The following is a 1,001,729-nucleotide window of genomic DNA, read 5'->3' as shown; positions in this document are numbered from 1 at the left end:
AGATGACATACAACAGTACCTAGCAGTGCTAAGTGCTCAAGTGATAGCTATGTATAGGTGCTTTTTTTCTACTTAGAAAGCCCAAGAGAACTGATACGGAAACATTACATTTCACTAAAATGGTGAGATATGATATGAGAAGTAGCCATCAAAAGCAACAGTACAAAATGATATTTCTATATCTCATAACTGTCCAGTTAGCAAATACGATGGGAAAATTGTGTTCACTATAGAAACCTATAAATCAAACAGCAAGAGCTTTTAGGATTTATATGGGAAAAAATACAAAATTGAGAAACAGAAGACATACTCGGACCTGTGCTCAGAAGTTCCCTGCTCTGGGGCTTTAATGTTCTGTCTCTGCCATCTTGGATATTCTTAATAATGTTGTCTTTGGATTCATGTTTTTGAGTGAAGTCTGAGGGGACAATGGAGCATGCACAGTGCGGCTTAGGGCCTCAGTTTATGCATAGTCCTGCCTCCCACCACCCTCCTGGATGAGATCTTGGTCTTACCGCTTCCACTCTGTGACCACTGTAGCTGGGGCCTGGGCGCTCAGGAATGGTCACAGCTGGGTATGCATGCATGGGGCATTGGACCAGGACATGATGGCGCATTTGATGGCTTGCTGGCTGACAGCCGCATCTTGGCCAGTTGGGGAGTGGGAACAAGCGTCACTCACCCTTTATCCAGCATGTTCCGTGGAGAAAAGGCTGGATCTACAGCTAGGTAAGTTAAAAAATGAGTGAAAAGTATCTTTTTGGTCTGAAAGCAAGAAAGTACTTTAATGGGTATATCGCAATAGGACATTGGAGTCAGATGGAAGGGGTCCCATTGGACAGTTTGGGGGCACTCTGAATAAAATGAAGAGGAATTGTGAAAAACATTGAATAAATATGTCATTAAAAAAAAAAAACAGGGGCGCCTGGGTGGCGCAGTCGGTTAAGCGTCCGACTTCAGCCAGGTCACGATCTCGCGGTCCGTGAGTTCGAGCCCCGCGTCAGGCTCTGGGCTGATGGCTCGGAGCCTGGAGCCTGTTTCCGGTTCTGTGTCTCCCTCTCTCTCTGCCCCTCCCCCGTTCATGCTCTGTCTCTCTCTGTCCCAAAAATAAAAATAAAAAACGTTGAAAAAAAAAAAAAATTTAAAAAAAAAAACAAAAAACAAAAAACAAAAAAACACATGCCTGGATGGCTCAGTCTGTTCAGCGTCCAACTCTTGGTTTTGGTTTAGGTCACGATCTCGTGGTTTATGAGTTCAGGCCCCACGTCAGGCTACACGCTGATGGTGTGGAGCTTGCTTGGGATTCTTTCTCTCTCCTCTCTCTACCCCTCACCCCAGCTTGCACTCTCTTTCTCTCTCTCTCTCAAGATAAACCCACACATTTTGGAGGTTACCATTATATCAACCAATTTTGAGGAAGAACTATAGTGACACCCAGTTGATGGAAAGCCTTCACAGTAAAATGATAGCTAGTAAAAGTAGGGGGGGGGAATATAATTTTTAAAAAAAGTTTTTAATGTTTATTTTTGAGAGAGACAGAGTGCGAGCAGGGGAGGGGTAGAGAGAGAGGAAGACACAGAATCTGAAACAGGCTCCAGGCTCTGAGCTGTCAACACAAAGCCCGACACGGGGCTCGAACCCACGAACTGCGAGATCATGACCTGAACCGAAGTCAGACGCTCAACCGACTGAGCCACCCAGGTGCCCTGGAAAATACAACTTTAAAAATCTTACTCATATGTGGAATTTAAGAAACAAAACAGATGAACATATGGAAAGGGGCCGAGGGGAGAAGAAAGGGAAACAGACCACAGGAGACTCTTAATGATAGAGATCAAGCTGAGGATTGACAGAGGGAAGCAGGTGGGAGATGGGTTAAATGGGTGATGGGCATTAAGGAGGGCACTTATTGTGATGAGCACTGGGTGTTGTATGTAAGTGGTGAATCACTGAAGTCTACTTCTGAAACCAATATTGTGCTGTATATTAACTAAAATTTAAATCAAAAAAAATAATTTTAGTCCAGGACCAAATGGCTTCACTGGCGAGTTCTACCATTTAAAGAACTGACATCAATCTTTCTGAAGCTCTTCTAAAAAATTGAAGAAGAGGGAATACTTCTTATGAGCCCAGCATTGCCTGAGGACAGTCTGAGAAAAGAAAACTATAGACCAATTTCCCTGCTGAACATAAATGTAAAAACTCTCAACAAATTATTAGCCATCAAAAGTAACTAAGTAGCCATCTATAACACATTAAAGGGGTTAATACACCATGACCAAGTGGGATTGATTCCTGGAATGCAAAAATGGTTCAACTACAAAAAACAATCAATGCAATACATTAACAGAATAAAGGGATCAAACACCATATGATCATCTCAACTGAAGCAGAAAAAGCACTTAAATACACTTCTTTAAAAAATAAAGTAGGAATAGAAGAAAACAAGAATATAATCAAAGGCATATAAGAAAACCCACAGCTAACATCATAATGGTTAAAGACTGAATGCTCTTCCTCTAAGACCAGGAGCAAGACAAGGATGCCCACCTTCACCACTTCTATTCAAGATATTATCTAACGAGAAATTTTAAGACACCATCATAAAAATGCATCAGTGAGCTAAAATGAACATGCTTAGGGGCGCCTGGGTGGCGCAGTCGGTTAAGCGTCCGACTTCAGCCAGGTCACGATCTCGCGGTCCGTGAGTTCGAGCCCCGCGTCAGGCTCTGGGCTGATGGCTCGGAGCCTGGAGCCTGTTTCCGATTCTGTGTCTCCCTCTCTCTCTGCCCCTCCCCCGTTCATGCTCTGTCTCTCTCTGTCCCAAAAATAAAAAAAAATAAAAAAAAATAAAAAAAAAATGAACATGCTTAAAACAAATGAAGATGTAGAAAGTCCCAGCAAAGCAAAGGTATAAGGAAGAACCAAATAGAAATGTTAGAACTGAAAACTACAATAACCGGGGCGGGGGAAAAAGCAGGGGCACCTAGGTGGCTCGGTTGAGCATCTCCTAATTTCAGCTCAGGTCCTGATCCATGGGAGGGGATCAAGCCCCATGCTGGGCTCCACACTGAGCATGGAGCCTGCTTGAGATTCTTTCTCTCTCTCCCTCTGCCCCTCTCCCCCACTTGCTTCTCTCTCTCTCTCAAAAACATTTAAAAAAAAAAAACTGATAAATTGGACTGAGTCCAAATTTAAAACTTTTGTTCTATGAAAGATCCTGTTAATAAAAGGACAAGCTAGAGACTGAAAAAAAAATTGCAAATTACATGTCCAACCAACAATTGATATCCATGATATATAAAGAATAGTCTGAACTCAGTTAAAAAATTTTTTTAAATGTTTATTTTTGAGACAATGTGAGAGACAGAGTGTAAGCAGCAGAGGGGCAGAGGGAGACACAGAATCCGAAGGAGGCTCCAGGCTCTGAGCTGTCATCCCAGAGCCCGACGTGGGGCTCGAACTCACAAACCATGAGATCATGATCTGAGCCACCCAGGCGCCCCAACAGTTAAAAATTTTTTTTTCAGTTAAAATTTTTTTAATGTTTATTTGTTTTTGATAGAGAGAGACAAAGCATGAGTGGGGGGCAGGGCAGAGAGAGAGGGAGACAGAATCTGTGCTGTCAGCACAAGAGTCCAATGTGGGGCTCAAACCCATGAACCATGAGATCATGACCTGAGCCAGAGTCAGATTCCTAACCTACTGAGCCACCCAGTTGCCCCTGAACTCAACAGTTAAAAAACAATTCATTTAGACAATGGACACAAGACTTGAACAGAAACTTAACCATAGAAGATACATGCAAGGCCATTCAGTAGGAAAAAGGACAATATTTTCAATAAATGGTGTTAGGAAAATTAGATAACCTTGTGCGAAAGAATGAAGTTGGACCTTACACCATAAACAATTCAAAGGATCAAAGACTTAAACATAAGAGCTAAAGCTATAAAACGTATAAGAAAAAGGAGGGGGAAATCCCCACGACATTAGGTTTGGCAATGATTTCTTGGATATGACACCAAAAGCACAGTCAATAAAAGAAACAATGGATCAATGGGACTTCATCAAAATTTAAACCTTTTGTGCCTCAAAGGACAGTAATAAGAGAGTGAAAAGACAACCCACAGAAAGGGAGGGGAAAAAATTTAAGGTGTACATATTTAATGTGCAACTTGATGAGTTTAAGTATACATCTGTGAAACCATCACCAACATCCAGACCATAGACATATCCATCACCTCTCAAAGTTTCCTCCTATCTTCTTTATTATTAATAATTTTCATGGTGGGGAGTAATGGTGTTAAGAACACTTAAGATCTACCCTTCTAGAAAAATGTAAATATATAATATAGTACTGTTAGCTATAGGAATTATGTTGTATAGTAGACCTTCAGAAATTATTTATCTTGTATAATTGAAATTGTGTATACTTTGAGCATCATTGTCCATTCCTTCTTCCCCCAAGCTCCTAGAAATCACTATTTTACAAGAGACTATATTTGCAAATCATATACCTGATAAGGGTTAGATATCCAGAATATATAAGGTACTCCTTCAATTCAACAACAATTAAAAAAAAAAAAAAAAAAAGACCCAAGCAGGGGATCCTGGGTGGCTCGGTTGATTAAGCGTCCGAATTTGGCTTAGGTCATGATATCATGGTTCATGGGTTTGAGTCCCACATCAAGCTCTGTGCCGACAGCTCGGAGACCGGAGCCTGCTTCGGATTCTGTGTTTCCCTCTCTGCCCTTCCTCCACTCGTGCTCTGTCTCTTTCTGTCTCCCTCTCTCAAAAATAAACATTAAAAAAAAAAAAAGCAACCCAATTCAAAAATGGGCTTAAATAGACATCTCCAAAGAAAATACACAACTGCCCATAAGCACATGAAAAGATGCTCAACACCAATAGTCATTAGAAAAAAAGCAAATCAAAATCACAGGGAGGTACCAATTCACAGCAGTCAGGATGGTTTTTGTCAGAAAAGCAGAAGATAACAAGTGACGATGAGGGTGTGATGAAATTGGAACCCTGGTGCATTGCTGTTGGGAATATAAAATGGTGCCATCATCGTGGAGAACATTTTGGTGGTTCCTCAAGGAGTGAAACCTAGGATTACTATATGATCCAGCAATTCCATTTCTAGATATAGTACCCAAAAGAACTGAAAGTACGGATTCAAACAGATACTTGCTATATTATTAGGGCTGACCTAACCAGTACCAAAAGCTGGGTAGCTTAAACAACAGAAGGCCATTTTCGTACAATTCTGGAGGCCAGAAATGTGAGGTTATGGCGTCAGTAGGGTTGGACCTGAGGCGTCTCCTTGGTTTGTGGGCGGCCATCTTCTTCTTGTGTCTTCACATCATCTGCCTTCTGTATATGTCTACGTCCAAATTCCCTCCTCTTATAAGTACACCAGTCATACTAGATTAGGGTCCATCCTAAGGACCTTTTTTTTTTTTTTTTAATTTTTTTTTTTTTAACATTTTATTTATTTTTCAGACAGAGAGAGACAGAGCATGAACAGGGGAGGGTCAGAGAGAGGGAGACACAGAATCCGAAACAGGCTCCAGGCTCTGAGCTGTCAGCACAGAGCCCGACGTGGGGCTCGAACTCACGGACCGTGAGATCGTGACCTGAGCCGAAGTCGGACGCTCAACAGACTGAGCCACCCAGGCGCCCCCTAAGGACCTTATTTAAGATTGATTACACCTGTAAAGATCCTGTCCCTAACTAGAGTCACATTCTGAGGTGCTAGGGGTGAAGACTTCAACATATGAATTTTTGTGGGGACACGATTTAGTTTGATGTTTACACACCAAGGCTCAGAGGAGCATTATTCACAACAGCCAAAAGGTTGATACAACTCAGATGGCCATCAACAGATGAATGGGTTAAAAAAATCGGGTTATCCCTGTAGTGGAAAAGATTCAGCCTTAAAAAGGAAGGAAATTCAACGTTGAAAAAAAAAAATTAAAAAAAAAATAAAAAGGGGTGCCTGGGTGGCGTAGTCGGTTAAGCGTCTGACTTCAGCCAGGTCACGATCTCGCGGTCCGTGAGTTCGAGCCCCGCGTCAGGCTCTGGGCCGATGGCTCGGAGCCTGGAGCCTGTTTCCGATTCTGTGTCTCCTTCTCTCTCTGCCCCTCTCCCGTTCATGCTCTGTCTCTCTCTGTCCCAAAAATAAATAAAAAACGTTGAAAAAAAAATTAAAAAAAAAAAAGGAATGAAATTCTGATACGCAACGCATGGATAAACTTTGAAAACATTCTGCCAAGTGAAATAGACCAAGATGAAAGGTCAACTACTGTATGATTCCATTTATGTCAGGTAACTAGAATAAGCAAAGATACAGAGACAGAAATCAGAACAGAAGGTACCAAGAGTTAAGCGGGAGGAGGAATGGACAGTTAGTGTTTATCCATACAGTGTTTCGGTTTGGGATGATAGGAAAGTTCAGGAAATGGATAGTGGTGATAGTTGCATAACATCGTGAATATAATTAATGCCACTGAATTGCACACTTACAGTGGCTAACGTGGCACATTTTGTGAAGTGTATTTTACCACAATTTAAAAAATTTTTTAAATTAAAAAGAAGTGAAAGGAACTATACTTGATAAACAAGGGAAAATGAACCCAAGAAAAAGAAAACATGGAATCAGAAAAGAGAAAGTGTAGAATGCTACAGCCACTCTGGAAAATAGTTTGGCAGTTTCTTGTAAAACATATACTTACCTTCCAAACCAGCGATAGCACCCCGGGGCATTTATTCCAGAGAAATGAAAACTCCTGAACATACAAAAGCCTGTGCACAAACGTTAAAAGCAGCTTTATTTTGAATAACTTCAAACTAGCGACGTTCCATATGTTCTTTCACAGGTTAAACTCACTGTGGCACATACGTACAATGGAACACTACTCTGCATGTTAATACCTGCAACAGTTGGAGTGAAAAGCAATCCAGGCTCAAAAAGTTACATGCTGTATGATTCCATTTACATAGCATGGTTGAAATGATAAAATTATGGACATGGGGGAAAATTAGTGGCTGCTAGTGGTGAGGGACAGGAGCGGAAGGCAGCCCGAGGGAGTTGCTTTGTGATGGTAGATCTTGATTTTGTGCTGTCTGTTGGTGATGGTTAAACATCACCAGGGCGACACCCTTGAATAGAGCCAGCTTCAACAGTAAGATGTCTCAGTGGTAGAACGAAGTCTAAGAATGACCGAGGAAGGAGATGTACAACTCCCAGCTGGCTGATTTGCACTCTCCTCCTTGTCACAAGTCATTTCTTTCCACTCCCCAATGGTACACTACAGTATTACCAATTTTTGGTAAACAATTAAAGTAGAACTTCGTCTCACACTATCATGAATATAATTCCTGATGGATTAAAGAGAAATATGAAGGAGCGCCTGGGAGGCTCAGTCAGTTAAGCGTCCGACTTCAGCTCAGGTCACGATCTCGTGGTCCGTGAGTTCGAGCCCCGCGTCGGGCTCTGGGCCGATGGCCCAGAGCCTGGAGCCTGCTTTGGATTCTGCGTCTCCCTCTCTCTCTGCCTCTCCCACACTCATGCTCTCTCTCTCTCCCTCTCTCTCTCAAAAATAAATAAACATTAAAAAAAAATTTTAAAAGAGAGACAAATATAAAAATATAAAATGGTAAAACAACCAGTGTAAAATATATGTAAATATTCCCTTTACCTTTTGTTGTTCTTAAAATGTTTTCATTTGCAGAATGCATATTCCATAAAGGTGGTTAAGTTGGGGAAGTTCATTCTATGTATAACATCAATTTTTTTTTTGTTACTTGCACTTTCTTTTTTTTTTATTTTTTTATTTTTTAATATATGAAATTTACTGTCAGATTGGTTTCCATACAACACCCAGTGCTCATCCCAAAAGGTGCCCTCAATACCCATCACCCACCCTACCCTCCCTCCCACCCCCCCATCAACCCTCAGTTTGTTCTCAGTTTTTAACAGTCTCTTATGCTTTGGCTCTCTCCCACTCTAACCTCTTTTTTTTTTTTTTTTTTAATAACATCAATTAAATATAAACACTACTAAATGTAAATGGATTATATCCTCCAACTCAAGGCATCGAGTGGCTTTCTGGATAAAAAGAAGGTGCTGCCTACAAATGACTCAATTCAGTTTGAAGAACACACATAGACTCAAAGTGAAAGGATGGGAACAGATATTTCATGCAAATAGAAACCAAAATAGAGACTTATATCATACAAAATAGACTTTAAGTAACAAGAGACAAAAAAATTCATTATATAATGATAAAGAGGTAAATTCACAAGAATATAACAATATATAATATGTAATACGCATATATATGTATATATGTATATATGCATCCAACATCAGAACATCTAAATATATTAAGCAAATACTAACAGATCTGAAGGGAGACATTGCCAACAATGCAACAATAGTAGGGGACTTGAAAACACTTTCAGGGCGCTTGCATGGTTCAGTCAGTTGAGCATCTGACTCTTGATTTCAGCTCAGGTCATGATCCCAGGGTTGTGGGATCGAGCACGCATTGGGCTCCATGCTGAGTGTGGAGCCTGCTTGGGATTTTCTCCCTCTCTCTCTCTCTCTCTCTCTCTCTCTCTGCCCCTCTCCCCACTTGTGTGTGCACGCTCTCTCTCTCTCTTTTTAAGTTTTATATATTTATTTTGAAAAGGCGGGGAGGTCAGAGAGAAAATCCCAGGCAAGCTCTGCACCATCAGTGCGGAGCCCAATGCGGGGCTCAAACTCCCAAGCCATGAGATCATGACCTGAGCTGAAGTCAGATGCTTAACTGAGCCACTCTGGCACCTCTCTCCCTCTCCCTCTCTCTCTCTCTCAATCTCAGAGAGAGAAAAATTATTTAGCCATAAATAGAATCCTGCCATTTTCAACAACACGGACGGATCTTGAAGGCATTATTCTAACTGAAATAAATCAGACGAAGAGAGCCAAATATTGTATGATCTCACTTATATGTAGAATATTTTAAAGAAAAATCAACTCCTAGATACAGATGACAGATTGGTGGTTGCCACGGGCAGGGTGGGGAGGGAGGTTGGTGGGAGAAATAGGCAAAGGTGGTCAAAGGCCCAAACTTCCAGTTATAAGATAGATAAGTCTTGGGGATGTATCGTACAACATGGTGACTATAATTAACAATACCATATTGTATATTTGAAATTTGCTAAGAAAGTAAATCTTTAAGGTTCTCATCAAAAAAGGAAAATAAATTGTAACTATGTGTGGTGATGGATGTTAACTAAACCCATTGTGGTAATCATTTCACAACATACACATTTATAAAATCATTATATTATGCACCTAAAACTAATACAGCATAATATGTTAATTATTTCTCACTAAAAATTAAAAGCAAAAAAAAAAAAAAACCCTTCTGTGCAGCAAAGGAAACCATCAAACCAATGAAAACTAACCTATGGAAAGGGAAAAAATATTTGGAAACTATATATCTAATAAGGTGCTAGCTAATAGCCAATATATATAAGATACTCATACAACCCTTGGGGCGCCTGGGTGGCGCAGTCGGTTAAGCGTCCGACTTCAGCCAGGTCACGATCTCGCGGTCCGTGAGTTCGAGCCCCGCGTCAGGCTCTGGGCTGATGGCTCGGAGCCTGGAGCCTGTTTCCGATTCTGTGTCTCCCTCTCTCTCTGCCCCTCCCCCGTTCATGCTCTGTCTCTCTCTGTCCCAAAAATAAATAAAAAACGTTGAAAAAAAAAAAAAAAAAAAAAAAAAAAGATACTCATACAACCCAACAGCAAAAACAAAAACAAAAAACAAATAATCTGATTTAAAAATGGGCAGAAACCCTGAATAGACATTTTTCCAAAGAAGACATACAAATGACCAATAGATATATGAAAATATGCGCAACATCAGTAATCATCAGGGAAATGCAAATCAAAACTTCAGTGAGATATCACCCCCACACCTGTGGGGATGATTGTAAAAAAAAGATGAGAGACAACAGCATTAGTAAGTATGCGGAGAAAAGAGAACCTTCGTGCACCGTTGGTGGGAATTTAAACTGGTGCAGTCACTGTGGAAAACACTGTGGAGCTTCCTCAAAAATTAAAAATGCAGTTACTATTCGATCCCGCAATCCCACTTCTGTGTATAGATGTGGAAGGAGATGAAATCACAGGATCTCAAAGAGGTATCTGTACCCCCATGTCCGCTGAAGCATTATTCACAGTAGCCAAAGTTTGGAAACAACCTGTGACTGCTGACAGAGAATAGATACAGAAATGTAAGATTCAGCCATAGGAAAGAGGGAAATCCTGACAACATGGATGGGCATTAATGCTAAACGAAATAAATCAGAGAAAGACAAATACTGTACGATTTCACTTGTGGAATCTGTATGTGGAATCTAAAAAGGCTGAACTCATGGAAACGGAAAGCAAAATTGTGGTTGCCGGGGGCTGAGGGGTAGGAAATGGGGACATGTTGGTCAAAGGGTACAAACTTCCACTTACGAGAGGAGTGAAGTTCTGAGGGTCTAATGCACAGCATGGTGACTATAGTTAATAATTACTGTATTACCTACTTGAAAATTGCTAAGAAAGTAGATCTTAGAGGCTCCTGGGTCACTTAGGCAGTTGAGCATCCGACTCAATACGGGCTCAAGTCATGATCCCTGGGTCACGGGATCGAGCCCCACATTGGCTTCCACACTGAGCCTGAGACCTGCTTAAGATTCTCTGTCTCTCTCCCTCTGCCCCTCTCCCTTGCTTGCGTGTGCTCTCTCTCTCTCAAATTAATAAAATAAAATTAAGTTAAATTAAATAAAATTAAATTAAATTAAAATCTTAAATGTTCTCACCAAAAAAAAAAAATTAAATTAAAAAGGTAATTGTGTGAGGCCATGGATGTATTAACTAACCATTTTGTGGTAATCATTTTGCAACATAAGTGTGTATTTTTTTAAAAATTTTTTTTAATGTTTATTTATTTTTGAGACAGAGAGAGACAGAGCATGAACAGGGGAGGGTCAGAGAAAGAGGGAGACACAGAATCCGAAACAGGCTCCAGGCTCTGAGCGGTCAGCACAGAGCCCGACGCGGGGCTCGAACTCACGGACCGCGAGATCATGACCTGAGCCGAAGTCAGACACCCAACCGACCGAACCACCCAGGCGCCCCAACATAAGTGTGTATTAAATCATGTTGTACACCTTAAGCTTACCAATGTTATATGTCAATTCTATCACAATAAAGTGGGGGGTGGGGGAAGAAGAAAGACAAATTACCAATACAAATATGAAAGAAAACGGAAGTACTTTTTCAAATAAGAAACTTTAAAACATTTTAACCATTTAAAAATTCACAAACGCGGGTGCTGGGTGGCTCAGTCGGTTGAGTGTTTGACTTCAGCTCAGATCATGATCTCGTGGATCGTGAGTGTGAGCCCCGCACTGGGCTCGCTGCTGTTAGCTCAGACCCCACTTGGGATCCACTACCCCCCTTTCTCTCCCCCTCCCCGCTTGCACTCTCTCAAAAATAAACATTGTTTTAAATGCACAAAGGACATGAACAAACAATTCACCATTTAGACTCACCAATAGACAGCAACAGATGAAAATTTCAACCCCGTTAGTAATCAGAAATGTAAAATAATTTAATAACGTATTTTTTTGCCTGTCAAATTGGCAAAGGTGAAATTTTATAACGTTTTAGGACTATGAATGTACAGAGAAATGTGCCTCACTGATGGAAGCACAGATTATAAAATTTCCAGATGGCCAATCAGCACGATGTGTCAGAGCCTTAAAAATCTTTTTACTTTTGGGCACCTGGATGGCTCCATAGATTGAGCGACCAACTCTTGATTTTGGCTCATAATCCCAGGGTTGTGGGATTGATCCCCTCATCAGGCTCCACGCTGAGTGTGGAGCCTGTTTAAGCTTCTCTCTTTTTCCTTCTGCCCCTCTACCCTGCTTGCCTACTCTCTTTCCCTCTAAAATGAAAAAATATACGGGCGCCTGGGTGCCTCAGTCGGTTGAGCCTCCGACTTAGGCTCAGGTCATTATCTCGAGGTTTGTGAGTTCAAGCCCCACAGTTGGGCCCTGTGCTGACAGCTCAGAGCCTGGAGCCTGTTTCAGATTCTGTGTCCCCCTCTCTCTCCACCCCACCCCTGCTTGTGCTCTGTCTCTCTCTGTCTTTCAAAAATGAATAAACATTAAAAATTTTTTAAATAAAAAAAAATATATTTTTTTACTTTTTGGCACAGTAATCCCATTTCTGGAAAGCTATGCTAAAAAAAAATCATAAGAAACACAATAAAAATTTACATTAAAAATAAGGACTACAGAAGTTAAAATTTTTCAGTGTTTAAATTGTGTAGAGGGGGATGTTTAAATCAAATAATAATTATGTAGAAAACTATCCTAGCATGATGTGAGGCATAGTTCCGAATTTGTTTTAAAATTCCATGCAATGCTGGAAAAAAAGGAAAAAAAATACAGCAAAATCTTTCTTCTTTCTTTTTTTGAGTTTACTTATTTATTTTGAGAGAGAGAGAGAGAGTACACGCACACACACAAGCAGGGGAGGGGCAGAGAGAGAGAGAGAGAGGGAGACAGAGAATCTCAAGCAGGCTCCTCACTGTCAGCACAGAGCCCGACTGGGGGCTTGAACTCACGAACCGTGAGATCATGACCTGAGCTGAAACCAAGAAGCCAACGCTTAACCAACGGAGCCACCCAGCTGCTCCAGAAATACAGCAAAATCTTAACGGTAGTTACCATTGGGTTTGGTTATTACAGATGGTTTTAATTTCCTTTTTAATATTTCCTAAAGTTTCCTAACTGTATACAATGGTTGTTTTGTAATCAGAAAAATGGAAAAATTATTCTAAGAGCATAAAAACAAACGCTGTCCAAACCACCACACGACACAGAATTGTAATCGTGCACATTAGCTCTTAAAGGGAGAAGTTTGTCTTAAAAGTGAGGCAGCTGATGTCTAAACAGGGTTTCCCAGGCAACCCCTCTGCGGTTGCCAATATAGAATGCCACCTCTGGGGTAGAATCATCCTCCTGGAAGGTTCTGAGGCCTCCTCCTCCTTAAAAGAATAACGAGCTGTTTGCAGGGCTAGGTGTCTGGTTTAAATTCCCTCTATGGAAGTACACACCCGCTGAATGGTTTCACTGCCAGAAGAAAAGTGCTACTCCCGTAATAAAAAGTCAGTGAAGCTGAAAGAAATCGAGTTCCTTGGACTTGGGGTGGCAGCTGGAAGATTGGTAAGCATTCTCAAACACGGAGGCATCTCGCCTGAGCTCTGAGTCCATGGTCAGAATTCACCTGGAATTCTGATGGTCCCTGCTGCGGAGCGCAGGACAGGTCTGGGAGGGGAAGGAGTCTGGTCGTTTCCTCCCGATTTTGAAAAGTCAGAGGGGGTGGATGGACATGGTCACTGTCAAGTGAAGAGTTTCTCTTATCATCTCATAAGTCATAGTGACTCATTCTGAAAAATGAGTCTTTTTAAAAGTGTGGAGATGAGGACGCCTGGGTGGCTCAGCCGGTTGAATGCCCGTCTCTTGGTTTCAGTTCAGGTCAGGATCTCGGGGTTTCTTGGGTTCAAGCCTTGCCTCAGGCTCGGCCCTGGCAGCGTGGAGCCTGCTCTCTCTCCCTCTCAATCTCTCTCTCTCTCTGCCCCCCACCCCTGCACTATCTCTGTCTCTTTCAAAATAAGTAAACTTTATTTAAACGAGTCAATCAGTAGCGTGCTGGATTAGGTGGTCTACTGAAGATTCTTCCTTTAAAATTTTTTTTTCAACATTCATTTATTTTTTGAGAGACAGAGAGAGACAGAGCACGAGCAGGGGAGGGGCAGAGAGAGAAGGGGACAAAGCAGAGTCCAGGCTCCGAGCTCTCAGCACAGAGCCCACTGCGGGGCTGGAACCCATGAACCGTGAGATCATGACCTGAACCGAAGTCGGGCGCTTAACCGACTGAGCCCCCCGGGCGCCCCAAGATTCTTCTTTTCAAGACTGTATTGGGGCGCCTGGGTGGCGCAGTCGGTTAAGCGTCCGACTTCAGCCAGGTCACGATCTCGCGGTCCGTGAGTTCGAGCCCCGCGTCAGGCTCTGGGCCGATGGCTCGGAGCCTGGAGCCTGTTTCCGATTCTGTGTCTCCCTCTCTCTCTGCCCCTCCCCCGTTCATGCTCTGTCTCTCTCTGTCCCAAAAATAAATAAAAAACGTTGAAAAAAAAATTAAAAAAAAAAAAAAGACTGTATTAAAACTATGCCCTGTATATACTCCAGCCCAGGCTACATAGCGTGGGGCTGGAGGGGCTGCAAAAATTCACACGTCCTGGACTCTGCCTTCAGCTTATTCACAATCCAGGAGAAATGGGAAGGTGCAAAAACACAACAAGTTAAATGGCTCAAGACTTAGCTGAGAGTAAGATACAATGAAAGTGACAGGCAACAAATGCCTGCTTAACTGCCTAGTGGAATAATTGCAACATCTTACATGTATTTAGCCCTTAGGTACTGTGCTAAGTGAGCATTTAAAGATGTATTACCTCTTGACTGTGTCTAAGAAACCGAATTTAGTAGGAATACTAACAGGTAGCATTAATTAGCGCTCGATACATGCCAGGCACTGTGCTAAGTGCCTCACATGGAAGAACTTGTTTACTCTTCTCCGGTAGCCTGCAGGTCAGTCGTGCTAATTGTCCTGAGGCACAAAGAGAAGCTGGTGCGTGGAGATGCCTGGGCATTGCACAAAATCACAGAGCTGAAGCTGGGAGCCAGCATTCGAACCCGGGGAAGACTAGCTCCAGGGCCCCCACTCTTTTTCTTTCTTTTACTTTTTAGTGTGGTGACAAACACTTAACGTAAAATCTATCCTCTTCACAAATATTGGAGTGTGTGTTATTGTTGACTCTAAGTACAGTGCTGCACAGCAGGTATCTAGAACCTTAACTGAAATTTTTGGACTGTTAATTAATAACAGTACGCCCCCACCCCAGCCCCTGGTAACCCCCATCCCAATCTTTGATGTTATGAAATTGGCTATTTTAGATACCTCATGTAAGTGGAATAATGCCTTATGTCCTAAGGTCCATCCATGTTATCCCATTTCGCGGAATTTCCTTACTTTTTTTTTTTTTTTTTTTTTTTGGCCAAGTAGCATTCCACTGTATGAGTATACATTTTCTTTATCCATTCATCTGTCGATGGCCATTTAGGTTATTCCCGTGTCTTAGCGATCGTGAACAATGGTACAATGAACACAGGGGTGCAGATATCTCTTCAAGATCCTGACTTCTAATTCTTTTGGATAATAAACCCAGAAGTGCTGGATCATATGGTAATTCTACAGTTCTATTTTTTTTTTTTTTTAATTTTTTTTTTTCAACATTTTTAATTTTTTTTTTTATTTTTGGGACAGAGAGAGACAGAGCATGAACGGGGGAGGGGCAGAGAGAGAGGGAGACACAGAATCGGAAACAGGCTCCAGGCTCCGAGCCATCGGCCCAGAGCCTGACGCGGGGCTCGAACTCACGGACCGCGAGATCGTGACCTGGCTGAAGTCGGACGCTTAACCGACTGCGCCACCCAGGCGCCCCTCTACAGTTCTATTTTTAATATTTTGAGGAAATGCCATACTATTTTCCATTGCGGCTGTGCCATTTTACATTCCCACAGAGTTCCCATTTCTCTTTTTTTAAATGTATTTACTTTGAGAGACACAGAGAGAGGGTGAGCAGGGGAGGGACAGAGTGAAAGGGAGAGAGAGAAACACAAGCAGGCTCTCCACTATCTGCACTGTCAGCACAAAGCCCGATGTGGGGCTCGATCCCACAAACCACGAGATCATGACCTGAGCTGAAATCAAGAGTCGGTCGCTTAACACATTGAGCCACCCAGGCACCCTGAGATTTGAAAAGTTTTTATTAGGGTCAAGATGAAAAAGAGGAGAGGATGTTTTCAGTGGGGCGTGGCTGTTAGGTCATCAGTTGTTGGGAGATTAGGATAATAGCATCTCAAGCTACAATATTTGATTCACATTTTAACACATGCTGTCAATTCCTGAGCAGCCATGAATTTCTAGTTGACTGTAGGAGGCAGCAGAATTGCCCTGAGTTTACCACAGCCTGAAGCAGAGGTCAGAAACTATGGCCTGCAGCCAAATCTGGCCCAGCACTTGCTTTTGTAAATAAGATTTTATTAGACTACAGCCACTCCCCTTCATTCTGTGTCTTTCACAGTACATGGCAGAGATGAATAGTTGCGACAGACACCGTATGGTCCATAAAGCTTAAAATATATATTTTTTTTGCAGAAAGGTTTGCTGACTTCTGGCCTAATGTATCACAGTGATTGTTATTTTTTCTTCTAAATTTTTATTTTGAGAAGTGTCAAATCTACAGAAATACTGAAAGAATACTATAATGAACATTTGTATGCCCTTCTCCTTGATTCAATACTTAACATTTTGTCACATTTGCTTCCTCTCTCTCTCTCAGGTGTGGATATCATAATTCAATACTTCTATTTACTATATATCTAAATATAGTATATATCTCCTAAGAATAAGGACAATCTTTTACATAACCACAGGAATTTAACATTGATGCAGTCAGTAGACCATATCCAAATTTTCCCAATCCAGGTTCCTGTGCAGGATTGCTTTTAGTGGTCATGTGTCTTTAGTGGTCTTTAATCTAGAACAATTGCCCAGGTTTATTTCTTTTTTCCTCAGCTTATTAAGGTAAAATTGGCAAATAAAATTATGAGATATTGAAAGTGTACATCATGATGATTTGGTATACATGAATTTGGCATACATGTCTTTCTTGTTTTCATGACATTGATGTATTTGAAGAGTGGGGGATAGGTATTTTCAGAATGTCACTCATCCTGGATTTGCTTGATCACGTCCTGAGGATTATTTTCAGGTTTTAGCATTTTGGCAGGAATGCCAAAGAGGTGATGTGTCCTTCTCAGTGCACCCCATCAGGAGACCCAGTGATCATTAGTGCAGCAAAACTCTACCTATGGTGGTAGTCAAACAGGATTGACTTGCTCAAGACCCAAAATGACAGGGCTCAAAATGGCAGTGCTTACCTATCTACAGTCTATTCCTGGAAAGGGTACTAGGTAGCAACAGCATGGAAATAAGGAAATCACAGCCAAAGGCTGTCTCACCCTAAGAGTCTGGGACGTCCAGGTGCAAGGTCCTATTACCCACCCCTCTCTTGGTTCAGGAACCACCTACACTTGCACAGAACACCTTGGAACAGGTACTCCGTTCACATAGAAGATCCAAATGTGCACACGGATTTCAAATGTTTGCAGTCATCTGGGGGGTTGGCATCCATTTGAACAGAGAGCTGATCCATCCACTAATAAATAATATGAGCACAAATGTTTCATACTTGACAATCCTGTTCCTCCCTGATCACTGGCTATCTGTGCTTTGTGGCATACTTCTGTTCACTGATTAAGCTACAATCAACCAATTTTTTATGATGTCGTCCCTTCCAACAAAATCTACCTTTTCTCATGTACCATAATTGTTTCTCATAGCAGTATAAGTCAGAGGCCTTGTCTCTAGTATTTCCTGAGCAAACGTCAAATGCAGACCCAAAGACATAGTCCCGTTGCAATTGCTCCCTTGTAGTCACACAGACCTCACACCTGGTCATCGGTTGTGAGGACACAGACCACGCGCAGAAGGTCATTAGGTTGGACGTTGTCCACTCGCGTGGTTTTTTTTTCTTAATGCGGTGAAATATTTCCAACTCACACCGACACTTTTTGGGTGTCCAGTTCAGTGGGATTGAGTGCATTCGCAATGTCACGCAACCGTCACCACTGCCTGTTTCCAGAACTAATAGAAACTCCATACAGTGAAACAATAGCTCCCCATTCCCTGCCTCCCGTGGCCCCCCGATGACCTCTTTTCTACTTTCTGTCTCCATGACTTTGCTGCTTCATGTAAGTTAAATCATGTAACATTTGTTCCTTGTGTCTGGTTTGTTTCATTTATCATAATGTTTTCATTTCACATAATGTTGCAGCACGTGTCAGAGTGCCCTTCCTTTACAAGGTGATATTCTTTCGTATGTGTAGGCCAATTTGTTTGCCTATTAATCTGTTGGTGAACATCTGGGTTGTTTCCACCTTCTGACTATTACAGATAATGGGGTGATGAACATCGGTACGCATCGGTTTTAACTCCTGCTTTTTGTTCTTCGCGATGTACACCTAGGATTAGAATTGACGGGCCATATGGTGATTCTATGTCTAACCTTCTGAGGGTCCGCCAAACGGTTGTCCGTAGTGGTCAGGTCACTTGTTGGCTCTTCAAAAAAGAGGAGCTTTGGGGCGCCTGGGTGGCGCAGTCGGTTAAGCGTCCGACTTCAGCCAGGTCACGATCTCGCGGTCCGTGAGTTCGAGCCCCGCGTCAGGCTCTGGGCTGACGGCTCGGAGCCTGGAGCCTGTTTCCGATTCTGTGTCTCCCTCTCTCTCTGCCCCTCCCCCATTCATGCTCTGTCTCTCTCTGTCCCAAAAATAAAATTAAAAACGTTGGAAAAAAAAAATTTTAAAAAGAGGAGCTTTGACACAGTTCTTTGCCCCCAGGACCTTCGGAGTCAAAGCTAAGAGACCGTATTTTTTCCCTTCCTCTAAGCTTCTCAACCAGCCATGGAGATTTGGTTAGACTTTCCCTTTAACAAGCTATTGGCTCCCTTTCCCCTGGGAGCAATTGCATCTTCTTCCATGTATCATCAAGTTTAAGCCAGTCTTTTCTCTCTAAAGAAGGCCCTGTGGTTCCCTACCGTGCCAATATACTGCTGGCAGCGACAGGGGATGGGCAGGAGCCTTCTCTTCAGTTCACTTCGAGGGTATGATTGGATACGTGCAGAGAAGTGCATCTGGCCTGTCCGCTGGGCAACAAAACATCTCAGCAGCCAGCTCCACCGCGGTGGGGTGCGGGGAAGTGACCATCAGTCCTGTCGATCCCTTTGAAATCCTGCCGTCAGGTCCAAATTTACGGACATGGTATCTTGTTGTGGAATAGTCTCAGCCTCTGGAGCCCTTACCTGAAGTTTTAGTGCAGGTTCAATGTTGAAAGAGAAAACAGAGTGCAGCGGGGAAGGCCCCTGTGTGAATTCCTCCGCCACCTCCCCTCCTCCCTGCCCTGACTCCACCACAAAAGCATGGCAGGTAAGGGAGACACCATCACAGCATACGTTTACAAATCACATATTCCAACTTTTGACCAGACTTTAATTCTGGTCCCTTTTACAGTAGTGTCCCCATAGCCCCCTGGATTAATTCTGTTGCCCCTATGGGGCTTGTTAGCAGGCCGAGGCAACACTGTAAATGTGCTCCATGCCCAGGAGATCTAGAAGAGTTACTTCTCCACCTCTGGCCATTTCACCACCCATTGTTGGTAAAAGACCTTGGGAACCCCACTGGGAGTTGAGTCAAGAGGCCCCGGCGTTTTTGTCTTCTTCCTCCATTTTGACTTTTTTAAAAGTTTGTTTATTTTGAGAGAAGAGAGAGTGCACTAGTGGGGTAGGGGCAGAGAGAGCGGGGAGAGAATCCCAAGCGGGCTCTACACTTACAGCACAGAGCCTGATGCGGGGCTCAAACTCACGAACTGTGAGATCGTGACCTGAGCTGAAACCAAGAGCTGGATGCTCAACCGACTGAGCCACCCAGGCACCCCAAAATAATATCAATCTTAAGGAAAACTTGCAGGTATTGGACAAAGAACTACTACCTTTCTATTAAGAGTATTTTAGAATCTAATGCTGTAGGCTCACTGGAACCTTATTTCTTTCTGGAATTTCCCCAAACCTTTGGATTTTCCATCCGAGGGGCTTTGAGGAGACTTAGATGTGGGATCCCCAGATTTTCATAAAGGTTTTGGTGGCACTTTCTCTCTCAATTTGTTTCTTTTTTGACTTTTACAACTAGCTGTCTAAAGATTCCCACATGATTAGAGGCTGAATTGTTAGTCCCTTTCTTGTGTTGACTTCCTTTCTTTTGTAAAGTTCTAACTTTTTTGAAAACATCTTTACTGAGATGTAATTCATATACCATGTAATTCACACAATTAAAGTGTATAATTCAATGGTTTTCAGTGCATTCACCGAGTCAATTTTCAAGTGTTTTTCTTGGCCCCAAAAGAAACCCTGTTCCCCTTTAGTTACCACCTCCCACCTTTGGCAACCACGAATTCACTTTCCGTCTCCATGGATTTGCCTCTTCTGGACATTTCATATCAAATGGAATCATAGAATATGTGGCCTTTCATGACAGGCTTCTTTCATTTATCACGCTTTAAAGCTTCATTCCCCTTTACGGGTGAATAATGTTCCATGGTATGGATGTACCACATTTTGTTTATCCATTCATCAATTGATGAACATCTGGGCTGTTTCCATTTTTTTGACTATTTTTGTGTTGACATGTTTTAATCCTCTTGGGTCTCTGGACATGAAATTGCTGGGCTAAAATGTTAACTCTCTGTTTTGCTTTTTGAGGAACTGCCAGTTTGCTTTCCAAAGTGGCTGTGCCAGTTTTTTTTTAATCCTCCATGTGGTAGCTGGGATAAAGGATTTGAGGTTGCCTCTTTTACGTTCTCCTGTGGTCTCAATATCAAAGTCATACGTGGTGCTAGTGCTGGTGGGACGCCTTGAGTTACAGTGTTGGTCGTAGCCTGGGTGAGGGGCATCCCATTAGGGAGCTCGATTCTGTCATTATATAGATAGCTCAATACTGCCTACGCCTGCAGTGTTTTTGCAACTTTAGTATTGGTTGACAACGGAGGGGAGTGACATTGTCTTTCTCTGGATAAGCATGATGGATCCTTTTCTTAATCCATTCTAGAAACCTAGGGGCTTCCCTATGAACCATCCCCACAAAGGTATTAGCCAATAGTTGGTGGACCAAAATATTCCCCTTTAGTCAGAAGTGTTCAAAGCAGAGACACTGCTCCTCATTTTAAAATTCTCTATCATTCTCAGGAATCATTTTAACAAAGGTTTATCAGGATGATGTCTGTAATGACCTGGAAAATTATTCAGTTCCCTCACTGAATAATCCCTTATTTCCCTAGTTTCTTGCCCTCCCTGTCATCTTGCCCAACTTGAATTATCTTCTTTGTTGTCCTAAGTCTCACAGAATTAGCTGACTCATCAAACATATGGTGCCAACCAGAGAGGACACAGCTCACCCCAAGGAGATTCTGAACTTAACTTTCATTTTGTTGATGCTCAAAGCAGCAACCACAGATCTGAATTTTTAGCTGACCTGGTATCAGTTTGCAGTTCCCTGCTGGTCCATTTTTCTAGCTCCTGAGGTTCAGATTCTTTCAGTTCCAGATTTCACTGGAATGTTTTACTACTAGTATCTAATTTCAAAGTCTGTGCTACTTCAAACCAAGAGTAACTTGTTCATTTTCATCTTTTTTATCAGAATCACCCCCCCCTTTTTTTTTTTCTAGTAATGCCTTAGCCATATTTTGAGCTAAGAATGAGTCAGGGTTTTTTCAGTAAATCCTACATCTGACACCAGCTGCTGAAATGGTTTAACAGGCTTTGGTTGCTAAAGAAAACTCACAGATCCTAACAAATCTACAGTTTATTACAGGACAAAAAATACAATACACCAATAATATTTAAGTAAGGGCTGGAAAAGCCAGGTGCAAGGTTCTATTATCCTTCTTCTGTAAGAGCCCAAACAGATGGCGCTTTCACTCCTGGGGCAGGATCCACCAACATGTGCATGGAACGCTTTAGAGCAGGGAGCCCAAAATTGAGTCTCTGCTGGTTTCTTTTCTAATGTTTTTTTCTGGTCACACAGCATAGGCATATTCCTGCTTGTAACTAGCCCCAAATGCAGACCCCTTTGTCTATTATCAACAAGTAATGCTGATAAGCTGACATAAACTACTCTGAAGCTCCTTGAACCCATAAAATAATACTATTGAATCGGTGTGTGTCATACCGACCAGGGGTCAGTGCCCTGCAGGAACTTTGACAAACAGCTCAGGTCCTACCGTGGTTAGCTCTCAAAGCACATAACTTATCTTTGGACAGTGCTTTACAGTTTTACAGAGTGGAGGAATTTAACGAACTGGAACAAGCTGATGTTATCACCCCCACCTCAGAAACCAAGTACAGGAGGCTCAGAGTGCTTGTGACTTGCTCAAGGTACCTTGAAGTAGCCTGTGTGCTCCTCCCCCATCCTATCCTCTTACCACTTAACATGAAGTTTGTGCATCTCTTCCTGTTTTTGTTTGTTTTTTTTCTGAATTCCACCAGTCACGTATGCATCTCTAAACAATGCGTTGATCAGCATGTTTGGGGGATTTTATATAATGGAATTATGCTGCAATGTATCGTTTCGTGGCTTGCCCCCCGCCCTCCCCCCCCCCCCCCCCCAGCATGTTATGCCCTTAGGGTGAGCCCGGATGTTGTCAAGCTGTTCTGGATAATCTTCGCTGTCGAAATTGTTTATATAAGAATATACTGCCTATTTTTACGTTTGACTGTATGGATGTTTGTTTTCTCTTCAACTCTTAGTGACTACAAATAATGGTGCTATAAACATTCTTTATTCTGTCTACTTGCGCAGATGTGCAACTGTTTCTCCGGGGTAATATATTCTCCAGAAAGAAAGCACATCTTCAAGTTTCCTGGACGATGCCAAATTACCTTACAAAGGGATTGTATTAAAATTATACTTTCATGGGCAGTGATTAATGCACGGGCACACACAGACACACACTACACACCTACGTATGCACACACGTTATACTCCTAACCATCACACACAGCACTAAACACGCACACGGACCCACAAACGCACAGCACACACGGTCTTTACAGAACGCACTGACACGCAGGTCCACCCACGTGCACTAGGCACGCGCACTCACCACGATGCCAGCCTCACCACACCCCGCTCAAACACAGACACAGAAAGGCAGGCCCCGCGCGCCCTGTCAGCACGCACGCAGCCCCGGTACTCGCACGCAAGCCCCCACGTAGCCCAGCCAGGGGGCGTGGTCTCCGCAGCTCGCGACTGAGGAATCTTGTCCCGGCCGCGCCGCCGTCGGACGCCAGGTGTCGGAGGTCACGGCAGCGTTGGCGGTGGCGTTTTTTTCTACCCGGAAACCACGGCTGCCGGACCCTGAGACGAGTCTGTGTCGCGGCGGCGTGAGCCGGACTGGCCTCTGGTCCTCGCCTGGGCCCCGTGGAGCCCGAGGCCGCCCCCGGCGCGGCGGGGAGGATGGTGCCGAGCGGCCCCCGGCCCGCCGCGCGCCGCCGCGAGTGATCTCTGAGCGGCCGCGGGCGTCCGCCGAGCAGCTGGCCCGGCCGGGCCCGGGGCGCGCCGCTGCCCACCGGGGCGGGGTGAGCCGGGGTAGGGCGGGCCGGGGTCGGGGCTCGGCCGGGGCTGAGCGCGGGGTCGGGAGGGCGCCGTGCTGGTCGGGAGCGGCCCTTCCGGCCGGGTGTCTTCACCGCCTCTCGGGGCTGCAGCCCCCGCCCCAGCTGGCGGTGAGGGTCGCTCCGCCTTAGCCCAAGTCTGGCCTGCGCCGCTGGCGTGGGCCTGTTTACCCGCCCCCCGGGTTGGTCCACCCGCATGCCTGGAGCCGGGGTGCCCTGCCGCCCTCGAGATGGCGGGACGTCCCCCGTTCGGACCTGAGGCCTGGATAATTTGGATTTGGCACGGGGAACATTTTGGTAGTTTGCCATTTTTGACTTTGGGTCGTGTTTGCGTTACTTCTCTATTTGCAAATCATGTACATCTCAGGAAGAAGATGGGATAGACTTAACCTATGTGCAGACACTTGAAATAGTGGTATATTATGTGTCAGGCTTGGTAAATATCCAGAGGTGGGGTGGATAATCATCTTCACTCATATTTTAATAAAATAAATCGAGGAGTGGCTGCGGGGTAATTTAGAGGCAAGTAGTTCTGTTTCTCTTGATAAACAGCATTAGAAATAAAACCAAGCCTATTGTGCTGTTTTGAACTGTGTGAACACCATAACCGGGGGACAGCTGGTGAGGGGGCTTTTGTTGAAGAATACGATGCCTGTAGTTTAGTTCTCAACTAGCAGATTACAGCCCTCGTTCAGCGATGAATGGGGAGCTTCTTTGCAGCTTGCTTTCAAGCGGGGAAGATTGTGGCTGCTCCTGAACTGCTACTTTCCTGCCTCAAAGGTGAGCCTCTGTGGGAGGCAGTGGGAGGAAAAATTCCAAGGCTGGAATTTGATTAATTTCATGATGGATATTTAATAACTTTTTTTGTCCCGATAGCTCTCTGGTTAGCTTGGGGTCTGAGCATTTGTATCCTGTGTGTAGATGAAATTGCTTGACGGGTAAGAACACCTTCCAGTTTCCTGATTTAAGGAAAGGAAATAGACCGTTGTGCAGCTAAGATATACTTGATGACTGCAAGCTCTTTACTCCCTGGGATAAGGAGGCAGTGTGCTGACTTCCTAGTAAAGGTGGAGGAAGAATTTCTGTGGCCTAATTGAGGTGGGAGGACTGGAAGCCGGACTGCCTGCCACCCACGTCTGGGTACTGAGATCCCCAAATGCTGATTGAGCATCCCTGTGTTAGGGCAGCTGGCAGCTGTTGCACGGAAGAGAGACAAGACCTAAGTGCAAATACAGTTTCTGCCCGCAGGGAATATACTTAGAGAAAGCAGTAGGCTCATAAAAGTGGCAGGACTGAATGGCCACGTGGAGATAACTATCAGAGGTTTTTGTTATGGTTAGGCTTCATAAAGGAAGTGACCCTTGAGGTGGACCTCAAAAGATCTTGAGCATTTGGGTCAGAATTAACTGGGAAATGAAAAAGCTAGGGCCAGGTGTTGGAACAGCACTCAGTCTAGGTAGCTGGGCAGTAGAAACCTGGAAGCAGTGGCAGAGGCAGTCGGTAAGAAGGGTTAAATGCTTTTCTAAGACAGAAAAAGCACTGGCTACCCAGTCTGGCTTCTGGTAGGTTTCTGAGTTCTAAAGAATTGTTTTCATTTGGTGGGTTTCTTTTGTTCTGTTACTCAGACAATGACACAAAGCAGTGCTTAACTTACTTTAAGGACAATGAAAAAGATGCTGATTGTGATTCCTGTCTGGTATTAACAGTCAGGAAATTAAATTTAGTGTCTGCAAGTTGTTTCTGTGCCTGTGTTTAGTCTGTGGGAACTCGGCTCTAGTATGATCTTTGCCACTCTGGCTACTGCCAATTGATGAATGGCAGGCTTTTAAGCCAATTCCTGAGTGTTTTGTTTTAATTTTTAAATGTTTACGTATCTATTTATTATTATTTTTAATGTTTATTTATTTTTGAGAGAGAGAGAGAGAGCGCGCGAGCAGGGGAGGGGCAGAGAGAGAGGGAGACACAGAATTCGAAGCAGGCTCCAGGCTCCGAGCTGTCAGCACAGAGCCCGACAGAGGGCTCAAACTCGTGAACCGAAAGATCATGACCTGAGGCAAAGTCAGACGCTCAAGGGACTGAGCCACCCAGGTGCTCCAGTGTTTGTTTATTTTTGAGAGGGAGACAGAATCCAAAGCAGGCTCCAGGCTCGGAGCTGTCAGAACAGAGCCTGACGCAGGGCTTGAATTCATGAACCACAAGATCATGACCTGAGCTGAAGTTGGACGCTCAACCAGCTGAGCCACCCAGACATCCCCTGGGTGTTTTTACTGACGTCTAGTTCACCGAGATGTGGCTGGTTTCTCTTACACAGTATTGTGGAAGACCTTTGAAGCCATTCAAATAGGATGCCATGTAATTGCCCTGCAACATTATGACTAGTCTCAGGACCTCACTGGCTTCAACCTTAGTCTTTCGTTAAACACTCTCAGGATTGCACCATCTTAACTTTTTGATATTTCTTTTAGACTCTTCTTCCCTTTCTAGCCACTGCTCTGTCTCCTTGTTATAGACATGCGTCTGAAAAAGAGTGGCCTTTACAGGAGACACAGCATGACATAGTACAGGGATGGCCAATCTGCGGGATGTTTTTTGTCAGTAATATGCTGCAGAATCCCATTGCCATGTAAGACAGCCTTTTTTTTTTTTTTTTTTTTTTAAATTTTTTTTCAACGTTTTTTATTTATTTTTGGGACAGAGAGAGACAGAGCATGAACGGGTGAGGGGCAGAGAGAGAGGGAGACACAGAATCGGAAACAGGCTCCAGGCTCCGAGCCATCGGCCCAGAGCCTGACGCGGGGCTCGAACTCACGGACCGCGAGATCGTGACCTGGTTGAAGTCGGACGCTTAACCGACTGCGCCACCCAGGCGCCCCAAGACAGCCTTTATAAAAGTATTTTACTATGACATTTTAATTAAAATGAAAAAGGTTATGTGGAATTTAGGAAACAAATGATCATAAGAAAAAAGAGCAAACCAAGAAATGGACTCTTTTCTTTTTTTAATTTTTTCTTTTAATGTTTGTTTATTTTTGAGAGAGAGAGACAGAGCACGAACGGGGGAGGGGCTGAGAGGGGGAGACACAGAATCCGAAATAAGCTTCAGGCTCTGAGCTGTCAGCACAGAGCCTGATGCCTGGCTGGAATTCACAAACTGAGATCATGACCTGAGCCGGTCAGACGTGTAACTGACCACCCAGGCAGCCCTGAAATGGACTCTTAATTAATAGAGAACAAACTGATGGTTACTAGAAGAGAGGTGGGTAGGGGATGGGTGAAATAGGTGATGGGATTAAGGAATGCACTTGTGATGAGCACTGGGTGTTATATGGAAGTGTTGAATCACAGTGTAGTGTACTCTTGAAACTAATATTACACTGTATGTTTACTAACTGGAATTTAAGTAAAAACTCAAAGAAAAAAAAAAAAAGAGCCCAGTATCATAGTGACTTAAAAAAAAGGAATGGAGGAAAGATAAGAGTTTTTAGCAAATTGATTTTCCATTTTGGATTCATTTTGATAAATATGGAAATCTTTAAATTCTCCTTCCCTGGTACAGATTGAATAAATTTGACAAGAGGTCTGTAGTTCTCTCTGTGTATAATTCCATACCTAAATGTAGATGACTGTCTATGAATTATGGTCATTTGGTTGGACCTTTATGCTGTTTGGTTAAAAGTGCTGTTTTCACAACATCTGCCAGTCTTTACACTGAGTTTGGATGTTACAATTTCATATTGAACTTTTAGTGTTGATTTAATCTTGTCATCACTCATGATCTGTTTTTTTAAATATCTGTTAATTAAACTCCAAGTCATTAAACTTTAATGTGGGGATACTTTTAAATTTGGTTTCTAAGATGCTCAACAATTAAAAAAAAAAGCTAAAGAACAAAGATAAGTTATTTTCCGTTTTGGAACTGTGGTGAATTAATTTTTTTAAATTTTTTTTTTTCAATGTTTATTTATTTTTGGGACAGAGAGAGACAGAGCATGAACGGGGGAAGGGGCAGAGGGAGAGGGAGACACAGAATCGGAAACAGGCTCCAGGCTCTGAGCCATCAGCCCAGAGCCTGACGCGGGGCTCGAACTCACGGACCGCGAGATCGTGACCTGGCTGAAGTTGGACGCTTAACCGACTGCGCCACCCAGGCGCCCCATGAATTAATTTTTTTAAAAGGAGAGGGAGGCATGTTGGAAGTTACCATGATTTTATATTATGCCTTTGAAAATGGAGCCATGCGTTTGTTAATTATAAGTGAGTAGAAATACAGCTAGAGTCTGAATTTTGGAACTAAGTCTGGTTACAAACATGTAATTATGTCAGCCCATGTTGTTCCTTTTTGTCTTTATTCGAGTACTGGTGTTGCCTAAAATGCATTAAAACTTTATGCTTCCTGTTGTAATTTATCTTGATCATTTAAACTTGTGAGTTATTGTGAAAGTCTTTTCTGCACTATGAAATGTATTAGCTTGAGAAACAGGAAACCATTGAGAGAAGATTCTACTCATCTTTGCTTTATATTCTGATTGATGAGAGTTGTGAGCTATGAATTGCCTTGCTTAAAGAGGGGGAAAATAAGTTAACCATTTTAAACTTCAAAAAAAATCAGTCTTGTGCTTTTATGACTAAGATACACCTTATATAGCCATGGCCTAAGAAAATTTTGTTTCTTTTCAGCTTGGCATTAGACTTGAAACCTACTTATCAACCCTGGTATTGTGATTGATGACACAGCTTTTAGAGTGAGAAGAATTAAGTCAGAATCTCTCTCTTGCCACTTATTACCTAGCACAGATTACTTAACCTCTTTTGATTCAGTTTCCTCATCTGTAAAATGAGGATAGTAACATTTACCTGGCAGCGTTGTGAGGATTAAAAAGTATGGTGTATGTACTTGGCATGGTGCCTGGCACAGGGCATGTTTTAAGTACTAGCTGTTAAAAATGATACTCTCTCCTTAGCCCTTTGGCATCTGGTTTCTGCCTTTTTTTTAAAAATTTTTTTTTCAACGTTTTTTTAATTTATTTTTGGGACAGAGAGAGACAGAGCATGAACGGGGGAGGGGCAGAGAGAGAGGGAGACACAGAATGGGAAACAGGCTCCAGGCTCCGAGCCATCAGCCCAGAGCCTGACGCGGGGCTCGAACTCACGGACCGCGAGATCGTGACCTGGCTGAAGTCGGCCGCTTAACCGACTGCGCCACCCAGGCGCCCCTGGTTTCTGCCTTTATCACATCATCTTAAAGGGGTTTCACTTACAAAACTACTGATGTCTTAATTGTAAAATTGTATGGATACTCTTCGGTTTTCATCTCATTTGGTGGGGTTGACTCGGGTTGACTCTTAATCTGAACCCGTAACATTTATTGGGAGGCAGTAGTCTGCTTCCTGGTTGACGCACCAGTTCTGGAGGCTGACTGGATTTGAATCCAGGTTCATTTACTATTGTATGACCTTGGGCAAGTTAGCTGACTTCTTATGCCTTAATTTACCCCTCTGCGAAATACAGATATTGTGAGGATCATATACAATACACGCAAAACTCCTAAACAGGGTGCCTCAGGGTGCCTCTTTCGTAAAGAGTGAGCAGTTATGTTAGATGTTCTTGTTAAGCAACTGCAGAAACATCATGGAAACAAGAGGCAACATGAACAGGATACATCTGGCTTTCAGTTTGGCTGAAGAAGGCAGTATGGGGGGGGCGGGGTGTGTGGAGGAGGACAGGCTCTTGTTAGAGACATTTACAAGGTGGGAACTGCTTGACTGGTAACTGATAGCTGTTTATAGGAGAGAGAGAGAGAGAGACTCAAGAATGGCTGGCAGTGGTCACTGGCTAGATGGCTGTGTCTTTCATTATGAGGAGGAGCGGCTTTGGTGACTTTGGAGAAGTTTTGACCTTGGCTCAAGGTGCCTGTGGGTCAGCTAAGTACAGAGCTCCTGTATGTGGATGTTTGGGTCTGGGCACGGGGATAGATACAGAAAATTGCAGGGAATAAGTGTGTGTGCCTTGAGCAGAGGCCCAGCCGTGAGCTCAGGGGGAGAAGCAGCTCTTGAAGAGAGGGAGAAGGAAGGGGTGGCCAGTTAAGCAAAAGGAAAGCCCCGTGATTGATGTCCTGGAGGTGGAAGACATTGTGTCTGTGCCAAATATTGCAGGGAGGGGAGTTAAGGACTGCAGTTCTGGCTTGGCTTTACCAACTGAGACCTCACTGGAGACCTGGAAGTTTTCCCGTCTTCGTCACTACTAATTTGCCTCTCTGAGGGTCTGTTCTGCTTCATGGTGGGGGAGGAAGGATGGTGGCTGCGTGCTTGAGATTGCACAGGTTTCTTTGATATTAGCAGGTGCCCTCATCTCTGCTAAGTGTTGGATAATCTAGTTTCACATCCATTAGTGCTTTTTATTAGGTTCAGGATATTTTTTAAATTTTTACATTCAAAGTGGGCCCTGGGGCACCTGGATGGCTCAGTCAGTTAAGCATTCGACTTCGGCTCAGATCATGGTTTAACGGTTTGGGAGTTTGAGCCGGCATCGGGCTCTGTGCTGATAGCTCATCATGGAGCCTGCTTCACATCCCTTGTCTCTCTTTCTCTCTGTCCCTCCCATGCATGCTCTCTCTCTCTTTCTCAAAAATAAATAAACATTAAAAACAAAACAAAAAACCCACAATAAACCAAGTGGGCCCCTCTCCCACATCGAGGTGATTTCCTGATATTCTTTTAGCACAAGAGCGGTGTATTTCCTGGGGTGGGCACACACAGCAGGCTCTCCAAGCCTCCCCTGGCATTGCCCCCAGCCCCCACCTCCTAGTCACTTTCAGACTTTGAGAAGGACATGACTTTATAGGAGAGTTTTAAGGAATTTCCCATTTGGCCTGAGGTCGAAAATCTAGTTTAAAATGAACGGTGGTTTTGTTGTTCACGTAAAGTGAACTTTTTGGTCTGGGTCACAGGTAGTGGTTTGGCAGATCTTAAATTCGAGTTTTAGATTGTAGTTTTAAACTTGGGCAAGTAGCTATGTGGTGTACTTGGAGAAAGGGAGACCCTGTGAAAGGCTCCTTATCTGGCATGGTCAGTGTTAATTTCCTTTCTAGTAAGATACTATAATCAATTACAAAATTGCATATTTCAGCTGTCACTGGCCCCTTGGGCAGCCTTCCTCTTTTAGTGGCGCTTTTCTCTGGTTACAAGTGTGTCAGTTTCCTCACTTCTTACCCACTGTCTCTTGTCCCTTTCATTTGAAGCGTGGTGTTCACCTGTTGTCTGTCTCCTCATCCTTGTTCTTCTCTCCTCACCATTTGCTTTCCCCCTGCCAGAGTGTGGTTTTAGAGGTCACCGGTGATCTTGCCAGGTGGAGCATTACGCAAGCTTAGTTTCACTGGAGTATTTTTTAAAGCGCAGAGAGGCTCAGAGATCCTTTCTTTTCTTAATCGTAATACTTACTCACTTCTCAGTACCTCTTCCTTCTTGAAACACTTGCAGGATACCTCACCATCCTGGGCACCTTTTTGGCTCATGGTCACTTCCTCCCCTCTGTGGCCTCCACTGGCCTCTCAACCTCTGCCCTAATGGAGGGGCCCATGCCTGTCTGGAGAACTTCTGTGCCCACCTGCCCCGGGAGCACACAGTACTGGGTTGTCTGCAGGAGCCTCACCTAAATATTGTTTGCTATTCTTGGTTTCTCACAGATCCCTCTAAGTACAGATGACTGCAAGTTAAGCTTTGCCTTTCTTTAGCACCAGGACATGCTAGAGGACTGTCCTGCTTTCTGTTTTTGTTTTTTTTTTTTTTTCTAGTTTGGTTTAAGAAAGTTCTGGGGTTTTTTTCTCCTATTTCTCACCTTTATTAATGAAGAAAATGAAGAGAATTAAGATTTAAGGAAGTTTTATTTTGGCCACGAGACCAGCAGGATCTATTGAAGATTATTTACATTTATAAATTTTATTGTTAGAAAGTATTACAAAAGGAATATATATTCATGATGGAAATTTTTTTAAAAAGAAAAAAGATCTGGGGCGCCTGGGTGGCGCAGTCGGTTAAGCGTCCGACTTCAGCCAGGTCACGATCTCGCGGTCCGTGAGTTCGAGCCCCGCGTCGGGCTCTGGGCTGGTGGCTCAGAGCCTGGAGCCTGTTTCCGATTCTGTGTCTCCCTCTCTCTGACCCTCCCCTGTTCATGCTCTGTCTCTCTCTGTCTCAAAAATAAATTAAAAAAAAGTTGAAAAAAAAAAAAAGAAAAAAGATCTATGTAATCTGAGAGATTACCCTAGATTGGCTAGCCTACCCTAGGTGGCTAGAGGGAACCACCATTGTTTACATTTGAGGGCATGTTATTTGTCTTTTTTTCCCGGATGGGTACTTGTGTGCACCAACTCTCATACTTAAAAAACCTGAATAGCCTCATTCTGTGTATGTTATTTTAGCTGCTGTGTGTTTAATGACCATAGTGTTTCTGCTGGGGATATATCATGCTGTAACCATTTCTCTGCTGTTGTTGGGTATCTAGTTTTTCGTTTTTTACTATTTTAAACACTCCTGAGATAACTATCTTAGTAGTTAAATCTTTGTTTTCAGTATTGTTTTCTCAGGTGAAGTTTTTAGAAGTTGAACAGCACAGATAAGAGTATGTTGGGTTGTAATGCTGTTGATACGTGTGGCCAAGTTCGTCTCTAGAAAGTTTAACAGCTCTTTTCCTCTTCTCTTCTTTTAAAGTAACTTTGGTGTTTCTCCTAACTTGTGGGTTGCTCGAGGTAACTCCAGTATAATCTTGGTATTGCCTTTTGCCTACTTAAATTGCCACCCGATGTTTAGTGTTGTCATTCAGTTGGTCTCAGAGCTCTAGGTACTCCGTCAATGGACTTCAGTCACATACTCTCACATGTAACTGCATTTTGGCTGTGTTCTGCGTACCTTAAATCCCTAGACTTTTCCCAAGAGGCAGCTTCACAGCCCTGGTGGTTTCTCTCTTTATCCTTGTGAAAGCCTCTAATTGGACTTGGGATGAATTTAGGAAAAGGGGCCAGATAGTGTGCTTTCTCTCTATGTACGTTTCTTAACCCCATACAGAACTTAACCTATTCTTTTTTTTTTCTCAACGTTTTTTTTTTTTTTTTATTTTTTTTTTATTTTTGGGACAGAGAGAGACAGAGCATGAACGGGGGAGGGGCAGAGAGAGAGGGAGACACAGAATCAGAAACAGGCTCCAGGCTCCGAGCCATCAGCCCAGAGCCTGACGCGGGGCTCGAACTCACGGACCGCGAGATCGTGACCTGGCTGAAGTCGGACGCTTAACCGACTGCGCCACCCAGGCGCCCCTATTCTTTAATTAAAAGTGATATTTACTATGGTAAAGATCATAGAAATGTTCTTTTAATTCTTTCCAGAGGAAATACATTTGTTTAGCTTTTGTTAATTATTTGAAAATGCTAGTGAACGGTAGGAAAGGAATTTCAAGTTTGTGAAATATTTGACTTTTAATTGTTTTATTAAAAAAGAAAGTCTTTCACTTTTAAGTGAATACAGTTGGCCTCCCCTGGAACTTTCTCTGATTAAATTAGCTATATTGATATTTGCTGATTTGTAGGTATTTATGTTGATATATAGATGTTTACATTCTGGTGTGACATGGTTTTAATGACTGTTAGTTTTCTCTAGAAGTGAACTTATTTTAGATTTTTGTACTTTTCTAGATGTTTTATCATTGTAGTTCCAGGTGGTGAATGGTTCCTATTTATTTTTATATGTGATTCAGATTTTGTCTTTCTCTAAACTGTATAAACATATATAAGAGCTTATTATAACTTTAAATAAACTTATGGAACTCTCATTTACTGTTGATGTTTTTGTTTCTCAATCTTAGGATTCTTAACCTAATGTCATTTTTTGTTTTTATTTAAAAAAAAAAAGACTCAAGTTTTTAAAGGCAGTTTTAGGGTCACAGCAAAATTGAGAGGAAGGTACAGAGATTTCCTGTATAACACTGTCCCACACACATGCATAGCCTCCCCCCTTCAGCATCCCCCACCAGAATGATACATTTGTTATAATTGGTGAACCTCCATCACTGTCATTCAGAGTCCATGATCATACAGAGTATTTTCACTGACCTAAAAATCCTCTGTGCTCCATCTGTTCATCCCTCCCTCCCTCCTGCAGCCTCTGATCCTTTTACTGGCTCCATACTTTTGCCTTTTCCAGAATATCATATCATTGGAATCATAGGGTTTGTGGCCTTTTCAGATTGACTTCCTTCATGTAGTAATATGCATTTAAGTTTCCCCCTTGGCTTTCTTTTTTCTTTTTTTTTTTTCAACGTTTTTTATTTATTTTTGGGACAGAGAGAGACAGAACATGAACGGGGGAGGGGCAGAGAGAGAGGGAGACACAGAATCGGAAACAGGCTCCAGGCTCCGAGCCATCAGCCCAGAGCCTGACGCGGGGCTCGAACTCACGGACCGCGAGATCGTGACCTGGCCGAAGTCGGACGCTTAACCGACTGCGCCACCCAGGCGCCCCTCCCCCTTGGCTTTCATGGCTTGATAGCTCATTTCTTTTTCAGTACTGAATAATATATTCCACTGTCTGGATATACCACAGTTTATCCATTGCCCTACTGAAAGGTATCTATCTGGGTTGCTTCCAAATTGTGGCAAGTATGAATAATGCTGTTGTGAACCTCCTTGTGTAGAGTTTTATGTGACCTAAGTTTTGAACTACTTTGGGCGAGTACCAAGCAGTGCACTTGCTGGATATTGTGGTTAAGAGTGTGTTTTAGTTTTGTAGGAAACCACCAAACTTCTAAAGTGGCTGTACCGTTTTGCATTCCTACCAGTAATGAATGAGAGTTTCTGTTGCTCTGCATTCTTTTTTTTTTTTTTTTTCAACGTTTTTTTAAAATTTATTTTTGGGACAGAGAGAGAGCATGAACGGGGGAGGGACAGAGAGAGAGGGAGACACAGAATCGGAAACAGGCTCCAGGCTCTGAGCCATCGGCCCAGAGCCTGACGCGGGGCTCGAACTCACGGACCGCGAGATCGTGACCTGGCTGAAGTCGGACACTTAACCGACTGCGCCACCCAGGCGCCCCTGTTGCTCTGCATTCTTGCCCGTGTTTGGCATTGTCAGTGTTCTGGGTTTTGGCCCTTCTAGGAAGGGTAGTGGTATTTCATTGTTGTTTTAATTTGGATTTCCTGATAACCTGTGATGTGGGGCATCTTTTTGTATGCTTATTTGCCATCTGTATGTCTTCCTTTTCGAGGTATGTCTGTCTGTCAAGATCCTTGGCCAGTTTTTAAATTGTGCTGTTTTCTTCTTCTTTTAAGAGTTCTTTGTATATTTTGGATAACAGTCCTGTATCAGATATGTCTTTTGCAGTATTTTCTCCCAGTCTGTGCTTGTGTTCTCATTCTGGTAACAGTGTCTTTCATAGAGCAGAAATCCTTAATTTTAATGAAACCTAGTTTTTTTTTAAAGTTTTTATTTAAATTCTAGTTAGTTAACATGTAGTGTAATGTTAGTTTCAGGTGTACAATTTAGTGATTCAACACTTCCGTACAACACCTGGTGCCCATCATAACAAGTGCCCACCTTTATATCTATCACCTAATTTTACCCGTCCTCCCACCCACCTCCCCTCTGGTAACCATCAGTTTGTTCTTAATAATTAAGAGTCTGTTTCTTAGAGCGCCTTGGTGGCTCAGTCGGTTAAGTGTCCAACTTCAGCTCAGGTCATGATCTCACAGTCGGTTGGTTCGAGCCCCACGTCTAGCTCTGTGGTGACACCTCAGAGCCTGGAGCCTGTTTTGGATTCTGTGTCTCCCTCTCTCTCTACCCCTTCCCCACTTGTGCTCTCTCTCCCTCTCTCTCAAATAAATAAACATTAAAAAAAAAAAATTTTTTTTTTTAAAGAGTTCTGTTTCTTGGTCTTTGTCCCCTTTGCTTGTTTGTTTTGTTTCTTAAATTCCACATTGGAGTGAAGTCATACGGTATTTGTCTTTCTCTGATTGATTTCATTTAGCATGATACTCTAGCTTCATCTGTGCTTTTACTAATGGCAAAATTTCATTATTTTTTGTGACTGAGTAATATTCCATTTTTTAAAAAAAAGTTTATTTATTGGGGCACCTGGGTGGCTCAGTCAGTTAAGTGTCCGACTTCGGCTCAGGGCATGATCTCACCGTCTGTGAGTTCGAGTCCCGCGTCAGGGTCTGTGCTGACCAGTTCAGAGCCTGGAGACTGCTTTGGATTCTGTGTCTCCGTCTCTGTCTCTCTACTTCCCCCACTTGCACTCTGTATCTCTCTCAAAAAAAAAAAAATTTTTTTTTAGGTTTACTTACTATTTATTAAGAGAGAGAATCCAAAGCATGCTCTGCCCTGTCTTACTCCTGTAAGGAGTCCGACACAGAGCTCAATCCCAAGAACCATGAGATCATGACCTAAGCCAAAATCAAGAGTCAGATGCTTAACTGAGCCACCCAGGCACCCCTGAGGAATATTCCTCGTATGTATATGCTACTTCTTTTTCCATTCATCAGTTTATGGAAACTTCGGCTGTTTCCATAGTTTGGCTGTTGTAGGTAATGCGGCTATAAATATTGGGGTACATGTATCCTTTTGAATCATTATTTTTGTATCATTTGGCTAAATACCTCATAGGTGCAATTGCTGGATTATAGGGTAGTTCTATTTTTTAACTTTTTGAGGAACCTCCGTACCGTTTTGCATTGCCACCAACAGTGCAAGAACAGTGTGGTTCCTGTTTATCCACATCCTTGCCAACACCTGTTGTTTCTTGTGTTTTTGGTTTTAGCCATTCTCAAAATAATTTTCATTAAGTTTATTTATTTTGAGAGAGACCGTGCACGCACGAGTGCAGGAGAGGCAGAGAGAGGGGAGAGAGAGAATCCCAAGCAGGCACCATGCTGTCGGAGCCTGACATGGGTCTCGAACCCACAAACCGTGAGATGACCTGAGCCAAAATCAAGAGTTGGATGCTTAACTGACTGAGCCACCCAGGCACCACCCGCTTTTTAAAAATATTTATTTATTTAATATTTTTAATAACTTTTATTAAGTTACTTGATTTTAGCCATTCTGAGAGGTGTGAGGTGATATCTCATTGTAGTTTTTATTTCTCTGATGATCAGTGATGTTGAGCATTAATGAAATCCAGTTTATCAGCTCTTCCTTTCATGGATGGTTGCCTTTCGTGTCATATTTAAAAAGTCATCACCAAATTCCAGGTCATCTGTATTTGCTTATATGTTATCTTCTACGAGTTTTATAGTTTTGCTTTTACATTCAGGTCTGTGATCCATTTTGAGTTCACTTTTGTGAAGGGTATAAGGTTTGTGTCTAGAGTCTTTTTTTTTTAAAGATTTTATTTTTAAGTCATCTCTGCGCCCACTGTGGAACTCGAACTCACAACCTGGATATCAAGAGCTGCATGCTCTTCTGACTGAGCCAGCCAGGCTCCCCTAGGTTCATTTTTTTGTATGTGGATGTTCAGTTGTTCCAGCACTATTTGTTAAAGAGATGTGGCTTTGCTTCATTGTATTGCTTTTGCAAAGATCAGTTGCCTACACGTAGGTGGGTCTGTTTCTGAGCTCTCTGTTTTGTTCCGTTGACCAATACTCTAGGGTCTTGATTACTGACAGTAGCTTTATAGTAAGACTTAAAGTCAAGTAGAGTTAGTCTTCCAGTTTTGTTTTTTTGCTTTAGTATTGTCTATTTTGGTTCTTTTATCTTCCATAGAAACTTTAGAAAAGTTTGTTGATATCCACAAAATAACTTGCTGGGATTTTTTATTGGGATTGTGTTGAATGTATAAGTCACGTTGGGAAGAACTGACACCTTGACATACTGAGTTTTTCTGTCCACAGATGTGGAATATCTCCATTCGGTTCTTTAATTTTGTTCATGAGAGTTTTATAGTTTTCCTCGTATTGTACATATTTGTTAGATTTATACCTAAGTGTTTAATTTTGGGGGGTCTAATATAAGTATTGTGTTTATAATTTCAAATTCAGCTTGTTCTTACTGTTATATAGGAATGCAGTTGACTTCTGTATATTGGCCTTGTGTCCAGCAATCTTGTTATAATCACTTTCTATTTATTATTTTAGTTTATGTCTTAAGTCTGGATTTATTTGATGAATTCATTTAATGAACTTGTGCATTTTAAAACATAGCCTATTTTGTGTCTGGATATTGATTATGGAGAGACAAGTAAGACATTGTATCTGCCGTTGAGGGGCTTACGGATTGGTTCGGAAGATAGATGTATATACACACAGTTGCAGTGAGGTGTTTCAGTTTCTATATGAGAAGTTTGCAGAGTATAGTGAGGGGATATAAATGAAATTAGTCACTTCTTCCTGAGGGGCTGGGTGGGGGGAAGGGCCAGGAAAGGTTCCATAGAGGAGGTAACCCATGAGCTGAGTCTTGGAAGAGGCAGGTGAACTAGTGGAAGGTGGTTCATGAAGGTCAGGAGGACCAGTGGACTCAAAGGCTTGAAGCTATAATATTGTCTAATATGTCCTGGGAATTGCAAGCAGTTAGATCATTGAGAAGTAGGCAAGACCTAGCTTATGGTGGACTGCCATTCTAAAGAGCTTGGACTTTTATCCTTTGGTCATCGGAGCTCTGAGAGATTTAAGTGGTAACATGACCAGGTTTGCATTTGGAAAAATCACTCTCACAGCATGTGAAGGATGGATTATTTGTTGCAGATCCAGGTGTGATTCTCAGTGATAGTTATAAGAAAACGATGATGAGGGCTTGAACTAAGGGCCGGTGCCAAGGAGTATGGAAAAGAAGAGGAAGGAAGAGATATTAAAGAAATAGAATCTTTAGCACTTAGTAATTGCTTGGATATGGCGGGAAGGCCAAGTAGTCTAGAATGTTTTCCAGAGTTCTGTATTGAGATGGGGATACAGGGGGAAAAGTTACATTGGCAGGAAAGCAGATGAGTTCAGTTTTGGACATGTTGTGGAATGTGTAGGTGTAGAGATAATGCACTAGACACTTGGATATAGAAATCTTAGGGCTGTAGAGAGCTAGTACATCTTCACAAGAAGATGGGGGAAAGTGGGTGAATCTGAGATCTATTTTAGAAAGAAAATGAGATTAGCTAATGGATTGGATTGGTGGTAGTGGGAAGGGCATGAACATAATTTAGGAGTATGTTGCAGAAATTTATATTCTTAAATGCTTATCTCAGAAAAGAAGAATAAAAATTCTGAGCTAAGATTCCAACTGAAGAAGTTGGAAAAATCAAACTGAGTAAACCCAAAGAAAGCAGAGGGAGAAATTATTAAAAAAAAAAAAAAAATACATGTAGAAATTACTGAAATGGAAAACAAATTATTTAGACACAGTCTACAAAACCAAATACTGGTTCTTTGAAAACATCAATGCAATACAGCTATGGTAAGATTGGTTAAAAAGAGAAGGCGGCAAACACACAAAAACATTTGCAGTGAAAGAAACATAACTGTAAGTAAGTTAAAAATTGAACAAATCACAAAATAATACTGTGCCAGAAATATTAAAAACCAATTATCAAAGGAGTAATTTCCTAGAGTAACACATCTTACCAAAACCAACTCAGTAGAAATAAAAAACCTAGACTGGCCATCATTAAAACTGTGATGAAGCATTTAAGACAGCTCAACCAGATACAAAACCAAACAAAAACTTGGTGAATTCAGGTGGTCTTTTTGGTCAAGGTCTGTCAAGCTTCTAAGAAAAATAAAAGCTAATTTCTTACATATGTTCTAGAAAATACGTGTCTGCACGGATTCATTTTATGATACTAGGATGACTTCATCCTACCAGTCGAGGAGTGTATATAGTCAGGGAGAGTGTGATCATGGCTGATCATTTTCTTATCTCACTTACAAATAGATACTGAAAGGTCTGAATAAAATTTAGCAAACATAAATCAGCAATGTAGTTTTAAAAAATCATGATTGATCATATTAAGTTTATCCAAGTGGAAATATGAGTCCGCATGAAAAAAATCAACATAGTTCACGTCAACAGATTAAAGGAAAAAATTTAAGTTGCAGATAAAAGCATTCATTAAAATGTAACACTTGTTTATAATCTGTTTGCATACTTGAAACAGGAGAGTACTTCCTTAACTTGGTGAGGGGTTTCTTTTAGAAACCTTTGACATATACTGTATTTAATAGTGAAGTGTTTTCCTTTAAAGGTGGAAATGAGGCCAGGATTTCTACTCCTGCCACTTCTATTCATCATTTCTCTGAAGATTCTAGTCAAAACCGTAAGAAAAATAAATGAAATAGGGGCTGGAAAGAAGAAACACTTACTAGCTTGTAGTGTGACTGTTTACATAAAATAAGAGAAGCTACAAATAGCCTAATTAGAATTTAAAAGATTTCAGCAATGTGTCTAGAATCACGATCAGTATACCAAAGTCTTTCTTATGTATACATTAACAACAGAAAATGCAATTTTTAGAAGATACTGTCAGTAATAGCAGCATAAATTAGTATGTTTTTGAGTCAGTCTAACAAGATGCATAAGAGAAAGTTTTTAAAAATTACTGAAAAAGAAAAGTGGACCCAAATAAATGGAGAGAGAGAGAGAGACCCTGTTCATAGATTAGGGAACACAGTGTTATAAAGATGTCATTTCTTCCCTAAAATAATAGTCTTTTTGGTGCAATTCCCATTTACATCTTAACAAGATTTTTCTGGGAACTTAACAGTTGGAACCTAAAATTCATATGGCAGAGTAAAGGGCCAAGAATAGCTAAGACAATTTTGAATAAAAATAAAACGGTAGACTTCTTGTATTAGCAAGATTTCATACAGGTGGGAGATACAGACATGGTGATGGAACGCAAGAAAAAGCCTAGAAACAAACCCACACACATATGGGAGCTTGATGTATATGAGAGACGGCATTACAAATCCATGGGAAATCTACGTTCAATATAAAACCATGTTCAGGTAATGGAATTGGACAGTTGACCACCTGTGTAGAAAAGGACTAAACGAGAAACCTAGATTCTGGAATCCCAAATCAATTCCAAGTAGATTAAGAGACACTAAAAGTCAAAAGCGGAACTCTAACCCTGTAGAGGAAAGTAATGATAAAAATCTTCTTGACATGTAAAGATACCCAAATAATACATACATACACATAATCATAAAAGGCAAAGGTTGATACATTTAAATACGTTAAAGTCAAGGACTTAAAACTATTGAGGAAATGTAAATCAAACCACAGCGAGATACCACCTCACATCCAGTAGGATGGCTCTAATAAAAAAGGTAATAACAAGTGTGGGTGACGTTGTGGAGAAATTGTAACACACACGCTACTGGTGAGAATTCAGAGTGGGAGTTGCTTTGGAAAATACCCTGGCAGGTCCGCCAAAGGTTGAACGTGTTACCACGTGAGCCAGCAGTGCCGCTCTTAGGGTATATAGGACAGACCCAGCTAAGAGAAGTGGAGACTTACGTCCACACAAGACACATGTATGTTCTTAGCAGCAGCATTCATAATAGATGAAAAGTAGAAACAAATGTCTATCGACTGATGAAGAGATAAGCAAAATGTATGAAAAAATTTTTCATACAATGGAATATTTGGGGCAATAAAAAGGAGTGAAGTACTGGTATGTGCTACAATGTGGATGAACCTTGAAAACGTCATGCTAAGTGAAAGAAGTCAGGTCACCAAAGGCCACGTGTTATGATTCCATTCATTTGAAATGTTTAGAATGGGCAGATACATAGAGACGAAGTTCATTAGTGGTTGCCTTAGGGCTGGAAGGAATAGGAGGTTACTGCTAAAGAGTATGGGGTTTTTTTATGGGATGATGAAAATGTTTGAAAATCAATTATAGCGATCATTGCCGATCCTGTGAATTGAACTGTATATATTAAATGGCTGAATTGCGTGGTATGTGAATTATATCTCAGTAAAGCTGTTTAAAAAAATCAAGAACCTCTCGTATGGCAAGAATACTGTGACTACATTAAAGAAAAATCCACAAACTTGGAGTAGTTACATACAACATAAAAAATTGGAAAAGACTTAGTATCCAGAATGTAAAAAGAGTTCCTGAACATTAATAAGAAATAGACAAACATCTTAACTAGTAAATGGCAGTTTACCTAGGAAGAACCTAACTGGCTGATGAAGTGAAAAGATGCTCAGTTCAAGGGAGATGCGATTTAAAGTAATGATGAGGTAGCTCAGTCTGTTGAGCGTCCAGCTCTTGATTTCGGCTCAGGTCATGATCCCAGGGTCATGGGATTGAGCTCCGCATCTGGTTCTGCACTGAGTGTGGAGCCTGCTTAGGATTCTTTCTCCCTCTCTTCCTCTCCCCCTCTTGCGCTTGCTCTCTCTAAAATAAAAATAATAAAATAAATGATGAGATAACATTCCACATCGGTCCAAATCAGTAAGTTTACTTGAGAATATCAAGTGTTGGTACAAGTGTTGGGAAACTGAGCAAGCCCTTTCATTGCTGGAGGAAGTGTAGACCGGCATGGCTTCTTTGGAGAGCCGTCTGGTGTGACCAGGTCAGGTTGCACATGGGCCTACCCTGTGACCTACTTGTGTCAGAGCCACTCTTGTGCCTGCCGCAGGGCCCTGGCTGAGGCAACCCAAGAAGAATCTCGCTGGACTCCTCAGTCCAGCAAAACCCAGCTACAGCTGCATATTACACAGCAGATAAATTCAGTAACTAGATCTGAACCGAATGTTGGGTGAAAATAGCAGAAGGATATAGCCAGTATATCATTTTTCACAAGTCTTCGTATGCAATATTAGTAATTGTATCTGATTAGACATATACATGCAGTAAAAGTACACAGAACATACGTGGTTGTTGCCTCTGGGGAGAGCACAAAGGATATTACTTTCCATCTTAAAGGATTCTCGTGAGGGCGAACGAATACACAGCCTGCCTTATTGCAAGTGGTTGCTGTCAGTTCTTAGGAGGTGTGGATCCATCTTTTTTGCTCTTAAATTTAAAAGCTGTCACAGATTTTTTTTAGTTGCTTTGTTTAGTGTTGTAGTCTGTTCATGTATATAATTGCTTATGACATGTCAGATTGAGGGGCCAGGGACCAGGGCCATCACAGTGATCAAGACTGGCAAAATTCCTGTTGTCATGGAGCCCAGAAACCAAGGATGGAGACAACACACAAGTGGAAAATTAATTATACTCTTGACTGGCACTTAACAGTGTGAAGGGACTAACGCAGGGTACTGAGAGGTGCGGGGGGGAAGGAGGGCTGAGGGTGGTCAGGGAAGGCTATTGAGTGGAAACCTGTATTTTACAAAGAGCAAACGTGGAAAAAGTGGGGGGGGGGGTCGCGTGGAGAAACACCTTCATAAAGGACATGTTCAAAAATTCCAGGAAGAATAAAATACTTAGGAATACATTTGGCAAAAAAAGTGTAAATGTATACCTTGAAAACTACAAAACTGCTTGGAATAAATGAGAGAAAATCCAAACGAATGGCAAGGTTCACGGACTGGAAGACAATACTGTTAGGATGGCAGCGTTCCCCAAACTGATCTACAGATTCAGCGCGGTCTCCAGCCGAGTCCCTGCTGACTTCCTTGTAGAAAGTGACAAGGTGATCCTAAACAATAGCAAGGCCAGTGTGGCCAGGGCGCGGTGAGGGAGGGAGCGGGGGAAGTGGTGCCACTTCTGGATCATGAAACCCTGTGGGCCATGGAGCTATCACCCATCTCATCCTAGGTCCAGTGGGAAGCCTTCGGAGGGCTCTAAGCAGGGGAGTGGTATAATTAAATATTTATTACGTGCCTCTCTGCCTGTCACTGGGATGGGCATGAGTATGGCAGTGAACGGGACAGAATTGAACAAATAGAAGTCAGCCTTTGGATGGTAGGAAATGAGAGCATCCTCAGTTTCTTTTTGTATGTGTTGGCATGTATTTATATCGTATTACTGACCTGGTTCCGCATTATCTTAAGTGGCAGTAACAAGTGCTATTATAATAGTGTTTATGGAAGAGTAAGTGTTCATTATAGAATAATTAGATTCAGATGGAAAGAGAAATGCGTATCTTTCAATATCTTACTACTTTGACATAATGACAGTTCACATTTAGTGTTTTTGCCTTCTAGACTTTGGAGTGGATTTATGATCAAACATTTCTCAAGTTCAGTAGTGAGTGACCTCATTACCCCCAACGCCATTTCTTTTATAGTTTCTTTCTTTCTTTCTTTCTTTTTTTAAGTTTATTTATTTTGAGAGGGAGAGAGAGAGAGAACATGTACGTGCGAGCCGGGAAGAGACAGGGGATGGTGGGGAGAGAGAATCCAAGCAAGCTCTGTGCTGTTAGCTGAGCTAGGCTCGAACCCACGAACCACGAGATCATGACCTGAGCTGAAATCAAGAGTTGGACGGTTAACTGACTGAGCCAGCTGGGCACCCCTCACCCCTCAACACCATTAAAGGAAACAACAATGGGGATCATAGGGTTTCTTGGGGTGAGTCAGTCCGTGAGTCTTCTGATTAATCCCTTTTAGGTGGAGCTGATCAGAATAATGTTCAACATCAACCCCCTGGAGAACCTGAAGCTGTACATCAGCAGCCGGCCTCCCCTTGTGGTCTTTATGATCAGTGTCAGCGCCATGGCAATAGCTTTCCTGACCTTGGGCTATTTCTTCAAAATCAAGGAGATTAAGTCACCGGAAATGGCAGAGGTATTGTATATTTTAAGTTTTCCTGTCAGGCTGGCCCGACCTTACCCAGTGGGAGAACGCCCTTGCGCTCTCCACACACCTTTCTTCGGTGGGGACATTTTAACCCAGTGAGAAAGAGCAGCATTTATTCACAATCTTTTGTCTTCCCTGTGACTCACTTTGTTAGAAGGTATCTAGTTAGGTAACTGTTGATTTAAATAATGCTATCAGTTTCAGTTAGACTATTTCAGCAGTGAAACATGTATTTTGGAAAATATATTTGTAAAAATGTTTGTGTCAGGAAGACCAGGAACTAACATATTTGCTGTTATTAAATTAATAATAAGTAATTTAAATTTATCTTAAATTAGCTAATTGCTATTTTTGAAAACTGTAAATATTTGTTATTTTGAAGCCACATGTCATGGAATTTCTTTTAGCTGTACCGATAGCTTTTTCACTGCCAAAGAAGGGATGCTAAAGAAATAGAATACCTGGGTCTTATTTCCAAATATATTTGTCTTTTTTATTAGGCCAAATTTCAGTTATCTACAAACTTGCTTTCTAGATTTTTATGTTGTGGTCAGTTTAAATACATTATTAGGGTATTGCTCTTTAATCCTTAATCTAGGCATATAATAGTTTGAACACTCATAATACAGATCTTAAAAGGTGTATTTTTGCAAATACAAAGAAAACAATACAAAATTAACAATTCTTAACAGAAGTGAATGATAATGTACCTATTAATAAATATATTTTACATGTTAGAAATAATGCTGAATTAATGATACGGTGAATTTACTGGTGGATAAAGTTTCTTTTAGGACAAATGAGTACCTGTCATCGTAGATTCCCAGAGTTCCTTCTCTTACCCTTTTTCTTCTTGGGTGTGTTCCTAGGTGGGAGTAGGAGCGGGAGTGGGGGTTGAGACTGCAGCGTTGCCTCATTGTGTGTGCCTCGTGACTAAGAGGAGGGTTCTACCCTGTGTAATGGGGATCATGGCCTTTTCTGCTCTCTGGTATTCTAGATCCTAGAATACCTTGACAGGAAGGGCCACCTTCACAAGTGAACTCTTTCACACAGTTTAGGTAACAAGTTTTAGCTATTTCTACCATGAAACCCTTTCAAAGAGTTTCTAACCAAGAAGACACCTACTGGCTGGCTCAGTTTTCCCTCTTTTCTGACTCTGAATCTTTAAAGGTTGTGCAAATAGGCTGTACTCACATTAGGGCTGAAAATGAATATTCTAGTCAGAGCCAGGGCTCCGCAGCATCCTGGCATTACTTTTCTTCAGAGCCCAAGGCCATGTTGAACACTCAGCCAAGCTAAGTGATTAAGAGGTAGCCTGGATAACTAGTCTTTAATAATCAAAATGGAGCCTGACATTGGCTTTGACCAGCTGTTCAAAATGGACTTGAACTCTGCAGGAAAGCAGTGCCAGGATACTGCAGAACTTTGGTTATGATTAACTTAGTGCTTTTCTTTATTAACGTAGTGCTTTTCTTTTCAAATGAGGATCTGAGAAATATGGGAGAAGTTTGGGGCTATGAATCAAAAAACTTAATCCAGATTGTGCCTTCAGCTGTGGGACTGGAGAGTCCTTAAAGTTGCTCTGGGCCTCAGTTCCCTCACGTCTGGAGTATGAAGGGATGGGACTAGAATGTTCATTTTCAGCTCTAATTTTCAGTTCAATTTCAGCTCAGGTCTCCTGAGTTTGTAGGTTTGGGGAGAATGTAATTTTATACATCGAGTTGCAGTCTTACTAAATACCATGCACTGATCCGCTGATGCTGTAAAGGTACTCACTTGACTGCTCAAGGATTGCTCAGATGGCGTTTTATTTAATGCAGCAAGGAAAAGGTTTTTTGAGAGGTAGCCTCATGAAGGGACGAGAGAGAAAGCCTCAAATCCGCCTCCCTGAAGGAGAGTCAGGGATATCAAATAGCATTTAAAAAAATTTTTTTTGATGTTTATTTATTTCTGAGAGAGAGAGCACGAGTGAGGGAGAGGCAGAGAGAGAGGGAGACACAGAACCCAAAGCCGGCTCCAGGCTCGATGTGGGGCTCGAATTCACAAACCGCGAGATCATGACCTGAGCCGAAGTCGGACGCTCAACCGACTGAACCATCCAGGCGTCCCTCAAGTGGCATTTTTAATCAGTGGCTAGTGTTAGAGTAATTGGAAGTGTAACTGGGTTTGTCTTCACATTTGGCAACTTTTTGTAGACTGATGTTGCTGGGACAGAGAAGTTCTGTCGGACAGCCTAGGTTAGTTTGTTGTCACTGTTTCAGCCTGAGTTCATCTTTGCATTTCTGTGAAAATTAAAATAGAACCAGGTGGGTACTTTACTAGGTTGGCTTCAGTTTAATCATGACATAATGAGCTGTATGTGTTTTTAAAATTGCTTATGATTTAAATCATCAGTACAGACCGTAAGAGAAGCCTGATAATATCTTTTCTCTTCCTTTCTGAAATTGTTCTGTTTTAAGGTGGTCATGTTCCAAAGTCCATGACAAGGGGGGGAAGTACCACATGAATATTGGTATTGACTACACTTTTGCATTCTACAGAGAGAAAGCAAGATGTATAGAATTGCCCTTTTGAGGAATTATTTTAATGCAGCCGTATTTACTTATTTATTTTTTAAGTTTTACTTATTTAAGTAATCTCTACACCCAACGTGGGGCTTGAACTCACAACCCCAAGATCAAGAGTTGCATGCCTTTCCTTCTGACTAAGCCAGCAAGACACCCCACGGCTGCCTAATTTTTAAAAAATAACTAATTGTGGGGCACCTGCTGGCTTAGTTGGTAGAGCGGGTGACTCTTGAGCTTGGGATTGTGAGTTCAAGCCCCACATTGAGTGTAGAGATTACTTAAAAACAAAATCTTAAAAATAATGGATTATTTTTTTGGCTAATTAAATTTGGATGAATGCTTTTAATTTTTAATTTTAATTTTTATTACTTTCATTTAAGCTTTCTTTTCAGGTTTGGTTCTGAAGCTAGATCATTTTCTATAAGTATGTGCTATTTTGGTTTGTTTTCTACACAGTTTCTTGAATAAGTTGGTTTAATCTCCTGGTATATTTAGTATCTCATACCAGTTAAGGATTCATATTTTAGATTGTGAATATGAGAGTGATTTGGAAACCCCACTGTTACACCAACACAAGAGGCTGATGGCTGTATTGTCATTGCTGTTTTAAATGAGTGACTCAGAAGTGTCATTCCCCTGCAGCCCTGTGACACCACACTGGGGGGTCATCAGGTCGTGGCCAGATGGTGTGGTGGCAGCACTTTCCGACTTTCTCACACTTACTTCCCTCTGTTGCATTTTACTGCAGGATTGGAACACGTTTCTGCTGCGGTTTAACGATTTGGACTTGTGTGTATCCGAGAATGAAACGTTAAAGCACCTCACAAATGACACCACGGCTCCGGAGAGCACAATGACCAGCGGGCAGGCCAGAGCGTCCACACAGTCCCCTCAGGCCCTGGAGGATTCAGGCCCAGTTAACATCTCAGTTGCGATCACCCTAACCCTGGACCCGCTGAAGCCCTTTGGAGGGTACTCCCGCAATGTCACCCATCTGTACTCGACCATTTTAGGGCATCAGATTGGACTTTCAGGTGTGTGAGTGTAGCCATTTTCCTTCCAGATTTTCTTAGGCAACAACTCTTCGAAGGCAGAGTATTAGTAGTATGTGGTCTTTACTCATCAGACTATTTTTATTTTTGCATGTCTCCCCTTTTCTTGAGTTTGAACTAAATGAAGTCAAGAAGGAACTATTTCTACTACATCTTCACTTAAAGTGTTTGGTATGTAGTAGGCGCTCAATAAAAGCAGCCGAGAAGCAACTTTAAGGCCTCGTTCTGGTTTTAATACTTACAAGCACAAATTTTTATTCAAGTTTTTCATCATGGAGTTTTCAATACATACTATAAATATTGTTATTAGTCTACAAATATAAATACTGTTATAGTCTACAAATTTTTGAATGCCTACATTAGCTCAGCCCTAGCTGCTGAAAAGAACTAGAAAAAGGCTAAGGTCTGATTTTGTCCAATTGGAATTTTAGGATTATGGGAGAGACAAGGCTAACATGAGTTAATATCCATCAGGCACTTACAATAGTTCGTGGCACAAAGGAAATGCTATATTAAGTGCGTGTTAAGTAATATTAAAAATTAACACCGAGGGGCGCCTGGGTGGCTCAGTCAGTTGAGCATCCAACTCTTGATTTTAGCTCCAGGTAGTGATCTCACAGTTGTGAGATCAAGCCCCAAATTGGGTTTTGCGTTGGGTGTGGAGCCTACTTAACATTCTCTCTCTCTCCTCTCCTGCCCCTCTCCCACTTGCGCACCCTCTCTCAAAAAATAAAAAAACATCTACAGAACCGTGAGCACTGCCCTTTGACCAGTAGTGTCCTCTGACCATGACAGACTATTAAGTGATTCAGGAGAGTGTTGAGGAAGCAGTGGAAGCTGGGATAATTAGGAAAGGCTTCATTGCAGAGGCCTGGACCTTAGAAGAAGTATCTTTGGTTCTTTGTTACCAAGAGCCTCTTAAAGTCCTCAGGTAGCTTAAAGTGCCTGGCAGCCTCCTGCTGGTTTTACAGGCGAGAGCTGCTCCCGTGGGACTGAGGTGAGGGTGACTTCTGGGCATCAAGTGGGCCTTCCGCTGTGGTATCAGAAGACCTTCGTTTTTGTTTAAGCTTCTTTAGCCCTTACCAGTTCCCTGCCCTTCCTTAAGTCCGTTAGACCTTCTGATCCTCAGTCTGCTCCTACGTGAAAGGGGAACATCAGTATTCCTGTGGTCACGTTCACGGGCTAATGGCACACTTTACGTGAAAGAACACATACAAAAGCAATTTGAAAATGGTACGAGTGCTGTTCACATGCGAAAATAGTGGTGATCATGGCTCACCCAGCCCCCAGCTTTCCAGTTCAGTCACTGTGGGCCCTTGCCTGACATCTCCAGGCGCTGGCAAACAGCGGCCCCTCTCCATTTGCCAAGCCGTGGCTCTACCAGGTGAGCAGGCCTCAGAGCCTGGCTCAGAACTCTTGTTCCTAAAATCCCACAAAGGCAGGTGTGTTTCTTCTGTGGGCTGATAGGGGATTCCTGGGTGGGTTTGATTCTAGGATTCGTTGAAATCCCAGAACATAACAAATACATGAGTGTCTTACCTTTGTTTACCAAACACCCCTCCACCCCGATTTCTCTTTCCTAGGCAGGGAAGCCCACGAGGAGATAAACATTACCTTTACCCTGCCTACAGCCTGGAGTTCGGACGACTGCGCCCTTCACGGTCACTGTGAGCAGGTGGTGTTCACAGCCTGCATGACCCTCACAGCCAACCCCGGCGTGTTCCCCGTCACCGTGTAAGTGGCTTCCTGGGCCCAGTGGTTGCGTGTCACGAGCTCCATGTACCAGAGTATGACTGGGGCACTTTAGCAGCAGACTCTCAGGGTGGCTTCCAGTCAATTACTCTGTAGGACTGTCACAGCCAGACGTGGCTGAAGGATTATTTAAGTTGACTTTGGAATCTTACAGGTAGAACTTCTGCATAGAGGTATTAAAGAGCGAGTGAGTCCTTCCGCAGGTGGTAAAAGCATCTGGTTTTTGTTACATGTTCTTAGGCTGCCTTTCCCGTTGGTGGAAGCATGTCACAGGAAAGATAAGTAAGAGCTGATCCTGTGACCGGAATGACATAATGAAGCTTCCCGAAACGTGAGGTTTTGGTCTCCGTTATTCAGAAGGAGTTATTTTTTAAATCGAGAGCATAAATGAATCTTACTTTCTGTGAAATAGTTTCTGTTGGTAAAATTTCTGCTTCGAATTTTTTGCGTGGCTATCAGTGTTACCACTTGGTCTTTTAAGGTTTTGGGGGGTTTTTTGCCTCTCCTTTCTCTGTGAAGGATACAATGATCTATAGATACGTAAAATACATAAGACGTAGCCTATTTAAAAGAATTCTGTGATGAACCCTTTTTTAAATAAGAATAGTTATCCTGTGATTTATCTATTTGAGACATTTGGAGATTGTAGGACAAGAGCAGGTAAGTTAAACATTTGCTATTGGCCGTGTATAACCAATTACATATAATATAATGGAGTCGTCTGTGCATAAAACTTCCAGTTGTGACTAAGAATTTAGATAATTTGAGAAACTGGGCTTAAAAAGAGCAAGTGTCTCTTTGGCTACGTTGTATGCGAGAGAACCGTGTTGACTGACCTGTGGAGGCAAAGGTCTTAACAACCGGTCTCGTGAATGTGACACGCCAATTTCTTATTCTGTTACATGTTTAATAATTTTTTAGAAATCTGTGAACGAAAAACATCATGTGATTTTCCTTAAATGTATGTCTCTTATCTCTCCTTTCCACGCATGTGGCTGTGCTCAGTATTGTGCCAGGGCTGCGGGGGAGACACGAGGAGCCGTCTCAGGCCACTGAGCACGTGTCTTTGCCACTCTTCCCCTGCAGGCAGCCACCGCACTGTGTTCCTGACACATACAGCAATGCCACGCTCTGGTACAAGATCTTCACGACTGCCAGAGATGCCAACACAAAATACGCTCAAGATTACAATCCTTTCTGGTGTTACAAGGGGGCCATTGGAAAAGTCTATCACGCTTTAAATCCCAAGCTTACAGTTATCGTTCCGGATGTAAGTGAGAAAAGTAGTGTGTGTGTCCCTGCGTCTGAGAACTATTAGTGTAGGCCCTCTTTACCTCAGTGGGCTAGCTTAGCTCATGCCATTCTAGATTTCCAGCTGGGTCGGGAGACTAGAGACTTGGGGAAATAGGCCACCTTTTTAGCTAACCAGCCCTGCATTTGTTGCTCATTTTCTGCGCTGCTTGGCTGCGGTTACTCGTTGAGCAGCTGTCGTGTGCCCGACCCATGGGGGTGACGAGAGGTGCTTATACCGTCTGCTCAGTCACACCGCCACTCAGAATATTTGGTTAGCGTCAATTTGAGCAAAATAAATAAGTTTGGAATTTAGAAAGGTAGAAGTAAATAGGAGGAGCTGAGTCTTTGGCCAGATATGGAGAGCTGGAGAGGATCTTACTTAATAAGGAGGAAGACCAGTGGATCTGGACCAGTGGATGGGAGGCTCATTTAGCCTCCTGCTTAGACTTGAACCTGCTTTTAACAGACTGCACGGATTATTGTAAACGCCCTTACTTTTGTTCTGGTCACTATATGTCAGGTGGGTTTCTTTTCTCTTTGCCTGGTCCTTTTCTCTTACATCTCATTTTATCAAGTTGTAGAAGTTGGTGGGCTGGGGCCCTGCAAGGAGTCACCAACGGAGATCAGGCTGGATGCTGGGCAGAGGCCAGGTTCCAGAAAGATCTTTATGCCTTGCTGAGGGACACTGTAGGGTCTTTGTGAAGCAGTGTGTTAGGAAGGCTGGTCTCCCACCTGATGATGTGTTTATGCGATGGAGCCCAAGGCTTGATGTTTCAAGGCCTGGAGACGTGTGAAGGAAAAGGGAGGGAAGCATGGCTGGGACGCGGCAGCTGGCAGGCCTGGTGACTGACTGCACGTGGGAGGTCAGAGAGGAGTGAATCAGGGACTTGAAAAGTGGGAGAAAGAAAGGAATGAAGCTGCCCAAGGGGAGAAGCCTTCCTGGTGGGGGAGTGACAAGGAATTAGGAACACAGTCTTGGGCTGTCAGCCATGTGACCTGAGGGCAGTCAGAGGACTCAAGAGAAGGGTCTGGATTAAGGCCTCTGGTCTCTGGGAACTTCAGGGGTGGGGGGAAATGGGGACAGGGCATTCTTGGGTTCCGGGGCAGTATAGGAGTGCAGAAGCCAGGGCAGGGGGCTGCCTTAGGAAGGAGTGGGTGGTTCCAGGAATACCATCTTTACTTAGACCCAGCTTTAATAGTTTAGAAGAGAAAAAGAAACCTCGTTTCAGTTTGAGAATTAAAGTTTAGGCGAGTCAGGAGTTTATGAACCCTGTTTCCCGAAACCCAGCATTAAAATCTTCCAGTAACTCAGTGCAGATGTTTCTGGTTTATTCTCTTCATTTAGGATGACCGTTCATTAATAAATTTGCATCTCATGCACACCAGTTACTTCCTCTTCGTGATGGTGATAACAATGTTTTGCTATGCGGTTATCAAAGGCAGACCCAGCAAATTGCGTCAGAGCAATCCTGACTTTTGTCCTGAGAAGGTGAGCAGTGGGTGGGGTCTGGCCGAGATTTTGCTGGAGATCTCTGCAGACAGGAAGTCCCCACTTAGTCCCCGTTCCATTTATTGTGGATGGCACCTTTCCACCAGAGAAATTAGTTACTGTCTTTTTTTTTTTTTTTTTTTTTTTTTTTTAATGTTTGTTTCTTTTTGAGAGAGAGACACATACAGACTGCAAGCAGGGGAGGGGCAGAGAGAGAGGGAGACACAGGATCTGAAACAGACTCCAGGCTCCAAGCTTTCAGCACAGAGCCCAACATAGGGCTCAAACTCACTAGTTCAATTAGTGAGACTCGTTCCTGTCTTTTTATCAGATGTAGTCTACTCTCAGCCTAAATGATGATTTTGGATTTTCAGTCGTATATCCAAGCCTTAGCTGGCAACAGGTACTGATTGGGAATTGTTCTCAAAGTCCTACTGGAGAGCAGCCGACCCTGAAGGGCTGTTTCCTCTCGGTTTCTATCGGCTTGAGAAATCCTCTCCTAGAATGCTGATCAGGGTTTGAAAACTGTTAACTCTGTCTCAGCATGGTGGTTCCACTAGATCAGCTACTTCCTGCAACGGACTTTGAGATTTCTCTTCATTCTCTGCCAAGTGACATTGTTTTCTTAGGGATTTAGTAATTCCCCTGCCTGATCGATGCATTCCGTATGGCTCCCTGGTGTTTGGTTGGGGACCCGAACTCAGTAAGAGTACTGGGCGGGGCTGAGTTACCTGGGCTTTACCGTGTGACCGGATTGCTCCTCCTCTTCTTTTCTAGGTGGCTTTGGCTGATGCCTAATCCCACAACTGCCCGTTTTCTAAGAGAGACTGAGAGAACCATAATCATTGCCTGCTGAACCCAGCCTGGGCCTGGACACTCTGTGAATATATTATCTTGCAATGTTGGGTTATTCCAGCCAAAGACATTTCAAGTGCCTGTAACTGATTTGTATATATTTATAAAAATCTATTCCGAAATTGGTCCAATGATGCACGTGCTTCACACTGGGTGCAGCGGGAACCCTTCAGCCTCACCTGTGGACTTGGGATGGTTCTGCGTAGCGCCAGAGAGGAGCGTGATCTTACTGCTGGGGAGCAGACCATGCCGTCTTTGCCAAGGTCACAGGGGCATTTCATTGCTGGTGGGGTTGAGGTTTGCTTTGGTTCTTGTTTCAGCCCGATATGTACAGAACGTTCCAAACAGTCTGCACCTTCGATATGATACTGCATTTCCAAAGCCACCAATCCATTTTGTGGATTTTATGTGTCTGTGGCTTAATAATCATGGTAACAACAATAATACCTTTTTCTCCATTTTGCTTGCAAGGAAACATACCTATCTTTCTTAGTTTTTTTGTTCTGTTTGTTTTTTTTCTTTGAAGAACAAGTAAAATAGTCACATTTTAATACTACTCTAGTTAGGACAGACTTGTGCTTTTATCTTGAGTAAAGAGTTAAATATTTAAAAATCACCTACATGGTAAAGGTCTAAGTTTCATTTTCCACATGGATGGTGAGGAACCTGGTCTTGTTTGAGTTGAGTTGGCACAGAATGTGCCACTGTCCTTTTCTTCTCTGTTGTCCCTTCCCTCCTTTATAAAAGTTAAAGCAGTGTCCTCACTCAAAAGAGCTTAAAAATTAAGTAAATGGCTCTAGAGTAGAAATTAGCTCTTCTGTTTTCTGGAGTGCAGCTGGCAGTATAGAAAGAGAGACAGATGATTCAGTCTCATAGTTGTAAAAGAGCTTCTTCTTTGAAGAGGGAGTGGATTTTTTTTCTTCTTTTTACTTTTTGCATATGTTTTTATGCAACGAACATATCTTCAGAAGGAAAATGGCAGCTCATAGATGAGTAACATGGAAACAATGCCTGTGAAATTTGAGGAAAGGACTTCTGATTTGCCACGTATCAGGAAAACCCAAAGCATTTTTCTTTCCTGTGGCATTTGGATGATCTAAATCTTTTATCCCTTTTTCTTTCTGCTCCATATTTATGTTTTAAAAAATTGTGTTACTTTTTCTAGTCCTTTGTTGTTTCTTGTCTTCTTACGGTTTTTCCTTAATAGCTCTTTGCCTTAATAAGTCCTTGTCATTACTGACTTCTGTGTTCTCCTGAGCAACATTATGTAGCAGAAGGGCAATTAAAACCTTAGACGTGACTTGCAGCACTTTTTCCCCTGAACTTCAGGTCTGTAGTCTGTTCCCAATTAGAATTAGTCCTGCAGTCTGAAATAATTGGCCTAGAACATTTGATCCCAGGCATTCTTGAATGGAAAACAATTGTGGGCTCTTACTGAAGATTATTAAAATAATCACTGTAGTAACTTAATATGTTAATATCCCTTTTTTTCCCCTTTTAGTACATTTCAAGTGTAGTGATCATACTTGTCTATCCAGTTTTTTTTTTTTTTATGAGTTGCTTACATGATGCATGGCTAACCTGGTCCTTTAGTTTTCTCTTTAGAGACTTGGAGACTTTTATGAGACAAGATTGAGAAAGAGCCATTTGGCTTGGCCTTTAGAAACATCAGTATCGTTAAGACCAACAGATTTTAGGTTAAGCTGCTACTGAATTGATAAAATCCCCATGAAGTTGAGTTACAGGGATAGATTTATAACTGGCAGGGTAACATAAAAGGAGAAAGACAGGTGGAAAACGTCAGTTTCACTGGTTTGTTCAGTCCAGCTTGTTGCTAATGTTAATTACACTTGTTTTAATAACAGGGAATGGCTGGAATCTCTAGCCAGGGGAGGAAGGACTCTGTTAGGCATGAGGGAAGGAAGTGCCAAAAATGCCTGGACAGTATGACTTGTCCATGAGGCCAGGACACACACTTAAAAAATCCAGCATTTACTCTAGCAGGTAATTCTCAAAGATCTTCTAGAAACCTAGAGTCAGTCAGGCGTATAAAAAGAAAGCGGGGAAGAGGAGAGGCCATGGGCCTGGGTGAAGAGGTCTAGGAACCGGAGAGACTTTCATGGAATCTCAGGAAGTCCAGAGTCCTGTTAACATCTGGGCACTTGGAGACAAGGCCCAGTCCTCTGCTGCGTCTTGCTGGGGGACCCTCAGGATTAGAAGAGCGTCCCACACAGGGCCCACAGGCCATTCTGAGTGACCCCGCACGGGAGCACTGGCGCGTCCTCAGGCATCTTGGACTGGAGGTCCAATTAAAGGTTAGCAACTTACTATTAAATGGTTGTTTCAGATCATATTGATCTCTTTCCTTTTTCCTTTTGTGCTTTCACTGTATGACTTGAATCAGTTTTGATTCTATTTGTAAGTTTTTCTCGTCACTAGGAGCCTGCCGTTTCAGTTGCATTTTCTTTGGCAGTCTGTAGGGATTCAGTATCCTGGTTTTCCACCCTCCTGCAGGCGCTGTGGGCTTAGAAGGGCCGGCGGACCCATCTCACTTACCTTGCTGCATGATGGTCAGTAGCTGATCTGTTACGGCATTTACTCCCAGATTCATTTTCTGTGTTTGAAATATGTGCATATGTGCTTTACAGAATAAAACATCTGAGTTTATTTGCCGTGTCTCTGTTTTCCTCCCATCTGATGGGTGTTTTCTAAGGGAAGAACATATGTGATCAGTTACTGGGGGTGTTTTGCAACCTTTTTTTCTCCACGTGTCGCTCATCGTCAGGATGCGGGGTGGGCCGCGTCTCCTACTAAGCTGGCCTCAGCGAACATACAGGTCTTCTCCCTGAGAGTACAAAACCTCTTTGACAGCCCTGGAAGACCAGCAAGTGCCCACAGACTTGACCCAAATCCTGCCCAGAAGTGAGTAAACTAAGCAATGGAGACCACTGCGGAGCATGTGAGTAGACGTGGGGATGTGAAGACGCCCTTCTCAGTTACATAAGCCCTTCACGTGCACTTGGCCTGAGTCACCGCCAGAAGCAGACGCCAGCCGCTCTGCCTTCTCCTGTCACAGAGCTCCCCCATGTGCCAGACGCCCTGTGCCAGGACGGCGCATCCCCTACAGTTATTTGTGGAGCAGCTTATCAAGGGAGATCGTGTTGGCTAACGTGAATTCTTCTCTTCCCTGATGGGCGGAGGCTCTGTGGACCTCCCCTCCCTTCCCGGCAGGCTCCAGGGTCACAGAGGCCAGTCTCTAGGCACTCTTGGGGCCAGGACCGTGTTGAACAGGATGCCTCAACAGTCCCATTTGTTTCTACCTCTTCACCTCTCCTGCCTCGTCTCTCTCACAGGCCGCGCTTCGTGCCCCTCACTGCTCTCCCCCTGCACTCTTAGATGGCATGTCCTGCTTCATCACGTGTGAACAAGAGTCCTTGGTCAGTAAGAGCTCCCATCTTCCTTCTGTCCGCTCCATGTAAAATCTGACCTGTGCTGAGGCCTCGAGTCAAGTTGCTATTTTATTCCCTGGCAGGCACGCTGCACCTGAAGCCACTCAGACTCACAGACCAGCAAAGGAGCATAGAAAAGACCAGAATGAACGCAAAGACCAGAGGAGCGGTGTGGAGTCCGGTCAAGGTCTTCGTGAACTTGCCCAAACTTCTCTCTTCATCTGAGAGAGCCTTTTTCTTCTTCTTCTTCTTCTTCTTCGTCTTCGTCTCCGTCTCCGTCTCCTCCTCCTCCTCCTCCTCCTCCTCCTCCTCCTCCTCCTTCTCCTTCTCCTTCTCCTTCTTCTTCTCCTTCGCCTCCAAAGACCCCAGACTGGTGCCATGCTAGTTGTTGATACTATGGGTGAACTAGGGTGGTTTGACCACTGTGAGAATAGATGCAAGTGTGTGGACTGTGTCCCAGGGGAAGAGGGGATTGACTTGTTGCATCACTCAGTAACAAATCTTTCTCGGGTTCTCCTAAGTGTCCTCACTGTTCTGGGAGCTGAAGGTGCTGTACAAGACTGGTCTTTTTGGCCCTTCCTTGTAGTTGGGGAGACAGTTCACGAAAAAGTGTAATCTAATGGCAGACAGTGATGAGATCAAGAGGGTTGCAGGGCAGAGGATGATGGCTCTTCGGGGGGCCCCAGATGGTATCTTGGAATAGCTGCGGTTTGAATGCACCCGGGAATGGGAGCAGGGGTTGGGGTGGGGTGGGAGCGTTGGATGCAGAGGGCGGAGCTGCGACCCTGGCGCTCAGGGACCCCGGGCTCATTGCCGCGTGGAGAATGGGGGCCCGTTGGGGATTTGTCCACCTCCCGAGGACAGGGTTCCCCCAGGCTGCTGCTACGGCGGCCCCATGGGGCTGGTGTGCCAGAGGCCGTGCAGGGAGATGCCGCACCCCTGGCTGGTCCAGGAACTGAAGTCCGGCGTGGCAGCAACGAGCCCCGGCTCCAATTCCCACATGCCCTGCAGCTTTGGCCAAGTGGCTTAACCTCTCTGTGCCCCAGTTTCCTCATCCGTAAAATAAGGATGATGGCACTCACTTGAATGCAGTGAGAATTCATCAAATTAATACCAAATGCTTATTTTTTTAAAAAAATTTTTAGTGTTTATTCATTTTTTGAGAGAGAGAAGGAGCGTGAGTGGGGGAGGGGCAGAGAGGGAGACAGAATCTGAAGCAGGTACAGGCTCTGAGCTGTCAGCACAGAGCCAGACCTGGCGCTTGAACCCACGGACCTCTAGATCATGACCTGAGTGAAGTCGGATGCCCAACCGACTGAGCCACCCAGGCGCCCCAATGCCAAGTGCTTGGAACAGTGTCCAGCACTCTGTGAATGAGTGTTCCGACGAAGTGGGGAGGACGGGTGTGCAAGAGTTGGGCTGGTGGGTCACCTCTGGCTACCTGGGGGTAGAGGAGAACTGGGTTTGTCTTCTCTGGGCCGTGGGGCTGCCTGTGCCCTGGCTTCTCACTTTTCAAGGATGAGAATGGATGCCCGGAAAGAAGTTACGTAATTGAAACAAACATCATGAAGTGATCGTTGCCCCCGCCACGAATGACACACACCAATATTTTTAAATTCTAGTTTCTGCTATTTAATTTAAAAACTGAGCTTGACCACTAAATTGATTACATGGCCAACTAATGGAAAGCAGACTGCAGTTTCAAAACCACCGACCCTGGATAATTTATGAGAGACCTCACAACTGAGAGATTTCAGGGTCTGAACTCCAGGATTCTAGCTATCAAGAATTCGTTTTGTCATTTTGAGAATGCCTTACAATCTCTCTGCCTCTCAGAATTTGGGAGCCTGACCTCTTGAAATCACATTGGCCACACCTTCATTTTAATGATGAAGTAGCCCTTAATCTTTAAAAAAAAGTCATAAAAAAGACACACACACAGAAGGGGCTAGGGAAGATGCTTCGAGTTCAAACCTGTGTGCCTTTCAGACATGATTCCTCTGCCCTTTCGTCTCCAGCCTGGCCACTGGATCACATCCTGAATCTGGAAGACTCTCCGTCTTGGTCCGTGTCCTTCAGCCGAATCTGGCTGTCTACCCTGCACCACATCCATGCCCGTGTGGCTGGTTCACATGCCTCATCCACGTAGAAGCTGGGGAATCCACCTGTCCCTGACACAGGGGTTCCTACTCGGCACACGTGATGAACACTGCAGCGGTCTGCCAGCTGGAAGGGCACCCCTCCCCTTCCCTCTTGTCCAGGGCGCCCGTTCCAGGCTCTGCCTGGCTGCTTTCCTGTTCTAGCACCACCTGGGGGGGCCGCTGGTGCTGGGGCAGCTGCAGGCCACCCGTGGACACACTAAAGAGCAGGACCAAAGTCACCCTTAGGGCATCAGGGGCCCCTTGGCTTTCCGAGCTAGGGTCCCTTGGCCCCTAGCACATTGAGCTCAACCTGATGAGGCCTAATCTTTTCTTTTTATAGATTTTACTATCCTGAAAAGAGAATATCATTTACCAACATGTAATTAAAAATAAAAAGGGGGCGCCTGGGTGGCGCAGTCGGTGGAGTGTCCAACTTCAGCTTACGTCATGATCTCACGGTTTGTGAGTTCGAGCCCCGCGTCGGGCTCTGGGCTGACAGCTCAGAGCCTGGAACCTGCTTCGGATTCTGTGTCTCCCTCTCTCTCCCTGCTCCTCCCTCGCTCGCGCTCTCTCTCCATCTCAAAAATAAATAAACATAAAAAAAATTTTTTTTAACAAAAATAAAAAAAATAGAGGACGGGGTGTCTGGGTGGCTCAGTTGGGTGAGCATCTGATTCTTGGCTTTGGCTGAGGTCATGATTTCGTGGTTTTGTGGGTTCAAACCCTGCGTCCAGCTCTGCTGGCAATGCAGAGCCTGCTTGGGATTCTCTCTCTCTCTCTCTCTCTCTCTCTCTCTCTCTCTCTCCCCGCCTCTCCCCTGTTTCTCTCTCTCTCTCTCTCTCTCTCTCTCTCAATAAATCAACATTAAAAAAATAGAGGACTAACTGAAATATAAATAGAAGGAAAGCAACATGTAATGAACTCAGCTGCATCTTAAGTAAAGGCCTGGGTACAACTTTTTTTTTCTTTTTTAAGAAAAAATGTTTAATGCTTATTCTTGAGAGAGAGATAGCAAGTGGGGGAGGGCAGAAGGAGAGGGAGACACAGAATCCGAAGCAGGCTCCAGGCTCCAAGCTGTCTGCACAGAGCCCAACCCAAGGCTCGAACTCACGAACTGCGAGATAATGAAGTCTGATGCTTAACTGACTGGACCACCCACGTGCCTCTGGGCACAACCTTGAAGTGATGACAATGGGATTAGATCCTGTACCCGTGAGAGGATTTCTGTGAGCGGGACAGCCCCGCACAGAGTGACAGGTGAGGTTTGGCTGCCACTCCGACCCCGGCAGGACTGCAGGAGATGGGATTCCTGTTAAGTTTCCCAAAACAACAAGGTACACTCTTCCCTCCGTTTACTTGGGATCCTAGAAAGTATAGTGCATGTCTAAAAAATATTTGTGCAAAATAGGTTCCAGTCTCAAATGATATACATTTTTCGTCTCTACCCGAAGGATGGGTAAGACCCTGGAAGCTTTGTGAAATGTGACAGGTCTTTGTGCTGTCCTGTGGGGGGCCTCCACATGCAAGGAGAGGTCCCCTATTATTGTGATAACCCAAAATCTCTCCTAAACAAAGTTCCCCTAGGGCTGGCATTGCCCTGTTGAAAACCAGGGTCCCGGCATATTCACCCCATGCATTCTGCCCTAGACTGAAAGTTCCCTCGATGCCTCAGCTTTTGGCTTCCTACCAACCCTGGACGCTTACAATGGCTCTCATTCCCCGGCCCCTAGGGTCAAGGTCTACCAGCCTGTGATCTAGGGCTCTTCTCAGTTTGCCTGACTGTGGCCCACACGTCAAGATGAGGCCATGAGCTGGAGAGGTACTTCCCTGTCCTTAGTACGCCAGGAGGAAGGGAGATTGGTCCAAGGGGACAGTCCTGTGATCTGCAAAGATGTCCATCTGGCACTCGTGAAAGCCAGGGTCCCACTCAAGCAGGCATTGGGACTGGGGAACAAGTGATGTACTTCTTGTCTCCATCCCTCTTCCTGTGTTCACCAGCCCCTCCCTCCCACCCCATACATACTCCCAGTGCACAGAATGCCAGGAGAGCAAGAAAAGAGAATAACTGATCTTTACCCACATTCCGGTATGTACATTTTTGCCATTCTCAGATACAAAAATGATGGCCTGTAGCTCTAAGCTGTAAGAAATTTACCCATAAAGTTGCTGGAGCGCAACAGAAACATGCTGTATATTGGATGGGGTGGGTGGGGGGAGGGTTGGGTGGTTCATGGGGTAGAAGTAATATGAGCAGGAAACAGGTCAGGAATACACAGTGGAAAACCAAGAGTTTGGCTAGAAATGCACCATCCCTGGAGAGTGGGATATGCAACTTTTAGTGAAAATGATGTTACAGATTTTGGCCTGGGTTGGACACTGAAAAAATGAGATGTCAAAAGCCTAAGCTAGGCAGGCAGACCAAAGAAAATCTTTGAGGTGGTCTGCCCAGAATTTGCAAGTATTGGCAACAGATGGATGAAGCAAGATGCGTGTGTGTGTGTGTGTGTGTGTGTGTGTGTGTGTGTGTGTGGTTTTTAGATGGGGTCCCTTTGTGTGTCTTAAGCCCCAACACTAAGCCTGCAACACGCATGCCTTATTTAGAGCAAATGATCGTGCTTTTCCCTCTGGTGGCCAGTTCTAATGTCAGCAGTTACTGGTGACCAGGTCATGGACAGCTGGTAGCATGTAAGGAGGCAGGAGAACACGGTGGTTAGGAATTTGGGTTTCGGATTTAGTGCCTAATTAGGATTGTCTGGGTTCCAATTCTGGCACTAACACTTTACTCTTGGAGAGCCTCGGGCAAATTTCACTTGTACTCGCTGCCTCCATTTCCTCATCTGTAAAGAGAATGCTTACTAATAGTGTTTCCTTCCTAGGGTTCTTGAGAGAATTCAGTGAATTGAAGTATGTGGAGGCCGTAGGTGATGAATGTGAGCTGTAACTGGGGAGGTCTGGAGTCCGCCTGCTTACCTTATACTCTGTCCATGCAGGAAATATGGTGGGGTTGCAGGACAGCTCTCGGGGGTCAGTTGGTGCAGACAGGACCAGAGCTGAGCCCGTAAGCCCTGCCTACTGTCCTCTTCACACCCTTCCTACTTTGGTCCCCGGAAATGTTAAAGGTTAATGATCCAATTCCACAGAGCTCTTTTGTCCAGATCCCACTATGTGACATGAGGTTTCTCATGACCTCTCTGATTGGAGATATGGAGGGCTGGGAGGTCGCCCATCTGTAGTCTTGAGTCCCACTGATAAAGCGGGTACTTTGGGTTGGGGCAAAGGAGTGATACCAGTCTGCAAGGTGCAGTCTGCTGATTATGTATTGAGTTCTGGTCCTGCAAGTTTGGCCCCAAAACCTCTTGACGCCAGACAGGAATCCCGGGTGGAGAGTGTTTGGGACTTGGCAGCCCTGTGGCAGAGACCCCAGCTAGCACAGTGGCATACGTACTACCATGGGATCCCAATGCAGAAGTACCCTAGAGACCAGGGGGACTTTATTTCTCACTTCTAGTGGCAGTGAATTTTATTGCACACATTGGATATGAATTTTCTCAGAATATTATGTACGTGCGTGACTATATTACTAAATTCTCTACCTAGTAAAATACACATAAAAATAGAAACACAAAATACAGCAGTTTAAAAATGCCTTGACAATGTGATGACATCATAGTGTCCATTAGCTAATATCTCAAGCCACCTAAGGGGCTTAGGGTGAGATTCATCACTCGGAATTTGTCAATCTGTATTTCAAACTGTGCTCATTAACTTGGCATTATTTTCTGGATGACTTCTTGTCAGATCTGATTAAAGCATCATTATATTGAGCTCCTAATGGAACTTGGGAAGACCTCCCAGTAGTAGGAGGAGGAATTGCCTCCACCATTATCTGTCATTTGCTTGCACTTGAGTGTTATTCTCAATCAGTAATTTATTTGAAGGAGTCTTTTTAACCCATTTGTCCGTGTTGTGGGTGTTAGTTTTAAACCAGTTAACAAGTCATGACTCCCCTTGATAGTGTCCATATACATTGCAGCAGCTCTTGATAAGCTGAAAGTGGACGAAGTGTGAGGGTGCTTCCCTCAGGGCAACTGTGTGAGGAACATACACCTCGTGTAGGAGTCTCGACCCCACATGTTGACCCATGCCCATCCAACTGACCATCCAAGGGAGGGTGATGATGTCGGTTTGTATACTTAATCTGAGTGGCGCCTAATTTCAATCTAAAAGTTTTTACACCCTTATGAATTGACTGGTGCCATCCCATTGTCTGAGCTTGTGTACCCCACTCTGGAGATTACTGCCCTGGACTGTGTCGGGACCTGTCAGCAGGCAAACCTAATTCTGAGCCTTCTGTCACCAGTAGAGGGAGATCTGCATGTGAATGGAGAGCTTCACTTAAGGAGGCTGATTCACCCACAGGAGCTGGAGCTGGGAGGGTAGAAGAGTCTGGATCCCAGCTGGATTTCAAGGTGGTCCGGGGCTAAAAGGTTCAGTCATGGCTGAGTGTCTCCGGCAAAGTGTTAGGCAACTATAAAACAGGACAAAATTGACAAAGCCAACCATTCCAGGGCTCTGGAAGTTGACCAAAGGCAAGTAGCCAAAAAATTGAGAAGCATCTATTTATGGAAAAACTGAACTTTTGGAAAGAACTGTGGGAGTCTTGCCTGGAGCTGTTTCCATTTCCTTCCCCATCCCCAGCTTGTCGTGCTACCAGAGTGAAGATGCCTTTGAATACTGGCAGTTTCACTGTTGGATTTGATTTGGAGGGGAGGGAGAAAAACCCCATGCTCACTGGCATTGTCAGTAAAAGTAGGAAACTCTGTAGGAAATGAAAGGTGAAAACCCACAGCTTTGGTAGCCTGAGGCTGCAGGCCTACTTGGGGCAGGTGGCAGACCAGTGGGCTATCTAGAAATTTGCCAGGGAAATCCCAGAAAAGAGAGAACCAGAGAGGGCTGATCAAGCTTTCCATTACATCCCTGATGGAATGGGAGGTTGTGTTCACACACAGGGGAGACCCCAAGAAGGTTCAAGATCTGTGGTAGAAAGTAAAAGCTGGGAGAGACTTGAAAACAGACTGAATGTTGAATAGGCCCCCCACCTGTCCCCAAGTCCATTGGCCAAGGGTGAAAGCCTCACTGGTGTTTGAACAGAGCCTATCATTACCTGACCACTCACTAGACAGACCCAGAGACAATGTATAGGCAGATTTTATTTTACAAAAAATGAAAATATAAATTAAAAAACTGAGCCAAGACATTATGGGTTGTGTACCACGAGGCAGAGAGATTCCAAAGATTGAGTCTAGGCATTTACTAAAAACAAAACAATAACATTCAGGGGGAAAAAAAATCAGATATAATATGTTATCTAAAACATCCAGTGTTCAACAAAAAATGGAAAGCAAAATGAAAAATACAGTAACGTTTACAATTATTTAAATATGCTTAGGTATGAATCTAACAAAGCATATATAAAGCTGATGAAAGAAATTAAAACCAAATAAATGGAGAGGCATACCGTGCTCATGACAGAAAGACTCAAAGAGTCAAGATGTCAATGCTTGCCAAACTGATTTAAAGATTTAATGCAATTCCTACCAAAATGCCAGCAAGGATTTGTTTGATAGACATAGGCTTATTCTAAAATGTATAAGGAAAGGCATAGGCCCTCGAATGTCTAGAATAATCTTAGATTAAAGGGGTAGAATCACTGTACCCAATATGAACGCTTACTAGACAGCTATGGAAATGAAGATAGCATAGTACTGATGACAGGACCGACACAGAGATCAGAAGCAGAATAGACAGCCTAGAAATAGACCCACACAAGTAGGTCCATTGGATTTTTTTAAACAAAGGTGCAAAAACCAATTTAGCGAAGGAAGAATAGTACTTTTACTGGTGCCATAGCTATTGAACATTCATAGAAAAAAAAATGAACCTTGACTCTAAGTCCCACATGTTATGCAAAAATTAATTCAAAATGGATCATGAACTTAAATGTAAAATATAAAGCTATACAACTTTAGAAAAAAAACATATGAGAAAATCAGGATCTAGGACTAGGCAAAAACTCCTTAGACATGACCCCACAAACAAAATCCATAAAAGGAAAATTTGACCAATTGGACCTCATCGATGTAAAACTCTTGGTGAAAGACACTGTTAAAAGGATGAAAAGACAAGCTAGAGACTTGGAGAAAATATTTGCAAACGACATATCCAACAAAGAACTACTATCAAGAATATAAAGAACTCATAAAACTCAACAGTAAACAAACAAACAAACAAACAAAAAACAGCAATTCAACTAGAAAATGAGCAAAAGACATGAACAGACATTTTGCTGAAGCGATTTCAAATAAACACATAGAAAAATGGTTAATATCTTAAGCCATGAGAGAAATGCAAATTAAAACCACAACAAGATACCACTGTACACTTATCAGAATTGTGAATGAATGAATGAATGAATGAATGAATTAAATAGTGATAACATCAAATGCTGGTAAGAGCAAAGAGAAACTGAATTACTCATACATTGCTGGTGGGAATGTAAAATTGTACACCTACTCTGGAAAACTGTGGAATTTCTTTGTTTTGTTTTTCAAGTTTATTTATTTTGAGAGAGAGAGTGAGCTGGGGAGAGCAGAGAGAGAGAGAGAGAGAGAGGGAGAGAGAGTCTCAAGCAGGCTCCGCGCTAACAGCACAGAGCCCAATGTGGAGCCCAAACTCAGGAACTGTGAAATCATGACCTGAGCTGAAATCAAGAACTGGCTGTTTAACAGACTGAGCCCCCCAGGTGTCCCACTTGGGGAATTCTTACGAAGTCAAGCATGCAACTACCATACAACCCAGAAATTGTCCTTTTGGGCATTTATCCCAGAGAAATGAAAATACAGGTTTACACAAAATCCTGTACATGAATGCTCACAGCAGCTTTATTCCTAATAACCCTAAACTAGAAATGACCTTGGATGTTCTTCAATGGGTAAATGATTAAATAATCTGTGTGTCTTACTCTGTGCTGCTATATAGCAAATCACCATAGACTGGGTGGCCTATAAACAACAGAAATGTATTTCTTACAGTTCTGAAGACTGAGAGGTCCAAGGTCCAGTCTCCAGTACATTTGATGTCTGGGGAGGGTCTGCTTCCAATTTCATGGACAGTAATCTTCTGTGTCCTCACATACCAGGAGGGACAAATCTCTCTCTTATAAGGGCACTAGTCCCATTCTTGAGGGTTCTGCCCTCATGACCAAATCACTTCCCCAAAACCCCACTGTTAAATACCATCATATTGGGGATTGGGTTTCAACATGGATTTTTAGGCAACACAAAAATCCAGTCTATGGCACTGTGGTATATTCATATGATGAAACACTACTCAGTAATAAAAAAGAATGAACTACTAATACATGCAACATTTGAGATAAATCTCAAAGGCATGATGCTAGGTAAAAGAAGCCAGGCTTAAAGGCTCACAGGCTATATACCTGCTCTTATATAACTCTGTTGAAATGACAATTAAAGAATTGGAGGACGTTTCTTAATAGTTTCCAGGAATTAAGGATGGAGGGTGGGATGGGTGTGGATATGGCTATAAAAGAACAGAGGGCATCCTTGTGATGGAAGTATTCTGGATTTTCACTACAATGCCCATATCCTGGTGGTGATATTATACTATAGTTCTACAAGATACTGCCACTGAGGAAAACTGGACAAAGGGCTCGTGACATCTCTCTGTATTATTTCTTAAATCCACATGTGAGTCTACAAGTATTTAAAAATATCTATTTTTTAAAAATCTGAGCAAAGACATCAGGCTCCTTCACACTATGGAGGGAGATACATTCCACAGGTTAACTTCAGACAAGTCACTAAAAACAAAACAATAGCAGCAGGAATCCAATCGGAATCCCAAGTTACACAATATATTATCCAAAATGTCCAGTTTTCAACACAAAAGTGTAAAGTGTGTATGCAAACACAATAAAACCCACGTTTGGTGAAAAAGCAGTCAGTAGAACCTGTCTCTAAGTGGACCCAGATGTTGGATTTAGCAGACAAAGTCTTCAAAGCAGGTATTATAAATACACTCAAAGAATTAAAGGAAAATATAATTGAAGCAAAATATAATTACAACTAAAAAACAGGCAGTCTCAACAAAAACAATGAAAAATATAACAAAGAACCAATTGGAAATTCTCAACTTGAAAGCTGCAATAACTTAGGTGAAATATTTACTAGATGATCTTAACAATAGATTTGAGATGGCAGAAGAATCAGTGAACTTGAACACAGATTATAAAAATGACTCAATCCTGAACACTAGAGAGAATTTAAAAAAAATGAAGAAAAATGAACAGAGCCTCAAGACCTAGGGACAACATCAACCATGCCAACATAGAGAAATGGCAGTCACAGCAGAAGAAAAGAGAAAGAAAAGGACAGGAAAAATATTTGAAGAAATAATGGCCAAAAACTTTCAAATTTGATAAATATCATTAATTTACAGATCCAAAAATCTTAACAAATCCATGTTAGAACAAAGAGATCCCTACCTACATACATCATGGTTGAACTTGAAAGACAAAGAGCAGGGGTGCCTGGGTGGCTGAGTTGGTTAAGCCTCTGACTTTGGCTTAGGTCATCATCTCTCAGTTTGTGAGTTGGGCCCGTGTTGGGCTCTGTGCTGACAGCTCAGAGCCTGGATTGCTTCAGACTCTGTGTTCCCTCTTTCTCTGCCCCTCCCCTGCTCGTACTCTGTCTCTCTCTCTCAAAAATTAATAAACATTAAACAAAATTTTTTAAAAGAAAGACAAATAGCAAATCTTGAAAGCAGCAAGAAAAAAAATGATGGGGAAACAACAATGCAATTAACAACTGACTTCTCAACAGCAGGGAGGAAGATGGTGGGGCGGCATATTCAAAGTGCTGAAAGAAAACCAGCCAACCAAGACTTCTATATGCAGAAAGATTATCTTTCAAACATGAAGCTGAAAGAAAGACAAAGCCTGAGAGAATTCATTGCTAGCAGATTTGCATTATAAGAAATACAAAAAGCTGGGGTGCCTAGATGGCTCAGTCGGTTGATAAATATCAAGATGAAATATCAAGATAAATATCAGGGTGAAAGCCCTGCATCCTGGGACCCCTCTGCAGTCTCAGGGAAACCAGAAAGTTGGTTACCATACGCACAGGGGAATTGTCAGGGTGATGGCACTGTTCTATACGTCACCGAGGTAGTTTATACATGACTCCATGCATTTTGTCAAAACCCATACACAACGAGCTTTGCTGCATGCAAATTTTTTAAAAAATCGGCCAAGATGTCATGAGATCCCAGAATGGAATGCAGATTATGACAAACTACCCTGTGTTACGTATGATAGCACCTCAATGAAGGGGGTGGAGAGGAAAGGAACTGATCTAAGTAATTTTGGAAAAGGATTCTTTGGATACTATAAGACTGAAGACAAAAAAGTACTGTAGGTAAACATTGTATTCTAGGGTAAATTTGTTCTTCATGGAGTACAGTTTGGTGATTCTGAAATGACTTTATTTATATATTTTTGGGAGAGAGAGGGTGCGAGTGAGGGGCAGAGAGAGAGAGAGAGAGAGAGAATCCCAGGAGGGGCAGAGAGAGAGCAAGAGAGAGAAGCCGGGCTCATCCTAAGTGGGGTTCATGGTCACCCAAAGCAGGACTTGAGCTCACCCAGTATGGGACTCAAACGTGAGATAGTGACCTGAGTCAAAGTCAGATCCTTAACAACTGAGCCGCCACCCAGGCGCCCTCTGAAACTACTTTATATATGTACTAGGACTGAACAAATAAGTAATAGATTGTAGATAACGGGAACCAGGTTGCAAATAAGCAAGGGGAAAGGCTACAATAAACCCTGGGCTGGGTTAGAGGCGGAGTCAGTATGGACTCATGTTTACTTTGACACATAAAGATAGGTACGGAAAGAATTACAGATGTGTATATACACATGGGTTAGAAAACGTACATTTATTCCCAAACTCTGTCCGCAGAGAAAGCCTTGAAGTAGACACGCTCTGGTAGCAATAAGCATACCCAGTACCCAGATCTCGGTTCTTTTTTTTTTTTTTTTGTAACTGTTTATTTATTTTTGAGAGAGAGAGGGAGCATGAGCAAGGGAAGGATAGAGAGAGAGAGAGAGGGGACACAGAGGATCTAAAGCAGGCTCTACACTGACAGCAGCTAGCCTGATGTGGGGCTCGAACTCACAAACCGCGAGGTCATGAGCTGAGCTGGAGTCGGACACTTAACCGACTGAGCCACCCAGACACCCCATAGATCTTAGTTTCTAAATAACCATTCCCCAGTAAAATAAACCAGGGCTCCTTGGGAAAGTGGCTGATTCTAGTGATCCCTGAGTCCATACTGATGTAAAGAAATGGTTGAAATGAAAAAAAGATTTAAAAAATTAAAAAATAAATGGTTGAAATGAATAATGGGGGAAAAGCGACAAATCTTCATGTAGAAGAATTCCAAATAATATGTGTAGATGCCCCCTGCCCCCTTCTGGGAGGTGGAGCTTAATAAGGTGGAGCGTGAGGGGCACCTGGGTAGCTCAGTCGGTTAAATGTCTGACTTCAGCTCAGGTCATGATCTCACGGTTCATGGGTTCAAGCCCCGAGTCGGGCTCTGTGCTGACAGCTCAGAGCCTGGAGCCTGCTTTGGATCCTGTCTCTCTGTCTCTCTGTCTTTCTCTCTTTCTGTCCCTCCCCCGCTTGTGCTCTGTCTCTCAAAAATAAATAAATGTTAAAAAAAATAATTAAAAAATAAGGTGGAACATGAATGTGGTTTGGGCTGAGTGATCCACTTCCAAAGAACACAGAAAAAGAAAAACAACAATTTAAAGTGGAGAAATCTGGGGGCATCTGGGTGGCTCAGTTGGTTAAGCATCTGACTTCAGCTCAGGTCATGACCTCACGGTCCGTGAGTTTGAGCCCCATGTCAGGCTCTGTACTGACAGCTCAGAACCTGGAACCTGCTTCAGATTCTGTGTCTCCCTCTCTTTCTGACCCTCCCCCATTCATGCTCTGTCTCTCTGTCTCAAAAATTAATAAACATTAAAGTGGAGAAATCTGGTAGATGCAATCTTAACCAAGTCATTAAGGTTAATCTCACCATTAATGTTATGTTGATATCGTGAGCCCCTAAAATGATGCATTGAGAAGGATATTTCACCTTGTGGATTCTTCCCCCAAACCTATAACCTATTCTAATCATGAGAAAACATCAGAAGAACCCAAATTGATGGGCATGCTGCAGAATACTTGGCCACTATCCTTCAAAATGGTCAAGGTCATAAAAATATGGAAAGACTGAGAAACTGTCGCAGATTGGTAGAGACTAAGGGGATGTGAAGATTAAATGTTACTGGTACCCTGGGTACCAGTTGGGGGTGACTCCAAGGGCTGCGGGCTAGAATCACCTGTCTGGCACCTGAGACTGATTAGAGCACCTCAGTGTGGCCTTTCCAGCTGGTGTGAGCCTCTTAGAGCGTTTATAGGTGTGTCCCGGAGAAGAGTGTCCTGCCATTCTCTACTGGTGACGCAGTGACAAGCCCTGCCTCGGTTCAAGGAGAAGGGGAATCACTCCACCTCTCCCTGGGAAGAGGGCCAAGGAATGTGGGCACTGTTTGAAAACCACCATGCTGGGGTGCCTGGGTGGGTCAGCAGGTGAAGCGTCTGACTTCAGCTCAGGTCATGATCTCGTGGTTTGTGAGTTCGAGCCCCAGGTCAGGCTCTGTGCTGACAGCCCAGAGCCTGGAGCCTGCTTCCGATTCTGTGTCTCCCTCTCTCTCTGCCCCTCCCTCTCTGTCTCAAAAATAAATGCTCATGCTCTGTCCCTCTCTATCTCAAAAATAAATAAATAAACATTAAAAGAAAAAACCCACCATGCTTGTTTATTTTGTCTCCTCTCTATGAGGGCAGGGACTTTCTCCGTTTTGTTTTCCACCCATTGAAGGTACACAAAGAATTGTTGCTGTTGGACGCTGTAGAACGATCATGGTAAGACAAGTGTCACTTTATCCCTAGTGTTAAAAGTTTTTATTAAGAAAACTTTTCAAATGGCGACAGCATCTTCTCAAATGTCTGTGGAGACGACCAGATGGCCCACCCACCTCACCTCTTTTGAATTCACACGCTGTTCCCACAGCCCCCAGTGCTTCCAGGCTTGCTACTTCCCAGCACCATGGTCCTGCTGGAAGCTACAAGCTGTCTGAGACACACTCAGACTTGCTGGTGAACGGGTGTGACTTATGCGTCCCAGGGGCCAAAGCGACATTTGCAGGTGCTGAGCGGTCCCCTGGCTTTGCCGTGCCTTCTGGCTCTTCCTGACACTGCCCGCTGCCCATGCCAAACCCTGGAGCCTGACTCCCTAAGACCCCACGAGTTAAAAGAGCTCTGAGACCTTCTGAGCTGAGAATGACCCCTACTATGGTGATTCACCTCGACCCCCACATTCTGGTGCCCGCTCTAAGCAGAACAAGAATTTGTCATGTTGGGGACACGCAGGCCTTCCCGGATGACCACACGTTACTCCACATTGTCAATGCCTCTCCGCCACTGTGTATGTGTGCGGTCTTGTTGGGTTGGCACATCCAGGCCACTTGCCTTTCTGCCACAGCACCCGGGATGGTCCCTCCACTGGACACTTTCTCTCCCCTCCCCAAGCTGCCAGAGGCCAGGCTTGTGAACTGTGTTGCTGGGGAGTATGTCTGCTGTGGGCCCATGCATCTCAAGGGCAGTGACACAGGTGGAGAAGTGTCTAAAAGCCTCTCTGAAAGTAACTCCCAGACGGGACTGCTGAGTAGTTCCTACTATGGAGGCCCTGTCTGTTCTAGAGGTGGGTCTTCATCCTCTCTTTCACCCTGTGGCTTCCCCTCACACCCTCTGGCAACACTCCTGTTGCTTGAGACGTGAACAGGGTCCAGTGTTGCTGCCTGCCACCAGGGAAAGCTGACCCAGGCGCTGTGGCCAGAACCATCAGAAATTGGGCGGCAGATTCGCTCTCGCCCTAGGCTGGTCCGAGCATCTGCTTTCTTAAGGAGGGGCATAAACCCGGAATACGGCTGTGGACGTCTCCCATCAGTACCAGGAGGCCTGCGGCAGGCAACGTCGGGGACCCCCAAGGAGATGGCGGGGCTCCCCCGGCCCTGATCCTCAAGGTCCGGCTGCTGTGCTACCCGCGCACGGAGCAGCCATCGCGGCAGCCGCGGGGCCTCCTTTCTGCTTCCTCTTTGACCCATCGCTGCACTTCCCTGGTTCCCGGCCTTGTGCCTCACGGACCCTCGCCTTCATCTGGGGACCCTCCAACACCCGCACCCACCTCCGTTCTAGAGCCTGCTCACGCCAGCGTAGGCGCCCCGCCCCTCTAGTTCAGGCCCGCCCCGCCTCTCCGTTCTAGAGGCTGCGCACACTAGCGTAGGCGCCCCGCCCCCCTAGTTCAGCCCCGCCCCGCCTCTCCGTTCTAGAGGCTGCGCACACTAGCATAGGCGTCCCGCCCCTCTGGTTCAGCCCCGCCCCGCCCCCACGCCAGCGTAGGCGCCCCGCCCCCCTAGTTCAGCCCTGCCCCGCCTCTCCGTTCTAGAGGCTGCGCACACTAGCTAGGCGCCCCGCCCCTCTAGTTCAGCCCCGCCCCGCCTCCGTTCTAGAGGCTGCGCACGCCAGCGTAGGCGCCCCGCCCCCCGGCTCAGCCCCGCCCCACCTCCGTTCTAGAGGCTGCGCACACCACAGTAGGCGCCCCGCCTGCCCGGTTCAGCCCCGCCCCGCGCGGCCTCGGCTGCTTTGGCTCTAACGTGGCTCCTCATTCCGGACGTTCGTGAGCAGGACATCCCGGGCCGTGAAGCTTCAAAAGAAGAGATGAGGAAGGGGAAGCCTGCAAGATACTCACGGGGAAAAGAGGAAAAGAGGACCACCAGGGGATGGGGGTGAGGGTGCGGGAGTCACGGAGGAAAGGAAAAGTGATAGGCACACTGGGGACCTTTGTCGTTCTTTCCCAGCATTTGAACTTTCTTTCTCTGTGCGACACCTCACCTGAGGAGGCTGGCCGGCCTCTGAGTACGGTGGCTGAAAATGCTTCATGAGGTTGCTAGGGATTGAATTGCGCCTTCCCCCAACGCGCCAACTTCATGTTGAAGGCCTTACCCCCAAGGTGACTGTTATTTGGAGATAGAGCCTAGTAAGGAGGTAATTGAGGTCAAATGAGGTCAAAGGGTGGGGCCCTGATGTGATGGGATCGGTGTCTTTACAAGAGGACACACCGTCTCTCTCTGTCTCCCCTGTCACTAGCATGCACGAAGATGAGGTCATGTGAGGACACAGCAGCATGACGTACGAGGCAGGAAGACAGGTCTCACTAGAATGGGACAGTGTGGCACCCTGAATTTGGACATCTAGCCTCCTGTGGGAGAATAAATGTCTGTTGAAGCCATTATGGTCTATGGTATTTTGTGATGGCAGCCCAAGCTGACTGAGCCAGGGGCACATGACCCAACTTCTCTAGTCAGGTGCACCCATGCGTGTTCCACCGGTCCAGCATCTGATGACAAGACGCTGGGTCTGGCAAATCCCCGTGGGGAAGGGGCGGCCATGGGGGCTGGGATGTCCAGCTCTAGCAGCAGCTTCCAGAATCCAGTACGGGTGGTGTCAGAACTATAGAATCTCGTGTGTCTCCACCAGACCAGTCTGTGGAGTGGTCTTACTATCTGTATAGCCTACAAGCCTGGCTCTTTGATCCTTTCTGAGAGTCTGTGAGCCCTTAAAGGAAAGTAAGGCACTTACTGAAGTCTCACATATCACAAGCATTTGTCTTGCTGGAGTTTTACTAAATGACTACGCCAATGTAATGAGCATTCAGACCAAGGAACAGAACATTAATGCCATTCCCCAGGTGCATTCCCTGGGCCTCGTTGCAGTCACTACCATCCTCCTAAAGGTAACTACAGTCCTGACTTTTAAAAACTTATTTTTTTTTTTCAACGTTTTTTATTTTTATTTTTGGGACAGAGAGAGACAGAGCATGAACGGGGGAGGGGCAGAGAGAGAGGGAGACACAGAATCGGAAACAGGCTCCAGGCTCCGAGCCATCAGCCCAGAGCCTGACGCGGGGCTCGAACTCACGGACCGCGAGATCGTGACCTGGCTGAAGTCGGACGCTTAACCGACTGCGCCACCCAGGCGCCCCATAAAAACTTATTTTAATGGATGACAAAGAATGTATTCCCTTGTGGTGGGCTTTTACTGCTCAACATCATCTTTGCGTGATTTGTAGATGTGGTTGCATGTAAAACAATAGGTCATTCTTTTTCATTGCTGCATAGTATTCCTTTGTGTGAATCGACTGCACTTACCTGTTCTGTTGCTGGGCTTTCAGAGATTTCTATTTGGAGTCTATCACAAATAAGGCTGCTATGAATGTTACCATACATATATGTTGTTGAACATATGTAAGCATGTCTTGTACGACCCTGAAATCAAGAGTTGCATGCTCTATTGAGTTCAAGCCCCACGTGGGGCATAGAGTTTACTGAAGAAAAAAAAAAAAAGATTAAAGGGGCACCTGGGAGTCTCAGTTGGTTAAGTGTCTGACTTTGGTTCAGGTCATGATCTCATGGTTTGTGAATTTGAGCCCCACATCAGGCTGTCTGCTGTCAGCGCAGAGCCTGCTTTGGATCCTCTGTCTCCCCCTTCTCTGCCCCTCTCCTGCTCTCTCTCTCTCTCTAAAAAATTAAAAAATATTTAAAAAATAGTAACATTGTGTTTTTGTATTTTAGCCACTCTGGTGGCTGTGTTTATTGGCCATTTGAATATTTCTTGTTTTGAAGAGCTTGTATTTTGCCTATTTTAAAATTGCATTGTCAATATTTATCTCATTGACTTCTTTATATATTTGAGATAAAGTCATTTGTCAGCTAATGTATTGCAAATATCTTCTCTCACTTTGTGACTTGTCTTTTCATTCTCTTAACGGTGTGGTTTGATAAGAATAAAATTTTAATATTCATGCAGTTTGATAGATCAATTGTTTCTTTAATGATTGCAGTTTTTGTGTCCTGTTAAGGAATCTTTTCCTAAACCAAACTCAAGAAGATGTTCTTTTAGATTTCCTTCTAGAAACTGTGTTTTACCTTCCACATTTAGACATGCGATCTATCTGGAATTGTTTCACGTATGAGATAGGAATCAGGTGTTAATGATGCAAAACCATTTGTGGAATGGACCGAGCTTCCTCACTGAAACGCAGGGTCACCTTTGTCATAAACTCCATTCTGTTCCATTGATCTCTTTGTCTATCCTTGTGTTCATATCACACAACTTTTCCCCCCAATTTTTTTTATTGTGGTAAAATACACATAACATAAAACTTAGCATCTTACCCATTTTGGGGTCTACAGGTACATTCATATTGGTGGGCAGCCATCACTGCCACCCATCCTTTCCAGAATGTTTTTCATCTTCTCACACTGAAATTCTGTACCCATTAACCAATAATTCCCCATTCCCCACACCCCCAAGGCCTCGGTAACCACGATTCTACTTCCTGTCTCTATGGTTTTGAGGTGAAATCACGCAGAATTTGTCTTTTAGTGATTGGCTTAATTCACTTAGCATAATGTCCTCAAGGTTCACCCACGTTGTAGCATATTTTCTTCCTTTTAATGGAGAAAAATATCCCATTTTATGCACATGCCATAATTTCTTTATCCATTAAGGTGACAACAGACACTTGAGTTAGTTGTATGTAATTTTTTTGCTTTTATATATGTCTATGATACGTTTTAAGTTTTGTGTGCGAGGAAGAGGATTAGATTCATTCTTTTTGTACATGGATATCCCGTTGTCGCAATACCATTTGTTGAAAAGGCTTTCTTTCTCCGTTGAATGCCTTGTCAACCTTGTGAAAATCAATGGAACATAAATATATGGATTTATTTATAGATTCTTAATTCAATTTCTTTTGTCTATAGCTGTGTAGTAAGTTTTGACATTGGAAGGTGTGACCCCTCCAACTTTACCTTTCTTTTTCAAGATTGTGTTGACTTTTCTATGTCACTTGAAGTTCCATATGAGTTTTAGGATCAGTTTGTCCATTTCTGCAAAAAAAAATCACTTAAAATTTTGATTAGGATTTTATTGAATCTGTAGATATGGAGCATTGCCATCTTAATTTTCTTGTGTTTATTTTTGAAACAGAGAGAGACAGAGCATGAGAGAGGGAAGAATAGAGAGAGAGGGAGACACAGAATCCAAAGCAGGCTCCAGGCTCTGAGCTGTCAGTACAGAGCCTGACGCTGGGCTCGAACTCATCAACTGCGAGATCATGACCTGAGCCAAAGTCAGATGCTCAACTGACTGAGCCACCAGGCGCCACTGGAGTATTGCCATCTTAACAATATTAAGTCTTGCAATCCATAAACATGCTATGTCTTTCCATTTCTTTAGAGCTTTAATTGCTTTTAACAATGTTTTATAGTCTTCACTGCAGAAGTCTTAAAGTACTTAGATACAAATTTAGCCAAAGAATTATATTATTTTTGATGCTATTATAAAAGGGATCGCTTTCTTAATTTTAAGACTGTTCATTGCTAGTGTATAAAAATGCAACTGAATTTTTTATATTTATCTTATAGCCTACACAATTTTGCTGAACTCATTTATTAGCTCTAATAAGTTTTCGTAGACTCATTAGGGTTTTCTGTTATATAAGATCATGTCATCTGCAAATGGTTCACTTCCTTTCTAATCTGGAGGTCTTTTATGATTTATTTAATTTATCTCTTCTCATCTAATTGCCCTTGCTTGAACCTCCAGTACAGTAAAACAGAAGTGAATAATGTAGGTGAATAGAAGGTAAAAGCAGGCATCCTTATTTTATTCCTAACCTTAAGAGGAAAGCTTTCAGCCTTTCACTATTAAGTATGATATTAGCTGTGGGCTTTTACAGATGCCTTTTATCAGATTGGGAAAGTTCCCTTCCATTAGTTCATTGGATGTTTTTATCATGAAAAGGTGTTGGATTTTGTCACATGATTTTTCTGTGTCTACTGAGATGATCTTTCTCCCCTCCACCACCTGCCCCACCCCCATTTGAAAAATCAATATGGTATATTACATAGACTGATGCTTAAAAATTTTTTTAAGATTTTTAAATTGTTTATTATTTTAAAACATGTTTATTGATTTATTTTGAGAGAGAGAAAGAGACTGAGCAAGGGAGGGACAGAGAGAGAGGGAGATAGAGAAGCCCAAGCAGGTCCTGTGCTGTCAGTGCTCAAATTCACAAACCATGAGTTCATGACCTGAGTCAATACCAAGAGTTGGATGCTTAACTGACTGAGGCACCCAGGCATCCCTAGATTGATTTTTGTATGTCAAACTAATCTTGCATTCTTGGGATAAATCCCATTTAGTCGTGTTTTATAACTATTTTTATATATTGCTGGATTCAGTTAGCCAGTATTGTATTGAGAATTTTTGCATCTATATTCATGAGGGGCTATAGTTTTCTTTTCTTCTGATATCTTTTTTTTGGTATGAGGGTAAAAATGAGTCAGGAATGTGTTAGGTAGTGTGCTATTTCAATTTTTTAAAAGTGTTTGAGAAGTATTGGTATTAATTCTACTATAAATGATTGGTAGCCTTCATCAGTGAAACCATCATCTGGTCCTGAGTTTTTCTTTGTTGAAACTTTTTTTGATTACTAACTATATCTCTTTAATTGGTATATTTCTCTTCAGATTTTCTATCTATTCTTGGGTCAGTTTTGGTAGTTTGTGGGATTCTGGAATTTGTCCATTTCATCCAGTTTTTCTAAATTTCTAGCATTTATAGTATTCTCTTATAATCTTTTTTAAAAAAATTTTTAATGTTTATTCATTTGAGAGAGAGAGAGAATGTGTGAGCAGGGGAGGGGCAGAGAGAGAGAGGGAGACACAGAATCCAAAGCAGGCTCCAAGCTCTGAGCTGTCAGCAGGGGCTGGAACTCACGAACCATGAGATCATGACCTGAGCCAAAGTTGGATGCTTAACTGACTCAGCCACCCAGGCGCCTCTATGATCTTTTTTAAAAAATGTATGGTCTTCAGTTTATCAGAAATATAATCCAGCAAAGGAAGCAGAGACAAAACATGACATAAAGTGACTTGCCCACTCTGGTTACACAGGGGCAGCGGCAGGGCTGATAACAGGACCCTTACCTCCTCTGCCATCTCTACAATCATCTGTATTTTTGTCAGAAATGGAAAGTTGGAGTGCCACTCACTGGGGGGATAGGACCATCTCACAGACTGGCTTCTTGTTGCCTTTGCTCAAGTAAGCTCCGTGGGTCCTATCTCCTGCTTCCACACTCACAGTCACCCCCTCCCTCCCCCACCCTGCCGTTCCTCCATTTAATCACACACATCTCAGTGAGAACTCTAGGGCTTTGTTACACATGAAGCTGACCGCTAAGGAGCCCCTTCTCCCATCTTTCTTCTCCACCCTCTTCCTCTCGACCCATCCACCACCACCCCCTCCGCCCCGGCACCCCCAGGCAGCTCACTAGGCCATTAAGGAAGAGGAATCAGAGGAGAGTGAAAAGGGACAATGCCCTCTCTGAAGTCCTCTGAAACAACCAGAGTCCTGCTGGCTCCAGCTGAGGATCTTCTGCTGGGAGAGGTGAGAGACCGAGCTCTCATTTTCAAGGTTCTCCATGTCTACATCCTGGGGAGTGTTACCCTTCTTTTGCCGCTTGGGCTGTGGTTCACTAGTCCTGGCTGCCTAGTGGGGACTGCCGCTCCCATGGCTGCTTTGTCCTCCTGGGCACGCTGTCTCTGGGGGAGCTTTCTGCGCTTCTTCCCAGAGAGAGTAATGTAGGTACAGGCACTGGACGCCCGCTTCTTGCGGTGGCGCCGTGCGATCAAGCCCGCTGCTCCTGGTTCAGCACCTGCTGCTTGAACAGCTACTTCTTCAGCTGCGTCTGGGAGCCCCCAGGGCTGAGCTGCGATTCTGGCTCCGGCTGGCATTTGAATGCCATGTTCATTGTCAATAGTAATGTCCCCAAGTTTCATTCCTGATTTTAGTAATTTGAGTCTTCCCCCCCACGCCCCTTTTGTTTCTTGGTCAGTGTAGCTTATCAATTTTGTAGATCTTTTCAAAGAACTCTTGATTTCCTTGTTCTTCTCTATTGTTTTTCTAGTCTTTATTTCACTTCTTTTCATTTCACTTTATTTCTCATGTTTATTATTTTCTTTTTTTTTCCTGTTTAGGGTTTTGTTTGCTCTTCTCTTTCTAGTTTCTTAAGGTGGAAGTTTAGATTATTGATTTGAGGTCTCAATTCTTTTTAATGTAGGCATTTATAGCTATAAGTTTTCCTCTGAGGCCTGCTTTTGTTATGCTGTATTTTCGTGTCTTTTTCCTTAATGTGCTCTCTAATTCTCCTTGTAATTTTGTCTTTGGTTAAATTTACCCTCATTGGTCTTATATTTGTATCTCCTTTCTCCTAAGCTGAAAAACCTACTTCTCCCTGACACTAGTATATTTACAAATTTGCTTTGTCCCACAATACATACTCAACAATCTCAGAATAATAATAATACTTTCACATTACTGCTAACAATATGGTTACTGGGGAAAGAAAACAAAACAAAACAGCTGTCTTCCAGTTCACTTTTTTCCTGAGAGCATACCTCATTAGGAACGTACAGGTAGGAGGGGAGCCAGCCTGGGATGGAGCCTGTAGCGGGAATCAAGGTGTGGGATAATGAGGCGTGAGGACTGGAGCAGTCATGACGGGTTTGCCGAGAAATGCCATGAAGAAGTAGACTCAAGAGGTCCTGGGATTGCCTGGATGTGGCTGATGACTGTGATGTGGACATGCTCGAGTCTCTGACTTGCACTGCTGGGTGGCTGATGAGAAAACACAGGAGAGGAAGGTAGGAAGGAGGGAAAAGGAAGCCTTTGAGGGACATACGGGCACATCTAAGTGGAGATGTCCGAGGCACCAGTGGAGCCCAGGAGAGCCATCAGACTCAAGACACAGACATGAGAATCTCTCACATGTCCACGATGGTTGAAGCCACGGAAACACAGTTTCATAGGAAGATTGGGCAGACTGGTTCCTTCATGGGGAGACCTGAGACACCAAATCCTGGAGAATTCTATGTTTCATGGTCCTTGAAATTCTGCCTCCCCAACTTCCCAGTAAACACACACTTTGATGTGGGACAATTTCCCCAAGCCTAGTGAAGGGTTCTTGGAAGAAAAGGGTGTCAATAACTCATTGGTTCGATGTGTCACCACTGAAAGTATGGTCCTCTCTTCAACACTGGGCTGCATCAGAAGCAAAAATTATTTTCTCAGTTCAGTTTCAGTCCCCAATTTGTCTATCCATGTGGTGTCCAATATGTCACTTCCCTGCTTATACATCCTCGATCACTGCCCATCTTGTCTAGGATCAAGGCTACACTCCTCTGAGTGGCCCCTAAGGACATGTGTGGTCAGCCCCCCTTCCCTGGACCCCTCTCCCATCTATGAACACAGCTTGGATTCCAGTCACACAAGGTCTCTTGCTGTCCTGGCCGCCCCCTTGCCTCACACATCTGTCTTCTTGCACATTTGCTGACTCCTCTCATATTAACTGTGCATTCCCTGACTTTCTTCCTCTCTTTCTGGGTTCTTGTAACATTCTATGCTTCTAGTGTTGTAACTGTCAGATCTCTTAACTTTAAAATCCCCAGTTACAGAGGTGCCTGGGTGGCTCAGTCAGTTAAGTGTCCGGCTCTTGATCTTGGCTCAGGTCATAATCTCAGTTTGTGGGTTCAAGCCCTGCATTGGGCTCTGTGCTGACAGCCCAAAGCCTGCTTGGGATTCTGTTGCTCCCTCTCTCTCTGCCCCTCACCTGCTCACACTCTCGCTTACCTGCTCTCTCTCTCTCTCTCTCTCAAAATAAATAAACTTTAAAAAAAATCCCCAGTTAACAGACTATAAGTTCTATTGATGCAGGGACCACATCTCAATTATCTCTGTATTTCCAGCAGCCTAGCATTGATGGCCCAGGGGGGACTCTTGGAGGAGCAAATGAATGTGACTTATCCAGTATCTGCTGGTTGCACATCGCAAGTACTCAGTGACTGCTTGTGAGTTTAATGCCTGAAGTACCTAACAGTAATATTATGCCTTGATGTGCGTGCTTGTCAGGAAAATGGTGGCTTTCCTTTTCTTTTTTTTTTAATGTTTCTTTTCTTTTTTTTTTTTTTTTTGAGAGAGAGAGAGAGAGAGAGAGTGTGTGTGTGTGTGTGTGTGTAAGCAGGGGAATGACATTGAGAGAGGGGGACAGAGGATCCGAGGCGGGCTTGTGTTGACATCAGAGAGCCAGATGTTGGGCTTGAATTCGTGAACCATGAGCTCATGACCTGAGCCTAAGTCAGATGTTTAACCAACTGAACCACCCAGGTGATCCAGTGTCTTTCCCTTTCTTACAATATCAGGATGTTGCCTGCAGTAAATAAAGACTTAAAAGAGGTGAATTGTTTCAAAATGGATGTTCTTCTGGATTTGGCTGTTATGCTATTTAATTTAGTAAAAGAAGAACATTTTAGGCAAAGAGATGTCACCACATGTTGCAATTATACTTAGATATCTGTTTCCATCTCCATCCGTCAGCTTTTGGCTGATGTGCTATTTTTTGAACTATTATTTTTCTTGACCATTTATATGTTTTCCTGATACCTCTCTTCCTGGCTCTATCTTTAACACTGAAACATGTTCAAAATGGAATATTCAAATTTGGAGTAGGAAAGAGATTCGTTGTGCTCCTGTACTGGGTCCTGACCCTGATGGTATAAATTATTTGGTTATAGATGCTTTTGTCAAATGCTGGGGCCCATCTAACTAGGAATAATTTTGTATCTCAGGATAAGAAACAGATCCTCGATGAAGAAATGTATTGTTCTCCTGAAGGCTTGGTTTTACTGGCCTCTTATGCCATCCATCAAAGATGAGACCACAAAGTTGTAGGTTGTTTGCAGAGATTGTTCATGTTCAGGAGAAGTGAGCCAAGTTCCTGTCTGATGGAGAAGTCACCAGTGAGTGTCACAGTGAAGTGAAGTCACTATGTGAGTCTTGTGAGGAGAGGTGGGGACAGACTGTACACGCCAGCAAGTTGTGACTATCTGAAATGCCTGATGACGCTTGTGTCCTTGAGCACCCCAGTACAGTGTTTCTCGAAGTAGGGTACCTGCATCACAGTTACCCAGGACATTTATTAAAAATTCAGTTCTTGCGGCGCCTGGGTGGCTTGGTCGGTTAAGTGTCCTACTCTTGATTTCAGCTTAGGTCATGATGTCATGGTCGTGGGATCGAGCCCTGTGTGAGGCTCTGCACTGAGCATGGAGCCTGCTTGGGATTCTTTCTCTCCCTCTCCCCGCTCCCCTGCTCACACACACACTCTCTCTCTAAAATAAAGTTAAAAAAGAAAAAGAAAAGGAAAAAAAAGGAAAGGAAAGGAAAGAAAAGAAAGGAAAAGAAAGGAGAAAAGAAAAGAGAAGAGAAGAGAAGAAAAGAAAAGAAAAAAGAAAAGAAAAGAAAAGAAAAGAAAAGAAAAGAAAAGAAAAGAAAAGAAAATGTACTTCTTACTGGGGCTATGATCAAAAGGTTTGAAAGCACTTTACTCTGGTAGCTGCCCAAGGAGGAGGCTTTGAAGTAGCAGCCCTTAGGAGGCAGAGAACAGCCCTAAGAGTGCAGCTTGCCCTGGCCCTCTGTCGGGTTCTACCTGGGACTTGATTTCCCCGCCCTGCAGGCAAGCCCACCTCCTGGAGGAAGGATGCACCTGTCAGCGGAAGTCCCTCGGGCCAGAGCCTCTCACGGCAGCCTGGCTGCCCTCACAATATGGTGACCACAAGGCCACCCATCACGAGCCAGGCTATCTCACCAGTGGAGCTGTTGCCTCAAAGGGCAAGTATCTTGGAGACTGCCCTGTGTTGAGTGGGTCTTCTGGGCCCAGCGGGTGGTTCCTGATGGCAAGGAAGGGATCGGCGCTATAACTCAACATCCCTCCTCACTTCTCACCTGTATCAAAGTTCTATCAAGTTTTCCCTCATTATTATTTTCTGCACTAAGTTTTGGTTTAGGTTTGGTCCAGTTTAGTATTTTTAAATATATTGTAGGACACCTTCTCTTTCTTAGACACGTTTTCTTGTAGTATAGATCTTTTTTTTTAAAATGTTTATTTATTTATTTTTGAGAGAGAGGGAGAGCACATGCAGGGGAGGGGCTGAGAGAGAGAGGGAGACACAGAATCTGAAGCAGGCTCCAGGCTCTGAGCTGTCAGCACAGAGCCCGACGCGGGGCTCAAACTCACAAACCATGAGATCATGACCTGAGCTGAAGTCAGATGCTCAACTGACAGAGCCACCAAGGCGCCCCTCATGTGGTGTAAATCTTGTCTTTCCTCAGGTATCAGAATCTATGAGAAAGGCCCTTATGCCTTTTAAAAACTCCTCACCATGCTAGGCACTTAGTAAATGTCTAATGTCTAAGATGTCTGATAGGACTGAATCAAAATACAGGCTCAGACACACCAAATAAATAGGGATCACGCCTATATGTATTATGAGGACAAGTGCTTATTTCTCAGATTTCTCAAATTGAGGCAAAATGAGAGTCATATTAATGAAGAAGAACCATAATAGTCACTGTTCATTGATTGCTTCCTATACATCAGGACTATGCAAAGTGTTCACATGCATCATTTAAATTGTGATCCTCAGAATGGCCTTGCTGTGCTACAGATTATGACCACCATCATCATTTTATTTTATAATTATTTTCATTTTAGAGAGAGGGAGAGGGAACACGTGCACAAGCGGGGAGAGGGGCAGAGAGAGAGAGAGAGAGAGAGAGAGAGAATCTTTACCAGGCTCCATGCTCAGTAATGGAGCCCCATGTGGGGCTCAATCCCATGACCCTGGGATCATGACCTGAGCTGAAATCAAGAGTTGGAGGCTCAACTGACTGAGCCACTGAGGTGCCCCCATCATCGTCATTTTATAAATGAGGAAACCAAAATTTACAGAGTTGGGACAAATTGTCCAATGTCACATAGCCAGTAGGCAGGTGAGCAAAGACTCAAAACCAGGCTGTGAGAGCCCCAAAGCTAGGCTGTCAGTTGTCATTAGGAGAAGAGTAAAGGGAGACAAAGGCCGTACCCATGGAGCTCAGCTCATATGATACTCACCATCACGGTCCAGTAGTCATGGACCACCAGGACAGCATTGTCACTTGATTTTGATTCTCTTTTCAGAAGAAAACTGCGTTCTCATTCTTGGCAGGTTCTGAGACAGTATCGGGTGGCCGGTGGCATGTGGGGAGAGAAGCTAACAGTGTTGTGCCCAGAGCACAGGGGCTTCGTCAGGTGATTGAGAAGACCTGGGTCAGTGAAGGTCATGGGCACTGGTGGGTGCTGTGGGGGTGCGCTGAACCATAGTGTTGGTTTCACTCTATTTGGGGAGTGTGGTACACCAAGGGGCCACCACTTCAGAGTGCGTGGCCCCTCTGGCACTTCAGGACCAAGTCTGTGACATGGGTCATGGTGAAGTGCTGAGTTTTGGAGTCTGGCACACCTAGGTTTGAATGCTGACAATGAGCCACGTGGTTGGCTTACAGTAACTTACCCTCAAGCTAAAACTTGAATGTATCATTTGCAAAGTGGAATGATGATATTAAACTACCTCGAAGTGTTGTGAGGGCTAAATGAGACAGCACATGCGAAGTGCTCGGTGCGGTGCCTGTCACAGAGCGGGCCCTGAGAAAGTGGTGCAGGGTCCCTGCCATTTCCTTATTATTGGAAAGTCCATCCAGTGCTGGGCCTGATTCTGAGAGGGTAAGTGGGGCTTTCATAATAACAATTACGTCAAAGTAACAGCAGCTCCGAAAGAGGTCTTCAATAGAGATTTTTGCCTAAACAGGAGAACTCCCGTCTTTTTTTTTTAAACGATGAAACCTTGGCTTAGTGAAGTTAAGGAACTTTCTGGAGGCCTCATGCTATTAAGTGATAGAACCCAGTTTCTAGCTTTTGTGACATTTCCATGAAATTAATTTCTAGCTTTTGTGACATTTTCACCAAATGTTGCTACCAGGAAACTCTTAGGGACACATTAGAAGTTCATTAACTTTTGGGCACCTGGCTGGCTCAGTGAATGGAGTGTGTGACTCTTGATCTCAGGGTTGTGAATTCGAGCCCTACATAAGTAGAGATTCCTTTAAAATTAAAAAAAAAAAATCATGGGGCATCTGGGTGACTCGGTTGAGCATCCAACTCTTGATTTTGGCTCAGATCATGATCCCAGGGTTGTGGGACTGAGTCCCACATTGGGCTCCGCACTGAGGGTGGAGCCTTCTTAGGATTCTCTCTCCCAAATAAAAAAAAAATAACAAAACAAACAAAATTCTTTAAAAAATAAAGACGCTCATTAACTCTTTAAAGAGCTGTGCCTACCTCCTGTGTAGCACTGAGATAAACAAACAACCCTGAGACTGCTGGGGAGATTGTTCACAGAAGTATTTAACAGTCATTAAACACTGTAAAAAGCAGACAGACTTACAGGGCGTGGCTGAGGCTATGGTGGCCATTACTTCCTATCCACCTCTTTCCATAGATGATCCACTGTATCTAAAATATAAAAATATTCCCACAAATCTTGTGGACATAAAAATACTATGCCTATGAAACTAATACAAAATATAAAACACGCACCATCAAAATTCATTCCAGGAATATTATTAAGGGCAAAATAATGGCTTTAAAACAAAACTATGGAGAACAGACCCTAGACATTTTGGACCGGCAAAATGACTTGTTGTACAGGGAGGAAGCCAAGAAGAATTATCTGAAAATTGCACAAAACGTGGAAATGTCTGGTGTCTCTTAATCCCCGCTCACTGGGAGTGTGTTTCCTCTTAATTCGGTCTCATTTCTGAGTTGAGGTGCCATGAAGTTTCCATGGGCACCTGACTTCCTCCTTCCAGGGTGGTTCGAGGGGCTACTTAGGAAATGCATTTATGGATTCTTACGTGGGGAAAAGATAGTACCATTTCCATCAGGCTTCCAGGTCTAAGGATCTAAGCTGTTTTCTAGGAATATTTGGTAAGCTTTGGTCAACGGGGGGAGGTGGTTACTTTCTGTGCAAAATCAAAACGTGGTCCTTTTCTTTCTTGAGTGCCTGCCTGCGTGGGGCTTTCTGCCTTCCAGTGTCTGGGCTCACGGTGTGCTCCCTGCCCTGGGAAGACGTGGTTCCCTCAGAGCAGCACATTTCTTCTTTAGGATCCTTTTTCCTTTTTTGTCTCATGTAAGCCTGAGATGTCTGTGTCCCTCTGTGATATTTGGTTTCCTTTCCCTGGTCATCACAAGACTTTCTGAAGCTGGGGATGAGAAGGAGGACTGATCATGAAAAAAGTGTGTGTTAAGTCTTAAGTGTGGACCATGGGGGGCTTCTCCAGGGACACTTAGTGTTTACTAGTCCAGTGGATTCACTGAAGGTCTGGGAATGGAAGGTGTCTCAGCGCCGTGTCCCTCCCACATGGTTTGTGCTCAGTGGAGGTCATTCTCCACGTGCTCTGTGGGGACAGGGCACTAAGCATCTTCCACAGGAGGGGAAATGCCAAGGCTGGCGGTTGGCAGAGTCCCACTGACTTCTGACCCCAGGACCCTGTCCACTCCACACACTCACCTCCCTCCCGGTGGAGGGCCCAGACGGAGGTGTGGATGGGCTGGAGCCCCAGCGCCGGGTGCTCCTTTCCTTGTAGAAGAGATGGTTCTTGATCATCAGGATGGTTTGCACTGTGGGTACAGCGGGGCCCAGTGTTTGATGGAGAGAGTCTGAGCCAAGGTTTCTCAAGAAAACCCCAAAGCTTTTGTTACTAATGAGTGCACACGTCCGTCAAGTTGAACTTGCAGAACAGTTCCGTTTGGGAACTGTTTATTTTTCTTTAAAGCTGTTCAGAGTTTTGATGTTTGGGCTCAACTGGGACCAGTCTGGTCAGAGACACCCTGGCCTGAGCCCGCTGCTGAGGCCCCAGCACCCCTGCCTCTATTAGGTGGGCCCAGCAGCCCCAGGGAACCGGGGGCCAATCGGCAGGCTCTGTGCCTCAGACCCCGTTTTGTTCCGGTTATGCAGCTTCTGAGGGCTGCTGGGGCAGATCTGGGCAGGGATGATTCTAGAAACCTCAGCCTCTGCTCCCACTCTCTTTCCCATTCTAGTATTTTATTGGGGAAATAGGTGCATAAAGAAAATGTAAAGAAAATCCATCTCTATTCTTTGTCTGGAAGTAAAATCAGAAATCTCCCTAATATTTTTTTCCTCTGCCTCCATATTTCAGTATAAATTGTATTTTAACATCTGGCAGGAAAATACAAACCACACAGATCTTTTACTTGGTGCAGACACGAATGGAATTCACATGTCCAGCATCCGCTGTTGTTTGTTGTTGTTGTTGTTTTCTCCAAATAAATCTTTTGAATGGAGCAGCATCCACGATATTTTCTGCAGGGAGAAAGAAGTAGGCACCTCCGATTTCTCAGTGTTTTTTGAGAGTCAATGGGACAGACTTGAGCACAGTAAAGTAAAATCTGCATCTATCCCACTGCCATATAATGATGTATCTCCTTATTACCTCAGGCTCCTTGAGGGCAAAGGGTGTGTCTTTCACTGCGCCCTCAGCATCTGGCACTGTCCGTTGATGTGTTTTGAAAAATGTTTAATATTTATTTATTGTTGAGAGAGAGAGAGAGACAGAGTGTGAATGGGGGAGGGGCAGAGAGGGAGACAGAATCCGAAGCGGGCTCCAGGCTCTGAGCTGTCAGCACTGAGCCCGACGCGGGGCTCGAACTCACAAGTCCCAAGATCATGACCTGAGCCTCAGTTGGACGCTTAACCGACTGAGCCACCCAGGTGCCCCTATTGATTTGTTGTGAACTGAGGAAGAAAAAGCTCTGTCTTGGTCATTTTAAACGTGTGTTCTAAAGGACATGGGAAAACTCATCACAGAAAAGGAAAGAAGCATTTGGGAAACGTAACATCTTCAGATATTGACATCACGGACAGGCGCCTTGTCCTCATTTCGTTGCCTGTCAGAACAAGTTATCTGTGGATGCCCCGGCTTCAGGGCAGTGGGTGGAGACCAGGTAAGAGTCGCAGGAGCCACCCTTGTCCTTCTGTCCTGGACCAGAAGAAGGGCGGGCAGAGCTCATTCTAAAGACTTGAAGGGGCAACTTCATTGAGCCCATGGTGTTCTAGACGTTGTTCTAAGTGTTTTATGTATATTATCTCACTTAGACCATCACCAATCGATGAGGTAGGTACCATGAGCCCTCCTTGTACAAACAGACACCGAGGGGTAGTGACATTAGATAAATTGCTCACCTGTCTTAGCAAAGCCTTCCTGGTTGTGAGTCACAGAAACCAACTTGAGCTCAATTTTGCAAAGGGGGAAAGAAGAGGGAGGGGCAGGGAGGATCCAGGGATGTTTTGCTGAACTGACAGTCAGGCTTGCCCCTAGAGTCAGGAAGGTGTTGAACTTGAATCGGGAAAGAGCTGGGAGCCCAGCAAACACAGCCCTGATTCATCCTTCTCGCTGGCCGCCGAGTGGTTTCTTTCTCTTGGCTTCTTCATCGTTGTGGAGAATAATGGCCGTCCCACTGCTCCTGAAGTCATGAGTGACAGGGCCAGCCACCTGCTGAATCCAATTGTTGCTTGGTTCTGATTCTAAACGCTTTACAGGGACATCTGGATCTTAGTAGGGCCCACGGCCAGGCACACGCATATGGCTGTTAGAGTTTCTCCATGTGTGGAAGCGAAAGATGACTTCAACCACCTCCATTTTGGCCTCCAGCTTTCTGATTAAGTTCTTTCCAGCTTATGTCTGAACTCAGGCAAAAGGGTCTGCAGGGAAAGCATCCCCTGATGGGCACCGAAACCACCAGCCCGAGCAGTAAATACCGGCCTGAGCCAGCAAGACCCTGCCTGTGACTGAGCCCAAGACAATGAGCGACCTGACCTTCACTGCTAACCCACCGACATTTGTCCCACATTTTCCTCGTAGAGACCTGGAGATATTTTCGGCACTTTGGAGACAGTGTTTGAGACTCGAGTCCGCTCTCTTCCCGGTGTCACACTCACTGAAATAAATCCCTTTCTTGTTTCACAGCCACCTTTCTCTCTGCAAGTGACTGAGCCCGGTCTGTTTGGGACCCCCTGGAACCAGGCACCCTTGCGCCCCTGTGCCCCGGCTCCAGAAAGACTGAGCAATGGATTTGACACAAGCAGTGGAAGGATCGTGGGATCGACAAACACAAAAAAGGCATCTGCTGTATACCAAGTCCATGCAACTGGTAAGATTTAAATTCCCGTTTATCCGAATTTATTCTAGACTCTGGGCTTGTTCTATTCCCATGATGCTTTAAAACAAATCTGTCCGATCCTTTCTTTTTAGTTTCTTTAGCCTCCCCCCAAAGTTATCAGATTTCCAGAAAATTTGTTGCGGAACAAAAGTCTTTCCTTCAGGTGCGTTTGGTCTCTTGGCGTTCCTGCACCTTCCTCCCAGCTTTGAACTATCCAAATTCTAGGTCTTAGCTTAAAATATTCATTTCCAGACTTCACTGTGCATCAGGACCCCTTGGGAAGTTTATTGAAACACACTGCTGTGCCCTCTCCTTGAGTTTCTAATTCAGTAGGTTTGGAGTGAAGTTCAATAATGTGCATTTTTATCTAACAAGCTCCCAAGAGATTCTAATTCTGCTGTTCTGGAGGCCACACTTTGGGAACTGCTTAACTGGAAAAGCCAAAGTCATGAACGAAGCCCCTAGTGTAACGCCTCACATGATCGTACGGGATGAACTTCTTAGTGCAGCATATGCACTTTTTTCATTATTTCTTCACACATATTTAGCTGTTCACATTGGAGCCCTTCTCTAAAACATGCTGCTTTTAAATTGTATTAGAAAACTGATACAAGGCTCTTTGCCTAAGGTCACCTGGGTGGCTCTGTTGGCTAAGTGTCTGACTTTGGCTCAGGTCATGATCTCACAGTTCATGAATTTGAGCCCCACACTGGGCTCTCTGCTGTCAGCGCTGAGCCCACTTTTGGATCCTCTGTCTCCCTCTCTCTCTGCCCCTTCCCTGCTCTCTCTCTTTCTCAAAACTAAACAAACATTAAAGAAAATCAATTACATTAAAAAAGAAAAGAAAAGATTTTCTGCTGTCGTAAAGAGCTATCTTGGTAGCCAGGGCCACTGCAGGACAAAAGTAGGTAATGTGACGCCACTCTGGGAATTATTCAGTGCTCAACCTGTGCAACCACCTGTGGCAGCCTGGTGGGATGCTCTTCTGCCACAAACGGGAATGAAATTTCCCTTTCTTGCTTTCAAAGCTTCATTTGTCAAAAGATTTGGGATACATTTAGCACATTTAAAAACGTCTCATTTAGTTCTCCCTCCCCTTCTTTCATCTTCTGGTAACTATTAATCACCTGAGGGATGCCTGGGTGGCTCAGTCGGTTAAGCGTCTGACTGTGACTCAGGTCATGACTTCGTGGTTCGTGAGTTCGAGTCCCGTGTCGGGCTCTGTGCTGACGGCTCGGAGCCTGGAGCCTGCTTCAGATTCCGTGTCTCCCTCGCTCTCTGCCCCTCCCCCACTTATGCTGTCTCTCCCCCCCACCCCAAAAAAATACACATTAAAAAAGAAAAAAACATTTGACAAAATGCTAGTTTTAAAATTCTTCTTTTCACACTGGAAGATGAATGAATTTCGTCCCCCCAAGGATGAACTTTCCACATTTTTCTTTCAGGTACATAGAAAATGGCAGAGGCAGGGAGTGGGCCTGGCACTTCTACACTATACTGGACTTTGTGTTTCAAAGTTACACTATTCATTTGAAAACAAAAGATGTCATAGCTTGGTTTTAATTGCTAACAATTCCTTGGGGTTCCCATTTGTTTTTTAAGCTGTCAGTTTCTTCAAATCCTTTTTCAAACGCCACACTGTATTACGAATGATGGCAATTAGTAATGTAGCATTTCCATATTTATACCAACAAAAGAAATTCACAGGGCATAATAGCATACAACCTTGACGTTTAGTAATAGCAACAAAACATGATAAATAAAAAGCATTTTTTCCCCTGTACAGACCAGCAGAACATAAACCTATTCACGTTTAAAGAATCATCTTGGATTTGACCTACACATCCCCATCTCATTCTACGCATTTCTCAACCCTCTCATCACATCACCCACACATTCACCAGACTACAGAGTCTGCAAGTAATCAATCCACCTAAATAGAGCTTAGAAAGTCCTCCCTCCTGAAGGTCTTCTCACTTCTCTGATAACCCTTCAAAAAAGAAAAAAAAAATCATGCCCTTCACTCATTCCTTCCATGTCACGTTCACATTTCATTAGCAAATCGGCAAGATGGACTTTTTCATCTCAATCCAAACAAGGTTAGAGAGAAAGAGTTCCTCTATTGAGCATCTTGGTGCTCTGCTCACGAGTCTGGGGACCCTGGGTCCTGTTCTGCTTATGAGAAGGTCATTTGGGGGCACCTGGGTGCCTCAGTCGGTTGGGCTTCTGATGTCAGCTCAGGTCATGATCTCGCGGTTTGTGAGTTCAAGCCCTGCATCAGGCTCTGTGCTGACAGCTCAGAGCCTGGAGCCTGCTTTGGATCCTGTATCTCTCTGTGCCCCTCCCCTGCTCATGCTCTGTCTCTCTCTGTCTCTCAAAAATGAATAAATGTTAAAAAAAAAAAAGAAAAAGAAGGTCATTTCATGGATTAAGAATCTACATAATTTGTGGTCGATTTCAGCCCATGCTGTGTTGAATAATCAGTAAAGCTGGGAAGTGAGCTCAGTCACCAAGATAAGGATCTTTATGGCTATGAGGAGACAGCAAACACAATCTGTCTGCATCAAAGTTCTTTCTGTTGGAGTTGTCCTGACTATAATACAGCTGTTGACGCTGCCTGAATGTTGGTTGGTAGTATTTGAGGAAGGATGTGATTTGAATCGGACTTGCCCTAATGTAGACACAGGTGTAATAAAATGGTTCTGATTCCGCCCATCCTTTCTATAAAAGCTCCGGAGGTCCCGAAATTGCCATGATGTATTCAAGACCTGGGCTGCTGCCTTCATCACTTTCGGAGGTGATCTGTCTCCTCTGCCCTAGGTCATGTTCGTCAGCTTCTCTATCCTCCCTGAATCAGCCAGGGCTTTGGCATTCTCCATGTTTTTGCCGGTGACCTTGCGCAGAGCACAGCAGATGGCCACCGTGGTCTCATCAGACAGCACGCTGGGGCCAGTCCTGCCGGGAAACCTGTTGACCTGGTCTCGCATGACATATTTACCAGTGAGCTCCTTGTTGTGAACATCCGGAGCCATGTTCCTCTGGGAAGTTGCCAGAGAAAATACAACTTTACCGTATCCATTCTCAAAAGTTCTATAAGGATGGAGAGCCCTTTTTCTTTGCGGAAGTCTGCCCGGATGTATGCCGCAAACTCCCAATTTCCAGCAGATGGTTTCTGGAGAGACCTGGCAGAGCCTTCCAAGGCAGCTGGGCTGGAACTTTCTGCTAGAAGGTTCAGGTATGGTTTTAGCACTGATGGATGCCACGGCATTTTTGGGGGGGGGGCTTTGACAGTCCTGGGATAGGACTGACTCCATCCCATTGATCCTCTTGTGGTGTTCTCTGTTTCTTTTTCTTCTTCTTCCCCCAGCAACTTGACTCTGAATCCCTGCTGGGAGACTTTTCCTAGTGAGTCATCCAGCCCACTCAGCCCCAGCAGCCGGCCGACAGGACAGGTTCCTCTGGGTGCACACGCAGTTCTCCACGGTCTGGCGGCTGTAATCGGATGTGTTCACGGATGTAGGGGTTGCATACCGCAGCGAGTCCACCGGCCCCTTCGCAGAAGCGCATTCGCGTCCTCGCCTCCTCCTCTCCAGAGCTGAGGTTCCTCAGGCAACCTGTCGTGTTACACAGAACGAGCGACATCTGGAATTTGATTTTGTGATCATCATCCGAAGACCAGTTACTCCGTCAGAGTGTGGACTGGTCACAGGGTTTGCTAAGGTCCAGAGAGCATCTCGAGTGATTGCCATCTTTACAGCCTCACGTGAGGACACATTCCAGAGAATGCCTGTAACAAGCTCCCTCACTTCTGCGCCAGATATTCTCAACAGTCGGAGCAAGGCAGGCACCCCACCAACATTCTTTCACTGTCATTTTATTTTCATCTGTAGGCTTGCTAAAACAAGGTCACGGATGGCACCGTAAGCGTTCTGCTGAACTTGCCCAAGTCCGTGGTCCGAGAGGTCAACCAGATGCTCGATTCCCCCTACCCTACACACCTCCATTTTCACGTGGCTGTCACCGCAGTGCAGGTGCCGCAGGTGGACCGTGGGCTCCCCTGGGCTGAGGGGATCTGGTGCCGCGGCATGCGAATGACTTCGGGCAACTCGGGATCACACCAGGCGAACTCCCTGGGGTCCTTCTGAATGCTGTCTGTTGATAGGGCACTCGTGGTGCCCTCATCAGCTGGTGCTGGGTGCTGAAGCCTCTTACAATTGCCCTCTTGCCCTCGGTATTGTAGTGGCCCGTAGGGGTCTGCGTAGGTTGCCGTTGTGTTCAGAGCGTATTCTTTTGGCATGTAAGGGCGCGTCGTTGGCTGGATGTGCTTTGCAGATTTCCGGCACCTACTGAGCCTGTGCGGTAGGACGCTGCCTGGTACCCTCGGAGCTCCATGGTTCCGTGGTTTGGGCTGCGGTACACTGGGCTGTAAGAGGCCCTCCCCTCACGCATAGGATTGGTGTGTAACTCAGGAGACAGAGCCGCATGAAGGTCTTGCCCAGGCTGGCTGTGCTGACCAGCACAGGAGCTCCGTAAGTCTGTCAAGCTGTGTGGCCGAGGTGGAACCATCTTTCTGTAAATTTCATACAGCTTCTGTCCAAATTGTTCCACGTCATGAACAGTCCTTTGAAGGGAAGTCCCACGTGTCGTGGTATGGCGATCATCCCTGGGTGTTTGGGGGATGATGACACTGCCTAGCCTTGGGATGGTGAAGCTAGTTGATTCTGTGCATCCATCGGGGTTGGCGGGGACCCTACTGGGCTGGTGGTTTAGTACTGAGGGGTTGGGCCGTTGGGACTGGAGATCTGTTGGGAGGTGACTGAGCCAATCTGACTTGCAGCTGTTGGGAGAGGTGACTCTGCGAAGAGTATGGAGAGGCTGCCTGCTGCGCAGATAATGTGGTGGAGGAATATGCACTGGGTTTCAGGGGCTGGGAGTCGGAGAGCCAAATTCACCACCCAGAATTCTCAGTGATCCACTTGAGGAGACCCACCTGCGCTGATAACATAGAAAGGAGGCTGCGTTCTAGATGGAACTGAACTCACTCTTCTCATGGCCTGACCCAGTGTTCATCCTTCCGCTCTTGAATTCTTCACCAATTGGTTATCAGTTGATCCTATGAATGAAGGCTGCGGGCTGTTATCTGCCTTACTCAAATTCTGGCTGTTGCGGGAACTCCCTGCTTCCTGGGATCCACTGTCAGAATTTGTGTTGAACTTGAGTTACCCAGTGATCTTTCACGGAGAGAGGAGTGTTCTGGTGAATGTTCTGGCTCTGTCCTAATGAGATAGTTGCTGTGGAGGACAGCGCCAGAAACTCTAGGTTGGTTTGCGCCAGTATTTGGCACACCTGTCACTCTCCAAGGAACGGACTTCTCAGTTGAGCTGGTGCTGGCCGTACTTGGTGATTCTGCCCCAAGCCTACATCTTTCTAGCTGACTGGCAGCGATCTGCCTTTCCACTTCCAGATCTCAGGCGAGTTGTTGAGACGGAAGCTCCTGCTGCTGTGATGCCCAGCTAGACTAGTGGCTATGGTCTCGGGTTCCATGCCTTCGCCAGCGGAGGCAGCTTCCTGGGCGGGTCTGTGGTTGCCCCTCCTCCACCAACCAGGCCTACTGCTTAGGAGGGCATTCCTCTTTCCAGGCGTCACTCAGGGGATCAGGGACAATCTGTGCCCAGGGGTTGCCACTGTGGCACCTGAGATATTACAAAAAGTGCCATGGCCAAGCAGCTGACGCCCCTTCCCCCGAAGCGGCCTTTCCCCACCACTCCCAGGGTGCATGGACTCAGCCCCGGCATCCCCTGTACTGTCCAGAGGCCACCGCCCAGCCGCCAGCCCACCTGCGCTGAATTCATGTTCTAAAATAACACAGTAATATCCGAACACAAACATTTACATCTAAATTCTGGACCCTGCCATGCAATTGTGCCCCGGGTGCTTATGTAACTTCACACTCTCCATATATGAAGGATGCTTAAAACCGGGATGACTTTGAAGACAGGGTAAAATGAACTGATGTCTGAACCACACTCCAGACACACAGTTGCTGCGCTTTGAATAGTCAAGCCTGCAACAACACAGGTTGAAATGTGTGCGCCCACTCACATGTGGATTTTTCTCGGTAAGTACGGCACAGCGCTGTAAATGTGTCTTCTCTTCCTTATGATTTTCTTAACATTTTCTTTTCTCCGGCCTACTTTATTATAAGCATACAGTATATAATGCGTGTAATGTACAAAATATGCGTTAATCAGCTGTCTGTGATATTGGGCTTCTGGTGAACAGTGTGCTATTAGTAGTAAAGTGTTTGGGGAGTCAAAAGTTATAGGGGGATTTTTCCCCTGGTGGAGAGGGTAGGCGGGGTGGGGAGGGGAGCTGGCACTTCTAAGCCCTGGGTTATTGAAAGGTCAATTGTACCGATAGAAAGTACTGAATCAGCAAACATGCAGGGAAAATTCGGCCGTGTTCATTATTTTATTTGAGCAAATTTGGTAAAGAAATTGCTGAGAGTAGTTTCTCCGAAAAGCTCTGGGTACACTCAATATTTCTGCAAACCTTGGAAATGGAAATTTATTGTTACTGTAGACAGCCGGAGTCGAAAAGTGAAACCACCGCGATGAATTTGTAAGACGATAAAGAAGTATAAGAGAGAGAGAAGTTTGTCATTGGATAGTCTTTGGCCTTTTGAAAAGGAAAGTATTGGGGCGCCTGGGTGGCGCAGTTGGTTAAGCGTCCGACTTCAGCCAGGTCACGATCTCGCGGTCCGTGAGTTCGAGCCCCGCGTCAGGCTCTGGGCTGATGGCTCGGAGCCTGGAGCCTGTTTCCGATTCTGTGTCTCCCTCTCTCTCTGCCCCTCCCCCGTTCATGCTCTGTCTCTCTCTGTCCCAAAAATAAATAAAAAACGTTGAAAAAAAAATTTAAAAAATATAAAAAAAAAAAAAAAAGAAAAGGAAAGTATTGTCCTACAAGCACATTTAAGACTGCAAGATGTCCGGGGCGCCTGGGTGGCTCAGTCGGTTGAGCCTCCGACTTCGGCTCAGGTCATGATCTCCCGGTTTGTGAGTTCAAGCCCCGCGTCGGGCTCTGTGCTGACAGCTCAGAGCCTGCAGTCTGCTTCAGATTCTGTGTCTCCCTCTCTCTCTGACCTTCCCCCGTTCATGCTCTGTTCATGCTCTGTCTCTCTCTCTCTGTCTCAAAAATAAACATTAAAAAAAAAAAAAAAAAAGGACTGCAAGATGTCCATGAGCCCTTCCGGGGTAAATTACCCGTGCACCTGCCCGCACCCCCACGGTGGCTTCTGAGGGAAGTGCCTGAGGTGTGCGTGGGGCGCTGGAGTTCGTGAGGCAGAAGACTGGGTGGCCGGCAGACTGCATGTCAGATTCTACAGCTGTGTTTTGGAAATCAGAGTGTCTCTATGAAAGTGGCCTCATCTGAGAGGCAGCAAATGCAGAGGCCAAGGAAATAAGGGCTCAGAAAAAAGTGAGTTCATTCTCGTTAGAAATTTGGTGTTTTACACTAGACTTTATTTCTATGCCATTTGCTTGATATTCCTTCTAAAGGAGAAGGCCAATTAAAAATTTTTTTAATGTTTATTTTTGAGGGAGAGAGAGAGAGAGAGAATGAGCAGGGGAGGGGCAGAGAGAGGGGGAGACACAGAATCCGAAGCCGGCTCCAGGCTCTGAGTTGTCGGCACAGAGCTTGACGCAGGACTTGAACCCACAAATGGGGGGGATCATGACCTGAGCCGAGGTCGGATGCTTAACTGACTGAGCCACTCAGGGGCCCTGAGAAGGACCACTTTTTAAAACGGAAATGTCTTCTAGGGTGCCTGGGTGGCTCAGTGGGTTAAGTGTCTGACTCTTGGTTTCAGCTCAGGTCATGATCTCACGGTTTGTGAGTTCCAGCCCCACGTTCAAGCCTCTGCGCTGACAGTGTGGAGTCTGCTTTGCATTCTCTCCTCTCTCTGCCCCTTCCCCACTCATCCTGTCTCTCTTTAAAGAAAATAAACTTATAAAAAACAACAAAAACAAAACCCTCAACCCTCCCTCCCCCGACATGTCTTCTGAGAAGTTACTTATCTTCCTGCTTGGAAACCTAACGCTGTAACTTACCTGGCGGAAATTTTCTCGTCTACTAACTGCCTCGTAATAATTTTTGGTCAAAAGTAACAGAATGACCATGTACAAAGAGAATGGTATATGCTCTCTGTTTTAAAAAGCAAAATATGAGATCAGAGATATGGGTCTCCCCCCAAGAAAGGAATTATCTTCAAAATGAAAGGAAACTGAATCAAATCACTGACTCAAGTGCTTGTTAATGCCGTGCCATGAAATGGCTTAGTTGGTGCTGATATGAAAACGAAATTTACAAGCTTCTGAACTCTATCAAGAGCTTGGGCCAGCTGATGATCCAATCTCAAGGTCCGAAGCAAGACCAAACTTATGTTCTGTGGTTTCCTCTGTTGTGTTTCCTTCCACTTAATATAAAGAGATAAAGACTCTTACAAACTGTTTTAGTTACAGAACTTTATAGACTTTAAACCTTTCTTTAAAATTTTATTTTAGAGAGGGGAGGGAGGAGTGGGAGAGGGAGAGAGAATCTTAAGCAGGCTTGGCGCTGAGCACAGAGCCTGACTCGGGGATTGACCCCATGGCCCTGGGATCATGACTTGAGCTGAAATCAAGAACTGGATGGTCAACCACTGAGCCATCCAGGTGACCTGAGCTTTATAGACTTTTAAACCTTTAAAGCCCTATGAATGTCAAAGTTTCTGCAAAGTATTTTAGATAATTGTGGAGAGGCACAATAATTGGTTGGGGTAATAGATAATAGTGGTTCCTCATTCACTGATGGCAAATGAACGTTTTGAATTTAAAATTTTTCCTCGTCTTTCTGGGTTTTTCATCTATAAAAAGCTATGAAAGCCCCAGAGTCACTTTTCATCATAAGATGACCACTATAATTAACGGACTCTCTTGTGCAGATATTTACAAGCTTAGATTAAATCAAAGTGCTGCTGATAGTTTCAAAACCTAACACAGTAGGGAGTTAGATTTTCATAACCTATGAGGAAATAGGAGACAGATGCGTGATTTGAGGAGACATTCAGGAAATCATCTATTGAATTATCAAGTGCTTACTATATTAAGCTCCCGTCCTCCTGGGAGCCTCCTTTTGCAGGAGCAATGTGGTGATTACTAGAACCAAGGCCTGGCTTCCCAGTGCAATCTGGGCAGATACTCTGCTTATATCTGATCCTCACATCTGTCTACTCTCTGGTATGGGCATATTTTATCAGTGAGGACAGAGGCTCAAGCTAAGAGTCACCTCTGGCCAATGTCCATCCACATCTGTTCACACAGGGAGGGAACTTTGTTTCCAGAACAGCATAGAACTTGGGAAAAATGTGTTCATATCTTCTGGTCACTTAACTGAATGTTTTTTAGGGGTTGAGTTGTATCGGGTCTTTGTATGTTTTGGATACCAACCCTTTTTTGGGTATGTCATTTGTAAATATCTTTTCTCATTTTGTTGTCTTTTAGCTTGTTGATTGTTTCCTTTCCTGTGCAGAAGCTTTTTATCTTGATGAAGTCCCAATAGTTCATTTTTGCTTTGGTTTTCCTTGCCTTGGGAGACATATCTAGAAAGATGCCTGTGCTTTCTTCTAAGATTGTTATGGTTTCAGGTCTCAAGTCTAGATCTTTAATCCATTTGGGTTTCATTATTTTGTATGTAGCTGTCCAGTTTTGTTGAAGGGACTTGTCTTTTTCTCATTGCTTATTCTTGCTTCCTTTGTCAAAGATTGACTATATATATAATCATGGTTTATTTCTGAGCTTTCTATTCTGTTCCAATGATCTATTTGTCTACTTTTTGCCAGTGCCCTTTGTAGTATATCTTGAAATCTGGGATTGTGATACCTCCAGTTTTATTCTTCTTTTTCAAGATTGTTTTGGCTGTTTAGGGTCTTTTGTAGTTCTATACAGATTTTAAGATTATTTGTTCTTGTTCTGTGAAAAATGCTGTTGGTATTATGATAGAGACTGCCTTAAATGTGTAGATTGTTTTGGATAGTTTGGATATTTTTTTAAAAAAAAAAATTTTTTTTTCAACGTTTTTTATTTATTTTTGGGACAGAGAGAGACAGAGCATGAACGGGGGAGGGGCAGAGAGAGAGGGAGACACAGAATCGGAAACAGGCTCCAGGCTCCGAGCCATCAGCCCAGAGCCTGACGCGGGGCTCGAACTCACGGACCGCGAGATCGTGACCTGGCTGAAGTCGGACGCGTAACCGACTGCGCCACCCAGGCGCCCCGACAGTTTGGATATTTTAACAATATTTGTTCTTCCAATCCATGGGCATGGGGTATCTTTCCATTTCTTTGTGTCATCTTCAATTTCTTTCATCAGCGTTTTATAGTTTTCACAGTACAGGTCTTTCACATCCTTGGTTAAGTTTATTCGTGGATATTTTATTATTTTGGGTGCAATTGTAGATGGGATTGTTTTCTTAATTTCTCTTTTGCTGCAATGGATTTTCGTATGCTGATTTTGTATCCTGTACCTTACTGAATTATTCATCAGTTCTAGCAATGTTTTGGTGGAGTCTTTTGGGTTTTCTCTATATAGTATCCTGTCATGTACAAATAGTGACTGCGTTTCTTCTTCCTTACCAATTTGGATTCCTTTTATTTGGTTTTCTTGTTTCATTGCTGTGGCTAGGACTTCTAGTACTAAGTTGAAAAGTGGTGAGAGTGGACATCCTTGTCTTGTTCCTGACTTTAGAAGAAAAGCTGTTTTCCCCCATTGTGTCTGATGTTAGCCATGGGTTTTTCATATAAGGCCTTTATTATGTTGAGGTCTGTTCCCTCTAAACTGACTTTGTTGAGGGTTTTTAATCATGAATGGATGTTGTACTTCGTCAAATACTTTTTCTGATCAGCAGCATTTAATGCCTGCAGGGACAAGGGCCAGTGATTTTCATCTCCACGTGTATGTATCCGTGATGATACCCTCAAAATTAATGAGTCGAAATGGAATTTCACAGCAACAATTCTTAGCTAAAAGTATAGTCTTGACCTATCAGCTCGGATATTCGAGCTCCTATCCAGGAATGACTTAGTTTTTGATAATATGATTTTTATTCTTTCTTTTTGATGTATCATGTTGACTGATTTGTGAATATTGAACCACCCCCACATCCATATAATCTGCAAAGTTTTAACTATAAATCCACAAATGATTTTACCTTAATTACGTGCAAGATTTCTAGTCTTGATTCTATCTCCACATGACAGTAAGAAGTCTGTGGACCTCTTCCCTTGAAAAGCATGTCAACTATGCTTGTTGACCACAGGAAGAGCTCCACCGTGAATCTTCTGGCATTCAAGTGGCTCACCAGACAAAAAGGTCTCCTGAGATATAAATAGTGTTGAGTGTAGGAGACAGGTCTACTTTTCTCTGCAGTAAAAGACTTTGCATTCTTCAATTTCACAACTCATTCACCTCCATTCTCTGCTAACCAGAAATCTGCAGAGATTCAACTAGGAATTTGGTGAAACAGGGGCGTCCAAGGGGTGTTTGGAAGGGGTCCTGGGCCATTCAACTATGTGTACTCATTCTTGTGAAATCATTCCTGGGTAGGAGCTGGAATATCCAAGCTGATAGGTCAAGATTGTACTTTTAGCTAAGAATTGTTGCCATGAAATTCCATTTTGACTCATTAATTTTGCGGGTATCATCACAGATACATACACGTGGAGATGAAAATCACTGACCCTTGTCCCTGCAGCCATTGAATGCTGCCAGTGGCAAAATATGTATGCAGCAGCATACATATCTGTATGATGCTTCATGGTGCAGCAGCAGAAAAATGTTTTCCAATAATCAGTACCTTGAATTTCAGTAAGAGCAGATTGATAACCAAAACAAAAACAAAACCTCCTAAAGATAATAAGGAGCCTCATTACTACCAAAGTTGTAGGGACCTCATGATGTGGGCTTGAGTGCAGCATGCAGGAAAAATCATGTGTGTGGCTACTGCTTATGAGCGTTACCCAATTTCCCCCCATCACAGCCTCACGGATATTAGGTGTGTATGACCACCTGGGACAAGTAAATGCAAGAGGCTGGTTGCAGGCAGAGATGAATGCCCTCAGGCCGAGGGGATCTGTGCAGATCAGAAGCCACCAAGCAGCACAACAGCACGCATCAGTATGAAGGGTGGGAAGCTTTGGCTCAAAGCCTCAGACACCTATTCTAGCTTTAAAGATGGACTTGAAAAAGTCATTAGCAGACACGTTTGTCATCACCCACCCTCACTGAGATAGCATGTATTACTCTACAGACATCTATTCCACACCTACTGGGTCCAAATGCGCAACGGCTCATCCTGCCCTTGGGGAGCTCACCGTCTAGCATGCCAGATGGGTATTTAAGCAGGTCTCTAGAACACAAAGTAGGGTGAAATCAAGGCCTAGGAGGGGGTTTCAAAGTGGCGTGAGGTCCCGCGTGTATGGGGACAGGTGACACTTCACAGAAAAGGGGTGTGTTAACAGAAGAGAGTTAATTCTGAACCGTCACCCTGACCAACAGCACACAATACAGCTTGCACTGACAAAGCAAAAGAAACAGCTCAATCCTTAGAACAACCCATTATAGCACCGGCACTGAGAGCATGACCGAGAACAACAATTTTTTAACTACTTTTGAGTAATGAGATTCATATAAGGTAAAAATCTTTTATTTTCTATAGGTTCAGAAGCATGGCTCACATGTGATCTGCATTTGACATTTCTAGAGGTTCCAGCTTTTTAGGAGATCAGTAACGAGAATGAGAAAAACTTATAGCAACGTTCTAACTTTCCTGCTCAAGGTGCAGCTAATGAACATTTCCAGTGACCAGGACTTCCAATCTGCAACACCGCTTTAACTGTCTAAGCTGCAGATAAAGTGTAAACCTGACTACTTAAAATCTTCCCTTGGGATTGAGTTTAGATTGTCTTCATGAAAAAAACTGCACCAGTAAAATGGAACCAGTGAGGGCCATCTTAAGGATTGGTATTAAAACAGTAATTCAATTTCAGCACCACAGAAAGCGTTGTGTTCCCAAGTTATCAAGCAGGAGTACTTCTAACACTGTAAGAAACAATTTTGACTTCAGAATTTTGATTGGAGTTATTTTAAAACGGTCCATTTCTGTGAACTTCTATTAGCAATGAATTCTGAACGCGTATAAAACCCATCTGGGGTTTTCAAGTCAAAACCTCTTCTAGTTAAAAACTTCTATCCATAAAATACGTTTGTATGTTAAGTTTGTTTGTGTTTTTTTTTTAGGTAGGCTTGACACCCAGCGTGGAGCCCAGTGCAGAGTTCAAAGTCATGCCCCTGAGGTCAAGAGTCAGAGGCTTAACTGACTGAGCCAGCCAGGTGCCCTTGTACGTTAATTTTGAATGAAACCCTAATTTATGTTCTAGAATATCTTTTCGAAGATAAGCAGATTGAAAACAACTTGCACGTTGTCCATTTAAGTACTAAAATAGTTCTGTACAATTATATCCCAAATCACTAAGATTTCTCAGGTGTTCAGCAGAACAGGCTCTGTTCTACCCACTCCTCATGGGGCTTATTTAGTCCTGCTGCGAACTCTCCAACCCTACCAGACAACAGGCAGAGAAAAGAAGGGAGCTTGGAAGCTGTCTAGAAACACAAGCCATGGTTTAATAAAAATAAAGAGTGGTTTTATTGATAACATATAACTGCAGCTACATTAATATATATTATGAACTTTAAGGATGAGAAACCAATGACTTTATTCTTTACCGAGAATAATCTAGGGTATGTTCCGCGAATCTTACTTCAGCCCCGCACAGTGGTCCTAGATCTATTTTTCACAAAATCAGGAAGTCACCATCCAAGCTTTGTCTCAGGCCACACGTTTCATTAAGTAGAAATAAGACATTAAGTTTTCTTCAGCCAATACCCCTTTTGTCACATCGTCCTATCTTCTCACATTTATCTTAATATTCAAAGCTTAACTTTTCACCCCCAAGATAACGTGCACGTTGGAGAGTGCAAGTCATGAGACGGCAGCAAAATGCTACTCTGCCCTTTGTATCCTGGATTTTTCATTTTTGCCCCAGACCCCGCTTTATCATTAGAACGACATGAATCCCGCAGTGTGATACTTTATCAGAAAAGTCTTTTTGTGTACACGTTACCACAAAGATGGAAAACGTCAAACAGTCCGAGCAAGTGTTTGGCAGACCACAGAAAGGAAAGAGGACCGTGGGAAAAGAAAACGCTTTAGTGTCTTAGAGCTGAAGAGCTTGACGGGCGCCATTCAAATTTCTCATCCCCTTCTTCCACGTCCTTCAGGTTGAGCACTTCCAGAGAACCTTTGCCTTTTGTCTCCTTTTTTATGAGCTCATCGATTTCTCTGAAGCAGCCTGGGTCAATCAGACACACCTGAAACACGGAACACAGGTGCTCAGCAGGTGCAACGGAATGAGCACAGCCCCCGCTTTCCCTCAGACACACAGCACGTTCCGGATGTCTCTACTGCTACCGTCCTACAGAACGGCAAGAACGAAGACCGAGCACAGGGAAGCAGGCAGGGCTCTAGTCTAGCCTCGCTCTTTTAAGTGTACACACAGGCCCCGCGACAGGCGTTAACCTCCCCGTCTGAGGTCGTCTCTGCACTCCACCGCCATCGAGTGAAGTGGCTGGAAGAGGAGAGCGTGGTTTTTTGATACTACGGTTTAGCGCGAGGATTTACAGTCTGGCGAGGGCACCTCTATTTATCCACATCAGAAGGAGAAAAAGCAGCTTGAAGGCCTATTTAGAAATCACATGTGAAGTTCTGAAAGGACCGGAGAACTTCAGAATGTCAGATGAGTCCCTTCGGGTTTAGGGAGGAATGCCCAACAACCCCGGCCAGAGCTTGTTTATACTGGCGCTGGAGCCAAATCTCAGGGCCCGGGTTTGCAGACAACCGAATCTCTGCTGCGTCTGACACTGCGGGGCCAGGACCCAAAGACGCCATGCTCTGCCGCGTCTTTAAAATGTTCTATGGGCAATGAGGCCGTCCAACTTTTCGTCTTATTTCCAATTTCCTCATAATAGGAGACTCACCATAAAATATATTCTCTCGTCTAAACTGAGCATGGATTTAACCAGAAAAAACAAACCACCCCCCCACCCCCAAATCCCAAGTTGTGCTTAATTAACTATAATTTCGTTTTAGTCTGACCTTGAGATTTTTACTTAATTCCAGGTAAGATGTTTCTGGAAATGTCTATTGTTCACACCTTTAAATGTCTGTGACACATTTATGACTAGAAAACAGAGGATTCTGGTAACATGGACGCAAAAGAATAAGAATATTTTTATCTTACAATTTCTAACTGCTGACTGTAGTCTTCGCTTTCTATAACCTTGATTAGGGGCTTCAGCTTTTCTTTCAGCTTCTTCCCTTCATTCACTGGAAGAAGGAACCGAAGTCTCATGTGAGCACGTTCGATCTTCATCTTCTCCTTTAACTGCTTTATCACTTCCAAAGCCTGGCGAGACGAAATTGAAAATGTTGGCAATTTCTTTGCTACCTTTGCTGCATTACTTTGTAAGGTATTCAAAACAAAGCAGTTCCCATCCAGCCAAATTAGACGGTGGTTTTTAGATAGGACACACAGAACATAAACACCCATAGAAAAGAGAAGATAAATTGGACTTGAAGATTACACACTTTTGGGTTTCAAAACACTATTGAGGAAGTGAAGGCAGCCCATTAAATAGGTGAAAATATTAGTCAATCACACATTTGATGAGGTGCTAGTATCCAGAATATATGCAGAACTCTTACAACTTGATAATGAAGAAACAAATAAAGAATGGCCAAAGAATCTAAATACTGATTTCTCCAAAGATGACCAAAGGTCAACGGGCACATGAAAATATGCTGAAATCACTTGTTATTAGGGAAATGCAAGTCAAAACCAGAAGAGTACACCCAGGATGGCTGTAATAAGAAAGGTGGATTAACAACAAATATCAAAGATGTGGAGAAATCGGAACCCTTGCACACTGATTGTGGAAATGTAAAATGCCTCAGCTATTTTGGAAAATGGTTTGGCAGTTCCTCAAAAGGTTAAATATAGTTACCATATGACCTAGTAATTCCATTCCTGAGGCCAGAGAAATGAAACACGTCCACACAAAAATTTGCAATGAATTTCAGAGCAGCATTATTCATGATAGCTAAAAAGTAGAAACAACACAAATACCCATCAACAGATGGATGAATCAACAGAATATGGTATTTCCATACAATGGGTTATTGTTGAGTCCCAAAAAGGAATAAAGCACTATGAACCTTCAAAGGGCCACACATTGTCTGATTCCATTTATAGGAGATGTCCAGAAGAGAAAAGTCCATAAAAACAGAAAACAAATTTGCTGAACAGCTGTGAGAAGGGTATATGAGGAGTGAGTGCTAATGGCCACAAGGTTTCGTCTGGGGGTGATGGAAACGTTCTCAAGTTAGGTAGTAGGGAAGGCTGCAAAAACTTTGTGAATATGCCACTGAATTGTTCACTGTAAAAAGATGACCTTGTATGTCATGTGAATTAGATAGAAATCAAAAAAATCTAAGATGTGGAGTTGAAAGGATTCTTTAAAAATTCAAGTTTTATCTTTAAAGGTTTGACTTGGATAGGAAGATGAGAGCTGTAGTACATTTGTGTTTAGTTAAAAAAAATTCCATTACTTTTCCCTAAAACCCCCATCATTTCCTTCCTCCCTCCCCCTAACCTCCTACCTTACTGCTTCCAAGTAGCATCACTTTATTATCACAGACAGATCGTTTTCAATGGTTTCTTCAGAGAAAATTGAGTTTCATTTGGATACTTTTTGACATTAAAAATCACTCACCTGCTGTTTTGTACTTTTATTGGTTTTGACTGAATAGTGGATGTCCTTCATGGCTCTCTCTATAAGGATAACAGTGTACGGTCTCTTTGTTTCAGGGTTCACACACTTGTCGGCCACAATGGTTGCAATGTCCCTGAACATCTGCTCCAGCTGTGTATGCCGTTCTTTATCTGATACTTGAACCTCTCCTTTAGTCAAAATCTAAAAAAACCCCAGATTTAAATGTCTTTATTGCACATTATTTGTTAATTGACCACAAGAATTAATAACTTGGGAGAGAAAATTAAATTCCATCCTCTTCAGCTACTCACATATAGGTAATAAATTGAACTTTGCCTAAATGATACACTGGATTATCTTGTGCTCTAAGATACTATTTATTTAGGTGGGGGAAGGGGAAAAGTCAATTTAGGCAAAGGTTGTAAATGAAAAGAAAATGAAAAGAAAAGAAAATTTAATTTTAGGTATATTATGCTCAAAATATAAAAATGGACAAAAATAAGGTAATTTAGTAGAAAATTTAAGTTTTGGAGACTTTGACAAAATATATTCATGTCCTGCATTATTAAAAATGATGCCACACAAAAAGACTCCCCAAATGATCTGACTAAAACGAGCAGAGAACTCGAATAGACATTTTCTCAAGCAAGACATCCAGATGGCCAACAGACACATGAAAAGATGCTGAACGTCACTCCAACACCACTCATCATCAAAGGAATGCAAATCAAAACACAATGAGTTTTCACCTCACACCTATCAGAATGGCTAGAAATCAAAAAAACAAGAAACCAACAAGTGTTGGAGAGGATGTGGAGAAAAAGGAACTCTCAGTGCCCTGTTGGTGGGAATGCAAACTGGTACAGCCGCTGTGGAAGACAGTATAGAGGTTCCTCAAAAAAATAAAAATAGAACTACCATGTGATCTTGTAATTTCACCACTGGGTACTTACCCAAAGAAAATGGAAACACTAATTTGAAAAGATATTTGCACCCCAGTGTTTATTGGAGTATTATTTTCAATAGCCATGATGCAACCTAAGTGTCCACTGATAGATGAATGGATAAAGAAATAGTATACATACACAATGGAATATTACTCAGCCATAAAAAAGAATGAGATCTTGCCATTTGCAATGACATGGATGGACCTAAATGGTATAACGCTAAGTGAAATAAGTCAGACAAAGAGTAATACCATATGATTTCACTCCTATTTGGAATTTAAGAAACAAATAAACAAACAAAAAAAGGGCACAAACAAAAAAAGACTCTTAACCATAGTGGTTCCCAGAGGGGAGGTGGGTAGGGAATGGGTGAAACAGATAAAGGGGATTAAGAGGTACAAACTTCCAGTTATAAAATAAGTCACAGAGATGAAAAAACAGCATATGGAATACAGTCAATAAGACTAATAACATTGCTTGGTGACAGGTGGTGACGACACTTATCATGGTAAGCACTAAATTACAGAATGCATACAAAAGAACGCATAGTGATGTGTATTGTTGAATCACTATGTTGTACACCTGAAACTAATTCTAACACTATTAATTATACATCAATTAAAAAAGTGATGTTACTCAGGTCACGCCTAAAAAATAACGATTCAAGTTTAATATATGTTCAAGTACTTCTAATACATAGCTCTTAGAACTCACCTGCTTACAGATTTCTGTCTGGTCATCTGTTCCAAATGCACTGATCAGATCTTCCTTCTTTGCAACTTGACCTTTAGAAACATTTACAAACACTGAGTGGGTCTGTAGAACTTCATCAAGGTCTTTTTCCCTTGTGACAGCAGGAGAGAAAAGTCCTAAGTGAACACACTTGAAACTTGGAAATTCATTCACATTTAAATACAAGATGGCAGTGACATAATAGTAAGAAACAACAAATACTCAGCGAGAGGGAACATTTTCAAAACTCAGAACCGTATCTGTATTCCCACTTACTCACTGCAGAAAAACGTAACGGGGTCATGTATGAAACACTGAGCTGTGGGGACAGAGGGCGGGCTGCTGCCAGGGAATTCCGATCCCTAGATGGCAGCAGCGAAGACACTACGCACTTCGGTGAAACTACAGGGCAAAGATCTGTGACATCAGGATGTGCTATAGCCACGGAAGTATTTGGAAGACTAGGTCTCCACCCTTTAACATTATTTTGGCAAAAGGGACATATTTTGGGGACTTCTTGGCTGTAGCTTTCAGGACACCAACCAATTAAAACAAAACTCCAAACCAACAACCCAAACCACACCAATTCAACAAAAAGGGAACCCTGGATTTAGGCGCTAAGCTCGGGAAAGACAGCGACTTTTCACGCTCACTGCAGGAATAAATTGTCCATTTCCTTCCCTGTCAAGACACCAGCTCGAACACTAGGGGCAGGCCGCCTCGGAGGCTGCAAGCTCCGGCCAGAGCTCGGACGGAGAGGGTCACTCACACGCCGCTCCGCCAGCCGACGACTTTGTTCTTGTAGCAGGCGATTTCGAAGCGCTTCCCGGCGCGCTTCATCCGTACCACGGCCACATTGGTTAGGCGGATCTGGTTGGTGGGGGTGAAGATCGACATGGTGGCTGCTCACAGCCCTTCCCGGGTCTGGTGAACCAGAGCACACCCGTGCGGCGGGCCGGAGGGACCACCTGCGCCTCGCTGTAACGACCCGGCGGCGCGCGGCACGACCACTACCTACCCGGACGGCCGCCACAATACACCCACTTGACTTATTGCGCAGGCGTCAGGTGTTCCGGAAACCGGGCGAGGAAAAGTGAGCAACGACGCCTGCGCATTGTGGCTTTTACGACATCGGCTCGCGACAAGAGAAGCGCTCTTCCTTGATGTAATTTACTTCCGCCAAGGAGCTCTGATTGGCTGGTGATGCTGATGTTTTAGCTACCGGCTGGAAACGTAGAGTCGGTCCCTCAGAGTTCCGCAGATTTCGGGGTCGCGCCCTCAAACTTCTCTTACGGAAAAATTGTAAAATAAAAAAATTGAGAAAACAGTGTGATGAACCGCCATGAACCCATCGCCCTGCTTCAACGATTATCAACATTTTGCCATTCATGTTCCATTCTCCCTCTTCTTTTTGGTCAGAATAGTTTAAAGCAAATTATAAGGTTTTAGCTTTACAGTCTGTACTCCTCACAGATGAACGCAACAAGATTAACCATTATTCCTTAATAGCATCTACTAGCCAGCCCATAACCCAATTTCTCGAAATAATGCTTTTTCACAATCGGTGTGTTTGAAGTGAGGTCCAAAGGAGACACAGATTACGTCTGGTTGATGATACGCTTTTAACGTGCCCATCCTTCCCAGGTTTCTTTCCTATACCACCACGCCTGTCTTGACCCTGCTTCCCTCTAGACCCGCCCCTTGCACCTCTGAGCCAATCCGAGAGGAGCCGGGAGCGCTCGGGCTACCTAGCTTGGATCTCTAAGCGGGGCTTCTCTCTGGGCCCGCCCCTTCCCCCTCTGAACCAATCCGGACGGGCTGGCGAGTGGCATGGCTGCCCCCAGCTCTCCGGGCTCGGGGTATACTGGTAATGCTTCAAGATAGTTCTGGTCGTCTCCCGGTGTCCGAGCCAGGTTCTTCAGGTCTGCAGTCAGTCCTAGTCTATCGGGCCGCAGAGCCTGGGCTCTGAGGAGAATGGGTAAGCCGTCACCCCACCCCCCACACCGCCCCCCGACAGGCAAAATCGTGGAGGGGGAGGAGAGAGGGAACCGTTTTTCTCACTCTCTCCTGGCGGAGTGGCGTCCTCGAGGACCGTCCTTCAGAGGTTGTTGCACTTGTCAGCCCGGGACAGGAGCCATTGACAGCAAGGGAGGATTGATCCTTGCTTTTGATCTGGCTTTTGCCTCATGAGGTTAGGGGATGAGTTCAGAAGGAACTGTGCTTCTGACCTCAAGTAAAACGCATAGAGAACTGCCCGCTTTCTTTACCCACGTGTTTGGTGGCTTTTGGTCTTTTCCAGGGTGGAGCAGCAACGGCAAAGCCCATGTTTGTTTTTTCCACGGTGGAGCAGCACCTGTAAACCCCAGAATTTAGGCTTCGCCTTTTGAAATTGCCTCCAGTTCAACATTTGAGGCCAGGTCCATTCATTCATACGTCTTTCCAAAAAACGGGGTGTGAGATCCATTGCAAGTTACAGTGGGTCTTTAAAGTAAAACCAGAGCAAAGAGAATAGTATTTTTTAAAGCTTTTCTTATGGAGTACTCAAAACACAGCAGAGTTAATTCCACGTAAAGTGTTTTGACTTTGTTCACCTCTCTTGCTTCCAGGTGCTATCCCCAAATGAAGGTACAATTTTGTGTTTTTCTGAGTTAGCATCGTTACGGTAATTTTATCACATGACCACATGCAGTTGTATATTATTTTTATTAGAGTTGATTTTTTTAGAATTCTTAGCCGGGTTGTTGAATATGAAGGTGGGTTTTATTTGATTTTTTATTCTATTTTTTAATGTTTATTTTTGAGAGAGAGACAGAGACAGAGAGAGACAGCATGAGCAGAGGAGGAGCAGAGAGAGAGAGGGAGACACAAAATCCAAAGCAGGCTCTCCAGGTTCTGAGCTATTCAGCACAGAGCCCATTGCTGGGCTTGTGACAGCTTAGAGCCAGATGTGGGGCTCGAACTCATGGAGTATGAGGTCATGACCTGAGCTGAAGTCAGATGCTTAACTGAGCTACCCAGGCGCCCCTATTTTCTTTTTTATTTTTAAAATAAGGATGGGCAGCTTTGTATATGTAACTTTATGTAAAATTACATGTATGTATTGTTTTAAATTTAGATCCTTCTTTGGATACATGGGACTTCTCTTCACCTTTAATATCATTATGGATAAACAGGTTTTACATATATTTGGGCTTTGCCTTTGGCATTAGCCTTTGGATTTGTTTCCAGATTGTCATCAGGAAGCAGGTAAGTGGAGTTGGTTTTTATAGGAGAGAATTAAGGCATTAGATTTATAGAGAATTTAGAGTGCAGATTTTCTAAGGTTTTCAGAAAAGCTAAAAGGAACTTTTCAGTCACTTTTATGTTTGGTCTCTACACAGGGGTTTTTTTTTTTTTTTTATGCCTAAAAATTTTATTCTCAGTTTTTAGAGACGAATTTATTATGAAATAAGTTATTTATGTTTTCTTTGATGGGCTGTGGATGTTTTACTCTTGAGATACAGGAAGAGTTCATAATGAAAAATTAAGCCTTCATAAGAAAAATCTATTTAGCACTTTTAAAGAGTAGTAGTCTTCTGTTTTCTTACCACTAATTAAGGATTGAAAAGTAAGTGCCTAGTCTTATTTCGATAAAGCACATTATGGATGAATGTATGTATAGTTCTGTCCTGGAGGAATTGGGAATCTTTATAGCCTTAAGGATCGTAGGTCCAGCCTTTAAAGGACCTAATTATATCAAGGGGTTAATATTTGAGGAGTACACCAGAAAGATTAAGAGAATAGTAAGATCGGTTATTGTCTGTGCTGTCATCACTACTGAAGTTGGGAAAAGCCTCAAACTTGATGGATTTTGTGTAGTTGTTTATCTTCAAGGACAAGAACTCAAAGGATAAATCTGTTCCAAAAGCAACTCGGGATTTGATGACGAATGGTTATATCTCTCTTCAAAAGAAGGACATCTTAGTGTCTGGAGTGAAGATTTTCTATGGTTCCCAGACTGGAACAGCGAAGGTGAGAACTTCATATGATCTTTTTCTCTGGGTTTCTTGATCTTTTAGAAGATCCCTTAAAGGTATCCATTCACAGTGAACTGAATCGGTCTTCTGATTTTTTTTTTTTCTTTTAAATCTTCTTTTTTCCCTTCCCCAGCATACCTTTTTCCTTCCTGGGGCATTGCGTGGGTTTTTAACCCTTGTGCCCAATTCCAGCCCAATTCCAGTCTGATGGTCACTGTCCTGAGGGGTTTTGTGCTGACGCTTGCTTCTGCCTCAGCAGAATGGAGAGTTCTAAGCCTATTACTGATGGCGGGTGCAGAAGTAGGGGATAGTGAAAAGAGCATGTCAGCAGTAGCATCCAGTATGGGATGGGGCCCTGACTTTCACAACATCACACATCTACTTAATAAAATGTGTTTTGGTTCAATAGTGTTAAAAGTGTTAACAGTAGACATCGAATACTGTTTAAAGTAGATATGTGCTGCGGATGTATTTGCTGTTGGCTTCTTTGTTATGAAGGTCACAGCTATTTAGTGCTTTTTAGGAAAAGATTCTAAGACGAAGGTGAAAATGAAGTTAAAAAGGCAGTGTCAACTGATTTTTGTGTGGTACTAAAGAGGGTCGTACTGCCCTCTTGTGGATGTTTTGTAGAATAATATTTTTTTGCTTTTCAGAACTCCAGTGCCGGCTTTGTGCCACATCATAGTTGAAGGTCACTTAACATTAAGGGTTCAGCCTTAAGCAACAGAGGTGGGGAACCAGAAGAAATGTAAAAAAGGCATCTGAGCAGCCAAAACAAAGTCCTTTTATGTTACTCATAAAAGATCTCAAAGCCTCTTTTTATGTGTGTTTTTAATTTTTTTAAAAGATCAAATTGACACTTGAAGACTGTAACAAATCCAGGTGTATGGAGGGTTCATTCTGAAAAGTACTTTCTAGTGAATCTCTTTTTAACTATTTCTTCTTTTTGATTCCTCTGATGGCTGTTTCTTTATGCTGTGTTTCTAGATTGATCAATGTTGGATAAAAGTTATTGACTTCTTATATTAGTTAACACAGACTTTCCTCAAATATCAGTTGTTGGCCTGTTGGCTTAATGTCGTTGGCCATCTCATTGTTGATACGGGTTAGATGACCCTCCTAAAAGCTATGCCATCTGAATTTCTTTATTCTGCTTTCACATTTAATGGCTTCATATTTGCTGGGTGTAGATTAGTTTTTCCTTACGGCTTTGAAGGCATCACTTCATTGTCTTACACCAGTCAGTGTTGTTGATAAAAAAGCTAGTCTCCTCATTCCTTTGTAGATGACTTGATTTTTATGTTTCCGGAAGCTCTAAAAGAGTCATGTCTTTGTCCTTGAGGTTTGGAACTTTTTTGAGATGGTGTCTAGGTTGGATCTTTTTTCAGCTGTTGTGCTGGACACTCGGGCTCTTTTGAAGATTTGTGAGCATTTCTGCTAATGTTTTTGGGCATATTTTTTGCCTTCCATTTTTTTTTTTTTTTTAATTTAAAAAAAATTTTTTTTAATGTTCATTTTTGAGAGAGAGAGTGAGAGAGACGGAGATAGAGTGTGAACAGCAGAGGGGCAGAGAGAGAGGGAGAGACACAGAATCCGAAGCAGGCTCCGGGCTCTCAGCTGTCAGCACAGAGCCAGATGTGAGGCTCGAACTCACAAACCATGAGATCATGACCTGAGCCGAAGTTGGTCGCTTAACTGACTGAGCCACCCAGGTTTCCCATTAAAAAAATTTTTTTTTAACTTTTTTTTCTTTCTGTCATTTGTGTTGGCTGGATGTTAGAGCTTTTGGATGGCTTCTTTGTCTTAAATCTTTTCTCTTTTGTAGCTCTTTTTCTTTCTTGGGGTTGTGGGATTTCAATTCCAAACCTTTTTGAATGTTTTATTTTGGTTCTTACATTTTTTTTTTTTAATTTTTTTTTAACGTTTATTTATTTTTGAGACAGAGAGACACAGCATGAACGGGGGAGGGGCAGAGAGAGAGGGAGACACAGAATCGGAAGCAAGCTCCAGGCTCTGAGCCATCAGCCCAGAGCCCGATGCGGGGCTCGAACTCGCGGACCGCGAGATCATGACCTGAGCTGAAGTCGGACGCTTAACCGACTGAGCCACCCAGGCGCCCCGGGTTCTTACGTTTTTAGTTGCAAAAACACCATTTTGTTTGTTTATTTTCCTACCCCTCCCCCAATTTTGTTCGTTTTTAAAACATGTTTATTTATTTTTGAGAGAGAGCTCGTGCACATGAGTGAGTGGGGAAGGGGCAGAGAGAGGGGGACAGAGGAGCCCAAGAAAGCTCCATGCTGACAGCAGAGTGTGATGTGGGGCACAAACTCAAGAACTGTGAGATTAGGACCTGAGCCAAGGTCAGACACTTTCTGACCTTGCCATTTTTCTTTCCTGCTGCTTGTTCTAGTCAAGTTCCTGGTGAACCATGGTTTTCTGTTCATTTTTAGACAGAATGATGGGCTAGCTGGTGTGGGTTTTCTCTGTTCTTGTATGAACAGATGTGTGTTCTTTAATTATAAATTTTTCACCGGACGCTCTGTGCAGGGTGGGTCAGAGCATACCGTGTGAACTATTGGCCCCGTATCTCCCTCTAACTACCATCTCAGATTTTTTTTTAAGAGTAAAGTGCCTTGAAAATATCTGCCACTATCTCTAAATCTCCAATTTCCCTACTCCTGTTTTTCTTGGACCACTCTTGTCAGGCTTCTATGCCCTGACGTGTTCCTGGTGCTTTCCATATTGCTAATTAGTTCTCACCTTTCATCTTACTTGGCATTGTTCTCTAGGTCATCCTCCTGCTTGGCCAGGGCTAGTCTTCCTTACTTATCATCTGCTAATTTCTCCTCTGCTTGACCTCTAAAGGTAGGAGTGTCCCAAGGCTCCGTCCATGAGACCCTGTCTCTATTTGCACTCACTGTGCTCTCTAAGGGATCTTATTCTCTAGCCTATGTTCTTGCCTCTAGATACAATTTGGCAAACTTTTTCTGTAAAGGGCAAGCCATTTTATTTTTTACGCTATGTATGTGTATGTATTTAGGCTTTTAGTTTTTGTGGGCCAGACAGTCTTTGTTGCAGCTGCTCAGCTCTGCTGCCTTGGCGTGGATGCAGCCACAGACGATACGTAAATTAAGTGGCATGACTGTGTTCCTGTAACTTGCACCTGTAGAAGCAAACGGAGGGCTGGATTTGACCTGCCGGCCTTCGTTTGTATGTGCTGAGGGCCTCTGAATTTATGGTTTTCATCTGAACTGTTCTCCTCAACTCCAGACTCCCGTGTCCAGTTACCTATCTTAGATCTTTATGTGATGTCTAGTAGGCATCTCGGAATTCAGATGCTCAAACTGAGCTCCCAGGTTTTTTGTCCAGACCTTTTTCACTTACAGTCTTTACCACCTTCATCTTTCCAGTTGCCTAGCTCAAAGAAAAACTTTGGCTTCTCTCTTTTTCCTACTCCCCTCCCCCCGTGCAATTTGTCAGCAAATGCTGTTTGTTCTACTTCCACAATGGATCCAGGTGCCAGTCACTTCTCAGCACTGTGGTTCAGGGCACCCTCAGATTTTGTCTGGATCACTGCAGTCACGTCCCCTTCATTCGGTGCCGCTCGGCCCCTCCCTCGGCTTCAGGGCCCCCTCAGCTCCGCAGCCAGAGGGACTCTGAAAACTTAAGCGGAACCACATTCCCAGCAGTGACCTCCTCATTCACTTAGAGTAAATGCCAAAGCCCTCACAGTGGCCAGGAAGCCCTCACGTCTGGTTTTCCATTATCCCTTTTACCTCATTTCCTTGGTCCCCCCCAATCCCCCCCCAGTGTTGTCAACCTCTTTGCCAAGCCTGCCCCCTCCTTTGGGCCTTTTCACTTCCATGTTACCTCTGTTTGGGGTAGCCGCATGGTTTGCCCTCTCATTTCCTTCAGATTTGGCTCCAATCTTTGTCTTTGAGACCACTTCTCCAGTTCTGATACCAGCTACCCAGAGTTTTTGTCAGATTCCACAGGTATAAGGGCCCAGTCTACAAGACTTGTCTCCACTTCAGATGCCAGGGCCACCTGTGCTTGTGACTGGAACAGCTATAAGTTCGATCCCATGCTCCTCCTTAGGTTCGATAATTTCCCGGAACGATTCACAGAACTCAGGAATTGCCTGACTGGCTACATTTACTGGTTTCTTGTAAAGGACACAAGACAGACACAGACAAATGGCAGACATGCATAGGTGGGGCAAGGTATGGTGGAGAGGAATGGCTCAGAGCTTCTGGACCTTCTCTGTGCACCACCTTCTCAGTGTAACAATATGTTCACCAACCCAGAAACTCCCTGAAAGCTGTCCGTTAGAGGTATTAATGGACATTTCAAATCATTGGCCATTGATGATTGAACTCACTGGGAACGATGGTACTGAAAGTTCTAAATCTCTAATCATGTTGTTGGTTTTGTGACGACCAGCCTCCCTCCTGTAGCTACCTGGGGCCTGCCTCCCCATAAGTTACTTCATTAGGATACCAAAGGCAGTAAGTTCCAAGGGTTTTAGGACCTTTGTCCCTGGAACTAGGGGCAAAGATTGAATATGTGTATGCATATTTTTATCTTATGTACCTGTTCTGACACTCCCTGTGTATAATGACAACTGTCGTCATACCTGTAATACTGTATTCTTACCCTTTACCCCGATTTATTTTCTTCCATAGCACTGGTCATCCTCTGATTAACTATGTGTTTTCTCATTTCTTTGTTCTGTATCTGTCCATTAGATTGCAGGCTCCCTGAAGGCAGGGACCATGTGTGTCTTGTTCACTGTTGTGTAATATTTCCCAGAACTGAGACTGGCATAGTAGATGCCCAGTAAATTAATAGATGCTTGGTAGGCTTGGCTTTAATCCTGGGAGCTTAGACTACTTAGCAAAAAATAGGAAGGCATTTTCCAGAGTGCCGACACCTGGCTAGAGGTTTGAGCTTTCCCCAAACGTTGGATTCATTTTGTTTGGAGAAGAGCTAGCAGGTGTTTTGTCTGGGGGGTAAAGGGTGGGTGTTGCCCAGGCTCTGTGTGCACTTGTTCCATATACAGATTGTCTACTGATGGGCTCTTCTCTGCCCAGGGTCCCCCCAGCTTTGGTGTAGTGGCTGACTCTGAGCCCAGAACCCCTCTGGGGTTCTGTCAGGAACATGGACTGTCCCCTAGGGCTTTCTCCTCTTTGTCAACCTGCTTCTGTTTGCTTTTTATCTTCCAGAAACATGTCAGATTTCTTACATCCCACATTCTCTTCCCTCTTCAGGATTTCTTACCTCCTCTATGTTTATTCTAGTGGGGCAAAGCAGCTGGAATGTCAAAAGCCAATTTAGATTTAGTCCCGTATAGGTACTTACAGAGTGAGAACAGCACAGTTGAATGATTGATCTCCATAAAGATGCTTGGGAAAATGGTAGAAGTGAGAATAGCGTTTGGGTTTATGATGATAAATGTCAGTGACTGCAAAAAGTTTTTCACGATAAACGCCTATTCCCTTGCCGGCAGAGGTAAATTAAGACTGTACTTTGCTTATTTAGCTCATCGAAGAGTTTATGTGATTTTTTTTTTTTTTTTTCCCATTAGGGATTTGCAGCAAGTCTTGCTGAAGCAGTTACCTCCCTAGGTCTGCCTGTGGCAGTTATTAATCTCCAAGAATACGATCCAGATGATCATCTAGTAGAAGAGGTTGGTAATTGTGTTAAGTTTTTCTTCAGTCCAAACCCTCAAATGTAACTGACCTCCTGCGTTCTGGGATAAATAGAATCTTCAGAACAAATTTCGTTTTCATGCTAAGGCATTTCAGTTGGCTGAGTTTGCAGGGTCAGTTAGAGGTGTTGAATATATGGTGTGGGACCCGTCCCTCTGGCATGTGGCCTCTCCTGGGGTGGTGGTAAGGGTGGGGAAGCTTGGTGGCTTGAAGTTCCCTCCTCCCTCCTGAACCAACCTCATAATCCAGGGAAGATTGTGATTGATGGCAGTGTGCAGAGCACGTGAACCACGCGTGAGCTTGCTGAGAGGTCAGGAGCCACTTGGGTAGCAGAAAGAGGATGGGTTTGGGACTTACAGAAGTCTCTTACTACCTGCGTGACCTCCGTGCATTACTTAATTATCTGTGTGGGTTTAATATCTCCACCTGAGAAATGCCCCTTGCTCTCGTCTAGTTACACTCAGAGAAGTTTGCCTTACAGCACCGATTCTCAAGGCATGGTCCTCGAACCAGTATTCTCAGCATCTCCTGGGAACTTGTTGGAAATGCAGGCCAGCCCTGCTGAATCAAAGTCTGGATGGGGGACTGTATTTTTACAGGTGCTCCAGGTGATTCTGAAGCAGCTGAAAAGTTGGAGAAGCACGTAGAGCAGGGGTTAATGAACTATAGAGCAGGGGTTAATGAACTACCTCTGTAAGGGGCCAGATAGTAAATATCATCTGATTTGGGTGCTGTGCACACAGTTCTGCCTTTGAGGCACAAAACAACCATAGGCAATGTGAATGAATGAGTGTGCTGTGTTCTAATAACACTTTGTTTTTAAAAAAAGCAGGCAGTGAGCTGGACTGGGCCTATGGGACATAGTTTGCCAGCCCCTTCTTAGTCGATAGCCTCCTAGCTGTAACTGTCCATTTCTTTCTCCCATAAGAAAATGGTGGGGTGCAAATGAGTGACCTTGAATCTGCTCAGAATTACTTGTGAAAAATTATTAGCAAACTTTGAGATTTAATTATTTTTTTTACCATCAAAATATTTTATTGGGATTTAATTATTAATAAAGGGTTGCTTATAACTTATCTCATGACTTGGAATTTAAAAACAACATTTTTTTAAAGGTTTGTTTATTTATTTATTTATTTATTTAGAGAGAAAGGATGTGAATGAAGGAGGGGCAGAGAAAAGGGAGAGAGGATCCCAAGCACACTCCACATTTGATCTCATGACCGTGAGATCTTGACCTAGGCCGATATCAAGAGTTGGCCACTTAACTGATTGAGCTCCCCAGGCGCCCCATGACTCGGAATTTTTGAGGTTCATTCAAGCAGATTGGAATACCATGGCTAGCAGGACTGAAGGCGTATTTTGTTTCCCTGTGTAGATGATAGTGCCACGTGTTAAGTTACCTTACATTTAAAAAGTTTATTACAGGGGCGCCTGGGTGGCTCAGTCGGTTGAGTGTCCGACTTCGGCTCAGGTCACGATCTCACGGTTCGTGAGTTCGAGCCCTGCGTCGGGCTCTGGGTGGATGGCTCAGAGCCTGGAGCCTGCTTCTGATTCTGTGTCTCTCTCTCTGCCCCTCCCCCATTCATGCTCTGTCTCTCTCTGTCTCAAAAATAAATAAACATTAAAAAAAATTTTTTTTAAAAGTTTATTACATTAATTTTTCAGATAGTTTTAATGAGATCTTTCTGTTTTTCTTCCTGACTGATTTGGATTTTGTTTCCAGTAGGGCAGTTGGAGATGATAGGAGCTTATAGTCTGAGGACTGGAATGGAATATATAGTTAAGGGCACCAGGGGTGTATTGGCAGGGGCAAAGGACTGGGTTTTCTCCCCGTGCAAAGTGTTCTTGCTCTGTTTTCTTCCACTTTTGAAAGTGAGTAACATTTTGAAAGCACCCTGTGCCCTTAGAGATTAGTATTAATGTGGATGTCAGCATTTTAAAAAGGGGTTTTCTTCACTGGTAAGTTATATTGTGAATATTCTTCTGAAATAATTACTTTCTTGGTTAGGTTACTAGTAAAAACGTTTGTGCCTTCGTGGTTGCTACGTATACTGATGGTCGACCCACTGAAAGTGCAGAGTGGTTCTGCAAATGGTTAGAGGAGGCATCCAGTGATTTCCGATTTGGCAAAACTTACCTGAAGGGTATGAGATATGCTGTATTTGGCCTGGGAAATTCTGCCTATGCGAACCACTTCAACAAGGTAGGTACGAAGTAGGTGTATGTTGAATTGTAGGGATAAATTCTCTTTTAATAAAAAAAAAAAATCATACACACATTTGTGTGTGAAATAATCCACAAACTTTGGTACTTAATAATAAACTTGTTGTGTTACTCTATTATAATGGGGAATTGTTACACATATGTATCCAAGATTGGTGCATAGTAGGCGGTCAGTAAATTTTATTGAATAAAATGCTTATACCTCCTGTTGTCTAGTGTCTTAGTGGCCTGGATTCACGGTCATTGAGTCTAGTCTGCTGTCCCCAGGCAAGACCTTGTGGATGGAAGATCAGTGGTTCTTTGGACTGTCTCAGCTGCCTGTTCTATACGTGAACAACCTTTATGGCTCAGGCTAACTCTGAATACCGTTGAGCTCATTGTCTTTTAATGATTAATTTTTTTTAACGCTTATTTATTTTTGAGAGATAGAGACAGCATGAGTGAGGGAGGGGCAGAGAGAGAGGGGGAGACACAGAATCTGAAATGGATTTGGGCTCCAGCTCGGGAACGGTGAGATCATGACCGAGGCTGAAGTCGGACGCCTAACTGACTGAGCCACCCAGGCGCCCCAATCATTAATTTTTAAAGGGAAATAGAAGAAAAGCATTTGCTGCCTTTTATGTAGTAAAACATTGTTTTGTTTTCCTAGATCTTTTTTCTAAATGCAATTAACTTGGGCTCCTTTTCTTTTGCGTTCTATTCTCTATACTTTAAGTAATAAAAATATAGAGCCTCTCCATTCCTTGAGATTCTAAACAGTTACTGGAACTTTTTGTATATGTACCTCTTCCCAAAATTGGGCCCAGCCAGGCTCACCTGTCTTTGGTAGAATGTGAGTAGAGGTGAAAGTAGAGATCTTCAACTGAATAGTTGTTATATCAAGATGTGTATTTCTGGCTATATTTTCAAAGGAATTAGAAAAAAAAAAAGGTAAAATTCAGATATGTAAGTGTTTAATGTCTTGCCACTCACAAAGCCTGTTAAGTTTTGAACTCTCTCTCTCTTTTTTTTTTTAATGATTTAGTTTGTGAGAGAGAGGGAGAGAGCCACGAGTACGAGCAGAGGAGGGGCAGAGAGAGAGAGAGGGAGAAAATCCCAGGCCGGCTCCTTGCTGTCAGTGCAGAGCTCCACACAGCTGCGAGATCCCGAGTGGAGCTGAAATCAAAAGTAGGATGGTTAACCAACCCAGGTGCCCCTTAAGTTTTTGAGCTCTTGACCATGCATCTTGGCAATCCCTGTACCTCAGCCTAACTGCTTCTTACTGCAATACGTTCAAGTTCTGAATTTATAAAGCCGTGAGTCGTGCCAAACGGGCTGCACTTTCTTATTAAAGTAGGCTTTGCTACATTTGGAATCTCATTTTGCTAATGAGTTATTTTATTCTGAACATGACTTAGAATAGGAGTTTTCAGAGTCTTTTTTTAGGTAGTACTCTTAACCTTAATAAAAGGGTTTGTCTGTCCCTTTGTTTAAAAAAAGCCTTTTGCAAGGTGCCTGGGTGGCTCAGTCAGTCGAGCGTCTGACTTCAGCTTAGGGTAATCTTGCAGTTCATGAGTTCGAGCTCCGCATCGGGCTCACTGCTGTCAGTGTGGAGCCCGCTTCGGATCCTCTGTACCCCCGCTTTTTGTCCCTCCCCCACGTGCACTCTAAATTTTTTTAAATGTTTATTTATTTTTGAGAGAGAGAGAAGCAGAACATGAGCAGTGGAGGGGCAGAGAGAGAGAGGGAGACAGAATCTGAAGCAGGCTCCAGGCTCTGAGCTGTGAGCACAGAGCCCCATGTGGGGCTCGAACCCACACACTGTGAGATCATGACGTGAGCCGAAGTCAGACGCTTAGCCGACGGAGCCACCCGGGTGCCCCAAGACATTGAAAAAATAATAATAAAATAAAGTCTCTTGCAGAATCTTGTCAGAATGTAACCAGTGTAGCGTTTCAGGTTGCGGCTGGGGCTGGAGGGCCTGCTGCCCTTCGGCTAAGCTCCCTCTTCCCAGCAGCAGCCAGTGACGGGGGTCCCCGAGGATCATGGACCTTTTGCAGAGCAGTCTACAAGCCTGTGATGCCGAGGATTATCTGTCTTCTTGCAGGTTGGCAAGAATGTCGATAAGTGGCTCTGGATGCTTGGTGCTCACCGTGTGGTGGCTAGAGGGGAGGGTGACTGTGACGTGGTTAAAAGCAAACATGGCAGTATTGAAGCCGACTTCAGAGTTTGGAAGACCAAGTTCATCTCCCGGCTACAGGCACTTCGGAAAGGAGAGAGAAAACCCTGTGGCGGCAACTGCAAGAAAGGCCAGTGTGAATCATCTGCGGTACGGAGCCTCTGTGTCCCTGTCTTGCTGCTTTCCCCTGGTGTTTGGAGGTGCTGAACCTCACCTCTGCCCGGAGAAGCGCCTTCTCTGGCTTCTAGTTAGAGGGGAGCTCTGAGACTCACGCGGTGGCGTTTTAGAGAGAGCGGCCTTAAGAGTGAAGCCAGTTTGTGCTGTGTGCCTTCCCACCTCTCCTATTTAATAGTTACGTGGCCAGCAGGTAGTTAATAGTTAATAGTTACACGGCCAGAGGCCTGAAGTTAGCTGAGCTCCTATCCTCGTGTCCCCTAACCACGTCCTCCTGCTGACCTGTCTTACTGAACGATTCCTTTAGTCACTCAGACTGGAAGGCTGTCCCATCCTAGATTCCTGTCTTCTGTCCCTCACATTCTAAACAAGTCTCTTGGCTCCTGGTTCAGGTACCTAGTTCCTTGGAAGCTCATGTCACCAGGCTGTTGCACAGCTGTCTGTCTGTCCTTTGGCACTGGGTCACTTGTGTCATTCAGGAACCACTTTACATTCTGACTCACTTTCTCTCCACCCTTGTTCCTGTCATTACCCTTTGGGGCAAAGCCATCCATGGAGGTGATTGATCCAGCCGCCCGACCTGCCAGTTGCCTGGCCTTCATACCTCCAGCAGCCATGTTCTTCACTCACCTAGGCCTCTTCCATGGTCATCTCTGAATTTCATGTTCCTGTGACCTGAACTCTGACCTGCCTCAGGTGTCCTACTTAATTTACAATTCTTTTGATCCCATGCCTTTTTCATTGGGGAGTGAAAACTGCTTTCTTCACTTCTGCCCTTATCCAGGTTAGGTTTTATGCTCATTCTCTTATAAACGTCTTCAGTTGCGTTGCCTTCCACTCCCTTTTCTCACCCAAGTGGCCAAACCCCAAGCCAGGTCGAAACCTCCCACCTGCCTTCCCCTTTGCCTGTTGCTTGCTCTTTGACCCTGGATTCACGACCACAGGCCTATGTATGCACTCAGACCTGCCCAGCAGTCTCCAGCGTTCTTGTGTGAGTTCCCTTTCTCACTCTCCAAGATGACTGATTAATACTCTCCATGCCTGGGGGCGCCTGGGTGGCTCAGTTGGGTGAGCGTCTCACTCTTGATTTCGGCTCAGGTCATGATCTCACGGTTTGTGGGTTCGAGCCCCACACCTGGCTCTGTGCTGACAGTGTGGAGTCTGCTTAAGATTCTCTCTCTCATGGGGTGCCTGGGTGGCTCAGTGGGTTAAGCGTCTGACTCTTGATTACGGCTCATGTCATCATCTCACAATTCGTGAGTTCAAGCCCCACAGTGGGCTCCAGGCTGGCAGTATGGAGCCTGCTTGGGATTTTCTGTTCCTCTCTCTGCTCCTCTCCTGTTCATTCATTCTCTCTCTCTCTCAAAGTGAATAAAGAAACTTAAAAAAACCCCAGTTCTCTCTCCCTGTCTCTCTCTGCCCCTTCCCTACTGGTGTGCTTGAGAGTGCGTGCGCTCTCTCTCTCTCTCAAAAATAAATAAATAAACCTAAAAAAAGACTTCTCTCTGCCCCTTCCTCCAGCTCTTGTAGGAGGCCATCAGAGATCTCTTGTAGCCCCCAACCCCATCCACACATCTTCCCCATCTCTTATGTGGCAGGAGACCGAGGGTCTGAGTCCTGTGAGAGCCATTCTGTGCATGCGCTGGAATCCAGGACTTTGTCCCTTTGTTTATTGCGTCTCTCTCCTGCATTGTTAGTCTCTTCCATTCCGCCAGATTGTTCCCGTAAGTTTATGAACATGCCCTGGAATCACCTGTGTTCAAACAAACAGGAAAAGCAAATACAAAACAAATGTTTCTGTTTTGTGTGTTTCAGCTGCTGTTTTGTTTTTCTGTTCTCTTTTTTTTTTTTTTTTTAGTTTTTTTTTTTTTAATGTTATTTATTTTTGAGACAGAGGGAGACAGAGCATGAGCAGGGGAGGGGCAGAGAGAGAGAGGGAGGCACAGAATCTGAAGCAGGTTCCAGGCTCTGAGCTGTCAGCACAGAGCCCAACGTGGGGCTCGAACTCGTCAACTGCGAGATCATGACCTGAGCCGAAGTCAGACGCTCAACCAACTGAGCCACCCAGGCACCCCTGTTCTCTTTTATAGCCATTCTTTTTGCTTATGTTTGCTTCCCTTCCCACCAGTTGGTCTTTTAATATTTTTTTACACTGTTTAAACAAATTGAGGTAAAATTCACATAACATATCATTAACCATTGTAAAGGATACAATCCGGTGGTATTTAGGGCAGAGTCCTGTGCAACCACTTTTGTATGTGTTGGTACGCTTGTTCATTTTTCAGACTGGCCAGTTTCTAACTGATCTGTGTCCATGTTTGCTGGTTCTTCTGTTGGCTCAAGTCTGCTACTGAAACCCTGTAAGGAGATTTTAGTTTGGTTCTTATGTTTTTCAGATCAAGAATTTCTTTGTTTCCTTTTTATGATTTCTGTCTTTGTGTCGTTCTGTATTTCGACATCGTTCTCCTAGTTTCCTTCAGCTCTTGGAGCATATTTAAGACCATCGGCTTAAAATTGTTTATTTAGTGAAGTCCAGTGTCAGGGATGGTTTTGGTTGATTTCTTCTGCAGGTAGGCCAGACTTTTTTATTTCTTTGCATGCTTCATAGTATTGTGTTGAAAATTGCGAGTTTTGAATATTATAAGGTATTAACCCTGGAAACCAGATTCTTTCCCCCCTCAGGGTTTATTTTTGTAGTTTGCTATAGGTTATAATTGTTTGTTTATTGACTTTTTAAAGACTGCCTATTGTACATGGTTTCTTTACTTTGTATTCAGCTAGTGTTGTGACAGATTTCCTTGAATGTCATTTTTGGGTTTCCTTTTTCCTGATTCAGTGTTTACTTGGGTCTTGTAAGCCTTTGTCAGAACTCTGGGAATTAGAGTTGAGTCTATTGGTTTTTGCTTAGTTTTTAGGTGTTTCTGTGGGAGAACAGGCCCTTGGAGTTGTCTGTTCTGCTATTTTGCTGATGTCACTCTCGGTTTTTAACATGTAAACAGATTTAAGTAAAAAAATTTTTTTAATCAAAAGTAACACTTGTACATTTAAGACTTCAAATAGTACTTCTAGGCTTTTAATTAAAAACTATCCTTTCTTTCCTTATTCTGTCTAATTCTTATTTTCCCAGGGTTGTCACTTTTAATTCTTGCTGTTTCATCAGACATTTTACCTCTACATTCCTAAATAATAGGCTCTTCTTGCTATTTCTTGATTTTTAAAACATTTCACAATCTCTCTCCCTCTCATGGACACACACATACACACACACACGCAGTGTCACTTTTCCTCTCATTTTCTTGTGCAGTTGTAGCACATTTTCTGGCTAGACTGTTGCTTCATTATTGTGACTGTATATGTGCTCACATTTCTGCTGTATATTATGTTATTATATTTTCATTCTTTAAAAAAAAAAACTTTTTAACGTTTTTTTCTGAGAGAGAGAGAGAGAGTCAGAGAGTCAGAGGGAGTCAGAGTGTGAGCAGGGGAGGGGCAGAGAGAGAGGGAGACACAGAATCCAAAGCAGGCTCCAAGCTCTGAGCTGTCAGCACAGAGTCTGACGTGGGGCTCGAACTCATGAGCCATGAGATCATGACCTGAGCCGTCGTCAGAGGCTTAACCTACTACTGACCCACCCAGGTGCCCCACATTTTCACTCTTACACATTAATTTCCCTTAGGTAATGGCTACATCATTTTTGATTTCTCTGTAATTATCACTGATTCATTCTAAAGTTCTATTGGAACTGAAAATTATTTCTTAGTGTTCTGTAGTTTTTGTTGATTTCTTGGAGGCCTCTCACACGAGTCCTTATTCCTCCACTTTGGCGTGGCTGCAGTCCCAACCTTGGTGTGGGTGGAGTCCTGTGTCTTCTGTCTGCTGTGATGCACAGCCTTCCTGTCACTGGTTTCCTGGGTTGGATTTCCTGATTCTGGTATCTCCTTTATCTTCTAATTTCTTAGTTAACTCTTGTTTTTGGAGCACGTTCTCTAATAGTTCTCTGAGAAAGGTTGTTTCAGAAGTAGATTTTCAGAATGTTTATATCTACATGTCTTTATTTTGCCTTCATAGTTGATTGATGCTTCACTGAGTATAGAGTTCTAGCTGGGAGTCATTCCCCCCCGCCCTGCCCCCAAATTGAACACAGTGATCTGTTGTCTTCTAGTTAGAGTATTGCTTTTGGGAATTTTGGTTTAATTTGGTTCTGCGTTTTTATTATAAAATTCTCCTTCTTTACCCCTCCCAGAAACTTTAGAATTTTTGAATAAAGTCCCTGTATCTATTCTTAGCTCTTGCCTCCCCCCTCCGCCTGCCCCTCCTCTGCCTATGTTTTCTGCTTTCTCCTCTTGCATGGAATGTTTATTTCTAGTTTACATGTACATGAGAGATGGAGCCTTGTGGGGTCCCAGCTTTGACTTTGGTCTTCTGTGTTAGACTCTCCTCCTAGTATTGTTTCCTCGACTTTCCTCTTCCCTGGTCCTGTCCAGCTGTCAGAATAGGTTCTCCGGAGTTCAGCAGATACCCTCCACTCCATCACTCGCTTACCTCCTAGGATTCCCTTTTCAGCTGATGCTTGTCCACTTTTAATTCCTCGTATGTTTGTCGACTCACTGATACGCTTGAAATTGTGCTACAAAAATGTTCTGTTACTCAGTGTTGGTTATTTTCCACAGGAAGGGTGTTCAGTGTCTTTCACACCCTGCAGCTGGGAGCAGAAGTCCCAGTTCACGCTCGCCCACTCCGCTTTGGCGCTCTGCCCCACGGTGGCTGCTCCTTTCTAGGTCCGAGGACATCATGTTGTCAAGCCCCGTGGGTATTTCTCTGCCTTCATTTTGCTTGGCCGCTTCGTAGGGTTTGATACCGTGATTCCTTCTTCGAATCACTCTTCTCTTGACTTTCACGATACCATTCTCGTGGTTTTCTTCCTTTTTCCCCTGGGATCTTCTTCCCTTACCTAACCTCTGCGTGTTGGAACGATTCAGGGCTTGGTGTGAAGTTCTTTCCTTTGTTGATACTTTCTTCCTGGATGATCTTACCCAGTTTCATGGCAGTTAAGTACTGTCTGAATGCTAGTTATTCCTAAGTTTATATTTTTGTCCCTGAGGTCTGCCTTGAATTTTGTTCTCTTATGTGCACCCTCTTTAAAATCTCTGCTTGGAGGTCTGAGGCATCTCATACTTTACAAATTCAAAATGGAGCTTTTCATTTCCACTCTTCTGGTCTATTTCTCCCCAAATCTTTCTCATCTCAGTAAACAGCACCACCGTCTCAATTACTTAAAAAAGAAACTTAAGAGTCATGCTTAATTCCTTCCTTTTCCTCATTCCTGCCTTTAGTTCTTCACTAAGCCTGGTTAGTTCTGTCTAAAAGAGAGGTCAGGAAACTTTTCTATGAAGGGCCAGCTCATAAATATTTCCATGTTTGTGGGCCACATGGTTTCTGTTGCAACTGTCAGTCCGGTCACTGTATTAAGAACATAGCTATAGATAATGTGTAAGTGATGGCTGCCTTTAGATTTGGCCTGAGGCTGGCTGCATTTGGCTTGCAGGCCATACTTGCCGAACCTGTAGCCTAAAATATCTCAGATCTGTCCCATGAACTCACAATCTGGGAGGCTCGCTACTTTGTTTTTTAATTTTTTTTTTTTTTCAACATTTTTAATTTATTTTTGGGACAGAGAGAGACAGAGCATGAACGGGGGAGGGGCAGAGAGAGAGGGAGACACAGAATCAGAAACAGGCTCCAGGCTCCGAGCCATCAGCCCAGAGCCTGACGCGGGGCTCGAACTCACGGACCGCGAGATCGTGACCTGGCTGAAGTCGGACGCTTAACCGACTGCGCCACCCAGGCGCCCCGAGGCTCGCTACTTTGAACAATGTATTTCTGAAACATTGATGTTCCAGGAGGAAGAGCCCTTTGAGAGCACCAGTGAGGAAGAGTCTGGTACTGAGGACCACCAGAATCTAAATTCTGTCGTTGATGTTGAGGACCTCGGCAAAATTATGAATTGTGTGAAGAAAGAAAAGGTACCGTAACTTTGGGGAAGAGTGCACCTGGATCCCGCCGTTAGCTAACATCTAACATTTGCCTCCTGTCTTGAGAGTTTTCTACTTCTTTGCCATTTTTACATGAACTTTGTGAAAATCTTCCCTCTAAGCCCTGTGAAAATGAGCTGGTAGTAGGATAGGCAGATTTTAGGGCAGAAATTGAGGGAAGGGTGGGTGGTTAGAGGGACTTCAATGTTGTGACTGAGGAGACAGGGTGAACAGCATGAAGATGGACTCGTGCTGAGATTCCAAGTAGAACTCTCTCTCTCTCTCTCTCTCTCTCTCTCTTTTTAATATTTATTTATTTTTGAGAGAGAGAGAGGCAGAGAGACACAGAATCCGAAGCAGGCTCCAGTCTCTGAGCTGTCAGCACAGAGCCTGACGTGGGGCTCGAACTCACGAACCGCGAGATCACGAACGGGGCCGAAGTCGGACACTTAACCGACTGAGCCACCCAGGCACCCCCCAAGTGGAACTTCCTTCACTTGCTTCCGCCTCACGTAGAGTGAGGGCTGCTGAGCTTACGGACAGCACCTTGGCCTGGAGGTGTTGAGATCAGTGTAGGTGGAGGCCCTAGGAATCTAGGAAACATTAGTCTGGGTTGTCATTGCCGCAGACAAGATGAATGTGAGAATGTGCGGTGTAGTAGGAGTCTACACAGATTCCAATGATGTGAAATGGGAGTAGTATACACAATAGCATAAGAGTGTATAGACTCCATTCATGTGTGAGTTTTGGGAAATGAGAATATCCTACACTGGGAATGTGCCCAGTGCCTAAGTTTTAGAAACAAAAGAAGTAAAACTACGGAAAAATCCAAGAAAATCAATGATAAAATTGACACAAACTCAAATGAAAGAAATCAGTAAGGTAGCAGGATATAATAAGGTAAAAAGCCAATAGCCTTTATCTTTCTAAACAATAACCAGTTAGAAGCCATAGTGGAAGAGAAGACCCCATTTATAACAGCTATATAAAAGATAAAGAAGTACATAAAAATAATTTAGAAAGAAATATCCTAAATCTGTGTGATGGAAACTGAAAAAATTCCCGAGCAGAGATATCTCTTGTTTTTAGATGTGGTGACTCCCTCACTGTTCTAAAGATGTCACTTCTCTTTAAATTAATACATAAATTTGATGAAATCCCATTAAAAGTTTCAATAACTTTTTTCCCCTAGAGCTAGCCTGGTTGATTCATGTGGAAAAATAAACATGCAGGAATAGTTAGGAAATCCTTGGTATGGTAATGAGAAAGACTGGCCCTACCAGATATTAACACTTACTACAAGGCATCTGTAATTAAAGCTGTGTTTTGGCTCCTGTTGAGACAGATTGATGCAGCAGAGTAAAATAGCAGGAGTAGATCCAGGAATATATGGGGATTTCATATATAATAAAAGTGGCATCTCTTTTCCCTGGCAGGGGTATGGCACGACGAGCAGATAGCTACCTGTGAACATTTAAACTTGGCTCTGTGCATCTCATAGGTCACCATAGACTCCAATTGGGTTAGAGAACTTGTTGAAAAAAATTTATAAGTAATAGAACCAGGTGCATTATTTGATAACTTAGAGAAGAGTTTTCTGTATGATTCAAAATCTAGAAGCAAGAAACGACTGAATTTACCAATGAGTTTTAAAAAGATTTGCATGGTTATAAGCATATCAAAAGACAGATAATAGAAAGGGAAAGTATGGGGCGACTGGGTGGCTCAATCGGTTAAGCGTCTGACTCTTTGATATTGGCTCAGGTCATGACCTTGCAGTCCTGGGGTCAGCTCTGCATTGGGCTCCGTGCTGAGCATGGAGCCTGCTTGGAATTCCCTCTCTCTCTCTCTCTCTCTCTCTCTCTCTCTCTCTCTCTCTGCCTGCCCCTCTGCTGCTCGCTGTGTGCTCTATTTTTCTCTCGCAACACATAAATAAACTTCAAAAAAATTAAAAAGGAAATATTTGCCTCTTCTATAATAAAGAAGGGGTTAATTTTTTTATTATACAGAGCGCTCTTAAAAATCAAAAGAAAAAAGACCTAAAACTTAATAGAAAAAATTGGCCAAACACCTGAATAGGTGAGTCTCAGAAAAAGCTCTACAAATAGACTTTAAGCATATGAAAAAATGCTCACATTCACTCAGAATTAAAGACAGGCACATTAAAACTACTCTGACATGACATTTCTCACCTACCAAAATCACAAAAGTTCAAAAACTGTACAGCATCCATAGCTGGTGAGGCTCTGGGAACACAGGTGCTCACACCTTGCTGAGGGGAGTCCGGAACGGTGTAACCTGTATGGAGGGGCTTTTGATTCACATGCATTTGCCCATCATCCAGCAGGCCTGGTTGTGTGAATTTGCCTTGTATCTTCACAAATACAAAACAGCAGATGCCCAAGGTTATGCCACAAGTATATACAGCAAATAGCTGCCAGAGACTGGTTGAAAAAAGCATGATATATCCACATACTACAGACCTTGTTGTGCATCTGTGAGAAATAATAAGGTGGATCCATGTGTATTAATGAGATTTTCATGTGGTGTTGGATTTCATTTGGAGGTTGATCTGAACATAAGATTTTTTCTAAAAGAATAGTTTATTGTCATGGCAGATTTGCAAATTTATAATTTGAGTGCTGTGTGTGTATAAACAGTATTTTGGAGCTGTGGTTACAGAAAGAACCTTTCACGTTCTGACCACTAAACACCCGGTTCTGTTCAATTCTGACAGTAGCTACCTGGAGTTAGCATCAGACTCTGCAGATTTAGGGCATAGTCTTGCACAGGACTGCCTCCATTTCAGATGGCGGCTCTAAGTAGGGGCCACCTGCCCTTCCCATCAACTGGTTATAATTTTGGGGTCCTGTGATTGCCCTCAGTTTCAGTAATTTGCTAGAATGACCCAGAACTCACCGAAAGCACTATACTTACAGTTTTAATGGATACGAGTTAGAAACAACCAAGTGGAAAAGACAACAGGAGGAGTTCTGAGAGTAGGGAGGTGGGGAAGAGACTCAAGAGTTTCTGCACCCTCTCCACGTGAAACCCAGGCACATCCTCCCTTCCCATCATATCCACGTGTCTGCTAACTAGGAAGCTGGTTAGTTAGCATCCAGAATGTTTATTGGGGTTTCATTGTGTAGGCATGATTGATTAGATTATTGGCCATCTGATTCTCCAGCTGACCTCCTTCCCTGTTTCTTTTCCTGGAGATCCAGCTGGCCCAGAGTTGGTCTTTCTGGTTGACCAGCCCCATGCTAAAGCTATCTAGGCCTACCCCCTCAGCCACCTCATTTGCATAACAATGACCCTTCTGGCACTTAGAAAATGCCAAGGTTTTTTGAAGCTCTGTGCCAGGAACTGGGGACAAAGAACAGATGTACTCTTTGTTAGGCCACAGACCTAGAAACAAATATGGTGAGCACTCAGTTCTTGTTTTCTCAATATCCTACTTCATTGAAAGGAATCAGGGCTTGGAGAAATGACTGATTCTAGGGCTGAGGAAGGGAGCGTAACAGATGGGCCTGGGATGTCTTGTTGGGCAAGTGTATCATCAAAGACTGATGGAGACACATCAAAGGGACATAGGAACCAGCTTGAAGAGTTTCCCACAGGCCAAATTTGGGACAATTTGAGCATCAAAAATGAACATAATGATAATATGTATTGTATTATATGCAATGGATTGTATTACATCAAATAAAAAAAATCAATCCTTTTGCTGCTCAACAAAAGGGAGGTACAAGAGAAAGTCTTTATAGAAGGTTTCTAGATAAAAAATACAGAGGGTATGATAGAATTAATCATTTGTTTTCTATCCCCAGGGTGATAATTAATTTAAGCAAGGATTGCATGAAATGCCTTTGGGGGCCATATATGCACGTATTCTCAAAATATCATCCCAGAAACTAACCCACTTAGACATGCCAAAAATAAATACATCACTGGGGGAAAAATACCTACAGATGATTTGCTAATTACAAAGGATAAAATATACCTTTACAAATGGAGTGTTCAGGTGATTTTCGCCTGTACCAAAAAAGTCAAATTTAGCTTCATCATTTGTATTAAAATGACCTCGTGTCCCTCCTGACGTGATGGGTAGTAAGATGTATGCAACATCATCTATGTAATTTTGTGTCAAAAATTTTTAGCCTGAGTCTAATTATGGGGAAACAATCAGACAAATCCAAAAAGTGGGACAGTCCAGACTCTTTAAAAAGAGTCAATGTCATAGACATTAACAGTAACAAAACCTGGGGTGAGGACGGGTCCAAGGTTTAAAAACGCTAATGAAACATAACTAAATGCATTGTGTAACCTTTGATCTTGAATCAAAGAGCAAAGGTCATTGTCTGGACATTTGAGGATACTTGAAATGGATTTTTTATTAGATAATATTGGATTTTCGTTAATTTCCCTTGTTGTAATAACGGTTTGTAGTTGTGCAGTTCTGTCATTTTTTAGGAGATGAATTCTGTAGTGTTTAAGAGTGAAGTGTTATGGTGTCTACCACATACAAGTAGTTCAGCAACATTTTCTTTCTGCACATACATTCACGTGTATTTTATAGATGTGTATGTGTGCATGGAAGGGTAGACAGGTAATGATCAACAAAAGTGGTGAATCTAGGTGAAGGGACTATGGGTCTTCATTGTACTTTTTTCGCTTTTCTGAGGATTCGAAATAGGAAGTATGGAAGGAACTACTTTCTCTCCATGCTCCCAAAATAAAACAAAAAAATCTAGTATCAACTGAATTATAAACTATTTATGATATAGCCATATGAGAATATCTCCCATTTTTTGATAGGGTCAGTTTTGAATTATATAAGGTCTTAAGAACTTATTTCTTGCATAAAACATGATGACCCTCTAATTTTACTCAGGGTGGTCCCATGCTATAACAAATAGTAATATAAAGAAAAAAATTTAATGTTTATTTAATTTTGCCTAGTTAAAAATTTTTTCATTACAAATTAACATACCTAGAAAATAAAAATTTAGAAAACAAAGGGCCAAAATCTATCAATAATTCTGTCTCCCCAGAAAAATTACTATTAGCATTTGGAATGTTTATTTTAACTTTGTTTCATATACACCCGAATCTCTATTATAAAAATCTTTGTGATATTTTTAGGTAGTTTTTACAACCTCATTTAAAAATCTCAGAGAAAAATCGTTTTGTTTTTTTCAGAAAAACCTTTTTTTAAAAATCGGCTAATTTAAAAAATGTTGTATTATATTTGAGAGAGAGAGTGTGCGCATGGGCGGAGGGGAGGGGCAGAGAGAGGGAGAGACAGAATCCGAAGCAGGCTGCAGGCTCTGAGCTGTTAGCACAGAGCCCGATGTGGGGCTTGAACTCAACAAGCCATTAGATCATGACCTGAGCCGAAGTCGGACGCTTAAGTGACTGAGCCACCCAGGTACCCCCAGAAAAATCTTTTAAAAGTAGTGTTACAAACAGGGATTAATTTTGGGAAGTTATTATAGAAGCTGCTTTGTTTTGAGTTTTACTGTCCCTTTCAACCTGCACAGGAGGGAGAACTGGCAGATTTCATGACTTTTCTGGTCATTTTTGGTAATAAAGTGTTACAGGTACTTTAAGACACAAAGTTTTTTTCTTCTTTTTATTTTTTTTAAGGTTATTTATTTATTCTGAAAGAGAGAGAGAGAGAGAGGCAGAGGGAGAGAGAGAGAGAAAGAGAGAGAATTCCAAGCGGGCTCCCCACTGTTAGCATAGAGCCCAATGTGGGACTTGAACTCATGAACTGTGAGATCATGACCTGAGCTGAAACCAAGAGTTGGCTGCTTAACCCACTGAGCCACCCAGGTGCCCCTAAGACACAAAGTCTTAATAAATTGACAGTAGAATGCCCAAGCCTAGGTAATAGGTAGTAAGTAATACTAAAGAAACTAAGTCAATTTAATTCAAAGGTGAAACTCCTCCCCTCTTGTCTGCTTTCTGGCCTATTTGCTAGCTGCTGTTTTGGATCTGCTTAGGGTCTGGGGAACGGATGGGGAGCAGGAGAGAGAGAAGTAGGAAGTTCTTATGTGGTGTAAGGTGACTGTGCTCTCTCCCCTCGTCCAGTTTAAAGATGACTCTTCCTCCAGCCGGCACTCTCATTGTGTCTGTGGAGACACTGTCCATGGTGTCTCCTGCCTGGTTCCTTGCACTGAGCAAGTGTACCCCAAGAAGTGTGCTGCTGGTCGTGGCTCACTCCTTCCTCTGAGCCCTGTGCCTCTGGCTTCCTCTCTTTGAGGTCTGTCTTCTGTTTTCCTCTCTGGTTGCCCAGTTGGTCAGCATCTAAGGTCACCGCCACCTGCACTCTTGTCCCTTCCCACGGGAACACTCCTGAGTTCTTTATTCTGGGGGGACAGGCTGATTCCTACCCAGCAGCAGTGCTCACTTGCTGGGGAAACTAGTCAGTCCTTTGGTGTCTGGATTCACTGGGCAGGAGTCCTACACCAGTCAATGATGCCCTCTGAGTGCGGGGGATACAAGCAGCTTCTTTTGAGGGGCCCCGGTGGAGCCTCGGGGGCTTGAGATATGACAAGGCACCTGCTCTCCAGCCTCTCTCCATTTGAGGTGGGATCTCAAAATACCTTACCAACATTCTCCAAAGAAATTTTCAAAAATCCTCTGTCCTTACCTCTATGTCCTCTATCCTTTTCACATCCTCGATGCGAGGGAGGTGTTTTTAGAGTTTCTGGTTCTTAGCTATTCCCTTTGAAAATACATAACTTGATCTGAACCTCCCTTTGAAGTTTCACTTAATTTCATACCCTCTTTGTATATATTTAAAAGATTCAAAGAATGCAGTTCCCTGTCCTTGTTCTCCTAAATCTACTTTTCACAGGAAACCAGACTTTCTAGTTTGGCAGTATTTGTCCGGGTGTTTTACTGCTCTTACAAACACACCTGCATTTTGGTCTAACTTTGTTTTTCTGGCTACACAGATGGGATCATTTTGTTCTCCCAAGTCTACAGACTGCTTGTTTTCATCTAACATGACAGCTTTCCAGTGCTGTCATACAGATTCACCTGGTTCATTTTAATGTTTACATAGTGGTCTAGGACTATGTCCCATGATGTATTTGGCTCTTGATGATTAACATTTAGGTGTTTGAACATTCTTGCTCTTACATTTTTTGCGGCTGGCATAAATTTATCTCAAGAATAAGTTCATAAAGTTGAAATTTCTGGATCAAAGGGGATTTTATATCTACATCTATACACACACACACACACACACACACACACACACACACACACACATATTTTTAAGTAATCTCTACACCCAGTGTGGGGCTTGAACTTACAGCCCCGAGATCAAGAGTCGCATGTTCCACCAACTGAGCCAGCCAGGTGCCTATTTTTTTATTTTTATTTTTTTAAAGTAAGCTCTATGCTCAGTCCAGAGCCCAACATGGGACTTGAAGTTATGACCCTGAGATCAAGACCTGAGCTGAGATCAAGAGTTGGACGCTTAACCAGCTGAGCCACCCAGGCACCCCGGGATTTTATAGTATTAATAGATGTTTCCAAATTGCCCTATACAGAATTGAAAACATTTTTATTTCTTCTCATAGGAGAGAGATGAGATAGCCTATTTCTCTGTACCTTTGCCAACCCTCAGGTGTTATTAGTCTTTTAAATCTTGCCAGCCAGAAAGGTGAGAAATAATGACCTGATTTTAATTTGTATTTCTTTCATTTTGAGCGAGGTTGAACATGTTATCCTTTGAACAATCTCTTTCTTCCTCCCTGGTATTAGATAAACTACAAGGTCTGAGGGCATAGTCCCCAAGATTGCTTTCACTTCTGACACCAATTGCAAATTTTGGGGGAGGGGGCTCCTAAAAACCACCCTCAGGTTTGATAATTTGCTAGAAAGACTCGCAGAACTCCCCCAAAGCTGTTACCCTCATGGCTGTGGTTCTTTGTTGGGAAGGGGTACAGAAAATCAGCCAAAGGAGGAGACGCATAGAATAGATTCAAGAGGCGTTCCTTTGTCCTCCTCAGGATGTGTTGTCCTCAGCATCAACGTGCAGTAATAACACATCAAGTGTTGCCAACCCGGGGGGCTTACCTGAGCTTCGGTGTCCAGTTTTTATTGGGACTTGACTGCCCATGTGGTTGAACTCAGTCTCCAGCACCTTCCCCCCACTTGCAGTCAGCTGCGGTCTGAGGGACCTACCATGAATAACGGACGCTGCTGTCACTCGGGAAATTCCAAGGGATTCCCTGTTACTTTCCAGGAACTGGGGACAATGGCCAGTTCCTTTCCGGCAAGGATTTCCGGATTTCCCTTCCGGCAAGGCCAAATTTTTCCCTGCACGCTGTCCTGTATGCATTTGGTTTGGCTACTTTTATAAAGCTCATAACCAAAAAATTCTTGGTTGGGTGTAAAACTCTAAGCCAATATATCCAAAATTATTTCTCAATTTAAAATTGCTGTCCATCTTTCCTGTTGTTGCAGCTTTTGTTCCTTGTTTCTGAATACTTCCACGTGTGGATTGTGTCTGTCATTTTTAGTAGCTTCTGTATTTCAGAAGCCCCTGGCAGAGCAGCTGTTAAGAATGACAAGTGCGTGGAGTGTGGGTTCAGGGCTTGGCCCAGCCAGTGTGTAGCTCAGTGACCTGTGGGCATAGCTTAACCCTCCCTAGTCTTAATCAATCCCCTTGTCTGGGGAACAGGGGCCGTGCCCTCTGCCTTCCTCACAGGTGTGAGTCAGATGCGAACATGCACGTGACAGTGTGTCATCACCTCTAAAAGCCCAACAGATGTCAAAGTGAGAAGTTAGTTTGCTTGGATATTTTAAACTGGTTTCTACATTTTCCTAGAGCTGGCCATTTAGTCTGTGTCAGGTTTTTCTGCTGGTAAAATTAGCACAGGTCTGAGACCTTTTTACTGTTTTTTTTTTTTTTTTTTTTTTTTTAATGTTTGTTTATTTTGAGAGAGAACGTGAGTGGGGGAGGTGCAGAAAGAGAGGGGGACAGAGGATCCGAAGCGGGCTCTGCGCTGACAGCAGAGAGTCTGATGTGGGGCTTGAACTCAAGAACTGCGAGATCACAACCTGAGCCAGAGTTGGACACTCAGCTGACTAAGCCACGCAAGGACCCCGAGACCTTTTTACTTTGAAAAATGTGTCAATATTTCTTAGGTTATATTGTCCCCAAATTGATATACTGGATCAAAGCAAACGTATAATTTTATGACTCTTAAATTAAGAATCTGAGTAATTTTTTAGTGGCGAAACGGTCTTAAAACAGGATAGATTTCAGTGTACGAGATACCTGATTTAGACAGATTTCTGGGTTTTTACAGAAGGTTAAGAGAAGATATTTAAAGCTTTGTTTGCAGTGAATGAAGAGTTTGCAATAATTGTTTCTCTAACTTTATTGAGGCATGATTGACAAATATGTTAGGGTTGTACACTGATTTTTTTAAGGCGTGTAATGTGATGATATGTGTGTCCATTGTGAAAAGATTACCACAATCAAGTTAAGAAATCCATCACCTCACAGTTACCTCGCGTGTGTGTGCGTGTGTGTGTGTGTGTGTGTATTGAGAACACTTCAGATTTAATTTCAGCAAATTTCAAGTGTATGGTAAGAGTTTAGAATAATTTGTGGGTTCATTTTCACTTTGCTTTTCATCTCTGTCCATTAGAGGGCACTGGAGAGAAAGAACAAATGAGAATTTTGAACATCTGTGTAAATTATTTTTTAAATGAAATGATTTTGGACTTTATGAACTTGCAGCAGTTGGTTTATGACATTTTAGATTTCTCATAAACAGTTTCTCATAAAGTCATTAGATTTGGGGCAAAAAGAAATACTTTTCCACCTTCAGTGTGACATGAAAATAAAGCCACCAGTTTTTGTTCTTCTTTATTGTTAGCTTATGGCAGAGTTTCCAAGTATGGCTTGTGTTTTCATTCTGTATTGGACAGAATACACTAAACTACTGCCTGGTTGTTGGTTTTTTGTTTTTTTGTTTTTTTTGTTTTTTCCCATGCATTTATTTGGCCTTTTAGGGTCCATTCATACATATTCCTGAGTTGCTTTCTGCCCAGTCGTTGCCAGGCATTGCACTAAATTGCCCGAATTGCTACTCTAGAGGAGGCACTACTACTGGTTAGCAATTGGCTCTAGGGTTGGGCCAGCGTATTCCTATTATATAACCTTTTTGAGTTTTGTGGAGTCCTGCCGTCTCAGCCTGTGCGTCTTGGGCAAATTATTTTACTCTCTGCTTTTGTTTTCTCGTCTCTAAAGTGGGAGATCATAAAAGTAACCTCTTATGAAGTTGTTATGAAGATTAACTAAGTTCATTCACTGGCACGCTTTATTTCGTTGCCTGCCACGTAGTGTGTACTTGGTAACTATGAGCTATTACTGTATAAGCAGATATCTTCAAATAGGATAGGTTTGGTCCGACTGGTGTACCACCATGGTATTCTACCTCCCTCACTCTGTAGCAAGATCCAAGATGATGAGTCTAGGGCTGAAGAGAACTCGAGGGGTGGGAGCGATGTCGAAGAACAAGGGAGCTAACGTGTGAAACGTGGGAAGGTTAGGAGGACAGATACGGATGCAGAGGGCTGGGGTGCTAGGGCGAATGGCGAGTTTGGGGAACAGTTTGATGTGTCTGTGGTTTCAGGTAGGGGCGGGGATGTGCGGAGAATGAACTAGAGAAGGAAGGCAGGGGCAGCGTACTGGAGGCCTTTTCATTCTGTCAGGGGGGTGTGAACTTCAACCTGAAGGCATTGGGAAGCAATGTGATTTGATTGAATATAGTGGATGGGTTGGGGTATAGGACAAGAGGGTAGTTCAGTACAGATTCAGAGTATTAGGAGAAGTCAAAGTACACATTGGATTGTCTCATTCAATCCTCACATTGACCTTGATATCCATACTATTATTACGTCCACTTTACCAATTTACAGGGTAGGAAGTAGGTTTAGAGAAATAAAGCAATTTGTCCGAAGTTAGATGGCTGACAGGCTCGTAGGTGGTGGGACCAAGCCTAGACTCCCATCTCTTTGTTTCAGCCCCCAGGGGAGAAACGGTTTTTAGAAGAGAATCTGAAGAGTGGGTAGAGCACAAGGAGTCAGCAAGAGCCTGACAGTCTTAGGTTGTTTTTTGTTTTTCTCGTGATTGTGATTTGTAAATGTAGAGCAGAATGTTCCTTTTTTTTTCTGCAGTAAATAAATGTTGTTAAATACTCCCCACAGCATGTTCCGGTTAAGCAGACAAACAATGATATCTGTATCATTAGTTTTGGAAATAAATGGTGAATGCTTGGTAATTACTCACCAGAGAAGCATTTCAGTTTACGAAAGCATCTCAGTGTGTCCAGTTCTTATTATAAAGTCGCATAGTACTGCAGTAGAATAATATGAAGTTGTTCTTCTTTCTTTATTATTTTTAAGGCTTTGGGTATTTGATTCACCCAGAAACACAAGGCGACACATTCCTTCAACCCCAAGACACCCACTGCCTTTAAACCAGCCTGTTTCACCCGTGGTCTGTGCAGCCAGGAGCACTTAGGATGAGTTCTGGAATTATTTCTTTAAGTCAGGTTATCCAAAATAGAATCACTGGGTCAGAGGAAAACCATTTGAAAGCTCTTGACACATCTGGTCAAACTGCTTTTCAGAGAGTTGAGAAAGCTTTCTTAAAACCTAGTAAACAGAAAAACTTCGAGTCCTGTTGAAAATTTGTCATTTAAAAACTGAGCTATGACAAGTAAGTGGCATATAGGGGGTTTCTTTCTTAAAGAAATGGAACCTGCAGATGCGGGGTTAAATTGCAGCAGTTTTAGCTTCAATACCTGAAGGAGAGTTTTTAAAAAAAAAATTTTTTTTGTTTTTAGCGTTTATTCATTTTTGAGAGACAGAGCGTGAGCGGGGGAGGAGCAGAGAGAGAGGGGGAGACACAGAATCTGAAGCAGGCTCCAGGCTCCGAGCTGGCAGCACAGAGCCTGATGTGGGGCTCGAACTCACTGACCGCGAGGATCATGACCTGAGCCGAAGTCGGACGCTTAACCGACTGAGCCATCCAGGAGCCCCCGAAGGAGAGTTTTTAACATTGAAAGTTGCCAGATCCGAAATCAGTTACCGAAAGAAGGGAGATCTGCTTTTCTAGAGCTAGGAATATCTGTCTGGTAGTTTGGAGGCATTCATTATTCGGCCACCATTTACTGAATGCCCAACCGTTTGCCAGCAAAGCTCTAGGCTTAGAAGGGCTGACTGTATAGGAAGATGACTTCTCGAGAAAGCTTGGGGATTCTGCTTTCTGCATGACTTGATAAGGAAGGGAATCACCTGATGGATCAATGAAATAAACAGATTGAAACAATCAGAAGGACTTTTTCCCAGCAGAAATGTCTGTATGCTTTGGTAATGAAACGCTTGTTTGTGGCAAAACACCTGTTTGGCACTTACCCGGCTAGGTGGAATTTTACCTTAAAGTCTTTAACAGATGACTTTTTCTGCTGTGTCCTGTTTCCCAGGTGATAATTGGGATGGTACTGTGGTTTCTGGGACAATGGTATGAAAATGAATTAGGTAACATTGTACGATATCTTTTTTTTTTTTTAAAGAAAATTGGTACCACTTTTTGCTCCTGTGATTATGTAAGATTAATGTAGTCCTGTTTATGTATAAAGGACTTTTCACTTATTTATAGTCATTTTCCAAAGTGCCTAGGAATGTAGCTTGTAATTGGCTTTCCGTTTTGCATGTTGGGAAGCAGCAGCTTGGAGAGGACGTTCGTTTTCTTTCAGGGCAGATGCGATGGGTTTGGGAGTTGGGGAGGGATGAAATTACAAGATGGAGACAGGGAGACCATTTAGTTTGGCTCTTGCAGTTGTCCTGTCCTTAGGAGAAACCAAGGCTGGTGTGCAGAAGCAATGGCATTGTGGATGGAGTGAGCCAGTCTGTGGGAATTAAACCTTTAAAACTTGGTTACTCGTTGTCAAATGGGGCACACAGGAGAGGGGGGAATCAAGGTTGACTAGTTGTGGGATCTTCATTAGTTTCTATTACAGCCATAGAGCAGCTATATATGTTGTATTCTGGGCGAACAGTGAACAGTGTCTGCACCTACAAGATTAGAATTTGGCGCTTTGCACTTCCTTCGGGAATGTTATGAGCCATCGTATTTCTTTTTGGAAATGAAGTTACTGCTGCATATGGAAGATGGGACTAAACTGCCATAGAGACAGAATGGTAAATGTTTGTCCTGAATGCTCAGGATCTCTCATTGTGGCCTCTGAGCTCTTTCCTATATAAATTTTGTATCTTAAATGGTTGAAATGGAGTAGTTACCCTCATATTTTATGATGGATAATTTCTCTAGTGATGGGACATGGAGGATGGTCCATGACCGTTCTTTAAGAGTGTTCATTTCATAGGAGTCAGAATTAGTTTTTTTGTGTTTGTGTGTGTGTGTGTGTGTGTGTGTGTGTTTATAACCACAAGAGGGTGTCTCTGGAACTCTGAGCACACTGGTCAGAGGCCAGTGTCACGGGTGGGTCCAGTTTTGGATTTATGTGGCCTTTGGGATAAGCATACATGCTTGGTGATGTTTTGTGGTGACAGGCTTTTGAGAGCAATTCTTGCATGATTAGTAGGGAGTTCTAGTAACTTGCTGTGGAATTACCTCAGAGACATTTAAATGCTGTCAAGTTCAAGGTCAGTTCATCTTGCTCTACCACAGACTTCCTTTTTAAGTTGACATCTTTTTAGGTCTGAAATAGACTTAAAAAAAAAAAGCCAAAGGATACTTTTGTTTTTAAATATTTTAAAAGAACAACTGAAACTTTAAAAATTTTTAAAGAAAATGCCTAGGAATAAACTGATCACTTTTATGATAGATGAGAATAATTTGTTGATGTTTGTAAATTTTTTCAGTTCTGTGTGGAAATGTATAGTTGAAAACTATATTAACAGAAGCAAAATTGTTCATTAGCTTTGCATTTTGATTATATTTAGTAATTAGGAATGCTGACTTTAGGACAGATAGAACTAACTGGATTTATGTTTCTCATCATGATACCTCTGAGTCTCTAAAGTAGTTTTTCACTGACTTCCAATTTCGGAGTAAATCCCTGACGTAACAGAGAAGGTAGAGACGTTAACTCCAAATTTCATTGGTTTACCTGTTTCTTTTTAAAAAATTTTAAATCTGTTTTACATTTTTTGTTTAGAGAACTTTGAACATTCACAAAAGTAGAATGATCTAGTGAATCCCTGTCACCTGTTGTCCAGCTTCAAACAAGGACCATCCTCCCGTCTGTATTAGTTGGATGCAGATTTCAGACATCCGGGGATCTGTGAGGTGTTCTCACTACTGATTCTCTAGGGGCGGGCACTGCAAATGGACAGGCACTGAAGGTAGTCTAGGGCTTGGTGGTGGGGCCGCTGCCAAGGTGAGTTATTTTGAATTTCTGCAGCTCTTACTAAGATCTGGCAAGTGTAGTGTAGCACAGACTTTGTGTGTTGCCCTGAAATTATTGATTAGCATTCTACCATCTTACAAAAAGACATTCAGATAACTTTAAAATATATGTACATAGAGTAAGATTTAAAAATAGAGGAAGAAGGCTGAGGCGCCTGGGTGGCTCAGTCGGTTAAGCATCCGACTTCAGCTCAGGTCATGATCTCATGGTTCGTGGGTTCAAGCCCCACGTCAGGCTCTGTGCTGGCAGCTCAGAGCCTGGAGCCTGCTTCGGATTCTGTGTCTCCCTCTCTCGCTGCCCCTCCCCTGCTTGCTCTCTGTCTGTCTGTCTCTCTCTCAAAAATAAATGCACATTAAAAAAATTTTTTTTAAATAGAGGAAGAAATCAGTGTAAAGGGTGAAGGTCATCATGTACTATGAAGCCACTTACAGAGAATTCGAGACAAACATGATTTGAGACTTTACACAGCCATCAGCGTACTGCTGAGTTTTCTAGGGCCCAAAGTCAAAAGGAAACACAATCAGCCTTATATTATCCTTCAGATTTCTTTCTGTCACTGAAGACACATTTTCCCCACAGGATCATCTAGAAGGAGTCATTGTTGGGATGGCAGGTGGACGAGTAATTTGGTCTCCAAACAAATGGCTGTCTGAGCAGCTCAGAGCACTATTTTGACTTGTTTTGGGGGTTTTGCAGATACATAACCAGCAGTATTCTATTTTATTGAACTCCTGTTATGTATCAGGCATTGTACCTGGTGATTTATTTCATTTAATTGTAACGTTCCTGCTCTATAGCTATTACTTTCCTTGTTTTTCAGGTGAGGAAATTGAAATTCAGAGAAATAACTTGATGAATTTCGGCAGCTGTCGGTACTCAGATTGCTAAAAATAATTGACATCTAGATAAGTGGATTGTTGATTTACATTTTGCGGGTGTATGTGTTTGAGTGTGTAGTTCCTTTTTTTGGAAAGCAAAAAGAAAAGAGAAGAGACTGGCAGGCCTTCTGCTCACTGTCTGACTGGGAATGCGGTCACTTTGGAGGAGACTGGCTTGTGTGGGCCATGGTTCGCGATGCGCCTTCTTACCCATGCCATGTGTCCGTGACTGTTGTGCCGTTGTTCTCCTCGCTCACTGCCAGCTCTGAAGTTTGTTCTTTTAATTTCAATACAGAGAGAGAAGGAGCACCAGGAGGAGAAAAGCACTCTGGTCAGGAACGCCGTGAAGGGTGAAGCCAGTGAAAGAAGGGCTATGATAACCCCTGCTCTCCGAGAAGCCCTTACTAAACAAGGTGAGGACCGTCAGGAGGCCCTGTCACTGGACCGCCCTCCCGAGCGCTCTCATTTAATACCCCAGCGGGGAGCGTGAAATAAGGAGGGAAGGAAGAAGGCCCGGGGGCCCTGTCACCGTGGCGGCCGGAGCGGTCGCGGCAGCCCCCTCTCGTTCCTGCAGAAGGGTCCCCTTGTGCGCTGGCTGCGGGCCAGCACATTTCCCCCGTGCTTCGTTTCCTGGGATGGTAGCATCAGCGTGGCTCTGGCACAGAGACGGAAAATGCCATCACCGGCCTCTTCACAGATCATCGTTTGTTAAGGGAAAATTATTAAATGCAGAAAAGAAGCTTCTATCGATATTAGGCTGGGTCAATTAGAAATGTTTTACGTAGAAGTGTATTTGGGTTTTTGTGGTCCTAACTCATCAAGGAGGCCTTACTTGAGAACAAATAATACTGATTTCCTGTAGAAGAAGAGTGGTCAGTTGGGAGTGAGTGGACTGACTTCCTTCCCTCACTCCATCTTTCTGTGTTTATTGAGACCCTTTTGTGGGATAGTCCTGGCCATGCAGAGAAACTTAAGATGCAGTATCTTCTTCAAGGAGCCACCAGCCTATTAGAGGAGACAGACAAGAATATTCAGATCATACATATATTTGTATGTATATAATATATATGTATAGTCTGCCTTTTAATAAGGGTATTCAGACAATTTAAACTGATTTCATGATAGGTTTACATTTCTCATGTAGCCATTTGTCTTCTGCTTGTCTTGTGTTCTTTGATTTCCTTTTTCCAGTTTCTGCCTCCTTTAGATTAAGTTGTTTTTTTAAATTTTTTTTAATGTTTATTTATTTTTGAGAGAGACAGAGACAGAGACAGAGCATGAGTGGGGAAGGGGCAGAGAGAGAGGGAGACACAGAATCCGAAGCAGGCTCCAGGCTCTGAGCTGTCAGCACAGAGCCCGATGTGGGGTTCGAACCCACGGACCAGGAGATCATGACCTGACCCGAAGTCAGATGCTTAACTGACTGAGCCACCCAGGTGCCCCTAGATGATGTTTTTATGATTCTGTTTTACCTCCTCGTTGGCTTGTCAGTTATAGCACTGTATTGGTATTTAGTGATGGTTCGAGGTGTTACACATATCTCTTGATCATATCACAGTGTATCTTTGAGTGATTAAGACGCCACTTCATGTCCAGTGGAAGAAGCTGCAGTAACACACTTGTGTTTTCCCCTTGTCAACCTCCATGCAATCATTATCATACATTTTACTTCTATGTATCTTAGAGGCCTATACTACGTTGTTATTATTTTACTTTAAGTAGTCAATTATCTGTTAATTTTGACTTAATTAGATGTAATTAGAAACAGTCTTACATACTGACTCATATAGGTACCACTTAAAAAAAATTTTTTTTGGGGGGTGCCTGGGTGGCTCAGTAGCCCTGACTTGGGCTCGGGTCATGGTCTGGTTTGTGAGTTCAAACCCCACATCGGGCTCTGTGCTGACAACTCAGAGCCTGGAGCCTGCTTCGGATTCTGTGTCTCCCTCTCTCTTAGAGAGAGAGAGAGAGAGACAGAGCATGAGCAGGGGATGGTCGGGTGGGGGTGGGGGGGAAGACACAGAATCTGAAGCAGGCTCCAGGCTCCAACCTGTCAGCATGGAGCCCAACGTGGGGCTTGAACTCATGAGCCATGAGATCATGGCCTGACTGAAGTCAGAGACCGACTGAGCCATCCAGGTGCCCCTGTAGATAGCACTTTTGTTGGTGTTTTTCTTCCTTTGCGTAGATGTGTGTTCTCTCTGACAGCCTTTTCCTTCTGCCTGAAGGGCTTCATTTAGCGTTTCGTGTTGTGTGGGTGTGTTGGTGCTGAATTATTTCAGTTTTTGTGTATCTGAAAAAGACTTTATTTTGCCCTCATCTTTGAAGGATATTACTTGATGCATGTGGAATCATAGGTTGATGACTTTTTTTTCTTACGGTGCTTTGAAGGTGTTCCATTTGCTCCCATTGCTTCTGATGAGACCTGTGTTGTCATCTGTTGTTTGTTCCTTTGAAAGTAATGTTTTTAGCCCCTGGCACTCTGAAGATTTTCTATTTTCTCTTAATTACGGATTTTGAGCAATTTAATGATAACGTGTTTCAACGTAGTTTTCTTCATGTTGCTTTTACTTGGGATTTGTTGAGCTTCCTGGTTCTGTGGATTTATAGTTTTAATCAAATTTGGACAGATTTTGGCCATTATCTCTTCAGGTATTTTTTCTGTCACTCCCTCTCTCTTCTCTTCCTTGGGGACTTCAATTACATGAATTTGACCTACAGCTCACTGATACTATTTTCATTATTTTTTAAAATTCTTTGTTCGGGGCACCTGGGTGGCTCAGTTGGGTCATGATTTGCTATTTGTGGGTTCAGGCCCTGTGTCAGGCTCTGGGCTGACAGCTTAGTGCCTGGAGCCCGCTTTGGATTCTGTGTCTCCCTCTCTCTCTGCCCCTCCCCCGCTCACACACTGTCTCTCAAAAATAAATAAATGTTAAAGACAATTTAAAAAACATTCTTTTTTCTGTTCTACTTTTCTTTTTTTTAATTTTTTTTTCAACGTTTTTCATTTATTTTTGGGACAGAGAGAGACAGAGCATGAACGGGGGAGGGGCAGAGAGAGAGGGAGACACAGAATCGGAAACAGGCTCCAGGCTCCGAGCCATCAGCCCAGAGCCCGACGCGGGGCTCGAACTCACGGACCGCGAGATCGTGACCTGGCTGAAGTCGGACGCTTAACCGACTGCGCCACCCAGGCGCCCCTGTTCTACTTTTCATTTTAGGATAGCTTCTATTGCCATGTCTTCAGGTATAATTTAGTAATCTTCTCTAATGTCTAATCTTCCATTAATTCTATCCAGTGTTTTTTTCAGCTTTGACATTACAGTTTTCACCCCTAGAAATTCAGTGTTGGCCTTTTTCTATTCTCCACGTCTCTACTTAACTTTTTGAGCCCACGAGTTACAGTTAGACAACTGTTTTAATGTAATTCTAACATCTGTGTCATTTCTGGGTCAGTTTGGTTGCTGGATTATTTTTTCATTGGTCATGTTGCATGCTTGGTTAATCTTTGATTGGATGCCAGGTCTAATTTTACCTTATTGGGTGCTAGATATTTTTGTGTTCCTATAAAACATTCTTGAGCTTTGTTCTAGGATGAAGAGCAGTTACTTGGAAACAAGTTTGAGCCTTTTAATCTGGCTTTTATGACTTGTTAAGTGAGACCAGAGCTGACTCAGAATATGGCTAATTACTTATGACTATTGGGGCAAAACACTTCTGTGTACTCTGCCTTGTGAATCTTAAGCTTCTGACTGGTGTGAACAGACACAGTTCCCAGCTGGCTGTGAGCACCAGGCGCACCTCCAGTCCTTTAAGATGGTTCTTTCCCATTCTTGGTTAGCTTTTCTCTCACGTATGCATGAAGCATTACTCAGGCAGAATTTCTAGGAATCCTCTACAGATTCTTGAGTTTAATCTCTGTGTAGCTTTTGACTCTCTGGTACTCAGCTCTGCAAACTCTAGCTGTGTGGGCTCCCCAACTCTTGCTTCCACGTCCTCAACTCCGAGAAAATACCCAGCCGTGTGTGCGTTGCCTCTCCCTGCCACACAGCCTGGAAACTTTGAGGGCAGTAAGCTCTGGGCATGGCAGGGCTTGCCTCCTGTGTTTTCTGTCTTCTCTGGGATTATTGTCCCTTGTTGCCTGGTGTTTCATGTCTTGGAACTGTTCATATATTTTGTCCATTTTTGGCGTTTCAGGTGGGAGAGTAAATCCTCCGTGACTTTATCTTGGTTAGAACTGTGCAGTGTGATTTCTAGCAGCTGCGTACCATTGGCTTATCTTGGCGTTGTGGTCTGTCCATCCTGTACTCGGCAGTTTTTCTCATACCTTCCTCAATGCAAAATTTTATAAAACCCTATGTATCTTGGAAGAGAAGGATGTAAAGACACTAATAGAGTGTAGGAATCCAAAAGAAGAACTGGAATTTTCTGTAGGAATCTCTTAAATGCTTCTTCTGCATCTGAGATTAGCTGTCCAGTTGCACTCTCTTCTGTCTTCATATAGATAAGCGGTGTTTTGTTTATTTCTATGCAAGATATTTACATAAATGTGGAAGTGGGTAAAAGACAAAGCCCAGTAGAGACTTATAATCCAAATTGACATTGTTCCATTAATCATCACACTCTGAATATGGATATTTAACCAGCCACGGATCCACTTCTGCCATCATCCAGACTATATTTCTCCATTGGCCTCATTTGTCTGCAAGTCAAGAGTCTTTTTATACAAGAGACTCATGATAATTGTGGCTTATTACTTGAAGCCTTGTGAGAAACTTCATTAAGTGCTTTCTGAAATCAGAATGTTCTACTTGTTTGCTCTACTAGTTTATTAAAAAAGGAAATGTGATTACTTCGGCATGGCTTTTCCATGCTTCTCATATCTTCTGTAGCTCATGAATTTTAAATGCTAGGTTGTGGGACTGGTCCTGAGAATTCACGTTGGGTTATGGTTCCTGGAATTTTGTTTTTCCTCTTCTTGGGGCAGTATTTCTTTATTTTTATTTCTTTCTTTCTTTATTAAAATTTTTTTTTAGATGTTTATTTTTGAGAGAGAGACAGAGAGAGAGAGAGAGACAGAGAGAGAGACAGAGCATGACTGGGGGAGGAACAGAGAGAGAGGGACACACAGAATCCAAAGCAAGCTCCAGGCTCTGAGCTGTCAGCACAGAGCCCGACGCGGAGCTCCGAACCTGTAAACCACGAGATCATGACCTGAGCTGAAGTCGGAGGCTTAACCGACTGAGCCACCCAGGCGCCCCTAGATACATAAACATTTTACGTTGTTTTATCATCCTGGTGATTTCAACTGTTAATGTTTTCTGCCATTGGGTTGTTGCCTACCGTTATGTAGAAAAGAAGAATGATTTTGTTAAGTTTTATAATTGCCATTTTTAAAAAGTTTATTATTTATTTTGAGAGAGAGTGCATGTGCACACATGTGAGTGGGGGAGGGGCAGAGAGGTGGGGAGAGAAAATCCCACACAGCCTCTGCACTGTCAGCACAGAGCCGGATGTGGGGCTTGATCCCACAAACCTTGAGATCATGACCTGAGCTGAGATCAGGAGTTGGATGCTTAATCGACAGAGCCACCCAGGCGCCTTTTAATCACCTTTTAATATGAGGCTTTGAATCAGTTCAATTTTATGTTCCTTGTTTTTCTGTTCAGGTTATCAGTTGATTGGGAGCCATTCTGGGGTGAAGCTTTGCAGATGGACAAAGGTATTTGTTTTTATGTAAATATTATTTCTGTTTTATGCAACTTTTCTATGGCTGTTCTATGTAGCCAATGAATTTTACCATTTTAAAGGTATAATTTACATTTAATGTAATGATTTTGACTGAATTTGTTAAATGAGTTCAACCTGTATTGATGGATATAAAAAACCCTTATCTACCACCTAAATTAAGATATATATAGGCCGTTTTTCTCCTCCTGATAAGTTCACTTGTATTTATTTCTAGCCAGTAGTCCCTCCCCATCAGCCAGGACATAGTTGTTCTAGTTGCTGTCACTGGTTTAGTTTTGCTTGTTCTAGAATTTCATATGAATGGAATCATAATGTGTATTTTTCTGCAGGTGGATTTTTTTTTTTTTTTTAAATTTTTTTTTTTTTTTCAACGTTTTTTTATTTATTTTTGGGACAGAGAGAGACAGAGCATGAACGGGGGAGGGGCAGAGAGAGAGGGAGACATAGAATCGGAAACAGGCTCCAGGCTCCGAGCCATCAGCCCAGAGCCTGATGCGGGGCTCGAACTCACGGACCGCGAGATCGTGACCTGGCTGAAGTCGGACGCTTAACCGACTGCGACACCCAGGCGCCCCTCTGCAGGTGGATTTTTAAACACAACATAATGTTTCTCAGATTCCTCTATGTTGTAGTAAATTTCAGTAGTTTTATTCATTTTTATTGCTGAGTCCTGTTCAACACAATGAACATACCACAGGTTTGAATCTGTTGATAGACACTGGGTTGCTTTCAGGTTTTGGCTATTCCAAGTAAAACTTCTGTGAACATTCTTATGTAGCACTTTGTTATGAATGTATGTGTCAGTTTCCTTTGGGTATATCCCCAGTAGTGGAATTGCTAGGTCACAAGGTAGGTATGAAACTCCCAATCTGTTTTCAGTGTGGCCGTATTATTTTATACTTGGATTGGCAATTTATGAAAGTTCCAGGTGGAACATTTTCTCACTATTCTGTGGTATTGAAAATCTTTTTTAATTTAGCCATTCTGATGTGTGTGCAGTGGTATCGGTGTGGTTTTTTTTTTTTTTTGTGAGCTTATTTTATTTTATTGTTTTCAATATATGAAATTTATTGTCAAATTGCTTTCCATACAACATCCAGTGCTCATCCCAAAAGGTGCCCTCCTCAATACCCATCACCCACCCTCCCCTCCCTCCCACCCCCCATCAACCTTCAGTTTGTTCTCAGTTCTTAAGAGTCTCTTATGCTTTGGCTCTCTCCCACTCTAACCTCTTTTTTTTTTTTTTTCCTTCCCCACCCCCATGGGTTTCTGTTAAGTTTCTCAGGACCCACATAAGAAAGAAAACGTATGGTATCTGTCTTTCTCTGTATGACTTATTTCAGTTAGCATAACACTCTCCAGTTCCATCCACGTTGCTACAAAAGGCCATATTTCATTCTTTCTCATTGTCAAGTAGTATTCCATTGTATATATAAACCACAATTTCTTTATCCATTCATCAGTTGATGGACATTTAGGCTCTTTTCATAATTTGGCTATTGTTGAAAGTGCTGCTATAAACATTGGGGTACAAGTGCCCCTATGCCTCAGCACTCCTGTATCCCTTGGGTAAATTCCTAGCAGTGCTATTGCTGGGTCATAGGGTAGATCTATTTTTAATTTTTTGAGGAATTCCACACTGTTTTCCAGAGCGGCTGCACCAGTTTGCATTGCCACCAACAGTGCAAGAGGTTTCCCGTTTCTCCACATCCTCGCCAGCATCTGTAGTCTCCTGATTTGTTCATTTTGGCCACTCTGACTGCCATGAGGTGATATCTCAGTGTGGTTTTTTTTTTTTTTTTTAAATTTTTTTTTTTCAACGTTTTTTATTTATTTTTGGGACAGAGAGAGACAGAGCATGAACGGGGGAGGGGCAGAGAGAGAGGGAGACACAGAATCGGAAACAGGCTCCAGGCTCCGAGCCATCAGCCCAGAGCCTGACGCGGGGCTCGAACTCACGGACCTCGAGATCGTGACCTGGCTGAAGTCGGACGCTTAACCGACTGCGCCACCCAGGCGCCCCCCAGTGTGGTTTTTGATTTGTATTTCCCTGATGAGGAGCGACGTTGAGCATCTTTTCATGTGCCTGTTGGCCATCCGGTTGTTTTCTTTAGAGAAGTGTCTATTCATGTTTTCTGCCCATTTCTTCACTGGGTTATTTGTTTTTCGGGATCAGTGTGGTGTTAATTTGCATTTTGCTGACGACTACTGATGATGAGGCATGACTTTTCATGTGCCTGTTGGCTGTTCATACGTGTGAAGTGTCTGTTCACATCTTTTGCCCAAATTAGGTTATTTGACTTTATGTTGTTGATTTGTTGGTGTTCTTCATATATTGTGGAAATGAGTCTTTTGCCCAGTATTCATTGTGAATATTTTCTAATAATCTGTGGCTTTCTTTTTTCATTTCCCTAATGGTATCTTTTAAAGTTTTAAGTTTGGATAAGTCCAATTTATCTTTTTTTTCCCTCTTTTTAATGGTTAGCATTCTTTGTATATTAAGAAATCTTTGCCAACTTCAGGGTCACTGTTTTTTATGAAAGCTTCATACATAGTTTTAACTTTTATGTTTAGGTCTTTGACTTCATTGTGATCTGATTTTTATGAATGGCATGAGGTAAAGGTCAAGATTCATTCCTCTCCTGTCCCCCAGGTGGATATTCAGGTGTTTCAGTACCATTTGTTGAAAAGACTTTCCCTTTACCATTGAATTACTTTAGGCCTTTGTAGAATATCAGTCATGTGTCTACGGGTAGGCCTATTTCTGGGCTCCTTACTCTGTTCCATTGATCTGTTTGTTTATCCTCATGCCAATACCACATTGTCTTGATAATTGTAGCTTTGTAATAAGTCTGAAATTAGGCAGTATAAGTTCTCTTTGTTTGTGTATTTATTTATTTATTTCCAAGAGTTTCCACTCTTCCGGGTCCTTTGCATTTCCATATAAATTAGATTCAGCCTGTGAATTTCTATTTTATGTTTGTTCTGGTTCCTTAGATTCTGAATTTGTCTATTTGGCATTCATTCATCACAGGGCCAGTTATATTAACTATTTTCTTATTTTGTATTTGTTTTTTAAGTTTTTTAAGTTTATTTATTTATTTGAGAGAGATGGAGACAGCGTGAGTGGGGAAGGGGCAGAGAGAGAGGGAGAGAGAGAATCCCAAGCAGGTTCTGAACGGTCAGCACAGAGCCAAATGCGGGGCTCGAACTCAGGAAACTGTGAGAGATCAGGACCTGAGCTGAAACCAAGAGCTGGACGCTTAACCAACTGAGCCACCCAGGTGCCTCATTTTGTAGTCTTGATGCTCTGACTTTTGAGGGCCTTACAGACCTGGGGAGAAACTGTCCCTCCCAGGGCTAGCTAATTCCTAAAGACAATAATAGCTTGCCTTGAGTTTGCCAACCAACCAATCCTGAATCTGTAGCCTTCAGTTACCTCCTTATCTCACTCACACACCATGCCAATAACTTCCCCACTCTGTATTATCCCAGGGCCAGGTACTGGACAACTAGTGACAGTGCTATAGCCTGAATTATTCAGACAAACCAATGCTGCATTGTTCACCCTGTCTTGCCTGCCTTTCCCAAGGGATCCCCAGTAAAAGCTCTGGCCTAGGCTTTCCCCTCTCTCCTTGCTCTGTCTACTGAACAAACCTGCTAGTCCTCTGTTACCCTGTGTGGTGGGGGTGCACTCTTGTCTTGGGAAATGTAAGCAAGATATTCTTTCACTGGCATTGGCCTCTCCAGGTTGGTACTCACTTCCATAAGTTAAAATCCCATGGGAACAAATAAGATGGCATTTTAAAATAGCTTTATTGAGATATAACTTACCTATCACACAACTCCCACACTTTAAAGTGTACAGTTGAGTGGGTTTTAGTATATTCACAGGGCTTTGCTACCATTATCACAATCTAATTTTAGAACATTTTTGTCCCCTCTGAAAGATGTCATGCACCCACTAACGGTCCACCTTCATTCACACTTCTCCTCCCCCCTCCCGAAGCATCATTAATCTACTTATTATCTCTGTGAATTCCCCTAACCTGGACGTTCGTACATGATGTGACCTTTTGTGTTGGCTTCTCTCATTTAGCATAATGTTTTTAAGGCACATCCGTGTGATAATACAGATCAATATTCCATTCCTTTTTATGGCCAGTAGTATTCCATGTGTAGATATATCCCATTTGTTGTTGTCCATCATTTGATGGACATTTGGTTTGCTTCCCCTTTTTGGTTATTATGAATTACGCTTCTACGGACATTATTATACGTGCAGGTTTTCGTGTGGATGTGTTTTTATGTGCTTTGGTTATAGGCCTACGAGTGGAATTTGTGGGTCGTGGTAATTATGTTTAAATCATTTGAGGGACTGCAAAACGGAGCGTATTTTCTGTTTCCACCTGCAGCGTACAAGGGTTCCAGTTCCTCCACAACCTGCTAATGTTTGTTGTTGTCTGTCTTTTGCATTATAGCCATCCTAGTGGGTGTGAGATTGTTACCCTATAGTGATTTTGATTTGCATTTGCATTTCCATTAATGGGAAACATTGTTGACTATGTTTACTTCTTGGCCTTTTGTGAATCTTTGGAGAAATGTCTGTTCAAATTCTTTGCCATTTTAACATTGGGTTAACAGTCTTGTAAGAGCTGTTTATATATACTGGATACTGGTTCTTAATCACGTGGATGGTTTGACTCTCCTGCCACTGTTTGTGGCCGTGTCACCAGGAGCTGAGTCTCTGCAGGCCTCCAGCAACTTGGCTCCCGATGTCGCAGTGGCTCCATTGCTATCTTCCCGGCCTTTTTCCAGCCTGTCCTATCCCCATAACGAGTGTTCCCCACAAAGAGCCACTCTTGTTGAGGTTTTGGTTAGCTCAGACCTGACCGTTCTAAATAAACCAGGCTTTCTTCTCCAGGCATGCTTGACTTTTTTTATATTCTTTATTCCTGTTCTTACAAATTTCTGTCCTCAGTTCACACTACTGCCTCCTGATGTCTGTCTCGTACTTTCCATTTCTCTGTGTCCTGTCCATCATGACTCCTGCCTCTTCTAGAACCAGCCTTTAACGGTGTGCTCTCTTGTTCTTGGCAAGGAAGCATGCTTCTGGCTTCATCTTTCTCTTGGAATGCCCCTGCCCTCACTGCCATAATCCGCAGTTGACCTCTGCTTGGTGCCTCAGTGCCTTGCTGGCCCTCCCTAAGAGGGAGGCTGCTTCTGCAGCCCCCGTTGTTTTCGGACTATCCTGTCCGCTCACTATTTCCCTGAGCATGCTTTCGGTGCCATCGGCCCCCTAGGCCTTTTGCTGTTGTTGATTAGTATTTGAGAAACTCTTACTTTTTTTCACCACTGTTTTTCTGCCTTCACCCTTTGGGGCATGAACATGCTGATGACACTTCTGGCACCTTAGTCACTCAATGTACTGTTGTGCTCAACTTTTTTTTTTTTTTTTTCTTTAACCAACCTTTTAACATCCAGTATTTGTCTCTTCTAATCCAGTGATTTTCAGTAATGTCAGACTCAATGCCTTCTGCTTATAACCAGCATTTTACAACATCCCTTTTACTACTGCTAGATTAAGTTTACGGATTTACAAATATAGTTTCACATACATAATTTAGAAAGTGTTCTGCTCTAGCTGTAATGTAAGGAGAGACAAGAGGAAGTACTTTGTATTAAAATGGTTTGTATTTCTGTATAAAATGCTCGGGCACTACGCCATTCGAAGGCACTGTGGGACAGGCACTGCTCGCACCTGCTTGTGATGGACGACTTTGCAGTTAAGAGAGACAAACAGATTAGAAGTTATTCTGTACAAGAAGTAAAAACAAGCCAGACTTATGTAGGTACTATAACAGCAAGAGGGCAGTAACCCTAACTGAAGTAAGGCCAACAGGCCAAGCAATTACACATTATCAAATTGGAAAAATGAGAAAGTAGGATGTGCTCGCAAATGGGTGGTGTTTCACTTATAACCGTTGACTCAGAAAAATCTTTTATGTTGCAACTTGGGAGGAGGAGAGATGGATTGTCACAGAAAATACTTATCTTCTGCCTTGAAATTCCACATCTTGTTGAGATCCACATTCTGTCTTTCATTTGTAACGAAACCTTGGAGGCCATACCTTTAAGTGACAATAGGACCAGAGGATGGACTGGAGAGGCAGAAATGGTAGTGCGAGTGGCCAACAGGTGTGGTAGACCTCTGGTGACAGTTTCTGAGTAAGATTTTGAAATGGCAGGCAATCCCCCCAAGACAAGTTCAGTTTCAAATAATTATTGCAAGATAGATACCTTGTCCTTATGTTATAAAAATTAACAATATAACGACTGTAATAATTTTATTATTTTTTTTCTTATTTTTACTTTTTGAGAGAGAAAAGAGAGAGCACATGCGTGCGTGAGTAGGGGGAGGGGCAGAGGGAGAGAGAGAGGGAGAGAATCTTAAGCAGACTCCACGCTCAGCACGGAGCCTGACGTGGGGCTCAATCTAATGATCCCTTGATCCCCCAACTGGGATCATGACTCGAGCTGAAATCAAGAGTTGGACGCTTAACCAGCTGAGTTACCCAGGTGCCCCAGAATGACTAATAATTTTAAAACAACTTTGATTAGTGAGAATCTTGCATTTCATATGTCTGTTAATTAAATATCTGGTTCTAAGTCTACCAAAAGCATCTTGAATCTCCCCTGTAATGTATTTGTAGGTGGTACCTACAAATACAACACAGATACAGGTATTTGCTCATGACTTAAATACTAGAAAACAGCATTATTTTCATGGTTTTTCAAAATGGTGAAATTTCTCGGAGAAAGTTTTGCATAAAAGAAAGTGTTTTCTTTAATTTACACGATAGCTGCATTCCTGGAAAATTTAGTATCTGGTACAATTGTGCAGGAAATACTTTATTAGCAAGATGAAGTTGGAATCTATGCTCAGATAATTATAATCAGATTTTTCACAAGTATGGAGGTCTGGTGAATCATTTGAAAGGAAGTGGAGACTTTTTTTTTTTTTTTTCTCATGGGATTTATCCTGAGCATTGCAGGAGATGTGAAACCTTGGCCCCACCTGCTTATTGCTAGTAGTCACATTTCCATACCCTCATTGGGTGGTGTCGGTCCCATTGAGAACGCCTGCCCCAAATCCATTTTCATTGCCACCTTCCCAAGTTCACATTGTCCTCTTGAACATTGCAGCTAGTTTTTTTCCCCTTCTAGTACCAGCTTCTAGTGAATCCCCAGCTCTGTCTCCCCTGTCCAATTTATCTGACATTAGCTTGGTTAACCTCTGAAGTATACTTCTCCTCTAGCTACTCCCTTCCCAGAAGCTTATAGTGGCTCTCCATTACCTCTTACTCAACATGTCAATTTGGATGTGTAATAGGCATCTTGAACTTTAACATGTCAAAAATGGAATTATTGATTTTCTCTCCTAAATCTGTTCCCCTCAGTCTTCATTCTGTCAATTAATGGCAACTGTATCGTTTGCTCAGGCCAAAAACCTGGGAGTCATTTTTACTCTTCTGTTTTTTTTCCCCCCTCCCACATCTATTCCATGAGCAAATTTTCTTTTCAGAATATATCCAGAATGTGATTAATTTTCCCCGCTTATACTACCTTTGTCCAAGTCTCTGTCATATATTCCTTACACTATTTCAGAGATGTGAGTGCTTGTTCTGGTTCCACTCTTGTCTGTTCCCCCACAGAGAAGCCAGATAGATCAGATCCTGTCACTTTTTGCCCAGAACTTCCAGGGGTTCCCATCTCACTCAGAATAAAAGCCCGAGTCCTTATCACGGCCTTCAAGGCCTTGTGTGATCTGGTCTTCCATGCTTTAGTCCAGCCATGCTCGCCCTCTTGCTGGTCCCTGTGCACCGCGTCCAGACTCCTCCCAAGCTTTCTGGCCTCTGTCTCTTAGATCTCTGCTCAGAGAGTTTCTATCAGAGCGACTTAGGCTGCTTGGAATTTCTCAGTCGCTCTTATTACCATTTACTAGATGGTACCTTTGTTTATTATCTGTCTCCTCCCTTCTCCTCTCAGCCCCTCCCCAACCTGAGAGTCCTTGTTTTTCTTTCCAATACCAAGAATAGAGTCTGGCATGTAATAATTGCTTAGTAAACATTTGTTGGATCAAACAATTAGTGTGATAGAGGCCTGAACCGAGAAAGAGCCTACTTAGTGTAGTTCTGATCCACTTGTTCAACATCGTTTTTCTGCTGTAATCTCCCTACGTTGTGTGCTGCTTCTCTTCCCCGCTGTAATCTCCACCTGACCAAATCCTGCCCATCTGTGTCGGCCAGGAAAACAGAAAGCACCCTGGGTATTTTAGCAAGAACAGATTTAATAAAGTAAATTAACTAAACGTTTACAAAGCTGTTGAAAGGCCTGCGGTAGTGAAGGTCAGAGAGAATTGCTTCTGGCTTTGAGGAAATCGAAAGTGCTGGGCTCACAGGACGCTGCCTTGAGTGACCTGAGCTCCTGCAGCATTAAGGCGGATGTTTCCCAGGAGCCCACTCTGAAGCCGCTGCAGACTTGATGTTCGCTGTATGCCCTTGTGTTTGCCAGCCGCTGCCAGAGAGGGACCACAGTCTCTCCTTTTTAGTCTTCTGAATCTTGTATAAATGCCTCTCGTTGGTGGCGTTCCTTCAGACAAGGGAATCTGAGAAGAAGTGTCGTAGGGCGTCTAGCCCCTGCTTAGACAGGTAGGTGTGGGAGCGAGTATTGTACTGTCTACCTCTTTGGATGTTCAGCATCTATATATACCCTCTGCCTGCAGTTACTTTTTCCAACAATAATGTAAACAAAACATTTGCTTCTGCCTAATCTTTTGCAGCCACTACTCATGCAAGGGAGGATGTATGTATTCATTCACTCTGTTCTTTAAAAGGGAGAACACTCTTTTGAGACCCTGTACCTAGGGATGAAATCATAAGGTTACCTACCACCGACGCATCCCTGTAAGTAATTGGAGAAGAGATTTATATGCATAGATACAAGTATCCTCACTTGCACCTGTTCCCTGTTGGTATTTATAACTTTCTTCTTCCATTAGGCAGGTCACATGTCCTTTGTGCTCAATGAATGCCTTGATGTGATGGTTCCTTAACAAGTGGGTGATCCAGTCTGTCAGTGAAGAGTTTGGGCCAGTAGTGGGCCCTCCGGCACTCTTGTCTTAAGTTTACTGATGTCCATGAGTCTGAAGAGATGCCCCAGAAATCCCCTTGGTTCTTGACAAAATTCTTGTTTCTATGGCATGAGGAGCTCAAAGGAGCCAGGTGATACTGTTAACGGTTAAAAACTATGGGGGTGCCTGGGTGGCTCAGTCAGTTAAGCGTCTGACTTCGGTTCAGGTCATGATCTTACAGTTTGTGAGTTTGAGCCCTGCATTGGGCTCTGCTGTCTGCACAGAGCCTGCTTCAGATCCTCTGTCTCCCCGTCCCTCCCCTGCTTGTGCACACTCTCTCTCAAAAATAAATGTTAAAAAAACCCAACAACTGTGAAAAGTGTGCTGCTTTCTCTTACTTACAAGCTAACAGCCTAGCAGAGTTGCCTAGATGTTGGCAGAGGACACAGAGTTCCTGGGTCAAAGGCAAAGCATAGCAGGCAGTTTGAATGTCATGTTGGTTCCCTTGTCCCCCAAGTGCTAGGAGTTTGATGTGGAAATGGGCCCGAGGGAACCCTGGATGTCAGATTTATGTCTGACAGACAAATCTGCCTTCTATCCTGAAGGGAGATACTCTAGCTTCCAAGGCTGTTTGCTCTACAGACATTCTTTGAAAGCATGGCCTGGAACTAAAGCTGATCTAAGAGGTGCAGAACCACCATTGAGGGTTGTCCATTAACACAGCTTCCCTGGAATCTGGAGGAAGCATTCTTCCCTTGAGAACCTGTAAACTGGAGTCAGTGTTCAAGGGATGGAAGGCAGCAATGCAGTGAGTGATGTATTGATGGTGATAGTGAGAGGAGACATCCACCTCTTTAGCTCTCTCCAATAGGACTTCTCTGCAGTGATGGGAATGTTCTGGATCTGCACTATACAGTGCAACATACTAACTGTGTACCTCACACCTAATACTTCATACCTAACCGCGTACCTGCCTGACATGAAACTGACACATGCGGCTTTTGAACACTTGAAATGTGGCTGATGTGACTACGGAAGAATTGAATTATAAGTGTTATTTAATTTTAATTCATTTAAACTTAAATAGCCACACATGGCTAGTAGCTACTGTACTGGATAGTGGAGTTCTAGGCCTTTTGCTCATCTTTCATAACTACCTAAGGAAGCTTTTCTTGTTTTCCATGATGGGAAGTGACTTTGACTACTGTTGATTCCAAAGCTGTTTTTCTGCATCTCTGAAAGCAGTTATCAGTGTCTTCTTCATATTACAAATGTTATGCTTATGCCTTATTGCCCCATTGAAATGTATGTTCTGATTCATTTTATTTTTATTTAAAAAATTTTTTTTTTTTTTAATTTTTTTTTTCAACGTTTTTATTTATTTTTGGGACAGAGAGAGACAGAGCATGAACGGGGGAGGGGCAGAGAGAGAGGGAGACACAGAATCGGAAACAGGCTCCAGGCTCCGAGCCATCAGCCCAGAGCCTGACGCGGGGCTCGAACTCACGGACTGTGAGATCGTGACCTGGCTGAAGTCGGACGCTTAACCGACTGCGCCACCCAGGCGCCCTAAAAAATTGTTTTAAATGTTTATTTATTTTTGAGGGCGAGAGAGGGTGGGGGGCGGGGGAGGGGCAGGGGGGGGCAGAGAGAGAGAGAGAGAGAGAGAGAGAGAGAGAGGGAGAGAGAGAGAGAGAGGGAGAGGGAGTCACAGAAAACAGAAGCAGGCTCCAGGCTCTGAGCTGTCAGCAGAGAGCCTGACCCGGGGCTCTCAAACCCACAAACCGTGAGATTGTGACCTGAGCTGAAGTTGGACACTTAACCGACTGAGCCACCCTGGTGCCCATGTTCTGATTTATTTTTAAAAAAATCATTTATTATTGTAGAAACACTGTGTGTTGTAGAAAATGAAAATATTTAGAGAAATAAAAATAAAGTGAAACATATTTCCAACATAGTCTCTGCACTAACACCTTAATACATAAGCTTTCTTTGTATATATATTCATTTTAACCTGAATGGGATCAGACTGTATATACAATGAGATCATACTGTTTTATAACCTGGTTTTTCCTGGCAGTGAATCTCTAGTTTTCAGTAAATCTTTGTCTCATCTAATACCCCGAACATATTTATATTTCCTGAATTAGCCCCCAAATGACCATTATAACTGGTTAATCTTCACATTTCCTGTTTTTGTCTGTTGTCACTTTTGTAAACAAGTCTAGTATTTTTTTTTTTTTTTTAAAGGACACTGACTTCTTTAGGCCAGTTTTGTACAATATCCAACCTTCCAGATTTATCTAGTGTTTCTTTGTCTTTTTGGGCATATTTCCTTATTCCCAATATTTCTTGTAAAGGAGAAACTGCATTGAAAGGCTTGATTGATATTTAATACTTTTGATTATATACTACAAGTCACGTTGATTGCATTCATTAATACATATCAGAAGACTTGATATCTGGTTGACCTAACATTAATGATGCTAATATTGACCACTGAAACAGGATAATGACAGTCTACTCTCCTTTTTATTGTTATGTTTTTCTCCTTGCTGCTAGAACTTTGGCATTATTAAGACATAAAGCTTCCCCACTAATAATGAAATAGCAGAGAAATTAAGAAAACATTTACAATCATACCAAAAGGAGTAAATACCTAGGAATAAACTCCAAGGAGGTAAAAGACCTGTAGCCTGAAAACTGTAAAACATTGATGAAAGAAATTGAAGAGGACACAAACAAATGGAAAGCTATTCCATGCTCATGTGTTGGAAAAACCAATATCGTTAAGATGTCCATACTACCCAAAGTAACGTACAGATTTAATGCTGTCCCTATCAAAATACCAACAGCATTTTAAATAGAACTTGAAGAAAAAAATCTCAGAATTTGTATGGAACCACAAAAGACCCTGAATAGCCAAAGCAATCTTAAAAAAGAAGAACAGAACTGGAGGTATCACAATTCCAGATTTTAAGACATACTACATCAAAGCAGTATGGTACCAGCACAAAAATAAACACATGGATCAATGGAACAGAATAGAAAGCCCAGAAATAAACCCATGATTATATGGTCAATTAATTTTTGACAAGGGAGGCAAGACTCTGCAATGGAAAAAAGACAGTCTCATCAACAAATGGTGCTATGAAAACTAGACAACTACATGCAAAAGAATGAAACTTGACTACCTTCCTTTTTTTAAAAAAAATTGGGGGGTGGGCAGAGAGAGGGGGACAGAGGATCTGAGGCAGGCTCTATGCTGACAGCAACAGAACTGATGTGAGGCTTGAACTCAAGAACCACAAGATCATGACCTGAGCCAAAGCCTGACGCTCAACCGACTGAGCCACCTGGGTGCCCCTCAACTACTTTCTTATACCACACACAAAAGTGCACTCAAAATGGATTAAAGACCTAACTTTGAGACAGAAAACCATCAAAATCCTACGGGAGAAGACAGGCAGCAACTTCTTTGACCTCGGTCGCAGCAGCTTCTTACTAGACACGTCTCTGGAGACAAGGGAGACAAAAGCAAAAATAAACTGTTGGGCCTACATCAGAATAGAAGGTTTTTGCACAGCAAAGGAAGCAACAAAACTAAAAGCATACTGAATGGGAGGAAAAAATTTGCAAATGACATATCTGAAAAAACGTTAGTATCCCAAATATATAAAGAACTTATACAGCTAAAAGATACCCCCAATAATCCATTTAAAAATCAGGCAGAAGACATGGACAGTCATTTCTCCAAAGAAGACATCCAGATGGGGAACAGACACATGCAAATTTGCTCATCATCGCTCATTATCAGGGGAATGCAAATCAAAACCACAATGAGATACCACCTCACACCTGTCAGAATGGCTAAACTAAAAAATGCAAGAAATAGGTGTTGGTGAGGATGTGGAGAAAAAGGGAACCATCTTGTGCTGTTGGTGGGAATGCAAACTGGTGTAGCCACTGTGGAAAACAGTATGGAGGGTCCTCAGAAAAGTAAAACTAGAATTACCATATGATCCAGTAATTGCAGTACTGGGTATTTACCCAAAGAACACAAAAACACTAACTTGAAAAGCTGTTTGCACCCTTATGTTTATTGCAGTGTTATTTACAATAGTCAGATTATGGAAACAACTTAAGCGTCCATCCACAGATGAATGAGAAAGAAGTGGTATGTGTGTGTACACACACACACACACACGCACACAGGAATATTACACAGCCATAAAAAGGAATAAATCTTGCCATTTGCAACCACATAGATGGATCTAGAAGGTGTACTGCTAAGTGATGATTTCCCTCATGTGGAATTTAAGAAGCAAAATGGACAAATTAAAAAAGAGGCAAACGAAAAACATGCTTAAATACAGAGAATGAACTGGTGGTTGCCAGAGGGAAATGGGTGAAATAGGAGAAGGGTTAAAAGTACACTTACCATGATGAGAACTGAACAATGACTGTTGAATCACAATATGGTACACCTGAAACTAATATAATACTGTATATTAATTATAGTGGCATTAAAAATTAATAAGTAAAAAAAATCCTGACTCCTGTCAACTATTAAGCTGCGGTTCGCTTTTTTTCTTTAACACCAATTGATAGTACTTGGCTGAGGCAGTACGTGATTAGATTTTGTAAAATATTTTCAATTCTGTTATTTCTTCTGTGTTTATTAACTAGCATTATTCTTTAACGAAGAAAATTTTTATTATTAACTACAGATATTTGGTTACTCTGAAATACTGTTCCAGTTGGCGAGCAGGATACATGTTTAATTCTTTCTCTGTAGTTACCAGGTTTCAAAGTGGATGTTATTTTATTAGCTGCCTCAGATGGCAATGAATTTTCTTCTCTGTTTTGTAATCTCATTATGTAGTGATGTATTTTCATCAGTTCAACCCATCGTAGTCATTTTATTGATCCTAAATGTCACAGTTTGGTTGGTGGGAACTTTTCTAGTTGACTCCTGCATCTTCCCCCCCCCCCCCCCCGCCTTTCTTAGTTAAAATATTTTTAACATTAATTGAAGTATAATTGACCTACGAGAAATTGTATGCGAAGTATACAATTTGTGAATTTTGGCCTATGGGTGTATTAGTGAGAATACACATCAAAATCAAGGTAATGAATAGCCCCTAGATTTCCTTGTGCTTCTTTGTAATCCATCTATCTCTTTATTTCTATCTCCAGGAAACCACTGATTTGCTTTCTGTCTCTGCATATAAAATTTATATTTTCTAGAATTTAATATAGTTATGCATTATGTTCTCTTTTTGATCTGGCTTCATTCATTTGGCATCGTTATTGATGTTCTTCCATGTTTCTGTGTGAATCAATACTTCATTTCTTGCTGAATATATTCCGTTGTGTAGATAGGCTGCCATTTATTCATTTACTTGTTAATGGACAATGGATTGTTTCTAGTTTTTTGTTACTGTGTTTGCTCATATAAAGTCAGTGCTATGAACATTCATGTACAGTCTTTGGACTTAACACTCATTTTTCTTGGGTGTACACCTTGGAGTAGAATTGCTTAAACCCATGTTTAGCTTTTGTAGACATTATGAGTAGTTTTCCAAAGTGTTTGAACTCTCATTCCAACATTGGTTTTCAGTTAATTTCTTTCATTTTGTAATTGTATCACTTTTTTCCCCTCAACAAAATCCTTGATTTTTTTTTATATTGACAAGATTACTTATTGCTGGTAACCTACAATGGTGGTTCTTAAAATGTAATCTGCAGACCCTTGGGTGTCCCAGAGGTCAATACTGTTTTCATAATAAAACTGTGATGTCATTTGTCTTTTTTGCTGTGTGGACATTTGCATTAATGGTGCAAAAGCAATGTTGGTTAAAAAGGCCGACCCCTCAGTATGAATTAAGGCAATATACCAAACTGTACTAAGTAGTCAACGTGCATTCACTCTGGGTTTTTTTTTTTTTTTTTTAATGTCTTATACTTAAGAATTACCTTGATGAAGTTGCAGAAATTATTTAAAAACATCTCTACCTGTGACTATCTGTCTTTTTAATATTTTGAAGAATATCTAAAGAGTATTTGATATCTGAAGAATATTAAATGAAGAAATGGCAAGTATGTGTAAAGCACTTTTGTTGCGTACCAAAGTATACAGTTGTCTTTTTGTTTTGTTTTTTTAATGTTTATTTTTGAGAAAGAGAGAGAGACCGAGTGCTAGCGGGGGAGGGGCAGAGAGCAAAGGGGACACAGAATCCAAAGCAGGCTCCAGGCTCTGAGCTGTCAGCACAGAGCCTGATGTGGGGTTCAAACCCACAAACTACAAGGTCTTGACCTGAGCCAAAGTTGGACGCTTAATCAACTGAGCCACCCAGACGCCCCTACAGTTGTCTTTAGGAAAACATTTTTGCAGTTAGGTTGTAAGTTGCTGTGTTCATGGAATGCCATTTTAATGTACAAAAACAATGAAGTATGGTTATTCAGGCTTAGGTATGTGGCCAATATATATACATATATTTTAATAACCAAAGTCAGCCTGACACTTCAAGGAAAACCACTGAAAGTAGTTATTGCCAGTAATAAAGTTGAGCTTTAAAAAGGCAAAGTAGAATTTTGGAAAACTTGTATTAGTTGCCATAAGTTTGGCAGCCTCCCAATACTTGAAGAGTTTAGTGATGAGATCAGTTGTGATTTTAAAAAGTGTGATTTTTAAAATATTATACAATGAAATGTGTCAGTATTTGGAAGATCTGCATAACTTTGTGAACCAGTGTTTTTCAACACATGATGTTATAAAATAAAATTCAAAGTGCAAGGTAGACAAATGTATTTTAATGTCACAAAACATGAAAAGTTCATTAGTATGTTTTCAGATTCCATAATGCAGTTAATATTTAATGAAACTTGTGGACTTTTGGTTTAGTATTAGAGTAGAACGTTTACAATTTTCTGAAAAGGCTATTAAAATACTGCTTTTTTCCAGCTGCATATCTGTCTGAGGCTGGGTTTTGTTCATATACCATAACCAAAATAACATATCACAACAGTTGGAATATAGAAACATCTATAAGAATCCAACTGTTTTATGCTTTTTTTTTTTTTTGATCTTGGAAAATATATTTTTCATAAAACCATGCTATTGTGTTAACACGTGATGGGCTTGCAATTATCGTAATTGAAATACTAAGAAATATTTTAAACATTTCTTGGTTCTAATTTCTTTTATGTAAATATTGATTGATATAAACCACACAAATGAAAGTTCTTTAGGGTCCTCCATAATTTTGAAGAGGAGAAATAGATTCATTGTAGCTCCTTCTGTCAATAGAATGCATCCCATTAAGAGCATACATTCCAAATGTGTGTTCTAAAGTTCTTTGCAATAAATTGTATATCTGTGTGACTATGGTGGTGATTTGTTATTTCTTAATATATTTCCACTTGATTTCAATGTAAAGAATTTTAAAAATTTATTTGTGTTTTTGAATAGTCTAGAAAGCTTTTATGTTTTCTAAGGTAAGAACTTTAGGGTTTTATAAAAAATACATACAATGAAGTCAGAATCATTCATTTTTCCTCTAAATCACTTAGCACAGAATATGGTGATTGTGTATTAAGTAAACATATCTTAAGTATCTAAAATCAGAATATTTGCCTGTCTACCCAGAGAGCTGCAGTAATCACCATATATTAAAAGGATTTTGTTATAATAAGCCAAAAATTGATCTAGAGCTATTAGCGGTTATATTGAGTGTGAAAGCTCTTTGAAAACTAATAAATTATGATGTGAAGAATTTTTGCCTTCAGGCTTGGAGTGAACGTAATTGGTATAAATGATGTAGGAGTCTATTAACTGGGCAGCCCTCAGTGAACCATGACTCCCAATAGTCACACTCTTGCAATCCTCTCTCACAAGGACTCTAGGCTTGGCCATTGGACCTGCTTGGGCTGTTGGGCTGTGAGCAAGCACAGTGCAAGCGGAGGCCTGATAGGTACTTGGACATCGAGGCTTCTCCTTTTGGAAGGCTTCCTCCGAGAACCCAGCTGTTGTGCTCTAAAGAAGCCAGTCTAAACTAATGGGGGAAAGGAGCAAGGCCCCCCCCCCCCCCCCCCCCGAGCCAGCATCCAGTGTCAGACATGTGAGTGAGGTCTTCTGGGATGTGTAGCCCCAGCCAGACTGCCTCTCGTTCCAGCTGTATGAGTAACCTTAGCACAGACCCTATAGGGAGTGGGGAGACCACCCAACTGACCCACAGAATTAACAGGGAAAATAGCAGATCGGTGTTGTATTAAGCCACTGAGTTTCGGGCCCGTGCGTAGGTACTGGAACCAGATGATATTGGCTCCTTATAAGGAAGTGGTCATGGTTTGCTGCTGACTTGGTGGGTGTTACACACCTGTGTGTGGCAACTCTCATTGTATAGACATAGATATAGATGAGAATGTGGAGAACAGGACAGGAAGTGGGGTTTATTCTTTTTTTTTTTTTTTCTTTTCTTGGTTCTGTGTCAAGGGGTATTTGCTTGAAAGACAAAGGGGCTGGCAAGCATTCTATCAAGTTTTGTGGCTTTGCCATCTTCGTTTTCTAAACCTCTGTCATCTGAATGGAGTTGCGGGGAGTAGGAGGTTCTTTCAGCAGGAAGTCATGACCTTGTAAGGATACCGATGGAAGAGGACTTGCCTATTTGGTGGTCACTTTAATTGAGAGTGTATTTTCCTGTCTTTACCACTGCAGTCTGGAAAAGAAATATGTATTTATCATAAATATATATGTAAATGTATATGTCATATATGTCATACATAGCATTTATGTATAGCATATATCACGTATGATATGGCCCTTTTACTTTCCTTTGTGGTTGTGGCTTTATTACTGTTAAGTAGCAATGGTATTATAGAAAAATCACAAGTCACATGGCACAGGGAGTAGGAGAAATGGAAATGTGGCTGTGCTATACCCATGGTTAGTCTGTCGGCATATATTCTCTGTGCTCAGAGACAAGTGCAAGGTAATGGGGATGTGAGAGATGCCTGCCTTCACTGATGTTGTAATTCAGCTTGGTGAAAAGGGTCCCTCTCCTGTCTTTCCTGTACGTCTTTTCCTGTTTCCCTCTCCCCAGCCCCAGATAAAACTCCAGTAAACCCAAACCCAGATCAGAGGTTGACTTGGTAATTGTTTTTATATCCTTACAGATTTTCAGTCTCGTTCTGTTAGAGAGGAGTGTGGAAAACTCCAGCTCTCATTGTGGACTTGCCCGTTTCTTTTGTATCAGTTTTTGCCTCATGTGCGTTGAAGCTCTGATGTTAGGTACATTCACACTTAGGATTCTTAGGTCTTCACGGTGAGTCTACACTTTTATCATTATGTAATGTCCCTTGTTACCTATGGTAAGGGTCCTTGTTTAGAAGTTAAATTGTCTGATGTTAATTCAGATATCCTAGCTTTGTTTTGATTAGTGGTTGCATACTAGCCTTTCCCCATCTGTCTGCCTTGGCTTCCTTTAGTATGTCTCAGAGTAGGTCAGGTGGCAGTGAATTCTCTTAGTTTTTCTTGACCTGAGGATGTCGGTATCTTGCTTTCATTCTTTGTTTTTGCTGCGTGTAGAATTGTGAATTGACAGCCTTTCTTTTAGCACTTCAGAGATACTGCTCCATGGTTGTCTGGTCTTCATTGGTTTCTGATGAGAAATTCCCAGTTATTCGTATAATTGTTCCCATGCAGTGAGTTCTCCCAGAACACAATCAGTTGTGGGAGGGGAATGTCTATAAGTCTTATTGAAATGCTCAGCCACAAGTAAGTGGTGAAAAAGCACATCGTCAGCACTTGAGAATAGTGTGAAGTAGGGTGCATGGTGATGAATTACGCAGATAGCAGTTGGAAAAGCTATCACGTTCTGGCGAAAAAATATAATCAGACGGTGCTTAAATCTGTGACCTTATATTTAGTGAAAAGATTCACAGACTTGTGGATGATGCTATGCAAGTTTCTCATTCAAATCATTTTTCCTTAGCAAAACTGCTTTTGTTTAATATTAAAATAACACATGTCCTTTTGTAAAAAATAAGAAAAATATAGAAAATAAAACTTACATTCTACCTTACATAAATCTTAAAGTGTATTTTCTTTCAGCCTTTTTTTACTATTCACCTTTATGCATGTTTTTATGTATTTGAAATCATGTTGTATATGAAATTTTGTATCAATTTTTTTCACTGAACATTATAACAAGCATTTTTCCTATTGAAAAATCTTTCCGAAGCATAGTGACTATGTAATTATTGATGAAAGTGCCATAATTTAATTTGGCATTCACCTGGTGATGTGTGTTTTTTTTCCCCCTCTAATATAAGCAATTACATGAAGAATGTGTTTTTATATAAAGCTTTGTGTGCATTTAGATTATTTAGAGTCCTAGAAATGATATTACAAATGGAAAAGGTTTGGTAACTATCTTTCCTTATAATTTCCTATGAACTGCTTGTAAAGCTGTTAAAGTCTGGATCTATCATTTATTGAAAAAATTTTTCCTAGGGGTGCCTGGATGGCTCAGTCGGTTATTAAGCGTGTGACTCTTGTTTCAGCTCAGGTCATGATCTTGCAGCTTTGTGGGTTCGAGCCCCACATCGGGGACTTGGGATTCTCTTCTCTCTCTCTCTCTCTCTCTCTCTCTCTCTCTCTCTCTCTCTCTCTCTCTCTGCCCGTCCCTAATTTGTGCTATCTCTGTCTCTCTCAAAATAAATAAGCTTTAAAAAGAGAAAATTGAAAAAAAAATATTTTTCCTAGTCTATTTTTTGCCCCTTTGGAGGTGGTGGTTGTTGTTTGATGTGCTTAAATTTTATATTTTTGTTTATTTTTATTCATTTAATGTTGCCTTGTGGTTTTTTCTATTTTTTTTTTTTTTTTTTTTTTTTTTTTTTTCAACATTTTTTAATTTATTTTTGGGACAGAGAGAGACAGAGCATGAACGGGGAGGGGCAGAGAGAGAGGGAGACACAGAATCGGAAACAGGCTCCAGGCTCCGAGCCATCAGCCCAGAGCCTGACGCGGGGCTCGAACTCACGGACCGCGAGATCGTGACCTGGCTGAAGTCGGACGCTTAACCGACTGCGCCACCCAGGCGCCCCTATTTTTTTAAGCTTATGGAATTCTTTCTCACCCAGGGATTTAGAAAATGGTGACTTCTTTTTTTTTTTTTTTTAATTTTTTAATGTTTATTTATTTTTGAGAGAGAAAGAGTGTGTGTGGGAGGGGCAGAGAGAGAAGGAGTCACAGAATCTGAAGCAGGCTCCAGGCTCTGAGCTGTCAGCACAGAGCCTGACTCAGCCTCGAGCCAATGAACCATGAGGTTATGACCTGAGCTGAAGTTGGATGGTTAACTGACCGAGCCACTCAGGCGCCCCTAGTGACTTCTGTCTCTGTACTACTTTTTAAGACTAAGTTTTTTTTTATTCTGTTAAAGTTTCGCAACTTAGCCACTTTTAAGTATATAGTTCAGTGGTATTAAATACTTTTCCTTATGCAGCTGTCACCGCCATCCATCCCCATAACTCCTAATCTTGCAAAACAAACTTTATACCTATTAAACACTACCTTCCCATTCTTCCCTCTCCACAGCCCCTGGCAACCACCATATTTTCTGCTTCTATGATTTTGACTACTCTGAGTATCTCAAATAAGTGAAATCATACAGTGTTGGTCTTTTTGTGACTGGCTTATTTTACTTAGCATAGTGTCCTCAGGGTTCATCCATGTTGTGGCATGTGTTAGAATTTCTTTCCTTTTTAAGTTTGAATAATATTCCATTGTATGTACATATATCATATTTTTCTTTATCCATTTTTGTGTTGATAAACACTTGGGTTGCTTCCATGTTTTAGCTGTTATGAATAATGCTGCTGTGAACATGGGTGTACAAATATCTCTTTGATCCTGTTTTCAAATCTTTTGGCTACATCCACAGAAGTGGAATTGCTGGGTTATATGGGAATTCAATTTTTAGTTGTTTGAGGAACCTCCATACTGTTTAACACTGGAGCTATGCCATTTTGCATTCCCATCAGCAGTATCCAGGGGTTCCAGTTTTGCACATCCTCACCAACACTTGCTTTGTTTTTGGTTTTGGATGATAGCCATCCTAATGGATGTGAGGTATCATTGTAGTTCTGATTTGCATTCCCTGATTGTTAGTGTTGGTGAGCATCTTTTCACGCGCTTGTTGGCCATTTGTGTATTTTCTTTGGGGAAATGTTGATTCTTTGCCCATTTTTTGATTGGTATTAGTTCTTTAAGTCCTTGGTAGAATTCACCCAGTGAAGAAATCAGATCTTGGGCTTTTGTTGTGGTTGCTGGGAGATTGGTGATTACTGATTCAGTCTTCTTATTAGCGATAGGTCTTATACAGGTTTTCTTTTTCTTTGTGATTTCTGGTAGGTTTTGTGTTTCTAGAAATTTGTCCATTTCAGCTAGTTTATCCAATTTCTTAGCATACATTTGTTCATAGTACTCTCATATCTTTTATTTCTGTAGAATTGGTAGTAATGTCCCCACTTTCATTACTGATTTTAGTAATTTGAGTCTTCTTTTTTTTAGTCCCATGTAGCTAAAGGTTTGTTGATTTTTGTCAGTCTTTTTGAAAAACGCACTTTTGTTTTGTTGATTTTTATTTGTTGTTTTTCTATTGTCTGTTTCATTGATATAATCATCATTATTTCATTCCTTCTGCTAGTTTTGGATTTGTTCATTCTTTTTTTTTTTATTAAAAAAATTTTTTTAAATGTTTTATTTTATTTTTGAGACAGAGAGAGACAGAGCATGAATGGGGGAGGGTCAGAGAGAGAGGGAGACACAGAATCTGAAGCAGGCTCCAGGCTCTGAGCTGTTAGCACAGAGCCTGGCGCGGGGCTTGAACTCACAGACTGTGAGATCATGACCTGAGCTGAAGTTGGAAACTCAACCGAGTGAGCCACAGGCGCCCTGTTCATTCTTTTTCTAATTCCTTAAGTTGTAAAGTTAGGTTGTTGATTTGAACCTCCTTCCTTCCTTCCTTCCTTCTTTCCTTCCTTCTTTCCTTCCTTCTTTCCTTCCTTCTTTCCTTCCTTCCTTCCTTCCTTCCTTCCTTCCTTCCTTCCTTCCTTCCTTCCTAATATAAGCATTTATAGCTGTAAATTTCTCCCTTAGCACTGCTTTTGATGCATCCCATAAATTTTGGTGTTTGTTTTTCATTTTCATTCATCTCTTAAGTATTTTCTAATTTTTCTTTTGATTCCTTCTTTGATCCATTGGTTGTTTAAAAGTGTAAAGTGTGCAGTTTAATTTCCATAATTTTTACTTCTAGTTTTCTTTATGTTACTGATTTCTAACTCCATTGCATTGTGGTCAGAGAAAATCTGATCTCTTAAATAGATCTCTTAAAATCTATTAAGACTTGGGGCGCCTGGGTGGCTCAGTCTGTTGAGTGTTTGACTTTGGCTCAGTTCATGATCTCCCGGTTTGTGCGTTAGATCCCCGCATCGGGCTCTGTGCTGACAGTGCAGAGCCTAGAGCCTGCTTCAGATTCTGTGTTTCCCTCTTTCTCTGCCCCTCCCATACTCATGCTCTGTCTCTCTCTCAATAATATAATAAATAAGTGTTAAAAAAATTAAAAAAATCTGTTAAGACTTTATTTTTGGCCTAATTAGTGGTCTTAGAAATGTGTATCTGTTGTTAATTGTGTGGAGTGTTCTGCATACGTCTCTTAGATCTAGCTGGTCTTTTTTGTGAAGTCCTGTGTTTCCTTCCTTGTCTTCTCTCTGGTTGTTCTCTTCACTGAAGTCTCCAACAGTTATTGTAGTTATTGCTGTCTTTTTCTCCCTCCAACTCTATCCATTTTTGCTTCATATATTTTGAAGATCTGTCATTTGGTGTATAAATGTCTATAATTGTTATATCTTGCTGTTTTGAATCTTTTATAATATATAATGTCTTTGGTTCCTTGTAATCTTTTTTTTTTTTTAACTTTTTAAAATATTTATTTATTTAAAAAAATTTTTTTTTTCAACGTTTTTTATTTATTTTTGGGACAGAGAGAGACAGAGCATGAACGGGGCAGGGGCAGAGAGAGAGGGAGACACAGAATCGGAAACGGGCTCCAGGCTCCGAGCCATCAGCCCAGAGCCTGACGCGGGGCTCGAACTCACGGACCGCGAGATCGTGACCTGGCTGAAGTCGGACGCTTAACCGACTGCGCCACCCAGGCGCCCCGATATTTATTTATTTTTGAGAGAGAGAGAGACACACACAGAGCACGAGCGGAGGAGGGGCAGAGATAGGGAGACACAGAATCTGAAGCAGGGTCCAGGCTCTGTGCTGACAGAGCCTGATGTGGGGCTTGAACCCACGAGCTGTGAGATCATGACCTGAGCCGAAGTCAGATGCCCCAATGTAATCTTTTTTCGATTTGAAGTCTTTTTTGTCTGATGAGAGTGTAGCCACTCCTGCTCTCCTTTGGTTACTGTTTGCACAGAATATCTTTCCATCCTTTAACTTCTGACTTGTGTGTGTCTTTGGATGTACAGTGAGTCTCTTGTATACAGCAGAGTTGGATTGTGTAGTTTTTTTTTTTTTTTTTTTTGTTTTTGTTTTAACTTCATTTTGAGCAAGCTGGGGACGGAGAGGGAGAATCCCAATGCGGGGCTCAAACTCAAGAACCATGAGATCATGACCTCAGCCGAAGCCACTAGTCAGAGTCTTAACCGACCAAGCCACTCAGGTGCCCCTGGATCATGTATTTTTATGCATTCTGCCAATCTCTCATCTTTTGATTAGAGTTTAATCCATTTAAATTTAAAGTAATTACTATAAGGGGGGCTTACTTCTGTTGTTGTGCTTTTTTTTTTTCCTGTGTGCCCTACTGCATTTTTGTCCCTCACTTCCTACCTTTTTGTCTTTTTTAGTGATTTTTTTCTAGTGAAATGTTTAAATTCCTTCTTAATTTCCTTTTGTGTATATTCTACAGCTGTTTTCTTTGTGGTTACCATGGGGATAACATTTCACATCTTAAAGTTATAACATTTTAATTTAAATTTATTGTAGCTTAACTTCAATAACATACAAAAACTGCACCTTTATAGCTCTGTCTCCACCCTTTTCAGTTATTGGTGCCACAAAATTACATCTTTACACATCGTGAGCCCAGAAATGTAAACTAATAACTCCTTTAAATGCAGTCATCTAAATCATGTAGAGAACAAGATTTGGAATTATAAACCAAAGTTACAGTAATACCAGCCTTACACTAATAATTTTTTTTATACATATTAGTCTCTTAAATCAAGTAGGAAAAAAAAGCTACAAACTATTGTTACAATAACACCAGCTTTCACAATTCCCCTATATTTACCTTTATTGAGACCTTTATGTCTCTGTCTGGTTTTGGGGTCCTGCCTGCTGTCCTTTCATTTCACCTGCAGGAATCCCTTGAGCAAGAAATGATCGGGGCAGGTCTAGTGGTCATGAACTGCCTCAACTTTTATTCCTCTGGAAATGTCTTGATTTCTCCCTCACTTCTGAAGGACAGTTTTGCCAGATATTGGATTCTTGGTTTATAGTGTTTTTTTCCTTTTAGCACTTTGCGTATATTGGTCCATTGCCTTCTGACCCCCCGATTTTCAGATGAGAAATCTGCCCATAATCTTATGAATGCTCCCTTGTATGTGATGATTCACTTTTCTCTTGCCACTTTCAAGGTTGATTCTTTGTCTTTCCCTTTGGAAACTTCGAGTATAATGTGTCTTGGTGTAGGTCTCTTTGAGTTCATCTTACTTGGAGTTTGTTGAGTTTCTCAGATGTTTATATTTATGACTGTCATCAAATTTGGGAAGTTTCCAGCTACTATTTCTTCATATATTCTCTCTGCCTCCGGCTCTTTTCTCCTGGGGCACCTGCGAAGTGCGTGTTGTTCTGCCTGATGTGTCCCACAGGTCCCTTGAGCTCTCTTCGCTTTTCTTTGTGCTCCTCAGCCTTGGTAATTTCCATCTTCTTACCTCCAAGTTCACTGATTCTTCTGCCTGCTCGAATCTGCCTTGAGTCTCTCTAGTGAATTTTTCATTTCCATTATTATACTTTTCAGCTCCAGAATTTCTTTTTGGTTTCTTTTTAGGCTTCTTAGCTCTTTACTGATATTTCCATTTCGTTCATATGTTGTTTTATTGATTTTTTCCACGTCTTCCTGTAGTTCTTGGAGCATCTTTAGGACAGTGTTTTTAAAGTCTGTCTAATGTATCTGCCATAAAGTATTTTTCAGGAATAGGTTCTGTTGAATTATTTTTTTCCCTTTGAATGGGACATACTTCCTGTGTCTTTGTTGTGGACATTTGAAGCTCATCGTGTGGTAACTCTGGAAATCAGATTCTCCCCCTTGTACAGGGTTTGCTGTTTTTTGTTGTTGTTTTTGTTTTATTGAGTTTTGTATGCTCTCTCTGTAAGGATTAGGCTGAGGTGTAAACTTAATGTGTTAACTGTGTGTTTCCTGAGCCTTTCCTTGGGCACGCACAGTAACTTTCTATTTTTCCCTGAAGGTGATATTCAGTTGTTTTGAATATCCTACTTTTTAACATCTGGCTCCTGAAAGGGTGACAGCGAAAAGTCAAGGGGGATCAAAATAGGTAGCGGTCCTTCCAATCTCCTGGCAGTCACTTGAGCTGGAGGGGTAGGGCCCTGCAAAAATGGGGAGAGGAGCAACGATGGCCGCGCACCTCTCTGTACCTCCATGATCAGAAGCTGCAATTAGTTGTCAGAACACAGGCCCCCAGTATTTTGCAGGACAGCGTCCTTTTTGCCTGCCCTAGCTATGTGCAAGCTGCCCCAGGAACACATGCACAGCTGTCTGCCAAATGGCTGGGGGTGGGGGCCGGGGAGCTCCTACTGTGCTAAGAGCCGAAATGAACTGTTCCAGCCTTTACCTGGAAGTTGCAAGCCTTCAGCAGTGAGTTCCGAAATAGTTCCATCAGATAGATTCTGCCAGTGCAGATGTTGTCCAGGTCGGGGGACTGATTCCAGCTCTGCCCCTCCACCTTTCCCCCAATTCTTCTCCCATTAGTACTTTTTTTTAACAGTTTAATCAGTTTGGAGTTTATTTTATTCTAGAAAATGAAAGAAATATCTAAGTCAGGGGCCAGCAGAGTTTTCCTTGAAGGGCCAGGTACTGACTTTTTAACATTTGTGGGTCATCTGATCTGTGTTGTGACTTCTGCCAATGACTTTCTGCCATTGTAGCAGAAAAGCAGCCATAGACAGTAAGTAAACAAGTTTGGGTGACAGTGTTCCGACAAGACTTTATTTACAGAAACGGATGTTTTTGTCCCGTGGACTGTAGTTTATTGACGTCTGCATTGAGTTCTCCATTCTCTGTCACAAATTAGAGTCTGAAATTTTACCCTTCTTGCAAGCTAACAGGTTAGCCGGCTAGAGTGTCATGGATGCTGGCAGAAAGCATGGATGGTACATTATAATAATAGCTATAACCAGAATATCATTATTTGCTCTGGTTCCTGAGCCCCCAGTTCCTGTGAAGCAGCTGTAGAAGGGCCAGGTAACATGTGTTATGTATGTTATAGGAGAGGAACCCCAAGTTTAAGGAAAATGAAACTTTTATAGTTGATGATATTCCTGCCTGACCTTTGCCATAGAGGGACACATCTTTATTATCCTGGACAATAAACAGATATGTGGTTTGCTCTAGAGAGACAGTAGATCTTCTAAGGCTCTTCACTATACAAACCTTTTTGAAAAGATAGTCTAGAAGGCAATTAGTGCTGCTTGCAAGATATTCAGAGGGAGAGAGACCCATGGAGATCTGTCTCTCAGCATCCCACCTCCATTCTTCTCCCTGCACCCCCATCTCCAAATTGACGTGCACAGAGCCTGCCTGCTGATAGTGTCCTGCATTCATTCAGTGTGGCTGCTGGCTGCCGTTGTATTTTCTCAGGCTCTCATTTGCCGTTTGACGCCAAGAATTCATGGATTAATGAATCTGAGGCTATCTATAATTTCCACCCAGATCCATCACGTAGATTTAATTCTAAGTATGTGTTACTCTCAGATCTTGTTCCCTTTCCAGCCTGCTTATTTACTAGTTTTCAGATGTGAGAGTACTTCCTTTCAAAATGTAATGTCTGAGGATTTGTGGTCTGGACAAGAGGGCAGAACCCCCTTTCTCCCTGTTCCTTCCTGCTGTGCGCAACCCTGGAACCCTGGGAAACACAAAGGCAACCAGATCAGAACTTTGAAAGGTGGTAAGAGGAAGGCTGCCTGGTTCGAGACCCCAGGAGTGGAGGAGCAGTACAGCAGCAGGATGTTTTACATCTCCCATCTCTGAGCGCAACTCAAACCCCATGTTTCCTAATCCTTAATCTTGCAACAGAAAACCACCTAAGGAGGCTCATTTATTCCCAGTATGGAACGAGAGTCCCTCCAACAGGATCGGGCAGGCCCAGTACCACTGCCAAGGAGATCAGCTGGGAGCCCCACTAACAGGAAGTGGCTAGCACAAGTGGTCTCCATTCCTGTTGGACCTGAAATTCTGCTTTCCTGTTTAGAGATACGAGGGTGGCCAAGTGAAAGTGGAAAGAGAGAGATCCCTTCCCACCACCTACTTTTCCAACAAGTGACCTGACTTGTGAAATGCTTTCCATCCCTGCAGGGCCTGAGGCTTCCTTTCCCAAAGGAGAGAGAACATGGTGGCTGCGTGGCCCTGGCAAGTGGCATCAGTGGGGAAGTGGTCTAGCTGGGGAAGCCTCTTTGTCCCTGTGAGCCTAAGATTCCCTCTCCCACTCAACTACTGGGGTTGTCAGGGGCAATCACGGAGGAACTTTGCTGCATGAGCAGCCTACCCTGGGAAGCCAGCTGACCTGGCCTCCTCACTCCTTCGAGACCTCCCAGCGAGCCATCCTAGAGGAACCCCTTCTACTTCTGCAGATGGTAACAGCAGAGATCAGTGAGTGGGATCCCAAGCAAAGTTACACAGCAAAGGTTTGGAAAATTAAACTTTGACGCTGGAACCACAGCACACAAAAGACCTGTATGCTCAAGTGACTACCTCCTGAAATAAAGTAATTAAATAGGACCTAGAGTCCCCTGACGTAGTAGACAGAATGTCTAGAATGCAATAAAAATCACCTGTCATACCAAGAACCAAGAAAATCACAACTTGCACGAGAAAAGATAATGAACTGATACCAACACCAGATGAATCAGATGATGGAATAATCTGACAAGGATTTTAAAGCAGCTGTCATACAGATGCTTCAGCAGTCAGTTACAAATTCTCTGGAAACAAATGAAAAATAAAAAATCCCAGCAAAGAAATGGAAATTATAAAAAGAACCAAGGGGGAATTTTAAAATTGAAAAACACAGTAACAAATAAAAAACCAAATGGGCTCAGTAGTAGAGTGGAGATGACAGAGGATAGATAGCATCAGTGGCCTCACCAGATCAACAGAATGATCTGTAAACAGATAGGTCAATAGAATTTACCCCCTCTGAACAACAAAGAGCACAAACCCCAAGTGGGATAAAACGAAAGAAATCCACACCAAGACCTCTTAGAATTAATGGATCTGAAAAGTAAAAAAGAAAAAATCGTGACAGATGCTAGAGATAAATGATGTAGTAATGTTAATTTGGCACCAGATTTCTCATCTGAATTCATGGAGGCCAGAGGGAGGCGGTACGGTTTTCAAATGTTGTAAGAAAAGAGCTGGCGACCATTAATTCTGTATCTGGCCACGCTGTCCTTCCAGAATGAAGGTTAAGTACAGACATGCATGCAAGAGAACAAAGAATTTGTTGTTGGCTGATCTGCCCTTAAAAACTGACTAAACGAAGTTCTTCTAATCTACTGAAATGATAGAAGAAAGATTATTAGAGCAGCAGGAAGTCAGAAAGAATGATGGGAAGATCAGAAATATGGGTCCATGCAGCAGATGATAATTTTTCTCATGATTCTTATAAATCGTATTTGATGATTGAAACAAAAATTAAGATACCATGTAATACTCAGGGCAAAAACATTTAATTTAAAAGAGGGAAAGTTAGGGGTGCCTGGGTGGCTCAGTCAGTTAAGCATCTGACTTCAGCTCAAGTCATGATTCTCAGTTCATGTCAGCTCTGCTGACAGCTCAGAGCCTGGAGCCTGCTTCGGATTCTGTGTCTCCTTCTCTCTCTGACCCTCCCCTGCTTGCACTCTGTCTCTCTCTCTCAAAAATAAATAAACATTAAGAAAATTAAAAAAAAATAAAAGAGGGAAAGTTAAAGGGACTTGAATGGAAGTGATGTTTCCATACTTCACTTGAGGTATAAAATGTTAATACCAGCAGACTATAATAAGCCATGTATATATGTAAATATACTACACATACAGTATATACGTGTCACGTATATGTATGTAACACTCAGAATAACCACTGCAAACACTATACAAAGAGCTACAAACAACTACAAATATTTACAAAAGGATACACCAAAAAACAAGATAAATTAAGATGTAATCCCAAAACACGTTTAAGTAACCTGCAGGAAATCAAGAAAGTAACAGGTATGAGAATGAGAGGAAACAAGCAGGAAGCATAATAAAATAGCAAACTTAAGGGCTAGTGTATCAGTAATTGCTTCAAATACAATTCTAAGTGTACCAATCAAGTGATAGCTATTGGCAAAATAGTCCTGTAAAAAAAAAACAGGACTCCAAGATATGATGTCTGTGAGAAGCTCCCTTCAAATTTAGTGACATGGGTGGGTTGAGTAAAATGATAGAAAGCCATATACCATGCTGACAGTAATCCAAAAAGCAGGTTTGCCTGTGTAAATATCAGATTAAGTTGACCTCAGAGCAAAGACACTTTCTCTAGAGACAGAGAATGACATTTCATAATGATTAAATGATAATCCATACTAAGTGAGTATATACCAAACATTGGAGGCTCAAAACTGACCTAGTTGAATGGAGAAATTTTTAAAAATAAAACTTCACAGTTCTTGTTGGGGGCTCTGAAACCCCCTCTCAACCTCTGCTGGAACTACTTGACTAAAAATCACAAGGTTCTAGAAAATCTGAGTAACATAGTTGATTAATAGGATCTAATTGACAGATAAAGAATATACCATGCAGCAACAGCAGAATACATATTTTCTCAAGTGCCTTTGGAACATTGACCGGGACAGACCATGTTCTAGGCCATTGAACAATCTCAGCGAGTTTACAAGAATTGAAATCATATAGTTGTTCCCTGACCATAATGGACAAGCTAGAAGTTAATAGAATCGTTGGGGCGCCTGGGTGGCTCAGTCGGTTAAGCGTCCAACTTCGGTTCAGGTCATGATCTCACGGTCCGTGAGTTCGAGCCCTGTGTCAGGCTCTGTGCTGACAGCTCAGAGCCTGGAGCCTGTTTCAGATTCTGTGTCTCCCTCTCTCTGACCCTCCCCCGTTCATGCTCTGTCTCTCTCTGTCTCAAAAATAAATAAACGTTAAAAAAAAAAAAATTAAAAAAAAATAGAATCGAAAGGTAAATCTCTAACTATATAGAAATTAAACTAACTCCCTTCCTTCCTTCCTTCCTTCCTTCTCTTTTTTCTTTCTTTCTTTCTTTCTTTCTTTCTTTCTTTCTTTCTTTCTTTCTTTCTTTCTTTCTTTCTTTCTAATAATATTGGTTTCAGGAGTAGAATTTAGTGATTCATCATTTACATATAATACCCACTGCTCATCCCAACAAGTGTCCTCCTTAATAGCAATGACCCATTTAACCCATTCCCTCTACCCACCTCCTCTCCAGCAATTCTCAGTTCTCTGTATTTAAGAGTCCCTTATGGTTTGTCTCCCTCTCTGTTTTTATCTTATTTTTCCTCCCTTCCACTGTGTTCATCTGTTTTGTTTCTTAAATTCGACATATGAGTGAAATCATACAATATTTGTCTTTCTCTGACTTATTTTGCTTAGGATAATACACTCTAGTTCCATCCATGTTGTTCTAAATGGCAAGATTTCTGTAATATTACATTGTATATATACACCACATCTTCTTTATCCATTCATCAGTTGGTGGACATTTGGGCTCTTTCCATAATTTGGTTGTTGATAATGCTGCTATAAACATTGGGATGCATGTGCCCCTTCGAATCAGCTTTTTTGTATCCTTTGGGTAAATACCTAGTAATGCAATTGCTGGGTTGTAGGTAGTTCTATTATTTTTTAAAATTAATTTATTTTTTAAATTTACATCCAAGTTAGCCTATATAGGGCAACAATGATTCCAGGAGTAGATCCCTTAATGCTGCTTACCCATTTAGCCCATCCCCCCTGACAACCCCTCCAGCAACCCTCTGTTTGATCTCTATATTTAAGAGTCTCATATGTTTTGTCTGCCACCCTGTTTTTATATTATTTTTGCTCCCTTTCCCTTATGTTCATCTATTTAGTATCTTAGATTCCTCATATGAGTGAAGTCGTATGATATTTATCTTTCTCTGACTAGTTTTTTAACACCCTCTAGTTCTATCCAAGTAGTTGCAAATGGCAAAATTTCATTCTTTTTGATTTCCGAGTAATACTCCGTTGTATATCTATACCACATCTTCTTTATCCGTTCACTCGTTGGTGGATGTTTGGGCTCTTTCCATACTTTGGCTATTGTCGATAGCGCTAGTGCTATAAACATTGGGGTGCATGTGCCCCTTCGAAACAGCACACCTGTATCCCTTCAATAGATACCCAGTAGTGCAATTGCTGGGTCGTAGTTCTATTTTTAATTTTTAAGGAACCTCCATACTGTTTTCTAGAGTGCCTGCGCCAGCTTGCATTCCCACCAGCAATGCAAAAGAGATCCTCATTCTCCGCATGCTTGCCAACATCTGTTGTTGCCTGAGTTGTTCATGTTAGCCATGCTGACAGGTGTGAGGTTGCATCTCACTGTGGTTTTGATTTGTATTTCCCTGATGATGAGCGATGTGGAGCGTTTTTTCATGTGTCAGTTGGCCATCTGGATGTCTTCTTTGGAGAAGTGTCTATTCATGTGTTTTGCCCATTTCTTCACTGGATTATTTGATTTTTGGGTGTTGAGTTTTATAAGTTCTCTATAGATTTTGGATATTAAACCTTTATCTGATATGTCATTTGCAAATATCTTCTCCCATTCTGTTGGTTGCCTTTTAGTTTTGCTGGTGTGCAGAAGGTTTTTATTTTGATGAGGTCCCAAATAGTTCATTTTTGCTTTTGTTTCCCTTGCCTCCAGAGACGTGTTGAGTAAGAAGTTGCTGTGGCTGAGGTCAAAGTGGTTTTTGCCTGCTTTCTCCTCGAGGATTTTGACGGCTTCCCATCTTATTTTGAGTTTATTTTTGTGTATGGTGTAAGAAAGTGGTCCAGGTTCATTTTTCTGCACTTAGCTGTCCAGTTTTCCCAGCACTATTTGCTGAGGAGACTGTCTTTATCCCATTAGATATTCTTTCCCGCTTTGTCAAAGATTAGTTGGCCATGTGTTTGTGGGTCCATTTCTGAGTTCTCTATTCTGTTCCATTGATCTGAGTGTCTGTTCTTGTGCCAGTACCATACTCTCTTGATTACAGCTTTGTAATACAGCTTGAAGTCTGGGATTGTGATGCGTCCAGCTTTGGTTTTCTTTTTCAGGATTGCTTTTGGTATTTGGAGTCTTTTCTGGTTCCATACAAATTTGAGGATTGTTTGTTCTAGCTCTGTGAAGAATGCTGGTGTTATTTTGATAGAGATTGCCTATTAATATTTTGGGGAACCTTCATACTGTTTTCCAGAGTGGCTGTGCCAGTTTGCATTCCCACCAACAGTGTAAAAGTGTTCCCCTTTCTCTGCATCCTCTCCAACCTCTGTTGTTTTTTGAGTTTAAGCAACACATTTCTAAATAAGCCCTGGGTCAAAGAAGAAGTCTCAAAAGAAAAGGAAAAAAAACCCAAAACATACAGCTGAATGGTAATAAAAACAAAACAAACTGTACATGGGTTGTAGCTCACGCAGTGCTCATAGGGAAATTTACAGCAGTAAATGCTTACATTAGAAATGAGGCAAGATATCAAATCAGAAATCAATGAAAATCTAAGTGTAAATGTAAATAAAAATCTAAATGTAAATCTAAATAAATGTTGTTTCATTAGAGGACTCAGTACAGCAAAATGTCAGTTTTCCCCAAATTGATCTATAGGTTTAATGTAATTCCTATTAAAATCCCAGTAAGGTTTTTGTAGAAATAGAAGAGCCTAAACAGTGTTGAGGAAGAAGAAGAAAATGGGAGGAATCCTACATCCTGATATTATAGCTTATCGTATCAGACCCACAGATCGACAGAACAGGTTAGAGATCCCAGAAAGAAACCCACAAACATGCCTAAACGACTTTTTACAAAGGTGCAAAAGCAATTCCTTGGAGGAAGGATAACCTTTTCAACAAATGTTGGGATAATTAGACATCCACAGGCAGAAAACCACCACCAAAATGCACACACCCGAAGTACCTGCACACATACACACGTTGCTTTTAAACTTCACATCTTACATAAAAATTAACTGAACGTGGGTCATGAACTACAGTAAATAAAGTAAAACTATACAACTTTTAGAAGTTTGTATTTTAGAAAAAAAAACAGTTTTAAAATTTTAAGTTTATTTATTTTCAGAGAGACAGCGTGAGTGGTGGAGGGCAGAGAGAGAGAGGGAGAGAGAGAATCAATGCGGGGCTTGAACTCAGTTGGGAGATCATGACCTGAGCCCAAACCCCGAGTCGGATGCTCAACTAACTGAGCCACCCAGGTGCCCCAGAAAAAAAGCGTTTTTAAAAGAGAAACGTGTCATCCCTCTTCTCACATGACTCTGTCTCTCTTATCCTTTTATCCTTTCATCAGTACTTCAGTGCTGTTTGGACATCACACCTCTGGGAAGTTGTCACTTGTCCGGTGAGGCTGGCTGGGTCAGTCATCCGTCTCTCAGGCTCTCGTAATACCTTACTGGACATTTGTCTTTTCTCTGCTTGCCCTGCCCGGCATCTGGGTCTTTTCATGTTTGGGGAATTCCCTTTTGAATTAGCTTTGTTTAGGGCAGGGGCCCATTGCCTGCTTCAGAAGTTAAGGAGGAGAGATACTGTTTGCTGGTACCATGTGCTGGCAGCGGGGGTATAACAGTATCATCAAGGCTGGTCATTCTCTTTGCCCAAGACTTTGAGTGTGGAGTGAGAGACAGAAGGGCTGGGACACAGAGGGTTCATTCTTGAGCTCGTGGCAGAGGCATCTTCGTTTCAGGGGTGGTCGTGGTGATGGTAGCCACAGAGCGGTGGCGTCTACAGTAGATGGCTTCTGAGGGATTGAGGGGTGGTCCTGTGGCCAGCCGTCCTTCGTTCCCGCCTTTCTAAAGATTCTGTGATCTGTGGGGTCCTTTTAACAAATCCCTTTTCTTTAGCCAGAGTCCATTTCTGTTGCTTGCAAAAGAATCTTGATTGATTCAACCACCCTAGCATAATAGTATTGCATGTTTTGCCTGTTTACTTGCCATTTCCTCCTCAAACTAGATCATGGTTGGGGCTCTGTCTTGTTCATTATTGTACCTTCAACACACGGCATGCTTCAGGTATATTAACCTTTCAGTAAATAATGAAATGTGCAGGTCTTCAACCTTGTTTTCCCATTGGCCTGATATTTAGTGGTAATTACGCTGTGATTTTGGCATTTAGTGGGCTTTTATTTTTAGTTTTCAGTGCTGTTTGCAAGATCTGAATGTTTTGTTTGCCTTCTGGATATTTTATTGGCAACTTGGAAGAGAATTCGTAGTTATCTTGAACAATATTTTTCCTTCGCTCCTTAGTTTTCCTAATCCAAGTACCAAACGTGATGGACTGGAGTGTGCTTTTCTATCAGGAAAAAATAAAATAAAAGACTTTGTGATTAACCAACATAATAATCAAGCTGGTAGATTTTTTTTATAACTTTCTTTCATTGTGGATAGCATTATAACGTTAGAGCACACTGATGTATAGCGTATACACACACATACACACATGCACACGCACACATATGGGCTCCTTGTGTCTCCTCATTTTTCCTGTTGTTAATTCCATCATATTTCAGTCACAGTTGAGATGAGGCAACATCTCCATTATCTTGGATGACTTCATTTTGCCTGGATGACTTTGTTTTGCCTCTCTAACGGAGAATACCTTTGATTGTACCTCCTTAGCACTCTTCCCCTTTCCTCCAATAATGAGCCAACTCACCATGATCTTTTTTGCGTAGCCTCCTCACAGGTTTCACTTTTACCGAAATCAGGCCTATCTTGCAGAGTTTCTAGATGGATTTTTCTGACGACATCTGAAAAAGCTTGATAATATCTTGTGATTCCAACTCTAAGTTTATCTTACAGTATTTCTTCAAATTATTTATTCTTACTAGACTCACCGCAGTTTTACCACTCACATATTAAATCGTGTCCTTTTTGGGGGAAAATCTGTCTCTTAACACACATGCCACTTGTCCCCTCAGCAGTTTCAGTATGTTCAAGTTCCACCATTCAGTTGACATAGCATATGCTCTAGGACGCATCCCCTTACTCACTCTCCCTTTCTCAAAGCAGAGATACTCTTTCTTAGGAGTGCTACTCCCCTCTAGGAGCCTGTCTTATCTATCCCTTGGTATTACATATTATTGTACTAATACTATCTGAGGCGGTTGAATGGATTTGAAAATGAAAGCATCAGTGCCATCTTCTCTATAGGGCTTTCAGAGTTAATGGGTTTATTTCATTGGGTTTTAGAAAATTTAAAGCACCATCAAAACACTATAATGTTAATTTTCTGCATCATGCGGATACCGTAGGGGCATTTATGGTTATGAAATGCACCTTTTTTTCTTAAAAATGATGCCTTGGTGTTTTCTTTGCCTTGAGGGTTTTATTCAAATTATCATTTGTTTTTTACTTTTGCAGTCGATGCTCCGAGGGAGAGGAGGTTGCTACAAACATACATTCTATGGTATCGAAAGCCATCGTTGCATGGAAACTACCCCAAGCTTGGCATGTGCAAATAAATGTGTCTTCTGCTGGCGGTAAGTAAAAATGAATGGCTGTGGTGACCGAATCCGTAACCATCTGTAGTAATCAGTTTCTGTTCAGCCTTTCATTCAAATTTACCTAAAGCTCTGCTGGTTTTAGAAGTAATCCCCATTTCCTTTTCTAATATTATATATTTACGCATTTGTTTTTCCTCAACCAGTTTTGTCAGGGGTTTGCCAAGTTTTTGTCTTTTTGAAGACATAGATTTTAGCTTTGTGAATCCTTTGCATCATAGCTTTGTTATCTTGTTCAATAGTCAATTTTTTTTTTTTTTGTTTTACTCTCCTGTTCTTTTTCTAACTTAAATTAGACTGTTAGCTCATTAATATTCAGTCTTCTATAAATCCTTAATCAGGAATATTCATCTAAGTACTTCTTCAGCTATGTTCCATAGATTTTGATTAGTTAATTATTTTTCAATTATTTTTTTAATTTGAATATAGTTGACACACACGGTAGATTCAGGTGTGCGATACAGTGATTCAGCAAGTTTATACCTTATGCTGTGCTTACAAGCATAACTCTCGTCCGTCACCATACAGCATTGTTACAATGCCCTTGAATGTTATTTCCTTGTCTGCACCTTTTGTTTTTGAGATTTATTCATTCCGTAAGTGGAAGCCGGTATCTATCACTCTCCTTCCCCCGTTTTGCCCATCCCTTATTCCTCTCCTCTCTGACAACCTGAGTCAGTTCGTTCTCTGTATTTATAGCTCTGATTCTTTTTGTTTGTATCTTTGTTTATTCATTTGTTTTGTTTTTAGGTGCTACACATAAATGAAATCATATATGGCCTTTGTCTGTCTCTGTCTGCCTTATTTCACGTAGCATAATACCCTGGAGGTCCGTCCAAGTTGTAGCACATAGCAGCACCTCATTCTTTTGGGTGGTTGAGTAATATTCCACTGTACGTATACACCACATCTTCTTTATCCAAGCGTCTGTTGATGGACACTTGGGCTGCTTCCATATTGTGGCTGATGTAAATAATGCTGCAATAAACTGGGGTGAATATATCTTCTCATTTCCTTTGGGTAAATACTCAGTAGTGGAATTATTGAATCATATGGTAATTTTATTGATAATTTTTTAAAGAATCTCCACACTGTTTTCCCCAGTGGCTGTAGCAATTTACATTCCCAACAACTGTGCACCAGAGTTCCTTTTTCTCCACACCCTCACAAATGCTTCTTATTTCCTGTCTTTTTTACTCTAGCTATTCTGACAGGTAGGAGGTGATATCTCATTGTGATGTTGATTTGCATTTCCTTGATGATTGGTGATGTTGAGCATTTTTTTATGTGTCTGTTGGCCATCTGGATGTCTTCTTTTAAAAACTGCCTGTTCAGGCCCTGTGCCCATTTTAAATCAGATTATTTGCTTTTTGGTGTTGAGTTGTACACGTTCTTTATATGTTTTGGATACTAACCCCTTATCAGAAGATATTTACAAACATCTTCTCCCATTTAGTAGTTGCCTTTTAGTTTTGTTGATTGGTTTCCTTTGCTGTGCAGAAGCTTTTTTTTTTTTTTTTTTTGCTGTAGTCCCAGTAGTTTAATTTTGCTTTTGTTAACCTCACTTGAGGAGACATATCTAGAGAAATGTTGCTATGGCTGATGTCAAAGAAGTTACTGCCTGTGCTGTCTTCCAGGAATTTTTTATGGTTTCAGGACTCACATTTAGGTTTTTAATTCATTTTGAGTTTCTTTTTGTTTATGGTGTTAGAAAGTGATCCAGGGCGCCTGGTGGCTCAGTCGGTTAAGCGGCCGACTTTGGCTCAGGTCATGATCTCACGGTCTGTGAGTTCAAGCCCCGCGTCGGGCTCTGTGCTGCCAGCTCAGAGCCTGGAGCTTGTTTCAGATTCTGTGTCTCCCTCTCTCTGACCCTCCCCTGTTCATGCTCTGTCTCTCCCTGTCTCAAAAAGAAATAAAATGTTAAAAAAATTAAAAAAAAAAATAGAAAGTGATCCAGATTCATTCTTTTGCATGTGGCTGTCTAGTTTTCCCAGCACCATTTATTGAGGACACTGTCCTTTTCTCATTGTATGTTCTTTCCTCCTTTGTCATAGATTAACTGACCATTGAAGCCTGGGTTTGTTTCTGGACTCTCTATCATGTTCCATTGAGCTATGTGTCTATTTTCGTGTCTGTACTGTTTCGTGTCTGTACTGATTACTGCAGCTTTGTAGTACATCTTGAAATCTGGAATTGTGATACCTCTAGCTTTTTTCTTTTCTCTCAAGATTATTTTGGGTATTTGGGTCTTTTGTGGTTCCACATAAATTCCATATAAATTTTATAGTTCCATATAAATTTTGTAATTATTTGTTCTAGTTCTGTGAAAAATGCTGTTGGTATTATATTGAATCTATAGATAGCTTTGGATAGTATGGACATTCTGACAATATTAGTGCTTCTAATCCATGAGCATGGGATGCCTTTCCATTTGTTTGTGTCATCTTCAATTTCTTTCATAAGTGTTTTATGGTTTTCAGAGTACAGGTCTTTCACCTCCTTGGTTAAGTTTATTCCTGCGTATTTTATTCTTTTTGGTACCATTGTAAATGGGATTGTTTTCTTAATTTCTCTTTCTACTACTGTGTTACTAGTATGTAGAAACAACCAATTTCTGGGTATTAATTTTGTATCCTGTGACTTGATTACTTAATTTTATTATTCAGTTGTAAATATTTTCTAATTTATATGATGGCCTCCAAAGACATATTTAGAAAAATTACACATAAATTAGATTTGGGAGATAATATTTTTGTTTTTAAATTTCAACCAAACTGGAGGCGCCTGGGTGGCTCATTTTGTTAAACATCTGACTCTTGATTTTGGCTTAGGTCATGATCTCAAGGTTTGTGAGTTCAAGCCCTGCATTGGGCTCTGTGCTGACAGCATGGAGCCTGCTTGGGATTCTCTTTGCCTCACTGCCCCTCTCCCTACTGACATGTGTGCATGCACACACATGCTCTTTCTCTCTCTCTCAAAATAAACTTAAAAAGAAACTCAACCAAATTATAGTATGTGATTTTTAATACAAGTTATTTAAAATTTACTGAGAAGTACTATATGTCTAGTAGAAATGGTTAGTGTTTATAAATTTATCATATACTAGTGAAAACAGGGTACTTTTTTCTTAAGTTTATTCATTTATTTTGAGAGAGAGCGAGCGAGTGTGAGTGGGGGAGGGGCAGAGAGAGAATCCCAAGCAGTTGTAGAGCCTGACAGGGGCGCTGAAACTCATGAATGGTGAGATCATGACCTGAGGTGAAATCAAGAGTTGGATGCTCAACTGACTGAGCCACCCAGGCACCCCAAAAGAGGGTATTTTTAATTGTTGGGTAATAAAACAGCAATGAAATTTATTTTATATAACTGATTATTTGTCTTATCATTATTTAGTCATCCTCTTTATCCATAATAATGCCTTTTTGCTTTAAAGTCTATGCTTTGTGATGTTAATATAACTATACTAAATTTCTTTTGATTACTAATTCTTGCCCAGTCTTTCTTTTTTGTTCCTTCATGTAACTTCAATCATTGTGCATGCTTATATTTTAGGTGGGCTAGTTATAAACAAGTGTTTGGCTGGATAAATTTTTAAAAATCCACTTTATTGAAGCTTTGTTTACGTACAGTGAAATGCATTTGTTTAAAATTTTTAAAAAATGTTTTATTTATTTTTGAGAGAGAGAGAGAGAGAGAGAGAGAGTGTGCAAATTGGGGAGGGACAGAGAGAGAGAGGGAGAGACAGAATCTGAAGCAGGCTCCAGGCTCTGAGCCATCAGCACAGAGCCCGATGCGGGACTGGGACCCATGAACTGTGAGATCAAGACCTGAGCCGAAGTTGGTCACTTAACCAACTAAACCACCCAGTCTCCCTGAAATGCATTTGTTTAAAAGATATAGTTCAGTGAGTTTTGGTATATGTGTACATCTGTGTGACTGTGACCACAATCAAGATGAAGGACATTTTCTGGGCGCCTGGGTGGCTCAGTTAGTTAAGTGTCGGACTTTTGGCTTTGGCCCAGGTCGTGATCTCATGATTCGTGAGTTCAAGCCCCATGTTGGGCTCTGTGCTGGCAGCGTGGAGCCTGCTCGGGATTCTCTGTCCCCCTGTCTCTCTGCCCCTCTCCCATTTGCAGGCACACATGCTCTCTGTCTCTCAAAAATAAATAGATAAACATCTAAAAATACATATTAAAAAAAAGATGAAGGATATTTACGTTAGTCCTGGAGGTTCCCTTGTGCTCTGCCTCCCAGTTAATTTCTCTCGTCTTATCCTAGCACCAGGCACATTGATTTTCTTTCTGACAATATGTGTTAGTTTGCTTTTTTCTATAGAGTTGCTTAAAAATGGAATCATTCAGTATGCATTTTTGTGTCTGGTTTCTTTCTTTTTTTTTTTACACATTCATTTACTTTATTTATTTTTTTAATATGAAATTTATTGTCAAATTGGTTTCTATACAACACCCAGTGCTCATCCTAACAGATGCCCTCCTCAATGCTCATTACCCACCCTCCCCTCCCTCTAACCCCCCACAACCCTCAGTTTATTCTCAGTTTTTAAGAGTCTCTTATGGTTTGGCTGTCTCCCTGTCTAACTTTTTCTTTTCCCTTCCCCTCCCCCATGGTCTTTTGTTAAGTTTCTCAGGATATCCACATAAGAGTGAAAACATATGGTATCTCTCTTTCTCTGTATGACTTATTTCAGTTAGCATAACACTCTCCGGTTCCATCCACGTTGCTACAAAAGGCCAGATTTCATTCTTTCTCATTGCCACGTAGTATTCCATTGTGTACATAAACCACAATTTCTTTATCCATTTATCAGTTGATGGACATTTAGGCTCTTTCCATAATTTGGCTATTGTTGAAAGTGCTGCTATAAACATTGGGGTACAAGTGCCCCTATGCCTCAGCACTCCTGTATCCCTTGGGTAAATTCCTAGCAGTGCTATTGCTGGGTCATGGGGTAGATCTATTTTTAATTTTTGAGGAACCTCCACACTGTTTTCCAGAGCGGCTGCACCAGTTTGCATTCCCACCAGGAATGCAGGAGGGTTCCCATTTCTCCACATCCTCTCCAGAATCTATAGTCTCCTGATTTGTTCATTTTGGCCACTCTGACTGGTGTGAGGTGATATCTGAGTGTGGTTTTGATTTGTATTTCCCTGATGAGTAGTGACGTTGAGCATCTTTTCATGTGCCTGTTGGCCATCCGGATGTCTTCTTTAGAGAAGTGTCTATTCATGTCTTCTGCCCATTTCTTCACTGGATTATTTGTTTTTCGGATGTGGAGTTTACTGAGCTCTTTATAGATTTTGGATACTAGCCCTTTGTCCGATATGTCATTTGCAAATATCTTTTCCCATTCCGTTGGTTGCCTTTTAGCTTTGTTGATTATTCCTTTTCGGTGCAGAAGCTTTTTATCTTGATGAGGTCCTGACAGTTCATTTTTGCTTTTAATTCCCTTGCCTTTGGAGATGTGTCGAGTAAGAAATTGCTGCGGCTGAGGTCAGAGAGGTTTTTTCCTGCTTTCTCCTCCAGTGTTTTGATGATTTCCTGTCTCGCATTCAATTCCTTTATCCATTTTGAGTTTATTTTTGTGAATGGTGTAAGAAAGTGGTCTAGTTTCATTCTGCTGCATGTTGCTGTCTAGTTCTCCCAGCACCATTTGTTAAAGAGACTGTCTTTTTTCCATTGGATGTTCTTTCCTGCTTTGTCAAAGATGAGTTGGCCATACGTTTGTGGGTCTAGTTCTGGGGTTTCTATTCTATTCCATTGGTCTATGTGTCTGTTTTTGTGCCAATACCATGCTGTCTTGATGATGACAGCTTTGTAGTAGAGGCTAAAGTCTGGGATTGTGATGCCTCCTGCTTTGGTCTTCTTCTTCACTATTACTTTGGCTAATTCGGGGTCTTTTGTGGTTCTATACAAATTTAGGATTGCTTGTTCTAGCTTCGAGAAGAATGCTGGTGCAATTTTGATTGGGATTGCATTGAATGTGTAGATTGCATTGGGTAGTATTGACATTTTAACAATATTTTATGTCTGGTTTCTTTTGTCACACATGTTTTTGGGATTCATTCATGTTGTTACATACATCAGTAATTTTTTTCCTTTTATTGCTGAAGCACACAGTCTGTTGTATGGTTATACCACAGTTTGTTTCTCCATTCATCTGTAGTTGAATATTTGATTTGTTTCCAGGTTTTGACTCAGTTATAAAGCTGCTGTGAACATTAGTGTATAAGTCTTTTATAGACCAATATTTTCTTTATAATATTTATTTATTTTTTGAGAGAGAGAGCGAGTGTGCACGCATGTGCGATCAGAGGAGGGGCAGAGAGAGACGGAAACACAGAAGCAGACTCTAGGCCCTGAGCTGTCAGCACAAGATCATGACCTGAGCTGAAGTCGAATGCTTAACCCACTGAGCCACCCAGGTGTCCCTATAGACCAATATTTTCACTTGTATATGGAATTGATGGACTTTTTTTAAAGTTTTTAATGTTTATTTATTTTTAAGAGAGAGAGACAGCACGAGCAGGGGAGGGGCAGAGAGAGAGGGAGACACAGAATCCAAAGTAAGTTCCAGGCTCTGAGCTGTCAGCACAGAGCCCGACATGGAGCTCGAACCCACGAGCCATGAGACTGTGACCTGAGCCGAAATCCGATGCCTAACTGAACCACTCAGGCGCCCCTGGAATTGCTGGATTTTTAGAAGTCTGTTTGGAGTTTAGTTGGTCTTATTGTGATTGTTGATATTGATAAATATTGATAAATTAATAAATTAACGAATATTTACTTTAATTCTCTCGTTTTGTGATTTGTGTTTACCTTGCTTTTCTACATTTTATTGTCTTTTTCTTTTTAAGACTACTTTAATGCTAAGGTATCATGTTAGGTGTTTTGTTATAGGAAGCTCTTTTATTTATCTTGCTGGAAATTCAAGGTGTTGAATTCAAATGTCTTTAAGCCAACTACAGTCCCTCATATGTAGAATTCAATCTTTTAAAGTTGGAAATTTTAAGTGAAAGAAAATGTCTAAAACGCAGAAATCTTTTGTGCTTGCTACTAATCCATTTTTCTCTTTTGCTAACACCTGTTTGCTTTTCACCACCTCAATTCTCTGCTGGCTGATGTCTCCATTGCAGTTCGTTTTGTTATGATAGCTAGTGACTTCTTTACTATCAAATCGAATAGAGGTGACTTAATTCTCCTCTAAATTGAACTTCAGGAAAACATGCTAGAAAACAAGGCTCTCTACTTCTATTGGATTCAGACACACCTGTCTTTTCTAGTGTTTTCTCCCAGCCCTTTGACAGTTACTTTTTAATTTCCCCTTTTAGCTCTTTGGCTTATTGTTGACCTGATGAATCTTTCTGATTCTACCCTTGGCTTTCTTTTGTTCCTCTATGTTATAATGGGAGGGGTAGTAAACCATCTCTGTGGCTTCATTAAATACCTGGAGTTTGACACCTTTCTATTCTTTATCTCTAGCCCGTCTCCTTTCTGAGTTTTCATCCTTGGTTTGCAGTTGCCTGTTGGATATATTTTCTCAGGTGATCCACAAGTACTTTAAGTCCCATTTGTCCACAGTGGAATCTATTATACTGTTAACCTCTTCATACTATTTTGGTAATGGCACCATTAGTTACCCAGTGGCTTAGGCTGAAAAGTTCATCTTCCTCTAACTCACTATATCCATTTGTATACTTAATTCTAGAGTCTCAATATTTCATTCTTTAGCAACCAGAATGATTTAATACTTTCCAGTCTATGCCATTTCTTGATTTATCTATCATATTGGTACAAGACCTATAATTCTTCTCTTGAGAAAAGGTTTTATATCATTGGTCATAAAAGTAATCCATGTTTATTGTAGAAACTTTTGGAAAATACCAAAAAGTATAAAGAGAAACAACTATCTACAATTCCAGAATCCAGACAAATCATAGTTAACACTTTCCAGTATTTGCTTTCATTCTTTTTTTCCTGGGTCTTCTCACTTTTTTAAAAATGTGGTTGAAATCATTCTCTAATTTGTTTTACATCCTTTTTTAGTCTTTAAAATATGACTCTTGTTCTATCATTAAAATCTTATAGGCATAAACTTTTTGTTTTAAAAGAAACAAAACCAGGGGTACTTGGGTGGCTTTAGCTAGTTAAGCATCTAACTTCGGCTCAGATTCATGAGTTTGAGCCCCACATCAGACTCTGTGCTCATAGCTCAGAGCCTAGAGCCTGCTTTGGATTCTGTGTCTCCCTTTCTCTCTACCCCTAACCCACTCGTGCTCTCTCTCTCCCTCAAAAATGAATAAACATTACAATTTTTTAAGAAATAATTCTCGGTGTGATGTGCCTGGGTGGCTCAGTTGGTTAAGCATCCAAATTCAGTTCAGGTCATGATCTTGCGGTTCGTGGGTTCAAGCCCTGAGTCGGGCTCTGTGCTGAGCTCAGAGCCTGGAATCTGCCTTCTGACTCTGTGCTCTGTCTCTCTCTGCCCCTCTCCACTCATGCTCTCTGAAAAATAAACATTAAAAAAATTAATTACAGATTTGCCAGAAGAGTTACAAAGATCGTAGGGTTTCTGTATATCTTTCACCTAATGTTCCCTAATGTTAAGAAAGACCTTACTTAACTCTGGAACAATGATCAAAACCAAGAAATTAATATTGATGCAATGCTATTAATGAAACTGGAAACTATTTGAGTTTCTTCAGCTTTCCCACTAACGGTCTTTCAGGATTCAGTTTGGGATCCCACATCACATTGAGTTGTTATGTCTCTTTAGTTTTCTCTAGTCTGCCATAGTTCTTTCCTTGTTCTTCATGATTTCGACACCTTTGAAGAGTTTTGGTCAGATATTTTGTCTAATGTTTTCTCATGGTTAAAGTGAAATTATGGATTTGGGGAAGACTACCATAGAAGGAATGTGACCTTTCCAGCAGGTCTTATTAAGGGCTATATGATATCAATATGTCCTAATACTGGTGTTGTTAACCTTTATCATTTAATTAAGGTAGCGTTTGCCAGGCTTTCAAGTGTAATGTTCCACCTTAAAGTTGATTTCTTCTTTGTAAGTAATAAATATTTTGATAAGATACTTTGAGCCTATGCAAATATGCTGTTTCTCTTTAAGCATTTGCCCACTAAATATTTCATTCGTTTGTGGATTTTTGCCTGCATCAAATTGTTGCTTTGGTGTTCTAATGTTTATTTTTTCTTTCCTTTTTTTTTTTTTTTTTTTTTAACATATAATGGAATTCTTCTGTGAGGAAGCATCATTTCTCCCCCATTTTAAAATTTATATTATATTAGTTTGGACTCAAGGGTACTTATTCCTTTGGCTATGATCCAATAGTATTATTATTTACTACTCATATCTTTCTAGCTTTGGCCATTAAGAGTTCTGTTGGGTTGACTTCTGTGGCTTTTCTTTCATTTAAAACACTGTGGGTTATATGACTCCAGAAGAAGTTTCAGGCTCAATTTGTGTTTTCCCTGGCCAGCCTTGGAATCAACCACTTCTCTAAGGAGCCTTAGTTTCCCTTATTGAAGAATGATATTTAAAGTCTAAAATTTGGATGCTTGCTACGTTCACTGTTATTGAGGTGTTAGTGCTTCCAGGCCTTCTCAGCAGATAGAAGTAGAAAATACATGTATGTGTGTATATCTGTCTGTGTATATTAAAATACGGAACCATGAATTTGTACTGATACCTTCAACTCCTATCAGCATCACAGAGCTCATTCTGGCATACCCTTATTTTGTAACTTTTTTCTTGGGCAGTAAGAACCTGGCCTGGCTGTTTTCAACTACAACATATTAATGTCAATTATAGTTATATGCATGTGAAGGACTTGTAGAATTGCAAACTGACACTTTGGGAGAAATAAATTTATTTTAGGATGGCTTTGTTATCAGGATGATGCTAATCTCATAGAATGAGTTAGGAAGTGTTCCCTCCTCTTTTATTTTTTGGAAAAGTTTGGGAAGAATTGGTGTTGATTCTTTGAATCCTTAGAGGAATTCACCAGTAAAACCTGTTTTGGGGCTTTTCTTTGCAGGGAGGTTTTACTTACTGATTCACTTACTTTACTTGTCATAAGTTGGTTTAAATTTTCCATTTCTACATGAGTGAGTTTTGGGAACTTGTATATTTCTAAGAATTTGTTCATTTTGTCTTGTTTATCTAATTTGTTGGCATATAGTTGTTTATAGTCTTTTCATAATCCTCTTTGTTTCTGTAAGGTTGGTAGTGAGGTGTTAATTTTCATTTCCGAATTTACTAATTTGAGTCTTTCTTTTTCAATCTAGGTAAAGGTTTGTCAGTTTGTTGATCTTTGCGAGAACCAGTTTTTGGGCTCACTGATTTTTTTCTAATGTTTTTGTTTCTATTCTGATCTTTATGATATCCTTCCTTTTGCTGCCTTGAACTTCATTTGCTTTTCTTTTTTCTAGTATCTTATGGTATATAGTTAGGTAATTGATTTTTTTTTTTTTTTAACGTAGGTGTTTATAGCTATACATTTCCCTCTGAGCACTGTTTTAGCTACATTTCATTCATCTCTTAAGTATTTTGTAATATCCCTGTGTTTTCTTCTTTGATCCATTGGTTGTTTAAAAGTGTTATGTTTAATTTCCACGCATTAATATTTCAGTTTCCTTTCTGTTCTTCATTTCTGATTTTATGCCATTGTGGTTGAAGCAAATATTTCGTATGATTTCAGTCTTTTAAAGTTCATTGACACTATTTTTTTGGCCTAACATATGGTACAACTTAGAAAATGTGCTATGTACACTTGAAAAAAATGTGTATTCTGATGTTTTGGGGTATATTGTTTTGTTTATGTCATAGGTATTTTTGGCTTATCATATTGTTCAAATGTACTATTTCTTTATTGATCTTCTGTCTAGTTCTGTCCGTTATTTAAAATGTGGATTTGAATTTTAGAATTATTAATTTAGAGCTGTATTTTCTCCTTAGCTTATAAATTTCTGCTTCATATATTTTGGTGTTCTTTTATTAAGTATGTATTTTGTTATAATTGTTAACATGTTCTTGATGGATTAACCCGTTTATCAATATATAATGTTCTTCTTTGTCTTTTGTAGCAGTTTCTGACTTAAAGTCTATTTTGTGTTATATTAGTATAGCTGCCTCAGCTCTCTTTTGGTTACTATTTGTATTAAAGGTTTTTTCCTCCTTTCACTTCTATTTGTGTCTTTGGATCTAAAGTGAATCTCTTGTAGGCAGCATATTGTTAGATTTTTTTTTTTTAAGTTTATTTATTTATTGTGAGAGAGTTGGTGGGAGAGGGCAGAAAGAGAGAGAGAGAGAGAGAGAGAGAATCCCAATCAGGCTCCACACTATCAGTGCAGAGCCCTAAGCAGGGCTCTAACTCACGAATTGATAGATCATGACCTGAGCTGAAACCAAGAGTCAGACGCTTAACTGACTGAGCCACCCAGGCGCCCCTAGATTTTTTTTTTTTAAATCCATTTTGCCAATCTCTGGCTTTTTTTTTTTTTTTTTAATGTTTATTTATTTTTAAGAGAGAGACGACAGAGTGTGAGCGGGAGAGGGGCAGAGAGAGAGAGAGAGGGAGACACAGAATCCAGAGCAGGCTCCAGGCTCTGAGCTGTTGGCATAGAGCATGATGCGGGGCTCAAACTCACGAACTGTGAGATCATGATCTGAGCTGAAGTCAGATGCTTACCCAGCTGAGCCACCCAGGCGCCCAATCTCTGGCTTTTAATTAGAGAATGTGATCCATTCACTTTTGCTCTTTGTTTTTATAAGTTTTTAATCTTTTTGGCTGTGCACTTTATTACTGCCTTCTTTTGTGTTTGATTTTTTGTTGTGTACAATTTGACATAACACAATTTGTTGTGTACAATGTTTCCCTTTCTGTACATTTTTTAGTTATTTTCTTGGTTATTCCCCTCGGGATTAAAACTAACCTCTTAAACTTATAACACTCTACATTTAATTTTCTTTATTTGTGGTAGTTCTATAAAGTTGGCACGAATCCTGCATTAGCAAATACTAAACTGTGACTTTTAGGAGAAATAAAGGATTAGGTTCTTGCACTCCTCTTGGCACAACATATTTGCCATCTTATCAGCACATAACTTTGTTTTATGTGTGTTTCTGTTTAAAGATGCCTTATTTTATATATACTGTTGATTCATTAACCTTGAACTTACGGCCAACAGCACTGTAATTCACACCTCAATGAAGCTTACCTAACACACGTATTTTCCCTGCAAGGCACATCACACCTAAGAACACTACACGGCACTTTAGCGGTGTGCTTGGAGACTATTTTAAATAGTAGCATCACTAACAAACAGCACAAAGTGCAGAAAATGGGGCATTAAGTTGACTGCCAAAAGAACACTGTTTGCGGTACAAGAGCTTAAACAAGAAGGCAAAGAGAACATTGCCTTGTTTGACCTCAGTTGGGAGTGTGTGTACTATGCGACTCAAATTTTTTGCTGCTCTCTGAGTGGCCACGAATGACCACAAATATGCCTCAAATATCGATTTTGGGGTTACAGATAAAGTTTAGCAAGTAGGTGATTTTGCAAATATGGAATCAGCAAATAGTGAGGATTGACTTTATTTTGAACTATGACCACCCTTGGTTCAACTGTATTCAAAAACTTTGTTCATACAGAGCTTCATTCCCGTTCTTTTATGTTGTTGTCACAAATTACAACTTTATGCATTGTGTGCTCATTAACATACATTTGTGATTATTGTTATATACATCTGTCTTTTAAATTGTATAGGAAAAAAAGAGGAATTAGAATCCAAAAGTGCGGTAATACAGACTTCTGTATTTGCCTATGTAATAACCTTTATGTTGTTCTGTATTTCTTTGTTTGGTGCATGTCTGTCTAGTGTCCTGTCATTTCTGCTTCAGGGACTGCCTTTAGCATTTCTTGTAGTACAGGTCTTAATATTTCCTTTGGTTTTGAAGAATAGCTTTGCCAGATAGAGAATTCCTGGCTAACATTTTTTCCTTTTAGCATTTTAAATATGTCATCCCACTGCGTCCTGACCTTGATTGTTTCTGCTGAGAAATTGACTGTTAATCTTACTGAGAATCCCTTATGTGTGATGAATGTCTTCTCTTGCTTCCTTCAAGATTCTTGAATCCTTTGTTTTTCAGCAGTTTGATGAACTGCTGTGTCTTGGTGTGGATTTTTTGAATGTATTCTGCTTGAGTTCATTGAGCTTGTTGGATGTGTAAATTCATGTCTTTAATTTGGGAAGTTGTTACATTATTTTTTCACATATTCTTTCTGCCCCTTTTTCCCTTTCCTCTCCTTCTGGGACTTCCATTAAACATATGTTGGTATTCTTGTTTTTTGTTTTTTGTTTTTTTAAATGTTTATTATTTATTAGAGAGAGAGAGAGAGAGACAGAGAGAGAGAGGCAGAGACAGAGAATAAGCAGGGGAGGGGCAGAGAGAGAGGGAGACACAGAATCCAAAGGAGGCTCCAGGCTCTGAGCTGTCAGCACAGAGCCCAATGCCGGGCTCAAACCCATAAACAGTGAGGTCATGACCTGAGCAGAAGTTGGATGCCTAACTGACTAAGCCACCCAGGCGCCTTGTATGTTGGTATTCTTGATGGTTGTCCCACAGGTCTTGTAAGGCTGCGTGCACTTTTCTTCATACTTTTTTTTTTTTCTCCAGTTCCTCAGATTGGATAATTGATATATCTTCAAATTTACTGATTCTTTCTTCTCAAAGGCTGTTCAATCTGCTGTCGCAGCCCTCTGCTGAATTTTTTATTTTTTTTATTTATTTTTTTTATTTTTTATTTTTTTTAAATTTTTTTTCAACGTTTTTTATTTATTTTTGGGACAGAGAGAGACAGAGCATGAACGGGGGAGGGGCAGAGAGAGAGGGAGACACAGAATCGGAAACAGGCTCCAGGCTCCGAGCCATCGGCCCAGAGCCTGACGCGGGGCTCGAACTCACGGACCGCGAGATCGTGACCTGGCTGAAGTCGGACGCTTAACCGACTGCGCCACCCAGGCGCCCCTGCTGAATTTTTTATTTGTTACACTTTTCAGTTCTAGAACTTCTTTTTGGTTTCTTTTTATCATTTGTATTTCTTAATTTATTGTCAGCATCTGTTGAGATCTTTCTCCTGGTTTTCTTCAGCTCTTTGACCATGGTTTCCTTTAGCTCTTTGAGCATGTTTAAGACAGGTGACTTAGTCTTTTTCTAGTAAGTGTAATGTTTGTGCTTCTTTAAGGAGAGTTTTTGTTAATTTCTCCTGTGAGTGGTCCATACTTTTCTTGTTTCTTTGTATGCTTTGTAATGTTTTATTGACAACTGACATTTTGGATATTATGATGTGCTAACTCTGAAAATCAGATTCTTCCCATTCTTCAGGTTTTTGTTGCTTGCTCTGGGTTTTAGTTGTTTGTTTAGTGAGTTTCTAGACTATTTTTATACAGACTTTATTCTATGTTGTGTATTGTCTGTGAAGCCTTTGTTTTAGTGGCCAGGAAATGTGTTGACAGAGATTTCCTTGAGCACATGGAGTCAAAGAAAAAAAGAGGAGTCAAAGAAAAAAAGAGGAATACCTCCCCCCCCCCCCCCCCCCCAAGTCTTTGCAGATAGATTCTGTGTTGGGGCATTCCTTCAAAGCTTGGCCAGGCTGTTTATTGACAACTCTGTCTTTGCCTTCACTGCCTGCATGTGCTGAGCCTGAAAATCAGATGTAGGGTGAAAGTTTAGTGTCTTTTCAGGGCTTTTCCTAGAATGCATTGTATCCTCGGTGTGGTTCAGGCTTCTTTTATTCCCTGGTGTATGTGAGTGCTTTTCAGTGCTTTGACTCACCCAGGACCCTGTCTCCCAGCGTTTCTTTACAGGCAGTCAGCCACGTGTTGTTTTCTTACTTTGGTGCAGTCAGCAGCAGATTGTTTATCTCCTGAGATCTGTGCAGAGTTCTTTTTTTTTTTTTTTTTAACTTTGATTACAGAGTTTTTTGAATATAGGTAAATAGTATAATAAGATTTTTTGTGTGCATTTTATTAACACAAAGCCAGTCGCGTTCCATTTATCTTACTATTTATCCATTTATCCTTACTATTTTGATGCAAATCCCAGCCATCATATTGTTCTGTCTGTACATATCTCAGTTGAAGGTTACTATATGTGCTGCCGAAGCGAGCACTCTCAGTTGAAGGTTAATACAAAAAATAATATCTTTTAAGAAAGAATACACCCATAATATCATCATCTCATTAAATTCTCATCATCTCCTATTGAAGGAAGTACATGTATTCCCTTGTCTAGTTATCCAGGGATATAGTGGAAAACAACAACAACAACAACTGAAATGTATCTCTTTGGACATCTTGTTAAATCAGTGATTCTCAGCTGGAGCAAAATTGCTGCTTTTCACTTGTGGGGGGGGGGCAGGGCAGAACCTGGGCCATTTGACAATGTCTAGAAACATTTTGTATCATTCTTATCGAGGGAGGTACTTCTGGTGTCTTTTGGGCAGAGGTCAGAGATGCTCCTAAACATCCTGTATTGCACAGGACAGGACAAACCTGTACAACAAAGAATTACCGTGTCCAAAATGTCAGTCGTGCTGAGGTTGAGAAGTCCTGTGTATAGTCTAGATCCGCAGCTCCTATTTCAGTCAAGGAGATTGCTAAAATGTGGTAGCATTGCAATAAAATGATACGTCACACCTCCTTTTTATTTAATTTAATTAATTAATCTATCTATCTTTATTTTAGAGAGAGAACACAAGAAGGGGAGAGGGGCAGAGGGAGAGGGAGAGAGAATCTTAAGCAGGCTCCATGCTCAGCGCAGAGCTCAACGTGGGGCTTGATCCCACGATCCTAGGATCATGACCTGAGCTGAAACCCAGAGTCAGATGCTCAACCAACTGAGCCGCCTGGGTGCCTCATTACATCTCCTGTTTAGTGATAGAGTATGTGCTTACAAGTCTTAAAATATTATAGGATGAATGTTTGCAAAACAAAAGTCATATGATTATGTGAACTGAAATATTTGGATCCCCTAATACTTAGCTTGTAGAGGAGAGAATCAAGTGCTTTGTGTCCTAGTTCTCATTGCTACACATTTTATAGTCTCTTCTCTCTTCCTAAAATTCTTGACATAAGTAGTTGTGTGTGTGTGTGTGTGTGTCGTTTTTTAAAAAAATTTTTTTTTTTTAACGTTTATTTATTTTTGAGACAGAGAGAGATAGAGCATGAACAGGGGAGGGGCAGAGAGAGAGGGAGACACAGAATCGGAAGCAGGCTCCAGGCTCTGAGTCATCAGCCCAGAGCCCGACACGGGGCTCAAACTCACGGACCACGAGATTGTGACCTGAGCTGAAGTCGGACGCTTCACCGACTGAGCCACCCAGGCGCCCCTGTCGTTGTTGTTTTTGAAGGTCAAGATTCAAAAGAGGATTTCGTGGGTAATACCCCTTACTTGTATTACCTGTTTATAGCCAGTAATGCAGTTCTTTAGTTTCTGAGGCAATACATTTACCCAGTTTTTAAAAAAGCAAACAATATACTTAACAAATTCATTAGTGAGATGTTAGAAAGATAAAAGTAAATGGAGAGGTTTCCTGTACTGTGGCTTCTGATAAAGAAGTACTAATACACTGACTTTTAAGATTAGAATCCACCATCTGGTTCCGTTATAAATAATTTAGTACATATGTTAGAAAAGGCCTACAAAAATTGATTTAAATGCTTATGTGAGCATTTTGTTTATTTTTGTTTCATTTTACAGGTTCTTAAAAACAGCCTCTGAGCCTCAGTTTTCTTAACTGTAAAATAACAGTAATACCTTCCTGACAAGGTTGCTATGAGGCTTAATTGCTTGAGGGAGATGGTGCATATGAAAGTGCTTCAAACTGCAACATGATGTGCAGATGTGAGTTTTCCTAAATGAGTTTCTCTAACTTCATTTGGATAATATGGGTAGCAGATGGCTTTAGATAGATAAAATATTACTCTGCTCATTTTCAGAAAGAGTTGTTGAGCGTTATGTGTGTAGATAGCCCAGACTTACCATTGTTTGTCTCCCGTTTCTGCCTTTGAAGTGAAAATTTTTACTTTGAGATGTCAAGTTAAGAGTTATATCTGTCTTGGGGCGCCTGGGTGGCTCAGCCAGTTGAGCATCCGACTTTGGCTCAGGTCATGATCCTCGTGTTCATAGGTTTGAGCCCCACGCCAGGCTCCGTGCTGACAGCCCGGAGCCTAGAGCCTGTTTGGATTCCATGTCTCCCCCTCTCTCTGCCCCTCCCCTGCTTGTGCTCTGTCTTTCTCTGTCTCTGAATAAATAAATAAATAATACGTTAAAAAATTTTTTAAAAAAAAGTTGTATCTGTCTTGAACAAATAACCTGATTACAAAAATGGGCAAAGGATCTGAACAGACTTCTTCAAAGGAGATATACAAATAACACATGAAAAGGTAATAATATTCCCCGATTGGAAATAAACGAAATGCTCATCAGCTGATGCATGGGTAAACAAAATATCCACCAATGGAATATTATTTGGAAACAAAAAGAAATGAGATAGTGATACATAGTACAAATTGATGAACCTTGAAAACAACACTAAGTGAAAGAAGCCAATCACAAAAAACATAGGGATAATCGTATCATTTATTTCTATGAAATGCCCCAGGATAGAGGAACCTGTAGACACAGAAAGTAGATCAGTGGTTGCTTAGGGCCTGGGGGGGATGTGTGGATTGAAGAGTGATAGCGAAGTGGAGCAGGGTTTCTTTTGGGGGTTGACAAAAATGTTCTAACATTGCTTTGTGGTGATGGATGCCCAACTCTGTGAACATACATACTGAATGCCATTGGGTTGTACACTTTAAATGGAATTTTATGGTAGGTGAATTATATTTGAATAAAGCTTTTAAGAAAGTTTTGCTTGAATGGTAAACACGAGTCTTTAAAATATATTTTAAATGTATTTTGAAAGGTCATCCTTGCATATAGTGAAAATTCAAAATGCATAAAAGGTTATACTGTGAAAATCCTTTTTTCATCCTTGTCTTTCAGTCAGTTGGGTTTTCAGAGATATTCTGCACAGGTGCTAATACATATTGTGTGTGTGTGTGTGTGTGTGTGCGTGTGTGTGTGTGTGTCTTTGTAAACACACACACACACACACACACAAGTGGCAGACTGCTTTACAGTGTTCTGCATCTTGCTTTTTTTGTTCCTACTTTATAGAGATCTTTTCATATCAAAGCGCATATAGATTTAGAACCAGATTTTAATCTGTTAAATCATTGTTTGGAAAGCAAGAGAGAAACATGTTCAAAGGGCCTTTGTCTTTAAAGTAGTGATTAAGGTGTGTCTCTTCCACAAAATTTCCTCATTCCCCATATTTAGTAGGATTGTAATTTAATTTTGCTCCAAAGTAATGTTGTTGTTGTTGTTATTTTTATTACTACTGTGGTAAGAATACCTAACATGAGATCTGCTCTCTTAACAAAATTTTAAGAGTACAATACAGTATTGTTCATCGAAATGAAAGTTTCTCTAGAACTTAATAATCTTATGTAACTGAAGCTTTATATTTGTTAAATAGCAATTCCCAATTTCCCCCTCCTTTAGCCCCTGGCAACACCATTCTACTCTCTGCCTCTGTGTGTGTGACTATTTTATAGACCCTATATAAGTGATATCGTGCAGTATTTGTCCTTCTGTAGACAGTCTATTTCATTTTAGCATGATGTCTCCCAGGTTAGTCCACTTTGTCACATATGGCAGCATTTTCTTCTTTTTTAAGGCTGAATGATATTCCATTGTATGTGTATACCACATTTTCTTTATTCACACATCGTGGCTAATAATGCTGCAGTAAACGTGGGAGTGGGTATATCTGTTTGAGATTCTGTTTTTCATTCTTTTGGAAAAATACACAGAAGTGGGATTCTTATCAAATGGTAGTTCTCTTCTTAATTATTTTTATAACTTCCATACTGCTTTCCATAGTGGCTATACCATTTTGCTTTTCTTCTTCTTCTTTTTTTTTTTTTTTAATTTTTTTTAATGTTTATTTATTTTTGAGAGAGACAGAGACAGAATGCAAGTGGGTTGGGACAGAGAGAAGAGGGAGACACAGAATCTGAAACAGGCTCCAGGCTCTGGGCTGTCAGCACAGAGCCCGACGCGGGGCTCGAACTCACGAGCCCGTTTTGCTTTTCTAATAGTGCATAAGGTTCTGATTTCTCCATATGCTTGCCAACATGTGTTATTTTATTTTACTTTATTTTTTGTCTGATAGTGGCCATAGTCATGGGTATGAGGTGATATCTTATTGTGATTTTGATTTGCATTTCCCTGATGATTAGTAATGTTGAGAATTTTTTAATATACCTGTCGGTCGTTTGTATGTCTTCTTTGGAGAAATGTCAAGTCCTCTGCCCATTTAAAAATTGAGTTACAAGTCCTCTGTCCACTTTAAAATTGAATTATTATTATTATTTGCTATTGAATTAATGGAATTCCATATATATTTTGGTTATTGACCCTTATCTGATATATAGTTTGTAAATATCTTTGTCTATTTCTTAGGTTATCTGGTCACTCTGTTGTGTTTTGGGTTTTTTGTTTTTTTGTGTTTTTTTTGGCCTGAATGTGCTTTGTAGTTTGGTTTAAGGCAAATGAACTTGAGCTGTTCCCGTAAATTTTTTGATGTGCTCTTTTTGCTCTGGTAGAAGATAAATAGCAAATAAATTTCAAGAACAAAATCTTAAAGACTTGATTAGGCAGTGTGGTGTGTGGGGATGTTATCAATCAAATGCAATTGAAATTGGTAGAAGTTTAATGATATTTGTGAGATCAAAAAAGGAGAGAGGGAATAAATACTATTAACTAATGAAAGAGGATAAATAATTATTGATGCTGCAAAGATTGAAGACAGTAGACAGCAAAGTATTAATATTTGAAAATTTGAAAAATAATCAAATTCCTTGTAAATTTATTTATTTATTTAAAAAAATCTACAGAGTTTATTCAGATTTCATCAGTTTTAAATGCACGCATTTGTGTGGTGGGAGTACGTATGTATGTATTCCTATACAATTCTATCATATTTTTGAATTGTGTGTCCATCACCACAATCAAAATACAGACTTTTTCCATCACCAAAAGGCTCCTTCTTGCTACCCCTACTCCCTTGCCCTCCACATTCCTAGTCCCTGGAAATCACTGGCCGGTTCCCAATTTCTAAATTCCTTGTAAATTTAGATTTTCAAAAGTAATTCAGGAAGAATGTCATTCTGAGCAGTTCTGTAATCACTGTAGAGTAATGTAATCGGTAGTTACAAACCGTATCAAAAAGAAACCAGACCTAGATGGTTTTATAAGTAAGTTCTAAGCAAATACTCAAGGAAAAGAAATTCTCCAGAAAGCAAAGAAAAAGGGAACACTCATAGACTAATTTTAAGAAACCAGTGTAACTGGAGTGCCTGGGTGGCTCAGTCGGTTAAGTGTCTGACTTTGGCTTAGGTCTTGAACTCACGGTTTATGGGTTCGAGCCCTGCTGTCAGGCTGTGTGCTGACAGCTCAGAGCCTGGAGCCTGCTTCAGATTTGGCGTCTTCCTCTCTCTCTGCCCCTCCCCCGCTAGTGCTCTGTCTCTCAAAAAATAAAATAAATGTTAAAGAAAATTAAAAAACAAAACAAAACACTAGCGTAACCTTGATAGCGACCCAGAGAACAGCATTAAAAACAAATATTGCGGTGCAGTTTCATTCATTAGTATGGGTGTGAAATCCTAAACAATATATTAAAACACTGAGTCCAGCATTGAAAAACAAGAGATCGTGGTCAAGATGGGTTTAATTTTTGCAAATATAATTTTTTCTTTTTTAAAATTGAAGTATAATTAATATACAGTGTTATATTAGTTGAACGTGTACAATATGATTCAATAATTCTGTACATTACTCGGTGCTCATCAAGATAGGTTTTTTGTTCTTGTTTTTGCTATTATAGCTGGTTGTGTTGTAATGAGTACTCTGCTGTATAAAATGTTTTTGGATTTTTACTATATATTTTAGACCCAGATCATATCAATTTATACTTCAGCATGTGAATATGATGCTTCTTTCTCTGTGTTTCCAACGTTTCGTGTTTTAAGGAAGGAAAACTGTTTGTTATGTGGCAGGTTGCAAAGGTTGTTTGGAAAGTTCTGGTATCCGTTCATTTACCTTCCTGTAGTGTTAATATCTTAACATGGGACATGGGACAGTTATCACAAGCAAGAAATTAACATTTCTTGCTAATTAAAATATATGTAACACTATTAATTAAACTGGAGACTGTTGAGATTTTGCCAGTTTTTCCATTACTGTTCTTTTTCTATTCCAGGGTCCGGTCCAGCATCCCACATTGCATTTAGTTGTTATGTGTCCTTAGTCTTTTCCAGTCTGTGACCGTTTCTTAGTTCTCCTTGTTTTTATGGCTTTAACACTTTTGAAAAATCCTGGTCAAGTATTTTGTAGAAGGTTCCTCAATTTGTATTTGGTTTATTTTCATAATGAGAATGAAATTATGTATATTTTTGTGTGAAGCAATGTGTTCTCAGTATATCAGTCCTACCAGAAGGTATATGCTATCAGTTTGTCTTATTACTGATGATGTTCAAGGTATGCATGGAAATTGTTTTTTTTTGTTGTTTGTTTGTTTGTTTTGTTTTTTGTTTTGGCTTTTGGATATCCAAGTGTTGTAGCAACATTTATTGAAAGGATTATCCTTTCTCCCTTCAATTGCCTTTGCACCTTTATAAAAAGATCAGTTCACAATAATATAAGTTGGGTATATTTCTGGATTCATTTGTCCCTTTGATCTATGTGTCTTTCTTTGGCCAATACCACACATTCTAGTATATAATAAAGACAGTTGATTTTTGTATATTGACCATGCATCTTACGCACTTGCTAGGCTCTCTTACTAGTTCTCATTAGTTCCAGTATATTTTTTGTAGATTCTTTTGAAGTTTTATGTAGACAAACATGTCATTTGTGAAGAGAGAGTTTACTCCTTATTCTGGCTTCATTTCACTACTAGGATTTACATGTTATATAGGAGTGGTCAGAAAGGATATTTTTACAGTGTTTCAGATCTTAAGAGGAAAGCATTCATTCTTTTACTGTTAAGTTTGATGTTAGCTATGAGGGTTTTTTTGGATCCCCTTCATGAGATTAAAGAGATTCTGTTTTTTATTTTTAGTTTGCTGAGAGTTTTTGTCATTAATGGATGTTGCATTTTATTCAGATAATCATTTTTTCTTCACTCTGTTAAAATGGTGAATCAGAGGGGTGCCTGGGTGACTCAGTTGGTTAAGTGTTCAACTGTTTTTGTTTTTTTTTAATTTATGCATTTATTTTGAGAGAGAGAGAGAGAGAGAGACAGCACGAGTGTGGGAGGGTCAGAGAGAGAGGGAGAGAGAGAGAGAACCCCAAGCAAGCTCCCCACTGTCAGCACGGAGCCTGACATGGGGCTTGAATTCGTGAAACCGCGAGATCATGACCTGAGCCGAAAGCAAGAGTCGGACGGACGTTTAACCTCCTGAGCCACCCGGGTGCCCCATGTGTCTGACTCTTGATCTCAGCTCAGGTCTTGATCTCAGGGTTGTGAGTTCAAGCCTTGTGTTGGGCTCCATGCTGGACATGAAGCCTACTTAAAAAAAAAAAAAAAGGAAATTGGTGAACTAAAGTGATTGATTTTTGCATATTGAACCAGTCTGTGTTTCTGGGATAAACGGTACTTGGTTGTGACACATTATCCTTTTTATGTGTTGCTGAGTTTGATTTGCTCAGGGTTTTTGTTTGTTTGTTTTGTTTTTTTAGGTTTCTCTGTCTCTGTTCATGGAAGGTATTGGTCTGTAGTTTCCTTGTAATGTCTTAATCTGTTTTTTTGTTGTTGTTGTATTAGAGTAATTCTGGCTTCATATAATTTTTCTTTTCCTTTTTTTAAAAAAATGTTTATTTAGAGAGAGAGAGAGAAAGCAAGCAGGGGAGGGGCAGAGGGAGAGAGAGAATCCTAAGCAGGGTGCACACCATCAGTGCAGTGGCCTCATATAGACTCATCTGATAATCTCTCTTCACTGATGCTTTAAACCATTTATATTGAAAGTGACTATTGGTATGGTTTGATTAAAATCTACATCTTGCTGTTATCTATTCTGTTTTTTATTTTTCTACCTGCTGTCATGTTAATTGAGCATTTTAAGTGATTTTATGTTAAAAAAAATTTTTTTTAATGTTTTTATTTATTTTTGCGACAGAGAGAGACAGAGCATGAGTAGGGGAGGGGCAGAGAGAGAGGGAGACACAGAATCGGAAGCAGGCTCCAGGCTCTGAGCTGTCAGCACAGAGCCCGATGCGGGGCTCGAACCCACAGACTGTGAGATCATGACCTGAGCTGAAGTTGGACGCTTAACTGACTGAGCCACCCAGGCGCCCCAAATGATTTTATGTTTAATCTTGGCTTATTATTTATGTATTTTAAAAATATTTTAGAGATTTCCCTAAGGGTTACAATGTACATCTTTAATTAATCAGAGTCTACCATCAAGTAATATACCCCTTCATATGTAGTGTAAGGATTTTACAACAGTATATTCCCTATTCCTCTTTACTACCCTTTGCTATTGTTGGCATAGTAAGTTTTGCATAAGTCGTAAACGCATAGTACATTGCTACTCTTTTTTACTTACACTGTCAGTTATTTTTAGAGCAGTGAAAGGTAAAAAAGGTAAATATGATTTTCCCCTTTCCCCTCCTTTCCAGTGCTCATTATTTCTTTGTATAGTTTCAGGTTTCTATCTAGTATATGTTTCTTTAGTGTAAACAATTCCCTTTAACATACCTTGTGATGGAGGTTTTCTGACAAGGAAGTCTCTCAGATTTTGTGTGCAAAAGCCTTTATTTTCCATTTCTGAAAGATACTCTGAGTTTAGAATTCTGGTCGATGAGTTTTGTTTCCTTTTTTTTAACATGCTTCTCAGGTGTCATAATTTCAGCTGGCTTTTGTTTTCTGATGAGTTGTCAGATGTAATTTTTAATCTTTTGTTCTTAGGTTATGTGTCTTTTTCGGCTGTCTTTTTTTTTTTTTTTTTTTTTTTTTAAATATCCTGGGGATGCCTGGGTGGCTCAATTGGTTAAGCATCCCACCCTTGGTTCGGTCCAGGTCATGATCTCTGGGTTCATGAGTTTGAGGTCTGCGAGAGGGCTCTGCAACGATAGGGCAGAGCCTGTTTGGGATTCTCCCTCTCCCTCTCTCTCTCTGCCCCTCCCCTGCTCATGCATGCGTTCTCTCTCTCTCTCTCTCTCTCTCTCTCTCTCTCTCAAAATAAATAAATAAAATAAATACATCCTGGTTGTTCTGAGAGCTGCTTGGATCTGTGGTTGTTTTTCACTACCTGTGAAAAATTGTTAGTGGTCATTCTTCTATTTCTTCTGCTTTGTTATCTCTGTTTTCCTTCCGGGATTCCAAGTATGTGTACTTTGGAGGTATTTGTGTTGTCCCACAGCTCTCAGATGCTGTGTCCCTTTTTTTTTTTTTTTTTTTTTTCCACTTAAAAAAGAAAACTTTGTGTTTTAGGCGGCTTATTTGCATTGGTCTCCAAGTTTTTTTTACTCTCTCCTCAGCTGTTACACGTTACTGCTGAACTGGTCGAAGGCCTGTTTTTCATATTTAGCATTTCTCTTTGGTGGTTGTGTTATAATTTCCATCTCTCTGCTGAATTTACCCATCTGATCTTGCATATCGCCCACCTTTTCTATTAGGGCTTTTAACATATTAATTATAGTTTTTTAAAATTCCCTGTCAAATAGTTTCACCACTTGGGTCAAGAGTTTGGTTCAGCCAATTGCTTTGTCTATGGGGAATGTGTTGTTTTCTTGTTTTTTGTATTCTTTTTTTTTTTCTGTTTTGTTTTTGTTTAAAGTTGGACTTCTTATGTAGTACTTAAGAGATGAGGTGAATTTTTTTGTGTGTTTGAAAATCAGTACACCTTTCCTTTCTGCTAGGCCTTTACTTTTTGGAGTTTCGGTTAATCTAGTCAGGAGTTGGGCTTGAGTTGAGATTCACTGTTTCTGTGCTTCCCTTCAGTGTCCCACAGGTTTAAAATTCCTCAAGGCGATCCTTGTGTGTAGCATGGGGGCTGGTTTGACAGGTTTTTTTCCTTTATATTTTTTAATGTTTATTTTTGAGAAGAGGGAGAGAGAGGGAAGACCTGTGGGGGAGGGGCAGAGAGAGGGAGACAGAATCTAAAGCAGGCTCCGTGCTGTCAGTGCAGAGCCCGATGTGGGGCTTGAACCCACGAACCATGAGATCACGACCTGAGCTGCAGTTGGACGTTCAACCGACTGAGCCACCCAGGCGCCCCGACAGGTTTTTTTCTTAATGTCTGATCCATCCTAAGCTGTAGGTGTTTCCACTGTGCTGCCTCTCAGGGAGGGTCAGTCACTGTGATTGTGCAACTCTTCCAGCAATATTCTATCGGTCGTTAATGGATGCCTGTTAACCTGGTGGTGGGTGGCTGGGAGAAAAGGTTGCACATTTCGTATTGTTCTGGTTAAATCCTCAGTCTTAGCTAGGCACTTCTCTGCCATCTCACCCTCTCTGCTAGATGTCATGACTTAGAATAAGCTGGAAAACACTGCTATAAATAGCTGAGCTCCTAGGGGGAAACCAACTCTAATTTTGTGATTTTATGGACTATGGCATAGTAGATGACTGAGGTGTTATTACAGAGAGTCCTTTAGAACTTTTGCCTCTCGTTCTCAGGCACCACACCAACCCAGTGGGCACTGAATGGCGGTGGAAGATGGACCAGCCTGAAATGATCTTAAAGGAAGCCATTGAAAACCATCAGAGCATGATTAAGCAGTTTAAAGGTATTTATCTACCTTTTTTTTTTTTTTTAATTTATTTATTTATTTTTGGGACAGAGAGAGACAGAGCATGAACGGGGGAGGGGCAGAGAGAGAGGGAGACACAGAATCGGAAACAGGCTCCAGGCTCCGAGCCGTCAGCCCAGAGCCTGACGCGGGGCTCGAACTCACGGACCGCGAGATCGTGACCTGGCTGAAGTCGGATGCTTAACCGACTGCGCCACCCAGGCGCCCCTATCTACCTTTTACAAAGGAATGCTAATTAGTGCGAATTAAATTGGCAGCCGAATTGCCTCTTTCACAGGACTTTGACCCCACTGGCAAATTTTCATACGGGGAAGTGAAAACTTTATAGAAATACTGTATACATTTTGGCTTTTTTCGTTTTTACTGACAACTCTTACATCCCATATGATGGAAGAACTAAAAAAACGTAATTCAGAGCTTAGCAATTGCAAATATGATGCACGAGGCCTGTAAGTTTTGCCTGGGAGTGTATTATCACCCACCCTGAACACTTTTGATATTGTTCTGTCTCAGTAAGCACAAAGCAGCCTCAGAATGGATTGAAAAGTTGAGATCATTGGAAAAATCTTAAATAATATCAGTGATATAGTATTAGTTATATAAATGCCTTATAAAAAAGGAGGGATACTATTAATAAAAATCCCCTCCACCTGATCCATAGTGATGTAAAAATTCTGCCCCCCAGTTTCTGAATTTCCTGCTTCAGTTCTGTTTCATACTTAAAGGTATATGATTTTACTGGAGGTTTCTGGTTCTCAGGCTTTAGTGTAAATCGGAATCGTCTAGAAGTCTTGTTAAAACACAAACTCCTGGTTTCCTTTTCCAGAGATTGTTCAGTAGATGTGAGGTGGGGCCCAGGCATGTGCGTTTCTGCAGCTTTCCAGGTGGTGTCAGTGCTGTCGAGCTGGGGACCGCTTCTCGAGGCCCAGTGCTGTGATAGAGGTGGTGGACTCGCAAAGTGTTGGCTTGGTGAGGTGATAGCTGCATATACTGAACTGAAATTTGTTAGGTTCCCTGTTAAATCTATGTGCTTGTCTCCACCTACCACTTACAAGTCCCCCTGTCCTGTCCTGTCCTTTGCTGTGCAGCAATAAAAAATGAATTTTAACCAAGGTGTTGATAAAGACCCTCTTGTGGTGCTAGCTTCATGTGTGGGAGTCTTTCTAAACCCCAGTAATAAGCATTTTGAAGATCAGGTGATTCTTTTCTTTTACGTGAAGAAACTTGTTGTGTCAGGTCACTGCTCCTTGAGATTATATTACAGTACTTCTAATAAGTGCTGTTTTCTTTTTTAGCACACCAAGCAATTCTTCAGTTCTCAGTAGACACTGACTGGGTGTCCTATAAATTTAATTTGGTTCTAACACTGTCTGGAGGTCGCATCAGGCCCTACAGGGTCAGGGTTCGGTCCTGTAAGACTGCCCCACATCAGACCCCAATCTCAAGTCCTGGTTGTTACCTGTGCTTCTGACTGGCAGTAAATTGGAGGTTCCCACTCCCTGTTCTTTGGATTTGATTAATTTATTGGGGTGGCTCACAGAACTCAGAAACATTCACTTCCATTTACCAGTTTATTGTAAAGGGTATTTTAGAGGATTCAGACGGACAGCTAGAGGAAGAGGTGACGTAAGGCAAAGTCCGCAAACCTCCTAAGCACTGGAGCTTCTGTCCGAGTAGAACTGGAGCGCATCATCGCCCTGGCACTTGGATGCACTCACTAACCTGGAAGCTCATCAGCTCTTGTTGTTCACGAGTTTTTCTAGAGCTTCATACCCTGCCCCCTTTCCCCTCCCAAGAGGTCTGTGGTGTGGTTGAAAATTCCAGCCCTCTAATCACTTGGGCTCTCCGGTGACCAGCCCTGTCCTGAGGCTATTTAAGGGCCCTAAGTCACCTCATCAGTGTAAACTCGGGTGTGCTCAAAGGGGCTCCTGATGAAAGACAAGAGCCGCTACTTTCCGTCAGGAAATCCCAAGGGTTTTAGGAGCTTTCTGCCAGGAACCAGGGCCAAAGACCAAATGTATTGCTTATTATACCTCAGTGCTTATTACTGTTCTTATTTTCGTATGAGAAATTGAGAAAAGTAATGCAAATCATGATTAAGATCAATAGTAATTTATTAAGGATAAACAGTCAATGATTATGCCTTTATTTTATTTTTTATGACTTTTCTATGCAGAGTGGACCCATGTGTGTTTGCGGGTGTCGGTGTATGTACTGACTTATTTTTGTACATCTGCAAAGATGCTCATAAATACTTAAATTTGCATCTTGGCTTTTGTCTCAAGCACTTTTTATTTATTTTTTTTAACAAATTACTTTCCCTTGTTTGGATAAAGCAATGTTTTTTATCAGTGTTTAGGAAAATTAAATGAAGCTGGTGAAGAACTAAGTCTTCACATCTGGTATTGGACCAATAACAGTCGTTGATTTAATGAATATTGATTATTGATCTCCAAACAAACCATATGCCTTCTTAAGCAATTTCAAGGTGAAGTCTTGTTTTCTTTTGGATCATGTATTAGTCAGAGTTCTCCAGAGAAACAGTCACCAGGATCGTGTGTGTGTGTGTGTGTGTGTGTGTATGTGTGTGTGTGTGTGTGTGTGTGTATGGTTGCGTGTGCAGCGATTGAGAATGAGAGATTGATTTGGGGAACAGGCTCACCTGATTGTGTAGGTTTGGGGTAAACCAGCAGGCTGGAGACTCGGGGAAAATTGCGGTTCAAATTCAAAGGCAGTCTGCTGGCAGAATCCTTTCTTGCTTGGGCAGAGTCAGTTTCTGTTCTATTAAAGCCTTCAACTGACTGGATGAGGATCATCCACCTTCTAGAGGGCAATCTGCTCTTATACAAAGTCCACTGATTTCAATGTTAATCTCATCCAAAAGACAGCTTCACAGAAACATCCAGAATAATATTTGACCAAATATCTGGGCACTGTGGTTCAGCCAAGTTGACAGATAAAATTAATCATCACAGATCATAACATCAGAAGCTGACACATGCCAGTAATTTATCTTTCGATTCTAGTAAGTTTTATTTTAGTGCCTAAAGAGCCAATTGTACCTTTCAGTAATGGGACGATGACCGTGAGGACGTGTTTCCCAGACATCTGGCAATCTCCCTGAGTGAGCTGTGTCCCAGGCAGTTTGTGTGGGGAGGAAGCAGCCCTAAGGACGAGGCATTCATTCTTTCATTCTGAGATGTCCTTGATGCAGGATGACAATTTGAGTTTTGATAGTAATTTTTCTGACAGGAACATTTTTGCAAATTCACTTTAAATGGAAATAAGTAATGAATAAATCATAAGGCTGACTTTATTCATGTTAATAACATGTTAGGTGAACTCAGAGAGCACATGTTCTTTATTGTCTGCCTTGCTGGTCAGAAGGGCTCGTCCTGTGTAGGCCGGTGTATCTGATCAGTTACCTTGTACTTACCTGCATATCCTGTAATCAGTAGGCATCTCAAATGGCTTGTCTTCACGTTCCCATGGGGGTAAGAAACAAGAGTTTTAAAAAATGTATATTATCTTGTAGGGGAAGATAGAGAATGGATTGCAGAGAGAGAATAGACCGTATCTGTGGACCAGTGAGTCCTGAATAGGGGTTGCAGTGCCTACGGGGGAAGGGATGGTACCTATGTTACCACGACAGCAGAACAGCTATTCACATAATCAAAAATAAATTTTCTACAAAGGTTTTCAGATTGGAGCTGGTTGATGTTTGTACGCTGACACTGTTCAGGGCGCCAAAGCAGTTTTTCTTTAAAGTAGTAGTAGCAGTAGAAAATGGATTTATATTTGAAGGTGGGGTGGGTGTAGAAAGGCTGACACATGAGCATAAAGGAGGTCTCATTTGTTAAATTTTATGTTGTCACAAAGAGCAAGAGCTCTCTTCATCACCAGTTTTAGGATTGTGGTAACTCTTTGTTGATGCTTTTTATTTCATTCCAAGCTTAACTAAGACATTGGCTTCTCTGAAAATCTTATTGCTATAATAATGAAAAAAATTTTTTTTGAAGTTTATTTTTATTTTTGAGAGAGAGCATGCACAGGGTAGGGGCTGAGAGAGAGAGAGGGAGAGAATCCTAAGCAGGCTCAGCACTGTCAGTGCAGAGCCCGATGTGGAGCTCAAACTCGTGAACCGTCAGATCATGACCTGAGCCGAAAGCAAGAGTCGTTCATCGAACCGACTGAGCCACTCAGGTGGCCCTTATTGCTACAATAATTATCGCACACCTGGCTCTGATACTATAGTATTATAAAAGGGGGGGGGGGGAAGCCCTAAACGTTAAAGGATCAGATACATACTTTGTGAGAATCCAGAGCTCTTCTAGAAAACGGCTGGTGGTCTGTAGCCCTCGACAAACATGTTAATTGTATTCTTTTAAAAAAATCACATAACTTGGGCAAAATAATGGAATTTTAGTGTTTCAGAATATTGGGTATGTTTTCTCTTTTCTTGGCTCTCAGCAGCAAGTAATCTAAACCATTCAAATTCGCAGTTGTTTATTTTATTGTAGACATTCATCAGGCAGTGAGATTTTAATTTATAACTTCACTCAGTGGTTATAGTCTAAAGTTTTCTTTTTTTATGAAGCCGAATTCCTCCTGCAGTGAGTGAAATCTCTGTGTTCTAGTTTTCATTCATCCCTAGGGGAGAGGGTGTAAATAAAACCGGTCCCCTTCCTTTCTGAATAGTGAGCCTCAGAGAAAGGATGGTGAGGTTCATACAAGTCACACTACCGCTTCTGAACCCCGTACCCGGGTGCAGTCGTGACGTGGGCCCTGAGTTTGGACTCTACAGATGCAGATACGTAACTCTAGATTTCATCTTAGCCCCTGGTGGAGTCTGTTTTCTCTCTTCCCCAAATCTGCACTCCTCAGTAGGGATTGGTCTGGAGAGATGGCTTACCCCGCGTGATGTAATTACTCACTTTCCGAGGCCCTTCAGGAAAGTTCCCCTTTCTTTTCTTCCAAACCCAGATTAGAGTTTCCCTGTTGGAGCGCCGGTGCTATTACCCTGTGCCCCCTTGTGGCTTGAAAAGAGCAAAACAAAATAAGAAACCAAAGGAATTAGGGTATTAGCGGTTTCCTTAGTTGGAATTTGGGTTACATTTTACTATAGGAAAAAATTTTGTATTTAATTAGGTAACATTGAAATAGATTTATTAGTACTGTAGTTTTAAGTGTACTGCAGATTAACTTGGTGTTTGGGGAGTTTGAATGGTAACTTAATCTTCATTTTAATAATGCTGTATCTGTGGGAATACACATTTCAGGCTTAAACAGAAATGCTTTAGGAACATTTAAAGACAATTTTCAAAGAATTAAAGCCATTCTTGGTTATATCCTGCATATCCTGACTGCATCCTGTATTTAGATAAGGTTTACTCTTAACTCATTAATCATTTCCCTTATTCTGGCTTGGAATCCTTTGTTTTTTAGTGTGCTTTTCTAGCCCATGGTGAATACCTGCCTTCTCCCATGGGTCTGGTTCAGTCATTTTATGATTTTATTTTTGTGGAGGATGAGACTTGCTGTGTGGTTGCTTATTCCCTCGGGGTGTCAAGCTTTAGCTGAGTGGCCAGCCTTGAACAGATTTTGAAGATATTCTGAGTTTTTAAATGCTTCCCTTTTGTGCTTCTGTTCTCAGTTCCGAGGGCAATCATTGTCTTTTCAGTTTTTTAATTGAATCATTAAAATATCTTTCTTTTCACGACCTTCATTAGCTTTCCCTTTATACACATGCAAAATTAAGTTTATATTGATTACAAGTGGGTCAGAATTTCAGTGCAGCTCAGCATCTTTTCAGAATGCTGCCTGTCCCCCTCTAAGTACTACCGTGGCAGGAGAAATAGTTCCCAGAGAGTGGGGTGGAGGTTTTCTTAGCTCAGTTTCCCAACAGTTCAGCAGTTGGGTGAGTGCACACTCTTTGTCAGGAACGTCCTCAGTCCTGAAGGTGGAAAGATGGAAAAGACATTATTTGTTCCCAGATATTTTTCATCTGTAGTTTAAAACTGAAGTAATGCCAAAGAAATAAAGGGTCTCCAACTGATGGTTTTCACAAATGAGGTATGTTAAAGTACACATCCAGAAGAAACGTGGGGGCGGTGAGGAACAGCATCACCTGCTAATTGTTTTCGCAAGGTTGTTTATCAGAAACCTCGCAGTGGAAGTGACAACAGCAAAGTTATCTATGACCTCCAAGCGGGGCGGGGTTGGGGGGGTTTCTTAGGAAGATCTTGGCCAGGAGCTATATTGTTACGAGAAGAAAGAAGAGAATGTTTTCTGATTGACCCACACTTTATTTATTTTTTTTTTTTACTTTTTTTTTTTTTTCAACGTTTTTTATTTATTTTTGGGACAGAGAGAGACAGAGCATGAACGGGGGAGGGGCAGAGAGAGAGGGAGACACAGAATCAGAAACAGGCTCCGGGCTCCGAGCCATCAGCCCAGAGCCTGACGCGGGGCTCGAACTCACGGACCGCGAGATCGTGACCTGGCTGAAGTTGGACGCTTAACCGACTGCGCCACCCAGGCGCCCCCGACCCACACTTTAAAATAGGCATAAATACTCTGTGCTGAGCAATGTATCATGTTTATTTTTGTGTTACTTGGTTTTATTGCTATGACATGAGGATAACACTTCTGGCATCTTAAGTTTCTGCTTTGGCATCTTTGCGTGAGAGAAGGTATGCTTTGTAGTTAATCTGATGGCTGTAGTGATGGTCCGGGATCAGGAAGCTGTTCAGGGTAAGAGAAATGTCAGAAACTTGCTAACGGGGGTGGGGGTGGGGAATCAGAACGACAAAGCACATTGTAGTAGTGAAGGGGCTAAGGTTAAGGGAAACAAGAGAATAGTGTGTATGTGTGTGTGTGGGGTGGGGGGAAGGAGACCCCGTGGGAAGTATCTGTATAGATGTGTTACTGAAATGTAGCATCTGCTGTTCCCTGGACTATTTTCCTGCTCCAAAGCTTCTTTCCATTAGAAATTTAGAGGATATCTTCTTTTCTGACCTATTTCCTTGAGGACAGTGAAGGCAGGCGGGAAATTGTGTCCCTAAGGGCCTTGTTTCAGGAAAGATCACTGTAATAGCCTCTGGCAGTGAGCACGAAATAGAAATGTGCTTTTATGAAGGAGAGAACCACGATTTCATGTCTTCTTCTCAATACCTTACTTTTGAGAAAACTAGGATAAGTTTTAAATCCCGGAATCATTACTCTTAGAAGATTTATCCACAGGGCTTTTTTTCTGTCTTAGTTTCTGTTGTTGTCATTGTGCAAATGGGCAAGTTGATGTTTTTAGTTCAGGCTCTCAGAGAAGATGACAGCCGGCTCCTTTGCTTTTACATCTTCCTCCTTCCCCAGCTGCTCCTTGGTCGTGTCCTCTGCCGACCCCTCTTGCTTTCTCTAGATACGCAAGTGTCCTAGCACTCAGTTCTCTTCTCTGTCTACACTCACTGCCCTGGCAGTCGTGTTCAGGCCAGGAATGGAAATACCATATGTTTACCAAAATGTTTGTTTCTACCCAGTTCGTCCAAAATCCAAACTTGAATGTTGGACACTCATTCACACATGTAACATAAATTTCAAACCTTACCAGTCTGAAATTGAACACAGGTTATTCCCTCCCTGCAATACCTGTTACCCCCAAGGCTTTTTGTTTGTCTCCTTTGGTGGCGCTCTGTCACTCTGGCCAAAAGCTTTGTAGAAATCATTGACACCTCTCTTTGTCTCATATCCTGCATCCAATCCATTAGAAAGTCCTGTTGATTAGATCTTCAAGATCTCTTCCCGCAGCCTCCACTGTCACCGCAGCCTTGGAAGCCACCATCTTATACAATAGCCTCTGGCCAGATGAGCCTGTCTCTTTGCCCCTTTGTTCTCAGCATAGCACCCAGGGGGTTCTGTTTAGAGGGAGATTGAGGTTATGCCACTTTTCTCAAAACCCTGCAGTGACTACCCATGTTTCTCAGATTCCCTGGACATGTCAGCATGCTCCCACCATGGGGCCTTTGCTCTGCTGTCTGCTGCCTGGAGTGCCCTTTCCCTTTTTCTTCTCTGGGCCCCCTCCCTCATCTCCTTCAAGTCAGATCTCACCTTTTCAGTGAGCTTCTTCTCACCGCCCTTTGTACGAGACGGGCTACCTCTTTGGATCCCCAGTTTTCTTTACCCGGCTGTACCTTTTCTTTTCCATATGCTTATCACCTTCTAATGTACTAAAGATACGCATGTCCTATGTGGTAGCCCTTAGCCACATGTGGCCCTTTACATTTTAATTAGTGAAAATTAAATAAAATAGAAAATTTAGTTCATCAGTGACACCACACCACATTTTAAATGCTCAAGAGACATGTGGCTGGTGGCTGCTGTATTGGATTGAATAGACAGAACGTTTCCATCATCTCAGAACCTTTTCTTGGACCACAGTGGTATAGAATTCACAGATTTATTATGTTTAATGTTTATTCTGTGTCTCTCCCAAGAATATAAGCTTCACAAAGGCAGAGGGTTTTCTCTAAATAGAGAAATTATTTATAAAACAATTTACTATAGAAAACTTGCCTCGAACACTATTTGGCACATAGTAGGTGATCAATAAATATATGTTGAATTGAGTGGAATTACCATTTTAATTAAGATACCTGAAAGATTGAATTTCTGTTGCAATTCAAAAAATAAATAATCATTATTGTAATAAAAATATTTGCAGCTAACATTTTTTTGAATGCTTCTGTGCTGGGCCTGGTACTGCACTAGGTATTTCAGTGAATTCTTACAAAAGCTCTGTGTGTGTGTGTGTGTGTGTGTGTGTGTGCGCGCGCAAAATCCCCACGTGTAGATCAGGGAATGGGAATAAAGAGGTTGAGTGGCTTGACCAAGGACACAAAGCAGCTTACTGGTAGAACCAGAATTTAGACCTGCTTCACGTGACATCCAGCAGTTAGGGCCTAGCCAGTGCTCAGTTATTCTGAGTTTCAGGTTAGTTTTGCAGTTCAGGTTAAAGCTGCCCTTCTACTCTTCTGCTCATGAGAGGATTAAAATTAATGATATTTTTTATGAAAAGGAAATTGTATGCTTAATGCGGAGTTGTTTTGGCAACGTGGAGTTGAGTCAAGGATCAGGTTTTTTTTTTTTTTTTTTTTTAATTAATTAATTTATTTCTTTAATGTTTATTTATTTTTGAGACAGAGAGAGACTGAGCATGAACAGGGGAGGGGCAGAGAGAGAGAGGGAGACACAGAATCCGAAACAGGCTCCAGGCTCCGAGCTGCCAGCACAGAGCCCAACGTGGGGCTCGAACTCACGGACTGTGAGATCACGAACCCGAGCCGAAGTCGGACGCTTAACCGACCAAGCCACCCAGGCGCCCCAAGGATCAGGTTTTATTTAAAACCTTGATTCACTTGAGTTAAGATCTTCGATTTCAGTCACGTAAAAAACTATTCATTTAAAAATACTGATGTGAAATGTGAAGTACATTCTCAGAATTGCAGTGAGAGAGTGATCAAAGAAGATCTCACCTGCCACATTTATATTGTTCTGATTTTAGCCTGTATCGCGTTAGTTTGATCTCTCAGTATTTAGTTGCAGTTGCTTATTTCCACATAGATTGTGTGTGTGTGTGTGTGTGTGTGTGTGTCCCAAGCAGGCTCTGCACTGTCAGTGCAGAGCCTGATGTGGGGCTCGAACTCATGAATCCTGAGATCCTGCTGAGCCAAAATCAAGAGTTCAATGCTTAACCGACTGAGCCACCCAGGCACCCCTCATTTCCCTTTTTACATTCTTTCCAAGTCTTCCAGATTCTTAGATTGAGGGACTGTCAGGAGTGCCTTCTGCATTAGAAGTAAGAACAGTTTTTCCTCAACCCATGCTGTACACTGGAATCAAATGGGAAGTGTTTAAAAAATGCTGGAGTCCCATCCTTCCCAGAGGTTTCGATTTAATTGGTTTGGGATACTACCTGGACATCGAGATTTTTAAAAGTACTCTGGGTAGTTCCAATGTCCAGTGAGGGTTGAAAACTGTCCCCAAACTTTTGTTTGGACATTGGAATCACCCGGGGAGCCTCAGAAGCTGCTGATGCCCGTGCTTCTCCCCCAGGGACTGTGATTTAGTTGGTCTGTGCTGGGGCCTGGGGTTTGGAAGTGTTAAGGTTTCCCAGGTGATTCCAATGTGCAAACACATTTGGGGAGCTCTGGTTTATGCAGTGATGTTCGACCTTGGCTGCACATGAGGATCACTTGAGGAAGTTTAAACCTCCTGTTATCCTGGCTTATACCCATCCCAATTAAATAGAATCTTTGGTGGTGGACCTAGTTTTTGACATTCCCGGTGATTCTAACATGTAGCCAAAGGTAAGAGCTTCAGGTTTATTTTTCTCTCCTATATACTTTTGGACCAACTCCATTTAGTTTCACAATGCAGAATACTTGAGGAACGAAGGGGGAAATGACTGGTTTAGAAGAGGCTTTTCCTTATACTGAGTTCATTCCCTTCACCCCCCATATTTTTGTGGTAAAATATACATAACACAAAATTACCATTGCTGCCATTTTTTAAAATAATTTTTTAAATATTTATTTATATTTGAGAGAGAGACAGAACGTGAATGGGGGAGGGGCAGAAAGAGATGGAGACAGAATCCGAAGTAGGCTCCAGGTTCTGAGCTGTCAGCACAGAGCCTGATGCAGGGCTGGAACACACGGAGCCGTGAGATCGTGACCTTAGCTGTGAGATGGTGACCTGAGCCGAAGTCGGACGCTTACCCGACTGGGCCACCCAGGTGCCCCTCATTGCAGCCATTTTTAAAATGTATGACTCAGTGTCATTAGGTACATTGTCAATATTGGGCAGCCGTCAGCAGTATCCATTTTCAGAACTTTGTCATCATCCCTAACAGAAGTTCTGTACCCAAGAAAAAATAACTCCTCGTTTCTCCCTCTTCCCAGCCTCTGATAACCTTCTACTTTCCGTCTCTCTGAATTAGCTTATTCTGGGTGCTTCAGATAAGTGGAAACATACAATATTTGCCCCTATGTGTTGGGCTTATTTCACTTAGCATAGATTCATCCATGTTGTCACCTGTCAGCATTGCAATTCTTTGCAAGGCTGAATAACTTTCCATTGCATGTTTATACTAAATTTTGTTTATCCACTTATCTGTTGATAAACATTTGAGCTCATTTCCTTAAACCAACATGAAAGAATACAGAGCTAAGCAAATTATGGAAAGTAATACGTTCTGCATTTCAGATAATTAGCTATCAAAGTTCATTTCGCCTGCTTGTATTGATGTAGTTTAATTAGTATTAAGACGGAGGATGGGATTGCTGCTTTCTCTGATTTACTAATTCTAGTGTTTCTCCCTCCCAGCCCTTGTTTTGTATTATTTGAATGGTATCACAAATGAATTTTCCTTCTCTAACCAAAGAGCCGTTTAGAAAAATTAAAAATCTGTAATTAAGAAAAACAAAAGTGATAGCCTGTCTCTATGCCTTACTGAGCTTGTTCCTTTTCACTGTGTTCTCCAGGAGTCCCAGGTGTCAGAGAAGATCGTTTTGAAGAAGGGATGATGGTAAAGCACTGTGCCTTGTCCCTTGTGGGAGAACCCATCATGTACCCAGAAATCAATAGGTTTTTGAAATTACTCCATGAGTGTAAAATCTCCAGTTTCCTGGTCACAAATGCACAATTCCCTGTGGAAATCAGGTGAGACATCCAGCTTATTAAGATATTCTTGGATCTGTGTTTGACTGTGAAATGAAATAGGCAGTAATGTATTCAAAAGGGACTTATCGATTACTAGCTACATAACAAATGTTGGCATTTTGGGAACAGAGATGGTCCTACTCTTAAAAATTAATTCTATTAGGGAAGATAACGTTAGTAAAAAGAGTAGAGGCACAAATCAATTGCTGGGGAAGTTCAAAAGAGAATGCAATTTTTTTTTTTTTTTTCCAGATGGGAGAAACAGTAAAACTTCTCAGGGAAGCTATCATTTAATTGGGATCTTGAAGGTAGGAAGCTGTAATTTTTAATAAGAATCTCCCGAGAAACATAGGAAGTTAGGGTATTTGTGACACCATTATGTAAATATAGTTCTGGACCACAGAGTGTGTGAAGGAGACTGGCAGCTGGAAACCAAGTTGAAAAGGTTGGGGGTAGATTGTAGAGGCTTTTAAGTGCTGTTCTTTGGAAAGATCTTGCTTCCTGCAGAGCAGTCTGCCAGCATGGTATAGAATGGGAGAGCCAAAAAGCAGGCAACTAGATAGAGTGTTCTTTTAGGTAAGAGTCATAAAGATGAAAGTAGGACAGTGAGAATGAGGAGTCCTAAAAAAGATATTATTGAGACATAGTAGATCAACTTGGCAAACTGCATGGCTCTGAGAGCCCAGCGTAGAAGAGGACCAATTAACGACTGGGAAGGTTCTAGCTATGCTGATTGCTAGGATTAGGGGGCCCCAGAGCAGCAGACGGTCACATAAGGAAGGAACAGGTTTTGTAGGTAAGATGATGAGTTGGTTTGGATGACTTAGAGGGAGCGCTTTCCAGATGGAGATGATCATCTTCTGGGGCCTGGAAATGACCTGTTTTTGTATTCCGCTTGAACTATGCATATATTATAATATGGAAAACATTACATTTTATTTATTTACCTGTGTTTCCCCCATTAGACTGAGTTGCTTGAGACTGGTGCCCCCTGCTTATTTATCTTCATGTCACCATGATGTCAGAGTCATGGCAGCCTGCCTTCTTCCTTTTTTCCCTTGCCTTCCATTTACAAGTAATGAGATATCCGTAACCAAACAAAAACACACCTCTGTGCAGCACACCAGGACACCCAAGAGATTCATTCACGTGTGTACCCAAAAGTGGGTAGATTGGGTGTTGGAGGAGGCTGTGGAGTGAGGGGAGTGGCAGCAGAGGCTGCAGGGACAGGTCTGATAGGGGGTGGGGACCACCCTACTGGCAGAGGATGTGAAGGCTGAAAGCATTTGCTACACAGCTGGGGAACCACTACTGTCTCTGAGAGACCTTGGTGACTGGGGGAAAGGAAAGGGAAAGGAAGAAGGCAGACACAGAACTGGAGAGTTTCCTGCTGTCTGCCCCTGGGGATTTAGGCTAAAGGACTGCCCTGCAGCTCTGGGAACTCCCCACTTTAGGATCCTTTTACCTGGTCACGGGCATACCCACAGCCCCAGGTGCTAAGCACACACCTCCTTCCATTTTGCTGCCCCGCCCCACCCCACCCTCTTTAAATGCACTGCTCTCCCCACCTTAGTTGGGGAGTCCTCTCTTGCAGGAGAAACCAAAAACTTGTGCTTTAGCACCACCTTCTGGAAGAGAAAAGGAAGACTCCCAATTACCAACCTGTCTAAATTATTAGACTCAAAGTAAAGGCTTGACCTAAGTAAGAAAGGTGTTTCCTACTTCAGATTCAGTGGCAGAGGCACTTATCATGAATCACTATGAAAAATCATGGTAATATGGTATCACAAAAGGAAAATGACAGTTTTCCAGCAACTGGACCCCAAAACACAGACTATTCCAATCTAACTGATGACATAATTTACACTAGCTATTATGACAAAATTCAACAAGCTACAAGAAAACTTAGAAAGGCATGAATAGAAGGAGTACTTTACTGGGATACCTGGGTGGCTCAGTAGGTTAAGCATACACCTCTTGATCTTAGCTCAGATTTAATCTCAGGGTTGTGAGTTCAAGCCCTGCTTTGGGCTCTGCACTGGATGTGAAGCCTACTTAAAAAAAAAACGAGTACTTTACCAAAGATGTTGAAATCCTAAGGAAGAGCCAGACAAACTCTAGAGCAGAAGAACTCAATGAATGGCATGAAGAATGCATTTAGAAAGCACCAGCAACAGAGCAGATCAAATGGAAGAGAGAATCAGTGAGCTGGAAGAAAGGAATCTGGAAATGATTATTTTTATATTTACAGTCATTTATTTTCTTATCAAAATGATAACATTGACATTAATCTTTTTTTCTTTTTATATAATTTGTTATCAAGTTAACGAACATACAGTGTATTCACTGTGCTCTTGCCATTGAGAGTAGATTCCCATGATTGATTGCTTACATACAACACCCAGTGCTCATTCCAGCAAGTGCCCTCCTCAATACCTATCACCCATTTTTCCCTCTCCCTCGTCCCCCCATCAACCCTCAGTTTCTCTGTATTTAAGAGTCTCTTGTGGTTTGCCTCCCTCTGTGTTTGAAACTGTTTTTTTCTCCTTCCCTTCCCCCATGGTGAGAAGATTTTAAAGATTTAGGAAAGAGAAACTCTGTGAGGGTGCATGGGTGCCTCAGTTTCTCTCTCCCCCTCCTGTGCTGGCACTCTTTCTCTCTCTCTCAAAAAAATAAATAAGCATTAAAATTTTTTTTAAGAAACTCTGTGAGAACTATCAGACTCCATTAGATGAATTGGTATACCAGAGGGAGAAGAGGGGGAGAAGGGAGCAGAGAGTGTATTTAAAGAAATTAATGCTGAGAACTTCCCAAACCTGGGGAAGGAACTGGACATATAAGTCCATGCAGCTAATATAACACTTGTCTCAGTATGAAAAGACCTTCAAGACATATTGTATTGAAACTGTCAAAAGTCAATGATAAAGAATTTTAAAGGTAGCTGGGGGAAAAAAAGACAGTAACTTAAAAAGGAACCTGCATTAGACTATCAGCAGATTTCTCAGCAGAAACTCTATAGCCTCAGAGAGAGGAATAACTTTTCAGAATATTGAAAGATAAAAACTGCCAGCCAAGAATACCTGGCAAGGTATCCTTCAAACATGAAAGAAAGATAAAAGCTTTCCCAGACAAACCAAAACTGAGGGGAGTTCACCACGACTAGACCTTACAAGATAAGTTGCAGGGAGCTCTCCAAGCTGAAATGAGAAGATGAAAATACACACAAAACTCTGATTAAGGTGGTAAATAGACAATCAGAATTAGAAAACTATAACTGACTTTTAGAATAGCATATTATACTCTTAATTGTAGTGTAAAGGTTAAAGGAAAAACATTAAAAATAGTTATAGCTACTACAACTTGGTAACAAAATCACAGCATGAAAAGATGATTTGTGACATCAAAAATACTGAATAATATGGGGCACCTGGTTGGCTCAGGTCTGACTCTTGATCTCAGCTCAGGTCTTGATCTCAGGGTTGTGAGTTCAAGCCCCATATTGTGCCCTGTGCTGGCCATGGAGCCTACTTAAAAAAAAAAAAAAAGGAAATAAAAGGATGGAATCTTTATAGGCAAATCAAGATTAATTGCTATCAGTAGAAAATGAGTATTTTATCTATGAGATGTGTTTTGTAACCCTCATGGTAACCACTAAGCAAAAATGTAGAGCATAGACACAAAACATAAAGAAAAGGAAGACAGAGCAAATCATCATGGAAGACCACCAGCTTACAAAGGTAGGAACAGAAGGAAAAAGAAACAATGGGAAGGCAAGAGATAAGACGCCACTAGTAAATCCTTACATGTCAATAAGTCACCCAAAATGTAAACGGACTGAAACCACCAATCACAAGGCTCAGAGGGGCTGAATGGATTTAAAAGACCACAAGACTCAACTATGTGCTGCCTACAGGAGATTTATTTCATCTCTAAAGACTCACACAGACTCAAAGTGAAAGGGTGAAAGATGATATTCCAAGATGGAAACCAAAGGAGGTGGAGCAGTACTGATATCAGACAAAATAGACTTCAAGCCAAAAAAGGTAATAAGAGACAGGAAGGTCATTATATAACGATAAATAAATCATTATTACATCAAGAAGATAGAACACTTGCAAATATATACAGTCCTAATATCCAAGCACTGAAATAGATTAAGCAAATACTAAGAGATCTTGAGGCATAAATAGATAATTCAGTAATAGTATGGGACCTAAATACCCCACTGTCATCAGTGGATAGATCATTGAGAAAGGAAGTCAAGAAGGAAACTTGGAATTGAACCACACTTTTTTTTTTTTTTTTTATAAATTTTTTTTTTTTCAACGTTTTTTATTTATTTTTGGGACAGAGAGAGACATAGCATGATCGGGGGAGGGGCAGAGAGAGAGGGAGACACAGAATCGGAAACAGGCTCCAGGCTCCGAGCCATCAGCCCAGAGCCTGACGCGGGGCTCGAACTCACGGACCGTGAGATCGTGACCTGGCTGAAGTCGGACGCTTAACCGACTGCGCCACCCAGGCGCCCCGGAATTGAACCACACTTTAGAGCAAATGGACTTAACAGACATACACAGAACATTCCAAGATAAATAAAGAAGTCAGTCAACTTAGTAACAAAAACAATCTGATTAGAAAATGGGCAGAAGAACTAAATAGGCAGTTTTGCAAAGAGGACATCAAAATGGCCAACAGGTGCATGAAAAGATGCTCAACATCACTAATCAGGGAGATGCAAATCAAAACCACAATGAGATCCCACCTAATACTTGTTAAAATGGCTACCATGAAGAAAATGAGGGACAACAGATGCTGGTGAGGATGTGGTAAAAAGGGAATTTATACATTATTGGTGGGAAAGTAAATTTGTCCAACCACCAAGAAAAGAATATGGAGGTTTGTCAAAAAATTAAAAATAGGTCTGCCATATGATCCAGCAATTCCACTTCTGGATATATACCCAAAGAAAATGAAAACAGGATTTTGATGAGATATGTACTCCCATGTTTATTGTAGCATTATTCACAATAGCCAAGATATGGAGACAACCCAAATGCCCATACACAGATGAATGGATGAAAAAAAGTGTGGTACAATACACAATGAAATCTACTCATCCACGAGAAAGCAGGTTATGTTGCCATTTGCAGCAAGTTGGATGGATTTCAAACACATTATGCTATGCAAGTCAGACAAAGACAAGTACTTATATGTGGCATCTAAAAAAGTTAAATCTGTTAAAAAAATAATAAAATGGTGGTGACTAGGGAACAAGGTGGGGTGTAAGATTGTGGTGTTTAAGGGTACAGACTTGTAACAAGTAGTAAATAAGCCATAGAGACCTAGTGCATAGTATAATGAATATACATAATAATTACTATAATTATGTAATATAATAAATAGTATATTGGCAATCTTATTACAATATATAAATGTAACATGCTGTATACCTTAAACTTACACAGGATCATATGTCCAATTTAGTAAATAAAAAAGACACTATTGTTTGTAAAAAGAATGATCATACACACAGGCATGCACAAAGTTTAAAATTTAACATAGGAAATCAGAGAGTTGGTTAAAATTATTGGCCACCGGGCAGTAATATGAAAAGCAACAAAGTTGTTACAACAATAGCTAAGATGTTACTTTTTGAAGTTGTATAAAAAGGTAGAGTTAAAAGGGAAATGTTTTTAAAATGTCAGTATATCAATTTTGCATGGGGTTACCATTCTTTTTTAAACAACTTTTGTTAGGTTTAAAACCCTTGGGTTTTCAGAAGGCTCATGAGGGAGAAGTTGGGATAGAGAGGTGTTAACGATATACACACACACATAGCATATACAAAAAGGGAGTCTGTCCCTAATTTAAGGCATGTTATACATGTGTAAAAAGAATTAAATCTGCCAGAAGTAGGATGTAGATGATTCCCTGCAAAATAATAACCAAGGAAGATAATTCATTGTTTTTTCAGGCACAGTATTCTTTGTGAATGCCATTATGGACCGAGGAGAATTACAGAGAAGTAAATAAGCTGTGTACTCAAAAGCGTCCAGCAAAATGCCTGACACATAGTGAACGTTCAGGAAGTGTTACTGGGTCTCTCTTCCCCACTCTGGCTGGTGAGCCTCCTCTTGTCAGCAGGAGGATCATGATACGACACGACGCTGGTACGGTCTTGACTGCCATCAGTGAACAAATGGGTACAAAGGCATTGGTCACCCAGTCCTCTAGAATGGGCACTGGTAAATTGGGAGGGAGGCAGAGAGGAAGCGATGAAGTGGCAGGGGTGGAAGAATGGGAAATTAGCAAATTTCTCTGATGTTGAACACAAGAGGTGTTTTTTTTTTTAATGTTTATTTATTTTTGAGAGACAAGAGTGTGAGCAGGGAAGGGGCAGAGAGAGGGAGACACAGAATCCAAAGCAGGCTCCAGGCTCTGAGCTGTCAGCACAGAGCCTGATGCAGGGCTCGAACTCACGAGCTGTGAGAGCATGACCTGAGCCGAAGTCGGATGCTTAACCGACTGAGCCACCCAGGTGCCCCTGAACACAAGAGTTTAATAACTGGACGGGTACGCCCCATGCAGAATACTCAAGAAAGAAAGAGTTCTTGGAAAAGGGAAGTTCCTGTGTTGGATTTCTAAAGCATTCTTTAAGCTCCTGTATTAAGGGTGCCATGGTTCAAGGGAGTGTGTCCTTTCTTGAGTTATGTCCTTACCTGGGCAAAGGAGAGAATGTATGGGAAGCAACCATTTTAGGTTTGGACTTCCAAGAGTTGGCATATTTGGTTATTTATTGAAATATCTACCTAGACAGAGGAAAAAACCCAAAGCCGAGATACACTGATTATTAATGCGTGAATCGAGAAGAATTTCTGATAATTGATAGCCTAATAGAGATGGATTAACGAGCTTAATGTTTAGGTGTACTTTCTCTAAAACAGAGCAATCCTACTGGTGTGGGAGTAATATGTTAGGGGTCCTAAATATAAGGTGACTTTCCTACCCCTCATTTCTCCAAAGAAAGATGTGAATAGTTCGGAAACAATTTAAAAGAAGAACACTGAGATTTGACATACCAAATAGTACAATGTGTTATAAAATGACAAGTTTCAATTACTCTGGACTGTAGAGTAGTGAAACAATAGTCCTGAGATGCTCCTACTTTTAAACTAGTACTTTCCTGACTTGAGGCCTCTTTGAATTGAGCCAAGTGCTCTCTCACTTTTACCCCTGTGGCCCAAGAGAAAATGGAAAGAGAAATGCTTCTCCAAGTACAGATGATATTTGGAGGAATCCAAATACCAGTTTCTCTGGTGTCTTAGTGTCTTTCAGAAAAACAAGGCAGTAGATTTATGAACAGAGCATAGAGGTCTTGAATTTTGGAAGTCCTCCCTAATGTTTATAGTGCTAATTCTGTATAGAAGTTCAGCTCCTTCAGGGGTACCTGAGTGGCTCAGTCGGTTAAGTGTCTGACTTTGGCTGAGGTCACAATCTGACGGTTTGTGAGTTCAAGCCTGGTATTGGGCTCTGTGACAGCTCAGAGCCTGGAGCCCTCTTTGGATTCTGTGTTTCCCTCTTTCTGCCCCTCCCCACTCACTCTCTTGTTTCTCTCACTCTCCCCTCCAAAAATAAAGAAACATTAAAAAAAAAAAAAAGCTCAGCTCCTTTAGTTGAGCTTTCAAGTGGACATCTTGCGACCATTTTAGCATCGAGCATGCACTAGGAAGTGATGAAGCTGTCTGAGTGACCGGGGGGTTTATTAAGTTGTTTTTTTTTTAATTAAAAAAATTTTTTTTCTAGATTACTGTAGTATCGCCCATACTCAGAGACCTTCTAAGGAGATTCTTGGCTTTGTCAGTTGGCCTTCCCTTGACTCACATGCAAGTGTTACTTTCAGGCTACTTGCCTTTCCAGGATACTCAACTTCTCCTTAAGAGAATTTCAGTTTCCCCTCCAACTCCAAAGTATGTGGCTCTTTGCTGACAGTTCTTCCACTGAGGGGAGTTTTTACAGTGAGTGGTCCTCAAGAATTATGGACGATAGAAGCGAACACCTTAGGCAAATGAGAAAGCTGTTAGACTCTGTGCAGCTTTATGATTTTGTCAACACAAGGGCTAATAAAAGTGACGAAAATATGTAAGACACATAGTATTAATAATGGACCGGTAGTGATTGGACCATAAAAACCCTTTCTCTTGAGGAAAAGCCCTCTTCATTTCACCAAAACAAGTGGTTTTATAGTGGTATTTTTAAATTTTTTTTTCAACATTTATTTATTTTTGAGACAGAGAGAGACAGAGCATGAACAGGGGAGGGGCAGAGAGAGAGGGAGACACAGAATCTGAAACAGGCTGCAGGCTCTGAGCTGTCAGCACAGAGCCCGACGCGGGGCTTGAACTCATGGACCGCAAGATCATGACCTGAGCTGAAGTCAGATGCTTAACCGACCGAGCCACCCAGGCGCCCCATATAGTGGTATTTTTAATAGGCATATAACCGATATATCATAGTCTCTTATCAGTTATCTTTTCTTACAATCACTCATCTTAAAACTGAGTCCCTCAAACTGACAGTCAATTTATTTAGCTCATAATTCTGGGTCAGCTGGGAGGGCTTTTGATCTCATCTGGCTTTGCTGGCCTCAGTGCTGTTCACGTGTCAGTTGGCAGATCTGCTGGGCTGGCCGGTTCATGATGGCCATGGCTGGGACAACTGGGGCTTCTACTCATGTAGCTTATTTTCCAGCAAGTTAGTCTCAACTTCATCACGTGGTGACAGGGCCTCAAAGAGCATCAGGAGAGGGCAGGCTTCAGTGCACAAGCATCTTTTCAGCCCCTGCTTGTGTCACACTTGCTCACTTCCGTTGGCCAGAGCAAGTCACAGCTGAGCTTAGAGGCAGCGAGAGGGCACTCACAGCTGCAGGGCAAGGGGACGTGGATGTAGGGAGAGGAGGAATTTGCCCGTGTCTGCAGTCCACTCCATGGCACAACGGGCTGTAGTTGTCAAGGAGGATAAACTTGAGCCACCGGGACCCGGTATTTCTTAGGCACTCAGTTGAAAAAGAATATATAGTTATATGGGATGGTTAGAGTGTCATTAACACCAGAGATTTCACGTTGGCAGTTTACCAGAAGTAGGTTTTATTTGTCCTGCACCATGTTCAAAAGCTTTTTTGTTTGTTTGTTTTCTGAGCCAACATTTAACATCCAGAGATGTTGTATAAAATCTGAATTTCTGACTTTTGGGAAAGACAGTGTGGCAAAAATTGTCAAAGGCCGAGTAAAAAGTGCCGTTGTTACCACACTATGACACTTCACTCTTACCTGGTTTTATTACTTGCTGCACTTCTGACACCAGCTGTGTGGATTTTTTCCACATCAAGCGATTCTCCAGTTCTCTGTGGACACCAACTGGGTGTCCTACAATTCAGTTATGACACCATCTGGAGTTAATGCAGACCACACAGGTTCAAGACTCAGTCTCACAAGACTGCCCCACTTCAGACACCAGCCGCAGTCCCAGATTGTACCCGTACTTCTGACCAGCCAGCTATAGATTGGGGCTTCCCGTGACTCGCTCTTCCGGTTCAGTAATTTGCTAGAACGGCTCACAGAAATCAGGGAAAACCGTTTACTTATGATTATTGGCTTATTATAAAGGATACGACTCAGGAATAGCCAAATGGAAGAGGTGCATGGGACAAGGCCTGGGGGAAGGGTTGCTACACTTCCACACCATCTCCCAGAACACTACCCTCCCAGGACCTCCGTGTGTTCACCAGCCTGGAAGCTTTCTGAACCCCATCATTTTGGGGGTTTTACGGAGGTTCCATCACCTAGGCATGATTGATTCAATCATGGCCAGTTGGTGATTAGCTCAACCTCTAGCCTGTCTCCCCTCCCTAGAGGCTCGGGGTGGGGTGGGGCTGCAAGTTCCAACCCTGTAATCACGTGGTTGATTCTTCTGGCAACCAGTCCCTATCCTGAAGCTGTCTAGGGACCCATCAGGAGTCACCTCATTAGTAAAGTAATTCTTTGTGGTTGTAGAGGTCTATTACGGATAATGAAAGATGCTTCCCTCACCTCTGTAACTCAGGAAATTCCCAGGGTTCTAGGAGCTTCATGCCAGGACCCAGGGACAAAGATCAAATATATATATCTTATTATACAGCATCGCACCGTGTAATGTTTATCTTTATGATGAAGCCTGTGGTTTTCAGCCTGCGTAACTGTTGTCCATTTTGTCATCTCCTCCACCATGAGGCTAAGTATCACCTGCCACTTGTCAGAGGGGTTGCACCATGCATTCTCTTATAGCAGAGAAATTTGTCACCATTTCTAGCAAATGTGGAACAACAAAGGGTAGACTCTGTGTTTCACATGCAGTCTGTGTTTTGGTGTCCAAAGAACTTTTTCCTTTAAAAGTGGCTTGCTTGATTCACACTATCCTCCGCCCCTACAGACATGGGAATTTAGGACCCTTATTCTAATTCTGTACAGTCTGTGCTTGCATTCAACCCTGCAATCAGAAAGGTCCGTCACACCATTCGTCTACCAGAGCACACCATGTCATTCCTTCTTATAAATTGCTCTGCGCTGTGATGCCAATGACCTACAGAAAGACACCTTGTTAAAGGCAGACCTCTGAAGGTCATCGTGCTGTAAGGTGATGAAGTTGTTGAGAGTGATGTTCTAAACGCCGAACAGTCTCTTCTCTCTGAGGACTCGCAGAAACTAACTGGTTTGTTCTTCTTTTGTGTTCATTTGAAACTTATGACTGTGTTGGGGCACCTGGGTGGCGCAGTTGGTTGGGCGTCCGACTTCAGCCAGGTCACGATCTCGCGGTCCGTGAGTTCGAGCCCCGCGTCAGGCTCTGGGCCGATGGCTCGGAGCCTGGAGCCTGTTTCCGATTCTGTGTCTCCCTTTCTCTCTGCCCCTCCCCCATTCATGCTCTGTCTCTCTCTGTCCCAAAAATAAATAAAAAACGTTGAAAAAAAAATTAAAAAAAAAAGAAAAGAAACTTAGGACTGTGTCCCCGTCTTTATAAATGTGTTGGGGTGAGAGGCCCTTTGTAGACTTTGTGTAGCTCTTTGTAGACCGGCACATTCTTAGCTTCGTCCTGAGTCCTCCCCGCTTTACTTTTATTTTATCATTATTTTCTTATCTGTTTGTTTTATGTTGTTTTTAAATTTACACTTAAAATCTTATTATTTTTTTCTTTTTTAGTAAAATATTGTTGATGCAGAGCTTTCTGTGTGTTAGCTGCTGATCATAAGACTGTAGAACTATGTTCCATATTTAACTCTGGCACAGTTAACACTTTGCTTCTCAGACCTCCTCACCACCACCAAATTTGTGCTAATGTCCATTTACCTTTGAGCACCTTCTTCTAAAACCAGGTGTGAACTTCATTCTGTGTTGCTTCTTCCAGTGGTGTTTCTGTTACTTTGCTGTGTTTTTTTCCTTTGGGTTGTTTTTTTGTTTGTTTGTTTGTTTTTGAGAGAGAGAGGCAGCAAGCGGCGGAAGGGCAAAAGGAGAGAGAGAATCTTAAGCAGGCTCCATGCTAACCATGTGGTTGCAGGATCACTGCAGGGCTTGATCACATGATCCCGGGATCATGACCTGAGCCAAAATCAAGTCAGACACTCAACTAACTGAGCCACCCAGGCGTCCCTGTTTTCCTTAGTTTTTGCTAAGACATTCACCATACATATGTTAGAGAACCTTTATTGTATTGCTCTTCATATATTAGATGCTTATTGAATATTTAAAGAAATGTATGAGTTTTAATAAAGTTTTCTTGTATTTGTTAGCTCTAAGTGGTTACAGGAAACCACTTACAATGAAATAAGAATTATAAATACCACCTGATCCTTTCAGTAGAAGCTTTTTTCCCTCCTCCCAGTCCATTTTGTTTGTAGCAAACATGTTAAATTTAAAATACAGTCTTCTCTTGTGTCTGTGCATTGATAGAACACTTTTGAGAAATATGCATGTCTAGATAAGCTAAAAAAAAAAGAGAAAGAGAGAGAAGAAGTACAGTGAGGTGGTAAGAACTGGGCTCTGGTCTAAAAGAAGCTTTGAATCTTAACTGGAGCTCTTGCTGTCTTAGTGACACTGGGAAGATGACTGCTTGGGGGCCTAGTTTCCTAACCTGTGAGCTGATTTGGTATTAATGTGGCATTGTGAGTATATGAGATAATGCATGGAAGCACTTAGAAGTTTCACTTTTGGAAAGGTAGGCTAAATAATAATCAAAGTACACTTTAAGACAAGAACCGTTACTTGAGATAAGATGGACATTTCTTAATAAAATATTAAACCCACCAGGAATATAAAACAGTTTAACAACTTAAAACTTGCAAACACTCAATAATGTAATCTCAAAATTGAAAGAACTATAAGGAAAAATGGTAGGTTTTTCACACATTTCTCTCAAACTGATAAAACAAGCGAATTAAAATCAATAGCAGCAGTGAAGGTTCAAACAACTAAATCAACACATTTAGCCTGTATTACAGAAAGAGAGCACTGGAACAAGAAAACTTTGGAATATAATTTCTTTTCAAGAGCAAGTTCTGCAACTTGCTTTGCAGAACAATTAGCAAATGGCCACATGCTGGGCATTATAGCAAGTTTCGACAAAGTATTGAAATCATACAGAGCATGGTATCTGAACATACTGGAGTTAAACTATAAATCGATACAGAAAGATTACTAGAGTATTCCAGTATGTTTGTAATGCAAGCAGTGCACTTCTCATTCACGTATGGGTTAAAGAAGAAATCACAGTGGACATAGAAAATGTTGTGATGAATAATGGTAGAAATAAAAACAAAATGTACGTGATGAATGTCAGCAGGAATAACAGTACAGACCTTCAAAACCTGCTTCTCTATAAAAACAGCGAGAACACTGGCAAAAATTGTCAGTCTTAACCAAAGGTCCACAACAATCTGAGGAGCATTTATTCTAGAAAAATGGCTGAATCTCAATAAGAACAGTAAGCTTTGTGATATGTCGATATGTCCTATTTTATGTCCTGAGTTTCCTGATGTCTTAATATGTTCTATTCCATTCTAACTTCCCAGCTCTGCAGTAGCCGTAAAAGCTAATAGCTTATAGTCCTAGTAAAAACCAGCAGCCTGGCAGCCAGGGGAGGAGGCAAAACAGTTGGAACTCCTTCAAAGTCCCATTTCCAGAGAATTGTCATCATGTGGGTTGTGTGGCAGTTCCCTGGAACCCCTCATGCACAGGGGTTGTCTTTATTTGAAGTGACTCATATTTTGTCTAGTGAAAAAGCCTTTCTCTGGGGTGTTTCTCATCAACAGTCATCGGCAGCTGTTTAACTTCACAGCTGCCTGAAGCAGCAGTAATGGTCGGGGCAAACGAGAAACTGACCAAAGAACTTAAAGGGGAAAGCTGGGCAGTGAGATGTTCAGAGGGAACTTTGAAAAGCCCCGTATGTTCCTGGGAAGCTGGAAGCGCACACACGTGGGCAGGGCTGTGGGCTTGCCAGGGAAGATTTGACAAGGCTCTGTGTTCTCACCTCTTCCCCAGTGTTGACGTCTTGAACAAGCAGACAGTGAAGACTAAGGCAGAGCTCTCAACTGCCTGCCTGGGCATTGAAGGCATGCCCCAATACACACACACACACACACACACACACACACACACACACACAACCCTTAGCAAAGTCTGGGAGCCTTACCAGTTGAAGGCATTTAAGTTATCTCTGGCCAGTCATTAGCAGCCCACTAAGCTAACCCAACAGGCTAAACACAAGAAAGAATACAGAATTTACCAAAGTAGTTCAGTAACAACAAAAGCAGCGATAAACAAACAAAGCGACAGTGCTTGGTTTGGGAGGTATCCGATACACAGAGTTGCCACATAATATTATTTAAAACGTTAAATGTTTATTTTAAAAAGTCACGAAACAGACAAATGAGAGTATGGCCCATACACAGAGAAGAAAACAACTAATGGAAACGGTCTTTTTTAGATTCCACACGTAAGTGAGTTCACGCAGTATTTGTCTTTCTGTGTTTGGCTTATCTCACTTAGCATAATGTCCTCCAGGTTCATCCGTGTTGTAAATGACAGCAGTTCCTTTTTTCTCATGGCCTGAATAATATGGCCTGTGTCTGTCTATATTTTTTCTTTATCCATGTGTCCACATTTTCTTTATCCATTCATCTGTTGATAGAAATGTCGTTTCCATGTCTTGGCTATTCTGAGTAATGCTGCAGTAAACATGGGGGTGCAGGTATCTTTGCAAGATACTGATTTCATTTCCTTTGGATAAATACCCAGAAGTGGGATTGCCACATCATATAGTTCTATTTTTAATTAATTGTTAATTACATATTTATATATAACCATTATTAATTGTATAATTAATTAATATTACTTATTCCCATTTATTTGGGTCTTCAATTTCTTTGATCACCTTTGAGAAGTTCTTAGACGAATATTCCTCCATTCCTGGAGAGTGATTCCGTTTCAGGACAGGCCCAAGAACCTGAGTTTGCAGGTCCTTCTGATGCATGTTGTCCTGACCACAGTTGGAGACATTCTGCTGTGAGACTTGAAATACTGCTCTTGGCTTTCTGTGACAAGAGGCCTGGCCAGCGCTGCCTGTGAAAGGCCGTTCGGATGGAGACATTGTGGTGCAGGGCTAGGTGAACACGCTCCGAATCTCTCGGCTCGAATCTCATCGTTGACACTTGTGGATTCTTGAACAAGCTACTTAGCTGCTTAACCCTTTGAGTCATAGTTTCATCATCTTTAAAATGGGCAAAACTGGCAACCACCTTGTTAGTTTACCACGAGTGTTCAATGAACTGGATGAGAAGGGTAAGGCACTTAGCACAGTGCACCCAGCACATGATGAATACTCAGTAGATGGTACTTTTCTCCTTCCTCTTTATCCTCCTGCTCTTTAACTCCTAAATTATTTGACCAGGCCTAACAGCCCCAGATTATCTTAGAGATTCTGGTTTTAATAGTATTGGATCTTTGGGCCGTTTTGGTTGGTTATTTATTTGTTTGTTTGTTTGTTTGTTTGTTTATTTTTGTCCAATAGGAGCATCAAACTTCTTCTCTAAGCCACTTGATTTCTTGCAAACATAAATCTCTCTTCCTTTTTTCCTTTCTGTACAGATTAGGAGGCCTGAGGCCTTTCCATACAGAAAGGAAAAAAGGAAGCATTTTTACGTTCAGTTGTCAGTGCATTTCTATATATGATCATTTTTAAACATGTTTATTTATTTTGAGAGAGAGAGTGCACGCTTGCACGAGTGGGGGAGCGGCAAAGAGAGAGGGAGAGAGAGAATCCCAAGCAGGCTCTGTGCTGTCAGCTTCGAGCCTGATGCAGGGCTTGATCTCACAAACCATGAAATCATGACCTGAGCTGAGGTCAAGAGCTGGACACTTAACCGACTGAGCTACCCAGGCACCCCTATATATTTGATCATTCTTAACTTAGAGATATAAAATGAACAGGATGAGGGGCGCCTGGGTGGCTCAGTCAATAAAGCATCTGACTTCGGCTCAGGTCATGGTCTCATGGTTAGTGAACTCGAGCCCCGCGTCAGGCTGTGTGTGTCATGCCCAGAATTCGTGATCCCCAAAGACCACTAGGGAGCCGAGTCCGATATAAAAGCAAAAGAGCCTTTATTCGAGCTAGCTCGAGCTCAATCCCCTACCTGCACCTATGCAGCGGTGAGATACCGGGGAGAGAGAGCGAGTTTCAAAAACACAAAGGTTTTATAGGGGTCTAGGGGCAGTTGGTGAGGTAATGGCTGTGGCCTCAGCTGATTGGCTGGGGAAGGGTCGGAGTCCTGTTACGCAGGTCGCTGGGCGAGTTTTGATCAGGAAGTTTGAGCGGGTGAGCGGGTGAGGGGTGAGCGGGTGAGCGGGAGGTTGCTCAAGGGGAGGAGGCGTGGTCTAGGTGAAGGACACAGAACAAGATGGAGTCGGGGTCGGCGTAGGCCCGCCCTTTCAAGTGCTGACACCTTGCACCTAGGTGTCTGGAGCCTGCTTCAGATTCTGTGCCTTCCTCTCTCTCTGTCCCCTTTCCCACTCACACTCTGTTTCTCTCTGCCTCTCATAAATAAATAAACATTAAAAATTTTTTTTAAAAATGAGCAGGATGAAGGATCACCACAATAATCATATGAAGGTGCATTGGGCATTTTCAGTGGGGTTTAGGCTTTCAGTTGTATTTCCCTTTTATTATATGGTCGTTTTTAATTGTTTTCAGCAGCAATGTTAGATTCTCAAACACAAATTATTATCATGATTTTAAAGTTATAACATTCTCTTGCTTTTGGGGGAACTAAAATGATAGCTATCATTGTATAGAATGGAGACAGGTAGATGACCATGCTGAGAACCACATTGCTTGCCCTGGGGAATAGAGGCCAGTACCATATAAGATCCCTGAGGCTCAGAAAATTTCTCCAAGTACTTTTAATATTTTGAGTCCCTTAGGAATAAGTTCTGTAATTCCTAGGAATTTTTCCTCTTTTCCATTCTTTGCCTGCTCCTTGGTAAGAGCAAGCAATAAACTTCCTTGATTATAGCATCTCAGATATTTAGTATTGACTAAAATTTCTTATTGGTACTGTCAGTGTTCAGGGCTTCCCATTTTGCAACTGATGGAGGTTTGTAAAATAACTAGGGCCTTTGGAATTTACTGTTCATAATCTTAAGTAGTTTTGGAGGCATAGTGAAAAGGTCAGGTCAGTTCCCATTTTTGCATTAGGCAGCTTTATGACAAAGTCCTGTAAGTATCAGATAATGATAGCCAACAGTATCCATTAAGACAACCTCTTTTATTTTTATTTTTTGTAAGACATGAGTCCATTTAAGGTAGCATGCCCTGTCTGTTATTAAAGAGGCTCCCAGGAAAAGGAATGAGGAGACAGAAGTATGCTCCTGTTTTTCATTTTCAGTAATTGATGTCCTTTGCTCAGTAGTGACACAGTATTGAACTTTTAAGGATTCCCTTTGTAGCCAGCATTGGAGAGGGATTAAAGCAATGAGTCTGCCAATATGCAATCACTTCTTTCTTAACTTTGGTCAGACCTTCTCTACTTTTAATAACTTCGGGTTCAGACCCCTGTGATTTTTCCATATGTCACTAAGCCAGATCATGGTAAGCGTTTGTGTGGCCTGCATGCCCTCAGAAGCTTTGTTAGCTGAAGTCAACAATATCAAGTAAAAAGTAGCTTTAAGTATCTGCCTGTAAGGCTGGGTACAAAGAAAGCTATGGTTCCTGCCCTTGAAGGTCTTACACTCAACGACAGATAAGGACCGATACTGATAGATACAAAAAGCATATAAACCCCTTTGATGGTGAATTTCATGGCATGTGAATTATATTTCAGTTTTTGAAAGTGCATAGACTTTGAAACAAAAAACATGTAAATAACATTCCAGGGGTAAATACAAATCCTGGAATAGTTATAGAAAGTTAATAGTGGGAAAATTTGGTCAAAGGATTATTAAAGGGAAGTTTCTTTCTTGTTGCAAGTTTATTGAAGGGAATGAATTATGAGACCCACTTGAAGGGAGAGGAGAGAGGTTTTGGAAAGAGCACCATCTGGGCTCGATGCATAACTGGCAAATAGGATAGTAGATCAGAATGACTTAATGAAATGAGTCCGTGAATTTGAGAGAAGTGGAGAATGAGCGGTATTCATGGAAACTGATCAAGAAGGCAAAGAAAAAGAATCTGCAACGTACAGTTTTCTTGGGGGTTGTGCTCCTTTGTAAGGGCTTGGTTGTTGTTGTAGCTCTGCATTGCTTAAGGCTCCCTGGCTAGGGAGCTTTGCCCATGCAAGGCTGGACTTTAAACTCACTCTGGCTCTTGGAGGGGTAGGTGAGCTACTGGTGTGGCTTTGTGCCTTTCTAGGAAGGCTTGAGCTTTTTGGGGCTGTTTCTTGTTCCTTAGGAAACTTCCATCAGGGAAGTGACGACGGGAGGTGGCCTGTCAGCACGGACCCCATGTGGCGGCGACATTTCAGCTGTATAATTCTTGAACGGCAGAGTTCACGGGGAAACTTAAGTCTGAGAGCCCCTTCTAATTGCCCTGGGCTGATGGTACCTGACCTGAAGCTAGAGCTCATTTTGTTTATTTTCCACTAAAAACTGTTTGAAGAGGGACCAGTTTTAAGTAATTGAATGTTTTCAGGTTATTAAGGATGGTGTCCAGTCCATTTTAGAAATAATCAACTGACAGCCTATTGTACCACATCATTCAAATCATTGCTAGACCCCGTGACGTGTTGAATTACCCCATCTATTATCGATTGTAAATTTTACAGCATGACAAGCCTGACATGGGCATAATTTTTTCCCTATTGTTTTTTGTTTTGTTTTTCAAATTATGAAGGAACCTCAAACCAGTCACACAGCTGTATGTCAGTGTGGATGCTAGCACCAAAGATAGCCTGAAGAAAATTGACCGCCCACTCTTCAAGGATTTCTGGCAGAGATTCCTCAACAGCTTAAAAGCCTTGGCAGCAAAGGTAAGAATTATGACATCTTTAAAAGAGAGAGGGGGGGGGGAAAAGAAGAAGTGGAGAGAGGTGGTTTTTAAAAAAAAAACCTTCAACCTTGTTTTAGACTTCCACCCACTTTGATTATTCAATAAATATTTATTGAGTTCCTCTTAAGTTTGTAGCACTCTGCCTTTTATGTATAATTTGTCCTTCATGTATTTAGGGAGAGAGATACATGCTCCCAAAGTTAATTAATAAAACATGGTAAAGTAGCAGTTCATAGCTACCCTAGAAGAGATACCAGCAAATAGTATATGTTTATTTTTTTTATTTTTTATTATTTTTTTAAATGTTTATTTATTTTTGAGACAGAGAGAGACAGAGCATGAATGGGGGAGGGGCAGAGAGAGAGGGAGACACAGAATCGGAAGCAGGCTCCAGGCTCTGAGCCATCAGCCCAGAGCCTGACGCGGGGCTCGAACTCACGAACCGTGAGATCGCGACCTGAGCTGAAGTCGGACGCTCAACCAACTGGGCCACCCAGGCGCCCCAAATAGTATATGTTTAAATACGAGATTAATTTTCTTGAATTTCCAAGACCAAATTTCCTACCTGTAAGGGACTCAGCCTCAGAATTTCCAAATGTAATGCCTTTTTCTTCCAGCATTTGCCCTCTTTTATGTCTTCTCTTAGGTCATATTTACTTTCCTAGTCTTTTATTTTTTTAAAGTTTATTTATTTTGAGAGAGTGAGCACATGTGAGCGGGCTGAGGGCAGAGAGAGAGGGGGAAGGAGAGAGAACGGGCAGGGGAAGGGTAGAAGAAAAAGGGGGAGAGAGAGAATCCCAAGCAGGCTCCCAACGCGGGGCTCGATTGTATGATCTCATCCGTGAGATCATGACCTAAGCCAAAACCAAGAGTCTGACGCTTAACCGACTGAGCCACCCAGGCACCCCTACTTTCCTATTCTTTTCGACCTAAAGTAACCTTCTGATTCTTCTTTTCCGTTAACCCCATATTGTAACAGTTGGTATTTTCTGTTAGTTCTGCCTCTCTTCTCTCATAGCCATTCCCTTGTCCTGTTCTCTTTGCTTCTGCCTTGCAGTCCTTCACACTTTACTCCAACATGACAGATAATGAGAGTCACCACAGAAGCTTCAAAAATTACAATTTCCTATTCCTAGTGGCATTTGAGAATCTGCATTTTAAACATCGCAAGTGGCTTTTGATGTGCCGGCCCCATCTGGGACTCACTGTCCCAGAAAACCTCCCTCTCTCTCCTTTGCCCAGCCCTTACTCACTTTGCCATTCCTGACCCACCCTGTCTGGCCCCAGGAAGGCCGTCCTTCCCTGCTTAGGTTGGTGTCTCTGCAGATGCGCCCACTACATTTTCCAAGTCTTTGGTTACCTCCCCAGAGCCGAGATTGTCCTTTCTTTCCATTTCTTTGACTTGTAGAAATTGTGTGTGACCTTCCATGCTCAACTTCATTATTACCTCAATTTTGAAGCCTTTTCCAGTTGCAAACAGCTGCCCCTGTCTCCCTTAAGTTTTATATCTATAAGCACACGTTATTTCTGCTGTTTTATGTCAACTTCTCTCTTCTCAACTGAATTCCTTACTCATGTCTTAATTCCACACGAAGTCTAGCACAGCACATCTTATGGTACTTGAAAAGGGTTTCTTGAAAGAATAAATGGGTGGAAACTCAACAGAGCTCTGTTGTGGTAAGATGTATACATACATTTTCTGGGCCATTCAGATGATTAAAACTCCCCCTTCCCCCATTTTATGCTTGAGAAGTTAAATCAGTGCCTTTTCGGGCAATTAGCACTGACAGTATTTAGGTAATGCGAAATAGGCATTTGGTTTCTCATCTGACCGGTCTTGGATTATTTAGAAAGCTGGCAAGCCAGGTGCTTCTTGGGCTCCTAAAGTCTCTTCGTCTCTGGACTTCACCCTCAGCTCTATCCCCTCTACTCATTGCCGAGACAGGAGATACATGGCGTACAAGTCAGAATGCACTTGGATAGAAGCCAGACAGCAGGAGCTGGCATTATCGGACCCATCTGAGATTGTTACCTAGGCTGTATTTTGAGTCAGATGTGGACGATGAGAAGCAGGCATTAGTAGAATGGCTTAAGAGCTTCTTTTTCCTTTTGGCCAAAATTTTCTACAAAACGTATTCTTACTTGGAGTTATAAGCCCTTAGATGTCCTATTCAGTTGTTGTAAGTACTCTGGGTTGACTCATTGAGAGTAATGAAATAATTTAAAGTTGTGCAGTATTTTCTAACCTGTGAGCTTCTTACGTGTAACGTCATAAATTGTGTCCATGTAACTCTGGTTGGAAGATTTTCCTTGGGCTGTTAGACTATCCTGGCAGATTAGGGCAAGTGCTTTCTAAGCATTTTGTAGCAATTAGAGTGCATGTTTCTTATTGTGTCGTTCATGTTGCCATTTAAGAAAGATCTGTGACAGGGAACTGCTCTTAAATTAACTACATCTAGCTATGTTACTTCCTTCTGAATATCTAATATTACTGGTACAGTAGATGCTATCAAGAAAGTTCTGCTTTACTGCTGTTTAATACTCAAAAATAACACTTATGTTGCAACTATACTTATTAGCTAGGCTCCAACATGTTATTACTGTAATCTGGCATCATTTGAGTTTTTAAATAAAACATTTTAAATGAAAGTGACTTTAGATACTTTAATTAGAACATCTATGCATTTATATTATTATCTTTATTGCCTGTTTAGGCTTTTAGTACGTTAGTACTTTTTGTTATTTGTTTTAGGCTTAGCAAGGAAAGGCATTAGAATTGAAAGAATTTCTTGAACTTTATAAACAGAAAAATTTGATTTGTCCCAAGATTTTCAGCCTGTTTATGAGCTAGTGTAACCCAAAGCAGAAAGAGGTAGGGTATTTGGGGTTTTTTTGTTTTTTGTTTTTTGTTTTTTTTTTACTCATGGCTAGTATAGTATTTTCATTTCTGGATCTTTATCCTTTGTCAAATTGTTCTGCTTCAAATATGAGGAGAGAGATATATTGGTACTTGAGTATATGGGGCTAAAAAGCAATTCCATCAAGGTAACACAGCAAAAAATGTGTTAGCTTCAATTTCCGTCCACGACAGCTACTTGTCACACAGTTTTTTGTTTTTTGTTTTTTTTTTTTTAAAAAGAAAAATCCATCTTGTAAATGACAACACTGACTGCCTTTGGCAGGAGACTTTTATCAGCTGTGTGACCAGATGTGTTTCTGCTGCACATTGTTATGCCAGGTTGAAGATCCAGCAGGATAAGCGGTGGTATTGATATCCTTGAAACGTTATATTTGAAAAGAAAGGCAAAAATAGTTGTCTGCATTACACATTCTTAGATCTCAAGAGTGAACATTAGCACTCTTTTCCGCAAATGTGAGCATGCTCTGACCTGATGTTATTAGAGTTAATATAGTTTCATTGTTAAGAAGGGCTTATTGTACATTAATGAGGTAGATTTGTATCTAATAAGAGGTAAACCAGTGTATCCATGTGGCCCACAATTTGCAGCTTAAAAAACAAACATTTAATATTTGACTTCCTTATCTCTGATTATAAAAACATTATGTGTTCATTATGGAAACTCAGGGGACGTAAAGAGAAGTATAAAGAAGCAAGGAAAGAGGTTACTTCTAAATCCAGGACCTTGAGACACCGACTGCTAACATTTAAAGTACTTCTATTTAATCCTTTGGTGACGGGGAGGGGGAGGGCGGGAGGCTGCGTTTTTACATAGGTAACTCAATTTTGTATGTTGCTTTTTGTTGTTAACATGAGGTCATAGCATTTTTTCATGCTATTAATTTTTCTGTATGACCTTCGTATTAAAGACAGCTTAGTTTTTCACCTCAGCGTGAGATCACAGAAAATACATATATTGGTTTCTGCACCCGGTTTCTGGCACGGAGCTCCTAGAACCCTTGTAGTGTTCTAAGTGGTAAGGCCGTCTTGTTTTAGTGTTTCACCTTTGACCCCATACTTAACATAGGGCTCCCAAAACCCTTGTAAATTCCTAAGTGATAAGAGAAGATCATCTCTTGTTCTAATGAGGTGACTCTGGGGGGACTCCTAAGTGGCTCGTAGATTGGGTCTCGTCACCAAAAAGATGAAGCTAATCAGAAGGCTGGAATTTTCTGTGGGTTCCCTGCCCCCCACCCCACTGTGCTTCCCCATTTCTCTAGAGAGGGGAGAGGGCCTAGAAATGGAGTAAATAACTGATCATACCTACGTGAGGAAGCCTCCATAAATCCCATTAGGGAGTTTGGGAAGCTTCAAGGTTGGTGAACACAGTCACACCAGAGGGGTAACACGCCCCAACTCCATGGGGACAGAAGCTCCTGGGCTCGGGAGCCTCCCAGACCTCACCCCGTGTACCTCCTCATCTGGTTGTTCATCTGTATCCTTTCATAAACTGGTAGATGTAAGTAAGTGTTTCCCCGAGGTCTCTAATCTGCTCTAGCCAATTAATTGAACCTGAGGGAGGAAGGTCAGAAGCACACGTGATAACCTAGACTTGACATTGTCTAAAGTGTGCTGCAGTGTCAGAAATGAGTTAAGTTGTAGAACACCCAGTTGGTGTCACAGAGACTTGCTTGTGGGGGAAAACCGCCCACATGTTCGATGGCCGGACGTGTTCTGGCTTAGTGGAAAGGGAGACACATGGGAGAGAACACGGGTTGTTCCCTACTCACTCGGTTTCCTGCTTGTTGGCCAGTAGGGGGGTCTAGTGAGAGTGTGTCATGTTCTGGCACACTTCTTCAATTGTGCGTGTCTGGCAATAAAGTCAAATTCCTGTCTTTATCACACTCGAGAGGAAGCCTTGATGCCTGTGCTGCTCGTGAGTTGCAACATACACACGTTGTCATTTAAAACCATTTCTGAAGTCACGTGCAGCCAGAGATGGCATGTCCTAGTCGGTAGCATTGCTATTTTCATTATTGTGTGTCTTACAATCTAGAGTATCTTAGATGAAATGAAAGAGCATATCTTCTCCCTTACCTCCTTTTTGGGATGAGCAAGTCTCCCCTCCATCGTTCTGACTAGTCCTGCTGCTTATTGACCCATTTTCTTTATTTCCGCCTCCCAGCATTGATGCCAAAGTCTGCTCTTCAGTCTTTGTCCATCTGGCTGTGGTCTGCATATGTTTTTTTATTGTCATCTTTTTTTAGGCTTTATCTTGCCCTTTACCTTCATCTGTTACCCATGAGCCCGCTCCATGGGACGGGCCTCCCAGGCTGTGGATTCTGTCCAGCCTGGGTTTTTTTGGGTTTTTTTTTTTGTTTTAATTTTTTTTTTTTAATGTTTATTTCTGAGACAGAGAGAGACAGAGCATGAGTGGGGGAGGAGCAGAGAGAGAGGGAGACACAGAACCCAAAGCAGGCTCCAGGCTCTGAGCTGTCAGCACAGATCCCGACCCGGGGCTCGAACTCACAAACCGCGAGATCATGACCTCAACCGACTGAACCACCCAGGCACCCCCTGTCCAGCCTGGGTTTAATGCCACCATACCCTCCTCTGCTTGACTAAAAACCATGTCCTGGTTTTAGCCACTTTTGAAATCAGACCAAGACTGCCGTGCTTGGATCTCTCCAGCGGTGTCATCCAAAGCCAGTGTCTACGAACTGACTGGTTCCCTCCAGTGCCAGGAAGTTCTGTCATAAGTACATTTTTCTCCAGACGTGACTTCTGCCTAAGCTCATTCTAGGGAAAGATGAACGTGTTGCATGTTGGGTTCATGTTGAGGCACTGGGTGATTGGGTCAGGCAGATAATTGCTTCAATCTTGGGGACTCAGGAACGTCACAGTAGGAACATGTAGGTGTGAAAGTCATCTCTGTAGCAGTTTGTTGAAGGCAAACAGGTGGACGGAATTGTCCAAGAAGGGTCTAGAGAAGGCCAAAGAAGGAGCTGTAGGGAAAACAAATTTTGAAGCTTTCAAAATGAGGAACATATGGGGAGTGAGTCTGGGAAGAATTTGATAAAGGTGTTGGTGCAGTTTCATGCAAGTGTGGTATGTTAACGTACAATTCAAGGAAACAGTTTGGTTCCAGAAAGAGAAGGGGAACGTTAAGTATGATGAAAAAGAAACTTGGTCTATCAGTTAGTCTCTAATGACTATGGCAAAAAGAAGTACAGTGTTTTGTGTAGAAGCCATTGTGTAGTGGGTTGAATGGGGACAATAGATATTAATGTAATAAATACTAACTTTTTGAACCAAGAGCAACAATATTAATGAAGAAATGAAAGGTATTTCCTTTTATCAGATAAAAATTTATCTAAGCATATGTGCTAATTTGAAAATAAATATTACTGTAATGAAGAATATAAGATGACTCCTATGCCACCAGAAGTCAAAGGTGAAAAAACACTATCGCTATAATGCGTAGCTTCTGGAGTTTTAACTCTTGTGTGTATGTATATGTATGTGTATTTTACTTACAAAATGAAATCATGCCATACATATTTTTACAACTGTACTTCTTATTTATAATACCATATTTAAAATATTTACTTAAAATATCAACTTCTGTCAGCATAGATTAATTTTGCCTATTTTCTGGATATAACAATTTAATTTTGCCTTTGGCGGCCTTCCCTGACTCCCTCCTTCCCCCTCCCTGGTTTATATCCCACACTGCCCATACCCAGCACTTACGAACTTGAAAGATCCCTGAGAGAAGGCAGAGTGTATGTGAGGTCTTTGTGCCCACCATGGTATTCCCAGCTCTTAATCACAGGTCAACACACAGTTGCCAGATAACCAGAATGCGATTGATCCACTCCCGTCGTGATGTGTATTCAGTTGTTTCCCATCGATTTGTTGTGTGTAGTAGTTATGAGCTTGGGATTCTGAAACAAGACCACCCAGGTTTGAATCCTATTTCCTACCACTTCTTGGCTGTGTAATATTGGTCGTGGGATTCAGTTTTCTCTTCTGTAAAATGGGGTTGATAACAGTGTCTTCCTCATAAGGTCTAGATAGAAACACCTAAAAATATCATAGAGTGCTTGTGTTTAAATTTTAAAATATAACGCCCTCTATCACCAACCTTGTGTATATAATTGATTTTGGACATCTTAAAAAGTACAGTACATGAGGTGGTAAATACTAATGTAACTACCATCTAGCCTAAGAAATAAAAGATTATAAACTCAGTTGCAGTCCCTGTGAACCCCTTTTCTATTATATTTCCTTTCCTTCCCTCTCTTGCAGAGGTAATCAATATGTATTTTGTGTTTATTTTTCCATGCTATTTTTATCCTTCACTCTATTTACACCTCCATAAACAGCTGTTTTCCATATTGTAAAACTATTTACATAATAGTATCATTCTATAAATATCGTTCTGCAACTTTTCCTTTTTTTGACCATTTAAAAAATAAAATTTACCATTTTAAATATTTTTACATATACAGTGCAGTGGTATTCAATACAGTCATATTGTGTAACCATCACCAGCATCCATTTCCAGAACATTTTTATCTTCCCAAACTGAAACCGTATGCCCATTGACCAATCACCCCAGTCCTCCCCTCCTTGCAGTTTTTGCTTGTTGGTTCAATATTATATTTGTGAGATGTACCCGCGTTGCTACGTTTTGCTTTTGAGACACTGAAACTGCTACATAGCAATCCGTCCTATAAATATCCCACAAGGTACTAATCATTCTCCTGTGGATGGGCATTTAGGTTTTTCTGTAGTTTTCAGCTGTGCAGTGAATGTTAGTGAAAGTGAGGCTTGCGTACCTGTGCCGTAGGAGTTTCTTTAGGGTCTGCACCCAGGCGTGAACGTTGCTGGATTGTAGGGTATACACATCTTCAACTGGATTTTCCGTTTTTGTTGTTTTTCATAGTACTCAGGAGAGTGGCTGTACTTCAGAGGCAAGCGTATGAGAGTTTCCATTTTCTATCCTCACAAGCCAGTAGTATTGTTGGCTTTTAAAATTTTGCTAAGCTGATGGATGTGACTTGGCGTCTGTTTGTGGTTTTATTTTGCATTCCTCTAATTAGTGAGGTGAGCATCTTTTCATGTTCTGGGTCATTTCCTTGATCACTTTTACATACCTTGCTTATTTTTCCATTGGTCGTTTACATACATTTTCTGATTCTTTCTTTCAGTAATGGTCTTTCCCTAACGTTGGCACGGTTTGTTTTCTCACTTCCTTCAAGACTCCATTCAGATAGTCTGTCATCAGAGAGTTATTCGCTGACCATCCTGCGTAAAGGAGTTCCCCTCCTTGGTAGTATTCCTGTCCCTCTCCCCTGCCTGTTTGTCACATAGCACAGGTCACTACCTGACTCGTGTGTTTATCGTGGGTCTCTTCCCCAGTTCGAACATACGCACATACGCTCACAAGGGCAGGGACATTGTCTCGTTCTCTGCTGTATCCTTAGCGCCTCCCATCGTGCTTTGCCTGTAGTGCACATTTAATAAATAAAGAGAATGAATATAAGAACACATGTATGACGGTATTCAGGTTTCCAGAAATGATTACCCCCCACCATGGGCTATGTAAAGAAATGCTAGAAGGTAATAAAAAGACACCATTCCTCCAACTTTGTGAGCCTCCACAGGGTCGATACATCCGGTTCGTCAGAGAACCTAGAGAAGAGCGCTGCAGATTTCTGCTGGGCCAGAGACACTAAAGTTGATGAAGATACAGGTAACCACTCCTGGTTCTGCCCGGCTCCCCTCAGTACCTGCCCCCCACCCCTCCTGGCAACAACTGGATAAAAACTCCTCAGAACCAGTGAAATGGAGAGAGAAAATGTTCTGTGTCTGTGTCTCTCTTTGTACTTGACGTATATATTTACATACCATCAGATTCTCCCCTCCAGGGCTTGCAATTCAGTGATTTTTAGTACATTCACGAGGCTGTGCAGCCGTCACTACCATTTCGTTTTGGAACATTTTCGTCACCCCAGCCAAATTTCCTTTTTACTTATAATGTTAAAACACTTATTTAAAAACGCCTTTGTGTTTCGTGCTTAGGTCTCCAAATACCTGTGTTTTTCTGGAAAGTGTGTGCTGCCTCCAGGGTCTACCCAGCAAACTCGTACAGGCTCACGAGTGCGGCCCCCGCCAACCAGCAGCTCCCTGGGTGTTCGCCCCTGGGAGCCAGGCCCGCGCCACTCCAGCCTTGCTGGTGACACTGGAAGCTAGGTTCAGAATTGAAATAAATATAAGGCAGACCTTTGATCTTGCAGAGAGCGTTATTACTGCAAGTTTCTGTGTTTAATAATAAAGCGCCGACAGCTAACATCTGTTAAATGATTGCCAAGTTCTAGTCCTGCTAATCGTTTATGTGCATCATATCGCTTTATCTTTGCACACTTCTTCTGAGGGAGATATTGAAATCACCCTCATTTGACAGATGAGAAAACTGAGGCTTATGAAGTTGTTTGGCCTGTTACCTGTTCGTGTTTGCTTATCCTCTGTAGCCACAGTGGAGGTCGCCGTTTCTGAGAATCTGGATGAGGCTACTGAGTATCAGAACCTGAAAACTGGTATTTGAACTCGGGTTTGGTTCCAAAGTGCTCCATTTTGTCAGTCAGTACTCTCTATATCTGGAAGATCGAAGTTAGTCCTGTTGCCTAAAATTACCATTTTCCCTTCTTTTATTTATTCTTTGAACCGGGACAGTAAGACGTATTTATTTCTAGATGATGTGAAGAGGTGGAGATTTTCATGGGTCAGCAAAAGTTTATGAAAACATTACAGTTCTGTAGCTCTGTAATGATCTATTGCCAAGATATTCTAGCACCGAGGGAAGATTTCATCTGATCTGAATAACATCTTACTCATAATTTGCTCCTTGTTTCACATGGGAAGGAAGTATTTTTGGATTTAATCCTCATAATAATGTGTGATTCAGAGTGCTACCTGATGAGCTGTGAAGACTGACAGTAGTCTTCGTAATTTGATGAAATGTAGGTCCATATGTAGGTCTGTGTATTGTGTATCAATATATTATAGTGAGATCATGATGAAAATGTAAACATGATTGACTGTTAGAAACTAACATATTTTAGTGAGTGGAAGAAAATTGCACGTTTTCCTGTTTTCTTAGAGGTGTTTTTGGCTGAGAATTGATTGGTTCCAATAACCTCCTTCCTCCACCACTTTTAGAAAGAGAGGGGCTGGGACTAAAGATTATTCTAATCAAGCCTTCCGAATTCCTACTCTCAAACAAAAAAAGAATTCCTACTGTCTTGCAGTTTACCCCTTCTTTATTGTTATTCGCTTCTAAGACTAAGTCCTTTTCTTCATCCTTTTCTAAGGGGAGAATTACAGAATGTTCCAAACTGAATTTTATTTTTTTATTTATTTTTATTTTTTTTAATTTTTTTTTTCAACGTTTTTTATTTATTTTTGGGACAGAGAGAGACAGAGCATGAACCGGGGAGGGGCAGAGAGAGAGGGAGACACAGAATCGGAAACAGGCTCCAGGCTCCGAGCCATCGGCCCAGAGCCTGACGCGGGGCTCGAACTCACGGACCGCGAGATCGTGACCTGGCTGAAGTCGGACGCTCAACCGACTGCGCCACCCAGGCGCCCCCCAAACTGAATTTTAAACCATATATTTGGTAGCCCTACCTAGCAGAACATGGTAAAGTGCCCTTTGCTGTTTCTACTGGGTGAAATGCTCCTAAACCCTCGTAAAAGGGACTCCAGGGGTGGAATAATTCAACACCGTGTTGCCCGTTTAAACAAAGCCTCAGGGAAGCATTGCTGGGTGACTTCGTCTGCAGAACTGAATGTTGGGACTTCCCCATTGGATAGATTTGTGTGTCTAGAGGTGGGCATTCAGACCTAGCCTTGAAAGAAGAAACCTGTGAAGTGGCCTGTAGGAGGAATCCGTGAAGAGCCCCCTGCATCAGGCATCCTGCCAGGAGGGTCTGTATCTTCATCACTCTGGTGCTTAGTAAGTACTCACAGCCACTGTTGAAAACGACCTTATCTCAGCAGCACAGAAAGTCCCATGCTCTTGCCCCTTGCCCCTCTTCTTCATCTCAGAGCACTGAGAAATACTTTTAGACTGAGAAACTTGGGAGATGGCCGCTGATCTGGAATCGGCCTTGTGTTCTTGTTAAATAGATGAAGTGGCTTTTGAGAAAGCCTCTGGGCGGCTACCCCACTGTGGCCGAGGGCCTGCTTTGCCAACACGGCACTGCACAGACAGGAGTAGAGTTCCTTCCCAGCTGGGACGGCCTCTGTACTGATACCCTGTTCTGTGGAGCCTTGGCTTTCTTGAGCCTTGATTTCTAGAGCATGTGTAGCCACTTCTAAACCCCGGAGGGTGACAAAATCCTTTGTGACCCTCTAGGCCAGGATATCACTATTACTTGTCAGTACCCTTCTGTATCAACTTATCCTGGATTCTGCGGGCCTCCTAGGTTGGGCTGCCTTAGACCAGCTGTGGTTCCCTGCTTTGTATGAACGCTAGGAAGTGTAGTGTTTAGCCAAGGCATCTGTATGATGCCAAACAGGGAATGTGGGGTACTAAGCTGGGTAGCCCTCCTGGCCAATCAAGGACATCCACTGATTTCTGAGAATCTGTGGGTACTGCTGGCAGATCATCCTGTATTCATCCAACGGAACACTTTGGTAGACCTTCTAAACAAAGGTCTCATCTCTAGCCACAGAATATCAGTGGAAAGTGATCAAGAAAATCTGGTAAGGATAGGGTCAGATGCTTGCATACAGTTGTCCTTAGCCGTAATCCAAAGCCATGAGAGTAGGTAAATGGGGACCCTGGCCATCTTGCACCTGGCAGAGTGTTCTTCACGTGGTCCAGGGCTGCAGCACACGTTCAAGGTGGAAGAGGTTATAAGTTGGACAGTTTGGATGCTTTTGTTAGCGTGAACTTCTTTGCTATTAAGATCAACCTTGATTCTCAACATTGGTAGAGCAGCAAGACGATGGGGTAGATCCTGGCGCGGCCTGCTGCAGGCTTTTGACTGAGCTTGTGCTCCAGAGCCACACTGTCTGTCTTTGAATGCTGGCTCCACCTTGGAGAGCTTTGGGACCTTAGGCAGCACGTTCGTGCTTCAATTCTTTTATCTGTAAAATGAGGATAATAGGGCACCCGCCTGCCTGGGTTATTGTGAGGATTAGATGAGTTGTTACAGAAAGTGTTACCGGAAAAGCCTAGAAAGCAGAGTAAGACTTAATAAATGCTAACATACTTACAACTCTCCAAAAAGGGTGAATGGAAATGTGTAATCTACATTTCAAGTTGAGGATTATACATGTTCTGAAATTTTAAAATATGTTATTTTAAGTAAAAATTACTCAATGAAAACGCAGACTTAAATTTATATATATTTTGGATATGTGCATTTTAAAGCATTCCAAGTTTACCTGTTTTGACTGTTTAGACCAGAATAACTTTTTTTTTTTTAATTTTTTTTTTTTAACTCTAATTCTTTAGAGGCAGGGGAAATTCAGTACAGGAGAGAGGTTCTAAAAAGAGTTTTGAGGGACACCTGGGTAGCTCCATTGGTTAAGCATCGACTTTAGCTCAGGTCATGATCTTGCATTCGTGAGTTCGAGCCCCGCATTGGGCTCTGTGCTGACAGCTTGGAGCCTAGAGCCTGCTTTGGATTCTGTGTTTCCTCTCTCTGGCCCCTCCTGCTCGCACTCTGTCTCTCTCTGTCTCTCAAAAAATAAAACGTTAAAAAAAATTTTTTTTATTATTTCTATTTATTTATTTATTTATTTATTTTTTATTTAAAAAAAAATTTTTTTTTTTTAACGTTTATTTTTTTTTTTTTTGAGACAGAGAGAGACAGAGCATGAACGGGGGAGGGTCAGAGAGAGGGAGACACAGAATCTGAAACAGGCTCCAGGCTCTGAGCTGTCAGCACAGAGCCCGACGCGGGGCTCAAACTCACGGACCGTGAGATCATGACCTGAGCCGAAGTCGGTCGCTTAACCGACTGAGCCACCCAGGCGCCCCCCCCAAAATTTTTTTTTAAATAAATAAAAAGAGTTTTGATACAAACATCTGCAGCACATAATCTAACCTATTGCTTTACTTCATGTGTATAATCCGTGGATCCTTTTTTATCTTCATTTTTAAAATGGGACAAATATTTGTAATACAGCAAGTATACTTAGACACATACACATATATATTTAGACACACGTATGTGCATATATGATTTTGTGGTATCTGTGTGTTTATGTGTATATGAAATACATATGTACGTACGTATGTATTTTGCAGTGTCTCCAAATAACAACTTTAAGTTGCAAAACACAAGAAACTGTAATGCTCAATACATGAAAAGAAAGCTCTGTTTCTGTGTCTTAGGATTCTTTGTGAATCATTACACTCCTTCGTGACCTGTTACCATAAGAGGGAAAGAGCCCTTGTTTTTTGCCTTCAGAACTTACGAAATACTAGTCAGGCCTCTCGTTTCTTACCTTGAATTTTTCTCAGTTATATGATGGTGTGTTTTGGGATGGAGATAGTTTTGGAAAAAAGATTTCTAAATCAAAGTTTAAAATAAAGTTAATAAAGTGAACAGAGTTAGTAAAGTTTAAAAAGTACCAGCCGATTTTAAACTTGATGAAAATGCTACTACCAATCATTAAGCAAAAGAATAATAAACCCAGCAGAGAAATAAGACGAAGATACAAATGCTTAATGGAAAATGAAATGCAAATGGCCCATAAATATAGATAAAAATATCAGTGAGGAAACAAGTACTCCCACACATCTCTGGTGAGAATATAAATTGGTCCAATCTCATCTTTGAAGGACACTTTTATGGTATCTATTAAAATAAAAAATGCATGTGCCCTTTGAGTGAGTGGTTCATATCTTGTGATTTACCCTGAGACCTAGTTAACATCCACGTGAAGTAACATATATGCAAGATTATTCATTGTGACATTATTTATAATAGCAAAAGATTGGAAGCAAACTAAATATCCGTCAGTTAAATAAATTAAGGTACAGCCATACAATTCAATTCTTTTTGACCCGAGTGTCTGAAAGTGGAGGGAGATCTTTGGCCATTTTCCTCTTCGTCTGTTTTCAGAGTGTTCTTGCTTTTCTTTTTTTTTCTTTTTTTGTTTTAAATTTAATTTTAAATTTTTTTTAATTTACATCCAAATTAGCATATAGTGCAACAGTGATTTCAGGAGTAGATTTTTTAATGCCCCTTACCCATTTAGCCCATCCCCCCTCCCACACCCCCTCTAGTAACCCTCTGTTTGTTCTCCATATTTATGAGTCTCTTCTGTTTTGTCCCCCTCCCTGTTTTTAGGTTATTTTTGTTTCCCTTCCCTCATGTTCATCTGTTTTGTCTCTTAAAGTCCTCATATGAGTGAAGTCATATGATTTTTGTCTTTCTCTGACTAATTTCACTTAGCTTAATACCCTCCGGTTCCATCCACGTAGTTGCAAATGGTAAGATTTCATTCTTTTCGATTGCCCAGTAATACTCCATTGTGTATATATATCACATCTTCTTTATCCGTTCATCCATCGATGGACATGTGGGCTCTTTCCATACTTTGGCTATTGTCGATAGTGCTGCTATAAACATGGGGGTGCATGTGTCCCTTTGAAACAGCACACCTGTATCCTGTGGATAAATGCCTAGTAGTGCAGTTGCTGTGTCGTAGGGTAGTTCTATTTTTAGTTTTTTGAGGAACCTCCATGCTGTTCTCCAGCATGGCTGTACCAGCTTGCATTCCCAAGAGTGTTCTTACTTTTAAAAAGGATAACCATCAGAAGCTGCCTCAGGGAGATAATTTTTCTAGGCAAAAGAATTGTAAATACTGTGTCAAATTCCTCTTTTTTCTAGTATTAACAGTCATTACTGCTTGACCAAAGCAGGGAAGGTGTTGTAGAAGCTAAAATAGGATTGTAAATCAGGACATAGTGGGTTATAGAAAGTAGGACATGTTAATTGTCTCATGTAGAAACATTCTCATCTTAAGCACTTTTTCAACATTACGTATATTTGTCCTAAATATTCTAGCCAACACTAGTGGTTGGTCATCATAAACTTGTTATTTTACCATTTCTTACAGTGTTCACTGAAAAACATTGGCTTTTCTTTCGTGTGCTATCTCCAGTTTGTTTTCTTGTTGTTGCTTTTTAGTGTTTTACCCTTTGGAGGCTTTTGGGCAGTGATTGTGTTTGCAGTCAGTGCTTAGTCAAAGTGGTTGACTGGAACTCAGGGCTATCTTTCCAGTCCTCAGAAAGTGAGCATAGTGGAGGTACTTGATTCCACGGCAGCACCATATCAGCTTTGTAACCTTGGCTAAACTCCTGCTAAATGTCCATAAAGACCTTGCTTCCTCATCAGTTAAATGGGGTTAAGAGGGGTTCCTTACATGCCAGACGGCGTTCGGGGATTAAATGTTGTTACACGTGTAAAATGCCTAGTACATTCATTGGTTGGCACGTGAACTCACTAGTGTTAATGCTCTTATTAATGAAATTAGTTCAGACTTAAATAGTGGTCATCTGCCTCTTAGAATGAATTTTGGTTACAAATGATTGTCAACATTTTAGAGACTCTGGTTTTACTGTATTTATGTCGGCCACCTCTTGCTTTGAGTTTATATGTTTCAAGTCCTGTGCTAGGCCCAGGAATACAATTGGATATGGCCTGGTGCCCTTGAGGAACTGTAGTCTTCTGGGGACAAATAGACAGTTTCAGCAGGAGGTGACCAGTGCTGGGGTAGGAGGTCGCACAAGGGCTACAAGAACACGGGGAGACACTGGGATCAGAAGCTTCCTGCGGGAGGTGATGGGAGCTGAGCCAGAGCGTTAACCATCAGTTACTATTAGGGAATAATCTGTAAGGGTCACAGATTGATACGGACTTAAAAGTAAGCTTCCCTCCAACCCTGGTCTCCCAGTAGCCCAGAGCCACCACTGACTACTAAGATGCATTCCCAGTGGGAAGGAAGAGCCGAGCTTGAAGATACGGAAAGCCTGTGTGGCTTGTTAGCAGGTTCAGTTCTGCGGGAATCCAAGAACAAGGGGGTCGGTAGGGTGAGGAGTGGAATGACAAGAGAGGAAACCAGTGTTGGGAAGGAGGTTCCTCAACTGTGGTAAAAAACAAAACAAAACAAAACAAAACAGGGGCGCCTGGGTGGCTCAGTCGGTTGAGTGTCCCACTTCGGCTCAGGTCATGATCTCGCTGTCTGTGAGTTCGAGCCCCGTGTCGGGCCCTGTGCTGACAGCTCAGAGCCTGGAGCCTGCTTCATGTTGTATGTCTCCCTCTCTCTCTGCCCCTCCCCCGCTCATGCTCTGTCTCTTTCTGTCTCAAAAATAGACATTACAAAAATAAATTAAAAAAAAAAAAAACATAAACAAAAACCAAAAAACAACCCTGATCTCTGCCAATCAAAAAATGCAAAATGGTCTTAGAGCTTTTGCTAGTGCCTAGCACACCAACAGTTTAAAAAAATTTGTTCAAATCTGTGGTTCTAAAAACATTCTCAAATAGTCATTTGAAGGTGAAAAGGCATTTTTTAAATGTATATTCCAATTAGATACTTTTTTCACTTAAAAATTATGTTGAACAAAAACATTCATAATAGCTGTATAACCATGGGGTCATGAGTGATATTTTAACAAGTTTTCCACTTTTCACTAAAAATAAAATCTATGATAACATTAGAGAAGAAAAATATATATTTTATTTTTATTTATTTTTGTTTTAATTTTTTTTTGTTTGTTAACGTTTATTTTTGAGACAGAGAGAGACAGAGCATGAACGGGGGAGGGTCAGAGAGAGGGAGACACAGAATCTGAAACAGGCTCCAGGCTCTGAGCTGTCAGCACAGAGCCCGACGCGGGGCTTGAACTCACGAACTGTGAGATCATGACCTGAGCCGAAGTCGGACACTCAACCAACTGAACCACCCAGGCGCCCCTGTATATTTTATTTTTAAAGTTAGCTGTAATTTTATGTAGGTCATTAGTGTGGCAGTGGGTAATTTATCCCATAGAAATTTCTAGAACTTGATGGTCTAAATAACCAAATATATAGAGTAATACCCATTTTGGACAGATGGCTTTCAGGGCCAGCCTTTTTACATTTGAGCAAGTGTCTTTTATATGAAGCCTGATGTATATTAAGGTCAGACCTGCGTAGATTGTGGCTTGAATGATCGTGAATAGTAGTGACACACTATAGCTCAAAAAATGATAAATGGGTTTTAAAGATCTAGCTATCCACAAGTTAATAGAATTTTACCTACCCTTTGACCTTCGACTCATATATCATCAGATTATCTGAAGGATATAGGAAGAGACACCTCTTCCAAAAATAGGCATAACTACAGACCATTTCCCTGTAGGATGCTGGTTTCCCAGTACAATACCTTTCTTTAATTTCCAGATTTCATAGGACATATGAGTCTTTCACTACAGTGTTTTTAATTGGTGTATTTATGAGGGCAAAATCTATATATTTTTTCAAAACATAACATAGCATTTAAAACAAAATGATGATGCAAGGAAAGTCCTGAATGACATTCCAGATACAGTGGGTAGATCATCAGAGTCCAATGTAGATGATTTGAAAAGCTCACCAGGTTGCGGCCGAGGGGGCCTGGCTTCTGGATTGTGCCGGCAGCGCGAGAGGCCACTGTGCTTCACTGCGCAGTTGCTGTTACCCATGTTTGTTTTCGCTTGTTAAATCCGGAAGTAGTGTTGAACACATATTATAGACTGGTACAGTGGTTATTATATTTATGGGCATTTTACCTTTAGTTTCATCTTAAGAAAGTCTTTGGCAGTTTTGAGTTGATGTGTAGCATTTTAATTTCTCTCACTTAAAATAATGGGAAATATGCTTTATTTTTTGTGTATGATGTTAGGTTTCAGGAACAGATTACTGCTGTTAGCTGGGAGGTGCCTGTGTTCCTATTGTGATGGATCTTGAAATGTATTGGGTGTGTGTTTCCTGTGGCCACTTTTTTTTTTTTTTTTTTTTAAGTTTTTACTTAAATTCTAGGTAACATACAGTGTAATGTTAGTTTCAGGTGAACAATTTAATGATGCAGTGCTTCCATGCAACACCAGCTGCTCGTCAGGGCAGGTGCCTTCCTTAATCCCAATCACCTGTTATCTCTATCCCCTTCCCTCCCCCACCCCAAATGTCCCCCCCCCCATAACTATCAGTTTGTTCTCTATAGTTAAAAGTCCATTTCTTGTTTTGCCTCTCTCTTTTTTTTTTTTCATTTGCTTGTTTGCTTTGTTTCTTAAATTCCACATATGAGTGAAATCATATGGTTATTTGTCTGTCTCTGACTTACTTCGCTTAGCATAATACTTTCTAGCTCCATCCATGTCATGCAAATGGCAAGATTTCATTCTTTTTATGGCTGAATAACATTCCATTGTGTGTGTGTGTGTGTGTGTGTGTGTGTATCAAAGATTTTTTCTTTTTTTAATTTATATTTAAATTCCAGTTAGCATACAGTATAATATTAGTTTTAAGTGCACAAGATAGTGATTTAACGCTTACATACAACACCCAGTGCTCACCTTGACAAGTGGGTGCCTTAATCCCTATCACCTGTTTCCCCTCATCCCCTACCCCTCTGAGGGGTAACCATCACTGTGTTCTCTGTAGTTAAGAGCCTGTTTCTTGGTTTGTCCTATGGCTACTTTTTCTGGATGTCTTTCTGCCGCCCACTGTATTTTAAATTGCATTTTTGAAATTCATAGTGTTTAGGGAAATGCTACTTATATTCTCTTTAAATTTTTAAAAAATGTTTATTTTTGAGAGAAAGAGACAGAGTGTGAGCAGGGGAGGGGCAGAGAGAGAGGGAGACACAGAATCTGAAGCAGACTCCAGGCTCTGAGCTGTCAGCACAGAGCTTGACTTGGGGCTCAAACCCAAAAATCAAGAGATTGTGACCTGAGCTTAAGTCGGGCGCTTAGCCCACTGAGCCACCTAGGTGCCCTTGTATTCTCTTTTATTATCTTTATAGTTCTTAGGCATAAATTTGGGTTTTGGATAAATAGTTGTAATCATACTGCATGTATAACTTTATCTCCTTTGCAACATAAATGTCTTTCAGTTCTATGATGCAATGTTGCTTTATTATTTGCTAGTACTCTAACATTTATCAATTTTTCTTTGTGTTTTTATCATGATCCCCTTTTATGTGTGCATAAAATGTAATATACTAGCCTGTAAACAAATGTTTAAAAAATCTAAACTGCACAAACTGCATTTATTCATTCATTCAACAAATATTTATTGAGTGCTTAATATTTGGTCACAATTTTTCTAGCCACTGAGAATCAGTGAATAAGGCACATGAGATCTCTCTTCTTTGGCAGTGGAGACAGAAAATAAAGATATGCCATTTATAGAACACTGAACACAACGTGGCAAGACCAACAAAAATTTAAAGAAACAAAGCCCAACCACTTGGTAATACAGAAGAGGAACTTTCAGTTTGTATTAGGTAAAAGAAAATCAAAAGTACAATTACAGATGTTTGTAAAGTAGTGTAAATCAGGGACGCCTGGGTGGCTCAGTCAGTTAAGCATCTGACTTTTGATTTTGGCTCAGGTCAGGATTTCACACTTGGTGAGATCAAGCGCTGCATCAGGCTCTGCACTGAGAGCACGGAGCCTGCTTGGATTCTCTCTCTCTGTCTCTCTCTCTGTCTCTGTCTCTCAAAATAAATAAACTTTAAAAATAACAAATAAAAAAATAAAATAGTGTAAATCAGAATACTGGATCGATATCTAGGAACCACAGGTGAATTGTATCACTTGGAATTCAAATTAACTACATGTAACAGGTCCCCAAATAGTGAGTAGGATAATCAAATTAGAAATGCCTTTTCTTCTGTTGTCAACAGAAGCCCAAATATAGTTGAACCAAGGGCTGATACGGTGTCTCTGAAATAAGAGAAAATATGTATGTTGGTCTCTGTCCCTGCTTCCAGGCACAGAGCTCCTAAAACCCTTGTAATTTTTTTTTTTTTTTTTTTTTAAATTTTTTTTTTCTTCAACGTTTTTTTTTTTTATTTATTTTTGGACAGAGAGAGACAGAGCATGAACGGGGGAGGGGCAGAGAGAGAGGGAGACACAGAATCGGAAACAGGCTCCAGGCTCGGAGCCATCAGCCCAGAGCCTGACGCGGGGCTCGAACTCACGGACCGCAAGATCGTGACCTGGCTGAAGTCGGACGCTTAACCGACTGCGCCACCCAGGCGCCCCAACCCTTGTAATTTTTTAAAATGGTGAAAGCACTGAGACTGAGAGCATCTTTTGTTCTGATATTTGGTCTTTGACCCCATTTCCTGACACAGCTGCAAAATCCCTTGGAATTTCCTAGGTGATAGCAGTGTCTTTTGTTCTAATGAGGTCACTCTCAGTGAGCTCCTCAATAGGGGGGCTATTCACCAGAAAGACCAAGCCATGATGAGAAGCTTGGAATTTTCAGCCCCATATCTCATTCTCTTGAGAAGGGAGGACTGAAAATGGAGTTAATGATCTATCATGCCTATGTGAAGAAGCCTTCATAAAATCCCAGAGGTATGGCTGTGTGTTCAGGGAGCTTCTGGGTTCTGAACACATGGAGGGGCTAGGAGAGTACATGCCTGGAGAGGGCACGGGAGCTCCTTGGCCCTTCTCACATACCTTGTGCTGCACCTATCTTCCATCTGGATGTTCGTCTGTATCCTTTATCATATCCTTTTATAATAAACTGGTATATAGTAAGTAAACTATTTTTCTGAGTTCTGTGAGCTGCCGTAGCAAATTAAACCCAAGGAAGTCATGGGAATTGCCGATGCATAGCTGATCAGTCGGGAGCACCTGGACTTGTAGTTGGCATATGAAATGGGACAGTTTTGTGGGACTGAGCCCTTAACCTGTGGGATCTGGCTCTGTCTCCAGGTAGGTAGTGTTAGAATTGAGGTGAATTGTAGGATACCCAGCTGGTGTCACATTAATAGCTTAGTGTGGGAAAAATTCCCCCACATCTGGGGTTGGAATGTTATGAATGTGGTAGTAGTGTGATAGTAAAGGAGAAACACAGGAAAGAGTGAGTTTTACTCAGGGACTTCACAGTATCATCAGAGACCCAAGTTCCTATCTTTATCCTCTGACATTCAGTGTAGGACTTTGATTCTGAAGTTACTTCCGTGGTCCAGAATGCTTGCTAGAGCTCTGGTCGTCGTGATGGCATTCCAGCCTTCATTTTGAGGAGGCACCATGAGGATGGATGCAAGGAGGGCACATCTTTTATTTATTTATTTTTATTTCTTTAAGCTTATTTATTTATTTTGAGAGAGAGGGAGAGAGAAAGTGCAAGTAAGGGTGGGGCACTGAGAAAGGGAGAGAGAGAGAGAATCCCAAGCAGGCCCCTCATTGTCAGCACAGAGCCTGTGCGGAGCTCAAATCCACGAATGAACCATGTGGTCATGACCTGAGCTGAAGTCGGACACCTAACCGATGAGCCACTCAGGCGCCCCACGTCTTTTTAAGATGATTTGCCTAACTCTTCCCTTTACATCTTGTTGGCCAAAACTTGGACCCTTGGCACATCCTGCTGAGGGAGGCTGGAAAGTAGAATCTGACAACAGCTGAGTGCACCATTGTCCCTAAGTAGTTCAGGCATTCTGCTGGATACGGAGGAAGTGGAGAATGGGTATTAGCAGGTGTCTAGTAATCTACACCAGTGAACGAAGTATTCCAAGTGACAGCAAAATAAACCTAAGAAGAAGAAAATCAGCAAGATAAAAGAAGTCAGTTAATTTCAGGGAAAGGCCCCCAAGTATTTACATACAGAAGGTTATCGATGCCCATTACCGAAGCAATCTCAATGGTTTAGTGGAGACGGAAGGCAGATTGCATAACGTTTGTGAGAAGGACAGAGAACGCATGGCATCTTGGGAGGAGAAGGGAGACAGAAAGCTTTGGGCTTTGTTTGGTGTGGGGGGTGTTATTTGTTGCCTGGTTTGAAGTGGAGGAGGCCTGAATATGAACATGTAGATAGAGGGGAAGATGATCTTTATCTATCTTAAATAGAGGTGGGTTTTATTTCTAATACCTAGACTAATGGTTTCATTGGTGCCTTAGGATTCTTACGTTATTGTGATGTATGTGTATGTGTTATTAAAATAAATAGTATCCTTTATACTCATTCAGCACAGTGTGTTTTTTTATTTATTAAAAAAATTTTTTTTAATGTTTTTTATTTTTTTTTATTATTTTTTTTTTAAATTTTTTTTCAACGTTTTTTATTTATTTTTCAGACAGAGAGAGACAGAGCATGAATGGGGGAGGGGCAGAGAGAGAGGGAGACACAGAATCGGAAACAGGCTCCAGGCTCCAAGCCATCAGCCCAGAGCCTGATGCGGGGCTCGAACTCACGGACCGCGAGATCGTGACCTGGCTGAAGTCGGACGCTTAACCGACTGCGCCACCCAGGCGCCCCTAATGTTTTTTATTTTTGAGAGACAGAGAGACAGCACGAGTAGGGAGGGGCAGAGAGAGAGGGAGACTGAAGCAGGCTCCAGGCTCTGAGCCGTCAGCACAGAGCCTGACACGGGGCTTGAACTCACAAACCATGAGATCATGACCTGAGCTGAAGTCGGATGCTCAACTGGCTGAGCCGCCTGGGCGCCCTGACAGTGTTTTTAGTAAGATTTTTTAAAAAAGTTCGTGATAGTCCTAGACACCATGTTGGAACTGATGTCACTTAATGGGGCTTATTTGAGAGGTCAAATTATTTGTTCTAGTGTACGTAATCGATCATGGATTTTTACCTGCCAAAGGAATGGGGAGGAAAAAAGCAAGGGGACCCAGGTGGTTTGAACAGACATTTGGAAAAATGACCATCATTTTCAATTGTTTTTTTAACTGATATTTACTTTGAATTTTCACATAGTATTAAGGGAACATTCGCTTGTTAACCAGAAGTGGTTTGGCGTTAGAAGTGGTTGAGATCTACCACAAATGGGTATCCCGGAAGTCATCAGCCCTCCATCACTAAGGGACCTGTGGGCATTCTTTCCCGCCACTTTGTAGACTTCATCCTCTCCAATTTCCTTTGAATGGAATAATTCACAGCCGTTCATCTCAAGGCTCATTTAAAAAAAATTAGCTTAGGTGTTGTCATTTTGGAGATTCGAGTTGAACCTTTTTATGAGAATCATTGTGTTTGATTTATGTAAAGAGTTTGGAGGAAAGGGAAATTAAAAGAACGGTCAGAAGCTAATTTCTTCTGCTTATTGAAACCAGAAAGAAGGAAGCACTTTCTCAAATTGACATTTGAAGACCTTTATTAGTGCATTTGGGAAATGAAGATAGCGGAGACTCTGAGTTTGGTTTGATTTATGGCAGTAGGAAGCTGGTCGCTCCTCGGATGTGGCCGTAAGAAGCCAGTGTATGTGGCAGAAACTCATTTGCCACCTTCATAGGAATTAAAAAAAAAAAAAATTATGCCGTTAGTTCCTTTCTAGTCTGAGATACTGGATTGAAATAAATACCATTTATATTCAGTCATTTGCACCTTCACTTCCTCCAGCCACACAGTGGAGAAAAAAAAAATGTGTTTTGCCTGTAACAAGTTAGAAATGTTAAAAACCACAAAAATAGAATTTGAGCAACCCTTAGAGTTTATTAGCTTCATCTCCAGCAGTCTTAAGAGCCTTTCTGATGAGACGGCTTCTATAGCTTTGGAGCTTGGAGTCGTGTCTCTAGATGTCGGGAGACTTCGACCAGGTGCAGTGACTGAACGAAACCTGTCTTTTACATTACCATGAAGAGCATTTTTATTTCTTCCTATTCCTAGCTCAGGATGGAAAATTATCGTCTTTCGATTTTATGTACTTTGAAAATATCTGGTAGACATTGAAGACACTGGAGGATCCCTCAGTTTTAGGTCCGTTTTTGTATTTATGACCCATTACAATCCAAGTCCATCTTCTCTGTCTTTCCCTGGGAGAAAGGCAGTAATTATTTGGAGATTCTTGGTTTCCAGTTTCTGGGTGTGCTGGGATGTAGGGCCGAGGACAAGGATGGAGTAGAGAAGTGCACAGATCACTTCCTGCCCATCTTTTTAGATGGTCCCACTTAGTAGAGTTGCATTTTGAACACATTGGTTTCTTTACCGAAAGTAAAGATCATATCCTAAAAAAATCCATGTGGTAGGAAAAGTCACATTTGAAGAATTTAGCACTTAGAGCAAAATTCAGATTGAAATTTGGAATTAGAGAATCATGAAAGCTCTTACAAATACTGTGTTCATAGAGAATATTAATAACATTTTATAAATCTTTAATTAGTAATGGGTACTATTCAGTTACTTTCTATTTCTCTGTTCCTTGCTTGCGGTGATATTTTTAGACTCCCCCACAGTCACCACATAATTGCAAATTTGTTTTGTTCTGTGTTTATGCATAGTAAATAAAGCCTTTGCTTTTTCTTTTGGTTTGACCCATGACTAAATTGTTGACTTTGGAGTTCCATTGTGGTTCAACAAACCCAGAGCCTGGGGTTTAAAACCCAGAGTCTGAAATTAAAATCCTGGGGGTAAATTTTATTTAATTCATTTAATTTATCATATTTTAAAATGTTCTCCTTAACACATAGAGTTAGCTACCTGCAGTGCCACCCAAGGTAACTTTATACCAGATCTCACTAGGATTTACTGAAATTAGAATTCCAGCCTCCTAATAGGTTCTAAGGTGCAGTTGAAGGCCTGGATTTGTTTTGTCCCTTTAACTCTTACTCATGAGTATAATCCAAAAACCTCCACTGCTTGCCTTTTATTTTCTGTCTTCTTTTTCTCTTACTAATACCTAGGTCTCTCTTTTTTGTAACATTTCCCTTAAAAGTGATTCAAAAGCCCCTGTACGTTCTTACGTAAATGTTCGCAGTTAAGGGAAATGTATACAGGAGTAAATGTGCAAGTGGTGGAATTTTATAAATAAGGAACTGGTGATGGAGGAGGTCTTACTGTCTCTAGAGGCAGCATCTATCTGAAAGCAGTTATTTCCCAGCAGGCATCATGGAGACTGGTGTGGGGGTGGGGACCTACAGCCCTTGGCCCAAACCTGACTTGCCCCTGCCCTTTGTTTTGAATGTGTCTTTATATTTATTTTATTTTGAAACAGAGTGGGGGAGGGGCAGAGAGCAAAGGAGACAGAGAATCCCAAGCAGGCTCTGCACTGTCAGTGCAGATCCCAACGCAGGGCTCAGTCTTAGAACCCTGATATCATGACCTGAGCCGAAATCAAGAGTTGGATGCTTGGGGTGCCTGGGTGGCTCAGTCGGTTAAGCGTCCGGCTCTTGATTTCACCTCAGGTCATGATCTCAGGGCTCATAAGTTTGAGCCCCGAGTAGGGCTCTGTGCTGATAGCTCAGACCCTGCTTGGGATTCTCTGTCTCTCTCTGTCTCTCTCTCTCTCTCTGTCTCTCTCTCTCCCTCCCTCCCTCTCTTTCTCTCACTCACTCACTCACTTACTCACAAAATAAATAAACATTAAAAAAAAAAGTCAGACACTTAACCGCCCAAGCCACCCAGGCACCCCTGCCCTGCTTTTGTAATAAAGTTTCACTGGAACACAGCCATGCTGCTTGTTGGCACACTGGCTGTGGCCGCTTTCCTGCTCCTCTGGCAGAGTCGAGTAGCTGCCACAGAGACCATTTAGTTCCCAAAGCCTAAAACAGAACAGGCTTGTGCCCCCTGGGCACCCCCCGGGACTCACGGACACGGTGCTGGGGCCTTGCTGGCTAGTTGCCTGGTCCACAGCTGCTTCCCCGTTGGTCCTCCTGAACTTGGCACTGCTCGCCTTACCACCGCTTGCTTCCTGAAACTCTCTCTTCCCCTGGTTTCTTAGAACATCTCATTCTCCTCATTTTCTTTCTTGTTCCTTACCACCTTCTCCACCTTTAGGCTCCTCCCTGCACCCTCTTACCGGAGGTGTTTCCCACGCTTCAGTCCTCAGGCTTCTTTTGTCCTCGTGATCTTGCTGGAGCACATCCTTCTGTGCTCCCCCCCACCCCCATTCCTGCTCCTGAGTTCAACCTCGTCTGTGTTCCCAAGCCTACTTTCCCCTCATCTCCCTTCTTATTAGCACAGCTGTTCTGCAGTCACTCTTCACCAGGAAGAAGTCATTTTTACACTTAATTCACACTTACCGTAGTTGAGATTAGCATCTTATGTTTCTTGGGCTTTCCCCCTATCAAAGCAATACATGAGGAGTGTAAGTCCTTTTAATCTTATGTTTATGTATACACATATGTGCCAGTATTTTTTTAGGTATCTTACTGTATGTATTGTTTTATAGTTTGTGTTTTTAAGATAAAAAATTACTTTGTCAGGTTTACTCTCATAAAAGATGCAGAAGTATAAAAACTAAAAACCTCCCTGTGTGATCCCCCACTCCCTTCTCACCTTATTTATTTCCCAAAGGGATTTCTGTTTACTTTAGAAGTATCTTCATTGACATATGTAGTGCATATAAACTATACTTGAATGGTTTAAAAAAAATTTTTTTTTTTACATTCATTTATTTTTGAGAGACAGAGACAGAGCACAAGTGGGGGAGGGGCAGAGATAGAAGGAGACATAGAATCCAAAGCAGGCTCCAGGCTCTGGGCTGTCAGCACAGAGCCTGACACGGGGCTTGAACTCACTGACTGTGAGATCGTGACCTGAGCTGAAGTCGGACGCTTAACCGACTGAGCCACCCAGGCACCCAAACTCTACTTGAAGGTTAAAAATACAAATAGGATCTCGCTTTACATAGTGCCTATAGGTTGCTTTTTTTTTTGTTTATCAATATATATTGTACCTCTTTGTGTTTGACTGCAAATAATTTTACCTCATTCTTTTACATAGCTGCACCCATACGGCTATGTTGCTTAACCGCTTTCTGATTGATGGTTATTTCTATTTGTTTATTATTATAAAGAATTGGGTATGTTTTTAATTTTTAAAAAAAATTTTTTTTTTTAACATTTATTTATTTTTGAGACAGAGAGAGACAGAGCATGAACAGGGGAGGGGTAGAGAGAGAAGGAGACACAGAATCTGAAACAGGCTCCAGGCTCTGAGCTGTCAGCACAGAGCCCGACGTGGGGCTTGAACTCACGGACCGTGAGATCATGACCTGAGCCGAAGTTGGACGCTTAACCGACCAAGCCACCCAGGCGCCCCTGTTTTTAATTTTTTAATGAACTTGTATTTTAGAACAGTTTTAGAGCTACAGAAAAATTGAAAAGACAGTACAGAGTTCCCACGAACCCTTACTATTATTTCTGTATTATTAACATGTTACATTTGTATGGTATGTTTGTCATAGTTCATGAACTAATATTGATACATTAAGTTAATATTTTATTCCAATTTCCCTTTTCTGTTCCAGGATCCCACATTACATTTAGTAGTTTTGTCTCCATAGGCTTCTCGTGACTGGTTCTTTTTTCGGACTTTCCTTGTTTTCATTGCGTTGACGGTTTTTAGGAATACTGGTCAGGTATTTTTTAGAATGCCCCTTGATTGGGATTTGTCTGATGTTTTTCTGGTGATTTGACTGCAGTTGTTACACGTTTTTGGGGAGAAGATCACAGAGCCAAAATTTGTATACATTAAGATTCTCTCTTTGAGCTGTAAAGTTCTGTGGTTTTGACTAATGCACAGTGTCATGTATCCACCATTACACTATCATATAAAACAATTTCACTGCTCTAAGGAATCCCCTGTGCTTCGCCTATTCAAAATCCCCCACCTGCCCCCAAATCCCTGGCAACCACTGTTCTTTTAACTCTCTCTTACAGTTTTGTGTCTTCGGTATGTCATATAATTGGAATCATACAGTGTGTGGCCCTTTCCGACTTTTTTCACTTACGTATATATTCACTTAAGGTTCCTCCATGCCTTTTCATGGCTTGAAAATTCATTTCTTTTTCTCACCAATACTTCATTATATGGACACGGCACAGATATCTGTTCCTCTGTTGAAGGACATCTTGCTTGGTTGCTTCCAGTTTTTGGTGACTATTTATAATCACCAAATGCTATAAACATTTGCATGCAGGTTTTTGGGTAAACACAACTGAGTTGGGTAAATCTCTAGGAACTCTGTTGCTGGATTGATGGTAAGTCTATGTTTAATGTTCCAGTGAACTGCTTGAGCTGTCTTCCAAAGTGGCTGTAACATTTTGCGTCTCCCCTAGCAATGGAGAGTTCCTGTTGCAGTGCATTCTCATCAGCATCTGTTATTGTTGGTTGTCGAGTTTTAGACCTTCTAGCAGCCACATCGTTGTATCTCGTCGTCGTTTTGTGATTCTCTAATGGTACATGGGGTTGAGCATCTTTCAGTATGCCTGTTTGAGATCTGTACATCTTTTTTTTTTGAGTTGTTTGTTCAGATCTTTTGCCCGTTTCTTAATTGTTTTTTGAACTGAGTTTGAAGAGTTCCTTATATATTTTGGATATGAAATTTTTATCAGATATATGCTTTGCATATATCTTTGCATATTTCTTTTAGTCTGATTTGTCTTTCATTCTCTTCACAGCATCTCTCTCAGGACAGAAATTTTTAATATTAATAAAGTCACTTACCAATGCTTTCTTTCCTGGATTATGCTTTTGGTTTGAATCTATAAACTCTTTATCAAACCCAAAGTCACAAAGGTTTTCTTTTGTGTTTTCTTCTAGAAGTTTTATAGGTTTGCATTTTATATTTAAGTTTTGTGTGTGTGTGTGTGTGTGTGTGTAAAAGGTGTAAGGTTTGCATCTAAATCCATCTGTTTGTGTGTTTAATTAATTAATTACTATGGACGTCCAAATATTCTGGCACCGTTTTGTTGAAAGACTGTCTTTTCTCAATTGAATTGCCTTTGTTCCTTTGCTAAAGATCAGTTAATTCTATTTGTCTGGATCCATTTTTTAGCTATCCTGATGATCTGTATGTCTTCTTTTGCCAATACTGTACTGTCTTACTTACTATTGGTTTATAGTAAATCTTGAAAATGTATCATGTGAGTTCTCCAACTTTGTTTTCCTTTAGAATTGTGTAGGTTGTTGTAAGTCTTTAATGTTCTGTATAAACCCTACAGTCAGTTTGTCAGTATCTATAAAATAGCTTGCTGACATTTTGTTTGAAATTATGTTGAATCTGTAGATCAAGTTCAGCAGAAGTGACATCTTAACAATATTGGGTCCTCCAATTCATGAACATAGAATATTTCTCCTTTTTTTTTAAAGATTTTTTTTAAAAAAAAATTTTTTTTTTCAACGTTTTTTATTTATTTTTGGGACAGAGAGAGACAGAGCATGAACGGGGAGGAGCAGAGAGAGAGGGAGACACAGAATCAGAAACAGGCTCCAGGCTCCGAGCCATCAGCCCAGAGCCTGATGCGGGGCTCGAACTCACAGACTGTGAGATCGTGACCTGGCTGAAGTCGGACGCTTAACCGACTGCGCCACCCAGGCGCCCCATTTTTTAAAGATTTTTTTGATTTCTTTAATCAGACTTTTATAGTTTTCTGCACATAGATCTTGTGTATATCTTATTAGATTTATGTACCCATATTTTATTTTTGTGGTGCTGTTGTAATTTTTAAAAAATTTCCAATTCCAATTGTTCATCTCTGGTATATAGGAAAGCAGTTGACTTGTTTGTAAATCTGAATCCTCTGATCTTACTATTCTCACTTAGTAGTTCTAGGAGGAGATTTTTTTTCAGTTTTTGCAAATAAAAACAGTTTTATTCCTTTCCAATTTATATACCTTTTATTTCTTTTTCTTGTCTTTTTGTAGTAGTTGGGTCTTCTGCTACTTTGTTGAATAAGAGTGGCAAGAGGAAGCATGCTTGCGTTATTCCCAGTCTTGGGCAAGGGGGAAATGTCCCGTTTCTCACAATTAAGTATCATATTAGCTGTAGGTTCTTTGTAGATATTCTTTATTGTTTTGAGGAAATTCCCCTTTATTCCTAGTTTGCTGAGGATTTTATCATGAATAAATGTTGACTTCTGTCAAATACTTTACTGCATTAATTTACAGATAGCATGATTTTTCTACACTAGCCTATTGATGTGTGATGTTGAATTTTTTGAATACTGAACCAGCCTTGGATACCTGAAATAAATCCCAACTGGTCATCATGTGTATAATAATTTTTAAACATGGTTTGATTACTAATGCTTTCTTTTCAAATCTATGCTCATGAGAGATATTGCCCTCAATTTTCCTTTTTTAAATGGCTTTATCTGGTTTTGATATTAGGGTAATGCTGGCCTCAGCATTCTGTGAGAAGTGTACCTCGCTTCTGTTTTTCTGGAAGAGATTGTGGTGAATTGATGTCATTTCTGGCATAGACGTTTGGTAGAACTCATTTGGGCTTAGAAGGTTATTAATTATTCAACTTCCTTAATATACATAGCCCTAATCGTATGATTTCTTCTTGTGTCTTCACAAAATTTGTCCATTTCATCCAAGTTATCAAATTTGTGGGCATAGTGTTGAGTATTACTTTAGTATTATTTTATTATCCATGGGATCAGTAGTGATGATCCCTCTTATTTTTGATCTCAGAAAATTATGTCTTCTATCTTTTTTTCTTGGTTAGTGTAGGTGAAGGCTTATCGATGGTAAGTGATTTTTCTTTCTTCAGAGAACTGTGCTTTGGTTTGTTGATTTTTCGCTATTGGTTTTCTTTTTTACACTGTCATTGATTTCTGCTCTAATTTTTATTATTTCTTTTCTTTTATTATTATGGTTTAGGCTTAAATTGCTCATCATTTTCTACTTTCCTAAAGTGAAGGCTTAGGTTATTGATTTTTTTCACTTAGGACTATGTCGTGATCCTTTGTGAAAGTATTCTATTACACTGAGTTTAATTGCCACATAGTCGTTCATCAGGTGGGTTTGCTATTGTCTTTTTTTTAACCCATCTACTAATAAATACTGTGAAACCTATGTACGTCTTTGCTCCTATTTCTGATTCCTTAGAATAAATTCTAGAAGATGAATTCCTGGGGTAAGAGATTACAGTTATAAAGGTTTTAAGTAGAAATTGTCAAATTGGGCATGTAGTAATAAGCTTGTATCACATGGACTTGTCATTTCTGCACATTCTTACCAACTTCACATGTTGATATTCTATCATTACTCAGCTTTATAAAACAATAAAGTTGTCTTATTTTATGTGTGGTCTTATAAGTCTTATTTTTATTGTTAATTTTCTTTTTGTTGAAGTGTAACATTTATCACTAAAGCATAGAAATCCTAAGTGTACAGCTTGATGAATTTTTTTTTTATTTTATTTTTTAACGTTTATTTATCATTGAGAGACAGAGAAACACAGAACATGAGCAGGGAAGGGACACAGAGAGAGGGAGACACAGAATCTGAAGCAGGCTCCAGGCTCTGAGCTGTCAGCACAGGGCCTCGAACCCATGAACTGTGAGATCATGACCTGAGCCAAAGTCGGTCACCCAACCAACTGAGCCACCCAGGCGCCCCTGATGAATTTTTAAATAAAGTCAATCCACCTGTATAATTAACACCCTAAAGGTCTCTTTCATGTCCCTTCCACACTAGCCTTCATCTCCCAAATTATCCACTATTCTGAATCATTAAACATGTACTCTTTTATTTGGTCTAGCTTCTTTAGTAGCATTAGATCCATTAAATTTATCCATGTTATTGTATGTAGCAATGATTAATTTTTTTCACTGATCTATAGAATCCTATTGTAAATGTGTCACAAATTTTTTAATTCATTGAACTTTTGGGGCGCCTGGGTGGCTCAGTTGGTTAAGTGTCTGACTTTGGCTCAGGTCATGATCTCGCGGTCCATGAGCTCGAGCCCTGTATCAGGCTCTGTGCTGACAGCTCAGAGCCTGGAGCCTGTTTCAGATTCTGTGTCTCCCTCTCTCTCTGACCCTCCCCTGTTCATACTCTGTCTCTCTCTGTCTCAAAAATAAATAAACGTTAAAAAAAAATGTAATTCATTGAACTTTTAAAAAAAAATTTTTTTTTCAACGTTTTTTATTTATTTTTGGGACAGAGAGAGACAGAGCATGAACGGGGGAGGGTCAGAGAGAGAGGGAGACACAGAATCGGAAACAGGCTCCAGGCTCCGAGCCATCGGCCCAGAGCCTGACGCGGGGCGCGAACCCACGGACCGCGAGATCGTGACCTGGCTGAAGTCGGACGCCTAACCGACTGCGCCACCCAGGCGCCCCTAATTCATTGAACTTTTGATGAGCATCAAGGATGTTTCCAGCTTGTGTCTATTATGAACATTGCTACTTTGAACTTTTTTTTTTTTTTACCAGTGCCCATTGTTTTAATGTGCATTTAATTATTTGTGATATTAAAATAATTTGCTATATTTTAGTTGACCCTTTGTATGTATTCTTTTGTGAAATACTGTTTTGGTTTTTAACCATTATTTTCTTTTGAGATGTGTATGGTTTTCATTAACTTGCAAATGCTTTTTATTAAGGACCAAATATCTCTATGAGCATATGTACACACACATACACATGTATATGTGTGCATATCTATCTGTTTATTTATTTAAAATTTTTTTTTTAATGTTTATTTACTCTTGAAGGAGAGAGATAGAACGTGAGTGGGGGAGGGTCAGAGAGAGAGGGAGACACAGAATCCGAAGCAGGCTCCAGGCTCTGAGCTGTCAGCACAGAGCCCGATGCGGGGGCCCCTATCTGTTTATTTTTTTAAGGATGTTATGAAGCAGGGGTTCTTTTCCCCCCATGTTAATAATCGATTGCAGCAACATTCGTTGTTGAATAATTTGTTCTCTACCCAATGATTTATAATGGTTGCCTATTGTAATCAAGTTTTCATATATTCATGGATGTTTCTAAACTTTCTACTGTGTTATGTTGATTATTCTTTCTTGTCTCATTGCCCCATGGTTACTATAGCTTTATAAGACTTGATATTTAGCACCAAAGACCCCTCTTCCTTCTTTAAAATTATTTTTCTTCAAAATTGTCTTGCTTATTCTTACCACCTTGCTACATTTTCATATTTACTTTAGAACCAATTTGTCAATTCTCATATACACACAGAACTTGGGGATATTGATTGGAATTGCATGTAATTTGGGCAAGTTGCCATTTTTATGAAGTCATGTCTTCAGTTTATCGCTTATTTTTAAATTGCCTGCTCTATCACTTTAATTTTCTTTTACTAACATTTCTCTTCTGATTGTAGATTATGTTGGCTGTCTTGGGGAATGTTAGATTTCCACACATCTTTTGGAATTGTTTGCAGGCTCTTCTTGAGTAGGAGGTTATTTTTGTTCCTATATGTTCCCCTAAGAGGCTGCTAGGTCCAATTTCTGATCACAAGGCTGTTTCATTATATATTTTTTAGCCCGTTTTATCTAATTTACTTTTCATTTTTCATTTCATCTATATTGCCATGGGGATGGTTGAAGAGATGAACTTGAAGTATCCTTTTGATTATATGTCCATTGTATGCACTATTTGGTAAATAATGCAAATTAGATAAGTAAGGGTTTTAGATGAAAGGCTTAATTTTGGCATTTTAGTATTTGTAGAGCAAGTGCCATCCGCCCTTCTTCAGGCTCATCTTGCTGTCATTCCAGATTCACTTTCTTATGAGTCAGACATGAGGTAGAGTACTGTATACACAGGCACATCTTGTCACTGTTAAGCTTTCCAGGGAGGAAATTTTATAGGCTTACTTCAAGGGTTTAGTCACCTTCTAATGAGTCACTTTTTTTTTTTTTTTTTTTTTTAAATTCTGGAGCCAAGTTTAGGCACAGGGAGGTTAATTGGTGGGTTAAAACAATCTGAACATTTCTTAACTACAGAGTGTTTGCATTTGGACAGTTAATTCCCAGGAAGGGAGCTTTTAGTATCTAACATTTGGTACTTAAACTCATGAATTGTTACAAGTAATATTTCTGGAGAAACAGATCTATAGGATTTATTGATTTTGGGGATGTATGGTTTCTGGCTGTTCTATATTCCTTCTGGATTTACTTTATCTCAATAGTTTTGTGAACTGTGGCTTGGCTATATTGAGATAACCTTCTCATTCCATCTTTACACTTTGGATTCAGGTGTTTCTATCTGTTTGTGTCTGCTGCAGGATGATGGATAGATAGACTGCCTGTGGGAACATTGCCAGAGATTGTGCTCTTTTGTCAGTATCTGGAGACATCCAAGTCGATGTGTTGCTTCAGTGATTGGAGTCTGTGTACGCACCCTGGTTGTAGGCAATAACATGATCTTCTGCTTATTGATTTTTATGACATTGTTTATCTGACCTGTATTTACTCTTCTGTACATAGGCTGTCACTCACCTTGTGGTGGTGGCTTTAGACTTCTCAGTACAGATGTTCTCTCACGTGGAAAGTGGAGAGTGGCCCTCGGATTTTGTGCTCAGCTCGTGCTTCTGGTAGAAACCTTCCCATTTATTTATTCTTCTTCATTTATTTTTCCTTTTGTCCTTATTCTTTACATTCTCTCTCCCTTGTTCATCTTTTTCAAAAATTATTAGTCTCGTTCCTTTTCCTTGCATTCCCATGTTGTAAGCTTCTATGTTAGCGGTTCTTAGGATACAGGTCATGTTCACACAGTGGAAACTGTCCCGTTAAGATGCCAGTGGAGCCACCTCTTCCACTTTCTCCCAACCTCCAGAGGATGGAGAAACACTGCTCTGTACTATTCTTAAGCTTTTCTGAAGTGTAAATATTCTGCTTTTTAAAAAATCCTCTAATGGGAATTTTTTCCTTGCTATTGAATATCTATTTACAATCTCTCCATGTCTCATCCAATTGCCAGTGCTCTCAGCCCCCTTTGTCTTTTGCATTTTGCACTTCTGAGCTTTCTCTTCTTGTGGTTTCTCAGGAGATGAATCCCTTTTGCCTGTATGTCTATTATATGCATTATAATATCTTGTTGTATGTGTGGACTATTCTGTGTCTGTACATATATCACATATACGGTTTCACCCTCCTTCTACTCCTTCACACAGGCAACATCTTCCTGCGTATTAGCCACATTGCCAGGAAGACGTTGCCAGGAAGATGTCAAGTCCTTCTTTCTTTCTTTTTTCTTTTTTGCTATTAAGTAACTTGTGGAGGCACATGACCCTTCAAACTCTGGGCACACTCTGTTTAGTATTCCAGCTGATACGCGTGGTCTTCTGAGGCTTTGCTGAACCTAAGGCAAATCTTTTTCTATATCCTTTACTGAATTTCTGGTTTTTGAGCAGCAGAATTTTGTTTAAGCCATCTGCTATAATGGATAGTTGAGATCAGGAACATCAAGAGACTGTTAAGCTGATTCAGTCTCCTCTCAAGAGTCAGTACTATTTAAAAATGTGTGTGTGTGTGTATGTGTGTACATGTTTTCTGATCCCACAGCTTTCATTATATTTCCTTTAAGCCTTATTTATGTCATTAATACTATCATATATGTACAGTTTTCTTTTTAGCTATTGAAAAATTCAGCACTATTGCATAAAAATTATCCCTCATCATTAAACATTCTTCTAACACCAGTTATTCTCAGTAGGAACAAATACAAAAAAACAAGCCCCCTCCTCATTTCCTACCCCTTTCTGAAAATCACACCTCCATCGAGCTCTTCTTTTGTTAGGAATGTGTTTCTCTGCTATGTTAGGATTCATAACCACTGTTCTGAAATATCATCTTTAGTGTTAAATAGCTATGTCCTAAATCATCTTCCTCTTTCTTGGGATTGAAGCTCTTGAGAATAATATCTCATTATTATGAACAAAGCTGGAATGAACATTCTTATATATCAGTATGTGTCCACAATTTTTTATCACTTCCAAACGTGAAATTTTTAGAAATGCAATTATTGGGTCAACAGATTTAAGTATTTTTCAGATTCTTTAATCATGTCGCTGTGTTACTTTCCAAAATGTTTTCGCTGGATTTTGCTTTCACTGTCAGTGAATGAGTGTGCCTGTCTTGGCTAAACTCTAGGCAGCATTGAATATTGCTATTTTGAAAAATCTTTGCCGATATGATAACCCAAAATGGTACCTCATTACTGCTTCAATTTGCATTTCTTTGATTACTAGTAACTCAGTACCATATTTTAGGAGACCATTTTATCTTGTTTTGACACAGCTTCAACTCGAGATTGTCTTGAATTGCAACTGTCAAGATAAATCGTTGAAATTAAGAGCTGTAGTCCTGGGATATAATAACCTCATCCAGAATATGTAGCACTGAAAGCTGCCTAATTAGAAACAACAGAATTCTGTCCAATTCACAGATATATATATATATGTGTCCAATACACACACACACATATATATATATATGTGTATATACATATACACATATATATATATATATATATATTTTAAGCACACACACATAATATATTTTTTAAACTTTTTATTATAGATTTTTAAAACACCCAAGAGAAAAGAAAACACTAGAATGAATTCCTGTGTAACCACAGTCTTTACTTTGGCAACTACTGGCACTCTACATTTCTTATTTCACCTGTCTCCCCTCTGTTTTTGGAGTGGAGGAGGCATTGGAATATTTCAAGTCAAATAAATACATCACTTTACCCATGAATACTTACGTATAGAATGCCTCTTCCCAGAACTTTGCATATATTTTATCTCCAATAGGATTTATTACTATAGTATATCATAGGTACAGAAAAGTGCATAGAGCTTAAATGGACAGCTTGGTGAATTATTACAGAATGAACACACCTCTGTTTTCAGCAACAAACTTAAGAATACAGTATGAGTATGTATATAATATGAAGAACACCTTCAGAGTCACCCTTTTGCACCATTCATCTTCCTTCCTGGTCATCAGCCCCTCTTCTTTCTAAAAATAATCACTGTTTTGTCTTCTAACACTGTAAGGTAGTTTTCCCTGTCCTTGAACTTTATATAGAAATGGAATCATACAGTATAGAATTGACCCTTGAATAACTCTGGGGTTGGGGTGCTGACCCCTTGCGCAGTTGAAAATCCACGTATAACTTTCACCTCCCAAAACCAGCTACTAGCCTGCTGTTGCCTAGAAGCCTTACCGATAACATAAACAGTTGATGAACACATACTTTGTATGTTATATGTATTATACTGTATTCTTACAATAAAGTAAGCTAGAGAAAGGCAGATATTGAGAAAATCACAAGGAAAAGCACATTTACAGTACTGTACCCTAAAAAATTCACGTTTAAGTGGATCTGTGCAGTTCAAACGCATGTTGTTCAAGAGTCGACTGTATTTTGCTTTACATGTTTGTTAGATTTATCCATGATGTTGTGTACAGCTGTAGTCTGTTTCATTGCTATATTTCATTATGTGAATATGCATCCTTGCTACCAACTGGTTTTGTCTTTCTTTGAAATAATATTTTCTTGTGGATTTAATTTGCATTTCTGTTGGGGCACCTGGGTGGCTCAGTTGGTTAAGCCTCTGACTTCAGTTCAGGTCATGATCTCATGGCTCGTGAGTTCAAACCCCACCTCGGGCTTGGAGCTTGGAGCCTGGAGCCTACTTCAGTTTCTGTGTCTCCCTCTCTCTCTCTGCCCTTCTCCCCCCCAAAAATTTTTTTTTGCATATCTGTTTATTGGTCATTTGAATCCCCTCTTACGAGAAGGATATATTCTTAAAAGTTACTGTCCTCTGTTATTAAACTGTAAAAACCCCTCTTATTCAAGGCCATACAAGAACATTCGTGGCTTTGTCAATTTTTATTTTGCATTATCTTTTTCTAATTGGTTTTCAGGAGTTCTTTATATATTGTAGATAATGAGTAAACGTCTTTTTTCACTCTGTAGCTTGTCTCTTTCTTATAATATCTTTTAATAAGGAGAAGTTGCTAATTTTAATGTAGTCCAGCTAAACACGCTTTCTTTTCTGTAGAGTGCATTTTAAACTGTTTAATAAAGTCATGAAGAGATTCTTATTTTCTAGATATTTTGTTGTTTTTCTTTCACATTTAAGTCTATAATCCATTAAAACATTTTCTAAGTGTGAATGTTTTTATCCCCCCCCCCCCCCCCCCCACATATGAGCACCCATCGGACCCAGCACGGTTAATTTAAAATACCATCCTTTTCTACCTTATTCGATAGTGCCAATTTTGTAATAAATCAAATATCTATATTTGTTGCTCATTTCTGGTTTTTTGTTGAGATGTAATTGATAATTGACATGTGACATTTTATAAGTTGAAGGTGTGTTCATTTGATACATGTACATAATGCAATATGATTACCATGGTAGTATTAGTTAACACTTCATCACATCCAATAGTTATCATTATTTTTTAATGGTGAGAACATTTAAGATCTAGTCTCTTAGCATCTTTGTTAACTAAATTGTTAACTAATGAAATCACAATGTTAACTAAATCACAATGCTTTGCTGTACATTAGATCTCCAGAACTTTATTCATCTTGTAACTACAAGTTTGTACCCTTTGACCAATATCTCTCCAGTTCCCCCACCCTTCAGGGGACTGTTTCCATGAGTTCCCCTTTTGTAAATTCCACACCTAAGTGGTATCGTACAGTTGACCGTTAAACATCGTAGCGGGTCGGGGCAGTGACCCCCCGTGCAGTGGGAAATCTTCATATTAACTTTTGACTCTCCCAAGACATTTAGTATGTTCTACATATTATACTATATTCTTACAATGAAGTAAGCTAAATAAAACATTATTAAGAAAATCAAGGAAGAGAAAATATATTTATGGTACTGTACGTATATATTTACTGAAAATCCATGTATAAGTAGGCCCACACAGTTCAAACCTATGTTGTCTAAGGGTCAGTTGTATTTGTCTTTCTCTGTCTGATTTACCTCACTTATTATAATGCCTTTGATGTCCATGTTTATCCATGTTGTCACAAATGGGAGTATTTTCTTCTTTCTCTTGGCTGATGTATATGTATACACCACATGTTCTTTAACTATTCATCTGTTGATAGACACTTGGTTTGTTTCCATATCTTGGCTATTTTTTTTTTTTTTTTTTTTTGGGACAGAGAGAGACAGAGCATGAACGGGGGAGGGGCAGAGAGAGAGGAAGACACAGAATCGGAAACAGGCTCCAGGCTCCGAGCCATCAGCCCAGAGCCTGACGCGGGGCTCGATCTCATGGACCGCGAGATCGTGACCTGGCTGAAGTCGGACGCTTAACTGACTGCGCCACCCAGGCGCCCCCATATCTTGGCTATTTTGAATATCCTGTTTTATTTCCTTTGGATATATACCCAGAGGTGGGGTTGCTGGATCATGTGCTGCTTCTATTTTTTTATTTTTTGAGAATACTTCATACTGTTCATAGTGACTTTACCAATTTACACTACCACTAATGGTTCCCTGAATCCAAAACCCAAAAAGGGTTCTCAGTTTTCCACATCCTTTTCAACACTTGTCTTCTCTTGCCGTCTTAAGGATGGCTATTCAACACGTGTGAGCTGATCACTGAGATCATTGTGGTTTTGGTTTACATTTCCCCGATGATTAGTGATGTTGAGCATCTTTTCACGTCCTTGTCGACCATTTGGATGTCTTCTTTGGAAAAGTGTCTATTCAGTCACTCTGCCCGTTTTTAAATCAGATTGTTTGGTTTTTTGTTATTGAGTTGTAGGAGTTCTTTTAGCTATTAACCCTTTATCAGAAGATGATTTGTAAATATTTTCTCCCATTCCATAGGTTGTCTTTTCATTTTGTTGATGGTTTCTTTTGCTGTGCAGAAGCTTTTTGTTTTGATGGTAGTGCCATTTGTCTATTGTGGCTTTTGTTGCTCGTGCTTTTGGTGCCATATCCAAAAAGTCATTGCTAAGATTAGTGTCAGAGAGCTTTTTCCCTGTGTTTTCTTGTAGGAGTTTTACGGTTTCAGGTCATATGTTTAAATCTTTAATCCATTTCAAGTCATTGCTTTGTATGTTTTACAGTATTCCAGGCACCATTTACTGAAGACACTATCTTTTCCCGATTGAGTATTCTTGGTTCCCTTGTCAAATATTAGTTGACATGTACACACAGGTGTTTATTTTGGGCTCTCTGTCCCATTGGTTTATGTGTTTGTCTTTATGCCAGTGGCATACTGGTTTGATTACTGGAGCTTTGTAGTAAACATTGAAATCAGGATATGTGATACTTCCTGCTTTGTTCTTTTTTTCTCAGGATTGCTTTGGCTATTGAGCGTCTTTTGTGGTTGGATACAAATTTTCAGATTGTTTTTTCTAGTTGGGTGAAAGTTCCCATTGGAATTTTGATAGGGATTGCATTGAATCTATATAGATAGCAAAGTGTATAAATTCACTGGCTTTTAGCTTATCACAACATTGTGCAATCATTAGCATTATCTAATTCCAGACGATTTTTAATAGTGTCGGGCTTCTTTCAGTTAGCATAATGTTTTCAGGATTCACTCATGTTATTGCTTTAATCAAAACCTCATTCTTCTTCCCTCCTGCCCTCTCCCCCCCACTGAATAATATTCCACTGTATGGATACACTACATTTGTTTATCCATTCTTCAGCAGATGGACATTTGCATTGATTCCACCTTTTGCTCTTATGATCAACAAACTATGAATATTCATGTACAAGTTTTAGTGTGAACCCTACATTTTTAATTCTCTCAGGTGTATCTACCTAGGAATGGAATTGCTAGGTCATATATTGATTCTATGTTTAACTTTTTGAGGAACTAAACTGAAGCAGGAAAGTTAATTTTGGTGAAGTTCACCTTAGTTTTTCATTTGTTGCTTGTGCTTTAATGTCATGTCTAATGGCCTAATCCAAGGTCCTTATATTTTTTTCACAGAGTTTCATTGTCTTAGCTCTTACATATGGATCTTTTCACTTAATCTTCATATGGAATATGAAGTAGGCTTCCACTTCATGCATTTGCACGTGAATATCTAGTTGTCTCAGGACTGTTTGTTGAAGAGACTATTTTTCCTCCATTGAATGGACTTGACCTGTTTGTCAGATCAGTTGTCTATATATGTGTAGGTTCACTTCTGGACTCCATTCTGTTCCATGGTTCTGTATGTCTGTTCTTATGTCAGTGTCACACAGTCTTGATTAGTATAGCTTTGAGTAAGTCTTGAAATCAGGAGGTGTGAGTCCTCCAAATTTGTCTTCTTCAAAGTTATTTTGGCTGTTTGGGCCCATATGCATTTCTATATGCATCTTGAAAATCAACTTCCCCACCCCCGAAAAATGGGCAGCTGGAGTTTTGACAGGGATTTTTTATTTTTTATTGAGGTGAAATTCAAATAACTTAAAGTTAACCATTTTAAATGAAGAATTCACCGGCATTTAGTACGTTCATGGTGTTATTCAGTTACCACCTCTACGTAGTTCCTATACATTTTCATCTTTCCAAATAAAGTCTTGTATCTATTAAGTAGTTACTCCCCATCCTCCCTACCCAGTTGCTGACAACCACTAATCTGCTTTCTATTTCTGAGGATCTACCTGTTCTGGATATTTTGTATAAATGGATTCATGAAGCACGTTATCTTTTTCATTCCTGGCATAAATCCTACTTATTCATGGTACATAATACTTTAATATGCTATTGGATCCAATTTGATAGTATTTTGTTGAGGATTTCTGCATTTATATTCATAAGGGACACTGGGTATTTTCTTGTGCTATCTTTGGTTTGGTTCAAAGGTAATGCTGACATCAGAGAAGGAGTTCAGAAGTGTTCATTTTTCTTCTGTTAATGGGAGGAGTTTAAGAATATTACCCTTGAAATGTTTGGCAGAATTCACCAGTGCAGCCATTGTTTCTGGACTTTGTGTGGGAGTTTCTTCATTACTGATTTAATCTCTTTACTTGTTGCAGATCTGTTCAGATTTTCCATTTCTCTTTGAGTCATTTTTGGTAATTTGTGTGTTTCTAAGAATTTGTCCATTTTTTTTTTAAAGTTTATTTATTTTGAGACAGAGAACACAAGTGGGAGGAACAGAGAGGGAGAGAGAGAGAGAGAGAGAGAGAGAGAGAGAGAGAGAGAGAGAGAGAGAATCCTAAGCAGGTTCCACGCTATCAGTGCAGAGCCCAATGTGGGGCTCAAACCCACAAACTGTGTGATCATGACCTTAGCCAAAACCAAGAGTCAGACACTTAACCGACTGAGCCACCCAGGTGCCCCAGAACTTGTCCATTTAATTTAGGTTATATTTAATTTATTGACATAGTTGTTCACAGTATTCTTTTATAACCTTTTTGTTTTTGCAAGGTTGGCAGTATTGTCTCCGCTTTCAGTTCTGATTTTAGTTGTGTCTTTTCTTTTTTTTTTTTTAGTCTAGTTTCAGGTTTGTCAATTGCATTGATATTTTCATAGAACCAACTTCAGGGTTTTTTTCTTCTCCATTGTTTCTCTCTTCTCTATTTCTTTTACTTCTGTTCTGTTCTCATCTTTATTATTTCTTTCTTACTCTTTACTTTCGGTTTAATTTACTCTTCTGGACCAGATACTTGAGTTGTGAATTTTGAGATCTTTTTTTTTTTTTTTAATGCAGGTGTTTATAGCTATTATTTTTTTTTGTCTTTTTATTTTTTTTTTTAAAAAGATTTATTTATTTATTTATTTATTTATTTTGAGAGAGAGAGAGAGAGAGAGAGAGAGAGAGAGAGAGAAAGGAGAGAAAGCACATAGGGGAAGGGCAGGGAGAAAGGGAGAGAGAGAGTCCCAAGCAGGCTCTGCACTGTCAGTGTGGAGCCTCATGCGGGGTTCAAACCCACGAACTGTGAGATCATGACCTGAGCTGAAATCATGAGCCGGACATTTAACCAACTAAACCACCCAGGCACCCCTCTTTCTTTGTCTTTTGACAGTTTGATTATAATGTGTCTCATTATGAGACTCTTTGAGTTTATCATTTTTGGAGTTTGTAGAGCTTCTTGGATGTGTAGATTTATGTTTTTCACCAAATTTTTGAAGTTTTTGGCCATTCTTTTTTCAAACATTCTTTTTGCCATTTTTTCTTTTCTCTCTTGAGACTTTTGTAATGTGTATGTTAGTACACGTTGTAGTGTTTTATGGGCCTTTAAAAAGAAATGTAAATAATAAGCGTACAATCTTTCTCTTCCTTGTTGGGAAATAAGCATTATTAATGACTTGATGTGTTTCCTTTAAATGATTTCTTTTCCCACTGGATCAGATTTTCTTCACTGAGGCTTATTATCTTGTTTTGCCCTCTTTCCTTTATTGGAATTTTCAGTTGTTCATTAAGCTTGAAATTGGTTGGTTACTTTATTTAGAGAGTAATTCTATAATAACAGTTTTCCTGCTTATCTTTGAGCATAAAGAATGTTTCATTTGGTTGCATCATGAATTATATCTTTGAATTTACCTTTTCATTCTTTGTTTATTTGACTTATCAAGTTGACACATTTTGTTTTGTCTTCCACAGATAGTATAAAGCTTAGTTTAAAGCCATTTCAACAGCAGGCATGGTTTCTAAGGAGTTTGATAGGTTGCCCAACTTCTAGTAGAGGCATTAAATGTTCTTTGCTTTTAGAAACAATGGTCATCAGTGAGGGATTGTGTGTGTGTGTGTGTGTGTGTGTGTGTGTGTGTGTTTAAATGTTTAATTTTTGAGAGAGGGAGAGAGAGAGAGAGAGGGCGTGAGCGGGGCAGAGAGAAAGAATCCCAAGCAGGCTTCAGTGCAGAGCCCGACACGGGGCTCAGTCTCACAAACTGCAAGATCATGACCTGAGCCAAAATCAAGAGTCGGTTGCTTAACCAACTGAGCCACCCAGGCACCCCAGTGAGGGACTGTTTCAATTTTAAGTTGTTTTTTGGCTTTAAGCCATTCAGAATTAGTTTTTGACAAACATACAATTCGGTCAGTATTCAGTTTGGTTTTTATAAATTGAGAAGACGGTGCAAAAGGCATCAGTGGTGGAGTCGTAACCTCTGCCGGTTTCCCAGCTCCTCTCCTCTTTTGGCTTTGCGATGGTCACTAATTTTTTTCTGACTCTGGTTGTGTTTATTTGTCAGACTAGAATGTAAATGACACAACAGTTGGCACTTGGCTCTGTTCGCTGCTGTATCTCTAGCACCTAGAATTGGGCCCAGCGTAGAGAGGGACCCGGTGACTGTTGGTTGATACCTGTGATGAATCTGTGGAGCTGCTGGTGGTGGTGGTGATGGTAGCCGAAGTTTATTCGTACCTTCCTTTGTGCCAGGCCATGTTCTAAGACCGTTGTTTTAGTTCTTTTAACTTTACAACCATACTACAAGATACTGGTACTGGTACTCTCCCCATTTTACAGAGGCGGAGGGTGCATGCCTGAACGCACACAGCCGATTCCAGAGCCAGGAGCCATAGCTTAATTGTTACTCTGTGCTTCTTTTTCCTCCTTTCGCCTGGCCTTCCTGACTACTCGGGCCTTTTCTACTTTGCACTTAAAATCTTTTTCTGCCTCGGTTCCCCTTGATAAGCATTTAACATTTACCTTAGGTATTTTGACCTTAGTTTTCAGCCCATGTATTTTCAGTTCGTCTATTACTTCCCTCTAAGAAACAACACAAGTTAAAACCCAAATTTAAAGTCTGTCGCAAAGATCTGGTCGAAAATTTCGAGGTGAACATCTAGGTCTCTTGCTAGGGACCAACCACATTTGTTGTGATATTACTTTCAAAATTCTGTTACTGTGTGCAGACCACTGGGGCAGGTTGGGGGGATCTTAGACTCTCAAACAGAAAATATATGAAATTATAAGATGGCAACTTCTCGACATTTTTGACAAGTCACACTGTGACATTTTACGAATAACACTGTACATTGAACAGCAAGTAGGTAAACTGTTTGTCTGAAGTCAATACCTTCATCCTATTTTTATATTCATCCTATTTTTATATAACTGTCCCTACGAGATAACATGCCACATTCAGAAAATTCTGCAGTAATAACCATTCCAGAACCTATGCAAATTAAAATTACTAAATCTCCAAACTGAAAAAAAAAATAAGTTTAATTCAAATTAAATGAATACAGTCCAGTTGACACTCCAACTTTTTTTTCTTTTCTAACAGAAGATAAAATAGCAATGTTAAGTATTTCCTTTGCAGAGGAAATTCCAGCCTTCACCTTTCAAGAAACATCTGCACCCAGTTTTTGTTTTAATCTAATCTAACTAGAGTGTACCACCCTTTTGTTCTTCTGTAGACCTTAGGAACTGCTTTAACTAATTTTAAGCAGACTTTAAATAAAATCTCTGAAATGATTCCATTGAACAAGCTCCCCATAGTCACAGCAAAACCCAGAATGCAAAGTTGATAATTTGAAATGAACTAATGAAATCCACTAACATTCCTTTTCCAGTAACCCCATAATGTTTCTCTTTGTAGCAATTTGATACAAGTATGCTATAGATAAAAAGGTATGAAAATTAGCTATTTCTGCTAATCAAAAGATATGAAGAAAGTGAAAAGGAAAGCCATAAAGTGAATGGAAATGTTTCCAAGGCCTTTATAACAGCTCTCTTATAGCCAGGATATATAAAGCATTTGAAAAAAACAAAACAAAACAAAAAACAGTCAGTAGGAAGAAGACAGCCCAATACAGAAATATTTAAAACACTTGAACAAGTACTTCCCAATAGCCGGCATCCAAATGGCCAGAAACATAATCAACTTCTTTAGTAGTCAGGCAAATACAAAATAGACAACGCAAGAGTGGCAAAATTTAAAGACTGAAAACTCCAAGTGTGGTTAAGGAAGAGAAACAGCTGGAACCCTGAGACACTGCAGGTGAAAGTATTGTAAAATCACTTTGGAAACCAGTTTGACAGTATATGCTGACACTGCATGAATACACTTCCTGTGACCCAACGTTTCCACACGTTGCATCCAAGAAAAATACATGCTCTTGTGCATCTCAAGAGTGAAGTATAATAACACGGGGGGCAACAGACACTATTTTGGTAGGACCCAAACTGGAAAATAACCAAAACTTCCACTAGTAGTATATTCACATAATAGATACACAGCAGTATGTTTGATCTCACAAACATCAAATTCAGTGAAAGAAGCCAGACCTAATTGAGTATAAGCCATAATAGCATTTTATACAATTTCCTGAAACAGGCAAAATTAAACTCTAGTGTGATAAAAATACAACAGCATTGTTTTAGAACAGCTAAAAAGTGGAGATGATCCAGATATCTACCGTTGGGGGGAATGGTCGAATGAATTGTTGTATATTCAAATGATGGAGTACTGGCTAACAAGGAAAATGAGCAAATGTCAACATGCAGCAACACGGATGGATTTTCTGAAAATGTTGGATGACAGAAGCAAGACACAAAAGAATAATGGTATTAGGTATCTTTGGGACAGAGGGAGCGGATAGCGACTGGGTGATGGGTATTTTCTTTGTGTTAACCCCTTTTGCTATACAGATGTAGCTTATATATGTTTCTCTTTGTATGTTTTGTTTCACGATTTTAAAAGGTTTAGCAAAGCAGAGAGGGCCATGCCCCTTGGGTTCACATGCCAGCTTTGCCGCTTTCCAGCTGTGTGACTTTGGGACATTTATCTAACAGCTCAAGGCCTCAATTTCACAACTGCGATGTGAAGATAATAATCAAACCTATTTTGTAGGATTTGTTGTAAAGAGTAGACAGATACTGGACTCTTCGCTCCAATGTTAAGCACTTACAATAACAGCTGGCATGTAGTCAGTGCTGAGAAACTGCTAACTGCTTTTCTTGTTATTGTTGGTATCATTGCCAGTTTATTTGTGCAAAGGAATTATAAACTCCCATTGGAGTTAACATTATATTATAAATCTATCATGGCTGTCCATGTAGTGAGTTTTTGTTTTAGGTCTTTCAGAAAAGTTTATTTTCTTCAGTGTCCATGTTATTTCATAAACTAATCACTAGATATTTTACAGATGTATTTTATAGTTGTTTAAGTGGAATTTTCCTTGCCTTGTATTTCATAATTGGTTGCTGTTGGCATATAGTAGCTACTACTTCTTGGGGTTCTAAGTTCTACACGGATTGAAGCTTTTAATCCTGTGTAGGACCCCCATTTTTCACAGGGTAGAAACTGAGAACAGGGAGATGAAAATAGCTAAGTGTGTGGTCTGGGCTTTGGTTGGGCCCCAGCGCCCGTATTCACTCCACTGATCCATGCTAAGAAGGCAGTTCATTTTTATACTTTTCCTTAATACAACTTTTTAGTTGATTTTCTTAGGTTTCCAAGAACCCAGTTACATCATTTGCAAGTAATTGTTTTTTTGTGTAGCGTCCAGCAATTCTTGCTCCCTTGCCTTATTGCTTGGATTTTCACTTTCAGGGAAGTGTTCATAAAAATAACAGAGTGGACATTCTTCTGTTAGTCTGACCAAATGGGAATGCCTGTATTTTTCATAAGCCACTGAGAATGACATTGACCATTTTATCTTAAGGTTGTGTTTTTTAATTGTGTAGTTTGCCAAATGGTTTTTGATTTGATTACTCTGTTTTGTTTTCAAATTAAGGATGGCTTTTAAATTATACCAAATACCTTTGTGTGTCTGTGAAGATGATCGTGTGTACTTTTCTGTGATGAACTCTGTGATGAATTATATTAATATGTAACCACATATGGAATCATCTTTGCATTCCTAGAATTTTCAACATACTGCTGAATTGTATTTGCTAAAGTTTCTATAAGATTTTTGTATCTGTAAGTACAAGTGAGATTGGTCTGCTGTTCTCTACCCGTTTTTGTTAAGTGAATTCTGGCTTTATATGTAAAGGGAATCTGGAAGATCTCTGTCTTTTCGTGCATTATATACTGTGTTTTAAAGTAATTTTTGAGTACATTTTCTGGTATGGCTGCCAAATACTGTTCAGCGGAGATCTTTTCATTTTGTTCATCGAAGATCTCGAGTGTTTCTTCTCTTTCACTAATTATGGAAATCTTCAAACATAGGCAAAAGTAGAGAGGTTGGTGTCATTTTGTTCCTCTCTCGCCTCACTTTTTCTCTCAAGTATTTAGAGCCTCACTACTTAAAACATGCTGTGCGTCGTAGCAGCATGGATATTATCCGGGAACTTGCTCCAGATGGGTGTGGCCCTGCGTGCATATGCACATAGACACCACCTCCGCCATATACTACTGGTTATAGGCAAGTCCTAGGTGCCGCTCCCCAGTCTTGCTTTAGATTTTAACCCCTTTTGGGGCGCCTGGGTGGCTCGGTCGGTTAAGCGGCGGACTTCGGCTCAGGTCCTGATCTCGTGGTCCGTGAGTTCGAGCCCCGCGTCCGGCTCTGTGCTGACGGCTCAGAGCCTGGAGCCTGTTTCAGATTCTGTGTCTCCCTCTCTCTCTGTTCCTCCCCTGTTCATGCTCTGTCTCTCTCTGTCTCAAAAATAAATAAATGTTAAAAAAAATTAAAAAAAAAAGATTTTAACCTCTTTTTCATACTGTCCTGAGATGTTTCAATAACGCTTTGAATGTTTGAAAAATTGTCTCGGGTCCTGGAAGGGAGAGAGCTACAAAGTCAAAGGGCATAAACTTGTTAAAGCCTTTGATGTCTGTTGTCTAATTGCTTTTCAGAAAACCACTACCTCTTTTGGTTAAGTGGTAAACAGGTGACAATACTGACAGTTCATAAATGTGTCTTTTCTGCCAACAGGAGATCATTAAAATGTTAAGAAAGCAGGAAAGAAGGGAAGAGTAATTAGAAATTCTTGTCATAAACACTTGAGTGATTGGTACCTGAGAGCCTGAAGGTTATTTGAATTAATTTTCAACAGTCTTAAACTATTTGGCCAATTTACTATTCCTTACTAAATCTAATTCAGTGTGTCGTTTTCAAGAAACATTTGGGTGCCTAAGTGGTAGAGATTGTGAGTGAGAAAAGATACATGCCAATATCTGTGCCCTTAAAAGGCTTATGGGAATCTTATTATATTGTTTTCATTTTTTTTTTCCTCTTTCTACAAAATATAACTTTGGCTTATAGAAGTTCTGGCTGGGGGCGCCTGGGTGGCTCAGTTGGCTAAGCGTCCGACTTCGGCTCAGGTCACGATCTCACAGTTCGTGAGTTTGAGTCCCGTGTCAGGCTCTGTGCTGACAGCTCAGGGCCTGGAGCCTGCTTCGGATTCTGTGTGTGTATCTCTCTCTCTCTCTGCCCCTACCCTGCTTGTGCTCTGTCTCTCTGTCTTAAAAATAAATAAAACATTTTTTAAAAATTTTTTTAAAAAGTTCTGGCTGAATTTCACATTACCTGGGTCTCTAGGGGATTGAAGAAATTTGAAAGCCTTCCTAGGTGTGACTTCCACCAAGATAAAAACGAAGTTGGCTTTTCCTTTGTTTCAGCAACAGCGTACTGTGTACAGGCTGACTCTAGTGAAAGCGTGGAATGTAGACGAACTCCAGGCCTATGCCGAGCTGGTGACCCTGGGGAATCCTGACTTCATCGAAGTGAAGGTGAGCTCCTGCTGGCCAATGTCATCCCACTTCCTATGGTGCTTTGTTGTGGTGAAGTTAGTGCCTTATAAAACTCTATAGGAGGTCCCAGATGTGTTATTTATTCATTCAGAAATATTAATCAAGAACGTGGCACCATTCTAGGCAACGGGGATAATAACAGTAAAGACGGAGCTTTTGCTCTTATAAAAGCTTATATTTATTGAGAGGGAGGCAGTCAGTGCAAAATAAATCATTAAAAACGACATAGTAACATTAGTATGCTGAGAAATAAAATAGTGTTACAGTGAGGAATTGGTTGGCTTTAAAATAAACTTTTAGGGTTGACTAGGTGGCTCAGTCGGTTAAACGTCCGACTTGGGCTCAGGTCACGATCTCACGGTTCTTGGGTTCGAGCCCCGCGTCGGGCTCTGTGCTGGCAGCTCAGAGCCTGGAGCCTGTTGTGGATTCCGTGTCTCCCTCTCTCTCTGCCCCTCCCCACTCACACTCCCTCAAAAATAAACATAAAAAATTTTTCTTAATTAAAAAAAGTAAAAAAATAAAAATAAAAAAGTAAAATAAACTTTTATTATGGAGAATTTCAAACGTATAGAAGTAGAGAGATTGGTCTCATGACCTCCATCTGTTCACCCAGCTTCAAAAATTACCAACTCATGACCAGTCTTGTTTCAGTTCTACCTCTACCCATTTTCTCTGCCTTATCCTATTATTTTGAAGCAAACCCTACGTTATATGGCTCATCTATAACTGTATATGTCTCTAAAAGATATACACTCACTGTATACACTTATTCAGAATACTGTTCTCATGATTGAACAGTTTGAACAATAGTCTCTTAAGTATTGGAAATAGAAGGTTTCAGACTTGACCAACTATTTCTTATTAAAATAGTATTTGTGAATCTAGATCCAAATAAGGATCGTTAACTGTAATTGGATTCTTTCTTTTTTAAATTTCTTTTAATCTGTTAGTTCCTCTTTCATGTGTTCTCTTTCTACTCTGCTCCCCCTGCCCCACACCAGTAAGTTTGTTGAAGAAAATGTGTCATTTATCCTGGCTAGTTCCCTCTGTCTATATTTTAGATTTCGCTGATTGCTTGTTCCTTTGCCCCCTGTATTTCCTGTAGATTGGTGGTTAGATCAAGAGAAGATTGATCAGATGTGTGTGCGTGTGTGTGTGTTTGCATTTCAAGATTATTCATTTGGTGGTATCGTATACTTACAGTAGGAGGTGGTGGTGCCTGGTTGTCCCTGGCCCGTTTGTTGGCAGTATTTCTTGGGGATGATGGATTCCTATAAGTGGATTGATGTGCCAAAGGGCAGATCATTGTTTTGGTAGACATTGTGATTGGCTGTTTTAGATTTCATAGGCAGAAGTCTTTTCTTCCGCCTATGAAATCTAATGGAGGAGATGACTCTTTTACAACTGATTCCTAAATAGTAAGAAGCAGTGCAGTCACCAGGGGATCAGAGCATTTTGGGCAGATGGCAAACAAGTAAGTATTCAAGTCGGGGGGTCCCGTGTGAGATCAGGAGGGCAGTTGGAGTTGGCAGAGACACAAGATGAACCACAGAGGTGGGATGGGGCCAAATGCTCTTAGAACTTTCAAGCAAGAAAAGAACTGGATTTTATACTAAGTTCAATGGTCAGCTTTTTGAATAGTCTGGTTTATGATTTTAAAAGATCACCCTGCTGCTGTCATGGGCGGATTACAGAGCTCAGAGCGAGAGTGGTTATAAAACGAGACGTTATGGCTTGGGGGAAGGTCATTGGCAATATGATTGGAGAGGAGTGGGTGCATTTGGGATAAATTGTGGAAGTGGAACCAATACAGCGTGTTGCCAGATGAGACACAGGGAGTGAAAGAACAAACGAAATCAAGAACAACACCTGGATTTTGGCTTAAGCAATTGTGCGGATGTGGAACAGTTTACTGAAGCGGGAAAGACCAGCGGAGGAGGCAGGCAAGTTTGGGGAGTAATTTCACGAGTTCTTTGTTGGCCTTAATCATTTGAGAGACCTTTTAAATATCCACATATAGGTTCAAATAGGCCAGAGGTTATATAAGCCTGGAGTTCTGGGGATAAGACAGGGCTGGCAGTAATCATTTGGAAGGCATCAGTGTGCCATGGTAGTTAAAGCTGTGGACTGTTACAAGGCAAATGGCTTTTCTGGACAACTAAGAGTCCACAGAATGAGAAAACGTGACCAGAAAATTCCACCCTGTCTCTGAAAACCCGACTCTTCAGTGTATGTCATTTCACTCTGTCATTTCAGAGGATAGTTCATTTTTACAGCCGTCTGTTCAGCTTTCTGTGGCACTATAGCCTAGAGCAGCAGGGAGGTGGGAAGAGATAAAATATTGCTGTCTGAGTGTTCAGCATTTTATCCCTGGTCAGGTCAAAGACACTCTTTTCTTTTGAAATTGCTCTTAATTTTATTTTATTTTTTTTTTTATTTTTTTTTTTTTTCAACGTTTTTTATTTATTTTTGGGACAGAGAGAGACAGAGCATGAACGGGGGAGGGGCAGAGAGAGAGGGAGACACAGAATCGGAAACAGGCTCCAGGCTCCGAGCCATCGGCCCAGAGCCTGACGCGGGGCTCGAACTCACGGACCGGACCGCGAGATCGTGACCTGGCTGAAGTCGGACGCTTAACCGACTGCGCCACCCAGGCGCCCCGAAATTGCTCTTAATTTTAAAAGGCTACTCTTGGCAAGAACTCTAATGATGCAGAGATGCAAACTACGTCTGCAGTATATTTGTTGGCTTAAGCAAACCTTGCCAATGTCAGGGATTAATGGTGTTTTAATTTATGATTTAGCTATTAAAGAATGCTGTCTCCAGTGATGTTGCAGTAAAACTTCCATTATAAAGCAAGTTTCTGGATCATACGGTCACCTTTTTTCTGCCTCCCTCCGTCCCTCCCTTCCTCCTTTCCTTCTTTGCAGTCATGTTTTCTATAATGTATGACATATTTTACAATCTGAAAAGAATCACCCGGTATTATTTTTAAAAGAAAGATAGCTACTTTGTAAACAGTATAATCCTCCGATGGGTATTTTTTTAGTTTGACAGACTATTAACGTAATACCCTCTGTCTATACCTGAGATGTTATAATGACATGGTTTCTTTCACATGAGATTTCCATTTTACTGTTTTACCCCTGCATTCAACAGATATCTTTCAGCTCTTTCTATGTGCTAGGCCTCATCAAAGCACCAGAGATAGAAGATTTGATATGGACATGCTGTTTGGGAAATGGATGGTCTTATTGAACAAGGCCAAGTCTACAGAAGTAAAATGAGCCACTTGGAGAGATTTCATTTAAAAGTTTCTTGAAGAAATATGTAATATAATCACAATTTTAACTATCTTACATGAATGATAAAATATAACGTAACAGGTAACAGTCATACCAAGGGAAAGCATGGTGATGATCAGCTTGTTTCTTACAGAATGTTTGAGATAGAAATGGCCTCTGTTAAGTGTACCTGTGCCATTGAGGACTGGATCTCATTGCTTTGTTAAATTCAGCTCTCATTTGTCCTGCAGGGTAATGAAGTATCTTTCTTTAAAAAAATTTTTTTTTAATGTTTATTTATTTCTGATAGACAGAGCATGAGTGGGGGAGGGGCAGAGAGAGAGGGAGACACAGAATCAGAAGCAGGCTCCAGGCTCTGAGCTGTCAGCACAGAGCCCAACGCGGGGCTCGAACTCACGGACCGTGAGATCATGACCTGAGCCGAAGTCGGTCGCTCAACCGACTCAGCCACCCAGGCGCCCCTGAAGTATCTTCCTTTTAAACTGAAGTAGAAAAGGGATGTTTGCAGAATATAGTATACTTCAGAAACAGAACAAGTTATAGAATAATGTTTATTATTTGATTATATATATTTTAAAAGTTTACTTCTTTATTTTGAGAGAGAGATGAGTGGGGGGAGGGGCAGGGAAAGAGGGAGAGAGAATCTTAAGCAGGCCCTGTGCTGTGAGCCCTGACTCAGGGCTCGCACTCACAAACCATGAGATCATGACCTGAGCTGATATCAAGAGCTAGATGCTTAACCAGCTAAGCCACCCAGGCGCCCCTGATTATATTTTTTAGCAGTATATGTTTGGATATATTTATATAAGAAAAGTCCGGAAAGATTATATCAGACTGTTCGCAGTGTTGTAATTTGGAAGAAGGGCAGGGAAAGGCTTAGTAATTCTATTTTCCATGTTTCCATGCCCTGCGAATTATTACAGTGAGCGGGCATCGTTTTTGTAATCCCACTGATTGAAACGAAATCAGTAAAGGAGAAGGCATTCTTTCCTGTTCAATAGAGTTAAACTATTTAAGTCTGAAAAGGCATTTTTGTTGTTGTTGTCTAATTAATTAAATTTAAATTTTGTGGGGGTGGGGGGGCGCTTAGGTGGCTCAGTCGGTTGAGTGTCTGACTCTTGATGATCCCAGAATTGTAGGATCCAGCCCCGTGTCCAGCTCCACGCCGAGTGGAGCCTGCTTGGGTTTCGTTCTCGCTCTCGCTCTTCCTCCCTTCACCCCTCCCCCCACACCAAGTGCCCACGCATGTTCTAATTTTAGTATATGTGCTGCCCAAGGGAGCACTTGCCTGTTCTTTCTCTCTCACTCTCGCTGTCTCTAAAATTAAAAAAAGTTAAAAATTTTCTAAATTGGAGGAGTTTTAAAAGTAATGGTAACAAGGACATGTGGCTGGCTCAGTTGGTAACTCTTGATCTCCAGGTCATGAGTTTGAGCCCCACACTGGGGTTAGAGATTACTTAAAATAATAACATTAATAAAATAATAATAGGAAAAACCCTCTCTGAAAAACATTTGATGAGAACTAGCGGTATGGTAGGCTAAGTAACCTCAGCTTCCTCTAAAAACAAACACTTAGAAGTAACTGTGTTATAATAAACATACTTTTGACAGCATGGCCATCTGTCAGGTCTGTAAGGGAGTTCCTTTGGGACTCAAAAAAGAGAGACCACCCTGGTGGTACTTTGTAGCTCTGATAGAGATGGGACTTGGGTTTAAAGGATGGAACATGAGGCCCTTTTGCCTTCAATGAAAGCACAAATTAGGACAGAATTTACCCACTGACATAGAATGGCCCTTGGAAGCTTGTCTTTCACCTATGCTCTTGATTTAAAAAAAAGGGGGGGGGGTGGTCTCCCAGGGCCTGGCATTAAAATTTGAATAGTACCTCATGGTCACATAAATAAATGCCTTGAAGCTAGGAAATTGATAATACAAATTGACCCTAGGCTAGTGACATGCCTGGGTTCCCTGCAGAAGCAAACGAGTACTGTTCATGTCTTGTGTTTTCCAGGCGTGTGCAAGTGTGCACGCACAGGGGTCTCTCCTAATCTGCACTCTGGAGCCTCATGGGGAATGGGGAAGAGCACAGTTTTGATACATTCCAAAAAAGTACTGATGTAGATCTTCTCTGCATCTAAATTTCCTCCATATTAGAATTAGAATAACAGTATCATTTTAATAGGTTTGTTTTGAGAATTCAGTGGGATAATGTATGCCTGGATTCGGTAAATGTTTAGATCACTTCTCATTAAGCACATTTATTTAAACTAAATCAATAGAAGCTATTTCTTTATTTTATTGGTTCCCGCTTTTTTTCATTGCTAGTCTCATAAACTATTTTTCTGTTTGATTCCCTGTAAATGAACATGTATTTTAGTTTCATTAGGCTTAAATAGGCCTTTATTTGCTAGCCCTAGAACCTTAGTGATCATTATTTGCTTGCTTGTTTGTGAAAATGTGTATCATGTTCTAAACATCTGCCTTATTGAAAAACTTTCATAGTACAATCCATTTGTAAATGAAATACTGTCTTTATATTCCCTGCCTTGCATTGCACCTTGAGAATAATAGTAAGTGCTTAGTAATTATTTGTTGTCAGATGATTTAAACCTCTTTTATGCTGTTGGCACTGTAGCTGTCTGCAGAGCTCAATCCTTGTAGCGTGCCTTTTGCAAAACAAATGCCTTAGCCTGACCTCACTGTCTTTCTCTACACAAAGATAAGAAATATTAGCGGTTATTCATGTAGCAGTCCCTGACTGGTATTCCTCAGTTGCTTTGTCATCAAGCATTAAAGAGTAGAGGGGAGAAAAGAGTAGAAAAATCCAGATTAATGTGAATGAAATTTTATATTATATCAGAAAAGAGTTCTGGAGTTTAATGTCATATAAAATATGTGACTTGATCTTTAGGTCATTCAGCATAGATTGGTTGGGGGTACAGAGAAGAACAGAGCACAGCCCCTGCCTGTACAAGCTTAGAATTTACACATGTAATTATACCAGTTGGTACAAGCTATGTACCAGATATGATGAGCTTGGGATCAGGTTGGGTAGGGGTTCTTGAACAGAGATTAAAGAGATGGTGGGAAATTTAGCCAAGTAAAGACTGGATGCTGAGGAGGGCAGTCCACTTAAGAAAGCCTCGTGAGTGGCTCAGTCAGTTGAGCATCCAACTCTTGGTTTTGGCTCAAGTCATGATCTCACCGTTTTGTGGACTCTAGCCCTGCGTTGGGCTCCGTGCTGACAGTGCAGAACCTGCTTGGGATTCTCTCTCTTCTTCTCTCTCTCTGTCTCTCTCTGAAAATAAGTACATAAATAAACTTAAAAAAAAAAAGAAGGCCTCATGTGCCATGCTGAGAAGGTTGGGCTGTTTTTTGTTTTCCTGTGTGTGTGTGTGTGTGTGTGTCTGGGAAGAGTTGTTGAAGCATTTTTAGGATGGAGTGACACGTTTTGGGTATATTGTGCAAAAAGTAAAAGTCATGAAGACAACAACATTTCTCATTAGGCTATAGGAAACAAAAACAATGGGAGTCTTTTGACGTTCAGTTTAATTAGAATATCAATCAAACTGCCAAAATACTACTCTTCCCACAGACCTTGAATCCCCAGGTAAAGTGTCCACGCACCCAGTATAGGACCTTATGGCTTCCATGTCCTACAGCAGAGTGATCCATCCAAAAGGCACCAATGTAATGGCGTGGGTTATGCTTTTCACTACAAATCCAGGGGTGCATAAGTGGTTTTGTTCTTGAGGAACTTTCTTTGGGCCTGCTTGGCACTCCTCAACCTGGAGATTACAAAGTGAGTGTTTTTCAGTTGCCACACGGTACCCATCTGTTTTCTTGAGTTCATTCTTTTTTCAAAGTTGTGACGGCAAAACTTGGTGCTGGTGACAGATGGGGTGGGGGCAGGACGGTGGCGGGATGAGAAGGTGGCAGACAACTGTGATGTCATAGAAAAGGAAGCACTTTTAGATAGTTTAGGTAAAGTGTGATCAGGAATAAAGTCAGGGCGAGTCAGCCATTAGACCGGGGTGCAGAATGAAGTAGCCAGAGCAGAGAGGGCAGCGCCAGAGGAGGGGGACATCAGGAGCCCAACTGAGGGAGGGCTCAGGGGTTCCCAAAGGTGACTCCACAGACTAATTCACAGAGCCCATTCATGTCACAGAGGCTCAGAAAGTTGCCCATACTGCCTACCCCAGGGGATTTTGCCTGGCTAAAATGAGAACTTTTATGTGAAGAACTTAGTTAACTATGAAGCATCATGTGAGTGTATGGGAAAGTATTATGTGAAGACCTAGTAATGAACCGTGGCGCTCATTCTCTCATTTCCTTCCCAAACCAAATCTGTCCTTGATGGTTCATGATTTATTATTGGTGAATAAGAAATAATATTTTCCAGAGCTACTGTCATAGATGTAAGATCTTATCTAAAAAATAGGGGCACCTGGGTGGCTCAGCTGGGTAAGCATCCAACTTCGGCTCAGGTCATGATCTCACGGTTCATGGGTTCGAGCCCCACGTCGGGCTCTGTGCTGGCAGCTCAGAGACTGGATCCTGCTTCCGATTCTGCATATCCTTTGCATATCCTTCTCTCTCTCTCTCTCTCTCTCTCTCTCCCTCCCTCCCTCCCTCCCTCCCTCTCCCTCTCCCTCTCCCTATCCCTCTCCCACTCGTACTCTCTCTCTCTCAAAAATAAACAAACATTAAAAAAATTTTTTTTAATATGAAAAGTAAGTTCCTTTGAATTAGCTACTATGTACATGCTTTTTCATATAATTCACAGTATCATAAAAAGTACTTAACTTGAAGTAAAGTTCATTTTTATGACTAATTTGACCTATCAATAAATTGTTTTCATGTTTGGTATACATTCCGGTAAGTTTAGTACAATTTTTCAGCCATTCCTAAAGATTTTCAGAACTGTTGTAGTACTTGCTTTTTTTTTTATTCACCTAAAACTCAAACTTCGTTTAATGAATTTTCTAAAATCACTGGGCTGATAGAGATGATGCTCTTGATTGTTACAACTGAGCTGGGTTGCCTCTAGTTTATGTTCAGCAGAGGTCACGGTTTAGCATAACGGGGATCTTTTTGAGTAGTCATCTGGAGTAGATCATTTTGCAGAGTTCATCTGAGTCTTCAGCCAGTTCCCAGCCCTGAGTGTTTGCTCATCCATGGGTTTTTCATTCAGTGGTATCCCATCCCCTCTACTCTGTATGTGTGTGTCTTTGTGTGTGTGCGTCTGTGTGAGTGAGACAGAGTGTGTGAGTGCATGTCTTTTCATTTTAGTTATTCCCTCCTTAGTAGCAGCATGTCTAGAATATTCAAAACACTTGTCCAGAAAGTTTAATTCTGGAGTATTTAAAGAGCCTGCAAAATTAAGATATCCCTTATTATCAGAAAATTTATCATTATATAACTTAACCAAATAGAGAACTTAATTATGAAACTTTGGGGTCCTCTAAGCGTGGGCTGTCAGGTAGTGTTCTAAAGCGTTAAAAGCCAATTTACCTTACCGCATTTGTACAACTCAGAAATTTCTGTAGAGGCGAGATGCATGTATATGCATGTAAGTGTGTGAAAGGTATGCATGTATAGCCACAAATGTATTTCCTGTTTGGCACAATTCTGTGTTTATACATATATATCCATGTACAGAAAGTAATCTCCTTAAAGAATACTTTCAAAGGGATCCCTAGCTGGCCCTTTGCAGAAGAATCTTATCAACCTTTATCAAACCTAAGTTGTATTGGGAAATGGAGGCTCATCTTATTTTCCCAGTGAATAAACTGTTCGGTGAATTTTTGTGCCAACCATGCCTCCATTATTAGTGTATGAGATTTATAATCCCTTGAGCATTAACCTCTTACGGTGCACCAAGAAATCTGAATGAAAAGATACATTGTTGGAAGATACATTGTTGGTTCAAATACATTGTTGTGCCTAGACAGCATGGATTGTGACAGCACTGAACACAGTACCCAAGCACCCTCAGTCACAGGGTGGGAAGGCCATCCGCCTGGGAGCTCCTAAGCAGATTTTATCATCTCTAATTCACTGTTACTTTCTTCACTTTTGGATTGAATTGGATTGGATTGGGTGGGATGGGGTAGATTCCCTCTAGAAGCCTTTCTGGCTCTGAAACTTTTAGTTGATTTCATTTAAATTAGGTCTGTAATTGTCTCTGTTGTCTTGCTTCCCCAGGGTGTCACCTACTGTGGAGAGAGTTCAGCAAGCAGTCTCACCATGGCCAACGTGCCCTGGCACGAGGAGGTGGTACACTTTGTCCGCGAGTTGGTGGCTCTCATCCCCAACTATGAAATTGCTTGTGAACATGAACATTCCAACTGCCTCCTGATAGCTCACACAAGGGTAAGAATAGCCCAACTATGCCTTCTTTTCTTCTTCTTTCTTCTCTTTATTTTCTCCTGTCTTTATTATAGTGAATATCTGCTTGTCTGCTACCTTTCCTGAAATAGACGTTAAGAAGGCCCTCCAGTCTGTCCATTGGGCTCACGTACTCTTGTTTCGTTCTTAGCCCTCAGCTAGGCACTTGAAGGGCCTCCTGGTTTGCAGTTGGTGCATGCTGAAAAAGAAAAGCAAAAAACACCCTTGTCATAACCTCTAATCCTTCCTCAGAATGACAAGAGAAAGCTGAAATAGTGGACAACCCCCATATGACTTTCAGAAGAAATATTGAAGTATTTATCAAATTTTATATCACTTTGAATCTCAGCCTCTGGAGAAATTTTCCTGGAGTTTTGGTTTCCATTTTTCCCTTTTAGCACTTTTACTAGACAGAATAAGTACCCAGATCTCGCATATTTCTTAAGAATGTCCAGCAGAGGAAAAATTCAGCTCTTGGTAAAGGTAGGCCATTAAAATAAGAAGGAAAATCTGCTAATCAGAAGGCCATTGTTGGAGTAGCTGTCACAACGTGTCCTTACAGAAGTATTTGTACAGAAATAATGTGGCATCTGGGTTTGATTTAAAATAACATGAGGTGAAATTACGTGGGTGTGTGGATAAGATGACTGTTGTTGTGGCTAGATGATGAGCACATAGAGGTTTGTTATACTACTCTGCCTAGTTTTCTGTTCAAATTCTCCATTAATAAATACTTTTTTTTTTTTTTTTAAGTGGACATGGGGCGCCTAAGTGGCTCAGCCAGTTAAATATCTGACTTTAGCTCAGGTCATGATCTCACGGCTTATGGGTTCCAGACCTGCACCAGGCTGTGTACTGTTAGTGTGGAGCCTGCTTGGGATTCTCTCTCTCTCCCTCTCTCTCTGCCCTCCCCCACTCACACTTTCTCTCTCTCAAAATAAATAAACTTCAAAACAAAAGTCGACATGGATGAACCCTGAAAACATTATTCTAGGTGGGGAAAAAAAAAACCACCCCAGACAGACACAACAGGGCACATATTGTATGATTGTGTGAAATATCCAGACTAGATAAATCCATAGAGATGGAAAGTAGGTTGGTGGTTGCCAGGTGCTGGGAGAAGAGCAGACTAGGAAGTGACTGCTAATAGGTATGGGATTTCTTTGGGGGATGATGAAATACTCTAGAATTATAGTGTGGTGTTGGTTGCCCATCTTTGAGACTAATCCAAAAGTCACTCAATTGTACACTTTAAAGGCTGAATATTATGGTCTGTGGATTATATCACAATAAAGATAGATTAATACCAAGATGATAATAAAGGTTAAGGGTGGGTTACCTTTTCTTACATAAGTTCTTTTTATGCAAGTAAAGTCAGGCTCAATTTGAACATGAAAGACTTAGTATATTCTCCCCAAAAACCTAAATGACTTCCTGAACAGCTTCTCAAGTTAATGACATTTAATAATATGAGATTTGCTCAATTAAAATATCACATCCTGTAGTCTCAATAACCATGAGGTTAAAAGGCTCTCATGCTTTGGTTGCAGTTAGATTGTATGTAGCTGACTTGTGGTCTGTCAGATGTTTAGACAGAAGAATATGTTCTGGGACATCAGGGAACAAAGAAATAAAGGCCACCTGGTATTTGAAATGTTAATGATAGCTACAAAGCTAATTAACTTACAAAGCAAATCTTAAAAATTAAAGCCAAAAACCTAATTTTATTTTCTAGTTTTTCATTCACTGTTAACCTTTTCAGGTAAGATAGTGCCTTTAAAAAAATTATTTGAGGGTCGCCTGGGTGGCTCAGTAGGTTGAGCATCTGACTCTTGATTTTGGCTCAAGTCATGATCTCACGGCTTGTGGGATTGAGCCCTGTGTCAGGCTTTGTGCTGGCAGCACGGAGCCAGCTTGGGATCCTCAGCCTCCCTCTCTGTCTCTGCCCCTCCCCCACTGATGCACGCACACTCATGCATGCATGCACTCTCCCTCTCTCAAAATAAATAAATAACATTTAAAAAAAATTTTTGATTAAAGAGGCAGTGCTCTGGAAATAATCCTGACTCTGGTGGCAGAGTTCTTTCTAACTCCATTGAGATGCCTCAGTGACCTCCCATTGCTTTTAGCATGAAAATCAAAGTCCTTAATGTGACCCTAGGGCCCTGCATGGTCAGGCTGTCTACCTCTCCAGATGCTTTTTAAATTGCACTTCCCTCTCTCTCTGCACTTCCTTTATTTTCTCAGACACAGTAGGTGTTACTTTGGAATTATTTACTGTTTTCTTTTTTTTTAGTGGTTGCACTCGAAGTGACTTTATGATCCTTGACTAATCAAAGTATAATGTTAAAGAATACTTTTACCCTCTAACTGCAATGCAAGGACCTTAGAATACCTTATTAACCTCCATTTTTCCCTTCCCAACTCACATGCTATTATTGTTCTGTCCATGAATTATAAATGTGTGTAAGGAGAATATTGTTACTGCTGTATGTAGTCACTGTTCATTTAGATTTACCTGCATCTTTAACACTGTTTTGCACTCTTTTCCTTTCTTCATTTTTGACTCTCCATACAGGATTGTGTTCTTTCTGCCCAAAAAATACCTTCTTAAAAATTTATTTTAGTGGGCATCTGCTGATGGAAAATTCTGCTCTTGTTTGTCTGGAAATGTATATTTTAGCTGGGTATAAAATTCTAGGTTGACATTTGTTGTCTTTCAACACAATATAATCTCTTGTCTTTTAAATTCCATTGATAAAGTCAGCTGTTGGTCTGTTGCTTGTTTTCAGATAATCTGCCATTTTCATCCTTCTGGTTTCTTTTTATGATCCTGCCCATATGCACAGGAAGTTCTCAGAAGGGACCAAACAACTGAAATTTTAGTATGATAAATGCAATAACAGACAAAGCCTACAAGGTACAAGCCAACATAAGGAGACAGTCCGAGATTGACCTTCATTATTTCACGTTTGTTGTGTACCCAGGGTGTGTCAGGCACTATGCTGGGTACAAAGAATACAAAGATGAGTTAAAAAAAAAAATAGTCTCTGCCTTTCAGAATGGTCTAACAGAAAAAGAGGTAACTATCAAAACAAATACATACCCCAAAGTTTTATCAGAGCAAGATGGAAGAGTAGAATTGAGCCCAAGGAGGCATAGTTGGGAATATATGGTACCATCAGGAAAGGCTTCACAGAGGAGTTGCTGTTTGGACGTTCAGTAACAGCCCAGGTAGAAATGACATTTAAGCAGAAAACAGCCTAAGAAAAGGTCCACAGAGAAGTGCAGAGGCCTGGCACATTGGGAGAATAAATAGTTTGGTGTGGCCGGAGGTCAAGAGAAGGATTGAAGGGAATGGAAGGGGGGTGATTCACCAGGGGTGAGAGCATTGATGGCACTGAATGACATCCTAATTGTGCTGTTTTTCGTACAGCATGGGCAGGCACTGAAGGGTTTTAAATAGAAGTGACACAATCAGATTTGAGTTTAAAAAAATTTCTTTGGCAGTATTTCAGGGGATGAAGTGCAAGACTTTAAGAGAAACCAGCTCAGTTAAAAACTGCTATAATAGTGGGTGCCTGGGTGGCTCAGTCGATTAAGCGTCTGACTTTGGCTCAGGTCATGATCTTGCCGTTCCTGAGTTCAAGCCCTGCTGACAGAGTCTGGAGCCTGCTTCAGATTCTGTGTCTCCCCCTCTCTCTCTGCCCCTCCTCCACTCACACTCTTTCTCTTTCTCTCAAAAATAAATAAACATTACAAAAAATTTTTTTGTAAACTGCTGTAATAGTCCCAACAGCCAGAGGTAAAATGGTGAGGGTCTGAAACAAAGGGTATAAAAGGAGAGAGGAGAGTGGTCAGGCATTAAATGCAGAACGCACTCGCTTTCATCCTAGGTGTATTGTGGGTGGGTGTCGCCTTATTACTGAGACATTCAAGCTCACCACTCAGCCTTCATTGACCTGTTGAGGGAGGGGAGCTTTGTTGTGGCTGATTTGGGGGTGTAAGTTCAGGCTTTCTCCTCAATAGCCTCTGATACCATTCTGATTAGGAAAGGAGGACCACCTCATCGCTGCTCCCCAGGGATGGTATGGAATGGACATGGCCTCCTTGCCCCTAGGCAGTGGCAAAAGTCTTGGCTCTCTGCTAAGCTTCCTCTGTCCCCACTCTGGCGTGGGTGGGGAGAGGCACCTTGCTGCCACAGGCGGAGGTCAGTGCTCCCTGCAGGGTCTCCACTGAGACCACAGAGAGGGGTTGGGGTTGCTGGATCCTCCGCTCCACCTTCTCTGACAGCTCCCCAGCAGTGAGGAGGGAGGTTATGGCTCACCATGGCTGGGCAAATGTAGAAGTCTGGGGTCCCCACTCGGTGCTGACCGACTGGGGGGAGAATGAGGCATTTTTCTCATGGCCTAGCTTGGTTATTATCTAAAAGTTTTGTGTCTTGCTAGGCTGCTCTTTTCCTAGTCCTTTGGCCAAGAAAAGCAGATTTTTTTGGCGCTGTAAGATTGTTTTTTTATTATTTATGCCCGCTGGTGTTTCTGGGTTGCAGGCTTCAACCAGGCTTCTGGGCTTCTGCACCCAGAAGGATAGAAGAGCCAAAAATGAAACCCAGGGAGTGTATCACTGTGTTGCTCCTTGGGTCCGAGGTCCCTAGCCAGTCTGCCTTCTTACCTCTACCTTCAAAGCCTTCTTACGTTTGCTTTACATATACTATTGAGGGATTTTAGCTGTATAGTGGGAGAAATACGAAGACGTGCATTTCCTCCATTTTGGCTAGCACCAGAAGTCTGTGACCACACAGTTTTGACATTTACGGCTTTTGGTAGAGTATCTCCTCAGTGACCAGCATGCCAGTCCACTTCGCACACTGTGTCATCACTAGATTATTTCCACATAAACTGATTTTCTTTATTTATGTTTATTATGTTTTATTATGTTTTATTTATGTTTATTAAGTGTCACCCAGTATGGTTACAGGGCTGCCCCTGCAGTGTTACTGGAAAGATTTTCCTGAAACTTCTGTGAGAACATCTTTGCCTGATCCTAATCAGAGCCTATCAGGTCCCATTTAAGAAGTAGGCTAGCAGTTTACAGATGGATGCCTTTTTAAGGGTACTAAAAACAGAGATATAACCAAAAACCAAACAGAGGAAAGAAACAGAAGAAGACAAAACAAAACCTAAAGAGTAGACAAATCCATAAAACAAATCATTGAGTTCATAAATAACAGAGTGGGTATTGGCCATTTAACAACCTCATTGTTTATCCTGCCACCCCCAAGCTCATTGTTTCCCTGTCATGTTTTTATCTCACAGTGCATGCAAAAGAAAAACCTAGATATTTTATTTGAGTCGTGATGGCTTTCACAATTAGGGCCTTTTTGGCTTTATTTCAGGCCGCCCCCTGCCCTACCCCTTTACAAGATACTGCCATGATTCTTTCCTCTGTGTTTGCCCAAGATACCTACCTCTTCTGCCAGAAATGCATTCACCACCCTGCCCCATCTCAGTTCACCTGTTGAATTCTCCTTAAAACTGTAAAACAAACCTCCTTGGGGGTCACTTCTCTCAGATCTATGTGCACATAGGTAAGGCTGCCTTCCTAAGGAGTTGTGGGTTCCTGGAACACAAGGACTGTCATCTCTAGCACTTCCTAGAGGAGCTGGTGCATAGTAGATTCTTGGTGTTTGTTTAGTGAACTAACAGCCTCTTCACTTTCGTCTCCTTCCCTTTTTCACAGTTGTACCTTCCGAGAGCAGTTGCTGAATCGTCCTTGCTCATTTTGCTGTATCTCTACCTTCTTCCTTATTATTTATTCATTCATTCATTCCTTTATTCAACAAATAAATACTCAACTGAGTTTGCTATTTTATAGGTCATCAGTGACCTGCTACTTGTTAAATCCAGTTGTTTTCCTATTCACCATTTCTTCTGTTTTTCTGTAGCAGGAATCTGATGCCAATCCATGCTTTTGGAAAGTCTCTCCTATCTACTAGATTGTACTTTTCTGATTCTAGTAAAGTTGGCTAGCAGAAAAAAGAACATTGCCATAAAGTGCAGCATTGAAAATCCCTCCATTGTGGCATTTCTTTCTTTATCCATTTCAAAAATTTTGAATTCTCTGATCCAGGATACCACATAACCCAAGATGTAAGGTGAATTCTTTAAAAGAAAAAAAAAAAAATTCTAGAGAGATTCCAAGCATTGGTTGAATATTTACATTTAGGTGACCTTTAAAGATTATGCATTAACTTGTAAAATTTTCACAGCATCAAACAGCCTCTGGAGAATCCATTATAATCTGCATTACCCTATCCATACCCAGAATACTCTGTGGTCATTTGCAGTACAAATGCCCTTGTTATTGCCATATGCTCTTGTTATTGCCATATGCTATTCCACATACAAAGCATTTCATAGTTGTTAGTGGGTTATTATTTTTTTAAATCTCTGTAGAACAGTTTTTTGTTGTTTTTTTTTTTAACAGTCCATTTATTTATTTTGAAAGAGAGTGCGCGAGTGGAGGGAGGCACAGAGAGAGAGGAGAGAATCCCAAGAATCGCTCTCTGCAGGGAGCCAATGTGGGACGAATCATGAGATCATGACTTTAGCCAAAATCAGATCATGGCCTGAGCCAAAATCAAGTCCGCTGCTTTGGGCACCTGGGTGGCTCAGTCGGTTGAGTCTCCAGCCTCAGCTCATGTCATGATCTTTTGGTTTGTGAGTTTGAGCCCCACATTGGGCTTTCTGCTATTGCCACAGAGCCCGCTTCATATCTTTTGCCCCTCCCCTCACTCATTCTGTCCTTCTCTCTCTCTCTCTCTGAAAAATAAACATTAAAAAAAAAAAAAAGTCAGCTGCTCAACTGACTGAGCCACCCAGCTGTCTGAACAGTTCTGTCATTTAGAGGTGTTGTTTAGACTCTTGATAAAGGTGTTTCTGCTCTTGATAAGAGGCGGTTTCTTTAGTGAGTGGGTGTAGAAAGTTCAGTGAGTTTCTTTGACTTTGAACCAAGGAAAGACAAACAAACTCAAGTTAAAGTCAGCATGTTTTGGTTCTAAAGCTGAGCTTGAGGGACAAAGAGAAGTATAGCTGCCCACTGGAAACAGTCTACTCGAGGAAGGTGGACCTGCCTGTGTGCTTTGGACGAAGCAGCTGGGACGAGGAGATACAGTCCCCCTTCTGCCTCTGTGTTTTCCATTAGCAGCTCAGATGTAACCTTGGACCTGTCAGTTTGCAAACTAATGAGACCATGATGAACCCAATACACTCTGCTGATGGTTTTAGTTCAGAAACACTGAAGTCCTTCCTCCCTGCATGTTGGTGATGTCCTATCATAGCAGATCACCGCCAGTGGAAACCAAGTAGTAGATCACATGTACAGCTTCCAGAAATCCACAGATCATTGCTTTAAAACGTAATTTCTTCCTTTTTTTAAAAAAAAAGTAGACTTTATGCCTTAGTACCTACAGATTGGGATTTACAGCAAACTTGATAAGAGAGTATAAAGATTTCCTCTGTACCCTAGAGTTTCCCTGTTATTAACATCTTTCATTGGTATAGTATATAGGTTACAATTAATGAACCAAAATTGCTACATTATTAGCTAAAGTCCATAGTTTATTTAGATTTCCAACTAGTGATGTTGACCTTGGTCAGCAAGTCAAGGTAGTAAGTATTTGTCAGCTTTCTCCACTGTTAATTTACTCTTCCCCTCCCCGTTTCTGTACATTACTCTTTGGAAAGAAGTCACTATCTATAGCCCATATGTAAGGAGTGAGAGTTAGGCTCCACATCCTTGAGGGTGAGATATCTACATAAATAGGTTTGTCTCTTCTTCCCACTTATTAATGTATTCAATCTTTTTTTTTTATAACAGTATGGATTTATAGTATTCAGTTTATACTTTGGGTTATAATCCAGTTGTACTCTATTTCCTTTGTTGCTCAAATTGTTCTAGCTCTGGCCGCTACGATCTCTTCCAAGTTGCCTCTTTTGCTCTTTTAACATACCCCCCTTCAGGGTCGGGGGTTTTATTTGTTTTTGTTTTGAACACTTCCTTACTTTCTGGCACTACAAGATACTCCAAGCTCATCTTGTATTTTTCTCGCTCCAGTCCTAGAATCAGTCATTTCTTCAGGAGCCCTGGTTCCTTTTATTGAAGAATGGTGTTAGAAACCAAGATCTGGGTGAAGGTGTGCTTGTTGTTGACTAGGGTGTTATTTCTTCTTTTAGGCTCTCTAAAAGGTGTAACAGAGCAAAGACATTGTATATATATTCTAGCCTTCGTATATACACATGTCTGTAAATACTTCCACCTGTAACCATTTGTATCTAGATGAAGCTAAACATACTGACGTCTCAAACTCTAATCCATTGCTAACATAACTCACTGTAGGCTCCTCTCCTTACTAATTTGAAAGCTCCTCCTCTAACAGTGAGAAACCCAGCTCCTAATAGCCGTCATCTGTTTACTTAATTGTTCAGTTCCAACCTACATGTGTAGCAGTATCAGAACGTTTAACCCAAGAATACAGTGCTTGTTTGTAGTTCCTTTTGCCTCCAGTCTTAGAGGCTCCACTCGTTTCTGGAATTACTTAGGTCACCGCCTTTTCCTCTTTCTCCACTTCAGTGAAGTTATTTCATACATTTGTAGCAGAGTTAGATTCTCACACACGGTCTACACCTCTTCCTGGGACCCCCTGACCTCCTAAATGATTTTTTTTTTTAATTTTCATACTTTAAGGGTCAGTATTTGTGCTATAAAGTTGTATAGGTTCGAAAACCACATGACATGTGATGTCATAAAAAGATGAACATCTATAAGTAGGCTTATTTGCAATCCGTACATTTTCTTTAGTGAGGTGTCTGTTCAGATATTTTCCTCATGTTTTAGTTGGGTTGGTTATTTTCTTATTGTTGAGTTTTAAGAATTCTTTACATATTTTCGATACTTTCCATTTACCAGATGGGTTTTGCAAATATTTTCTTCCGGTCTGTGACTTTTCATTCTCTTAACTGTGCCTTTCTCAGAGCAAACATTTTTAATTAATAAAATCTGGCTTATCAACTTTTTCTTTCACGGGTGATGCTGGATTTCATCCTATGTTATCTTCTAGAAATTTTATAGTTTTATATTTTATGTTTGGGTCTAAGATCTGTCTCGAAAACTGTGAGATTTATATCGATATTTTGTTGTTTGTTTTGTATGCAGATGTCAAGTTGTTGAAGTACCATTTGTTGGAAAGATTATTCTTTCTCCATTTAATTGCCCTTCCTCCTTTTTCAAAGATCAGTAGACTACGTTTGTGTGTGCCTATTTCTGGCCTGTATATTGTTACATCGATCTATATGTCCATTCTTTCACCAATGCTGTGCAGTCATGACTTCTGTTAGCTTTATTGTAAGTCTTGAAATTGGGTGATGTCAGTCCTCCAACATGCCAACTGGCTTCTTGGGTTGGCTATTCTAGGTCTTTTGCCTTTCCATAAAAACTTTAGAATCCATTTGTTAATACCTATAAACTAGCCTACTAGGGTTTTGTTTGGGAGCGAGTTGAATCTACAGATTAAGCTAGGAAAAATTGACAATATTCAGTCTTCCAATCCATGAACATGAAATATCTCTTACTTAGATCTCCCATGACTTTTTTCAGGTTTTATTTCCTGCATATGGATCCTGTACATATTTCATTAGATTTATACATAAGTGTTTCATGTTTTTAAAAAAATTTTTTTAAATGTTTTATCTATTTTTGAGACAGAGAGAGACAGAGCATGAATAGGGGAGGGACAGAGAGAGAGGGAGACACAGAATCTGAAGCAGGCTCCAGGCTCTGAGCGGTCAACACAGAGCCCGACGCAGGGCTGAAACTCACAAACCGCAAGATCATGACCTGAGCTGAAGTCGGAAGCCCAACCAACTGAGCCACCCAGGCGCCCCAAGTGTTTCATTTTTTGATGCTAATGAGCATGGTACTGTGTTTTTAATTTCAAATTCCACTTGTTCATTGTTGGTATATGAGAAAGCAACTAGTTTTTATGTATTACCTCATGTAGCGCAGTCATGCCGTAATGACTTGTTAGTCAAGAGGGTGTTTTGTTAATGTTAATTCTTTGTTTTTTTCTACATCGATCACTAATCACATCATCTATGCATCTCTTTCTTCCCAATCTGTATATCTTTTATTTCCATTTTCAATCTTATTGTATTGGCTAGTGCTTCTATATGATGTTGAATAGAAATGGTAAAAGGGGACATTCTTGCTTAGATTCTGATTTTAGTGGGAAAGCAACTGGTCTCTCACTTAAATATGATGTTTACTGTAGGTTTTTGGTAACTATGTATCAGGTTGAAGACATTTCCCTCTATTTCTAGTTTGCTGAGAGTTTTTAATCATAAATTGGTTTGGAATTTTGTCAAATACTTTCTCTGCAATTAATGATATGATCAGTTTCATTTCTCGTCTTTAGCTTGTTGACGTGATGTATTAAATTAATTGATTTTCAAATGTTGAACCAGCCTTGCCATACCTGGAATAAATCCATGGTTTTATTGGTATTATTGGTTGTGGTGTATAATTTTTTAATACATTGTTGAATTTGACTTACTAATATTTCATTGATTTTTTTTACATATATGTTCATCACAGTTACTGTTTTGTAGTTTTCCTTTTTTGTAAAGTCTTTATCTCATTCTGGTATTAGGGCAATGCTGGTCTCTTAGAATGAGTTAAGAAGTGTTTTCTCTGCCTCTATTTTCTGGAATAGATAGGGAGTATTGGTGTTATTTCTTAAATGTTTGATTGAATTCACTAGTGAATCTTTCTGGAACAAGTAGTTGTCAAGCCACTACTCCTATCCACCCGTCTGTCAGCCTTTCTGAGCAGCTCCTTCTCTTTTTCCTTTCCTCCCTCCTTTTCCCTTGGCTTCTTTTGCTTCTTTATTTTTCATACCCCCTGATATGGTGGCTGTAGCCCCAACTTAGCTTAAGCATCTACCACCACTTGGTTCAATCTCAAGTGCCAAATTCTCAAGAAAAGTCACACCTACATATAAGATCATATCATCTGCAAACGGAGATAATTTTACTTCTCCTTCCTTACTTGGATGTCTTTTACTTCTTTTTCTTGCCCAGTTGCTCTGGCTAGAACTGCCAGTAGTATGATAAATGGAAGTGATGAAAGTAGGCATCCTTGTCTTGGTAAGTGATAGTAGAGGAAAAGCTTTCAGTCTTTCACCACTTAATCTGATGTTTACAGTTGTTGTTTTTTAATTTTTTACTGTTTATTAATGTTTATTTATTTTTGAGAGAGGCAGACAGAGCATGGAGTAGGGGAGGGGTAGAGAGAGAGGGAGACACAGAATCTGAAGCAGGCTCCAAGCTCTGAGCTGTCAGCACAGAACGCGACGCGGGGCTCGAACTCACAAGCTGTGAGATCATGACCCAGCCAAAGTTGGACGTTTAACTGACTGAGCCACCCAAGCGTCCCATATGTCCCTTGTTTGTTTTTTTTTCTTGATTGTTTTTTGTTCTAATGTTTATTTATTTTTGACAGAGAGAGAGAGACAGAGCAGGAGTGGGGGAGGGGCAGGGAGAGAGGGAGACACAGAATCCAAAGCAAGCTCCAGTCTCTGAGCTGTCAGCACAGAGCCCGACACGAGGCTCGAACCCACAAACTGTGAGATCATGATATGAGCTGAAATCCAGACTCAGACACTTAACTGACTGAGCCACCCAGGTGCCACTGGTGTAGGATCTTTTTAACATGCTTCTGAATTTGCTTTGATACTATACTGTTGAGGATTTTTGCATTATTGTTCATAAGGGATATTGGTGCTTTGTGGATTTTTTTGGGGTTTTTTTTGGTAGTATCTTTATCTGGCTTTAAGCAGGCAGGCCTCATAGTCTGAGTTAGAAAATATTTCCTCTTCTTCAGTTTTTGGAAAAGTTTGAGAAAGATTGATATTAGTTCTTTTAAAGTTTAATAGAATTCAGCAGTGTGGTCCAGGGCTTTTTTTTGGTGGGGGGTGGGGGGGAGATTTTTGGTTACTGACTCAGTCTCCTTACTAATTATCGGTCTATTCATATTTTCTGTATCTTTGTGATTTAGTCTTAGTAGGTTTTGTGTTTCTAGGAATTTGTCCATTTCGTCGAGATTATCCAATTTGTTGGTGTACATTTATAATAATTTTTCATAATCCCTTTTACTTCTGTAGAATCAGTAGTAATGTCCCTACTTTTATTTCTAATTTTAGTAATTTGAGTCTTTTCTCTTTTTTTCTTAGTCTAGCTAAAGGTTTGTCAATTTTGTTGGCCTCTTTGAAGAACCAGCTTTTAGTCTCAGTTTTTTTCCCATTTTTCTATTCTCTATTTCATCTCTGTACTAACCATTATTATTTCCATTCTTTTGCTCACTTTTGGCTTAATTCTTTTTCTTGTTCCTTAAGTTGTAAAGTTAGGTTGTCAATTTGAGATCTTTCTCCTTGTTTAAAGTACACATTTTTAGCTATAAATTTCCCTCTCAGTACTGCTTTTGCTCTGTCCCATAAGTTTTGGTATGTTGTGTTATCATTTTCACTTAGTCTCTTAACGTATTTGCTAATTTCCATATGATTTCTTCTTTGATCCATTGGTTGTGTAGGAGTGTGTTGTTTAACCTCCACAAATGTCTGCATTTTGTAGTTTTCCTTTTGTTACAGGTACTTATTTAGCTTCATCCCATTATGATTAGAGAAGATACTTTATATGACGTCTATCTCTTAAAATCTATTTAGACTTCATTTCTGGTGTAACATACGGTCTGTCCTAGAAAATGGTGAAAACTTGAGAAGAATGTGTATTTTGTGTTCTTGGGCAGAATGTTCTGTTAGATCTAGTTGATTTCTTGTGTTGTTCAAGTCCTTTGTTTCCTTCTATCTGGTTGTTTTATCCATGGTTGAGAATGGGGTACTGAACTCTCCAGTTATTATCATAGAGCTATCTGTTCCTCCCTTCAATTCAGCCAGTATCTGCTCCAATATTTTGATGATCTGGTACCAGATATACAAACATTTCTTTTTTTTTTTTAATTTTTTTTTTTTAACGTTTATTTATTTTTGAGACAGAGAGAGACAGAGCATGAACGGGGGAGGGTCAGAGAGAGAGGGAGACACAGAATCTGAAACAGGCTCCAGGCTCTGAGCGGTCAGCACAGAGCCCGACGCGGGGCTCAAACTCACGGGCTGCGAGATCATGACCTGAGCCGAAGTCGGCCGCTTAACCGACTGAGCCACCCAGGCGCCCCTATACAAACATTTCTAATTATTGTTTCTTGCTGCATTAAACCTTTAATCAATATAAATTGTATATTTGTCCTTCTTTCTGTTTTATAATCTTTTAACTTGAAATCTTTTAACTTGAAGTCTGTTTTGTGTGATATTACTGTAGCCACTCCTGCTGTCTTTTGGTGACTGCATGGAATATCTTTTTCTGTCCTTTTGTTTTCAACCTGTGTGTGTCTTTGGATATAAAGTAAGGCTCTTATAGATAGCATATTGGGGTGTGTGTGTGTGTGTGTGTGTGTTTGATCCATTCAATCTCTGGTTTTTTTGTTTGAGTGGAGAGTTTAATCCATTTACATTTAAAATGATTTCTGATAAAAAGGGTCTTATGTCATTTTGCTATTTGTTTTCCATATGCCTTATATAGCTTCTTTGTCCCTCATTGCCTGTATTACCATCTTCTTTTGTGTCTAGTTGTTTTTTTGTATTGAAACATTTTAATTCCTTCCACATTTCCTTTTGCTTATATTCTATGGCCATTTCTTTGTGGGCCATGGGGATTGCATCTAATATCCTATAGATATAACAGTAATTTGAATTTATTCCTGAATCTTTCCCTGGGAATATGTGATTACTTTCTAATTTCCACCCATCTGTTGTTGCTTTTGAATCTTCTAGTCTTTAATGTCTCTCTCCTAAAAGGGGAAAAAAAGGAAAGTGGAAGGTGATGGGGAGCACTAGCCCTTTATTCCCCTGGAAGTCACTTCAGCAGGAAGGAGAGAGGCTTTCTGCAATGGCGGAATGGGTACCAATGGCTGCCACTATATCTGTACTCTGATCAGAAGCAGCAGGCAACAGAGAACAGATCCCCAGTGTTTGGAGGACAGGGTCCTTACTGCCCAGCCTGTCTCCCACAGGCTGCGTGCAGGCTGTCCCAAGAACAGGTCACAGTTGCCTGCTGTGGGGGTGGGTCATGGGGGATGGATAGCTACTGCCATCCAAGTTGAAACTGACTAAAATTAACTGTACTTTACAGTCCAGACCTTTCCTTGAAAGTTAGAAGCCTTCACTAGAGTCCAGAGTTCCAAAGTAGTTATATCAGACAGATTCTGCCAGTATAATTTTTGTTTGGGTGAGAAGAACGATTTTTTAAGATTTATTTATTTATTTAAGTAATCTCTCCACCCATCGTGGGGCTTGAACTCAATCTTGAGGTCAAGAGTCACATACTCTTCTGACTGAGCCAGATAGGCGCCTTTTTAAAATTTTTATTCAAGATTCTATTTTTAATGATCTGTACATCCAGTGTGGGGGCTTGAACTCACAACCCCGAGATCAGGGGTCATAAGCTCCACCACCTGAGCCGTGCCAGGTGCTCCGTGGATGGGAAGAAGGATTCCTGGTGCTTCTGCTACTCCACCATCTGCTCAGAATCTTGTACTCCGATATTTTGAAATTGATACTTAGTTTAACTCTAAAGTTAATCAACATCGCCATCCTCCTTCAGCACAATACAAGGTCTTCCCGGGATTCTTTTCCACAGTTAAAGGTTGTGTTGATGGATCCATGTAAACCCCACTTTCTTGGTTCCCCTTTGCTTCTTGCATCCATTGATTCTGCTGGGTGCAATTTTCTTTTCGCTAGAATGGTAAACTCAGTCTTCGTTCCCTCCGAAACGTCTTTATTTCACTTTCTCTCATGAATAATAGATTATCAGAGTGGATAAGTCTAAGTGGAGGTATTTGCTCTGAGCATTTACAGATATTATTCTGTTGTCTTCCAGCATAATTTTCTAGAACCTTTCATCACTGATGAGCTGTCTGGTGTCATTCCTTACTTTGGTGTCTGCTGATAAACTCAACAACCAATAACAGTTAAGTTTACTTTGATAATGCTGTGTATGCATTAGTTCATTTAATTCTTATAAAAATATGATGAATTATAAATATTGTTTTTCCTCATGTTTTAAAGGAGAAACCTCAGGCTGAGAGAATACAAGCAGAGTTAGAATTCAATCCCAGATGTTTCAAAATACAAAGCCTACTTTGACTATGACATCATGCCATCTCCTAAATGCTACAGAGCAGTCACAAGGTAGGGAAACAGAGGCAGGTATCCACTGAAAACCAGGCAGATCCCCTCCCAGTTCACCGAGGAGTCTGGTGGACCTCCTTCAAAGCCACCTCTGGGAAAGTTTTGCTAAATTTGAGGCCTTCTGCATAATTCAGCATTGATCACAGAGGCCTCCCTCTTAGACATATAAACTTGCAGTCTACAGAGGAAGGGAAGGAAGAGGTGTCCTCTCCCTGAGCCCTCCTTTCTTGGAGTAAGAAGGAATTGCGTGTCACCGTTTCGGTTTTGTGCAGTTTTTTCCCAACAAAACCTACCGACAGAATATTTTACTTTCTGTGATACATGTAGAACTCATGCTTGTCAGAGGCCTGGTTGTTCCCAGTAATTACATGCAGAGAAATGTCAGAGAAAATTGGCATTTTGGTGACACGGCTGAGAGGACTTAGCTCTATTCCAACAAAACTGTAGATTAAGATAGAAATTCCAGAAACTGAGTTTCCAGATTTAAAAGCTTTTTAATTGCACTTGGGTATATCTAGAATTCAGTCACATTGTTGTAGTTTTGCTTCTCAAAGTGGTTCCTCGGGCAGCTGTTGCCATGTGAATTCTACTTATCACCAGCAAACCCAGAAAAAGGAGGCAACTTTGCTCGGGGCTCCACAGTCGCAGGCAGTCAGGTGCACTTGGAAGTGATCTGTGCCTCCTCTCAGCCACAGAACAAACGACGCAGTTGTCGCTAGGATAGTCAAGAACAAAATCCATAAATCTGGGAAGTTCAGGAAGGACTACAGTAAGCACTCTCTTTTTTTGAATTCCCAGATCACTTCTCCCTCAAACTAACCTGGGATCTCCTCTCCTTCCCAGTTCACATGCACTTCTGAATTATGAGAGGGCCTGGCAGCCCCTCATCCATCCTCTCACTGGCACTTTCCCAAGGTTTCGTTTGTAAGTATTACTGTGTGTTTGCGGGACCAGACTTAGAAAATTGCCAACGCTGGGGCCACCTGGGGGGCGCAGTCGTTAAGTGTCCGACCCTTGATCTCAGCTCAGGTCATGATCTCATGGTTCGTGGGTTTGAGCCCTGCATCGGGGTTGTACTGATAATGTGGGGCCTCCTTGATATTCTCTCTCTCTCTCTCTCTCTCTGTCTCTCTCTCTGCCCTTCCCTCCCTTAATAAATAAATAAACATTAAAAAAAAAAAAAAAGAACCAACACTAAGATCATATAAGAGCCCTCCTTAGGAGTGTGAAAATTCAAATGAAATGTAGGAGTCTTTTTTTATTGTTCGTGTTCTTTTTTATTTTTGTGTGTTTCTACTTTATCCATTGTATGTGGACTTTGAGTTCGGCTGTAATTTTACCTAAAGAAAGGGCTGCTCTTTGCCCTCAGCTTCTAAGAGGTGATTTTTTCAAGCTCTTGGAATGTCTTGTCTGGTCAGAGTATCTTTGTTTATCTGGGGGCCTGGGGTCATGCTAGGTAGTCTACACTAGGCATGTGATTTAGGGTAGAGGCTTTGGGCTACACTGTATTTGCTTGACCTTCAGAGGAGCTGGAAACTAAAGTCAGCCACTCAGCAATCAGCTGTCTAGGAGACTGAGCCCCAGGAAGAACTCTGGACCTCGAGGCTCAGGTTGAGCTTCCTAGGTTGGCAGCGCTCCATGCCTATTCTCGCGCATCATTGACGGGTGATATTAGCTCAGACCACTCCTTGAGTGACAGAGGGCAGCTGGAAGCTCTGGGCATGGAACTTTCCTCAAGTCTGTCCCATGTGCCTCTTCCTTATGCTGATTTTCATCTGTGTCCTTCCGCTGTAAGAAACCATACTATTAACAGCTTTCAGTGAATTCTGTGGGTCCTTCTAGTGAGTGGTCAAACTGAAGGTGGCCTTGGGAACCCCTGCATTTACAATTGGTGACAGAAATGGGGGTGGTCTTGGGGACTCCTGAACTTTGTTGTGGTACATCTGTTTTCAAAGCCCAGCCTCACCATTTCTCATTTTCTTATCTGAAAAATAGTGGTAACTGTGTTTACAGGGTTATTGTGATGGCTGAGTAAAGTGACAAATATGAAACATCTGGAATGGGGCCTTGCCTGTTACAGGCCTTTAATAAAGGTTCTTTCCTAAAGGTGCTGATAATTTGACTTTTCCGTAAAGAATACTACAGTAGCATGTGGAGGAATGTTTGCAAAGACTATCTCCAATGGTGATATTAATAAATAGCTCTTGACTTGCTCTTTTTCAACTGCTATGCAGAATTTCCTCCTTATTTTTAACTCTTGCATATGTAGAAATATGATGCCTTTGGATGATTAGAACTTTCCCAGTAGCTACAGAGTATTTATCATTTAAAAGCTGGAATAACTTCAGCACAGCATGGTTGAGGCATGAGATTGACAGGCCAAAGTGGTAAGAATTTTTGTGTGGGACATTTGGAGTTTGAAGTAGCTATGGATATTCTATATAGACTTTCCGTGTGGAAGATACCGTGAAACTAATGGGACGTCAATTTTCATCTACAAAAAAAGAAAAAGTGTGCTCACCTATACTGCCTGTACTATTAGGAACCAGTTAAGATAATGGGAAGAATATCTTTCACTATGGCAGTTTTATTTTTTTAATTATTATTTTGCCAGAAGGGACAAAGACTGTGTAAATAAAACAGAACCAATCAAAGGCAGAGCAGGCTGACTTCAGAAGTCTGCATATAAATCTTACATTTCCCCTGCATTAGCCTTGGAACAGACAGTCTCTATTATGCTGTACTCGGGTAGAGAAATAATTAATAGACAGTAGGCTTCTTCTCAGTGTGCTCATTCTTTAGACTCTATGCTGAGGAAGGTTGAAGGACACTAAGAATTTGGGATATACACATTATTTTCTGTAACTTTTAGATCGGTTAAACAGAGGGAGTTAACTTAGAAATATTATACTTAAAAAAGTCCAGGGGTGAGAAAAATCTCTTTGCACTCCAAAATACTTAAAAGATAAAATGGTTATTATTAGTTCTGTCTTTTTTCCAGTTTGACAGCTAGCAGCGTGCAATCGTGTAATGACCACAGGCTCTTGACGACCCACAAATTTGAATTGTGGCTCTCCACTTACAGAGGATGTCACCTTTGACATATTTGTTAGTTTTTTTTGGGACTTTTGCCCTTTTTTTTTAACATTTATTTATTTTTGAGAGAGAAGGAGGGATTGAGAGAGAGGAGAGAGAGAGAGAACACATGCTGACATGAGTGGGGAGGGGCAGAGAGGGAGACAGAAGATCCCAAGCAGGCTCTGCACTGTGAACAGAGAGCCCAATGCAGGGCTTGAACTCACAAACCGTGAGATCATGACCTGAGCCCAAATCAAGAGTCTGGCCCCTTAACCAACTGAGCCCCCCAGGCACCCCTATTTATTTTTTTAAGGTGACTCCATACCCATCATGGGGCTTGAACTCACGAGCAACCAAGAGTCACATGCTGTGCCAACTGAGCCGCCTAGGCGTGCCCCACCCGTTTTAAAGATGGGCATCCAATCACATGAGTTTTGTAAAGTGCATCACACCAGCTAGAGAACCAAACAGTGCCTAGTGCACAGTAGGATGCTTCCTGAATAGCGGCTGCTACCATCGTCCTGTAGGTCTTCCCCTTACCCCCACCCTATTTTGTTGGCTCATGTTGTTAATAATATACTCTTCCCTCACTTCGATAGATTGGTCATTACTATTTTTAATTTTGTTTTTTAGTTTTATCAAAATTCTACATCGTCTAAGAAGTCAAAGTTTATTACAAAAATCAGTAGTTCCTTGTATTTTCCTCAAATATACCTCCTTTCCCTCCTCTCAAGCAACAGCTACTTTCAACTTCTGGTTGATTATTTAGGTATTTGTCTTTACCAAATATTGCTGCTATTCATTGTTTTTTCTCGTTGTCTCTTCGCTGTGGAAGGTGAGATGAAGCTCTCCCCTGCATTTGCTCATCATGCCCTTTCCTGTTCTCCCACCTTTGCAATGTATGTATACCATAGTTTTATGCGTTATGTGACCACGTGAACACTGTTCACTGCTGAGCAGTGCAGTCTCCTATGATTGCTATTTGTTTCCAGCATACATTTTGGTTTCCTTGGAGTTAATATTTATCTTATTTTTTTCTTTGTCTAGACTTCTGTATTCTTTAGCTAAATCAACTCTCAAACTCTCTGCCACCTGTATCTCCTCTCAGACTTTTCAGATGCGTTGGAGGTTCTATCTGTTCATCTTTTTAAAGGAGTCTCCCCAGAGGCACTTACTGACTCACCCACTTTAGACACACACTATCATACTGGGACTTCCTTGAGCTCTCTCCTGTGTGGGATGTCTTGCTTTGGGGATCCCATGTCTCATTCTAGTGAAACATCCTCCAGTAGATTCCTAAGAAGGGGTATGTGGGAGGTCCAATTGATTGAGATCTTAAATACCTAAAAATGTTTTTATTCTCCCTACAAGCTTGATTGATAGTTTTGCTGGATATAGAATTCTCAGTTGCAAACCAACTCGTATGCAATCGGAGCCACTGTCTTTGAGCTTTCAGTGTGGTTATTGAGAACTCGGAAGGCATTCTGATCCTTGATCCTTTGTATATGACCATTTTTCCCTTGTTAGGATTTCCCTTTGTCTCCATTGTTTTGAAATTTCACTGAGATGTGCCTCAGTTGGTATGTTGGTTTTTATCTATTGTCTATTCCATATGTTTATCCTTTGTCTACATGAGTATGTTTACTCATGGCCTTCACTTTACAAAACTTTTCCATAATTATTTCATTGAGGATTTCCTCCTTCCGATTTTTTTCTCCTTTCTTTCAGAAAGTGGTGTTATTTTAAAATTGGGTCTCTTGGGCTAGTCCTTTAATTTTTTATTTCTTTTTCTTTTTTTTTAGTGCTTTCTTTCCTGGTTTTTGTCTTTTTTATTCTACATTCTAGAAAGTTTTTTTTTTCTTCTTAACTTTCCTGTGAATCTTTCATCTTTGCTCCTATAGTTTTAGAACCTAAGGTTCTTTTCATTCTTTAAGGGTTCCTTTTTATAGGGTAGTGGTTTTTGTTTGTTTGTTTGTTTTATGTATACAGTATTGTCTCATTTCTCTGAAGATAGTTGTTTTAGTTTAGTTGTTTGGGTTTTTATTTTGTTTTGTGTGCTGTTTTCCCCTTGCCTAGGCTGTTTACTCTGTTACTCTTTTCTTTTGGCTTATTTTTAGTGTTCTTGTTAGGAGTTTTCTTCAGATGGTCACTAGTTGTCTGCTTATATTTAAGTGGGACACTAAAAAACGTACTGAAAGTCCTAAGTGTGTGTATGGAGTGGGGGTGCACCTGGGATGGGTGGCTCCATCGGTTAAGCATCTGACTTAAGCTCAGGTCATGATCTCACGGTTTGTGGGTTCAAGCCTCACATTGGGCTCTGTACTGACAGCTCAGAGCTGAAACCCTGCTTCAGATTCTGTGTCTCCCTGTCTCCATGCCCTCCCTTGCTTGTGCTCTGTCTCTCAAAAATGAATAAACATTAAAAAAAAAAACCAAAACTAAGTATGTGGACGGTGCTTGACTTTATCTTAGAGAAATCTAGTGGAGTCATTTACTTAGGAAACCCAAGCAGTACATTTATTTATTTATTTATTTTGAGAGACAGCAAGCATGAGTAGGAGAGGAACAGAGAGAGAAGGAGAGACAGAGAATCCCAAGCAGGCTCCTCACTGTCAGTGCAGAGCCTGATGTGGGGCTCAAACTCACAAACCAGGAGATCAAGACCTGAGTCAGAATCAGATGCTTAACTGACTGAGCCACCCAGGTGCCCCTGTAATTATTTTTTAAATATCTGTGATGGGGCCAAGTCCATAGTTAGCATTCTGTAACTGTTATAGGAGGGAAGAATAAAAGGTAGCCGTCATTATTGGCCTCATTTTACATGTCATACACGGTAATGACATGTTTACTCCTATGCTAGCTGGAGTGTTCCCCCATTTCCAGTAAGGTGTGAGTGTTGTGTCCCCTACACGGATACACTGTGAAAACAGCACACAGTATTCTACGGAGCCAATAGCAGCAAATTCCATTCTGTCAGGATGTCAGTAGAACAGGTGGGAATTTTCCTCATCCTGTGGTCTTCTAGTTTTGTTAAGAGTTAAGGAGGAAGAGGCTAGGCTGTTGTATGTCCTGAGTACCAACATAAATTATAAGTCAGATATATTCACAAAGCGAGCAGTTCTGATGTGGGATAGAGTGGGCTGGGGGAGGTAACTACAGAAGCAGTTTTAATATGTGGTTGGCCAAGTTCAGGGTAGTGAGGTCCTGTGGCAGGTGAACTGTCATAGTTTAAAGGGATTCGGGAAGACTTCCCAGAGCAAAAGGTGTTTACCAGGGGACCTGAGACATAAGTAAATGTTAATCATACAGCAGGAGTAGGATAGGAATCACATGACAAGGGGGTTGGCTCCTGGGGAGTCTCCAAATGGAGGTTTAGTATTTAGACTGTAGATACTAGGGCTCTATTCTGTTATAGACATAGTAATCCCAGCATCTCCGTCTGCAGAAGTTGAAAGCAGTCAAAATTGGCATCAGAAGATCAGTCAGCAAGAGGACTGTTGCTGAGTCCCAGAAGTGAGGACCTGTGTTAGGGTAGCGTCAAGACAATAGAAATGCTGCTGAAGGGGGCACCTGTGTGGCTCAGTCGGCTAAGTATCCGACTCTTGGTTTCGGCTCAGGTCACGATCTCATGGTTTGTGAGTTTGAGCCCTGCATTCGGCTCTGCACTGACAGCATAGAGCCTGCTTGGGATTCTCTCTCTCCTTTCTCTGTCCCTTCTCTGCTCTCTCTCTCTCTCTTTCTCAAAAAATAAATAAACTTAAAAAACAGCTTCATGAAAAAAAGAAAGAAATGCTGCTAAGGAAGAATCAATAGGGCCTGACATCTTTTGGATGTGAGGGACCAGGGAAGGGAGAGGCACCTTTGACTCTGGAGTTCTTATGCTCAGTACTCAGGGATGACTGTTTTCTTGGGCAGCAGAGAACATTTGAGAGCAGTCTGTCTTGGGAGGGAAAACGATGGGGGAGATGTGGATTCTGTATCTTGGGTTGCAGCGTTCAGAGAGGCCTTTGGGGCACCATTTCAAAGAATGGTCTTGTTAGAAGAAAATTTCTCATGATTCATAGGTAGACTAAACTTTCCCACTTACTGGATAATTTTTGTCCACTGGAAACCTCTTAGCTGTTGGGTAAAAAATCAGATGTCCTTGAAATTCAGCATATTTTAATAGTATTCTGAATCCAGGAAACTATGCATTTTCAATATTTTTCTCAGCTAGAGCCCAAAATTGTTACTTCACTTGGATCATAATTAAGAGTTTTTGAGAAGATAGCAGCTTAACAAAACTATTTGTCTGTTTATAAATCAGGTATCAGTGTATTATCTGTTTACACAAATGAGTGCCAAATAGATGCTTTGAGTCAAAAGCCTTCACAGTTCAATTAGTAATTCCTTCAGAGCTTCATCAGTTTATTTCCTGTTTCCTTTGTCCTGGTCATTTATTCTACAGGGACTTTTGAGAAGCGATTTTCTTAAAAGAGTACAAATTGGATTATTCCCCTTTATTGAATTGAAATTCTTAACAGGCTTTCTGCTAATGAGATATTGTATCCATGTTAGGTTAAACAGGCCAGTTTGAATCATTTTGTTGGCATTTCAGAATTAGAAGTCATTGATTAAAAGCCTAATAACTCAAGCCAAGTTGAATAATAAAATGGATTCCACTAGGTGCTTCTAACACAACCAAGAAAATTCATACCAAATCAAAAGTGGCAACAACAGGAATTACAATTAGCTTGTCCATTAACACATGATAATGCCAAAAAAATGTAATTAACCTTCTTTTAGTGAGACTGCTGACAATAAACTTGACTTTCAATTCCAGGATGTATTTTTTTTCTTTTCAGAATTTTATTTAAATTCTAGTTAGTTCATATACAGTGCAGTGTTGGTTTCAGGAGTAGAATTCAGTGATTGATCACTTACAGACAACACCCAGTGCCCATCACAACCAGGGCCCTCCTTAATGCCCAGCACCCAGCTAGCCCATCCTCCCACCCTTCTCCCTCCATTGACCCTCAGTCTGTCCTCTGTCATTAAGAGTCTCTTGTGGTTATATTCTGTATTCAGCAGTTGGGTCTTCCAGGCCCAGCCTGGCAGCAGTCCTAGGGGAGAAGAAGCTCATTCTGCTTTGATATGGAACCATATCTGGAGCGCAAAAGGATTTTCTTGGACTTGATAGAGAGAAGAGACCAGGCTGGTTTTCGAATGTTTAAAATACTTACTTGATAGTTTTAAGGACGTTTGTGCTTCTGACCTGACTACGCTTTTTCTTTCCAGTTTAAGATTGATGGCGAATGGTGGACATGGATTGATTATAACCGGTTCCAGGAGCTCGTGCAGGAATATGAAGATAGCGGTGGATTAGCAAATTTCAGCGCAAAGGATTATGTGGCCAAAACCCCCCTCTGGGCATTATTTGGTGCCAGTGAAAGAGGCTTTGATCCCAAGGACACAAGATATCAGAGAAAGAACAAATCCAAGGATATTTCCGGGTGTTGAGATTATCTGACTATAGGGTACTGACGGACAAGAACTCCCGGCCCCCGAAGGTTCTCATGCCTCACTGTGGTTTTTCAAAGGACATGTCACGTGACTTGTGTTTCATGTAGGGAAGAATGGAAGGCTGCACACGGGGACACAAGTCACCCCCCGGGGTTGGGGAGGTGGCATCCACACTCTGAGTGCCTGGGACTCAGCCTCACGTGTCTTTTCAGAGCTCAGTCCCTTTCCTGATTTTACTTTTGAGAGGAACATCATTGCGGGGGAAGTACACAGCCATTAGAATTTAACTGGTGGTTTTGAATTATAACTTGTAAGACTCCCAAGAATGCTATTCCTGAGGGTGTTATAAGGGATGAATGTCTTCCTCTCCCCTTCGTGGGCTGTTGACCTTTGTGGACTGTGTTACCCCAAGGTAAGTAGATCTGCCCCCTCCGAGACCTCCATCCCTTCTTTAGATTTAAGATAACACCTCCCAGAAGTCATTTAAGTTGTCGCAATTCTCAATTATTTTTAAATACTGCACAGATTAAAGTTTTGCTTAGTACCAACCCTTTATGAACTTGCGTTGGATCTGAATGTCCTAGATCTCACTCCGTTCTCGTACAGATTGCCATAGAAGGTATTAGTGGCTGCACCAGTGTGAAAGGGCTCTTCTGGAAGAAGAATGGCTCTGTGATGTCATCAGTTAGTCTCACAGACAAACTCTGAAACTGAGTATGGTTTGCTTTTTGTTCAAAAAGTCAGTGGTCAAGCCCCTGTCCTTATACACAGAACAAGTCCCCACCTTCTTTTCCCTCTTGTAGCCCGAGCTACTTTACACAATCTGTTCTTCAGGGTTCAGGTTTTTTCTACTTGAAAACATCATTGAATACCCAATAGTTTTTTTTTAAATATCATAGTTATTTTTAAAAAATTCCTTTATCCTAAAATTTTGATTAATAAAATCTTTTGGAAAGACTAGAGTTTTCTTTTGAGTGTTTATTTGAAAGATGCTTGTAGTGCCATGGTTCTAAGCCCTATCAGATCGACCTCCTCCTGCATACCAGCCGTCTGTCTTGTCACCCCCTCTGTTCTCTGCTGAAGTAAAACCCATACATAATGTAACCTACCTACTCACCCAGTTGAAAACTAGGCTCTGATTATTTCTAAGCAGTAGAGTCAGAACACTTCTGTCTGCTGTGACAGGGGATGGGAAGGTTGCAGAATGTCACAGAAATCCTTTGTCCTTTCTTGAACCCACCTCATCTTCAAGCTTATGTTTGGTCTCCTGTTCTGGTGACTTATGAGACCGACAGGAGACAGGAGTGATGCAGGTCGGTGAGGCAAGATCTCCTTGAAACCCAGATGGGTTAATGTTCATTGAATTTGAGGTGCAAAAATACCCTAGAGTAGAAGGAAGTGTTAAAAAGCAAGAGCTCATGCTGAGCGGGGAGCCTGGAGGCAGAACATGCTGGACTTTGGACCATCCTAAACCTTTTTTCAACCACAGTAAGGACTGTAGGGAACCCACTTTCCCTCCAAAACAAAGAAGACATAGGCAAAGTGACTAAAATCCTTGAATTTTAGAATTTTGACAAGGAACTGAAAATCATCTGTTAAGAGAAACCAGTGAACCTCAATAAAACTACCTGTTGGCTTCTCATCAGAAACCGTGGAGGCCGGAGGACGGAGGCGTAGCACCTTCAAGGGACCAAAAGAAAAGGCTTTCTACCAACAATTCTTTGTCTAAATCCTCCTTCAAAAATAAAGGAGAAATTAAGACATTTCCGGGTAAACAAAAAGTAAGAGAATTCACCTGCAGACCTGCCCTACACGGAATACTGAAGGCTCTGATGAAATACACTAGACACTAACAGAAGCACATGAAGAAGTAAAGAGCGCTGGTAAAAGTAATTTCAGAGGTTTTATAAATGTATCTTGGTACCTCCTATTTTAAAAAACAGTTGCCTAAAGTGATAATTATAGAACTGTGTTGATGGGCTTACAATGTGTAAAGATGTAATTCGTATGACAGTAATAGCTCATGGGGGTACAGCACAAGGCATAGGCATATTGGAGCAACTATTGACTGCCCACTGGTGAAATTTAGTATGAATCCAAAGTAGATTGTGTCACGATGCTACTTACAATCCTGAGAGCAGCCACAAAGAGAACACATTTTTAAAATCTGGTAAAAGAATATGATTCTGTTCCCAGTCCCTGTGTTTGGGCTTTTCCCCACACCAAGCACATCCAGCACACCAGCTGAATTTCCTACAAGTCACTAAATCCTGACACTATCTACCGAGAGATAGTGTGAGATGATCACAGGTTAAGGGCTCAGTCCCACAAGGCTACGTACCCTCCCCTTCAGATGCCAGCAGCCAGCCCGGGTCTTTCACCTGGGCTTCTGGCCCTTGGCTCTCGATGGGAGGTTCTCACAACCCCCTCCACGGGTTTGATTAATTTGCTAGAGCAGCTCACAGAACTGAGAAACGTTTTACTTCCTAGATTACTGGCTTGTTATAAAAGGAAATAACTCGGGAACATCCAGGTGGAAGAGGTGCCTAAGGCAAGGTATGGAGAATGGGTGCATCTCCCATGCCTTCTCTGAGCATTCCACTTCATCATTACCAACGTGTGTTCACCAGCCCCCAAGCTCTCTGAACCCTGAGCTTTTGAGCTTTTACAGAGGCCGTATTCCATAGGCACATGGAATAATCATTGGTTTAATTGACTTAATCATTGACTGTTGGCAATTGGGCTCCATCTCCCACCCCTCTCCACTCTGCAGAGGTTCTGGGGGTGAAAACAAAAGTTCCAACTCTCTTATCACATGGTTGGTTATCCTGGCAGCCAGCCACATTGCCTACGGGCTTTCCAAAAGTCCCCTCATTAATATAACAAAAGACATCTTTTCTGCTCTAATCACTTAGGAAATTCCAAGGGTTTTAGGAGCTCTGTGCCAGGAACAGGGACAAAGACCAAGTACGTGTTTATTATAAATCACAATATCACAAACAGCAAAGGAATTGAAAAGGTACACTAGAAAATAACACAAAAGAAGGCAGTAAGAGGAATAGAACAAAGACCTAAGACATTCAAAAAACAAATAGTAAAAATGTCAGGCATACATCCTACCTATGGTAAGTATATTATGTAAATGGGTTAAATACCCCCAATCAAAAGAAAGAGAGATGACCAAATGATTTATGTATTTATTTATTTAAAAATTTTAATGCTTATTTATTTTTGAGAGAGCACAAGCGAGGGAAGGGGCAGAGAGAATCTGAAGCAGGTTCCAGGCTCTAAGCTGTCAGTCAGCTCAGAGCCCAACACGGGGCTTGAACCCACGAATTGTAATGTCATAGAAGTTGGATGCTTAACCAACTGAGCCACCCAGGCACCCCCAAAATGGATTTTTAAAAATACAATTATATGTTACCTATAAGAAAATCATTTCAGATTCAAAGACTAAAAAAAGATGGAAAAGGGTGTATCATGGAAGCAGTAAACCAAAAGAGAGCTTGAGTGGCTATACTAATAGCAAAAAAAAAAAAAAAGAAAAGACTTTAAGACAAAAAAATTGTTACCAGCGAGGAAAAAGGACATTTTATAATGCTAAATTATAATTGAATTAGAATTATTTGTAATTTAATCTACTAGGAAGATGTCATGGTTATTAAACATATATGCACCTAACAAGAATCCCAGAGCCTCAAAATACATGAAGCAAAACCTGATGGAACTGAAGGGAGAAACAATTCAATAACAATAATAATAATTGGAGACTTACACGATGGCATTGAACAATGGTCAGAAGAACTAGGCGGAAGATCACCAAGGACACAGAAGATCTGAGCAACATTATAAACCAACTATAACCAGGCCTCTAGAGAGCACTCCACCCGACAACACTTCATCCTCAAAGACACACGGAACATTTTCCAGCATAGACCTTTTGTTAGATCATAAGACAAGTTTCAATAAATTTCAATAAAAATTTAAATTATACACAGTATGTTCTATGACTAATGGAATGAAATTAGAAATGAACAGAAGAAAACTTGGGAAATTCACAAATATGTAGAAATTAACCAACATCCTAAAAAACCAATGGGTCAAAGAAGAAATCACAAGGGAAATTAGAAAAGACTGTCAGATAATTGAAAATTAAAACAATGTACCAAAACTTAATGCTGCTAATGTACCCCTTAAAGGGAATTTATAGTGTAAATGCCTACATTAAAAAGAACATCTATCCAATCAATAACATAACCTTCATCTTAAGAAACTAGAAGAACAATTAGACCCAAAGCAAGCAAGAGGAAGAAAATAATAAATGTTACAGCGGAAATAATGAAATAAGGGAAAGGAAAACAATAGAAAAAATTAATAAAACTAACTTGGTTCTTGAAAAAAAATCCAAATTGATTCACCTTTAGCTAGGTTCACCCAGAAAAATGAAGATGCAAATAACTAAATTAGCAATGAATGCACAGTCTGCGAATATAAAGCTGTAAAAACTACATTATACCCTTTAGTTTTCATTTTTTAATTTGAGTATAGATGGCATATGATAATTTGAGTATAGATAGCTTCAGATACGCAACAGTGATCCAACATCTCTATACCTTACACTGTGCTCACTACAAGTGTAGGTACCACCTGCCACTATTCAACACTATTACAATATCATTGACTATATTCCCTGTGCTGTGCCTTTTATTCTGGCGACTTACTCATTCTAGAACCAGAAGCCTGTATCTCTCACATCCCTTCCCTGTGGTGAAATTAGAACAACCATCAGTTTGTTCTCTGTATGTATAGGTCTGACTCTTCTTTTTGTTTGTTTATTCATTTGTTTCGGGGTTTTTTTAGATTCCACATGGATGTAAAATCATTGGTATTTGTCTTTCTCTGACTTATTTCACTTAGCATAACAATACTCTCTAGGTCCTTCCATGTTGTTGCAAATGGCAAGATCTCATCCTTTTTATGGCCATGTAATATTCCATTCTATCTATCTATCTATCATCTATCTATCTATCTATCTATCTAATCTATCCATCCATCCATCCATGCATCCATCCATCCATCCATCCTTCCATCCCACGTCTTCTTTATCTGCTCTTCTATTGATGGACACTTGGGTTGCTTCCATTATCTTGGCCGTTGTAAATACTACAGTAAACATAGGGGTGCATGTATTTTTTCAAATTACTATTTTCATTTTCTTTGGGTTAATACCCAGTGTATACTATTCACTTTACATGGGTGAATTGTATGATATGTGAAATATATCTCAATAAAGCTATATAAAAAAGCAAAGAGCAATATAGTATAAGAGAAGCATCATAAATCAATGGGGACTTAGTTCTGTCTTTGTACTAAATAATAGGAAGAATCAAATGAAACAAAAGCTCTGAAGAAACCTTAGGTTAAAAAAAGGCCTGTCTTGACCAGGAGCTCCCAAACTTTCTCATGCATCAGAGTCACCTGGAGGGCTTGTTAAAACACAGATTCTGGGTCCCATCCCACAGTTTCTGGTACTGTAGGTATGCAGTGGAGAGCAACGTGTCTTCTAACAGGTTTCTGGTTATACAGATGCTAAGAGAGCACACACTTTCAGAACCACTTGCAGATATAAAAACAATGTAAGAACTCATAAAGGAAAGGTCAACAGCTTTACAGAATATGTTTAAGTATCTAATAATATCAAACATCACAAACTAAAGAGACATAAATTGGGAAAAATAATTTGCATGAAATAACGATTGACCCATCCTTACTCTAAAAATCTCATCACTCCATTTAAAAAATGTTAAGACATGACTGGGTAAACAAGCAAAGGCTATACAACATAAAGTTTCATCTGTGCGGAACTAGAGCTAGCTACAAAATGTGAACAACTGTTCACTGTCAGCAAAGAAATGCAAATTATTTTTTTTATCAAATTAGCAAAATTTCCATATCATATTAAGGTGGACTACAGGTGTTCCAAAAGCAGTTTGGCAAGGTATACCAAGAGCCTTTATTTTCGAAAAAAAACCCATTTAAAAAGAAAAATAGTTTTATGTTTAAAGATATTGATTATAGATAGCATTTTATAATAGCAAAATCCAGGAAACCTGAAAGTAAAATATGATAGGCACTTAACATTTCTTGAAAGAGTGGCAAAGTTGTATTACACCATATTGTCTAGGTAATTCATTCTTTCAACAAATGTCTATTAAACACTGATTGTGTTCTTGCTGCTGAGGATTCACTGGTAAGTCAAAGAAAAAGAGGGAACATCGTTCTTATCATTATGATGCTGACATTCACCAAAGACAAAGATTCATACAATAGATGTGAGTCATCAAACACTCTGTGGCAAGTGCTACCAAGAGCGACGGGTCTTGATGTGAGGGCGCCGATGGGGAGGTTTCCTAGTCGGCGAGATGTGCCCTGGGACCTACAAGAGTCCCCATTCCAGAGGTGGGGTCAGGGAAGAGCACTGCAGGTGGAGGATGGGGCACATTCGAAGGCTGTGTGGCAGAGGGTCACAGCACACCTGAATAGCTGGAGGAAGGCCACAGCGGCTGGAGGCTGCTGCAGAGGGTGTGGGAAAGGGCCAGGCCACTTAGGGAAACCAGGGGAACATAATGAGTGATGACTCAGGGAGATGTAGGCCAGGCCTAAGAGCAATTATACAAAGGAACAACATGATTAGATTTGCATTTTAACGAGCACTCTAGCTGTGGGTCGCAAAATGGCTTGGAGAGACCTACAGGGAGATGAGTTGGTAGGTGTTCCCAGGTTATGGCCTGGGTGGTGGCATATATGCAGTGCACACCCCTACATACTGACCCTGGTGGTGGTGGGGAAGGAGAGCAATGGATAGATTTGAAAAAGACCTTAGAAGGTAACACTGATTCGGCCACAAATTGGATAGATTGGGGTGAGGGGGTGGGGGGGAGGAGGCAAGAAATGTCCAGGATGACTCCTGGTTTCTGGCATGAGGACCGGATGGATGATGGTGTCATTCTCCAGGCTGCTTAATCCTGGCAGAGGGCCAGGGGGAGATCCTGGGTCATTTGTGGACACATAGGCTCAACTTCTGTTAGAAAGAAAATCACAGACCCAAAATGGTGTCACTTGGGCTGGACCAAGTCACCAAGCCAGGGCTGAATCCTTGACCTAACTGCAGTCTCAACCTCCCCCAGCAATGTGAAGTCTTAACCTCTCCATTGGGGATTTTCTGGAGAAGCACCAATGAGGTCATCTATCACACGGTCCTTCTCCACCAGAGGAAGATGAGGTCACTTGCATAATAGGTCTCCCTGAACCTATAGGTCTCCCCTGAGGGAAGGTGCTCTTGCCTGAAACAATCCTTTCTTTTCTTTTGTTTATAACTTTCTTGCCCCACCCTCCTTCCCATAAAAACCTTCCATTTTGCATAACTCCATGGAGCACCCGTCTATTTGCTAGACGGGATGCTTCCTGAGTTCATGGGTCGTTCAATAAAGGCAAAGAGATCATCAAATGTACTTAGTTTAGTTTTGTATCTAAACACCACCCAGTGGTCAGGTGTATAGGTCTCGGGGGAATGGGAAATGTGCAAACCATCATCTTAAGTTATAATCAAGCCTCAAGGAGACCTGAGATCATCTAAGGAGACAGAATGCAATGACAAGAGGGAAAGCCCTGCTCATGAAGTTCCAGCAGGTAGTGGCGGGACAGAAAAAGAAGGGTCAGCTGCCTGAGGAGTCAGGGTACAAACCAGCAGGTGTGGGGAGGGAGACACAGAAACCCAGGGTGGAGGATGAATCAAGAAAAGACTGATCATGGGGTGCCCGGGTGGCTCAGTCAGTTGAGTGTCCAAATCTTGATTTTGGTTCGGGCCACAATCTCGAGGTTTGTGAGTTCAAGCCCTGTGTCGGGCTGTGTGCTGACAGTGTGGAGCCTCCTTGAGATTTTCTCTCCCTCTCGCTGCCCTTCTCCTGCTCACACACACTCTCTCTCTCTCTTTCTCTCAAAGTAAATAAACATTTAAAAGAAAAAGAAATAAAAGACCGGTTGACACTGGAGGGGCCAGCAGGAAGTGAGCCAAGGAACATGGTGGCAAACGTCCTTCAGATGGGGGTCATCCACATCCTGTGCAACATTTTGAGCAGAGTGCTGGCCTCAAGTGGAAGGTTTCTAAGCATTAAAAAAATTTTTTTTAATGCTTTTATTTATTTTTGAGACAGAGAGAGAGCATGAGCAGGGGAGGGGCAGAGAGAGAGGGAGACACAGAATCCGAAGCAGGCTCCAGGCTGTGAGCTGTCGGCACAGAGCCTGACGTGGGGCTGGAACTCACGGACCGTGAGATCATGACCTGAGCGGAAGTCGGACGCTTAACCGACTGAGCCACCCAGGTGCCCCGGTTTCTAAGCATTTTTAAGGACAGTTTATGATATAATGCTAAGTTTAAAACATAGAATACAAAATCACAGTTACTTTAATTACATAAAAATCGTATGAAGTGACATACAACTGAATATGTATTAATGAGAATGACACAGTACAAGGTATGAGAAAATGCTTTTCCTATGTCCTTGTGGAGTAAGGCTTTAAGCTTCTTCCTTAAATAAGATCCTGAAATTGAAATCCTCCTATAGTTGGAGTCAAATACATATCAAAACAGCATATTTTGTTAGGAGGAAGATCATTTAATCTTTTCCCGTTATTCTTTCAGTGTGCTGGGTTGTTTTTCTCACTTTTTATTAAAATACAAATCGGTAAACTCTTCCCGGGGCGCTACTGATTTAACACAAGTTGACAGTGACTAATCTCACTGGCTATTAGTCTGCTTAGCACTTTAGCCTTTTACCATTTCTTTTCATTTAATGTAATAAAGCACGTTATTCTCACGACTCGGATTTGAAGGCGTTCGGGACCATGTTGTAAAATCCATTGCATTTTCTAAATTAAGAAGGCCCTCTCTCTTGGAAGGAACCCCAGTGCATTAGGCTTCTTCTTACGGATTTCAGGAATTCTGGCCTCAATGTTAGAGAAAAAGAAAAACCCCTAATGGCCTCAGAGCTCAGTATAAGGCAAGATGTCTGCAACCGACTATGAGGGAAACTACCCACTTCTGGGTGAGAAAAGACAGTGCATATTTGCAGAAAATCTGAACAAGCGATCACCCTGCAAATTTTTCTCAGGACACCTTGAAGCCCCAGGCAATGCCTTCACCTGCCTCCTAATTGAAGGAGCTAATTAAATTTATACTCTGATTATTGGCTAAGGAGAAGTTGGATAAAATGGACTTTTTTTGAAAAGTGGGAATGTTCTTTTCAACAGCTGGGTCCCCACCTCCCCTCTCCCACAAGGAAGAGCCCGCGTTCCCAGATCTGCTGGTCACTTGGGCCATCACTGGGCTGGCCCCATCATGGGGACCCCTGCTCAGGAAAGGATTAGGAAATGCCAGCGTCTCCACAGTCCCATTCACTCCAAGCAGCGGGGCAAACGTGATGATGGGGGAGAAGTCTGGACCGTTCGGTGGTCACCTGAGCCCCGGTGGAGGGCGTGGGGGCACAGCCGGGCTTAGCAGGAGTGCCATGGTCAGGTTGTGACGCCTGCAGGGGCACGGGATGTGGTCTTGGAAGTTTTGCCACTTTAAAAAAATTTTTTTTTTCAACGTTTTTTATTTACTTTTGGGACAGAGAGAGACAGAGCATGAACGGGGGAGGGGCAGAGAGAGAGGGAGACACAGAATCGGAAACAGGCTCCAGGTTCCGAGCCGTCGGCCCAGAGCCCGACGCGGGGCGCGAACCCACGGACCGCGAGATCGTGACCTGGCTGAAGTCGGACGCTCAACCGACTGCGCCACCCAGGCGCCCCTGTTTTGCCACTTTTTGACCTCACGTAGAACAGGAGTTCCTGGTGAGAGGCCCCGAGGCCCCTGGGACACTGGGACTCGCGCTGCTCTGGTCTCTGACCTGGACCCTCCCCGGGTGACCAGAAATCAGCGCTTCCTCTGTGACACGGCTGGCTTCTGTCCCCCCCCTTCCAGTGCCGGGGCTGGGAGCTGGGATTCAGTAAGAGAAGCAAGGCCGTCCGAGTCAGGTAGAACCTGAAGGGGAGAGCCAGGCAGGCCTGGGAGGGACAGGCGCCGCAGCGCTCGCGCGTGGAGAAGCCGCCGGTAGCAGGTTGGCCCGTGTGGCTGCGTCATCGGGCGCAGCTGATGCGAGCGCCTCAGCAGCGACGGTCCTCCGGTTGATGTGCTCTGTTCAGCCATCAGTTTGCAGATGGTGCTGGTGGAACATAATCATGGGAGTGACGGCCGTGAATTGAGCCCTGCCGGAACACCACGTGCTGTGCGCCACCTCTGCCCTCTGACCCAGGGTTTATTGTGTGCAACCCTGTGCCTCACCCCAAACTCCGCCCCCCCCCTCCGTCCAGCCACCGGACAGGCTGCCAGAGTGAAGGTTCTAGAATGCACGTCTGACCACATCCCCGCCACCTAGACCCTTCCATGACTCCGTCAAGACTCCGGCTGCACCCTGACCTCCGCTCTCTGATGCCTCTCACCCCCTGGTCCCGAGGAGCAGCTTTGATCCCTGGGACCCCCCCTGGTGCTGCTGCGTCTGTCTGCCGCTCCCGTCCTCACCTCCGACCCCCAACCGGCTCCGATCCAGTTTCTAACCTCAAACCTTTCCAGTTTATCACTTGTGATTAACCTCATTCAGATGACCTCTTTGGCTCGCTGGTTAAAGTATACGTTCGCCTTGACTTTTTTCTCCGTAGGCAACTTAGCACAGAGCTTTTCAACATATTTGCATAATTCCTCGCATTTGAGTATGTTACTGCGTGAGATATTACCCTGGTGGCAGAGCGTCCTTATTCCTGTGGCTCTGTCTTCAGGGCCGGAGCCTTGGCGAAGGGTATGATGGCCCCCAAAGGGGAAGAGCGAGACTGCACGTGCCTGAGCGGCTGACCCAGGGGTTCCGACCTCTGGGTTTATGTTCAGGCCACAGAGCATCTTTATTCACTTCGTACTTGGCTCGAAACGATTGACTGTTGGACACAAAACATGGACAATATTTTGGTAATTTTTAATTTTGAAGTGGTTTTGTCTTCCCACTTTTTTTTTTAAGCCGGTGCCAGATGGGAAAAGATTTGTTTGTGCTGTAGAGTATGCTGCTGTCTTGGGCACGAAAGCATGTATGAACATGCTCTCCACGACCAGTAACAGAATTACCCACCAAAAGTGGTTTTAAGCAACAGGCATTTTTCTGGTCTCATCTGAATAATCTGGAAGTTGGTGGTCCCCACGTTGGTTCTAAAGATGAAGAATCGAAGATCCAGGCACATTCCCATCTTTCCACCGCATCGTTTTGGACATGCTGGCTTTTGTCTTCAGGCTGTTTGCCCCACGGTCTCAAGATGGCTGCCACAGCTCCAGGCATCACATTCTCTCACTGTCGTGTTCAAAGACAGGAAGGAAAAGGACAAGGAAGACAACTCTCCTCTTTCAAGTTGCTCTACGTATCCAAGATGGGGGGAAAAGCCCCTTGGAGACTTCTCTTTAAGTCTTATTAACCATAAATCGGTCACCTTGTAAGAGGAGCTTCACACCGTAAGAGTCGGTCCCTGCCCTGCTCAGCCCAGGACTGAAGCAGTACCCATGAACCAGAGATTAGATTTCAGCAAGGTAAACCCAAAATACTCCTGGAACCCGGGAGCAAGGCTTGGTCTTGGAGAATTGAGAGCTTCACAGAGGTCGTGGCACTTGAGCTGTGTTTTGAGGCATGAATAGGAGTTTACCAGAAGAGGGGCGCTTGGGTGGCTCAGTCGGTTGAGCGTCCGACTTCGGCTCAGGTCACCATCTCACGGTTTGTGGGTTCTAGCCCCACGTCGGGCTCTGTGCTGACAGCTTGGAGCCTGGAGCCTGCTTCGGATTCTGTGTCTCCCTCTCTCTCTGCTCCTCCCCCGCTCATGCTCTGTCTCTCTCTCCTTCAAAAATAAATTAAAACATTAAAAAAAAAAACAAAAAACAAAAAGAGTTTACCAGAAGAACAATGCAAGGAAAGGCCATTTCTGGCCAAGGGACAGCACAGCAGATCCAGAGCGCCGCAAAAGCCTGTTTTTGTTCTTTGAACCGTGACGATCTCTTCTCAGTTTTCTGCTGCCTCCATCACTGCCTGGACTCTGAAGGAGCCCCAGCCTTTCTCAGATCTCACTTCCCGGCCCGTTTGGCCATGCTGAGAGCAGCAGGACGTGTGTGCTCGTGCCTCTCGGGGATTCTTCGTTCAGAGGGGCGGGAAGTCCTTCGGCCCCGCAGCGAGTGTACGGGCTCCTGTGTGGGGCACTGCTTCCTTGTTCAGCCCATGGTGACCCCCCACTTCTGGGGGGACACCCTGGCCCTCACCCACCGTAGCAGTGGTTCTGCACTCTTAGCCCTCCCCCGATCTTGGCCCTGAGTTGGCGATATGACCCGGAGCCAGGCCAGTTGCTCCAAATGCCCCCCGCCCCCCCACCGGCTAAGGCGATGGGTCCAGATGTGAAGAGGACTCAGGCTGAGCCAGCGGAAGGCCCTCCCTAGGTGTCTGCACATCGGGCGGAGAGAAAGGGCTGCTTTTCCTCTTGGGGCGCAACCTGGAAGGAAGAAAGTTCAGAGCTGCCAGCTCCCTGGTCCCCGGCAGCTTGAAGAGGCCGATTGGAGAGGCACAGGGCCCCTCAGGGCTTGGTCCCCATACCCAGGCGTCCCCACGCAGCCCAGTTACGGGAACTGGTTTTATCTAGGGTCATCGGAGCGGATTTTATCTCTTGCAGTGAAGTTGTGACTAATTTACGAGCGCATCGTGAGTGCAAGCCCGCTGTCTGCTGTCCCTGACCCTGTGACGCCTCATCTTCTGTCCTGCGGGGAGGCTGGTTGGGGGAAGCAATAGTCCGGTGAGGCCTGCCTCAGCGGTTCTGCTCCCAGTTCTCTGGGACCTTTCACCCCACGCCATCCACCGGCTCTTGCGGGCCCAGCAGCCCTGGGCTGCCCGGCTGCAGGCCAGTTGCCCTCCCACAGCTACGGGGACCCCGTGCCACCCATGACATCCCCCTGGGGGCCTCCAGAGCCTGCTGCGGGCGGGCGGCAAAGCTTTGGCACTCCCTTGAGATGGAGGGTTCACACCTTCCCCCGTGCTTGGGCTTCATGGCCCAACGGAGCCCTTGAACTTGCTGGCACGCGGGCCAGGGCACAGAGGTGAGGGCAACATCAGCATTTTTACCCCTCCTCGTGTCCAGAGCTCCCTTCCCCAGGCAGCCCACCCAGCTGGGGTGTGTCCAAGCCCCCATCAACGAGAGTATCCGATAGGAAGATGATGATTCTGCTCCACATTTCCTTCTCCTGAACAAAAAGCCTCCTGCGCTCCACCCCAGGGATCGGCCCGTGAGCCACAAAATCTAGCCTTCGACCTATTTTGTACAGCTGCACGCTAAGGATAGTTTTTATGTTTTTTTAATTTTTATTTATTTATTTATTTTTGAGACAGAGACAGAGTATGAGCGGGGGAGGGGCAGAGATAGAGGGAGACACAGTATCCGAAGCAGGCTGCAGGCTCCGAGCTGTCAGCACAGAGCCCGACGCGGGGCTCGGACTCACTACTGCGAGATCATGACCTGAGCCGAAGTTGGCCGCTTAACCAAGTTTTTATGTCTTTCAATGGTTGAGGGGCAGGGCGCCTGGGTGGCTCAGTCGGTTAAGCATCAAACTCTTGATTTCGGCTCAGATCATGATCTCACTGTTCGTGAGATTGAACCCCACTATCAGCCCAGTACCTGCTGGGGCTTCTCTCTCTCCCGCTCTCCCTGCCCCTCCCCTGCTCATGCATGCTTTCTCTCTCTCTCAAAAGAAATAAAATTTCAAAAAAAAAAAAAAAACTGTTGAAAAAACCCCAGGAGAATAAATATTTCATGACAGGTGAAAATTGTATGAAATTCGAATTTCCGTGTCCGTAAGTAGAGATTCATCGGACCTCGCCACACCTAACCCTGCATATTGTCTGTGGCCGCTTTTCACAGGGTCGTCAGTTGTGACAGGGACCACGTGGCCCTTCAATGACTGAATTATTTACTCTTGACAGAAGAAGGGTGCAGACCTTGCTCTGCCCTGTCCCTTTGGCTTTCCGGTGACTTCTGGCCCGCCCAGATCTCGCAGAGAAGGGAGCACTCGTTGTGCTGTGCTCACGCGCGGACTCCGAGTTTACAGGGACCTTGTGCTCTGCGGTGAGGATTCAGGACACCAACAGGGACCTTGGGCCAGGATGTCTCGGGGGTCAGCATGGCAGCCACCCGCTAAATTTGGCGTCTGGAACCCCAGAGCGGCAGACCGTGGACTGCCGTTGTCCCCAGTCTCTGCCGGCCCGGCCACCAGGCAGGGTTACCCCAGATTCCGTTCCGAGTCCCGAGACCTGCCACCACCCGCTCTTAACTCTGGTGCATCTGAGAGGCACAGGTGGATCTGTCAGGAGGGGACCCCGGGGGGGGCATCTGAACTAGAGGGGGGCGATGTGAGCTTCGCTGGCGGGCCGACATGGATGGGCGAGGCCGCGAAGGTCCCCCAGCGTGCGCTGGCTGCAAATGACAATCCCACACCCGCAGAGGCTGAAGCACAAAAGACACTTAACCCGTCTCACATGGGAAGACGTCTGGACGTGGGGCTCCTGCTTTCGCTTCAGTGTCTCAACAACGTCGAGATTCAGACTCTTGCCCTCCTTCCATCTACCGTCTTCCCAATATGGTCACCGAAGCGCCAGGCATCGATCGCAGCCGCATTCCGTGGCAGGAGGGCTGGGGCAGTGGAAGGCTTTCGGCTTGCGGGGCTCTTGCCCTTTCTCTGCCTGTCCCGAAGCCTCCAAGTGGACTTGTCGTACATCTCCTTGGCTACAGCCATTGCCCCCCCCCCCCCCCCCCCCCCGCCGACGAACAAAGGAACTCTGCCCAAATCAGGGTTGCGTTGGCAGGAAGACGGGGAGACGCCGCCTTGGAGGTCCCCCCTTGGGTGGACACAGGGGAAAGGGATACCCAAGGACTTTTTGGTCCAGCGAGAGAAGAGCCTCTTCTATTCTTTCCTGGCCAAGTCCAAGTCATTCCTTCTAGAAGGTGCCCTGGAAGAGCCAGATGTGGGGAGGAGCAGGGATGCAGCTCAATGTCAGGGGTCTATGCTCATCTCAGAGCCCTGCAGGGAAGAGGGAAGAGGGAAGAGGGGTTGGGCCAGAAAGCTGCGGGGCCAAAGTAACTCCTTCGGAGGCCGGGCTGGCGAGATCGCCCACAGGGCCTGTAAGAACACTCAGATCATCAGGTGCTGACTAGTACGCAGGCAGGAAAGGCAGGGGGGTGGGAGGAAGCGGGGGGAGTTGGCACCCCCCACCCCCGGCCTTCCCTTCCCCTTCACTGGTTATCCCAGTAAGAAATGCTGAGCATGCATTGGGGGAGCCCCTGCCAGGGTCTGCTGGTGTTGCTCCCTCACAAGGCTGTCACCATGTCACGTGGCCTGGTGCCAGACCACGCCTTCCTTTCCCCCAGCCAGTCTCCCCTCCTCCCAGGCCTCCCCACCCCACCAACACCTCCTCTCTTGGGGGCAGGGCTGGCGGGGGGGGGGGGGGGGTCGGGGGGGGGTCGGGGGAGGGGGGGCTTCTCTCACTGGAAAGGATGGTTTGGAGTCTGCTGTTTGTCCTTGAGCGATTTCCTTTGTCATTGCCAAGTTAAACCTCGCAGTAGGTAGTCCTGATTGTCTAGTCACTGTGGGCAGCTCCTGGGACTCCCGGCTTTCTTTTCTGGTTTCCTAAACGGTGCTTCTGTTATGAAAAATCAAACACAATGTCCAATGAATGGTGTAAGGTTCTTCAAAGTCTAGGATAGTTTAACCGACAGTACTTTTCTCCCATAAATTATTTGAGGGAAGATTAGTTTGAATATCAGCCGGGAGGGATGTCCCTAAAACACGAACGTAACAGCCTTGAACCGCTCCTGAGAGGGTACAATTGTTCAATGGAACAACATCGACTCATATACTTTACAGGGCAAATTGTTTACAGTGCGGACATTTGTGCCTGGGATCCCTTCTCAGCCTGTCGAAGTGAGTAATGAGGGTCTCCTCTTCTGGAATTCTTTTAGCTCCTTTGCCCCGAGGGGATCGTGGAGGTGACACTTCAAGCCGGCCTCTCCAGGACCAGTCGGCCACCAGTCTGTCTGTCTAACGTGCTGGGTGCAAGCCATTAAGTAGAGCCCTGCTGATGTAATGCATCAGATTACAAAGCTCGCTGCCCTGGGGGTGGGGGGAGGGGAGGGATAGCCCTGGTGTCAGCAGTAGGGCGGAGTGTGGGGGGAGGGGAGGACTAAACCATATCTCATTAAAAACCAAGAGCGATCACATCAACCCATCAACCCTCACCCCTGAACACTCTCCTTCCTGTGCTCTGTTTACTAAAGCTCATGCGCGTTTAATTTTATTGGAACATAGGAAAAGGCCGAAACAACATTGCCTCACCTCAACACGCCTAAAAAGAAAATCAAGTGTTTGTGTGTAATGCTCGTCGCCTTTATCTCATTAAGGATCACTTCCCGGCCTGACGGGATCCCGACACAGTTCTTGGAGCACCCTGGGGTGCTGTGTTCCCCACCATCTTCCCTCTATTGAAAACAGCTGTCAAAGATATTCTCCATTTCGGGGCACCTGGCTGGCTCAGTCCGTTAAGCATCCAACCCATCTGATTCCAGCTCAGGTCATGATTTCATGGTTCGTGAGTTCGAGCCCCACGTTGGGCTCTGTGCTGACAGCATGGAGCCTGCTTGGGATTCTCTCTCTCTCTGTCTCTCTCTCTCTCTCTCTGTCTCTCCCCTCCCCCCTCAAAATAAATAAACTTAAAAAAAAAAAAAAAGAAATTCTCCATTTCGCAAGTCCTGAGTCTGTTTCCTTCACTGTTTCCTTCAAATAACAGCTGGAAATTGCTCTCTAAAAGTCAGTTTTGTTGCTCCCAGTCTGATGAGTAAAACGCAAGGTGAAGAGACCCCCTTTGTCATCTCCTATTGCTCCCCTGCTGAGTCCACTCCAGCCTGGCTGTGCTCCCAGCCACGTGGCCGCATCTGCCCCGGCGAGGTCCTCAGGGACCCCCGACCCAGCCCACCCGACCTGCCCTCATCCCTCCCGCCTCTCCCTTACCTGGGCGTCCTGGCCCCTCTGGCTACTCCTCCAGCCTGGCGAGGCTGATCTTTGCCTTCTCTCTCTCTCTCCCTCTCCATCCCCTACCCACAGCAACCCCAGCCGTCCCCCCGGCCCACTCGGGTGTTGCCTACTCTGCTTTCTCCTCTGACCCATGAGCCTGCTTATCCAGCTGCCCGAGATGCCCACCCGCTCCCCACACTCAGCCAATATGCGCTTGGAGGCTTCCTGAAGGGGCCTCACCAGCCCACAAGTCAGGACCCCGGCCGCAACCTCGGCGGCTTTGCCGGCCCTCATCGCTGCTGCCACCACCTGTGGTCAGGCCCTTCTCCCTCCTGTGTTGGGCCTTTGCACGGCTCCTCACTGCCCTCCCTGCCTCTAGGCCCAGGGAGGGGGGGGTGGGGGGGCAATGGGGGGGGCGGGTCTTCACACTTGTATTGATCATGCATCCCTATCAGAAAAAATTCTAGCAGGCACTCCCAGGACATGCATGCGAATGTATACATCGCAGGCAGAAAACTTCTGCTAGTATACTATAAAACATTCACCAAGCAGACATTTTATTTTTTTAATATTTATTTATCTTGAGAGAGAGAGAGAGAGAGAACGCAAGTGTGAGTTGGGGAGCGGCAGAGAGAGAGAGGGAGGGAGAGAGATGTGAGAGGTAAAGGAGATGATTCATTTTCAGAAATACCAAATAAGAGCTGTGCCCTCTAGTTCAGGGTATGTTTACAACCTGTTGGAAATATATACAGACCCCCCTCCACCTCCCCCACCCCCCACCCCCGATGGAGTCCCAAACCCTTGAACACTTCACTTCCTGGTTCTTCTTTCCCTCTTTGATTCACGGGCTTATTTTCTTGGGCTTTGAAATGAGCTTGCGCCAAAGAACGAAGGGAAGAGGGACTGAAAGTCTCTGCCCCTCCTCAGGAAACGTACACTTGTTCCACTCAGACTATGTTTTGCCTTCCGTGGGCATAGGCGATGCTCCGGTGAGGCTGTCACCTCTGCAGCACTCAGCCAATGAGGAACCAGGGGAGGGACTTATCTCTGCAGCACTCAGCCAATGAGGAACCAGGGGAGGGACTTAACTCTGTAGCACTCAGCCAATGAGGAACCAGGGGAGGGACTTACCTCTGTAGCACTCAGCCAATGAGGAACCAGGGGAGGGACTTACCTCTGTAGCACTCAGCCAATGAGGAACCAGGGGAGGGTCGTACCTCTGTAGCACTCAGCCAATGAGGAACCAGGGGAGGGACTTACCTCTGTAGCACTCAGCCAATGAGGAACCAGGGGAGGGACTTACCTCTGTAGCACTCAGCCAATGAGGAACCAGGGGAGGGACTTACCTCTGTAGCACTCAGCCAATGAGGAACCAAGGGAGGGTCGTACCTCTGTAGCACTCAGGCAATGAGGAACCAGGGGAGGGATTTACCTCTGTAGCACTCAGCCAATGAGGAACCAGGGGAGGGACGTACCTCTGTAGCACTCAGGCAATGAGGAACCAGGGGAGGGACTTACCTCTGTAGCACTCAGCCAATGAGGAACCGGGGGAGGGACTTACCTCTGTAGCACTCAGCCAATGAGGAACCAGGGGAGGGACTTGCACGTTTGGAGATAAATTGTCTGCTGTGACCATCAGAGGGTGCCTGTCCACCAGACACCTGCTCTTGCAAGAATACTGTCTCCATGTCCCTTCTTTGATTGGGTCCATGGGCTTATTTCTCACAGAGAGAATCCCAAGCTCCCATGCTGACAGCATGGAGCCAGATGCGGGGCTCGACCTCAGGAACCATGAGATCATGACCTGAGCCAAAGTCGAGGAGGTCACTGAACTGACTGCCACCCAGGTACCCCTCTAGGCACCTTTCTAACCACATCTCCTACCACTGCTTCCTCTTTCCTTCACCATCCCCTAACACACAGGGCCAAGCCACCCATGTATACTTTATGTCTTAGCAATACCACTTCCTTGGAGTCCTGCCAACAAGGCCCTGCATGTACAGGTGCTCAGGTTGTGCACTTGAATAAGTAGCTGCATGTAAGGAGGGTCACAGCAGGGACATATACTAATTTATACAAAAGAACAGAGGCCTTCCCATCAAAAGTGCCCTCACAGGTACACTTCGGGGAGCACACAATAAAATTCCTACCCGGCTTGTTAAAACTCTACAAAGGTGGCGTCTTTTCTGCTTTGTACATACACGTTGCACAGCTAGTGGCAGCCTTGCCCTTAAACGCAGAGCAGTTTTATCTTTGCCTTTGCCTTTGCTGTACCCTTCACCTTGAGCACTCTCGCAGCTTTCCCCTTTTCTCCACTGCCTATTCACCTCTCAGTACACAGCCAAGATATATGGCCCCTCAGAGGCCCGCTGTGCCCCCGCCTGAGGGGACTGCCCTGTCTTTGTAGGTACTTCGAGTACCGTCCATTGCACACGGGGTTGCACTTTATTGGTTTAAATCATATGGAAGCTCCCGAGCAGGGGCTGGGCCCCCGCCACCTTCCTCTCAGCAGTGCGTGGCTCTGCGCAGGCGCCTTGCAAAGCCACGGGACTATCTGCCCAAGAACGACCGTAGGAATTCCTTCTCCTGGCAAGCTCACAAAATAACAGATTTCTAACTGCCCTAATTATCTTCCCTTCCCCCCTATTCAACTAGTTCTCAGAGCCCTAATATCTCATGAATACTTTTTAATGGACTCATTTATAAAATCATTCTCTGTTTTAATAAGTCAAGGGTAACTTGCCATGTCCATTATTAATGGCCTCTTTCAAAAGGCCTTCTTGGCACCTCTTTTGATTTTGAAAAGCCCTAAATGGTTTTCTGAGTTTGAACGGGGGCAATTTATCCTTTTAAGTTCTAGCAATCTGCAGTGAGAACGTTGTAAATGAGTCATCATACCTATATTGTAGCTTTTCTTCAAAATATTTTAGTCTCCTTGATATTTTTGTCCCGATATGTGGTGTCAGCGGACCGGGATCCCCTTTTAAGGGACCATGCCTCCCCCGCCCCGGGGTCAGCGCATTTGTCCTGCACATTCATTCACTACCCCTTTCTGGGGCCCATCACGTGAGCACCCTTCCTGGCGCCTCCCCTGTGGGAGGAGCAGACTTCCTTCCTGTCCTGCTCCCTTCCGGTGTGGCTATCCCACTTCCTTTGGCCAATGGTGTTGGGGACCAACAGGACAGACCTTGTATCCCAGGAGAAGTTCCTTTTTTCTTTTTTTAAAAATTATTATTTTTTAATGTAATTTATCGTCACATTGGCTTATATACAACAGCCAGTGCTCATCCCAACAAGTGCCCTCCTCAATGCCCTTCACCCCCAGCAGAAGTTTCAAGAAGACGCTGACCGGTACACACACCGTGGGGCCTGCAGAGAAGGAGACTCATGTGTCTGAAGACTTTTCAGAGGTTTTCCCGCTAGCCCTTGGGCTCCTGCGACACCCGCTAGCTCTCTACAAGAGGCCCACCTTGAAGAAGACTCACGAAACCTCCCAACCCCATTTCCTATTGGAAAAGGTCACTATCCCCAGCTTCGGTGCCCTTTCTTCTGTTACCGTAGCAACACACATTCTGGGACAGGGGGCTGGATTGTCCTCAGAAGGCACCAGGGGAGAATTTTCACCTCCTCCTCTGACCTCAGAAACCTCACTTTACCTTCTGTGGTGTTATAATCTATGGTGAAGTTGAAGATAAAATGCTCTAAGACATAAGGGGGAGAGAGGCCCATCAGGTGACCCGGCTTAAAATATCCACGGGTCCTATGGGTACTTACAACCAGGCACGCTTACCAAGAAAGGAAAAATTCCATACAGTCCCCGTACCTCCTCACCTTCCTTCTTTAAGACCAGCCCCACCCACTGGCTCGCGGTGGACAGCCTCTCCTGGGCTGTCCTGCCCTCCACTCCCATGCAGTGTATTCGATAAGCTTCTCTTTTGTTATGCCTTGGGTGAATCTCTTCCCGCCTGCGCCACTGGCTTCCGCCTGATCATCACCCCACATTTGGAGGACCCCCCTTGGATCGAGAGAGACACCACAAAGTGCACTCAGAGAAGGTTCGATCGCGAGGAGATTGCATACATGTGGGGCTCCAGAGAGCTCCCCCAAGTCCACACATAGCAGCAGCTTCTAGGTGGCACTCTGTTGGGCACGTGACTTGGTAGGGGATCTGCTCTGAGTGTCACGGGGCTCACTCACGTCTTGGAACCAGCAGCCCCAGGTGCTCTGATGGATCATGTGTCTCTTGAGGTTCCTGAATCCAAACCAGGGCACGCCACTTATATCTCTGTCAGGAAGCTTCTGGCACGTGCATCCTTTCCTTCTTGCCTGGGAGCCTTGGTTTTCATCTGGATCATCCAAGAGCTACGCCTGGATTTTTTTAAAGGAGGCATTTCAACCCTGGGCTTCAGAAAGAAATGCCCGGCTCACTTCCCATGCTCACGCCTGACTCAACAAAACCCGGGCGGACGGGAGCAGTGGTTTATGCCGGTGTCATGTGTTTGCATTCTGTTTTGGAAACCTTGGCTTTGGGGCACCACAGGAGGAGCTCAGCAACATGGGCCTGCAGAGTAGGTGTATCAGTCAGGGTTCTCAAGAGAAAGAGAGTCAATAGGAGATCATATATATACATGGAGATCATATATCTATATCATCTATATCTATATCTACATATCTATCATCTATCTATCCATCCATCTATGTGAACTTGATCATCTCATCGTTGCCATCTATATAGATAGATATAGATAGATATAGATATAAACATATATTGATGAAGAGGAACTAGCTCACACAATTGCAGGGACTAAGATGTCCCACGATCTGCTGTCTGCAAGCTGGAGACCCAGGAAAGCTGGTGGTGCCATTCAGTCCAAGTCTGAAGGCCTAGGAACAAAGGGGGCTGATGGTGTGTGAATCCCAGTCCAAGGGCAGAAGATGAGATGGGAAATCCCAGCTCAACAGTGAGGCAGGAAAAAAGGGGGGAGGGTGAATTCTTCCCACCTCCCCCTTTAGTTCTCTGTTCAGCTTCTCAGGGATTGGACGGTGCTACCCGCAGTGGGGAGGGCCACCTTCTTCACGCAGCCCGCTGATTCAAATGTTAGTCTTATCCAGAAACACCCTTACAGACACACCCAGAGATCATGAACCTGGGCAGCCCGTGACCAGTCATGTTGACACACAAAACAAACCATCACAGGAGGGAAGCCCAGAGCGGAGGCAAGGCTGGACTGAGGAGTGGGCAAGTGAGGTAATGCCAGGAGCCCGAAAGGACGTGGGGGGAGCTGGGATCCCATCTGGGGAGGCCCAACGCGGCTGGAAGTACACAGCCCGGGTCGGGAGCATGTGGCCTCAACAGTGTGGTCTCGGGGTATTCCACTGTCAACCAGACCTGCCTGGAGTGCTAGGACAGAAACCAAGGCAGACTTCCTGTGGCTAGATTTGCACTGGACAAATGTACCAGGGAAGGCCCTGTGACTTGTGAGCTTTGGGGTCCCCACGGCTGTCCCCAGTGTTGGGAGACAGAAGCTTTGGTGGAACAATCCATTCCAGCCTCCCCTGCTGGCTGCCCTGGATGTCACAGGCCTTCGTGGATTCCATGGGGTGGCCCTTCTCAGGCCACCAGAGACATGGGGGAGCCTGCAGCGTCATAGCCCCCACCTTGACTCAGAGGGCCTACTTGTTTCTCCCATCCTGGCAACTCCATCTGACAGTTTCACTCTCCTGGGCTGTTAAGATGTTCATTTCCTTTCAGGTACAAATGGAAATTAGATGAAATAAAATGCCCTAGAATTATCTGCTGTTTTCCTAATTTGATTCCCAGCTGCCCTGTGAATCTGATCATCTCATAGCTGCCACGGAACAAAATGTGAGAACATTGGTGAGGGAGGGATTTTGGTCTCTGTCCTCTTAAGCCAACAAAACCAAAGTGCCCCTTCGAGAGAGAACGTTTGTTATCCTCACACAAATAGATGGATTCCGTAAACTAATTGAAAGGCATTTAGTTATTTCTGAAGGAATACTAAGAGATTTGTGTTCCTTTAATGATCAATTTGTGTTCCTTTGATGATCAATTTCTATCAGCTTCCTTTGGTCTTTTCCCTTTGGGGAGATGTCTGCCAGAAGGTGTCAGTCAAGAGTCCTAGCAATTATGGGGCTTTGACCATCCTGAGATGGTCGTGATGGTTATGAGCCGGAGTGAATGTTCTTGTCTCCCTTCTGTTTGGAACAGGGGGTTGGTCTGGGCTTCAGAATGCTGGTCTCCTTGGCTCTGTTACAGCTTTGGAAAGAGCTCCTGTGTAGTTCTGCTTGGCTTAGGGCTAGCACCTCCTATCATCTGCTCCTCAGGCTCCTGGGTCTGCTTGAGTGGCAGGTACCTCTCTGCCAGAATAACTTTCCAGACTTGAAATGGAAAGAAAGCAGTGTGATGAGAGTTAATAATGTTCCGATACTCTGGAATTGTTTGCAAATGAATTATTCAGCGAAATGAATATTTGAAGTTGAGATGTGTGTGTGTGTGTGTGTGTGTGTGTTAGAGAGAGAGAGGGTGAGGGAGAGAGGGAGAGAGAGAGAGAGAGGTGGAGAGAGAGAGAGGTTCTCTTAAGTCTGTGGAATCTCTCCAATGTAAATGCGATATTAACTTGTCTAGTAACCACAGCACACAAAACACATGGGGATTTTAGGTAGAAAATCAAAGATTTAAAGGTTTGGAAGGGACCCTTGAGGTCCCGGAACGCAACTCCCAGCCAGTGTTTTGATTATTTCTACAGAATCCTAACCTAGGTTTGCCCCTCCCGGAATGGAAAGCCTCTTGTGATGGAGACCTTACCACCACTCAGAGGCACGCATTTTACAGGAATAACACCACGAATGAGAGAGTCTTTTGGAAGAGCTGAAGGAACCCTCTCCCAGTGGTTGTCATGCCCTCATCCTGGTTCTCACCTCCGGAACGTGTAGAGCAGCCAAATCAACTCCCCGAGGTTACCTTCTCCCCTCTCCTCCAGATCAGCACCCCAGGTGCTTCCATCACCCACACAACGAGGGCTCACCTCCTCTTGGGTTTCTGGCACATTCTGTGTCATCTGTCTCTAAGGGCCTGAGCCAGGCGGCCACTCCTTCCACTTTGGGGACTTGAGGAGCAGCCTGCTTGGAAACCACAGGACTCTGCGTTCTGCTAGGCTACAGCCCTTTGTTTTCTCAAGACAGACACATGCAAACGAGGGTTAATGGCCAAGTAGTACACACTAGGTCTGCTGAGGACTTGAGACTCCAAGAAGGGTTCTCTGATCCTTGAACGGAGGGCCTTTTAAAACTGCTGTTACTCAATTTACTGAGATATAACTGACCTACAGTAAGTTGCACATATTTATAATTTGTTTTAATGTTTATTTACTTTTGAGAGAGGCAGAGACAGAGTGTGAGTGGGGGAGGGGAAGAGAGAAAGGGAGACAGACTCCAGAGCAGGCTTCAGGCTCTGAGCAAGCTGTCAGCACAGAGTCTGAAGTGGGGCTCAAACTCATAAACCGCGAGATCATGACCTGAGCCAAAGTCAGATGCTTCACCAACTGAGCCACCCAGGCCCCCCCAAGTTGCACATATTTATAAATATACAATTGGATAAATAATACAGATGTATACATCCACAAACTATCACCTCAATCAGGATAGTGGACATGTCCATCACCTACCCAAATTTTATTGTATCCCTTTATAACCTGGTCTTCTCCTCCCTCCCAGATAACCACTATTCTGCTTCCTGTCATCAAAGATTTGTTTGCATTTTACAGTATTTTATATAAATGGAATCCTATGGGATGAGATGTACTTTTTTTTTTTTTTTTTTTTTTGGTCTGGCTTCTTCTACTGGCACATTTATTTTGAGATCCATCCATGTTGGTGAATACATCATCATTCCTGTTGATTGCCAGTAGTATTCCATTGAATGGATATACCACAATTTGTTTTTCCTTCCACTTGTTTGGATTGTTTTCAGTTTGGGGCAATTACAACCAAAGATATTGTAAACATTCATATACAAATCTTTGTATGGACATAGGCTATCTTTTCTCGGGAAAATACCTAGAAATGGAATGGCTGGATCATAAAGAAGGTATATATTAACTTTCAAGGAAAATGCCCAACTCCTTTCCATCTTAAATTTCTACCAGTGCCATGAAACAGTTTTGGTTCCTCCACATCTGTACCTGTTTGCAGTTGTTTTCGCCATTTTAATAGGTATGTAGTGGTATCTCACCTAAGTTTTAATCTGCTTTCCAGTAATGATTAATGATGTCTGAACATCTTTTTATCTACATATTTGCAATCCACATGTTGTCTTGTTTTTTTTTTTTAATGTTTTTAAAAGTTTTAAGTAATCTCTACACCTAATGTTGGGCTTGAACCCACGACCCTGAGATCAAGAGTCGCATGCTTCTCTGACTGAGCCAGCCAGGCGCCCCACTCAATTCTTCTTTAATGAAGTTCAAGTCTGTTATCTATTTTTAAAAAGTGGGTTGTTGGCTGGGGCACCTGGGTGGCTCAGTCAGTTGAACATCCGACTCTGGCTCAGGTCATGATCTCACAGTTTGTGAGTTTGAAGCCTGCATTGGTTGCTGCTGTCAGTGCAGAGCCTGCTTCGGATCCTCTGTCCACTCCCAACTCGTGCTCTTTCTTGAAAATAAACTTTTTAGTCGGCACCTGGGTGGCTCAGTCGGTTGTCTGACTTTGGCTCAGGTCATGATCTCACAGTCTGTGAGTTCGAGCTCACAAAAACCCCAAAAGCACAAGCATAAGAGAACAAGATGATAAATTTACTCTATCAACATTAAAAACTTCTGGGGGCCCCTGGGTGACTCAGTCGAGTGTCTGACTCTTGATTTTGGCTCAAGTCATGATCCCAGGGTTGTGGGATCAAGCCCTGCATTGGGCTTTGCACTGAACGTAGAGCCTGCTTAAGATTCTCTTCCTCCCTCTGCCCCTCTCCATTCTCTCTCTCTCCCTCTCTCAAGGAAAACAAACAAAACAACAAAAAAAGAAAAACAACTCTTGCTCTTCAAAAGACACTGTTAATAAGAGAAAAGAAAAAAATATTCCACAGACTGAAAGGAAATATTCATAGAGCATGTATTTACAAAGTACTTGTATCCAGAATATTCAGAGAACTCTCAGAATTCAACAATGAGCAAACAACCCACTTTTTACAAATATTTATTTTCTTAAAAAAATTTTTTTTTAATGTTTATTTTTTAGAGAGAGACAGAGCATGAGCAGGGGAGGGGCAGAGAGAGAGGGAGACACAGAATCTGAAACAGACTCTAAGTTCTGAACTGTCAGCACAGAGGTCGATGTGGGGCTCGAACCCATGAGACGTGCTATATCTTCTCATGCTATATCTCCTCATGCTATATATCCTTGTGACCTTCTTGTTTTATGACTGGAAATTGATGCCTTTTGATCCCCTTCACTCATTTTGCTTACTCCCTACTCTCTTTGGCAACCACCAATCTGTTTTCTATATCTATGAACTTGGTTTTTTGTTTCCTTTGTGTTTGTGCTGTGTGTGCATGTGTGTGTGTGTGTTTTAGTTTTCCATATATAAGTGAGATTGTATGGTATTTATCTTCTGTATCTGATTTATTTCATTTAGCATAATGTCCTCAAGGTCCATCCATGTTATTAAAAATGGCAAGATATTCTTTTCTCTCATGGATGAATAATATCCTACTATACATATATGTATGGGTATACATATATATACATGCATATATATGTTATCCATTCATCTGTATCCATTCATCTGCCTACAGGTATTTAGATGGTTTGCATGTCTTAATTATTGTAAGTAGTTCTGCAATGAACATATGGGTGAAGATATCTTTTCAAGTTAGTGATTTCATTTCCTTAAGATATATAACCAGAAGTGGGATTGCTGGATCATATGTAGTTCTATTTTTAATTTTTGAAGAACCTCCATACTGCTTTCTGTAGTAGCTGTGCCAATTTACATTCCCACCAACAGTGCACAAGGGTTCCCTTTACCCTACAACCTTGCCAAAACTTGTGATTTCTTGCCTTTGATGATAGCCATTCTAACATGTGTGAGGTGCTATATCCTTATGGTTTTGATTTGTATCTCCCTGATTAGTAACGTTGAGAACCTTCTTCATGCACCTGTTTGCCATCTCTGTGTCTTCCTTGGAAAAGTGTCTTTGCCAATCCTCTGCCCATTTTCTTCATGTTTCTCGTTAATGTAATGTGGTTTTTTTTTAATCATGGTTGGAAAGATTTTCAGCTATTATTTCTTCAAACATTTAACATTTTTTTGTCTCTTCCCTCAATTTGGGGACTACAATTACATGTATTATTAGTCACTTGAATTTGTCCTACAGCTTACTGAGGCTGTATTTATTTATTTTTAATTCTTTTTTATCTCTGTGTGTTTCATTTGAATACTTTCTCTTGCTAAGTCTTCAAGGTTTGTTATTTTCTTCTATTATGTCTAATCTGCCATTAATGCATCCACTACATTTTTCGTTTTAGACATTGTAGTTTCATCTCTAGGATTAAAAAAAAATATATATATATATATCCTATATCTCCTCTTAATCTTTTGAACTTATGCAATACAATTATAATGACTGTTTTAATGTCTCTGTCTGACAATTCTAACATCTTTGTCAGATCTAGGTTGTTTTCTTTTTCTTTTTGAAAAGTCTGCTTCTTTTTTATTGAAATATGATTAACATACAATGTTATATTAGTTTGTGTCATTTTCAATTGATTACCTTTTCTCCTCCTTATGAGTCCTATTTTCCTACTTCTTTTTGTAATCTTCCTTTTGTAATCTTTGATTGGATGTAAGACATTGTAAATGTTACATTATTAAGTGCTGGATATTGTTATATTCTTATATTTTTTACTTTTGTTCTGCCAGGCAGATAAGTAACTTAGGAACAGATTGATCTTTTAGGGTCTTGATTTTAAGATTTGTTAAGTAGAACCAGAACAGTGTTCAGTCCAGTCTATTGAGGCAAGACTTTTCTGAACTCCCTGCCCAGTGCCCTGGATGATGAATTTTTTCCAGTCTGACTAGCAGGAACAGACATTATTCTCATGTCTGTGTAAGCACCAGACACTGCTCCTTCTGATCCTTTTGGATGGCTCTTTTCCTGGCCTTTGGCAGTTTCCTCACACTACTGGGTTTATCAATATTTGACTAAATTTTCTGGGGAAATCTGTGGTTCTCTGAGGCTCTCTTCCTGTGTAGCTCTCCCCTCTCCTTTCCTGTACTCTGTTCTGCAAATTAGGTCTTCATTTTGTGGCACTGTTTTTAAAGCTGCATGATTAGAAAAGCGTTAGGTACAACACACACTTCACATAATCAGAGGCCAGGATAAAATAACCATATAACATGATAGAATCTTAGATTTGATTCCATCCTACCAGCTAAAGAGGTGTGTTTGGGTCAATGGGCATTACCCCTTGCCCTGACAAGATCAGGAGGCTGGGGATTAGCCTTTGCTGTTGCCAGTGGCAGGATTTACTACTTAAGAACTCACAGTGGAAGAAGCACCCTCTTCTTTACTGCATGATCAGAAGGTTGAGGCCTTTTCTGCAAGGCTATCCTGCAGGAGATCAGTCTTGGAAAAGTTAATTTTTAAATTAAATTTAAAAATTTAAATTGTGGTGCCTGGGTGACTCGGTCAGTTAAGCGTCCGACTTGGGCTCAAGTCATCTCACAGTTTGTGGGTTCAAACCCCACGTTGGGCTCTGTGCTGACAGCTCAGAGCCCGGAGCCTGCTTCGGAGTCGGTGTCTCCCTCTCTCACTCTTCCTCTTCCACTCATGCTCTCTGTCTCTGTCAAAAATAAACGTTAAAAAATTTTTTTAATTAAAAAAAAAAACCTCAGCAAATTAAAACCAAATTTGTGCAAAATACACATCAGAGTGAAATGGCTAAGAAGTAGTCCATGTAAAAAAAAAACTAAGTATTAGCTGACATCATGAGTCAGAGTTGAGATGGCTGCCAAAAAAAAAAAAAAAAAAAAAAAAAGCTAATGTGACCTCAGGTTGACTTAAAAGAAATATAATGGCTAAGACAAAGGAGGTGACATTTTCTCCACTCTGGCAGCCTGCTAAGGGGGCAAGAACCTTGATGATACTATTGACCTGCTCACCAAATCCAGAATCCTTTTCCTTTACATGTTTTGATTTAATAGATAATTAAATATCTGCAATTTGAAGTTGCTTTTGGCTGGATAGTCTACAGCCTGCAGCTGAATACATCTTCACTAATGCAAACTTCCCAAGGAAAATTAATTTCTTCCCACCATGGACAGGTATGTCTTTTCCTAGACTGTGATCTCATAGGACTATACTCATTATCTGACACATAGTATGGAGTATAAATACATATTGAATGATGCATGAAAAATGAAATTCTCTGTACATCTGACTAGCCTTGCCCATTTTCCTCCATTTATGGATAATAGCACAATATGAAGAAATGACTCTCAGTCTGTGTGTTAGGTTTCTTGGTGTGTATTAAAGCCCAGATGCTCAGGTGGCATTGCCCAGAGATTCACCTTTGGTAGATCTCGGGTGGAGTTCTCAGGTGTTTTGAACCAGCATCCTAGAAGATTCTAATTTTGATGATCTGCAGGTTACTTTGAGAAACACTGATATAGAGAACCAAAGGCTGATAAAATATATACATGGGGACTTCCCCAAATTTGGAAGGTAAATTTTCCAGTCACTGACCAAATTATCTGTAAATTATCTGTAAAGGCTCTTTGTGTGTGTGTGTGTGTGTGTGTGTTTTGAAAGAGAAAGAATGCATACACATGCAAGTGGGAGTGGGGAAAAAAGAGAAGGAGAGAGAAAATGCCAAGCAGGCTCCACACTGTCAGTGCAGAGCCCAGTGCAGGGCTCAAACTCACAAATCATGAGATCATGATCTGAGTTGAATCAAGAATTGGACGCTTAACAACTGAGCCACCCAGGCACCCCCTTTATGTGTTTTTAAGTGATGTAGAGCAAAATCATTTTTCTGAGATATTGTAAAGATTTAGCCCAGACCAGTCCAGCCCCACTCCTGGGAAGGAAGTTGTCCTCAGATGGCCCTTTGAAGTCTTACTTTTTTTCATGGTTCAGAAGTTTCTCCCTGGCATTCACTAGGTATCCTTAACACTACATATTCTCTTTCCTATCAAACAGGTTAGTCTGCTAGGCATGGCCTGGATTTTGTTCCAAGTCTGGACACAAGAGAGAGGGAAAGGAAGGAGGGGTAGAGATAGGAAAAGAGAGAGAGAGAGAAGAGAGAGAAAAACCATCAAACACAGATAGCCCTTTCTTTTTCTTTAGAGAATTAATTCAGTTCTTCTGGATTGATCTCCTAAGAACTTTTAAAAACATTTCCTTTTGATTCAAAAGAAAATCTATGCACTTAATCATTTGCACAGCAGGAAGGATCCCAGCAGACAAGAACACTGGGACCAAAAATGATACTGGAACAAGAGAAACATATTTTCGGTCCCATAAACCACATGAAAGTTATGCAGAAATTAAAACTTTTTAAAAGAAAATATTCAGTGTTTCTTAAAATCATATTAACTGGAGAATATTTAGAAAAATGGAAAAACAAAGAAAACAATAAATGTTATTATTTATAATTCAATAACCCACATATAACTATGATTAATTTCTATGCTTATACAAACATATACTTTTTAACTCTTTCAAAATTGGAATAGGGGCACCTGGGTGGCTCAGTCAGTTAAGTGGCCAACTTCAGCTCAGGTCTTGATCTCATGGTTTGTGAGTTGAGCCCACGTACAGCTCTGTGCTGACAGCTCAGAGCCTGGAGCCTGCTTCAGATCCTGTTTCCTTCTCTCTGCCCCTCCCTTACTCGTACTCTCTCTCTGTCCAAAATAAATAAACATTAAAAATTTTTTTAAAAATTAGAATAATTTTGAGTCTGTTTTCCACTTAAATTTATTATGAACACTTTTTGCATGCTATCAAATATTCTTTTTTATGTTTATTTTGAGAGAGAGAATGTGTAAGTGGGGGAAAGGGCAGAGAGAGAGAGAGAGAGAGAGAGAGAGAATCTCAAGCAGGCTCCATGCTGTCAGCACAGAGCCTGATGTGGGACTTGATCTCATGAACCTGAGCCAAAATCAGGAGTTTGATGCTTAACCAACTGAGCCACCCAGGTACCCCAATGCAATCAAAAAGCCTTCAAAAACCTATTTTTTAGGGGCGCCTGGGTGACTCAGTTAAGCATCTGACTCTTGATTTTGGCTCAGGTCATGATCTCACGGTTTGTGGGGTTGAGCTCCGTGTTGGATTCATGCTTGGGATTCTCTCTGTTCTTCCCCCACTCTCTCTCTCTCTCTCTCAGAATAAGTAATCTTTAAAAAACCTTATTCTTAATGACTGCATTATATATATAAAACTAATATATTTATGCATCTATATTTATAATGTATATGTTATATATAATATATATAAATAACATTTCTTCTTTTTTAAATTGTTCATGTTCTTTGATTTTTATTGGTGGGTTAGTATTTTACATATTGACTCTAAGAACCAGTTCATTTTGGGGCACCTGGGTGGTTCAGTCGGTTGAGCATCTGACTCTTGATTTCAGCTCAGGTCATGATCCCAGGGTTGTGGGATCCAACCCCATGTTGGGATTCATGCTGAGTGTAGATCCTGCTTAAGATTCTCTCTCTCTCTCTCTCTCTCTCTCTTTCTCTCTCTCTCTCTCCCTCCCCCTCTCCTTCTGCCTCTCTCCCCTGCTCACACTCTCTTTCTTTCTCTAAAATTAAGAAAAAAAAAAGCAATTCATTTTGAAAGCTATTGATCTTTTGTTTCCTTAGGAATCTTTTTTTCAGTTTGCCAATTTCTTATTTTGCTCTTGCATTTTAAAACAAGGAATCGAATGATTTTTAATAGTCAAAATATGACTCTTCTAAAAACAATGTGCCTTCACTTGGATATATTGGATCCTGAACAGAAAAAAAGGCATTAGTAAAAAAAACAACTGGTGAAATCTAGACTTTACTTAATAGAAATGTACCACTGTCATTTTTTCACTTTTGATCAAAGTACCATGATAGTGTATGATGACAACATTGGGGGAAAATGGGTGAGGGGTATATAGAAACTCTTTGTGCTATCTTTGCAACTTGTCTGCAAATATAAGATTATTCCAGAGTAAAAATTTATTAAACACACATGCACAAAAATCCACCTTTTAATTTTTTTTTACTTCTACTTCTCATGATTTTATTTATTTTTAAATGTTTTTCTTTATTTTTGAGAGAGAGAGACAGAGCATGAGTGGGGGAGGGGCAGAGAGAGAGGGAGACATAGAGTCAGAAGCAGGCTCCAGGCTCTGAGCTGTCATGACAGAGCCCAATGCGGGGCTTGAACTCACAAACCATGAGATTACGACCTGAGCTGAAGTCGGACACTCAACGGAGCCACTCAGGCATCCCTTCATGATTTTAGACTTCGGAAGATTTTGCTCACGTGGAGATCATGAGTATATTCATCCATACTTTCCTTTAATGTTTTCATGTTTTGAGGTTTCGAATTTTGTTTCACTCTTTTGTCTATCTGTAGTTCATTTTGGTGTTAGGTAATAAATCAAGATCTAATTTGACATTTTTTCATATATTTAACTGCTTTCTCTAAAACCGTTCATGCTATAATTATCTTTTACCACTAATTTGAGATACTTCATTTATTATACATAAAATTTGTCTCTGACTTCCAGACTTTTGCTAATGGTCAAGAGGAAATAGCAGGGATTGGATTTATCTTCTCACTTGCAACAGTAGAAAATTGGCAAAATATGAGACAAAATATATGAAATAATGACTCTCAAGACAGTGGACACAAAGCAATGAAGAATGGTACTCTCTGAAGGACAGGAAATAATGCTTTCCCCAGCTTGCAGTCCAAGATGAGTGTTCAGGCCATGGGGCATGGAAGGGAAACCCATACAGAGCTCAAGAGTCTTCCTGACTTGATGATAAAAGGCTGGGAGTCCAAGGAAACCAAGATGGGCAGAGTTTTCAGGGCAGAGTAGTGGAGAGAAGAGAGATGAATAGAGAATGCTGGAGATTGGCAGGTAGTACTCAGTCTGCAGCTGAGTTTTGATCAATGTGTGCATGTGAGGAACTACCTAACATTGGGGACAAAATCTTCTGAAGAGATCAGTGAGAACAAACCCCATTTCAGAAAGGACCAGGAAGAGTTTGTATCCCCACAAGTTACAACAGCATTGGATAGAGTGCTAAGAAGGGTTTTGCCTCAGTGGCGAGGAAAATAGAACAAAGAACATGTGAGATGAGCAGAAAACAAGTATCATAATTAATTAAATTCTACCATATCATTTATCACATTAAATATAAATAGTATAAACATTCATTTAAGTGAAAGGCATGTATAAACATCCTTTAAAAATTTTTTTTGACGTTTATTTTTTTTGAGACACAGAGAGACAGAGTATGAGCAGGGGAGTGTCAGAGAGAGAGAGAGAGACACAGAATCTGAAGCAGGCTCCAGGCTCTGAGCTGTCAGCACAGAGCCCCATACAGGGCTTGAACTCACAAACTGTGAGATCATGACCTGAGCTGAAGCCGGATGCTTAACCGACTGAGCCACCCAGGCACCCCATAAACATCTTTTTTTTAAAGTTTATTTATTTTGAAAGAGAGAGAGAGGCAGTGTGAGTGAGGGAGAGAGAGAATCCCAAGTAGGCTCCCCACTGACAGCACAGGGCACAACACAGGGCTTGAACCCATGATCCATGAGATCATGACCTGAGCTGAAATCAAGAGTCAGACACTCAAGCAGCTGAGTCAGCAAGGTGCCCTTATAAACATCCTTTTAGTTAAAAGGCAGAGAGGGTCCGATTGGACAAAAAGTGATGACCTGCCTGTATGTGTCTTCAAGAGATCAACTTTAAATATAAAGACAAAAGTAGGTTAAAAGTAAAAAGAAGGAAAGAAATAGTCCACGCTAGTTCCAATTGTTTAAAAAGCCAGAGTAGCTATATTGATAGCAAACAAAGTAGATTTCAGAGCAAAGAATATTACCAAAGATAAAAAGGTCATTTCATAATGATTAAGAGCTCAATGAATTAGGACACAGCAATCCTAAACACCATGCATTAGGAGAGAGAGCTCTGAAATTTATGAAGCAAAAATTAATGGCAATGCAGGCAGTAATAGCTATAACCACAATTATAGTTGGATATTTCAACAATCCTCTCAGTAACTGATAAATGAGTAGACAAAAAATCAGTAAGAATGTACAAGAATTTAAATAATACTATCAATCAACTTGACTTAATTGATATTTATAAAATACTCTACCCAACACTGCAGAGAAGAAAAAGCTTTCTTCTGCCCTCTTAGGTTCTGTGGCTGACCTAAGAATTAAACTAACATAAGAAAGGTTAACAGGAAAAAAAAGCACACAGATTTATTTACCATTTTTACATGTAGACAGGGTTCTTAAAAAAAAAAAAAAAGTCCTGAAGAAGCAGCTAGGCCCCAAAACTTATATACTCTCCTACACGAAGAGTAATGAATTGTGAGGATGGAATAAGGCAAAGGGGCTTGGGCCAGGGGCAATAAATTGTGGGCCAAGTGACCAGGAAATAGATGGAACACTAACAGAAGTTGAGGGTCATTTTAGTTTGTTTGTACAGGTCTCTGGTGATAAGAGTGCTCTTCTCTTCATGGTACAGAGAAAGCACCTTTCTCATAGGAAGTTTTATGACCTGCTTAATGTAAAAAGGAGAATGTCAGAGAGCCTTGTCATCTGCTGTTTCCCAAGTGCCTTTAGCTCAAAATAATTAATACGCCAGAGTGACATATTTGGAGATGGCATGTTGTGAACTCTTGCAATAAAAAAATACACACTGTTTTCAGTATAAACCATATTCTGGACCAGAAGTTTTGATAAATTTAAAAAGATGCCAGTCAGACAAAGTATAGTATCTGATTACAATGGAATTAAATTAGAAATGAATTACAGAAAAATATCTGGAAAACCCTAAATATTTGAAAACTAAATATCATACTTCTGAATAACCCATGGTTCAAAGAAGAAATTAGAAGATTAGAAAATATTTTTGAATTGAGTTAAAATGAAAATAAGACATATCCACATTTGATATTCTAAGCTCTGCTTAGATATTTATAATAATAAATATTTATATCAGAAAGGAAGAAATATCTCAAACCGTTTATATAAACTTCCCATATCAAGTAACTAGAAGAAGAAAATAAAAACAAACCCGAATGAAGCAGAAGGAGGATGATAATAAAGACAAGAGTAAAAATCAATATAATTATAAACAAACAGAATCAGTGAAAGTAATAACATGTTTTTGGAAAAGATAAAATAAACACACTTCTAGCAAGGCTGACAGAAGTAAAAAGAGAAAAGACACAAATGACTAATATTATAAATGAAAGAGGGAACATCAATATATACCCGCACAAACTTAAAAAATTAGAAGAGAATAGCACAAAAATCTTCACATCTATAAATTTTATTAATAAATGGACAAAGTCTTAAAAAACCTAGACTACTAAAACTTATCCAAGATGAAATAGACACTCTGAATAGTCTATAGCTATTAAAGTCATTGAATTTGTAGTTCAAAACCTCCCAAAAATAAATCCCAGCTGTGTTAGTTTGCTAGGGCCACTATAAAGAGAATTATAGACCTGGTGGCTTAAACAACCAAAATTTATTTTTCTAAAATTCTGGAGAGAATCCTGGGAAGATGGCGGCGTAGGAGGACGCTGGGCTCACCGCGAGTCCTGCTGATCACTTAGATTCTACCTACACTTGCCCAAATAACCCAGAAAACCGCCAGAGGATTAGCAGAACGGAGTCTCCGGAGCCAAGCGCAGACGAGAGGCCCACGGAGGAGGGGAGGAAGGGCGGCGAGGTGGTGCGCGCTCCATGGACTGGTGGGAGGGAGCCAGGGCAGAGGGGTGGCCCTCGGCCAAGCAGAATTCCCGAGTCTGGCTGGCAAAAGCGGAGAGCCGGATGGAGTGTGTTCCAACAGCGAGCGGGACTTGGTATCTGGAAGGTTATAAGCTAACAGCTCTGCTCAGAGAACGGGAGGGCTGGAGGACAACGGGAGGGAGAGTTGTTGAGCCCCGGACGACAGAGCGCAGCTTGGCAGGGAACAAAGGTGCTCGCCAGCGCCATCTCCCTTGCCCACCCCTCAGCCAAAATCCCAAAGGGAACCCGTTCCTGCCAGGGAACTTGCTTGCACGGCGCAAATACCCAACGCTGTGCTTCTGCGGATCCACACCTCTGGCAGTGGCAGGTCTGACTCCCTCCAGGTGCCGCAGGGCCCCTCCCGGAGCGGATCTCTGAAGGAAAAGCGAGCTGAGCCTACCCCTCCTGCCCCCGTGCACCTTGCCGATCCACCCCAGCTAATACCCCAGATCCCCAGCACCACAAGCCTGACAGTGTGCAAGTAGCCCAGATGGGCCACGCCACCCCACAGTGAATCCCGCCCCTAGGAGAGGGGAAGAGAAGGCACACACCAGTCTGACTATGGTCCCACCCACCAATGCGAGTTATTCAAGACAGCACAGGGGGAGTGCCCCACAGTCCCGCACCACTCCAGGGACTATCCAAAATGACGAAACGGAAGAATTCCCCTCAAAAAAACGTCCAGGAAATAACAACAGCTAACGAACTGATCAAAAACGATTTAAACAATATAATAGAAAATGAATTTAGAATAATAGTCATAAAATTAATCGCTGGGCTTGAAAACAGTATAAAGGACAGCAGAGAATCTATTGCTACAGAGATCAAGGGACTAAGGAACAGCCAGGAGGAGCTAAAAAATGCTATCAATGAGCTGCGAAATAAAATGGAGACAACCACAGCTCGGATTGAAGAGGCAGAGGAGAGAATAGGTGAACTAGAAGATAAAATTATGGAAAAAGAAGAAGCTGAGAAATAGAGAGATAAAAAAAATCCAGGAGTATGAGGGGAAAATTAGAGAACTAGGTGATGCACCAAAGAGAAATAATCTACACATAATTGGTATTCCAGAGGAGGAAGAGAGAGGGAAAGGTGCTGAAGGGGTACTTGAAGAAACAATGGCTGAGAACTTCCCTGAACTGGGGAAGGAAAAAGGCATTGAAATCCAAGAGGCACAGAGAACTCCCTTCAGACGTAACTTGAATCGATCTTCTGCACGACATATCATAGTGAAACTGGCAAAATACAAGGATAAAGAGAAAATTCTGAAAGCAGCTAGAGAAAAACGTGCTCTAACATATAAAGGGAGACCTATAAGACTCATGACCAATCTCTCTACTGAAACTTGGCAGGCCAGAAAGGAATGGCAGGAGATCTTCAATGTGATGAACAGAAAAAAAAATATGCAGCCGAGAATCCTTTATCCAGCAAGTCTGTCATTTAGAATAGAAGGAAAGATAAAGGTCTTCCCAAACAAACAAAAACTGAAGGAATTTGTCACCACTAAACCAGCCCTACAAGAGATCCTAAGGGGGATCCTGTGAGACAAAGTACCAGAGACATCGCTACAAGCATAAAACATACAAACGTCACAATGACTCTAAACCCGTATCTTTCTATAATAACACTGAATGTAAATGGATTACATGCGCCAACCAAAAGACATAGGGTATCAGAATGGATAAAAAAACAAGACCCATCTATTTGCTGTCTACAAGAGACTCATTTTAGATCTGAGGACACCTTTAGATTGAGAGTGAGGGGATGGAGAACTATTTATCATGCTACTGGAAGCCAAAAGAAAGCTGGAGTAGCCATACTTATATCAGACAAACTAGACTTTAAATTAAAAGCTGTAACAAGAGATGAAGAAGGGCATTATATAATAATTACAGGGTCTATCCATCAGGAAGAGGTAACAATTATAAATGTCTATGCGCCGAATACCAGAGCCCCCAAATATATAAAACAATTACTCACAAACATAAGCAACCTTATTGATAAGAATGTGGCAATTGCAGGGGACTTTAACACTCCACTTACAGAAATGGATAGATCGTCTAGACACACGGTCAATAAAGAAACAAGGGCCCTGAATGACACATTGGGTCAGATGGACTTGACAGATATATTTAGAACTCTGCATCCCAAAGCAACAGAATATACTTTCTTCTCGAGTGCACATGGAACATTCTCCAAGATAGATCATATACTGGGTCACAAAACAGCCCTTCATAAGTTTACAAGAATTGAAATTATACCATGCATACTTTCAGACCACAATGCTATGAAGCTTGAAATCAACCACAGGAAAAAGTCTGGAAAACCTCCAAAAACATGGAGGTTAAAGAACACCCTACTAAAGAATGAGTGGGTCAACCAGGCAATTAGAGAAGAAATTAAAAAATATATGGAAACAAACGAAAATGAAAATACAACAATCCAAACACTTTGGGACGCAGTGAAGGCAGTCCTGAGAGGAAAATACATTGCAATCCAGGCCTATCTCAAGAAACAAGAAAAATCCCAAATACAAAATCTAACAGCACACCTAAAGGAAATAGAAGCAGAACAGCAGAGGCAGCCTACACCCAGCAGAAGAAGAGAAATAATAAAGATCAGAGCAGAAATAAACAATATAGAATCTAAAAAAACTGTACAGCAGATCAACAAAACCAAGAGTTGGTTTTTGAAAAAATAAACAAAATTGATAAACCTCTAGCCAGGCTTCTCAAAAAGAAAAGGGAGATGACCCAAATAGATAAAATCATGAATGAAAATGGAATGATTACAACCAATCCCTCAGAGATACAAGCAATTATCAGGGAATACTATGAAAAATTATATGCCAACACACTGGACAACCTGGAAGAAATGGACAAATTCCTAAACACCCACACTCTTCCAAAACTCAACCGGGAGGAAATAGAAAGCTTGAACAGACCCATAACCAGAGAAGAAATTGAATCGGTTATCAAAAATCTCCCAACAAATAAGAGTCCAGGACCAGATGGCTTCCCAGGGGAGTTCTACCAGACGTTTAAAGCAGAGATAATACCTATCCTTTCCAAGCTATTCCAAAAAATAGAAAGGGAAGGAAAACTTCCAGACTCATTCTATGAAGCCAGTATTACTTTGATTTTTAAACCAGAGACCCAGTAAAAAAAGAGAACTACAGGCCAATATCCCTGATGAATATGGATGCAAAAATTCTCAATAAGATAGCAAATCGAATTCAACAGCATATAAAAAGAATTATTCACCATGATCTAGTGGGATTCATTCCTGGGATGCAGAGCTGGTTCAACATTCGCAAATCAATCAATGTGATACATCACATTAATAAACGAAAAGATAAGAACCATACGATCCTGTCAATAGATGCAGAAAAGGCCTTTGACAAAATTCAGCAATCTTTCTTAATAAAAACCCTCGAGAAAGTTGGGATAGAAGGAACATACTTAAATATCATAAAAGCCATTTAGAAAAGCCCACAGCTAACATCATCCTCAATGGGGAAAAACTGAGAGCTTTTTCCCTGAGATCAGGAACATGACAGGTATGTCCACTCTCACCGCTGTTGTTTAACATAGTGCTGGAAGTTCTAGCATCAGCAATCAGACAACAAAAGTAAATCAAAGGGATCAAAACTGGCAAAGATGAAATTAAGCTTTCACTTTTTGCAGATGACATGATATTATACATGGAAAATCCGATAGACTCCACCAGAAGTCTACTAGAACTGATACACGAATTTAGCAAAGTTGCAGGATACAAAATCAATGTACAGAAATCAGTTGCATTCTTATACACTAACAATGAAGCAACAGAAAGACAAATAAAGAAACTGATCCCATTCATAATTGCACCAAGAAGCATAAAACACCTAGGAATAAATCTAACCAAAGATGTAAAAGATCTGTATGCTGAAAACTATAGAAAGTTTATGAAGGAAATTGAAGAAGATATAAAGAAATGGAAAGAAATTCCATGCTCATGGATTGGAAGAATAAATATTGTCAAAATGTCAATACTACCCAAAGCTATCTACACATTCAATGCAATCCCAATCAAAATTGCACCAGCATTCTTCTCAAAACTAGAACAAGCAATCCTAAAATTCATATGGAACCACAAAAGGCCCCGAATAGCCAAAGTACTTTTGAAGAAGACCAAAGCAGGAGGCATCACAATCCCAGACTTTAGCCTCTACTACAAAGCTGTCATCATCAAGACAGCATGGTATTGGCACAAAACCATACACATAGACCAATGGAATAGAATAGAGACTCCAGAATTGGACCCACAAAAGTATGGCCAACTAATCTTTGACAAAGCAGGAAACAACATCCAATGGAAAAAAGACAGTCTCTTTAACAAATGGTGCTGGGAGAACTGGACAGCAGCATGCAGAAGATTGAAACTAGACCACTTTCTCACACCATTCACAAAAATAAACTCAAAATGGATAAAGGACCTGAATGTGAGACAGGAAACCATCAAAACCTTAGAGGAGAAAGCAGGAAAAGACCTCTCTGCCCTCAGCCGTAGCAATTTCTTACTTGACACATCTCCAAAGGCAAGGGAATTAAAAGCAAAAATGAACTACTGGGGCCTTATGAAGATAAAAATCTTCTGCACAGCAAAGGAAACAACCAGAAAAACTAAAAGGCAACCAACGGAATGGGAAAAGATATTTGCAAATGACATATCGGACAAAGGGCTAGTATCCAAAATTTATAAAGAGCTCACCAAACTCCACACCCGAGAAACAAATAACCCAGTGAAGAAATGGGCAGAAGACATGAACAGACACTTCTCTAAAGAAGACATCCGGATGGCCAACAGGCACATGAAAAGATGCTCAACGTCGCTCCTCATCAGGGAAATACAAATCAAAACCACACTCAGATATCACGTCACGCCAGTCAGAGTGGCCAAAATGAACAAATCAGGAGACTATAGATGCTGGAGAGGATGTGGAGAAACGGGAACCCTCTTGCACTGTTGGTGAGAATGTAAATTGGTGCAGCCACTCTGGAAAACAGTGTGGAGGTTCCTCAAAAAATTAAAAATAGACCTACCCTATGACCCAGCAATAGCACTGCTAGGAATTTACCCAAGGGATACAGGAGTACTGATGCATAGGGGCACTTGTATCCCAATGTTTATAGCAGCACTCTCAACAATAGCCAAATGATAGAAAGAGCCTAAATGTCCATCAACTGATGAATGGATAAAGAAATTGTGGTTTATATACACAATGGAGTACTACGTGGCAATGAGAAAGAATGAAATATGGCCCTTTGTAGCAACATGGATGGAACTGGAGAGTGTTATGCTAAGTGAAATAAGCCATACAGAGAAAGACAGATACCATGTTTTCACTCTTATGTGGATCCTGAGAACCTTAACAGAAGACCATGGGGGAGGGGAAGGAAAAAAAAAAGGAGGTTAGAGTGGGAGAGAGCCAAAGCATAAGAGACTCTTAAAAACTGAGAGCAAACTGAGGGTTGATGGGGGGTGGGAGGGAGAGGAGGGTGGGTGATGGGTATTGAGGAGGGCACCTTTTGGGATGAGCACTGGGTGATGTATGGAAACCAATTTGACAATAAACTTCATGTATTGAAAACAATAAAATAAAATAAAATTCTGGAGTCTAGAAGTCTGAGATCAAGATGTCAGCAGGATTGGTTTCTTTTGAGGTCTATCACCTTGGCTTGCTGATGTCTGTATTCTCCTTCTGTTTTACTATAGTATTCCCTCTGTGTATGTGTCTTAATCTCTTTATAAGGATACCAATCATATTGGATTAGACCCACTCTAATGAGTTCATTTTCACTTAATTACATCTTTAAAGATCCTATCTCAAAATAAAACCATGTTATGCAGTACTTAGGATTAGGACTTCAACATACAAATTTTGGGGGAACACAGTTCAGCTCATAACACCAATCCAGATGATATTAGTTGTTACTTATACCAAACATTTATATTTTTTTTATTTTTTTAATTAAAAAAATTTTTTTTTAACGTTTATTTATTTTTGAGACAGAGACAGAGCATGAATGGGGGAGGGTCAGAGAGAGAGGGAGACACAGAATCTGAAACAGGCTCCAGGCGCCGAGCCATCAGCACAGAGCCTGACACGGGGCTTGAACTCATGAACCGCAAGATCATGACCTGAGCCGAAGTCGGATGGTTAACCGACTGAGCCACCCAGGCGCCCCTATACCAAACATTTAAAGAAGAAAAACACCAAATCTGTGTACTTTTTTTCCTAGAAAATAGAGAGAAAATATTTCCCAACTAATTTTATACAAGCAGCATAGTATCAAAACCAGATCAAGATGGTACAAAGAAAAAAAAAACCAGGGCAATATCTCTCATAAATATGGACACAAAATGCAAATAAAATATTTGTAAATCAATTTAATCTCTATATAAGAATAGTACAACATCACCAAGTGGATTTTATTCTAGAAATGAAAACTTGGTTAAACATTCAAAAACCAATCAAGCTAATCCACCATATTAACAGTTCATGGAAGAAAAACCATATGATCATATCAATTGGTGTGGGAAAAATTGTTTAACAATTTCAATACCTGTTCATCTCAACTTGATAAAGAGCATCTGTAAAATATCCACAAATAATGTCATACTTCATATTGAAAATGGAATGCTTTTCCTCTAAAATTGAGTACAGAGCAAGAACATCTGCTCTTACCTCTCTTATTCAACATAGTACTAAAAATCTTAGCCAGTGCAATAAGGCAAGAAAAAAAAGTAAAAGACAAAAACAAACAAATAAAAAAACATATCAGAAAGGAAGAAATAAAACTGCTCACAAAATTGTTTATGCAGAAAATCTCAAGAAATCTATAACAAAAAGGCTAGAACTTATAATTGAGCTGAGCAACATACAAGGCAAACATAAAAAAAGATTGTATGTCTATAAGTTAGCAATGAACAACTGAAAACCAAAATTTAAAATAATACCACATACAATAGCTCCCCCACCCCAAACAGAATTCTAGAAAAACATATACAACATTTGTATGCTTAAAAGTACAAAACAGTGGTGAAAAAAATCAGAGAAGAGCTAAATAAATGGAACGACATATCATGTTCATGAATTGGAAGATTCAACAGAGTAAAGATGTCAATTGTCCCCACATTTCTCTATAGTATGTGTAATAAGGAATCACCCAAAGAAGGGTCTGGTCATAGTCATTGTCTCACATTTCCCAGTGTCTTTGTTATTGATGGTGAGTTACTCAGACCACACCTGATAATTTATGCTAATGGGGTGATTCATGGTAGGCTCCTTGGAACATGTGATATCAGCCCAATATCCAGAGAGTGGGTAGGGGAAGAGGGCTGGAGATGGAGTTAAATTCCGTGGGCAATGGACATTCAGTCATGTCTAGCTAATGAAATCTCAATAGCAACTCTGGATACCAAAGCTGAGGTGGGCTTCCTTTGTTGGCAATTGTGTATGTGTGTGTGTGTGTGTGTGTGTGTGTGTGTGTGTTGTCAAGCATAATGACTTGTTCCAGACTCTGCTATATGACTCTCTTCCTTTGGCTGGTTGAAATTTGTACCCTCTTTCTGGGGAAAATGTACCCATGAGTATTTAGGCATATCTCATTTTACTTCACTTAATTGTGCTTCACAGAAATTGCATTTTTTTTTTACACCAATTGAAGGTTTGTGGTAACTCTGCATCAGGGAGTCCACTGGTTCCAGTAACATTTGTTTTGCAATAGCATTTGCTCATTTCATGTCTCTGTGTCACATTTTGGTAAATTGAAAAGCATCTGCACAGCGAAGGAAACCACTAATAAAGTGAAAAGGCAACTATTGAATGGCAGAAAATATTTGCAAATCACATATCTGTTAATATTCAAAAAATATAAATAACTCATACAGCTGGATAACAAGAAACACCTAATCTAGTTAAAAATGGGTAGAGGATCTAAGTAGACATTCTTCTAAAGAAGGGCTACATATGACCAACAGTACATGAAAAGGTGCTCAACATTTCCTCAAAAGGAAATGCAAATGAAAACCACAATGAAATACCACCTCATATCTGTTAGAATGGCTACTATCAAAAAGACAAGAAATAACAAGAGTCTGTGAGGATATGGAGAAAAGGGAACACTCATGCACTGCTGGTGGGAGTGTAAATAGGTGCACCACTAAAAAAAACAGTATGGAGGCACCTCAAAAAATAAAAAAATAGAACTACCATATTGTCCAGCAATTCCATTTCTGGGTATTCATCCAAAGAAAATGAAAACATTGACTTAAAAAGATATATGCACATTCATGTTCAATGCAGCATTATTGGTCAAGATATGGAAAAATTCTAAGGGTCTATCAACAGAAAAATGGATAAAGACATTGTGATATATGCAGAAATACAAATAATCATAATGGAATATTTGGAAAAATTATATGCCCCAAACTGGGCAATTTGGAAGAAATAGACAAATTGCTAGAAACATACAAACTACCAAAACTGAAACAGAAAGCAATGGAAAACCTGAACAGACCCATAACCAGCAAAGAAATTGAATCAGTAATCAAAAATCTCCAAACAAAAGGCCAAACTCCTAAAGACCCCACTAAAAAGGAGAATTAAAGGCCAGTGATGAACACGGATGCAAAAATTCTCAACAAGATACTAGCAAATCAAATCTGACAGTACATTAGAAGAATTATTCACCATGATCAAATGGGATTTATTCCTGGACTGTAGCGTTGGTTCAATATTGGCAAATCAATCAACGTGATACGCCACATTAACAAAAGAAAGGATAAGAACCATATGATCCTGTAAATAGATGCAGAAAAAGCATTTGACAAAATACAGCATTTATTCTTGATAAAAACTCTCAACAAAGTAGGGAAAGAAGGAACATCATAAAGGACATATATGAAAGACTCACAGATGATATCATCCTCCATGAGGAAAAACTGAGAGCTTTTCCTCTATGGTAGGAACAAGACAGCCATGTCTACTCTCACCATTACTATTTAACATAGTACTGGAAGCCTTAGCTTTAGCAATCAGACAACAAGAAGAAATAAAAGGTATCCAAATCAGTAAGAAATAAGTCAAACTTTCACTATTTGCAGAGAACATGATATTCTATGTAGAAATTTCAAAAGACTCCACCAAAAAATTGCTAGAGCTAATACATGAATTCAGCAAAGCCACAGGCTATAAAATCAACATACAGAAATCTGTTGCATTTCTATACACCAATAATGAAGCAGCAGAAAAAGAAATCAGGGAATCGGTCGCATTCACAATTGCACCAAAATCTATAAGATACCTAGGAATAAACCTAACCAAAGGGGTAAAAGATCTGTATCTGAAAACTACAGAAAACTTATGAAGGAAATCGAAGGGGACACAAAGAAATGGAAAAACATTCCATGCTCATGGATTGGAAAAACAAATATTGTTAAAATGTCTATACTACCCAAAGCAATCTACACATTTAATGCAATCCTTATCAAAATACCACTGGCATTTTTTACAGAACTAGAACAATTCTAACATTTGTATGGAACTAGAAAAGACCCTGAATAGCCAAAGTGATCCTGAAAAGGAAAACCAAAGCTGGAGGCATCACAGTCCTGGACTTCAAGCTGTATTACAAAGCTGTAATCATCAAGACAGTATGGTACTGGCACAAAAACACTCTTAGATCATGGAACAGAACAGAAAACCCAGAAACGGACCCACAACTATATGGTCAACCTATCTTTGACAAAGCAGGAAACAATATCCAATGGAAAAAATGTCTTCAACAAATGGTGTTGGGAAAACTGGACAGTGACATGCAGAAGAATGAAATTGAACCACTTTCTTACACCATACACAAAAATAAATGTAAAATGGATAAAAGACCTAAGTGTGAGACAGGAAACCATCAATATCTTAGAGGAGAGCACAGGCTGCAAACTCTTTGACCTGGACCATAGCAACTTCTTACTAGACATATCGCTGAAGGGAAGGGAAAAAAAACAAGCACAAACTATTGGGACTTCATCAAGATAAAAAGTTTCTGCACAGCGAAGAAAACAATCAATAAAACTAAAAGGCAGCCTATGGAATGGGAGAAGTTATTTGCAAATAACATATCTGATAAAGGGTTAGTATTCAAAATCTATAAAGAACTTATCAAACTCAACACCCCAAAACCAAATAATCCAGTTAATAAATAGGTAGAAGACATGAATAGACATTTTTCCAAAGAAGACATCCAGATGGCCAACAGACACATGAAAAAATGCTCAAAATCATTCTTCATCAGGGAAATAAAAATCAAAACTACAATGAGATACCACCTCACACCTGTCAGAATTAGCAACACAAGAGACAACAGGTGTTGGTGAGGATGCAGAGAAAGGGGAATCCTCCTGCACTGTTGGTGGGAATGCAAACTGGTGCAGCCACTCTGGAAAATAGTACGGAGTTTCTTCCAGCAATTACCTACTAGGTATTTACCCAAAGGTTACAAAAATACAGATTTGAAAGGGTACATGTATCCCTATGTTTACTGCAGCATTATCAACAAGAGCCCAAATGTCCATTGACTGATGAACAGACACACACACACACACACACAGACACACACACACACACACACTGGAATATTACTCAGCCATCAAAAGGAATGAAACCTTGCCATTTGCAATGACATGGGTAGAACTACAGTGTATTACACTAAATGAAATAAGTCAGTCAGGCAAAGACAAATACCATATGATTTCACTCATATGTGGAATTTAAGAAACAAAACAGATGAACATACGAGAAAGGTGGGAAAAAAAGAAAAAAGAGGGAATAAACCATAAGAGACTTTTTACAATAGAGAAAAAACTGAGGGTTGATGGAGGAAGGTGGGTGGGGGATGGGCTAGATAGGTGATGGCTATTAGGAGTGCACTTGTTACAATGAGCACTGGGGATTATATATAAGTGATGAATTACTAAATTCTACTCCTGACACCAATATTACACCATATGTTAACTAACTACAATTTAAATTAAAAATTTGAAAAAAAAAAAAAGAAATTGTGCAGTATCTATCTATCTTGAGAGCATCATGCTAATTGAAATAAGCCAGACACAAAATATGAATACTATTTGATCTCACTTATATATTGAATCCAAAACAACAATAGCAACAACAAAATAACTCATGGATATAAGAACAGATTGGAGGTTGTCAGAGATGGGAGTGGGGGTGAGAAATGGGCAAAATGGGTTAAGGGAGTTAAGAGGCACAAACTTCCAATTATAAATAAATGCCATGGAGATATATTGTACAGCATGGCAGCCATAATTAATAATACTGTATTACATATTTGAAAGTTGTTTAGAGATTATGTCTTAAAAGTTCTCATCACAAGAAAATGAATTCTATAACTATGATTTCAGATGTTAACTAAACTTACTGTGGTAATTATTTCACAATATATACAAATATCAAGTCATTATGTTGTATATCTGAAACTGATATAATGTATATCAGTTACGCCTCAGTTAGGAAAAAGAAAAGCTACACCATGGTATGTTAAAGGGATAGAAAACATATCAATAAACTAAACCCACACAAGTACAGTCAACTGAATTTTGAACAAGATGCAAAAGAATTCAATGGAGCAAGGACCATTTTTTCAACAAATGATGTTGGAGAAATTGGACATCTCTTGGTAAACAAGTGAAATGCAAGTTCAACCTCACATTTTATTAAAAAAAGTGTACTCAAAATTGATCATAGATATGAAGAGAAAAAGAAGATAAACTTTTGGAAGAAAACAGGAAAAAGTCTTAGTAATCTGGAATACTTGAATTTCTTAGACATGACAGGAAAAGCACCATCAATAAAAGAAAAAAACACCTAGATAAATCAAAACTTTTGCTCTGTGAAAAATGATATTAAACAACTTAAAAGAACTACAGAATGTAAAAAATATTTGCACATCACATATCTAACAACAGACTTGTATCCTCAATATACAAAGAGCTCTTTAAACGCAACAGTAAGAAAACAACCAATTTAAAGATGGGCAAAAGACTGGAACAGATATTTCACCCAAGAGGATGAAAAAACTAAGCACATGAAAAATTGTTAATAGCATTAGCCACTGGGGAAATGCAAATTAAAGCCACAATGAGCTGCGAGAGGTCTGTTAGAAATAACCAAAATGAAAAATACTGACAAAACCAAGTGATGGTTGGCGGGGATATGGAGAATCTGGAACTCTCACACACTGCTGGTAGGAATGCAAAATGACACAGCTACTCAGGGAAATGTTTTGCTGGTACCCTTAAATATTGATCTTAGTATTTGTATGGCCCAGCAATTTTACTCCTGCAAGAATTGAAACATATGTTCACACTCAAGCATGAACGCAGATGCTTATAAAACGTTTCTTCGTAATTGCCAAAACCTGTGAAAGACCTAAAGGTCCTTCAATAGGTGAATGGCCACATGAACTGGGATACATCTATGTACTGGAACACTGCTCAGAAACAACACGGGAGGAACTATTGATGCGTGTGACAGATTGGGCGGATCTCAAGGACATTCCATTAAGTGAGAAAAGTCAAACTCAAAAGGTTATGTGCTGTATGATTCCCTTATATAACATTCTAAAAATGACAAATTGTAGTGTTGGAGGACAGAGCAGAGTTTTCCAGGGCTAGGAGCGGAAAGAGGGTAGGATTTTAAAGAAACAGCATGAGGGAGTTTTGGGGGGTGACAACTGTTCTGTATCCTGATTGCTGTGGTGGTTACACAAATCTACATGTATCATTAAATTCATATAGCTAAACATCAAAAAACAAAAAAAGAAAGAAAACAACTGAATGAAGAGAAAACTGTTAAAATCTGAACAAGGTCTACGGTTTAGTTGATAGTATTGTATCAGCGCCAATATCCGGGTTTTGATCATTGTATAAAGGGTTATATAGGATGTTAACATCAGGGGAGGCTGAGTGAAGCCTACACAAGAACTGTCACCCTATTTTAGCAACTTTGATATAAGTCTAAAATTATTTCAACATAAAGAGTTAAAAACAAAAAGCAAGAGCATCCTCACTTCCACACCTCCATCCTGATGTACCGTCCACAACTTCCTCCACCCCAGCAGGCAACTGGAGGTTTACTGAGAAGTGTGTCTCCCAGTAGTTGAGGGACACTAGTCTATCTAAGGCAGGTGAACTGTACTGAAATAAAATTAACATTTATATTCTGAATGCAGAGACTCATCCCCAGCCTTCTTCTCTCACTAATATTACTAATAATGCCCCAATATTATAGGCAACCTCATGCTAAGGATCCTGACCATCCCAGGAAAAAAGACTTCAGATCCTGACCTCACAATACTGCCAATGAACTGACCCAGCCAGACCACCTGCCTAGGTTCCAGCCAGTTCTTAACCCTCAGCTTCTAAACACGCGTAGGACATCAAGACCCATCTGATGGGCTAAGGAAATGCTCTCATGTGAAAAGTTATAATGCAAACAAACAACCAGAAAGAACCTCAGAGGAAACAGACAATTCAAGAAAAAGAAAAGTTTGAAAAGAACAATCACTAATAATCTCAGAGAAATAAGAGAGCATAATACATTCATTAAGCAGGAATAGAACAGGATGTTATTTTAAGAAAGAAGTAGGCACCTGGGTGACTCAGTGGGTTAAGTGTCCAACTTCGGCCTCAGGTAGTGATCTTGGGGTTCGTGGATCTGAACCCTGCGTCAGATAGTGCAGATTCTCTCTCTCTCCTCTGTCTCTGCCATTCTCCCACTTGCACATGCTCTGTCTCTCAGATAAATAAACTTGAAGAAGGAGGAGGAGAAGGAGGAGGAGAAGGAAGAAGAAGAAGAAGAAGAAGAAGAAGAAGAAGAAGAAGAAAGAAGAAGAAGAAAGAAGAAGAAGAAGAAGAAGAAGAAGAAGAAGAAGAAGAAGAAAGAAGAAGAAGAAGAAGAAGAAGAAGAAGAAGAAGAAGAAAGAAGAAGAAGAAGAAGAAGAAAGAAGAAGAAGAAGAAGAAGAAGAAGAAGAAGAAGAAGAAGAAGAAGAAGAAGGAGGAGACTCAGAACAAAAAGGAATGCTTGGAAATTAAAAGCAAAATAGAAGATGTGATGAACTCAATGCAATGTTTGGAAGATAAAATTAAGAACTCTGCCATAAAGTAGAGCGAAAGGAGTTTGAAAATAGGAGAGAAAAATAAAATTCGAGGACTAGTCAAAGCAGTCCAATATCCCAATAATGGAAGTTCTAGATGTAGAGAACAGAAAAAGAGGAATGGCTATAATGAAAGAAACGGTTCCAGAAAAATTCCCAGAACTGAAGATACAAATGCAAATAGGCCTGCATCGTGGTCTTTTGTTCATTCTTCTCCCAGCAGATGCTTGCCAAGCACCTGCTCCACCGTGGGCATTGGTCTAGCTTTGGGAACACAACAGTGAAAAGACAGACCAAAGTCCTGGCCCTCACGAGGCACAGACTAGTTAAGCAGACAAAATGCAGCAAGACAAACAAGTAAAATTAAGCAAGAAAGGAGAAGGCTGAAATTTTAGATGGGATGGCTGGGAAAAATTTTCACTGTGAAATTTCAGAACGCTGAAAATAAAAATAAGACTCTAGAGGTTTTCAGAGCAAAAAAAATGGCTATGAGTTTCTCCATATAAGACTGGTTACTGGAAAAAAATGGAAAAATGCCTTTGAAAAGGGAAAATAACTTCTGTATTATTTACTTGAGCTGCCATAAATAATAAGATACCACAGACCAGATGGCTTATACAACAGAAGTTTATTTTCTCACTGCTCTGGAGGCTGGGAAGTCCAAGATCATGGTGCCTGCAGGGTTAGTTTCTGGTGAGGCCTCTTTTCTTGGCTTCCTTCTTACTATTCTCACATGATCTTTCATCTGAGTATGCACAGAGAAAGAGCTCAGGCATCTCCTCCTCTTCTTATAAGGACACCGGGCCTACCAGATTAGGCCCTATAGGACCTCGTTTAACTTAATTACCCCCTTACAGGCCCTATCTTGAAATATAGTTACACTACAGGTTGGGACTTTAATACGTGAGGTTTTGGGAAACACAATTCAGTCCATAAGGATGCCGAACATTCAATTTCATAGCAAGATTTATTTCTGACACACTTGGACTTTTAAGATATAAAGCGTGTACAGCTATTTACTATTTTATCTACTCCTGTTACACATTCTGACTCTGTGTCAAGTGTTTTTGCTGCAGGAAGAACTTCCACAACACTGTAAAAGAGCAATCATGCTTTTCAAGCAATTTCATAAGCAATCACTTAAAGCCAAGGGAAGATCAGGATTCTGGGGCAGGCAAGGTTCTCAGAATACAACCCCCGCCCCTTGCCCATGGGCTTTCTTGTAGTTTTATCAGAGAATGTGCCGGAACCCCCAAAATAGGCATCCAACACAGGACAGAGGTGAAGGGGCCCTCTAGAATGATGATGCAGGGGATACCACAATGACACCTTCACCAAGACTGGACGGTAACAGGTCCCCAGTGGAGCAGTTCAGGAAACACCTGGAGAGTGATTTTCAAGAATATGAAATTTACAAATATCTTCACAGTAGAACACATGGAGTTGTACACAATTGGAGAAGCATTTAGTTTTGAACTAGTGCTAAGTACATTAGAAAGTGCAACGAGACAGTAGAAAGATCAGTGGTTTCCAGGGGTTCAGAAGGTGGGAGGAGGGACGAACAGGTGGCACATAGGAGATTCTTAGGGCAGTGAAACTATTCTGTATGGCACAGCGATGGTGGAATACCTGTCATGATTCATTTGTCAAATCCATTGAATATGCAATACAAAGAATGAACTCCAATGTAAACCATGGAAATTGGGTAATACTAATGTATCACTATTAACTCACCAATTGTAACAAGTGTACTACAATTAATGCAACATGTTGATAATATGGGAAACTTTGTAGGGGGTCTGGGGGTAGCTGGGAACTCTACACTTTCCACTCATTTTTTTTCTGTAAACCTAAAACTTCTCTAATAACTAGTCTACTAATTAAAAAAAAAGCGTAATGAAAACATTCAAGAAATGGATTAACTCCAGGGGAAATAAAAGTTGCTTTTAAAAGGAAAAGGATTCATAATATATGACAGGGAATATCAGTGTAAATGGAATGGAGTGACCCTCAAGTCTAATTAGAAGCACATTGTGAATATGGGGGATGGGAGGGCCATGTGGGAGTGTTGGGGGTGGGCATGATGGAGAGCAAATCCTCATCTTCCATAGTGGTAAGCCCATAAACATACCGGACATTGAGAAGCCGGGAATTGGCCATGTGTCAGGGAATTGAAGATCGGGGTTGGTGTGAGCTTTGTAGAACTGTTTGACTTTTTAAAGAGTATATTTAACACTTTTTAGTAAAAATCAAACTTTTAAAGACAATTCAACATCAAAAATGCATCCAACCTCAACACTGTTAATTATCTGAACAAAACATTTTTGTTAGGTTTATTTTAGATGTTTTCTTGTTATCATTTTGAATAGATTCTCTCCCTACCCTCTATTTTTTCTAAATGAAAAAGCACTAATTTTAAAAGTACTTACTCCTATTGACAATATGTGACAATATTTACTGTGGTTATGCATTTGTGTCTGTGTCACATATTTTTGCATCAGGCAGAACTTCCATAACACTGTAAAATAGTAATCTGGCTTGCTGGCGTCTTTGTGTTATTCTTTATTTTATGGAAATGCCCCAGTCAAAAGTGTTCTATATGGTAGGTTATACTGTTGGCTATTTAATTAAGATATAAAACCTTAAAAAAATTTTTTTTCAATGTTTATTTATTTTTGAGAGAGAGAGAGTGTGAGCACTGATGGCGGAGGGACAGAGAGAGGGAGACACAGAATCTGAGGCAGGCTCCAGGCTCCAAGCTGTCAGTACAGAGCTCTACTCGGGGCTCAAATTCACGAACTGTGAGATCACAACCTGAGCTGAAGTCAGACGCTTACCTGACTGAGCCAGCCAGGTGCCCCAAGGTATAAAATCTTTATCATGCCAAAGGAGAATGCTTTTAATTCTAGTTATTGTGTTTTATTAAGAATAAGTATTAAACAGCATCGGTCTTTGGAGGCCTCTTTTGAAAATGTGGCATGATTTTCTTATTGGACCTAGTTTTTGTGACATTTCATAATATTAGACATCATAATTCAACTGTCTTACATTCCTGGGATAAACTCTAGGTGGCCACAACTCTTACTGTGTTGTTAGATTTAATTTGCTGCTATTTTTATTCTACATTTTTAGTGAGTTTTGGGCAGCAGATTCCGTCTTTCTGCTTTGTTCCTTTTTTTTTTTCCTTCCAGATTTGGTATCAAGGTTCTATGTTTTATTTTTTTGTTTTCTTGTTTTTTTGGTATAGTGTCAAAACCATTTATTCCCTCAAAAGTATAGGTTGTTTTTGCTCAGGACATCAGACTAAGCCCACATTTGCCTTTCCTGTCCCCTAATTCCCTTTGAAATGAGGATAAAGAAGTACAAGGAGATGTGTATGTTGGGTGGGGATTTAGGGGTGGAGAGAAACCTGACCAGAGATGTTGAGTGACCGAAGGATTCTGCAGCCTTGATGCCGAAGATGCTAAAATGGGGGAGCCTTTCTCCTCATTGGGGTCCCAGAGAAGTCTCAAGCCTGGAGTGAATGATGGCAAGCAAAGGGGGTGAGAGCACAAACTCAGGTACAACCTCAGGTCAGTCTATGGAGTAGCTCCACCATGGCCGAGCAGTCCTCTGCCCTGTGAGTCACCTGCAATGCCCTGCCTACAGATTTCATCCACCTAAGACTTCACTCCCTGGAGGATCCACTATCTCTTTGGGTAGCATTAATGAAGCGATGAAGCAATGGTTTCCTAAGACTTAGAATCCTTGGGACGTCTGGGTGGCTCAGTCGGTTAAGTGTCTGACTTCAGCTCAGGTCATGATTTCATGGCTTGTGGGTTCAAGCCCTACAGGTGGCTCTTTACTGTCAGTGCAGACCCTGCTTCAGGTCTTCTGTCTCCCTCTCTCTTTCTGGCCCCCCTCGCTCTCTCTCAAAAATAGATAAACATTCAAGACTTAGAATTCTTCTTTTTATACCTATGCAAAGATATTTTAAAGAATTTTTGGAAATATCTTTAATCCTATCTCTTACACATACATGAAAAGAAAAATATAAATGAAACTATTCAATAAGGCATTGATTCTCAAACTTGAGCCTGCATCAGTATCAGTTGGAGGGTTTGTTAAAATACAGATCCCTGGGCCCTAGCGCCAGAATTTCTGATTTAGGACATCTGATTCAGTGGGGCCCCAAATTTTGCGTTGTTGAGGGGTAAAGTTCCCAGGCAAAGCTGATGCTTTTACTCCAGGAGCCACATTTCGAGAAACACTGGATTAAGATATGACTAATACTTCATCATATTCAGAGTCCACTCTTCTGAATCACTTTTTAACTCAAAGTCATTAATGTGCACGATTTTTCCACAATTTTGTGAACCATTAAAAGTGTAGGTGATGCAGCATTTTTAACAAGAATCCATGAAAGAACAAGGGCCATTGGTGTCAGGCTTTTTGACTGGCTTTGCAATTATATAGACCCTGTCTACTTTAAAAAATAGCTTTATTAAAATGTAATTTACATAATGCAAAATCCATCTACTTAAAATGTATAATTAATGATGTTTCATATATTTACAGAATTGTGCAACCATGGCCGCAATTAATTTTAGGACATTCCCATCACCCCAAAAGAAATCTCATTCCTATTTACCTCCACTCCCCATTCTCACCTTCAGTCGTAGGCAACCACTGATTTACTTTCTGTCTCTATAGATTTGCCTTTTCTGGACATTCAGTATACATGGAGTCAAACAATATGTATTCTTTATACCTGTGGATTTTTATCCCACTGAGCTTAATGTTTTTGAGGTTCATTCACATTGTAGCAAAGTATCAGTACTTTGTTGCCTTGTATTACTGAATCGTTTTCCCTATATGAACATGCCACATTTTGTTTATCCATTCACCATTTGAGAGACATTTGGGTTTTTCCCACTTTTTGATGGAATAATAATAGAATAATTAAGAATAATACCGCCATGACCATTTAAGTACAAATATCTGTAGACTTTCACCCTTTTCTCTGATATACACTTAGAGGTAGAATGGCTGGATCAAATGGTAACTCTACATTTAGCATTTTGAGAACCTGCCAGACTGTTTCTAAAGTGGCTGCACCATTTTACATTCTCACTGGCAATTAATGAGGATTCTGGTTTCCCCACATTCAAGTCAACAGTTATTATCAGTCCTTTTGATTATAGTCATCCCAAGGGGTGTGAAGAAATATCTCACTGCAATTGTGATTTGCGTGTCCCTGATAACTGATACACATCTTTTTGTGTGCTTACTGGCCATTTTCCGATTTCTTTGGGGGAAAGAAGAGAGTGCATTTTTAATTGGCTTGTTTACCTCTTTAATATTGAGTTGTAAGACTTCTTAAACTATTCTGGACCCAGCAGCTGGGGAGATGGCAGAGTAGGAGGACCTTAAGCTCACCTCATCCCACAGATACAACTAGATAACACTCATATCACTGTAAATAACCCATAAAACGACCTGGAAACTGGCAGAGCAAACTCCACAACTAAAGGCAGAGAAGAGATCATATCAAAGAAGGTAGGAAGGGCAAAGACACAGTTTAGGAGTGAAACGGGCCATGAGCATCTGTGGTGGGGAGAGAGCTGGTGCATGGAGAAGGGCAAAAAACAGTATCACATGGGGAAGGTGAATCCCCATAACATTTGGCTTTGAAAGCGAGACAGACCAAATCTCATGAGTCCTAACAACCAGCGAGAAACTTAAAAATTAAATTTAAAGCCTGAAATTTTATTTTTATTTTTAAAAAAATGTTTATTTATTTTTGAGTGAGAGCACAGCAGGGGAAGGGCAGAGAGAGAGGGAGACAGGGGATCTGAAGCAAGCTCCAGGCTCTTCATTGACAGCAGAGAGCCCAATGCGGGGCATGAACTCACAAACTGTGAGATCATGACCTCAGCTGAACTCAGATGTTTAATCATCTGAGCTACCCAGAGGCCCCTAAAGCCTGAAATTTTAAAAATCAGCAGGCTCAGCTCTGGGAGAGCCAGGAAGGCAAGAAGGAACTGAGTCTACACCCCTAAAGAGACAGCAGGACAAACAGCCAGTGGAGATGCAACATGGAAGCAGCAGTTTGACAAACACCAGGAGAAGACAAACACCAGGGGCAGTGATTTACTCATCTCAGAACACGTCCCGAAGAGGCAGTGATCACAGGGAGACCCTTCCAGGAACAAAGAAGCTGGCAGGCACCATTTCCCTCCCCTGCCCCGCCCCCCAGCCTAAACATGGCCACTTGTGGGAATGAGCATGGCACCAACACTCACTATGTAACTTGCTTGCACCAAGCCCCATCCCCTTGTGCTTCAGCAGATCCACCCTTTTCAGTCATTCTGGCCTCAATCCCTGTGCTTCAGGACCCCTCCATCAGCAGACCAGCACAAACCCCATCAGTGCCTTGCATTTTGACCTGTGCATTTTGTGAGATCTCAGTTCCAATGTCAGCAGCAGCAGGTCTCACTTTGCAAGCAGACATTGTCAAAAGGTTTCCCACCCAACTGGAGACCAAATACTGCCCACAAGAGGCAAAGAGAGCCTCTGAAGACTACAATACTGAAGGAAAAAAGGCCTAGGACTCGACAGCAGGGCACATGCAGTACATATGGGAGACAGCCCCCGAAGCACCAGCTCCTGGGGAACAGGGAACACTGCACTGCAAGGCATTACAGGACTTCTTCTTCACAAAGACATTACCTTCAAGAGCAAGAGACATTGCTGATGTTCCCAACACACAAAAACCGACATAGGGTGTTAGACAAAATGAGGATACAGAGGAATACGTTCCAAACGAAAGATCAAGACCAAACCACAACAAGAGACCCAAGTGAAATGGATATAAGTAATATGCCGGATAGAGAATTTAAGGTAATGATCATAAAGATACTCACTGGACTTGAGAAAAGAATAGAGCACATCAGTGAGACCCTTAATATAGAGATAAGGAATAAAATAGCTGAGATCAAGGCCTCAATAAATGAAATGAGAAACTTGCTCGATGGAATGAATAGCAGGCTGAAAGAAGCAGAGGAACAGATTAATGACTTAGAAGAGTAATGGAAAGTAACCAAGCTGAACAAAAGAGAGAAAAAAGAATTATGCAAAATGAGAATAGACTTAGGGAAATCATGACTCCATCAAACGTAATAATGTAAATGTTATAGGAGTCCCAGAAGAAGAGAGGAAAAAAGGGGGCTGAGAACTTCCCTAATCTGGAGAAGGAAACATATCCAGGAGGCAGAGAACCCCCAACAAATCAACAAAAGCAGATTCACAGCAAGACATATTGTAATTAAAATGGCAAAGTACAGTGATAAAGAAAAAATATTAAAAGTACCGAGACAGAAGAAAACAGTCACATACAGAGGAAATCCCATAAGGCTATCAACAGATTTTTCAGCAGAAACTTTCCAAGCCAGAAGGGAGGGGAAAGATATATTCAAAGTTCTGAGTGGGAAAAATCTGCAGCCAAAAATACTTTATCCAGCAAGGCTATCATTCAGAATAGAAAGACAGATAATGAGTTTCCCAAACAAACCAAAACTAAAGAAGTTCATGACCACTACACCAACCCTACAAGGAATATTAAAAGGGACTTTTTGAGTGGAAAGGAGAGACCAAAAGTGACAGCATGAAGGTAGAAAACCCTAAAGAAGCAAAAAATGAATATTTATGTAAAAAATTCAGCCAAGGATCTCACAAAATAAAAGGATGTAAAATAGGACACTATATACCAAAATGTGGGAGGAGAGAAGTAGAGAATGGTTCAAACTTAAACAACCATCAACCTAATATAGACTGCTGTATGCAGAAGAGGTTATATGCAAACCTAATGGTAACTACAATCTAAAAAGCACTAATGAATATGAAAAGAATAAAGAGAAAGAAATCCAAATATATCATTAAAGAAAACTGGAAGACCATGAAATAGAGAAAAACAAGAAAGGATCAGAGAAAAATCTTCAGAAACAACCACAAAACAAGTAATAAAATGACAATAAATACATATCTATATCTATAAATAATTACTTTGAATGTAAATGGACCAAACATTCCATTCAAAAAGACACAGGGTGACAGAATGGATTAAAAAAAAACAACAACAACAAACAAGACCCAGCTATATGCTGCCTACAAGAGACTCACTTTAGACCTAAAGGCATCTGCAGATTGAAAGTGGGGGGATGAAGAAGCATCTATCACGTAGATGTCAAAAGAAAGTCAGAGTAGCAGTACTTATATTGGAAAAAAATAGACTTTAACAGAAAGACTCTAACAAGAAACAAAGAAGGATACTATATAATAATAAAGGGGATAATCCAAAAAGAAGATATAACAATTGCAAATATTTATGCACCCAACATAGAAGTAACTAAATACATAAAACAGTTAATAACAAACAAAGGAACTAATTGAGAATAATAAAGTAATAGTCAGGGACTTTAACATCCCACTTATGTCAATGGACAAATCATCTAAACCAAAAATTAGCAAGGAAACAATGACTTTGAATGACATACTGGAACAGATGGATTTAACAACTATATTCAGAGCATTCCATTCTAAAACAGCAGGATACACATTCTTTTAAGAGCATATGGGACATTCTCCAGAATAGATCACATATGGGCCCACAAAACAAACCTCACCAGATTCAAGAAGATCGAAGATATACCATATGTGATTTCTGACCACAGTGCTATGAAGCTAGAAGTCAACCACAAGCAAAAATCTGAAAGACCAAAAATACATGGAAGTTAAATAACATGCTACTAAACAATGAATGAGTCAATCAAGGAGTAAAAGGAGAAATAAAAAATACATGGAAACAAATGAAAATGGTCCAAAACCTCTGGGATACAACAAAAGAAGTTCTAAGAGTTTATAGCAATACAGGCCTACCTGTACAGGCAGGAAGGGGTGCCTGGGTGGCTCAGTACGTTAAGCGTCCAACTCTTGGTTTCAGCGCAGGTCATGATCTCACAGTTCGTAGGTTTGTGCCCCGTAGCAGTCTCTAGCACAGAGCCTACTTGGGATTCTCTCTCTCTCCCTCTCTCTCTGTCCCTCCTCTGCTCACTCTCTCTCTCTCTGTCTCAAAATAAATACATAAACTTAAAAAAAATTTTAAAACAGAAGCAGGAAAATTTTCAAATAAATAACCTAACCTTACACCTAAAGGAACTAGAAAAAGAAAAACACACAAAACCTAAAACCAGCAGAAGGAAGGAAATAATAAAGATTAGAGCAGAAATATATAGTAACTAAACTAACAATAGAATAGATCAGTGAAACTAGGAACTGGTTCTTTGAAAAAAAATCAATAAAATTGATAAACCTCCAGCCAGGCTTATCAAGAAAAAAAAAAAAAAAGAGAAAGGACTCAAATAAATAGAATTACAAATGAGAGAGGAGAAATAACAACCAACACCACAAAAATACAAATAATTATATGAGAACATTATGAAAAACTACATGCTAACAAATTCCTAGAAACTTAAAAACTACCAAAACTGAAACAGGAAATAATAGAAAATTTGAACAGACTGATTACCTGCAATGAAATTGAATCACTAATTTAAAAACTTCAAACAAGCTCAAGTCCAGGATCAGATGGCTTCACAGGCAAAGTCTACAACATTTAAAGAAAAGTTTATACCTATTCTTCTCAAACTATTCCAAAAAATAAAAACGGGAGGAAAACTTCCAAATTCATTCTATGAGGACAGTATTATCCTGATACCAAAACCAGATAAAGACATAGCTATAAAGGAGAACTGCAGGCCAATATCCCTGCTGAACATGGATGCAGAAATCCTCAACAAAATACTAGCAAACTGAATCCAACAGTACATTAAATCATTCACCACAATCAAGTGGGATTTATTCCTGTATTGCAAGAGTGGTTCAATACTTGCAAATCAATCAGCATAATACATCGTATCAATAAGAAAAAGGATAAGAACCTTATGATCATTTCAAAAGAAAAAGCATTTGACAAAGTATAGCATCCACTCATGATAAAAGCCCTCATAGGTTTAGAGGGAACATATCTCAACATAATAAAGGCCATCTATGAAAAACCTACAGCTAATATCATCCCTAATGGGGAAAAACTGAGAGTCTTTCCCCTAAGGTCAGAAACAAGAAAAGGATGCCCACTCTGACCACTTTTATTCAACATAATATTGGGAGTCCTCACCACAGCAATCAGACAACAGAAAGAAATAAAAGGCATCCAAATCACTAAGGAAGAAGTAAAGCCTTCACAATTTGCTGATGACAATACTCTGTATAGAAAACCTGAAGGACTCCACCAAAAAATTTTTAGAACTGATACATGAATTCAGCAAAGTCACAGGATACAAAAACCAGTGTATAGAAATCTGTTACATTTCTATATGCCAATAATGAAGCAACAGAAAAAGAAATTAAGAAAACAATCCCATTTACAAATACACCAAAAATAGTAAGATACCTAGGAATAAACTTAGCCAAAGAGGTGAAAGACCTGTACTCTGAAAACAAGAGAACACTTGTGAAAGACGTTGAAGAAGACACAAAGAAATGGAAAGACATTTCATGCTCGTGGATTGGAAGAACAAATATTGTTAAAATGTCTATACTACCCAAAGCAATCTACACATTTAATGCGATCCCCATCAAAATACCACCAGCATTTTTTTACAGAACTAGAACAACCACAAAAGACCCCGAATAGCCAAAGCAAAGATGGAGGCCCTACAATTCCAGACTTCAAGCTATATACAAAGCAGTAGTGATTGAGACGGTATGGTATTGGCACAAAAATAGACACATAGATCAATAGAAACAAAATCCACAACTATATGGTCAATTAATCTTTGACAAAGTAGGAAATAATATCCAGTGAGAAAAAGACAGTCTCTTTAAAAAATGATGTTGGGAAAACTGGGAAGCAACATAAAGAAGAAAGAAAGTGGACCACTTTCTTACACCATACACAAAAATAATTTTAAAACGAATTAAAGACCTAAATGTGACACCTGAAACCATGAAAACCCTAGAAGAGAACACAGGCAGAAACTTCTTTGACATTGCTGTAGCAACTTCTTTCTAGATATGTTGCCTGAGGCAAGGGAAACAAAAGCAAAAATGAACTATTAGGACTATGTCAAAATAAAAAGGTTCTGTACAGCGAAGAAAACAATCAACAAGATATTTACAAATGACATATCCAATTGAGGGTTAGTATCCAATATATGCAAAAAACTTATAAAACTCAACACCCAAAAATCAAATAATGCAATTAAAAAGTGGGCAGAAGACATGACAAATATTTCTCCAAAGAAGACATACAGATGGCCAACAGACACAGGAAAAGATATCCATCATCACTTATCATCAGGGAAATGCAAATCAAAATGACAATGAGATATCACCTCACACCTGACAGAAAGGCTAAAATTAGGAACACAAGAAAGAATAGGTGTTGGCAAGGATGTGGAGAAAAAAGAACACTTGCGCATTGTTGGTGGGAATGCAACCTGGTGCAGCCACTGTAGAAAAGAGTATGGAAATTCCTCAAAAAGTTAAAAATAGAATGACCCTATGATCCAACAATCACACTACTGGGTATTTACCCAAAGAAGACAAAAAAAAACACCCCACACTAATTCAAGGGGATACATACACCCCTATGTTTATTCAAGTATTATTTACAAGAGCCAAATTATGGAAGCAGTCCAAGTGTCCATCAGTAGATGAATGGATAAAGAAGATGTGATATATATTATAATGGAATATTATTTAGCCATGAAAAGGAATTAAATCTTGCCATTTTCAATGACGTGACTGGAGCTAGAGAGTATAATGTTAAGCAAAGTAAGTCAGTCAGAGAAAGACAAATACCACATGATTTCACTCCTATGTGGAATTTAAGAAACAAAACAAATGAGCAAAGAGAAAGAGAGAGACAGAAATCAAGAAAAAGTCTCTTAGCAACATGAGAATAAATTGATGGTTACCAGAGGAGAGATAGGTGGGGGTGGGTGGGTAAAGAGATGAAGGGTATTAAAACTACACTTACCTTGATGAGCACTGAGTTAGTGTGTGGAATTGTTGAATTACTATATTGTACACCCGAAACCAATATAACACTGTACGTTAACTATACTGGAATGAAAATCAAAAACTTAATAAAAAATATTCTAGACACAAGTCCCTTAGCTATATGATTTGCAGACATTTCTGTCATTCCCTGGGCTGTCTATTTACCTTGTTAATGGTACCATTTGTAGCACAAAAATTTTTAATTTTGATGAAGGCCAATCTATTTGTTTTTTATTTAGTTGCTTGTACTTTTTGGTGTCATACTTGAGAAAAAATTGCCTAACCCAAGATCATGAAGATTTCCTCTTATATCTTCTAGGAATTTTAGAGCTTTAGCTCTTACATTTAGATCTTTGATTCATTTAATTTTTGTATATAGTGTCCCAAATTTATCTTTTTTTCTTGTGATACACAATTTTCCCAACATCATTTGTTGAAAAAACTATTCTGTTTTCATTGAATTTTTTTAACATCTTTGTTAAAGATCAATTGACTGGAAATGCAGAGATTTGGGGTGGGGAGCAGTATCTCAATTTCCTTCCATTGGCCTATCTATCTATTCTTATGCCAGTACCACTTACTGGCAAAATATATGATGTTAACATTGTAATAGGTTTTAAAATCAGGAGATATAACTCCTCGAACTGTTCTTTTTAAAGATTGTTTTGTCTATTCTGGGTCCTTTTGAATTTTCATATGAATTTTAAGATCAGCTTGTCAGTTTTTGCAAAAAAGCCATTTGAGCCAGCCCACTTTTTACCCCTGCTTGAGAATGTTGTTAAGCATGTCTGATTTGTCTCATCCACCCCCCTTTTCCCCAGCCCTTTACTTTCTATGGATTGTGCTATCAGGTTTTTCTTATAAGCTGTTGACACTTGTTTGGAGGTGTATGTAGGCACTTTTAATATCTGGGCGGGTTTGGGGCAAGGCAACTGTGCCACCTGCTAAGAGAGGACATACGTTGACTTTAGAAAGGTTAAAATGTGAAAAAAATATGTGTCTTAGAATTTCAAAAATATGGTAACTGGTTTCCTTTTTTCCATCCCTGTCCCAAAGTTTACTTTTCTGCAGAGCAATCAGAGTGCACTTTTTAGAAGGTAACTTGAACTACACCGACTTTTTGGCTGAAGACCTTCTGAATGACTTTCCATTTCAGTCAATATAAAACTCATACTTTCTACTGTTATGTTCACGACTTTATGGGCTCCCTTCCCTTAAATGATTAGCCTCATGGATGGCATTTCTTATAGCTCTCCCTTCACCTGGGCTCCTTGCCCCTCCTCAGACACACTTGCTGCTCTCCCTGCCTGGAACGTTTTTCCCAAGATACACAAGTAACTCTCCCCCTTATGTCATTCAGGTCTCTGTTCAAATGTCACCTCTCAAAAGGGCTTTTTTTTGGCCCGACTCTTCTAGAGGAACCCCTCCTACCATCACTGTGTCTCCTTCTGTCTTAATTTTTCATTTTATCACCCTCACCTGCAATACCTTCTTCTCATCTGGAGTGTAATGATTTGTAAGAGCAGAGACTTTGTCTGGCTTCATTACCCTTAGAATTATATGCTTAGAATGACCAGCATATAGGAGGTGGTCAATCAGTGTTTGCTGAATATATGAATGGATGTGTGACCACATGGAAACAATGTGCTGGTTAAAACTGGATGAACTGAACTTGGAAGCAAGGGTAGAAAATGCAAACATGTGAATAAGCCTAGGACTGTAGAAAGCAGTGAGGTAGGTGGAAAACTGAAGAGTATGGGTCCCATGTCAGTGGTTCCTGTTGTTAGTTTTTTCCTAAACCATGTTTGTGGCTGAGTCTGGCTTAGTGTGTGAATGGGGAGGAGGGCAGATAGAGGAAGAAGAAACAGACTTTGATCAAAGGTGAAATGCAATGTAATAATTTGCTTGAGAAGAGTAGGGTTCCTCATGTGGGTGTTGGCCTTCTACAGTTCTGGTCTCCAAAGAGAGAAACCTGCATCCCGGATGAGGTTCAAAGCAACCCACTAGGCTGTAAGAAGGACTTTAATTTATATCAATTTTTATGAAAATAAAAAAAAATTAAGCTCTAGTAGGATTTACTATGTGTATTGAACGAGGATCCTCAATTTCTGTCTGTGCCTGACAGTTATGGGTCATGAGTGCCCCACAAGGACTCCTGAGGGAAGATTTGGGAGTAAGAACAGCAAATGTCCTCAGTGCCCTCACTCAGTTATTCACTTTTAGAACATTGTGGCATATCGCAGTCTGCTACTGGCTTGTTGAGTGGATATATGCATTATATCATCGAGTTTCAGCTCCTTTAACCCTCACAAAATGGATAAGTGGTTTCAAATATTTCCTTCAAAGAAATCACAGACCAAAGGTAATACTAATCATAAAAGGAAAACCCACCACCGGAAGATAGCAAAGCCAGCACTCATCGCCAGGTGAGAATACTAATAATTGCGTCAGATATACACATTCAGTTTCTTTGCTGTGATCATTTGTCATAGGTAACAAAGAAAATTTTAATTAATTAATTAATTAGTTAGTTAGTTAGTTTTGAGAGACAGAGTGAGTGGGAGGGGGCAGAGGGAAAGGGAGAGAGAATCTTGAGCAGGCTCTATGCCCAGCATGGAGCCCAACACAGGGCTCAATCTCAGAACTGTGAGATCATGACCTGAGTCAAAATCAAGAGTCAGAGGCTTAACTGACTGAGCCATCCAAGTGCCCCAAGAAAAATATTTTTAGAGCATTACAAATACATTTTTAAAATTATTTGATCATATTTACTGAATTTTTGGCAGATCTTTTTACAGTTTGTATTTGTGTATATATCATGTGAACAATAAATTAGTACAGTTAGAGTTGTAATTTAAAGTTGAATAAATATGCATATGTTGAGGTTGTGTGCAAATTTTCAAGTTTTTACTGATAAGGCTATGTAATCAGACTAGCCCGGAGTCACAATCCTGTTGTGAAACTCATCTTATGGGAGCCCCTGGGAAGACCCAGCAAGCCTGTCTGAGCCACATCCAAGCACTTAAAGTGAAGGGTTTGGGTTATTCTGTTGTCCATGTTACCAGAGTCATGTGGGAAAGATAGGTCAGAGATACAAACCAACCAATGTCAGAAGAAATAAGATCAGCCTTCCTTATCAAGCAATATAGTCCCTTTTTCATAAGTGTGAATGACTATTATTAAGGATCTCCAAATATAAGACAAGGATCAAGGTGAATAAACAGAACAAGAAAACCCAAAGGAAAGAGGTAATTTGGTGAAAAGAGAATTACATAGTTCTAATTAAAATCATCAGTGAGACCGGATACTATGCAGAATAAGAACCTAAAACTAGAATAGTCAGATAAGGAATGAGAGAATAAATAATATGAGATATCTTTCAGATACAAAGAAACAACCCAGAAAAGTCCAATATATTCCAATAGAATATTAAGCATTCTATAAAGATTAAAGAAAGATCTAGAGTGTAAATTTGCCTTTAAATATTTTTTCTAATTATTTGTATGAAGTATAACATTGATACTAAAACTTGATAAAGATAATACAAATAAAAAATTACAGGCCTAAATCACCTATGCATACTCATTCAAATGCTCTCTATAAAATTAGCAAAAAGGATCTAACGCCATATTAAGAAAATGACACACAATGGCCAAGTGGGATTTATTCCAGGAATGCAAGATTGGTTCAATTTTTTAAAAATACATAGTATGATACACCACATTAAGAAATGCGAATGAAAAGTATCATATAATTATTTCCATATATGCTGAAAAATTCTTCAACAAATTAAACAGCCTCTCCTAATAAAAACACAGAACAAAAAGTCCAGTTTTGCCCCAGTGATTTGAGATGTCACCTTTATTATACATTGAAATTCCACATGATCTTGTATCTATTTCTGAATATTCTCTTCTACTCCACTGGTCCGTTTATCCATTCATGTACCAGCACTACACTGTTGTTGTTTTTTTTTTTTTAACACAGTTTTAATTATCAAAGCTTTGTGATATATTTTAATATTTGATAAGGCTAGTTGCCTCTCAGTTTTTATTTTGTGGTGATTTCCTGAGTATTATTTAGTGCTTATTTTTCCATATGAAGTTTATTATTATTTACTGATATTTTCTTGTTATGATCAGTTCTTATAACTATTCCATGTGTGGTTGAGAAGATGGATTTCTTTTTTTAAAATTTTTAACATTTATTTATTATTGAGAGACAGAGAGAGATATAACATGAACATGGGATGTGCAGAGAGAGGAGGAGGCACAGAATCTGAAGAAGGCTCCAGGCTCTGAGCTGTCAGCACAGAGCCTGACGTGGGGCTCAAAATCACGAACTGTGAGATCATGACCTGAGCCTAAGTCATACACTCAACCAGCTGAGCCACCCAGGCGCCCCGAGAGAATGGATTTCGTATTAGCAGGGTTAAAGTTTAATACATACCCATAAAGTGTATGTTTTTTATTACAATGTTAATTTCTTTTATATCCTTACTTATTTTTGTCCACTTATCCCATGCCATTGAGCAGGTGAGACTTAACCAAGGAGTACTTCAATCTTGATGACTTGGGGGTTTTGTCTTTTGTTTAATTAGTGAAAGATTTTGATTGGTTCATGCTGTGTTTTTTAGAATCTCACGCAACTTCCATCAATTAGTTGTAAGCTTATTTTTCTGGGAAAAATTCATGGTGATCCTGAGTAATGGTTTAAAAGCATTTTTATCATTTCCTGGTATCAGATCCCCTGGATCTGGGAAAGATGGAATATTTTGGAATGTGGTTCTGAGACACTGGGACAGTGTTGTGCTGAGGGATCTGGGTATGGTCATGGGAGGACAGTGGAGGAGTATCTCAGAGGCTGGGTATAATGGTAGCCTGAAAAATGTTGAACACATTCTGGAGGAGCTTGACAGAAGTGAGGTTAACTTCATGCCAGCCCCTTTCCATTTCTCCAGGTTTGCCTAAGCACATATGGCTCCCAGGGGACCCCTAGAAGGCGTGCTAGGAAGGGAGGGAGCCCCAGCATGGCTATTTGAGTGGATTTTCATCCCCGAGCCCAGACCCTCTAAAATCTCTCCACTAAGCTATCCAACAGAGACTGGCAACTGGTGATAAACAAGGCTGACTTTTATTTAATGCCCCCAAAGACCAAAGTTACCGCCCTCCTCTCTATTCTCAGCTCCCAACTGCTACCCCTTTATAACCCATTTTCTTCTTCAAGGTATCTTGTGCGAACTTTTTACTTGAATTTCCATATTGGGGTGGCCTGGGGTGACTAATCTCACTACCCACTTTTTTTCCATGCCTGAGAGCCATGGAGTCAACTCCTCCACACTCCACGTATATGTGGAAAGAGTAGTGGGATAAGAGATTGGCATGAGCTGTTCCCAAAGGGAGCAGGAAATTTATTTACAAACAGAGGCAAAGCAATTGAAACTACCAAGTGAGGACCTGTATTATGGAAGTAAATTATGCTGCCAAACCTTGAGAAAAGGAGCCTAGATGCATCCATTTTTACAAAAGCTTTATTTTGATCTACTTCAAAGAACTCACTGTGGTTAGTCTTGGAAGTTTCACAGTCCATCAGCAAACTGAGCTTGTGAAATGATATCATCATGAAAATAGACTCATCAGGGAGGGGTAAGAAGAATCAAAGACACATGAAATTTATGTCCCACCAAGTCAAGGAGAGTGATTAGTTTGCTGTCATAATATTTACCTTTGTGTTGTGGAGTTTTAGCCTGAGCCAGGAAAGGAACACCCAGGGAGTTCACCTTGATGTGGCGTCTACTACTTGGGGCATGGTCACATGTACAAGGGACAAGGACACCCTAACAGAGAGTAAGGATGTAGCAGAAAAATAGACAGCTTGCCCTGTGTATCCCTCCCCCATTTCTCCTTTCTCTCCTTTGCTTATCTCTCTTCCTCCTTCATCCCCTTTGTGGGTGAATGGATTTGTTTCTAGGACTCTTGGAAAAAGGGGCAGTAATAAAAAAAAAAAACAATTTTTTTTTTTTTCTGTGAAATTCTCTGTGGGTCACCAATAAACCAATGCCTTGACTGTCAGCCCAGGTCAAGCACTCGCATTTCCAGCACATCCCCAGCTTTGGCCATAAGCTCTCAGAGATTCTCACAGCAAAGGGTGAATGTGTGATGATGTGTGTGAAGCAAGGACGTGGCAGGATTTGCATCCAGATGCTGTAAAGGAGAACATGACTTTCATTTGACAGATTGGGAAACAGAGTCAGAGAAGGTTACTAGATGAGTCAGTTTTCAGGAAAAGTCATGATAGAAACAAATTTGGGAATCTGAAAAGAAGAAGAATGAATGTACAGGAAAATTGGGGGAAAAATGAAACTCAAGCTTGCAGAGGGGAAAGGCTAAAGGCAACCTGGAGTTGCCCGTCTGAACTCCAGAAGGCCACGGGTGCCTCTGAAAGTGAGAGATAACTTGGGTTCAAAATAGGAGGAGGTGGAAAGTCTACAAGAAGAATTCGAATCTCCATATTCCCTTCCAAACCCTACAACTTTGGCGACTGCTCACCTTCACAGAACATTGCAGTTCTTTGGAGAGCTTGATCTAAATGGAATCTGGGCTCAGTGACACTGGGCCAGGGTGTTGCAATGAAAACAGGGGGTTAAGTACCAATGAATGCACCGAATGGTGCTGGTGTCTCAGTCCCTGCCCCCCATTTGCCACCTAGAATATCTCATAGCCAGGGTTATACCATTATATGCAATGATTGACAGATACAGAAAACAAACAAATGAAATAATGAGATAATCATTATTAACTCTAGAGAAAAAGTTGTATAAGAGAGAAATTGTTTTCACAGTACACCACTTAGCCACAAATAATATTTAATTTGGCGCTGAATATTGATTTAACCAAAAAGTGTAACTATATTAAGAGGATGAGGGAAGGTTTGTAAGAACATTAAATCCTCGTCTCCCATATTAAATCCGACGTCTCCCTCGTCTCCCGTCTATAGTTGATACCTAAAATCGAAAAATGCAAGTCTTATAATGTGAAAGTAAGCACATGTACATACACAGCCACAAAATGGTGAAAGTGTTTACTGTGTAGAGCAAGAATCAGCAATGGGGGGATTTATCTTAAATTTTTGAATGTGTATAATAGTAGTTAACATAAACACGGTAAAGTGTATGGATTACAATTGTATATAACATATATTAAATATAATATATATGTATATGTATACACACATCTGTTTAGTAGGCAGAGAAGATGTCACAGTTTGAAAGATACGTCAAAGAGCTTGGATGTTTAAGTAATTATACCTTACATTTTTAGACTTCGAGTATAAAGTATTCTGAAGATTCTAAAACCCATCCCTTCTACCATCACTGTATTTAAATGAAATGATTCTCCCCCACCCCCTCACCAAGCAACTCAGCAATAAGAATGTAATTTCATGACCTCCCCACTCTCAGGGTTTCTTCAGGAAACAACAGTGATATAAATCTCAGTAATTTATAAGCATGTAACTCAAATAAATCTTGAGGCCCTGAGTACTGACAAAGGAACAGTAGTCAGCAATTAAAAAGTAATTTCAATGTTTACTGACATCATTTATTATTATCTTTTATTTATTTATTTTTTAAATTTATTTTTGGGACAGAGAGAGACAGAGCATGAACGGGGGAGGGGCAGAGAGAGAGGGAGACACAGAATCGGAAACAGGCTCCAGGCTCCGAGCCATCAGCCCAGAGCCCGACGCGGGGCTCGAACTCACTCACCGCGAGATCGTGACCTGGCTGAAGTCGGACGCTTAACCGACTGCGCCACCCAGGCGCCCCCTGACATCATTTAAAAAGTATGATAATGGGTCCTCTCATAAACCATGGCCACAGTTCCTAAATTGTCCCTTTCTCTCTCTGCTGCAAGTCCTTAACACCTCTGGCTCCTCCAAAGTCACCCATTCTTGAAACCCTGAATTCATTACTCTACCCTGACTTATCTCTGAGCATTTTACTCCCCAGTTCTGCTTTCTACCCATTCTCCCGATTTTACACCACCAAAGCTCTTTTTGTGAGGTATGGGCAGAGAGGAAGAACAAAATTGTCTTCAGCAAGTGAAAAAGAAGACAGAAGTCCTGAGAATTTGTTAATGAATTTTGTTCTCATTGCAAATGCAAAAAATTATTTTTAACTAATTCCTCATTATGGTAAATAAAAGAAATGCTAATTTAGGTGTCATTCTTTTGAATGTTTTCATATAAACGTTCTTATAAATTATTCATATAAATTGTTATTTTGGAAAAATGGTTTAAGACAAATTAAGTTATACATGGTGACTCTGAAATGGAAATAACTGGAAATTTTAAAAGAAGTTTATTCATTTATTCATTTTTAGAGATCTCTACATCCAATGTGGGGATTGAACTCAAAGATCCCAAGATCAAGAGTCACAGCCTCCTCCAACTGAACAACCAGGTGCCCGTGGAGATTTTTAACAGAAAGTTTTTAAATATAGAAATGCACAAAGAATAAATAACAACACCAATGCCCACAACCCAGAATTAATATACACTGACAGGTTTTCATGTTTACTTTAGGCATTAAAATTTTTTAATTAATTAATTAATTTTTTAAATTAAATAAGCTTCATGCCCAGGATAGAGCCCAATGTGGGACTTGAACTCACCACCCTGAGATAAAGACCTGAGCTGAGATCAAGAGTTGGATGCTTAATTGAGCTACCCAGGCACCCTATAGGTGTAGGTTGTTTTTGTTTGTTTTTGGTATTGATTCTTTTGGAGACTTGTTAAGCTTCGTATATATAAAGTTTGATGTTACAGTTAAATTTGGAAAAATTTTGGCTACTATTTCTTTCAAATATTTTTTTATTCCTTCTTCTCTTACCTTCTTCCGAGACTCCAATTACACATATATTAAGTTGTTTGATGTTGTCACTGTATTTGGTATTATTGAGATTCTATTTACCTCTATTTTTTAAAATACTCTCTCTGATTCATTTTTGGGTAATTTCTACTTATTTGTCTTTAAATCAGTAATTTTTATTCTTTTCCTCCCATCCACTATTCTGTTAATCATCTGCTATGAAATTTTTAAAATTTCATGTATTGCATCTTTCAGTTCTAAGGTTTTTATTTGGTACAGTTTTAGATTTTTCATATCTCTTCTGAGATTCTTCATCTCTTATATCCATTTTTTCTGGTAAAACCTTTTAACATATTTATCACTTACTTTAAAGTCATTTCCTTCTGAATCCTAATGTGGCTCTTTTTTATTGACTGCCTTTTTTTTTCTCTTGACCGGTCATCATATTTTCTTATTTCTTCACAGGCATAATATTTTTTTATTGTACAGGCATCCTTTGTTTTATTGAGCTTTGCTTTATCGCATTTGGCAGATGCTGCATTTTTTACAAAATGAAGATTGTGGCAACCCTACATCTTACTAGTCCACTGGCGCCCTTTCTCCAACATCATTTTCTCACTTCATGTCTCTGTGTCACATTCTGGTAATTCTCACAATATTCCAAGTTTTTTCATTATTATCATGTTTGTTGTGGTGATCTGTGATCAGCGATCATGACGTGCTGAAAGCTCAGATGATGATTAGCATTTTTACCAATAAAGTATTTTTAAATTAAGCCACACACATTTTTCCTAGACGTAATGCTTTTGCATACTTGATAGACTATAGTGTAGTGTAAACATAACTTTTATATGCACTGGGAAGCCACAAAATTCACTTGATTCACTTTATAGTGATACTAGTTTTATCATATTAGTTTTATTGCAATGGTCTGGAACCAAACCTGTAATATCTGTGAGGTATGCCTGTATAATGACACATTGTGGGAATCTGGGTTCTGTTATGTTTTTCTGAAGAGTGTTGAATTTTGTTCAAGGAGGTCTAGCAGATCTGCTGGAAGATCACCAGGATAAAAGCTTGGCTTTAAGCTTTGTTAGAGTGGGTTCATTTTAATTTTACCCTTAGCCCTAAGGTCTAACCCTTAAGTCTGGGATGTGCTTCTTGATCCTATGGCATGACCCTTAAAAAAATTTTTTTTTTAATGTTTATTTATCTTTGACAGAGAGGGAGAGAGACAGAGCATGAGTGGGGGAGGGGCAGAGAGAGAGAGGGAGACACAGAATCTGAAGCAGGCTCCAGGCTCTGAGCTATCAGCACAGAACCTGATGTGGGGCTTGAACTCACAGACTGCGAGATCATGACCTAAGCCAAAGTTGGACGCTCAATGGACTGAGCCACCCAGGCGCCCCAAGGGCATGACCCTTTTAAAGTTTTGTTAAAAAGCCTAAAGTGTTCACCACACCCCGCTAATCTGGGGGGAGTCTTGAACACTAAAGTCTTTCTACTAATATTCCTGTTCATCATCTTCCACCTTCCAGCTATTCTTTTCCTCTGTGCTCATTGGAGTTTTCCCCTGTTGCATATCCATTTTCAAAGTCATCAAGGACTTGAGGGGGTATTTATATATAGATCTTATGGCCCTCTCGTTTCCCATATTTTCCCCACCCCTCTCAATTGCAAACTTCTAGGGCAGCTCCAAACTTCCAACTCTGACTCTTCAGCCTAGTAAGACTGTTGCTTTTTGCTTGAATTCCAATTCCTATGCTTTAGGCTGATTGGGGAGTGCCTTCAGGAGAAAACCTGGTCAAATGAGAATCTCATAGAGTTTATTTCCATTCACCCAAATCTTGTATCCCCCTAATTTCTGCATGCTTTTGGTTACTGTCTATGGATATTATACAGTTGTCAGTATTTTGTTCATAAATAACAATTGTTATGAGCACGTGGGTTTTGTCTGATACTAGGTACCCTGCCATTATTAAAGCTGGAAGATAAAAGGATTGAGAAATAAATTAGTGATGTCTATGATCATTACTTCTATTCCACATACTGGAGGTCTTAACAAGTGCAACAAAACAAGAAGAAAGAAAAGGTATGTGAACTGGAAAGGACAACAAAACTTGAATTATTTGCAGATGATATGAAAATCGAAAACAATCTATTGAAAAACTTGAATTATAATACGAGTTGAGGAAGGATGCCAGAAATCTGTTGCTTTTTACATATCAGCTTCGGGTCTCTTAAATTATATTTTAAGAGCAATAAAGATTTGTTTCAGATGCGGGGTGACTTTACCATCCCAATTCTTGTTCACCTATATCTGGTTTCTTGGAGCAATTTGAGTTTGGTTCTCTCTTTTTTATTAGCTCTGCCAGAAAAGCTTTGGCTAAAAGAGAAGAGAGTTCTCTGAGACCGCATATAGAAAAGACCAGGGACCCTTTGCTTGTGGGGTGTGGCAGGTGCCTGCTGAAATAGACCAAGGAAGCTAAACAATGAGCTCTTTGGTGCAAAGAGTGTATCTTATTCATTGCGGTATTCCCAGCAGCTAACACCATGGGGACGGCGCAGAATAGGTCCTGATCAATGTTTACTGCAGGAACATGATTGGTATTTTTAAGTATTTGCAGGCCAGGCGTGGAAGAGGAAGTGACTCTCTGTGAAAAGGAGCTATCAGAGGATGAGTACCATTTGCTAAGAGAGCAGTCAGAATTGGAGGACCTTGAACTCCTGCCCACAAGGATTGAGGCAGAGGTTGGATAAACATATGGCAGAGGTTTAAAGAGGTGACTCAAAAAACAAATGAGAATTTGGACTTCGGTCTTTAAGGTGGTAAATGGAAGAAAAACTGAAGAGTAATGTGGTAGCCAGTCTCCAAGAGGGCCCTCAATGATTCCTGCCTCCTGGTATTTATGTCCTTGTGTAGGTCCTTCCCACATTTAACTGGGGCAGGCTGTGTGGAAGTCATGGTAGGTGACAGCTAAGACCAGGTCATAGAAGGCATTGCAGTTGACAGCTGGTCTCTTGCATTATTCATTCTGGGAGAAGTCAGCGGTCATGTGGTAAGGACTCTCAAACAGTCTTGTGGGGGACCCTTGTGGAGGGAAACAATCTGGCCAGCCTGAGTTTGCTATTTGAGTGGGCCACCTGGGTAGCAGATGGTCCCGCCCCCATCAAACCTTCAGATGATTCTAGCCCCAGCAGACATCTGAGTATAACCCCACAAGAGACCATGATCCAGAAACATCCAACTGAGCCACTCCTGAATTTTTTACCCATGGAAAATGGGATGAAAGATAACAATTACTATTATTATTTTGAGCCACTTGGTTTTAGGGTATTTTGCAACACATAATCTTTGACATTCGGGACTGTAGAATCTCATTCCAGTTTTCTTTAGCTATAACAATCTATGCTGTTTTTATTTTTTACTTTATTATTAACTTTTAAAAATCATTTATTTACTTATTTGTTTAATTTATTTTTAATTGAAGTATAATTAATATACAGTGTTATGTTTGTTTCAGGTGTACAATATAATGAATGAGTCAGCAATTGTATATATTACTCATCTCAATAAGTGTGCTTTCAATCTCCTTATGTATTTCACTCATCCCTCCACCCACCTTTTCTCAGTCTGGTCTCTGCATTTAAGATAGCCATTGTGGAAAACAGTATGGAGTTTCCTCAAAAAATAAAATAAAACAAAATAAAATAACCGTATGATCTAATAATTCCATTACTGGGTATTTACCCAAAGAAAATTAAAATACTAATTCAAAAAGATACATGCACCCCTACATTTCTTGCAGCATTATTTATAATAGTCAGAACACAGAACAAACCCAAGTGTCCATCCACAGATCAATGGATGAAGAAGATGTGGGGTGTATACAGCGGAATATTACTCAGCCACAGAAAAGAATGAGATCTTGTCATTTGCAACACGGATGGGCCTAGAGGGTATAATGCTAAGTGAAATAAGTCAGAGAAAGAAAAAGACCATATGATTTCACTCCTATGTGGAATTTAAAACACAAAACAAAGAAAAAAAAACCGAACAAACAGAAAAACAGACTCTTAAATACAGAGAACAGTCTATGCTATTTTTACATTTTAGCACCTGTTTTTGGGTTGCCTTTGACATGGCACCAGAGACAAGAGTTCTGAACAGTGTTCAGACCCAGCGAATCTGAAGTTGGGGAGGTTGTGTTGAGCAGTCACTCCCAGCATGTGAGTGAAAGAACTTGTCCTCTAACAAGGAGTTCTTGAAGGACAAGAATCATTGCTCTGTGTTTGTATTCCTACCAGCACAGTGCCTGACACAGTGTAGGTGACCTTTAAATGCTATTCGAATAATGAACAGATAAAGGTGAGTTTGTCAGAAACATTTTCTCTGGCCCTCTGGTATCTCTTCACATTCTTCTGATTTTTAGTCTTCCTGGCATACGCCTCAGCAGAGGGCAGTGTAGTGCATCCCTGAGATGCATGAAAATTCATCTGTTGAAATAGGGAATTTTCTCAAGTTTCATGGCTCTGTTATCTTGGGGATAATTGTTTCTTGCAATAGGCCATAGATTTATATATGACCAGAAAATTACAACCACCAAACACAGCTCAACATTTCTGAACTCAATGTTTCTAGTGGTTGTTGACAGAGACGTACAAATTGATTTACCTCAGCTTGGTGATAATACAATGCCGTCCACATTAGCTCACTAAAAGCTTAGACACATAGAATTTATTTCCATTTTAATTTCGACAGTAACCAAAATGTTTGGGGACAGCCCACAAGGCACCGTAAGATCTGGAAAAGATGATGTGAGAACTATATAAAAGAAGAGTTAACTGGGGGCGCCTGGGTGGCTCAGTTGGTTAAGCACCTGACTCTTGATCTCAGGGTTGTGAGTTCAAGCCCTACACTGGATTCCGTGCTGGGTGTGAAGCCTACTTAAAACAAACAAACAAACAAACACACACACAAACAAAAGAATTCATTGACAGCATGGATGAACTTTGAAAACATGATTGCTAAGTGCAAGAGGCCAATCGCAATGGATCACATATTATAAGATTCCATTTCTATGAAATGTCCAAAGTAGGCAAAACCATAGAGACAGAAAATAGATTAGTGGTTGCCTGGGGCTGGGAGAGACAGGACGCAGTGGGGGATTACACCTCAGGGATGAGGAATCTTTTTGGAGGGATGATAAAAAATACTCCAAAATTGGGTTGAGATGATGGTTGAAAAGCTCTGTGAATATATTAAATGGCATTGAGTTACATGCTTTAAATGGGTGAATTGTATGGCGTATGAAGAATATCTCAAAGCTGTAATAAAGAATAAATAATGTTCAGCTAAAATCTTGTTATCCCCCTGGTTTAGTGCCCCCTGGTTTAGTAAGTCATCTGTGAGGGAGATGATGACTTTCCAAGGACGGAACATGCCATTACCCTTATATCCTGGATAGCATATACCAGCAGGGATCCATGTAAAAACATGACTCTTCTGATTCTTGGCAGCCAGTCTGTTTTCTGATCATTGCTGTGGTACTGTGAAGGGTTCATTTGTTCACAGATAATGAGCAGCTGGATGAAAGTCAGAGTTCTCATTCTGATCACCTGTCCCACTGCTGGAGCCATGGGGGCCGACCTGGAGGCTGGCACGGTGCCCTCACCCTGCTGTCTTTAACTAGAGGTCTAAAGGAGTCTGTGGCCATGAGAAATAGCAATTCCAGGACAACACAGGTGGCCAGGCTTTGCTTCCAGTTCTCACTCAATGTGCATCCAAGAGGGGACCTCTCCCAATTCGTAGGCAGCTCCAGCAGTAAGCACCTCTGAGAAGGTGATACTCTCTGGAGCCAATAATCTAAACAGTTGTGGGAAAAGCAAAATCCATCTTTAGAGGAAGCATTACCACCTGGGAATTAGGAAGCTTGACTTCTAGTTCTGGCTCTGCTGGTTGAGTCCAGCAGACTCACTCTCTGAATCCTCTCTGACCTTGGGTATATCAGTAAATTGAACTTCATATGGGAATAAAGGTCATCCTCAGTTCTAAATCCCATATATTCTCGGGGACACATGTAGTTCCACTGTTGAAGGCTAACACAGAAGGTGGTAGATCTCTACTTGTCTCTTTCCTGTTTGCTATCTCTGCTGTGTACTAGTCAAAATTTGAAAAGCTATGGTTACAGTGCCTCCTGCCCAGCCTAGGTGCCTGCCAAGAGGGTGCGGCTGGGAGCATGATGGGGCACTGGAGAAACTGCCTTTGACAGCTGAAGCTTAGTGTTTGGCCTCTAGGGTTAGCCCCATATCTTAGTTAAGAGGGAGATTCTACCCATTTTGTGATGTTCGCAGGAAGGAAATGTAACAAATGGCATCTGAAATGGCATCTTGATGTGTTCTCCTCGCACAAAAATGATGCTTGGTGTTCTTTCAGGGTCTCTGGTCACTTAGCAAGAAGAAAGCAATGCAGTCGCCTGTGGTGGCCTTACTTTCTTCTCCTCTGATGCTCATGATCCCAGTCCCTCCCCATCACAGCCAACCTTGCACGGAGCAGAGGCTCTTCTAGCAGAAGGAGGCATTGTTTGCACTCAGCAGACCTGAAGACCCTCGTGAGGAGTTTCACTGAATGAGCCTGGATGGAAAGAACTGTTGTCAGCCTGCCAGGCTGTGATTCAGCATATGTAATATATATTCATTGTACAAAATGTGGATGATACAAAAAATAGAGAGAAAAAGTCACCATAGTCTCACCACACTAGTCAATAGTTTCCAATTTTTGAGCATTATTTTAAGTGCTAAGCATTCTGCTGCGTAATAGCATACATTATGTAATGTAATTTTCACAATAATTCTTTGAGATATGTGCTATTCTTTCCTAGTGTAGAGAAAGAAATTGTTTCAGAGAAGTTAGGCAACATGCCCAAGGAAGCACAGCCGGTAAGTGGCAGAGCTGAGACTAAAAGCCAAGTCTAATGTACTCCAGAGTCATTGCACTATGTAACCTTCCCTCCTAACATTTTGTACCATTTTCTGCCAGTTTTTTTGTTGTTTTCACAGTTTTTATTTTGTTTTATCTTTGCCTAATTGCAGTCATACTGTGTTTTCTAGAGGTCTCCTACCTGCCAGATTCCCAAGCCCTCAGGGGTTCTTGGGTATTAGATCTATGCAAAAATTCACACTGTAGACAAAATCATTTCTGGAGAACTCCAGTACACTCTACCAATATGGAAGGCCTTTCTTTATTTGGCAGGGAGAAGTCATGATCTCTTTTTCAATCTTTCTTCAGTCCCTAATCTCTTGAAGCTTTACGTGCAATCCTTTGCCTAAAAAAGTAAAGACTCAGAAGAGAGTTATCTGTATCTGGGATGATCTCCACTGGGCTGTCCAGAGAGCCCTGGCTGGTAGCCAGGAGGCCTGGCTGCATGTGAGTTCCCAGGTGTGTGTGAGCTCCTTTTTACCTCAGGTATACAACAAAGACATAGGAGTACATATCCCAGCAGCCCTGGAATGGGGGCGCTGAGGAAGGGTCTGTGTGGGGACCCTGCAGGGACTGCAGCCGGACCATCCCATGAGGGAGCCAGTCAGGGGGCTGCAGGTTGGTGCTGCAACATGGATCTGCCCCTGGACAGGGCACCTCCCCATTAGGTCTTTCCTCCCATTCTCATTGACTCTTAGAGCACACTCTATTGCCCCATCCCCTCCCCGCTGTCTTTTTGTTCTTTCCAGTTTTCAGGAACATCAAATAAAGGCTTTTCAAGATGCTCCCTTGAGGCAAACAGCCAAGAAGCAACATCTAGTTCTGCAGTTTGGGCAGGTGAGCCAGCTTGATGGGATTCAGCCACTTTAATAGAGAGAGACTCTTCCTCGAGATTCCCTGTCCTCGGTCTGATCCCTCACACTTCGTAGGACATCAAGCTTAAGCTGTGAGAAAAATCTTATAAAGAAAATGTGAACAAAAATAAAGAGCTCCAAACTCTGCCTTCTTGTGTCTGCTAAGAATATTTACAGATCGGATTGTGTCAGAAATCAGAGCCCCAGGAGGACCGGGACCATAGGTGTGTCTTGAGTTGAATCTAGAGAAGTCATAATGATTCTTTTTGGTAAAAGGAGAATGATTTTTCTTTTTTTTCTACATGTTTCCAAAAAGGGGACACCCTCTGGTCTGTGTCCTGAAGGAGGAGTATTGGGGTGGTAACCTCCACATCCATTCCCACCACTTACTTGGTTCTTCAGTTGGGCAGGGAGTGGCTGACATACCCACAGAACCCAACAGTCCTTGATCCAAATCATTGGGAGTTGAGTCACTGTGCTTCAGAAGAAAAAAAAAATTTTACCACATCTATCTGAACCATCTGCCTCATGGGCGTACAAGAGAATCCATGAGCTATCCTCAGCTTTCCAGCTCCCATGAGTAAATGCACCTGGGTCATAACAGTAGCCAATTTTGAGAAGTAACTGGGTATGGGAGGCAGGCCTGTGATTCTCCATGAAGCTGGAAGTATAAGAGGAGACCCACCAGAAATCTTGTCCAAGGCACATGTACAACAGAGTTTAACAGAAAGCTCTGTTCTTTGAGATCACTAGGTACTGTCTGGACCATTAATGAGAATAATTATCCATTTGGCCACCACAGTGTGTGTTCTCTTATCAACTGGAATCCTGGAGAAGAGAGGGAGTGATCCTTAAGCCTTTTAACCACCAGCAACTTCCAAGGTACTTGTCCTTGAACTCAGGCTCCAACTGCCCTTCATACTGATCTCTACATTCTTGTCCCTGAATAGAGGTATTTTCTTTCCCGGTCTCAAAACCCAGAAGAAGCTTCTCCCCCATCTTTGTCACATGTGTCCAACCTTTATAACCTCCTATTTTGGTCCTTGCGTGGTGCCTACTCATCTTTTCTTTATTCATACTGTTCTTTTCAGTTTATCTACCCCTGCAGATATTTGTCCATTGCTGACCCACATCACGGAGCAAATAGAGACAGACCCACGTCTAGGATGGTCACACTTAAGTATGCTACACACATGTTGCATAATGTGTACCTATGTACCACACTCTCATGAATGTCCCCGGATTTTGAGCCCTTTAACATTTTTTATCCAAGAGAATAAATTTTGCTCCAGATGTATTTTATAATTTTGTATTATAAAAGCATATATTGTTAAATATATTATATTATTAAAGTAGCTATTAAAATAATTAAATTTGGTGTTTTATAAGAAAAATCTACATAGTAGGCAATGAATGAATATTGTTATGAATGGAGGAATGAAGGAAGCATATGAAGGCAGAATAAGTGGCAGTAGTAAAGATTTTAAAACATTAAATTTTCATTGTTAAAATCACTTTTTAAAGACCTATATACAATAAGAAACCTCATAAATAAGCATTATCATAGTATAAAAAGGTATAATACAGATGATCTACAGATTTACATATGTTGTTACTGTAGTATCTTTGTTGGGAGTTCCATTTACATTGTATTATGTCTATATTTGGTCCAGTAACAGCTTTTATTATTTTTTTTTTTAGTTTTTAAAATTTATTTTTGAGAGAGAGACAGACAGAGCATGAATGGGGGAGGGGCAGAGAGAGAGAGGGAGACACAGAATCGGAAGCAGGCTCCAGGCTCGGAGCTGTCAGTACAGAGCCCAACACCGGGCTAGCACCCGTGAACAGCAAGATCATGACCTGAGCTCAAGTCGGACACTCTAATCAACTGAGCCACCCAGGCGCCCCACAGTTAACTTTTAAATTAAGCAAAATGACCATGGATCAATTTAGCTTATGCACAATGTGTACACAGACAGGATCGATTAAACTTTCTTTAATTCTTTATTTTTAAATGAGATTTATGCATACATTTAAAAAATGTTTAATTAAAATAGTGAACAATTTCAAAATACATTCTATGATGATTCATGCTCACGACTATTAATGGTACATCAAAAATGATGACATGGGTAGAAGAGTCATATGCCTGTGCATTTATATGCATGTCTTGCAAGCCAAGTATAAGACACCATCATTTTCTCTCTTGCTCAAGAAACTATAGGATTTTCACTTCTGGTTAAGGAACCTGATTTACTACCCAACCCTAGACAAACAAAAAGACAAACTATATAAAAAAGCATTTCAAGACACCGGACACCAGACAAAAAATGACAGTTATCCCTAAGAGATGAAAAAAAATGAGGTGAGCCTTACAATTCCTCAGTTTCCCATTTGAAAGAGTACCCAGATAGTGTTTCAGGGAATAGAAAGCCAGGTAGAGCCTGACATACTTCCTCAGTTGAGAAGAGATAACTGACAGTCTGGGGGATGGGGGGGATGAAGGAAGCTATAATTCAAAGGACTGAGCATCAGGGAGGAGAAACCACACAGAGGAATCCTGTGATCTGCAGAGGGAAGCCCCCAAGTATTGAGCTGAATACTGATTAATGCTTTCATGAGAGAAAACCACTGAAGACTAGTAAGAAGACCATGTGAAAGGATGAGAGGTAACACCGTTTGACACTCACACAAGCTGAGAATAGAGCTAACTCCCACCCACCAGAATAGAAAAACTCATGATTCATGGGACATTGGGTGGAGTACAAAGAAGGTCTTTTCTCCATAGAATAATTAACTCTAATCACTGCTCTGGACCCACATAACACATCTTAAAGTAAAGACCCCCAAATATATAAAACTGTTACAACATAGATGTGTCTTAGGAAGAAAATCCTCAAAAATACTTATAATAATTTAAAAACAGCTGTCACCCAACAAGGTAAGATTGACAATGTCTGGTATCCAATAAAGAATTATCAGACATGCAAAGAAGCGGGAAAACATGGTGCATAATGAGAAGAAAAATCAATAATCAAAACCAACACAGAGTTGACAAAGATGTTAAAATTAGCAGATAGCATATTGAAGCAATTATTGTGATGGTATTCCATATATTCACAAAGTTAAATGGAGACACAGGAGATATAATTTTTAATACCTAAATCAGACTTCAAGAAACAAAACCCACAATGTCTTGGATGAAGGATACATTTGATAAAATTAATGGCAAACGAAATTTCAGAATAAAAGTGGCTTTTTAGTGACTTGAAGTTATAGCAATAGAAATTATAAAAAATAAACCACAGAGAGAAAAGAAATAAATAATAAATAATAAATGTGTAACTTGAGTCCATGACAAAGGAATCCAGGCTCCTTCACAAAGCAGAAAAAAAATTTGAAGAAATAATGGCTGAAAATTTCTAAATTTGATAAAAGCTATAAACTCACAGATGCAAAAAGCACAAGAAACTTAGCAAACACACACACACACACACACACACACACACCACACACACAAACACTAAGGCAAATCATAGTCAAAGTGCTCAAAACCAGTGATAAAGAGAAAAATCTTAAAAGCAACCAGGGTAAAAAGATATATACAAAAGATCAAGATAAGGATAACAAGGATTTCTTGTTAGGAGCAAAGTAGGCAAGAGGACAATGGAACAACATCTCAAAAACACTAAAAGAGTAAAAAACAAAAAGTACATTTCACACTAGAAGCAAAATAGCTTTCAAAAATGAAAGCAATACAAAGAGTTCTTTGGGAAAATTGAAGGAATTAATCACCAGAAAATACAAATTCCTTGAAAGATACAAACTATCTAAGCTTATTTAAGAAGAAATAGATAATCTGAAAAACCCTGTATCTAGTGGAGAAATTGAATTTGTAGATTCAGACATTCACACAAATAAATTTCTGGTCCTAAACATCTTCACTGACAAATTCTACTAAACATTTAACAAAAAAATAATACCAATCCCATACAAATTCTTCCAGACAATTGAAAGGGAGGGAATATGTCCTAACACATCACCCTGTATTAAAACAAGACAAAGGCATTGTTTAAAAAACAAAAAGAGACATCAACAAACCACAGGCCAATATCCCTCATGCATATAGGTGCATTCCTTAAAAAAGCTTCAGAAAACTAGGAATGGAGGGTAGCGTCTTCAATCTGATAAAGGGCATTCTGCATTTTCCCCTAATTTTAGGAACTAGATTAAATGTCCACTTTCACCATTCTAATCAACACTGTACTAGAGGTTCTGGGCACAATAAGGAAATAAAAAGAAACAAAAGGCATCCATATTGGTGGGGGGAGTTAGAAAACTAATACTATGATTTCAAGTCTTACTATAGAGCAACAGTAATTAAGACAGTGTGTTATTGGCCTAAAAGTAATAAAAGGTCAATGGAATGGAATGGAAAGTGCAGAAATACATCTGCACTTATATGGACAATTAATTTTCAACAAATGTGCCAAGTCCATTCAGTGAAGAAAGGCTAGTCTAGTCTATTCAATAAATAGTGCCATAACAATGGAATATCCATATGCAAAAAGGGGCTTGAATTCATATCCTATATTATATAGAAAATTAACTCAAAATCAAAGACCTACATATAGAACCTAAAATGATAACATTTCTAAAAGAAAATATATGAGAAAACTTTTGTAACCTGTGTTAAGCAAAAGTGTCTTTTTCATAGCTTGTCGAGGTATAATTCATATACAAAAAAATGCACATATTTAATATATACAATTTGATGAGTTTGAACATATGTATACACCCATGGCACCATCAACACAATTAAAGTAATAAGCACATTTACTCAGTCCAAAAATTTCCTGTGTCCCTTTGCTTGTTTTTGGTGTGTGCGTGGTAAGAACACTTAACGTGAGAATTACACTCTTACACTTTTTTTTTAAGTCACCACACTGTCTTAACTATAGGTACTATGTTGTACAGAAGATCTCTAGAACTTATTGGTCTCGTATAACTGTAATTTTATACCCATTGAACGACAAGTTCCCCTTTCCCCCTACATTCTTTCCCTGGCAACCACCAATGTATTCTCTGCTTCTGTAAGTTTCACTATTTCAGATACCTCGTGGAAGTGGAATCAAATGTCCACTGACAGAAAAAAATGGATAAAGACAATGTGATATATACATACAATGGAATATTAGCCTTTAAAAAGAAGGAAATCCATTTCAACAACATGGATGGACCTGGAAGACATTATGCTAAGTGAAATAAGATGTAACACTAAGTGAAAATGATTTTTCACAGAAGCAAAAATGCATTAAATACCAAAAGCATGATCTGTACAAGTGCAAATTGATAGAGTTCATCAAAATTTAAAAAATTCCTTTGTCTGTAAAATACTGTTAAAAGAATGAAAAGACAAGGCACAGAAATGTATTTGTGGGAGAAAATATTTGCAAAGCATATATGTTATAAAAGTCGTGTCTCCAGAATATATAAAGAGCTTTCAAAACTCAATAAAAAGCAAACAAGCAATGCATTAAAATGGGTAAAATACATGAACACATATTTCACCAAGAACTCATATAGATGGCAAATAAGCTTATGAATAAAAAATCATACATTAGTCTTCAGGGACAAGCAAATTCAAACTGTAATCACATCCTGTAATTTAATCTTGTAATCATATTATTTGCAAATGTTGATTTTATTTTTGCTACCCAATTATTTTTGATATGCTTGCAATTCATCCCTGCGCACCAAGGTGCCAGGACGCCACGCTGATCAGGAGGATTCAGTGGTGGGGCAGTATCGAAGGACTGGCAGACAGGTACCCTTACTAGGCTTTGAGATGTCAGGAGCTTCCTCTGGGCTTGATACCCTCAACGAGATAAATCTGCCCCAAATGGCTGGGCTGCTTATGGCATGTGCTGATTACAGATGTCCTGGAGTTATGCTCTCATTCATTCAATTATTCATTCATTCATTTATCACTTGCCTTTTGCGTTCCAGGCAATGTGCTAGGCCCTGAGGATATTAAGACAAATACTATACAATCTACGCCTTAACAGAGCTGAGAAATTAGTGAGGAAGGTAAGGGTGCAAGAAAAATGCTTTGTGAATTCAAGTGTGATAAGGAGGTTACATAGAGGAGAATTTGTCCTGGGAGGAACCAGCAGACATAGAGACGACCCTTGGCAAGATGACAAAAGGAGGAGCAGGTGATGGCCTCTCAGAACATCAGTTAGGTCTTTTCTAATTCTCCTGTGAACTGGTTGCTACACATGTCTCTTCCCTAACCCCAATCCCCAACTTGCTCTTTGCTTCTTCTGCCCTTTAGGTCTCAGCTCAGTGGGTCTTTTCTCTTCCATATTCTCAGGACACGCATCTTTCCTGTGTAGAATACAGTTATTCTAACTGTAATTTCACACTTACACATGCCCTTATTTGGTTATTTTCTCCCTATAATGGAGCCTAATCTCCAGCAGAAGACCGTCTCTGTCTGATCTGCTAACTTTCTCCACTTCCAGTGCCTAGTACGGCATCTGGCACATGGTAAGAGCTCGGCACACTTTGTGCGGAGTGAATGAATGTATAGTTTGAAGAGAAGCTGAAAAGGCAGCCCGGAATGGTACAGGTTGATACTGTTTGAAGGCTGAGGGGGTTGGCTGTGCAAGCCTCCAGGATGCTGGCAGGCTCAGGCTGAGATGTACTGTGAGCATGTCCAGAATTCCCCTATCTTGAGAGACTTGAGAGATCTCAATCAAGAGGTGACTCACACCAGTGCACTTTGCCCAAGGGCTGGATTTTGCCAGCCAAGGCCACTCCAGAATTCCCAGGAGCCCTCAACCATATCCACAATAGATGCTTTCCTTCAAGTTTTTTCATATTTCTTTGTGGGAACCAGGGCTGTTCAATTTTGAAATATTCTTGGGCATTCTGTGCAGGGGACATGTGCCACAAAACTCATTTCCTCAGGGAATTCATGAAGATCTGCTTGAGCAGTGTGAAAAGTAAACCATTCTAGAGTGGAGGAACATATCCCAAAAATCTGTGTTTGAGTTTGCCTCAATCACTTTCCAGCTGTGTGATAGTTATTTGGAAAAGCATAAGAGACTCTTAAAAACTGAGAACAAACTGAGGGTTGATGGGGAGTGGGAGGGAAGGGAGGGTGGGTGATGGGTAGGGCACCTTTTGGGATGAGCACTGGGTGTTGTATGGAAACCAATTTGACAATAAATTTCATATATTGAAAATAAGTAAATAAATAAATAAAAACAAACAAACAAACAAAAAGAAAATGGGGTAAAATTGTCTTTGTTCAAACTCTGAATGCAAAGATTTAAATTAGATAAGAACCCAGTAACTGGTAGTGTTGTCAGAATTACCACTATGAATACTCTATTGGGAGGATTTGATCTCCCAGGTTTGGGAGGGTCCAGAAAGGATAGCTGGAGTAAGTATCCCTTAACCACATATCATGAAGTGAGCCCAGGAGTAACCCAGATGAACAAATAGGGGGAGAGTGTTTCAGATTCGGGGAGTAAGGAAGCTCAGGCAAAGTCAGGGATGGAAGAGGCTGGTGTGTTCAGGGGTCTGTGTGGACCAGAGTGCTGGGTACATGGGGCATCACTATGGGCTTTTGAACACTGCAGGCCTGTGTTTGAAGACATTTCCCTGAGAGCCTAGCTTTCCTCAGGCCCTAAGGAGATCTCTACAACCCATACACAGAGTTAAGAAAAACACCTAAATCTTGGAAATAAGGCAAAGAAAGAACAACGTCTTCTTTCAATGTCACACAGGGGCATTGTTGAACAGGCCGCAAAGCATTATTTAGTTATAGGGGAATGTACCTTTGTTTGACTCACTATTCATCATTGATTAAAAGCCCAGACATTGTGGAGTTACCTGTTAACTCTGTGATTTTTTTTCTGGTGGAGATGCAATTGATTTCCGTCTGGCAAAAAAGATAACTCCAAATGTCTTACTTGCGCTATCAGGACATTAACCAGTTTTATATCTAACCTAACAACTTTATTCTAACATGCTTTTTTCAAAAACCTATAAATACCCAGTTCCTCAAATGCCTTTTGAATCAGCTTTACCTAACCCTGTGATTCTCTCATTAATAAGTTGAATAAATCTTTGACGTGTGTTCATTCTATATTTGCATGAAAACCATGTAATTAACATTTTGACCCTGATGTTTCAGCCAAAAATACCCATGAAGGAGTGAGTGATAAAACTGGAAAGCCTAGAACCATTTTTTTTTTTTTTTTCAGTTTTAGCCTTGGGATACTCAGCTGAAAGGGGACTAGGGAGTACCTTAGATAGTGGGAAAAATTACTTGGAAGATTAGTAGGGAGCATTGCAAGTCAGTGGGTATCGTAGGAGTTTGGCAGCTTTGGTTGATGGGCAGGGGAGTTGATTCAGCCAAGCACGGGTGCATGAGTTTGTTTGGGGCCAGCAGGGACTCTGGCCCAGCAAATGGAACAGACAGGAGGGTTCCCTGCAGCAAGTGAGATCAAAGTCAGACTAGTAGCAGCATCTCTCCCAATATGTTGCCAGAAGTAAATCTGTTGAAGGCAGGACTTGAGCCAATAACTGGTCAACATCCAGGGATATAGGCAGCAGGTCCCATCCCTTGTGGGAAGGTTAGCAAGGGTTTCCAGGCTGCAGGGATCTACATTCCAATGAAAAACTGGAAACAAGGCAAAAGGTCCATCTTTCAGATTGGGCCAATGGGTTGGGGGTCAGATACGAGTAGGAAGATGGCAGACCAGGAACGTGTGGAGACCTGGGGGGGCTTAACCCCAAATATTACAGATGTTGTGCCTGAGATGAATCAGATCTTTCTGCATTGTTTCATTTGTCCCTTCTTCACTCATTCAATAAGGATATAATGACTAGTAAATGCCAGGCTCAGGTGGCAGGTGGGGAGATTTCTGTTGACTATGGTTGATAGGGTTAGGGAAGGCAACACTGCCATGTCATGTTTTGTCTTTATATCATTTCCTTTGCCTTCATTGGTGGGATGGGAGAAGAGCAGTATTGTGTTTACCAAGATTAAATCGGACCTCATTATGAAACCCAAGTGGTGGACAACTGTCATTCTTAACATTCAGCTCTTTCGACCACCCAACTGGTGTTGGGAGAATTCCCCATCTGATATGTCAGTGCCTCCCCAACGTAAAACTTCGGGACAAGCTTCCCCAGATACCCTTGCAGCTAGAGGCAGGCAGGTGACTGAAACTCTGCCAGTCACATGCTCCCTGGACAAACTTCACTTTGGAAGCAAGTGACCCACAGAGGAAAGGGACCACATGGGTTCCCCTTTGGCGAAGGTGGTGCAGAGCCACTCAGCCTCCAGAAAGAGTGCAGGCCCAGCCTATGCCCAGTGATGAGGTAGGTATGTTTCCTCATGGAGGCTGGGGGATAAGCACCTGCTGATTGCTCCCAGCCTATTTGCAGCACTTGGCTCAGGCCAGTCACGCTGCAGCCCTGAAGGTTTCCAGGCTCTTAATGGGCTCCCTCTCCAAAGGAGATTCCAATTAAACACATCTGTCTCCACTTAGGGATTTACCTGACCATCTAGAGATGTTTCACACAAAAGAAATTCTGGGGAGACTTTAGAAAACCCTATAAGCTCTGTCTTGCCTGTTTCTTTAATCAGGGTGTAGGATGATTAATGATATTGGATCCCTTTCCTCAGGGAAAGAACAGTGATTGGTTATCATTAAAATAGAACCTTATTCTGGATATGAATTTGCCTTCCTTGGTAACTAAGCTTCTGGCAACATTATTTGTGGACTTACAGAAAATTTACTCACTATTATGGTATCCCACATAACACTTTAAAAATTAATTAATCAAGGAGCTCATTTACAGCCAAGGAGGTAAGGACATACAGAACTAATGTGGTCTCTTCTATTGCCTGGCCTGACTCAGGGTGTGCCTGTGACTGATCGAAAGCAGTCAAGAAATCTACCCTCCTTGCACACCCTTCCAGAGTAGGTAGATCAGATCAGATCATGCAGTAGTCAGGACGTGCCATATTTCCATGGTCATTTCCCAATTACATCCTGTGTTATTTATTGAGTAGATACTCTGGGCCAAATGCTTTATGTGCATTACTGCACATATGCAGTTTTCACAACAGCCCATTTTTCACATGACAAAACCAAGGGCCAGAGAGGATAAGTTGCCCAATACTACATAGCTAATAGCTTCAGAGTTGGGCTGGGAACCCACTCATGCCCATATTCTTTTCACTGTTTTATGCCCCTTCTTTTTTATGAAGAGCCGAGTGTGTGGGGGGGTGTTATTTGTTTGTTTGTCCGTTTATTTATTTATTGAAGTAGAGTTGACACAATGCTACATTAATTTTGAGTGTACGACACAGTGATTTGATAGGTCTACACATTATGCTATGCTCACTACGAGAATAGCTACCATCTGTCACCATATAATGCTATTACAATATCATTGTCAACATTCTTTATACTGTATCTTTCATCCCTGTGGCTTATTCATTCCATATCTGAAAGGCTGTATCTCTCACTCCCCTTCACCCACCTTGCTTATCCACCCCCTGAAAGGGAAAATTTTTACGCTGTTTCTCATGGTTATCCCTCTTTCCCCTCTCTACTTTCATCCTGATTTCAGAATTAGAGCCATACTCCAGGTTTTCAAATGACATTTGAGAGTAAGGGGTTGCTTATGAGGTATCCAGTTAGGAAAAGGAATACCGATTCAGGCCACCACTGCTGGACTGAGTTCAAACAGGATTAAGGGAAGAAATTTTATAACTTATTATAAAGATACAGTAATCAAAACAGTGTAGATAGCTATATCAAGGGAATAGAATTGAGGATCCAAAAATAAATCCATACATCCATGGCCAAAGTATTTTGAAAGAGATGTCAAGATCATTCAATGGGAAAAGAATATCTTTTCAACAAATGGTGCTGGGACAACTGGAAATTTACTGAAAAAGAATGAAGTTGGACCCCTACCTCACATCATATACAAAAATTAACTCAAAATGGATCAAAAACATAGGAACTAAAACCATAAGATTCATAGAAGAAAACACAGGGGCAAATATTCATGACCTTAGATTTGGCAATGGGTTTTTAGCTATGACATAAAAAGTACAAGCAACAAAAGAAAAACATAGATAAATTGTACTTCATCAAAATTTCAAACTCTTGTACATCAAATAACATTATTAAACCATAAAAAAAGTGAAATATTGTCATTTGCAACAACATGGGTGGAGCTAGAGAGTATAATGCTAAGTGAAATAAGTCAAAGAAAGACAAACACCATATGATTTCAGTTACATGTGGAATTTAAGAAACAAAACAAATGGGCAGAGAAAAAAAATAAGAGGGAGAGAGAGAAACCAAAGTAAGAAACAGACTCTTAACTATAGAGAAAAAAACTGATGGTTACCAGAGGGGAGGTGGGATGGAAGAAAGGGTGAAATAGGTGATGGGGATTAAAGAGTACACTTATCACGATAAGCACCAGGTGATGTATAGAATTGTACACCTGAAACTAATATAATACTATATGTTAACCATACTGGAATAAAAATATAAAAAACTTAGTTTAAAAATGTGTTCTGGATCCTCAAGAGAAAAAAGAGAACATCATTAAGTAAATGAAAAGACAACCTACAGAATGGGAGAAAATATTTGAAAATCATATGTCTGATCAGGGTCTTGTATCTAGAATATATAAAGAATTCTTACAACTCAGCAGCAAGAAGACAACCTAATTTAAAAATGGGCAAAAGGTTTGAATAGACATCTCTCCAAAGAATATATATAAATGGCCAACAAACACATGAAAATAAGCTCAAAATCATTAGTCATTAAAGAAATGCAAGTCAAAACCCCAATAAGATAGCACTTCCCAGCCACAATAATGGCTATTAAGGGGGAAAAAGATGTTTTGTAGAGAATGTGCAGAAATTGGAACTCTTATACATTGCAGATAGGAATGTAAAATGGTTCAACCACTGTGGAAAACAAACATAGGTTTAAATTAAGTTAAACATATAATTACCACATGACCCAACAATTCCACTCTTAGATCTATACCCCAAAGAATTGAAAACAAGTGCTCAGACAAATATTTACAGCAGCACTATCCACAAGAGCCAGGGATAGAACCAATCCAAACATCCATCAACAAAGGATAAACAAATCATGGTGTATATGTACAATGAAATATTATTGGATCATAAAAAAGAATTAAGTCCTAATATGTGCAACAATGTGGATGAACCCTGAAAACATTATGGTAAGTGAAAGAGACCGGACACAAAATGTCACATATCATATGATAACATTTAAATGGGATAGCCAGAATAGAATAGACAAATCCATGGAGATAGAACACAAATTGTGGTTGTCAGGTGCTGTGAGTAGAGGGGAATGGAATGTAACTATTTCATAGGTATAGGGTTTCCTTCTGTGGTGATGAAAATAGTTTGCAACTATATAGAGGTGGTGATTGCACAATATTCTGGATGTATTAAATGCCACTGAACTGTTCGCTTTCAAATGATTAGTTTTATGTTATGTGAATTTCGCCTCAATAAAAAGTATGTTTAAAAAAAAGCTTAAAGACAAATAACAGTCAGTTCCATAGCAGAGGACTCTACCCAGGGTGTGCTGCTGGATAGGGGTCCAACCCAAAGTTAAGCAGGAAGGTGAAGTTAATTAGGGGTGTATCCAGAGGACTATGGTGAAGGACATGTACCTCCACCCTCCTGGGTGGGGTTCTGCAGTGGAGCTAGAGGTGGCGGTTAGCCCGCTGGTTCTATGGCTCCTCGGGAGTTAATCTGATCCTCTGGAGTTTTTACAAGGCTCTCTCCAGCTCCTCCTCCACCTGCCTGCCTCGCCAGAGAGGCCTGGCTGGGCTCCAGGATGCTCACAGCACACTTCTCCCTCTTGCAGTCTGAGCAGGCAGCCTAGCCAGTGTCTGGCACGACTTCAGTGGGCTCCGAGGGGCCAGGCCAGGGCCGGCTCTGGGGTGGGGCTCCCTGGCCGTGTGGACACTGCAAATCCATCTCCTTAGCCCAGCTAACAGCATCGGGACCACTTTGGCAGCTCCAGGGGAAAGATTTGGAACCGTCTCCAGGAACATAGGTAAGTGAGAGGGTCTATGAGCCCTGGGGACCCACAAGGGGAATAAGCAGGCTCTCACACATCCGAGATGTGTGTGACTCCACACTGGTCTCCTTATTTTAGACCCACAGGAGGGCTTGCAGCTGTTCTCCAAGCATGGGATTGGGGTATTTTAGGGACATGCTTCTGGTTAACTTCTACTTGATCTTCAGAGCTCAACATAGATATCACCTTCTCCAGAAAGCTTTCCTAAGCCCTAAGTGCCCGTTCTCCGTGTCCTCAAACATCCTGGCACTTCTCTGTAGCATTTTCTATACTATATTGTAAATGCCTAAAATGACCTCTCAGTTCCCTTCCACACTAGACTGTGGACTCCCTTGTGGCTGGATACTCTCCTCCAGGTGTCCTCTTACCTCCAATGTCAATGGCCCTATAAGTACCGTAGGTATCTCCTGTTGACCAGGGGAAGGAGGGCTAATCCCTTCTCTTACTTCACCAGGCAATTTCATGTTCGCATGTGCACACACATGTACAACACACACATGACCTCGAGGAAAGTTCAGTGTGTTCTTCAATCCAGGTCCTTGTGATAGAATTTAAACTATACAGCATTGGGATGGTAATGGGTTGAGGGGGTGGGCATTGTCGCTTCAAACTAATTAGCTCAAGCTCCTGCATCGTACCAAGCATGGGTCCTTCCTGCCCAGACCTTTAGGGTGTTGGCACCTACACGGAGGTCCTCTTGGTTGACCAGATCTCCCACTTGGACCTGTTTTTTATACTCATTCTGCTTCATGTTGTTTTCTTTCTTTCCCAGGCTAGGACTATTCCCTTGGTTGAGGTATCCCAGCTCCTCGTTGTGTTAAAGTCCTCATTCATTTTACTGCTGCTCAGAAAGAGAGGGAGACTTGGAGTCAGAGAAGAGAAGGGAGGGGACCCTTTTCTGGGTGGGAAACTTTTTTTTTTCTTTTACTCTATGATCATCCCAAATGACTTTAAACAACAAATCACTTATACTGCAAGTGTTAATCTCCTGCCTACAGACTTCAATGATCTACATACAAGATTCATGTCTTACTGCTAGCATAATTTTTGGACTTTATTATGCTGGAAGAGTGTCTGTCTCTTTCCCGACCTTGACTGTGACATTACAAAACCCTCTTCTATTGGTTTGGCCTTGGAGAACTGTTTTCAATTCCCACTTCTCATTTCCCCTAGCTACAGCAATTAGGGGTGTGGGTGAGCAGAAAAATGTTAATCTTGGTACAAATAGGCACAAGCCAGGTCTTAAAACTCAAGTTTGGGGTTAGGTGTGTCTAGGCCACTAGCAAATGCAGGAGGTCACTGCTACAGCCTTCCAGAGGGACCAGTAAGACACATTCCCTAGGCTCAGAAGCATGTAGTCTAGTGTGACTTTGGGAGCAGAGAGGTCTCTGGGAACTTACAATGTCATGTAGTAAACCTAGGTGAGATGTACATGATGCTTTGAGGGCACAGAGAATGGGAGTCTAACCTTGTGTATGACAGAAGACTTACTGGATGAGGTGATGTCTGATTTTAGCCATAAAGAACAAATAAAAGTTATCCAGGAGCATGTCCATCGACACCCTGACTCCTTGAATTCTCTCCTCTTTCTCAAGCTCTAGGAAGGCGAGAGAATGGCATCTGAGATACCCTTCTGTGCTTTGTCCAGGATATTTGGGTTTGGTAGCCAGGAGTCTGAAGCATTAACTGGACTGAGAGTACCTGTGGATGTTCCTCTGGGACTCTGGGCAGATGTGGAGACATCAAGAGGGACTAGGGCGTCTCAGAAAGCCTCAAAAAGTCAAGTCAGGTGTGGACATATGTGGTGTCACCATAATTTCTGTCCAGGAGATTCTCAGTTATGGGTCCCAGTTTGGGATGTAGGACATTGGTGGTTTCTGTCTTTAGCTATGTGATAGCCTTTGCTATGTGATGGCGTCTATCTCAAGGACTAAAATTTAGGAATCCAAGGGGATTCATAAGCCAAACTATCAGTGACTGTTCTTCCGATGGCTGAAGAAGGGATCTGGGGATATTGCTCTAATTTTACTTGACTGGTGTACTTCCCAAAGCTGAAGTTGTTCAGGCTACACAATTACTTGGGGCAGCTTCAATCAGAGAGTCTTGAGTGGGCTTGTTCAATGAATAATCTCAGATGGGTTTAGGAATGCTAAGAAAGGTTTAGCTGCAGGGGTTGGCCATATGGAACAGAGGGCAAGAGGAAGAAGCCAGGAATATGAGGGATTAGCATGAGTGAATGGGCTAGTAATGGGATGACCTTGGGGTGGATATGCCTACTGTTGCTACTTTGTCACCACTGTAATATGAATTCAAGGAAGGAATTCCACCCACCTTCTCCTTCACTCTCTCCTTCTTTCTCCTCCTCCTCCTCCTCCTCCTCCTCCTTTTCATATTAGGAAAGGTGGACTGGGGGATGATAATATACCAAATAGGAACAGGTTTTCTTATTTTGCAAAGTAATACTAGTCCTACTTTGCCCTGGCTTTTAGCTGTGTCCCTGAGTCCAACTGCATACAGGACAAAATAAAAAGATAATCTATCCATTTATGGCTATACAAAGACCCAACAGAGCCTCACATCACGGGTTTTCTGCACTTTGGGTTATTCACACTTCCAGTGTCCCCTCCACTCCCAGAGTGGGAGGGAGACCATATGAATGTTTACCCCTTCTGCACAAGCTATGCAGGGGCTGTGGGAGCTGGGGGGAAGTTTGCTAGGTAGGGACTCAGTCAGAGATGAGATCTATCCCATTCCCAACCAGTTCCAATTCTGCCATCCCAGATCCCTCCATGTTTTTCTTTTAGGCTTGTGGTGATCTTCCTCCCTCCCCTCTGGGCTTTCTTGGATTTTTGGAGTTTTCTAAGTCCCTGGAAGAGATGGTGGCTGGCTCCATGATGGTATTTACCTTTTAAAATGTGCTAGTTCTGTAACCTGAGAAGGAAATGATGGGATCCAGTCTCAGATTCCAAGGACAGCCTGTCCAAATTGAGCCCCTGTGGCCCAGCATCTGCCCCAGCTGGGTCCTTTGGGAGAGACTCAGAGCCCTGCCACCTTAGTGTATAAAGAAGCAGGTGGTGGGGAAGGAAGCTTTTGCCAGGCTTTTGTTGGCAATGAATGGAAATAAACTTTAATGGCAGTGACCCTTGGATGACGCCATTTGGGGAGACTACTTCTCTGTGCTTTCAATGATGAGCATGTATTGATTGTGTAGATGTTGCATGGAAATTAACAAGGACTCTGGCCAGGGAAAACATAAATCCAGTCCAACCTCATAATGGACTGTAAATGGCCCAGCTGGAGTGAACCACATGGGGGTCTTTTAGTTAGAGGAAGGGAGTGGATGCTTTGGGCAGCTCCCATTTCATTTCCCACCCAAGCCTCCTTGCATGACTCCCATCTCTTGGCCAGAAAGGACCATGATTGCAGGGCTGGTTGGTGGCTGTTTATATACGCCTGACAGGGCTGCCCTTTGCCCAGACTCTACTGCTTGACTGTAACCCTCTCTCCACAGTGGGTTTTCTGTGTTTGGAACTGGGACACTGGGACTGTGGACATCACTCTGCTTTGCTTCTTCTAGCCTCAGCTTGTGTCTGTATATATAGACTTGTCTGACGGATTTGTTTTCTTAGAAGCCAATGGTTTTATTGTTGAGTTTGGCATCTCCTCCGGCTATGAGATAAGGAGAGGAAGTTGGGCCTTTGAGTGTCAGTAGATGGCCTTGCCAAGTGACAGCAATGTGATTTAAGGAAATGACACTGCCACTCACAATATGCATTATCCAGAGCACCCTGCTGGGGCTGCTGTACTCTGAGAGGCTCAGATGGCATGGCCAGCTGTGCTGGTACCCAAGGTCAGGTGGATGGAGCAAGGCTATCCATCAAGCTGTTTGTGAGCCTCTCATTACCTCCAGGAAATTCACCCAGGGATGCTCCCTTGCTTCCCCAGGCTGCTGCATTAGCCAGTGAGCATGGGGACCCAATGTCTGCCCAGGCTGTACCTCTGTGTCAGGACTTAGAGGGGTTTCCAACGGCCCAGAGCTCCCCAGGCCTTGGGAACAGATTTCACTAATGACACTTTTATCCTTCAGTCCAGTTCATGCTTTGAACTGCCCTCTCATAAAGTATTCTGTGGCACAAGAGTGCTGCCCTCTCGGTTTAGGAAGTGGGATAGAGAGAAGGAAGGAGGAAGGCAAGAACTGGAGAGAGAGGAATCCAGGATGGTTGGAGAGAATGAATCAGGGAGCACCTGTTTGTTCTATCTGTTTCTGCTATTTGCAAGTCCTGTGAACCCTTGAACTTCAGGGCCATGGAGTGAAACCCAGATTCATGGGGGATTCCGGAAGGCAGAGCTCTGTGCCCAGCCATCAAGGAGGAGAGGGCATAGAACAACACCTGTGCCAAATGCACACCTGCCAGGTAAACATGGCTGTGGAGGCTGACCCATGATATGTTAGAGGACAGGGCACAAGAACTGATCAAGAAGTTGCATCTGGTACCCAAGGGAGACCTCAACCAACATCTTACATTTGTGCAGTTGATCCCATTTGTTCCCAAAAGCCCCATGGGGCAGTGGGTGCGGGGATTTTCATGTCCACTTTGCCACCCACAGAATGAGGTGAATGTGTTTTTACCTGTAAGTCGGTGCAGTGACTTTGGTGGTTTTGTAAGCTGGTGGCTCTGAATCTTGTGCACCCATATTCCATATTCATGGAAATTAATACCTTTTCTTCCAAAAAGTCCTTTCCTATGATTTAGCAATTCATGAGCAAGACTAGAGAAGCGATTGCCTCCAAGAGGCCTACCGTCCTTGCATTTGGGTTGTGTGGCCTAATTCTGTGGGGAGGGCCTCAGTGAGACAAGTCTAGACGGTTTGACTAATGTAAGAAAAATTTAAAAAATTAAGAAATCATTACTTGTGTATTATTCTAACAAGTAAGACAGCTATTTACTTATTGAGCAGACCTTCCCTTGGTAATAGGCCATGAGTGGCTACAGATTGTTGACATTTTATTAGAACTTCACAGGTGTGACTTTTACAAATTTTGCATTTTTCACCAGGGAGTTAAGCTCACTTAGCTTGTCAGTGTGGAAGTAGATCCTCCAGTTCATTTGAACCAGAGTTTATTGTGGGATCAGCCTGTACCAGGCACTAAGTACAGGAAGTTGTTACCCTTGTAGAGGGGAAGACAATCACGTAGGAGGAAAAATGGCCACGCAGTATGGTGATTGCTACAGCGGAAGTAGGTACCGTCCCTGCTTGAGTGGGGGAAGGAAGTAGTAGGGGGAAAGGTGGTCCTTGTAGAAAGTCTCCCAGAGAATGTGACATCTGAGTAGGGTCTTGGCAGATGAGTAGGAGTTCACTAAGGCACCAAGGAAGGATATTCAAGGCCGGAGGAACGGCATGTGCTAAGGCCCAGAGTCGTGTAAGGATAGCCTCTTATGGGAGTTGCAAGTGGTCTCATGTGGCTGTAGCTAATGAAAATTAGGAGGGCTCCTGGAAGGAGAGGTGACAAAAGGTACCTTGATGCTAGAAGCTTACAAAGGACATTTTAGGTAGATTGAGGGGTTTGATTTTATCCCAAACACCGTGGGTAATAAATGTTTTATGTCTTAGAAAGATTGATTCCATTGTCCTCCAATTGTATACCCTTGTTCAATTTTCCTTCATTGCTTAGATTATACAACAGATTCCTTAGATATCTCATATGGATGAAAGATCTTTTGTAAAGGGGCTTTCCTCACTATGACACAACCCAGCTCAGCCCTGAAGGAGCTTCCTCTGTCCTTGACCATGAAGCCCCAAGCCTCGCAAGTGCCCCCTGCTTACCTCTGCCTCTGACCACGAACCATCTCTCCTCTTGAGCAATGCCAAGCTGGCTTTCTTCCATTCCCTGGCCTCGCCTGGGGCCTGGTGCCCTAGAGCCTGTTCTGTTGGAAACAATCTCTCCCCCATCACGTCATCAGCATCTACTTAGTTTCCAGGTCCTGGCTTCACCACCAGCCTCAGGAGCCTTCCTCAGTTCCCCAGAGTAAGCCAGTCCCATGACGAGAACTGGCAGCAGCACTATGCATTTATTGTTATTTGCCCTCATTCTCCTTTGCAACGGTTTGGTATTTGTTCTTCTGCAATCTCCTGAGCTCCTCAGGGGCTGGGCTTTGTCTCTGGTGCCTGGCAGGACCCTGGGCACTATTTATGGATAGATGGAGGTAGGGGGAATCATTTAGACGTTTCTTGTAGGAGCCCAGAGGAGAGACCAAATGGCTTCAGCGAAGCCAGTGTCAGTGGGATTGCGGAGGGGGAGGTCTGTGAAGGGCCACATCTGTAGGGTGGCACCCACTGGATCGGACTTGATGTGGGTCCTGGAACAGCGGAAAGAGGTAGAGATGACGTGAGGGAATGCAAAGGCGATTTGCTCCCTCTCCCCACATTCTTAGCCCTGTCCCCTGTAGAAGAGGGGATAATTCTGCTCTCTGTGATTTTGGTTTTTTACCTTCCCCTCTCTACAACAGCCTTCCCAAAGGAGGAGGACTCAGTAATCACTGGTCTGAGACCGGAAACTGCATTAGTGAACAGCTCTGGTCCCTGTGCTCAGAAAGTTCATGCCACACATGGTCACTCTATTACTCTTCCTGTCTTTTTGCAAACAGCCCACCTGGACAGGACATTGCTTAAAGCAGCCTTGCCAGCCCCTTGGGGGCCGCTTCTTCCTGCCACTCCTCTCTTTCTGCGTCTGGGCAGATATCAGAGCAAAATTTGCTCTCAGCTCCCATCATTATGCATTCGGTGTGGAGGAGAAGGCGCCAGATCCTCCCTTGGACTTCCTGGACTAGGACACCTTGTCCGAGCTCTGTCCGGCGGTCTTTTGTTCTCAGTGGGTTGCTCTCAGACCACAGACCCTCCAAAAGAATGAAATGAGAGATGAAGTAAGATCTTCCAATACCCTGATAGCCTACACTGTCCAAGTTCCGAAATACCAGTGAAATGTATAACTGTTTACCTAACACACCCAACACAGCTAAATAATAAACAGAATAGAACGTGTAGAGTTACCCAGTCCTTCCCTGCTGGGCTGGCGTTCAATTCCATTTTCTTGCCGTTGACTTCCTAAGTTGGCCTTGAGATTCTTTTGTTTTGAATTCAGTAGATCTAAAATTAGACGAGGGATATTTTTTTTCTTTTTGATACGTAAAAATTTGGTGTAATAAATGACAAATATGTAATAACAAGATGTGCCAACGGGCTCCAACCTGCAGAGAGATCTTGACACTTTGCCGTGTCTTGTAACTTCTTTTAATCTGAAAATGTTAACATTTATATTCTCAAATGCATGATAAGTGCCAGGGTGTTCAGATTATGACTTGATCACGACTATCGGAACACTCAAATTTGGGATCTCTGAGGAAAATTCTTGTCCAGCCAGGAAAACAAAACCACACTAAGATGTCTCAAACAGATGGCGTTCAATACACAGGAGTTGGAAAGCTGAAATGACCCCAAGAATTAGTAACAGCAAGAACAGCTATCATCCTGGGAGCTGGGGGAGCAAAAGAGAAGAGATGGTCTCTCTTGGGCTAGGAGGGGCCCAAGGGGACTGGTGCTCAGACCCCAGAGGGAGGCGTTAACCCAGCAGAACTGCCGTGACCGAGGGGATCCAGGGTGGGGGTGGGGTGTGGCACGGCTGGCAGTCTGATCCTTGAGGGTCATAGCTCAGCTGGCTACTGGTGCCTCTGTGACGTGGGCGAGGCTGGCACTGCATGTTGCAGGGGGTATCGAGGCTGGTCTTAGCCATACCAGAGGTCACCTGGGGACAGGAGTCATCTCTCTGTGGTTTTCTCCTCTCTGGCCTCCCCATCCTCCTAGAGTCCTTCTTTGGCTGAACCAACCAGAAAGCCAGTGGGCCGGGGTTGCCTGCGAAGAGTAGTCTGGAGAAATTAGCCCCAGCATCCACAGAGTGTCTGTGGGTGGCCACGGCTGAGTGGCCACAGGGAACAGCCGTATTCGCAAAGGCAGATTTGTGGACGGGCCAATTTCGAGACGCCACAAAATCACTCCCACCTCATACAGAGATTGGGCCTCCTGGGTTGTATGCTGATAAGCTTATCTTGCAGAAGTCTGATAAAGTTAAGCTCCTGCAGACGGGCATGAAGAGTGTGGACATTCCCATCTGTCAATCAGTGGAGAAGAGGCAGGCCATCTTTGGGCCAAAGGGATGTTAATGGCAGAGCTTAGACAGGAGGGGAAGGGGCTCCTGCTCCTCTCTGGGCCATACTCGATTCAGTGTGGGCTTTGAGAGGTCAGCGTTCTCTGGAGGGCACTTCCTGGTGGTGGATGCTGCAGGCGACATGTCCTGTCCTACTCAGCCAGGAGCCCCTCCCTGCCCCGCAAAGCTGAATAAAGCTGTTGCCTCTTCCAGGGGACCTGGCTTCCCATGAAATCTCTGGGTTCATAGCTCTTTGTTCTTAAATTGAAAAAAAAATTTTTAACGTTTATTTATTTTTGAGAGAGAGAGAGAGAGAGAGAGAGAGAGAATGTGAGCAGGGGAGGGGCAGAGAGAGAGGGAGACACAGAATGCAAGGCAGGTGCCAGGCTCTGAGCTGTCAGGAGGGGCTCAAACTCACAAACCATGTGGTCATGACCTGAGCCGAAGTCGGACACTTAACCCGCTGAGCCACCAAGGCACCCATATAACTTTTTGTTCTGAGGGGCTGTGGAGAGAGTTGAGGAAACATTTGAACCATGGCATTCAGGGCATAGAGTCCCGTGAGGCCATCATGGGGGTGGCTGTGATAATGTGGGGCAAGTACTCCAAGAAAACCCCAAGCAAAAGGGTGTCGAGGCCACTGTTCCTCCCCCGTGCGAACATTCTCTTTGTTGTCAGTCTAAAAAATGTGGGGCTTGATTTTATTCCTGAAAACCAGGAAAGAGACCCCAAGGGTTTGAGGGGCTGGCTGGAAAGAACGGAATTTGCGATTCCCCACTCCCCATTCTGACACGTCCTTGTCAAGCGTTCTTCTTGGACATCTCTCTGCTGTGCCAGCCTCTCTCGACCTCCTTGGAGACGCCCGTGAGGTGCCATGGGGCTCTGGGGTTGGTTCCAGGCACACATCTCCCACCTCCACCCCCAGCCCTGATCTGACCATTCCCCTTGCCCGCTTTCTTTAAAGGCAAGAGAAGATGCCGTATGTGAGTTTTCCAGGAAGACTGAAGACCAGAGGTTACATGGAACTGATGTCTAAATGGGTGATAGCAGACTCTTTGGCTCTGGGCATCTTGGGGTGGGAAGAGAGTGCCAGGCAAGGGTGAAGTGGGCACAGAGAGAGATTTTTGTGGAGACTGTACTTTTCAGTGATTTTTCCCTCAGGCTCAGCTGGAATAGAAAGTACCACCTCTTTCTGACCTTTGCTCGTCTGAGCTGGCTGCGTGCGGGCTCTATCTCTCAGAGCAGAGTCTGTGATCAGGGAGAGTGTATCCAACCCACTCCATCCCTCCTTGACGCTGAGGCCCTTGGAGATGATTCTGCACAGTGTTTCTCAAGATTTTTTAGCGCATGCCCTCTGCAGTGTGCTGTCCCCGTCAGCCAAGATTTGGTCAAGCTTGGTGTTAATGGAGCGCGTTTTCTAAAAGTGCCTGCGTCCCCCTCCTTGCTTCCCCTCTCTGTTACGAGCATCGCTGGCTTAGTGACATTTTACAAATGAGAAAATCCAGGCCCAAGAGGGGAAGGGGTCGAACATGTGCTCCTGGCAGAGCAGAAGGGTCTGAGGTCCCCCCCACCATCCCAAAGCCCGGCTCCCTCTGGAACACCCCCTGGCACTCACTCCAAGGCAGAACGCTGCGTCTGGGGAGCCCCACCTGGCCGGGTTTATTTTGTGTATTTACCGGAAGAAAGCGGTATTAAGGTATCACATAAGGTACTACCGTACTGGCTGAAGAAGCATCCCAGAAAAGTCAACTCCGTTGTCTGGATGCCAAGCATCTGGTGAACTAGCATGAGGATGAGACCCTGGGGTCTGGCCCAAGACGAGGCTTCCCAGATAGACTGGCAGGAGCAAGTAGAAAGGGGTTGTGGCGGGAGGGGTTCCCTGGAGGTGATGGTCTTGAACTGAAACTCTCCCAGACATGAGCCCTGCTCTAGGAAAGGCAGCCAGAGAGCTGGGCAACTCCCACATAGCTTTTCCCCTCCTCCCTGCACCGTCCTCCCTCTACCTCCCCTCCTGGCCATGCTCTGTGTCACGACTACTTCTCTTGGCGATCTACCTGTAAAACACAGGTGTGTGGGTAAGACGTCTGGCTGGCTGCGGTCCATGTGGCTTTGCATCTGGATGTCTGCAGGGGGGACATGTGTGTGTGTCCGGACAGCTGTGTGTGTGTGCCTGGGCAGACACGTGCGTGTGCCTGGACAGGCGTGTGTGTGTGTGCATGGGGAGGCAAGTGTGTTTATATGGGCAGGCATATATGTGTACCCAGGCAGGCATGTGTGTGCATGGGGCAGGCGTGTGTATACGTGGGCAGGCGTGTGTGTGCGTGGGCAGGCGTGTGTGTGTGTGCATGGGCAGGCGTGTGCATGGGCAGGCGTGCAGTTTACAGGATGGCTGCCACTCAGCAGTGCTCTCAGGAGAGGAGTGCAAAGCAGAGCCCACGCTTCCTGCTTTCCCCAGGCACCGTCCATCCAGCTCCACGTCTGGAGAGGACGCCCCCGAGGCCACCTGCACCCAAAGAGCCCAACCTTCCCTCCTGGTCTGGGAGACAGCATGGAAGACCCGGGCTCTCCCAGGGGTGGGCAGCGCCTAGGTCCACGGCCCTGCGGTTCTGATCCAGACCACGCGGCCCGGGACCCCCCACGTCACTAGCTGCACTTTCCCACCTTCAGAGCCGCGAGTCCGAGCTGGAGCGAGAGGTCTGCGGGAAGCTGTGCCAGCAGCCGGAGCAGCCGCAACGGCAGCAGGAAGAGCCACACCGGCACCCTCCAAATTGGGACTCTAGCCCTTTAAATCTGCTCAGTTACCAAAAAAGAAGAGGCATCAGACCCTGTTAATTAAAGCTCGCCCTGGTCCATCATTCTGAGGAGCTGCAGTGCTCCGCTCCTTCCTGATGGCTTAGAGATTCTCCTAAACTCCCAGCCATGGATCTTGGAGAATTTCCCCCGAGATCAGCAGGAGGTATGATCCTTGTCGATGGCACTCTGGGGCTTGTGTGGCTCTAAATCAATGATACCACTGACTGCATGGACACTGCCTGGCCCCCTGTCTCTCCCTCTTCCCCTCTGCCTCCCCTCCAGTCTCCCAGCTTGTGTTTAGTTGAGACCAATCAAGTTTTCATGGGGTTCGGAGGAAGGGGAGGGGTTGAGGGGTCTGGAGGTGGCTCCCAACGTGTTTGTTTTGGTCCTGGCTTCACCCAGATGCCCAAGTGGTTCGCAGGAGCTAGGAAACGTGTTTCTACAAGCCTGGGTTCCTACAGAACCATTCCTCCTTGCTGGGTCCCTTCCCTCAGGGCATCATTAAAAGGGCATAACCCTGGCTTGACTTGCTTCTTTAAATTTTTTTTTTCTCAACGTTTTTTTTTTTTTTAATTTATTTTTGGGACAGAGAGAGACAGAGCATGAACGGGGGAGGGGCAGAGAGAGAGGGAGACACAGAATCAGAAACAGGCTCCAGGCTCCGAGCCATCAGCCCAGAGCCTGACGCGGGGCTCGAACTCACGGACCGCGAGATCGTGACCTGGCTGAAGTCGGACGCTTAACCGACTGTGCCACCCAGGCACCCCTTGACTTGCTTCTTAAATCAATGACCTGCCATCCGGTTGGCCTGAACATGGCTGTGCGGCTCTTGCCCGGTGTTATTGAAAAACTCATTCCATCCAACTTTTTTCCCATAAATCGTCCCGGCAGGAAGACGGCGCTGGTCCCTGTCCTCGGGTCTCCCCTTCCCTACTTTAACGCTGCTGGATTAAAATGCTTGTTGGATTTCAGGAATTTGCAACCCCTTCCCTGTGCCTTTTGAGGAAACTCACTTCTAGCTGAGCCTAAGGTTCTGTTGCAAAGAGTTGTTTTTATTCAGGAATCTGCTCTCGGCTGGCAGAGAGGGGGAGGAGATTTATCTTCTTTTACATTGCATTTTGTAAATTGTACTCGGGCCCAAAGAACATCTATCTGCAAATCCTTCATTGATTTGTTTTCGCCCCCACATCTTCCTTCTGGGTGAAATGCTCTTCTTGAGTCATACCCGAAGGAGAGGTTTCCTTTCAGTCAGCTTGACACGACTTCACAGATGTCCCTGAGAGCCAGGCCCTGGCAGAGGGAGCCATTTTTACTGTCCTGAGTTACAGTCCCTAGGAGCCCAGAGCATGGGGGCCTGTGTGCTGAGAGGGGGCTTCCAAGGGCTTATGCTCACCCCCACCCGGGGAAAGTAGTTGAGGAGAGGAAAAGCGCTTTTCCTGATTTTTCCAGGAGCTTTAAAACACTCTGGATGATTAACATCACTTCTCAAGTCTTGGGAGGGATCTGAGCCAAAACACAGCTCATGGGAGTGGGGACTTTCCCCCAAAGTTATTGCCTGCAGAATCCTCAATCGCTCACATGAACAGTGGTTATGGAGTGTGTAGCTAAACCCTCTCCCACCCCCCAGCAAAGGATGGGAACTTTCTCTGGGTGAATGCTGGAGAAGGCAGGATATCTGGCTCCCAGACACTGTGGGTGCAAAGTGATTCCTATTTTCAGAATAATAAAACTCTCAGCCGTGGCAGAAACGCTCTGGTTAAGAGAGACTATTCAAAGCCTACAAATGAAGCACTGGATGGAACTCCGAATCACTGGGCCCGGCAGTGGATTTGTGTAATAATTTGAGGATTCCGCGGGAGGCGTCCAGGGAGAGATGTTTCCAGCAAACGAAAACCCGCCACAGATGTAGGGTGCTGGAGGCACCGTGCAGGGTGAAGAGAAGTGGCACTGCAGGCTGGGTGGCCACTTCCGGGCTCTGCTTTCGGCTGGTCCACGGATGGCTTCACTGAGGGTCACTGCAGCTGGGATGTAAGACTGTGGCCACGGAGGCAGGGCTGCTCCCCTGAGCCCACAGATGGAGTGTCCGCCTGGGAGCTCCTCATATAGCCATAGGTACCTTTTCTTGCTCTTGTCCCTCTGTACCCTTGGGGCCTGCACGCCACAGGCCCTCTGCCTCTCTCTCGGCATGATTGCTGGAGTCGACGCCCTTCTTCTCTGCCACTTTCTAGAGGAAGCCAAAAGAACCCGGGCTCCCCCAAAGCCCTCCCAAGGGCAGGGAGAGGCCTGGGATAGACGCCTTGGATGGGTAAATAAGTAGATAAGTAGACTGTTCCTTTGTGTCAATTTTTCTTTTCAACTTAATGGTTTTGTATGTGTGTGTGTGTGTGTGTGTGTGTGTGTTTGAATTTACTCGATGACTGTTGGCTTTCAAAAAGCTGTAAAAGGATCCCAGTGGAGTTCGTTTAGACATGGCAACTCTGTACATTTTGTGGTCCATGGATGTTCTTGGAATGGCCTGAGCGGGCGTTCGCAGCACAAGGGTGGTGGAATGGAAAGGGCGTGGCCTTTGTTGGCAGACCTTCACTGGGATCTCAGAGCCACCACTTACTCACATGTTGCCCGGGCCCACTACTTAATCTCACTGGGCCTCAGTTTCTTCAATCTGTGAAATGGTAGAGCTGTCAGGATTCAATGGAATAAGGTGACAGAACTCTGTGTACACAGCGGGTACAAAAGAAATCTTTCCTTGGGGCACCTGGGTGGCTCAGTCATTTAAGCTTCCAACTACTGGTTCTGGCTCAGGTCATGATCTCATGGTTCGTGGGTTTGAGCCCCGTGTCGGGCTCCGTACTGGCAGTGCAGAGCTTACTTGGAACTCTCTCTTTTCCCTGCCACTTCCCCGTTCGCTCACTCTCTCTCTCAAAACAAATAAACTTTTAAAAAAAAAAAGAAGAAGAAGAAATCTTTCCTCTTGTCTTCCTGTGAAGGCATCTGCCTCCAATTAAGCAAAGCTTCACGTGAAGGATAAAACTACTTAAATAACTCCAGTGACTCCTTTGCTAAATGCTGGGCCATGCCTTCTCCGAGGGCAGGGATGACCTCTTCTGTGTCATTACACAGCTGCCAGTGGCACTAAAACTGCATAGAGTTTCATTGAATGAATACACGATGGTGTGTGGACACTTAACCTTCACCATAGGTGATTTTTAATGACTAAGCAAAATCACTTCTCACTCAGGTCTACTTAAGAAATGTAGCTAAGCCAGACAGATCAAAGAGCCCTGTGACTGCAATAAATTTAGACTAAAATATATCCTTTTGTATGGAAATTTGAATTGTAATAAAAAAATGTCTCCTGCACTAGGATCATATCAGGTGCCTGTGGACTCCAGGGGTGTCCTTGAAGCCATTCCGATTGCTAAGAAGTCAAGGTGACTTCTGCCCTCCCTCATTATGTGCTACTCCCTCTTCTTCATGCTTTGAAGAAGAAGAGGTTCTAAAAAGAGAAAACAGCTCTCGGTGCAAAGAGGCACTTATCATGTTTCTCTGGTTAGTAGAACAAGCCAGTCTATGTATCAGCCAATTAATTAGTAAGTTGAGTTGCATATGGACATTTAGTACTACTGAGGAGAGTAATTGATGGAATAAATATTTATCAAAGGTAACAGCGATAATAATAATCAATCCCACCCACCACCACCACCTAACAGAGCGTCTCCTTGACTAGGGGCTGGAGATACCAACCTGAGAGTGAGGCACCTCTGCTCTCAAGCATGGGGATAGACTAGTAAACAAAGGGTGTCAGTGCAGACTGGTACAGGCCAGGAGAGGCAAGAGCCCAGGGCACTGTGGGGGCACAGGGTTGGGGCCTACCCTAATTCGATTGATTCCCAAAACGAGTTCCCAAAGAGGTGGCTTTGGAAGAGCTTTTCTTGGGAAAGGAGACCAGTGGTGGACAAGTCGCCATAAGGAGTGGTGGCTAATTCTACTGGGCTGTGTTCTGGAGGACCATGTGAGAGAGGAGGCTGGAGAGGTGGGCAGGTGGGCAGATCCCAAAGGGCCTTGGGTGCCTACAAAGGAGGAGACTTTATTCCGAAGGAGATGAAAAGTCACTGAGGGGTTTTAAGCAAGAGAATAACTTGGGAAAATTGAATTCAACAAATCTTAATCAACACCGATCATATCCCAAGCTGTGTTCTAGGCTCGGAGGCTACAGCAGTGAACAAACCGGACAGAAACTTTGTAGAACCTTCCTTGTAGAACTTTCATCCAGTGGGGAAGCCAAACAGTGAGAACAGAAAAATGAATTGTAAATTGTAAATAGCATGTTAGGAGGAGAAAGAAAGCAGAGGAGGGTAGGGTGCAGGGACAGTGATGGGGCCTGCATGTGCACAACCCTACACAGGAGGGAGGGAGAAGGTGGCACTGGAATATAGACTCTTAGAGGCATCATAAGAACTTTGGCTTCTACTCTGAGTAAGATGGAAGTTAGCCCTGGGCTCTGAGCAGAGGGGAGACATCTAAAAATGAACCTTCTAACTACCATGCTGTGAAAAGTTTGTAGGTGGGCTAGAGTGGAAGCAAAAAGACTAGCGAGGAGGCGAATCCAAAATCCTTGTGAGAGGGGCTGGTGGCTGGACAAGGGGTAACAGTGGAGGTGTGAAAAGTGCTAGGATTCTGGACTTTCTCTCCCTTTTTTAGGATGGAAGCAATGGGATTTGCTGATGGATTGGATAGTTGTGTGAGAGAGAGATGAGTCAAGGATGACTCAAGCTTCGTTGGCCTCCCATGGGGATGGCTGTGGGTGGAGGAGGTTTGGGAGAAGATCAGGGGTTCGGTGTTTCTCCTGTTAACTTTGAGGCGTCTGGTGAGCATCCCAGCAGAGATGTTGAGTGGGCAGTCCTGAGTTCACAGCAGAGATCCAGGCTGGAGACAGTCTTGGGAGCCATCGGAGGACAGATGGTATTTCAAGCTATATCAGATGAAATCATCAGGAGACAGACTATGATGAAGAGAACTGAATTTTGAGGCATTACAACTATTTACAGGTTGAAAAGAGGAGGAAAAACCAATCAAGGAGATTGAAGAAGAGGTTTCTCTTCGGTTTAAGACAATTCACCCCTTCCTACATTCTATCTCCTCTCCTCTTCTGGGAGCAAGATTCATAGATCACCCTCCTCATTGTCAACAGATCCTTTTCTCCTGTCTTCTTTCCACGCCCCTTGGAGATCTGCTTAGAGCTCTTGCCTCTTAAAAAGAACCCTTCTTGGGGTGCCTGGGTGGCTCAGTCGGTTCAGTGTCTAACTCTTGATTTTGGCTCAGATTATGATATCGGGGTCGTGGGATCGAGCCCCATGTTGGGCTCCATGCTGAACATGGAGCCTGCTTAAGATTCTCTCTCCCTCTCCCTCTCTCTCTCTGTCTCTCCTCTGTCTCTGCCCCCCCAACGTTAAAAATAAAAAGAAACTTCTTCTTGACCTCTACGTCCTCCACTCACTTTTACCTGATTTGTCTCTCTCTGTTCTTTTACAGATAAACTTTTCTTTCTCCCAACATTAATCGAACAACTACCATATGCCAGGCATGAAGGATTTAGAGACAAAAAATAGCCTTTATCCTACTTGAAAGGCCATTTATTTCTACTTCATCTACTTCCATAAAGCATTTTGGATGTGTACATATTGTGAAATCTAAAACATATAACCATAAACTAAGGATACACATTTTGTACCAAGGAAAACACAATTTAGAATAGAAAAGCAAGATCTCGGGCATCCAGGTGGCTCAGTCGGTTAAGCGTCCGACTCTTGGTTTCAGCTCAGGTCATGATCTCACAGTGTGTGTGTTCAAGCACTGCACTGGGCTCTGTGCTGATGGCGTGGAGGCTGCTTGGGATTCTGTCTCCCTCTCTCTCTGCCCCTCTGCTGCTCGCACTCTGTCTCTCTCTCTCTCTCTCTTCTCTCTCTCTCAAAGATAAGTAAACATTAAAAATCATTTTTTTAGGGGCGCCTGGGTGGCTCAGTCGGTTAAGCGGCCGACTTCGGCTCAGGTCATGATCTCGCGGTCCGTGAGTTCAAGCCTCGCGTCGGGCTCTGTGCTGGCAGCTCAGAGCCTGGAGCCTGTTTCAGATTCTGTGTCTCCCTCTCGCTGACCCTCCCCTGTTCATGCTCTGTCTCTCTCTGTCTCAAAAATAAATAAAAACGTTAAAAAAATTTTTTTAAAAAATCATTTTTTGAATCAAAAGAATAAAAAAGAATGTCATTGAGCCACTAATCTGATCATAATTTCCCAGTGAGAAAAGGGAAAATGGGAAGTCCTTAAAAAATTTACTGAAGTATGGTATATATATCCAAGAAGTTCTCATATCATAATTATATGGTATATAAATTGTCATCATTTCTAGCCAGTGCTCTATCAGAACTGACAGTATCGATTTGCCCATTTCAGACGTTTTGAGATTTGCTTTTTGAGTGTCGAGGTTTACGAGATATTAAGCTCAAGGAAAACAGAAGTTTTCTGGCCTTTCATTCTAAAAGAATATTTTCTTCTGGAGTTTCACTTAAGGGCCACTGAAAAAATTAGGTAGACCATGCCTTGTCTATTTCCACGACATATTTTGGATAGCATTTACAAATATGTACTTATGCAGTGAAATGCAAGAGCGTAAGCTAAGGATACAAAAGGGCAAAGGTTGGCAGTTATTTAGTATCATCTGAAGCCTGACAAGGGACAGTCAGAAGGTAGATCCTAGAGGAGGTAGTAGGGTGTTAAACGCCAGAGAGATCAAGCAACGTAGGGGCTGGGGAATGGCCCATGGATTTGGAGAGTAGGAGGCCGTCAGCACAGTTCCCTGGAGCGATGGAGGCAGCAGTCAGATTGACAGAGGTCAAGGAAGGAAGTGGAGCTTTGACGTGATGGTTTGAGGGGAGACCGCTATTCCAAGAAAGTTCATCGTCATGGCATGGAGGGAGATGATGGCAGGCAGAGAAGGCTGTAACACCTAAAGAAGGGTTTTGTTTATGCCCCAGCAGAACGGGAGAGACTTAGTCATGTTCTTGGAGAAATAGGTCGCCAAGAGACAGAGGAGAGAGATGAAGGGGAGAGAAGACAAATGACAGAAGCAGGGACCTGGATAAATTCTCATACGGTGTGTGCGCTCACACACGCTCAACTTAGCTTGGTGTCTCCCTGTCTTTAACTTTTCCTGGTGAAGGACCCCTCACCTCGGCATTGTTCTCCTTCGTTTTAAAGCCAAGATGGCCTTGGGGCACCTGGGTGGCTCAGTTGGTTAAGTGTCCAACTTCAGCTCAGGTCACGATCTCACAGTTTGTGAGTTTGAGTCCCGCATCGGACCCTGTGCTGACAGCTCAGAGCCTGGAGCCTGCTTCTTTCTGATTCTGTATCTCCCTCTCTCTCTCTGCCCCTCCCCCATACGTGCTCAGTTTCTTTCTCTCTCTCTCAAAAATAAGTAAACATTAAAAATAAAATAAAATAAAAGTAAAGCCAAGATGGCCCTTGGCAACCACATACCCTGTGGGGGTTGGGGGAGCGGTTCTAAGATGTGGTCCACTTGGTCTCTCCCTAAAGAGAAGGCCATTGTGGGGTCTCTGCTGGGCTTCATTTCAGCCATCTGTCGCCACGTCAGGGCCGCAGGGGGCCTTAGTGAGTGTCCAGCCTGTGTCCTTATTCCTCACGTGAGGAAACTGAGGCGGAAGTCTCCTTGGCAAGGTAGAGACAGCAGCAGGAGAGCTCGACCCCAGACCTTGCTCATTCTGCTTGATCAGAGTGTCAACAGACCCTTCTAGAACTCTCTCTCTTGATCTCTCAAACTTGAGTGATGGGCATGCACCGACATCACCTGCAGGGTTTGTTAAGACACAGACGCCCTGGACCCCACCCCCAGAATTTCAGAGTCAGTAGGACTGAGGTGGGGCAGAGAATCTGCACCTCTAACAGCTTCCCAGGAGCTGCAGAGGCTGCTGATCTGGGGGCCACTCTTTGAGAACAATGCCAGGGTGGTACTGTGGGCAGGGGAGGTGGTGGGGGAGGCAGGAAGAAGGAGAGGGGGAGGAGGAAGGCTGGACCTGGCTCCTGGGAGCTTTTCCTCTGGGCTGATCTCATTTCTCTCAGCCGCCAGCCCAGAAGATGAGGCATTCACCTTCCAGCCACTAAAGATTGAAGGAATGCAGTGGGGCAGGCTGTGCTCTGAGGCTAATCCCAGCAGAGTTGGGCTGTTAAACACAGCACAGTCTGAGCTCCGAGATCCCTGCCGCCCTTCGCAGGGAAGCCCGGCTGGGACCCAGGCTGAGACGTCCAGATTCCATTCCATTTCAGCAACTCTGAGAGCCGCTGCTCTCCCCAGATCCCCCAGGAGAGAAGGAGCTGCCTGGCTGGGTGTGACCCAAGGTTTTTCTTCAGCATATTCCATTATCTTGACGCTCAGAGCATATGTCAAGTGAATTCTGTGTTTCTGGCAGGTTATTACGCACTGAATTAGTGTGTTGAAATAAAAACTATAATAAAGCTGTACCAGACTCTTAAATTGTTAAAATTTATTATAAAATGTGCATAGTTATTAACTGATTTTCGCCTGTGCGCCTTTGCCTGTGCCCGAAGCCAAAGAGATGAAAAGTGACTCTGTCAAAGGGAGGCCGAGAGTTGGCTCCTGGAATTCTCCAGAGAGTCCCAGCGGGGCAGCAAATTCACAGATTCGCGGAGAGCGGGGCTGGCCTCTCCCCACGGCCTCGGCCTTTCCCCGCGGCTGCAAGTCACGGTCCCACGGGAAGGAAGCCGCTCTGTGCACTTCGGGGAGTCCCGGGCAGGCGGAGGGCGGTGTAGACAATTGCGCCTCGCGTGTCACCAGTGTTTACACCCCGCAAGGCCTAGTGCCCACCCTCCCTAATCCTGGGACCGAATGTTCCAGCGTGGAAAGCGGCTGCAGATGGGCTTCCAGCACGTTCTCTCCTGCCATCCCCGCAGGGATGCTTCTTTCTCTGCGTTCTGAGAACCCGGTGGAGGTGCCAAACAGTCCTCAGCTCAGCGCAGGCTGTCCCCGGCTTGGTGCGGCCGGGGAGCCAGCCGCTTCCGGGGCTGTCGGGGTCTCCCCAGCATTTTCTTTTTTTTTTTTTTTCTTTTTTTTTCAACGTTTATTTATTTTTGGGACAGAGAGAGACAGAGCATGAACGGGGGAGGGACAGAGAGAGAGGGAGACACAGAATCAGAAACAGGCTCCAGGCTCCGAGCCATCAGCCCAGAGCCCGACGCGGGGCTCGAACTCACGGACCGCGAGATCGTGACCTGGCTGAAGGCGGACGCTTAACCGACTGCGCCACCCAGGCGCCCCATCCCCAGCATTTTCGAGAGGAGGCCGGCGTGTCCCCTGGGCTCACCTCTGTGGGTTGGAGGGTGAGGCTCCCTCTGTCGTGAGAGATATTCTCCGGGGTGCGGGAGGCCCCTGGCTCCCAGTGCGCATTTTGAATCAGGTCCCAGGTAGCTGTCTGGACTGGGCTCCAGCCCCCTGAGACGTGCCTTTGCGCCGAGGCCGACGTCCTCCTCATTGGTTTTCTAGCCCCGGCCCCCGATTGCCTTCCCAAGACCAGCGAGACCGCCAGTCTGAAGCGGGAAACACCTTTGCCTGAGCGAAAGCGAGAATGAAAAGCTCAGACTGGTTCCCAAATGCCAAGGCTGAGGGTTTTCTTGCATTTGCGCCGACTGTATCCTGGCGTTGCCCGGGGGGTGGGGGTGGGGGTGGCAGGAGCTCATCCATCTACTGGTGCCCCGTGGATTTCCCCCAGGAGTGTCAGGAACCACAGCCACCGTCCCTGATCTTGGCCGGGAGGTGGGGAGGGGGGGGGGTGGGGGCTCCCAGCCTTGCATCTGTGTGGCCCCGGGTGAACTGAGAAGCGCGGGGCCAGTGTGGGAGAGCTCTTTGGCTTTACATTCCTTCCGGGAGGGATTTTCCTCCAGATCGTCTCTGTTTCATCCCTGTGTATATAGCGGAGCTGCTACCTAAGCCTCGGAGTTGGGCATCACACGAACCGCGGAGGACGCTCAGTGGTCCAGCTCCTGCTTTCCTGCGCATGTGCTGCTTTTGCTGAGACACCCGCTCACCCGTTTCTCTGACCCTGGGAGCTAAGGCTGCCTTCCCGGCGTGGAGCCGTGGGGAGACTGACCTGTATCTGGAAGACAACTGGATGGTTCAGACTGCTTTTCGCCCTTCTAGTCGCTGAGTTGGAGGCAAACGAAACTGTACCAGCAGAAATGGACACTTAAGCTCCGCTGAGACTGTCCGATAACCTGAGTCCTCCCTCTTCTGCCCTCTGCCCCACCAAAGCCTTAGCATAGTCCATGGAGGGGCGTAGGGAGAGGAGTAAATGTTTGGATTCAGATATTTGGGTTTGGGTGAGCGATGGGTTTACTCCTTCCGCACTTCCCCTTGGCACACTGGTGCTGTGGTGCCTTACACAAGGTGGCAAGATTACATGAGTCTGTAATAAAGTGGAATCTAGTTAGTTCATCAGCATTGTCTCTTGGGCCGGGCAGTGGTTTCCTAGTTTTAAAAGACAGTGAGGGGGGCGCCTGGGTGGCGCAGTCGGTTAAGCGTCCGACTTCAGCCAGGTCACGATCTCGCGGTCCGTGAGTTCGAGCCCCGCGTCGGGCTCTGGGCCGACGGCTCGGAGCCCGGAGCCCGTTTCCCATTCTGTGTCTCCCTCTCTCTCTCTGCCCCTCCCCCGTTCATGCTCTGTCTCTCTCTGTCCCAAAAATAAATGAAAAACGTTGAAAAAAAAAAAAGTTGAAAAAAAAATAAAAGACAGTGAGATTGCCGGTGTGAGAACTGGTGCCCGCTAAAGGAGATCGTAAAGCGGCCAATTTAAGAGAGCCGCGGTGCACGTTTAGGATGCTGCCTTTCCTTCAAGCTGTTCTCCGTGATGAGTGATTCTGTGGTGTAATGTCGGAGGCTGCTGCAGTGTTTAAGGTGTGTGTGTGTGTGTGTGTGTGCGCGCGCGTGTAAGGAAGACGGTAAAGGAGGGGGTTGCACTGGGGTTTATATACCCCACCCTCTCCGCTTTGTTCCTTTCACTTTTCACATTGGGGTTCCTCGTAAGACTTACTTGAAGAAAGAGGTCTCCCACTGCTAATAGTAGCTTGACAATTACAGTTTAGAAAAAGGGAGGGACTTGACTTGATGGGTGGTGGTTCTCCCAACAGCATGAGCCTTGAGCAGTGAAGGTTGAGGTAATTCTCCTTGACAAGTACTTGGAGGGCAGCTGCCCTGGGCTGCTGGTTGGGTCCAGCCCCATATGCTTTAACAGTTGGTAGAGCTGGAGGTGGCACTGAAATGCTCTCATGGAGACTGGGGAGGTGACCAGGACACCCTCCTGAACAGAATGCTAGGCAGGATGCAGTTCCTTAGAGCTGGTATCTCTTCTGATTGGTTGGTATTTGACTGGCATCCATTTTGATCAGTCAGAGTCTGCGCCCTATGGGTTGTTACCAATTTTAAATATCACCCTGCCCTTGAGCAGGGCTGGGAAACTCCTTGAGGAGAATTTGGGGTCCCATCTAGAGTCCAGACCAAGGCTCTAACAACTTCCCAAACTCTGACTGTGGCAGAAAAAAGTTTGATCCAGAAAAAATGTAAACATCTACCTCAGTGATTAACGTCCCCGTAAACACCGATTATGTTTAACCGTGGACATCATAATTTCCTCTGAGATAAACTGGGCACAAATTGAACACCCAGGTCCTAGAGCAAGCTAACTTTACATACATATTTTGGACCCGACGGCAGCTAAGTGATGAAGAATGTTTTCTGAAAAATGATGATGTTGGGTTTCAGGATAGCTGGTCTACCTACTTTCTTTTTGACAGCAATTAGAGATCAAAGCCACTTGTCTATAACAGCCACTAGTAATTCATGACCATAAAACTGTGCTCTCTGTTCAAAAAAGAATAAGATTGCTCTGTTCTCTGTCAGTGTTCAGTTCATCTAGGAGGGGCTTCAAGTACTCAAGATAGAAAACAAGGAGGAAAAAATACAATCCTGCTTTATTCCATGTTTATAGTTTTGGGGTGTTTTCTATACACCGTTTGTTATTCTAAAAGCTGGGGACAGAGAAAGGGACAGAACTGAACAGGTTCCTGCTCTTACGGAGCTCACATGCTAGTGGTGACGTACAGATAATAAAAATTTAGCAAATATTGCCTAATTGGCAATCGGTGCTAATTCCAAAATCTGAATCAACTTGGTGTCCTTCAATTACCTTTCCTCTTGGGTACGGATCATGTTTTTCTGTTTGTGTGTACGTCTAGTGATTTTGAATTGTGCTCTGGACTTTGCGAACGATATGCGGTAGAGACTCTGGGCTCTGTTATGCTCATCCGAAGAGTATTTATTTGTTTGTCAATGTGTTTGTTTTAGCTGGATGGTGGCTGAAGTGTCCACTCAGTTCTTTGAAGCTTGGCTGGGCTGCTCAAGTCTGCCCTGTCCGTGTGGACTTTGGGGGTCAACCAGAGGTTTGACAGCATTACTCACGAGATTTGGGTCCCTCCCTCTGTGATCCTCTCCTTTCTGGGGCGTCTCTCATCCTTTCTAGCTGCCGGGGATGCCCTCAACTCTGTCTTCCGATTCCTCAGCAGTAAGACTTCAGTGTCTAGCCTCACAGGGTACTGATGGTTTTGGGGGGCTGCCCTTGGGTGAAAGCCATAAAAACAGGAAGCTGCTCAGTTTCGCTCAGCCTTTCGCTCTTTCCACTTCAACTCCCCTTCAGTGTCTTCCTACTTTTGGTCGCTCTCAGTGCCTTTTGAGCCCTAGGGTCTTTTATGTATTGCCCAGAATTTATGACCGCTATTTGTTACGACTGTTATTTACAACTGAGAGTTGGTTTAATACGAGCTACTGTGTGATGAATAGAAGCAGAACTCCCAAGCTTAGCAAATAAATAGATAGGCAGGTAGGTAGGTAGACGGAGAAGATCATTTTAGATGGTGATACGTGCTATGATGGCAAAAAACGGAGAGTGCCTGGAGTGTGTATGTGGAGTGGGTAGAAGAATGATTGGGGGCAGCCTCTTAGGAGGTGACATTGAGATGAGACCTGAATGATAAGGGGCAGCCAGGCATTCATGGATCTAGGTGTGAGCCCTCCAGAGGGAGCATCAGGTATACAAATGCTGAGGGAAGAAGGGGCTTAGTGCGTTGGAGAGGCAGGGATTCGGCGGCAGGGATGAGTGGGCGGTCAGAGAGGTGGACGACAGCGGGATCATCATACCCGGCCTCATAGACCACAGTAAGGCACTGGCATCTTGTTCCACATAGGATGAGAAATCACCGAAGAAGAATTTTCAGCAAGTCATGATGTGATGTAGCTTATACTTTCCAAAGATCACTCTGGCTTTGCAGAGGAGCAGGCTGCCTGGCCACCTAGGTAGGGGGGGACGAAGTTGTGGGCGAGAATTGCAGCCCACCGCAGGCCGCACGGTGGGTGATGGGCCCCAGCAGGGTCGAGGCAGATAAGCAGCATACAGCGGGGTCAGTGCTGGCCATAGCTGGTCACCGTCCCCAAAACAAAGCCCTAGACGATGTTGACAGGGTGGTTCCTAAGAGACTATTCCTCAGCTGAGAATTTCAGCTCAGTGGTCACAGCAGAATAGCCCTGCTTGGCCCCATCTGTCTCTCTGTGGAGCCGGGCCTGGAGGACCTGCCCCACAGAAGGGTCTTCTTAAAATCCCATAAAACAAGGTGTCCCGGTCTGAAATTCGATACATGTGACACAGATCAGTACCGGTTTGTCTCTGCTGCGTTTCCTGAGCGTTGGCCAATCTTGGGGGCTCCTGCTCAGGGGCAGGAAGCTGGGCCCCTCCTGCCAGCTGGCAGGAAGGCACAAATTTAGATGCATGTATTTTCCAGCAGCTGGATTATTATAAAATGTGAGGCCTCCTTCTAGAATGCTTACGTGGTGTGGGCCCTCAGGATGCAAGGCCCTTTCCAGAGAGTACATGGGCCCCCTCTAGGGAGGTAATAATTCCTGCCCTGGCTCAGGGGCAGTGTCTCAGGGGTTTCCTGGGATGAGATTATCTGGGGAGCCGGCTCTCCAAGGACAGAGTGAAGGAAGGAGCCTCTTCCCTTGACCTATGTGTGCAGCCTGGCACTTTCTGCCCTGGGGGTAGACCTGCCCTATTAGCACCTCGGAAAAGCAGAAGAAAAAAAAAGCCATGAAGGTAAATAGAGGGTTACCTGTGCACAGGGATGCAGGAATGGCAGAAAGTAGGAAAATCGAAGTTTGAGATGGAAAGAAAACTAAGAGAGAATAAAGAGAAAAGGAAACACACTAGACACACACATTCTGAATAAACACCCAGTAAAAATAAAGATGAGGTGATGAAAATCAGATGAAACTGATGCGATTAGTGTCAAAGAGAGAGCCAACAAAGTAAGAAGGTAAAACCAAAAAAGTGAAAAGAGAGGAAGAAGACGGTGGAAATTTACACGAAGGGTTAAGAGCAAGCATTAACAGCATAAATGATAAATGTGTATTGAAATTGAATCTCCCTGGAAAGGAACGTTTTAAGTCAGCTGAAAGCACAATGCCAGGTGCTGCTTGGCACCAGAAGCAAGGGCCACTTGGGCTGACGGTCCCCTGAAGAGAGGAGACTAGTTAGGGGCAGAGGATGGGAGAGGGAGGTTCACAACCAGCCGGGGTCCCTCTCCAAAGGGTGGATCTGAAGGCAGCACGGGCCCCCTCCCCTCAAGCTCTTAGACAGCCAGGGGGCTGTGGTCTCTCACACTCACAAGTCTGGCCAGAACAGCTCCCAGAATTAGCACCTGCTCTGCCAAGGCCCTGGGCAATGAGGAAATGAAGCATGATGACCTCCCCACCCCCCCCCCGCCCCTGCCCGCCCCACCGAGTTTCTGCGCCCAGGCATCTGGGGAAATAAAGCAGCCTGTCTCTTTCTGAAGCTCTACTGCCTTTGCTGGGTGTTGTTGAAGAGGCAAGTCCCTTATCCCAGGGACCAGGTGCTCAGGTGAGTCCCAGCTTGTCCCTGTCTCTGCCCTGCTAGCCCCAGCCCATGACAGTCAGGGGTAAAGGAGCCCTGAAATTCAGGTATCCATCGGCAGTGAACGAAGCCTCCCAGGCAGCATCTACGTAACGAAAAGTGTTACCTGTTTGGGGTTGTGAGAGGTCGTGCGGCCTGCGGGGTGCAGGGTGAGATCGGGTAGCTACTTCTTCCTGGGCTGGAGCAAAGCCCACGTATGCAACTTATGTGTCTGTGGCATCTTGCTTTATTTTCCCAAGCTGCTTTCTGGTTATGTCTTCCGACAGTGCTAAGGTTAGGGTTAGGCTTAGGGTTATAGTGAGCCCTGATTTGCATACACACCCTGGGAATGTTCAGAAGATGGGGCAGATCCCTGGAATGACTCCCAGGCCAGCTACGGAAAGAGAGCTGGGACAGTATTCCCACAGTCAGGACTAAGAGTACTTCCTAAGCCCAGCGTCCAAGAATTACTCAAGAAGACCCAGACATAAGCCCTGAGTTAAAAATGGCCAGCAAATGCCCTGCCCAGAGGTACCCCTGGGCATCAGTGAGGGAAAACCAAGTGTTCCTGGGATCGTCTCTCTTCCTTGCTTCTCAGTGGATCGGCCGGTCTACCCAACCAGGAAGCAAAGTCACCATCTAGGATGTAAAGAGCCTGAGCCACTGAAGGCCCATCGAGATAGGGTTTGTCTAAAAGAGTTGTCCCCTTGGAAAGCTCTCTCAAGTTCCAGGAGCCCTAGGTGAGCAGGGCGTGCCCAGGAGTGGTGGGTATATAGCCACGGGCAGGTCCTGTGCTAGGTGCTAGGGACACCATGGTGAATGTGGGGACTGCCATCCTCCAGACCCCTGGGGTGGGGGTACAGAGCTCCTCCCAAAGATGAGGAATGGGGAAGAACCGGCAGGCAGAGGGGGAGGAGCTCCAGGTCAACCTGGAGACCCAGCGATCGCTGGGTGGGGCTCAGAGCACCAGATCACCGCGACGGAGTCTGAGGCCCGTGTGTCCCAGGGAAGCCAGGGTTACCCCAGACCTATTGATGAGTCCCCACAACCATGACTAATGAACAAGAGGAGTTAATGGACTCCTCTCCATTCTCAAAGCCTCTGCCAACTCTGCCACCAAGAATAATAAGCATTTAGAAACTAATTATACATCTGGACAAATCTGTTTCAGTCTACTGGATTGAACATAATCATATTAAAATATAATGAACACATTCAAATACACAAGGCCTGGTGGAATAGTCACTTAGGAACCGGTGTTGGCGGGAGAGGGGCTGTGAGAGCTCAGTGGGAGCGGAGCCTCCTCGGGCCTGTAATTGATTTCCTTGTCACTTTTGGTTTAGGTCCTTAATGCCGGCTTGTTCACACAAACCACTGGTGGTTCTGTACCCTGATTTTGTTGCCTGGCATCCAATCTTTGTCTCATCTGGGTTGGAGGGATAAAGTAGGGGTTGCAGGATGCTTCTGACATGCCGGAGACTGCAGCCTCCAGCCCTCTGGGCAACCAAAGTCTGCTGCGTGGGAGGTCTCATCCGCGTCCTCCTTGGGAGGCAGGGTGGAGGGCACCCAACGGCACTGGTGTTTCCCAAAGCCCAGCCTCTAGATGCCTATCTGGACCTTCCTCAGCCGTACGTATTGAGCATGTCTCCAGGTCTCCAGCCTAGATGAGGACTCAGGCCTCTACTGGGAATCCCCGAGGAGGTGAGCTTGCTCTGGCAGCTGTCCTGGTGCCTGGAGCATGTTTTGGCCAAGCACGCCCTGGATCGAGGCTTTGGCCTCAGCTCCCTGTGGCTTCTTGCTGCTGTCCTGCACTTCTCTGCCTCCTGTACCAGCTCATTCCAGTGCATTCCAGCTGGGTGTGACGTCGCGGGTGGAGACCGGCAAGTGTCAAGGGTGGAGGGAAGGGGCCCGTGTAGGCATCGTGATCGGCTTCTGGAAGAGCGTCGCCATAGCGCACGGGCAAAGTGAGTCTGGGGCCGAGGCTGTTTGCTTTTGTGCTGCTTGTAGATGGGAGGTCCTGGCCCCCGGGGAGTACATGGGGCACAGGCACCTGTATGACCACTGATGAGGGAGGCCACAGTTGAGAGCCGGCCTGCACCAGACAGCCAGGTCCCCATGGTGAGGCTGGTGGGCCACATATATGCCCCCTAGCCATGCACAGGCCTCTTCCTACTGCTGGGGTCCCACCATCTGAATCACTGCTCTGGCTTCCAGAATTGTCCAGGAGGTTCCTCCCAAATGAGATGGTGAACTAGATGGCTCACGGACCAGAGCTAGCCCACAAAGAGGTCTGCCATTGTTGTTCTTGCGTTGTTGTGTTTTTTATTTTGTTGCTGTCTTAAAACTTTTGACGCGGTCGCCGGCATTTTAAAAATCAGCTGATATATTACTTTAACAATCTGCGTTTCCAGTTCCTTTTTAAACATTCCATCTGGCCATACTGGAACGTATCCCGACAGCAACAGTCAGTTGGTGATGAGCTGTGGCCACCCCTTTGGACAAGGGGAATCATTCCATCATGGTCTCCTGCCACCTTTGTACTGGACATTTGGCTTTTTTGTATCTTTATGTTACCACCCAGTCCCTGTAGGCACTGGGGTCACCACTGGCTGCTTTATAATAAGGATCCCACACTCGTATGAATTAGACTCAGGTGCTGAGCCAAGAGAAGGGTGCAAACCTCGCCAGCTCTGACTGCATGAAGAAACACCACTGACTGGGGGGCTTAATCAACACACATTGATTTTCCCACAGTTCTGGGAACTGGAAGTCTGAGATCAGGGTAGAGCCTGGTCAGGTTCTGGTGGGAGATCTTCCTGGCTTGCAGACATCTACCTTCTCACTGTGTCCTCACGTGGCAGAAAGAGAGAGCAAGAGAAGGTGAAGGAGAGAGAGAGTGGTTGTTTTTTCTTCTTATAAGGCTACAGTCCCAAAGGATTAGGGCTCAACACTTATGATCTCGTTTAGCCTAAATTGCTTCTATAAAGGCCTTCTCTCCAAATACACTCACAGTTGGGGGTTAGAGCTGCAGCATGTGAATTCGGAGGGGACACAGTCCAGTCCACAGCATCCCTGGATTTCAGGATGTACATTTGGAGGCAAGAGGACCACCGTCGAGAAGGGCAATTAAATGACCAGTGGGGGTCTCAGGCCATCCAGTCACGTCACAAAAATGGGAACAAATGCTTGAGTGAGGGATAGACTTGGCAACTGCAAAGGGTGGGGACACATGGAGACACAGGGCACATGGTCCCTGCCCCACAGCTCCTGTGTCTCAGCAGTCCTGGGAGAGAGAGAGACTTAAGGAAAATTCAGGACATCCTTTTTCAAACATTTGCTTGACTAACCCACACTGGCAATTTATGCTGGCCATTTCCAAACTCTTCCCTTCTGCTCTATCTCTAGAAAGTTCTATGCTCCTGTACTGGGGTGAGGGTGAGTGGCAGTGGGGGTGGGGTCGGGAAAGGTGGAGTGAGGTCCTTCCAGACCTTGCTGCTTGCACGCAAGCAGGGCAGGGGCAGAGATAGAGGGAGACAGAGAATCCCAAGCAGGCTCTGCACTGTCAGCACAGAGCCTGACATGGGGCTCGATCCTGCAAACCGGGAGATCACGACCTGAGCAGAAATCAAGAGGCAGACGCTTAACCGACTGAGCCACCCAGGCTCCCCAATAGGGGACTCTTAAAAGCAGAAAGCCTCAGAGACGGCGTGGAAGCAGAAGGAAGGGGAACATGCGTGTGCGGGCATGCGTGCATGTATGCACGTGTGTGAGTAGCAAAACTTGCCCAGACGCCCAGCAGTGAAAAAGCAGGTATTAATAATGTCTTCCCCTGCAGGAGGCAGCCCCCAGGTCAGAGGGTGGGACTGACCTTGTCCAAATAGGTTCTAGGCGCCAGCCTGCATGGCCTTCTGGAAGCTTCTCAGGGAGCTGGCGGAGCAGGACCAGCCATGGCCAGGAGGCAGATGGATGAATGTTGTCCTACTAGGAAAGCCAGGCTGGGGGGTGTGGCCTCCATCATCTGGGAGCTTCTTTTTAGGGGTGGGGAGAGGGGTCCTCCAGGAAGAGCGGGGTGTATTGGGGATTTCTCTGTCCAATGGTTGACAGGTTCTGGAAACTTCCTGAGGCTGGGGACAGAGAACTTTGACCAAGGCCTGGGGCTTGATTTGGAATGTGAGGTATTTTTTAAAAGTTTTTATTTAAATTCCAGTTAGTTGACGTATAGTGTTATATTAATTTATATATAGTGTTATATATATTTACATTTATATATAGTATTATATAATGTATATAATATGTAACATATATATATATAACGTATATATATAACGTATAACGTTATATTAATTTCAGGTGTACCATATGGTGATTTAACACTTTCACGTGACTCAGTGGTCATCACGACAGGGGCACTTCTTTTTTTTTTTTTTTTTTTATTTTATTTTTTTTTTTTATTTTTGGGACAGAGAGAGACAGAGCATGAACGGGGGAGGGGCAGAGAGAGAGGGAGACACAGAATCGGAAACAGGCTCCAGGCTCTGAGCCATCAGCCCAGAGCCTGACGCGGGGCTCGAACTCACGGACCGCGAGATCGTGACCTGGCTGAAGTCGGACGCTTAACCGACTGCGCCACCCAGGCGCCCCTACGACAGGGGCACTTCTTAATCCCCATCACCTATTTCACCCATCCCCCCACCCACCTCCCTGCTGGTAACTGACGGTTCTCTACAGTGAAGGGTCCGTTTCTTGCTTTGTCTCTCTTTCCCTCGCCCACCTTTGCTCATTTGTGTTGTTCCTTGCATTGCACATATGAGTAAAATCGTACGGTATTTGTCTTTCTCTGACTGACTGGGTGTCCCAGTTTGGTTTTCCCAAAACAGGTTCAGTGGGACAGGCATGGGGGGGTTGGACAGGGGCTGGGGGTCAGTTCATCCAATGGCTGTCCCTGGGCATGCAGGCCCACCTGCGCCCCAGTGAGCCAGGGTGGGGTCTGGGTGGCAGTCAGCATTCTGGGTCCGTATTTGGGAGCTGTCTTGAGTATCTTTCACTGTCCGGGGAAAAGAGTCCCAGCCAGGAGAGTGGATGCCCTGGGGGCAGGGCTTCCCCCCCAAGAATGAGGGGAAGTGGTAGGAAGCAGGGAACCAGGGTCCACACTGGGGTTCATGACCGAATCCTGGGCAGCGGAAAACAAAAAGAGCGCACCTGGCCCCCAAAGGTCCCCCATAGGGTGCCACGTTTGCCAACCATGTTGGGGCCACGGCACATGCAGGAATGACAGCATTTGTATGCCTGCTAGATAGAGAGAGAGGCTGTGGGTGGCCAGAGGGACCCTGCCAGGATGCTCTGGGAGATCCCCAAGGGCTGGGCAGGAGGGGCACCAGCTGGGCACAACCTCAGCCTCTTTGCAGAAACTTAGTGGGCCCTACTGCGGGGCTCGGGAGAGGAGCCATGTTTGGGAACACAGCATGCATGTTCCTCCTTCCGCCATTCACCAGCTCTGTGCCTCGTGCCTCAGTTTCCTCACCTCTAGAATGGGGATAATATTAATATTGAGACCCGCCTCCCAGAGTTATCATGAGGATTAAGTAATAAATTCATGTCAAGCTCCTAGAACCCCACGCTTGGCACGGAGTACTTCATTTGGGTCAACCATTACTAGGTATTTCATCCGGTTTAGATGTCAACGACTGTAAAAGTCTCCCTGACTTCACAGATATTAAAACACGAACGTAGTTAGAGTCTCGGAACATGAGGTATGGTATTATTTGGTGTTGATTATGAGGGGATCAGAGCAAAGGGAAGCTAGATGCTGCCTCCTCTGCCAGTACAACGAGTGGGAGTCACTGGGAGGAACTTCCTATACCGTGTCTTCAGGTCAGAGGCTGGATGTGGGTCCAAGACGGCAGGGAGTGGGAGAGATTAAGGTGGTGGGGGTCCGTCAGGGGTCGCAGCAGGGCTAAATGGGCCCTGCAGCCTGGGGCTGCACCCCAAATCCTGCTGGGATGAACCCACTGGGACCTTTGAAGACCAGTGAGACAGCAGATGCGCCCCCGCCCCTTCTCTTGCTACGTTCCATGCAGGACTCCCTGGTTATGCTAATATCCTTGTACTATGAAGACTAATGATACTCTTCTTAGATGTGCTTACTGTCATTAGTCACAGCTTACTTGCCGCTTACCTTACAACAAATCACCGTACGCCCCTGCCCAGGGACTCCACGTCGAAGAACAATTCCTGTAACAAGGTCATGGACCAAAGGAGTGTCTGTCATTGCGGACATTCTGGCCATTGTGATATACTTGTAAGTGAGAGAGTTCGGAGTGAGGGCGGATTGTTTGGAATGCCTCACAGCACGTCCTGTAGGTAGCGGGCTTCACATCATCGCACATTCATTCAACAAACATTTACTAGGTGTCTACTAATTCCAAACCCTGAGCACATCTGCAGGGACCATCCGAGCTACCGTGCCAGTGATCACAGCAAGGGTGGCAGAAACTCTGTTATGCCATCTTACTCAGCCAAGGAAAGCTAAGAAAAAGCCCCTGTCCCGTGCCCTCGTTTCTAACCTGGCCTCTTCATCCACTTACCTTAGCAAACACTAGTGAATGTCAAACCCACTCGAATGCAAAACTGACCATGTGTCCAGAGCATATTGTGTCCCCTTACTTTACACGCAAGATAAGGTGTCAAGATCCATGCTTATCACATCTTGTTTCTAACCATTTTAAAAACTTCTTACTTGGGATTGTTTTCATTTTATCGTTCCTTCTTAATTTACTTGTGATGCCTCTCTAAAGAACTTTTTATCATCAACAGTCTATATAGAAAGGCAGGGTAAATTGCTTGATTATTTCCTTTCATTTATCATTTCTTTTAAAAAAAATAGTGAGTAGTTGGTGCCCTAGCAGTTACATTCATATCCATTTTCAGAGTAATGGATTATTCCGAATCTGGCCATTGGACCTGTCTTAAAGTTGGCCTCCTCTATCACATGACGTCATTGGGAGCTTATCTGTATTCAGGCCTGACTTTTATGTTTCCTCCCACAGAGCTGAGTCCTTATGGCTGAAAATGGTATTTAGAGACCACAGTATGAGTTCTAGTGGTGCTCATTGCTGCTGGTTTTTTAACTGTCAAGGCTTTTCAGTGACAGAGCCAGGACATGCATGTTTTTTTTTTTTTTTTTTAATGCTTATTTATTTTTGAGAGAGAGAGACAGAGGGAGGGAAGGAGAGTAGGGGAGAGGCAGAGAGAGGGAGACAGTCTGAAACAAGCTCCACACTGGCAGGGGAGAACCCGATGTGGGGCTTGAACTCTTGAACCCCTGAGGTCACAACCTGAGCCTAAGTCGAATGCTTAACCGACTGAGCCACCCAGGCGCCCTGGGACATGCATATTCTTGAAAGACAAAAATAAATCCTGAAGTCATACTAATATTGTTATGCAAATTAAATTTTCGGGTTCTTATTTCACTTTAAAATTTTATATCTATGTCTCTTTTCTGCACCACAGAAAATCTTGATTCCTAATAACATTAATTTATTTATGATTTCTTCCCTAGGCTCTATCTCACTTGGGATGTGCAATCAAAATATTAAGTTTTAAAGGATTAAAAAAATCCTTCTCTCCAAAGTTAAGCATCGACCTGAAATATAGTTGTGTCTGCATGTTTTAGTTTATTTTTTACTTTTAGGAATTCCTTTACTTTTCCTTTTGATAGAACTTTTAAATATGTAACACTTCGAATTTATTTATTTTTGCCGTTGTGAACAGGCTCTGCTTGTGTGTTACTTCTTCTCAGTAATGTTTCTATATATGAAGTCTAATAAGTTCTATATGTTAATCTTACATCCTGAAAGTTTGTTAAATTCTCTTATTATGTGCAATAGGGTTTTCATGGGTTCTTTTGGGTTTCTAGATATATAGTTATATTATTGAAGGAGAGTTGGTTTTATTTTGTTTCTTCCTTTCTGATCTTATGCCTCTAATTGCTTGTCTAATCATATTGGTTAATGCCGACGATGCGGTGGGAATAGTAACAGAGACAGTAACAATGCAGTGAGTAGTAGTGAGGATAGAGACTTTATCTTGATTTTAGCAATTAAGTCTCTGGGGTTTTCTCAAAAGTAAGAGGCTGGATACTGACTCTTGAACTGATGTGGATATATATGTATTTATGTTAAGGAAGTATCCAGTTTCCTACTGTGTTGCGATTTTCAATTTTCGATTGAGTTGCTCAGAGCCATTTATATTTCTTGGTTTTCATTTTGAGGAACCAGGATTTAGGATGTTTTGCTTATGTGAGTCTCAGCCAGGACATGAAGGGACATTGGGACTCCTGAAAAGTAGCAATTGCAGAATTATGTTGCAGGTGCTTTTGAGGAATTACTTACAGTTTTTAGATGTGGATTAGAATCTTGGCTTTGTCTGGGTATCCATGTTATTATTATATATCTAAATGATTTGGGGTAGAAATAGGGAGAAAATGAATTTCACTTTTATGTTACATTTAAGGGAACATTTAGCATGTGCTTTTGTATTTTTCAGAAACTCAGTGGACATTTCCTAATGCAAACCAGCAGTTTATTTTTTATCTTTTATTTGAGCTTTTGAATATTCCTTGGTATTAAAATATTTTAAGTGAAGTGTCCTCTGCAGGAGGACAGCTTCAGAGACATTAAGTACACAGCACAATGGTCAGAATTTATTGCTCATCAGCACGTTGAGCAGAGTGTTTTCTTCTTTGACAACATGCATCCTATAGAAGGAGCTCCAGTGCCCACGTGTTCCAATAAATGCAAGACTTAGCTTTGGGGCTGGCTGGACCTCACACTCTACCTCCGACTTCTTGTTCTCAGCAAGTTGTACCTCACGAAATACCACTCATTCCGCTCAACGTTTTGTCCAAAGGTAACTTCCAAACAGAATTATGTTGAAGGGAACACTTGGGCGCTGTTGGTGAGGGTGTAAATTGGTACAACCACGGTAGAAAACAGTGCGGAGTTTCCTCAATTAAAAATAGAGTTTCCATGAGATCCAGTAATTACACTTCTGGGTACATATCCAAAGGAAACAAAATCACTATCAAAGAGATATCTACAGATACACACACTCTCATGTAGGGTGCAGCATTATTCACAGTAGACAAGGTATGGAAACAACCTAAGTGTTCATCAATGGATAAATCAATGAAGAAAATGAATGAATGATCCCATATATATCACATTTTCTTCATCAATTTATCTATTGATGGGCACTTAGGTTCTTAAATATATATATATGTATATGCATATATATATATATAATCCATATGATATATATGTGTGTGTATGGTATATATATATATATATACATATATGTATATATATATATATATAGTGTGTGTGTGTGTGTGTGTATACAGATATACACATATTTGTGTATATATATATACATATATATATATCACACACACACACACACACATATATATATATATATATACATATATATATCACACACACACACATTGGAATATTAATCAGTCAAAAAAAAATGAAGGAAATCCTGCCATTTGCTGCAACATGGATGAAATTGGAGGATATTATGCTAAGTGAAATAAGCCAGATACAGAATGACAAATAATGCATGACCTCCCTTGTATACAGAATCTAAAAAAAGAAGTAACAGATAATAGAATGGTGATTTCCAGGGGGTAGAGGGTGGGGGAGGGGAAGGGAGATGTTGGTCAGAGGTTACAAAATTTTAGTTACAAGATGAATATGTTCTAGAGACCTGAAGTCCAGCAAGATGACTGTAATTAATAATAATGTGCAGTATGGGAAATATGCTAAAAATAAACTTGAACTATGCTAAAAAGTAGTAAGTGAAAGAAGTGGTGAACAAAGTGTTAATTAGAATTACGTTCCATTATAACAAAAATAAATTTTATTTGTGGATCAATCTGACGACACACAGGCGGAGGACTTTGAGAGAAAAGATCCACCTGCAAAACCCTTGTTGAGCATTACAGAGGATACAGTTGTGCTTATAATGTGTCTATCAACAACTGTACAATGCAGCAGGGGCTACAAGATACAAAAGACTAACCTGATGCCCAATGTGGTCAGAATGGGGGGGAGCATTCTTGGCAAACGTTCGAAGTGGGTCTTAGTCTGAATAATCAGTCTGGGCAGTACTTGGGGTGCGTCCACCCCGTATTTGTGAATTATTTATGCCAAAAAATGCAAGCTGGTGCCCTCCAATCATAAACATTAGATTTTCAGCCATACCTCGCTCCCACAGTGATTGCAATTTCAGACACTCCAAGAGGGACGACAGTCTACCAAGGACTGAGTTTGCCGGTGACCCGTGTACCCAACGGGATGCTCAGAGACATGGATGCTGGAATGATGAGGCTGACCGATTCATGGAGACTGCATCCCTACTTCTCCCCTCCGCAGAGGCAGGCACAGGGATCCATTGTGCTCTTAAATGGTGGGACTGAAGGGAAGAATTAGAACCTCCCCTCTTGGATACTTTTTTTTTTTGAATGTTTATTTATTTTTGAGAGAGAGACAGAGTGTGAGTGGGGGAGGAGCAGAGAGAGAGGGAGACACAGAATCCGAAGCAGGCTCCAGGCTGTCAGCACAGAGCCCAGCGCGGGGCTCGAACTCATGGACCGCGAGATCGTGACCTGAGCCGAAGTCGGACGCTCACCGACGGAGCCACCCAGGCACCCCTCCTCTTGGATACTCTTTACGACAAACTGACTCGTTGAACTGAAGAAGCAAGAGCAGCCCCTTCTTTGGTCTATGCTTTGTGTCTGTGTTCCCATCTTGATTCTGGGTTCTTCGGGGCTGTGTCTGTCCCTATCCTCCTATAGGTTCAGCCCAACACCCATCTGAACAGAGTGGGTGTTCAGCCTGTTAGGTGCAAAAGAAAGGAATTAATAATGATATCTAGCATACGTAGTACTTACTCTGTGCCAAGCGCTTTACAATAATCCTAAAAAGTAGGTGCCATTATTATGAGACCCATTTTGCAGATGGGGGAACTGAAGCACAGAGAAGTTAAGTTACTTCTCCAAAGTCACACAGCCCATAACCGGCAAAGTCAGGATGTGACCTGCATGGCCTGATTCAATTATCCATGTTCTCAAACTCCTCACCACCCCCAGTCTCTGCATATTATGAGTTGGTAAGAGAGATGGAGTAGATGCGACACCTTGAGTGGCCCTGAGTGCCTCACAGTGGATGGGCAGTGCTCAAGGAACATTCTAGATGTAAAAGGAAGTGATTGGGTCATTTGTTGAAATGAAAAGCTGAAGAGGAAGGACACCACTGTGGGTCCAAGAATTAGCCCAAAGTTCTAACTTCAAAACGTGGGCTCAGAAACCAGCTCTTGGCTGACCTTTCAGATGGTAATAAAGACAAGTGGCAAAGGGGCATGAAGGAGAAATTCTAGAAGTTAATTGCCTTTAGGATTCTCATGAGGAAAAGAGATAAGCAGTTAATTTGGGGACAAAGAGTTACGTTCAGCAGGTATTTACTATGGGTCTCAAGGTGCATAAGTCCCCACCAGGGACTTGGCAGGTGTGTGTACCATGGCTCTCGTCTTCGAGAAGCTCCTAGAGAAATGGCAGGATGCACGTCCATCTTCTATCCAGATGCCGACTTAGTTGACCCTGGGCCGTCAGCCCCAGCCTATGGAGGGCTCCTTTGGTATCCCCCATTGTGTGACAGGCCAGCCTTGACCTGGGGAGGAGCATTCTGGGGAGATAGCTTCCAGCTGGAAGAGCCAAGTCCCCTTTTGGCCAAGAGACCAGCCCCCAGCTTCGTGTTTCTCTGACACATCGCGAGTGCTGCAGTGAAGGGCAGCAGAGGCCAGCTGAGCAGGTGTAATTGTTCCTTATGGGGAAGCTGCACCCCGAGGGCCTTGCTCCTGTTGAGCTAGGAGCAAGTTCCAAGTAATTAAGTGGATTGGGTTCTAATGCCCTTGTGACCATCAGCTTGGACATCCTTTGCTGAGAGCTCTTGGCAGGTCCTAGTGCTGCCTTGGCGGCCAGGCTAGCACTGGCGGGGGGTGCCCCTGCCCTGGTGTCCACTCTGCGTGGAGGGGACTGATGAGGGAAGGGACTCAGCATATTCGGAAGTTCTTGTATATGGGGAGCTAATTACTCTCTTTTGAAATCCGTGTTTGCCACCAATCACAACTTTCATGGTGCGAAGCCTGTCATGGCAACTAAAAGCCTATCTGAAAATAAAATGACACTGTTTTGTTTTGTTTTGTTTTGTATTTCTACCGTAATGACACAGGACACTTGTTTTTCCTTTTTAACTTAACGTGGTAACTAGAGATGATGACAAGAGTACAGATGCGTGTGCAGCACGTGTGGGTCAGCAGGTGCCATAGTGCGTGCGGGTATGGGTTGTGTGCCTACATGTGTGAGGGTTCCCGTGGGTGCATGTTGACGGGGACAGTGTGTGCAGCTGTGTGGCTGTATGTCCAAGGGCAGGGGCTGGATGTGAGTGTGAGATCACACATAGGCTGCGAATGTTTGAAGACCTGTCTGTGAGCGTGTGTGTGTGTGTGTGCAACCCTGGAGATAAGTAGGGTTGCATGGATGTGTCTTACGTATGGCTGAGCCTATCTCATTTGGGCTGGGATGGGGCTGACATTCAGTGCCTACCACGCATTTAGTCACAACCAGAGTTTACACACTGATAACATGTGCACACACCTCTTCAAGGCTTTAGGTTTCCTAAAATTTTTTTTAATGTTTCTTTATTTTTGAGAGAGAGAGGCAAAGTGTGAGTGGGGGAGGGACAGAGAAAGAGAGAAAGAGAGAGGGAGACAGAGAGACAGAATCCGAAGCAGGCTCCAGGCTCTGAGCTGTCAGCACAGAGCCCGACGCGGGGCTCGAACTCACGATCGCTTTGAGATCATAACCTGAGCCAAAGTTAGATACTTACCCGACTGAGCCACCCAGGCGCCCCAAGCCTTTGTGTTTCCTAAAGGCATTTTCTGAGCCTATCCCCTGTGAGCTGACTTCGGCAGGCGGAATGCTTCCCAGACATAGAAATAGACCTCTCGTCAGATCGAGAAGGCCAGAAGTAGAGCTGGGAGCCTTTTCCCAGGAGGTGATGGGCAGGGACCCAGAGTGAGGGCTGGAGACCCATTTGCCTGTTGCCGGGAGAGGCCACTGCCAGCTGCAATGTGCAGACACCCCCGGGGCCAGCTCTCTCAGACGAGGACTCGGTGTAGGGTGACCAGGGCTCGTTTTGTTTCACCACCAAGATCCTTCCAGCTGAACTCTCTGTGCTTCGCACCTCTTGAGACTCTGTTTTATTTTCCTTTCCTTTTAACTTCAGTATGGAACCAAAGAGAACCAATACCGATCAAGTGTTAGTTCAATAAACGCTTATTGCACAACCAATTATTTTAAGGTTGTTCCCGCCCGGGCCCCCATGACACGGCGTGCACGTGAATTACTCCCTGCCTGGAGCTTTGCTCAACGCAGTGCTGCCGGGAGAGAGGGGCGGAGACTGTGGGCAACAGCAGAAGTGGGCCCGGACGAGGGGTGTCTTAACCTGAGCCCCGTCACGAAGGACGGGAAGGGGTTAACCAGGTGTGGGAGAGAAAAGGAGAGATGGTGACGTAAAGGGAACCCAGCGGCTCAGTACACGTGGGAAACAAGCCTGATGGAAGCTGGTGAAGGAAACTAGTCTTGGACGCTGTTAGGTTTGTCTACAGAAGACAGGACGACATTGCCCCGGGATCGCCAGCAGCGTCACAAGCCGGGAGGCTTGGCAAGAGTCCCCTCCCGAAGGCGGCTATTTCTAACTCTGGCCCCCACTTTGATTCCGTGGCTCTGCTGATGTCAACAGCCAGGCAACAAATTATGCTGGCAAGGCGCCGGGCTTTCTTGCAAGTTGCAATCACGTTGGCCGCTGTAGCTGAATACTACAGCAGAGCCCCCGGGAGTGCGAACGGAAAAGTACCTGTAAATATTCCAAAGGTTGCTTCCAAAGGCACATTATTGGTTTGTTGTGTAATACCCTCTGGTGACATTGAGGCCTTATTAATAACTAAACATCTGTCACAACTGTAATTATACTTCTTAGTGCCAGGATTGTGCGGGTTGTGCATTGTCCTGTTTAAACACGGAAGGGAGGGTGTAAATAATTTAGGCAACCGACGTTGAGTAAATAACCGAGCGGCACCGGGCGGGCAGTAAGTTTCTGTCAACTTCTTGCAGACCGTGTGTCTCCGCTGACGTTCCCTTGATGTGCTCGCAAATCTCCCTGAGAACATCGCCCTGGACCTCCGATGCGGCTGCCCGAGCAACCTGGAGAGGGGAAGCCCGAGAATGAGGAAAAGGGGGGCAGAGGAGCCCCCGGAGGGGGAGAGGAGCCGCCGAGGAGCCAGGCCCCCGACTTCCCCACTTGGCAAGTCTTCTCCCCCCAAACCCCCCGGAGAAAGCGCTTTCTCGAGTGTTTGCTCAGGACTTGATTGTTTTCAGCCCTCAGGTAGGGGGTGGTGCGGGGGCGGGGGCTGGGAGCCTTTGCTGCCGAGCGTCTGAGTGTCCTGTGGGTGGGGGCGAGGACAGGACGCCTGGGAGGGGTCCTGAGAGGATGCGCGTCCCAGCTGGGTACAGAGGTTTTACCGCACATCTTGAGCCTGACGGGTTTCCACGGGCTGTATCTGAGACGTGTGGACAGAGCAAGAGGATGGGTTTGCAAACTGACCCTGTCCGGAGCTGATTAGGTTAGGGGGTGCTTGTTAGGAAGGACAGATATCATTTACAGAGTGCGTACCCTGTGGCGGCATGGGAGCAGGAGCTTGGCAAAGATAATCTCGCAGTCTCCCAGTCTTGGCAATGAACCCTCACAATAACCCCGGAGGAGTGTTATTAACCCCATTTTTACGGGAGAAAAGTAAGATATTCGACACCTTTCTCCAGATGGCCCAGGCAAAGGGAAGCCCAGGATTCCTGCCCAAATCTCTCTGAATCCGAAACTTACATTCATAACCACTGGCCTACCTGCCTCTCCCCTCTTACAGGTGAGGAGGTCGGTTGAGGGGGAGGGGTTTTGTGCTCCCCGAGCCACAGGGGTTCAGTCCTGCTCTCTTTCTTGCCCTTGGAGACGTTCAAGGCTGTAAAAACTCAAGAGGAATTTCAACTCCGGGAGGTTTTTTGTACAGAGGGAAATTTTGATCTACGTGATCAAGGAGTTGGTCTGCGGTGAGTCATAGAATCGGATATGTTCTGGAATGGTCTCCCTCGGGCTACTGGGAATGGGCCCTCCAGCCGTCTCTGCCACCGGTTGCCAGGAGGGACCGAAAGTGTTTATGGTGGGGGCCGTGAGTTTATGGTTTGGGCTGCAGGAGGAAAAAAGGAAGTGGGAATATATCTGGTGACTACAGCTTCTGCTTTTTAGTGATGTCTCCCAGGGGCTGGGGACGAGACTGCAGGTTCAATCCAGAATCTTCTCCAACACAACTTACTGTTCGGGAAATCAAAGCTGGGGGCTGATGAGACCCGTGGCGAAGGGCATGGTGTGCTGAAGGGCAGGCTTGGAGCAAGTCTCTGATCAGGAGGGTTGGCTAGGGTGGGAGGATGGACCTGGGCTGGGCCTCCCCGTTCCAGCTCACCGCTTCGAGGAGAGGAGCCCCAAGAGGAAGAATGGTCCATTCCAAGGGTGAATTTCCTGGTCGGCCTTTCCTCAGCCTAGGATAAGTGATCGAATCCTGGGTCCTTGCCCTGGGAAAGTAGGGGACATGTTGAGGGAGGGAGGTCAGGACTGGGGCAGAGAAACTCTTCTGCATGTCCTGTGGGGGTTGTGGCAAATGGCAAATGTGGAAAGGATAGTCATCTACCCTATTGGCCGTGACGATATCGTACAGGAAGCAGCAAAGAAGTCTGATGGAATCGGAAAGACCATTTTGCTCAACATATTCCCACAATAAAAAATATTTCCTCATTTGCTCCTGCGGCTTTGGGATTTAGGATTTGGGGCCAGAGCTGTGATGGGCATGAATTGGACAGATTAGTTTTGCCTGTCTCCAAGGGCAACAGTGGCCCAGGTGGAAAGAATCTGCTTCCCCCACACCATCGGCTTCTCCTGGGGGGTTGGCATTAATTCTTTGCGGGTCCCATGCCGAGGGTCTCTATGACTCCTGGATTATTCCTATCATGCATTCACATCACCACAAACCCATATTTACTTACTCCTTCCTTGGGGACACACTTACACATTTCTCAAAGATTTCCTTGTGCAGTAGACAGAGCAAGACAGCTAAAAAGAAGGATGAGGTGGGGCCATGGGAGGGGGGTTTGATGGTCTGGGTCTCAACACAAGGGTTGGGCATGGAGGGGACAGGAACACGGCCTACCGGAAGCATGTCCTCACAACAGTCCCCAGCAACGTTGTCTCGCGGAGCACATTGTGTCCCGGTCCTTTGTTCCTTGGTTGGAAACTCCTTCAGAGGGGACAATGTTAGGGCTAGCCTACAGAGCATCAGAGGCCTCCTCAGCCCCTGAAGCAGGCTGTGTGCTGGCCCACGTGGTTATGCCTGGTGCGGGCAGAGTAGGCAAAATTACAAAGTAGGGAGGCATCTCCTCGATGTGTTCCATCTTCCTGCCCCAGGTCATTCTCCCCCTTCCTGGTACCATTTTGGTTGCAAGTAACAGAAGTCAGGTAGAGCTCTCCCAGATGGAAAGGGAAATATATTTGGAAGACTTTAGGCAGGGGTTAGGGACATGGGGGTTGCCTCGTGGAATCCAAGGCCTCGGAGGTGGCTGGAATGAGGGCCTAGGGGGACACAGTAAACCCAAGAAAACTACTTCTCTCTGCCTATCTATATCTCCTCAGTTTCTCTGTCCACGTGAAAATTATCCATGTCAGATAGCTGCCAATTTGGCAACTAGCCTCAGCTGAGAATCAGCATGGTTTCAATTTCAAATTCCCTGGGAATAGGCTCATTGTTGTCCATTCGAGATCAAATCAACAGGGTCCAGGGGAAGAGAGTCAGAGGGCACGGGCACGGTTTCTTCCACTATAAGTACACAGATGGGAGAGGAAGGCAATGGCCAGAGAAGTGGGTACCTCATCACCCTACTTCCTTGAGATACTGGATTTTGTAACCCATTCTTGAAGTTGGCTGGCTGTCCATTAAGTGCTGGAAAGGTACTTGCAATTAATGCTCTAAGCTGGAGGGTTTAAAAGAAAGTGGTCCCCAGACGAGAGAATTATCACTGATGGAACAAAAACAGTGAGATAGATAAAACTGGCTGGGGGCACTCTCTAAGTGCAGGGTGGAGAGAGACCCTATGCAGAGGGCAGGGACTGGAGAAGTAGGGTACCCTTTGGTACCTTCAGCCTTCCTCCCAGATCTCCTCCTGAGATTTACAGAAGAATCCTGCAGAAGAATCTATTCCTGTCTTTGCTTAAGTGTGGGTAGGCTTTCTCTTGATGTACCTGAAGGAGATGACCTATCCATGGGGACCTCCTTCACTTCTTTGAGTCAGCATGAAGACCTGACTTGCCTCTAGCCTGCCAAGGTGCTGATTCCTCAGCCTGGAGGTCTGAGGGGATGTTTCTCCCCTTTTATCCAGACTATGGGATCTGGGGTCTTTGGGCCAGTTCTAGAGCTGACCCATGGATCGTCAGTAGGCCCAGATGGCCAGCTGGAAGGAGCCCCCAGGAAACAGAGAGATGCCCAGGTGGCTTCCACAAACTACAGCTAAGTAAACAGCCCTACCGCTTTGGTGCTGCCCCAACCCAATCTGAAGGAAGTTTTTCTAATATGGGGAGAAATGGATGTGGACTCTTGATATATGAACTAAAAATAGTCCATGTTCCAAACAAAGTGTTTTTAGTATTTTGAAATGAAAACGTGTAGACAAAGCAAGGATTCAGAATGCATGACTCATTAAATTGCTGATTCTGAAAGCAATGGAAATTCAAAGGGAATTTTTCTCTCCCTATGTCTCCCTCCCACCCCTGTTCTGAATAGCTTATAAAAAGAGTCTCTACATAAACAAGACCCATAAACTCCTCCATGATTTAAGGTCCTGCATAGGAGAGGCAGAAGGAACTCAACCTTTATTGCCTGCTTACTAAGCTGGCCTCCCTAGCTGGGCTGGAATCGACCAGAATCTGCCCTCCTCCAGTCTGCCCATCCTCATTTCTCTTCTTCATCCTCTCCACCCTGTCCCAAGGTGTCCAGGAATTTCATGGCCCCACTATGGCCACTGTTCCTCCCTCCCCTGGGTTCCAGGCTCTGCCGGACCTCAACAGCACTCAACTCATCAGCCCTAACAAGGGTGCCTCATCAATGAGCAGTAGCCATGGGGGCATCTTAGGGGAGAGTGCACACCATACGCTACCGTAGTGGGATTCAGTGGTGGGAACCTCCATCAACTCACTAGATGGTCTTGGGCTCATTGTTGGGTTAGGAAGGGTTGGGCCTCATCAGTGACATTCAGCTTTTTTGCTCACAAAAACCTTTCTAAAATGTCTTATGGGGAATGTTAGTACTTAAAACAGAGAAGAGGACCCATTCTTGTTGGAGCAAGGTGTGTGTGTGTGTGTGTGTGTGTGTGTGTGCGCGCACACACACACACACACACACTTGGGAGAATGGGGAGGTCCTCCAGGACCCCTGAGAGGAACAGTGACATGTTTCACCCGAACAGGCTATTGGGAGACCTTCATATCACAAACCCTTAAGAGATGTGTAAAAATCTCGCCTCCAGTCTCTCCTAGTTGCCATCATCTGCTTTCCTTCTGATCATCACCACACTTCTTGAATACATTAGCGGCTTGTTAAGTCTTGTATCCGTCCTGAGGAAAGTAAGACAACCTGTGGATGACCAGCCAAAATTTTCACCTCCTATTTCCTCAACTTCAACTCCAGTGACTTTCTTCCCTCTCCAGCTTCACTTCTGTGGCCTGAGCCATCATCTTATCACCTTCTAGAACACTCCACCTCTGAGAGCTCACGCGGAGTGCTCCTCTCTTTGACAACCCACTCTACAGATGTTTACCATTGCTGTTCCCACTTCAGGATGTGGAAACACTGTGAAAGAAAATCCTTTATGGATACGGGGCACGGGTAGGCAACCTCACGCACTCACAAACTTCAACCCCAGTGGGTCCTCCATGTGGCCTAGATTCTTCTAGTGGTCAGGTCCCCTCACATTCTTCACCATGACTGTTTCAACCCCTGTTCACTCTTCTAAAAACCATGTCACTTCCTCCTTCACAAATACAACAAAGGCCCCAAGAAAAAACTTCCTCAACTTTCTACCCATCCTCCTGTCACCTTTTCTGCATTCTGGTTCATTTTTTCTCCTCCCTTCCCATCATGGTGAAAGAGGGGGTCCCTCTACCTGTCCAAGGACCACCTGCCACATGTGTGTGGGCATTCATTTCCGGCACCCTCTCTCACCTTCTTCCATCAATTTTACCTCCTTTATTATTCTTCAATCTCTTTCTTCTTCCCCCAATCATAAACATTCGTTCTCATGTCACTTAACTTTTAAAAAAAAGCTGATATGTTATCATTTTGCTCAAACTTCTTGAAAACATTTCCTACTCTTGTTCTAATGCTCTACCTTTCTTTTACTTCTCACCCCTCCCTCACTGTGATCTGGCCTCTGTCCCTGTCAGTCCACTGATCATATGCTGGCTGGAAGAAAGGAGAGTGTTAAGTACAAAGGGCAATGCCAAGATCGAGCCAGTTCAAAATTTAGCCCATCAAAGTCTATTGGGTGAGTTTACAAACTCTATGGTTGATGGGCTGTGCCTACTAAATCAGGAACTTTCCAAAAAGAACCCATAAATCTGCTGACCCCAATTCCCTTCTCCCTGGGATGTTCACTGATAGCCTTGCCAGGTCCTCAGAAGCCCCTGTTGGGGTTGGGTGGGGGGGAGGTTTCTGCTGCCACATCGCCACACCAGCAATCATGCTTTTCTCTCCCTTGTTGTGCTGGCCACTTCTTTTCCCTTCCCTTCCCTCCAGACCCAGCCGCCTAGTTGGGATTTCAGATGGTCTTAGCTAAGAGACTTAGAATGACTCTCATTCTCCGGGAGATTGTCTGACCCTACCTTGGGAGTCCTCTTTTATCCAGGGTTTATTTGCTTCTGTTTACTTGTGATGATTCTTCTAGCACAACACGTTACAAATTGAGGAGGCTCTGAACATCAGTGTAAATAAATATTCCTTTAAAAGTGTTTCACGGTCAGCAAAATTCAGATGATAACCCATGATCTATCTACCTCTTGGAGGATATCAATGCATATGAAAATCTCAGAGATGCTCTACAGCAAAGCAAGCGGTTTATCTTTGTTTAATTCAGCTTTGCCAAACACAGTTTGAGCCTGGAACACTGGGCGTGTGTGTCGTGTTTGTGTAAGAGCCTAGAAATCACATACTAAATGTTGATTTCCTCTCCTTGGGACATGCCTGGTTCTCAGATCAATGCAAATGATAAGTAACTGATACACCCTAGGACCAGTGAATGCGCACACCAATATTCATTCAAACACCCTAAATTGGTGTGCCAGGCTCTGTGCTGAGTGCTGGGGATAAGGTGAATAATCGTTTCCTCATGTGGTTTATAGGCTCATGGAAGGGATGGATTAATACCATAGAGCTTATGTGTTAGATAAATTCATGCACAGGGCGTGCCTAAGAGCATGTCTCACACACAGACACACACACACACACACACACACACACACACACACACGTAGTGGTACAGCTCCAGGGTACAACATTCACTTCCAAAATAAGTACCCGACGTGAATGGCACCCCCCTGCAGCTGTATAATGTAGATAGAATAAATAAACACTCATCCATCCAAATATGCACAATTTGTTGTTATTAGTAGTCACATCGCCCCGCAAGTGTTTTTTTCACTTAACAATTTATTACCAACATGGTTTTCTATTGTACTGTGATTTATTTAACTTAGTGCCCTGTTGATGGCTGTTGAGGCTGCTCTATTTTTGCTGCCACCAGCAGTGCTGCAATGAGCATCTTTGTATATTTATCCTTATGAACTAGTGCAAGTATATCTAAATATAAATTTTCTAGAAGTGAAATTTCTGGGTCAGAAAGTACACATGCTTTTTCTTTCGCTGGATTTGCCAAATTGCTCTCTAGAATTATTGTACCAATTTGCCTAATGGAAGGGCCTCCGAGGACAGGGGACACTGGAATGGAGGGGATGGTGACAACAGAGGAGAAGGGCTTGAAGGTGATAATTAGTGGACTAGCGTCCCTTAGGAAGTGAGAGAGCAAGGGGTCAAGAGCGTAGTCTTCATGAAGCAAAAAAATTCTAGATGCACCAAGTGTCCATTCTGGACTGCTCAGAAAATATAACAAATGATCGTAGCTAAGAAGTTTTGATCAGTCTTTCACCCGCCCGGAGATTCCAGAATCCTCCTTTCACCAAGGATCCATTTGTTTTCTGTGTGGTTCTTCTAATAAAACATGCCACAAATCGATGATTAACATTGATATTAATAAGCATCCTCTAAAGGCACCCCATGCTCAACAAGCCAATTAGCCCCTAGGAATTTGTTTTCTTTGGAAGGGCTTTGGGCATAAGGAGTGTGTTTGCCTGTCTTTCTGGTCCTTGTATGGGGGATGTGGCAACGGGCCAGAACGTATCGACATCATAGGATAAACACGGCCCACGTTCATGCCAACGTCCATTTCACCTCTTGGCCAGTGATCTTAGATGGATTAATATTCAAACAAAAGCTGGTATGTTATGGTGTGGAATGCTAGGGTTTACAAAGATTTTTTTTTTAGTTTTTTTAATGTTTATTTATTTTGAGGGAGAGAGAGAGAGAGGGAGAGAGAGAAAGAACAAGTGGGGGAGGGGCAGAGAGAGAGGGAGACACAGAATCCGGAGCAGGCTCCGGGCTCCGAGCTGTCAGCACAGAGGCCGACACGGGGCTCGAACCCACAAACAGTGAGATCATGACCTGAGCTGAAGTCGGACGCTCAACTGACTGAGCCACCCAGGCACCTCTGGAATGCTAGTTTTTAAGATAAAAATGGCCAAAGAGGTTTCTTGCTTGCAGGGGGCTGTGTTTTGGGCTATGACCCCATAATTCTCAGAAGCCCTCTTGGGAAAAAATTTAGAATTGTTGGGCAAGACCAAACACATCCAGCACACCCCTGGTGTTTGAATCAAATTTTAATTTGAGCATTTTGCTCCTATTGAGAAAGTGGGACAGAGAAGGGGAGGGACAGCGGAATGCGTGCCTTAATATTCTTGCTGCTAGCAGAAGGCTCTATAAAGCAGCACTTTGCCTCAGGATCAAGTTCGTCTTGCCTATCACAGAGTTCAAAGGGAACCGAGAGACACAGTGCCCCTCAGGCCTGTCCCATTAGGTACTTCTCCTCTAGTCTCTCCTACTGGAGCCAAGTCCAGTGGCCCACATGTGGCCACTGTAGGAGCCTGTTCCTTCCGGACCTCTTATTTCTCCTTAGTCTGGCTACTATTGCTTTGTAATAAATCACCCCAAACTCGGGGCGGGGGGGGGGTGTCACAAACCAACAAACATCTGAGGCTCATGGAGTCTGTGGGTCAGAAATCCAGTAGGGATGGCCCATTCCTGCCCTGTGATGTCTGGTGCTTCCATTGGGAAGACTCCGGTGGCTGGGGCTGGAATCACTTGGTCACTCTTCACATGTTTGGGGCCTGGGCTGGGAAGGCTGAAGGACTGGCTCAGTTGGGAGCGTGTGACTTCTCCATGTGACTTGTGCTTCTCATAGCATGGCCTCTGGGTCTGAAGACAAGCAAGTAGGGACAAGCCTTCTGGGAGGACCAGCTAGGACCTGGTTGGCCGTTTTACGACACTGCCTTGTAAAAATCACTTCCGGCACGTTTAGTGGTCAAAGCAGTTCAAATCCTCCTAGATTCAGGAAGCGGAGACAGAGACCTCACTTATCGGTGGGAGGAGGTTCAAAGAACTTGGGGGCCATATTGGAAAGCTACCACGGTGTTCCTTCACGGGTCCTGGATCCACCAGCTCCCAGTGCTGTGCCTCTGCTTCCAGGGGACACGGACAGATCTGGACGCTGGGGGCGTAGTAAAGATAAGGGCATTCCCAGTGATCCGAGAAGCTGATGGATAATTCTGAACATCGTGGTAGAAAAACGTTGGTCTCTAAGTTATCCCGACCTGTGGGTGTGATAGGGGCAGAAGCAGCAACCAAGCCAGGTTTTCAGGAGAAGTGATAACAAGCACATTCCATGGAGGGCCCCCCACATATCACTATGCAAGTGGTGCCCTGCACAACCAGAGGGGGCCCTTAGAGCGTGTAATTAATTGGCCCGTGTTCACACAGACTTTTGATGAAACATACTTAAGGGAAAGCAATAAATAGTTCCTCTGCGCTGCTGTTAATCAAATGTCTGCCTCACTCCCTTTCCGGGGTTATCTCCTTATGTGGGGGGAAACAGGTGGGCTTCAGGTCTGTTCCCGAGTCAATCCTCCTGATTCTTGTTACCTGCTCCCATCTACTGGCTGAGCACTATCTCAGCCCCAGGCAGCTTCACTTGGGGTTCACACCCGGGACTCTTGGGACAACGAGAGGAGTCGCCAGCCTCTGGGGCCCAGGTGCTGACGCAGGAGCACGATTTCCCTTGCCGTAGCCTCTCTCAAATCCCTGCAACCCCACCAAACACACAGCAGATGGATATCAATCACAGGTTTTACCCAAAGCTTGGGAATAACTGGGGAATTTCAAGGGGGGGGGTGATTGCAATATACAAATAAATCTTGTTAGAGTCCCCCCAACATATTTTTAAAGGGGTATTTTTACGCGCGGATCCCTTTGGCAGTCCGATGAAGCCTGTGAATTATGTTTTTATTTTTTTTTTAATTTTTTTTTTTTTTTTTTTAATTTTTTTTTAACATTTTTTATTTATTTTTGGGACAGAGAGAGACAGAGCATGAACGGGGGAGGGGCAGAGAGAGAGGGAGACACAGAATCGGAAACAGGCTCCAGGCTCCGAGCCATCGGCCCAGAGCCTGACGCGGGGCTCGAACTCACGGACCGCGAGATCGTGACCTGGCTGAAGTCGGACGCTTAACCGACTGCGCCACCCAGGCGCCCCGTGAATTATGTTTTTAAATGCATGAAATAGAATAATTGAGGCAACAACAAAGGAAATCAATTACATTTAAGTACAGTGTCAAAATATTAAACAAAATAAGTGTGTGATATAATCATGCATATGCTTCTTTGTTGATGCCTTAAATAATAAGATTGATGCCTTAAATAATAAGCTATCATAATTTTGAAATGTCGTGGTGGTGGGTGTAAACAACATTATAATGGTTACAGCTGTAACCTTGTAGGAAAATGAGTGACAAAGTCACAGTAACTGCTAATTCCAGGGCACCTCGTGGCTTGTGTTTACAGCTGGAGAAAATGCTAGATTCCATTTCGAGGTTGATGAAAATAAAGATACATTCTTTCCCAACCAAATTCATGGAAGCCCCCTTGAATTCTATCCCCGGGCCCCTGCGGGGTGAAAGGCCCCCAGGACCCCTGTCTGGTGCATTTCTTGCATGGCCTCAGGGGTGGCCCTGCTGTCTCATTTCTCAGAGTGAGTGCTTCCTTCTTCAGCCCTTCCCAGGGCAAATCTCCGTCTCTCTTTAGGAAACCCAACGTCTAACCATCTGACTTCCTCTCCCACGGGGACAAGCCACAGAACTCAGTGATACACCCTGGCAGTGGGTAATAGGAATAATATTTTGGCCAATAGCACACTGGTGCTTGCTAACGTCAAGGCTGAGCCTGGGTCAAGAGACTTCTAACCCCGGGGCTGGACGACAGGTATTTGACTTTGTAGGAAGACAATAGGCGTCAGAGCCGAGCTCCATGGACAGGGAAAATCTGTGCAATCAAAGGCTACAGGAGAGCCTCAGACTTTTGAGTTCTTCTCCCAGGGCAAAGAAGACACCCCTGACCAGCTGTCAGCTTTAATCGTGGGGCTGCAGCAAGGAAGGAGCACAGGACACAGGAGATGTAAAGGAAACTTCTCTCAGTTTTCTGGTCATGGGTTGGAGGGAGGAGAAGAACAAATGATAAGGGGTAGGAGAATTAAGAAGGCTATACTGCTTCTCTCTCCCTCTCAGCACCGGGGAACTGAGGCTCCTGCCTTACCCCTCCATGGGGACTCCGGGAGCCCACCAGATAAGGCACCTGCCCTATGATGCTCCCTTTGGTCTAGTCAAGTGTGTGGAGAAGGCAACAAGGTGAGAGCCTGAACCTCACTCCGTCCTGGGGCACAGACACTAAGTGAAGAGCTAATGAGTCTGCCACAGGGACACGCCAAGGTGTCCCCAGAACAGAGGACGTGTGCAGAACCCTGGGCCACACCTGGATGGCTGGCGATGCAGAGACTCAGGGACGTGCAGCCACACGGAGCTGAGAGGCGGCCAAATAGCAAGGCCAGATCCCAGGACTTCTGAGAGAGCTGCACAAACTAGGAAAAGCCCTATTTGCCAGTTCTGAGTTTCAGGTTTGGAGGCCAGTAGGATGCCCGTGACCATGGACCAAGAAACACATCACTTGGGGAGACAACAGGAGGGGCTAAACATGTCTAAGACTAAACTTTATTATTTTTTTTTTGCAACACTTTTAGATTTACAGAAAAATTGAGAAGGTAATACAGAGTTCCCATTATCCCCAACGCTCACTTTTTTCTATTATCGTTTCATACGAGGATGATGCATATGTTACATGTAATGAATCCATATTGACACGCAATTGTAACCAAGGTCCATACTTTATTCAGATTTCCTTAGGTTTTATCCAATATCCTTTTTCTGTTCCAAGAGCTCATGCAGGGTGTGATGTTACATTTAGCCATCATGCCTCCTTAGGCTCCTGTTGGTTGTTACAGTTTCTCAGGCTTTTCTTGTTTTTGATGACGTTGACAGCTTTGAGGAGTATTGGTCAGGTAGGTTGAGCGTCCCTACGCTGGGATTTGTCTGATGTTTTTTCCCTATGGTTAGGCTGGGGTTATGGGTTGTGAGGGGGGAAGATCACAGAGAGAAAGTGCCATTTTTATCACGTCCTAGCAAAGGTACATACAACACACGCGACTTGTCACTGTCGATGTCGATCTGGATCACGCGGCTGAGGTGTTTGTCAGGATTCTCCACGGTAAAGCTCCTAAATTTTCCACACTTTCCACACTGTACTCTTAAAAAAATCTTTATCATTGAGTAGAGTTGGCATACGATGTTGTTATTAGTGCAAGAATCCAATGTAGTGGTTTGACGATTCTATATATCGCACAGTGTTCACCACCGTTAAGTATGGTTACCATCTCTCACTGTGTAACATTATTACAATATTATTAACTGTATTCTCTATGCCGTAACTTTCATCCCCACAACTTGTTTCTTTGACAACCGGAAGTTTGGACCCCCTCAGTCCTCTTCACCTAGTTTGCCCATCCTCTTGCCATCTCCCCTCTGGCAACCGCCACTTTTTTCTCTGTGTTTGAGTCTGTCTCTGGCTTCTGTGTGTTTGTTCTTTTGCTTTGTTTTTTAGATTCCACATATGAGTGAAATCATGTGGTATTGTCTTTCTCTGTCTGACTTATTCCACTTAGCCTAATACCCTTTAGGTCCATCCATGTTGTCACAAAGGGCAAGAACTCATTCTTTTTGATGCCTGAGTGATATTCCACCGTATCTATAAGTGTGTGTGTGTGTGTGTGTGTGTGTGTGTGAGTGTACCACGTCTGTATCCGTTCATCTACTGATGGACACTTAGGTTGCTTCCCCATCTTGCCTCTTTAAATAATGCTGCAATAAACATAAGGGTGCATATGTCTTTCTGAATTCATGTTTCCATTTTCTTTGGGTAAATACCCAGTAGTGGAATTACTGGGTTGCATACTGTATTCTTTGCAAGAAAGTTACCATGCACAGACTACACATAAGAAATGAGGAGTTATGTTCCATCTACACTTCTGAGGGCAGAATATCTACGTAAGTTATCTGGAATCCTGTAACAAGAGATTCTGTCTTTATTCAATCATGTGTTTCCATACATATGGACTCAGGGATATTTACTTCACAATTCGGGTAATAATTCAATACAACTTTATTTGTTTTGCTGCTCAAATGGTTGCAGCTTTGGCCAGTGGGAGCTCTTGGCTCCTGTGTTTTGAGTACTTCCTTACTTTCTAGCCCTACAAGGTGCTCCGGGCTCATCCTGGTTTTTTCCTGCCCCAGAGCATTGGCCTGGTTTCTTCTATTAGAGAATGGCATTAGAAACCAGTATCTGAGCCCTAGGTGTGCTGTTTGCTCTTGAGGCATTGTCGCTTCTAGGCCCTTTCCGTCAACAGAGCAAGGAGTATGTGTGTGTGCATGAACCTATGTATAAGCACATGTATCTCTATGTGTTTCTATATGTAACCATGTGAGTCCATATTAAGCTAAAGGGGAGTTCTTCTGAAGTCTTCAAGTCTAATCCATTATCACATAGATCATTCTAGCTGCTTCCTCTTACTTACCCGTCAATTCCCCTCCATCGGTGAGAAAGCCAGCTCCTACCACCCACCATCCATTTACTTAATTGTTTAATTGCAACACACATTCATAGTCGTGTCAGAGGTGCTAACACATATACCTGTGGGAAGCAACTTTATAAATGACAATGCTCTGTGTGCAATTCTTTTGCCCTTAGCTTTACAGACTCATTTCCAAAGTTACTTACATCAGCACACACCCCCAATCCCTTCAGAGAAGCTGTTTCATACATTTGAATACAGATTGATTTGTCACATTCTGCATTCCATCCCGAGATGCTGCTGACCTCCTAAATGATTTTTTTAAAATTCGCATACATTAAGGTTTACTCTTCGGACTGAAGTTCAGTGGGTTTTGAGAAATGCATGCTGTCACATATCCCCAAATACAGTACCGCGAGGAATAGTTTTGCTGCCCTAAAAAACACCTTGCGTTTCACCTGGTCAACCTTCCTAATTTGCCCCTGAACCCGGGGCAACCACCAATCTTTTCATGTCTCCCTAGTTTTTACCTTTTTTTTCTAGAATGTTATTCCATTGGAACCCTGTAATATACAGCCTTTTCAGACTGGCTCCTTTCATGTATATATGTCCATTTCAGGTCCATTTCTGTTTTGGTGTGGCTCATTCCTTCCTCTTGCTGGCTGAATAATATTCCACTTTATAAATGTACTACAGTTTATCTATTCACCCGTTAAAGGACATCTTGGTTGCATTCAGTTTCTGGTGACTATGCATAAAGTTGCTATAAGTCTCTCTCTCTCTCTCTCTCTCTCTATATATATATATATATGTACCAAAAAGCATGATTGCTGGAGAGCATAAGACTATGTTAAGTTTTGTGAGAAACTCCCAAACTATCTTCCAAAGTGGCTGCTGTACTATTTTTACACTCCCACCAGCAAGGAAGAAAGTTCTTTTTGCTGTACACCTTTGCCAGCAGTTGATATTCTTATTTTTGTGTTTTTGGGTTTCAGCCATTCTAATAGGGGTGTAGCAGGGTCTCATCATTGTTTCTTTTTGATGACCTACGATGTGGAGTATCTTTTCATGCGTTTCTCTGCCATCTGTGGCTCTTCTTCAGTGAGCTGTCTGTTCAAATCTTTCCTCTGCTTTTTTCCACGGGGGTGTGTGTTTTCTCATTGTTCAATTTTAAGATTTCTTTGTGTATGTTGGCTATAAGCCCTTTGCTGGATATGTATTTTTTTCCAAATACTTTCTCCCGAGGTGGGTTTGTCTTTTCATTCTCCTGGCGGTCCCTTTAGCAGAGCATAATATTTGAATCTTAATGAAGTCCAACTTAATCATTTTTTTTCTTTCATGGATCGTGCCTTTGGTGTTTGATCTAAATGTCCCTTACTACACATGAGGTCGCCTAGATTTCTCCTATATTTTGTTCTAGAAATTGTATAGTTTGTGTTGGACACCCAGGTCTATAGTCTATTTTAAACTGATTTTTGTAAACCTGGGTCTAGGTTTTCACATACAGGTGTCCAACTGTGCCAGAACCATGTGTTAAAGTCAACATAGGCTTATATTCTCTCTGTGGTCTTCTGGTCTCCTAGGAGCAGTTCTTGGAGACAGCACATTTGCAAGCCCTCACCTCCCCATGCCAAGCAGTAATTTCCAGAGGTAGTTCAGCGTAAGTCCATACAAAAGAAGAAAATCATTTTATTAAAAGGCGATGTAACCGCAAGATGTTCCTTGCTCTTAATGGACAAAGCATTTTTCCTCCTTCTTTCGCTAAGTCATGCTCAGGGATGCAGTTGTATATAAGAAATGGGTATTGTTGTGACGATAATAGGACAACAGAGCCAACTGCTTACTTTCACTGTGGATTGGAAATGAGCTGCGAAATCATCACTTTTCCCCTTGACGGGGCGGGAGCCAGTTTTCGGAAAGGGCCTTTCTCTTCCTCAGTAGACAGACTCACCCCCAAGCTGTCCCAGAATGACCCCTGGCAGGTGAGACTAAAGCCATGTGCTTGCAGTTACCCAAGGACCTTTCGTGGCAGCTGCTGCAGACATTAAGTGAAGACAGGATCGTGTAGGTCCTGCTCTCCAGGGCTCACATTCTAACCGAAAATAGACTGGAGTTACAAATGAAGTTGTGACAACGGTCACCAATAGCATCTGTCTGACTGCCTGCCACTCACTCTTTGGGAACGTAAGCTTCCCAGAGCCTTCTAGCTACGCCTCATATGTCTGCGTGCATGACTTGACTCTTGACTGACAGTCGCCATGTTTCTCCTTTGGTCCATCCTATTTTAGCATCAAGGTGATGCCTCCTCTCCTGTGAGTCTCTGCTGCTTGACAGGAGGGTTTCTAGTGCTGATCCTCGTGGATGTGGCCAGTGCTGGGACACAGCTGGGCAGTGCCCACGGCCCCCCGTCAGCTGAAGGGCTGATCACTGACACGTACTGTTTTGAGTCTTTCCCGGAGGGCTTGGGTTTTTTCGGTTTCGTGTTGCGTTTGGCCTGTACATCCCCGTGAATCCCCTCCCGCCATCATCCTCGAATTCCAACAAATTTTCCAGCACACATTTTATGTGTCAGTCTCATGAATTTTGTCAGGACAGTGTGATCCACTCTGGTCTTTATACTTATTCTTTAGTCAGTTTAGAAAAAAAATCCTTTTTATTATGATTGTTATTATTGCTACCTCTTTTCTATAGCTTGGGTTTATTCCTAGGGAGCCCCTGTATTTCTTATGTTGCATCTCTGTTTCTTTGCCCTACACACCTGGGACATTTTCTTTTTAAAACGTTTAATCTTCATCCTTTCCTTCTGCGTGCGGGATCTTTTTGTTTTTCTCCCATGTCAAAGCTTTGATTTACTCTTCAGGGAAACATCTACTCTTCATTGCCTCTGATGCACATTGTTTTCCTGTTACCAGATATTTCTTTCCTTTTCCCCACTTGTGTCCCTGCCCTCCCTTTGGTTTGTCCTCCCCCTGTCCCAAGCTCACATAGCTCATGCTTTCCTTATCTTTTATCATGGCCCCAAGGACATGGTTTCTAAAATTTATTTCCATTTCCTAACATGCATCTTTAAGAATAGGCTCTTTTCTTGAGCCTTCTGGGCAATATATCCCCTCCTACACGTTATGATGTTGTCTGACAGGCTCCGCGTTTGGCTTCTTCACTCTTACTGCAGCTTGGCACTTACCCATTTGTGGAATTTAACTGGTATCCATTTGGTCAGGGGCTCTGGGCTCTGTGTGGGATGTTCTATTTTTCTGACTGCTGGATTTCCTGACTCTGCTAAAGAATTTACAGAATTAACAAAAACAACGTCCACTGCTTCCAACTCTTGGTCTACGATGTTTTTCATATATTGTATTTCAATAACAAATATCCTATTTATAATGCTTTAAATATTAAATATCTCAATATTTAGATATTACAATGTAATATTTCTACTTTATTTAAATATTACAATATTAAGTATTGTAATATCTAAATATTACTCAATTAAAAAAAATTTTTTTTACGTTTATTTATTTTTGAGACAGAGAGAGACAGAGCATGAATGGGGGAGGGTCAGAGAGAGAGGGAGACACAGAATCCGAAACAGACTCTAAGTTCTGAAATGTCAGCACAGAGGTCGATGTGGGGCTCGAACCCATGAGACATGCTATATCTTCTCATGCTATATCTCCTCATGCTATATATCCTTGTGACCTTCTTGTTTTATGACTGGAAATTGATGCCTTTTGATCCCCTGACCTGCTGAGCGGTCAGCACAGAGCCTGACGTGGGGCTCGAACTCACGGACTGCGAGATCATGACCTGAGCCGAAGTCGGATGCTTAACCGGCTGAGCCACCCAGGCGCCCCTAAATATTACTCAATGTTTAAATATTATGATTTAAATATTGAGATAGATAGATATGGAGAGATAGATATCATTATAGTTACGCCTCTGCATATCTGTAACTATATCTATGTATCTATGGAAACTCTGAGGAGCTGTCCAACTGGTGTCTCCCTTAATATTACTTTGGTGCTATGACATGGTAGTCAGTTCTCAGGTGTGTGAAAATATTTTCTGGTGCTGCTAGCATAGTATGCTACTCTCTCTCTCATTCATTCAGTTCTTCTTCCTGCTTCAATTCTCTACAAGTCTTACTCTGCAAGAAACCAAGTATGCCTCCTGGCATACGGTATACAAGGAAAAGTATTGAAAATAGGACATTTGTTACTGAAATATAGTATATGAAAATCACTGTAGATAGATAGATCTAATCATGGTATACATAGATAAAAACTGTCTAGCCATCTCTTTATGGCGTGCTAATACGTTTCTAGAATAAATGAGAATTGTGACAGTGGTTAATTTAGATTTCTATGCACACCTTACGTAACTGGTGAAACATCGGTGCTGCTATCATTGTAATAAGAATACCTTCAAACAGTGTCAAGAACGCTCTTCATTGGTAGTGCCCTAGTCCCGTTGGATATTTTTGCGAATGTGTTTGCACATGTTGCAAAGGGAAACTTGGTCTGTGTCATTAATACCATGACCAGAAAAAACCCGAGAGTCACCTAGAGTTGGCAGTCAGAATTCTGAAGGAACGTGATGAATGGAGTAGTGCTATTTACATAGGTTGAGTCGTTTCACTGGTGTAATTGTTGTATTGAATGAGATACTAAATTGTATTTGATTGATTGCACCTTATCTAAAGTTAAACTCTTTAATGTATCCTTTAAAATCTACCTTATTGTCAGAGAAAATAAGAATGAATGAATGAATGAAAATAACTCTATTCATTAGGGTAGACTTTGTCATAGTAACCTAAAATCTTAGTGGATTAATAAATAAAGTGTATGTGTCTCTCCCAAGAAGGCTGATACAGATGGAGACGTGCTGTCCCACCTGGGAGCTATGCCATGGGGAGCACGGCCTCCAGAGGCACATAGCAAGGGAGGAGAAAAAAAAGGAAACACACCAGCTTTTAATTGTTTTTATCTGGAAGTGGTATAAATCATTTTAGTACACATTGGCTAAACTCGTTCTGGCACCAATCTAACTGCAAGAGACAATGGGAAACAGATCATGAGTCTTAATAGAGTCTATCCAGACCAGAAAGTGGGAAATTTTAGTTTTCAAATGTATTTCCAACAAGACTTCTATCACAATTTCTTGTAAATTGTTTCTGTTCTTTTAGAGAGGTATTAATTCCAGCCAACTCTGTGAGAGGGCAAAACTCACAAATTAGTACTAATTCACAAGGGAAAATGTTATAATGTTTTGTCCCGTATAAGAAATACCTTATTTTGGGGCGCCTGGGTGGCTCAGTCGGTTAAGCGGCTGACTTCGGCTCAGGTCATGATCTCGCGGTCCGTGAGTTCGAGCCCCGCGTCGGGCTTTGTACTGACAGCTCAGAGCCTGGAGCCTGTTTCGGATTCTGTGTCTCCCCCTCTCTCTGACCCTCCCCCGTTCATGTTCTGTCTCTCTCTGTCTCCAAAATAAATAAACGTTAAAAAAAATTAAAAAAAAAAAGAAAAATACCTTATTTTGAAAATAGAGAGTTATTTCTAAAATGGAAATGTAAGCCCCCAAATTCCCATTAAACACTGACCAATACTGAAAGAAAATCATTTTGAAGAGGAACCAAATTATTAGTTGTCTCAGCTTCTCTTCAGTCTAGAACTGGCTTTCCCTGGAGTCAGAGGTAGATAGTAGGTCTGACTCAAAACCTGCCCAACATTCTCTGAAATTGTTTGTACTGTTCAACTACAAGAGGTGAACATATTTAATTTAAAAATGGGGTTTCAAGAGACTTCTGCTTCTGGTCAAAAAAACAATAACATGAATTGGATTTACTTTCCCACCTGATACAATAATAACAACAGAAACTAGAAAATAAATGAAACAATGCTTTTCACAGTAACACAATAAGAGATAAATGGAGGAACCTGACAAACAGGAAGCGAAGTGAGCCCTATGATTGCCCCAACTTACTGCCTGAGGAGTTTCTGGACCTCAGTTCAGAGAGTAGGAACTCAGACCCAGCAGAGCATCAAAACGCAGGCAGTAAAAATGGTTAGGATTTCAAGAAGAAATAGACATATCGAAAATTATAGTTGGAGATTTTGAACAAACTTGACTTGAATAACACTATCGTTCAATTTGACATAATTAGAATTTATAGAATATTCCTTCCAACGGCAGCAGAATGCACATTCTTTTTTATGTGGGCATGGAATATTTACCAAAATAGACCATATTATGAACTGTAAATAAATAAATTAGAAGAATTCAAGTCCTACAAGATATGTTCATGAATCACAACGAAATCAAGTTAGAAATCAATAACAGGCAGATATTTGGGAAAGCCCCCTCATACATAGCATATGAGTCAAAGAACTCAAAAGATAAATTGGAAAGTATGTTGAACTGAGTGAAAATATAAATGCATCATATGAAAATGTGTGGGATGTAGGTAAGTATTACTTAAAGGGAAATGTATACAACTAAGTATCCATATCAGAAAAGAAGAAAGATCTCAAACCAGTAATCTAACTTTCTACATTAAGAAATTAGAAAAAGAAGAGAAAGTAAATCCAAAGCAAGGAAGAAAAGAATGAAGATCGGAAAAAATTCAATAAAATAGAAAAACAATAGATACAATTGATGAAACCAAATGCTGGTTCTTTGAGAAGATCAATACAATCAATAAACTTCCAGCGAGATTGATCAAGAAAAAAAAGGTGAAGTCATAAATTACCAATATCAGTGATGAGAGAGAGAATGTCACTACAGATTCTATAGATTAAAAGAACAAAAATAGAATATTGTGAATAATTTTATGTCAGTAAATTGGACAGTATAGATGAGATGGACTTATTTCTTAAAAGACACAAATCACCAAAGCCCAGTCAAAAATAAATATATGACCTGAGTAGTCCTATTTCAGTAAAAAAAAAAAAAAAAAAAAAAAAAAAAAAAAAAAAAAAAAAGTCTGTACTTTAAAATCTTCCCACAAAAACACTCCAGAGACAGATCATTTCATTGGTGAATTCTGCTGAACAAATTTTGCTAAAGAAATGATATCAGTTCTGCATAAACTCCTACAAAAAACTGAAAAGCAGAAAATACTTCCTAACTCAGCCGGCATTATTCTGATTTTTTACAAACAGACAAAAGCATTACAAAAAAATCTGCAAAGCAATATACTTCGAGAACATAGATGCAAAAATTCTTTATAAAATTTTGACAAATCAAATCCAGCATTATATAAAAATAATACACCACAACCATGTGGGGTTTATGTCAATAATGTAAAGGTGGCTTGACATTCTAAAATCAAACAACATAATTCACTATAACAGACTAAAAGAAAAAAATCATATAGTCATCCCGACATCTATTCCTGATTAAAAAAAAAAAAGACTTTCACAAACTAAGAATAGAAGGGAACTTCCTCAACCTGATTCAAGCATCCACAAAAAGCTTGTAGCTACCCTCATCATAATGGTAAAAGATCAAATGCTTTACCCCTAAAATCAAGAATGAGAAAACGATACCCATTTTTTCCATTTCTATGTAACATTGTACTAAGGTTCTAGCCTGTGTAATTAGATAAGAAAAATAAATAAAAGGCATCCAGATTGAAAAGGAAAAAGTAAAACTGTCTATATTTACAGATAACATAGCTGTTGTATTAATTTGTTATTGCTGAATAACAAATTACTACACAGTTATGGGGCGCCTGGGTGGCTCAGTCGGTTGGGCATCCGACTTCGGCTCAGGTCATGATCTCACGGTCTGTGGGTTCGAGCCCCGCGTCGGGCTCTGTGCTGACAGCTCAGAGCCTGGAGCCTGTTTCCGATTCTGTGTCTCCCTCTTTCTCTGACCCTCCCCTGTTCATGCTCTCTCTCTCTCTCTGTCTCAAAAATAAATAAATGTTAAAAAAAATTAAAAAAAAACCCAAAAAACAAATTACTACACAGTTAGTGTCTTAAAACACCTATTTATTGTCTCTAAGTTTCTGTAGGTCAAGAGTCTGGTTAGGTCTACCTAGGTTCTCTTTTCAGGGTCTTGAAAAGCTAAAATCAAAATGTTCAGTGGACTTCGTTCTCATAATGCAGGCTTGGCTAGGGAAGGATCTGCTTCCAAACTCCTTTAAGTTGTTGGCAAAATTAATTTCCTTGAAGCTATAGAATTCATGGCAGCTTGTTCTTTTAAAGCCAGTGACAGAGAGAGAAGGGACTGGAAGGAGAGAGAGATAGAGAGAGGGAGAGAGAGACTTGACTACTTTGAGTCTCTGACCTATAGATCTTTTAAAGGGATCACTTAATTAGTTCAGGCCCAGACAGGATAATCTGCCTTTCGGTTAACCTACAAGTCAGATTATTCAATATTTTAGTTACTTTTGCAACTTTGAAATTTATCCCTTCACCTTTGTCATATTCTTAGTTACAGTTCTTCCTTTGCTACGGGGGAAAGGATTACACAAAAGCATGGATACTGGGAAGAGGAAAGTCATGGGAGCCATCTTAGAACTTTGTTTACCATACTTACCAATGAAGAAAATCTAATGACATTGTCAAAAGAAAATCCAGAGGGTTTTACTTGTGAATATTTTGTTGACTGAGAAACAAACTGCAAACAGGGAGACTTCAAAATCGAGAGGTAAGAAACTCAGCTCTCTGCGGTTGCAGCTCAGTTTATAAAACGTGATGAGGAAGCACATTGCTTTCTAGGTTACTAGAAACTCCTTTTCAGAGGAGTATCACTACATAAGCTTACTTCTTAGGAAGCTGGAAGGTCACCCTGACATGAGGAAAGCTTAAGTTTTGTTCAAGGTCAGAGTCAGCATTTGGGGAAAGTCAGGACAGTATAATGAGAAATAGTAAAAGTGTTGCCTTGTTCTTGATCTTAGGAGGAAAGCCTTGAGTCTTTCACCATTAAGTGTGTTAGATTTAGCTTTTTTGTAGATGCCCCTTACCAGGTTGAAGAAGTTCTCTTATATTCCTAGTTTGTTAAGAGTTTTTAAATATGGATGGAGGTTGAATTTTGTCACGTGTTTTTTTTCTGCATCTGAGACCATTTATTGTTTATTTTTCCTTTGGGCTTTTCACATGGTGGATTACACTGATTGTTTTTGAATATTATAGGCAGACTTGCCTTCCTGAAATAAATAGCACGTGGTTACGTTGCATTGTCCTTTCAGTTTTGCAGGATTTGATTTGCTGATTTTTTAAAAAGGAATTTTGCATTTATGTTGATGAGGGATATTGGTCTATAGTTTCCACAAAATTTTGGCTAATTTCCGGACATCCAAAAAAGTTAATTCTGACTTTTTTTTTGCCAGTTAAAAAAATTACTTTTATGGAGTAACAGAATTTTAGAGTTCCCCACTCCGTCAGTTTCACTGATATAACTTGCTATTTTCTCACTTCAAGTAAAATGTAGAGACCTTACCGCCAACATAAGTCCTTTTATTTTCTACTTTTATATTATAGTTGTCTTGTACGTTATTTCCTCAAAGTTGTAGGCTCTTACTGGCTCTCATTGCCCCTCCTGCTTTGGCTTCCATGGATTGTTTGGGGGCTGAGATACAAGATGATAGAGAGAAAAGAGAAAAAGAAAGAACGATTGTGAATTTCATATTCTCTCTTTTAGGAAACCACTTACACATACAGTAAGTCATAATTTGAGGCATCTCCTGGAGTCTTCTCTGTTGTGCTAATTCTCACTTTCCGGTTTCAGGTTTCACTACATTCAGACCTGAAAATACCAGAAGAAAGTAATGATAAACTCATCACCAGTGGGTGGTCTTTTGAATTCTCATGTTCTTCCCCAATCTGCCTGTTAGTAGTTATTTTCAGAGTCCTCGGATAGCTGCTGCATACATTCCCTCCTGTTTTTAGGCTACACTCAGTGGGATATATATGGGTTTAATAGGCTTACTTCACCTTACCCTGAAGTGGAAGCATGGTCCATTGACTTTTTGGCAAAAGTGCAAAGGCAATTTAATGGAGAAAGCATAGTTTTCTCAATAACACTGGTGCAAATGCTGGATATCCATATGTAGTACGTACAAATATAGACCATATTTCAATATACATCCACTATACATACACATGCTTCAATCTGTCCATATCACCATATTCAAAACTTAATTCATAATGCATCTTAGACCCAAATGTAAAGCGTAAAATCACAAAACTTCTCGGAGAAAACTTTTGTGACCTTGGGTTAGGCAAATATGATCCCAAAAGTATGATTCCTAAAAGAACAAATCAAGAAACCAGACTTCATCAAAATTAAGAACTTTCTAAAAGATACTATTAAGAGAAGGAAAAGACAAGCCATGGGGCAGGGGGAGGGGGGTGGGAGACAAGCCACAGGCTGAGTGGAAATATTTGCAAATCATATATCTCATAAAGGACTTGTATTCAAAATATATAAAGAGCCCTCTAAATTCAATTTAAAAAAACCCTCAATATAAAAGTGGGTAAATTATATGAACAGATAATTTGCCAAAGAAGATATAAAGCTGGCAAATAAACACCTGAGAAAATATTCAACGTCATTAATCATTAGGGAGATGCAAATCAAAACTATAAAGAGATGCCATCATAGGGGTGCTTGGGTGACTCAGTCAGGTGGGTGTCTGACTCTTGATTTCAGCTCAGGTCATGATCATGAGGTTGAGTCCCACACTGAGCCCCACGCTGAGCATGGAGCCTGCTTGTGATTCTCTCTCTTCCTCTCCCTCTGCTCCTCCCCTGCTCATGTGCACGTGCTTTCTCTCTCTAAAATAAAAAGAAAACAAATACAGTGAGATGCCATCACACACTTATGAAAATGTCTACAACTAAAATGACTAACTATACCCAGTGATGGCAAGAAAGGAGAGCCATTGGAAGGCTCATACACTGCTGGTTGGAATGCAAAATGGTACCATCACTTTGAATAATAATTTGGAAGTTTTTTAAACAGTTAAACATACATGGTAATACATTAATTTAATCCATTCTAAATACATCTGTCGTATGACCTTCCATTCCACCTCTAGGCATGTAACCAAAATAAACGAAAGCATATGTTCACATAAAGACTCAAACACGACCCAAAATTGCTCATTGCTCATTTTATTCATAATAATCAAAACCTGGAAGGAACCTAGATACCCATCAACTGGTGAGTAAATAAATTATGGTGTATTCATCCAATGAACTATGATTCAACAAAATTTTGTTACATACAAAATTAGGGGTGCATTTCAAAATATTATGCTGGAATAATGAAACCAGACTACAAAAATGCATATACTACAATTTTGTTTCTTTTTCTCTTTTTTTTAAAAAAAATGTTTATTTATTTATTTTGAGAGAGAGAGAGAGGGAGGGAGAATCTCAAGCAGTCTCCTCACTGTCAGCATGGAGCCTGACGTGGGGCTCAGTCTCATGGACCATGAGATCATGACGTGAACTGAGGTCAAGAGTTGGCCACTTAACCAACTGAGACAACCCGGTGCCCTCTACAATTCTATTTCTATAAAACTCTAGAAAAGGGAACTATCATGTTTCTTACAGGTGAGGGGAGAGGATAAAGGAAGTGAAAGGAAGAGATATGAGGAAACTTTTGGAGGCAATGGCTTCATGGGTGTGTATATGTATTAAAAACTTACTAAAAAAATAAAAATAAAAACTTACTAAATTGAATACTTTATATGCAGTTTATTATATGTTAATTACACTTCAATAAGCTTACTTTTAAAATGGGCATTTATTTATTTATTTATTTATTTATTTATTTTAAGCAGGCTCCACAGCAATGCGGGGCTTGATCTCACAAAGTGTGAGATCATGACCCAAGCCAAAATCAAGAGTCAGGTCCTTTACCGACTGAGCTCCTCAGGCACCCCCCAAATGGGTTTTTAAATCATTCTCTGTGATGGTGAAATCAGCAGAAATTCCCCCAGTTCTTTGGCTCATGGTTAAAGTGCTATTTCCCACATTGTCTATTGGTGTAAATTTGTTAAGTTCATTAACGGCATTTGGGAGGAAGCATATTGATCGCTCTCAGTCAGCCTCCATAGTATCTGATTGTTTTCTGGCTCTTTATCACTTCATTCATCCCATGTTCTCATTTTCTTTATTGTTCTTTTTTTTTCTTTTTTTATGGAATACTTCACAAATTTATGTGTCATCGTGGCCCAGGGGCCATGCTAATCTTCTCTGTATTGTTCCAATTTTAGTACATTTGCTGCTGAAGTGAGCGCTGTTCTAAATTTTTGAGTTGAATGTTCAGTAAATTTATTTCTATTCCTTCAATTGAATTGTATTTTCCTGTATATAATTGTATCTACTGATATAGACAAATATCCTGAAGGAAGCCAAAGTCATGCTAAATCCCCTCTCCAGATTAAAACACTGCTGACATTTTTGTCAGGCTACTTCCTGACATCTTCCTGTCTGTGCAAACCATTTTGTGTGTGTGTTTGTATGTGCGTGTGTACGCAGAAAAGTATACAGCTCCTAGGTGTACAGACGACCACAAAGTGTGCATACCCAGGTCACCAGCGCTCAGTTAACAGAATATTGCCAGCCTCGCAGAAGCCATCTTTGTACCCACTGCCCGTCACAACACGCTCCGCACCAACCCAAGGATAACTACTGTCTTGACTTCTAATGACATAGGTTACTTTCGCCAGATTTTAAATTTTATTCAAATGTCATCATGAAGCGTGTATTCTGCTTTGTCTTCTTTCAATCAGCATTATATTTGTGAGGCTCATCTATATGGTTTTAGGGGGTTCATTCACTATTGCTGAGCTATCTCTCCATTACGTGACTGTGTCATAATTTATTTATCCACTTTATTGTTGATAGGCGTTTGGGTGGTTTCCAGTTTGGGGCTATTATGAATAGTGCGGCTATAAATATTATAGTGCACGTCTCTTGCGAGCACATGAATGCTGTCTTATTGGTTATATACTAAGAGAGAAATTGCTGGGTCATAGACATGCAATTTAGATGTATCTAACTTCGAATACTGTTTTCTAACTTGATTTATGCACTGAACAATACGTCATAGGTATGTTTCCAGGTCAGTTAGTGGTATTAACTATGTGACCCTACCGTACTTTAATCATTTAGTTGTTTATTGATGGGCATTTGCTTCACCTCTGATTTTTCATTAATAGGAACAAAATACTCCATATACCTATAAACATCTTTGTTCAATTGGCCGACTGATTTTGGTTTTAGGATAAATGCTTAAAACTGGAATTGTTGCCCATGTGCATATACACTTTGATACACATTGTCCAATTACCTTTTTGAAACGTACAACTTGCAATCTCACCGGCATTTACTAAGAGGGAATCTTTTTCTATATCCTCACTCACATTGGATTTTATGTATGTTTTTAACTCTTGTCAGTCAGATAGAAGAATACCCTGACATCTTTGCATTAAGTTATATTTCTTTATTAGTGATTTTAAACATACTTTTATGAATATATTTCTCATTTTATGCACTTTGCCATTATTTTTATCTTTTTATCATTGATTTAGAGGAGTTTTTTATATGCTGACAAAATAATCCTTTGACTATCTATGTTGTAAATAGTTATTCCAGGTTTTTGTTTACATGTTAATTGGGTTATATGTGTTGTGGTTGTTGTTTTTGTAGACATTTTTGATGTTGCTGTTACTGTTTTTACCTTTTCCTTTAATGGAATCAACTTTATAAATCTTTGTCTTCATGGTGTCTGGCTTTTGTTTTGTGCTTTAAAAGGATTCTCTCACCTGAAGATTATAATATCAGTCTCTATTTTTCTTATAGTATTATGGCTTTATTTGTTACACTTACATCTTTGATACACTTGAAATCTCTTTCACTATATGGAATGAAGAGTTTGGTTTGACTCTTTTCCAAATAACACTTTGATTGATTATTTCCATTTTAATTTGAAATGCCACTTTACACAGTATCCAAATCCCTAAGTCTCTGCGTGTCTATTCTGTACTAAGAATTCAATTCCGTTGCTTTGTTTATCCATTTATCCAACAAATACTTATGTGCCAGGCACTTTCTCATCAACTGAGCTATATCAGTATAAAAAGGAGACAAAACTCCTCTCCTCATGGAACTTACCTTTCAGAGGAAGATATAAAGGCAGATAATAAACCAGAAGTATTCATTTTAATTCATCTCCTGAATTGGAATGAGGAAGTTTTAATCACTATAGATCTACAGGATATTTCAGGTAGAGTTAGTTCTTCCACATTAATTATTTGGCCTCTTGGTAAATACTGAATCTTACAGACGAACTTTAGAATCAGTCGATCCGATTCCAGTATACATCCCATTGGGATTTTGATTCTGCTTGCCTGGAATTTTGAAATGAATTTAGGGAGATCTGACATCTTTACAATAGTTTTACTTATCTAATAATAAGGTATACTTCTCTAGGGGTGCATGGGGGGCTCAGTCAGTTGAGCGTATGACTCTTGATTTTGGCTCAGGTCATGATCCCAGGGTCGTGGGATCGAGCCCCATGTTGGGCTCTGCACTGAGTGTGGAGCCTGCTTAAGATTCTCTCTCTCTCTCTCTCTCTCTCTCTCTCTCTCTCTCCGCCCCACTTCCCCACTCTCTCTCTTAAAATAATAAAATAAAATAAAATAAAATATACTTCTCTAGTCAAGAATTCATTTTATTCATGTGTCCTTCTATGTCTCTCAGTAGAATTTAAAATTTTTCTCCACATAGATTAATTTTTGGTTGCTATTGTGAATAGAATTTTATTTCGCTTTTACCATATTTTATGCCTTATTATTATTGTATGTAAGAAAGCTATTGATTCTGGTATGTGTTTTTATAACTTCCCACCTAAGTGAACTCCCATACTGTTCCTGAGAGTTTTTCATGATTTGATCTTAGGTTATTTGTTGTATAATAGTACATTACAAATATTTTCACTGTGGATTATACTCTGTCATTACTAAGTGACTCTCCTTGTCCTGTTTAACCATTTTCATCTTGAATTCAGTTTTGTTTGGTATTTAAATTGTGAGCTTTCTTTTCTTTTTTTAAAATTCTATTTATTTTTTATATCTATAAATGTTTGTTTATTTTGAGAGAGAGAGAAAGACAGAGTGTGAGTGGGGGAGGGGTAAAGGGAGAGGGAGACACAGAATCCGAAGCAGGTTCCAGGCTCTGAGCTGTCAGCACAGAGCCCGACGTGGGGCTCGAACTCATGAACTGTTAGATCATAACTCGCGCCAGAGTCGGATGCTTAACTGACTGAGCCACCCAGGTGCCCCTCTTTTTTTTTTAATTGAAGGATAATTGACATAGAACATTATGTTGGTTTCAGGTGTCCAACATAGTCATTTGACATTTGTCTACATAGTGAAATGATCGCCATAAGTCTGGTTACCATCTGTCACCATCCAAAGTTACAAGGATTTACTCTCTTAACAACATTCAACTATGCAATACAATATTATCGACCATAGTCACCATGCTGTGCATGACACCCATGGCTTATTAATTTTACAACTGGGAGTTTGTATCTCTTGATCCCCATTTCACCTATCCCTAAATCCTGCTCCACTCTGGCCACCACCAATCTGTTCTCTGTATCTGAGTTTTGTTTTGCTGTTCACTTGTTTTGTTTTAGGTTCTAAATATAAGTGAAGTCATACATCATATATCTTTCTCTGTCTGACTTATTTCGCTTAGCAGAATACCCTCAAGGGCCATCCATGTTGTTGCAAATGGTAACATTTCATCCTTTTGTATGGCTGAGTAGTATTCCGTTGCGTAATATACCACATCTTCTTTATCCATTCATCTATCAGCGGACACTTAGGTGGCTTCCATATCTTAGCTATTGTAAATTATTTTGCAATGAACATAGGGGTGCATATATCTTTCAAATTAGTGTATTCATTTTCTTCAGGTAAATACCAGAAGTGGAATTGCTGGGCCATAGGGTAGTTCTATTTTTAATTTTTTGAGGAACCTCCACCCTGTTTTCCATAGTGGCTGCCCTAGTTTGCATTCCCACCAACAGTGCAAGAGGGTTCCCCTTTCTCCACATTCTTGCCAACGCGTGTTATTTTTGTCTTTTTGGTAATAGCTATTCTGACAGGTGTGAGGTGAGATCTCCTTGTGGTTTTTCTTTCATTTCCCTGATGATTAGTGACGTTGAGCATCGTTTCATGTGTCTGTCAGTCATCCATATGTCTTTTTTAGGAAAATGTCTATTTTTCAGACAAATTGTTTGGGATTTGTTGCTGTTGTTACTACGTTGTGTGAGTTATTTATATATTTTAGATACTAACCCCTTATCAGATATGTGATTTGAAAATATCTTCTCCTGGGGTCCCTGGGTGGCTCACTTGGCTAAGAGTCTGACTCTTGATTTTGACTCAGGTCATGATCTCACAGTTTGTGGCTTTGAGCCCTGCATCAGGCTCTGTGATGACAGCATGAAGCCTGCTTGGGATTCTCTCTCCCTCTCTCCCTGGCGCTCCCCCATGCTTTCTCTTTCTCTCTCTGTCTCAAAACAGATAAGTAAACATTAAAAATAAAAATAATAAAAAACAATATCTTCTGTTCAATAAGTTGCTTTTTCATTTTGTTGGTGGTTTCCTTCACTATTCAGATACTTTTTAGTTAGATGTAGTGCCATTTGTTTATTTTTGCCTTTGTTACCCTTGCCTTTGGAGTCAGATCAAAAAATCATTTCCAATAACCAGTGTCAAAGAGTTTACCGTGCGTGTTTTCTTCTAAGAATGTTATGGCTTCAGGTCTTACATTCAAGTCTTTAATCCGTTTTGAGATAATATTTTGTTTGGTGTAAGATAATGGTCCATATACTTTCTTTTGCATATAGCTAACTAGTTTTCCCAATACCATTTGTTGAAGAGACTGTCCTTTTCCCATTGCGTATTCTGGCCTCCTCGGTCATAAATTAATTGACCGTATATGTGTGGGTTTATTTCTGGGCTCTCTATTCTGTTCCTCTGATATGTGTCTGTTTTTATGATGATACAAATACTACTGTTTTGATTACTAAAGCTTTGTAATACAGTTTGAAATCAGAGAGCATGATGCCCCCATATTTGTTCTTTTTTCTCAAGATCAATTTGGCTATTTAGCATTTTGTGTGGCTCTATACAAATTTTAGAATTGTTCTATTTCTGTGGAAAATGCCTTTGGAATGTTGATAATAATTGGATTGAATATATAGATTGCTTTGGGTAGTATAGACATTTTTAACAATATTAAATTATTTTAATCCATGAGCATAACATATTTTTCCAGTTATTTGTGTCTTTCATCAATGCCTTATAGTTTCCGGTGTGCAGGTGTTTAACCCCCTTAGTCAAATTTATTCCAGTATATTATTCTTTTTGATGCAGTTGTAAGTGGGATTGTTTTCTTAATTACTCTTTTGGATTATTTGTTGTTAGTGTATAGAAATGTAACAAATTCTATATATTGATTTTGTACCCTGTAACTTTACTGAATCTATTAGTTCTAATAGAACTATATATAAAACTATATATAAAATCAAGTTTTCTGCTAATAATAACCATTTTACTTCTTCCTTTCTGATTTGGATCACTTTTATTTCTTTTTCCCGCCTAATTGCTCTGGTTAGGATTTCCAATCCCATGTTGAATAAAAATAGTGAAAGTGGGCATCCTTGTCTAGTTTCAGATCTTAAAGGAAGAGTTTTCAGCTTTTCCCTGTAGAGTATGTCAACCGTGGGCTTGTCATATATGGTTTTTAATATGTTGAGTTACATTTCATCTCTACCCACATTGTTGAGACTTTTATCATGAATAGATGTTGAATTTTGTCAAATGTTTTTCTACATCTATTTAGATGATCATATGGTTTTTATATTTCATTTTGTTAATGCGGTGTGTCATATTTATTGATCTTTGCATCACTGGAATAAATCTCACTTGATCATGGTGAAGGATCCCTTTAATGTATTGTTGAATTCAGTTTGCTAATATTTTGTTGAGGAGTTTTGCATCTATGCCCATCAGGAGTATTGGCCTGTAGTGTGTGTGTGTGTGTGTGTGTGTGTGTGTGTGTGTGTGTTGTCCTTGTCTGGTTTTGGTATCAGGGTGATGCTGCCCTTGTAAAATGTGTTTGGAAGAGTTCCCTCCTCTTTAATTTTTTGGAAGAATTTGAGTGGGCTAGGTATTAAATCTTGAATTATTTGGTAGAAGTCACCCAGTGAAGCCATCTGATCCTAGACTTCTGCTTGTTGGAAGTTTTTTGATTACTGATTCAATGTTTTTACTGGTGATCAGTCTGCTCAGACTTTTTACTTCTTCATGATTCATTCCTGGAAGGTGATGTGTTTCTAGAAATGTATTCATTTCTTCTAGGTTGTTCAATTTTTTGGCATATACTTTTTCATAGGAGTCTCTTTTAATCCTTCATATTTCTGTGGTGTCACTTGTTATTTCTTTCATTTGTGATTTTATTTGAGTCCTCTGTCTTCTTTTCTTAGTGAATCTAGCGAGAGGTTTGTCAATTTTGTTCATCTTTTCCAAAGAACTAGCTCGTAGTTTCATTGATCTTTTATATTGTCATTTAAATCTTTCTTTTATTTATTTCTCTTCTGATTATTTTTTCCCTTTACTAACTTGGGGCTTTGTTTATTCTTCTTCTCCTAGCTCCTTAAGGTATAAAGTTAAATTGTTTATTTGACATTTTTCTTGTTTCTTAAGACAGGCCTGTACCTCTATAAACTTTCCTCTTAGAGCTGCTTTTACTGTACCCAGTAGATTTAGGTATATTGTATTTCCATTTTCATTTTTCTCAAGATACTTTTATTTCTCCTTTTATTTCTTCATTTCTCCATTAGTTGTTCAGTAACATATTGTCTAATCTCTGTACATATGTGTGATTTTTCCAATCTTCTTGTGATTGATTTCTAGTGTCACACCATTGGAGTCAGAAAAGATGCTGGATATGATTTTTATCTTCTTCTTAAATTTACTGAGACTTGTTTTGTGGCCTAACATATGATCTATCCTAAAGAATGTTTCATGTACACTTGAGAAGAATATATACTCTGCTGCTTTTGGATAAAATGCTCTGTATATACCTATTAAGTCCGTCTGGTCTCATGTGTTATTTCAGGCTGATGTTTCCTTATTGAATTTTTGTCTGGATGATCTATTCATTGGTGTGAGTGGGGTATTAAAGTTCCCCACTATTACTGTATTACTGTCAATTCTTCCCTTTAGGCCTATTCATATTTGCTTTATATAGTTAGGTGCTTCTATACTGAATCTAGAAATATTTACAAACGTTGTATCTTCTTGTTGAATTGATTTCTTTACCATTATGTAATGCCCATCTCTGTCTTTTACTAAAGTCTCTGTTTTAAAGTCCAGTTCAGAGGTGCCTGAGTGGCTCAGTCGGTTAAGTGTCCGACTTCCATTTGGTCACGATCTTGCCGTCCGTGAGGTTGAGCCCCGCGTCAGGTTCTGCGCTGACAGCTCAGAGCCTAGAGCCTGCTTCAGATTTTGTGTCTCCCTCTCTCTCTGCCTCTCTCCCACTTGTGCTCTTTCTCTCTCTCTCTCTCAAAAATAAACATTAAATTTAAAAAAAAGTCCATTTGGTTTTCATATAAGTATAGCTACCTCAGTTTTCTTTTGGTTTCCATTTCCATGAAACATCTTTTTCCATCCCTTCACTGTTAGTTGCGTGTGTCCTTACATCTGAAGTGATTCTCTTATAGGTAACATATAGATGGGTCTTGTTTCTTTTATCCATACATCTACTCGATGTTTTTTGACTAGAGAATTTAGTCCATTTACATTTAAAGTAATTATTGATAGATATGTATTTACTTCCATTTGGTCATTGCTTTCTGGTTGTTTTGTAGTTCTTCTCTGTTCTTATCTGTTTTTCTTTCCTCACTTGTGGTTTGATGACTTCCGATAGCATTGTGTTTAGATTCCTTTCTTATTATGTTTAGTATATTTACTATAGGTTTTAGCTTTCTCATATATAACAATGTGTAGGTATGTCTATTTTAGGTTGAAAGCAAGTTGGAATACATTCTAAAACTCCACATTTTTACTCCCCTCCCACAATGTTTTATGTTTAAAATTTTTTTTAATATTTATTTATTTTTGAGATATATAGAGAGAGACAGAGCATGAGCAGGGGAGGGGCAGAGAGAGGGGGAGACACAGAGTCTGAAGCAGAATCCAGGCTCTGAGCTGTCAGAACAGAGCCCGATGCAGGGACCGAACTTGTGAACCACAAGATCATGACCTGAGCTGAAGTTGGACACTTACCAACTGAGCCACCCAGACGCCCCATGTCTTATGTTTTTGATGTCACATTTTACAACATTTTATTTTATGTATCCCTTAACTAATTATTGTGGCTGTAGTTATTTTCACTACTTTTGTCTTTTAATCTTTATACTAGCTTTATAAATGATTAATTCACTATCTTTACTATATATTTACCTTTACCAGTAAGATTTTTAGTTTTATGTGTTTACTTGTTCCTAATTAGTGCCCCTTCTTTTCAGCTGAAAGACTGAACATGTTTTGGAAGGCTAATTTAATGGTGATGAACTCCTTTAGCTTTGGCTTGTCTGGAAGTTTCTTTATATCTCCTTCAATTATGAATAATAACCTTGCCAGGCAGAGTATTCTTGGTTGGAATTTTTTTCCTTTCAACATTTTGAATATATCATGCCACTCACTTCTTGCCTGTAAAGTTTCTGCTGAGAAATCTGGTAATGGCCTTATGAGGGTTCCATTGTCTGTAACAAGTTATTTTTTCTTCTGCTGCTTTTAAGATTCTCTCTTTCTCCTTACCTTTTATGTTTTAATTATAATGTGTCTTGATATGGTCTCTTTGGGTTTGTCTTATCTGAAACTTCTCTGGGATTCCTGGATCTGGATATCTGTTTCCCTCCCCGGGTTAGGGAAGTTTTCAGCCATTATCTCTTCAAATAAGTTTTCCGCCCCTTTCTCTCTTCTACTTCTAGGACCCCTTTAATGCAAATGTTATTCTGCTTGATGCTGTCCTATAGTTTCTTTAAGCTATCTCCTCTTTAAATAAATTATTTTGTTTATTGTCAAATTGGCTAACGTACAGTGTGTACAGTGTGCTCTTGATCTTGGGCATAGATTCCTGTGGTTCATCGCTTACATACAGCACCCAGTGCTCATCCCAACAAGTGCCCTCCTCAATGCCCATCACCTGCTTCCCTCTCTCCATCCCCTCCCATTAATCCTCAGTTTATTCTCTGTATTTAAGATTCTCTTACGGTTTACATCCTTCCTTCTCTGTTTGTAACTATTTTTTCCCCCTTCTCTTCCCTCGTGGTCTTTTGTTAAGTTTCTCAAGTTCCACATATGAGTGAAAACATATGGCATCTGTCTTTCTCTGACTGACTTATTTCACTTAGCGCAATACCTTCCGGTTCATCCACATTGCTGCAAATGGCATGATTTCATTCTTTCTCATTAGCCATTCATCAGTTGATGGATATATAAACCCCTCACTGTAATGTAAATAATTATAACCTTTGGAAAATAATTGGGCACTTTCTTGAAAAGCTGAACAGCCAGCCATACACTTTACTGATAAGTAGTTGCATTTCAAGGCATGTGCCATAGACATTGTTTTGCAAAAGTTTAATAAACAAAGTGTTAATGGTAAAAAATAAAAAATAAAAAAAATTACTTTGTTGTTACTCCTTTTGTTTTTTTTTTTTAGATTGGTTGTTGTGTTTATTATTTTTAAAAATTTTTAAATTAAATTTAATTTAAAATTTAAATTTAAAAACAAATTTATTTATTTATTTATTTATTTATTTATTATTTTTTTTCAATATATGAAATTTATTGTCAAATTGGTTTCCATACAACACCCAGTGCTCATCCCAAAAGGTGCCCTCCTCAATACCCATCACCCACCCTCCCCTCCCTCCCACCCCCCGTCAACCCTCAGTTTGTTCTCAGTTTTTAACAGTCTCCTATGCTTTGGCTCTCTATTGTTACTCCTTTTGGGTGAGTTTCATTAACCTGTCTTCCAGATCACTGATTTTTTCTTCTGTTTCATCTAATATGTTATTGAACCCCTCTAACATATTTTTCAGTTCAGTTATTGCATTCTTCAGCTCTGTGACTTCTGTTTGGTACTTTCTTATAATTTCTTTCTTTGTTGAAGTCTTCACTCTGTTAATCCACTCTTCTTCCAAGTTTGATGAGCACCTTTATGACCATGACTTTGACCTCTTTATCTTTATCTATTTCACTAAGTTTTTCATATAGGGGTTTATGTCATTCTTTCATCTGAAATATATTCCTGTTTCCTCATTTTGTTTTACTCTCTGTGTATGTATGTATGTGTTGCTTGTTTGTAGGAGATGAAACTTATCATTTAACCTTGCCCTAGCTCTTGGTTGTCTCTCAGACCTTTGTGATGTTCTAAACAGCCTAACTCATCCTTGATAGGACCCAGTTGTTGAGGATATGCCAAGACCTGTGAGTGATCCGGAGGGAAGAGTCTCACTCAGCACCTAGTTTCAGACTAGTTGAAAGTTAGACCCTCAGACAACAGCTTTTAAGGTATGCATAAGGTGTGCATGCAGTCCTATGGGGTCACAATTGTAAACCTTGTTGTCCTCCAGACCACCTGATCCTTTTGGTGTCCTTTTGGTGACTATTGCAAAAATCAAGGCTCCAGATAAGTGTAAGAGTTCCTTTCTGGGACCTACTGGCAAGCTGTAGTGAGACCAAAGGGAGAGTACAAAGATGGAATCCCTAGCCCATGTTTCCTGAGAGCGTTCCTGTAGCCTTTAGATACATGCTAGGCCTGAAGCCTGCCCCTCAAGCTGAAGCTCCAGGAAAAGTAAATAGGCCTTTTTCACAGAAAGACTTGTGGTGGGTTTCAGTCTGCTGTCTAGGCAGTGTTCTGGGGGTGGTAGCCTGCCAGGAGCTTTTTCTCCAATTGTTTCAGACTCATGGGGCCCTGAACACAATCCACTGGTGCTATGTACTCAGTACACATCCCCTGTCTGGGCTGTGTACACAGCTTTGGTAGGGCCAAGGGAGTGGTGCAGGGGCAGGGCACTGCCCTCCTGGCTTTGGTAGGGCTGTGGGAGCAGTGTGGAGGCAGGATGCACCCTCACCATCAGGAAAAACACAAAGATGGTGGCTGCCAGTGCCCCAGTCCCTAGAGAGAGTTCTAACAGGATCTTGCCCCTTTAGCAGACGCTGTCAGATTAGCAAACAAATCTCCTTCTCATATGGTCTAGGTGCCTGTCAAGGTGCTGCTTTCGTGCTGGGTCCCAGGGTAAGTGGATCTGCATGCAAACCCTTTAAGAGTGGAATCTCCATTTCCTACAGCCCTGTGGTTCTTCTGGACATAAGCCCCACTCGATTTTCAAAGCCAGACATTTTGGGGACTCATCTCTTCCATGGAGGTCTCAGGGATTGGGTACCTGATGTGGGACACAAACTCCTCACCCCTCAGGGAGAAGCTCCACATTTGTGAGATCCCTCCTGACTGTGGGCTGCCACACCAAATGTGGGGACTGTAGGGAGGCCAGATCTTCTCCCGCCCATCTCAATGTGGTCCTTCTAGCCTCTGTTTCAGAGAAGCTGTTCAGCTAGCTTTCATGTCCTTTTCAGAGGAAAATTTTGCATATGTAGCTGTAGTTTTGTTGTGTCCACGGGGGGAGGCGAGTTCAGGATCTTCCCATGCTTACCATGGAAGCTGAACTGCCTCCCCTGGGCTTCATTCTATTATTTGAATTGGCCTACATTTCCCATATTTTTACTTAAAACTTTTTTGCTACTATTTCAAAAGAAATAACCCTTGTCACATGAGTGCCAATTATCCTGTTCCAATCCTACCTGGTTCTGCAGTTCAGCTCTGGCACTGACCACGTGCAGTTAGTGCCAACTCGGCAAGTTAAAGGCTTAATCCTCCGCAAGAGTGCCCCTGCTTTGGACACCAGCCTCAGGCTTATGGGGTTTTCAGGTCACACACACTTCTGACCAACTAACTATAAATTTGGTACCCAATATTCTCTTAGATTCAATAATTAACTAGAATGATTCAGAGAAGTCAGGAAAGTGCTCTACTTGTGATTCTAAATGGTACAAATCAGGAACAGCCAGATGACGAGCCAGGCAGGGTGAAGTCTGGGAGGGTTCTGATGGCAGAGCTTCTGTGCCACCTCCCTGAGAAATCAGGGCACGTCGCCGTCCTAGGGCACATCAGTGTGTCTACCAACGAGGAGCTCCACCAGGTCTCACTGCCCAGAGTTTTTACTGGCCTTTCTTGCCATAGGTACAGTTGATTAAACCACTGGTGACATGACTGAACCCAATCTCCAGCTTTCTTCTCTCCTTGGAGGTCAAAGTTTCAACCCTCTAATCACAAAGTTGGTCTTTCTGGTGACCAACCCCATCCTGAAGCTCTCTCAGGGCCTACTATCATTCTCCTCATTAGCATAGCCTTGGGTGTGTCCCAGGGGCTCATGAATAGCGGACGTGTCTATCACTTGGGAGATCCCAAGAGTTTTAGAAGATCTGTGCTGAAAACCAGGGGCAAAGACCAGACGAATTCCTTATTATACAACACATACCTGAAAATTTAACAGTGCAAAAAAGGTTTATATAGAAAACAAAAGTTACTCAAAATCCCCCAACCCAGAAATAGTCACTGCTGATATTGAGTGAATGTTCTTCTAGAGTTTCTGTGTACCTATCAGCATGTAAATAAAATTGCTTTTATGCAAATGGAACGACATTTAACATGCTGTGTTACAATTTGCTATTTTCAGTTATTTTGGGCCTATCCCCATATCATTACATCTAAACCAACCTTGACCTCATTATTTTAAATTGTTGTACTCAACACCCCATTGCTTACTTTCTAAAACAAACACACACCCAACCAAAAAACCCTTTGGTGGGAATTAGCGTCATTCCTAGGTTCTTTTCCTTCTTTTGGAAACTACCACAATGTTTCCATGAAAATCTTTGTGTGCTTGTTCAAATACATATGTAAGATAAGTTCTTATAAAAGAAACCTCTGGGTGAAAAGGCACACATGCTTTAATTTTTACCATGTATTACAAAGAGCCCTTTAAAAACATTTAACTCGTGTACATTCCCACCAATGAATGCCTGCTAACAATTCTTTCACTTTCAACTTTTTGTGTCTATTAAACATAAACCTAGCCTGGCACTTCTTTTAAAAGGTGAGTTTTACATGCATTTATCTTTAGGAAAATAATGTGTCGTGCAACTTAAAACTCTTTTTTCTCTTTGGTGATTTAGAATGTATATTCTGTGGGTATTTAGTTCCACTAATTTACTTTACCTTCTTAAAAATATTTTTCAGTTAAGGCACTTGAACAGTTTCCATTTGAATCTTTCCTCTGGAAGATAAGGAAACATTACTTTCTCTAGGCTTTTCCATTTCTTTCTCCTCATCCTCCTTGTTCTCCTCTCCTCCTTGTCTCTCCATTCTTCCTGAGTCTGATATGCAGTAACCTGGTCAGCTTTTGGTAAACTACCCTTCGTGTAAGTGTGATGTCATTCGTTCCAGTGTCTGACATCATCGTAAACTTTTAAAAAACATCTACGTGTCCAATTTAACCTCTGGATGTGGGTGAAATCATTTTAATTCAACATCCATTCTACATATTAGTGGATTTTATGGGAAGTGATATTCAAAAGACTTAGCATCCAGCCCTAGTTACCAGGGTTCTAGAAGCTTCCTGCTGAGCCTTGGTTGTTCAATCCAGGAAATCGAGGGATTCTGGGGGGTGGTGTGAGGGGCAGTGCGGGTATTTGGAAAGATGTAATTCTGATTTATACATGAATAACCTATGGAGACTTTTTAAAGTTACAAAAAGTGAGCTTCTTAAAAAAATACAAAAGATAAAAATAATGCATTCTTAATAACAAATGCCAACAAGGCAGAACTAAATTGGCTGAGGAAGGTGACAGTATTTACTCCTCTATCTAATGCCGTCTCATTCTCACCTCTCAGAGATGCCAGTTCGGCTTTTTATTAAACCCATTTTTTTCTATGCTTACAGAAACATGCGATGTTTTTACTCTTTCTCAATTTTTTATTTAAAAAATTTCAAACCTAGAAAAAAATGCAAAAATAGCACACAAAACCCACCTGTATACCCTCTTCCCCCACCCACCCTGCCCCTGAACCATCTGAAAATTAGGGGAGAATAAATTGAAGACATTATGACAGACTTTGTGCCTAAATATTTAGCACATATTTCCTAAGAACAATTACATTCTTCTACATGACCACAGTACAACGATCATACCCAGGAAACTTAACATTGATATACTAAAGTACATACAGACTGCCCCCCCTCCAAGATTTCCTTGAGTATGGCCATAATTGCCGTAATGTCCTCTATAGTTGTCTGTTTGTGTTAAACCCAAGCCTTGCATAAATGGGTAGATTGATTTCTTGCTTCTGTCAGTCCTTCCTTAATTGGTTTTAACATGGCGACGTCTAAATTTCCATTATTCCTTCTACGCTTATCAGGTGGCATTCCTCTTGGAAGACAATACATACAGTGTGGTACCATTTATATGGAGAAATAGCAAACATCTGTACTGTATCTCTGGAAAGACACACAGGTACTAAGAGTGCTTGCTGGATACAGGAAAAGCAGAAGATCCAGAAGAGGTGGGAGAGATGTTTTACCGCATACTGTGCTTTTACTTTGGAATTTTGAACCATGTGCGGGGAATTAGAGATGGATTGGGAATGGGGTCGAGGAAGCCAAAAATGATTCCAAAGTGATCTGGCTTTCAAAAGAGAGGGTTATGCCAATTATTGAACTAAAAGCTACAAATAGAAGTCATCAGGCCTAGGGCAGGGTTGCTGGGACATAGGGAGGAATGCAGTCCTAAGCTCAGCAGAGGGACCGGCCAGAGGCAGGAAGAGACACTGGGCCTTTCAGTGGGGGAAGAAGGAAGAGAGGATACAAGGCGCGTGCCCCGAAGGTGGCAGGTTTGTCGAGTGGGTAGCAGTAACTATCATTGTTACATGTATTGACTTTGCTACTGATGACAGATTGAGAGAAATCAATAAAGTGCGCTTTTCTTTGGTTCAAATGTTTTAAAAGACTGAGGTCACGCGGACGAGGATCAGAATGTCAACGTCATGATACTGCGCCCAGAATTAGATCATTCACCCCCTGGCCAGTTACAGGAGGTGATGGACACACGCAAGCTCAAGGCCAAACAATGCGAGACAGGAAGGCAGGCTGAGCTGCCAGTCCTTTTCATTCCTCCAAATTTACCAACCAGAGAAGTGGGTGACGAAGCAGAGGGTTAATTACACTCAAATTGATATGACTCCACGTGGGAACATGAAATCCAAGAAAAGGAGTTTTCCAACCACTACCTCTCCCCTCGGTATTCCTATGAACATGTTTATTTCTCTACACTTCTGCCGATACTGGGTGTCACGATTATGTTTAATTTTTACCTACTGGTTGAGCTAAAAATGTTATCTCTGTATGAAAATATTTTTTTAATGTTTATTTTTGAGAGAGAGGAAGAGAACAGGGGAGGGGCAGAGAGAGGGAGAGAAAGAATCCCAGCAGGCTCCATGCTGTCAGTGCAGAGCCCCGTTTGGGACTTGAACTCAGGAACCATGAGATCATGACCTGAGCCCAAATCAAGAGCTGGATGCTCAACTGAGTCACCAAGGCACCCCCATCATTATGGAAATATTTTTTAATGACAGTCCTGTGGGCCTCACTTTTGTAAATTTGGATTCAGTTGGTTTGGCATGAGTCTCCTTGGTGCATTTCAAAAGATACAAATCTTGGGGCACCTGGCTGGCTCAGTGGATGAAGCGTGCAACTCTTGATCTCAGGGCTGTGAGTCCAAGGTCCACACTGGCAGTAGAGATTACTTTATTATTTGTTATTATTTTTTAATAAATCTTTATTTTTGAGAGGGAGAGAGAGACAGATTGTGAGTGGGGGAAGGGCAGAGAGAGAGAGAGAGAGAGAGAATCTGAAGCAGGCTTCAGGCTCTGAGCTGTCAGTACAGAGCCCGTCGCAGGGCTCGAACCCACGAATGGTGAGATCATGATCTGAGCCAAAGTCGGATGCTTAACCGACTGAGCCACCCAGGCTCCCCAACTTTAAAAAAATCTTAAAAAATAAATTCTTAAATCTCATTCCTGTATTTCCCTGATGATTAACGATGTTGAGCATCTTTTCATGTGTCTGTTTGCCATTAGATAATATATTTTTGATTCTCTTCTTTTGATTTATGTTTTATTTTTAGATCTTTGATTATTTACTGTATCAGTCAGATTGGGCAATTCTATCAATTTTGCTTTCTATATTTTGAGCATATGTTATTAGGTTTACCCAATTTTGGAAATGTTTTATCTTCCTGGGAAATTGACCCTTTTATCATTATGAAATGTCATTCTTCATCTTTAGTAAAACCTCTTTACCTTAAAATTCATTTTGTTTGGTATTAGTATACCCATACCAGTTGCTTTTTTCAGTGATTTTTTGCATATGCCATCCTTTCATGTTAAAAACTCCTATGTCCTCATATTTATTGTGTATTTATTGTAAACAGAATCTCCTTGGACATTTTTATATTAGTATTTAACAGTCTTTGTCTTGATGTTAGAATACATTTTGCCTGGTGATATGGATGGTGACTACTGATTATTTTGGATTTCAATCTATAATCTTACTATTTGCTTTCTAGTCATCTCATCTGTTTTACGTTCTCCTTTAACTCCTTCCTTCCTTTTGATGGAATGCATTGTGTTCTTATTCTTCCATTTCCCGCTTACGAATTATATGCTCTCATTATTTTGTTAGTGATTGACCTAGAGCTTACAACTTGTACCCTTGACCCCCTGGTACATATCCTAAACTAGTACATTTATCACTGTTACAATGCAAGGAGCCAAGAACACTCTTTGACTCCATTTACCCAACTTCCACTTTTTGTGCAATTGTCACGTATTTTATTTCTTCATGAATTTAACAACCGACGGATCGTTATTAAGATTATTATTATTAGAGTCAAACATAATAATTGTTATTTAGATTTACCACATATTGACCATTTCCAGTGTTCTTTATCTTTCTGTCTCCATTCTTCCATCAGGAATCATATTTCCATCTGTGTGAACAGCTCACTCTAATACTTCTTTTAGGATGGGGGTTGATGACAAATTCTCTACCTGTGTGTCTTAAAATGTACAAATTTCATCTTAAAAAAGTTTTTTTTCAATCGCATTTGTTGGGCTTTACTTTTTTATTTGTTTTTTCTTTTAAAAGCAATGTCATTGAGAACAATTTAATACAATAAAACACACTCACCTTAAGTGTATAGTTGGACAAGTCTTGACCAATGTACACAAATTTGTAACCATCATCATAGTCAAGAGATAATAAGCATTTTCATCAATCCAAAACATTCCTTTTGGCCCCTTTGCAGTCAATCTGTTTCCTAGGCATCCGTTAATTTATTTCTGTCACCATAGATTTATTTTACCCACTAGACTTTCATAAGAATGAAGTAATATTGTACATCCTCTTTTGTGTATGGCTTCTTTCATCCAGAATGATGTTTCTGAGATTCAACTAATGCTGTTGTGGGGATCTAGTTTATTCCTGTAATTGCTGAGTATACTTCAGAATTTGTTCATCCAGTCACCTATTGAGAAACATTTGGATTGTTTCTGGTTTTTAGCTGTTGTGAAGAAAGATGCTATGAACATTCATGTGAAAGTCATATTGTGGACTTTATTTCTCTAAGAAAAATACCTAGAACTGATATTGCTAAATCATAGGGTAGTTGTGTGTTTCACTTTATAAAAAAACTGCTAAACAGTTTTTCAAAATTGTTGAACTGTTTACATGCCCAACAGCATTATTGGAGAGTTCTAGTCGCTGTACATTGTTGTCAACACTTAGTATTGTCAGGTGGTTTAATTTTAGCCATTCTACTGGTTGTATGGTAGCATTTCATTGTTGTTTTCATTTGAATTTCCTGATAACTTCTTTTTTTAAATTTTTTAAAATGGTTATTTATTTTTGGGAGACAGAGAGACAGAGTGTGAGCACGGGAGGGGCAGAGAAAGAGGGAGACACAGAATCCGGGCAGGCTCCAGGCTCCGAGCTGTCAGCACAGAGCCTGACGCGGGGCTCAAACCCACAAAGTGTGGGATCGTGACCTGGGCCGAAGTCAGATGCTCAACCGACTGAGCCACCCACACACCCTGTTCCCTGATAACTTCTGATGTTGAGTACTTTTTCATGTGCTATTGGCCATTTGTATATCTTGTTATTCTAATCATTTGCCCATTAAAAAAATTAAGTTGTATATTTTCATTTTATTGAGTTGCAAGATTTCTTGACATATTCTTGATATAAGTTCTTTTCCAGATATGTATGGCATTATATATGTTTTATATATAAATAGTATATATATGTGTGTATTTTATAAGTAGTATATGTATACATGTGTGTATTATATATATGTAGTTATATACATATATAATTATATATGTATATAATTTTCTCTGCGACTTGTCTTTTCAGTTTTTTCAAAGGTGTCTTCTGAAGAGTAAAAGATTTTAATTTTGATGAGGTAAATTATTAATATTTTTCTTTTATTATTTGTGCTCTTTGTGCCTTATTTAAGAAATTTCTACTTACTCAAGGCTGCAAAGATTTTTTTCCTATGTTTTCTTATAAAAGTTTTGTGGCTTTAGCTTTTACATTGATTTATTTTTTTACGTTTATGTATTTATTTGGAGAGAGAGAGTGAGTGAGGGAGGGCCAGAGAGAGAGTAAGAGAGAGAGAATCCCAAGCAGTCTCTGCACTGTCAGTGCAAAGCTCCATGTGGGGCTTGAACTCCCAAACTATGAGATCATGACCCGAGCTGAAGTTGGATGCTTAACCAATCGAGCCAGCCAGGCACTCCACATTTATTTTTTTAAATGAAGTTTACTTATTTTGAGAGATAGAGAGTGCACACGTGAAAGTGGGGCTGGGAGCAGGAAAGAGGGAGAGAGAGAATCCCAAGGGGCGCTGCACTGTTAGCTCTAGCCTGACTTGGAGCTTGATCCTGTAAATGGTGAGATAATGACCTGAACCCAAATCAAGAGTCAGACACAACTGACAGAGCCACCTAGGCACCCCTAGCTTTTACGTTTAGGTCTGTGATCTATTTTGAGTGAATTTTTGTTTATGGAATAAAGTAAGTATCAAAGATCATTCATTTGCACATGAAAAACCAATTGTCCGGCATGATCTGATGAAACGACTGTCCTTTCTGCTATTGAATTAACTTGGCACTTTGGTCAAAAATCAAGTGATCACATATGTACAGATCTACTCCTGATCTATTATGTTCCTTGGATCTGTAGGTCTATTCTTTTGCCAAAACCACACTCTCTTGATTAACTTGATACTAAATCTTGAAATCAGGTAGTCCTTTCCCACTTTCTTCTTTTTAGAAATTGTTTTGGCTATCATCTGTCCTTTGCATTTTTATACAAATTTTAGAACCAGCTTGTCAAATTCTGCAGAAAATTATGTCTAGCACTTTTATTTGGATTATGTTAAACTCATAGATCAATTTCAGGAGCATTAACATCTTAAATACATCAGAACTCCAATTCAAGTACATGTTATAGAGTTCCATTTATTTTTAATCTTGAATTCTTCTCAGCAGTGTTTTGTCGTTTTCAGTATATAGATCTTCCACTTATTTTGTTAAACTTATACCTAACATTTTCATGTTCTTGATGCTATTGTGAATGGTACTATTTTTCAAATTTCATTTTCCAGTTGCTTCTTTGTGATTTTTGACTTTGACTTTCTAAAGTCACTTATTAGTTCTAACAGCTTTTCTTACAGATTCCTTAAGATTTTTTACATACATGATCATGTTGACTTTGAATAAAATGTTTTGCCCTTATCGATCCGTGTGCATTTTATTTCTTTTAATTAACTTATTTCACTGGCTAGGCCTCCAACAAATGTTCTAAGATGCCTTGTTCCTGGTTTTACAGGGACAGCATTCAATCTTTGACCATTGGGAGGATGCAGTTTTTTTTAGAGATGCCCTGTATCAAGTTGAGGAAGGTTCCTTCTATTCCTACTTTTATGAAAGTTTTCATCATGAATGGGTATTGGATTTTGTCAAGTACTTTTTATGCATGCATTAGGATGATCATGATTTTTTTCTTCTCTGAATACGATAAATTATACTAATTAATTTTTAAAAATTTAAACCAACTTTGTATGCCTGAGAAAAACTCCATTTTGTCAAGCTGTATTATTCTTTTTCTACATTCCTGGGTTTAGTTCGGTAATATACTGTTAAGTCCTTGACATTTACAATCATTTTATTTTCTTGTAAGATCTTTATCTGATTTTGTCAATAGGGGAACACTGACCTCATAAAATGACTTGAGATACATCACCCTTTATTTTATGAGAGGTTTTTTATAAGATTGATATTTGTTCTTCATTAAATATTTGTTAGGGTTCATCAGAGTAGTCTTCTGGGCATAAAGGAATTTGGTTTTGTTTTTGGAATTAAGTTGTTAATTATGAATTAAATTTCTTTAAAAGATACAGGATTATTTGGATTTTCTATCTCTTCTTGGATCTGTTTTATTAATTTGTGTTTTTCAAAGAATTCTTCTATTTTAGTTGTCAACGTTTTAGGAATAAAGTTGTTTATAATATTCTTTTGTTATTTTCAGTGTCTCTCGGATCTTTAGTACAGCCTCTTTCATCTTGTCTAATCTGCTAATTTGTGCTTTCTCCATACTTTTAAATTGGCTTAGAAATTTATCAATTTTATTGACATTTTCACTGATTTTTCTCTATTGTTTGTCCATTTTTCATTTCATTGATTTCTGTTCTTTGTTATTTCCTTTGTCCTATTTTATTTGGATTTATTTCGATGTTCTTTTTCCAGCTTAAGGTGGAACCTTAGAAAATTAGTTTTAAACCTTGCATCTTTTTCTAAAATAAGCACTTTAAGCTAAAATTTTCCCTCTAAGCACTGTTCTAGCTGTATCCCACAAATTTTAACACATTGTGTTTTCATTACATTTGGTTCGCAATATTTTTTTTTTAATTTTTTTTTAACGTCTTTTATTTATTTTTGAGACAGGGAGAGACAGAGAATGAACAGGGGAGGGTCAGAGAGAGGGAGACACAGAATCTGAAACAGGTTCCAGGCTCTGAGCTGTCAGCACAGAGCCCAGTGCGGGGCTTGAACTCACAGACCGCGAGATCATGACCTGAGCCTAAGTCGGCCGCCCAGCCGACTGAGCCACCCAGGCGCCCCTGGTTCGCAATATTTTTAAACCTCCTTTGTGATTTATTCTTTGACTCCTGCATTATGTAATACTGCATTTTACTCATAAACTTGGAGATTTTTCCAGGTGTGTTATTGTTATTGATTTCCAATTTATTTCCATTGCAGTCAGAGAGTGTTTTCTGTATGATCTCAATACTTTTAAATTTATTGAGAATTGTTCTGTGGCTCAACATACAGTCTGTCTTTTATGAACAGTCTATGTGTGCTTGAGAAGACTGTATCCTGCAGTGGTCATTGCAGTGCTCTATAAATTTAATTTGGTTGAGTTATTTGCTAGTGTTTGACAAGTCTTCTATATCTTTACATGTTTGATTCATTACTGAGGGAGGTGTGTTCAAATTTCCCATTTGTTGTTTTCTTTATATGGTGTACATCGTGTATTTTAAAACTTTGTTATAGTTACACTTGGATTGTTGTCTTTTCTTAACGAATTGATCCTTTATGATTATGAATTAACCCTATTTATTTTGGGCAATACTTCTTGTCTGATATTAATATAGCTGTTCCAGTTTTCTCATGATTAATATTTTCCTGATATTTTTCCATCCTTAAACCTTTAACCCATTTGTGTATGTATTTGTATATTTAAAGAGCATTTTTTTGTAAATAGTGTATGATTGGGTCTGATTGTATTTTATCTAGCCTGATGGTCTCTGCCTTTTAATTGTAGCATTAGACTCTTTACATGTAATTCACAGTAGGTTTAGGTTTAAATCTGACATCTTGCTGTTTCTTTTCTGTCTTGTTCCTTGTTCACTTTTTCCTCTTTTCATGCCTTCTTTGCTATTAATTTTTTTCAAATATGCCCTTTTATCTCTTACATTTGAGATTATTTACCCCATCTCTTTTTGCTCTAGGATTTACAGTATGCACCTTTAACATACAGCAGTATAATACCAAATCATATTACATTATTTGATGAATAATTTAAGTACTTTATAACAATACACTTTTATTTCCTCCCTCCCATATTCTTGTGCTTTTTTTGTCGTATACGTTTTACTTTATACATATAAGTTCCATAATACATTCGTATTAATTTTTCTTTGAACAAGCAGCTATCTTTTAAAGAAACTTAAAAATGAGAAAAAAAATTGCTTGCATTTACTCACATATTTATCCATTTCTAGCTTTACTCATTCCTAAGTTTTGATCTGTTATCATTTTACTTTAGCCTGGAAACTATAAATTCTCTTACTTTTTGTTTCTCTAAAAAACTTAATTTCGGGGCACCTGCGTGGCTCTGTCAGTTAAGTGTCTGACTTCGGCTCAGGTCGTGATCTCACGCTTTGTGAGTTCCAGGCCCACGTCGGGCTCTCTGCTGTCAGCATAGAGTCCGTTTGGGATCCTCTGTCCCCCTCTCTCTCTGCCCCTCCCCTCTCTCAAAAATAAATAAAAGAATTAAAAGAAAAGAATATTTTAAAAAGTTTCAATTTCACTTTCACATTAGAAGAATATTTTTTTGTCTTTTATAGTCAGGGTGCTGGCTTGCATTATTTCTGAAAAGGAGTTAGTTGATTCTTATCTCTGTTCTCTTGACACAATGTATCTTTTTCCTCTGGATGCTTTTTTTTTTTTTTAATTTTTTTTTTTTAACGTTTATTTATTTTTGAGACAGGGAGAGACAGAGTGTGAACTGGGGAGGGTCAGAGAGAGGGAGACACAGAATCTGAAACAGGCTCCAGGCTCTGAGCTGTCAGCACAGAGCCCGACGCGGGGCTCGAACTCACGGACCACGAGATCACGACCTGAGCCGAAGTCGGCCGCTTAACCGATTGAGCCACCCAGGCGCCCCTCCTCTGGATGCTTTAAGATTTTCTCTGATAGTGGATTTCAGCAAGTTGGTTATAATGTACCATGGTGTAGTTTTCCATTTTATCCTGCTTGAGGTGCATAAGCCACTTGGATCTGTGTATGTATAGCTTTTCTCAAATTTGGAAAATTTCAGCCATTATTTATTCAAATCATTTTGCCTTATTTACTCTCCATACACACACACCTCATGTATTAAAATCGAACATGTTAGATTGCTTTACATTGTCCTACAAGTCAGTCATTTTTCTTCTGTGCTTTGGTTTCTATTACTGTGTTTTCAAGTTCATTTTCTTTTTTTCTATGGTATCTAATCTTATATTAAGTCTCTCAGTAACCTTTTATTATTAAATATTATATTTTTCAGCTCTAGAATTTCATTAGCTTCTTGAAAATAGTTTCTATTCTTTTCTTCATTGTGTTTATATTTTTCTTTAAATCCTTGAGCACATTTATGATAGCTATAGGAAAGCCCTTGTCTGCTAATTCCATCATTCCCAGTATTTTTGCTTCTGTTTCTATGGACACCGTGAATGTTACATTGTAGAATCTCTGAATTTTGCAGTTGTTCTTGGGAGTTTTGAAATTTGTTTGTTAGGCGGTTAAGTTACTTGAAAATTAGCTTGACCCTTTTGATGGTTTTTAAAGCTTGGTGAGGGCAATAAAATACCCTAATACTAGTTTATTCCAACTACTAAGGGGCAATCTACCTAGAGTCTCTACTGTAATCCCAGGTGTTTTCCCCACTCGGGTCCATCAGAACTTGAATGCCTTCCAGTTCTTTATTACCTCTAGAAATTGTTCAACTTGTGGCTCTCCACCTTTGCCTGACCACGTGGAATTTTTCCTATACATGCAGGTCTTAGTTATTAACCAGGAACTCAAAATAATCCCTAGAAAGATTTTCTCAGGTCTTTTATGTGCATAGTTCTCTCTCTTCAGTTCTCTGCTGGACAAATTCCAGCTGCCTAAGCCTCCATGAACTCTGATCTCTATCTACTCAAGTCAACGAGACCACTGTGCTCCATTTTGGTTTCTTTTTCCTTTATGATGGTACAGAAAAATGCCTCCAGGCAGAAGGCTGGACAGTTGTAGGGCTCATCTCATTTGTTTCTCTTCTCAAATGGATCCGAGTCCTGTACTGGCTGTCGTCCAATTATTGAAAACAGTGAATTCATATATTTTGTCTAGCGTTCTAATTAACAGTTGGGGGCAAGACTGGTACTAGCTCAGAAGCAAAACTTCCTCAGGTTTCTTCTTAATGAGTATTTTCACCGCATTCAGAATTTTAGGTGTACAGTTCTATTCTTTTAGCATGCCAAAGATTATATCAACGGTTGTAAGTTACACTTTCTATCATTTCTGTTGAGATGTCATTGGCTGTTCATTTGAAAGTTGTGCATGTGTGTGTAAAGGAAAAAGGAACCAGCTTCTTCTTTTTTTTTTTTTTTTTTTTTTAAATTTTTTTTTTTTTCAATGTTTTTTAATTTATTTTTGGGACAGAGAGACACAGAGCATGAACGGGGGAGGGGCAGAGAGAGAGGGAGACACAGAATCGGAAACAGGCTCCAGGCTCCGAGCTGTCAGCACAGAGCCCGACGCGGGGCTCGAACTCACAGACGCGAGATCGTGACCTGGCTGAAGTCGGCCGCTTAACCGACTGCGCCACCCAGGCGCCCCTACTTTTTTTTTTTTTTAAAGAATGTTATAATTGAAGTATAGTTGACATACCATGTCATATTCGTTTCAGGTGTATAACATAGTGATTCCCCAATTTTATATATTACACGATGCTCACCATAAATGTAGTTACAATCTCACCATACAGTATTATTACAATATTATTGTCTATATTCCCTTTGCTGTACTTTTTATCCTGTGACTTAATTGGAGTGTGGCTGACGCACAATAGTACATTAATTTCAGGTGTATAATATAGCGCTTCAACAAGTTTATACACAATGCTATGCCCATAAGTGTAGTTACCATCTGTCACCGTAGAACACTATTACAGTATCATTGGTTATGTTATATATTATATATTATATGTTATATTATGTTATGTCTTATATTCCCATGACTTATTCATTCCATAACCAGAAGCTGTATATCCCACTCCTGTTCATCCGTCTTTCCCATCCCCGTTTCCCTCTCCTCTCTAGCAACCATCAGTTTCTCCTCTGTGCTTACAGGTCTGATTCTGCTTTTTGTTTATTTATCATTATTTTTAGATTCCACATATGAGTGAAGTCATATGGTGTTTGTCTCTCCCAGTCCAACTTATTTCTTAGGTGAAGCTACTGTGGAAAACATATGGATATGCTTCAAAAAATTAAAAATAGAAATGCCATATGATCCAATAACTCCACTGCTGGATATTTAGCCAAAGAAAATGAAACATTACTTCAAAAAGATATTTGCATCCCTATGTTTATTGTGGAACTATTTACAGTAGCTGAGATATGGAAGCAACCTAAGGGTCCATCATTAGATGAATGTATAAGGAAGATGTCACACACACACACACACACACACACACACACACACACTGGAATATTATGCAGTCCTAAGGATGAGGCTCTGTCATTTGTGACAACATGGATGGACCTGAAGGGTATTATGCTAAGTGAAGTAGTCAGACTGAGGGAGACTGGCTTCTGTTAATCTTTTGTCTTTGGTTTTTGAAAGTCTCATGATGACTATCTCTGTGTGGCTTTCTTTGAACATATCCTGCTTAGAGTTTCGAAGATTTCCTGGATCTGTGGCTCAATATCTTTCTCAGTTTTGCAAAATTCTCAGCCAATACTGCATCTACCCCATTCTTTCTCTCCAAACCTCAATTATATGTTTGTCTATTCACCATATTCTACGTGTCTCTTAAGCTCTTTTTTCTATTTTTGATTCTTTCTTCTCTTTGGTAGTATATTTTCTACCAAACTAATGAACAGTTCAGCAATCTCTTTCGTTTTGTTGAATCTGCTTTAAGCACATCTAGTGAGCTATTGTATTTGTTATTTAATGATTATTATTAGTATTTAATTCTGTTTTTAAAATACATTCTAGTTCTTCCCTGGTGAATTCTTTGTCTTACCATTTATTTTCTTGAAAATTTATCTCAATTTGGTTGTTTATTATTTCTACATCTCCAATATCTGGATCTCCTATGGTTTTCTTGTCTGTTTTTTCACCAGTTTTCCTCAATTTGCCTGTCACCTGCTATGCTTGGCAATTTTGGATTAAATGCCAGCTATTATATATGATATATTATAGCGTCTCTATGTGTTGTTCTGTCCCCTCAGAGAGATTGAAATTCTCATCTGGCAGACAGTTAGAACACATGCAGATCACCTTTTGCTGACCAATAATTGAGATAGTCTGAAGATGGACTTGACTCTCCAAAGGCTTTTGCTCTGCCCTTTGTCTTTGTGGATAGTCTTTCAAGAGCTTCACCTGAAACGCTGGGGGCTCATCAGTCCCCTTCCTCGTTGGTAGGCTGTGACCTCCAAGTTTTGTTCTGCAGGCCCCTGAGACTCCTGCATAGTCTTCTTCACGGTGTACCCTCTTAGTCACTGGGGGTTCTCTTCTTTACCTCTCACCCCACACAGCTTCAAAGGAGGCACCTTTCTTTAGGGGCAAAGCAGAGCACACCGATGTTTTCATTTTTCTGAGGGTTTCTTTCCCATGCATTTTTGTCCCTCACGTCCTAGCTGTCTCGGAAGTGCTGAAACCGGATCGTTTTCTCTCTATGCCTCTGATACGCCCCAAAACCTCAAAATCCCTTGAGGTAGTCCTTTCCTTTTAGCCTTACAAGTTTTTGAGTATTTTTTTTAAAGAAAAAGTAAAAAGCCATTTTTTCCCTCACCTGTTTCATTAGGAAAATATTTTTCTTTTACTTTCATACATGATAACAACCTCACTGGATGAATTAACTCTGGGTGATAACATTTTACCTTCTAAGTTTGTGGGTTCGTTTTTATTCTGTGATCTAGTGTTACTCCTGAAGCCAATCTTGATTTTTTTCCCTTTGCTGATAACTTCTTTTTTCTTTGTTGATAATTTGAATTTGTCTTTATCCTAGATATTAAAAGAACTATCAGCATAAGCGTCAATATAATCTCTTTCCATTAATAAGCCCGTAATAGACTAAACCTTGGTTATTTTTTTAAGGGTAGAGTGTGCTATTCATTTTGTAGGTATATACTACATATTTACTTCTTTGAAATAAAATAAATGCAGGACGTGTTTTCCTCATTAAAAAAATCAGCCAATATTAAAAATACTTGTTGTAGAGCATGTATATAATACATATCTAAAAAGTGGAAGTCTCTCCAATATTGATTCTTTAGTCAGGTAACAGATAGCATTACAATCATAGTCTGTGCAGATACATTGCGTATATATGGATGCCACGTACAAAGTTCTCTTTCTCAAAAATGGTATCATATATGTTATTTTACAACTTGCTTTTCCCACTTTACAACTTAGTCTGGACCCTTTTCAAGGTAGCAAATCATTCTGGTTATCTGTTGCCATGTAACAAATCATCCCCAAACGAAGTGGCTTACAACACCATTTTATTACTCCTTCTTCTAGTCTGTGGGTCAGGAATTGAGACAGGGAACAGTGAAGATGGCTTGTCTCTGCCCTGCAGTATCCTGGGCTTCAGCTAGGAGGACTCTTGCAGGAGGGGCTAGAATAGTTGGAGACTGTCCAGGTGTTCCTTCCTTCCTGCCTTCCTTCCTTCCTTCCTTCCTTCCTTCCTTCCTCCCTTTCTTCCTTCCTTCTCTTCTTTCTTTCTTTCCTTCTTTCACTTTCTCCTTCCTTCTTTCTTTCCTTCCTTCCCTCCTTTTGCTTCCTTCCTTCCTCCCTCCCTCCCTTCCTTCATTCCTTCTTTCCTCTCTCTCTCTTTTTTCTTCCCCCCTCCCTTCACACACCCTCTCTACACAGTTAGCTTGGGCTGCCTCACAAAATGTAACCGGACTTCTTACAGAGTGACTCTGGGCTCCAAGAGAGTGTTCCAAGGGACAGGAAATGAAAGCTTGCAGTGTCTTTAGTCCTAGGCCTGGAAATGGGCACAGAATAACTTCCGTATTCTATTTAAAAAGCAATAGATTCTGTTCAGATTCAAGGGAGATGTAGGGAGATGTAGATCCCAGCTCTTGAAAAGAGGAATATCAAAGCGTTTGTGGCCATATTTAATCCACCATACTAAAAATTTATTTACATTCTTCCTACATGAAAAACACCCAGAAACATCGAAAAGCTTCGAAAAGTTTCATCTCCTCCGGTCTCAGGCTCAGGCTTGAGGTCCTGGATCTGTTCATCTAGAGCAGGTTCAGGCGTAGATGAGGCTCCGTGGGTGAAGTTCTTCTCCATCTGCAGATCTGTGAACCCCTCCCTGCTCTTGCTTAAATGCTCAACGTACACAGGTGAGAAAGAAATGTAAACACTGTAACAGGCATCGCATTCACTAAGGGAGGATGTGGAAGCTATTTTCTGTAGCAGTCACTGATCCAGAGCAGCACGGAAATCTGGCTGGAAATACGTCATTAGTTCCTTAACTGGGGCCTGGTCCTACCCCTTGGGAGTGATCCTTGACTCTTGCCTTTACACTTTGGACTTTTGGACTCTCGGTTCCACTCTTGAGTCATCATCTGTCTTCCATAAGAAACGGCAGCCTGTTTACATGTTTGCAGCCAGTTTGCTGCCTTTAGAGGATCGTGGATCCAACGGTCTCCTTTCCTTTTGTGCTGTCTCTGTCGCCTTTTGTCCCAAGCTAGTATACTTTCTTTACACCACTGAAGACTTCCTTTGCTTCAAATTATAATTCATCCAGGAGACAAAAGCCAGACTTACATATTTCTTTAAGAATAGGTCCTTCTCTCTCTTCAGCTCCTGGTGAGGGTGCTAAGGGGCCATGTCTCTCAGATTCTTAGAAGCTCTTCCCCGAATGCCCTTAAAAATGCGTGAGGTCTTAAAGGATCTTACAGCCCCACCCTTAACTTAATCTTTATCCAGAGTCCACATTTTACTGCTCTAGATTTGTAAACCGTTGCTCAGAGATGCTAGAACGAACCAGCATGTTCTGGTTCTTTCCATTTCCTCTAAATTCTACTAAAGAATAGTGTCTTCTTTAACGCATCTGTGCTTGTCTTTTATCATAGGCATCCAGAAAAACTCTTTTGGCCCTGTGTTCTACTTGGAAACCTCCCTTGTCAGATACATGAGTTCGTTAGGTACCTTCCCATGTGTCACATTATTATTCTGAGGCAGCTTTGACTTAAAACAGTCTTTCAAAGGCACGGCTGTTGCCTATTGTTCAATCCCAAGGCCAGTGCTTCTGGTTTTTGCTATAGGGGTAGTGGGCTTCCAGGTACCAAAGTTTGTTCCAGTGATCCATTGTTGCCTCACAAACCACTCTAAAATCTCCAGCCACCAGGTAGAAAATGCGTGTCGTAAAGAACCCAATGCATTCTAAATCCTGTATTTTGATGAAATACATGAATAGCTTTACCCTCCAGCATATGTGTACCCAAATGACTCGTCTTTTTCTACCTATTTCTGTTTAGAACACAACAGATCCCTTCCTTACCCTCTACCCTTAGGTGTCTTGGGCACTGAAAGTAAACGTGTTCATTAAAAGTGAAAGCAAAGGGGCACCTGGGTGGCTCAGTCGGTTAAGCGGCTGACTTCCGCTTGGGTCATGATCTCGCGGCTCGTGAGTTCGAGCCCCGCGTTGGGCTCTTGTGCCAACAGCTCAGAGCCTGGAGCCTGCTTCGGATTCTGTGTCTCCTTCTCTCTCTGTTCCTCCCGTGCTCGTGCTCTGTCTGTCTGTCTCAAAAATAAATAAAGATTAAAAAAATTTGAAAAAAAGTAAAAGCAAAGAAGGAAAGATAGGGGAAGGGATGAGGTAGAGGCAGGAATGACTTTGGCCATGTCAGAAAATGATGACCATGTGGTAAGGCTGCTATTTATCCAGGTGTCCGGTTTGTAACTCTGAGTCCCAAAGCCAGGTGGTAGAATGAAGTTATGGCCTAACCCTAGCTTTCGCCTGGGGGACTGTATTGTTCTGGGTTGGAGAGAATACTTATGTCAATCCAGCTACAAATGCAAGATAAAGGGCAGTCCTTCTTCCCACCCACTTTTTTCTAGGTTGCTTTTAGCTTCCATTCTGCTAATCAGCACAAGAGTTTCTTTGGCATTTTAATGGGAAGGAAAAGACACATGCTTGACCCTTAATAAATATATATCGAATGAAAGTTGGGGCAAGGGTATCAGGGCCTTTGAACCTACACACTCACCCTGGAAGTCTCAAAATAGTCATTGTCGGTAAGAACCAGGAAACTGCCTTTGGCGTGCTTGCCGAAGTCTGCCACCTGGCTTCTCTAGGTTTTGAGGTCTGCAGAGATTAGTATCTGGGGACGAAACCCAAGGTGATGTCTTTGGTATGTATTAACTACTCACTAATCATGGCAACAGCCAACGTTTGTTGAAAGCTTACTTTCTGCCTAGAATTGATTTGTGTAGCTCCTCTATACGGGAACTATTTCACACGATCACATTTAACCTTTACAACAGCCTTATAGAGTAGATGCTGTAATCATTCCCATTTTACAGACGAGGACAGCGGGCTTTAGAGAGGACAAGCTGGCCCAAATCCCCACAGGCAGGAAGCAAGGGCAGAGAACTTCTGCCGACATATCCTATTCTGGGTAAATGGTGGCCCCTGCATTCTACCAGGAACTCCGTCAGGTGTGTGCTGTTAAAATTCAATCAAGTAAGTTTGAAGCTCTAATTTGCTTCGTTGAATGATTCGTGAATCGGGCAGCGTCCCATCCAGCAAGCAGAGAGGCATTCTGAGGGGTTGCACAAAATGGAAGGGTTTTATAGATGGAAGGTAGGGGCAAGAGAGTTATTAGCAAAAGGAAAGGATTATTCCAGGTCAGACCTGCTTTCTAGGGGGAAAATCTGGGGTCTTATCATGCAGATGACCTCATCTTCCTTTGGGGGCTGGAGAGGGTCCGGGGAGTGGACTCATTGGTGTGGATTGACAAATTCCTGGCCAACCTGTTAAGATTACATTTCCAGGGGAGGTTAAAACTGCACTTACATTGGGGATTTGGCAACTCAGTCTCAGTGACACCATTTTGGGCCTGCAGTTTCCTACCTCTTCCCCCTTCCCCCCGCCTTCCACCTCCTCCTTCTCCTTCTCCTTCAACAGTATATAGTCTTGCCAAGGGGCTTTGGTGACCCGGTTGCCATGCAGAAAGGGACAAAACAATCGCTTACAGAAAGCAACAGATTGTTAGAAAATGATGCAGTTTTCATCCAAACGAAGGGATCACAGGAAAACATCACCGACGCTGTTGGTTCATCTGCCAACAGCTCTTCATGAAAACCCCTGAAAACGACTTCTACGCACATCTGAACTAAGGACAAAGGACGCAGCCAGTGGCTCAAGAACATAATTTGGGAAGCAAGACTGGCTCACGAAAAGACAGTAATAACGCAGGGTAGCAAATGCTAAATGCCAGAGGACTGGTGCCCGCAATGAATATTATGAAGGCTCAGGGGAACCATACCCAGGCTGCAGGCCTGGCGAGGAGGGGACCCTGATTAACTTGCGTGTCTGGCTGGCAGGGCCATTTCCCACATTCCCTTGGCAGCTGCCCCAGCCAGCAGAGAGGTGATTGCTGAGCTGTTTGGACCAGAGGCTTATGGCAGTGTCTCCTGCTCGGTTGCTGATTGGTGTGAGAATTTTCAGATACACCTTTTCTTTGGTCCTGGGAATCGGAGGCATCTGAGCTGGTGAGCGGTCTTTCTGCCACCTAGAGGGGGGCAAGAAACTTGGGACGGTGGAAAGGAGGGTGCAGTAAGGAAAGACTAGCTTGCTCCAGCCAGGTGGGTTGTTCCTTACCCCTTTGGCACACTCTTGGGAGGAGCAGAAAGGGACTGGCAGGCGCCTGACTCTGTCTACTGGACAGTCTGAGACCCATCTCGGTGTTTTGATTCTTTCTTTTACCTGACGACACAGACCTTCGTGGCAATGCGTGTTCTGTCAGCTTCCGGGCACGGGAGAGGTAGACTGGTGGAGACTGGAAAGTTGACTGGGGACTGAGCTATAATGTTGTCCTCGAGGCACGGGGCAGACAGAAAAAGGGTCTGAGGATGGACTTGGCGGAGGTCAGCACCGGGCGGTTACACAGAGTCTTTGAGAGTTCTAACTCACACCTGTGTCCAAACGCCCTTTCCCCCTCATCGGGTCCATTCTGTGTGTGACCTTGGAAAGGGAAATGGGGGCCAAACCAAGTGTTCCCGGGTCCCAGGGGAGCGATGGCCGCAGTGGGGCCTCCCTGGATGGTGGCAGGGGTGGGCACGCTGAATCCCCCTCCCGCCCCTGGACTCGGCCTCCCATCCTTCCCCCGGGCGGGGATGCAGGTGTGGACTGTGGCCCAAGGGTGTGGGCACCGGGGACGAAGCAGTTAAGGTGGGGGGCGCTCGGGCGAGTTGTCCAATACGGAGAAACAGCAGTTTGCCGGAGTTAACGTGGGCAGCTTCTTTGGGGAGGAAAAGAAGGAGGACCGTCTGCCAAGCTCCAGCTCGCCCCCCGCGTGTGTGCCTGTGTGTGCAGTGCGTGTGTGTGTGTGTGTGTGTGTGCGCGAGTGTGAGTGCGCGCGCGCCGAGGCGTTCCTCAGGTTGCGCTGCCTGGAAACCGAGGGAGCCATTGGAGAGGCGAAGGGGTGGGGGTGGGGGCTCCCCGTCCCTCGGAGCAGCCGGGGCGCGGGTGGCCGACGCGAGCCCTGGACCCCGGCTCCTGTCGCGGCCGGAGGCAGAGCGGGGACGGCGCTGCGGGCGGCCTCCAGGCCCCGGGGGGCCCGCCGGGGAGGAGCCGGGGAGGAGGCCGGAGCTGCATGGAGTTTCTAGGGCGCGCAACTCCGGCGGGGCCTCGGCCACTGGGCTCCGGGGCGCAGCGAGACAGCCGCGCACATGGGCTGAGCCCGCGCGCCGGGGCTCTGCACGGCCAGCGGGAGCGGGAGGGGTAGAGGAGCGCGCCGTGCCGGGGTGCGGGGCACGCGTCCCCAGACGGGAGCAGAGGACAAGGACAGGGAGGAGCGTGCCCGGATCGCGCTCCGAGCCGACGAGGGGCTCGCGCCGGCCCGGCGCGCGCTTGGGGAGCGGCCCGGGGCGCCGTGGGAGCCGGCGGCAGCGAGGATGCCGGCGCGGGGACGCGGCTGCCGGCTGGGGGTGTGAGCGCCAGGCTGAGCGCTGCCCGCCGGCGCCTGCGGCCGCGCCGCCCCCTCCCTGCGGGCCTCGGAGGAAGCCCCCCGCGCCGCGCGGAGGCGCCTCGGAACCCGGGCTTCGGGGCAGCGGGCCGCGCGGCCGGCCCCGGCCCAGCCAGAGGTGAGTGCCGCCGCCCGCTCGCGCCCTCCCGCGCCTTCCGCCCCCGCCTCTCCCCTCCGTCCTCGCCCCTCTCCGCGGCGCCGGAGCCCCTGCCCCGGAGCGGGCGGCCGGCCGGCCGGCCGCGGACAACGCCTCCCGTACCTGTTGGCTCCGGCGGAGGGCGCCGCGCGGGCCGGGGGCCGCCCGAGCCACCTGGACCTCCCCTGGGGGTGGCTGCTGGCCGCCCGCCCGGGGGCGTGGGGCCGGGAAGGGCCGCGGACGTCCCGCTCGGGCGTCCCGGACCGCGCGGGCTGCAGGCTGCGCGCCGCTCGCGGAGTCCGCGGCGCCGGGGGGCCGCTGGGCTGCGCGCCCCCGGCCGCGGGCGCCCGGGCGGCGGGAAGGAAGGGGAGGAGAGGGAGCCGCACCGCAGCCCAGGTGGGAGAGCAGCGCGGCTTCCAGGTCTCCGGGAAGCCGGGGTCATGGCGATCGGGAGAGGCGGGACGCAGGGTTCCCTCCACCTCCGGCTCCCCCCTCCCCCCCACCCCCGGCGCGGGTTGCCAGCCCTCCGGGGCGCACGCTTCTCGCCGCCACCCGCCCGGGGTCCGCGGGCCCCGGGGAGCGCGGGATAACCCGGGAGGCCTCGGGAGTGCAGGCTGGGACCTGGCCGCTGCTCGGCCGGCCCCGGGCCCCCGGCAGTTCCCGGGGTCGGGCGCCCGGGCAGGGGCGGGCTCCGGTTGTCCCGGGCAGTCCGGGTTTACGCGGCGCCCCAGCCTCCCCGGACTGGCGCGGCGGGGAGTGAACTTCCTCAGACTTGGCCTGAGGGCGCCTAGGCAGCAGCAGGTAGTTCTGGGGCGGGCCCCGGGGCCAGGGCGAGCGGAGGACGCCCCACGCCGACGGGACGGTGCTGCCGAGCGGGGACCCGGGGCCGCGTTTTGCCTCCGAGGCGCCCGCCACGTGCGCCCTCTGCCCCCACCCGCAGCAGCGTTTGCCACTGCTCTTTTTCGCTCTGAGGAGGCGTGCGTGAAGAAGGCGCCTTTCCCTGCGGTTGGTTTGAAGCCCTGAGCCCAGGTGGAAGTGTGCCTGCAGTTCCCCGGGTGCCAAGACCGGGGCGCCATCCCCAGGCCCCGAGCCTGTTTTTCCGCAGAAAAGGAGACTTTGCCGGGCTCGGAGATCAGCAGCCGGTGCCGCGTGTGGCCGTGCTGGGTCGTGGCCACCGGAGCCCGAGGCGTGCTAATTAATAACGACAGTCTCACGCGAATAAGATCCTCCTCCGCGTTAGAGCTAGGTGACCTTCTCTAGGAAGAATGGGTAGGTTTCTGCCCTCGGGATGTCCAGACACCCCGCATTTGTGCAAATGGGAAAACTAACTCCTAAGATTGCCCCGTTCTGCTGCTTTCACCGCTGGCTTTCAGTCAAAGAGATAAACTCTTTTTCAATCCAGGCATCAGAGCTTTGGGAAGGGTTTTAAAGCCACTTGGTGTGAAATTGTCTTGAGGCTAGAGCAGGGCTTTTTTTTTTTTTTTTTTTTTTTTTTTAAATCGAAGCTGGACTCCAGCTCTCCTCCTTGGCTTGTTGGTGGTTTTTATTTCCTCTTTGTGGGGTGGAAGGGAGTTTTGGGGGGGGGGGACGAAGAAGGAAGTGTTGGTGGAGTCCGGATTGTATTCGCTGCTTGTTTATCTGAGGCTTTGACTGGAGCCTGAGGGGGCCACTCCGACCTCTTCTGGGCTCTGCGGTGACACCCGGTTTAGGATGCATTCCCGGAGCTGCGGAACTTTGCCAGTCTCTTGGGCGGGCGGTGGCGGCCCCCACGGATGCCCCGTGGATGCCCGGGGCTGCGTTCCCCAGCGGCCTGCGCGGGCGGAAGCCCAGCCGCGTGGCCCCCCTTTCTGAGCTCACTGCAGACACTTCAGACTAGCTGTCTGAAGACAGGCTCTGTTTACCGAGAAGCTGGTCCACAACACCCAAGTTGGTTACTGGATGTGTCCACGCGGAGTAATGAAAGCAAAACAGTCCGGTAACACAATCCCTAGCGTATTTGATTGGAGGAGCGCTAAATCTTCTTAGAATTGTTCATCAAGATCCACCTTTCTCTGAACTCTGAGTGTTGCTCATTGCCAGTAATCAGGCCTTCGGTGCGGGTGCAGGAGAGGGGCTCTTTAGAAAGAAAATGGTTTAATCCAGTTGATTCCGTGGAGAAGAAGACCCGCTTTCCTCGCTAAGGGGCAGCGGGGATGGGGGGGGGGTGAGGGTGCGTGTGGGACAGCTGCTTAGGTGAGTTGAACATTTGTCTCCACGGCGGGAGGCCTCTGATCGGGGCTTGAATATTGGGCAGGGTTGGGCTCCAGTCTAGAAATTTCTTTTCCATAGCAAGTGGCGTTGGGAGGGACAGTGTGCTCCTGGGTCAACAGCTGGGGAGAGGTCTCTGTGAGCTGGTCCTTGAGCCTGGTCCTAGCTGGCCCCAGCTTTGCCAGTCCTGACCAGTACTGGCAGCCCATGCAGTGCTCATTGGGTGGCAGAAGGGGGCGCTAGTTGTTATAGTGAGAGGAACCCCCAGGTTCTGGTAGGACTCGGGAGGTTTAAGGTCTTTGGAGACCTTGTCTCTGAGACCCTACTTGGTACCGGACACTTCCACATCTGAGTTCACGTTATCCTTGTTTTTCATATTTGGAAATTGATGCCCAGGGAAGCGAAATACCTTTCCTGAGGCTGTTGCAGCTTGTGGGTGAGAGGCAGGGTTTAGGGTTTGATTCTAAGAGGCTGGGGTTCCTGAGTCTAAGCCCACAGTGCTGCTTATGAGCTGAGGAGTGTTTGAGTAGCCTCTGACCTTCCATGCCTTCTTTAGCGCCAGCCCCTTAGTGGGCACCTTATGTTTGCTCGTCGTTCCCGACGAGGAAGCCCGGGCACCGGAGGAGCTCTGGGGGCAGGTGCCCTGCCCTCCAGGCGCGCCCACACCGGAGCCGTGTCAAGTTCCAGACCGGGTTGCTTCGATTATAGGCTGCTGATGCTTTCTTCGCACGTTCTCTGCCTGTGCCCACGTTGGTATGGGGTAGGGGGCATCTCTGCCCTTCACTGGAGGCCTAAACTGGTGTCGTCAGAGTGTCTGAAAGGTCCTCTTGTGATGGAGAACCGTCAGGTAGCACCACCAGAGACAGCCTCTGATGCTTTTGAAAACAGTGTGCGTCGTGACTCTCAAGCGATCATCCTTCGCGATGGGCAGAGCCCTGGCTGATCCCTCGGTCGCTCAGTTTGAGGGTAGTGCTGAATACGGTCAGAAAGGGGGAAAACGAAAACACATTGTTGCCTCCAACCTGGGGTTTTCAAAGTGAATTATGTGTTTAATCACTTAACATCTAACCAAAATGCCTTCGGCGCCTATTATGTGGTTACGGATACAGAGATGACTATGACACAGCGCCTGTCATCAAAACAGTCACAGTTTAGTGGGGAAGGCAGGCCATGTGTTAGGGCTACACATTTGTGAGCAGAGACGGATGGCATCCAGCCTAGCGTGGCAGCGACGTCTGAGCTGAGCTTAAAAGATGATTGCAAGGCGGTCGGCCTCGAATGGGTATTCCAATGCAGAGGAAATAGGGCGGGCCAGGGGTGAGAGGGGCGGGAAAAGGCACGGAGAATAGGAGGAGGCAGCCTGGGGTTCGCAGTTCCTGGAGCTTGAAGGTGGAGGGAGGGAGCAACAAGAGAAGAGGCCGGAATGATACGATGGAGACCTTGGGTCAGGACTCGGGGCTCAGCCTTTCTCTGTTGGGGGTGGGCAGTGTGGTCAGATTCGAGTTTTAGGTAAGTCTGGTTGGAGACCCGGCGGAGAATGGATTTGCCGGGGAGGAGACCAGGGGCGTGGATGCCAGCGAGGTTGTGGGTAACCGACAGCAACTCTGGCTAAAACCTGTGATGGGAAGTCACAGGGCTGAAGAGCCAGACACGGAGCGGGGGAGAGTTAGGTGGTGGTGGGGGAGAGGACTTACTAAGTAACCGATGTAGGGGTAGGAGAAAGGGAAGGGTATAGTGTGGCCACTGGCTTTCCGGTTTAGGTAATGGTCTGGATAAGCAAAACAAAGGTCTGGCCAAGACTGAATAACTCACTTGTTTTCCCACAGGCGGTGCTGTGGGCCGCTGTCCATGACCAGGCTGCAGGAGAAGGTGACGACCTATTTTTGAGTCTCATTAAGGGGCCCTGCTGCTGTGAATAAGGCCTGTTTAAGTAGGTTGCTTTATCTCCTGCCCCACAAATCTGGATACCCTGAAAACATTTTCATTCATTTAACGGATACTTATTGAGCATATCTGGTTCAGGTCTGGGGAAGATGGTGAGTTAGAGGTGGTGCTTTCACAGTCTTGTGGTGTAACTTACAGTAAAAAGAACAAAAATCGGCAATGAGATTTGATGATCTAACTGAGACAGATGGAGGTGCCACTTCAGATTGGGCGGTCAAGAAAGTTCTCCCTGAGGAGCCATATTTAAGCTGAGTAAGTTGGGAAAGATCTGGAGAAGAACTTCTGGGTGGTGGCAACAGCCAGTGCAAAGGTCCTGAGGTAGGAACAAAACGGGTGCGTTAGAAGAACAGGAAGGAGGCTAATGTGGTAGAATACGAGTTCAAAGAATCAGGGGCTCATTTATGGGGCGCCTGGGAAGTCACCTTGTAGAGTTTGGGTTTGACACTGAGTTTGATGGGGGCTGCCGGAGAGGTTCAAACGGGGGAGTGACATAATTTATGTTTTCAAAAGAGCACCCTGGCAGCTGTGCATTCTGTATGCACCACCTTGGTACAATAAAGTGGGTTTTTATCCATCAGAGTTAAAATGTAGAGTTTAAGAGTAACAGATGGAGAGAGAATGCATTGGTGACCTTAATTTAGTGGTTTCTACTGTACCAGTTAATTGAAACCACATTTCTAGTATGATTTCAGTTTTGTTTAAAAACATGGTATAGAATAATGGAAAGGAGTGGACTAAATATATTAACGCTGCTGTCCAAAGGTGTTGCCATTGCAGATGATTTTTACGTTCCTGAAGATGAGCACACGTTTCTTTTGTAATCCGGAAAAAATGATTTTAAGGGGTGTTGTGAGATTCTGTCTGCTACACACTTTCCCCCTCCCGTTTCATTTCTGGAAAGGTTGATGTCAAAACCCACGGTCCTGGTTGGGCCCGAAAAGAGGATGTTTACAGTCGACACCAGCTGTCCAATCGGTGGCGCTTTGTTTTATGCTTAAAAAATATTTTTAGTGCGGAGAGCAAACATTCTCTTTCTTTTATAAGAAATTAAAGCAACACAGAAATGTTATATAAAAAAAATAAAAGTACCTTTCTGCCCTGTCGTTCCCCAGACCGTTAACATTTCTGGTCATATATTGTTCGATTTTTTTTTTCCGTGTGTGTTTCAGATCCCTGCATCCCTACCTGGTTGAAGGATTTTGGAATATTGCGAAAACAAATCACCCTATCCAAATTACTCTGCAAAATTCCTTCCTCTCGAGCTCTTACCCAGATGACCTTTTCCCCCCTTGCGACAAAACCATTGGGAAAACTTGAACACATAACTCAGCTAAGAGAAACTGAATCTTGCCCTTTTGGTATTCAGAGTGTTCACTGAAAGCACGCTTTATGCTTATAAAGAATTGAGCAATTAAATATTCATTAAAAGTTCATCTCTGAGCCTTGAAACATTATTGTTCTAGGACTGGAGCCCAAAAGTTGGTATCACGATTGCATTGTTTTCATTAACAAAAGTTAGCCGATACGGAAACTTAGGAGGAGCAAACCAGGGAGCTGAGCCAATTATTTTGGTGACATATTTATTACCACAGAATACTCTTTCGTCCCTTGAAAACAGGAAAAGAATAACACTCAGTGAAGTGTTACTTAAGCCACTGCCGATGCGTTTGGGAAGAGCCGTCTGTCTGCGTGGCCTCGTCGCGCAGACTGGATCTTGGGGGCTCACGAGCCAGGAATGAGTGGCCCAAAGTCCATGTTAATGTAACCGAACGAGAGTGGGATTGGAGTCTCATTATGTGATTCAGCAGAATTACCACCTTCCCCATCATTACCATAATTAAACACGTCCTTTCTTGATGAAAAGGAGAGCAAGTATGTGCTCCGAAGAGAATAATGGTAATGGAATAGAGCCATGGAGAGGGGGCCTCGGGTTGTGTCATTTTACAGGGGGGAAATTGAAGACCGGAGAGAGTAAGTGGGGTGTGTGTGTGTGTGTGTGTGTGTGTGTGTGTGCATGTGCGTGTGTGCGCCCTCCGCCGATTCCCCCACCTGGGCGCCACTCTCCGGATATCAGCAGTGGCTCCGTGTTGTCAGGAAGTGAATTTATTTTGGTAAACCCAAGAATTAGGAAAGCGCTCTGAACCTGATGAAAAATGGGTTTCTGAGCTGTTCATTCGTTCTGTAGAGTGTAATCTGTTTGCGTACTGATAACAGGCCTAATTACTGTGTAAACATTTTTATAGTCTGGTAAGAAAACTTCAAACATCTGTACGGCACGTCGATGTAGCATTTCAGCCTCCAGCATTCCTGCTGCGTGTTCTTAAAACCAGTTGCTTTGTTATTTAATCTGGTCGATGGTTGATGATTCATTTTATGCACAGACACATAAACACACATTCCCCATCCAACAGGAAGTGACAGGGCTAATAGCGAACCTGCGGAGTGCTTCCTATGTGCCGTCAGTTCCCTGAGGATTAGTGCTTCCCCCATTTTACAGATGGAGATGCGGAGATGCAGCGAGGTTCGGTCACGTGCCCAGGGTCAGAATGTGGTGGAAGGGAATCAGCACCACTGCAGGCGGGGCCCCGGAGGCTGGTGACTCACCAGCTGAAGTCCCCACCTTCCCCTGGCTGTCACAGACAGACTCCCTGCAAGAAAGATCGGCATCTGACTTTGTGAAATCACTGTGGTTCAATCAGGGTTTTTTTTGGGGGGGGGCACCTGGGTGGCTCAGCGGGTTAAGCGTCCAACTTTGGCTCAGGTCATGATCTCGCAGTTTGTGAGTTCAAGTCCCACATCGGGCTCTGTGCTGTCCCCCCTCTCTCTCTGCCCTTCCCCTCTTGTGTGTGTGCACGTGCTCTCTCTCTCTCAAAAATAAACAGTTAAAAAATGACTTTTTTGGGCGAACTCATGGATGCGGAGCCGTAAAGAGGGGATCTGCGGGGTGTGTGGCTTTCAGGTCTGTTTCCGGGGTGGCCCCAGTCCTTCTGCTTCGTGAGACATGAAGTGGTAGCCGGTAGAGGACAGACTGTCTGCCTTCAGCTGAGGCCGGTGGTTCTCCGACCCAGCCCTCAAGTCAGTCGCATGGTCGCTAACCCACGTCTTGCTCTGCTAGATTTAAGTGCTGCTGGCTTCTGCCTTGTGTGATCCTAACAAATACCAAAGTTCTGTACTTCTTACACCCAGAGATACACGCCGCTCTCAGAAACCCAGACGCACAGGATCCATGGAGCCCTCCAAGGGCAGTGGGCAACAGGAGGAACCACGGGTCTGAAAATGAGGGAGGGGCGCCTGCGTGGCTCAGTCGGTTAAGCGACCCACTCTTGCTTTCGGCTCAGTTCGTGATCTCACGGTGCATGAGTTCAAGCTGACATTGTGGAGCCTGCTTGGAATTCTCTCTCTCCCCCTCTCTCCCTGCCCCTCCCCTGCTCTCTCCCTCTGTCTCTCTCTCTCTCTCTCTCCCTCTCAAAATAAATAAACTTTAAGAAAAATTTTTAAAAATGAAGGAAACATTAAGTGCTGATACTCAGTGGACTCACACTCAGAGATTGTTGTCAGCCTTCAATTATTATCCGTGCTGCAGGCTGACTCAGAATCTTGCATAGCAGAAGGGACTAAAGCGATGGGCCCTGGGGAGTCGTGTGCTTGGAGATCCCTGGATGAAAGGTGTTGCCGAAGAAGAAAGTTCTGTCCTCTGATTTGGAGCACTGCCGTGGGCACGAGAGAGAGAGAGAGAGTGAACGAGCCAGTGCTGATAGACAGCACTCTCTGGAAGTGGCCACGCCCTATCGGAGCCTAGTCGCTAGGGGGGATGGTAAATGCAAGAGGCAGGTACCGACTTGGAATTCCTGGGAGTGGGTGACCTCCTGTGGTCTTGGGAAAGGTGATACAGACCTCTCCAGAGGGAGGTTGGCTGGCCCTGGATTTGAGTTAAAAAAAATTTTTTTTTTAATGTTTTTTATTCATTTTTGAGACAGAGACAGAGCTTGAGCAGGGGAGGGACGGAGAGAGAGGAAGACACAGAATCCGAAGCGGGCTCCAGGTTCCGAGCTGTCGGCACAGAGCCCGACGCGGGGCTCGAACTCACAAACGGCGAGACCGTGACCCGAGCTGAAGTCGGACGCTCAACCGACTGAGCCACTCAGGCACCCCTGGATTTGAGTTTTAGAACCTGAAGTGGAAGATTTAGTTCAGTGTTTCTCAGTTGTCTGCACATCCGAATCCCCTGGGGAGCCTTAAAAAAATCCTAATGCCCCGTCGTCACATCCCAGACCGGTGATGTCAGAATCTTGGGGTGGGACCCAGACCCCAGATGATTCCACTGTATAGTCACCGTTGAGAACCGGGGTTGAGAACAGCTTTTCTCAAACAGGTGCCTGCGTATTACCTGGGGATCTTGGTCAAATGTGAATCCTGATACCTGGGTCTGCAGCAGGCTTAGAGCCTGCCTACTTTCCTTCCTGCCTGCCTGCCTTTATTCTTCTTTCCTTTTTCTTGATTTATAACTGACATACAGTATTAGATTAGTTTCAGGTGTACGGCATTCCATATTTGTATACATCATCAAATGATGACCTCAGTAGGTCTAGTTATCGTGTTACCGTACAAAGTTATTACAACATTATTACCGTAGTCCCTATGTTGTATTACGTTATATCCCTGCGATTTACTTTATCACTGGAAGTTTGGACCCCTTGATCCCCTTCCCCTATTTCGCCCATCCCCTCTTCCCCAGTGGCCCTACTGCTTCTGGGACCCCCTGGGTGGGCAAGACCTAGTTAGAAGAATCGTCTTCCTTCCTTCCTTAGCTTCACATGGAGGGTTTCTGGAACCATTGCTTTTCCTTGATATTACAGCATCTTTGGTTCCCTCAGGGTAGGGTTGGAGAACAGGAGGCCCGGAGCCTGCCTCCCATCTTTATATATTCTTATAAAGAATAGAGCAATTAAATATTCATTAAAGTTCTCTGGACACTTAAACATCATCGCTCCGGTATTGGAGACCAAAAGTTGGTATCATGGGTACAGTGACTTGCATTTACTTGTCCTTCAGGATCCAGCGTGATCTGTCTCTGGCCAGCATTTATACAGTTGGGATCAGAAGCTCGGAGAGCTGGAAGGAACCTTAGGAATTATCCAGTCTGAACCACTTGGGTTTGGGAGGGGAGGACACTGAGACCCAGAGTGATTTGCCCTGAGCCACATCATCTGGTCAGGGCTGCTGTGGACATGAGACAAAGAGGAGGAAAGCGAGGCTGGAGGAGAACGTCCCTCCCCTCCCCCCAGCACTGCTCCCGGTGCAGGGCAATCAGAGGACAGAGACATCCAGAAAGACTGCAGATATAGTCACATTAAAGGCACCTGAGAACTGAGAGATGTATTCTACCTGTGATTTTCCATCCTCTCCCTCCGCCACCCCGCCAACTTCAGTTAGCTACGCGGAAGCTTGACGAAGTTCTTCACGTCTGTGGTTTGAGTTGACACTTTGACAGATGTTCAGCAGCCCGCTCCCAGGCGGGACCCCGATGCAGGCTGCCCTGCTTCATGCAAAATAATTACATTTACCGTTTTTACCCCAAATGTTTTTCTCCTGTCGTTGAAACAAATCAGGAACGTTCGCGACATACAGGTTCCCCGATGTCGCGTTCCCTGATGTTAAACCTGTTGTAAGAATAGTTCATAATTGATGTGCTTGGCATTTATCACCCAGCCATGACGTGTTCAGATGACTAATAAATTATATTTTGTTGGATCCTTTTTTGCTGCTTTTTCAACTCAAGGCACCTGTTTCAGCACGTCAGTGTTGATGGGGACGGTTTCTTGCCCATCGCGTTATGCTTTGTAACTGACATGAGGCGAAGACAGTGGATGTGAAACTCGGTGACTGAAATGGACAGGACATTGCTTTCTCTGGGTTGTGTGTATTCTGCCCTAGAAGATCAAACCTTTATATAGAGTAGAAGACTGAGGGGCACATGAAAATTAGCATAAAGATTGAAGCAGTATAATTATAGCTAATGGTTATGTAAGTATTCCCTTCTGAGTTCTTCACATATGTTAACTCCTTTAATCCTTTCAACAACCTGGTGAGGTAGATACCATTATTGTTTCTGTTTGTATGGATGAGGAGAAGCTAAGCACCTTGCTGAAAGTCCCTCAGCTAATGAATAGGGAAGCTGGGCTCACGACTAGAGCCCTTAAGCTGCCAGGCTATCCTGCCTTTGTAATTACGATTGTCCAGGAAACTTCCGTAGAACGTTGTCATACATACTCTGACTGTGACATTCGCCTCGTGGGACACACTTTTGCCTTCACATGGATGCCCTCTCCCTCACACCGTTGGAGTTGGTCCTGAGGCAGATGGCCTGTCCTGTTTTCCCCATCCGGCTCTCGGGAGATGTGTCCTTTGATGGACGCACATGTGGGCAAACCCTAGTTCATAAACAAAGGAGAGAATCCACGGCCAGTTGGTAGGGTTGGAATGTCAGTTGGGGCACCTGTGAGTATGGTAGGTCAAAGATCACCTGTATTGCCCTGACTTACAGACTCTACCACCGTCCCATGTTGGCCACCCACTGGACTCTGTGTTGGCCCCTATCCTTCTCTGGTGGCCACCCACTGAACTCATGGTGAAGCCTTTGCCTCATTCTTGCTGGATTGTTCATATTGATTTAGCTCATTCCCCCAATATGAGCCTCTTGTGGGGGTCCTAGGGGACAGATGGAAACCCCTGCAGTCTCCCTCACTTCAGGCTTGCTCTCTGCATTGGGTTTTCAGGGTTGCCCTGGTTGCTCTGCCCTTGGTCGTAGGCTGGGGCCGCCTGATGGTGCCCTTTACCCAATCCCGTGCCCGCTGCCTTGGTCATCAGCTTGGCCTAGTCTTGGCTCTCCCTCCCTTCTTGCTTGCTTGGTGTTGCCACTTGCTTTTTCACGCTACAGTTCTGGTCCTTTAGGGATTGGCAAACTTTTTCTGGAAAGGGGCAGATAGTGAATATTTTAGGCTTTGCAGGTCTTGTGGTCCCTGCTGCAATTTCTCACCCCTGCTGTTGTAGCAGGAAGGCCACCATTGACAGGATGTAAACGAACGAGTGTGGCTGTGTCGGAACAAAACTTTACTTCCAAAAACAAAGGGTGGCCCGGATTTTGGCCCATGGCCTATGGTTGGCGGACTCCTTCTTGAGGATAACTGTGCAGCTGCCTCCTTCTGACGTGTAACCTGTAATGACTCTGTCTCTTTAGAGGTCATTAGCAAGCCTCGCGTAGAACCCTGGGCCACTACCTCTACTCTGAATTCCCAAGAACCCTGTACTCGTTGACCTTCCTGACCTATTACTGTCTTCACTGTGCAACCCTCAACCTTGAATAAAGTCAAGCATTTACTTTTTCAAGTTCCCAGCCAGCTCAGTTGATTTCATTAAAAATTTGTGTTGTTCAACAACAGCTGGGGCCCCGATTCTTTTTACTAATCCTTCTCCTGAGCTCCAGGCTGATTTCTTGTCCTATGTGCTATGTCTATACTTCTGTGCTTCCTAGTTACCCCGCTCTTCTCACCCATAAGCCTTCTCAGGGGATGACCTTGCCTCCTATTTGGGGGGATCAAGGGCACGAACTGCATCTCCTATAACCCTCGACGTCAACATTCTCCATCTCTACTTCAGATACTCACCTGTCTTCCTGTTTCAGAGGAACAGACGTCCTTAACTCCTTTACAAGGAAAACTTGGCTTTGCCGTTAATCTAATGGGCTTCCATTTCTCAACTCAAATCTCAGAGTTTCCTTCCTTAAGCTCATAAACATAAGTCAACGCAAGACTTTGCTTGACCTCACTGCCTCCCCATTTCCCTCTCTGGAATGCAAAGCTTCCAGAAGGAGAGTCCCCCCTTGCTGCTCTCGCTTTTCCACCTTATTCTTGTCAGCCCCATTCACCCTTTGCTGTGGGCCAACCCTGTGTAGATCCCAAGACCCGGCCTTATACTCACTGACCTTTGTCTTAAGGACATTTCTCCAGCTTTCCGCTTCACTCAGATCAAGGAAACCTGCCACCATCCCCCTGGTGATGGTGACTGTCCTGATAAAATCTCTGGCAGGCCCAGACCACCCAGATCCTTTGAGCTGAACATGACTCCCACCCATGCAGGTGGACCATGAGCTGACCTCTGGAATGACCTAGAGTCGCCTTTGCATCATCAAAACGCTAAAGTTTCGGCCCAGGGAGGAGCCTCAGCCTCATTTACATAACATACAATTACAGTATACAGGCACGTTTCCTTAAGGCTCATGTGACATCTTATGCCCGCCTGTACGCAGGATGACAAGGCCTCCCCATCTAAATAGTCATCCTAACCCCAAACAGGAGGAACCCATTCACCCTCTCTTGGAGAGTCATGGCTTTGGAAACCATTCCCCATGAGTGATCTCCTTAGTTGTTGCAAATAAAAGTTTTCTTTGTGTGACGGTGCAGTTTCTGACTCCCCACGAGCCGAGCCCACTTTGGTTCGGTTACACCTACTTGTTGTTTCCCTGCTTTTTTTTTTTTTTTTTTTTTTTTAAATTTTAGTGTTTATTTTTGAGAGAGAGAGAGAGATGGAATGTGAACAGGGGAGGGGCAGAGAGAGAGGGAGACACAGAATCCGAAGCAGGCTCCAGGCTCCAAGCTGTCAGCACAGAGCCTGACGTGGGGCTCGAACTCATAAACCGCGAGATCATGACCTGAGCCGAAGTCAGACGCTCGATTGGCTGAGCCACGCAGGTTTCCCTGGCCCCCTGCTTTTTAAGTCTTACATACTTAATATATTGTGAACTGGCTTTTTACAAGGTCACTGACATTCTCACCTCATTTTAAAATCTAACCATGTGGACTCATTTCTCCCACTGGCAAACATTTGACACCCTTGACCTCCCCTTTCCTCATGTAACTTCCTCCTGAACGAACTCTCCTGACTGGACTTCTCGTCTCTTACCTTTCTGTATGTGTTTGCTGGGCTTCTGGAACAAAGCCCCGCAGCCCGGGTGGATTAAACCAGAGAAATGTATTTTCTCACAGTTGGGGTGGCTGTAAGTCCAAGAGTCAGCTGTCAGGAGGATGGTTCCTTCTGAGGGTCGGGAGGGAAAGGCTCCCGACAGACACTCAGAATAAGAAGCCTCTTGTCACCTCTGGCCCCCTTCTCCCCACCCACGCGTGATTTCTCTATGTGTGTGCCCGACATTCTGACACCATTGCCATTGCTCTGACCTGGACTGGAGCCAGCTCCTACAGACCCATCGTCCCCTGGAAACACGAGGACAGCCATGTCACTCTGGTCCAGCTGCATCTTTCGAGATGAAGACTTTGGCTCCTCCGTGACTTTCATCTGACCTCCTTGGGCATTGACCCGTTGGTCAAGTTCCAGCAGTCGACAGACCTCTGTGCCTTTGCCCGCGCTGTGTCGGCAGCTCACAGGCCGAGTTAAACCTGACCTTCCTAGTGAAGTGCTCCGTGGTTCCCGCAGTTGAATTTACTTTCCCCACACTTACCTGCACATTTACTCTTAACGCTTATCGGCTTGTGCTCCGTCGCACGTTTAGAGCTGCCGAGTCCTGGGAAGGTAACATGAAAGGGGGGCACCTTCCGGTGAGGCAATAGACCCTCCAGGAACTAACTTACAGTTACTTCTCCCTCTTCTACATCGTAAGGGCTTTTAAGGGGCTTGGCGGGGTGCATGTGTGCGTGCTTGCTCGTGTGCGGGTGTGCGTTTGGTTTTTCCATGGCGCCTGGCACCGTGTTTTGCCTGGAAGACAAGTTTAGAGATGTCGCCTTTTTTTTTTTTAAGTTTATTTATTTATTTTGAGAGAGAGAGAGCGAGGGAGGGGCAGAGAGAGAGAGAGAGAGAGAGAGAGAGGGAGAGACAGAATCCCAGACAGGATCCACCCACAGTCGGCTCAGAGCCCAACGCGGGCTCGAACTCACGAACCGCGAGATCATAACCCCAGCCGAAACCGAGAGTCAGTTGCTCAAGCGACTGAGCCACCCAGGCGCCCCTGGAGATGTTTCTTAAGTTTAATGGAGCACAGTACTTGGTGGGGGGGGGGGGGGCGGGATCTAGCTGCGCCTTTGGGCCTCTTTGATCTTAAGACTCGGATGTCCGTGGAGTAAGAGTGGGCCCTGCCTGGTTTGCAAGGTGGTTCTCACTGCAAGTAATCTTCTCCATCACTTGCTGTGTGATCGTTTGCTCTAGTGTCAAATGGGGATGATGGCACAGACACTTGTCCCTGAGGAAGTGGCTGGTAGGGGAGGAGAAGGTCTTCAATGAAGTACACCTTTCAATACCTCAAATTCTTTGGGGAAGCAGGAGAGGAAACAACGCGTAAAATGAAGGTGTTTTATAAAGGGACCGTTTAAATACATTGGACCAGACGAATAAGGGAGTAATTATTTGCCTTAACGTTAAAACATTCCCTGTAAGGTCCTCTCCGGTAGGAACTCCCCTCATGAATTTGAGCGAAGTTTCCAGCCCATTAGGTAATTGGCAGAGGGAGGGGAGGGCCGAGAGGATCTTCTGGGCCAGCAGCAACAGACGCTCCTTGGAAGTAACAGCAAGGAGGTCAGGTTCTGTCATTCAGATCCCTGGGAAATAGAGTTTGAGCTGGTGCACAGGGTCCAGCGATCCTTTGCAAGGGTGTGGTGGGTCGCCATTCTGTTTTCTGCCTTCCCCACGCTGGCACAAATTGTCACATTTCACTCTTCTCAAGGACGCCCTTTGGGTTCCTGTGTCTACCAGATTTGGTAAACAGCAGGCGCCTCTCGGAGGGCGGGTGCATTAAGCCCTTCACCCTGGAGGGGCTGGATGGGATGCCTCCCACGCACCCCTGATCCCTTCCTTTTCTCCTTTCAGAGCTTCTTGCTGGGTCTTGTGGGTGGGGGTTCCCTAGATCCCGCCTGTCTGGGTGCCACGAGGGCCCGCCTTGCGGCCACAGCTCTGTCCCTGCCATTTGCCGCCTGGCCATCCCATCCTGCCAGATGCTGGCTGTCATCAGTCACCCAGGCGGAGCCGGCCAGGCAGAGCAAACAGAGTGGCGGAAACAGTTGTAGCCTCAAGTTGCCCGGTTTAGATCTGTTCAGCTTTCACTTAGAAATGTTTGGGGATATATTCCCCCTTGGGATGATGGGAACGAAAATTCACCAACCCCGCAGGGCAGGAAACCTCTGCCATCTGGTCACTGCTTTCTCATATGTAAATGTTAAGCACAAAAGCAAGATTTGTGGCCAAACATTAGAAAGGAAGCAAATGGAAGAAAGTAAAATTTACCCTTTGTCCCAAGAACCCAGAGATAAGCACAGATCCCAGTTTGGGGCTAAAGTCCCCTGGAGTTTGTTCTGAGTGCTGGTGTGGGTGTTGCATGTCGTCACAAAGTATTCCTCTATTTCTTAGAAGGGGTTGGTGAGTCAGTACTCTTGTATCAGCTGTTTTTTAAATTTTATTTATTTTGAGAGAGAAAGCACAAGTGAGGGAGGGGCAGGGAGAAAGGGAGAGAGAGAGAATCCCAAGCAGGCTCTGCGCTGACAGCATATAGCCCAATGCAGGGCTCGAACCCACGAACTGGGAGATCACGACCTGAGCCGAAACCAAGAGTTGGACGCTCAACCGACCGAGCCACCCAGGATGCCCTTGTATTGTCTGTTTTTTAACTTAATAAGTTGTGGATGTCTCTCTGGATTGCTACAGCTGCTCCTTCCTCACCATTTTTAACGAATGTATGCTAGTCCGCAAGTGGACGTGTGTATTTTTGACTTTGTCTTTATTATCGAAAAATATTGCACATTTGAAAGTAGTTTTCTAAGGATTAAGTTCTTAGAAGCGGGACGGCCAGGTCAAGGACTTGACCTTTCCTCAAGGTTGTTTCCATTCTCTTTCCAGCCAGGATGTATGAAAGGGCTCATTTTTACGCATTGTCCCCAACATTCGCTATTGGCATTGATTGCTTCTTGAAATTTGACAGCCAAAATAGTTTCACATTGTTTTTTTATCCTGGATTTCTGGGATCATAAGCAAGCAGGCACATTTCTCTTTTTCATACACTTCTTAGCCATTTGATTTTGTTCTTTTGTGAATTGCATATTGATGTTTTATGTCTCTTTTTCTACTGAGGTGTTCTGTTTTAAAAAATGACTTGTATGAATTCAATAGAGAGAATAGTACTGTTTATTTATTATAGGTTGCAAAATTTTCCAAGTTTGCTATTTATCTCTTCATTTCTTTCTTTCTTTCTTTTTTTTTTTTTTTTTTGATGTTTATTTTTGAGAGTGAGAGTGTGTGTGCATGAGTCGGGCAAGAGCAGAGAGGGAGACAGAGAATCCCAAGCAGGCTCCACACTGTCAGCACAGAGTCTGACATGAGCTCAGACTCACAAACCGTGAGATCATGACCTCAGCTGAAGTCAAGAGTCAGACGATTAACCGACAGATCCACCTGGGTGCACCTCTTCATTTCTTTTCTATTATTTTTTAACTTCTTGCTTTTATTTATGTACTTTTAAAAATATTTTTAAATGTTTATTTATTTTGGAGAGAGAGAGAGAGAGAGAGACAGTGTGAGCAGGGCAGGGGCAGAGAGAGCGGGAGACACGATCTGAAGCAGGCTCCAGGCTCTGAGCTGTCAGCACAGACAGCTCGAACTGGGCTCGAACTCACAGACCGCGAGATCATGACCTGAGCCAAAGTCAGATGCTCAACTGACTTTGAGCATGCCACCCAGGTGCCCCTTCTTGTTTTTATTTATTTATTTATTTAAAAAAAAATTTTTTTTAACATTTATTTTTTTTGAGACAGAGAGAGACAGAGCATGAACGGGGGAGGGTCAGAGAGCGGGAGACACAGAATCTGAAGCAGGCTCCAGGCTCTGAGCTGTCAGCACAGAGCCCGACGCGGGGCTCAAACTCACAGACCGCGAGATCATGACCTGAGCCAAAGTCAGATGCTCAACTGACTTTGAGCATGCCACCCATGTGCCCCTAACTTCTTGTTTTTAAAACAATATCTAATCAAATGTATCCTTCCCTTTTAAATATTTACGTTTGGGGCCGTGCTTAGAAAACTCTTCCTCACCCTCAAGATGACGAACATATTTACTTGTAAATATCAAATTTGTCTTGTAAATTAAAAAAAACCCCACTTTTTATTAATGTAGCGGACCGCACGCAACTTAAACAGTTGAATACTATTCAACACCACCCCCTCTGCTTTGTGACTTCTATATCTCTGAAGCCCCCCCTCCCTCCTCTTTGTCCTTGTGGCTTTCAGAGGAATGTTTCCCTGCCTGCTATCCTTCCTTCTTATTTGAGCCATGTTTTGGAAAGGAGAGATGAGAAATGAGATGAGGTTGATTTGCCAGTTTTTACCGGAAGTCTAATATATATTTTTATCGTTACATTTTTATTTTATTTTATTTTATTTTTTATTTTTTATATTTTTTCTAACGTTTATTTATTTTTGAGACAGAGAGAGACAGAGCATGAGCAGGGGAGGGGCAGAGAGAGAGGGAGACACAGAATCCGAAACAGGCTCCAGGCTCTGAGCTGTCAGCACAGAGCCCGACGCGGGGCTCGAACTCACGGACCGTGAGATCATGACCTGAGCCGAAGTCGGACGCTCAACCGACCGAGCCACCCAGGCGCCCCATCGTTACATTTTTAAATCCACCAACTACTTGGGCTGTGATGTGATACAGGGATCTAACTTCATCATTATTTCTTTTTCAAACGATTTTCAGTTTTTTCCAATGCTACTTATGGAATGAATCCATCCACCGATTTAAATTATTTTTTTTAATGTTTATTTATTTTTGAAGGAAAGAGACACAGAACGTGGGCAGGGGAGGGGCAGAGAGAGAGAGAGAGGGAGGCACAGAATCTGAAATGGGCTCCAGGCTCCCAGCTGTCAGCGCACAGCCCGACATGGGGCTCGAACCCACAAACCGCAAGATCATGACCTGAGCCCAAGTTGGGTCGCCCAACCACCTGAGCCACCCAGGCGCCCCTCCATCCAGCTTTGTTATGTACCGAATTACCACACTCATTTGGACTGAACTTCTCATCTGTGAGTTCGGCCCCACTAGAGAGAATCCTAAGCAGGCTCCACGCTCAGCGTAGAGCCCCATGCGGGGCTCTATCTCACAACCATGAGGTCATGACCTGAGCTGAAATTAAGAGCTGGACACTTAATTGACTGAGCCACGCAGGCACCCCCCCCCCAAAAAAAAAACCATTGTTTTTTCTTCTACTTCCTTGTCCTTCTAGAATTTTCTAAACAGGAGGCATCTTTTCCAAAGTCATGTTTCAGGCAGGTTATGTTGCCAAGGTTATATTGGCTCACCCGTTACAATTTTCTGTCCCCTCACCTTCAAAGTGACATGGTGCCGTGTGTTACGGGGAACCTAGTTTGTGGGCCCAACCCAGGTCAAAAAGCAAAAAACAAAAGAGTGTAGGGGAGGGACTCACTGGGACCCGAGTCGTCCTTGAGTGTGACTGGTATGGCTGCCTTGAGGCTGCTTCCTCATCTTTGGTTTGCTTCTTCCCTGTTTACTCACTCCATTCCTAGGCACGTCTTGTGGATCTTTCCTGTTTCCTTGGATCATCCCTGTTTTTCTTTAAAGTCTGGGCCTTGCTATGGCATGCCAGCCCTTTACAGTTCACCCTACTTCTCTTAAAACGTTCCACGTTTTTACTCCTTTTACAGACCACCTTCGTTTTCCTTGTTGGCCCCTTCTAAGACTTTACACTCTTGCCGTTGTTTCTGTGCTGATGTCATCAGATGCCTCAGTGTGCCCCACCCCCACCACCCCAGTTCGTGACTGAGTCTAGAGCTACCCAAGGTGCCGCCTGAAGTGGCACTAGGGTGATATCAGTGTTACAGTCACTGAGGTCACACTCTCTGCCCTACCGTCCCTTCCCCGCCTGGACCTTCCTTATCCACTGATGTCCGTGCGCGCGGCCGTATGGAAGCCATTGCTGCGCACGTTCAGCCGTATCCTGAGTGCCAGGACCTGGGCGCGTTGCTTACCATGTCCTGGGCCCTGTGCTAAGTATTTTCTGGCTAATCCCCGTTAATACTCATGACCGCTCAATGGGGCAAATACCTTCTGACTCCCCATTGTACTGGTGGGAAAACTAAGACTTAGAAGGTTGCGTCATCTGGAGTCTTACAGCTGAAACCTGGCAGAGTCAGGACGGGGTCTGGGGTCTGTTTAGCTTGAAGGCCGATCTGCTACGCTGCTTCTCTTTTTATGGCAAAGACCTCCTTGCTGAGTGAGTTGAACTGGACACTGAAGAAGGGCCACCCTTAGCATCAGGGAATGATGACACAGAGGGATGGGGTGTGGGGCGTGACCGGGAGAGGCCCACAGATGGACAGGAGAGGGCAGAGCCCGGAGGTGGGCAGTGGGCTGGCAGGTCCCCCCCTTGGGAACGTCGGCGCCTTGACCGGAGCCTGCTTCTTTCCTCACACTCCGGTCTCTGGTCTGAAATCCCCCCACCTCCATCCAGGCAGCCTTGAAGCAAGAAGCACAGGGGAAAAGCTGCTCATTCAAACTCAGAACAGCTCCCTGGACCCGGTGAGTAAGGTCATTTCAGGGGAGAGCGGAGGGAAGATGACTAAATTAGGTTGGCTTTTGTACCTCTTTGGCTTCGAATGGAGTGTGGGAAGCGATCCAGTGTTGCTTTTCCTGGCTGGCTGTGGGACAAAAGAAGACGGCAAACAGTGGGGGGACCTTGCACTTGTGTTTGTTTTGCCTGTTGGTGTCCTTCCCTGCCTGCCACTTCTGATCCATCAGGCTTCCCTCTGATGCCCTCAGCCAAGGGCTCTTGAAGGTGGCTTCCTTTCCCTCCGTCATGGCGCCACCCTTGTGTTCCTTGAGTTCCCTGAGAATGCTCCCCCCCCTCCGTTGCTTTCTCCAGCGCCCTTTACACTCCCACAGCACCTTGCCCTGGACCTTCTGCTTTGTCAGAGAAGAAGCTTCCGTCCCCAAGTTCCTTGGACCCTTTTGAGCCTCGCACTGGCCTCCAGGACATTTGTTTACAGACAGACTAGTAGGTATGTTTTGAAGGGCAGAGGCCATGCCTCATGTGATGGCTCCAGAAGGATGGATAGGGCCAGCATCCGTACATATTTCTGGGATGAATACATGCCTTTAGTTGCTGCTGTCTGTCCATCCCAGGGACAGTCACTGCAGAGGGAGTCTTACGTGTTGTCCCTGGAGCCCTGCCACTTGAGTTTGGCTTCCCACTGTACCGGGTACTAACTCTGCAGTTTGGACCAGTTATTCATCATGCCTGTGCTTCGTTTCCCTCGTCCGTAAAGTGGGGATACTATTAATCCCGCCTTACAAGGTACAACTGACATAGTGCTTAGCATTGTTTGTAGAATTCCCTGGTACACAGTAAGCCCTCTGCAAATGTGCACTGCTGTTATGCATGACCTATTCTGAAGAATCTTCTTTGGTATTTTCATGCCAGATGGACATGGTCCCCAGAGAAACTTCTGGCATCATTATGACTCCATGAGAGTTCTAGCTCCCAAATTCGACTTCTCTGTTCCCACAGGCCCTGGACATGTGTTTCGCTCCAGGAGTCACCGTGGAAGGATGGGTAGCTCCAGGAGACCTTGTCTCCTCTCTGTCTTGGCGGTTCTCAACAAAACAGGTTCTTTCATATCCACTCACTCCTGTGTGCATTCAACAAACATTTTTTTAAGTCGGCGTCACGCCTAGCGCAGAGCCCAGTGTGGGGCTTGAACTCACGACCCTGATGAGATCAAGACCTGAGCTAAGGTCAAGAGTTGGACGCTTAACCGACTGAGCCACCCAGGGGCCCCTCAGCAAACATTTCTGAGTGCTCCTTATGCGCCTGACAGAGGCTTTGATCCTGGGAGAAGTTTGTGTCCAAGGAGCTCACAGTCTGGTTGTACTTTGGAGACTTTTGTTGTGGATTTTTCTAAAATCTGTTTGTGTCCCTTGCGCGTAGAAAAGCTTCTCATTCTTTCAGCAGATTCCTCTCCATCACGGTGTCTTTGTGAAGGTTAGATGCTGACCAGGAGGACAGCCTGTGTGCTTATTTTTGGTCTCTGCCTTTTGTTTCGCCTGTCAACTGGGACCCTCTCCTTGCCAGCCGATGTCCCCGAGGTGACTGCCGCGTTGCATTCAGTCTTCCGCCTGGCTGTTGGGATGACCTTGTGTCCTGTTTGTGACATTCCCAAGGCTGTGGACTGTCTGGGGCGTGGCATTCTGCAGGGCACCCGTGTCTGGCCTGCAGGTAAGAAGTCTGTGCCCTGTGTCACCCTCTGCCACGCCACCTGGACTAAACAAGGCTGCTTGCTCCTGGGAGTCACTCTTGTCTGCCTGAGTTGTGCATAATTCTCAGGTGCACGGCCCAGATATTACCTGACCTCTGGGACTCCTATCCTGATAGTTTGTGACTTTTGGAGGACACGTTCTGTGACTTCTGCTATAACCATCCTGGATCCCAGCGTAGAGATGCTTTAAGTCCCTCCCACCAAACAACCAACCGGCTGAACTGACCTTCCCTGTGGCTAGATTGGCTTCAGCCTTCCCCTGGGTGCCCTCAGATTTATGGAAAAATGAGAAGAAATCTCAAAATATAATGAAGTCCTTGTCCCCAGCACTATGTCTTATTTCCAAATATTCTTATGCTGTCACCTCCTAAACAATAGGTGAATTTCAAACTACTTTCCATCTGAATGATGGATTGAATGAATCTAATTTACATGCTTTTCATTTTATGTAAATTGGCCCAAATGAGCTAAATCTCCAGGGGTGCAGTACCTTTTTCCAGGAATCTCTTACAGCCTCTTCCAGGCAATATAGTGCTAATTCAAGTTTAAACAAGTAACACAAAGGAACAGACTTTTAGACCCCTGGCTTGATTTTGTCCACCTTCAGCCATATTTGCTCTGAATCTGGCTCGTGCTATAGACTGGATCAGGTCCCTTGGAGAATTCAAGCGTTGAAGCCCTAACCCCCACTGTGTTGCTCTCTGGAGGTGGGTGGGGCCTTTGGAAGATAACCAGGTTCAGTTGAGATCATGGCGTGGAGGCTTCATCATGGGATTAGTGCCCTTATGAGAAAAGACGCAAGAGAGTTTCCTTGCTCTCCCTCTCTTCCCATCGCGTGAGGACACAGTAAGCAAGCAGCCCTGTACCAACCAGGAAGAGAGCGCCCACCAGAGGCTAACCATGCCGACACTCTTATCTTGGACTTCTAGTTTGTTTCTTCTTTTTTAAATATAATTTATTGTCAAGTTGGCTAACATACAGTGTATACGGTGTGCTCTTGGCTTTGGGATAGATTCCCGTGATTTATCGCTTACACGCAACACCCGCTGCTCATCCCAGCAAGTGCCCTCCTCAATGCCCATCACCCATTTTCCCCCTCCCCCCCACCCCCGCCCCCCACGCTCCTGCCCATCAACCCTCAGTTTGTTCTCTGTATTTAAGAGTCTCTTATGGTTTGCCTCCCTCCCTCTTTGTTTGAAAGTATTTTTTCCCCTTCTCTTCCCCCATGGTCTTCTGTTAAGTTTCTCAAGTTTGAACTTCTACTCTCTATAACTGTAAGAAAATAAATTTCTGTTGTTGAAGCCACCCAGTCAATGATAGTTTGTGGCAGCCTGGGCAGACTAAGACAGCTAGTGAAGAATTCTGGAGAACTCTGCACGGTCAAGGTTGGGCACGGCGTGCGGCTCTTTCCCCCAGACCCCGCAGTCTCTCGCTTCCCACTGTCTTTGGGAGAGGGTTCCTGACTCAGCCAGCAAGACTCCCCACCTTTGTCTGGATGCTTGAGCAGCCAGAAATTTCCAGAAGAGTTAGCAGGAAAACCTTGTATGAGGATCCATAAAAATTTATTAAAATTAAACCCTTTCACATTCAACTTATTAATTAAAAAAGGTTATAATAGCCCGAAGGAGGAGCCCTAAAAAGCAGCTGAACTTTTTGTCTAATTGCTTTCAGAAAGAACAACTCCAAATCATCTGCCAAAAGCCTCTCTTTTGGCAGGCGAGCTTCGGCATTCCTGTGACGCTGATCTAAATAAAATTCCTTCCAGCAGGTGTGCTCGTCTGATTACCTGCGGGCCCTCGATCCTTGGAAAATCTCGGGGAGGCGGTTCCACTCTAAATCAGATTTGGTAGAAGAGATGCACATCTGGTCCACACTGCTGGGTGTAAGTAACCCTTAATGCTCGCCCGCCCAGGCTCCGTCTTCCGGGGCCTGTGGTTGCAGACGCAGTGTGTACTCACGTGTGATGGCTGTGGGTCTCTTAAGCCCTGGCCTTGAAGCAGCCTTCTTTCTGCCTTCCGGCTCCCTGGGGTCCTGCCCTCATGTGCAGGAAATTCTAGGCAGGCTCTTCAGTTTCTAAAACCCTGTTCGTTTCTTCCCAGCTATAAACATGAAATAGATCCATGGTACCGAGCGTGGAAAGTTCAGACAAATAAGAATACAGTTACATCCATCACTCAGCAAGAACTAGTATTTACATTTTGTTCTATCTCCTTCCAATACCTTTTTTCCGCGAATATACCTGTGAGCACACGTATGTGGGCATCCATATGAATGCATGTGAATATGCGTGTGAATATAGATGTGACCAGGTAATTATATTTATATAGTTGTGGTTATGCTTCCCATATAATTTTATGGGCTGACCTCATAAAAGTAATGCAGGGATCAGATAATAAAAAACAATATAAGTGGGTACAAATAAAAAGTAAGAGTCCCCGTCAGTCAAAGCCTTCACGACAGAGGCAACTGCTTTTAGCCATTTGTCATTGTTGGCACCCTCCATGGGTGAAATCACTCCAGATGAAGTACTCCTGCGTTTTTGGTTCCGTTTTAAGTAGAACCTCCCCATGGGGTGCCTGAGTGTTCCAGTTGGTTAAACATCCGACTTCGGCTCAGGTCGTGATCTTGCGGTTCGGGAGTTCAAGCCCGGCGTCGGGCTCTGTGCTGACAGCTCAGAGCCTGGAGCTTGCTTCTGATTCTGTGTCTCCTTCTCTCTCTGCCCCTCCCCTGCTCACGCTCTGTCTCTTTCTCTCAAAAAAATAAACATTAGATAAATATTAAGTAGAACCTCCCCATCCTCTGTAATGAAGGACAAGGGGAGCCCCACTGCCCCCCAGCCCTCCCTGTCCTTACCTTCCTGTCTCTGCTGGCCACGTTTTTATTTTTAAATCTTTGAATTGAGGAGCTTCCTTGCGTTAGCTCATACACTTAACTCTTTTCCTTGTTAACTTTAATCCGTACCTTTGGACCTCCCACTGGGAGAGATGAGGGACTTCACACCCCACGTTCCTTTCTCCTTGTTTTCGACCAGTTGTATCACTAGACCATCATGGGGTCAAACACGTACACTCGTGCTCTATCTGGAATTGAAATTCCCATGATTTGTCTATCGCTTTCAGACTCGAAAAGAACATAATTAGTGTTTATAATATTATGATGAATATTATTATAATAAATATTCTGTGCAGAAACAACTATTGTGTCATCAATCTTGTGCCGCTTGTAGAAGAAAGATGAAAAAGCCCTCACCTTGGAGGAAGGGAGAGGACAGCCCTCTCTACCTGCGTCTGACGTTCGATATCGCCGTGGGACTGCGGAGATGACCCAGCTGCAGCACATCGTTGGCTCCTGCAGGTTCCTCCTGTCCCTGCCCTGGTCTGGTTTGCTCCCGCGGTGGCCTTCTGGGAGCGCACCTCCTTGTTAGATTCCATCCACGGGCTGGATCCCATTCTCCAACTTCTTGGATTCCTTGTATGTTTTGCCGACACAGTTGATTGAGTGACTCTGTTAGGAAGTGTGTATGAATCGTACACTTTCTAAGTGCCTGTCTTGATTGGATTTTGACTGGGTATAGAGTAATTTTTCCTACGAGACTCAAGCAGTCCGCTCCGTGATCTAGTATCCGAGGATGCTGATACGTGTCTACTGCTGGTGTGATCATCATTCATCAGGAAGCTGTCTGTCCTTTGCTGTAGAAGCTTTAGAGTCCTTTCTCTATCCCCGTGCTCTGTAACCTTATGAGGTTTGGGGCTGTTTATGAGTCTTGAGCTACTTGATGGGCCTTTTCAGTCCAGAGCTTCATATCATCAGATATTTTTCTTCTATTATTTCCTTTCCTTCAAGTTCTCTGTTCTGTCATCCTGAAATGCTTATGACGCGGATGTGGCCCTTCTGCATTAATCCTGTGTATTAATGAAAAATTTTTCTTTTTCTTTTTTTTTTTTTTTTAAATTTTTTTTTTTCAACGTTTATTTATTTGTGGGACAGAGAGAGACAGAGCATGAACGGGGGAGGGACAGAGAGAGAGGGAGACACAGAACCGGAAACAGGCTCCAGGCTCTGAGCCATCAGCCCAGAGCCTGACGCGGGGCTCGAACTCACGGACCGTGAGATCGTGACCTGGCTGAAGTCGGACGCTTAACCGACTGCGCCACCCAGGCGCCCCAAAAATTTTTATTTTTCTATATTGTGTGCTGTGCATAAATTTCCCCTCTAGTTGTACTGATTTTTTTTTTTTTTTCCAATCCGAATTTTAACTTTCCCGAGCTCTTGATTTCACCGCTCACTTTTCTAAGCAGCCTGTCAGGTCTCCCCGAAGTGTTATGTTAAAATTCTTCCAAGGTGCCTTCTCTTTCCAGAATCCTTCTTCTTATTTCTGGGGTCACCTTTGCTGTCCCCTTGGGGATGCTGAGTGTCTTCAAGGGTCCAGCAGTCCTGGTTTGGCATTAGCATTTCCGAGCTTTCTGAATGAAAGTGCCAGTACGTGGGGCACCCGGGTGGCTCCGTCGGTTAAGCGTCTGACTTTGGCTCAGGTCATGATCTCACGGTTCGGGGGTTCGAGCCCCGCGTCGGGCTCTGTGCTGACAGCTTGGAGCCTGGGACCTGCTTCGGATTCTGTGTTTCCCTCTCTCTCTCTCTCTGCCCCTCCCCACTGCTCACACTCTGTCTCTTCCTCTCAAAAATAAATAAACATTTAAAAAAGAAGAAAGCAAGTGCCAGTACAAGTCAGGCTTCCTGTCCATGACGCAGGCCGGCAAGGGCCCAGGACCCCGAGGGGGCCCCTCGGGACCAGCCCAGAGCGCGTTTGGCTTCACCCAGGATAGAAATCAGGCAAGGAGGAAGTGAGAGCAGAGTCTACTGAATGGAGCAAATGACACGGGTATTAGCAGAGGGAGCGTTTGGGAGGCTCAGAAAAAGAGAAGTGAGTCTCCCCGTCTCTTGGAGTTGGGGTTTTATATTGGAAAGGGTTCGAGGATATGTGTTCCTTCAGGAATCCTGGGTAGGGTCCGATCAAAGGCGAGTGTCAGCTGAGAAACAGGTGTTATTCCATAAACCCCCAAAGGCAGGGGCATTGATGCCAGTGGCGACTGAGGTTTGTTCGAGGCTAATGTCTTGTTGCTGGGGATCTGGTTCTTCTTGGATATTATCAGGTGTGTGGGGGCCGAGGATGAAACTCAGAGAATGAGTAACTTGTTGGCTTCCCCCTTGGGGCGGGAACATAGCTTCTTTGGTTTACTCAGGGGCAAGGTGACATACAGAACGTGAGTACACGGGGCCTCGTGGAGAAGTGGGAGAGCTGGAACCTTTCTAAGATCGAGTCCCTTCAGGGTTCCTGTGTCGTCAACACCAGCATCTGCCCCTGAACGTGAGGAATGACTGCAGACCTTTAGAGGGGTGGGGCATGGATTCCATTTCTGGCCAGGAAAGGGGGAACAGGCCGCCCCCAAGCAAATGCCAGAGGAAGAGGGCCTCATCCTGGGGCACCCCCCGCCAACCCTCGGGAAGTTCACGCCAGTAAGAGGACCTTTTCCTTGGAGTGCGAGACCCGCTCAGCTGTTCCAAGTGAAGGGCTTTCATCAGTCACCCCCAATTCCACCCTGTGTCCATTCTAGCTCTTAGTACCTGCCAGCTCGGGGCGCTCGTGCCGTCCCACAGTGCATCCCTCTACCTCGGCCTTCCCCTTGTCACGTTTTCAGCCGGGACTTGCTCTGCTCAACCTTGTCCATCAAGATGAGCAAAATCATTCTGCCAGTTGTTTTGAACCAGTGATGGTGGTCCCCTTCTTCCATATTCTGTGCTTTTATGAATGTATTCCAGTTTGTTCTTCGATCCCATGCTTTTAGCGGGATTTGAGGAGAGAGAAGTCTGTTCTGTTTTTATGTTTGAAATGTTTTTAGAGTTAGCAGTATGTTATAAAGATTCCCGATGTCATTAAAACTTTAGCAAACATCACTGATACGCAGCCTACTCTGGTTAATGTGCATTGCTTATTGATTTCTATATTTTAAGATTTTTTTCTTCCTTTACTTTCTTTGTCCTTCCATTCAAAATTAAAAAAAAAAAAGTTTATTTATTTTGAGAGAGACAGCACGATCAGGGGAGGGGCAGAGAGAGGAGAGAGAGGGAGAGTGAATCCCAAGCAGGTTTCACATGGAGCCGGATGCGAGGCTCTGTCCCATAGACTGTGAGATCACGACCTGAGCCGAAATCAAGAGTCAGACACTTAAGTGAGCCACCCAGGCACCCATTTGTTTCCATTTTAAATACAACGCAATGCAATTTTCCTGGCGCACAATTTTTTGAACACATTTCAGCATAGACTTCAGACAATAGAGTTACTGGGTCAAAGGCTGAGAACCAGTGTTTGGACTCTTCATACATAATTGCCAAATTGTTTTCTCTAAGCTGTTGTTTCAGTGGCCACAAAGTCCCCAGCCCATTATATTTTCCCCAATATGCTAAAAACAAAAAAAATATGTAAACAAAACCGTCCCATGCTGAAAAAACGGCATAAAAAATTTTATTTCTTTGGTGGCATATGAGATCAACTATTACTTCCATATATCTTATTAGTTGTTTGTCTTTCCAGTTTTGTGAATTGTGTGTTCATGTTGTTTTTGTGTTCCCTGTTTGCCTCTTACTTTTAGTGATACTGTTTATAATGCTCCAAAGTTTATATTTTTATACCGGCAAGGCTCTCAGTCAGCCTCTTCCTTTGTGATTTCTGTGGTTCCCTTTTAACTTTGATGTCCTTTGACTATGAAAGAGGGGTTAGATATTTACATATAATTCACTCCAGGTTTCCATCATTTGATTTCTTGGTCTTCTCCTTTTAAACAGTCTCTTCATTTCGTTCATGTCTTACGGCATTAAGTAGAATTTCTAGGATCATGTTACTTAGTAGAAGAGGTGACGGGCAAGTTGTCTTCTCCCTCATTTTAATGGCAGTACCTCTGCCGTGATTTTCAAAATGGGATGCGTTTGGTGTCCCTTTGGATGTAGGAGGAGAAGAGAAGGAGAAAGAAATTACATTTCACTAATGTCCACTGTGGAGAGACACCGACCCTCAATTGCTCATCTGCCTGCTGGTCTGATGTGATGGGGGTGATGTGTTCAGGACAGATGGGTTCATGGGGGCACTGACCTTATTTCCAGTGACTTCCTCATGCCCTTGTTTCCAGTGACTTGTGACACAAATGCCTGGTGTGGGGGATTCACAGATTATACTAATTGATTTTAATTAGACGAGCACTCCAAAAAGGGGCAGGATATGTGCCAAGAAGCTCCAGCTTTGGGATCATGCATCTCACACGGGCCCAAGTGGACCTCAAGACACCGGCTGCGATGGCGTTTCCTGTGCTCCCCCAAAGACACCTTCATCAGAGCTTTATGAGTTAAAACACTGACGAGCCAATCAGATCAGACAAAAGTTGGCTGAAACCATTGGAAAATGCGAAAAGACTATTTAAAATGTTGATCTGTGTTCACTCTCATGAATAATGAAACCTGGCCTGTATCTTTGAAATGGGATGGAAAATGACTACAGATGGCTTTTGCATCACAGTCAAGTGTGGGGCTTAGTTCAGGGCAAAGTTCTTAAAAGAGTTGTCAAACACAGAGGGTCACACACTTTCTGCCACCAACAGGGGAGTGATCCACATTTGCTGATCTTTTCTGAGATGGGGGATGCTGTTGGCCACACACACTTAAAGATGACACTTCAACAAAGGTTTGAGGAAATGGCTTCTTTTAGAGGAAACTCATGCTATGGAAAGAGCATTTTGAAAATCATGTTTTTGGAAATGTTTCAACCATGATGTGATTCTGTTGCAAAAAAAAAAAAAAAAAAAGTGAGCATGCTATCTATAAACTCAAATCTGCGAAGCTAAAAAATCTGGAAACAGAACTTTGTCAACCGCTTAAGAAATCTTCCAAATGAAGAGATCAAGTGTTTTTTAGACCCATTTGTTAAAAATACAAAAATGCGATTGCTTTCAGTTTGCAAAATCATCCATTGACATTAGGGAAGAAGAAACTTTACCAGCCAAATATCAGCAGAAATCTTGGTATGCCTGGAGGGTGGGAGTACAGAGTGAATATTGTAATTTAGTAAATACTGCCAATGACATTTTTCTTCAGTTTGGATCTGTGTCTCTTTCTGAGGTGTATTTTTGGTTACGGCAGATGTTAAAATCTAGTATGGAAATACACCCAACCTAAAAGCAGATCGTTAAATCACTGCATATAACAAAGTGTTATGGCAAGTACTTCAATAAGCATGAATGATATTAAATCACATTACTTTCCCCAAAAAGTCTAATTTCTGTGTTTTGAGAGAGAAATCATTCACTTAATTAAGCAGTGTTTTAAATTTATTAGTCTGGAGTTAGTTGCACGTAGACTTCTCATATTTCAGAATGTTTTCTATTTGTGCTTTCTCTATTTGTTTTAATAGACTTGTCAGAGTTTCGTCTAGTTTATTGCTTCTGTTTCAATAGCCAGCTCTTTTATCTGTTTTCTAATTCATCTCTTTCATTATTCCTGTTCCCTTAATTTATTTTGTCGTTAGTTTTCTAAGAAGTCAGCATTTAAGACTTACGTCGTGTTTATTTTTTCTCTTTAGGATAATGAAAGCAAATACCTAACATTTTATTTGAATGTTACTTTGCTGTATACCTCGAGTTATTTCCATTTTTGTTTTTTGAAGATAAACCTGTAATTTTAACTTAATAACTTGAACCTAGGAAGTATCGGAGAGCGTATATTAACAAATTCAATTTTAATGAATAAGTTCAAGGGATCGAATATACAACGTGGTGATTACAGTGAATCATATTGCATTGGGTACTCGAAAGCTGCTAAGAGAGTAGATCCGAACTGTTCTCAACACAAAAAAGACATGGTAATTATGTGGCACAATGGAGGTGTTAGCTAACACAAGGGTGATAATTGTTTTGCAATATTTAAGTGCATCGAATTGACTCATTGTACACCTTAAGCTTACACAGTGTGATAGGTCGGGTGTATCTCAAGAAAGCTGGACAAAATGTCATTGCAGCTCTTAAAATATTGACTTTTATTATTGTTTATTTTTTTAAGTTTATTTATGTATTTAGAGAGAAAGAGAGCGAGCGAGCACGTGAGCAGGGGATGGGCGGAGAGAGAATCCCAGGCAGGCTCTGTGCTCTCAGTGCAGAGCCCGACGTAGGGCTCCATCTCACGAACCGAACCACAAGATCATGACCTGAGCCGAAATCAAGAGCCGGATGTTTAACGACTGAACTCAGGCGCCCCAGGCCATGTTTTTAAATCGTTTTGTTGAACTACCTGACAGGGCTCTGTTTTCCTGACTGTACTTTGCCTGGTAAAACAACTTAACGGAAGAGAAAGAGACGGAAACTCAGAGCCCAGAGAAGAGCAGAGGACTAGATGTTGCTGCAGAGTAGGAAAACCCAAAAAGGCTCTGGAAGTTTGAGTTTTAGGTCCATGCTGGGGTAAAAAGTGTGGTCTTGGAGCCACAACAGGCAGGGGTGGGAACTGAGACCACGGTCTGGCTGTCCCTCCTTTAAGTGGAGACGAGACTCGGTCTGCCCACTGCTCGGCACAGTGGCAGAGATGTTTATTTCTGCCCAGACAAAGGCTCGAAAGGCTCCAGTGGTAAATCAGAACTCAAACCTGGAGTTCAGGGAAGTGCAGTCCAAATTTACACCGCGCGTGGGTGCAGGCATTCCAAGCCAAGCATGAAGGTACAAACTGGTCCTCAGCTCGGGAGGCCCTGTGCCCCGTGGCACCTGTGCCACGGACTCGACTTTCCCAGCGCGTGGGGCTCCAAAGGCAAGAGCTGCGCCTGCTGAGGATGCCACAGGAGTTCCTGCCACAGAAAGCGGTAGTCCAAGCCCGCCACAGTTCGCCGCCAGGCAACGTCCAAGAAGCACAAAGAGGAGGATCAGTGCCTTAAGAAATTGAGACGACAGACGTTCTGAAAGAAAATGTGAACAAGTAGGAACCTAAAAGGTGAAAGACTAGAAATTGTAACCAAAGATTCAGACCCGGTGCACAATGAGAGGAGGATTGGTAAGAGAAACCAAGTTAAATGGCCAGTTAAATGCAAAAGATGGTCTTTTCGATGCAAAAGTCAGTGGACAGGTTAAGCCACGGATTAAGTTACAATTGAAAACGAGAATTGGGGAATTTAATTTTGAGGAAATTGCTTATGAGGTACACAGATAAAAATAACGAAAACTAAAAAGAAGAATTCGGGGCACCTGGGTGGCCCAGTCGGTTAAGCGTCTGACTCTGGGGTTCAGCTCAGGTCATGATCTCATGATTTGTGGGTTCCAGACCTGCATCGGGCTCCGCACTGACAGCATGAAGCCTGCTTGGGATTCTCTCTCTCTCTCTTTCTCTCTCTGCCCCGCCCCCCTCAAAATATATGAGTAAACTTTATAAATTTTTTTTTTTTTAATGTTTTTTTTTTTAATTTATTTTTGGGACAGAGAGAGACAGAGCATGAACGGGGGAGGGGCAGAGAGAGAGGGAGACACAGAATCGGAAACAGGCTCCAGGCTCCGAGCCATCAGCCCAGAGCCTGACGCGGGGCTCGAACTCACGGACCGCGAGATCGTGACCTGGCTGAAGTCGGACGCTTAACCGACTGCGCCACCCAGGCGCCCCTAAACTTTAAAAAAAAAAAAATTAAAACAATGATTTAAGAAATGTGAAAGATACAATAATTTAACAGTTAAGATTTAGTCCAGCTCAAGTCATGATCCCAGGGTCATGAGATGGAGCCCCATGTTGGGCTCCACACTGGGTGTGGAGTCTGCTTAAGATTGTCTCTCTCTCCCTGTGTCCCTCCCTTGCTCGTGCACATGCGCTTGTGTGCTCTCTCTCTCAAAATAAATAAATAAATAAATAAATGGGAATTGAACTCAGAGGAAAGTGTGCCTCACAAGAAGCGACAGTGAGTTGAGTAATCGGTGAACTCGTGCAAGAGTCTAGAAAAGCTCTGGTTGTAAACGGAACAACAACAACGATGACGACGGATAATGGGAGGGCTTGAAAGGAAGGTTGACCCGAAACATCGGACGACAATAACACGGAAGAACGAGGCAATCCGGAAATGAGAAACAACCCATGTCTAACAGTCTGCTAATACCAAATGTTGGCAAGGCTGTGGGGCAAATAAACACGCTCTTAGACTAACCACCCGTCTTTCAAAGGCGTCCTCTCTCCACAGTGTGGGCTATACTTAGGCAGCCACTTGCTGCTAATGAATTGAATAGAGTGAAAGCGGCGGCATGTGATTTCTAAGACCAAGTCATGAAAGCTCCCTTCTATCTCTTGGATCACGTCTCCGGGGGAAGCCAGCTGCCATTTCGTAAGAACACTTGAGCAGCCCTACGGTGGTGCCCTCAAGGAAGTGAGACCTTTTGTGAATAGCTGTATGAGTACGCCATCTTGGAAGTGGCTCCTCCAGATCCAGTCACGCCTTCTGAGGGTGGTTGCCCTGGTCAATGTCTTGACTGCAGACGACTCATGAGATCTACTGAGCCAGGACGACCCAGCGAGGCAACTTTTGATTCCTGAACCACAGAACCTGTGAGACGATAAATATTTGTTGTTCTAAGGTACTCACTTCAAGGGCAATTTGTTACGTTCACAATAGAAAACTAACTCAACCACTTTGGAGAGCAGTTTGGTAAAGCCTGTGTGATATTTTATGTAGGTCTCTGGGCGGAAGAAATGTTGGCAAATATATACAAAGAGATACACACGAGGATATTCCCCGTAGCATACTTTGACGTCAGTTACCCAGTGAATAAACAAATTGCAACATATTTATACAGTGGAAAACTATGGAGCAGTTAAAAATAAATTAGGTGTATATACGTGGATTTGGACAAATCCCTAAAATTTAATGTAGAGTGAAATGGGCACGTTGTAAAAGCATATGTGTGGTGTGATATTATTTATGTAAATGTAAAGATATATACAGCAATACTATAATATATTCTATACAGTTACTAGCAAATGTAGGGGAATTTATTTTTTATTAAAAAAATTTTTTTTTCAACATTTTTTATTTATTTTTGGGACAGAGAGAGACAGAGCATGAACGGGGGAGGGGCAGAGAGAGAGGGAGACACAGAATGGGAAACAGGCTCCAGGCTCCGAGCCATCGGCCCAGAGCCTGACGCGGGGCTTCGAACTCACGGACCGCGAGATCGTGACCTGGCTGAAGTCGGACGCTTAACCGACTGCGCCACCCAGGCGCCCCAGATGTAGGGGAATTTAAAACATGGATGGGAAGGATGCATTTCACAGTGGAGGGGAGGAGGTGGAGGAATGGGAGAGGTGGGCAGGGCATCAACATAATCTTATTATTACTGTCAAAAAAAAATCTATGCCAAGTAAGGTAAAATATCAGCCTCTATTCAATCTGAGTGGTGGGTCCGTGCACGCATGATGTTATTTGCTCGATTTTCTATTTGCTTGAAATACTCTTTATTGCCATTAATGGAGATTTTCATTCTGCTACTATTTTGGGTTCTTTGCTTTGCGAGGCCTGCCCCTTCTCCAGACCAGCTTGCCTCTCAGTATATTGTTTTCTGCTTTTTGACCTGATATCGCCTCACCTACTCGGATATTTTCTTATGAATTTGCATTCTCATTTCATAGGCACCCTGCTCTCTTTCTTGTTTGTAAGGACATAACCAGAAACCGTAAAATTGTCCTCTTTCTTGGATCATATCACTGTTGACAGTATGTTCTTTGCTTTACATCTTCTTAAAAGTGCTTCCTCCTGTAATGATGCAGACTTTTCTTATGCAGACCCCCACGTTGGTGTTTTCTGCTTACTCATTCCTGTCTGATTTGAGCTCGATCCCAACTCTGTTTGCCAGTTGGCATGCCCCTGCAGATCTTCACAAGGGAACACAATTGTTTTCTAAGTGCTTAGTCAAATGCCCGGTGTCTGGCTGGCATTCACGTGGCACATCTTTGCTGGAGGAAGATCGGATCTTCTCGTCTCCCCGTTACGGAACTCCTGGGCTGTGAGGAGAAGACGTACATTTCTGGGGTGTTTCAGATCTTCTGCATTTCTTCCTAAATCAAAAGTAAGACATGAAAAGCCATAATCCACCTAAGTCTTTGCTCCTAGGGTCCTTCTCACGGACACCTGTGCCTGCAGCAAATTTCACATCTCCACGTGCAGGGCCTGTGCCCCCAACCCTCCCATTTCTAGCCACGTGGCCTACCGGGAGGTGTGATCCTTGAGTAGCCGGAGGTAAGGGGGTTGCTGCTTCCCAGTGGTGCCGAGGACAGCGGGGATTTGACCCAGGTTGCTTAAAAACAATTTTTTTTTAATGTTTATTTATTTTTGAGAGAGAGAGACAGCGTGTGAGCAGGGGAGGGGCGGAGAGAGCGGGAGACACAGAATCGGAAGCAGGCTCCAGGCTCCGAGCTGTCAGCGCGGAGCCCGACGCGGGGCTTGAACTCACAGACTGTGAGGTCATGACCTGAGCTGAAGTTGGACGCTTAACCGACTGAGCCACCCAGGCGCCCCGACCCAGGTTGCTTTTAAAAAGCAATTCCCACATAGTCTGGAAGGGAGATAGCCTGATGTCATGGTTGGCCATTCCCGAGCCCCTGAAATAGGAGAGAGTTTGGGTAGCCCCTTGTATGCCCCTTGTATGTTGGGCATTTGATTAAGCGCTTCTAAAACAATCGTGTTCCCTCTTCAAGATCTGCAAGGGCATGTCTCCTGGCTGCACAGGCCGCTCTGGGAAGTCCGTAGTCGATTCCGTGCTCACCCCAGGCGCCCGCGGAGAGCGCAAGCTCCAGCTGAGGTCTTGTCCCTCCTTTCCAGAGTCCGTCGAAGACTTTAAAAATTCTTAAATCCTTTGAAAAAGTTTCAGAGACAAGTAAAATGCCTTTCTCTAGATTTCTTCCCCCACCTCCCCATCTCTGAGGTCCATTACCAGAACCTATACGACCTAAATAAAGAGCAGTGCTTCTCAAACTGTTCGTGGGGAAGGATTAGTTCGAACATGAAGTCAACTGGTCCCCTGCTCAGATGTGGGGACAATGCTATAAATTGCTGTAAAAATTTCTATGCTGTCTTTCAATTCCTGTCCTTATCTCGGTGCGGACCAGCAGTAAGCCATGTTCGACTGGCAGTGGTCCACAGACCACACTTTGAGGAGTCCTGCAGAATTACATTTTGGTGCAGTATTTGTCCCGAATAATAATATCAGCCCACAGCAGCGTGCATGAGTCTTTGGGACGGTAGACAAAAACTTGGAAGGTGTATTAGTCTGGGTTCTCCAGAGAAACGTAACCAGTAGGGATGCCTAGCGAGATTTATTATAAGGAATTGGTGCACCCGGTGATGGAGGCCGAGAGGCTCCATGAAAGGCGGTTGGCAAGCTGGGGACCCAGGAGAGCCAATGGTGTAAACGCCAGTCTGCGTTGGAGTCTGAAGGGGGGGAGAAGATGGTGTCCCAGCTTAGCAGTTAGGCAGAGAGAACGCATTCTCCCTCCCTCTGCTTTTTTGTTCTCTTCAGGCCTCTGGCAGGTTGGATGTGCCCCGCCCCCCCCACCTTGGGGAGGGCAATTCCCACTCCCACCCCCCCGCCCCGAGCCTAATGACTGAAACGTTCATTTCATTCAGAAACACTCTTACACACCCAGAATAATGTTCAGTCAAGTTGGCACATAAAATTAACCATCCTCGACGGGCATCATCTCAAGTCGATGTGAGTGGGTCTCTTCTGCTTATTACTCTGCCAGGAAACATGCCAGTTCCTTGCCCCTAAAAACAGAAGCCGCTCCTTCCTTCCTCTCTCCCTGTCTCCCTCCTTCCTCCCTCCCTCCCTTCCTCCCTCCCTCCCTTCCTTCCACCCTCTCTTCATTCCTCTCTTTCTCTCTCTCCCTCCTTCCTTCCTACCTTCCTTCCTTCCTCCCTCCCTCTCCCTTCCTTCTACCCTTCCTTCCTGTCTCCCTCCTTCCTCCCACCCTCTCTTCGTTCCTCTTTCTCTCTCTCTCCCCCCTTCCTTCCTCCCTCCCTCCCTTCCTTCCACCGTCTCTTCATTCCCTTCTCTCTCTCTCTCTCCTAACTTCTTTCCTCCCTCCCTCCCTTCTACCCTTCCTTCCTCTCTCCCTCCTTCCTTCCACCTTCCTTCCTTCTTCCCTCCCTACCTTCCTTCTACTCTCTCTTCATTCCTCTCTCTCCCTCCCTCTTCCTTCCTTCCTTCCTTCCTTCCTTCCTTCCTTCCTTCCTCTCCCTTCTACCCTTCCTTCCTCTCTTCCTCCTTCCTTTCATCCTCTCTTCATTCCTCTCTCTCTCCCTCCTTCCTTCCTTCCTCCCTCTCCCTTCCTTCTACCCTTCCTTCCTCTCTTCCTCCTTCCTTCCACCGTCTCTTCATTCCTCTCTTTCTCTCTCTCTCTCCCCTCTTCCTTCCTTCCTTCTTCACTTCCTTCCTTCCTCCCTCTGTCCTTCCCTTCCTCCCTCCCTCCCTCCCTTCCTTCCACCCTCTCTTCATTCCTCTCTCTCTCTTTCTTTCCTTCCTCCCTTCCTCCCTCCCTTCTACCCTTCCTTCCTCTTTCCCTCCTTCCTTCCACCTTCCTTCCTTCCTCCCTCCCTCCCTTCCTTCTACCCTCTCTTCATTCCTCTTTCTCTCTCCCTCCTTCCTACCTTCCTTCCTTTCTCCCTCCGTCCCTCCCTTCCTTCCTTCCACCTTCCTTCCTTCCTCCCTCCCGCCCTTCCTTCCTCTCTTCATTCCTGTCTTTCTCTCTCTCTCTCCCTCCTTCCTCCCTCCCTCCCTTCCTTCCTTCTACCCTTCCTTCCTCTCTCCCTCCCTTCCTTCCACCCTCTCTTCATTCCTCTCTTTTTTTCTCTCTCTCTCCCCTTCCTTCCTTCCTTCCTTCCTTCCTTCCTTCCTTCCTTCCTTCCTTCCTTATTTTTAATCTTATTTCTAGTATAGTGAACACATAGTGCTATGTTAGTTTCAGGTTTGCAACATAGTGATTCAACAATTCTACACATTACTCAGTGCTCATCAAGATAAGTGTGCCTTTGCTCCCTTTCACCTGTTTCACCCTTCCCCCTATACCCACCCCCTTTTTAGCCTCCTGATACCTTGCCCTCGAGGTGACAATGAAGCCAGCCTCCCCGGTGCCCAGGAAGCAGACTCATCTTCAGTTCTGGTGCTTTCCTTTCGAATAGCTCCTTGCTCCTGATACAGCTGGCTGCTTGCTGAGAGCACGTGGCATTGGGACCCCCCCCCCCCCCCGCCTCCCCCCCCTCCCTTGTGCTCTGCTGTTCACACACCAGATCCCTCAGCACCCGGGTGCACATTGCCATTCAACTTCTCTCTGAAGCTCGCCCTCTGCCGGGTCCTTACTGATCCCCTCTTAATAACCCAGCGTGTTTTATTTTCAACCTACTGAATCTGTGGTCTCTTTGCCCTGCGTCCTGCTTCATACAATCTTCAGCAGATAATCACTGGTATTGTTGGGAGTATGTCTAGTATTAAACCCAGTGCTTTCTGGAATTTATCTTTTTTCACATTTACAAAAGTACTGTTCGGTGTATATCAAAACCCCATTTTTGCATAGGAGGAGAGTGCTGCTAACAGAGGTTAGCAACTTACCTCTGTGGCCCATAAGGGTAAGAGCTAGAATTTCAGTCCCAACCCTGGATTTGACCAGCAAGTTCTGACTCCTTACCATGAAACTGCACTGCCTTACAGAAAATACAAAAAAAAAAAAATTGTCCATATGACATACCGTCAAATTAATATCTCTCGATGAATAAAATCGCCACTGAAAAAATATTTCTTGGAAAGAAGGATCCATCTTTAAGTTCCGGTGCAGGATCGTGTTTATCTCTGCTGCTGAACTTGTGTGTATTTCCCTTCCTTGGCCAAAGAGACCATCTGAAAGCTTGCGTTTCCCCAGGTGGCGTGGAGTGAAATTTAGTTTTTAATTGCAGCGGCTGTTTTTAGCTTCCTTGGGGTTGTATTTATTCCTCCCTTTCTTGAACACGACTCCATTTGTCCACGCGCAGGGTCCACTTACATGTTTCCTTTCCCCACTCTACGTGGAGCGGTTGGGGGCGCAGGCTGGGCGCCCTGATTGTGAGCCTACTTTTGCAAGCTGCTTTTTCCAGAAGCAAATCATGTTGGTCTGTCAAATGGGACTCACTGGTGGCCAGTTTTCTCTGCAAAGTGCTCCACATATATTCTGTGACTGGACCCGGGGAGGGGCTTGGATTACATCTGACCGAGTATAACCTTGTCACTGTGGCTGGAGGCATTTGCGTGGTGCCCCCAGAGCGTCAGACAGACAGGCTCATAATGGGCAGATGTTTATAAAACGCGGACAACCTAGAATGATGGGTGGTGAAAGGGGAAGGGGATGTTTTCTGTGCATGTGCCGAGCTCAGCGGCCGGTGGTAGGGGGAGACTCTCCCCTGGTGGTGAAATTAGTGTCTTTCCATGTTTGTACGACTTAGAAATTAAGATAACCGCCGATAAAGCCGACTGGGTCCTGCGGCCAGTGCTGGGAGGGAAGCTGAAGCCAGTGTTGGGAACTAAGCACAGCCCATGGCCCTGTCCCCAAATTAGGATCGGCCCTGGCAAAAGGGAGGGTGCTCCTAATTCAGACACCTGATTCTCACTTTTCACTGTGTTTGGTCTGAAAATCTACGCTCGGTGAAAAGAGGAGATGGTAATTGAAGTGTTTGTCCAAGAGAAAGCTTCTTGTATTGAACTTCTTTTGATGTTTATTTTTGAGAGAGAGGTGGAGGCGAGGGGCAGAAAGAGAGGGAGACACAGAATCCGAAGCAGGTTCCGGGCTCTGAGCTGTCAGCACAGAGCCCGATGTGGGGCTCAAACCCACGAGCTGCGAGATGATGACCTGAGCCAAAGTGGGACGTTCAACCGACTGAGCCACCCAGGCGCCCCAAAAGACTCTTGTTTTTTATGTGTGAGGATTCAGCTGCGAGGCGTGTCTGACTTCTAATTAGCTGAGAATGTTCCCCCTTGTAATTGACCAGCGTAGACGCGCTTTGTAACTAGCATCCTGCCGTTCGTGATTGGCTGGCGGATGCAGGTTTTGTTAGCCGGGGAGGGGTGAGTGTGGTTTTGGAGACTGATGGCTGGCTCTTGCCTCAGCCGTGTGTCTGTTTTACTTTTGGGGGACCCAGAACATTTGTGAGAGATGTCCCGGCTGTTACGATGAGTGAAAAGTACCTTTGAGAGAAATCGAGAAATCAGGAAGTGTGGCCTATTTTTCAGGAAGATAATTAATTCGTTTTTAGACATCTTGAGTTTGAAATGAGAGGTTGACATCCGGTGGAAATGTCTGGTGCTTGGCTGATGCTGCTTAGTGGAAATAGCACTAAGAAGGCCTGTGTTCTAGGACTGATTCTTCTGCTAACCAGCTCTGTGTTCCGGGTCAAGCCCCGTAGCTTTTAGGTGTCTCGTTGGTTAGTTTGTAAGTCAGCGGCTCTCAGCCCAAACAGGGACCTGCCGGTGTGTGCTCTGGACTGGAGAGAGGGTGGGGTGTGGGTCCTGCAGGACTTGTCACTTGTCACCGGGTGTCCCTGGTGCCTGCCGGCTCCAACCTCCCACGGTTAGGGCAGTTCTTGTCACGAGTGTGGGTTTGAGGGACAGCAAGGCTGGATGTCCTGAGCGGTCATCCTCAGAGACGGGGTGGGGGGGTGTCTTCCTGTAATTCATAGCTTGTACCTCATCAGTGCCTGGAGGGCCCTTGGGGCTGCTCCCTCTTATCGTACAGATGCAAACCGTAGTAAGAAATAAGACTTCACAAGTGGCTTCTCTGGAGAGTGAGGGATGTGTGGGGAGAGAGCTCAGGAGTTATCTCTCTCCCACAGAACCCTGGCAGAGAGGCCCTCACCTCTGCTTGAATGCCCCCAGGGGTGGGGAGATCACCCCTTCCAGTACTGCCCAGTTCACCTTCCCGGAGCTCTGTTAAGAGGTGTTCTTTACTCACAGCCTGTAATGGACTCCCCGTACTTCCTACCTGTTCCCTAATTCCACTCAAAAGGGGATCAGTCCTCTTAGTCCCCTTTCCAGATAGGGGAGCACAACATGTGTCCCAACACGCTCAGCGGCTCCCTCGCCGTAACAGAGAGTCGTGTTCTCTGTGCTGTGGAGAAGCCCACCTTTCTAGCTGCCTTGTCTTTCTCTTTTGCATTTGCTCTGTCTCCCTATGCTGCCTCTTTCCTCCCTCTTCCCCTAGCCTGTGTCGCACTGGTGGGACCTCTTAAGCCCCAGGGCTGTCTTCTGGGCAGAGGACCTTTGCTGGTCTAAGGAATGCAGTAATTCCCTGTAAGATTCTGGAAGCAGCTTTGTTCTGGGACACTGAGTGCCACGCACCTTTCTGGCAGGGCGGGTGGCGTGAGTGGTGTCCCAGAGGGCTGCGCTCATGAGCGGCTTTGACCAGCAGGTGTCTGCACCCAAGCCTGGCACGGGGGCCGCTTCTCCCAGGTGCGGAAGGTTGTCTGTATTTACTTAGGGCCTGCCGTTTCCCACCCGATTCGGGTGCTGTGTGAGTGAGTGGCTCATCTGCTTTACCTGAGAGAAGTCAAACCCTTGGATCTCCACACGGTCACAGCTGAGACGCCCAGTCCCCGGGGAGCCCAGCATTTCTGAGATGTGCGTTCCTTAAGGAGCACCAAAAAAGTTTATCGGGCCAAGTGAAGGAGCAGGGAGGCTTCTTCTTTGCCTGGAGAGGACAAGGATGTGATGATGACATGATGTCCCACGGCGTGCAAGGACCACATGGTTCCAACTCACGAGTAAATCGGGACAGTTGTTCAGGCCATGGGGACCCTGGGATTTTCCGACTTTCCCTCTAGAAATGTGATGGTTCTTTTAAAAGTGACAACCGGCCATCTGAAAACCAAGGTGGTCCTTTCAGGAAGGAAAGAAGGAACGGACGGTGACCTCTTTCTCTCCCCACTCCCGCTTCTCTGTGAACAGGGAGAAGATGCCTTTCCACCACGTGACCGCTGGCTTGTTGTACAAGGGGAATTACCTCAACCGATCTCTGTCCGCGGGCAGCGACAGCGAGCAGCTTGCTAATATCTCCGTGGAGGAGCTGGACGGTAAGGACCCCGCCCTGTCTGGGAGGTCAGCCACCCACGGGAGGCATCTGAGGCGATTGTGCGTCTACGGTGAAAGCACCAGACTCCGGCCACCAGCTGTGGCCAAGTCTAACGGTGGTGCGGACGGGAACGGGCTCAGAGATAAATTCTGCATAAATGACTTCTTTGTGCGGGACAGACCTCGTTATTTGGTTTCTTTGTACACGGACTGGGGGGACAGCCTTCAGCTCCCAAAATACATTTTCCAGTTTACGGAATCTTTATCACCAGTGGCGTCGTCCTGTTTCCATATTGTCATTTACGCAGGGCCCAGCTGTAGGGGAGGTTTTAAGCCCTGCTAATGGCTGTCTCTTGACTTGGGGCCATGGTGCTTTGAATCCTGCCCAGATCAGAATCCTCTGGAAGCCTAGACGCGGTGGGAATGGACAGCAATTATTTTAATTGCCTCTGTTCCTTTGTTACACAGTGTAGTCCTGGGTGTTCAGGGCAGGGATAGGGATGGGAACACCATGACTAAATTCATCCTGGGACCGTGCCCTGTCGTCTCCTCATTGGTAACCCCCTGATTAAACAGCAAAATTACAAAGAGGAAGAAGGACTTTATTTCTTCGAGAATCGAAAATGAGGTGGAATCAGCCAGATGTTCAGCTAGGTGTTACATCTGCAGAGGCCAAGCCAGAATCCGCTCTCCCCGACGTTTTGGGATGCCGTGTTCCTTGTGAACACCATTTTAAAGCATGGAGTTGAAATTTGCTTTCTAGAGAGAAGTCAGAGTTACCCCCGATGGCCCACCTATTTGCTTTTAAGTGACATGGTCTGACCAGCGTGCTGTCTCCGTGCAAGAGGGGCACCTCACGGCCGTTACTCGCAAGAGGAAGGTGGGGAAATCCAGCTCTGGGCCAGCGAAGCCCAGCTTGCTGCAGACTGGGCAGGAGTGGAGGAAGGCGGAGGGACAGGGCCGTCTGATAGCCTTTCCTGCTCTTGTCCATTTTGATTGCTTGCTCGTCTAAAAGACTGGCTTATTTATATAAGTAAACCGTAAGGCAGCAGAGGCTGGTGGGTAGGGTTCCCGGTGGGGGCATGGGACAGGAAGCAGAGCCAGGCTCGCCCCCGTCTGGACAGAGGCTGGTGGCAGGAGAGGAGAGCAGGACCCTCGGGGGATCTCCTCGGCTTCAGTTGGCCAGAGGACATTCGGACACAGAAGCAGGCAGTAGAGGCCTGACTGCCTCCAAAGCCAGGTGACCATAGAGAAGGCCAAAGCTCAGCTAGTATGTTGAGCGGGACCCAGGCTTCCCCGGACCCCCGGGGAGTCCGCTTAGGGAAGTGGTGCATTGATTTGGGGGTGTGTCTGCATTTGTGTTTAGTTGAGTAGGTCCCTGGGCTCAGTCATCGGCAGGAGGGGCTGGAAGGCTCCGTGAGTAGAGGCCGTGAGATCCGGGCAGAAAGTCCTTGTGTTTAAAGGTGACTCTTAAAGAGGTCGAGATGACTAACCAAAGGGAGTTTGGAAATCACCTGTGGCTCTCACAGATCCCGGCTTTCCCTTGCCTTTTCCCTTCCCTCCCAGCGTTGCTCTGAATAATCAAGAGATGATTTCTCCTTAGAGCATCGGCTTTTTTCTCTGTTAAATCTGGGCCACTGCCAGGGCGCACAGCTTTTCAAGAGGGCTGCGGGCTGGATTTTGCCGTCGCCCCCCCCACGCCCCCCTATCCCCGGGGTGGCCAGTGGAACCGCTCTCCGTGTACCTGGGCAAGTGGCCTAGCTGAGGAGTGTGTTTCACTCAGCCCCAGGCAGCCGAGCAGGGCCGAAAGGTGCCTTCTCAGCAGGCACGAATAGCAGGGAGAGATTCTAACAGCCCTCAAGCCTACACGGGCAGGCTTAGCAGTGGGGGGCCCCGCGGGGTCCCTAATGAAGTCCAGCCAGACTTTATAGCCTGAGGCCTGAGGCCAGCTGCTGAAGACACTCTGTTGTCCTTCAGGAGGGTAATCCAGCTCTCAGCTTGGAGAAGGGCCATTTATTTTCTGATGGAAGATTCCTTCTACTTATTTACTTTTGGCCAAGGTGAACCCTGAGTTATGACTGCTCACGCTTTATTACGAGCATCTTGGGGCTCCGGGCAGGGCTGTGCAGATGTGCACTGAGGGTAGAGCCAGCAGGCAGGGTCTGAAAACCAAGCGCAGGTTGGTTCTCGGGGGAGACACCTTTCCGAGGCTTTGTCTGTTTGCTGTTCTCTGAGCCCTAAAGACCTGTTTCCTGTTGCTCTGGGCCACTCATTTATCCTCAGAGGAAACATGGCATTGCACAGGGAGTTGATGAGTTGGACACTGAGGGGAATCAAAGCTTCCTTTGTGATCCATTAGTTGGGCACCACGTTCCCTCACTGTGCCCCCTTCCTTACCCCGTGGTGGCTGCAATCCCCTGCTTACGAATCGCCGAGGGGACAGGTTCCCCCACCCGGCTACTGTTTATCACCCGGGATAGAATGTCCCTTTCCTTCAGTGGAAGGGACAAACTCACCCGGTCCGTGAGTGGTTACCTTCTGAGAAGAGGTGTGAAAAGAGCCACTCACCATGCAGGTTATCTCCAGCTGACATACACTCTGGAGAGTTTCTGTTTCTTCTCTTTAAACAAAGAGAGGGAGTCATGCAAACCTGCATGCAGTTGGCCAGACTGGAGCTGGAAATCACCTAACAAACAAACGCAGCAGTGATGAATTGGTGGAGACATTCATTCATTCCTATTTAATTCATTTGTCCGTTCTTATTTATTCATTCACGATAGGAATGTTTACCCGAATGTTTTCTGGGTAGAGGAGGAAATGAAATAAATATAATATTCGTTACCTGTTCCCAAGGAATTTGCAGTCTACCCGGGGAATTTATGTGCATACAAAATTTATTAGCAGTATCTTTTTAAAAAAATATTTATTTGAGAGAGACAGAGAGAGAGAGAGCGCACACGCATGAGCGGGGCAGGGGCAGAGAGGGAGGAAGAAAGAGAGTGAGAGAGAGAGAGCGCGAGCTGGAGAGGTACAGAGATGGAGAGAGAGAATTCCAAGCGGGCTCTGTGCTGTCAGCTCAGAGCCCCACACGGGGCTCGATTTCATGAACTGCAAGATCGTGACCTGAGCCGGGATCGGGAACCTGACGCTTAACCAACGAAGCCACCCAGGTGCCCCTATTAGCGATACCTTGCACTTTCAGAGTGTATCATGTAAAAGTTTATTAGGTTTACCAATTCTAATTTTGTGGAAACCATTTTCTTAATCCTATTGACTGACTAATCTTACGATGTTGCCGTCTTAATCTTTAAATTTACCTCTGTCTGAATTCATACGTTTTCATTCATACATGGCGTGAATATCCATTGTATGTCAGTATACTTCAATTTCTGTATCCATTTCATTCAGGATGGATATTTGGGTTTCCCATTTGGGGCTGTTAGGGTGTAATCTGGCCACTGTGAAACGTCTGAGTGCGGGTATTTCATGCCTTTTGTTCTAATGCTACATTTTCATTCTTTGTTTTCCACATCATACATCTCTGCTCACATCATTTTATGTAGTCTGCATTCCTTCTCGAGTTTGTCTTCTACATCATTGACTTACTTGTCTATAGTCATTAAGAAAATTTTTTTATTACTGCCTTTAGAGCATATCTTCAGTTTTCTGGAAGTTTCAGTTTCCCTGAAGCTTAATTTTACTTCAGTAGTCCTCCTTCCTTTTTCTTTTTCTTTTTCTTTTAGAGAGAGAGAGAAAGAGGGTGTGTGAGTGGAGGAGAGGGACAGAGGGAGAGGGAGAGAGAGAATCTCAAGCAGGCTCCACGTCCAGCATGGGGCCCAACCTGGGGCTCGATCCCACGACCCTGGGGCCATGACCTGAGCCAAAAATCAAGAATCAAATGCTCAACTGACTGAGCCACCCAGGTGCCTGCCTCCTTCCTTTAAAAAACAAAAAACAAAAACAAAAAACAAAAAAACCCCCAACTTTGTTAAAATAGAATACAGGGAAGTATTAATGCACAATTCAGTTATTATTGAACGTGAACATTCATTCAACAACTACTGAGGCTAAGGAATGTAGTATTGTTAGCACCTTAAAGTATCCCCGAGGCCCTTTCCAATGCCTCTTCCTCAAAGACAACCACCAGCCTATTTCCTCTCAGCGTTTCATGGTGTTTGCATTTCCCTTCATCTCAGTGGGGCCAATGCCATGTCTGTTCTTTTGTTCCCAGCCTCTTTTCCTCAACATATTTGCGAGACTCAGCCATGTTTTTGAGGATAGCTGAAGTTGATTCATTTTCACTAATCTATAGTATCCCATCATCTATAAATATACCACAATTATTTATCTGTTCTGTTCTCAATGGGTATTTGGGTTGCTGCCAGCTTCAGCTATTAGGGTATAATCGGACCATCCCCCTTTTTTGTTGCTGCAGTAGTCTCAGGATGTGCTTTCCTCATGCCTCTGACTTCTTGCCTTCCTGGGGCCTTATTTGTTTATTCTCTCTCCACTCTTTGTCTTATTGAGAACAACGTGGACACAGTTTGTGAAAATCTCTTCTGTGTCTTGTCATGATGTATACAGAGACACATATATATTCAAGTAGCCTTTCCTCCACGTCTTCCAGCTGATGCTACCTTTACTTCCCGTTAGAAGATGTTTTTCTATGGTCTCTTTTGCTTTTTTCTGTTCTACTTTGTGACTCCATAAAGTCCTTTGCGGGCCCAGAATCTGTGAGCCAACAGGGTTTGTGAAGAAACTTTAGTTTCTTTGTTTTGTCTTCACTTTATCTTGGACCTGGGATAATTTTCCCCTTGTCAGCCCCAGCTGGAGAGTCCAGTTTGTAGAAGCCACTCGTCTAGTCCATGGCTTTTTTTTTTTTTTATGTTTATTTATTTTTTTTTTTTGAGAGAGAGAGAGAGAGAGAGAGAGAGACAGTGTAAGCAGGGGAGGGGCAGAGAGAGAGACAGAGTGTAAGCAGGGGAGGGGCAGAGAGAGAGAGACAGAGACAGAATCCAAAGCAGGCTCCAGGCTTTGAGCTGTCAACACAGAGCCCGATGTGGGGCTCAAACTCACAAACCACAAGATCATGACCTGAACCGAAGTCAGACACTTAACTGACTGAGCCACCTAGGCGCCCCAAGTCCATGGCTTCTGAGTGGAGGTGGGACCTTTGGTTTTTGTTTCTTTTTTAATGTTTTATGTATTTTTGAGAGAGAGTGCAAGCTGGGGCAGGGCAGAGAGAGAGGGACAGAGGGTCTGAAGCAGGCTCTGCGCTGACAGCAGTAAGCCTGATGTGGGGCTTGAGCTCACGAACCGCACGATCGTGACCTGGGCTGAAGTTGGACGCTCAACCGACTGAGACACCCAGGTTCTCCTGGAGGTGGGATCTTGTTTGCCACTACTCCTGGGTCTGCTTCCTGTGCCACAGAATTATGTAACTCCTTTGTTTCTCCCTTGTCTTGTTCCTCTTCCTATTCCCAAACTAGTATCTAGCACTCAGTGATCCCAGGTTCACTTCTCATCTTCCCCCCAAATAATGCAGGATGGGACATAGCAACCCATAGCTCTTGCTGCTCCTGGAGAGTAGGGTTTCCTGATGAGCTTACAAAAGGGGGTGCTGCCGGGCTGGGTTTGGATTGGGTTGGGGAATAGGTCACCATGGAAAACAGTTGTTATGAAATAGGGAGTGACCGCCTCCTTTGCTGGGCAGGTAGCCTGTGGGTCGCTGTTTGCAGGGGCAAACGATGGCGGTGAGTCAATGTCCTCCTGCCGTAAGTACCTCTGTAGTTCCCAGGGTGGGTGGAAATTGCTTTTCTCCGGTTTCTTTGGTGTTGCAAACAGTGAAGATTCTCCTCAACGCCTGACGTGTGTATGCATCTCAAAATTAATATTTCTGGGGATGTGCTCTTATCTACGCTTTGGGGGCTATTTTAATTTGAGTTTGGGGTGCTGCTTTCTGTAGCACCTGGCGGTGCTGCTTACACCCCTGGTTTTGACGTGTGTCACTGCTTTGGCATCCACGTCGCTGGCTGGTCCTCCGCCTGCATTTTTTCTACCTCTTCGTCTTTTCCAGTGTTCCTCGCGTGCCCCTCATCTTCTGCCCACTGTAGTCCCCTGGGGTTGTTTTTTGTTGTTGTCCCCCCCAGACACCTATGTGCTGATTGCCTCGACGTGCAGATCTTCAATCCCTGCCTCTCTCCTGCAGTTGAGATCTGCTACCCATCGTCCTGTGTAGATGCCTCACGTGTTCCTTAGGCTGCAGAGATCCAGAGCTGAATGGATTTTCTTTTTTCTCCAAAACTGCCTCTCCTCTGGAATTTTTCGCAGGAAATTATGTCACATCATACCCAGTCAGCTACAAAAGTAATCTGGGAGCCATCCTTGATTCTTCTTTTTCACTCATCTCCCCGCCGCCCCCCCCCCCCCCCATGTAATTGGCAAAGTCATGCAGATCTTGACTTCTTTCAACATATCTCGAAACGAACCCTTGCTCTCTGACCACATTGCTTTTGTCTTGGGCCAGATCCCCACCTCCCAGACAGCTGTAGTCACCAGGAGTTGATCTCTTTGTGCCTGATCTAGAGTGTCATTCATGTCTCAGTTCAGTTTCACTTCATTGGAGGGATACTTCCTAATCATGCACTTGATTAGGTTATCCGACTACTTATAACTTTTTTTCTTCTTGGCCTGCAAATATATTAGTATATATTTTTAATATTTCTTTAATCTTTGAGAAGCCTGGGTGGCTCGGTGGGTTAAGTGTCCAGCTCTTGGCTTCAGCTCAGGTCATGATCTTAGAGTTGGTGAGTTTGAGCTCCACATCGGGCTCCGTGCTGGCAGTGCAGAGTCTGCTTGAGATTCTCTCTCTCTCTCTCTCTCTCTCTGTCCCTCCTTTGCTTGTGTTCTCGCTCTCTATCTCCTTAAATATATAAATAAACTTTAAAAAAAGTTTCTTTAGTCTTTAAAAAAATTTTCAAATCCATAGAGGTTTGGAAAGTATAGTGAATGTCTTCATCTAATTGTTAATATTGAAGCATTTGCTTTCTCTCTGTCTCCCTTTTTTCCAACACACACACACACACACACACACACACACACAGGCATGCACCCAATTTTTTTCAGTTCTAGAATTTTAATTTCTAAAATTAATCTCTAAAATTAATTTCTAAAATTAATTTCTAAAATTCTAGAAATTTAATTCTGGGTTCTTTTTTGGAGTTTTCATTTTTTCTGCTGAAATACTCATCTGCTTACTCATTGAAACAATATTTTTCTTGAATTATTTGGACAAATTTTCCTATATTCATAGTAGCTCTTTAAAGTCTTTATGTACTTAGATCCAACATCTGGGCTCTAGGCCATCTTGGGATTGGTTTTTATTGTTTGTTTATTTTTATTTTTATTTTTTTTAGATTATGGTAACACTTTCTGGTTTCTTTGCATGCCTGTTAATGTTCGTACACCAAACATTGTAATGCTATGCTATGGAGACTCTGTGTTCTGTTATCTTTCTCTGAAGAGGGCTGATTTTTGCCTCAGGAGGTAGTTCAGTTACTACCTGGCTGCTTTCAAGTTGTTTAGGTTTGGTTTTATGCTTCTTCAGGGTAGGGCTGTGGGAATCCCAGCATGTCTCCCAAGCCTCTCTAACTTGGCAGGGACTCGGCCTCCAAACTGTCTTCCTTGTGAGTCTCATCAGGGCTTGGTTTTAGGTTTTGATCATGTGGATCTAAAGAAGGCCTTTAGAGTGTGTTCTTTATTCCTGTGATGTGGTCCTTCTCGTGTCTCAGCTGGATGCCTGGGGTATTAATGAGATTTTTTCCAGACATCTGGGATTGCCTCAATTCTAGCATTTCTTTTCTCTTCTCAACTTCTGAGAAGCTGCTTCCTGGTAAGTCTGGTTTAATCTCAACTTACATGTGGGTCGTCCAGCCTTCGGCCAAGTATTCATAGGAGACCCACCTCACCTGCAGGCTTCTGGGGCTTTCTCTCTGCAGTTTTCTTCTCTCCGCTGCCTTATCCCATAAGGTTCTAGTTCCTTCAGCTACCCCAAAGTATGACCTGGGCTTGGGAAGCGGTCCCCAGGTGGAGAGCTCACCTGGTCAGTCTCCCTTCTCCCTACACTTGTAGTCTTGCGCTGTCCATGGTCTACTGCCTGGAAACAGCTGCCTTATGTATTTTATATATTTTGTTCAGTTGTGTGGTTGTACATGGTGGGAGGGGTATTTTTATACCAGTTACTTTATTGTAGCAGAAGTCTGTTGTTAATAATTTAATTTTTTTTACTCAGACCCATTAAAGGCAATTTTCAACCATCATAGCACTTACCCTTAAACTTTTCATTTTTGTTTATCATTCTTTTTTTTTTTTAATGTTTATTTATTTTTGAGAGACAGAGAGACAGAGCATGAGCGGGGGAGGGGCAGAGAGAGAGGGAGACACAGAATCTGAAGCAGGCTCCGGGCTCCGAGCTGTCAGCACAGAGCCCGACGCGGGGCTCGAACTCACAAACCGCGAGATCACGACCTGAGCCGAAGCCGGACGCTTCACCGACTGAGCCACCCAGGCGCCCCTGTTTATAATTCTTAAATGGCTCTCCACAGCCTACAGCTGTGTGAACTTTAGTGAAACAAGCATACGACGTCTTGAGTGGCCTGGACCCTTCCTTTTTTTAAATTTAAAAAAAATTTTTAAATTTATTTTTTGAGAGAGAGAGAGAGAGGGCTGGGGAGGGACAGAGGGAGAGAGAGAGAGAGAGAAATCTTAAGCAGGCTCCATGCTTAGCATGGAGCCCACCACCTTGAGATCATGATCTGAGCTGAAATCAAGAGTCGGACGTTCAACCTACTGAGCCACCCAGGTGCCCCCCAGACCCTTCCTTTTTGTCCGCTTGACTCCCTGCTTTCCTTCCAGATGGTTCCCTGCCACCTCAAGATCTCTCCCGCTTCTCTGCCTTTGTTCTAGCTGCTTCTGTCTACTGGAACCCATCTTTCAAGTTGCAACATTGGTGGTGGTCACATCATCACAATCACCCGAGTGGAAGTTTATTGAGTGCTTATTCCGTGCTAGGAACCGTTCAGAATGCTTTATATGAATTAACACCTTTCATCCTTCCAGTAATCCTCTGACGCAGGTATTATTATTAACTCCATTTTGACAAGTGTGGAAGATTGAGACGTGGAATAACCTTGTCCAAGGTTGCTAACTAGCGTGTGCAGATTGTCACCTGGCTTCAGAGCCCATGCTGGTTAACTTTTATGCTAGGCCTCCTCTTTCCTGCTAGATGAGACCCTTTTGTGCCTTCCCTGCAACTTCATGTCACTATCGTATATATCACTGCCACCGCTGTGACACATGGGTGAGAACCTGCCTGATTAATCAAGCGTGCAGTGGGTGGAGAGATATTTTTAAAGCTCTGTGTGAGCCCAGTGTGCTCCTCACCGAGAGGTGCACTGCAGCCCGGAGAAGGCTGGTGATGGGCATGATTTCATGCCAGAAGGGGGCTGGGAGCTCTGAAGGACCCCTCCCCACCCCCACCCATCTGGTCCATCATATATTTTCTTGTAAAGAAGACTCCCATCCCTCCCTCCCTTCCTTTTTTTTTTTTTTTTTTTCCCTCCTCTCGTTTCGCTGGTTGATTTAAAAATCCAAGAGGCACACCCTACTTGCCTTTTTGGAGACACTTCCTTCGACAGGCTTTTCAAGAGGGGTTTTAAGGAGGCAGAGACATGACTGTCACAAGAAGAGAAACTCCCAACTCTTATCGGAGAAGGCTGATGGCTCCGCGTTCTCTCTTCCAGAGGAGGCGATAAAACCTACACAAAGAAGCACATCATCCAACAAGAGTGGGAGTGCCAGAAACGCAGCTCGGCCCCCAGAGCTGGGAATTAGCCTCACCACCTGGGTCTTTTATCTACCAACGCGACCTGCCTTTGAGCCTTGAGAGGGAAGTCTCTCGTGGCGAGTCCCCAAGCTCTGTTCCAAGCAGAGCCAAGGAGGGATTTCTCTGATGGTAGCTGCTTCCTAGGGCCCACTCCTTTAAGGGACAGTTGCTTCAGTCTTCTTAGAGGTTCCCGCCCCTTGTTCTGAAAATGCATTTTGGTAGCTGCATCCAAGAAAGAAACCTGAGTCCCGATCCTGCTGCGTTCATCGTATGCATTTGTAAATTTCTATGCTGCCTTGCTTCCAAATGGGATCTAGACATCATATGATAAATGAAGAGGCAAACTGCAAAGGCTGTCAGAACAGAAGTGGAAAATAAAACTCCATATACAAAGAGGAAGAAAAAAAAATGACAGCCCCTTAAACTAATGCAGTTACTATGAATGGGCGTGAAATTTAGCTCTAAGCTTCCAACTGGTTGGGGCAGAGAGGCTACACGTGTTACCTTATTCCAAGGATGGTGTTAAAGTGCCCCATTGGAAGAAGAATCTTCTCTCTATTTTATTTTTTAAGTGTTTATTTATTTATTTTGAGAGAGAGAGAGAGAGAGGGAGAGAGAAAGCATGCAAGCAGGGGAAGGGCAGAAAGAAAGAGAGAATCCCATGGGGCTCGATCCCATGGATGGTGTGAGATCATGACCTGAGCTGAAATCAAGACATTTAACTGAGCCACCCAGGTGTCCTCGTCTGTATTTTAAATAGGAACCCTTTGGCCCATAATAAAAATACCCAATATGCAAGTATTTTGTATTATTTCAGAGATGTTGGTGCCTACCAACTTTTTCTCACCCTCAGATTTCTGAGGATTTATTTTTTTTTTTGTGCATTTCCACTAGTAATAGTGGCTTATGATGGTGGTGATTCTCAATGAAGGATGAAGGATTATAGACTCTCCAAATGCAGAGAGACGAGGGAAGGTTGTAGTTTAAAAAGTCTTCCCACTGGCTGATTCTGAGACCCGCCCCCCTACCCCTCCTTGGCAATAGAACATGTTTCTCTGGTTCCTCCTCTGGAGATAGTAGGCAGAGGCGATATCTTGGTATGAAAGTTCAAGAGCCGGCATCATAAACCATGACCTTGACTTGGGATATTTGAGGAACAGGATCTACCAACCATTCGTCTCTCTCAGAAAATAACCTTGATACTGTTCCTGTGGAATCTTCCACTTTCAACCGAAATGCATCCTAACAGATCTCCTGAGGTAATTAAACCCCGCGGTGCTTCTCCACATAACTAAGTAAGGTAACCTGTTGAGTAGAATTGTTCAGCATTATCCATCTGGATGCCGAAGGGAGTTTGCCAAAACTCATCATTCTGATGTTGGCTTCATTGATACTGAGCTGTTTTTCCTGGTGGTAATTGGCTAACAGCAGGTTCAGCTGCTTCCTGGGACTACTCAGGGATGTGATATTAGCAATATGTTCTAGCAGGGATGGCTCGCTGGTCTTACCTCTTCACAGTGGCATCGAGAGCATCTCATCTAAACCCATCTCCAAATCATTTAAAAGCAGGTGCTGAGCTGGGACACAGCCATTTAAAATACAATTTTTTTTGCTACCAAGAGGGTCATTTCTACTTTCTCTAATTCTCAAGCCAGAAGAACACTAAATTTACATTGAGACCTGAATTATTATATTGCTGTGTGACAAATACTCCAAAAACATTTTATTTTATTAAAAAAATTTTTTTTTTAATGTTTATTTATTTTTGAGAGAGACAGAGACAGAATGCGAGTGGGTTAGGGGCAGAGAGAGAGGGAGACACAGAATCCGAAGCAGGCTCCAGGCTCCGAGATGCCAGCACAGAGCCCGATGCGGGGCTTGAACTCACGAGCTGTGAGATCATGACCTGAGCCGAAGTCAGACGCTCAACCGACTGAGCCACCCAGGCACCCCCAAAAACATTTTAAAAAAGCCCTCCAAAACCCAAGTCTCTTTTCAGGATCAGAAAATTCAGGCATGGCATGGACGGCTGGTCTGCCTAGCACCTTTCAAAATGTTGGAGTCAAGGGGCGCCTGGGTGGCTCATTTGGTTAAGTATCTGGTTCATGATTTCAGCTCAGGTCATGATCTCTCGGTGGTGGGATCGAGCCCCATGTTGGGCTGCATGCTGGGTATGGAGCCTGCTTGGGATTCTCTGTTTCCCCCTCTCTCTCTGCCTCTCCCCTGCTCGTGGTCAGTCTCTCTCTCTCTCTCTCTCTCTCTCTCTCTCTCTCAAAAATAAATAAACATTTTTTTAAAAAAGTTTGCAATCAAGACGTTTCCTGGGACTGCAGTCATCTGAAGGCTTGATTGGGGCTGGTGAATCCAATTCTAAGCTCATTCACAAGGTTCTTGGCTGGACACCTCCCTCCCTCCCTTCCGTGAAGGCTTGTCCATAGGACTGCTTGAGTGACTTCAAAGCATGGGCTTTGCCTCTTGCTGGCATGAATGATCATTTTATGACCTTGTCTCAGATGTCCTATTTCATCACTTCTGCCATATATATTCATTAGAAGTGTGAGAAGTGAGTCACTAAATACAGTCCACACTTAGGGTAAGTGGAATTAGGCTCCATCTTTTGAAGGAAAGAATTACCAGGTGTATTTTTTAAACCACCAAAGACCATATAGCTTGGAGATGGTTTCTAGCTATTAAGTCAAAAGCTAATGAAATGTATATAGAAAATCCTAAAATCACAGCAGTTTCTTTATGCAACGAAGAAGAGAGGACCGGTGGTCATGGTTATAAAAATAGGAATTAAAGCCTACCTGTTCTTGGCGGAGTAGGGTCTCTGGAGTCCCTCAGCGCTGGGTTCTTATCCCAGTTGTATCACGTAGCAGCTCTTCTCCGATATCACTTTTCCCCCTAACAGCAGAAATTTTAGCTGGACCTGTGGATGCTGGCATAAAGACTACATTTCTCGGTCTTCCTTGAGAGCTAGATGTGGCCATATTAGTAAATTCCAGCCAGCAAGATGTAAGCAGAAGTGACACTGGGCAACTTTTGGTGCGTGTTGCCTCTTCTTTATCCTTTCTTCCTTCTTATTATTGGGAGGGGAAAGCCCTCGTCTGACGCCATGAAGACAAAGGGTTTCACCACGGAGACCAAGACAGAGAGTTCCGTGGAGGCCGGAATGCAGAGCTGGAAGGAGCCTGGGCGCCTGACGGCGGTGAAACAGAGAGAAACCCACTTCTACCTTGTTCCTCTGGCGCTCAGATCGGAACCTAAACTCCCGGAATCAGCAGCCATACGACCACAGACGAGTAATGCAGCCTCTAAACCCATTTCCAAGTTTTAAGTTAGCGCCTTGCACGCAAAACTGCTTTCAGGAGTCCCCTGCTTACTGTTTTTGAGGAGGAAGCATTGTTGGTAAGGTTGATTAGGTTTGACGAGCCTGTGGTTTCGAAGCGTCGCAGGTTTGTCCCTTTTCTCATATACGTATTGGCTGCATTTCAAACTCATCTGTTGAAATTCTAAGAGAAGAGGCTCAGCAGGGGCGAAAGGGGGTAGCGCCAACAGGGCGGGCAGGATGGCAGGGACCCTAGAGCCCCGTAGGAGGTCATTGACTCTGGGTGGGTTTGCCTGCATGTTGAGGGCAGTGCGCATATACACCGTATTTATCCCTATGTGCAAACATGGTGAAAGTCTAGGCGCACAGCGATCGCTCAGAAACGCTCGTCGAATGAACGGACGCAGGTCTTCTGCGACGAGAAGTTTGTCCCAAAGCGAGCTAATTGTTCCTGATTGTTCGCTCTCTAACAAGAGTGGATTTGGGATGATCTGTGTGGCGGTGAAGCGTGGTGGATGATGCATGACACGTAGGGACCTGTGGCTTACCGCAGTGCTCCATGAGTTTTGGCTTTTTCACCAGCACGGTATAGATGACAGTATGTACTTTCCAGGGATGACGTAGACTCACACAATGCAGAGTGAGTTACTGTTGTGTATTTCACACGTGCCCAATACATAGTAACGGTAGTAGTAATTGTTGCTGTCGTTGTGTTGACGATGTTGACCATGGCGGTGGTGGTGGTGGTAATGACAATGACAAGACACACCCAAAGGATGGTCACTTCCAGGTTAGGGGCAAGGTGGCTCTTTAGAGGAAAAAACAGACCACTAGCCAGAATCCTGCACAATTATCCTGGCGGGACAGGCTCACTTCAGGATGTGAATATCCCTAATTGGAAAGGCCTATCAACGTGGACATCTCTGGACATCCCATTTTGATTCTCTATGTCTTGGCTGTAAGCCCCATAGGGACACCTTTCCTACTCCTTCTGCCCCACCCTCAGCTCTTCATCTTTCAGAGACCCTGCCCTCATTGGTGTAGAGGCAAGAGTCTAAATTGTCAAAGGATGGAGAGGAAAAGATGCCGAATGATGCTAGCTTTTCAAGCTCGTGTTATCCTGAGAGAGAGAACCAGGATCCCATAAGATCTGGGCTTTGATGTGAGAAACATCTGTGGATGGCTGAAAGTTCAAGCCTTTCAAGTCCTCACTGTGATGCTTCCAAGGATCAGGAGTGAACATGACATAAATTTTCTTTTAAAAGAAACTGATGCGTCCCCCCAGTGCTTATTTCCATGGGTTGGAGCAGAGGTGGTGATAGGAGACGGGGAGCCTGAAATCATGGCTCAGTGACCAGAACGCACTCCCCTTTGGGAGAGGATGTTGTCAGCTCTTTGAGTTCAACATACTGGAAAGCAGATTTTCATTCCTTACGTAACTCACTGCAACCCTCTGGGTGGCCGTTTAGCGTGCCCGCATAGAAGCGTTGCAGGGAGGACGGGTCCTAAAGTTCTTGGTCTGGTGCCCCCGAGCAATTTGTAGGTGACTTTAGAGAGCTCAGTCTCTCTGCCATCTGGCACTCAGGTGGGGAGAGGTGAGGGAGGGGCGTCATGGGGACAGACCTGAGAACTCACTATTTCCTGAACCTCTGTGGGACCTGTCCTCAGACACTGGTGTGCAGTTTCTTAGCCAGCACCTATTGAGGCTGCAAAAAACTTCTGAGAGTTTCAAGTGCATGACTGATCGTGATTTTGTGCTCCTCTCCGTAAGAACTCTTCACAGGTGCCATCCATTTCTGGGAAAAGTGCCGTGAGCTGACTGCTGAGTTCTCTTGCCAGATTTTGGAGACCCTGTATGTGCACATTAAGAAATGTGTTATTTCAAAATTTGACTCCTTAGTGACTGCAGTTAGCTTAGGGGACAGATTTATGAAGAGCAACGATGGTCAGGCCAAAGAATGTTCTAAGTCAGGGGCTTTGAGCTTGGGGTCTGTGTATCTCCTGGAGCTTCGGAATATTTTGTGTGTTTATGCGTAGAGCTTTCTTTCTGGGGAGAAGATCGACAACTTTCGTCGCATTCTTAAGGGGCTTCAGCAAAAGGGTAAGAGTAGTTGCTGATCCCCATCTGGTGAACTGGGCCATTAGGATCTTATTTTGTTTTGCTTGCTGTGGGAAGACTGGGCATGGTGTTATCATTGTGTGCTAGTGAGGTCCTATCTGTCTTTGCAAAGATGGCATTGGCTGTGGTGTGGAGAATGGACTTGGGGCGTGTGGATCTAGAGGCTGGGGTACCCACAGGAGCCCATTCTCATAGTTAGGGGAGAAACAGTGGGGACCTAACCTCAGCAAGTGGCAGTGGGTTGGAGAGACGTGGGCTTGGGCATTTACCGGTGCGGACACTTGACCGTGTTTATGTGATCCAGTGTAGTGCTCATAGTAACTCCGGGAGGGATTCTTGTCCCCGTTATACAGATGAGGGGAATTATGTGACAGCGATTACGTTGTTTGCCCAAGGTCGCACAACTCACGGTTGGTGGACTGAGATCCGTACTCTGTGTTCTCTGACCCCGAAGCCCATACCCTTCCTTAACTGCCACGTCATACGGTCTCCACCACACCAGGTTCTTGACGTGTGGGGGTAGGGCGGGCGAGAAGGACGAAGAGTTAGATGTGCAGCCACCTAACTAGTGAGGCGCAGGTGCTGCTGGTCACTGAGGCCGGGGAGAAAGGAGTTTGAACAGGATAGGAAGAAGATCATGAGAACCGCAAATCATCCCAGTGGCCATCCCGATGGCCAGTGGGCCCTTGAATGATGAATTCTGGGGCTCAGTATTTAGCCAGGAGAGAGAGATTTTGGAATCTTTACGATATTCAAGTTGTGGATCAAGGAAAGTGGGCCAGAGATGGAACCTCAAGACACAGCAGGCAGTTAGGCCTTTGATCACAGGTGTCGCTGGTGGTCAGGGTACTGGGGGTACCACTTCTCCCGCCAAGCTTCTTTATGGCCTCTGGCTGTGCTTACACGCCATGTTTAGGCCCCTAGCTCTCCTTCGTATTCTTAAAAGCCAAAATCCTCTATCAGCTGGGAGGACTCCGAGTTGAAAAATAGGTCACCTATTTGTGCTAAGTTGATTTGCTTTCTTGAGGGACAGTGCCCCTCTCTTTCTGTTAGTTTGAGTCACAAACTTGTCTAAACTCCTTGACTGTCTTAGATTTTCCAAGAAGTTCACTCTGGCCCTTGGCCATGCAAAATTTTTTTTTTTCAGGGTGTCCTAGAAATAGATTGTAGTTTTCCCTGCCAAATACACCTGCCCGGCCAGTCGAAAAGGAGTTGATGGAACCAAACTAGAAAGGGAGAAGGATATTTAAGAGGGAAGGGATAAAATGGGGTCTTCTCTGTGAATCTGGCGTCTGGCCATCATTTTATCCCTTATCAGGGTGGCGCGTGCATGCGCGGGTTTCTATGTTTGTATGTTTGTGTCGTCGCGTCTGTGTGTGTTTATGCGATTGTGTTTGTGTGCTTGCGTGAGCGTGTGTATGTGTGTTTATGACGGTGTATGCGTTTGTCTGCTTGTGTAGTTGTATTTGTGTAGGTGTGTATGATTGTATGTTTCTTTTTTTTTTTTAAGTTTATTTATTTTGAGAGAGAGGGAGAGACAGTGTGTGCATATGAGTGTGGGAAGGACAGAGAGAGAGAGAGAGAGAGAGAGAGAAGGGGGCAGCGGTGCGGAGAGCCTGTCTCTGGTTCTGGGGTCTCCGGTTCTGGCTTGCCCCTGAACCTTCTCTCTGGAACCTCTGGAATCCCTCAGACCACAGGACATGCCATCATGGTTGTGTGAACTTTTTATTCGACAACATTTTGCTGACATTATCGGATCGGACGTGCCAGGATATCAGGGGAGGGGGATGAACACTTACGAACGTGCTGGAGACTCCACAGGAGAGAAGTTCCGTGGGAGGGGGCACTAAAAATCAGGGTTCTACCCAGGTTCAGAGGGCCTCGGTGTATTTTCTCTTACAGGTGTGGCCAGGGCCAGGTTCGCCAATGATTAAGACCAGAATTCTTTAAGATGGGGTGTCTTTTTTGATATATGGGGGCAATAAAGCTTGCCTTCTAATGCGACACTAATAACGTCCCCGTAAGTTGTTAAATCTTGAAATTTACCCATCTGTTCAGTGTATAGCTCTCTTTGAAGAATATTTATTTAAGTGAGATAAGACGTCCAGGTTGGTGCTAAGGTTTACTTGGGGGGGCACATGTCATTGCTGTGGGCTCAGCAGCAGACGCTGTCCCTTCCTCAAAAAAAAAAAAAAAAAAGAAAGAATAAAGAAAGGCCAGGCTGGGGTAACCCAGTAATAAAAGCCTCCTAGCGAGATTCTGCAGGACACGGTGCGCTGGGAGGAAAGACCAGTGGCACAGAAGTGTCCCGGGCACTGTGAGGACCGGTCTGGTCGCGCCAGCTGCTGGCAGGCAGTAAGTATGGCTCAGTGGGCAGAGCCTCAAAGAGGTGGACCCTCGGTTTGTCTCCCAGTAAAACGGGGATCATTATTTCACCCTCAACCTTGCCCCACAGAAGAAAGTTGTGAGAATGAAGGTTCCGGTACGTAGAGCCAGTACGTAAGTGAGAAATAATAACGAAGGCCGTTGGTTCCGTGCTGATACATAGACGAAAAGTTGCATTCACCCTCCCGCTGTTCGTGGCATTTCTGCAAATATGCAAGCAGTGCGTCCAGGTGCCGAAAGTCCAAATGATCCGTCAGACACGGATCCTGCCCTTCAGGGTCCACCCAAGAGACTAAGGGCAGGCGGAGCAGGTAGATGGGACGTGGCTCTCAGAATAGGACACCTCTGGCCTTCGTGCTTTCTGGAGCCCGTGACCTTGTCTGAGCCTCAGTGTTCCTACTTGTAAAAATGAGACAGTAATGTTGACCTCAGGGTTCTCTTTTAATGCCAAAGGCATAACGTCATTCATTCAACAAATATTTATCGAGTGCCTGTGATGTTTCAGGCACTGTGCTAGGCTTCTGGCTGCTGCAGTGAACCCCCCATGGGGCTTCTGGCAGGAGATGTTGTCTATTATGTGATGATGAATTATTGAACATAAAGGCAGCAGGAGACGATAGGAAGTGTTACAGGTGGGGTGGAGGTTACTGCATTCACCTAGATGAGAGATGATGGTGACCAGGGTCCGGGGGGGTCGTCATGGAGGTGGGGAGAAGTGGTTGGATTCTGGATTATTTTGAAGGTGGATTTACCAAGGTTTGCTGATGGGTGAGTATGGAGTATAAAAGAGAGGAGTCAGGGATGACCTCAGGATTTGTGGCCTGATCAACCGGAAGAATGGAGATTCTGTTAGAGGGAGAAAATCCTAGGAGGTCGGCATTGAATGTAATTCCGAGATGCTTATTTTAGTTATCCACGTGGAAATTTTGGCTAGGCCGTCGGATGCTCACGTCTGGAGGTGAGGGAAGGAATGAGGCTTAAATAGGTAAAATATCTTAGGTGGCATGTGGCAAAGGGGGGGTCCTAAATAGATTTTTAACTCGTAGTAATTTTCTTCTTCTTAGCGAGATAGACGCACAGGCGATTGTAATAAATGAAACAGAAAGGTCCTCTCTGCCCTTTACCCAGTTTCCCCCATCTTGCAAACCTATAATACAGTATCACAACCAGGATATTGACACTGATAGCCAATAGGCAGAAAATCCCCCACCCCCCCCCCCCCCACCACCAATGAATCCGTACGAATTTAATCCATCAAATGCCCTCAAGCACTACAGAAGATAAACTATAGGAGTTCAGAGGAGGGAGCAATAATGTCCTGGGGTGGGGATGGCGTGATTCGTCAGAGAAAGCTTCCAGAAGAGGGAGGCACTTACGTGGGGCCTTGACGGACGGGAAAGGCCGTGGGATCTGCGACAGGAGGGTGGCCCCCGGGGGGGTGGAAGTGTGGTGCGTGCTGGGCCTTCGAGGCTCTTTGGCCTGTTCAGGGTGGCGGGTGTGGAGGTGGGCCCGTCGCGAAGCAGCGTCGAAAGGTTGGTGAGGTCCAGGTGGGGCTGCAGTGGGCAGGCAGGAAGGGTTGTGCTTGAAAGAGGTACAGCCAACTCTCTGCGGAGTTTAGTTCAGCCCCGATGTCTGCGGGCGCTGCTGCTGAGAACCTCACGGGAGGCCGGAGAGGAGAGTCCATCCGACAACCCAGACTAAAGGGAAGCCAGGCCCTTGTGGTCAAAGGGGAAGGAAAGGGACGCCTCATTTGACATGTTGAGTGCCTAAGGGGGTAGGCTCAGGAGACCCACTGCGTGCACCCTACTCCCCTGTTATTCTGTCTCCACCACTGCTCAGCCAGGTCCTTGCTGTTTCGATTCGCATTTCCACGTGGGGACACTGAGGCACAGAGAGGTTTAGTCACTGCCTCAAGGTCACACAGCTGGGCGAGGAGAAGCCGGGTCAAAGACCAGGCTGTCTGACGCCCAGGACCTCAGATTTAACCTCCAGTGTCTCAGCCTCTCGGGCTCATCTTATTCAGATGATAGGCTCCCTTTTATTCATTCAGTTTTATTTTTGTTTTTTGGATAGGCTCATTTTTATTTTTTACTAAAACGTTTTTTTTAATGTTTTTTTTCTGAGAGAGGGAGAGACTGAGACAGAGTGAAAGTGGGAGAGGGCCAGAGAGAGCCAGAGACACAGAATGTGAAGCAGGCTCCAGGCTCTGAGCTCTGGCCACTCAGCACAGAGCCCGACTCGGGGCTCAGACTCGGGAACCATGAGATCCTGACCTGGGCCGAAGTCAGATGCTCAACAGACTGAGCCACTGTCGATGGAGTCAGTGGCTACGGGGTGGAAAGCGTTCGCTCTGGGCCGGTTCTGCCCCTTCTAGTAATGAAGCATGTGACCTCGGGCCAGGCTCTTGACTTCCTGACCTTGACAAAGGACGTGGAAGAGCTTGGGTGGCTCGTCTGCAGTGTTAGGATGATGGTCGCAGGGGACGGGCGAGGGCAAGCGTCTGGTGCTTTGCTCAGAAAGGTGGCGCCTCTGTGGCTCACAGCGGGCGTCACGGGGCTGGCGAGACCGTTGGAGTTTCAGCAGCAGTGAACCTGGAGCCAGGCAGTGGTGGCCTGAGCCTGTCCCCACTCAAGAAGAGGCATGGGGCAGAATGATGAATCTGGATGTCCATATGTAACCAGATCAGTTGGAACTGTAGGATCTCTACCTGCTTGTTAGCATAAGCCATGTGGTTTTGCAATATTTCTTTAAGGAAGGAATCTGTGATCTACCACTGCTGATGTGATTTTTCATTATTTTGCTCAGTTTACCCTTTATTGTCTTTTTTTTTTTTTCTTTTTTAAGGAGGCTCGATGCCCAGCATGGAGCCAAGGCGGGGCTTGAACTCATGACCCCGAGATCAAGACCTGAGCTGAGATCAAGAGTTTGACCCATAACCAACTGAGCCACCTAGGCGCCCTGTTCCCTTCATCTTCTTGATTAAAAATGTTTTATTTTTACCTTTCTCTTCCCTTTTATTTTATTTTTTGAAAGATCTTATGTTTTTCAGTAATCTCTATACCCAATGTGGAGCTCGAACTCACAGCCCCAAGATCGAGAGTCATGTGCTTCACCAACTAAGCCAGCCAGGGCCCCCTTTGTCTTCTATTTTACACCCTAAAACTTAAAATATCCTCTTGAAAATGCTTCCCACAGCAACAGAAATATAATCCATTATAGAGTATCTTGGTTTTCAAACTGGGATTGAGATTATATTTTTGAAAAACAAAATTTGAGATTGAAATGTAATGGATGCGGTGGTAGGCTGAATAATGTTGTCCCCAAATTACAGATGCGGTGGTAGGCCACAAATACGTGGTCCCCCCCTGCCCCCCCAAATACGTCCAGGTCCTTGCTCCTGGAACCTGTGAATATGTTATTTTAGGTGAGAAAATTTACAATACAGATGTGATTATCTTAAGTATTTTGAGATGAGGAGATTAGCTTGGATTATCCTGGCGGGAATGATGTTATCATAAGGGTCCTGATTAGAAGGAGGCAGGAGGGTCACAGTCAGAAAGTGATGTGACCATGCGCTGGGGTGGGGGCGTGGAGGGGGATGGCCCCTGGGCATGCACTGGGCTGCCTATGATTATACAGAATTTATATGAGTAATGAGGACAGTTGGCCTGAGAGTGGGGAGGACGAATCGGACGGTCCTGCGTAGAACATTATGGTGGCCCAAGGGTCACCTCCTTAGTTCGTGTCTTTTTTCTTCTGGTCATTTTCAAGCATTTAATCTTTTTTTTTTTTTTTTTTTTTTTTGATTCCTCTCTGATCAAAACGTGCTCGGAAGAATGGGATAATGGTTACGTGCACCTTGTGTGAATTCAGGAATTCCGTGGCCTTGGGCTTGCTGATTTCACTGAATGTTAGCTTGGGGAGTGACAAGGGGAGAAACGGAGGCCAGCTCCTCGTTCTGTTGGGTGGGTGCAGCACCTCGCTAAGGGACATGACCCGACCCCCCCCACACACACACACACAGGCCGCCCCTCACCCCAGAGCCCGGGCCTTTGCACTCGGAGTCCATTGAGAGAGGCTCCCCAGGGGCCTGCCCCCTCTCCATGGGGTCAGTCACCCCTCTCAGGCAGTGCCTAGGTTTGAAATGAGAGCTTTTGTCCTCTGTCACCGATAGGAGCTTCAGGTATGTCTGAGAGAGGGAGGGTGGCGTCTTGAGGCAGGGCTTTACTTTTGGCGGATAACAGGGAAGCTGGCATCGGGGAAGGGGGAGTGTGGCCCTGTGGGGAGGAGAGACAGAAGGGGAGCCTAGAAACGTCTCCCGCCGGAGCGGTGTTTCATAGTGACATTTTCTCAATTAAAAACTGTGGAGGAGGCATAATGATATACGCTTTCCTACAAGGGCTGGGAGACTCTGTGGGCAGCTACATTCCTCTGCACTTTGTTGCCGGTGGAACAGAAAAAGAAAAAAATGTGAAGGAGCGAGTACAGCGCGCCTTCCCTGTCGAGAGAAGAGCTGAGCCTTTTGTGTTTTGTGAGGCTCCGGCAGGGCCGAGGCCCGGGCTTTGAACCACGCATTTGAGTCGCCCGTGAGAATCCCAGCTTTGCCGCTGGCTGACGGTGTGACGTCTGGCCGGTCGCTTCAGCTCTCTGATCTTGGTTTCCTGAACTTCACAATGGGTCACGTCCAGGACACCACGCGGGGGCGTGGGTGGAGCGTGGCACGCCGTAGCTGGTGCCCCGGAATCCGCGGCCGCGATGGTGGTTCTTTCCGCGATTGGAGGGGGTGCCTGACACAGGGAATGAGCCCCCCACCCCCAGGGGGTGGAGGAAACAGCCCACCCAGACGCCTCTGGGGTGTGTGCGGAAGTCATGGCTGCATAGGGAGTTGAGAAAAGCAGCGATCATTCTCTCTGTGAATCAATAGTGTAGAAAAAACCCCCTTTCCTGCTTCAGGCTGCTTATACATATGTCTTCTCTGCCTGGGCGGCCCTTTCTGCCCATTTCTTGTCTGCTGGCGTTCTATTCCTGCTGTCCCCCAGCTGCCACCGCTTCTCTGGAGCCTCTAAAACCCACCCCCAGCCGGACGGAACTCATTCTTTGTGCTCCGACCTGGCTCATTTCCTCATTTATATCACAGTAACACGCGGTGGAGAGTCGGATGCTTAACCGACTGAGCCACCCAGGCACCCCTCCCCACTTCTGTAGGTCTTAGTTCCTTCACTGAAGTATACCCTGAAGGGCAGGAACAGATTTATTTTTGAATCTCTCGTAGTGTTTGAACAGAGCCTTGCACATTGTAGGCACTTAGTAAATATTTGTGGACTCCTGGAATTGCTGTGACTTGAAGGAATTGAAGTTCCCAGAATTCCGGAATAATCCGACTTGAGGGATATTTACCCTGTCCTTGTATTGAGTACCTACCACCTGCTGGGCACCGGGAATGCACCGATGAAAAATTCAAGGCTCCATGACCCAGCAGACAGGATTTCTTCAGCAAAGTCACTCTGGGTTCTCTTCTGGTTCCCATAACGTCCGGATCTTCCCGAGAAGATCCTCGTACAGTACGGGGGGCTAGAACAGTGGACGCTCATGGTGACCTCTGGCTAACAGATGAAGGCTAGAGAGAAGCAACAGAAGTATGTTATATATTCTAGAACTATTTCCACTCAAACTCACTAAATAGAAATCATCTCTGGGCCTTAGTCTGGTACAACATTCTCTCTTTTCCTTGTACTCGTCAGGAACCGCAGCTCTGTGCCCCCCAGTGTTGTCTGTATACAGATCTTATTAGATCTTCTGGCAGTCCTAGGAGCTCAGAGGGAGCAGGGGCCTTGTCCAAGGTCACTCATCCCAGCCAGGAGAACCACAGAGTGCTGACAGTGAGTTGGGGCGGGGGGTGGGTCATGTTCTCCTTCTCCCGTCCTGTGACTTTGGCTGGCCCTCTGAGTCTCCATGTTCTGATCTTTCCTGTACCTTCTGGGCACAGCTGAGGTCTCCTAAGTCAGTGCTAAGTGTCAAAGGTACAGCGATTTCAAAAACAAATGGACATTAGTCAGTTGGGAACAGGGAGAAAATCAAGTTTACTTCCTTCCCTTTATCTGATTTTACTGGTAAGGTTGAGACAGTTGAGTAAAATTGGGTTTGGGGAATATCTATGGATTTCAAATGTCTTGGCTAACCTTGATATCATTTTTTCTGATAATAATCACGAGCCAGTTGATTTTTAAATTTCAAATGTGTTTATCCAGTATTTCTAGAAGTCTCTGAATGCGTGATCATTTATTTCTTTGAATTGTTTACCAATAGATGAAACCTGACATTTCCACTACGGTGGATTTTATTTTCTCAATAGTTATAAAACATTGTGAATGTATCCCTCTTATTCTCAAAGGTTAAACATACATTTAAGATTTGAAACTCACACATAGAATTACCGTACGATGCAGCCTGCTCTTCTGAGTATATGCCCCCAAAATCTCAAACAGATGTTGGTATAGCCATGTTCATGGCACCATTTTTCACAATAACCAAAAGGTGGCAATGACCCAAATGTCCCTCGAAAGGCGAATGGATAAACAAAATGCGGCATAGACACGCAATGGAATATTGTTTAGCCTTGAAAAGGAAGGAAATTCTAACACCTGTTACAACACGGGTAAACTCTGAAGACATTATGCTCAATGAAGTAAGCCAGTCACCAAAGCGCAAATACAGTATGACTGTACTTATTATACGAGGAGGCATTTAGAGTCGTCAGATTTACAGAGACAGAAGATAGAATGGTTGCCGGGCGTTGAGGGGAGGGGGGACGGGGTGTTTTTGTTTAATGCGTAAAGAATTGCAGTTTGTGATCATAAAAAAGTCCTCGAGGTAGATGGCAGTGATGGCTGCATAGCAGTGTGAACGGATTTAATGTCACTGAACTACACACTTAACCATGATTAAAATGGCATCAGGGAAATGCAAATTAAGCCACAATGAGATACCACCTCGCATCTGTCAGAATGGCTAAGATAAAAAGCCCAAGAAACAACAAATATTGGCGAGGATGTGGAGAAAAAGGAACCCTCGTTCACTGTTGGTGGGACTGCAAACTGGGGCAGCCACTGTGGAAAACAGTATGGAGGTCCTCAAAAAATGAAGACTGGAGGGGCGCCTGGGTGGCTCAGTTGGTTGAGTGTCTGACTTGGGCTCAGGTCATGATCTCACGGTCTGTGGGTTCAAGCCCTCAGGCTCTGTGCTGACAGCTCAGATCCTGGAGCCTGAATCGGATTCTGGGTCTCCCCCTCTCTCTGCCCCTCCCCTGCTTGCATTCTGTCTCTCTCTCTCTCAAAAATATAAAAAAAAATTTAAAAATGAAATGAAAACTGGAAATCCCATATGATCCAGTAATTCCACTACTGGGTATTTACCCCAAGAGTTTGAAAACACTAGTTCAAAAAGTTATATGCACCCCTATGTTTATTGCAGCATTATTTACAATAGTCAAATTACGGAAGCAGCCCAACTATCCATTGATAGATGAATGGCTAAAGAAGATGTAGATATATATACAATGGAATATTATTCAGCCATAAAAAGAATGAACTTTCGCCATTTGCACCAACATGGATGGATCTAGAGAGTATAATGCTAAGTGAAGTAAGTTGGTCACAGAAAGATAAACACCATATGACTTGACTCCTATGTGGAATTTAAGAAGCAAAAACAGTTGAACAACAACAAAAAAAGCAAAAAAATGGACTTAACTATAGAGACCAAACTAACGTTTACCAGAGGGGAGGTGGGTGGGGGGATGGGTGAAATAGGTAAAGGGGATTAAGAGTATACTTACCATGATGAGCACGGAGTAATGTACAGAATTATTGAATCCCTGTATCGTACACCTGTAACTTGTTAAATAGAACACTGTACGTTAACTATGCTGGAATTAAAATTTAAAAAAATGGTTACAATGGTTTAAAAAAAGGAAAGAAAAGGGGCGCCTGGGCGGCTCAGTTGGTTGGGCGTCCGACTTCAGCTCAGGTCATGATCTCACAACTCGTGAGTTCGAGCCCCGCGTCAGACTCTGTGCCGACAGCTCGGAGCCTGGAGCCTGCTTCGGATTCCGTGTCTCCCTCTCTCTCTGCCTCTCCCCCAGTCACGCTCTGCCTCTCTCTGTCAAAAATAAAGAAACATTAAAAAGATTTTTTAGGGGCGCCTGGGTGGTGCAGTCGGTTGAGCGTCCGACTTCAGCTCAGGTCATGATCTCACAACTCGTGAGTTTGAGCCCCGCGTCGGGCTCTATGCCGACAGCTCCCAGCCTGGAGCCAGCTTCCGATTCTGCACCTCCCTCTCTCTCCGCCCCTCCTCCACTCTCTCACTCTCTTTCAAAAATAAATAAACATTAAAAGATTAAAAAAAAATTTTTTTTAAAGGAAAGAAAAAAGAAAAAAAGGTTTTAACTGCATAACCCATCATCATAGTGGCCTATGCTTTTCAGATCTCATGCGCTGCCTTTGTAGACAGAGGTATGGCTGCATTATCGTCTCGGTCATTTTATTTTATTTTTTATTTATTTTCTTAAGCTTATTTATTTTGAGAGAGAGAGAGAAAGAGAGAGACAGTGTGAGTGGGGGAGGGGCAGAGAGAGAGAGAAGGAGAGGGAGAGAATCTCAAGCAGACTCCGCACCATCAGTGCAGAGCCCCGTGCGGGGCTTGAACTTGCAAACCGTGAGATCCTGACAGCTGAAATCAAGAGTCTGGTGCTTAACTGAATGAGCCCCCCAGGCAGCCCAGACTCTTAGTCATTTTAGACATGAGAGTGTGTTTTGTTGGATGTATTTGAACCTTCTTTGTTTCTGCATGAGCAGGGGTGGGGGGAAAGGGTGGTGCTCTTGCCTTTGTTGACTTTTAACAAATGGTTACAAACGGAACAAAACAAAAACACCCAAAATCTGCAGTGGACGGGTCCAGAAAACATTGCTAGCACTTTCATGTCGGCTCATGCCAGGCACAGTCTGGTCCCAGGTATGTGCCTGCTGAATGGGTGGGTGCTGTACAGAGTACGAGGCAGATGATAAAGTAATGTGATTCCCCTACTGGAACTAAAATCTTCCAATTCAGCGAATGTTAGCTGAGAACCTCCTAGGTGCCAGAGAGCGTAGTTCATACTGGGTCTGAGCTGAAGGGGTGAAAAGATAGTTTAACTCCATTTCAGTGCATGGAGAGGGGCCCCTGTAGACAGTGATGACGATTGTGGCAATGGATTATGAGGGACGGTCCCTGCAGCAGAAGTATGAGGTACAAGGCCAGAGGAGGGGGATTAATTCTTTCTGAGGAGGCTGGTGGGAGCACTGTTTCCTGGAAAGGTCCCTTGACTGAGCTGGGATTTAAAGGATCGGGTACACAGGTCACTCTGAAATCTAGTTCAGCCCAGTGGGATTGAAGGACCTGCAAATTAATCATCTTTTCTCTAAGAAAGCTGCCTTCGCTCCAGGAAGGACTCTTTTTGGGGGGAGCGGTCTCGAGCCCCTTGAGACAGCCTCAGGAATATACTCCCTGGTGACAAATCTCTGTCTTTGGAGGGCAGGAATAGTTTTAGCATCAGCTACTGGCTGTTTTAGAGTCAAATCGGGTGGGCCAGTGACTGACCAAGTTGGCCAGACCACTTGTGTCATTATGCAGTGACCAGGTTGATGCGTATTCCTTGTCACTGGCTTTGAAGGACATTCAGAAGAAGGTTCTCCCAAGTGTCTGGAGCAATGACAGCAGTAGTAGGTCCTGTGGCTTCCGTAAGTGGCCCCCATGCTCACTGGAGAGTCTGTTGAAAATATCAGTGTCGAGGGGCGCCTGGGTGGCTCAGTCGGTTGAGCGACCGACTTCGGCTCAGGTCATGATCTCATGGTTTGTGGGTTCGAGCCCCGTATCGGGCTCTGTGCTGACAGCTCGGAGCCTGGAGCCTGCTTCAGATTCTGTGTCTCCCCCTCTCTCTGCCCCTCCCCTTGCTCATGCTCTGTCTCTCTCAATAATAAATAAGCATTAAAAAAATTTAAAAAAAGATCAGTGTCGTGTCATTATAGTTAGAACTTGAGGGGAGAGTCCTCTCCAGCATTGTCTAGTTATTCATGCAACAAAATGAGCTTGTTGGAAGAGAGTGTCACTCATATTTAAGCTTAAAACTTGATTTCAGTACTACAGTGACACTCAGGCAGAGCTTAGATTCAGAATAGACACCAAGTCCTGTCTCCTTTGTCCTGAATTTGCATTTTCCCTACCTCTCCTGATCTCCGATTTCTAAGGCTAGCCTACTTTTGGTAGGAGAGGCGTTTTGAGGCTGGTTCTGTTGGTTTTAACAAAGGGGCTGTTTTGTTGTAAACAGTCCGTGCTCTCTGCTCCAAACCCTGCTGATGTTGAGGCACATTTAGTGTTAGCTGGTGAGGGCTGGGCATGCTGAATCATTTGACAAACCACGGTTTTGGCTTCTCTGTAGAATCATGTTGGCCAACTGAGTCAACTGACCTACAAGCCCACTTAGCTTGGGGATTTAGAAAATTAACACCTTAGAAAAGTGATCTTTGAAGAGTTTAGAAAGATTTTTCTGTCTTCATAGAAAATGTAGTAGTACTTTAAAATTTTAGGGGCGCCTGGGTGGCTCAATCGGTTAAGCGTCCAACTTTAGCTCAGGTCACGATCTCACGGTCCATGAGTTCAAGTCCCGCGTCGGGCTCTGGGCGGATGGCTCAGAGCCTGGAGCCTGCTTCTGATTCTGTGTCTCCCTCTCTCTGCCCCTCCCCAGTTCATGCTCTGTCTCTCTCTGTCCCAAAAATAAATAAACGTTAAAAAAAATTTTTTTTTAATTTTATTATGTGTTGATTTTCCTACTGTGCAGGGTTACTACATGCAGGAAACGACAGAAGCAAAAGAATATCATTCCTGCACTTGAGGTGTGCTCGGGAGCTGGGGCAGCAGAGCACCATAGAATATTCGAACAGGAAGCACCAGGAGATGTGTTTAGAAAAAATGGTGTGGCGCCATGTTACTTGAAATACAGGAGATGAAGGCATAGTTTGGTGTAAACTTGCACATAATTGTTAATTGTCAGTGTGGGTCAGGGGTCTGAGACCTCTCGGTTTTCCTCCATGGCCTTGTCTAGTTTGGTACGAGGGTGTCTGTGATGGGTCCTGTGTCGTTAAAGTCTGTTTGTTTGTTTTTTTTTATGACACTTCTTATACCATGAATTCCTATGGAACAGGTGCTGGCAGCTTAGGCTTCTTGTTACTTGTTCTTATAGAAATGAAATGTGTTTCCCTGCATAGAGCATGCTCTAGTTAAAATTAAAAAGGCAAAGAAAAAAAGCTGAAATATCGAAGCTCATTTTCGATGTGCCTTCATAACCAACATAACTACTCCTGAGCAGCGATTTTAATGTTTCCCAAGGCTGACACCCACAGACCCCAAACAGCCAGCCCTCACCTGGAGCTTTGGGGAGTGCCCCCTGTCCTTCATAGGGCTTCCGTTTCCCTCACAAGCTTCTGGAAGCTGCCTCTGCTCTCAGAGCGCTTCACCATGCTAAATTATGCACATGTATTATCCTGGTAAAAATCTTCTCTTTTATGTATTTGTTGCCAACAATGCCAGGCAGAGAGGGCCGTGACTTTGCAGGCTCTTCCATTTCTCATGTTAGCATTTCTTGGGCACTCCTTATTGCTCGGTGTCATCTCCCTGGTGTCTGCAGTCTCGCTTTTCTTCTAGATTTCCACATGAGCGGCCAATGGAACTCTGGCTGTGGAGGGTCTAGAGAAGGGTCCTTCTCTTTTTTGCTTTTGTGTTAGGCATTCGGGGAAACTTCTAGGAGATGCGGGCTCCAGCTAAGGGCCTTACGGCTCTTGAGTGAAGCCAAGCCACCCTCTTCAGCCCTTCTTCCTGTCGTGATGCTGGGCCCTTGTCCAGCTGGGTGTCCCATCTCCACAGTCGGCCTGCTGGTCTCCCAGTGATCCCAGTTCCTGCCTCTGCCCCTCCTGGTCTGCTGCTCTCTCAGTGGCAGGCGCAGGCTGTCTCTTTGGTCCTGTGTTCTTCCCCTTGTCTTCCTTACCCAGGATAAGGACCACTGACAGCAGCTCCTGGCCGACAGACACTTGCCAGATGTTGGCATGATGCCTCGAGTCCATTCTATTTCCTCTTATCGGCATAGCAAGGATCCCTAGCTTGTCAAACTTCATCTTCTCTGCACATCAACTGAATGGCGTAGAACCAGGTTCTGGAAGGTGTCCTAGGACATAAACTTGCTCCTTTAATATAGACCTTGAATGTTGCACTAATACCTAACGTTTATCGAGCCCTTCTGTGTGATAGATACTAGTACCTGCATTCTGTCATTTAAGTTGAAACCAGTGACACCCCCATTCCCCCTGCTTCTCTTCCCCCCCTCCCCTCCATAGCACAGTTAGCTCAGAGTATTTGGTTCTGCCGGTAGGGATACTCTGATGTTGGGGAGGGGCTGGCATTACCCACCATTATGCAAAAGAACAGTCTGCAGCCCTGAACTCCCAGTGAAAGCAGATGAATGACAAGGTTGGCCTCCTCGTTGCCTCTTTGCTACCGTCTTGATGGGCAGGTTTTGCTTCCTGCTTTCCTAGTTTGTTACAAAATATTTGAACCTCTGTATTCTGTGTCCCTGTAGAACTTCCTTGGGGAGAGACCACCCCATTTTGTTGGTTTCTTTCTCTAGTCGATTTGGTTGGCGGATGAGCCAGATGGGTAAATCTGAACACTATTTGAGTAGTTTCGACTATGGGCATCTTGTGAATTCCCTTTCAGCCCTATAGGCCAATCAAATATTCGTTAAAGACTTCATTAAAGACTTAATAACAATACTGAAACTTAATGAGCCCTTCCAGGTTGTGATAGGTGTTGTGTGTATAACACACCTTCGAAGTTGGTACAACTGACTATCTCTTTGTAAAGGTTAGGTGATTTTTGTGAGATTTTGCAGCTAGTAGGAGGTGGGGCCAGGATACCAAAGCAGGTCTTTAGTACTCCAGGGCTTGGTCCTAATCAGGATACGGCCCTACCTGGGTGCTGGTTACTCACCTGCCCGTGGTACAAGATCAAGTGTGTGAGTGTGGGGGTAGGGAGTCAGCAAGGCTCAAAGGGACAGTTGGTCACAACTTGACCTTCCAGGATTGTGTGCTAAGTTGGGGAGACAAGGCAGAGCCCTGATTGGCAGGTTTAGTAACAAACTTAGACACCAAGATGAGGGATGTCCTGGTGAAGTCCGGGGTTCCGGAGAACTTGAGAGCTTTCCCACACGTTTAGAAATGTGCCAGGTCCCCCGAGGGGGCCCCGAGCACTTTTATAGTCTAGGTAACGAGGGCTGCCTTAGCTTCCTTCTCTGCTCCACAGCACAGCGTGTGGGGCTCCTTCTGGTGGGCCCGTGACGGCTTTCATTTGCAAGCCTGTCTGTGCTGGTGTTAAATAATTTGTGTACCCTGGAAATATTTCTTTAGGAGTTGCCTCCAAAATGGATTTCTGTGAAGCAAATTATTTTTAAAATGCACTAAGGGAGCTCAGTATTTAAAGAAGTTCCATAAAGCATGGTCACACTCTAATTTGTCTGTTCTGTGTTTTTTATTTACTGTGTTTCTTTAAAGCAAGTTAAAAAAAATTTTTTTTTAGGATGTGAGGGCGATCTGGCCACGACATCTGTCACCCCATTGATCGCCAGGGTTGATTCGGCTGATCTGGCTGGCTAGGCGGGTGTCCCCTTCCTCCCTCACCTCTCCGTGTGCGTCCCTCCCAAAGCTGCGCGCTCGGCCGAAGAGGACGACCTTCCCCGATAGAGGAGGACCGTTCTTCGGTCAAGGGTATACGAGTAGCTGCGCTCCCCTGCTAGAACCTCCAAACAAGCTCTCAAGGCCCATTTGTAGGAGAACGTAGGGTAGTCAGGCTTCCAAGGCTCCAGACACATCCAAATGAGGCACTGCACGTGGCAGTCTGCCTTTCTTTAAAATAATTAAATAAAAATAAAAATAAATTTTTTTTAACATTGATTCATTTTTTTTTTTTTTTTACGTTTATTTTTGAGACAGAGAGAGACAGAGCATGAACGGGGGAGGGTCAGAGAGAGAGAGGGAGACCCAGAATCTGAAACAGGCTCCAGGCTCTGAGCTGTCAGCACAGGGCCCGACGCGGGGCTCGAACTCACGAACCACGAGATCATGACCTGAGCCCAAGTTGGACGCTTAACCGACTGAGCCACCCAGGCGCCCCAACATTGATTCATTTTTGAGAGACAGGGTGAAAGTGCAAGTGGGCAGGGGCAGAGAGAGAGGGAGACACAGAATCCGAAGCAGGCTCCGGGCTCCGAGCTGTCAGCACAGAGCCCGACGCGGGGCTCCGAGTCACGGACGGTGCGATCATGACCTGAGCCCAAGTCAGATGCTCAACCGACTGAGCCACCCAGGTGGCTCTTCAAAGCAAGTTTTAGCCAGTATGTCGGGACATGCTGAAATATTGCTTCTCTTCTAGTCCTTCTATGCCTCTCCACCATCACACGGTTCCCGCTGGGGCAGGTGCCGTGATCCAGGAGCCGGGACGCACGGAGGCTTAAACTCCAGACGGTCTCCTCCTTCAAGAACTTGGGAGGATCAGACAAGTGGACTTTAGCAATGGGAACGACAGTTCAGGATTTGTGACCAGGTCAGCCTGGCAGATGAGCCGCGGGTGTGTTACCTTGCAGGGGATGCGTGGCTGGCCGGTGGCCTCTGGGGAGGGTCTAATCTTGGCTGGGCTCTCAGGGAAGTTTCCCTTCTCGACATCCAAAGCAGACCTCTCTCCGTTTTTCCCCGGACTCTGCAAGGCTCTGCTGGCCTCTCTCAATTTGCTGTCAAAGCTTGAAGCTACCCGAGGCAAGCTCTTGTCAACCTTACCTTTTTCCCGTGAATACCTGTGTCTGTTTTTATTATCGTGCTCTTGCTCTTGTCTCTTTTTAAAAAAATTTTTCTAATGTTTATTTTTTTATTTATTTTTTTTTTTTAAATTTTTTTTTCAACGTTTTTTATTTATTTTTGGGACAGAGAGAGACAGAGCATGAACGGGGGAGGGGCAGAGAGAGAGGGAGACACAGAATCGGAAGCAGGCTCCAGGCTCCGAGCCATCGGCCCAGAGCCTGACGCGGGGCTCGAACTCACGGACCGCGAGATCGTGACCTGGCTGAAGTCGGACGCTTAACCGACTGCGCCACCCAGGCGCCCCTCTAATGTTTATTTTTGAGAGAGAGAGACACACACACACACAGGGTGCAGGTGGGGGAGGGGCAGAGAGAGAGGGAGACACAGAATCCGAAGCTGGCTCCAGGCTCTGAGCCGTCAGCACAGAGACGGACGCGGGGCTCGAACTCCGCCAACCACGAGATTGTGACCCGAGCCGAAGACACTTCGTCGACTGAGCCACCCAGAGGCCCCAACTTCTTTCTCTTGAAAGGAAATGACTCTTCTCTTTGTTAACACCATGTCCTTCGCATCGCTTAATTCTCCATCCCTTCCCCCCCAGTCCTAATCTACCATTTACCCCAGTGCTCCCCCAAGCGTTCAAGCGTGTTCGGGAGCTTTCGATCCTAAGAAATGCTTTTCTTCCTCTCTGCTCTCTGACCAAGCTACTATGTAGCTCCTCTCCTTGCCTTCTCCATCTTAACATGGGTCTGCTCTTTTCTACTCCTTTATTTCCACTCACCCTTTGCAATCTGATTCTTGCTGTCACTACAGTGTCGAATCAGCCCCTGGAGGGGTCCCTGGTGGCTTCTTCAAAACCCTCCTCTCCTTTGGCTCGTCTGTCTTCTGGTTTGCTTCTTCTCCTTCTTCCAACCCCTAAACGTGTCTGTTACTCAAGCTGTCCGTCTCCTGCACACTCTTCCCTACCATGCTGCTGCTTTTGGCTTTCGCCTTGGCACTCGGGGGTCCCAAAGTGGTATCCTTGCCGCCACCTGCGCTCCTATTTGACCCAAGCTTTAAGCCTTGCTCGAGGCTCTCACTGAGCTTCTCCGTGTCCCCACCCCCTCTGGGCACCCTGCCCCCGCCGCTGCAACCAGCTCTCATGACCCCCGTGGATGGCGTCACTGTGCTCCCATGGGCCGGCCAGGCTTATTGTCCTCTTTGGGTCTTCTCTGTTGGATCTTGCCTCCGGGCGATTGCTAAGTGACATAGGGTTTATCCACCCGCTCTCCCAACACCACCAGCTCCTCCACGCGCCCTTCCCCGCTAGCCTGCCTCCCCACCTGTTCCCCGCTCTGTTCCACATGAATGGTGCCCTTCTTTGGAAAACTATCTCTTGAGGTTCTCTGCCCACTTTTAATCAGATTACTTGTGTTTTTGGTATTGGGTTACAAAAATGCTTTTTGTAGTTTGGATTTTTAAAAAAGCTTACACGCACAAGATGGGGAGGGGCAGAGAGAGAAGGAGAGAAAGAATCGGAAGCAGGCTCCACACTGTCAGCGCAGAGCCCGACGAGGGGCTCGAACTCATGAATTGTGAGATCATGACCTGAGCCGAAGTCAGATGCTTAACCAGCAGAGCCACCCAAAATTCTTTTTATATTTTGGATGTTAACCTCTTATCAGGTGAAATCGATTAAGGGGATTAAGAGTATACTTATCTTGATGAGCCCTGAGAAATGTACGGAATTGTTGAATCATTGTATTGTACACCTGAAACTAATAAAAGACTGTATATATTATTTTTTTCAAAAAAGGAATAGCATCCTTCCTGGCCACCTGCTGCCTTCCTGCTGCTACTCCAGGGCGTCTTACACACCCCAAATATCAATATCAGACTCCCCCTCTTACATCTACTCTCACCCTGACATTCAAGGCTTTCCACAACACGGTGCCCATACTGATTTCTTTTTTCTTTCTTTTTTAAAAATGTTTATTTATTTTGAGAGGCAGAGTGCAAGTGGAGGAAGGGCAGAAAGAGAGGGAGACACAGGATCTGAAGCAGGCTCCAGGTTCCGAGCTGGCAGCACAGAGCCCCCACGCGGGACTCAAACTGGTGAACTGCGAGATCATGACCTGAGCCGAGGTTGGATGCTTGACTGACTGAGCCACCCAGGTGCCCCCGTGCCTGTATTGATTTCTTATCGCTGCTGTAACCCATTACTACAAACTTCGTGGCATAAAATAATCCAAAGCTGTTATCCTGCAATTCTGGAGGTCAGAAGTTCGAAGTGGGTTTTACCAGGCTAGAGTCAAGGTGTCAAAAGGGCCATGTTTGTTTTGGAGATGCTGGGAGGGCGTCCGTTTCCTTGCCTTTTCCAAGTTCTAGAGACAGCTTGCTCTCCGGGGCTCGTGGCCCCTTCCTTCATCCTCCAAGGCAATATCAGTATCTTTCAACAGTTCTCTCTCTCCAACTCTCCTAACTTCCTCTTCCATCTTTTTTTTAATTTTTTTATTTTTTAAATGTTTATTTTTGAGACATAGAGAGACAGAACATGAACAGGGGAGGGGCAGAGAGAGAGGGAGACACAGAATGGGAAGCAGGCTCCAGGCTCTGAGCCATCAGCCCAGAGCCGGACGCAGGGCTCGAACTCACGGACCGTGAGATCGTGACCTGAGCCGAAGTTGGACGCTTAACCGACTGAGCCACCCAGGCGCCCCTTCCTCTTCCATCTTTTAAGAACCCTTGTGTTTACATAGTGCCCACTGGGCTAATCCAGGATAATATCCCCCAACTCAAGGTCCCTGATTTAATCACATCTCCAAAGGCCTTCTGTTCCGTGAGGTGACATACTCACAGGTTCTGGGGACCAGGGCATGAACATACTTGGGGAGATACTTTTCTACTTACCACAGCACCCAGGCTTTCTTCCACACTATTTTTTCTTTTCCCTCCATTGTATCTTTTGTGCTGGACAAACAAAATAAGACAATAAAAATAGCAACCGACACATGTGGAGCGTTTGCCAAAGGGCCTTCCACACATAAGTTCATTTAAACCACACGACTAGGGGCGCCTGGGCGGCTCAGTCGGTTAAGTGCCTGACCCCGGCTCGGGTCATGATCTCGGAGTTTGGGTTCGAACCTCATGTTGGGCTCTGCTCTGGTGGTGTGGAGCCTGCTTGGGATTCTCTCTCTCTCCCTCTCTCTCTGCCCCTCCCCCACTCACGCTGTCTCTGTCTCTCTCAAATAAACTAACAAAATAAAAATAAAAAAAATGAACCCCACACCTGTTGTATAATACCAATTATTGTTTCATTTTACAGGCGAGGAAACGGAGGCTCAGAGAGGCAGTTTGCTCAAGGCCACTCACTAATGGATAGTGGAGTTTAAAAAGAAATAGTTGGATTGGGACATACTTTATATACTATGAAATTCGCTTGTTTTAAGTGTCCAATTCAATGATTTTTCATAAATGAATCGAGGTAGGTGTACATTAACCCAATCGAGTTTTAGAAAATATCTCTCACCCCCAAAAGATACCTAGGGAAGCTCTTAGTGCATTGGGGAAGCCAGACAGTTAAACTAATTATTATCTGATGTTAAGCTCAGGACGAGTTACTTATGGGTAACACAGAATGTGGGGGGAGGGAACCTTTCTAGTCCCTGGAAACAGGGCTTTGCCTCTTTGGCCAGTCTACTAAGATGAGATAAATAGCTGTTGGGACCACAGACCTTCCTTGACATGGGCCCAACGCTGATGTTTTGACCCAAGTTCCTGTGACAAGGGAAGGCAGAGCTGCGTCGAAAGGCACTCACTGCAGGGGTTCAATATTCTAAACTCTGTTGTGAACTGTCCTGGTTTGCCGTGACCCGCAATCTGACACTGGAGGGAGTTCACCGGGAATGAGACCAGGGGTCAGAGAGAGCAAAGCCCCTCTATGGGAGGGAGTGCGGGCGGGTCCTGGGACAGAGTACCTGTCCCGCCTGCCGAAGACCTGCAGCCTGACACCCACGGTGTAACGTAGGAAACGCTATCCCAGTTTCTGGTGCCTCTGTGTCTCTTCCTCGTAACGGTACGGAGACTTCCTGCCCTCTCTCTTTTCTCCGTGGAAGATGCAGTCGGCCGCGATCGCTTTCATCCTGTCCGTGTGAATCTGGGACACACGTGGATGGTGGAGTTTGACTTTTGATGACATGTCTGGGCGGGGGGAGTCCTCATTATGCAGAGCGTTGATGCCGGGTCACCTGGCGTGGCTCTCTCTTCTCCACCTTTCCTTGCAGGGAAGGAAACAGACCCACAGGGGAAGGGAAGGCTTAGCTAAGAATGTGCCAGACTCCGTTCCAGGCGCTTGTGTGCTTTCTGCCACCGGGTCGCCACCAGAAGATAGGTGGGGGTCTTCCTTATTTTGCAGAAGAGGAAATCGTGGCTCAGAAAAGAGTCCCGGCTTCAGGAATGGTTTCCCACTGCTATTTCTTTCCCCGTACCCTTTTGCCTCGCAGAAAATATGCACAGTTTAAATCGCCTGCCTTAGACATTGTGGGGGCTTGCTAAGAGTTCAGAGCGGCCGGGTTTCATTTTCTTGCAAAGAGCACATAGAAGAGGGGAATGCACAAGATGGTGTGACATTTTAATGCCCTTTCAGTGTAAATTCTACAAAATCATCAAGGTAGCACCAAGGGCTCGGCTTTAAAATAGAATACACACTGAATTATCTGCCTTCAGAGACTGAGCACTGCATGACCTTCCTGTCGAGCCGCTGGTCTTTGGCACACAAAACTGAAAACGACCCCTTTCATTGTCTATCTGTTCCCTTGGAAGATGGATCGACACGGCTAAAATTCCCTGCTCACTTCTTTGTAATGGCCCTTTGGGGATGTCATTTCCCAGCCCCATCCCGGTGATTGGAGACGGGCTCGTAGGGGAAAGTTGGCCGGAAGGAAAACAGGCGGCGGGTGGGAGGGAGCACCAACCTGCCCGAGGTTTGCCCTGCCGGCCTGGATCGCGACCCCGGTGCCCATGGCACCAGAGTCTATGAAGGGCAAGTTCAGGGAAGGCGCTGGGACTACCCTGCTCTTGTTAAGCAGAGGAACTGGGTTCCTTCTGTTCGCTGGGTTTTATTTCTAGCATGCTGTACAGCAGTGGGAGAAACCAGTCATTTCCTTTCTCCCCCTATAATGTCTATCAAACAACCCATCACCTTTCATACTCCTCGTGAGCCAAAGGAGCGGTTTCTTCGCGTGGGCTCGTTTCCTGTTTTCGGTGCATAGATGATGCTTCCTTTGCGTTTTACCTCCTCCAGGGCTTTGGAAGTGACTCCGCTGGGGTTGAAGTTCTCCTGGTAGGTTTTGGGCGTGCTGGCTCCAGCCACGGTTTCAGACCAAGGTCAGCTCTGCTGTCCCCTGAGGATGGGATCGTCTCTCCTCCCCTCCGCCTGATGGCAGCGCACCAAATACATGGCGGCCAATACATGCCATCGTCGTTCTGTTTTACTGCCGCTGTGCCAGTGCCAGTCGCTTTCCTGGGATCCGGAGCTCACCCTGGGCGGCAGACCTTTACCACCGGGTGTAAAGAAGGTCCTGCGGCATGAGTGAGAAATCCGCTCTGCCTCCCCCAAACCAGGCTCCCACGTGGTAGGGCCGAGGTTCCTAAGGGAGAGCACGCCAGCATTATCAGGAACCAGGGAGCAGTTCCTAACACAAGGGCCGGGCCGCGTGCCCCAGATTCTTATGCGGAGTCTCTGAAGAAGCAGGGGGCAGGCGAAGTGTCATAATGGCCTTGTACAGCCAAACAGCCAACCAAACAAAAATCCTGCCATGATCGTTCTATTGTGCCCCTTGGTAGTGAAGCCTACTTGTTCAGAAAGACTCGCTGGCTTTTTGGTGGGTAGGCACTGATGTTCCTCTCCGGTGGCAGGCTGGGCAGGGCTGGGCTGGGGCATTAGAGTCAATTTGGCGGGGGCGGCCTTAGCTGGGGCCGCGTGTATCATGGTGGCCACCAGTGGGCCATGAGCCATGCTTTCCAGCCTGTGTCCTTGTGACTTGAAGGTCGTAGAAATTCCTCTTTGTTAGGACTTTGGTTCATTTGGTTCTCCACTGGCATCCAGTGGGAGGTCCAGAGACGCTGTCTCGAAGGTGACGGCCAGATGCCATTTTACCTTGGGACCAACTTTCCTTGACTGAGGTCAGTACATGCCCTGGATCCACACCTCCGCTGTGCTTCTAGGACAGAGGTGTAGTTTATAGCTGAGAAGGCACAGGCATGGGAGGCGAACAGGACTCCTCCGTTTAGGAGGGGAGACACAGGGCCACTGACAAGGTGCAGAGTTTCCGTCTCGCTTGTAAAAAAAACCCTATACAAAAGAAGCATGAAAATCGCTGTTTTATTTCAGTACTTGATAATAATGAATCTCTCCAATGGAACCACTCTTCTTCTTCTTCTCCTTCTTTAATCGCACAATAAGAACTCTATTACCCAAAGTGTTTCTTGTTCTATTGAAGCTGTCAGGAATCGCAGTGCTAAATTCAGTCCCTGGCTGTAATGATTAGATCACTCCCTGGTATCTCGTGGCAACTCTTTCTCTGCCCCTTTTATCCCCTTTCCCCCCTTCCATTTTTATTTTATTAAAAAAATTATTGGGGCGCCTGGGTGGCGCAGTCGGTTAAGCGTCCGACTTCAGCCAGGTCACGATCTCGCGGTCCGTGAGTTCGAGCCCCGCGTCAGGCTCTGGGCTGATGGCTCGGAGCCTGGAGCCTGTTTCCGATTCTGTGTCTCCCTCTCTCTCTGCCCCTCCCCCGTTCATGCTCTGTCTCTCTCTGTCCCAAAAATAAATAAAAAATGTTGAAAAAAAAAAAAAATTATTACTATTATTATTATTTTAAATGCATCCTTTTCCTACTACTTAAAAAAATTTTTTTTAATGTTTATTTTTATTTTTGAGAGAGAATGAGAGAGCATGAGCAGGGGGCAGAGCAGAGAGAGAGAGAGAGAGAGAGAGAGAGAGGGAGACACAGAGTCTGAAGGAGGCTCCAGGCTCCGAGCTGTCAGCAGCGAGCCCGGTGCGGGGCTCGAACTCACGAACTGCTAGATCATGACCTGAGTTGAAGTCGGATGCTTAACTGACTGAGCCACCCAGGTGTCCCCCATTTTTGTTTTTAATTGTCCTCCCTTTTTTGTGGGTTTAGTTTTACAGGGATATCAAGGCTTTTTAGTCCTTGGGAAGAATGTGAGGGTAGAAATCCTAAATGAGTGAGACCTACTGGCCAGTTCAGTACCCTCCGCCCTCATGTTACGTCCTCTATTCATTTTCCCCTTAGATATTTTGCTCCGGGTTACATAATTCATCTAACATTCAGAAAATAAACTCCTTGTCTTGGTTAGACTCACTGCAGCCCTGAGCAGGAGGCGCGAAGCGGGTTCGGGTCAGATTCTGCCTGGTGGGGCAGGCACAGGTTAATGGAGGGTCTGAATGGAGAGCGCTGCCCCGGAAAATACAGCTAATGGAGAAATGCCTTCACCTTCAGTTATTTGGCACTGAGCTGCATTTCCGTTTCTTCCTGATCATAAGTAATACTCTGATGAGCTACTATAGGAGAAATCTTTGCCTGTATTAGTGGTGGGTTTTTTTGTGTTTTTTTTAAAATCCAGACTTGTACCAGCAAAAACACTGGGTCAATGTGTGTAAACGTTAGGGGTTCTCATTAGCGTTGCCAGATTGTTTCTCCGAATGTCGTCAGTTACTCCTGCCATCGACCCCGTGTATGCAAATTCCCGTTTTATGGCACGTTCACCAACATTGTGTTCACGGTTTTAAAGTTGTTGCCAATTTGGTAGTTTGAAATAATATGGTATTTTGTTTTACTTTGATTACTAGCGAGATTGAATTCTTTTTTCCTATGCAGAGTTAAAGTGCTCTCCTGCATTCTTTGATATGTGTAGTTTTGGCGAGAAGGTAGCTCTTGCCTGTCCCAGGATTTTGTTTCTCACGCTGACCCTATTGACCGCTCAGCCATGGAGATTTCTCCCATTCATATAGGACGTTCTCTTATACATATGTAATTTCCTGTTCTATTGCCTGTGTGTGTACGTATATGGGCATACGTGTGCATGCATGTGTATGTATGCATATGTGTGTGCATGTGTATGTGGGTGTGGGGGAGTGTGTAGATGCATATATATGTATATGTGTCCGTGTGTATGTAGTATGCATGTATGTGTGTATCCATGTGTACGCATGCAGGTATCTGTGCATGTACGTGTACATGCATATGTGTGCATGTGTATGTGTGTGCATGTATGTGTTTGTATGCACGTATGTGCATGTGGGGGGGGAAGTGTATTGGTGCGTATATGCGTGTGTGTTCATGCATATGTACGTATGCGTGTGTGTGCATGCGTGTGTTTGTATGCATATGTGTATGCATGTGTATATATACGTGTGTGGGGTGTATAGGTGCATACGTGTGTATGTCTGTATGCATGCGTGTGTGCATACATGTGTGTTTGCACATGTGTGTGTCTTCATGAATTGTAATGGAAATGTGGGTCGGGGTATTACATGTTGCTCTCCATGTTGACTCAGTTGACTCTTCAGTGAGGGGCACCAGGCTCAATTACATCCGGATGGCTGCGCGGCTGCCACTGCAGAGGAGTTTTTCATGTTCTGTGCTGCTGGTCAGCTCTTAGTGACTGAAGGTAATTAAGGAAGGGAAAGTCTGAGAGCTTATTTAATGTCATGCATATTCGGTCAAAGTGCACGTCATTGGACTCAGAGTCGGGATGGGGAAATCCCGATGGGGCGGTTTCCGGTTTGAGTTGTGTGCGGCTGGTGATATCTGCATCCAGCTGTTCTTGGAACAGCAAAATCCCTGTCTCCCCATCCCCGAGGACTTTTCCCCTGCAGACTAGAACAGATGAGGTGAATTTAGCCAAAGTACCACTGAATGGGTAATGAGGCTCACCCCCCTTCAATTCGTATGTTGAAGCCCAACCCCCTATGTGATAGTGTTCGGAGGTGGAACTTTCAAGATGTGATTAGGTTTAGATAAGGTCACGAAGGCAGGTTCCCCCACGATAGGATTAGCGCCCTTAAAAGAATTGGAAGAGTCTCCAGAACCTCCTGTCTCCACCATGTGAGGACACACGCAGAAGGCAGCTGTCTACCAACCAGGAAGTGGGTTCTCACCAGGAACTGAACCGGCTGGCATCTTGATCTTGGACTTCCAACCTTCAGGATTTTGAGACGTGTATGTCTGTCGGTTAAGCCACCCAGTCTGTGGCATTTTTGTTATAGCAGCCTGAGGAGACTAAGACAGTGCCTCAGAGCTAATGTTTTGTGGGGTCAAATCACTAATATCCGTAAGAAGGGCTTGATTACTATGATGATCCTATTCTTCCTGGTGCCTCCTTCTGCTTCTTTGAAGGACGATTATGTCTATTTAGACCTCGTGTACTAATGCAAAATGATGTTTGTTTTTGGAGCGTTCTTTCTCAAATGGGCTGTTTTCAACGTGGCCAGGGTAGAGATTTCCAGCCAATCCCCCACTCCAGGGAACAGACCCCAGTCAATCACAACAGACCCGCTGTGCCAGTCACTTGTCTGGTGCTTCCAGACATGGCGGTTTGGACCCAAAGATACCTGTTACATCTCATTTTCTTCGCCCACATTTTCCTGGGCCATGACCTCTGAGCCTTTAGGTGGCTCTCTGGCCAATTCACTTATTTGGCAGAACTCGGCGCCTTCAGTATTGACTTTTCTGTTCAGTTTTCCATATTTTGCTGTGGAAGGTGCACTGGCTGCCATAGAAGCAGCGGTGACGGGGCCAGGGAGAGAGCGCCGTCGGCCCGGACAAGTGCTTTATGGCGGTGTTTTCTGTAATCCTGTCTGGGGCTGGCGGTAGTGGTACTGTGAGTAGCAGGATGCCTGGCCCCAGACTTGCTCCCTCCCGGAGGCTCCTCAGTCCTGTCAGTCCCTGGGGTTTTCTTCCACCCTGAGAAGCTGGCTGTGCCACACTCCATCTCCCGGAACCCCCTTCCCGTTTGGCCACATCCAACACGGCGTCAGGGGGAGCTGGGAGGTAGGACTGGCCCACAGCTTCATCCGCAGAGAAGCACATTCCCCCCGGAAAGGTACTTACTGCCACACTCTCTGACTCCTTTCTAGTGTCCTCGCTGGTTTCCGTAACTTTTGACCGCAGGCACATGTTGCTTAAAAAGCATGGCAAGGGTGCCCCTTTGGAGAAGAGCTTGGGGGCAAACACTCAGCTATACTGTCCTGTGCTTTATTCTGGGATCGGAGGTGCACCTGGCCCAACTGGGTGCCCAGTGCCCACCAGAAAGAGGATATCCCCGGCTCTAGCTCATGTCAGACCTCAGGAGCAAGAAGACAGGGGAGGGAAAGAAAGTGATGTGAATGTGACAGGTACTTACCCCATGCTTCTTAGGGGACCATGCTGATCGTTTCCCACCCTCGGAGGGTTAAGGGACCTTCCACTTGGGACGTGCTCCGTGACAGGTTAGAATACTGGTCCCTCCCAACATGCTCTTGTCCTAACCCCCGGAACCTGCGAATCTATTGTACATCGGAGGGGGGGGGGGAGTTAAGATTGCGGACGGGATGAAGTTTGCAGGGCAGCAGGCCTCGGGGTAAGGAGAGTATTGTGGATCATCTAGGTGAGCCCTCCACAGAGCATCTGCCCAGGGGAGCCTCAGACCGTGATGGAGACCCGATAAAGTCTTGGCCGGACCGGTGGGCAGTTTTGTATCAAAGACTGCAAATCAGAAGGCCCGGGTTGGGTAGAAATGGCCAGGCCCAAGCACCGCGGGCTGGGTCTGCCCAGGGAGGGTGGATCCGGAAGGTGCTGCCGCACCCGCGGGTTCTTTCTTGGAGGTGTAACACGGCTGGAGTGGCCGGTAGCTACTTTGGAGCTTGGTTTTATCTTGGTTTTAGCTCTCTCGAAGTATTATGGGACAACGGTGATTTACCGTGGGGCTTCACTGTCCTTTTCTCCCTCCGACTTGAGAGTTTGCGAGAGGTTCTGAGCAGTGTGCCCTTTCCGTTCTGGCCAGTCTCGTGTGAACGTGACCTCATCTGGCAGGGTAGGCATTGCCGAGTGGACGGGATCCAGCTGCTTCTTTTTTTTATTATTTTTTTAAACATTTGTTCATTTTTGAGAGAGAGAGAGCACTCAAGAGGGGCAGAGAGAGAATCTGAAGCAGGCTCCAGGCTCTGAGCTGTCAGCACAGAGCCTGACATGGGGCTCGAACCCTCGGACCGTAAGATCATGACCTGAGTTGAAGTTGGACATTCAACCAACCGAGCCACCCAGGTGCCCCGAGATTCAGCTTCCGCACCACGCAGATCCACGTGCCCGGGCCTTGCTGGCTGAGGCCAGGCTCCGGGGCAAGGCCCGTGCTTGTCATGTGGTTGTAACAGCTGTCACCTGTGTGTCCCTGCTGCTTCAGACCACAGGCTCCCTGTGGCAGCTGCTCCCAGGCCCTCAGCTGGCCAAGCGCATGTCCCAAGAGGGCCTTTACCCGCCACCCCTCGTGCCTCACCTCAGTTGCTATCACCCTAAGGTGCAAGACGCCGCTGAACCTTCTCTGGGCTCACGAGCAACCCAATAGTGCGGGGTGCGGGGTGCGGGGCTGGAGCCAGTGGGTACATTCTTCTCCCTCCCTGCCTGGGACACACCATTCTGGAGCAGAGCACCCTCACGAAGGTGTCAGGTGAGGAGACGTGGCCGTGCAGTCCCTCAGAGTCACTGTACCCTCTTCCCTGCCAGGGTCCCCTTTCCGGTCACTCTAGCTCTTCTGGGATTCTGTTTCCCCCATAAAATGTTAGCCCTTAAGCTTTCTTCTTTTCTTTTAAGCAGCATTACTGAAGTATAACGTATATACCATAGAATTTACAGCCCCGTGCGACAGTCACCAAAATCAATTTTAGAATATTTCCGTCACCCCCAAAACACCCCTCGGGCCATTTGTGGCCATTTTCCCTTTCTACTTGCAGCTCCGGGAAAACACTAATCTGCTTTGTGCTTCTTTAGATTTGCCTTTTCTGGCCCATAAGATTTTGCCTCTGGCTTTGTGGTTTAGGGAACCCAGGTTAAGAGGCAAAGCAAATGATCCAGAAAATTCATTGGTCTCCAAGGATGGTCGCTGGGCCTCCTCTGGCCTGGAAGCCAGAGTGACCATCCTGGGCAGCTTGCTACGAGTTTTGAGAACAAGGATGATGTGTTGACAGATTTTAGTTATTTTTAATTAGGACACGCGCTGCATTGACAATGATCATAACGAGGCGTGATAGAACGTGTCTTCGTGCTAGAAAGATTTCTGCCAAAATAGCCCCATTTTCTGATTTTCATTTGGATCGGAAGTTCCTTATCTGATCACATGCTGGGGGGAAATGAGGGTCTGGCAGCCAGGAGGGCCGGTGGTTCCTTTAGTTTCCTTGGTGTTTTTCGGCCCCCGCACCAGAAATTGGCCTCACGGATGTTCTTTGTGCCAATGGTGATCCACGAATGGTTTTGTGTTAAGGTGTTTTGCTCTGGAACTCTCTACAGGTCAACGTGCTACCCTCTTGAGAAGCATGCTTATTTTAAGCTAGGCCTTTAGCATCTATGACCGAAGGTGCAGAAACTGTTTTGGAGTAGCTGTGGTGGGGGATGGGGCTCTCCGCAATGCTGGGTCTGAGGCCTTCCCCCGTAGCTTCCAAATTGGATAGGTTCAGCCCCTGGGTGGTATTTAAGACACACGCGAGTGGGGGAGGGGCAGAGAGAGAGGGAGACACAGAATCCGAAGCAGGCTCCAGGCTCCGAGCTGTCAGCATAGAGCCCGACGCGGGGCGCGAACTCACGGACTGTGAGATCATGACCTGAGCCAAAGTCAGATGCTTAACCGACCGAGCCACCCAGGCGCCCCATCTTCTTTAATCTTCTTAACCGCACTCCTGCATTTCCATTTTAGAGATGTGGAAACTGGCCCAGCTCAGGGGCAGCAGAGTATGAATTCAAACCCAGGCCTGACCCCCCCCTTGTGGCCCATCGTGTCATCGGGCGGCAGTGTTCAGGGGGCTCCCGTTTTAGAAGCACGGGACAGAAATACGAACAAGTGCATCCAATTAAGTTTTAAAATAATAGCTACCATTTGTTGAATATGTGTGAGGTGCCAGGCACTGTTTCTCGTGCTTTGGCTGTGTTATCTAGTCTTATTCTCGAGAAGATCTGTGGAGTCCTTTCTGTCTGGATCGTCGTTTTACCGTTGGGCGTGCCGAGGTTCAGGGGGTTAGACAACTCGCTGGAAGCCAGGAGACAGGAGACCTACTGTTCCGCCAGGTCTCTCACAAACGGTAGGAGAAACGGAGCTCTGTAGGGCACGGATGACAAGCTGGCCGGTGCTGCCATAGAGAGGCAGGAGGAGGTATTTCAGCCGGGCCCCAAGATTAGCAGAGGTTGGGGCGCCTGGGTGGCTCAGTTGGTCAAGCGTCCCGACCCTTAATCTCAGCTCAGGTCATTATCTCATGGTCCATGAGATCAAGTCCCGAGTTAGGTTCTGTGCTGAGTGTGGAACCTCTTGGGATTCTGTCTCCCTCTCTCCCTCTCTGCCCATATCCCCTCTCAAAATAAATAAATAAATAAACTTAAAAAGAAAAAAACATTAGGAGATGTTTGTTCACCAGGTAGGCAGGGAAGAAAACTGGAGGGAAGGGCATTCTAGGCAGAAGGGACATTTTCACAAAAGCAAGGGTATGGAAAACAGCGCACGTATTTGGGGAACTGTACCAGGCTCCCCTTGTCTGGAGCATGGGTTTGGGGAACTTAGCTTCCTGTGTTGGGATCATGGACAGGGCAGGAAAAGCCGGGCAAAGACTTGAGGTCTGGAGAGGTGGGGAGGGACAAGGCAGGGACAGCCTCGAGGGACAAGTCAGACACAGCCTTGAGGGTTTGGCTATGGGGAGCCTGAGCTAATTTTGTTGGCAATGGAGAGCCTTTGGAAAGATTTAATTAGAGGTGTAACAATTAAATTTTCGTTTTGGAATGATTACTCTGACGACTCAAAATATCTTAACACAAAATAATTTATTCTTCACATGTACAAGACTCCCAGGGGATGGAATACACACAAGAGAAGTCTAGTCGGGGTGTGGGTAGGGGGGGCCAGGAAAAATGGAACTGTTAGCACACACCGAGAGCCTTCTAAGAAAACCCCTATCAGCACGCCAGGAGGTTTGGATGGTGGCACCAAAAGGGAAGAAGGAAGAGGGGGTGAGGAAAACCTTATGCCAAAGGAGAGAATCCAGACATCAATGATTCCATTCCCGTGCAGTATCCAGAACAGAGAAATCTATAAAGACAGAGTGCAGATTAGTGGTTGTTTAGGGGGTGGGCGGGGGGGGGGGGGTAGGGGGGTGGAGGATGATGGCGGAAGGGCATGGGGTTTCTTTTTGAGATAATGGAAATGTCCTAAAGTTGCCTGTTACGGTAACCCAGATATGCACATATCAGGGAATATACTGAAAACCACTGATGTGTAGAAAAAAGGAAGGAGAGGAGGGGAAGGAAGGGAAAGAGGAGGAGAACAGGACCAATTTCAGAGCTCAGGTTGACGATGCCTCCCACCTCCCGGCCACTACCCTCACTTCTCACCCTGCCTGTTTGCTTCCCCTCGTTTTGCATTTTGCGTAAAATGAACCAAAGGGTCTATTGTGTCTGGCTTCTTTAGTTCAACATTCTGTTTGTGGGATTCATTCACATGGGCTTCTTTAAGAATATTTTTCCCAGGGCGCCTGGGTGGCTCAGTCGGTTAAGCGTCCAACTTCAGCTCAGGTCACGATCTCGCGGTCCGTGAGTTCCAGCCCCGCGTCGGGCTCTGGGCCGATGGCTCAGAGCCTGGAGCCTGCTTCGGATTCTGTGTCTCCCTCTCTCTCTGCCCCTCCCCCATTCATGCTCTGTCTCTCTCTGTCTCAAAAATAAATAAACGTTAAAAAAAATTAAAAAAAAAAAAAGAATATTTTTCCCCATTGTGCATTAATACACATACATCCAAAAATTCCCCGAGTATGCCACCGCTGAGATAGAGCCACTGTTACTGTGAACATATTGGTGCATTTTGTTTCCAACTCTTTTTGTTCTGCATGTTAACTTTTACAAAATTGCCAGTAGCAGATAAATCCCTGTGGTTTCCAAAATCTCTTCCACGGATGTGCTTCGGTGATGGTCTGAGTGTTTTATCCACATTTAGTATTTGAATATATTCCAGTCTACTTAGAACTGTGACGAAAACAACACACAGTCAAATGCATTATAAATCAAGTTTATTAGAAACCATGAGTGTGAGAATTTGCGTAGCTTGGTTGATTCGTTATTGTATAAAGTTGAAGAATAAATTTTCTCCTATAATCCCTGTTTAAGAATATCATAAGGTATTTCATCCACACCTCTCAATTTAAAATTTAAGTTTTCAAAAAAAAAATAAAACAAAATACAATAAGTTTTCATTAAAGAGCTTCATTGTCATAGTTGTTGATTTTTAGAAGCAGGTGGGATAATCTGAGCCTCAAAATACATTGATTAATAATCAAATACTGCTTTTGTCTCTTTTATATGTTGGAAGAATCCACGAAGATTCTGTGAAAAGGGTTTGCTGCTAAAACTTGGGAAGCCAACTTTCCGTATAAAATTGCATAGATATTTCTGTTTCAGAATCCACACACATGTGTATGTGTGTATGTATATATATGTGTGTATACACACATATATATACATGTTTTAAAAGGATTTTCTCCTTTTTAAAAAATTTTAGTTGAGAGAGAGAGAGAGAGAGAGCACATGCACATGCAAGGAAGGGGCAGAGGGAGAGAGAAAAAATCTTAAGCAGGCTCCAGGCTCAGTGCAGTGCCCGATGTGGGGCTCGATCCCAGGACTCTGGGATTGTGACCTGAGTGGAAATCAAGAGTCAGATGCTCAACTGACTCAGCCCCCCAGGTACCCCTCAGAATATATTTGTAAACTAGCAAAGTGATCTATATTCATTAGAAAGTATGAAAAATCAAGAAAAATAAGAAGAGAAAAATAAAAATCATCCAGAATGCTGCCTCTTCTACATAACCTTTATCCACTCAACAAACATTTCTTGTGTGTCTGCTATTTGCACAAAACTATCCTAGATTCTGGAGTTACAGCGATGACAAAAGGCGGGGAAAGCCCCTGCTCTTACAGGCTTACATTTTTGACAGGGGGAGACATAAGATAAATTAGTAAGATGCTTTTAGGTGCTGGCAAATGCTACTGAGAAAATAAAACAGGCTGTGACAAACATGGGACGGACACAGGAGGAGCGGTGAGGACAGTCAGGGGAGGGACACGTGAAGGGAGACCTGAAACAGAAGCGGTCGTCTGCCGTGGGAATATCCAAGGGCAGAGCGTTCCTTTCAACTCAGAACTCGCGGGTGGGAATGCGTTTGCCCTTGACTAAGACACCGAAGGCCAGGGTGACTGGAGCACGGTAAGACTGGAGGAAAAGAAACTAGAGACGAACCAGACCATGCAGGTCCTTGCCGGGCATGGTACAAAGTTCGGATCATACCACTTTGAGCGGTTCCTGAGAGTCTTTTCCTTTCTGCCACGTCTTTAATATTCGAAGCTTCTGAGTGACCAGGTGAGAAAAATATCACGAAGGGATAGGTCTGTTCTGCACGAAGACCGAAGAAGCGGGGAGAAGAGAGCCTTCAATGTGGGGCATACGAAGAAATCTGCAACATGAATGGAGACCAACATCCTGCAAGAAGTAAAGAAGGGGGGCATATTTAAAGACAGATTTTTGTTCAAAAACACATTTTAGTCAGCATCTGTTTCAGTCAGAAGGAAACTTAAGAGACCAGAGACCCTAAAACAAGAGACAAAGTATAAGAAAGATAAGCTTCTACGATCAGGCAACAGACCAAGACGAAAATGAATTTGGCAAAATTTAGAAGAGAATATAAGGAAGCAAGCATTTGGAGGCAAAGCTGGTAGGTCGTCTTAGAAGAAGTGAGGAACAGAATTATTACAGAAACATTGCAGGGAATCTAGTGATAAGGAAGACGGGTCTGAGAAAAACCTGAGGACACAGAGCACGAGGGCATGAAGCCAAGTTGCGAGCCTGTGAACACGGAGGGCGGACAGCAGAGACCCAATTCACCGATGACTTATATTTATGAAGAAAAAGTTCAAAACACACAGAATAACACCTACTGGGCTCTAACAGCAGCAATGCTCCCACCAGACTTTTTGGGGCACGTGACAGAATTATTCCCAAGTTCGTTAGAAGAATAGTTCAATAGAATTCACTTTAAAATTACATTAATGAAAAGTGGTGCTAGTTTTATTTTTATTAAAAATTTTTTTAACTTTATTTTTGAGAGAGAGAGAGAGACGCAGAGCATGAGCAGGGGAGGGGCAGAGAGAGAGAGGGAGACAGAGAATCCCAAGCAGGCTCCAGGCTCTGAGCTGTCAGCACGGAGCCTGATGCGGGGCTCGAACTCACGGACTGCAAGATCATGACCTGAGCCAAACTCGGACGCTTAAGCGGCTGAGCCACCCGGGTGCCCCAAAAGTGGTACTAATTTTAGAATAGAGTGATATAATGGAAGAGAGAAGCTGGTGGTGTATTTGAGTTTATATGCAAGAGTCTGAAGTCAGTGAGAAGAGGATTCAGTAAACAGGATTGGGAAAATGGGTTAATGTTTGGGAAGAAAGTTGTTCATTTCTTTACTTATGCTAAAGCATAAAATAAATTGCACTTGGGTTAAAGAGTTAAATATAAAATATGAAATCATGAAGAGCTGTCGGAGATTGCAGTGTAGGTGAACGATGGATCCACTTGGGTTTGAGAGTGCTTTTCCAGTTATAACCCCAAAGTCATAAATTGTGCAGGACAAATTTGGTGGGTTTGAGGTTGTGAATGAGAAGCATTTAAAAAAGTAAAAACACTATGAACAAGTCTTTTTTTAAAAAAAAAATCGTTTTCTTGTTTGTTTTTCCTTTCTTTCTATGTTTTTATTTTATGTACCTTCCAGTTAGTTAACATGCAGTGTAATATTAGTTCCAGGTGTAGGATTTAGTGATTCGTCACTTATATACAACACCCGGTGCTCGTCACAACAGGTGCCCTCCTTAATGCCCATTCCCCATTTAACCCATCCCTCCACCCACCTCCTCTCTGGTCACCATCAGTTTGTTCCCTGTAGTTAAAAGTCTGTTTCTTGGTCTCTCCCTCTCTCCCTCTCTCTCTTTTTTCTCTGTGCTCATTTGTTTTATTTCTTAAATCCCACCTATGAGTGAAATCATATGGTGTTGGTCTATCTCTGCCTGACTTATTTCATTTAGCATCATACTCTCTAGCTCCATCCACGTCACTGCAAATGCCGGGATCTCATTCTTTTTTTTATCGCTGAGTAATGATCCATTGTGTGTGTGTACACACACACACACACACACACACACATATGTATATACATCACAACTTCATCCATTCGTCACTCGATGGGCATTTGGGCTCTTTCCATCATTTGGCTATTGTGCATAATGCTGCTGTAAACATCGGGGTGCATGTGTGCCTTTGAATTAGTATTTTTGTATGCTTTGTGTAAGGACAAAGTAGTGTGATTGCTGGGTCGTAGGGTAGTTCTGATTTTAACTTTTTGAGGAACCTCCACACTGTTTTCCAGAGTGGCTGCACCAGTCTGCATTCCCAGCAACAGTGCCAGAGGATTCCCCTTTCTCTCCACATCCTCGCCAGCATCTGTTGTTTCCTGTGTTAAGCTTAGCCGCTCCGAATGGTGTGAGGTGATATCTCATTGTAGTTTTGATTTGTATTCCCTGATGATGAGTGATGTGGAGCATCTTTTCATGTGAAAAATTATGAACCAGTCTGTTGTGATAACTGATACGAATGACAAACTGAAGTACAGTATTTCCAACACATAATAGAAATGTTTATTGCTAATACATGAAGTCTTTTTGGCAATCGGTAGAAAAATACTAACAAAAACTGGGCAGAGAAAGTGAACAGGTTTGCGCAAAAGAAGAAAAGTCAAAGTCACCAGTAAGCCTTCAGAGAAAGCGGACAGCTTTATTGGTAATAGAAATGCAAAATAAGGCAACAAAATGTCAGTTTCATCCATTATCTTAGCAAAACTGTGGGGGAAAAAAGTGTAGATATCCAGTATTGGCAAGGCTGTTTTGTGAAAATAGCCGTTTCATTCTGTTTTCATTCTTTGTTGGTGGGATAAAATTGTACAACTTTTTGGTGTGAGATTAGACAATATGTACACAAGTTTAAAAATGTGAATTGGTTCTGGACCCAGCAATTCCATTTCTAAGAATTTCATCTTAAAAAAATAATCATATACATTTAAAAAAATACACAGAGAAGCTCATTTCACACTGTAGAGAAGAATTGGACAAAGAACAACCTAAATATATACTGTTTATCCTGTTGCTGGCAGCGTTCTAAAGCCTTTACATGTGTTAATTCGTTTAATCGATACACTGTTATAATCCCCACTATGCTTGGGAGGAAACAGGTACAGATTGTTTAATTACTTTGCCAAAATCCCATGACTAATGAATGGCAGAACAGGAATTTGATCTCAGGAAAATTTGCTCCTGAACCTAAGCTTTTAGTTATTTCCTAGCATAATATATAATGTATAATATATAGTATAATTCTTACGTCCAAAATAGATGTCCAACGATCTGGGATTAAGTCAACCATAAATCAGTTATTCATGGGATGGAATGGTGTATGTACACCCATTCCAACTAATAGTTTTTGATACGAGCATTTAAAAAATTATATGATATTTTGTGAATAAAGGAAGTTCTAAACCCCATAGTTAAATACCATTAATAAGAAACTGAGTACTCTGATAAGAAGGAAAGGGGAAATGCTGATTGAACAATATGAAATTTAGCAGTGTTTCTCTTTGGGTGTTGGGATTATGCGTGCTTATTTCCTCCTTGGTACTTTTCTGTATCTTTGGCGTTGCCCGTGAATTGCTTCCGCATTTACAACAAATGTTATTAACTAATAAGGAAGCAGAAAACCAGACTTCAGGGGCGCCTGGGTGGCGCAGTCGGTTAAGCGTCCGACTTCTGCCAGGTCACGATCTCGCGGCCCGTGAGTTCGAGCCCCGCGTCAGGCTCTGGGCTGATGGCTCGGAGCCTGGAGCCTGTTTCCGATTCTGTGTCTCCCTCTCTCTCTGCCCCTCCCCCGTTCATGCTCTGTCTGTCTCTCTCTGTCCCAAAAATAAATGGAAAACGTTGAAAAAAAAATTTAAAAAAAAAAAAAAAAAAAAAAAGAAAACCAGACTTCAGACTGCTTGGCGATGCAGACACCTTTTAAATTGTTCATGTAGTCCTGTTTTGGGGGAGCAGAAATAAAGCTCTTTGTGTTAATTCTTACACAGTACGCAGCAGTATAAATAATTTAGTCTTTGCTGATTACAGTGGGACAAAACATCTGCTGTTATTCGAAGGGTCCACAAAACTTGATGTGGCCTGTAGGGTTCAGGATGTGATCCTGGTCCCAGAAAGTAAGCAGAGAACGGAAGCCACTTAGGGAAGGGAAGTATCACAGAATAACCTGGCCCAGGGTCCCCCCAAACATCCTGACAATCCTTGCCCTACCTGGTTGTGAGAGTTTGGGGGCAAAATAATTAAGGGAAAATGCACAATTCTATTATAGCATGATCTACTCAGCTTTCACATAAATTTATTTATTTTTATTATTTAATGTTAAAATTTGTTTAGCTAATGTTTTCTTGATTTCATTGCTGATCATTGGGTTGTTTTTTTTTTTTACCATTTGTTTTTTTTTTCAAATTTTTATTTAAATTCGAATTCGTTAACATATAGGGTGTAATATTGGTTTCAGGAGTAGAATTTAGTGATTTATCACTTATGTATAACACCCAGTGCTCAACACCAGTGCCCCCCTCAATACCTATCACCCATTTAGCCTGTCTCCCACCCATCACCCCTTCAGCAACCCTCAGTATCATACCTCAACATCATAAAGGCCATATATGAAAGACTCCCTGTTAATATCATCCTCAGTGGGGAAAAAACCGAGAGCTTTGCCTCCACATTCAGGAACCACTTTGTTATTTACAAAGTACTGGAAGTTCTAGCCTCAGCATTCAGAAAACAAACAAACAAACAAACAAACAAACCAACAAACAAAAATAAATAAAAGGCGTCCGAATCAGCAAGGGAAGACGTGAAGCTTTCACTATTTTCAGACGACATGATGCTCTATGTAGAAAACCCAAAAGATCCCACCCAAAGACTGCTAGAACTGATAACACGAATTCAGCCAAGTCCCAGGATATAAAATCAGTGTACAGAAATCTGTTGCATTTCTATACATCGACAACGAAGCAGCAGAAAGAGAACTCAGGGAATCAATCCTGTTTACATTTGCACCCAAACCAATAAGTTACCTAGGAATAAACCTATCCAAAGAGGTAAAAGATCTATTCTGTGAAAACCGCAGAACACTTAATGAAAGAAATTGAGAAGGACGAGCCCCATGCGAGGCTTGAACCCACGAACTGTGAGATCATGACCTGAGCCAAAGTCGGACATTTAACTGACTGAGCCACCCAGGCTCCCCTTACAGCTTTTTTTTTTTGAAAGCATGGTAATTGGTGGTATATATTCTCAAAGCAGGAATAGCCAAGGATATTATTTTCACAGATATCAGATAAACCGGTGTGTTTTCAAAATCTTCAACCATGCCTTCAGCCTCTCTAAACCTTCCTCTCAACTGTGTAGATGGTGTTCCAGCCTTTTCTTTTAAAATTTTTTTTTTAACGTTTTATTTATTTTTGAGACAGAGAGAGACAGAGCATGAATGGGGGAGGGGCAGAGAGAGAGGGAGACACAGAATCGGAAGCAGGCTCCAGGCTCCGAGCTGTCAGCCCAGAGCCCGACGCAGGGCTCGAACTCACGGACCGCGAGATCGTGACCTGAGCTGAAGTCGGACGCCCAACCGACTGAGCCACCCAGGCGCCCCAATGTTCCAGCCTTTTCTAGAACATTTTATCGCTGAGAAGCCAGGGTCAGTTGCATTTTTATTCTTTTCTCAGTATTTCTTTCCTCTCATCTTTGAATGGTTTTAATTTTTCCAAAGTTTTCACATTTTGCCAGCCTAAGTCCACGTGAGGACCTCTTTTCATAGAATATGATTTTCCTAAAGGTCAAGAAAGAATGTTTTCTTTTCTTCGTTAGTTTGTTGTTTTTTGTTCTGTTCTATTCTTCCAAAGAATCAATTATCTTTATATTGGAGTTTTTAAATTGATTTTTGATAGCTATCATTCTCATTATTTTTATTTCTTTATCCTTTGCCTCCACATTCTTGGAGAACCTCCCAAGTGTGTTCTTTTTTCTTTTCCTTTTTTAACGTTTATTTTTGAGAAAGAGAGAGAGAGAGGGCGCACGCGTGGAGGAGGGCAGAGAGAAGGAGACAGAGGATCCAGAGTGGGCTCCGTGCTGACAGCAGAGAGCCTGATGTGGGACTCCAACCCACAAACGCGAGATCATGACCTGAGCTGGAGTCAGTTGCTTCACCGACTGAGCCACCCAAGTGCTCCAAGTATATTCTTTGTTTGTTTGTTTGTTTTATGTTTATTTATTTTGAGAGAGAGAGAGAGCACGAGCAGGGGAGGGGCAGAGAGAGGGGGAGGGAGAGGATCCCAAGCAGCCTCGGGGCTGCGGGGCTTGAACCCGTGAACCGTGAGGTCATGGCCTGAGCCGAGATCAAGACTTGAATGCTTAACTGACTGAGCCACCCAGGCGCCCCTCCAGTGTATTTTTAACATTACTGATTTGACTTTTCTGCAGTGTCTGTCTTGCCTGACTTCCGTGTGGGTTTTTAGAAGCATTTTCATTTCTTCCAATTCTTGGGTCACTCACATTCCTCTTCATCCCGTCCTGTTTTCTTTTCCTCACAGGCTGTTCTCTTGCTATATAGATTTTTGCCATTTCGTGAAGCCCTCACGTCCTTGAATTCTCTTGAGGCATGCTCTTCCCCCGGGATGCTGGGGGATAGTCCTGAAATAGTTTTATAGACCTCTCTGCCAGGTTTTACTCTTTATTTCGAAGCCAGGTCTATCCAGATGTAGTTCTTGCCAGCAGACGGGGCACATGGACTGTGCTAGGCTGTGCTTCGTGTCCGCTTGGGTGACAGGTGGTCAGCTGTCCTTCTAAAGCTGCACAAGTGAGTAAGTATGATATTTGATGCTCCGAACATAGGTCTTAGATGCTAGTAACCTTTCACCTACTGTCGCTACTGCTTTGACGTGGCCGCATCTTAAACCAACAGAGCACCCGAAAAACGACCACCGTCGTATATATTGCTACCCAGGGTGGTGTTTTCCGTGTCCCCCATGTGTGGTCCTTGACCCATGGAGACCACATCCCTCATGGTGTTCAAGCCCCTGCTTGGATGTCAGACCAACTTCCAGCTCTGCCCCACTAGCTGCGTTACCTTGGGCTAGTTACACAGCTTGTCCGAGCGGCCGTTTGTTCATCTGTACAATGGGACTCAAGGCACATTTGTGATGAGCGAATGAGATAAGAAGAGATGCTGTCTGTCAAGTGCTTGACTCCTGAGTGCTGTGGCCGGGCACTGTTCCGAGTACTTCCCAAGTTTTTAGCAAAGAGGTAGGCACCGTAACGTTTCCAGGCCACGAGTAAGAATGAGGCCGCGAGAGGTTCGGGTATTGGCTCATCGTCGTGGTGCTGCGACGATTCACCCCGGTAGCCCGGCTCCAGCATCTTGTGCCGGCTGCCTCAAGAATGTGTCACTGTGTCCCTGCCGCCCCCTCTCACTCCCCGCGCGCCACACTCGTTTGGCCCTTTTTGAGTTGTTCAAGCCGAACGTTCTGAGCGCAGGAAGAAACGCAACGGGACGTGACGGGGTGGGGGCGGGGGGTGCATCGAAGCTCACCTCTTGGCACCCCGGCGTTCTGGTTTGCGAAGACTAAGGGTGTTTGGTGGAGGTCAGCTGCACCCTTCCCAGCCGGCCGCCTTTGCTTCATGGGCAGAGCCAGGGGTGCCTTGAAGGCGTCGTCGAGCCAGCCTTCCAGTTGGGGATGGGGAGGGGCGGGCCGGTTGCATCTGTGCCTGGGCTGTGGTTTGGCCACTGGCTTGGCATTTGAGGGGGAGCTGGGCTTCCGCCTTTTGGGGTTGTGGCCCCTCATGGGAAGCTGGGCGAGGAGGCATCAAGCCTCTACTCCTTATTCTTCAGATGGTTCCGGACAGACTCTTCCTTCCAGAGGGGTGCCTCTGAGAGCGTAAAGATCGCCGGAGGGATTGGCGAGGGCTTGATGACCTGGGCACCCTTCTCTGGCTGCAGGACCTCGTGGGCTGTTCCCGGTGACAGAAGTCTGCCCCACCCGACGAGAAGCAAGCGTGGGGTCACAGGACAGCTATCTGCCCCCAGTAGTGACCGTACAGGATGTAGAATGACAGATCCGGTGCCCGAGGACGCTTCGGTCCTCGCTGGCACAACTTTGATGCATTTTTTTTTTTTTTTGGTACTTCCTTGTTCTTTTTTTAGGTTGGTGCCATGTTATAAATGTAGCAGTTGGTGGAGGAAGGAATTGGTGGGGGTGGGTTATTTTAAGGGGAGGGGTGTGTAGCAGGCGGGGAACAGAGAGGAGAGGGGAAGGAGGGGAGGACGGAGAGCGGTTTCTGTGTATGACATGCTTGGGAATCCTGTCCTGTAGACTTTGATGTCAGCACAAAGTGATCCTTGCTTGAAAAATTGCACCTTATTTTAGGAAAAAGCCTGGTGTGGTTTGATAACAGTGATGTTTTTATCTAATCTCAGGTAATAAATAAAGCAAGGTACCTGCGATCCTTTGCCAAAATTCAAATGTCAACTTGATTATGTAAAAGCAGAGGAAGCCAAGTCTTTTACAAGAAGGTTTATATCTTTTTATGGCCATTCATCGCGCTGAAGTCAAAAGCCTTGAAAATATTGGAATATCTGATTACAAATGGCTGGCTTCTTCCTGGCCTTTTGAATTACTCAGACATGTTCTTCCTCCTTTAATTTCCAAGTATGTTGCTCGCCTTAAGAATGTATTGCTGAGAAGGCCAGTGCTATTTTGAAAACAACTTAAGAAGAAATTAGAATTTTCTTTTTTGGAAGTCCCGAAGCAATAAAATATATTTACCGTATCAAGGCGAGCATTAGGTACCTCCTGTGTAAAGAGGGAAGGAACCTTCCTTTCTAGAGTCTCTGGGGTTTTTACAAAACTTGATAACGTACTAGAGGAAAAAGAAAATGTATTCAATCCCTCAGTGCAGAAACTGTACAGGCCACGTTCTCTGGGAATAATGTAACAGAAGTCTAAAGAAGCAAGCCTCCCATTCGATAATGAAAAACCAGCAAAAGGGACATCAAATAGAGAAAAACAGATGATTCCGACAAGAAAAAAAATGAGGTCGGTACAAATGACAGGTGGCCAAAGTTCACTGAAACATCACGCAGAGGTACTTCGTAGATTTAAGTGGCTTCATTAGTCAAGAAAAGAAGTAATTCATCCAACTAAGGAATTTAAAAAGATTATCCTCCCTTGCAAAAAATGAGAACGAAGAGGTCCAACACACCCACAAGCCTATAAACAAAGCAGCGTGGTCAAGAGTGTGGATTTTGGGGCGCCTGGGTGGCGCAGTCGGTTAAGCGTCCGACTTCAGCCAGGTCACGATCTCGCGGTCCGTGAGTTCGAGCCCCGCGTCAGGCTCTGGGCTGATGGCTCAGAGCCTGGAGCCTGTTTCCGATTCTGTGTCTCCCTCTCTCTCTGCCCCTCCCCCGTTCATGCTCTGTCTCTCTCTGTCCCAAAAATAAATAAAAAACATTGAAAAAAAAAAAAATTAAAAAAAAAAAAGAATAGCTTTAAAAAAAAAAAAAAAAAAAAAAAGAGTGTGGATTTTGGAGAAAGTCGGCTCGAGTGCAAATCCTTGCCTCCATCCCCGGTTCACTGTGAGCCTCTGGGCAAGTGGCTGGGATTGTCTTTGCCCCTGTTTTGTCTTCTCCAAATAGGAATAAAAATCTCTAACTCTTAGGAATAAAGGAGGAAATGCAAGTGAGGTGCCTAACATAGTAAATGCCACAGAGTGAAGAGTTCAATGTTTGCCAACTCTCGTTCACTTCCCTGTTCCTCACTGCCCACCTGGATGACTATTTACCACCATTTAGGCCTGTTTCCCAGGGTCTCTCTGATCCTTTCTTTCTCGTTAGTGAGTCCTAGTTGGTTCCAAATGACATCTTTTCTTTTGGTAACTCAGTTTTACTGAGATATCACTCATGTACCGTATTACCCACTTCAAGTGTCCAATGTATGGCTTTTAGCATATTCACATAGTTGTACATCCATCAGCATGATCAATCTGAAAACATCTTTATTGCCCCATAAAGAAACCCCCTACCCTTTAGCCTTAACCACCCAACACACTCCTTGTGGCCCCTTCCCCGGGCCCTAAGCAGCTAGCCTACTTCCTGTCTCCATAGATTTGCTCATTAGGGACATTTCATAGGAATGGAATCGTTCAGTATGTGACCTTTGTAACTGGCATCTTGCGCTCGGCCTAATGTTTTCAAGATTCATCCACATCGTAGCTTGTATTAAGAGTTAATTCCTTTTCATGGTTAGGTAATATTCCATCCCATGGATATGTCATATTTTGGTGATCCGTTCATCGGTTGATGGATTAAATATGACATCTTACAGCTCATAATGACTCTATTTTATCATTTGTCTTTCTTCATTGACACCAAACATTTACTTAGAGGCTGTAAAATGTAAGAGGCTGTGTTAGCCACCAAGAATAGGATGACGAGTAAGATATTGTTCTCGATTTCAGAATGCTTGTTCTCCAGCAGTGGGAGAATTATGGATCTAAGTATGTGTCCAAGTCTAAATAATTGAGGCCCATGCCTAGTTCACTGATATGGAGAAGGCAGTGTTTATTCCTCCTCGAAGAGTCACAGAGAAATGCACAGAGAAACAAAGCCCCCAAAGAGGAGCATGTGTGTGCAGTCACAGTTGGGACAGACGGTCCAGGCAGTGGCAGCAGTCTGAACTGATGCACGAGGCCACCCGATGATGTGCCACATTGCATGACAGGAAGTATCAAGTGATTTGACTTGCTGAGGTTGAGGGTTGGGATGGATTGAGGGGCCATCATTCAGTGTGTGACCTTTGTAACTAGCATCCTGCAATCGGCCTAATGTTTTCCAGTGCAGCTGGAGACATGGGAGGAGGCCAGACCAGGAAGTACCCTGTGTGTTAGACGGAGTAGTTGATGTGAACCGAACCCACGTGGGACCGCAGAAAAGGGAGGGGGAGCTATGGAGAGCACAATGGCAGGGAGGAACAGAGGGTCAGAGACCAGTTAGGAGAACCCCTTCGCCGTCCTGCTGTGCTCACCGCCATGCCACTGCCATCTGTCCCCATACGACACTATTACTGTGCCACTGACTTGGGTTCCCGTGCTGCGCCTTTTATCCCCATGACTTATCCGTCCCGTAACTGGAAGCCCGTGTCTCCCTCTCTCTTTCACTTAGTTTGCCCACTAGTTCCCCCGCCTTCCTCCCCTCTGCTTTGCCTTGGTATTAGATCTTAACAACTCTTCATACCCCCAGTCTGCCCCTGCTCCAGGCCGTCTTTCACCCTGCTGCCAGAGTTCTTTGTCGTGATCTGGTTGTGTCACTTTCCTGCTTAAACCCTTGTTGGGTTTCCCTGGCCCCTTATTGCCTGCAGTATGAAACCCAGACTCAAGACAAGTCACATGAGGGCCTGGTGGCTGAGAGACTAATACCCTCTGCCCCCCAAAGATTTCCACGATCCGAATCCCCAGGACCTGTGAAGATGTTGCTCGCAATGTGATCACAAGGCTTCTGTCAAGAGGGAGGTGGGAGGGTCACAGGTAGAGAGGGAAATCTGGAAACGAAAGCAGAGGGTTGGAGGTCCGACAGGAAAGAAGATGCGGTGTTGTTGGCCTTGAAGGTGGCCGAAGGGGCCATAAGCCAAGGGATGCAGGTGGGGTCTAGAAGCTGGAGAAGGTGAGAAACGTTCTGCCCTAGAGCCTCTGACGGGAGCAACGTGGGCTGGCACCTTGATTTCATCCCACTGAAACCCATGTCAGTCTTTCAGCCTCCAGAGCCATCCGACAATAAACCTGCGATGGTTCAGAGCCATTTCGTTTGTGTTAATTTGTTACAGCAGCAAGAGGAAACCCATACAGGCTCACGCTTGGGGCTCAAAGTTACCTAACCAGCCTCATTCCCTTGCTGTCCTCTGCCCCTTGCCCTGCAGACTCCCTCCTTTCTTTCTTTATTCCCTTTTGCCATTTTCCTCCCTTCCCTGGTGTGATTTGCAGCCTCCCCTAAATTGCTATGTGGTTCCCTATTGGTTTTTTAGGACCCGAAGGCTTTGATGATGGCACCAATGCCTCCAGGCTGTTAATCACATTATTATTGTCTCTACCATCCCCGTTTGAATGCCTTTATTACATCCCTTATTATGAGGGATTGCAATTTTTTTGTCTCTGCTTCTGTCTCTCACACTAGACCACGAGTTTCCCCAAAGTGATAACTTAGCCATTTTTTTTTTATGCCTGGTTTCTGCTCTGCAACAGGCACTTCGAATTCTTTGTTCGGTGAAGGAATGCGAAAGATAGAACGAAATTCGAAATGAGAATGTGTAGGGATGCCTGGGTGGCTCAGTCGGTTAAGCGTCTGAATCTCGATTTCCGCTCAGGTCACGATCTCACAGTCGTGAGATCGAGCCCTGTGTCGGGTTCCACTCCTGTAGCATGGAGTCTGCTAGAGATTCTCTCTCTCCCTCTCCCTCTGCCCCTCTCCCACGTGTGCGCTCTGTCTCTCTAAAAAAAAAAAGAAGAAGAAAGAAAAAAAAGAAATTAGAATGCATATATGACAGTAGCCATGAAGCATATTTAAACATGAGAACATAGGATGAGCACTGAGTGTTGTATGGAAACCAATCTGACAATAAATTGCACAAAAAACAAAATAAATAAATAAACACCAGAACATATAACTGAATGCTAATCAGATCTTAATCTTTAAGAAAAGGAATACAATTTTTTTTAACCGCCCCCCCCCCAAATTTTTTTCTTTTTGATCGAACATCTTTTCGTGTTCATTTTTATATTGAGGGTATAATTGACCTACACTGTTATATTAGTTTCAAGTGTATAACGTGATGATTCAATATTTGTATCCATTACAAATTGATCACCACCGGAAATCTAGTTACAGTTTGTCATCCTACCTAGTTCCAATTTCTTTACAGTCTCACCAACACTTTATTGTTTGTTTGTTTTAAAAAAATTTTTTTTAGCACTTATTTATTTTTGAGAGACAGAGACAGAGCATGAGTGGGGGAGGGGCAGAAAGTGAGGGAGACACAGAATCAGAAGCAGGCTCCAGGCTCCAAGCTATGAGCACGACGAGGGGCTCAAATCCACAGACCCGACCATGAGATTATGACCTGATGGGAAGTCGGATGCTTAAGTGACTGAGCCACCCAGGTGCCCCTGTTGGCTTGTTTTTATAGTGACCATTCTAATGGATGTGTCTCATGGTGGTCTTGATTTGTATTTCCTGGACTCATGGCATTGGGTATCCTTTCATGTGCTTTTGGGCATCTCTGTATATTGTTTTAGAGAAATATCTGTGTAATCCTTTAGCCATTGTTAAATTGTGCTTCTGTCTCGTTGTTGAGTTATATGAGTTCTTTAAGACACCCCAGGAGGGAGAAAACATTTGCCAATCACACATCTGATAAGAGGGTAGTATCCAGGAATCGATTTTTTTTTTTTAATTGACTAGGGCAGGGTAACTCAGGGCCAAGTAAGAGTTTATGCAATTTATCAAAATGCTCCTCTTTCCATGAAATAGCTGAGAGTATCACAGTGAATTCCTTCAAATTTTCAAGGTATAGATGACTCCTGTATTTAAAAAGCCCTCTGAAACATGGACGAATTTACCGAATTTATTCTGTTAGGTAATCATGATCCAGAATTCAAACCTCAATGAAAGTTATCTTAGAAACAGACAAAATAAACAAGCCTTGCTCTTTAATTAACCAGCATTTTCAAAACTGGTGTTCCGCAGAGTGCTGTTCTGGGAAATGTAAATAGATGTGCTGGGAAAAATTTCCACCGTCAAATAAGTTTGGGAAATGCGGCACATTCTCTCCCTGTCCTTGAGATTCAAGGTGCGCGCCAGCCCCTTCTGCGGCTGCGTATTCGTGCGGTGGAGACCTGCTAATGTTGTTTCAACCCACCATTTCTCAAGTTGGGAGAATAAGCCCTTCTAAGCTTCTAAGAAATCATTGCACATTTAGTAACATCTTGCCAAACAGTTTAGAAAATACTGATATAGGCACAAAAGTCCAAAAGAATTGATTAGTGGACAGAATGTGGCTATATGCATTCAAAACCTGGGATTCTGGGATATTGGGATTCAAAATCTTGCATCCCAAGATGGGGAAGGCTTCTTTTAGGAATGCAAGTGTAACTCAGAGTAAAGTAATTCGTTGACGTAGGACATCTTATTAATCGTTTTAGAAACAGAAGAAGAGGAACCTCAAACCATAGTGGAATGATTTAATATAGTCCAATATTTATTCCCAACTGAGGCTTTGTAATTCTAATGTAATAAAATCCCATTTGAAACCAGGAACCAAAGGTTTAGCTGACAGAGAAAGAAAATCATCACCCATAACGTAGGAGTAAAGCCAAAATGTCCATTATTCCCATAATATTATGAATGTTTGGAATTTTGGACACACGGCAGAGATAGTAACATCGACTCCAAAGGTTGGGACACTAATCAGCCTGCCAGTGTCCTATAATGATGATCCACGATGATGCTCATCCGTGACTAGGTTCACACCATTTCTGCAGCTCATTTATGTTTTTAACCTGAATATTTGGGGGAGTGAAAATTTTCTTACTTTTAGTCCTGATCATACGTAACAGGATTTGAGGATCACGTTATTTGCTCTTCCTGATTCCTTTCTTCGTCTTTCTTTTTAAAAAATGTCGTCACCATCCTGGAGTCAAGGAGAGTCTTGGTGGAAAGAATACTTAGTTGCCCCTCCTAGACCAGGATAGGGGAGCATTGTCTGTGTGTGGTGGGCGGGGGTGGGGTGGGGTGGGGGGGGGACAAAGATGAAGCATCCTGGGGATTGATGCTTTTGGCCATGGGACCTCATTTCTTATCCCCCAGCCCGATTCCTGTAGTCAGCCTTTGGTCCATTATTGTCTGGGAAGCAGCAGTTAATCCTACTGTACAAAGTCCTCTGCCCAGGGAGAGCCCAGTGTCGACCCCATTCTTTGGCACAGTGTTGGCTCTCGTGGCACCTGGTTCTGTGACATAACTTATTATTGGTCTCCTGCAAATTATAGATTGTATAATAGCTCAAAGTTGACGGAACACTGAAAACCTGGAAAAATGTGTCAGACCAGACACCTGGGAATCCTTTTCGTCCATTTCAGAGCCTTACAATTCGCACCCCCCACACAGAAACAGAACAGTAACACTAGTTTTAGTAGGAGCAGTGGTAATAATAACAATAAATAATAATAATACCCTCTTACAATTCCTAATTGACGAAAACAATCACATCCTTTTGCCAAATTCTGTCAGGCTTCAGTTGGTTCTATTTCAGCTTCTGAACACCGTCCCCGCCCGTCACTTTTTAGCAGATGGTACTTGAATTTCTTTGGTTTGCAAGCTTCTGCTCTGCCTTCTTGCATATTCTGGGGGTGCACGTGGACTTTGCAGCTAAGCTCCTCCTCTTTTCCACTGTGTATTCCTTCCCTATTGCTGCTATAACAATGACCACAAGTACAGTGGTTTAAAACCTCACATTTTTATTATCTTGTAGTTCTAAAAGCCAGAGGTCTGAGGTGGGTCAGCAGGGCTGTGCTCCTTCTGCAGGTGCTAGTGGAGAATCTGTTCCTTGCCTTTTCCAGCTTCTAGAAGCACCCCGGGGTCCTTGGCTCAGCGCCCTGCATCAGTCTGACTGTTTCCGTGTCATGCAATCCTCCTCTGACCGTCCTGGCCTTCCTCTTAGGAAGGACCCTTGTGATTACATTGAACCCACCCAGATAACCCAGGAGAACCCAAGGTCCTGAAGTACACCTGCAAAGTCCTTGCCATGGCAGGTGACATATTCATAGGACATGGGCATCCTTGGAGGGCACGTTCTGTATACCAGAACTGGGCTTATGGGTCTTGAGAAGGTGAGTTCTGTGCCCTCCTCTGCTCATCTGGGGGTCTTTCCAGGAAAACTTCCTGAGCAATCCTGAAAATTCCCTGCTGTTTCCCCACCTGCTTAGTTGTCACAACCCATCTTCCTTTCTTCGTTTCCTTTCCTCTTAAGGCAGTCTTTAGCATTTCCAGCAAACGTTCCCTCTTTTTACGTGTTGGTATGCATTTTGCGGGAGAGGAGGCTCTCTGCTTGGACTGCGGTGACCTTGTTACCTACAGGCTGCAAATTCTCACATCCATTCACGGATGCCTTGGGTGTTTCCTCCTGGCTGCCTTATCCTCCTACCAGCTATAGAACTCTCAGGCAATTCCTGCGTTTTCTTTGGGACTCTGGAGGAATATTTTACTACAAAGTGGAATGGACGGGTAGGAGGCAGTGGAGAGAGAGCCAGAATATCATCCCGTATTTGTATAACCAATGCAATGTGTTTCTCTCTCCGTATATGGTAGAAGACACCTGTAATAAGCAATACTAATCCTAGCCAAGGGTTATGGGGTGCTCACTGTGTGCCAGAATCATGTGTCCAGTCCTTTAAATATATTAACTTACTTAAATGCTCTCAACACTATGAGGAAAGGTTCTGTTACTCTCTCCATTTTACAGAGGAGGAAATTAAGGCACAGAGACATTGAAGAATTACTCAATTGGCCATACAGATAGTAAGGGGCAGAGCCAGGATTCAAATCAGTACCCAGAACCTGTGTCTTCAGCGAGTACATGATGCGTAAGATTAGGTCTGTCTGTTTGGGGAAGACCATAGAAAAACTGACTGCCGGGCCTCTGGGGTTGTACCACTGAGAAGAGATGATCACCTGTTGGGATTAGCCAAGGATGGGAAATGGGTACTCACACGCCCTGAGGATTTTAGAAAGGTTCCTTAGAAAAGATGGGCTGCCCCCTGCTGGTTGAGCAAATTCAGTTTTCTTTAACTGAACCGGAGTCATAAGGTCAGTTTTTAATGATCATTTCCCTCTGCTCCTGTTTTAGATCTTGTGAAAGTCTTCACTGGGGGAAAATATGTCAGTGTTTCTCGGCTCCAGGGGACTCTGGTTGCTAGGCAACCTATCCCTCAAATTTGGGAATCTTCTTCGACTCTGGGGATGGCATCCTGGCAGACTGGACATTCATAATTTACTACGGCTGGAACATTAAAATTTAAAAATAGGCTGTAAGCGTTAGTTGCCCTGCATGTATTTTCAAAATAGAAATCCTGAGGAGTTTATTTTGCAGAGGTGTTTGTTCTGACTTGCCTATTTACAAATGCGCTTAATATTAATTCTTAACCGATTTGCACTCTTGAGTTGGCAAGTTAGTAAATGCGGTTGCGTTTCAACTGCTTCCTGTTTACGGCCACACCCCTCAGAGTCCTCCTCTGTCCTCCTGCCTCCCTTCTCACATTTCCTGTCACCAAGACCTGTATGTTTCACCCTCGAAACGCATCTGGATTTAATTTCTGCCTCCTTTTGTCTAACTGGCAAATTCAGGGATACCGCTCGGGTTCATTGTTTTTCATGTGGATGATAGGAGGCTTCAAACTCATCTTTTTTCTTTCTCCCTCTGTTTATTCATCCGCCCCCTTTCCCTCGAGTTTTCTTCTTAAGACATAGCTCTGACCGTATTACTCTTGCTTAGCAACCTTGAAGGTTCCCTGCAGCCAATGCTAATGTCTAGACTCCTTGTGGTGAGGTTCAGTGCCTTCCCCACCCGGCCCCACCCAACCTTTCTCTGCTACTTTGCAAATGCGTTCTCTCTTCCGGCCACACAAAATCTAGAGCTCTTGTCTGTACCGTTGTCACCTCGCCCTGCCTTTGCAGGAGCCGGTCTCCCTGTCTAGAAAGTATTTTCCTTCTTTACATCAACCCTGCGTTTCAGTTATTGTTCAAAGCCCGACTCATATTGACCTTGTCACCGAGATTAATCATACGCTCATCTGTATTTTTATAGCAGTATTAGAACACATCACATTCTCTTATATTTATCTGGTGATACGTGTCTCATTCTAGACCAGCATATTTTTTAATTTTATATTGTACTTTTTTCAATTTTCCGAAGAATTAAAGTTTCTTTATTTTTGAGAGAGAGACCACAAGCAGGGGAGGGGCAGAGAGAGAGAGAGGGAGAGAGACAAACCCAGGTAGGCTTTGCCCTGCCAACGTGCAGCCTGACTCGGGGCTCAGTCCCACGAACCGTGAGATCCTGACCTGAGGCCAAATCGAGTTGGATGCCCAACCGACTGAGTCACCCAGGCGCCCCTAGAGCCAACTTCTGTTTTTAGGAAAAATGAGGGACAGAGAGATTAGCTAAATAACATCACACAGTCTTCTTGGGTGACCAGGACAAGCTTGCTGCTGTCCTTTACAGGACCCAAACACCCACGACACTTCTGACACAAGATGCATGTGTCTACGTTGACCAGTTCTCCGACACCACCCGGGTGCCCTACAGTTCGGTCCGGTTCTGACACTGTCTTCCTGGAGTTCGTGTCTGATGCCAGTTTAAAGGCTCAGTCCCACAAGACTGCCCTCACTTGAGATGCCAGCAAGTCTCACGTTGTCCCTTGTACTTCTGCCCGACCAGCTGCAAATCAAGGTGCCCATGATCCCCTCCTTGGGTTCGGTAATTTGCTAGAACAGCTCACAGAACTCAGGAAACACTTACATTTACCAGCTGATTATACATAAGATTATATGGTAAGAATATGGATGAACAGCCAGATGAAGAGGCATAGACAGTGGAGTCTAGAAAGGGTCTCAAGTGCAGAAGCTTTCGTCCCTATGGAGTTGAGGTATGGCCACCCCCCTCCCCCCACTCCTGGCATGTGTGTACGTTCACCAATGGAAACTTCCCGAGCCCTGTAGTTTGGGGATTTTTATGGAGGCTTCATCACATAGGCACGATCGATTTCCAGCTCCTCTCCCCTCCTCAGAGAATGAGGGGTGGGTCTGTAAGTTCCAAACATGTAATCAAGGCTTGGTCTTTCTGGGGGCCAGCCCCCATCCAGGAGCTCACCCCGAATCACCTCGTTAGAACAAAAGATCCTCCTGTCACTCCGGAAGTGCCGTGGGATTTAGGAGGTCTATGTCAGGAACAGGGTCAAAGATCAATCTTAGCAGGAACTGGGGTCACAGACCAATATGTATATTTCTTATTATTTTGCAGTGGGACTACAGGACAGTTGACCTAATTTCTGTAACAAATTAAAACGCCTTGAAAAGAGGGGGCAGCAGGGAAGAGGGTGGTTGGTTCTAGGAGAAGACAGGTTTGTTTCGTTTGTACCCCGACGTGATCGTATAACCTAATGCCTGTGAGACAATCAGGGAGATGGAATTATGCATGGGAATTAGCTGATACTGAGGAATTCTTGCTTATTTTGTTAGGGTGATAACAGTATACGGTTATGTAAGAAAAAGTTTGTTTTTTTAACAGATGTGCACTGAAGTATGTAGGTAGGGGTGAAATGACACGGTACCTGACGTGTGCTTTGCAGTGTTTCCGCAAAAAAGAGGTTAAAAGGACAGATGAAGTAAATGTGGCCAAATCTTAAAAATGATTGGATCCGGATTATGACTATGGGGGGATTCATTTTATCATCTGTGTAATTTTGAGCATGTTTGGAAACTACATCTACATACACCATGTGTGTGTGCACACGCACATATGCGTATATGTAGAGGGTATTCATTTTCCACTTAAGTTTTAATTTCCATGGCAATAAGTTCAATTATCCTCAAGTGTCCAATGAGACAAGACTCTGTTAGAAAACTTGCCAGTTTCAGTTGATGGAAACTGGGGTCTGCCTTAAATTGTTTGCCTTAAATTGTTGCCCTTACCTTGACCTGTTTGGTTTTCTGGGACAAATGTGTTCACCAGGGCCAGCCATCCCTCTGAGTCAGGGTAGGGATGTTCCAGAAAATTAGATGTCGTTTGAAAAAGAACTTTTGGGGGTGTTTGGGTGGCTCAGTCAGTTAAGCATCCGACTCTTGATTTTGGCTCAGGTCATGATCTCATGGTTTGTGAGATTGAGCCCCGCAGTGAGCTCTGCACTGACAGCATAGAGCCTGCTTGGGATTCTCTCTCTCTCTCCCTTTCTCTCTCTGACCCTTCCCTGTCACACACACTCTCTCTCAAAATAAATAAACAAAAGAAAAAGAAAAAGAACTTTTAATCTCAGGCATATTAGTCTTCATGCAAATGATATTAATTACCCATGAAATTTATTTAGTCTCCAGAGCTGTCCTGGTTAGACATATAAATAGAATATTTTTCTTATCTGCTTTCATTTGTTATTGAGTGCCCTTGAAAATCATAATGAGGAATTTATTTTAAAGGATTTCCAATCCAGATCACCTTTCTACCTGAGTAGTCTGTCTGAAGCCTGAGTTTAACTAAGATCTTACCTATACTTGAGAAAATATCTAAATCTTGGCTTTGTTAATTTAATCTAAGAACTTGCCAATTTTTGTTTAGGTTCTTGTTTGTTGTGAAGAAAACCGTATTTTATGTCAAATTCGATCTTTAAAAATTTTTTTAACGTTTATTCATTTTTGAGAGACAGAGACAGAGCATGAGTGGGGGGTGGGCAGAGAGAGAGAGGGAGACACAGAATCTGAGGCAGGCTCCAGGCTCTGAGCTGTCAGCACAGGGCCCAGCGTGGGGCTTGAACTCGTGAACAGTGAGATCATGACCTGAGCCGGAGTCGGATGTTTAACCGACGGAGCCACCCAGGTGCCCCAAAGTTGGGTCTCTTAAAGTAAGTCATGATGCCTAAAGGCAAAAGTAATATTAAAACATGGGAAAGCTTGGACTTCAGATTTGTCAAACAAATTTGATATAAAATACAAGATAAAAGCACGGTTTTAGAGTTCACGGTTTATCTTTTAATGAACTCTAAATTTGACAAAATGAGTTTTACAACCCCTAGTTGAAATAGACATCTATGATAATGCTTAAAAGACACTAACCATGTGAAAAATTAAAATGAGAATATGTCAGTGAACCCATTTTCAAATTAGTAATTACAGTTAATTTGTGTTGGACGTTATTCTTTTTTTTTTTTTTTTAACTTTTTATTTATTTTTGAGACAGAGAGAGACAGAGCATGAACGGGGGAGGGGCAGAGAGAGAGGGAGACACAGAATCGGAAGCAGGCTCCAGGCTCCGAGCCATCGGCCCAGAGCCCGACGCGGGGCTCGAACTCATGGACCGCGAGATCGTGACCTGAGCTGAAGTCGGACACTTAACCGACTGAGCCACCCAGGCACCCCTGTGTTGGACATTATTCAACGTGATCTCTCACACAAATATTTTACTGTCACACTTCCCACTGCCTTTTTTTTAAAGTGTTTTATTTATTTATTTTGAGAGAGAGAGAGAGAGAGAGAGCACAAAGCAGGGGAGGGGCAGAGAGAGAGAGAAAGAATCCCAGGCAGGTTCCACACTGTCAGCACAGAGCCTGATGCAGGGCTCGACGAACTCGCGAACCGTGAGATCATGACCTGAGCCAATAGCAAAAGTCAGACACTCAACTGACTGAGCCACCCAGTCACCCCCCGCCCCCCACTGCCTTTTCTTTTTCAGGATTTCCCTTTAATCTAGAGTTAAATAATCCTCAGTGCTGACTGGGTCCTGTTCTGATTTATTGGAAAGGGGTCTTCCTTCTTGTGCCTGACCCTGCCTTTGTTTCCTGTCCCTTGCTTACTCTTCAAGGGTTCACGAATATTCCTTCACCAGGTACGCATGGGCCCTTATTCTCCCTCTGACTACCCTACGGATTTTTCCTTTGCACTTTCAGGATGTTATTTGTAAGAGCTAAATGCAAACACACCTCCCTATTATGCTTTCAAATTGGGGCCAGCGCGATCGATGAAATTAAAAACCCGCAGATCAAGCTACTGACCAAATGAGGTAGGTCTTCCCTCTCCGCGAGAGAGCAGGTGGCTGGAAAACAGGTGGTTGGGTTGGTGCAGGTTCCTTCTTTTGCCCTTGCGTGGCACCCGGTGAAGCTGCTAATGAAGACTGACCTGTCCCCAAGGGAGAGAGCTAGAGCGAGAAAGAGCAAACAGCTTGGCTGCCTAGGTGGCTGGAGTCCCGTTTGCGACAGTGGGGTCAAATCTCCAGGCAGTGTCCCATTTTTCATATGGAGTTTAGCCGATAGGATGAACCCCAGCCTGTCGCGTATGATAAGAAATTACCCACGGAGACCCTGAGCTATGTATCAGTCTAACACTGATGTCGGGCTAGGCCTACTGGGGCAGCCTGTGAGGTTTTATTTCTGTTTCCCTTCCTAAAATGCATCTCCTTCTATGAATGTCCTCCTCCCTAAGTCACGTTAAGCCCTGGAAATAACAATGAGAAGAGCCCACACAGATCAGGGAAGAGAGTGTCCTAATACATCAAAATGCTGGCATGTTCGTCGAGTGAATGAATGCATGCATGCACGCATGCACGAACGAGGTCTTGTAGTTTTTGTAGTGCTGTCCTGATGCTTAACGATTACACCCATGCACCCCTCCAACACAGCAGGAGACGAAGGTGTGAGTTAGATGTCCGATGAGGAGGACTTTGAGAGTCAGCCACGCTGAATCACAGCAGGTGTTTCCACTCGGTCACCAGGGTTTATGCTAACTTCAGGCATGTTATTCACGAGGATATGCGCTTTTGGAGAGGAGCAAAATCCAAAACCATCTCTCTTCAGTGAGAGTGTTCCTCTGCCAAAAGAAAGCAGGGGAGTCAAACGCCAAATAGAGAGGATAGAAAGTTCCTCCTCAATTCTATTGTGATGTTTTAATTTTCTTTGGGGAAAATCACCTGGTGTAAAGCAAGAGGGTGTAACCTTGGGCTTTTCTATACCAGCATCGAACAACAGGGAACTTCTAGTCTTGCAGAATCCTAGAATCGTCCAGTTGGAAGAAGTCTTAGGGGTTGCCTCTACCTTCCCCAAAATGTTTCTCCAAATCCCCAGTCTGCCCTGCCTCTCCATGAATACCTCCAGTACCAAGAAACTCCCTCTTCAGCGTGGCGGCCACTTTTATCTTTGGATTATTCTTTTGGGTGAGGAATCTGTTTCTTATTTGCAGATGAAGTTTGCTGCCTTCAGATTCCACCAGTTTGCCCTGGACCTTGTGATGAGACAGTGTAGAAACAGACTTTTGCATTTGATGGCCCACCAGATACCTGGTGGCAGTGATTACGTTCCTCGAGAGTCTTGTTCCTTAGATGGAATGCTTGTTCCCTCACCATATTCTCAATTTGCTCTGGCTTATTATTTTATTTTATTTTTATTTATTTATTTATTTATTTATTATTTTTTTTCAATATATGAAGTTTATTGTCAAATTGGTTTCCATACAACACCCAGGGCTCATCCCAACAGGTGCCCTCCTCAATACCCATCCCCCACCCTCCCCTCCCTCCCACCCCCCATCAACCCTCAGTTTGTTCTCAGCTCTTAAGAGTCTCTTATGCTTTGGCTCTCTCCCACTCTAACCTCTTTTTTTTTTTTTTTCTTCCCCTCCCCCATGGGTTTCTGTTAAGTGTCTCAGGATCCACGTAAGAGTGAAACCATATGCTATCTGTCTTTCTCTGTATGGCTTATTTCACTTAGCATCACACTCTCCAGTTCCATCCACGTTGCTACAAAGGGCCACATTTCATTCTTTCTCTTTGCCACGTAGTACTCCATTGTGTGTATAAACCACAATTTCTTTATCCATTCATCAGTGGATGGACATTTAGGCTTTCTCCACAATTTGGCTATTGTTGAGAGTGCTGCTCTAAACATTGGGGTACAAGTGGCCCTGTGCATCAGTATTCCTGTATCCCTTGGATAAATTCCTAGCAGTGCTATTGCTGGGTCATAGGGTAGGTCTATTTTTAATTTTCTGAGGAACCTCCACACTGCTTTCCAGAGCGGCTGCACCAATTTGCATTCCCACCAACAGTGCGAGAGGGTTCCCGTTTCTCCACATCCTCTCCAGCATCTATAGTCTCCTGATTTGTTCATTTTGGCCACTCTGACTGGCGTGAGGTGGTATCTGAGTGTGGTTTTGATTTGTATTTCCCTGATGAGGAGCGACATTGAGCATCTTTTCATGTGCCTGTTGGCCATCCGGATGTCTTCTTTAGAGAAGTGTCGATTCATGTGTTCTGCCCATTTCTTCACTGGGTTATTTGTTTTTTGGGTGTGGAGTTTGGTGAGCTCTTTATAGATTTTGGATACTAGCCCTTTGTCCGATATGTCATTTGCAAATATCTTTTCCCATTCTGTTGGTTGCCTTTTAGTTTTGTTGGTTGTTTCCTTTGCTGTGCAGAAACTTTTTATCTTCATAAGGTCCCAGTAGTTCATTTTTGCTTTTAATTCCCTTGCCTTTGGGGATGTGTCGAGTAAGAGATTGCTACGGCTGAGGTCAGAGAGGTCTTTTCCTGCTTTCTCCTCTAGGGTTTTGACGGTTTCCTGTCTCACATTCAGGTCCTTTATCCATTTTGAGTTTATTTTTGTGAATGGTGTGAGAAAGTGGTCTAGTTTCAACCTTCTGCATGTTGCTGTCCAGTTCTCCCAGCACCATTTGTTAAAGAGACTGTCTTTTTTCCATTGGATGTTCTTTCCTGCTTTGTCAAAGATGAGTTGGCCATACGTTTGTGGGTCTAGTTCTGGGGTTTCTATTCTATTCCATTGGTCTATGTGTCTGTTTTTGTGCCAATACCATGCTGTCTTGATGATGACAGCTTTGTAGTAGAGGCTAAAGTCTGGGATTGTGATGCCTCCTGCTTTGGTCTTCTTCTTCAAAATTACTTTGGCTATTCGGGGTCTTTTGTGTTTCCATATGAATTTTAGAATTGCTTGTTCTAGCTTCGAGAAGAATGCTGGTGCAATTTTGATTGGGATTGCATTGAATGTGTAGATAGCTTTGGGTAGTATTGACATTTTGACAATATTTATTCTTCCAATCCATGAGCAGGGAATGTCTTTCCATTTCTTTATATCTTCTTCAATTACCTTCATAAGCTTTCTATAGTTTTCAGCATACAGATCTTTTACATCTTTGGTTAGATTTATTCCTAGGTATTTTATGATTCTTGGTGCAATTGTGAATGGGATCAGTTTCTTTCTTTGTCTTTCTGTTGCTTCATTGTTAGTGTATAAGAATGCAACTGATTTCTGTACATTGATTTTGTATCCTGCAACTTTGCTGAATTCATGTATCAGTTCTAGCAGACTTTTGGTGGAGTCTATCGGATTTTCCATGTATAATATCATGTCATCTGAAAAAAGCGAAAGCTTGACTTCATCTTTGCCAGTTTGGATGCCTTTGATTTCCTTTTTTGTCTGATTGCTGATGCTAGAACTTCCAGCACTATGTTAAACAACAGCGGTGAGAGTGGGCATCCCTGTCGTGTTCCTGATCTCAGGGAAAAAGCTCTCAGTTTTTCCCCATTGAGGATGATGTTAGCTGTGGGCTTTTCATAAATGGCTTTTATGATCTTTAAGTATGTTCCTTCTATCCCGACTTTCTCAAGGGTTTTTATTAAGAAAGGGTGCTGGATCTTGTCAAAGGCCTTTTCTGCATCGATTGACAGGATCATATGGTTCTTATCTTTTCTTTTATTAATGTGATGTATCACGTTGATTGATTTGCGAATGTTGAACCAGCCCTGCATCCCAGGAATGAATCCCACTTGATCATGGTGAATAATTCTTTTTATATGCTGTTGAATTCGATTTGCTAGTATCTTATTGAGAATTTTTGCATCCATATTCATCAGAGATATTGGCCTGTAGTTCTCTTTTTTTACTGGGTCTCTGTCTGGTTTAGGAATCAAAGTAATACTGGCTTCATAGAATGAGTCTGGAAGTTTTCCTTCCCTTTCTATTTCTTGGAATAGCTTGAGAAGGATAGGTATTATCTCTGCTTTAAACATCTGGTAGAACTCCCCTGGGAAGCCATCTGGTCCTGGACTCTTATTTGTTGGGAGATTTTTGATAACTGATTCAATTTCTTCGCTGGTTATGGGTCTGTTCAAGCTTTCTATTTCCTCCTGATTGAGTTTTGGAAGAGTGTGGGTGTTTAGGAATTTGTCCATTTCTTCCAGGTTGTCCAATTTGTTGGCATAATTTTTCATAGTATTCTCTGATAATTGTTTGTATCTCTGAGGGATTGGTTGTAATCATTCCATTTTCATTCATGATTTTATCTATTTGGGTCATCTCCCTTTTCTTTTTGAGAAGCCTGGCTAGAGGTTTGTCAATTTTGTTTATTTTTTCAAAAAACCAACTCTTGGTTTTGTTGATCTGCTCTACAGTTTTTTTGATTCTATATTGTTTATTTCTGCTCTGATCTTTATTATTTCTCTTCTTCTGCTGGGTTTAGGCTGCCTTTGCTGTTCTGCTTCTATTTCCTTTAGGTGTGCTGTTAGATTTTGTATTTGGGATTTTTCTTGTTTCTTGAGATAGGCCTGGATTGCAATGTATTTTCCTCTCAGGACTGCCTTCGCTGCGTCCCAAAGTGTTTGGATTGTTGTATTTTGATTTTCATTTGTTTCCATATATTTTTTAATTTCTTCTCTAATTGCCTGGTTGACCCACTCATTCTTTAGTAGGGTGTTCTTTAACCTGCACGTTTTTGGAGGTTTTCCAGACTTTTTCCTGTGGTTGATTTCAAGCTTCATGGCATTGTGGTCTGAAAGTATGCATGGTATAATTTCAATTCTTGTAAACTTATGAAGGGCTGTTTTGTGACCCAGTATATGATCTATCTTGGAGAATGTTCCATGTGCACTCGAGAAGAAAGTATATTCTGTTGCTTTGCGATGCAGAGTTCTAAATATATCTGTCAAGTCCATCTGATCCAATGTGTCATTCAGGGCCCTTGTTTCTTTATTGACTGTGTGTCTAGACGATCTATCCATTTCTGTAAGTGGAGTGTTAAAGTTCCCTGCAAAGACCACATTCTTATCAATAAGGTTGTTTATGTTTGTGAGTAATTGTTTTATATATTTGGGGGCTCCGGTATTCGGCGCGTAGACATTTATAATTGTTACCTCTTCCTGATGGATAGACCCTGTAATTATTATATAATGCTCTTCTTCATCTCTTGTTACAGCCTTTAATTTAAAGTCTAGTTTGTCTGATATAAGTATGGCTACTCCAGCTTTCTTTTGGCTTCCAGTAGCATGATAAATAGTTCTCCATCCCCTCACTCTCAATCTAAAGGTGTCCTCAGATCTAAAATGAGTCTCTTGTAGACAGCAAATAGATGGGTCTTGTTTTTTTATCCATTCTGATACCCGATGTCTTTTGGTTGGCGCATTTAATCCATTCACATTCAGTGTTATTATAGAAAGATATGGGTTTAGAGTCATTGTGATGTCTGTATGTTTTATGCTTGTAGCGATGTCTCTGGTACTTTGTCTCACGGGATCCCCCTTAGCATCTCTTGTAGGGCTGGTTTAGTGGTGACAAATTCCTTCAGTTTTTGTTTGTTTGGGAAGACCTTTATCTCTCCTTCTATTCTAAATGACAGATTTGCTGGGTAAAGGATTCTCAGCTGCATATTTTTTCTGTTCAATTTATTGAAGATCTCGTGCCAATCCTTTCTGGCCTGCCAAGTTTCAAAAGAGAGATCAGTCACGAGTCTTATAGGTCTCGCTTTATAAGTTAGGGCACGTTTATCCCTTGCTGCTTTCAGAATTTTCTCTTTATCCTTGTATTTTGCCAGTTTGACTATGATATGTCGTGCAGAAGATCGATTCAAGTTACGTCTGAAGGGAGTTCTCTGTGCCTCTTGGATTTCAATGCCTTTTTCCTTCCCCAGGTCAGGGAAGTTCTCAGCTATAATTTCTTCAAGTACCCCTTCAGCACCTTTCCCTCTCTCTTCCTCCTCTGGGATACCAATTATGCGTATATTATTTCTTTTTAGTGTATCACTTAGTTCTCTAATTTTCCCCTCATACTCCTGGATTTTTTAATCTCTCTTTCTCTCAGCTTCCTCTTTTTCCATAACTTTATCTTCTAGTTCACCTATTCTCTCCTCTGCCTCTTCAATCCGAGCTGTCGTTTCCATTTTGTTTTGCATTTTGTTTAAAGTGTTTTTCAGCTCCTCCTGACTGTTCCTTAGTCCCTTGATCTCTGTGGCAAGAGATTCTCTGCTGTCCTCTATACTGTTTTCAAGCCCAGTGATTAATTTTATGACTATTATTCTAAATTCACTTTCTGTTATATTATTTAAATCCTTTTTGATCAGTTCATTAGCTGTTGTTATTTCTGTTTGGTCATTTTGGATAGTCCCTGGAGTGGTGAGGACCTGCAGGGCACTTCCCCCGTGCTGTGGTGTATAACTGGAGTCGGTGGGCGGGGCCGCAGTGAGACCTGACGTCTGTCCCCAGCCCACCGCTGGGGCCACAGTCAGACTGGTGTGTGCCTTCTCTTCCCCTCTCCTAGGGGCGGGATTCACTGTGGGGTGGCGTGGCCCGTCTGGGCTACTTGCACACTGCCAGGCTTGTGGTGCTGGGGATCTGCCGTATTAGCTGGGGTGGGTAGGCAAGGTGCACGGGGGCGGGAGGGGCAGGCTTAGCTCGCTTCTCCTTAGGTGATCCACTTCAGGAGGGGCCTTGTGGCAGCGGGAGGGAGTCAGACCCGCTGCCGGAGGGGTGGCTCCGCAGAAGCACCGCGTTGGGTGTTTGCGCGGAGCGAGCAAGTTCCCTGGCAGGGACCGGTTCCCTTTGGGATTTTGGCTGGGGATGGGCAGGGGAGATGGCGCTGGCGAGCGCCTTTGTTCCCCGCCAAGCTGAGCTCTGCCGTCCGGGGGCTCAGCAGCTCTCCCTCCCTCTGTCCTCCAGCCTTCCCGCTTTCCGAGCAGAGCTGTTAGCTTCTGACCTCCCAGACGCTACGTCGCGCTTGCTGTCGGAACACAGTCCGTCCGGCCCCTCCGCTTTTGCCGGCCAGACTCGGGGGCTCCGCTTGGCCGGCGAGCCGCCCCTCCGCCCCGGCTCCCTCCCGCCGGTCCGTGGAGCGCGCACCGCCTCGCCGCCCTTCCTCCCCTCCTCCGTGGGCCTCTCGTCTGCGCCTGGCTCCGGAGACTCCGTTCTGCTAATCCTCTGGCGGTTTTCTGGGTTCTTTAGGCAGGTGTCGGTGGACTCTAAGTGATCGGCAGGACGCGCGGTGAGCCCAGCGTCTTCCTACGCCGCCATCTTCCCTCGCTCCCCCCTGGCTTATTATTTTAAAAAAGATATTGAGATGTAGTTTCCATACACTATACTGCAGATATTTCAAATGGTTTAAAGCAATGTGATGAGGTTTGATAAATTAAATACTTATGAAACTACCCCAGTAAAGAAGACATCAGAGGTTTCCATCACATCCCCAAACTTCCATCTGCTGTCTGCAATCCATTCCTTCCAACATACGCCCTGATCCCTGCTCCCAACTGATCTGCATTCTGTCACTACAGATTAGTTTTCATTTTGCGGAATTTCACATTAATGGAATCATGCGGTATTTATTCTTGCTTCGGGCCTCTTCGGGCATAACTATTCTGAGATTCATCCATTTCGCTACATATCACAGTTCATTTCTTTTTATTGGTGAGTAGTATTCTCTTGTATGGATATGCCACAACTTGGCTATTTTTTAGCCATATACGGATGCCAAATAAAGCATTCTTGTTTCTGTCTTTATAGAGACATGTGTTTTCATTTCTTTTTTTTTTTTTTAATTTTTTTAACGTTTATTTATTTTTGAGACAGAGAGAGACAGAGCATGAATGGGAGAGGGTCAGAGAGAGAGGGAGACACAGAATCCGAAACAGGCTCCAGGCTCTGAGGTGTCAGCACAGAGCCCGACGCGGGGCTCGAACTCACGGACCGCGAGATCATGACCTGAGCTGAAGTCGGACGCTTAACCGACTGAGCCACCCAGGCGCCCCTGTGTTTTCATTTCTTTTGAGTCAACAACTAAAAATAGGTGGTATTATAGACTCAGTGTTTGCGTCCCTTCAAAATTCATATGTTGGAACCTAATCCCCAATGCGAAGGTATTTGGAGATGAGGCCTTTGGGAGGCGATTGTGTTTTGAGTATGGTGTCTTCATTGGTTGGGATTAGTGCCCTTATGAGAGAGCACAGAGAGCTTCCTTGCCTCTTCTGCCGTGTGAGGACACGACAAGAAGACGGGCATCTGTGATCCAGGAAGTGGAGTCTCACCAGACACCAAATCTTTCAGCACCTCACTGCGGGACTGCAAGACTCCTGAATTGCAAGAAGGACTTTTCTATTGTTTAAGTCGCCCAGGCTATGGTATTTTTGTTACAGCAGCCCAAATGGGCTAAGGCGGGTGGTTGTAGGGCAGGTGGATTTTTAACCTTCCGCCAGTTGCCAAACTGTGTTCCAAAGTGGTTGTGGCATTTTACATTCCTGTGATTAGGGTATGAGATTTCCAGTTACTCCGCATCTTTGCCAGCACTGAAATTATCAGTCTTCTTAATTTTAATCATTCTACTGCGGGTGGAGTGGACATGTAATTGTGGTTTTTATTTTCATTTCCCTAATGACCTGCATCTTTTCTTGTGTCTGCTGGTTGACTATTTGTATTTCTTCATTTGTGAAGGTCTGTACCAGTTTTTTACTAGGTTTGTTCTCTTTTTAAAAAAAAAAATTTTTTTTAACGTTTATTTGTTATTGAGAGACAGAGAGAGACAGAATGTGAGCAGGGGAGGGGCAGAGAGAGAGGGAGACACAGAATCCGAAGCAGGCTCCGGGCTCTGAGCTGTCAGCACAGAGCCCGACGCGGGGCTCAAACTCAAAAACCTCAAGATTATGACCTGAGCCGAAGTCGGTCGCCCAACCGACTGAGCCACTCAGGCGCCCCTGTTCTCTCATATTTAAGTATAAGAGCTCTTTAGGGGCGCCTGAGTGGCTCAGTCAGTTGAGCGTCTGACTCTTGGTTTCAGCTCAGGTCATGATCTCAGTTTCATGAGTTCGTGCCCTGCGTCAGGCTCTGTGCTGATAGCCGGGAGCCTGGTTGGGAATCTCTCTCTTTCTCTCTTTCTGCCCTTTCCCCATTCCTGCTGTCTCTCTCTCTCTCAAAAATAAATAAACTTGGAAAAAAGAGCTCTTTGTATATCCCAGATCTAAAACCTTTGTCTGATGTACATGTTGCAAATATTTTCTCCCAATCTATGACTTGCCCTCTCATTTTTCTCAACAATGACCTTTAAAGTGCTAATACTTTTATTTTTCTAAAGCACACGTATCATTATTTTCTGGTATGATTTATGCTTTTTGTGTTTAATAAATCTTTGTCTATCCCAAAGTCATAAAGATTTCTCCTACTTTTTTCTAGTACTTCATGGTTTGTAGCTTTTATATTGGGGTCTGTAGTCAGTTCTGAGCTCATTTTTATTTATGATATGAAATAATGGTCAGTGTTTGTTTGTTTTCCATGTGGATATCTAGGTGTTACAGCATCATTTATATGATTTTAGTTTTCACCTTTACCAGTGTCCTTTATTGATTTTCTGTCCTTTTTCAAGTTTGGATTTTAATTCTAGCTAGTTAACATACAGTGTAATATTAGTTTCAGGTGTAGGATTTAGTGATTCATCACTTACATACAATACCCTGTGCTTATCACAAGTGCCCCTCTGTTTTTTTTTTAATGTTTATTTTTTTGAAGGAGAGAGAGACAGCATCAGCGGGGGAGTGGCAGAGAGTGAGGGAGACACAGAATCAGAAGCAGGCTCCAGGCTCTGAGTTGTCAACACAGAGTCCAATGTGGGGCTCGAACTCACGAGCCATGAGATAATGACCTGAGCCGAAGTCAGATGCTTAACTGAGCCACCCGGGTGCCGCACAAATGCCCATCTTAATACCTGTCACCCATATAGCCCATCCCCCACCCATCTCCCTCCATCAACTCTCAGTTTGTTCTCTATCATTAAGAGTCTCTTATGGTTTGTCTTCCTCTCTCTTTTTTCTCCCCTTTTCCTATGTTTCATGTGTTTTGTTTCTTAAATTCCCACATAATATCCCACATATGAGGGAAATCACATGGTATTTGTCTTTCTCCGACTCATTTCACTTAGCATAATACATTCTAGCTCCATCCACGTCATTGCAAATGGCAAGATTTCATTCGTTTTTATGGCTGAGTAATATTCCATTGTATGTATGTATGTGTATATATAACTATCCGTGTGTGTGTGTCTGTGTGTGTGTGTGTTATATGTATATATATCATATCTTCTTTATCCATTCATCAGTCGATGGACATTTGGGCTCTTTCCATAATTTGGCGATTGTTGATAGTGCTGCTATAAACATTGGGGTGCATGTATCCCTTCAAATCAGTATTTTTTATTCTTTGGGTAAATACCTAGTAGTGCATTATTATAGCATCATTTATTAAACTAACCAACAAAGACCAATCTTTTGTTACTGAATTATGTTAGGACCTTTGTAGAATATCAAATGATTACATATGTGTATAGTTCTATTCCTTGACTCTTAATTCTATTCCAGTGATCTATAATTCTTGTATATATTTTTTCAGTTTCTCCATCCATTATTTATTTACTTTATTTTATTTTTTAATTAAAGTATTATTCGCATACAGTGTTACATTAGTTTCAGGTGTACAATGTAATGATTTTACAATTTTATACATTGCTCAATGTCCGTCAGGATAAGTGACTCTTAATTCCCTTTATCTGTTTCACCCATCCCCCCACCCATTGCCCCCCTGGCAACCACCAATTTGTTCTCTGTATTTAAGAGTCTGGTTTTTTGTTTGTCTTTTTTTTCTTTGTTGATTACTGTGGTTTTAAAATAAATCCTGAACTCAGCTGAGATAAGTTTGTTCTTTTTTAAAAAAATTGCTTCAGGGCACCTGGGTGCCTCGGTTGGTTAAGCGCCTGACTCTTGATTTCGTCTCTGGTCATGATCTCCTGGTTCATGAGATCGAGCCCCTCATCGAGCTCTGTTCTTGACAGCATGAAGCCTGCTTGGGATTCCCTCTCTCTGTCTCTCTGTCTCTCTCTGCCCTTCCCCTGTCTGTGCTCTCTCCCCCTCTCCCCCCGTCAAAATAAATAAATAAATATTACACAAAATTGCTTTGGCTTTTTGTAGATATTTAGCATTTTCATATTTATATGGAATCCAAATTATTAGTATCAGTGTAAGAGCCTGATGAAATTTTGATAGGAACTGCATTAGATCTGTAGGTCAGTTTGGGAAGAATTAAACTTTTAACAACACTGAGTAGTATTTCAGTCCATAAAGATCTGTCCCTATTTATCTAGATTTTTTTCAGAACCTAAATAATCTTAAATTGAAGTTTTCAATTTAGAGGTCTTGCATATCTTTTGGTTAGATGGACCTTATGTTTCTTTTCTTCTTTCTTTCTTTCTTTCTTTCTTTCTTTCTTTCTTTCTTCCTTTCTTTCTCACTACCAAAATGGAATTGGTTTCTATAATTTCATTTTCCATCTTCTCCCGCTCCCATATAGAAATATAGTTGAATTTTCATGTGAACCTCGTATTCTGTGACTTTGTTAAATGCATCGGTTAGTTCTAAAGTTGTTTTGTAGATGCTTTGTCATTTTCTATATAAACAGTCATATCATCTGCAAAGAGAGACAGTTTTACTTCTTCTTTTCAGATCTCTCTCTTTTTTCTTGCCTTTATCACAGTGACTAAGACCCATAGTCCCAAGGCGAATTCAAGTGGTGAGAACGGGCATTGTTGACTTGTTCCCAATTTTAAGGGGGGGGGGGAAGCAGAAGCCTTCAGTATTTAAGCCTCAAGTGGGGTGTTAGCTGTGGGCTTTATCATATGGAGGAAAATACCCATTATTCCTGGTTTGCTGTGAGGTTTTGTCATGAATAGGTTTTTCATTTTGTCTGGTGCTTTTCCTGCATCTAACTGGAATGATAGAGCGGTCTTCCGCTTTATTCTGTTGAAATGGTCAATTACCTTTATTTTTGATGTTTGGATGTTCAACAAGCCTTACATTCCTGGGATAAGCCCTACTTAGTTAGTTTGTATCTTTGTTTGTTAGCATTTTTTTTTTTTAACTGTAGTTTGCTTTTCCTGTAATTGCACTGTCTCTTTTTGCTCCAGCGCTTGCTTGGACACAGAGCACCAGGGCTGTGCGTGTTGCCGGTGCAGAGACGCCTTCTGTCTCTGAGTGTTCTCGTCAATGGTTGCTGTTGGAAGAAGTGACAAATGGTCGGTCTGAATGCAACTGACAAGATATTGAAGCACTTTCTTGGTAGACATCTCACATATCCTCATGGCATCCTTTGTAGGCAAGGACGACCCTGTTTTTACTCAGGAGAGTCTTGGAAAGCTAAGAGATATGCAGCAAGGCTTTGAACAGTGGCTGTAAAAATGCACACTGTTTGATTTGGTCTTTCCACGGGTTTCTTGTCCTCTGCCTGGTCACAGTCAGCCTGGAATCTGTGGGTCTGCTCTCTGTAGATTGCCCTTTCGCTGGTGAGTCTGTGACCGTGTTGGAGAATGGTGGTAATAAACAAGGGCCAGAAGCCAGGGACACCGCTGGGCCGTCTCCTGCTCTCATTCTGACCCTGGCTGTGCTGCTTCATAGCTCTGTGACCTGCGACAAATTTCTTGATCTTTCTGGACCCCAGTTTCTTTGTCTTTCAAATAGAATAATGATACATTCCTGATCAGATTGTAAGAATCAAAGATAACGTGTGTGTGTGTGTGTGTGTGTGAGAGAGAGAGAGAGAGAGAAGGTCTGTGTACATAAATGGTACTTTAATATTTAAACTCTCTGAACTTTAGTTTACTCATGTGTGAAGTAAATATAAAATGTGTACAAATGAGAATGACCCCAGTGTTGTTTCGGAACTAAGATGAAGAGATTAGCACCCAGTACGTAGTAAATCCTCAAAAAATTCTTTCTCTCCATTCTGTTCCTGCTTTTTAGGCCTCATTGTGGGCATTTTGTCCTGCAGGTCAACAAATTTGTACTAAGAACATAGCAGGATAACTAATACCTGGTTTCTAGGTATTTACAGGTTTTACAGGTATTTTTTATTCCTTAATTCGTCCATATACTTATCCAGCCATTTATTACAGATCCTATCTCATTCACCACACATTTTAGAAATGAATTTTATGACACTTAAAAAAATTTGTTTTGAGAGAGAGAGAGAGCAGGCATGCGAGCCAGGGAGAGGAGCAGAGGTAGACAGAATCTTAAGCAGGCTCCACACTCAACATGGAGCCTGATACGGGGCTTAATCCCATGACCCTGGGATCATGACTTGAGCCAAAATCAAGAGTCAGATGCTCAGCTGACTGAGTCATCCAGGTGCCCCATATTTTGTGACACTTTTCATTATTTGGAGGTCTACAGCTCTAGCTAATGACTCTGAAGCATACTAGTCTTTTGGGAGCTGGGGCGACAAGTTTAAATCAGCCGATACTTAATCTTGACTATGTGAAGTCCTATGCAGGGTTTATCATTATACCCTAAATTCCCACAGGTATGAGTTACCAGTACTTATTTTCAGCTCAATTATTCAGTTCATCTCCAATCTATGATAAAATATAATAAATGCTCTTTGTTTTTCTCTGAGTAGATCAAAGAATCCAGATATACATAGATTTCTCAGTTGTTTTGAATCTTTGGTAAAGACATGGCAGTTACAGATGCCTAAATTTCAGCTAAGAATCACCCCCCACTCTGCCCGGAGCTGAGACTCTGGGGTTCTTCCTCATGCCCGATGTTTTCTGATCTCTGGGCCTCTACTTACACAAGATCATGGGGCACCTGAGTGACTCCTTCGGTTAAGTGTCCCACTCTTGATTTCGGCTCAGGTCATGATCCCAGGGTCAAGGGATCAAGCCCTGTGTTGGGCACCGTGCTGAGTGTGGAGCCTGATTGAGATTCTCTCTCTGCCCCTAACACCTTCCCTTCAAAATAAGTAATTAGACATTTTTTTAAAAAGTGATTCCAATCTATTTTTTTTTTTAAAAACCCATGATCACGAACTTTTAAAATCCTTTGAAAGGTTGTTTTGCGAGTGGTTGTAGCTGCTGTTCATCTCGTTGGCTTAGAGTGGACCCCGTCATCAAAGATGGTTGCTGGAAGAACACGAGATTCTTTCTTAACTAGGTTCAGAATCATTAAAGCCATAAAGGGAGACACATATGAGAGGGTGGAACTAACTAGCAGCAAAAGAGAAGTTAGAGGGAGGGAAGGGGTATAAACAATAGGCAAGGGGGAGCCATAGAGGGTGAATGGGAAATTTCACTTTTTTGAGGAGCATTTTTCTCCTTCAAGTCTTCTTCCAAAGAAGGAGGTGCCATGTAATGAGAGTTCTGGTCCTTCATTCACTGATTATGCCCTTTTCTCTCACCACACCAAGAATGTGGAAATGTAGAGGAAGGGGTGAGAAAGACGTAGATATTACCGGGTGCATCCTTGGAAGAGTGCATCATAATGGGACACAGCACGAAGCCGGCAAGTGAAGGGTACTATGGTAATTGTATCAGCCAGGTTATAATGAAGAAAAATATGATAATAGACTGAATTAAGCTGGCGTGGAGTCAGAACACCATCCCTTTTACTTTTCTAGTTAAAATCCGTAAATCTGGTTTTGAAAATATATTGGAAGAGACAGATGGGCACCGTGTCTAGATTCATGCAAACATTATAAATAAAACATTTCTCGTAACCCTTGGAATTTTGTTTGGTGCATTTTAAAAGATCTATATTTTAAAGCTCTGAGCTGTAGATTCACTAGAAAATGTAATTTTACTACTGATGCTAAACATAAATACATATCCACGTAATTGTCTACAGCTCGAATAGCTCGTTTTTTTCCAATTTATTCACAGTCCGCTTCACAAATAATCAACTTTTGCTTCCCCGCCCGGAAGATTATTGAGTTTGTGGATTGTCTGTGTGAATATTTCATCTCAGGACCTCATCCCAGTTCGTAACCCAAGTCACTCTTTGTCTTTTGTCCTTTTTGTTTTTTTGGTTTTTTTTTTTAAATAAAAAGGGTGTGTTGAGAAGATGTCAACTAATTTTAATGTTAACTCAGGGGAGAAATTTGCTAAGAACAAAACAAAACAACACAAAACCCTCATGATGTCCCCAAATCAAATACAAATGGTTTCTGGTCATTAACACGGGTTAGATAGATATGTCAACAGACCCCTTCTTACCTGGACGGTAATTCTCCCCTCAAGTTAATGTCTTAGCATGTTGAGAGCACTTAGGAACTTAACTATTCTTACTGGCACAATCCTAGCCTCTTTATCCTGCCCTGACCATTTGTGCCAAGTGTTTGGAGCCTGGGGTAATCAATTCCTATAGCTCCCTTGACATGACTGTGATGTTTCATAGATATTTCCTGAACTCTTAAAAATGTAGCCAAATGGCTTGAGTCAGACCAGAGAGTTTGGAAATTAGGATGTTAGCCTGCAAGTGGACCCTGTGGATTATTTTCTCCAACGTTTGCCTTTAAGGGAAGAAAAACCATCCCAGAGATATTAAGCACTTCTCCAAATTCACAGAGCACATGAGTAGTAGTGTCAAAACTAGAATGTTTGTCTACTTATTTTTAGTCTAGTATTTTCTTTATTAAATAATTTTGGCAGCAGCCTTAGATACTTGGTTGATTCTAACATGCTTGTTGGTACTCTTTTCTTTCCTTCCTCCCTCCCTTCCTTTTTTCCTCCCTCCCTCCCTTCCTTCCTTCGTTCCTTCCTAACTTCCTTCCTTCCTTCCTTCCTTCCTCACTTCTTTCCTTCCTTCCTTCCTTCCTTCCTTCCTAACTTCCTTCCTTCCTTCCTTCCTTCCTTCCTTCCTTCCTTCCTCCCTCCCTAACTTCCTTCCTAACTTCCTTCTTTTCTTCCTTCCTTAAAGTGTAATTGACATACAATATGATATTACTTTTAGGTGTGCAACATAGCAGTTCAATATTTGTAAGTGATCACAGTACATCTAGTTATGATGTCACCATACGAAGTTGTTATAATACTATTGACTATATTCCAAATGTTGTACATTACATCCTGGTGACTTATTTATTTTATAGCTGCAGGTTGTACCTTTTAATCCCCTTCACTTCACCCATCCTCCTACCCACTGCCCCTCCAGCAACCACTGGATTATTTTCTGCATTTAAGAGTCTGTTTCTGTGTTGTTTTGTTTCCTCTGTTCTGTTTTTTGTAGATTCCACGTATAAGTAGAATCATATGGTATTTGTCCTTCTCTGTCTGGCTTATTTCACTTAGCATTATACCCTCTAGTTCCATTCATTTTTTCTGAAATGGCAAGATTTCATTCTTTTTTTTTTTTATTGCTGAGTAATATTCCATTATAATGCATCTCTCTCTCTCTCTCTCTTTTAGTTTACTTATTTATTTTGAGAGAGAGAGAGAGAGAGAGAGAGAGCATGAGTAGGGGAGGGGCATAAAGAGAAGGAGAGAGAGAATCCCAAGCAGGCTTTGTGCTCTTGGCTCAGAGACCTATGCAGGGCTGGATCCCACAAACTGTGAGATCATGACCTGAGCCAAAACCAAGATTTGGATGCTTAACTGACTGAGCCCCCCAGGCGCCCCTCATCTTCTTCATTCATTCATCTAATCGTGGACACTTGGGCTGCTTTCATATCTTGGCTATTGTAAATAATGCTGCAATGAATACAAGGGTGTTGTTCTTGAAATCGTTATGGTACAATAGTTCCCATCTGAGTTGATGATGCAACGCCTGTAAATTGCTTAGAGCCTAGTAAAAGTCATCAATAAATGTTAACAATTCTTATTTTTTTCTTCTCCTCTTCCTCCTTTTATTACCAACTGCTTTACTTGTATTTTGATATTTTCATGCTAGAGGTTGCCCACACATAGACTTAAATCTACTCATAGCCTTTGAAGAACACTCGGTCTATTTACAATTCATTCGCTGCTTCTTCCATGGTCCGTTTTTCTCTCTTGCCTGCTGGAACTCTTAGTTAGAAGGAATAAAATCGTTAGTTTTTATCAGTTAAGAATCATCTGACGGCAAGTAACAGAACTGTTGATGAACAGTGGCTTAAATCACAAAGATAATCATTGGTCATTTGATAAGAAATCTGAAAACGGACAGGTTATAGCAGATGAAGCAACACGGTGATGCCCATAAGTCTTCAGGCTTTTTTCAGCTTTCTCCCCTCTCACAAGTAGCTGTTGGCTTTTTGTCCTCATGTTTGGTGTTACATGGTCTCAAGATGGCTATCTACTAGCATCACACGGACATCTGCAGCGTCAAGGAAAAGACAAGGCACAACAGCTTCGCCTCCTGTGACTCTCTGAGAACAGAAGCTTTCTCGAGTGTTTACTGGTCAGAGCAGTAAGACATGGACAGACAGCCCGAACTGCCAGTGAGGCTGGAAAAGGGAATGTTTAGCTTTTCACTGAGTAAAGGATGGTAAAGGAGAAGGGAGGTTAGGAGTGGCTGCTAGGTCAACCAGCTAGAAGGATCCGTCCTGGACCACAGTGGTGACTGCCCGACATGCTGCGTGCCCTTCCTTCATGGTATCTGGTGTGCATTCCACCTGTTACTGGGAGACAGCCTCGTTGCTGGAGTTCTGCTTATTTCCAGACAGCTTTAAGTGTGAGCACTACAGCTAAAGATCTTGTTTAGACATCGCTTAAAAAATCTGATGATTCTTGGGGCGCCTGGGTGGCTCAGTTGGTTAAGCATCCGACTTTGGCTCAGGTCATGATCTCACAGTCTGTGGGTTCGAGCCCTGCGTCGGGCTCTGTGCTGACAGCTCGGAGCCTGGAGCCTGCTTTGGATTCTGGGCCTCCCTCTCTCTCTGCCCCCTCACCCCCAACTCACTCTCTCCCTCCCTCCCTCTCTCTCTCTCTCTCAAAAATAAATACAAACATTTTTAAACATCTGATGACTCTTATCTGTTTCTGTAACTTTCTGGGTTCTGCCATCATTCTTAGACCTAAATTTATGGGCGGTTGCCTTGAAGAAATTTGAAACGATAGGTTCTGGTGGGTTGATGTCATGCTGAATCTGTGTTTTGCTGTCTGGGTCTTTAATCTCCTATCTTGGTAAGGCTTCTCTTACTTGCTTATACTCTTTTAAAGCTTCTTTTAAAAAATGTTTTTATTTTTATTTTTGAGAGAGCGAGACAGCACCAGCACTATATTTAGTGAATATATATATATATATATATATATAGATTCACTGTTTTTAAACACACACACACACACACACACACACACCTGTAACCATGTGTATTCATTTCCTAGAGCCACTGTAACAAAGGACCACAAACTGGGGGTGGGGGGTGGGGGTGGGAGGAGAGGGCTTAAACAACGGAAGTTTATTGTCTCCCAGTTCTGGAAGCTGGAGGTCTGAGATCAAGGTGTTAGCAGGGCTGTGCTCCCTCTGAAATGTATAAGGGAGAATCCTTCCTTGCCTCCTTTTAGTTTCTAGTGGTTTCCAGCAGTCTTTGGAATTCTTTGGTCTGCAGCTGCATAATTACAGTCTCTGTATTCATCATCACGTGGCCTTCTCCCCGTATGTCTCTGCCGGCACATGGCCATCTTCTTACAATGACACCCAGCGTCTCATCTTAACTAATTACATCTGTCGTGTCCGTGTTTCCAAAAAAGGTCACATTCTGAGGTCTGGGAGTTAGACTTCAGTGTATCTTTTGGGGGCACGTAATTCAACCCATTTTGCTATATTATATTACTCTGTATGTTACACAGGGGATAGGGGTCAACAAACATTTTTCTGTAAAGGACCTGACAGTAAATATGTTAGGATTTGTGCACCATATTCTTTTTTTTTTTTAACGTTCATTTGTTTTTTGAGAGAGAGACAGAGCATGAGCAGACGAGGGGTCGAGAGAGAGGGAGACACAGAATCCCAAGCAGCCTCCAGTCTCTGAGCTGTCAGCACAGAGCCCGACGCCGGGCTCGAACTCGTGAACCGCGAGATCATGACCTGAGCTGTAGTCAGATGCTTAGCCGACTGAGCCACCCAGGCACCCCTGGGTACCACATTCTCTATTGCGACTACTCACGTTTGTCTTAGTAGTACAGAAGCAGCCACTGACAATATGTAAACAAGTGAGCATGGTTGTGTTATAATAAAATTTTATTTACAAAAATAAGAGCTAGGCTGGATTTGGCCCGGGGGCTGCTGTTTGTTGGCACTTGCATTAAAACATTTCTATCACCCTAGAGAGTTCCATCAGCCCTGCCTTCCTGTTCAGTCCTCTCCTCCCATAGGCAAACACTGTGCAGCATTCTGTCACGGCAGATTCGTATTTTGCCTGTCTTTGGACTTCATATATGAATGGAACCACACAGTATGTGCTTTTTGTGTCTGTCTTCTTAATGTCTGTGAGATCCAGCCGTATTGTTACCTATGTCAGGATTCTTTTGTTTTTCCAGCTCTATTGAGCTGTAACTGACAAAGTTGTAGTGTATTTCGGGTGTGCAGCATGATGATATACACCTGTGGAAGGATTGCCGCAATCAGGTTAACAAACATGTTCATCACCTCCCACAGTTGCCTTTGCGTGTGTGTGCGTGTGAGAACTCTTAAGATCTACTCTCTGACGGGTGTCGGGGTGGCTCAGTAGGTTAAGTCTCTGACTCTTGATTTCAGCGCAGGTCATGATCCCACAGTTCCTGCGATCAAGCCCTGCATCGATCTGTTAGCGCCGAGCCTGCTTGAGATTCTCTGTCTCCGTCTCTGTCTGCCCCTCCCCCACTCTTGTGCATGCACACATTCTCTCTCTCTCCCTTCATCTCAACATAAATATTGAAAAAAGATCTATTCTCTTAGCAAATTTCAAATATGTAATACAGCCTTGTTGGCTATAGGCACCATGCTATATATACGCTGGGTCCTTAGAGCTTATTCATCTTCTAACTGAAAGTTTGCATTCTTTGACCAACATGTTGTCATTTCCCCCGTCCCACAGCCCCTGGCAAGTACTTTCATTCTCTGTTTCCCCGTGTTTGACTTTGCTTTTAGATTCCACGTGTAAATGATACCATACAATACTAGTGTTTCTCTGTCTGGTTTATTTCACTTAGCATAATGCCCTGAAGGTCCGTCCACATTATTACAAATATCAGGATTTCCTCCTTTTTGTGACTGAATAATATGCCTTTTGTGGCTGAATAACATATTATGGTTATATACATTATATATGGTTATATATAGTTATATATAAAGATATATGTAGATATATACTTCTTTATCCACTGATGGATACTTCGATATGGGTTGTTCCCATATTTTGACTGTTGTGAACAATGATACAATGAATGTAGGAGTGCAGATATCTCTTTGAAAGAGTGATTCCATTGCCTTCAGATACACACTCAAAAGTAGGATTGCTGGATTATATGATAGATCTATTTTTAAATTTTTGAGGACTCTTCATGCTGTTTTCTATAGTGGCTGCACCGATTTACATTGCCACCCACAGTGCACAAGGGTCGCCTTCTTTCTATATCCTCGCCAACATTTGTTACCTTTTTCTTTTGCTAATGGACATTATAACAGGTGTGCAGTAATACCTCATTGTGGTTTAGATTTGCCTTTCCCTGATGAGTAGTGTTGAGCATCTACTCATATAATTGTTGGCTGTTTGTGTATCTTATTCAGAAAAATGGCATTGCCCATTTTTAATGGGCTATTTGCTTTATTTTTTATTTATTTACTTTTTTTTTTTTTTTTTTTTTTTTACTATTGAGTTGTAAGAGTTCCTTACATATTCTGGATGCTAACCTTTTATCACATATATGGTTTGCAAATATTTTCTCCCATTTGGTAGATTGCCTTTCCATTTTGTTGACAGTTTTCTTTTCTGTGTAGACACTTTTAATTTAGTTTAATATAGTTTAATTTAGTTTAATAGTTTAATTTACTTTAATATAGTTTAATTTAGTTTAATATAGTTCTACTTATTTATTTTTGCTTTTGTTGCCTGCGTTTTTGGTGTCCTATCCAAAAAATCATTGCCAAGACCAATGTCAAGAAGCTTTTCGCCTGTTATCTTCTAGGAGTTTTATGATTTTAGGTCTTATATTTAACTCTTTCATCAGATTTGAGTTGATTTTCATGTATAGCATAAGGTCCAATTTCATTCTTTTGCGTGTGGATGCCCAGTATTCCCAGCACCGTGTATTGAAGTGACTATCCTTTTCCCATTCTTTATTTTTGGTGCTTTTGTAAAAAAATCAGCTGACTATATATGCATGCATTTATTTCTGGGTAGTCTATTCTGTTTCACTGACGTGTGTGTGTGCGTGTGTGTGTGTGTGTGTGTGTGTTATGCCAATACCTTACTTGTTTTGATCCCTGAAGCTTTGTTGTATAGTTTGAAATCAGCAATTTTCTGCTTCCAACTTTGCTTTTCTTACTTGAGATTGCTTTAGCTGTTTGATGTCTTTTGTGGTTCCATGTGAATTTTAGGAGTGTTTATCTATTTCTCTGAAAAATTCCATGGGATTTTTAAACATTGGTGTATAACATATTAGTCTCAGGTGTACAACATAATGATTCAACTTTTAAGGTCTAGTCCCTTAGCAACGTTCAAATATTCAAGCCAGTATTTAAAAAAAATTTTTTTTAAACATTTATTTATTTTTGAGAGACAGAGCATGAGCAGGGGAGGGGCAGAGAGAGAAGGAGACACAGAATCCAAAGCAGGCTCCAGGCTCTGAGCTGTCAGCACAGAGCCCGATGCGGGGCTCGAACCCACACACTGTGAGATCATGACCTGAGCTGAGGTTGGACACTCAACCGACTGAGCCACCCAGGCGCCCCTCAAGCCAGTATTTTGAACTGTAGTCACCATGTTGTGCATTACATCCCCATAACTTATTTATTTGATAACTATGAATTTGTATCTTTTGACTCCCTTCCCCCATCTCACTCCCTCTGCTGCCAGCCACCAATCTGTTCTCTCTGTCTATGAGCTTGTTTTTGTTTGTTTTTAGATTCCACATATAAGTGAGATCCTATGGTATTTGTCTTTCCCTCTTGACTTATTTCACTTAACATAATGCCCTCGAGTTCCATCCACATTGTCACAAATGGCAGATTTCCTTCTTTCTTGTGGCTGAATAATATTCCATGGTGCATATATGCCACATACTTTTATCAAATCATCCATCAGTGACAATTTGGGTTTTTCCCCCATATCTTTGCTATTATAAGTCATACTGCAGTGAACATGGGCGTTGTATATATCTTTACAAATTAGCGTTTTCTTTCTTTTTTTTTTTTTCAGATAAATACCCAGAAGTAAGAGTTGCTGGATCATACGGTAGTTCGATTTTAAATTTTTTGAGAAAGCTGAACAGTGTTTTCCATAGTGACTGCACCAGTTAAACACTATTACCAATAGTCCACATTGGTTGTCTTTTCTCCACTTCCCCGCTGACACTTTTTTATCTTTTTTGATAATAGTCATTCTAAGAGGCGTGAGGTGATGTCTCATTGTGGTTTCAGTTTGCATTTCCCTGATGATCAGTGAGGTTGAGCACCTTGTCATGTACCCGTTGGCCACCTGTATGTCTTCCTTGGAAAAATGCCCTCTCCAATCCTCTGCCCATTTCTAAATGAGTTTGTTTGATTTTTTTGCTGTTGAGTTGTATGAGCTCTTTATATATTTTGGAGATTCATCCCTTATCAGGTGTAGGGTTTGCAAATATTTTCTCCCATTTGGTGGGTTGTCTTCTCATTTCGTTGACCATTTTGTTTTCTGGGCAGGCTCGTTTTAGTCTGATGTAGTCCCACTCGTTTTATAGTTTGAAGTGTATAGATCTTTCACCTCCTTGGTTATGTTCATTCCTAACTATTTTACTCTTTTTGAAGCTAATATAAGTGGGATGCTTTTCATTGCTTTTCTGAATAGTTCATCGTTAGCACATAGAAATGCAACTGATTTTTGTATGTTGATTTTGTATTCTGCAACTTTACCGATTCATTTATTCTAAGAGTGTTTTGGTGGAGTCTTTCTGGTTGTCTATATATAAGATCATGTCATCTGCAGAGACAATTTGATTTCTTCCTTTCTGATAATCATTAATGTGGGGTATCACATTTATTGATTTGTGTATGTTGAACCAGCTTTATGTCTCCAAGATAAATCCCACTTTGTCATGGGGTATGATCCTTTCAATATGCTATTGAATGAGGTTTGCTAATATTTTCTTAGAGATTTTTACATATGTGTTCATCAGGATATTGGTCTGTAATTTTCTATTCGGGTAGTGTCCTTGTCTGGCTAGCACTAGCCTCAAAAGAATGGGTTTGGAAGTGTTCCTTCCTCTTCAATTTTTTCCAGGAGTTTGAGAAGCATTGTGATTAATTCTTCTCTAAATGTTCGGTGGAATTCACCATAGAGGTATTTGTTTCTGGACTTTTCTTTATTGGGAAGTTTTCAATCTCCATACACATTATTAGTCTCATCATAAATTGTATTTCTTCATGATTCAGTCTTCATAGGTTGTATCATTTCTAGGAATTTATCCATCTCTTCTAGGTTATCCCATCAGCAGGTGGAAAATTGTTCATTGTAGTCTCTTATGATCCTTTGCTGATTGTAAGGTCTGTCCTTTGATTTTTTATTTTATTTATTTGAGTCCTTCTTTCTGTTTTTCTTAGTGTAGCTAAAGGTTTGTCAATATTGTTTCTCTTTTCAAAAGAACTCCTAATTTCATTGATTTTTTTTTTCTATTGTCTTTCCAATTTCTACTTTGTTTACCTCTGCCCTGATCTTTATTTCCCTCTTTGTACTAAAATTGGGCTTTGTTAACTCTTTTATACCTTTCACTTCTTTTTTTAGTTTTTTGATATGTAAAGTTAGATTGTTTATTTGAGATCTTTCTTTTCTTTTTTTCAGCTTATTCATTTATTTTGAGAGAAAGAAAGCAGGAGGGGCAGAGAGAGAGGGAGAGAGACAGAGAGAGAACCCCAAGCAGGCTCTGCACTGTCAGCACAGAGAAGCACTGTGGGGCTTCAGGTAACAAACCCTGAGATCACAACCTGAGCTGAAACCAAGAGTCGGAAGTGTAACTGACTGAGCCACCCAGATGCCCAAGATCGATATTTCTTTTTCTTTCTTTCTTTCTTTCTTTCTTTCTTTCTTTCTTTCTTTCTTCATAGGTATTTATTGCTATAAACCTTATTTTAGTACTGCTTTTGATGCACGCATCTTATAGGTTTTGGTATATTAGGTTTCCATTTTTGTTTGTCCCAAGATTTTTTTTTCCATTTCAATGTCTTCCTTGACACATTGGTTCTTCAGGAAGGCGTTGTATAATTTCCACATATTTGTGACCATGTTATCAGAAAAGATGCTTGAGGGGCACCTGGGTGGCTCAGTTGGTTAAGCATCTGACTTTGGCTTAGGTCATGATCTCCTGACTTGTGAGTTTGAACTCTGTGTTGGGCTCTATGCTGACAGCTCAGAGCCTGGAGCCTGCTTTGGATTCTGTCTGTCCCTCTCTCTCTCTGCCTCTCCCCTTCTTGCGTGCACACACACAGTCTCTCTCTCAAATATAAGTTAACGTTAAAAAAATAAAAAAATTTAAAAAAAAAGAGAAGATGTTTGATATGATTTCAGTCTTCTTAAATTTGTTAAAACTTGTTCTGTGGCTTAACATATGATCTATTCTGGAGAATGTCCTGTGAGTGCTTGAGAAGAATGTGTATTCTGCTGCTGTGGGTGTAATGCTTTGTATATGTCCGTTAGGTTTATTTGGTCTCACGTGTAGTTCAAGTGCAGTGTTTCCTTATTGATTTTCCGTCTGGATGATCTATCCATTGTTGAAAGTGGGTATTGAAGTCCTGTACTGTTATTGCATTGTTATCAATTTTCTCCCTTCCAGTCTGTTAGTACTTGCTTCGTATATATAGGTGCTCTGATCTTGGGTGCATCTTTTTTTTTTTTTTTTAATTGATGAATAGTATTCTATTGTGTGCGTACTGCAATTCGATTACCCACTCTCGATATCGGACGAGTTGTTTTCACTTGGGGATGTTATGAAGAAAGTGGCTTTAAGACTTTTTGTACACTTTGTGTGTGTGTGTGCGTGTGTGTGTGTGTGTGTGTGTGTGTTCTTGTTTATCCTGAGTAAATACTCTGAGGTAGAATTGCTGGGTAGGTATATGGTCGATTTTATAAGCCACTGTCAAACCGTTGTGCAAAGGTGTTACACCATTTTACACGCTCACCACCTGTTGTGAGGGATCCAGCTGTTTTGCACCCTCATCAGCATTTGGTGTTGTCGGTCATGGTAGCCAATCCAGTGCACGGACACCAATATCCCATTGTGATTGTAACTTACATCAATCACTGTGATGGTTACTGACCTTGAGTGGATTTTCTCTCTTGTTCTTTCTTTGTTTTCTCCCTCTCTTTCCTTCTCTGCCTTCCTCCTCTCCTCCCTCTCCTCCCCGCTTCCTTTCTTCCTTCCTACCTCTGCTATCAATTCCTGAATGAGGGATGTGGGTTTTTCTTGTCCTTCCTTTAATTCTGTTTATTCTTGCTTCGTGTGTTTGGAAACCCTGTTATTATGTGCATATGCATTTATCTGAGGATTGTAACTTCTTGGCGAATCGATTCAGTTAGCATTATGAAATGTCTCTTTCTCTCTCTGTTCATACGTTTGGCTTTAAAGGCAGCTTTTGCTGATGTTAATGTGGCCATACAAACTTTCCTCTTTCTTTTACTGCCCTCCTATCTGTGTTTTTAATTTAAAGCGCGTATCTTGTATGTGGCATACGGCTGAGTCTTGACATTTTATCTTGTCAGGAAATCTAGTTTTTAATTGGAATGTTTAATTGACTTACACAAAATGTAATTATTGTATAATTGGGCTGCTTTCTACCTTTTTGTTATTTGTCTTCAATTTGATCCATATGTGCTCTTTTCTCTCTGTTTCTCCTCTCCTGCCTTCTTTTAGGTTAATTGGATATATGTTTTGGTATTTAATTTTAATTCCTCCATCACATACTTAGCTATACTGCTTTGAGTGTGAGTGTGTGTGTGTGTGTGTGCACATGCATGCGTGCATGTGGATGCTCTAAGGATTACAATATACATCCCTTATCACAGTTTACTTAGATTTAACATTCCATTTCATGTAAAATGTTAGAAATCTGTGATATTCTAATTATATATATAAACAGAATATTGCATCTGTACGGTATGTTACCCATCTATGAGTACATGTGTATAACATTGTATTCTCTCTGTTCTGTTTGCTAATGTTGTCATGCGCTTGACATCTACTTATATTATGGATTCATCAATATTCTACTTTGTAAACATTTCATTAGCCAGCAATTTTTTAATTAAGGGAAGAAAAAAGTAAACGTTTTTATTTGCCCGATTATTTTGCATTTCCAGTGCTCTTCCTTTGTTCCTATAGATGGAGTTTCCATCGAGTGTCATTTGCATTTAGGGCCGTAGGAGACAAATTCCTCTAGCTTTATTGTATCTGAAAATGTCTTCTTTTTGCCTTAGTTTTTGAAAGATGGTTTCAGGAGGATATAGAATTCTGGCTCGAAAATTCTTTCATTTCTCCCCAGCAGTGTATATATATTACAAATACTACCTGATACCTTGTGCTATATGTTATATATAATATGTACCATATAATACATGTCCTATACTATCTATAGTACCTATAACATATACCATACTTCTGCGTATATACATACAGACAGATCTTGGAGCTAAGCCTGCCTCCCCCGATAATATCATCAAAACAATGTCAACTAGACTTGTCTCCGCCACATTACAAGAATCACTGCCTTTTTAACCCAGAGTAATTAATTCTACTCTGCCTGGCAGACTACCTCTTCCTTCTGCCAGTTCCACATTTTAGAGTCTGTTACCTGCAGCCAGTCTTTCAAGTCTCAGATTTTAGACACTTGAAGCTAGCTGTCAGTTTAGCTGTAAGTAACCAAAAACCAGTGCCTTAAACAAATAGGATGCATTTTTTCTTACATGGGAAGTCTGGAGGCAGAAGTCACCAACTTGGGTTCCAAGAATCCATGACACCATTCAGGCCTCTTCTCCTTCCATCTCCACCACCCCTTTACGTCATCCTTTCTTTTTTCTTTGTCTTTCTGCTGGTCTCTTTGCGGTCTCAATAGGAGCCGTTCAAAATGTTCAGAATCTCCAGGCGTGGTGACCCGACTGAGGAGTGCAGGGAGGAGGGATATTCAGAGTGACCACTTGCCTGTCCTTTTCATCAGCAAAGCAAAAGCTGTCCCAGAAGCTCCTTGCCAGTTTCTGCTTCAGTTGCATTGTCCATGACTGGGTTCCGTGGTTCCCCCTACTTGGAAAGGAGGCCGGGAAGGCGAACGTCCTGCTTCTTGTGGCTCTGTGGTGAATGGGTATGGAAGGAGGGTGTGGGAATGAGTGTGGAGACAGTGTAGCCGTGGCGATGCCCCCACAGTGACACGGCTTCCTTTGTCTGCGTCATGCCCCCGCCCCACCTCTCAGAATCTCAGGCTGTAGGGAAGTGAGAAATATCCCCTTGCTATCACGGTGCTTTGGATCCATGAATTATTTATCAGGGTTGGGACGGATCAACGATGTCCATATTGAGTCACCACTAAGCAGCAGAGGCTAGAGATAGCATTGCATAAAAAGAAAGTATTCTTTAATGTTGAAGATTTTGACCGATGTCCCCTCTTGCCTGTGTCCTTCATGAGAGCGCAGAGGGGAGCTGATAATTTTAGGGTGGCTCATCTCTAGCTAACACTTCAGTGGAAGAACCACATTCTACTGATCTGCTGTGTTGCCCTTGTGTAATTTCTAGCGCAGACTGACAGGGTGAGGAAATGCCAGTTGGACTTGTTTGGGTTGGTTGCCCAGCCCAGCCTGTGCCTTTGTGTTCCTTCTTGTCTGTCTTTCATCGGACATCTCAAAGGAACCTCCAAATCATCCACATCTCCTCTTCCTGTGTTCCCTGGCCCAGGGAATGACAGTCTACCTGTCAAGCTGTTGAAATCTTCAGGAACATCTGTTTCTCTCACCTGCAGTGACAATTAATCACCAAGCCTTGTCTCTCCTTCCTCCTAAATATTTTTCTGTGCCTCCTTCCTGTAAATCTCCACTGCCAGCAGCCTGCATTGCACCTCAAGTCCCTGGTGGTGTTTTTGGGTGCAAATAGAATACCCAACTTAAGAAAGCAGCTTAATCCAGAAGAGGCTCTTTGTTTGTTTCTTACATGGTAAGAAGTAAGAGCTAGGACCATTCCAGGGCTAATTCAGTGCGTTCAAAATGTCACCAAGACACAGGTGCTTTTAAATTTTCCACTCCACTACCCTTAATGTGACAGTGATGTTGCCCCCGTGGGGTTAAGATGGCTGTGACAGTTCTTGGCGTCGCTTACAAGCACAGCCACATCAGAGAAGAGGGACCTGTCTTGCTTGTGTCACTTTCTGTGAATGAGGAGCATCTTCCTAAGATGTCCCTCTGCAGCTTTACTCCCAAGGGTCACGATTGGGTCACTGTCCATGCTCTAACTGAAGAAGGCTGGAAAAGCAATTTTCTGGCATGTTCGGTGGTGGAAGGCAGTTTCTGCTGGTCAGAAGAAAGGTTGGAATGGGGCTGTTATTTGGGGGAGGCATTCCCTAGGACCTGCTGCAGACACACTCATCTCCCGCCTGGACTTTCTAGTCTTTCCCATCAAGCCTTTCTCCCCGAACTCCTGCTGCCAGAAGAGTCTTTCCAAAGTGTGTAGTTAGCTCATCTGCTTACTTGTTTTTTGTCACTACTGCTCATAATTATGGAAGCTGCACGAGGGAAGAAATCTTGTCTGTTCTGTTCATGGCTTTGCCCCCTGGAATGTGGCCTCGCACATCAAAGGTATTGATGTGATATTTAGGTATCTGTTGGCTGGCTGAATGAATGGAATACACATCTGATTCTGTCAATCCCCCTTAAAGCCTTCAAATGGTTTCCCTTTGCCTCTCAGCTGAAGTCACATCTTCTGGAAATTGTCACGTCTTTCACAAAAAGGTCTGTGCGTACGTTTCCACCTCTCCCTGCTTTCCCCCACTCCTCCACTCGTCTCCAGCTTTCCGGAACTTTCTTCAGCTTTTCAAATACACCTTGTGTTTTCTTCTCTCCGCATGCTTTCCTCCAACTGCCTAGAACCGCTTTGGCTTCTCACTTTGTCTAAGTCCTTCTCGAGAAGTGAATTTCAGTTTAAACGTCACCTGTTCTGGGAAACCTTCCAGAAGTTTCTCTCAAGAGGTGTTGCTGGAAGCCCCTGAGAACTTCCCAGAGTGCCCTGGACTTCTTCATCTTAGAAGCTGTCACATGCTATTGTGACTGCTTGATTGTGTTTCTCTACCACCACGGTTTTTAAAAATCAGTGTTACTGAGATATAATACAAATTCCATACATAGATCGATTTAGAGTGTACAATTTAATTGTTTATGATATATTCACAGAGTTGTGCGACCACTACCCAAAGTCAATTTTAGAGTATTCCCATCGCATTCCATTCCTCCCCCAAATAGCCATTAGCAGCCACTCCTCAATCCCTTCCAATCCCCTTGGCTTGGGGCAACTTCTCTTCTCCTTTCTGTCGCTGTGGACGTGCTGGTTGTGGACATCTCATAGACTGGAACCTAACTTCCACATGGTCAGTGATTGTGTTGGTCTGTTCCCACTGGATTCCTGGTGCTTAGCAGAGAGCTTGGCATGTGGTTGGCCCTCAAGAAATATTCGTTGAATGACTAGTTGATTGAAAAATTGAAAATTTAGACACTTGCAAAGCCAATCGCTCCCCTTCCTGGCTATCTGCTACATTCTTACACGTATTGACTGCTGTTTTGTTTTTGTTTAATGTACTTGTTTGTCTTCCTAGATCAGGAGTTTCTTGAGGACCAGAGCCATGCCTGATCTTTGTATATCTTGGTTGAGTATTTGGCACACCAAGCACTCGACAAATATTTGCAGAATGGGTGAATGAACGAATGAATGAATGAATCAGCTAACAGCACTCATTCCCTTGTCATCAGTCAAGCTCTCCCACGGGGACACGGTGGGCTCAGGTCGTTTGTTTGTTTCATTCTGCCCATGTTTATTAACCAGCCAGTACATGATTTTATACTTTCCACCAGCATTTTGTAAATATCCCTCTCACCCAGGACAATCACCCCTCTCTGTGGTTAGCTGTCTCTTGGTAATCCTGGTGTTCTCGCAAGGCCCTGCCCAGCCCTTTATACAGACTTAGGGCTTCATCAAATGCTTGTGATTTAAAAGTCTATGCCTTGGCATCTCGGAGGCCCTGGGTGTCTGGGACAGGGCCAGTATATGTCGGTCGGGTTGTGATGCTTCACTCTAGCATCCCGAGGCATGTTGGAATTGGTGGGTTTTGAATCCCTGCCACCCGGGCGACTCCCACCACGGGTGGTCTGTGACTCCAAGTGAGGCAGTCATGCCACAGAGAGAACATCCTGCTTGGGTAGGGCGCCTGTATCTGTATGGGGGTGGCATATCTCGATGTGTCGGGGTACCTGGCCGCCCCAAACCCAGGAGGAAGGTAAGGAGGAAACCAGCTGGGCCTCTTCCTATAGGCCGCTCTCCGCTGGCCTCCAGTTAAAGAGTCGGCGGCTCCAGGGTTATCAGCGTGGGGCGTTAGCCAAGCTTTGTGGCCCGGGTCCTGGTGCCGTGGGCCCAACTGCCCATGATGCTGCTGAAGGGTGCCTCCTACAGTGTGGCCTGAGGACATAGGGCTCTCCCCAGGGTCCTGCGCATAGGGGTCCCCTCTGAGCAGCTGGACCTGTTCGACCCACTCTAGTTGGCCTACGGTGCCCCGGCTCTTGTTTTCCCAGGATGTGGTCTGCCACTGCCTGGGAAACCCAGGCCATGCCCTGCACATGAACACAGAGGCCCACTGCGGGCCTCTGATGACTTCACAGGACTCTGCTCCCCTGGACCTCGGCCTCTTCTGGAGAATCCTAGAAAGTGCTTGTAGATCAGCTATTGCCTGTAGTAGGCTGAATAACTCCCCCCCCCCCCCCCCAACGTGTTCACCTCCTAACCCTGGAAATGGTGAATATGTTACCTTATACTTTGCAGATGTGGTTAAGAGATTCTTCTGGATTACCTGCGTGGGCCCGGTGTAATCTCAGGGCCCTTATAAGAGGGAGGCATTTGCTCAGAGAGAAGATTTCACACAGCCACACAGGCCTTGAAGGTGGAGGAAGGGGCCTTAAGTAGCCTCTAGAAGGTAGAAAAGTCAAGGATTCTCCCCTGGAGCCTCCAGAAGGACCCATCCCTGCCAACACCATGATTTTAGCCCCATGAAACCTGTTTCAAACTCCTGGGCTCCAGAAACTACAAGAGAATAAATCCTTGTTGCTTTAAGCCACGAGGTTTATCATAACTTGTGACAGCAGGAGTGGGAAAACCAAAGTATGGCCCCTACCTTGGTTGCAGCTGTTCCTTGTACAAAAGGCTTATGCTGGTCACATGGGAGCAGTCACGATTGAACCCCAGGTGAGGCTGCGATAGCGTGGGCCGCTGTGACACAGGACCACAGACTGGGCGGCTTAACCAACAGAAACTACTTTTCTCACGGTTCCGGAGGCTGGAAGCCCAAGATCAAGGTGCCAGCGGGGTAAATTTCTGGTGCGAGCTTACAGATAGCTTACAGGTGGCCGCCTTCTCGCCGCGTCCTCACATGGCCTTCTGTCTGCGTGTGCACGTGAGGCACTGGTGTCTCTTCCTCTCCTAAGGACGCCAGTCTTACCAGATGAGGGCCCCACCATGTGACCTCGTTTAACCGTCATTACCCCCTTGAAGGCTGTCTCCACACCCAGCCACGTTGGGGGTTAGGGTTTCAACATGCATTTGGCAGGGAGAGTGCCGTTCAGTCTGTAACACAGTCCCATGTGTGCAGAAGGAGCAAAGGTCCCTCAACGCAGCCCATTTTCATCCCAGGAGCTCTGCGCTCTTCGCAGATAAGAACAGTGTGTGTGGGGCGCCTGGGTGGCTTGGTTGGTTAAGCATCCGACTTCGGCTCAGGTCATGATCTCACGGTCCGTGAGTTCGAGCCCCGCATCGGGCTCTGGGCTGACAGCTCAGAGCCTGGAGCCTGTTTCAGATTCTGTGTCTCCCTCTCTCTCTCTGACCCTCCCCCACTCATGCTCTGTCTCTCTCTGTCTCAAAAATAAATAAACGTTGGGGCGCCTGGGTGGCGCAGTCGGTTAAGCGTCCGACTTCAGCCAGGTCACGATCTCGCGGTCCGTGAGTTCGAGCCCCGCGTCAGGCTCTGGGCTGACGGCTCGGAGCCTGGAGCCTGCTTCGGATTCTGTGTCTCCCCCTCTCTCTCCCCGTCCCCTGCTCATGCTCTTTCTCTATCTCTCAAGAATAAATAAAGTTAAAAAAAAAAAAAAAAAAAAGAAATGTCTCCTGAGAACATCAGGAGTTAGGATACAGAGTTCTTGGGTAAAGTTCTATTTGGCTAAGGCATTCGTCATTCCATAAGGCATTCGTCATGATGCTGAACAGGGTAGCAATGATCTGATAGTATGTCTCTCTCTCTCTCGCCCCCTTTTCCCCTCCCTCACTGCCCTCCTTAGTAAAGGAAGCAGTCTGTCTGGTCCCTAGCTATGACTTCATCTTTCTAGGAGTTAAAACCATTTTATATGTTCCCAACCCCAGTCTTTTCTGCTCCAGTCTGATGCTGTACTGTTGAAAGCCCACTTTGACACCATTCCAGGGACACTTCTTCATGGGACCCCAAGCTAGTGCCTAATTTGCGAGAAAGTTACTTCTGGCCAAAGTTCACTCCCCTGTGCTGGGATGTGAACTGTTAGTGGTTCATGGTTCAGGGCTACCTTGGAAACATGAAAGCCTCATCTCAGGAGAGCCAGGCACCTTGAATGTGGTTTCTGGACACCAAGCCTGGGTTAGCCAGGGCCGGCTCCAGACTGACATGGGGCAAAAGTGCTCTGAGGCCGCAGAATCTTCCGAGTTGATATCCCGCGATGGGAGCCACAGGCCCAGGAAACTGCGGCAACCTCCGTCCTGCGAGTGAGCCTCTCGTCTGACAACTTTCTGGAAACCCAGCACCGGCAGCAGGCACGGACAATTCCTGAACAAGATCCAGCCCCTCCCCCCCCACCCCCACCTCAGAGGTTCCCAAAGGACAGACGGCAGACGGGACTTCTCCTGTCAGCACAGTGACCAGATTTCCCGTCGGAGGAGCCCACACAGGTGTGACGGACCTACAGTGATGTCACGTTGGCAGGTGGGACCACTGCAGCCCAGAGGTGTTAGAGGCAGGTCCTTAAATATACTTCTTGGAACACAATTTGGACCTGCCAGCTGAAAGTGTCAGCCGTAACATTCACCATTTCAGACTGATTTATAAGGAAAGGGGCTGCGTTTTGCTAGCCTGCATCACCCGGTGTAAGCACGGAGTTTTTATCCTGCTCTACTCAGCCCAGAAGGGATGCCGCTTCAGGCACTGAGAAAACAGCTGTGCATTTGAGTTTATTTGTCCAAGTGGCCGGGGACAGTCTGGGGACAAACCGTGCCTTATTTGGAGTTGTTTATTCTTTCTATACCTCTCTTGCACGGGGCGACCTCAGATCACCTTCTGCAGCTTGGAAAAACCCGAGTCCGCTTATGCACAGCCTAGGGGCACTTGGCCGTGGCCCGAGAGAGGTAGGTTGTGCCAAACCTGTCCTTAGCCACTGGAAGCTGGTGGGGCATTGGATGGATTGAAGGGCCCTTGGAAGGTTGTCTTCTATCGGTTACCCTCTTGGGCCGTGAAAGGTCCAGCTTCATAACGACAGTGTCTCAATGGGGCTCCCATAGGAAACCGAACACCCACAGACACGGGCGGCGGTTAGGACGGTGTCTCCCTCGGGCATAAACAGAGTATCGTGTTTCTCTGCATGGGGAATACTGGGCTTTTCAGAGGGGAGGCAGTGAGCCTGGTGACTCCCCCTCACACCTTTGGGTTTAGAAGGAAAGTGTCTCTACTGGGCAGGAACGTGGGCCCAGGTGTTCGGGCGGACCTCCACTCACGCTCAGGATGTTCTCTGGCTGGTCTGAAACACGTGTCTGGGAATGTAGAAGCGGGGAGAGCACTGGGCAAGGGACCCGCAAGCGCGAGGCCACGCCGATGGCAGAATCCCAGCTGTGAGGTGTGGGTCTGTTATGGGTCAGACTGGTTCCCCACCCAAAGATATGTTGGTGTCCTCCCCCCCCCCCCAGTACCACGGAATGTGACCTCATTTGAAGATAGGGTCGTAACAGAGGGGATCAACTTGACATGAGGTGTTTAGGGTGGACTCCAATCCAATATGACTGGCGTCCTTTTGAAAAGGGGAAATTTGGACAAAGATACACAGAAGAACACCATGTGAAGGTGCAGGAACAAGCCAAGGAACACCAAAGATTACCAGGACTCCCCTGGTAAGCTGGAGGAGAGGCAGGGGACAGATTCTCCCTCAAGAATCAAGACAGAATCAACCCGGGGCGCCTGGGTGGCGCAGTCGGTTAAGCGTCCGACTTCAGCCAGGTCACGATCTCGCGGTCCTGAGTTCGAGCCCCGCGTCAGGCTCTGGGCTGATGGCTCGGAGCCTGGAGCCTGTTTCCGATTCTGTGTCTCCCTCTCTCTCTCTGCCCCTCCCCCGTTCATGCTCTGTCTCTCTCTGTCCCAAAAATAAATAAAAAACGTTGAAAAAAAAAATTTAAAAAAAAGACAGAATCAACCCTACCAACGCCTCGATCTCACACTTCCAGCCTCCAGGACTGTGAGACGGTAACATGCTGTTGCTGAAACCACCAAATCTGTGGTGCTTTGTCACCGCACCCCCAGCAGAAGGATACAGGGCCTTGCAGGTAGTGACGAGCTTACGAGTCCCAACTAGGAAGATGCCAAGGACCGGAAGGCAGCGTGCTCACGGGTGACAGCAGGGGCTAGTCAATGGGTGGTGCCTGGTGTTTCCGTTATTGGGAATTACCTCCAAGTGCAGGCCCGTGATGACGACATCATCATCGTCACCATCGTCATCGTCATCACAACTAATCTTTCTTGAGTATCTACTATGTGCCTGACATAGATGCTATATATGTTTGTTTTTTTTTTTTTAAATCATATCTACGCCCAATGTGGGGCTTGAACTCACCACCTCATTGATATCAAGAGTCACGTGCTCTACCGACCGAGCCAGCCAGGCACCTCTATGTTTTACATGTCCTGTATCCTTGAGGTCTGACAACCTACAAGGTCAATGTGGGTATGATTCTCGTTTTACAAACTAAGAAACTGAGAAGGAAGTAGATTGCCCAAGAGCATTCGGCCGACAGGTGGAGAGGCCCGAATGCAGCCACTCCCAGCCCTGCTCACGGTTCTCCAGTTCGCATACATTGGGTCTGTTTCTTCAATGTCAGGCTCACCCTCTCAGGATCTTTGTGTTGGCTACTCCCCACCTAGGTTGCTTTCCCACTAGGTTTCTGCCTGGCCAGCTCCTTTTTCTGTCTGTCTCAGCACAATGCTTTGTCTGCAGGGGGAACCCCTTGTTCTCCCGGTCATCTCTGCCCAGCACATGTTTCATTATGATTTTTTTTTTCACCAGCCCTTGCCACTGTCTGAAATTTCCTTCTTGCTCCGTCATGAGTCATCTGTCTTAATCCACCGGAACGTAAGTTTTATGAGGACAAGGACCTTAGCTGGCTTCTTCAGTCCTCTATCCCAGAAACTAGATCAGTTCCTCCAGCAGAGAAAGTGTTCAGTAACTCAGTTCCCTTAATTATTCAAATAACGTGGGCCTTTTCAACCTAACCGGAGCTTGGGCTCCATGATGCTCATGCAACAGATTTGGGAAGGTCATCTACTCAACAGAAGGCAGCTTCCATCTGTCCTGTCTGTCCTTCTAATCCTTTTGCAGTGCCTGGGGGCTGGAGGAAGCTTTCACGCTGGGCCTCCTTCCCCACCCCCCCCCACCTCCTGCTCCCTCACCTGCCAAGGGGTCTGTAAGAGGAAGGCAGACACGAGGAAGTTGGCTTTGTCATTGGATGGTTGTTGTCATCCTTCCTAGGAGGCAAGGGATCTGGGGCCAGTGACCGTGGCCTTGGGTCAGTCAACCAACATAGCAGCAGGTCGGGCTCGGCCTTGAGGCTGCTATACTCGGTGTCCGCCATGCTTCATCTTGCGAGGTGGGGATCCTTTCCCCTTCCATGTAAGGAGATTCGGAAGGATGCTTCCTGTGTCCTGAGCTGGAGACCAGCTGTTGTAGGGCCCAGCGGTTGAGGACCGTGTGGCCCAGTTTGGGAAGAGCCTGGCCCATTGGAAGAGGGGGTCTGTTGTAGGGCACAGGGCAAGGCTCCAGTGCCTGGGGCGGGCAGCCACGCACAGCCCTGGGGTGCTCGGGGCTGTGTGTGTAGAGGGGCGAAGCCACATTCTAGCCTGTCCTGTAAGTTGATGAGCCCCAACAGGCTGCCGCCCAGTATACCCCACGCTGTCTCTGGGGCCTTGCTAAGGCCACCCCACCATTTGTGCCCACACATCTTAAGATCTTACCAGGGCTGCCTGGGTGCATTCAGCAGACGTTGATCGAGCACCACTGTGTGGGGGAGACGGGTGGTGGGTCAGTAGCTACAGGAGCAGTTATTTGGTTATTAGAGACAGTATTTCACTAGGACGTGTCGTGGACTGAAGGACCATCTGGCAGGTGGCTGGCATTAGATGCCCTCAGCCCCAGACGGACCACATCCTGCCTCCGGGGCTGGGGTGTCAGCCCCCAAAAGGGCCTTCTTCCTTTGTCCCCCCTCCTTTAACAAATGGGGAGGGGGAAAGGCCCTCCCCAAGATTTCCTCTGAGGGACCTCCCAGTATTGGTTCCTGTGCCAGAAGCATTTGTGCAGTTCGGACAGGAGGTCCAGAGGTCAAGGGGGGCTTTGGCCTGGGCGCTTCTGAGCACACCTTCCTGGCCGCTCTTGCCCACTGATTCCAGAGGAGAGAGTGACTTCCTACCTTCCTTCCCAAGAAGAGCTTAGTAAGCAACCTGGCTTTGGCTGTACATCTTAAAAAAAAAGAAATAGGGAAGAGGGTATTCTGAGTAGCAGAATAGCCCGTTGACTTCAAAGAGAAGGTCTGCTCTTAATTGAGCAAAGAGCTCGTGTCCAGTGTGTAGCTTGGAGGGGAGGAGGGGGTGTCAAGAGGTTTGAGGACCGTGTGGCCCAGTTTGGGAAGAGCCTGGCCCATTGGAAGAGGGGGTCTGACCTTGTGCCATCACAGTGGGCTCCAGCCCAGCCTTAAATACCAGCCCCATAAATGCCGAATTAGTGATTGGGTAGGAGCCAATGAGGGCTTTGATGCTGAAGTGATCTGTAATTAGATGTGCTGTTGTTTTGTTTTAGGTTTATTTATTTATCCTGAGGGGGGCAGAGGGGCAGAGAGAAAGAGAGGATGAGAGAGAATCCCAAGGCGGGCTCCATGCCATCAGCCTGGAGCCCAACGTGGAGTTTGAACTCACGAACCGTGGGATCGCAACCTGAGTCGAAATCAAGAGTGACACGCTTAACTGGCTGAGCCACCCAGGCACCCCTAGATGTGTTGTTTTAAACCCACAGCTCTGAATGCTTGGGGGGAGGGCGGTCCAGTCACCAAGCAGGGAACAGGTCCGGGGTGAATTTTTGAGTTTGAGCTAGATACGATGAGAATCCTCTGGAAAAAGTTCAGGTAGAAAGAGCAGAAGGAGTAAATGTTTGTTATTTTTAATTTCAGTTTTTATTATTATTATTATTATTTTGCTTCTTCGTACAATGTGTGAATAGTCCTGGTTTACTGCTCCAGAATTAAGAAAAAAAAAGTATCCCAACTTATTTTCCCATTGAGAGTGCCTCATTTTCCATTCGAGTGACACACAGAGAGAAGGGTAATAAGTGAGGGAGGGGGGCAGAGGTGGGGAGACGGGTCTGCCGGCAGCTCCTGTATGTGCTGTTTTTATCAGGCGTATCGTCGTGAACCAATTTTCATGTTGAAATGGCTTTTCTCCCCCCGAACAAATTACTTTTTATGGGGTTGAATGGGATGGCAGGCGCCTTCTTTGAAGATTAGCTAACTCAGTTCTTAGCCTGTGCTAAAATATGTATCTTGTAAACCCTTCTAAGGGCAGAGTCTGTGACCGGTTTGCTCCTCACAGAGGATTGACTAATACGAGCTGGAGGAAAAAAAAGAATTTTCAAAAGAATCCGGTATAAGAACAGATGCCTGGAGTTTTGGCAAAATAGATTTCCGCTCTGAGACTTCGGAGCAGCTCAGAAAAATGGACCCCGGAAGGGAGAGGGCAGTTCTAGGAAAGTCTTCAGTTCATTCATTGCTTTGGTTTTGTTTTTTTTTTAAATAACATTCGGTTCCTGTAAAATCAGACAGGTGGATGCGTTTGTAAATAAAGAATAGTGTATTGACCACCACCAGCTGCTGGCAGTCATCTGGAATGTCACCGTTCGATGATAATTCATCTCTGTATTTTGTTGGATTTACTTCCTGTGTTTCTTCCCCGAGGCACGTGTTTTTACAGTGCAAATCATATTGCTTATATAATTTTTATCCTGATATTTAAAACAGTAGGTTTTCTCCCGTCATTTAGCAATGGGATTTTTGCTTGTGCGTCCTACTTGACCACGTGGATGTAATTAAATTGACATCACATAGTTTTTTGGTTTTTACCGTTTTATTTTCAATAATTTCAATTATTCCTAGAGGGAAGATTCAAGAATAGTGCAACGATCTCCCGAATATCCCTCGCCCATAGTCTCTGATTGTTGACGTTTGGTTCTATGTGCCTTCCCATTCTTTCTCTCTCCCAAATATGTCTGATTATTTTTTCAAAACCTTTGTGGGGTAAGCAACAGATAATGGTGTTCCACCATTGTTGAATACTCTGTGCCCCTTTTGCACAAAGACAGTTTCCTGGCTAATCATGATATCATCATCAGAATCGGGAGACTAGTCATGGGTAGTACCACCGTGTAATCCACAGCCACTCATCAGATTTCCCCAGATCTCCCGGTACTGCTCTTTCTGGCAGATTCATCCAATCCAAGATCATATTTAGCATTTATCTGTGATGTCTTCCCCTCCCCTCCATTTCAAAAGGTGCCTCAGGTTTTGTGTTTTGTTTTGTTGTTTTTACTATGAGGACATCTGTGATGTTATAGGCCAATCATTCTGTAACATGTCCCTGAGGTTGGGTTTGTCCCTTATGGTTTAGATTTGAGCTTGGCAGCTTTTACAGAAATAGGACAGAGGGATGACGACGTGCCCCCCTCACAGCGTTGGATCAGGTGACGCACAGTGATGATCTGCCCCCTGACTCGTGATGCTAACTTTGATGGCTGCCTTCAGTGTGCCAGGCTTCTCAACGTAAAGGGACTCTTTCCCCTTCATAATTAATAAGTATGCAGTGGGGAAATACTTTGAAATTTATAAATACCTCTTCCTCATCAAACTTTCACTCTCTAGTTGTAGTAGCCATTAGAGATTCTTGCCTGAATCAATTGTGAATGGTAGTTACCAAATGATGGGTTTTCAGCGCCCAGCGTTCCTTCTGCATTTATTGGTATGATGCGGTAAACAGGAGCCTTTTATTATCCACATCCATTCATTCATTGATATCGGTATTGGCTCATCAATTCCCATTTTATTCAACAGATCATTATCTCTTCCGGTTGTTGTTTATTTTCATGTTACCATCGGCCCCTTTCGGGCTGGCTCCTGGATCTTTCCAGTATAATCTCGTCATTGAAAACGATGATCACACAACACATAATAGTTAGAAATTTGTTTTCTACTTGACAATAAATAACGAGCCTTTTCCATGTTACTAAGACTTAACAGTGTTATTTTTAGACAGTGCACGGTGTCCATCCAATGTACTCAATGCTTCAGCTCTTCTGGGGCAGGGGAAGCTCTGAGAAGAAACCCCTCTCACATGCAAAGACCCACGTTTCATTAGACGGGGGACACGCAGTGTTATCAGAAACGGAGTCAGCACAGAGAGCCGGAGTGAGTCCAGTGCATTCGGGTGTAATGATTCCTTGGCCTCCAGCTTGTAACTGATTGTGTAGCTGCTGGAGAGGCACTGTCTACCCAGGATGCAGATTCATTGTGGGGCTACCTTTCATCTAAAAAATTCCCAGGGGCAGGGGCGCCTGGGTGGCTCAGTCGGTTAAGCGTCTGACTTCAGCTCAGGTCGTGATCTCACGGTTCATAGGTTCTAGCCCCATGTTGGGCTCTGTGCTGACAACTCAGAGCCTGGAGGCTGCTTTGGATTTGTGTCCCCCCCTCTCTCTGCCCCTCCCCTGCTTACACTCTGGCTCCTCTCTTTGTCTCTTTCAAGAATAAATAATAAACGTTTAAAAATGATCAAAAAAATTTCTAGCCGACCTGAGTCGGCTCAGGTCATGATCTCATAGTTTGTGAGTTCGAGCTCCGCATCAGGCTCTGCATTGATAGTGCAGAGACTGCTTGGGATTCTCTCTCCCTCCCTCCCTCTGTGCCCCTCCCCTGTGCTCCCTCTTTCTCTCTCTCTCTCTCTCTCTCTCAAAAAAAAAAAAAAAAAAAAAAAAATTCCAGCAGCCTATGTACCAATTGGCTGGAGATAGACTATTACATAGTAGTTTAAACAATCTCAAGTTGTATACATCAATGTATAGATGTTTACGTTTGTATATGTGTGTTTGTATCCATTATATATGCATGCCCAATACCCACCTACACGATACTGGTTACAATTGGATGGAGGGAGAGGAAACAGAGAAATGATCTATAAGGGGCTTCAAACTGGTATATGTAAATTATATTTCCATGAAGCCATTAAAAAAATAGACATCTGAAGTAAATATGGTGTAATGTATAGGCTTCATAAGGGGCTGGGTTAGGTAAACACACGTTTACTGTAATGTTCTTTTCTCTGATGGAGTCTTACGTTTGAAATATTTTACGGTAGGAAGAATTTTTAAAACCTGAACGGAAATGATCGGTACTAAATTCAAGATGGTGATTTTATCTGTGGAGTGACAGATATGGGATCAGGGAGCATTGCTTGTATTTGTGATGTCCGACTTCTTTTTGTTTTTCTAAAAAAATTAATCAAAATCGCAAAACGTTAAGATTTGACGTCGTTGTGGGTTTACAGGAGTTCACTTACAACATTCTCTTGGCTTTTCTGCATTTATATATTAAAAAAAACATGCTATAGAAGTGAGAGAATAAGGCTCTAACTCTCTAGACAGGAAGGAAGTAATGGAATTTATAGCATGCATGGCATGTTAGCTCTGGAAAGCAGAGCCTGAGGCAAGGCTTAAGTGCTAAAGTCTTTGGGGAGGTGCAAACCCAGGGCAACAGAATGAGGGGATAGAGAAGCGAGAGGGGGAAGGATGAGAAGCAAACAGCAAGTGATCCGTTGCCACGTTAGCCACTGTTTTGTGAGGTCTTAGCTGTGCAGGATGTGTCCGGATAGGCTATATACAAACACTGTTTGGGGACCGTCCACTGGAGAGAGGAATGGAGAGGGGATTTATTTCCTAGCTCTTTGCTTTCTTCCCTGGCCAAAAGTGAATTTGCAGGAAGTTAATACTCATGAACTTCTGGAGTGTGTCCTTTAGCCCTTTTGACCACCCCTGGGGAGGCAAGATCGCACACACGAGTGCAGTGCATAGTTAGGAACTATGTGTGAGCGAGAGACCCTGGCAGTGGCCTCAGGCCTTGGGGCCACCCGGCCCTAAGGGAGTCTGATTTGAGCCCCCCCCCCGCACTGGCAACGGCTACCACAAACCAAGAGACCAAGGGTAATGGGAGGTAAGCTTACGTGGGAGGAGGGGTGAGGAATTAAAACTGTTCTGGGCTGACCTCTTTTCTGAAGAGCATTTGGAGGACAACAGTGTTCACTGAGGTTTGGGGGAAGGATTTGGAAAGCGGGACTTGGAGTTTGGGAAGAATCATGAAGGTCTTGCCTAGAGGCGTGGGGAAAAGATTGTCTCTGGCCACAGACGTGGGGAGGCTCCGTGGGATGCAACTCCGTGGGATTGCGTTGAACGGGCAGAGAAGAACCGGGAGGGCTGGTGGTCTGGAAGAGTGCTGAGGGCTGAAGGTCTCAGAAGACCGAAGAGAAGCTGGATGGGAGTGACCCTTGGAAAAATAGGAGCTTGTGCTATGAGAGTGAAATGGTAGAGCTTAAGGTTCAGAGTGGCAGGCGGGTTGGGTAGGGGCGAGGATCGGGATGGGGCCGTGGGTGAGGTTTCTTGAGCGGAGAGGGGGTAAAAGATAGGAGGGAAGCAGCGGTTCAGGATCTCGAGGTCACTTGGAACAGCAGCAGGAGGCTGGCTGGGCACGGAGCAAGACTGTTGAGCTGAGACGCGGCAGAAGTGTAAAGGCGTGAAGAGGAGCGGTTAGCAAATTTAGCTCGGCCCGGCACTGGAGGACCAATGTGAATGGTGAGGAACTGTTCCAAGGTTGAGTCACCAAGGGATGCCAGTTAACAAACGGGGTCAGCTATTCTATCGTTGACACTAAACTGAATCATCACCATATAATCTGGAAGCCAATTGCCATCCATCTGTAAAGGTCTCGTGCATTTTCTACTGCGAAATTCCGTTCCTCCCATGACCCCTGCCCACCGCCCCCACCGCCCCACCCCACCCGCAGCTTTCTTAAGTTGTGGGTGTTGGAGTGCTCATCACACGGTGCTGTCATGCCTGTCCGCGTTTGTGCCTCCCTCCCCACCTGCCCCATCGTGAGTGCTGGCAGGGCAGGGCCAGATCTCACTTCGCATCGGGTCCCCACCCAGCCTGGTCCCTGACGCCCCGTGGGAGCTCAGAACATTGCAACGCGGTGTTGCTGGCAAGGAGAGGGCTGTAGCAGCATCAGGCCACCAGGAGCCACGGATCACTTTCTCTTCGATGGTTGAGAGAAGCTCTTTGATTAAGTCGCTTCCTCGTTTCTGCCCTTTCAGACATAACCTTCTCTCTCCCCTCAAGATACATGTTCCTTGTAGAATATTTGGAAAACAGTGATAATGACCCATAACCCTGACCCCCAGTGACAGCCACTATTAATGACTTAGTGTAGATTTTTACAGTCCTAAATCTTATTTATTAATTTGAATAGCTAGCACATTGATGGCACACCTTTCAAAAGGCAGAAAAGTGGCTGTCGTGAAAGTGTCCCCCTATTCCTATCCTTCCTCCCCTCATCCAGTTCCCTTCTGCAGGAGAGCCTCGGTTACTGGATTCCTGTAACCAGGACAGCCTGTACTTTCCCAAGCAAGTTTGTGTTGTGGGTTTTTTTTTTAAATTTTTTTTAACATTTATTTATTTTTGAGAGACAGAGGGAGACAGAGTGGGAGTAGGGGAGAGTCAGAGAGAGAGGGAGACGTAGAATCTGAAGCAGGCTCTGAGCCATCATCACAGAGCCCGATGCTGGGCTCCTACCATGAACTGTGAGATCATGACCTGAGCTGAAGTCGGACGCTTAACCGTCTGAGCCACCCAGGTGCCCCTGTTTTTTTTTTTTTTTTTAATTCTTTTTACACCAATAGTAGTATTTGACCAACACCTTTTTGCATTATTCATTTCACAATAGTTCTTGCAGGTCATTCCACATCAGGATGTAAAGAAAATTCTTACTCTTTACAGCTGCGTAGTCTTTTATTGTTTGGGTGTAGTATACTTGATTTAACCAATTTTCTGTTCATGGGTGTTTGCATTGATTCAGATCTCTGTAATTTGCAATGTTTTGTTATGGAAAATTCAAGGGTAAAGTACACCCATGGGGGCCCATCACCCAGCTTTAACTTGGGACCCTGTGTGTGTGTGTGTGTGTGTGTGTGTGTGTGTAAGTTTATTTATTTATTTTGGGAGGGGGGTGTGGAGAGGAGCAGAGAGAGAGGGAGAGTGAGAATCCCAAGCCGGCTCTGTGCTGACGCGGGGCTCAATCCCACAAACCGTGAGATCATGACCTGAACCGAAGTCGGACGCTTAACAGACTGAGCCACCCAGGCGCCCCACGTGTGCCCTGGTTTTCATAGAACAGAGCTCACCTTAACCGCACTTCAAAGAGATTCTACCAGTTTTCAGCCCTACCACCCGATGTGTAGAGGGTCCGTTTCCCGCAGCTTTACCTACACAGCGTGTTATCAAACTTCATGCGCTTACCTCCCGGCTGAAATATGTTATACACATGTCTCTTTCCTTTGCATTTCTCTTATCCTGGGTTGGGGCGAACATTGTTTTATGCATGCTTCGTAATTCCTTTCTTGGAAACTAGCTGCTCATATTCTCCGAACGCTCTGCTTTGGGTTTGGTGGCCTTTTTCTCATCGATGTACACGAGAGCTTTTTCAATATAAGGGAAATGAGCGCCTCCTTTGTAATATACACTGCAGATGTTTCCATTTTGTTTCTGATCTTTGACGTAAGGTACTGTAGGGTTGTTTTTTGTTTTTTGGTTTTTGGGGGTTTTTTTTGCCATGAAAAGGCTTTTTTAAAAAGCTTTTAAAAATTGTGTAGAATTATCGATCTTTTATTTTACAGCTTTTGGTATTTGTTCCCTGCTTAGTACAGCCTGTACAAGCCTTTTATCCACTCTGGGATTTTACAAAAATTTCCTCGTGGCTTTTTTCTAATATAATTAGGACTTCATTTTGTGTATTGAACCTTCGATTCTTCTGGAATTTATTTTTGGCGGGAACCTTTGATTCTTCCACAATTTATTTTGGTGGAAAGTGTGGACTGTGGTTTTATTCTTATGTTTTTTATTCAGCCATCTACTTAGTTGTCCTGACATCATTTGTTGAAGCCACCCTTTCACATTATTTGAAATGCACTCTTCTCATATACTCAGTTTCTGTATGAATCAAGATAGATTTCTGATCTTCCTACTTTTTTTTTTAAAACAGTGGCTTCTTATCATATATTTAGCTCATTACTTACTGTTTGTAGTTTCCCATTTTTTATTATTAAAAATACGGCTGTGGTACATGTCTTTGCGGATGAATCTTTGTACGCACCTCTTTTACGATAAATGCCTGCAAATGGAATTACCGCGTCTAAAGACACCTTGAGATGTCTTTATTATAGATATTGTCAAACATACCAAAAAGCAGAGAGAATAGTGTAAGCCCTTGAGTAGCCACCATGGAACTTCAATGAGTGTCGACATTTTATTTATCGTATTTCATCTTTCGTTTCTGCCCCCAGGCATTTTCTCCTGAAGTGTTATTTTTAATTAATTACTTTTTTATTTTAAGAGAGCACGTGCGCGAGCAGTGGAGAGAGGCAGAGGGAGAGAGAGAGAGGGAATCTGAAGCGGGCTCTACACTCTGTGCAGAGCCTGATGCAGGGCTCCATCCCACAACCTTGGGATCATGACCTGAGCTGAAATCAAGAGTCGGATGCTCAGCCAACTGAGCCACGCAAGCCCCCCCCGCCCCCCCCCGGAAGTATTTTAAAGCAAAGCCCAGACTCTGTATCATCATCCATAATCGGATCCGTATATCTCTCTAATTAACTTAAATTAGCTTATTTCTTTCTTACGGTTCTCTCAAAAGTGTCCGTTTCAGATTTGCCCTCATCAGGATTCAAACAAGGTCCAGATTTTTTTTAAGGCTTTTGTAATTATTGCTCTGATTGGCCCGCAGACAGTGCACCTGTGTGCCCCTCTGCCAGCATACGCGAGAGTTGCTTTTACCCCGTGTCTTCGACAGTTCTGGGCACATCCTCTGACAAGCCTTGCTGACCTTCCAGGGGCTGTAGCCAGAAACCACGGGGCCCTCCTGCCTCCCTTCCTCCTCTCACATCCCACACCTCACCTTTCAGGGTATTCTGCCGGCTTTACCTTGAAACGCATCCATAGGGGCGCCTGGGTGGGGCAGTCAGCTGAGCGTCCGACTTCAGCTCAGGTCACGATCTCGAGGTCCGTGAGTTCGAGCCCCGCGTCGGGCTCTGGGCTGATGGCTCAGAGCCTGGAGCCTGCTTCCGATTCTGTGTCTCCCTCTCTCTCTGCCCCTCCCCCGTTCATGCTCTGTCTCTCTCTATCTCAAAAAATAAATAAACGTTAAAAAAAAATTAAAAAAAAAAAAAAAGAAAGAAACGCATCCAGAACCTGATCGCCCCTCCCTCCTGCGTGAGTCATGGTCTCTCGCCTGGACCACTGCAGCAGCCTCACTGCTCCTGAGTTCTCCCCAAAGTGTGTTAACACAGCAGCCAGAGCGCCCTTTTGTGAAACGGAGGTGTAATTGGCATACGACATGATATTAATTTCAGGTGCACAACACAATGGTTCCAGATTTGTATATATTGGGAAATGACCACAGTAAGTCTAGTTAATATCCGTCACCACACTTGGTTACAAAATTTGTTTGTTTGTGTTGAACACTTTTAAGATCTACTCTCTAGCCACTTTCACACGTGCCGTACGGTATTATCAACCACGGTCACGCTGTATGTCACATCCCCATGACATTTATTTTATAACTGGAAGTTTGTGCCTTTCGACCCCCTTCACTTATTTCATCCTCCCCCCTACCCTGCCTGCCTCTGGCAACCGCCGGTCTTACGGTTTTGTGTGTTTGTTTTTGAATTCCAAAACAAAGGGAGATTACGCGGTATTTGTCTTTCTCTGTGTGATCCACTTCGCTTTACATAATGGTATCCTCAAGGTCCATCCGCACCGTTGTGAGGGGCAAGATTTCATTCTTGTTTTACGGCTGAGTGGTATTCCATTGTGTACCTAGAGCGCATCTGCATTCATTCATTCATTCATTCGTACATGGACGCTTAGGTTGCTTCTTTATCTTGGCTGTTGTACGTAATGCTGCAGCAGACATTAGGGGCATATATCTTTCCGAGTCCGTGTTTTCATTTTCTTTGGATAAATACCCAGAAGTGGAATTGCTGGATCATATGGTAGTTCTATTTTTAATTTTTTGAGGAACCTTCGTGCTATTTTCCACAGTGGCTGCACCAATTTATACTCCTGCCTACCTGCGGTACACCGGGGCTCCCTTTTCCCCCGCAGCCTGGTCAATACAGGTCATTTCTTGTCTTGATGATAATAGCCATTCTGACAGGTGCACCGTGATATCTCATTGTGACTGTGGTTTGCATTTCCCTCATGACTGGTGACGTTAAGCACCTCTGTGTGTACATATCGGCAATCCTGTATATCTTCATCGTTTTAACACGCAAATAAAAGCAAGTCAATCTGATGCTCAGCAACCTTCTATGGCTCCCACCTCACTCAAAGTAAAACCCATAGTGCTGACAGTGGCCTACAGGGCCCTACGTGATCTGCCTTCCCACCTCTGTCTCCCCGATATTACCACCTACTTCTCTCCCCGCTCACTCACTCCACCCCACCCCGGTCCCCTGGCTTCCTTGCCGCTCTTCTAGTGTACCGGGCTCATGTGCCCCTAGGGAGTCGCAGTGACTGTTCCCTAGGTCTGGAACACTCTTCCATAGGTAACCCGTGGACCACTCCTTTCAGCTGCTCAAATGTCTTCTCATTGCAGCTCCATTGCCCTAACCTGGACTTACATTGCTACCCAACCCCCGTCCCCCCACGATTCTGCAGTGCTATCTACTCCCCTCCTCGGTTTTGTCTTTTCTGTAGCTCCTGCCACGCCTCTACGCCCCGCGTTACTTAACTTTACCAAGGGCCTACTGTTTACTGTCTGTCTTTCCTCTGGGCCCATGAGCACACGGCGTCGGGACTCTCTGATGTGCTCACGATGCAGATTGAAATTCAAAAACAAACACACAAGACCGGAACTCACAGAGCCAGGGAGTGGATTGGTGGTTGCCAGAGGCGGGAAGGGTAGGGGGAACAGTCATTGCTAATTCCTAGGTGCACAGGAGCTGGGTATGCTAGAGGAACGGCAAGGAAGCCAGGTGACCAGGGTGGGGTGGAGTGAGCGAGTGGGGAGAGAAGTAGGCGGTAATATCGGGGAGATAAGGGTGGGAAGGCAGATTGTGTCGGGCCCTGTAGGCCACTGTCAGCGCTGTGGGTTTTACTTTGAGTGAGGTGGGAGTCATATCCTAGCTCCCAAAAGTGTGTCGTACCTGGTACACACCAGCAAATATTTATTGACCGATGATGAATTTGACAGACAGACCCTATTTGCGCTAGAAAATTAATAGTAAAAAAAAAATAGCACAAGTGAAAAAAACTAATGGATGTAATTCTCTTTGATATGGTTTTTGGCTGTCTGTATTTTTCCTTTTGGGGGGAAATCTGTGCCTTTTTCCATTTTTCTGTTGGGGCATTCTAGTAAAATCTTTTGCATATCCGACTATCCCTTTGTCTGCCATATGTCAATTTATTTTGGTTTCCTTTTCCCAGGTTTTTTTTTGCCTTCATCAGTTTTTTAAATGTAGGAACCTGCTTTCAGTTCTTTAGAAAGATGTTCTTTTTTTGCTGTCCAATTCATTGCTTTAATTCCCTTTGTTAAGTTTTCAAAAGCAGATTTGGGTAGATGTGTGATGGACAGTTGTAACTTAATATTTTCCAAGTTCTCAACTGATTATTTCAGCCCTGGATATTAGGCGATGCATCCTTTTCTCCATGGTTTCATTGTCGCCTCATCATGCCGTTTGCTTCCATGATTTGGAAGTCTGCGTGGACGTGTGTGGCCCGGTAGCTTCCTCCCAGCTGGGTCACCTGCGCTTTAGGAGAAATCAGGAATGATGTGTGTGAGTGTGTGTGCACGCGTGTGCCTAACTGCACGTACTCGTGTCTTCTGGAAGAGTTGGCTCACTCTCCTGTGACTCACTTAGGATTAAGTGTCTGGGTAGAATTCCTAAAGCAATTTCCCCCCCTTATCTGAGCTGCCCTTTTAATACTGGAGGGCTGGGTTGAGGCCAGTCTGCCTCAGCTGATTTCAGTTTTATTTCTCATACTCGAGCCAGTGCGAGGCTTTGAAAATAGTCTTTTCAAAGGTGCAGACTCATTTTGATAGAGAACCAGCGTGTTAAAACAAAATGAGAGAGTTGGCAATTTTAAGCAAATAAATTGCTTCCTATTGATAATGGGATATTTATGCAGCCTGCGGTGGAGAACAATTTCTTTCGTATCCAGGCCCCATATTTATCGGTGATCCGGAGGGCAGAATGGAGTGGCAAGTGGTGTGGCCGGAGCCGATGGGAAGGCTGGCATATGGGAATTTGGGGAGCTGGGGGAGGGAGCCATCCCGTGGCCTTCCGAGGGGCCGAGCGGCCCTGTGTCAGCCCAAACCTCCTGTGCCTTTTCCTTCTCACGCTTTACCAGGGGGGCTTGGGCTCACCCTGTTTTAAATTTCATCCGGCTACTATTCTTTAGGCCGCAACTCTGGGGCTGACTCTATTTGTGAGGCCAGTAGGGACGAGACCCGGGCCGTGCTTATGTGTGTCCTTGCACGTGAGAAAAGGAAGGCCTGGTTTGATGAGTCAAAATTGACAAATTACACAACAGGAAGGGAATCGTTTTCTGGAATGGAGCCAATGTCTCCAACTCCCACCGTTTGTCATTTTGCCCCGAGTCTCAGTGCCATGAATTACGTGGAAGGTGACGTTACGAGAAATCTTGTTTTGTGGGCTGAACTGCCCAGGCAGCGTTCGAGTCTCTTGGACCCTCTTTTAGGCCCCGGCCCCGCCTCGGTCGAAGAGACCGCAGGATGGGTGAATTAGGAGGGCCTGCCTGCTTCCACCTCCCTTCCTGATCTGTGACCGAGTCTGTTCCGGGCGGGGCAGAGGCCAGGGCTGGAGATGCAGCTGGGAGGTTTCAGACCTGAAGGACGAAATCTGTCATTCAGCCGGTGTTATGTGTTAAGACGGGGGGGTCCTGGCGGGGCACCTGGGGGGCTCTGTCAGTTGAGCATCTGACTCTCGATTTAGGCCTGGGTCATGATCTCTCGGTTCATGGGATCCAGCCCCACTGTCAGAGTGCAGAGCCCATTTGAGATTCTCTCTCTCTTGCCCCTCTCCCCGCTCATGCGCTCTCTCTCTCTCTCTCTCTCCCTGTCTCAAAATAAACAAATAAACTTAAAAAAAGGATTGGTAGGCCTGTGGGGGCTACAAAAACAAAGACTTTTCTCTGATCTTCCAGAATGTCACATCCCTCGGGGACTCCAGGTGGTTGTTGAAAGGTGGTTGTTAAGTCGACGTTGGTACGGAGGTGGGTAGCCTGTGCCGCTTCCTTGGCAGTGAGCGAGAGCTAATTGCTCAGTGGAGACATGGGAAACGGGATGATCCCACTACCGGGGCAGTGATGGGGGAAGACACTGGTTCAGGGGCGACGGGGAGATCTTGGGGCAAGCTCAGGAAGCTGCTGGGGGAGAGCCTGATGTGACGAGAAGGGCGAGGGCCAGAGAGTGATCGTGAGATAGAGGCTACCCCGGGGAAGCCAAGACAGGGGACAGGCCAGCCCTCCTCCAAGTGTGGGTCCTGAACTACTCGGGCAGAGTGAGCACGATTTAGTGAACCGGGGCGTGCTTCACAAAGAAGAAAGAAATAGAATAGGAAATATCAGTGTCACCGGCAGAAAGGGTGTGTACTGTTTCAAGAGGTATGTGTTTGAAGAGGTCGAAAATGAAGCTTAGGAGGACAAACCCCGGGGCGGGGGGGGGGGGGGGGGTGGGGCGGCCAGAAGACCAGGGTTCAGATCACTGTCCTGACGCAACCACATGGCCTTGGGCGAGGGCTAATGACAGAACCTACCTCATGAGTTGTGAGGCATGAATGAGTTAATATGCCGGGGTGCCTGGCCGGTTCCCAGTCGGTTCAGCACCTGACTTCGGCTCAGGTCCTGATTTTGCGGTTCGTGAGTTGGAGCTGCACCTCCCGTGAGCTCGAGCCCCGCTTCGGGTGAGCCCCACTTCTCTCGCTCTGTCTCTCCCCCTCTCTGCCCCTCGCTCACTTGTGCCCTCTCTCTGTCTCAAAAAAAAAAAAAAAATGAGCTAATACACCAAGAATGCTCAGAACAGTACCTGGTACAGACCGAGCACATAATCGACGTGAGCTATCTATCACATAGTAGTTGGAACCAGAAGAAACTGCTGATATTTGACCATTTTTTAGCTGTACAAAAGCAATTTTGTATGGTTCGACCCAATGCACACACATACGCACACCTTCTGTGTATTACAGCTACGTTATGTGTCTGTCGTGATGTGCAATGCGTTTCTTACCGTGGGGCAGAATGAAAAGGCCGTGTGCTACACTGGCTTCCCCTGGCAGGATGTGGAGATGAGGCAGAGGTTTTAATAACCAAATGTGATACTTTCATAGGCCCTTTGCTCTGAAGGTGCCCATGATGTGCTCTTTGGCTTTGTCCATCGCTCTTCCATCCATTGTCCTTTAAGGATGGATGGATGTGCGGGCTTCCTAAGGGCCCCCCTTACTCAGTAGTGGGTCACACAGAAGGCCTGAGCCCCCCTCCTGCTCAACCCCAGACCCTCTTCCTGGGTGTTCTCGAACCCCGTGTGCTGGGCTGCACAGAGCCTTCTCCCTTGGCACGAAGTGACAGAATCAAAACAAAGCTGTACCTCCTTTAAAATGAATCTTTTCCTTGGGGCCGCCTGGGTGGCTCAGTCGGTGAGGCGTCCGACTTCGGCTCAGGTCACCATCTCACAGTTCGGGAGTTCGAGCCCCACATCAGGCTCTCTGCTGTCAGGGCAGAGCCTGCTTCGGATCCTTTGTACCCTTCTCTCTCTGCCCCTCCCCTGCTGGCGCGCTCTCTCTGTCTCTCTCAAAAGAAATAAACTTAAAAAAACTAATCGTTTCCTCATTACAAAACAAAAACAGTAATAGCCCTTCGTGTTTCCTTGGGCTTGGTTCTTGGTCCTTCTGTTGTAAACTTGTTTCCTGTTTCCAGCGCAGGAGAGATCACAGAGGTCGGGGGAAAGATCTGGTGTCTAGAATTATCCTCTGGGAGGGCCAGAGAAAGAATCTGACTTCCAACCACTAAGCTGTCCTCCACATTCCCTTCCCACTGTGGGCTCAGAGCGGGTCCCCTTCTCCCCGTCGGCTGTCCTCTTCGCTATTCGGTTTCCGTCTCCTGGCACGAGGCCCCCAGTGCCTAGAGTGCTGCCGACGCACAGGAGGTGCCCAAGGCATATTTGTTGGCTTGAATGGAGTTGAGTGATCTGAAGAGAAATTTAGCTTCTCAAGAGAATCGGGTGTGAGCCACTCCGGAGAGGATGTCTCCTGCTCTCCACTCAGCTTGCTTCTGGTTTATTTCTGGAACTTGGATCTTGTTCTTTTGGCCTCCACGTGGGTGCTAAATCCCCAAAATGATTTCGTTTTCTCGGATGTTAATGATTCTCCGATCTCAGGATATTAACGTTTGTAGCACAGGAACAGTGTGACTTAATGAAAAATTAATTGTATTGATTGTTACCGTCTTGTTCACAGATAAATTCCACTCGATGTGCTGCTTGCGATATTGCTGTAGATGCCAAATGGTCCAGCGCCTAAGTTTCTGTCCCGGGCTGCTTGCCTCATTTTCTCGGAGAAGGTGCTGGTTGTTGTGTGAGACGTGGCTCCTTTGGTGCAGAGGCACCAGGCTAGTCCCCGTGAAGCTGTTCAGTCTGCTGGGCCGTGGGAGCTGGGCTGTCTCCTCCTGGGGCAAACGACCCCACATCCTGCCCCCGAAGCAGATCTAGTCTGGGGTCAGGAGCACAGCTCTCCTCCACTCACCCTTCTTCTTGCCCCGTCAGGGAGCCCTCCTTCCCTGTGAGCTGGTGTGGTGAAAGAGTGTCAGTTGTCTGCTAATGTGATGATGGGTGGCTGGGGTCCTTGGATGGTTTCAGGGTGGGGGCTGGTTGCCAGGAAGACCGAGGTAGGATGAGAGGGTCGGAGCCTTTAGCCCCATGCCCCGGCCTCCAGGGAGGGGAGAGGGTTGCGGATCGAGTTCAATTCCCGGTGGCCAGTGACTTCATGAGCCATGTTTACGTGACAGAACCTGCCGAGCCCTAAATGACAGGGTTTAGAGAGCTCCCGGCTTGGTGAGCACATTGAGGTGCTGGGAGGGTTGTGTGCCCAGGAAGCTCCACACCCCCTCAGCCCCGTTCCGGATCTTGTTTTGGGCATCTCTTCATTTGGCTGTTCCTGAGTTGTATCCCTTATAATAAACCAGTAAATGTTAAGTAAGGAGCTTTCCAGAGCTCTGTGAGCCGTTCTAGTGATGATCAAACCCAAGGCGGGATCGTGGGAACCCCAGACTTTATTATTATTACTCTTTTTTAATGTTTATTTTTGAGAGAGAGAGAGAGAGAGAGAGAGAGAGAGGACACACTCCAGCAGGGGAGTTTGGAGAGAGAGAGGGAGACACAGAATCTGAAGCAGGCTCTAGGCTCTGAGCTGTCAGCATAGAGCCTGACGTGGGGCATGACTTCACAAACTAGACCGCGAGATCACGACCTGAGCCGAAGTCAGATGCTTAACCGACGGGGCCGCCCAGGTGCCCCGGGAACCCCCGACGTTATAGCTGGACATTCAGAAGTACAGGTAGCCTAGACTTGCGGCCGACGTCTGAAGCGAGGCCAGTTTTGTGGGGCTTGACCTGTGAGATCTACACTACCTGTGAGCAGTAGTTAATGTCAGAGTTGGACGGAATCACCGGACACCGGATGGATATCCAGAGAGTTGGAGAATTAGTAGGGGTGGGGACCCTCCCCCCAGCTGGTGTCAGGTGTTGCGAGCAGAAATGGATCCTAGAGGGCAACTTGGCAATATGTATTAAGTGCCTTAAAAATGTTCCTGCCCTTTGACCCGGCAGTTCCATTCCTGGGATATCATCTTAAGGAAATGAGCATCAATACTCGTGAAAATTTCCATACACGAATTTCCAAGGCAGCGTTATTTAAGAGCAGAAACGATCTCAACGTGCCACACTCGGAGCGTGGTGAGCCCAGTTGTGCTGTAGGCATATTACAGAACGCCACGTGGCCATCAGAAGTGATGCTCTAAAGACGAATAAACTGTATGGAAGATCGAGATGGTTGTGTGTTAAATGGAAAAAAACGTGCGAAGCTATAGAGAGTGCATGATCCAAATGTAATTAAGAATATGTGTATGTAAAAAGTTTGGAATAAAATGCCGTAATGTATTATTAACGGTGGTTATTGCTGGCCGGTGAATTAGATGATTATTTTTTTTTCTTTATACATTTAGGGGGCGTTTTCCTGAGGAGCGTACATCAGTGTGTAACCTGTGAAATGTTGCATCCAGCTCTGGTGGGTGCGGGTCCAGCTCTGGTCTTTTGACCCCAGAGGTCAAGTCCAGAACCCCCCAAGAACAGAAACTGCCCTTCTTCTCTCCTCACTCATCAGCTTGTTGTTTTGTATAAAGACCCTCCGGCCATTCTCACCCTCATACATATTCACATCTAATTTAATGATTTTTCCTTTCAGCCCTGCCTGGAACATTCTGTCCAACACAGGGTGCCCCTGGCTGGGATGGGCTTTCATTGTTAGTGTCTATTCTAATTTGCTTTGCTCTTTTACTGTTGGGGAATTTTCCATCAGCTGGAGCAACCTGGCATGCTAAAATAAATTCTGCTTTATCTGTGGAGGTGTAAATTTGGGGACAGATAAACTCTATGCCAGCTCCTAAGCCCTTACAAATGGCCCTAACTTTTTGACTGCCTTGTGCCACCCAATTTTAGGAAAGAAATGATTATTTTTCATGACCTGGGGATATGGAGTCTCTGTCTAGTTTCACCCCCTACTGAGTTACTGAGATGCTTTTCTTTCTGAACGCCAGCTAGGGGAGGAGTTGGCTTTGTTTTTTAATGCAAGGTGCCATTTTGACCATGAGGTAAGGAAAAAGGCCAGACGCATGGGGGTGCTTGAGATACCCAGGATGAGCAGTGCCTCGCTGGCCCGCCAGTCTTGAGTGCTTTGAAGGCCCTTGAAGTTTTTCAACACAGGCTCTTGTCTGCTCCCAGGGTTACCAGTGACTCGTGGGGAGTCTGGGGCTGGTGGGCTTACAGGAGCCCTGCTCAACTCTATATTCTAACCTTAGATCACAGAGGCAATTATGCCATCCGGGAGGGATGGTCACGATTGCCAGCCATATCTTTTTGCAGATGCCTCCCAACAGGGGCCCTTGCCTGCCACCCTCTTGGGAGAGTACATCCCTTCGGCCCCCCTCGCCCACGCTGTGCCCCTACCGGAAAGCCCTCTTTGTTGCACTGACTACAATCCTCAGCCTCCTTCCGGGCTCTCCTAAGGCTCACCTTGTTTGGTTCGAGACAGATTATGCTTAGATCCTGAGATTGCCTTTGCTGATAATTTATTTAATCAGGTTCATTGTGGGAATTATCATTTATAATAGTAATATATCATAAGCCAGTAGCATACAGGAGAATGCCTCCTAAGTAGCCAATAAAGGAATAGCCTACTTCAGGCTAGGGAGAGATTATTGACGTTATTGTTCAGGCCAAGGGGAGAGGAAAGAAAGAAAGCCCAAAGTTGGAGGTGTGCCTTTCTATGAGTTGGTTCTCGGTAGAGTCCGTCCTTCCTACTGAAAGTTGGGTGCCAGCTTTGGAGAGCCATTTAGATCGGCGAAGAGTGGCCTTGCCCAGACCAAATGCTCTCACGTTGCTGGGTGCACCTCCTGGTTTTTAAAATGGAAAAGCCCATCACGTGATGGGCACCGTTGCCGTCACAGTGGTGTCAAGCACACAATGGTCCCCTCTACTTTAGGTGCGAGAGTTGGATAAGAAGGTCCTCAAATCCACCTTCAGCCCAATGTCACCAAAACACGTCATTCAGAACAATTTCAAACCACAAATAAGCTTTCGCCACATGGATTTGCGATCATAACGCATCAGTAGGCAGCACACCTCCTCCCCCATGTAATTGCCAGGTGTTTTCTTTAAAAAAATTTGTTTTAATGTGTATTTATTTTTGAGAGAGAGAGAGAGAGAGAGAGAGAGACAGAACATGAACAGGGGAGGAGCAGAGAGATAGGGAGACACAGAGCCCGACGCGGGGCTCGAACTCACGTGGGATCGTGACCTGAGCCGAAGTCGGACGCTTGACCCACGGAGCCACCCAGGCGCCCCTTCCAGGTGTTTTCTGTTTCAACTTCTCTCTCCTATCTCCTGGGCACTCTCTTTTCCCTCGGGTACACCTTGCATTCTTTCAGCCTCCTTTGTGAAACAGGACTCCACTTAGATAAAGAACAGAGAAATAGAGAAATGCCTCCAGGGTTGGGACCCCTCTTAGTAGTGTTCCTTACCATCTACGTCTGTGCAAGTAGCACAGAATGAATGATCACTTTGTCGAAATGGATGGAGTCGCATCTCAAACAGCAAATAACCTAGGAGTGAGGATCCTTTAGCCCTTTGGAGAGAGTACCACGAAAAAAAAATCCAGCTTAACAAAGGGCGTTATACAAAGCAGCACGGAGCCCCATCCTGCCCCCCGTCTCTGTGGCCTGTCCCCTCACTATTATGAAATGCGGGAACACTTCTGACCCCACTTCCTCCTGGCACATGGGTCCTCCTTGAGGACCCCGCCCCCCTGGCTGTTGGAGGCCTCACCTCTGTGTTCCCTGCTTATTGAAACCAATTAGTTGTATTTGTGGACTGATTGAACAGAATTGAATTGGAACTCATTCACGCTAAAACCCGCATTGGGATCGAACCAGCGTTTTATGGGCAATTACGGTCATTTTGTTCCCACTTTCCGTTCTGGTTGGGTACCCAGTATTACTGTCAGCAGTAGCTGGTCCCGTATGGCCAAATGCTCACCAGATCTGGCCGCCTGGCACGTCTCACGGTCCTGTACGCCGTGTGACCAAAATGCCCCTTCCCTTCCCTCTCTGCAAGTATGTGCCTCCTCCTGAATTCTCTCTCGGTTAATGTGATCGGTCCTCACACCATCAGGCCAACCAGAAACCCCAGCATCATCCTCAATGCTCCCTCTCCTAGACGCTGGACTCCCGAGCCCTTCCGCCTGGCCACGCAGAAAAGCCTCAGACCCTGTTAGCAGCGCTGTGGGGTTGAGCCCGGCTTCCTCACCTTCCCGCAGACTGTGGTGAGTCCTCCCAGTAAGGCCCCCGCTTCTCACCTCCCAGCCACTCCAATGCCGGAACCCTTGGTTTAAAAACCAGTCTAGGGGCGCCTGGGTGGCTCAGTCGGTTAAGCGGCCGACTTCGGCTCAGGTCATGATCTCGCGGTCCGTGGGTTTGAGCCCCGCGTCGGGCTCTGTGCAGACAGCTCAGAGCCTGGAGCCTGTTTCAGATTCTGTGTCTCCCTCTTTCTCTGACCCTCCCCTGTTCATGCTCTCTCTCTGTCTCAAAAATAAATAAATGTTAAAAAAAATTAAAAAAAAAAAAACAGTCTGATCCCGGGGCGCCAGGGTGGCTCAGTCAGTTAAGTGTCCAACTTTGGCTCAGGTCATGATCTCACGGTTCGTGAGCTGGAGTCCTGTGGGCTGGCAGCACAGAGCCCGCTTCGTATCCTCTGTCCCCATCCCGTCCCCACTCTCTCTGCCCCTCCCCCGTACACACACACACACACACACACACTCTCTCTCTCTCTCTCTCTCTCTCTCTCAAAAATAAACATTAAAAAAATCAATCTGATCCTTTCTTTTATTGATTGATTGATTGGTTGATTGGATTTATAACCACTGAGGACTCCCTGTGGCCTACAGCAGGGCTTGACAAATTTTAACCATAAAAGGCCAAAGTGTGAGTATTTCAAGGGTCATGGGCCAAACCGTCGCTGTCACGACTTCTCAATTTTACAGGTGTAGTGCGGAAGCAGTAGGACTGTAGATGACAGACCCAGACAGTGTGTAAATGAGCAAGCATGGATGCATTCCAAAAAAAACCCGCCTTATTTACCAAACAGGTGGGGGGCCACATTTGGCCGCAGGCCACCATTTGCCAACCCCTGGTTTTCAGGGTAAAGGTCACACAGCTCCCAAGGCCCTTTGCCATCTTGTCCTCGTGCACTTCCTCCCCTCATCTCTCTCTCTTTTTTTAATGTTTATTTATTTTTGAGACAGAGAGAGACAGAGCATGAACGAGGGAGGGCCAGAGAGAGGGAGACAGAATCCGAAGCAGGCTCCAGGCTCCCAGCAGTCAGCACGGAGCCCGACGCAGGGCTCGAATTCATGGACTGTGAGATCGTGACCTGAGCCGAAGTCGGATGCTCAACTGACTGAGCCACCCAGGCGCCCCCTCCCCTCATTTCTTAATGCCAAAGGATTCCGGTGTGACCCTTCTATAGGGTCATCTCTCTCGTATGGAAGGACATCCATGGGGTTTTGTGTGGACTCCGATTCCTGCTCTTGTCATTGTCTGGTATGAAGATCCCGTTACCTCTCGGTCTAGACTAGACTAGACCAACTAGACTATAATCTTCTCATAGCTTGGCAAGTTTCTTTTGCTACCCAACTGTTCCAGCACAGCATATGGCCTGTAATAAGTAAACAGCAACTCTTCATCGAACGAATGGCTGTATTAATCACCTCTAAGTATTCATTCGTCCTTCTCAGAGAAGGTGCAAATCCTTCTAAATCTCTTTTCTCATTGACCCAGTCCCTGTCCTATTAATTTTCCTGAATAAAGACCACGAGGCTCCGATCGTGTATTTTCTGGTACACTTCTGTGGGTATTTGATAATTGCCACGCTGAACTGCATGTCTCTGGTTCCGCCATTTCTCAGTGACGTCTGTCAACAGAACACATCTTGTTCGTTAACAGAGTGATCGCTTCTTGTGGTTGAAGCCCATATTCTTCCTAGAGACACATGTCTGTGGAGACTAAGCAGATTTCGCATCTAGCAGGGATTGAGATAGGAAAAAGTATTGTCCTTCATTACTGAGTTGAGTTTGCAAATTAGCGCTGTGAATTTCAGCTGCTTCTTCAAGGCCAGAACGCTAGCCGACGACTGTTGACTCTGGTTGGATGTCATCTCATGCACACTTTATTGGAGTGACCTGACTGATGAATCCGTTCTGTATGATAGTCCAGCCTCTGCCATTGTTTTCGCCCGAACTGGCTATGTCCCTAGAGAGCGTCATGGACCCAAAGCCTGGTTCTTAGGGATACAGGTCGTCCCAGTGGTGGCTCTGATATTTTTAAGAAAATACACTTGCTGGTGTAATGAGAAGTAAATCTTTTGGGCTCTGGAGCAGCGTGCTTTCTAGTCAAGACCTTGCTCGGCCCCAGGACATCAGGGTAGAGAGGCACTTAACCACGGCCACTTTCATACACCACAAACTGGCAGTGGGACAGGCTCTCGTCACCGCCACTGTCCCCTCTACTGTGGCCTGCAAAGGCATCTTGGAGGTGGAAGAATCACATACCGTTGCCTGATGTGCACGTATTGTGTGAGCATGAAATGTACTTAAAGACCAAAAGCACAGCACGCTTATGTAACCCTGAAGCACCAGGGACTTTAGCCCAGAGAGGGGATAAATTCCAGGGAAAAGTGCTCCGCATTACTGGGTTGTTCCTGCAACTTGATCTGTGGTCCCCACTTCCCAAGGATGTGGCCAGTGGCCAGAGCCCCTTCGTGTTGCCAGCAGCCTGCCCTGTAGCCACAGGCAGGGGGATCCGGCCTGCTTCCGTGTCTCCGCTGGTTTTATGGGCATATTTCTCACACCCTGTTCTGCTATTAAAAATAAAAATAAAATGAGGCACACATCACATGTCTCCGGCTGCAAGACCCATTTCCTTCTAATAAGCTTCTCGTTTGCCTGGGCTTTCCCTACCCTGGAAAGATTAAATCTCCAGAGGCTCCTATGATGGATTTCTAGTTTTGTACTTTTTTTTTTTTTTTGTCCCTGTTATTTTGAAAGAAAATGAAGTTAGTGAGCTTTGTCTGCCTTTGCAGACTCTCTCTCTCTCTCTCTCTCTCTCTCCCCAGGAGCCAGGAGCAGATATTCTGGGCAAACAGAATTACAGCTTTGTCCCACTTACTGGGGGCCACAGAAAACAGAACTCTGAGCTGATGTGTACCTGCGCGGTGCTGGAGCAGGGTGGAGCAGGGCTGGCCTGGTTACTCACGGCAGAACAGCAAACCGTGGGGGCTCGAGGACTCAGGGAAGCGTGTCCCTTCACAGGGCAGTTCCAGGATGGATGCTGTCCGACTCCAGCAGCCCAAGGGGAAGGCAACTGTAGAGCAGCCCGGGCAGTGAGGTGGGGATCAGGAGGCATACCCTTCAAGGCCCTCATTTCCAGGCCGAGTTCACAAACATCCCTGGTCCGGCCTCTCCGGGGTGTCCCGTGTAGGGATACAGGCCAGTTCGTTTGTAAGATCTAGGACATACAGGGGATCCCAGGAAAGAGGCCAAGCCCTGTAATAGCCAGGGAGCTCATGACTGAGTCAGACGGAGGAGAAGTGGAGATGTGACTCGGGAAAGGAGAACAGGGGGCAGAGGTCAGCCGGAAGCCGGCCATCCAGATGGCCCGCCTAGGACCCTGGCCTCTTCTTTGACTCCAGCCTGGGCCCCTGTCATCATCTGACATTTTCTATTGCCGCACGCTTTGTGCCAGTTCCGGAAGTAGAGGCCTGATGTAGAGGCTAGCACCCAACCCATTTTTCAGAAGGGGGGATTGAGGCTGAGGGAGAAGCCCGCCCCCGCTGCAGGGCAGGGTCAGGCTGACTTCCTGGTGAGCTGACTCCCACCTTGGGAGCCCCTGCGTCTGTATCCTCCTGCCCTTGGCATCTGGGCTCAGGCCATACGAGGCCGTGGGCTCCGCCCCGCTGTCCTTGAGTGCTGAGTGCCATGACCTCAAGCTGAGCAGTGGCTCTGAGCTCTTTCCGGGCCACCTGGGACTTGGTAGGAAAACATATGGCTGCCTTAGGGAATCTTGGGCATGTTTCATTGGTGAGAAAAGCCTAAAAGCGCAGACAAATCCCTTGATTCAGAATTTGGACCAGACTGAAATTTTTTCTTTATCCTCAATGGAAAAAAAGAGGGGCGTTTGAACAGCAGATTAATAGGGTATGAAGGAGAACACAGGCTTCCTGTTCTTCTCTTAAACACTTTAACAATGTCCACAGATCCCCAGAAAAGGTCTGGAAGGACCTTAGGGATCCTCGTGGCCAACCCAGCTCATTTTACACATGAGAAATCTGAGGCCTCCGGGTTTGGCTGTGGACCTAATTAGCTAATGCGCCTGGCCAGGAGCCTAGGGTCCCGGCGCACAGGCTGGTCTTCTGTCTGCTGGAGCCCACACCTATTCTCAGAAAGCATTCAGCAGGCAGAATTCGTACCCATGGTGAATCTGCTACTTACATGGGATCCTTACTTGTGCAGGGAGGATCCACCATTGGACACCTATCTGGGTAGCGCCCCCTTCAGGGTGTGGGTGGGAGTCCGAAGACAGATGACCCGCCCCCCCCCCCCCCCCCCCCCCCGCCCGACCAGTAACAGACAGGGAGAGAACATTGGCCATGGTGAGCAAAGATGTTTTTGTGGGAGGCCTGACACGCTTTGGGCAGGTAAAGAGGAAGACAGGGCATCTCAGGTGGAAATACCAGCTGGGACAGTGCAGCGGTCGGAAAACGGGGCCCTGGAGGTACCAGGCCCTCATCCCTAGAGCCTGTAAATATTTCCTGGGGAAAAAAAGGCTTTTGCAGATGTTAAGTTGAGGACCCTGCGGTGAGGAGCTTATCCTGGGTTACCTGGAAGGGCCCTAGATGCCGTCATGAGTGTCCTGATAAGTGAGAGGCAGGGGAAGATGGGAGACAGCAGAGGAAAAGGTGATGGGGCCATGAAGGCAGAGAGATTGGAGTGACCTGGCCACAAGCCGAGGAAGGAGAGGCAGCCACCAAGAGCTGGAAGAGGCAAGGGACAGATTCTGCCCTAAGAGACCACAACCCCGTCCACACCTTGATTTTGGTCCAGTGGTACTGATTTCGTGCTTCTGGCTTCCAGATGCTTCGAGAATAAATTTCTGTTGTTGTAAGCTGCCACGTTTGTGGTGATTTGTGACAGCAGCCGCAGGAAATTGGTACCAACGGGAAGGGACGAAGCTTGTTTGGGTGAGAGTGTGGTTCAAGGTATTTGCCAGGAGCACGGCCAGATATTTAGGGAGGTATTTAGTAGGTAAAGGGGTTAGGCCCAGTGTCTCGTGTTAGTTGGAGGAATTTCTGCAAGCTTCTGCATGGATCTTTCCCTCCCGACTGGAGCGTAGGGCTCTGGAGGAGAACCACGGCACCCAACAGATTGTTGTTCGTTCTCTGCGGCACTTAATTCCGTGCTCCCTGGGTACAGACAGCCAATACTTGTTGAACAGCATGATGGATGTTGGCAGCTGCCATACCTGGGCTTGCACCGGCTTTATTGATGAGCAGTCAAAGCTGGCCAAGTCTGCTGTTCAGATCCCATTGATGAACCTGTCATCTTGAGACCACGGTCTCGAGTGAATTCCCTGTGCCCTGCCTCGCGGTGGTAGGATGTGGTGGGACGCACCCAGCCCACCCAGGACTGACGGGCTGCCGGGGCTCTGGAGGGAGGGGCTCTGGGTGGAACGCAGAACAGCTCAGGTTGGGGTCAGAGGACAGGCGATCACCTGCCGAGTGGAGTGGCCTTATTGATAGCAGAGTCCAATTCTCCGCCGGCCTGGAGAGGATGTGATTAAAGATGCCTTTTGGGCCTTTATGACACTCTTATCGATCCGAGGTTGTTTATAGCCATAAAACAGCTGTAAATTAGAGGCATGAGATAAAAACAGGAGGATACTTAACTCCTGTCTTCCTGTGAGGTTGAAAGAGCTCTCTGTACCTCTTCCACAGCGGTAGGGAGCTGAGACACCAGTGGGCAAAGGGGAATCTCTTCTTTCCTGCAAACGAATGGCCCAGGTTAAGAGGCAGCTCCCTCCTCACAGCTGAAACCCAACTGCTCGTTCCTGCTCAGGAAGTGTCCTCGGTTAACACGAGCGTCAACTGGGACCACAGTCCAACTGTGCGCCGACCGCGGGGTTTTAGGATGGTCCGGGCCTTCCGAAGCTGGTTTTCTTTTTTCCCTTCCTTTCCTTAGTTCTCATTTCCTTTTCTCTTCCTTTCTGTTGCTTTTTCTTTTCTTCCTCTCTTTTCTTTCGTCCCTCTTTTGGCTGCTTTTTTTCATCGGATTAAATGGTTCTGACCTATTGCTATTCGTAAAGCAGTTAGGAGTGTTCAGCAGAGTATCACCAATCATTTCAGCGCAAGAGACCAAGACCTGTGACCGTTGGACCTTCTTTGCTTTCCCCTTGTAGAGATCCGAGAGGCCTTTCGGGTTCTGGACCGAGATGGGAACGGCTTCATCTCCAAGCAGGAGCTAGGAATGGCCATGCGCTCTTTGGGGTACATGCCGAGTGAGGTGGAACTGGCCATCATCATGCAGCGCCTGGACATGGACGGTGAGACCCCGGCACGCGGCACGGTCCCCGAGATGAGCCCCAGCTTGTCAGCGAGACTTCCCCCCGCCCCCAAGCTTATTCATTTGTTTTGAGACACAGAGAGTGTGAGCAGGGGAGGGGCAGAGAGAGGGGGAGAGAAGGAGAATCCCAAGCAGGCTCCGAAATGTCAGCACAGAGCCCCACCCGGGGCTTAACTCATGAATTGTGAGATCGTGACCGGAGGCGAAATCAAGAGTTGGACCCTTAACTGGCTGAGCCACCTGGGTGCCCCAGCGAGACCTTGGTGTTAAAGGGCCTTGCACTTGGGGTCAGAAGGCTTGGGCTCATGTCTCAGTTTACATTTGAGGGCTACATTAGGGTTTTTCAAACAATATTCCGTGGAGTCCCAGGGCCCTGCAGAGGTGGTTCTGGGGCCACTGGCAGGGCAGGGTGAAGAAGGAGGCTGGGCGAGTGGAACAGCCACCATAATTCTTTCCACCTCCCCTCCCTCTCTTTTAAATAGCGTTACTGAGCCAGAACTCACATGCCATAACATTCACCCACTGAAATTTTGTGAATCAGTGGCTTTTAGTGTATTCACAGATTTGGGTAACCAATGCCATAATCAATTTTAGGACATTTTCACCACTCCGAAAAGAAGCTCTGCCTTTTAGCTGCCACCTCTCAATCCCTCTATCACCCAAGCCCTAGGCAACCACTAATCTACTGGTCTCTGTGGATGTGCCTCTCTGGACATGTCATATCAATGGAATCCCACAACGTACGGATCCTTTGTGACTGGCCGCTCTTACTTAGCATAATGTTCGTAAGGTTTCTCCATATTGTAGCGTGTATTAGTACATTTTTTTTTCTTTTTTACGGCCAAATTATGTGCCGTTGTCTGGGTATAACAGCTCTTTCCTATCTGTTTTACTTACTGGGTTTCTATATACAACCTCACGGGGGCGGGGGGCGGGTGGGGGAGTGAGGTTTCACTGTACTTTCAAAAAGTTCTAAAAAAACAACACCTGACATCTCTGAGGTTCTTTCCTCGTCTAAAACCCGGAGGCTACCCCAAACCTGTTGTGACCCTCCCGACGTTCAGATTCTGCCTTGACTGAAGGTCCAAGAAAAAGCCTTCTTCTTCTTCTTTTTTTTTTTTTCAACACCCTCCCCCCCCCTCTGAAAAGCAGCTTGATCCCGGGCCTCCGGGGTCCAGCGTGGTGGGCATTGGGACTCTCAGGTAGAGCATGAAGTGTGTAAGTGAAAAAAAGGAAGCAGGGGATGATGGGGTCGGGAAGTCCTTTGAAGGAAAGGACCATGGGAGGGAGATGTTTGCTTGGCCTGCAAACATACAGGCCAACTTGCAACTTGCAACTTGCAAACTTCCAATCTTCCTGATTGGAAGAAACCGCTCGCTCCTGTTACTTTGCTGGAGTTGCCGGAAGGATGATAATAAGGGTGACCATATGGCGAATGAACCCCAGCGCCAACCACGAAGCGCAGCTGTGACCATTTATTTTCTGGTTCAGGAAAGAGATGTTTCATCAGGGGTGTTCAGCGGTATGAGCAGTCCCAGCCTTGTCCTTAACGGCTCTGATTGATTGTGATTCACCATGTCTTTGCAGGCCTGATTTTGACCTTGCTTTATATTTAGCTGCTTGCTTTAGATATTTCTGAAAAGCCGGAGCGAAGCACATATCGTATAGCAAAGTCTGTTTTCCGTTGACCCCCATCATCATTTCGGAGATACATTTCCAGAAAAAGTTTCCTTCTTAAAATAATAGAAATCTTAATTTATACCTCTGTTCGTGGAACGAAGATTTTGCGCTTTTGAGTCTCTGCCCACAACTCGTATAACAAAACCTAAGTGGAATGGACTAGAAGCAAATGGAATTAGTTACATTTAATAAAAAAAAAAAAAAAAAATGAGCCAGGGCTATTGTGGGTGAGTTACTCCGATGAAATCGTGGGGTCTGCCTCAAAGTTCTTTCCGGTTCTTTGTGTATTCAGTCATCAGATCTCAGCTCACAGGGAGTTTTTACATTGTTGCAAATCTTCCCTGATTCCACGAGGTCTTGGAGTCCCGAGGGATCTTGTGCGCCCGTGGCAAATTTCCGTTCGGTTTAAGAGCTTTCAAGTGTCACCAATTTACTTACCGCTCATCTTACTCAAAGGAATGCCAAAGGAAGAACTTCCCAGAAGTTAAAAGAACTTCACAGTTCTCTTGCAGAGAATTTCTGTTAGTTCCTTTAACAAAAGCTGAGGCCGTCAGCTGCTTTGCAGTCACTCCATCAGGTAAAGACTTTTACTTTTTTTTAATATTTATTTTTTTTTGAGAGAGAGAGAGAGAGTGCAAGGGCAGAGAGAGAGAGAGGAGGACAGAGAATCTGAAGCAGGCTCTGTGCCGACAGCAGAGAGCCCGACTTGGGGCTCAAACTCATGAACCTTGAGATCATGACCTGAGCCACCCAGGCGCCCCACATTTCTTTACATTTGAAGCTCAGCTTCTTCGAGGTTCTGTTTTGTTGCCCACACAAGCTTTAGTACAGAAGGTATGAAGACAGGGCAGCTGTGCACAGAGAAGGAACTTTCTACCCAGTTTATTAATTGCCTAAGCGTGAAAAGAACTAAGTGATAGATGCCCAGTCTGAGACTGAACCGTGTCTTTAAGAGTTCTGCAAATGACGCTGGTAAGTGACATTTCTGGGGTACTGCATTCTGGATACGGATGGATTGTTTTCCAGTGTCTTTCTCTGAAACGGGCCTTTTGAGCTTCGGTTAAAACAAACAAAAAAATAGGTCCTAATTATATCCTTCCTTTCTAGCTTCTGTAACTGGGAGTTCTCCACGGAGATTCAGCCTTACTGAATTAAGTTATTCTCTGGCATGAAACTTCTGGCGTGGCATAAATTTTTATGGGGATAATGCCAAAAACACGGGGTGTCTGGGCTGGAGCCTAAGCTCCATGCTTAGCTTGTAAGATGATGGTGCCCCGGTGTCCCGGGGCAGCGGGAGAGGGGGCAGTGCCTCCGTCCATCCAAGCTGGCCGTGATTAGGAGCTGGTCTGGCCCACACACCGCTCTTCTCTTTCTGGGGTCCCTGCCGGTCTGCCCGACGGTGAGGTCATACCTTCGGCACAAGGCCCGGCTGGAGTAGCCTAAGTGTGTCTGTGCAACCCAATTTGACACATGAGGCTTTCATTAGGTGGTTCCTCGGGAGTGGGGTGCCTTGCCGCCTAAGCGTGTAATAGCAAGCTCCCTGGATTAGGCAGCTCGGCGGGATTTCCTGGACACAGAGCCCGCAGCCAGACAGCTGCAGCCTGTGTGTGTGGAGCTGGTTTTCCAGAGTATACCATGGAAGGCAGGCTGCAGGGTCTGGGATTGCTGTCTGGGCCTGTGGCCAATTTGCATTCAGTGCTGCCCCTGCGTGTGTGTGCGTGCACACGCGTGTGTGCGCCGTGAGGGCAGATGTGCTCAGAGTTAAATAAACAGAAAACCAGAATTTGCGCCTGATGCCCATTGCTTCCTCTTTGGCCCTTGACTGCAAAGGCTCTTTCTCGTCACTTTGACTCCATTCCACACCCCCTGGTGCTCGCGGTTCTTCTTCCGTTTTATCAGCCTCTGCAGCCGAGGGGACTTTTGCCCGAACGCCAGCTGGGAACCAGAATCCCCCTTTCCTGGATGCTTTTGGCCAGGATCTCCCCTTCAGCCCAGAAACTGCAAGCCTGCAGATCTCGCAGTGCAGCCCCTGGAGGCATTTAATTAAGCCCAGCGCCCTAAGGCCTGCCTCGCAGGTGGGGGAAGCAACTTCTCTCCATTGCCTCTTGCTACTGGTCATGTGCCGCCTTTGGAAGAATTGACAAATTAGTCACCCCAAAAAGTATCTGCACCCAAAAACAGTATCTGCAAAGCTTACCACTTTCATAGAAGCGGGTTGAGAAAGGCTGCTTGAAAAGGACTCGGGTTTTCTGCCACGACCCGTCTGTTCCTCACACCTCTGCGTTTCCCACGGTGGCTCCGGGGCCCCTCCGAGCCTGCAGCCTCCTTCACAGGGGAATAAGGCCCTGGTGTCTTCAAGTCCCAAGGGCTAGTTTTGACTGCTCTCCAGATTTTAATAGTTTCATCAGCCACACCCATGTGGCCATCTGGAACGAATTCAGCTAGCTCTGCACACAGTTTCCCAAAAGCAGTCAAACCAAAAGACATTTTCGGCCACTTGGGGCCTCTGCAAGGGCCCCACTCGCGGGTGCTGATGCCGACCTCTCCCCCTGCAAGCTTCCCTTGGGGGCTCCTGCCCTTACAGAACAGAAGGCCCTCTTTTGAAACCAACGTAGGCCTTGCCTTCTTTCTCCTCGATTTCCTTTCTGCCTCTCGAAGGTGCAGAATGTCAGGAAATTCCAGCAAATGTGGGCTTTTGAAATGACTTCCTATCTCTTAACGGGTTCGTAGTTTGCTTTTAGGCCCACCTCTGTCTGGAGAGTGAATTTGACCCCGTTTAGCTCGACCTTGAAAAGATTTATCAGGCGGCCGCTGTGTGTGAACTTGCTCATTTCTGTGGTTGGCCAGGTTCACTTTGGTTCATTTTGAGACAAGTCACTGAACTGCAAAGAACAAAACCGTGGCCGGAGTCACGTGGCACCGTTAGCAATGGGCCTGTTGTGCCCACGCCTTCACATGCACGTCTTCCCCACCTCGGCTGCCTGTTCCTTACAGGTACGTCCTTTGCCGATTAGTCACGATCATGACCTCTCTTGTGACCATTTGCGATCTCCTAGAAGACGAAAGTGAAAGCCTAATTCGGAGGAGTGCTCACGTCTGCCTCACATTCATGCAAGTCTGGTACTGGTTTGGATGCTCTGGGACTGTTGTGAGCTAGAACGCACGCTTGTTTCCTGTGTGTGAGGGAGGATGCTTGCCCACAGTCTGCATGAGTGAAGCAGAAGGCGTATAGTGGGCAGAGGGACACTTGGGGCTTTGTAGCCAAAAACAGAAGGTCCTGAACCTGATGCACATCAGAAAACACCTGGGGGGAGTGTTAAAAAACAGACCAGTAGAGTCAGACTCACAGCGGGGCCCAGAAGCCTGCAACCTTCTTTAACAATCTCATCAAGTTACAGACAGCAGTGTGTCCACTGACATAACCAGGGGACTTTGGACCCAAGGAAAAATCTAAAGCTGTGAGCACTTGTCTGAGCAAGAAGGTCTGACTTAGAGGTAAATGCCTGTAAGGCAGAGGAGATTTTTCCTTTGGGAATTTGACGAAGGACGAGGACAGTCTGTGGTCGGCCAGCCCTGCCTGAAAGCAGGAGTCCCTCCCAGACAGAGCTCACTCCTCCGGATGCCCCAGCTTTCTCCCTCCTCCGTCGGCGGGCCAGGGACCTGCAGACTAGGCATCACCTGGGAGCTTGCTTAAAATGCCAAAGCTCGGGTCCACCCCAGATCTGCTGATTCAGAGCCTGCATTTTTTAAAGTTATTTACTTATTTTGAGAGAGAGAGAGCAAGCGAGCTCACATGGGGGAGGGACAGAGAGAGGGAGAGAGAGAGAGAGAGAGAGAGAGAGACAGAGAGAATCCCAAGCAGGCTCTGTACTCATGTGGGGCTCGTAGTCACTAACAGTGAGATCATGACCTGAGCTGAAATCAGGAGTCAGACGTGTAAGTTGGACTGAGCCACCCAGGTGCCCCAAGAGCCTGAATTTTAACCAAAGTCCCAGGTTATACATATATGCAGGAAAGTTTGAGAAGTGCTAGTCTAAGGCACAACTTTGAGAAGGTGTTTCCTTGTTTGAGGTTATCTCCGTGGAGTGAGGCCCCTCCCCAGTCTCCTGCCAGAAACTCGCCGCCCAGGGATTCGCGACTTACAAACTGGAAGTAATTCACAAAGCCAAAGTCCTGGCGGAGGTCAGTTACAGGAATATATCCAAATATTTGCCTTTGTGAATACTCACAAATAGCATCAAACTATTATATATGTCACTCCTTGTCAGTGCATTATTGCTGAATGTACTTGGATCTTGCCATGGTTAAGTCTTAGCTGGGTAAGGATAACGATGACCAACGCTTATGTAAGCTCACCATGTCCCCAATAACAGCAGAATAACACAGGTGCAGTCTTTACCTTGGCCACACACTGTTATAGGCTTTATTAACTTTTTAACTTTATTAACTTCTTTGTTCTCATATCACAGGTACTAAGTAGTAGGATTCTCATTTTTGTAGATGACAAAAATGAAGTAAGTAACTTGCCTGGTTCATGTTGCTGGTCAGACCATATGAATTTAAGGTCTTAACCACATATCTTGTAGATACATTATTTGTGTGTGTGTGTGTGTGTGTGTGTGTGATTTTAGTAGGTATAGGTCACTTAGGGTGACAGCAGGGCATTGAAGCGGTGACTAAACAGGACACACACATACACACGTACTCCAGGGTCATGACGTCACCTAGGTATTTCAGACCTATAGGTGAATGTGTTGGTTACCAATTACTGTTCCAGATAGTCTCCTGCTGTCACCTTTGGATGGATGACAAGCTCCAGCCACTTCTGAGGTTATGTTGGTAGGAGTCAAGCCTGACCCTAGAACAGAGTCTATGAATTGAAGGATGGTTGCTCGTTGCTTTAATGAGGGGAATCCTTTTTAGGTCCTCTGGGGATATATAGTTGGGGTAGATGTTCATGAGAAATCAACTCCAACCTTCCTGACTCTGGGAGCAATTCCTTCTTCTGTGTTATGCCAGGGAAAGTCTATCATCTTAAATGTATTGATAGTTGGCCATATTGAATCCAACCTTCAGCCAAAGATCAGACTGTCTGAGCCACTTCTAACTACCCAAACCAAGGTAATAAAAACAATTTCTGGTAATGAGTACCCATTTCAGTAAGAGCGTCCTCAGCGGATATTATATTCCCTCTCCCTTGTTTTAGCGCCCTGGAATCCAATGTTAACACTGATAGAAATTACCAGCATCTCACCTCTCTGTGTTCTCTCCTACCGGACTTGAAACTTCTCCTGGGACGTGTCCGATCTGATAGTAATCATGGGTGTAAAGGCAGCAAAATTCGGTGGGAGTAGATCTTGAAAATAGGCATCCCCCTTCAAGGCAGCCACTGCAGCTGTGTTTCTTCCAGATCTTCAAGCTGGTCTTGTCTGATCTCAGGGAGATCTCAGAGGGGACACGAGGGAGACTCGGGCATTCTGTATTCTGAATCCACCCAGAGATCCCCATTCCAAGACTTAGGTCGCACTCCTTTCCTTCCGATCAGTGCCCTAAATTTATTTTACATCAGAGATCTGGGGAGTCCATGATCTCAACTTAACAACTCTACAGACCACACAGTGAACCTTGGGGTCCTGCCTGCAGTTGCCTGAAGCACGTGATTCTTTTGGGGCCACCTTGGAATCACTCTTGTCCTCTGACTGTGACCAGAGCTGAGAGTTTCAAGGTCTGAGCTTGTTTTCTCTCTCAAGGGCGTTCACAAGCAGCCCGCCCTCCACATTCCTTGTAGTCATCATTGCTGCCGTAAAGGTCAAACACAGGAACTACATGGGTCTTCGAAAGCCTTGCTTTCAAGAATTATTTTATCCCAAGAAACCACAGATGACATTTAATTAATTATGATCCCACTTCTGTCAAGGATACCCGTATCCTGTTTTTCACTGGCAGGAAGGTCAGTGCTTCATTTAATAATAGAGGTGAGCAAACCAGTCTCAGAATCCCATTTGGGAAGGTTGTTTCTTCCTGGTATACACATTACATCATGAACACAGAAACCGTGTTGGATTCCCAGAGGCAAGAGTATTATGTGGAAGACAAGAACTTGCTACAGTCCTTCATATGTAAATAACATTTCTGTCAGGCAAGGTGTACCGAAAGGAATACGTGAAAGGGCCATCTCAGAACACCCCGACCAGTATTGAGCGTTATTTAATAAGTCATTCCTGGAGCACCTGGGTGGCTCAGTCGGTTGAACATCCGGCTTCGGCTCAGGTCACGATCTCGCGGTCTGTGAGTTCGAGCCCCGCGTCGGGCTCTGTGCTGGTGGCTCAGAGCCTGGAGCCTGCTTCGGATTCTGTGTCTCCCTCTCTCTCTGACCCTCCCCCGCTCATGCTCTGTCTCTCTCTCTCTGTCAAAAATAAATAAAACATTAAAAAAAAAATTTTAAAAAAAATAAAATCTACTCTCTTAGAAGCTTTAAATTATGTAATACAGTACTACTGGCTACAGTCATCATGATGTACATTATGTCCCCATGACTTATTTATTTTATAACTGGAACTGTGTATCTTTAACTCCCTTCACCCATTTCACCCAGCCCCCCCCAGCCCCCACCTCTGGCAACCACCAATCTGTTCCCTGGATTAATTGATCAATTGATCCATCTACCTACCTGCCCATCCATCCATCCATCTATCCACACACACCACATTTTCTGTATCCATTCGTCCATTGGTGGACATTTGGGTTGTTTTCATGTCTTGGCTCTTGTACATAATGCGGCAGTGAGCACGGGGGTGCATGTATGTTTTCAAGTTAGTGTTTTTGCTTTCGTTGGATAAATACCCAGAAGTGGGATGGCCGAATCATCTGGTAGCTCTATTTTAAAATTTTCGAGGCACCTCCATACTGTTTTCCATAGTGGCTGCACCATTTGCAAGTCCATCAACAGAGAGTGAGGGTTCCCTTTGCTCCACTTCCTGGCCAATGCTTGTGGTTTTGTTGGTAACAGCCATTCTAGCAGGTGTGAGGTTCTGTCTCACTGTGGTTTTGATTTGCGTTTCCCTGATGATTAGTGATGTTGAGTACCCTTTCATGTACTTGCCGGCCATCTGTAGGTCTTCTCTGAAAGAATGTCACTTGAGATGCTCTGCCCTTTTTTTAATCGATTGTTTGGTTGTTTTTTGTTTTTTTGGTTTTTTTGCTATTAAGTCGTATAAGTTCTATTTATATTTTGGATATTAACCCCTTATCAGATACATAATTTGCAAATATTTTTTCCCATTTTGTAGGTTGCCTTTTCATTTTATCCATGGTTTCCTTTGCTGTGCACAAAGGATGTTTGTTTGCTTGTTTCTCTAAGTATTCTTGCGGTTGTTTGGAAGGTAGATTTCTTGATTTCACTTTTTCTAGTAATGTCCATAAAGGTTTGGTGAACTGATCTCTAACACCAGTTACAAATTAGTAACAGTCTTTTTTATGGAAGATGAGAAATGAAATGTTTCCTTCCTTTCTCTTTTCTATTCTTTGTTAATTTCAACATATGGTTATTATAAATGTGCTTCCCTTCCCTTTCTAAAAATAATTTTCGGGTTTAAAGAATATTATCAATTTTATAGCTATTTTTGAAACAATTATTTTGCCTGTACATTTAAGTAATTTCAGTGCTGACACGCAGCCACATTTACCACGATCTCTGTTTCTTTTTTTAAAAATTAATATACATCTGTTCGGCATAAACTTTCCAAAATTTCTGTCTTTTCTTTTCTTTTTTTTTCAGGAGGTTTACCTCAACCCTATACCTACCTGCGACTATTTCTGCCTGAGAATGTTTCTGTTGACACACACAATTCAATTTAGGTACAAGATTCTTGGGTTTTGGCCTCTTTTAAAGTTCAGTGATTTCTACTCCATTATTTTGGGTTTTTGACATCAAGAAGCTCACTGCAATCCTGCTGTGTATTTCTTGCAATCAACCTAATTGTGGTGGGGGCGGGGTGCATCCTATTACTGGCGAAGTGTGAATTTCTCACCTTCTCTGCTTCTCTGGCTTGTCACTGTTCATGCTGGTTAGTAAGTTGGTTCTTGCTGTTCTTAGGGCTTATGATGTGATTCACACTCTGGATGTTTAGACTGAGGTTTTTTGTTTTTTTGTTTTTCCCTAGGAAACTTTTTTTTTTTTTTTTTTTTTTTTTTTTTTTTTTTTTGCCCCTTTTGTTTTCTGTTTTTGCTTCATCAGATGTTAGTCTCCTAGCCTTCTGTGCGGGTTAGATCCTGGGCTGTGGTCTCCATATTTTCCCCTCACAGATGTCCATTCTGTCATTCTTCCGTCTTCTGGATTTCTCATATATACATTTATATCATACACCTATCTTGACTTCTTCACTACTTTGAGGCTTTCCTGTGAACCGTGTACTCATCACTGGGTTTTATTTCTGTAACCATACTTTCTCAGGTCTGTGTCATCTTTCCTGTCACTTTTCTAATTTGGATAAGGTGGCATCCTCTCAGTGTGGTTGAGGAAATAAATCGGATACTTCCCAAACATTCTTTGGTAAATCTGCTTGGCAATGAGGCAGTTGCCGAGTTCTGAGACGGTTGCTGGTGACTTTCGAACCACGAAATTCTCACACAGGTCTCTTGAGTTTTCAGAGTAGAGGCAGATCTATCTTGCCAAGGCTGACTCAGGGTCAAGCTGGACTAGGTTCCAGCAGAGATGGGTGCGGGCAGCAGTCAGATCCCCTTCCAGCACCAGGCAGAGAATGGGGTGATGTGAGGGAACTATAAGCAGGTTATTATAAGCCTAGGGAAATTGAAGAGAAACTGAGTAGGTGTCTCTTATGGTCTGGGTATGCATGGGATCCCTATAAAAATTCTCCCTGAAATTTCTGGATTTGCACTATGTGGGGGTCCCTGTTTTTTTCCCATTTCTGTCTTGTTTCTGTGAGTATAACTTTTAGATCAAATAATAATAGTAACTTCAGACATTTTTCTTGTTTCTGTTTGTTTTCATTGTTTTTTGTTGTTGTTGTTAAGGTTTATTTTTGACAGAGACAGACAGACAGACAGATGAAGTGTGAGTGGGGGAGGGGCAGAGAGACAGGGAGACCCAGAATCCAAAGCAGGCTCCAGGCTCTGAGCTGTCAGCATAGAGCCCGACACAGGGCTTGAACTCACTGTCCACGAGATCATGACCTGAACGGAAGTCAGATGCTAACCAACTGAGCCACCCAGGTGCCCCTCTAGTTTCTGTTTTTAATGGAAATGTCCCCAGAGTTGAACTTAAACTTGCAAATGGCCTTGATTGCTGTTTGGGATGGATATTAGTTATAATGGTAGGGCAACATCCTATTTTTGGCTTACCTTTTTTTCTTTAAATTAGTAGTAGCTACTCAGTATCTTTTTGGCATCTACTGAGATAATCCATAGTTTTTATTATTTTGCCTGTTGATGATATGTATTATTTAATTGGATTTACTAAAATTAAAAAAATGCCTGCAGTTCAGGAAGATTCCTTCTTCATTCAAATGAGTTTCTCTCTCAATATCCTATTGTGTTTGACTAGCTGTGTTTTATTTTTTATTTAGGTTTTTGCATCTACATCCATAAAAAATAATTGATGTGTTGCCCTTCCTTTCCATTTGGCAGGGTTTTGTATCAGAGTTTTTGCTGGTTTTATAAAGGTATTTGGGAGTTTTCCATCTTTTTATGCGCTGGAAGAGATTATAAAATAATCAGTTTTGAATATTTGAACGCATTCCTACAAAGTCATGTAAGCATAAAACCGTCTTGAATGGTTCTTTACCAGTATTTAGTTTATATCATATTTATGAACCTATTCAAATGATCCTTTTCTTTAGTAAATTTGATTTTGTTCCCAGAAATTACCCATTTCTTTTGGATTTCAAATGTGTTAATGTAATGTCTGCTTGTCATTCTCCATATTTTATTGTCTTTTAATTCTGTAAATATATCATCTTTGTGATAAATGCACATATGCTTGTTTGATTTCTTTTATCTTAATATGATTTCCAGATGATCTTCCTTGCAAATACGTATTTTTTCCTCCAAGAATTGTTATCACTGTCTTGATTAGCAGTGAGATTAGTTCAATTTTGAGACCAGGGGTTTACATTGTAGATTCTAATTCTGCTAGGAGTTTTTATTTTATTTGTATTTTTTTTCTTGTAGTGTTTTCTAGTTTTGTTGCATTTTTTAACATCATTTCCCCAGCTTCCTTTTCATCGCAGCCTGTTCTCAACAGATCTCTATTTTTTAATTGATTCACAATTCAAATACTATAGAATGCACATTTCTTGAGTGATCAGTTTGATGAGTTTTGACAGTTACATACAGCAGTGTAACTCATACCCCAGTGTAAGATTTGAACAAAATAATTCCTTGATAAGTATTTGTTCCTACTTCTGTGGCTTATGTATTCGTTTCTTAATAGTGTCTTTTGATTAGCAGACATCTTAAGTTTGATTAAAGCCAATTTATCACTTTTTTTTTCCTTTGGAGTTCAGTGCTTTTTGATTCCCATCTAAAAAAAAATTAGCCTGCATCAATGTTTCGTGTTTTTTTTTTAAGTTTATTTCTTTATTTGAGAGAGAGAGGGGCCATGAGCAGGGGAGGGGCAGAGAGAGAGAGAGAGGGAGAGAGAGAATCCCAAGCAGGCTTTGTGCTGTCAGTGCAGAGCCCGATTTGGGGCTCGATCCCATGACTATGAGATCATGACCTGAGCCCAAATCAAGAGTCAAACGTTCAACTGAATGAGTCATCCAGGGGCCCCCGCCTGTATCAGTATTATAGAAATACTTGATTATGTTTTCTTCTAGAAGATCGATGGTTCTGGCTTTCACATTGAGGTCTGTGATCCACATGAAATTAGTTTTAGTGGATGGAGGAAGGTACAAGTTGAGATTCTGTTTGCATTAGTTTTTGGTTATTCTAAGCACAGTTTGTGAAAGACTTTTGTTTCTTCTTTGAATTGACCTGAAACCTTGGTTGGATATTGATTGTTTCTGGATTGCGACAGTTTCCGGATTCTCTGTTCTTTTGATCGATTTCCTCCTTTGTGTACAGTAACATCATATTGTGCTGATTCCTATAGTATTATGCTCTCTCGAAATCAGGAAGTATAGGTCCTGAAACTGTTCATTTTCCCCAAATTGTTATGGTTATTCTAGATCCTTTATGGTTCCACACAGAGTTAAAAAAATCAGCTCGTCAGGGTGCCTGGGTGGCTCAGTCGGTTAAGCCTCCATCTTTGGATTTCAGCTTAGATCATGATCTCATGGTTCATGAGATCAAGCCCCAAGTGGGGCTCTGTGCTCACAGTGCAGAACCTGCTTGGGATTCTCTCTCTCTCTCTCTCTCTCTCTCTCTCTCTCTCTCAGCCCCTCTCCCATTTGTATGTACTCACTTTCTCTCTCCCCCCCCACTCAAAATAAATAAACATTTAAAAAAATAAAAGTCAGCTTGTCAATTTTATCAACAAAACTATCTGGGGTTTGTATTCCAATTGTGTTAAAACTATAGACACATTTTAACAGAACAGACATACTAACAACAGTTGACTTGTGATCTACAAAGGGTACGTTTCTTCATTCCTTCTTTGGCTCTCATCGTGTTTTTGTATGTTTCATTGTGGATGACTTGGTTTATTCCTAGGTTCTGGGTGATTTTTGATGCCATTGTAAATTGCATTGTTTTTAAATCTCACTTTTAGATTATCTGCTACTATTATGTAGAGAACAATTGTTGCTTTTTCAATTGATTTTACAGTCTTTATCTTGCCAGTTCTACGAGTTTTTAATAGCTTCTACAGGATTTTCTACAGACTCAAAGATGTTGTCTCTGACAGTTTCAATTCTTTCCTTCAAAGTTTTATGCCTTTTATATTTCTTTTCTTGCCTTATTGCACCAGCTAGGATTAATTGAAGTGATACGAGGAGACGCTTTTATTTCTTTCTTGATCTCAGGTTAAATCTTCCACCACGTAGCATGTAGTTAGCTGTAGGCTTTTCGAAGATGCTTTCAACAGATTAAATACGTTCTCTCTACTTGCGATGGCTGAAAGTTTTCGTCTTGAATTGGTATTGAATTCTTTCAAATACTGTTTCTGCATCTGTTAAAACGATCATTTTTTCCTCATGTTCTGCCAGTGTGGTAAATTACATTGATATATTTTCACACGTTGAACAAACCTCATATTCCTACAATTACACCATACTTTGTCAGTTTGTATTTTCCTTTTCAGGTACTGCTAGATTTGATTTGCTCATTATTTAGTTAAGGATTATTGCATCTGTGTTCATGAGGTATATTGATCTGTAATTTTCTTATAACATGTCCTTGTCAAGGTTTCGTATCAGGTTTATGCTGGCTTCCTAAAATGAATTGGTTAGTGTTTTTTACCCCTCATCTATATTCTGAAAGAATTCTGTAGGGTTGGCATTTTTCTTCCTTAAATGTTTATTTGAAGCCACCTGGACCTGGAATTTTCTTTGTTAGAAGGATTTTTTTCTCTAATGTTATATCATAAAAATTTTCAGTCATGCAAAAAAGTTGAATGAAGTCAACACCTATATACTCATGACACTGATCTTATAATGCTGAATGCTTTATCATAGACCTATTCATCTTTCTCTATGGGAAACCTTTTGATTATAAAATTCTTTCTTTGAAATCATAGAGCTATTTTGATTTTCTATTTTTTTTTAATGTTTATTTATTTATTTTGAGAGAGAGAGAGCGAGAGAGCAAGTGTGGGAGGGGCGGAGTGAGAGAGAATCCCAAGCACGCTTCCTGCTGTCAGCACAGAGCCCAACCCCGGGGCTGGATCTCACAATCGGTGAGAGCGTGACTTGAGCGGAAATCCGGAGTCAGACATTTAACTGACGGAGCCACCCAGGTGCCCCTCGATTTCCTATTTCTTTTTTGCATTATTTTTGGTCACTTTTGTATTTTAAGAAATTTGTTCATTTTAGTAAATTATCAGTGTTTTGACCCAAGTGTTTCTTAATATTTCGAGATTATCCCTTTAATGTCTATAGGATCTTTGATTCCTAATATTGTTAATTGCTTTCACTCCATTTTCCCTTCATCAGCCATCAATTTTCTTAATAAATTTTACAACTAACTTCGACTTTGATAATGCTATTGCTGGTTTTTATTTCACTGATTTCCGCCTTAATTTTTTATTATTTTTTTCAAGTTACCCCTATTTAATTTGTTCTTCTTTGCCTAACTTGTTAGAGTGAAAGTTCAGATGTTGATTTTAAACCTCTTTTTTAATACAAGTCTGTTTAAAGCCTTCAGCCACGTTCTATAAATCCTTTAAAAAATATATAGTAAACATTATTACATGTCAGGAAATTGGACCTGGTTTGAATAGGACAGAAGAAGTGAGGGAGACTAACATTGATGGCTAACTTCTTTCACGTGGTAAGGAAGGCAGCATGTACCCATTTTACAGATGAGAAAGCCAAGAGCCAGATGAGTTTCTGTTGCCCAAGAAGCCACACAGCTGGTAGATAATGGGGCTGGGATTCCACTTCCAGCCTTTTCAGCCCCCACTCCCTGCTGCTGCCACCCGAACAAGATAAATCCTGGTGTTGTAATAATATGAGTGGCAACAGCACATTAAATACATGCGTTATTTACTTCTGCAGAGTATGTTAAAGTTTGGAAAGCGTCCTCACCTCGTTTCTCTCCTCTGTTTTCCCAGCATTCTTGTAATGACCAGTATGCGTGGGTGTGGGGCTGCATGGTCGGGATGCGTCTTGGGAGAAAAGAGGAACAGGGAGACAGGAGGCTACGCCTGCTTTTCCAGGGCTGCATAAAGAACGCTGCATTGTCTTCTCCAGGCATTCAAGGTGCTTCTCACTCCACAGGTCACAGTGCGTTGCTTTCCTCCTGGTCAGTGTGTACTATTTTCTAATGCCCTTGTGCGTTTTTCTTGACTTTGACTCCTAGGCTGGTTAGAAACACCGTGCTTAGTTTCTAAATAATAGAGATTGTATAGAAATCTTACTGTCATTATCAAATATCAGCGAGGTATGTTGTGGTTACCGTTTCATTACCATTGCCATCAGAAGGCGTATCTTGAATGAATTTGGTCCTTTGACATTTGCCAGGTCTTGTTTTATGGCCCAGCATTTGGTTCTCTGTGCGCTCGAAAAGAATGTGTATTTTGTGTTATGGGTGTAGTGGTCTATAAATGTCAGTTCCGTCCATAGTTCTCCCAACCAGGCGGGCTTGGTGATTTCTCCCTTTAGTTCCACAACTTTGGTGCGTGTATTTTGATGCTCTCTTACGAGACGCACGCACATTAAAAATTGTGATACTTTCTTCATAAAGTGTTTTCTTTATACATTTCTCTGTAAGCCTTTACTGTAATGAAATGTTGGATAACACTCTTTGTCTTGAAGTCTTTGGTGACATTGCTAAGCATATATATGGCTTACTTCTTCAACTGTCTTACTTTCCACTTGTTACTGTCTTTGTATTTATTATAAGCTGCAAATAACCGGTCTCTTTTTTATCTAGCCAACCGATCTTCTTAGTGTCTATCTACGATCTATGTAGTTGTTGGTAAGATTCGGTGTAAGTCAGCCATATTGATACATGTTTTCTGTTAGAACCATGCATTCTGTGTTCTCTTTTTCCTTTCCTGCCTTCTCTCAGTTGAAAAGAGGGGGCTTCAGTCATTCTATTTGGTCTCTCTTACCGTTTTATTATTTTGCTTTGTATATGTGTAGTTAGTGGTCACTCTAGAAATTACAATATGCAAAAACTTACATTATTTCTTCAAATAATCTTATGCCACTTCATGAGCAATGTAAGAATCTTACAACATATAAATGGACATTGCCATGTATTTGCTTCCCCATATACTTTATTGTATTTATTATCATTTTACCTTTTCTGCTGCTTCTTCCTTCTTGCATACCTGAGCTTTCTTCTGGCTTAATTTCCTTTCAGCCTAAAGACGTCCTTTTAGCATTTCTTCCACTGCGTTTCTATCAGAGAAGAATACTCTCAGCATTTCGCTGACAAAATGCCTTTTTTTTTTCCCATTTTTGTCTCTTTTATGGTGATAAAATACATATACTGTAAAATTCACCACTTTAAGCACTTTTCAGGGGAGAATGCAGTGGCATTAGGTACATTCATGATGTCAGCAACTGTCACTGCTGTCTATTTCCAAAACTTTTCCATCATCCTAAACAGAAACTCTATAACTATTAAGCAATACTTTCATATTACCCCAACCTCTGGTAACTTATAATTTGCTGTCTCAATGAATTTGCCTATTCTAGATATATGTGGAATCATACAATATTTGCCCTTTGGTGGTTGGCCTATTTGAGTTAGCTTAACGTTGTCAAGTTTCATGCGTTGGAGGAGGAATCAGAACTTCATTCCTTTTGATGGCTGAATAATATTCCATCGTATGTCTGTGGCACATTCTGTTCATCCATTTATCTGTTGGTGGACGTTTAGGTTATTTCTACTTTTTGGCTTCCGTGAATATGCTGGAATGAACATTGGTGATCACCATCTGCTTGAAGAAAATGCCTTTATCTTATCGTCACATTTAGATGATATGTAAAAAATAGACAATTCCAGATTAAAGTTTGGGGGCCTCTTTGGAATTTGGAACATATCATTTTATTATCTTCTGGCCTCCATTGTTCCTGATGAGACATCCACAGTTATTTCTACTGTGGTTACCTTTTGTCAGCTGCTGTGTCTTCTCCTTTGGCCGTTTTGAAGATTTTTTTGCAAGTTTTCGGCAGTTGATGCTGTGCCTGGGCATGATTTTCTTTGCATTCGATGTCACTGATGTGCGTCAAGCTGCTTGGACTGTGGGTTGATATCTTTCATCGATTCTGGTACACCCATGGTCATTATCACTTGGACTATTTCTTCTTTTTTATTCCCTATCTTTTCTTCTGGCACGCCCAGTGATGTGCTTGTTATCCCATTTGATACTGTTTGTCAAATCGTCAGTGCTGTGCTTCGATTTTTTTCCACTCCCCTTTGTGTGTGCCTGTTTCAGCAGATACTTTTTATGGACAGATCCTTTTATTTGCCTGGTCCCATCTGCTTTTAAGCCCATCCAATGAGGTTGTTTTTTTTTTTTTTTTTCTTTTTTACATTTATTCATTTTTGAGAGACAGAGAGAGACGGGGCATGAGTGGGGGAGGGGCAGAGAGAGAAGAGCGAGACACAGGATCCAAAGCAGGCTCTAGGCCCTGAGCTGTCAGCACAGAACCGTGAACCCACAGACCCGGGAACCCACGAACCGTGAGATCACGACGAGCCAAAATCAGACGCTCAACGAACTGAGCCACCCAGGTGCCCTGTCCAATGAGTTTTTCATGTCTATTCTTTTTTTATTTTTAGCGTTTTCATTTGTGTCTTCTTTGTAGTTCCCATGTCTCTATGGAAATTCCCCACTTGTTCACATATTTTCTCTTTACCACTAGATCTTTTAACATATTTATATAGTTATTTTAAAGTCAGACCATGAGTACACCTGGGCCGTCTCTTAGGTGTGTGTCTTGAATTTTCCTCTCTGCACTATCAGTCATACCTTCTTGTTTTTTCTCATAATTTTTATTTTATTCATTTTTAATTAATTAACTAATTAATTAACTTGTTTATTTATTTATTTATTTTGAGAGAGAGAGTGCGCATGCATGAGCGGGAATGCAGCAGAGGGAGAGAAAATCAAGCAGGCTTCACGCTCCGCGCAGAACCCAGCGTGGGACTCAGTCCTGCGACCCTGGGATCATGACCTGAGCCAAGATCGAGAGTCAGATGTTGACCCACGGAGCCACCCAGGCGCCCCTTCTCATGATTTTTATCGAATGCTAGATATCGTGTGTAAAAGAACCTAGAAGACGGAAATAAAGAAAATTTACCCCCAGAGAAGTTGGCAGGACTCTTCTTAGCCAGGCCTTTGTGTCGGGGTCTTAGTCAATATAACCCGCGGTTGAGCCCGTCGGGGGCTTCGGTACAGCTTGAGTTAGATTTAGTTCACAGTGACTTCAAAGATTTTGAAGGAGGTGTCAGGACTTTCTGTTCACCAGGGCTTGCGATCTGAGCGCTGACAAGACCCTGCAGATGTCTTTAGGCTTCATAGCTGAGCCGCCAAGCTTTCCGGAGGCAGCCAGCTTTTTGTTCAATGGGGACTTGTCTCCGCACTCCGGTTCCACCCTGGGTGTTTTCCGAGTTTTTAGGAGCTCCCCATTCTGCCACCTGTCCTGGTCACTGGAGAGCAGGTGCGGACACTCCGTGAAGCCTGGCGGGCCTCCGAGGGGTTTCGCTCAGCCCTCCGGCCCTACCCCCGGCCTTCGCCCTGCTCGCTGCCTTCACTCAGGGACGGTCCATGCGACGGAGTCGTGATGGGGACAGAGCGCTCTGCCGCACTGTCACAGCGGTGACAAGGGTGTGAGAAGTTAGGCTGATTCCTCCTTCATCCCACATCTGCCATGAGTGAAAGGAGCTGTGATTCTCTTCGCTCCCAGAAGGGCTCCTCACTTTCTGCAGTTCAGTTCATGTAGATGTCTTTGATTCCTTAGCTCTCTGATGAGAGGGAGGAAGGAAGATTTGTGACTTAACTCCGCTGTTCTCGTTATTTGGCGAGGAGGATGGTCTCTCGTGCCGTTCTGCATCCCAGCCCAAAGGGCAATCTCCTAGTTTCTTTTCATTTGTCTTTGAGAGCTGATATTTTCTAGGAGTTTCTGAGAATATGAAGTAGATTCTTTCTCAACATTTCTTGTGGTTTCCGACATAAAATTCATTTCCAGAGCATGCTGTTCCCGCAGATTACGTTTTCAGTGGAAACCCCTCTCTTACATCCTACAGATAGAACAGGACCACCGCCATATATTGGTCCTCGAGTGAGAAACGAGTGACCATTTGCCAAATGAGAGGCTACGTGGATTGCCCTTAGCCCATGCTAATCGTGTCTCGGATCTACTGAGCAAGGCTCTCCTCTTGTCCCCAGGCAAGTCAGAACGCATCCAGTGCTGGTCTGAGTGAGCATCTTTCCAGGTCCTGATACCCCTGTCCTGTTTTCTGTCCAAATCAGAGCAAACAATGTGCCCGGGAGACCCCCAGCAGGCCCTTTCTCACCGCTCTGCTGACATCTCTCCTCCCGGCCAGATGCCCCGGGGAGGCTGCCTGTTACCCCCCTCACCCCCTCCACACTCCACATTCTCAGTTAACAGCCATTTCATTCATTCCACTGCCAGCTGTTGGTTGAGCACCCTCCACGCGCCCTGTCCTGTTCTAGGCACTTGGCAGAGATCTGGGACAGACAGACAGACACACACACACACACACACACTCCCTGCCTGTGTGGAGTTTGCCTCCTAGTGGGAAACTACTCTTTTTACCTACTTTAATTCGTTTAATCCGCACAACAGCCTTATGAGGTAGGTCTTTTACTGCTCTTATTTTCCAGATGAGAAAATGGAAGCACCGAGAAATTAAGTAAATTGCCCCAGGTCTCCCCAAAAGGCCAGAACAGAATTCTTTGCGGCAGGAGAGGGGCTGTCTCCTTCCAGCTATCATGGCCCCTGGAGTGTTCTTCCCCAGAGGGTCCACCTCTTGCCTGAAGGTCCTCGGATCTGGGCTCTGGTTTGTTTCCTCTGGTCCTCAGGGTGAATCGCTGTTGCCAGTTCTGGTCTGTTTATGGATTTTCAGGGCATTTTAATGGGGAATCAGGGGAGGGTTAAGCCGACACTGCTAGGCTGCTCTGGGACAGCTTGGGAGTCTTTTAAGCCTTACTTATGACACAAACTACTGATGTGGACCAAAACTGGGGCTCTCTGCTTGCGATACGAATGTGTGCTGTGGTTTTTCCTGAGGCACACAAATGCAGGTGGCCTATTCCGTGTGTTTTTGTGGAACCCCGGTTTCCTTCTCGGCGGGGGTGGGGGGAGGGAGAGCCGCAGATAAAAATCACTTCATGAGGCTACCACCCTAAAGAAGCATTTCTTTTTTTTTGTGAACATTTTTTTTAATGTTTATTTATTTTTGAGAGAGAGACAGACCATGAGAGGGGGAGGGGCAGGAAGAGAGGGAGACCCAGAATCCGAAGCCGGCTCCAGGGTCCGAGCTGTCAGCCCAGAGCCCGACACGGGGCTCGAATTCACAAACCCCTGAGGTCATGACCAGAGCTGAAGTGGGCCGCTTAACCAGCGGGGGCCCCCCAAAAAGAATCATTTCTTAAGGTGAGCTCTGCAAACAAACGCTTCACCAAAATTTTGCTTTAACAAATGCTTCTCTAACAGCCTGCCTGTGCCTCACTCCCCCCAAGCCTCAGAAAGGGCAGGCACTTAGCACCTCCAGCTAATAATGAATAGAATTCTTCCCTCATTTACATACCTATTCATTAGCTAGGGTTGCCATGGCAACTGTGCCTTCCAGACACAGACCTGTGGGCCCAGCACCGCTTCATTTGGGAAACAGTCTGGAAGACTCCTACTCTCCCAGCACTTGACGGGTGGAGAGAGTTTTGGGGGAGCAAGAGCCTAGAGGTTTCCAGGGGTCTGTAAGTGATCATTACCGATAGTCTGTAAGTGGGCATAGGGAGGACAGCATGTTTCTGGAAGACAGTCGGCAGAACCTTGGCTTTGGTTCCCTGCCTGTGCCTGTCCCTGGGTGCAAGGTAGTCCGATGCAAACACAGTGGGTACTCTCTTATTTCATTGGTGTCGTTTTTCCTATCTGTGTGAGATCTGGCACACACACACACACACACGCGTGCACACACGCGCGCACATGTGCACAAACACACACCCCCCCCTAGAGATTTTTCCAGGGAGGACAAGACTTCTTTGCGGGGGGGGGGGGGGGGGGTGGCAGGAAAGAGGGCTGGGAGTAGGGAGAAAGTGAGGGAGGAGCTGGAGACTTTGAAGGTGTGTCTTAAACTTTTCTCCACCTCCGGCCGGCCCAGGATCCTGGCCCACGGCAGGGACCTTGAAGCGTCCTTCTCCCCACCTGGAAATGGCCTGGCTCTGCAAATAAGAACTTTCCAAGGCATAGCAAACAGCTTTCCAGGGGCAGCTGCCTGATGCCGTCTTCCTTGTCGTCCTGGAGAAAGGAGTGACAGCTGGAGAGACCTAGCTCAGAACCATTTCTGCTTTAGTCGGACACCAAGGCTGCTCCAGGTTTGTGCTTCACGGGGAGGTTGTCAGCCACCTTAAGCTTTCCATCCCTGAGGACTTCCGCTGAGCTTGATCACATACTAGCCTGGAGCGGAGCCTGGCTCTGTTTGTAGGTGCCCAGGAGGTATTCATGGAATGGATGAATTGGCTTTATGGATGGTGGGCATTTCTTTCCTCTCCTCCTGACGCCGCACCTGGGCGTGCTCCTCTCTTTTGGCCGTAAGTGCGTCTGCCCTGTGCCCTGGAAAGATCCGTGAGTACTTCCTCGGCCTTTTACGTCCTCAGTTTGTTCTCTCTGCTAAGCTTAGCTTCCCCTCCTCCGCTTTCAGATTTCTCTGTGGAGATCTCATCTCTGATGGCTTGAGGCCTCAGTGACGGCTCCGGGGCCTTTAGGGACGTGACAGGGGAGCCAGGGATGTAGGGCAGGAAAGACCCGAGAGAACTTGATCAAACTGTCCGATGGAGGAATATACTCCATAGTGAGACCCTGCCAGTGTCCCAGGGTGTCTGAATGAATTGATGCAGAGACAGAGCTGGTCAGGGGCTGGGGATGGACCAGAGCAAGGTTACCCAGGAGAGGCAGGGACAGTGCTGTCAGGTGGGGCGGAGGGGTAGCACTAATTCACCACCCGGTGTTTACTCAGTACTTTCTCTGTAGCCATTCCCCTTCAAGGTGGGCTGTGGACTGTTACGGCACAGGTTCAACAAGAAGACAAAATACCATAATAAAATAGTAGAGCTCCAAGTTATTCTAAAGATGAGGAACTGCTCCGGCCGAACTAAAGTGTGGGATGTTTCCGGTGCGAGTTGTTCACCTTCCAACCTGCTTGTCTTTATTCCTACTTATCATGGCTGATTGTATGTGTCAACTTGTCTGGGCCACAGGGCGACCAGATATTTTGGGGGGGTGTCTGTTGAGGGTGTCTTTGGATGAGACTATATTTGAATCAGTAGACTGAGTAAAGCGTACTGCCCTCCCTAATGTGGGTGGGCCTTATTCAGTCAGTTAAAGACCTGAAGAGCTCATAAAAGGCTGACCCTCTCATCAGGAAGGGAGACCTCCTCCAGCTTGCTGCTGGAATTGAAACAGCAGTATGTGTCTACCTCCAGGCTCGAGCTGGAATATCAGCTCTTTTTGGGTCTTGAGCCTGCTGGCTTTTGGTCAGGAACTACATCATTGGTTCTTCTGGTTCTCAGGCCTTTGGACTTGGATAGGAACTATAACATCAGTCCCTTTGGGACTCCAGTTGATTAAATGCAGATCTTGATACTTCTCGAGCCTCCGTAATGGCATGAGCCAATTCCTTATAATAAGTCTTTTTATATGTCTGTCTATAGAGAGAGATATAAATCTCCTTGTACATATAAATATAATAAATCTCTCTCATGATGTATATATATTCTATGTAAGCATCCCATTGCTTCCGTTTCTCTGGAGAACCCTAACTGCACAGATACCAAAGATGGTTCTAGAGGAATAGAATTTTAAGGATAAGCTTTCTGAATTGGTTCTGGAGTTTAAATTGGCTCTCTAATCTGATTAGATGTAAAGATGCTAATGACTATTTCCAGTGATAAACAGAGCACTGATGGTGTGCGGGGTGATCTGGCAATGGGAGATATGGAAAATAATCACCACTGGATCCTTCTAATCATCCACTTATAAGAGGCACGGATCTGGCTGATTGTATATATGAAACCTTCAAACCTTTTTGGTCAACTAACGAATATAATGAGATTGACTCTTTGTTCCTCATGTTGCCGGACAGAACAAGGAAACGAAGGGTGCGCTCAGGAATTCAGATTCTCAGTTCAAGTGCCACATAAATGATCTGAAAGTTTCCATGCGCACCCTGAAGGAGAACCTTATCTCTTGTCGCTGAAGGGCTGAGATTACTGAAAATCAAACCCAGAATCTCATCCTCCAACTGGCTGAGTTAATGCAAGTTGAATTTCCATCCTCATAGAATGCCTACTATTGAAAGGCATCGACTGGAAGGAATGGGGTCATCAAAGTGGAATGGGGATATATGGGAACATCCTGATGAAGCTGGAGACTTTGAGCCCCCAAATTCTGATGAATCTTCTTTGCCAGTGGAAGAAGTTACCTGATCCCCTGTGGAGCAGTATTTCCATCTAGGGGATGAACCCTGAATTTTCTGAGGAAACTATAATGCCTTCCCTTGAGGCAGTTGTCATGCAAGACGATGCTGAATCTCCTCAGGAACCATCTCCCCCATCCCTCTTTGCTAACTAGACTTGAGTCCTAACAGCACCCTAAAGACAATGTACACAATGTGACCCATGAGGAGGTGTGCTACAATCCGAAAGAACTACTTGAGTTTTCTAATTTATGGACAGAAATCTGGGAACACGTAAGGGGATGGAAATTAAGGGTGCAGAAAAATGGTGGGAGGAACAGAAAGTTGGATTAGGCTCACCAAGCAGAGAGTCTGCATTTAGTGTTGCAGCTTGGGAGTTAGAAAGGACTCTAACGGTTTGGTTTGTTGGCTGGAATATGGACCAGAAGGTGGCCCACAGTGAGTGAGATGGAAATGCTGGACCTCCGTTGATTTAATGTAGAGGAAGGGCCTTAAAGACAGGGATATTGGAATGCTACAGTGGATTTGTCATTTAAGACCTACTCACCAGCACGGGGTGGGGGTCCAGAAGATATACCTTTCACCTACACTGTGAAGAATACATTTATGAGGGGATCCCTGTCATCCTTGAAGATCTCTGTGGTACCTCTTCTCTGTGGGCCAAACCTTACAGTGGCAACTATAGTCACTGAATTGGGAAACCTAGGGTGGCAGGGCAAAGTGGTGGTACTCACCTACCAAGGCAAGGGGGACATGGTTGCTGTGATAGACAGTAAAGTCAAAGAAGCAATCAGTATGGTCTGACTCTCACAGCTAGTTGATCATAAAAGTGAAATAGATGGGCAGCCTACTAAATTCTCACTTGATCTGTGTAATCAGAAAAGTTCTAGATCAAGTAAACAAAAGTCTAACCTGCATCATAAAAACAGAGTTATGGTCCCTCTATCAATCCCAGACTTGAGCCAATCTACAGACCCAGACCCCTTAAATGAAGGAGAGGTCGGGTCCTCTTGAAGGAAGGCCTCAGTACACTGACCAACTTTACACTTGTTAATCCTTAATCCAGGGGGACGCAAAGCTTTCTACCAGGGCCACCATGCAGTGGGGGAAAGGAGATAACCAATCCTTTAGGGACAGTGGGCACTGACACTGATTCTACAAGAACCCAAATGGTATGTGGTCCACCAGTGAGAGTGGGGACTTATGGGGGTCCGGTCTGTTTCACAGTGGCTCAGTGGATCTCTGAACCTCTCCTGCGATTATTTTCCCCAGTTTTGGAATGAATAATTGGAATAGATGTATTTAGATGGTGGCCAAATCCCCACTATTGTTCCCTGACTGTTGAATGAGGGTTATTATGGTGAAAGGAACCAGGTGGAAGCCACTAGAACTGCCTCTACCGAGGAAAATAGTGAAGCAAAAGCGATACCAGATTCCTGGAAGGACGGCAGAGCTTAGTGCCACCATCAGTGTCTTGAAAGGTAGAAGGGTGATGATTCCCACTCACCACATGCCCATTCAACTCACTTATTTGGCTTATGAAGAAGACAAATAGATCTTGCAGAATGACAGTGGATTTTCCTAAACGTAACCAGGTGGTGGCAACAATTTCAGCCACTGGACCAAATGTGGTTTCATTATTTGAGCAAATCAGCACATCCCCTGCTCCCTGGTATTTAGCTAGTGATCTGGAAAGTGCCTTTTTCCCCATTCCTGGTGAGCAGGGCCACCCGAAGCGGTTTGCTTTCCACTGGCAACACCGTCAATATGCCTTCACTGTCCCAGCTCAGGGTGTATCAACTCCTCAGCTCCTCACAATTTAGTCTACAGAGTCTTGCTCGTCTTTGGCTTCCACACGATATCACAATGGTCCATTATGTCAATGACACTATGCCAGTGAGACCTTGTGAGCGAGAAGTAGCAACTGGTCTGGACTTCCTGATTAGATGTTTGCATGCCAGAGTGGGAATATGGGAAATGAATGTGAGACTTTCAGGGGTCTTCTACCTCAGTGAAATTTCTAGGGGTCCAGTGGTGTGGACAGCACTTGGCCTGATACTAGGCCTTAGTAGAGACTGAATCCTTGACCATGGGCCACCGTGTTACTGTACAACCTCGGCTGCCCATCATGAGCTGAGTGTTATCTGCCCCACCAAGCCATAAAGTTGGGTGCGCACAGTAGCATCCCATCGTCAAATGGACGTGGTACGTATGTGACCGGGCCCAAACACTCCCTGAAGATACGAGTAAGTTACATGAAGTGGCCCAAATGCCCATGGTCCCCACTTCTGCTACGCTGACTTCTCTCTTGCAGCCTGCACCTGTGGCCCCATGGGGAGCTCCCTATGATTGGTTGGCAGAGAAGGAAAAGACTTGGTTTCCAGATGGCTCTACGCAGTAGGCACAGGCCACCTGAAAATGGACAGTTGCAGCTCTATAGCCCCTCTCTGGGGTGTCCCTGAAGGACCATGGTGAATGGAAAACCTCCCACTGGGCAGAACTTCAAGCAGTGCACCTGGCTTTTCACTTTGCTTGGGAAGAGAAAGGACCAGACATATGATTATACACCAGTTCACGGGCCGTGGCCAGTGGTTTGGCTAGATGGTCAGGGCCTTGAAAGGAACGTGATGGGAAGACTGGTGACAGGGAAACTTGGGGGAGAGATATGTGAGTGGGTAAACAACATGAAAATATGTGTGTCTCAAGTGCATGCTCATCACAGAGTGACCTCAAACAGAGGAGGGATTTGCTAATCAAGTGGATAAGACGACCTGTTCTGTGTATACCAGTCAGCCTTTTTCCCCAGCCACCCCCGGCATTGCCCGATGAGTTCGTGAAAAAAGTGGGCACGGTGGCAGGAACGAAGGTCATACGTGGGCTCAGAGACCTGAACCTCCACTCACCAAGGCTGACTGGGCTGCAGCCACAGAGACCAGCGCTGAGTCAGGTTGATTATACTGGACTGTTTCCATCATGGAAGGGGTAGGGTTTGTCCTTAACTTCAGTAGACACTGGGTACAGATTTGCCTTCCCTTTATGCCCAAACTACCATCTGTGGACCTACAGAATGCCTTACCTACCCTCACGGCGCTCCACACGACACTGTTTCTCATCAAGGAACTCCCTTCACAGCAAATGGAGTATGGCAGTGGACCCGTGCTCAAGGAATTCACCGATATCCTTTTTTTTTTTAATGTTCATTTATTTATTTTTGAGAGAGAGAGACAGACAGAGTGTGAGTGGGGGAGGGGCAGAGAGAGGGGGAGGCACAGAATCTGAAGCAGGCTCTGAGCTGTCAGCAGAGAGCCTGACGCAGGGTTTGAACCCACAAACCGCAAGATCATGACCTGACCCGAAGTCAGGTGCTTAACCGACCAAGCCACCCAGACACCCCGGGAATTCACCCGTCTTACGGTGCTTCCCACCGTTCTGAAGCAGCTGGCTTTAGTGGGACAGTGGAAAAAGCTTTTGAAGACTCCGTTACAGGGCCGGCTAGGTGGCAACACCTTTCAGGGCCAGGGCAGGGTTGTCTACAAGGCAATATATACTTGAATCGGTAGGTATACAGTGTGCGGCTCTGTCTCTCTTATAGCCAGGATTCATGGGTTCAAAATAGGAGTAGTCCACTCCATTTTTACTCCTAGGGACTCGCTGGCAAAACTGTTGCGTCCTGTCCCCGTGGTCTTGTCCTCTGCTGGTCTGGAGGCCTTAGTTACAAATGGAGGAATGCTTTTATCCGGAGACAGGACAATGGTTCCATTGAACTGAAAGTTAAGATGGCCGTTGGCCACTTTGGCCTCCTCATGCTTCTTGACCAACAAGGCAAAGAAGGGATTGATTGTGCTGGCTGGGGTGTTTGATCCTGACTACCGTGGGAAAATTATTGGACTGCTGTTCCACGGTGGAGGTAAGGAAGAGTATGTCTGGATGTGGGAGATCCTCGAGGGCTCTCTTGGTGTTACCGTGCCCTGTGATTAAAGTCCATGGAAAGCCATAACAGCACCATCCAGGCAGGACTACTTACTATTGGCCTTAACCCTTCGGGAATGAAGATTTGGGTCACCCCACTATGGAGAGAATCACAGCTGGTGGAGGTGCTTGCTGAAGGCAAAGGGGGAACAGAATTGGCATTAGAAGGTTACCTGTTCTGACTACGTGACCAGTTACAGAAAGGAGAACTGTAGTTGTTATGAGTGTTCCCTCCTCGTTTTGTTATGAATATATTTGTTATTAAAATATATATGTATATAAATACCTTTGTTTCCATATTCCCTTATCATGTAACATAAGATTTATTGATTTTTATATCATAGTCTTTAATTTTCTTTTGTAGTATTTGTATATCAAATATCAAAATCTTTTGTAGTATTTGCCGTATTGGATATCAAGAAGACTAAACATCATTCAAGGTCTTACCTCCTCTTCTGAGAAACAGGTTATAGGACATTTTTGGTTGTATCCATCTCTGATCTTCAGATGCCTTTTCTTCTTTCCTGCTTGGCTGGAAGTAATATCTTCTTCCTTCAGTTTTCATAACATTTAACTGATGACTCTTCCACATCTGTTTCTTTATAGACTTTTCTCTCATGAGACTAGAAACTTCTTCCAGGTATGATCTACTCCAATTTACATTTGGCTCCCCCTGGCTCCTAGCACAGTGCTCTCCAGGTGATAGACGTTCTATAAATATTTGTCGATTAATGGGATTGATGAATGTCCATGGACTTGGTCAGCAGGTTGTCAGGGAACCAAATCCGATGCCAGGTTTCCCATAAAATGGGCAGCCATGCCAATCTATTTGGGGGGTGAAGGGGAACAGGCCACACAGACTCAAAGATGTGGACCCTGAGGGGTCCTACCCCTCTGAGATCCAGCTTGGACTGTTTCTTCAATTTTGGTTAGGCCTCCAAATGTGATCTTTTTCTTTTCTGAGCCCATAACATGATTTTTGATATCTGCTTTCTGATTCATTTTCTCGGCCAGCCAAAGGCTGGATTTGACATCTCATCCTGAAAGGCTGACGTGGCTGGTAGCTGTAGTCACGGTTTATGCTCCCTGTGGGATGGTCAGCTTCTTTATCTATATGTGTATATCTGCATATACTTGAGATATAAATGACATATAACATTATATTAGTTTTAGGTATACGACATAATAATGTATATATGTATGCATTGTGAAACGATTACTACAATGTCTGTTTTACATCCACCATGACGCGTAGTTAATTTTTTTCTCTTTTCTTGTAATGAGAACTTTTAAGATCTACTCCTCTGGCAACTTTCAAATATGCGATGCGATATACTTGACTGTAGTCACCGCGCTGTACGTGACATCCCCAGGACTTAATTTATCTTGTAACTGGAAGTTTGTACCTTTTGACCGCCTTTATCCCCACTCCTCAATGTCCCTTGCCTTTGGCAGTCTTCAATCTGTTCCCCATGTTGTTGTTGTTGTTGTTTTTCCCAGAGATTCCTATGTAAGTGAGATCATACGGGTTTTGTCTTTCCCTGACTTATTTCACTTGGCATAATGCCCTTCATGTTGTTGCAAATGGCAAAATTTCCTTCTTTTTTATGGCTGAATAGTATCCTACTCTGAGTGTGTGTGTGTGCGTGTGTGTGTGTGCGTGCGTGCACATATATGTACACATTTTGTTTATCCATTCAGAATGGTTAGCTTCTTTTCTTAATTATGTTTATTCATTTTTGAGAGACACGGTGTGAGTGGGGGAGAGTCAGAGATAGAGGGAGACACAGAATCTGAAGCAGGCTCCAGGCTCTAGGCTGTCAGCACAGAGTCCAAGGCTGGGCTCGAACTCATGAACAGTTAGATCCTAACCTGAGCTGAAGTCAGATGCTTAACTGACTGAACCCCCTGGGCACCCCACTTCTTTTTTTTTTAATAAACTATTTTTGAAAGAGGGAGAGAGTGTGAGTAGAGGAGGGGCAGAGAAAGAGGGAGACAGAACGTCTGAAGCAGGTTCTGCACCGACAGCAGAGAGCCCGATGCAGGGCTTGAACTCACGAACCAGGAGATCATGACCTAAGGCGAAACCAAGAGTCAGACGCATAAACCACTGAGCCACCCAGGTGCCCCAGCACAGTTAGCTTCTTAAGGGCAGGGATCTGTCATATTGAGATTTGATTCCCTTCCTTCTTAACTGACCCCTTGCACCTGGTGGGTGTTCAACAAATATTTTTTAAAGGAGGGACTAAATGCAACCCGAATCCCACCTCTTACGATCCTAGAGAAACACTGTTAGGATACCCTCGTCTCCCCTCGTTAAGGTTCAGCAGCCACACGTATCTGGAATTGTAGCTTCTTTAAACCACAGGGAACCATAAAAACAAGCAGGACCCACTGGAGTCTCTCCACCTGGTTGTGTTTTAGCCTTCTGGGTGAGCTCAGTCAGGCCTGAGGACTGCAAGTGCTTCTGCTTTATGTCACAGCAAGGCTTTAGGAGCCAAACTTCTAAGAAGACTTAAAACACTGAGCCATGGCGGGTGGGGGAGGCCTTCTGGGAACATACGACAAAGTTTGGTCCCCTGCAAATGAAGACGCAAACGTTAAGGGGGACAAGGTTAAGATCTGTAATATTATAATTGTAGAGAGCTAACCCAGGATTGTACATGACATTTTGAAATTGATCCTTCGAGATCTTTTTTATTTCGAGTGAGAAGTTTGGGATACGGAAAAGTAAGTCCTACTCTATAGGCCCATAATAAGCTCAGGGATCTCTTACCCCTTTGAAGGGGACAGAAGCAGGGGCTATGAAGAGATTCCAAAGGGACGCAGGCAGACTCACAGATCGCAAAGAGCTGTGCAGAGCAGGCGGGATGCGTTTAATGTCTGAGGTTGCCATCAGGGAGGAGAACCCGGCTGAGTCCCGAGGCCTCCGTGAGCCGCAGAGCGCTGGGCCTGGAAGAGCCTCGAGGGCCCGAGGCAGCCGGACGGAGTCTCTGTCCCAGAACACGCCTTCCCTGTTCTGGCCCGGCCTCCCCAGGAGGCCATGTAGAAATGATGGCCTGGTGCAAGTCTTCTGACATTCTGGAAAGGAAAAGAGGAGAGTGGAAAGTGCTCTGCATCCCCGACAGCCCTTCACCTTCATCTGCCCTCTGCCTTCATATGTGCTGTTGTGCTTGACTGGCCAAACCGGTCTTGACAGAGAGGTTGTTTGCTTCGTAGTGACAAGAGTTTTTCCTAAAGCAATTAGAAAATATCAGGTGGAAGGGAGAAGAAACTAGGACGGGCCAGGGCCGGGGGACTTGCCTGGAGACTGTCAGGCACTGGGATTTTCCTCTCTGTTCCATGTGCTTCTGGGTCTGATGCTCTAGGGGCCTCTGTACATCCCCCAAGAGGCCGTGGTTGGCCCTCCTTCCATCACCCGCTGCTTTCACACTCATGCCATTTATACAATACCTTATTTTTTTTTTTTAATTTTTTTTTAACATTTATTTATTTTTGAGACAGAGAGAGACAGAGCATGAACAGGGGAGGGTCAGAAAGAGAGAGGGAGACACAGAATCTGAAACAGGCTCCAGGCTCTGAGCAGTCAGCACAGAGCCCCACGCGGGGCTCGAACCCACGGACAGTGAGATCGTGACCTGAGCCGAAGTCGGACGCTTAACCGACCGAGCCACCCAGGTGCCCCTACAATACCTTATTTTATTTGTGCTGCTGCCTATGCCCTCACTATGGGGTCCTAGGATCTCAGGGTACAGGGAAACCAGAGAGGAGTGTGGTAGGCTGAAAAGGGGCCTCCCAAAGATATCAGGTTCTAACCCTTGGAACTGGCGTCCGCTTATTTGGAAAAAAGAGTGTGCAAATGGGACTAAGTTAAAGATCTTGAGCTGGGGCAATTATCGTGTATTATCAAGGTGAGCCCTAAATGCAATGACGCGGAAGCAGAGGGCTATTTGGCACACCCAGAGAAGGCCACGTGCAGACGGAGGCGGAGATTGGAGCGATGTGGCCACCAACCAAGGAACTCAGCAAACGCCGGAAACTGAAAGAAGCGAGGGATGAATTCTCCCCTTAGGGCATCCAGAGGGAGTACTTTTTTTTTTTTTTTTTTTTTTTAAGAGAGCAAGTGACAGAGGGGCAGAGGGAGAGAGAGCGAGAGTCTCAAGCAGGCTTCACACCCAGCGTAGAGCCCGATGCAGGGCTCAAGGCCACGACCGCGAGATCACGACCTATGAGCCAAAATCAAGAGCCAGATGCCTAACCGACGGAGCCACCCGGGTGCCCCCAGAGGGAGTACTCTTGATTTTGACCCAGTGATACTGATTTCAGGCTTCTAGCCTCCAAAACTGCGGGAGAAGAGTTTTCTTGTTTTAAGCCACCAAGGCTGTGACAATTTGTGATAGCAGCCACAAGAAGCAGATACAGGGTGTCATGGTACAGCCACCCATCCAGGCAAACGTCCCCCTACCGTGGTCCGTGGTGGATGTGTGCCTGCCCAACTCCCTCCTGTATCTAGTACTTTCTGTGGCAGCCCATCCCATGACCTAAGAGTTCTGATGGTTCTCAGGAGATCTGTAATTCAATACCTATGCTCCCAGCCACTCCTCAGAGTCCTTTCCCCTCCCCATGTGCTTTGACTTCTAATACTCTGGTGGACTAGCCGAATCATCCTTGATAGGGATGTGATTTTCACTGTGCTCAGCTATGGTGCTGAGCCCTACTGGAACTTAGAATCCGTCTACTTCTGTGAGTTTGCAGTGCTTTTCCACAATCATCAATACAATAGTCAAAATCGTAAAAATAGCACTGTTTTGTGTCGACATACGGTTTAACCTTTTTGGGGGTTTTATTGCCATCTGTGCAAGGCAGCTAAGTGAGTATTATTAGCCCAACAGAAAAATACGGACAATGAGACACAAAAAGGAAGAATAATTTGGCCCCAGATCATTATGTAATTAATGTCAAAGCCATGATTATAATTCAGTATTCCTTTATTTTTTTTTAATATTTTTTTTAACGTTTATTTATTTTTGAGACAGAGAGAGACAGAGCATGAATGGGGGAGGGTCAGAGAGAGGGAGACACAGAATCTGAAACAGGCTCCAGGCTCTGAGCTGTCAGCACAGAGCCCGACGCGGGGCTCGAACCCACGGACCGCGAGATCGTGACCTGAGCCGAAGTCGGACGCTCAACCGACTGAGCCACCCAGGTGCCCCAGTATTCCTTTAATTTTATCATGGTCTATATCACAGGTATCCAACGTGGGACACTGTAAGGGCTATGGAAAAAATGCACTGAGGCATGGGAAGAAAATACCAGAACTTCCTCATATCTTTTTAAATGTCAAATTAAGGGGGCGCCTGGGTGGCTCAGTCGGTTAAGCGCCCGAGTTCGGCCCAGGGCGTGATCTCACGGTTCCTGAGTTCAAGCCCCGCGTCAGGCTCTGTGCTGACAGCTCGGAGCCTGGAGCCTGCTTCGGAGTCTGTGTCTCCCTCTCTCTCTGCCCCTCCCTAGCTCACGCTCGCTTTCTCTCTCTGTCAAAAACAAATAAACCTTAAAAAAAAGTTTTTTGTATGTAAAATTAAGAATAAAGCTGAGTTTTGCTAATATTTTAGAAGTAAACAGTATGTGCATATAACTTATGAATAAATGAATGTCATGTATGTTTTAAAATCTTTTACTGATAGCAGTGTATGCTTTTAAGAAAGTAGAGAGATTTGCTGTTCTCCCCCACCATTGTCCTTTTTAGCCAAAACTGATGATGAGAGATTTGATTCAGAATGATATTTTTGCATGAACACGTGGACACAAATTGGCTGGTGATAATGAGATTACTAAATTAGTCTGGTTTAACTCATCGTCTAGGAGGGGACCAGATATGTAAACAGTGACTCACATACCGTGCGCGTAGGAGTGGGGGGCGGGGGGGGGGAAGGGATTAACTTTTGAAAAATTAAGATTACTCCACGGTTTGTGTGAGATGGGATAGAATCAGCTGCTCTTCCTTGCCCTTGATCCATGGTTTGTATCTGCCACTTGATGCAGATTAGGGAGGCAGCAGAAGGTGGCCTGGGGTCCCTCCTGCTGGACCAGGGCCTGTGAAGATAGCATGCTCTCAAGGACACGCAGCAGAGGCAGGCCATTCACTAGCTCGCTGGGCATTCCATGCTGACTCTATCTTAGCAAAGCAATTTATTCACCAGTTCGCCTGTACCTCTTTGGAGGGGAGAGATACCTCATACTGTTTATTTTTTTATTTTTTTAAAATTTTTCTCTACAAAATATTGCTCTCTAGAGTGTTCTGGAGGCTCAGGAGAGCCACGAACAAGGGAGTGAGGTGGGGGGGGTGGGGGGGGATCCATTTTGTCTCTGTAGATGTCAGGCTCAGGCCAAGTTTCTGCCTCTGTTTTCCTGTCCCCATCGCCGGACTAAAACACAAAAGTAGTTTCTCCTTCCACTTCAGACCAGCCCTACCTGGAGGCGTAAGTAACTCAAGTAGTTCCCTCTTCAGCGCCTCTAACTTCTCTGTGCCTCATTTTCTTACCTGTAACAAAAGGGGATAAAAAGTACCTACTGTTTTCCAGAGCGGCTGCACCCGTTTGCCTTCCCACCAACAGTGCGAGAGGGTTCCGTTTCTCCACATCCTCGCCAGCATCTATAGGCTCCTGATTTGTTCATTTTGGCCACTCTGACTGGCGTGAGGTGATATCTGAGTGTGGTTTTGATTTGTATTTCCCTGATGAGGAGCGACGTTGAACATCTTTCCAGGTGCCTGTTGGCCATCCAGATGTCTTCTTTAGAGAAGTGTCTATTCATGTGTTCTGCCCATTTCTTCACTGGGTTATTTGTTTTTCGGGTGTGGAGTTTGGTGAGCTCTTTATAGATTTTGGATACTAGCCCTTTGTCCGATATGTCATTTGCAAATATCTTTTCCCATTCCGTCGGCTGCCTTTTAGTTTTGTTGATTGTTTCCTTTGCAGCACAGAAGTTTTTATCTTAATGAGGACCCAATAGTTCACTTTTTTGCTTTTAATTCCCTTGCCTTTGGAGATGTGTCAAGTAAGAAATCGCTACGGCTGAGGTCAGAGAGGTTTTTTCCTGCTTTCTCCCCTAGGGTTTTGATGGTTTCCTGTCTCACATTCAGGTCCTTCATCCATTTTGAGTTTATTTTTGTGGATGGTGTGAGAAAGTGGTCTAGTTTCAACCTTCTGCTTGTTGCTGTCCAGTTCTCCCAGCACCATTCATTAAAGAGACTGTCTTTTTTCCATTGGATATTCTTTCCTGCTTTGTCAAAGATTAATTGGCCATACTTTTGTGGGTCCAGTTCTGGAGTCTCTATTCTATTCCATTGGTCTATGTGTCTGTTTTTGTGCCAATGCCATGCTGTCTTGATGATGACAGCTTTGTAGTAGAGGGTAAAGTCTGGGATTGTGATGCCTCCCGCTTTGGTCTTCTTCAATATTACTTTGGCTATTCAGGGTCTTTTGTGGTTCCATACACATTTTAGGATTGCTTGTTCTAGCTTTGAGAAGAATGCGGGTGCAATTTTGATTGGGATTGCATTGAATGTGTAGATAGCTTTGGGTAGTATTGACATTTTAACAATATTTATTCTTCCAAGATAGTGTGGAGGTTCCTCAAAAAATTAAAAATAGATCTACCCCATGACCCAGCAATAGCACTGCTAGGATTTTACAGGGGATACAAGAGTGTTGATGCAGAGGGGCACTTGTACCCCAGTGTTTATAGCAGCACTTTCAACAATAGCAAAATGATGGAAAGAGCCTAAATGTCCATCCACTGATGAATGGATAAAGAAATTGTGGTTTATATACACAATGGAATACTACTTGGCAATGAGAAAGAATGAAATATGGCCTTTTGTAGCAATGTGGTTGGAACTGGAGAGTGTGTTGCTAAGTGAAATAAGTCATACAGAGAAAGACAGATACCATATGGTTTCACTCTTATGTGGATCCTGAGAAACTTAACAGAAGACCATGGGGGAGGGGAAGGAAAAAAAAAGGTTAGAGAGGGAGAGAGCCAAACCATAAGAGACTCTTAAAAACCGAGAATAAACTGAGGGTCGATGGGGGATGGGAGGGAGGGGAGCGTGGGTGATGGGCATTGAGGAGGGCACCAGTTGGGATGAGCTCTGGGTGTTGTATGGAAACCAATTTGACAATAAATTTCATATGAAAAAAAATAGTACCTACTTCATAAGGCTGTTATGATGCCTAAGTGAATTGGATGTTTAAATTTCTTAGAACAATGCCTGTCACAATGTCACTTGACCACAATGTCAAGTGGTCAAAAGGTATGAGCTTATATTCTTACTGGTGTTATCAAAGTGACCAAGAAAGGGGTAAATCTAATACTGACATGGGTCTAACCCTTAATGTCAGGTGGGAGCCCTTTGAAATAGGCTCCCAGAGTCCTCTGAACCTGAGCTCCTCGGACACTGAGACCTCCCACCCCTTCCCACAACTGTGATGTCCGTAATGACTCTCGGGGTCCCTTAAACAGTTTCTATGTGTCGGGGCACCTGGGTGGCTCAGTCGGTTAAGCGTCTGACTTCAGCTCAGGTCATGATCTCACGGTCCATGAGTTCGAGCCCTGCATCGGGCTCTGTGATGACATCTCAGCACCTGGAGCCTGCTTCAGATTCTGTGTTGCCCTCCCCTGCTCACACTCTGTCTCTTTCAAAAATAAATAAACATTAAAAAAATTTTTTAAATGTTACCATGTGTCATCAGCTCCCCAGGACAAACTAGTGCCCTCGGTATAAGGGGCTTCTCAAAGCTTGGTCCTTCCTGATTTCTGGCACTCCTTGGCCTCTGCGGAAGTTAAATCTCAGAATTCCATTATAATTGTAGTATTGTTTCTATGGAAGATTCAAATCACTGTCAAAATTCATAGAGTGATTGTTACCAAAGGCAGATCAGCTCATGTATGGTTATATTTAGTTATAAGTGGAAAGGCCATTGAAAACCTTTGGTCCCTGAAAACCTTTACTTTTATTGTAATACACACGTGCGCACATGCACACACACACACACACACACACACAGAAAAGTGGGGAAAATGGCTACCCTAGACGGAGGGTATCTGGTTTTCACCAAGGCATTTGACCAATTTACTTTTTTTTTTTTTTTTTTCAACGTTTTTTATTTATTTTTGGGACAGAGAGAGACAGAGCGTGAACGGGGGAGGGGCAGAGAGAGAGGGAGACATAGAATCGGAAACAGGCTCCAGGCTCCGAGCCATCGGCCCAGAGCCCGACGCGGGGCTCAAACTCGCGGACCGCGAGATCGTGACCTGGCTGAAGTCGGACGCTTAACCGACTGCGCCACCCAGGCGCCCCTGACCAATTTACTTTTGATATATAAAAGTACTGAAGCCAAGATGGACAAAAAGAGGCTAGATGCTACTAAATTAGGTGGATTTATAACTGGGCGAGTAACTGTGCTCCAGGAAAGGCTCCCTGTAACCTGCCACAGGCCTTTGTCTCCAGCTTCCTTTTGCTTTGGCATTTGAGCAGTGATTTGCTGAAGCAAGTGCATGATGGAATCAGGATCCAAAAAGGTCTTGACAGGCTGGAACAATTAGGCTGAGTCCAACAAGCTGCGATTTCTCAGAAACAGTCGTAAGGTCTCGCCCTTGGACCCAGACAACCAGCCCTACAAGATTAGGAGACGAAAAGCATGGCAAGAGGAAGACAACTTTCAGCACAGGGTTCCAGTGCTTGGCACGAGGTTCGACGTGGATCCACGGGACGACGGGACTGTCAACAACAGAGTTTTACTTCTAGACCGTGCTGTTACGAGTACGGTATTGCGACAAGGGAAGTAATTCTTCCCCTCTGTCCTTGCCGCTTAGACCACAGATGAAGTATGGGGCTCAGGTCTGGCCTCTTGACCTTAAGATCCCATAGAGGACCTGTGACGGAGAGAACCAGGGTCCCAGCCTGACTCCAGGTCACGTTCTCCGATGAATCACACGCGGGGTTGGGAATGTTTGCTCTATGGAGAAGATTCTGTGAAGACGTGATAATTGTCTTCAAGCACTTTAGGGTGTCACTGCATATTTGAAGGGCTGTCATGCTGAGGAGGAATCAGACGTTCTGAGTGACCTCAGGACCAGAACAAGGCCCAGTGGGTGGAAGCCGATGCTGTGGAGGCAGAGTTTGAGGGGAAATAAGGAATACCATAACGGCAACATGTCCAGCAGGCTACTGGTGACTGGGCTGCATGGGCGGGCGCCTTAGAACTAGTAGCTAAGAGTTGAGATTAATAGTCAAGATTTAAGGGTATATCGTGTTGTTGATTTAAAGGCGGTTCGTTCTTTTTAAAAAATCAAATGTATAAGTGACAAAGATTATTTATATTTTTTAATTTTTTAATGCTTATTTATTTTTGAGAGGGACAGAGGCAGAATGTAAGGGGGTTAGGGGCAGAGAGAGAGGGAGACACAGAATCCGAGGCAGGCTCCGGGCTCCGAGCCGTCAGCACAGAGCCCAACACGGGGCTCAAACTCACGAGCGGTGAGATCATGACCTGAGCTGAAGTCAGACGCCCAACCGACTGAGCCACCCAGGTGCCCCAGTGACAAAGATTATTTAAATGTAATACCCTGGTGTTTGTTTGTGCCTAAATGTAGTAACCCCAGAACCACATAAAAGCAGGGGCCAGGATTTCCGCCCCCCGCCCCAGATGAGTTGGGATCAGCTAAATGCCTGACCAAGTACTGACGAGACAGCCAGGGGTCCTGCCTCACAGAGCATGAAGGAGATGACCTTGAGTATGAAGGTTTGATGCCGGGGCTTGCAAACACCCCTTTTCTTTTCCTTTTTTTAAAAAAATGTTTATTTATTTTGAGAGAGAGAGAGAGAGAGAGAGACAGAGAGACAGAGCAAGAGTACGGGGGAGGCAGAAAAGAGAAGGGGAGAGAATCCCAAGCAGTCTCCATGCTCAGCACAGAGCCCAATGTGGGGCTTGATCTCATGACCCTGAGCTCATGACCTGAGCCCAAATCAAGAGTCGGATGCCTAATCTACTGAGCCACCCGGGCGCCCACAAGCACCTCTTCCTATGTTACAATAATATAGTTATTTCAAAATAGACAGTTTTCAGTGGGATTACATCGCCGTAGTGTGTCGGGACAAGCTGGCCACAAAAGCCTTCCCCACCTCCCTGGCTGAGTTACCCAATCCGATAGAGTTGTTTAGAATTGCCCATCTGGCAAACAAAAGTGCCTGCCAAAAGCAATTAGTTTTATCTTACCTTAACTGGCTCTGAATAGTTTTCTCAGTAAAAAGTTCAATTGCACCTTGACGGTTCATAGAATCTTCATAGAGTAAAACTTTTTTTTTTTTTTTCTTATTTGCTCTTAAGAAGGCATGTATCCCATTCTATAAAAGCTGGGCACAGTAATTCAAATATACACTCGGGTATACCATCCAAGGCAGACTTTTTTCGGCCGCCACTATATGAAATGTCATAGCTTGATTGATTCTCCCATTAAATCTAGAGGTAGGATGAGTTCCTGGCTGGTTAACTCAGCCACTCGGGATGTCGGAATCTGAAGTTAGAACTCTGCGGTTCTCTCGGCTTCTCCTCGTGGATACAAGACGTCTGCTATGTATCTCATCTTCACAGGACAACATCCAAAGCAAGGTGTGTCCCCCTTTTAAAGAGAAGGCAGCTTTTCCCAAGCAACCCCCAACTCTCTTCCTTTATAGGACATCAGGCGCCACACCATTTTGAAAGATTATTACATGGTTTTGCAGATGTTCAAGCCTGCCGATTCATGCAAGCTGAGAGCTATCAGCCTAGAAGAGTTATTTTTTTAATTTTTAATTAACATACAGTAGAATTTTTAAAGTAACATACAGGTCTATGAATTTTAACCTGTGTAGGTTCATGTAACCACTGATCCATACAGAACAGCTTGATCACGCCAAAATATCTCCTCACGTGTCTAAATTCATGACAGATATTGGGCTCTAGTTTTTTTTGTTTTGTTTTGTTTGTTTCTTATGCCTTTGACTGTCTTTGGTATCAAGGTAACGTTAGCCTCATAAGATAAGTCGAGACGTGTTCCTTCCTCTCTTGTTTTCTGGGAGAGATTGTGTAGAATTGATATTATTTCTTCTTCAAATGTTTGGTAGAATTTGCCAGTGAAGCCATCTGGGCCTCAAGATTCCTTTTTCGGAAAATTTTCAATTATGAATCTAATTTCTTCAGTAGGACTATTCAGCTTATGTCGTCATGTCTTTCATCATTGGCGAGTTTTGGGTTGTTTGAGGAATCAGTACATTTCCTTTGTCATCCTTGCTCAGAGTTGATATCGCTCTACCTACATTGACAGCTCCATCAGACATGTTACAATTTTTGTCCTCAGCCGTCAAGCGGTTTTAAAGAACAAAATGGGGTAAGAATAGGCTATTGCAGTTACCCAGTCCTTCATTCCTGAGGTCCTGAGTTTCATTTTCTCTCTGAGGAAGTTCCTTTAAAAATTATGTTTGAGTAGGGGCACCTGGGTGGCTTGGTCGGTTGAGCGTCTGACTTCGGCTCAGGTCATGATCTCACGGTCTGTGAGTTCAAGCCCCACGTCGGGCTCTGGGCTGATGGCTCAGAGCCTGGAGCCTGTTTCAGATTCTGTGTCTCCCTCTCTCTCTCTGCCCCTCCCCTGTTCATGCTCTGTCTCTCTCTGTCTCAAAAATAAATAAACGTTAAAAAAAAAAAAATTATGTTTGAGTAGGCCTGCCGACAATGATTTTCTCTGCTTTTCTTCATCTGGAAATTTCTTCATTTCACCTCCATTCCTGAAGCATATTTTCACCAGATCTAGAATTGGGTTGACTATGCTTTTCTCGTAGCACATTAAGTCTGTTGTCTCACTTCTACTCGACCTTCGTATTTTATGATGAGAAATCTGTAGTCATCCAAATCATTGTTTCCCTACTGATAATGCTTCCTTTTTCTCTGGCTGCTTTCTGGATTATTTTCTTCATCTTTATTTATCAGAAATTTGATTATGGTCTATATGAGCATGAGCATTTTTTTTAAGATTTATTCTATTTGGGGTTCACTGAATTTCTTGAACCTGACTGTTTATTTCTGTCAACGAACTTGGAAAGTTTTCAGTCATTTATTCCCTCACATATTTTTTTCTTTATAGCCTTTCTCATTTCCTTTTGGGACTCCTATAGAATGGACATTAATCACAGAAGAGGAGAGGGGAATAACCCATAATTTTTATTGATGTCTATGCAAGTTCATTAACTCTTCTATCACTCCTATTTTGTAGTTGACCTTCTCTACAGAGATGTTGAGAGTGGCTTTTTTCTTCAGTTTTAAAGTACCTGTTAGATTCTTATTTATATCATCTATTTCTTTGGTGAAACGTTCTATCTTTACATTCCTCTCAAGAGCATTTGCCCTGACTCATTGCAGTATCTCTATTGTGGTTAAGCTTTTTTTCTTTTTTTTCCAGATAATTCCAACACGTGTCGTTGGCCTTTCTAGATTGTGTTTTCTTATGCAGGTTGAGACTTCCCTGGTTCTTCATAGGCTGACCAATTTTTTATCACACCTTGGACATTTTGAAGGTTTTGTTAGGAGACTCTCGGCCTTTCGAAATCCCGCGGAGAATGTTGATATTCTTGTTTAAGCAGGAGTTGATTTGGTTGGATGTAAGCCACAAATTCCGACCAGCTTTCTTTGGGTTGTGAGTCTAGTGCCCGGTCAGTTTTCAGGGCCTCTGCGCTGCGATTCAGATCGAGTCTGCTATCCTGGGACCTGAGTAGAAGTCAGTCCTGTTTTTCTGCTCAAAGTCTATGGGCTACTCTTCAGGGTCAGCTGAGTGAACAGCTTGTGGGTGAGCCCAGGATTTCATAAACGATATTATGGGGTAGCTTTGCCAAGCCCTTCGCTGTCCCAGATCTTCCTGATCCTTTCCAGTTCTGGTCCTTTTTATTCGTACAGCCAGAAATATGGGGCTTTATAATTGTCCCATTCTGCTACACAGTTTCCGTGGCTGTGCCAGCTTCTTGATCCAAATGACAAGAGAAGAGAAAGAGAAAAAAAGCATCAGGGGTTTCCCCTGTCCGAAGACGATGGCTCCTCTGATCCAAGGGGAAGGTTCTTCTCCCTCAGACCTTCTCGGTGCCTACAGGTTGGGGCCCGAGGGACTGGAGACATGAAAAAAATATTAAGTATTTCCCTCACTCTCTCTGAGCATTGACAGACCCCCTTTGCACCGTGAAGTCAGAATTAGAGGGTTTCCTGGAGCTCCTGCTGTCCACTCCAGGGCCCATTCTCAGGCCGGCTCCTAGCTTGGGCGTGCCGGAAGGGAGATACAGTAAACTCTTTGCTGGCTTGTTGTGCGTCACATTCGGGTCTTCTTCCCCAATTCTCCTGCTAATGTTTACCTCTCAGACTCTTCACGTAGCTGCTGCACACGTTCTGTCTGGGTTTCATAGCCACGTTCAGTGCGAGAGATGGGGTAGAATGTTGTTCCATCTACCCATAGCCAGAAACTCTCGGAAAACGTTCGCAAAAGGTCTCTTCAGCTTCAGTGGTGAATCAAATGTTGTATCATAAACTAAGTCACTATACCTGCGCTATGGAGAATCGGGTGTCTCTAAAATACTGAGTGAGGGGGGGGCGCCTGGGTGGCGCAGTCGGTTGAGCGTCCGACTTCAGCCAGGTCACGATCTTGCGGTCCGTGAGTTCGAGCCCCGCGTCAGGCTCTGGGCTGATGGCTCGGAGCCTGGAGCCTGTTTCCGATTCTGTGTCTCCCTCTCTCTCTGCCCCTCCCCCGTTCATGCTCTGTCTCTCTCTGTCCCAAAAATAAATTAAAAACGTTGAAAAAAAAAAATTAAAAAAAAAATAATAAAATACTGAGTGAGGGGTGCCTGGGTGGCTCAGTTGGTTGAGCGTCCGACTTCAGCTCAGGTTGTGGTCTCGCAGTTCATGAGTTCGAGCCCCGCATCGGGCTCTGTGCTGACAAACAGCTCAGAACCTGGAGACTGCTTCGGATTCTGCGTCTCCCTCTCCCTCTCTCTCTCTCCCCTGCTCATGCTCTGTCTCTGTCTCTCAAAAATAAATGTTAAAAAATTTTTTTTTAAATAAATTTAGCTTAGAGTCCTGATTTTACTGAATTTTCCCTTCAGGAAGCTTCTGACAGTGCAGGAGTACTAAGTACTGATAATGTCAGGATTTTTGGTTCAGTCTGTACATATTTACTTGGCAGATGTTATTTTTTTAATTTTTATTTTTTTATCTTGAGAGCGAGCGAGAGAGAGGGAGCGTGCAAGTGTGGGTGGAGTGGGGGCAGGGCAGAGAAAGAGGGAGAGAGAGAATCCCAAGCAGGCCCCACACTCAGTGCAGAGCCCAACATGGGGCTCAAGCTCACGAGCCATGAGATCATGACCTGAGCCGAAATCACAAGTCAGATGCTTAACCGATGGAGGCACCCAGGCGCCCCTTGGCAAGTGTCCCTGACACTGTCGCTTGAGCATTGCTCTTACACATCATCCTTGCATTGCTAAGAAGAGACGGGGTTAGTGTCGGAAGGAAGTTGTCCCTCCTGACCGAGGTTTGGGGCTCTAGTTCTTGGGAAGAAAGAAACGGAGAATGACCCTGCACACCATAGATTGGATGCCATTTGTACGCGTGGTTCCTTCATTTTCCTTGATAAAGATTGTTTTAGGAGTCCGTTGAAAAGAAAGAAATTCCACATGTCTTGTATATCCTAGAAGTTTTAAAGCTGTTTCGTACACTTCTAGAATTTCCATTTACAAGTGTAAATGAAATTGGGTATTCACAATCCAGGAAGCATCCCATTTGGGTCTAAGTCCACATTTAAAACCTTGAATCTTCAGTGAAATGGAAACAGGTAAAGATGATTCTGTCTCCCCCTGGTGACAGCCAGGTTTTAAAGGCAGACAGTTCCAGAGGTTGTTGTCAACTTCCGTTTGTTTAAGGCAGCGTCCTAGCTTTTGTACATCACTGTCCTTTTGTGTTGCATTGTTTCTCAGGGTGCCTGGTGACTGTGATCTTCACGGGACAGCACATGTTTTTTTTTTTTTTTCATAGGGGATTTGGTGAAGTTATTGTCCTCAACTATTTCGGTTCAGAAGTCATCTTTCAAAGTCCCAAACCCTTGGCCTTCTGCCCAGCGTGGGGACCCCGTATGACAGACACACTGGTGGGGGTGCTCTAAAGATTTTGGGTAGTTTCAGCTTTCAACAGCCCTGGCAGGCAGCACGCAATATTTACTCCTACTTTGCACTCAAGCAAGCTAATGATTACTGGAGGTAGAATAATTAGACTCATCATCATCCAGGGACTCATGGGGACGAGACGTAGATGTTTACTGTGTTGTGATTTTTTTCTTAATATGTGTTATGGCGACAGGGCCTCAGAAGAGCAGTTTTCTATACGATTCTAATTTCATGTGAAATGATATGGGTGGTGATTGTCTAACATTCTGTATAAGACGGGTCGGTGCCGAGCAAACTGTTACTTCGGTACAATTCGGAAAGCTGTAGTACACGTTCCGCGGAGGACGTCCTCAGGATTCAGCTATACTCTTGGTCCTGCAGAACCGTTACCCCTGAAGAACTATTTCAGATGGACACGTAACTCATTAAAAAAAGAGAAATAACTTACTGTTGTATTATAACCCTATGATGTGCTCTTCTGGAAACAATTGGACCTTCCAAAAATCGGGGACTGATTGAGAAAACTCTAGCTCTCTGTAGAGTGTTATGGGGCTCATTATGTTTTAAAGATTTTTAATCTCACGGGAGATGTTCACCATAGAACCTCAAGGAGAAAGGACAGGAAAGTATTACTTCCATAGTTTTCTTTATTCACTGAGGAGAAAATATGGTAATGTTATCTCTGGGGGGTGGGTTGATTTTTAATTTAATATTTACATTCTTCATTCGTTTCCATTTTTCACTGTTACAAATAATGCCACGATAGGCAACATAGTGCGGGGATCTTTCTCCAAATTTCTGATGGAAGTCTTTAGGATGGAGTCCAGAAAAGGAATTACTGAATCAAAGGAAAATAGTATTAAAAAGGGGCTTTTAATCTCAGGGGTATTGCCAAATTAGTGTCGAGAAAGGCTGTGCCAAGGCCTGTTCCCATCAATGTGATTGTGAAGTCGTGGCGAACTGCAGACTCGATCTTAAAATCAGACTTAAAAATGCAGTCTTGGGGCACCTGGGTGGCTCAGTCGGTTAAGCCTCTGACTTCGGCTCAGGTCATGATCTCACAGTTGGTGAGTTCGAGCCCCATGTTGGGCTTTGTGCTGACAGCTCAGAGCCTGGAGCCTGCTTCAGATTCTGTGTCTCCCCCTCTCTCTGCCTCTTCCCTGCTCACGCTCTGTCTCTCTCTCTCTCTCAAAAATAAATAAACATTAAAAAAAAATGCAATCTTTGCATCCTGGGGATGTGGGAAATGCTATCTCATTATTGCTTTTAATTTGCATTTATTTTCATACTATTGAAAGTTGAACATTTTCCACATGTTTAACTTTTGTATTTTTCCTTTGTGAGTTACCTGTTCACATCCTCTAGCCTTTACGCCTTCATGAGTTCCTTTGTATTTGAAGAGTATTATCCTGTTCCCGTATTCATTGCATACAGTTTTCCTAGTTTATCGCTAAATATTTAATCTAGTCTCTGACATCTTTAACATACAGAGGAGGTTGGCAACTCTGTGAGTCTTTACTTTTCTGCTTTTCTTTTATTGATTTGCAGCATAGAAACGTTTTTCTTATTTTACCTGTGTATTCTAATTTATGTCTTTAGTGTTTTATAGTAAAATAGGAAGAGCAAATTGGTTTTTCCGTTGTAATTCTTCTCTTCCTAACACCATTTGACAAGGAAGCCTTTTCTCTACTCAATCATTTCTATTTATTGCCCATATTTACAAGGACTTAGTTCTGGACAGTCCCGTTTTATCTCCCGTCCATTCTTACATCAGTACTTTTTTTTCCCCATTATTGTAGTTCTGTAATACATTTTATTAATAGATATGGCATTACTGTTCTTAATGATCTTTAAAGATTTTCTTGGCCTGTTCATTCTTCCAAATGACCTTCCGAGTCATTGGGAAAGCTTGCCAAAAAAATTCCATAGGGATTTTTATTGAAATTAAACATCTAAATGAACATCTTTGCAGTAACCTTTCCATCACGAAGCATAGTATCATTTGCCGTTTTCTTTAAAGGCTTTTCTTTTAAAGTTTATTTGCTTGTTTGTTTTTTGTATTTATTTAAGCAATCTTCACAGCCAACGTGGGGCTCGAACCCACGACCCTGAGATCAAGAGTCGCAAGCTTTTCCAATTGAGCCAACTGGGTGCTCTGAAAGGTTTTTTAAAATATCTCACTAAAGTTGTATAGGTTTCCTCATCTGAGTCCTAAATATCACTTTCGAGTTTATTCCTGGTTATTTTGTCCTTTCTGTGCGTTCATAGAGATTTTTCTTTTTGGATGATGGTCATTTTCTCTAACATGTATTTAATCAGTGCTGATTCATCTTTGCTGGCTTTGTGGTTAACATCGAGGACGCTGGAGTCACACTGCCGGCATTCAGACCCCAGCTGGCCCAGGCCTGGCCAGTGCACGCGGGATCTAACCTCTGCTGGTTTCTGCTTGCTGATTTTAGGTCATGAACTAAGACCCACCTCGTCCGTGTGCATCAACAGTCGAACGCGTTAATTCAGGTCATTCCAAGCACTCATCTGTTCTGCTGTTCTTTCTTTGGCGTCCCTGTCCTTCTCAGGTTAAGAACCTCCTGTCCAGGCCCCTTCTCACCTCTAATGCTTACCACCCAGTATTCCAGTGTGCCCGTGAATTTGCGTCTTTGGAACTCAAACTTTTTAGTTCCTGGGAGCCTTTGTGTCCTCTGATTTCACTCCCTGAGAGCTCAGATTTCCTTCCTTTTTGTTTTCTTTCTCTTGGTACATTCTTCCTCCTCCCATCGCGGTGCAGGGGGAGCCAAGTGCACCAAAAGCGGTCGGGTCCCCTCCCTCTTTTCACCACACCTCCCTGAAGGGAGCAGCTATTTCTTTGTCTGCCTATAGTTTTCTGCCCTCCTTCTCTGCCAAGGCGCGGGTTCTTGGGCATTGGGAAACGCACAGGTAGAGGGGGGCCCCATGATGCCCATCTTGTGTCTGAGCAGAGAACAGGTGTCCCTTTTCCAGTGAGGCTTGAGGAGGAAGCCCCTCTCTGGGGGGGAGACCCCAACCTACAGAACAGCCTTTCTCCAAGTGTTTTGGGAGTCAGTGGGGTCAGGAACCACCCACCAGTCTGCCGGAGTGAATGGGTGGCGCTCTTTCCCCAGGGGCCTCACCGGTGAGGCAGCCCGACCCTCCACACCCTCCCTCTGCCTTCCTTCACCTTCCCTCCAGGCGCCCTCTCTGCCCAGACCTGCGCCCACCACAGAGGGGACCTGCCAGGAGGCTGGAGGGAGATGATTTAGGAGCCCCTGCTTCTGCCTTCTCCAGAAGTCCCTTGGCTCTTCTTTCCTGTAAAAAAGATCTAAATGGTTTTTGCCGCCACACAAGAAAACCATTGATTTTCTAAATGTTTGTCTGTACCTAGCCACTGTTACTACATTCCCCAGAATCACAGTTGGGTCTTTTGTTTTTTTCTAGACAGACAATCATACTGTCCTCAGAATAGTGATCATCTTGGTTTCTCCACTCCTGTGGTCGTATGTTTTACTTCTGTTTCCTGCCATATTGTTGGCCAGCCTATTGGGAATGATCAAAATAAAAACGGTAACAAGCATCCTGGTTCCTTGCGTATTTGAATGCAGATTCTTTCCACATATGCGGATGTCCGCTGTTGTCTTGAGATCCATCACTCTTACTTTTTTTTTTTTTTTTTAGGAAGTCTTATTCTTTGCCCAGTGTAAAAAGTCCTGAATGGATATTATATTTTAATCAGATCCATAGACACCAGCATTTTAAGGAATTGCATCTATTGATGTGATTTATCATATTAATTGATTTCCCTAATATTAAATTGTACTCAAGTCTTGGAATAATCTGTATGCAGCTGTGGTAAGCTGTGCTTTTAGTATATTTCAAATTAGATTTTCAAGTTCAGGCTTCAGGACTTTTACCTGTATCCATAAGTGAGGTTTGTCAGTAGTTTTCGTCTTGTGTATTTTGGTATCAGAGTTACATTTCCTTTTCCTCTTTTGCTTTATCCTGGAACAGTTTATATGACAAGAAGAATATTATTTCTCAACAATATGAAAAAACTCAAGGTGCAATTGTTCCCATTTGAGAAGCTTTTCAGGTATTTTATTAGAATTGCTTTATAAATTCTTAAATCGTATTCCATTGCTTTTCAGTCTTTTCTTAAATCACTACTGACAAACTGCCCCTTTTCAATAAAAGCCCTAGTTTCACACCTGAAAGACTCCACCAGAAAACTTCTAGAACGAATACACAAAATCAGTAAAGTCGCAGGATGCAAAATCAATGTACGGAAATATGTTGCATTTCTATAAAACAATAGTGAAGCAGCAGAAAGAGAAATGAAGGAATCAATCTCATTTACAGTTGCACCAGAAACAAGAAGCTTTAAGATAGCCAGGAATAAACCTAACCAAGAGGTGAAAGGCCTGTACTCTGAGAACTAGAGAGCACTGATGAAAGAAATTGAAGATGAACCAAAGAAAGGGAAAGACATTCCATGTTCATGGATTGGAAGAAGAAATATTGTTAAAACGTCTATACTACCAAGAGCTATCTCTACACATGTAACGCAATCCCTATCAAACTACCAACAGCATTTTTCACAGAGCTAGAACAAACTTTCTTAAAATTTGTATGGAACCGCAAAAGACCCCAAATAATCAAAGCAATTTTGAAAAAGCAAAGCAAAGCTGAAGGCACCACAATTCCAGACTTCAAGTTATCAAACCGTATGGTTCTGGCACAAAAATAGACACCTAGATCAATGAAATAGAAAAGAAAACACAGAAATTAACCCACAACTATATGGTCAATTAATCTTCAACAAAGCAGGAAAGAATATCCAATGGGGAAAAAGCCTCTTCAACAAATGGTGTTGAGAAAACTGGACAGCGACATGCAGAAGAATGAAACTGGACCACTTTCTTACACCATACACAAAAATAACTTCAAAATGGATTAAAGACCTAAATGTGAAAAAGGAAACCATAAGAATCCTAGAAGAGAACACAGGCAGTAACTTCTTTGACATCAGCCTTAGCAACTTCTTTCTAGATATATCTCCCCAGGGAAGGGAAACAAAAGCAAAAATAAACTATTGGGACCTCATCAAAATAAAAAGCTTCTGCACAGCAAAGAAAGCAATCAACAAAACTAAAAAGCAGCCTATAGAATGGGAGAACATATTTGCAAATGACACATCTGATAAAGGGTTGGTATCCAAAATATAAAGAATTTATAAAACTCAATACCCCCAAAATAAATAATCCAATTAAAAATGGGCAGAAGACATGAATAGACATTTTTCCAAAGAAGACATACAGATGGCCAACAGACACATGAAAAGATGCCCAATATCACGATCGTCAGGGAAATGCAGATCAAAAGGACTATCACCTCATACCTGCCAGAGTGGCTAAAATCAACAACATGAGAGGGGCACCTGGGTGGCTCAGTCAGTTGAGCGTCCAACTTCGGCTCAGGTCATGAGCTCACGGCCTGTGAGTTCAAGCCCCGCATGGGCTGTTTGCTGTCAGCACAGAACCCACTTTGGATCCTCTGTCCCCCGCCCCCTCTGTCCCTGCACCTCCTCTGCTCTCTCTCTCTAAAAAATAAACATTAAAAAAAAAAAGCATGGTATCTTGTTCCCATCTCTTATTTTCCCTTGTCCCTTCCTCCATGGTACCTCCTTTTGTCCTCCATTTGTAGGCACGACCCCAGAATATCACATGGACAAAAGCTCCAGCCACAGGCAGCACTATGGTGGGTGTGGGGGCTGCAAGCTCCAGTCTCCTATGCAGTGCCCTAAGCAGGCTGGAGACAGTAGAAACCCAGAGTGTAACAAGTCTTGGGAGTGGTTGTCATTTTTTAATTTACTGCTTCTTGATCATAGTTCTTCAACCATAACTTCTCACCAGATTTAGAGCATTGGTGAATGGAGGCAGGAGAACAAACTCTGTTCAGTATTCTTTTACTGAATACTTACTAGACACGAGAAACCACACTAGGCATTGCAAACTTTGACCTCACAACTGGAGTATTCGAAGGTGGTCAGTGACATCCATACATGCTGATGGTTGGCCAACATTGGGACCCATGGAATTGAAAGCGAAGAAAATACAAGGATTGGTACAAAAAGGAGAGGAGCGTTATTCTGAATACCCAAACAAAAAAAAAAACTCCTTCCGAAAATTGTTCACTGTAGAGAAAGAAAAAAGTTTAAGGAATACCTGCTTTGTATTCCCAACCTGGTAGGTGAAAACAGCCCTCCATAAACAAGGACATTGGAGGATGAGGTGAGAAGATAAGATCTTGAGGCACAAATGGAAGAAAGAGAGACCCAGCTTCAGTGAGAAGAATACATGAGAACACTAACAGTGTTCTACTTAATGCAGTTCTACTTAGTACACGCCTCTATGTGTTATGTAAGAAGTAATACATTAGTGTATTCATTTTATGTAGGTGAACATCAATGCTATTTGGAAAACCTATTACGTTGGGGGTGGGGAAGCAATTGCAGAGACAGCTCTATGAATAACCTACAGCCCTAACTTACTCTAAGGAAAGACAGAGGGAAATAAGAGAAACATAAAATGATGAAAGAGAAAATGATAGAGTTGAAAAACAGAAATTGGAGACTTGAATTTCACAAGAAAGAATAGCATGGGAATACTCAAAAGAATCATAAGAAGACATTTTCCTGAGCTGAAAGAGATAAGACTGTCTGATATTCTATCAGTTAAGAGCAGATCAAGTAGACAAAACTCAATAAGAGTTGCCATTTATTGTGACCAACTGCAGGCCAGGAGCATTGCTAAGGGATTTGACTTAAGGGGCCTCATTTATCTCTGTCAACAACATTGAAAGGTACAGATGAGTGTGTCCATTTCATGAAGGCATGAAGGAGGTCCAGATAACGTCACCCATAACTGACCGCACCGTTGAGTGAGACGAAACCCAGGCTTGAACCCTGGTTGATCTTGACTCCATAACATTTGCTCTTTGAGTTAGGCAGTGTTGGCTTCCAAAATGATAATCTAAGCAATACAATCACAATAAGTAAGTCATCGGCCGTATACTGACTACTGCAGCTAACAAACGTTGTACCTCTCAAAATATTTGTGAAACATTTATAAATACAGGATTATATGCAAAATTACAGAAAGAGCATCACCGAACTCTCTAGAACGGATATTAGCAGGCCACATTCTCCTATTCAAACCCAAAGAAACCAGGATTTAATAGTAATCAACATTTAAACAGAAGTCCCTAAACCTCTCTGCAGTTGGAAAACACTCTCCTGATCAATAAAGAATACAAATTAGAAAAAAAAAATGCAAATTCAAGATAAATTTTAAAGAAAATGACAAGAATGTTACATATCTCAAATATGTAGGTATTGATCAAAGCTTTCCCCAGAGGTAAACTCAAAAATAATGAAATTATTTTACAAGATCGTGGAAAAAATGAAAGAAAACATTCAAAGAAAAATTTAGAAAAAAAGTTAGCCATAAAAATAATGGGGTAAGATACAGTAAAATTGGAGTGAGGGCAGAATTAATTAATTGGAAAATACACACCTGTATACATATCGTAACCAGTGTATAAAAAAAGACCAAATTTCTTGGGAAAAACTATGAAACATAAATGACTGGCGTATCAAGTCTAGAAGAGTGCAAATAAAATCACAACTGGGAAAAGATATATAGCAACAAATATAAAAGAAACAAACATTATGGGATACTTTGTGTAACTACAACTAATACATTTTTAAACTTGTTTTGCGAACCTAGTGTTTCCAATTGTTTTGTGTTTCTTCGAATTCCAGTTAGTTCACAGTTTGGTATTACTTTCCGGTGTACAATAGAGTGATTCAACATTTCCAAACATTCCCCAGTGCTCGTTATAGGTGCATTCCTTAATCCCCACTGCCTAGTTCGCCCATCCCCCCCTACCACCTTCCCCTCTGGTAACCCTCAGTTAGTTCTCTATAGTGAAGCGTCTGCTTCTTGGTGTGTGTGTGTGTGTCTCTCTCTCCCTTTCTCCTTTGCTCATTTGTTTCATTTATTAAATTCTACATAGGAGTTAAACCGTATAGTATTTGTATTTCTCTGACTGACGTATCTCACTTAGCATAATACGCTCTAGCTCCAACTTGTTGCAAATGGCAAGATTGCATTCTTTTTTATGGCCGCGTAATACTCCACTGTGTGTGTGTGTGTGTGTGTGTGTGTGTGTGCCACATCTTCCTTATCCATTCATCAGTTGATGGTCACTTGGGCTGTTTCCATGGTTTGGCTGTTGTAGATAGTGCTGCTGTAAATATCGGGGTGTGTGTATCCCTTTGAATTAGTATTTCTGGATTCTTTGGGTAAATACCTAGTAATACAATTGCTGGATCATAAGGCAACCCTATTTTTAACTTTTTGAGGCACCTCCACACTGTTTTCCACAGTATGGAAAGTGGCTGCACCAGTTTGCGTTCCATGAGAATATCTGGAAACGCACCCCCCCCGCCCCCCCCCCCCCCCACACACACACACGTGAAACACCTACAGACCTGGGCTGGAGCTGCTCCCTGATCCGGGCAGCCGAGCAGAGACAGCCGGGCCGCCTTGGGAAGAGTTGCCTAACGCAGCGGCAAAGGAGCAGTCGGTTTAGGGTTGCCTTGAGGACCATCTGTGGGACTGATAGCATCCCGATGGAGGGGGAGACCACCGGAAGGCCAGGGGGCTTATAACCCGCCAAAGGGGAGAGAGGCATAGCCCACTTGGAGGAACTATAGCTTGAGATGCCTCTTTCCCTTCCCCCTCCACCTTGGCCGTTTCCAACCCAGGTGAGGCCAGAAACCATAGCTGGATGGTGGGGAGGGAGGTGGACCTAGGAAGGACCGAGGAAATGTACCTATTCCTCTTGTCTGTTGCAGACCACTAGGCTGGGGTCAGGCCCCAGTCCAAGGAGGGGGGAAGATCCTTTTTCTACTAAGGCAGGTCTGGAGTCTACACGGTCGGTAGCCTGGACTGGACTTCTGATTCCTGCGAGTCAATAACAAATCTACAGGACCAGCCCAGGGCTTCCCCCAGAGCCAGGAGAGAGCTGTAAGACAGGGGACCTTGGACAGGGAATTGGGAGAAAGTAAAGTGCTTCCTGCTTCCCTCCCGTGGAGGCAGGGCATCCAAGACCCCAGCTGCGTGGGCTCTCCTGAGGCCCTTCTTGGTGTTCCTTTGCCCCCTTCTTTCCCTCCCCCTCTGCTCTTGATGAATCCATCCCGGAGGATACTGAAGACCGACTTCATGGTTTCATTATTCTTTGAGCAGGTAACACATGACATGGTTCAAAGATCAAAAAGGTATGAGAAAATATATAGTGAGATGCTGTCCCTTTCCTGTGCCTTGCCTGTCTGCCCAGACTCACACATGAAGAAACCAGTAACTATTATTAGTATTTTTTTTTTTTTGCAGGGAAGCAGGAGGGGGGATAAATATTTAAGCAAATAGGAGTATATCTCCTCCTTGACCCCCTTGTTAATCCAGATGGTAGCATATCATGATAATAGTTCCACACCTGCTCTTTTCCCTTGAGAGTCTGTCTTCAAGATCTTAGTAATCCGTCCATAGATCCTGAAGTCTTTTAGATCCACGTTCTTAGCTTTTAGGCTCTCACCTCCCACCCCGCCACCACCGCAAAGCCAGCATGTCCCAAAGACCCGCTCCTCCTGACTTCTCCATCATTCCTAATTAGCTCCATCGTCTGCCAGGTGTCCCAGATTCAAACCTCAGGGTCATCGTTGCCTCTTCCCCTTCTTGTCCTTCCAGGTCTTGTCAGTTGCGCTGGAAATGCATTCCCCCGGCTCCGGTCTTCTCCACCTCCCCCCCCCCCCCATTTCTACCCTGGCCCTTCCTCTCCTGTTGTCTTATGGAACACCCCTTCTAAACTGGCACTGCCCCGTCCAGCCAGCACTGTTCCCGCTGACCAACGGTGGGCCGTGTGCTCATGCTCCCTCTTCCTGACTGGGACACGGTCCCCTGACTGGCATCAGGGACATGCGGGGGCTTCTCTCCTGCAGGAACCCAGCAGGAAGGGAGGGCGGCCGCTGCTCCTGGACCATCCTGCCTCCTTTCCCGTGTCCCCCGCGTTACTCAGGGGGCACACCTCATGACCCCTTCCAGCTTGTTAGAATCCTTCTCCTCGGTAGAGGCTCACTGCCAAGCCGCTGAGAATTTCCTAACTGGGGCCTTTACTTCTGCCCTTGTCCTGCCTTGGCACATTACTTTTAGGTCAATCACAGCACCCACTTGATTCTGTCCTGGGTAACAGACTGCAGGCTCCCGGAGGGTAAGCCTGTGCCTTATTCCTCTCTCTATTGCCCCACAGAAAACAGCCCCCACACCTGGCCCTTTGCAGGCATGCTTTCGGAATGCGGTTAATTGATTTCTCTTTTTTATTTAAGTTCACGTATTTATTTTGAGAGCGACGGGGCGCGAGGGAGGGGCAGAGAGAGGGAGAGAGAGAGAATCCCAAGCAGGCTCTGCACTGTCAGCGCAGAGCCCGATGCGGACCTCGAACCCACGGACCGTGAGATCGTGACCTGAGCTGCAGTTGGCCGCTCGACCGACTGAGCCACCCAGGCGCCCCTGTGGTTACTTGATGTCAGTGGAGTCAGACATTTGTGTCTTCCTCCTAACCTGTGTCCCTGTTCGGAGCCCACCCCCTTTTCATGTGTAGTCCTTTCCTTCCTTGTATTTGGCAATGAGTTTTACTATAATTTCGCCTCATTGTGAATCTTTCAGCTGGTTGGTCTTAACGAACGATGTGTGGTCCTGACCCTCCTGAGGCTTCCTGCCCCAGTTTCAAGTGCATTGCTTTGACATCCAAGGCGGGGGGACGAAACAGGACTCAGTCCTTAGCAGGGTTCTCTTCCTGCCCTTTTTACTAAATGCATCGTGATATCTGGAAGCCTGAGAAAGGAAGATGAGGCCAGGAGCGAATGCTATCTTCTCATCCTGAAGGTGCTCTCTCGCTCGAGATGCGTGGAATAATTTCACCAAAGGGAGAGCGCTTGTTCAGTCTGTCACATTCCATGACATGTGGCGGGTCTGGGAAGCCGCCCACCTTTGTCTCTGGGGGCAGGTGACTCCAGAATGGCAATCCGATGTCACCGGGCCAGGCCCGGACAGGCCTCGTTTATTAGAGCAGTTCTTTTCAGCGGAAGAGGTTTCGGATGCCTGGAGGGTCGTCAGCGAGAGGCCTGGGTCCGCTGGGAGTTGACCATCCAAGGAGAATCACCGAGACCCCCAACTGCAGGCCGAGTGGCAATTTGGGGAAGAAATGGCTTTTAGGCGATGCTCGTTTGTATTAAGGTCCCTGAAGGCCATCTCACCCAATTTCCCACTACATTCCTTCCTAAGTGGCCAGCTAGGAAGACCTTTTATGTTCTCAAAGCGTGCAGACACGAGCCTGTACTGGGACTTGTCCCGGGGTCTCTGATGCACAGGCAGCTGGACAAAGTGGAGGCTGATATCACGGAGCCCAGGCGGAGCCCCTCTGCGGCCACACACGAGCTGTGGGGCCGCAATCTCCTTTTAACCCCTTCTCGCCTACGTCTTCTCATGGGTAAAATGTGGAAGAGGAGAATCTGTTCATCGCGCTGGGGTTGAAGCAGACAAGATGATAAACACAAAGCCCTGAGCTCAGCATCTGGCATAGAGCACGTGTTAAATAAATGCTTCCTCTTACTTATTGTGACTCTTTTCAACGATTAAGAAAGATCTCTTAGTCGTTGAGCTGAAGCCCATTAGCTAGACCAGAGGGAGCAATTTTGATATCATTTCGCCTCTATGTACCAGGCAGCCGTAGCCATCCCCTGCCGGGCAGTGCCAGGGTCAGGAAAAGGAATGTTCCAGACGGAGTCCAACCACAACCCTGCTTCCCCAGAGGAGGCCCAGGTGTCTGCACACAATTTGTCAAAGTGTGGATACGTCAGTCTACTCCCAGAGTGGAATCCCAGATCTGCTCCCTGTGTGAGTTTCTGCAAGACACGGAACCTCTCCGTGCCTCCGTTTCCCCCTCTGTGGAAATGGGCTGCTGGAAGACTTCAGTGAACTAGGGGATGGAAATTTCTGTAAGCAATGCCCACCATGTAGTGGGTGCTCAGTACAAGGGAGATATTTTGATTGTCATCAGACCTTCCGGACCTTGCTTCTGCCTGGGAATGGTTTTTGCATGAGGGACTTAATGAAAGACTTCCCTCTGAGATTCTATTTGTCTCAGTTTTCCTGGGATGGATGGAGTGGGGGGAGTGGGTGGCGATGTGGAGCCACACTTCTGGGAGCAGCGTTGATAGCTTGTGGGGTGTTCCCAGTTCTGTTTGTCCAGGAAACTGGGATCTGCTGAAGAGAGCTTTTCCTCAGTCTCAATTGTAATAAAACTTTGTACTACTGGTTGGCTGTTAGCACTACCCATAGGACTGTACCCACCCCTTCCCCAGAACTTTCTCTCTGGTCAAGGATTTGAGTGGTGGATGGGCTGCTCCTGCCGCGGAGGCCATTTCTGCTGGTCAGTTTCAGGCTTGGTGTTCTCAGCCAAGGGCACCATCTATGAACACTCCCTGAGGACTTTGGCCACAATTCCATGTGGACCCTTGACATATACCAGTTCTGCACTGCCCCACTCCCATCACCCTATGGGGGAGGGGAGGTTTCAGAGAGGTGAATGGTCTCTGTCCTCCTACCTGGAAAGCGGACTGTTCAAAGACAGCCCTGATTCTCCTGGCTCTGAGAATCAGGTGCCCCGCCACATCCTATGGGCCACCACCCCCCCCATTAGGCTTCCAAGTGAGAGAAAGCAGCTCTCACTACCCTATGGCCAGGGGCTTGAGTGACCCGGCTTGGTGAACGCATTTTAGTTAAGGTCATAGGGCTTCGTAAAAAATGATCCATGCCCTTGAGCTTCTAAGCCTTTGTGAACCGTTAGATGTTGCCTCAGGTGACAGACAGTTGGGATGATGCCCACTGCTAATAGAACAATAGTCTAGAAGGAGGGCTGGGGAAGGGGAACCGTAGTACTTGGGGCATCTTCTTGTCCAGTGTTTCTGGACCTTTCTTTTGCTCTTCTTTCTCCATCTCTTTCTCCTCCTTCTTCAGAGCCACCCCACTACAAGGAGACTTTTAAGACATTTGTTCCCCTAGTGCCTTACCCCATGGGATATTAATGGCACAGATGATTTGTATATCTGCTTATGTACTAAGACCCTAAGAGGGTCACAAACCATTGTAATATCTAAGATTCTCTCCTAGGAATCAATTTTCACCTCATCAAGGGTGATACCATATCTATAGAGAATGCATATTCTAGTCTGAGATTTTTTGGCCATCTGGCACCAGACAAGCAAGGGTGACTCAGGGTGAGCAGAGGGTCAACGCAGGTGGATAACGAGTGTGCCTCTGTCTGAGACTTGGAGCCACATGGAGCTAGCTCAGTGTGATTGCCGGGAAGACTGGGCCCTTCTTTTCCTATGCTTCCAATTTCCCACTTTCACAAATACTGGAGGACTATCTGGGGGCAAATATACTGGTCTGCATTTAAGATAGTTTCCTCGCCTTGTATTTCTCTTTAAAAAGTGAAGTTATTAGATCAAAAGGGATCAGCATGTTACAGCATCTAAAATACTGTCAGTCAGTATCCAGTACCCAGGATGAGTGTACCAGGAAGGCATAAGACAGCCCATCTCTTCTCTGTATCTCTGCCAGCATTCTAGAAGCCTTTGCTAATTTGAAAGGTAAGATGGTAACTCATCGTTGCTTGAATTAGCCTTCTCATGATGACCAGTAAGGGCGGAATTTTAGATGCCTCTGTCGTGTTGCACCGTGAGAAGGAAATCAGTTTCCTCCAGTAGCCCAGTGACTGTCCTACCCATTTGGTACTAAATCTTTCCTTTCCCACTGACTCTCCACGCCTCCCTTACCCCCTAGGGTGTTTTATCTACACCACGATCTGTTTCTGGACTTCTTTTTCGGAATTATTGGCATCTTGACGATGACATCTGCTCAGCTCTTTGAAATAGGTTTTGAACGAGGACTCTTTGAAGGTGATTGCACTCTGGGAATGGATTGATGCGTCTGCACTTTGCCAAACTTGTGTGCAGACACCTGGGCCGTCTGCACCAGCTGGGCTAACATGTGGAGAGCTCTTGGTGGAGACGCCCCCTTGAGCAGTTCTAAGGGCACAGAATGCCACACTGATGAGTCACTGGGGCTCAGACAATACCTTGAAGGCTTGCTTTTGTCTAAGTTGGCTCAAGTCCACCCTTTGGTGGACAGTGTCAGATCTCGCATGAAAGATGCTGAACTGAGCAAAGAAAAAAACAAGTAAGAGATATTCATTCACTCTGTAAGTACATACTGAGTACCCACCATCATGTGGAATACGCAAAGAAGTTTCAGACTGGGTCCGTGACCTTGCAGGGCTCACGATGCAGGTGGGAAATAGGTATGCAAACCAGTGACTGGGACATGGACTGATAGGGCCTATGATAGATCGAGTTTGGCCAACTCTGTCCAGTGAGATGAGGGTCAGAAAGAAAAACAAAAAGAGAACCTGATATTTAAGCTCCGTCTTAGAGAATGAGTTGACATTCATCGGGTAGACCAGTGGGGAGACGGCATCCTGGGTAGAGGGAACAGCATGTACAGGGGCATGAAGTTCTGAGAGAGCATGGCATTTTGTGTAGGGGTGGGGAACAAAAGGCAGCGAAAGGGATAGTGGGACCTGAATGCCATACTGTGTTCTTTGCCAAAGATAAGGAAACCACTGATGCTGGGGTGCCTGGGTGGCTCAGTCGGTTAAACATCCAACTTCGGCTCGGGTCATGATCTCATGGTTTGTGAGTTTGAGCCCCACGTCAGGCTCTGTGCTGACAGCTCAGAGCCTGGAGTCGGCTTCAGATTCTGTGTCTCGCTCTTTCTGTGCCCCGCCCTCCCTCACATTCTGTCTTTCTTTCTCTCTCTCTCAAAAATAAATGTTAAAAAAAAGATGCCACTGATGTTTAAAAAGCATGATCATTTATGCTTTGAGGGGGTGTAAACTCAGAACTGTATGGGAGACGGTGTGGAGGTAAGAGTGTGAGGGCGGACAGCCATCTCAATAGTAACATAATTATAACTGGGAACGTTAATTCTTGGAAACGTTTTCCTACCACAATCTTCAGAAGGGGACTGGCGATTGAATGGACAAGGAAGATCGAGCAGGCACAGGTATGGAAGAAGGGAAAGACTTGATCTCTAAATTTATATGTGGGTGACGAGGATAAAGCTGAAATTTCTATCATGTACAGCTGGACAGTTTTCAGTAATGCTCTCAACTCTTCATTGACTGAGGTCATGCCAAGAAGAAAAGCATGGTGATGTTTATTTCATTGGGGACAGTGGGTCAGTTTCAACTACTTTTCAACTCATATTTCTATTTTCTCCTTCCAGGGGATGGCCAGGTGGACTTTGATGAATTCATGACAATTCTTGGCCCCAAACTCGTGTCTTCCGAAGGTCGCGATGGTTTTCTCGGAAACACAATAGACAGCATATTCTGGCAGGTGAGTACGCATTTTTTTTAAAGATGAAATTTGATAGTAAACATGTGCCGGGGACTAACTTTTGAATCTGAATTCTTGAGCTTCTGTTCAGCATGTGAAGATCTCTTCTGGGATGGAGTGACATGTGTTCCTTGGACTGGATGTCTATAAGTAGAGGTCCATACCAGTCCTCAAAGAATCAAAACTATACTCACTTAAAATTTAGATGAGTGAAATATCTCCCAATTTTTTTTCTTAGAAACGGTTTGACATTTGGGGGAAATGATATTCCTCCACTTGTGATTCACAAAAAATTTTTTCCTGGGGACACATAGAAAGGACATCATTGGTATTGCCTGAGCCCTGTGTTGTCCCTGGTTCCAAGGGACCTTGCAGAGTGGATGGCAGGATTGCCTCATGTGTTTAGATCCTATCAGTTCCCTTGTCCTTGCTAGCACAGAATGATTTTATCTGAGAATTTGTGTTCGCTGCTTCTCAATTTGCTCTTACTTCTATCTTGTAAAATCTCTTCGGACATTTCAAACATCTGCCTTTAAATTATTAAAATGCTACAAATCATTTTCGTATTAGTTCTTTAATCATAATATGTGACGATCAGTTCATGATTATGGAATTTGGGAAGGGGTTAATCAACTACTACTAAACTCCGAATCAAATAATTTGTCAAATGACATTGAATTGTTGGTGAGACTTGTAAAACACTACTCCAATACAGTCTGGTTTCTTTAATTTCTTGATGTGCTTTTTTTGTCTTAACCAGAGATAATTCTCTAATCTAGGAAAACACGGCAGTCGACATGTATCTCTTGTCTTTTTCTGCCACCCATCTTGCATATAATGAACAAGCACTTGATATGAATATGTTATGCCCTATAGTCTGTCACCATGGGGTTCACAAAAGACATTTAAGACATAGTCCTGGATCTTTAAGAATTTGGCTGGGGAAACACAATTAAGAGAGAGAAAACAAAGGAGAGATGTTTGGTGTGATGGTTACTAGTCTAATCTCCTTGAAGCCTGGTACCTCACTCTTCGTGCCCTCAGCACCTCACACATTGTATACCATAGACCTTCAATAACCAATTTTTGAATAGGATGAATAGAAGTTCTAGAAAGGAGACAAATGTGGTCTTGAGGGGTCAGATAAGGCTTTAGGAAATGAAAACTTTGAAATGTGGCAGGACGTAAGAGACAAAGAAGTAAAAAGAGCATTCCAGGCTGGTCACGATGTGTTTGATTAGAGTGGAGGCAGTGAGCCTAGGATAGTCATTGTCCATAACGAAGGTGTAGTTTGAAGGGAAAGACCTCAGGCCCCGCCGGCAGAATGGCTTTGGGACCCGAGCAACGAAAAGTCTTGAGATGATCCCAAGGTCAGGGATAAGGTCATGGAGAAAAGAAGTCTTTGTGTGGAATTGAATTCTCAGCTGGACCTGTTGAGTGCAAGGAGGGTCAGACAACCAAGAGAGGGGGGCAGGTCCACACGGAGCTACGGTCGGGGATGGATGGCAGACGAGGAGCCAGATTTGTTATTCATCAGAGCTGGTGGGTGAAATCATAGGCAAGGATGAGCTCACCAAGAGAGGTTGCACAAATGAAGATGAGCACAGAGACAGGACCTGGTTCTGGAGGACATCCAGGGGAGTGAGGCACGAGAACCGCATCCCCACGTTGACTCCCCAGCCTGTGGTTATGATCAGTGCTGACTCTCCCTAGAGAAGGACCTCCATGGTTCTACTTGCCATGTGGTGAGAATATTTCACCGCTGATGTAAGCCTTCAGATATGACTCAACACTTGGAAGGACAGACAGGTAGAGGCCCTTGACAGAAATAAAAAATGAATACCTAGTTACGAAGGTGGGGGAACATGGTTTGCCAGCAGGCCGTGTTTCAGCCCCTGCAGATTCGCTCTGGACGAACCTTCTCCTTCTCTGCCTGATTTCCCTTCTCTGCTCTGCTTTGTTCCCCACTCTGAGTGCTCTCTCTACCCTTTGCCTCTGCCTTCGTGGCCCCCGGTAGCCTTCTAGGCTCTGAGCCTCCATTCTGGAGGGCAAGGAGCTCCAGGTCCTTAATCTGCACCTTAAGTAGAGGCCTCGTGTCTCCCAGGTTCTTCATAGTAGAGCGTCTACACAGCAAGGCAATATTTCCCTCTGTATCTTGACTGCCTCTACCATAATCCGGACATGCCATTATGCTCACAAAGTCTCTGTGTGTTTGTCTTCTTAAAGACCCTCCTCCTCACCCAGGGAGATAAACAGGGTGGGGAAAAGTGTGTAAAGGGGGAGAAATTCCATTCTGAAATATTTAAATGAATGCAGGAATGCACGGGCTCAGTGACAGTGGCTTTCCTCACCTGCTGGTCCTCACACAGCTCAGGATTTTGTGACTAGCAAAGGAGAACAGAGACATCTATCAATTCTCAGTAGTCAGCTGTACCCTCCCACACTGCCCCCCTCCATCTGTCTATGCAGAGACAGCATGAATAAATGGCACTTAAAACATCTAGAGCATCCGGTCCTTCCTGGAAAAACGTTCATTTTCCCAGTGCTTGAGTGGTTTTTTCAGGCTTAAAAGAAAGCTCTGTGCGTGTGAACGTTTGCATATGCGTGTGTATAAGCATGTGTTTACTTTGCTACAGTGTTTGAGGCGGATGTCGAAGAGTACCGGAACGGCAGCTTTCCGCCTCTGGCAGGGGATATTGATATCAGGAGGTGCAGACACTCTAGCACAGAGAAGTTCGTTCACTTAAGACACTCTGGGGGCGCCTGGGTGGCTCATTCGGTTAAGCGGCCGACTTTGGCTCAGGTCACGATCTCGCGGTCCGTGAGTTCGAGCCCCGCGTCGGGCTCTGTGCTGACAGCTCGGGGCCTGGAGCCTGTTTCGGATTCTGTGTCTCCCTCTCTCTGACCCTCCCCCGTTCATGCTTTGTCTCTCTCTGTCTCAAAAATAAACGTTAAAAAAAAATTAAAAAAAAAAAAAAAAAAAGACACTCTGACAAGGCTTCCCACTAGGGACCAAGTCAGCTTCTTGTGGAAACAGATAGGATAGTACACTTGGTGGGGGCGTATGAGTGATCTATTTGCTACAAAATATAGATGGTGACACCAGAGATTGTGACATAAAACAACAGTGCACGTATACAATCTCACATGGTTTCTGAGGGTCGGGAATCGGCAAGAGTGGTTCCAGCTCAGCGTCTCCTGCGGTTGCGGTCAACATGCCGGCTGGCGCTGTGATCATTCGAAGGCTTGACCGGGGCTGGCGGAAGTGCTTCAAGGTGGCTCAGCCATGCGGGTGGCAAGGTGACGGTGGCTGTCGGGAGGAGGCCTGGACCTCTCCAGAGTGCTGCCTGAGTGTCTTCGTGATACGGCAGCTGGCTTCCCTCCAAACAAAGGACCCAAGAGAGTATAAGGCAGAGGCTATGGTGTCATTTATGACCTACTCCTGGAAGTCAAACTCCATCGTTTCTGGGATGTCCAGAACCGATATCTTGGTTACACAGTGCATCCCTAGTCACTGTGGGAGTGGAACACTTGGTGGGAGTGGAACACTTGGTGAATACCCAGAGGCCATGGTCACCGTCGGCGGCGGAGGGGGGCGGGCATCTTGGAGACTGGCTACCACCAAGGGTAAAGATTCTGTAATTGACTTATCTTCTGATCCGACATTGCCACCATGGCCTTTCATTTTCCCCAGGCTTTGGTTTCTTCCTACCCCAGAGGAAAACTGTGACCATGGCTCTGCGTTCTGAGAAGCGATCATAGCAGGCACTAGGCTCAGCTCATCTTGCTAATTAAATCCGTCCTCCTGGGCTCCTTTCTCACCGTCCCAGCCCACAGTGCCAAGAGTAACATAAAATCAACCGGGATTCTGCAGCAACAGCTATTTATCCATTGGTACTCATCCCAAATGTTATGAGACCCTGGCTCCTTGCAGGAAATTGGTATCCGTGAAGGGGGATGTAATTGGCTACTAACACAGCCTCCTTCCCAAGGAGGACGGTCTGAGAGCCATACCCCAGCATCTCTGCCTTTCCAGGGTCCTCAGCCTTCTGGGTATGAGGCTCACAGGTTTCTTGGCAGCCAGTTCAGAGCCTCTCTCTTAAGTAGATAATAACTGATGGAAATTTTTATTGTGTTCTTACCCTTCATTCATCAGGTTTCTGTGTGTTTGCTGTTCCTGCAGTGATTTACTTGGGGAGGAAATGCGAAATGGTGTTTGAAGTCAGCGTTAGGACTTGGTGGGTGTTGACAGTGGAGAGGAGGGAGGGGTGGGGCTGAAAGGTGATGGGACTTGGGACCGGGGATGGTTTTCATTGCTCAGTGTTTCGGGTGGATGGCACCCGCCGGGAAGTGGGGTCCTCAAACATGACTCCACTTGTACCCGAGAAGAGGAGTCTTCAATACAGGAGATGGCCCCTGGTGGCAGGGGACAGAGCCCCACTCCTGAGTCACTAAGGGCAGCCCTTTACCTTTTTCTCCCCCTTGACCGCCAGTGCTGTGCAGAACTGTTCTGCAGTGAGTTTGCAGAAAGCATACAATGGCGAGGATCATGGCAAGGATCCTAGGAAATCAACTAGCTCTCCCGGCCCCAGGGTCCAGCCACCACTTCTGTTAAACTCTTCTCCCTCTGAAGAAAGAGAGAAATGAGTCCCGCATTGGCTGGGAGAGCTGAGCCATTTGTGGGTCTTACCGGAAGGTGCAGGTACAACACCTAAGGCTCCTTCACTATCAGTTTTTTTATTGTGTCCCAACCAGACTGGATTCATCAAGACTTCACTGGTTTAGACTCTCTGTTTTAAGAAATAAAACACATAAATATTTAAGCAAATGAATCTGTTCCCTGGATGCCTCTGGGTATGTGGGAACGCGTCCGAGGCTGGAGGTCAAGAAACAGGAAAGTCATACGGGGGCCCTGGTTTTTATGCATGGCCCGAGAATCTTGCCTGAACATCCTGAGCCTTACTCATGCATATGCAAGCCGGTCGTTATCATAGCTGGTTTATCTCACGGCTGTGTGCAATGTTCAGGACACTGTAAGTTACCCTAACATAAAAGTGCATGGGGCACCCATTCCCAGATATGGTCCAGATCAGCGGCTGCCACGCCAACTTCTCCAACCTGAGGCCTGTTCGGCTTCCTTTCTAGCTGTCCACTCCTCCCCATCTGGTAGAATAATACACAACAGATGTGGTAAAGTACCTGCAGCTGCTCCCCAGGAATCTCTCCAGGCTTGGCCTCTGTCCCTCCATTCCAAATCCTTTCTCTGGTCTCCTGTCTTCCCTGGCTCTCCGTTTCCGCTATGGCCCCGGAGTCCTGGTCGCTGACCTATGCTCTGATGCAGAGGCCAGTCCTCTCCAGCCCAGGTCCCAGGCTTTTGCTGGGGACATTTATGTGCTGGCCCCAGGGCCGTGGCTAAGACGAGCAAGGAGCTGTGCTTAAAATTCTTGACTCACAGGCAGTTGAGAGCACTTGATGTTCTATGCTCACGACCTATGAAGAAAGCACTATGTACAGCTACATTATGATCCAGATCTGTTGTGCATAAAAGTACGGGAAAGAAATACATCAGAACATTCACAGCGATTTGTCATGTGTGGTAGGATGATGAGTGATCCCATCTTTCTGTGCTTTCCAAAAATCTCAACAGTGGGCCTGCATTAATTGTGCAATCAGAAAAAGGAAAACAAAGGAAAGAAAATGCGGTTCCTAGCTAGTCAAGAATCTGTTCAATATCTACATCGTTTTCATCCGTAACACTGGAGATTATCAGTCCCGTGAGGTGGACCGTTGGTCAAACTTGCAGGGCAAGCAAATGGAAAAACGGGAGAAATCATAGCTGATCCCGTGAGGCATTTGTTACATGGGGCCACGACCTAGAAAACGCCAAGATCTTTCCTTTTTTAACGTTAAGGATAAATTGCGTTCCAGCAAGCGGAGTCTTTCCCCGCGTCAAATCTGGCACCAACAGTCTCCTTCTTTCCCCAATATTTTGTCAACTTGCCACTCTATCAGATCCAAAACTGCTGCTCCCCAGATCTTCATCATTGAACAGAACCACAACAGCTTTCAGGAGCGATGCCCATCACGAGGCCTGTTAGATTGACAGCAAGTGCCTGAATCCCCAAAGCGATTTGACTTGTGAAGTGTGGAGTATGGAAAGCATTAGCATCAGCAGTGGGTCTTGAAGTGTGGTTCCCGAACCGGCAACACAGGCATCACCTGGGGCTTGTTAGAAATTCGAATGCCTGGGCCCCACCCCAGAAACACTGAATCAGAAACGCGGGGTGCGGGTGCAGGGGGGCAGGGGGGCAGGGGGAGGGCGTCCAGCAGCCTGGGTTTCAGTAAACCCTTCAGGTGACCCTGATGCTCGCTCAGATTTGAAAAACATTGAGCCACTGAGATTGTGGGGAGCCGGGTGTGTGGGACAGGCATCTGGTCCAGCTTACTGGTCTGAGTCAGACCTTGGTAGTTTGGGGTTTTCTTTTATTTATTTATTAAAAAAAAATTTTTTTTTACGTTTATTTATTTTTGAGACAGAGAGAGACAGAGCATGAACAGGGGAGGGGCAGAGAGAGAGGGAGACACAGAATCTGAAGCAGGCTCCAGGCTCTGAGCTGTCAGCACAGAGCCCGACGTGGGGCTCGAACTCATGAACTGCGAGATCACGACCTGAGCAGAAGTCGGACGTTTAACCGATTGAACCACCCAGGTGCCTCCAGGACATGCCTTTCTAAGCATTAAACCAATGGAAGAATCGTAAATAAAAGTATTAAGCTATTAAATTTGAAAGAATATTGAAAAATTATATTTTTAAACTTAATATTCAATATTAAATTTAATATTTAAAAATTTAAAAATATTTAAAAATTAAATTTGAAAGAATATTTAAAAACGAAAAAAGGAAAAAATAGGGTAACTGACAGAATAAAGCATATGTGAAGAACATTGCGACAGCAATGTGAAAACCTCTTGACGGTAGTGCAATGGAATAAGGAGCAGTAATTGGTCAGTATTTTCAATATACAGGTCAAAGCAGTTCACCCTCACTAGAAATCTAAGAAACGTAAAATAGTAATTGGGCAACAGCTTTCACCTATCAGATTGGAAAAGAATCAAACTAGGATAATCCCCAGTGCAGTCAAGAGTTGGATGAAATGGACATGCTCGTATGCTGCTGGTGGAAATGTAAATTGTACAACTTGCCCGAAAACTCTCTGGTGATACTTAGCTACGACTCTTCAAACGCGAAACCCTATAATTAAAAATAATTCTATGTCTAAGACTCTGTCGTCTGAAATTAGTCGGAGAGGTAGAAGAGGCGCTTACAAAGACGGAGCGTTATACAATTATTTGAAATAATATTTCCATGTTACAGTCCGTTGAGATTGCATATGCAGGATAATTACATTGCGTTTCTACATCTGTTAGCCATCCATTTATATTCATGGACAAACACTGGAGAAAACGCAATCTTCCCGACGATATTAGTTATTATGGATTGGAATCAAGGTGAATGTAATTTTTTCTTTATCTTTGTTTCTATTTCCTGAAGTTTCTACATTAGGCTGTATGATCTGTTCTGTTATTTGTCGGTGAAATTACCAAGACCTCAAGTTAACAAAATCGTATTATTTTTTTTTTTTATTTTTTTTTTCAACGTTTTTTATTTATTTTTGGGACAGAGAGAGACAGAGCATGAACGGGGGAGGGGCAGAGAGAGAGGGAGACACAGAATCGGAAACAGGCTCCAGGCTCCGAGCCATCAGCCCAGAGCCTGACGCGGGGCTCGAACTCACGGACCGCGAGATCGTGACCTGGCTGAAGTCGGACGCTTAACCGACTGCGCCACCCAGGCGCCCCACAAAATCGTATTATAAAACAAGTGTTCTCAATGGCAAAAGATGATTGGAGTTTCTAACATATGTGCCCATTGTCATGGTGAACAAGGCACAAAAATTGATACGAGAGTATGAAGGCATATCATCAGAATTTTAGCCACCAGCCCCGGGGAGGAAGAACTCATGGAAGCCTCTGCATGGTGGCCCCCCTACCCAAAACTCAAGGCTGACTGTTGCCCACCCCAGCACGTTTTTATGCTCAGGAAAAAAAAAATTGAAAATAATTTTTCAAACCCTTGCTAAGTAGCCCTTGGCAACCACGTTCTATTGTTTCTATGAGTCTGACTCTTGCATTTCTCATATAAGTGGGATCATTCGGTGTTCGCTGGAGACACTTTCTGACCACAGTTCCAGAGATCTTGTTGCCATAAGACAGAGTTTCTGAGGGTCACTTGGTCAGGGAGGTGGAAAGAAGAGATCTCAGCCACCTGCCGACTGGTGCGTGGGCCCTTCTCACCGAGCTCCCGCCCCTTGGGGCTCTGGGTCGTAGTCCCCACATGTTCTTGTTGAGGTACAACCGTGTATTTTTTTTTTTTTCTACTTTTGCTATTCTGAATAAGCGTTTGATGTTGTCATTGTATGTCTCTCACCACTTTCTGCCGGTATTGTGGGTTTGGAATTTTGACTTTTATCTGGCTTCCTTACTGGATTCTCTCGTTAGTGGTCATGTGCTTTTCAGTTGATTTTCTTCCGTTCTGTATGTGACTCTGTCTCCACATTGCCGCAATTTTGTTTCCCCCATCTGACACTGTCTATTTTAGTCCCACATATATTGACTGAAACCTGACGATTACTTATACATGAGGAGGGTGAGATTCGATGTTGATGTGTCTTACTTACCAACGGTTTATTTAATATGGATATATTATAGCTTTTAGCAAATGTCCTTCGAATCTCTCATTATAGGAGCACGTGAGTATCCATGTTTAGCTTATTGATGTGATATAACGATTAATAAGTTCCCAACACTAAACAATGTTTATACTCCTAAGATTAACATTTGCTCTCATGGTAGGTCATTTTCTTAATGTAATTTGACTTTGTGATGAAATTTTAAAATTTGAGTTGACACCAATTGTGATTTCTTCATCCATATTTATCAATAAGAGCAGCCTGTCATTTATACAGAACTATAAGTGTCTTTATTAGGTTTTGAAACAATTGTTCTAGCATGATAAAATCAATTTGTCCAGTTTCAGTCATTTTGTTGTTGTTGTTGTTTTTGGCAATAAGTTCCATATGGTATAGATTTATTTAAGATCTTAAATCTGAGCAGGCTAGTCCATAAAACTGCTTGGGTTTTTGTTTTTTTCTTTCTTTTTTTTTTTTTTTGAGATATTTCTTTGATTATAACATTTGATTGTTCCTTAGTCTATTTTGAAAATTTATGTTGTCTTAAGGAAGTTTCCAGGTCCTCAAAATGACTTAACTTATGAGCATAGGCTTGTACACACAATTGTTTAAAACTTTCTCTTTTTTTAATTTTTTAATGTTTATTTTATTTTTGAGAGAGAGAGACAGAGCCCGAGTCGGGGAGGAGCAGAGAGAAAGGGAGACACAGAATCTGAAGCAGGCTTCAGGCTCTGAGCCTGACATGGGGCTCGAATCCACGAACCGCGAGATCATGACCTGAGCCGAAGTCAGACACTTAACTGACTGAGCCACCCAGGTGCCCTAAAACTTTCTTCAAAAGCACCTTCTTACCATTATTATAGCTTCTCTCTTTTTCTCTTACTGACCAGTTTTATTGAGAAATAATTGCCATAGAGCACTGTATCAATTAAAGACATACATCACAATGATTTGGCTTACGTATGTCGTGAATTAATTACCAAAATAAGTTTGACATCTGCCATACAAAAAAAGAAAAATATTTTTCCACGTGATGAGAATGCTCAGAATCTACTCTCTTAATAACTTTCAAATACGCCATACAGCAGAGTTAACTATAGGTATTATGTTATACATTATATCCCTAGTACTTATTTATTTTATAAATGGAAATTTGTACCTCTTTTTAAAAATTAAAACAACAATTCTTTATCTGACCAGAGTTGACACACAATGTTACATTAGTTTCAGGCCCACAACAAAGTGATTTGACATTTCTATACGGTAGGCCGTGCTCACCACAAGTGTAGTGTTATAGCTTCTGTTTGGTTTTTTTTTTAATGTTATTTTATTTATTAAAGAAATTTTTTAATGTGTGTTTATTTTTGAGAGAGAGAGACAGAGTGCGAGCGGTGGAGGGGCAGAGAGAGAGGGAGACACAGAATCTAAAGCAGGCCTCAGGCTCTGAGCTGTCAGCACAGAGCCTGACGCGGGGCTCGAACTCCCTGTCCACGAGATCATGACCTGAACCGAAGTTAGACGCTAACCAACTGAGCCACCCAGGCGCCCCTGTTGTAGCTTCTCTTAATTGTAATTTTTACTTTTCTTACTTTTAATTAATGTATGTCATAAAGTTATCTATTTCATTGATTTTTTTTTTTTTAAGAAACGCTTTTATTTAATTAATAGGATCGTTTTCCTGTTTTCTATTCAGGTCTTTATAACTTTTATCTTCATTTCCTCTCTGCTTTCCCTCCTTACTGTTATTATTTATCAGATCTGTGTTCAAGGATTATTTTATTTAGTTTCTCTTTATGAATGAAAGAACTTGGATATGAATTTTTCTATTAGTATAGCTTTATCACCATGCTGAGATAGTCTTATCATTTACTATATGGTCTGTAATCGTAGTTAATGCCTTTCGTCACTCAACGGTTGTTCAAAGAATATTAGTGGATACTTCATTTAATAATTTGTTATTAGTTTCTCATTTTATTATTACATGGCAGCCATAGAATACTGCTTATGTAATCTCTTCTTATACTATTTATTGTGCCCATTTAATGTGGCTCAGTATGTGTTCACTTTGCGTAAATGCGATTTGGTAATTGCAGAGACTACCCTCAGTTTGTAGGCAATAGAACTATATACTCTCACATGAAAAATCTTGAATGGCCTGGTCTATTTTGTATCTACTCAGTCTGTCTTAGACTGACGGCGTTGAGGATCTCAGTGCTGTTTCATTTTCTCTGTGGGGTGTGTGGTGTGGTGTGTGTTTGATATCGCCGTTCATTCTTTGGTCGGTTGACCCGTTCAACAAATGCTAACTGAGAGGCTAATTGTTGGGCCAGCACGGATATAGCCGTGGACAGTAGATGAGTGTCTTGCTCTCGTGGAACTGATATTCTAGTGTAAGGGGCAGGGAGAGATAGACACTCAATAACAGATACTCACCTCCTAATATTCAGTTCTGTGACATACATACAACAGGATACTACCGTAGGGGGCAGTCAGGGTGCCTACTCTACAACTTTCAACAGCGTGTGAAGAGAAGGTGAGGAGGACGTGGCATTTGGGCTGAGCCCTACATCGAGAGAAAGCTCTCGCTTGTCAAGCTCTGGGCACAGTGCTCGCCAGGGGGAGGCGACGGCCATTGCTAGGGCCCTGAGGTGGGACAAGCTTGACTCGAGTTTGGCAGGCAAGGGAAGGATGGTAGGAGATGAGGTTGAAGATGTGGCGGAGACCAGCTCTTGTGGGACATCACAGGCCTTGTGTGGGGACATAGGTTCAGAGGAAGATGACTGAGATGACCTCACAGCGGCGCAGACACTCGCACGTAAGTCTGTGGCCACGTGCTCCTGTTCTGCACAGCGCTCGGGCCTGGTGCGGTACTGCTCAGCCTCCAGCTGGTTCATTGCCCCGAAGCGCCAGGGTGTCGCCCTACCCACATGGCTTCTGTCCCCATCTGCATTTCGGCCACCCGAAAGCAACGGAAAGGCAAACGGAAAGCAACGGAAGGCAAAGGGGTGCCCAAGTCTTTCAAGAAGTTGCCCACCTCCCTTCTACTTATGTCCTATTGGTGGGAAGTTAGTCACGTGGTTGGCCGGGAGCCGGCCGTGTTGCCACGTCCAGCAGCAAGGGATGTCGGGAAATGTAGTCTTTCCTCTGGACAGCCATGTTCCCAGATTTGAAAATCGAGGAGCCTGTTGCTATTAAGGAAGCATGAATTGACACTGAGGGAAGAACTCTTTGTCTCAGGTCCCAGCAAGACAGGGAGTTTGGATATAATTTTATGTAGAAAAGTACTCACCGGAGTGTTTTAAGCAATACAGTGGCATGATTTGGTTTACACGCAAACTACCGCTGCGTAGGGTTGTCGGGGGCTGGAACGGAAATGGGAAGTGAGGAAATTATTTCAGGAGTCAAGCGACAGGCTGATAGCTTGTACTAGGGTGGCAGCAGCTGAGGTAGTGAGAAGGGGACAGGCACAGGTGTTATTCTAGAGGGAAAGCTAGTCAGCAAATTAAAATGTGGCAATCCCAGTATGGACCCGTTATCACCATTTATACCTACAGAGAGCCTCCTTGGCCCATCCACCATTTTTGTCTTAAATACTCCTCTTCTGATATTAATAGCAAACTCATCTCATTTTCATTTTATTGTTGTGACTGGGTATATCCTTATCCATCCTCTTCCTTCAAAAAATTCTTTTTAGGTAGCCTTCTCTTTAAAAGACTCATGGTGTCAGATTGGTTTTTATGGGCCAGAGAGAATTTGTCTTTTAATAGACAAATTTAATAGAATTTGTCCTTAATCCCTTGGCAATCCTTTTATAACGGGTGTTTGTTCACAGTTCGATGGGCCTATATTATTCTTTTTGATTTTAAGCCATGTCCTTTGTTTTCTGTCTTTTGCTATACAGATTGTTTTATATGCTTTATCTTTTAAATTCAGTATAAAGGTGGCTCTTTTTGTTATAATCCTTGTACTGATTTTGACTTTTATGAAATACGTAGTTAAAATGATATCTGTCTGAATATTTAAGGCAAAAGAATAAATGACTTTTGACTTTTCCTTAACACAAAATTCGGCTTATATTTATTCTCTGCTTTCACTTTGCACTTATGTTAATCTGGCATTATACATTCTGTCTTCTTAAATTTTTTTTGAAATGGTTATAGATTCGCATGCGGTTTTCAGAAAGAATTTAGAAAGATCTCAAGTACACCCCACCCAATTTTCCCCTAAATGGTAACGTTTTGCAAAGTCCCGGTACAGTATCATAAATGGGATTTTGACGCTGATGAAACTCACCAGTATTCTTCAGATTTCCCCAGTTTTACTTGTTTTATTTTTTGGGAGAGAGAGAGAGAGAGAGAGCGTAGCATGTGCACTTGTGAGCGGGGGAAGGGGCAGAGAGAGGGGGAGTCAGAGAATCTTAAGCAGGTTCCGTGCTCAGCATGGAGCCTGATACCGGACACAATCTCACAGACTGTGAGATCATGACCTGCGCCAACATCAGGAGTCAGATGCTCAACCAGCTGAGCCACCCAGGCGCCCCTCCCCAGTTTTACCTGTACCCGTATTTGTATGTATAGATGTTTACTGCTGTATAGTTTTGTCATATCTGTAAGTTTGTGCGTCTGCCTCCTCAATCGATACAGTGAACAGTTCCTCGCAACCCCCACCCCCAGCCCTATCTCTAACTGCTGCCAACCACTAATCTGCTTTTCACTTCTAACATGTTGCCCGTGTAGAATATTTTTTTGTAAACGCAAGCATACACTTTGTTACCCTTTTGGGAATGACTTTTCTTTCACTCAGCATTGTATCCTCGAGATTCACTCAAGTTGTGTGTATCAGGAGTTTGCTCCTTTCCGCTGCTGAATGAATAATAGATCATGCTATGGATGTACCATAGTATATTTAACCATCTGCCTGTGAATTGTGTGTTTGGTTTTACAAAAAACCGCTAGGGTGCCTGGGTGGTTCAGACGGCTGAGCATCCTTCTCTTGATTTAGGCTCAAGTCATGATCCCAGGGTTATGAGCTCCAGCCCTGTGTCGGGCTCTGTGCTGGGCATGAAGCCTGCTTAAGATTCTCTCTCTCTCTCTCTCTCTCTCTCTCTCTCTCTCACTCTCTCTCTCTCTCCCCCTCTGCCCCTCTCCCCGCTCGCACGCGCTCTCTAAAAAATAACCCCCCAAACAGCAAACAACCTGCTAAACGGTTTCCCAGCATGACAGCCATGTTTTACATTCTTCCCAGCAACGTGCGAGTGGTCCCCTTTCTCCACGTCCTCACCAGCTTTCATACTGTCGCCGTTTCCGTTTCAGCTCTTCTGGTGGGTGTCCAGTGATAGCCCACTGCATGATTTGCCGTTCCCCGATGGCTAATCCTTTCCAGTGTTTACTTCCCACTTACCGTCTCTACGTCATCCGTTCGTATCTGTGTCTGTCTTTTGCCCATATTCTCATTAGATAGTTGTTTTTGTTTGGTTTCGTCTTACTGCTGAGATTTGAGAATTCTTTATGTATTCTGGGTGCCACTCCTTGGTGAGATAGGTCGCTTGCAAGCATGTTCTCCCAGTACCCAGCGTATCTCTCCCTCCTCTTTGCGCGGGCTTTGGCGAACAAAAGAATTTTAATTTTGCGGAAGTCCAAACTTAGCAGCTTTTCCTGTTACGGATTGTGCTTTCGGTCTCACATCTAAGAACTCTGGGCCTCGGCCTAGATCACAAAGATTGTCTGGTTTTTTTCTCTAATAAAAATTTTAAAAAGTTAATTTAAAAAGTTAAAAAAAAATGAATGTGTATTTGTTTGAGAGAGAGAGAAAGAGCACAAGCAGGGGAAGGGGGGAGGGAGAGAGAGAATCCCAAGCAAGCGGTACTCTCAGCACAGAGCCTGGTGCAGGGCTCAATTCCATGAACCGTGAGATTGCGACCTGAGGCGAAACCAAGAGTCGGACACTCAACCAACTGAGCCACCCGGGTGCCCTTATATAGTTTGAAATTGTACCTGTAAGTCCATGATTTATAGGGAATAAATTTTTATATATAGACATATATATATAATATATTACACATATCTGTACATATATACATATGACTATATAAATTACATAAGCTTATTATACAATCACACATACACACATGTAATTTATATATGTCCGTATTCTTTCTGTTGTTCATATTGTGTAAACTCTTGATCTGCCCTCAAATTCACCTTTTCTAACCTCTGTCAATTCTACTCTCCCAGCTCACGAATTGTTTATTTCTGCAATTGTGTTTTTCAGTTCTGTAATTTCCATTTGGTTCTTTCTCATAACTTCTGTTTCCTCATTCAGGTTTTCTTGTTTTTCACTTGTGTGAAGAGAACGTGTGATTGTTGAAGGATTTTTATGATGCCTTCTTTAAAATCCTCGCCAGATGGTTCCAACGTCTAATTCGTATACACATCGGTGTCCGCGAAATCTCTTTTCTCATTCAAGTTGTGATTTTCTCAGTTCCTGAGATGATGGGCGATTTCCTATCGTATCCTGGACACTTTGCCTAATATATTAGTCGATGCTGGGTTCTATTTAAATCTTTTATTTTTAGTAGGTAGTCACCCTGTGTAGGATTACATGCAGGTCCTGGCTTACTTCTGTGGGCCATGCTTCCAAATGACAGTTTCATTTCACAGCGTTTGTGGTGATATTTTAGTCTGCTCGGTTTATCTGCTCCTACCGGGTCTCCCACTCATCCCTCCTCATGCTACTTGTGGAGTGGAAAGGGTTTCCTTGGGTCAGGACGATGGGTGTCTCTCTGTGCGGGAGGGGGTCCTCAGGCAAGAGTTTTCCTAAGTCAGGCACGTCTTGTGATGGCGTTCTCCCCTAACCGTGGGGAACAAAGAATGCTTCCCAGGTCAAGTGCTTATTGAGATCCGCTTAATCCATTGGAGCCATGATGAGATCCATATCGCTGTTGCCCCCAGTCTCTGGGCAGAGGTGGAGAGTCTCAGGCCCACAGGGACCAAGTCTTCTTGGGCTGGGCCATTTGTTTGGGTGGAGGTCCCTCTTGCTGGGGCCTCCCTATTAAATTCCTGGGGGGTGGGGAGGGACATTTCAGGGCTTCCAGGGAAGGAGAGCACTTCCCTTAGCTGTTTATCATTAGTGGGGCCCCCAGTAGATCCCCGCTGTCCATCGTGGGTTTGTCCAGTGTTGTCTGAGGAGCTCCCATTCAGTATGAGGGAGGAAAGTGCCTACCCATGTCTCTTCCTATTGCTTGGTTTGAGGGACGGGATGCATTGCATCCGTGTGACCTCCTTCCACCGGGTGGGAGAATATAAGATATTCTGCTGCTATTTCGTTCTCCGGTGCTGGGTCCCTAACAGGTTCACCTTCCTCCTTTTAGCACCTTTGAGAATTCTCCTTTGGTTATCTCCTACCTTATCTCCACGGCTTATCGCGGTACTTGGTGAGGAAGCAGGGAGACATGGGTCTATACCATGTTATCTGGGTGAGGTGTCCATCATTATTAAACAGCTCTTTTTTCCATCATTAAGTCTTCTTTTTTCAGAATATTTTCAGTGTTTGTGTTTAGTTTTGTATCCATATTTACAACAGTTCATTGTCCTTATCTCTAAAAAGTTTTCTTTATACTCTAAATTTCTTATGTCTGAATTGTTAATTACAGTTCTCTCAGTTGGCTGGAGAGCTTGGTGTGTGTGTGTGTGTGTGTGTGTGTGTGTGTGTGTTTGCAATTTTTCATAGTGGGGAACCAGGGGATTATGTAAGAGATATGTTCTTCGAGCCCTTTGCAGATTTGAAAAGATCCTTCTGCGACTTTGCTAACAAAACAAAAATATGGTTAGTTTTTGGGTCACCAAATGCTAACCTCGGTGTCCTATAATCATCTCTCATAGTATTTTGCATAGAATCCTACTCTTCCACGTGCTTCCTCAAGTTCCATGGTCCAATAAATCGTAGGAATGTCTCCTACTTCATGCAGTTCATCTCTTGGAGTCCCATAAAAGACACTAGTTCGTGAAAACTCTGACACAGCCTGCATTCGGCAAACTCATTCAATTTTGTGTGGCCCGTCGTTTCTCAAACGATGTGATGATGTTGGAATGTCTTTCTGTGCTTCGCCTATTAATATTTATATCCTCATTACTCTCTGTTACAAGTCAAAGAGAACCTACCCATGGATTCAATAGTAAGGACAGAGATCTAACTTAGTAGGATGTCTGGAGTGGGCTGTCAGGACGGGAAGCAAAGGCTCAGTGATGTCATCCTGAAGCTTGGTCTTCGGTCCCACGATGCTCAGCCTGCTGAAGCCTCACCTTCGTCCATGTTGCCCTCCGGCTGAGGGATGGCTGCTATACCTTCAGGCACCAGAACTGGTAATGCTGATGGTGATGGCGATGATGATGATGATGATGATGAAGGCAATGATGGCAGCCATCATCATCTCGGCAGCCAAAGACCTTCTTTGCCCTGATGGTTCTCTTTCTTATAAGTAAAGGGAAAGCTTTCTCAGAAGGCTCCCGGCAGGTGTTTCCTTTAAATGACATTGGCCAAAACAGAATGGCATGTCCGCTCCCAGCTACAAGGGGGACTTGAGAAGATGGATACTGGCAAGGAGGGATGTGGTCGCTTGCCTAGCTTAGATGTGTTATGATCCACCCTTGGGGCTTGACTCATTGGTCTCCCAATCAGATCAGGTTTCTTTAAGAAAGGAAGATAGAAGGAAAATGGCAGCCAGAATACAGCATCGGAAACTTTCGGGTGGGGTTCCTGGGTAGCTCGGTCGACTCTTGGTTTCTCACGGTTCGTGGGTTCGAGCGCCGTGTCGGGCTCCTTCCTGACAGCAGATTGCTGCTTGGGATTCTCACTCTCTCCCTCTCTCTCTGCCCCTCCCCCGCTCACAACTGTCTCTGTCTCTCTCAAAATAAATAAACTTGAAAGAAAGAAAGAAAGAAAGAAAGAAAGAAAGAAAGAAAGAAAGAAAGAAAGAAAGAAATTCTTTCAGGTATGCATTCATTGCTTTTTGTACTTTGTAGAGAAGTTGGAGGGGAGCTTGATTCAGCTTACGTTCCTTGTAGAGAACCTGTTTTGTTCGGCCGGATGCCTCTAATGTTTCTTATTTATGTACAATCACATGTTGGGCAGAATAGATCTTTTTTTTTTTATTACTTTGCCTGGATCTCAGGGAGCTTTTCTGATATATCAACTCGGGCCTTTCCACCCGGTACAGCTTTCTGGTATTCTCTTTTTACTGCTCTTGAGGCTCCGGGGTGGCTCAGTAGGTTAAGCGTCCAACTTCAGCTCAGGTCATGATCTCCTGGTTCTTGAGTTCTAGTCCCACATTAGGCTCCCTGCTGTCAGCACAGAGCCCACTTCAGACCCTCTGTGTCCTTCTCTCTCTGAATCTCCCCCACTCAGCTGTCCCTCTCAAAACTAAACTTTTAATTACTGCTTTTGCTCTGTTTAGTTTTTCTCCCGTGCAACAGACAAAACCCCTAAGACGGACCTGTTTTTTTGTTTGTTTGTTGTGTGTGTGTGTGTGTGTGTGTGTGTGTGTGTGTTTTGCCTCTTCCTTCTTATCCATTAACCTTTCTTTTTCTGTTTCTTCTGTTTCCATCCACAATCTGAGAACCTCTGACACTGCTCTGCTGCATGTGACTCCTGGTATGTGGGGTGGACGTCCCGCTGTGTATGACCTTTGAAATCATTTTAATTTTGCTCTGCGTTTTTGAGCTCCTTAACATTCTCTTTTCTCTTCCTGAAATCCTTCTCTGTTTCTTTAGTTCCACTTTTTCCTCCTCCTGTGGCTCCCTATTTCTGTTCCATTGTGACCAAATCCTCTTGGATGTCTCAAAGGCCCTAAGATATTTTCAAGTATCATCATTTTTGTGTGTGTGTGTGTGAACAGTAAGTTTTTTTCCCAGTGATCTTTAGCCCCCTTAATCAGGGTAATGCTTATTTTCCCTTTGTTCTTCGTTATCTTTTCAAAAGTACTGTGTTAACATTTTTTTTTTTTTTCTAATCCACATTGTCCCAGTGTCCTGGGATATGTTACAGAGCACGGAGGTAATTTAGTGTGGTTTTCCAGCTTCTCTGGGCCTGTGTTTTTCCTCTGGTGGCTCAGAGGGTATAGGTGGTGGTTTCTTTCTACATCTGTCCCCAGGAACGCGGCCCTTCGTGGAAATTCCTCCAAGATTTGGCCTGTGTTCTCTTATCTTCATTTCACAGTTGGTGCTGGGTGTCTTTCCTTTTTATTTATTTCTGTGTGTATTCTTCGGCGAAATTAGCGAGGAAATGACTCTGGGCCAGCACTCAGACCGGGTTGGTGGGCACTTGGGAAGTCCTCGGAGAGGCGGTGTGCGGTAATAGGGAAAAACACAGGGCATCCGAGCGAGTAGTCTTCCCTCCGGCTCTGTCTGTGTGTGCTGTGTGAACGTAAGCCCATCACTGGTACTCAGAGCGTCGGCTTCCTCAGCTAATAGGAACATCCACACGAAGGGTCGAATGGGATACCACATCTGAGGTGCGTGGCACCTGGTGTGTTTAGTCCCCCGCCCTCCTGTTCCAAATACTCTACACAGAAATAGCAAGCATCGAGTTGAACTTCTGGTCAACCAGCTTCTGCTCTCCTGACTCAGAGTCTGTCCGTGTCTGGACCCCGTTCTCTCACAGCCAGAGCCTGCTTCATATCTAGAGATGCTTTCCGCATGGACCGTGATCTGGGGATGCCTTCTCTGCTTGGCAGGATACTCCCAGGATTCCTTGTGGAGAGGCAGCAATAGTGGAAGGTTAGGAACCGAGGCTGCCGGTCATTTCCAGATCTGCTCCTTAAGACCTGTGGGATCACAGTCAGACTCCCTCTCCTTCTCTCTGCTTCCTTCTCCTCATCTTTAAAATGGGGATAGGGGCGCCTGGGTGGCTCAGTTGGTTAAGTGTCCAGCTTTGGCTCAGGTCATGATCTCACAGTTCGTGAGTTCGAGCCCCGCGTCGGGCTCTGTGCAGACAGCTCAGGGCCTGGAGCCTGCTTCGGATTCTGTGACTCCCTCTCTCTCTGCCCCTCCTCTGCTCACTCTCTGTCTCTCTCTCTGTCTCTCAAAAGTAAACATTAAAAAAATTTTTTTAAAATAAAACGGGGATAATGATTTACCTGCCACATAGGGTTAGCTGAACCGTGTAAAGCCCTTAGGACAGGTCCTGACACATGGTGAGCATAGTATCAGTGTTTGCTAGGGTGTTGTTGATGGTGGTGATGATGATGGCAGCCACCACCATTGTCATCAGCCTCTCCTGCCGCAGACTGCCACATCCGGGCCCACTGTGTTCTGCCGGCCTGATTCAGCCTTCCACTGCCACCCTCCCCCTCCCCTGCTGTCTGCATCTTTGTGCCTGCTGGACTCCGCGGGTTGGGTCTGATTCCCCTCCCATCTCTCTCTCCCCATGGCTGTCACCTTCTCCACGCCCAGCTATGTTCGCGCGGCACGGCGACAGATGTGCAGAGTCCCTGTCCTTGGAGACACAGAATAAGAAACAAGCCCACGGTCCAGAAAAAGCTCACCCTCCAGAAAGCCTTAGACATTTATCTGCCTAAAGGCAAGAAACTGAACCGAAGGATCCTTCAAGGTCATGCCTCTGCACAGAATCTTTCAGAGACTCCACGGCTTCCCGAGGACAGAGTCCGAATTCCAAAATGTTGTACCATCTGTCCTCTCCACTTCAGCCCTGTCCTGTCCCCGGCAGTAAGGTCACAAGCCTGCCCCTGGAGCCCTGAGAATTACCTGTGGTCCTGACCACGCCTCCACACCTTCCCATTGGCTCATACCTTTGCCGGGACAGCCCCCCCCCCCCCCCCCCGCCTTCCCACCCTCCTCCCTAGACCCCGGAAAACCCTTGTGCCCCCCACCCTGTGGCACAGCCTCTGTCTCCATCAGCCCTCACCGAGGAAGCACACTCCCGGCCCTGCTCCCGTGTCCTCGCCGTGTCCTGTGTCAGTTGCTGTAACAGCACACGGGCCACCTGCCTGAAATCCGTGGTTTCCTGTGGCAACAGAACGCTGAATAAGTAAGTGACACTTGTGACATCAACAAAGCATAGCTTTACTTTTGTCCCCTTTTGCCCCTTGAACATATATCCAGTTACAGCCGCATCACCGCATCACTCTGCTCCTGGATGAAAACTTTTTTTTTTTTTTTTTTTTTTTTTTTTGGTCCACAAGACATTTAAGAATTTAAATATTTTACTCATACGGAAAAGTACAGAGCGAATTAGACAGCGCGTCCCATAACAAGTGGTATATTGAACAGTTGAACAAACGGTAACATGATAATATTTGCTTCAGAATTTGAGAAGTTAAACGTTATACACTTGGTGTCCCTTACGTGGCCAACAGGAAGTGATGCCTGCAACCCCCTTGAACTGTTGTGGCCTTAAGATCAAGACTGTCACTTCCACCCCGCCGGATTCGCACACACTACGTGTGCCTAGAACAAGATCTCCTCTTACAATTCCGTCTAAAATGTGCCCTACTGCCACTGGCTGGGTTTTTGTTCTTGTTTTTGTTTTTTAATTTTTACTCAGGAGGCTATTTAAGCTTTATCCATGTCGCTGTGTGTAGGTTGAGATTATTTTAAATGCCAAAGGGCAGCCCGTTGTACTATCACTGACGCCATCAGCGTCACGTCATCGGTCATTTAGATGGTCCGCAAGTTTTGATCGCCGGGACAGACACCCGGAAGCGGAACCGCCCCGGTGCGGGCACAACGTCGGCTCCATTAAGAGGTGCCAAAAAACTTAAAAATTAAATTAAAAAAAAAAAAAAAGAATAGTGGGGGAAAACAAACAAACAAACAAAAAAAGAGTTGCCAAAATGTTTCCCGAAGTGCTTGTTTCAACGTTTAATCCCACCGATGCTCGCTTGCTCGCTTTGAGAGCGTGAGCACGCATGCGTGTATGCGCCAGCACAGGAAGGGCAGAGGGACCCTGAGGCAGGCTCCCTGCTCAGCGCAGAGCCCCTCACGGGGCTTGATCTCAGGACCCTGAGATCGTGATCTGGGTCGGAGTTAGGAGTCGAGCACTTAACCGGGCACCCAGGTTCCGCCCCCCCCCCACCCCCCAGGTTCCCCCCACCCCCACCTATGCTTTCTCGCTTATCTGCATCCTTGGGAACTAAATCTTTGCCAAGATGTGAAATGACGTTTTGTGGTCCTTTTGGCTTGTTTTGCCTTTAATACTGGAGAGGGTGGCCATTTCCCCCACGTGCATCGGCCATTGGGGTTTTCTCTTTTGTGATTTGCCTGTTCGTATTCTTTGCCAGAGTTTCAATTTGGTGGTGCATCGTTTCCTTTTGATTTGTTTGACCCGTTGTTCTCCTCCTACCTCTGGGGGACTCAGTGCTTCTGGGTAATAGCAAAAGTAGAATAATTTAAGCCTCTCTGGCTACAAACTCCAGCCAAATCACCACAATCCCAGGAGAGAGAGAACTTCCATCTTTTTCCCGTAGAAGAATCTAGACGAGATGAGTAAAATAGTCAAGCTAGCGTGGCTGGGTAACTGCAGGGTTTGCAACCCCGTGGTTCATTTCTTAGACTGGCTCCGCTGACATCCTAGGACGCTGAGACCCATTAGCGTTACTCAGATACCCTTCTGAGTTCTCCCGGGCAAGTGAACCCTGCTATACGTAACTCAAATTATTCCTCTTCATAACATCATTCTCGCATTTTTTGTTACGGTGGCTCTTGACGGGGGCTCACTAAATCTCTCTTCCAATTACTATTTCATGGGGTGCGTGGGTCCCGGTGCCAGGGCAAACCAGAGTGGATCACACACACGCCTTGCAGCCTTGCTGAAGCATTTAACTCTACTTGATTGGACTCCTACTGTTTGCTCGGTCCCCTCATTTACACGGTCACACTTCTGCCTGTTCTCTCTTGCTCTCTCCTGCACCCTCCAGTAAGATCTGACTCTTTCTGCAAGGCCTGACCTATTCTGTTCCACCTGAATCTATTAACTGCGCTGGTTAGGGAGCCAGGTTGTTGATCTTGACCTCCTTGTAAGAGATTTTTTTTTTTTTTTAACATTTTTTAAAAGTTTATTTATTCTTTGGTGGTGGGGGGGTACAAGCAGGGGAGGGATAGAGAGAGCGGGAAAGAGGGAATCCCAAGCAGGCTTTCCAGTGTGGGGCTCGAACTCATGAACCATGAGATCATGACCTGAGCCGGCCACTTAACCGACTGAGCCACGCAGGCACCCCTGATTAGTTGTTTATCATTAATAATTTATAGAAAAAAATTGAGATTAGCTAGAGATCCATCTGTTTCAAACTCCTATTCAAACTAGTCTTTTCAAACTAATATTTTCTGGTTTGGTTTCTTATCTTCCCTAGCTTTTAGATCATAATTTATTCACGTCTGCTCTGTGACATAGTTCCCTTTGACTTCTTTTCAACATTTCTGTGTGTGTGTGGTTTTATTTTTTTTTTGGGGGGGGTCTGTCTTTATAAGCAGGAGATAGCTGAATTTGAAAAATTCCAACCAATAGTCTGTCTTTAAAGAAATAAATGTACACTTTATGTGTAGGGGTCGGGCAGGACATCATAGACACTTTAGGAATCATTTGTTCTGCCTTTATTTTGTGTTGTCTGTTCACCATTGGATAGATTGCATTCTCTTTCCTGTTGAATAGATTACTGCCCCCCCCCCCCCAAACACACCTTTTTTCCTGCTTGATTTCGAAGCTCCACATTTCTGTTATTTTACATTTTGAAATACATGTTTTAACATTTTTTTTTTTTACAAAGTTCAAAATTACTCAGTATCTCCATGACCCTCCTAAGAAAGGCAGCGACCGCCACTTCCGTGTCCTTGATGATTGTTGTCTGGAATTTGGGTGACCCTGATGCTGTCGTGTAGACGCAATGTGACTCCTAGGACGTCCTGGCCCGTGCCCCGGGGTGACGTTTGTTTGCTTCCTCTGGCCTCCCTGGGGTTAGCTGTGTGTGAGCCCGGGGGGTTGTTGGAGCCCGATGGCCTTTCCTGAGCAGGGCGGGGGGCTGGTCTCAGTGCCGGGGGGCCCCACCCCCCCTTATTTCACCTGGGCAGGTTCAGTCCTCTTTTCCCAGCAGGTGAGGAGCCTCCCTGTTACCTCTGTCTGTCACCGTACCTGCAGCCAGCAGGCTGGCACATTCAATGCAATTTTCTGCCTTCAATTTTGGCTCAGGTTTTGGCTACAGAAATGATAACTTGGTTCGTTAGCGGGACCGTGTCTTTCCTTTTCCTTACTTATATTGGAGTGGGGTCGGGATGCTCCAAGCGTGCCTTTCTGGTGCCAACTTGACTGGTGCACTCGTGCCAGATTTTTGGCTTCCTGAGGGCAAGAACTACTTCCTTAATTTCTGTGTCTCTATTAGGGGTCCGTAATACCTGCGCTGGGTCCATAAAATAACATCGAGAATGTTATAGGTCTGTGAGTTTATACTCCTTGCAACCTAGCAGGTGCGCCTGACACAGTTCCATGAGTGCTGGCAGAAGATACAAGACTCCTGGTCAGAGACAAGGCCTGTTGCTGACAGCAATAGCTTCTTGAGCTGGTTCTCTGAGCCCTAATTCCTACAAGATGACACTTGGAGGGCCCGGTGTCACCTGCATAGAGTTACAGCAGAGGACCCCTGAGCTTAAGGTACCTAAATCTTTTATAACGGGCAGTAAGCCTACCTGCCTTTGTCCTGGAGAGACATGCCATCTTTATCATACCTGACCATGATCTAACTTGCCCTTTGGAGAAGACATCATACCTTCAAAGGCTGTTCTCTCTGCAGATGCCCTTGAGAAGATAGTCCTAAGCAAAGGCAGTCGGTGGTTGTGCTGTAAGACATGCAGAAACGTGAAAGGCCCAAGGAGAATTGTCTCTGAGCAGGTGGCTGCTCAGTAAAGTCTTCTCTTCGATGCATGATGGTTCTCATCCATCATGATGCACATTATGATAATGGTGGTGTAGAAAAAGCAGACTAGTCCTTGCAATGAGGGAGGATCTTAGTGTTGCCTGCAGCTCTAGGAGCCAACAGCAATGAATGTGGGGAGAATTTGGTCTCTGCATTGGGAGGATAGACTGGTTGGCAAAGGCCTGTCAAGAATGGGTCCCAGAGGACCCCACAGCCTCTGCCTCTCATCCCTGGAGGCATAGCTGGTGCCCCCTCCAACCCTCCGTACTTGGGCCACCGCTGTGCCTCTGCCAACTCCATAGAGAACTTTCTAGAGTCCCTGATCTTTTGCAACACTGGCTCAGGATCCAAGATCCTGGGTGAATATGTCTGGTTCGACAAGCCTGAGGCAGAGGAGCTGACTTTTTGAAGATTTATTCTGAGGAATGAATGGGCTCAGATTCTCACCAAGACACTTATGCTGGGGAAGTTTCCAGACACAAGAAGGAAATGCGGATCCTGAGCCTGTGCTTTGCTTTAATATACACTTTTGGTAGCAGCTAATATATGTATTAGTTTGCTTTGGTGTGATTCATGATAGGCATGAAGACGGATGATTTTGTTTTGTCTGCACTGCTTTTTGTGAGCCCTGTGGCACGTGCATCTATCAGGTAAGCCCCTGCAGGTATCCATCATCCACGTGACAGGCCTGTCAGGCTGAGTGCCATATACCAGCCCCTCTGACTGTAAAATCTTGTGGGAGGAAGCAGGTTTCTCCTGGCTGTAAGCCCTCCTCGAGAGCACATATCTTCAAATAGGATAAGTGTCAAAGGCAGTTCACCCTCTCATTTCTGGGAACACCTGAGCCCTTCCCCTACCTGGCCCTTCTTCCCAGCTGATGGGAGCCTGGGCCAGTTTAAACGCAGGAATCTGTAGAGGTAACCGTGGCTCAAAGACCAAATCCTCTGCTATTTCTGCATCTGGGGAGGGGGCCGCTCTGGGAGGAAGAACAGAGCTCAGCACTAGGAGTGTGTGGTCCTAGACCGTCCCCTGCACTTACGTCTCTGAAGTAAGGGCTTCTTCGGATGGCCTGTCCAGCTGCCAGATTTGCCTCTTCCTCTGCTTCCCTGGTCAGCCCTGCTCAGAGAGACACTGTAGCATCCACGACCGTTGAGGCCCCGCCATGACCAAGTGGGCAACCTTGTTCTTTACCCTCGTGTGCACACTTTGTCCTAGGATGCCTTTTGTTGTTGTTGTTCTTAACTGAAATCATTGTCCCAAGTCACCGGTTGTCTCCCCCCACCGAAAAAGGTTTATCTTGAGAATCGTCTAAATCAGTTGCGCGTAGTTGGAAATGGTCTCTCCTGGAGCACTAAGTCTGGTGTAATTGGAGGGTACCCAAGACATCAAATGGAAACACCACAATGTAACTAATAATACGGTGTTTCATACTGGAGTTGATATCATAAAGGGAAGGTGAAGGAGCAAACGGGTGTGAAAGTTAGTGCATAAAAGGGGGGACCAAGAGGCACAGAGCCTACAAGATTATAGGGGTTTCCCGTGAAGCGCACGGTAGACGTTGGGTGTAGATCATGTCAGGAAAATTAACAAGGGAGGATGGATGGAAGAGAGAATAGAAACACTGGTTCTGATGTTGGACTTAAACTTCATGTTTTTTGGGTAATTTTTAAGTTGAGATATAACTGACCCACGACATTATATTCGTTTCAGTGTACAACGTAACGATTCGATATTTGTACATATTGTGAAATGAGCACAATATAGACAACAAGACCACAATGAATCTGGTTAATTGACATCCATCACCACACGTAGTCACAATTTTATTTTCTTGTGATGAGAACTTTTAAGATCTCATCTCTTAGCAACTTTCAAGTATACGACACGGTATCATTAACAATAGTCACTATGCTGCGTATTACGTCCTCAAGACTTCTTACACTTACAACTGGAAGTTTGTAACTTTGGACCCTCAATTTCCCCCCACCTCTGGCAGCCACCGTTCTCTTCTCAGTATCGGTGAGTTCAGGTTTTGGTTTGTTTTTAGGTTCCACGTTTAAGTGGGATCATGCGGTATTTGTCTTTCAATATTTCACTTAGTGTAGTGCCCTCAAGGTCCATCCATGTTGCTGCAAATGGCAAGGTTTCATTCTTTTGTATGGCTGAATTATAGGTATACAATTACATACATTACATTACATTGTATATACATAATTGCATTATGTAATTACATAATATAATTAATTATATATTAGTTATATAATATACATACATTGTACATAATATAATTAATTATACTAAGTATAATTATACATATAATTATGTATAATATGTATAATTATACTTAGTATAATTAATTATATATAATTACATTATATATAATTACATTATATATATGTATATATGTATATATGTATATATATATTAGATAATTGATTATATAATTACATTATATATAATTACATTATATATATGTATATATGTATATATGTGTATATATGTATATATATAATGTAATTATATATAATGTAATTATAATTATATATAAAAATTATATTATATATATATAAACATATATATAATTATTTAAAAATATAATTATATATAATATAATTACATACTACAGTTTCTTTATCCGCTCGTCCAAGAATGGACCCTCAGGTTGCTTGCGTGTCTTGGCTGTTGTAAACAATGGTGCAGGAAACGTGGGGGCGAAGGTGTCTCTTTGAGCTAGCATTTCAGCTGCACCCTTTTCAATGACCTAGAACACAGATGCCACCGACCAGAGGGGTCAATGTCAGACGGGTGGCAGAAGAGGCGAAAACATGGCCCAAACTCCCTACTTAACGTGTCCCTCCGCTGTGGTGCTCTCTCTGGGCCTCCTTATTTGGGGTGGGTCTGCCCAGAAAAGCACATCTCCATGTGCACGGCGGTCTTCTTTCTGCTGAGACGACACTGAGCCAGAGACTGATTGGATTCCATGGAAGGCCCAGCGGACGTGAAGCCCCAGCGTGGATTCCTGGCTGGAGGACAGGACCTCCCTCCCCCGGACGGAAGGTTAATGGGAACGGACACCAGCATCTCTCAGGAGTTTTGGTCCCAGCTCCCAGAAGTGCTGCCCGAATGGAGCCTGTGCTGGCTTCCAACCTAATTGCTAATCTGAGCGGAACTGGCCCCGTCCAGGCAGGGGCTGCAGAGCTGCAAGCAGAGCTGAGACCAGGTTGTGACCCCCACCCCTGCCCCCACCCCCCACGGCATGCCGGGAAAGTTCCTTCCAGCTGACAGCAGGGCCGGGGAAAGAACATCTGCTCCGACATTTGCCAAGTCACAGCTGTCCCTGCTGATGGCTTATTCCTTAGAACGTGCTGGTATCTGCCCACTCATTCTTGCCAGCTCATCCAGGTCACAGGGTATCTCACGTCACTGCTGTCCACCAAATTCTGTCCTAGAGCCTTTTAGGGATGGGACGATGAGGTAGATTGGTAGCAGAAGAAGACACCCCAAGAACTCAGTGGAGCCAGTGCCCCAGAGCCTGGAAGAACTGGCCATTCCTTCCTTCCCAGGAGCCGAGAATATAGCCCTGGTTGCTATGATTTCTTTACTGCAAGGATGCTCTAAATCAATAAAGGCGATCATTGTATTTACTGCCTATGTGGTTGAACTGCATCCATTCAGGCTACGTAGGCAAGGTCAGCCTGAATTAGTTAGAGATATCTCATACTTACGTAGGCATTTTCAGGGTATGGCGTTTTATCATGGTATTTCACCGGATTTGTGTGTATCTAGGTAATTGGAATTAGCTGCTACTTCTAAAAAGTGTTTTTAAATGGAAGCTCTGAGACACATTGATAATTAGCATCCTTTTATACCCTCAATTAAACTGCCAAAGTGCCTAGCAGTTTTCTTTCTTCTTAAGTTACTTAAATACAGCCATGTAATTTTATTTACCCGATTTGTTTGCTCAGGCGGTCCCTCTTCAATGACAGTGAAAAGGAAGACTTAGGCTGTACTCCCATCAGATCATCAGACATTGTAAAAATTTGCCACGTCCAAAATTCTTAACGAGGGTTTATAGCATATAAATGCATCTTTGGTTTCAAAAGCCTACATCTTGAGCAAGGAAAAGACACATTTCTTTTCTTTTTTTTTTTTTTTTTATTTTGTAAAATGTTTAGTCATTTTGGAGAGAGAGCACAAATGGGAGAGGGGCAGAGAGAGAGAGGAAGACACAGAATCTGAAGCAGGCTCCAGGTTCCCAGCTGTCAGCACAGAGCCCGACGCGGGGCTCGGACTCAGGAGCTGTGAGATCATGACCTGAGCCGAAGTCGGACGCTCAACCCACGGAGCCCCCCGGGCATCCGAAGCAAAAAGACACATTTCTGTTCAAACCACGCAGTGAGTCTGCTATATACTGGCTCCCAGACCCATATCTACTAGTTTATCCATTTTTTTCCTGTGGTGCACACAGCAGAAACAGTAAACTCTTGAAGCAGAATTCAATTTTCAGGAAATGCCTCTGTTAAGCCGTGCAGGGTGGTTTTTTCAAAAGCGCATCGAGCACCTACTTGTGCTGGGTGCTATGAGACCACCAAGCGTCCGCTCTCAAAGGACCCCCCGCCACCCACTTTGGGGATGGTGTGAGGGGTTCGAAAGGCAAGCATGGTTGTGACCTGCTGGACATCTCCTGGGGCTCAGTGCCGGTGGCACCGTTGGTCTTTTTTAGAGCTGGCATCAGATGACTGTTCTGAGCTGCAAAATCTGGGGAACGAACAAGAGATCGCGAGAGACCACACTCTGGCCACGTGCTTTGCCGGTCTGCAGACCAGCGTCTCCTGACTGCAGCCGAGACAGCCAATGACGCTTGGTTGCCTTACAGGAATCAAATTAGGGGAGTATAAACGCCTTCCGGTCACTGCCAAGCACACGTGCCAGTGAAGCTTGAAATCCAAAGCTGTAGAGTCATCAAGCTGTAGAGTCATTAAAATCTGTTAAATTCCCTAAGTTGGAAATTGATGGCTCCCTCCCTGCACACCTTCTAAACCTCGTCCGACAGCTTTGTCCGACATCATTTATCACTCGTGACAAAATACTAACAGAGAAGGACACGCCTTTGACCAAATTATCACATTTTGGTTCTGGGTTTTTTTGGTTTTTTTTTTTTTTCCTGCATGTGTAGAGGTGCCTGAACTTCCTCCCAGCAGACATAAATAGGCGAGAAGGTAAAAATGTTCTCCTTTCAGATATCAACCAACACGATTTAAAAAAAAACAAACCCAAACCTTCCATATAATGACTCCCCCCCCACCCCCCCGGAGGCCACATCACTTGAGGTCTGGTGGGCAAACCACTTTGAAGCCAAATACACACAAAATTGGTTTTCCTCTAGGCACGCAACAGAATGCAAACTCACTACCGAGGCGTACCCTGGGAAGTTCAAAACCAGCTGAAGGTCAGTGTTAAGCATGGGACCTGTATATCCATGGAAGCCTGAAGGTTTCAGAGAGGCAAGAAAATTCCAGTATTTCAGAGTACAGGTGTGTGGAAGCCGTTCTGTGTCCATCTGTTGGATTCACTTGTGGGCACATTTCACCAATTTTTAGTTAGATTGAACTTAGCTTAACCACTCAGAACCTGCTTCTATACCTGTCCAATGGGGATAATGATACGATACCACTTCCTGAGAGAAATCAGCCCATTTCTCTCACCCCCAGCCTTTGGCAACCCCCACCTACTCTATGAGTTCATCTTTCTTAGATTTCACATAATAGTGAGATCATACAGTATTTGTCTTTCTCTGCCTGACTTATTTCCCTTACCATGATGCCCAGCACATTCATCCGTGTTGTTGAAAATGGCAAGGTTTCCTTCTTCTCTATGACTGAAAAATATTCCAGTGTATGTTTTCTTTCCCTGTACCTCCACTGAGAGATGCGTAGGTCATTGCCGTGTCTTGGCAACCGTGAACAATAGCAGTGAACGTGGAGGTGCAGAGAGCTCCTCGAGAGAGTGGTTTTATTTCCTTTGGGTAGATACCCAGAAGTGGAATTTTTAATGGTAGTTCGGCTTTTAATTTTTTGAGGAACCTCCATACTGTTTTCCATAGTGGCTGCACTGACATTCCCACCCACAGGGCTCCCTTTTTTCTGCATCCTCCCCAACTCTTGCGATCTCTTGTCTTTTTGGTAATACCCATTCTAACACACATGTGATGATGTCTCATTGTGGTTTTGACTGGCATTTCCTGATGATTAGCAACGTAGGGTAACTTTTCATGCACCTGTTGGCCATTTGTATGTCTTCTTGAGAAAAACTGTCTCCTCAGGTCCTTTGTTTTTGATTTGTTTCTACTGTACCTCCCACTAAACCTGTTCATTATTCCCCCATCTTCCGGTCTTCTTTTGTAGCAACTTGTCTGTAATTCCCTGTCCTACCACCCTATTGCTTCTCCCCTCTCTCCCTCAGTTCCTGGTTTGTTTATTACACCTAAAATGCCCTCAGGGTGTTTCTCACCAGTTACTTCTGTCTATTGGGAATTCTGGGTGAACTGACACAAGACACAGCCTTGGAACTTAGGCGTTCAAGCCAGCCTGAAATGAGCTCTCAATTGTGCAGAACCAATTACCCCCGGGTCCCTCGTACTGATGGAAGTGAGTTTTAAATCGTAGGTCTGGCTGCTTAGCAAAGATTGGACTTCGTCAAATGGGAGAATGCCCGGGTGATGCTGGGTTGAGCTCTTCCGTGACTAAGGAGCACTTCTCCTTCTCTGCTTTTTATTGAAAATGTCATGAGCTTTATTGCCTAAGTGTTAAAGCACAAGGACAAAGTGGGAAATTACTTTAACTTCCACTCAGAGTGCTACATTGCGTGTCTATTTCCAGAGGGCACGGAAGGTCAGCTTGCCTTGCGAGAAAAGGGTGTATTTTGCAAATAAGAGTCCTTAAAACTCTAGTAACAATTTTGTGTTTGATTTTGCAAGGGCCAGATCCCAGAATAGCCTTAAGAATGTTTACTTGCTACAACCTTTTTATTTGTAACATATTGGGATTATAATACAATTCAATATAATAAATCATAATGATAAGTTAAAAAAAATAATGGTGTTTGCTTGGTCAAAACCAGTTTGTTTCATATTGGGAGGACACTATTTTCTAATAGAATCAAATAACTATTAAATCTCGGGATCAGTAGGGAGCAACAGTTTATCTAAATGGATCTGTGTATGAGATCCCAACCAAATGATTATCTAACTATCTAACCTGTTTGGTGTTACCTATTGCCAGGAACTCTTTTTCCTTGGATAATATATCGCATCTTTGCTGTGCTCGGTTAGAAATCTATTCTTTATGTTATGCCCCAGTTGGTCCTGGGATAGCCTACACCCATTGATCCCACACCTGATCCAATAGAATTAATTCACTTCTCTTCTGCCTGAGAAGCTGTAAACTATTTGAAGGCAGCTTGCACATTTGCCCTGCCTTTTCGCTTCTCCAAAATAAACTTCCCTGGTCCTCTCTTTGCTACATAACATCCTATTGACTTTGTCCCTATAATGCTATGTTTGACCCTCATTCCTTACAAATGGAAGCACCCAAAAGTGAATAAGACAAATTTAGGTATTACACGATAACATGCTTTAACGAGTTAGGATTTTATGGCGTGCACTTTTATTAATGCATATCAGGAGGAAACACTTCTGTGACTTACTACCTGTCCTATGATGTATTTATTTGACTGTACTGTACCTTGATGAAAAAAATATTTAGTCTCCAAAAAATACATAGATGACATTAAGATAGAAGAATTTGTTAGGAAGAAATCGGGTCAAGAGGAAGAAGAAATCAAATGATGTCAAGGGTAAGATTCATACCCAATACATGGGTATTCTCAGCTCCCTGCCTTCACAGCTGAGGCAAGGAGGTAACTAATCAGTTGTGATTCCCGGTCTCCAAAAGATAACAGCAACCCCCGTACTCAAGAGAAATACAACCATTTTTGGTATTGAGACATTTCTTCCGTGGCTCCATGTGAAAAGGACATTGGGTGGAATATTTAGATACGTAATTTCCAAAATGCCTTTTAGATGTACAGTTCTATCAATTTTGATAAGCTTATACACTCGTGTAACCACCACCAACAAGAAAGATATAAAATACTTCTTTTTTTTTTTTTAATGTTTATTTATTTTTGAGACAGAGAGAGACAGAGCATGAATGGGGGAGGGGCAGACAGAGAGGGAGACACAGAATCGGAAGCAGGCTCCAGGCTCTGAACCATCAGCCCAGAGCCTGACACGGGGCTCGAACTCACGAACCATGAGATCGTGACCTGAGCTGAAGTCGGACGCTCAACCGACTGAGCCACCCAGGCGCCCCAGAGAAAGATATAAAATACTTCTATCACCCCTCAAATTTCTCGTGCCCCTTTGGACTTGGTTCCCGTAGCCCCAGCCCCTAGCAACTACTGATCTGATCTTACTGTCTACAGTAATGTAGAAATATGACATTTCTTTTTTTTTTTCTTTTCAACGTTTTTTTTTTTTTTTTTTTTTTTTTTTGGGACAGAGAGAGACAGAGCATGAACGGGGGAGGGGCAGAGAGAGAGGGAGACACAGAATCGGAAACAGGCTCCAGGCTCCGAGCCATCAGCCCAGAGCCTGACGCGGGGCTCGAACTCACAGACTGCGAGATCGTGACCTGGCTGAAGTCGGACGCTTAACCGACTGCGCCACCCAGGCGCCCCAGAAATATGACATTTCTTTAACATCCTGTAGTCATATAAGACGTAACCTTTTCATCTTTCAAGCTGCAGAATACTTGAGAGGTTCATCTGTGTTGCGTCTGTCCACAGTCCGTTCCTGTTGATTGCCTAGCAATCCTCCAGTGCCCTACTCTAGCTTGTGCCCAGTTTGTTTATCCCTTCACCAATTAGTGGACATTTGGGTTATTTCCAGTCTGAAGTGTGTCTTAGGCCATTTGGGCCTGCTATCACAAAATACGGTAGCCTGGGGGGGCTTATCCGTAACGGGGGAGTCTATAGTTCACAATCCTGGAGGTTGGGCGGTCCAAGATCAGGCAGCAGAATTGCTGGTCCAAGAATTGTTGGTCCAAGAACCAACCAGCAGAATTGGTTCTGGTAGGGCCTGCTTCCTGGTTCACAGACAGCCATGTGTTCTCACATGGCGGAAGGAACAAGAGAGCTCCCTCCCCGAGATCTCTTTTATAAGGGCACTAGGCCCATTCGCAAGGATTCAGTCTTCATGACCCTAAGCACTTCCCAAAGACCCCACCTCCTAACACCACCAACTTGAGGGTTAGGATTTCAACATAGGGATTTGGGGGTGGGGTGGGGCACATGCATTCAGTCCAGTGCAGAGTGATGATGAATGCAGTTGCTGTAAACACTCATGTACAAGTCTTCGTGTGGACGTATGTCTTCATTTTTCTTGAGTAGATACCTAGGTAGGGTGCTGGGTCATGTGGTGGGTGTATGTTTTCCGAAGTGGTTGCACCCTTTTTAATTCCCACTAGCAATGTCTGAGCCTTTCAGTTGTTTTACATTCTTGCCAACATTTGATATTCTCACCTTTTTTATTCCTGGTTAATTTTAGACACTCTAGTAGGTTTCTGGCGGTAACTTATCATGACTTTTATTAGCCTTCTTTCCACTTGCTCGATGTTCTGTAGTGATATTTATGGTTGTATCAGTTGCCCATCTTTCACTGTATTGACTGTTTCCTTATTGTTGAGTTGGAGAATTCTTTATATATTCTGCACACAAGTTTTTTTTTTTTTAAACAGGTATTTGTTTTGTAAATATTTTTTTAAAAATTTTTTTTTTAACATTTATTTATTTTTGAGACAGAGAGAGACAGAGCATGAACGGGGGAGGGGCAGAGAGAGAGGGAGACACAGAATCCGAAACAGGCTCCGGGCTCCGAGCGGTCAGCACAGAGCCCGACGCGGGGCTCGAACTCACGGACCGCGAGATCGTGACCTGAGCCGAAGTCGGCCGCTCAACCGACCGAGCCACCCAGGCGCCCCTGTTTTGTAAATATTTATGCCTGATGATGGTTTGTGTTTTCATTGCCTTAACAGTGCTTTTTGAAAAAAGAAGTCTTCCATTTTTGTGAAGTCCAGTTTGTCATATTCGTCTTATGATTCACGTTTTATGTGTTCTACCTAGAAATCTTTGCTTAACTCGGGGGAGGGGGGGCTCCTGCGTTTTCTTCTATATGTTTTTCTCATTTTAGGTTTAATATTTTGATTGTATCAGTTTTGAACAGTTCATCCATTGCATTATTGGAATAGACATGTGAATCCGTTAAAAAGAGAATTGTTCTTTTTTTAAAAATGCAAGCTAGTTAACATATAGCATAGTATTGGTTTCAGGGGCAGAATTTAGTGATTCATCGCTTACATATAACACCCAGTGCCCATCCCAACAAGTGCCCTTCTTAATGCCCATCGCCCATCTAGCCCATCCCCCCACCCACCTCCCCTCCAGCAGCCCTCAGTTTGTTCTCTGTATTTAAGAGTTCAAAGAGATTGTTCTTAAACAGTTCTTAATAGGGACGCCTGGGTGGCTCGGTCGGTTAAGCATCCGACTTCAGCTCAGGTCATGATCTCACAGACCGTGAGTTCGAGCCCCGCGTCGGGCTCTGGGCTGATGGCTCAGAGCCTGGAGCCTGCTTCCGATTCTGTGTCTCCCTCTCTGTCTGCCCCTCCCCCGTTCATGCTCTGTCTCTCTCTGTCTCAAAGATAAACGTAAAAAAAAAAAAAAAAAAAAATTAAAAAAACAAAAAACAAAAAACAGTTCTTAATAAAGGTAAAATGACGTTTTGTTAAAGAACATATCCAGAAACAGCATCTGTTGGGGAAGCTGAACCAAGGACATATCTCAGTTGTTCTGATAGAATCCAGTGGTAGGTTATACGCATTTGGTGTTTGTTAATTGTTGTTTCTTTTTTTAAATTTTTACTTATTTTTTAAATTCAAGTGTAATTAACATATAGTGCCACACTAGGTTCAGATGTACAATATAACAATTCAACCGCTCCACACAACACTCGGGGCTCATCATGATAAGTGTATTCTTAAAATTTTTTTTTAACGTTTATTTATTTTCGAGACAGAGACAGAGCATGAGTGGGGGAGGAGCAGAGAGACGGAGACACAGAATCCGAAGCAGGCTCCAGGCTCTGAGCCGTCAGCACAGAGCCTGACGCAGGGCTCAAACTCATGAACCGTGAGATCATGACCTGAGCCAAAGTCAGATGCTTAACCGACTCAGCCACCCAGGCGCCTGACATCATGATAAGTGTATTCTTTTTCTTTTTAATTTTTTTTAATGTTTTTATTTATTTTTGAGACAGAGAGAGACAGAGCATGAGCAGGGAAGGGGCAGAGAGAGAGGGAGACACAGAATCGGAAGCAGGCTCCAGGCTCTGAGCCATCAGCCCAGAGCTCGATATGGAGCTCGAACTCACAGACTGTGAGATCATGACCTGAGCCGAAGTCGGACGCTCAACTGACTGAGCCACCCAGGCGCCCCGATGATAAGTGTATTCTTAATCCCCCTCACCTGTTTCACCCAACCCCCTCCACCGCCACCAACTTCCGGTCTGGCAACCCCCAGTTTGTGCTCCATATTTAAGAGTCTCGTCTTTTGTCTCTTTTTTTCTTTGTTAGTTTATTGTTTCTTTTAAATATATATACTTTTTTAATGTTTATGTTTGGTAAGAGCCCAAGTAGGGGAAGGCAGAGAGAGAGGGACAGAGGATCTGAAGCAGACTTTGAACTCACGAACCCTAAGATCATCACCTGAGCCAAAGTCATTTGCCCAACTGACTGACCCCACCTGGGTGCCCCATAGTTTATTGTTTCTTAACATTAACTCTGAAACCCTCCTTTCTTGAATGGGTTCGATGCCTGGTAAAGATACTCCTGACTCAGGTCAGTAAAATCATATCTGCAAACGGGAGGAATTTTTTAGTATTGTTTTACAGAAGGTTGGAGGAAAAGAGCGCGCACAAATGATTAAGCTTTTCCAAAAGTCGTATCTAAGCAATTAAAGGCACACTTAAAAAAAAAACGTGAGCCAGAAGGCATTTCTGTTCTTCCCTGAATCGTCAAAAACTATTTCTACTAACTTACACCCCAGTGGTATTTTTAAGGTGCTGATTCTGTGTTCAACCCAAATCAATAAAACCATCTGATCCCCTACAGATTACTCCCTGTGCTAATTGCATTGGCCAATATTGGAAGCACGGTATCTAAAGACCACCTCATGTAGAATATTGTCTGAGACGCTCAGACTTGTAATGTATACAGAGGAAAACAGGCATACACTTTGAATGCGATGCTCCATAAATTAAATATATTTATGCTTTGGAAGGGAATTAAGAGTTATAAGGTCATATCCATGGAAACACTTCTTTTTGGGGGGGTACCTTTTCATCCATTTCACACACCCTCCCCACCCCTGCCGATCTGTTCTGTGTATCTATGAGTTTGGGGTTCTTTGAGATTCGCATACAAGTGCGACCATACAGTATTTGTTTTTGTCTGATGGAAACACTTTTCAGTTGGCTAGGAGCTAGACTGTAAGCTCAGTGTGACTAGGGTCCACATCTTTCTTGTTCATGCTTATATCCTCGGTTTCTAGCGCAGGGCCTATAACATAGGGAGGATGAAAGGCAGGGAGGGAGGGAGGGAACTCAGTTTGAAAGTTGCTTGGGCAATCTGTAAGTACTTAATGATATTAAGTGGGCATATGCCCAGAAATCCCAGGCTGGGTGTTCTTCCTAGGGACATTCTCATACAGGACTGTAGAAGGGCATGTAGGAGGATGCTTGTTATGATCTGTTTGTGGTACTGAGTTGGAGGCAGCCTAGGTGTCCCTCCCTAGGGGAATGGGTGCGTGTGAACAGTATGCAATACTTTGCAACAACCCAGATGTGCACCTATAACAATGTGGGTAAATCATAAAAATGGATTCTTCAGTCAACAAAGAAACACAATGAGATTCATAGCACGATACGTTTATGCAGTCTAAAACACATGGGCAGTTGAATGGATTCTGGGGCCAGAACTCATGGGTCCAAATCCCAGGTTCCACTACTTACTGTTTGTTGTAGCAAGCTACTTCGTTTTTTGGTGCCTCAGTTTTCCCATTTGTAAAACAGCGACACCTCATTGCACCGTTACTCAGGTCAGATGAGTTGATGTATGCAAAACATTTAGAACGTATGGTAAGTGCTCCAAGAGTATTGTCTATCATAACTATTATTGCAAAAGAACCTGCCTAAAGACATATATCAAATACCTTAGAGTGGGTGACAAAGAGGAGAAAGGAAAAAGAGTGGGATTTAGAGATGAAGAAGGGAGGCAGAAAAAAAAGGCAGCGGGTGGGAAAGTTGCTTAGAGCTTACTGTTGGGGCAGAAGACCTTCATTTGTGACACGGGGGAGAGTAAACTTTCCCGGTTTCCCTGGTATCTGAGATTCCAAAACTTCAATACCACTTTCGAGTCCTGGATACCTGTGTCTACACCTGTCCTCATTATAGTATTTGAGAATCAAACTTAGATTCCTGAATAAGAATTTATTGTACCTGAATCTTTCACAGTTACTAGCATTTTGAGTAAGTATTGAATTGACGGGAGTTCTGCTGATCTCTTCTGATTTCCCTTTCCCTTACCACTTCGTTACTCTCATCGGGATTTGCTTTATTTCTTTATGTTAATGGTTTCTTTTTTCTTTTTCTTTTTCTTTCTTTTTTTTTTTTTTTTTTGTTCTGGCAGTCTCTGACAAATCAAGCATGAGAAGGGAGAGACCCACGTCTGCTGTGGCAGGCTATAGATAAAACTGGTTTTCGTTTTAAGTTTATTTATTTTGAAAGAAAGGAAGAGAGAGCATGCATGCATGAGCCGGGGAGGAGCAGAGAGAGAGGGGAGGGAGAGAGAATCCCGAGCAGGCTCAATGTGGGGCTCGATCCTACAACCGTGAGATTGTGACCTGAGCCGAAATCAAGAGGCGGAGGCTTAACTGACTGAGCCACCCAAGCGCCCCAGTGAAACTGTCTTTAAGTGTTTAGCACCGCAGCCTCACCATGGTAAAGGGTTCAAAGGAGGGGACGTATTCAGTCTTCCTGTTGTCCAAGAACATCCATGTGGACGTTGGGCACAAGCACAGAGGGGCCAAATATGCCTTGGTCTTGGGCAGCTGTTCCCCAACCTAGAAGCGTTGTTGGTAGTGAGGTGTGTTACACGTAATTTGCTTCTACTAACATTAGTTTTTTGTGCATATGAGTGGATTCGAGTTGTTCCAATCATAATTTCCCCCTTTATCACTTGCACTGTGTATTAGAATTTCATGAAGAAACAGAATGCACCCAGATACAAATGAGGAGGCGTTAATGAAGAGACTGTTTACATAGTGTAGGCAGGTTAAAGGAACCAACAAGAGATTGTGAGGCTCCCCGAGGGTCACACAGATGGAAGGTGTTCCCACTCACCTATCAGAAGGTGAACGGGGAAGAAATACCCCGACCTCTCTCTTCTGCTGCCCTCAGATTTCCTGCCATTGTCTCCCATTGGCCTAACTCAACTGGAAGCCAGTTGCAAGGTTGTCTAGGAGATGTACCTCACAGGTGTCGGCTTCCCTGGGCATGGGATAGAGAGGGGGAAGAGAATGGATTGGGGGATGGCAAATGGAGAACTGTCAGAATACCTTTCAATCTTTTTCTTTCTTTCTTTCTTTCTTTCTTTCTTTTCTTTCTTTCCTTTCTTTCTTTCTTTCCTTCCTTCCTTCCTTCCTTCTTTCTTTTCTTTCTTTCTTTCTTTCTTTCTTTCTTTCTTTCTTTCTTTCCTTTCCTTTTCTTTCTCTTTCTTTCTTTCTTTCTTTCTCTCTTTCTTTCTTTCTTTCTTTCTCTCTTTCTTTCTTTTCTTTCTTTCCTTTCCTTCTTTCTTTCTTTCCTTCTTTCTTTCTTTCTTTTCTTTCTTTCTTTCTTTCTTTCTTTCTTTCTTTCTTTCCTTTCCTTTTCTTTCTTTCTCTTTCTTTCTTTCTTTCTTTCCTTCCTTCCTTCCTTCCTTCCTTCTTTCTTTCTTTTCTTGCTTTCTTTCTTTCCTTTCCTTTTCTTTCTTTCTCTTTCTTTCTTTCTTTAACAAGGAGAGAAATTTGGGAATTTTATTTAACAGCACCCATGGGAGTATGGTACAAATGTAAACATAATCTGCTAAGTATCTTATGCCAGAAAAGAGATTGCAAAATTACCGGTCTATGAGGCTGATTTCCAGGGTAGAACTATAGGTAACATTTTCCTCACATGTATTTCATATGCTATCATGGAGCACAACTCAGTTCTATTTATAAATATATTTGGTAGGCAAATTTCTCTTAACATTTAAATATCTGCCTTTAAAAGAGAGATCCCCAGGGAATGTAAGCTCCATATCCAATTCTTTGTCTTCTACACCATTGTATACCCAGCGTCTCACACAGAGCCTCCTGGCTCATTGTGAATGAATGAATGGGAAGTGATGCTGATGCACCTTAAATAGTCCAGGTACGGATTCATTGGATCCACATCCAATTCGGGGATAATGATAGTGGCTTGGCCGATTGTGTCAAATTCTTTGAAAATAAATGATCTTAATGTCAGGACCAGATAGTCAGGTAGGGACTTGCACCCTGATGGTCAAGTGGAGGCTTGTAACTAGGGTGCACCACATTCAGTTTGCCAAGGAATGGAAAGGAATCAGGACTAGAAATAGGCGCTGGTCCTATGAGCCACGGAGTTTGACCATGGTCCTCTTGTGCTGATAGAGATGGAGGTGGGATGGCATTTGTTTCTTGCCTTTGCTGTAAGTATTCACTGCCCATCCCCCTCACCCTCCAAAAGTCAGAAATGTAAAAAGTCAAAAGCCTACATATACAGAGATGTCCCAAACTCTAAATCTCTTTTACACATATAATATTAAAACTCATCAGAAAAATTGGTATGCTCTTATCCTCACGTGCTGGGAAAGGATTGTTAGTCACTTTTGGTGAACGTTCTGAGGATGTTACTAAATCTGATTAAAAAGGAGGAGGGCAGATCATTCAAGTCACCATTTATCCCGACTTCAGACAATGCCACAGCTTTCCACAGAGTGGGTTGCTTTAAATTTTTTTTTTCAACGTTTTTTATTTATTTTTGGACAGAGAGAGACAGAGCATGAACGGGGGAGGGGCAGAGAGAGAGGGAGACACAGAATCGGAAACAGGCTCCAGGCTCCGAGCCGTCAGCCCAGACCCCGACGCGGGGCTCGAACTCACGGACCGCGAGATCGTGACCTGGCTGAAGTCGGACGCTTAACTGACTGCGCCACCCAGGCGCCCCTGGAGTGGGTTGCTTTAGATCGAGCAGCCCACCCTCATCTTCTATGACTTATAAGCCCCCCAGAGTAGAAGCGTCTGAAGGTGGCCCATCTGATGGGTGACCTCATATGAAGGTCACCCATCATAGAGAAAGCCAATATGGATGGTCAGGCAACTTGTAGGGAGGTGACCTGAGGGTCTAATTTCTCAGTCAAGAAGATGCAGCGGGCAATGTCTATTTTGAGGCTGGGTGGGAAACAGAGCCTGTCTACGTACACGGTGATGGGTCAGGTCAGTTCCCAAGGTTGAGCAGGTTGTCTCAAGGTGCCTTTAGTAGGGGACCACCGGCAAAGGATTGGAGAATCGAGACTATTGTTTTCATGGATTTGGACAATTTCCTAAGATGGGTGGGAGAGTCAAGTCCTCATGAGGAGAAGTCAAAGGGTGTTCCCTTCTCTCCAGAACTGTATATTCCAGGTATCTCTGGGACAACCAATAAGACCCCTGACAAATGGGAAGACTATCCACAGGGGTCTCGCTGAGTTGTTTTCAGATGGGTCAAGATGAGAGCAGGGTGAGAAGCCCAACTCTAAGTTCACTAATGTCGATCAGGAGGTATAGGACTCTTCCCTAGGACTGACCTCATCCCCACTCTCTGCTGCTGGCTTGTGACTCCCGACAACAGATTACCCCCAATCCAGTGATCCATGCCATGGAAACCACTGATTATAGAATATGCAATTCTCCATGGAAGGCCCGATATGAAAAGCTCCACTGTTCTGGTGGATTTAAGCGTCATCTACATGGAAAGGATGCTTATTACCCAGGGGAAAATTAACCTGTGTATTTCCGAAGTCACAAAGATAGGCGTTTTTATTTTAATTTTTTAAATGTTTATTTATTTTGAGAAAGAGAAAGTGCGTGCGTGCAAGCAGGGGAGTGGCAGAGAGAGGGGGAGAGAGAGAGAGAGAGAGAGAGAGAGAGAGAGAATCCCAAGGAGGCTCCATGCTGTCAGTGCAGAGCCCGGCACAGAGCTCTCCTACCACCTGTGAGATAAGGACCTGAGCTGAAACCAAGAGTCAACACTCAACCAACTGACTCACCCAAGACTAGGTGTTTTTAAACAAGTGTCCACGGAAAGGAGAGTGGAGCTGTGGACAGGAGCAACCTGGGGTGTAGCACCAGTGAATCGGGGGGGTCAGATGCCTTTATTGTCCCTCTGTATTGTATGGCTTCTCCACCACTTCTGTCTCATGGCCTGGCTTGGTTTCCAGGGCAAGAATGAAACAAAGCATATGGCACAAAACAGAAGGTGTAGAAACAGACCCATGTGAAGAATACGATTAGTTCATTTATGGCAATGGAGAGACTACAATGCAGTGAAGGAAAGACGGCCTTTCCAAAGATGTCAACTGGTTACATCTGGGCCCCTATCTTATTCTATAAACAAGTATCAACTTGAGGTAAATTATAAATCTCAATGTGAAAAGTGGAAATAATAAGGCTTCTACAGCTTTGTGCACTGGCAGTATGGTAGCCAATGAGGTTTGTCCGAGGTGCAATTATTGCTAACTGAAAAACAATGAAGCTTTTAAAAAAGAAAGTGGGAGATATCTCTGTGACCTGGGGGAGGCAGAGACTTTTTAAGTAGGATATGAAAAGCACTAACCATAGAGGAAAAGATTGATGATTAGGACTATATTAAAAGTGAAGTCAGGGGCGCCTGGGTGGCTCCATCGGTTAAGCGCCGACTTTGGCTCGGGTCGTGATCTCGCATTTCCTGAGTTCAAGCCCCGCATCGGGCTCTGTGCTGACAGCTCAGAGCCTGGAGCCTGCTTCAGAGTCTGTGTCTCCCTCTCTCTCTGCTCCTTCCCCACTTGTGCTCTGTCTCTCTCTGTCTCTCAAAAATAAATAAACATTAAAAAAAAATGAAGTCAATTCATGCAAAGACACCATTAAGGCAAGTAAAAAGACAAGTCGCAGATTGGGAGAACATAGTTCCATCTATCTCCAGACATGCATATGTACACAGACATACATAGAAGGACATCTCCAAAATATATAAAGAATAACTAAGAAACCAAGAAGCCAGATACAAGTGGCCCCATAGAAAAATAGGCAAAGGCTTGAAGAAGCACTTCACGAAAGAGTAGATTCAAATGACCGACAGACTTCTAGGAAGATTGTCAGTCGTCAGGTAAAGGCAAACTCAGTTCACAGTGAGAGACGTTCTAGTTCTGAGCGAGGAGAGAGCGCTCACACAATGTAACAGCATAGTGCCCAGGGAGCAGCTCTCGGTGCACTTGGAGAAGTAAACACCAGCAGGTGGATTGGGGAGCTCAAAGTGCCACTGAACTGACAGCGACTTGCCTGTCATTCTTATTCTCTGATGTCCCCCAAGCTCAGACTCAAAGATATCCCCAAGCCCCCAAAGCGCACACGAGGGGCCGAAAGTTAAGACCCTCGGGAGAATCCTTCTTTTGTTTTGGTCTGTGGAATGGGAAACAGGCCCCTTTGGGACATAGAGAGTAGGGGGTGTTTTTTTCGTATGTTTTCCATCGTCTTCTGCCCCAGCACCCAAACCAGGCCCTGCTGCAGAGGACGCTGCAAAAGTGCCAGCCTCGTGGCGCCTAAGCCTTTGTGCCAGGGCCCTGGGAGGAATCCTTGTTGTTCTTCCTGTTTCCTCAACCATCCAGCTGGTTGCATTTCCCCCTCTCTGTGTCTTCTCTGTCATTCATTGCAGAACCAGCTGTGGAAAGTATATGGTACAGCTTGGAAGCTAAAGCCCCACTGTTTAGCCAGAAGGCCAGGAAGGGGGGCCCTGAGCACACATGGAAGACAGACCTTGGAAAGCAAGTCCACAAAGTCATATGAACTTGTGGGCTCACTCCCAGGTTGCACACGCATAGGTCTGATTCTGAACAGCATACCAAGGGCTTTGAGGACAGATTCACAGTGTGGACAATCACCCAGGTTGTAGACTGGCCAGTGGATTGCACACACCCAGGGCACATCTGAATAGCAATGCAGAGGCTTTGCAAACTGATATTGGAACCGCAGGGAGCGAATCAGAACTTGTGGCCTTGGTATTGGGCAAAGACCTCCATGACCTTGGATTGGGCAAAGAGTTCGTGGATATGACACCAAGAGCACAAGCCATAAAAGAAAAAAAAGGGAATTGGATGTCATCAAAAGTAAAACTTTTAGTGCAAATCAGGACCACAGTGAGATATCAACTCACACTGGTCGGATTGGCTAATATCAAAAACGACAAAACGGAGGGGAGCTGCGGTGGCTCAGTCGGTTATGCTTCTGACTCTTGGTTTCAGCTCAGGTCATGACCTCACAATTCGAGCCCTGCATCGGGCTCTGTGCTAACAGTGTGGAGCCTGCTTGGGATTCTCTTCTCCCTTCTCTCTCTGACCCTCTCCTGCTCTCTCTGTCTCAAAAATAAATAAGCATTTAAAGAAAAACAGATGAAAGATAACAAGTGTTGGTGAGACTGTGGAGAAAAGGAGCCTCAGTACACTGTTGGTAGGAATGAAACAGGAAACAGTATGGAGGTTCCTCAAAACGTTAAAAATACACCTACCACATGATCCGGCAATTCCACTTCGGGGTAATTACCTGAGAAAAATAAAAATAACAATTCTAAGAGCTTTAGCACCCCCATGTTCACTACAGCATTTTTCAGGTACACACAAACACACACTGGAATAATATTCAGCCAAAAAAAAAAAAAAAATGAAATCCTGCATTTGTGACAACATGGACGACCCTAGACAATACAATGCTGAGTGAAATAAGGCAGAGAAAGACAAATACCATATGATTCACTTCGATGTGGAATTTTGAAAACAAATGAACAAACAAAACAAAACAGGAATGGCCCCATAGATACAGAAAAGCAAGTGGTGGGTACCAGAGGAGAGGGGATTAGTGGAATATGGATGAAATAGGTGAAGGGGATTCCAGTCATAAAATTAGGAAGTCTCAAGGGTGTAAAGTACAACAGAGGGAATATAGTCAATAATATTGTAATAACTTTGTGTAGTGACAGATGGTAATTGGACTTTTCACGGGGATCATTTCATAATGCAAAAAAAAATAAAATAAAATCAGTAAAATGTGTACCTGGAAACTAATAGAAAATTTTATGCCAATGATACTTCCATAGAAAAAAAATTATGAAAATAAATCAAAAGCTCTTGCTTTGTAAAAAAAAATTAATAAATAAATATACTGTTAAAAGGATGAAAGGGAAAGTGGAGTGGGAGAAAATATCTGTAAATTACACATCCCAAAAGGGGTTCCTATTCAGAATATACAAAGAAACTTTCAAAAATCAACAGTGAGTAAACAAACATCCCGATGCAAAAATGGGCAAAACATGTGAACAGGCACTTCACCAAAGAAGAGATGTGGATGGTGAATAAGCAGAGGGAAAAAAGATACTCGATATCATGAGTCATTAGAGGGGGATGCAGTTAAAACCACAGGGAGGTACACCTGTCAGATTGCCTAAATTAAAACAAACAGATGAAACAAAGCAATAAACACCCTGATAACACTAAATGTCAGTGAGCATTCAGAGCCATTGGAACTCTTACATGTTGCTCATGGAATGTAAAATGGCACAGCCACTTTACTGCCAAAACAGTTGGGCATTTTCAAACACAGTCGAGCATAAGATTAACATATGATCCAACACCCCCATTCAGAATTTACCCTAGTTGAATTAGAACTCTTGGGGTGCCTGCGTGGCTCAGTCATTTGGACTCGATCTTGGCTCAGGTCTTGATCCTCAGGGTCATGAGTTCAAGCTCTACATTGGGCCCTGCACTGGGCGTAAAGCCTACTTCAGAAAAAGAAAGAAAGAGAGAAAGAGAGAAAGAGAGAGAGAGAGAGAGAGAGAGAGAGAGAAAGAAAGAAAGAGAGAGAGAGAGAGAGAGAGGGAGGGAGGGAAGGAGGAAGAAAGAAAAGAAGGAAGGAAGGAAGGAAGGAAGGAAGGAAGGAAGGAAGGAAGAAATCTATGCACACACATGAGTTGTGACTTGTGCATGAACATTTATAGCAGCTCTTTTCACAATTGTCCAAAACTGGAAATGACCTACATTATCTATAAGCTGGTAAACAGATAAACTGTGGTACCATGGAAAACATGGAATATTGCTCAGCAACAAAAAAAAAATGAGTAAACTATTAATATATGTAGGAATGTCAGTGAATCTCAAAGGCTTTCGGCTGAATGAAAAAAGTTTGTCTTAAAAAAGATATTGTATGATTCCATTTATAGGACATTCTGGAAAAGATAGGATTATAGGAACAGCAGAGGAGTGGTTGTCAGGATTTGGGGGTGAGGGGAGGGCTTTACCACAAAGGTTTACTCAAAGCTATTTAGGGAGATGAAGGAACTTCTTGGTGTCCTGATTATGGTGATGGTTATAATTGTCTCTCAGGCCTTCAGAAAAGACCATGAGTCAATCAGGCTTACGGAACTGTGTGTAACGCCAAGAATAAAACTCACCAGAACCACGTATGTGTGTGTGCATGTGTGTGTGACAGGGCGGCAGTCGCACGGGTATATGCACTTATCCAGACTCCACACTTCGTGTCAAGTATACCTTAGTAAAACTGGATAAAAATATCAATAAAGAAATCATAATGAAACACCACTGCGCACTTACCTACACGGTTAACGTGGAAAACAATGGCATTGTCACATGTGGGCAAGGACAAAGAGCAGCCAGAGTCCTTTCCTACCAGCGCGGGTATGCGGTTTTTGGAAAACGGGTCGGCACTCCGTCTTAACGGCACGCCTACCGGTGCCTGAGAATCCCTCTCCCATTGCGTGCCTTACAGAGGAGAGCGCACAGAGCGCCAAGGCCCATGAGCTGCCAGTATTCAAAACAGTACCCTCCCAGCTCTAACTGGAGACCACCCAGATAGCCATCAAAAAGTGAAGACCAGGGGTGCCTGGGGGGGGCTCCATCGGTTGAGCGTCCGACTTCGGCTCAGGTCATGATCTCGTGGCTCGTGAGTTCGAGCCCCCACATCGGGCTCTGTGCTGCCGGCTCGGAGCCTGGAGGCTGCTTCGGATTCTGTGTCTCCCTCTCTCTCTGTCCCTCCCCCTGTTGTGCTCGCCCTGTGTCAAAAATGAATAAATAAACATTTTTTAAAAATAGCGAAGAGAGGCACCTGGGTGGGTCCGGTCAGTTAAACGGCCGACTCTTGATTTCGGCTCAGGTCACGGATCTCAAGGGTTCGTGAGTTCAAATCCTACATCGGGCTCCACGCTGCCAGTGAGGAGACTGCTTGGGGTTCTCTCTCTCGCCCTCTCTCTCTGCCCCTCCCCCACTCTCTCTCTGAAAATAAATAAACTTAAAAAAATTTAAAAGAAAATTTAAAAAAATAGTGAAGACTAAATGGTGGCTTGCTCATTCTCTGGAACACTATGTAGCAGTGAAGAAAGATGCACTGCAGGCAGTGCGGGTGCAGTGACAGGGACAGCAGTCAGTCCGTGCCACCTCCCCAGCCTCCCAAACACCGAATGCACCATGCCATGTCAAAGAAACCTTTCCCGGCCTTAAAATGAAACACCTCCCTTGTTCCCTCCCCTGTTTAAATAATCCACAACAGCAGTAACACCAGAAATCCAAAGAATCCACCTGCTCATTTCCGCCTAAGTCACCCCGCTGCACAGTGCATTCAGATGTCTGCGAACTGAAGATGCTTAATCGCGGGGGGGGGGGGGGGGGAGCTTGTGACTGGTGAGCTGAGAAAACATCTCGGGTTTTCCGTGAGAATCCCGGTAACCGGAAGCTGAGGGCTCCGCAGTGGTGTAGGGGGCGGGGAACGTCGAGGTGTGAAAGCGGTGGCTTCTGGGGGTTTGAGCTTCTGGAGGGTGAAGTATTTCATGCCCAAGTTCCCTCCTGCAAAAGGCTGTCTTTGTTTTCTTTCTCAGACCTTTGTGGCTTTGACCTTTCTGCTTTTATATCAGATTGCTTCATGTTTTCATCTTTCCAGAATCAATAATGTTCAATTTCTTGCAGTCAAGAAAAATTTTCGCGTTAACCATGAATCAAAGAGTCACAGGCCCACCTCCCTCCTATCAACCTCACCAAAAAGAATAAATCAAAATTCTTGCACGGAAAATGAAAGGGGATTGTCGATCAGAGCCGAGAGTGGCTGCTAGATTCCGCCGGTGTCCAAGCCACGACTTGCGCGGCGATAAAAACAAGATGATTAATTGCACAGTCGCTTTCAGTGTCTCATTTAGCTTTCCTCACCTTCCGCCAATTCATAAAGCTCCCCGTGAAGGGAAACGAAGGGACCAGCTCTCAAACTATGAAATATAAATGCTCACCTGGCTCACCGGATCTGCATTGCTAAGTTCAATCAAGACTTTGAGTTGGAATAACACAGAGTCATAAAATTTTCAGACACTCTTATCTGCAGTCTCTCCTGGTTGCAGTTTTCTTCCCTGCAGCATGCATACGTGCTCCAATCATCCCATCCTTCACAGGAGTTCTTTCCTGCTGTTGGCATTCCAGAAATGGGGCCCGCTCCTTCTTCCCTTCCTAGGCGGGGGGCTTTCAGCGATACCGCCTGCTCTGGGCTCGCCTGGGACCACCCGCCCGGCTGCCACACTGCACAGTGGATTTCAGGCTTGGGCCCCCAGGCCCTCCTGAAAGATGTTGTGTTTCTCACCCTCCTCCCAGGGCGGGCCACCCGCCTATTCGGCATTAAGTATATCCTAGGGTTTGCTAGAACTTGGCTGCGGTTTAGGTGGCTCTCCTGAGCCCCAAAGCATTCTGGGCCCGCTGAGCCTGGGTACCCTCAAACCCTTAGGTCCATCTTATGTACAGACCCCACATCGATTGGTTTTTTGAACCCGAAGAAACCGATGTGCCATGGTCCACGTCCCACACAGAACAGTGGGAAAGCACTCATCTTGAGGTCCAGTAGACCCGGGTCTGAACCCCAGCTGGGCCGTTTTACTGTGCAATCTCCAAATTCGCTAACTTACGCTCCTCGCTTATAAAGTGGGAATTGTGGCCATCTCCTTGAGCATCTTGAGGCTTCACGAGCGAACATACGTCAAATGTGCGTCGGCTCCTCTCTCTCCACTGCGTCATCCTATTAGGATACAAACCTTCTAGGACAACTCTCGTCCTGAAAAGAACAAATGAAACCCTGTCCACCCCCCCCCCCCCGGCCACCTCCAGCTCATAACTCATTTCTCTTCTGCCCTCCGTGGATAACCCTCCAAAGAGTAGTCTGGACTCCCTCACTGCCATCGAGTCTGTCCTCACCTTGACTCCTGAGTCCACTCTGATGGGACAGACTTCCATTCCTGCTCCTACTCTGTAATAAAGCTCCAGTCGAGGTCACTGATGACCTCCATGATAATACCTGTATATGCTGAAGTCTCCCAAATTCATATGCTCAGACACTTCTTCTGAACCCCAGACTCCTATGGCACCCTCTCTTGGATGTCACCACTTTGTCATATTCCGTCTCCAGCCCCTCGGCAAGCCTGGGCGCCAGACCGCACAGTGGATTTCAGTCTTGAGCCCCCAGGCCCTCCTGAAAGGTGTTATGTTATGTTTCTAACCCTCCTCCGGGGGGGGGGGGGGGGAGGGGGAGGGGAGAAGGTGTCAAATCCAATATCTGGCTACTTCTCCCCCTTCTCCTCCTGGTTCAAGCCGCCTGAACCTGAATCTGAACCTGAACCTGAATCTGTTGCCTGAATTAGTGCAGTAGCTCCTCGCTGGTCTTCCTGTGTCCGCCGTTGCCCGCCACCCTTTATTAACATAACCAGACTTGAAGTCACTGTGTGAGACAGCTCGTGTCACTCTTTTGCTCCCCCTTGTGTTTTCTAAAAGCTGAAATCCTGCCTGGCGTGCCTCTGCTCCCCTTAGCTTCTGCTCTCTGCCGTAACCACTCTGGCTTCTTGCGTGTTCCTCGGACACATCAAGCAGGTACCCGCCTCAGGGCCTTTGCACTTATGTCTTCTTCTAGTTGGAAACCTGTCCCCCAGACAGCTCAGGGCTCATTCCCTTGTTCGCTTTAGATCCTTGCCCACATGTTAAGACAACTCTTTGTCAACCACACCGTTGTGAATAAATTCATTCAGCGAGTTATGAAACCTCTGTTCTGGTTTCCTCACCTAACCAGATGGGTTAAAAAAATCCAACTTCTAGTCACCCCCCCCCCCCAGGACATTGGGAGGAGTAGACATGATAATACATATAGAGATACACTGAAAATAGTTAAAAAGTGCTACCTGCATGTAAGGCATCAATTCTCTCATCATCATTATTAATAAAGAAGCTTCCAGGGGGTTCCTGCTTCTACCCAACTTGGGCACCTGTCTATGGAAAAGCTTTCCTTTCTTCACACAACTGCAGAAAAAGCCCAAATGTCTCCTCATATACCAACAGACAGGATAGATGAGGCCGGTGAGGGGGCCGTGAAGGCCAAGAAATCAGATGAGCGGCTATGGGCAAGCCACAGTGTGTGTCAGAACCTCAGTTTCTAAAATATACCAAAAGCGAGGGGTTTATAATATTTCCTCTGCCTTGACTCTCATAGTTGATAATATCAGAAAAAAAAATAGAGGAGCACCTCGGTGCCTCAGTTGGTTAAGCGTCTGACTTCGGCTCGGGTCATGATCTCGTGGTTCGTGAGTTTGAGCCCTGTGTTGGGCTCTATGCTGAAGGGTGGAGCCTGCTTCAGGTCCTGTCTTGTTCTCTGCCCCTCCCCCACTCTCTCCCCCCCCAACACACACTCTCTCTCTCTCTCTCTCTCTCTCTCTCTTTCTCTCTCTCAAAAATAAATAGCACCACTACCAACAATAGCCAAATTATGGAAAGAGCCCAAATGCCCATCAACTGATGAATGGATAAAGAAGCCGTGACACACACACACACACACACACACATATACACACAATGGAATACTACTCAGCAATGAAAAAGAACGGAATCTTGCCATTTGCAACAACATGGATAGGACTGGAGGGCGTTATGGTAAGTGAAATAAGTCTGTCAGAGAAAGAAAGATATCGTATGTTTTCAATCATATGTGGAATTTGAGAAACTTAAACAGAAGACCATGGGGGAAGGGAAGGCAAAAAATAGTTATAAGCAGAGAGGGAGGCAAACCATAAGAGACTCTTAACTACAGAGAACAAACTGAGGGTTGATGGGGGTGGAGGGCAAAGGGAGGCGGAACATGGGTGATGGGCATTGAGGAGGGTGCTTTTTGGGACGACCACTGGGTATTGTACGTAAGTGATGTATCTGGGGAATCTATTCCCAAAGCCAAGAGCACACTGCATACACTCTATGTTAGCTAACTTGAAATGAATTGCATAATAAAATTAAAATAAAAAATTGAAAAAAAATTTTTAGATTTTTTAAAAAATACGATAGATCTGCAAATGTTTGGTCTTTACAGAAGATGTAGCAAAGTGATGAAGTGCAGATTACTGATGTCAACAGTGCGTAGCCTATAACCTTGGGTGAGTTATTTTACTCCTCTGGGCCTCTGTCTTCCTCCAAGTGGAAAGAAAGGTGCTAACAGAACCCATCTCTTGGAGTTGTAATGCGGTTAACTGCAAAGCATTTAGAACATTACCTGACTGTTCTATTAATGTTACCTATCTTTCTTTCTATGGTATTGTTATTTGTAGAGTCTGAAGCATCATACAAAAAAATTTTTCTTTTGCATTATGGTGTATTCTTTTTAGCTGGGGCCGATGAAAAGTGGTGAAAAGATTAGGGGCATTTCATTGCCACACACATTTATTGAACGATAGCTACCCACTAAAAGCATTTTAAAGAGATGTTTAACCAATGACCAAAGTCAAACTGATGTACATGTAAAGACTCCTCTCTCAGTCTTTCAGAACTCTTTTGATGTCCTTTGATAACTCTCTTAGGGAAGAATAGTGACAGAAATCAGAAGATTCAAGAACTCTCTGATGTAAAATGAGAGATAATAAGAAGGCTGTGTCAGCGTGAGCTTGGTGTGCACCCAGACTATGATTAGAATTGGAGATTCCACAGGGGTCTTCCCAAAAGAATTTGGGGTGTGCATTAGATCTTTATAAGTGACTTCCCTTCTTTAGTCTCAGTTTCCACGTTGTAAGGTTGAGAGTATTAATAACTGCCCTAAAACTAATGGCAGTCACTCGCCGTTCCCATCCCACTCTGGATTCTCTAGCGATAATGAATTAATTTCAGTTGTGCCAACAGGCTAGGTTCTCTCTTATCCCTGAGCCAAGGCTGTGTCTTTTTTTCTACACTGCAAACCTCAACCCCCAACTTGCCTTTCAAGACTGTCCCTAGCTTTCACTTCCGCTGGGAGAGGGGTGCCTCCTCTATGCCCCTAGAGAAACGTATGCCTGCTGCCATTAGAGCACTTACCACATAATATGGAAATTGTTGTCCGTCATAAGATAAAATGCCGTAACAGATGTGAAAACACCTTAGAAATCTAAAGGCACCGGGGCGCCTGGGTGGCTCAGTCAGTTGAGCGTCGACTTCAGCTCAGGTCACGTTCTCATGGTTCGTGGGTTCGAGCCCCGCGTCGGGCTCTGTGCCGACAGCTCCAGGCCTGGAGCCCGCTTCGGATTCTGTGTCTCCCTCTGTCTCTGCCCCTCCCCTGCTCACACTCTGTGTCTCTCTCAAAAAGACATAAACATTAAAAATTTAAAAAAAAAGAAAAAAATCTAAAAGCTCTATGAAAAGAATATATATTAAAATGAGATAGACCTCTCGGGAAAACCTTGGTGATGTCTAAAAGACAAAAAGAGGTAATGGCGTCTTTCTCCTGCTGCTGATCCAGCTGTTTTATTCACCTGGGGCGATCACTGAACCTCTTTAAAATAATGAACCTATTGTCAACACCAGCGTGTGGCGATGGCATCTATTTAAACAGCGTGGGGCGCAAGGCCGTGTGACGAACGCAGAGATGAACAAAGAGGTGTAGGAGGGAAGCCATGGGCACTGACGGGTCAAGGTGGAAAGTATGGATGACTGAGACACAAAAGAAATGCACGGGCATTTGTGCAAGTTTAGAGGGGGAAGCGCTTCTACCCCCGGAGGAATCAAAGAAGACTTTGCGGAGACGGCTTGAGGGATGAGTAGAAGCTGGGCAGGTTCTGATGGACTTTGAATGTGGAGGTGAGGACGCACGAAACCAAGACCTGACAAGACCTTGGTTTTAGAAAGGATAATCTGGCCACTTGTACAAGGTGGACCAGTCCAGAGCCTGGAGCATAGCAAGGGTGCTCCTGGAGTCATCCAGGTAATGGCTGAGGGTCTCATGTAGATGGGGGGGTGGGGGGGGGCAGGGGCTGAAAAGCACAGACGTCGTAGAGGAGGAAAGGATTGAAGTTACCCGTGGGAGCCCCTGGGGGGATGTGGAGGCACCAGGGGAGGAAGCCAAGAATCTGAGGGCGCTGAGCTTGGGGGTTTCATGACTCGGGAAAGTGCCGCCCAGTTGCTTCTGATTCCTTCAATTTAGCAATCGCAGTCAGCCGATCCAATTCAACAGATCAGTGACTTGATTGGGACGCAGGGAGGAAGCTGCTGGAATGGCTGGGCTGGCTCATCGTTCACGCTTCAGCGAGCAATTGTTTCTCTCCGAGATGCCCCAGAAAGCAGACTCCATGCCGGGGTGGTCCTGTCCTGGTCCTCACTCTGCAATCAGAAGCTGCAATCTCGGGGCGCCTGGGTGGCGCAGTCGGTTAAGCGTCCGACTTCAGCCAGGTCACGATCTCGCGGTCCGTGAGTTCGAGCCCCGCGTCAGGCTCTGGGCTGACGGCTCGGAGCCTGGAGCCTGTTTCCGATTCTGTGTCTCCCTCTCTCTCTCTGCCCCTCCCCCATTCATGCTCTGTCTCTCTCTGTCCCAAAAAAATAAATAAAAAACATTGAAAAAAAAATTTAAAAAAAAAAAAAGAAAAGAAGGGGCAATCTGCTAGTTTGGGCAAGTGATGGATGGGTTGAGCGTGCCCTCCCCGTAGGGGGGTTTGGGGGGAGGCTGCAGCAGTTTGAGAAACCAGAACGCAGAAAAAGCTGGAGAAGGAAGAAGATCCACGACGGTTCGGGTCCTCGAGTGCGTTTTAGAGTCAAGCGCTTTGGCTCAGGGCAAAAGCCAAAGCTCCTGGCCTTTCTGGTGATTAGCTGTGTGGTCATAGCATGGAATTTCGACACCTTCAAATCCCAAGGGTGTATGTGAGAGGCCGCCACAAACCAAACTCCTCACCGAGTTCTCTCGGAAGCTGGAAAGCCGTTTCGGGTATTTACTTCGTCACTGGAAGTGAAGTGTTTTCCTGAGGCCGCCTGGTGCCAGAACGCTTTGATCAAAGTCCATTACGCCATCCAACCAAGGTGTGTGGTGCCCAAGGGGCGGCCACGGGAGTCATCCTTCACCACAGTAACTCAACCCACAGTTAAGAGCCTCCTATGTGCCAGGCAGCTTTCGGGCGTCGGCAGTGAATGAATCAGCGGGTCAGTAAGTGTCATCTCCTGCTAAGTACTATGGTGAAAACAAAGCAGAGTGATAGGATAGAGACGGGGGCGGGGGGCTACGTGGGCATGGCTGGTTAGGGCGGGCTTCCTGGAGGAGGCGAAATGGCTCGGGAAGGAATGAGAAGGTGGAGCAGGCTTTATCAAGAACTGAGGGGATGGCTTTCTGTGCAGAAGCAACAGCAAGTTCAAAGTCCTGAGGTGGGAACAAGCTGGCATATGCCCAGAACAGCAAGACGACTGGCGAGGCTCGAGTGCAGCGAGGCAGGCGGGAGGGCAGGGGTGGATCGGTGGGAGTGCGCAGCCGTCACAAAGAGTTGGGAAGCCGTTGTGGGTCTGAACCAGGGCGTCCTGACGGGATTCGTGGTTTTTTCAGAAGCCGACTCAGGTGAGCGTAGATCAGAGGTGTGAGAGGCGGAGAGCAGGGAGTAGATTTGCATCAGCAAGAATAGTCTGGAATATCAAAAAGCACAGTAGTGGGGGTCAGAGACCTAGCTCCTTTTCTCAGCCCTTCGACCCATCGGGGGGGTTCCTCTGCCTCAGTTTCCCCATCTGTAAAATGAGGGAGTTGGAGCAGGTCCCGCACATGGATCTTTCTCCACTTGCCCAAACCCGAACGCTGAGGTGAAACAGGTGTGTGCGATCACCCAGAAGGAGCTTCTTTTTCAGACAGTCAAGGAACAGCATCCTTCCTCGGAACGCCCATCATATTTATGGCCGGCCCTTCAGCCCAGGCCACGCTGTGCTAATGACCACGGGTAGCACAGAAAACCAATTCCAATGGGTCCCAGAGGAGCACGAGTGAGGCCTTCCTCTCGGATGGCCACGGCTCCCTGGCATCTGGGGAGTGACGGAGAGATCGAGCATCTTGAAGACCTGTCGCGTCATTCTGTAGACCTGTCGAATCAGTTCTCCCGGCCACGTGCCCGGAGAAGGGGAGGAACCTTCGCTGCCCGGCCAGGGGAGGAGGCCGCCTGGCACCCCTCCCGCCTGCCCAGGGCAGGGTCCGTGTAGGAAAGCGGCCCCCTCTCTGCAGACATTCACACCTTGCCTAGACCCCCCCACTGGGTCACCATAATGCCTACTGTCTCCCCAAGGGGTGCCTGTTCAGCGAACCCCTCCTGTCACGCTCTGCTACCAGATTTTTCGTGAGTCTGGCGGACGGGTGATCGCCTGAACAAAATCTGGGCGCCGGCCCCCCAGGGCAGATCTGCAACCATTACCGATCTAGCCTTATCTCTACCTCCCTGGAAAGGAGACAAAGAGAGCACAAGGCACGGCCTCAGGGATGCCGGTTGCGTGAACTTTCTGTCTTTATTGTTCACGCCTCCGTTAGCCTTCCTCTATCAGGCAGTCTGGCTGTCTTGCTTTGGGACTAGATATCTTGAATTCGTCCACACACCTAGCCCTTTCTGTCTTCCTTCTAAATTACCCCTAACTGGAGGGAAAGGCAAGAATCCTACAGCTAGCCTAGAAGTTTCCCTGGAAGACTTGAGCCCTGAGTTTTCTGGTCGTAAGTGCATAACGGGAACAGTATTATAAAGCAGCCTGGTTTGTGTGGATTTTTTTTTTCTTTAGGCAAAAAATAAGCTTCCATACAATATAGTTTTTCATTTTTAAGTCCTATAATGTTTTCAGAAATTCCCCAACAGACTGTGGCACAGGGCAACTACGTGGTGAGTTTGGGGCTTAAGGTGCCATTCTAATTTCGATCGTAAGTGCTCCAACTTACACAAGTTGCTTGCGCCTTCTGGTTCATAGTCTGGTCTGTAAAAGTGCCTTAGTTCATGGTGTGGTCACCTTAACTGAGATAACGAGCACGAAACTCATGGCAAAGAGCTGGGACCTGGTAGATTCTCAGTGAGTGACAGCTGTCATTTGTCACTGCAACTGCTCCTCCCCCCCCCCCCACCCTGGGTTTCAGCTGTTGCAAACTTCCTTCCTTGCCATCAGGCACTTGCCCCGGAGTCAGAATCAGGAGGCCTGGTTCTAGACCTGTCTCAGGTATGGCCCTGTGCCTGAAGGCTCTTTTCTATTTCAGGTTAAAAAAAAAAAAAAAAAGGCCTTACAGTGCTTGCCTCACCGAGACAAGTGTAAAAAAAATTACGTGTTCATATAAAAAGTTCTTGGAGCCCTCTGGATATAAGAGGATACATAAATTCAGACTACCTTTATCATCATCGCTATTTTTATATGAATTGGATTTTGTTACTCAAGGCCTTTGGAAACAGACAAATAGAAATGAGTGAAGGTACCCTGATTTCTCCTCCTTTGGAGGGACTTTTTTCACTCGTGATGTTACTCAGCTAATTGGAAGAAAATGAACAGAGCCTGCCATTGCCCGAGGGTCTACTATTTCCAGAAATGCTTTAGGACCCGAACTGCCTAACCAATCTACAGAGTTGGCACACAGGCTCCCGCCAGGGGCTGTCCCCCAAGTCGCCTTTACCCCATGTCTGTCCTCAGCAGAACCCCACTGAGTGGATAGGTCCCATAGAAGCCCCCCAGAAGCTTCACCTTGTTACCTTGCCTGAACTGGAGCACTTCTGGTCTGCACTTGTTTTCTTTTCTTTTTTCTTTCCCTTTTTTTTAATGTTTATTTATTTTTGAGAGAGAGGGAGAGCATGAGCTGGGGAGGGGCAGAGAGAGAGGGAGACACGGAACCCCAAGCAGGCTTCAGGCTCTGAGCTGTCAGCGCAGAGCCCGACGTGGGGCTCGAACTCACCAACTGTGAGATCGTGACCTGAGCCGAAGTCAGAGGCTTGACCAACTGACCCACCCAGGCGCCCCTGCACTTGTATTCATACTTACTATGTTCAGTCTTGTCTTGGTACTTAAGTGTGTCATCTGTATATCTTGTTGACCTCACGAGATTTCAGCGTGGTCCCCTCTAAGACAAACCATTAATGTGGGGTTTTTTTCTGTCTTCATTTCCAAGGATACTAGGAGGCGGGTACCAGACTAGCACCCAATTTCTGCATGAACACAGGCCAGAGATCAGAGAGGGAGGGTAGCAGGTGTCTGTAAATATAACAGACTCTCAACCTGGGACTTAGTAATTGATTGATTCGTAATTAGTAATTAATAATTACACAGAAACTAGTTGTTTTAAGAATGACTTAATCAGGGGCGCCTGGGTGGCGCAGTCGGTTAAGCGTCCGACTTCAGCCAGGTCACGATCTCGCGGTCCGTGAGTTCGAGCCCCGCGTCAGGCTCTGGGCTGATGGCTCGGAGCCTGGAGCCTGTTTCCGATTCTGTGTCTCCCTCTCTCTCTGCCCCTCCCCCGTTCATGCTCTGTCTCTCTCTGTCCCAAAAATAAATAAAAAATGTTAAAAAAAAAAAAAAAAGAATGACTTAATCAGACACAATGGGCAACGATTACATGAATTTACTCAGCAGGCTTGTTCAACACCACAGACATATCGTATAAGCAAGATATTAATTTAGGCCGGTGAGCTCCTCCTAGGAAGAGGACAATGAAAGTTTACTACTCAGAAATGGCTAAGTCCATGCCCCAGAGATGGGGGCTGCTTATCTTGAGTTTAACTCTTTCAGGTTGGGGAATCTTAAACTCAGAAATTTGAGTTCATTATTCTTATCAGTTCAGAGCATACTGTGACCACCAGCTCATGCAAAGGTCCTGATTAAATAACCTCCACGTGTTGCGAGGTGCTGTCTGCGTGGCTCAGTTGGTTAAGTGTCTGACTCTTCATCTCGGCTCAGGTCTTTATCTCAGGGTTGTGAGTTCGAGCCCGCCTTGGGCTCTGCGCTGGGCATGAAGTCTACTTAAAAAATAATAATAGTGATGTGTGTGTCTATGGGGGGAGAGGGGTTCCCCACACCACCGCGACTTATTCGACTATGTTTTTATCGGCATCCTGACCCCCATTTTCATCCTAACTGCTTATACCTACCCTGGAAGTTTTTAATCAATGCCTTTGAAAATAATAATTATTACCAACTCTAAGTGGATTTACCAAGGCCCTGTTGTTCTAAGCGCTTTTGTCTACTTTATCATTTTTTTTTTTTTTTTTTTTTTTTTTGGGACAGAGAGAGACAGAGCATGAACAGGGGAGGGGCAGAGAGAGAGGGAGACACAGAATCGGAAACAGGCTCCAGGCTCCGAGCCATCAGCCCAGAGCCCGACGCGGGGCTCGAACTCACGGACCGCGAGATCGTGACCTGGCTGAAGTCGGACGCCTAACCGACTGCGCCACCCAGGCGCCCCTACTTTATCATTTTTAATCCTACCAGCCACACTATGAGATAAATTCTTTTATCCTTGCCACTTAACATATGAGGAACCGAAGCACAGATAACGTTCAGTGATTTTCCCAAGGTCACCCGTTTGATGGCACGGAAAGGATTCAACCCAGGCAACCTATGTAGAAGGCCTGGTCTGTACATGCTCCACGGGACTGTATCTACCATTTATCTAAAATTGTTGTGTGTTGGGGCACCTGGGTGGCTCAGTTGGTAAAGCATCCGACTCTTGGTTTAAGCTCAGGTCATGATCTCACGGTTGGTAGGATCGAGCCCTGTGTCCAGCTCTAGGCTGACAGCACGGAGCCTGCTTGGGATTCTCTCCGTCCCTCTCTCTGCCCTCTTCTACTTGCACACATGCACGCATGTGCTCTCTCTCTCTCTCTCTCTCTCTCAAAATAAATAAACTTTAAAAAGAAAACAACCGGGGCGCCTGGGTGGCTCAGTCGGTTAAGCATCCGACTTCGGCTCAGGTTATGATCTTGCAGTCTGGGAGTCCGAGCCCTGTGTTTGTCTCTGTGCTGACAGCTCAGAGCCTGGAGCCTGCTTCGGATTCTGTGTCTCCCTCTTTCTCTCTGCCCTTCCCTGCTCACGCTCTGTGTGTCTCTCTCTCTGTCTCAAAAATAAGTAAGCATTAAAAAAACCTTGAAAAAAATAAAATCTAAACAATTGCAAAAAGTACCCCTAGCTCATTAATTGCCACATAGCATTCCCTCGTACACATCCATCCCAGTTAACTCTTATTTTCTCAGTGATGGACGCACAGAATGTGTCCCAGTTCCCAATCCCCAAATATTGTTGACGTAAATGTTCTCATACTTGTCCCCTTCTAGACCCGTGTGAATTTCCCTAGACTATATCATTTGGAAGAGGATTTCTGGGTTACAAAATACCTACAGCCTGGCAGATTAATTTCCGGGATGGTGATGCTAGCTCTCCTACCATGAGTATAAATGATTCTTTTCTTCCCGAACTTCTCATAAACAATCGTCTGACTTTCCAGTTTCTACCAGTTTGATTATTATAAAGTGGTATAACATTGTCTGCATTTTCATTTCATTTCTCTACGCACTCACGAAATTGAGCATCTCTTCAGAAACTTGTGGTTTGGTTTACCTTTCTGTGAATTGCTGATTCGTGACGTTTGCCCATCTTCTATTCTGGGTCTCCCATGTCGTTGTGTCTCAGGTACCAGCTGTTGGTCAATTTTGCAGATTGCAGGTACCCTCTGTCGTGTACTCCGTTGAATAAATTCCCACTGTGGACATAATGAAATCCACTGACTTTTTGGCTTCTATTATTTGAATGTGGAAATTTTCGTTTTTAAAGTAACTCCTCTAGGCACTTACTTCTGAATCTAATGGAGTAATTGTGGACAAAATTACTTATCGGAAATCTGTCGTAACTTGTTTCCCGTGCAGAGGGAGACACCGTGGCTTCCGTTCATTTGGCCCCTGCCTGCGTACTTTTACCAGGCGATCGGCTAGTTAAGAAAATAGTTTCTATGTTCTGTGTATTTGGTACCTGTTTATACTTCCAATACTGATACAACCGATATTTTGAGAAACAACCGAAGAGGAGACATCCGGTGACGATAAAACCTAACCGGCACCAAAACCAAACACTTAAACAAACGAACTCATCCAATTTGGATAAAACTTCTGTCGTGAAGAACTGTAACAGCCGGATAAGGAACAAAAACTCCGATGTTTGAAGGCACTGGAAAGTGACCAAGGCAAATTAAGACTTGAGGGTTCAGGGGCGCCTGGGTGGCGCAGTCGGTTAAGCGTCCGACTTCAGCCAGGTCACGATCTCGCGGTCCGTGAGTTCGAGCCCCGCGTCGGGCTCTGGGCCGACGGCTCGGAGCCTGGAGCCTGTTTCCGATTCTGTGTCTCCCTCTCTCTCTCTGCCCCTCCCCCGTTCATGCTCTGTCTCTCTCTGTCCCAAAAATAAATAAAAAACGTTGAAAAAAAAAATAAATAAAATAAAAGGAAAATTACATTTAAAAAAAAAAAAAAAAAAGACTTGAGGGTTCAGAAACTCAGAAGAGGAAGGTGGAGTACTCATGAGGTAGAATGCTGTGGCCAAGTCATGAGAGAATGTTTCTCTAACAGTATGAAGCAGAATGGAAAACAATGGCTTTCAGCTTGTGGTATCCCCGCGGGGACGAGTAGACAAAATTGGAGTTGAGGGCCACGAACGCAACCTAAATGTGAAGGGCCTACTTCCAGGAAAAAAGACTGCATGAAATTTTACCGCAAGGCATTTGCCAACTTAGAAGTTGTAAATACGCAAGTTCCAGATATCTCTGTTTCTAAGGTCTAAGAGGAGAAGTGTTTAATCAGAGAGATCTTGTCAGTTTCACGGTGCTGGGGAGACAAAACTAGGAGTTCGGGGTCTGCAAAGAAGAAGGATCCCTGGTGAACACCCCAGGCTTCCAGATGAGACCCTTAAAGGGATCTGCCCCCAAAGTGAGGAAAAACTAAAGAACCATGAAACTCATCCTGACCGGTCTACCTGACAGAATGAAATTGAATGCTCTATGAATGAAGAATAGGGGCACCTGGGTGGCTCCGTCGGTTAAGTGTCTTGACATTGGCTCAGGTCATGATCTCATGGCTGTGGGTTCAAGCCCCACGTTGGGCTCTGTGCGGACAGCTCAGAGCCTGGATCCTGCTTCTCTCTGTCTCTCTCTGCCCCTCCCCCACGTGTGTGCTCTCTCTGTCTCTCTCTCTCCCTCTCTCTCTCTCTCAAAAATAAATAAACATTAAAAAAAAAAAAAGAATAACTAGACATACCAAGAGATGGGGCCATATGACTAAAACCAGTAGAAACTATAGACAGTGGAAACAGACCCCAAAGTCAACTACATCTGTGTTATCAGATGTGACTTGAAAATAACCATGATTAATACATTCAAGGAAATCGATAAAAAGATAGAAAAACTTATTAGAGGCCTGGAATCATTGTTTTTGTCTGTTTTTAAAGAAATGTCCAAATGAAAATTCTGGAATGAGAAACATAATCACTGAAATTAATAACCGATTTAACATCAAATCGGACACAGCAGAAAATAGGATAAACAAACTGGAAGACAAATGAGAGAAAATATCTGGATTAAAACAAAATAAAATGAAGAATGCAGAAAGATATAATTCACAAGTCTGTAACCTATGTGTCATCGGAACGTCCAAAGGATTGTTGAGAGAAGATTGGGCAGAAGCAACGTCTGAAGAGCTACCAACTGAAAATTTTCCAAAACCGATAAAATAAATATCAAGCTGCGGGTGCATTGTACAGCTTAGGAGTTGGCCAATGCCTTGAGTCCTTTTTCCTTGGAAGCCCTGTGAACCTTCATCATGATAAATACCAAGACTATCACCCTTCTGTACATTTCAGTAAAATTGATGAAAAGGAAAGACAACGAAAAATCTTAAAAGCAGTCAGAGAAAAAGACATTCTCTTGGAAGGAGTGACAACACTGGCAGCCGACTCTTCCAGAGAAATGGTAAAAGTCAGAAGATCATAGACGGGATCTTTAAAGCGCAGAATGAGAAAAAAAAAAACCCACTATTGTAAAAATCTATACCCATAAAAATCTCCTTCAGAAATGAAAGTGAAAGAAAGACATTTACAGACACACCAAAACAGAGAGAATACATCGCCAACAGATCTGAACTGAAAGAAACCACGGAGGAGAATTCTTCAGGCAGGAGAAGAATGATCCCAGGTGGAAATACGATAAGTCAGGAAGAAAAGAAGAGGACTAGAAAAGATAAAAATGTGGTAGATATGTGGGAAAAGTGATGAACATTGAGTGTTTTAAGCAACCAATAAAATAATAAAGTGTAGAGTTTTAAGATGCAGTTTTAAGATGCAGAATTAAAAGCGTGGTAACAATAGTACAAAAAGGAAAGGAAGTAGGTTGGGTTAAAGTGTTGTAGGGTCCTCGCATTTTCTCAGAAGTGCTGGGTGTGCTAATTTAAGATCATGTTTTACAGCTCAGGGATGCAATTAACATGGTATATTTAAGCCCAAATATATCAGTAATGACATTTTCTTTTAATGGACTAAATAGTCTAATAAAAGGCAAAGATTTTTCAAACTGAAAGATCATCAAAATCCATCAGTATGTAGCTTACAAGAGACGCACATGGAATGCAGAAATATTGTAAATATATATGGGTCTCAGTCGGTTAAGCGTCCGACTTCAGCTCAGGTCATGATCTCACGGCTCGTGGGATCGAGCCCCGCATCGGGCTCTGTGCTGACAGCTCGGAGCCTGGAGCCTGCTTCAGTTTCTGTGTCTCCCCCTCTCTCTGCCCTCCCCTGCTCACACTCTGTGTGTGTGTGTCTCTCTCTCTCTCAAAAATAACTAAAACATTAAAAAATTTTTTTGAAATATAAAGGCAAAAAATATGTACCCAACAAACGTGAGCCAAAACAAAAGTGGTGTAGTTATATCAATATCAAAGTGAACTTCAAGACAAGAAGCATTGCTAGAGATCAAAAGTCAATTCCGCAGGGAGATGTAGCAGTCCTCAATTTCTGTGTGCCTCGTGGTGTAGTTTCACAACTGATAAAATGAAAACTGGCCCAACTAAAAGGAGAAATAGATGAATCCAGCTATGTTTCTCAACCTTAAAACGCTTTTTCCGTAACTGGAAGAGCAAACAGGCAGTGAATTAGTGAAGACGAAGGAGGTTTGAACGTCCTGAATAACGAATAGGACTTCACCGATAATAAAAACCATTCATCTAACAACTGCACGCCATGTATCGTTTTCAAGTGCACATGGGACACGTACCCACATGTAGACCACATGGGGGAATTTAAAACAAGTCTCCACAAATTTCAGAAGTGAAATAATCAAGCATGTTCTTTGATCGCAGTGGAATTAAGCTAGAAATCAATAGCTAAAAGACAAATGAAATGTCTTCTATACACTCCTAATTAAGTCAAAAAGAAACCACAATGGCATGATTATGCTGGAATCCATATATTCAAGAGACACTGGTATTTCTTGTTCTGTGAACTGTGAGTTTATTTATAGCTTTCTCTTGGTCGCTGGTCTTTTGAATTTGTAGGAGCTTTTGTTTTTAAGTTTTTTTTAACGTTTATTTATTTTTGAGACAGAGAGAGACAGAGCATGAACGGGGGAGGGGCAGAGGGAGAGGGAGACACGGAATCTGAAACAGGCTCCAGGCTCTGAGCGGTCAGCACAGAGCCCGACGCGGGGCTCGAACCCACGGACTGCGAGATCATGACCTGAGCCAGACGCTTAACCGACTGAGCCACCCAGGCGCCCCTGTAGGAGCTTTTAACGTAATAAATAAATTAGTGGGTTTTTTACGTAATTAAAGTCGCAGATTTCTTTGGCCTGTCAGTTGGCTTTTGACTTTTATAGCGAACGTGTCTGTTAAAATTCTTATATGATCAAACTTGTCAATCGTTCTTTCACGACTTCTGCTTTGGGTGTCATAGTTAGGAAATCCGCCCCCACTCCATGCCTCTCTAGTACTTTGTAATATATTTTTTGCATTCAAATATGAATCCCCTTGGAATGGACACTACCATACGGTGTGAGATATGGAGTCCACATGTTTTCTCTAGATAACCTTTCTATCCCGTTCCTCTATGGATGGTCATAAAAATGGTCTTCAGGCTTTCACTATTGCAAGCTCTTGGAGACAACCTTGTAGTTTTGACAATCACATAGGTACAGGCACCCCTGAGGGATATATTTGTTGAGGTGGATTTGCTGGGTGAAAGGATGTGAACATTCTCACTGAAATCCAGCGTGGCGCTTATGAAGTATGATGCAGTGGGAGATACAGGCTCCCGGTTGTGGAGCGCGGAAGTCACGGGAATAGAGACGCGGCATAAGGAATGTAGTCAAGGATAACGTAACAGCGACGTATCATCCTTGCTCCTGGAAAATCTCCAGGATAGGTTCAGGAAGGAAGCCAGCGGCCCATTTTGGATTTCCACCTTAGCAGCAATCTGAACCCCACCCTTGGATCTCGGTGTATTGTTTTGTAGAAGTATGTAGCATCTAGGTGGAGCCCAATCCCATTCCAAGCAACGTGACTTGGGCAAGTTACTTCCTTCTGCCTCATTTTCCTTACCTATAAAACGGGAAAATCATCATGACTGTTACAACTACCGTCTATAAACCCGTGGGCGTTACTGTATTATGGCTAGACAGCACCTCCTGCATAGCCTCCAGTATCACAAAAGAGGGGCGCCTGGGTGGCTCAGTCGGTTAAGCATCTGACTTCGGCTCAGGTCCCGATCTCACGGTTCATGAGTTCGAGTCCCGCGTCGGGCTCTGTGCTGACAGCTCAGACCCTGGAGCCTGCTTCCGATTCTCTCTCTCTCTCTCTCTCTCTCTCTCTCTCTCTCTCTGCCCCTCCCCCACTCGTGCTCCGTCTCTCAAAAATAAATAAACGTTAAAAAAATTTTTTTTGAAATAAATAAAGATTAAAAAGAAATTTAGTATCCCGAGAGAGATTGCCTAATAATATTAATCCCTGACATGACTAGCCCTTGTCTATCATTTGTGTAGCAAGAGGCTTAACATTTATACCTGCCTTTACTCTGCCCTCTTATTCTTTTATTAGAACTTTGCTGAAAATCTTTTTTTTTTTTTCTCTTGTATTTGTTGTTTCCTTCCCACATTCCGCTTTTGGTTCGGTCCTTCAATTACTCATTCATCGTCCCAAGCATGGACTAACTGCAAACAGCTGGCTGTCTCTTGCTCCTCTAAGCCTTGTGCCATCCCGAGGCCTCCTGCAATTCTTTTGTTTTTCCAGTTAATAAATATATTTATTTGCAGAGAGGCAGGGAGGGGCAGAGAGAGAGGGAGAGGGAGAGAACCCCAAGCAGGCTCCGCACTGCCAGCCCAGAGCCCGACACGGGGCTCGAATTCACGAACCGTGAGATCACGACCCGAGCCAAAACCAAGCGTCAGACGCTTAACTGACGGAGCCACCCAGGTGCTCCTGCCTCCCTCAATTCGTGATGCGATGTCATTCACTTGGCATTCATTTACCAAGTGTTCATTGAGCACCTTCTTTGTTCTGCGCACTGGGGACATAGTTCTGAACAAGCAACAAACATTCCGGTCCTTACTGTGCCACATCTTTCTTGGCAGAGTGGGAACAATTTCTTTCTGGAAATTGTCGAGAGCGAATGAGGGTCCAGCGTTCCTGGCGGAGGGTAATGAGGAAGCCTGCTTACCCCATGGCGTCAGGAACGAATGCAACCCCATCCCTGTGATACGCTCTGATGTTGTCTCTTGGGAACATTCTTTGCTTAACTCTTGTACAAGCCTCAGCTCAGATGTTGCCTAAAATGTCAAACCCTCCCTGACTACCCCAAGGGAGCTCTCTGAATGCTACCTAAATCTACGTTGAGTAAATTCAGACATGGATAAAATAACCAGCTTGATGAAGCATAGGCTCCATCATACCTTGGAAAGAAGAGCAGCTTGGCGGACAAGACCCAAACATCGCCACCCAGCCTTTGTCACGGCCCACATCTGACACGGAGAGAGTCCTGGTGCCCTGGAGCCCAGAGTCCCATGTTGACATCCGATCTGAACTTCCTGGACCCAGAGGACTCAAAAGGCCCCCTGCCCCTTCTGACTTGGTGTTCAGTGCCAGGGGAGTGAAGCAAAGCTTTATGCCTGTCTATTTTTAAGCAACCAGATTTATGCAGCCATGCCTAAGAGTCCCTGGATGCTGTTTATTGTTAGATGAGACCTGTGGTTTCTGGAAGCCTTTTTTCTAACGCAGCGGGCTGTGCCATTAGAGGCCTGGCGTGCTTTCTAGTCATGCAGAGAAGAACTTCCAGGGTATTATTTTAAGCACATCCCAGTCCTTGTACAACTTCACCCAGCACACCTGGGAGTCTCTACTACGCTGAAAAGTCAGCACTCCCCACTTGGCTGCGTTGTCAAAATGAGCTCATAGGGACAGGCTGCACGAAGAGCGGAAGCTACGGAAGGCGTATTTAACTTGTAGACTGCATTACGCGGCTGAGTGTCCCCAAACCTCCATCACCCCTGGGCAGATGGGTATCTTCCCTTCTCTCGTGGCTGAAGGGGAGGGAGAAGGGAAAAGCAGCGACCTTGTGCTGTGACGGTCTTCATTCGTTCCTCGACAGCCGCTGATTCATTCTCCAGACAGCCTTGCGCCTGGCAGACAGACCTCGTCCTTCCTCACTAGGGCCATGACTACCTTGTCTTTCTTTCACCCTCATTTGTATTCTGCGCCCCGCTCTCGTCTTCATTATAGCCCTCTCCCATCTCGAAATAGCCAAAGCAGTTCCGTTGCCCGTTGGACGCACACGTTAGCAGCCCTCTGTCCAGTCGTTCTCCAGAAAATTCCCCACCACGGCTTTGTCTTGGGCCACACAAAGCCTTTGCATCTACAGACCCAGAGACGACCGCATCTACACTGGTGACCCCTGCTCCACGTATCCCATGAGTACTGACAACCCTCCCCAGGGTGTCCACCTATTCTGGTCAATAGAACCTTCTCAGATATTAGATGGAAGCACATTTCTCACTAAATATGATCTTTCTTTGATAATTCAATTCAGGGGTTTTTTGGTGGGGGAGGGAGGATGTCATGAGACCCATGTGAGATAGAGGTTGCAAACGGCTGGCCCACAAGCCAGTCAGTCTGGCAAACCCAAGTTAAAATTGTTGGGGTTGGTCGACCACATTTTAAAAGAGGGCGATTCCATAGATTCAGATGAGCTGTTCTGAAAAGGGCAGGCCTGTGTTCCCACCCAGCAACCCTGATGACGCTGAGCGTAGCCAGCTTCATACCTTGGACAGGGACATGCCTTTCCTCTATCTCTGCCACCCCCACTGCTCTGCACCCGTCCCGTGTCTCCACTTAGGTTACCTGCCTGGCCCTGGGGTTGACCCTCCTCGATTCCCCCGAGGCCCGTAATTATCAGTACTCCGAGCCTCGCAATGTAACTGGGAAGGTTTTACTTTAAAAAGTCTCTCAGCATAAAGGAGCTCAGATTCTCCCTGGGTAAGAAGGTAACATATTTGGATAGAGGAATTGGTTAGAGGACACTAAAAAACTTAGAAATGCCCAGGAGCACCAGGGTGACTCAGTTGGTTAAGCGTCCGACTTCCGCTCAGGTCATGACCTCAAGGTTTATGGGTTCAAGCCCCGTACCGGGCTCTGTGCTGACAGCTCAGAGCCTGGAGCCTGCTTCAAAAAAAATTTTTTTTTGGGGCGCCTGGGTGGCGCAGTCGGTTAAGCGTCCGACTTCAGCCAGGTCACGATCTCGCGGTCCGTGAGTTCGAGCCCCGCGTCAGGCTCTGGGCTGATGGCTCGGAGCCTGGAGCCTGTTTCCGATTCTGTGTCTCCCTCTCTCTCTGCCCCTCCCCCGTTCATGCTCTGTCTCTCTCTGTCCAAAAATAAATAAAAAACGTTGAAAAAAAAATTTAAAAAAAAAAAAAATTTTTTTTTAATGTTTATTTATATTTGACAGAGAGAGAGAGAGAGAGAGAGAGAGAGAGCATGAGCATGAGCAGGGGAGGGGCAGAGAGAGAGGGAGACACACAGAATCCGAAGCAGGCTCCAGGCTCTGAGCTGTCAGCACAGAGCCCGACGCGGGGCTCAAACCCACGGACCGTGAGATCGTGACCTGAGCCGAAGTCAGATGCTTAACCGACTGAGCCACCCAGGCGCCCCCTGGAGCCTGCTTCAGATTCTATGTCTCCCTCGCTCTCTGCCCCTTCTTCACTCGTGCTCTGGCTCTCTCTGTCTCTCAAAAATAAATAAACGTTTAAAAAACAAGGAGTGCCTATATAGCCAGATTGTGCATTAATTTAATGCAATTTTTCCCAGTTTTATTGAGGTATAATTGACCTACAGTCCTGTATCAGTTTAAGGTGTCCAGCATAATGATTTGACTTACATACCTTGTGAAATGATGGTTACAATGAGTTTAGTTAACATGCATCATCTCACACAGGTACCAAAAAAAAAAAAAATAGAAAGAAAGAAAGAAAGAAAGAAAAGAAAGGAAAGGAAAAAAGAAAAAAAAAATTTTTCCTTGCAATGGCAATTCTTAGGATTTACTCTCTTAACAACATTTCAAGTATCCCACAGTAAATCTCTAGGACTTACTCATCTTGTAACTGGAACTTTGTACCTTTTGGCCATATTCCTCCAGTATCCACTTTCCCTAGCCCCCATTTCTGGGAACCACAAATCTGATCTCTTTTTTTATGAGGTTGTTTTTTTTTTTTTTTATTCCACATGTAAGTGGAAAATCTCCCTTAAGATCATACAGTGTTTGTCTTTCTCAGTCTGACTTATTTCACTTAGCCTAACGTCCTAAGGGTTCGTCTCCGTCATCACAGATGACAGGATTTCCTTCTTGTTTCATGGCCGAGTAATATTCCATTGCGCAGACTTACCACAACTTACTCGATCATCCACTGATGGACGCTTAGGTTGTTTCCGTGTCTCGACTGTCATAACTAATGCTGCTATGAACATGGAGACACAGCTATCCCTTCAACATGCTGTTTTTATTTTGGGGGAAATATATGCCCAGAAGTGGAATCACTGAATCAAACAGTAGGACGTTCCATACTGTTTTCTACTGTGGCTGCACCTTTTGTTTTGTTTTTGCGTTTTTTTTTGCATTTCCCAATGATTGTTGATGTGGGGCACCTTTATGCGTACCTGTTGGCCGATCGTACATCTTATTTGGGAAAATGTCTATTCAGGTCCCTTGTTCATTTTTTTAATTGGATTATTTGTGGGGTTTGTGCTACTGAATTCCTTGAATGCCGTGAGTTCTTTGTATATTTTGGAGGGTAACCCCTTATCGGATACATGGCTTGCAAATATTTCTCCCATTCCGTAGGTTGTCTTTTTATGTTGTTGATTGTTTCTTGTTCTGTGCAGAAGCTTTTTAGTTTGAAGTAGTCCCGCTTGTTTATTCTTTATTTTGTTGCTTATGCTTCAGGTGTTTCACTGAGCGTTTACTGACCGCCAGGCACCAGTGATTCAGAATTGATTAAGACAAAGTGCCTGCTCACAAAATTCTTGCAATCTATTGGAGAAAATACATAAGAAAACCAACCATTTCTTTATAATATGATATGTGCACTATCTGGAACTATGCAAAGTTGGCACTACAAAGGGGCAGATGCTTATAAGAATAACTTTCCATGCCCCCCTAGATTCTAATGTACCTGTTGTGGTCAGGTTGGAAGACAAAAGATTCTACTTAATGTAGTTTTATTTTATTTTTAAAAAAATTTTTTTAACGTTTTATTTATTTTTGAGACAGGGAGAGACAGAGCATGAACAGGGGAGGGTCAGAGAGAGGGAGACACAGAATCCGAAACAGGCTCCAGGCTCTGAGCTGTCAGCACAGAGCCCGACGCGGGGCTCGAACTCACCGACCTCGAGATCATGACCTGAGCTGAAGTCGATGCTTAACCAACTGAGCCACCCAGGTGCCCCTAATGTAGTTTTACAAGTCTTACTAGGGCTTGGGCGCCTGAGTGGCTCAGTCAGTTAAGCGTCTGACTCTTGATTACAGCTCAGGTCGTGATCTCACGGTTCATGAGTTTGAGCCCCACCTCAGGCTCTGCACCCACAGTGAGGACCCCACAGGGATTCTCTCTCTCTCTCTCTACCCCTCCCCTACTTGCTTGCGCTCTCTAAATAAATAAACAAACAAACAAAAACTTTAATTAAAAAAAAAGTCTTATTAGAGAAGTAGAGAGCCCCCTGTATTACTGGAAAGGTTCAGCTTCGAAGAACCACTTCCCATATCACACTAGAGAACCTACTGCCTTTACCATGACAGGGAAGCTGGCGATTCAAAAAGCCACCTGCTGATTCCAGCTACCACCACAACTTCCGGCTCCAGAATTACACCACTAGGTTCGTAATCCACACCAGGTTGCGTGCCTCATGCCCTGCCCCCCTCCCCATGCATCTTCTCACTTCTAGATCAATAGGTCACGTGAGTACCTCAGGTTGGCCGACCCCTAGTTACAAGACAGGCTGAGAGATAATGAGTGCCAGCTCTCCAGACTCTATAATCTATAATACGGGAGGACGTAACAAAGGAGCATTGGCAAGGCTACTGATTAAGCTCGTCTATACCACCTGCCACTGCAAACCTCCTCACCGCCCTCCCCAAAGAGGATGCCTCTGTAGCCATCCACAGTTATGGCTGGGACTGCCCTCCATGCCACAGGTACGTCAGGTCTGGAAGGGGGCTGGAACTTGTGATCTATCACAAAGCCAAGAAACAGTGGTCCGTCGGCCAAATCTAGCACACCACCTGCTTTTGTATGGCCCGAAGCTAAGAATGGTTTTCGCAGATGAACATGTGCCATTAATTTAATGATCGGGAATGCTAAATGTGAAACCCAAGTAAGCAAGATATTATCTCCTCTCAAAAAAGAGTTTGGTTTTTCTCATTCATAAATCTGTATGACCAAAAAAGTACTCTATTACTATTACATTTTAAATTTCATTATTTTCCTTTTTTTGGTAGTTTGTTTGCTCTCTCACTGCTTAAGTACTTACGGAATATCCTTGACTTTTGCCTCTGCATATAAACCTTAAAATATTTACTGTCTGGCCCTTTACCCACCCCCCATAAAAAAAAAAAAGGTCACAGACCCTTGATCTAAAAAGAATGTATGATGTTGGGGTGCCTGGGTGGCCCAGTCAGTTAAGCGTCCGACTCCGGCTCAGGTCGTGATCTTGTGGTTCACGAGTTCGAGCCCCACATTGGGCTCTGTGCCGACAGCTCAGAGCCCGGAGCCTGCTTCAGATTCTGTGTCTCCCTCTCTCTCTGCCTCTCCCCCGCTCCGGCTCTGTCTCTCTGTCTCTCTCGAAAATAAATAAACATTACAAAAATTAAAAAAAAAAACAAACAAAGAATGCACGATGTCATAGAAGCACCAAAAAAGGACATCTAAATTAGACCAGGAAGTCGGAGAAGACTTTGGCTTAGGTTATGCTTCATCTGGAATGCAAGTAAGAATTTTAATAATGGAGAGGGGAAAGGAAGGAGTTTAAGAGCATAGGAAGCAGCATGTGAGAAGCACCAGAATGTGAGGAGTCGGGACAACGGGATGTGCACAAGAGTGCAGCTGGACTCCTTCATCATACCAGACATGGCAATGATCTCAAAATGGATCATCAACCTAAATATAAGAGCCAAAACTATAAAACTGTTAGAAGAAAATTAACGAGTGAATCTTCATAATTTGGGGTTAGGTGAAGCCTTCTTGGATGCGACACCAACAGCACAAGGGACAAAAGATAAAATAAATGGGACTTCCTTAAAATTTAAAGCCTCATTTAGAAAATTGTAAGATGACACAACCCAGACTTCAGGTGAAGAGGCAAACGACAAGAGGAAATGATACAGTCCTAAGTCCTGTAGCTGATAAAAGACTTGTAACTAGAATATGTAAAGAACACTTTCAACCCAAGAATAACAAGACAGACAACCCAACGAAAGAAATGGGGCAAAGTATCTGAAAAGACAGTTCCCCAAGGAAACATACAAACAGCCAATGACGACGTGAAAAAAACGCTCAATGTCGTGCCATTAGGGAAATGCACATCAAAACCACGATGAGATACTTCTCTGTGCACGCTAGGATGGCTGTAATGACAAATTTAGACACATAAATGATAACGAGTGCTGGCGTATAATCTAAAATTGTAGAAACAATCATGAGGGTTGCACAACCTCGTGAATATACTGAAATCATTGAGTGGTTATGTTTTAAATATGTGAGCTGGATGGTATGGGAATTATATCTCAGTAAAGCTGTTTCAAAAAACACAGTGAGTTCATGGAACTACGGGAGGTTTCTGATGGGGGGAAAAATGATGCAGCAGAGAAACAGCCAGAATAGAGACATAGGTAGTGTGTGGGTAGCACAGGGCACCGTATGCTCATCAGTGTGATCTCAATTTTATTGATGCATCGCAAGCAAGGCAGTGTGACCCGATCATATTCGAACCTTAGGTCACTCTGGCAACAGTATGGAGGATGCATGACAACGACAGGTGGCATGATTGGGGGTAAAGAGAAGAGGGAGGGCACTATAGCCATCTCACCTGGGAGTGATCAAGCCAGACGGAACTTAGAACCAAGAGACTAAGGGTGTCGATGTTACCAAAAGGACAATATATTGGGAGAAGCACAGAAGAGCATTCATTAGAAAATGAAGTCCGAGAACTATTTCAATTAACAATTTCAGAGGTGGAGAAGTTCTAGGTAATAACACAATTCAGTGTGGACTTCTAGGTCTGAATTTCTGACCTGTATTCAGTGGCAGAAATATTAATGACATTGCAACTAGCCAGTTCTAAAAGCTTCAATAATTATTGTGGAAAAAAAGCATATCAGGTTGTTTTTTTCTTTTCTTTTTTTTTTTTTTAATGTTTGTTTATCTTTGCGGGGGGGGGGGGGGGGGAGAAGGGCCAGAGAGAGAGGGAGACACAGAATCTGAAGCAGGCTTCAGGCTCCGAGCTGTCAGCACAGAGCCTGATGTGGGGCTCGAACCCACAAACCACGAGAGCGTGACCTGAGCCCAAGTCGGACGCCCAACCGACTGAGCCACCCAGGCGCCCTATCAGGTTGTTTTTTTCTTAAACAGATCAGCCAAATGCTACTTAAGGGACACATCCAAAATATTTGAACATAGACTGAAAATAAGAGGATAGAAAAAAAATAACATGCAAAGAATAACCAGAAGAAACATGAGGTGACTATATTAATAAAAAAACAGATAAATTAGATTTTAAGAGAAAAAAACACTATTAGCACAAAGAGAGACAGTATTTGGTCATAAACTATTTAATTAACCAACAGGAGAGAATTTTTTAAAATTCTGTGTACCTATTATCATAAGTGGTATGTGACATATTATCGTATATCAAAATATATAAAGCAAAATATTGATAAAATATGAACAGTAATTGGCCAATTATAGGAGGAAATTTTAACACACTTCTCTAAATTATTAATAGTTTACAAAAATTAGTAAAGATTCAGGGGCCTGGGGTGCCTGGGTGGCTTAGTCGGTTAAGCATCTGACTTCAGCTCAGGTCATGATCTCACGGTTAATGGGTTCGAGCCCTGCGTCAGGCTCTGTGCTGACAGCTCAAGCCTGGAGGCTGCTTCGGATTCTGTGTCTCCCTCTTCCCCCTCCCCCACTCACACTCTGTCTCTCTCTCTCTCCTTCAAAAACAAATAAACCTTAAAAAAAAAAGTTTCAGAGGATTTACCTAAGACCTAACAAGAAGATTAAGGGGAGAGAATAAAAATTTTGCATTATAGTTGAACTTCCTCGTCTGCCTAGGATATAGGAAACAGGAAAGAGCTTCACTCTCATTGCAATAACCAGAAAAATCTGGGGTAACTACAAAAATTACAAATCTTCTCGAATCCATCAGAGAGTTGAAGCCCGCCCCAGAGCAACCACGTAGCCCGAAGCGTATGGAAAGACAGACACCTCCAGGGACAGATGGGACACAGCACTGAGTCACCGCCAGGGGGTCACGGAGGGAGAGAGGCCCAGCGCCAGATTAGTGGGAAAGAATTCGGCCAAAATTTCTAACAAATTTCCAGATTGTGAGTGTACTAGCCTGAGAATATAGGTTTGCACATACCCACGGGCCCTGCTCCTTGGACCTCCATTGTGTTCACTTCGAAACAGACATGCTCAAAGCAATTCCATTGTTTATCACAGAGAACTTGGGAAGGTGCTTTCAGAGCTGAGACGCAGGGGTAGATAACTGACCTGAACCCCACAAGCAGGAAAAAGACACATAGAATAACACCCGTACATACACGTGCACACCTAATGTAAATGGGACAAGATATTTGCAGATGACGTATTTGATAGGTTAGTATCCAAAATAAATAAAGAACTTGTACAACTCAACACCAAAAAACCCCAGGTGATCCGATTAAAAACTGAGCAGAAGACATGAACAGATATTTCTCCAAAGAAGACATCCAGATGGCCAACAGACTCATGAAAACATGCTCAACATCACTCATCATCAGGGAAATGCAGATCAAACCCACGATGAGGTACCAACTCATTGTCACAATGGCTAACATCAAAACCACAGGAAATAACAAATGTTGGTGAGGATGTGGAGAAAAGGAAACCCTCGTGCACTGTTGGAGGGCATGGAAACTGGTGCAGCCACTGTGGATGACAGTATGGAGGTTCCTCAAAAAATTAAAAATATGGGGCGCCTGGGTGGCGCAGTCGGTTAAGCATCCGACTTCAGCCAGGTCACGATCTCGCGGTCCGTGAGTTTGAGCCCCGCGTCAGGCTCTGGGCTGATGGCTTGGAGCCTGTTTCCGATTCTGTGTCTCCCTCTCTCTCTGCCCCTCTCCCATTCATGCTCTGTCTCTCTCTGTCCCAAAAATAAATTTAAAACGTTGAAAAAAAAATTAAAAATAGAACTACCATGTGATTGCAATATTGGGTATTTACCCAAAGAATACAAAAACGCTAATTCAAAGAGATATACACACCTCTATGTTTATTGCAGCATTATTTATGATAACCAAATTATGGAGACAGCCCAGGTGTCCATCGATAGATCAGTGGATAAAGAACATGCGGTACATACGTATATACACAATGGAATATGAATCAGCCATAAAAAAGGATAAAATCTTGCCATTTGCAACAACCTGGATGGATCTAGAAAGTATAATGTTAAATGAAATAAGCCAGTCAGAGAAAGACAAATAACCATATGATTTCACACATGTGGAATTGGAGAAACAAGAAACAAACAAAGGGAAAAAAAGGTAGAGGCAAACCCAAACACAGACTCTTAACTGTAGGAAAAACATGGTTACCGGAGGGGGTGGGAACGGCTGAAATAGGTGATGGGGATTAAGGAGTGGACTTGTGATGAGCACAGGGTGATGTTTGGGATTGATGAATCACCGTATTGTACACCTGAAACTAATATGGCACTGAATGTTACCTACACTGGAATTAAAATTAATTAATACTTAAAAATGATTTTAAAAAAGATAAGCGTCACGATAGGCCCCTTAGTAGAAGCTATGTAGATCGGAAACAAGAAGTGACATCTTTAAAATGACAGAAAAGATTCTGTCAATCCAGAATTCTATGCCCTGTGAAAATAGTTTCTGAAATCAAAGGCAAAATAATGGCTTTTCCAGACGAAAAGGGCCTTGAGAATTTATTGCCAGCAGACCTGTGCTGTAAAAAATGGCAAAGGACAGGGGCACCTGGGTGGCGCAGTCGGTAAAGCGTCCGACTTCAGCCAGGTCACGATCTCGCGGTCCGTGAGTTCGAGCCCCGCGTCAGGCTCTGGGCTGATGGCTCAGAGCCTGGAGCCTGTTTCCGATTCTGTGTCTCCCTCTCTCTCTGCCCCTCACCCGTTCATGCTCTGTCTCTCTCTGTCCCAAAAATAAAATAAAATACATTTTGAAAAAAAAAAAAGAAAAAAAAAATGGCAAAGGACAGTCCCAAAGCAGAACAAACAAGATGGCGAGAGAAACGTGGGTTTACATAAAGAAATGAAGATTTCTGCCCTGACGTGCAGGACGATATGAATTACATTTTTTTAATCCCTTTTTAAAAATTGACCCTTTAAAGCAAAAATAGTCCTAAGGTGGTGTGTTTGTAGCACATGTGAAGTTAAACGTATGACGGCAGTGGAAGAAAGGATACGAGGGAGCAGTTGAAAGGATACTGTTTTCGGGTTGAGTGCATCATTGTATTATGTGAAGGTAAATACCACAGTCAAGTTGCTGACAATCTAAGGTAAAGAGAAATCACGAAGGCAGACAGAATAAAACAGAAACAGTATGGAGAGGAAAAACAAAGTAAGGTAGAGCTATTTAAGGGCAAGGAATTAGAAACATACGGATTTATCGGAGATAATGCGCAGTGGATGGGGCCACAGAGACTCTAGAAATTCACGCACGTTGGTGGTATCCTGGCTCTTGAGATAGTAACAGATAATGGTTTCATGGGTGTTTGTACCCAGGTGTTTGGTCCATTATGCTTCATAGCTTTGCAAAAAAAAACACAGAACATACACACATTCTTGTGTACGTGTTAAATATTGTATTCAAGTTTTGGAAATCATGTCACGTCATGTCTTCCACCAAAAAAAAAAAATGTAGTCTGTACCTGGAAAGCCAGGTTCTGAGGTGAGGGGTGAGTTCTGTCAGCTGCTGTAGAAAAAGAAAACCCTGAAATCCTGGTCTTCGGGTGCAAACTTCTGGTTACAGACTCATTAAAGGCAGTGCTGACATCGGTGACTTTTAAAAATCAAGCGCTGTTGGGGGAGGGAGCGGTGTTATCTTTTGTGATGGTCTAAAAAATGTGTGTGCCTCCCCATCGGGCTCTCTCCAGGAGGGATGTGAACGTCCCTTATGTGCCCTTCCTAATTTTTCACTGAATCTGAGAATTCTATGAGAATATTATCCCTGAGCCAGGTCACTGCTCTAAATCTTCTTGGCACCAAGAAAGAAAGGAAGGAAGGAAGGAAGGAAGGAAGGAAGGAAGGAAGGAAGAAAGAAAGAAAGAAAGAAAGAAAGAAAGAAAGAAAGAAAGAAAGAAAGAAAGAAAGAAAAACCCAGCAATGAGCTAGCTCTTTATTTAAATTAGGTAATCACACTGTCTGCCCCACAGAATCACAAGGAAGCCAGGCAAGTGTGGGCTGCCGATGGAATCGTTTTCATGAAGGATTCGGAATCATGGAGTGAGTCTTCTGTCCGGACCCCGCTTGCACGACACACAGTTGAGGTTATTGGACAAATCCACACGTCTCCTTCCTCTTTTATCACAAGTGCGTGGGGAGCCGCCATTCTCCAAATAAAACGTATTCTTCCTTCCAGCCAGCTCTAGTTGGAAGCCACTGATGATGTTTGCGATTCTACAGGGCCCGGGAGAGCCAAGGAGCCAAATAAAACCAAATATCAACAGAACACAGTAGTAATTGATCTGAGGTTGGCTATGGGCTCTTTCCGTCCTAGAGAACAGATGTGCGTAGAGAGCGTCTTCTCTGCGTCGCGCCGCATGAAGCCCACTGTGCGGCTACTCACTCGTTTATTCACGGCAAACAGCAGCCAGAGCTGGGCCAGGAGTCAAGAAAGGGCTCCAGACAATTACCCGTTGCCTGGGACTGGAAATCGAGTGGCAGAAGTTGTTTTCTGCACTGACAGTGCGGAGCCTGCTTGGGATTCTCTCTCTCTCTCTCTCTCTCTCTCTCTCCCCCTCCCCTGTTCACCCTCTCTCGCTCTCTCAAAAATAAATAAATGAACATTTAAAAATATACATATATATATGTATATGTTTACAAGTATTCTCCCCCTTTAAACAACGGTAGTAGTCAAAATTGTAACTAATTAGTTGTCAGCTTAGGCAAACCCTATGTGTCTCAGTTTTAACTCATTGAATTCATTGATTCATTCGCTCATTCGTTCATTCAAGAGGTCATGCATGCCAAGTTGAATGCACTGTGCCACAATACCGTGCCAAGTGGCACAGATGTGCACAGGGTTGCACTCAAATATTTCACAGCCAGTGGAGGAGATGGCAAGGTAAACAAGTAAGACAGAACCCCCTTGATTCTCTATTAGGTCTCCTCTATTGCCTCACAGCACTTGCTCAGTTTGCAATACGTTTTTTGTCTGTTTATCTAAAAGGTGTCTGCTGTCCTATCAGACCATAAGCTCTGAGGGCAGGACCGCCTCTATTTGGCCATCAATTACGTCTCCAGTGCTGTGGCCATAGGAACCACGTGGTAAGAATGCAGTGGATGTTGCCTAATGGAACTGTCCACGGATATGGCAGGAGCCCGGGGGGTGTTACCTAACCCAAGCTGGGGAATCAAGGATGACTTTACGAAGGAAGTGATGCTTGGGCTCAGTCTTCAAGGATGTGTGAGACTTTCCACGGGGCCAAAGCAAAGGGTTTTCAAGGCCAAGGACAGAGCATGTGTCCCAGGCCACACACGGAAGAGCATTTCTTCGTCTGCTTTTTTAAAAGCCTGTGTATTAAAATTCCTACCAACTCTGATCGGCTATAATCTTCATCTTCACATGGCAAATATTTCTCTTTTTAGGACCGTGTTTTATGTGGTTTGTTTTTTTATATTTTTATTTTTAACTGATTTATTTAAATTCAAGTTAGTTCACATACAAAGTCGTGTTGGTTTCAGGAGAACCCAGTGATTCATCGCTTCCATAGGACACCCAGCGCCCGTCCCAACAAGCGCCCTCCTTAATGCCCCTCGCCCACTTAGCCCATCCCCCCCACCGACACCCCCCCCCCCCAGCAACCCTCAGTTCACTCTCTGTAGGTAAGGGTCTCTTATGGTTTGCCTCCCTCTCTGTTTTTATCTTATTTTTCCCTCCCTTCCCCTATGTTCATCTGTTGTGTTTCTTAAATTCCACATATGAATGAAATCATATTTGTCTTTCTTGGACTGACTTATTTCACTTAGCAAAATACACTCCGGTTCCGTCCATGTTGTTGGCAAGGGGCAGGATTTCATTCTTTTTGATCGCCAAGTGGTATTCCATTGAGTATATACATAACTTAGTTTTCAGTCGCTAGAGGGTAGGGAGTCACTGTGAACATTAGAATACCTCACTTAAGAAAATCAGTACATTCCCGGGGCGCCTGGGTGGCTCAGTCAATCGAGCTTCTGACTTCGGCTCAGGTCATGATCTCACGGTCTGTGGGTTCGAGCCCCCCGTCGGGCTCTGTGCTGACCGCTCAGAGCCTGGAACCTGTTTCGGATTCTGTGTCTCCCTCTCTCTGACCCTCCCCCATCCGTGCTCTGTCTCCCTCTGTCTCAAAAATAAAATAAACATTTAAAAAAAAAAAAAAAGGAAAATCAGTACATTCCTAATGATGTGTGTTTTGGGTTTTGCTTTTTCTTCTTTCTATCGCAGTTTTTCTAATGCAGTATTTCAGAGAATCCTTTTGTGCTCAGTTTTGAGTATCATTAAACGAGAATCTTTTAAGAGACATTGTGGAGAAGCTTTGCCAGAATGCTGGAAATTCGGTGAGCAAAGCTATATTCCTCATAACGTTCTTACAGTTATTTTGGCTGATAGATTAGATTCGTAACTGTTAACCAATAATAAATGAAAGGAAATTCTTTAAGCACATATTATGGGTCAGGCGGAAGACCTCAGTTGAAACCACCCTGTGGAGAAAGCATATTTTATGCCCATTTTATAGGTGAGTAAAAGGTCCATCAAAGATGGGCCTTTGTCCAAGTTCAAATAGGAAGGAAGTGTTGGAAACAGGATTCAAATCTGTGTGTGTTTGTATCTGAAGTTCATGCCTTCAATTTACGGGCCAGGACAGATGTGCCTAACGCGTGTGGTAGCTTATAGACCGGCACTTCCAAACCTGTCGATCCTTGGATTCCATCCTGCAGGAGACATATGGTGGTGTCATTTTCTTTGGATAAATAAGTTTGGGACCCTTTAAATAGCTTGTTTTATTGCAAGGCTTAGCAGAACCTTCAATACACTTATGAACATTGTAACTTTCCAAGTGGGTGGGGGGGGGGGGAGGGGGAAAGCACGTATTTACTTTGCAAACTTTTTTTGACCGCAGAACCCTTTAAAAATGTTTCTGGCCTTAGTAATCTGCCTGATGTCTCTCAGAACCAGGTTCCAGAACACAAGTTGAGAAATACTGACATAGGTAATAAATACCACATCACAAACCTTGGAGATCCCCCTTGTGTTTGAGTTTAGCTCCCAGCTGGGTCGTCCGGAGCCACACGTGAGTTTATACCATATTCTCATGACGTCCTTAATTTTTCTGCGTATTCTTTTCTCTCTGTCTCAAATGGCCTCTCTTTACCCAGTGCGTGGGGTCTTTCTGGGAAACCACTCTACTCTGGTCTCTTTTCTGCCAACCCTTGGCTGATTCTCTCAGGCCAATTTGGGTATTGGCTCATCTGTACCCCAGTATGTCTTATCACTTAGAATTGTAATAGGCCCTTTACTTTCTGCCAGCCCACCAGATGGCTACGGCATTGAGATCAGGGATGATATCTTTGTATAAAGATCCCTATCACCTAACACAATGGCTGGCATATAATAGGCACTCAACCCTACTTGAAGGAATGAATAAAAAAAAAAAATCAATGAATAAGTGAATGAGTCAGCCTTACTGGTTTGGGAATGCATGGGTTAAATGAGTTTAAAAAGCTGGATTGGATTGGAGGTAAGGTGGAGACCCTTACCTTCAGGGCTTTCAAGTTTGCACCTTGCAAAGAATTTGAATGGGAAATTTGAATATGGTATCTTAAAACGGCATTTGAAGAAGATGAACCGGGGAGGCCAGTTTGAAGACAAGAGGTCTGTTAAGTGCTGCAGCATCCAAGGCTTAGGTGATGATGGCCACGACAGCTCTCGTTGCTTATTTATAGGATTGGCTCTGATGGATGGTGAGGTAAGAGCTGGAAATATATTTTATTCAAAAAGCAGATATCATGGGGCGCCTGGGTGGCTTAGTCGGTTAAGCGTCCGACTTCAGCTCAGGTCATGATCTCATGGTCCGTGGGTTCAAGTTGTCGAGTGCTGACAGCTCAGAGCTCGGAGCCTGCCTCAGATCCAGTGTCTCCCTCTCTCTGCCCCTTCCCCGCTCATTCTCTCTCCCTCTCTCCCTCTCGAAAATAAACATTAAGCATTTTTTTAAAAACCACAAAAAAACCCCCATATTATTACAGGGCAGTATAGGGATACAAAGATGAAACTATGTATTTCTTGTTCTCCAAAATCTCATAGATCAATCAAGATGAATCCAAGAAGCACACACAAAATAAACTATGGCAAACTCTCAAGTACATTTTATAGTGAAACCAAAAAAAAAGGTGGGAGCACTGGGCAAACCATGGAGATTGCAAGCGAGGAGGCCTGAGACTATCTCACAAAGGAGGAAGGACTTGGCCTTAGGAGATGGACGGCATTCCAAGGGGCCAGGGTCTGGACTGAGAATCAGGTGGACCCCAAGAATGACTCTTCCATGGTGAGTCTCAGCCAGGGTCCCTGACCAAAGCTGGATCAGGCCTGCCTTCTCCCTTTGGGGGACATACATTTTCTGCCTGGGGAGATCTTTGGCCCCCACACCTTCTTTGAGGCGAACTCTCTATTCTTTCAGGTTTTTTAATTCCAGTGCTCGAATGCAAAACAAACAAAGGAACAAGAGCCTTGACATGCCTCAAGTTCTCCTTGCGAGAAAGCTGTTGACAGACACAACCTCCTTTAATCTTTGGAAACCTGAGAGGGCTGAGTTATTGGTACCATTTGACAGATGTGGAAACTCGAGGCTCCGAGCTGTTACGTATTTGCTCAGTTTCAGTCTTGCATCAGCTCGGTCTTGACAAGTCCTTTGCTATCGATATATCGCTTCGAAGGGAACAGATTATTAGTCACCTGCCTCACAGGTGGACAGTCTTCGAGAGTCGTCCGTTGGACAAAGATGACAAGAGCCACTTTTCCCAGGTCTTCGTAAAAATGATTCACCCAGGCAGCAACATGGCGGTGAAAGCATGTATTTGTACGTGTTGCAAAATACTTGTCTGTGCACTGTTTAGCTTGATCCTTACGCTATCTTCTAGGTAAGTCAGAGATTACTACCCACACTGTATGTAGGTGAGGAATCTGGAGCAAAATGAGGAACCAAAGAGTATTATTTTGCAGCTGTATGTCATCAACCCTAAATGCATTGCTCCTAAATCCGGATCTTCAGGTCCCGGGGGCACTTAAAGTTCCCAGCAGTCCATCCCAATCCCAAGTGCATGGTTGGGTCATGAGACCATTCCGGCGCTTGGGCTGCCTGGACTCTCTCTGGGAAGTGCTTTCTGAGCGAGCTCAGGTCTCTCTTGTAGGCTGTGAAGTCCATTTTTTTTACAGCGCATGTGTTGGTATTTGCCTTCTCTGCGAGGTTTGTGCCCTTTTTCCTGGTGGGAAACGGGACCTTTTGTCCCTGACTCCCTGGCAAGATTCTCTCTCTTAGACTGCTGCCCCGTGCACCGTTAATGAGCACGAGGCCTTTGGGCTCTGAAAATCCACCTCCGACCTTCACTCAGGTGTCATATCCCCGTGTTACGAAAATAGCCCTTCCTCAGCACTGATTTCCAGGGAAGTTCACCACGGAGACAATGTTGAGGTCTGCAGGGCCGAGGGTGGGGGGGTGGACGGAGCGGACGAGGCGGAGAGGTGCTATGGCACTGTTGCTTTCGTTCATCCCCGGAACTGGGAGAGCTCAGGTCACGTCTTTTTAGCTACTGGGCACATGTGGTGACAACGATGTCCCCTGTTTTGGGGGGTCGGGAGGAGGGGACTGGACATGGCCGCATCCCTGGAAATCTCAAGCACCGGCGCCTAAAGATAGTATCTTGGCCTCGGGGCCCTGCTCCTCCCCTTGGTCAGGTGGGCGTTTCTTATCGATACTTTTCCCGTAGCCACTTGACATCCGCCAGGCTGTGTCCCTGTTCCTAGACATTTGGTTTCAAAGCCTGATGTGATTATTTTGAGAGGGAGAAGTGGAAAGGGAGATAGAAACTGTCAGAAACCTAATTGGTTCACCTGTCTTCAAAAGGCCGTGCTATTGACATGGCTCGTTTCTTGTCTCGTCCCGAAGGAAGGAAGTAGAAGGTGCTGGACAGAGTTCATCTCTGCTCGATCTCTTGCCCTGAGGAGCTCGAACCTCGCAGAGGGGGAGATTGAGGCCTGTAATGAGAATGGAGGTTATAAAGAGGAGGAAACGGGCTTTCTCCAAGGTTTTCCTGCGGAGGCCCTCATCCCTCGATGATTTTGCCTTAAACAGCGCCCAGAAGCGATCGCGTACACGCCCTGCGTGTCGAGCATATTATCCATCGGTAAGAGTTGGAGGCCTTTTATGAACTTTAGTTTTAGAGAAGCCGTGTAGCAGATTAAAGAATTCCAGCGTGGCTTTGGACCAGGCCCCTCCCCTCCGCTCTCCCGTTCTGTCACCCGTCACCAGAGACAGAGATGCCTGACGCGCCCCCTCTTGGCGATGAGGACCTGCCGCGCAGCGTGCGTTGATGGCATTTGCAACTTAGCATCTGCACCTCATCTGCCCCTTCCATCCTCCTCTCTCGGAAGAGGTGGAAGCCAGCGCCCGACTTCTGTAACTAGTCCCTGCACAGTGGAGACCATTTACCTCCCCAGGTCGACACGTTGTCCCCAGGGGGTCACGGGCCCTCCAACCTTCCGAATGATTCCCTGCTAGAGCAACTTGCAGAAGCGGGGAGGCGCCCTCCTACGCCTAGCAAAGCAGCAAGGGCTCCCCTGACGCGCACGGTCAAGTGACTTACTGCTGGAATATTCGGAGCCCATGGAGGCCAGCCTCCAGGCGGGGCCTGGCGAACTTCCCACAGCTCTTTCCATCTCACCCTTCGCCCTCTGCCTTTTCCTGGCGGGCAGCTGTCAGCAGCAGCCACAGGGGATGAGGTGGCCCCGGGGAGTGAGCACATCTGGCCTCCGCATCAGCTCGCAATGGGAAGTATCCCTCGGTTCATCTGCAGATGTTTGTGCTGGATGCCGCTCCCGGCCTCCACTTTCTAGGTGCTGGCTCGCCCCCCCCCCCCCCCCCCCCGCTCAGCACCCCAAGCCTTCGCCCCGAGGAATTCTGCCTCAGTCGCAGCACTGGCTCAGCCCCTCGGGCCAGCCTGAGCTCAAACCGCCGAGCCCATGAGAATCTCGTGTGCCAATTGTTTTTACAAGGTGGTGTCCTGAAACCCGACACTGGAAGACACAACACAGAGCTGCCAGCTCCACAGTTCAGGCCCTAACGGGATCCCTGGACCCCCGGATTCCCGAGATCCAGAGGATAATCTGCACCCCAAACCCGCCGACCCATGAGTCAGACGTGTGGTTTCTCAGGTTGCGCAGGCATAGCTTCCGTTCTGCCAAATTCTTGGGTTTGCTCTCTCCTGCCAAGGTCAGCAGAAACTCAGTTATATCTGCTGGGTGAGTCCTAGCTGAGAAATAGCCAGAACTGGGGAGAAGGAACTCATTAAAAAAAAATCCCCTACGTTGCACCAAAGACGGAAACGTTGTCAAGCCGCATTTCCGACCTCGGTCGCAAGCGCACACCCTATTTTGCGTGGCCGGTTCCTCTGCTTTTAAGTTGCTGCAAGTGGAGAGGTTGCAACTGTGGTAAAAAGACAAACTGCATTTGAAACACTGGAGAGCCTGGAGAAGGAGCAGACTCTCAAATTGCCGAGCGCTTTGGCTGGACAGAGCGCGCTGTCTGCTGTCCTCGGCTGAGACTGGTTACCAGGGGCGTTTGCTGGGCACCTTTTGCTTTCTAGCAGAAAGCCTCGGACTTCACAGGAAGGGGCCCTGGCTTGTTGGAACCTTCTGGAATGTCTGAGCAACCAATCTCTCTTCTGCTCAGCTACTCGAGTCTTTTCTTTCTTTCTCTCCCTCTTCTCACCTCAACCGGGAGATTAACATGCACTGAAATCCCCTTTAAAATGACCACTTTTTCATTCCTGGGGCAAAGAGACCCAGATCTTAGACTAAGCCCTTTGCGGTCAAGTAGCTCGCAGAGAGGAAAAACAAAATCCACAACCAAAGGTTGCCCTCTGACCACAGCATATGGAACCAAAGCCCCCCGAGGTTCCCTTGACCATGGTCTTCTCTGATTCAGTGAAGCCCCTTCCTGTGTCGCAGAATGTCACTGTTGCCTCCTGGTCTCTGTCCTCACTTGGCCAGGGCAGGGTATCCTGAAAAACCCCTTTTTTCTAACGTTAAGAGTGCAAGAGAGTCAACTTTGTCTAAAGGCAGGGAGAATAATGTGTACAGAGAGGCCCTTCTGATTAAGTGAGTCATTCATATCTCAGTACATCACCTTTTTAATTCTAGGCAGATTTTTTTTTTTTTTTTGCCCAGGCAGAATTTTAATCAGAGGTGAATCTTATTCACAGGGAAAGTCATCTCGTTTTTCTTCCGCGCACCAGCCTGCCGAGAAATACTTGGGATTTTTCTCTCTGCCCAGCTCCTAGCGTTCCTCTAATTAGAGACAGAGAGCTGAGGGTCTTGCAGTCATTACTTTTATTGACATTAATATATCACAATATTCTGGAAATGCCTGGTTCTTCTGCCTCTTGGGTACTAAGCAGACACACATGAAGGAACGCGACCAATCTCAAAGAATGAAAGGACGTAGTCCTCGATAAATAGGAATCAGATGAGTAACAAGCGTGATCGCTTGGATTGGATTCCACCCTTACTGCCAAGGCAGAGCCCCCAGGTGGATGGCAGGTCCTCAGATGGATGCCAGGATCTCTGTGCATTTGAGATGTAACATACAAGCAACCCGTGGTTTCCTAGACTAATGTGATTCCAGATGAAAGCGTAGAGTTGACAGGTTATTTATCAAAGTGTGGCGCCTGTTTTTGGTTTCAATCAGGGACCAAAATACAGGGTGTGGGCTCATTTCAGCGGGTCCCAGAATGACACAGTCGCGGTCCACCGGAGCCAGAAAGGACTTGGAAGATAAACTTGTCCCAGACCTTCATTTCACAGACGAGCTTCTGGGTCTGCTCAAGTTCACACGGCAAAGAGAGGAGCAGGGTGATTTCCGTGGCTTCGAACCAGGTGTTCTTCCCCCTCTGCCCCTTCCGGCACATACCTGTAGATAAATCTTACAGGACCCGGCGGATCACGTCAGCTGGACATTTCGTTTAAGGGTTTTGTTTCCTGTTGGGGAACATTTTAGGCGCAAGTAACAAAAACCGGCTCTTACTAAGCAGAAAAGGAATACATCAGGAGAGTGTTGGTTGCCCTCAAAGTTCATAGGAATGGTAAAGAAACAGGCTGAACAACAAGGGGTAGCGGGGGGCTGGACGGCGAGGCTGCTAGAATGAATGAGTGCTTTTTTCTGCTCTTGGGTATCTCCACGCAAGAGTGAAGGTCCCTGGAGAGACTTTGATCTCTAGCTCGTTCATTGGTGTTGCAGGATAAATAAGCGTTGTTTGGGATTGTCCAGCGCAAGCACTTGGCGGATCAGAGACCCTGGAGAGAGGGTCCCTTTGGCCCGGCTTGAGTTACCTGCCCAGTGACGTGTGGACGCTGAACAGCCAGAACCCACACGTGTCCTGCCTGCTGCTAGTGTTCACCAATATTTCCCGACCTCCTGAAGTTCCAGCACAGAGGACGGATACCTTTCCCATCACCCGAAATTTCGACGTAAGCATGCGGCTCGATTAAATTATGAAATGAGCAGCAGTGGTATGGGGCACTGGCAGACTGGAAACATTTAAGAGCCGGTATGTGAGTCTGCCCGTTCTCCCCTTCCTTCACCGTGGCAAAGCCGTGGGCCTCGTGTCCCCACGGCAGCATCAGAATCTAAAGGAACCTCGGTCACCTGGGTCTCTGAGGGACGGTCATCAGCAGAGCCTTTGGGGTCAGTTACAACAGCATATCCTAGACTCTTCTAACAAGGGCACCCACTTACAAAATGCCCTGCAGAGGGTTCATATTTTCAAGGGAACACAGAGATGTTAACTATCCCACCACATAACTTGGCGAGACATCCGGCGTGCAACTTAAAGCACCGTAATTGTGGCCAAAAACATGGGGTAGCCTCTCAGTTTATCCCAGTCCTGTTCAGACGTGCCTCTGCCTAATTTCACTCTGTCAATCCGACATGCCCAGGTTTAGAGGATTATTACTGGATAGAAAGCTAATGTACCTAGGATGTCAGGCACAAAATGCCTCCAGTAGCAGCCAGCTTGGTTATATTTATTTATTCTTTTTACCCAGGGGGTGTTTGTACAAAGGAGGAATCGACGGTGACTTTGTGTAAGAAACATACGCCGATCCCTACACACGTGATTTGATGTCAGGGAAGTTCTGTCTGCACCAAAAGCTGGTACCATGCAGTGGGAAACTCGAAATCAAATATCATAGAGGCGTCATGAGATTATGCGTGCAGAAGTGAAACACAAAGGAACATAGACATACACAGCTGGAAGTGGCTGGCTTCCCAAAAGGAGATAGAGATAGCTACAGGAATTAATTGAGTTAATGAACAAGGAATTAGTGGGTTGGCTGAATTAATGAATAATGAATTATTGCATTAATGAATTACAACCAAGCGGCTAATCAGAGTTTCCCGGTGACTACATCTACTTTTTGTATATTTAGTTACAACCCCCCGATTTACCTTCAATCAGAAGACTCAGGTCATTCACTGGGAGGTGGGGTAGGGACGGAGACAGGTGGCTTGTCCTGGTCGGCCCAAGCAGTCTTGACCTCAAGCAGGCTGACCATGGGAGGAGCCCCGAGCTGGCTTCCCTTTCAGAGTGAAGAATGAGGAAGACATTTCTGCCGCTTACCTATTCCCACTTCTTGAGGATGCGGTCAAGGTGGCAAGCCAGGCACGAGGGAGAGGGTTTTGAGTAAAGTGCAGCCGAGGTATGCATCATTATATTTATTTTTCAGTACATTTTCCAGTGTTCTTTTAACACATCTGCTTTTCCCCTAAAACTGAGAACTTTGAAAATTAAGCAAAGTAATTCTTGTTTTCCATTCCTGGCCAAACTTCCTAGGTCACTTTTAAGCTTGGCCCTTCTCCAGGAGCCTCAGAAACCTCTCGATGTTAACTTTTTGATTTATGTTCTGTCTCCCATTTGGCATCGAAAGTAGCTGCTCTTGACCAAACTCTGTGCTCTGTGATTGGCTCTAAATTGGAAGGAAGATAAGTCCAAAGTAAAAACAACGTGATTTTTTTAAAGAGATTGTATGATGTAAGTCTAGGAGAAAACTCCAGGTCTGCAACGCCGAAGCTCCAATCTGGGGGAGACTGGGGCCCCAAATGAGATGGCTTTTGGGTGGAGGTTGGGGGGGGTTGGGACAAAGGGGGTCGGTAAGTGGGAGAGAGAAAACAGGATTTAATCTGAGTTAACCGCAGATGTGAAATGAGAAGCCAAGAAAAGCCATGTGTCTGAAGGATAACAGAACTGAGTAAAAATAATTAGGACCGTAATTCAAAGCCTAGACCCAAGACCCACAACAATCTACTGTAGGAAACCTTTCTGATTCCAAGCAGCCATTTCTTCCCCTGCACATGTGTGCACACTCACGCACACACACACGTCTTGTTAGCGTTTCATCTCTGGGACGGAATATCCTCCGATCTAACACTTGGAATCCAAACTAGGAGCATGACGAGTCGTTTGATGGACCGGTGGAAGAAGTATTGTCCGCGGCACACGTTACAGATACGGGCTCTAAAATGGGACTGGGATTGTTTCCACCTGCTGGGGATACTCACGTCTGAGAATTCACAGAGGGCTAAACATTGCACTGGGCAGATTGCGAGTGCTTGAGATAGGTTAGTGAGGAGAGACCCGCTTAAGGCTCGGTGAGACCTGGCAAAGTGGGTATTATCACTAACCACCAGGAAACTGAGGCCCCAAAGTGAAGTAATTTGCCCCAGGGTCACACCACAGGAGCTGAAATTGGAGTCCGGCTCCTTTTCTGACTGCAGACCAGGTAGTTATTTCCCCCCATCATTTGCTGAGGTTGAGGCCCTGCGTGGTGTTCTTTAGAGTTTATGCATGGAGAATCACTGACCTCTGCAAGCGATTTGCAAGCGAGCAAACAGAATGCTGTCATTCAAATGCCCCCCCCAATTGGTCATTCCGGTTTGGCACACAAGAACGCACGGTAATGGCTTCACGGGGAGGGAAATGCAGTGTCCTATAGACCCTTGCCACGAAACACATCAAGCCTTCATTAAGTTGTTGGGGTTTTGGGGGGTTGTTGTTTTTTTTTTTTTTACCTCATTTCTGTTTAAAAATAAATTGATTTAGCAATTTGCACAGTGCCTCCCTGGACCGTACTTGATGAAGCGGAACAATCACTTAAATGTTCAATTATCCTAAGCAGAAAAGGCCAGAGGAAGCTTGCACACGGACCACTCCCCTCTCCACTGTCAGCCCGACCTGGCCCAGGGTGGAGGCAGGTGCAAAGGTGGGCCCTCCACCTCTGTCACCTGAACCCGGCCAGGCCCCTTCCCCAGCCCGGCCGCACAGAGGCAGGACGTGGAGCGGAGCTGTAAGCCCCCAAACCGCACGCAGCCATCTCCTTCTGCAGAAAGAGACACTTTACCTGTTTGCCTCCCCAGCAACGCAACCCTCACCGGGGCTGCGGCCGGTCTCCCCTCCCTGCCTGCTGGTTTACTCTGAATTTAGGGCCTGTGCTCTAACACTGTCTTGATGCCTGCTTATTACATCACGCATGCTCGTGAAACCTCGCATTCTTTTGCCTGTTTGCCCATTCGAGTGCTTTTTATCTTGTTTCCAGGGATGCCCCACTAACGACACTGTCAGCTCCTGGGTGCCAGACAGCACCTGTCTTGTCACCATCACGCTGCCAGCATTTACGTGGTCCCCGTCTAGAAACCCCTGCTCTGTGGTATTCGTTGGGTCGATGGATCGATCTTCCGTACTGCTTTAACATGCCATTGTTGTCTGCTGTTCTCGTGGCCCCGGACCAAGTGTTCTTTTCCTGTCTTTTTTTTTTTAACTGTGCGAGGAACACTTAACACGAGGTCTACACTCTTAACAGATTGCTAAGTGTGCAACAGGATGGTTGACATCGGTGTGGTGACATCCGTAGAGCTTATTCATGTTGCGTAACTGAGTCTTTATGCCCACCGATCTTAACTTGACCTTCACCCGTGCCCGCCGTCCTGGCCTTTGGAACTCCAGCGACGCCCTGTATTCTCCCCTGAATTCTGAATCCCTTAAACAGCTCCCCGCACATTCCAAGTCTGGATCGGCGTCTGAGCTCTCCCCCCTCACTGCCTGCTGGCTCCCGGCCCCGGAAATAACATCGTCTGCATCTGAGCAGCACTTTCCAAAGCCTGGAAAATGGAAAGTTATGCTTACCTGCTGCCAGACTCCACAGCATAAAGTGTTTATATTAACGAGCGACAGAACATGCCAGAGAGATTGCACCACGTACACGGCCTCCAGCAGCGGTAGAGAGTGTCCACCCCTAGATGCTTGTTAAAGTTCTGCCAATGTGAAAATTCTCTCCAAGTTTCTCATTTAAAGTTGCCGTGTTTAAAGATAACCAGAGGTATTCGCGCTGTCTTTTCTGAGGCCTTACCCGTTTTACTTACTGATGTATGAAACTCCAGGACTCGGGACATTAAATGTTTGTCTGTCAGAGTCATTGAAAATGTTTTGTAAGTTTCCCTTTGTGTTTTCGTTTTGTTTCTCTTGTTTTTGACACGGCAGAGTTTTAAAAAAATCTGAAGCTGACAAGTCCAGAAATGTTTTATTTTCTTGTATTGCTTTTATGATTCTTGAAAAGCTCTTACGATTATTAAAAGGCCTTTTCCCATCTAGTGCTTAGTTAACCAATCCTTCTCATTTTTATGGTTTATAATTTGATTTAGTGAGCAACATTAAATTCTTCAATCCTTCGAGAACTTTCCTTCATTTACACGATGAGGATTTCCCTTGATTTTTTTCCCCCTGGAGAAGCAAATACCTACTGTGTCTTTCTGTCTAGACACATTCTGTGCCATGGATTCATATGTTGCTTAGGTCACCATTACCGTATCATGTCAATTATTCTGAACCATTTTATATGCTTTAGTATTTGGAGGTACCGTCCTCCCACATTATTCTTCCATGTTTATTTTTGACATGAACTTTAGAATGTTCTTTCTAATTCCAAAATAAATATCATTGGGGTGTTTATTGCCTGACTTTAAGGACTGACACCTTTAAGATATAGGCCCTTGCCATTCAGAAATGGGGAATGGCTCAGTAAATATTTGTTTTCCCTTTATAAATTTCAGTAGAGATTTTCATGTTTTCCATCCAAGCCCCCTACGTTTCTTGTTAGCATGATTCCTTGACATTTTATGAAAAGTATGTGTGAGGGGAGGGGTGGCCTGGACGGGAGAGGGAGTGAGGAAATGTGTGTATGTTGTGAGCGGCGTTTTTTTCCCCTCCTGTGTTAGCGTGGGCTGCAGATAAGCCATTGGGTTTTGCTGAATTTAACTAATCCAATTGAATCTGAGTCTCTTACATTTAATAGACGTACATGATTATACAGAGTTCAGTAATTATAATTGGCCTTCTCTTTTTTCTAGAAGAAAATTCTAGTCAGATAGCCCCTTCCGCATCCCCACTGTGCCGCCATATTCCATCGTCTTCTTGCCTCCGGGGGTGCTGGGAAAACTACTCTCTGCTGATGATCGCTCTGAGGGTTATTTGTGAGCGCTCAGTCAGTCTGTTGCTTCTTTGAGGATAATCTCATTTTTTTCCTCTGGCTGCTTTCGAGAGTTTGCTTTGTCTTTCCCTTTTGCATTTCTACTGTTGACAAGTACCAGTTGTGGATTTCCTTTTATGTATCTTCCTTGGGCTTTCTCTCAGATCTCCTCACTGCCTCTCGTAGGTTCCTTATACTCTCCGGCCTCTCATCTGCTCTTAAATCCATCCACTGAGTTCTTCATTTGGGGTTATTCTGTTTTTCAGTACCTTCCTTCCTTCCTTCCTTCCTTCCTTCCTTCCTTCCTTCCTTCTTCTTTCTTTCTTTCCTTCTTTCTTCTTTCTTTTCTTTCTTTCTTTCTTTCTTTCTTTCTTTCTTTCTTTCTTTCTTCTTCCCGTTTTTAAATTTGCAGCATCTGGGTTATTTCTTGTAGTTTTCAATCCACTGCCAGAATTGTGACGCTTGGTTTATTTCACCATGAACATTGTAAACCCCCTTGTTTTACAGTCTGTGTCTGTAACCTCTGTCTTGAAGTCCCTGCGGGTCCGTTCCTGTTCTCAGTTGTTCTGCTGCTTCTGGCTCACATTGTGTCACCTCTCCATGTGCCACACTAGTTTTTACCGTTTGCTGGACATCGGACTTGAACACTACATAGAGCGCTGAGGCCCAGAATGGATCATCTTCCTCCAGCCCCTCTTTGCAGCCTGTTGATACTGAGCGCATGGTCGATTTCCATCCCACTGTTTCCTTTAGGCAGTACATGTCAAAAATACATACTTAGTCTGAATACTCACACTTATGTTCCCTTTACCTCGTGTTAGAGCCGCCTTCTACGGGTTCGATGTAGGATTTTTGTTTCTGATTTTTTTTGCCCTTGAACAGGAAGACACGTATGCAGAGTTAGTGTTTGCCAACAGGCAACCCATGTGGCAAATCCTTGGTTCTGCTCAACGGACCTTTGGGTGCTGGTACAATCACCCTGATATATCCAGGTCTAGAGGAAGCATTTGATTCCACAGCTGTTTGCAAATTTCCATGGTTTTGTTTTGTTTGTTTTGGCCAATCTTCATCCATGAAGTTTCTACGGACTCAGATGGAGTCTTCTCATGCTCTTATCTCCGAAACATGGGAAGGTACGATACAGGAAAAACCTCAGCCCGGGCACCTTCTGTTCTCCTCTTTGGAACACGTGCCCAGCAAGTGAGAAGTCTCCTCCCAGGAGGCTGGCCAGTCCTCCTCTGCTGGGAAGCAGAGTGTCCTCTGGGGGTTGCAGGCTCTGTGTGGATAGAGGAAGAGACTAAGGTAGACATTGCCCAAAACAGAGGTGTTTGGCCAGCTGTTCTGTTGGTTCAGTCTCTGGCTCTCAGGGCTTAAGGGACATGGCAAAGGTTTGTCCTTCCTTTCATGCTCTAGAGGAGGAGGTTTAATGGACCTACACGAGACATCCTATTATGTTTGTTCATCCAGCACCACAGGCCCTCGGTTGTGAATTCCTTCGAGATTCTGGTCTGATTTCAGTTTGTTGGATTTTTGTTCTTTCACAGATATTTTAGCAAGAATTTGGGAACTGTTGCGTCAGGACTGGTAAGCCGATTCCATTTTAACCAGCTCAGCTATTTCTTGGAAACCGAATCTTTTATTAAACATTAGGAACTGCTGAGTTTGCAAGAGCAACAAATTCTCTGGGGACATGCTGAATTAATAAAGAGAGATGATAGTTTGGGACGAATCAGCCGTCAATTGCCAAGTTTATGGAGTCACAGATTTTCAAATATTCGTGTTGTCTACGATGTTCGGCGTCCTGCAAAGAAATGTGACATTCCCAGTGAAGTCACGTCTTTTCTTGCATCTGGGTGATGATTCCAAAACGAACAGACGGTTAAAAAAAATTTAAGCATCTATTATTGAAATTGAAAGACAGGGTATGTGCTATTTTCGTAATAATTGGTGCCCTTTGTAGAATTCAATTGACTTCTGAGACACAGCAGGTATCCTACAGGCATTCTCCTCCTATATCAGAGAACTTACAGAGATCATTATTTTCAGGAAATAAACATTTTAAGATATTTCTGTGGACAGTGTGGTTCCAAGCTTATTAACAAGTGGAATTTGAAGCATCCCTCCAGTAGTTTAGACTCTAAGTTGGAAAAAAGATAAAATTAAATTAAAAAAAAAAAAGAATCTAAGTTGGGGCGCCTGGGTGGCTCCGTTGGTTAAGCGTCCGACTTCATCTCAGGTCACGATCTCACCGTTCATGGGTTCAAACCCTGCATCGGGCTCTGTGCCGACAGCTCAGAGCCTGGAGCCTGCTTCAGGTTCTGTGTCTCCCTCTCTCTCTGCCCCTCCCCTGCTCATACTCTGTCTCTCTCTATCTCAAAAATAAAATAAACATTAAAAAAAAATTTTTTAAGACTCTAAGTTAACAATGCTGTGGAACTATTTGCATAGGACCAGACCTTGGCCTCAGTGGGTGCGTTCCTGGAAGCCCTAATTCTTCTTTGCAGGTCTCCTTTTTCGAGGTAATTTTGTTCCCCTTCCTATTGTTGTGTTATTCTACCACAGCTCTTAGGGGAAGTTCTGGTGGCCACATGGCATGAGTATAATATTGATACCAGAATTCAGTCCCCATGAGAGAAAATCAGATTTTCACTGGGGAGTGGGGAAAATCTACCCAGCCAAAGACAATGCATGGGGAGCGTTCCCACAAAACCCAGAAACAAAACAAGTCATTAGTCGAATGAATACAAAAAATCAAGATCATCACAATTATTTGATGTTCTTTTAAAAAGTCGTAGGCAATTCAATGAAATAAAAACAAAAGGAACAATTGAAATGAGGCAAAATTGCCAAGAGAATCACTAGGAATAACTCGAGAATTACAATGAGAATCCAGCAAGGTAGCCAGATACAGCATAAATATTAAAGAGCCAATTTTTCTAACACAGTCAAACCAGTCAGAACTATGGAAAAAGACCTCATTTCTAAGAACAACAAAAATATAAAGGATGCAGGAATAACCTTAATGAGAAACATACGGGATTAAACCAAATTACCGAGCACTAAGATGGAAATTGATCAAATGGAGAAGCCCTATCATGCTCTCAGATGGCAAAATAAATAGAGTGAAGACACAGATTTGTTTCTTCATGTTTGCCATCGGACCATCACACCGTCTGGAGCCCGCTTAGCACAGTGGTTGAGAGCAGGGTCTGGAACAAAACCGCTTACACCGGTCGCCCATCTCAGCCCACAGCTGTATGACTAGGTGACCTTCTTAGCCTCTCTGTGCCTCAGTTTTCCCGTCAGTAAAGTAGGAGAATGATAGTGGTAGCTATTCCATACGTTTTTTGGGAGAAGCAGTGAAAGTGTCGACATTCGTCAAGTGCCTTTCTAGCATGTGATAGGTATTTGTTAAATTAAATTGACTCACCAGGCCAGAAGCCTGTGGGCAGGGACCACATCTTTCTGCTCCCGGTATCCAGAGGTCCCTACTTGGTGCCTGACACATAGATGCTCGAGAAATGAAATGTTCCCCGAAAGGCACAGAAACTGGTCCACGTTGGGCTGTTTCACTGCTATTTAATCTTTGCTGATTTGACAGTCACACACTGCACCTTGCTTGGATGTATAGCTCTTTGATTATTAGTGAAGCGGATGGATTTTTTTTTTTAATTTTTTTAATGTTGATTTATTTTTGAGAGAGAGAGACGGAGGGAGACACAGAATCCGAAGCAGGCTGCAGGCTCTGAGCTGTCCGCACAGAGCCCAAGGCAGGGCTTGAACCCACGAACGGTGAGATCACGACCTGAGCTGAAGTCAGACGCTTAACCGACGGAGCCACCCAGGCGCCCCTGAAGTGGATAGATTTTTTTTTTTTTTCAAATGATCATTAGCCACCGATTTTCTGCTTGTGTTCATTTCTGTCTCTGCTTTTGGCCTTTTCCTCGTTTAACCATTGAGGTCCTCATGTTTTTCTCATAAAAGAAAGACCCAGCATACTCTGTTCGTAAGTGTTGTGGATACTTTTCCCGGTTTGTTGTTTGATATTTAATTTCATCTGTGCTGGTCTTTAACCACAGAGGGATGGCATGGAGAGACTTAGAAAGCCTTCATGCAGACCTTTGAAAAACACTGACTTCTGTTTCCTTTTATTCTTTATATGGTCTGAGTTTTAAAACTCTTAATTCTGCAACCCATCTGTACCTCTTTTGGTGCGTAAGATGAGAATCAAGGATCACAGCTATTTTGGGGGGGGCCAAATACCTCGCTTTTAGGAAGCTCACAATGATAATGGGGGCGTGATAGGTCGAGGTGAATCTCAACCCGGAGTCTGTCTCAACCTGACGTTGTCTCTAAAAAGCCAACACGCTCAATTTAATAATTTCCTGGGTTTTGGCCTCAGCCAATTACTTTGGAAAACCACTCTTGCAATCCGCATTTTCCCGCATAAACAACTCTAACCCGGAGGTTTTCAGCCAGGCAGATTTTGCACACACACTCGTCCCTGCCCCCACCCCCGACCCGAGGCGTATTTTGTAATGTCTGGAGACAATTTTTAATGGTCACCATCCAGGAGGGGTGAGAGTCATTCTACTGGCACCTGGGGAGCAGAGGCCAGAGATGTTGCTAAACACCCTCCAAAGTCCAGGACACCCCCACCCCCACCCCCACTGCACATAATTATCTGGGCCAAAATGTCAATGAGGTTGAGGTTGAGAAACCCTGCTTTAACCTGAAGAACGCAATCTAGCTAAAATAAGATGTTTCTGGGATGTCCGAGGCTATGTTTGGAATGTCAAAAGGAAAATACCACGACGGGAGCCCTTAGGGTTCCCTCTGAACCTCATTTGTTCTCCTCATTTCAGATTTGACCCTTTGAGGGGAGGGAAGGGCAGATCTGAGAAGATAATATGGGGCCAGAGGTCATCAATGGAGGATTTGTGAATGTTTTCCCTGCAAATCAGCTGTGGGCGACCTCCCAGAGTGCTGCCCAGCCACACATTAGGAAGTCTATAAAATCTCCTGGGATTTATCAAGCTTGGAAACATTGGTCTCGTATATTCTGTCAAGTTTCACCAGGATTTAAAATCCCTTGGCTACTGAAAGTGGGTCCTGGTACCTGGTATCCTAACTAGATTCCCAGGCCCTGTGTATTAAGTTCCCCTGTACTGACGTAAAGTATCTCCATAGCATATCCTACGTTCTTATTTACCAGGGCTTATTTCTAGACCAACCTATTACTTTGCAGATCCTACTGATTTAAATACTGCAGCTTTATAACTGTGTTTCAATACCCAGTTGGACAAGGCTTAATTGTTCCTTCCAGCATCACTCAACCAAATTTTTTTCTTCTTCATATTCTCAAGTTTTTATTTTTCCAGATGGAATTAGACTCCATCTGTCATTTCATCAAACGTTTCACTGGAATTTTGACTGAGGAAGGATAAACGAACAGAGCAAGGGGTTCTCTTTCTCTCAGACATTGATGGTGGGAGGGTAAGTTGGATGAACCTTCTGGAAAGCAATTGGACGGCATGTATTAGGTAAGAGTCTTTGAGATAGTCATGGTGCCCCGGACCAGTAATTCTACTTCTGGGAGACAAGAGCCACACGCAAACATTGCACAGTCATTTGCTTTAGCTCTATTTTTAATAAAATAAAAATGGAAGCAACCTAAAAGTGGAAGAATGTTCCTCTCGGATGGTATATCCAATCAGGGGACTATTAGGCGGCATTGAAATTATGTCTGCAGTAAGATTTTTAAAAATATTCATGGAAGGTGTTCAGACGAGAACTTTACGTTAAGGGCTGGAAGCAAAATTGCACATTTGATGTTAACAATGTTAAAACCGTGTAGGTGCAGAGAAAGATGTTGGAAAGAAAGATGCCAAGTGCTATCAGTGGATGTGTGGTTATTTATTTATTATGGGTGGTTCTTTTATCTTCTTGATGAAATTTCTTTCAAGAAAATTTCACTTCAATTTCATCAAGAAATTTCTTCTTTTTCTTCTTTCTCTCTTGTATATGATAAGCATGTGTTGCTATCATAAGAAAAGGTTTTTAACAAACTATTGATAGAATCAAGGAGAAACACAGCATGGACCCAGAGGGAGTCAGGAAAGGAGGAAAGGGCGTTGAGTCTTGTCAGGAGCCAGAGTATGGACTGGACCCAAGCCTCCCTAACAGAAAAGGCCACAGTGACCACCCTGGCTCCTTCTGTCACAGTGGATGTGCCCATCTTCGATTTTGTTCCTGAAAGTTCTGTTGTCATTCTTTTTTTTTTTTTTTTAAGATTTTTTTAAAAACTTATTTAGTTTTGAGAGAGCAAAAGAGACAGAACACAAGCAGGGGAGGGGCAGAGAGAGAGGGAGACACAGAATCGGAAGCAGGCTCCAGACTCTGAGCTGTCAGCACAGAGCCCAACGTGGGGCTCGAACTCAAGAACCGTGAGATCATGACCTGAGCTGAAGTCGGACGCTCAACTGACTGAGCCATACAGGTGCCCCTGTTATCATTCTTACTCCCCACGTCCAGGGAGAATGGAGGAGTCAATTGAGACCCGTTCTAAGTCAGGCACTGCCGTACTTTTCCCAGAGTGTAGATGCTAAAGTGATCCAGTTCTTTCCACAGGCACAAGAATCTGTGTTCTCAGCCTCCCCTGGGTCCCAGGCTCTGTGGTACATCCTTTACCTTTGTCCCCTGCCTGCACCTTCCTGTCCTGGCCATCGGGACTGGTACGTCAAGCTTCCTCCCTCCACAGCAGAGGCCTCCCTCCTACTTCTAGAACAACAGAGAGGCATCAGCAGTGAATGTCCGCCACCTCCTTGGCCTATTTTACCAAACTCAGTGGGGTCGCTGTGCCCACTTCTGCCCAAGGCCCCCACCCATGGGGGGACCTGGATCCCACCTCCTTCCTCCTTTGCCCTCTAGGGCTGTGCCACCTCAGTTCACCCCTCTCTCTGCCTCTCCTCTGCAACGTCTTACCGGCAGGCTCCCAATTCTTGGCCTATAAACTTGCTGACGACTGGCCGATCCTTAAGACAATTAGCTTACTTCTCTTCCAACCCATTGCCATATGGCTTCTGTCTCCTCCACTTTGAAGGCGTCTTGGCATCTCTTTGACTGAGATCAACACTATCTTCCTAGTTGGGAAACTCAGGAGCCCTTCTCTTTCTTGACCTTTGACTGTATTTAACACACATACCCCCTGTCTTCGTTTTGAAACTCCTTCTTCCTTTTTAAAAACGTAACAGCTTTGTGGGGATATAATTCACACCCCATCCAATTCACCCACTTGGTGTTCTATTCATTGGTTTTGGTTTTGTGGTGTGTGTGTTTATTTTAGTGAGCTTTGCGCCCAACGTGGGGCTTGAACTCACAACCCTGAGATCAAGAGTCATATGCGGAACCGACTGAGCCACCCAGGCACCCTGGTTCATTGGTTTTGACATTTTTTGGTCCTGTCTTCTCTTCTTCTTCTTCCAGTGTCTTAAATACCTCTGTTCCCCAGACCACCCTCCTCAGCTCTTCTTGACATATCGTGTGAGTCCCGAACTCGAGGAGGTCTTGACTCAAGCCTGTGATTGCAACCCGGCAATGACTATTGCCAAACCTCAATCCTAGGCTTCAGTCCCCCAGTTACATCTTCCAAATGCACAGATTGCATTTAGCTTAGCCTCCAAGCACTTCAAATTCTGTGGGTCCCAAATTCAACGTGTCTTGCCCTTCGTGCCCACTCACCTGTTCTGCCATCAGAGATGCTCTTCCTCTGACGCACACGTCAGTGTCGCTGCCTGTCGCTCAAGGGAAGCCTCATCCTTCTGTGTTCCTCCCTCGCCCTCCCCCTCCATCTCCTGTCTGTCGCCAAGCTCTGATGATTCTAAATTCCTAGGCACGTCTTGTCTGCACCCCCTGCCCCCAATGCCTGCACTATTCCCTTAGTTCACACATTACCGCCCCTCGTTTTGACTCTTGCAGAGACCCCCCCCCCCCCCACACACACACCTGCCCGGACTCCCCCCTCCAGATTTGCTACCAGGGCTCCTTTCCTAAACCACAGGCATAACCACGATCTTGCTGGCCAAAGAGCCATCACTGGTGTGTGCCTAGTGCACTTCGCACAACAGATCAAGCTCAAACACGGGAGTCGAATTGCAGGGTCCTGCAGGAGCAGAACCTTGTCTGTCTTGCCAGCCTCACGCCTCTCTCCTCCTGCACACCCACCCCTCCACACGCATCCCACACGTATGATGCTCCCCACACGTGCCTTCCGTTGCAACCTCCGCATATTTGAAACCGTTTGGAATTTCCTCTGCTAGGAACTTCCCCGTAGGATCTCTCTCGTCCTCTAAGATATAGATTGAGGTAGACACTTTCCCCCTAAGTTCCCACGGCGCCTTGTGCCTCAGCATATTTCGGCATTTCCGCGGTCTTGTGATCTTGGTACATGTTCCTGTGCCCCCAGCAGAATGTGAATTCTTCAAGGACAGGTACCCCTGGGGTACCTCTGGGATCCTCAGTATCTAATACTACACGCACGAAAAGAACGAAAGCGATAACTGCTGATTAATTGCATGAACAAGTGAATGAATGAATGAGTAGATGAACGAATGGACGAACGAATGAGCAAATGAATGGACGAACGAATGAGCAAATGAACCTTTCCAACACAAGGACATGACTTGCTAAGGGCAAACAGGAGTGGCTGAAATGCTGGACCTTGAAAGGAAAAGCTGGCTTTGTCAAGTCCCTTCTGGGGCACTTCAGGCCAGCATACACCACGGTGGCTGCCATGACTTTGACTTGTCATGTGGACCAAGCTGATTTAATAATGAAGCTTTCAAAGGGGCCGTTTGCCTCAGGGGGCGAGGACTTAGTAGGGCACTGTGAGATGATGAATCACTGCCTTCAAAGCAGAGAAAACTTGCTACTGTCTCTTAAAGGCATGTTTAAATCGTGTTGGGTGTGTTAGGATTCAGACCCACCCTGAACTTCGGAGCTAGCCGTTTTCTCTGGACCCTCCGATTGACTTCTTTGTGCCATTCACATTTTAAATAAAATTGTGGATATGTTTGCTGGAATGAATCAAATCGACTCATTCTACTGGCAGCCGGGATGGTTCCAAGCCTGTTACTATGGAAATGAATTTTTTACTTCTGTGGTTCCTTCCTGATTTTCAGGCTGTACAGCAACATTTGCAATGCTCCTGTGAATTTCTCCCCAAAGAGAGGAAAGGATGAAAATAGAATCACAGGGATAGAGAGCCAGGGATTTGTAATAGTCAAAAACATTTGGCAAATCTCTTTGCTCCAGGTCAGTGCATCTCAGTCTTGTTTATTTGTTTTGTTTATAGTGTATGTGCTAAGCTCAGCACTTTCCTGAGCTGGCTCACTCTGCCCTGACACAACTCCCTTTCGAAGATGAGGACAATGTTATTTATTTATTTTTTTTTTTACAAGTCCCAACGTGCACTACCACCAGCAAGGGGCTGATCTGCCCCCAAGTCGGGAGCATGTTGACTCCATGTTGACCCCATGGCCCCAGCGCCCACCTTCCCCAGCCCCAGGGTCTGTGTCTTTGTTCAGCTTTTTATTCCAATGGTGTCTGTGGCATTCTGTGGCATGGTAGGGTAATGCTTCAGCCCTGTCCAGTGCGTTGATGGAGGGCAGGGAAGCAGGAGGCACACCTGTAGAGATGTAGAAAATGCCTACATCTCCTCACTCTTTGTACTCCTAAGAAGAAATAGGAGTCCTGTGCCACGAGAGCTTTATAATTTGGGGACTTGAGACACTCCTGAGTTCTGAAACATCTGAAAGTAGCTTCTCGTTCCTGATCCTGTTCTATATTGTTAGAGAGACAGGGGTTCGCTCATTTATTCATGTATCATCAAGTACTTTTGAGTACCTGTTTTGTGCCATACGCTTTTCGAGATATGAAAGTGAACAACAAAATGTGTGCGTGTGTGCCACTGTTTTTTTTTTAACGTTTATTTATATTTGAGAGACAGGGTGCAAGTGAGGGAGGGGCAGAGAGAGAGGGGGAGACACAGAATCCGAAGCAGGCTCCAGGCTCTGAGCTGTCAGCACAGAGAGCCCAATTCCGGGCTCAAACTCACTAACTGTGAGATCACGACCTGAGCCGAAGCCGGACGCTTAACCGACTGAGCCACCCAGGTGCCCCTACCACGATTCTCATGGAATTTAGTGTGGGGGAGAAAAAAAAAGTGATCCAATAAATATCTAATAGATCATTGGTAAGTGCTATGAAAAAGAGAGACGCATGAGGGAATAAACTATGGAGGGGGTCCTATTCCAAACTGGATGGAAAAAGAAGACCTCTCTGAGAGGTTAGCAACAATCCAGAACTAGTTTAATGTAGCCAGGACCGGCAAGATGCCCAATGTGTCCGAGGCCGAAGTGTTGAGAATGGGGTTTAGGAGACACAGTTGCATTTAAGTGGACAGTAGGCTGAATAAGGGTCCATCAAAGATGTCCACATCCTAATCCCTGGAACCTGCTGCTGGGTTACTTTACAGGGTAAAAGGGGCTTTGCAGATGTCATTAAGTTAAGACCTTAAGATGGGGAGATGGGGAGATTATCCTGGATTATCCAGGTGGACCCAGTGTGATGACAAGGGTCTTTATAAGAGCGAGGTGGGAGAGTTCGATGGATAGAGACAAGATAGAAGGAAGCAGAGGTCAGAGATGAGAGAAGATGCTAGACTCTTGTCTTTGAAGTTGGAGGAAGGGGGCATGGGCCAAGGAATGCAGGCAGCCTGGAGAAACTGGAAGAGACAAGGAAACAGATTCTGCCCTTCATCCTCCAGAAGGCACACAGCCCCCCTGACACCCAGATTTTAGACTTCGAAACTCCCATGATTGTAAGAGAAGACGTTTGTGTTATTTAAGCCCTGAGTATGTGGGTAACTTGTTACAATAGCAGCAGGACACTAATACAGGGGTCAGATTATGTAGGACCCAGTATTCTTATAGGTAAGGATACTGACCTTTCATCTGAGTGTGAATCAAAACCACGGGAATGTTCCACACAAAGGAGAGCTGTGATCTGACTTGTGTATTTACAGAGTTGTTTTGGCTCATGAGCAGGATACAAACTCAGAGAAGGAGAAGTTGAAGTCTGGGGACCAGATAGAGAGAAGTGGTGTGGGAGCAGTGGGGGGGGGGGGGTAAGGAGGAGTCACACTGGGAATATTCCAGAGGCAGAAACAGCAGGACTTGCTGATGGACTGGACTGAAGAAATACAAGGAGGACAAGTAGAGAGGATCTTTCCTAGAAACTAGCTAGAGCACCTGGGGGAATGGGATTACCAACACTGAAATGCAGAAGACCGGGAGGGAAGGAGTCTGGGGTGTTTTATTGTTGCCTACTTAATTAAAATTGGTTTTTGTTATTTTTAGAGGAAGGGAGGGTTTAAGAATTGTTTGGGACTTAATTTTGAGATGGTCATTAGATGCCCAAGTGAGACGTTTAGTAATCAGCTTTATATACAAGTCTAGAACTCAGGTGTGAAATAATAGTGTGTGTATCTGTATATATAAATTCCCCTGGTTCTTGGCACAGAACTCCTAAAATCCTTGTAATTTTCTGAAGTGACATGAGAACTAGAGGTATCTTTTATTTTAATATTTAGTCTTTGACCCAGGTTCCTGACAGAGCTCCTAAGTGGGAGCTCTGAGTTCTGAGTTCCCTGAGTTCTATGAGCTGTTCTAGCAAATAATTGTATCCAACGTGGGGAGCTCATGGAACCTCCAATTTGTCACCAAATTGGACAAAAGTTGTAGGTAACCTGGGGATCTTGGTAACCTGGTAACTTGGCATCTGAAGTAGGAGGCAGTCATGGGGGGCGGGGGCGCTGACCCCTTAAGCTGTGGGATCTGTGCAAACTCTGGTCAGTGTCAGCTTTGAATTGAATTACCAGACAACCAGCTGGTGTCGCACGGAATCTCTCAGTGTGGGAGAAAACCCACCACCCGTGGGGCCAGAATGTTGTGCGTGTAGTAATAAGTGTGAGTCAAATAGCAACACAGGAGGAGTGGGTCTTTCCAACTCATCAGGGGAGGAGCTGGACGAGAGAAATAAAAGAATTCTTGACAGAGAGCCAGATGGGAAGGGAGGAGAAGGAGGAGAAGAGACGGAAAGGAGTGTGTGGAGGGGGGACTGACCCTTAGGCCATTCCTGAACTCAGAGGCTGCGAGAGCCACGCGGCCACAGAAAGAGCAAAGTGCACTCACCAGTAATGATGAAGCGATCACGTTCCTTCGGAGCCAGAATACGAGCCGGTAGAGGAAATCGAAATCAACCCGAGGAGAGTGCAGTAGAATGTGGAATTAGCACAGGGCCCAGTTAATTTCTTTCCTGGCCTCCCCTTCGGTTAATGAGTTCAATTCAAGGACCCAACTCATCAACCCTGCGCAATTGTTGGAGAGCGCGAAACTCTCTAAACCTCTGCTTTGTTGTGGGTTTCACTTACAGTATGTGTTCAGAGCAGAGCCGGATATAGCCCAAGTGTGTCGTCTTCCAGAGCGGCTATTATTTCACTTCCCCATCGGATCTGATCGGGTTCTGAGCCTCTCTCACCAGCGTGGCAAGAAATTTGATCTCGTCCACGTTTCAGGAATGCCTCCTAATCCCTAGAGGCGCGTGAGAAACCCCCGAGTGGTACCTGGAGCGCTCCTGTGGAAGTCGCCATAGTTACCTTCCTGCCTGTGGCTCTGGGATGATGCTCTGGGCTCCTCGCTGCATTTCTTGGGCCCACATGCTCCCTCCTCCTCAGAGCATCATTTCCATTCGGGTGTCACTCTTTAAGCCTGAGAAAAGACTGGCCTGCCCCACAGCATCTGGCGCTCAACCCGTCTGGGAAATAGCGACAAGGAAGGCCAGGACTCTATCACCTGTGGGGACTCCACAAGTCGTGCCCTTTCTCAGCCTCTGAAAAGGAAGCTTCTACCCATAGGAAACCAATTCTGCCTTTCCACCGCTCCAAGAATTTCCCTCCCCTCCCCTACAAGGACCTTCTCCTCCCCACCAGGCTTCACAGGCCAGTGTGGGCAGGGATATCTCCCGGATGCCGGACCACTCCACGTTGGGCGCCGAAACTCTACAACCATTAACGGCCCCCCAGACCTGGGGTCCCCCGCTCAGAGCACAGGGGGAAACATTCTTCTGATGGAGAAGAATTCGTCTCCACTTTCTCTATTGCAATTCATTGCAGTATTTTATGATTTTATATAGCACCCTTAAACACACGCACCCTTGAAAGAAGGCGACTCTGTTTTGGTCTCCCGGTGTCCCCGAACTCTGTTCTTCCATCATCGGGGGGAAAACATGGTGGGGTTTTTCTGGTTGCTCTTACTAAAAGTGTTCTGCGCGATGGTTACTTTCAGTCAAGTAACAGTCGTTAACGTGCTGGACCAGAACCCTAAATCGGATTTAAAGTCATTTCTCCCAGAGCCCTGGCCCTGCCCCCAGTTTGGGTGGGGGGAATCCTCTCTGGATCCCATCTGGTTCTCCCACTGCTCTTCCTCCCGCTCCATAGCCATGGTTTCAGAGCCAGCAGGGACGGGGGCAGGGGTGCGGTGAAGAAGAGGGGGGTGTTCTAGCCGCTGACACCGCTGTGATGTCCAGGCTCGGCTCTCCAGGCTTGGGCATCTGCTTAAAGCCTCCTCTTTCTCACGTGGGTATGTTCATGTTTTCCAGGACACCCCCTGCCCTCTGCACTCAGGACCTCCCCCCTGCAGTTCCCGTGTGAAGGCTGCCACTTCCCTCTGCCTCAGCCCCTAGGGATTTGGGTGATACCTCTAGCTCCTCCGCACCGAGATCCCTTGTCCCCTCTAGGTGGCCGTCTAGGAAAATCTCCCTGTTTCTCTTTTACTCTCACACAACACCTGATTCCAGATGTGTGGGTTTCCCACATCACGCAATTCTGCTACTAACTGCGTAGAGACAGCATCAGATCCCACAGGCTAAAGGTTCAGCCCCACACAACTGCTTCTGCCCCCCCCCATTCATATGCCGTTCGAGGGTCTCATCATTATCTGTCACCTGTACTTCCAACCGAGCAGCTATAAATCAGGGTTCCCGTGACCCCCTCCTTGGGTTCAGTAATTTGCTAGAGCAGCTCACAGGATTCAGGAAAAGAGTTTACTGATGATTGCCGATTTATCACAAAGGATACTTCAAAGGATACAAATAAACAGCCAGATGAAGAGCTACCCAGGGTGAGGCCCTGAGCTCAGGAACTTATGTTTTCACGGAGTTGGGGTGCGCCACCCTCCTAGCACACAGATGTGTTCACCAACCCGAAAGCTCCCCACACCCCGTACTTTGGGGATTTTTATGGAGGCTCCGTTATGCAGGCATGATCGATCATGATAGGAATTGCCAACCTCTCTTCCCTTCCTGGAGGATATGGGGCTGAAAAGCTCCAAGCTTCTAAGCATGGCTTGTTTGTTTAATTTGTGTTAAAGACATTTTCTTCATCGTTTTCTCTCCTTTCAGCTTTATCGAGATAGACGTGACAAATCAAATGACAAAGCGTATAGCATGATGATTTGTATATGTATATGTATGTATCATGAGAGAATGCTCAGTGTGTGCCGGTTAACATATCCATCACCTCATACATTTACCCATGTGTGTGCGTGTGTGTGTGTGTGTGTGTACTTAAGCTTTACTCTTAGAAAATTCCAGTTATACAATACAGTAATGCCAACTATGGTCACTTTGATATATATTTGATCCTTAGACCTCATTCATCTTACGAGTGAAAATGGTACCCCTTTCCCTGACTCTCCCTATTTCCCCCACCCCTAGCCCCTGGCAACCGCCACCCTACTCTGTTTCTATCAGTTTGACTTTTTTGTTGTTGCTGTTTTAGATTCCATATATAAGTGTGGGGTGATATGGTTATCTGTCTTTCTCTGGCTTAATCCAGTCAGCTTAATGCCGCTCAGGTCCATCCACGTTGTCACCAAAATGGCAGGATTTTCCTTTTTTCACGACTGCGTAATATTCCCTTTTATACATATATGCCACATTTTCTTTATCCCCTTACCTGTTCCCTTATCTGTTGATGGACACTTAGGTTGTTTCCGTATCTTGGCTATTGTGAAAAATGCAGCATTGAACACGAGAGAGCAGATATCTCTTCAAGATAGTGACTTCATTTCCCCCGGATATATACCCCCAAGTAGGATTGCTGGACCATACGGTAGTTCTGTTCTTACTTTCTCAGGAACCTCCGTACCATTTTCCCCAGTGGCCGCACCAGTTTGCATTCCCACCAGCCGTGCACAGGTTTCTGCACAACCCAGTCAATACTGGTACCTCTTGTCTTTTTGGTAATCGACATCCTAACGGGTATGAGGTGCTATCTCATTGTGGTTTTAATGGCTTGGCCCTTCTGGTGGCCAGCCCCCATTCTGAAGCCGTCCAGGAGATCCCAAGAGTCACCTCATTAAAACCAAAGACGCTCCTGTCTCCAGGGAGATTCCAAAGGAGTTAGGAGCTCTGTGTCAGCGACCAGGTGGAAAGACCAAATACTAGAACAAAAAAACCGCTCCCATTGTTCTTATCATGGAGGAAATTTCAAGGGTTTTAGAAGCTCAGTGCCAGGAACCAGGGGCAGGGACCAACGTAAATGTTTTCTGTTATTTTACAGTGGCCGTCCGGATACTCCCATACCAGCTCTGTCTCATATGGCCCATCTGGCCCATGAGGAACTTCTCTTGTGTGTACAGGGGCTATACTTCCAGTTTGCCCAGGACCGTCCTGTGCACGCCTGTTTGCCCAGCATACTACGTTCATGCACAAAAGGGCCCCACTGGGGATGAAAAAGGGATGTGGTCACTCTACCTGCACCCACAACTTCTGGAGTAGAGAATACCCAACACAACGGCTCTTCCTTCCTTCCCCCATCCTGTCAGCCTTTTAGATTTCCCAGGCAGACATCACACCACAGTCCCCTCTGTGCTTGAGCTGCAGGAATCTCACGGGAGACCCTCTGCAAGGCTTGAGAGGAAGGGCGAGTGTCCCCCACTTCCCGTTTCCAGGAAGGAGGACTCACAGCCCGCTGATGGCTCTCTCTGAGTATCCTCTCCCCAAAATGGCACCAACCCCCGTGGTGGGGGTGAGCACCGAGAGCCCAGTAACAAGCTTCCCTCACCTTCCTTTTCATTAAGTCCTCACGGTGCAGGTTCACTAGAATGTGAGCCACGTGAGAGAGAAGACTTTATTTTGTTCCCCATCCAAATCAGAGCCTCATATATAGGAGCCATTTAGTATTTATTTGTGGAGGGAAAGATAAATGGGAATGTCTGGCATCTCACTTTGGAATGTAGTTTCTATTGTCCTTGGGTCATAGCTCCAACTCCGTGTGAGCACATCATTAATCATGGCCGGGTGTAATTTTATGTAAATGCCTCGGTGTGATAATATCATATATATTGGTAATTTTTTAGTGCTGCTTTATTCTTTTCCTTTTGACTGAACTCTCTATTTCTCCTCTCCTTTTTTTAAAAAAAAATGTTTATTTTTGAGAGAGACAGAGAGAGAGAGGAAGAGAGAGAGAGAGAGCTCGAGTAGGGAGGGGCAGAGAGAGAGGGAGACACAGAATCCGAAGCAGGCTCCAGGCTCCAGGCTGTCAGCCCAGAGTCCCATGCGGGGCTCGAACTCACGAAGCGTGAGATCATGACCTGAGCCGAAGTCGGACCCTTAACCCACTGAGCCACCCAGGTGCCCCTCTCTGCCTCTTCTCTCCTGTCTTCGTTTCCCTCAACCTTTGTTCATCAGGCACATATATACAAAATATATATACTTACACACGCACACACACACACACACACTATTAAGACCACGTTATACAAATTTTTACACAGCATATTTTTCTTAGTCACACCTTATGGATAGCCTTTGTCATCATATGCATTCGGTAGTTACTGGCTTCTTGTCTGTTTCACCGGTTTGTCTTTTTTTTTTTTTTTTTTTGGCCAATGTTATGTTGATTTGTTACAATAATGGTTCTCAAAGAATGTCCTGTAGCCCAGCAGCATCAGCATCACCTGGGAACTTGTTAGAAATGCAAATTGTTGGGGCGCCTGGGTGGCGCAGTCGGTTAAGCGTCCGACTTCAGCCAGGTCACGATCTCACGGCCAGTGAGTTCGAGCCCCGCGTCAGGCTCTGGGCTGATGGCTCAGAGCCTGGAGCCTGTTTCCGATTCTGTGTCTCCCTCTCTCTCTGTCCCTCCCCCGTTCATGCTCTGTCTCTCTCTGTCCCAAAAATAAATAAAAATGTTGAAAAAAAAAAAAAAAAAAGAAATGCAAATTGTTGAGCCCTATCCCAGACCTCGGAGATCAGAAACTCTGGGGGGTCCGGCAATCTGTTTAAACGATTTTAACAAGCCCTCCCAGGAGATTCTGATGCATGCTAATGTCTGAGGGTGCATTCAGATGGTTTTCCAGTACATGCTGATGTGTTACACTATCTCATTGGGCGAATTCCCCCTAATTAGCTTTTGTATTCCAGACTTTCTTGGCTCATCTTGAGCATTTGTTCTTTCAAATGAGCATTAAGATAATTTCATCCAATTAAAAAAAAAAAAAAGCTTGTGTTTCCAATGGGAAATTGCAATAAATTATATATTCGTGTTGAGGTAATTGGCATTTTTGTAACATTAAATGTTCACATTTGAGATTGTAAAACGTCTTCTCATTTATCATAAATTGGATTGTATTGGTTTATTTTCATAAAACTTCTCTGACTTTCTTGTCAGATTTATTCCTGAATAATTTATAGTTTGGGACCACTGTATTGGGTTAACTCCTTCTTCCATTTCTATTTCTAGATTCTCCTCATTTCTAGAATTGAGAGAGAACCCTAAGACAAGCAAATATTGCACATAGTCACTTTGTTAAATTCTCGTTAATTCCAGTAGTTTGTAATTTTCAACAATGACATTTCCAGCATAAATGTAACTGTGTTTCTTTTTCTCCTGCCTTTATACACTTCTCCACTTTGTTACGCTTTCACTAGAACTTGCAAAGCAGTGCTGAAAAATATAGCAAAAGCACACGCACCTGTCAGATTCTTGTTTAATTCGAAATGGCTCCACTATTTCAACATGTGGAACAGTATTTACTATTGGACTTTGGTGCTCTTGAACACATTTAAGTGGTTTCCTTCTAGCTTTATTTTAATCAGGATTTTTGTTAGCGGCTGTTGATTTTTATTAGATGTCTTTCTAGCATCTATTGATATGCTCCAGTGCGTGTGTGTGTGTGTGTGTGTGTGTGTTTTCCTTTAATGCATTGTTCTCATGTTTTGGAGTATCTTTCTGCAAGCATGAAGGAAACACAAATTACTATCTCAATAAATTTTTCTTATTAGTTTCACTTAAAAAAAAAAAAAAGAACAAGGATTCCAATCGCTTAGTTGGATATCTGAAGCCCAGAAGCCATGGGGATTCTGTGTGTGATGAGCCAGAACACAAATGCAGGCGCGCCTACTCAGCCGGCTTCTTCATCTTTGACCGGGAAGCCAAACAAAATGACAAATATTAATAGTTGGGGACAGTAATGGCGTAGAGGGTCAGAGCCCGAGTTTCCAGGTCAGACGGGTCTGGGTTCAAATCTTGGTTCTGCCCCGTGTGAACTGGACAACTTCAGCTAGTACGAACGGCTAGCATGTCTGGAATTCTCACTGAGTTTTTCTAAGCATTTTAGGCGGATCCATTCTGGTTCTGGCTTCACTCTGCTAAATCTCAACCTTCCCCCTTGCTAAACAGGGTGTTGTAGCTGTCTCCCAGTGTGCTGTTGTAATGTGAATGGCAAGGAACGCCAAAAAGTTAGCTCTATGCTCCCCAGTAAAGATTCTTCGCTCATAAGAAGACTTTTCTTTTTCCTTTTTTAACTGCCAAAAATTCACCTACCATGAAGCACAGGGAGTCCCTTGTTGTATTCTTGGCCAGACGCCCCGAGCCTCTCAGCTGCTAAATTAACTCCTGTGGAAGCAGGCATGTAGGCTTCCTTTTGACTCCTGACCTTGAACCTGCTGATCAGCAGGCACACCTTTCCTATGGACTGTGCTCTGTGGGCGCTACCTTCTCCTCGCCACAGTGGACTGAGCAGGAAATAACAAAAGCCACAATCTGCGCGTGCACTTTCCTGGGGACAGACGCTTCTGGGGTTTCTGGAATTTGAGCCTGTCCAGCGTGTGGGGTAAGAACCTACCTGGGCTCCATTAACAACCCTCCCCCTCCGTCCACCCAACCCTTTCTCCCCCTCCAAGGTGAGACAGGTGGCTCCTTACTAACCCATTCTCCAGATCCTGTGTCCCCACTCGGAGCCTTTATCTAAGACTTCCCACTGAACCCCGGGCTCCTCTAGACCTGCCTTGTCCCACCCCAAGTCACAGAAATCACATTTAAAGACCAAAAGCTTTGCCAAGATCGCTTCTTGCTAGAAATGGCCCCGGGGAGTCGCAGAACAAGGGACTTGTTCTCTGTTCCTCCGGACCTGGTTGCTGCAGTGACTGGAAGCTGTGGACAGACAACCCCAAATGCAAGGCTGTGCCAGTCCACGTGTGAGCCGAGGCTGGCATCCCAGGCTGCGAGCTCTGGACCGCAAGCTGGAGCACAGGGAGCCTCGCGGCCACGCACGAGCATTTGCCTTTGCTGCAGGTGACCTTGTTTTACCTCAAGGAATAATCACCTTTCACATTCCCATGGTTAATCTTGATGGCAACGATATCCTCTGAGGTCTTCATACTTGACAAATGGATCTCTGCGCTCTCCGGGAGGCAGCGAGAGAATCTGGAAGTATTTCGTGACCTGTAATCTGTTCCCGAGACATATTTTTTATCAATCACGCCTCTACTTACAGTACAGGGCAGGCAGATCCGTGGAACAAATGTATCAGTGCTTAAAATCCTCATTTGGTTTGCAACAGCAGTTGCTACAAGTTTATGAGCAGGGACCTAATAAAAATACCATCATTCTTTCCCCGGTGGAATAAAAACTCAAAAAAAAAAAAGAATAACATTATACAGTACTTCCAGCCAGCAAGTAAATAGCACAGTGAGTCTCAAACCCTTGCCCCCAAGATTCAGAGCCAGTAAGTTCAGTGGGAGGGCCACAGCAGGTGATTTCTAGTAAGTGGTTTTGAACCCTATATTTTTTTTTATTAAAAATTTTTTTAACGTTTGTTTATTTTTTGAGAGTCAGAGAGAGACGGAGTGCGAGCAGGGGAGAGTCAGAGAGAGAGACACAGAATCTGAAGCAGGCTTCAGGCTCTGAGCTGTCAGCCCAGAGCCCGACACGGGGCTCGAACACACAAGCCGTGAGATCATGACCTGAACCAAAGTCGGACGCTTAACCTCCTGAGCCACCCAGGCATCCCTGAACCACATCTTTGAGCAGAACTGGGTTAGATGGGAGGACATTGGACTCAAAGTTTAATTCCAGCTCCACGGCCTGCGATTGTCATCTTGGATTTTAATTTCTAATCTCTAAGAGAGGAATAGTAGTAACTGCCCTTGTTCTTACCACAGATCTTATTTTCATGCAGATTGCATTTCCAGGCAACCAACCTCTTTGAATAGACTCTGAATGTACCTGCAATAAAAGTCATCACAAATCCTGTGAATTTAGCTCTGGGGGAGAACAGAAGTACCCTCAAGCCTTATCCAGTTACCTCTGTTGAAAAGTAAGGCACAGGGGCGCCTGGGTGGCGCAGTCGGTTAAGCGTCCGACTTCAGCCAGGTCACGATCTCGCGGTCCGTGAGTTCGAGCCCCGCGTCAGGCTCTGGGCTGATGGCTCGGAGCCTGGAGCCTGTTTCCGATTCTGTGTCTCCCTCTCTTTCTGACCCAACCCCGTTCATGCTCTGTCTCTCTCTGTCCCAAAAATAAATAAAAAATGTTGAAAAAAAAAAATTTTTTAAAAATAAAAAAAATAAAAAAAAATAAAAAAAAAAGAAAAGTAAGGCACATACTAAAGACAGCAGTAGGAAGAACTTAACGATAAATAGTCGGTTAGTAGACAGTCTATAAAAGCCTAGCAATCTGGTGTAGATAACGAAGGGATGACATTAACGGTCTCTGAGGACACAATTTATGGCAACATCACAATTTACGTACAGAATAGTGACATTGAAATTGCAAGGAAACAATATATTCTGGCACTAAATTAAGAAAACGGCATAGATAGAGTCTGTGAAGAATTTCTAAGAGTGTTGAAAACAGAAACAAAGTTTGGCCCTTCAAACGATACACTTGAGGTAAAGGTCACTCGTTCAGCAAGTATTTATTGAACACCTATTATGTGTTGAGCACAGAAGCAATCTGCCTTTGTGGAACTTCCATTCTAATGGAGGGGATAAGTGTATTATGGATCGTACTGTCATGAAGATCATATTTAAAGTCAGCCAACTCTGGACAAATGAGTGGGAGAATAAGGAATTATGGTATAGTGTAAGACAGTAGCCATAAGTACCATGTGGCTATCTAAACTTAAATTAAATATTAAATATCATGAAAAGATAAGTTCTTCAGTTGCACTAGCCACTCGGAAGTGTTCAACAGGACCATGTAGCTAGTGGCTACCATATTGGGACAGGGTAGAATCAAAATTTCCATTGCCACAGAAGGTTCTAGAAGACAGTGCCGATCTAGACTGGTAGAAGATGAAATAGACTATGGTGGAAAGGAATGCAGGGCAAGATGACGGGCCATGCTGGGGTCAGGGGAGTTGTCATTTAAATAGATCTGAGAGTGGGGCTTCCTGGGTGGCTCAGTTGGTAAAGCATCGGACATTGGCTCAGGTTTGTGGGTTCGAGCCCCGCATCGGGCTCTGTGCTGACAGCTCAGAGCCCGGAGCCTGCTTCCGATTCTGTGTCTCCCTCTCTCTCCGCCCCTCCCCTGCTTGCGTTCTGTGTCCCTCTCTGTCAAAAATCGATAAATGTTAAAAACAATTTGTTTAACTAGATCTGAGAATATTTCTTAGAACGTGACATTTGAAGAAAGGCACAAAAGCAAACCATGGGAAAGCAGAGGGAAGAGCATTCCAGGAGAGGGAATAGAATGCACAAATGCCCTGAGGAGGAGCCACGTCTAGGGTGGTCCAAAAATAACACGGAGGTCTATGTGGTGTGGGGGAGGTGCAGGGGACGAAGTCAGAGATGGAAAATGGGGAGTACCACCTTACCTGCCACAGTGAGGAAGTCCCTTCTCGTTTGAAGAGCCATCCCACTGTTGTGTGGTGCATAGATAGAGCACAAGGGCTGAAGCGGGGACCAGTCGGGAGACTTTCGCAGCACAGCTGACACTTGAACAATGGCAGGGGGGTAGGGCGAATGGGGGTGCAGTCACCCCACGCAGTCAAAAATCCAGGTATAACCCTTGACTCCCCAAAAGTTTAACTACTAATAGCCTACTGTTGACTGGAAGCCTCACTGATAATATAACCATCAATCAATACGTGTTTTGTGTTGTATGTATTCTATGTTGTATTCTTCACAATAAAGTAAGCCAGAGGAAAGAAAATGTTACTAAGAGAATTGCAAGAGAAAACACATTTACAGTCCTGTGCTGTGTTTACTGAGAAAAATTCTCCTGGAAGTGGCCCCTGTGTTGTTCACAGATCAACTGTGGCCTCAATAAGAGTTCATGGTTATTTGGACCAGCGTGGTACCGATGGGGTGGGAAGAAACGGTCAAGTTCTGGATACTCTGTGAAAGTAGAGACAAGAGGGTTTTTCTGGGTGTCAGGTGTAAGGGAGGAGAGTGAGGGATGAGCCAACCAGAGTTAAGGGTTTGGGCCTGAGCAGTTGGCAGGACTGACCCGCATTCACTGAAATGTGCAAGAGTGTGAAAAAGTGGAAGAGACGATGGGATACCTGGTCTGGAGTTCAGAGGCAAGGTCCGGGCCAGAGATGCGTCTCTGATAATCACCTGTATGTTGGCCATGAGACTAGACGAGGTCTTGTGGCAGGTAAGGGTAGGTTGAGAAGCATTCCTAGCACCGCCCCCCCCCCTCCCCGAGCACTTGAACATTCTTAGGTCTCCATGATGAGGAGGAACCAACACAGGATGCAGAGAAGGAGGGGATCTAGGGGTGTGGCATCCCTGAAGACAAAAGAAGGGATTTCAAGGTGTCAAAAATGTTGACAGGCCAGATAATCCTACCTCCTTCCTGATTTGCTGGACACAGTTCTGGAGTCCCACCTGTTATCCTGCCACAGGTATCATCGTGTCATGTTCACTGTCAACATCCGCATTGCAATAAATTATACTGTCACCCTCCTCGTCATCGGTCAAGTGAGAAACATGGAGGTCATTGGTGACCTTGACGAGAGGATTGGGGTAGTGTGCTGGAATGGGTTCATGAGAGAGCAGGAGGAGGAGGTTTGGGGGACAGTGAGCATCATCTGGTCTTTGGAGGAGTTCTCCCGTGACAAGCATTAGAGAGGTAGCTGGAAGGGAAACGGGGTCAAGACAGGTTTTTAGTTTTAGCTTTTGTTCTTATAATGTAAGAAAAATAACAGCTCATTTGTATGCTGATAGGAAAGATCCAGTAGAGAGGAAAATTGATGATACAGGATAGAGAGAAGACATTCAGAGAAATGAGTGGGGCTGAGCTACAAGTAAGGCGGGGGGGGGGCCCTCCCAGCAGGGGGGGGGGCCCTCCCAGGGGCACAGAAGAGAAGGACAGGTGCACTGGCTCAGGTGCAGAGCAGTGGCAGGGGGTGTTTCGGGACCTTGCGGATGCTCTCTTACACCCAATTGAGCGCTTTTCAGTAAAGTAGGAAGCTCAGATCAGTGTTGAGAGAAAGGATGGAGGTGTAGGTGTGCGGGAGGGGAGAGAGGCAGAGGTGCGGACTCCTTGTCTAGGAGAGCAGGAGGGCATGAACAGGGAAATGCAGCGTGGGGGCTGATGAGTTTCCAGTGAGACGAGGACACCAACAGCTGTTTTTCTCCAGCCGCATTGAACTGTGTGGGTACAGACCCAGAGAGGTGAAGGGCTGGACATGTCCCAATATTTGTGAAAGTCCTACAGGCTGCAGAGACGCGGGGAAATGAGGCTTTATGATCTCTTACGCTAATCGAAAAAAGAGGCCAGTCTGTGTTAACAAAGCCTTTTTTTTTTTAAAAAAAAAAAAAAAGCTCTTTTCTTCATTAAAAATGTATTCTGTGATGGATGTTCGGCTGGATCTGCTGAAAGGAATAAATAAAACTGTTTAATTAGGTACAATATTTACATTTCAACACTTAATGAGCTAACAGCTATTAAAAGAGTTTGTTCTCTTAAGTAGATTGAAGAGCCTTCCTGCAATTTTGCTCACCTTTTGTTTTTTTGCTGAATCATTCCTTCCACAGGGTGGGTTTTCAGCCAGTTGACGGGCCCACAAGGCCCTGGAATGGAGATTCCCTGGCAGGCAAAACCAGACGTGCAAGCGATGTGTCCCCCACCCGCGTGACCGGTGGGGTTGGGCTCCAGAATAGCCTGAGAATTAAGGATGGAGGGTCACCTGCTAGTAATAAGCAAGTCTTCTCGAACCAACTGTGCGAGGGTCAACCAAATCATCCACTCATTAACCAGAATGAGTAAAGTACAAATTAGCGGGCTTTAACCACATTTTATGCTTTTTTTGGCAGCCACTTTATCAGCATTGTGCTTGGATCCTTTTTTCTTCCTCAGTCCATCCCTATTTATCTCACTTGATGATATTCTGTGGCTTTAAAGTGGGATTATTTTTTTCCCATTTATAAAAATAATAAAGACGCAATATAAAGCTTTCAGAAAATGCACAAAAGTAGAAACTAGGAGGGGAAACGAGCCTACTCTTCAGACAGTCACTAATAATGTTTCGCCTTTCTTTTTAGCCTTGTTTTGCTTAAAAATTAATCTCTAATTATGAATCATTTCCAACACACAGACAAGCCCAGAAAATAATTAACAAGCAATCCAGATGAACAGACCTTAACATTTTGCTACATTTGCTTTAGAGCACTTTTTGTTTCTGAAGAAATAAAATATAGATCCAGGTAAAGCTCATGTCCATTTCTCACCGTTCTTTCTCTCCCCGGACGTAATTTACTACCCTTGGCTGTTGCCTACAGCTCACTAATCAATGCTCTTCTAGATATGGCTTCCTGGTTTGACCATGTGAGGAGGAGACCTGGGGGGTTTGGTGGGCAGAGCTTCAGCCCGGTCCACGGAGGTGGTCACCCCCACCCCCAAGACACTATTGGGGTGGCCAGCAGCCTTGCTCACTTAACTTTCAAAAGCATTTTTCAGCTAGATTACAAGATTCTTTTCTCCTTCAGACACCTTACACTAACCCAAAGCATGGAGCGTAAAATGGACTGTCTCATACAAATATTCAGATATAGGCAACACATTATAAGAGAAATTATTGGGGCACCTGGGTAGCTCAGGTCATGACAGCTCCCCGCTTCAGATGCTCTGTCCCCCTCTTTCGAAACCTCCCCCACTCACGCTCTCTCTCTCTCTCAAAAATAAACATTTTTTTTTTAAGGAATGAAATGATTCCTGGGTTCACATGGCTGTAAAGTAGTCTGATTTGCTCTCTCTTGACTTCTGATTCACACTCAGAGAAATGCTGAGTGCCTGTTATGTTGTATATGAAGAGATACCGAGGATACCAGGATACTAAGGACAACAGCCTTAGAACCCAAGGGAGTATTCTTTCCAGGTCTTGGAAAAGTCTGATGAACTCTCTGGTATACAGCTCTCCGGTAATGGGAGTGTTTAGGTCCTGGAGGCGTTTTGTTTCTGCCACTGCAAGAGAGAAGGAGAAGCCCTCTGTCCCTCCTGCCACAGAGGGGCTCACTCCCACTGAGGTTGCTGTAAATGGAAAGAGATACCCCACCCACTTGCCTTTGAAAAGGAGATCACCCAATCTAAGAGGAAAGGATTCAGAACGAATCAGCTGAGCTGGCTCCTCATCTCCTCTCCTGCCAATGCCACACGGGCCCCTGTGCAGGAAGAGAGGGGACAGAGGCTGGGTCTTGTCTAGCATGTGGTTTATGGACCTGGGCAACCCAACCTGATAATGTCAAGGAAGTTTTTCGTGGGACTTCTCAAAGCAGCTCCTGCTAACCTGGAAACTACCTTCATGCGGGGCTTAGCCCTCTGCCTTTGCCATGGTCATTACCAGCATGAAGGAAGTAGGTGGTGATGTTGTGCCTGGGGCAAAATACGTGATGAGGACAAAGGTGGAAAGGCAATCCTGTGGAGCAATGTTAGACTTTTCAATAAATGGCCCTGGAATAATTGGATATGTGTGCGTGCGCGCACACACACACACACACACACAATTTGGATCTGTACCTCACACCATGTAAAAAATTAACTCAAAATGCATCATACCTAAATGTGACACCAAAACTGTAAAACTTCTAGAAGAAATTATAGGAGAACATTGTTTTGATGTTGGGTTAGGCAATGATTTCTTAGCTATGACAGCAAAAGCATGATCCAAAAAAGGAAAACAGAAACTTGGTAAATCGTATTTCTTTAAAATTAGTAGCTTTTACTCTGCCAAAGACCCTTTAAAAGAAGGGAAATATAAGCTACAGACTTGGAGAAAAATACTTGCATATATAATAATACATTCTGGCAGGACTTGTATACAAAATATGTAAAGAACTCTCAAACTTCAACCATCTGAAAACAATTCAATTTTTAAAAATGGCCAAAGAGGGGCACCTGGGTGGCTCAGTCAGTTGAGCATCCGACTCCTGACTTTGGTGTTAGATCGAGCCCCGCTTTGGGCTCTGTGCTGAGAGTGCAGAGCCTGGGTGGGACCCTCTCTCTCTCCCTCTCTCTCTGCCCCTCCCCTGCTTTGCTCTCACTCGGTCTCTCTCAAAATAAATAAACATTTTTAAAAATAATAAGTGAATAAATAAATAAATAAATATTTAAATTTACCGGTCATAGGATCTATCCATTCTGCTCCCAGATGTTTTCCCGAGAGACATAAAAGCCTGTGTGTGCCCGTGAATGTTCGTTGCAGCTTTCTTTATAATAGTCGAAGACTGAAAACAGCTCGGATGTCCATGGACAGGTGAATGGATAAGCAAATTGTGGCATATCCAAGCAATAGCGTCCTACAAGGCAATAGAAAAAAAGAACCACAGGGGCGCCTGGGTGGCTCAGTCGGTTCAGCGTCTGACTTCGGCTCAGGTCATGATCTCGCGGTTCGTGAGTTCAAGCCCCGTGTCAGGCTCTGTGCTGATAGCTCAGAGCCTGGAGGCTGTTTCAGAGTCTGTGTCTCCCTCTCTCTCTGACCCTCCCCCGTTCATGCTCTGTCTCTCTCTGTCTCAAAAATCAATAAACGTTAAAAAAAATTAAAAAAGAAAAAAGAAAAAAGAGCCATTGATAATGTAATGACAGGGATGAATCTCAAAATGATTATACTCAGTGAAAGAAGCCAGACGCGGGAAGCTAAACGTAATGTATGATTCTATTCATATGCAATTCTAGAAAATGCAAACTAATTGACAGTGAAGAAGGAAAAGCAGGTCAGGGACTGCCTGGGGATGGAGAAGGGTGGGGGAGGGGAAGTGTGGAGGGATACCAGAGGGACACAAGGAGACTTGGGGGAAGTGATTGATATGTTCACTATATCGAATGTGGCTGTGTTTACGTGAGTATATACATATGTTAACGCTTACCAAATTGTGTGCTTTAAATACACATCAGTTAGTATATGTTGATTATTCCTCAGTAAAGCTGCTTTTTTTTTTTTTTAAGTTTATTTATTTGGGACAGGGGGGGGCAGAGGGAGAGGGAGAGAGAGAATCCCAAGAGGCTCCACACTGTCAGCATGGAGCCCAACGTGAGATCATGACTTCAACCAAAATCAAGAGTCAGATGCTCAACCAACTGAGCCACCCAGGTGCCGCAGTAAAGCTGTTTTTTTGAAAAGATGGACTCAAATACAAATAAAAAAGAGAGAACGTGGAAAAGGAAAAGGAGGGATGGACGGAAGGAGGATGGGAAGACAGAGGAAGGAAGGAACAAAGGAAGACAGGAGAGAAGGAAGGAAGGAAAGGAAGGAAGGCAGGCTAACTGGATTGGGGTCATGGCTGCTATTGGCAACCTGGCAAAATAGCACAGAGGGACACTTTTAGATAAAAACACACTAAAGAAATGATTGCATAAACACACAATTGTCTGGATGCACAAGATGGCTGTGCATAGCTGGTAGAGGGATTTGGGGGACCTAGGTATGGGAGAACGAAAGAAAAATGTTGAACTTTTAAGACAAAGCCTCTATGGGACTTGATGAAAGGGGGAGAGAAGTTCAGGGTGGCCTCAGAAACTGTCACTGTTACCGGTCTTGTGTGGGACACCGTGACCGAAGCCAAAAGGGGCAGGATAATGGCAGAACTGGGGTTCGCTCCCCAAAGTGGGAACCTCTGAGGACTGAGTTCTGAAAACCACACCTCTTCCTGACCAGACCGCAAGTCTGGCATGGTCAAGGCTTTCTCCTGATCCCAGTTAAGCCCTAGCTGGCTCTATGGGTGGGGCCGCAATCCCTCCAAAAGAAAAGAAAGTATACCACCGCCCTCTCCCCACTGGCAGAGCAGGAGGAAGCAGGCTCAGTGAAGAAGGCGTACAATTAGTGACGAATCTCCAGGAAAAACAGATTCAGTTTTATTTAGCCAATCTAAAGATTCATTTCCGTGCCTTTAAGTATATGTTCCTTTAGGTGCTTTCAAATTAAGACAAAGGAACTGCTGATTTTAGTTGCTAGGTGTTTTTCAAAGTGTCTCATTTCTATTATTTCATTATTAGGTTGGGTGTTTTTTTCCCTACTGCTTAAAAGCTACGGGCATAGCTTCTTTTATTAGTTTTCTGTTTGTATTTTTTGGCCATTTATTTTCTGGAGTCAGTTCACATTCCAATGGTTACATTTATTCTTGGGCCAATAAACACACTGATTGGAATTTGTCACTTTCCATCTTCTTTTGATATCAACACAGCAAATCATGCTTTCTCCCTCCCCCTCAATTATTGTGATTCTAGGATGAGGATAGACTTGGTAAACATAATTTTAAAAAAATATATTTTTTTTTACAATAGTTCCATTGTGGTAAAATTCACTTAACAGAAAATTTACCCTCTTCGCCATTTTTAAGTGTACCATTTTTTTTAACGTTTATTTATTTTTGAGACAGAGAGAGACAGAGCATGAACGGGGGAGGGTCAGAGAGAGAGGGAGACACAGAATCGGAAGCAGGCTCCAGGCTCTGAGCCATCAGCCCAGAGCCCGACGCGGGGCTCGAACTCGCGGACCCCGAGATCGTGACCCGGGCTGAAGTCGGACGCTTAACCGACTGAGCCACCCAGGCGCCCCTAAGTGTACCGTTTTTAAATGTACACTTCACCAATTTAAGTGCCGTTAAATGTATGCATACTGTTTTGCAGCCATTGACCACCATCTACCTCCAGAACCCTTTTCATCCTGTAAAACTGAAACCCTGTAACTCCCCGTTCTCCCCACGTCCCAGCCCCTGGCACCCAACGTTCTATTTTCCGTGGCTATGATTTTGACTACACTAAGCACCTCGCGAAGTAGAATCATACCTCGTTTGCCTTTTTTCTGACTAGCTTATTTCACTTAGCGTAGCATCCTCCAGGTTCGTCCTTGTTGCCACAGGTGTCAGGATTTCCTTCCTTGTTAAGGCTAATATTCCACTGTATGTATCTACTACGTTTGGCTTATCTAGTCATCTTTCGGCGGACACTTGGGCAGCTTCCAATTTGGGGCTCTTATGAACAATGCTGCTGTGAGTCTGGGTAGACAAATACCTCTTCAGGCATCTGTTTTCCGTTCTTTTGGATACGTGTGCTCAGAAGTGGAATTGCTGGACCATACGGTAATTAAGTTTTTAATTCTTTGAGGAGCCGCCATACCGGGTTTCACAGCAGCTGTATGTACCCCTTTACGTTCTCACCAACAGTGCCCAAGGGTTTCAACATCTTCATATCGTTGTCAGTACTTGTTGTTTTCTGGGTTTTTTGTGTTTATTTTTTTGATAACAGCCATCTTATCAGGTGTGATGTGTGAATCTCATTGTAGTTTTGATTTGCATTTACTTAATGATTAGTGATGTTAAGCACATTTCCAGGTACTTCTTGGCCATTTGTGTATCTTCTTAGGAGAAATGTCCATTCAAGTCCTTTTCCCATTTTTGAATCAGGTTGCTTGTTTTTTTTGTTTTGTTTTGTTTCGTTTTGAGTGTTAGTAGTTCTTTTTACATTCTAGATATTAATCCCTTATCAGATATATAAGTTGCAAACTTTTGTTTGCCCGTTCTGTGGGTTGTAGTTTTCCTCTGTTGATGGTGCCTTTTGGTGCACAGAATTGTAACATTTTTATGAAACCTAATTTGTACGTTTTTCCTTTTGTTATCTGGGCCTTTGGTGTCATATGCAAGAAAGCGTTGCCAACTCCAAAATTATGAAAATTTTGTCTTGTTTTCTTCTAAGAACTATATTGTTTTACTTACAGCTAACTATTTGATCCATTTGGGGTTAATTTTTGTAGCTGTATTAGGACAAGTTCCAACTTTACTTTTTTTGCATGTGGATATCCAGTATTCCCAGCACCATGTATTGAAAAGACTATCCTTTTTCCATTGAAAAATCATGACACCCTTGTCAAAGATCATTTGACAATATATGATAGGGCTTATTTCTGGACTCTGTATTCTATTGCATTGGTTTATTTGTCTGTCTTACATTAGTACCACACTGTTCTCATTACTGTAGCTTTGTAGTAAGTTTTGACATCAAGAAGTGTAAATCCTCCATTTGTATTCATTTTCAAGTTCTTTCTGGATATTCTGGGTCTCTTGAGATTCCATATGAATTTTATAAGGGGGTTTTCTTTCCGGAAAAAAAAATGCTACTGGGAATTTGATAGGGGCGGCATTGAATCTGTATATCACTTTGGGTAATATTGACATTTTAACAATATTAAGCCTTCTAATCCATGAATATGGGATATATTTACAATTATCCGTGTCTTCTTTAATTTATTTCAGCAATACTTTATACTTTTTATTGTACAGATCTTTTACTTCCTTGGTTAACTTACTTTCTAAATATTTTGTTCTTTTTGATGTTCTTTTATAAATAGACTTGTTTTTATAATTTCCTTCCAAGATTACTTATTATTTGTGTATAGAAATGCAACTGATTTTTGCATGTTAACTTTGCGTCCTGCTACATTGCCACATTAATCTATTCTAGCCATTTGTGTGTGTGTGTGGAGTCTTTAGGGTTTTCTATGTATAAGATCGTATCATCTGCAAATCAAGATTTTTATTTATTCCTTTCCACTTTGGATGCCTTTTATTTCTTTTTCTTGCCTAATTGCTCTGGCTAGAACTCCCAGTTATGGTGTTTATTTCTTGAACATGTTTTGAATTTCATCAAATGATTTTTTTCTGCATCAACTGAGATGATCGTGTGGTTTTTTTTCCTTCATTCTGCTAACTGATGTTAACTGATATATTACATTGATCCATTTTCCTATGTTGAACTATTCTTGCATTCCAAGAATAAATCCCACTTGATCATGCTGTATAGTCTTTTAAATATGCTGCTGAATTCAGTTTGCTAGTATTTTCTTGAGGATTTTTGCATCAATGTTCCTAAGGGATATTGGTCTGTAGTTTTCTTATGTTATCTTTGTCTGGTTTGATACCAGGATAAGGCCAGACCCAAAGAATGAGTTAGGAAGTGTTCCCCTCTCCCAATTTTTTGAAAAGTGTGAAAAGAATTGGTGTATATGTTCTTCTTTAAATGTTTGGTAGAATTCTCCAATGAAGCCATCAAGTTAAGGTCTTTTATCTGTCAGATTTTTATTAGTGATTCATCTTCTTTCTAATTATAGGCCTGTTCAGATTTTCTATTTCTTCGTGATTTAGTCTTGGTAGGTTTCGTGTTTCTAGGAGTTTGTCCATTTCTTCTAGGTTATCCAATCTATTGGCATACAGCTGTTCCTTGTACTCTCTTATAAACCTTTTTATTTTATAGAATTGTTAGTAATATCCTTGCTTTCATTCTGATTTTAGTAATTCAGGTCTTCTTTCTTTTCTTAATTTATCTAGCTAAAGGTTGGGTGATTTTGCTGATCTGTTCACAGAACTAACCTTTGGCTTCAGTAATTTTCTCCATTGTTTTTCTGTTCTCTATTTCATTTACCTCTTCCTTAAATTCTATTATTTCCCTCTTTCTGCTAGCTTTGGGTTTAGCTTGTCCTTTTTAAATTCCTTAAGTCATAAGATTAAGTTGTAGGTTTGAAATCTTTCTTATTCTTCAATTGAATGTTTGTAGCTATGAACACCTGCTTCACACCGCTTTTGCGAAGTCCCGTAAGTTTTGGTATGCTGTGTTTTTGTTTTCACTCACTCTCTAAATTTTTTTTCCACATTTTCTGTGATTTCTTATTTTATCCATTGGTAGTTTCAAAATGTGTTGTCGTGGGGCGCCTGGGTGGCTCGGTCAGTTAAGCGTCCAGCTTCAGCTCAGGTCATGATCTCACGGTTTGTGAGTTCGAGCCCCATGTCGGGCTCTGTGCTGACCGCTTAGAGCCTGGAGCCTGCTTCGGATTCTGTGTCTCCCTCTCTGTCTGCCCCTCCCCACTCAGGATCTGTCTCTCTCTCTCTCTCTCTCTCTCTCTCTCTCTCTCAAAAATAAATAAACATTAAAAAAAGAAGTGTGTTGTCTTTCACATTTTAAAACATTTTTCAGTGTTCCTTTTGTTATTCATTTCTGACTTCATCCTGTTGTGGTCCAAAAAGATACTTTGTATGGTATATAGCTTTTCAAACCTATTGACACTTGTGTCTTAACTTACTGCGTATCCTGGAAAATGTCTCATGTGCACTTGAGAAAAATGTATATGCTCTTGTTGGGTAGAACGTTCTATGTAAATCTGTTGGATTTACTTGATCTGTTGTGTTAAGTCTTCTATTTCCTTACTTATTTCTGTTTGGTTGTTCCATCCGTTATTACAAGTAGGGTATTGAAATCTTTAACTATTATTGTAGACCTATTTCATGTAAAGTCTTATAGAGCTATTACAGCAAAGTCTATTTTGTCTGATACTATTAGAGCTCTGCACTGACAGTGTGGAGCCTGCTTGGGATTCCCTCTCTCCCTCTCTCTATGCCCCTCCCCTCCTCGCTCTCTTTCTCTCTCTCAAAATAAATAAGTAAACATTTTTTAAACTTTAAAATTTGCCCAGTATTAAAAAGGGTTTGCATTCTTGAGAAAACTTCTATTAATATGCTTTTAAGTTTTATTTGCTCTTCTTTCCAAAATTGGTCATTTTTACTTGGACTTTTTTCACTTAAATAAAATGAGCATTTTGTCATGTCAGTACGTATTCTCCTACAAAGGTAGTTTTAAGCAAATTTTGTATTGAATCTAACCTGCAAAAAATAAAAGAGCACAAAATCCTAAGGTACAGCTCAATGAATTTTCATAAGCTTAGCATACCTGACCGAATAGCACCCAGATCTAGGAATGAAATATTACCAGCACTCTAGAAGCCCTCGAACGCCCCTCCTACTCACTCAACTCCAAGGTTAACCATGTGACCAACCATGTTTTAATGGCTGCGTCGTGAGGGAGGGAAGTAAGTAATAGCAGATAAAGCCAGTGAGGCAGGGGAGAGTCAGATAAGGTAGGGCTCTGAGAGCCACCATGGATGAGTTTTCTACTGCCGCATGACAGATGGCCACAAGCTGGATGGTTGAAAATAATGCAAACTCGTTCTCTCCCTGTTCCCCGTTGGTCGGGAGTCCGGGCATGGCTCAACTGGATCATCTGCTCAAGGCTTCGCACCGTCTTCACAGCACTGTGGTGCTCATGTCGAGTTCAGGCTTGTCCGGGCTCATCCCACCTTGTCGTCTAAATGTAGTTCCTTCTGGCTACAGGACTGAATCCCTGTTTAGTTACTAGCTGTGGGCCGGGGGTCCCTCCCAGCTCCTCGAGGCTGCCCACGGTTCCTGGTCATGCGGACCGCATAGTCATGTCGCAGCGTGCTTTTCCCAGGCCACCAAGAGCGTATCTCACCGGTCACCTTCTTTAAAAGGTTCCTCTGATTCGGTCAGGCTCTCCCAGTGTGATTTCCATTTTGATGAACTCAAAGTCATCTGATTAGTAACCTAAGCATGACGGCGATGTCCCACACCAAAGGGAAGGGAATCATAGAAGATTGGTGGGTCACTGCGGGTAATCTCAGAATTCTACTGATCGCTACAAAAAGAGAAATATTTCATTGTTTCTGTTTGCCAGCAGAGGCTATTTGGAATTTTGTTTTAAAGTTTATTTATTTATTTTGAGAGAGAGAGAGAGTACACATAAGGGGAAGAGGGACCGAGGGAAAGAATCCCAAGCAGGCCCTGCCCCATCAATGCTGTGCCCAATGTGGGGCTCCTCAAACTCACAAAACCATGAGATCATGACCTGAGCCGAAATCGATAATCAGTCGTTTAATGGTCGAGCCACACCAGCACCCTGAGAGGCTATCTGAAGGATCCCGATCATGGGATAGGCGATCCGATTTCAACGTTAAAGAAAACTAATACCAGTGGAAGATCCATAAAGAACAAAGCCAACTGGGTGCTATGTGGAGGTGTAGTAGGAGTTTGGTTTCAATAATCAGGAAGAAAACAGTACCATTTTCTGAGATCAGGAAGAACAGGGAAGAGGGGCACCTGGGTGGCATCTGACTCTTGGTTTGGGCTCAGGTCATGATCTCACAGTTTGTGGGTTTGAGCCCCACATCAGTCTCTGTGCTGATGGTGCAGAGCCTACGTGGGATTCTCTCTCTCTTCCTCTCTGCCTTTCCCCTGCTCATGTGCATTCTCTCTCTCTCTCTCTCTCTCTCAAAGGAAATAAATAAATACACTTCGAAGAACAGGGAGGTGACAATGTAGAGCTTAAGTTAGAGCAGCCTCCATTCCAGATTCCTGCTCTAGTTAGGCACCCAGCAGAGAGTTCACAGTCAGATGTATATACGTGGAGCTCAAGGCAGAGATCAGAGCTGGCAATGGGATTGAGGAATCATCAGCTGGAGTAGAATGTCAGCTCCAGAGACTTGAGGAGAGACTAGGAGACAAGAGCTAGAGAGACCAGCAGACCAGTGCAGATGCCACGATTTCTTAAATTATATTTCCTGGTCTTACAATGAGGCACGTCGACAGACTCCTGCCTGGAGTGGCCCCGTGGTTTTGCATTATATTTCCTATGGCATCAACTTGTCAGGTTTTTCTTTGTCTTTATAGATCCTCTGTTGAGGCAAGTTCTTATCACTGGATGGGGCTTGTTCCTCTCTGCCCATTTAATCAAACCTCCTGCCTAAATTTCTAGTTTCTAATAGTTTCTCATCTTGGGCAGCTCTGATGTGCTGGCCATGGCCAGGTTTTTGATAGGCTGACCCAGGGAAGTTGGAAGCAATCAAGCCCTGGGGCACCTGGGTGGCTCAGTCGGTTAAGCATCCGGCCTCTGCTCAGGTCATGATTTCACAGTTCGTGAGTTCGGGCCCCCGCATCGGGCTCTGTGCTGACAGCTCAGAGCCTAGAGCCTGCTTCGGATTCTGTGTCTCTCTCTCGCTCTCTCTGCCCCTCCCCTGCTTATGCTCTTTCTCTCTCTGTCTCTCAAAGATACATAAACATTAAACGTTTTTTTTAAAAAGAAGTAATCAAACACTGAGCAAAATTTGGGAATTTGGATATGGGTCAAGATGGTGTATAAAAAGATGTGACCTTGTCAACATCACTTGAATCTTTCTGGAAATTCCAGATCTGGAATCTGGAATAGTTTTGTCTGTCTATTCTAGTGCAAGGTGCTTGGGCCAGCAGCGTAACATAAAGTCTCCAGCATGAGCTAATCTTAACTCAGCCCGACCCTCGATTGTTTGAGGGAGAATAAGTTGGCATCCAGAACTCCTCCTAGCAGCTACCTTTGCTGATTACGAGAGGCTGGTTGCTCCTCGGAGTTATGTGCCGGATCTCTGTCCAGCCCCAAAAGGTCAAGGAAAGATCAGTTGATTACATCTTAGACAGAGTTACGGCTACCCTTTGAGAAACCAGGCACATCTCACACACCAGGAGCTAACCTGTGAAACCCCTCCATTTCCTGCTTCTGTCTATTCGGATCTCTTGGATGGCCAAGGATTTGCATCTTGTAGACCAACAGCCCTGGAAGCCTCTAAGGAAACTGCCTTCGGTGCCATTAGGGACCTGAAAAGGCCCATTTCAGGTTAAAGTGAAATCCCTGAGGCAGGAAACCCAATCCACATTTTTTGGACGTTACTCTTGAACATAGATTTGATAGTCTACAGAATCCTTCTGAAATCTGGAGCCCAGAGTGACACAGACCAAATCCGACTTACACCTGACACTGTTAAAGAATAGCTGAAGAGATTCAAAAGGAGATGTTATAAGGACAAGAAACCTAAGTGAACAGAGGTGATTCCAAATCATGGACAGAGCGTTTATGGGCACCCTGAAGTCAGGGAGGGTTCGGTGCCTACCGCCAGTAGAAACCCAAGAGATGTTTATGGAGTGACTGACTCGCTCTTGCAAATGCATCACACACACACACACACACACACCAATTTGCTTCATTCTTCATACATTCCGGGGGGCAGGGTTAACCACACACCTCCATGTATTAGGAATTAGAAAAACCCTTTTGGAGATACGGGTAGGGAGTGGCTGTTCCGTCTGTCTGGGCGGTTCTTCTTTCCTTGTTCTATCTCTGTGTATCTGACCCAATGGTCCTCTTTGAAGATCCACATGGGACCAGGTGATAATCTGATAATCTAGGCTGCCTTGAATTAGATGTTTGCCTTTATCCCTGTTGGTTTACCAATCACTTGGAGTTCTCTGTGGAGTCTCCCTCTGCTGTAAATGTCTCCTCAGCAAATGCTCCCTATGGCTTCAGTGAGGGGAGCACTGCAGACAGCTCAGGCACTAAGCAGCCTAGATGGAGGGCTCCCTGGAAGTGTCCTTTTATGTGCACCCATTGCTCTAAAGACTTCCTCACCGCCTATTTTCTCTTTCACTTTCGGCTACCTGTCTTGGCAGCGGTAGGTGGTTGTAAAAGCTTGCGGCATAATGTTGACCTGGCAATCAATGCCATGTCATTCTTTATGGCTTAAGTCATAACCGTGGGTCTGGGTCACCCGGGGCTCCATTAGGGTGAACTACACTCATCCAAATGCACCGATGGATCAGTGCCAGGTGGCCAGGAAGAGCGATGTTGGATTTGGTCCTGGTTTGACATCCGTCACAGGTGCAGAGACTTTCAAGTTTCAAATGGGAGGAGGCACCAGATCCGATGAATACAGGGCACACCTGGATATGAGGGTCAACTCTTAGTCTTTAATGCCGATAGGCAAGGGTCGTGATGTAAATTGGGAGTGAGAGGTTGAAGCAGAAATCGAAGTTCCCAGGAGCCTCTGGAACAACCCACGACCTTCCTTTCAAAGACAGCCCTGAGTGATAGGGTTGATGGAGTGTCCTTAAGGAAACAGGCAAAGGAAAAACGGTTCCCAAGGAGGGGAGCACCCCCACTCTGAGCTCAGGGAGCCTCGTTCAGTTTAAATATTCTGTAACATTTTCATCACTGCCTTATGTCTTATGCACCAGGATCCTGCAGCTCTCTGGCCTGCTTTCTTAATAACAGAAATCCAGAATGAGCAATGTTCCCATGAACACGGGGTGCTCTTTGGAGCGTCTGACCCGTGAGGAACTCAGCTATTACTTAGTACTTATTATTTCCTTTTCTAATTATTGTTTTATATTTTCATCAAACATCTTGGTTAAAAAGATAGGGTCCTTGGCGCTTCTCCAATGGGAGGAGTAATTAAGCAATTTACATTAGAATTAGTGAAAGCCCAGAGCCCAGCCTCAGCCTCTGGCCTGATTAAGTGAGTGTGGGCAACTCTGTCAGCCTAGAGAGCAGGACAGACAAGGGAAAAGGAGTTGGGAAGACAGCCAGTTGACTGGAGACGAGAATGAAGGAGTGGATGGGTGCAAACCTCCCCTGATGGTTTTCAGGGGTCAATCCCTTGAGATGCCCCAGACAGCAGCTCTCAGCCAGCCTGGAGCAGCTGTCCCAGGTAGCACTTCCAGCCCCTCCGTCGAGAACTTCCTTTGATTCACAGACCAAATTCCCATTTCACAATTACGGCTCCTTTCTATTGAATTCTTAACTCAGAGCAATGTTGATATTTGCTTTGATGGTGCCGGGGGCATGAAGACACGTAATTGAACACATCTTGGAAACTTGACTATTTCACGGTCATCTAAGATTACAGAGTATGGATGCACCAAAATTCATTTAGCGGCTGCCCATTTGTGAGGCTATTTAACTCATTTCCTTTGTGCTAATTACAAATAACTGTAATGGCTACCTTTGACATCAATCTTTGTTTGAACTTCTGATTTTTTTTTTTTTTAAAGAAGACTGGTCCATTTGAATAACAGGATTTCTACACTTAAGGCTTAAGAAATTTAGAGTTCACACACACACACACACACACATCATGATCCTGTCCAAAAGCTAGAACATGTTAATAATTTTTTTATTTGAACATTAATGTCTGTTCATGGGAAAACAGGTATAAAAATACAGAAAAGTGGAAAATAAAACATTAAATAGTCCGGTCTATTTTTTCATTTTAGGTTCTTTTTTAATTTATTCATTGAAATTCAAGTTAGTGAACACAGAGTGTAGTATTGGTTTTAGGAGTAGAGCCCAGGGATTCGTCACTTACAGTATAACACCCAGAGTTCACCCACAAGCGTCCTCTTTAAGGCCCATCACCGATTTAGCCCATCCCCCCACCCACCTCCCCTCTAGCAACCCTTAGTTTGTTCTCTGTATTTAAGTTTTTAGATTTTTTTTTCCCTCCACATGCAGATAGATGGATGTTCATGTATGTAACTATTTTTTATTCTAAAATGCCTTGGGGCGCCTGGGTGGCTCGGTCGGTTAAGCGTCCGACTTCGGCTCAGGACATGATCTCATGGTCCGTGAGTTCGAGCCCCACGTCGGGCTCTGTGCTGACCGCTCAGAGCCCGGAGCCTGTTTCGGATTCTGTGTCTCCCTCTCTCTCTGCCCCTCCCCTGTTCATGCTCTGTCTATCTCTGTCTCAAAAATAAATAAACGTTAAAAAAATTTTTTTAATTAAAAAAAAATGCCTTCAACTCCAAAATATACCACCCGTGTGAAAAGAGCCTTTGGGAGGAAAAAATAAAATCAATAAGCACTGCATTGAATGCGTATGTAGTCAGAATGTTTGATGTCAGCCCCAGAACTCAATGCTGGCTAATATAAATAATAAATATATATAATAATATAAATAATACACATAATATAGAATCATAAATATGTATAATAATATAAATAATAGCTTAAGCTAATATAAATAAAAGAAATTGATTTTAAGACGTGGGTAGCTCACTGAATTGATAGGAGGGCTGGTGAGCCAGGCTTGGGGAAGTTATAGGAAATAGGTGAGGCAAGGAAACAGGAAGTTTGTCCAGAGTCCAAACTTCAGGACAGAACTCTTCCAAGGAGACCTCTACTGGCACTCCCGGATTCGGCGTGCCACTAAGGGCCATGCCTCAAGTCACATGGAACCCTCCATAGTGGCTTCTTTGCAGCCTTGGCTCCAGATCGAAAGCCTGGGCTGGTCTGTCTGATGTGCCAAGCCTGGGTCACTTGCCCAAATCCCAGCTGCATGGGAGGTTGGTGACCTTGGCTTTTCAGGTAAGGTGGATGTTATGTCCCAAGATAGAGGACTCTCCATCCTAATCATAAGATAGAGGATTCTCCAAACACAGGAAGGAACTTTAGGTGTTGTCTTAGGGTTCTCCAGAAAAACAAAACCAATAAGAGACATATACATACACACACACATACATATATACATACACACATTTTTATGTAGGGAATATGTATAAACACTCCTATAATGCATGTGGCATGTACATACTATTAATAAACATAATAATTATAATGATTATTCATTATAATAATATAATAAATCTCCAGGACGTGTGCACACACATACACACACACAGAAAAGGGGATTTATTATGGGAATGGGCTCATACAATTATGGACGCTAAGAAGTCCTACAATCTTCCATCTGCAAACTGGAGACCCAGAAAAGCCACAGATGTAATTCGGCCTGAGTCCAAAGGGGCAAGAACCAAGAACGCTGATGTCTGAGGACAGAAGATGGATGTCCCAGCTCAAGCATAGAGCAGTTTATCCACCTTTTTGTTCATTCTGCCACTCAGCAGCCTGGATGATACCAAGCCACAACAGTGAGGGCGACTTTCTTTACTCAGTCTACCAGTTGAAATGCTAATGTCTCCCAGAAGCCCCCCTACAGACAAACCCAGAAATAAGATTGGATCAGCTATCTGGGCATCCGTTAGTCAAATCAAGTTGACACATAAAGTTCATCATCCCAGCTACCGTGCATCTTAAAAGAAATCATCAGGTTCCTACTAGGAGCAGTAATTCTCCAGCTTTAGCAAAGGAATCCCCTGAAGAGCTTCAGAAAGCATGGATTCTTCTTAAAGCTGCGTGGGTCTGGTGTGAGACCTGCAAACCTGCATTTGTAGTAAGGGCTCAGGTGACACCGATATTGCTGTTCCCCAGACTGTACTTTCAGCACTTACGTTAAAGTGCGTATTTCTTTTTCACCGACTGTGGCACCGATGCATGTAATTATCTATCACTTTCTTCTTTATTAGCACAAAGTTTGAGTTTAAGCTATATTCACATTTGGTCAGAACAACACACAGCTTTTTACAATAGATACCCCTTGTCATGACAGCTGTAGCACTGTTTTAAATTACAGTATAAGGTTGAGCCGTATCAAAGAATGCTGAGATTTTGTGCTATTCGTGTTTAATGAAGCCATCATTTCTTTCTTTTTTTTTTTAACGTTTGTTTATTTTTGAGACAGAGACAGAGCATGAACGGGGGAGGGGCAGAGAGAGAGGGAGACACAGAATCGGAAGCAGGCTCCAGGCTCTGAGCCGTCAGCCCAGAGCCCGACGCGGGGCTCCAACTCACGGACCGCGAGATCGCGACCTGAGCTGAAGTCTGACGCTTAACCGACTGAGCCACCCAGGCGCCCCGATCATTTCTTTTTTTAAATTATGTTTAGTTTCACATTAAATAGATTGTCTTGATATCTTTTTTTATTTGAGAGAGAGAGTGTGCAAGTGGGGGGAGGAAGAGAGAGAGAGAAAGAATCCTAAGCAGGCGCCACACTCAGTGTGGAGCCCAACGCGGGGCGCGATCCCATGACCCTGGGACCATGACCTGAGCTGCGATCAAGTGTCCAGAGTCAGATGCTCAACCAACTGAGCCACCCAGGCACCCCTAGTTTCTTCAGATATCTTGACGGGTGTCACTTGCTGACTGATAGATATTGACAACAATTGCATCGGCGCATTGCATCTCTAAGTTTGAAAATTTGCGATCTTTTGAGAGTGACTTGGCCCTGTTTACAACACTTAATTGTATTGTCTAGCATGAAACTTCCAGTCCTCATTGTTAAAGTAACTTTTTTATTGCTCTACTATTCTGTACTTTTTTGAATTCTGAAAATTTTTTAAAATAAGAAGAACAGTGGGGCGCCTGGGCGGCTCAGTTGGTTAAGCGTCTGACTTTGTCTCACGGCATGATCTTGCGGTTCACGAGTTCGAGCCCTGCGTCGGGCTCGGTGCCGACAGCTTGGCGCCTGCTTCAGATGCTGTGTCTCCCTCGCTCTCTGCCCCTCCCCCACTCACACTCTGTCTCTCTCAAAAATAAATAAAACATTTAAAAATTTTTTAAATAAGCAGAACAAGACCTTTTCCACAAACACCAACGTAGCTCTTACGCAAAACTAACAAACATCCATCACCAGCTTCCTATAATAGCGTCTGACCTTTTCTTTCCTCCTAAAATAAATAATACAGTACTGATCTAGCTGATACCCCTTTTGTGTGCCATCTCCATACCTCTCCCCTGCCTGCCTTTTCAGAGGAAACCACTGTCATGAGTTTGGGATGTCTTCTGGAGATCATTGGTAAGCAAAAATCAAGGATCCAAATTTAAGTTCAAATTCTAACATCTGCTTGGCCCCTACCCTATATTCCGCCCCCCACCCCCCCACCCCCACACATAATCACCAATTTAGGGTGGTTTATATACCCAAAAGGCCAGAACTGTAAAGAGTTCAGAAGAAAATAGGTGAATATCTTTACAATGTAGAGACAGACAAAGGTTTCTGGACAGAACACAAAATCACTAACCACAAAAAAATTGATACACTGAACATAACATAATTTAAAACTTCTGCTCTTTAACAAGAACCACTAAGGACATGAAAGGGTAAGTCACAGATTAGGAAAAAAAAATATTTTCAGTTCACCTATCTAAGAAAAGACTTGTATGGAGAATAGTGTTTTTAAAAAAGAAAACAACTCAATAAAACACAATAATAATAAACTCAATAATAATAATAATAAACTCAGCCATAATAATAATAATAAACAACTCAATAATAATAAAAAGTCAACCCCATAAAAAATGTGCACAGCATTTGGCCACTTCCCAAATTAAAATATACAAAACCACAAATTAAAACAACCATGAATTACCCAATTTTGTCCACAAAAAGAGACTACAGTGTAAAAGACTGACAATACCAAATGTTGGCAAGAACATACAGTACACCTGATTCTAATACGTTGCTGATAACAATAAAAAATGGTGCAATCACTTTGGAAAACTGGCTATTTTTTATAGAGTTAAACATGCATTTACTCAATGACCCAAGCATTTCTCTCCCAAGTAATTTCCCAAGAGAAATAAAAATGTATGAAACGACGTGTACAAGATTGTTCGTAGCCGCCTTAATCACCACAGCGACACATCGGAAACCACCTAATGTCCATCAACGGGAGACTTTATAAGTAAACAAAATTGTAGCAAAGGTATGCAGTGAAGTCCTGTTCAGTGATAAAATGGAATGAATGAATCATGAAATACCATGAACGATTTTCACAACCATTGTGTCTGCTCCTTAGGATTCCCCAGGATTTATGCAGAACCTCTTATAGACCCCTCGTCTTGTGTGGTCCCCAATTTGTGCAGGGTCATCAAAGCCATGGCTGATGGCCAGGACGACTGGCAGATCCTCTTAGGAAGAAAGCTAGCTTAGAGCGTTCCTTAATTCTCTGGTTTCCTGCTTGCACTTAGAGTTTGAAGAATCTTTGCTTTTTCTGCCAGTTCAGATGCCTTCGTTCATTTTTGCGCATCAGGTATAGAATTGAGTTAGTCACATTTCTCAGTGTATGGCACAACATCGCCTCAGATCCTTACGAAAAAAAAACCCTCTCATCTAATTCATTTCCTTTTCCTACTCCTGTTTTACCTCCGTCACATTTCATTGCACATCTGTTAGGATAAAGTTTGTATTTTTGTTTTGAGTGCATGTAAATTCTCATGGGCATAAATGGTATTGTGTTTTCTCATTCATTTATCAAACATTTACTGGGGGCGCCTGGGTGGCTCAGTCGGTTGAGCATCTGATTCTTGATTTTGGCTCAGGTCATGATCTCAGGGTCGCGGGATCGAGCCCTGCGTTGGGCTCTGTGCTGAGCGTGGGGCCTGCTTAAGATTCTCTGTCTCTCTGTCTCTTTGTCTCTCTCTCTCTCTCCCTCCCCCTCTCTCTCTCCTTCCCTCCCCCTCTCCCCTGCTTGTGTTCTGTCTCTCTCTCTCTCTCTCTCTCTCTGAAATAAAAAAATATGTTTACTGGACACCCACTATGTGCCAGGAACTATTGTAGACACAGGGATACAGCAGTAGTCAAAATTGACAAAGTCTATTTCATTCTGTCCCTTTAAGCTGTGTTTTTAAGACTTAGCTGTGCTGCTGTGCGCACATTTCACCCCAGGACTGCTACCCACCTGCCAACCCCAGGAGTCTCTAATCACTATTATCACATCAGTATGGATCCTTTGCAGGATGCCTCCTGTGCTTAATCCCAGGCAAAAATACTCTTTGTTGAGGTCCTTTTCTTTTTCCATAAATAATACCATACTTGCTTAGCATTCTTGTTTTTACTTCACTCAACAATTTGTCAGTATGCTGAGCAATCATACCTTTTAAACTGTTGTGCAGATTCCATGTTAAGGACATGATATATTTCACCTGGCCATTTTCCTGTTGGGTGCCAGTGTTTTTTTCCTTTGATAAAAATCCTGCAGGAAACATGCCTATTCTTGCCTTCACGTGCACACACCCTTGAGGGTTCCCCTAGGGGAGTACACGGGGAAAGCAAATTGGCATTATTGGCTTCTCACTTTCTTAACTTCGGTAGATCTTGTCAAATTACCTTTAAAATTTGCTGTGCCGAGGCACGCCCGGGTGGCTCAGCCGGTGAAGCGTCCGACTGCGGCTCAGGTCATCATCTCACCGTTCATGGGTTCGAGCCCCGCATCGGGCTCTGGGCTGACAGCTCAGAGCCTGGAGTCTGCTTCGGATTCTGTGTCTCCCTCTCTCTGCCCCTCCCCTGCTCATACTCTGTCTTTCTCTCAAAAATAAATAAACATTTAAAAAAAGTTGCTGTACTGAAACGGGAGACCTTTTCTTGGCACATTCTCTCCAACCTATAAGACCATCAAATGTTAAATTTTTTACCAACTTGATAGATTAAAAATTGCTGCTTATATTTTTTTTTTAATTTTTTTTAACGTTTATTTATTTTTGAGACAGAGAGAGACAGAGCATGAACGGGGGAGGGTCAGAGAGAGAGGGAGACGCAGAATCTGAAACAGGCTCCAGGCTCTGAGCCATAAGCACAGAGTCTGACGCGGGGCTGGAACTCACGGACCGTGAGATCGTGACCTGAGCCGAAGTTGGGCGCTCAACCGACTGAGCCACCCAGGCGCCCCACTGCTGCGTATATTTTTAACTCACATTGCTTTGATTTCTAATTAAGGTTAAACGGCTTTTCGTGTATTTGTTGTTCACTCATAATTTCCTCATCAGTTATTCACTCTACTCTTGGTTTATCTATCCTTTTCTATTTATTCCCCATTCCTATAGTCTGGAAGCTAATCTCTTGCTGATTATGAATGTTGCAAAACTCTGCTTTCACCCTGCAGAGGTTTCAAATTTTCACTGAGTTAAAGCCCTTTATCTTTTCCTTCTGTCTGTTGTTTTTGTCTTGTTTAAGGTATTTATCTCAACACATATTTATATTTGTATGTTCATATATGTTAATATACTTGTAATATATAATATATAATTATATATGCATTATATTTGCTTCTGTTTTAGAAATTTTATGTGTATTTCATCTATGTGCAATATAAATATTATAAGCAGGTGTCTTTTTTACCTCCCAAATTATCCCAATTCCACAGAATCCTTAACCTAACCTTAACCTAAGTGATTTGAAATGCGACCTTCATGCTAAATTCTTATATATCGTTGGTGTATTTCTTTTTTTTTTTTTTTTAATTTTTTTTTTCCAACTTTTTTTTTTTTTTTTTTTTTTGGGACAGAGAGAGACAGAGCATGAACGGGGGAGGGGCAGAGAGAGAGGGAGACACAGAATCGGAAACAGGCTCCAGGCTCCGAGCCATCGGCCCAGAGCCCGACGCGGGGCTCGAACTCACGGACCGCGAGATCGTGACCTGGCTGAAGTCGGACGCTCAACCGACTGCGCCACCCAGGCGCCCCTTGTTGGTGTATTTCTGAACTCCACCATCCATTCCACTGATCTAGACTCTATTTTATTTGCCTATGTAGGTTTTATGATATATCCGGATATCTGTTAGCGTCGGTCTCTGCTCTGTTACATTTTCCAAAACTTTTAATGTTCATTTATTTAGAGAGGGAGACAGCGTGAGCAGGGAAGAGAGAGGGAGAGAGAGGATCTCAAGCAGGTGCTGTTAGCGGGGAGCCCAACATGGGACTCAATCCCACAAACCATGAGGTCATGACCTGAGCCAAAATCAAGACTTGGCTCCCCAACCAACTGAGCCACCCAGGCGCCCCTCTTTTATTTTTTTATCTTGACTCTTCCTGCTTATTTTCTTTGTCGTATACATTTTAGGATCAATTTACTGTTTCCATGACAAATCTTGTGAGGGTTTTGATTGGGATTGAATTGAATGGTTCATTCATTTCATAACGGATATATTTGACATATCAAGTCTTTTTGGGTCTTTTCATCCATGAATACACTGTTTCTCTCACTTTATCAAAGAGTTCTTATGGCCTTTATGACTATTTTAATGGTTTCTTCTTAGATTTATTCCTAGGTACTTCCGTTTTTTTCTGTAACAAAATGGCGTCTGTTTTACCACTACGTTCACTAGTGAGTTATCATCGATGATGGGAAAGTGTTGATTTTTGTGTGCCGATGCTGTATCTGACTATCTTGGAGTGCTTTCTTATTCATTAAAATTCCTGTGAACAATAATAAACTCTGTCAATCTGCTGACACGTGTCTGGTTATGCTTCTGATTATGGCTTCTCTTCTGGTTTCTTCTTCAGCTATGCTTTTTATTGGCAAGCAATTCCGGGCCAGGTCATCATCATTTTCCTCTCTGTCCTTTAGCTCTGCATTCCTGGTGAACTTTCCAAGTTTGTTTTCTAAAACCTGAGTCAGAGTTTAACATCGTTGGCCCTGCTCTTTATTACATCTGCTGCTGTTTTTTCTATGATGTTTTTAGAACCTGCCTCATAGATAAAATTTTGTGGGGTGCATGGGTACGTGTGTGTGCACGTGTGTTTTTCACTTAGAACACAAAGTAAATGCTTTGTGAGCTTTTCTTTTGTGATGAACCTTCTGAGTGCTACACCTTTTCTCTACCTCTATGGGTACCTCTATTTTCACTACACAGAAATGTTCTTTGAAAGATTCTTTGGTGTTTTTTTTGTTTGTTTGTTTGTTTTTCCTGTTTATCCTTCAAAGAGGAAAGAGCTAGACTGGGGTTGTGATTCCAGAGCACGGAATGGATGAATTCTTCTTTGTCTTCCTCTTTGGCCTTCTGGATATCGGTCAGATTCCAAACTCGGTTCTTGAACTGAAGAGGCCACTCAGTTTCAAGATGGCTGCCGGCACCCAATTTAATTGGCAAAGCATAAATTTGGTGCTGTTCTGTGAAAGTTGATCTATCGTGCTTTCTTCTGATTATGGGAGTATGCTTCATTTCTGACTACTCTGACACAGTTTGTAGTCCTTCCTTAACTAGAACAATGTACAGGAAGTGGCGTTTTTAAGGCATTCATCTCCTGGGGTGCCTATTCTTACTGTCATACTTGAAACTGACTTCACTTCTGTGACGGTTAACTGCATGTGTCAACTTGACTGGGCCACAGTGTGCTCAGATATTTGGTCTAATACTATTCTCTGTGTGTCTGCAAGGGTGTTTTTGGATGCGATTAACATTTGAATCAGTAGACTGAGTCAAGCAGACTGTCCTGCCTAATGTGGGTGGACCTCATCCATTCAGGTAAAAGCCTGAACAGAACATCAAAGCCAAATAAGAGAGAATTCCTCAGGCCTCGCTGTTTTCTAACTGGCCTTTTTTGCCTTGCTTCAGAGGGGAACTGAAATGTGAGCTCTTCCTAGATCTCGAGCCTTCATCCCGGAACTATGCCATCACTTGCCCCCGATCTCCAGTTTGTCAAATCACCTTGCAGATCTTGGGTCTCGTCAGCCACCTGTATAGTTGTATGAACCAATTCCTTATATTGAATTGTATAACCAAAGCCTCACAGTAAACAGGAGATATATATGTATCTCCTGTTGGTTCTGTGTGCCTGGAGAACCCTCACTAATACAACTTCTCAAGGAGCAGTGCTTGTTGTCTTTCCTACCCAGGAAAAAAAAAAAAAAAAACAACGGAAAGCCCTTCTTTCCTCATGAAAGGTCAGTGTTGTTACTTTCATAACCATGGACAAGGCCTTGCTCTGGCTGGAACTTCAGCCTGGCATCTCCCAGGCGTCCTCTAATTTCTGCAAAATAAGAGAATCAGAATTGCAAAAAATATACCATTTGAAGGGTCTCAACTAGCCCGTGACATAAATATATACCCAATGAGAAGTTTATCTGTCTTCACAGGGTGATTCTTTGTTGGTATATCCCAAATGCCCCAGTCATTGCTGGAGATCAGCTCTCCTCCTATATGGTGGTGTTACTCACAGTGGTCAGAAGCAGGTGGGATCCAGGATAGTGCCATCTGAACCCAGCAGGAAAACCCAGGGCAGCACCAGAAGTGACGAGTCAGAATCACCCAGATTCTGGGTGCTGGGCCCCACCCCCAGGGTCTCTCCATTGCCAACAAGTTCCCCAGAAGCGCTGATGAACCTCTGCATTAGGGTTGACGACTAGAGACAAAGGGTTCAAGCCAAAATGTCATTAAGCAAAAAGTCAAGAGCCTTGCACAAAGGTCAGGAAGCTGAGGACAAGGTCGAAGGAAGGCCAGGACTTGGGCACGGACAACGCCAAGATGCCAAGAGTTTGTTTTCATTGGACGTCAGCCTCTAAAAGTGGAGCTGGGGTGGGCTATTTAAACGCCCAGGGCTGGGCCACACCTAGAGAAGGACAAGAGTGAAGGGAACCTTGCCCGCCCCCACCCCCCAATCCCTTCTTCCTGGCAGGTAGGGTGTGTGCCCAAAGTCTGTCGATACGGAGGTCCGGTATCAAAAGCTCAGTTGACATAGATTTTCAGACTGCGCTCGTTTTCTCGGGAGACAGGAGGGTTGTGAAGCTAAATTAATAAGGCACATTACAGAGCTCAGTCTGTTGTGTCCTGTTTGCAATGTGTGATGCTTCCAATAACTCACAGATCCTTAAGTTAAGGCAGAATTTACGAAGCTCTTGCATGTTGGTCAGCAAAGAGTCCATTTAACGATCACGTCTCAGTTCAGGTTTCCTTCCTTTTCTCGCCTTCCACCCTTCCCGTCGAGCGCTGTGGTTCCCTCTGTCACTCCAGTCCCCTTAATATTAATCCCTCCCCAGCTTCTCAAACACTTTAATTAGCTGTTTTAATATATTCCCTAAGAACTCCGGAGTCTGATTCATCAGAGTGATAACAAGAAGATATTTGGGCAATTTGCTCCAACTTAAATGACTGAATTATTTTCTTCATTTGTTACGTATCCGCCTGTGGATATTCCACTGCTTGAGACCACATTTACGCTCGCCAAGCCGGTTAGCCCTGAGCCAGCTTTTCCAGGGTGAGTGGAGCAGAACCCTGGAGCCCGAGCCGTGTCCTGTCACAACATGGTTTTGGGTCGTTATCAAGGAGTCAGGTGAGACTCTAACGGAGAAGAAATTGGGCCTCGCTTGAAGCCATTTCCCTGCGAAGCGCAAATGGCAGCTGAGGTGATGGAGGGACATCTGATGTGGGGGGGAGTTGGGCCCCATCATGAGGATCCGCCCCAAGCGTGGAGCTTCAGAAATACAGCCCTCCCACCCCGGGAACCTCAGGCGTCCTCCCTTTTCACCCGCCCGACCAAGAAAGAGAAGACATATCACCATGCGCTCCGCGTGCAGAAGTGACAGGAGTCTCCCGCTTTAAGGCCCACTCTTGTCAACAGCAGAATGTCGAGCCTGCCATCGGCTCCAAAGCTGCTGAGACGGATGCCTGAGTAACCTGCCTTCTAGGGGCCCGTCTGCTGCCCTTACCGGTCCCTCCCCCTGAAATACCAATCCGCAAAATAAAGCCCGCCGCGCACACTCACCCGGGCCATCTGCTGTGCGGGCTTCAGTCACAGCACAAGAAAGAGGAGGCAGGGGGAGAAGGGAACATTTCTCGAGGGCCTGCCGGTGCAGGGCAGTTCGCCAGGCATTTAACGTGCCATATGTCACGGCCGCCCCTGAGGCGAGTGCAATGGACTAGCTCCGTCGCGTCCCCCTTTTACAAACCGGCGAAGAGGGGCTCAGTGCCCCCATGAAGAACTTCATTGTTAGTGAAGATAACAGAGGACGTACATCACTTATTCCACAGGGGTACTAGGCACTGTCGATGCATCCTCACAAGCGTCCTACCGCGGTATTATGATCGTCCCCACTTTACAGCTGTGAACCGAGCTTAAGCAGCTTGTCGTCCTAAGCCCCCAGGGCGAGGAGTAATGGCCAAGAATCCGCACTCTTTTTTTAAATCGATTTCTGAGGTCTACTTATTTCTTTTGAGAGAGGGAGCGAGAGAGAGAGCGAGCGAGTGAGCGCACCAGCAAGGGAGGGGCAGAGAGAGGAGGAGACACAGAATCCCAAGCGGGTTCCGCACCATCGACGCGGAGCCTGACGTGGGGCTTGAACTCACGAACTGTGAGATGGTGACCTGAGCCGAGATCAAGGGTCGGAGGCTTAACTGAGCCACTGAGGCTCCCCTGAGAGCCTGCACTCTCAACCCCTTAACGACACCGTAGTGTTTCTACTCACAAGGCCGTGCCGCTGCCTGGAACACATGCTCACACAACGGCCCTCGATGGAGCCGGAAATTGATCTCATTTGTGTCTTCCTACTGCATCAAAGAATTAAGCCCTGGGAGAAGTCAAAATTCAGGAAGGCCTGGCCGCTCGAGGAGTGGGCTTTATACAGACAGGTGACTTGGTGGGGCTCTCCCCATGACCAGACCTGTTATCACATTTTAGTTAATGACGCCTGTCACCCTCCCCAGTTCTCTCTGAATCTTTACAGGAGTCAGTTAATAAAGACTCTTTGGATTTAGAGATGCTGGATTTCCTAGTGATTCCAACAGTGAGTTAATTCTCCATCCACCCAGAGAAGCCTTATCGGAATCAGTTTGACGTTTTCTTTCCTTTCCCCTGTAAGTTTTTCTGGAGCTACACCTGTCGTCACCACTCCCTGATAGCATCGACAACAAACAGAGATAGGGACTGCGAGGTTTTGCTCCTAGACCGTGGCTGTGACAGCAGAAAGCCCACTTGATCCTGCTCAAGTAAACAGCATCCAGGGCTGGACTCATCCAACTCCATTGTTTGGCCTTTTATGGAAGACACAATCTGTCTTCCTTCCATTGTGTATAGAGATGGAAATTGCATTTGACTGCCTGTAGAGAGTACTAACTATAATGACATAAGAATCTATTTTTCCCACCTATGGAGGCAGTGTTTGCTGTTGTCTCAGCAGCTCAAGATGTCAGGGCTGGGGTGGAGGGGGCGTGCAATTCCCGTGCTCCTTCCCTCGTTGTCTCAAGATGGCTGCTGCAGCTCGGCCATCAGGACTGGGCAGAAAGGAAGCGGAAGGAGAGGTGGAAAAGGTTGCCCAATTACATAACTTCCTGTTCAAGCGCTTCCCCCCAAAGCCTGCCCATTACTTTTGCATATGCCTGTGACAGTCTGGGCACCTAGCCACTTCAACAGTATAGGACAAAGGGGAGAGCGGATAGTGTTTAGGCAACAGGCAGTCTCTGCCGCAAAGTCCTGTTGGCCTAGGACTGGGTTGTCCTTGCCTCCAGCATCTCAGCGCTCCAGGCTTCTGCTGCCCCCGAGAAGCCCTGGGCACATGGGCTGCTTCGGCATCCTGGCTGCTGGGACCAACCTTCCAGGACTCGCAGGGCCCAGCGCAGTTCAGACTGAAAGAACAAAATGAAGACCGTCTATATGTCTAAAACATTTATTTTTAAATGGAGAAAGGACTGATTTTTTTTTTTTTTTAATTTCACTCTTACTCATGAATGATGCACTGGTGTGGTTGGCCGCCCCTTTCTGTATTTGTCCCTCTGTCTGTTTGTTGCTGATGCTATCAGGGAGTGGTGACGACAGGTGCAGCTCCAGAAGAACTTGCGGGGGGAAGGGAAAGTCAAACTGATTCCGATAAGGCTTTTCTGGGTGGATGGAGATTTAAACTCGCTGTTGGAATCACTAGGGAATCCAGCATCTCTAAATCCAGGATGGTGGTCCAGGGCACCTGCTAGCTGTCCCAACTGCTTAGAGCTCTTCAGGAGCCACAGTAAAGAAATATTTAAACAGGGGAAGGTGACCGTCTCCCTGTTAATCAAGGGAGGGGGAGAATAAGAATACGGCGTAGAAATCACGAAGGATCCGGTCACTACAAATCCTGTTTTTCTGCTCCCATTTCTTCCTTTAAGGACGCCCATCCTCACGTCTGTATCTGGATTAGTGCCTAGCGGAGAACAAAGTAAAACCCGCTCACCACCCCAGGATTCCGGGGGTCCGGGGTTTTCCTTCACTGATTTTCCGAGAAACATTGTAAAGCAGATAAAATCTAAATAGATTTTCGTTTGGCTCAAATGCGGTATTGCGGTAGTTACGTTACAATCTAAATGCAAGTCCAAGGAGGTGTAACTCCGATGTGAGGCAATGCCGGGGGGTGCAGGGAAGGACCTGTTGGCTGTTTGGAATCATTGCTTACAGAAGTACTCATAGTTGGGGGGGGTGTTCAAAGCCAGGAGAGCTCCAAGAGGCCCTATTATTTATTTTTACCTCGCTAAGCGTATTAGCGTGTTATCAAAGCCCCCTATATAACAAGCACAGCTTGCTGGCATTCGTAAAGGCTGCAAATGGAAGAAACTAATGTACCGGTGCGTTTCTCTGGCTGGGTTCCAGGCTGCACCGAGGTTTTCTTAATTTAGAATTGACTGTAAACTTGGACGCCCTGCTCTTGTGCCACCGACCATGCTGGCAGCATCGCAGGAAGAAATCAGCTAAGCCACGGGGACAAAAAAAATACTAAGAGCTCCGACTCATCCCCTGATTTTCTGAAACTAGTGTTGAGTCCCCTGGGGACGTATTTGGGCTCTCCCCGAGCCCACACAAAATGGCAGCTGTCAACATCCGAGCAGAAATTTGAAAGGGCCACCGGGAACATGGGGGTCCGCTCGTGGGACAGTGCAGAGCCCCCCACTTGTGTACTCCCTTGTGGGGAGACACAAGCAGCCCCAGCAGGGCGGCCTGGCATTTCTTTCTTGAATCATCCAAGTTCCCATGCTCAAGCTGTGATTCTCCAAATGTCACGCCCAGTGAATCCTGCCCCTCCAAGGCCGTCACGTGACCGGATATGCCCAGCCTACCCCCGGTCCCTCTACATGAGGTAGGAGCCAAACACTTCTCCCTCATAGAACATCCAGAACCCAGGGTGAGCCTTAGACCAGGATGGGCTGGGAGGTGGTGTTCTTGTTGCAATTGCCCCCCGCCCCCCACCCCGTGATTACGTTCAGTCTTTGTTGGCGTGAACTGAACAGGGGCCCCTTCCAGCCATGGGTACAGAGAAACAGAAAGAACTGAGGGTCTTAAAGCCCGGGAAGGGACAGGGGGTGACGGCTGCCTTCTGGGGGAAGGGAGGTGGTCCCCATGTTCCGCTTTTAGTCACCCGAGGGAGGACGGCAGCCCTTGGGTCCTGAGAACTACTGTCCTATCCTTTGCTTCCTCTCCTAGGATTCAGTGTCACCACTGGCCCCCCCCGCCCCCCCCCCCCCACCACACACACACGTGTATCCTTTTAAAACAGACCCTGTTTGTTGCTTAACTAGGTTTGGCTGGATTTCTGTTTTTGACAGGATTCTGGCACTAAGACAATAAAGATCCCTTGGCTGTCATTTTGTGACAAAGGCTTCCACGATTTTCTTTCTTTTAAAAGGGCATTCTTTCAGAGGGGGAAGGAAGAGCACTTCAATAAATACCTAGAACACACACACACACACACACACACACACCCTGGTAATAGAAAGGATACATCCTAAATGTGGCTTTTCCCCAAAATGCTGCCACATACTCGACCGCAAAACAGGGCTGGTGTAGGCTGTCATTTACAGTTTCCTCTGTGCCGGGGACAACAATAAGCATTTTACAGATGCAGGTTCATTCCATCCTCCCTACGACCCTATTAGGATTATTATTCCCATTTATAGATAAGGACACTGAGGCTCGGCTCGGAGAGATTCAGTAAATGCCCAAGAAGACTCAGCAATTAAACCACAGATCTGCCTTCCAGGAACGTGTGCATTCTTTACCGACATACAAGCATTCTCTGGACGGTTTTCTCCATGCACTTGGCTCTGCAGGATATCAATATCTGTTTCTGTTAGAATGCTTTTCTGTTGCAAGCAGCCAAAACACCAACTTGAACTGGCTGAAGGGGTAAGGAAGTATCTCAGTGAACAGAAGCGTGGAGTTGAGGGGTGCCTGGGTGGCTCAGTCGGTTAAGCGGCCGACTTCGGCTCAGGTCATGATCTCACGGTCCGTGAGTTCGAGCCCCGCGTCGGGCTCTGTGCTGACGGCTCGGAGCCTGGAGCCTGCTTCAGATTCTGTGTCTCCCTCTCTCTCTGCCCCTCCCCTGCTCCTCCTCTGTCTCTCTCTGTCTCAAAAATAAATAAAAACCTTAAAAAAAAAAAAAAGCGTGAGGTAGAAGGAGCTTCAGGGTTGGTTGAGTCAGTAGTTCCTCCTCCCTTCCTCCTCCCATCTGTGTTCTCCAAATATGGCCGTAGCACTACATGTTCTGCAGCATGACCTTGGCAATCCCCCTGTAGAGAGGTGGTCCACCTTCTTACTCCCTTGAGTCTGGTGGGCTTGTGACTTGTTTTAACCAACAGAATTCGGTGGAAATGATGCACCGCTAGGTCAGAAAAGCCAGGCACCAGGCAGCATCCACCTTGTTTGCCGGAACAGTCCCACTCGGAGCCCTGAGTTGCCACGCGAGAAGTCCAACTGCCTGCCATGCTGTGGCCGCCATGCTGTGAGGAAGCTAAGCCACATGAAGTGGTCATGGGTAGGCTCCATCCTTGGCAACGCTGGTCTTGGAATCTTCCTCGGATCCACCAGACACGTGAGTGAACAAGCCTTCAGATGATTCGGCCACAACTGTCAAGCCACCCCAGCTTTCCAGTCTTTTTCCAAATAGACCCCAGACATTGTAGAGCAGAGACAAAGCACAGTGACGAGAACAATGTCATTTTCGTGCCAGTAACAAGATGACTGTGGCTGTTCCAGACATCACATCTAGACCTGACGGTGCCCAGAGCTTAAAGAGGGGTCTTCTCTTTCTGTGGTGCTCTGTCTCTCAAAGACAAAATGCTTCCCAGGACCCCCAGCAGACATCACAGCATGTCTCTTTGGTCAAAAGTGAGTCACATGCCTACCTGGGATAAGACAGGATGAGGACAACCTCAGTGGCTGAGACAGTATCACCTGAAAAAAGGTTTCCCTGTTTAATTATTGGCAAACACCACCCTATGGAAAATTCAACTGATTTTTTGACTACAAGACCGGTCAGAAACATTTATACTAATTATATTTCTAATTTCCAGTAGGGGGAATAATACGCTATATTTCTCATTCATATTTTTTTATTATTTTTTTAAATGCTTGTTTATTTCGAGAGAGTGAGAGAGGGAGCAAGCAGGGGATGGAAAGAGAGGGAAAGGGAGAGAATCCCAGGCAGGTTCCACACCACTAGTGTAGAGCCCGATGTGGGGCTCGAACTCACAAACCGCAAGATCATGACCCAAGGCAAAACCAAGAGTCGGACCCTTAACCAACTGAGCCACCAGGCACCCCCTCATTCATATTTACCATGAAAGTCTATTTACTCATGTAGTTATTTTATTTTTTTATTTTTTTATTTTTTAATTTTTTTTTAACATTTATTTATTTTTGAGACAGAGAGAGACAGAGCATGAACGGGGGAGGGGCAGAGAGAGAGGGAGACACAGAATTGGAAGCAGGCTCCAGGCTCTGAGCCATTAGCCCAGAGCCCGACGCAGGGCTCGAACTCACGGACCGCGAGATCGTGACCTGAGTTGAAGCCAGACACCTAACCGACTGAGCCACCCAGGCGCCCCTCATGTAGTTATTTTAGAAGAGCACTTCACTTCCTGGGCCTATCTTCAACAGAACAAAATTTGTAAAAAAAAAAAAAAACAAACAATATATTTAGATACAGCCTCAAAGGCATTTCCATTAAAATCAGAAACATGATAAATATGCCCGTTGCCACAACTATCACTTAACATTAATCTACTAACCAGTGCGATTAAATGAGAACTCTGCCCCCATTTAAATAAAGGGATTAGTACTTTTTTTTTTTTCCAGAACGAACTTAACCAAGGAGGTGAAAGACCTGGACTCGAAAAACAATAAAACATTGACAAATGAAATTGAAGATAACACAAACAAATGCAAAGATATCCCATGCTCATGGATAGCCAAAACTGTTAAGTATTGGAAAAAACCTATATTGTTGAAATGTATGTACTACCCAAAGCAATCTACGGATCTGATGCAATCCCTATCAAAAAGCAACAGCATTTTTCACAGAGGTGCAATAAATAATCCTAATATGTGTACGAAACCACAAAAGACCCTGAATAGCCAAAGCAATCTTGAGAAAGAGGAACAAAGCTAGAGGTATCACAATCCCATATTTCATGGGGAGAAACAAAAAGAAATTAGTACTTTTTTCCGCCCTTATTATCTCTCCCTTTTTTACGTTTTGATCTTCAATCATGCAATATGGGATTTAGATCCAATTTGTTATGGTTAAATTACTGGTTTTTCATACTATGCCTTTATTTTTAAGAAATAGCCATCTTATCTTATTTGCGTTTTGCTTTATAGTCATGTTTACAACATTCATTTTAAAGTACACGTTAGATTGGATGGTTTCAGTTCTCAGAAACAGTCCCTTTAGGTCCTGCTTTCCCCATTCCTGAACTCTTCATTTTATTCATCTGTCAGTGAGCCGATGTGCATTTTAAATGATGTGTTTAGGACGGGTGGTGGATTTTATGCTTTCTGAACTCTTGCAGAGCTGTTACAAGGTCTGTTGTCTTTGAAGATGAATCAGAACCTGCCAGGTGTCAAATTCGTAAGTAAAACACTGCCTCTTAAAGTCCCAGTGATATCTCTCCACTGCCTTCTGGAGCTCAGGGTTGCACAGCACGTGTCCAAGAAGGCCCGGTTTTCTTACTTGGGAGGTAGCCTGCTCTTGACGCTGAGATGTTTTGCAACAGTTTTTATTTTTGCATTTCAAACATCTCATCCAGATGTGTCTAAGCATTGGCATCTTTGAAATTATGTTACTTGATACACAGTAAGGCCTAAAGATCTGGAGAACTAAACTTTTAGGATGTATTGTCTTATTATTATTATTTGGTTATTGCTTCTGTTCTGTGTCTTCTTGGCTCTTCTTTGGAAATAATGGTTTTCTTGGGGCGCCTGGGTGGCTCAGTCGGTTGAGCGTCCGACTTTGGCTCAGGTCACGATCTCGCGGCCTGTGAGTTCGCGCCCCGCGTCGGGCTCTGTGCTGACAGCTCAGAGCCTGGAGCCTGCTTCGGACTCTGTGTCTCCCTCTCTCTCTGCCCCCCCCTCACTCATCCTCTCTCTCTCTCTCTCTCTCTCTCTCTCTCTCTGTCAAAAATAAATAAACATTAAAAAAATTTTTTTAGGGGCGCCTGGGTGGCGCAGTCGGTTAAGCGTCCGACTTCAGCCAGGTCACGATCTCGCGGTCCGTGAGTTCGAGCCCCGCGTCAGGCTCTGGGCCGACGGCTCGGAGCCTGGAGCCTGTTTCCGATTCTGTGTCTCCCTCTCTCTCTGCCCCTCCCCCGTTCATGCTGTGTCTCTCTCTGTCCAAAAATAAATAAAAAACGTTGAAAAAAAAAATTTAAAAAAAAAAAATTTTTTTAAAGAAATAATGGTTTTCTGTATATCTCTATTCTATGTCCCGTATATTTATCATCTCCTCTCGTATGCTTTTCATCTCTGGATCCTTCTCTCTGCCTGTCAGAGCTAATGATATTTATTTTGCCATCTGAATCACTGAGTCCATTTTCTCTCCTATAAATCTTGCTCTTTGCTGCTCCTGTCGTCATTTCTGCTATAGCGTTATTAGGTTTTTAAGACACTCCTTCTTACATATTAACTCGTTTCCATCTAATCAACAAATATATGTATATAAGAATACCACGGGGAGACAAAGCAACTGCTGTGTGGAGTTGACTTTTATTTCCTACATTTTTCAAACGTATGTTTTCTCCAGCCTCGCCAGTGCTCCTGCCATTCTTATATCTTGATTTCTTTTCGCAGGTTGCAAACTCGGTGTGTTCATTTCCTCCAGCACACCGTCCTTTGCATAAGGAAAGGTAAATAACGGAATAGAATTTGCGATCAACTAGTATGAGTGTCAGTGGGCTGGCCACATACGTTAAGCGTGGAGGGGGCCAGGAGCATGGGCAGGTGCGTGAGGGGAAGCTTATCTCTGTAGAGCTGCTTCTCCACGAAGGGTAAAGCCGGTGGATCTGGGTCGGCGTTTCTTCCCTTGTTTTCTGTTAGACCTGACCTTCACTCAGAGCCACATGGGCCGTGTGGCCTTTTCCCACTCCCGCGGTGCGGTTACTCCTGCCCTTGGAAATTCCAAGTGTATCAGTTACTGTTGCACGATGATGCTGCACAGGAAGTCACCCCCAAACCCAGTGACGTGTAACAAGAGGCACTTACAGGGACGTTCATGGCTCTGCTAAGTCAGCTGACCTATGCCAGGGCAAGCTGGGCTCCGGTCGGCCCGACTTGTGTTTGTTCTGGGCCCCGGCAGCCGAAACTCATAGAAAGGTTTTTGCATTGAGATGTCATTGGTACAAGAAGGTGCTGCCCAGCTACCTCTGCTGATGCCACTTCCTCTGACATCTTAGTGCCCAAGGCGAGTCACATGGTCAAGTCCCACACCACTGGGGCCAGAATATACTCCAGTCATAGCGTAAGTGTGGGGAATAAATATTTGCCTTGCAGTAATTCAAATTATAACGCCGAGTTCTTCTCCAGTGTGACAATCCACAGCGGCAGAGAGCAGCTAACGAAATGGCCTTGGTCTATCCCATCGCTGTTCTGATGTCCTCACGTCACCAGATCTGGCAGGGGTGGTATGTTTCCTCCACAATCCCTCCCCTTGACCTCCCTCACTTCCCTGACATGAGCTCAATCTGCCTTTTTAAGTGTTGACGTGGAGCTGCTGGTTTCATGGCCTCAGTTATCTTGTTTTCCAAAATGTTTATCTTTAGCTGATTAAAATTTCATAGGCAACAAATAAACTCTTAAAGGATGAGGTCGGGATGTGTAATTGAATCCAACAAACGCAGCCCTGCACAGCTTAGCTGTGTGCTCCACTTGTGATCTGAGACACAGGGCCACCTGCTAGACGTGTGACCTGCTTAGCAAAAGGGAGAGAGGCTACAGCTTAACCACAGTCTCCAGATTGTCTCTGGCTCCTACGTTGGAAAGCTACACCACTTACCCATGTGCCACGTTTGTGATCTGGTTGTGAAACCACATGCCTTAGTTGTGATTTGGTGACACAAAACAGAAGCAAGCGTGACTTAACCCAAGTGCCGTATTGGCGATCTGGTTGCTAAACAGGGGACCCTGCAGCCCAACCGAATGTTGTATTTGTGATCGGTTACTAAAACATAAGGCCAAGGGCTTAACGAAGTGCCGTGTTTGTGATCCGGTTGCGAAAACAGAGCGCCGTGCCACATTCCCACACACCATGATTGGGTTCCAGTTCCTACCACAAAGGGCCATATGGCTTAAAATGGTCTGCATTTGTGATCTGGTTCGTGAACAGAGAGCCATGGGCTTACCCCTGGACTCCTGTCTGGTTGTTTTCCTGGAGGAGGAAGGTCTCTGAACTGCATGGGTTGCCTCTGGGAACTAAAACTGGGTCAAGGATATTCTAAGTAATTTTGGATTCTAAGGGAAAAAATAACCACCTTCCTTTCCCTTCTCAATCTCAGAACAAAGTACCTTAGTTCTCTTAATTTTTAACCACGAATGCTACTAATTCTCTATCCTGGAAGGGACACACAGCCCTACCTTGCCATTCTTTTCTCTCGTTTCTATGTGCTTGTTTCTTTTCTGCCCTCTATTCAGCCGAGACCCGTTTGATTCTGGTCTCTTGATTCTTCATCCTGTATCTGGTCACCTTCTCTTCATCCATTGTGCATCCCATGTCGTCCCATCTTTACCTTTTGTGATTGCCCCTGGAGTTTGTTCAATTCATCCTCTTGCTTTAACTTTCATATGTGATCGTGGCCCGTTTCTGGGGCATTTCCATTTGCCCTGCTTCTCTGGGCGTGGGAGCTTTCCTCGATGCATTGATGGTTTTACCCATGTCTCAAGACAACCTGCACTCATTCTTCCATTCAGCCAATGCCGAGCTCGGGCTAACTTCTGCTAGGTGCTGTAGAAATAAAACCACCAACGGAATACACCTCTGTCCTCAAGGATCTTCTGGTCTAACGACAAGGCAGAAACGTCAGCGGGAAATTTTCATACACCATTGTAGGTGCGATGATAAACCCGGGTATGGGATAATGTGTATCACGTGTGAGGGGAAGTGTTGAAGGACTTGGACTCGATGATGAGAGACCTAGGGAGTCACTGGTGGATTTTCAACAGGTCACCTTGGCTTCCGGGACCTTGTTTCCCAACAAGTTCCCGGATCCAGACAGGCCCCACTCATCGCCAAGGCAATCCTTATCTGCATTTACAGGTGGTTCCTATCTGGCTCCTCTCCCCCAACCCCCAGCCCGTCGGAAATGGCTTTCTTCTCTATCTGAGGATAGTCGCTAAGAATTACTTGCCTGGGGTCATGGGTATGGGAAAAGGAACGTTCCAGAACGAGACAAGTCATGCAATGACATCTCCTCTGTTGCTCTGCTGAATGCCAGATGGAAGCTGTCAAGAGAATCCTAAAAGCCTAAGTGACAGTCTTTAAATGAGGAAAAAAAAAAAAAACAAAAACCCACAGGTATGCTGCAGCCACGAGGAGTTGGAATTTCACTGTTCTCAGACAGAATTACGTGTCGGCCGACTTCGGCTTCCAGCCTGGAGCAGAGGTGGATTCCATGAGCCTAAATACGGAGATGAAATCAGACATCACATCGTGAATAGGCCTATCAAAATTATCTCTTATATTTGCATTACCTTGCATTTTTCATTAGAAAGATTTAGCGTTCTTATTTTATTTGAGACTCCCCAGATCTCTAAGAGGTGGCTAAGACAGATCTTCTTCTTACTATTATTATGAGTATTACTTCATTATTACTATTCTTATCTCATCATCATCATTATCATCATTATATTTTAAATGGATAAAGAAACACATCCCAAGCTATTAAGTGACCTGCCTAAGGACACTCGGCCAGTTAGTGGCAGAATCCATCCTCGATTACAATTCCATTAGCCTCTGCATCAACCAGTGGCACAAATACTCTGCATTTATTTGCACGGGGATACGGAGAACCCAGCTGATTAATCCCATTTTTCCGGAACTGCCACGGCAACCAACTAAGGGGCGAAAACAGACCCTGGACGCAGCCTCCGTCGAGTCTTACCTCTGTGATAACTGACCCGGGGACACTGGATCCACTTAACTTTTCATGGGGGGTGGGGCACAACAGAGCAGGCAACCTGTATGAAGTATAAGGAGCTGTGCATTTTAGGATAAAAAGGGTTTCATCCACAGAACAATCCGGTGATATCAATAACACTGTGTTCTTCCATAGGGGAAAACTAAGGAACAGAGAAGCTTAGAAACCTTGACTGGGTCACACAGCCCTACATGACAGTGTCTGGACAGAAGCCAAGGTCGTGGGGCTTTTCTCAATGTATTCCTAACTAAGGACTTACACACACACACACACACACACACACACACCACTGGCTTCTTCATTATGCCTTCACTTTCAATCAGATCTGTCATACATGCTTGCTTTAACACTCCCTCACATTAATAACACCAACCCCATTAGACGTGCAGAGGGGAATTACGTATGTCTTTGCTTCTCAAGAGTTGCTCTGAGGGCACAGATATTTTTCCTAGTTGTCTCTGATCGTCCCACTCCATCATCCCCAAGACACTGCAGACTTTAAACATCTCCCAGGGGCCGAGTAGAGTGGGCTCCCTCTTGGGACCCTCTGCCCCTGTCTCACGGGAGCCCACTATTAAGGAGAGTGTTCACGGTTTGCCATCGGCCCCCCAAACTGGACAGTCTGGTAGCTGTGCGACCCTCTCCTGACAAACCACGGTGTCCCCTGGGTCCGAACTCTCGAAGGTGAGAGGAGTTCTTCCCAGACCCGAGCGAGCTCTTGGCAAAATGCCTTTATTTTATAAACAAAAACCAAACATAAACTTGTTATGGCCGCTATAACAAATTGTGACAAGCTTTGTGGCTGGAAGTAACATAAATGTATCTATCCTCTTAGCATTCTGGAGATCAGAAGGCGGAAATCAGTTTCACTGGGCTGAGATGATGGTGTTGGCAGGGCAGTGTTCTTACTAGTGGCTCTGGGGTGGGGAGCACTGTTTCTTTGTCTTTTCCAGCTTCTGATGACTGCCTGTATCCCATGGCATGTGGCCCTCCCTGTATCTTTAAGGGCAGCACTGCCTCATCATATTGCCTTGTCCTCTTGCGCCCAACCTCCCTCGGCCTCCATCCTGTAAGGACCCTTGTGATTACATTTAGGACCCACCCAGAGAATCCAGGATAATCTCCCCATCTCAACGTCCTTAACTCGGTCACCCCCGCAAAGCCCCTTTTACCACATTAGGGTGCCAATTTGCAAACCCTGGGATTAGGATGTAGATATCTTTGGAGCTGTTCTTCGGCCTTCCACAAAACCCACTCATAGGAGGGCCCCAGAAAACTCTGTTCTCCGGGCTCCTCACACGTTCACACTCCAGTGGGACAGATCAAGCTGGCGGAAAGGTACTGGGTGAGTGAATTGTTATTCAGGCTAAGGCTCCAGTTACTGTGGCGGTTGAGACTGGGAGCGGTGAGCTGTGAATGTCCTCTCATTTGCCCTGTACCCAGTTATCACCCCTTTAACCTTACCCAACAGGGACTGCGCTGTAGTGCGTTCATTATCTCCATTTGATTTTACTTTGTTTTGTTTTGTTTTAATATTTGTTTATTTTTGAGAGAGAGAGACAGACAGACAGAGTGTGAGGGGGGGAAGGGCAGAGAGAGAGGGAGACACAGAATCCGAAGCAGGCTCCAGGCTCCGAGCTGTCAGCACAGAGCCCGACGCGGGGATCGAACTCACCAACTATGAGATTCATGACCTGAGCCGAAGCCAGATGCCTAACCGGCTGAGCCACCCACGTGCCCTGTTTCGTTTTATTTTTTAATGTTTATCTGTGGGAGAGAGAGAAAGAGGGAGAGAGAAGACAGAAGATCTCAAACAGGCTCCACACTGCGAGTGCAGAGACCAATGCAGGGCTCGAACTCATAACCTGGGCAGAAGTCGGAGGCTTAACCGACTGACCCAGCCAGGTGCCCCGATTATCTCCTTTTAAAAGGAGAAACAGTTTCCTGTTGAACATGAGACATATTTCTTGTAGACCAGTGTGCCCTCGCTCCCTGCCCTCCAGCCCCTCCGGCCCGAACCCCAAGCAGCTGCCCGCCTCGTGGCCTTGTCACCAACCATTCCGTGTGCCTGGAGTCTCCTCCCCACAAAGAGCCACCCCATCCACTCTCACCTCCTGATGTCTCTGCCCAAATGGCAGGACCCCCCGCCACCCCGACCTCCTCATTTAAAAGTGAACCACCCAATGTTGTATGTAAGTGATGAATCCCTGGGTTCTACTCCTGAGACCGATATTGTACCATATGTTAGCTGACAAAAATCTAAATTAAAAAAAAAATAAATACGAACGATAAAAAACCCAAAACAAACAAAACAAAAACGAAAACAAATTCGCCACCACCGTCGCCAAGAACCTCCTTCTGGCGCCCCTGGGCGTGCGACCTACCTCACCATCTGACATTCTGTTCACACTTTCGGTCTGTCCCAACTACACTAAGCTCCGTGAGGACAGGGAATTTTCTCTGTCCCCCCCCCCCCCGATGTGTCCGCAGCGCCTACGACGACGGGGCCTGCCACTTAGCAGGTGCTCAGAACATAGCTGTTGAATAAGTGGAAGCAATGCCTCCAGAGAACAGAAATATCGCAGCCACAGTCAGAGTCAGAGTCTGACCTGTGGCTGTGTGCCCCCCGTCACAGGGGAACCTGGCCAGCACGTTTTAACAGTCACACCGGGGTGAGCGAGGTGCACATCCCCAAACCCAAGTTCAGATTAAAGCAGCAGAGCGTGTGGCCCTGGCAGAAGGGAGAAGGCAGAGACGAAGTCCGAAATCCGGAACCCCGATCCTAATCTCACTCCCTTGCTCCGTCGGCTCCATTAGTTAACCGCGAGGCTCCGGCCAGGCCCAGCCCGCCGTCCAAATCCGAGCACAGAGGAAGCTTGCTCTACGTCCGGCCTCTCCTTCCACCTGCTACCGGTCAAACTGGAAGCCACGCGTTTGACATGCAGACAGTCTGGTCTCGTGGGGCGTCTCGTCTCAGATTCGCCGCCAGAGGACCCATCGGTGGGCGCGCGTCCCAAGCCAGTTCTCTGTATTTACAGATCTTCACCCGGAAAGGCACTGCCAGTTCAAATGCGATCGCTTGTTACCCGTACGGCAGGGGAGCACGTCTACCGTGCAGCCTGGGTTCTACGACGAGACACGAGCCGCAGAGAGTAAAGTAAAGTGGCCCTGGACCCTGGCCGCACCGTGGGAGTGTGTGCAGGGGCCACCCTCCGTAAGACATACGGGGCTGGAGGCTGGGTGAGCCACGACACGTGCAGGAGCCTGGGACAAACGAGGCACAACGCATGCACATCTTGCTTCATTGAGTGCTGGGCGGGCTGTGGGGACATGGGCCACTTCAGCGTCCCCTCCAAGCTGCCCTGTCGGAGATGGCCTTTGAGGAGGAGCAGAAGGAGAATCACTTAGCCGGGAGCGGCCGGGGCCGGGCTCTGAGCTGCTTTCGGAGCAGGGGCTGGGGAGGGGCACCCGCCATGGTGATGGCGGGGGCAGGTCAAAGCTGCTCCTTGCTTTCGTTCAGAATGGTGAGTCTTTCCCGGAGGGCAAAGCCTCTGCCATGTCAGCCGTAGATTCGGAGCCACAGGTCTGCTCCACCGGGCTGGCAGTCAGCGGAGACCGTCTTCCAGAATGCGGCAGTAAACAGGTACTCAACCTCATTGTGGCGCAGTGATGGGTCTTCATCTTTTTTCTGGGTCACCACTGCACTGGGGTGTTTGCAGAGGCTGAGCCAATCCCCGGGCTAACCTGAGCCGGTTCCTTGTGGGACCATGGAACACCGCACTCTCCTCCTCTCTGTCCTCATGTCCCCACATCACGTGTGGGGACTCTCGTGAATCCAATGGATCCATCACAGCCTGGTGCCCGCTGTCAACTCCAACAACCTCTTCTTCCTTTGCCCGGTCTGCTCATCTTGTCCACGCTCCAGATGTGTCTGCCCCTTCGCTCACGGTGGGGAGGGGTCTCCCCATGCCTTTACAGCCCAGTCTCCCGGTTTGGTTGTCCACGTGAGAAAATCTTGGGGCCAGGAAGGACTCTGGAGGTCTCGCTGGTTACCCTGGCATCTCCCGTGCTTCACCCCTGGACACGGTTGGCAGGCTGATGGCAAGACACGCCCTTTCTCGGGAGAGGACTTCTTACTAGACGGGGGGGAAGCTGTGTTGTCCATGGTGTGGGGCCAAGCAGGAAGGGTGGAGGCACGGGCAGGAAATTCTGCAGATCAAATGACCCTGTGTGGCCTTGCCCCATGGGTGCCCACTTAGAGAAGATGGCTGTATGTTCATGCTGCACCGAGATAAATGGGTGAGAGCATTCAGTCACGCAGCGGAACTCCGGCTGCCCAAGATCCCATCCGGACGTCCCAGACGACAGGGGTCACTACCATGGTAAACAGCTCCACCCCCTGGTTGACAAGCTCTGGCCCACTGATTTGGGCAGCTCTCTTTGGGTAGGATGAGGCCTTTTGCAGGTGGGCAGAGAAAAGAGAAGTGGGGAATGTTCCGGCGGTCATTCAGCCCGTGCTTCTCTCCGGAGGAGAAAGATCTATGTCATCGAATTAATTTCACGCCTTCCCGTGGTGAGGGAGTTTGGATCCACCTGAATCCGTCCGGTCAGGGAAGCGGGCCCCCCCCACCCCCCGTCTCGCTGTCTCCTCACAGAGCAGAGCGCCCGGCAGAGAGCAAGAGAGCTCCATCCGTCCAGCAGCCGAGTATTACACCTTATCAAGAATTCAGGGCTTCGCTAAAAACTCAGGCACCCTTGAGGTTCCTCTCACAGTGGGAAAATGCATTCAATGACGCTGCTCTTCCACCTTGAAATGATAGAGAATCCGAGCATGGTGGGTCCCGTGGCACAGGGGCTCTTTCCGGCCTTCTGTCGGATTTTGGGTGGAGGGACCTTGGACGGAGAGGGAAGGCACGTAGGAAGGACTATGCTTAGAACAAATGGAGGACTCACGCTCATTCTTTCAGCGAACATCTGTCCTGCAGCCGGCCGGGGCCAGGCTCCATGACAGGACTGGCCGTGGACGCCGTGTAAGGCACAGCGCAGGCCTTCAGAGTGCCCACCACCTCTTGGCAGAGGCGCGTGAACAAAGAACCCCCGGTGGGGAGAGCGGTGGTAAGGAGTTCCGGGAAGCCTGCGGTACCAATGGGTCCCACCAACTCCTCTGTTTACGCACCTACTTAGAGACCATGATCGCCAGCATCGATGACGCAGAGAGCAGAGCGTGAAGGACTGGCATGTTTCATCAGCACGGTAGATGGCCACACGGGGACAGCCTGCCCTGGGTCTCCCTTCTGCGCTAGAAGTTCATGTCTATTGGTACAAAGTCGAGTGAGCGAGGGAATCCCCTGCAGTCTTGTTGGATACAGTTGCTGGATTCCGTCCCCCAGAATCCCGGACTCAGGAGGCCCGGGGTAGGGCCAGAGGAATTGCATTTCCGACCAGTTCCCGGGTGCCGTTGGTGCTGCTGGTCCAGGAAATCCACTTTAGAGCCTCTGCGTTAGACTAATTCAGGATCTTCCCGCCTGAAGGGAACCACGCCTCCTGAGGCACCCGAAGTGGGTCAGTCTGTCAAAACTTCGACTTGGGCTCAAGTCACGATCTCGCAGTTTGTGAGTTCCAGCCCCGCATCGGGTTCCGCACTGACAGCGGGGAGCCTGCTTTGGATTCTCTCTCTCTTCCACTCTCTCTCTCTTTCTCAAAATAAACAAACTTAAAAGAGACACAGAGAGAGCGCCATGCTTCCTGAGCAAGAGTAATCTGCATCCACAAATCCACAAAGTGGCACCTGAGGAATGGCCCAAGGAACTGCAGGTGGGAGATCATAGATACCCACAGCTGCAGATGCTCAGCAAAAGTCCCACAGCCAACCCGGCACTGAGTCTCTGAGTCACTGAGACATCCCACCTGGTCTCTTCTGCAAGTCCTACATTTCCTCATTCACTTATAGGTAAACAGAAACAGCAGCAACTGTAGCATGGGATTAATTACAATGCGGCATGCCTAAGGAAAAGCATAGAGAGGAGGAGCATGCCTGCAAAGTGCGTCAGGGAAGAATTGTAGAAGATGCCTGTTTGATGTTCTTTAATGTTTTAATCTTTAAAAGCAACGCGAGAGATGTTGGATCAACTAAAAAAAAAAAAAAAAAAAAAGCAACAATAACAGCCTGGGCACAAAGGGAATGAACTAAAATAATGACGGCGGAAGGAATCAAATGACACTGCAGAATTAACACCTTCAACCGCAGATGTAGGAGCGGAATTAACAATGGGGGGAGAGGGGAAGCAGTGATGTGAAATACAAAGCAAAGAGATGAAAATGATCAGAGAAGAGGTGAAAAGTACAGAAACAATGGGGAGAGACTTTAGAAGATTTGTGTTCCCGGAAGGGACCTATTCATAGAACAGGAGAAAGACAGCAGTCAAAGTCCTTGTCAGGAAACAGCAGGAGGCAGAAACTGACATTAGTGTAAATATGAAACGCCCCCTCACAAAACCCCAGCCCAGATCAATGCCAAACGTGTAACTTGGGGTATCTGGCTGGCTCAGTTGGTGGAGCCTATGACTCTTGATCTTGGGGTTGTGAGTTTGAGCCCCACGTTGGGTGCAGAGATAAATTAAAAATAAAATCTTAGGGGTGCCTGGGTCACTTGAGCATCAGACTCTTGATTTCAGTGCAGGTCATAATCCCAGGGTTGTGGGATCGAGCCCCACGTTGGGCTGAGCATTGAGCCTGCCTGAGATTCTCTCTCTCTCTCTCTCTCAAAAAATAATAATAATAATAATAATAATTAAAAAATAAAATCTTAAAGATAAAAATAAATAAATACAAATCATATAACAACACAGAATGGAAAACATTTTTGAAATGTCATAATGCAATATTCCTACTAGAGTCCAAGAAGAAGAAAGAAATGATCATCCAAGTAAAAACGCAGGCCACTATCTGACCTCTTTGCTCCTCCCTCACATTAAACAATAGAAGATCTGGAGAAGTTTCGAGGGTGCTTTGAGGAGATTTGTGGGATTCTAGAATTTTATACCAAGCTGAGTTTTCTGTCATAGGAGATGGTGGGAGCAAAGTATCAGATTATAAGAACTCAGAAAAGGTAGTGTTCACAAATGCTTCAGTATCAAACTATTTTCAAAAATTCTCTTAGCAGATATTTGGATGAAAGTCAGGTACTCCGCGTTGGGACAGTCGTAGAAAAATGGAAACGAGCATGGAAATCAATTAAATACAATGAGGTAGCAGAAAGCTGTTATAAATTTTGTTGTAAAATTAAATGCAGAAGCCAAATACTGTTCTAGAAAAAATGCACATGCTAGGAAATGTGTCATAGTAAATTTCCAATTAAACTTAGCAAGGCTATAAAGTGGTGGATAAGAGGTCAGAAATAAAGGTATTATAAACTTTCTTATCATAGGCAAGCAAAGATGAGAAAATGCAATTTAATTTCCTGAATTTGATAATATAAGAAATCATGGCCTAAGCAATGCATTTGATAAATAGAAAGATATCCACCGGTATAATCAAAACAGAACAACTATAGGTTTGGGGTTTTATTTTATTTTTTATGTTTTGCAAAAGACAAAAAGCAAGGAAACCATAGAGAAAGCAGAGGATGAAATAAAAGTCCAGCCAAACATGTTTATTACAATATAAAAATGGAATTAGCCTCCACCATTGAAAAGCAAAAAATCTCAGGTTGGATTTTTTTTTTTTTTAATTTTTTCTTTCAGGTTAGATTTTTTTTTTTTTTTTTTTTTTTTAATCCGGGGCACCTGGGTGGCTCAGTCGGTTAAGCATCCGACTTTGGCTCAGGTCATGATCTCCCAGTTCGTGAGTTTGAGCCCCGCATCGGGTTCTCTTCTGACAGGTCAGAGCCTGGAGCCTGCTTCGGATTCTGTGTCTCGCTCTCTCTCTCTCTCTGCCCCTCCCCTGCTCTCTCTCTCTCTCTCTCTCAAAAATAAACATTTTTAAAAAATCCATGCTGAGAACATGGAGCCTTCCTGGGATTCTCCCTCTCCCTCCCTCTAGCTCTCTCTCTAGCTCTCTCTCTGTCTCCTCCACTCATGCACTCTCTCTCTTAAAACAAATAAACTTTTTGTTTTAAAAAGAACCTAAAAGGAGACAAAGATTTAGCAGAAAATCAATTCCAAAAGAAAACCGGTGCAGCAATATTGATGTAAAAACATTTTTTTTTCATATAGAAGGCACTTAATTTTTTTTTTGAATTATTTTTGGATAACATATGCCTGATAAATTTAGTATCATTTGACACCACAGGTGATTTTGAAAAATAATTTGATATATCTTGAAACTTTAGGCTCCTAGCTTTTGGTTTTGGTTTTAAATTTTTATTTCTTTAATTCCAGCATAATTAACATGCAGTGTTATATTAGGTGCAGATGTACAATATAGTGATTCAACAGTTCTATACATGACTCAGTGCTCGTCATGACGAACACTCTTTAATCCCCTTTACCTATTCCACCCATCCCCCAACCACCTCCCCTCCGGCAACCATCAGTTTGTTCTCTCCATATTTAAGAGTCTGAGGTGGGTTGTTGTTGTTGTTGTTGTTGTTTTTTATCAGTCTCTTTTTGACACCTGCATATGTTTTTAATGACTGATTGTGTGTATTGATTAAAGGTATACTGCAGTCCCGTACCCAATCCCAGTGTGTGGGGGGGGTTTTTCCTCACACTACCAAGCAATTCTCCAACACCAGCTGGGGGTCCTGTAATTCAACTCCATGCTGACCATCTACCTGGAGACAGTATCAGATTCCGGAAGCTAAGGGCTCAATCCCGCAAGACTGCCCTCCACTTGAGTTGCCAATTGCAAATCCAGGTCGTTACCCGTCCTTCTGACTGGCAGGCTATGAATCAAAAGTCCCTGGGACACCCTTCCTTTGGGTTCTGTTAATTTGCTAGAGCGTCTCACAAAACTCAGAAAACCAGTTTACTCACTAGACTACTGGTTTATCGCAAAGGATACTGAATGATACAAATCAATGGCCAGATAAAGAGATACATAGGGTGAGATCCCAAACAAAGGAACTGATGTCCTCATGGAGTTTGGGTCCTGACCCAATGGCACAGGGAAGTGTCACTAACCTAGAAGCTCTCTAAAATCCCTTCCTTTTGGGTTTTTATGGAGGCTTCACAATCTAGGCACAATTGATTAAAAAACATTGGACACTGGTGACTGAGTCAACCTCCAGCCCCTCTCCTCCCTGGAAATCCGGGGGTGGAACTGAAAGTTACAAACCATCTGTGCAGGATTGGTTCCCTTGGCCACCTGCTCCCCCGTCTTACAGAGACTTCCAAAAGTCACTCATTAACATAAACCCAGTTGGAGTTGAAAGGGGCTTGGGAATAACCAGACCCCCATTTATGGCCAAAGGCAATTGCAGGAACTGAGGACCAGAGACCAAATATTTTACCAAAAGATGCTTCCGTTGCTCTTATCACTTTGGAGATTCCAAGGGTTTGGGGCGCTGTGGGGGAGGAACCAGGAACAAAAAAATGGAAGACCAAAATATACATTTATTACAAATCACAGTGTCACTGCTCATTCTGTAATGGATGGAGGCTGTAACCTGTTTATCTTGATGTCCTCCCAGTGCCTTTCCTGGGCTTTTTCACACTCCATACCGTCTTCCCGGGTGTTGACATCCTTTCTGATGACTTTTATTATCATCTGTAGGCAAGTGACTTTCAAAGCTATATCATTAGCCCATATCTAGATATGGGCTATTCGTTGGGCTGTCCCTCAGGAACCTCCGATGCTCACATCCAGAATTCAGTTGGTCACCTTTCTCTCTAGGCTCCTTCTTTCTGTGTCCCCATCCGGCTGAACATAAAGCACGGGCGTCATCCTGATTGGCTCATTCTCCTTCACACTCCACACACAATGAATCATTGAGTCCTGCCCATCACGCCCTCGCATGGTTTGCGATTCTGTCACCACGGCCCGCTGCTAAAGAGGGATCGAAGAAGACAACTTGGGTGATAAAAGCAAACGTTTACACTTCATGAAGCGGACAGTTTGCATTCGGAGGACTGCAAAGTGGGGCGGAAGGCCGGAGGCTTTTACAGGATAAGGAATAAAGAATAAGGATGAGACAAAGAGAAAATATCTGATTGGCTGGGGCCCCACGGTCTTCCTTGTGTTGGGGCGAGGAGGCCCAGCGCTGGCTTGGTGTTTGGGAATCGACTCACTGGATGCTTCTGGTGGAGAGGAGCATTTACAAGGACACAACAGTTATCTAAGCTTTGGTGTGCTGATGTGGCACCTCGGGCAGGAATGGCTCCCTCCTGGGCCTGGAAAGTTACGTGAAGACCGCCATGCTTTCTAAAGCTGTTGCTTTAATAGTCTCTTGTCTGGTCCTCTTGCCCCTTGTCCACGGAGGAGAATTTTTCTCAAGCCCAAACCTGAGGAAGTAATTTCTCCAGCGAAAATCTTTGAATGGCACCCCATTCTACCCAAAAGATAAAAGCCAACCTCCATTCCTTAAAACATTAAACCTAGAATTACCATATGATTCAGCACTTTTGCTTCTGGGTGGCATATACCCAAGAAAACTGAGAGCAGGGGCAAGATCAGATATTTGCAGGCCCACAGCAGCGTGGATAAACCCAAGTGAAATTAGGTAGCCATAAAAGGACAAGACTGTATGATTCTACTTCTATGAGAATCATAGAAGATTCTCTTAGACTCCTGTTAGAAGAATCTATTAGACTCCTGTTAGACTTTTTCTTTTTTCTTTCTTTTTTCTTCCTTTCATCCTTCCTTCCTTCCTTTCTTTCTTTCTCTCTCTCTCTCTCTCTCTGTTTCTTTCTTTCTCTCTCTCTCTCTCTCTCTCTCTCTCTCTTTCTTTTGAGAGGGAGAGCACAGGCAGGGGAGGGACAGAGAGAGCAGGAGAGACAGAATGTTAAGCAGGCTCCACACTCAGCACAGAGTCCAACATGGGGCTTGATCCCACGACCCTGAGATCATGACCTGAGCCAAAATCAAGAGTTGGATGCTCAACCGACTGTTGAGCCCCGCATGTTAGACTCTCTACGGAAAGTAGAATGGTGGGTTCCGGGGCGGGGGGGGGGGGGGGGTTGGAGAGAGGGGCAATGGAGAGATGGCATTTCATGACATGGGGTTCCAGCTGAGGAACATGGGAAAAGTTCTGGAGATGGATGGTGGTAATTAATGATTACACAATGATGGGAATGTACTTCATGTCACAGAATCGTATACTTGAAAATGGATGAAATGGCGGGGCGCCTGGGTGGCTCAGTCGGTTAAGCGTCCGACTTCAGCTCAGGTCACGATCTCGCAGTCCGTGAGTTCGAGCCCCGCGTCGGGCTCTGGGCTGATGGCTCGGAGCCTGGAGCCTGCTTCGGATTCTGTGTCTCCCTCTCTCTCTGCCCCTCCCCCGTGCATGCTCTGTCTCTCTCTGTCCCAAAAATAAATAAACGTTAAAAAAAAAAATTAAAAAAAAAAAAAGAAAATGGATGAAATGGTAAATTTGTGCTTATGTATATTTTACCACAATAAGAAAAAAAAAGTGAAAACAAACAAAAAGCAACCAAGTCCCTCACTGGAGCACACAAGACCTTCACTGATTAGCACCCTCCCCACGGCTCTCCCTGCATCCTCCACCACTGTCTCCTGCTCCCAGACCCCAGAAGACCTCAACCTATGGCCATTCAAGGACTATGTCAGCTTTCACACCCTAGGTCTTGGTAGAGCCATGACGTGTGGCCACCATGGCTTCCCTTTGCCTGTCTCCCATGCCCACTCACCCAGCAAACGTCTGTAGGTCTCCGGTTGCAGCCCCGTCCTCCAGAAAGCCCTCTAGAACCCGCTGCCTTTCCCAGGGGTTCCCAAGCCATCCTGTGCTTCCCCTGGCTTGGCTAATAACACACTGGATTAAAATTACTTATTGGCTTGTCTTTTGAGAGCAAGATTCATGTCTTGTTCACCTTTGCATCTCCATCAGTGTCTGGCATCGAGTCAGCCTCAATAACTATTTGTTGGATTAGGAAATCAATCTTTCTGCACTAAGGAATGGCCTCATTTAAGAAATATTAGGACTTTGAGATATAACTCCCTTCACAGACTTTAATGTGTTACTTACGGTCTTTGACAAATCAAGTAGTCCCCAGAAAATAAGGTTATAGGAGATAGCAGATTAGAATTGTAAGGCTACGTAATATAATTAATGGAGATAAATATGATTGTGCAATTGACCCTGCAGAGATATCATAATAGAAAACTCCTTATGTTCCTGAAAAATAACAGATGTACTGGCTGCATTCTTTAGCCATGATCTAGTAAAACCAGAATGAAACAACAAAAACCAAACCCAGGAGAAAGAAAAACAAGTAGGATTGTAAGTAAACAATGGGGCGTAAGAAGTCCTGAGAGGGGCACCCTGGTGGCCCAGTTGGTTAGGCATCTGACTTCGGCTCGGGTCATGATTTCATCGTTCGTGGGTTCGAGCCCCGCGTCGGGCTCTGTGCCGACAGCCCGGAGCCTGCTTCGGGTTCTGTGTCTCCCTCTCTCTCTCTGCCCCTCCTCTGCTCGTGCTCTGTTTCGCTGTCTCTCAAAAAGAAATAAATATTTTTTAAAAAATTTTTTAAAGTACTGAGAGAAACTTAAAACCGCAGCACTATTGAGTATAGTTGCCTGCTGATCTTTTGGCCGGTTTTCTGGAAAAAAAAAAAAAGCACATCATTCCAAAATTGACTCAAGTAAAATTAAAAAGCTCAGGGACTGATGATCTTGGAAGGAATCCTTGTTGGCACGATGTTTGACAGTGATGCCTTTCAAACTTGCAAAAGAGATCTATTCTGACAACATAGGAAATTTGGAATCCTACTTAATTAATTTTGTTTAAATATTAGTATCCTATTATTAAAAGATGACCCAGATAGGTGAATGAAAGGAAAATAGAGATTTCTGGAATCTGCATCTTGCCTTGACTTTGTCAGACTCTGGCTGATTCTTTTCACCTAATTTCTGATTTTCAGCAGAGTCTCAGCTGGATTTCTCCGGCTCCTCCGGTCCTTCCTCCGGCCTTCCAGGAAATTCTTACTCATTTTCTCAGAGTCTCTTTGATTTTGTCACTCTCAGTCTCTGATCGCGGCACAGTGGATGGCGTGCCCAAATTTTCTCATCTGTGACGTCCGTCACCCTCCTCCTGCATCTCGCCGACCTGGGAGCACCCAGACTAGCAACCACGTGCTCCCCTATCAAATCTAAAGGACACTTTAGACTGCGAGTCAACCCTAGGTGTGTCTCATAATTCACTCCATAGTCACTAAACTGTGATGCAGGAGACAAATCCACTTTACACACCCACCTCGGTTGTTCTTACTTATATAAACGGCTTTGAACTTGAGTCATTTCGATTTCCGGCAAACTTGAGTCATTTCGATTCAGATCATTTAGATTTAAATCATTTCGATTTCCGGCAAATTTCAAACCCCCTTTCATTTGTTAGAAGAAGGGCATATTTCAAGCAAGGTAATGACTGCTTTACCAAGAAAGCCGGGAAAGAAAAAGGTCGAGAACTTTCTTTCACCGTGATCCACATTAAATTAAAACATTTCTGTATGCATTCTTGGGTGAGTTATACTGCAGAGACCCCAAAGTCTTGGTGGCCAACATAAGGGTTTATTTCTCTCAAATCGCATGCCCTTTGTGGGTTAGTTCCACGTCGTATTCATTCCAGGAGCCACGGTGCAGGAGCAGCCCCTACTTGGTACAAGTGTTTTTGTGACAGAAGGAAAAAAGAAATAGCAGAACACAAGACGGCTTTGAGACTTCTCTTTGGACACCCATCACTTTCATATATGGCTTTCACTGGCATTTAATTGGCCCAAGCCTGACATCAATGGGCCAATGGGCAGGGAGAGATGATCCTCTCACAAGGAGGGGGAAAAATCATTAGAAACAATAAAATCTGTTACAGCCCACACCCTTTCTCACAAATATTCATTTTCCTCCCTTTAGCCACAAAATAGACTCATCCCTACCCAAGAGAAACACTCAAAAATCCCATCCAATTACAATACGTAAGACTCAAGATCTAGGGGCAGCTGGGTGGCTCAGTTGGTTAAGCGTTCGACTCTGGATTTCGGCTCAAGTCACGATCTGAAAGTTTGTGGGATCAAGCCCCACATCAGTCTCTGCACTGACAGTGTGGAGTCTGCTTGGGATTCTCTCTCCCTCTCCCTCTCTCTCTGCCCATCTCTGTCTCTCAATAAATAAAATAAATGAACAAAAAGACTCAAGATCTAGACCCTGATGATATACACTAAATCTGGGTATGGTTCCTCCTGATCTGGAGACATATGGATTAAAAAAACAAATCCCTCTCCCCTCGCCCCCAACACACTCAACATATAAGGGTAGAACAGACTCGGGTTAACCACCCAAAACAATCCCATCCAGAAAGAAAAAAGAAAACAATGGAAGACACATAGCGGTCAAAAGCTTAGAGCAATTCTAAAATCTTGCCGTACAGACTTTGGGGTGAGGAATATTCCTTGATTACATCCTGGTTCTGCTTCCTGAAAACTGCTCTTGATTTCACTGAATGATGTCAAGAATGATTCCCAGCTTCACCATCTGGGAGACCTTCTGCCCTTTTCCACTAGTCTCCTTCCCTCCTGATGAGGGCCTTGGAATACACCTTGCTTTGGGCCTGTGTCACTTATTCTCCTAATGGCTTGTGCCCATAAAAGGTTGGGAGCCCGAAGATCATTTTATGTTTTGAGTAGTGATAGAGCCTTTTAATCCCATGCTGTTGGTTCTTGCCCAGTAGAGCTCTCTCAAAAAATTCGTCTTTCTTTTTTTTTAAATCTTGATTTCAATTGTATTTTGCTAATAGCCACAGCCACAATTATTTTGAGACATAACTCTCTCTAAACCTAATAACCAATTTCCTTGGAGAGTCACTTAGCATTTCCAGAGGTTTTAATAAGGACCACTTTGATTTGTTTTGTAATTTATAACATTTCTCAATTTTATCTCTTCTCGGTTGAAGATGAAAAACAGTTTCTTCTTTCCATTCTGCAAGACCAGGAATTTCTGAGTGGTCTCCATTCCTGGCTTGTTCTTTCCTGAGCTCATCTCTCTCTCCTGTTTTGTTTTGTTTTGTTTTGTTTCCTTTTAAAAAAAAATTAAGATATAATTGACATGTAACATTACATTAGCTTCCTATGTGTATGATAATGATGGGATATTTGTATATATTGCAAAATAATCACCACAATCATCTTTTTAAGTGTATTTCTTTATTTTGAGAGAGAGAGAGAATGATTATGAGCAGGGGAGGGGCAGAGAGAGAGAGGGGGGGAGAGAGAGAGAGAGAGAGAGAGAGAGAGAGAGAATCTCAAGCAGGCTCCATGCTGTCAGCACAGAGCCTGTTGCAGGGCTCGAACTCACAAACCGTGAGATCATGACCGGAGCCAACATCCTGAGCCGGACACTTAACCGACGGAGCCACCTGGGCGCCCCCACGATAAATTTAATTGACATCCCTCCTCACACATAATTGCACACTCTTTCCCTTGTAATGAGAACTTTTAAGATCTACTTAGTTTCAAATATGCAGTACAGTGTTGTTAATTACAGTCACCATGCTGTATGTTAGACCCACAGAATTTATTTGTTTCATCACTGAATGCATGTACCTTTTGGTTCCCTTCCCTCATTCACCTACCACCCACCCACCAAATCGGGCAATCGGCAATCTGTTCTCTGCATCTTTGAGCTCAGGGTTGTTATGTTTGTTTGGGGTTTTTTTTAAGATTCCATACATATGTGAAATCATATGATTTTTGTCTTCCTCTCTGACTTATTTCACTCTGAGCTCACCTCTTTCTTTTTTCACATTTCTTAATTCAAATTCAATTTAGTTAACATGGAGTGTAATAATGATGGCAGGAAGAGAATTCAGTGATTCATCACTTACATGTGACACCCCGTGCTCATCCCGCCAAGTGCTCTCCTCAATGCCCATCACCCATGTAGCCCGTCCCCCCACCCAACACCCCACCAGCAACCCTCAGTTTGTTCTCTGTATTTAAGAGTCTCTTGCGGTTTGTGTCCCTCTCTGTTTTTATCTTGTTTTTCCTTGCCTTCCCCTGGGTTCACCTGTTCTGGTTCTTAAATGCCACGTGTAAGTGAACTCATATGATATTTGTCTTTCTCTGCTGACTTCTTTTGCTTAACACAATACCCTCTAGTTCCATCCACATTGTTGCAAATGGTAAGACTTCATTCCTTTTGTCTCAACGTTTTTTTGTGTTTTTTTTAATTTATTTTTGGGACAGAGAGAGACAGAGCATGAACGGGGGAGGGGCAGAGAGAGAGGGAGACACAGAATCGGAAACAGGCTCCAGGCTCCGAGCCATCAGCCCAGAGCCCGACGCGGGGCTCGAACTCACGGACCGCGAGATCGTGACCTGGCTGAAGTCGGACGCTCAACCGACTGCGCCACCCAGGAGCCCCAAGACTTCATTCCTTTTGATCCCTGGATAATATTCCACTGTCTATACCTACCACATCTTCTTTATCCATTCATCAGTAGATGGACATTTGGGCTCTATCCTTCCTTTGGCTGTCGTTGATAGGGCTGCTGTGAACACGGGGGTGTGCGTGCCCCTTCGAGTCAGCGTTCTGTTACCCCTTGGGTAAGTACCCGGCAGCGCAATTGCTGGGTCGTAGGGTGGTTCTATTTTTAATATCTTGAGGAGCCTCCATACTGTTTTCCAGAGGGGCTGCACCAGTTTGCCTTCCCGCCAGCACCTGGGATCCCCCAAAGGGATCCTCTTTCTCCGCGTCCTCGCCAGCACCTGTCGTTGCCTGAGTTGCTAATGTTAGGAGCCCACCTCTTTCTGGTTTCACCCTGTCCGTTACCACCAGTTGCAACCATGCTGTTCCCCAGACTGATTACCTAAGGCCACAAACTCCTCCCACATATGCCTGTCCTTCAAATCATCACAGGCAATGCCGCAACCGAGTGTCATGCTTCTGCATAACATCCGTGGGTCTTTATCTTTCCAGCCTCCAATCACGTGTTTCTCATTTCCCGCCCCTTGGCCCTGGAACATGGTGTTTTCGAATGTTTGTTACGGTAGCCTCTGACCTCTGTGCGTGGTTGTATTTTTTTTAATAGAACTTTTTTTGTATTATTTTTTAAATATGTTTTGTATGATGTGTATAATCTCGGTACCATTGACTTAAACCCAGTTAGCAAACAAGCCTGAAATGCCTACGGCTGATAACGATGAAGGGCGTTTCGTACTTGTCTTCCTTTTCCTTAGTGGGGTATCTGCAGATCTTCCCCACCTTATCCTTGTCCTGGGGCCCAGACGGAAGGAGCAGCCCCCACATGGGACATGCCATTCTCACGGCAGAGGAGAAAGAGCACATGATGTGGCCTTTAGAGCTTTTAATTGGATGCGGCGGATGTGACTTCTGCTCACATTTCATTGGCCAAGGAAGTGACAGGACCACACCTGGCAGAAATGGAGTAGGAGAGTGTAAGACTCTCACGAGGACACGAAGACCATAATGGGGGATGCCACACCTCCCTTTAGCTTTCCTTCCTCATGAACACGGCGTTGAACCTGGATGTTATCTTGTTAGAACATGATGCGTATCTAAAAAGCAAGACGGGAACGGCCAGCTTCGCAGGAGATACAGAACATCTTTAGAGATGTGTGCATTGTCTGAGGTTGTGACACAACTTCCAAGTCCGTGAGGTGTGCAGGGCGTGCGGAGGTGACGGCAGATGGCCGGGTGAGTGGGAGGCCAACTAGCAGGTGGCATTTTTTTTTTTTCCTCCAGGAGTCTCAACTGAGGGGGCTATGTTGCGCTCGCTGTATCCCCAGTAAGTGCCTGCGAGTTCACGAGTATGTTTGGAGCAGAACACGATGGAAAAGCTGCTCATCTGATATCCTGGAAAGCTGAGCCGAGCTTCCACACGGGAGCTTTGGGCTGTTGGGGCTTGGCAGCCATGCCCCAGGCTGAGTTCTCAGCCCCATGCGCCCAACACCTGCTCATCCCTCTTTATCCCCACAGTTCGACATGCAGAGGATAACTCTGGAGGAGCTGAAGCACATCCTCTACCACGCCTTCCGGGACCACTTGACAATGAAGGACATCGAGAACATCATCATCAACGAGGAGGAGAGCCTGCAGGAGACCTCGGAGAACTGCCAGACAGAGTTCGAAGGAGGTAGGTGCCCCCGATTCCGCCTCCTACCTGGTCTGGGACCGGCCAACACCTTCACACCCTCGCTACGAAGAGTGAATTTACAGTCGGGGCTGGAGGGCCTTGTCCTGAAGCCAAGAATCCAGGACTGAGGTCGCAAGATCCTTTCCGCAAAGATGCAATAGGTTCTTTTTTCTTTTCTTTTCTTTTTTCTTTTCTTTTCTCTTCTCGTTTTTCTTCCTTTTCTTTTCTTTCTTTTCCTTTCCTTTCCTTTCCTTTCCTTTTCTTTTTCCATTTTTCCCCCCAAGCCCTGCCTTTTTGCAGGACCTCTAGGGACCCTGTCTTTCCTCCAGTGGTTCTCTCAGGTCTGTGATTAGATGGGCAGCTTTGTGGTACTTTGCCGTTACTTGCCGGGGGGCTGCATGGAGTGGTACAAACTCCAGCGCCCAACTCGGGTCAAGTCCAGTGGCTAAGTGCGCGACCTTGGCCACCAGGTGTGCCTTCTCTGAGGGCGTACCCTGACCTATAAACATCAGGATAATTACACCTACTTCGCGGGACCCTTAGGAAAGGATTGCCTCTGTGCTCTGCTCCCTGAAGGCACTGGTCAGAAACAGCCCCATTCACAAAAATACTCTCGTGAATTCAACCCTGTACTTACAGAAGAAAGAAGCTTTTCCTGGGGCCAAAATATAGACCCACGAGAGGCCATTTTTCTTGGGCTCATGAAAGAAAAGTTAGGAAAAAAAACAAAACAAGACCAGCCTACCTGATCCCCTAATCAGTAGAAAGTTCCAGGGAAGCTAAATAATTCAATCCCTCTTTCCAACTCTGAAAATCAGAACTGCTTTAACAACCCTGATGAATAGAAAAAAAAGATTTTTTTAATGACATTAAAACAGGATATCAGGCCCAGCCATCTCTAACTTTTTCAGGGATCTCTTAAAGAGGTCTAGCCACTCTTTTCTATTCTTTTTCCTGAACACTTACACAAATCGGGGCACACCGTTGGGAAGCTGTCACATAGCCACCAGGATGGCATTCGCCCTGCCTGGTCTCGGAGCTGACACGTTAGAGCCGGCCGAGCGGGGAGTCTATGCAGAACGGAGTTAGTCCAGGGGGCCACAGTGGTTCATTCGGACCTGGGCCCCCAGGGGTCCTGTCCGGGCCACACCGCTGCATCGTGTGCAGGATTAAAGGCCATGACAGGAAGAGATGCTTCTACTCCGAGGTGATAAGTGTGATTAACTCAAGCCAGGGAGATGGGGGAGTGGTGGATAGGGAGGGATTGGGGTAAACTTGAGAGCTGTGCCCCCTTCTGAAGGCATTCAAAAATCTTTCAAAAACGCCGTGTGTGGCGAACAAAACCCAGTTGTGGCCCAGAAGCTGCCCCGGTCGGCCTGCATGTGACACGTGGGCTGGAGCATCAGTGGCTGTATTTGGAGTTGGAGCCACGCAAGACCACACGAGAGCAGGGTGGTCACAGCCAAAGCCACATGTGCAGCAGGACAGGCAGGGGGATCGGGAGGGTGAGTAGGGGCGAGGCAGGCAGAGATGGGAGGAACACCTGAGAAAACAGCAGGCCTGGCCTCCCCCATCCATCTCGACCCAGCTCTTTCCACCCTGATGACAGACTGTGTGTTCAAACAATGGAAGCATCGGGGGCTCCAGCCCCCCACTGTCAGCAAATGCTCTGGAGACGGGGTGGGGAGTATTTCTGGACATCTTGTTTTCCACAAGAGCCTTCGTTTATGGGTCAGTGTTTTGTTCAGAGAAATGTCACAAGTCTTAGTAATTTGGGAAAGGTCAGACTGCACTGGGAAGGAATCTGAACCCTAAGCAATGTCTTTTTATTATTCAAAAGCTCATATATTAATACACTGAGGGAGAAAGGGTTTCCAAATCGAAGTCTTCCTGAGTCCGCTCTAATTGACTCGTACGTATAACATAGGCAACAGCTACCAACCGTGAGGTTTATTGATACGTTCCAGTTGCTGTGCTGAATGCTTTAAACTTCGTGGCCTTCTTGAATAAGAGAAACATTGCTTTGTAATTAACACATTGCTTTTTTGAATGCCCTCTGCAACGTGGATTACATAAGCCGTTTTGTTTGTTTTCACATCAGAGGGTTTTTTTGTTTTGTGTTTGTTTTAATATTATGTCAGTGCCGTTTGGCCTGAAAGGCAAGCTCATTGGTTTGTGTTCAGGTTGAAGATTTTTTCCAGTCTCGGAGAGAACTGAAGTCACTGGTGGATATATTTAATGCCCGCAGCCGTCTCCTTGTTCAAGAAAGGGCTGCCCTGACTGTGTATTTGGGCAGAGTTGTCTAGGATGAGGTGATACGCAGGCACTGAGCTCCCCGCTGGTGCCCTAGGACTGGAAGAGTCCGTTTGAGGCCTTGTAGCCGACCTTGACCTCCTCCCTACCCTCCTAGGGAGCTCTTCCCTCCTGCTCTTGTTAAAATTTTGCTGCAGCAAAAAACGAATCAAACCAAACAACTTGGCTGCAGCAGGTAGATACCCACGCTGATCAGCTCAACCTGGAAAGCCGGGAGATCCAAGGGGACTGGGAATCTTGCCTTACTTTATGTCAGAGGAAGGAACCAATGAAGAAACAAAACAGAAACCTAAAAGTGCAGGTCTTTGCCCTGTCTCTGAGCGAGGAAGGATGAGCTGGTCGATGAAACTGATGTGCGGTAGAATGGAAATTTGTTTCTTTTAATTTTTTTAATGCTTATTTATTTTTGAGAGAGAGAGGGAGAGCACAAGTAGGGGAGGGGCAGAGAGAGAGAGAGAGAGAGTCAGACAGACAGACAGAATCGGAAGCAGGCTCCAGGCTCTGAGCTGTCAGCACAGAGCCCGGGGCGGGGCACGAGCCCACGAAACTGCAAGATTATGACCTGAGCCGAAGTGGGATGCTCGACCGACTGAGCCACCCGGGCGCCCTGGTAGAATGGAATTTAAAGAGGCGCACATCAAATAACTCTGAGCTCAGCAAATTGGGGGTCAAGACTGAGATTCCGGAGCGTAGCAGGGGTTTGAAAATGCTGATGTGCACGACCTGACGTGGAGCCTGTTAGAGCCGAACAGGAGGCCTTCCTCAGGCCCTAGCATCGTTTTACACCAGTGATGATACTTTTCGCTTTTACAAATCTTGGGTCGGAGACTTGTACAAACGTGTTCAGGTTCTGTCCATTAAGTCAGGAAATCTCGATCGTTCCTTCCACATGATGGATGTTGGGGGGGATGTGGCCCCCTTTGGTGGACGAGGTTTATGTTTTTCTTTTTCTCCTTTTAGTTTTCCCTTTGGCTTGATTTTGTTGTCTTTACCCGTTTGGTTCTTAGGCCAACGCAAACCACAGATACACGTGCACACACAGACACATCCACAGGGCCCCTCACGCGTTCTCATCTGCCTTACCATTACGGAAGATAGGGCTCTGTGATCATAAGGAGGCAGGAATGTTTCCATCTTCTCCCAGGGGAAGGACAAGAGGCACTAGGATGAGATTCCAAGGTACACAGAAGGACAGCTTTCTTGACTTGTCTTCAGGAAACCCTTGAGTTGGGGGTTTGTGTCATGTGTAGAACCCATTTTCCTGGAGCACCAAAAGAAGTCATCTACAGAAGCCCTTATTAAGGCCGGGAAGAGACCAGAAGAATCTAATTCAAGGGTTCTGAAGTGGACCTTTCCTTTATTCACACCTGTCTTCCAGATGAGAAATCATTCAGATTGAGTCAAACACCGGACCAAGTGTCACCCACCGTGCTGGGTGCTTTGGGCATGAGGTCATTGAATCCCACTGAATTCAGGGGCTTTCCGGCAAAACCCATCAGCTGGCCATCTATCTATCCAGCCCCCGGTCCAAAGAGAATCCTCAACTCAAAGTATGCCTTTCAAGTGTTCCCAACGCCCCAGATCTTTTTGAATTCCCTCATTAAGATCAATTATGTTCAATGTTCTGAGCTGTCAGTTTTCAATATGTGTGTTCTAACTATTTGGAAAAATAAATGGGTCAGCATTCACCGAAATGGACATTCACCGAAAAGGACTATGTGCCTACCCACAATGCCCACTCACCGTCCGGGCTACATGAGAGGTTTAAGACGTTTTGCTTCCGTGTGATTCCTTTATAATCACCAGACATTTCGCTTTTGGGGAACAGAAGCCCAGTGACGCTGAGAGACAGATTCTTGTCTCACTATTTGGGTCCAGTTGCTGACACATGTGGAATCGAGTGGTCTTGTGGTTGACCTTGTGGTCATCTAGTTGCCTGTCACCGGATCCTTATTAAGGGTTGACCTAACAAATTATATTATATATATTAAGTTTGATTTACCGCTTCTAATGTGTTTACTGCTTCCTCCATATTGATACAGTCCAGGAGGAAAGGGATGGGAGGGAACTGCCTGGCGTGGCAGCCAGGGGCCGGTCACCTGTTTACACGAGCAACTCACCTGTCAAGCGTGTCCTGGGAGAGAAGTTCTGTGGCCCCTCTGGTACAGATGAGGAAACCGAGGCTCAGCAGACTGGTGTCGCTCGTCCAAGGTCAAATACCGGGGAAGGGTGTGAACCCGGGGCTATCTGACAAGGCCCTGCCCCTTCATTTGTTCCTCTGGCTCCCTTTAGCCAGACACAGGCGTCTCAGGCCCCCTTACGGAATGGCACTTCATCGTCCCTCGTTTTTCATGTCATCGCCAGGAAAGTCATATTATATTTGGAAGTTGAGTAGAAGGCGCGGCAAGACTGTGTGTGAGCCCTTTCAAGACACATCCCCCAAATGTTGTCCCTAAATGGAATACCAGCTGTCAGATTTTTCTAGACATTCTGACAACACGCGCGGCAGAAGGAAGTAAAGCGAAATCATCAACGGGGGGGAGAAATCGTTTCTGTGAAAGGCATATGGCAGAGGTGTTCTGCACCATCCAGTGCCTCGGGATGATGGACGAGAGAAATAAATGTCAAAGGAGGGGACGCGGGCCGGGTGGCTCCCTAGCTCCCAAAGCATCACTGCGCAGACATGCGGGTTACGTGCCCACCCCTGGCTGGACTAGATATGTGACCCTGCGTAAGTTCTCTAGAAACTCTCAGCCTTCTCTTCTTCGCCTCTGCAATGCAAAGATTGGACAATGACGGTCGCGTCCAGCTTCAACAATTTCTGCCTCAGCGGAAGGTCAGAAAGAATTTGCAGCCAAATCTAAGGTCTCCAGGCCAGCCATCCCTGCTGAAGCTGCAGAATTCCTATTGGGATGTCAAATGCACACCCAGATGGGGAGCCTTGTCCCATCACCTGGCCGTGCACGTTGGGTATTTCAGGCCCGTCCAAATGAAAAGGGCATAACACGTCTCCTACACCATCTGCTCTCGGTTTGCCCGGTGCCACGAATTTCCTTAAATAAAACCTGTTCTCTGCGGGTGGAGGTTAAGGTGGAGTGGAGGGTCCGTGGCAGGTGGTGAGACAGGACACAGTTTTCAGAGAGATTTGGGACTTCAGACAGAAAGGGATTTTTTTTCTTCTATTTGGGAATCCTTCACAGCAGTCCGGCAGGAAAGTTTTCTGGAGTCACAAGCGAGGAGTGATGAGATTCTGAGACACGAGGTAGACAGCTGGAGGACTGGTTTTGATTAGTACGCCTGGTCGTTGAGGACTCCAACTCTGCACTCTGGACAGGCCTGGCTGAAAATCCTGCTTTGTCCTGTCTGCGGTCACTTGCCTGAGACACTTGCATACACAGTAAGAGCCTAATGTTCTTCATCCGTGAAATGGGAATCACACAATGACTGCCTCGTGTGGCTGGGACATGAAGTGACACATGAGATTATTTTGTATAAGGCTGAACACATGAGTGAGCACTCGAAACAGACAACGAAACAGAACGAGCTCATCCCTAGCCCCAGGTCTGTTCTCCTGATTTGATTTTTTTTTTTTCCCGGAGACGTCGTGCGTCCCCACTGCTAGAATGCCACATCGTCTTTGAAGGATGGCACAGGGACCAAAGGTGCAGGGTTTGAACATTCTTCTTGACACCTTCACTCCTAAAGTCAAGTCGATGCCAACATCGGAGGTGCCAAAAGTACCAGTCAGGACTCTTGGTTTTAAGTAGCAGCAACTCAACCCAGACGCCCTTAAACTAAAAAATATTGGCAAAGGGATGAACTTTGGCTGACCTGGATCGAAAGAGCTCAAGCGACATTCCCTCGTCCTCCCAACCCCCCGTCTGTCACTGTCTCATTCCCAGTCTCTGTCCTTCTTTCCTCTCTGTTGGTTTCGTTCTTGGGCAGGCTGTCTCTCCCCGAAGTGACAGGATTCTCTCCCTGAAGATTCACCTCCATTCCAAGAAGGGGCTCCCATCAATCCTGCTTGGCCCACATGCCTGACCCTGAACCCAGCCAAGAGCTTGGCACACTCTACTTGGCCAGTCTGGTTTGCTGCAGGGGGAAGGTGGAGCCCTGGACCAAGAGTTCAATCAGTCTGAAGACTGAGCTACAGATCCCCAAACCAAAAGATGAATTACATTCCCAGAAGAGGAAGGTCTGTCGGAAGGGCCAGAACAACACCTGGCCACCTCACCAAGGGTCCACAGTGGAACCCTCCAAGCAAGACCTGGCCATCCGATGGCTAGAAACCTGAGGATTTTATGGTAGAGAAGGAGCCAGAAGGGTGGCCCTTCTTCCCCTTAACAGGTATCATAAAACATGGCACTGCTATTCGGCCACATCATCTATCTCTGCAGGTCTTACCTGGGGTACCTGAGCATTCTTGGTCTCGCTGATGTATAGAAAATTCACTTTCAGGGGCACCTGGGTGGCTCAGTCGGTTGAGCGTCCGACTTCGGCTCAGGTCATGATCTCGTAGTTCGTGAGTTCGTGTCCTGTGTCGGGCTCTGTGCTGACAGCTCGGAGCCTGGAGCCCGCTTCGGATTCCGGGTCTCCCTCTCTCTCTGCCCCTCTCCCGCTCGTGCTCGCTCCCTCGCTCTCTCGGTCTCTCAAGAGTAACTAAAAATATTTTTTTTTAAATGACAAAAAAAGAATATTCACTTTCAGGAGCTCTTAATTAGTTCCACTTTAGGCTATGGAAATATTCAGTTTCATAAAATCATAAAATGTGAGACCTGGAAGGATCACAGAGCAGTAATAGCTCCCAGACTTGGTAGTTCTGGCTCATTGTGAGAATCACCTAAGATGGGTTTTGTATTGTTTTGTTTTTAAACATTCCTGAGCCCCGAACTCCCTGCCAGAAATATCACTTACATAGAGGTCTGTGTGGGGGCAATTAATCAGAATTGTTATGATTCTGGTTCGCCTCATTTGGGAGCCAAAGCCTCCAGACACGCAGCCCCATTTCGAAGAGACTGAGCCAGAGGGATTATGAACCCAATACGTCCAGGGTCACCCAGCCAGTCCGTGGCAAAATCCGTGCAGACTCCAGGAGAAAACTCCAAGAGTCACTCACTGCCTGTCATTTGCCGAGTGGAGCAGTGTGAATCTGTTTTGTTCTTTGTTTTGTTTTGAATGTTTATTATTTGAGAAAGAGACAGAGAGCAAGCAGGGGAGGGGCAGAGGGAAAGAGAGAGCGAGACACAGAATCCAAAGCAGGCTCCAGGCTCTGAGCGGTCAGCGCAGAGCCCGACGCGGGGCTCAAACCCACAGACCACGAGATCATGACCTGAGCTGAAGTCGGCCGCCCAACCGACCGAGCCACCCAGGCGTCCCTACATCTGTTAAAATAACAAAGCAAAACCTGTCTGATGCTTGAGCTCACAAACCCAGGTCCTGCCATATAGCATCCAGGAGTCTGTAGGTGTTCAGGACTTGCTACCAAGCTTTCAAGAAAACTGGAGACCCCACTTCTATGTGTTCCTGTGTCAATTTCCCCCCATGTTCCTTCTGGGCTCCTAAGTCAACCACTCTGCTGGAAAGAGAGCTCGGGCCCCATGGGAAGAGAAACATGGAAAAGATTGCCAGCAGCATGATACATTCTTGCCATTTTGCGTGTTCAGTTGCAAGTTCCTCGAAAAGAGTTACCATACGACCCAGAAATTGGACTCCTACCTGGATCTGTACCCAAGAGCGCTGGAAACACGTCCACACAAAAACTTGTATAAGAATGTTCTGGCAGCATTATCCATAATTGCCCAAAACTGGAAACAACCCAAACGTCCATCAGCTGGTGAACGGAGAAACAAAAGGTGGCACAAAGAGAAATAAAGGGACCAACACATGCGACAGCATGCATGGGCTGGGCCAAGTTAAAGAAGTAAGACGCAAAAGGCTACACGTTGTACATTTGCATGTATCTGCTATGCCCGATGCCCGGAAGAGGTATCTCCATAGAGACAGAAAGGAGATTAGCGATTGCCAGGGGCTGGGGAGGCGGGAATGAAGGGACGAAGCGTGACTTCTAACGTGTGTGGCATTTCTTTTTAGGGTGATGAACACATTCTGGAATTGGGTAGTGGATTCTTTCCCAACTTGGTGAATGTACTAAATGCCACTGAACTGTCCACGCTAAAAGGCTGAATGTTACGGTATGGGAATGCCATCTCAATTAAAAATAAGCAAGTATTGACAGACCAGTCCATGGAGCGCCTGGGTGGTTCCGTCGGCTAGGCATCCGACTCTTGGTTTCAGCTCAGGTCGTGATCTCACAGTTCGTGGGCTCGAGCCCCACGCCGGGCTTCGCGCTGCTGGTGCAGAGCCTGCTTGGGATTCTCTCTCCCTGTCCCTCTCCCTCAAAATAATAAATAAACATAAAAAAAAAGTCCAATCATTACAAAAATTTAAAGATCAGGCTCTATGAGAGCAAGACATTCAGGAGAAGCCTCCTAGGGAAGAGAGGTTTGGGGTACGCCTAGAAGAAATGAGAGGGAAGGTCAGCGGGCACCCCCAGCAGAGAGAACAGGTGCCAAGCCTTGGACTGCATCGCACAGTCTCGTGTGGGGACGCGTGGGGACCCCTGCTTGCCTGAAACAGAAGCTGCTCGGCAAGGAGGCACAGCGGTCTAGGAGCAGAGGTGGGAAAGGGACAGGAGGTGGTCGGCGGTCCTCCCAGCTGAGCTGAGATGCTGGATGGCACGCGCTTCCCCAGCAAGAAAGCGTTGGCAGAAAGGTCGCGGGAATCCGTAACGCATACTAAGTGCTGCTTTGGGAAGGTGAGTTTCACTGCAGCCCGGAACGAATTCACGAGGGAAGGGACCACGGCAAAGGTCTGGGAGCACTGCTCGGATGCTCACTCCCGTGCTGGAGGCTGCGGGGAACGGGAGAAAAATGAGCAGACCTTTCCTCCAGCCCTCAGGGGATACAAGGACGTCTTGCACTTCTCTGGCAATTCACAGCTGGGCGTGGCTTTCACTTTTTGTATCCGCTCATTCATCTTTGAGATGATGCTCGACATTAGCAGAACGGTTAGCATCGCCTCCTTGCACAGAGAGAGAAACTGAGGCTCAGAGAGGTTCAGTCGCTTGCCCCGGGGCTGTTCTTGCGCGGTGGTTAAGAGAAGCCCTAACCCGGAGTCACAGGTCATCCTGGGCTCAGCCAGAGTTCCGCTGGGGAAGCAAACCCTAGACACAGAGTAAAACCCCAAACTGTAGCACAGTGCAAATGTATGAGAGCCGAAGACGGGCCTTGAATTATTATCAACAAACACATTAACCCGGGGCGGGCTGTACCGTCAAGCACATCAGGGGTTTGAAGTGGCTTTTCTTTGGATCTTCCTATCGCTGAGTGTCCTGTCGCTAAGCGAAAGGTCAAGAAGGCAGAGTTTGTGCAGAAGTTTTAAACCCGGGTGTTAGAACCAGACCCCGGCCCAAGCCCCACCTGCGCCATTGGCCAAATGCACTCGGACTCCACCTCGTGGAGCTTCAGAGGCTCCCACCTGTCAAGGGACAGTCACACACCCAGCTCTCACGGGGACGGCCACCATGCAGGTCTGTGATGACACGTGCAGAGCACGCGGCGTGCGCCTGGCCTACTCAGGCGGGGTTCAGTAAGTGAAGGCAAGTTTTGAAAAGGTTTCCGGGGGCGCCCGGGGGGCTCAGTAGGTTAAGTGTCCGACTTCGGCTCAGGTCCCGACGTCACGGTTCGTGAGTTCAAGCCCCGCATCCGGCTCTCCGCTGTCAGCGTGGAGCCCACTTGGGATTCTCGGTCTCCCTTTCTCGGCCCCTCCCCCCCCCCCCCACATTTTTCTCCCCCTCCCCCTCTCGCAAAAAATAAACATTAAAAAAGTTTTTAAAGGTTTACAAAAGAGAATTGGCACTCCGTGGGCACAAACATACCCTAGTACCTTCATATATCCTCACTCTTCACAACAAGGCAGTTTTTACTACTCCCATTTTATAGATGAGGAAATTGAGGCTGGAGGAAGTTTTGCTTGCCCAAGGTCACACAGCCGAGAGGTGGAATAGCTATGATTTAGACTTGGGTCTGGCTCCGAAATCATGACTTTTTTTACTCTGCCACACGATTTATGACAACGTGAGAACTGGATGTCACAGGATTCTCGTGGAGGCACAGAGGCTGAAATGATGATGTTTCAGGGCCACCGAGAGGAGCAAGCTGGGAGTGCCACTCTGCTTATAGGACTTTGGTCTAGACTGGGATTTGCATGGCCTCAAGTACACCCTATTAGGTCTCCAGGCCTTTCCTCCTTCCTTATCTCTCCCCTCCTACTGCTTTGAAGGATTTTCAGATCAAAGGTGCAGCCGCTCTCCTGCGGGATAATCCTGTCGCCTGTAACCTTGTTTTCCGAGTGTCCTTCACAAAGAAGGGCTTCAGCCAAAGATTTCTCCCTCAGCGTAATCACACAATTTTTCTCGGCCTTCGCTAGCCCTCAGGAAGGAAAGGTAGATGACTGCCTTCAGAAGCATGTTTATGCTGAGGAACTTCCCAGAATAAATTAGCCAGCCCTCAGAAAGTGCCAGATACGCCACTTTCCCATCCTCCTATTTTCAGCCCTGGTTCTTTCCTTCTTAAACGCCACCTCCTTTTTTCCTTACCGAGGGAGGGCTGGCAGTTTTTTTTTGTTTTTTTTTTTATTTGCCCAGTCCTGGGATGGGGGCATCTCGGCACCAAGGAAATTTTCTTTCTCCGGGTAAGAATTTGTAAGATTCTAAGACCCAGACATGATCAACAAGTTGAGAAAGGAACCAAAACTACTTTCAATCACCCAAGGGAAGCAAAAGCCCAGGGGATCCAGGATTAAAGATAACAAGACAGCACCCAAGAGGGGCACCCGGGTGGCTCAGTCGGTTGAGCGTCCGACTTCGGCTCAGGTCACGACGTCATGATTTGTGAGTTTGAGCCCTGCATCGGGCTCTATGCTGCCAGCTCGGAGCCTAGAACCTGCTTTGGATTGTGGGTCTCCCTCTCTCTCTGCCCCTCCCCCGCTCCTGCTCTCTCTCCCTCTCTCAAAAATAAATAAAAACATTAAAACAAAAAAAGACAGCACCTAAGAGTGCAGAAATAATCAACAAGTGTTAGGGGTGGGGACAGAGCTGCGTCACGGGGCCCTGGGTCTCTGTGAAACATGGCTTGCTGGAGAAACCCTCCTGATGTAATTTACAGAGGCCCCCTGACAAGCCCCCGACACCCCTTCTCTTAGAGAAAGCTGCATTTGTCTTTGGAAACATCCCCGGCTTCCCACTTCTTCCCTGTGATTTCCAGGGATTTCAGAGGAGCCCCTGAATGTCAAGGGGAAGACGTACTTGAAATTGAATGACTTTTAGGTTCTTGAACGGCATGTGGACCCTACCTTGACCTTTTTCTCTTGCCATTCTTCTTTCGTACAGAGAGGTTGCAAGCAATATGAAGGGAAATTGCATTTCTTTCCCCCGCGCCCGCACACACACCTCCTCTCCATGCCATAATCCCATCCCATCCAAAGAAAAACCACTTTCCCTCAGCTGGAGGTTTGCAAAGGTAGAGTATAACGTCCAGCAGAAGGACCTCTTTTCAAAATGGAAGGTAATCTGAAAATGTTCTGCTGTTCTTCTGGCATTGGGTTTCTTTCTTTTTTTTTTTTTTTTAAGTTTATTTATTTGTTTTGAGAGAGAAGGAGAGAGCGTGAGTAGGTGAGGGGCAGAGAGAGAGAGAGGGAGAGAGAGAGAATCCCAAGCAGGCTCCATGCTGTCAGTACAGAGCCCGACGTGGGGCTTGACCTCACAACCATGAGATCATGACCTGAGCCAAAATCAAGAGTCAGGCACTCAACTGACTGAGCCACCCAGGTGCCCCCTGGCATTGGGTTTCTTAACGTCTGAATCTGAAGAACCATCTTCCCTGATACCCCCCACCCTATGTCCCTAACACACACGCGCGCACATGAGCGCACACACACACACACACACACACCTGTCAGGTCCCCAGCAACTCAAACTCTATCAAATTTTTTGGCCCCACCTAGTCCTACTGAATCAAAAATTCTGGGGGTGGGGCCTAGCAATTCCCTAATCACCCGAAAAACTTATTAATTCATAAATTCCTGGCCTTCACCCCCAGAGATTTTGATTTGGGAATTCTGCAGTGGGACCCAAGAATTTACATTTACATCAAACTCCCAGATGGTGCTGTTGCCACTGGTCCAGTGAGTAGCTCTGCTGTACACAGCTTCCCAGCTGCCTCCAGGGCACAGATTTCTCTCATACACTAAGTGGTAAACTGTGTGCAAAGATCACGGATGCACAGACAGATGGGGGGGGGCGGGGAGGGGGTGTAGACTCAAAGAAGGAAAAGAAGTTCTGGTATAGGAAGCAATGCCTGGAAGAGAGATCTGTTCTGCCCCTCGGCACATTTGACGAAAACTTTACTTTCTGGTGATTTCCATCTCTCTGTCTCTGGTCCATATTACTTTCCCAACTGATGTAGACCTACCAATGGTTTCTTAAGGGCCTTATAAAAATGCTGTTGCAAGACGTAGCCCAACAAAAGGATGAAAAGAATACAATCCCAGGACCCAAGGGCAGACCCTTGGTGCCGCAGGATGTGGGGGCGGGGACGCCCTGCCTGTGCGAGGTCTGACAGAGCTTTGTGACTCTCTCCCGGGTTCCCACCGGTCCTGTCCACACAGCATGTGGACTTCACCGAAATCACCTGGTTAAACACAGATCACTGGCCCCATCCCTGGAGCTTCTGATTCGGTAGACTGGGCGTGGGATCCAGCATGAGCACCTGCATTTTTAGTAAGCTCCCAGGGATGGGGGTGCCTGGGTGGCTCAGTCGGTTAAGCGTCCGACTTCGGCTCAGGTCATGATCTCGCGGTTTGTGAGTTCGAGCCCCACGGCGGGCTCCGTGCTGACAGCTCGGAGCCTGGGGCCTGCTTTGGATCTGTGTCTCCCTCTCTCTCTCTGCTCTTCCCCTGCTCATGTTCTGTCTCTCTCTCCTTCAAAAATAAACATTATTAAAAAAAAATTTTTTTTTTAAAAAAACCTCCCAGGGATGTGTATGCTGCTTGCCCAGGGACCCCTCCTTAGAACCCCCCTGGCGTGCGTAACTCAAGTAATGCCAGAAGTCATTTAGGGTCATCCCGACCAGCAGCCACCCAAGAACAATTCTGGAAGGTAAGTTGCTTCCGGCCCAGCGTGAATACGTAGGGAAGCATCTGAATCTAGCAGCTGCCTCAGAAATGGGAGCCCGGCGTTCTGCAGAAACCGACACAGCCGTGCCTGGACGGTGCCTTTTGCGAAACTCCAAAACGTTACATTTCTCTTGTTGCGCAGAAAGTCACTGGCGCTCTACTGCACCCGGAAGTTTGTACCCTCCTCTGAGCATCACATCTCTCTTGGCTTCTGGTCAAGTTTTGACTGTTTCGCACGGTTTGCCAGAGGACGTGGTGTTCAGTGTCCGAGGATGGTCCGGGGCATGCTCGTCGGTGTGACCCGTCTTCAGCCTCGGAACTGGGCTTGTTGACGAGGAGGAGGTCAGCCTGTCTCACTGTGTCATTTCTCTCTTCTCTCTCCCCCCCTCCCCACTCCCCCCCACCCCGCGTCTCCTTGCCCTCCGCTCCCCACCCCCCACCCCCCCCACCCCCCCCAGTGCATGCACAGAAACAGAACAGGCAGACCTGCGTCCGCAAGAGCCTCATCTGCGCCTTCGCCATGGCCTTCATCATAAGCGTCATGCTGATCGCGGCCAACCAGATCCTCCGGAGCGGCATGGAGTAGGCCGCCCCCCACCGGGCTGCGTGCCCAGCTCACCGCGCATGCGCATGCCCAGCGGGCAGACTCTGTTCCTCCGCAAAAGCAGATACGGTTGCAGACCAGGCTCGGTCGGGCGAAGACCCCCCAAGGCTGCAGTGCAACAGGTGTTGCCCATTCACTTCATCTCCTTGGCAGGGACACCAAAGGGCTGTCTTAAATGCTTTAATGGTTTTGTTTCCTAATGCAATAAAATAGCCAGGAGTTCCCAGTGACTGCTTCAACCACCCCTAGGAACTCTGAAGAGAGACTTCATTTCCATCCCGGGATTCCAGGGGCCACCCAGGCAGGCGGTGTAAGAGAGCAAGGGCGAGGCGTCAGCCCGCGGCCACCTCCGTGACCCCCGTCCTTTCAACCCCAGGGGTCCGCTGGAGACTCCCGGCTGCGGGAACCCTCAGTCCCAAGAGGCTGGCTGCTGGTTGCTACGGAAGAGGGGGCTTCCTTCCTCCACCCAGTGGAGCCCCCCACCCCCACCCCCCACCCCAAGGCGTGAGGGGAAAGCCATCGAGGGGGGTGCAGCGCCGCACCCCTTCGCTTCCGTTCTTACTGCCTTTTCTAGAGGACTCTTGTTGGCAGAGTTGGGGAGCTCTCGGTTTCCGTCGGCACTTGGCTTTCTGTTCCTAGAGCCCATCGCGCACCAGCATTTTGGAATCTGCAGAGAGCCTTTCTCCCGGCTTTTGCCACCTGTGCTGCCATTAGTGGGGAAAAAAAAAAAAAAAAAAAAGCATTCTCGTGGGCGTCCCTGTAACATAGACATGTAGACAGACGTATATACTGGGCTCCTTCGTGTGTGACATCCCCATTTCCTAATCGCTTACTCCCGGTATAAGCTCGTTCTCCGACGTGCGTCCCCGCCTCTTTCGGGTGGGCCAGGTAGTTCGGGGGTGGGGGGTGCGGGGAGGGCCTGGGACCCTCACACCCCACTCGCCCGGAGTCGCGGAGCCCGAACCCGCCTCCGTGCCAGCAGACCTCGGTCAGCGAAGGGCCTCGAGCACCTTATCTTCTCCTCCATTTCCAACTTGCTTTGTTAGTCCTCCCCCGAGCAAAAGAGAAATACGGTCCACAGTGAAAAGACGGAAACGTACATCACCTCCTGCAGCGGTCAGATTCTGCAACTGACTCGTTTTCCCCCCACCCGGGGAAACAAAGAGGCGTGAAGCAGCGCAGCCAGCAGGTAATTCGCTCCTGCCTGCGGAATACTTCTGCTGGGGGGGAGGGACCCGAACCTCAGGGTCCCTCTTCAGTGGCATGTCAACCTGTAGTTTCCCGACTTTTCCCAGACGCCGTATCAGCCACCGCTATTGATTCAAGCTTGCACAGTCCGATCGGCCCATAACCTTTCCATGCCGTGTTTTCCTTTGCACTTTTCCAAGCTCAGGTCTTTATTTCTGTAGAATGGTGTCGCGCCCCTTTCTTTCCATTGCATCCTGAAGCTACGTGCTTTTTCCCTCTCCCTTTTCCCCTGTCTTCCAGTATGGAGGTGCCAGAATGTCTCCTCTCTAGGTTTGGCGGTGTGGGGTGTGTGTCCCCCGAAACCCTCCCCCAGGGGCCCCTCCCTCTCCGTTTTCTCCCTTTCTGCCTTTTCCAACCTTGCTTGTCCTTTTAGGGTCTTTTTCCAGTTTGACTCTGCAAGCACTTCCTGCAGCCGCCGGGGGGGGGGGGGGGTTGGGGGCAGCTGTAGAAACTTCCCCATGGTGGGAGCCCGCAAATATTCCTGATGAGCACAAGTAAAACTAGGGTTTGAGCCATAGTACAGAGCAGGTGTGAGCTCCCAAGAGCCCTGGGGGTTGAGGGTCTTGCTGGGAAAATGCCCAGAGTCCTACCGGGAGTTCCTTCCAGGCCAAGGAAGGCAACAGCCTGCCTCTCCCCCTTGCCTGCTCCGTCCTGCCACAATACCCAGTGCACGTCTGCCTCCTCTCTCTCCCCCTGCCCGACTCCCCACGGTCCCTTCAGGATGAGCTTCCAGAAGGAGGACAGGTCTGAGCGCAGAACACTAACACAGAAGACAACTGCGTCATTAGGTTTTGCCCCAAGCGGCTTACCTTCCCCCCCGCCCCACAACTGGACTTGGATGGGAAGGACCCCCTGAACCTCTAGGCCATGCCCTCCTGGGGAGCCAGACTAAATAGAGACCGGGAGGACTCCCAAAGGCCGCTGCCCCGTGAGAGGGGATCGCAACGCTTCTTCAAAGGCTGGCTGTCTGCAAGTTCTGTGCCTCCCCCTGGAGAACCGGGTCCCCGAAGGATGTGCGGCTTAGAAGAGAAATGAGCCGCTGTGCAGGGGCGGAGAGTAAAGAGAGCTCTGGAGAGGCACCAACAGCCTGTTCGAGGCCTCAGCATCCTCTCCCTGAACAGGACCCTTTTCCTCTCCCAGTGACCCGCGAATCCTACCCAGGAGGGATTCGAGGAGCAGGCGTCCCTTGCAGGGAGAGAGGACGAAAAGGAAGCTATAGAACTTTCCTCTGGGGCGGGCTGGAATTGACCTGCCACCATGGTGGCGTCACGCATGGTACCCAGGAGCTGAAGTGTGGGGAGACAGCCCAGAGTTAGAGGCGCGCCTGACGCTTTGGGAGGCGAGAGCTTGTGTCTGCGAGGTGAGCCCTGGCTGTTTTGCCTGGACGGTCTTTCAGAGGTGTCGGGATTCTTTGTAAGACTTAAGATGTTGACTTTCTGCAGCCCCACCCCAGGTCCTGTCCATTCCAGAGCTACTTCAGCCCCGTGCCCCGCCCCCCCACACATACACACAGCACTTATGATGCTCATGGTTAAAGCGTGGCTCATTCTTGCTGTAAGAACAGGTGCCCCCCAGACCACACAAGGGATGATCGGGGAGGCATTTTGCTAGGGGGACAAGGGATGCAGACCCTGGTCCCCTTGGCCCCACAAAAAAGCTGTCTCCTATCACTCCAGAAGCAGACAGAGCCCCCAGACAGGACCCAGCATGGGAACTATTAGAAGTGGCTTCCAGAATGTGCGTGGGTCCCACGTGACCAATCTGTAAAAAAAAGAGGGGGGGTGATGTTGCCATGGCAACCTTCGCATTCCACCCTGAGTTTGCCAAGGCACACAAAAATAGGGAACATTTTCTTAAAGAACACCGGGCTCCGTGCACCCATATCCCCCCTGGTGGGGTAAACTACTCTCAGAAAAATCTGGCGGTTTCTCTGCCTTCTCTGGTGTTTTGAAACCATCCTTCCATGTGCTCAGGAGAACAGGAGCTACCTGAAAGCCGGGTGGTATTCTCCCCACCCCGCCTCCTCCCCCCCAACCCTTCCCAGGGCCCAGAGCAAGGACCCCTTCATCTGGGCGAAAAGGCAGAAATGTCATTTGGAAGGCAAAAAATATTTTAAGCCTCAGTCTTTAAAAGCATCTGTTGGCCTGTTGAGACGGCTCTCCCACAAGCCAGAAATGTGAACTGAAGTGAACTGAGGTTTACGTGGGGTCTTAGGCAAGCCCAGAGGCTTCTGAACTTTCTAGGTGTTTTATTTGCAGAGAACAAGACGTGTACCGCGAGGCGTGTCCTTTCTCCATACCTGTCCCCCGTCTCAAGTCGCACATGACGAATGGTCTGTCGCGATTACCCAGAGAACCTAGTGAAAGCTGGCAAGGTCATGCTGAGGGTCATGCCCCTCACCTCCCCTGCAGAGAATCGTTAAGTGACGCATCTAAGAACTGGGAAGGGGAAATTTCTCGTTCATTCTAAATGCCTTCTCTAGGCTTCAGTCCAGACTCAGGTTATAAATCAAAGCGAGTTTTGCTCTTAGCTTGTAGCTGGCAGCCTCCCCGGGACCATGACTGAGGAGGGAGGGTGTGATGGCCAAGCACAGGTCCTGGGGTTGGCTGGCCTGGCCACGGGTGTGGCTACATGTCATGAAACCCTGTTTCTGCTGTGCCATTTTCTCTCCATGGTCGCGGTCGCTGCTGAGCTCTGCTCCCCCCAGTTGGAGGTCCCCAACCAGACTGGGTCATTTCACTGCACTGTTTCTCCAAAAGCCCATAACGATAGTATCACTCACCCTGCTCCACGGAGTTGTAGGGAGATCTGGAACCCCACTGCAGGGAACAGTCCCTTTTCCCATAGCGCCACGATGATACAGACGGGCCTCGGCCCGTCTAGGCTTCCGGACTCGGGCACATACTGGTTGTATTCCCAGGAGGACTACTCTCTGGAGAACGTTTGTCTGCAGTGACCCGAGTTCACAACTTTCCCGTTGGCCTCTTCAGGGATCCTCACGGGGCTAAGAGTCTGGAACCTTAAGCCCTCGCCATAGCCGTCTTTCCTCACCTCTTCATTACTTGGCTGTCCCGGAAGGGGTGGGGGTGGGGGGAGATCCATCAGAAATAACAAAGCAACATTATTCAGCAGCTAGGGTTTTCCAGTGGAATTATTTGAACCACTAGCAAAGTGGAGGAGGGGCGGGCTGCCCCTTGTGGACCCTGTCTCCACAGCCATCTAAATGTCAGAACTGTCTAGCTTCACTTCATACTTCCTTTGACTAAATCACTCAGGGGACTGTCCTCAGCTATGGTGGCCTTGCCATTGACACTTGGTTGGGGGAGGAATAAGGTCAAATGCACACACCAGCCACACACTTCTCTTAGTCTGCCGTGCTCGTTTGCTAATGCGCATGGCCACAGCGCATGACTATGGTTTCTACTTTATACTGGTTTGGGACCCTCTTTCTATGGTCTCAAGGGACGCGGTGACAAAGCTCGGAAAGTCTTCACGGCAAAATTAATTTGATGCCGTTGGCTTGAGGTAATAGCCACAAAGGATCAGGTTTTGCCAGTCCCATAAGACAGCCCTCTGGACCCAGAAAAGACTCGCCCAGCCCCCTGCCTCCTGCCTGGCCCGACTTTGGGTAGCTTAATCGGTTCAACACCCATGGTGGGTGGAGCCCTCATCCGCCTCTTTTCCTTGAGCTTGATGGGTTGGCTTTCAAAACAGTGCTTCTCACAATGTTGGAAGTTATTGTCCGAGTGAAAGGGCTGCAGGGCTGGGATTTTCCAGGGGAGTAGAGGAGGAGGCTAATTAGGAAGGAATATTCCAGGGAATGAAAACCTCAAGGGTGGTGTTGCTGCATCACTGGACCTGTGAGAGAAAAAGGAAGATTGTGAAGGGCTGCAGAGGCTGGTCTCTGGACGCTTTCCCTGAATCTGTGGCCTGCGGGGGACTGAGTGCCACGGGGCTGCCCATCAACCTGACCCCAGTGACACGGGTGGTGGCAGACGTCAAGTGGAGGCCGTAGCTCGTCTTTCCTTGGGGGATGGGACATCTGCCAAGCTCAAAATGCCTCCCCCCCCCCGGGGGGCATTGTGTCTGGGCTCAGACCTGTTGAACTGAGGCCAGGAGAGCAGAGGGGAGAGCCAGACGTAAGGGAGCACGATCGTGTGCAGGACCTCACGTGCTTTGGCCGGCCGCCCACCAGCCCGATCATTTGAGTGACGTTCCCTTCCTGGCCTCAGCTCTCTCATCGCTAAAGCAAAAGGAAAGGGAAACCAGAAAAGCCCGCCCATCGTGACTCCGTTTGTCTGAAACAAGTCAAGATGATGCCTAGAGTTGAGAGGGGCCAGATTCCCGCGTGAACTGGGGACTGGCGGTTTCTTTTCTCACACGGGTCCCGAGAGGCAGTTGTAATAAAGGGTCTCATTTGCTGTCCGTTGTCTGTAGGTGAAACAGTGCAAATTGGTTTCCGTCAAATGCGTGGTGTCTTGCAAGTAAGAGGTTTTGTTGACTCCCTAAGGTCTTGCTGACTCAAGGGAACATCAAAGATGGGCTGAGCCAGGGTGAAAAGTAAGGGGTTTTGATCACTTGATGGCAGATCACGGGCATGAGAATTCCGGGATCAGTAGAGTGAAACAAAGCCAGATCCCAGGACAAAGTAGGTGTCTCTCCATCTGAGAAAGCCTAACTGGAAGCTACTGAATAAAGAGCACAACTTCCGGTCATTTCTTTTTTCTTTTTGTTTTTGTTTTTTGTTTTTTTTTCCTGGCCATTCCGGTATATGTGATAATGGTTTGCAATTATTCCTAACACTGCAGAAGGGAGAGAGTCACCGTCTCTCACGATTGCCAGGAATGAGATTAGCATTCTGGGGAGACCAGCCGTTGCGGGATGGTCTCTTGGAGGCTGAGGGATGCTGAGCACAGGTACCTGCTTTGGAAACACCGACCCTGGTGAAGGGTGGAAGGCAGGACAAGAGTGACCGCTGGACGCATAAAATCCCTAGCCCTTCTGCCCCATGACAACATAACATCCTAGGTTTCTGTCCCTTTACCTCTACCAGAATTGGACTGAGATTTTCACATAAGCTTGTTTTCATAGAAGCCCTACTGACCTTCCCTGGAAAAACCCAGATTGGTCTGGAAAGGAAAGGGTCCTCTCAGCTCCTGGTAGAATCTTACACAAGCCAGGGTCTCTCGGCTCTCCCCAAAGAAAATCAAAGAATATTCTTCCTTTCTGACCTGGAAATCTGGTTTCAGGGGTCCTTGAATGGCTTCTTAGTGGGGTTTGACTCCACCCCCCCCCACCAGTTCTGAAATCCAAGAAGAAGCTGTTTATCCAAGGACTAACCAAAGACCGTGCCCTTGGATGGAAATCAGATCCAGAAAGTCTGGTCAGGCAGTGGGCTGGCAAACTGTCATCTTTTGAGGATGGGAGGGGTGGGGTCAGTGAGCCTAGGAGTCATTAGACTGGAGACGTGACTTGTTTCTGAAAGCACAGTATAGTTAGTGGCTGGATGCAGACTGGAGCACAGCTGAGGATCCTAGGACCAGTATGCCTGGAGCCTGACAGCTCTCGTTTCCAGAATGGGCCACTCAGACTGAAATCCTGGGTCACAGTCTTCCCATTTACCTCATTCATGTTCCTTTTTTTTTTTTTTTTCTCATTCCGTGTTAGATGATTATTTCTGCTATTAAGTGATGGGAGTCAGCAGACTAGTCAAAAGGAAATCTTTATATAAAATGTAAATATTAATATAAATTAACTTGGCATGCAACTTACTAATCCAATGAAGTATATATTATTAATATGTCCTCTTAGTGTATAAAGGAAAACTGACTGCCATATTAACCAGATGTTTTCTGTAACCAGACTTGTCTGTAAATATATAATCTGTATAAAAAAAGAGTCTAATTTACCATTATTTATGCAATAGAAAAAAATAAAAGTTTTTTTTTTCTTTTGAGGAGGGATTCAGTTCATTATCTGTGGTGTGGCTTGCAAAGCTGTCACGAAATTCACTCCTGTGACCCTGGAGGGCAACCAGACCCATTTGGACGGCAGTCCGGCATCACCTTCTTCCAAGAAGCAAGGATCAGGAAAGCGGCTGGGGATCTGGTCCTCACGGTCGGGCTTTGGAAGGGAATGATTGGCATAAGGGGGGATAAGCTGGTTGTGGATCATATGGTGAGAAGAACAAAACATCTTCTGGCCAGGGGCAGACATTTGCAGACACCCAAGCTAATGGTGTCACCCTTCGGGATTGCATTTGCCAAATTCTTCCCCAATGTTAGCATTCAGGCATTACATAGCTTTCCCTTAAACTTCTGGAATTTGCAGTGTTATTGGAGCTTCTCGGGCATAAAAAGAGACACCCGTTCCCTTCTATCAATAGGGAAAAGAAGAACACCAGAAAGTTAAGTGACTTAAGGACACTAAGAGATCCCGCTTGAGTTTGGACCAGAACCTTGACCTCCTGATGCCAGAAACCATGAGGGCATCTCCTATTTTTTCTTTACTTTTCAAGAGTAAAGTACTTTTCACACATTTCCCCAAATGTACTGAGGCAACAAGCTGAGTATCCATTTGGGTAGACTCTCCCAGGATCTCCCAGGAGACCCCTTGTTCACTGTTGCATTTTATACACCTTCTCCGGCGGGGCAACTTACAAGGTAACATCACTAAGCATTTGTTATTGTTTAAAAATTTTAAAAATAGACTGTTCTCGGCATAAAACACATGGTTTTCTCTCTGCTAAAGGGGGCCTCTGGCAAATTCCAGTGATAATAACTTGGATTTTATCCTCTCTGTTCTGATTTTTAATATATTTTTTTTATCATCAAGGAGCATTTAGTCACGAATATGTATTCTTCTGGGGTAATTACCCCAGCATGGAGTGTCCTGCAGGATAAAAGTCCCACGGGGGTGGGGTGGGGCGACAAATCTCTGACCCCTGAACCACAGAGACAGTGAAGCCTGAACATTGGCTCAGACCTGGTAAATCAAAGCTCTCCCTCAAGTTATGAACGTACCTTTGAATCCCATGGGGATTTTTCCATAACTTTGGTGGTGCCGGCCACTTGTGTGGCCAGAAAGCTCTTCTGGCTTGAGCGATGTTCAGCAATCAGCCCTGCAGCTCAGAGCCAGCCAGGACCCTGCTCTCTCACATCCAGATTTCCTAGGATGAGGAAGAAGGGCAGGTGCCTCAATGCAGAAGAGCTTCCGGGCTGTGCTAAGGGGACACGCTGGCTCAGACTGTTTGGGTTCACTGCCTCAAGTGGCAGGCCAAGGATCGGGAGCCATCTCCCTGAGCAGTCCCTCAGCAATGCTCTTAGTAATGCGATCTCGGGAAGTATTTCCCAGGCTGGAGTTGCAGTTGTAACTCACATGCCCTAAGCACAGCAGCAGAGACGTGTGTGGGGCAGCAGAGACCTCTGCTCTCCCTCCCAGGGAGGTGCCGCTGGCTCCTGAACTGGAGGCGCTTCGTGGTCTTCCCCCACCTGCCTTGCCAAAGCCAAAACCATGGCTGCCAGGAAGCAAAAGGGTGGGAGCGGTGTATGCGGGATAGATGACACTCCCCCTCCCCAGTCTTCCCTGAGGTTAATAATCTGGATGACAGCAGGAGAAAACAGAGCGGAAAGGGGGAATGAATTGTCTGGTGTGTGAATTATATCTCAATAAGGCCGTTATAAAAAATGAGCACAAAAGCAGCCTTGAACGAGACAAAGAAGCAGGAGGTAGAGGCATGGGGAGGCTCTGAGGCGCTCACGTGTATGCGATCCTCAGGCTGCCCTCTGGGGCAACTGGCCCAGCTCCCGGTTGCCCTGGGCAGAAAATCCTGCCTCTCAGAGGCAATGGCAGAGCAGGCAGGAGCCCACCCCTTGGGACAGGCTTGGCTCTTCCGGGCCTTTCGGCACAAAGAGGACCAGACCTGATCCTCACGTGTTCGAGCCCCCTGGCCCAGGAACCACACAGACTTGTTTCTTCTTGATCAGGGTCTCTCCAGCGCCAGCCCTCCGTGCCTCCTACCAGGCTTCTCTTCCAAGGATGAAGTGCCCTGTCATAGAAAAGAGAACTTGGGGGGGCTGGGGAGCCCCTGAGGCATCTGCGGCCAGAAGGGGATTGTTGTGTGCAGGGTGGAGGCGGGTTGTGTAGACTCCCGGTCATCTGTAACTTCGGATGAGCGAGCAGCCCCAGCCATGTGACTGAACTAAGCTTCTTAGCCACACAATTTATTTTTCTCATCATTTTATATCTAGCGCGTCGTATTATGCCCAGCACCCAGTAGGTCCTCAATAAGTGTTTGCTAAATAAACCAGATTACCTCACGTAGCCCAGATATCCGAATTCTCTGGGAGCACAAGGTTCCTGTGCCCGCCTTCCTCTCCATCGCCTTCCCTCCCCTCCCGCCCCTGCACCCTGGCTCCCAAGCCTTGGTCAAAATCAGGGGAGCCTGTGTTTACGTTTGTTTATTTCTGAGCTCCTCGAGCCGGTCTAGGAATTATCCTCCTTGATACGCTAGGTTCAGTGCCTTAAGCTTCTCGAAGGTGCTACCTACTGGATCTGGCACCAAAGAATTGGGATCACCGCTGGCTCTCCCCTCACCCTCCCTGAAAGCCACAGCATCTATGCCACCGGCTTGGTCTCAGCCGGGATCAAGGTCTTCACAGCCTTAAGGCTTGGTCCCCCTGGGCTGGGATGGGGGCCGGGCTTTCAGCTGGTCTACACCCATCCCTCCTCTCATGTCTGCGGGTCTTCCTCAACACCTGCCACCACCAACCCCACCGCGGAGCACCAGCCTTCGCTATCCGGCCAATTCTTCACAGACCTATTTGGGTACCTGGCAGGTGTCGACTAGGGACTAACAGGAGGCAGATAGAAACATAAACAAGACCCCCGGGCGGCTTAGAGTCTCATAGAAAGCACAGACAGGTAAGCCTGTGATTACAGCCCAGGATCAGAAGCCCTAGGGAAGGATTCGCAACAAAAGGTAACAGCAACACCAAGGAGGAACATCGGTTGTGTTAACACGTTTTTTCTTTTCAATTACGAAATATCTCAAACCCACGTAAAACAGACAACAGTATACCTTTCATCCACTTCTAATAGATGTCAATGTTCTGGTTGAGATTTCTGGCGCGTGCTCTCACGGTTTCTCCCTCCGCCGCCCCCCCCCCCCCCGCCCCCTCCCTCTCTGAAGAAGGAAAACAGTTCAGATGCCTCGGATACTGCAGTTCGGATTTATCATTCTCCCTTCCCCTCCCTCTTCGGGAGGGAAATTGTTGGCATTTATATTTGTTGTAGGGGAATTCTTGGAGGGGCAGGACAAAGAAGTCGTCGGGGCAGAGGGGGGACGGCGCGTGACAGGCAGAGGGATCAGCGTGTGCAAAGCCCAGAGGCACTGGCGCACTTGGCTGAGAGACTTGTTGGAAGACTTTGTGTTAATCCTGGGGAGACATGCGATGGTGGCCGCAGAAAGTGAGAGCGGGGATGGAAGAAGAGGTCAGGACCCAGACAGACTGGGGAAAGAGAGGCCACAGTGCCTGGTGGTTGACTTGATGAGGCTTGAGGGAGACCTGGGGTTCTGGTTTGAGAAGGGGTGGGGGAGTCACTGAATTTAATTTAAATCATGATAAATTTGAGCAAATTTGGGGTATCCAACCGGTAGCAGATAGATTTGGGCTAAGTAGCTTTTGCTGCCGAAAAACAAGTGGCCGTTGGGTCTCTCTGCCCTCGATAAGCCTCCGAAAAAGGCAGCCACCTAAACAAATTTGTTCTCAAACCTTCCCCATCCGTTTCTTCCTTCCCCACCTTGCGGCCAGAGAGCAAACTGCAGCCTGTCTTGGTTAGTTTCCACCATCCAAGCCTGGGGACGTCCCCATACTCAGAGTTCAGGGAAACTGCTCACCTTCAGGCTTGGGTATCAGGTACGCCCCGCATCAGCCTGGCTCTGCAGAAACTGGGCAGATGAGGGGGTTTTGTGCCAGCGGCGGGCTGGAAGGTAGGAGTAAAATCAAAGCCGTCTCTGAGTGGGTACACAGGCTGGTGTCATGGAGACAGAGTATGGTGCCTCAGTTTCCACATTACAAGAAATCCAGCTGCTGGACTTTGTCATTGTTTCTTTCTTTTCTTTTTAAAGTAGGCGTCACACCCAGCGCGGAGCCCCCCACGGGGCTTGAACTCACCACCCTAAGATCAAGACCTGAGCTGAGATCAAGAGTTGGATGCGTACCCCACTGAGCCATCCAGGCGCCCCATGTGATTGCTTCCTTTGGAGCCATCAACTTCCAAAACAACTGGGGGAGAAAACCTATGGATTTCCTAGGGTCTAAATAGGCAGCGGCAGTGGCTGTGGGATCAGGACACCATCCCGAGAGGCTTTTTCTGCTCAACTCAAATGAACAGCCCAGCACAGGACTCATTTTAAGCCCTTCTACAATGTGCACACCTAAGCAGTTGGTCAATCAAACTCTCGGCCATGAGCCCACCGTCCCACCACACACATTGCTAATCTTGACCTTAGCTCAATTATTTAACAGATTCATTGCCAAACCTGGGTTTACGCAAATGATTTCCAGGAAATGTGAGGGTTGAAATCAAGTTGAACTCCTGTGGTTTTTCTCTTTAACTTGAGGTTCCTCTGTGATTTCTGGAAGATCTTACCGCTCTGACTTCAGCAACCTCGGCTGGTTGCTTGTTTTGACTCTGGGAAGCTCCGAGGTAATCTATCCTATTAAACCCGAGTAGAATGTTGGCAAGAGTCTCAACGTCGGCCCACACAAAAGAATAGTTTATCTTGCCTAAGAAGTATAAAGTCAAATATCCATATCATTGGAGTGAATTTTCTTTGCTTGGCTTTCGGAAATAATATGCTTTGAACTCCCTTCCCAGAGGTTAAAAAGAAAAAAAAAAAAAGTGAAATTTCTTTGGTTGACTCATTTTGGCAATACTACGGCCCCTGCCTTCTCTCAGCAAGTTTGGAGATTCCAGAATTTTTATGAGGGTGTCTGAGCGCTGAGCCATTTCTCAAATGTCCTCACTGCAGCTACATATCACCGCATGTCACATATTGAGGGCCCTGAGAATCCGTTTCCACCCACCTGTCAGGATAGAAGCCTTTAGGGCGAGAACCGATGTGAAATATACATGTGAGACCCTCACCGCACAATCTGATTCCTGCAATGACTTGTGGCTTTCTGTGGATGGTCTTTAGTTTCCAAATACAGTAGTCTCCCTTCTCTGCAGGGGACACATTCCAACACCTCGAGTGAATGGCCGAAATCACAGGTAGTACCAAACCCCATATACACCATGTTTCTTCCTATACGTGCAAACCTATGAGAAGTTTAATTTGTAAATTACGCACAGGAAGAGATGAACAACAATAACTAATAATAAAATAACTATAATAATATATATAATAAATACGCGTGTGCACATGGTCTCTCTCTCTCTCTCTCTCTCTTAGAATATCCTACTGTACTGCATTCACCTTTCTTATGGTGATGTGAGAAGATAAAACGCTTTCATGATGAAATGAAGGTAAATAACGTAGGCATCATGATAGCTTACGGGGGGTGTTATCATCTGCCTTCAGACCTCCATTGACACAGGTAACTGAAACCACAGGAATGTGAGACCACAGATACCTTAGCTTAACTATAAGAGATTTATATATTCATACAAATTAGTGCCCTCCTGACAAGTTTCTTGTCAGCCACTCTACAGAGCAAAGAAAGACAGCTTTTCGTGAGGGATTCCAGTTTCTTGTTTTTCAAGATTTTATTTTATTTTCTTAAGTAATCCACACCCAATGTGGGGCTCGAACCTACAACCCTGAGATGGAGAATTGCATGCTCTGTTGACTGAGCCAGCCAACTACCCCAGGGCTTCTAGTTTCTTATGGTATTTTTTTTTCCATGCTTTTCCTTACTTCACTGTTTATCTTTGTGTAAAAGCCACTCAAGAAGTTATATGCATTGTTGAAAGATAATGGATAATGCTTCATTTTCCTTCTCCCAAGTGTTATTAAAATAATCGTGCAGATGTAAAAATGGGAAAATACAACACTGGAAACCAAAGATAAGAGTTTCAAGGGAAGTTCCTAATAACTTCAGAACCAATGAGACTGAATGAAGAAATATAATGGATTAACAACTCATAGTCCTCCTTCTGAGCCATAATAACTCTGCCAAACTACAAGTAGTAGGGAGTCTACTTGAAGTAGACTTAAAGTACAACAAGCTATGTCTTCATCTCTCTGATTTAATAAAGGTCCCTTCTCTTCATTACTCCCCACAACTGTGGTTTAAGGGAGCCAGAAACTCTCCATTCCAAGGACATTTACTAGATTGTCCTTGAACTCATCTGGGAAACACTGTTAGATTAGGGCCTAACAGCTGGTCTCTTATCAGAAACCATGAAGGCCAAAAGCTAATGGTATGATATAGTCAAAGTGTTGAAAGAAAAAAACTCAATCACAGATTCTCGAGAGAGAGAACTAGACAGCATAAATGCATTTTTGTTTGTAACTCTTTTTTTTTTCTATTTGACTCAAAAGACAACTGCATAAAGGCAATAACTGTAAATCTATGTTGATGGGCACATAATGTGTAAAGGTATAATTTGTAAAAATGACAGCATGAAAGAACCAAGATATTACAGGAGCAAAGTTTTTGTATACTATTGAAAATTAACTGGTATTAATCTGAACTAGTTTATTACAAATTAAGATACTAATTGCAACTCCCATGGGAACCACTCAGAAAATAACTCAAAAAACGTAGGAAAACAAATGATAGGGGAATAAAATGGTATGCTGGAAAATCATACCTAACACAAAAGAAGGTAGGTAGTAATGGAGGATTTAGGAACAAAAGAGACATATAGGAATTAGTAGTAAAATGACAGAGATGCTTCTTTGTTGGTAATTACATTAAATGTAAATGGATTAAACTCTCTAAAAGATAGAGATTGGCAGACTAGATTTATAAAACATGATCCAACTACACGCTGTCTGCAAGAGACTTGTTATAGATTCAAAATTGCAAATGATAAGTAAAAGGATGCAAAAATTTATACATCACAGAACATGGTGGAGTCAGGAGATCTAGAAATCTGTCCCTCCACCTAAGCAACTATTGAGCTGGCAAAAACTGTCTGAAATTACTAGTTTAGAACTCTGGTATCTACTTGAACACTTGCAGTGTGTCCATGGGAGAACTTGGTAAAGAAGCTGGTGAACTTCAATAAATTCTAGTGAATTATGGCCTTTTGCATACCAGCCCCCAATGCCACACTAGGCAACCGTGGGGAGAGTAGCCAGCATTCTTGTGTAGCTTGCTGGAGCCAACATGGGCAATGAGACTCATGTCCTCCAAACGTCAAGGTTGTGTGTTTTGAATTCTGATATTTGCTTTGATTGCTGAGGGGCAAGCACAGAGGCTGGCTGTTGTTTTAAATCTCACAGATGGAAGTGGTTCTCAAAGAATTTAAAGAGATAGTGCTTGTCCACTATCCTCCAAGGAGGATAAAATCAGGGAGATACACATCAAAAAATGTCATATTCATGGGGCGCCTGGGTGGCTCAGTTGGTTAGGCGTCCGACTTCGGCTCAGGTCATGATCTCCCGGTCCGTGAGTTCGAGCCCTGCGTCGGGCTCTGTGCTCAGAGCCTGGAGCCTGTTTCAGATTCTGTGTCTCCCCCTCTCTCTGACCCTCCCCCGTTCACGCTCTGTCTCTCTCTGTCTCAAAAATAAATAAACATTAAAAAAATTTTTTAAAATGTGATATTCAGACTATCAAAACTTAAAGACAAGAGAATTTTGAAAGCAGCAACAGAGAAGCAACTCGTCACATACAAGCAGCCTTCAATAAGATTAACAGCTCATTTCTCCTTAGAAAACATGGAGAATAGAGGCCAATCAGATGATATTGTTAAAGTCCAAGGGGAAAATATTTGTCAACTAAGACACTAGATTTGTAGCAACCAAGACAAATAGATGTGTAGCAAAACTAGCTATTAAGAATGAAGAAGAGGGGTGCCTGGGTAGCTCAGTCAGTTGAGCATCTGACTCTTAATTTTGGTTCAGGTCATGATCTCACTCACAGTTCATGGGTTTGAGCTCTATGTCAGGCTCTGTACTAGCAGCATGGAACTTGCTTGGGATTCTCTCTCTCCTCTCTCTCTCTCTCTCTCAATTTCTCTCTCTTTCAAAAATAAACATTTAAAAGAATGAACAATAAATCCAGACTTTTTCAGATAATCAAAAGCTGAAGAAGCTTATTACTATTGGGACCTGCCATATAAGAAATATTAAAGGGAATCTTTCATGAGGAATTGAAAGGACACTAAACATTAACTTGAAGCTATAAAAAAATAAAGAATACTAGTAATGTTAGCCACATAGGTAAATATAAAAGCCAGTATTATTGTACTTTTGGTATGGTTTGCAACTTCTATTTTTCCATATTAATTAATAGGCCATAAATAATAATTATAAATTTATAATCATATAAGTTATAATATAATTATAAATAATAATTATAAGTATAATAAATAATTGTTATAAAATAATAATTATAAATATTTATTGTTATAAATAATAATGATAATAATTATAAATAATAATTATTATAATGGGCATGCAATGTATAAAGACATAATCTGTGACAATAATTTTATAATAAAAATATAAAAGGAGAGGGAAGAAAATGTATGAAAACAGATGTATACTATTGACTAAGTTTTTATTATTTGACCTAGGGTGTTATCAGCTTAAGATATTAATTATAATCCCAAGGCAATTCTTTTTTTTTTTAATGTTTATTTATTTTTGAGAGAGAGACCGTGTGAGCAGTGGAGAAGCAGAGAGAGAGGGAGACACAGAATCTGAAGCAGGTTCCAGACTCTGAGCTGACAGAACCCTACACGGGGCTCGAACTCAAACTGTGAGATCATGACCTGAGCCAAAGTAGGACACAAATGACTGAACCACCCAGGTGCCCCAAGCAATTCTTAAGGAAAGAACTAAAAAATATATAGAAAATGAAACAAGAGAATAGTACACTATAAAAAATACTAAGCAGCAAAAAAGGAAATAAATGGAAGAATCAAAGAACATAAGTGACACATAAGAACACAAAGTGACACATAAAATAAATAGATAAATAACAGAGGTTATTATATTTATTTATAAAAAATCCTTTTTTATTAGTAATCAAATTAAATGTAATGAATTAAGCCTCTTGTTACAGGGTAGAGAATATCAGACTGGATAATAGAATAGAATCCATCCAAATGTTATCTACAACAGACTCATTTTAGATATAAGAACAAAAAAGAGATTAAAACCAAAAGAAGGAAAAAAAATATTCTATGAAAATAGTATCCAAAAGGGGGCTAGGTGGCTACACTAGTATGAGGCTTTAAATAAAAAACTAACCTTTACATTTTTAAAAGTTTACAGAGACAAAGAAGACCATCATATATTGATAAAATGTTTGATACATCAAGAAGATATAACAAGTATAAACATACAGACCTAACAACAGAGCCCCCAAACATATAAAGCAAAAAATAAAATGGCAGAATTGAAGGGAGAAATAGACAGTTCTATAATAATAATTGGAGAATTCAATATCCCACTTTCAATAATTCTTAGACCAATCACACAGATCAATAAGGAAATAGAGGGGGTGCCTGGGTGGCTCAGTCGGTTAGGCGTCTGACTTCAGCTCAGGTCACGATCTCGCGGTCGTGAGTTCGAGCCCCGCGTCGGGCTCTGGGCTGATGGCTCGGAGCCTGGAGCCTGCTGCGGATTCTGTGTCTCCCTCTCTCTCTGCCCCTCCCCCGTTCATGCTCTGTCTCTCTCTGTCTCAAAAATAAATAAACGTTAAAAAAATGTTTTTTAAATAAATAAAAATAAATAAAATAAAAAATAAGGAAATAGAGGATTTGAACAACACTATACACTAGGTAGAACTAACAGACACATACAGAATGTTACACCCAACAACAGCAAGATACACTTTTTTCCCAAGTGCACGTAGAGCATTATTCGGGTTTAATCATATGTTAGGATGTAAAACAAGTCTTCATACATTTTTAAAAGTTGAAATCATACAAAGTATGTTTTTAATCACAGTGGAATAAAACTAAACCAATAAAGGAATGAAAACTTGAACATTCATAACTATGTGGAAATTAAACATCACACTTCTAAACAACCAATTTCAAAGAATTAATCGCAAGGGAAACCGGAAAATATATTGAGACAAATGAAAGTGAAGACACAACATATGAAAATTTGTGGGATACTGCAAAAGCAGTGCTGAAAGGGAAATTTATAGCTGTAAACACATTAAAAAAGAAGAAAGATTTCAGTCAATAGCTTAATTGTACATCTCAAAGCACTAAAAAGAGAAGAATAAACTAAACCCAAAGGTAGAAAAAGTAAGGAAATAATTAAGACTAAAACATGACAAATGAAATGGAGAATAGAAAAACAGTAAAGAGGGGCGCCTGGGTGGCTCAGTCGGTTAAGCGGCCGACTTCGGCTCAGGTCACGATCTCGCGGTCCGTGAGTTCGAGCCCCGCGTCGGGCTCTGTGCTGACTGCTCAGAGCCTGGAGCCTGTTTCAGATTCTGTGTCTCCCTCTCTCTCTGACCCTCCCCTGTTCATGCTCTGTCTCTCTCTGTCTCAAAAATAAATAAAACGTTAAAAAAAAAAAAAAGAAAAAAGAAAAAAGAAAAACAGTAAAGAAGTACAATGAAACAAAGTGTGGTTCTGTGAAAAGGTTTTTTTGTTTTTTTAAGATTTTATGTATTTATTTTGAGAGAGAGAGAGATGAGAGAGAGAATCCCAAGCAGGCTCCACTGTTGTCAGTGCAGAGCCCATCGTGGGGCTCAGTCTCACGAACTGTGAGATCGTGACCGGAGCTGAAATCACTAGTCAAACGCTTCACCGACTCAGTCGCCCCAAGATTTTTAAAAAATGGACCAACTTTTAGCTAGATTGATTACAAAAAGAAGAGAGTGATGTTTTAAATTTCTAAAATCAGAAATTAAAGTGGGAGCATCATTAACCAACTTCACATAAATAGAAAATATTATGAGAAAATTATGAACAGTTTTTAATATCCAATTTAGATAACCTAAAAAAATAGAAACATTCCTAGAAATGCATAAATTATGAAACTGACTCATAAATAAATAGAAATATGCATGGACCTAAAGATATATGAAGGAGATTAAATAAGCAGTCAAAAATATCTCAACAAATAAAAACCTAGAGTAGATGGCTTTATGAATTCTACCAGGCAGTTAAAGAAGAATTAACCTAAACACTTTCCATAGTGTTCTAAAAATTGAAAAGGACATAACACTTCCTAACTAATTGTATGAAGCCAGCATTTTCCAGATACCAAAGCCAGACAAAGAAAACACACACACAAACACTATGGACCAATATCCTCTATGAATATTAATGCAAAAATCTCCACACCAAAATACTAGTAAACAAATTCAGCAGCATAGTAAAGCGACTATATACCATGACTAAGTATAATTTATTCTTGAATGCAAGGGTGGTTCAATATATGAAAGTTAATCAATGTAATACACCACATTAATAGTATGAAGGAGAAAACACATGATCATCTCAATGTAAAAAAAGCATTTGTCAAATTCAAAACCATTTCATGATTAAAAAAAAATACTAACAGCAGAAGGGAACTACCTTAATCATGATAAAGACCTTGTATGAAAAACTCATAGCTAACATTACACTCAATGGTGAAAGACTAAAGCTTTTCCTCTAAAATCAGGAACACGACAAGCATGTTTGCTTTCATCATTTCTATTTAATATAGTTTTAGCCAGAGGGATTAGGAAAGAAAAAAATAAAACGGATCCAAATTGGAAAAGTAAAATTATTTTTGTTCACAGAAGATATTATCTTATATGTAAAACCCGTAAAGATCACACAAACACACACATGCACGCACAACTGTGAGAGCTAATAAATTAATTCGGCAAAGTTGAATGACACAAAACCAACATGCAAAAATCAGTTGCATTTTAGCAACGAACAATTCAAGAGGAAAATAAAGAAATCAATTCTATTTGAAATAGCATCAAGAAGAATAAAATACTTCAGAATAATGTAATGAAATCAGTAAAATATTTGTACATCAAAAACTAGAAAAGGGGGTGGAAGAAATGAAATAAGACATAAATTAAATGCAATCCCTAATCAAAATACCAATGGTGTTTTTTTTCTCCAGGAAATGGAAAAAGCATTCTTAAATTCATATGGAATCTCAGGGGACCCCAAATAGCCAAAAGTAATTTCAAACCTTACTACAAATCTACAGTAATCAAAAGGGTATGGTACTGGCATAAAGACAGGTATATAGGCCAATGAAATGAAATAATTAGCCCTCAAAATAAATCTTCACATGTGCAGTCAATTCATTTTTTGACAAACAGGCCAGCACCATTCATGGGGAAAGAACAGTCTTTTCAACAGATGGTGAAAAGAAAGTGGATATCCACATGCAAAAGACTGAAGTTGGACCCTTAACTGTATACCATATACAAAAGTTAACTTAAAATGTGTCAAAGACCTAAATTAAGAGTTAAAACTATAAAAGTCTTAGATGAAAAAATAGGGAAAATATTCATGTTATTGGATTTGGCAATGATTTCTCAGATCTGACACTACCTGCACAGGCAACAAAAGAAAAAAGTTGATAAATTGAATTTTATCAAAATTGAAACCTTTCTGCATCAAAGGACATGTATCAAGGAGGTAAAAACACAACTCACAGAATGGGACAGAGTGTTTGCAAATCATACCTACAATAACACATTAATATGCAGAACATATATTTAAAAACCTCCTACAACTGAAGACCAAATACCAAACAACCTGATTTAAAAATGGGCCCAGGCATAAATAGACACTTACCAAAAGAAGATATACAAATGACCAATAAACACATGAAAAGATGCTCAACATCATTAGTTCTTTTTTTCAACGTTTTTTTTTTTTTTTTTTTTTTTTATTTATTTTTGGGACAGAGAGAGACAGAGCATGAACGGGGGAGGGGCAGAGAGAGAGGGAGACACAGAATCGGAAACAGGCTCCAGGCTCCGAGCCATCAGCCCAGAGCCTGACGCGGGGCTCTAACTCACGGACCGCGAGACCGTGACCTGGCTGAAGTCGGACGCTTAACCGACTGCGCCACCCAGGCGCCCCTCAACATCATTAGTTCTAAAGGAAACGCAAGTCAAAATAACGCGATACCACTTCACGTGTGTTATGATGGCCGTTATCTATTACACAGAAAATAACAAGTGTTGCTGAGAATTTAGAGTGATTGGAACCCTCATACGTTGCAGGTGTGAGTGGATAATGGGGCAGCCATTGTGGAAAATAGTTTGGCAACTCCTCAAAAAGTTAAACATAAAAATATTGTATGATTCACCAATTCCACTCCTAGTTTTATATCCAAAAGAATTGAAAGCAAGGGCTCTACCAGATATTTGTACATTAATGTTCACAACACCGTTATTCACAACAGCCACAAAGCGGAAATTACCCAAGAGTTCATCAACACATCAACGGGCAAATAAAATGTATCATCCGAATACCATGAAATATTATTTAGCCACAAAAATGAATGAAATTCTGATACATGCTACAACGTGATGAACATTGAAGACATTATGCTAAACAAAAGAAGCCAGACACAGAAAGAGAAATATCATATGATTTCACTTGGTGAGGCATCAAGAATAGGCAAATTCAGGGGCGCCTGGGTGGCTCAGTCGGTTGAGCAGCCGACTTCGGCTCAGGTCACGATCTCGCGGTCTGTGAGTTCGAGTCCCACGTCGGGCTCTGGGCTGGTGGCTCAGAGCCTGGAGCCTGTTTCCGATTCTGTGTCTCCCTCTCTCTGTCCCTCCCCGTTCATGCTCTGTCTCTCTCTGTCTCAAAAATAAATAAACGTTAAAAAAAATTAAAAAAAAAAAAGAATAGGCAAATTCATAGAAACAAAAAGTAGAGGGGCGCCTGGGTGGCTCAGTCAGTTGAGCCTCTGACTTCGGCTCAGGCCATGATCTCACGGTCTGTGGGTTCGAGCCCCACATCGGGCTCTGAGCTGACAGCTCAGAGCCTGGAGCCTGCTTCGGATTCTGTGTCTCCCTGTCTCTCTGACCCTCCCCTATTCATGCTCTGTCTCTCTCTGTCTCAAAAATAAATAAACATTAAAAAAAAAGAAACAGGGGCGCCTGGGTGGCGCAGTCGGTTAAGCGTCCGACTTCAGCCAGGTCACGATCTCGCGGTCCGTGAGTTCGAGCCCCGCGTCGGGCTCTGGGCTGATGGCTCGGAGCCTGGAGCCTGTTTCCAATTCTGTGTCTCCTTCTCTCTCTGCCCCTCCCCCGTTCATGCTCTGTCTCTCTCTGTCCCGAAAAATAAATAAAAAACGTTGAAAAAAAAAATTAAAAAAAAAAGAAACAAGAAGTAGAATAAAAGTTACCATGGACTGGAGGGGTGGAGGAATGGAGAGTTATTATTTAATGGGTACAGAGTTTCTGTTTGGGATAATGAAAAACTTCTTGAAATAGATGATGGTGGCTAACACAACACTGTCAATTTATTTCAGGCCACTGAGTTGTACATTTAAAAATGATGAAAATGGAAAATGTTATATCTATTTTACCACAATAAAAAAACAGTCCATGCAAATACAAACCAAAAGAGAGTTCTAGTGACTATACTAATATCAAACAAAATAGGTATGAAGGCAATAATTGTTACTATAGACAAAAAAAAAGGATATATAATTTAAAAAGGACCAACTCATCAAAAAGATATAAAAATAATGAACATACACGTACCTAACAACAGAGTTCCAAAACATACAAAGAAGCAAAACCGACAGAATTGAAGGAAGAATATATACTTTTACAATGATATTTGGAAACTTCAATAACCAACTTTCATTAATGGAACAAAAATCAGATGGAAGATCACAAGGAAATAGAAAACTTGAAAAGCTATTAAGTAGTCTTATTAGACATTTATAGAACACTCCACCCAACATCACAATACACATTCTTATCAAATGCTCATGAAATATTTTCCAGGAAAGCCATTTGTTTGGTTATAGACCAAAATAATCCTAACTAAATTTGTAAAAATTAAAATCATACCAAGTATGTTCTTTGACCACAATGGAATGAAGTTAGAAATCAATAACAGAAGAAAATTTGGAACATTTATAAGTATGTGGAAATTTAACAACATACTCTTAAATAACTAATGGGTCAGAGAAAAAAAATCACAAGGGACATTAGAAAATACTTTGCGATGAATGAAAATGAAAATATAACATATCAAAACTTAAGAGAGTCAGTGAACCCAGTACTTAGGAAGGAATTTATAGCTGTGAATGCATACACTGAAAAATATCAGCCTCAAATCAAATACCCACCTTTTCACCTTTAAAAAGTCAGAAAAAAAGAGGAAACTAAACCCAAAACAAGAGGAAGAAAGGAAATAATATAGATGGAGGGTATATATAAAGTAAATAGACAACAGGAAAACTCACAGAAAACCAAAGTTTAGTTCTTTAGAAAGATCAACAAAATATGCAATCATTAGTTAGAGTTACCACAAGAAAAAATAGAGAAGGCTCAGATTACTAAATTAGGGATGAAAAAAGGGACATTTTTACTGATCTCATAGAAAAAGAAAGGATTGTAACAGAACACTGTGAACAATTGTATTCTAAATATTTAGATGACCTGTATGAAATCAACAAGTTCCTAGAAATATGTAAATTACCAAAACTGACTCAAGACAAAAAATAGAAATCTTTTCTGAATTTGCTATTTTGCATTTGAACTTATCTATGATAATGTATTACATCAGTAAACAATCACCCAACAGAGAAAAGCCCAGACAGATTCAGATGGTTTCGCTGGTGAGTTCCACCAAATGTTTAAAGAAAGATTAACATAATTTCTCTTAAAATCTCTGTAAAATATATGAGAGTACTTCACAACTCATCTTATAAGACCAGTATTATCCTGGTTCCAAAAGCCAGACAAAAATATCACATGAAAAAACTGCAGATCAATGTCCCTTTTGAATATAGGCATACAAACCCTCAGCAAAATTCTAGCACGTCAAATAAAGTAGCTCACACCACGACCAAGTGAAATCTATCATAGGAATGCAAAATTGGCTTATGATCCAAAAACATCAATTATTCTAATACTCCATATCAATATAACAAAGACAAAAACTTTGTGATCATGTCAGTAGTATCAGGAAAAGCATTTGATACCTTTTCATGATTAAAAAAAAAACTCAAAAACCTAAGAATAGAAGGGAGCTTTCTCAACTTGATAAAGGGCATCTAGAGAAAACCCACAGCTAAAAATGTACTTAATGGTGAAAAACTGAAAGCTTTTCCTTTAATATCAGGAACTAGACAAGGATGTCCATTCTTGATTCTATGTAACACCGCACTGGAGGCTTGGGCCAAAGAATTGGGTATGGGGGTAAAGTGATCTCAAATTGTAAAGGAAGAAATAAGCTTATCTCTATTACCTGTTGAAATAATTTTGTATGTAGAAAACTTCAAAAAATCCACACAAACAAAAAGTATGAGAATCAATAAACAAGTTCAGCAAAATTGCAGGATACAGTACTAATATACAAGAATTAATTGTATTTGTATACACTAACAATCAAGTCTAAACATGAAATCAAGAAAGCACTTATGTTTGCTATAATATCAAAAAGAAGAAAATACTTCAAAATAAATTTAATCAGAAAAGTGCAAGGCTTGGGATGCCTGACTGGCTCAGTCGGTAGAGCATGTGACTCTTGATCTTGGGGTCATGAGTTCAAGCCCCATGTTGCATGTAAAGCTTACTTAAAAAAAGGTGCGAGGCTGTAGTCTGAACATTACAAAATAGTGTTTAAAAAAATGGAAGTGACCTATATGGAAAGACATTCTATGTTTGTGCATTGGAAGATTTAACATTAAATACAGATACAACAAAACCCCTAAAAAGATTCCACGGCCTTTTTGGCAGAAATTGATACGTTGGTCCTGAAATTCAGATGGAAATGCAAAGGATTCGGAACAACGAAAACAGTCTTGAAAAAGGAGAACCAGGTTAGAAGACTCTCATTTCCCAGTTTCAAAAGTTCCCACAAAATCAAGTTAATCAAATAGGTGTAATACTGGCATAAGGATAAGTGACAAATGAAATAAAATTGAGGGCCCATAAATAAATCTATATACATTTATTGTCAAATGATTTTTGACAAAGGTGTTGACCATTCAGTGGGGAAAATAACAGTTTTTCCAATAAATGGTTTGGGGACAGCTGGATATCCACATGCAGAAGAATGGAGTTGATCTCTTTCTTTATATACAAAAATTCGCTCAATACTGATCAAAGATTTAAATGTAAGAACTAAAGCAATAGAACTCTTAGAAGAAAAAAATAGGTTTAGATCTTCATGGCTTTGGATTAAGCAACATTGTTTTAGATATGACACCAAAAGCACAAGCACTGAAAGGTAGAAACAGATAAATTACACTTCATAGAAAATAAAAACTTCTATACATTGAAGAACACTATCGAGAAAGTGAAAAGGCAACCCAAGGAATGGTAGAAAATATTTATATATTTTATAGCTGATAATGATTTAGTATTTGGAATATATGAAAAACTACTACCATTGTAATGTTTCTCACAAGAAAAAGAGGAATAATCCAACCTTTAAAATAGGCTGAGGAGTTAAATGTATAACTTGCCAAAGAAGATATGGTCAATAAACATATGAAAAGATGCTCAACATCATTAGTCATTAAGAAATACACTGAAACCACAGTGTATTTGCACACACTTGGTTGCCTATGATTTTTTTTTTTAAGAAAATAAGAAGATTTGAGGAGGACGTGGAGAATTTGGAACAATTCAGCAATTCAACTGTCAACAATTTTATACATTCTAGTGGAAATGTAAAATGATATAGCTGCTGTGGAAAACAGTTTGGCAAAGCATTAAACTTAGGGTTACCATACAACCCAGCAATTCTACTTCTAGGTATATATTCAAGAGCATTGAAAACATATGTTCAAATAAATGTTGCACAAGCATGTTCAAAGTAGCATTATTAATATGTGAAAAAAATAGAAATGACACATATATCCACCAACTGATCACCGAGTAAACAAAATGTGGTATAGCCACACAATAAAATATTATCTAGCTATAAAAAGGAATGAGGTACTGATACAAACTGCCAGATGAATGAACCTTGTAAACAGTATTCTAAATGAAATGACACCAAGTAACATCATATAATTCACCAAGTAACATCATATAACACCAAGTATACATCATATAATTCTATTTTTATGAAATGTCCAGAAAGGAAAAATCCAGAGACAGAAAGCAGGTTAGTGATTGCCAGGAATGGCAGGAGTGGGGAACTGAGAGTGACTGCTTATAGGTACAGGGTTTTTTTGTTTTTTTGTTTTTTGTTTTTTGTTTTTTTGAGGTGATGAAAATGTTTATTTTAAAAATGGTAAATTTTATGTCATATGGATTTTATCTCAGTTAAAAAATTCTTTTAAAAAACACTAAAACAGTAGAGAAAAACCAATAAAATCAAATTTTGGTTTTTTGAAAAGATCAACCAAGATTGACAAATCTTTATCTAGACTGAGAGGGGAGAAAAAAGGAAAAAAACCTCAAAGTCCTAAAATCAGGAGTGAAAGAGGAGACAACACTACTGACCTTACAGAAATAAAAAGGACTATAAAGAAATACTATGAACACTGTAGACCAAACACATAGTTCCAAAACAGAATCAAGAAGAAATTGAAGATAAAATAAACTTACAAAAAGAGTGAACAAAAAAATTTAAAACTTCTCATAAAGAAAATCTAGGACCAGATGGTTCCACTGGTCAGTTCTACCATACATTTAAAGAAGTGAGGAGAAACACTTCACATATCATTTTATAAGACCAGCATTATCCTGATTCCAAAGCTAGTCAAAGAGATCACAATAAAAAGGAAACTGCCAACCAATATCCTTTATAAATATATAGACACAAAAGTCCTCAACAAATTACTGGTAAACCAACCTAGCAGCATATAAAAAAGATTATACACCATGACCCAGTGCATCTTAAGTATGCAAGGTTGATTTAACATCAAAAAAATCAATTAGTGTAATAGCATTAGTATCAATAGCATAAAATACAGAATCCTCATGATCATGCCAATAGTTGCCAAAAAAGGCATTTGATAAAATTAAACATTCTATTTTATGTTAAAAAAAAAAACAAACACCCAACAGATTAGGAATAGGAGGGAGTGTTCTCAACCTAAAAAAGGCATCTGCAAAAACCCTTAAGCTAGTAGGGTACTTAATGGTGAAAGACCAAAAACTTTCCCTCTAACATCAGGAATGAGACAAAGATGTACATTCTCACATTGTACTGGAAGTTTTAGTCAGGGAAATTAGAGAAGAAAAAAATTAAAAGTATCCAATTTGGGAGGGAAGAAGTAAAACTATCTCTAAACATTCCATGTTTAATGATCAGAAGACTTAATATTGTAAAAATGACAATATTCCTCAAATCATCTACAGATTCAACACAATCCTTACCAAAATCCTCATCTGGCTTTCCTAAAGAGATTGACCAGCAGATCCTAAAATTCATATGGAAATACAAGGGACCCTAGAAGAGTCAATACAATCCTGAAAAAAAAAAAAATTGGAGAAGTCACACACTCACATTTCAAAACTATTAAATTATAGTAAACAAATACAGTGACACTGGCACAATCAGTGACATAGGATTCAAAGTCCTGAAATAAACCACATTTATGGTCAACTGATTTTCAACAAGGATGACAATAAAATTCAGTGGAAAAAAGAACAGTCTTTCCAACAGTGGTGCTAGGACTAGATATAAACATGCAGAATAATAGATTTGTACCCCTACCTCACACCATTCAGAAAAATTAACTCAAAATGGATCACAGACCTTAATATAAGAAGAGAATATAAGAGTAAATCTTTGTGGCCTTGGTTTGGCAAGGCCTGGGGTGCTGTTTATATTCTTTTTCTCCAACTAAGTGAGAAACCACACAATGTTCATTTGGTAGTAATAAGAAACCTATTTATGTTTTATAAACTTTTTGCATGATTATTCAATTTCACTATTTAAAAAATTTTTTAAAAGTGTAAGAAGTCCTACTTCACACCATTAAAAACATTAATTTTAAATGGCTCATACATAGTCTTCTCTGTAAAAGGTTAAGTAATAAACTTTAAGTAAGAAAACATTGGAAAGGGGTGCCTGGGCGGCTGAATCAGTCAAGCATCTGACTTCAGCTCAGGTCACGATCTCAAGGTTCATGGGTTCAAGCCCCCCATTGGGATCTATGCTGTCAGTGCTTCAGACCCTCTGTCTCCCTCTCTCTCTCTGCCCTTCCCCTGCACGTGTGCTCCCGTATGTGGACACTCTCTCTTTCTCAAAAAGAAGTAAATATTTAAAATATATATATATATATATATATATATATATATATATATATAGGAAAATTCTTTAGGACCTCATACATCACTGAGGAGATCATAAATTGGTATAGTATATCTAGAGAAAACTTGCTGTCTTTGGCCTTAAATTAATATATGCCCATCAGAGACGCCTGGCTGGCTCAGTCAGTAGAACATGTGACTCTTGATCTCAGGGCTGTAAATTTGAACCCCATGTTGGGTGTAGAGATTACTTAAAAATAAAATCTTAATATATATATATATATATTATATATATAAATATATATAATAAATAAATATAAAATAAATATATATTATATAAATATATATAATAAAATCTTAATATATATATAAAAGCTTAATATATATTAGCATATATATAATATATTAGTATATATGCTAATATATATACTAATATATAGTATGTAAATATAGTATATATGTAGTATACTAACATATAGTATATAATATATATACTAATATGTATATATTAGTGTGTGTGTGTATATATATATATATATATATGTTTAACCCAACTATTTCACTTCTTGTTACAAAAATATTCATCACACTTATTTTTGATATAAAAGTTTGGGAAGCAGTTTATATGTGTCAATAGTGAGTTTATGAAATAAATTATGAAATATCCATACAGTGGATTATAATGCAGCTCTTAAAGATGTAGAATATTTTTAATGCATATGAATATTTGTGAAATAATGCGTAAAAACCATGTTCAAAGTATGTACAATATATTTTATTTAAATATTCCTGTATAGACAGGAACTTTGATAATCATGAAAATAGAGGACCCATGTCTCCTTCCCTCCTACCTTCAGAGTCCAGTCAGATGTCATCAGCAGTAGAGAAAGGTCATCAGAGACCCTGTGGTTTTGACAAGCGTTCAGAGGATGGGAGGGAGGTTATATCGGTGGCCAAGTGGATGCAGGAGGAGTCCAAACACCAGAGATTGGGGAGAAAGCTGTAGGGGAAGAGAATGTATATCGCTAGATGGACACGGAGAGACCCTAAGCTAAGCGCCCCATGTGCAGAGAAGAGGAGTCCTTGGGTCAATATTCAGAGAATATAAAGGACTCTTTACAGAATGACTTTGTAAGTTGGTCCCACCCAATTAAGACAATATGGGAGTTAAGTCTTACCATGTAATTTACCAAAAACAAATGGTAAATCATACTCTCCAGTGTTAATGGCAGTGTGGAAAACTGTATCATTGATATCTTCCTATATTGTTCATAGAGCTATCAACTGGAGAAGTCTTTTGGGGAGGCAAAAAAAAAATGTAAATGTATGTATTATTCAACCAGCGCTTCTACTGGCTTTTAGACATCTGGTGGGCATAAGGGTATATGTTAAAGATACACATCATGACATTTTTAGAAAAGAAAAAAAAAATTGAAATTCAAATGTTCAGCAGGAGGGCATTTTCCCCAGCCTTAGAAAAAATAGAATAGATACAAAAAGATTTCTAATAAATATTGTTATGTGAAAAACGCAGGTTATAGAACAGTAAATACTGTGTCAGCCAATTAATGGAAAACGTCTCAATTACACGCTTTTAACTTGTGAATATCTACTTACATAAAGCATGCCTAAGGATGTATACCAAATTATTAACAGTAATTCCCCCTGGGGAGAAGAGTTGAGGCAATGAAGGAGGTTTAATTTTTAATTCCATACACTTCGGTATTTCATGTTTTATTTCAATTAGAAAATATTGACTTTGTTTAAAATTTCATAAACGCACACCATGATTACATTCACATATCACTGGTGTACTTTTATTAAATTAAGCAGTGGAAAAAAATTTACTGTGCTAACGAACGAAAGGGCTTCTCTTTTTTGAATTTCAAGGATAAAGGAAAAAGTCTTATAAGTCTTCAAATAAGTAATAAAAAAAGAAAGGTGATTTATCTCCAAAGAAACATAAAACTGGACTGTTCTAAGAACCTCTGGTATCAGAAAACAATATAGTATTGTCTATATCAGTGCTTTCTGATAGACTTTTCTATGATGAGAATGTTCTCTATCTGTACCGTCCAATACAGAAGCCGTAAGTCACATGTGGCTGTCAAGGACTCAAAATGTGGCCAGTGCCAACCAAGAACTGCATAATTTAGTTTCTTTAATTTTAGTTATTCTGAACTGAAATTTACATAGTCACATGTGGCTAGTGTTTACTGTACCAGAAATCATGTAAACATACGTACATTTTAAAGCAATCAGATTGTATTTGGACAACCTGAGACAGACCTCAAACTTACTCGCTCAAAAATGAAGAGCTTGTCCCCCAAAGGGACCAGTGGCGAAGCCCAGAAGAGTTTAATAGAGCTGGTGCTAAATTATTGTGGCAAAGACTATAGAGTGTTAGCCTCCACCCCCCAAATCGAAAGAGCCACGTATCGCAAGATGAGTAATAAAATATAATAACATTAATAATGATCACTATGAGCACTTGGCTAAGTGGTTTTGTTATCTCATCGAATCCTAAGAATCACCATATAAAACAGATTTTATTATTAATCCTGATATGGCAGCAAAACTAGGGGGGTTTAGAGAGTTTAGCTGTCTTTCTCAAGGTGAGCCAAATCAAGAAAACAGCAGATCCTTGATTTAAATCTACTTCTGTCTGACTCGAAGACGAAATTAATGAAGACCTAACAAGAGATGGGAAGGGGGCCGGTTAAGAAAAGATACTTGTCTCCCCGTTTTACATAAAAGGAGAAAACGCCTACAGATTTTTTCCTAACTTGGAATTACAGAAGTAAAAGTTTAAGAATGTGTTTTTAGAATGTAATACTCGTTTCACAAAGACATAAACAACTAAAAATACTGTGCAATGCAATAGTGGACCAAAACTCTGTAATGATTATTTTGAAACGGGCATGTCAATGAACTCACGACTTTTCACTTTAACATATTCCCTGGCTGTTTCCACAGAAAGGACATAGAAGAAAAGACACTTTTTTTTCTTTTTGTTTTGTTTTTTTTTTTTGCTTATCCTGGTACTATGGTATTCTTTTTTTTTTTTTTCTGAATTTTTATTTACGTTTTTTTTTTTTTTTAATTTATTTTTGGGACAGAGAGAGACAGAGCATGAACGGGGGAGGGGCAGAGAGAGAGGGAGACACAGAATCGGAAACAGGCTCCAGGCTCCGAGCCATCGGCCCAGAGCCTGACGCGGGGCTCGAACTCACGGACCGCGAGATCGTGACCTGGCTGAAGTCGGACGCTTAACCGACTGCGCCACCCAGGCGCCCCTGAATTTTTATTTAAATTCTAGTTAGTTCACATACAGTGCAGTATGGGTTTCAGGAGAAGTCAGTGGTTCATCACTTACATACGACACTCAGTGCTCGTCACAACAAGTGGTCTCCTTAATGCCCATCACCCAGCTAGCCCATCCCCCACCTATCTCCCCTCCAGCAGCCCTCAGTATGTTCTCTGTATTTAAGAGTCTCTCATGGTTTGTTTCCCTCTCTTTTTCTCCCTCTCCCATATGTTCATCTGTTTTGTTTCTTAAATTCCACATACGAGTAAAATCATGCGGTATTTGTCTTTCTCTGACTTCTTTTGCTTAACATAATACACTCTAGCTCCATCCACCTTGTTGCAAATGGCAAGATTTCATTCTTTTTGACGGCTGAAAAGACACTCTTACAGCAATGAGGACACCTGGTGACCAGAGCTTGGTTTCGAAAAGCCACCAGAAAGAACTAGGTTGATTCTAGAGCTGGGCTCAGAAAATACAGAGTGAATCTGGGACATATAGTTGTGCCAGTAATTAAGCAAATTTCAAAGAATAGTGGAGATCCATCAGAGTTCAGCATGAAGGGGATGCCACTGGCCAAATCTGGAGTGATCTGAACATCAAAAAGGGAAGAGAAACCACGATTGCTTTTAACACAATGAATAAAAAATTATGAGTTAGTAGTCACATTGGGAGAGAGGTGGGTGGGAGGGAGAGAACTGAAACGAGAAAGCAAAGGTGGGAAAATGTTAATAATTACTGAATTTAGATCAAGGATATACATGTGTTCACTTCACTATTTCTTTCAATATTTCTATACGTCTAAAAACTTTAAAGATATGGAAGAGGGAACAACAGTAATTAAAATTTATGTAATAAAAAATAACAAATATACATTTAAAAAATCTTAAGCCCACATGACAAGTGAGCTCCCTACTGAAGACAGGAAAAGCTCTTCACTGAGATCAACAAAAAAATATATGAGACAAAATGGAGTAACCAGGACTGATCACCCCACATGAAATCGTGACAAAATCGAACAAAAGGACAAACGTACGAAGCTCGGCGAGACACTGGACATCAGCCAGAGGCTGGCGAGCTTCCTGATTTGAAAAATCGGAGCTGGACACTCGGAGACGGCCGAGTGGCTGGAGGTTACAGGCGGAGGATTGGAGAGGTAACAGGTGCACACAGAGGACTCAGGGCCTGCAGAGCATTTCCTGCAGGATCCGGTCGCTGACCATCAAATGTGCGTTAAGGACTCTATCAGATTCTGGGAGAGAAAACAGCTCAGATAATGCCTGTTCCCAAATCCAGCGTAGAAACCTCACAACTCAATTATGAACATCAGTGAAAGTACCGTATTAATGTTTTAGGGTTGCTGTAACAAATGATCACAAACTGGGTGGCTTAACACAACAGAAATCTATTCCCTCACAGCTCCGGCAGCTGGAAGTCTGATAGCATGACGTTGGCGGGGGGTGGGGTGGGCATGCTCCCTCCCAAGTCTCGAAGGGGAAATGCTCCCTCACCTCTTTCTAGATTCTGGGGCTTCCGGCACGCCTTGTCAATCCTTGGCTTCCGTCTGTATCACTCCTGCTTTCTCCTTCTGCCTCCACATGGCTATCATTCCTGTGTCTGTTTCCTCTTTTTTTTTCTTTACATTTTCTTTATTTATTTTGAGAGAGAGGGAGAGAAAGCATGTGCACATGTGTGCACCCACTGGGGAGGGTCAGAGAGCGAGGGAGAGAGAATCCCAAGCAGGTTCCACACTGCTAGCTTGGAGCCCCAAGTGGTGCTCAAACCCACGAACGTGAGATCATGACCTGAGCTGAAATCAAGAGCCCGGTGCTCAACGGACTGAGCCACCCAGGTGCCCCTGTTTCCTCTTCTTATAAAGACGCCAGTCTTTGGATTCAGGACCCACCCTAATTCGCCGTGATGGCATCTTAACATCTGTCAAGACTCTATTTCCAAATAATGCCATATTTTGAGGTTCCCAGGTTGACATGAATATCGGGAGGGGGGACATTATTCAACCCAATAAAAGTACTGAGCAAGGTCTCGTCTCACTCATGGGCAAAGTTAACCCAAGACTAAAATGCTGATTTGGTGCCTGACAAAAAAGCAAGACCGAAACGTTCACTCTTCCTAGGCAATCAAGCGTATTCCAGAGAAAAGTTCAAAAATTTTGTTGGTAATACAAAACTATCCAACAACTAACAAGGTAAAATTCACAATCTCGGGCATCCAATAGAAAATTATATGTGAAGGAATAATGTCTAACGCTTTCCCAAATTTGACAAAAACTACAAACCATAGATCCAAGAAGTTCAGTGAACTCCAAGCACAAGAAATATGAAGGCAATTATATATACAATATATATTATATCTATAATATATTACAATATATTGCTTAAATCTAGTGACAAAGAGAGTTAAACATCCAGGAGGTGGGGAAAGATATCATGTATAAAGAATCAAACTGGCAGTGAGTGTAGATATCAGGAAACAACGTAGGAGTGCTTGAAGAAATATATTTAAAATGCTGAAAAGAAAGATCTGCTCACCTGGAATTTTTTATGCAGGGAAAATATCTTTCAAAGACAAAGACACAGTAAAGAGTGTTCGGATGCACCAAAGCTGAACGAATTTGTCACCAGCAAACATACTCCGTATATCTACTAAAGTCGTCCTTAAAGCAGAAGGAAATAATAAAGATCAGGCAGGAAAATGAATGAAGACAAAAACAGAAAAATAGTGAAGGAAATAAATGAAACCAAAAGCTGGTTTGGGGAGAGATGATTAGTAAAATTGACAACTTTTCATCAGACCGAGAAGGAAAAGAAGAAAGAAGGACACAAACAGTATCAGGAATGAAACGATATCACTACAGATTTTCATAAGTATTGAAAGGGTGAGTCTTTAGCTAAACATCTTCCCACCAAGGAAACTCCAGCCTCAAATGGCTTCAGCAGTAAATTTTACCAAACATTTGAAGAGATATTAATATCAAACCCACACAAACTCTTTCAGAAAATTAAGAAGGATACAAAAATTCCAAACCTTTTCTATGAGGCCACAATTATTCCAATACTAAAACCAGAAGAAAACATCAAAAGAAAAAAAAAAACTACAAACCAATATCCCTCATTAATTTACATACAAACAATTAAAAAAATTTTTTTTAATGTTTATTTTTGAGAGATAGAGACAGAATGCGAGTGGGTTAAGGGCAGAGAGAGAGGTAGACACAGAATCCGAGGCAGGCTCCAGGCTCTGAGCTGTCAGCACAGAGCCCGATGCGGGGCTCGAACCCACGAACTGTGAGATCATGACCTGAGCTGAAGTCGAACGCTCAACCGACTGAGCCACTCAGGCGCCCCTATATGCAAAAAATTTTAATAAAACATTAGGAAATAAAATTCAATAACGTATAAAAAAGAATAACACAACATAACTGACAGAGGTTTATCCCAGGAATGCAAGCTTGGTTTATCATTTAAAAATCAATCTATCAATGTAAATCTCATCATAATAACAAACTAAAAAAGAAAAATGTAAAATGATTTCAATAGATGCAGAGAAAGCATGTGACAAAACCCAAAATCCATTCTTTAAAAAAAATTTTTAATGTTTATTTATTTTTGAGAGAGAGAGAGACAGTCAGAGTGTGAGTGGGGGAGGGGCAGGGAGAGAGGGAGACACAGAATCTGAAGGAGGCTCCAGGCTCCGAGCTGTCAGCACAGAGCCTGATGCGGAACTCAGACTTACAAACCATGAGATCTTGACCTGAGCTGAAGTCAGATGCTCAACCAACTGAGTCACCCAGGTGCCCCCAAAATTATGGGAACCGTCTCAACCTGATAAACAGTAGCTACAAAAAAACCAGCTAGCATTCAGACATAATGGTATCAGACAGAATGTTTTTGTGCTTATATCAGGAACAAGACAAAAATGTTCATTCTCACTGGTTCTATTCAGTCTTGTATGGGGAGGCCATGGCCAGTGCAATAAGGCAAGAAAAATAAATAAAATGCATCCAGATTAGAATGTCTTTACTTGCAAAAGACGTGATTATCTGTATGGAAAGTCTGATAAAATCTCCCAAAAAAGCAACTAGACTTTAGCGAGACTGTAGAATCACACTTTTGGTAACAGATTTCTTGGTTAACTGCTGGCTTCTGTGCCCGGAAGCTCTTTCCTCGATATCTCTATAGCTCAGAGCTCCTACCAGTAGTTCATTTGCCTCAACCACAACCTATGACAGGGCACCTTCCCCTGAATTTTCTGTGGGCTCCACAGAACCCTACTGCTGGGGCTCCTACAGTGCCTCCCCCTGCCAGGACGTAAAAGGTGCAACGGGAGGCCCCCATACCCAATGCCAGGCTTCCTTCCACACGGCCAGCTTCAGGAGGGAAGGGATTTACTGAATTTACTGCCATATTCCCAGCACCTACACCAGCATCCTGAACATAGGAGGTGCTCAAGTAATTACGGAATAAATTTCAACCGGCTCCTGTTTGTTGCCATAAGACCATTTTGTTCTCTCTGGCATCCAGGATGTGCCACAGAGAGTCACAGAAGTCGTAGAAAGTCATCACTGAAAAGAATAGTTGGTAGTATCTCATTTTACAGGCTCAGAGAGAAGTGCCAAGCTCAAGGTCATGTACCAAGTAGTTAATGGCAGAACGAAGACATGAACCAGGTCCCCCTAGTCCTGACCCTGCCTTTTCCCTTACAGCATTTCCCAACAATCTGAAAGCTGCAGAATCTCGCTTCCCAGAATGGTCTGAATCAGGACAATGGGGATGCAGTTGAGTTTGTTCCAAATGTGGCCCAGGGAATGTCGCTGTTAGAGATCACCCCCTCCCTTGGGCTCTCCTGTCCAAACCCCTGACCCTCAGCAGTAGGATTCTGATTGCCAGCTCAGGCTGTGGACATTTGGAAGGAAAAAAGTCCTTTCCTGTGGAGGGTGAGGAGGGACATTGTCCTAGAGAAGGACGGCATGGAAGCTGGGGAGAAAGACTGCAAGGAAAGCCATCCCAGATGGTAGAACCTTCTACCAATCAGTCAACACAACTGCCACCAGATGGGTGTGCATGGCGGTGGGGTGGGGGTTGGTGGGGGGGGAAGTAGCACCAGGCAGGAAGCAGTGGGGGAAAGGTGCAGAGAGGCAGGACAGAGAGAGAAAGAGGCTCTCTGCTTGTCATGCCTATTATCCACGAGGCTCACAAGTCTTCGAGGGGGGCTGTCCCCAAATATCACTCCATCCCCGTGAGCATGCTTGTTATTCAACCATTAGGGAGGAGTTGAGTGGGGACTTTGCAGTTTCCAGGAGTCTCCTAAGAGGATGCAAATATTTCTCAGCAGGAATTCGATGCCAGAGGTTCCCAACTCTGCTGCACTTTCTAATTATCTGGGGAACTTTGAAAAAATACTGATGCAGAGCTCTACCGCAGACCAATTACATCAGGATGGGGAGGGTGAGGAGGAGCGCCCAGACCATAATATTTTAAAGCTCCCCAGGCAGTTGTAAGCTGAACCAGGGAAGGCTGAGAATCTGGACAATTTGGCTACTTGAAAGTCAGCAGAAAGGAACTTTAGAAATCAGGGGAGCCTTTTTGGCAAATGGGGAAACTGAGGCCCAGGGACCCCGTGTCAGAGACGAAGATGGGAGGGGGCACGCAGGGTCACTCTGTTCCCTCCTCCATCAAGGTTGTCTCTGGAAGCTCTGAGAACATGGTATTGAGGGCAGGGCAGGGAAGGGCAGGGCAGGGCAGGGCAGGGCACTGGGTGGACTGAGAGGCAGGCAGTGAGGTTCCTGGGGGGACAGGGTATCACAACGCCAGTTGGCACCAAGGAAAATACCAGATTTGCTCTTTTGTCCACATGGTCATGGTGAGCATTGGATTTTTGGCACAGGCTTCTTCTCTCTCTCCCTTGCTTCCTTTTTTTCTACCTTCCCTTTTCGCCTAGATGGCCTTTACTGAACAAAGCTTGTCCTCATAGATTTGTCCCCAGGCCCCTGGCAAATCGTATCCTGGAGCGAGGACTCCACAGATGAGGTGTGGAGAGCGGAGAGACAGAGGGACCTGCCGGTGGTGACCCAGCAGGCCCTTCTCGGGGCCTGGGTGCCAGGGAGTTCCAGGCTCCTGCCGCAGGGGGTCCTCTGCCAGCACCCCCTCTTTGTCTTCCCGCCTGGGAGTCAAGGAGGACGCTGGGCTGGTGGGGCTGCTCCTCCTTGCGCGACCCTGGCTTTCCCGGTCAGCCACACCAGGGCGGCCTCGGGCCGGAAGCGGTCCTCCTACTGGCACTGGCTTCTGTCCACACCAACAACCTGGACACATCGGCACGAGGGGTGGGGGGGGGGGGGGGGCGCGCTTCTCCCTACCACCCTGCGGGTCGCGGGCCCCCAGTTTTCCTAGGGTCACCCCTAAAGGTGCAAACCCACGGTGGGCAGAAAGGCGGATGGCCAGACCCTCGCCTGGAGCCTCTGGGACCAACCAGAATCCATAATCAGTCCACGGGGTGTGGTACGGAGGGCGGCACGGAGGAGGCGTCCAGGTGCCAGGGACCAGAGAAGTGGCTGAGCTGGGTTGGCTGAAGTGGCCCAGAGGGCGAGGGCTGATGGGGGGAGGGCAGGGCAAGGCCGTGGGGGGTGGGGTCCCTTTGGCAGAGCTTAGGGAGCGGGGCGCTCTTGGCGGCTGGTCTCGGGTCCTCCGGTGACGGCCGCGGGGCGCCCTCTAGCGGCGATCGGTGCTCTCTGCCGCCGCCACCCGCCGCCCGCCGCCCGCCGCCCGCCGCCCCGCAGGACTCTCCAGGGCCCTCCGCCCGCTGGGCAGGGTGACCCTGAACCCTGAGCGTGTGGGGGCGGGGTGGGCATCCAGCTCAGCGTCGACCCCCCTCCCCCGCCCTCCCCCACCCCGAGTCCTAGCCCATCCTGTACTGCTGTTGTTGCTCCTGCGGCTGTCGGGCTGCACCCGCGTGGACTCTGAGCTGTGAAAGGTTTTGTTTTTATGCTAAGAATACTTAGCATTTCCCTTTAAAAAATGACCAGAATTCCCGGTAGAGGGAGAGCCGCTGGGGCGGCAGGTAGGACACCAGGGAGCTGCTCTAACAATTTTGTAGCCCAAAATTTTAAAAAAGGTGACATTTGTGGGACGCCTGGGTGGCTCGGCCGGTTGAACACTGGGCTCTTGATTTGTGCTCAGGTCATGATGTCACAGTTGGGGAGTTCGAGCCCCGCGTCGGGTTCTGCGCTGACAGTGCGGAGCCTGTTTGGGATTCTCTTGGTTGAGTGGCGGACTTTGGCTCAGGTCATAATCTCACATCTCGTGGGTTCGAGCCCCGCGTCAGGCTCTGTGCTGACAGCTCAGAGCCTGGAGCCTGCTTTGGATTCTGGGTCTCTTCTCTCTCTGTGACTCCCCCACTCTCACTGTGTATGTGTGTCTCTCTCTCTCTCAAAAATAAATAAACATTTTTAAAGTTAAAAAAAAAAGTCTCTCTTCCTTTGCCCCTCTACCCCACCTGTGCACTCTCTCTCTCTTTCTCAAATAAAAAAAAATTTTTTTGTCTATTTAACAGAAAGGAAGGAAGAAAGAAAGAAAGGAAAGGAAGGGGGAGAGAGAGAAAGAAAAGAAAAAAGAAACACAAAGAAAGGTGACATGTGACTGTCTCTGTTGCTGCCAGCAGAGCAGAGTGGGACCCTGTGCCCTCATACGGCTGGTGCCAAGACCAGGACCCCCGCCCTCTGCCTTCCCGCACGGAGCCTGGCACCAGGCTGGGCGCGCCCTTGAACCCTGGTTTGTGCCCCCGGACCTGCAAGCCTGTCCCCCGCATGTTGACTTAAATGCTGAAGCTGTTGGTTCTGTGCGTTTCCTGAGCGTGCAGACGGAAGTCGAATGAACATAGGAACAATCCTCTCCCCTGGCCCGGCTGCAGGCTGGGGGTCTCGGCACCCTAGCCCCGCACACGGTCGCCCAGGGGCATTTCCAACAGCCGCTCTCCATGGCTGGGTTTTTCCACCAGCGACAACCCTGGTCAACACTGCTCGTTTCACTCAGCCGCTTTTTCACACAGTTTCCCTGTCTTGAATTGTACCCCTTTGGCGGTAGGACACCTCATTTCTTGTCTTATCCTCTGTGACTTTGTCATAGTTCTTTTTTAATTTTTAAAAATGTTTTGTTTCTTTTGAGAGACAAAGAAAGCATGAGCAGGGTGGAGGCAGAGAGAGAGAGAGAGAGAGAGAGAGAGAATCCCAAACAGGCTCTGCGCCCTCAGCAGACTTGGGGCTCGAACCTACGAACTGTGAGATCACGACCAGAGCCGAAATCAGGACTTGGACGCTTAACCCAACGGAGCCACCCAAGTGCCCTGACATTTGTCATATGTCAATCTCCGTCTCCCAGTGTATCGGATGTTGACAAGAACTCTTGCCTGGCCTGCTTAGCCGGTTAACTCAGCTGCAGCCCCCCCCCCCCCCAAGACCCTGCACATTTCAAAGGCCTTTAGGACTAGCTTTTCCAGACCCCTGGAGAGCCGCCCCTTGGAATATCCTGGCTGATAAGGGGGTCATTGTGGGCGTAAGCTAACAACAAGATTTATGATGAGTGTTTGCTTTTGTTTGCCTGGGGTCTATCCTTTTGACCTCTGGGGGTGGGGTGAGGGGCTGGGTACTGAGTACCCAAGGTCAGTGAGCTGCTTCAGGCCTACATGACCCCCAGGAAGAGCCCTGGGCAAATTTCTTGTGAGCCTCCCTGGCTGGCGAGACCTCATACAGGTCCCACATCAAAACGGGGAGGATTCGGTGCTGTCTGCGTGACCACTGGGCGTGCACAACTGGAAGCTTCCGCCTGGTCTCTCCTGGACTCTTGCCTTTCTCGGTTGCTGATTTTCAGCTGTACCTTTCCACTGAAATAAACCATAATTTGGGGGATGACCGTTTTTCTGGCTCCTGGGAGTCTGTCTTACGAATCATGGGACACAGGGTGACACGGGGACCCTCGACACCCTGCCTTCCACGGGCAACGACGTTGATGATCATACTTATTCCGCATTGTGCTCGATCGTTTACGAACAATCTCTTCCTCTCTGAAGAGAGAAGAGCTGCCGTGAGGTCCCCGAGTAAGTCCGGGGCAGGTCGTGAGGAAAGCATTGAAGACAGTTGACCTCCAACAAGCCCTAAGTGGAGGCATAAGGACTCCAGTCCTTACAGTGGTCAGAGATGAAGGCTCTGTGTGTCCAGAACGTACCCTTTTTATGCCACCCAAGGGGTCAGACCAAGTGCTGGTTTGGAGACCCAGGCTCAGATCACCGAATGGAGTTTGATTGCCAAAGGGGCCGGGTTGGAGCCTGGAAGGAAATGCCTGCTCCTGTCCCCCACTCCTCACCCCGCCCCCCCCCCCCAGGCTACCACAACCATGGCAATCCCAAGCTCCTACCAGCCAGCGCTGGGTTGCTGGGTTCTTTGCATGGGAATCACTGGAGAATTTGATAAAATCGGAGTTTCTCAGGCCTCTCACCAAGGGGTTCAACCAGTAGGGTGGGGATGGGGCCCAGGAATCTGAATTTTTTAAAAATATTGATTTATATTTGACAGAGACAGAGACAGAGTACAAGAGGGGGAGGAGCAGAGAGAGAGGGAGACACAGAATCCGAAGCGAGCTCCAGGCGCCGAGCTGTCAGCGCAGAGCCCGATGCGGGGCTCGAACTCATGAACTGTGAGATCATGACCTGAGTAGAAGTCGGACGCTTAACCGACTGAAGCACCCAGGGGCACCGTAGGAATCTGAATATTTAATCGCTCCCCAGATGTCACAGGGGGAACTGCTGATGACTCTGTGTCACAAAGCTGGAGGCGCAAGCCCTCTCCGTCTGAAGTTTGTTTTTTCTAATTGTTTAAAATGCCCGGTTTTTCAAAAAAAATATGTTCACTTGATTATAGTTGATGCACAGCGTAACATTGGTTTCATGTGTACAAAATAGGGATTTGGCAATTCTGTACGTTATTCTACACTCACAAGTGTAACGACCATCTGTCGTCATATGACCTAATACCCTTGACTGTACTCCCTACCCTGTACCTTTCATCCCCATGCCTGATACATTCCTTAACTGGAAACCTGTTGTCCCCCCTCCCCACCCCCTGCCCCCTCCCCTCTGACATCCACCAGTGTTTTCTCTGTATTTATAGGTGTGATTAATTAGCAAAATACCCTCTAGGTCCATCCATGTTGTTGCAAATGGCAAGGTCTTGTCCCTTTTTATGGCTGAGTAATATTACATCATATATATATATATATTCATATATATATATTCATATATATATTCATATATATATTCATATATATTCATATATATATATTCATATATATTCATATATATTCATATATATATTCATATATATTCATATATATATTCATATATATATTCATATATATATTCATATATATATATTCATATATATTCATATATATATTCATATATATATATATATATATATCTCACATCTTCTTTATCCACTTGTCTATTGTGACACTTGGGTTGTTTCCACATCTTGGCTACTATGACTAATACGTCAGTAAACAGAGGAATGCATGTATCTGTTCAAATTAGTATCTTCATTTTCTTGGGGTAAATACCCAATCGTAGACTTATTGGCTCGTGTGGTATTTCTATTTTGGATTTTTTGAGGAACCTCCGTACTGTTTCCCACAGTGGCTGCACAGGTTTGCATTCCCACCACCAGTGCACAAGGGATCCTTTTCCTCCACATCCTCGTCAACACTTATGTCTTATCTTTTTGACTTCAGCCATTTCTGACATGTGTGAGGTGACATCTCACCGTGGTTTTGGTTTGCGTTTCCCTGACGGTGAGTGATGTGGAACATCCTTTCGTGTGTGTCTGTTGGCCATCTGGATGTCTTCCTTTCCACCCAGGTTTTTGAAATAATTCAGCTTTATGCCTAAACCAAATATTGAAAATCCTTGGTCTTTTAAAACCTGTCAACAACCCGGTTTAGCCCCATGAAACGGAACCGTTCCAGAACAAGTGTGCTCTCGCCACCGTGTGGCGCTTGTTGGAAGGACTAGGCATCAGCACCGAGCATGCTGTGTTCTGCTGCAAGCTCCAGGTTCATGCTGCCCAGATCAAACCCAGAGAGGCAGTAATTTATGAAAAGGCCGCATATGGGTTCACAATACTGAGCGGTGGCCCGTGGGGAAAAATACAAAGAAGAGAAAGAAGGAGGAGAGAAGAAGGAGGGAAGAAAAGAAGGAAGGAAGGCAGGGAAGGAGGGAGGGAGGGAGAATGGAAGGAAGGAAGGAAGGAAGGAAGGGAAGAAAGGTGGAAGGGAAGGAAGAAGGAAGGGCGAGGGAGGGAGGGAGGGAGGGAGGGTGGAAGGAAGGAGGAGGGAGGGAGGGAGGAAGGATGAGAGGAAGGAAGGAAGGAAAGAAGGAAGGGGGGGAAGGGAGGGAGGAAAGGTGGAAAGGAGGGAAGAAGGGAGGGTGGGGGAGGGAGGGAGGGAGGGAGGAAGGAAGGAAGGAGGAGGGAGGGGGAGGGAGGGAGGGAACAAGGGAGGATGGAGGAGGGAGGGAGGGAGGGAAGAGGGAAGGAAGGAAGGAAGGAAGGAGGAGGGAGGGAGGGAGGATGAGAGGGAGGAAGGAAGGAAGGAAGGAGGGAAAGGAGGGAGGAAGGGTGGAAGGGAGGGAAGAAGGAAGGGGGAGGGAGGGAGGAAGGAAGGAAGGAAGGAAGGCAGGAAAGGTGGAAGTGAGGGAAGAAGGGAGGGTGGGGGAGGGAGGGAGGGAGGAAGGAAGGAAGGAAGGAAGGAAGGCAAGAAAGGTGGAAGGGAGGAAGGGAGGGAGGGAGGGAGGGGAAACAGGAGAAGGCAATTAACAAAGCCAGTAGGGACGGGCTTAGTCACAAACACTAAAGGGAGAAGAAGTTTGTCTTGCTTTCTGTAAAACTTGCAGGACAAGTTGCCCTAGATGATCATGGGTTATTGACAATTACTGAACAGTTAAAGATGGTGATTTGGGAAAATGATCATTTCCAAGACAGAGTCTTCAATGCCATGGAATTTGATTTGTTTTGAGAAGAGACTCCCTATAGAATTTTCATCGGCTGTGTCTTAAAATATGTACTTAATGCTGTTTTTAACCCCCCTCCTCCCATCTTCAGTTTCCCATCACACCTTGATCTTGCCGGTTATGATTGGCAACAGCATTTTCAGGTACAGAAACTGTTTCCAGGATGGGAGATCCTGGGAGCCTGTCTGGGCCTCGGCACCAGGATTGGTCCCGCTCCATTCCTGAGGCTCTCAGTCCTTCCAGTCTTGTTTCTGCACCGATGGTGGTAGGGGTGGGGGGTGGGGAAGGTAAGTCTCTCATTCAGAGCTTTGTTTCCTCCCCTGAAAACCAATGAGATTGGCCAAGACATTCCCCAAAGTTGGCCACACTCACTGGCTGCTGGACCAGCGCTTTGTCTTTCTTACCTGTAAGATCAGGGTCGCGATATTGTTCTGCGTGCCACAAAGAGATGCTGGGGCACTCCAGTGTGCATGAAGCTTTTCTAGGTTGACATGTTAATGTCTGGGGCAAATTACACTGTCAGGACTAGCCAGATAGATGCCTTAAAATAGCGGTTCTGTTTTGATAATTTGATATTTTGAGAATGTGATGGAAGCTTTGACTGCTTTCCTCCCCCCAAATGGATGTACGTGCAAAATCTTGTTTAACAAGGGCTCACGTGTTCTTAGATTATAAAGCAATGTAATTTTATTCCCAATAATTCCTGATGTTTGCTTGTGCCACGAGGTCTCTCCTTCGCCTATCAAATGAGAAGGTTCATTGTTTCGAAGAGAAGGTGGCTGTGGCCTGGGACAAAAGGTCCTTGTGTAGTTCTGTGTTTCAAATTCCACTTTTCCCAGTCAATAGGAAGCCCACAGTTGTAGGCTTTGCTGACAGAGGAAAGGATTTCTAGCATCCAATTGTCTCCCTTTATGGAGCAAGAGCCAAGCTGGGTGGTTTGAATGTAGGCTTTCGTGCGACTTTTGGTGCAGGAAGGTGACTTTCGGTGCCCACGGGAAGGAGGGCAATCCCCTTTCCCCTTTCAGTTATGGAGGTGTGCAGAAGAGATTTGGAGAAGGGAGGAAAGATGGAAAGAAAGCCGAAGAAGACAGAGCTTTGGAATTTAGTGGAAAAACCGACTACCTATAGGCTGCCCTGTGCCAACATGTGGTGGTCAGAGTACTGTAGAAATGGTGTCCAGCCCAGTGAGACCGATGAAGTTTCCAGTTTCCTATGGCCTAGGCAGGGCCCATAGGGAGTCTAGAAATTTCTGCAGGCGCCACTGGAGGGACCTGGAATCAGTGAGGGGAACAATGGTACAGAGGAAGCCTGGGGACAGGATAAAGCGGCCACAAAATATGGCATCTCGTGCCCAGAAGGCACCTCTGGTTATTGTAGGTAGATGCCAACGTAACTCAGCTACTTGCTGAGCCCATCCCTGGGACACAAAATGAAGAACATTCCAGTAGAGGTCAGCAGAGGCCCCACGGACTGCAAGGAGACCAGAGATGCCTACCCCGCCCCCACCACCCCACTTGCACCCCACATGTGCCATATATATGAGGCACGTGATATATGAGGATATGTACGTTTGAAGCGATGAGAGATACGTCACACTAAAAAGCTTCTCGTGCGGAAAAGAAAACCAGCAACAAAAGGAAAAGGCAAGCTCCGGAATGGGAGGAAATATTTGCAAGTACTCTTGGGGGTTAATACCCAAAATACATAAAGAGCTCCTACAATTCAATAGCAAAACGCAAACAAACTGACTTGAAAATAGGCAGAGGAACTTACAGACATTTTTCCAAAGAAGACATGCAAACGGCCAACAGGTACATGAAAAGGTGCTCGACATCACTCATCCTCCGGGGAACGCAAATCAAAACCACAATGACATGTCACCTCACCCCGGTTAGGGTGGCTGTTCTCAAAAAGACAAGAGGAAACAAGCGTTGGTGAAGATGTGGAGAAAAGGGAATCCCGGTGCACTGTGGATGAGAGTGGAAGGCCACTTCGGAAAGCAGCATGGAGGGTCCCCCCCAAAATTAAAAACAGAGCTTACCCTGTGATCCAGCCATTTCAATGCTGGGTATTTATCTAAGGAAAACAAAACCACTCTCTTGAAATGATGTCTGCACGCCCATTTTACTGCGGCCAACACACGGAGACAACCTGAGTATCCGTCCACGGATGAATGGATAAGTAAGATGGGGTATGTATGCACAGTGGAATATTATTCATCCCTAACAGAAGAGGAAACCCTGCCCTTTGCCACGACACGGATGGACCCTGAGAGCATTATGTTAAGTGAGATAAATCATGCAGAGGAATTACAAATACCATACGATTTCACTTCTGTGTGGAATCTAAAAAACCAAACTCGTGGACGAGGGTGGTCAAAAGGTACAAATTTCTAGTTATAAGATCAATTGAGTCCTGGAGATCCAATGCACAGCATCGCGGCAATAGTTAACAATACCATATTGTGGGGCGCCTGGGTGGCTCAGTCGGGTGAGCGTCTTGACCCTTGATTTCGGCTCAGGTTGTGGTCCCGGCATCATGGGATCGAGCCCCACGTCAGGCTCCACACTGAGCGTGGAGTCTGCTTAAGATTCTTTCTCTCCCTCCCTCTGCCCCTCCCGCGTGCACACGTGCACTCTCTCTCAAATGAAAAACAACCACCACCACCACCACCACAATATTGTATTGTACATTTGGAAGTTGCTAAGGTAATAGATCATACAAGTCCTTATCACGCACACGAAAACGTGTAACTGTATGTGGTGATGGGAATCCCGTCCCACTTATTGGGGGAATCAATTTGCAACACCTACAGATATCAAATCGTTATGTGGTGTACGTTGGACTGATACAATGTCAATTATAGCTCAGTAAAACTGGGAGAAAAAAGAGAGAGGAAGGCTGAACTTTGAAATACCCATTTACCTACAGGGATTGCTTTTGAATGGCAGGAAATGAACGCTTAAGTTTATCACCAACTGCCCACCCATCGCTTACTTGGCAGTAATGGATGAGACCCTACATGTCAAGTCGATTCCATTTTCATAAAATTGCAGCTCATTTATGGACCCCAGGAGACACATACAAACTACCGGAAGCCTCTAAGTCGCCAGGACATCTTGTCTTGAAAAGAAGATTTGAGGAGAATGTGCAGAGATAAACAGTTTTCCTGACACAAACTTCCTCCCGGCCAAAGTCACCCACACGGCGACACACTCGTAATTTCACTTCTAAAATTTGAAATGAAGGAAGCTCGCGTCTTACGTGCACCGGAGTCACCACTGGCCAGGACTGCGTCTCTCTCTGCTCTGTTTAAAAAAATTTTTTTAATGTTTATTTATTTTGAGAGACAGACACAGAGTGTGTGTGTGGCGGGGGGAGGTGGGGCAGAGAGAGAGGGAGGCACAGAATCCAGAGCAGGCTCCAGGCTCCGAGCTGTCAGCACAGAGCCCGACGCGGGGCTCGAACTCATGGACCGCGAGATCATGACCTGAGCCGAAGTCAGACGCTCAACCGACTGAGCCACCCAGGTGCCCCTCTCTCTGCTCTGTTTATAAAGGGGGTTGGGAGCCCTTCTTCTAGCTTCTAAGGGGACACCGTACCACAAGTTGGCCACCGAGGTAAAGAAACGCTCTGGAATCTTTGAAGAAATTAAAGATGGTTCTTCCTACAACTGCCAACAACCTAAGTTTTCAGAACTGGTCCTTGTGGTTTGAGACTGGGGACCATGAAACCTGAAGCTCTAGACAGTGGGTGATTGAAATTTTTTCAATGAGCTGGGGAGTGGCACCAAAGTACAGGTGTCCCAGGAAGAGGGGTCTGTGTGCCTGAGCTCCTGTTTCAGGATCACAGCCTCTTTGGTGTGGGAATGAGATCAACATGGCGGCCTGACATCTGACTACACTCCTTCTACCCAGAATCCCATGAGCAACAGAGAAGACAGCTTTCAAAGGAAAAATAAATCAGTGAGGGCCTAGTCAATGGCACCTTCTCCCAGAGCATCCCAGAAGCTCTCTGTTCCACACTTCTGGACCCAGGGTGGTGGGGCCGCTCTGCTGAACAGTGGCCTGAATTAGGGCAGTGGGTTGGGCAAGAGGACCCTGGGAGCCCTGGGGCGGACACTGCCTACCCTGATGGATGGGGCGGGAGAGGTTCTGCTGGTCCTAAGGCCTCCTGGGGCTGACGTTAGGCCCTGCAGAAGGGGCCTCAGGAGAGCTAAGTTAAGAATGTCAAAGAAAAATGGCATCAGACAAGAGGAGCAGGCAAGGAAGACTTTAGTCAAGACGACGGCAATAGGGGAGAAAGATTGACCGCAAAAGGCAGCAGAGTTTTTGTGCAATGAGGTGAGCTGGGAGGGAACCCTGGAGGAGGCCGGGGAGGAGGCCAAACGATACTGGATGTGTCCAGTACATTGAGTTACTCCCAAGCTTGCAGATGGTTTTCTCTGTGATTCGGCCATCTGTGCTTGCTGATGGGCATCCATCTAAGTTGGGTTCCTACCCCCACCCCCAGAAGTTGTGGGATAAGGTTGCCGTCTTCCTCCATGACTAGAGTTCAAAGGGACGGCTCCCAGGTCCGTGAGAAAGACATTCCTGTGTTGCAGAATTGGCAAGAGGCGGGAGACGATTTATACATATTTCCAAAGGGCGGAGAAAGAATTTTCATTGGCAAGTTTTCTAAAGTAAATGCTCTTAGAAAAGGGGGGCCGGGGGCCTAGAGTCAGGAAGAGACTGTCTAAAGTTTAGATGAACCGAGGGGGCTTGGTCGGTCGATGAAGCTAGAGATTCTGCTCGGAGCTGAAGATCATCTCAGCTGTGGCACTTCTTGTCTTGCTCACTAGATGGCGCCAGCGCAGTGTTTCTTTCGGAAACCTCTGGGAAGGAGGCTCAGACACAGGCAGGGCCCAGGAGGCCAGAAGTTTCCAGAGGTCTTTACTCAGAGGTCTGCTCCCTATTGTCCTCTCTATGGTGTCCACAGTGCCTCGAATTCCATATTTAACCTTAGAGCTTGTCTCGAGCACATTTGTCTGTCCTACTGGGCACTTTACGAGGGTCAAGGGGTTTCCTGGCCATGCCCACCTGTGACATGTGGGCACAGTAACTGGCCTCTCTGTACAGGTGCCCTGATAGGCAGAATTAACCAGCTCTAGATTCCTAGTGACCTTGGGTCTGTTGTAGACACAAGGGTTGGTCCTTGCTTTGTGACCCAGATACTGTTGTATTCAAAGGATCTGATCATAGATGTAGGCATTGTTTGCACAGCTGGATAACCCACCCCTCCCCCATATTTTCTGGAAGGTTAGCTACAGCTGTACTTTGAGGGGAAATTATGGCAGGTCATTAACTGAAGTGTGCGAAGCCAACTGCTTATTTTTTTTTTTTAATGTTTATTTATTTATTTTGAGAGGGAGAGCATGAGTGAAAGCAGGGGAGGGGCAGAGAGAGAGGGAAAAAGGGAATCCCAACAGGGAGCTCAGTCTCGTGACCGCGAGATCATGACCTCAGCCAAAATCAAGAATTGGACGCTTGACCGACTGAGCCACACAGGTGCCCCCGAAGCCAGCTGCTTTTATCCTTTGTAAAATCCCGAACTCACAGAGGAGCCTTCACTAGCCATCCTGCAGGAAGAATCTAGAAAGAGAAGTATGTCAGAGGGCACAGAGAAGGAAAGAGATTCTTGTTCCCAGACTTGGAGAATGTTGAATATTGGGAACCCTCTTCCTGCCCCATAGATACATCCCCCGTAACTTCAGCCGATGAGCACACGCATGGAAGTTTCCAAAAGACCCCATCAGAGAGCCCTTTACCCCTCACAAAGCATCTAAAGAGGGGCTTCAGGGCCTGGGCTGGGGTCTGAGGCTGGATCCAGTTAGCTGTGATTCTTCTTCAAACAGGAAAGGACTCTAGACCAGCTCCATGCCCCTGGACCACAATTCCTTCCCCCAGAGACAAGCCTACCAGGGAACGGGGTAGCTGTTTGTCTTAGCTCGTTCCCCTCACACACAGACACTGCGACAAACCTTCAAGTGCAGCCAGTTTATCTGGGACGAGCAGGACCCCAGAAGGGACAGGAAGGCAGGCCGATAAAGCCAGCCACCGCCTGGATGACCTGAGCTTAATTCTGTGGGGGAGATTCGGGGAATTGGCATAGATGGCTTCCCCAAATTCTGATGGCTCAGACTTTTCCCATTTGAGCAGGAAGAAGCTGGATATTTATATACGACTCCCGTCACGCGTTGCTTGGTGGCCGTGGAAAGCCCCCAGGCGAAGAGACACGGGTAAGGACATTTGGAAGTCGGCCAGTGCACACTGTGGAAGGCCTGACAGCATCTGTTACCGTGGTAGTCATCCTCTGCCAGCAAGAAGGCCTGACGGGAAAGGCTATACCAGGCCCCATGGGTCCCAGGGGAGGACCAAACTATTTCCTTTATGTAATGGGAGAGAGCCTATGGGGCAAATGCTCCCTCTGGGATCGAACCGGAGAAACGTGTTGAAAGTAGGTCCTCAAAGTAGGTGACGGAGGCAAGCATCTTTGGCCCGGTGTGTGGCAAAATGGAAGTTGGAACCAGGAAAGCTGGGAGCAAAGAGTAACAGAGAGCTGGTTTCCAGAACCATCGTCGGGTTAGTTGTTACACAAACCTTGTGATGTATGTACTCCTACAACGTTGAAATTACAGTGATCGGGCTCTTCATATATTTTATTTAATGTATTAATAAAAAGGTACGTATATTTCTGTACCATAAAATTTGTGTGTTTCTGGAGAACTGGGTTTCTCTGCAACGCTACGTGCTTTATCTCACACATTTCTAAGATGTTATTCTAAGAAGGGGTCTATAGGCTTCCACCGACCGCCAAGAGGCTCCGCTGCGTGGAAAACGCTAAAAATGATTGGCGGGCCTTCAAATGCCAGGAGGTAGCAGGTCAACCCGGGGCTGGGACCGCCTGTCAGACCAGAGCGCCCTGGGAAGTTACCAGAGAGTTCTGGGCTCCTCCTCCTCGCCATCCCCTGAAAAGTCACTCAAGTGTCACAACCCCCCTCGTGTTCTTTGAACTCATTTTAGAGAAAGGAGCAACAGAAATCAATGCCGGGCGCCGGCAGCGGGTGTGGCAGCATCGCTCTGGGCCGCCGACCGGGACACAGGTCATCCGCGGGGCCCAGGCAGCCTCTGTTCACACATCCAGCCACCAACATGCCCGGCCGCCCAGCTGCACACCGTGCCGCCGTCCTCGGCAACCATGGCAACCATTCCACACACCGGGGCCAGACCCAGCCGTCAGATCCCCCAATTTACCCTCTTCTTAACAGGTAAGCAGGGGGAGTGGCTTCCAAGCCATTGAGGAATGTAAACCCAGATTTCCAGCGGGGGGCGCTGGGCCTGCAGGTGAGAGACGCCCCTGGACAGTTCTTCCAGGGCGGGGTGCGCGGAGCCGGGGAGAAGGTTTAGCAAAAGACCCAGGACCACCAGCCCGCTCCCTTCTGCTAGTTTCTTTCTTGCCGGTCTCCCACACTTTCTACTCACCTTGCTCCTTCTTTCTTTTCCTTTCTCTCTGTCGTTTTTTCTATCTCTTCGGCTTTCTCTGAATGTCTCATCTGCATTTCCAATGCTGTTTCTTCCTCCCTTTCCTTCTGAACTTGTTTCTGTCTTTATATATGCCTCTACTGTCACTCCCTGTCCCTTCCTGCCTCTCTTTCCTTCCTTCTCCCTCTCTTTCTTACACACACACACACACACACACACACACACACACTGAGGCTGTGATCAGCTATTTGGGGCTGGGGACCAGAGTGCAGCTCCTGAAAGCAGGGACCCTGCACAGGGATTGAAGTGGGCGGACAGCCTCTTTTTCAGGCTCTCATGCGATGGATTGCCACCCCACCCATGCAAGGTCACGACCAGACACAATGCACCTGCAGCCCAGACATGCGGGCTCACTGCTGGACACGATGGCCCTGCAGCCTGGAAGGTGGTGCAGTGAGACAAACACAGGTGCTGGTCCCACACATCGTTCTCCATCTACTACCGAGGACCCTGACCAAGCTACCTAACTTCTCTGGGTCTCGGTTTCCTCACGTAGCTAGGCCTCACCAAATCAGGGTAAATACCGGATTCAAGCAGGGTTCTCGTGGGGCCTTCGCGTGTGTGATAGGCAGCTTTTGAAAGGCTCCTTGTGACTGCTGCCTCTTGACATCCAGGCCCTTGTGTATCTTCTGCCTGAGGGTGGGCCGGATTTAGTGACTTGCTTCTAGAAAATGGCAAATGGCAACAGCGATGGGATTTCACTTCTGAGGTTAGGATACACAAGATCGTGATTTCAGTCTCACTAGCTCTTTTCCTCTCTGGTGTTCTTGCTTGCTCTGATGAAGCTGCCGTGTCATGAGGGCCCCAAGGCAAAGAACCGAGGCCTCTGGCCTCTGGCCAGCCACCCACAAAGAACTCAAACTCTCAGTCCACCCGAATCATCCCAACAACCATAGATCTTGGAAGGAGATCTTCTCCTAGCACGGCTTTGAAATGACTCCAGCCCCATGCAGAGGACCCAGAGAAGCTGCCTTCAGGAGCCGACCCATAGAAACTGTGAGGGTGCAAATGTTGTTCTAAGTCTCTAAGCTTTGGAATCATTTGTTATGCAGCAATAGATAGCCAACACAGTGTATAAAAGAGCTTGTATTAGCTAGGGTAGCCTATGGTGCAGTAACAAATAGACCCAAACATATAATGGCTCAAGAAAACAACCCTGGTTTGGTATTCGGGCCAATGAGAGGGTCTCTTTCATGCAGTCATTCAGGGGCTGAGCATCCTTCCACCTTATGGCTCCACTATCCTTTGAGATCCCACTGGCGTCTGCGTCCGGCCCAGAAGAGGAAAGGGAGCGTGGGGGAGGCAAACACACTTCAGTGAAAGCTCAGCCCCAAAGAGACACCCATCACATCCACTACGGTGTCTTGGGGGGAAATGTAGACACCCGATGTCATCTATTCATCCATTTTCAAAAGAGACTAAAGGGGCACCTGGATGGCTCAGTCGGTGGAGCGTCCGACTCTTGATTTTGGCTCAGGTCATGATCTCACAGTTGTGAGGCCGAGTCCGGAGTCAGGGTCTGTGCTGAACGTGGAGCCTGGTTAAGATTCTCTCTCTTCCTCTCTCTCTGCCCCTCCTCCACTCACTCTTGTGTTCTCTCTCTCTCTCTTTTCAGAGACAGCGTGAGAGTGAGAGGCTAGGGACTATCATTTTGGAGGGAATGGATGTAGGCAGTATAGGCCTAGCCTAAATCCTCGAGACATATATATATATATATATATATATATATATATATATATTACATACATACATAGATATGTATATATCTGTACCTTCAGGCTTGAGCCATTGCAGCAGACATTTTAGGCCACCCTGAATCAAGTTTGCTGAATCAGAAGAGATTTTGTCTCTGAATCAGTAAGATGTGGTTCAATGCCACGTTATCGAGAATCCCAAATAACGGTCGCATAAGCGAAAGGTTTACGTTTCGCTTTATTTCTGTCCCGTGTAAAGAAATTCCGAAGTAGCAACCCAGAGTTAGTACCATAGCTTCATCAGGGACCCAGGGTATCTTTATTTTCTACTGCACTGTTCTCAAAGTCACCTTATACTTACAACATGGTTGCTGCGGCTGTAGCCATCATATCATGGCAGCAAAAGAACGAGAGGTCAAGGGCCAAAGGATAGATCCCCAAGCCGAATGGGCCTCTATCCACAGAGGAAATACTTCTACTTACCCCCATCCGTGAGGGGGGCTGGGAAATGTGGGCGCCTTGCTGCACACAGCAATGCCAAGTTTCTGTACCAAAAAGGGCGGGGGGGGGGGGTTGGAGAGGCAGCCGGCAATTTCTGATCTATCTTCTTTCTCCTCAAGGGAGCAGAAAGATGGATTCCTGCAACTCCAGATCCCAATTGGCTTTTCCGTAATAGCCATTAATGGTATCGACTAAGCTGTCTTTATCATTGCACTTTTATGGTTCTGAAAAATGCCCCCAGGCCATGCCTCCTTTGTTATGGGTAATCATGGCTGAGTGTAAGAGGATAGCAGGGCCGTCTCCTGGACAGATGCACAGCCAATTCCCAGACCGTGGCATTCAGTGATGATTGGAGAGACAATGCCCATGGACACCGTCTTTTTCTCAGTAGTAGTTGTAATAGTAATAGTAGACTTATTTTAAAACAGTTTCAGGGGCGCCTGGGTGGCTCCGTCAGTTAAGTGTCCGACTTCGGCTCAGGTCATGATCTCACAGTTTGTGAGTTTGAGCCCCGCGTCGGGGTCTGTGCTGATGGCTCGGAGCCTGGAGCCTGCTTCGGATTCTGTGTCTCCCTCTCTCTCTGCCCCTTCCCCCACCCATGCTCTCTCTCTCTCTCTCTCTCTGTGTCAAAAATAAATAAACATTAAAAAATGAAAAAAAAGGGGCGCCTGGGTGGCTCAGTCGGTTAGGCGTCCGACTTCAGCTCAGGTCACGATCTCGCGGTCCGTGAGTTCGAGCCCCGCGTCGGGCTCTGGGCTGATGGCTCAGAGCCTGGAGCCTGTTTCCGATTCTGTGTCTCCCTCTCTCTCTGCCTCTCCCCCGTTCATGCTCTGTCTCTCTCTGTCTCAAAAATAAATAAACGTTAAAAAAAAAATGAAAAAAAACCAGTTTTAGATTTACAGAAAAATTGAACAGATAATACAGAGTTCTCACAATATGTCCCCCAACCCACTGTTTCCCCCTATTATCAACACCTCACATTAGTATGATGCATTTGTTATAATTAACCAATATTAATTAACTTTAATTTTAATTAAAAACATTTTATGGTAATTCCAGTGTCGTTAACATACAGTGTTATATTAGTTTCAGGTGTACGATATAGTGATTTGAAACTTCCATACATCAGCCAGTGCTCATCACGACAGGTAATCCCCATCACCTATTTCCAACATCCCCCCACCAAACTCCCCTCTGGTAACCATCAGTTCATTTGTTCTCTATAGCTAAGAGTCTGTTTCTTGGTTTCTCTGTCTCTCTCTCTCTCTCTCTCTCTCTCTCTGTCATTTTTTTCTCTTTGCTTGTTTGTTTTGTTTCTTAAATTCCACATATGAGAGAAGTCATATGGTATTTGTCTTTCTCTGACTTTTTCCACCCTAGCATTACTGTCCAGGCTCCATCCACATCATTGCAAATGGCAAGATTTCTTTCTTTTTTTTGTGATGATGCAACAGCATTTTCTTTTATTTTTATTTTTTAATTTAAATTCAAGTTAGTTAACATACAGTGTAGTTTCAGGAGTAGAACCCAGCGATTTATCTCTTACAATATGGCACCCTGTGCTTATCCCTAAAAGTGCCCTCCTAAATGCCCATCACCCATTTAGCCCATCCCCCTACTGACCTCCCCTCCAACAGCCCTCAGTTCGTTCTCTGTATTTAAGAGTCTCTTATGGTTTGCCGCCCTCTCTGTTTTTATCTTATTTTCCCTTCCCTTTCTCTATATTCATCTGTTGTGTTTCTTAAATTCTACATATGAGTGAAATCGTGTGATATTTATCTTTCTCTGACTGACTTATTTCACTTAGCATGATGCATTGTAGTTCCATCCATGTTGTTGCAAATGGCAAGAGTTCATTCTTTTTGATCGCCAAGTAATACTCCATTATATATATACCACAACTTTATCCGTTCATCAGTGGATGGATATTTGGGCTCTTTCCACAATTTGGCTATTGTTTTTTTATTTTTTATTTTTTTAACGCTTATTTATGTTTGAGACAGAGAGAGACAGAGCATGAACAGGGGAGGGTCAGAGAGAGGGAGACACAGAATCTGAAACAGGCTCCAGGCTCCGAGCCGTCAGCACAGAGCCTGACGCGGGGCTCGAACTCACGGACCGCGAAATCATGACCTGAGCCGAAGTCGGCCGCTTAACCGACTGAGCCACCCAGGTGCCCCTGGCTGTTGATAGCGCTGCTATAAACATGGGGGTGCATGTGTCCCTTCGAAACAGCACCCCTGTATCCCTTGGATAAATGCCTAGTAGTGCAATTGCTGGGTCGTAGGGTAATTCTATTTTTAATTTTTTGAGGAAACTCTGTACCTCTGTACTCTGTACCTCTGCAGCCAGAGTGGCTGCACCAGTTTGCATTTCTACCAACAGCGCAAAAGCATTCCCCTTTCTCTGCATCCTTGCCAACATCTGTTGTCTCATGAGTTGTTAATTTTAGCCACCAAAGGACATTATTTCATTCTTTTTTATGGCTGAATAATATTCCACTCTGTGTGTGTGTGTGTGTGTGTGTGTGTGTGTGTGTGTATCACATCTTTTTTATCCATTCATCAATCAGTGGACACTGGGCTGCCTCCATATCTTGGCTATTGTAAATAATGCTGCTATAAATATAGGGGTGCTTCTATCCCTTTGAGTTAGTGTTTTTGTATTCGTTGACCACCCAGTAGTGCTCTTACTGGATCATAACGTAGTTCTTTTTTTTCTCATTTTTGAGGAACCTCCATATTGTTTTCAACAGTGGCTGCACCAATTTGTATTCTCACCAACAGGGCACAAGGGTTTCTTTTTCTCCACATCCTAACGCCTGTTGTTTCTTGTGTTGTTGATTTTAGCCATCCCGACAGGTGTGATGTGATAGCTCAGTGTAGTTTTGATTTGCATTTCCCTGATGAGGAGTGACGTTGAACATCTTTTCATGTGTCTGTTCGCCATCTGGATGTCTTCTTTGGAGAAATGTCTGTTCATGTCTTCGATCCATTTTTAAATGGGATTATTTGGGTTTTGAGGGTTGAGTTGTATAAGTTCTTTATATATTTTGGGTACTAACCCTTTACCAAATATGTCATTTGTAAATATTTTCTCCCATTCCATAGGTTGCCTTTAAGTTTTATTGATTGCTTCCTTTGCTGGGCAGGAGCTTGTTATTTTGATGTAGTCCCAATAGCTGATTTTTGCTTTTGTTTCCATGATATGTTTCCATCAACTACAGTTGATAATTTATTCAGATTTCCTTTTATTTTATTACTCAATGTCATTTTTATTGAACCAGGATCCCATGCAGGGTACCACATTGCATTTACTTTTCATGTTTCCTTAGGCCCCTCTTGACTATGACATTTTCTCAGGCAATTCTTGTGTTTAATACCTTGATGGCTTTGAGGAGTAATGTGGTCAGGTATTTTGTAGAATGCTTCTCTACTGGAACTTGCCTGATGTTTTTCTAATGATTTGATTAGAAATCTAATGATCTCTAATGATTCTGAGTTTTCTTTTCTCTTTTCTTTTCTTTCTTCTTCTTCTTCTTCTTCTTCTTCTTCTTCTTCTCCTGTTTTCTTTGGAGGAAAACAGCAGAGGGAAGTGCCATTTTCATCACATCATATCAGTAGTATGATTTGTGTTGACATTGACCATCACCGGTCTGAAGTAGTGCTTGCTAGTTTCCTCCACTGTCAAGTTATTCCCTCCATCACACTGCATTCTTTGGAAGGAAGCCACATGTAAGGAGTAGGGGGTTATGTTCTCCCTTTGTTAGGTAAAGTATCTACATAATCGACTCGGAATTCTATACCTGAAATATGCCTCTTCCTATGGAGAAAATTTAAAACCACAATTGCTTCCTCCCTTCTCAGTGCTAGACCTCACAAGTAAACCTGTTGCCTTTGTCTGAAATAAACACTGGGGAATGCACATTTTTACTTTGCCCACGATTAAATATTAAGCAATGTGTAGGGGCGCCTGGGTGGCGCAGTCGGTTAAGCGTCCGACTTCAGCCAGGTCACGATCTTGCGGTCCGTGAGTTCGAGCCCCGCGTCAGGCTCTGGGCTGATGGCTCGGAGCCTGGAGCCTGTTTCCGATTCTGTGTCTCCCTCTCTCTCTGCCCCTCCCCCGTTCATGCTCTGTCTCTCTCTGTCCCAAAAATAAATTAAAAAAAAAAAAAAAACAAAAACAAAAACGTTGAAATATTAAGCAATGTGTATTTTTTTTTTTAAAGAAACGATGTGCTTTATTTTCCTTTTCATGAGTCATCCAGTTAAATAAACTGGGAACTGTCAAGTCCGGTCCACCTCTTCACAAGTGACACGTAACAAGTACAGCTTTCATCCCCCAGCTGTCATGCGCATCTCTGCAAAAAAAAAAAAAAAAAAAAAAAAAAAAAGCTCTCTGACACCCACTTCTGACAGCACACAGCTCACATTTTTACCAACAGTGGAGGCTGGGACAGGGAGTCATCAGAAGACTCAGCTGAGGACAGTGGAGTCATATAAGCACAGGACTGGCAGTAACATTAGGGGCCGTCTCGTCTGCTTGAACCTCTCTAGGGGCGGAACTCACGCCTTTCTGAGACCCCCCATTCCAGCTTTGGGTGCGTGGCTCTGTTTAGAAAGCGGACTCTTACACTAAACTCAAAGCCATAGCCTGGCTTCCATCCGTTTAGCCTCATTCTGACTCTCTGGGTCACGAAGAAGAAATCCGAACTGTCTCCCGTGGACATTCTCCCGCCCCGACCCTTGGTGGTCCACTGAGCCCTCAAGGCAGTGACCATTTCCGTCGCGTTCAACACGCTTCATTTCTTCCTTAATAAGATGTGATTTCCAGGCTCATTACCACCCATTCATTGAGTGGACTCCAAGGTGGCAGGATGAGCGCCGGATTCTTCTGGATTTTCCGCTCTGAGATTCCATTGGAGATTGCTTTTGGAGATTGCATTGGAATTCTTTTGGAGCTTGCTGACTCCTATGGAGGCAACTGTTAAATAAAGCTCATTTCATCTTATACTAGATGCTTGCTAAGCCGTGTCTCCCCTAGCATACATTAGTATAGCCGGCTTTTCGGACCAAAGTGCAGAAACTTCCATTTATTTCATTACGGTTAATCATGTTACAACCCCGTCATGTGTCATAGATACGAAGTTACGGGTAGGGAAGGATGTTCGGAAATGCAACGAATAGTGTTTCAAGGTCTCTCTGGGCGGTGGGATTATTAATGTTATCTTTCTCTTGTTATTACTTACTTGTATTATCTAATTTCTCTCATCAACCATCAATTAATTTGTGCAGCTTGTTCCTGTTCGAATCAGATTCGTTTCCTAGCCTGCGGAGGAGTCTTTGAGCCGTTTCGGGCAGAACTGGCTACTCGTCCTCTGTGACTCCTCAGAGCACGAATTTTGTTGGAACTTCAAGCTGATACAGGGGAGTAGAGGTTTGAGACAGGAGGCCAGCGCCTCTGGCAGCACTGGCTGTTCTCAATCAGCTGCTGCCTCATTGGGACGAAGCTTCCCCCCGGGGACTGAAGTCAACAAACCTCAGCAGACCCTGGACATCGTGCTGGTGACAGCTTAATCGTCCGCTTCCTCTCGAATCTGCGGGTTTCGTATCAGAACAGAGGCCGCCGAGCACAGCCGCCTGCACGAACGGTGTTGCTTTGTTGGTTATGGGCACGTGCTTCGGAGCGAGACAGACCCACACCTTCCGCTTGCACGCCCCGAGAGGTCAGGACAGGTTCTTAACCTTGCTGAGCCTCGGTGTCTCATCTGTGAAGGGAAAATGGTAGCACCTGCCCAGAGGTCGCTGGGAACACACACACAGCACGTGCTCAGATAATGGTGGTGGTTGTAGTTACGGTGATAATCACACTTAGGTGCCCCGCTCTCCGGGCACAAGGCGGGCTCGGTCCGACCAGAAAATTCCCGCCAAGCACACCGGCAGTTCGCACCAGCCCAATGAAGAAACCAATAGCAATCGGAGGAAAGCGATGAAAACCAAAACTACCCAAACTGTATCGGAACCCAAACCAAACCTTCCCGGCCTTTGAGAGAAATACTGAGAAATACTGGCCTGCATTCGCCTGCGTTAACCTCTGGGCGCTTGTGCCCAGCCTCCTCAGGCCTTTGGGTAATTCCTTGTGGGGAAGAATGATGTTTAAAGGGTGCATAATTTAAAATAAAGAAAACCTAGTTGCCTGCGTGGCTCAGTTAAGCAGCCGATTCTTGATAGTTGCTCGGGTTACGGTCTCACGGTTCACGGGATCAAGCCCAGTGTTGGGCTTTGCACTGGCTGCTGAAGCCTGCTTGGGACTCTCTCTCTCTCTCTCTCTCTCTCTCTCTCTCTCTCTCTCTTTCTTTCTCTCTCTCCCTCCCCTGCTTGCTCTCTCGCTCTCAAAAATAAATACATCAACTTAAAAAAAAAAACAAAAACTTAGAACACAAAATGGAAACAAACCAGAGCAATAAACTCCCCACCAGTATTTACCCACAGCACGGATTCTTTCTTCCTCAGAGGTGGGAACGTTCTTCTGCTAAGCTGTCATCTCTCATTTTTATGTCGCAGTTGTCAAGGGCTGAGCCCTGACTGATATGACACCTCTGTGAGATTGTCACAAGCCTGGGTCGGGGGGGAGCCTCAGAGAGCAGAGGCTCTCCATCTAGGTCAGGGTCAGGTCATAGTCGGGCTGTGGATAGACTGAGCCCAGGGTTGATGGGAGTTTCTGGCCTCCTCTCTCCCCAGGCTCCTACAGGGAGCTGTTTCCTCTAGACCTGTCACCTGCTTCGAGCCTAGCACCATGCTGGTTACTCATTAGGACTTTGGAGGTGTGAACTTGGGCACCAGAACTTGGTTTGGCGCCTTGGGCCAGGATGGGGAGGTTTCATTGTTCTCTGTGTGATTTCAGTGTCAAAAAGTCTAGGGGAACATTTAAACACCATGCGGCCCGTATATTCTTTTTTGTTATCTGCAGGGCTGCATTACAAACACCAGCCTTATAACTAACCAGCGACCGTGCCAAAGGCTTTTGCAGAAACCTCAGCATCTGAAGTTCACGCTGACATTTATTTGCCCAGTGCCTATTTCACTGTGGCCACCGGAAACCGCCCTTTTCCTGCCTTGCCAGGCTGGATCTGGGATGTGCAAGCCCAGGCTCCCAGGACTGAGGGAGAATGGTTTTATAATGTTAGCTACCGAGGAACTACGTATTCAGTGAAAAGATTAGCCCCCTTCAGCGGCATCTGGGCGGCCCAGTCGGTTAAGCGTTCGACTCTTGACTTAGGCTCGTGTCGTGATCTCACAGATCGTGGGTTCGAGCCCTGCGTTGGGCTCTCTGCTGTTCATGCAGAGCCTGCTTTGGATCCTCTGCCCCCTCTCTCTTTCTGCCCCTCCCCCACTCATGCTCTCTCTCAAAACTAAATAAACATTGAAAAAAATGAGTCCCAGTCGTACTGCTAAAGCTCCCCAAGACTCTCCAATCTCGCTCTGACCAATGCTTTCCAAAGTCCTGTGGTGCAATTTCTTGCTTCACATCGAAAATTAGAAGAAAAAAAACCAATCCTGTGATTTTTTTTCAGTTAGGAGGGTTTGCTCTCGTCCACATAGGACACCAAGTTTGGGAGTGACCAAAAGGTGAGCAGCCGGAAGAAAAGCAAGAGCTGGAAACAAGTCCCCTAGGGATGAGACCCATCACAGATCTGCGGGTACCGCGTCCTTATCCAACTTTGCGGAATGCAAAGAGACCCGAGCATCACTTCTCCAATGGCACCTGCAGGTTCTCGGACTCCTGCAGCTGCAGGACGTCCGTCAGATTTTCAAACATTGGGTTTTCATTTTGCTAATTGCCTAAAAATTAATACAAGCATCTTCTGAATCAGCTGGGGGGTCAGCTAGCGCCCATCGTGAATTTGGGACAGGGCTTTGAGTCGGTGTCACAACAGCATTGGCACCAAATAGTTCTACAGGAGCTGTCCCAGATGAAAGAGGAGGAAGGAGCGGAGATTTTGATATCAATGTGTTTGCCCCTCAGGAAAGCCAGTGGAATATGGATTCCTGGAAAGCAGGGTCTCTATCTGCTTCGCTCACGGCTCTACCCTTCGCTACGTCCCGGGTGCTCGCAAATCTGGGCTGCACTAGTGAATGGTGGATAAGTATTTCAAAAACAGCTGGGATACAGAAAAGAGGTGGAATGATCAGGTTATCACAAGACACACGACCTCTGCTAAGGCCGTTGTTACCATCACCGCAGTCGAAGCAGCCGCAACTTAGCGTCAACAGGCCGGGCCGCCACCAGGTTGAATGAATGCTAACGTTAAGTTTTATTGACTCTGTAGATTCGTTTGTATCGACTTGTAAATTTATTTTATTTTATAGCAGTAACAGAGCTATGAGCAAAAGCCATTTTATGTTCATACATATTTGAGAAACACTGCAGTACAAAATAAATTAGGTCAACCCTGAGGGTCTGTGAGAATCTTTTTTTTTTTTTCTTGAGAAGGATTCCGTCCATTAATTTTCTTTAGAAACAGTAGATGAGGGGGCGCCTGGGTGGCTCAGTTGGCTGAGCATCTGACTCTTGATTTCAGCTCAGATCGCCATCCTGTGGTTCATGAATTTGAGCCCCGCGTCGGGCTCCGCTCTCGCGGCAGGGAGCTCTCTTGGGATTCTCTGTCTCTGTCTCTCTCTCTGCCCCTTTCTTGCTCTCTCTCTCAAAAATAAATGTAAATAAACATTAAAAAAAGAAAGAAACAGTAGATGAACATTTTTCCACAACATGTACCTAATCCTGCGGCGAAGGGGAGACGGCTTCCCTAGCCAAGAAAGTTAACCATTTCGCTGGATGGCAGAGGTGAACTCTGTCAGATAAGACTGGAATACAGGCTGTTTTTCTTTCAGCTATAACTGGCCCTGTTAAAACTTCAAGGTAGGGCACTGGCTTTAAGGCACACTGTGGATTTTAAGGGACAGTTGATCTTGTCAGAGCTCCAAGGGTGGGCGGTGGGAGGCGCTTACTGAGATGTGGCCTTGGCTTGGCTCACCATCGGAATGAGTTTTCTGCCCTAGAACAAGCTGTTTACGGAGTCGGTACTAAGTGCTTAAGGTAAGTGGGCATCCAACGAAAGAGTGAACGAGATGATGTTTGATCTTGGTGTTTTATGAAGCCTCTATTTGTTAAGGATGACGATAAGAGCTAGCCGGGTCTGACAGTCTCGTGTTGTGTTACCATCGGCAGCACCAATGATCCCTGTTTGGCTTCCTTAGTTCCTCAACTTGGCTCTCTGTGCTCGGGCAGTGTGGGGAGCCCCCGTCAACAGGCAGCCGATTAGTTCGAGCTGGAAGCGTGCTTGCAAGAGCCATCAGCTGGGCCCTCTTTGGGGAAAGAACACTGAAATCTGTTAAAAGATCCCCATTTGTGCTGATGGGAGTAGGCCCCACTTCATGACTGCCCAATACCTAGTGTCTATGTTCTTTCAAAGATAACCTTTAACGGCTAAAGACCAAGATATTCGCTGTCTTTTAGCTCCTTCTGCCTTTTCTCTCTCTCTCTTCCAAGAAGCCTTAAAACGCATGACTTAAGTCATGACTTATCAGCCAACGACTTAGCATTGCCTTATCAGCAGTGACTTATCATAGCCAAACTATGGAAGGAGCCCAAGCGTTCATCCACAGATGAATGGATACACACACACACACACACACACACACACACTGGAATATTATTCAGCCATAACAAGAATGAAATCTTGCCATCTGAAACAACAGAGATAGAGCTACAGACTATAATGCCAAGCAAGATAAGTCAGAGAAAGACAAGCACCATATGATTTCACTCATACGTGGAACTGAAGAAACAAAACAAACTAGCAAAGGGGGAAGAAAAGGAGAGAGAGGCGAACCAAGAAAACAGAGCCTTGAGGATAGGGGACAAACTGATGGTTATCAGAGGGGAGGTGGGTGGGAAGCATGGGTGAAATGACTGATGGGGATTAAGGAGGGCACCTGTCGTGATGAGCACAGGGTGATGTATGGAAGTGTTGAATCACTACATTTTACACCTGAAGCTAATATAGCACCGTTGGTTAGCGAAACTGGAATTAAAATAGACGCTTAATCGGGTTGCCTGGGCGGCTCAGTCGAATAAGCATCCGACTCTTGACATCGGCTCAGGTTATGATCTCGCGGTTCATGAGACAGCCCTGCATCGGGCTCTGTACTGACAGCATAAAGCCTGTGTCAGATTCTCTCTCCCTCCCACTCTTTCTGCCCCGCCCCGCCCCGCCTCGCATATGCGCATGCTCTCTCTGGGCCTCCTGGTTTCCTGCACAAGCTCCGGCCTCTCCCAAGCCCATCCCCTGGGGGACCGTCATTCCAGGGTGGGTGGGGGAAC

General features: G+C 44.0%; 4 protein-coding genes, 4 long non-coding RNA genes, 1 other non-coding gene and 2 pseudogenes across 14 annotated transcripts; 5 read left to right on the top strand and 6 right to left on the bottom strand.

Moving 5' to 3' along the window:
- The first annotated feature begins 13,130 nt into the window (after window positions 1–13,130).
- On the top strand, window positions 13,131–55,863 carry TMEM248 (transmembrane protein 248). 2 transcript variants are annotated; one of them, XM_058710918.1, is made up of 7 exons: window positions 13,131–13,287; window positions 44,000–44,176; window positions 47,504–47,789; window positions 49,391–49,541; window positions 50,646–50,829; window positions 52,198–52,341; window positions 53,119–55,863. In XM_058710918.1, the coding sequence occupies exons 1-7, from the start codon at window positions 13,186–13,188 to the stop codon at window positions 53,137–53,139; spliced, it is 1,065 nt and encodes a 354-aa protein (XP_058566901.1). In that variant the 5' UTR covers window positions 13,131–13,185; the 3' UTR covers window positions 53,140–55,863. The 2 variants fall into 2 exon arrangements, with proteins under 2 accessions (XP_058566901.1, XP_058566902.1); XM_058710919.1 differs by lacking the exon at window positions 13,131–13,287 and adding an exon at window positions 23,170–23,429.
- Window positions 55,864–91,683: 35,820 nt separating this feature from the next.
- LOC131501591 (plakophilin-4-like) lies at window positions 91,684–97,380 on the bottom strand (annotated as a pseudogene).
- A 5,537-nt stretch (window positions 97,381–102,917) lies between these two features.
- Window positions 102,918–108,907, bottom strand: SBDS (SBDS ribosome maturation factor). The gene is made up of 5 exons (XM_058710920.1): window positions 108,575–108,907; window positions 107,788–107,917; window positions 106,127–106,327; window positions 104,596–104,760; window positions 102,918–103,666 (listed from the first exon to the last, which is right to left on the bottom strand). The coding sequence occupies exons 1-5, from the start codon at window positions 108,700–108,702 to the stop codon at window positions 103,505–103,507; spliced, it is 786 nt and encodes a 261-aa protein (XP_058566903.1). The 5' UTR covers window positions 108,703–108,907; the 3' UTR covers window positions 102,918–103,504.
- Window positions 108,908–109,600: 693 nt separating this feature from the next.
- Window positions 109,601–325,746, top strand: LOC131501172 (S-adenosyl-L-methionine-dependent tRNA 4-demethylwyosine synthase TYW1). 2 transcript variants are annotated; one of them, XM_058710917.1, is made up of 16 exons: window positions 109,601–109,783; window positions 110,921–111,051; window positions 111,679–111,816; window positions 117,409–117,510; window positions 119,544–119,738; window positions 121,845–122,066; window positions 127,991–128,113; window positions 143,770–143,887; window positions 149,144–149,196; window positions 185,305–185,423; window positions 211,278–211,387; window positions 222,946–223,123; window positions 241,529–241,664; window positions 291,027–291,137; window positions 300,671–300,838; window positions 324,564–325,746. In XM_058710917.1, exons 1-16 carry the CDS (start codon window positions 109,780–109,782, stop codon window positions 324,783–324,785), a joined length of 2,130 nt encoding a protein of 709 aa, XP_058566900.1. In that variant the 5' UTR covers window positions 109,601–109,779; the 3' UTR covers window positions 324,786–325,746. The 2 variants fall into 2 exon arrangements, with proteins under 2 accessions (XP_058566900.1, XP_058566899.1); XM_058710916.1 differs by having other exon boundaries at window positions 111,664–111,816.
- A 91,216-nt stretch (window positions 325,747–416,962) lies between these two features.
- On the top strand, window positions 416,963–945,572 carry CALN1 (calneuron 1). Of its 4 annotated transcripts, none has more exons than XM_058711417.1 (7): window positions 416,963–417,176; window positions 457,465–457,654; window positions 557,974–558,098; window positions 692,352–692,495; window positions 752,159–752,271; window positions 924,063–924,219; window positions 938,223–945,572. In XM_058711417.1, the coding sequence occupies exons 2-7, from the start codon at window positions 457,536–457,538 to the stop codon at window positions 938,348–938,350; spliced, it is 786 nt and encodes a 261-aa protein (XP_058567400.1). In that variant the 5' UTR covers window positions 416,963–417,176; window positions 457,465–457,535; the 3' UTR covers window positions 938,351–945,572. The 4 variants fall into 4 exon arrangements, with proteins under 4 accessions (XP_058567400.1, XP_058567399.1, XP_058567401.1 ...); XM_058711416.1 differs by lacking the exon at window positions 416,963–417,176 and adding an exon at window positions 428,106–428,356; XM_058711418.1 differs by lacking the exon at window positions 416,963–417,176 and having other exon boundaries at window positions 457,553–457,735.
- Window positions 482,925–483,027, bottom strand: LOC131501748 (U6 spliceosomal RNA). The gene has a single exon (XR_009256877.1). It is a non-coding gene; the product is annotated as a U6 spliceosomal RNA (small nuclear RNA).
- Window positions 567,766–570,874, bottom strand: LOC131501373 (uncharacterized). The gene is made up of 2 exons (XR_009256772.1): window positions 570,787–570,874; window positions 567,766–567,911 (listed from the first exon to the last, which is right to left on the bottom strand). It is a non-coding gene; the product is annotated as an uncharacterized LOC131501373 (long non-coding RNA).
- On the top strand, window positions 571,086–572,575 carry LOC131501374 (uncharacterized). Its single transcript, XR_009256773.1, has 2 exons — window positions 571,086–571,387; window positions 572,329–572,575. It is a non-coding gene; the product is annotated as an uncharacterized LOC131501374 (long non-coding RNA).
- On the bottom strand, window positions 628,465–656,260 carry LOC131501372 (uncharacterized). Its single transcript, XR_009256771.1, has 3 exons — window positions 656,107–656,260; window positions 628,979–629,789; window positions 628,465–628,577 (listed from the first exon to the last, which is right to left on the bottom strand). It is a non-coding gene; the product is annotated as an uncharacterized LOC131501372 (long non-coding RNA).
- LOC131501375 (uncharacterized) lies at window positions 723,169–772,983 on the bottom strand. Its single transcript, XR_009256774.1, has 3 exons — window positions 772,941–772,983; window positions 764,311–764,383; window positions 723,169–723,535 (listed from the first exon to the last, which is right to left on the bottom strand). It is a non-coding gene; the product is annotated as an uncharacterized LOC131501375 (long non-coding RNA).
- LOC131501740 (U4 spliceosomal RNA) lies at window positions 794,805–794,880 on the top strand (annotated as a pseudogene).
- Window positions 945,573–1,001,729: the final 56,157 nt, after the last annotated feature.

Source organism: Neofelis nebulosa, chromosome 18 (genome assembly GCF_028018385.1).
Source record: "Neofelis nebulosa isolate mNeoNeb1 chromosome 18, mNeoNeb1.pri, whole genome shotgun sequence".
Taxonomy (NCBI): domain Eukaryota; kingdom Metazoa; phylum Chordata; class Mammalia; order Carnivora; family Felidae; genus Neofelis; species Neofelis nebulosa.
The sequence above is the reverse complement of the archived record's forward strand: the minus strand, read 5'-3'. Positions and strand labels throughout refer to the sequence as shown.

What these genes read in the sequence shown, in the direction of transcription:
- TMEM248 (XM_058710918.1), top strand. Translation starts at nt 13,186, where the DNA reads ATGGTTTCACTGCCAGAAGAAAAGTGCTACTCCCGTAATAAAAAGTCA. An exon ending in GGGTGGCAGCTGGAAGATTG is followed by an intron (nt 13,288 to 43,999) that starts GTAAGCATTCTC and finishes AATCCCTTTTAG; the next exon opens with GTGGAGCTGATCAGAATAAT. An exon ending in CTGACTTTTGTCCTGAGAAG is followed by an intron (nt 52,342 to 53,118) that starts GTGAGCAGTGGG and finishes CTTCTTTTCTAG; the next exon opens with GTGGCTTTGGCTGATGCCTA.
- SBDS (XM_058710920.1), bottom strand. Translation starts at nt 108,702, where the DNA reads ATGTCGATCTTCACCCCCACCAACCAGATCCGCCTAACCAATGTGGCC. An exon ending in ATAAAAGTACAAAACAGCAG is followed by an intron (nt 104,761 to 106,126) that starts GTGAGTGATTTT and finishes TCGTCTCGCCAG; the next exon opens with GCTTTGGAAGTGATAAAGCA. An exon ending in ACAGTCAGCAGTTAGAAATT is followed by an intron (nt 103,667 to 104,595) that starts GTAAGATAAAAA and finishes TCCGTGTTTCAG; the next exon opens with GTGTGTCTGATTGACCCAGG.
- LOC131501172 (XM_058710916.1), top strand. An exon ending in CATGATTAAGCAGTTTAAAG is followed by an intron (nt 211,388 to 222,945) that starts GTATTTATCTAC and finishes TGTGTTCTCCAG; the next exon opens with GAGTCCCAGGTGTCAGAGAA. An exon ending in TAAAAGCCTTGGCAGCAAAG is followed by an intron (nt 241,665 to 291,026) that starts GTAAGAATTATG and finishes CCTTTGTTTCAG; the next exon opens with CAACAGCGTACTGTGTACAG.
- CALN1 (XM_058711417.1), top strand. Translation starts at nt 457,536, where the DNA reads ATGCGGCTGCCCGAGCAACCTGGAGAGGGGAAGCCCGAGAATGAGGAA. An exon ending in GCCCCCGACTTCCCCACTTG is followed by an intron (nt 457,655 to 557,973) that starts GCAAGTCTTCTC and finishes CTCTGTGAACAG; the next exon opens with GGAGAAGATGCCTTTCCACC. An exon ending in TAGACAGCATATTCTGGCAG is followed by an intron (nt 752,272 to 924,062) that starts GTGAGTACGCAT and finishes TTATCCCCACAG; the next exon opens with TTCGACATGCAGAGGATAAC.